Raw genomic sequence first — 1,116,138 nt, 5'->3', positions numbered from 1 at the left:
CATCATTGCTGCTATTAAGATGCTGAAACTTTAGACTGGTGCAGTAAATACATTATATAAAACAGGGCATTTTTTAGCCATATTTATTTTTAGGTTTTAGTTCTCCATTAGGTGAATATTTCAATAACCAATATAATTATCCAGCAATAAATGTATGTGTTAGAGATCGCTCTTCATGATGCCATCCCAAAATGTCACTCTGTTTAGCATTTCTGGCTTATTTTAGATGCAGAATAAACAGTGGCATTTATTTACATGAAAGCTTCCAGCAGTCGGGCTGCAGAACTGACTGAGCTCTATGTGTGCCTCCAGCATAGAAAGAAATGTGTCATGTATAATTCACCCTTCTCTGGGGATTCTGTTTCTCTGCATATAGAGGGGAACTTCTCATATTAAATATTTAGCTCCCTGAGCTTGAAAGCAGTTAGGCAAGATGGTTAATTAGATGTAATAATCCATCACACCCCCTCACTGGGAAACATCTCACCTTTATGACCCTTAAATGGGACCCAAACCTGCCCTACTACTGATATTAGATTTGCTCTTTGTGTTATTGCTTTTAGCAGCTGTAGGTAGGGGAGGTCTGGCTGCTATAGGAGGAAACCATGGAGACACCGAAACAGCGTGGGGCAATAGAATTAGAATGAGAGGGAGATTGGGAAACATCGTGAACAGAAGGGCAAGATGGCAACAGAAAAATATGGAGACAGTAAGGCCAGATGGTAACAATATGGCATGACATAGACAGTAAAGCAAGATGGAAAAATCAGAACAACACTGTAACAAGTAGGGACATGACAGCAATAGCAAGTCAAAATGAAAACAGTAAAACAATATTCAGATATTATGGCAAGATGGAGACAGTAGGATGAAATGAAGACAGTAAGACAAGATGGAAACTGTAAGGCAAGATGGAGACAATAGAACAAGATAGAGATAGTAGGGGAATATGAAGACAGTAGGGAAAGATGAAGACAGTAAGATGAGATGGAGACAGTAGTAAAAGTTGGAGACTGTAGGGCAAGATGGATACAGTAGGACAAGATGGAGTCTGTAGGGCAAGATGGAGACAGTAGAACAAGATAGAGACAGTAGGGCAAGATGGAGACAGTAGAACAAGATAGAGACAGTAGGGAAAGATGAAGACAGTAGGATGAGATGGAGACAGTAGGATGAAATGGGGACAGTAGGACAAGGTGGAGACAGTAGGGCAAGATGGAGACAGTAGGACATCATGGAGATAGTAGGGAAATATGGACACAGTAGGATGAGATGAAGACAGTAGGATGAGATGGAGACAGTAGGACAAGGTGGAAACAGTAGGGCAAGATGGCGACAGTAGGACATGATGGACATAGCAGGGAAATATGGAGACAGTAGGATGAGATGGAGACAGTAGGGCAAGATGGACATAGTAGGGAAATATGGAGACAGTAGGATGAGATGGAGACAGTAGGGCAAGATGGACATAGTAGGGAAATATGGAGACAGTAGGATGAGATGGAGACAGTAGGGCAAGATGGACATAGTAGGGAAATATGGAGACAGTAGGATGAGATGGATACCGTAGGACATGATGGAGAAAGTAGGGCAAGATGGAGACAGTAGGGCAAGATGGAGACAGTAGGGCAAGATGGAGACAGTAGGGCAAAATGGAGACAGTAGAACAAGATAGAGACAGTAGGGTGACAGTAATATGACAGTAACATGAGATGGAGACAATATTAAACACCAGGCAAATTTTCCCCCAGCACAGCAACCAATCATTGATTAGCTTTTTTCAGCCAGCTGCAAGTAGAACAATGAAAGCAAAAATGTGATTAGTTGCCATGGTTTACTGCCCTGGTACAAATTTGCCTGGTGTTGGTAAAAAAGCCCCATTACCTCTGTAATCTACAGAGGTAGATGTATAATTCCTATTAAAGAGCCTTTTACGTGCCATGAACGTGGGCCAGTCAGTGCCGCTGGCATTTGGTGGATTGCTGCAATGTAGCGTTTGTATTGGTCAGAGTGTCACACTGACACCTTATCTTTGCATGAGGGATTACGCTTTTGATGAATTCTGGGAGTTGTAGTCCAGCAATAGCAGGAGAACCATTTTCAGATCCAGTTGCCTGGATCTAACCAGCTTTGGCAAGGAACTGCCTGTGAACTGGCTACGTAATGTGCTGGTTTCTTGGAAAAAAAATCAATTCAGGAACAAATGTATATGATATCCTTCCTGTGCCTTCTTTTCTGTTCATTATCAGCGGCTGCAGGGACAGTATTGTATGACCAGAGCCTCTCAGGTTCCCTCGCACTGAGAGCTGAACAAGTGAAATGCATCCACCCAATGCGGAAATGGAAGTATGAAGGTGAATGGACCAATGTGACATTAGTGGAAAAGCTAAAAGGGTATAAAGAAAGCAAAGGGGCAATTCGTTTAGCACAGAGATGAGGGTGTCATTGTAGAAAGAAAGAGTTGGGGATAATAGAGAATATGGAGAAGGCAAAACAAGATGGTGACAGCAGGACATATAGGGGCAGATTTATCAAAATGTGAGATTAGCATTGAACACATAAAAACTCACCACTTTCTATTCATGTCTATGGGATTTTTAGATGCGTATTTATCAAATGGTAAACCCTTCACCCATTGATATATACCAGGTACCCCCAACCTTTCTTATTCGTGAGCCACAGTCAAATGTAAAAAGACTTGGGGAGCAACACAAGCACCATAAAAGTTCATGGAGGAGCCAAATAAGGGCTGTGATTGGCTATTAGGTGGCCTTTATGTACCCTATCAGCTTACAGGGGCTTTATTTGGTACTAAATCTTGTTTTTATTCAACCAAAACTTGCCCCCAAGTCAGGAATTCAAAAATAACTCCCTGGTTTGGGGGCACTGAGAGCAACATCCAAGGGGTTGGGGAGCAACATGTTGCCCCTGAGACACTGGTTGGGGATCCCTGATACATACACTTCCAAAAACCCCATAGGAATAAACAGAAAATGGGTTTTAGATTAGAGTTTTTTTGTGTTAAACTCTAATCTTACATTTTGATAAAATTGCCCCATAGAGAAAAGGCAAGAAAGGGACAGTAAGGCTAAGTGGGTACCTCCAGGTTCTTTGGTTCCACACACACACACATCGGGAGGCTGGTTAATGTTTTAATAGAAATCCCACGCATGAAATTCCTTCACCCTCTGGCAGCCATAGCGGTACAGCTGAAGGTGCAATAGGGTCCTGACCCCTGTAGAAATATTGGATTTGGTTCTGTGATATGGGGGGAAGATCCACTCTTCTGGAGACCTTGCCAAATGAGGGGCTCATTATATGTATGGCCAACTTTATGTAAAAGAAAGTACATAAAATATCTGAACTTCCAGAAATAAATGTAAATATTTTTTTTCTTTTTTTTTTTTACACACAAACATACCTGATTCCACAGATTAGAAGGAAATCATTTTCCAATCCCCCTTAGGCTCACAGTGTAATGCAAACCCTCCTTCATCTTGTTCCATTGTAAAGTGATGGGTTCTGGGACTTGATGTCCCTCTGCTTTTTCAGATACAGGTATAGGACCCGTTATCCAGGATGCTTGGGACCAAGGGTATTCCGGATAAGGGGTCTTTCCGTTATTTGGATCTCCATACCTTACCTTAAGTCTACTAAAAAATCAATAAAACATAAAAACCAATAGGGCTGTTCTGCCCCCAATAAGGGGTAATTATAACTTAGTTGGGATCAAGTACAGGTACTGTTTTATTATTACAGAGAAAAGGGAATCATTTAACCATTAAATAAACCCAATAGGGCTGTTCTGCCCCAATAAGGGGTAATTATATCTTAGTTGGGATCAAGTACAGGTACTGTTTTATTATTACAGAGAAAAGGGAATCATTTAACCATGAAATAAACCCAATAGGGCTGTTCTGCCCCAATAAGGGGTAATTATATCTTAGTTGGGATCAAGTACAGGTACTGTTTTATTATTACAGAGAAAAGGGAATCATTTAACCATGAAATAAACCCAATAGGGCTGTTCTGCCCCCAATAAGGGGTAATTATATCTTAGTTAGGATCAAACACAAACTTCTGTTTTAATATTACAGAGAAAAAGAAAATCTATTTTAAAAATCTAAATTATTTGATTAAAATGGAGTCTATGGGAAACAGGCTTTCTGGATAACGGATCAGATACCTGTACTCTGAAAAGCGGAGGGACTTCAAGTCCCAAAATCCATCACACAAGGTGAAGGTTGTATAACATTGTAAGCTTAAGGCTAATGCCAGACGAGGCGTAGGGCAGATATTTTCGGCAAGCGGAAAAGCGATTGCTGAAAATTCCGCCCTACGCCTTCTACCTGTGCTTGCACCTGAATGAATGAGATATTTTAGGGTGCAGGCACATGTAGCCGATATACACATAAAAACGCGAGATAATGCAAAGTCTCCCGTTTTTTTGTTGATATCGGCTACATGTGCCTGCACCCAAGCATATCTCATTCATTCGGGTGCGGGCACAAGTAGGAGGCGTTGGAGCAAGCGCTTTTCCGCTTGCCGAAAATATCCGCCCTACGCCTCGTCTGGCATTAGCCTAAGGCTGATGCCACACGTGGCGTTTTTACGCTGTGTATTTTCTCAGCCTAAAAACGCCGCACAAGCCACACAGCCCCTGACTATGGCGTTTTTCAGCCTAGTACTGGTGACGTAGCAAATCCCGTTTCCATGGTGCTAATTGTGTGAAATAGTAAAGAACGCCGCGTATTTCCGCTAGGTCTGGCAGCTGCCTTTGTGTAACACAGGAAGAGAATTAGAAAATACGCAGCGTAAAAACACCACGTGTGGCATCAGCCTTAGGCGTATTTTCTAATTCTCTCGGCGGCTGAAAAACGCACAATATCATCATCCATAGAAATAACTTGAAAAGATTTGAAGCAAACCACACAATGCGTAAATACGCTAGAAAACGCCTTACCACGGATTTTTCAAGCATGGCCGAAATACGCCAGTATTTGCAAAGCAAGCTATTCCTATGTGTACACAAAGGCAGCTGCCAGACCTAGCGGAAATACGCGGCGTTTTTTACTATTTCACACAATTAGCACCATGGAAACGGGATTTGCTACGTCACCAGTACTAGGCTGAAAAACGCCATAGTCCGGGGCTGTGTTTTATTAAGGTTTATTAAAATAAAAACACCAGAACCAGCCACATTTATCTGCACTTTCTCTATAGTTCGACTCCTTTCTATAAACCATATTCAGATAATGGATTCTACTTTGGTTTCAGGCAGGAGCTGCCACACTGTTCCTGTAAAGGCCAACTTCAGTATTTTAAAAGGAACACTTCAGTGGTAATATTACCATGAGATATTACCTGTGCCACGAGCAACATTAAGAAGGCAGCGGGAGCTCAGGGAGATTAATGCGTGGCTGAGAGATTGGTGCAGGGAGGAGGGCTTTGGGTTTCTCCAGAACTGGGCTGATTTCTCAATCGGCTACAGGCTCTTTGCCAGGGATGGGCTGCACCTCAATGATGATGGGGCAGCTGCTTTGGGGGAAAAGATGGCTAGAGGGTTGGAGGAGATTTTAAACTAGGAGTGGGGGGGGAGGGTGCAGCGGGAAATTCTGTGGTAGACAGGATAGATGAGGTAGTGGGCATAGTAAGGAAAATTGGGGGAGGAGACTTGCTTCGGGATACTGATAATGGCAGGGAGGCCCATAAGTTGTTTACACGTCATTCTCACGCCGGAACCAGTATTAAATGTATGTTTACCAATGCAAGGAGTCTGACTGGTAAAATGGGAGAGCTGGAGGTACTGGCGTTGGAGCGGAAATATGATGTGATTGGTGTTGCTGAAACTTGGTTGAATGAGTCTCATGACTGGGCTGTTAATATTGGGGGGTATACATTGTTTCGGAGGGACAGGGGCAATAGGAAAGGAGGAGGAGTGTGTCTGTTCATTAAGCACGACTTAAAAGCAAATATTAAGGAGGAAGTGATGGGGGTAACAGAGGGAGCTGAATCCTTATGGGTTGAGCTTCTCACAGATAGTAAAGAATCTACCAAGCTAATTGTAGGGGTATGCTATAGACCCCCTAATGTAAGCGAAGAGGAGGAGGCCCAGCTCCTGTTGCAAATAGAAAAGGCTGCTAGTTTGGGGCAAGTGATAATAATGGGGGATTTTAATTACCCTGATATTGACTGGGGCAATAGTACTGCCAGGACAGTAAATGGGAACAAGTTTATAAACTTGCTGCACGACAACTTTATGTCACAGGTTGTTGAGGAGCCAACCAGGAACAATGCTATACTGGATCTAGTGATCTCTAATGACCCAGAACGTATAGCAAATGTGCAAGTGGTTGAACCCCTGGGTAATAGTGACCATAATGTTATTTCATTTGATGTTTGGTGCAGGAAACAAATTTACACGGGGGCAACAAAGACACTGAATTTTAGGAAGGCAAATTTTAGCTCCTTAAGGGCAGCGCTTCAGGGCATAGATTGGGGCATTATGTTTTCTGATAAAAATACAGAGCAGAAATGGTTGTCATTTAAAATGATATTAAATCATTACTGTTCTCAATTCATTCCATTAATAAGAAAAAGTAGAAGTGTTAAGAATCACCCTATGTGGCTTAACTCTGAGGTAAAGAAGTTAATAGGGAAAAAAAGGAAAGCTTTTAAGAAATATAAGTCAGAGGGGACAGTAGCTGCGTTTAATGAATATAAACACTATAACAAGTGTTGTAAAACAGCAATCCGGAAGGCAAAGATAGAAAATGAGGAGCGCATCGCGGCCGAGGCCAAGACTAACCCCAAAAAGTTTTTTAAGTATATTAATAGTAAAAAGATGCAGGTTGAGGGTGTGGCCCCATTGAGTTATAATAACAATATGGTTACAGCGGATACAGAAAAGGCAGATGTGCTTAACCAGTTCTTTTCTTCTGTGTATACAGTAGAGGAGCCAGTGGGCCAAGTCCCACCCAATAGCTTCACTGTTGCCTCAGCTCCAACTATACAGTGGTTGGCACAGGATATGGTGCTTAAAGGGTTACACACGATAAATGTAAACAAGGCACCTGGGCCAGATGGAATACACCCTCGGGTACTGAGAGAGCTAGGGGCAGAATTGCAGTGGCCCTTGTTTCTGATATTCTCAGACTCTCTTTCATCAGGTATGGTACCTAGTGATTGGAAGAAGGCGAATGTCACTCCCATATTTAAAAAGGGAATAAGATCTCAGCCTGGCAATTATAGGCCTGTAAGTTTGACATCCGTGGTGGGCAAGTTATTTGAAGGCTTGTTAAGGGATCACATTCAAAATTATGTAGTGGAGAATGGCATTATGAGCAGTAATCAGCATGGCTTTATGAAGGACAGGTCATGTCAGACCAATTTAATTGCTTTTTATGATGAGGTAAGTAAGAAGCTGGACAGTGGGGATGCAGTAGATATAATCTATTTGGATTTTGCCAAAGCATTTGATACCGTTCCCCACAAACGACTGCTTTCTAAGCTAAGGTCTATTGGTCTTAGTGAAGTCGTTTGCACATGGATAGAAAACTGGCTACAGGATCGGGTACAGAGGGTGGTTGTTAATGGTACATTCTCTACTTGGAATAAGGTCCTCAGTGGGGTCCCTCAGGGTTCTGTACTGGGTCCACTTTTGTTTAATTTGTTCATAAATGACTTAGGGGAGGGTATTATGAGTAATGTATCAGTGTTTGCAGATGACACAAAACTCTGCAGACCAGTCAATTCTATCCAGGATGTGACATCCCTGCAGCAGGATCTTGACCAACTGGCAATCTGGGCAGCTAAGTGGCAGATGAGATTTAATGTGGATAAATGTAAGGTCATGCACCTGGGATGTAAAAATATGCAAGCCCCGTATAACCTTAATGGGACTGCACTAGGCAAATCCATAATGGAGAAGGATCTTGGAGTCCTTGTAGATAATAAACTTGGCTGTAGCAAGCAATGCCAGGCAGCAGCTGCAAGGGCAAACAAGGTTCTGAGCTGTATTAAAAGGGGTATAGATTCACGGGAGGAGGGGGTTATTCTTCCCCTTTACAGAGCACTGGTAAGGCCCCATCTAGAATATGCTGTTCAGTTTTGGTCTCCAGTGCTCAAACGGGACATTATTGAGCTAGAGAGGGTCCAGAGAAGGGCAACTAAGCTGGTAAAGGGTATGGAAAGTCTCGGTTATGAAGAAAGACTGGCCAAGTTGGGTCTGTTTACACTGGAGAAGAGGCGCTTAAGAGGTGACATGATAACTATGTATAAATATATAAGGGGATCATATAATAACCTCTCTAATGTTTTATTTACCAGTAGGTCCTTCCAACGGACACGAGGGCACCCACTCCGTTTAGAAGAAGGGAGGTTCCATTTAAATATTCGGAAAGGATTTTTTACAGTGAGAGCTGTGAAGTTGTGGAATTCCCTCCCCGAATCAGTCGTGCTGGCTGATACATTATATAACTTTAAGAAGGGGCTGGATGGATTCTTAGCAAGTGAGGGAATACACGGTTATGGGAGATAGCTCTTAGTACAAGTTGATACAGGGACTGGTCCGATTGCCATCTTGGAGTCAGGAAGGAATTTTTTCCCCTCTGAGGCAAATTAGAGAGGCTTCAGATGGGGTTTTTTGCCTTCCTCTGGATCAACTTGTAGTTAGGCAGGTTAGGTATAGGCATTATGGTTGAACTTGATGGACGTATGTCTTTTTTCAACCCAACTTACTATGTTACTATGTTACAACCAGAGAAAAATCGCATGTATTTACCAAGAGACTAACAGGTAAATCACAGTTTGATTATCTTCGCGCCTTTTACATGGAACATTTAACTGTAAAGTGTAAAAACACATTAGTGGGGATGATCTGCCCTTAATAAATATGGCCGGTAGGATTCTCCCATAGTGTCCCCTCTGGATGCGTTTCTGTACGTCATTGCGTGTCTCTATGCGCCGGGTTACGTCACACATGCGCCGGGCATTGGCCGGACAGAGTGGGCGGGGCTTACCAACCAGCAGGTCCCACGTGTGAGGGGAAAGATGCAGAAGAAACGGAACCGGACCGGGCCGCCCCAGCAGGTACCGACAGCTCATTGGCTGGAGGCACAGAGATACACTTGGGGGAGTCCCACACAGGGAAAGCCATAGTAGCACTCTGCCAGCGGGGCGGCCTTGGTGTGTTGCTGTCTGTCACTGTTGCACCGGGGATAGTGAGAGGCCTCTCTCAGGCAGGCGTTGGGGGAGAGTTTCCCTGGGGAGAGACTGGCACAGGCATTGGCACTGTAACATGGGGAGAGACTGGCACAGGCATTGGCACTGTAACATGGGGAGAGACTGGCACAGGCATTGGCACTGTAACATGGGGAGAGACTGGCACAGGCATTGGCACTGTAACATGGGGACAGTAGAGACGCACTATAGAATGGGAAGAGACTGGCACTATAGAATGGGGAGAGACTTTCAGAGACACTGGCACTATAGCATGGGGAGAGACTGGCACGGGCAGTGACACTGGCACTATAGCATGGGAATTGGCTGGCACAGGCAGTGACACTGGCACTATAACATGGGGAGAGACTGGCACAGGGAGAGACACTGGCACTATAGCATGGGGAGAGACTGGCACAGGGAGAGACACTGGCACAGGGAGAGACACTGGCACTATAGCATGGGGAGAGACTGGCACAGGGAGAGACACTGGCACTATAGCATGGGGAGAGACACTGGCACTATAGCATGGGGAGAGACTGGCACAGGGAGAGACACTGGCACTATAGCATGGGGAGAGACTGGCACAGGGAGAGACACTGGCACTATAACATGGGGAGAGACTGGCACAGGGAGAGACACTGGCACTATAACATGGGGAGAGACTGGCACAGGGAGAGACACTGGCACTATAACATGGGGAGAGACTGGCACAGGGAGACACACTGGCACTATAGCATGGGGAGAGACTGGCACAGGGAGAGACACTGGCACTATAGCATGGGGAGAGACTGGCACAGGGAGAGACACTGGCACTATAACATGGGGAGAGACTGGCACAGGGAGAGACACTGGCACTATAACATGGGGAGAGGCTGGCACAGGGAGAGACACTGGCACTATAACATGGGGAGAGACTGACATAGGCAGAGACACTGGCACTATAGCATGGGGAGAGACTGACACAGGGAGAGACACTGGCACTATAGCATGGGGAGAGACTGGCGCAGGGAGAGACACTGGCACTATAGCATGGGGAGAGACTGGCGCAGGGAGAGACACTGGCACTATAACATGGGGAGAGGCTGGCACAGGGAGAGACACTGGCACTATAACATGGGGAGAGACTGACACAGGGAGAGACACTGGCACTATAACATGGGGAGAGACTGGCACAGGGAGAGACACTGGCACTATAACATGGGGAGAGACTGACATAGGCAGAGACACTGGCACTATAACATGGGGAGAGGCTGGCACTATAACATGGGGAGAGACTGACATAGGCAGAGACACTGGCACTATAGCATGGGGAGAGACTGACATAGGCAGTGACACTGGCACTATAACATGGGGAGAGACTGGCACAGGGAGAGACACTGGCACTATAACATGGGGAGAGACTGACATAGGCAGAGACACTGGCACTATAACATGGGGAGAGGCTGGCACTATAACATGGGGAGAGACTGACATAGGCAGAGACACTGGCACTATAGCATGGGGAGAGACTGACATAGGCAGTGACACTGGCACTATAACATGGGGAGAGACTGACATAGGCAGTGACACTGGCACTATAACATGGGGAGAGACTGACACAGGGAGAGACACTGGCACTATAGCATGGGGAGAGACTGGCGCAGGGAGGGACACTGGCACTATAGCATGGGGAGAGACTGTCACAGGCAGAGACACTGGCACTATAGCATGGGGAGAGACTGGCACAGGGAGGGACACTGGCACTATAGTATGGGGAGAGACTGGCATAGGCAGAGACACTGGCACTATAGCATGGGGAGAGACTGGCATAGGCAGAAACACTGGCACTATAACATGGTGTGAGACTGGCATAGGTAGAGACACTGGCACTATAACATTGGGAGAGACTGGCACAGGGAGGGACACTGGCACTATAGCATGGGGAGAGACTGGCACTATAGCATAGGGAGAGACACTGGCACTATAACATGGGGAGAGACTGGCATAGGCAGAAACACTGGCACTATAACATGGGGATTGGCTGGCACAGGCAGAGACACTGGCACTAGCATGGGGATTGGCTGGCACAGGCAGAGACACTGGCACTAGCATGGGGATTGGCTGGCACAGGGAGAGACACTGGCACTATAATATGGAGACTGAATGGCACTGGGTCTGCCAGAGTCTGGGGGTGCTGCAAGGAGCGGGGCTCTGTGAAGGAGAAGGGAAGGAGAGATTGGCACTGCCAGACAAGAATATGGGTAGGAGTGTTGCAAGGGGAATCTGTCACTGTGACAGTTACATGTAGGGTCACTTTCTGGGGGGCTGATTGGTACAGGGAGGGGCTGTGGCACTTACACAGTGGGACAGTTATATGTAGGGTCTCTTTCTGTGGGGGGCTGATTGGTACAGGGAGGGACTGTGGCACTTACACACTGTGACAGTTACATGTAGGGTCACTTTCTGGGGGGCTGATTGGTACAGGGAGGGGCTGTGGCACTTACACAGTGGGACAGTTATATGTAGGGTCTCTTTCTGTGGGGGCTGATTGGTACAGGGAGGGGCTGTGGCACTTACACAGTGGGACAGTTATATGTAGGGTCTCTTTCTGTGGGGGCTGATTGGTACAGGGAGGGACTGTGGCACTTACACAGTGGGACAGTTATATGTAGGGTCACTTTCTGTGGGGGCTGATTGGTACAGGGAGGGACTGTGGCACTTACACAGTGGGACAGTTATATGTAGGGTCTCTTTCTGTGGGGGCTGATTGGTACAGGGAGGGACTGTGGCACTTACACAGTGGGACAGTTATATGTAGGGTCACTTTCTGTGGGGGCTGATTGGTACAGGGAGGGACTGTGGCACTTACACAGTGGGACAGTTATATGTAGGGTCTCTTTCTGTGGAGGGCTGATTGGTACAGGGAGGGACTGTGGCACTTACACAGTGGGACAGTTATATGTAGGGTCTCTTTCTGTGGGGGCTGATTGGTACAGGGAGGGGCTGTGGCACGTATACAGTGGGATAGATATATGTAGGGTCTCTTTCTGTGGGGGCTGATTGGTACAGGGATGCTGGATCAGACATGGGCACAGACTGGTACTGTAATCTCTGTAATCCCCATGCTGCTCATTCCCAGCCCCGCACTGCCCACTCCCTGACTGTCTCTCTCTCTCGTGCCTCTGTCCCAGGAAGCTGCAAGTGATGACGGGGAGATGTCTGACAGCTCTGACAAGATGGAGGTGGCCCAAGGCAAAGGCAAATCTGCTGTCAAAAGGGCCCCCGATGCCGACGAGGTGCTGAGACCTGTGAAACTGAGCAAATCTGACTTATACAAACCTCCCACCAACGATGAGCTGAACCGACTGAAGGAAACTGAGCATCTCTTCCATACCAACCTCTTGCGTATGCAGGTACCCCCCTCCCTGTATTGGCACTGCCCCCCTGTGTGCCCTGATAGAGCATAGCCTGGGGGTTAGAGGCTTTATCACTTGGAAATCCATTCCAGTATTTGTACCTCATATAGCTGTCATCTATCTATCTCTATTATCTGTCTATCATGTATCTATCTAATCTGTATGTCTATCTGTATCAGTCAATATATCATCTATCTATCTATCATCATCTAGCTATCATCTATCTTTCTTTCTTTTATCTGTCTATTTATCATCATCTATCTATCATCTATCTATATCAGTCAATATAGCTATGTATCTCTCTATCATCTAGCTATCATCTATCTTTCTTTTATCTATCTGTTATCATCTACCTGTCATCTATCTATTATCTGTCCACTTATCATTCAATCTAGCTACTATCTATCTATCTATCTATCTATCTATCTATTATTTATCTATCTAATTTGTCTGTCTGTCTATCTATCTATATCAGTCAGTAAACTATATATCTCTCTATCATTTATATATCATCTATCTTTGTTTCTTATATCTATTTATCTATAAATGATCTATCTATCTATTTTCATCTAGCTGCCATCTCTCTATTTATCTATCTATCTATCTATCTATTATCATCTATCTGTCATATATTATCTATCTATCTATCTATCCATCTAGTATTTAGCTATCTAATCTGTCTGTCTATTTATATATCTATATCAGTCAGTAAGCTATCTATCCCTCTATCATCTATCTTTCTTTCTTTCTTCTATCTATCTATCTATCTATCTATCTATCTATCTATCTATCTATCTATCTATCTATCTATCGTCTGTCTATCTTTACCTACATTCTCATCCCAGTGTGTGTTTGGCTCAGTAGCTGATAGGGGGGTCTGGTTACTTGTACCCACAGATAGAGGAGCTCTTGCAGGAAGTGAAGCTGAAAGAGAAGAGGAGAAAGACTATTGATGGATTCCTGCGCGAGATCAATACTCTCCTGGGCACCATCCCTGAGACGCCCCAGACAGACGTAAGCGCACAGAACATTATAGAAAAGCTTTCAGTGCCACTTACACTACAGATTAAGAGACTTTCGACTCACAGAATGAATAAAAAAAAGCCAACTCCCAGCATCCCCAGCTAGCCCTACTGTAACTGTCAGCCATGTGTTATATAATGGCTTACCCACAGGCTGACCGGGGGCTTTGGGTGCTTCTTCCATCAGGCAGGAAACGTTGGTGGCCAGAACTTCCCTCTCTGTCAGTCACTGCTTCCTACAGTAATCTATGGGACTCACTGCCTGAAACGCGTGTAGAGGTGACAAGGGAGCCATTTTTACTTTAGGGCTGTGTGACACCTCTGGGTGCTTCAGGCACATTGTTTCCAACAGATTACTGGTTAGGGTCCGTATAAATCTGGTATAAAGTCCTGTTGACCTCCCTGTAAAGAACTGAAAATAGATTAGTAGCTGCTAAAGCCACTTTATTCTTTCCCCTTATATGTAATAAAAGGCACTAAGTTTGCCCAGAAGCAGTATCCCATAGCAACCAATAAAACATTTGCTTTTAAACAGGTGACCAGTAAATACTTCCTGCTTATTTGTTGCTATGGGTTACTGCTCCTGGGCAAACTTAGTGTCTTTTATCATATAACCACATTTGTGATTATGAATTGCAAGAGCTGAAGTTACTTAGAGCTTACCGACATAATATATATATAGTGAGGAATGTACCCCCTACTGTAAAATGTAAGGATATTAGGCTGAATGCTTTTACACAGGTCATGGAACCCTGAGATATCCTTATATCTTACAACAGGGGGGTATTTTATTATAATACACAAGTTTTAGTGAATCATGTGAGAAATGACATCACTAAGCACTCATTATAACTGATGACATCACTAAGCTCCGTTTCTAAGGATATCATTATGTGTGTTATATATGTCTATACAGCAAGGTGTATTTGCTACCGTTGGTCTCTCCTACAGCTCACAGACCAGACGTGGCTTCCCGACTCCATCAAGGTTCCCATTCTGCAAGTCCCATACCAAGTAAAGGGCAAATTCTGCTTCCTGCCCCCTTCCTCTATTAAAGTGGTGGGCAGTTACCTGCTGGGAACCTGCATCAAACCCGAGATTAACGTGGATCTTGCCGTCACCATGCCTCAGGTAATGCGCCGCCTTTCTGCGTGTATTTATCGGGGGCTTTAGTTTTCCCCACGGTCGTTCATTGATTGGTGGATAAACAAAAAAAAGGGGGGCAACCCTGCTCCTCTTAATTCCGTTTCTGGTGTTAGCGAATCATTTCTGTGCTCTTTAGGAAATACTCCAGGCCAAGGACAATCTGAACCAGCGCTATTCGAGAAAAAGGGCCCTATACCTCGCCCACATCGCCAGTCACCTCGCCAATAACGAGCTCTTCAGCAGCGTGAAGTTCACCTACATGAACAGTAATCATCTCAAGCCGGTCCTCCTGCTCCGGCCCCACGGTACGGTAATGCCAGGGGTGTCATTGTAAGTTTTGGGGCACATTTGCAACATGCTTGGCACCTTCCAACAGCTGTCAGTGAGAGGCATGATGGGTACAAGGGCTGATTGGAAGCGCTTGCTGCACTTTGGGCCAATCAATAAAGGAGAATCAATAGAAACAACTGTAATTCCATGCTATTTCCTCCTGGGACCCAATAGGGGTTGAGGCTCCAATCCCCATTGAATGGTGTCAGGAGAGAGTGGGGGTCATTTATAAGTTTCGCTTAGCGCAGAATAATTCACACAGTGAAGATATTTTCCCTACTCATGTTTATATTTATAAAGCTGGACAAGACTGATGCATTTAATGTGCAATCTCATTTGCGAAATGTGCAATTTGCATTTAACTGCTGTTCGCAAAAAAGGAAAGATGGGCACAGCGGTACAAAGTGGAACTGTTTAGGGGAAAATATGAGCAAAAAAACATTTCTGCGCAGACTTACATACAGGAAGGTGGCTGCACCTAGTGGTGGAGAACAGAATTGCTGCAATTGTGATTACCATTGGGATACACAAAACTGATGACTCTAAAACCGGTGGCGTTTCTAAATAACTGTGCTAATAAAATATATTTAATAAAGAATGATGGTAGAATCGGCCAAGGAGGGGTTGGGGGATCTAGAACACTAAATAATAGAGATTTGGTGGAGGTGAAAGCATGGAATAGCCTTGCAACATGGCTGTGCCGAGGATCAAATCCATCTGAACTCTTCGCCCTGCAGGGAAAGATGAAAAGCTGGTGACCGTTCGGATCCATGTCTGCCCCCCTCCGGGGTTCTTCAAGCTCAGCCGGCTGTACCCCAATAAGAATAATGTCCGGACGGCATGGTACACGGAGCAAGAAACCGAAGGTAGGGAGTAAGTTCAGCCGGATACTGTAAGGGTTGGTTGGGCATGTTTTGTGGGAATGACCCAGGGTCCTGCAGGGGATGTTGGTTGTGGAAGCACCTTAATACAATAAGTCTCTAAAACTCTGCAGCCACATGATTTTATGCGCCTTACAATGTTGAGGTACACACAAACAGCTTTTGGGGCTCCTACTATAACTAAATCAATGATCTGCCAGCGGTAGTGGTATTATTATAGTGCCCTGATGCACAGGCTTATGGAGCTGGAGAGTTCTTGTGTCAGGCTCACTGGGATACTGTACACTGCATATGCTTATTGAGCTTTCCTGGCAGTGGTTTCTTTGGGGGGCTCCCTAAGCATGGGAGGCAGTGGCCCTGATTGGGGGGCTGAAGCATTTGGTGTCTGGCATTAAGGTTGGTTAGAATGAATGTTGGCATTAAAAGCTTATTTAGATGTTTTTAGAACTATTGCGGTTGTTATTGTGTATCCATAATGTTTTGGCCAGCTGGATCCTTAAGGGGGCTCTAACTGATGTAGAGTTTTGGGGTACAGTTTTTGAGGTATGGATCTCTCTTAGCTCTTGCCTGTACCTCCTTTATGGTGTGGAATCTCTATGCATAAGTGGCAGGAATTCTAATATGATATTAATAATCATTTGTGGCCCCAGTGGCATGTTAGAGCCCTCCTCTGCCAGATATTAAGCTTGCCTGTAGGCTGGGGAAGAGGGGGCTTCTGTTGCTGTTAACTTTTAGTATGATGTAGAGAGTAATATTCTGAGACAATTTGCAATTGGTCTTGATTTTTTATTATTTGTAGTTTTTTAATTATTTCAATCATTTCGGCAGCTCTGCAATTTAGAGTTTCCGCAGCTATCTGTTTGCTAGGAACCAAATTACCTTAGCAACCAGGGAGTGGTTTGAATGAGAGACTGGTATATGAATAGAATAGGACCTGAATAGAAGAATATGTTATAAGAAGTAACAATAACAATAAAACTGGTGCAAAATAGTTTTCTGGCTGCCGGGGTTGGTGACCCCCATTTGAAAGCGACAAGGTAATTCAAAAACTATAACAAATAAATAATGAAGACCAATTGAAAAGTTGCTTAGAATTGGCCATTCTGTAACTTACTAAGTGCCCCTTTAACTGGGAACATTTGTTTTATCTTGCAGGAGTTAATGAGCCCCCAACCCCTCACTATAACAACACCATTTTGTCTGACCTGACCCTTGAGCACCATCTTCACCATCTGTCCAACTGTGCCAGCGACTTCCCTGGCATGAAGGATGCCGTTGCTCTCCTCAAGGTCTGGCTACACCAGCGCCAGCTTGACAAGGTAACTATGGTAAAGGGGCTTCTCTGGGTTCTGCATTTGTCTTTGCTTGGGTTTCCAGCATCTGTAGATAAAGCGTTAGAGCATGTAGTGGTTTAGCCGTATGGTATAACTAAGGCACTTTCTTTTCAGGGCTACGGGTGTTTTAATGGGTTCCTGGCCGCCATGTTGATTTCGTATCTTCTGTCGAAAAACAAGATCAATAAGGTGATGAGTGGGTACCAGGTGCTGCGGAACACACTCCAGTACTTGGGTAAGTTCTGGGGCATGTAGGTTTATATCCCAGGGATGGTATGTAGCAGTAGGCATGGCGGCATGTACGGCAGCTCTATGCACATACGGAGATAGGGCTAGATTTATGTCCATTAAAAAGTATGGGTGTTAGGCAAAGGAATGGTAGACTAGTAGACTCTGTTGGTGTATGGGTAGGACTGTATGCCAACCAACCAGGCTTCAGTTCTCATTTAGCAGCTACAGATGGGGGTGAGATATGACATTCATGACATTACTATGTGTTGTTGCAGCAACCACAGACCTGACGGTTAATGGGATAACAATGGCAACATCCACAGACTCTTCCCTGGTGAGTGCCCTGTGTGCTGTACTGTTTGTGCTGGAGTGAAATGGGTTAAAACAGTTAAAGGAATACTGCCATGGGAAACCCTGTTTGTAACAAACCCATCAGTTAATAGAGCTTCTCCAGCAGAATCCTGCATTTTAATCTGTTTTTCCCATGGGGCTAGCCATATTCTTCATTTCCCAGGGTGCCACAGCCATGTGACCTGTGCTCTGATAAACTTCAGTCTCACTTTACTGCTGCGCTGCAAGTTGAAGTGATATCCCCCCTCCCTCACCCCCAGCAGCCGATCAGCAGAACAATGGGAAGGGAGCAAGATAGCAGCTCCCAGTAGGTATCAGAATAGCACTCAATAGTAAGAAATCCAAGTCCGGCTTGGGACTCCTCCAGTTACATGGGAGTAGGAGAAACAATAGGTTAGCTGAAAGCAGTTCTAATGTGTAGCGCTGGCTGAAAGCTCAGACTCAGGCACACTTTACTGCTGCGCTGCAAGTTGGAGTGATATCCCCCTCACCCCCAGCAGCCGATCAGCAGAACAATGGGAAGGGAGCAAGTTAGCAGCTCCCAGTAGGTATCAGAATAGCACTCAATAGTAAGAAATCCAAGTCCGGCTTGGGACTCCTCCAGTTACATGGGAGTAGGAGAAACAATAGGTTAGCTGAAAGCAGTTCTAATGTGTAGCGCTGGCTGAAAGCTCAGACTCAGGCACAAGGCACTGAGATGGCGCCTACACACCAATATTACAGCTACAAATACATTTGTTGGTTGAAGAATAAAATATTAAATGGCAGAGGGAATTATTTTCTATGTAAACAGTGTTATTTAGAAATAAAAAGTAACCCATAAACATCACAGCAGTGTCCCTTTATAAAATAAAGATTTCTAAAGTCTTTCTTCCCTTGGGGTATGTGAGATACTTGCGGTATCACTGATTATAATTTCCTTTTATACCTTACAGCCCTCTCTGCATGATTTCCACGAGGCCTTCCAGGTTGTGTTTGTTGATCCCCTGGGAGTGGTAAATCTCTGCGCCGATATGACCACCAACAAGTACCACCAGGTAAGTAGCCCAGACACATTTCATTGGGAGATCCCAGAGGTGTATGAAGCCTAGTATATATGAAACTTACTGTACTGGCCCAGAGGTGAATACATTAAGCCGAAAAATGTGAGTTTATTAGAGACTTTATATGCCTCTTGATCAGCCAGTTATGTTTTACCTGCCATGACTCAAATGGGTTCAGGGTGGAGAACAGAGAGAGAGCTAGAGAGAGATCCCATCTGCTTAGTACATAATATCCAATAAGGAATGGTTGTGTCTCCCTACCGAGGCAAAAGAAACCCTAATAAATACAAACGGATCACTCATTCTCCATTCTGTGTCTGTCAGATTCAGTTTGAGGCCCGGGAGTCTCTGAAGGTTCTAGATGACACAAGCGCGGATGGATTCCATCTTCTCCTCATGGTCCCAAAACCCTTCGTACGGACATTCGACCACGTCTTCCAGTAAGATCTGTCTACACATGCCAAAGTAACCTCTTCCTCCTGCCCCTTCATTTTAATAAATGCTCCTTTTGGGGCTGATGTAATATTACCTGCCCCCCCCCCCCCGCCTTAATTAGTGATAGCAAAGCCGACATGGGATGCACTGTCAGAGCAACATTAATAGGACAACTGTGTGTGTGTATAAATGGTGCCCTCTTATACATAGTTTCTATAGGGAATAATATAGAATAATATAATTACAAAGCGCTGATTAGAACTGATGACATCACTAAGCACTGTTTACTGTTTTAAAGGAACAGTAACGCCAAAAAATGAAAGTGTATAAAAGTAACTAAAATATAATGTGCTGCTGCCCTGCACTGGTAAAAGTTGTGTGTTTAATTCAGAAAGTCTACTATAATTTATATAAATAAGCTGCTATGTAGCCATGGAGGCAGCCATTCAAAGGAGAAAAGGCACAGGCACATAGCAGATAACAGATAAAACACTATTGTATTCTACAGAGCTTATCTGTTATCTGCTATGTAACCTGTGCCTTTTCTCCTTTTTTCCAGCTTGAATGGCTGCCCCCGGGGCTACACAGCAGCTTATTATATAAATTATAGTAGTGTTACTGTAGAAAACACACCAGTTTTACCAGTGCAAGGCAACAGTGCATTATATTTTTATTACTTTAAAGCGCTTTTCATTTTTTAGTGTTACTGTTCCTTTAAGGAATATAATTTACAGGTAAGGGTATAAGGATAATATGGAAGGGTTAAAGGATAACAGGTAAGGGTGTAGAGATAACAGGTAAGGGTATAGGGATAACGGGTAAGGGTAATGGGTAAGGGTGTAGGGATAACAGGTAAGGGTAATGGGTAAGGGTGTAGGGATAACGGGTAAGGGTAACGGGTAAGGGTGTAGGGATAACAGGTAAGGGTGTAGGGATAACAGGTAAGGGTAACAGGTAAGGGTGTAGGGATAACGGGTAAGGGTAATGGGTAAGGGTAACGGGTAAGGGTGTAGGGATAACAGGTAAGGGTAACAGGTAAGGGTGTAGGGATAACGGGTAAGGGTAATGGGTAAGGGTAACGGGTAAGGGTGTAGGGATAACAGGTAAGGGTAACAGGTAAGGGTGTAGGGATAACGGGTAAGGGTAATGGGTAAGGGTAACGGGTAAGGGTGTAGGGATAACAGGTAAGGGTAAGGGTGTAGGGATAACAGGTAAGGGTAAGGGTGTAGGGATAACGGGTAAGGGTGTAGGGATAACAGGTAAGGGTAAGGGTGTAGGGATATCGGGTAAGGGTAATGGGTAAGGGTGTAGGGATAACAGGTAAGGGTAAGGGTGTAGGGATAACGGGTAAGGGCGTAGGGATAACGGGTAAGGGTAACGGGTAAGGGTGTAGGGATAACAGGTAAGGGTAATGGTAAAGGCGTAGGGATAACAGGTAATGGGTAAGGGTGTAGAGATAGCAGGTAAGGGTAACGGGTAAGGGCGTAGGGATAACGGGTAAGGGCGTAGGGATAACGGGTAAGGGCGTAGGGATAACGGGTAAGGGTGTGGGGGTAACAGGTAAGGGCGTAGGGATAATAGGTAAGGGTAACAGGTAAGGGCGTAGGGATAACAGGTAAGGGTGTAAGGATAACGGGTAAGGACTATAGGTAAGGGCGTAAGGATAACGGGTAAGGACTATAGGTAAGGGTGTAAGGATAACGGGTAAGGACTATAGGTAAGGGTGTAAGGATAACGGGTAAGGACTATAGGTAAGGGCGTAAGGCTAAATAAGGGTAACGGGTAAGGGCATAGGGATAACAGGTAAGGGTGTAAGGATAACGGGTAAGGACTATAGGTAAGGGCGTAAGGGTAACAGTTAAGGGTAACGGGTAAGGGCATAGGGATAACAGGTAAGGGTGTAAGGATAACGGGTAAGGACTATAGGTAAGGGCGTAAGGGTAACAGTTAAGGGTAACGGGTAAGGGCATAGGGATAACAGGTAAGGGTGTAAGGAGAAGGACAAGCTCCAGGACTCACTGATGATATCTGTGCTGCAGCCTCACAAATGTGTCCAAGCTCCAGGGAACCTGCAAGAAGATGAAACTTCTGAATCAACTGATCGATCAGGGCGGGGATTACTTGGCCACATCGCTGCCCTACGTCCTGTCCATACTGTCCAAAGGCCTGGGGCCGAGAGTGGCTCTCCTGTCACACACACTGCCGCACAGGCCGGAGGTAACTTTCTCTTTAGCGCTCTTCCCACTTGTTATTCTGCTTCCAAAATGTAAAAATATACAAATTTAATGAGAATCGGCACTGAGAGTTGCCCTGCAGGGATGGCATCTGGAATTCTTTTCTCTTTCCCTAGTGGGACATTGGGGAAGAGCCGGCAAAGCACCGGGACAGCAGCCTCCTGTCTGTGGGACTCCTGCTGGAGGCGGAGCTTCATACCAGCGTGTTGGAGAAGGGCCCGGCCGCCGATAGCTCCCAGGTAAGTTACTCAGGCCTGGGCCCCTATTGGCTGCTTCTCACTCAGTATGGGGGAGGACCTTCTGGGTTTAAGGTGGTACTGCCACAATTACAGGGGGGTTTGGCCAATAGTATAGTTACTGATAGGGCAAATACTGTACCCACATCACTGCCCTGTGACCAAGTATCTCATAGCTGGCACTTCACTGCCTGGTCGCAATGGTGGGGGGGGTTATTTATCATCACTGCCCGTGGGCAGTAACCCATGGCAACCTATCAAATTGCTGCATTCTACCTGCAGTTGGCTGAAAAAGGACTGATTCCCAAAAGCTTATTTTATTTGCACGCAGAGGGGTTTCTGCCATGATAGTACCCCCTCGTCACTCAAGGGCTTGGGTGCTGTCTGTTGATAAATCCCACTTTCTGTTTGTTTAGGCCTTAGATTTCCGGGCTTTTTGGGGAGAGAAATCCGAACTGCGTCGGTTCCAGGACGGCTCTATCTGCGAGGCGGTGGTTTGGCCCGGCAGCTCTCTGTGTGAGAAACGGAAGGTTCCAGAGCTCATTGTGAAGTACCTGCTGGAACTGTGAGTTAACTTTTAGAATGATGTAGAGAGTGATATTCTGAGACAATTTGCAATTGGTCTTCATTTTTTATTATCTGTGATTTTTTTTTTTAATTATTTCACTGTGTGTTCAGCAGCTCTCCAGCTTGGAATTTCAGCAGCTATCTGGTTGCTAGGGTTCAGATTTCCTTAGTGACCAGGGAGTGGTTTGGATGAGAGACTGGTTTATTTATAGGAGAGGGGCTGAATAGAAGGATAAGTAATAAAGAGTAACAATAAAACTGGAGCCTCACAGAGCAATAGGGTTTGGCTGCCGGGGTCAGTGACCCCCATTTGAAAGCTGCAAAGAGGCAAAAGAAGAAGGCAAATAATTTGAATTAAAAAATAAATAAATAATGAAGACCAATTGAAAAGTTGCCTAGAATTGGCCTTTCTATAACATACTCAAATTTAATGTAAAGGTGAACCCCCCCCTTTATGTTTAGGTGTTGTTTGAATCCCTTTGGGAATTAGGCAGAACCCTTACACGCACACATTTACACACGCACACATTTACACACGCACACATTTACACACGCACACACTCGCACTGGAGCCTTGAATAGTCTATGTATTTGCCCCCCCCCAGACATGCCGACATTCCGGAATCCTGTATCAGCTACACTGGGAACGTGCTGGATTGTGTCCTGACCAGAGGGAAGGAGGTGAGGCCACTAAATGGGTCTAATGAGGGGCGGTTTGAGTGAGTGTAACTGTGTCGCTGACGGTTCTGCCTTGTCGCCCGTTGGGTTCAGGCCGGCACAGAGGAGGAGAAGATGGTCGGCATTATCCAGTCCTACGATGACCTGAGCAGGAAGCTGTGGAACCTGACTGATCTCCCCCTGACAGTCACCTCGGTGCAAGGGACCCACCCGTGCCTGCGCTACAGCGATGTGAGCCATGTTTATGGGTTTATCACATACCAGAGGCAAAGTGACATTACCGTATGAGACTGTACCACTTGCCTCCGATATGGGTGGAGCCTGTTGCTGGGAATGGATTATTGTTTCCTGTTTAAGATCCTGGCATTACTTTGCCTTTATCTTTTTGTCTCCTCTCTCAGGTGTTCCCTCCTCTGCCAGTGAAACCTGATTGGTCGTCCTACCAGTTACTAAGGGAAAAGAAGTGTCTCGTCCCCAACCCAGAGAAACCCTGCCCGGCCTATGTAGCTCCAGTGAAAGGTATAACCCACTTGTAGAGCCCAAGGAAGGGCAGTGCTGACTGGCAAATCAATCCCAATGGGTGAAGACACACAGAGCTACTAGTAGCAGCTACTTGTCACAGCTACAGGAATAGACAATGCTGATCATTTACTGATAACTCTCTTTACGTGTGTTTACTAAAGTCAATTCTCAGTATTGTCTATGGAAGGGTATTTTCTGGCATTTAGCAGCTGCTACTAAGTAGCTTCATGTGTCTTCACCATAAATGCAACTTTACTGCTGGCCGGACTCCTGTGTTGGCCCTACTTGAGCTCCAAAATATACAATGCCCACAAGGAGGCAGATACTCTATGAATGTGCCTATGTAGCAATAATACACTCGGCATTACCAGGATATTGGTGATCTCTAAGGGTAAAGACACACAGAGCTACTAGTAGCAGCTACTTGTCACCGCTACTAAAATAGACAGTGCTGATCATTTACTGATAATTGTCTCTACGTGTGTTTTAGCAGAGGCAATTCTCAGTATTGTCTATGGCAGGGGATTTTCTGCCATTTAGCAGCTGTGACAAGTAGCTGCTACTAAGTAGCTCTGTGTGTCTTCACTCTAACCCTTGATCATTGATATAACCCACAGGGGAGCACTATGGGACATTCTGCCTCTAGGAACTGCCCCGTTAGGGCTTTATATTAGAGCTGAGTGGCAGTAAGAGTAATTGCGGTGCCAGTAGCTGGGGACTGTCTGATCATCTCTGTTGTTGTTCCTGCCGCACAGCAAGTCTCACCACTGGGTGGCGCTAGCAGTCTGTTTGGAAGGCTTATATGCCATATATTACACAGACAGGGGAAGGGGAATAGTCCCTTTTGGACATGTTTATTCCCAAGTGTCTCTTCTGATTAAAAGGGCAACTGAAACATATTGACTGCTTTGTCTCTTGCACTTTTTGCATTTCAGACTTAATCATGTAGCCCCACCCCCTCCCGGCCTGAGCATTTATTCTAGATCTGACAGATAAATTATTATGATTATAATTACTGCACTTGCTGCTATAGGGAGAGGCCATCTTGATCCTATCCACTTGGCCGGTGGCTCCATGCTGTACATCTTGGGTATTTTTGTACCTTGGCTCCTTCTTTTTGCAGTTATTTGCCACATGGAAGGGAGTGGGAAGTGGCCCCAGGATAAAGATGCCATTAAAAGAGTGAAAGCCGCTTTCCAGATCCGACTGGCGGAGCTCCTGCGTGCCCAGCACCAGTTACTGTGCAACCCGAGTGCCACCCACACTGACGTGTACAAGGTGAGAGACTCTAACCTGTCCTATCACTGGCCCTCTCCTATCTTTCTACCAGCCTGATTGGTTGCTAGGGTATATACCCAGTATGAGGCAGTATTTGCTGCCTGAAAGGGATACGGTCATACTTTTTATGTCTAAATGACATATTGTTTCTCCTACTCCCATGTAACTGGAGGAGTCCCAAGCCGGACTTGGATTTCTTACTATTGAGTGCTATTCTGATACCTACTGGGAGCTGCTATCTTGCTCCCTTCCCATTGTTCTGCTGATTGGCTGCTGGGGGTGAGGGGGGGGATATCACTCCAACTTGCAGCGCAGCAGTAAAGTGTGCCTGAGTCTGAGCTTTCAGCCAGCGCTACACATTAGAACTGCTTTCAGCTAACCTATTGTTTCCCCTACTCCCATGTAACTGGAGGAGTCCCAAGCCGGACTTGGATTTCTTACTATTGAGTGCTATTCTGATACCTACTGGGAGCTGCTATCTTGCTCCCTTCCCATTGTTCTGCTGATCGGCTGCTGGGGGTGAGGGGGGGGGGATATCACTCCAACTTGCAGCGCAGCAGTAAAGTGTGCCTGAGTCTGAGCTTTCAGCCAGCGCTACTCATTAGAACTGCTTTCAGCTAACCTATTGTTTCTCCTACTCCCATGTAACTGGAGGAGTCCCAAGCCGGACTTGGATTTCTTACTATTGAGTGCTATTCTGATACCTACTGGGAGCTGCTATCTTGCTCCCTTCCCATTGTTCTGCTGATCGGCTGCTGGGGGTGAGGGGGGGGATATCACTCCAACTTGCAGCGCAGCAGTAAAGTGTGCCTGAGTCTGAGCTTTCAGCCAGCGCTACACATTAGAACTGCTTTCAGCTAACCTATTGTTTCTCCTACTCCCATGTAACTGGAGGAGTCCCAAGCCGGACTTGGATTTCTTACTATTGAGTGCTATTCTGATACCTACTGGGAGCTGCTATCTTGCTCCCTTCCCATTGTTCTGCTGATCGGCTGCTGGGGGTGAGGGGGGGGGGGTCAGTATTCCTTTAATTGCCCTGTGAGTTAACTCTTGTTCCTCTCACTGTGCAGGATGGCTACGTGTTCCGTGTACAAGTGGCCTATCACCGGGAGCCCCAGTACATGAAGGAGATTGTCACCCCGGAGGGGATGCTGAAATATCAGGACACTGAGGAGTCCCTGCAACTGGAGCTGGAGACCCTTCACCTACCCAGTCTGACCAGCACCCTGCATGGGTATGTTGCGCCCCCTAGTGCTAGTGTGCGTGCAATGGTGCCTCTCAGTATTACTGCTGCGTAAAATCAGAGAAACTGCTCAGCAGGGGTGAGGATTTTGTAATGTGCTGGTATCCCTGACAATGCTAATGAAATCATGGCATCGGCCACTGGAGGGCGCCGCTTCCCTGGAGGCTGTGGAAGAGCCCAGACTTAGTGCCAAGGAATGGAGTGGCAGCAGCTCCTTTCTTAGGAAGTCTTTAAAGGAGTGGTTCAGCTTTAAAGGAGAAGAGAAGTCATTTTGGCATTTTACTGCCAATAGATTTGCCACATTAGTGTATGTTATAGATTGAACAATTCTAAGTAACTTTGCAGTTGGTCTTCGTGATCTATTTTTTTTTTTATAGCTTTTGAATTATTTGCCTTCTAGCTCTTTTCAACTTTCAAATGGGGGTCACCAAAACCTATTGCTCTTGAGGCTATACATTTATTGTTATTTTTTATTGAGGCCCTCTCCTATAATTATATCAGTCTCTCATTCAAACAACTCCCTGGTTACTAAAGTAAGTTGCACCCTAGCAACCAGATAACTGCTGAACAGAAATCTAAATAAATAAAAAAAAGTACAAATAATAAAACTGAGGACCAACTGCAAACTGTCTCAGAATATCTCTCTCTGCATCATACTAAAAGTTAACTCAAAGGTGAACAACCCCTTTTCTTCTATAAGACAATATGGCTGCTCTGTGCTGAGACAAATGGGGGGCTAAAGGGCAGCTAATGGCAACTGCAGTCTTACAGATGTTGGCGAGCTACAACTCCCATGTCAGGTAATGCTGGGAGTTGTAGGGCAACAACATTGAGCTGCAGAGCGTTACATAGGATGAACATTCACTTTATAAGGCTCAAGTGATGTGGATCCCAGGGACTGATGCGGTACTTACAGTTCTGCCCCCCGGCCGTGGTGTAGATAATGGGAAAGCTAATTGAATGTGTGTTTCCCCCCAGGCTCCACCAACAGCACCCTGCTTTCGGGGGGACGTCTCGGATGGCCAAGCGCTGGATTCACAGCCAACTCTTGGGTGACAGTTTTTCAGAGGAGTGTGTGGACCTCCTGGTGGCGCATCTGTTCCTCCACCCAGCACCCTACTCTCCCCCCAGGTACAGTGTGTCCTTATTCTGTCCCTTCACCCCCACCCTCTGCCTTTATTATCACTATTTGGGTAACGTTTTTGGCTTTTACGCTGTTGGCCGAGTCTAAGTCTGCTCTGGGGACACCTGGGAAAGGTAAGTAAGATGGCGACAAGGTGCACCTAACCCTAACCCAAAATAAAAAACAATTCTGAGTTTGCATTTCCGTGGCCTTTACTTTGCAGTCCGGTTGCTGGGGTCGCTGACCCTGTTAGACCAAACCTTTTCTCATTTTTATGTTTTTAACCACTTTTTGTGGCCTCTACGCGCCGCTGACCACTGTCTGGGCCCGATTATTTAAATAACAGAATTTCTGCTTTCTTTGTAGTTCCCCCCAGGTGGGCTTCCTGAGGTTCCTGCACCTTTTGGCCACCTTCGACTGGAAGAACAGCCCCCTGATTGTAAATCTGAACGGGGAACTGAAGGGTGAGTGGCATCCAGTCATGTGACTGGGAAATTAGGAATGGGGGCATTTTTAGTAACATCACTAGAGGGGCATATCCAGCTTCCTGCCGTACTGACCATCTTATGACTCCGCCCCCTTCCCGCCACCAAGGCTTTAACCCATTGGCTGGAGAATAAAGGTGGGCCCTTGATAGGAGCCTGCTCATTGCTGGCACACTGCACTCCAACTGCCACTATATCAACTGGGCATCTAAAGGGGTAGGAGATGCAGCCCCAGGATAATTGCTGTCTCTGCTTGTAACTGTATTGCAGGCAGGGTGGCCATCAGAAACGTTGGGCCCCCGCACAAGTTATTTATATGGGGCCCCCCATGAACACAAGCGCAGTACCAACATTCTGGCCACGCCCCTTGTGTGTGCAATACAAACACTGATGTGACTCTATGATAAGCCATTCTATAGAGTTCCATTGATTAATGTGCTAATAAGTCATTCAATTTATAGGGGGTCAGTGGCCCTAAGTTTAACCCCTTGCCACCTTCCTGCCCCTGCTCTGTGCTGTCATTGCTCCATATGGAATTACGTGAGTTTTTGCCCCTAAATTGCATAAGTTTAGGGGCCCAATAACTAGTCAGTATTAGTTAATAAAAATAGTAAAAATAATGTGCTAATAAGTCAGTATTTTACTTGGGGGGGGGCAGTGGAGTTTATACGTAAGTTACATAGGTTTCTTTGAAAGTAATGTGAGTTTTTGCTCAAGTTACGTAAGTTGCGTAAGCGTAGGGGCCCAATGATGTTGCTGTGGGGCCCAATAACCAGTCACTCCCCTGCTGGAAAGTTCATGTAGAAGCAACTAATACTAATCAGTAAATAGATCCCAATACAAACAGCTGATGGGACTCTATAATAAGCCGTTCATATAAATAATTAAAATGAATAATTAATGAATAAGTCAGTCAGATCACTGGGGGCAGTGGGATTCCCCTTCAGTTGTTTCATTCATTGGGGGGCAGTGGGATTCCCCTTCAGTTGTTTCATTCATTGGGGGGCAGTGGGATTCCCTTTCAGTTGTTTCATTCATTGGGGGGCAGTGGGATTCCCCTTCAGTTGTTTCATTCATTGGGGGGCAGTGGGATTCCCCTTCAGTTGTTTCATTCATTGGGGGGCAGTGGGATTCCCCTTCAGTTGTTTCATTCATTGGGGGGCAGTGGGGTTCCCCTTCAGTTGTTTCATTCATTGGGGGGCAGTGGGGTTTGTCCCTGCAAAGCTTCTCTGCTTTGGCTTTGGCTTCATGGGCAAGTTACTCACGTTTCTGGGCAAGTTACTTACGTATCTGGGCAAGTAACTTGCGTATCTGGGCAAGTTACTTGCGTATCTGGGCAAGTAACTTGCGTATCTGGGCAAGTTACTTACGTATCTGGGCAAGTAACTTGCGTATCTGGGCAAGTTACTTGCGTATCTGGGCAAGTTACTTACATTCCTGGGCAAGTTACTTACGTTTTCTGGGCAAGTTACTTACGTTTCTGGGCAAGTTACTTACGTTTCTGGGCAAGTTACTTACGTTTCTGGGCAAGTTATGTTGGTTTCTGGGCAAGTTACTTACATTCCTGGGCAAGTTACTTACGTTTCTGGGCAAGTTATGTTGTTTTCTAGGCAAGTTATGTTGTTTTCTAGGCAAGTTACTTACGTTTCTGGGCAAGTTACTTACGTTTCTGGGCAAGTTACTTACGTTTCTGGGCAAGTTACTTACGTTTCTGGGCAAGTTACTTACGTTTCTGGGCAAGTTACTTACGTTTCTAGGCAAGTTACGTTGTTTTCTAGGCAAGTTACTTACATTCCTGGGCAAGTTACTTACGTTTCTGGGCAAGTTACTTACGTTTCTGGGCAAGTTACTTACGTTTCTGGGCAAGTTATGTTGTTTTCTAGGCAAGTTACTTACATTTCTGGGCAAGTTACTTACGTTTCTGGGCAAGTTACTTACGTTTCTGGGCAAGTTACTTACGTTTCTGGGCAAGTTACTTGCGTTTCTGGGCAAGTTACTTACGTTTCTGGGCAAGTTACTTACGTTTCTGGGCAAGTTATGTTGTTTTCTAGGCAAGTTATGTTGTTTTCTAGGCAAGTTACTTACGTTTCTGGGCAAGTTACTTACGTTTCTGGGCAAGTTACTTACGTTTCTAGGCAAGTTACGTTGTTTTCTAGGCAAGTTACTTACATTCCTGGGCAAGTTACTTACGTTTCTGGGCAAGTTACTTACGTTTCTGGGCAAGTTACTTACGTTTCTGGGCAAGTTACTTACGTTTCTGGGCAAGTTACTTACGTTTCTGGGCAAGTTACTTACGTTTCTAGGCAAGTTACGTTGTTTTCTAGGCAAGTTACTTACATTCCTGGGCAAGTTACTTACGTTTCTGGGCAAGTTACTTACGTTTCTGGGCAAGTTACTTACGTTTCTGGGCAAGTTACTTACGTTTCTGGGCAAGTTACTTACGTTTCTGGGCAAGTTACTTACGTTTCTGGGCAAGTTACTTACGTTTCTAGGCAAGTTACGTTGTTTTCTAGGCAAGTTACTTACATTCCTGGGCAAGTTACTTACGTTTCTGGGCAAGTTACTTACGTTTCTGGGCAAGTTACTTACGTTTCTGGGCAAGTTATGTTGTTTTCTAGGCAAGTTACTTACGTTTCTGGGCAAGTTACTTACGTTTCTGGGCAAGTTACTTACGTTTCTGGGCAAGTTACTTACGTTTCTAGGCAAGTTACGTTGTTTTCTAGGCAAGATACTTACATTCCTGGGCAAGTTACTTACGTTTCTGGGCAAGTTACTTACGTTTCTGGGCAAGTTACTTACGTTTCTGGGCAAGTTACTTACGTTTCTGGGCAAGTTATGTTGTTTTCTAGGCAAGTTACTTACGTTTCTGGGCAAGTTACTTACGTTTCTGGGCAAGTTACTTACGTCTCTGGGCAAGTTACTTACGTCTCTGGGCAAGTTACTTACGTCTCTGGGCAAGTTACTGACATTTCTGGGCAAGTTACTTACGTTTCTGGGCAAGTTACTTACGTTTCTGGGCAAGTTATGTTGTTTTCTAGGCAAGTTACTTACGTTTCTGGGCAAGTTACTTACGTTTCTGGGCAAGTTACTTACGTCTCTGGGCAAGTTACTTACGTCTCTGGGCAAGTTACTGACATTTCTGGGCAAGTTACTTACGTCTCTGGGCAAGTTACTTACGTTTCTGGGCAAGTTACTTACGTTTCTGGGCAAGTTACTGACGTTTCTGGGCAAGTTACTTACGTTTCTGGGCAAGTTACTGACATTCCTGGGCAAGTTACTTATGTCTCTGGGCAAGTTACTGACATTCCTGGGCAAGTTACTTACGTTTCTGGGCAAGTTATGTTGTTTTCTAGGCAAGTTACTTACGTTTCTGGGCAAGTTACGTTGTTTTCTAAGCAGTTTGACTTTATGCGTAACTTATGCAATTACAGAAGATGATTTCCCAGGCCCCGGCACAACTGCCCCCCCTCTGCCCCCCCCCGATGGTGCCCCAATTGCAGGGTACATCCTGTGGCACATTCAGACCTTTCTCTCCCCCTCCAGGTCCGGATTACACAGAGATCCAGAATGACTTTATATCCGCTCGGGCTCAGCTCCCCGTCATGTTCATAGCGACCCCAAAGGACAAGAAAGATTCTCTCTGGACCAAGACCCAGCCCACTGCGCAGGTTAGTGCCAGCGTTATTACACCCGCTACATCCTACCGGCACAGCCTATTGGCTTATTTGTGGCCCCGTGGGGACTGTTTGGGAGCCCCAAGCTAACCAGGTGGTCTTGCAGAGTGGTTACTGCCCCCCCTGTAGGTGAGAGATCTGCAGGAAAGGCAGTCGCTCCCAGGTCTCCGTGCCAGGGCTTGCCCTTGCCTGGCATCGTGCTCAGTGCCAACACTGCTGAGTTCAGAAGAACCAGACCAAAGGGCTGTGAAAATGTGAGCCGACGGCAAAGCGCTGTCACGTCCAGGTGTTGCCCATATCGTATTATCTCTGCTTAATTGGCGATAATTAAGTCTGGGCGGGACCTACAGAAAAGGCAAAGGAACCTGTCAGAACTGCTCTTCTCTGGGTCTGTCCTGTCTGGCCTCCATGTTTGTGCTAAATATCTTGCCTGGGGCTGCCTGCGTCTTGCCCATTATGCGCCCCACTAATGCCCCGGTCTTTACCCTGCTGCCCCTGGCCCACAGCCCCAGCCACAAATCATTATTTATATCTATGTTAACTTGCACCCTATTTGCACTTACATGGGAGCCCCTTGGCAGTTATATAAAGTGTTCTAGAGCTTTTTGCTGCTACTGGCCCTTTAAGAATCGCGAGACTGCCTTCTACAATAACTGACAGCCAGGAAAGACCTTAAACCTTAAATTGGGGCAGGTACCGGCGCGTCTCCTTCCTGGTTTCCTATTCTTCAAAGGGGGGGGGGGGGCATTATGATAAAAGGGATGTTATTTTGGGACAGTAATCCCTATGTAACGCTCCGACACGCAAAGAGGGTTCTGTGCAATGAAATGGCCCCAAGGGGCAGAAACACAAAATAAGGGGGGGGGGGGGTAACCTGCTTCCCTCTGGCTGGGGGGTTGGGCTGCTGTGAGTTCTTGTTATAAAGCAGCTGGAGGGCCCCACATTGGCCACATCTGATTTATAGATCAAAGGGAACATTTCACATGCACCTTACCCCCCCCCATACATTACGTACAGTTGGGGGCCCATCTAGCAGAAGCGTTTGCCTTGGGAATTAGACTGTTTGGGCTGCAGAAATCTAAGCTTTTTGTTTCAAATAGGAATTCACCGGACACAGTTTTTCGGGTTCGACCGAACCCCCCAAATCCATTGTAGGGGATTCGGGCGAATACCGAACTGGAAGGGTTAAATGTTGCTGCGTGTGGAGAAAAAAACTCCACATTTAACCCTTCAAATGCATATGCTAATTAGGATTTGGTTTGGCCAGAACAATAAAAGGCCAAATCCTGGCCGAATTCCTAGTATCAACTCTAAATTCTATATTTCAGTTTAATGTAAAGGGGACATATTGTGTTCAAAGCAATATTGTGCCAATGAATGGTACTCACCCCCCATAGAAGGAATGTGCTATAAAAAGTAGTGTCTTGGGTTGATTTTTTCTGCAAAAACCCCACTAGCCCCGCCCATCTGAGCCACTTCCTGCTGCCTCCTTTCCCAGGCTGTGCAGGGGGGCGGCGGCAATGTAGGATAGGAACCAATCAGCAGCTAGGCTGACCTGATAGGGAACTGAAGCCTGTCTGTGCTTGTGTGACTGCAGGGCTGTGATTGGCTCTCCCCCTCCTACTGTGCTTCTGGCAGGGACCGTTAGGACACGCCCACCCCTTATTTGAAACCCAGACAGGGACCTGAGAGGATCTATAGCAGGGGTGGGCAAACTTTTTGGCTCGGGGGCCACATTGACTTTTAAAATTTGACGGGGGGCCGGGCCAGCACCAGATGCATACATATTGCACCCCCAAGCTGTACCTGTGCCAGAAGCCATCATATTGCCCCCAAGCTGTACCTGTGCCAGAAGCCATCATATTGCCCCCAAGCCCCCAATCTGTACCTGTGCCAGCAGCCATCATATTGCCCCCAATCTGTACCTGTGCCAGAAGCCATCATATTGCCCCCAATCTGTACCTGTGCCAGAAGCCATCATATTGCCCCCAAGCCCCCAATCTGTACCTGTGCCAGCAGCCATCATATTGCCCCCAAGCTGTACCTGTGCCAGCAGCCATCATATTGCCCCCAAGCCCACAGTCTGTACCTGTGCCAGCAGCAATCATATTGCCCCAAACCCCAATCTGTACCTGTGCCAGCAATCATATTGCCCCCAACCCAAGCCCACAATCTGTACCTGTGCCAGCAATCATATTGCCCCCAAGCCCCAATCTGTACCTGTGCCAGCAATCATATTGCCCCCAAGCCCCAATCTGTACCTGTGCCAGCAATCATATTGCCCCCAAGCCCCAATCTGTACCTGTGCCAGCAATCATATTGCCCCCAAGCCCCAATCTGTACCTGTGCCAGCAATCATATTGCCCCCAAGCCCCAATCTGTACCTGTGCCAGCAATCATATTGCCCCCAAGCCCCAATCTGTACCTGTGCCAGCAATCATATTGCCCCCAACCCAAGCCCACAATCTGTACCTGTGCCAGCAATCATATTGCCCCCAACCCAAGCCCACAATCTGTACCTGTGCCAGCAATCATATTGCCCCCAAGCCCACAATCTGTACCTGTGCCAGCAATCATATTGCCCCCAACCCAAGCCCACAATCTGTACCTGTGCCAGCAATCATATTGCCCCCAACCCAAGCCCACAATCTGTACCTGTGCCAGCAATCATATTGCCCCCAACCCCAGCCCACAATCTGTACCTGTGCCAGCAACAAGCTTCAGAACTTTCCAGGCGCCAGCTCTCTGTTTGAATGACGCGCGCTATCCCCTACTGTGCATGCCTCACAGCGCCAGCGTGATGAGCGCGTCAGTTTACGCCAGTTTAAGGTAAGTGCCGGCTCCTGGGTGATCAACACACACGCCAGAGAGGGTTGGGGAGGGAGGAGTTCAGGCCCTGGCGCCGCTCTCTGACAAACAGCAGGGCCCACCAATCAGAGACGCTGCCGGCGTCCATGTGATGGGAGGAAGCAGCCCAGCTGCCATTTTTAATACTGGAGGTATGTTTTTCACTAGCAACTTTGGCGGCTTCGGCGGGCCGGATTGAAATTGCGAACGGGCCGGATGTGGCCCGCGGGCCGTAGTTTGCCCACCCCTGATCTATAGGGAGCTCCAATAATTGCCTAATTGCCTACAGGATTAGAGTTTTTTTCAGTTGTCCTATATGTCCCCTTTAATGGCAGGGTTCATGTGGGCACTTCATTGGCTGGATAATGCCAGTGGAGGGTTAATGGGGCTTCACTGTCCCTTTAAGATTGCCGTATGCTAAGCCCTGGCACATCCTGTGTGTGCGAGGGTTAATGGGCATTGTGTGTTCCTTGGCAGATCCTGCAGCGCCTCATTGTGCTGTGCCTGGAGTCGTTACGTGCCCTGGAGCAGCAGCTTATGGATCCCAGTGGAAGCCAAGACTATAAGGTAAGTGAGCCAATGGCAACAGTAGTAGGACTACAAGCCCCAGCATCCTTTGCAGCTCTTCCTGCTGCACTACAGGATCCAGAACCTTCTAATATAATTGTGTGTGTGTAGCAGCTCATTATTATGAATGTTTTTGTGCTTTAAATAGTATTATTAGCCCTTCCCTGCAGAGCTTGCAATCTGATTGGAGCGTTTGAGTAAGGATAATGGCTTCCTGTCGCTCGGCTCTCTAGCACGCAATGTCTGTTCCCTGGGGCTGTCTAGCGACGTCCCAGCCGTGCTGCCAAATCCTCATTAGGATTAGACTGGGAGGGGCCAATAACCGCCAGTTAGTCTGCACTTGGGTAGCGCTGGGAACTGGGCGGGACCTGAGAATGTGTGTCATTAGCTGGCAAGGCCCAGTTGGACGCCATGACCCGCCCATCTGAACATATTTATAAATCTATATTTCTATTTGTGAAAAGGAGACGGGAAGGCACAGGGAATCCACTCCCACTTGTGTCACATGGTATAACAGAATTAGTGAAGGAAAAATACACCTAGATTTATATGAAGAGCCCCCCCATAAACTACTTTTTATAAGCCACACCCACTCACAGGCACGGACAGACAAACTCCATTCTGTTGTTTGCCTATTGGGGTGCCCCCATTGTGAGAACAAGCTCACACTTGTTTATTACTCCTAGGTGCCCCCCTATATTTGCTCTCTGTATAAAGCACTGCATCCTGCACTGTGTCCAGCAGAGGGCGGTGTTGCTATTTGCGCTTTTGGTTACCAGCAGAACACTAAGCCCAGGGATGGGAAAGTACATTATATAATGTTCCCTTTATTTTTTACTCCCTCCTCCCAAGGGACCCCTGTGATGTGGGGGTTCCGCTACAAATGCCCACCTACATATACGTCACCTTGAACCATTCATGCTATACAAATACTGTACATTGAGTTACACTGGAGGGTTCTGGGAGTTGGAGCTCAGACAGAGACTTGGCAATGAAAGAGTTACTTGGGGCAAGGTGAGTGCCACTATAGGGCAGTATCCCGGAGAGGCTGAAGTACCCAGAGAGTGGGCAGTAACCCTACAAGTGCCACTTTGCTTAGTGCTTCGTGTGGGACAAGGGCCTGTGCTTCCCACAGAGCAGGAGAGCTTGGGTTTCAGGGTGGGGGTGACTGTTACCCCACCCCCCCAGTCTGCTCCGCCCATACCATAACTGTGCCCCCAAGTGAGCAGACCCAGCATTGTGCCCCTTTGCAGGCACCTACAGTGTTCCCTGGCCGCCCAATGCCCTTGCCTGGCGGATACAGACCCATAGCCCTATGTATATATATATATATATATATCTGTGTATTTATTAAAGTGAGCCCCTCATCTTTGCATCAAGCAACACTTTTCTAGGTGTCAGGCACCCTTTGTGTGTGCGCCACCCAAAATCTCTGTCCTACCCCGGAGAGCCCAGCCCTTACTGCCCCCCCCAATCATCTGCTGCAACTTGTCCTAAGGCCTCGGGGCACCCAGGGACGCAGCCCAGTCTCTCACTGCGTTATATACTGGGCTTTTTCCATCTTGAATAGGGGTGGGGGCTATATTGGCTGTTATTTATGGCAGTGCATAAATACCAGACCAAGCTGTCCCCCCCAGCAGAACAGCGCTGCCCCCCGTGGGGCTCATAACCTGCTATTGCATATTGATATTTATCAGCTCGATCACATGATCTGCAGCTCCCGGGCCCCAGGGGGGGTTCCGCTGCTTGGGAGAGAGTTTCTCAGCCAGTCCCTTTGCCAATAAATAAGCCGGACTCACTGGTTCCAGGCAGACATGGAGCAGCCCCGGGGGAATCTGCATCTCTCAACTGCAACTCTCACTAAACCTGGGAAGTGCTGGATAATGATTGGCTGAGAGCTGTACGTTAATTAGGGGCAGTGTAGATACAATTAGCACTTATTAACATGGGAAAACATGTTTATTACAAACCCATCAGTTAATAGAGCTTCTCCAGCAGAATCCTGCATTGTAATCTGTTTTTCCCATGGGGCTAGCCATATTCTTCATTTCCCAGGGTGCCACAGCCATGTGACCTGTGCTCTGATAAACTTCAGTCTCACTTTACTGCTGCGCTGCAAGTTGGAGTGATATCCCCCCCCCCTCACCCCCAGCAGCCGATCAGCAGAACAATGGGAAGGGAGCAAGATAGCAGCTCCCAGTAGGTATCAGAATAGCACTCAATAGTAAGAAATCCAAGTCCGGCTTGGGACTCCTCCAGTTACATGGGAGTAGGAGAAACAATAGGTTAGCTGAAAGCAGTTCTAATGTGTAGCGCTGGCTGAAAGCTCAGACTCAAGGCACTGAGATGGCGCCTACACACCAATATTACAGCTACAAATACATTTGTTGGTTGAAGAATAAAAGGTTAAATGGCAGAGGGAATTATTTGCTGTGTAACAGTGTCATTTAGAGATAAAAAGTAGCCCATAATCACCCTGATTGCATTATTTGTCCTTCCCAGATGACCTTCCGGCCGCCCCTGGATTTGTACGATATCCTGATCCGCCTGAACCCCAAACAAATCCCGCGCCACCGAGAGGCCGTGGATCAGCCGGCAAAGTCCTTCTTCCGCGGTTTGCTAAAGGAGGGGGCGCAGGTGAAAGACCTGATGTTTCCTGTTGTGGGTTACGATCCTGTCCAGTGCTACCTGCAGGAGCTCAGAGTAAGTACCTAAAGGCACAGCCATGCTGAATTCCTATTGGCTGCAAGCATTAGGATAGAGGGAGCTACCATGTGTGCCTTACAAGGGTGGGCTTTATATTGCCCATGTTATGGACTTGGCACAGTCCCCCCCCCCCCCAGCTTGACTTGGTTCTGTTCAGCTTCAGATGCCCTTCTGCTGTTGGTAGTTGATGAGAGTTGTAGTTGAACTGCAGCTGGAGGGCCACGGGCTGGGCATCCCTGCTCTAAACCCATATGATGTTCTCCCTTAGGAAGCGTATGGCGAGTTTGCCCTGTTCTTTCACGACAAGCACGGAGGGGACGTGATCGGGGTGCTATGGAAACCTTCAGGCTTTGAGCCTCAGCCATTCAAAGTAAGTGGGGATTTAGCACCAGCTGATTGGCTGTCACCAATCAGAGCTAGAGCAGTAGCCAATCAGAGCATTAGCATACACACAGCTATATTCTGCTCCAATACAATGAATAATGTATCTCTGGCACAGAGAATGCAGGGATTTGTAGTTTAAGAACAGATAATTAGATCCGGGGGGTGGGGGCTGGATGATTTCAGCCAATGGGATTCAGTTTTGCTCTTGTACCTTGCAGACAACCAACATGACTGGCAGAGTAATGGATGGCAAGAGTGCCAAGCCGCTGTTGGTGCCCAACGTGGAGGCCATCGTAGAGGACTTTGAGATTTTGGGGGAGGGCCTGGTGGCCAGTGTGGAGGCCCGGACAGAGAGGTGGAGCATTTGATGGACAATTGGCCGCGCCTCCGGGATCATTCCGCTTTTGCACCATACGGCTAAGGAAGAAGCTGATAGAATGGATTGCGCCTTCCCACGGCCCCTTTGTTACACCCCCCCCCCCCAAAGATATTTCTGCTCCATTTCCTTTGAAATAAATGTCTAGACTCAAATGTTTGTGTTTTGTCTCATTCACGGAATCCCGTATGTATGGAATCTGTATGTACTGAGCAAATAGGAACTCCCATCCGCGGCTCCGGGGAATGCGCCCACCTACTGGCGCTCTATTGGGTCAGAAGGAAAGACCAAAAATGTATAATCTGTGGTCCCGGCATAATGGCACCTTCTTATTGGTCCCACAGATTTTACAGCAAATGGTCATGTAAAGGGTTAAAGGGGTGGTTAACTTTTAGTAGCTTATAGAATGGCCACTTCTAAGCAACTTTTCAGTTGGTCTTCTTGTTTATTTTTTTTATAGTTTTTAAATTATTTGCCGCCTTCTAACATCTTGCAGCTTTCATATGGGGGTCACTGACCCCGGCTGCCAGAAAATGATTGCTCTGTGAGGCTCCAGTTTTATTGTTACTTTGTATAACTTATCTAGGCCCTCCTCTCTTCATATTTCTCTCATTCAAACCACTCCCTGGTTACTAAGGTAATTTTGTCCCTAGCAACCAGATAGCTGCTGAACAACAAGTGAAATAACTAAAAAACTATAAATAATAAAAAATGAAGACCAACTGCAAATTGTGTTAGAATATTACTCTCTACATCATACTAAAAGTTTAATATGAAGATGAACAAGCAGTCATTACTGGCGCAGGGAGCCATAGTACAACCCACTAACATACATACATATTCTTTTCAGTCTGCGGATTCCTGAAGCTTGCACCCCTTCCTACATCTGTTTGTGGCCTGGTCTTGGGACCATAGCCCTGCAGTCTGTATTGTACATATACACATTAATGCTGCACTGGGTGATCAGGGTAATAAGCCCCAATCAGGTCTGTCGGGCTGCTGCCTTGTGTTACACTGTTTCAGGGGTCGGTCTCCCCCAGCGAGTCAGGTCTGTCAGGCTGCTGCCTTGTGTTACACTGTTTCAGGGGTCAGTCTCCCCCAGCGAGTCAGGTCTGTCAGGCTGCTGCCTTGTGTTACAGTGTTTCAGGGGTCAGTCTCCCCCAGCGAGTCAGGTCTGTCAGGCTGCTGCCTTGTGTTACACTGTTTCAGGGGTCAGTCTCCCCCAGCGAGTCAGGTCTGTCAGGCTGCTGCCTTGTGTTACACTGTTTCAGGGGTCAGTCTCCCCCAGCGAGTCAGGTCTGTCAGGCTGCTGCCTTGTGTTACACTGTTTCAGGGGTCAGTCTCCCCCAGCGAGTCAGGTCTGTCAGGCTGCTGCCTTGTGTTACATTGTTTCAGGGGTCAGTCTCCCCCAGCGAGTCAGGTCTGTCAGGCTGCTGCCTTGTGTTACATTGTTTCAGGGGTCAGTCTCCCCCAGCGAGTCAGGTCTGTCAGGCTGCTGCCTTGTGTTACACTGTTTCAGGGGTCAGTCTCCCCCAGCGAGTCAGGTCTGTCAGGCTGCTGCCTTGTGTTACACTGTTTCAGGGGTCAGTCTCCCCCAGCGAGTCAGGTCTGTCAGGCTGCTGCCTTGTGTTACATTGTTTCAGGGGTCAGTCTCCCCCAGCGAGTCAGGTCTGTCAGGCTGCTGCCTTGTGTTACACTGTTTCAGGGGTCAGTCTCCTCCAGCGAGTCAGGTCTGTCAGGCTGCTGCCTTGTGTTACATTGTTTCAGGGGTCAGTCTCCCCCAGCGAGTCAGGTCTGTCAGGCTGCTGCCTTGTGTTACAGTGTTTCAGGGGCCAGTCTCCCCCAGCGAGTCAGGTCTGTCAGGCTGCTGCCTTGTGTTACACTGTTTCAGGGGTCAGTCTCCTCCAGCGAGTCAGGTCTGTCAGGCTGCTGCCTTGTGTTACACTGTTTCAGGGGTCAGTCTCCTCCAGCGAGTCAGGTCTGTCAGGCTGCTGCCTTGTGTTACAGTGTTTCAGGGGTCAGTCTCCCCCAGCGAGTCAGGTCTGTCAGGCTGCTGCCTTGTGTTACATTGTTTCAGGGGTCAGTCTCCCCCAGCGAGTCAGGTCTGTCAGGCTGCTGCCTTGTGTTACACTGTTTCAGGGGTCAGTCTCCCCCAGCGAGTCAGGTCTGTCAGGCTGCTGCCTTGTGTTACATTGTTTCAGGGGTCAGTCTCCCCCAGTGAGTCAGGTCTGTCAGGCTGCTGCCTTGTGTTACATTGTTTCAGGGGTCAGTCTCCCCCAGCGAGTCAGGTCTGTCAGGCTGCTGCCTTGTGTTACACTGTTTCAGGGGTCAGTCTCCCCCAGCGAGTCAGGTCTGTCAGGCTGCTGCCTTGTGTTACACTGTTTCAGGGGTCAGTCTCCTCCAGTGAACGGAAAATCTGTTGCACGCCTAAATAAGCCACGGTTGCATCAAATTGGACATAGTCACTTAGAAAAGGAAGATGTTGGCGACAAAAAAAAGACACGGGTGACAAACGGACAGATTCGCTCATCACTAGGCATGACTCCTTAGGAACCAGGGATGCACCGAATCCAGGATTTGGTTTGGTATTCGGGCCAGGATTCGACCAAATTCCACTGTCCTGGCTGAACCGAAGGGTTAAATGTCAGCGAGAACAGGGAAGTGAAACATTTTCGATGTTTAACCCTTTTATATCCTAATTGGCATATACTAATTAGGATTTGGGTTCAGTATTCGGCTGGATCCCTTGGGAAGGATTCGGGGGGGGGGGGGGTTCGGTGCATCCCTATTAGGAACATATACTGTACATACTGTACATAGGGAATGTACCACTGTAAGGACACTAGGAATCCCCAAGGGATATTGGGATCCAGAAGGGAGTAACCTGCAGCAGAACCAGCATCTCACTGGTTAATGCAAGGTATTTGCCTTATTTTGCTGAGCAGTGAAGCTGTTTGGGGCGTATTTCCCGTGTCCTGGGAGGATCGTGGGGAGCCCATCGGCAAGTAGAGTCTTGTTGGAGCCGCCGCTCGCTGCCGTGTTTCTCCACTTCCCAAGCAGAAGGGAGTCACCAAACGTCACCTAAAGTACAGGGCAAACAGCAACGAACGGGGCCCGGTGAGATGACGGTATTTCACGGGGTGTCACGGTATTATGGGCCAAACCTACGTGGTGGGTGCAAGAAAAGGAGAGAATTTCCAAAAACTACACACCAGGGGGGAGATACATCTCTTACAACCTATAAACACTATTAGTATCACTGTCACTTGGCAACAAGCAGAAAATGAGAAACTAATTGCTCCACTTGCACAGACAAATCCCATCATTATTGTTAGGTAAATCAACGGTGAAAACATGTGGGAAGACAGTGCGGCTCCATTAACACATTATGGTCAGAGGGGATGCTGAAAAGCAAATGTGGTAATTATCTCTTTCCCTCGTTATATGCAACAGAGGAACCAGAGATACCGGACCTACCTTGTAGTAAAACATATAGTAAAGCTCTAACCATTCACTAGTGGTTGACACATGTATTTAAACCATGGACTGATGGAATATACCACTGGATATTTAGAGCTGGGGGGGGTTCTAGACCTTTTCTAACCTGAGAGCCACACTAATGTGAAACAAATTAGAGAGGAAAACATAGTAACGTAGTAAGTTGGGTTGAAAAAAGACTCACGTCCATCACGTTCAACCATAATGCCTATATATAACCTGCCTAACTGCTAGTTGATCCAGAGGAAGGCGAAAAACCCTGCAGGGGTCTCTTTTTGGTGTCTAAACTTGTCTCCAAGCCAGGAATTTAATGCTGTGAGGCCACTGGGAGCGACATCACAAGAAACTAGGTGTGGGTCATTGACTGAGTTTAGTTCCATCATTGGGTCACTAATGAGTTTCTCAGACTCCCTTTCATCTGATTGGTACCAATGAACTGGAGGTAAACTCAACTGATTATTTCAAGATTTAAAAAGGGATTATGATCTCAACGAGGCAATTATCAGCCAGTAAGTCTGACACATTATTTGATGGCTTATTAAGGAGATACTTTAAGGTTATGTATGGCATCATACAACAGTCCTGACAGTCCTGGCACTGCCTATAGTAATGATGCAGGGCATGACTCTGGCTACGTACCCATAGAAACCAATACTGTTAAACTTTTGAACCAATGAAGTTCGGAACTCGGCAGTGAATGTTGCTACAAATGATGTGACTTTTGAAGGGGTCTCCAGATACTTTTGGCCAACAGTGTGTGTGAATAAAACACCATTGTCCACAAGATTTGGAGGCTCAACATGGTCTGGAAATAATTTACCAATGGGCCCTGTAACCATTGATTCAGAAGCGTCTGCTGCTTGGCCAATAAGGATCACTTAGCCCCCAGCCTAATACACAAGGGGAAAAGAAGTTTGAGGCTTTGGGGCCCCTTGTTGGGAGCACAAGGGTAACAAGAGTAACAGGGTTGGGGGCTTAGAGACCCACATTGGGAACACAAGGGTAACAGAAGAGTAACAGGGGTTGGGGGCTTAGAGACCCACATTGGGAACACAAGGGTAACAGAAGAGTAACAGGGGTTGGGGGCTTAGAGACCCACATTGGGAACACAAGGGTAACAGAAGAGTAACAGGGGTTGGGGGCTTAGAGACCCACATTGGGAACACAAGGGTAACAGAAGAGTAACAGGGGTTGGGGGCTTAGAGACCCACATTGGGAACACAAGGGTAACAGAAGAGTAACAGGGTTGGGGGCTTAGAGACCCACATTGGGAACACAAGGGTAACAGAAGAGTAACAGGGTTGGGGGCTTAGAGACCCACATTGGGAACACAAGGGTAACAGAAGAGTAACAGGGGTTGGGGGCTTAGAGACCCACATTGGGAACACAAGGGTAACAGAAGAGTAACAGGGGTTGGGGGCTTAGAGACCCACATTGGGAACACAAGGGTAACAGAAGAGTAACAGGGGTTGGGGGCTTAGAGACCCACATTGGGAACACAAGGGTAACAGAAGAGTAACAGGGTTGGGGGCTTAGAGACCCACATTGGGAACACAAGGGTAACAGAAGAGTAACAGGGTTGGGGGCTTAGAGACCCACATTGGGAACACAAGGGTAACAGAAGAGTAACAGGGGTTGGGGGCTTAGAGACCCACATTGGGAACACAAGGGTAACAGAAGAGTAACAGGGTTGGGGGCTTAGAGACCCACATTGGGAACACAAGGGTAACAGAAGAGTAACAGGGTTGGGGGCTTAGAGACCCACATTGGGAACACAAGGGTAACAGAAGAGTAACAGGGTTGGGGGTTTAGAGACCCACATTGGGAACACAAGGGTAACAGAAGAGTAACAGGGGTTGGGGGCTTAGAGACCCACATTGGGAACACAAGGGTAACAGAAGAGTAACAGGGTTGGGGGCTTAGAGACCCACATTGGGAACACAAGGGTAACAGAAGAGTAACAGGGTTGGGGGCTTAGAGACCCACATTGGGAACACAAGGGTAACAGAAGAGTAACAGGGTTGGGGGCTTAGAGACCCACATTGGGAACACAAGGGTAACAGAAGAGTAACAGGGTTGGGGGCTTAGAGACCCACATTGGGAACACAAGGGTAACAGAAGAGTAACAGGGGTTGGGGGCTTAGAGACCCACATTGGGAACACAAGGGTAACAGAAGAGTAACAGGGGTTGGGGGCTTAGAGACCCACATTGGGAACACAAGGGTAACAGAAGAGTAACAGGGGTTGGGGCTTAGAGACCCACATTGGGAACACAAGGGTAACAGAAGAGTAACAGGGGTTGGGGGCTTAGAGACCCACATTGGGAACACAAGGGTAACAGAAGAGTAACAGGGGTTGGAGGCTTAGAGACCCACATTGGGAACACAAGGGTAACAGAAGAGTAACAGGGGTTGGGGGCTTAGAGACCCACATTGGGAACACAAGGGTAACAGAAGAGTAACAGGGGTTGGGGGCTTAGAGACCCACATTGGGAACACAAGGGTAACAGAAGAGTAACAGGGTTGGGGGTTTAGAGACCCACATTGGGAACACAAGGGTAACAGAAGAGTAACAGGGGTTGGGGGCTTAGAGACCCACATTGGAACACAAGGGTAACAGAAGAGTAACAGGGTTGGGGGCTTAGAGACCCACATTGGGAACACAAGGGTAACAGAAGAGTAACAGGGTTGGGGGCTTAGAGACCCACATTGGGAACACAAGGGTAACAGAAGAGTAACAGGGTTGGGGGCTTAGAGACCCACATTGGGAACACAAGGGTAACAGAAGAGTAACAGGGTTGGGGGCTTAGAGACCCACATTGGGAACACAAGGGTAACAGAAGAGTAACAGGGTTGGGGGCTTAGAGACCCACATTGGTAACACAAGGGTAACAGAAGAGTAACAGGGGTTGGGGGCTTAGAGACCCACATTGGGAACACAAGGGTAACAGAAGAGTAACAGGGGTTGGGGGCTTAGAGACCCACATTGGGAACACAAGGGTAACAGAAGAGTAACAGGGTTGGGGGCTTAGAGACCCACATTGGGAACACAAGGGTAACAGAAGAGTAACAGGGGTTGGGGGCTTAGAGACCCACATTGGGAACACAAGGGTAACAGAAGAGTAACAGGGGTTGGGGGCTTAGAGACCCACATTGGGAACACAAGGGTAACAGAAGAGTAACAGGGGTTGGGGGCTTAGAGACCCACATTGGGAACACAAGGGTAACAGAAGAGTAACAGGGGTTGGGGGCTTAGAGACCCACATTGGGAACACAAGGGTAACAGAAGAGTAACAGGGGTTGGGGGCTTAGAGACCCACATTGGGAACACAAGGGTAACAGAAGAGTAACAGGGGTTGGGGGCTTAGAGACCCACATTGGGAACACAAGGGTAACAGAAGAGTAACAGGGATGGGGGCTTAGAGACCCACATTGGGAACACAAGGGTAACAGAAGAGTAACAGGGTTGGGGGCTTAGAGACCCACATTGGGAACACAAGGGTAACAGAAGAGTAACAGGGGTTGGGGGCTTAGAGACCCACATTGGGAACACAAGGGTAACAGAAGAGTAACAGGGGTTGGGGGCTTAGAGACCCACATTGGGAACACAAGGGTAACAGAAGAGTAACAGGGGTTGGGGGCTTAGAGACCCACATTGGGAACACAAGGGTAACAGAAGAGTAACAGGGGTTGGGGGCTTAGAGACCTGCGCTGGGAACACAAGGGTAACAGAAGAGTAACAGGGTTGGGGGCTTAGAGACCTGCGCTGGGAACACAAGGGTAACAGAAGAGTAACAGGGTTGGGGGCTTAGAGACCCACATTGGGAACACAAGGGTAACAGAAGAGTAACAGGGTTGGAGGCTTAGAGACCCACATTGGGAACACAAGGGTAACAGAAGAGTAACAGGGGTTGGGGGCTTAGAGACCCACATTGGGAACACAAGGGTAACAGAAGAGTAACAGGGGTTGGGGGCTTAGAGACCCACATTGGGAACACAAGGGTAACAGAAGAGTAACAGGGTTGGGGGCTTAGAGACCTGCGCTGGGAACACAAGGGTAACAGAAGAGTAACAGGGGTTGGGGGCTTAGAGACCCACATTGGGAACACAAGGGTAACAGAAGAGTAACAGGGGTTGGGGGCTTAGAGACCCACATTGGGAACACAAGGGTAACAGAAGAGTAACAGGGGTTGGGGGCTTAGAGACCCACATTGGGAACACAAGGGTAACAGAAGAGTAACAGGGTTGGGGGCTTAGAGACCTGCGCTGGGAACACAAGGGTAACAGAAGAGTAACAGGGGTTGGGGGCTTAGAGACCCACATTGGGAACACAAGGGTAACAGAAGAGTAACAGGGGTTGGGGGCTTAGAGACCTGCGCTGGGAACACAAGGGTAACAGAAGAGTAACAGGGGTTGGGGGCTTAGAGACCTGCGCTGGGAATACATATGAAAAGCAAAATAAGGTTCTTTAGTGGCAGATTAGTTCCAGCGCAATGAGCACAAGAGCCAAAGCTTCTGCTTCACGTTTGAAGGTAATAGGATTAGACTGAGGGAAAGAGACTGAGGGAAAGAGACTGAGGGAAAGAGACTGAAGGGCCATGAGAGACACACAGAATAGATACAGAATAGACACAGGGTGGATACGGAATATTTTGTATATTAAAGGGAATGGGCTCAGTTATGGGGAAAGGCTGGCCCAGTTGGGATTGGTTACACTGGGGAAGGGGCAGTTAAGGGGGGGTCACTATATATAAATATATAAGGGGGGGCAGTAATGAAATAGAGAAAGTACAGGGAAGAGCGACTAAGCTGATAAAGGGAATGGGCTCAGTTATGGGGAAAGGCTGGCCCAGTTGGGATTGGTTACACTGGGGGGGGGGGGGCAGTTAAGGGGGGTCACTATATATAAATATATAAGGGGGGGCAGTAATGAAATAGAGAAAGTACAGGGAAGAGCGACTAAGCTGATAAAGGGAATGGGCTCAGTTATGGGGAAAGGCTGGCCCAGTTGGGATTGGTTACACTGGGGAAGGGGCAGTTAAGGGGGGGTCACTATATATAAATATATAAGGGGGGACAGTAATGAAATAGAGAAAGTACAGGGAAGAGCGACTAAGCTGATAAAGGGAATGGGCTCAGTTATGGGGAAAGGCTGGCCCAGTTGGGATTGGTTACACTGGGAAAGGGGCAGTTAAGGGGGTGTCACTATATATAAATATATAAGGGGGGGCAGTAATGAAATAGAGAAAGTACAGGGAAGAGCGATTAAGCTGATAAAGGGAATGGGCTCAGTTATGGGGAAAGGCTGGCCCAGTTGGGATTGGTTACACTGGGGAAGGGGCAGTTAGGGGGGGTATGAAAGCTGGAAGCAGAATAGCCCCGCGGGTTGCCCTGACCGGGGCAGTTATATTACTACGTGGAGGGAATATCTGTGCTCGGCTGCAGACAGAAACATAAATAAATTAGAAGGTACGATTGTGGTTTTACCATGAGTGACTTCATGTACCCGGCGGCTAATGGAGCTGAAAATTAATGAACTTTCTTTTTAGTTGGAGAGACTAATGAAGGGGCACCGGGGAGTAATATGGGAATTGGATCTCCGGCACCATGGATCTCCATTTATTTAATAACTGCAATTAAACTGGGAGCCGACCATGGCGCTAAGTGAATTTCACTTAAATGCAGATGGAATTTACTAGAACCATGTGTCACAGTTCCAGTTATGGGTGCTGAGAAGGTAACGTAATGCAGGAAACGTAGGTGCAGTCTGGGTAACACCCTATTGTTGTACATGTAGGGATGGATCAGACTTTAATGGTGTTAGAGCTCAGTGTGGCGCAATGAGCTGCAATGGGGAAGGCGTAGGTCATACTCAACCTGCCTGTCTGTCCTGCCATCTTTACTACCATAGGCCCCTAGCCCCATCAATACTTTCCTGTAGTAGAGGGTTTAGTAGCAATCCTGGGGTCTCCCCCTAAGCCAGTGATCCCCAACCAGTGTCTCAGGGGCAACATGTTGCTCCCCAACCCCTTGGGTGTTGCTCTCAGTGCCCCCAAACCAGGGAGTTATTGTTGAATTCCTGACTTGGGGGCAAGTTTTGGTTGAATAAAAACAAGATTTAGTACCAAATAAAGCCCCTGTAAGCTGATAGGGTGCATAGAGGCTGCCTAATAGCCAATCACAGCCCTTATTTGGCTCCTCCATGAACTTTTATGGTGCTTGTGTTGCTCCCCAAGTCTTTTCATATTTGACTGTGGCTCACAAGTAGGAAAGGTTGGGGGCCCCTACCCTAAGCCAATGGAAAAGCAACCGCTCAATTGGAATGTCCCATAACAGTGGCTCCCAAAATGGAGAATTGGAGGCCTGGCTTTTCTTTTGGAGTTTGGAGCAGTGGATGGGGGCTCAGCGTAAAGTTCACTTAGGTTTAGATTAAGGAGAATGCCTGTCTACCCATGTAGACTCATGAAAGCCCACCTAGAGTTTTTGGAGAAAACATATATTTTTTTGGGGGAACTATGCTAAATAACTGATACACCAATGTGTTCTTGTATCTGTAACATTGTTAAGGGCTAGGGGGTCCCTAAAAATGGTGGGATCTCCAAACTGAAAAGGTCTGACAACTCCTGCCCTATAGGGTATTAGGTAACAGTACCAGATACGGGACCTTTATCCAGAGGGGGTCTTTCCATAATTTGGATGTCTTTGCATTAAGTCTACTAAATAATAATTTAACCATGAAATAAACCCAATAGGGCTGTTCTGCCCCAATAAGGGGTAATTATATCTTAGTTGGGATCAAGTACAGGTACTGTTTTATTATTACAGAGAAAAGGGAATCATTTAACCATTAAATAAACCCAATAGGGCTGTTCTGCCCCAATAAGGGGTAATTATATCTTAGTTGGGATCAAGTACAGGTACTGTTTTATTATTACAGAGAAAAGGGAATCATTTAACCATTAAATAAACCCAATAGGGCTGTTCTGCCCCCAATAAGGGGTAATTATATCTTAGTTGGGATCAAGTACAGGTACTGTTTTATTATTACAGAGAAAAGGGAATCATTTAACCATGAAATAAACCCAATAGGGCTGTTCTGCCCCCAATAAGGGGTAATTATATCTTAGTTGGGATCAAGTACAGGTACTGTTTTATTATTACAGAGAAAAGGGAATCATTTAACCATTAAATAAACCCAATAGGACTGTTCTGCCCCAATAAGGGGTAATTATATCTTAGTTGGGATCAAGTACAGGTACTGTTTTATTATTACAGAGAAAAGGGAATCATTTAACCATTAAATAAACCCAATAAGGCTGTTCTGCCCCAATAAGGGGTAATTATATCTTAGTTGGGATCAAGTACAGGTACTGTTTTATTATTACAGAGAAAAGGGAATCATTTAACCATTAAATAAACCCAATAGGACTGTTCTGCCCCAATAAGGGGTAATTATATCTTAGTTGGGATCAAGTACAGGTACTGTTTTATTATTACAGAGAAAAGGGAATCATTTAACCATTAAATAAACCCAATAAGGCTGTTCTGCCCCAATAAGGGGTAATTATATCTTAGTTGGGATCAAGTACAGGTACTGTTTTATTATTACAGAGAAAAGGGAATCATTTAACCATTAAATAAACCCAATAGGGCTGTTCTGCCCCCAATAAGGGGTAATTATATCTTAGTTGGGATCAAGTTAGATAGTTTCCTCTATCCCATGACAATACATTGGCACCCAGGCCTCAGTGTGGGGGTTTGTTTGCCTTTACGTGGATAAACATGAAGAGGCGTTTGGAAATACTGAACTTAAAGGGCAAGTTATTCTGTGTCTATGAAACAAGTTGCAGGAAAAGAAGGGAAACACAGGGGTACGCTTGAAGTACCGGCAACAATAACGCTAGAATGTTCCAACAAGTTTCCTTTCCGTGTCCCTCAATCGTCTTTGTATGAAAAGGCATCTTCCTTGGGTTCCGCCGAGCAGCTGTCGCATTACTGGAACCACTCAGGTTTCCCACCCTGATAAATAGGAGAATGATTCTATTATCGTTTGTTGCAACACGTTTTGGCCCATTTTCACAAATATATACTATAAACCGTGAGATTTCTAACATTGTCATTTAAGTTGTCATTAAAGGGGAAATATAACTGTTCTGCAAAATATTCAGTAGAAGCTTATAGTTTGGAAAGACTGCATTCTCTGCCGCACCATCAAGCCCAACATTATTTGGGAAAACCGTGTATATACATTGCATATACTGTATGTATAACCCTGTGTACATGTGGTTTAAAGCCAGCAGATCATTGGCCTAACCGGGGCTCATTTATAAACATTGGGTAAATTTGTACCTGGGCAGTAACTCATAGCAACCAATCAGTGGTGAGCTTTTTCCAGCCAGCTGCAGGTTGAACACTGAAAGCATCTGATTGGTTGCCATGAGTTACAGCCCATGACCCCAAGTGTTTGGGGGGCCAACAACCTCACCCCTGCACATCCCTCTGCAAGAGGCGCCTCTTCTGCCTACCCCTAGTTCCGGCCCTACTCTTCTGCCTACCCCTAGTTCCGGCCCTACTCTTCTGCCTACCCCTAGTTCCGGCCCTTCTCTTCTGCCTACCCCTAGTTCCGGCCTTACTCTTCTGCCTACCCCTAGTTCCGGCCCTACTCTTCTGCCTACCCCTATACCTCTGCCTACCCCTAGTTCTGGCCCTACTCTTCTGCCTACCCCTAGTTACCGCCCTACTCTTCTGCCTACCCCTAGTTCCGGCCCTACTCTTCTGCCTACCCCTAGTTACCGCCCTACTCTTCTGCCTACCCCTAGTTACCGCCCTACTCTTCTGCCTACCCCTAGTTCCGGCCTTACTCTTCTGCCTACCCCTAGTTCCGGCCCTACTCTTCTGCCTACCCCTATACCTCTGCCTACCCCTAGTTCTGGCCCTACTCTTCTGCCTACCCCTAGTTACCGCCCTACTCTTCTGCCTACCCCTAGTTCTGGCCCTACTCTTCTGCCTACCCCTAGTTACCGCCCTACTCTTCTGCCTACCCCTAGTTCCGGCCCTACTCTTCTGCCTACCCCTAGTTCCGGCCCTACTCTTCTGCCTACCCCTAGTTACCGCCCTACTCTTCTGCCTACCCCTAGTTACCGCCCTACTCTTCTGCCTACCCCTAGTTCCGGCCCTACTCTTCTGCCTACCCCTAGTTACCGCCCTACTCTTCTGCCTACCCCTAGTTCCGGCCCTACTCTTCTGCCTACCCCTAGTTACCGCCCTACTCTTCTGCCTACCCCTAGTTACGGCCCTACTCTTCTGCCTACCCCTAGTTACGGCCCTACTCTTCTGCCTACCCCTAGTTACGGCCCTATTCTTCTGCCTACCCCTAGTTCCGGCCCTACTCTTCTGCCTACCCCTAGTTCCGGCCCTACTCTTCTGCCTACCCCTACTTCCGGCCCTACTCTTCTGCCTACCCCTAGTTACGGCCCTACTCTTCTGCCTACCCCTAGTTCCGGCCCTACTCTTCTGCCTACCCCTAGTTCCGGCCTTACTCTTCTGCCTACCCCTAGTTACGGCCCTATACCTCTGCCTACCCCTAGTTCCGGCCTTACTCTTTTGCCTACCCCTAGTTACGGCCCTATACCTCTGCCTACCCCTAGTTCTGGCCCTACTCTTCTGCCTACCCCTAGTTCCGGCCCTACTCTTCTGCCTACCCCTAGTTACCGCCCTACTCTTCTGCCTACCCCTAGTTCCGGCCCTACTCTTCTGCCTACCCCTAGTTACGGCCCTACTCTTCTGCCTACCCCTAGTTCCGGCCCTACTCTTCTGCCTACCCCTATACCTCTGCCTACCCCTAGTTCTGGCCCTACTCTTCTGCCTACCCCTAGTTACCGCCCTACTCTTCTGCCTACCCCTAGTTCTGGCCCTACTCTTCTGCCTACCCCTAGTTACCGCCCTACTCTTCTGCCTACCCCTAGTTCCGGCCCTACTCTTCTGCCTACCCCTAGTTCCGGCCCTACTCTTCTGCCTACCCCTAGTTACCGCCCTACTCTTCTGCCTACCCCTAGTTACCGCCCTACTCTTCTGCCTACCCCTAGTTCCGGCCCTACTCTTCTGCCTACCCCTAGTTACCGCCCTACTCTTCTGCCTACCCCTAGTTCCGGCCCTACTCTTCTGCCTACCCCTAGTTACCGCCCTACTCTTCTGCCTACCCCTAGTTACGGCCCTACTCTTCTGCCTACCCCTAGTTACGGCCCTACTCTTCTGCCTACCCCTAGTTACGGCCCTATTCTTCTGCCTACCCCTAGTTCCGGCCCTACTCTTCTGCCTACCCCTAGTTCCGGCCCTACTCTTCTGCCTACCCCTAGTTCCGGCCCTACTCTTCTGCCTACCCCTAGTTCCGGCCCTACTCTTCTGCCTACCCCTAGTTCCGGCCCTACTCTTCTGCCTACCCCTAGTTACGGCCCTATACCTCTGCCTACCCCTAGTTCCGGCCTTACTCTTTTGCCTACCCCTAGTTACGGCCCTATACCTCTGCCTACCCCTAGTTCCGACCTTACTCTTCTGCCTACCCCTATACCTCTGCCTACCCCTAGTTCTGGCCCTACTCTTCTGCCTACCCCTAGTTCCGGCCCTACTCTTCTGCCTACCCCTAGTTACCGCCCTACTCTTCTGCCTACCCCTAGTTCCGGCCCTACTCTTCTGCCTACCCCTAGTTACGGCCCTACTCTTCTGCCTACCCCTAGTTCCGGCCCTACTCTTCTGCCTACCCCTAGTTCCGGCCCTACTCTTCTGCCTACCCCTACTTCCGGCCCTACTCTTCTGCCTACCCCTAGTTACGGCCCTACTCTTCTGCCTACCCCTAGTTCCGGCCCTACTCTTCTGCCTACCCCTAGTTCTGGCCCTACTCTTCTGCCTACCCCTAGTTCCGGCCTTACTCTTCTGACTACCCCTATACCTCTGCCTACCCCTAGTTCTGGCCCTACTCTTCTGCCTACCCCTAGTTCCGGCCCTACTCTTCTGCCTACCCCTAGTTCCGGCCCTACTCTTCTGCCTACCCCTAGTTCTGGCCCTACTCTTCTGCCTACCCCTAGTTACCGCCCTACTCTTCTGCCTACCCCTAGTTCCGGCCCTACTCTTCTGCCTACCCCTAGTTACGGCCCTACTCTTCTGCCTACCCCTAGTTCCGGCCCTACTCTTCTGCCTACCCCTAGTTACCGCCCTACTCTTCTGCCTACCCCTAGTACCGGCCCTAGTTCCGGCCCTACTCTTCTGCCTACCCCTAGTTCCGGCCCTACTCTTCTGCCTAACCCTAGTTCCGGCCCTACTCTTCTGCCTACCCCTAGTTCCGGCCCTACTCTTCTGCCTACCCCTAGTTCCGGCCCTACTCTTCTGCCTACCCCTAGTTCCGACCCTACTTTTCTGCCTACCCCTAGTTCCGACCCTACTTTTCTGCCTACCCCTAGTTCCGACCCTACTTTTCTGCCTACCCCTAGTTCCGACCCTACTTTTCTGCCTACCCCTAGTTCCGGCCCTACTCTTCTGCCTACCCCTAGTTCCGACCCTACTCTTCTGCCTACCCCTAGTTCTGGCCCTACTCTTCTGCCTACCCCTAGTTCTGGCCCTACTCTTCTGCCTACCCCTAGTTCCGACCCTACTCTTCTGCCTACCCCTAGTTCTGGCCCTACTCTTCTGCCTACCCCTAGTTCTGGCCCTACTCTTCTGCCTACCCCTAGTTCAGGCCCTACTCCTCTGCATACGCGGACTTGATAAGTTGACACCCAAGCAAGGACCTCTTCAGTCAACAGCATGACAGTAGGGCAAGATGGAGAGAGTAGGGCAAGATGGAGAGAGTAGGGCAAGATGGAGAGAGTAGGGCAAGATGGAGACAGTAGGACAAGATGGAGACAGTAGGGCAAGATGGAGAGAGTAGGGCAAGATGGAGACAGTAGGACAAGATGGAGACAGTAGGGCAAGATGGAGACAGTAGGACAGGATGGAGACAGTAGGGCAAGATGGAGGCAGTTGTGTAAGATGGAGGCAGTTGTGTAAGATGAAGACAGTAGGGCAAGATGGAGGCAGTAGGGCAAGATGGAGGCAGTTGGGCAAGATGGAGACAGTAGGGCAAGATGGAGACAGTAGGGCAAGATGGGGACAGTAGGACAAGATGGAGGCAGTAGGGCAAGATGGTGACAGTAGGGCACGATGGAGACAGTAGGACAAGATGGAGACAGTAGGGCAAGATGGGGACAGTAGGACAAGATGGAGACAGTAGGGCAAGATGGAGACAGTAGGGCAAGATGGAGACAGTAGGGCAAGATGGAGACAGTAGGGCAAGATGGGGACAGTAGGACAAGATGGAGACAGTAGGACAAGATGGAGACAGTAGGGCAAGATGGGGACAGTAGGACAAGATGGAGACAGTAAGGCAAGATGGGGACAGTAGGGCAAGATGGAGACAGTAGGGCAAGATGGGGACAGTAGGACAAGATGGAGACAGTAGGGCAAGATGGAGACAGTAGGGCAAGATGGAGACAGTAGGACAAGATGGAGACAGTAGGGCAAGATGAAGACAGCAGGGCAAGATGAAGACAGTAGGGCAAGATGAAGACAGTAGGGTAAGATGGAGACAGTAGGGCAAGATGGAGGCAGTAGGGCAAGATGGAGACAGTAGGGCAAGATGAAGACAGTAGGGTAAGATGGAGACAGTAGGACAAGATGGAGGCAGTAGGGCAAGATGAAGACAGTAGGGTAAGATGGAGACAGTAGGGCAAGATGAAGACAGTAGGGTAAGATGGAGACAATAGGGCAAGATAGAGGCAGTAGGGTAAGATGGAGACAATAGGGCAAGATGGAGGCAGTAGGACAAGATGGAGACAGTAGGGCAAGATGGTGACAGTAGGGCAAGATGGTGACAGTAGGGCAAGATGGTGACAGTGACCCTTAATATGAGAGTTGCCCAATCTATGGCAGTGTTATTAAAGGACACATCCTACATCCCAGAAGGACCATAGGTTGTGTAATTACATTATAAAGAAGTGAGCCCGTATCCCTGTAGGTATCGGTGTCAGCACCCAATGTACTTTGTCCCACCGGGGGCCACATACCGACGACTAAATTAATATAAAAGGAAAAGCAGCCTGGATTGCAGGAGAAATTTGTTTTGGCATTAGGCTCTTACACAAGCAGGTTTAGCAACAAAGGCTGAGCCAATATCGATAGCATTTCTACTAATCACGGGCTGCGGGGAGATGCCAGCACGGATGGATTACTCTCATTACTTGGCATACGCCATACAGATGCATTACCTTCATTATTTGCTTATTAGTCTGATTGGAGCATTACTATCACGTAAACCATCTTATTCACTAGTCAGTGCAGCAATAATAAGTATTCTGAGCACAAATACATTAAAGGGTAACATGAAAATCTTTGCCTGTATACACTGGGTATTGCCTAGAACTGCTGTATCGCACCCCAGCTACAGCAGCCTGAAAGCCACTTGCTCCCATTTTGTTCATTTATCTTCTGCATGGCCTGGGTCACCCCCACACCTGGTGACATTGTGTAGTATTATCCCCCTCCCCCCCTCACTGCTACTATAGGCACCATCTCTCCCTACTATACCTGCTATCCCACAGCCCCAGTCCCTTCCCAGAGGCTATTATCCCCCCACTGCTACTATAGGCACCATCTCTCCCTACTATACCTGCTATCCCACAGCCCCAGTCCCTTCCCAGAGGCTATTATCCCCCCACTGCTACTATAGGCACCATCTCTCCCTACTATACCTGCTATCCCACAGCCCCAGTCCCTTCCCAGAGGCTATTATCCCCCCACTGCTACTATAGGCACCATCTCTCCCTACTATACCTGCTATCCCACAGCCCCAGTCCCTTCCCAGAGGCTATTATCCCCCCACTGCTACTATAGGCACCATCTCTCCCTACTATACCTGCTATCCCACAGCCCCAGTCCCTTCCCAGAGGCTATTATCCCCCCCACTGCTACTATAGGCACCATCTCTCCCTACTATACCTGCTATCCCACAGCCCCAGTCCCTTCCCAGAGGCTATTATTCCCCCACTGCTACTATAGGCACCATCTCTCCCTACTATACCTGCTATCCCACAGCCCCAGTCCTTTCCCAGAGGCTATTATCCCCCCACTGCTACTATAGGCACCATCTCTCCCTACTATACCTGCTATCCCACGGCCCCAGTCCCTTCCCAGAGGCTATTATCCCCCCACTGCTACTATAGGCACCATCTCTCCCTACTATACCTGCTATCCCACAGCCCCAGTCCCTTCCCAGAGGCTATTATCCCCCCACTGCTACTATAGGCACCATCTCTCCAAACTATACCTGCTATCCCACAGCCCCAGTCCCTTCCCAGAGGCTATTATCTCCCCACTGCTACTATAGGCACCATCTCTCCCTACTATACCTGCTATCCCACAGCCCCAGTCCCTTCCCAGAGGCTATTATCCCCCCACTGCTACTATAGGCACCATCTCTCCCTACTATACCTGCTATCCCACAGCCCCAGTCCCTTCCCAGAGGCTATTATCCCCCCACTGCTACTATAGGCACCATCTCTCCCTACTATACCTGCTATCCCACAGCCCCAGTCCCTTCCCAGAGGCTATTATCCCCCCACTGTTACTATAGGCACCATCTCTCCCTACTATACCTGCTATCCCACAGCCCCAGTCCCTTCCCAGAGGCTATTATCCCCCCACTGCTACTATAGGCACCATCTCTCCCTACTATACCTGCTATCCCACAGCCCCAGTCCCTTCCCAGAGGCTATTATCCCACTGCTACTATAGGCACCATCTCTCCCTACTATACCTGCTATCCCACAGCCCCAGTCCCTTCCCAGAGGCTATTATCCCACTGCTACTATAGGCACCATCTCTCCCTACTATACCTGCTATCCCACAGCCCCAGTCCCTTCCCAGAGGCTATTATCCCCCCACTGCTACTATAGGCACCATCTCTCCCTACTATACCTGCTATCCCACAGCCCCAGTCCCTTCCCAGAGGCTATTATCCCCCCACTGCTACTATAGGCACCATCTCTCCCTACTATACCTGCTATCCCACGGCCCCAGTCCCTTGCCAGAGGCTATTATCCCCCCACTGCGTATAGTACAGGGCCAGGAGAGGATTCCCAGATAAACACTGTTGCTTTACATTTGCCAGCAGCTGTCTGGGGTCTGTTTATAAAGGACTCAGGCAAAGGAAGTCATTTAAGGGGAGAGTTCCGGACGCAGCGGGAGAAGAATAATGTAAGTGACGGAGGAAATCACAAATATAATGGGAGTGGAGTATAAAAATATTCCATTTCCCTCTGTGCGTCCATTCCTGGCTACTGTCTGGCACGGGTAATTGGGCCACAGGCAGCCTTGTGCACCTCTATTATTACTAAAATAAATAGATAAGAGGGGCATATTGGCAATGGGTTTGGTGCCCATCTGTGCCAATGTCTCCTGTTTATAAAATGACTCCATTGGTTCTACAAACCTGCTTTGGGCATTGCTGACTGAGGATGCTGGGAAGTTTCCCCAACATGTGACAGGCTTTATTAGGCCATTGCTACAGAGGGTGAGTAAATAGGCTGAGCCGGGAGGTTACCGCTATTAATTACCTCACGTTCTACTCACACATCTCACATAAATGTTCTATTTCCCCTTCCTGGAAGTCAATTGTTTTTATATGTGTTGGTTTGTGTGATTTCTGGGCATGGGACAGATTCCTGCAGTACAGCAGGCAGTGTTCCCGGCAGTGCCCTCTCCCTTACCTTTCCCCTAGCAACGGGCACATTCAGTACAGTCCCTTGGCTCTGCCCCAGCCAGCACAATGCTAAGCCTGCAAAGGCTGCTGGGAACTGCGTGTCAGCCACAATCCTACAGCTGAAAGGGCTGCTGGGAAACATGTGTCAGTCACGATCCTACAGCTGAAAGGGCTGCTGGGAAATGTGTGTCAGCAACGATCCTACAGCTGAAAGGGCTGCTGGGAAACATGTGTCAGTCACGATCCTACAGCTGAAAGGGCTGCTGGGAAATGTGTGTCAGCAACGATCCTACAGCTGAAAGGGCTGCTGGGAAATGTGTGTCAGTCACGATCCTACAGCTGAAAGGGCTGCTGGGAAATGTGTGTCAGCCGCAATCCTACAGCTGAAAGGGCTGCTGGGAAATGTGTGTCAGCCGCAATCCTACAGCTGGAAGGGCTGCTGGGAAATGTGTGCCAGCCACGATCCTACAGCTGGAAGGGCTGCTGGGAAATGTGTGCCAGCCATGATTTCACAGCTGAAAGGGCTGCTGGGAAATGTGTGCCAGTCACGATCCTACAGCTGAAAGGGCTGCTGGGAAATGTGTGTCAGCCGCAATCCTACAGCTGAAAGGGTTGCTGGGAAATGTGTGTCAGCCGCAATCCTACAGCTGAAAGGGCTGCTGGGAAATGTGTGCCAGCCATGATCCTACAGCTGGAAGGGCTGCTGGGAAATGTGTGCCAGCCATGATTTCACAGCTGAAAGGGCTGCTGGGAAATGTGTGCCAGTCACGATCCTACAGCTGAAAGGGCTGCTGGGAAATGTGTGTCAGCCGCAATCCTACAGCTGAAAGGGTTGCTGGGAAATGTGTGCCAGCCATGATTCCACAGGTGAAAGGGCTGCTGGGAAATGTGTTTCAGCCACGATTGCACAGGTGAAAGGGCTGCTGGGAAATGTGTTTCAGCCACGATTCCACAGGTGAAAGGGCTGCTGGGAAATGTGTTTCAGCCACGATTCCACAGGTGAAAGGGCTGCTGGGAAATGTGTTTCAGCCACGATTCCACAGGTGAAAGGGCTGCTGGGAAATGTGTGCCAGCCATGATTTCACAGGTGAAAGGGCTGCTGGGAAATGTGTGCCAGCCATGATTCCACAGGTGAAAGGGTTGCTGGGAAATGTGTTTCAGGCACGATTCCACAGGTGAAAAGGCTGCTGGGAAATGTGTGTCAGCCACGATTGCACAAGTGAAAGGGCTGCTGGGAAATGTGTTTCAGCCACGATTCCACAGGTGAAAGGGCTGCTGGGAAATGTGTTTCAGCCATGATTCCACAGGTGGAAGGGCTGCTGGGAAATGTGTGCCAGCCACGATCCTACAGCTGGAAGGGCTGCTGGGAAATGTGTGCCAGCCATGATTTCACAGCTGAAAGGGCTGCTGGGAAATGTGTGTCAGCAACGATCCTACAGCTGAAAGGGCTGCTGGGAAATGTGTGTCAGTCACGATCCTACAGCTGAAAGGGCTGCTGGGAAATGTGTGTCAGCCGCAATCCTACAGCTGAAAGGGCTGCTGGGAAATGTGTGCCAGCCACGATCCTACAGCTGGAAGGGCTGCTGGGAAATGTGTGCCAGCCACGATCCTACAGCTGGAAGGGCTGCTGGGAAATGTGTGCCAGTCACGATCCTACAGCTGAAAGGGCTGCTGGGAAATGTGTGCCAGTCACGATCCTACAGCTGAAAGGGTTGCTGGGAAATGTGTGTCAGCCGCAATCCTACAGCTGAAAGGGTTGCTGGGAAATGTGTGTCAGCCGCAATCCTACAGCTGAAAGGGCTGCTGGGAAATGTGTGCCAGCCATGATCCTACAGCTGGAAGGGCTGCTGGGAAATGTGTGCCAGCCATGATTTCACAGCTGAAAGGGCTGCTGGGAAATGTGTGCCAGTCACGATCCTACAGCTGAAAGGGCTGCTGGGAAATGTGTGTCAGCCGCAATCCTACAGCTGAAAGGGTTGCTGGGAAATGTGTGCCAGCCATGATTCCACAGGTGAAAGGGTTGCTGGGAAATGTGTGCCAGCCATGATTCCACAGGTGAAAGGGTTGCTGGGAAATGTGTTTCAGGCACGATTCCACAGGTGAAAAGGCTGCTGGGAAATGTGTGTCAGCCACGATTGCACAGGTGAAAGGGCTGCTGGGAAATGTGTTTCAGCCACGATTCCACAGGTGAAAGGGCTGCTGGGAAATGTGTTTCAGCCACGATTCCACAGGTGAAAGGGCTGCTGGGAAATGTGTTTCAGCCACGATTCCACAGGTGAAAGGGCTGCTGGGAAATGTGTGCCAGCCATGATTTCACAGGTGAAAGGGCTGCTGGGAAATGTGTGCCAGCCATGATTCCACAGGTGAAAGGGTTGCTGGGAAATGTGTTTCAGGCACGATTCCACAGGTGAAAAGGCTGCTGGGAAATGTGTGTCAGCCACGATTGCACAGGTGAAAGGGCTGCTGGGAAATGTGTTTCAGCCACGATTCCACAGGTGAAAGGGCTGCTGGGAAATGTGTTTCAGCCATGATTCCACAGGTGAAAGGGCTGCTGGGAAATGTGTGCCAGCCATGATTCCACAGGTGAAAGGGTTGCTGGGAAATGTGTGCCAGCCATGATTCCACAGGTGAAAGGGCTGCTGGGAAATGTGTGCCAGCCATGATTCCACAGGTGAAAGGGCTGCTGGGAAATGTGTTTCAGGCACGATTCCACAGGTGAAAGGGTTGCTGGGAAATGTGTTTCAGCCATGATTCCACAGGTGAAAGGGTTGCTGGGAAATGTGTGCCAGCCACGATTCCACAGGTGAAAGGGCTGCTGGGAAATGTGTGCCAGCCACGATTCCACAGGTGAAAGGGTTGCTGGGAAATGTGTTTCAGCCATGATTCCACAGGTGAAAGGGTTGCTGGGAAATGTGTGCCAGCCACGATTCCACAGGTGAAAGGGTTGCTGGGAAATGTGTGTCAGCCACGATTCCACAGGTGAAAGGGCTGCTGGGAAATGTGTGCCAGCCACGATTCCACAGGTGAAAGGGTTGCTGGGAAATGTGTGCCAGCCACGATTCCACAGGTGAAAGGGCTGCTGGGAAATGTGTGCCAGCCACGATTCCACAGGTGAAAGGGCAGCTGGGAAATGTGTTTCAGCCACGATTCCACAGGTGAAAAGGCTGCTGGGAAATGTGTGCCAGCAACGATTCCACAGGTGAAAGGGCAGCTGGGAAATGTGTTTCAGCCATGATTCCACAGGTGAAAGGGTTGCTGGGAAATGTGTGCCAGCCATGATTCCACAGGTGAAAGGGCTGCTGGGAAATGTGTGTCAGCCATGATTCCACAGGTGAAAGGGCTGCTGGGAAATGTGTGTCAGCCATGATTCCACAGGTGAAAGGGTTGCTGGGAAATGTGTGCCAGCCATGATTCCACAGGTGAAAAGGCTGCTGGGAAATGTGTTTCAGCCACGATTCCACAGGTGAAAGGGTTGCTGGGAAATGTGTGCCAGCCATGATTCCACAGGTGAAAAGGCTGCTGGGAAATGTGTTTCAGCCATGATTCCACAGGTGAAAGGGTTGCTGGGAAATGTGTGCCAGCCATGATTCCACAGGTGAAAAGGCTGCTGGGAAATGTGTTTCAGCCATGATTCCACAGGTGAAAGGGTTGCTGGGAAATGTGTTTCAGCCATGATTCCACAGGTGAAAGGGCTGCTGGGAAATGTGTTTCAGCCATGATTCCACAGGTGAAAGGGTTGCTGGGAAATGTGTTTCAGCCATGATTCCACAGGTGAAAGGGTTGCTGGGAAATGTGTGCCAGCCATGATTCCACAGGTGAAAGGGCTGCTGGGAAATGTGTGTCAGCCATGATTCCACAGGTGAAAGGGCTGCTGGGAAATGTGTGCCAGCCATGATTCCACAGGTGAAAGGGTTGCTGGGAAATGTGTGCCAGCCATGATTCCACAGGTGAAAGGGCTGCTGGGAAATGTGTGTCAGCCATGATTCCACAGGTGAAAGGGCTGCTGGGAAATGTGTGTCAGCCATGATTCCACAGGTGAAAGGGCTGCTGGGAAATGTGTGTGAGGAGTGGACGCCGAGCCTGTCAGTTCTGTGGGGAGATCTGTGGGGAGACAGGCATCAGCCCTTGTGCGTCACTCTCCTCACAGACTCCTCCACTTTCTGAGTTGAAGATGAATGAGATATGGAGATTAAACACCAATAAAACTGTATGTTCAGTTCTGTAGAAGGAACATATTTGTGCCGAGAGAGGAATTTGTGCCATCAGGAAGGACTTGCTCCCACACAGGCTGCCACGACACCAGCCCGGACAGCAAACCTGATTGGCTGATACCTCATGGCTGAGGCACCGGCAGATTCAACTCTGAGAAGGACAATGGCTTCCTCTCATGATCAAATATGTCCTTAGGAAAGCAAATGGTCCCAAACTCACATTACAGTTTGGTTTTCTGACTCTTCTGGCAGGTATTTTAATGTGTAGAAAACCCAGATGTGAGGCACCATCATGGGGGTGGGGCGGGGTGACGTAGGCACCGCGGTTCATGACGCAGGGGGTGGCGTCATCACTATAATTGTTACATTGTGTTATGTAATGATTGGCCAATCGCCACGTCAATCAATCAAGTCCTGTCCGGTTTCCCTAATTTCAAAAACAGGCCCAACTAATGTAAATACGTGCTGCAGACTGAACTGATTTATATGCAGCCATGCAGTATGCTTCTAAATGAATTGCTAACTAGGCTAGCCATGCAGGATTTGGATTCAACATGTGGCCGCTATTAAAGGGGTGAGATGGCAACCCTGTGTGGCTTTCAGGCTGCACCCCCAAGGCAAGGAACCAGCTCCTCTTAGGGGCATCAGACCCACAGGTACTGCAGCAATACTTCTAATTATACCCTTGCATGAGTGCTGCTGTGATTCCTCCTTATTCTGCTGTATAAGGTGCAAGTCAATCTCACACAGAGCCACTAACCAGTCTATTATGTGTCTTGGTCATTAGTCACATCTCAAGAGATGAAGTAAACAACAAGAAGCAGAAGTCTGTTGATGAGAAGGAAATCCAGGGATGAGCCATGAGATCAGGGGCAACACCCAGAAAGAGCGAATCCAGGTTACAAGCCTTACGCTAGAGACGTGCAGGTATGGGCACTGGGTGCCATGGCAAGGCCAATCAGATCACTCATATGATTTTGTCTCCCCATACGGTTCTGTAAAGGTAAAGTAAAGTTAAAACCTAAAATTGATTGAACTTTTGTATTTGTCCTGCTTTCCTAGTCAAATACATAAAGGGTCTCTCCAGGCAGCAGTTCTGTAATTTGAAAGTGCCCTTTCAGATAAAGGCTAATGGAATCGGTAGCTTTGGTCCTGAGTGTTTGTGTAAAACCTAGGGATTCACCAAATTCACTGTGTTGGGACTTGGGCAAACCCTGAATCAGCCCTAGAAGCGCCATCTGTTTGTTTGAGATAGCAGCTGCCATTTTAGCTTGGTCTCAGTAGCTTCTGTGCTGCAGCTCTGGCTGCTGGTAGCTCAGATTACACAGAATTGGGAGTGGGAGCAAATTCTGAATGGAGAGGGAGCGAATTGCGATACGAGGGGGAGCAGGTGAAGGGAGGGGGAGAGGAGCAAACTGAGCAGACTCGTGCCCGTGCCCTGAAGGATCTTTCTGAGAGCAGGAAGTCTGACACAGAAGAACATGTGACACAAAAGAAGACAAGAAATCCTGTGTTTCCTTTGATAGAGGACTCAGCGCAGCGTTTCTGTGAGTGCTTATGGCTGTATTTACAGAGACCTTTCTGCTAAATCTTAGTTTTTCCCTTTCCTTCTCCTTTAAAGCAGCCCCACCCAAGGCAGTAGAAGTAATACACAGGCACAATATCCAGCGATACCCCAATGACCCTACTTCCAAACTAAGTGTGCGTGTCGGATTGTTTGTAACAATATCCCGGGCATCTGACCAGATGGGTGATTTATTTCATACAACACTGTACGGTCAGTGCGCTGCATTGTTCTCAATGTGAAAACAAGCCGGTTATTCAGCCTGAAACCTGGCACATTCGGCTTAAAGTCACAGGCCGGTGCCTCGCCGAGACTGGCGCTTATAGGTATAAAGGCCCCCGTCTGTAGCACCTTATTTTATAGGGATGTGACCATGTTCAGGGTAAAGCATGAAGCAAAGTATATTCACTGCTTGTATAAAGGGAATGATCCATAAGGAATGTGCATAAGGCTCAGCACTACTGTAACTTAGGGCCCTATCATTCTATGAAGCTACACCAGGGCATCTTACCCTACTGTCTCCATCTTGCCCTACTGTCTCCATCTTGCCTTACTGTCTCCATCTTGTCCTACTGTCTCCATCTTGTCCTACTGTCTCCATCTTGCCCTACTGTCTCCATCTTGCCTTACTGTCTCCATCTTGTCCTACTGTCTCCATCTTGTCCTACTGTCTCCATCTTGTCCTACTGTCTCCACCTTGTCCTACTGTCTCCATCTTGTCCTACTGTCTCCATCTTGTCCTACTGTCTCCATCTTGTCCTACTGTCTCCACCTTGTCCTACTGTCTCCATCTTGCCCTGCTGTCTCCATCTTGCCCTACTGTCTCCATCTTGCCCTACTGTCTCCATCTTGCCCTGCTGTCTCCATCTTGCCCTACTGTCTCCATCTTGCTCTGCTGTCTCCATCTTGCCCTCCTGTCTCCATCTTGCCCTACTGTCTCCATCTTGCCCTACTGTCTCCATCTTATCCTACTGTCTCCATCTTGCCCTACTGTCTCCATCTTGCCCTACTGTCCCGCCCTACTGTCTCCATCTTGCCCTACTGTCCCCATCTTGCCCTACTGTCTCCATCTTGCCCTGCTGTCTCCATCTTGCCCTACTGTCTCCATCTTGCCCTGCTGTCTCCATCTTGTCCTACTGTCTCCATCTTGTTCTGCTGTCTCCATCTTGCCATACTGTCTCCATCTTGCCCTACTGTCTCCATCTTGTCCTACTGCCTCCATCTTGCCCTGCTGTCTCCATCTTGTCCTACTGTCTCCATCTTGCCCTGCTGTCTCCATCTTGCCCTGCTGCCTCCATCTTGCCCTGCTGTCTCCATCTTGTTCTACTGTCTCCATCTTGCCCTACTGTCTCCATCTTGCCCTGCTGTCTCCATCTTGCCCTACTGTCTCCATCTTGCCCTGCTGTCTCCATCTTGCCCTGCTGTCTCCATCTTGTCCTACTGTCTCCATCTTGTTCTGCTGTCTCCATCTTGCCCTACTGTCTCCATCTTGCCCTACTGTCTCCATCTTGCCCTACTGTCTCCATCTTGTCCTACTGCCTCCATCTTGCCCTGCTGTCTCCATCTTGTCTTACTGTCTCCATCTTGCCCTGCTGTCTCCATCTTGCCCTGCTGCCTCCATCTTGCCCTGCTGTCTCCATCTTGTTCTACTGTCTCCATCTTGCCCTACTGTCTCCATCTTGCCCTACTGTCTCCATCTTGCCCTACTGTCTCCATCTTACCCTACTGTCTCCATCTTGCCCTACTGCCTCCATCTTGCCCTACTTTCTCCATCTTGTCCTACTGCTTCCATCTTGCCCTACTGTCTCCATCTTGTTCTACTGTCTCCATCTTGCCCTACTGTCTCCATCCCGCCCTACTGTCTCCATCTTGCCCTACTGCCTCCATCTTGCCCTGCTGTCTCCATCTTGTTCTACTGTCTCCATCTTGCCCTGCTGTCTCCATCTTGCCCTGCTGTCTCCATCTTGCCCTACTGTCTCCATCTTGACCTACTGTCTCCATCTTGCCCTACTGCCGCCATCTTGCCTTACTGTCTCCATCTTGCCCTGCTGTCTCCATCTTGCCCTGCTGTCTCCATCTTGCCCTAATGTCTCCATCTTGCCCTAATGTATCCATCTTGCCCTACTGTCTCCATCTTGCCCTACTGTCTCCATCTTGCCCTAATGTATCCATCTTGCCCTACTGTCTCCATCTTGTCCAACTGTCTCCATCTTGCCCTACTGTCTCCATCTTGCCCTAATGTATCCATCTTGCCCTACTGTCTCCATCTTGCCCTACTGTCTCCATCTTGCCCTACTGTCTCCATCTTGCCCTAATGTATCCATCTTGCCCTACTGTCTCCATCTTGCCCTACTGTCTCCATCTTGCCCTACTGTCTCCATCTTGCCCTAATGTATCCATCTTGCCCTACTGTCTCCATCTTGCCCTACTGTCTCCATCTTGCCCTACTGTCTCCATCTTGTCCTACTGTCTCCATCTTGCCCTACTGTCTCCATCTTGCCCTACTGTCTCCATCTTGCCTACTGTCTCCATCTCCTATGTCATCCCTACTGTCTTCATCTTGCCCTACTGTCTCCATCTTGCCCTACTGTCTCCATCTTGCCCCATCTTGCCCTATTACTTGCCCTACTCTCCATCTTGCCCTAATGTATCCATCTTGCCCTACTGTCTCCATCTTGCCCTACTGTCTCCATCTTGCCCTACTGTCTCCATCTTGCCCTAATGTATCCATCTTGCCCTACTGTCTCCATCTTGCCCTACTGTCTCCATCTTGCCCTACTGTCTCCATCTTGTCCTACTGTCTCCATCTTGCCCTACTGTCTCCATCTTGCCCTACTGTCTCCATCTTGCCCTACTGTCTCCATCTTGCCCTACTGTCTTCATCTTGCCCTACTGTCTCCATCTTGCCCTACTGTCTCCATCTTGCCCTACTGTCCCCATCTTGCCCTACTGTCTCCATCTTGCCCTACTGTCTCCATCTTGCCCTAATGTATCCATCTTGCCCTACTGTCTCCATCTTGCCCTAATGTATCCATCTTGCCCTAATGTATCCATCTTGCCCCACTTGATTTCTTCCCTAAAATGGGAACAAATGCTTAATAGTGGCCTCTCTAATCAATCACAGTAAGGTGAACTGAACATTTCTTGTAATAACAATTGTTAAATCTATGTAAAATTGGGTTTTAATGTTCTTTTTAACACTATTATTTTATTTCAAACAAGGCACTTTGGCCATGTAGCTGAGGGACATAATAGGACGTATAATTGAGTATTAGGTACAGTATCTGTTCCATATTAACCTTCCGCTGGGCATCAGCACATTCCTGTAGGCTCACAGCTTGGCCCCTCGTTTGTGCCTTGTCTGATCATTCGCCTGATTATTCTGGATCTAATTCAGCCATGAAATCTCACTGTGTTTGTTCATCGCTTCCCCTTTAACAAGTTACTATAACTGGTGGGCTTCCCGCTTCCCTTGCCAGTGCGGCCGGCGGCCTCAAAACTGCTGCACTTGGTGGTTCTTTTCTCTCGGAGCTTTCGTATGGAATGGGACTGTGTCAGCACAACCGGTGCCAGGGGGGACATTGCTGCCAGGGGGGACATTGCTGCCAGGGGGGACATTGCTGCCAGGGGGGACATTGCTGCCAGGGGGGACATTGCTGCCAGGGCTGAATGCCGCGGAACCAACAGTAATTAAATGAATAACAGAGATATTTTCACGCTGCTGCTCTGTATATGTACTATATGGAATATTGTAAGAATTTCACTTACTTACTAAGTAATTGCTCATTCTGGGTATGTAGCACTGACAGGCAATGAAGATTTATTTTTATTATGGTATTGTTGTCTGTTGTAATCACCCCTGTGGGCTTTGAGTATCACAGTAGGCAGGGTTAGGATCAACCTGTAGCCAATCAGAACCTGCAGCTTGGGACATTCACAGGACAGGACTAACCTGTAGCCAATATAGCATTTGAATGTACAGCAGGTTATACCAAACTGTAGCCACAATAACATTAGAATATACACAGGGTTAAACCAAGCTGTAGCCAATCAGAGCTCTTGTAAAGCCAGGGAAATGAATCCACTAGAAAATCATTTAGGTTGAGGAGAGACATCCTCATTTGTAAGCAAAGCAGGGGGAATTCTGGGAATTTTAAATGCTACCAACCTGCAGCCAATCAGAGCATTACAATGGTGACAGATTTAGACCAACTTGCAGCCAATCAGAGCATTACAGTGCTCAAGTTTAGACCAACCTGCAGCCAATCAGAACATTAAAATGCTCTTAGGGATAGACCAACCTGCAGCCAATCAGAGCATTACAGTGCTCAAGTTTAGACCAACCTGTAGCCAATCAGAGCATTACAATGCTCAAGTTAAGACCAACCTGTAGCCAATCAGAGCATTACAGCGCTCAAGTTTAGGCCAACCTGTAGCCAATCAGAGCATTACAATGCTCAAGTTTAGACCAACCTGTAGCCAATCAGAGCATTACAATGCTCAAGTTAAGACCAACCTGTAGCCAATCAGAGCATTACAATGCTCAAGTTAAGACCAACCTGTAGCCAATCAGAGCATTACAATGCTCAAGTTTAGACCAACCTGCAGCCAATCAGAACATTAAAATGCTCTTAGGGATAAACCAACCAGCACCCAATCAGAACAAGGTGTAGCCAAAAAGCTTCCAATGACAACCTAATACCAAAATTTACACGGCCGAATCCTGCTGAAAATGGCAGAATCTTGGCCGAATCCCAAACCAAATCTTGGATTCAGTGCATCCCTATTACATTGATTGCACATTTCTAGTGGTTTAATGGTTATGTGTAAATGTAATTAGTGCTGAAAGCAGTGTCTGTTTGTCCCTTTCTGTTCTCTTTTTCTGACTCCAGAAACAATGTAGCAGCAGCCAGGTCTCCCCCAGGTCTGTAAATCAGCTGGCTAGCGCTACATCGTTTCAGGAGTCAGAAGCAGCAGTGCCAAGTATATAAACAGCCAGACAGATGCTTCATCAATAGCAGTTACGTTTATAAAAACTTTTTTACACACAAAGCAGTTTTTGGTTGGAGTTTCCCTTTAACAAAAGGGATTTTCTGTGTTTTTAAAAGTAATTTGGCAAATAAAAGTCACCTGAGGAGTGAGAAGAGCTTCTTGCATAAGAACATTTCCAAGGAGGCACTTGTGTAAGGCAAAGCCCATAAGTAAATAGAGAGCAGGGAAGGAGGGAAATCCTGCGCCGCTCTCCTGGGGGCTGAGCAGCAGTGCAGCAAACATTGCGCAACTATATTCAGGGCCAGTCTTATAAACTGTGGGGCCCAATTGGGGTTGGCACAGGGTTCCAGGGCTGGGGGGGCAGATAGTCCCTGCCTCTCGCTCTGTGACTGATGGTGTAACCTGCCTTTTCCCCTCTCTTTCTCTTGTTCCATTGGCCCCCAACATTTCATGGCACAATGTGGCCCCCAAGCACTGGGCACTGACACCCCAAGCATACTATATACAGTGTGATTATTGGCCCCCCAACATTTCATGGCACAATGTGGCCCCTAAGTACTGGGCACTGACACCCCAAGCATACTATATACAGTGTGATTATTGGCCCCCCAACATTTCATGGCACAATGTGGCCCCTAAGTACTGGGCACTGACACCCCAAGCATACTATATACAGTGTGATTATTGGCCCCCAACATTTCATGGCACAATGTGGCCCCCAAGCACTGGGCACTGACACCCCAAGCATACTATATACAGTGTGATTATTGGCCCCCCAACATTTCATGGCACAATGTGGCCCCCAAGCACTGGGCACTGACACCCCAAGCATACTATATACAGTGTGATTATTGGCCCCCCAACATTTCATGGCACAATGTGGCCCCCAAGCACTGGGCACTGACACCCCAAGCATACTATATACAGAGTGATTATTGGCCCCCCAACATTACATGGCACAATGTGGCCCCTAAGTACTGGGCACTGACACCCCAAGCATACTATATACAGTGTGAGACAGGGATTATTGGCCCCCAAGCACTGGGCACTGACACCCCAAGCATACTATATACAGTGTGAGACAGGGATTATTGGCCCCCAAGCACTGGGCACTGACACCCCAAGCATACTATATACAGTGTGAGACAGGGATTAGTGGCCCCCAAGCACTGGTACTGACACCCCAAGCATACTATATACAGTATGAGACAGGGATTAGTGGCCCCCAAGCACTGGGCACTGACACCCCAAGCATACTATATACAGTATGAGACAGGGATTAGTGGCCCCCAAGCACTGGGCACTGACACCCCAAGCATACTATATACAGTGTGAGACAGGGATTATTGGCCCCCAAGCACTGGGCACTGACACCCCAAGCATACTATATACAGAGTGATTATTGGCCCCCAAGCACTGGGCACTGACACCCCAAGCATACTATATACAGTATGAGACAGGGATTAGTGGCCCCCAAGCACTGGGCACTGACACCCCAAGCATACTATATACAGTGTGAGACAGGGATTATTGGCCCCCAAGCACTGGGCACTGACACCCCAAGCATACTATATACAGTGTGAGACAGGGATTATTGGCCCCCAAGCACTGGGCACTGACACCCCAAGCATACTATATACAGTGTGAGACAGGGATTATTGGCCCCCAAGCACTGGGCACTGACACCCCAAGCATACTATATACAGAGTGATTATTGGCCCCCAAGCACTGGGCACTGACACCCCAAGCATACTATATACAGTATGAGACAGGGATTAGTGGCCCCCAAGCACTGGGCACTGACACCCCAAGCATACTATATACAGTGTGAGACAGGGATTATTGGCCCCCAAGCACTGGGCACTGACACCCCAAGCATACTATATACAGTGTGAGACAGGGATTATTGGCCCCCAAGCACTGGGCACTGACACCCCAAGCATACTATATACAGTGTGAGACAGGGATTATTGGCCCCCAAGCACTGGGCACTGACACCCCAAGCATACTATATACAGTGTGAGACAGGGATTATTGGCCCCCAAGCACTGGGCACTGACACCCCAAGCATACTATATACAGTGTGAGACAGGGATTATTGGCCCCCAAGCACTGGGCACTGACACCCCAAGCATACTATATACAGTATGAGACAGGGATTAGTGGCCCCCAAGCACTGGGCACTGACACCCCAAGCATACTATATACAGTGTGAGACAGGGATTATTGGCCCCCCAAGCACTGGGCACTGACACCCCAAGCATACTATATACAGTGTGAGACAGGGATTATTGGCCCCCAAGCACTGGGCACTGACACCCCAAGCATACTATATACAGTATGAGACAGGGATTAGTGGCCCCCAAGCACTGGGCACTGACACCCCAAGCATACTATATACAGTGTGAGACAGGGATTATTGGCCCCCCAAGCACTGGGCACTGACACCCCAAGCATACTATATACAGTATGAGACAGGGATTATTGGCCCCCAAGCACTGGGCACTGACACCCCAAGCATACTATATACAGTGTGAGACAGGGATTATTGGCCCCCAAGCACTGGGCACTGACACCCCAAGCATACTATATACAGTATGAGACAGGGATTATTGGCCCCCAAGCACTGGGCACTGACACCCCAAGCATACTATATACAGTATGAGACAGGGATTAGTGGCCCCCAAGCACTGGGCACTGACACCCCAAGCATACTATATACAGTATGAGACAGGGATTAGTGGCCCCCAAGCATATTAAACACAGGGACAGACAGTGGGTACCCCGGGGTGGCAGTATGAATGCAGGACCCACTTTATGTTTAATGTCCCAGTATATATAGCAGCATTATTGGGCAATTATTGTTGGGGGTGGGCAGCTTTATGTGCTTATTCCTATGGGGCAGGTCCCCCATGGGTGCCCAACAGGCCCTAACTGTTTTTAAAAAAATAAGTAAAACAGCATTATCCAAGTCATCGCAATATTTATAAAATGTGTCCAGAAGGGATAAACATTTTGGTGTGTTTTTATGCAGCTAAACCACAGAAAATAAATTGGCACCAATCTTTTCCATGGCTTTGTAACAACAAAGATTAGAGAAAAATCCTTGGAAAATCATTGCGGCAAAGACTCCAAATCTTCCAGGAACCATCCCTTCTCAGCGTTCTACACAATGAGTAGGAGGCTCTGTTTGGCAGTATCCATGGTTTTTATGCAACCAAAACTTGCCCCCAAGTCAGGAATTCAAAAATAACTCCCTGGTTTGGGGGCACTGAGAGCAACATCCAAGGGGTTGGGGAGCAACATGTTGCCCTGAGCCACTGGTTGGGGATCACTGGTGTATATTTATGCCACTGGTAAAATGCCATGTCCTCAGTAGCAACACTGCTGAGTCCCAAGCTGCCTCCGGAAGCCATGTCAGCTCAAGGACTATTGGTAGGGGGCAGGGGGGGTTTAGATGATGAGAGGCAACAAACAAGCAGCCCTGTATGCAATGCCAAGCAGTGGCTGGTGTAACAGACATTGCCATTGGAGGAGTTGAAAGACATCACTGGAGGGATAAATGGCATTTCACCATCTGATGGAAAAGTGTGGGTTGAGCAGATGCCAGAAGAACACTCCCTGCCTGATGCATAATGCCAACTGTAGAGCTTGGTGGGAGAGGAATAATGGGCTGGGGCTGTTTCCATGGTTTGGGCCCCTGGTTCCAGTGAAACCTTAAGGCTACTGGGTACAATGATAATTCCGTGCTTCCTACTGTGGAACAGTTTGGGGGGGGGGGCGCTCTCCTGTTTCAGCACAATAATCCCCCCATACACAGAGCCAGGTGCGTGCAGAATGGGTTTGTGGAGATGGGAAGAACCTGACTGCAAAGAGCTCTGACCTCAACCCAACTGAACCCCTGTGGGATGAATTGGAACCCCAACTGTGAGCCTGATCCCCAACATCAGTGCCCAATCTAATTAATAGCTGAATGGGAGCAACTCCCAGCAACGATGTTCCAACATCTAGTGGGACCCTAGGGGAAGTTATAGCAGCAAAGGGAGGGGCAACTTCATTTTCATCCCCTTGGGTTGGAGATGTTGAGATGTTGGATGTTGGTACCTCGCCCCTCTAGTGGGTAGATTTTTTTATAAAGCCTTTCGGAGGTGTGAATCTAACTTGAGGGAGTCTATGGCAGCAGGATACAGATACAAAATAACTTGCTCCTGTATTTGGGCAAACCCATCCCCTCAAGCAATGAGAATAGAATGCACAGCAACATATGGTGCAAAGGAATCCTATGCTTTATACCAGCAGTTGACCAGGAGTAAAGTTCCTTCACTTGCCCCCCTACCAACTGTTGTAAAATTTTTGTGCTGAGTGCAATGAGCTCAGCAAAGTTGGTCGGAGCAAGGGGAAGCTACACAGAACCAACCTTACCACACATGAAGGCGGTAGTTATGTTTTGTAACGCACCTCCAAAATGACTCTTCATGGCGTTCAACCACAAACGAAAATAGTCTCATTAATCATTGTCACGGCTGAGCTGCTGCGTTTCAGAACTGCTCAGCTGTAGAGAAATCAGATGTATGAGCCACAAAGGGGGACAGACTTACACAATAAGAGATTTCTCAACACCAACGGGATTTTGGCTCTGACATTGTTCAAGCTGTTACAGGACACACCACGCTCAAGGATTGCTACACAGGGGGTGGAATATACTAGAGGTGATACCAGGGAACATTTAGTAAATAATACTAAACAGAATTGGCTGTCAGGTTGAGCAACACTGATATAAACTATTGCTGTCTTATCTGTCACTCTCACGCCATATTGTCTCAATCACACACTATTGTTGCCATCTTGCCCTACTATTGCCATCTTGTATTACTGCTTCCCTCTTATTCTACTGACTTTACCTTGTCATATTGTCTTCTTATTCTTCCAAGGGTCAACATTTTGTCTTTCTGTCACCATCTAGTCAAGCTGTCTTTGTCTTGGCCTACTGCCGCCATCTTGTATTACTGTCTACCTCTTACTCAACTGTCTTCGTCTTGGCCTACTGCCACCATCTTGTATTACTGCCTACCTCTTACTCAACTGTCTTCGTCTTGGCCTACTGCCACCATCTTGTATTACTGTCTACCTCTTACTCAACTGTCTTCGTCTTGGCCTACTGCCGCCATCTTGTATTACTGTCTACCTCTTACTCAACTGTCTTCGTCTTGGCTTACTGCCACCATCTTGTATTACTGCCTACCTCTTACTCAACTGTCTTCGTCTTGGCCTACTGCCACCATCTTGTAGTACCACCTCCCTATTATTCTACTGTCTCCACCTTAACCTGTTGTCTTCTTTATGCCAAGTGGTCTATATTTGGTCCTACTGTCTCCATCTTCGCCTATTGTCACCTGTCTTATATTACTGCCTACCTCTTATTCAATTGTCTTCATCTTGGCCTACTGTCACCATCTTGTATTACTGCCTACCTCTTACTCAAATGTCTTCGTCTTGGCCTACTGCCACCATCTTGTAGTACCACCTCCCTATTATTCTGCTGTCTCCATCCTGACCATCTTCATGCCAAGTGGTCTATATTTTGTCCTACTGTCTCAATCTTGGCCTACTGTCACCTGTCTTATATTTCTGCCTACCTCTTATCCAATTGTCTTCATCTAGGCCTACTGTCACCATCTTGTAGTACTGTCTCCCTGGTCCTTTTTACAATTGCCTTAGGCCTTTGGTACCAAAAAAAAGTCCCAAATTCATTTAGTACAACTCTAGCGTGGTTGTTTTCTGGCATTAGGCCCTAGGGCCAAACAACTGAATTAGCCCAATGTCAGCCACACGTAGGTGGGGATATCGGGAGAAGATCTTAGCGTGTATGGCCACCCTAACACTGCCTCTGGTTCCCTTAGGAGAGTGGCCCTACAGTTTGGGAACTTCTTTTATTGAGGTGAAGGATAATGAAAGGGCTGCAGTTCACACAGATGAATAAACTTGGTTAATATACACCAGGGAGTCACAGCTTTATGGTTCAACATTAGTAATGACTGAATCTGTCCCGTTTCTCTCTCGCAACTCATTGAAAATGTTGTGCATCATTTTTATGTTGTGCTGCAAATTTTGTTGTCCATTACGCAAAACGATCTGCTGACGAAACTTGGAAATTCACCGCAAATCCATGCCTGGCGAACTATTTAGCCCATCACTATTCTAAATCTTTATGGGGCTAAATAGATAAATGCGAAGGGCAGACACAGAACAAGGTTATTTAAGAAAAAAAGCTGATGCTATATTTGAAAGTGAGAGTTGTAGTTCCTCTACGCCAGGGCTGGAAGTGGAGTTCAGTGGGCTTCTGTATGCCCTGAGGCCCCATAGCTTAATGTCATGCTTTCTGTTCTCCCAGAACATGTGGTTTGTCAGATATCTGGCACCCACTATACTAAAGTAAAGATTATTTTAAAGACCAGGGAGCGCTTCTGATAAATGAAAGTTGCTGGCCTCCAAACACGGAATCCAGCGAGAATGACTGCGGCGATAGCTTTCCAGTTCCGTACAATACATTTGCAGTCCCTCAAGCTGCATCATTTCTTTAGGCGCCTCTATGATTTTTCACATAATCTACTTATCCAAGGAAACACTTGGGCAGCACTGCTCTACACAATGGAATGGAGTCCCCAGTACAACCCCAGTACATGGCCGGCTCCAGAAACCCCTATAACAATGGCAACATTCAAGCAGTGGAACTCTGGGTCCCCCCAATCATCCAACTTCCATTTTCTTTCATGTTTTGCATTCTCTGTGAATAACCGTGTATATCTGGTTACTTTGGGGGGTACTTGCCCCTCTCATTAGCCTTCTGGAGATTACACTTTGCTGCCTGTGTCATTGCAAGACCTTCTAAACACCAAGAGTGTGAAGACCTCTGCCCTCCATCTTTTCTCTCTCTATAAGAGGCTTATCTGCCATGGCTAAACAGTGGTTTGCTAGTTAGGGTTTCCCAAACCCATTCATTGTATCAGATTTAATTGTCTAACTGGCAAATTTAATCTCCTGCCCTTGTACTAATGCAACAAGTGTGCGTGCAACGTCTGTGACTGAGCAAAGTCTGTGTAAGTGGTTTTTATGGGGGCCACACACGTACTTGCCCCCCGTGTTGATAGAAGTACGCGAGTGAGGGATTAACTCCATTTTGTTTAAGAAGGATAATCCTTAGAATCTGGTGTAAATGGGCTGTAGGTTAGAATGTCTGGTCTATATAATAAGCTGTGGGGGCAAAAGCCGTGTATTCCTTCTCTTCCCTCCTCTTCTATTTCTTATTGTTTCTTGGGTTTATGAAGTTTAGATATTACTGTATCAATGCTCCTAATATTGTTTGGCTCATTGGGCTCACAGTGAAGTGGTTGGGTTCTGTGTGTGAGTGGACAACATATAAAAAAAATAAATATAAAAGAAGTCTCTTTTTATATTTTTCTTCCCCTGATGAAGACCCACTGATGGGTTGAAAGGCGTAGGGCATTCTTGTATCATGTAACCTATTTTTTGATTTAATAAATTAGCTCCTTACCGCAATCTGTCACTGCCCTAAGGGTGAAGACACACGGAGCTACTAGTAGCAGCTACTTGTTGTGCCTACTAAAATAGACAATGCTGATCATTTACTGATAATTGTCTCTATGTGTGTTTTAGCAGAGGCAATTTTCAGTATTGTCTATGGCAGCGCTGCGGAATATGTTGGTGCTTTATAAATAAATGTTAATAATAATAATAATAATGGCAGGGGATTTTCTGGCGTTTAGTAGCCGTGACAAGTAGCTGCAACAAGTAGCTCAGTGTGTCTTCACCCATAAGGAAAGTAGTTTTATGAGCAACTGACTGTGAGAAAATTGCAGTGAGCACATCTGCACTTTCAGCCTTACATAAACCTCCATATTGCCCAGGGGTGGGTTAGTGGGAGATGTTACTAGTGACGTCTGGTCTGGGGCCCTATATGATACAAGTGATCCCCATACTTGACCATTACTATCTGATACTATTACCGAGCCCATACCCCCCAACTGTCCCGCTTTGAGCAGGACAGTCCCGCTTTCTATAGCGCATCCCGCTGTCCCGGATAGTTCCCTGAATGTCCCGCATTTCCGTAATAGATTACGGAAATGCGGGACATTCATAGAACGGTCTGCGACAGCGGGATGCAGAGGTCTTGAGCTGAGCGCTCCGACTCCTTGCGCTGCTTCTCTTCTTATGCGGCTCCTTCTCCGGCGGTCCCAGGCCCATTTATAAGGTTGCGCCCGTGTGTAATGACGTCACACGTACACACGGGGCGCAACCTTATAAAAGGGCCTGGGACCGCCGGAGAAGGAGCCACATAAGAAGAGAAGCAGCGCAAGGAGTCGGAGCGTGTATGGGGGGCTCTGTGTATGGGGGGCTCTGTGTATGGGGGGCACTGTGTATGGGGGGCTCTGTATATAAAGGGTACTGTGTATGGGGGGCTCTGTGTTTGGGGGGCACTGTGTTTGGGGGCACTGTTTGGGGGGGCTCTGTGTATGGGGGGGGCTCTGTGTATGGGGGGGCACTGTGTATGGGGGGCTCTGTGTATGAAGGGCACTGTGTATGGGGGGCTCTGTGTATGAAGGGCACTGTGTATGGGGGGCACTGTGTATAAAGGGCACTGTGTATGGGGGGCTCTGTGTATGAGGGGTACTGCCTATGGGGGAAATTGGAGGCACTGTCTATGTGGTCAAGTGGGGGCACTTTCTATGGGGGGGTACTTTCTATGGGGGTATTGTCTATGGGGGACCTAGGGGGCACTGTGTATGGGGGGTACTGTCTCCCCTGTGTGGGGGGGCAAAACTGGTACATAGTTATAACTCACTTATAACTGACTGCCTTCTCTCTATATTTGTATTTATATGTAGGAGTTGCTATATTGTTTTCCTTAGGTAGTACAGTATGAGGGTATAGCACATTTGCATCTGATCCCACCATTTCAACTATATAAAAGAAAGAAAAAAATGGGTGTGTTAATTGGGGCGTGGCCACAAAAGTGGGCGTGGGAAAAAAAATTGCCGCGCTGCGTGCGCCAAATCTTTTTCTCCGTCTTTTCAGTTTTCAAATGTTGGGAGGTATGCGAGCCATATAGTACTGGTGCCCAAGCCCATACTGCTGGACTACCTGGCCTGGGCAAGTTGCTGTGTGTGATCTTTATTACTCCCAAGGGGACTGGGTATGGTACAGGCACTGCCAAGGGTAAGCAACGGGGCAATAAAGGCACAGAAAGCTCCCAGCTGCAATGCATTTACACATACTTACCCCCTGACTTGCCCCCTCACATGACACACGAGGCAGCCCCTCAGTGCAAGTTAATGAGGCCACATACCCCTCAGGGACTGATTAGCTTGTGCTTAGCCCACTGGCAGCCATGGTATCCTTAATCTGGCACCAACACATTCCTGTACTGACCCTCACTAACCCCGAATGAACAGCCCCTGACCAGCACGAGTGACAAACACCCCCGAATGAAGGAGGGACCGGGAAAGTGGGCGCCCTGGGTCATTATTCAGCCTTATGGCTCTGTGTTATATGGGAAGTCTCAAAGCAGAACAAATGTGTTAAGACCCAGTTGTGTGCATTCAGCATTCTTTTCCATCTCATTGGCTACAGAGTCATATGGGGGCTTCCCTTGGATGCCAGGAAACTAATATGGGGCAACTATGTCAGGCCCTATGTGTGCTTTCTCTCTCTAGTCTAGAACATTGGGTTTTATCCGGGAAACAATTCCATTCATCAGGGTGGGCTCATTGGGCTTTCCATTGGAGCAGCTACAGCTGGGAAAAAGTATTTAAATAAGTAATGGATCTATTATCCAGAAATACAGGACCCACAGACTGGCAGTCCATGCCTGCTATAGATTTAGGGTTCAGTGGCATAAATAAAGCCCCCCCAGACCCCATAATGCAGGGCGGCCCTGGCTCCTGAAGGGCCCCACTGCCACCGGGATCTGAGGGGACATAAAAGCGCCTGCCATCGCACTGCTGCCACTGCTTCCAGGTCACTGCCACGTGCACCAGGAAGTGACATCACATGCAACTATAAATGGCGGGGGCCACTGAAAGTTCCTCTGCAGGGGGGCCCCACAAACTCTAGTTACACCACTGTTAGGATTGCTGGAAACTTTGGGCAGGAAGGTGGGGCGGGGGGTCACTGGGCGGGAGCAGGCCACTGACGCCACGGGTATAGGATTATGATGTGGCGATTGGTGATTGGCCAATTGCTGCATCAATCTTGGAGAGTCCTGTCCAGTTTTTCAAATTGGTAAACCGGGCAGGCAGTTTTGACTTGGACAGCCCTACTGAAAACCAGGCTGTCTGGGTCAGAACCAGACAGGTGCCAGCCCTATATAGAGTCCTAACTAACCAATTTGTACTGTATGTGGTTCAGTATGACAGGCCCAAAGTCAGGTCTGAGTTTAGTATATAAGGTGTATTATTAGCATTAAAATACATTTTCTTGTAAAGTTCTGAAGCAAATACAGGATTTGGGGTAGGTTTCTCCAGTTATTGTTCCAAGTGCAGAGAATATGAAATCCTATGGGCTTGGGTGCAGTATTTGGCAGGAAATTCAAGCAATTAAAACCCTCAGATTTCCAGATAAACGTCACACAATTTAATAGTGAGATATGGTATAAAGCCAGATTCACAGAATTTGCACGGGAAGAAAAACACACTTTATGGCCAGTGAATGAATAATAAAGCCCCAGAGCGATAGAAATGATGGATAATAATAATAATAACTGTATGGCACTGAAGAAAGGCAATGTACAGTTCAAGCCAATGGTGTGAAGTCTGTCACATACACTTATATTCCCACGGCCAGGGAGCTTCTATGTTCTCAGGGTCTATTCTACTCTATGGGAATGGCAGGTTCCTATGCACAACTTTTTATTATGGGCTGGATTTATTTAATGGTTAAATGATTTCCTTTTTTCTGTAATAATGAAACAGTACCTGTACTTGATCCCAACTAAGATATAATTTCCCCTTATTGGGGCAGAACAGCCCTATTGGGTTTATTTCATGGTTAAATGATTCCCTTTTCTCTGTAATAATAAAACAGTACCTGTACTTGATCCCAACTAAGATATAATTACCCCTTATTGGGGCAGAACAGCCCTATTGGGTTTATTTAATGGTTAAATGATTCCCTTTTCTCTGTAATAATAAAACAGTACCTGTACTTGATCCCAACTAAGATATAATTTCCCCTTATTGGGGCAGAACAGCCCTATTGGGTTTATTTAATGGTTAAATGATTCCCTTTTCTCTGTAATAATAAAACAGTACCTGTACTTGATCCCAACTAAGATATAATTACCCCTTATTGGGGGCAGAACAGCCCTATTGGGTTTATTTAATGGTTAAATGATTCCCTTTTCTCTGTAATAATAAAACAGTACCTGTACTTGATCCCAACTAAGATATAATTACCCCTTATTGGGGGCAGAACAGCCCCTATTGGGTTTATTTAATGGTTAAATGATTCCCTTTTCTCTGTAATAATAAAACAGTACCTGTACTTGATCCCAACTAAGATATAATTACCCCTTATTGGGGCAGAACAGCCCTATTGGGTTTATTTCATGGTTAAATGATTCCCTTTTCTCTGTAATAATAAAACAGTACCTGTACTTGATCCCAACTAAGATATAATTACCCCTTATTGGGGGCAGAACAGCCCTATTGGGTTTATTTCATGGTTAAATGATTCCCTTTTCTCTGTAATAATAAAACAGTACCTGTACTTGATCCCAACTAAGATATAATTACCCCTTATTGGGGGCAGAACAGCCCTATTGGGTTTATTTCATGGTTAAATGATTCCCTTTTCTCTGTAATAATAAAACAGTACCTGTACTTGATCCCAACTAAAGGTGGCCATACACGCACCGATATTATCGTACGAAACCTCGTTTCGTACGATAATCGGTGCATGTATGGCATGTCGGCAGGAAGCTGCTGATATCGGATGACTCGCCGATCGGACGAGTTTGAAAATTTTGATGGCGCCCGACCAAAATTCTCCCTTCAGAGCTGAATCGGCAGAAGGAGGTAGAAATCCTATTGTTTCTACCTCCTTACCTGCGACCGATGGTCGTACGAAACATCGTCAGATCGTCACGTGTATGGCCACCTTTAGATATAATTACCCCTTATTGGGGGCAGAACTGTCCTATTGGGGTTATTTATTGTTGATATGATTTTATAGTAGACATAAGATATGAAGATTCAAATTGCGGAAAGACCTCTTATCCGAAAACCCCCAGGTCCTAAGCATTTTGTCTAACAGGTCCCATACCTGTGGATAAATATATATATCTAAATCTTTCCTAAAAAGTGCTATAACCTGAACTAACCTGCTCTTACTTTTCTCGTTCCCAGGATTCCTGCTCCCCGACTTCACTACTGGTCCCCCTAGGGCAGCACAGCTTGGGCTTGGGCCTTGTTAAGGTTGCCAACTCGGCCAGTGAAATATAAACTAAACGCAAAGATACAATATAACATGCTGTGAGGCCTGTGGCAAACCAAACAGTAATGAAAGAGAAGTGTGCCATACAGCGCCCCCAATGGTTACCCCAGTTAGAAACTTCCCATCCATAATCAATATCTTCTCTGTTACATTGCCCCACCCTAATTCCCCTCTGTGCCAGGGGTGTAGCAGCCATTAGGAACCAGTTGGTCGTACAGACAGTTTCTATTCCCCATAGCAAGTATAGTAGGCTGTTCCTGCTGAATTGTGCTTAGTACAGGGGAATCCCTATGCTGCCATAGTTTTATGGTATCTCTCTGTACAGGCTATGAGCAAACTTAGGGGCTGTTCCTGCTGAATTGTGCTTAGTACAGGGGAATCCCTATGTGCCATAGTTTTATGGTATCTCTCTGTACAGGCTATGGGCAAACTTAGGGGGCTGTTCCTGCTGAATTGTGCTTAGTACAGGGGAATCCCTATGTGCCATAGTTTTATGGTATCTCTCTGTACAGGCTATGAGCAAACTTAGGGGGCTGTTCCTGCTGAATTGTGCTTAGTACAGGGGAATCCCTATGCTGCCATAGTTTTATGGTATCTCTCTGTACAGGCTATGAGCAAACTTAGGGGGCTGTTCCTGCTGAATTGTGCTTAGTACAGGGGAATCCCTATGTGCCATAGTTTTATGGTATCTCTCTGTACAGGCTATGGGCAAACTTAGGGGGCTGTTCCTGCTGAATTGTGCTTAGTACAGGGGAATCCCTATGTGCCATAGTTTTATGGTATATCTCTGTACAGGCTATGAGCAAACTTAGGGGGCTGTTCCTGCTGAATTGTGCTTAGTACAGGGGAATCCCTATGTGCCATAGTTTTATGGTATCTCTCTGTACAGGCTATGAGCAAACTTAGGGGGCTGTTCCTACTGAATTGTGCTTAGTACAGGGGAATCCCTATGTGCCATAGTTTTATGGTATCTCTCTGTACAGGATTATAAATGCAATGTTGTTTGTACCGCCCTGGGCGAATGCCCCACAGTGAGGCTGTATATGGCGCGACTGCACAAGTGACACCCTTGCCCTATCAGTGAGCAGATAAAGCTCGCAGGGAACAGCTGCTTATCTGCACGAGACACAGATGTGTCGAACACAAGGCATTCTGGGAAAGGCTCCTGTGCCCACGACTGACTTTATTATTATATTGGTCTTTTATAACAAGTTTTCACCTTATATAACATTTTTTATTCTGCAGCTTTCATGAACTTCCCCTTTAATTTGGGTCTAAATAATAAAAGAAAGTTAGGAACCCACCATAAGGGGTCAGAATAACGTCCCTATAAATCCAGCGGCCCCTACACAGCAAAGCTGATGTTTCCTATCAGTCAGGGAGGAGCTTATCTCATTGCAGGGGAGGGGCTTGGGAGGGAGGGGCTTGGCCCTTATACGTGCTGCTGCCCACTCTCACGTGCAAAAGCCCAGTTTCCATGTTCTTTGCGCCTAAGTTTGAAGTTTTGAATATCTTCTGCCTGGGGAAGGGCACTGTGTTACGACATTAGCACATTGGGGCTCTGGGAGTGACTGTGCGTCCTGCAACATCTGATAAGGGTAGAGAGGAGTCTGGCCCCACCCCTCCGGGATCAGAGGGGCCCCCAGGGGGGAAATACATAAATGTTCACGGCACATTATTATATTGTGTAGCAATTATTATTGATATTGTACTGCAAAATACAATATATATTTCATCCTATCTGATCCCCCCATTGTAAGCAGCAGTCCGGCCCTGCTTTATGGCTGAGATTCTAGCTATCTGTATAACAGAGCATTCTGTCACAGTGGCACAGATCCTATCTGATCCCCCCATTGTAAGCAGCAGTCCTGCCCTGCTTTATGGCTGAGATTCTAGCTATCTGTATAACAGAGCATTCTGTCACAGTGGCACAGATCCTATCTGATCCCCCCATTGTAAGCAGCAGTCCTGCCCTGCTTTATGGCTGAGATTCTAGCTATCTGTATAACAGAGCATTCTGTCACAGTGGCACAGATCCTATCTGATCCCCCCATTGTAAGCAGCAGTCCTGCCCTGCTTTATGGCTGAGATTCTAGCTATCTGTATAACAGAGCATTCTGTCACAGTGGCACAGATCCTAAACACATTACTCTTCCAATATGCATTACAATTGCTTCTAAGCACTTAACAAGTTTTAAAAAGACAAAAGTCGTTTGAGTTCAACCCTTCTAAATAACCCCATATTTATATATACACAAAGATATACAGTCGTGCATATACACTCACATATATAACTATAAATACCAATACCTATAATAACTAACTGTCGCTCTTAAGGTCAGTTCCTCAAGTGTAAAGAGGTCTTGTTATTTGTTCATTTTTATGGGAAGAAGAGATCCCACAAAATCCAAGAAAGAAAGCTTTGCACTTGTTAGGAATCATGGAGCTCTATTTAGCCTTATATATAAGTAATACCCTTGGGTAGCAGCGTAACCTTTATGGCTACTAAGGGCTCAGGTTAAAGGTTTATATATAACACTGAGTGAATGTGCAGTGACAGGGGGGCATTTGATGGATGATTTTGTTGCCCTTTGAAGTCAGTTTGCAATAATCCCTTTCATAAATCAATATATGAACTTGTATATGTCTATCCAGTGTTAGCATTGTGTTTGATATGTATAATATTACTTTAGATGTAATTTGTTTATTTACAAGGATGGAGTGTCTGTAGATCAATATGTTTACCTTTCCCTGGAATTGGCATGGAACAGAAATAGATAAGGGGGTATATCAGGCTGCCTCGTGGCTATTGTTAGACTTTACTACGTGACAGTCTGGCTTTACTGCGCCGCCTGCTTTCAAGGAGTCTTTGGAGGAATATGCTCAGCTCCCCCTGCTAAGGTCCTAAGGATATTACACCTATAAGTGGGTGGGTTTCAGTGGAATATGATCTGCGGAGGAACAGTATAAATGGTCCCAACTTGGGCTCCTAGGGGCAGGGAAGAAGAAGGGAGGGAAGGAACATCCGAGGCCTCGGAACCCTGTGGCATCAGGGGCAAGTAAGATCATAGGGCAGGCAACTTAGAGTATCTGATAATAATTGTATAATATTGTATTATTGCCTAAAGGAATGAAAAGTCTGGACTTTGGGTAGGGCTGCCTCCTTTGTTGGTGGCAAAACCCAGAGAGATGGGGTGGGACACTGCCACGAGGGGCAGAACTGTCATGTCAGGGGTGAACCGGTGACATTATTATTATTATTTATATAGCGCCATCAGTTTATGCAGCGCTTTACAGAATAAAGGGGTACAAAAGACAGGTGGCACCCTAACTTTGGGGGTTTCTAGGGTGTAGGACCCTCCCTTTATCTGGCAATCTTTCATGTAAATATATGAATTTAAATTATAAGTTGGACAAATCAGTATATCACACACTACAGCAGCTTCACAACATATCATTCTATGTCCTTTATTTCTGCCTCACCTACTATACCCCATACTAGACATACATTAGACACATATATATATATATGCCAGTTTAGCTGTTTTTTGAATATAAGATAAGGCCATTACATCATGTGATTTATTAGCCTTGTTTGGATTTTTTGGATGACTTTTTGGATAGATTCTTACTTCCCCTTGAAATTGGGGAGGTGAGTGGGGGAGTGGTCGGGACACACCTTTTTAGTAATTTTGTATTTATTGGGATGTTTTATTGCGGCCATTTGTATCTTGAGAAAGGCTCTGGGCCAGAGCCGAAACGTTGATCAGATGGCAATATTGTAAAATAGACTGAGTTTTTAAGTCAAGGCCCTGGAGTGCGCTTACTTTTCATTGTATATGTGATATATCCCAAGCTGCCCCCGGGCACTATTCTATAGCGGTTTATGGTGAAGTCTGGAGTGCAGATCATTTTGCTATATATATAGCAATAAATATTCCGTGGCTGGCACACCCGGTGTCGGCCATGGAATATTTATTGCTGAATACTTAAGTTTTGGCTGTGCACCCCGTAAAGTTACAAGCTTTGGAGTGCAGACACTAAAAGGACGGATATATATATATATAATTTATATCTAGTATGGGGTATAGTAAGTGAGGCTGAAATAAAGGCCGACATACATAAGCCTGAACCACTAGTAGGGGCAGAAAGAGAAAACATCAGCACCAACTAGAAATGCAGGAGAAAGGCAATAATAGAGGGGCGTTTAAGGAGAATAATATCCCTTTAATGATAAAGTCAGGAATATTATGTACAGTTTCACAGGATTCAATAGGCCAGGTATAGCTGTGCCCATTCTGCAGCCATAACACTGACTGCTGGCTGTAGTTGCACGTGCCCTGGGCCCCTGAGTATTATAGGGGCCTCTCGGGAGTTAAATGTAAATACAATTTCTAACTGTGTATATATTGTGTAACAATAACATATTTTCAGTATACATATTAGCAAGGTTTTATCTGTGGCCCTCCAGCTCAGTTAGGGGCCCCCAGACCTGATATAAATACTCTGTTTCCATGGACAAAGCCACAGCAGGGGCCCAGTTTCAGCCGTGGGATTTGCCAGGGGGCTTGGCCAGTGTTCCAGGGGCCCTCCTGCTGTTGGGAACAAGTCTCCCTACTGAGTGGCAGCTAGGCACGGATATATATACAGCACATGAAACAGTTTATTCAGAACAGCCGGGGGTGGAGATGGGAGTTGCCCTATTTACTCCCCTTATTCTTAATTAGGCAGCACATAGTGACGCACTGGGCCAGTGTCCCACCGGGGAATCCTCTGGGGTCCCTTGTCCGTTACATGTACAACCAACACAATACCCCCATTGGTGTTAGACTCTTTCCAAGTTCTGTCTGAACTACATCTCCCAGCATCCTCGGCTAACCTTTATCCCGCCCAATGCCACACTAGGTGATTTCCAGAAAAAACTAAATGCTGAATTAACTTATTTAGTGGCTGGTACTGGGGCCTAAATGATCTGTTTCAGCCCTTAATAGTATTTATACAGACATCTGTGGGTATGTCCCTGTATTATACTATATAACATAAGCCCAGACTGGCAATGGGAAGTCTGAAATGATGGTGTAACTAGAGATGGAGCTGCCGTACCCCCGCACACCAATCAAACATCAGCGGTACTGTCGCACTGAAACTTAAAGGGATATGGTCATTACATTTTTGGGGTACTTTATATTTCTAAATGACACTGTTACTCAGCAAATAATTCCCTCTGCCATTTAACATTTTATTCTTGTACCAACAAATGTATTTGTAGCTGTAATATTGGTGTGTAGGCGCCATCTCAGTGCCTTGTGCCTGAGTCTGAGCTTTCAGCCAGCGCTACACATTAGAACTGCTTTCAGCTAACCTATTGTTTCTCCTACTCCCTTGTAACTGGAGGAGTCCCAAGCCGGACTTGGATTTCTTACTATTGAGTGCTATTCTGATACCTACTGGGAGCTGCTATCTTGCTCCCTTCCCATTGTTCTGCTGATCGGCTGCTGGGGGGGTGGTTGTTGGGGCCCCTGGGGTAGCAACCCTGCCAGCCTTGCACACCCCATTTCAACCCTGGCAACCAATACTGAAACCCAGGGTGTAACTATAAAAGGGTCAGAACCTGGGGGCGCTTGGATTGTCAGGGGCATAACTATCGATCCCTCATTCTGTTGCCCTCCAGCCATTTCCATAAATTTCTGACTGCCAGGAGCAGAATTAAAGGTTACAAATTCTGTGTAACCCAATAGGAAGTAGATAACATGTGGTTGAATGCAAACCGGGGTACCGCTAGCACGGGGGGTGGGGGGGGGCACAAACTCCTCCCACTCACATGCAAGAGCAGGAACAGACTCATCCTAAATATACATCTAGAAACAATCTGTAATCTTTAAAGGGGAAGTAAACCCTCCAAAAATGCTGCCTTTTGAAAGGTAGTTCTGAGCAACTTCCCAGTATTCATTTATTAAACATGTTCAGTGGTTTTATTTAGAAATGTAATTGTTATTGAAAGTTAACATGAAAGTGAATCCGATTTTTATGATGGTAAATTGCTTCACTGACCCGGGCACAGTAATTAGTGCCCCTTAAACATCATTTGTGTAGATCAATAACTGCCGCTCATTAGCTGGAGGGGTAATATTTGTCTCTAAAATGAGCAGCAGAGAGAATGTAGTTACACACAGCACCGGGGTTTATGTGGGGAGACAGTGAGCAGCGTCTGCCCCTTTGAGCCGCAGCAAGGCCTCCTGGGAGCAGAAGCAAATAGAATGGTTACTCTCTAGCTGAGAAGGGGCAGTTAAGGGGGGATCACTATATATAAATATATAAGGGGGGGGGGCAGTAATGAAATAGAGAAAGTACAGGGAAGAGCGACTAAGCTGATAAAGGGAATGGGCTCAGTTATGGGGAAAGGCTGGCCCAGTTGGGATTGGTTACACTGGGGGGGGGGGGGCAGTTAAGGGGGGGTCACTATATATAAATATATAAGGGGGGGGCAGTAATGAAATAGAGAAAGTACAGGGAAGAGCGACTAAGCTGATAAAGGGAATGGGCTCAGTTATGGGGAAAGGCTGGCCCAGTTGGGATTGGTTACACTGGGGAAGGGCAGTTAAGGGGGGGGGTCACTATATATAAATATATAAGGGGGGGGCAGTAATGAAATAGAGAAAGTACAGGGAAGAGCGACTAAGCTGATAAAGGGAATGGGCTCAGTTATGGGGAAAGGCTGGCCCAGTTGGGATTGGTTACACTGGGGAGGGGGCAGTTAAGGGGGGGGGTCACTATATATAAATATATAAGGGGGGGCTGTAATGAAATAGAGAAAGTACAGGGAAGAGCGACTAAGCTGATAAAGGGAATGGGCTCAGTTATGGGGAAAGGCTGGCCCAGTTGGATTGGTTACACTGGGGAAGGGGCAGTTAAGGGGGGGGGTCACTATATATAAATATATAAGGGGGGGCTGTAATGAAATAGAGAAAGTACAGGGAAGAGCGACTAAGCTGATAAAGGGAATGGGCTCAGTTATGGGGAAAGGCTGGCCCAGTTGGGATTGGTTACACTGGGGGGGGGCAGTTAAGGGGGGGGGGTCACTATATATAAATATATAAGGGGGGGGCAGTAATGAAATAGAGAAAGTACAGGGAAGAGTGACTAAGCTGATAAAGGGAATGGGCTCAGTTATGGGGAAAGGCTGGCCCAGTTGGGATTGGTTACACTGGGGGGGGGGCAGTTAAGGGGGGGTCACTATATATAAATATATAAGGGGGGGCAGTAATGAAATAGAGAAAGTACAGGGAAGAGTGACTAAGCTGATAAAGGGAATGGGCTCAGTTATGGGGAAAGGCTGGCCCAGTTGGGATTGGTTACACTGGGGGGGGGGAGGCAGTTAAGGGGGGGTCACTATATATAAATATATAAGGGGGGGCAGTAATGAAATAGAGAAAGTACAGGGAAGAGCGACTAAGCTGATAAAGGGAATGGGCTCAGTTATGGGGAAAGGCTGGCCCAGTTGGGATTGGTTACACTGGGGAAGGGGCAGTTAAGGGGGGGTCACTATATATAAATATATAAGGGGGGGGCAGTAATGAAATAGAGAAAGTACAGGGAAGAGCGACTAAGCTGATAAAGGGAATGGGCTCAGTTATGGGAAAGGCTGGCCCAGTTGGGATTGGTTACACTGGGGAAGGGGCAGTTAAGGGGGGGTCACTATATATAAATATATAAAGGGGGGGCAGTAATGAAATAGAGAAAGTACAGAGAAGAGCGACTAAGCTGATAAAGGGAATGGGCTCAGTTATGGGGAAAGGCTGGCCCAGTTGGGATTGGTTACACTGGGGGGGGCAGTTAAGGGGGGGTCACTATATATAAATATATAAGGGGGGGCAGTAATGAAATAGAGAAAGTACAGGGAAGAGCGACTAAGCTGATAAAGGGAATGGGCTCAGTTATGGGGAAAGGCTGGCCCAGTTGGGATTGGTTACACTGGGGGGGGCAGTTAAGGGGGGGGTCACTATATATAAATATATAAGGGGGGGCAGTAATGAAATAGAGAAAGTACAGAGAAGAGCGACTAAGCTGATAAAGGGAATGGGCTCAGTTATGGGGAAAGGCTGGCCCAGTTGGGATTGGTTACACTGGGGGGGGGGGCAGTTAAGGGGGGGTCACTATATATAAATATATAAAGGGGCTTTTTGATGTTTTATTCCCCAGTAGATCCTTCACTTTTCCTCTGAATAACAGGTTATATTTAACCAAAAAGAACAAACTTGATTTTTTTTTCCAAACTCAACTACTACGTCCCTATATTAATAGTAAATAACACACTGAGTATACAGATACGACACTGCAAATAAGGAAGCCGTACTCTATCCATAAAATACATTGCCCCTAGCACTCTTACTGGCAGGCCATTCCATGCACCCACTAACCCCAAAGAAACATTCACTCCCTGCAGGCAGTCAGACCTCCCTATGTGGCAGTTTCAGGTACTTAGTGAATGGGCTCAGACTGCACAGCTGGAAGGCCCCGGGGGTAAGGTTTGTGCAGATCTGAATACCTGGTGCTGGCGGAAAGATTACACAGCGCAATGGAATGGGTGGGGCCTGAGAATATGTGTCCCCAAATTAGGGGCTATTAAGTCAGTTTAGGGATTAAGTCTATGTGACACTTTCACACAGGGAGGCAAATAAGTGCAACTGCCCCTCTGCATGTCTGACTGTCGCTCATGTCATTACATTTTCCAATCTGCACTGACTCTTACCAACCACTTGCCACAGTGAACCTGCCCCACATAGCCCCCCATTTTATAACTGTGGCCCTTGACTTCTTCCTGTGTCAGTGTTTGTGCAAAGATATCACCAGAGGGGGGGGGCTGGCATCACCAATGAGGAGTTGTTCATCTTGCCCTAATGCCTCCATCTTGCCCTACTGTCTCCATCTTGCCCTAATGCCTCCATCTTGCCCTACTGTCTCCATCTTGCCCTACTGCCTTCATCTTGCCCTAATACCTCCATCTTGCCCTGCTGTCTCCATCTTGCCCTACTGCCTCCATCTTGCCCTACTGCATTCATCTCGCCCTACTGCATTCATCTCGCCCTACTGTCTCCATCTTGCCCTACTGCCTCCATCTTGCCCTACTGCCTCCATCTTGCCCTCCTGCTTTCATCTCGCCCTACTGTCTCCATCTTGTCCTACTGCCTTCATCTTGCCCTACTGTCTCCATCTTGCCCTACTGTCTTCATCATGTCCTACTGCCTCCATCTTGCCTTACTGCCCCTGTCTTGCCCTGCTGTCTCCATCTTGCCCTGCTGTCTCCATCTTGCCCTACTGCCTTCATCTTGCCCTACCGCGTCCATCTTGCCCTACTGTCTCCATCTTGCCCTACAGTCTCCATCTTACCCTGCTGTCTACATCTTGCCCTACTGTCGCCATTATGCCCTACTGTCTCCATCTTGCCCTGCTGTCTCCATCTTGCCCTACTGCCTTCATCTTGCCCTACCATGTCCATCTTGCCCTACTGTCTCCATTTTGCCCTACAGTCTCCATCTTACCCTGCTGTTTACATCTTGCCCTACTGTCTCCATTATGCCCTACTGTCTCCATCTTGCCCTGCTGTCTCCATCTTGCCCTACTGCCTTCATCTTGCCCTACTGCCTTCATCTTGCCCTACCACGTCCATCTTGCCCTACTGTCTCCATCTTGCCCTACAGTCTCCATCTTACCCTGCTGTCTCCATCTTGCCCTACTGTCTCCATCTTGCCCTACAGTCTCCATCTTACCCTGCTGTCTCCATCTTGCCCTACTGTCTCCATCCTGCCCTACTGTCTCCATCCTGCCCTACTGTCTCCATCTTATCCTACTGCCTCCATCTTGCCCTACTGCCTCCATCTTGCCCTGCTGCCCTCACGCTTGCCCTACTGTCTCCATCTTGTCCTACTGCCTCCATCTTGCTCTACTGTCTCCATCTTGCCCTACTGTCTCCATCTTGCCCTACTGTCTCCATCCTGCCCTACTGTCTCCATCTTATCCTACTGCCTCCATCTTGCCCTACTGCCTCCATCTTGCCCTGCTGCCCTCACGCTTGCCCTACTGTCTCCATCTTGCCCTACTGTCTCCATCTTGCCCTACTGGCTCCATCTTGTCCTACTGCCTCCATCTTGCCCTACTGTCTCCATCTTGCCCTACTGTCTCCATCTTGCCCTACTGCCTCCATCTTGCCCTACTGTCTCCATCTTGCCCTACTGTCTCCATCTTGTCCTACTGCCTCCATCTTGCCCTACTGTCTCCATCTTGCCCTACTGTCTCCATCTTGTCCTACTGCCTCCATCTTGCCCTACTGTCTCCATCTTGCCCTACTGTCTCCATCTTGTCCTACTGTCTCCATCTTGCCCTACTGCCTCCATCTTGCCCTACTGTCTCCATCTTGCCCTACTGTCTCCATCTTGTCCTACTGTCTCCATCTTGCCCTACTGTCTCCATCTTGCCCTACTGTCTCCATCTTGCCCTACTGTCTCCATCTTGTCCTACTGCCTACATCTTGCCCTACTGTCTCCATCTTGTCCTACTGCCTCCATCTTGCCCTACTGTCTCCATCTTGCCCTACTGTCTCCATCTTGCCCTACTGTCTCCATCTTGTCCTACTGCCTCCATCTTGCCCTACTGTCTCCATCTTGCCCTACTGTCTCCATCTTGTCCTACTGCCTCCATCTTGCCCTACTGTCTCCATCTTGCCCTACTGCCTCCATCTTGCCCTACTGTCTCCATCTTGCCCTACTGTCTCCATCTTGTCCTACTGTCTCCATCTTGCCCTACTGTCTCCATCTTGCCCTACTGTCTCCATCTTGCCCTACTGTCTCCATCTTGTCCTACTGCCTCCACCTTGCCCTACTGTCTCCATCTTGCCCTACTGTCTCCATCTTGTCCTACTGTCTCCATCTTGCCCTACTGTCCTCCATCTTGTCCTACTGTCTCCATCTTGCCCTACTGTCCCCATCTTGCCCTACTGTCTCCATCTTGCCCTACTGTCTCCATCTTGCCCTACTGTCTCCATCTTGCCCTACTGTCTCCATCTTGCCCTACTGTCTCCATCTTGTCCTACTGCCTCCATCTTGCCCTGCTGCCCCCACGCTTGCCCTACTGCCTCCAGCTAATAGAGCTCCTATTGTCCCCAATATTCCTACCAACAAGGTGTGGAATGTCTGCCCTGTCCCACAATGTATAAAGCCCCATTTTATCTAAAAACCATCTGTGGCTCCAGCAACAGCAGCCAATCACTATGGCCCTTCCTACAGACAGCACAACATTCTGCAGCCAATCACTAAGAGGGATCAGTGACTGCTCAACTGCACCTAATTCTGGACTTTGTAAAGGAATTTGCAGTGGGGAATAAGCCAAATCTACCCCCTAATAACCAGCCCAATACAGTCTCTGGAATGTGTCACTTTGCAGCCAAAAATGCTACAATTACAACTAATGGGGTAACTAGAAAGGACAGGGTCCCACACAGCAAACATATTTTAGGGTCACTGGATCCCTATAGAACTTGTGACCCCCAGCAGCCATAGGGGCAGCATCCTCTATAGCTACTAATCCTCTAATACTCCCTACTCTGTACCACAGAGAATGGGGAGTTAGAAACAAGTTACATTTTTTGCCACATATATTGGTGGGAATACTTTCCCTTTACGGTGTAAGGAATAGGGAATCCTTAGCAATAAGTCCAGGCGTTCCGGCTGGTACAGAGGAGCAGAATAGGGTGCTGGGTGGGGAGTGTCCCAGGGCAGATATGGGAGGTGTCAGTGGCACAATATAAGCACAATCAGTGAGTGAGTGAGTAGTTTGCACGGTGCTGCCGAGAGCTGATCTGCCCCTCTCTCCCCCCAGGACTCAGAATGGGACGCCAGAAGGATTTTATCAACAAATGCAACCAGTTGCTGAGACTGAGGAACAAGCTGCTGAGACAGGCGCTGTCGGAGTGTCTGGGGACTCTCATTCTGGTGGTACGTACAGCTACACATTGACTGAACCCTTCTGCCCTCACACTGGCACTGCCCCCCTTGGCACCATGTTGCCCCTGAGATGCTTAGCTGCCCATCTCTCAGGGCTCCTTCAGGTCATCTTGCTTTCTATGCCCCTGGGAGCAACGTATGTGGCCGTTATCTCTGGCTATACAACAGCACAGGAGCTTACAATCTAATTATTGTGCCTTAATTTGATGCAGAACTGAGTGTCTCCATTAAGCAGAATATTTCTTTTAATAAATATATTTAGGTTTTCTTAAAATTGGATATTTAAAACACATGTTGTTTTGTTTCCTTTGCATTGTTAAGCTTTCTTATATCATGCAAGTAGCTAAATACATTCTTAAAAGATCTCAGCCATAAAGCAGGGCAGGACTGCTGCTTACAATGGGGGGATCAGATAGGATCTGTGCCACTGTGACAGAATGCTCTGTTATACAGATAGCTAGAATCTCAGCCATAAAGCAGGGCAGGACTGCTGCTTACAATGGGGGGATCAGATAGGATCTGTGCCACTGTGACAGAATGCTCTGTTATACAGATAGCTAGAATCTCAGCCATAAAGCAGGGCAGGACTGCTGCTTACAATGGGGGGATCAGATAGGATCTGTGCCACTGTGACAGAATGCTCTGTTATACAGATAGCTAGAATCTCAGCCATAAAGCAGGGCAGGACTGCTGCTTACAATGGGGGGATCAGATAGGATCTGTGCCACTGTGACAGAATGCTCTGTTATACAGATAGCTAGAATCTCAGCCATAAAGCAGGGCAGGACTGCTGCTTACAATGGGGGGATCAGATAGGATCTGTGCCACTGTGATAGAATGCTCTGTTATACAGATAGCTAGAATCTCAGCCATAAAGCAGGGCAGGACTGCTGCTTACAATGGGGGGGTCAGATAGGATCTGTGCCACTGTGACAGAATGCTCTGTTATACAGATAGCTAGAATCTCAGCCATAAAGCAGGGCAGGACTGCTGCTTACAATGGGGGGATCAGATAGGATCTGTGCCACTGTGACAGAATGCTCTGTTATACAGATAGCTAGAATCTCAGCCATAAAGCAGGGCAGGACTGCTGCTTACAATGGGGGGATCAGATAGGATCTGTGCCACTGTGACAGAATGCTCTGTTATACAGATAGCTAGAATCTCAGCCATAAAGCAGGGCAGGACTGCTGCTTACAATGGGGGGATCAGATAGGATCTGTGCCACTGTGACAGAATGCTCTGTTATACAGATAGCTAGAATCTCAGCCATAAAGCAGGGCAGGACTGCTGCTTACAATGGGGGGGGGATCAGATAGGATCTGTGCCACTGTGACAGAATGCTCTGTTATACAGATAGCTAGAATCTCAGCCATAAAGCAGGGCAGGACTGCTGCTTACAATGGGGGGATCAGATAGGATCTGTGCCACTGTGACAGAATGCTCTGTTATACAGATAGCTAGAATCTCAGCCATAAAGCAGGGCAGGACTGCTGCTTACTATGGGGGGATCAGAGAGGATCTGTGCCACTGTGACAGAATGCTCTGTTATACAGATAGCTAGAATCTCAGCCATAAAGCACGGCAGGACTGCTGGGATCAGAGAGGATCGGTATTACAGTACATATGGGGTGAATATCACATGCAGGTGTGAGAGTGAAACACATGGATCTGCCCAAATTTCCCTGCTCCTAACGCACATTCCATGGGACAATGGCTGTTTTTGGCTGAGAATTTACTCGACAGAATGTAGCAGTCAGATACAAGCGGCTCATACAGTTACATTTGGTTATCTACATATTTCCGTTATCTGCACTAATTTTTTTGCATGTTCATATTTTTTTTTCTGATAAACACGTTTTGGACAGAATTTTCCGCACTGGAGAAACTGATAATACTATAAACGCAAGTCTTATAAATACAGGCAGTAACGTGAAGCCGTGTCACATTGTGGGCTTTGTCCTGTAGATATATATACCCCTGGGTTTGTCCTGTAGATATATATACCCCTGGGTTTGATCTGTAGATATATATACCCCTGGGTTTGTCCTGTAGATATATATACCCCTGGGTTTCTCCTGTAGATATATATACCCCTGGGTTTGATCTGTAGATATATATACCCCTGGGTTTGTCCTGTAGATATATATACCCCTGGGTTTCTCCTGTAGATATATATACCCCTGGGTTTGTCCTGTAGATATATATACCCCTGGGTTTGTCCTGTAGATATATATACCCCTGGGTTTGATCTGTAGATATATATACCCCTGGGTTTGTCCTGTAGATATATATACCCCTGGGTTTGTCCTGTAGATATATATACCCCTGGGGTTTCTCCTGTAGATATATATACCCCTGGGTTTGATCTGTAGAATATATATTACCCCTGGTTTGTCCTGGTAGATATATATAACCCTGGTTTGTCCTGTAGATATATATACCCCTGGGTTTGTCCTGTAGATATATATACCCCTGGGTTTGTCCTGTAGATATATATACCCCTGGGTTTGTCCTGTAGATATATATACCCCTGGGTTTGTCCTGTAGATATATATACCCCTGGGTTTCTCCTGTAGATATATATACCCCTGGGTTTGATCTGTAGATATATATACCCCTGGGTTTGTCCTGTAGATATATATACCCCTGGGTTTGTCCTGTAGATATATATACCCCTGGGTTTGTCCTGTAGATATATATACCCCTGGGTTTGTCCTGTAGATATATATACCCCTGGGTTTGTCCTGTAGATATATATACCCCTGGGTTTGTCCTGTAGATATATATACCCCTGGGTTTGATCTGTAGATATATATACCCCTGGGTTTGATCTGTAGATATATATACCCCTGGGTTTGTCCTGTAGATATATATACCCCTGGGTTTGTCCTGTAGATATATATATCCCGGGGTTTGTCTGTAGATATATATACCCCTGGGTTTGTCCTGTAGATATATATACCCCTGGGTTTGTCCTGTAGATATATATATTACCCTGGGTTTGATCTGTAGATATATATACCCCTGGGTTTGCCTGTAGATATATATACCCCTGGGTTTGTCCTGTAGATATATATACCCTGGGTTTGTCTGTATATATATATACCCCTGGGTTTGTCCTATAGATATATATACCTGGGTTTGATCTGTAGATATATATACCCTGGTTTGCCTGTAGATATATATACCCCTGGGTTTGTCCTGTAGATATATAATACCCTGGGTTTGTCCTGTAGATATATATACCCCTGGGTTTGATCCTGTAGATATATATACCCCTGGTTTGCCTGTAGATATATATACCCCTGGGTTTGTCCTGTAGATATATATATACCCCTGGGTTTGATCTGTAGATATATATACCCCTGGGTTTGCCTGTAGATATATATACCCCTGGGTTTGATCTGTAGATATATATACCCCTGGGTTTGTCCTGTAGATATATATACCCCTGGGTTTGATCTGTAGATATATATACCCCTGGGTTTGTCCTGTAGATATATATACCCCTGGGTTTGTCCTGTAGATATATATACCCCTGGGTTTGATCTGTAGATATATATACCCCTGGGTTTGCCTGTAGATATATATACCCCTGGGTTTGTCCTGTAGATATATATACCCCCCTCCCTGTAGATACCCTGGGTTTGTCCTGTAGATATATATACCCCTGGGTTTGCCTGTAGATATATATACCCTGGGTTTGATCTGTAGATATATATACCCCTGGGTTTGCCTATATATACCCCTGGGTTTGTCTGTAGATATATATACCCCTGGGTTTGTCCTGTAGATATATATACCCCTGGGTTTGCCTGTAGATATATATACCCCTGGGTTTGCCTGTAGATATATATACCCCTGGGTTTGATCTGTAGATATATATACCCCCTGGTTGCCTGTAGATATATATACCCCCCTGTAGATATATATACCCTGGGTTTGGTCCTGTAGATATATATACCCCTGGGTTTCTCCTGTATATATATATACCCCTGGGTTTGTCCTGTAGATATATATTACCCTGGGTTTCTGTAGATATATATACCCCCTGTTTGTCCTGTAGATATATATACCCTGTAGATATATATACCCTGGGTTTCTGTAGATATATATACCCCTGGGTTTGTCCTGTAGATATATACCCCTGGGTTTGTGATATATATACCCCTGGGTTTGTCCTGTAGATATATATACCCCCTGTCTGTAGATATATATACCCTGGGTTGTCCTGTAGATATATATACCCCTGGGTAGATATATATACCCCTGGTTTGTCCTGTAGATATATATACCCCTGGGTTGTCCCTGTCCTGTAGATATATATACCCTGGGTTTATCCTGTGATATACCCCTGGTTTTGATCTGTAGATATATATACCCTGGGTTTTCTGTAGATATATTCCTGTTTCTGTAGATATATATACCCCTGGGTTTGTCCTGTAACCTGGGTTTCCTGTGATATATACCCTGGGGATCTGTAATGATCCTGTGTAGATATATATACCCTGGTTTTCCTGAGATTTACCCTGGTTTTCCTGTAGATATATATACCCCTGGGTTTGTCCTGTAGATATATATACCCCTGGGTTTCTCCTGTAGATATATATACCCCTGGGTTTGTCCTGTAGATATATATACCCCTGGGTTTCTCCTGGGGTTATAGTTACCCAGTGAGGGCTATAGGTGCAAGTGGCTAAGGGGTCCCTAATTCCTGGCTGTTCAGCTCCTCAGAGCAGGTGGGGTGGGTGCGTCGGCACTGCCTGCCGGTTGCTAGGGAACATGTCGGGACATAGGTACCTTTGTGAATAGCGCCTGTTCCAGCTCAGCTGAGTTGCAATGAGCCCCCTTGTGTAGTTCCTATAAGGGGAGTCAGTGTTTTGCAGATAAACAGACTGTGTAACATTATGAACCCCGCGCTTGTTCTATATGGGTTGGACCTCCCTGCGGAGCTGGACTGGGAGAAAGGGCTCATTACCCCGGGAAGGTGGCGACTTTCCATGAGGAGACAAAGTTCCAGACTTTTTATAAACAGTCGTTCCCTTTACCCGACGCTGTAACTAAGGATTCTGGGGGTTGTAGTTCAGCAATTTCCATTGAACAGGCATCTCTCAAGCTGTAGCTGAACTACAACTCCCAGATTGTGAAACAGGTGCCCGAACCCTTTGAATATTATATCGATTCTGACTGGGAATGCTGGGAACTGTGGTGCCCCAAGATCTTTCCCTTATGGGTAAAAATGAATATTTCATGCCAGTGGCACACAGTGACTTGCCCCCCCTCCGGGGATAGTTTAGGGCTTGGGGATGAGATGTTTGTTGTGTTGATGCAGAAGCCCTGGCACATAATGTAGCAATGCTATAATTACTATAATAACAATAAATGGGGCAGCGGCACGTTCGGTCGGAGAGTCACTTACCTAACTCAGTGGGTGACGGCGGCGGTGCCATCACTTTAATCCCAATTAATCGCAGGGCAGTGCAGCTTCCCAAAGCCTCACTGGGCATTTCCTTATGCCAACTCCCATTAGTGTCTGGGCGTTTATACCGCTTCTCTGTCTGACCTGCTTATGGATAAAAGGGCATCTAAGTGTAACGTGCGCCATTGGGACAGGGGTTCCCTATACTTGCCTCCACTACAGGCTGCCATTAATGCCAGGGCTCCTGCGCTCAGATACTGCCAGGCACATTGGCACCCTCGGTACTGTAGGGGCAAGTCTGCCCATGGTTCCCCCTCCCCAGGCAGCTCCCAGTATGTAGCACCCTAAGAGAAGCTGCTTTAGTGAACCCCCAGCAGGGGTGGGCCAAGCCAACTGGGCACCCTAGGCAACCTGGCTGCTCCCATGCAGGGGGGTGAGATGGAGATAGGAAGTTGGAAAGAGGGCCGAATCAATGAGCCGATGCAATCAGGGTCGGACTGGGCCGCCGGGGCACTTGGTAAAAAACCTGGTGGGCCCCACGGTTCAGACCCGATCCCCAAAGGGGGCTCCCCCAAACTGCCGCACCCCCTTCCCCAACTCACTGAAGGTATGTTTAATTTAAGCTCAGGGGTGGGGGTCGGATGGGTGGTGGGGGCTAGAGTTGCCACCTGTCTGGTTTTGACCCGGACAGCCCGGTTTTTGGTATTTTGGGCAGTCACTATCGCTGCATCATAGAATTGCCACCATGATGACTCGGCCTGCCCCGTGACTCCCTGCCCGGAGGTCTTGGGCAAGCAAGGTGGCAGCCCATTGGGGGCCCTGGGGGGGTGCAGCGGCCCCTGAGACACTAGCCCCGGTGGGCCCTGCACATAGGGTTGCCACCTGTCTGGGTTTGACCCAGACAACCTAGTTTGCGGAAGGGCTGTCCGGGTCAAAACCTTCTACCTGGTTTTCCTAATTAGGAAAAATGGGCAGGACTTACTGAGATTGATGTGGCTATCAGCCAATCACGCATATTCACCCCGCCTCTTCCCCGGGGGGGACAGGGGGGGGGCTTTCTTTGCAGAAGCTGAAGCCCCAGCTGAGAAAATTCATTTTCATTTAAGGGTCTTTGCATCCACAAACTGTTCAGTAGACGGAAATAGCAAAATGACTTTGCACACAGTGGGTGTGGCTTATGTGTGTGGGCGGGGCTAATTGTTTGCACGCCGTGCTACCTGTAGCGCACACAGCTCCTTCCACTTTTTTCAACCCAATTGAAGTTTGAGGCTCTGAGGTTTTTCAGATAAAGGGTTTTTCCATAATGTAGAACAGCATGTCCTAAAGGGAAAATCACCTTTATATAAATAAATATAGTAGGTTATAGATGAAACTTGGGTTTTTATAGCTTTCAAATCACAGTATTAATCTCCCATCTCTGCCTCTGTCTGTCCCGCAACTGAAAATGCTCTGTGGTTGTCAGGGTCACTGATCCTAGCAACCACAGAAAGCAGATTGAACGTGGGCATGTCATTTGATCATACTTCTTGCTGTTGAATTGCTTACATTTCTTTTTAGGCTCTCTACTATTAAACTTCTGTTCTGGCTTCCCAACTGCTCCCTGGTTGCTACGGTGCTTTAGCCCCACATTCACAGGGCAGGGAAGCTGATATGGTTAATGGGCAGTAGCCGGGGTCCTTGGCCCTTTGGCTAAGTGTTCTTTAAATGGGCGGGCCCTGTACGGAGGAAAACCACCAATGGAAAGGTGGAGGAACACTTAGTCCTATGGCCAAAAGGCTGGACGCTAATGAAGCCAGAGTACTTTTTGTTCCCCAGGATTTGCACCCCTGGGGTACCATAAGATTATAGGGAGTGGAGGCGCCAATGATCTTATGTGCACTTTATACTCCTGCGGCACAAACTCTTTTACTCCCCAGACCCTTCGGCATTGAGTAATAGATTGTAAGCTCTTTTTCCCCTCTAGTATCGGTTATTGGTTGCTTTATATGTTACTCCTTGTAGAGTGTAAGCTCTTTTGGGCAGGGCTCTCTTCCCCTCTTGTATCAGTTATTGATTGCTTTATATGTTACTCCTTGTAGATTGTAAGCTCTTTTGGGCAGGGCTCTCTTCCCCTCCTGTATCGGTTACTGATTGCTTTATATGTTACTCCTTGTAGAGTGTAAGCTCTTTTGGGCAGGGCTCCCTTCCCCTCCTGTATCGGTTACTGATTGCTTTATATGTTACTCCTTGTAGAGTGTAAGCTCTTTTGGGCAGGGCTCTCTTCCCCTCCTGTATCGGTTACTGATTGCTTTATATGTTACTCCTTGTAGAGTGTAAGCTCTTTTGGGCAGGGCTCTCTTCCCCTCCTGTATCGGTTACTGATTGCTTTATATGTTACTCCTTGTAGAGTGTAAGCTCTTTTGGGCAGGGCTCTCTTCCCCTCTTGTATCGGTTACTGATTGCTTTATATGTTATTCCTTGTAGAGTGTAAGCTCTTTTGGGCAGGGCTCTCTTCCCCTCTTGTATCGGTTACTGATTGCTTTATATGTTACTCCTTGTAGATTGTAAGCTCTTTTGGGCAGGGCTCTCTTCCCCTCTTGTATCGGTTACTGATTGCTTTATATGTTACTCCTTGTAGATTGTAAGCTCTTTTGGGCAGGGCTCTCTTCACCTCTTGTATCGGTTATTGATTGCTTTATATGTTACTCCTTGTATAGTGTAAGCTCTTTTGGGCAGGGCTCTCTTCCCCTCTTGTATCGGTTATTGGTTGCTTTATATGTTACTCCTTGTAGATTGTAAGCTCTTTTGGGCAGGGCTCTCTTCACCTCTTGTATCGGTTATTGATTGCTTTATATGTTACTCCTTGTATAGTGTAAGCTCTTTTGGGCAGGGCTCTCTTCCCCTCCTGTATCGGTTACTGATTGCTTTATATGTTACTCCTTGTAGAGTGTAAGCTCTTTTGGGCAGGGCTCCCTTCACCTCCTGTATCGGTTACTGATTGCTTTATATGTTACTCCTTGTAGAGTGTAAGCTCTTTTGGGCAGGGCTCCCTTCCCCTCCTGTATCGGTTACTGATTGCTTTATATGTTACTCCTTGTAGAGTGTAAGCTCTTTTGGGCAGGGCTCCCTTCCCCTCCTGTATCGGTTACTGATTGCTTTATATGTTACTCCTTGTAGAGTGTAAGCTCTTTTGGGCAGAGCTCTCTTCCCCTCCTGTATCGGTTACTGATTGCTTTATATGTTACTCCTTGTAGAGTGTAAGCTCTTTTGGGCAGAGCTCTCTTCCCCTCCTGTATCGGTTATTGGTTGCTTTATATGTTACTCTGTATGTCCAATGTATGAAACCCACTTATTGTACAGCGCTGCGGGATATGTTGGCGCTTTATAAATAAATGTTAATAATAATAATATAATTTTTTTTAACCCCCCGAAAGGCTGGGGTGGTCTCACTGTAACTTTTTATTATTTTATTGCCCCTTGTAGCGAAGGGGATCTGAAGACCCTTCCCCCTGTAGGCCTTTTGGGTTGTTCACCTTTGATTTAACTGTTAGTATGATGTAGAGAATAATATTCTGAGACAATTTGCAATTGGTTTTTTAATTATTTCAATCAGTTCAGCAGCTCTCCAGTTTGGAGTTTGGTTGCTAGGGTCCAAATTACCTTAGCAACCAGGGAGTGGTTTGAGAGAGTGACTGATATATAAATAGTAGAGGGGCTGAATAGAAAGATAAGGAATAAAAAGTAACAATAACAATAAAACTGGAGCCTCACAGAGCAATAGGGTTTGGCTGCCGGGGTCAGTGACCCCCAGTTGAAAGCTGCTAAGAGTCGGAAGACTCTTCAGCTCTTCAGCTGTCAGGGATGCTGGGAGTTGTAGTTGATGGTCTGAAAACTCCTCTACCATTTGCCCAATTACCCCTGGAAGCTGCTGTTAGTACAGATACAAATCACATTAAACAACATGTGTGTTTGTATCATGTAACTAAGGATGGAACAATCACAGTAATTAATCTTAAAGTTACAAATGATCGTTTGCAGATGGATGACAAATGTGTATATTTAGTGACTGGGCACCCACGGGCGTCTCATTCTGGGCACAGCACCCGTCTCTGGAACCAGCCGATAGCGAGTGTTACACATCTACGTGCGCTCCATGTTAGTTTTGTGGGTGGGGGTGGAACTGCCCCAGTTCCCATTTGGAAATCTTATGTGAAGGGAATTCTGGGAAGGAGAATACACACTCGGTGTTATGGGTGGCTGGGCATCTGCACTGTAGGATTAAAGGGGAACATAGCATGCTGCTTGAGGCACGAGTTCAAATAATGATCATCTGCACATTTGCATTGGTTAAGTGTGAGATTCTATGGGTGCAGAGGGTGTTTGGGAGCCATAGGGGGAGATGGTGAGCGCAGGACAAGGTGCTGACAGTAACACTTTATATCAATGTTCCCCAAACCATGGTCTGATAGCTCTTAGGGGGTGAAAAGAACTGTAATTCAATATCTGAAGGGTCATAGGTTGTTACCATATTGGCCTACTGTCTTAATCTTGTTCTACTCTCTACACCTTGCCCTACCTTCTCCATCTTGTCCTACTGTCTCCATCTCGTCCTACCTTCTCAATCTTACCCTACAGTTTTGATCTTTCCCTACTGTCTACATCTTACCCGGCTACCTCTGTCTTACCATATGGTTACCATCTTGCCTAATGTCTCCATCTTGCCTTACTATCACCATCTCTGTATTTTTTCTCTATTTTGTCCTATCCCTTTTGCCCTACTGTCTCCATCTTGCCCTACTGTCTCCATCTTGCCCTACCGTCTCCATCTTGCCCTACCGTCTCCATCTTGTCCTACTGTCTCCATCTTGCCCTACTGTCTCCATTTTGCCCTACTGTCTCCATCTTGCCCTACTGTCTCCATCTTGCCCTACTGTCTCCATCTTGCCCTACTGTCTCCATCTTGCCCTCCTGTCTCCATCTTCCAATACTGTCTCCATATTCCCATACTGTCTCCATCTTGCCCTACTGTCTCCATCTTGCCCTACTGTCTCCATCTTGCCCTACTGTCTCTATCTTGCCCTCCTGTCTCCATCTTCCCATACTGTCTCCATATTCCCATACTGTCTCCATCTTGCCCTACTGTCTCCATCTTGCCCTACTGTCTCAATCTTGCCCTACTGTCTCCATCTTATCCTACTGTCTCAATCTTGCCCTACTGTCTCCATCTTGCCCTACTGTCTCCATCTTGCCCTACTGTCTCCATCTTATCCTACTGTCTCAATCTTGCCCTACTGTCTCCATCTTGCCCTACTGTCTCAATCTTGCCCTACTGTCTCCATCTTGCCCTACTGCCTCCATCTTATCCTACTGTCTCCATCTTGCCCTACTGTCTCCATCTTGCCCTACTGTCTCCATCTTGTCCAACTGTCTCCATCTTGCCCTACTGTCTCCATCTTGCCCTACTGTCTCCATCTTATCCTACTGTCTCCATCTTGCCCTACTGTCTCCATCTTGCCCTACTGTCTCAATTTTGCCCTACTATTTCCACCTTGCCAAGATGTCTCTCTCTATTCCTACTTACAGCTGTTGCATTATGGGGGCACCAATATGTGTGTGGGGGGGGGCAGTTACCCCTTTCCCTCCCTAAGGGCACCCTTGTGTAGTTTAGAAAGTCACTAAATAACGCCTGCGGCCTCATTTTATTTCAGTTTAATTGCTGCTGATATTTATTCTGATAGCCGTACGCCCATGTTACTCATTAGGGACAGTGCAGGGAATCGCACCACATGGAAAGTGGGTCCCAGTTCAGAGTAGCAGTAACGCTGTTGGGCGGATCCTGCCTGTACCTGTAGAACCATATGGATCTCAGCCCAACAGGATCCTGGCACCGTCTGTGGCAAGGAAAACAGGATCTGCAGCCGCCCGTGCCAGTTGCCCTTAGGACCCAAACACTCAGTGTTTAATTGAAGAAACATTATGTAACAGATTGTTTCTATCTCTGAAAAGGAACATTTATTCCCAAGTCTGCTAAAAGTGTAGCCCATCAACTGCGAGAGCTTGGGGGTTACAGTTCTGTGATGGATCAGAACCAGGAATCTATGGGGCCCACATGGAGTAGCCGGTACCAACAGGAGCTCAGTTCCCCCATTCTAAACCTTCTGTCCGTATATACATCACACAGAACCTAGTTATTCCATTAAACGCACATAATGAAACGATTTTGTATTGGCTGAATATGGAAGTGGGTGGCAAGTTGAGTGTTGGGACCCCCGAATCCCATCAAGAGAATGATCTGAGAATCCCAGCATGCAGTCTGTTCCCATTTGGTTCTTCTTTACACGACTGGCATCCTTGATTCACTTGAGTTATTTACATATGGATAATTCCTGAGCCAGGGGACTATAATCATGGCATTGATACCCCGCCGGGGGCTATAGGACTGGTTGTACATGGGTGGCTGCCAGTTGGGCATAGCCGCTAATATTTGCACTGCTGGCACCAAGAGACCTGCTTAACGGAAATCCAACAATGAAACTAAAGCAGCCGTATGAAGTGCCAGTTAGTGATCCAATAGGAGCTAATGCTGAATTACTGAATTAAGAGAGATGAACCTGTACGTGACTTGAGCTTCTGTAGAGATTTAAAGGGGAAGTTCACCATTAAATTAACTTTTAGTATGATGTAGGCACTGTTATTCTGGCAGTTTGCAATTGGTTGTCATTATTTCAGTTATTTAGTTTTTTTGTTCAGAAGCACTTTGGTTTGGAATTTCAGCAAATTTATGGTTGCTAGGGCCTTTTTTTTACCTTAGCAACCAGGCAGCGGTTTAAATGAGAGACTGGGATATGAATAGGAGAGGGGCTGAAAAGGAAGATAAGTAATAAAAAGTAACAATTATAATACATTTGTAAGCTCACGGAGCAATAGTTTTTGGCTGTTGGGGGGTCAGTGACCCCCATTTGAAAGCTGGAAAGATATAGAAGTGGAACAGGTGGGATCAGGGTCAGACTGGGCCAGAACCAATCCCTGCTGGGCATGACAGGGCCCGCAAGTCCCCCTCTCCCAACATGCGTAACTATGCACACCCGGGGGAGGGCGGTAGGTGGACGGCAGGGGCCCGGAGGGCTGGGGACCATGGCGGGGGTCCCTTGGGGGGGGCAGGCCCTTGCGGTGGCAGCCTTGATGCACCCCCAGTCCGACCCTGGGTGGGATTGAATGTAACTGCAAGGCATTTAGAGCCGCACAATCTCATAAGGAGACAAGAGGTATAGCGGTTGGAGAGGGAGGGTCAGGGCAGACTAGGAATCGGTAATGGGGCTCATTCACTCTAAGGGTACAAACAATGGGATTATTGAGCCTTTAGAGGTTTGGGAATGGTGAGAAGATGGAAACATGATGTACGGTGGCCTGCAAGCCTGTATTGTGTCTATGCTACCCATAATTCCATGGTGGTGGTGGTGGTTGATGGGAAGGTAAAATCCAACTCTAATAACTTCTTGTATGAGATGCCTGACACATTAGCCGTGCCATGTCTTAGCGCAACTTAGAGATGATTGGGTACAGCTCAGACACAGTCACTTTATTATAATGAATTCCCTTATACAGGAATGTGGCACTCAGTAGGCCTGGCACTCAGTGTGGCGCCTGGGTTGGCAAAACATTCTGTCATCTGTTTACCTGAAGCGACCAAGTACTTGTTAGCCAGCCTTAGCTGGAGAGACTGTAGGTTACCCAACCCAAACGCAACGCTTCATTGCAACCATCTACTGATAAATGCAGGAGGTATGTGCCAGCCATAACATGGGAGATGCCAGTTTATATGCCAGTCATCGTCTTCTAGATCCAGTCGGTAGCAGCCAGTTGGGCTTCATTTTTCATTATTTATGGTTTTTAAATTTTCTAGCTTTTTAGTTTAGTAGCTACCTGGTTGCTAGGGTCCAAATTACCCTAGAGAGACTGGAATATGAATAGGAGAGGGACTGAATAGAAAGATAAGTAATAAAAAGTAACAATAATAGTAAAATTGTAGCCTCACAGAGGCTACCGGGGTCAGTGACCCCCTAGTTGAAAGCTGGAAGTGTCAGAAGAAGAAGAGAAATAATTCAAAAACTATAACAGATAAAACATGAAAATCAATTGAAAAGTTGCTACGAATTGTCCATTCTTTAACACATGAAAACTTGAGGGAGAACTTCCCCTTTAAATACAGCGAGTATGTGCCAGCTTGGCTTTTTAACAAGAGTCATTTTGTGTCCAGATTTGCACAGCAAAGAACATATGGGTGTAATATAACAGGTACAGCCACATATTGGTTTTTATTACTGGGTCACGTCTTTCATCCTCAGCGTTTGATTAATATCTATATTTACACTGGGCTTCAAAGGGTTGTTCACCTTGAAATTAACTCTTAGTATGACAGGGAGCTTGATATTGCAATTGGTCTTCAGTTTTGATTTCTTGTGGTTTTTGAATGCTTTTTTGTTTGGCAGTTGTCCAGTTTGCAGTTTCAGCATGTGTCTGTTGCTAGGGTTCTAATTACCCTAGCAACCAGGCAGTGGTTTCAATGAAAGAATGAGGGGCTGAATAGAAAGATAAGGAATAAAAAGTAACAATAACAATAAAACTGGAGCCTCACAGAGCAATAGGGTTTGGCTGCCAGGGTCAGTGACCCCCATTTGAAAGCTGGAAAGAAGGCAAATAATTCAAAAACAATAAAAAATATTATACGAAGACCAATTGCAAAGTTGCTAAGAATAGGTCATTGTATAAAGCTGAACTACCTCTTTAAATACTGTATATCTATTTCTCAGCCCCAGCTGCTCCTCAGGCACAGACTTACCAACCTGATAGATACAGAGACTGAAAGATAAAAGAGAATAATAAAAGAACATCAAACACATTCCGGGGCTGATTTATTCTGGAGCCACTTGGGCTGTACAAATTACATACATGTTAGGTGATCACACGTCAGAACTTGCTCACAGCTCCTATGTAAAACCCTGCTTCATCTAAATAAACCATTTTCATATAAATATACTTATTTAGCAGTATGTGCCATTGGGTAATCCTAAATAGGAAACTGCCATTTTAAGAATTAAGGGCCGCCCCCTGGGATCATAGGAGTCACAGTGCACACAAACAAGCCAAGGCACACATACATGCTAGGCCCCATCAGCCAATGAATGGGCAGGGTTCTGCCTTTTGCTCCCACACTACTTCCTGTTACAGTTAAAGCTGCATCACTTCCTGTCAGCTGATCTCTGAGGGAGCACACAGCCCATCACTAAATGGCGGCTCAAGGGAAAGGATGTAAAAGGGCAATATTTACTGATATATATATTCCAGTTTGGGGAGATTCTTTAATAGGCCACTTAGTATAATATAAACTGTCTGTTGGTTACGTATTCATTCCAAAATCCAATATGGCCGACATGGGAATTGACTTGGCTTATTCTGATTGGCTTATTCTCCCCTGCAGATGTTTGGCTGTGGCTCTGTGGCTCAGGTGGTTCTCAGTAAGGGATCCCACGGACAATTCCTGACTGTCAATCTGGCCTTCGGATTTGCCGTCATGCTTGGGATTTTAATATCCGGACAGGTATCAGGTACGAACATGTCTAGTAAAACATCGGCCTGGGACGGGGGGGTCTCTATCTGCCGCTGAAATAATAAATCTCACCTGTCGCATATATTGCAGGTGGCCACTTGAACCCGGCAGTGACCTTCGCCCTGTGCATCATGGCCAGAGAGCCCTGGATCAAGTTCCCCATCTACAGCTTTGCCCAGACGTTGGGAGCCTTCCTCGGTGCCGGCATCATCTACGGCCTGTATTACGGTAAGGGGGTCCCAAGCAGCGGGACCAGTATGTACAGTCCTGACATCAGGGGGCAGATTTAGCAAAATGCAAGTTTGAGATGTGAATAAAATAACTCGAGTGACTTTTCTTCTCGAAGGAGAACAAATGGTAGAAACTAATAAGCTTTATCAGAAAGGTCTATGTAAATACAACCATAAGCACTCACAGAAACACTGCACTGAGTCCTCTATCAAAAGAAACACAATTTATTTTCCTTTTTTGTGCTGCCATGTTTTTCTGTGTCAGACCTGCTCTCAGAAAAATTCTTCCGGGTACGGGCACGAGTCTGCTTAGTTTGATCTTCTCTCCCCCTCCCTTCCCTTCCCTTCTCCTCCTCCCCCTCCCCCACCCCCTCCCATCAGGATTTGCTCCCCCCTCCCACCTCTGTGTATTCTGAGCTCCCAGGAGCCAGGGCTGCTACACAGAAGCTACCAAGACCAAGCTAAAATGGCAGCTGCACAGCAGGTTATTTCTGCATGTAATAAATCTGTCCCGTTAAACCAAAAAATTTGCGAAAATCCAGAAAAATTCATGAAACAGCAGAAAATTAGCGAAATACGGGTAGTTCAGAACGACTTTTAGACATGACCACACCCCCTTTTGCCATGACCACGCCCTTTTTGACGCAACCATGCCCTTTTTGACACCACCTTTTTTTTACAGAACCACGCATTTTCTGGGGCATAATTTGAAATAGTGAAATAAAAAATTGGCAAAAATCACATTGTTCCATTTATTTTCAATGAGAATAAAACTCTGAATATTGAGTTTTTCTGGCGACTTTTCTAGGATTTTTCTTTAATAAAAACCAACTATTTGTGGTTCTTAGGAATATTCTCGGGTATAGTTGGGATAAAATATAAATTTGGGTTTTAATGAATCGGCCAATAGGGAAAGCAAAGCTACGACTCTCCAGGTTAAACTACAACTTTCAGCCTCATCCGGATTGGAAAGAACAAGGGGGGGCAGCGGTACTTCCATGATTCCATAAATAACCCACTAAATCAAAGTTACAGCCCAAAATGTAAGTTCTATTCAATTATCACTAATTGCAAGTTCCTTTCCATATAATGTCAGCTGCTGAGAAACATAATCTAAGCAACTTTGCTGTTGGTCTTTTTGTTTGTTCTATTATTTGCTTTCTTCTGCCTTTTCTACAAAGTGAAATTTGGGTGCCTCTATGACAGGTATAATACAGTATGGGGGTGCTGGTTGCACTGGGGTGCACAGAACTGGGTAAGCGCCAGCAACGCCAAAACTGTTCCAAAGCTGCAGGGTACATGAGTCACCCCTGACTAATTGCTCCCCCTAAGGGCAGGGCGAGAGGGGTGCGGATCCTTGGGATGTTACTAGTGCCAGTTCTGAAGAAATTGTGCCAGTGTAAGCTTTTGGCCCAGGAATACGTGATGAGTAAATTCAGGCAAAATCAGCAATGATTCCACAGCAGAATCCTGCATTGTAATCTGTTTTAAACTTCAGTCACACTTTACTGCTGCGCTGCAAGTTGGAGTGATATCCCCCCCCTCAGCAGCCGATCAGCAGAACAATGGGAAGGGAGCAAGATAGCAGCTCCCAGTAGGTATCAGAATAGCACTCAATAGTAAGAAATCCAAGTCCGGCTTGGGACTCCTCCAGTTACATGGGAGTAGGAGAAACAATAGGTTAGCTGAAAGCAGTTCTAATGTGTAGCGCTGACTGAAAGCTCAGACTCAGGCACACTTTACTGCTGCGCTGCAAGTTGGAGTGATATCCCCCCCTCACCCTCAGCAGCCGATCAGCAGAACAATGGGAAGGGAGCAAGATAGCAGCTCCCAGTAGGTATCAGAATAGCACTCAATAGTAAGAAATCCAAGTCCGGCTTGGGACTCCTCCAGTTACATGGGAGTAGGAGAAACAATAGGTTAGCTGAAAGCAGTTCTAATGTGTAGCGCTGACTGAAAGCTCAGACTCAGGCACACTTTACTGCTGCGCTGCAAGTTGGAGTGATATCCCCCCCCCCTCACCCCCAGCAGCCGATCAGCAGAACAATGGGAAGGGAGCAAGATAGCAGCTCCCAGTAGGTATCAGAATAGCACTCAATAGTAAGAAATCCAAGTCCGGCTTGGGACTCCTCCAGTTACATGGGAGTAGGAGAAACAATAGGTTAGCTGAAAGCAGTTCTAATGTGTAGCGCTGGCTGAAAGCTCAGACTCAGGCACAAGGCACTGAGATGGCGCCTACACACCAATATTACAGCTACAAATACATTTGTTGGTTCAGGAATAAAAGGTTAAATGGCAGAGGGAATTATTTGCTGTGTAACAGGGTCATTTAGAGATAGAGATTTGCTCTGGGATTTACTCTGGGTAACAGGCACGTTCCTTGGTGGATAAGCCTGGGCCCAGTAGGTGCTTGCTACGTACTGGGTGTGGGGGAATTAAATTACAAGCGCTGGGAGGAAAGGGTGTACGGCAGCCAATGAGGAAAGAGATAAGCAGAGCAGTATGACGGCTCCTATCAGAATTTCCCTTCATTCTTATTCTCCTCATTGTCCATCTTCCTCATTCCATTTCCCAATAGTCTCCATTTCCTGTACTCGCAGGGAACAGCTCTCCAGATAAGCTTTTATATATGGAATTATCCCCTGGTTCCCGAGTGAGAGTGGAATCGCCCTATAATACTTCTGCAAGGGCCACTTACACCGACAATGACAAATATCACTCACTTGTGTGGGAAACAATGTATTTTACACCATTACACAGACGGAAGCCCTCCTTTCTGTCCCATTGTGTTCATGATGTGGGCCGCCATCTTTTATCTGTTGGCAAATCAAAGCCCCGCCTATTCTCTGGGACTCGAGAGGATCCATTGTCTTGACCTGCCCCCCCCCAAACCCCCACCGAACAAAATGCTGAGTGTATTTAGATAGAATTACAATGATTTCTAATAGTGATTAACTGATTCCATACACAAATGAAGGCAAAAGCAAAAAGGTTATAGGGGGAGCTCCTCCCATTTTGTCTTCACTGATTCAGTTATACCATGTGACCCCTACACAGCCAATGTGCACCTTTATAACGCTGAAGTAGACTTAACTATAACTTTTAGTATGTTATAGAATGTCCTATTGTTAGCAGCTTTGCAATTGGTCTTCATTATGTATTTTTTTTTATTGTTTTTGAATTATTTGCCTTCCTCTTGTACATCTTCCCAGCTTTCCAATAGGGGTCACTGACCCCGGCAGGCAAAAAACTATTGCTCTTGAGCTTGCAATTTTATTCTTAGTTTTACTTATTATTCCTTATTTTTATATTTATATCCTGTCCTATTCATATTCCTGTCTCTCACTCAAACCACTGCCTGGTTGCTAAGGTAAACAAGACCCTAGCAACCAGATAGCTGCTGAAATTCCTAACTATAAAAGAAAAAACTAAATAAATGAAACCCATCGACTTCTGGGCTCAGACAGAGACCTAGTTATAAGGTGCTGGACAGAAGGACAGACTGATCCCTCCCAGACCCCCCCCCCCCCAGTTCCTACAATCCCTGGACTGGACCTGCAATAGTTCCGCTTCCTAAATACCAGTTCTGGAACCCCTGCCCTTGTATATATCATAACCACATCCACCTTGTCTTACGGATATTCTCCCATCTCTTCCTTTCTAGATGCCATTTGGTTCTTTGGAAACGACCAACTCTTTGTAATGGGCGAAAATGGCACGGCCGGCATCTTCACCACATTCCCATCGGAGCATCTGACACTTATAAATGGGTTTTTTGATCAGGTAAGTCCCCTCAGTTGGCATCCACACACCTAAGCCTTCCACTGTCAGCAGGGTGCTGGGAGTTAGCAGGGTGCAGGGAGTTAGCAGGGTGCTGGGAGTTAGCAGGGTGCTGGGAGTTAGCAGGGTGCTGGGAGTTAGCAGGGTGCAGGGAGTTAGCATGGTACTGGGAGTTAGCAGGGTGCTGGGAGTTAGCAGGGTGCTGGGAGTTAGCAGGGTGCAGGGAGTTAGCATGGTACTGGGAGTTAGCAGGGTGCAGGGAGTTAGCAGGGTGCTGGGAGTTAGCAGGGTGCAGGGAGTTAGCACGGTGCAGGGAGTTAGCACGGTGCAGGGAGTTAGCACGGTACTGGGAGTTAGCAGGGTGCAGGGAGTTAGCAGGGTGCTGGGAGTTAGCAGGGTGCAGGGAGTTAGCAGGGTGCAGGGAGTTAGCATGGTACTGGGAGTTAGCAGGGTGCAGGGAGTTAGCATGGTACTGGGAGTTAGCAGGGTGCTGGGAGTTAGCAGGGTGCAGGGAGTTAGCAGGGTGCAGGGAGTTAGCACGGTGCAGGGAGTTAGCACGGTGCAAGGAGTTAGCAGGGTGCTGGGAGTTAGCAGGGTGCTGGGAGTTAGCAGGGTGCAGGGAGTTAGCAGGGTGCTGGGAGTTAGCAGGGTGCAGGGAGTTAGCAGGGTGCTGGGAGTTAGCAGGGTGCAGGGAGTTGTGTGCCTCCGACACCGGCCTTACCCACAGACATTCACGTTCCAAAGTTTTGTTTTGCCATCAGAAGTTATTTGCCCTACTCCCCTGTGCCACTGATAGGGGTGCCACCCTACCGGTATTTGACTGGCCCAACTGGTAAATCTAGCTATGGTTGGAATAATTACAGGTAATTGCTGTAATACCCTATAAATTCATCCCCTCCCTGATCCTCTCCGCTGTCACATTCCCCCTTTAGGTGGCCATACACATTAAGATCTAAGCGAGCAGATCTTCTCCCGATATCCCCACCTACGGGTGGGCGATATCGGGCGAATTCAGGCTAATTCGGTCATTTGGCCCTGGGGCCAAACAATCGAATTGGAACGACGGTAATTGGTGCAGTCGGTTTGGGGACTGCATCAACGAGCCAATGGGGTCTGTGATCTGCCTACATTTTTTAACCTGCCTGATCGAGATCTGACCGATTTCAGGCCAGAGGTTGGTCGGGCAGGCCTGTCGTTGGTGCCCCTACACGGGCCGATAAGCTGCTGAATCGGTCTAAGGGACTGATATTGGCAGCTACAATTGGCCCATGTATGGCCACCTTTATAAGGATTGCCCTGCCTATGCCCCACCCATTCCCCCACCCACTCTGGTCATTTCCCTACCCACCCACTCATTTCCCCGCCCCTGTGTGACATCACCTCCTATTCCCCCACCCAAAGGCTGCTTAAGTCAGCCGTGGGTTATATTTACAATTCAAGAAGCTTCTCCCATTGTTCCAGCACCCAGGAACACACACAAAATGGCGTCCTCTATAGTAAGGAATTACAGGGTCACTAGGCCGTCAGTACTTCAGGGGTAACTGCACTGGGTTGGGGCAGACAAATGTAAACATTTCAAGAAATTCCACCCACAAACACATATATATGTTCATCTGAACGTGGGTCTCCTTTAAGCTCTGCCTCGTTTTATTCCTCGTTTTATTTGGGATGTGACATTATGTTAATCAACAGGAAGGGAACTTGGCGCTCCTGCCAGAACGGAACCGCCAGAACCCTGACAATCGAGCCCTTTATTATAAGGCCGTACTGCCGGCTCTCACTCACCTTGGGGCTGTTCCGTGTAACCCAATCCCCCCGGCGGCCGCCGTTACTGTGTGACCTTGTGAGCGACGCACAAACCTCTCTCCATTTCATATTTCAATACTTTCATTGTTTCTGGAAAACAAATCTCACATTGACCCAATGAGCAGGAGGAACCTGCCATGAACGTCACTGCTGAGAAAGGGTTAAAGTCACAGTTTAACAAAGCAGCTCACAGTCCTGGGACTTAGGTACAAATGAGCCCGGGTTTGTGGTGACTTATGGCTGGGCCCCGGGCAACTGAGGCTTTATGTGGCCCCTATAAAGTGCAACTTCTCAACTTGTGGCCTTTCAGTTTTTGGTTAAGCTAAACTCCCAGCATGCCGAGAGCCTTCAGTTCAGGCGGGTGCTGGGTGTGGTGCTTTCACACAAACTGCCGGCCAGCAGGGCAGGTGGCCGTGGTGCCATTTGGAGGGGTAGAGGGTACATGGCTAAACTCCCAGCATGCCGAGAGCCTTCAGTTCAGGCGGGTGCTGGGTGTGGTACTTTCACACAAACTGCCGGCCAGCAGGGCAGGTGGCCGTGGTGCCATTTGGAGGGGTAGAGGGTACATGGCTAAACTCCCAGCATGCCGAGAGCCTTCAGTTCAGGTGGGCGCTGGGTGTGGTACTGCTACACAAACTGACGGCCAGCAGGGCAGGTGGCCGTGGTGCCATTTGGAGGGGTAGAGGGTACATGGCTAAACTCCCAGCATGCCGAGAGCCTTCAGTTCAGGTGGGCACTGGGTGTGGTACTTCTACACAAACTGACGGCCAGCAGGGTAGGTGACCCTGGTGCCATTTGGAGGGGTAGAGGGTACATGGCTAAACTCCCAGCATGCCGAGAGCCTTCAGTTCAGGTGGGCGCTGGGTGTGGTACTTCCACACAAACTGACGGCCAGCAGGGTAGGTGGCCGTGGTGCCATTTGGAGGGGTAGAGGGTACATGGCTAAACTCCAGAAGCTGAATCATGGCAATTTCCTGAAAGTACAGAATGTCAGACTGAGGCAACATTAGGAATATTAGGAATATTAGGAATATTAGGAATATAAGGAATATAAGGAATACCAGAACCTCACACAATCCTCCTCCTTCTCTTACAGTTCATTGGAACCGCAGCTCTGATTGTCTGTGTTCTGGCCATTGTTGATCCAAACAATAACCCGATCCCTCGTGGGCTGGAAGCCTTCACCGTGGGGTTTGTTGTCCTCGTCATTGGGACTTCCATGGGCTTCAACTCTGGTTACGCCGTCAACCCCGCCAGGGACTTTGGGCCTCGGCTCTTCACATCTCTGGCCGGATGGGGCACTGAAGTCTTCTGGTGAGTGTTTGTTTTCCATCAACATTACTTTCCCTTGATACTGAAGTTTGCAGCCTTTTTATTCCATTCCTCCTTCACAGTCCAATTTCTCATAAAGTCCCATTCAAGCTCACTCTTACTGTACTGTCTAAAGGGGGCCATACACAGGCCCATTGTAGCTGCCGATATCAGTCCCTTAGCGCGATTCGGCAGCTTATCGGCCCGTGTAGGGGCAGGAACAAGGGGCGTGCCTGACTGATATCTGGCCTGAAATTGGGCAGATATTGATTGGGCAGGTTAAAAGATTTAGTCGGATTGGGGACCTCATCGGCTCGTTGATGCAGTCACCGAACCGATTGCCCCATTGCCGCCAATATAATTAGATCATTGGCCCCAGGGGCAAATGATCGAATTAGCCTACATTTGCCCGATATCGCCCAACCGTAGGTGGGGATATCAGGAGAAGATCCGCTCGCTTGGCGACCTCGCCAGACGAGCGGATCTTTACGTGTATGGCCACCTTAAGGCAGGGGTCCCCAACCTTTCTTAAGGTGCCCATACATGTTAAGATTCTTCGAGATCTTCTCCCGATATCCCCCACCTACGGGTGGGCGATATCGGGCAAATGTAGGCTAATTCCCTGGGGCCAAATGATCGAATTCTAATGGCGGCTATGGCCTAAATCTTTTAAACTTCCCGATCGATATCTGGCCAATTTCAGGCCAGATATCGGTCGGGCATTGCCGTCGTTTCTGCACCTACATGGGCCGATAAGCTGCCGAATCGCCCCATGTATGGCGACCTTTACTCTCGAGCCACAGTCAAATATAAAAAGACTTGGAGAGCAACACAAGCACCATAAAAGTTCATGGAGGAGCCAAATAAGGGCTAAGATTGGCTATTAGGGGCCTCAATGCACCCTATCAGCTTTATTTGGTACTAAATCTTGTTTTTATTCAACCAAAACTTGCCCCCAAGTCAGGAATTCAAAAATAACTCCCTGGTTTGGGGGCGCTGAGAGCAACACCCAAGGGGTTGGGGAGCAACATGTTACCCCTGAGCCACTGGTTGGGGATCCCTGATCTGGTTATAAAGAGTTTAATTCCCTGATGTGTTTACCTTGTCTAAGGAATTCCTTAGCTAATATTTTTGTCTGAAAGGCAAGTCAGGGGCCAGTAGGAAATTCCAAGACATGATGTTGCATGAATGGCACAGGAATGTCGCAACCACAGTCATGTGCCCTGCCGGGTGCTGTGGGAGTTGTAGTTCAGCCATCTCCAGATGGTCCCCAGTTCCCCATTGCTTGGAATAACAGACCATAACTTCTTGGAATCCCTTGCGCAAGTTATTGCAAAATCACTAATTACTCAGTGACCTAAATTAGAGAGAGAGTGACGGCAGCCATGCTGTTTTGGGGTGTTGACTATTTTTGGCTATGGAACATGGGTGGGGTTCTTCTGTGTCGTCATCCATAAAGAACCCTAAAAAAGGCTCTATTACTTTGCATAACGTTTAATTTCTAGGTTTGCCAGTCAAATTAACAAACACTGGAGTTGTAAGAAGGAGAAAACACAGAAGGGAACAGCAAGTGTCTAGGAGGGGGTTAAATCCACCCACTTTTTTTTAATGGTTGCATTTAGGGCAGTAGGAGGCATGTAGGTATCCCTATCCCCAGGGGTTTACTGGCACAAATTGGGTCAAGTTTGCCCCATCAGAAACCAGTAGTACTTGGCCATTCAAGATCGGTATTGAAGGCAAAAACCTCTAGTTTGTGGTGACAACTCACGTAAAATCAAGGGAACCAATCAGGAATGCTTATACATTAGGGTCAGGTTTGGTGCCCCTATCAGAAACTTGTAGTACTTGGCCTTTCAAGATCGGTATTGAAGACAAAAACTGGCAGGCATTGGGTCAAGTTTGTTGCCCCATCAAAAACCAGTAGTACTTGGCCTTTTAAGATCAGTATTGAAGGCAAAAACTTCTAGTTTATGGTGTCAACTCACATAAACTCAAGGGAACCAATCAGGAATGCTTATACATTAGGGTCAGGTTTGGTGCCCCTATCAGAAACCAGTATTACTTGCCCTTTCAAGATCGGTATTGAAGGCAAAAACCTCTAGTTTGTGGTGTCAACCCACATAAAATCAAGGGAACCAATCAGGAATGCTTATACATTAGGGTCAGGTTTGGTGCCCCTATCAGAAACCAGTATTACTTGCCCTTTCAAGATCGGTATTGAAGGCAAAAACCTCTAGTTTGTGGTGTCAACCCACATAAAATCAAGGGAACCAATCAGGAATGCTTATACATTAGGGTCAGGTTTGGTGCCCCTATCAGAAACCAGTAGTACTTGGCATTTCAAGATCGGTATTGAAGACAAAAACTGGCAGGCATTGGGTCAAGTTTGTTGCCCCATCAAAAACCAGTAGTACTTGGCCTTTTAAGATCAGTATTGAAGGCAAAAACCTCTAGTTTGTGGTGTCAACTCACATAAAATCAAGGGAACCAATCAGGAATGCTTATACATTAGTGTTCATAATGGCAATAAAATCTGAAATTCTTGCAGGATCTTATAGATATTTAAGATATTAAGGTTTATTTTGATTTCATTCCAGGGCCGGGAACCAGTGGTGGTGGGTGCCTATCGTCTCGCCCTTACTGGGAGCCTTTACTGGAGTTTTAGTCTATCAGCTGATGATCGGATGCCACATTGAGCCTGCACAAACTCCTCAATCCACCGAACAAGAAAATATCAAACTGGCAGATGTCAAAAACAAGGACAGAATCTGATTCCGCTGCCGCGAAGGGACTGTATATATTCCAGGGACACAGCAACGATATAAGAAGGGATTCCAAAGCCTTATTACTCTCCAGGAGTCACCACTCAGCTTTGTTGTCTATGTTAGAAACTTCTTAGGATGTCAAATTTGTTTCCCCTTCTTGTATAGATATGTCTTCCGTTACCATCCAGATAGGTCTGTAATAAAGTCTTCCAGTGACACAATATGCATATTCCAATGTCATGGTGGTGGTGTATCTCCAGTGTCATGGTGGTTCATCTTACAGTGTCATGGAGCTATGCATATTTTAGTGTCATGGTGGCATATCTTCTACAGAGATACGTCTTCCAGTATGGAGGAACTTCTCCTTCTAGTATCCTGGAAATACATCTCCAGTGTCCTGGAGATCCATTTTCCAGCGTCATGGAGGTTCATCTCCCAATATCCTGGAGATACATTTTCCAATGTCATGGAGGTTCATCTCCCAATGTCCTAGAGATCCATTTTCCAGTGTCATGGAGGTTCATCTTCCAAAGTAATGGATAGCATCTTGCAAATGTCACAGAGATGCATCTTCCAGTGTCATGGGGCTATACATATTGCAGTGTCATGGTGACATATCTTCTACGGAGATACGTCTTCCAGTGTGGAGGAAGTTCTCCTTCCAGTATCGTGGAAATGCATCTCCAATGTCCTGGAGATACATTTTCCAGTGTCATGGAGATACATCTTCCAAAGTAATGGAGATCCATTTTTCAATGTCCTGGAGCTATATTTGCTGTGTCATGGAGATACATCCTCCAGTGTCATGGGACTATGCATATTTTTGTCATGGTGGCCTATCTTCTGTTGTTATGGAGACATCTCTTCCAGTGTCATGAGGTTCATCTTCCAATGAAGTTTCATTTTCCAATGTCATGGAGATTCATCCTTCCGGTGTTGTGAAGATATCCCTTTCCAAATACATCACTCTGTGTCGTGGAGATACGTCCTACAAGACCATGAAGATGTATCTTCCACTGCCATAAAGATTTGCCCTCCATGTCTTTTTCTTCTCTTGCCTTGCATTGTACATAGCTTGCTTTGGTGGCAAATGGATATGGAACAAAGGTGTTTCAAGCAACTGCTTTATCTATGCATTTGAGGTTCTGCTGGTCTCTAATTCTATCCAAACTCCAGTCCAGGTAGAGGAAAATACGATTGGCTCACAAGTTGAACTGTAATTGGGAAACAAACCTGAAGTATTTGAGAATCATTCCTATTGAGAACATCCATTTTAATGCTTAATGGGGAATATACTGAATAATAAAATAGGCTTTATATTCCCTTTACAAGTAAGGCATTCTCTCTATGGTATATAATGCAACACTGCATCGCCATCATGGAGTCAGGGAACTGCCCAATCACCATTAAAGGGGAAATAATGACTGTTATACATAGGGAATCATTATCATTGTAGGTTCCTTTATGCTCCAGGTCAGATGTGCCAACAGCTCAATGATAACATCAATAAATAAAAAATATCTGTTGAAACCTGTAAGTGGCCGATGCATTGGGGGGAAAGGATCTCGCCCGCTGAAAGGTCCTGTTTGTACTTCAAACACATGTAAAGCTTTGTACATACATTTGATCGACGTCGCTTGTTTTAAGTACTGAATGTGTTTTATGTGATATTAAATACACAATTGTTATACAGATCTGCCTTGTGTGGGTTATTTAACTTGCTAACGTTTGTCTTTATTGCCCCGGGGTAAATAGTAAAGTTTAATAGTGGAGTTCCATAGGCAAGTACAGACCATGTTCCCCTGCAGCCTTTTATATGTACTGTGTAGTATGTATAGTACAGTGTGTACTTATAGTATGTACTGTGTAGTATGTATAGTACAGTGTGTACTTATAGTATGTACTTATAGTATGTATAGCACAGTGTGTACTTATAGTATGTACTTATAGTATGTATAGCACAGTGTGTACTTATAGTATGTACTGTGTAGTATGTATAGTACAGTGTGTACTTATAGTATGTACTGTGTAGTATGTATAGTACAGTGTGTACTTTTAGTATGTATAGCACAGTGTGTACTTATAGTATGTACTTATAGTATGTATAGCACAGTGTGTACTTATAGTATGTACTTATAGTATGTATAGCACAGTGTGTACTTATAGTATGTACTTATAGTATGTATAGCACACTGTGTACTTATAGTATGTACTTATAGTATGTATAGTACAGTGTGTACTTATAGTATGTACTGTGTAGTATGTATAGTACAGTGTGTACTTATAGTATGTATAGCACAGTGTGTACTTATAGTATGTACTTATAGTATGTATAGTACAGTGTGTACTTATAGTATGTACTTATAGTATGTATAGTACAGTGTGTACTTATAGTATGTATGTAGTACAGTATGTACTGTAGTATGTATAGTACAGTGTGTACTTATAGTATGTACTGTGTAGTATGTATAGTACAGTGTGTACTTATAGTATGTACTGTATAGTATGTACTGTATAGTGTGTACTTATAGTATCTATAAGTACAGTGGTGTATAGTAGTACTTATAGTATGTATAGCACAGTGTGTACTTATAGTATGTACTTATAGTATGTATAGCACACTGTGTACTACTGTATAGTTGTACTATGTACTGTGTAGTATTATAGTACTTATAGTATGTATAGCACAGTGTGTACTTATAGTATGTACTTAGTAGTATGTATAGTACAGTGTGTACTTATAGTATGTACTATAGTATGTATAGTACTTATAGTATGTACTTATAGTATGTATAGTACAGTGTGTACTTATAGTATGTACTTGTACTGTAGTATAGTACGTGTGTAGTAGTGTGTACATGTACAGTGCTATAGTACTGTACTTATAGTATGTACTTATAGTATGTATAGCAGTGTGTACTTATAGTATGTACTTATAGTATGTATAGTACAGTGTGTACTTATAGTATGTACTTATAGTATGTACTGTGTAGTATGTATAGTACAGTGTGTACTTATAGTATGTACTGTGTAGTATGTATAGTACAGTGTGTACTTATAGTATGTACTGTGTAGTATGTATAGTACAGTGTGTACTTATAGTATGTACTGTGTAGTATGTATAGTACAGTGTGTACTTATAGTATGTATAGCACAGTGTGTACTTATAGTATGTACTTATAGTATGTACTGTGTAGTATGTATAGTACAGTGTGTACTTATAGTATGTACTGTGTAGTATGTATAGTACAGTGTGTACTTATAGTATGTACTGTGTAGTATGTATAGTACAGTGTGTACTTATAGTATGTATAGCACAGTGTGTACTTATAGTATGTACTTATAGTATGTATAGCACAGTGTGTACTTATAGTATGTACTTATAGTATGTATAGCACAGTGTGTACTTATAGTATGTACTTATAGTATGTATAGCACAGTGTGTACTTATAGTATGTACTGTGTAGTATGTATAGTACAGTGTGTACTTATAGTATGTACTGTGTAGTATGTATAGTACAGTGTGTACTTATAGTATGTACTGTGTAGTATGTATAGTACAGTGTGTACTTATAGTATGTACTGTGTAGTATATAGTATACAGTGTGTACTTATATGTATGTATAGCACAGTGTGTACTTATAGTATGTACTTATAGTATGTATAGCACAGTGTGTACTTATAGTATGTACTGTGTAGTATGTATAGTACAGTGTGTACTTATAGTATGTACTGTGTAGTATGTATAGTACAGTGTGTACTTATAGTATGTACTGTGTAGTATGTATAGTACAGTGTGTACTTATAGTATGTACTGTGTAGTATGTATAGTACAGTGTGTACTTATAGTATGTACTGTGTAGTATGTATAGTACAGTGTGTACTTATAGTATGTATAGCACAGTGTGTACTTATAGTATGTACTTATAGTATGTATAGCACAGTGTGTACTTATAGTATGTACTTATAGTATGTATAGTACACTGTGTACTTATAGTATGTACTTATAGTATGTATAGCACACTGTGTACTTATAGTATGTACTTATAGTTATGTATACGTGTGTACTTATAGTATGTACTGTGTAGTATGTATAGTACAGTGTGTACTTATAGTATGTATAGCACAGTGTGTACTTATAGTATGTACTTATAGTATGTATAGTACAGTGTGTACTTATAGTATGTACTGTGTAGTATGTATAGTACAGTGTGTACTTATAGTATGTACTGTGTAGTATGTATAGTACAGTGTGTACTTATAGTATGTACTGTGTAGTATGTATAGTACAGTGTGTACTTATAGTATGTACTGTGTAGTATGTATAGTACAGTGTGTACTTATAGTATGTACTGTGTAGTATGTATAGTACAGTGTGTACTTATAGTATGTATAGTACAGTGTGTACTTATAGTATGTACTTATAGTATGTATAGTACAGTGTGTACTTATAGTATGTACTTATAGTATGTTAAGTAAGTGTACTTATAGTATGTACTTATAGTATGTATAGTACAGTGTGTACTTATAGTATGTACTGTATAGTATGTATAGTACAGTGTGTACTTATAGTATGTACTGTGTAGTATGTAGTCAGTGTGTTACTTATAGTATGTATAGCACAGTGTGTACTTATAGTATGTACTTATAGTATGTATAGTACAGTGTGTACTTATAGTATGTACTGTGTAGTATGTATAGTACAGTGTGTACTTATAGTATGTACTGTGTAGTATGTATAGTACAGTGTGTACTTATAGTATGTACTGTGTAGTATGTAGTACTGTACTTATGTATGTACTGTGTAGTATGTATAGTACATGTGTACTTATAGTATGTACTGTGTTATAAGTAACAGTGTGTACTTATAGTATGTATATGTATAGTATGTATAGCACAGTGTGTGTACTTATAGTAGTACAGTGTGTACTTATAGTAACTGTATAGTAACACAGTGTGTACTTATAGTATGTACTTATAGTATGTATAGCACAGTGTACTTATAGTATGTACTTATAGTACAGTGTGTACTTATAGTATGTAGATGTAGTAGTACAGTGTGTACTTATAGTATGTACTTATAGTATGTATAGTACAGTGTGTAGTATGTACTGTTAGTATGTATAGTACAGTGTACTATGTACTGTTGTATATAGTACATGTGTACTTACAGTATGTATAGTACAGTGTGTACTTATAGTATGTAATAGTATGTATAGTACAGTGTGTACTTATAGTATGTACTATGTACAGTGTGTACTTATAGTATGTATAGTACAGTGTGTACTTATAGTATGTACTTATAGTATGTATAGTACAGTGTGTACTTATAGTATGTACTTATAGTATGTATAGTACAGTGTGTACTTATAGTATGTACTTATAGTATGTATAGTACAGTGTGTACTTATAGTATGTACTTATAGTATGTATAGTACAGTGTGTACTTATAGTATGTACTTATAGTATGTATAGTACAGTGTGTACTATAGTAGTATGTACAGTACAGTGTGTACTGTATGTATAGTACAGTGTGTACTTATAGTATGTACTTATAGTATGTATAGTACAGTGTGTACTTATAGTATGTACTTATAGTATGTATAGTACAGTGTGTACTTATAGTATGTACTGTATAGTACTGTATGTATGTAACTTATAGTATGTATAGTACAGTGTGTACTTATAGTATGTACTTATAGTATGTATAGTACAGTGTGTACTTATAGTATGTACTTATAGGTGTAGTAGTGTACTATAGTAGTACAGTATGTGTACCTTAATAGTTACTAGTATGTATAGTACAGTGTGTACTTATAGTATGTACAGTACATAGTATGTAGTATGTATAGTATGTACTTATAGTATGTACTGTGTAGTATGTATAGTACAGTGTGTACTTATAGTATGTACTATAGTGTGTACTTATAGTATGTACTACATGTAGTAGTATGTGTATGTGTAGTATGTATAGTACAGTGTGTACTTATAGTATGTACTGTGTAGTATGTATAGTACAGTGTGTACTTATAGTATGTACTGTGTAGTATGTATAGTACAGTGTGTACTTATAGTATGTATAGCACAGTGTGTACTTATAGTATGTACTGTGTAGTATGTATAGTACAGTGTGTACTTATAGTATGTACTTATAGTATGTATAGCACAGTGTGTACTTATAGTATTTCTATTATAGTATTTATGTATTTATATGTATAGTATTATAGTATGTATTTATAGTAAGTATTTGTATTATAGTATCATAGCATAGTATGTATTTATATGTAAAGTATAGTACAGGTATGGGATCCCTGTTCCGGAAACCCATTATCCAGAAAGCTCCGAACTACGGAAAGGCCATCTCCCATAGACTCTATTTTTATTGGGGGCAGAACAGCCCTATTGGGTTTATTTAATGGTTAAATGATTCCCTTTTCTCTGTAATAATAAAACAGTACCTGTACTTGATCCCAACTAAGATATAATTACCCCTTATTGGGGCAGAACAGCCCTATTGGGTTTATTTAATGGTTAAATTATTCCCTTTTCCCTGTAATAATAAAACAGTACCTGTCCTTGATCCCAACTAAGATATAATTACCCCTTATTGGGGGCAGAACAGCCCTATTGGGTTTATTTAATGGTTAAATGATTCCCTTTTCTCTGTAATAATAAAACAGTACCTGTACTTGATCCCAACTAAGATATAATTACCCCTTATTGGGGCAGAACAGCCCTATTGGGTTTATTTAATGGTTTATGGATTTTTTAGTAGACTCAAGGTATGGAGATCCAAATTACGGAAAGACCCCTTATCCGGAATACCCTTAGTACTGAGCATTCTGGATAATGGGTCCTATACCTGTATGTACCACCATCAGAAACATTGGGGCCCCGCACAAGTTATTAATATGGGGCCCCCCATGAACACAAGCGCAGTACCAACATTCTGGCCACGCCCCTTGTGTGTGCAATACAAACACTGATGTGACTCTATAATAAGCCGTTAATATAACGAGTTCCATTGATTAATGTGCTAATAAGTCATTCAGTTTATAGGGGGTCAGTTGGGTTTGCCCTAAGTTTAACCCCTTCCCACCTACCTGCCCCTGCATAAGTTACATAAATCGTGTAAGGGTTGGGGCTCAATTATGTCGCTGTGGGGCCCAATAACTAGTCAGTAGTAGTTAATAATCCCGGCAAAACTCCCGGAGGGCCAAGGTGTCAGGGGGCTCTTACCCACCCAACCGTTTCACTTATAAGCCTGTACCATGGCCATTCCCTGTTTCTATTTGAGACCAAAGAGAGTCATTGGAGGGACGGATACATGATAATATGTAAGGAGAAGTGTGATTGGCCGGTGGTCAAAGGCTTCCTGGTGGTCCTGGGGGTCCATGATGTAGGGGAATTATCTGAACTCTGGGAATCTAATTAGCTGCCTTGCAAGGACCATAATGGAGAAGCTTCCACCTCCCTGATTAATACCAGAAAACATAGATTTTTCCTAATGAAAACAATAGGCAAAAAGGATTCCAATCCTGTAGAACAAGCGGGTATACTGCCCCTTTAAAGGATTTACCCCAACTCACTGGTTTTTATTCCTCGGGCAGTACTTCTATTAGCAAATGCTCTGCTCTCTGTGAGTCGGATCTGTCTGTGCCACAGGGAAAACACATTCCCCCAATCAGAAGCTGCCGTTACTCATATGCACATGTGGGAAAAGGAAGGTTTGTTTGGGGCAAATGTCGGGGTATTTGGGAAATCTCCTGATATGAATCATTTCCAATCTGTGAGTTTAATTAGAATCCTTCAGAGGGAAAGTGGCAGAGCAATTGCAGGCGAGACGCAAAGTCTCCCTATGTAGGGGCCCCCCTGAATATTGGGGATATATATAGTAGATAATGGGGGACAGACAGAGTGCTGGGGGGTCACTGAGTGTAACTCAGGGAAGGGCTGAGAGCCCCCCCTACAGGGCATCACTTGGATGGAGTGAGTGGGTACCCAGAAAGCTGGGGCCTGATTGGCCAGAGAGTGCAGAAGATGCAGCCTGGGCTTCTGCAGATGCATCAGGCCTGGCACTGCCCACAGCGGGCACATTCAGCTCAATGGCTGAGAGGGAACTGCCGGCGCTTTCCCAATTCAGACGACTCTCCCTCCACGTTTCCTTTATTCACTTGTATTGTTTCATAAAAAACAAACAAAAAGCCCCATAAAAAATGCAGCGTTATTGTTGCCATCAGAGTCTCAGAGCTGGGAACCATTAGTCACACACAGGAGAATATTATTAAATACAAAGTTTTATATCTGTGTAAAAATATTCTGGAAATATCCTTTGGGGCATAAAACCTTTCTGCCCCCCATAGTCTCTCACATTATACTGTACACAGGTTTAATAAAGGCTCAGGAGGTGCTGGGAGTTGCAGTTCAATAAACGCCGCAGGCTGCCCATCCCTGACATGTAGAGATCCTATAAAGGGGCAATATACCCCCTTGTTTTTGCCTATTGTTTTCATTAGGAAAAATCTATGTTTTCTGGTATTAATCAGGGAGGTGGAAGCTTCTCCATTATGGTCCTTGCAAGGCAGATTCCCAGAGTTCAGATAATTCCCCCACATAATGGACCCCCAGGACCACCAGGAAGCCTTTGACCACCGGCCAATCACACTCCTCCTTACATATTATCATGTATCCGTCCCTCCATTTACTCTCTTTGGTCTCATATAGAAACAGGGAATGGCCATGGTACAAGCTTATAAGTGAAACGTTTGGGTGGGTAAGAGCCCCCTGACACATTGGCCCCCAACAGCAACATCATTGGGCCCCGACACTTTTATGTAACTTTCAAAGAAACCTACATTTAAACTCCCCTGACCCCCCAATTACAATACTGACCACACAGTGACTCTCCCTAAGCTGATCAGAAAACCCTGCACTACACTGATGAGCCTCAGAAAAGGCCAAACTGGTCTGTAGTTGGGAATCTGATCAGCTAGTATCCTGGCTTCTGCTTTAAACCCAGTGGGTGAGCTTTAGCCTATAGGATAAACCCATGTAAATGGTATTTTTTTAGGAGCCTGAAGGAATTTGTTCCCATAATCCCTTTGGTCTATTTTGCATACGTATGAGGCAGTCTCCTCAACCCTTTTAGCTTGTTTGTGAATCCCCACTCCTGGCTCTCCCTAAGCTGATCAGAAAACCCTGCACTACACTGATGAGCCTCAGAAAAGGCCAAACCGGTCTGTAGTTGGGAATCTGATCAGCTATTATCCTGGCTTCTGCTTTAAACCCAGTGGGGGAGCTTTAGCCTATAGGGTAAACCCATGTAAATGGGATATTTTTTGAGCTTGTTCCCAGAATTCCTTTCTTTACTTGTATCTGTGTGAGGCAGTCTCCTCAACCCTAATGATTTGTTTGTGAAATGAGTTTAGGAAACACGGCTCTAGGCCCCTCCCCTAATACTTTGCACCTGATTGTCCATCATGGTCCTCTCCAGCAACCAATAAGCAGCCACCATATCCCTGTCAGGACTGGTCCCGCCCTTGCACTCATCCTATCCCATCCTTTCCCTTACATTGCTTTCTCCTATTTCTACTTACATCGGTGCCTCCTATTGGCCTGTTTCATACCCTGACTCTGTTCCCTGTCCTATCAACTCTTGGTGCCTCTTATTGTGCCTGTTTCCATGTTTTACCCAACGTATGTTGCCCCATTGCGTTAACTCAGAATAGATAATCTGCAGATTAACCCCAAAACTGCCAGTAAAATTACTAAGGAGAATGGATAATCTACATAGTAACCCACTGACCCCGGCAGCCAAACCCTATTGCTCTGTGAGGCTCCAGTTTTATTGTTATTGTTACTTTTTATTCCTTATTCTTCTATCCAGGTCTTGTCCTATAAATATATCAGTCTCTCATTCAAACCTCTCCCTGGTTGCTAAGGTAATTTCTCATTTGGTTCCTAGCAACCAGATATGTAAACAAAGTGTAAATAATTGAAAAACTACAGATAATAAAGAATGAAGACCAATTGCAAACTGTCTCAGAATATTACTCTCTACATCCTACTAAAAGATAAAAAAAAGAAAGGTCTTGAACTTACAAAGTCTGAAAAGCTGAAAAGCCCCCCTGTAGCCAATGAGGGTGGGTTTGTTAGGCGCAGAGCCGGTGCCATTGGGCTGCTGGTGTAGGAAGCGCAGTTGTTACCGGGGCGGCTTCTTGCTGATAAAATGCCGTAGTAATTAGCCAATCAGGGCATCTGATCTGCACCGAGGCTGGAGAAAGTAACCAATAATAACGCTATTCTAATGAGTTCAATTGAATTTTTAAAAATAAAAAAAAAGAGAAATGTTAGCGTTTTAGTAAATGTGCCCCATAGTATTGGGATTTGCAAGGTATTCAACTGTCTTATCCTTTTTTCTCCCTACAAAAGCTTTCCTACCACTGGGGTCAGACTAACAGGCCTATAGTTTCCAGCTAAAGAATGTGATCCCTTTTTCAATAGTGACAGAACATTAGCAATTTGTCAGCCCCGACCTTCACAATGCTCCTTGTCACTCAAGAGAGCCCAGCCAACTGAGCTGCATAGACCCCTCCCCCTCTTCTACAAGAAAAAAAAAAGCACCTGTTTGGGAATCACAGAATTCAGCCGTTTGGTGCCTTTGGCCCTGGACCTTTGGTTCCCAAACATCAATATTAGAATTAGGCCTATTATAAAGGAAAACTTCATTCAATTGTTTCTTCGTTGGCCAAGGTCATATTGTCCCCCACTGACCCCACTGACCCCGGGGAACGGTGGCGGCTGCTTTGCATTGAGGTGCAGAATATTTCCGATGCCCCAGATCTCAGACGAGGGAACACATCGGGCCACTCAGCAAGGTCTCACCCTTCCACTTCTCCAGGGAAGAGCTTTTTTTAGTCTTAATCTGCACTTTGCCATAAAGTGAGGATGTGTCAGTCTGGGTTGTTTGGGTTTGGGAAGCGCTGATCCTTCCGTAGATCTTGCCTGGACATGTCGGCCTTGTAAATCCCGCGCAGTCCCACGATCTGCCATGGGCAGGAACACAAACCTATTTATTCTATTTTAGTGTCGTCGGGACTCGGGCTGATTCATGGGAACAGAGAAGCTTTAGGTGTTACTGGGCCTCTCCTTCACTGCTTTCTATTATTATTATTTATAATCATCACAACAGGTTCCATAATCTCATAATAGAAACTCTCTCTCTGCAGCTGGGAGGGACACTTTGGTTCTAAGCACAATTCAGCAGGAACAGCCCCCTAAGTTTGCTCATAGCCTGTACAGAGAGATACCATAAAACTATGGCACATAGGGATTCCCCTGTACTAAGCACAATTCAGCAGGAACAGCCCCCTAAGTTTGCTCATAGCCTGTACAGAGAGATACCATAAAACTATGGCACATAGGGATTCCCCTGTACTAAGCACAATTCAGCAGGAGCAGCCCCCTAAGTTTGCCCATAGCCTGTACAGAGAGATACCATAAAACTATGGCACATAGGGATTCCCCTGTACTAAGCACAATTCAGCAGGAACAGCCCCCTAAGTTTGCCCATAGCCTGTACAGAGAGATACCATAAAACTATGGCACATAGGGATTCCCCTGTACTAAGCACAATTCAGCAGAAACAGCCCCCTAAGTTTGCCCATAGCCTGTACAGAGAGATACCATAAAACTATGGCACATAGGGATTCCCCTGTACTAAGCACAATTCAGCAGGAACAGCCCCCTAAGTTGGCCATAGCCTGTACAGAGAGATACCATAAAACTACGGCACATAGGGATTCCCCTGTACTAAGCACAATTCAGCTGGAACAGCCCCCTAAGTTTGCTCATAGCCTGTACAGAGAGATACCATAAAACTATGGCACATAGGGATTCCCCTGTACTAAGCACAATTCAGCAGGAACAGCCCCCTAAGTTTGCTCATAGCCTGTACAGAGAGATACCATAAAACTATGGCACATAGGGATTCCCCTGTACTAAGCACAATTCAGCAGGAACAGCCCCCTAAGTTTGCTCATAGCCTGTACAGAGAGATAGCATAAAACTATGGCACATAGGGATTCCCCTGTACTAAGCACAATTCAGCAGGAACAGCCCATAGCCTGTACAAAGAGATACAGAACCATTGGAAGGTACATATCAGACACAGGATACAAAGTAACAGACGCACACAGTTTAATAGTGAGTTTAGTAGTTTGAAAAATTTCTCACCTACCGTCCAATCCTATAATCCAAAAATAAACATTATATAGAGGTGCTGATGCCAATAATAACAGCGTGTGCCTCTGGGTAACTGAGTCACTGATAAATCACTTCCAAACTGGTATTGCGCCCAGCGGGTATCTGCCTGGTACTAAGTGCCTAATGCCGGGGTATGGGAAGCTGCCTGTATAGAGTCATTTCTCTGCATTATCAGAATGTCCTCTATGAGCAGAGACTAATCTACCCCTATACTTATATCAGTAGGTTGTGTACAAGAAAATATAGAGAAAAATAGTAGGGAGAGATGGTGCCTATAGTAGCAATGGGGGGATAATAGCCTCTTGGAAGGGACTGGGGCTGTGGGATAGCAGGTATAGTAGGGAGAGATGGTGCCTATAGTAGCAGTGGGGGGATAATAGCCTCTGGGAAGGGACTGGGGCTGTGGGATAGCAGGTATAGTAGGGAGAGATGGTGCCTACAGTAGCAGTGGGGGGATAATAGCCTCTGGGAAGGGACTGGGGCTGTGGGATAGCAGGTATAGTAGGGAGAGATGGTGCCTATAGTAGCAGTGGGGGGATAATAGCCTCTGGGAAGGGACTGGGGCTGTGGGATAGCAGGTATAGTAGGGAGAGATGGTGCCTATAGTAGCAGTGGGATAATAGCCTCTGGGAAGGGACTGGGGCTGTGGGATAGCAGGTATAGTAGGGAGAGATGGTGCCTATAGTAGCAGTGGGGGGATAATAGCCTCTGGGAAGGGACTGGGGCTGTGGGATAGCGGGTATAGTAGGGAGAGATGGTGCCTATAGTAACAGTGGGGGGATAATAGCCTCTGGGAAGGGACTGGGGCTGTGGGATAGCAGGTATAGTAGGGAGAGATGGTGCCTATAGTAGCAGTGGGGGGGATAATAGCCTCTGGGAAGGGACTGGGGCTGTGGGATAGCAGGTATAGTAGGGAGAGATGGTGCCTATAGTAGCAGTGGGGGGATAATAGCCTCTGGGAAGGGACTGGGGCTGTGGGATAGCAGGTATAGTAGGGAGAGATGGTGCCTATAGTAGCAGTGGGGGGATAATAGCCTCTGGGAAGGGACTGGGGCTGTGGGATAGCAGGTATAGTAGGGAGAGATGGTGCCTATAGTAACAGTGGGGGGATAATAGCCTCTGGGAAGGGACTGGGGCTGTGGGATAGTAGGTATAGTAGGGAGAGATGGTGCCTATAGTAGCAGTGGGGGGATAATAGCCTCTTGGAAGGGACTGGGGCTGTGGGATAGCAGGTATAGTAGGGAGAGATGGTGCCTATAGTAGCAGTGGGGGGATAATAGCCTCTTGGAAGGGACTGGGGCTGTGGGATAGCAGGTATAGTAGGGAGAGATGGTGCCTATAGTAGCAGTGGGGGGATAATAGCCTCTGGGAAGGGACTGGGGCTGTGGGATAGCAGGTATAGTAGGGAGAGATGGTGCCTATAGTAGCAGTGGGGGGATAATAGCCTCTGGGAAGGGACTGGGGCTGTGGGATAGCAGGTATAGTAGGGAGAGATGGTGCCTATAGTAGCAGTGGGGGGATAATAGCCTCTGGGAAGGGACTGGGGCTGTGGGATAGCAGGTATAGTAGGGGGACATGGTGCCTATAGTAGCAGTGGGGGGATAATAGCCTCTGGGAAGGGACTGGGGCTGTGGGATAGCAGGTATAGTAGGGAGAGATGGTGCCTATAGTAACAGTGGGGGGATAATAGCCTCTGGGAAGGGACTGGGGCTGTGGGATAGCAGGTATAGTAGGGAGAGATGGTGCCTATAGTAGCAGTGGGGGATAATAGCCTCTGGGAAGGGACTGGGGCTGTGGGATAGCAGGTATAGTAGGGAGAGATGGTGCCTATAGTAGCAGTGGGATAATAGCCTCTGGGAAGGGACTGGGGCTGTGAGATAGCAGGTATAGTAGGGAGAGATGGTGCCTATAGTAGCAGTGGGATAATAGCCTCTGGGAAGGGACTGGGGCTGTGGGATAGCAGGTATAGTAGGGAGAGATGGTGCCTATAGTAGCAGTGGGGGGATAATAGCCTCTGGGAAGGGACTGGGGCTGTGGGATAGCAGGTATAGTAGGGAGAGATGGTGCCTATAGTAGCAGTGGGATAATAGCCTCTGGGAAGGGACTGGGGCTGTGGGATAGCAGGTATAGTAGGGAGAGATGGTGCCTATAGTAGCAGTGGGATAATAGCCTCTGGGAAGGGACTGGGGCTGTGGGATAGCAGGTATAGTAGGGAGAGATGGTGCCTATAGTAGCAGTGGGGGGATAATAGCCTCTGGGAAGGGACTGGGGCTGTGGGATAGCAGGTATAGTAGGGAGAGATGGTGCCTATAGTAGCAGTGGGGGGATAATACCCTCTGGGAAGGGACTGGGGCTGTGGGATAGCAGGTATAGTAGGGAGAGATGGTGCCTATAGTAGCAGTGGGGGGGATAATAGCCTCTGGGAAGGGACTGGGGCTGTGGGATAGCAGGTATAGTAGGGAGAGATGGTGCCTATAGTAGCAGTGGGGGGATAATAGCCTCTGGGAAGGGACTGGGGCTGTGGGATAGCAGGTATAGTAGGGAGAGATGGTGCCTATAGTAGCAGTGGGGGGGATAATAGCCTCTGGGAAGGGACTGGGGCTGTGGGATAGCAGGTATAGTAGGGAGAGATGGTGCCTATAGTAGCAGTGGGGGGATAATAGCCTCTGGGAAGGGACTGGGGCTGTGGGATAGCAGGTATAGTAGGGAGAGATGGTGCCTATAGTAGCAGTGGGGGGATAATAGCCTCTGAGGTGGGTCCCATTCTGACTGATCAGACAAGAACAGACTCAAAACCAAACAGAAAGGTTCAGTTCCCGTGGGGGAAACTCTGACCCTGTGAATTCCAGTGTCTGATCCATCAGTCCCAGCCGGTTTCGACTGACTCCATCCCACCCCGACCCACGTGGGTGTTGGGGGCTTTCAGGTATCGGTTGTGTGCAGGGGGGGGGGGGGGTCCTGCCTCATCTTGTTCCTTCTCTGTACAGACTGTTTTCTTGCATTAAAGGAGAACTAAACCTCAACAACGAATTAAGCATTATGTTTGGGGGTCCCATCTGAGCCTGAACTTAGGGCCCAATAACAATATACAGTATATATAGTGTATTTATGGGTATCATTAGTTGTATATTAATAAAAACTATTAAGGCATGAAAAATATCAGGATCAGGAACTGGGTAATAATCGGCCATCTCTTTATTCTATGTCACTGCCCTACTGGCTATGTAGGTCATACGGGGACTCAGTAACCGAGACAGGAGAAATGGGGATCAGAAGTGGGGGGAGGAAAGGAGATCTCACCATCAGCATAGGAAGGGGCTCCTTACTGTAAGGGCAGTCAGGTTATGGGATTCCCTACCAAGAGAGGGGGAATGAGTGATACATTGGGGGTGGGGAGGAAAGGAGATCTCACCATCAGCATAGGAAGGGGTTCCTTACTGTAAGGGCAGTCAGGTTATGGGATTCCCTACCAAGAGAGGGGGAATGAGTGATACATTGGGGGTGGGGAGGAAAGGGGATCTCACCATCAGCATAGGAAGGGGTTCCTTACTGTAAGGGCAGTCAGGTTATGGGATTCCCTACCAAGAGAGGGGGAATGAGTGACACATTGGGGGTGGGGAGGAAAGGGGATCTCACCATCAGCATAGGAAGGGGTTCCTTACTGTAAGGGCAGTCAGGTTATGGGGTTCCCTACCAAGAGAGGGGGAATGAGTGATACATTGGGGGTGGGGAGGAAAGGGGTTCTCACCATCAGCATAGGAAGGGGTTCCTTACTGTAAGGGCAGTCAGGTTATGGGATTCCCTACCAAGAGAGGGGGAATGAGTGATTCATTGGGGGTGGGGAGGAAAGGAGATATCACCATCAGCATAGGAAGGGGCTCCTTACTGTAAGGGCAGTCAGGTTATGGGATTCCCTACCAAGAGAGGGGGAATGAGTGATTCATTGGGGGTGGGGAGGGGAGGGGATCTCACCATCAGCATAGGAAGGGGCTCCTTACTGTAAGGGCAGTCAGGTTATGGGATTCCCTACCAAGAGAGGGGGAATGAGTGATACATTGGGGGTGGGGAGGAAAGGGGATCTCACCATCAGCATAGGAAGGGGTTCCTTACTGTAAGGGCAGTCAGGTTATGGGATTCCCTACCAAGAGAGGGGGAATGAGTGATTCATTGGGGGTGGGGAGGAAAGGAGATATCACCATCAGCATAGGAAGGGGTTCCTTACTGTAAGGGCAGTCAGGTTATGGGGTTCCCTACCAAGAGAGGGGGAATGAGTGATTCATTGGGGGTGGGGAGGAAAGGAGATCTCACCATCAGCATAGGAAGGGGTTCCTTACTGTAAGGGCAGTCAGGTTATGGGGTTCCCTACCAAGAGAGGGGGAATGAGTGATTCATTGGGGGTGGGGAGGAAAGGGGATCTCACCATCAGCATAGGAAGGGGTTCCTTACTGTAAGGGCAGTCAGGTTATGGGGTTCCCTACCCAGAGAGGGGGAATGAGTGATTCATTGGGGGTGGGGAGGAAAGGAGATATCACCATCAGCATAGGAAGGGGTTCCTTACTGTAAGGGCAGTCAGGTTATGGGGTTCCCTACCAAGAGAGGGGAAATGAGTGATTCATTGGGGGTGGGGAGGAAAGGAGATCTCACCATCAGCATAGGAAGGGGTTCCTTACTGTAAGGGCAGTCAGGTTATGGGGTTCCCTACCAAGAGAGGGGGAATGAGTGATTCATTGGGGGTGGGGAGGAAAGGGGATCTCACCATCAGCATAGGAAGGGGTTCCTTACTGTAAGGGCAGTCAGGTTATGGGGTTCCCTACCAAGAGAGGGGGAATGAGTGATTCATTGGGGGTGGGGAGGAAAGGAGATATCACCATCAGCATAGGAAGGGGCTCCTTACTGTAAGGACAGAGAGGAAGAGAGGGAACTGCTCATTGGGGTTCCCACTTTCCCTTTATTAGGACAAGGGGGGGGGGGGTCTGTGCTTTTACACAGACTCATGTGTGAGGGCCCCGGTTATGGTGGGTTACAGTGGGTTATGGTGGGTTACAGTGGGTTAGGGTGGGTTACAGTGGGTTAGGGTGGGTTACAGTGGGTTAGGGTGGGTTACAGTGGGTTAGGGTGGGTTACGGTGGGTTAGGGTGGGTTACAGTGGGTTACGGTGGGTTACGGTGGGTTAGGGTGGGTTAGGGTGGGTTAGGGTGGGTTACAGTGGGTTAGGGTGGGTTACGGAGGGTTACAGTGGGTTAGGGTGGGTTACAGTGGGTTAGGGTGGGTTACAGTGGGTTAGGGTGGGTTACAGTGGGTTACGGTGGGTTAGGGTGGGTTAGGGTGGGTTACGGTGGGTTAGGGTGGGTTAGGGTGGGTTACGGTGGGTTAGGGTGGGTTACAGTGGGTTAGGGTGGGTTAGGGTGGGTTACAGTGGGTTATAGTGGGTTAGGGTGGGTTAGGGTGGCTTACAGTGGGTTAGGGTGGGTTAGGGTGGGTTACAGTGGGTTATAGTGGGTTAGGGTGGGTTAGGGTGAGTTAGGGTGGGTTAGGGTGGGTTAGGCTGGGTTAGGGTGGGTTAGGGTGGGTTAGGCTGGGTTAGGGTGGGTTAGGGTGGCTTACAGTGGGTTAGGGTGGGTTAGGCTGGGTTAGGGTGGGTTAGGGTGGGTTAGGCTGGGTTAGGGTGGGTTAGGGTGGGTTAGGGTCGGTTAGGCTGGGTTAGGGTGGGTTAGGGTGGGTTAGGCTGGGTTAGGGTGGGTTAGGCTGGGTTAGGGTGGGTTAGGGTGGGTTAGGCTGGGTTAGGGTGGGTTAGGGTGGGTTAGGTTGGGTTAGGCTGGGTTAGGGTGGGTTAGGCTGGGTTAGGCTGGGTTAGGGTGGGTTAGGGTGGGTTAGGCTGGGTTAGGGTGGGTTAGGGTGGGTTAGGCTGGGTTACAGTGGGTTATAGTGGGTTAGGGTGGGTTAGGGTGGCTTACAGTGGGTTAGGGTGGGTTAGGCTGGGTTAGGGTGGGTTAGGGTGGGTTAGGCTGGGTTAGGCTGGGTTAGGGTGGGTTAGGCTGGGTTAGGGTGGGTTAGGGTGGGTTAGGCTGGGCTAGGGTGGGTTAGGGTGGGTTAGGCTGGGTTAGAGTGGGTTAGGGTGGGTTACAGTGGGTTATAGTGGGTTAGGGTGGGTTAGGGTGGGTTAGGGTGAGTTAGGGTGGGTTAGGGTGGGTTAGGCTGGGTTAGGATGGGTTAGGGTGGGTTAGGCTGGGCTAGGGTGGGTTAGGGTGGGTTAGGGTGGGTTAGGGTGGCTTAGGGTGGGTTAGGGTGAGTTAGGGTGAGTTAGGGTGGGTTAGGCTGGGTTAGGGTGGGTTAGGGTGGGTTAGGCTGGGTTAGGGTGGGTTAGGGTGGGTTAGGGTGGCTTACAGTGGGTTAGGGTGGGTTAGGGTGGCTTACAGTGGGTTAGGGTGGGTTAGGCTGGGTTAGGGTGGGTTAGGGTGAGTTAGGGTGGGTTAGGCTGGGTTAGGGTGGGTTAGGGTGGGTTAGGCTGGGTTAGGGTGGGTTAGGGTGGGTTAGGGTGGGTTAGGGTGAGTTAGGGTGGGTTAGGGTGAGTTAGGGTGGGTTAGGCTGGGTTAGGCTGGGTTAGGGTGGGTTAGGGTGGGTTAGGCTGGGTAAGGGTGGGTTAGGGTGGGTTAGGCTGGGTTAGGGTGGGTTAGGGTGGGTTAGGGTGGGTTAGGCTGGGTTAGGGTGGGTTAGGGTGGGTTAGGGTGGGTTAGGGTGGGTTAGGGTGGGTTAGGGTGGGTTCCGGAGCTGTTCCAAGGGTTCTTTCCCACGATCTCTTTCATTTTTATAGAAACCGAAACAAACACTTTTCCCTAAGATTTACGTCAATCTTATAGTAACTTATAGTAACTGCCCCGGGGTGGAGGTGTCTGAACACGATCGCTGCTGCCGAAACCTCAGTGTTTCAGTGGGAGACGCCGGGTGCCTGAGAGGGAACAATAACAAGGTGTCAGTGGGCGAGGGGTTCCCAGGGTGCCGACGTGTCTCTATCTGTCCATCGGCCCAGCCCCCGCCCCCCCTTACATCTCAGTAAATATCCCTCACTGACAGGGTGAGTAATAATGTGAGAAGAGCAGTTCTACACTTCCCCTTTAATCTCATAGTATTGCTGTATAAAGGGTAAGTACAACCGCACTGACAAACATAGGGCTCCTTTATATGGCACCCAGAATGGCGCCCACCCGTGTCCCCACTGCACCGACAAACATAGGGCTCCTTTATATGGCACCCAGAATGGCGCCCACCCGTGTCCCCACTGCACCGACAAACATAGGGCTCCTTTATATGGCACCCAGAATGGCACCCACCCGTGTCCCCACTGCACTGAGAAACAAAGGGCTCCTTTATATGGCACCCAGAATGGCGCCCACCCGTGTCCCCACTGCACTGAGAAACATAGGGCTCCTTTATATGGCACCCAGAATGGCGCCCACCCGTGTCCCCACCGCACTGAGAAACATAGGGCTCCTTTATATGGCACCCAGAATGGCGCCCACCCGTGTCCCCACTGCACTAAGAAACATAGGGCTCCTTTATATGGCACCCAGAATGGCGCCCACCCCTGTCCCACTGCACTGAGAAACATAGGGCTCCTTTATATGGCACCCAGAATGGCGCCCACCCGTGTCCCACTGCACTGAGAAACATAGGGCTCCTTTATATGGCACCCAGAATGGCGCCCACCCGTGTCCCCACTACACTGAGAAACATAGGGCTCCTTTATATGGCACCCAGAATGGCGCCCACCCGTGTCCCCACTGCACTGAGAAACATAGGGCTCCTTTATATGGCACCCAGAATGGCGCCCACCCGTGTCCCCACTGCACTGAGAAACATAGGGCTCCTTTATATGGCACCCAGAATGGCACCCACCCGTGTCCCCACCGCACTGACAAACACAGGGCTCCTTTATATGGCACCCAGAATGGCGCCCATCCGTGTCCCCACCGCACTGACAAACATAGGGCTCCTTTATATGGCGCCCAGAATGGCGCCCACCCGTGTCCCCACCGCACTGACAAACATAGGGCTCCTTTATATGGCACCCAGAATGGCGCCCACCCGTGTCCCCACTGCACTGACAAACATAGGGCTCCTTTATATGGCACCCAGAATGGCGCCCACCCGTGTCCCCACTGCACTGAGAAACATAGGGCTCCTTTATATGGCACCCAGAATGGCACCCACCCGTGTCCCCACCGCACTGACAAACACAGGGCTCCTTTATATGGCACCCAGAATGGCGCCCATCCGTGTCCCCACCGCACTGACAAACATAGGGCTCCTTTATATGGCGCCCAGAATGGCGCCCACCCGTGTCCCCACTGCACTGAGAAACACAGGGCTCCTTTATATGGCACCCAGAATGGCGCCCACCCGTGTCCCCACCGCACTGACAAACATAGGGCTCCTTTATATGGCACCCAGAATGGCGCCCACCCGTGTCCCCACCGCACTGAGAAACATAGGGCTCCTTTATATGGCACCCAGAATGGCACCCACCCGTGTCCCCACCGCACTGAGAAACACAGGGCTCCTTTATATGGCGCCCAGAATGGCGCCCACCCGTGTCCCCACCGCACTGAGAAACATAGGGCTCCTTTATATGGCACCCAGAATGGCACCCACCCGTGTCCCCACCGCACTGACAAACATAGGGCTCCTTTATATGGCACCCAGAATGGCGCCCACCCGTGTCCCACTGCACTGAGAAACATACGGCTCCTTTATATGGCACCCAGAATGGCGCCCACCCGTGTCCCCCCTGCACTGACAAACATAGGGCTCCTTTATATGGCACCCAGAATGGCGCCCACCCGTGTCCCACTGCACTGACAAACATAGGGCTCCTTTATATGGCACCCAGAATGGCGCCCACCCGTGTCCCCCCTGCACTGACAAACATAGGGCTCCTTTATATGGCACCCAGAATGGCGCCCACCCGTGTCCCCCCTGCACTGACAAACATAGGGCTCCTTTATATGGCACCCAGAATGGCGCCCACCCGTGTCCCACTGCACTGACAAACATAGGGCTCCTTTATATGGCACCCAGAATGGCGCCCACCCGTGTCCCCACCGCACTGACAAACATAGGGCTCCTTTATATGGCACCCAGAATGGCACCCACCCGTGTCCCACTGCACTGAGAAACATAGGGCTCCTTTATATGGCACCCAGAATGGCGCCCACCCGTGTCCCCACTGCACTGACAAACATAGGGCTCATTTATATGGCACCCAGAATGGCACCCACCCGTGTCCCACTGCACTGAGAAACATAGGGCTCCTTTATATGGCACCCAGAATGGCGCCCACCCGTGTCCCCACTGCACTGAGAAACATAGGGCTCCTTTATATGGCGCCCAGAATGGCGCCCACCCGTGTCCCCACAAGGGGTGAGCTGCGGGCAGAATGTGGGTGAAACTCCCCCTTACCCCCTGCTGGGGCAGGTATTGGGCACTGGGCTGTATGGCACCTGGATTCAGTGCAACAGTGCCCCATGGCATGGCCTGGTAGTGCCAAGCAACTGCCCCCTATACATTCTCTGGTTCTACAGCTATGGGCAGATTGGGAGACGGGTGTAACCATTTCCCATCCCATGATGCTCAGCGCAGCCTTCACCCCTTGGCATCAGTGTCCCATTCATGCCAATAGGCATTACTGTGGGCACAATAAAGTGAAATGGTGCTGGGTGTGCCCGGGGCCTTCCTGGAAACAAATAGCTCATTGGGAGGGAGGAGGCCCGTGCCCAGTCAGCCTCCATGTATTTACTGGGGATGTGCCCCATTTATAAACCTTGGGCAGTGCAAGGGGCATGGGCAGGGTATAATTCAGCAGGAACAGCCCTCTAAGTTTGCTCATAGTCTGTACAGAGAGATACCATAAAACTATGGCACATAGGGATTCCCCTGTACTAAGCACAATTCAGCAGGAACAGCCCCCTGAGTTTGCTCATAGCCTGTACAGAGAGATACCATAAAACTATAAAGGAATATTTGCACCTCTAGTTCTTTAAATGAGCCCCCGTTGTGTTACCCTCTAGCCCAGCAGAGCCACAGAGGTGCCATATGGCCGGGCCGGGGGATATGAAACAGGTACTGAGAGATACAGGGAAGGGAAACTCTGCCCGGGTCTCACCGCACCTTATGTGACAGGAGCCTGAACTGACTCATTGTTCCCATTTGGCCAGAGAGTTACAGACAGATACAGCAGGAACAGCCCCTGATTTGGAAGATCTTGGAATATTTTTGTGATCCGACCTTCCGCCTTCTGTGACCCCGATACTGAGGGGAGGAACCCACTTTGCTACTGCGGGAAGATTGGTTCCCCCTTTATAAGCCTTCCTGCCTGCCCTGCAATGCCTGTGCCGGCCCTCCTGCTGTGGCCCCCCCTGCTGTTTGGCCCTCCTGCTGTGTGCCCCCACCTGCTGTGTGGCTCTCCTGCTGTGTGGCCCTCCTGCTGTGTGGCTCTCCTGCTGTGTACCCCCACCTGCTGTGTTGCCCTCCTGCTGTGTGGCCCTCCTGCTGTGTGGCTCTCCTGCTGTGTGGCCCTCCTGCTGTGTGGCCCTCCTGCTGTGTGGCTCTCCTGCTGTGTGGCCCTCCTGCTGTGTGGCCCTCCTGCTGTGTGGCTCTCCTGCTGTGTGGCCCTCCTGCTGCGTGGCCCTCCTGCTGCGTGGCCCTCCCTGCTGTGTGGCCCTCCTGCTGTGTGCCCCCACCTGCTGTGTGGCCCTCCTGCTGTGTGCCCCCACCTGCTGTGTGGCCCTCCTGCTGTGTGCCCCCACCTGCTGTGTGGCCCTCCTGCTCCGTGGTACCGTAACCCACATCTGACTGATGGATATCCCAGCATAGTGCATGTAACTGAGTTATCTCCATATTCCAATAAGTTTCAGGGCAGCTTTGCACTCCCAGATTCCTAACACCGGGGTATAAACAGAGCTATAATTGCCCCAGACACAGGCATAAGCTCAGCTTATACAATCACAATGGATTCTGGATCCATCTACATATAACAGATTGCCAGTGTATTAGGGTTAGGGCTAGGGTTGGGAATGGGTCTAGGGTTAGAATTAGGGCTAGGACTAAGACTACGGGTAGGATTGGGAGTAGCTCTAGGGTTAGAACTAGGGTCTGGGTTAGGACTAGTGCTAGGGTTAGTATTAGGGCTAGGGTTAGTATTAGGGCTAGGGTTAGTATTAGGGCTAGGGTTAGTATTAGGGCTAGGGTTAGAATTAGGGCTAGGACTAAGGCTAGGGATTAAGATTGGGAGTAGCTCTAGGGTTAGAACTAGGGTCTGGGTTAGGACTAGTGCTAGGGTTAGTATTAGGGCTAGGGTTAGTATTAGGGCTAGGGTTAGAATTAGGGCTAGGACTAAGGCTAGGGATTAAGATTGGGAGTAGCTCTAGGGTTAGAACTAGGGTCTGGGTTAGGACTAGTGCTAGGGTTAGTATTAGGGCTAGGGTTAGTATTAGGGCTAGGACTAAGACTAGGACTAGGGTTAGGGCTGGGAGTAGCTCTAGGGTTAGAACTAGGGCCTGGGTTAGGACTAGGGCTAGGGTTAGTATTAGTGCTAGGACTAAGGCTAGGACTAGGGTTAGGGCTGGGTTGGGAGTAGCTCTAGGGTTAGAACTAGGGCCTGGGTTAGGACTAGGGCTAGGGTTAGTATTAGGGCTAGGGTTAGTATTAGTGCTAGGACTAAGGCTAGGACTAGGGTTAGGGCTGGGTTGGGAGTAGCTCTAGGGTTAGAACTAGGGCCTGGGTTAGGACTAGGGCTAGGGTTAGTATTAGGGCTAGGGTTAGTATTAGGGCTAGGGTTAGTATTAGTGCTAGGACTAAGGCTAGGACTAGGGTTAGGGCTGGGTTGGGAGTAGCTCTAGGGTTAGAACTAGGGCCTGGGTTAGGACTAGGGCTAGGGTTAGTATTAGGGCTAGGGTTGGGACTAGAGCTAGGGCTAGACTTGGGCTAGGGTTAGGACTAGGGCTAGACTTGGGCTAGGGTTAGGACTAGGGCTAGAATTGGGCTAGGGTTATGATTAGGCTATGGTTAGGACTAGGGCTAGTGTTAGGGCTAGGCCTGGGCTTAGGGGTGTCTGTCGTTAGCCCAGGCAAGCTACAGTCTCCTTATGGTAAGGCCATTGAAGTTATGGAGATCCTTGGTTATGTAGATGGTAATAAGGACAAGTCATATCATTCATGGATCTGATTGGCTACATGTGGGTCACGCCTCATATTGGCTTTGGCTTGGGGCGACAAGCCCTTTGAGGAACTCTGGAACCTGAGATCTGGACCTCAGTGACCCCAGGAACCTCACCATGGGGTTACGGTGCTGGAATGTTCCAATGGCTTTTATAGGGGTCACTGATAGGATCAATGAGGTTTGTTGTGCAATTCTCCCTTTAATGGGTCACAATGTAAAGATCTGCCGGGCAGATACACGGGGAGGAACACTGTGTGCAACGGAATTCATGTTCCCTGGTGGCTGGTTGCCCCTCCCAGGAACGGTGAGTGCCAAGCAGTACGGCCCTTTATATACTATTGGCACACAGTGGCCATATATGGGAGGAGCTTGTACAGGGCCCATTTATTGTGGGATTATTAGGAACAGGGGAGTCAGTTGGGCTTAGGTGGTACCTCGGTCACCATGCTGGCCAATAGCGTGCCCTCGTCTGCAAGCACAGATATATAGAGGCCAGCATTCACTCTGCTCAGAAATGAATTTGAGACAACAGCGCCACCTGCTGTTCATTAGATACAGTCAGTAGAAAATAAAGTTAGTGAGAGATTGGGCTCCAATATTCACATGGGGGATCACTTGGGGGGAAGAGACCCCAGAGAGAGCGCTGGCAGCCATCCTCTGAGCATCCACTTGTGCTGGGATCCAATGAGGAAACATATTCAGAATATTCTAGCCTGCTGCCAGCATCCTGGTCACATACGTTATAAATATCAATAACAATTGGAAAACAGAGGCGGAGAGGGGAATGTATCAGTGTTTCTCTGGCAGAACAGAATTATAGCGCAGGGAGCTGGGGCTGTTAGTGCTCTATCTAATCCATTTGCCATAAAAATGCTATTATATCTGTACTAGCAGCGCCCCCTAGTGGTACTATAATAAATTAAAAATAATAAATAAAAAAATAATAAAAATAAATTAACACAGCTCATTGTTGCTTATGTTTTTAGAGGCGTTCCTTCTTTTAATGCAACAATAAAGATTTGATTTTATGAGAGACCCCAGAGTCCGGAGCGCTTATATATATATATATATATATATATATATATATATATATAAAAGTTCCCCGATAAACAGCACTCACGATATAATGAAATCTCAGGCGCCTGGGTGCAGTCCTCTTCAGCGTAGATAGTAAACAAAATATGAATCGCATCGCTCAGGACTTATAACAAAATTGTAGTTTATTAAGTGTAGAAACAGAGTCTCTGTTTCTACACTTAATAAACTACAATTTTGTTATAAGTCCTGAGCGATGCGATTCATATTTTGTTTACTATATATATATATATATATATATGTACCCCCCTGTGTTACTCTGGGGTATACCACTCTCTCAGGCCCCATCCCTACCACTGTCTCAGCTTATAGTGTATAATTACTTACTGTGCTGGAATTGAGCACAAGGGGAATTATCTCTGTGCGAGGCAAGAAGAGCTGCAGCGCCACCTAGTGTCTCTATAGAAATAAACTGCAGCTCTGTAATACAATTTTATTATCTAATAATAATATAATATAATATATATAGATAGTTCTGACATAGTCAGAGATTGTTTCACCATTCACTTTGGTCAGTTTTGTCAGAATTCAATTAATCTTCCAGTCATCTTACCAAGACCCCAGTGCTGTATGGCAACAATGCTACCTAGTGCCCCCCCCCCACTGAAATAAATGCTGTGTGTCCCTTACCCAACAGGCCTACCTGATATCTGTATAGTACTCAGGCTATGAACTATAGTGGGGTGACTGTTACCCCAATGTTTCTATATATCTGTAACCTTGTTATGGGCTAAGGGGGCCCAGCCTGAAGGCCAGTTAGGGGGGGATTTGGGGTGAGTGCTTATTTGTGTCCTGGGTACCCCTGGAACTATAGCAGGGTGACTGTTACCCCAATGTTTCTATATATCTGTAACCTTGTTATGGGCTAAGGGGGCCCAGCCTGAAGGCCAGTTAGGGGGGAATTTGGGGGAAGAGCTTATTTGTGCCCTGGGTACCCCTGGAACTATAGCGGGGTGACTGTTACCCCAATGTTTCTATATATCTGTAACCTTGTTATAGGCTAAGGGGGCCCAGCCTGAAGGCCAGTTAGGGGGGGATTTGGGGTGAGTGCTTATTTGTGCCCTGGGTACCCCTGGAACTATAGCAGGGTGACTGTTACCCCAATGTTTCTATATATCTGTAACCTTGTTATGGGCTAAGGGGGCCCAGCCTGAAGGCCAGTTAGGGGGGGATTTGGGGTGAGTGCTTATTTGTGCCCTGGGTACCCCTGGAACTATAGCAGGGTGACTGTTACCCCAATGTTTCTATATATCTGTAACCTTGTTATGGGCTAAGGGGGCCCAGCCTGAAGGCCAGTTAGGGGGGGATTTGGGGTGAGGGCTTATTTGTGCCCTGGGTACCCCTGGAACTATAGCAGGGTGACTGTTACCCCAATGTTTCTATATATCTGTAACCTTGTTATAGGCTAAGGGGGCCCAGCCTGAAGGCCAGTTAGGGGGGGATTTGGGGTGAGTGCTTATTTGTGCCCTGGGTACCCCTGGAACTATAGCGGGGTGACTGTTACCCCAATGTTTCTATATATCTGTAACCTTGTTATGGGCTAAGGGGGCCCAGCCTGAAGGCCAGTTAGGGGGGGATTTGGGGTGAGTGCTTATTTGTGCCATGGGTACCCCTGGAACTATAGCGGGGTGACTGTTACCCCAATGTTTCTATATCTCTGTAACCTTGTTATGGGCTAAGGGGGCCCAGCCTGAAGGCCAGTTAGGGGGGGATTTGGGGTGAGTGCTTATTTGTGCCCTGGGTACCCCTGGAACTATAGCGGGGTGACTGTTACCCCAATGTTTCTATATATCTGTAACCTTGTTATGGGCTAAGGGGGCCCAGCCTGAAGGCCAGTTATGGGGGATTTGGGGTGAGTGCTTATTTGTGCCCTGGGTACCCCTGGAACTATAGTGGGGTGACTGTTACCCCAATGTTTCTATATATCTGTAACCTTGTTATGGGCTAAGGGGGCCCAGCCTGAAGGCCAGTTAGGGGGGGATTTGGGGTGAGTGCTTATTTGTGCCCTGGGTACCCCTGGAACTATAGCGGGGTGACTGTTACCCCAATGTTTCTATATATCTGTAACCTTGTTATGGGCTAAGGGGGCCCAGCCTGAAGGCCAGTTAGGGGGGGATTTGGGGTGAGTGCTTATTTGTGCCCTGGGTACCCCTGGAACTATAGCGGGGTGACTGTTACCCCAATGTTTCTATATATCTGTAACCTTGTTATGGGCTAAGGGGGCCCAGCCTGAAGGCCAGTTAGGGGGGGATTTGGGGTGAGTGCTTATTTGTGCCCTGGGTACCCCTGGAACTATTGCGGGGTGACTGTTACCCCAATGTTTCCATATCTAAATAATGACAAGTAAAAGAAATATGGTTTCTACCTTTCTAAAAGAATCTCACTTGCCTGTAGGGTTGCCAACCATTTTGTGTCTCACTGACCTAGCCAATCAAATACCAGCCAAGCCCAGGGCCTGTATGCCCCCAGCATGCCTCAGATCCCCCTCTGTAGCACAGATACCTGCCCTACTCACTAAATACCCTTCTGATTCTGTTGATGACATGTTGACATCTCATGTACCCAACCCCTCACAGACCCGCCCCTGCTCCGGCTCTATTCTATTTGCCAAAAGGTGGCAACCCCTACTGGCCGTGCCATGTAACTGGATGATCCAATGACATACATGAGCAATGCTGACAGGGGTAAAGGGTAAAATGGAGCAAGATTTGGGGCAAACCAAGGCTCAAGTAGGTGGCCCAGGGGGCCAAATTTACTGCCAAGTACATTGCTGGTAAATGCCATAACGTCCCTGGCCTTGGTTGGTGATTTACTGGCCGTGTTGGGCAGGTAGCCCCCCCCTTAGTGTTCCCACAATGCACAGCGTCCCTATACAGAACATTAAAGCGATATTGTGGCGGAATGAGAAGGGATCACTAGTGCAAAGCCGGTTAATGTTCTGTTACACGGTCCAAAGGGCACCGATTCACATTTACATTTGTCGGAATTTTGGTCACTCGTTGTGTTTGTATCAGGGATTCCCAGTCCCCCTGCCATTGACTCTGGCCTAGAGAACAAGGGGCAGGATTACTTACCCTTTACAAGAACGAGTTGTGTGTATTTACAGCACTGCTGCCTGGACTTGCCTGGGGCTGATTTAGCTATGAGAGTGGCAAAGCTATAAATGGTGGCTAATGCAGAGCAGCTATAATAATCAAAAAACCAAAGGATCAGGCTACCAGCCCCTTATGGTTGTGCCCAGTAGACCAGGCCAGGGTGGTCTTTCCATTGCCCCAGGGTTACCGGGTACTGCCAATAGAAATTGCCCTGCATATGGCTTTGTGTGGGGTGAGACATAAAATATAGAAAACTCTAAATATTTCAGTTATTTGATCCCCAGCGATGGTACCCGTTGGCGTGGCTTTGATCTGGTTGGCTGGAAACCAGGGCAGATAGGGAGAGCGCGTGCCATGCCAAATGGGATTTTGTGCCGCTCCAAAAGCTACAATAACACCTTCTATATCTCTATTTGTTTTCGTTGTATCTCCATGGATAATATCTCTGGCCTACACCTTGGCGCGTTGATAAAACCCATAGATTAAAGTCTATCATTGGCTTCTATTCACCAAAGGATATAATAGTGTGGCCCCTCTTTCGGCCGGTGATGTCATAGCGAGGTCACAAACATTTCCTGTTTGTGTCCATTGGGCGAGAGGCTTTTATGGATAAAAACAGCAGAATTTATGGGCAAATAACATTGAGGGGGGGTGTGACAGCTCAAACTACACTATAGTCAGTAAGTCTTGACGTGAAAGGTGGCCTACACGGATTGGCAAGGTCTCCAAATGAGCAGATCTTCTCCCGATTTGCCCATTCAAGGTGGGTGATATTGGGCTAATTCGATCATTAGGTCCTAGGGCCAAGCGATCGAATTACAACAGCGGGTATAGGTGCTGTTGGACCAAGGACTGCATCAATGTGCCAATGTGGTCACCGATCTGATGGAAAATCAAACCTGCCCAATTTTAGGCCAGATATCAATTGGGTAGGCCCATTGGGGGTGCCCAAACAAGGGCAAATAAGCTACTGAATCTGTGTGAAGGACCTTTATCAGCAGCTGAAATCTGCCCGTGTATGGCCACCTTAATTCCCATAAATACTCTGTATGTGTGTAGTTTCTGCAACACCACTAGAGGGCACAGGGAAGGGTAGGAAGGTGGTTTTAACCCAATGGAAATTGGCCAACTCTTATCTGTATACTAACCTACATATTGTTGTGTCAAAGTGTCAGAGCCAAGTGTCAAACAGACAAGAGAAAGGAGATCCCTGCCCCGTGGAGTTTATAATCTAAGTGATAGTAAAAGGGTACGCCCATGGCAGGGGTGCCCAATCGGTGGATTGTGATCTAGTAGAACTTCGGCTGATGATCAGTAGATATCAAAGCTTTGTATTGTCCACCACTAGATCCATTGGATGAGCCCCAGCTGGCGCCCCAGTATGCAGATTCCTAAACATTAAGACTTGTTTAATTAAATATAGCAATGTATATTCTCATAGTAATCAAGACTATGATTGATCCTGTTGGCGTCTAGGCACCCCTGGGCACCAAGGAAGTGAACTTAGTATGATCCAAACAGGCACCTGTATCTGGAGCTCCCATGTGACCAAGAAGAACCTTTTCCAGAACGTATCTAAGGCTAAGGCTAAGGTTCCGTGGAACCTAAAGAACAGCCATGAATTCACTTATGGATACCCAATATCTTCATAACATGTGGAACCTAAGGAGGTTTCTTCTGGTGACATTGGTAGATAATATTATGGACCGTTCCTGTATCCTTTCTGTCAACCGTCTCCAGTTCAGTGAGTTTCTTCTTAAACTATCTAGACCCCTTGACTTACAGGCCCCTGACTATAAGCAGCACTAACCGGAATAGTAGTGCATCCATGGTCCGACCACTAACCTATCTTCCACCACACTGAAGATCAGAGTTGCCACCAAGAGTCCAAAGGTGTGAACTTCTCAGGGAGGTCTGTAGGGACATCTGTTGCATGAAGATGCCTCAAGGGCCCAGTACTGTTTAGCCCACAGCATGATGGACCTAATGCCAAAAAAGTGACTCCTTTTCTAACATGAGGCTTGGGGATATCTGCCCCCCATTACTCCAATATCTGAAAATGAAATTTTGGGACATTTTGGGCCAGGTCCCCTACCCACCTCCCAGTTATGATGAGAGTTGATTAAACAGACCACTGAGCCACTAGTATCCCACTTGGTCAACTCTCATCATAACTGGGAGGTGGGTCCCCCAGCCTGGTCCAATATTTGGGATTTGGGACTGTACCACCTAAATGTTGAACTCACAGAACCATCCCTTGGATTGGTTGGTTGGCTGGGGTAGTATTTAAACACAGGGCCGGAACTAGGGGTAGGCAGAAGAGGCTCCCTAGCCCACTCACTTTAGTCATTGCCCCCGCTGCTTGTCATTACGTGGTGGGGGCAATGATCTATTGCATCGTGAAGGTGGCTGACTGGGTTGCCTAGGGCGCCCAGTCGGCTTGGCCCGCCCCTGTTTAAACAACACCTGGATGGGCCCAGTCTGGGCATAGCTCAAAGAAGAAAGAAAGGTAAAAACTCAGTAAGCTTTATCAGAAAGGTCTATGTAAATACAGCCATAAGCACTCACAGAAACGCTGGACTGAGTCCTCTATCAAAAGAAACACCGGATCTCCTTTTTTTTTAGAACATGTTCTTCGGTATCAGACTTCCTCTCTTTTAGGGCTCCTTCAGGTTTAGGGCTTGAGTCTGCTCAGTTCTCTCCTCTCTCCCCTGTCCTGCTCCCCCCCCCATAAGAACTCACTCCCCCCTCCCTTAGGAATCTGTGATCTGAGCTACCAATGGCTATAACTGCAGCAGGAAGCTACTGAGACGGAGCTAAAATGGCAGCTGTTATCAGAGGGAGCTTCTACGGCTCTTTACTCAGGTATGGTAAAGCTTCTGCTGAATAAATATAGGGTTCTAGGTGGCACTAATGTGGCGAATCTATTGGCAGTAAAATGCCACAATGCCTTTCCTTCTCCTTTAAAGTTGAACCTCCCCATAACCAACAAAGGTTTCTATCAATGCAAAATGTCAAGCTTTAAAAATAAGCCTCATCAAGGTTGAACCTGATAAAATCTGGGTCAGAATGGGGTGTGGGGGGCCCACAGGGGATGCCACCCCAGGGAACCCCTGATCACCCCCCCCCCCCCGCTCATACTTAACTAGGCCTAATCGAGGGTGGGAAGTTGGGGGGAGCACAGCTGGGGGATTGAGTCTGGGTCAGTGGGGCCCAGTGTCCCACCAGTCCTACCCTGGGTAAAATGGTGTCTTTATTTCAAGCTCAGCTGCTATGTTTATGTTCTGAGCTGCATAGAGCACAGTGTGCTTACAGGAAGCAGAATGCAGCTACATTTGCACTGAGACCTGCACTCTCGCCAATGGGACTCGCTATTGATAGGAGGTGTAATGTGTGTGTCTTTCCTAGGGCTCCGGGCTCCGTATCTGTGGAAAGAGAATGAGCACTGAACCTTGGAGCTATCAGAGGGTGGAGGTTTACGGGCAGATCTCAATATTGATTGCACTAATAATTTCCTCCCAGTGGCTTTCCCAGCAATCCTGGCTCTTCCCCACATGGCACGTGTTAGTGTTTAACCAGCGAGCAGGGCAGGTAGCAAAGTGTAACTCCCCGACCCACTCGCCGCTCTACACAAGCCAACATGAAGACCTACGGGAAAATCATCCGCAAGATCCGCTGTGCCATTTCCATCCGCAATAGGTGGGCACGGGAAGCCCTGGCAGAGCTCCTATCCACCTTCATCATGATGGTAAGGCTCCATATTGTGTTTATATATAAGTAAATAGAATTGCTATGGTATCTGCCCAGCTGTTTATATTCCCTGCACTGCTGGTTCTCACTCCTGAAACATTGTAGAAGAAGACAAATAACAGAGCAGTTGACTATTGAATGGGAGAAGGGTAGGGGGGATCATTAGTCAATCTATACAGGTATAGGACCCGATATCCAGAATGCTCTGGACCAAGGTTATCCCAGATAAGGGGTCTTTCCGTAATTTGGATCTCCAAGCCTACTAAAAAATCAATAAAACTAATAATAAGTAATAAATAATTACACCCAATAGGATTGTTTTGTATCCAATAAGGGGTAATTATATCTTAGTTGGGGTCAAGTACAGGTACTGTTTTATTATTACAGAGAAAAGGGAATCATTTAACCATTAAATAAACCCAATAGGGCTGTTCTGCCCCCAATAAGGGGTAATTATATCTTAGTTGGGATCAAGTACAGGTACTGTTTTATTATTACAGAGAAAAGGGAATCATTTAACCATTAAATAAACCCAATAGGGCTGTTCTGCCCCCAATAAGGGGTAATTATATCTTAGTTGGGATCAAGTACAGGTACTGTTTTATTATTACAGAGAAAAGGGAATCATTTAACCATTAAATAAACCCAATAGGGCTGTTCTGTCCCAATAAGGGGTAATTATATCTTAGTTGGGATCAAGTACAGGTACTGTTTTATTATTACAGAGAAAAGGGAATCATTTAACCATGAAATAAACCCAATAGGGCTGTTCTGCCCCCAATAAGGGGTAATTATATCTTAGTTGGGATCAAGTACAGGTACTGTTTTATTATTACAGAGAAAAGGGAATCATTTAACCATGAAATAAACCCAATAGGGCTGTTCTGCCCCAATAAGGGGTAATTATATCTTAGTTGGGATCAAGTACAGGTACTGTTTTATTATTACAGAGAAAAGGGAATCATTTAACCATTAAATAAACCCAATAGGGCTGTTCTGCCCCCAATAAGGGGTAATTATATCTTAGTTGGGATCAAGTACAGGTACTGTTTTATGGCCAATGCCTATATAGTTTGGCTAATTGCCACCTATTGTTATTGTTCCTCTGGTGCTGAAAGAGGGCCCAGTCTTTGAGTTGTTTTTGTTGTTATTATGCTCCAAATTCAGAATATGATTGGATAGACCCCACGCATTATAACAAGATGATAAAAATAAAATGGAGCTGGGGCACGTGTGGCCACCTCAGGGGGTAGATTACCCTTCCCTGTGGGTATATGGGGCATCAGGAGATGCAGAAGGGAGAGGAGCTACCTGGACCCCTCGGTGGCACCAACAGCCTGAATGAAAGGATCAATTCTATTTGGCCCCCAGCTTGAATGAAAGGATTTTATTTGACAATCTGTTCCCCCAGGCTCAACTAATGGATCAGTGCAATTTGGCCTTAATGAGTAGCTGTTCCATTTCTCCCACAGTATAATGTGCCCTTTAGCTCAGATGCACTCACATTTTAGGTGCAGTGACCCGTTAATCAGGGAGGTGAGTGGCCAGGCCAGTTGGCCATGGTATAGTTAAAGGTAATTTCACAGAGGACATTTCAGTTGCTACCAGTGAGTAGACGACTGTGGCACTGTGGCATCAGAATTTTGGGGTGTCAGTCAGCAGTATTCAGCTCCGCGGGGTGCTTCCAAGGGGTAGGAACTCATGGTGATTCCTGGTGTTTTATTAGGACCGTTAGTAGGTCCCATGTTCCATAGTCATAACGGATGGAATAAGGGATGAAGGGATGGCTGTAAACTCCTTGGTTGAAGAAGCAGGGGACAATAAGGTAGGTCACTTTGCCAATGGTCCTCTATACTTCTAGCCAAATGCTACTCTTCTCAGCTGGGTTCAAGACCTCCTTTGTTAGTCAAGGCACCACCTTAGCTCTTCTTAGCATTTAGCTTGACTGGTCTACAGACTGGCTCCAACCTATCCATTGCTATCGGCCTCCCTAATGGGCCCAGTCACACCCAGGTGTAGGACCCTCTAGCTATCTAAACCATCATGGCAACTGGACATAAGGTTTTATTGCACATCAACAAGGCTCTCCCAACCCCTCAAAAACTAATGTAGGACCCTGTACCTATGGGCATTTCCAAGTCTGTTTGATGCACACCCGAGAAGTATTCCCTGCAGCCCCCAAATGAGAGCCCTACATGTACTGGGAAAGGAATTGGGCCAAAAGTCAAACTGGGTTATGATTTTGCTTCACCAGAAGAAACCGAAATGGCCGCCAACAGTGCATGTAACCCAGGCTGGGACTGATCTAGAAAAAAACAATGAATAATTGCCCTTATAGTGAGACTTTGTTTTTGGTTCCAAACCCTATTGAGGTCCAACAGTTGCCCAGAGGCCCCCTAATTAAACCTTAAACTAAAGCAACCATGGTTCCTGGACTTGCAATGGGGGATCTACCCCAGACATTGGAAGGAACCATTGGTCTATGGCAGTGATCCCCAACCAGTGGCTCAGGGCAACATGTTGCCCCCCAACCCCTTGGATGTTGCTCCCAATGGCCTCAAAGTAGGTCTCCCTTTTTGAATTCCTGACTTGGAGGCATAAAGACCATGAGTTACTGCCAAACAGAAGCCCCGTAGGCTGCCAGTCCACACTGGGCTACCAGATAGCCAATCGCAACCTTTTATAGTCACCCCTTAGGAACTTTGTTTCATGCTTGCGTTGCTCCCCAACCTTTTTTATGTTTAAATGTTGCTCATGGGTAAAAAATGTTGGGGACTCAAACTCCCAGCACCATAGACTGGGGCTTATTTCTAAACACTGGGCAAATTTGCACCTGGGCAGTAACTCTTGGCAACCAATCAGATGTTTGATTTCACTGTTCTACTTGCAGCTAACTGAAAAAAGCTAATCACTGACTGGTTGCTATCGGTTACTGCCCAGGTGCAAAGTTACCCAGTATTGATGAATGAGCCCTACTGTGCCTACAGGGGAATCCCTGCCGCGCTATATATATTAGCCAATCTCTGCAGTCGCTCCCTGCGGTTCCTGGGCCGATACCAAACCCAATAATAATAATAATATAAGAGACATTAATCAGAGAGGCTGCCGGCTGTTATCGCAGGGCAGTTATGTAAAGCCCTTGAGTAATGAGAAGATGTGAAATATTCCGACATAAATTGTCACTGGATCTGTATGTGCAGATTAGCGCCGGCGCTGGGCAAATATTTGCGCTTTTAGAGCAGGGGGCGGGGCCTAATGAGGCAGCACGTGGGGTAGCGGCTGGTGTATGTGCCCCGGGGGGGGTACCCAGGACCTTTAGTTAATAGGGATGTGTAGGACTTACAGTATATGCACCAACCTTCCCTTTAATGCTGCGTTTTTACCCAGAATTCCAGGGCTTTAGCTGGGCACTAAACAGCTACTAACCGGTGTGAAATACTATCTATTGTAAAATACTAACCGGTGTGAAATACTAACCAGTGTAAAATACTAACCGGTGTGAAATACTATCTATTGTAAAATACTAACCAGTGTCAAAATACTAACTGGTGTAAAATACTAACCGGTGTGAAATACTAACTGCTGTGAAATACTAACCGGTGTGAAATACTAACTGCTGTGAAATACTAACCGGTGTGAAATACTAACTGCTGTGAAATACTAACTGCTGTGAAATACTAACCGGTGTGAAATACTAACCGGTGTGAAATACTAACTGCTGTGAAATACTAACCGCTGTGAAATACTAACCGGTGTGAAATACTAACCGCTGTGAAATACTAACCGGTGTGAAATACTAACCGGTGTGAAATACTAACTGCTGTGAAATACTAACTGCTGTGAAATACTAACCGGTGTGAAATACTAACCGGTGTGAAATACTAACCGGTGTGAAATACTAACTGGTGTGAAATACTATCCATTGTAAAATACTAACTGGTGGGATATAATAACTGGTGTGAAATACTAACCAGTGTGAAATACTAACTGGTGTGAAATACTAACTGGTGTGAAATATTAACTGGTGTGAAATACTAACCAGTGTGAAATACTAACCGGTGTAAAATACTATCCGGTGTGAAATACTATCTATTGTAAAATACTAACTGGTGTAAAATAGTATCCGGTGTGAAATACTATCTATTGTAAAATACTAACCAGTGTGAAATACTCTCTATTGTAAAATACTAACCGGTGTAAAATACTATCTATTGTAAAATACTAACCGGTGTGAAATACTATCTATTGTAAAATACTAACCAGTGTGAAATACTCTCTATTGTAAAATACTAACCGGTGTGAAATACTCTCTATTGTAAAATACTAACCGGTATGAAATACTCTCTATTGTAAAATACTAACCGGTATGAAATACTCTCTATTGTAAAATACTAACCGGTGTGAAATACTAACCATGGAGCAGGAATTGCCAGAATCAGTGGTGTAACTACCTATACAGCAGATCGCGGGTGGGCCCGGGTGACAGAGGGGCCCGGGCCGCGGGGTCTGCTGTATTGTAGTCCCCCTGCGCAGCCAGTCTCCTACCTTTTTTTTAAAAGAACAGTGCAGGCTGGGAGGTGTGCAGGGGAGGAGGGACTGTTTGCGCCAGGCTCCCTCAAAAGATTTCTTTGCAGGGGGGCCCAGTGTGATCAAGTTGTGCCACTGGCTGGATTCATTAGGCAAAGGTGGTGGGTAAAATTCAACAGTGCGCCACTAGTCACTATTTTAGCTCAGGAGTCGCGACTGCGTCTGATGCATCCGCCCGGCAGCTATAGGGCCCCTCCCGTCAGTCAATATATGGAAGGTGTATGTGACCTTCTAGGTGGGTTGCTACCTGTCCGGTTTTGACCCGAACAGTCCGGTTTTCAATAGGGCTGCCCAGGTCTAAACTGCCTGCATGTTTTTGCAATTTTCCGGGCAGGATTTGCTGAAAATGATGCCACGATCGGCCGAAATCAGCTGAAAATGTTATAAATACTGGTAGTGTTTATTGCAACACTGACCCTATTGATAAACTTGTCCCATCTGTACACTGGGGCCCTAGGTTCAGTTCCAGCCAGGGCACTGTCTGCCTGCTGGGAGTCTGTATGTTCTTCTTCTGACACTTTCCTGCTTTTTCAATGGGGGTCACTGACCCCGGCTGCCAAAATACTACTGCTCTGTGAGGACACAATTGTAGTTACTTTTTATTACTTATCTTTCTATTTAGGCCCACCTCTATTAATATTCCTGTCTCTCTCTTTCAAACCACTGCCTGGTTGCTAGGTTAAACAAGACCCTAGCAACCAAAGAGCTGCTAAAATTCCAAACTGCAGTGCTGCTGAACAAAAAGCTACATAATTCAAAAACGACAAATAATAACAAATGAAGACCAATTGCAAATTTAATGGTAAAGAAGCCCTTTAATAGTGTTGGGGGGGGGGGGTAGAAAATCCCTGAATGGGCAAGTGAGTGGTGCACTCTTGGGTAACACACTGATATGGTCGCCGGATGCCCCATATCAGCCCCAGGGGCCCACACCCCCCACAGGGACCCTTGTCACGTCCCCCTAACTCCCTGCACGGCCCCCACCACCCACCCAACAACCTCCCCTGATCGCGTGTGACTACATCGGAAGGGACATCGGTGGCCGGGGGAGCGGCTACAGGGATCGGGTCTGGGCCGTCGGGGCCCACTGGGTTTTTTTCGGCCCAGTCTGACCCTGCTAATAGGTTAAAAATCTAAAGACTCTTCTGCTCTGCTCCTCTCTAGTCTCCATGAAGAATTAGTGCGGCCACAACTGCAATCCCTCCCATAGCCCCCCTATTGTGTTATAATCCCCATCTCTCTGGGAGATGCAGCCTAATTACCCAACATAGTCTGTTACCATTGGCTGCCCTGGAAACCCAGTTGCCTTGCAAGTGTTAATAATGCTCTGTGCCTCCTGATGCACGGCTAATGGCAGCCAGAAGCGCGCGGGGGGTAGTGCGTTATCTCTTGCGCTTCAGCCCCGCTGACCTTTCCATGCTCAATGCAATTTCCTGACATTTTTCTTCATTAAATGCCAATATTTTGCTCCGTGTGTTTGCCCTTTTAGCCGCTCCATCTTCCCATGTGGGATACACTTTGTACAGATTATGGATGTTACACGCAGATTGCGCACAGGGATTGGGGAGTTGTAGTTTAATTGCACCCACGTCAATACAATATGTATATTTACCATCTGTGCTTTCCTGTGCAAGGGGTGGGTTAGTTAGGGTTAACCCCTAGTGCTAACGGGCCCATGATTGGCTCATCTGACCAATGTTCCTTTGTATAAAACAATCTCTACCCAGTCATTCCCAGGATTCTATGTATCCTTAGGCTTTCCCTGCTGTAGGGCAATAGCCCAGGGAGCCAAAAAGGTCTTCTACCCAGTCAATAGTCCCACTAGCCTGCTACCCAGTCAATAGTCCCACTAGCCTGCTACCCAGTCAATAGTCCCACTAGCCTGCTACCCAGTCAATAGTCCCACTAGCTTGCTACCCAGTCAATATCCCCACTAGCCTGCTGCCCAGTCAATAGTCCCACTAGCCTGCTACCCAGTCAATAGTCCCACTAGCCTGCTACCCAGTCAATAGTCCCACTAGCCTGCTACCCAGTCAATATCCCCACTAGCTTGCTACCCAGTCAATATCCCCACTAGCCTGCTGCCCAGTCAATAGTCCCACTAGCCTGCTACCCAGTAATAGCCCCACTAGCCTGCTACCCAGTTAATATCCCCACTAGCCTGCTACCCAGTTAATAGTCCCACTAGCCTGCTACCCAGTCAATAGTCCCACAAGCCTGCTACCCAGTTAATATCCCACTAGCCTGCTACCCAGTCAATAGTCCCACTAGCCTCCTACCCAGTCAATAGTCCCACTAGCCTGCTACCCAGTCAATAGTCCCACTAGCCTGCTACCCAGTCAATAGTCCCACTAGCCTGCTACCCAGTCAATAGTCCCACTAGCCTGCTACCCAGTCAATAGTCCCACTAGCCTGCTACCCAGTCAATAGTCCCACTAGCCTGCTACCCAGTCAATAGTCCCACTAGCCTGCTACCCCAGTTAATAGTCCCACTAGCCTGCTACCCAGTCAATAGTCCCACTAGCCTGCTACCCAGTCAATAGTCCCACTAGCCTGCTACCCAGTCAATAGTCCCACTAGCCTGCTACCCAGTCAATAGTCCCACTAGCCTGCTACCCAGTCAATAGTCCCACTAGCCTGCTACCCAGTCAATAGTCCCCACTAGCCTGCTACCCAGTCAATAGTCCCACTAGCCTGCTACCCAGTCAATAGTCCCACTAGCCTGCTACCCAGTCAATAGTCCCACCTCCAAGCCCTGCCTACCCAGTCAATAGTCCCACTAGCCTGCTACCCAGTCAATAGTCCCACTAGCCTGCTACCCTCAATAGTCCCACTAGCCTGCTACCCAGTCAATAGTCCCACTAGCCTGCTACCCAGTCAATAGTCCCACTAGCCTGCTACCCAGTCAATAGTCCCACTAGCCTGCTACCCAGTCAATAGTCCCACTAGCCTGCTACCCAGTCAATAGTCCCACTAGCCTGCTACCCAGTCAATAGTCCCACTAGCCTGCTACCCCAGTCAATAGTCCCACTAGCCTGCTACCAGTATAGTCCCACTAGCCTGCTACCCAGTTAATATCCCCACTAGCCTGCTGCCCAGTCAATAGTCCACTAGCCTGCTACCCAGTAATAGCCCCACTAGCCTGCTACCCAGTTAATATCCCCACTAGCCTGCTACCCAGTTAATAGTCCCACTAGCCTGCTACCCAGTCAATAGTCCCACTAGCCTGCTACCCAGTCAATAGTCCCACTAGCCTGCTACCCAGTTAATATCCCCACTAGCCTGCTACCCAGTCAATAGTCCCACTAGCCTGCTACCCAGTTAATATCCCCACTAGCCTGCTACCCAGTCAATAGTCCCACTAGCCTGCTACCCAGTTAATATCCCCACTAGCCTGCTGCCCAGTCAATAGTCCCACTAGCCTGCTACCCAGTTAATATCCCCACTAGCCTGCTACCCAGTTAATATCCCCACTAGCCTGCTACCCAGTCAATAGTCCCACTAGCCTGCTACCCAGTTAATATCCCCACTAGCCTGCTGCCCAGTCAATAGTCCCACTAGCCTGCTACCCAGTTAATATCCCCACTAGCCTGCTACCCAGTTAATATCCCCACTAGCCTGCTACCCAGTTAATATCCCCACTAGCTTGCTACCCAGTTAATATCCCCACTAGCCTGCTACCCAGTCAATAGTCCCACTAGCTTGCTACCCAGTTAATATCCCCACTAGCTTGCTACCCAGTCAATAGTCCCACTAGCCTGCTACCCAGTTAATATCCCCACTAGCCTGCTACCCAGTCAATAGTCCCACTAGCCTGCTGCCCAGTCAATAGTCCCACTAGCCTGCTACCCAGTTAATATCCCCACTAGCCTGCTACCCAGTTAATATCCCCACTAGCCTGCTGCCCAGTCAATAGTCCCACTAGCCTGCTACCCAGTTAATATCCCCACTAGCTTGCTACCCAGTTAATATCCCCACTAGCTTGCTACCCAGTTAATATCCCCACTAGCTTGATACCCAGTCAATAGTCCCACTAGCTTGCTACCCAGTCAATAGTCCCACTAGCCTGCTACCCAGTTAATATCCCCACTAGCCTGCTGCCCAGTCAATAGTCCCACTAGCCTGCTACCCAGTCAATAGTCCCACTAGCCTGCTACCCAGTCAATAGTCCCACTAGCCTGCTACCCAGTTAATATCCCCACTAGCCTGCTACCCAGTTAATATCCCCACTAGCCTGCTACCCAGTTAATATCCCCACTAGCCTGCTACCCAGTTAATATCCCCACTAGCCTGCTACCCAGTTAATATCCCCACTAGCTTGCTACCCAGTCAATAGTCCCACTAGCCTGCTACCCAGTCAATAGTCCCACTAGCCTGCTACCCAGTCAATAGTCCCACTAGCCTGCTACCCAGTCAATAGTCCCACTAGCCTGCTACCCAGTCAATAGTCCCACTAGCCTGCTGGCCAGCCAATAGTCCCACTAGCCTGCTGGTCAGCAAATAGTCTCACTAGCTTGTTACCCCGCTAAGAGTCCCACTAACCAGCTACCCAGTGAAAAGACCTCTTGGCCGCTATAATGGTGGTTGTCAAGCTGTTTCAGTTCAAGTCTCATTGGAAGGTTCCCACAGATATAGGGAAATACTGGTGTCCTATTCAACTATAGTTTCAGGAATATCTAGGCCAGTAAATACATATTGCCCCCAAATGTTACCCTAACTGACCAATGTTACCCCCACAGACAGTTTGGCAGCCGCTGGGCTATGGATTGTCTCTACCGTCATGAACAGAAAGTGCAGAAGGGAGGGAACTTTTCTGAATTATAAAACGCAGTTTAATGATCTTTCCCAGGAAGTTGCTGCAATCAATAACCTCTATGTGCCACCATCTTACAGCTTGATTTCTATGGATAAGAGTACGGGGGGGGGGGGTAAAGTAGACTTTGTGCCAGGGCATAACTGAGCAGATAAGGAACTAATTGCTGTAATCAGACTGAGAAATGATGAGACTGGATAGAAAACTGAATTCATGAGAGACTGCAGAGGAGAAACTGATAGGCCTTGGCACAAACCTGTATGTTGGGGGGGGGGTGATAATAAAGAGAGGAGCCAAAGGTCTGAATATTAAAGAAACCGGATGTGCCAAAGTTTAGAAGCGTTAGTTTTGGTACAAAAACGAGAAGATATGATAATCCTTTTAATTGGCATCCCATTGGTGCTTATTAGGCCTTTAACCAAGGAAAAGAAAACCTTTAAAGACCACTAGAGCGTTAAAGCGCTGTGCCACCCTGTGGGCAATCATGTGGGCGTAATGACTATCAAGGAGCTAGACCAACCTGTAGCCAATCACAGATTCAGAACCTTCACAGGGCGAGTCCAACCTGTAGCCAACTGTGCTGTACTGACCGACTAAAGGTACAGGGAAACTTATGGTCTGAGTGACCCTTCTGCCCCCCCAAATCATTTGGCCAGTTGTGTATGAAAACAAAGGGCAGAAAGAAGGTGAATGAAAAAGAGTAGGAAAAATAGTTTGTTGGGGCAGTTTGCAATGGGGGGGACCCTGGCACCCCAGTCCAACACTGGGAGCCAGAAAGTAAAAGAAATTTCACAGGGCTAAGTCAACCTGTGGGGATGAAGAACTTTCAAATGCCTAGACTGAGAGCTGGGCCAGGAGACATGGGAGCCCAAGGCCACCCAAAGCCAACATCCACCCTCAAAACAACCCCCATCTTACTGCCTGCTCACTGCCAGCACCCTCTTGTTTGCCCCCGGTACCCAGAATTGCACCCCTAGACACCTACTTCTGGCCCCGCCTAAACCAACCTGTAGCCAACCATATCATATACCCCCAAGAGTCAGGCATTACTCCCTATATCCGAGCATTCTGGACCACTAAAATCATCAGAACACTCCCGACCCAGCAACCTATTGAGTGTAGAACATGCCTCTGTATTCATAAATCTGAATTATTTCTGCCAAGAGAAGTCTTCATGGAGGAGCCACGCAGATCCTTCAGTACTGGGGCAGTTGCAAAAGAACTAAAGGGCGGTGGGGCGGCTGGATGTGAGCAAGGGATTAAGATTACTTTGGGGCTGGGATACTTGTTGTATCTTTGTGGAAACTCCTAATGTTATTTATGATTTGTAGATGTGATTTTGTTGATGGAACCGTGTTGCCTTGAGGTCTAGAACCCATAGTCCTACAAGGTCCTCATGTCATTGTCATTGGCTTGCTCCCTAAAGCACCATTCTCTCTTTGGTTCTAGCTCTTCGGACTGGGATCTTGTGCCCAAGTGGTTTTAGGAAAACACGAGTTTGGCCAATATCTCAGCATCAATCTCTCGTTTGGGTTTGGCGTCACGATGGGGATCCATGTGGCTGGAGGAGTATCTGGTGAGTAGCCCAGCGTTGAATAATACAGTAAGGAGAGATGGTTCAGGCCTCATGTTTCCCAGTAGCAGCCCAGGAACTGTTGCCACTAACTCTCTATGGATGATTCTATGGATATTATTCCATCTATCTGTATAGAAATACTTCCATTCCCTAATGCATCCATGGAATCACCCCTTTATCAGTAGAACCATTCTCACAGGCAAAAGAATGTTGTTGTGAAAGGAAAGAGATAAGCGGGTCATAAATATAAAGACTAACATCTGTCTGTGTATGGGACCTGTGGTGGGTGAGAACACTGCATGATGCATAGTACTGCAGGGAAACGGATCTGCTTAAAGGGGAACTACACCCAAAATATATGCCGTTTTTTGCAACTTTCCAATATTTTAGTGGTTTTATTTGTAAATGTAATTGCAATTGAAAGTGGTTTCTATCTGAACTGCTGTTTCTGGCTCGGAGAAACAATCCAACAGGAGCCTTCTGATTAGCAAACCCGGAAGAAGACTTCAGCTTAAACCCAAGCAAAGAAAGATACTGTTTATCTAATACAAAGACTGGTATTTTGGAAAGATGTTTAGTTGGGTCACTCTTTCTGTTGTTATACTGTAGGTGCTCATATGAACTCGGCTGTGTCGCTGACAAACTGCGTTTTGGGGAATCTGCCTTGGAGAAAATTGCCAGTTTATGTACTGGCCCAAATGCTCGGCTCCTTCCTGGCGGCTGTAGTGGTGTATTGCCTCTATTCTGGTACCGTACTGCCTCTATTCTGGTACCATATTGCCTCTATTCTGGTACCGTACTGCCTCTATTCTGGTACCGTACTGCCTCTATTCTGGTACCGTACTGCCTCTATTCTGGTACCGTACTGCCTCTATTCTGGTACCGTACTGCCTCTATTCTGGTACCGTACTGCCTCTATTCTGGTACTGTACTGCCTCTATTCTGGTACTGTACTGCCTCTATTCTGGTACCGTACTGCTTCTATTCTCAGACTCTATTCTGGTACCGTACTGCCTCTGTTCTGTTACTGTACTGTCTCTGTTCTGGTACCGTACTGCCTCTATTCTGGTACCGTACTGCCTCTATTCTGGTACCGTACTGCCTCTATTCTGGTACTGTACTGCCTCTATTCTGGTACTGTACTGCCTCTATTCTGGTACCGTACTGCTTCTATTCTCAGACTCTATTCTGGTACCGTACTGCCTCTATTCTGGTACCGTACTGCCTCTATTCTGGTACCGTACTGCCTCTATTCTGGTACCGTACTGCCTCTATTCTGGTACCGTACTGCCTCTATTCTGGTACTGTACTGCCTCTATTCTGGTACCGTACTGCTTCTATTCTCAGACTCTATTCTGGTACCGTACTGCCTCTGTTCTGTTACTGTACTGTCTCTGTTCTGGTACCGTACTGCCTCTATTCTGGTACCGTACTGCCTCTATTCTGGTACCGTACTGCCTCTATTCTGGTACTGTACTGCCTCTATTCTGGTACCGTACTGCTTCTATTCTCAGACTCTATTCTGGTACCGTACTGCCTCTATTCTGGTACCGTACTGCCTCTATTCTGGTACCGTACTGCCTCTATTCTGGTACCGTACTGCCTCTATTCTGGTACTGTACTGCCTCTATTCTGGTACCGTACTGCTTCTATTCTCAGACTCTATTCTGGTACCGTACTGCCTCTATTCTGGTACCGTACAGCCTCTATTCCGGTACCGTTCTGCCTCTATTCCGGTACCGTACTGCCTCTATTCTGCTATCGTACTGCTTCTATTCTGGTACGGTACTGCCTCTATTCTGGTACGGTACTGCCTCTATTATGGTACCATACTGCTTCTATTCTGGTACCGTACTGCCTCTATTATGGTACCGTACTGCTTCTATTTCTGGTACCGTACTGACTCTATTCTGGTACCGTACTGACTCTATTCTGGTACCGTACTGACTCTATTCTGGTACCGCACTGCCTCTATTCTGCTATCGTACTGCTTCTATTCTGGTACAGTACTGCCTCTATTCTGGTACCGTACTGACTCTATTCTGGTACCGTACTGCCTCTATTCTGCTAACGTACTGCCTCTGTTCTGGAACATGTACTTCCTCTATTCTGGTACCGTACTGCCTCTATTCTGGTACCGCAATGCCTCTATTCTGCTATTGTACTGCTTCTATTCTGGTACAGTACTGCCTCTATTCTGGTACCGTACTGACTCTATTCTGGTACCGTACTGCCTCTATTCTGCTAACGTACTGCCTCTATTCTGCTAACGTACTGCCTCTGTTCTGGTACCGTACTGCCTCTATTCTGGTACCGTACTGCCTCTATTCTGGTACCGTACTGCCTCTATTCTGGTACCGTACTGCCTCTATTCTGCTAACGTACTGCCTCTATTCTGGTACCGTACTGCCTCTATTCTGCTAACGTACTGCCTCTATTCTGCTAACGTACTGCCTCTATTCTGGTACCATACTGCCTCTATTCTGCTAACGTACTGCCTCTATTCTGGTACCGTACTGCCTCTATTCTGCTAACGTACTGCCTCTATTCTGGTACTGTTCTATTGTCATTTTCCCCTTATTTATTCTCATTCTCATCTCTATTCTCATTCTCCGCTTCTCTATTGTCCTTCTTCGCTTCTCTGTTCTCCTTCTTTCCTTCTCCTCTTCTCTATTCTGGTTCTCTCCTTTCTTTTCTCCTTCTCCCCTTCCCCATTCTCCTTTTCATCTGTTCTCTTTCCCTTTTCTATCATCCTCTCTTCTATTCCCTATTCTTCCCTCCTCTTCTCTTTTCTCCCCTTTTCTATTCTCCTTTTCCTCTTCTGTGTTCTCCTTCCCCTTATTTATTGTTTTTCTTTCCTCCTTTATTCTCCTTCTTACCTTCTTTATTCACCTCTTTTCTATTCTCCTTCTCCCCTTCTCTGTTACCATTCTGGATTATCTTCTTCTCTTCTCTATTCTCCTTCTTATATTCTTTCTTTAGCTCTATTTCTTGATTCCCCTTCTTTCCTTCTCGATTTTCCACAGCTATTTGTCTATACTTTCCCTTGTTCCTCCTCTTCCCCAGCTTTCTAATCTCTTCTCAATTTTTTTCTCTACCTCCTAACCTTCTCCTTTCTTATGTCTCATACATTCCTCTCCTTTAATACTTTTTCCCTTTCTTCCATCTCCTCCTGCTTCTTCTACTCCATGTTAATACTCAACAGCGTCTTTTGTTAAACAAAATCTCTTTCTATGTGACAGAGGCCTTGTACAACTACTGCGGCGGCATCTTCACAGTTACAGGTCCAAATGAGACAGCCAGTATATTTGCAACATACCCACAGCCCTACCTGTCCATTGGAGGAGGGTTCTTGGACCAGGTAATTGAATTGCTGCATTGGATATAATGGATATAACTGTATTCTGTAGAACCTTTGGTAGATATCAGATAATGGCTAACACTGCAGACATAAATATAAACAAGAAGTAAAGGGGATATTTCTACAAAAGAGCTCACCAAGTGTTCTCCAGCAGGAAAGCCCAACATGAGCCAAACATACCAACCAACAGTTACAAAGCTGCCATAAAACCAATTAGATACCATTGTCCATAACTAGAAGAGTGAGATGTGTAATATGTTTGTGTATCTATGTAACATGCATATACCCTGAGATGTATTCTCCGTTTCCATAGGTCATTGGCACGGGAGCCTTGTTACTTTGCCTCCTTGCGATTGGTGATAGAAAGAATAGCCCGGCCCTGAAGGGGACTGAAGCTGTTATAGTTGGACTATTGGTCACTGTTATTGGGATGTCTATGGGAATGAATTCTGGATATGCCATCAACCCGGCAAGGGATCTTGGGCCCCGGATCTTTACTGCCATTGCCGGATGGGGAATAGAAGTATTCAGGTAAATTGACTGATATTGTAGGTTCATTTGAGCTTGAGAGGCCCATGTCGTCTATCATTAGATGTCTTCTGTTCCATGGCCGATAGTGGAGAACTCTAGGGGATGCCATTATTGCAAGGGTCAGTAGGCACTATTTTTAGTGTGACACGAGGGGCCCAAACTGTTAACCTTGTATGGGACCCCTGAGAAAAAAGGTGTCGATGGCAGCCCTGGGACAATGTACAGATGTCTCTTAGCAACCGTACAAGTGACATGGGTTGGACACCACTAAATTTAAGGATAATTATGACCAAAGGTCTGACCTTCCCAGAAAGTAATCTAGAAGGAACATGACGTACCATAACATGGATATCGAACTCTAAATCTGATTACGCTCCACCGCAGATACCACACGCCGGTGATAGCCAGGTACCCATGGCCACTGCGTGTTCCATCGACATGATATGGAACCTTGGCCACTCCTTTATTATTGCAAATACCAGATTAGAGTCAGTTGTGCTTTGCCAAAAATGACAATATTTTTTTTTAGCCCCTTTGCTAAAAAAAGGCTTTGGCTAAGATTTACTTGAGCTCTTGATATGTACAAAGCTGTAGGAGCCAAGAATCCACTGAGCCACCTCGGAGTCACCTTTACATTGGGGGTGGGTGTAAGTACTGTGAGCAGCTATGGGTAATAAAGATCTAAAGAAAGAATAGACATGGTTTTATCAAATGTTTCTGCAGCTTATCAAGGCTAAATATATCTGAGAAAAGACTGTGATAGCTGGTTGTGCTCTACACATTGACTTACCTGCCAGCAAGGGAACTGCACAGGGGAGTAACGCCTTGTATAGAATCAAATGGAGTATGCGATTAATGTCTTGTAGGGAACTAAGCAGTGCGTCGGAGTAATGTCTTGTAGGGAACTAAGCGGTGTGTCGGAGTAATGTCTTGTAGGGAACTAAGCGGTGTGTCGGAGTAATGTCTTGTAGGGAACTAAGCGGTGTGTCGGAGTAATGTCTTGTAGGGAACTAAGCGGTGTGTCGGAGTAATGTCTTGTAGGGAAAGGGTTCGGTAATGTCTTGTAGGGAACTAAGCGGTGTGTCGGAGTAATGTCTTGTAGGGAACTAAGCGGTGTGTTGGAGTAATGTCTTGTAGGGAACTAAGCGGTGAGTCGGAGTAATGTCTTGTAGGGAACTAAGCGGTGAGTCGGAGTAATGTCTTGTAGGGAACTAAGCGGTGTGTCGGAGTAATGTCTTGTAGGGAAATAAGCGGTGTGTCGGAGTAATGTCTTGTAGGGAACTAAGCGGTGTGTCGGAGTAATGTCTTGTAGGGAACTAAGCGGTGTGTCGGAGTAATGTCTTGTAGGGAACTAAGCGGTGTGTCGGAGTAATGTCTTGTAGGGAACTAAGCGGTGTGTCGGAGTAATGTCTTGTAGGGAACTAAGCGGTGTGTCGGAGTAATGTCTTGTAGGGAACTAAGCGGTGTGTTGGAGTAATGTCTTGTAGGGAACTAAGCGGTGAGTCGGAGTAATGTCTTGTAGGGAACTAAGCGGTGAGTCGGAGTAATGTTTGTAGGGAACTAAGCGGTGTGTCGGAGTAATGTCTTGTAGGGAACTAAGCGGTGTGTCGGAGTAATGTCTTGTAGGGAACTAAGCGGTGTGTCGGAGTAATGTCTTGTAGGGAACTAAGCGGTGTGTCGGAGTAATGTCTTGTAGGGAACTAAGCGGTGTGTCGGAGTAATGTCTTGTAGGGAACTAAGCGGTGTGTCGGAGTAATGTCTTGTTCAGAGCTCACAAGTAAGAAAGGTTGGGGTCCCCCGATCTACACCATATCATATAAAGGTAAACAAACCCTTTAATGGCCAATAAAAGCTCATTAAATGAAGCAATTCAATAGTGCTGGTGTCTCCATGACATTGATGTGATTTGCTGTTTGCAGGGCCGGACATTACTGGAGCTGGGTGCCCATTGTGGCCCCCTGTGTGGGTGGCCTGACCGGTGCCTTTCTGTACAAGCTGCTAGTTGGGCTGCACCATCAGCCGGAGGAAGAGGAGACTAAGGAGGAAGAAGTGACTAAAATGGATGAGATGGAGAAAGGCAACCCAGAGACTTTCAGCGAGTTCATGTAAATGACAGGAGACGGCAACCACGGAACCGGCTGGCCCGTAACCTTGTCGCCTTTGGTGGGACACTCGGCGGCTGTCATTATACATAGCGGCTACAGTCTACATACAGCGGCCATATACGCAATGTGCCCGGCTAGTGGCCCAGGCAGCCTTCCCCTTGGCTCACAGATTCCTGGGGGTGGAAGGTGGCTACAAAGACTTCCTATGCCATATACAGTATATATATATATTAGCTGAACTGCCAATTGCACACGGCCAGATTTCTCTGCATAGGAGCCTCATTTTGCAAAGTGTGGGGCATCACTGGGTGCAAAAGCAGGTGCTAAAGCGGTGCCCCTGTATTAATGCCATACAAATGCAACTATAGGAAGCAGCAATTCTGAGATACATGTAGCACTATAGCACTTTAGAGAAATAATAAGATACCTATGTGTTATACAGGATTATTTCTATTCTGTTCCTCAACCTAATCTTGTTATTGCCAGCTCCAACCAATCCGATCGTCAGATGCTGATAGGTGTCACCTTGCTGCCAAGCGCTACTGACAAGCTGCAAAACTGAATGTCTAATTTGCAGCATTCCTGGCTCTTAGCATCTGAGTCAATCGGCCATTAGCGCTACACGGCCTACATGGTGCTAATTATTGTTAATTACAGCTGGAGAGACTTATTATAACGCAGTGATTAATTCCATGGGAGCAATCAGTGTTCCGCTCCTGACTGTGTAACGTTGTTGTTGGTTCCTTATAACCAGCCATTCTTAGTTCTGTGGAAAATGGATACAAAATGTCATGTGTCGTGTGTATAAACCAGGGAAGAACTGCAATAAAATCTTTCACAGGCACTGACTGAGTTATATCTTGTATATTTACAGAGAACTAGCAACTCAAGCTTTGCACATTATCCCACTGCTACTATAGGCACCATCTCTCCCTACTATACCCGCTATCCCACAGCCCCAGTCCCTTCCCAGAGGCTATTATCCCCCCACTGCTACTATAGGCACCATCTCTCCCTACTATACCTGCTATCCCACAGTCCCAGTCCCTTCCCAGAGGCTATTATCCCCCCACTGCTACTATAGGCACCATCTCTCCCTACTATACCTGCTATCCCACAGCCCCAGTCCCTTCCCAGAGGCTATTATCCCCCCACTGCTACTATAGGCACTATCTCTCCCTACTATACCTGCTATCCCACAGCCCCAGTCCCTTCCCAGAGGCTATTATCCCCCCACTGCTACTATAGGCACCATCTCTCCCTACTATACCCTGCTATCCCACAGCCCCAGTCCCTTCCCAGAGGCTATTATCCCCCCACTGCTACTATAGGCACCATCTCTCCCTACTATACCGCTATCCCACAGCCCCAGTCCCTTCCCAGAGGCTATTATCCCCCCACTGCTACTATAGGCACCATCTCTCCCTACTATACCTGCTATCCCACAGCCCCAGTCCCTTCCCAGAGGCTATTATCCCCCCACTGTTACTATAGGCACCATCTTTCCCTACTATACCTGCTATCCCACAGCCCCAGTCCCTTCCCAGAGGCTATTATCCCCCACTGCTACTATAGGCACCATCTCTCTCTACTATACCTGCTATCCCACAGCCCCAGTCCCTTCCCAGAGGCTATTATCCCCCCACTGTTACTATAGGCACCATCTCTCCCTACTATACCTGCTATCCCACAGCCCCAGTCCCTTCCCAGAGGCTATTATCCCCCCATTGCTACTATAGGCACCATCTCTCCCTACTATACCTGCTATCCCACAGCCCCAGTCCCTTCCCAGAGGCTATTATCCCCCCACTGCTACTATAGGCACCATCTCTCCCTACTATACCTGCTATCCCACAGCCCCAGTCCCTTCCCAGAGGCTATTATCCCCCCACTGCTACTATAGGCACCATCTCTCTCTACTATACCTGCTATCCCACAGCCCCAGTCCCTTCCCAGAGGCTATTATCCCCCCACTGCTACTATAGGCACCATCTCTCCCTACTATACCTGCTATCCCACAGCCCCAGTCCCTTCCCAGAGGCTATTATCCCCCCACTGTTACTATAGGCACCATCTCTCCCTACTATACCTGCTATCCCACAGCCCCAGTCCCTTCCCAGAGGCTATTATCCCCCCACTGCTACTATAGGCACCATCTCTCCCTACTATACCTGCTATCCCACAGCCCCAGTCCCTTCCCAGAGGCTATTATCCCACTGCTACTATAGGCACCATCTCTCCCTACTATACCTGCTATCCCACAGCCCCAGTCCCTTCCCAGAGGCTATTATCCCCCCACTGTTACTATAGGCACCATGTCTCTCTCTCTTTCCTGCAGCAGGTAGAATACAGACCGAGGCAGTAACCAAACTTGGAGAGGAAAAGTAAAACCTGGCCTGTACTGTTGCACAGTATGGTGTATCTCTCAGCTGTTTGCACGCTAACCACATGAGTCACAACTGGGGTGTGATAGCATTTAATAGCTATTGATAAAAATGATTTAAACATTAACAATATTTTTATGTGCCAGCTGGACATGTATAGTTAGTGCCATATAAACATAATGTCAGGTAATACACAGGTTTATAATACAGATACTCAGAGTTCCCTGTATAACTCAACCTGCAGCCTTGTACCTTTATGTGGGCACAGAACCCCTCAGTGACTGCTAATATCCTTATCATTTACAGTAGGGGGTACATTATCCCTTATAATACATGAGTGATACTCAGAGTTCCCTGTATAACTCAGCCTGCAGCCTTGTGCCTTTATATGGGGGGCACAGAACCCCTCAGTGACTGCTAATATCCTTATCATTTACAGTAGGGGGTACATTATCCCTTATAATACATGAGTGATACTCAGAGTTCCCTGTATAACTCAACCTGCAGCCTTGTGCCTTTATATGGGGGGCACAGAACCCCTCAGTGACTGCTAATATCCTTATCATTTACAGTAGGGGGTACATTATCCCTTATAATACATGAGTGATACTCAGAGTTCCCTGTATAACTCAACCTGCAGCCTTGTGCCTTTATATGGGGGGCACAGAACCCCTCAGTGACTGCTAATATCCTTATCATTTACAGTAGGGGGTACATTATCCCTTATAATACATGAGTGATACTCAGAGTTCCCTGTATAACTCAACCTGCAGCCTTGTACCTTTATATGGGCACAGAACCCCTCAGTGACTGCTAATATCCTTATCATTTACAGTAGGGGGTACATTATCCCTTATAATACATGAGTGATACTCAGAGTTCCCTGTATAACTCAGCCTGCAGCATTGTGCCTTTATATGGGGGGCACAGAACCCCTCAGTGACTGCTAATATCCTTATCATTTACAGTAGGGGGTACATTACCCCTTATAATACATGAGTGATACTCAGAGTTCCCTGTATAACTCAGCCTGCAGCCTTGTGCTTTTATATGGGCACAGAACCCCTCAGTGACTGTTAATATCCTTATCATTTACAGTAGGGGGTACATTATCCCTTATAATACATGAGTGATACTCAGAGTTCCCTGTATAACTCAACCTGCAGCCTTGTACCTTTATATGGGCACAGAACCCCTCAGTGACTGCTAATATCCTTATCATTTACAGTAGGGGGTACATTATCCCTTATAATACATGAGTGATACTCAGAGTTCCCTGTATAACTCAGCCTGCAGCCTTGTGCCTTTATATGGGGGGCACAGAACCCCTCAGTGACTGCTAATATCCTTATCATTTACAGTAGGGGGTACATTATCCCTTATAATACATGAGTGATACTCAGAGTTCCCTGTATAACTCAGCCTGCAGCCTTGTGCCTTTATATGGGGGGCACAGAACCCCTCAGTGACTGCTAATATCCTTATCATTTACAGTAGGGGGTACATTATCCCTTATAATACATGAGTGATACTCAGAGTTCCCTGTATAACTCAGCCTGCAGCCTTGTGCCTTTATATGGGGGGCACAGAACCCCTCAGTGACTGCTAATATCCTTATCATTTACAGTAGGGGGTACATTATCCCTTATAATACATGAGTGATACTCAGAGTTCCCTGTATAACTCAGCCTGCAGCCTTGTGCAAGGGCAATGCTGCCTTAAAGGGGTGGTTAGCCTTTAATTTAACTTTAAATGATATAAAATGACCAATTCTAAGAAACTTTTCAATTGGTCTTCATTATTTATTTCTTATAGGTTTTGAATTATTCTTTTGCCTTCTTCTGACTCTTTGTACCTTTGAAATGGGGGTCACTGACCCCGGCAGCCAAAAATTATTTCTCTGTGAGGCTCCAGTTTTGTTGTTATTGTTACTTTTTATAACTTTTTGTTCTATTCTATCCCTCTCCTATTCATATATTAGTCTCTTATACAAGCCCCTTACTGGTTGCTAAGGTAACTTGAACCCTAGCAACTAGATAGCTGTTATAACTCCAACTGGAGAGCTTTTGAACAATTATTGCTCATTTGGTGATGGCACCAAGCACGCAAATGTTTCCCTGATATGCCAGCCTTGGATGCCAATGCCATTCCATCACTTTGTTAGAAGCCAGCATGTGATTGGCTGATGCACATGATGCTATGCCAAAGAGTGAAACAAAGGGTAAGTAAGGCGATTAGGGTAATGTGCAAAGGTTAGAAGGGACCAAAATAGTCACGTACCAAATAATCATATGCCCTCTGTTCCACTAGGAAACCAACTCTAATCATGTATTTGCTTATGATATAACAGTGCTATGTCCAACAAATAAGTTATCCCATTACTACATCATCTGTGCCCTGTGCCTTTACCCATATCTTCACTTTATGGCAATTCATAGCTACAGATCCCATCTGATCCCCCCCCCCCCCCATTGTAAGCAGCAGTCCTGCCCTGCTTTATGGCTGAGATTCTAGCTATCTGTATAACAGAGCATTCTGTCACAGTGGCACAGATCCTATCTGATCCCCCCCATTGTAAGCAGCAGTCCTGCCCTGCTTTATGGCTGAGATTCTAGCTATCTGTATAACAGAGCATTCTGTCACAGTGGCACAGATCCTATCTGATACCCCCCATTGTAAGCAGCAGTCCTGCCCTGCTTTATGGCTGAGATTCTAGCTATCTGTATAACAGAGCATTCTGTCACAGTGGCACAGACCCTATCTGATCCCCCCATTGTAAGCAGCAGTCCTGCCCTGCTTTATGGCTGAGATTCTAGCTATCTGTATAACAGAGCATTCTGTCACAGTGGCACAGATCCTATCTAATTCCCCCATTGTAAGCAGCAGTCCTGCCCTGCTTTATGGCTGAGATTCTAGCTATCTGTATAACAGAGCATTCTGTCACAGTGGCACAGATCCTATCTGATCCCCCCATTGTAAGCAGCAGTCCTGCCCTGCTTTATGGCTGAGATTCTAGCTATCTGTATAACAGAGCATTCTGTCACAGTGGCACAGACCCTATCTGATCCCCCCATTGTAAGCAGCAGTCCTGCCCTGTTTTATGGCTGAGATTCTAGCAGTGTCTCAAATAAGAAAACTTAGCAATACAAAGGAATATTTTAGTTTTATTAACAAAAAAACTGGCAAATCCTAAAAAAGCAGGGGGAATGCTCTGAGTGCAGCAAGGTGTTGCTATGAGTTTAATTGAAGCTGACTCTCTTACATGCTGTATTTTGTGGTCAGTTTCCCAGTAAGCACCAAAATGCCTTTTATTAAAGGGGTGGGGTGGAGTTTAGTATATGAGGCCATGCCTTTGCAGTGTACATAGAAACACGTTACAAGTGCACGGGCCGCTCTGCGCAGTTATCAGAGCTCCAAAGTCTGTGCAATCATTTTGTTTTGTTTGCAAAATAAATAGAAGAATTAAATATAAATACTAAGGACTTTCATTTCCGCGCAGGGTTCCCAGATGCCGAGGGGTTTCTACCCAGGGGCCCTTTTTGGGGCAGAGCAGGTGGAGGGGGCAGTTTTTTCTTTGTTTGGGGAGTTTTGTTTTTGCTCTTGAAAATCTTGTTGGGGTCTAGTTTGTTGATGAAAGTGTCCGGTTCTTCGGACTCGGCCGCAGCTTCGAAGGTGATGGGTCTGTACGAGTTGAACCATTGCTGGAAGGTAAAAGCTGAGGTCACTCTGGTGGAGAGAAGTCTAGTAATCCGGTGGATTTACCATAAACCTTGCACCGGATTTGCTTCTGTCATCTATTCTCAGTGCAAAGGTGCAGGGAGTTGTGTACTTAGCTCCTGGTCAGTGGCTTCAGTCATCTATTCTCAGCAGCAGTGCAAAGGTGCAGGGAGTTGTGTACTTAGCTCCTGGTCAGTGGCTTCAGTCATCTATTCTCAGCAGCAGTGCAAAGGTGCAGGGAGTTATGTACTTAGCTCCTGGTCAGTGGCTTCAGTCATCTATTCTCAGCAGCAGTGCAAAGGTGCAGGGAGTTATGTACTTAGCTCCTGGTCAGTGGCTTCAGTCATCTATTCTCAGCAGCACAAAGGTGCAGGGAGTTGTGTACTTAGCTCCTGGTCAGTGGCCTCAGTCATCTATTCTCAGCAGCAGTGCAAAGGTGCAGGGAGTTATGTACTTAGCTCCTGGTCAGTGGCTTCAGTCATCTATTCTCAGCAGCAGTGCAAAGGTGCAGGGAGTTGTGTACTTAGCTCCTGGTCAGTGATCTCAGTCATCTATTCTCAGTGGCAGTGCAAAGGTGCAGGGAGTTGTTTACTAAGCTCCTGGTCAGTGGCTTCAGTCATCTAGTCTCAGCAGCAGTGCAAAGGTGCAGGGAGTTTTGTACTTAGCTCCTGATCAGTGGCCTCAGTCATCTATTCTCAGTGGCAGTGCAAAGGTGCAGGGAGTTTTGTACTTAGCTCCTGATCAGTGGCTTCAGCCATCTATTCTCAGCAGCACTGTAAAGGTGCAGGGAGTTGTGTACTTAGCTCCTGGTCAGTGGCTTCAGTCATCTATTCTCAGCAGCAGTGCAAAGGTGCAGGGAGTTATGTACTTAGCCCCTGGTCAGTGGCCTCAGTCATCTTTTCTCAGCAGCAGTGCAAAGGTGCAGGGAGTTGTGTACTTAGCTCCTGGTCAGTGCCCTCCAATCATCTATTCTCAGCAGCAGCGCAAAGGTGCAGGGAGTTGTGTACTTAGCTCCGGTCAGTGGCCTCAGTCATCTATTCTCAGTGCAAAGGTGCAGGGAGTTGTGTACTTAGCTCCAGGTCAGTGGCTTCAGTCTCTATTCTCAGCAGCAGTAAAAAGGTGCAGGGAGTTGTGGCAGATATAAAGTACCCAGCTCCCTTGTGCCTCTGCCCTCTGCTCCTTAAGCACAATAACAGGCACTTGGCACAAATACTTTATATATTTTATATATATATATATATATATATATATATATATATATATATATATACTACACGCAGCATTCTGCCTAGGGCAAACCTGGGCACTTACACTTAGCTCCTCTTACAGATATAATAAAGATTCCTACCTTAGCCTGAGGGCTCAGCCCGTAACTGGTGAAAGCGTATTGCCACTGAGGGAGCCCCAGGTGGCACAGTAGGAGTCGGTAGTAGGAGGTAAAGTTATGGGTCAGGAAATGCCAATAGAGAGCTCTGTCCAGGAACCAGATTTCTGGGTCAGGTGCTGCCGCTCCTGGGATGTTGCAAAGACAAACACAGAGATACATTGATCCAATAGCTACATTCTCATTATGAGAGCTACAGGTATGGGGCCTATTATCCAGAATGCTCAGGACCTGGGGTATCCCGCATAAAGGATCTTTCCATAATTTGGGTCTCCATACTTTAAGTCCATAAAAAAAAAAAAATCACTTAAAAACTAAATCAACCCCATAGGAATGTTTTGCCCCCAATAAGGATTCATTATATCTTAGTTGGGATCAAGTACAGGTACTGTTTTATTATTACAGAGAAAAGGGAACCATTTAACCATTAAATAAACCCAATAGGGCTGTTCTGCCCCAATAAGGGGTAATTATATCTTAGTTGGGATCAAGTACAGGTACTGTTTTATTATTACAGAGAAAAGGGAATCATTTAACCATTAAATAAACCCAATAGGGCTGTTCTGCCCCCAATAAGGGGTAATTATATCTTAGTTGGGATCAAGTACAGGTACTGTTTTATTATTACAGAGAAAAGGGAATTATTTAACCATTAAATAAACCCAATAGGGTTGTTCTGCCCCCAATAAGGGGTAATTAAATCTTAGTTGGGATCAAGTACAGGTACTGTTTTATTATTACAGAGAAAAGGGAATCATTTAACCATGAAATAAACCCAATAGGGCTGTTCTGCCCCCAATAAGGGGTAATTATATCTTAGTTGGGATCAATCACAAGGTACTGTTTTATTATTACAATGAAAAAGTTATAAGTTTTCAAATTTTGGATTATTTGATTAAAAAGGAGTCTATGGGCGATGACCTTCCTGTAATTCAGAGCTTTCTGGATAATAGGTTTCTGGATAACGTATCCCATACCCGTAGAATGCATGAAACTATGGAACTGTTTACACCAACCTAAATATTATGTTACATAAGGGAAGTTCTCTCTCTCTGAACCCACCTGACCCAGCGGTTTTATAAACCAGACACACTTTCCCATTGCCGCTGCACGGATCCAGTTCGAAGATCGCATTCCGAGAGTCAAAGTGTGGCTGCTGCTGGCAACCTGCGGGGAGAGATTGGAAATATGTGCTCAGTCAGCAGAACGGGAGCAAAACAACCAAGTGGGTCACTGTTTCACCTTCACTGATTCAGCTGTACCATGTGGCACAAACAAATGGAATCATAGGTAATGGGTGGGGTTTGTAACAGGTTTATAGGCAATTTCTTTTATCTAAAGATGGCCATACACAGACATATTGGGTTAATTTAAACGTTTGGCCCTCGGGTCAAAATATCAAGTAGAAACGGTGAAATATGGACCTTTGGATTATTATCTAGCTGACGGGGTCCCCAATCCGTCGGGAAAATCAAACCTACCCGATTGAGATCTGACCAGATATTGGTTGGTTAGGCCTGTCGGGGGTGCCCATACAGGGGCAGATAAGCTGCCAAATCGGTGTGAAGGACCCCAGTCGGCAGCTGAAATGTGCCCGTGTATGGCCACCTTAAAAGGATACAGTGATGATTTTTATGGAGTGCTTTTTATTTCTAAATGACACTGTTACACAGCAAATAATTCCCTCTGCCATTTAACCTTTTATTCTTGAACCAACAAATGTATTTGTAGCTGTAATATTAGTGTGTAGGCGCCATCTCAGTGCCTTGTGCCTGAGTCTGAGCTTTCAGCCAGCGCTACACATTAGAACTGCTTTCAGCTAACCTATTGTTTCTCCTACTCCCATGTAACTGGAGGAGTCCCAAGCCGGACTTGGATTTCTTACTATTGAGTGCTATTCTGATACCTACTGGGAGCTGCTATCTTGCTCCCTTTCCATTGTTCTGCTGATCGGCTGCTGGGGGGGAGGGGGGATATCACTCCAACTTGCAGCGCAGAAGTAAAGTGTGCCTGAGTCTGAGCTTTCAGAAGGAGCCAGTAGCTACACATTAGAACTGCTTTCAGCTAACCTATTGTTTCTCCTACTCCCATGTAACTGGAGGAGTCCCAAGCCGGACTTGGATTTCTGATACCTACTGGGAGTTACTATTTTGCTCCCTTCCCATTGTTCACTCATTTAGATATACAGTGGGACACATTTATATATGAGGCCATCACTTGCGTTATACCCTCTTCCTCGGGCTCATCCTCCAGGTCAGCGAGCGTAGGTGCACTGGGCAGGGCATATGCAGAGGAGCCTCCCAGGCGGCACAGATCAGATATGCTGTTAACTACCATGGATCCCACTTGAACGGTGCTGTCTGAAAACAAAGACATAAGGTAAGTAATAGAGAATAGGGACCACAGTTGAAGGGTGAGAGACACATGGAGCTACTTAGTAGCAGCTACTTGTCACAGCTAGTAAACCCCAGAAAATCCCCTGCCATAGACAATACTGAGAATTGCCCCTGCTAAAACACACGTAGAGACAATTATTAATAAATGATCAGCATTGTCTGTTTCTGTAGCTGTGACAAGTAGCTGCTACTAGTAGCTCTGTGTGTCTTGGGTGCATCAATGAGCTGACGCAGTCCTCAATTTGACAGGAAAATCAAGCCTGGCCAACCCACATCTGGATGACTTTAGCCTAAAGGTGGCCATACACGAGGCGATTTCGCTCGTTGTGCGATGAACGATTATATCGACAAACGATCGTATGGCGATCGAGTTCCCATACGATATGCCATCCACGGGCAACGATAATTCGGGAAAGATTTTGTCGCATCATTATCGTAAAATACCTACGATCGTACATCTACGTACGATCGATGTCGTTGCTGGCAATCGTGACATGCGCAGAGAACAATCGTTGAAAGACAAATGGCAGATTTTATCGTTAAACGACCAAAATTTTTAAACCTGGCCGATCGATTTTGGGGACGATAATGTCGGCTCGTTTAGTGGGCCGACGATCGTTCGTACACCACCAACTATACGATAACTTAACGATAGCATCGGATCGTTCGGGAATCGGTCGTTTGTAAGTAAAAAATCGGTCCGTGTATGGCCACCTTAAGTATCAGTTGGGGAAGCTTGTAGGAGGGCCCCATACACAGGCAGATAAACTGCCAAATCGCTCTGAAGGATCAGAGTTTAAATCTGCCCGTGTATGGCCAACTTCATTCAGCAACAGATTGGCTTTTCCAAGCAATTTCCACCCGAATGACCTAAGCTCAGCTGTTTAGCAGAGGCTTCAGTGAGTTGACCTAAAGGGTTAATAAGCTGTGTGTATATGAACAGCTTAGTGACATATTAACACAGAGAATGAGAGGCTTTCAGCACAATCTCCAGTGATAAGCGGCACACAGGCTAATCCGGGTCTGTTATTGCTCACAGACCTTGCTGTAAGTACTGAGCATAATGACCCTGTAAGTGATGTATTTACTGATTATTCTATAACCTCACAGAACGGAAAACATTCAGGCCGAGGCAGAGCAATAATGGCATTAATGGCAAACTCTGTACATAAAGAGTCGTTTCTAAAGGGCCACTGTACCATAACATCTTCCTGCTGAATTGTGCTTAGTACAGGGGAATCCCTATGCGGCCATAGTTTTATGGTATCTCTCTGTACAGGCTATGAGCAAACTTAGGGGGCTGTTCCTGCTGAATTGTGCTTAGTACAGGGGAATCCCTATGCTGCCATAGTTTTATGGTATCTCTCTGTACAGGCTATGAGCAAACTTAGGGGGCTGTTCCTGCTGAATTGTGCTTAGTACAGGGGAATCCCTATGTGCCATAGTTTTATGGTATCTCTCTGTACAGGCTATGAGCAAACTTAGGGGGCTGTTCCTGCTGAATTGTGCTTAGTACAGGGGAATCCCTATGTGCCATAGTTTTATGGTATCTCTCTGTACAGGCTATGAGCAAACTTAGGGGGCTGTTCCTGCTGAATTGTGCTTAGTACAGGGGAATTCCTATGTGCTATAGTTTTATGGTATCTCTCTGTACAGGCTATGGGCAAACTTAGGGGGCTGTTCCTGCTGAATTGTGCTTAGTACAGGGGAATCCCTATGTGCCATAGTTTTATGGTATCTCTCTGTACAGGCTATGAGCAAACTTAGGGGGCTGTTCCTGCTGAATTGTGCTTAGTACAGGGGAATCCCTATGCTGCCATAGTTTTATGGTATCTCTCTGTACAGGCTATGAGCAAACTTAGGGGGCTGTTCCTGCTGAATTGTGCTTAGTACAGGGGAATCCCTATGCTGCCATAGTTTTATGGTATCTCTCTGTACAGGCTATGAGCAAACTTAGGGGGCTGTTCCTGCTGAATTGTGCTTAGTACAGGGGAATCCCTATGCTGCCATAGTTTTATGGTATCTCTCTGTACAGGCTATGAGCAAACTTAGGGGGCTGTTCCTGCTGAATTGTGCTTAGTACCGGGGAATCCCTATGCTGCCATAGGTTTATGGTATCTCTCAGTACAGGCTATGAGAAATGTTGGTACCAGTGCTATATAGGAGTTACCCAGTTATGCAGACCAAAGCCTGACACATAAATCTGGAAGCTCTGTTAGAGGACACTATTAAATCAATAGAAGGATTATGAGAGGTGATAAGTCTATCAGGAGAACAAGGGAGACGTGTGCTAGAGTGAAACTGCAAGCTGAGCAAGTAAAAGGTGAACTCCCTGCTAAGGTGTAACGCTGAAACAGGGACTATGAACAGAAATTTATTTAGTTTCATTAAACTCACCATCCAGCTTGATGCTCCAGGACATGTGGAACCCATCCGTCATCAGATAAAAGTTCTTCAGATCCTCAGGCAGCAAGCAGGAGCTCTTCTGCAGAGACACGAGAGGGAAATGAACACCAATACATTCTTCCTGTCAATTAACCCCCTGTATAACAAACTCCTCCTAATCTGCAAGCCTGAGACATAGGCTCCCTCTCAATTTAACCTCCTGTATAACAAACCCCCCCCACAGGCAGCAATTAGAAGATTCTGCCCCGACTCTTACTACCTACATGAAAATGAGAATGCAGCAGTTCCCTGTCATAAGAACAGGCAAACTCAGGCACATAAATATGAGGCCTAATAACCTCTGCCAATGTTTCCTAAACATTTCTATTTTGGAGAAAGTATCAGCTAGGTAAGAAAAGCGAGTGACATATCAGCTCCCACTTATATAAATAATTAAATAATTAATAAAGAAAGATATGCAATTGTTCAGAACATATTCAATACCATGTACAGCAACTAATTTGATAATGGACAGTGCCACCTAGTGGTAAGCCTGAGTAATACACTAAGTGTAAAGGTGGCCATACACATTACAATTGCGATCTTTCCTGCGTCTGTTCCTCCGCTCTACTAACGTTAAGAGCGAAATCATCAGATATGCAGGTAGAAACAAGGGGATTCTACCCCATCTAACAATTCAGCACTTACCGTTTGCGATACTTTCATCAATAATTTCCGTCCAGGCAATCGATGAAATGAGCGATATGCAAGGCTGTTGCCGATATCGGTCGCCTCGTCTCCCACCATACACGTAACAATAATCGTTATTCGTTTTTATATGATAATATTGCCCAGTGGGCAAGCTGTAAGCACACCCTGGCTATGCCCAGTAAACATTACTGGGCTGGCAGTACATTCCTGGGCTAACATTGGCCCGGTGAGCGGCAAGCAGGATCCGCAAATACAATGAATAGGAATGAAGTTTACCTGCTCCCAGGAGACAATGAGGTGGCGCTCGGCAGGGGCCCTCTCGTCAAACTTCACCTCAGAAATGCCAGGGGAAGATTCTGTAAGGGTTCAGTACAAGCATAGGTAAGGGATGGGGCTAAATTGCCACACAGGAATATTATATTGTAAGTGAGGGTCAATCAAGTTCAACCTGTTAATTCTAATAAAAGCCGAACCAGGTCAGCACTATATAGATCACTAACTGCCTGGGTGCATAAGGCCAATTGTAATATTTAATGGGTGAAGAATAATGGGCTGGGGCTGTTTCCATTGCCTCTGGTTCCAGTGAAACCTTAAGGCTACAGGGTACAATGACATCCCTGACAATTCTGTGCTCCCTATTTTGTGGAACAGTTTGGGGGGGGCCTTTCCTGTTTCAGCCCAATATTCCCCCCAGGCACAGAGCCAGGTCCGTACAGAAGGGGTTGCTGGGTCCGTACAGAAGGGGTTGCTGGGTTACATTCTGCAGCCAAAGGAGGGAAATGTGTGAGTGAATGCTCTTCTGTACAAACCAAAGCTTTTAGTTGTAAATAACAAATCTCCTTCTATGTGGGGCAACACAGCCTGATGTGCTAAACATATGCTCATATGACCCAGAACGTATAGCAAATGTGCAAGTGGTTGAACCCCTGGGTAATAGTGACCATAATGTTATTTCATTTGATGTTTGGTGCAGGAAACAAATTTACACGGGGGCAACAAAGACACTGAATTTTAGGAAGGCAAATTTTAGCTCCTTAAGGGCAGCGCTTCAGGGCATAGATTGGGGCATTATGTTTTCTGATAAAAATACAGAGCAGAAATGGTTGTCATTTAAAATGATATTAAATCATTACTGTTCTCAATTCATTCCATTAATAAGAAAAAGTAGAAGTGTTAAGAATCACCCCATGTGGCTTAACTCTGAGGTAAAGAAGTTAATAGGGAAAAAAAGGAAAGCTTTTAAGAAATATAAGTCAGAGGGGACAGTAGCTGCGTTTAATGATTATAAACACTATAACAAGTGTTGTAAAACAGCAATCCGGAAGGCAAAGATAGAAAATGAGGAGCGCATCGCGGCCGAGGCCAAGACTAACCCCAAAAAGTTTTTTAAGTATATTAATAGTAAAAAGATGCAGGTTGAGGGTGTGGCCCCATTGAGTTATAATAACAATATGGTTACAGCGGATACAGAAAAGGCAGATGTGCTTAACCAGTTCTTTTCTTCTGTGTATACAGTAGAGGAGCCAGTGGGCCAAGTCCCACCCAATAGCTTCACTGTTGCCTCAGCTCCAACTACACAGTGGTTGGCACAGGATATGGTGCTTAAAGGGTTACACACGATAAATGTAAACAAGGCACCGGGTCCAGATGGAATACACCCTCGGGTACTGAGAGAGCTAGGGGCAGAATTGCAGTGGCCCTTGTTTCTGATATTCTCAGACTCACTCTCATCAGGTATGGTACCTAGGGATTGGAAGAAGGCGAATGTCACTCCCATATTTAAAAAGGGAGTAAGATCTCAGCCTGGCAATTATAGGCCTGTAAGTTTGACATCCGTGGTGGGCAAGTTATTTGAAGGCTTGTTAAGGGATCACATTCAAAATTATGTAGTGGAGAATGGCATTATGAGCAGTAATCAGCATGGCTTTATGAAGGACAGGTCATGTCAGACCAATTTAATTGCTTTTTATGATGTGGTAAGTAAGAAGCTGGACAGTGGGGATGCAGTAGATATAATCTATTTGGATTTTGCCAAAGCATTTGATACCGTTCCCCACAAACGACTGCTTTCTAAGCTAAGGTCTATTGGTCTTAGTGAAGTCGTTTGCACATGGATAGAAAACTGGCTACAGGATTGGGTACAGAAGGGGGTTGTTAATGGTACATTCTCTAATTGGAGTAAGGTTCTCAGTGGGGTCCCTCAGGGTTCTGTACTGGGTCCACTTTTGTTTAATTTGTTCATAAATGACTTAGGGGAGGGTATTATGAGTAATGTATCAGTGTTTGCAGATGACACAAAACTCTGCAGACCAGTCAATTCTATCCAGGATGTGACATCCCTGCAGCAGGATCTTGACCAACTGGCAATCTGGGCAGCTAAGTGGCAGATGAGATTTAATGTGGATAAATGTAAGGTCATGCACCTGGGATGTAAAAATATGCCCCCACTTATACCCTTAATGGGACTGCACTAGGCAAATCCATAATGGAGAAGGACCTTGGAGTCCTTGTAGATAATAAACTTGGCTGTAGCAAGCAATGCCAGGCAGCAGCTGCAAGGGCAAACAAGGTTTTGAGCTGTATTAAAAGGGGTATAGATTCACGGGAGGAGGGGGTTATTCTTCCCCTTTACAGAGCGCTGGTAAGGCCCCATCTAGAATATGCTGTTCAGTTTTGGTCTCCAGTGCTCAAACGGGACATTATTGAGTTAGAGAGGGTCCAGAGAAGGGCAACTAAGCTGGTAAAGGGTATGGAAAGTCTCAGTTATGGGGAAAGGCTGGCCAAGTTGGGTCTGTTTACACTGGAGAAGAGGCGCTTAAGAGGTGACATGATAACTATGTATAAATATATAAAGGGATCATATAATAACCTTTCTAATGTTTTATTTACCAGTAGGTCCTTCCAACGGACACGAGGGCACCCACTCCGTTTAGAAGAAGGGAGGTTCCATTTAAACATTCGGAAAGGATTTTTTACAGTGAGAGCTGTGAGGTTGTGGGATTCCCTCCCCGAATCAGTCGTGCTGGCTGATACATTATATAACTTTAAGAAGGGGCTGGGTGGATTCTTAGCAAGTGAGGGAATACACGGTTATGGGAGATAGCTCTTAGTACAAGTTGATCCAGGGACTGGTCCGATTGCCATCTTGGAGTCAGGAAGGAATTTTTTCCCCTCTGAGGCAAATTAGAGAGGTTTCAGATGGGGTTTTTTGCCTTCCTCTGGATCAACTTGTAGTTAGGCAGGTTAGGTATAGGCATTATGGTTGAACTTGATGGACGTATGTCTTTTTTCAACCCAACTTACTATGTTACTATGTTACTATGCTGTAGCAGCAATACATAAATTACCTTCTGTGTATAGCCCTGCCCAATCCCTATAGCCCTGCCCATTCCCTATAGCCCTGCCCATTCCCTATAGCCCTGCCCATTCCCTGCTGCCCATAGCCCTGCCCATTCCTTGCTGCCCACTGCCCTGCCCATTCCCTGCTGCCCATTCCCTGCTACCCATAGCCCTGCCCATCCCCTGCTGCCCATAGCCCTGCCCATCCCCTGCTGCCCATAGCCCTGCCCATCCCCTGCTGCCCATAGCCCTGCCCATCCCCTGCTGCCCATAGCCCTGCCCATCCCCTGCTGCCCATAGCCCTGCCCATCCCCCCGCTACCCATATCCCTGCCCATTCCCTATCGCCCTGCCCATAGCCCTGCCCATTCCCTATCGCCCTGCCCATTCCCTGCTGCCCATTGCCCTGCCCATTTCCTGCTGCCATAGCCCTGCCCATCCCCTGCTGCCCATAGCCCTGCCCATCGCCCAGGCCCATTACCTGCTGCCCATAGCCCTGCCCATCCCCTGCTACCCATAGCCCTGCCCATTCCCTATCGCCCTGCCCATAGCCCTGCCCATTCCCTGCTGCCCATAGCCCTGCCCCTTCCCTGCTGCCCATAGCCCTGCCCATCCCCTGCTGCCCATAGCCCTGCCCAATCCTTATTTCCCACAGCCCCGCCCATCCCCTGCTGCCCATAGCCTGCCTCACCTAGGATCTTGCTGATGCCCAGAGTCAGTTTCTCGGTGTAAGTCGCCATGTTGCTAAAATGTCTCTTGCGAATCCTACAGGGGCCACAGATTCCTTCAAACAAATGGCATCAGCCCTGAAGTAGAGGGAAAAAGTATAAATGAATCCATAGCAAACACATTTATGGGGTATTGTACCTATAAGCTCATAGCATATAATAGTGTATATCATTCCTAGCAAGTTTTCAATTGGTCTCCATTATTTATAGTTTTTAAATTATTTGCCTTTCTTTTCTGCCTCTTCTGCAGCTTCCAAACAGGGGTCACTGACCCCAGCAGCAGAACACGATTGCTCCGTCAGGCTACAATTTTGTTATTGTTACTTTTTATTACTTATGGTTCTTGTTAGTCCCTCTCCTATTCATATTCCTGTCTCTCCTGTTTCCATACATCTGTATGGCTGCTAGGGCTCAGATAATAGGCTCAGTTATACATATTCATCCTAAGGTAAAAAGTCAGGCTCAGCATGACAGTCTATGCCTCAGTAAGTCAGGCTCAGTAATACTGACACATCCTAAGATAACTCTGTCAGGCTCAGTAATGCACTAGGCCTCAGTCAGATATTAAGTCATGCTCAGACTCAGCCTAAACTAATCCTACCAGGCTCAGTAATGCAGACTAGGCCTCAGATATTAAAGTCACGCTCAGTGATACAGGCTCAGCCTAAGCTAATCCTGCCAGGCTCAGTAATGCAGACTAGGCCTCAGATATTAAAGTCACGCTCAGTGATACAGGCTCAGCCTAAGCTAATCCTGCCAGGCTCAGTAATGCACTAGGCCTCAGATATTAAAGTCACGCTCAGTGATACAGGCTCAGCCTAAGCTAATCCTGCCAGGCTCAGTAATGCAGACTGGGCCTGATATATTAAAGTCACGCTCAGTGATACAGGCTCAGCCTAAGCTAATCCTACCAGGCTCAGTAATGCAGACTAGGCCTCAGATATTAAAGTCACGCTCAGTGATACAGGCTCAGCCTAAGCTAATCCTGCCAGGCTCAGTAATGCACTAGGCCTCAGATATTAAAGTCACGCTCAGTGATACAGGCTCAGCCTAAGCTAATCCTGCCAGGCTCAGTAATGCAGACTGGGCCTGATATATTAAAGTCACGCTCAGTGATACAGGCTCAGCCTAAGCTAATCCTACCAGGCTCAGTAATGCAGACTAGGCCTCAGATATTAAAGTCACGCTCAGTAATACAGGCTCAGCCTAAGCTAATCCTGCCAGGCTCAGTAATGCACTAGGCCTCAGATATTAAAGTCACGCTCAGTGATACAGGCTCAGCCTAAGATAATCCTGCCAGGCTCAGTAATGCAGACTGGGCCTGATATATTAAAGTCACGCTCAGTGATACAGGCTCAGCCTAAGCTAATCCTACCAGGCTCAGTAATGCACTAGGCCTCAGATATTAAAGTCACGCTCAGTGATACAGGCTCAGCCTAAGCTAATCCTGCCAGGCTCAGTAATGCACTAGGCCTCAGATATTAAAGTCACGCTCAGTGATACAGGCTCAGCCTAAGCTAATCCTACCAGGCTCAGTAATGCAGACTAGGCCTCAGATATTAAAGTCACGCTCAGTGATACAGGCTCAGCCTAAGCTAATCCTACCAGGCTCAGTAATGCACTAGGCCTCAGATATTAAAGTCACGCTCAGTGATACAGGCTCAGCCTAAGCTAATCCTGCCAGGCTCAGTAGTACAGACTAGGCCTCAGTCAGATATTACAGCCATTCTCAGTAATACAGAGTCAGCCTAAGCCTAAACAGATTCCAGCTCAGTTATAAAGGCTCAGGCTCCAAGTCAGGATCTGTAATGCAGGTTTAACCCCCACTAATAAAGCCCGGCTTAGTGCTGGAACAAGTGGTGACACAAGTTATTTCTTTATACCAAAAGTCCCCTCTTCCCATTCTAAACTCCCCTTTCCTCCAAATGAGTCTGCTTCTGGGAAGTCCCTTTATGGGCACCCCCACTTCTACTCCCAGAATCCCTTTCTTCTCTTCTGGGAACCCCCTTACTGTTATCCCAGAATGCCCTTGTCCTTCCCTTGCGAAGCCCCATCTAAACCCAGTGGCCCCTTCCTCTTAAAATAGTGCCCAGTAATGTGTCAGTATAAAGCTTTGTGTTGCTTGGGGCCAGTGAGCCAGAAAGGGAAGCCCCCGGCCGTGCAAGAAACTCTGAGCCCTGAGGCTAATAATGATACCTGAGGCTGATAATGATACCCGAGGCTGATAATTCTACCCGAGGCTGATAATTCTACCCGAGGCTGATTATGATACCCGAGGCTGATAATGATACCCGAGGCTGATAATGATACCCGAGGCTGATAATGATACCTGAGGCTGATAATTCTACCCGAGGCTGATAATTCTACCCGAGGCTGATAATGATACCTGAGGCTGATAATGATACCTGAGGCTGATAATTCTACCTGAGGCTGATAATTCTACCTGAGGCTGATAATTCTACCCGAGGCTGATAATGATACCCGAGGCTGATAATGATACCTGAGACTGATAATGATATCTGAGGCTGATAATTCTACCTGAGACTGATAATGATACCTGAGGCTGATAATGATACCTGAGGCTGATAATGATACCTGAGGCTGATAATGATACCTGAGGCTGATAATGATACCTGAGGCTGATAATTCTACCTGAGGCTGATAATTCTACCTGAGGCTGATAATGATACCTGAGGCTGATAATTCTACCTGAGGCTGATAATTCTACCTGAGGCTGATAATGATACCTGAGGCTGATAATGATACCTGAGGCTGATAATGATACCTGAGGCTGATAATTCTACCTGAGGCTGATAATTCTACCTGAGGCTGATAATGATACCTGAGGCTGATAATGATACCTGAGGCTGATAATTCTACCTGAGGCTGATAATTCTACCTGAGGCTGATAATGATACCTGAGGCTGATAATGATATCTGAGGCTGATAATGATACCTGAGGCTGATAATTCTACCTGAGGCTGATAATGATACCTGAGGCTGATAATGATACCTGAGGCTGATAATTCTACCTGAGGCTGATAATGATACCTGAGGCTGATAATTCTACCTGAGGCTGATAATGATACCTGAGGCTGATAATGATACCCGAGGCTGATAATTCTACCTGAGGCTGATAATGATACCTGAGGCTGATAATGATACCTGAGGCTGATAATGATACCTGAGGCTGATAATTCTACCTGAGGCTGATAATGATACCTGAGGCTGATAATGATACCCGAGGCTGATAATTCTACCTGAGGCTGATAATGATACCTGAGGCTGATAATGATACCTGAGGCTGATAATGATACCTGAGGCTGATAATTCTACCTGAGGCTGATAATTCTACCTGAGGCTGATAATGATACCTGAGGCTGATAATTCTACCTGAGGCTGATAATGATACCCGAGGCTGATAATGATACCTGAGGCTGATAATTCTACCTGAGGCTGATAATTCTACCCGAGGCTGATAATGATACCTGAGGCTGATAATGATACCCGAGGCTGATAATTCTACCTGAGGCTGATAATTCTACCTGAGGCTGATAATGATACCTGAGGCTGATAATGATACCTGAGGCTGATAATGATACCTGAGGCTGATAATTCTACCTGAGGCTGATAATGATACCTGAGGCTGATAATGATACCTGAGGCTGATAATGATACCTGAGGCTGATAATGATACCTGAGGCTGATAATGATACCTGAGGCTGATAATTCTACCTGTCAGAGGGATGCGGAGATTTGCAGCAACACATAAGCTGTGGGTTTTCTGGGAGTTGAAGTTCAACCCTGAATTATATACTGAAACTATTTCTACACAAATACTGACACACAATAGGCTATCAATCACCATTGCCCCTCCCCCTTGAGATGCACGGCCCCAAGGCAAAATGTCAAATATGCCCTTCTCTAAAACTGCCCCTAATGACTTAATGGAAGGAAATGGGGTATTCCTGTCTCTGCCCCTTCCCAGTGCCCCCCAATATCCTCCCTTCACACTGACAGGCCCCTACCTCATCCTCCTCCGTAACCAAGATACACAACTCCCGCTCTGCATGCCGGGAAAGGCACTTCCTCTGTAGACAGCAGCTACACCAATCACAGAGAAGGGCACACTCCCTCCCCATTGCATGTTGGGTATAGTAGTTCTTCTCTTCATTTGAACTTAGAGAAATTAAGCCTGTAAGAACTACATAACCCAAAGTGCTTTGCAAGTATTTACATCCTGCAACAACTCCGAGACCGCCCTTTTTCTTCGGTAAAGACATTTGTGGCCAATAGTAGGAGGGAAAGGCGTAACTTGCAGCCAATGAGAGCGAAGGGGGTGGGACAGAAGTGTGGTTGCTGTGGCTGCTGAGTGCGGCGGTTGTTTGAAGATGGCGGGTGTTGCTGGGTTCGGAGCCGCCGGTTATTGGAGTCAGGACGGTATCCTTTATGCGGGAATGGTAGTGCCGGGCCGCCTTCAAAGCCAGAAGGGGCAGTTGTGGGCGGGGGACGTGTGTGTATCTTTGTTATGCCTTTGTCTTGTGCATCAGTCTGCCTATAAACTATATATGTCTGTCTGTCTGTCTGTCTGTGTAGGAGTGTGTGTCTGTCTGTCTGTCTGTCTGTGTAGGAGTGTGTGTCTGTCTGTCTGTGTAGGAGTGTGTGTCTGTGTAGGAGTGTGTGTCTGTGTAGGAGTGTGTGTCTGTGTAGGAGTGTGTGTCTGTGTAGGAGTGTGTGTCTGTGTAGGAGTGTGTGTCTGTGTAGGAGTGTGTGTCTGTGTAGGAGTGTGTGTCTGTGTAGGAGTGTGTGTCTGTGTAGGAGTGTGTGTCTGTGTAGGAGTGTGTGTCTGTTTGTCTGTGTAGGAGTGTGTGTCTGTCTGTCTGTGTAGGAGTGTGTGTCTGTCTGTCTGTGTAGGAGTGTGTGTCTGTCTGTCTGTGTAGGAGTGTGTGTCTGTCTGTCTGTCTGTCTGTGTAGGAGTGTGTGTCTGTCTGTCTGTCTGTGTAGGAGTGTGTGTCTGTCTGTCTGTGTAGGAGTGTGTGTCTGTGTAGGAGTGTGTGTCTGTGTAGGAGTGTGTGTCTGTCTGTCTGTCTGTCTGTGTAGGAGTGTGTGTCTGTCTGTCTGTGTAGGAGTGTGTGTCTGTGTAGGAGTGTGTGTCTGTGTAGGAGTGTGTGTCTGTGTAGGAGTGTGTGTCTGTGTAGGAGTGTGTGTCTGTGTAGGAGTGTGTGTCTGTGTAGGAGTGTGTGTCTGTGTAGGAGTGTGTGTCTGTGTAGGAGTGTGTGTCTGTGTAGGAGTGTGTGTCTGTGTAGGAGTGTGTGTCTGTGTAGGAGTGTGTGTCTGTTTGTCTGTGTAGGAGTGTGTGTCTGTTTGTCTGTGTAGGAGTGTGTGTCTGTCTGTCTGTGTAGGAGTGTGTCTGTCTTGGGAGTGTGTGTCTGTCTGTCTGTGTAGGAGTGTGTGTCTGTCTGTCTGTGTAGGAGTGTGTGTCTGTCTGTCTGTGTAGGAGTGTGTGTCTGTCTGTCTGTGTAGGAGTGTGTGTCTGTCTGTCTGTGTAGGAGTGTGTGTCTTGTCTGTCTGTGTAGGAGTGTGTGTCTGTCTGTCTGTGTAGGAGTGTGTGTCTGTCTGTCTGTGTAGGAGTGTGTGTCTGTCTGTCTGTGTAGGAGTGTGTGTGTCTGTCTGTCTGTGTAGGAGTGTGTGTGTCTGTCTGTCTGTGTAGGAGTGTGTCTGTCTGTCTGTGTAGGAGTGTGTCTGTCTGTGTAGGAGTGTGTGTCTGTCTGTCTGTGTAGGAGTGTGTGTCTGTCTGTCTGTGTAGGAGTGTGTGTCTGTCTGTCTGTGTAGGAGTGTGTGTCTGTCTGTCTGTGTAGGAGTGTGTGTCTGTCTGTCTGTGTAGGAAGTGTGTGGTCTGTCTGTCTGTGTAGGAGTGTGTGTGTCTGTCTGTCTGTGTAGGAGTGTGTGTGTCTGTCTGTCTGTGTAGGAGTGTGTGTGTCTGTCTGTCTGTGTAGGAGTGTGTGTGTCTGTCTGTCTGTGTAGGAGTGTGTGTCTGTCTGTCTGTGTAGGAGTGTGTGTCTGTCTGTCTGTGTAGGAGTGTGTCTGTCTGTGTAGCAGTGTGTCTGTCTGTCTGTCTGTCTGTGTAGGAGTGTGTGTATGTCTGTCTGTGTAGGAGTGTGTGTCTGTCTGTCTGTGTAGGAGTGTGTGTCTGTCTGTCTGTGTAGGAGTGTGTGTCTGTCTGTCTGTGTAGGAGTGTGTGTCTGTCTGTCTGTGTAGGAGTGTGTGTCTGTCTGTCTGTCTGTCTGTGTAGGAGTGTGTGTCTGTCTGTCTGTCTGTCTGTGTAGGAGTGTGTGTGTCTGTGTAGGAGTGTGTGTCTGTTTGTCTGTGTAGGAGTGTGTGTATGTCTGTCTGTGTAGGAGTGTGTCTGTCTGTGTAGGAGTGTGTCTGTCTGTCTGTCTGTCTGTGTAGGAGTGTGTCTGTCTGTGTAGGAGTGTGTGTGTCTGTGTAGGAGTGTGTGTCTGTCTGTCTGTGTAGGAGTGTGTCTGTCTGTGTAGCAGTGTGTCTGTCTGTCTGTGTAGGAGTGTGTCTGTCTGTGTAGGAGTGTGTCTGTCTGTGTAGGAGTGTGTGTCTGTCTGTCTGTGTAGGAGTGTGTGTCTGTCTGTCTGTGTAGGAGTGTGTGTGTCTGTCTGTCTGTGTAGGAGTGTGTGTGTCTGTCTGTCTGTGTAGGAGTGTGTGTGTCTGTCTGTCTGTGTAGGAGTGTGTGTCTGTCTGTCTGTGTAGGAGTGTGTGTCTGTCTGTCTGTGTAGGAGTGTGTGTCTGTCTGTCTGTGTAGGAGTGTGTGTCTGTCTGTCTGTGTAGGAGTGTTGTGTCTGTCTGTCTGTGTAGGAGTGTGTGTCTGTTTGTCTGTGTAGGAGTGTGTGTCTGTGTAGGAGTGTGTGTCTGTGTAGGAGTGTGTGTCTGTTTGTCTGTGTAGGAGTGTGTGTCTGTCTGTGTAGGAGTGTGTGTCTGTCTGTGTAGGAGTGTGTGTCTGTCTGTGTAGGAGTGTGTCTCCGTCTGTGTAGGAGTGTGTGTCTGTCTGTGTAGGAGTGTGTCTCCGTCTGTGTAGGAGTGTGTCTGTCTGTCTGTCTGTGTAGGAGTGTGTGTCTGTCTGTCTGTCTGTGTAGGAGTGTGTGTCTGTCTGTCTGTGTAGGAGTGTGTGTCTGTGTAGGAGTGTGTGTCTGTTTGTCTGTGTAGGAGTGTGTCTCCGTCTGTGTAGGAGTGTGTCTCCGTCTGTGTAGGAGTGTGTGTCTGTCTGTGTAGGAGTGTGTGTCTGTCTGTGTAGGAGTGTGTCTCCGTCTGTGTAGGAGTGTGTCTCCGTCTGTGTAGGAGTGTGTCTGTCTGTCTGTCTGTGTAGGAGTGTGTGTCTGTCTGTCTGTGTAGGAGTGTGTGGTCTGTGTAGGAGTGTGTGTCTGTTTGTCTGTGTAGGAGTGTGTGTCTGTCTGTCTGTGTAGGAGTGTGTGTCTGTCTGTCTGTGTAGGAGTGTGTGTCTGTCTGTCTGTGTAGGAGTGTGTGTCTGTCTGTCTGTGTAGGAGTGTGTGTCTGTCTGTCTGTGTAGGAGTGTGTGTCTGTCTGTCTGTGTAGGAGTGTGTGTGTCTGTCTGTCTGTGTAGGAGTGTGTGTGTCTGTCTGTCTGTGTAGGAGTGTGTCTGTCTGTGTAGCAGTGTGTCTGTCTGTCTGTGTAGGAGTGTGTCTGTCTGTGTAGGAGTGTGTGTCTGTCTGTCTGTGTAGGAGTGTGTGTCTGTCTGTCTGTGTAGGAGTGTGTGTCTGTCTGTCTGTGTAGGAGTGTGTGTCTGTCTGTCTGTGTAGGAGTGTGTGTCTGTCTGTCTGTGTAGGAGTGTGTGTGTCTGTCTGTCTGTGTAGGAGTGTGTTGTGTCTTGTCTGTCTGTGTAGGAGTGTGTGTCTGTCTGTCTGTGTAGGAGTGTGTGTCTGTCTGTCTGTGTAGGAGTGTGTGTCTGTCCTGTCTGTGTAGGAGTGTGTGTCTGTCTGTCTGTGTAGGAGTGTTGTCTGTCTGTGTAGCAGTGTGTCTGTCTGTCTGTCTGTCTGTGTAGGAGTGTGTGTATGTCTGTCTGTGTAGGAGTGTGTGTCTGTCTGTCTGTGTAGGAGTGTGTGTCTGTCTGTCTGGTAGGAGTGTGTGGTCTGTCTGTCTGTCTGTCTGTGTAGGAGTGTGTTGTGTCTGTGTAGGAGTGGTGTCTGTTTGTCTGTGTAGGAGTGTGTGTATGTTCTGTCTGTGTAGGAGTGGTGTCTGTCTGTGTAGGAGTGTGTCTGTCTGTCTGTCTGTCTGTCTGTGTAGGAGTGTGTCTGTCTGTGTAGGGTGTGTGTCTGTCTGTCTGTGTAGGAGTGTGTGTGTCTGTGTAGGAGTGTGTGTCTGTCTGTCTGTGTAGGAGTGTGTGTCTGTCTGTGTGTCTGTGTCTGTGTAGGAGTGTGTCTGTCTGTGTAGGAGTGTGTGTCTGTCTGTCTGTGTAGGAGTGTGTGTCTGTCTGTCTGTGTAGGAGTGTGTGTCTGTCTGTCTGTGTAGGAGTGTGTGTCTGTCTGTCTGTGTAGGAGTGTGTTGTCTGTCTGTCTGTGTAGGAGTGTGTGTCTGTCTGTCTGTGTAGGAGTGTGTGTGTCTGTCTGTGTGTCTGTCTGTCTGTGTAGGAGTGTGTGTCTGTCTGTCTGTGTGTGTCTGTGTCTGTGTAGGAGTGTGTGTCTGTCTGTCTGTGTAGGAGTTGTGTGTCTGTCTGTCTGTGTAGGAGTGTGTGTCTGTCTGTCTGTGTAGGAGTGTGTGTCTGTCTGTCTGTGTAGGAGTGTGTGTCTGTCTGTCTGTGTCTGTCTGTGTAGGAGTGTGTGTCTGTCTGTCTGTGTAGGAGTGTGTGTCTGTCTGTCTGTGTAGAGTGTGTCTGTCTGTCTGTGTAGGAGTGTGTGTCTGTCTGTCTGTGTAGGATGTGTGTGTCTGTTGTCTGTGTAGGAGTGTGTGTGTCTGTCTGTCTGTGTAGAGTGTGTGTCTGTCTGTCTGTGTAGGAGTGTGTGTCTGTCTGTCTGTGTAGGAGTGTGTGTCTGTCTGTGTAGCAGTGTGTCCGTCTGTTGTCTGTCTGTGTAGGAGTGTGTGTATGTCTGTCTGTGTAGGAGTGTGTGTCTGTCTGTCTGTGTAGGAGTGTGTGTCTGTCTGTTGTGTAGGAGTGTGTGTCTCTGTCTGTCTTGTAGGGAGTGTGTGTGTCTGTAGGAGTGTGTGTCTGTTTGTCTGTTAGAGTGTGTGTCTGTCTGTCTGTGTAGGAGTGTGTGTATGTCTGTCTGTGTAGGAGTGTGTCTGTCTGTGTAGGAGTGTGTCTGTCTGTCTGTCCTGTCTGTGTAGGAGTGTGTCTGTCTGTGTAGCAGTGTGTCTGTCTGTCTGTCTGTCTGTGTAGGAGTGTGTGTATGTCTGTCTGTGTAGCGAGTGTGTGTCTGTCTGTCTGTGTAGGAGTGTGTGTCTGTCTGTCTGTGTAGGAGTGTGTGTATGTCTGTCTGTGTAGGAGTGTGTCTGTCTGTGTAGCAGTGTGTCTGTCTGTCTGTCTGTCTGTGTAGGAGTGTGTGTATGTCTGTCTGTGTAGGAGTGTGTGTCTGTCTGTCTGTGTAGGAGTGTGTGTCTGTCTGTCTGTGTAGGAGTGTGTGTCTGTCTGTCTGTGTAGGAGTGTGTGTCTGGTCTGTCCTGTTGTAGGAGTGTGTGTCTGTCTGTCTGTGTAGGAGTGTGTGTCTGTCTGTCTGTGTAGGAGCTGTGTGTGTCTGTCTGTCTGTGTAGGAGTGTGTGTGTCTGTCTGTCTGTGTAGGAGTGTGTGTGTCTGTCTGTCTGTGTAGGAGTGTGTGTCTGTCTGTCTGTCTGTGTAGGAGTGTCTGTCTGTCTGTCTGTGTAGGAGTGTCTGTCTGTCTGTGTAGGAGTGTCTGTCTGTCTGTCTATCTGTAGGAGTGTGTGTCTGTCTGTCTGTGTAGGAGTGTGTGTGTCTGTCTGTGGGGGGAAGGGGTGTGTGTCTGTCAGACTAGTGCCCTTCTGAAAGCTGCCCCCCATGAGTGTGTTCTTACTGGCTTGTTATTGCAACTCCCAGCTCTTGTTGGCAGTGGCTGCTGGGAGTTGTTTAGTTGGTTTATAGTAATTTTATGACTGGGCCCTTGATTCATATAAGCTCTATACAAACTGCTAATTCTGATCCCTAATGGTTTGCAGGTATCCAGAGATGAACTGGACTAACCAAGTCAAGGGTCCACCACCCTGCCACCATTGCCCCTCATCCTGCCCCAGGGCCTCCTGCCCCACTGCCTGCCCTGCTCTCTGCCCCTCTCCCTGCCCCCCTATCTGTTAGTCTGACCCTACTGGTATCTGATTGCATTGTATAAATAAAGTCCTGAAAAGATGTTGGAACTACACTGGGTTCCTCTGTTTTGTACTAGAATTGTTGCCTTCTCTGTTTCAGGCTTCTGTAGTGAATGGGGTTAAATAAAGCCCACTTCTAGCAACCCAAATCGACCAATCAGATGTTTGTTTTCAAACAGCTGACCGCTACTTGCTTATTGGTTGCTATGGGTTACTAGACAAGTAGCCAACTTCTAGGGTTCCAGGGAGACAGCCATATACCATTCTAGGAGAGCAGAGCTGTACTTTATGGCGACCCCAAATGGCAAAAAGCATTCTTGGCTCCTGGCTTCCTAAACAGGGCTATACAGTGACAGTCCTTCAGCTGGATGTAGATCATGGCTATGACTGGGCCATTTGTCCTATTCCCTTGTGCTCCTGCTGCATCATTGCATGCAGTGTGTCTGATCTCATTCAGAACCAGATAACCCGTAAAAATGTAGATTTTGTGCTATGTGCCCCATCATGGCAAATGTTACCTATGTATTGACTAATAACGGATTTTCTTTAGAAAGACAGAGTTAGAATATTGAGACTGAGCATTGATGTTCTGACTCATGAGATCCGTTTAGTGGGCACTACAGATGGGATGTGGGTTTGGGATAATGGATGTGCAGGTCCGGACTAGGATTTAAAATAGCCAATAGGCCGTCATTATTTATTGGGCTAATGGAGGCCCAAACAGCCCCCCACCAGCCCAGTAAATAGTGACTGTCTGTGGCAACTAATATAATTGCCAATCTGGCCCTATAGACATGTGTTTGTGTTCGGGGTATCTCTGAAAGGACTGTTAGTGTGCCGCTGATGTAACGGAACAGTACATCTATATTTGTGATTGATGGTGGCTTTTTGGATCATTTCCCTTCCTGTTCCAATGCTTCATGCTGGAAATTTATCTCCTTGGTGCCTACTTGTTATGTGACTGGCACTGATATTTGGTGTATTGGATTCATGTATTCTCCTTAATGCCACTCACAGCTTCTGATGAAGAGCAGCAGGTTGTGTATGTCCCAGGTAAGAGGAACTTAAGGTTCAACCTTGGTACTAAATGGGTATAGTGTTTGGCAGGAAATCTCCTGTTCGTATCCACTAGGGCTGCCATGTTTCCAGGGCACTACATTGCTGAACTCTAAGGAGGAAGACACACTGGGCTACTAGTAGCAGCTACTTTTTCAAGGCTACTAAGCTCCAGAAAATACCCTGCCATAGACAATACTGAGAATTGCCTCTACTTAAACACATGTAGAGACAATTATTAGTAAATGATCAGTATTGTCTTTTTTAGTAGCCACAACAAGTAGCTGCTACTAGTAGCTCCGTGTGTCTTCACCCTAAAATAGCCACGGTGCCCTTTCCATGGTGTTGGGTCTGGGAAGTGATTGTGGATGAAAAGGAGCCCTCTGATGGTTTGCCCTGTGCCCATCTGATGCAGTGTGTCTGTATACATTGGATATAATCTGACGCTTGCTCTGCTGTGCACCCAACTTGTAGGACTGCAGACAGAAGGCAACTTGAAATCTGCGCCGAAATCTAAGACTTCAAAATCAGAAGGGAGAAAACCCAATGCCCAAACGCCGCTCCCTGCTGCTAAAATGGATTTTCTACAGAACCGGCAAAACCAACAAGAGCAACAGGTAAAATTTCTGTCGTTTTAGGGTGGTGGCAAATGGGGACATTAGTCGCCCCCCGCGACAAATCTTCTTTGCCGCGGGTGACTAATCTCCCTGCAATGCCATCCCACCGGCAAGAATGTAAATCGCCGGTGGAATGGCGTATGCGACAATACGATTTGCCCGAAGTTTCATCTCAAGGCAACTTAGGGCGCAGACGCACCTTAGGGCGAAGACACACGGAGCTACTTAGTAGCAGCTACTTGTTACGGCTACTACACACCAGAAAATCCCCTGCCATAGACAATCCTGAGAATTGCCTCTGCTAAAACACATGTATAGACAATTATCAGTAAATGATCAGCATTGTCTGTTTTAGTAGCCACGACAAGTAGCTGCTACTAGTAGCAATGTGTGTCTTCACCCTTAATGGGCCTACGGCCAGCTAGGAGTTAAGGTCCCCATACATGGGCCGATTGTAGCTGCCGATATGGGTCCCTTGGACCGATTTGACAGCTTATCTGCCCGTGTAGGGGCAGAAATGACGGCCATACCTGACCGATATCTGGCCTGAAATTGGCCAGATATCGATCGGGCAGGTTAAAAGATTCAGTCAAATCGGGGACTGCATCGGCTCGTTGATGCGGTCCCCGAACAGACTGCCCCATTGCCGCCATTATAATTTGATCGTTTGGCCCTGGCCTACATGTTCCCCGATATCGCCCACCTGTAGGTGGGGCTATCGGGTGAAGATCCGCTCGCTTGGCGACCTCACCATACCCACGTGTATGGGCACCTTAAGTCTAACCATTCTCTTCTGCCTCTTTTTAGCCTGGAATTTAAAATCTATTGGCTGGCTTTGATTGCTTTACAATGCCTTCATATACATCACAATAAAAGATCATTTTTAAAGGGCACCTATCGTTAAAAAATTGTTTTCCCCCACTGGAGGTTCAGGCTAATAGAGCCAATAAAACTTCCCCTTTACATATTCCCTTAACATAGGTTTCAATGTATATAGTCTATACTTGGCAAGTTGGCCAGTATGGCAGCTGCATTATATACTATGTGTCTAGTATATTATGAAATATGGGTGGTAAGTGCCATATTGCCTCTCCTTATGCAGAGCAGCACAAATTCAAATAAAAATGCTCTTTTACTTTGATGTAGATAGTGATATTCTAAGGCATTTTGCAATTGGTCAGCATTTACAGGTATGGGATCCTTTATCTGTAAACCCGATGTCCAGAAAGCTCAGAATTACAGAAATATCACCTCCCATAGACTTATTTGAAACTAATAATTTCAAAACATATTTTCTTTTTTGCTATAATAATAAAACAGTAGCTTGTATTTGCCATTTCCCAACTAAGATATAATTAATCCTTATTGTGTCAAAACAATCATATTAGATTTATTTAATATTTAAAGAATTTTTAGTAAACTTAATGTATGGAGAACAAAATCACAGAAAGAGCCCTTATCCTGGAAAAGCCCAGGTCTCCAGAATCCTGAATAATAGATCCCATATCTGTATTAACTCTCCAGTTAGGAATTTCAGCAGCTATATGGTTGATAGGGGTTCACTTTACCATAGCAACCAGGCAGTGGTTTGAATACAATCCTGAAGGAGGGCTAGGAAAGGGCCTGGATATAAGTTGTAAATAGTAACATTAAAATTGAAATTTTAAACCTGGAAAACCCACGCTGCCATCATTTTATGGTATCTCTCTGTACAGGCTATGAGCAAACTTAGGGGGCTGTTCCTGCTGAATTGTGCTTAGTACAGGGGAATCCCTATGTGCCATAGTTTTATGGTATCTCTCTGTACAGGCTATGAGCAAACTTAGGGGGCTGTTCCTGCTGAATTGTGCTTAGTACAGGGGAATCCCTATGTGCCATAGTTTTATGGTATCTCTCTGTACAGGCTATGAGCAAACTTAGGGGGCTTTTCCTGCTGAATTGTGCTTAGTACAGGGGAATCCCTATGTGCCATAGTTTTATGGTATCTCTCTGTACAGGCTATGGGCAAACTTAGGGGGCTGTTCCTGCTGAATTGTGCTTAGTACAGGGGAATCCCTATGCTGCTATAGTTTTATGGTATCTCTCTGTACAGGCTATGAGCAGACTTAGGGGGCTGTTCCTGCTGAATTGTGCTTAGTACAGGGGAATCCCTATGCTATACGTCCTGCGTACAGAAGGCGACTAGGTGCAAATGCAGCATTGCCTCGATGTTCCCCAAGCAGCCACTCTTAGTAACCCTTTCTTTGCAGGTGTCTCCGGACGAAGAGGGAATAAAGAGTGCCTCTTTGAAGGATTTGTGTCCGGAAGACAAGAGGCGGATTGCGAATCTAATCAAAGAACTTGCAAGGTGAGCCCATTGTGCGCAGAAACACTCTTGGAGCTGCGGCTGAGCCCCTGGCTCCCATGTACTGCTGCTCAGGGAGATTAACCAGACGCACTATATCATCTTGATAAAGAGATTACACTCGTGTCTGATATAAGCAGGGAAATCCGGGGTAATTTGTTGTAAACTAACGGATTTCACTCAGGATTTTGCTCCTATGATTTCAGAATGTAAAAACTCATATATCCCTTTCCCATAGAAACCCTGTCATCATTGGCCCTGTTCCATTAAAGGGGTCACTCTAAGTATGTTATAGAGAGGCCAGTTCTAAGCAACTTTTCCATTAGTCTTCATTATTTATTTTTTATGTTTTTGTAATTACTTCCCTTCTTTTTTTAACTTTTTAACTCTTTTAACTGCAGCTTTCATAGAGGGGTCACTGACCATCACAGTGAAAAAACTATTGCTCTTTGAGGCTACAGGTTGATTATTTTTACTCTACATTACTTATCTTCCCATTGAGGTCAATCACACCCTGGTTGCTAAGGTAATTTGTATCCTAGCAACCAAATAACTGATAAAACTCGAAGCTGGAGAGCTGCTGAACTTTGTTATCAAAGTTTGTTTAAAGGGGATCTACCCTGAGTGGGGGGGGGAGAGAGCAGTTGGGGAGGGTGTGGGGGCTGCAACAGGGTTACTCTGCAATGAGAAGAGAAGGAAGTGGGGAAAAGGAGTGAAAGGACAGAATGACAGAGTTTATGAAGAGATTAGGGGGGCAGGGGGCGGTTGCTTTTAATTCCCTTGCACCCTAAAATCAGTGGCAGCTATATACCAGTTTGCTAGAAGGCAGCGGGGGCACCAGGTGAAATAGAAGGGTAAAAATAAGCTGAGTGTCCTCTGAGTAACTGGGCAGAAGTGCACCTGGGGAGTAACCTCTGGTAACCAGTCATTGATTAGCTTTGTTTGCCAGCTGCGGGTACAACTATGATAGGATTCATTTGATTGGTTGCCATGGATTACTGCACTAGAGCATGCTGGACAATTTTATTGGGGATGTTACAAGGTATGTGTGTACAACAACAACAGCAACAACAAACATTTGAAAAGCACTTTTCTCCCGTAGGACCCAAAGCGTGTGTAGTGTAGTCATAGTTCCCCTTTAGGCTAATGTCAAACCGGCCTGGCTAATACTGCTCCTGGCCATCGTGCCTGTTGTTGATTTTAATTGCAAGTGCCTACCTGTGCACACATGGGGGCGCAGTCTGCTGAAATGCCCCCCTTGTGTGCAGTGACAGACAATTGCAATTAAACTCATGCTACTGTGTGTTGGCATGTCCTTTGCCAGCGGAGAAAACATGCTATGGGACATTTGCCTTAAGGGTGAAGACACATGGAGCTACTAGTAGCAGCTACTTTTTCACAGCTACTAAACTCCAGAATAAACCTTGCCATAGACTACATTGAGAATTGCCTCTGCTAAAACACATGTAGAGACAATTATCAGTAAATGATCAAAATTGTCTGTTTTAGTAGCTGCTACTAGTAGCTCCGTGTGTCTTCACCCTAAAGGCCAAGCCAAAAGAGACTAAACGGCAAGTTAGTTAGAAGCCAACTCCATTATTTGCTTTGCACCTATTAATGTCCAGGTGGGACTTATCCTATTAAAGAGGGGACCTGCTATTTCTTTGCAAGCCACTGTAGTTATATCACCTGTGCTGCCAATCGGGTATAGATTTATCTGTTACTTTAGTTTGCCTTTAATCTGATCTCTGCGTATTGACGGAGAATTAGCCATGTTTGAGTCCACTGAAATCCCAGAAACGGCAGTCTCATTGGGTGCTACTGGGCATAACTTGAAAGTACGGAATGCACCGAATCCAGGATTTGGTTTGGGATTCAGCCAGGATTTTTTAGTGCAAGTACGTCTGTAAGGCCCAGCATTTATTCTGTGTTCCCTTAACTCGTAGCAAAGGTTATAGATACATAAAAACAAATTTCTATTGCCCATTGTCCCATAGTTCTAAGAATATATAGGACAGTAACCCCCATATGTAATAAGTTTGTCTAGGAGCAGTAACCCATAGCAACCAACAAGATGTTTGTGCGCATCTCACAGCGAAAAATTTTCAACTTGTTTATGTGACGAAAAGTCACATGATTTGGTTTGGCCAGGACCATGGATTTGACCGAATCCAAATGCTGCTGAAAAAGGACGAATCCCGAATCGAATCCTGGATCCCTAGCAACAATCTTGAATGAGATTGGTATATGAATAGGAGATGTCTGAAAAACAAGTTATAAAAAGAGACAATAACAATAAAACTATCCTTACAGAACAATAGTTTTTGGCTGCTGGGGTCAGTGACCCCCATTTGAAATGTGCAAAGAGTCAGAAGAAGGCAAATAATTCAAAAACTATAAGAAATAAATAATGAAGACCAATTGAAAAGTTGCTTAGAATTGGCCATTCTTTAACATACTAAAGGTTAACTTAGGCGAACCTTAAGTATGTCTGTCCTGTCGGTGTCATGTGTTTGGGTATGTCTGTCCTATCGAGGTCAACCTTATTCAATAAGAATTTGTGGAGTACAATGAGTACCCACTCCAAACCTAAAATTGGCCAGATCTCCGGGCATGTTAGATTTTCTGTTGGATTGGGGACGCATTGGCTCATTGATTGGTCCGTGATCTGATGGCACCTATGCCCGGCGTTGTAATTAGCCCAATATCAACCTCGCCAAACAAGTGAATCTTTAAGCCTGTGAAAATCAGATTTAACTAGGGGTGCACTGAATCCACGATTCGGTTCGGCATTAGGCCTTTTTCAGCAGGATTCTGATCTGGCCAATCCGAATCCTTACAATCATGTGACTTTTTGTCACAGAAACACAGAAGTTGGAAGTTTTTCAACTTTGCAAAGAACACTTGTTTTGCATATACTGGGGGATTCCCTATAGACATATATTTAGAAGGGTTGTACACTAGTGTCTTGTAGTGGGGTGCTTCCTATCCTTGTATAAGTGCACTTCAGGCTTATAATGGCTTCAGTTTTGGGATATTTTGGTAGGCAGCGGATCAGGTTAGGGTATTGGACAGCTGGTCTAAGAGGTTAAAAAGACTGGCAATAGGTTGGGTCCTGGTCACCTGATTTAACCAGTTATATATCTGGGATACACATCTTTGAAGCAATTGAACAGGCAATAAATAAAAAAAAATCACTGTGATTTTGCTGTGTCATCCATTAGTCACAATGGGCAATAATCTGTATGTCTTGGCTCATTCAGCAATTAGGTCCCAAGAGCTAACCTTCCTTCCCATCAGTCCTCTGCCAAGGTGGTATTGCACAGTTCTGATGCTGTCGGACCCAGCAAGTTGGCCAAAGAGGTCACCAAAAGAGCAGATCTCTGCCCTTTTGGCCACTCATATACTGGGCCTAAATGGACTGATCCAATGGGGTTGGTCATGACTGGATATAATGGGGGGGGGGGGCTACAAAGCCCTGTTGGACAAGGGCTGCATCAGCTCTCTGGTGTGGTCCTTGCCCTACTGGATTTTCAAAACTGCCCGATAGTGATCTGTTTGTTTTTTGGCCAGATATTGGTCAGACAGGACCTAATGAGTGTCCCATTCAATGGCCGACAAGCTACTGACTTGGTCTTTGCGATTAAAATACAGTGAATACAAGGCAAGCCCTATTTGGACTAGTTCTGTGCTTGATATGTAGCCTATACCAAGCCAGGGATTGGGGTTATTGTGCACGTACCAATAAGTAAGTGTACTGGGAGCAATTGGCACTTTTAAGCCATAACAAAATATTTTTTTTACTAAGTGATCTGCTTTGGGCACTTCAGTCCCAGTGACTAAATGACATGGGCCCATGGGCTGAAGTATTATAGGATTTTGCCTAGTGTGGCCTAGTAATGTCTATCACTGGGGACGGTGGGGAGTCCATGTCGGGGTGGGGGGGGGGGCAACAGTAGCACTTCCAACCTTCATTCTGTACATATTGGTTAAGTATTCATTCTGGGGGTATAGTTTGCCTTTAATACTATACTTAGCGGTTCTTCAATATTGGCTCCTGGCAATCGGTTGCTACTGAACTACAGCTCCCAGAATGCCAGGAACAGCCAATCGCAGTCACAACGTGGCCATATACAGAAGCCCATATTTATTTTTTTGGTGTTTCTTTATCTGTAGTGTGATTGGCTGGCGGAACTCAGATCATTTCGTCTGCCCCCACAGCCTATACCAAATGATTTTTTTGATGACTGCTCCCCTTTAATTGCTGGCTGCTCTCCCAATTGATGGATGATTGAGAGGACAGGCGACTGTTTGGGAAAGGATAGAGCCATTTGTCACGGAGCACTGGTTTGGCAGCTCCTTTCTGCTGCCGTAGCAGCTTCTGCAGTGTCCTGCGAAGGCACCGATAAAATGCGCAGCTCCATTCCCAAAATGGGAGGGAAGGAAATATAAAACTTGCAGCCTGCGGCGGTAACCACTTCCCCCCTGCAATTTCATGAAGCCCCCTCCCCGCTCTCATTAAAAGGAAATGAGCCAATTGCAATGAAGTGTGTCCTTAGCAGATCAGTTGGGGGTAATGCAACCACGGACTGGATTTCTTGTGAAGTGGGTGAATCCATGCCTGTCGCCCCATTACCGGCTCGGTGCCCCCAAATGCATCTGCGTTTATATTAAAAAAAAAAGCATGTTTAAATCTGTCGGACTGACTGCAAAATCATTTTGGGCGAGCACCTCAAAAGGGTGTAGATGCAGTTGACACCCATGAAAGTTGGCCTAAGGGCTAAGCGATTGGAGACGGCCTCATTGGCTCATCACTTTCATGACCAAATTAATCAAGGATCTGCTCATTTGGTAGCCTTAACATGTAAGTGGCATTGAGTGGCTATGGCCATCTGGCACAGGTTGGCATTTATACTAAATAAGTTCTAGGCCGGTAGAACCTGGGGCAATTTTCTCCCCTGGGTTTTGGGTCCAGTTCAGTAGAATAGAGTCCTGCATTGGGTCGAATACCCGCTGAATACCAGCGAATACCGGGTCGGAATTCAGGCGGAAAGTCCCTGAACATGTGGGAGGTCTGTGGGTACCCTGCTTGGGTACACGGCTCAATAGCGGAATTGTTCCCACCCCCCCCATGGTAATCTTATTTTTAGAGGTGCCCATGAACACTCCAATATTATCATACAAACCTCATATTTGGTGCATGTATGGTGGGTTGATAAGGCAAAAGCCTTGGATATTGGTCATCTTGCCGATCGGAAAAGTCTGAAAATTTTGCTTGGGCGCCTTCAGTCATCACCTATATGTTACTGCTGAATCGTCAGATAGGGATAGAATTCCTATTGTTCCTATCTGGATATCTGACGAATCAGCTCTTGACTATAGTGGGGCGGACAAACGATCTCTGTTGCAACCAGTGGTTGTTTATTGGAACATGTATGGCCGCTTTAACTCTTAAGGTGGTCATACACTGTTAGATCTTAGGGAGGTCCCAAGCAAGCGGATTTTCTTCCGATATGCCCACCTATGGGTGGGTGATATTGGGCTAATTCGATCGTTTGGCCCTAGTGTGGGCGCCGTCAGTTCAAGGGTTGCATCAACGAGCCAATCCGTCCCATGTTCCGATGTAAAAATCAAACCTGCCTGATCGAGATCTGGACGATCCCAGGCCAGATATCAGTCAGGTAGGCCCAACGGGGGTGCCCATACATGGGCAGATTAGCTGCTGAATCGGTCTAAAGGACCCATACTGGCAGCTGAAATTGGCCAATGTATGGCCACCTTGACCTTTTTGATCTGCCTCCGGAGTGATGTCTTGTCCGGCCCACTGAGATGCCACTTGGTTTTACAGGTCGTAGAATTGGAAGGCAAGTTAACCCATTGCTGGAAGGGTCAGGTTGTGGGTCCAGGTCAGTCCGCATCTGCCTGGCTGGACCCGCGCAGGTCTCTACTGTAGGAATGATATAAGCTGTAATGATCCAATGGCAGCATAAAGCTGCTGATTTAGCCTCATTTCTTGGAATTAAAAGATTAGGTGTAGACCCAGGAAGTTATAAGGACGGCCTGGATTTGGGTGGGGGCACTTTGGAGCCCCAATATTTGGCTGCCAGTGCTTTAATATGGCTTGTCCTGCCGCAGCCCTATATACAGCCGTGGCCATTGCTCTCTCCGTGCTGGCATTGCCCAAACAGGTGGCGAGAGGTAGGAGTGTGATGGATCCGTCTGGGTAATACAGTTCTGAGTTATTATGGTGCCCTCCCGTTGGATACAGAGGCGCCGCTGAAATGATCCCATTTAGCCGAGGTGTTCGGCTGAGCATCTAAAGCGCAATAGATTGTGTGCCTGGCCCATCTCGCCCGCTATTACCTCTGTGCTTAATATTTAGTTAGCAATAAAATGCCCCATTAAGTGACGTGCTAACTCCATAAAAAAATCATTGCTTTGTTAGAGCATTTAGCATTCAGATGCCCTTCTGCGCTCGCCCCGCCAGGTGTTAGAAGCAATTCCACCAGCTCCACTGAAAGCCGACCCAGCCATTAACCCCATGGAAGCACCGGAGAGCCCAGCAACGCTGCTCCGTGGCGCCACTGCCCACTGCCCCCCCCCCAGGGTGGAAAGGGTTAAAAGGCAGTAATGTGCACCTCTCTATAATTGGAATGACCTCTTGTCCTATAGCGTCGGCTTCAGCACAAACCGCCACCGTCAATAAACTGAAATTGCCAATGTGTCTGCCGGCAATTAGGAAATATTTTGTCTGATGCTCTAAAATGCCCTCCAGCCCAAGGATAGAGGAAATAGATATCCGCGAGCCCCTCTGTTTCTCTATTTAGGGGGCGCACGCTTGGGCAGGGTACTCGCAGGCCCTCCTGCTCTTTATATAACTCACGTGTGGGCCGTCTTGTTCTGGCAGCCATAGTGTCTCCTTCCCTTTCAGCTGATTGTACTGTTGGTATAGAAATAGCACTTGTTCTTTCCATAGAAACTTCTGCAGAACTATAGCAGGGTGACCGTTACCCCAAAACTTTGTTATGGGCTAAGGGGGCCCAGCCTGAAGGCCAGTTAGGGGGGGATTTGGGGTGAGTGCTTATTTGTGCCCTGGGTACCCCTGGAACTATAGCAGGGTGACTGTTACCCCAATGTTTCTATATATCTGTAACCTTGTTATGGGCTAAGGGGGCCCAGCCTGAAGGCCCAGTTAGGGGGGGATTTGGGGTGAGTGCTTATTTGTGCCCTGGGTACCCCTGGAACTATAGCGGGGTGACTGTTACCCCAATGTTTCTATATATCTGTAACCTTGTTATGGGCTAAGGGGGCCCAGCCTGAAGGCCAGTTAGGGGGGGATTTGGGGTGAGTGCTTATTTGTGCCCCGGGTACCCCTGGAACTAGAGCAGGGTGACTGTTACCCCAATGTTTCAATAAATGTATAAAATAATGTCTAAGTTCTGACAGTTGTGCCCCTCTGGTTACAGAGTCAGTGAGGAGAAAGAGGTGACAGAGGAGCGGCTAAAAACAGAGCAGGAGTCGTTTGAGAAAAAAATCCGGCAACTGGAGGAACAGAACAATCTCATCGGCACTGAAAGGGAAGATATCCTTTTTTTAAAATAATATTTTTTGTTCTGCCCCCCCTTATTTGTGCTGAACCCCTGGGCGGCTCCCCTCTCCCCGTTGCGGGAGTGCTATTGCACGGCGAAGCAGAGAGAAATAATTGTACTAATTTATGTGGGAGAATAAATCTGCATGTGTTTCCATTCGGAGGCAATCAGAGCGATGACTTATCAGCATGGGCTGCTGGCGGCTTTCAGCTTCAAACTGCCATCCAGCTGTTCCCGGGACGCTTTCTCCTATGAAATCAACATTTGTCAATTTGAATTTCCCATTTTTGCCTCTTAAACAGTAACTGGTTCCATAAGGGACGTGCGTGGCGCCGGGATAGAGCCATCTCTTACTCACACTGCATTCACGGCAAAAGCTGCCGTCTTCTTAAAGGGGTGGTTTACCTTTCATTTAACTTACTGGTTTATAGAATGGCCAATTCTAAGCAACTTTTCAATTGGTCTTCATTATTTATTTCATTTAGTTTCATAATTAATTGCTGCATTCTTCCAACTCTTTCCAGCTGTCAAATGGGGGTCACTGACCCCGGCAGCCAAACCCTATTGCTCTGTGAGGCTCCAGTTTTATTGTTATTGTTACTTTTTAGTAACTATCTTTCTATTCAGCCCGTCTCCTATTCATATATCAGTCTCTCATCCAAACCACTCCCTGGTTGCTAAGGTAATTTGGACCCTAGCAACCTGATAGCTGTTATAACTCCAAACTGGAGTGCTGCAGAACAATTATTGAAATATTTAGTTGTAAGAGTGATATTCTGCGACAATTTGCAATTGGTCTTTATTTTTTATTTGTAGAAATGCACTGAATCCCGGATTTGGTTTGGGCCGAATCCAGCTTTTTTTCAAAGTATACGGTTTCGGCCGAATCCTTGCTCTGCGCCGAACCAAATCCTAAGTGTTTGGGGGCAAAAATTTCGCCGTGCACGGTAAAAATTAACCCTTTCCGATCCTGATTAACATATGCTATTTAGGATTCAGTTCAGGATTCAGTCAGGTCCGTCGGGGTGGGGGGGTTCGGCCAAACCCAAAATCGAGGGTTCGGTGCATCCCTATTTATTTGTACTTTTATTAATGATTTCAGTTTTTCTTCAGCATCTCTCCAGCATGGAGTTTCAGCAGCTATTGGGTCGCTAGGGTCCAAATTACCTTAGCAACCAGGGTGTGGTTTGAATGAAAGACCGATGTAAGAATGGGAGAGGAGCTCAATAGAAAAAGTAAGCATAATAACAAAATGTAGCTTCACAGAGCAATAGTTTTTTTTTGCTCCGGGGTCAGTGACCCCCATTTGAAAAATGGAAAACATGAAGACTTATTGAAAAGTTGCTTTAAATCGGCCTTTCTGTAACATACTAAATGTTAACTTAAAGGTAAACTACTACCCCTTACTAACATAAACACAGACTTTGCCTGGAGGAGAGTGCCCCGCTGTAGACCTGCAACTGTAGCAATATATTTCTTATGGAAAGTCTTGTGTATTTCCAGTTATGGGGATCATTATGGAATCATTTCTGGGAATAAAGCTTAAGCCACTTTTTATTAGAACTGGGTTTGTCAACTGCAACAACGTGTATTTCTTTAAAAAAAAACAAAAAAAAAAAACAACAATCAATGGAATTTTCTTTGCTGGAGGGAGAACATAATGCAGAATAGAATGGGCTGAGGATAGAAATGTTCATTAGATAGTAAGAGGATCTCTGATTGGATGTATGAATGGAGTCTGTGTGTTTAATCAGAAAGCTGTCTGATCCCCATTGTAAGCAGCAGTCCTGCCCTGCTTTATGGCTGAGATTCTAGCTATCTGTATAACAGAGCATTCTGTCACAGTGGCACAGATCCTATCTGATCCCCCCATTGTAAGCAGCAGTCCTGCCCTGCTTTATGGCTGAGATTCTAGCTATCTGTATAACAGAGCATTCTGTCACAGTGGCACAGATCCTATCTGATCCCCCCATTGTAAGCAGCAGTCCTGCCCTGCTTTATGGCTGAGATTCTAGCTATCTGTATAACAGAGCATTCTGTCACAGTGGCACAGATCCTATCTGATCCCCCCCCCCATTGTAAGCAGCAGTCCTGCCCTGCTTTATGGCTGAGATTCTAGCTATCTGTATAACAGAGCATTCTGTCACAGTGGCACAGATCCTATCTGATCCCCCCCCATTGTAAGCAGCAGTCCTGCCCTGCTTTATGGCTGAGATTCTAGCTATCTGTATAACAGAGCATTCTGTCACAGTGGCACAGATCCTATCTGATCCCCCCATTGTAAGCAGCAGTCCTGCCCTGCTTTATGGCTGAGATTCTAGCTATCTGTATAACAGAGCATTCTGTCACAGTGGCACAGATCCTATCTGATCCCCCCCATTGTAAGCAGCAGTCCTGCCCTGCTTTATGGCTGAGATTCTAGCTATCTGTATAACAGAGCATTCTGTCACAGTGGCACAGATCCTATCCCCCCCATTGTAAGCAGCAGTCCTGCCCTGCTTTATGGCTGAGATTCTAGCTATCTGTATAACAGAGTATTCTGTCACAGTGGTACAGATCCTATCTGATCCCCCCCATTGTAAGCAGCAGTCTTGCCCTGCTTTATGGCTGAGATTCTAGCTATCTGTATAACAGAGCATTCTGTCACAGTGGCACAGATCCTATCTGATCCCCCCCATTGTAAGCAGCAGTCCTGCCCTGCTTTATGGCTGAGATTCTAGCTATCTGTATAACAGAGCATTCTGTCACAGTGGCACAGATCCTATCTGATCCCCCCCATTGTAAGCAGCAGTCCTGCCCTGCTTTATGGCTGAGATTCTAGCTATCTGTATAACAGAGCATTCTGTCACAGTGGCACAGATCCTATCTGATCCCCCCCATTGTAAGCAGCAGTCCTGCCCTGCTTTATGGCTGAGATTCTAGCTATCTGTATAACAGAGCATTCTGTCACAGTGGCACAGATCCTATCTGATCCCCCCATTGTAAGCAGCAGTCCTGCCCTGCTTTATGGCTGAGATTCTAGCTATCTGTATAACAGAGCATTCTGTCACAGTGGCACAGATCCTATCTGATCCCCCCATTGTAAGCAGCAGTCCTGCCCTGCTTTATGGCTGAGATTCTAGCTATCTGTATAACAGAGCATTCTGATCCCCATTGTAACTGATTTGCGCATTTCCCTCTCAATGTGCCGCATTTTCATGATCCGGTGATAATTGATGGCGGTTTCTTTTGTCACTCGTAGCCGTAATGAGGTTTAAATGCAGTAACGCACGCCTTTCTAATAAGCATGCACTTCTGCCGTTAAAAGCCTCGTAAATCAGCAGCTTTACTATAAATTTACTAACGGGGGTTTTTTTTTCCTCCTCTTGGTTTTTTCTCTGCATTAGCTTTAATAGTAGTTATTTACATAAGCGCATCCCATTAGCCGCCATCCGGGCCGGGAAACATGCTGAACTCTTCATATTTTCATATAATTATTGGACATAATGGGTCGGCTTGCATTGCGAAGCCGTGAAGCGGCTGTCAGACTCGGGGATCGAGTGCCCGGCGCACTCCCTATTTCACTTCCACTTATTTGACATCATTAAATTTTATGTTTATCTGCATCTCATCAGCAGGACAGATGCTGGCGCCCCCCCCGCGTTGGAATGGAGGAGTCCCAGCTTCACCCAGTTCTGTAGGTGGGGGGGGCTGCAATCCATCCTGTCGGCACATATATTATGTTAAATAGAGGGGGGGGGGACTTCCTGCACTGTCAGCCATTTTTATCTGCAGTGTGGGAGGTGCCATACGGATTCCTCTGGCAAAATAGATATTAGGGATGCGTTAAATCCATCATTTTTGCTAATACTTTTGTCCTACATTTGTCCCAATACTGGACCCTCAGCTATAGATTCTAATGAATCCTAAAGTTAGCCATATATTGAATAGTTTTATATCCGGGCCCCCCAATTTTTCTTACTCGTGAGTCACAGTCAAATGTAAAAAGACTTGGGGAGCAACACAAGTACCATAAAAGTTCATGGAGGAGCCAAATAAGGGCTGTGATTGGCTATTAGGCAGTCTCTATGCACCCTATCAGCTTACAGGGGGCTTTATTTGGTACTAAATCTTGTTTTTATTCAACCAAAACTTGCCCCCAAGTCAGGAATTCAAAAATAACTCCCTGGTTTGGGGGCACTGAGAGCAACATCCAAGGGGTTGGGGAGCAACATGTTGCCCCTGAGTCACTGGTTGGGGATCCCTGTTTTATGGTATCTCTCTGTACAGGCTATGAGCAAACTTAGGGGGCTGTTCCTGCTGAATTGTGCTTAGTACAGGGGAATCCCTATGTGCCGTAGTTTTATGGTATCTCTCTGTACAGGCTATGAGCAAACTTAGGGGGCTGTTCCTGCTGAATTGTGCTTAGTACAGGGGAATCCCTATGTGCCGTAGTTTTATGGTATCTCTCTGTACAGGCTATGAGCAAACTTAGGGGGCTGTTCCTGCTGAAATTGTGCTTAGTACAGGGGAATCCCTATGTGCCATAGTTTTATGGTATCTCTCTGTACAGGCTATGGGCAAACTTAGGGGGCTGTTCCTGCTGAATTGTGCTTAGTACAGGGGAATCCCTATGTGCCGTAGTTTTATGGTATCTCTCTGTACAGGCTATGAGCAAACTTAGGGGGCTGTTCCTGCTGAATTGTGCTTAGTACAGGGGAATCCCTATGTGCCGTAGTTTTATGGTATCTCTCTGTACAGGCTATGAGCAAACTTAGGGGGCTGTTCCTGCTGAATTGTGCTTAGTACAGGGGAATCCCTATGTGCCGTAGTTTTATGGTATCTCTCTGTACAGGCTATGAGCAAACTTAGGGGGCTGTTCCTGCTGAATTGTGCTTAGTACAGGGGAATCCCTATGTGCCGTAGTTTTATGGTATCTCTCTGTACAGGCTATGAGCAAACTTAGGGGGCTGTTCCTGCTGAATTGTGCTTAGTACAGGGGAATCCCTATGTGCCGTAGTTTTATGGTATCTCTCTGTACAGGCTATGAGCAAACTTAGGGGGCTGTTCCTGCTGAATTGTGCTTAGTACAGGGGAATCCCTATGTGCCATAGTTTTATGGTATCTCTCTGTACAGGCTATGAGCAAACTTAGGGGGCTGTTCCTGCTGAATTGTGCTTAGTACAGGGGAATCCCTATGTGCCATAGTTTTATGGTATCTCTCTGTACAGGCTATGAGCAAACTTAGGGGGCTGTTCCTGCTGAATTGTGCTTAGTACAGGGGAATCCCTATGTGCCATAGTTTTATGGTATCTCTGTACAGGCTATGAGCAAACTTAGGGGGCTGTTCCTGCTGAATTGTGCTTTGTACAGGGGAATCTCTGTGCCATAGTTTTATGGTATCTCTCTGTACAGGCTATGGGCAAACTTAGGGGGCTGTTCCTGCTAATTCTGCTGTATCTGAGTGGTTGGGAGGAACAACAGAGAAAACTAAAGCAAAAGGGGAATAATTATTTAGGGAGCTCCTAAAATATATAATTTGCGTACACTGATTTAGTTATGCCATGTATCACATAGAAATGGGAGGGTAAGTGGGAGGGGCACCACATACAAATAGGTTAATGGGTAAGTGGGAGGGGCCCCCACATACAAATAGGTTGATGGGTAAGTGGGAGGGGCCCCCACATACAAATAGGTTGATGGGTAAGTGGGAGGGGCCCCCACATAGAAAAAGAATGATGGGTAAGTAGGAGGGGCCCCCACATAGAAAAAGAATAATGGGTAAGTAGGAGGGGCCCCACATACAAATAGGATGATGGGTAAGGCTCACAGCTTCATTGCTCCCCTGCCTAAAAATCAAGTGGAGCGCACAGCTTACTTTTTTGTTATAGTTTATACAGGGGCAGTGGCCGGCTCCTTGTTTTAGCTCCCACCCCTCCCAGATACAGTCAGGTGATCCCAGTGGAGCCAATAGGAGTGCAACCATTTGGGGTTTTAGCCTTGAAAGCAAGTAAGTTGTGGGTAAAGCTATGAGCCCCAGTGTTGCATTCATTGTTCTACCTACAGCTGGCTAAAAAAAGCAAATTTGCCCCTGGGAAGTAACCCATAGCAACCAGTGTTGATAAATGAGCCCCATTATGAGGGGGTTTCATACATCAGTTCCATGTGACAGAAACAAACAGGATGATGGGTAAGTGGGCGGGGCCTGTGTGTGTCTTTCATCAGTTATACAATTATACCATGTGAGATAGTATAATAGGATGAAAGAGGGGGAGTAATGTGAATTTTCTGTTCCTGGTGCTGCGGGGGGGGTGTCTCTCATCAGTTATAATTGGCGCGTAATGATGTAATTTCTGTCACATGACTTGTTAAAAAGTGTATATTATAATATGTAAAGTACCCCCTGTTGTAAAATATGAGGATATTAGAAATCACCTTGGTGTTCCTGTATAAAAGCACGAGGCCTATTTATATGGATATGGACTCCTCTGTGACTTATAATATCCCTATATGTAACAATAGGGGGCACTTTATTCACTATATATTATAAGGAACCCCTCGGGGGCTTATAATATCCCTATATGTTACAATAGGGGGCACTTTATTCACTATATATTATAAGGAACCCCTCGGGGGCTTATAATATCCCTATATGTTACAATAGGGGGCACTTTATTCACTATATATTATAAGGAACCCCTCGGGGGCTTATAATATCCCTATATGTTACAATAGGGGGCACTTTATTCACTATATATTATAATGAACTCCTCGGGGGCTTATAATATCCCTATATGTTACAATAGGGGGCACTTTATTCACTATATATTATAAGGAACTCCTTGGGGGCTTATAATATCCCTATATGTTACAATAGGGGGCACTTTATTCACTATATATTATAAGGAACTCCTCTGTGACTTATAATATCCCTATATGTTACAATAGGGGGCACTTTATTCACTATATATTATAAGGAACCCCTCGGGGGCTTATAATATCCCTATATGTTACGATAGGGGGTACTTTATTCACTATATATTATAAGGAACTCCTTGGGGGCTTATAATATCCCTATATGTTACAATAGGGGGCACTTTATTCACTATATATTATAAGGAACTCCTCTGTGACTTATAATATCCCTATATGTTACAATAGGGGGCACTTTATTCACTATATATTATAAGGAACCCCTCGGGGGCTTATAATATCCCTATATGTTACGATAGGGGGTACTTTATTCACTATATATTATAAGGAACCCCTCGGGGACTTATAATATCCCTATATGTTACGATAGGGGGTACTTTATTCACTATATAAACCCAAGTGATCTAGTTATCTGTGCCGTTTGAAACATATTATTATTTTACCCCCTCTGAGAGTAACTACTTGCCCCCTGTACATGCCCCCGGTAACGCAAGAGCGCCGGTTTTGCTGTTGCATTATCGGTGGTCAGACCAAGGCCTCTTGTCAGCTTGACATTTAAAGACTCATCAGCCCCGATGGGCTTGACTAATGTTGAAGTTCAACTCCCAGCACCCTCGGCAGACTTTGGCTGTTGTTGAGATCATGGGAGTTGTTATGAAAGTCAGCCGGCGAGCCGAAAGGCAAGTTTAATTCAACTACTATTGAAAAATCACCTCCCCCCCCCAATAATTAGATGCGCCTCGGAGTCAGCCGTGACCATCTTGCCCCGGGTACTTTGTGCCGAATGTCCTGCCGGCCTCTCCGCTCCCCCGTAGCCGCCCAATCAGCAGAAAGTGCCAAGAGTCGGAACAGGCAAAGAGCTCCTTAAAGATCTCCCTTTCTTCTACAAAAGGCACGAAAGAATTCTGAAAATTTAAAGCCCTGCTGCTCCTTTCATGGCGGCAGCCCTCGGATCCATCTGAGGCGGAATAACGCAGCCCCGGGACTGCCCGCTGTTTGGCTGGACTCAGTAGGGGACTGGGGGGGCCTTGTTTATCCGGTGACCTGCAATCATACATTCCGTGTGAGTGCGCGAGGGGAGGACACGGTTTTTTTCTCGCCCCCACATAGGCCGAGCGGCCCACAGCTTTATCGGCGCCACTGCAGACTTAACAAGTGACTTGTGAGTTCCGACTCCGCACACACACAACCTCCCATCGCAAGTGGCTCCGAGCGAGGCTTCAAAGGGGATTGGGCTTCTTTGAAGATCGCAGCTCAGAATGCAACTTTAAAGATTTGCGCCGGTCCCACTGTGAAGCGAGCCCACAATCATTTGCTGCCGTTTTTTTTCTAATATGTTTTGGAACTTTTGGGCTTTAACTTTTTTTTTTCGCCCCCTTTCCCTGGTTGTCCATATAATTGGCACGGAAGGCTTTTGGCTTCAAAGGAACCTTTTATCATGTTAATAACATAGCCGGGATCAGCTGCCTGTACCAGGGACGCAGAGGCTCAGTGGCCCCGGCTAGCGATAGGCTCAGGCTTTTAGCCACCTATAGATTTAACCGCTTACTTACTGTCTCCCCATTTAATATTGTGTTATATAATAATCAGTGATGTGATTTCAAATAGGATCTGTGTCACTGTGACAGAATGCTCTGTTATACAGATAGCTAGAATCTCAGCCATAAAGCAGGGCAGGACTGCTGCTTACAATGGGGGGATCAGATAGGATCTGTGCCACTGTGACAGAATGCTCTGTTATACAGATAGCTAGAATCTCAGCCATAAAGCAGGGCAGGACTGCTGCTTACAATGGGGGGATCAGATAGGATCTGTGCCACTGTGACAGAATGCTCTGTTATACAGATAGCTAGAATCTCAGCCATAAAGCAGGGCAGGACTGCTGCTTACAATGGGGGGATCAGATAGGATCTGTGCCACTGTGACAGAATGCTCTGTTATACAGATAGCTAGAATCTCAGCCATAAAGCAGGGCAGGACTGCTGCTTACAATGGGGGGGATCAGATAGGATCTGTGCCACTGTGACAGAATGCTCTGTTATACAGATAGCTAGAATCTCAGCCATAAAGCAGGGCAGGACTGCTGCTTACAATGGGGGGGGATCAGATAGGATCTGTGCCACTGTGACAGAATGCTCTGTTATACAGATAGCTAGAATCTCAGCCATAAAGCAGGGCAGGACTGCTGCTTACAATGGGGGGGATCAGATAGGATCTGTGCCACTGTGACAGAATGCTCTGTTATACAGATAGCTAGAATCTCAGCCATAAAGCAGGACAGGACTGCTGCTTACAATGGGGGGGATCAGATAGGATCTGTGCCACTGTGACAGAATGCTCTGTTATACAGATAGCTAGAATCTCAGCCATAAAGCAGGGCAGGACTGCTGCTTACAATGGGGGGGGGATCAGATAGGATCTGTGCCACTGTGACAGAATGCTCTGTTATACAGATAGCTAGAATCTCAGCCATAAAGCAGGGCAGGACTGCTGCTTACAATGGGGGGATCAGATAGGATCTGTGCCACTGTGACAGAATGCTCTGTTATACAGATAGCTAGAATCAGCCAAAAAATGTAAACACCAGCAGCAAATTTTCTCTGAAAAATATCGTACTTTTGCTCATTTCTGTTCTTGGCGAGACTCCCTGTGTGACTGTGTGAGTGCTTATGGGGAGAGGCTTGTGAGTGCTAGCACTCTATTAGACTGATCTGTCCCACATAATGCGCTCCTTTTCCAGATGTTGTGCCTGTCATTTAGATGGGGCTGCGTGACGGCAAGCAAAGCAATATGTTAGGGGAGTTTGCACTAGACGGCATACAATGTGGCCCCTGGGAGACACCGTCCCCCTCGGAGCGGCGCGGCAGCTGCTGCGGCATTGTATCTGTCGGCAGAACACGCTCATGATCCCCCCGTAACTGCTCGTTTGTCAGATGAAGATTGGGAGCACGGAGAGAATGGCTTCACTCACACACATTGCCGCCATTTCCAGATTGTAGACACTCTTAATTGTATGATGAGTTTCTCTCCTCCGGCGCCTCGGAGAGACGGCACAGCCGGCGAGAATTCCTTCGTACCCCTCCCGGGCCCCCGCCCAAAGCGGAACTCTGCCCGGACTCCAGGTTTGGTTTGTCCGCTGGCATTACGTACAATCTGCGCCCCAAATGGTTCTTTCCTAGTCCGTCTAATGGTTTGGCCCACGGACCAACCAGTCAAAATCCTTCTGAGATGCTCGGTGCTTTTTGCCCTATGCTTTAAAGGGGTGGGTTCACCTTTAAGGTAACTTTTAGTATGTAATAGAATGGTCAATTCTAAGCAACTTTTCAGTTGGTCTTCATTGTTTATTTTGTAAAGTTTTTCAATTATTTGCCTTTTTCCAGCTTTCAAATGGGGGTCACTGACCCCGGCAGCCAAACCCTATTGCTCTGTGAGGCTCCAGTTTATTGTTATTGTTACTTTTTATTCCTTATCTTTCTATTCAGTCCCTCACCTATCCATATATCAGTCTCTCATTCAAACCACTGTCTGGTCGCTAAGGTAATTTGGACCCTAGCAACCAGACATCTCTTAAACTCCAAACTGGAGAGCTGCTGAACAGTTATTGAAATAATTAGTAGCAAGAGTGATATTCTGAAACAATTTGCAATTGGTCTTCATTTTTTTTTTTTTTTTAATGATTTCAGTTTTTGTTCAGCAGCTCTCCAGCTTGGAGTTTCAGCAGCTATTTGGTTGCTAGGATTAAAATTACCTTAGCAACCAGGGTGTGGTTTGAATGAAAGACTGATTATATGAATAGGAGAGGGGCTGAATAGAACAATAAGTAATATAAAATAACAAAATGTAGCTTCACAAAGTATAGTATTTTTTTTGCTCAGGGGTCAGTGACCCCCATTTGAAAGCTTAAAAAAGAAGGCAAATAATTCTATGAAAAGCAAAAATCAAAGACTAATTGAAAAGTTGCTTTGAATCTGCCTTTCTATAACCTAATGTTAATTTAAAGGTCAACTACCCCTTACTAACATACAAGCAGACTTTGCTACATTGGTTCTACAGTCGGAACCACTAGGGCAGAGAATAGAAAGGCAGATGCAGGTATATGTATGTATAATGGGTTTGGATAGCATATTGGGAATTTCTTTCAGAAATTGTTTTCTATTGGGCTTTACATTACCTTGAAATACTCAGAAATAGCCGTGCGTTACTGCTCTGTGCCCAGCAGGGGGCAGCATTCCCTTACTTTTGCTCCCTATATAAATACATCATTCCGTCACCTTTGGCAGCTGTAAGACTGGCGTTACAGGAGAGGCTCCTCAGTGTTAACCCGTTTAGTGAGTCGGGGAGCCCCAGTGAGTTTGGGGGTGCACCCATGTTGGGCAATATAACGGGCAGTATAGGGCATATCCATGGGGTGCAGACTGTGAAGCCTCTGTAGAAGGAGCGATTGGCGCAGAGAAGCCACCGAAGGCTTTCATGTGTGTGAGAAGCATCAGAAGATACACATCACGGGCGTATAATCGCTGCTCGCTCTCCCCTCAAAGCGCTAGCTTCTGAGCCGACGCGGTTCATGCCGCCCCCGCGCCTTCACGTTCAAGGTTCTTTTTCATGTTTTAATCCTCTCCTTTCAACGGCATCTAAAATAGTCCGGGGCGGCGTGACACCGTGACCGCGCTTCCCCGCACTAACGACCTTAATTGGCCGAATTACCAATCGGGGAAATTGCTATTGAGCGCTGATGGCGGCGTAAGGGTACGAGACTGATGCCAATGTGACGGCGCTCAGCAGCTTCTATTCTATGGTCTATGGCAGGGGGTTAGTAGCCGTGACAAGTAGCTGCTACTAAGTAGCTCCGTGTGTCTTAGCCCCAATGAGAGGAATTGATAGGCTGTAGTGTATTAAAGGGATTGTTCGACTTTGCGTAAAAGGGGTGTTTCACCTTAAACTTAAACCTCAAGTATGTTATAGAATGGCTTATTCTTTAGCACCCAATCCAGGATTCGGTCCGGGATTCGGCCTTTTCCGGCAGGCAGAATCCTCGCTCCTGCCTGAAACCAAATCCAAATCCTAAAAATTCAGGATGCACCCAATCCCGGATTCGGTTGGGGATTCGGGCCGAATCCAGCCTTTTTTTTGATGGATTCGGTTTCGGAAAGGGTTAAAATTTAGGGGGGGTTGGATTTTTTTGATGCGCGTGGCAACTTTTAACCCTTCATGATCCTAATTAGCATATGCTAATTCAGTTCAGTATTTGGACGAATCGCTTACGAAGGATTCATGGGTTTGTCCCAATCCAAAAAAGTGGATTCAGCGCATCCCTACTAGGTTTTCAATTGGTCTTCACTTTTTTTTTTTTTTATAGTTTTTGAATTATTTGCCGCCTTCTGACTCTTTGCAGCTTTCAAACGGGGGTCACTGACCCCGGCCGCCAAACCCTATTGCTCTGTGAGCAGCTGCCCAAACAATCTGATCTTAAGGGCAGTTTTACTCAGCAATACCTTAAAGGAAAAATAAAGTCAAAGTCACTTGGGGGTGCCAAAATGTTAGGCACCCCCAAGTGACTTTGACCGCCTACCTTTTACCCCGGGCTGGTACTTTAAATGTTAAAGTCGGCTTTTCACTCTACTGCGCATGCGCCCACCGCTGGCACTCAGGAAAAGGAAGCGAGGAAGACGGAAGCGCTGCGCTCCAGGTGCCCCGGGCTGGTGCTGTTTTCTCCTAACAGGGGCACCAGCCCGGGGTACGAGGTAAGCGGTTAAAGTCACTTGGGGGTGCCTAACATTTTGGCACCCCCAAGTGACTTTGACTTTCGTTTCCCTTTAAGGAAGGGTAAGAGAAAGGGGAGCAGAATGTGGCCCCCGGGATGGACCCACTCTCTACCTGCTGGGCTTTAGTCACCCCCCTTGTCTTACAGACCTTTTTAAAAATAGTATTTTTGGGGGTGAATGTGTATTTACTGCCCCAGATAATATGTACGGATAGATATTGGGGGTGCAGTTTTTTAAAATGGTATTTTTGGGGGTGAATGTGTATTTACAGCCCCAGATAATATGTACGGATAGATATTGGGGGGGCAGTTTTTTAAAATGGTATTTTTGGGGTTGAATGTGTATTTACAGCCCCAGATAATATGTACGGATAGATATTGGGGGTGCAGTTTTTTAAAATGGTATTTTTGGGGGTGAATGTGTATTTACTGCCCCAGATAATATGTACGGATAGATATTGGGGGGGCAGTTTTTTAAAATGGTATTTTTGGGGTTGAATGTGTATTTACTGCCCCAGATAATAATATGTACGGAAAGATATTGGGGGGGCAGTTTTTTAAAATGGTATTTTTGGGGTTGAATGTGTATTTACTGCCCCAGATAATATGTACGGATAGATATTGGGGGGGCAGTTTTTTAAAATGGTATTTTTGGGGTTGAATGTGTATTTACTGCCCCAGATAATAATATGTACGGAAAGATATTGGGGGGGCAGTTTTTTAAAATGGTATTTTTGGGGTTGAATGTGTATTTACTGCCCCAGATAATAATATGTACGGATAGATACTGGGAGGGCAGTATTGTGGGTGAATGTGTATTTACTGCCCCAGATAATATGTACGGATAGATATTGGGGGTGCAGTTTTTTAAAATGGTATTTTTGGGGGTGAATGTGTATTTACTGCCCCAGATAATATGTACGGATAGATATTGGGGGGGCAGTATTGTGGGTGAATGTGTATTTACTGCCCCAGATAATATGTACGGATAGATATTGGGGGTGCAGTTTTTTTAAAATGGTATTTTTGGGGGTGAATGTGTATTTACTGCCCCAGATAATATGTACAGATAGATATTGGGGGGGCAGTTTTTTAAAATGGTATTTTTGGGGTTGAATGTGTATTTACTGCCCCAGATAATATGTACGGATAGATATTGGGGGGGCAGTTTTTTAAAATGGTATTTTTGGGGGTGAATGTATTTTCTGCCCCAGATAATATGTACGGATAGATACTGGGGGGGCAGTATTGTGGGTGAATGTGTATTTACTGCCCCAGATAATATGTACGGATAGATATTGGGGGGGCAGTATTGTGGGTGAATGTGTATTTACTGCCCCAGATAATATGTACGGATAGATATTGGGGGGGCAGTTTTTTAAAATGGTATTTTTGGGGTTGAATGTGTATTTACTGCCCCAGATAATATGTACGGATAGATATTGGGGGGGCAGTTTTTTAAAATGGTATTTTTGGGGTTGAATGTGTATTTACTGCCCCAGATAATATGTACGGATAGATATTGGGGGGGCAGTTTTTTTAAAATGGTATTTTTGGGGTTGAATGTGTATTTACTGCCCCAAATAATATGTACGGATAGATATTGGGGGGGCAGTTTTTTAAAATGGTATTTTTGGGGGTGAATGTATTTTCTGCCCCAGATAATATGTACGGATAGATACTGGGGGGGCAGTTAGCCACATTATGGTGGTAGATCGCCCACATGGAGGCGCCCATTTGCTTTGATAAGGGATGCACTGAAACACTTTTTTTGGGTTCGGCTGAACCCCCAAATCCACCCGATAGATTCAGCCGAAAACCAAACCAAATCCGATCCGGAAGGGGTAAAAATGACTGCACGCGCTTTTCCCTGAAACCAAACCCTGTCAAACAAGGCCGAATCCTGGCCAAATATCGAACCGAATCTTGGCTTTGGTGCATCCCTCTCTTTGATGTCCCCATACACATTCCAATTGTACACGGACAGGTTGGCCAGTTGGCGGCCATCTTTATTATAGGTTTACTTTCCCTTTGTGCGCAATGTGCTCTGATTCTTATATTCCGCTCTTCCCACCCGTGAGAGGATGAGACCTCCCAATTGTATGTTCTGTTATATCATATTAACAATATTGGAGACCCCCCCATATATTGTATAGATGTACTGAATGGTATTTGCTGGGGTGGCAGCGCAGGCCCCGGGGCCCGGAGCAGGGAGTAAATCTGTTATATTACGGAAGGAGATGGAGAGGGAACGGTTGGCACTTTGGCTGCCGCTGTGCCGTGTGAGGGATGCCAACTGCATTAAACCATTCATCTCTGAGAGGCGCTGGCGCTGCGCCTTCCCATAAACCATTGCACCCACGCTGAGACTTTACTGGCAGCGCCACTTTCCTGCTATACTTACTGCCCAATGCAGCGTGAAATAACGCACAGAACGATCGTCAGCTCCTCGTACCACACTGCACTCTGTCTGAGGTGCCCTTCCCTGCATGGGCGGACGCCAGTTCCAAGAAACGCTTCAATTGGTCTTCATTAAGGGGGCCTGAAGGCCAGTTAGGGGGGAGAGCTTATTTGTGCCCTGGGTACCCCTGGAACTATAGCAGGGTGACTGTTACCCCAATGTTTCTATATATCTGTAACCTTGTTATGGGCTAAGGGGGCCCAGCCTGAAGGCCAGTTAGGGGGGGATTTGGGGTGAGTGCTTATTTGTGCCCTGGGTACCCCTGGAACTATAGCAGGGTGACTGTTACCCCAATGTTTCTATATATCTGTAACCTTGTTATGGGCTAAGGGGGCCCAGCCTGAAGGCCAGTTAGGGGGGGATTTGGGGTGAGTGCTTATTTGTGCCCTGGGTACCCCTGGAACTATAGCAGGGTGACTGTTACCCCAATGTTTCTATATATCTGTAACCTTGTTATGGGCTAAGGGGGCCCAGCCTGAAGGCCAGTTAGGGGGAGATTTGGGGTGAGTGCTTATTTGTGCCCTGGGTACCCCTGGAACTATAGCAGGGTGACTGTTACCCCAATGTTTCTATATATCTGTAACCTTGTTATGGGCTAAGGGGGCCCAGCCTGAAGGCCAGTTAGGGGGGGATTTGGGGTGAGTGCTTATTTGTGCCCTGGGTACCCCTGGAACTATAGCGGGGTGACTGTTACCCCAATGTTTCTATATATCTGTAACCTTGTTATGGGCTAAGGGGGCCCAGCCTGAAGGCCAGTTAGGGGGGGATTTGGGGTGAGTGCTTATTTGTGCCCTGGGTGCCCCTGGAACTATAGCAGGGTGACTGTTACCCCAATGTTTCTATATATCTGTAACCTTGTTATGGGCTAAGGGGGCCCAGCCTGAAGGCCAGTTAGGTGGGGATTTGGGTAATGGGGAGCCTTGACCATAGACTGATCCTTCAAGGGGGACTTGAACCACAAAAAGTAGAACAATCATTGGGCCATGACAAAGTGCTACATGTAGAGCCGAGGCCACAGAGCTTGATCCATCATTGCTGTGTGACTGCTCCCAGCTGTGATTATATCTGTAAATAACGGGGCCAGCCTTCCGCATACTAAAACAGGATGACTTAACGTAAATAATTTAGCAACTAATTACTACATAATGAATTTTTCATTGATATGGCTTACAGTGCACCAACCTATCAGCTGCCAGGATCTACCACTGCTTTATATACCGGCTAATGACCGGCTGCATTTCTAAAATGCTACTTCCTTGTGATGATCTATTGGGTTCTGTACATAATGGGCCATTTGGGCCTGGGTATTATAAGGACTGAATAGGTGCCCAGGGTGCGTCTCCATTCACTTCCATTGAGATTGTCCATTGGACAAGGAATTGCATATAGTAGGATCCTGGTTAGGGTCCCGCCCACCTACCTGTATGGACCGACCAATGAAATGCCATTGGTACAACAGCTCCTTCTGTGAGTCTGTTCTTATATCAGACCCAATTTGCTGTTATTGACCAGTGGGCTTGTATTGCCCAGTAGCATTGGCCAGTAGTATCGCTTGTCTCATTAGCACAGCAGAGTTTCTTTTATTCTACACAGAATTGTGTTATTTTGTATTTATCCCATGGGCGCTCTGTTTGTCCCGTTCATTCCCAGAGCTGCCACTAGAGGGGGCCTCTCAACCAGCTTTCCTCTCTGTGGGAATTGACCAACACACGCTTGCACAGGGATGCACATATGGCAGAATATTATCCTTTTATAGTTACAATTATGAGCAATTGGAGGAAATGACAGCTAAATTAGGCCGCGCTCATTCGATTTGTTTAACTTTTACATTCTATATTTGTGCAAATGTGAAATAAACCTGTGCGTCATCCCCCCCAGCCATACCTATTCCTGTGTAGCCCAGGCAAGTCTCTATTTGGTTGCACTGGAAAACCTTTATACCAACCAAACATATCTCATTTTTGTGTCTGATTTTGGACTACAACTCCCAGCAGGCTGTACATAGAGCTGCTGCAGGTATGCAGGTCGGACAGGTGTGTGTGGGGCAAAAGTGACGTCACAATGTGGCCTGCCCTGGGGAAAACACTCACTGACCCTAAACCACTGCTCCTTGGCTACAATGTGACATCCCTGAGAAGGAAGGAGATGGCCAGCAATTCAGTATATGTGGCTAGAATTGGTTTAGGGGTGCAGCAGTACGGTCACTAGGCAACAGCTTACAGCAGAAAAGTGATGTCACTTGGGTTTAAATTCCCAACCCTCCCTCTATGGTGACATCAGAGATGTGGGGCGGGCTCTGCACCACACTGTGACCAATAGAATAGGTCATTCTATAACATACCGTATATACTCGAGTATAAGCCGATCCGAATATAAGCCGAGGTACCTAATTTTACCTAAGAAAACTGGAAAAACTTATTGACTCGAGTATAAGCCTAGGGTGGGAAATGCAGCCGCTACTGCTAAGTTTCAATAATCAAAATAAATACCAATAAAATTACAATAATTGAGGCATCAGTGGGGTATATGTTTTTAAATATTTATTTCAAAGAAAAACAGTAAACTAGCTCTGTAAGTGGAGAAGAGGGTCAACAAAAACAATAGGCACTGGAGGGTCTTGTTGCGGGGAGGCCTAATTTGCACACAAAAGACAGAGGGTGCTAGTCTGGAGGGACCCATGGCACCCGACTCGAGTATAAGCCGAGGGTGACTTTTTCAGCACATTTTGGGTGCTGAAAAACTAGGCTTATACTCGAGTATATACAGTACTAAAAGTCAGCTGAAAGGTAACCCATTTTACATATGAAAATTAGGATAAGGAAGGCTTAAAGTGAACTGTGCATGAAACGCGTGATCTCCATTGTGTTTGTTGCCATTTCCCTTAACGTGGCCGTTACCCCTGCAGCAGCAGTACCGCGAGTGCCAGGAGTTGCTGGGCCTGTACCAGACGTATCTGTCGGAGCAGCAGAAGAAGCTGCACGTCTCTCCCGGAAGGAACGAGCAGGTACTTTCCCATTTTTTCACCCTAAATTTTGAAATGTTTCCATATGGTGACAATGTAGGTGGATTGGTCTGTTTATAATTTCCATATATCATATTATTCTGTTTAAATGTAATGTTCCGTATCTAATTCCAGAGCATGTCTATATACTGTACGTTATGGAGAACTATACCCCCCAAACAATGTAGGTCTCTATATAAATATATTGCATAAACCGCTCATATGTAAAACCCTGCTTCATCTAAATAAACCATTTTCATATAAATATACTTTTTTAGTAGTACAGGTATCGGACCCCTTATCCGGAAACCCATTATCCAGAAAGTTCCGAATTACGGAAAGGCCATCTCCCATAGACTCCATTATAAGCAAATAATTCTAATTTTTAAAAATGATTCCCTTTTTCTCTGTAATAATAAAACAGTACCTGTACTTGATCCCAACTAAGATATAATTACCCCTTATTGGGGCAGAACAGCCCTATTGGGTTTATTTAATGGTTAAATGATTCCCTTTTCTCTGTAATAATAAAACAGTACCTGTACTTGATCCCAACTAAGATATAATTACCCCTTATTGGGGGCAGAACAGCCCTATTGGGTTTATTTAATGGTTAAATGATTCCCTTTTCTCTGTAATAATAAAACAGTACCTGTACTTGATCCTAACTAAGATATAATTACCCCTTATTGGGGCAGAACAGCCCTATTGGGTTTATTTCATGGTTAAATGATTCCCTTTTCTCTGTAATAATAAAACAGTACCTGTACTTGATCCCAACTAAGATATAATTACCCCTTATTGGGGGCAGAACAGCCCTATTGGGTTTATTTAATGGTTAAATGATTCCCTTTTCTCTGTAATAATAAAACAGTACCTGTACTTGATCCTAACTAAGATATAATTACCCCTTATTGGGGCAGAACAGCCCTATTGGGTTTATTTCATGGTTAAATGATTCCCTTTTCTCTGTAATAATAAAACAGTACCTGTACTTGATCCCAACTAAGATATAATTACCCCTTATTGGGGCAGAACAGCCCTATTGGGTTTATTTAATGGTTAAATGATTCCCTTTTCTCTGTAATAATAAAACAGTACCTGTACTTGATCCCAACTAAGATATAATTAATCCTTATTGGAGCCAAAACAATCAAATTGGGTTTAATAACTGTTTAAATAATTTTTTCAGTAGACTTAAGGTAGAAGATCCATATTATGGAAAGACCCCTTATCCGGAAAACCCCAGTTCCCGAGCATTCTGGATAACAGGTCTCATACCTGTATGTGCCATTGGGTAATCCTAAATAGGAAACTGCCATTTTAAGTACTAAGCCCCGCCCCCTGGGATCATAGACGTCACAGTGCACACAAACAAGCCAGGGCACACATACATGCTAGGCCCCATCAGCCAATGAATGGGCAGAGTTCTGCCTTTTGCTCCGACACTACTTCCTGTTACAGTTAGAGCTGCATCACTTCCTGTCAGCTGATCTCTGAGGGAGCACACAGCCCATCACTAAATGGCGGCTCAAGGGAAAGGATGTAAAGGGCAATATTTACTGATATATATATTCCAGTTTGGGGGGATTCTTTAATAGGTCACTTAGTTTATATTATACTATCTGTTGGTTAAATATTCGTTCTGGGGGTATAGTTTCCCTTTAAAGGGGTTGTTTACTTTTTACTTAACTTTTAGTATGATGTAGAAAATCATATTACATGACTAATTGCAGTTGGTTTTCATTTTTTATTTTTTGTGCTTTTTGAGTTATTTAGCTTTTTGTTCAGCAGCTCTCTAGTGAGGAATTTCAGCAAGTACCTGGTTGCTAGGGTCCAGTGTACCCTACCAACCAGGCAGTGGTTTAAATGAGAGTGAATAGGGGAGGGTAGCCTCACAGAGCAATAGTTTTATTGCTGCCGGGGTCAGTGACCCCCACCATCTGTCAGTTGGAAAAAAGTAGAAGAAGAGAAATAATTAAAAAACCATTAAAAAAATATAAAATTTAGACCAACTGAAAAGTAAGCTTTATCAGAAAGGTCTCTGTAAATACAGCCATAAGCACTCACAGAAACGCTGTACTGAGTCCTCTATCAAAAGAAACAGGATTTCTTGTCTCCTTTTTTGTAAACATGTTCTTCTGTGCCAGACTTCTCTCTCAGAAAAATTCCTCAATCCCATTGTCCATTCAACACAGAGGAGGGGGGTATCTGCCTTGCCAGGGACAAACATGGAGTTAACAAATTTTTCGAGTGATTTGCAGTTTGTAAATAGGGTCCTCAGTCGGAGTGCAAGGTTAGAGTGTAAGCTCTGTGGGGAGGAATCTGTGCGTAGGTAATTGTCCCAATTAAATGCACAGGGGGGACCAATGCCGTGGCCAACAAGTTTGGCACTAGTGAGTAGCACCCAGCAGGACCCGGAGCGCTGCGACTCGCTAGCCTAATGAGAGTAATTAGTACACTGTATACCTGCTAATACAGTAGAAAGGACATTTTATTGTTTCAATCAATTATGCAAATGGCCGTGTTCCTGCCGAGGTGCCGCTCACTTTGTTGGGCGGACAAAAGACTCGCTGCAAATGTTGTACGAACACAGAAATCGGACCTTGGGTTCCCCGGGTTTCTATATGGCGGCCGCGCTCAGGCTGCCGGCCTTTGTACTGCCAGATTTCCATTGTTGGGCTGATGCGCCGCTGCTTTATTTCAATTTATGGGAACACAAAAGTTTTCTAATTCACATAATTGATTAGATAATTGCGGCTGCAGGAATACGGGATAATGATAATTTCCATAGAAATAGCTGTGAATGCACAAGGCTCTCTGCCTCCGTACTGGGAATGCAGGTTATGGTGGCACCGTGAACTTAGTGACGCGTTACATGCCGGGTAGTGCCATGGACAGCTTGTTGCTAAGGGAGGGGGGTACAGTAACGGAGTAATTGGCATCTGGCAGAGAGGGTTGAACAACAGGTTACAGTTTCTGGTATGTGGCAGGCAAGTATAGAGAACAAAGATAGTAGATCTGTATTGCCAACGCGTTTTGGGCGTCCCTGCCCTGAATAAGCGATGTTGAGCCTGAAATATTGTTGTTTTATGTGGCCCTTGGTGAGTGTGTCTGACCATCCTGCCTGATCAATTTCCATTTTCCTCACATAGTAAGTAAGAATAAGGGATATATATATCCTGCTGTGTAAAAAGTGGAGTGAAGCATTACCAGTAATGTTGCCCAAGGTAACCAATCAGCAATCAGATTTCAACAGTAGCAAAGCATCTATTGGCTGCTATGAGCAACATCACGGGTAATGTCTTACTCCACTTTTTACACATTGTGAGAAATATACCCCTTAGTATCTTACTAAGTATATTAATAAAAAATTTGGCCTGTGTTTTAGATTTCGGCCCCCTGATGTGATTGAGTTTGACACCCCTGTTATAGAGGAACAATAGGACACAGCATATAGTGACATGTTAGTTTATATAGGAACAATAGGACACAGCATAGATTGTAAATTTCTGATTGGTTAGTGCTGGGAACTGTGCTTTTTTTTAGTAGACTGGTAAAATTTAGCGTAGGGAAGAGAATTGACTGGGTTAGGTTGTGGAACTAAATTAGGAAAGAGCATTGATGACTGGGTTAGGTTGTGGAACAAGAGTAGGGAAGAGCATTGGTGACTGGGTTAGGTTGTGGAACTAAATTAGGAAAGAGCATTGATGACTGGGTTAGGTTGTGGAACAAGAGTAGGGAAGAGCATTGGTGACTGGGTTAGGTTGTGGAACGAGAGTAGGGAAGAGCATTGACTGGGTTAGGTTGTGGAACGAGAGTAGGGAAGAGCATTGACTGGGTTAGGTTGTGGAACGAGAGTAGGGAAGAGCATTGGTAACTGGGTTAGGTTGTGGAACGAGAGTAGGGAAGAGCATTGGTAACTGGGTTAGGTTGTGGAACGAGAGTAGGGAAGAGCATTGACTGGGTTAGGTTGTGGAACGAGCGTAGGGAAGAGCATTGACTGGGTTAGGTTGTGGAACGGGAGTAGGGAAGAGCATTGATGACTGGGTTAGGTTGTGGAACAAGAGTAGGGAAGAGCATTGGTGACTGGGTTAGGTTGTGGAACGAGAGTTGGGAAGAGCATTGACTGGGTTAGGTTGTGGAACGAGAGTAGGGAAGAGCATTGACTGGGTTAGGTTGTGGAACGAGAGTAGGGAAGAGCATTGACTGGGTTAGGTTGTAGAACGAGAGTAGGGAAGAGCATTGGTGACTGGGTTAGGTTGTGGAACGAGAGTAGGGAAGAGCATTGGTGACTGGGTTAGGTTGTGGAAAAAGAGTAGGGAAGAGCATTGGTGACTGGGTTAGGTTGTAGAACGAGAGTAGGGAAGAGCATTGATGACTGGGTTAGGTTGTAGAACGAGAGTAGGGAAGAGCATTGAGGACTGGGTTAGGTTGTGGAACGAGAGTAGGGAAGAGCATTGACTGGGTTAGGTTGTAGAACGAGAGTAGAGAAGATCATTGACTGGGTTAGATTGTAGAACGAGAGTAGGGAAGAGCATTGGTGACTGGGTTAGGTTGTAGAACGAGAGTAGGGAAGAGCATTGATGACTGGGTTAGGTTGTAGAACGAGAGTAGGGAAGAGCATTGATGACTGGGTTAGTTTGTAGAACGAGAGTAGGGAAGAGCATTGAGGACTGGGTTAGGTTGTGGAACGAGTGTAGGGAAGAGCATTGACTGGGTTAGGTTCTAGAACGAGAGTAGGGAAGAGCACTGATGACTGGTTAGGTTGTGGCAAGCCTATACCCAAGCCTTCAAACATGATTCATTCTTACCTGATTGTAGTGGCAGTAGGGCAGCAGGTTATATAACAGTCCTGGGTCCCTTCTATCATGGACATTGGAACTAGCTGAATTGTGGGAACGCCAACCTATATTCCTTTATTATAATCTTTCAAGCTCCATTTAGACTGTAAGCCCTATAAAGCAAGGTTTGTTAAGTCCGTAAGACCCAGTTAAGGTGGAGCGGTCCCTTTAATAGGCTTTGGTGACATGGAGCAGAAGGCTGCAGAACAAGAAAGGCCACAGGGTTAGTCACAGGTGGGTTTATAATACAAGAACCGGATTTAATTCATAGTTTATTCAGTTTTTAATAAGCTACTGGCTGCAACATAGAGCAAGAATAGGGCACAGCATATAGGAAAGATAAAGGTAAATCCTTTCTTTAATGAAAAATAAGCTCAGAAATGACTTAAGTCAATCCCTTTAATGGCCAACTGATAGAAAGCACATTGCAGGCTTGAAGGTAACTAATCTCTGCCATCCCCTAAGGAATAGTTATATTATTCATAGCATAGAATAGATATTCGTAGCCTTATTATTGCAGCCAATGTAAGATTTAGCAGATAACCAATTGTTTAGAAATGTAAATTTTAGTTAAAACCTTATGCACACAGTGGTGTGTCGGTAGATACTTTAGCCAACCCCCAAGGACACTAATCTCTACTGATCCATCCATTTTGGACCAAAGAGTAGGATCCTGGCTGTTACTGAGTCATTTTGGCTGCCGATACCCCGATATGGTACAATAAGCAAACAACAAAATGACCAAAGAACCGCACATCGTAGCGTTATGGGCACAAACTAGCCATTCTAGATATCATTTAGCCCACATCTAGATATTCAGGTAATTTCCTGGATTTTTTTGTACCAGTTAGATTATACTTGGTTTTAGGGACTTTGCGGTTTGTGTCCCAGTTGAAGACATTTCTCCATAGTGGTTGAAGACTTGGTAATAAGCCACATCCTCCAAAGAGACTCTCTCCATATGTTTGTGAAGGTTCTCACTCATCCAGGTCATGATATATCTGTAGTAATAATTCGAGTCAACTGGACTTGTGTTAAAGACGTTTCACCAGTCATCCGACTGGCTTTCTCAATGCAGAATTGAGAAAGCCAACCAGATGACTAGTGAAACGTCTTCAAGAAAAACACAGCAAGTCCAGTTGACTTGACTTATTACTACAGATTGACTGGGCAAAATATGGAGAGAGTCTATCTCATTCCTTCACTCAGGTCATATGTTTCATTTAAGGGCTGTGAAGTTAGTCTTGCCTAACGTCTTGACTTAGTTCTGGTCCCACCGAAGTGTCCACGGGTGACCTAGACTGGGGTCACTTGGGCGCAAATGACATTTAGGCGCAATGTGCCTTTGTAAGGTTGTATTAAGGTAGGACCGGCTGACACGGAAATAAATTTATTGAATCCAGACAGCTGTCAAGAAATGTGCCTCCCAGTAGTGGATGCCATGTTGTTCAGTCATTGTCACTGGATGTCCTTCAGATGCCAAATAGTCATAAAGATCTGGACTTCTTCACCTTGGGTTTATTTGAATTCTTCATGCCAATGCACCAGATCATGTGCCAAGCTGGAGACCCATAATAATCTCTCATGTATCCGTCTTTATCCCAGTACTTTGGGGTCTTTGTGATGTAAGGTCTTCATCTGGGGTTAGAGGAGGAGCTGTGCATGCAGTATATAGGGCACAACAGTAACCAGAAAAATAAATTCCATTAGGGTGATTAATAATACAAACAAAATGCAGTTTTAGCAAGATCAAAGCAACAGAGACACGGAATAGGACTGAGTCTTTCTGACAGGTCCAAAAGGCTGTTTTCCCCCCCAGGATGTGTGTATGTGTCAGGGCATATGAAAGGCAGTGCAGTCAGCGCGCCATGGCCTGACAGTATGCATTGACAGATACGATCACTACTGGCAATGTGTGAAGACTCGGAGTAAGCACGGCGACCCACATCTCCTTACACCACCAACCTCTCCAAAATGGAACTTAAGCTCTTATTAGACGTGCATAAAAGTATAAGAAGTAAACTAAAGCATGAGTAATGATGATCATGATTGGATACTGCTGGTAACGATTAAGGCTTGGCTCCTTAGATCATTTAGTTGGTCCACATTGGTTTCTGGCAAAATTCGCCCGATAACTAAAGGTGGCCATACACATTTAGATCCACTCACTTGGTGAGGTCGCCAAGCGAGCAGAACTTCTCCCGATATCCCCACCTATGGGTGGGCGATATCGGGTGAATTTAGGCTAATTCGGTTGTTTGGCCAGTAATAGGCGCAGTCGGTTCAGGGACTGCATCAACGAGCCGATGCAGTCCCCAATCTGACTAAATTTTTTAACCTGCCCGATCGTTATCTGGGCGATTTCAGGCCAGATGTCGGTCGGGCAGGCCTGTCATTTGTGCCCCTACACGGGCTGATAAGCTGCCGAATCGGTCTAAGGGACCGATGTCGGCAGCTACAGTCGGCCCGTGTATGGCCACCTTAAGATCTATGAAAGAGGCTATGGAAAGAAGCAAGTCTATGGCACCATTGGGCTAGTGTATGGATCAAGTGGCTCTGGATCAGATAAAGTCCTCAGTCGATGAAAGTTTCCACCTAACCGGATCAGATATTGATTCTATAGAATACCCTAATCCCACTTATATCCTTAATGTTCTGTAGAAGAATGATGAGTTTGTAGGCCGCTTCTTGGTGTAATAGGAGCTTTGTAAGGCAAGAAGACCAGTAAAGTTGGGCATTCATGGAAAGATCTCATTGGATAGCCTGTGTGCTTGGCTAAATTAAACTGGGCCAGCAATGGGGTTATATTGGAGGCAGACCCATCTGGGGAGAACTTCATCAATAGTCTTGATCTGTTACCGTAAAAAGTACCAGTAACAATACAATTGTAGCCTCACAGAGTCATAGTTTTTTAGGTGCCGGACCCCCATTCAAAATCTCTGAAAGAGTCAAAAGAAGGCAGCAAATGATTACAAAACTATAAATAATGAAGACTAATTAAAAAGTTGCTTAGATTGGACCATTCTGTAATGTATTTGAAGTTGATTTAAGATGTTTAAATTCCAAATGATGGAACGGCAGGAACTCGTCCCCCAATACAATTTGCCTCGGCGTCCCACCGCCCACACCCTCCTGCCAGGGAATTTAAACCCGCAGAGCCCCCATTAATATTTCATTGGGCTGAGCGTGGCGTCGGGAAGAGGTTAATCCAATTGAGGAGCGAAGCCGCGTCTGTTTTGCCGCGTCCCGCGGGAAACACGGGGGGAAAAGTTTTATTAAACAAGAGACAAAATCATTGAATCCTCAGTAGAATCGACTCATTATGCCGAGTTTTTATTTCCAGCTGAGAGAAAATTGCTCATTGATGTGTAAAAAAATCCATCTATTATGGGTAATTTGCAGCTTTAATCTAAGAGCAAATTTAAAGGAGAAGGAAACAAAGAGCCTGTCACGTTGGCATCGGGCAGGTTCCCTAGGGAAGGGCAAGCAAAGGCATCAAGCTTCTCTAGGTACATAGGGCTAGAGCCCTGCACTAGCCACACCCACTGACCCAGGCCCGCCTACCCATAATGCCCTTTCCCCTCAACCCACTACCCGACCCTCCTTTTAGGGGCTAATGATGTGCAGGTTGACTAAAGCTCGACCCAAACCCTACTGACCCAGCTAGTCCCCTATATTTATAGACCCCTGCCCACCGATGATGTCTAGGTACATAGGGCTAGAGCCCTGCATTAGCCACACCCACTGACCCAGACCCGCCTACCCATAATGCCCTTTCCCCTCAACCCACTACCCGACCCTCCTTTTAGGGGCTAATGATGTGCAGGTTGACTAAAGCTCGACCCAAACCCTACTGACCCAGCTAGTCCCCTATATGTATAGACTCCCACCCACCGATGATGTCTAGGTACATAGGGCTAAAGCCCTGCACTTAGGGGCTAATGATGTGCACGCCAACTAAAGCTCGACCTAGACCCTACTGACCCAGCTAGTCCCCTATATGTATAGACCCCCACCCACCGATGATGTCTAGGTACATAGGGCTAGAGCCCTGCACTTAGGGGCTAATGATGTGCGGGTCAACTTAAGCTCAACCCAAACCCTACTGACCCAGCTAGTCCCCTATATTTATAGACCCCTGCCCACCGATGATGTCTAGGCACATAGGGCTAAATCACTGCACTTAGGGGCTAATGATGTGCGGGTGGGTCAACTTAAGCTCAACCCAAACCTTACTGACCCAGCTAGTCCCCTATATTTATAGACCCCCACCCACCGATGATGTCTAGGTACATAGGGCTAGAGCCCTGCACTGGTCAGCCACACCCACTTATCCAGACCAGCCTACCCATAATGCCCTTACCCCCAACCTCTACCCGACCCTCCTTTTAGGGGCTAATGATGTGCGGGTCGACTTAAGCTCGACCCAAACCCTACTGACCCAGCTAGTCCCCTATATTTATAGACCCCTGCCCACCGATGATGTCTAGGTACATAGGGCTAGAGCCCTGCATTAGCCACACCCACTGACCCAGACCCGCCTACCCATAATGCCCTTTCCCCTCAACCCACTACCCAACCCTCCTTTTAGGGGCTAATGATGTGCAGGTTGACTAAAGCTCGACCCAAACCCTACTGACCCAGCTAGTCCCCTATATGTATAGACTCCCACCCACCGATGATGTCTAGGTACATAGGGCTAAAGCCCTGCACTTAGGGGCTAATGATGTGCACGCCAACTAAAGCTCGACCTAGACCCTACTGACCCAGCTAGTCCCCTATATGTATAGACCCCCACCCACCGATGATGTCTAGGTACATAGGGCTAGAGCCCTGCACTTAGGGGCTAATGATGTGCGGGTCAACTTAAGCTCAACCCAAACCCTACTGACCCAGCTAGTCCCCTATATTTATAGACCCCTGCCCACCGATGATGTCTAGGCACATAGGGCTAAATCACTGCACTTAGGGGCTAATGATGTGCGGGTGGGTCAACTTAAGCTCAACCCAAACCTTACTGACCCAGCTAGTCCCCTATATTTATAGACCCCCACCCACCGATGATGTCTAGGTACATAGGGCTAGAGCCCTGCACTGGTCAGCCACACCCACTTATCCAGACCAGCCTACCCATAATGCCCTTACCCCCAACCTCTACCCGACCCTCCTTTTAGGGGCTAATGATGTGCGGGTCGACTTAAGCTCGACCCAACCCCTACTGACCCAGCTAGTCCCCTATATGTATAGACCCCCGCCCACCGATGATGTGTAGGTACATAAGGCTAGAGCCCTGCGCTTAGGGGCTAATGATGTGCGGGTCAACTTAAGCTCAACCCAAACCCTACTGACCCAGCTAGTCCCCTATATTTATAGACCCCCACCCACCGATGATGTCACAAAAGGGGTGGGCAGGAGCACACCTATAAATCAGAGAACTGGGACTCGGCAATGTAAGGTGGTGGTTGGGGAGATCAGGAGGAAGAACTCAACCCAAACCCATGACCCACAAAAGTTGTGCCGAGGTCGGCCGGACTCTCAGGCCCCGCAGGTATAGGGCCGGACTCACAGGCCCCGCAGGTCCCGCAGGTATAGGGCCGGACTCGCAGGTCCCGCAGGTATAGGGCCGGACTCACAGACCCCGCAGGTATAGGGCCGGACTCACAGGCCCCGCAGGTCCCGCAGGTATAGGGCCGGACTCACAGACCCCGCAGGTATAGGGCCGGACTCGCAGGCCCCGCAGGTATAGGGCCGGACTCGCAGGCCCCGCAGGTATAGGGCCGGACTCACAGACCCCGCAGGTATAGGGCCGGACTCGCAGGCCCCGCAGGTATAGGGCCGGACTCACAGGCCCCGCAGGTATAGGGCCGGACTCGCAGGCCCCGCAGGTATAGGGCCGGACTCGCAGGCCCCGCAGGTATAGGGCCGGACTCGCAGGCCCCGCAGGTATAGGGCCGGACTCGCAGGCCCCGCAGGTATAGGGCCGGACTCGCAGGCCCCGCAGGTATAGGGCCGGACTCGCAGGCCCCGCAAGTATAGGGCCAGACTCGCAGGCCCCGCAGGTATAGGGCCGGACTCGCAGGCCCCGCAGGTATAGGGCCGGACTCGCAGGCCCCGCATGTATAGGGCCAGACTCGCAGGCCCCGCAGGTATAGGGCCGGACTCACAGGCCCCGCAGGTATAGGGCCGGCCCGCACATCACTAGTAGGGGTCACTCCGAGAAGCTGATTAACCAGATCAGGATGAAAAAGAATCTTCTTCTTGAGAGTGATTAGAGTCAGAATTTACCTCGGTACCCAAACAGGGTACAAAAATTAAATGTGATATTGTGAGTCAGTTTGCAGTTGGTCTTCATATTTTTATTATTTGTAGTTTTGTTTTTTTTAATTTTTCAATTTTTGTTTAGCAGCTCTCCTGTTAGGAGTTTCAGCAGCTATCTGGTTGCTAGGGTCCAGATTACCTTAGCAACAAGGGAGTGGTTTAAATGAAAGACTGTTATATGAATAGGAGAGGGGCTGAATAGAAAAATAAGTAATAAAAAGTAACAATAACAATAAAACTGGAGCCTCACAGAGCAATAGGGTTTGGCTGCCGGGGTCAGTGACCCCCATTTGGAAGCTGCAAAGAGTTAGAAGAAAACGTCAAACTGCAAAAACTAAAATAAATAATTCTCTCGGCCTTTTTCCATAGATGATTAGCCAGCAATGCAAAATACGGCAGATTTCAGCAATTTGCCCAATTTTACATAGAAGTCACACTTTGCATCTGAATATTTCATGAACGTTAACTGAAACAGAATTATTCCCAGTCTGGGATACCCTGCGCCTTCTGAATGTATTGCTCTGATTATTCATGGGTTTGAGTTAACTTAGAGACTCGCACACATCCAAAATTAGTCACAACCGTGTGGCCTGTTCTGCCTTGTGCCTTTATATGGGGGGCACAGAACCCCTCAGTGACTGCTAATATCCTTATCATTTACAGTAGGGGGTACATTATCCCTTATAATACATGAGTGATACTCAGAGTTCCCTGTATAACTCAGCCTGCAGCCTTGTGCCTTTATATGGGCACAGAACCCCTCAGTGACTGCTAATATCCTTATCATTTACAGTAGGGGGTACATTATCCCTTATAATACATGAGTGATACTCAGAGTTCCCTGTATAACTCAGCCTGCAGCCTTGTGCCTTTATATGGGGGGCACAGAACCCCTCAGTGACTGCTAATATCCTTATCATTTACAGTAGGGGGTACATTATCCCTTATAATACATGAGTGATACTCAGAGTTCCCTGTATAACTCAGCCTGCAGCCTTGTGCCTTTATATGGGGGGCACAGAACCCCTCAGTGACTGCTAATATCCTTATCATTTACAGTAGGGGGTACATTATCCCTTATAATACATGAGTGATACTCAGAGTTCCCTGTATAACTCAGCCTGCAGCCTTGTGCCTTTATATGGGCACAGAACCCCTCAGTGACTGCTAATATCCTTATCATTTACAGTAGGGGGTACATTATCCCTTATAATACATGAGTGATACTCAGAGTTCCCTGTATAACTCAGCCTTGTGTCCCTACTCTAGTTGCCAGAAATGGCCAAGTAAAGAGAAATAATCCCCTTGAGGATTCCCAGCCCTGACCTTGGGTGTATTTATACTGATTAATCACATCACCTTTAATTCTGTTTTTTTCCCTAAATGAAAACAAACCTAATTTGTCAGACATTCCTGCTTAGCCTCAGCCCTCCTACCGGCTAATTGTATTTGCTGCCCTTCCCTGAAGTTCACTATCTATTTATTTTTTCCCTTCTCAAAGTGCCAGAAATTGCTTCTAAAATGTGAGAGATTCTCCTCATGCACTACAACTCCCAGCATTCCCTCTGAGAGCCAATTATAGCCCCAAATGGCCACGTGGCTTATAATTAATTAATAGGGTCCGCTATATAGAATGTACAGGTATCGGACCACTTATCCGGAAACCCATTATTCAGAAAGTTCCAAGTTATGGAAAGGCCATCTCCCATCGACTCCATTTTAATCAAAAAATTCACATTTTTAAAAATGATTTCCTTTTTCTCTGTAATAATAAAACAGTACCTGTACTTGATCCCAACTAAGATATAATTACCCCTTATTGGGGCAGAACAGCCCTATTGGGTTTATTTCATGGTTAAATGATTCCCTTTTCTCTGTAATAATAAAACAGTACCTGTACTTGATCCCAACTAAGATATAATTACCCCTTATTGGGGGCAGAACAGCCCTATTGGGTTTATTTCATGGTTAAATGATTCCCTTTTCTCTGTAATAATAAAACAGTACCTGTACTTGATCCCAACTAAGATATAATTACCCCTTATTGGGGCAGAACAGCCCTATTGGGTTTATTTCATGGTTAAATGATTCCCTTTTCTCTGTAATAATAAAACAGTACCTGTACTTGATCCCAACTAAGATATAATTACCCCTTATTGGGGGCAGAACAGCCCTATTGGGTTTATTTCATGGTTAAATGATTCCCTTTTCTCTGTAATAATAAAACAGTACCTGTACTTGATCCCAACTAAGATATAATTACCCCTTATTGGGGCAGAACAGCCCTATTGGGTTTATTTAATGGTTAAATGATTCCCTTTTCTCTGTAATAATAAAACAGTACCTGTACTTGATCCCAACTAAGATATAATTACCCCTTATTGGGGCAGAACAGCCCTATTGGGTTTATTTAATGGTTAAATGATTCCCTTTTCTCTGTAATAATAAAACAGTACCTGTACTTGATCCCAACTAAGATATAATTACCCCTTATTGGGGGCAGAACAATCCTATTGGGTTTAATTACTGTTTAAATAATTTTATTAGCAGACTTAATGTAGGAGATCCAAATTATGGAAAGACCCCTTATCCGGAAAACCCCCAGGTCCCGGGCATTCTGGATAACAGGTCCCGTACCTGTATTAGTTTTACTATTAGACTTTTCTTGCCTGCTACTTGGCTTAAAAATAAGAAATCTATCAGAAGCCTCTTTCTCCCTATTTGCTTAAAATGCACCTTACTTTCTGGGGCACCCTGTGAGCACCCTGCTATTATGTGATCTCATATGTGTAATTACTTGAGATAGCACAGTATATTGATCAAATCTAACCTGAGGCTTAACTCTGGTTGCCAGGGTCAGTGACCCCCAACAACCAGCGTTTATAATGACAGGCTAGAGAGAGGCAAATGGTTCACCTTTAGGCAGAGACCTCCATTATGGAGAGGCTTTTTGCCCTGCTCTGATGGCAACTTAGAATGGAGAGAGTTTGCTCCTTTGGTATGTAGGCCCCAAGCCCCCCAGCCACTAAGGGCTTCCCTGGCTTCAGGCTTATGCCCCACGTAGGGTATCTCTATCAGGGGGTATCCCTATTAGCCCCCTGTGCCTCCTGTTCTTGATACAAATGGGGCTTAAATGTAAAATATTCCTCCGTACCCTGGCCGTGCCAGATTGGTAGAATGCACTCGGATTGTAGGGGCCACTGGGTCCCATCGCTGGCCCATAAAGCCGGCTCCATTCGCGCTTATGTTAAAGTGAGAATAAAACACAACATCAACGTTTATTCGCTCATGAAATATAAAAGCAGCCAAAGGCAGCGCTGCCTCGTTGCGACTCCTGAGCCTCCCAGCATCTTTTTTTTTTATCTCTATTCTCTCTGCGGCACGGCCTGTCCTCTCATTCAAATCTAACCTGAGGTTAACTCTGGTTGCTAGGGTCATTGACCCCCAACAACCAGCGTTTATAATGACAGGCTAGAGAAAGGCAAATGGTTCACCTTTAGGCAGAGACCTGCTTTATGGAGAGGCTTTGGGCCCTGCCCTGATGGCAACTTCGATATGTAGGCCCCAAGCCCCCCAGCCGCTAAGGGCTTCTCTGGCTTCAGGCTTATGCCCCACGTAGGGTATCTCTATCAGGGGGTATCCCTATTAGCCTCCTGCCCTTGATACAAATGGAAGCATCTTGAGTGTTTATTGGGGCTTAAATGTAAAATATTCCTCCGTACCCTGGCCGTGCCAGATTGCTAGAATGCACTAGGATTGTAGGGGCCACTGGGTCCCATCGCTGGCCCATAAAGCCGGCTCCATTCGCGCTTATGTTAAAGTGAGAATAAAACACAACATCAACGTTTATTCGCTCATGAAATATAAAAGCAGCCAAAGGCAGCGCTGCCTCGTTGCGACTCCTGAGCCTCCCAGCATCTATTTTATCTCTTTTCTCTCTGCGGCACGGCCTGTCCTCTCATTCACCGACGGCAACCCCCCCCCCCCCAAAGTATCTTCTAGGAAAAAAAATAAAAAGGCAAAATGTTCCTACTTCAATTTCATTTTAATGGCACACTCGAGCCCGGGCCCCCGAAATGTCAGCCTTTTGTGTTCTCAAACCTTTAGAAAGTTGAGCAAATCGGGCGCACAAGAGCCATCAACCCCGATAGCAGCCGGCTAAATATCAGCCTCCGACAAATACATTTTAGATGGATCTTACTCTCCAGACAATTTGAATTTTAAATGGTGGAAAAAAAAAAAAAAAGTGACATCCCCGTCCCGCTGAATGCAGATTGAGAGGGAGCCGTAAAGGGGAAATTTCGCTGTTCTCTCCCCCTTGGTCTTTTTGTCGCTGTAATGGAAAACTGTTCCTATAGACGAACCAAACGTAACTGCTCTCCATTTCAATAATTTACAGCCCCGGCGACCTATAAACACAAAGTGCCGCTGTGCCCGGGAAGTGCCAGGCTGCGGGACGCGCTCCCGGGTGGCATTCTGTGGACTTTAAATACCGGGTGCATAAAAGAAATGATACCTGAACATTTGGAGAACGGCGGCGTGGCGTTCCCCCGAGCTCTGTATCGGGACTGATGATTTGTCACTGCAGTTAGAGAACAAGGCTCCCCCCGCCTGTCCCCGCTCAGGGCACTTACACCGTGCGTTCATTCTGCTCTGACAGCCTCTTTCTATAGCGAGAGGGGGGCTTTGAGCATTTAATTACTGCTCCATGGCTGCCTACATGGGAAGCGAGGCCGTAATGTGACAGTGTAACCCCTATGGAACCCCACAGTGACCTGTATGGGGTGCAGCAACAGTGGCAGTTTGCTGTGGGCACCCACAATCACAAGGGCCTCTTGGGAGAAAAAGTTGATTGCAAGACAAACAAAATAACTGATGTTTTTGCATTATTTGTGCCCTGGGTACCCCTGGAGCTATAGCAGGGTGACTGTTACCCCAATGTTTCTATATATCTGTAACCTTGTTATGGGCTAAGGGGGCCCAGCCTGAAGGCCAGTTAGGGGGGGATTTGGGGTGAGTGCTTATTTGTGCCCTGGGTACCCCTGGAACTATAGCAGGGTGACTGTTACCCCAATGTTTCTATATATCTGTAACCTTGTTATGGGCTAAGGGGGCCCAGCCTGAAGGCCAGTTAGGGGGGGGATTTGGGGTGAGTGCTTATTTGTGCCCTGGGTACCCCTGGAACTATAGCAGGGTGACTGTTACCCCAATGTTTCTATATATCTGTAACCTTGTTATGGGCTAAGGGGGCCCAGCCTGAAGGCCAGTTAGGGGGGGATTTGGGGTGAGTGCTTATTTGTGCCCTGGGTACCCCTGGAACTATAGCGGGGTGACTGTTACCCCAATGTTTCTATATATCTGTAACCTTGTTATGGGCTAAGGGGGCCCAGCCTGAAGGCCAGTTAGGGGGGGATTTGGGGTGAGTGCTTATTTGTGCCCTGGGTACCCCTAGAACTATAGCAGGGTGACTGTTACCCCAATGTTTCTATATATCTGTAACCTTGTTATGGGCTAAGGGGGCCCAGCCTGAAGGCCAGTTAGGGGGGGATTTGGGGTGAGTGTTTATTTGTGCCCTGGGTACCCCTGGAACTATAGCAGGGTGACTGTTACCCCAATGTTTCTATATATCTGTAACCTTGTTATGGGCTAAGGGGGCCCAGCCTGAAGGCCAGTTAGGGGGGGATTTGGGGTGAGTGCTTATTTGTGCCCTGGGTACCCCTGGAACTATAGCGGGGTGACTGTTACCCCAATGTTTCTATATAATAGTTTGCAAGCTCCATGTTGGGTTGTAGTAATAATACTAATATAAATGGAAGTTTATGGGATTATTATTAGCAGGTTCTGGATCTAATTGCGTATAAGAGTGCAGAGTTCTCGCTTAGTGCGGGTTCCGGCCCCACAAGACACAGACAATAGGAAATTATTTGTTCTGCGTCAGTAATATAAGGGGAATTTTCAGTTTCTCGGCCGTGTCGCTTTGCCAGGATACAGTCAGTGTTTGTAATCTCCCTAATCTTCAACTGATCCGACAAGTCCTCACTGAAATCCTCCCCCGGATGGTTCTCCAGGAAACATACTAATGAGCTTGGCTGCTTTGTCCAGCTGGCCCGGGCCGCTTGCCTTCATTACAGTGATGGAACCAAAGCTGCACTGTCTGTACTCTAATTATCCATCATGTGTTTGTGGCTCGTTCCACTCGCTGTTTAACAAACACCAAGGTAAAGCCAAGCCGAGGCTCTCCTGCCATTGGCACCCATGAGCAGTGGGTAGGGTGCCTCTCGTCTTGCCTTAAAGCACCCAGGTAGGATCTGTGCCACTGTGACAGAATGCTCTGTTATACAGATAGCTAGAATCTCAGCCATAAAGCAGGGCAGGACTGCTGCTTACAATGGGGGGATCAGATAGGATCTGTGCCACTGTGACAGAATGCTCTGTTATACAGATAGCTAGAATCTCAGCCATAAAGCAGGGCAGGACTGCTGCTTACAATGGGGGGGATCAGATAGGATCTGTGCCACTGTGACAGAATGCTCTGTTATACAGATAGCTAGAATCTCAGCCATAAAGCAGGGCAGGACTGCTGCTTACAATGGGGGGGGGGGGGGATCAGATAGGATCTGTGCCACTGTGACAGAATGCTCTGTTATACAGATAGCTAGAATCTCAGCCATAAAGCAGGGCAGGACTGCTGCTTATACTGTGTCTTATATTTCCCATGCCAAATAATGATGATTTATTTTAGCTACTATAAGAAATAACGTGCCTTGTTACATCATTGATATTATATATTAACTTGGGGCTTTACTTGCCCTTTAATCTAAGGTACCTCCCTATATATATATATATACACATAATCTCCTTTCCTCTTGGAATCCTAAGTGCCTTCAAGTGGTTAAATTGCAGCCCATTTGCCTGCGTGCCCAGAGAATGAATAGGCGGCGGGGGGCGAGGGAGATGTCAGCTCCTGGGGTGCCCCCACCTATCCCCGCCCGGATTCTATTTGCTTATGGTGCGTAAATGTGAAATATACTGGCCATTTCTTGTTAGTGCAGCCGGCTAAACTTCCCCGAGCACAAATAGCCAGGCTTTGGGCCCTGATATTGGCTGAATATGCAGGCAGCATAAGGGAAATAGCACAGCGCTGCCATAAATTGAGGATATATATATATTGTGTGAATCAAGCACCGGGGCTAATAGAGTTGACCTGTAATTCCACAAACCACAAGCGAACGTTTGAGAGCAGTTCTTCCCCTCCTGAACTTTATTTAGAGCCTTTGCTTAGCCATCACTTCTCCTAATGGCACGGGGCCCCCCTCCATGTCAGGCCCATTGGTTATGCCGTGGCCCCGCGGACCCTCCAACCTGTTTAACAGCAAAGGGCCACGATCTCTGATTAAAGGCAAAATGCTGATACTTGATTTGCACTTGAACGCGCTGCTTATCAGGGCTTATAAAATCCCCCCCTATTCTGTATTTTCCTGGGAATCAGCACTGTGGCTGCCTAGGGGTGTTTGTGAACTACAACTCCCAGCATACAATTGGGCTTGTGTATTCAGTTGCCTTCATGTTGAACCAAAAAAAATTATATAATAAATAAGTACATAAGCCCAACGCGTTTCGACCTTTATAGGGTCTTCATCAGGGGAAAGATAACGGATCTCTGTAGAATACAATGGAGTTTTATCCATGGTCTGCTATGTAACCTGTGCCTTTTCTTCTTTTTCCACAGCGGGTATTTATAAAAACTATAGTAGGGTTTCTGTAGCAAACACCCCAGCTGTACCAGTGCAGGAACGGCTGCCCCCGGGGCTACACAGTGGGGTATTTATATAAACTATAGTAGGGTTTCTGTAGCAAACACCCCAGCTGTACCGGTGCAGGAACGGCTGCCCCCGGGGCTACACAGTGGGGTATTTATATAAACTATAGTAGGGTTTCTGTAGCAAACACCCCAGCTGTACCGGTGCAGGAATGGCTGCCCCCGGGGCTACACAGCGGGGTATTTATATAAACTATAGTAGGGTTTCTGTAGCAAACACCCCAGCTGTACCAGTGCAGGAATGGCTGCCCCCGGGGCTACAAAAGCGGGGTATTTATATAAACTATAGTAGGGTTTTCTGTAGCAAACACCCCAGCTGTACCGGTGCAGGAACGGCTGCCCCCGGGTCTACCAGCGGGGTATTTATATAAACTATAGTAGGGTTTCTGTAGCAAACACCCAGCTGTACCAGTGCAGGAATGGCTGCCCCCGGGGCTACACAGCGGGGTATTTATATAAACTATAGTAGGGTTTCTGTAGGCAAACACCCAGCTGTACCGGTGCAGGAATGGCTTGCCCCCGGGGCTACACAGCGGGGTATTTATATAACTATAGTAGGGTTTTCTGTAGCAAACACCCCAGCTGTACCGGTGCAGGAATGGCTGCCCCCGGGGCTACACAGCGGGGTATTTATATAAACTATAGTAAGGGTTTCTGTAGCAAACACCCCAGCTGTAACCGGTGCAGGAATGGCTGCCCCCGGGGCTACACAGCGGGGTATTTATATAAACCATAGTAGGGTTTCTGTAGCAAACACCCCAGCTGTACCGGTGCAGGAATGGCTGCCCCCGGGGCTACACAGCGGTGGTATTTATATAAACTATAGTAGGGTTCTGTAGCAAACACCCCAGCTGTACCAGTGCAGGAATGGCTGCCCCCGGGGCTACACAGCGGGGGTATTTATATAAACTATAGTAGGGTTTCTGTAGCAAACACCCCAGCTGTACCGGTGCAGGAATGGCTGCCCCCGGGGCTACACAGCGGGGTATTTATATAAACTATAGTAGGGTTTCTGTAGCAAACACCCCAGCTGTACCAGTGCAGAAATAGCTGCCCCCGGGGCTACACAGCGGGGTATTTATATAAACTATAGTAGGGTTTCTGTAGCAAACACCCCAGCTGTACCAGTGCAGGAATGGCTGCCCCCGGGGCTACACAGCGGGGTATTTATATAAACTATAGTAGGGTTTCTGTAGCAAACACCCCAGCTGTACCAGTGCAGGAATGGCTGCCCCCGGGGCTACAGAGCGGGGTATTTATATAAACTATAGTAGGGTTTCTGTAGCAAACACCCCAGCTGTACCAGTGCAGGAATGGCTGCCCCCGGGGCTACAGAGCGGGGTATTTATATAAACTATAGTAGGGTTTCTGTAGCAAACACCCCAGCTGTACCAGTGCAGGAATGGCTGCCCCCGGGGCTACACAGCAGGGTATTTATACCGTACATAATACTTCTATTAATTTAATTCAGTTTTTTTGTGTTACTGTTCCTTTAAAGCTCGGGGATGGAGTGGGGCAGTAATAGATGAGTAGGTATAAAGTCCCGTAGTGCCCTGTGAGTGCAGCAATAAGGCACTGCTGCCGAATAACAACTTGTAGCCTTTTGATTGGCTTCCCCGCAGGCCGAGAGAGCGCCTCGGAATACTGACGAAGGAGGCAGTTAAAATGGTGCGAGACAGTTACAGGAAAATCCATTCGCTGTCATTTCACACTCAGTAACAAAAGCTCATTAGTCGGGAGAGATTGAGTTTACAGGTCCCAAGTGGAGGCGGATTTGTTGCCCTGCATTTGCCGGCCCCCACAATGCATTGTTCTCCGGCCCAACTTGCCAAGTTCACGTCGTAAGCCCTGTGAGAGGTAACTATAGCGGGACGACTGCGGCCATTACTCTCGCACACCGGCTGTCTACGGTCCCAGCAGCGCTCTCACTAAGCTGCAGTGCAGTCTATTTATCCCTATGGAGCGCTGTCTCCTAGAAAGCTGCTAACGGCTCTAAAGCTCCCAGGCCTGACTTCAATTTCCTCTCCTACGGGGCCGCCATCAGAAATCATGGGGCCCCTCACAACAAAATTTTCTGGGGCCCCCCTCCTCCCACACCCCCAATGGCCCCTCCCCCAGTGACCCCTCCTATTAATACAAAGGACATACAGACATTGGTAGCCAGGGCCCCCCTAAAACATTGGTGGCCAGGGGTTACGTTTTGCATTGGTGCCAGGGCAGGTACCCCCTAAATCATTGCTAGCCAGCCCAGGGCCCCCTAAAACATTGGTGGTCCTCCCCCAAATTACTCATACTATGGCCTGCTCTCCGCTGCTTCCTTCCCCATCCTTTGGCTCCCCCCAGCGTCTTCCGGCTCCCCCCCCAGCGTCGTCCTGTTTCTTCCCATGCAACCCAAGCAACCTCCTGCCCCCCCCCCAGCAGCTCCTGCTTCCCCCCAGGCCCCTCCAAGCATCCTCCTGCTTCCCCCAGGGCCCCCCAAGTATTCTTCAGCTTCCCCCAGGGCCTCCAAGCATCCTTCAGTTCCCCCACAGCATCCTTTTGCTTCCCCCAGGGCCCCCCCAAGTATCCTTCAGCTTCCCCCAGGGCCCCCCCAAGTATCCTTCAGCTTCTCCCAGGGCCCCCCCAAGTATCCTTCAGCTTCCCCCAGGGCCCCCCCCCAAGTATCCTTCAGCTTCCCCAAGCACCCCCTGATGGCGGCCCTGCTCTCCTATACTGAGCAGTTACTGATACGAATAGATTGGGGAGAGAAGAGTTACCTAAAGCAGGTCCAGCAAAACCACCATACATGAGTGGAAAATGTACCCACAGCTTAACAAAAAAAAAAACCAAAGAAATATATATATTTATATAATATAGAGTTTGGTCATTTCCCTATGGGAGCAAACTGTTAATTATATCCTTATAAACGGTGCTTAGTGATGTCATCAGTTATAATTGGGGGTTTGTGATAGCTCTGCAATAGCGACCTTAGATTGTAAGCTCCTCTGGTGCAGGGACTTACATCGTTTAAAGCGATGCGGAAATGTCGGCGCTTTATAAATAACAGGAAATAAATAAATGGAGTGTGAAGAAAATAAAAGCGAAAAATAAATATAGAACAACAAGTGCAGGTGAATCCCTATGTGCCATAGTTTTATGGTATCTCTCTGTACAGGCTATGAGCAAACTTAGGGGGCTGTTCCTGCTGAATTGTGCTTAGTACAGGGGAATCCCTATGTGCCATAGTTTTATGGTATCTCTCTGTACAGGCTATGAGCAAACTTAGGGGGCTGTTCCTGCTGAATTGTGCTTAGTACAGGGGAATCCCTATGTGCCATAGTTTTATGGTATCTCTCTGTACAGGCTATGAGCAAACTTAGGGGGCTGTTCCTGCTGAATTGTGCTTAGTACAGGGGAATCCCTATGTGCCATAGTTTTATGGTATCTCTCTGTACAGGCTATGAGCAAACTTAGGGGGCTGTTCCTGCTGAATTGTGCTTAGTACAGGGGAATCCCTATGTGCCATAGTTTTATGGTATCTCTCTGTACAGGCTATGAGCAAACTTAGGGGGCTGTTCCTGCTGAATTGTGCTTAGTACAGGGGAATCCCTATGTGCCATAGTTTTATGGTATCTCTCTGTACAGGCTATGAGCAAACTTAGGGGGCTGTTCCTGCTGAATTGTTTATTACTGGGAGCGACTACTGCACTGGGCCCCCGAGGGGCCACTAGTAACTCCTATAAGCAGTGCGAGTGTTCTCCTGTCCGTCCCTGCGCGGCCTGCACCCCCAGAGCAACAGCCCCCCCCCTCCAGGGCCAATTAGCTTTAACTTGTTTACCGCGCTGATATCTATATGTTAAATGACAAGAGAATTCAGCTTATTGAATAATTTACAATCCCGCTCTAATTGGTGTCACATGACCTGGGAAAGGCCAGGGATGACGCCAGGAGCAACGCCGCGAATAAAGCTCATGAATAATTCACGCGCCGGATCGTTCATTCGCCCGACGTCTCCTTACAGGCACAAGTTAGCGAGTAATAAAGGACTAGGCAACACCTGGAAGCATTTAGTCCCCGGAACGAGAAGCTAATCTACCTTGATGATCTTCTTAACGAGCGGCGCCAACTTATAAGGCGTAATTATGCCAGGGAGATGGCGGGTCATTTGTTTGGAGCGGGGCGCTGGCATGGCGCTCACTGCAGCTGCTGCGGGATCTGGCGTTTTCCAGATAAGACAGACTTCTGTAATTTGGATCTCCATACCTTAAGGCTACTAAAAATCATTTAACGGAAAACTACACCCCCAGAATGAATACGTAACCAACAGACAGTTTATATTATACTAAGTGACCTATTAAAGAAACTCCCCAAACTGGAATATATATATCAGTAAATATTGCCCTTTTATATCCTTTCCCTTGAGCCGCCATTTAGTGATGGGCTGTGTGCTCCCTCAGAGATCAGCTGACAGGAAGTGATGCAGCTCTAACTGTAACAGGAAGTAGTGTGGGAGCAAAAGGCAGAACTCTGCCCATTCATTGGCTGATGGGGCCTAGCATGTATGTGTGCCTTGGCTTGTTTGGGTGCACTGTGACTCCTATGATCCCAGGGGGCGGCCCTTAGTACTTAAAATGGCAGTTTCCTATTTAGGATTACCCAATGTCACATACTGCTAATAAAGTAATAAATAAATAAATAATTTATATGAAAATGGTTTATTTAGATGAAGCAGGGTTTTACATATGAGCTGTTTATGTGATATATTTATATAGAGACCTACATTGTCTGGGGAGATAGTTTCCCTTTAATCAATAAATAAACCCAACAGGGCTGTTCTGCCCCCAATAAGGGGTAATTATATCTTAGTTGGGATCAAGTACAGGTACTGTTTTATTATTACAGAGAAAAGGGAATCATTTAACCATTAAATAAACCCAATAGGGCTGTTCTGCCCCCAATAAGGGGTAATTATATCTTAGTTGGGATCAAGTACAGGTACTGTTTTATTATTACAGAGAAAAGGGAATCATTTAACCATTAAATAAACCCAATAGGGCTGTTCTGCCCCCAATAAGGGGTAATTATATCTTAGTTGGGATCAAGTACAGGTACTGTTTTATTATTACAGAGAAAAGGGAATCATTTAACCATTAAATAAACCCAATAGGGCTGTTCTGCCCCCAATAAGGGGTAATTATATCTTAGTTGGGATCAAGTACAGGTACTGTTTTATTATTACAGAGAAAAGGGAATCATTTAACCATTAAATAAACCCAATAGGGCTGTTCTGCCCCCAATAAGGGGTAATTATATCTTAGTTGGGATCAAGTACAGGTTCTGTTTTATTATTACAGAGAAAAGGGAATCATTTAACCATTAAATAAACCCAATAGGGCTGTTCTGCCCCCAATAAGGGGTAATTATATCTTAGTTGGGATCAAGTACAGGTACTGTTTTATTATTACAGAGAAAAGGGAATCATTTAACCATTAAATAAACCCAATAGGGCTGTTCTGCCCCAATAAGGGGTAATTATATCTTAGTTGGGATCAAGTACAGGTACTGTTTTATTATTACAGAGAAAAGGGAATCATTTAACCATTAAATAAACCCAATAGGGCTGTTCTGCCCCCAATAAGGGGTAATTATATCTTAGTTGGGATCAAGTACAGGTACTGTTTTATTATTACAGAGAAAAGGGAATCATTTAACCATTAAATAAACCCAATAGGGCTGTTCTGCCTCCAATAAGGGGTAATTATATCTTAGTTGGGATCAAGTACAGGTTCTGTTTTATTATTACAGAGAAAAGGGAAATTCATTAGAAAATTAGAACTATTTGCTTATAGTAGAGTCTATGGGAGATGGCCTTTCTGTAATTTGGAGCTTTTTGGATAATGGCTGCCATAGCTGTACTGCAGTAGGCCAATAAAAGTCAGCTGCTCATTGGCCATTACGGCCCAAGGTTGCTCCCAGGGCATTAGGTACGACTGGGCCCTGAGCTAAAGGATCTGGTTGGCTGTGTTATTTATAATAAGGAGAGATGTCTAATCTACAGCCCATCAGCAGTTCTACAAATCCCAGTATCCCCTGCCAGCCTCACAGGAGCTTCCATATTAAATTCAGCTAAACACCAAATATATTAGAAATATAATATTAATAATAAAGGGGAACTCATCCTAAGGAGAGATAACAAGGCAGCGCGAGGTCTTTGCTTTGTTGCTGAGGAAGAAGGGACGGTGACAGCGCATCAAATGAGAGCGTTCATGGCGTTCCGACCGCCTTTGCTCCGGCGCCCACGCTGCGCCTTTTCATGTGTCACTCAGACTTCAGCAACTTAATTGATGCCATTTGTGAGCGGCGCTGGAGTCCCCAAGGGGCAGGGATTCTGCTGTTACCGGCACGGCTGCCCTTTATCTGTGAGAGAAGATGTTGCTGTGAGATCCCCCATTCCTGCAACTTTACTCCCATAACTCCCTGTTACTTCTAATGCTGAACTGCCTGTGATTTCTACTCATACAGGCCTGATCTTATCAAATAATATAGTTCTCAATAAATTAATGGGTAATAAAGACTAATCAGGACTGCTGCTTACAATGGGGGGGGATCAGATAGGATCTGTGCCACTGTGACAGAATGCTCTGTTATACAGATAGCTAGAATCTCAGCCATAAAGCAGGGCAGGACTGCTGCTTACAATGGGGGGGATCAGATAGGATCTGTGCCACTGTGACAGAATGCTCTGTTATACAGATAGCTAGAATCTCAGCCATAAAGCAGGGCAGGACTGCTGCTTACAATGGGGGGATCAGATAGGATCTGTGCCACTGTGACAGAATGCTCTGTTATACAGATAGCTAGAATCTCAGCCATAAAGCAGGGCAGGACTGCTGCTTACAATGGGGGGATCAGATAGGATCTGTGCCACTGTGACAGAATGCTCTGTTATACAGATAGCTAGAATCTCAGCCATAAAGCAGGGCAGGACTGCTGCTTACAATGGGGGGGGATCAGATAGGATCTGTGCCACTGTGACAGAATGCTCTGTTATACAGATAGCTAGAATCTCAGCCATAAAGCAGGGCAGGACTGCTGCTTACAATGGGGGGATCAGATAGGATCTGTGCCACTCTGACAGAATGCTCTGTTATACAGATAGCTAGAATCTCAGCCATAAAGCAGGGCAGGACTGCTGCTTACAATGGGGGGATCAGATAGGATCTGTGCCACTCTGACAGAATGCTCTGTTATACAGATAGCTAGAATCTCAGCCATAAAGCAGGGCAGGACTGCTGCTTACAATGGGGGGGGGGGGGGGGGATCAGATAGGATCTGTGCCACTGTGACAGAATGCTCTGTTATACAGATAGCTAGAATCTCAGCCATAAAGCAGGGCAGGACTGCTGCTTACAATGGGGGGGGGATCAGATAGGATCTGTGCCACTGTGACAGAATGCTCTGTTATACAGATAGCTAGAATCTCAGCCATAAAGCAGGGCAGGACTGCTGCTTACAATGGGGGGATCAGATAGGATCTGTGCCACTGTGACAGAATGCTCTGTTATACAGATAGCTAGAATCTCAGCCATAAAGCAGGGCAGGACTGCTGCTTACAATGGGGGGATCAGATAGGATCTGTGCCACTGTGACAGAATGCTCTGTTATACAGATAGCTAGAATCTCAGCCATAAAGCAGGGCAGGACTGCTGCTTACAATGGGGGGATCAGATAGGGTCTGTGCCACTGTGACAGAATGCTCTGTTATACAGATAGCTAGAATCTCAGCCATAAAGCAGGGCAGGACTGCTGCTTACAATGGGGGGGATCAGATAGGATCTGTGCCACTGTGACAGAATGCTCTGTTATACAGATAGCTAGAATCTCAGCCATAAAGCAGGGCAGGACTGCTGCTTACAATGGGGGGGGGTCAGATAGGGTCTGTGCCACTGTGACAGAATGTTCTGTTATACAGATAGCTAGAATCTCAGCCATAAAGCAGGGCAGGACTGCTGCTTACAATGGGGGGATCAGATAGGATCTGTGCCACTCTGACAGAATGCTCTGTTATACAGATAGCTAGAATCTCAGCCATAAAGCAGGGCAGGACTGCTGCTTACAATGGGGGGGGGGGGATCAGATAGGATCTGTGCCACTGTGACAGAATGCTCTGTTATACAGATAGCTAGAATCTCAGCCATAAAGCAGGGCAGGACTGCTGCTTACAATGGGGGGGATCAGATAGGATCTGTGCCACTGTGACAGAATGCTCTGTTATACAGATAGCTAGAATCTCAGCCATAAAGCAGGGCAGGACTGCTGCTTACAATGGGGGGGGGGGGGGATCAGATAGGATCTGTGCCACTGTGACAGAATGCTCTGTTAGACAGATAGCTAGAATCTCAGCCATAAAGCAGGGCAGGACTGCTGCTTACAATGGGGGGATCAGATAGGATCTGTGCCACTGTGACAGAATGCTCTGTTATACAGATAGCTAGAATCTCAGCCATAAAGCAGGGCAGGACTGCTGCTTACAATGGGGGGGATCAGATAGGATCTGTGCCACTGTGACAGAATGCTCTGTTATACAGATAGCTAGAATCTCAGCCATAAAGCAGGGCAGGACTGCTGGACAATCAGAGATGTTACATTTTCCCATTTCTGACATTTGTTTCTCTTCATTTTCAAGGTGTGTAACATTAACCAGCAGCCAACGGCCGGAGAGCTGAATGGATCCTACCTCGGCCAATCCTATCTCAGGCGCAACAGTGACACCAGCAGTTCCAGATCGTATGGAACCAATCGGCCGAGCAGAAATGACCCAGCCAGCAGAATCAGCTTCCATTGTGATCCGTGTGAATGCTGTGTGGAAAACCCACCTCAGAGGAGACATCGGGGCGGTCCGGGGTTACATTTGCCCGACGTGGGCCAGCGCGGTGCAGAACCCCCTGATCATTCAACAGCTCACTGCTGCCTACATACCCCATCGGGAAACGTGCACAGCACCCCAGGGAGGCACCCACATGAGCGCGCCAGTCCTTCCACCCCGGGGAGTGAGATCCAGGTGCGACCCAGGAAAGCCAACGCCAAGGCTGCATCCGAGGAGCGAAAGCACCAACTTCTGCTGCAGAAACTGGAACTGGAGGTGGAGAAGGAGCGACTGCAGCAGCTTCTGGCCCAGCAGGAAACAAAACTACTGCTCCAACAGCAGCAGCTGCAGCAACAATCCCGGCTGGAATGCAGTCGCTGGTGAGTCTGACCTGGATTATACAACGTAAAAAAGTTCTCTGCCAAGTGGTTTAGCCCATCTCTGCAGGTTTAGAGAACACTTTATGCTCTGTTGCAAATCTAAGGCTTAGGGCAGGAGTGTGCCAGCAGGGCAAACAAGGCGCTCAGAGGGTGAGCTGGGCAAGTTATACACATATGGCAAAGCGCCAGTGGGTTATACCTAGGGATGCACCAACATTTAGGATCCGGCCGATTCCCGAACCGAATCCTTATTCCTAATTAGGGCAAGGAAGGGTTAAAGGAACAGTTCAGTGCAAAAATAAAAAATGGGTAAAATAGATACTCCCTGCGGTCAGTAGACAAGTGGGCCCCCCAGACGGGCCCCCCAGTGGTGCTGTATGACTGCTCCCAGTGCCACGGCTCTTTCATGGCTATTCCATAATTGTAAACATGAGTTTTCCCAGTTAGAAACTCCCCACACCCCAAATTGTGCTCATTGCATGGAGATTGTAACCCAGTTCTCTTCCTGCCTATAGGAACCAAGGGTTAAGCAACCAGCCTTCTCTAAGGATTAATGATACCCGGCCATCGTCTGACCCTATTCCCATGGCCAACAGCCTTACGTACAGGTATGTGTCTCTGTCAGAAGCCGATTCACCTCTCTACTGCTCTGGGACTCATAAAGGTTATGGGGGATTGTTACAGTTCAGTGACTTGCAGCACATCCCTGATACATGTATGATTGGCTGAGGCTACAGGCAAATGAACTTGCTCTCCTCAAACATGTTGGTTTTACTCATATTAATACTCTTAATATGAGTCCAGGTTAACTGCTTGTACATTATAACACACTACTTCCCAGTGACTTCCAATATCCTTATCATTTACAGTAGGGGGTACATTATCCCTTATAATACATGAGTGATACTCAGAGTTTCCTGTATAACTCAAATAAACCCAATAGGGCTGTTCTGCCCCCAATAAGGGGTAATTAAATTTTAGTTGGGATCAAGTACAGGTACTGTTTTATTATTACAGAGAAAAGGGAATCATTTAACCATTAAATAACCCCAATAGGACTGTTCTGCCCCCAATAAGGGGTAATTATATCTTAGTTGGGATCAAGTACAGGTACTGTTTTATTATTAGTGTGGGAGCAAAAGGCAGAACTCTGCCCATTCATTGGCTGATGGGGCCTAGCATGTATGTGTGCCTTGGCTTGTTTGGGTGCACTGTGACTCCTATGATCCCAGGGGGCGGCCCTTAGTACTTAAAATGGCAGTTTCCTATTTAGGATTACCCAATGTCACATACTGCTAATAAAGTAATAAATAAATAAATAATTTATATGAAAATGGTTTATTTAGATGAAGCAGGGTTTTACATATGAGCTGTTTATGTGATATATTTATATAGAGACCTACATTGTCTGGGGAGATAGTTTCCCTTTAATCAATAAATAAACCCAACAGGGCTGTTCTGCCCCCAATAAGGGGTAATTATATCTTAGTTGGGATCAAGTACAGGTACTGTTTTATTATTACAGAGAAAAGGGAATCATTTAACCATGAAATAAACCCAATAGGGCTGTTCTGCCCCAATAAGGGGTAATTATATCTTAGTTGGGATCAAGTACAGGTACTGTTTTATTATTACAGAGAAAAGGGAATCATTTAACCATGAAATAAACCCAATAGGGCTGTTCTGCCCCAATAAGGGGTAATTATATCTTAGTTGGGATCAAGTACAGGTACTGTTTTATTATTACAGAGAAAAGGGAATCATTTAACCATTAAATAAACCCAATAGGGCTGTTCTGCCCCCAATAAGGGGTACCGTATATACTCGAGTATAAGCCGAGTTTTTTAGCACTAAAAATGTGCTGAAAAAGTAAACCTCGGCTTATACTCGCGCTTATACTAGAGTATATACGGTATATGGATTCGATCTAGAAATGCGGCCGTTGCACGCATAAGGTGCGTGCGCCTGCGCGTGCATCATTGGACAATTCAGGAGACGCGCATCTGCAGCTTCGGCAGCATCACCTTCTCAACAAAGGTACGAGTATAGGCAAGGGCGCGCATCGGCGGTATTATACGCGGCGCTTCTACATTACCGGTTTTAGCTGAGGGAGAGGGAAGGAGTTAATAAGTGGCTGCAGGCATGAGCTGTGTGTAAAGGCGCGATCTTGTGTGTGTCCCGTCCCGTCCCCCCCTTCTCTATACACACAGCATGAGCCTCCAAATCATGTGCCATTGCAGGTGAGAAACTATCATTATGGTCGTCTGGGGGGAAAAAAAAAAAAGGACAGAGGTAAGACTATCTTAATTAAATTTAAATGTTGAAGGAAAAGATTAGTGAGGTTTTTATACACAACATATCAAGTAAATTTTAAAGGGATACTGTCATGATTTTTATGGTATACTTTTAGTTCTAAATTACACTGTTTACATAGCAAATAAAATTGTGTTCTTGAACCAACAAATGTATGTTTAGCTGTAATATTGGTGTGTAGGCGCCATCTCAGTGCATTGTGCCCAAGTCTGAGCTTTCAGCCAGCGCTACACAGCACTAGAACTGCTTTCAGCTAACCTATTGTTTCTCCTACTCCCATGTAACTGGAGGAGTCCCAAGCCGGACTTGGATTTCTTACTATTGAGTGCTATTCTGATACCTACTGGGAGCTGCTATCTTGCTCCCTTCCCATTGTTCTGCTGATCGGCTGCTGGGAGGTGGGGATATCACTTCAACTTCAACAGTAGCGGCTGCATTTCCCTCGGCTTATACTCGAGTCAATACGTTTTTCCAGTTTTCTTAGGTAAAATTAGGTACCTCGGCTTATATCCGGATCGGCTTATACTCGAGTATATACGGTAATTATATCTTAGTTGGGATCAAGTCTATGGGAGTATTTGGAGCTTTCTGGATAATGGTTTCTGGATAACGGATCCCATACCAGTATTTAGTTTCCCATGTCTTTCTGACTTATCTATGGAGGTGCGGGTCCCACCCTGCCCTTCCCGCACATCATAGTAAATAAATGACTGTTATCTTTTCTAATCGAATATAATTACTTCAAAAATGAGTTTTTAATTATGGAAAAAAGCAAAGTAAGAGCTTGGATCCTTCGCTCGTGTCTTTTGTGCGAGATCCACACTCACGCCCAATCGCATGGTTCCGACGGCATCGTCATGGTAACGATTCTAACGTGCATCCCAGCTAAGCGCCGGGGCCCCATTCTCACCTTGGGAAACAAACACGACAATCATTAGCCCGAGGCGCCTTATTAATATTTTTGTGTTCGTTTCCCACATGACTGTAAATCAGATTTTCATATTTTCCCCAGTAAGTAATGGAGTTCCTGACTGAGAGAAATATGTATTAATAAGAGCGGTGTCAGTGTCGGATATGTGCCATCACTGTAGCTACATACAGTATAACCTATAGGCACAGCATTACAGTAAAGCACTGACTGCAGCAGGGACTGGGGGAAACTACCGCAAATACCCTGGGAGCCTGTTGAATTGGCTGCCCCATTACCCCCTGGGAGGATTGACTTTTTGAAAAAACGGGCCCAGGGTACTTTGCCAAAGAGCCCTGCAGTGCTGTTTGCTCCTGTGTAGCCAATTCTAGCTGGGCACATGCCCATTAATATAGCCAACACTGCCTATGCACTGGCCCAGGGCAGCCCAAGCCGCAAAGCAATGATGGGGGTACCTCAGTCCTGTTGGGTTTTTGAGTAGAGACAAACCAACTCAGGTCAGCAGTTTTAAGGTGGCCGAACGTGGTGCGATCCACTCCTTTGGCAAGGTCATCAAACGCAGGGCCGCCATCAGAAATCATAGGGCCCCTCACAACAAAATTTTCTGTTCTAGGCCCCCCTCCCCCAATTGTGCCTCCATTCAGTACAAAGGACACACAGACATTGGTGGCCAGGGGTTAAGGGTTGCATTAGTTCCAGGGCATGGAGCTCCTAAAACACTGGTAGCCAGCCCAGGGCCCCTACAACTTATAAATAAAAAAACATTGGTGGCCAGGGCCCCCTAAACAATTGGTGGCCAGCAGGGTCCCCTAAACAATTGGTGGCCAGGGCCCCCTAAACAGTTGGTGGCCAGGGCCCCCTAAACAGTTGGTGGCCAGGGCCCCCTAAACAGTTGGTGGCCAGGGCCCCCTAAACAGTTGGTGGCCAGAAATGCCCTTAAAAGCAAAAATTGTTCGGGCCCGGGACAACTGCCCCCCTGATGGCGGCCCTGACCAAACAAGTTGATCTTCTCTGGATGTGCCCACCCACAGTGGGAGATATTGGGCTAACTCGATCGTTTGGCCTTAGATCTTTTAAGCCAATTGGACCAATGACCAACGAGCCGATGCGGTCAATGATCCAATGGTAAAATCAAGCCTGCCCAATCGAGATCTGCCCAATTTTAGGCCAAATATTAGTCGGGTAGGTGCTCATACATGGGCCGGCCTGAATCCACAGCTGAAATCTGCCCATGTGTGGCCGCCTTTAGTTGATGGGGTTGACTAACAAATTTACATTTTATCATAAATTATATGAATTGGGGAGGGGCTGAATAGAAAAATAAGTTAGAAAAAGTAACAATAACAATAAAACTGGAGCCTCACAGAGCAATAGGGTTTGCCTGCCGGGGTCATTGACCCCCATTTGAAAGCTGCAAAGAGGAAGAAGAAGAAGGCAAATAATTAAAAAACTATATGAAATAAATAATGAAGACCAATTGAAAAGTTGCTAGGAGTAGTACTGTGTATCACATGATTAAAAGCTAATGTAAAGGCACGCCCACCCCATTAAACTGGCCAACCACACGCAGACTTGAGCAGACACGTTTTCTCTCCAAACTTTATAGAACTTTGTGTAGAACGTTGGCGCCGACCGATCGTTATAGGGATGTAGCTTAGAGCAGACGAGACGCTACTTTTCTCTCTTCCATTACAGGAGATTGATTTTGGCGCAGAAGCTCCATTTTTTCGCCTCGTTTGCTTTCAAACAGATCATGCCACCTCCGAACGGACCTTCTCCTCTCTATAAGGAAAGCTCTTCTCGCCGCGGCTCCGGCCGTACCTTGTTGCCTGGGAAGCGCGTCAAGATTAGTAAATAAGGCCCCATTAGCCGTCGTCAGGCTCCCAGAAGCCCCCGCTAATGCCCATTAATGCTCTGCCAGAGGATCGCGGCTCATTTTCCCGACCCATTTAGTCAAACCGTGCGATTATTTAGAAAGTTAATTCATGCATACTAAACGTAGCCGGAATAATGCGCGGGGCGGAAGGTAAAGCTCCGCCGAGACCCCGGCCCTTTTTGTTATTTAATGATCAGCCATAATTAACTTGCAAATTTGAAATAATTAGAACAAATTAAAGGTATTTAACTTTGCCTCCCTGAAGAAAAATTCAAATTGCACCAAACTCGGCTTTAAATTATTCAAAGCTTGAAGGTCTTTGGCGCCTGCGTGTGTTTCCTGCTTTAGGTTTTACGTGGGTTTGGAACAGCGACGCCTGTCCCCTTATTGGGGCAGAACAGCCCTATTGGGTTTATTTCATGGTTAAATGATTCCCTTTTCTCTGTAATAATAAAACAGTACCTGTACTTGATCCCAACTAAGATATAATTACCCCTTATTGGGGCAGAACAGCCCTATTGGGTTTATTTAATGGTTAAATGATTCCCTTTTCTCTGTAATAATAAAACAGTACCTGTACTTGATCCCAACTAAGATATAATTACCCCTTATTGGGGGCAGAACAGCCCTATTGGGTTTATTTCATGGTTAAATGATTCCCTTTTCTCTGTAATAATAAAACAGTACCTGTACTTGATCCCAACTAAGATATAATTACCCCTTATTGGGGCAGAACAGCCCTATTGGGTTTATTTAATGGTTAAATGATTCCCTTTTCTCTGTAATAATAAAACAGTACCTGTACTTGATCCCAACTAAGATATAATTACCCCTTATTGGGGGCAGAACAGCCCTATTGGGTTTATTTAATGGTTAAATGATTCCCTTTTCTCTGTAATAATAAAACAGTACCTGTACTTGATCCCAACTAAGATATAATTACCCCTTATTGGGGCAGAACAGCCCTATTGGGTTTATTTAATGGTTAAATGATTCCGTTTTCTCTGTAATAATAAAACAGTACCTGTACATAAAAAGTGAAGACCAATTGAAAAGTTGCTTAACATATTAAAAGCTAACTTATAGGTGAACAACAGTGAAGTTGTTTATTTCCCCTTGCTAAGCTTTCTGATCTCGATTATCATGCACATTTGCCCCGTTAGGGGCTCTAAGGGTGAAGTCACCCCGAGTGCTTTCCCGACCGGGGGAGAAAATGCCTATTTGGCTTTCCTCATTCATGGCCTGTTAGTGCACTGACTGGTAATCATATGCCCAGTCCCGGGCTCTCTGGGAGCCCATAACAACCATAACTCACATGGTGAGTGGGCCCATGGGGGGGGGGGTTCGGTTGTAAAAGGACCCAACGCTTATGTTACGGGTTTATTTCTCCTTTAATCTCTGCACTGTGCAGCCTGCCCTTCCGTGACCCTCGCTGGCACCACATTCCCTTTGCATAATGGCTTCCTCTCACTAATTGGAATAGCGCGAGTCCAATGATTCACATCTGATGAACAGCCCCTCGTCCCAGAGCGACAGAACAATGCGGGTCTGTTCCGCAGAACAAATACTGTCTGGGCCGCCATTGTCTCCCCGTCAGGCCGGCACATAGCAATTAACAGAGGGCAACTGCCTTTGCTTAACGATCAATACCATCCATAGCGTAAAGGATATGCCCTATTGGATTTGTAAGCTCTTGTGGCTTCGGAGCGACAACTCCAAGTGTCATTTGGACTTTATGAAAGAACCATTAAAGGGAAAGTACATCCTAAGTTCGTGCTGATGTTACATTAACAGCCTGTAAAGGTGGCAGTATGCTTAGTAATAGAGGGACTCCAGTTCCCACAATGCCTTGCATGCTCTGTGATTGATAGGTCTTGATGCAAGGCATTGTTGGAATTGGAGTCTTGGCCAGAGAAGAGCTCAATTTGGCTATATTGTTTCAGGAGTCGGAACAAGCAGCTCAGAGAATAGAAGGGGCAGGAACATACAGATTCGGCCGAATCCTTTACAAAAGATTCAGGGGTTTGGCCGAAATGAGTGTATTGGGGTGCATCCCTAATTGGAAGGCAGCCTGGAAGTACATTTCTTTCTTTTTGCAAAATGTATTTAATTATCTGGCTTTAGTTACCCTTTAAATTACATAGTTTCATGTTGCCACGGTAACCCGATATTAATCTCCTTTGTACTGAGTTTGTTTGATCCACGAAATCCCGGGTAAATATTCCGCTGTGACTTTTTCTCTGTTTGAACAGAAATGACGATCCTTTGCGCCAAATAAGATTAAATCTGCCGCGGAGAAGGCCTTTCTTAAAAATCAAGCGAGGATTTTCCCCTCTGAATGTTTGTTAACTTAAATCCAACAAAAACACAATTGAATAAATACATTTATATGCGGTGAGATTTCACCTTGTGCGAAAGCACACAGACTGGAATTAAATTTAGTAACCGGGGGGAAGGGGGGTTATTATCCATTCTCTCAGGGCTGTTATAGAACATGGGGGCATTAGCAATGCAGGGGGGCTGGGACCCCCATTAGGGTCAGGGCACCAACAACTGGAGAGATGCTGGTTAGAAATTATACCTATATATGTGTATAGGGATACTGTACCCCCTACTGTAAATGATAAGGATATTAGCAGTCACTGAGGGGTTCTGTGCCCCCCATATAAAGGCACAAGGCTGCAGGCTGAGTTATACAGGGAACTCTGAGTATCACTCATGTATTATAAGGGATAATGTACCCCCTACTGTAAATGATAAGGATATTAGCAGTCACTGAGGGGTTCTGTGCCCCCCATATAAAGGCACAAGGCTGCAGGCTGAGTTATACAGGGAACTCTGAGTATCACTCATGTATTATAAGGGATAATGTACCCCCTACTGTAAATGATAAGGATATTAGCAGTCACTGAGGGGTTCTGTGCCCCCCATATAAAGGCACAAGGCTGCAGGCTGAGTTATACAGGGAACTCTGAGTATCACTCGTGTATTATAAGGGATAATGTACCCCCTACTGTAAATGATAAGGATATTAGCAGTCACTGAGGGGTTCTGTGCCCCCCATATAAAGGCACAAGGCTGCAGGCTGAGTTATACAGGGAACTCTGAGTATCACTCATGTATTATAAGGGATAATGTACCCCCTACTGTAAATGATAAGGATATTAGCAGTCACTGAGGGGTTCTGTGCCCCCCATATAAAGGCACAAGGCTGCAGGCTGAGTTATACAGGGAACTCTGAGTATCACTCGTGTATTATAAGGGATAATGTACCCCCTACTGTAAATGATAAGGATATTAGCAGTCACTGAGGGGTTCTGTGCCCATATAAAGGCACAAGGCTGCAGGCTGAGTTATACAGGGAACTCTGAGTATCACTCATGTATTATAAGGGATAATGTACCCCCTACTGTAAATGATAAGGATATTAGCAGTCACTGAGGGGTTCTGTGCCCCCCATATAAAGGCACAAGGCTGCAGGCTGAGTTATACAGGGAACTCTGAGTATCACTCATGTATTATAAGGGATAATGTACCCCCTACTGTAAATGATAAGGATATTAGCAGTCACTGAGGGGGTTCTGTGCCCATATAAAGGCACAATTGTACCTTTAATAAGGATTTTTTCACAAGCTATTTATATTATATAGAAGATAACAGTATATGTGGATACAGTATATAGAGGAACCCTTTGAAGGGAAAATGTAAATAACAGTACAAAGTGACGTTTCAGTAAGATGCTTTATTTGCAGTCCCGTGGGGCCTTTATCTGAGGGTGTTAAAACACCGCCATCCATCAAAAGTTCCAAAAAACACCACAGCGCGGGTAAAAGTGTCCAAAAACCCCCCGCTCTGAGCGAGACTCGGCAGAGAGACCCCTCGTTTGCAGATGCAGGGAATGGATTCAGCAGAGGTGAGTCTGTGCAATGTGTGTCTTCTTACAGTTATGATTATGGAGCACTGATGTTAATGTATAGCTTGTGTTAAAGGGTTAATCTCACCTGAAATCAGCCATATTGGGTGGTATAGTGTATGGGGCAACAGGCTGTGGCACATAGAGGTTTGTGCTGGCTACTTACTGTGTATAGAGCACCATACTCAGCAAGTCTACAGGCTATGAGCAAACTTAGGGGGCTGTTCCTGCTGAATTGTGCTTAGTACTGGGGAATCCCTATGTGCCATAGATTTATGGTATCTCTCTGTACAGGCTATGAGCAAACTTAGGGGGCTGTTCCTGCTGAATTGTGCTTAGTACCGGGGAATCCCTATGTGCCATAGTTTTATGGTATCTCTCTGTACAGGCTATGAGCAAACTTAGGGGGCTGTTCCTGCTGAATTGTGCTTAGTACAGGGGAATCCCTATGTGCCATAGTTTTATGGTATCTCTCTGTACAGGCTATGAGCAAACTTAGGGGGCTGTTCCTGCTGAATTGTGCTTAGTACAGGGGAATCCCTATGTGCCATAGTTTTATGGTATCTCTCTGTACAGGCTATGAGCAAACTTAGGGGGCTGTTCCTGCTGAATTGTGCTTAGTACAGGGGAATCCCTATGTGCCATAGTTTTATGGTATCTCTCTGTACAGGCTATGAGCAAACTTAGGGGGCTGTTCCTATTGGGTCATATTGGCGAGCAAGGTATTTTGACCTTATGTTTGTTAAGTGGGTTTAGTTTCCCTTTAAAATGCTAGCCCTGTGCATAGAGAAAAGGTCTGGTTTCTGTACAGGGATATCCGTAGTAATGAAGCAAAGAAGCCAAAAATCAAAGACCTTTAAGCCCAAAATGCATTTCTTCAGGGTCAGGAGAAACGAGCCCCCCCCAGTTGCTCCCGTGAACCCCCCTGTGTCGTTTGCAGCCGTTCACTTTTTCGGAATTTTTAACACTTCGCCTCTTTCCTTTGTCCTGTTTGATGTTTGTGTCAAGGGAGCGACGGCTTTTTGTGTCTCTCGCTCCTATTGGTGCCTGGAGATTGCGCCCCACCCTTACCCTCGGTCAGTCCCCCGGCAACGCACAGCAACAAAAGAGCCACAAATGCACCGTAAAAATCCAGTGCAAAAATCAATTTCTAATTTTGAAGCCAAATCATTTTTGACTAACGGGTTCAGCCCCCATTACCTGAGCTGTGCGCTCCCCTGACATCCCAGCATTGTGCCGCGCTGGGGGAATCCTAATAGTTATGCGCCAGCCTCCATCTTGATTTCAGCCTCACACCGATCAATTCACCCGTAACAACGAAGTTCCACCAGCTCGGAGGGTGTCTTGTTGGCTTTATTGTTTGCCTTTCCCTTCTCTTAAAGGAACAGTAACACCAAAAAATGAAAGAGCTTTAAAGTAATATAAATATAATGCACTGTTGCCCTGCACTGGTAAAACTGGTGTGTTTGCTACAGTAACACTACTATAATTTTTATAATAAGCTGCTGTGTAGCCCCGGGGGCAGCCATTCAAGCAGGAAAAAAGGAGAAAAGGCACAGGTTACATAGCAGATAACAGATAAGCTCTGTAGAATACAATAGTGTTTTATCTGTTATCTGCTATGTGCCTGTGCCTTTTCTCCTTTGAATGGCTGCCCCCATGGCTACACAGCAGCTTATTTATATAAATTATAGTAGACTTTCTGAAGTAAACACACAACTTTTACCAGTGCAGGGCAGCAGCACATTATATTTTAGTTACTTTTATACACTTTCATTTTTTGGTGTTACTGTTCCTTTAAAGGGACCCTGTCTATAGAAAGAGACATTTCCCTGAGATCAGCGGCCAAAACTTTACTTTACTCATCCCTAAAATCAGATTTGAGCCGTTTAAATAGGATTTAGCCTGGTTCCCCTTAGCGCTATAAGCTACTCAGGGATGTACCTAGTGCTATTTGGTATAGGAGGAGGGTAATCTTATGTTTGGGGAGGCTAATGAAAGGCATTACTTTGTAGTATTCCAGGTCCAGTTCCATGTATAATACCCCAGAACCCACAGTGGGATAAATACAGTGCCAATTCCATGTATAATACCCCAGAACCCACAGCAGATAAATACAGTGCCAATTCCATGTATAATACCCCAGAACCCACAGCAGATAAATACAGTGCCAATTCCATGTATAATACCCCAGAACCCACAGTGGGATAAATACAGTGCCAATTCCATGTATAATACCCCAGAACCCACAGCAGGATAAATACAGTGCCAATTCCATGTATAATACCCCAGAACCCACAGCAGGATAAATACAGTGCCAATTCCATGTATAATACCCCAGAACCCACAGCAGGATAAATACAGTGCCAATTCCATGTATAATACCCCAGAACCCACAGCAGGATAAATACAGTGCCAATTCCATGTATAATACCCCAGAACCCACAGCAGGATAAATACAGTGCCAATTCCATGTATAATACCCCAGAACCCACAGCAGGATAAATACAGTGCCAATTCCATGTATAATACCCCAGAACCCACAGCGGGATAAATACAGTGCCAATTCCATGTATAATACCCCAGAACCCACAGCAGGATAAATACAGTGCCAATTCCATGTATAATACCCCAGAACCCACAGCAGGATAAATACAGTGCCAATTCCATGTATAATACCCCAGAACCCACAGCAGATAAATACAGTGCCAATTCCATGTATAATACCCCAGAACCCACAGCAGATAAATACAGTGCCAATTCCATGTATAATACCCCAGAACCCACAGCAGGATAAATACAGTGCCAATTCCATGTATAATACCCCAGAACCCACAGCAGGATAAATACAGTGCCAATTCCATGTATAATACCCCAGAACCCACAGCAGGATAAATACAGTGCCAATTCCATGTATAATACCCCAGAACCCACAGCAGGATAAATACAGTGCCAATTCCATGTATAATACCCCAGAAAACACAGCAGTTTGCTGCCACCGTTGCCATTATATGCAGTGCAGTGTTGGTGCATCACATGGTTCCATACAGTGTCTTCTGTGCCCATGGAATAAAACTACAGATTAGAGCGCCACCTATTACCTGCAGGAAACAATAGAACAAATATTCCCGGGGACCATGATTAACATGAGCGGAAAGTATAGGTGCAGGGGGGTAATTGGGCAGATGATATATAAGTGTCACTGAGCACCTTTCTATCTATAGGTTCCACCAAGGATGCAGCCACGTCGCCGTATGCAGCGACCCAGAAACCGGAGCCGGTGAGCGCAGTGTCGCCGCCAGTGCAGCGTGGAATCTGCCGGTAAGTGAGAGGCTTGTATTAACCCTGTCATTCCTTGTCCCTGATTCTCCCTCCGGTTACTGATCTGCAAAGAGCCGTGCCTTGCTCTGAATTAGGGATGCACTGATCCGGGATCCGTCCGAACCCTGAAACCTGTGAAAGATTTGGCCAAATTACAACCGAATCCTGGATTTGGTGCATCCCTACTGTGAATACAGACGGCGTTTAGTGGTGGAAAACCCCCCAAACTTGTGTGACATTCATACGTGCAGACTAGAGGGTATCAGGCCACAAAGAGAGCTCTCTACTGCCTGCCTATGGAAGTCTCCTGTGTAGCTTAGCCCATAAGCCTACATGTGTCTTTCCACCAGGACTGGAACTAGGGGTAGGCAGAAGAGGCACCTAGGGCGCCCAATCAGCTTTGCCCACCACTGCTTCCCAGCCTGTCAGGAACCCAGCTAGGGGGCAATGTGCTAAGGAATAGGCCAAGGTTTGACTGAAAGAAGAGATGGCAGTGCCACAAAAAGGGCAAAGGACTGTACCAAGAAACACCAGTAGCCATTGGTTGGACTGGTCTACAACTCTCCTATTAGGCCCCATTCATGGAGAATTCCCAATAGCCCACCCTTATTTACCCACAATGGTTTGTAAGCCATACACAGAGACTTTCCGTTGCACTAACCATTGCTCTTTGCAGTAATTGTCAGCCCTTGGGCCCAACTCTAGACGCAGAGTATCTGGGGGTTTTGCTTTCCCCGAGCAGATGAACTTCTCCGTAGTTTTCCCCCTCTGCGCGTGCCTCTCACTGCCGCCTATAAATCTATTTGTTTATTGCCTGCCACTGGAAATCCTATATAATTGAAACATACCTGGAATTGAGACTTTCTTCACGTCCGTGGAACACAATTCATTTTGAATATAAATTGAAAATCAAGCCGTTGGTAATTGACAGCAATAGTTACCTCCATCCCATAATCCAACTTTATTGGGATTGGCATTTCCTACTATTTCAGGCATTTGATATAAATTTAAATGCATTACTTTTTTTCGAAGGGAGGGTAATTATATTCGGGAATATCTTTCTCTCTCGCCCGTGACAGCCCATTCGCCCTTTTTCCATCAATGTTTTATGACGGAATGGGGAGCGCGCGGAGCTTGGGGGACAGAGGGTGATGCCAAAGTGCCGGAGATTGGATCTGGGTCCGGGATCAGGATTTTCAGGCAACTGCTAGAAAGGCAGTGATAAAACTCTGCGGCCCCCGGTGCTGAGCCAATCACTGGCCTTTAAAGCCACGATATAGTGGCCTGGGTAGCAGCTTCAGCTAGTCTTGGGCCTATTAAACTACTGGTCAAGCTTAATTCTGCTCTCAGAATTAAAGTTTGGCCCAGACAAGCTGCAACTGTGACGTGGGCATACATTGGCCTTTGCAGGGGCCACAGATACTCATATTAGGGCCACTGTTTGCAGTTTCTTGGCTTTGATTAATCTGGGTTTTACAGCCCCCTCTGGTTGCCCCCCACTTTAGATGCATCTGAGCCGAGATAGTTTCTGGTTTAGGCATATTGTGCCTTTATATTAACCCAAAGTAGCTTTTATATCAAGCAGCAATGCCTAGTTTTGGACTGGGGTACCCGGGTCCACTGGATCAAGGGCCCACCCCTGCCCCGCCCACTTTGCGCCCCACTGCGCTGCTACTGCCGGTGTCATTCCGACTAGAGAAAAATTCAAGATGGCCGTGCGTTTCACAGTGGAACACATAGCCTTCTATGATTTAGTTTTAAGCTCCCTGTACCTGGCTGGCTTGTGTGTAGGATCAGGGCTCACTGAGATTTTCCCCAGTAGCCCAGTTGGCCAGTGTAACCCTGGCAGTGCCCCAAAGCCTTAAATAATAATATTTCCTGTAACTACCAGTATTACTTGGGGCTGGCAGTGTAGCTTTAATCAAACAGCATGATGTGGGCGCTGGGTAAGGGAATGAGCCTGTCGGATCTGCCGTAGTCCCACGTTGGGCACAGGTCACTCTTGTGCTAATATGGCAGATGGCAAGCCTAATGGGTGCTCCATTGGCACCTAGAGGTGCCTGAACAGTTTTAAAGCCCAGCGATGTATGGGTTAACTCATGCTGCCTTTAACAGATGTGACTTAACCCTGTACGTACCTCGCTTGAATTCTTACTGTCATGGAGCCCCCTGAGTGCCGTTAGCTGTGCCATAGCCGTACTGCATGGGTGGGTTCTGTGCCCAGAGGGGCCCCACATTCAGTACGGGCCTTAGGGACATCTACATCCTCTGTGCCTCATCTCATCCTGCCATTGGTCCCAGTGCCCCTGTCACTCTTCCTACTCTTATTTATTGGAAAAGGCAAATGCTGTTCATGTGACGGCACAACTTGCCCCTTGCACTTTGCCCTTAGCCAGATGTTAGGACTTGCCCAAACCAACTCCCCTCTAACTTCCTTCCCGCCCCCTCCCAGTCCCTGCCTTTGGCTCTCTCTCTGTGCAGCAGGTGTTAATTCATTATTATTATTAATTTATTATTATTAATTGCGCTTCCTGCTCTCCATTGTGCCATCCGCAGAGGCTGTTCTCCCAGTGTCCGACCCTTGGGCGAGGTGATATAGCCCAACAACAGGGGCACCAGTGCTTCCGGCTAATTTCTAGGCTCTGTCCAACCTTCCCTGTGTCCTTCTTAACTGCTCACTCACTCACAGGCAGCATCTGATTGAAAGAAAAAGGTGCCATACACAGACTTGGCCCCAGCCTGACCAATGTATCCAGATATAAATTGGCCATATATTTATTGGGCTGGTTAGAAATCATGTCCGATGAGGTGTTTCCTGTCTTGCCGGGTCTCCATAGGCCCCTCAGCATGATAATCGGCCCCAATTGGACCAGCAATAGGGCGTAACTACTGTGGGTGCAGGGAGTTCCCCGGGGGCCAGTAAACCCTATGGTGCCTGCCTAAAGCTGCCCATACACGTTCAGATTTTAGTCTTCTTCCGACGAACGTTCGGATATCGGTCATACGTTTAAACGCACAGGTTTCATCGTTATCTGACCAAGATTTTCTAACCTGTCCGACTGACTAAATGACCGATCACCAAGGTATTTTTGCTTTCTATTCCCAGCTAAAGCTGTTTTTACAAATGGATCCCATGACCGATCCTTCCAATCAGTACCATGGTCGTTAGTGGTGCCTTTGTGCTTCCTGCACGACCCAGTTCCATGGTGCTCTGCTTTCTCTCGGCTCAGGAGCTTGCACTTCTGAGATCCCGCAGTCCCGCCGCCTCCTTAATCTTATTACACGCGGGCGGAGGGAGTTTGCATGGAGCAGCGGGGCCGATATAATAAATCACTTATAGGAGGTCAAACTTATATCCTGACTAAGGAGCATCCGTGAGCGGCGCATTGCGACCTCTCCCCTCGCTCATCCGTCATCATTAACTCGCCAAGCGTGGGCTCAGCCTCGCTAAACGATGCTAACCAATAGCTTTCCGCCGACCCAGTTACGACTCCTGAACTTTCCCAGCAAACTTTCCGTCTCTTTAAGGAGCCGCCACAAGGGTGGGGGGTGACATTTCCATCCGTAACGCGCTCGGAATGTCACGTGGAACGTCCTCGCCTCCGTCTCTTCTCCGAAAAGTGCAAATGGCCAGAAACGGGCAATTCGGTTCCATATGCAGGTGATAAAAAGAGCCGTCTGTAAATTAATCTCCCACTTAGTCGCCGAGCAGGTCGTTAATTGTCCCCTCTGCTCGCTGTCGATATAACGCAGGAGATTTTCATTTCCCATTCCAGACAGGGGAAGGTTGTATCCGAAAATGTTAACATTTGCATTTTTATTTGTTGATTTATTTAAAGGACAGCCTCTCAAGGCAATCCATCACGCCGGTGACACCCCGAATATGAATAATGTATTGTGGACGCGCCGGTAACAATGTGTAATAAGCGCCGGGGACGGAGGCAGAATCTTAACGACCCTGCCGAATGCAATATTTATCGACTCATAAACTTTATTGCTTCCCAGGTTCAATAATAGTGACCAGAGCACATTAATATCACTTACCCCCGGGTTTATTTGGGACACTTCTGCAAAGTAACTCGCCCGTTTAGCGCTCGCCGGAAAATGGCCCCTTCTAACTGGCCGGCGAGTTTGCCTGATGTCGTCCCATCGCCGCCTAACTCCCCTAAGTAGGTTTTAATGGGCCCTAAATGTCTGCTTCTCCGTCCTTTTATTTCCTTGTGTAAATAACATTCATTTCAGTGTCGCCAACATGGTTTTTAAGGTTAAAAGATAAATAAATAGGAGTTTGTAGCCTTGATCAAAGGAGTTTAAATCGGGTCCGGACTGGCAAAGTGTGGGTTAGGGGCAAATGCCAGGGGGCCTGCTGTAAGGTGCCATAGTCACTGTTAAGTGGGCCTGTGGGGGCTGTTTGGGCCTATGAGTTTGTAGCCTCGATCAAAGGGGTTTAAATCGGACCTGGACTGGCAATCGGTGGGTTAGGGGCAAATGCCAGGGGGGCTGCTGTAAGGCGCCATAGTCACTGTTTAGTTGGCCTGTGGGGGGCAGTTTATGCCCTCTGGGATCTTGGTGCTTCCATGCTCTTTACAAACTGATACAGGGGAGGTGGCTGACTGGCCACTGGTCTCTGTGCCACGTTACTAGGCCTTTGGCACACACACGCCGTGCCGGCATCAGTGGAAAAGGCCCATGCACACATGGGGTAGATTTCTGCATAATGATAGGTGGATCACATTCCTATTGCCCTGTGTGCCATAGGCCTTAGTGCCCATGTGTCTGGTTCCAAATGAGCCAATCAATAGTCAGGGTCCGCTGGAATCCATTTGGATGTGTAGGTCAATCCATATGGGCAGTGATGCAATCAGTGCTTGTAAATCATCCTTGACTTGACTGATTGGCTGTCTCATTTGGCAAATGCTAAATTGGGGATCAGTCCATGGGTAATTACCTACTGTAGGGTGCCCCACTAGAATGTCTCTGCCCCCCAAATGGAAGCAGAAAATGCTGGTTCTTTGGCTTCTGGTCCTCGGGCCCAGATCCAGTTCATACGTTCCATGGTTTGAGAGTGCATACTCTTGGTGGGCAGAGCCAAGTGGGCCCCCGCTATACTGATTGGCTCGGTATTTTCAACATGGGTATGGTGGAAGCAAGGGAATTCTGGGAGTGAGCCGGCGGGCCAATAGCTCTGTAGGTTCTGTGTGCGAGAGGCAGAATAGGAAGGCAAAGTGTTCATAACCCCAACCTAACTGCCCCAGTGAACTTGCCCTTGATATATTCCTAAAGCATTCCGGTTACCTAGTTATAGGGCTGCTCACTAGTTCTTTGCCCCTCAGGCTAGCAATTGCTTTCCCGCTCCTGGAGGGCCACCAGTTGGCCCAAGCCCCTAGCACTGTTCTCTCCCAGTAGGAATTATACAGGTGAATGGGGGAACTTGATTGGCCGGTGTCTCCTTGATCAACCTCTGTCCCATGATCCCCCCCCCCCCCCGAGTGTAATGTTCTTCACATTCGCTCTGATTCACCTGTGTGACCTTGATTGCCGGTGCCCTTTCCTATTAATTCCATGTAACCGGGAGCAGATCAATAGCAGGCACGGACCTCTGCGCCCTCCATCTATCAATGGGAACATGTTCCTCATACGCCGGAGAGGGAACCGTCACTTTATCTTCTCTCAGCCATCAGGCATCCCGCTACTAACCGGGCACTTTATTCCCACCGGGCACCCTGCTTAATGGGGGTCTCAGGAGTTAAAGCTCATTTGCTGCAGTACCTGCTTCAGCCACTAGGCGGCACTGTGTTGTGTTCACACTCTAAACATTATACACATTCATAATAATGATATTGGGCAGCAAATAGAACCTCCTTATTAACAGAAGATCTCCCCTTTCATGTGTGATTAAGGGGCCCCGGGCCCCCTGTCGTCAGCCAAGGTGTTGGGGGTACAAAGCGCCCGGTGCCCAGTCTTCGTACATTTACCAGCCTGGCATTTTCTCCTCTCTTTTATTCCTCTGTTTGAAGATGTCTACAGCGACGCCTTGTAATTTATGATTCGAGTCACAATTAGTAAGAGGTGGCAGCTAGGCAGAGCAAAGAGCTTTTAATTAGCTCGTTATATCATTGGTAATAATCGCTGGAGCGAAATCATTAACTCTTTCTGCAGCTGCCAAGCTGGCGCTTATAGGCTGGGAGATGGCACCCATGCCCAGTTCAGCAGGGCCCTTACCCACTGTATTCATGTATGGCACAGGTATGTGGGCTCCGCCTATTAAAGGGAACATATTACTCCTCTAATTAGGGGCAAGTAAGGGCTTAACATGGGCTTGTTGGGCATTAGGCCGTCACATTGGACTGGGGGAAGTGCAGAGGCCCAGCAGGGTGAAGATACTGATTGCATCAGTGCTACAGCCTATCAGGAGTTTAAGCCACACCCCAGGAGTTTAAGTCACACCCACACAGTGAAGCAGCCATGGGAGGGCCCAGCAGGGTGAAGATGCTGATTGCATCAGTGCTACAGCCTATCAGGAGTTTAAGCCGCACCCACACAGTGTAGCAGCCGTGGGAGGGCCCAGCAGGGTCTTGATACTGATTGCATCAGTGCTACAGCCTATCAGGAGTTTAAGCCACACCCAAGGAGTTTGAGCCACACCCACACAGGGTAGCAGTCGTGGGAGGGCCCAGCAGGGTGAAGATGCTGATTGCATCAGTGCTACAGCCTATCAGGAGTTTAAGCCACACCCACACGGTGTAGCAGCCGTGGAGGGGGGGTGGCTTATATCTAACATGAAAAAGTTAGGAAACCTATATTTCAATTAAGATTAGAAGAGAGAGAATCTTGAACCTACGTTGCCTTGGATCTTCCTCAGTTGCCTTTGGGTGTAAAATTTAGTGTGGAATCTTATTGGTTGCTATGGGGTGTGAGGAGTTATGTTGGAATCTCCTACTGACGAGTTTGGGATGAGGAGATGTAATGAGTGAGCTGTGTTTGGGGGGGCCACACCTGCACCAGTTGCACCATTGGTCACTTCTCCGCCAGATATATCACTTGAATTTCTGCCCTTACCCTTTTCCCGTGGAAAAGCATGGTGTACTTTTTGCCCTACAAAACATCATAGCTATACCCCTGGCACACAGCCGCACACTTTTACATGAATAAAAAGATGCATCAATAAAGTGTAAGTCTATAATGCATAATGACCCCCATCAAAGGGATCCGGGTAGCTAATGAGCAACCTGAAGCTCCACCGAGGGAGGATTAGTAGGATTAGAGTAAGGGACTAAATCCACAGACTGACTATTGGCCCCTGATTTGGGCCGGCACTGCTGGAAGTTCTGTGTTTGTGCTGAATAATTCTACTACTTGTACTGGCGGCTGTACTACATTCCTGTACATAAAGGGTTACCATTCGCTTTCGGAACCACTGGCGCCCAATTGATTTAATCTCGCTACGGGTTATAGTTCAGCAACATCGCTTTCTCCGTCCCATAGATTAACATGTTTATTTGTACGGTGAGCAGGGAGCTTCTCTGTGTAATTTACATAAACATCAATCATAGCCGTCCCAACTCCTACAACTCCCAGAATGCTCAGCTCGCCGAGGCTGTACAGGCTGACCGGCAGGCAAGGAACACACACCTCCGACTCTGGGGTGTTTTCTCTTATCAGAGACAGCGGCTGAAATCTCTCAATTCAACGGTTATGGGTCAGCGAAGGATTGGCGTAACGAGGTTCCGTATCCGGAGAGGTTCTAACCCCCCCATGACCCAAATTGTGTGAGCGCAGCGGCGTGACCCCCAATCCGGAGACAGTCTGTATCTGCCAACTGCACTCGCTTGTTTACTTGGCATCCCGGCCACAGCGCCGGCCTCTAATTGGCTGCTCACTCATAAAGCGCCGCCACCTGTCAGATTGCTTAACCTGCGGCCGAGGTTGCCGAGCCGCGCGCTTTGTTGAAATGCCACGGAGCCAAGCTGAGCGCGTTATAAAGGGCACATTATCAGCCATTTACTCAGGGAAATTACTCCCCAGGCTGCCGCGCCGGAGGCCAACTCTCACTCAGTCCCTGCCCGACGCGCCCAGAGCTTTCGCACTGAGAAGATTTTGGGAATTTCTGCACAACATGAAGCCCTATTGGAAATAATGGAATATGTACTATAGCAATGGCGTGGGGCGCTCGCAAACCGATATCCCCCACATGGCGCCAGTGCTTGCACTTTCAGCAGCCAGTACGCCCAGGAAATGCCAATACGCCCAGGGAAGGCCAGTACGCCCAGGAACCGCCAGTACCCCCAGGGAAGGCCAGTATGCCCAGGAACCGCCGTCCCTTTGAACTCTATGCGATCCACGTGTTTGGAAATACGCTGTGTGTTGTCAATATGGCGGTCAGACTCCCACAAGATGTATTGCGCATATACAGTGGCTTGCAAAAGTATTCGGCCCCCTTGAACTTTTCCACATTTTGTCACATTACAGCCACAAACATGAATCAATTTTATTGGAATTCCACGTGAAAGACCAATACAAAGTGGTGTACACGTGAGAAGTGGAAGGAAAATCATACATGATTCCAAACATTTTTTACAAATAAATAGCTGCAAAGTGGGGTGTGCGTAATTATTCAGCCCCCTTTGGTCTGAGTGCAGTCAGTTGCCCATAGACATTGCCTGATGAGTGCTAATGACTAAATAGAGTGCCCCTGTGTGTAATCTAATGTCAGTACAAATACAGCTGCTCTGTGACGGCCTCAGAGGTTGCTAAGAGAATATTGGGAGCAACAACACCATGAAGCCCAAAGAACACACCAGACAGGTCAGGGATAAAGTTATTGAGAAATATAAAGCAGGCTTAGGCTACAAACAGATTCCCAAAGCCTTGAACCTCCCACGGAGCCCTGTTCCACCGATCATTCAGAAATGGAAGGAGTATGGCACAACTGTAACCCTACCAAGACAAGGCTGTCCCCCTAAACTCACAGGCCCAACAAGGAGAGCACTGATCAGAAATGCAGCCAAGAGGCCCATGGTGACTCTGGGGGGGCTGCAGAGATCTACAGCTCAGGTGGGGGAATCTGTCCATAGGCAACTATTAGTCGTGCACTGCACAAAGTTGGCCTTTATGGAAGAGTGGCAAGAAGAAAGCCATTGTTAACAGAAAACCATAAGAAGTCCTGTTTGCAGTTTGCCACAAGCCATGTGGGGGACACAGCAAACATGTGGAAGAAGGTGCTCTGCTCAGATGAGACCAAAATGGAACTTTTTGGCCAAAATGCAAAACACTATGTGTGGCGGAAAACTAACACTGCACATCCCTCTGAACCCACCATCCCCACTGTCACATATGGGGGGGCAGCATCATGCTCTGGGGGGGCTTCTCTTCAGCAGGGACAGGGAAGCTGCTCAGAGTTGATGGGAAGATGGATGGAGCCAAATACAGGGCAATCTTGGAAGAAAACCTCTTGCAGTCTGCAAAAGACTTGAGACTGGGGCGGAGGTTCACCTTCCAGCAGGGCAAAGACCCTAAAGATAAAGCCAGGGCAACAATGGAATGGTTTAAACCCAAACATATCCATGTGTTAGACTGGCCCAGTCACAGCCCAGATCTAAATCCAATGGAGAATCTGTTGGAAGATCTGAAAACTGCTGTTCCCAAAGGCTGACCATCTAATCTGACTGAGCTGGAGCTGTTTTGCAAAGAAGAATGGGCAAGGATTTCAGTCTGTAGATGGGCAAAGCGGGTAGAGACATACCCTAAAGCCTGGCAGCTGGAATTGCAGCAAAAGGTGGTTCTACACAGTATTGACTCAGGGGGCTGAATAATTACGCACACCCCACTTGGCACTTATTTATTTGTAAAAAATGTTTGGAATCATGTATGATTTTCCTTCCACTTCTCACGTGTACCCCACTTTGTATTGGGCTTTCACGTGGAATTCCGATAAAATTGATTCATGTTTGTGGCTGTAATGTGACAAAATGTGGAAAAGTTCAAGGGGGCCGAATACTTTTGCAAGCCACTGTACGTATTAGCGGCCTTGTATGCCGGTGACGTAATTACGTAGCATATTGACGATCATTTTGCACGTAAATTGCTTTTCAGCGTGGCTTTTTCTCCCACAAAAGTTTAATAAGATTATTCAGTCTTCCTGCAAGGGTTTTTTGTGATACGGAACGCGATTCCGCCATTATGGGGGGGGGGGTCATTACAAACGTGGAAAGAACAGAAATGCATGTTGGGAAGACGACACTGCACATTATTAGCGTGTGTTTTCCCTGGCGTATTTATCTTTTAAAAATGCCCTGTGTGACCTCGCTCTTAGACACGGTAATAATGGGCCTGCTTCCAAATAATGGGCCCTATGGCACCCCCACATTGACACAACCCCCCTTTTACTGGCCAGCGTTCCGCTTCTGAGCCATAGAAAGGGATACCGTTTGTCCGGGGTGATACCATCTTTATAGGTTCGGTATTTGCGGCACATTCCCTTGTGGCTTCTCCCCCAAGCATAATCTGCCAGAAAGCGAGCCTGCACAGCTTGGGGGTGGGATTTACTGATAGAAAGTGAGCCTGCACAGCTTGGGGGTGGGATTTACTGATAGAAAGTGAGCCCGCACAGCTTGGGGGTGGGATTTACTGATAGAAAGTGAGCCTGCACAGCTTGGGGGTGGGATTTACTGATAGAAAGTGAGCCCGCACAGCTTGGGGGTGGGATTTACTGATAGAAAGTGAGCCCGCACAGCTTGGGGGTGGGATTTACTGATAGAAAGTGAGCCCGCACAGCTTGGGGGTGGGATTTACTGATAGAAAGTGAGCCCGCACAGCTTGGGGGTGGGATTTACTGATAGAAAGTGAGCCCGCACAGCTTGGGGGTGGGATTTACTGATAGAAAGTGAGCCCGCACAGCTTGGGGGTGGGATTTACTGATAGAAAGTGAGCCCGCACAGCTTGGGGGATGGGATTTACTGATAGAAAGTGAGCCCGCACAGCTTGGGGGATAAGTACAGCACTGGTATAGTAAGGAAGTTAGCTTTAAAGGCAATATAAAGGTTTGTAGGATAGTGATGGTTTCATTAGCGGCAGTGTTTGTTTATACGGGGCACTAACTCTACGCTAACAATGTTTTCTTGTATTGTAGGTACGAGACCTCTCTCATCGACATGCTGGAAGCAATAAGCCCCATCGCTAGCGAGAGACAGCGCCCCCACTGCAGAGAGACCTATAACTACATCCCAAGCCCCACCCCCAGGATCCATACCAGGCGGCCCCTCTCCCCGCCCCCCAGGGCCCAGCAGCCCCCCGAGGCAGCCGAGGAGAGCAGAATACTGGAGGAGATATTCTTTATTTGCTGATTAAACCCCTTCCAGCACCCCAATTCCTCGCGCAGACCCAAGGGGCGGGACCACGTGCAATGGAGACTCATAAGCAACACCCCCCCCCCCCCCGCACTATATTCTTTCCGCTCTAGGAACTGCCCGCAGGTTTAATTTCTCTTCTTTTGGCATCGGGAGGGTTAAGGAAGAGGGTATTTTATTGCGTGTATCCCTTATCAGGCTGCATTGCACTACAACTCCCATCATTCCTTGTAGTTCCACTACTACTTCTCCTGGGGGTGGGGGGGCTAGTGTCTGTCATCCCTATCAGTTTGCCTCTTTCCAGGGCACAATCAAGTAAGGAACTATAATTGTTATATAATGAGTGGGGGGGGGGGGCTTTAATTAAAGCTACGGCGACACTCTCACTGGGGCCCTTGGCGGAGACACGCGAGGGAGACAGCTGACAGCAGATCAAGGCGCCGTTTGATGTCTCTTTTGATTCGACAGCTTTTCTGTTCCTTCCCCGCTCTCCCCTGAAACATCATTGATTTCACAATTGTTTTTAACGTGCTACATTTCCCCTTGGTTTGTGTTAAAGGGATAGCGGCACATTTCCTATCAGGCTAGGGCTACTGCCCCATTTATTGCCCCACAATACAGTATCACTGAGAGTCCCTGGCTGAGTTGGGGCCGTTGTGTTTAACAAAAATCAGTGTTTTGATAAAAATGAGGTATCTGTGCCAATTGGCTCCTACGGGTAATGCGCCGCTTTGCCTTTAAGGGTGCAGTGTTAGCGTTGGCCTTTAGCTAGAAGGAGATGCAGGCACATTTCAAGAAGATGAAGTTTTAGCTTTCCCTTTACTTTCCTCTGACAGCTACTTGCGGGTTCTTCTGCCCAGGGAGGGCCCTATTTATTTGTAATATACTTATAAAAGGGAGCTGCCATATTGTTTCCCTTCCTACTGGAGTGAAAAGGAACCCCAGGGCCCGGCGTTGGCAGGATCTTTGCTGGCTCGTATGTTTTACTGTATTTTTGTAGGTTCTTTTCCCCCTTTATCAGAGCCCATTGCAGATTTAATATTGGGAGTCCCAGTAACAGCCACACCCCTTACAGCCACCAAACTCCACCTACTTTATAGTAAGCCCTGCCTTCTTTTTATGTCCACGATTGTATCCAGAATTTAGATTTTTGCACAACTGTATCTGCTCTATATTAGACCCCCCCAATGCTGTGTGCAGGTACAGTAACCCCCAGCTATTGCACTGCAGGAGAAACACAAGTATTAACCCATTGCTGGTTGGTTGATTTTTTTTTTTTTTAGGGAAACACTTTGGCACCCCCTACCCATATGTATAAATACAAATATACAGAGAAGGAATGTTCTGGGCACACAATAAGCTGTACCCCCATACTGTACTGTCTAAGGGAAACACTATGGCACCTCCCTCCCATATGTATAAATACAAATATACAGAGAGGGAATGTTCTGGGCACACAATAAGCTGTACCCCCCATACTGTACTGTCTAAGGGAAACACTATGGCACCCCCTACCCATATGTATAAATACAAATATACAGAGAAGGAATGTTCTGGGCACACAATAAGCTGTACCCCCATACTGTACTGTCTAAGGGAAACACTATGGCACCCCCTACCCATATGTATAAATACAAATATACAGAGAAGGAATGTTCTGGGAACACAAGCTGTACCCCATACTGTACTGTCTAAGGGAAACACTATGGCACCTCCTACCCATATGTATAAATACAAATATACAGAGAAGGAATGTTCTGGGCACACAATAAGCTGTACCCCCATACTGTACTGTCTAAGGGAAACACTATGGCACCTCCTACCCATATGTATAAATACAAATATACAGAGAAGGAATGTTCTGGGCACACAATAAGCTGTACCCCCATACTGTACTGTCTAAGGGAAACACTATGGCACCTCCTACCCATATGTATAAATACAAATATACAGAGAAGGAATGTTCTGGGCACACAATAAGCTGTACCCCCATACTGTACTGTCTAAGGGAAACACTATGGCACCTTCTACCCATATGTATAAATACAAATATACAGAGAAGGAATGTTCTGGGCACACAATAAGCTGTACCCCCATACTGTACTGTCTAAGGGAAACACTATGGCACCTCCTACCCATATGTATAAATACAAATATACAGAGAAGGAATGTTCTAGGCACACAATAAGCTGTACCCCCATACTGTACTGTCTAAGGGAAACACTATGGCACCCCCTACCCATATGTATAAATACAAATATACAGAGAGGGAATGTTCTGGGCACACAAGCTGTACCCCCATACTGTACTGTCTAAGGGAAACACTATGGCACCTCTTACCCATATGTATAAATACAAATATACAGAGAAGGAATGCTCTGGGCACACAATAAGCTGTACCCCCATACTGTACTGTCTAAGGGAAACACTATGGCACCCCCTACCCATATGTATAAATACAAATATACAGAGAAGGAATGTTCTGGGCACACAATAAGCTGTACCCCCATACTGTACTGTCTAAGGGAAACACTATGGCACCCCCTACCCATATGTATAAATACAAATATACAGAGAAGGAATGTTCTGGGCACACAATAAGCTGTACCCCCATACTGTACTGTCTAAGGGAAACACTATGGCACCCCCTACCCATATGTATAAATACAAATATACAGAGAAGGAATGTTCTGGGCACACAATAAGCTGTACCCCCATACTGTACTGTCTAAGGGAAACACTATGGCACCCCCTACCCATATGTATAAATACAAATATACAGAGAAGGAATGTTCTGGGCACACAATAAGCTGTACCCCCATACTGTACTGTCTAAGGGAAACACTATGGCACCCCCTACCCATATGTATAAATACAAATATACAGAGAAGGAATGTTCTGGGCACACAATAAGCTGTACCCCCATACTGTACTGTCTAAGGGAAACACTATGATTGGGAGATATTTTATGTTGCTCTTGGGGGGTCTTGTGCCTCATTAAAGCCTAGTAAGCCCCCCTTCCAGACAGGTAGGGGCCAAACTACAAGTGGGTTATGTAATAAAAGGCACTAAGTTTGCCCTGGTGCAGTAACCCATAGCAACCGATCAGCAGGTATCATTTACAGGTCCCCTGTTTAAAAGCCAACATCTTATTGGTTGCAGTGGGTTATTGCAATTGGTCAAACTTATTGCCCTTTATTACATATGGGGGTATGACTCCGCCATGTTATAACGCAGTATTAAAGGGGAAGCAAACCCAAATATGATGATTTGCAGAAAACAAGCAACTGTAACTGTAAGCCAATATGATTCTAAATGTATTTGGAAGTGTAATTTCTTCCCTTTGCTGTTCTGCACTGCGGGTCCTGACTACGTACCAGTGACACAGTGTTACAGATGACTCTGACTAGAGGTAACATTTTTGCCACTTTATAATTCTGTGTGATTTTCAATATCTGCCTATAAATGGTTTATTATATATTCCTGTTGCAGGGCTTCCCTATGCCCCCTACTCTGCCTGCCGATGGTACGTGCCATTGGTTCCTTTACCACCAATCCAAGCCATTGGTGGTTACGCCGCAGCTCCGCCCCCTTTTGGTGCAGTTACCCCCACAGAGTATTGAGTGTTTCTCATTATTTCCCCCCCCCCAGTTTGACATTCCACAGCCTGATTAACCCCCCCCCCCCTCTGTATTAACCCTCTGCTTTCCCTGGCAGGACCCAAGCTGCTTTTTGCCTTTACAAGGACTTTTAATCCCAAACTTTTCTATAATTAACTGTCTGTGTCATTTTTTAATATATTTATAATGCTAAACTGTTACTAAATATATCCAGGTTTCAACAAACTGCATTGATACATTGATTACTGGATTAATTAATCTCATTAAGGTTCAATCTCAGAATGCTCTGTTATACAGATAGCTAGAATCTCAGCCATAAAGCAGGGCAGGACTGCTGCTTACAATGGGGGGGGGGATCAGATAGGATCTGTGCCACTGTGACAGAATGCTCTGTTATACAGATAGCTAGAATCTCAGCCATAAAGCAGGGCAGGACTGCTGCTTACAATGGGGGGATCAGATAGGATCTGTGCCACTGTGACAGAATGCTCTGTTATACAGATAGCTAGAATCTCAGCCATAAAGCAGGGCAGGACTGCTGCTTACAATGGGGGGATCAGATAGGATCTGTGCCACTGTGACAGAATGCTCTGTTATACAGATAGCTAGAATCTCAGCCATAAAGCAGGGCAGGACTGCTGCTTACAATGGGGGGATCAGATAGGATCTGTGCCACTGTGACAGAATGCTCTGTTATACAGATAGCTAGAATCTCAGCCATAAAGCAGGGCAGGACTGCTGCTTACAATGGGGGGGGGGGGGATCAGATAGGATCGGTGCCACTGTGACAGAATGCTCTGTTATACAGATAGCTAGAATCTCAGCCATAAAGCAGGGCAGGACTGCTGCTTACAATGGGGGGATCAGAGAGGATCTGTGCCACTGTGACAGAATGCTCTGTTATACAGAGAGCTAGAATCTCAGCCATAAAGCAGGGCAGGACTGCTGCTTACAATGGGGGGATCAGATAGGATCTGTGCCACTGTGACAGAATGCTCTGTTATACAGAGAGCTAGAATCTCAGCCATAAAGCAGGGCAGGACTGCTGCTTACAATGGGGGGGATAGGATCTGTGCCACTGTGACAGAATGCTCTGTTATACAGATAGCTAGAATCTCAGCCATAAAGCAGGGCAGGACTGCTGCTTACAATGGGGGGATCAGATAGGATCTGTGCCACTGTGACAGAATGCTCTGTTATACAGATAGCTAGAATCTCAGCCATAAAGCAGGGCAGGACTGCTGCTTACAATGGGGGGATCAGAGAGGATCTGTGCCACTGTGACAGAATGCTCTGTTATACAGATAGCTAGAATCTCAGCCATAAAGCAGGGCAGGACTGCTGCTTACAATGGGGGGATCAGATAGGATCTGTGCCACTGTGACAGAATGCTCTGTTATACAGATAGCTAGAATCTCAGCCATAAAGCAGGGCAGGACTGCTGCTTACAATGGGGGGATCAGATAGGATCTGTGCCACTGTGACAGAATGCTCTGTTATACAGATAGCTAGAATCTCAGCCATAAAGCAGGGCAGGACTGCTGCTTACAATGGGGGGGATCAGATAGGATCTGTGCCACTGTGACAGAATGCTCTGTTATACAGATAGCTAGAATCTCAGCCATAAAGCAGGGCAGGACTGCTGCTTACAATGGGGGGATCAGATAGGATCTGTGCCACTGTGACAGAATGCTCTGTTATACAGATAGCTAGAATCTCAGCCATAAAGCAGGGCAGGACTGCTGCTTACAATGGGGGGGGATCAGATAGGATCTGTGCCACTGTGACAGAATGCTCTGTTATACAGATAGCTAGAATCTCAGCCATAAAGCAGGGCAGGACTGCTGCTTACAATGGGGGGATCAGATAGGATCTGTGCCACTGTGACAGAATGCTCTGTTATACAGATAGCTAGAATCTCAGCCATAAAGCAGGGCAGGACTGCTGCTTACAATGGGGGGGGATGTTTTTGATCATAGTGTCCCTTTAACCCTATTTTTATTTCATGAAAATTTCAACTCATTCGGATTTACATTTATTCTTTTTAATTTGATTGTGATCATTTGTTCTGTTGCTGTTCATTTACTGGATAATCACGTTAATTACTCGCACAAACACGCTATAACGGGGAGCCGCTTCCCAATCATCTTTATGGGGGGGGGGCATCTTCTGACAAATATCCGTGCAATAGACACTTCATTCATTTATTTATTGGAATATCCGTGTCTGTGAGTCACGTGACTCCACTTACAACAGTATTAAAGCTTTCTGTGCGTGTCGGCTGCGGCCGTGGCGTGATTGTGAGACAAGGTGCTGCTCATGGGCGGAGCCATTTTTCAGAGACAAGAATCTCATGGGTGGAGCCATTTCTCAGAGACAAGGTGCTGCTCATGGGTGGAGCCATTTCTCAGAGACAAGGTGCTGCTCATGGGTGGAGCCATTTTTCAGAGACAAGGTGCTGCTCATGGGTGGAGCCATTTCTCAGAGACAAGGTGCTGCTCATGGGTAGAGCTATTTTTCAGTGACAAGGTCTTCATGGGTGGAGCCAATTTTTAGAGACAAAGTTCTGTTCATGGGTGGAGCCATTTTTCATTTACAAGGTTCTCATGGGTGGAGCCATTTTAGACTTCCTGCCTTTCCCAAAGGACTCTAATCACTGCCCCTCACAGGGCCCAGGGTGACTCTTTAGCCCCCTCTAAAGGCAGCTGGGTGTTTGTCCCTGGGACATGGAGGTCAGGGAGGGGCTTTAGGTGGGAAGGAAATCTATATGTCCATTAGAAACGCTGGTTCTTCCATTCAGTTAGTGATGTGCAGGTTTAACGGTCGGATTCGGTTCGGGATTCAGCCAGATGCTGCTAGGTGGATTCGGGGGTCCGGCCAAACCCAAAAAAGTGGGTTCGGTGCAACCCTAGTATTTATAGATTTCTGCCTCCATGTCCTGCCCCAATCATGACATCAAAGAGGGGCGGGGTAGGTGCAGGTCTATATAAACCAGGGCTAGGGCTGGGTGTGAAGTGGGGCAGGTAAGGGTTGGGCGCGGGTGTGAGTGGGGCAGGTAAGGGTTGGGCGTGGGTGTAAAGTGGGGCAAGTAAGGGTTGGGCGCGGGTGTAAAGTGGGGCAGGTAAGGGTTGGGCGCGGGTGTAAAGTGGGGCAGGTAAGGGTTGGGCGCGGGTGTGAGTGGGGCAGGTAAGGGTTGGGCGCGGGTGTGAGTGGGGCAGGTAAGGGTTGGGCGCGGGTGTGAGTGGGGCAGGTAAGGGATGGGCGCGGGTGTGAGTGGGGCAGGTAGGAGTTGGGCGCGGGTGTGAGTGGGGCAGGTAAGGGTTGGGCGCGGGTGTGAGTGGGGCAGGTAGGAGTTGGGCGCGGGTGTAAAGTGGGGCAGGTAAGGGTTGGGCGCGGGTGTAAAGTGGGGCAGGTAAGGGTTGGGCGCAGTTGGCTTTTTGTTGACCTCTACATTCAATTTCCAAGCCATAAGGAAGCTCCGCGCCGGATACTCTGAGTGGCCAACAGCCTGACCAATCATAGTGAAGAGCAAAATTAACTCTGCCCTGCCCAATATAGATGACCTGACCAGTATCCATGGAACAGGTTCCCTGTCCAACTTGCTGGTACCAACAACCATCAGAACGAATGATTGGCCCCAGGTGTGGGCGTGGCTGTGGTGGAACCAATGAGGCTCGAGTACCAGACACAAATAGTCTGTTTTCCCTCTATGGCTCCTTGGTGTGACCTTTTCTCCTTACCGATGGCATATTCCGATAAAGGGGAAATATTTAGTAATTAGCCGCGGCGCTGCGTGAGATCTCTCTGCCGCTCTGTAATTAGACAGATTTCTGTGTGGGTTTTGCAGCACTTTAAAGCGAGACGGCACTCGCGTTGCCCCTAATTGCCATCCGCCGAGCGTCTGTTTGGCGCCTCATTTCCCCATTGGCTGTTCCTCTCGTCTATTCAGGCAAATTAAGGGCCTTTCATTTCCATTTCTCTTTTGTGTTACAAAGCGCTGGCGCCGGGGGCCCATTAGCAGGAGATGAGCGGCTCGTTCAGCCCAGGTGTGACTGGCACCGCGCGTCGTTACTTTCCCACCTTCCCGCCGCCATAACGCCGGCTCCTCCGCGGGACTCGGTGCCAAACTGCAGAGAAGCAACAATTGATTTTGGTTCCTTCGGAGAAACACGGAGAGAATTCCAACATCTGCTCCGATTCAGCCGGCGCCACCGCTCTCTCCTCTCTCTCAACTTCCCCCATTGCCATTAGGCTGTAATTATATTTTACACCTGGAACTTCTTCAAAATGAACATGTTGATCCGATGTTTGGCACGGGACCAGCACCAGTCTTCTGTGCCCACTCCATGCCCGCGCTTCCTGCATATTCCGTTATACACAGCGACCCAATGGCTTCTGACTTACGGGTTCAGGCTCTTCTTTTGGGGCCCACCGAGTGCTACCCCCTTACTGTATATAAAGGCTACTAATAGACATGTATTTTATCCTGTTCTTTATCCTACTAGCACCTAATTGGCTACAGGGATGTGCAGTTCAGCAACATTCAGCCCACGCCCAACCAGCCAACCACTGCCGTAGGACCCGCCCCCATCCTGTACGCTACAGGGAGCAGAGGAAGAGTTTGACCCGCAGCCATCTGAACCTACAATGGTCGCCCAAATGTCAACCCTAACTCCCCGCAGGTCCTGTGGGTTGCAGCCCAACTTCTTCATGGTTGGAGCCCCATCCACTGCGTCACTGCTGGGCATGCATTGGCGGTGCAACCATAAACTGGGTCCAAGGGCACCAAACCAAGGGCCCTACCCAGCCCCGCGCGGGCTCCCAGGCTGTGGGCCGTACCCAGCCCCGCGCGGGCTCCCAGGCTGTGGGCCGTACCCAGCCCCGCGCGGGCTCCCAGGCTGTGGGCCGTACCCAGCCCCGCGCGGGCTCCCAGGCTGTGGGCCGTACCCAGCCCCGCGCGGGCTCCCAGGCTGTGGGCCGTACCCAGCCCCGCGCGGGCTCCCAGGCTGTGGGCCGTACCCAGCCCCGCGCGGGCTCCCAGGCTGTGGGCCGTACCCAGCCCCGCGCGGGCTCCCAGGCTGTGGGCCGTACCCTGCCCCGCGCGGGCTCCCAGGCTGTGGGCCGTACCCTGCCCCCGCGCGGGCTCCCAGGCTGTGGGCCGTACCCTGCCCCGCGCGGGCTCCCAGGCTGTGGGCCGTACCCTGCCCCGCGCGGGCTCCCAGGCTGTGGGCCGTACCCTGCCCCGCGCGGGCTCCCAGGCTGTGGGCCGTACCCTGCCCCGCGCGGGCTCCCAGGCTGTGGGCCGTACCCTGCCCCGCGGCTCCAGGCTGTGGCCGTACCTGCCCCGCGGGCCCAGGCTGTGGGCCGTACCCTGCCCGCGCGGGCTCCCAGGCTGTGGGCCGTACCCTGCCCCGCGCGGGCTCCCAGGCTGTGGGCCGTACCCTGCCCCGCGCGGGCTCCCAGGCTGTGGGCCGTACCCTGCCCCGCGCGGGCTCCCAGGCTGTGGGCCGTACCCTGCCCCGCGCGGGCTCCCAGGCTGTGGGCCGTACCCTGCCCCGCGCGGGCTCCCAGGCTGTGGGCCGTACCCTGCCCCGCGCGGGCTCCCAGGCTGTGGGCCGTACCCTGCCCCGCGCGGGCTCCCAGGCTGTGGGCCGTACCCTGCCCCGCGCGGGCTCCCAGGCTGTGGGCCGTACCCTGCCCCGCGCGGGCTCCCAGGCTGTGGGCCGTACCCTGCCCCGCGCGGGCTCCCAGGCTGTGGGCCGTACCCTGCCCCGCGCGGGCTCCCAGGCTGTGGGCCGTACCCTGCCCCGCGCGGGGCCTCCCAGGCTGTGGGCCGTACCCTGCCCCGCGCGGGCTCCCAGGCTGTGGGCCGTACCCTGCCCCGCGCGGGCTCCCAGGCTGTGGGCCGTACCCTGCCCCGCGCGGGCTCCCAGGCTGTGGGCCGTACCCTGCCCCGCGCGGGCTCCCAGGCTGTGGGCCGTACCCTGCCCCGCGCGGGCTCCCAGGCTGTGGGCCGTACCCTGCCCCGCGCGGGCTCCTTAGAAGAAGAGCTCATCCATGACCCAATACAGTCCTGGCCTGGACCAATATCTGGACCAGCTCTGATCCCGTATTGGTTACATGGGCCAGTCAGCTGGCCTCTCCACTTCCTACAACATCCAGATCCTTCTAAAGGGGCTCAATAGAAAGAAGAAATGGTACCTGGTGCTGACAGGGGGGGCCATGGGAATCCATGAAAGAACCCCCTCGCCCCATCTGTATGTTACCCCTAATGCCCCATTGGTGCCGACACAGGTCCAAATTAAAGCGGCAATAATTCCCATTGGAAAAAAAAGGAGATTTTAGTCATTTTTGCTGTTAATATTCATCAGAGAAGGAAACACTCGGCCCTAGAGCTTCCCGTGCCGACCCAGGTGGAAGCAGGGGGGCGCGGCGCTAATAAAGCAATAACGCGGCGGCGGTGGCGCTCGTTTTCTCCTGATTATGATTTCAGTGACAAGCGCCGGCGATCACATCGAGCCTGTCCATCCACATCAGAAACAAACGCGTTCTCTTCTGTCAACATTTCAGCTTCTGCGGCTTCTGGAAAATTTAATCCATCTGGAAAAATAGGAAATTATGTGCCGACAGAAATGGGAAAATTAAACTGTGTGGAAAGCAATCTATTTGGGGCTGTTTCACAGTTGGAAATCATCAGAAAGCAACATCCGTCTCCTGCCGAGAATCTTGCACTCGAGCAGCTCTTTGTAACCCCTTCCTGGCCGGGACGGCGAAGCACCGACGCCCCCCCCCGCCGAATGCACCGATATTTACTGGGGATTCGCTGCCCCAAGACTTAATAAGTAATAATGAGCCTCACCCCGCTATAGTTCCAGGGGTACCCAGGGCACAAATAAGCACTCACCCCAAATCCCCCCTAACTGGCCTTCAGGCTGGGCCCCCTTAGCCCATAACAAGGTTACAGATATATAGAAACATTGGGGTAACAGTCACCCCGCTATAGTTCCAGGGGTACCCAGGGCACAAATAAGCACTCACCCCAAATCCCCCCCTAACTGGCCTTCAGGCTGGGCCCCCTTAGCCCAATGTTTCTATATATCTGTAACCTTGTTATGGGCTAAGGGGGCCCAGCCTGAAGGCCAGTTAGGGGGGATTTGGGGTGAGTGCTTATTTGTGCCCTGGGTACCCCTGGAACTATAGCGGGGTGACTGTTACCCCAATGTTTCTATATATCTGTAACCTTGTTATGGGCTAAGGGGGCCCAGCCTGAAGGCCAGTTAGGGGGGATTTGGGGTGAGTGCTTATTTGTGCCCTGGGTACCCCTGGAACTATAGCGGGGTGACTGTTACCCCAATGTTTCTATATATCTGTAACCTTGTTATGGGCTAACAGTCACCCTGCTATAGTTCCAGGGGTACCCAGGGCACAAATAAGCACTCACCCCAAATCCCCCCTAACTGGCCTTCAGGCTGGGCCCCCTTAGCCCATAACAAGGTTACAGATATATAGAAACATTGGGGTAACAGTGACCCCGCTATAGTTCCAGGGGTACCCAGGGCACAAATAAGCACTCACCCCAAATCCCCCCTAACTGGCCTTCAGGCTGGGCCCCCTTAGCCCATAACAAGGTTACAGATATATAGAAACATTGGGGTAACAGTGACCCCGCTATAGTTCCAGGGGTACCCAGGGCACAAATAAGCACTCACCCCAAATCCCCCCCTAACTGGCCTTCAGGCTGGGCCCCCTTAGCCCATAACAAGGTTACAGATATATAGAAACATTGGGGTAACAGTCACCCCGCTATAGTTCCAGGGGTACCCAGGGCACAAATAAGCACTCACCCCTAATGCCCCCTAACTGGCCTTCAGGCTGGGTCCCCTTAGCCCATAACAAGGTTACAGATATATAGAAACATTGGGGTAACAGTCACCCCGCTATAGTTCCAGGGGTACCCAGGGCACAGTATTGGGGGGGGTGCCAGTATCCCCAGTAATGATATTGGGGGGGGGGAGGGTTGGGCTATAGTCTCTATATCGGCGGCTCGTGCCCAATACGCTCGATGCCTGGGGCCGGGCAGCTTGGGAAATCTTCCCCTTTAATCAATGTTGGGAGATGAGAATCTGACGGATTTATACGGAGAGGGAAAAGCTAAACTACACTAATTGGCTTTGTTTTGGAGAGAGGGGTCATTTATCAATGGGGCTTTTTGTGCGGCGCCGCGAGACCCTAAATCATTCTAACAAATTCATGATATTCGCTGTGGTGGGAACAGCCGTAAATTTGCTTCCAACGTGAATGAACGGACGCCGCCGCCGCGTCTCGCTATGTGTGCGTTTTACTCCCAAATACCATTAAACCCTTCCTAAATACCCCGCTGCCTGGGGGGGCGCTAGCCGGGGGGCAGTTACTATGGCGCTTTATGTTCTGTAGGTGGGTATAGGGACAGGCACTGCAATAAAGGTGGAGGGTTAAATATGGGCACTTTAAAGGGGAACTAAACCCTATATAGCTGAATTGTGCTCAGTACAGAGGAATAGTTGTGTCTATGAGCAAATGTAGGGAGTGGCTTAGCTGCTGCAGTGGGTGGGGTTTCCTATTACCTGCTTTTTTGGGCCCTAGTTGTATTCGGCCACGCCCCTTCTGGCTGTAGGAGGAGAATAGGGAAGCTTTTGCAGGGGGTGTGGTCACAAAATGGGTGTGCTCAAAAAAATGTCAATTTCTTTTTGGCCCTCTTGGCATTTTTCTAATGTTGGGAGGTATGTAGTCCTAGAAACCAGTGGGTTTCTGGGTACCCAGAATGCATCTGTTCACTCACAAGTGGCCTATCGTTGCTCACATCAGACACCCCCGGAATTAATAAGTTACCAGGAGCGGCTGCTCAAAGTTTCATTTTGCTTCAGGTTTAAGTTGGCCTTTAAAGGGGCGGGTTCACCTTTATGTTAACGTTTAGTATGTTATAGAATTGCCAGTTCTTAGCAACTTTTCAATTGGTCTTCATTATTTAATTTTTTTTTATAGTTTTTAAAATATTTGCCTTCTTCTTCCGACTCTTTGCAGCTTTCAAATGGGGGTCACTGACCCCGGCAGCCAAACCCTATTGCTCTGTGAGGCTCCAGTTTTATTGTTACTTTTTATTCCTTATCTTTCTATTCAGCCCCTCCCCTATTCATATACCAGTCTTTTAGACTTAATTCTACTAGATACCAGTCTCTTATTCAAACCACTTCCTGGTTACTAGGGTAATTTGGACCCTAGAAACCAGACAGTTGCTGAAACCCCAAACTGCAGAGCTGCTGAACAATATTGCATATAATAAAAAAAACTACAAATAATAAAAAATGAAGACCAATTGCAAATTGTCTTGGAATATTACTCTGTACCGACCCCTTTAAGACCCCGTCACATCAAATTTTTTCTGACCCCAGAATGGTAACATGGAAACATTATTTAGACAAAGACAGATGAGACGTAAAGGGCAACCGAACCCAAAATGAAACCTTGAGTGACCCTACGAGCCCTTCTGCAACTTACATTCATTTTTTGCTTTTAGTGGTTTCAGTTTTAGGCTGCCAATACCGAGCTTTGGGCGGAGCCTCTCTCTCAGAGACACTAGGGGGCAGTGTGGAACCAGAGCTCCCCCACTCTCTATTCATTCCTGTGGGATTTTTAGAGTTTAACCTTTGACCATTTAATAAATACTCTTCTAAAAACCCCACAGGAATGAATAGACAGAGGCTGAACTGGGCTGAAGCTCTAATGTCATAAATCTGCCCCCCGGGGGTAAATAAACACCAAGTATCTCCCTGAAACAACCAAAACAATCACAAAGAAATAATTCACCCCCATATGTAATAACCCCTAGCAACCAATAAGATGTTGGCTTTTAAACAGGTGAGCAGTAGATTGGACCTGCTGATTGGTTGCTATGGGTTACTGCTCCTGGGCAAACCCCTTTTATTACATAACGCCAATAATGGCCGCCCCAAGGTAACTAAATACGTTCCTGTGTTAGGAAAGATCAGCCGAGTCCAGTAATTAGGAAAAGCCTCGGGGGGGGGGGGGGGGGGGACACTAACGAATTTAATCTTCATACTGTGTTTACTAATTGCATATTAAATGGCTCCCTAGGGCCGGCGCCGGATTGGAGCCCACGGCGCAGACTTACAATTCGCGGGGGCCGCTGACCTTGAGTTCCTGCGTCGCCCAGAGACCAATTTGAAGATGTTTTGTTTGGGGCGATAATTAGGTGCAAAATATATCCCTGCCTGGTGTAATGGGTCTGAGCCCCGGGGGGGCCGGGGGGGGGCGCCAAGGGCTCGTTATGTAATAAGCGCAGATAGAAACGCTCCAGTTTGGCACAGTGGGATAGCGGCGATTATTTCCAATAAATAGAGAAAAAGCGCCAGTTAGGGTCGTACAATTGTACCCAGAATCCTCCGACAGCCTCGGGCTCCTGGGGAATGCTGGGAGTACTGGGAATAACATTATCATACAGGGCATATCCCATCGAATGTTGGGGGGGTCGCTGGCTGTATGCCCCCCATATCCACCAGTTGCCCATCAGTGATTGCAAATGGGCTTCATGGTCCTAGTGGCCCGACTAGAAGTTATTGGGCACCTACAACTGGACCAATCTTGCTTCTATAATCGGGGCCCCCCAACTTTATCTATAGTTACCCCCTGGCAGGGTCCCGGACAGATCTTGCTTCTACAATCCTGGGGCCCCCAGATTCCTCTATTGTTACCCCCTCGCTGGGTCCCAGACAGATCTTGCTTCTACAATCCTGGGGCCCCCCAACTTTATCTATAGTTACCCCCCTCGCTGGCTCCTGGACAGATCTTGCTTCTACAATCCTGGGGCCCCCCCACTTTATAGTTACGCCCTCGCTGGGTCCCCGGACAGATCTTGCTTCTACAATCCTGTGGCCCCCCAACTTTATAGTTACCCCCCTCGCTGGCTCCTGGACAGATCTTGCTTCTACAATCCTGGGGCCCCCCAACTTTATCTATAGTTACCCCCCTCGCTGGCTCCTGGACAGATCTTGCTTCTACAATCCTGGGGCCCCCCCACTTTATCTATAGTTACGCCCTCGCTGGGTCCCCGGACAGATCTTGCTTCTACAATCCTGTGGCCCCCCAACTTTATAGTTACCCCCCTCGCTGGCTCCTGGACAGATCTTGCTTCTACAATCCTGGGGCCCCCCAACTTTATCTATAGTTACCCCCCTCGCTGGCTCCTGGACAGATCTTGCTTCTACAATCCTGGGGCCCCCCCACTTTATCTATAGTTACGCCCTCGCTGGGTCCCCGGACAGATCTTGCTTCTACAATCCTGTGGCCCCCCAACTTTATAGTTACCCCCCTCGCTGGCTCCTGGACAGATCTTGCTTCTACAATCCTGGGGCCCCCCAACTTTATCTATAGTTACCCCCCTCGCTGGCTCCTGGACAGATCTTGCTTCTACAATCCTGGGGCCCCCCAACTTTATCTATAGTTACGCCCTCGCTGGGTCCCCGGACAGATCTTGCTTCTACAATCCTGTGGCCCCCCAACTTTATCTATAGTTACCCCCTCGCAGGGTCCCGGACAGAAGGGGGTCTGCAAGCAAGAACTTGTAGGTCTGGCATTGCCGGGCAAGGGGGCAGCTAAAGGGGGTTGGGTTGCATTAGACATGTTGTTACCCCTCAGATTGGATGTCTGCCCCAAAGAACTTACAGTCTAATTAGGGGGTAACAGATAAGAAGGTAATGAGCACTGACCTTATAATAAGGGGCAGAACTAAACACAGTTCTAGACTCAGGAACAGAAGGGGCTGAGGGTGAGAACCTCCCGTAGGGAATGGAGGCAGATATTCTAGAGCGGGGGCAGAAGGGCAAGAGAATCGCTAAGTGATAATACGGAGAGTTTTCAGCAAATAGCGGTATTTTCTGCAAGTAAATTGTGATGTAAAGGATATTTCTTTAAGGGAAACGTAGAGTTTCTTGGCCTCCAGGAGACCCCATTGGGCTGGAATGGCCCCCCCATGTGAGGGTCCCACAGTCATGTAGCCCTAAAGGAAGGAAAACCAGTCTGGTTAGAGAGAACCAAATGGGGGGGCAGAGTCACATGGGAGACTGGGGCAGAGAAATGGCCTTCAGCCTGACAGCCTGGAGATGGTCCAACTCAACGTTGTTGGAGTAGAGTGTTGGACCCTATAAAGTATAACTCTCAGCCTTACAGATGGTTCTGGTTCTCAAGGAAGTTAGAGATGCCAGAGGGAGAGAAGATGCCCCAGGAGGGGTAGAATAGAGATGGGGTGGTTGTAGGAGACATTGGATGGGTCACGGGAGGACAGGCTTGGAGAACACGTGACTAAATGAAGATGGAAAGTTCTAGAGTTGATATCACTGTTACTGGTTGTCCCTAGGGATAGACCATCTGTTTGCCCACCTACCTCTCCATCATTGGAACCATAGATATAATCACTGTGCCCATATAAAGGCACAAGGCTGCAGGCTGAGTTATACAGGGAACTCTGAGTATCACTCATGTATTATAAGGGATAATGTACCCCCTACTGTAAATGATAAGGATATTAGCAGTCACTGAGGGGTTCTGTGCCCCCCATATAAAGGCACAAGGCTGCAGGCTGAGTTATACAGGGAACTCTGAGTATCACTCATGTATTATAAGGGATAATGTACCCCCTACTGTAAATGATAAGGATATTAGCAGTCACTGAGGGGTTCTGTGCCCCCCATATAAAGGCACAAGGCTGCAGGTTGAGTTATACAGGGAACTCTGAGTATCACTCATGTATTATAAGGGATACTGTACCCCCTACTGTAAATGGTAAGGATATTAGCAGTCACTGAGGGGTTCTGTGCCCATATAAAGGCACAAGGCTGCAGGCTGAGTTATACAGGGAACTCTGAGTATCACTCATGTATTATAAGGGATAATGTACCCCCTACTGTAAATGATAAGGATATTAGCAGTCACTGAGGGGTTCTGTGCCCCCCATATAAAGGCACAAGGCTGCAGGCTGAGTTATACAGGGAACTCTGAGTATCACTCATGTATTATAAGGGATAATGTACCCCCTACTGTAAATGATAAGGATATTAGCAGTCACTGAGGGGTTCTGTGCCCCCCATATAAAGGCACAAGGCTGCAGGCTGAGTTATACAGGGAACTCTGAGTATCACTCATGTATTATAAGGGATAATGTACCCCCTACTGTAAATGATAAGGATATTAGCAGTCACTGAGGGGTTCTGTGCCCCCCATATAAAGGCACAAGGCTGCAGGCTGAGTTATACAGGGAACTCTGAGTATCACTCATGTATTATAAGGGATAATGTACCCCCTACTGTAAATGATAAGGATATTAGCAGTCACTGAGGGGTTCTGTGCCCCCCATATAAAGGCACAAGGCTGCAGGCTGAGTTATACAGGGAACTCTGAGTATCACTCATGTATTATAAGGGATAATGTACCCCCTACTGTAAATGATAAGGATATTAGCAGTCACTGAGGGGTTCTGTGCCCCCCATATAAAGGCACAAGGCTGCAGGCTGAGTTATACAGGGAACTCTGAGTATCACTCATGTATTATAAGGGATAATGTACCCCCTACTGTAAATGATAAGGATATTAGCAGTCACTGAGGGGTTCTGTGCCCCCCATATAAAGGCACAAGGCTGCAGGCTGAGTTATACAGGGAACTCTGAGTATCACTCATGTATTATAAGGGATAATGTACCCCCTACTGTAAATTATACGTTCTTATTCAGTTTCCCCATTGTTTTATGTCTCTTTTCCCCCTCTATTTCCTTCCCATGATGCATTGCAGTGCTACCCAGTCCCTCAGAGGCAATGCCTTACTGTCAGGCATTGGAGAAATTCTCCGCTCACACAGATTGGCTGCCTGTTTTGTCACAGAGAAGTTGCAGGCACAGAGGAGTGGAGGGAGGCGCCCCCTAGTGTTGGATCAAAGCTGGATCTATCTCATTTTGAGGCAATTATCCTGCCTGAATATTTGTGGTGGGGGGGGGGGGGGGGGGTTAAAAAAAATTTCTGGGTACCCCTGGAACTATAGCGGGGTGACTGTTACCCCAATGTTTCTATATATCTGTAACCTTGTTATGGGCTAAGGGGGCCCAGCCTGAAGGCCAGTTAGGAGGGGATTTGGGGTGAGTGCTTATTTGTGCCCTGGGTACCCCTGGAACTATAGCGGGGTGACTGTTACCCCAATGTTTCTATATATCTGTAACCTTGTTATGGGCTAAGGGGGCCCAGCCTGAAGGCCAGTTAGGAGGGGATTTGGGGTGAGTGCTTATTTGTGCCCTGGGTACCCCTGGAACTATAGCGGGGTGACTGTTACCCCAATGTTTCTATATATCTGTAACCTTGTTATGGGCTAAGGGGGCCCAGCCTGAAGGCCAGTTAGGGGGGGATTTGGGGTGAGTGCTTATTTGTGCCCTGGGTACCCCTGGAACTATAGCGGGGTGACTGTTACCCCAATGTTTCTATATATCTGTAACCTTGTTATGGGCTAAGGGGGCCCAGCCTGAAGGCCAGTTAGGGGGGGATTTGGGGTGAGTGCTTATTTGTGCCCTGGGTACCCCTGGAACTATAGCGGGGTGACTGTTACCCCAATGTTTCTATATATCTGTAACCTTGTTATGGGCTAAGGGGGCCCAGCCTGAAGGCCAGTTAGGGGGGGATTTGGGGTGAGTGCTTATTTGTGCCCTGGGTACCCCTGGAACTATAGCGGGGTGACTGTTACCCCAATGTTTCTATATATCTGTAACCTTGTTATGGGCTAAGGGGGCCCAGCCTGAAGGCCAGTTAGGGGGGGATTTGGGGTGAGTGCTTATTTGTGCCCTGGGTGCCCTTGTATGTTTGATGTATAGAATAGACAGTCAAGGGTTAAACATTACTGATTTGCATATCTATCTGTTGGACCAATCAGAAGGCAGCGCAGCCCCGTTTCCCAGGAACAAACATAACAGCCAATTAGGCGGTTGTGATTAAATGATAAATGGAGGTGCAATCTGAGGCGCAGGGAGTTGCAGTATTGGGGGGGGGGGGTCTCTGGGGTCAGATAAACAAGTCACATGATGATACGCAGAGACCTCGTTTGTTTATTTAAATAGAAATCATCGTTATGGGCCGGGGGGGCCAAATGATAGGGGAATATCACAGTGCGAGACCCCCGGGGACATCACTAAGGAGATCGTATCCATGTCAGTAAATATTCCCAGTTGCCTCTGTTTCTATAACGAATAGTTTCATGTTAGAGCCCCGGGGGCCCTGCAAGTAGGAGACACGGGCGGCAATAAAACGGGGGTCACATTGCCCACCATGACACCCCACTCACTGTGCCCCCTGCAGGGTGTGACTGGGCCAGTGCGGCACTGGGGGAATAGCCCATGGGCCACTGTGTTTGGAGCCCCCCCTAATTACTGGCTACAAGAGGGCAGAGGAGGTTCTAGGGGGGCTGAGAGTTTGCGACTGGGTTGGGCCCTTGAGATGTTGGCCTGGTGGGCCCCAGACTCTGGCCCCTCAGTGTGGGACTGGGGGTGCATCAGGGCTTCCGCTCCAGGGGCCCCTACACCTGGGGTTGCCACCTTCTGACCCTCAGAAACTTGGGCGGGGTTGTGATGTCACTGGGACAGAATGGGTAACATTAGGGGCGGAGCTGATGACATCACTGGGGCAGAATGGGTAACATTAGGGGCGAGGTTGTGATGTCACTGGGACAGAATGGGTAACATTAGGGGCGAGGTTGTGATGTCACTGGGACAGAATGGGTAACATTAGGGGCGGAGCTGATGACATCACTGGGGCAGAATGGGTAACATTAGGGGCGAGGTTGTGATGTCACTGGGACAGAATGGGTAACATTAGGGGCGAGGTTGTGATGTCACTGGGACAGAATGGGTAACATTAGGGGCGGAGCTGATGACATCACTGGGGCAGAATGGGTAACATTAGGGGCGAGGTTGTGATGTCACTGGGACAGAATGGGTAACATTAGGGGCGAGGTTGTGATGTCACTGGGACAGAATGGGTAACATTAGGGGCGGAGCTGATGACATCACTGGGACAGAATGGGTAACATTAGGGGCGGAGCTGATGACATCACTGGGGCAGAATGGGTAACATTAGGGGCGGGCTGATGACGTCACTGGGGCAGAATGGGTAACATTAGGGGCAGAGCTGATGACATCACTTGGGCAGAATGGGTAACATTAGGGGCGGAGCTGATGACATCACTGGGGCAGAATGGGTAACATTAGGGGCAGAGCTGATGACATCACTGGGGCAGAATGGGTAACATTAGGGGCAAAGCTGATGACATCACTGGGGCAGAATGGGTAACATTAAGGGCAGAGCTGATGACATCACTGGGGCAGAATGGGTAACATTAGGGGCGGGACTGATGACATCACTGGGGCAGGATGGGTAACATTAGGGGCAGAGCTGATGACATCACTGGGGCAGAATGGGTAACATTAGGGGCAGAGCTGATGACATCACTGGGGAAGAATGGGTAACATTAGGGGCGGGACTGATGACATCACTGGGGCAGGATGGGTAACATTAGGGGCGGAGCTGATGACATCCCTGGGGCAGAACGGGTAACATTAGGGGCAGAGCTGATGACATCACTGGGGCAGAATGGGTAACATTAGGGGCAGAGCTGATGACATCACTGGGGCAGGATGGGTAACATTAGGGGCAGAGCTGATGACATCAATGGGGCAGAATGGGTAACATTAGGGGCAGAGCTGATGACATCACTGGGGCAGAATGGGTAACATTAGGGGCGGGACTGATGACATCACTGGGGCAGGATGGGTAACATTAGGGGCAGAGTTGATGACATCACTGGGGCAGAATGGGTAACATTAGGGGCGGGACTGATGACATCACTGGGGCAGGATGGGTAACATTAGGGGCAGAGTTGATGACATCACTGGGGCAGAATGGGTAACATTAGGGGCGGGACTGATGACATCACTGGGGCAGGATGGGTAACATTAGGGGCGGAGCTGATGACGTTTGGGGAATTATGGGTAACATTAGGGGCAGAGCTGATGACGTCACTGGGACTGAATGGGTAACATTGGGGGCGGAGCTGATGACGCCAGGGGTTATGACATGGCAATTGGCCAATCTAAAAGAGCCCTGCCCGGTTTCCCTAATTTGGACAAGGGGGAAGCAGGAAAACCAGGCTGTCTGGGCCAAAACTGCCCTGCCAACCCCTCCTCCGAGCGCACGTACAATATAGTCCCCTTCTGGCCCATCAGGGGAGGGAGATTATGGGGGGACCGGGTCCGGGCCAGTGGGGCCAACTGGGTTTTTCCCAGGGACTTGGCAGCGAGAGCACTTTAATGCAATATACTTTTATTTAGGGGGGTAATTGCTCCTCCCCATTGTGCCCTATGCACGTACCTACCCCTAGTTCCGGCCCTGGACACAAACACCTGATTGGTTGCTATGGGTTACAAGACCCGGTGCAGACTATTAAATGACCCTTTTTATTTGCACCCACATCGCTGTTTAAATGATACGTCGGAGTCACTTTAGGCTGCAGCACAACAGGAAGGTTCTCTGTATTAACTGGAGCCTGGAAGTCTAACCTGCGGCCATTGAGGTGTTGTTGAACTTCACCTCCCAGATCCCCAAGAGACGGGGGGGGGGGGGAGTAGAACAATAGGCTCACGTTCCTGCATTAAAGGGCAACTAAGTTTGCTAAGAATCTATTCCCATAACTGCGTTAGCCAAGCGGGACCCATAAAGGGGCTGTTTATTCCCACAGCGCGTGACCGGCCGGCTGCCCCCCCCCCCCCGGCATTTCTACCTACAACATTGGCAGCCCCCCCCCCAGCGCCTGTGCGTTAAGCACCCGCCGGCCTTGTGTGACCCCCCCCCCCGGCTGCAATGGGAAAGTGCCGCTAATATCCGCACGGGCCATTATCCTGTACTTTATGCAGACGCGCTCCATTGGCGGCAACTGAGCTTCACCCCCGGGGTCACGGCGAGAAACTCGTTATGATAAATTAAGGAATTTGGTCGCTACAAACGGCCGGAGCGGGGTTTTACGAGACGTCAGGTGAATAATAAAACCCCTGAAAGGCGCCGATTAGAGACACCGCCGGCAGCTGGAAATTCTACAGCTTTTCAACTGCAAAAACCCTTTCAGAACTTGCAGCCTCCCCATAGGGATAACGGATAGAATGGTCTGACAGATAGCTAGAATCTCAGCCATAAAGCAGGGCAGGACTGATCCCCCCCCCCCCCCCCCCATTGTAAGCAGCAGTCCTGCCCTGCTTTATGGCTGAGATTCTAGCTATCTGTATAACAGAGCATTCTGTCACAGTGGCACAGATCCTATCTGATCCCCCCATTGTAAGCAGCAGTCCTGCCCTGCTTTATGGCTGAGATTCTAGCTATCTGTATACCAGAGCATTCTGTCACAGTGGCACAGATCCTATCTGATCCCCCCCCATTGTAAGCAGCAGTCCTGCCCTGCTTTATGGCTGAGATTCTAGCTATCTGTATAACAGAGCATTCTGTCACAGTGGCACAGATCCTATCTGATCCCCCCATTGTAAGCAGCAGTCCTGCCCTGCTTTATGGCTGAGATTCTAGCTATCTGTATAACAGAGCATTCTGTCACAGTGACACAGATCCTATCTGATCCCCCCATTGTAAGCAGCAGTCCTGCCCTGCTTTATGGCTGAGATTCTAGCTATCTGTATAACAGAGCATTCTGTCACAGTGGCACAGATCCTATCTGATCCCCCCATTGTAAGCAGCAGTCCTGCCCTGCTTTATGGCTGAGATTCTAGCTATCTGTATAACAGAACATTCTGTCACAGTGGCACAGATCCTATCTGATCCCCCCCCATTGTAAGCAGCAGTCCTGCCCTGCTTTATGGCTGAGATTCTAGCTATCTGTATAACAGAACATTCTGTCACAGTGGCACAGATCCTATCTGATCCCCCCCCATTGTAAGCAGCAGTCCTGCCCTGCTTTATGGCTGAGATTCTAGCTATCTGTATCCCAATCTGCTCCTTTCTCCTGGTTATTTGGGGGGGATGCCGCTCTCCCCGCTAGTTACCGGCTGCTCCTTATAGAGAAGGGGAGCGGCTGAAGCTGTTTCTCTCCGTTCCTGGGGGCCCCGCGAGGCAGGGGAGGCAGCGGCCTGTGCAGTTTGTGAGAGTCGGTTCATAAATTACTACGAGGACATTACAGGAGACAGTCAACTCTTCCTCACAACATAAAATAGCAATGAGGAGACATAAAAAGAATTGCGCTTGGCAACGAGGCTCCGAAACGCTCGTCTCTCTCGGCCCCGGCGGCCGCTGACTTGCCAAAGGGGCCGACAAACCTTCACAGGGGGACGGGACGTCGGCTAAAGAATAAAAGAATAAAGCGCCACTGCCTGTAATGGGGACAGGGCCCTTCCTTCACATCTGCAAAACGCGTCCCGGGGCCCCGGGGAACATGGCTGAGAGCAGATTTTCCTACAAACCCGCAGTAAAACTTCATATTGTCTGAGGCTTGGGGGGACCGGCCGCATTTCAAGCCATTTGAGCTCCCGCCGTATGTTTTATGGGTTTCCCATGATCCCTCATCAGATATATATTTCCTACCGATGCCTCAACGCGCGCCGCCGCCGTGTCTTTGGGATATGGGGGGGCACAGACATTTTATGCCTTTATATTTGTGGCTGGTTCGTTGGTAACTTTACTATAAAGTAACAGCGTCCCACTAAATAAACACTCACCCCAAATCCCCCCCTAACTGGCCTTCAGGCTGGGCCCCCTTAGCCCATAACAAGGTTACAGATATATAGAAACATTGGGGTAACAGTCACCCCGCTATAGTTCCAGGGGTACCCAGGGCACAAATAAGCACTCACCCCAAATCCCCCCCTAACTGGCCTTCAGGCTGGGCCCCCTTAGCCCATAACAAGGTTACAGATATATAGAAACATTGGGGTAACAGTCACCCCGCTATAGTTCCAGGGGTACCCAGGGCACAAATAAGCACTCACCCCAAATCCCCCCCTAACTGGCCTTCAGGCTGGGCCCCCTTAGCCCATAACAAGGTTACAGATATATAGAAACATTGGGGTAACAGTCACCCCGCTATAGTTCCAGGGGTACCCAGGGCACAAATAAGCACTCACCCCAAATCCCCCCCTAACTGGCCTTCAGGCTGGGCCCCCTTAGCCCATAACAAGGTTACAGATATATAGAAACATTGGGGTAACAGTCACCCTGCTATAGTTCCAGGGGTACCCAGGGCACAAATAAGCACTCACCCCAAATCCCCCCTAACTGGCCTTCAGGCTGGGCCCCCTTAGCCCATAACAAGGTTACAGATATATAGAAACATTGGGGTAACAGTCACCCCGCTATAGTTCCAGGGGTACCCAGGGCACAAATAAGCACTCACCCCAAATCCCCCCCTAACTGGCCTTCAGGCTGGGCCCCCTTAGCCCATAACAAGGTTACAGATATATAGAAACATTGGGGTAACAGTCACCCCGCTATAGTTCCAGGGGTACCCAGGGCACAAATAAGCACTCACCCCAAATCCCCCCCTAACTGGCCTTCAGGCTGGGCCCCCTTAGCCCATAACAAGGTTACAGATATATAGAAACATTGGGGTAACAGTCACCCCGCTATAGTTCCAGGGGTACCCAGGGCACAAATAAGCACTCACCCCAAATCCCCCCCTAACTGGCCTTCAGGCTGGGCCCCCTTAGCCCATAACAAGGTTACAGATATATAGAAACATTGGGGTAACAGTCACCCCGCTATAGTTCCAGGGGTACCCAGGGCACAAATAAGCACTCACCCCAAATCCCCCCCTAACTGGCCTTCAGGCTGGGCCCCCTTAGCCCATAACAAGGTTACAGATATATAGAAACATTGGGGTAACAGTCACCCTGCTATAGTTCCAGGGGTACCCAGGGCACAAATAAGCACTCACCCCAAATCCCCCCCTAACTGGCCTTCAGGCTGGGCCCCCTTAGCCCATAACAAGGTTACAGATATATAGAAACATTGGGGTAACAGTCACCCCGCTATAGTTCCAGGGGTACCCAGGGCACAAATAAGCACTCACCCCAAATCCCCCCCTAACTGGCCTTCAGGCTGGGCCCCCTTAGCCCATAACAAGGTTACAGATATATAGAAACATTGGGGTAACAGTCACCCTGCTATAGTTCCAGGGGTACCCAGGGCACAAATAAGCACTCACCCCAAATCCCCCCCTAACTGGCCTTCAGGCTGGGCCCCCTTAGCCCATAACAAGGTTACAGATATACAGTTAATATTAAAACTAGTTTCTCATTAAGAGAAAATAAAAAAACCTTCAATGTATAGGGGGCAACAGCCAATCACAGGGTTCCCCATATAATGGCTTATGGATAGGAGGAGCTTAGTGAAACAAGGCAGCCTTGGGGAGACATCACCCTAAAATGAACATTTAGCCTGATAGAGACAGTAGAACCCTCAGGTTGCCATTTACACTTACCATTAAACTGGCAGTTAGTCCCAAGGCAGAGTTTGGCCCCTGTAGGCAGCAGATGTGGGATTTGCCCTGGGGAAGAAGAAACAGGACTGATTGGGCCCCATTACCCAGAATTCCATGCTATAACATAAGCACAAAGCTTGCACCCATTGGTAAAGGGCTGAACGTTGCATTGAGGCCACTGTGGGTGCCCCGGGGTGCAGGGTGGGGTTGGGACCTGCAAACAACCCCCATTTTTCTGATATAAAGAGAAGACGGTTCGGTTCCCAGGGTCGGACTGACCCACAGGGATACCAGGAAAACTCCCGGGGGGCCCCGGTGTCGGGGGGCTCTCCTGCTTCTGACCATTTGGCCCGATTCATAGTCATTTCCTATTTCTCTACGGGACCCAATTTTGTATCCCTTATCTTTCTGTTCAGCCCCCCAACTATTCCTTGTTTGGGCCTCTCCTACTCATATTCCAAGTTTCTCATTCAAACCACTCCCTGGTTGCTAGGGTCATTTAGATCTTAGCAACCAGATGGCTGCTAAAACTCCAAGCTGGAGATATGCTAGGGCTGTCTGGTTGTCAGTAGGGCTGTCTGGGTCAAAACTGCTCAATCGGGAAAACCAGGAAGGCAATTGGCCAATCACAGATTGCTGCATCATAGCCCCAACCCGGTGATGTCAGCGGCCTGCCCCACGACATCACCTGGAGTTTCCATGCAGGAGAGGTGGCAACCCTGAGATATGCTGAATAAATAGCTCCCCCCATAACCCCTCCCATTTTATCACATGGAACCCCAGAAGGAGAGTTGGGAGAACTGAAATATATTGGGTGAGAAGGGGAACCATGTCGAGATCACTCGTTACTCATCTAGACTTCCGTGTGGGGTTTCTAAAGGCTCAACTTAGACGTCACATGACCCTAGATCCAGTCGGGGGTAGGCCTCATAATTGTGGGAGGAGCCAAGTTACCCAAGGCTGCAAGCCCAATAGAAAACTTCCCATATAGACAGTAGAATCCTCAGGTTGCCATTTACACTTACTATTAAACTGGCAGTTAGTCCCAAGGAAGAGATTGGCCCCTAAATTCAGGACTCATTGGGCCCCTATTTCCAGCCCAATATCTAGAATTCCGTGTGGGGTTTCTAAAGGCCCATCTCAGACGTCACATGACCCCAGATCAGAAGTGGGCAAACTTTTTGGCTCAGGGGCCACATTGACTTACAGACAGGCTTGTCAGTCCCCAGACGCCAAGTCTCGCGTGAAGAGACTGGATTAAGAAGAGCAACGGCCGGACGTGGCCCGAGGGCCATAGTTTGCCCACCCCTGCCCTAGATACAGTCGACTAACTATATCGGGGGTAGGCCCCATGACTGTGGGAGGAGCCAAGTTACCCAAGGCTGAAAGCCCAATAGAAAACTTCCCATATAGACAGTAGAATCCTTAGGTTGCCATTTACACTTACCAATAAACTGGCAGTTAGTTCCAAGGAAGAGTTTGGCCCCTAAATTCAGGACTCATTGGGCCCCATTTTATAATTCCAGCCCAATATCTAGAATTTTGTGTGGGGTTTCTAATGGCCCAACTCAGATGTCACATGACCCTTGATCCAGCCGGGTAACTATATCGGGGGTTGGCCCCATGACTGTGGGAGGAGCCAAGTTACCCAAGGCTGAAAGCCCAATAGAAACCTAGGATAAAAATCCCCCTAAGGAATTCTTCCAAAATCCCAATAACCCAAAAACACCAGAAGCCATTTTAGATTTTTTTTTTTTTTTTTTTAAACTGTGCTTTATTTAGGGCTAAGCTGAAAAGCGTCATTCAGTAATTACAGAAGATTACAAGGAGATTCGTTAAGGTAATTGAGAGTGAAAAGAGCAGTTGGAGAGAATGCAGCTGCTGTACACACCTGTATTTACTAACAGCAGGAAGGGGAAACAGAACCAGGGAACCAATGAGTCTCCCGGGGGGGCGGGGAAAAGAAAATAAAGGAAAAGTAATCACTTGGGAATGAAAATGATCAGGGCAAAAATAAAAAATTCTTTCCTTTATTAGAAAATATGAAACTGATACACGAGGGGCCAGTAAATATCTCAGCCTCGTTGCCCAAGGGAGGAGCCAAGGGAGGGGCCAAGGGAAGAGCCAAGGGAGGAGCCAAGGAGAGGAAGCGGTTGAGAGGCTCCTTTCAATCTCACAAGGGCTACAAAAAAAAAAACAACTTACTGGCCAATTAAGGAACAGACAAGGGGCGGGGTTGGGGGCGGGGCAGGGAAGAAAAGGCGAATGCAATCCTACACCAATCCCGTGTCTATATGTATATTCAGCAGATATATAAAAACAATTCAAACATGATCCTTCCACCCTTTTAGTTCAACTAAAACGAGTGAGAAAAAAACAAAAAATAAAGGCAAAGTAAACCCATCAAAGCAATTTTTCATAGAGTGGAAATAACTTAGAATAAATATGATATCTTTCAAAATATATGTGTTCTTAAATAGTTCCTTGATTTGTCTGTTTTTGTTTTTTTTTTTTCTAAAGCAACATTTTTTTTATTTTTTAACTTTTCTTTTTTTTAAACTGCTCTAAAGTCAATTACCAAAGATAAATATCGTGCTTTCATTTAAATAGTATTTTTCCTTGTTTTTGTTTTTTTTTTTCTCTATCATTACAATTAAAAGTCCTACAAAATATGCAAATTTATTTACAGAAAAACAGAGCCAGCATCGTCGTTTTTTTTTTATTTATTTTTTAAACGTATCCCCTGTTTTTCAAAATTCCTTGTAAACAGTTTCAGAAATTCTTCAAAGATTGTATATATTTTTTGTTTTTTTTTTTCGTGTTTTTATCGTTTTTTTTCCGATTTTTTTTTTTATTTATTATTTTTTTTTCAATATTAAGGTTCTAGGCTAACGTTTGCCCTGAAGGTCTAGAACAATTATGGAAACTACTAAAGCAGAGGATGAGGGGGGGAGGGGTCAGCAAACAGCAGGTTAGGGATGAAGCGGTAGGCGTGTCCTTCTTCAGGTTGGAACTCGCAATTGAAAAGACAGAGCTCGTTGCATCGTTTTACGAGAATTCGAGTTTTTTTTTTCGTTATGGTTTGAGTCGGAAATGGAATGCTCGCGGTTAGAAGCTGCCGTCTCGGCTCCTCCTCCTCCTCCTCGATAACGTTATGCAATTGGCAAAGAGTAGGAATTTATGCTTAAGTCTAAACTCTACAAAAATTACAGTTCTACAACATCTTTCTCTTAGCAAGAACGCTAACGTCTATTTACTTTTTTTTGCATTTTTTTTTACAATTTTTTGCTCTCTAATTTTTTTTTTTCTATTATATAGGTACGTTAAACTTTTTTTTTTTATTCTGTTAAATTCTGTACAACTATTAGGATTCTTTAAATGGGGATAGAAGCATTTACAAACCTTTGCACTACGACCGTCGTTCTAATGGATTTTTATCGGTTTTTTTTTTTCAAACTTTTTTCCATTTTTCGTTCCTTTTTTTTTTTGCAGTTTTTGAACCTTTCCATCACCCCCAATCGCTTATTCCTTACATAATATACAGAAAAACCATAGGAAATTTTTCATAATTGAATTAATGTAACCAAAGAACCTTCCGTAGTATCAAATAACTATTATCTTGCCATTTTTTTTTTAAAAGCATTTGAAGCATTTTTTACATATTTCATATAATTGCCCCCCCCAGACTGTTTTAGGAACAGATGTAGGAAGTGAATTCCATATTTTACATACAGCTACAAGTCTGCTTAAAAAGTTTGGTCCTTTGGTCCCTAAATAGCTAAGGAATGACAGATACAATGCTTCTAGTAACAGTCGCTATGGCGTCACGCATAGCAACGGAATTCATGGTGGCAACCAGGCACTCCTTGTCAGATTTCCTGTTTGAAGAAAAAGCCTTTTGATTTTTTTTTTCTCGTGTTGGTTTTATCGGTGTCTGTTCGGAAATTGCCGATCCGTCTCGATCCCGTCTCGATGGTTCCCGACTTGAAATTCCTTCCACGGAAGTAGACGTGATACTTTTCATCGAAGAAATGTTACAGTCTCAACAATCAAAGAGCGAAAAGTCTAAAGTCTTCAGCGTGATTGGTACTTTGCTGATATGTCAAAGTTGTGTTCCGGTGCATTTTTCGATCATATATATTTATATATGTATGTTGTATTGTTAAAATACGGCCCATTTAGTTCCTGCCCTGAAAGGAAATAACAAGAGAACGTTTAGAGGGTTGAGAAGCCAAAGGCAAAAACGTACAACATCTAGCCTGACCTCAAGGCAACAAGCCAGGATTCTTGTGTTTTCAACGGATACAGAAGAAGGGCGGACTTTAGATGGAACTGAATAGAATGGAATATGTGTTAGTACAGTAGGATCGACTGTTTTCAGAAAGGATTTTCCGTCTGATAGAATATTTAGATAAATTAATATGATAAGTAAAAATAGTCATTCTCAGCCTATGAGTTGGGATTGGGAATAGGAATCGTTCCCAGCAAAATGTCCTTCTACAATAGACAATAATAATGAAAGAAGATAAATAATTATATACTAAATTTGTGGGTCCCAAGGAGAAACCCAAGGAGAAATCCATTGAGAAACCCAAGGAGAAATCCATGGAGAAACCCATGGAGAATCCCATGGAGAAACACAAGGAGAAACCCAATGAGAAATCCATGGAGAAACCCAAGGAGAATTCCATGGAGAAGCCCATGGAGAACCCAAGGAGAAACCCATGGAGAAACCTAAGGAGAAACACAAGGAGAAACCCAATGAGAAATCCATGGAGAAACCCAAGGAGAATTCCATGGAGAAGCCCATGGAGAACCCAAGGAGAAACCCATGGAGAAACCTAAGGAGAAACCCATGGAAAAAAATCAAGGAGAAATCCATGGAGAAACCCAAGGAGAAATCCATGGAGAAACCCAAGGAGAAACCCATGGAGAAACCCAAGGAAAAAATCCAAGGAGAACCCCATGGAGAAACCCAAGGACAAACCCATGGAGAAACCCAAGATGAAACCCAAGATAAAACCCAAGGAGAAACCCAAGATGAAACCCAAGATAAAACCCAAGGAGAAACCCAAGATAAAACCCAAGGAGAAACCCAAAATGAAACCCAAGATAAACCCAAGACTTCATTTGGATCCCATTAAACCAAGGGTGAGAAACTCTATGCTTAAACATCTCAATATACAGGAAACAAAATGTATCCAAGAGGTTCGATTCTGTTCCTAAGGAAAGCTCAACTCTACACTGATCTTGGGTAGCAACAAGGGCGAAGTTCATCACCAAAGAACCCCCAACTTCCATATACCGAATAAAACCCTGACGATGAAAGATTCTGAATACTGTGTGTCCTTAAGTCTTATAGCTGAATCCTAAACTGCTAACATTTGCTGGAAATGGGCAGTAGATTTATCAAAATTTGAATTTTCAAGTTTTTTTTTAAATTCAAAAATATTTGAAAGTTTGAAAATCTCCAAATTTGAAACTCCAAAATGCAATCACTTATAAATGTGAAAAAATTGCTAAATCACAATGAAATTACAATGACATTCATTTTCCCCGAGTCTGCCCAATTGCCGATGAGAAAAACAGCTTGGATAATTGAAAATATTGAAAATGCAACTTCCATTGGGTTCTAGATTTAAAATTGTAATAGCAATTTTTATTTAAATTTTCAACTTTATTGCGCCTAACAAATCTTTAATATTCGGGTTTTGGAAACTGTTAATTAAAATTTGAAATTTTTGATGTGGAAAACTTTAGATTTTAATTGATCAATTTTGAAATTTGTGATTTTTTTTTAAAATTTTACCAAACTGAAATGTTTGTTTATCAACAAAATTCAATTTTAAAACTCGATTAAAGTCAGCTCTAGAAAAAAACCTGAATGCATCTAATTGGTATTGTACCTATCATGTTCACACTACATTACAAACTCTCAAAAATTTGCCTAGGACAACCCCCATTGACTTCTACATGAACTTGCTTTTAGATTCTGAAGTTTAATATTGAAATATTTCTAAATTTTTGCATTTATTAAATGTCGAACATTCAAATTTGGGAGTTTTTGTGGAAAAAAAATATTGAAGTTTAATATTGAAATATTTCTAAATTTTTGCATTTATTAAATGTCGAACATTCAAATTTGGGAGTTTTTGTGGAAAAAAAAATATTGAAGTTTAATATTGAAATATTTCTAAATTTTTGCATTTATTAAATGTCGAACATTCAAATTTGGGAGTTTTTGTGGAAAAAAAATATTGAAGTTTAATATTGAAATATTTCTAAATTTTTGCATTTATTAAATGTCGAACATTCAAATTTGGGAGTTTTTGTGCAAAAAAAAATATTGAAGTTTAATATTGAAATATTTCTGAGTTTTTGCATTTATTAAATGTCGAACATTCAAATTTGGGAGTTTTTGTGCAAAAAAAAAAAAATACAGAAAAACTCGAATGCTGATAAATCACTCCCTTAATGTTTATAAATATGAAATGTAAGAGGGTTTTTCATAGTGCAACAAAACTGCGCTGTTTCCTGCCTGTGCCTTAGGTTCTGGATTTAACAGTAATTAGGAATTGTTTTTTTATGGGTACGGGGAAAATCCTTAATGAAATTTTGAAATTTGTTCTCTTTTAATGCAACCTAGATTTTGTTCTTTAGAAATTCAGGAAAGAGTAAATAGGGGAAGCGACAAGGGAGGAGTAGGAGGAGCCTATGGCTGCTGAACGTGTTGATGGGTTCTACTCAACGTGTTTAGGATATCGTCTAGGAAAATTTCATATGAAAACACAATCATCGTTGAAGCAATAAATGTGAGGATTATCTGCCCTGACCTGTTTGTGAGAATGACCCCCCCCCCCCACCGTATGTAGAAAATGTAATTAAAAACAAAAAAAACGGTAATATTGAGACTGCAGCAGAAATAATTATGGAAGGAAAAAAAATCCATTTTTCTGCCGGTGGTGTAATGACGGCGAGGGCAGGCTTGGCATTTAAGCTGGGTGCCTAATCATTACGGATTAGCTGCTGAAAACCCTTATCTCTCGCTAGCAAGCAGGTTCCTTCTCAACACCCTTTGATTTATAAACATCAAGAACCTGGAGCTGAGAGCCGATCCACTTTAGTGTGTTTGTCAAGCGGAATATCAATCCCGCGCTGGCAGGTTTTCAACACTGTTGCTTCAACAGACGGCAAACCGTACACAGCGGTGAAACAATTACAACACCGAAATAATAAAAAATAAAAAAAAAGAACAAAAAAATCACACTTGTCAAGGACCCTTTTTCAGTTGCAAATACGGATTATTTATCCTTTCCGTTTTAATGATTGACTCGGGTTTCTTTTGAGGCTTACGGTTTGTTTAAAGTTCCAGTCCCACTCGGCTCTGCTGAGCCATCAAAATGGTTTCCCCCTGATTTATTACGAATCGGGGGAAAAAACGAACAGACAAAAATAGAAGCAAGTTTTTGGTTTTTCGGGAAGTTTTTGGGGAAAAACAAAAATCCCCAGTAACCGATGGCTGAGTTAAAGATCTCATTTCTCATCATTTTCCCCGAATATAAAGCCCAAATCAAAATAAATTGTATTTTTCTAAAGAAGCACAATAAATCTCAGTGCCCAAATCTACCGAAATCCCCCCCCCTATATAATTCTATTTTATTACAGAATTCGGTAGTTTTTGCTTCATCAAAAAAATGTAAAATACTGATTTGAAATAAATTTGAAAATAAACCCACAACATTTGAAAACCGTATGAGTAATTTTCAAAAGACAATAATACAATACATCTTTATTTTTATCTCAAAGACATTTCTGATTTATTCACCCTATAGCCCTAGTATAAATGGGGCAGAGTTTGGTCTACTTTAGTGGTGTTATCCCAACAAGAACAACCTCCTCACAGCTCCAAGGACTATGTTTATACTTATAAAAGAATATTACAAGAATAGGATCTAAGGATCTAATACCCAAAATGCTCGGAACTGGAGTTTTTCCATAATTTGGGTCGCCATAGCTTAAATCTATTTAAACATTAAATAAACTGAATAGGAATGTTCTGAGCTAACTGAATGTCCAATATGGATTCAGTTAGCTCAGTTACGATCAAGTACAAGGTTTCGGGTTTTATTAATTATGGAAAAAAAGTAAAAAAATAGATTTATTTGCTTATAATAGAACGGAAAAACATTTGGAGCTTCCTGGATACAGGTTTACAGATAATAGATGCCATATGTGTACTATTATTATACATAAGTAACAGTCCTTCCTAAATAATGTTCCTAAATAATGCTACTTGTGGTATAGTGCTCACCGGCTCAAGATCTACTGGTAGATCCCGACTTACGTTACCATCTATAAATAGAGGATTTGTGCTACTGTGTTGTTTTTTTTTTTCTTACATTCACTTCTGTTCTTATAAAAAAAAAAAAACAATGAATGGGTGGGACTGTACCTTTAACCAAAGGATTGTGTATCAAATAGCATAGTATTCCAGATCCTAAACTGAACTTAATAATCATGATTTCTAAGCAAGTGTCAATTGAAAAAGGCCCCCTAAAAACTCTTGTTAAATATAGAGAAATATACCAAAAAAAACCACAATAGTTTCAAGTGCAATAATAACCAAACCACAACAATATTTGTGTTACTCAGATTATGGGTAACGTTTTCACAAACTGACACATGTATATATATATATTTTTGGTTCATCTACAGTACATTACACCAAAGAAGCATAAAAAGCACGCTTGGACAAGGAAATAAAAGAACATAATATCACTGCAAGCACCAAGAAGACAGAATGGGCACAGCAAAATATTTGTGGCAGCACAAAAGAAAAGACAAATAATATTCAGAACAACGACAAAAAAAGGCACATGTGATCATGACTGGCCAATCATCAACTGATACAACATCTAAGAATAATGCTTGAATCACGGCACCTCCACGAAACTCAACGGCGTGTCATGCAACCATCTCATTAGCTCGTTACATGACGCCATCATTTCACACCTTCTAGTTGGTTGAACTTACGGACTGGGGGGCTCTTTTCTCCGCTCTCACGTCATTACGTGAACTTTTTCGGCGCGAGACCGTGTTGGGTCTGGTTAGGTTGGGATTGGGTTGAATGACAAAAAAAAAAAAAAGAAAAAGATTTTTCTTTTGGTCTGTGTTTGGTTTGGTTCAATTATCTTTCTCTGGAAAACGGGGGAAACGGGGGAGAAGGAGAAAGAAGGAAGGGAAGAGTCATAAAGGCAACACACACAGTTGAACAATGAGCGCGGGAGATGGGAAAAAAATAAAACAAAAAAAGCGCAGAGATGAAATAGAAAAGAACGAGGGAGGGAGAACGACACACACAGATGGATGGGAGCATGGAGAACAGCGAACAAGGATGAAAACATTGTTACAGAGGCAAATATCCGTGCCCTGTCTGAGAGCCAGAGGGTCACTGAGCCAACTGGACCCAACTCGCACTCAACAGGCACGAGAGACATCATTCCTATAAGAGACAGTACCGGCCTGCCGCCCCACAGCTTACACAAGGCCGAGCCCCCAATAACTGAAACACAGGACTCAGTAGGTACCTTCTTACATTAATAAATATCATCCTTGCGAGGTTTTACCATCCACCCGAGGCACTAACATTCTCCATTCCTAATATTTCATGTTCTTGCAGATAAAAATATCTAGAATTGCGCACATGCAACACCACCAAGCCATGCCTACAACCGGGCTATTGTTGGCGAATCAAAATAACATATAACAACCCTAAAATCTACAAATCATGTGCTATTTCTACCACTGCTCAATATTTTCTCAGCTCAGGGTGAGCTTGGACAACCCCCCCCCCCCCCCAAAAACAAAAACAATATATTAAGTACCTCCTAGTGTTCTAATGCTTTATTGCAGTTACTCTAGGTTTTATTACTTCTGCAGATTTGTATGGCGCTTCCTTAACTACAAAGGATTTGGATGGGGGGTTTTTGTGGATAACAAGTTGTGCAACTCTAGGGAGTATCATTCAGCTGCTGCTAAAGCAAATAACGTAAAGGGCATTGACTTCAGGGATGCATAGAACATAATTTTGTCTCTTTATAGGCCCGTGGTAAGGTCTAACCTTGAGTATGAGGGGCAGTTTTAGGCTTCCAGGCCTAAAGAAAGATTATTAATAAGCTGCTTGTAGGGGTTAATGAGGTTACAGGTCACTACAGCACAGGGGCATTTGGGAAGCATCATTGGGGCAATGATAATAACAGGGTGTGATCCGGTGGCATCTAGGAACATCCCCCAGGGTCAAAGGTAAACGGAGGAGGAGTCAGTGAATACACAAGTGAATGTACAGGCTGGGGAGAGAGTAAATATTCAATTTCCAGTTTGATACAATCAGTAACAATATATCCCCCCCCAAAAAGAAAAACAATAGATTCAGTACCTCCTAGTGTTCTAATGCTTTATTGTAGTTACTCTAGGTTTTATTACTTCTGCAGATTTGTATGGCGCTTCCTTAACTACAAAGGATTTGGATGGGGGGGGGGGGGTGGTGGATAACAAGCTGTGCAACTCTAGGCAGTATCATTCAGTTGCTACTAAAGCAAATAAGGTAAAAAGAATTAACTTGAGGGATGCATAGAACATAATTTTGTCTCTTTATAGGCCCCTAGGAAGGTCTAACCTTGAGTACGGGGGGCAGTTTAGGCTCCCAGGCCTAAAGAAAGATTAATGAGCTGGAGAGAGTCTAGAGATGTGTGACACAACTGGAGAAAGGACTGGAACAAACTACAGGTATAAGGGAAGATTAAAGTTTGTGGATAACAAGCTGTGCAACTCTAGGCAGTATCATTCAGCCGCTACTAAAGCAAATAACGTAAAGGCATTAACTTGAGGGATGCATAGAACGTAATTTTGTCTCTCTATAGACCCCTGGTAAGGTCTAACCTTGAGTATGGGGGGCAGTTTTAGGCTTCCAGGCCTAAAGAAAGATTAATGAGCAGGAGAGAGTCTAGAGAAGTGCAACTGGAGAAAGGAATGGAACAATCCTCTAAAATTACTAGAGATGCAACAAATCCACTATTTTCGGATTTGGCCGAACCCCCGAATTCTTTGAGAAAGATTCGGCCGAATACCAAACCGAATCTGAAAGCAAATGAGGTCAGGGAAGGTTTGAATAACATACCTTTCTCCTTGCATTCAGATTTGTTTTCTCTATTATGGCCAGTTCAACTACAGCTTTTTTTGTTACTTCCTTGTCTAGCGTAAAGCTCCACCCCCATTTGCTTTCTAAGCACTCCTCTCTATGACTGTGATGACCTCGAAAAGGTTCCTACTGATTTTTATTGGAGCAGAGGTGGCAAGCATGCCCTGTAGGCACCTCTTTAAGGTCTTCATAGTTGAAGAGAGGAGGGCTCAGAAAGCAAAAGGAGGTGGAGCTTCACACTAGACCAGGAAGTCAGTAAAAGAGCTGATGTTCAGCTGCTTGTAGGGGTGTAGCCTGCAGGGGTGGTGCCCCCTCCAATTCAGGCAGGGTGTAGCGAAGGGATGTCTCTTGGATGTTGGTAGACACTATATCAGCTTTACAGGTCACTAGATCACAGGGGCATTTGGGAAGCATAATTGGGGCAATGAGTGATAATAACAGGGTGCCATTCGGTGGCATCTAGGAACACCCACTGGGGTCAAAGGTTAAAGGAGGAGGAGTCAGTGAATACACAAGTGAATATACCAGCTGGGGCGAGAGTAAATATTCATTTTCCAGTTTGATCCAATCAGTAACAATATATTCTCCAATCCTTCTCCCACTGACACTGCTGCACATAAACCCTCCAACTCCCTGCACCCCTTGCCAACTCCCTGCACCCCTTGCCAACTCCCAGCTCCCCTATCGCTCCACATTAGCTACGTACCAACTAGTCATACCACCCCCCAAGGTACCATCGGCTCCACCATCACTCAGCGCAACATGGCTCCAGTCAGGGCAAGACCTATGGGGTAGTTTACAAGTAGGGTTGTCACCTTTTTTTGGGATGTAATACCCGACTGCAGGTGAGGAAGTAGGAGGTGATGTCACAGGGGGGCGGGGAAATGGGTGGGGCATAGGTGGGACTGTCCTTATAAAGGAGGTCCAGCAGCAGAGAGGGCCAGGGAAGGGGGAGGGATTATAGGGTCAAATACTGGCCAGGTAGCAACCCTATTTACTAGCTGAAGGGTGCAAAAAAGGGTGCAAACTGCCATGTTTTTTGCACCAGATATGCAGGCAGTAGAATTGCAGCAGGCCTCCTACATTCGCCTTATGAATACCACATTATGCAACAGGCAGCACTTGTTCATGAGTGGGGGGGGGGGGGCCCATGTAAAGTAACAGGGGTTGTCACCTTTTTTGGGATGTAATACCCAATTTGAGGTGAGGAAGTAGGAGGTGATGTCACAAGGGGGTGGGGAAATGGTTGGACTGGGTGGGGCATAGGCGGGACTCTTTATAAGGAGGTCCAGCAGCAGAGAGGTCCAGGGCAAGGGGAGGGATTATAGGGCCAAATACTGGCAACCCTATTTACTAGCTGAAGGGTGCAAAAAAGGGTGCAAACTGCCATGTTTTTTGCACTTGATATGCAGGCAGTAGAATTGCGGCAGGCCTCCTACACTTGCCTTATGGATACCACATTATACAATAGGCAGCACTGTATTCAGGAGTGGGGGGGCCCATGTAAAGTAACAGGGGCCCTGCACACATACAGAACACTGATTGGCAGACGGGATGAGCCCGGTACCTCTGATTGATTGGCTGTTCCTGTAACCAAATAAACATTTGAGCAAACAAGGGTCCCGGGGCCCGACAGGACAAATGACAAGAGGGAGCTGCTAACTCCGGGTGTTTATTCGCCACCTTGCGCCCCCACTCCCCGGGTTATATTTCCAGCTGAATTTAATGAAGATCATTTATTAGAGGGAGGCGGAGTCTCGGCTACGGCGCAGACAGATCGCTAATATGAATCACTGCATTCAATTGGATTATTGTGATGGAAGAGCGGGGCCCGGGGGCCGGCAGAGCACAGCAGGCGTGAGAGGGAGGCGCTCATTAGAGGCACAAATCCACCATCCATGGGTGACACTGTGGGTGACACTGTGGGTGACTCTGTGGGTGACTCTGTGGGTCACACTATGGGTGACACTATGGGTGACTCTGTGGGTGACACTGTGGGTGACTCTGTGGGTGACACTGTGGGTGACTCTGTGGGTCACACTATGGGTGACACTGTGGGTGACTCTGTGGGTGACACTGTGGGTGACTCTGTGGGTGACTCTGTGGGTCACACTGTGGGTGACACTGTGGGTGACTCTGTGGGTGACACTGTGGGTGACACGGTGGGTGACACTGTGGGTGACACTGTGGGTGACACGGTGGGTGACACGGTGGGTGACACGGTGGGTGACACTGTGGGTGACACGGTGGGTGACACTGTGGGTGACACTGTGGGTGACACTGTGGGTGACTCTGTGGGTGACACTGTGGGTGACTCTGTGGGTGACACTGTGGGTGACTCTGTGGGTGACTCTGTGGGTGACTCTGTGGGTGACACGGTGGGTGACATGGTGGGTGACTCTGCGGGTGACACTGTGGGTGACACTGTGGGTGACTCTGTGGGTGACTCTGTGGGTGACACTGTGGGTGACACTGTGGGTGACACTGTACCCATAGATCTGCTACCTGGTTGCTGGGCAACGCTGATCCTAACAACCAGAGAGCTGATGAGACAGAATGGAAAGGCTTTCTAAATGCAGCATCAAGTCCCTGGCTGAGACAGTCTCTCTGTAGCCTGCCATTTATATCTATAATTGTGACATCCCTGGCTCAAGGACGAGACAGTCTCTCAGCAGTCTGGCATTTATATCTATAATTGTGACATCCCTGGCTCATGGATGAGACAGTCTCTCTGCAGTCTGGCATTTGTATGTCCAATTGTGACATCCCTGGCTCGAGGAAGAAGCAGTCTCTCAGCAGCCTGCCATTTATATCTCTTATTGTGACATCGCTGGCTCAAGGAGGAGACATCTTCTCTGCAGTCTGGCAATTATAACTCTTATTGTGACTTCACTCGATGAAGGAGGAGACAGTCTCTCAGCAGCCTGGCATTTTTATGTCTAATTGTGACATCCCTGGCTCAAAGAGGAGACAGTCTCTCAGCAGCCGGCTATTTCTATCTGTAATTGTGACATCCCTGGCTCAAGGAGGAGTCATCTTCTCTGCAGTCTGGCATTTTTATGTCTAATTGTGACAACCCTATTGCAGCCTGGCATTTCTGTGTGTAATTGTGACGTCCCTATCGCTCAAATGAGGAGGAGAAAGAGGCCATAACCCGGTTCCCATAAGCTGGAATAGAAATTCCCGGCACAATATGGAAGGCAGTAGGGTCGGCAGCAACATGCCGGATACACAGAACTGGAACTCGGGAAAGTGACGCATCGTTTCTTCTTATTGTGGATGAAAAATGCATTTTTTCCCTTTCCAATCGAGTTCAATCAAGTCCGGACCTTCATGTACAACGAATGCTTTAATTGAGCAGAAATGATGTGTAATTAGCTGCTCGGGAGATAAAGGTGTTCTGGCTCGTTCCGCTGCCAACGGCCTTGGATTCCTCTCATGTTCCACCCGCATGTGTCTGTCATTTCTATTGGCTCCCCCCACGTAGCCCCCCCCCCCCCCCCCCCCCCCGTATCTCACACCTGTTACAGGTCGAAAACAATATTTTCCTATTATTGCAGAGTATATAAAGGTAACATTGTGTATAATATTACTCATTAGTGTCAAACACATAGGGATTCCCCTGTACTAAGCACAATTCAGCAGGAACAGCCCCCTAAGTTTGCTCATAGCCTGTACAGAGAGATACCATAAAACTATGGCACATAGGGATTCCCCTGTACTAAGCACAATTCAGCAGGAACAGCCCCCTAAGTTTGCTCATAGCCTGTACAGAGAGATACCATAAAACTATGGCACATAGGGATTCCCCTGTACTAAGCACAATTCAGCAGGAACAGCCCCCCTAAGTTTGCTCATAGCCTGTACAGAGAGATACCATAAAACTATGGCACATAGGGATTCCCCTGTACTAAGCACAATTCAGGCAGGAACAGCCCCCTAAGTTTGCTCATAGCCTGTACAGAGAGATACCATAAAACTATGGCACATAGGATTCCCCTGTACTAAGCCCAATTCAGCAGGAACAGCCCCCTAAGTTTGCTCATAGCCTGTACAGAGATATACCATAAACTATGGCACATAGGGATTCCCCTGTACTAAGCACAATTCAGCAGGAACAGCCCCCTAAGTTTGCTCATAGCCTGTACAGAGAGATACCATAAAACTATGGCACATAGGGATTCCCCTGTACTAAGCACAATTCAGCAGGAACAGCCCCCCTAAGTTTGCTCATAGCCTGTACAGAGAGATACCATAAAACTATGGCACATAGGGATTCCCCTGTACTAAGCACAATTCAGCAGGAACAGCCCCCTAAGTTTGCTGATAGCCTGTACAGAGAGATACCATAAAACTATGGCACATAGGGATTCCCCTGTACTAAGCACAATTCAGCAGGAACAGCCCCCTAAGTTTGCTCATAGCCTGTACAGAGAGATACCATAAAACTATGGCACATAGGGATTCCCCTGTACTAAGCACAATTCAGCAGGAACGGCCCCCTTACATTTGCTCATATAGATATCCTCACAGTCTTTCCAATAGTCTTCATGGGACAAATCATGAAATAAAGTTTTCCCATTGAAGTGAATCCAGCCCATTATGAAATAGTGGAGCCCACGGGCTACTGGGCCAGGATGCTGTTTCCAAGGGTCACATGATAAATGGTCGTATTGCGGACAAATCCAATATGGCATAAAGGATGGTTTGGGGATGCTGGATAAGAAGGATAGGGGTGTCTGGGATTATAGGAGGCACAACTGGTTGGCTGTCTCTACTGTAAATATATGTCTTGTGATTAGATTTACACCTCCTTCACTAAATATCTCTAATTGGATTTAACGTGGGAACATATTAACAGTTCTCTTGGTACCCAGGTACAATGGCCCACTTAGACTGGACCCTCACACTCCTTAGAGAAGTCGTAGTTTTAAATCAGTGACCTCTAATTACACAGTCTCCACGGTGGAACCAAAAAACTTAAAAACGTCTGCCAACATTTCTTTGAATCAAGACCAACTGATCGAATCTCATTGGAGATTCAGCAGTTCAACCTGGAGCTCCAGGTCCAGCAAACGCATATACTCAACCTTCTGCACAAACCTCTCCAATGGATGAGAAGATAGAATCTCTTCTAAAGAAAGATACGTGGCTACACTATATGTATGGTATGGTTTTATTTGCCTATTATTATCATCATCGTAGCCAATAAGAACATTAGAATATCCACCAGAGATAGGGCAAGTAGCCAAGTTCATGATCTACAAGTCAACAAAGTCAACTGGCAACGCCACTGAGACCAGCACCAAAGGCATCTCCTTAGTGTCAACAAGATTAAATGTATATTGTAATGTTGGGGTGAAATTGATTGGGGGGGGTCTTCTAAATCGGCAAAGCTCAACCTTTCTGCTCCTTCTGTATCTAAAATATTTTTCTAATATGATACCATAAAAAAGCAGAAGAAGTCAACTTGGAAAGGTCAAAGTGGCTCCTAAATGGATCTACAGTAGAGTAAGATTCTTCCTTATTGAATACACAAGTCCATGTACCTGGGCCGGTGGTCCCGGATGCTGCCCACAACTCAACGAAATGCTCAAAAACCAAGAGAGATCTCCACTTCTCCAAAAAATGCTTCATGGCAAAGACCAACCGTCTTGGATGGACCACCAGTCTTTGCAATAAAGGACTTTGGCTGGATCTTTTTGAAGTGCTGATCTTCCTTCTTTTTTAGCTGCTTCCTTACTGGGCACCAGTGCTTCCCGTTGGATTGTCATTGGTCCCTCATTATGAAGGAAGCGTCGTGCATGGTTCCTAAGCCTGAGGGATCTAAGAACTTCATGCCGTAGTCCAGAATTACTTCCCCTTGCCATACCTCTTGCCCCCTAACAACAGTCAATATGGACCAGGTCTCGTATACAGAATGTGTTTGGCTCAAGCTCTCTCTCTCTCTCTTTGGTGCCCTTATAAAATACCATGCTTTTGGGTCACCTACCTGTGCTAGTCCTTGTTTCGGAGGCTCTCGCCGAGTCTCAGTAAGGGCGGTTGGCGTCCTTCGGTCGTTTCAGTTGCACCTTGAGCCTCTTCATGCCAATCTGGAAGCCGTTCATGGCCTGGATGGCGGCTTGAGCACTGGCAGGATTGTCAAAACTCACAAAACCTGTCAAAACATGAAGCAATGCGGGGGCTTAACAAGCCGAAGGTTATTAGTGGGCGAGAAACATTCAGCGAGGCCGTTAGGGATGAGATTGGGAGAGGGAGGGACATGCGGGGAGTGAGAGGATATGGATGCTCATGGCTAAATTGGTACCCTACGGAGGTAGCACCCATATTGCACTCTAAACACCAATCACAAGAACCGCATTTCATAAAGGGACACAAATAGCCCGCGTGGCTGCGAGAGAGTGGAGGCACGAGCCAAAGCGCTGTAGGTGTCAATCTTATTGGCTTACGGCACTAGCCAATGGAATCTATCTCTATGACGGTATGGCTTCCCTTATTTGTTTTCATTGCGACCATTGCGACAGTGTATAAGCAAACGTACTGCGGTCAAAGGGCAAGGTACGAGCACTGGATAGGAATAGCTGAACCAATCAAAGATGTCCATAGTCAGGGAATATACAAAGCAAACATAGTCCGAGGCTCCGGGTCCTCCACCAAATGTATTTATTGTACGAGCGCTGGATAGGAATGACTGAATCAATGCAACAGAAGCAAATATTCTGCAGAACTTGCCCTCCCCACTAGGTATTTATACAAGGAATAAGTCATCTGTCAAGTCACACTGGTGTATTAAATTGAGAAAACACAACACTAAGAGGGAAGACACACAGAGCTACTAGTAGCAGCTACTAAAACAGACAGTGCTGATCATTTACTGATAATTGTCCTGACGTGTGTTTTAGCAGAGGCAATTCTCAGTATTGTCTATGGCAGGGGTTTAGTAGCTGCTACTAAGTAGCTCCGTGTGTCTTCCCCCTAAAGATGCTTTCACAATAGCAACGTCCAGGTACTGGATATGAATAACTGCCTGTTGTCTAATCACTTAATCTACCGCATTGGATGATGGGAAGTTGGCCCAGCTGCAAAACTGTTCTCTCCACCATTTGAAATCCTGGCAGGGGAGGAGGGACTAAAACACTGATGTTACAAATGGAAATAACAGCTTACAGACAGTCTGCCGGAACTAGATAACCCACAATGCATTGCTCTATTCATTTCCTTATTGACATAACATGTGCAGCAGAGGATTGTGGGATTGGGAGGAGGCGGGCTGAAGGCAGGCTGAGGACAGGCGACTATTGTTACATTATATTTGAGTCACAAAGTAGTCAAAGCCAGTAGGCAGATCAGTGGGGGAAGAGAGGGTGGGGCTTAGGGAATAGGGGGCGTGGTTTAGGGAACTGTTCCAAACCAGATTATTACATTAAACATCATGAAAAGGCTGCATATTGTTTAATTGATGTATATAGCAAAGTTGCTAATTATGTTTACTTTTCAAAAAGTGTGTTTGGGTGGAGTTCCCCTTTAACGCACAGGATAGTTATTATGTATAAAGCTAAATCCCAGTCATGGATTAAACACAGACAAATAATAAACTATTCTGTTGCACTGAGCACCATTTGGCAGGAACAGATATAGGCGCACCGGCCCTTTAAATACCAATAAAAAAAAAGCATCGATATTTTTGTTCTCTGAAAAAGCGTTCCGGTTGTTCTCGTAGAATTTGTTGGACTTGATTCAGTTTAATTTTACGGTTTCCTGAAATTAATGAGGGCGCGTGACCTTGTACAGTCTATTCCTTCCCCTCGTTCCTGGTTTGTAAATGGAGTCGGCTCCCTCGTGGCCAATATTAATGCACCGAGCAGGGTTCTACACACCGTATGGTACATTAAATACCAGCAGGAAGGCGCGTCGCTCTCATCGTTCCCCTCTTATTGGCTAAAAGGAATCAGCCAAATCTCATACCCACGGACTTATCAATAATGGCCTGGGGCTCAGGACGGTGCTGTAAGTAATTGGATGAAATATAATAAGAACCTGCTCTGCCCGGCTAGACGGGATTCCTATTGGCAGCCATCAGTGAGTTATCCAGAATGCAGAGAGGTTTATTATGGCCCAACACCTTGTGCCTGAGTGCGGCTCGATGGGTAACTAATAAACATTAAGTCTTGCCAATGACTTGCTTACAGTTTATATACAGGACGGTTTTACGGGATTCAAATCTATGTGACTGTCCAAGGACCTGCATCTAGTGGGACCTAAAGTTGCAGTTGTAAGTAGGAAGAAGACAACAGTTGTGGAAGGTGGAGACAGTAGGACAAGATGGAGTCAGTAGGGCAAGATGGAGACGGTAGGGCAAGATGGAGACAGTAGGGCAAGATGGAGACAGTAGGGCAAGATGGAGACAGTAGGATAAGATGGAGACAATAGGACAGGATGGAGATAGTAGGGCAAGATGAAGACAGTTGGGTAAGATAGAGAAAGTATGGCAAGATGGAGACAGTAGGACTAGATTGAGACAGTAGGGCAAGATGGAGACAGTAGAACAAGATGGAAACAGTAGAACAAGATGTAGACAGTAGGGCAAGATGGAGACAGTAGGTTAAGATGGCAATAGTAGGGCAAGATGGAGACAGTAGGGCAAGATGAATACAGTAGGACAAGATGGAGCCAGTACGGCAAGATGGAGACAGTAGAACAAGATGGAAACAGTAGAACAAGATGTAGACAGTAGGGCAAGATGGAGACAGTAGGTTAAGATGGCAATAGTAGGGCAAGATGGAGACAGTAGGACAAGATGGAGACAGTAGGGCAAGATGGAGACAGTAGGGCAAGATGGAGACAGTAGGTCAAGATGGAGACAGTAGGGCAAGATGGAGACAGTAGGGCAAGATGAATACAGTAGGACAAGATGGAGCCAGTAGGGCAAGATGGAGACAGTAGAACAAGATGTAGACAGTAGGGCAAGATGGAGACAGTAGGTTAAGATGGCAATAGTAGGGCAAGATGGAGACAGTAGGGCAAGATGGAGACAGTAGGGCAAGATGGAGACAGTTAGACAAGATGAAGACAGTAGGGCAAGATGGAGACAGTAGGTTAAGATGGCAATAGTAGGGCAAAATGGAGACAGTAGGGCAAGATAGAGACAGTAGGGCAAGATGGAGACAGTAGGTTAAGATGGCAATAGTAGGGCAAGATGGAGACAGTAGGGCAAGATGGAGACAGTAGGTTAAGATGGCAATAGTAGGGCAAGATGGAGACAGTAGGGCAAGATGGAGACAGTAGGGCAAGATGGAGACAGTAGGGCAAGATGGAGACAGTAGGTCAAGATGGAGACAGTAGGTCAAGATGGAGACAGTTAGACAAGATGAAGACAGTAGGGCAAGATGAAGACAGTAGGGCAAGATGGAGACAGTAGGTTAAGATGGCAATAGTAGGGCAAGATGGAGACAGTATGGCAAGATGGAGACAGTAGGGCAAGATGGAGACAGTAGGGCAAGATGGAGACAGTAGGGCAAGATGGAGACAGTAGGGCAAGATGGAAACAGTAGAACAAGATGTAGACAGTAGGGCAAGATGGAGACAGTAGGTTAAGATGGCAATAGTAGGGCAAGATGGAGACAGTAGGGCAAGATGGAGACAGTAGGGCAAGATGGAGACAGTAGGTCAAGATGGAGACAGTAGGTCAAGATGGAGACAGTTAGACAAGATGAAGACAGTAGGGCAAGATGAAGACAGTAGGGCAAGATGGAGACAGTAGGACAAGATGAAGACAGTAGGACAAGATGGAGACAGTAGGGTAAGATGGAGACAGTAGGGCAAGATGGAGACAGTAGGGCAAGATGGAGACAGTAGGGTAAGATGGAGACAGTAGGGCAAGATGAAAACAGTAGGGCAAGATGGAGACAGTAGGGCAGGATGGAGACAGTAGGGCAAGATGGAGACAGTAGGACAAGATGGAGACAGTAGGGCAAGATGGAGACAGTAGGGCAAGATGGAGACAGTAGGACAAGATGGAGACAGTAGGGTAAGATGGAGACAGTAGGGCGAGATGGAGACAGTAGATAAATATAGAATTAGTAAGACTAGATAAACACAGTAGGACACATTGTTTAACATAAGAAAAGATGGAAACAGTAGAGCAAAATTGAAACAGTAGGGTAAGATGGAGAAAGAAGAACGAGACAGAAACAATAGGACAAGATGGCAACGGTATAGTAATAGAGAGAGGGAGACAACAGGGCAAAGTTGAGACTAGTTAAAATTGTATTCCCTTCTTATTGGCCTTTTTGCTTCCTTAGCATTCTACAACTGGGGCATTTCTGCAATTGGGCAATGTGAGAGAACGTTGCTTCAGGTAGCACTATTAGAGGGGGAGTTGGCAAACAGCATAGTTCTACGTATACAGACTACAAGCCAACGTAGGCAGTTACTTGTGCTAACGCTATGTCAGGGCAATCCATAACTTCCGGTTGTCCGTGTCCCTACAGACATCACATGGTGCCCCAATTGGCTCCAGAGAATGATTCTTATAAGGGGAGAATAACATTAGAAGGGCTATAGGGGGTAAAATGGAAGGTAACCCAAACAAAGGGCAAATAATTATTCATGTGCGGATGCATCTGGCACACACGCCCTTTTCCACCATTTCCCCGTGAGCAGTAACTGCCCCAATAAAGACTGAATACAAATGTATCTGAAATATGAATTCTTGTAAGAAAGTTCCCCAGGCAAAATGATATTGGAGATGTTTTACCCAAAAATAGCTGAGACCCACCACGACTGGAAAGCAAAGGCAGTGATTTGTGAGCAAGTTCCCCGCTCGCAGCCAAGTTTTCTGGAATATTTTCCACTCGAATAGCGGTGACACCTGTGCGACATTGTTATTGGCCCCCCCTGAACCCTGCCTTCGCCTCCGTTCATTATCCTGACAAATGGCACAACTACGGTTTGTGATGAATCTGCGCCAAGAAACGGCAGGAAAGAACTTTGATCGGAAATGTTCCGTGGGTGAAACAAACAGCTCGTCTATGGTCAGCGGCGCTGCAAGTGGAACCAGGGTTCCGCTAATTAGGGCATAATAATAATAATAATAAAGATGGACAAGCTGGAAAGTCCATAGCAAAATGACATAATAGTATGAAATATGATTGGTGTTCATGTAGCGATATAAAGGAGATATACACATGAATACTTGGACCTGGCTGGACAAATTTGTTCTTACCAGGGTTGGACCGGGCCGGAGGGACATCGGAAAAAAACCCGGTGGGCCCTGCCCACTCAAACCCTCTCTCCACTAAAACTATTGGGTCTACAATGGAGAAGCATATGGTACCCAAGGGGTCGGCTAGTTATATCGTTACTTCATGACTGGGACAGGGGCCCTGAGGAGGCACCCCAAGGCCACGGACACCCTAGCCAACGCTGGTTGTTACTTGGAGAAAGCATGGTTCTTTATGTACAGAGATAAAGAATTCTTCAATTCTTCAATACTTCAACTCTACTCAATAGATCTAAGTCGGTATTTGCCATGTAGAAGTGGGGGTACCATAGAAACACCATACAATACATGCCCAAAAGTGCCCAGATGTATATTTTATCCAAGAGTATCCAGATACTCCATCTGAAGTGCCACTGCTGAGTCCTAAACTTTCCTTAGAAGCCATGTCAGCTCTGGAACAATTAGTAGGTATGGGGATCAGAGGCAAAGAAACCAAACATAACCATGTCCAATACCAAACATCAGCTGGAGGAGTGTAATGGCACCAGTGTGAGACTCACCATCTGGCATGGCATTTCACCATCTGATGGAAAAGTCTGGGTTGGGCAGATGCCAGGAGAACACTCCCTGCCTGAATGCATAATGCCAACTGTAGAGATTGGTGGGAGAGGTGGTTTCCAAGATTTGGGCCTCTGGTTCCAGTGAAACCTTAAGGCTACTGAGTACAATGACAACTCCCTGCTTCCTACTGTGGAGCAGTTTGGGGGGGGGGTGCTCTCCTGTTTCAGCACAATAATCCCCCCATACACAGAGCCAGGTCTGTACAGAATGGGTTTAGGGAGTTGGGAAGCACCTGACTGCAAAGACCCCTGACCTCAACCCAACTGAACCCTTGTGGGATGAATTGGAACCCCAACTGTGAGCCTGATCCCCAACATCAGTGCCCAACCTCACTAATGCTCTTGGGGCTGAATGGGAGCAACTCCCAGCAACACTGTCCCAGTATTTAGTGGGAACCCTACCAGAAGGGCAGGGGCAGTTATAGCAGGTAGGGTTGGGCAACCCAACTGAACCCCTGTGGGATGAATTGGAACCCCAAACGTGAGCCTGATCCCCAACATCACTGCCCAACCTCACTAATGCTCTTGTGGCTGAATGGGAGCAACTCCCAGCAACACTGTTCCAACATCTAGTGGGAGCCTTCCCAGAAGGGCAGGGGCAGTGATAGAAGGTAGGGCTGGGCAACCCAACTGACCCCCTGTGGGATGAATTGGAACCCCAACTGTGAGCCTGACCCCCAATATCAATTCCCAACCTAATTAATGGCTGAATGGGAGCAACTCCCAGCAACAATGTTCCACCATCTAGTGGGAACCTTCCGAGAAGGGTAGGGGCAGTTATAGCAGCAACTTCATAGTCACCCCCATGGGTGCATAGGAGCATAACAAGAGCCACAGAGACATAAGACATCTCTGATTGGTACATTTCCCAAGCTGGGGCCCCAAACTTCTCCCAATAAACAGGGCCGGTAAGTGCATCTCTTTGTATTACCTACTACAAACAACGTCGCTGGTGGAGCAGGAACGGAAGGAGAAAGCCAGTGGTTAAATTCGGATAGAAGGGAGCGGGGAGTGCTGTTCCGAGGCTGCCGCTAACAGAGACAACTTTTAGAAATCAAAGGAGACATCAGACTTTGCTTTTCAGAGGATTCCTACCAGACAGGCGCCCACAGCCCCCCGTATGGAATGTTCTTACACATCTACATTGTTCTACGCCTCTCAGCCTAACAGGCATGGCAGCACCCCGAGCCTCTGATGTTCCGTGCTATTTAACTCCTGCCTAAACCAATACCATTGCACCATTAAAGGAGACATAATGTAAACCCCCTAACCCTGTAGGCAGTTATGAATAATACACGGTGCTGGGCTAAACATTATTTCTATCTGTAACAATGGCCCCTTTATTGGAGCTCCCTATAGATCCTCTCAGGTCCCTGTATGGGTTTCAAATGAGGGGTGGGCGTGTCCTAATGGTCCCTGCCAGAAGCACAGTAGGAGGGGGAGAGCCAATCGCAGCCCTGCAGTCACACAAGCACAGCCAGGCTTCAGTTCCCTATCAGGTCAGCCTAGCTGCTGATTGGTTCCTATCCTACAGTGCCACCGCCCCCCTGCACAGCCTGGGAAAGGAGGCAGCAGGAAGTGGAACTGATGGGCGGAATTAGTAGGATTTTGGGGAAAATTCTCAATAAATCAGCTGGAAACATAGAGAAATCCATATGGGCCACACAGCAATGCACCATAGACAGCTACATTCACCATTGGCCACTTTGGCCAACTTTATCCCCATCACTACCCTTAGCCTCCTCACCCAGCTACACACAGTAGGTAAACAAGTGGCCACGTTGCCATAAATCCCTTTGCTGTAAAAATTGATCCCCAAAAGCCCTGGGGGTAAAAATGGGGAGCAGCAGTCGGAGATTTCCTTTAGTTCAGCACCGAACCCCCAACCGCAAAGAGTCAATTTCAAGAGGTTTTCTGAAGTTCCGCACTGAGGGAGGTTTCGAGCCCCTCGTACCAAATAGTTTCCGTCACCCCCGGGGTCCAAAACACTCAGAAATGTCTCAGCTCTTTGTTACGACTGTAGCGATAATATTATACTCCATATACTGCACAGGGCTACTGTATCTATTCTATCTATACAATTCTATCATACTGTATCTATTCTATCTATACAATTCTATCATACTGTATCTATTCTATCTATACAATTCTATCATACTGTATATATTCTATCTATACAATTCTATCATACTGTATCTATTCTATCTATACAATTCTATTATACTGTATCTATTCTATCTATACAATTCTATCAAACTGTATATATTCTATCTATACAATTCTATCATACTGTATCTATTCTATCTATACAATTCTATCATACTGTATCTACTCTATCTATACAATTCTATCATACTGTATCTATTCTATCTATACAATTCTATCATACTGTATCTATTCTATCTATACAATTCTATCATACTGTATATATTCTATCTATACAATTCTATCATACTGTATCTATTCTATCTATACAATTCTATCATACTGTATCTACTCTATCTATACAATTCTATCATACTGTATCTATTCTATCTATACAATTCTATCATACTGTATCTATTCTATCTATACAATTCTATCATACTGTATATATTCTATCTATACAATTCTATCATACTGTATCTATTCTATCTATACAATTCTATTATACTGTATCTATTCTATCTATACAATTCTATCAAACTGTATATATTCTATCTATACAATTCTATCATACTGTATCTATTCTATCTATACAATTCTATCATACTGTATCTACTCTATCTATACAATTCTATCATACTGTATCTATTCTATCTATACAATTCTATCATACGGTATATATATTCTACTTCTATCATACGGTATCTATTCTATGTAATTCAAACATACTGTATCTATTCTATGTAATTCTATCATAGTGTATCTATTCTATCTTTACAGTTCTATTTGTCTGTATCTATTCTATCTATACAGTTCTATCATACTGTATCTATTATATCTAATTCTATCATACTGTATCTATCGTATGTAATTCAATCATACTGTATCTATTCTATCTATATAATTCTATCATACTGTATTTATTCTATCTATACAATTCTATCATACTGTATCTATTCTATCTAATTCTATTATACTGCGTATATTCTATCATACTGTATATATTGTATCTAATTCTATCTGAATCTATTGTATGCAATTTTTTCATACTGTATCTATTCAATCTATACAATTCTATCATACTGTGTCTATTCTATCTATACAGTTCTATTAGTCAGTATCTATTCTATCTATACAGTTCTATTAGTCAGTATCTATTCTATCTATACAGTTCTATACTGTATCTATTCTAGTTCAATCATACTGTATCTACTCTATCTATACAATTCTATCATACTGTATCTATCTATATAATTCTATCATACTGTATCTATTCTATATATACAATTCTATCATACTGTATCTATTCTATCCATACAGTTCTATTAGTCAGTATCTATTCTATCCATACAGTTCTATTAGTCTGTATCTATTCTATCCATACAGTAGGTAGTGGGGGTCCCTCCCCGGGGGGCCAGGGGTAGGATACACTGCACAAATCTAACGTGGGGAGAAAGTTCTGCCAAGTCAGTTGCGTAACTGTCAGTTAGATTTATCTTCCCAATAAACCATCAACTTCATTGTAACGGAAAAATGCCTTCATTGCACCTTTGGGAGAACATAAGAAATTAATCTAAACATCAAATTAATTATGGTTTGCAAATGAGAAATTGCTTGTGCGCCTAACGTGCTTCCGGGGAGCCTTCCCTTGGGGGCCATTGCACCGACTCGTACCTGGAACTTTGGGTGGGATCCGAGCCTCCTATTAATCATCCCACCGCGGGGACCCGCCGCCACCGGAACATTCCCACTCCCTGTTTTACTCCCGGCCGGAACATTCTGCCCTTGGTTCTTACAAAATGTAACGTCTTGTGCTAAAATTGTGACGGGGGGGGGGGGGGGCATTTACAGTGTCCAAAATGGACCCCATATGTAATAAAACACACTAACGAGTTGATTTATCAATGGTTGGGTTTGATTTCTTTCCTTGATTCAAGTTTTATTGCACTTAAAGAACTCAGACTCAGTCACACTTTACTGCTGCGCTGCAAGCTGGAGTGATATCTCCCCACCCCCCCCAGCAGCCGATCAGCAGAACAATGGGAAGGGAGCAAGAAAGCAGCTCCCAGTAGGTATCAGAATAGCACTCAATAGTAAGAAATCCAAGTCCGGCTTGGGACTCCTCCAGTTACATGGGAGTAGGAAAAACAATAGGTTAGCTGAAAGCAGTTCTAATGTGTAGCGCCGGCTGAAAGCTCAGACTCAGGCACACTTTACTGCTGCGCTGCAAGTTGGAGTGATATCCCCCCCCCCTCCCCCCCAGCAGCCGATCAGCAGAACAATGGGAAGGGAGCAAGATAGCAGCTCCCAGTAGGTATCAGAATAGCGCTCAATAGTAAGAAATCCAAGTCCGGCTTGGGACTCCTCCAGTTACATGGGAGTAGGAGAAACAATAGGTTAGCTGAAAGCAGTTCTAATGTGTAGCGCTGGCTGAAAGCTCAGACTCAGGCACACTTTACTGCTGCGCTGCAAGTTGGAGTTTCCCCCAGTGTTTATCTTCTGACATATAAAATGTAATTTATGAGCCTGACAAACCCACAAACCCCTAAAAGAAACAATGATAAAAAGCCCCCAACCCCCCCATTTACAGCTCCATTTAATTACAGATATTTTATTTGGGGGAGAAAAGCTTCACTTTGTTTTATTCCTTATTTTTTTACTGCAAATCTCTTAAATGCCAGAACTGATATATAAATATATATATATATATCTACAGGAACGGAATAACGGGATCTATTATCCTTAATGCTTGGAACCTGCAGTGAGGAAATAATTTCGAGCAACGTGCCTTAAGGCTACTGAAGAATATTAAACACCCAATAGAATTGTCTTGCTATCAACATGGATTTATGCTACACAAGCACAAGGTGCCTTATTCCAATGGGGAGAAGGAGAATCAGTCCAAAAGAAAAGGAATAGGGCACCATGAGAAATGCTCATGTATTATAAGGGATAATGTACCCCCTACTGTAAATGATAAGGATATTAGCAGTCACTGAGGGGTTCTGTGCCCCCCATATAAAGGCACAAGGCTGCAGGCTGAGTTATACAGGGAACTCTGAGTATCACTCATGTATTATAAGGGATAATGTACCCCCTACTGTAAATGATAAGGATATTAGCAGTCACTGAGGGGTTCTGTGCCCCCCATATAAAGGCACAAGGCTGCAGGCTGAGTTATACAGGGAACTCTGAGTATCACTCATGTATTATAAGGGATAATGTACCCCCTACTGTAAATGATAAGGATATTAGCAGTCACTGAGGGGTTCTGTGCCCCCCATATAAAGGCACAAGGCTGCAGGCTGAGTTATACAGGGAACTCTGAGTATCACTCATGTATTATAAGGGATAATGTACCCCCTACTGTAAATGATAAGGATATTAGCAGTCACTGAGGGGTTCTGTGCCCATATAAAGGCACAAGGCTGCAGGCTGAGTTATACAGGGAACTCTGAGTATCACTCATGTATTATAAGGGATAATGTACCCCCTACTGTAAATGATAAGGATATTAGCAGTCACTGAGGGGTTCTGTGCCCCCCATATAAAGGCACAAGGCTGCAGGCTGAGTTATACAGGGAACTCTGAGTATCACTCATGTATTATATGGGATAATGTACCCCCTACTGTAAATGATAAGGATATTAGCAGTCACTGAGGGGTTCTGTGCCCATATAAAGGCACAAGGCTGCAGGCTGAGTTATACAGGGAACTCTGAGTATCACTCATGTATTATAAGGGATAATGTACCCCCTACTGTAAATGATAAGGATATTAGCAGTCACTGAGGGGTTCTGTGCCCCCCATATAAAGGCACAAGGCTGCAGGCTGAGTTATACAGGGAACTCTGAGTATCACTCATGTATTATATGGGATAATGTACCCCCTACTGTAAATGATAAGGATATTAGCAGTCACTGAGGGGTTCTGTGCCCATATAAAGGCACAAGGCTGCAGGCTGAGTTATACAGGGAACTCTGAGTATCACTCATGTATTATATGGGATAATGTACCCCCTACTGTAAATGATAAGGATATTAGCAGTCACTGAGGGGTTCTGTGCCCCCCCATAAAGGCCCCCCCCCCCGCACTGGATGCAGCTTTCTGCCCCCCGTGACCCCATTACCTGAGTGCAGCTCCTTAATCACAAGGCTCGGAGAGGGGGCAGAAGGCGCAGGAGGGGCAGAAGGCGCAGGGGGGGCAGAAGGCGCAGGAGGGGCAGAAGGCGCAGGGGGGGCAGAAGGCGCAGGAGGGGCAGAAGGCGCAGGGGGGGCAGAAGGCGCAGGAGGGGCAGAAGGCGCAGGGGGGGCAGAAGGCGCAGGAGGGGCAGAAGGCGCCGGGCCTCACAGGCTCATTCCTTTGCTTATGAAACAGTTTCATTTTGTGCCGAGGAGAGAGGCCGTTAGTGGCGATGGGGGCCGGGGTGACCCCAATATATGGCTATTATAGTGGGGCTAAATTATTTACGCCTCTAAAATACTGCTGGGCTAATCAGCCCGACAAGCAATCCTCTGATCATTTCTCATACGCCACCGGGTCCAATTGTTCCATACACAACTCACAGCAATTCTGTGTTCCAAAGCAATGCATTGTGGGTATCTGGACCCACACAATATTTAAAGGGAACATAAGCCTTTCATATCAGTGTGGCTTGACCAGATTTTCCTAGACTACAACTCCCAGCATACTCCAACAAATGTATAAAGCCTGTACTCCATAGGGCAGGTGATTATTACAGGGCTGAAGAGGGAACCCCCCCACAAGCCCCTTATGGGCAGTGCTGTATTCATGGGGGGGGGGGGGGCTGCAGGTATAAAGCCTGGGCTATTATTTTCTATAAACAATATAAATAGGGTTGCCCCATTTCCTTGGCCATAGATCCGGGTGGAGACGCAACATTAGTGGGTGGGGAGTGATGTCATGGGGCGGGGCTATGATGTAGCGATAGGGTTGTCACCTCTGCTGGCTTTTTTCACTGGGCAGGGGGCGGGCAGTGATGCCATGGGGCAAGGAAAAGGTGGGGCCATGATGTCACAGGGGCAGGGAAGAGGTGGGGCAGTGACATCACTGGCGGGGTCCAAATTAGGAAGGAGGCAGGTGCGGAACTAGAGGCAGAAGAGGCAGCTGCCTAGGGTGCAAACATTGGGGGGCGCCAGTCAGGAACCTCTCCTGCTTACCCCTAGTCTGCACCCCATTGTCATTGTCCCATCACATCGCACCCCCAACATCGCCCCCCCCCCCACCGGGTGCAGGGGTGAGGTGGCCGACAGGTTGCTTAGGGCGCCCGGTTGGCTTGGCCTGGACAGCCCTTCCGAAAACCAGGTGGCAACCCTATGTGGCAATCTCGATTGGCTGATTGCCCCGTCAATTTTGTAGGGTCCTGCCCACTTTTCCAGATTGGGAAAACTGGGCAGGCAGCTTTGACCCAGACAGGCGGTAACCCTAGCTAGAAATGTACCATAGGTGTTATTTACTTACAAACAAGTTTATTTCCCACAATGCACCTTGCCTCAACTTTGTAGCAACTCTTTGTGCCTCCATAATGGTCCAACCCTCACCTACCATGCAGGCCCGGACTGGCAATCTGTGGGTTAGGGGCAAATGCCAGAGGGGCTGCTGTGCCATAGAAACTCACTGGGGGCTGTTTGGGTATTTGAAATACCAGGGCCTATAGTGAATCCCAGTCCAGACCTGCCTGTCCCTGTGTTTGATTCAGGAGGAGCACAGAAGGAACAGGGGGGCAGTTTGCATGGTGCAAGTGATGAGTGCCCCTTTGCCCCTACCCCCCTAATAATGAGCCCTCATGTCTCCTCTAAAGGGTTGGTTCGCCTTTAGGTTGACTTATAGTATGTTATAGAATCTCCTATTCCTGGCAATTTTGCAATTGGTCTTCATTATTTATTCTCTGTAGTTTTTGAGTTATTTGCCTTCCTCTCCTACCTCTTCCCAGATTTCAAATAGGGGGTCACTGACCCCGGCAGCCAAACCCTATTGCTCTGTGAGGCTCCAGTTTTACTGTTATTGTTACTTTTTTATTCCTTATCTTTCTATTCTGCCCCCTTCCCATACGTATTCCAGTTTCTCATGTAAACCCCTGCCTGGTTGCTAGGGAAAAATGAGACACTAACAGCCAGATCGCTGCTCAAATGCCAAACCGGAAAGCTGCTGAACGCAAAAGCTAATTACCCATCTAGATTGTAAGCTCTACGGGGTAGGGACCTCCATCCTCTTGTGTCTCCTCTTAACTTATTGCAACTGTATCTTGTATTTATTGTTATACTTTGTATTTATCTATTATTATCTTAATAACCCCCTGTTTGCCTTCCTCTCCTACCCCTTTCCAGCTTTCAGATAGGGGGGTCACTGACCCCGGCAGCCAAAACCTATTGCTCTGTGAGGCTCCAGTTTTATTGTTACTTTTTATTCCTTGTTTCTATTCTGCCCCCTTCCCATACTTATTCCAGTCTTTCATGTAAACCCCTGCCTGGTTGCTAGGGAAAAATGAGACACTAGCAGCCAGATCACTGCTCACATGCCAAACTGGAAAGCTGCTGAATGCAATAGCTAATTACCCATCTAGATTGTAAGCTCTACGGGGCAGGGACCTCCATCCTCTTGTGTCTTTGACTCTTAACTTATTGCAACTGTATCTGTATTTATTGTTATACTATGTATTTATCTATTATTATCTTAATAACCCCCTGTTTGTATTACTCTATTCTACTGTACAGCGCTGCGTACATAAGTAGCGCTTTATAAATAAAGATATACATACATACAACTAAAAAAAAAACCCATAAAAATAAAAAATGAAGACCAATTGCAAATTATCTCAGAATATCACTTCAACAAGGATTACCGCTTACACTTCCATCTCTGCCCTGAGTCTCAAATGAATGCATTTCTTTTCCCACAATCCAATTAAATCCCCTTTCAGCTTAGGCCCCCGCAGATTCCGGCGTATTATCCGAGTGCGCTCTCCCTAGCAGACGCGCCGTGGGGAATTAAGGTTAAAAGAGGGTATCACATGACATAACATTGCCCCCCCCCCCCATAGCGACGGATAATGAGAACGGCTGAGTTTTTCTGATATGAGGATCAAACGTGACATTATAAGAAGAAACCCGCCCCCCCCCCCGCGCCCCATTTCTGCGCTGATTTGTCCATAAAAGGTGACAGGGAAACACTCGCAGCCAATAACCCGACCACCTATTACCTGGATGTTTAATACAATTTTCTATTGATTTACCAGTCATTTCCTCCCCCCCGATAATAAATCTTAGGCCGGTTCCAAAGGCGACTAAATCCAGAAAAAAGCCCACATGATTGTGTCAGCGGACGGATGCGCTGTCCCCGGAGAGGCGAGAAATGGCCCTATAAACGCCCGGGCCGGTCGATACAACATCTATACTGTATTTCCCTTAATTATCCTGCCAATTGACACCGAGGTGACATTTTTCAGTGTCGTTTTTAGTCGGCGGCGCGACAGGAACGATATTAAATGTTTCTCGCTCTCCTGCGGTGAATATTGCTGCCCAGAGATCCGGGGAGATCGATAATAAAATAGGCAGGTTACGCTCTCATTCCTTCATCTGTAGCTGCGGCCCCGGCGCTTGATGGAAGAGCTCGTTTATTTATTGGTTTTAATTGGACGGCCAATAGGAAACGGTCATTTGTACACTCAAAAGCTCATTGGTTATAGCTTTGAATCATGCGCTCAATAGGGCTAAATAAGGAATAAATATTATTTTGAGCTGTACGGATATCTATATGGCATAGCCTGCTGTACTACTGTGGGGTAAGTCTGGCTGCCCAACGCTGGGAACTTATCTTAGAGGGAGGACTCAGCGGGCAGTGGGAGGGAGGAACTGGGAGAGGGAGGACTCAGCGGGCAGCGGGAGGGAGGAGCTGGGAGAGGGAGGACTCAGCGGGCAGCGGGAGGGAGAAGCTGGGAGAGGGAGGACTCAGAGGGCAGCGGGAGGAAGGAGCTGGGAAAGAGAGGACTCAGCGGGAAGCAGGAGGGAGGAGCTGGGAGAGAGAGGACTCAGCGGGCAGCGGGAGGAGCTGGGAGAGGGAGGACTCAGCAGGCAGCGGGAGGGAGCAGCTGGGAGAGGGAGGACTCAGCAGGCAGCGGGAGGGAGGAGCTGGGAGAGGGATGACTCAGCGGGAAGCGGGAGGAGCTGGGAGAGGGAGGACTCAGCGGGCAACGGGAGGGAGGAGCTGGGAGAGGGAGGACTCAGAGGGCAGCAGGAGGTAGGAGCTGGGAGAGGGAGGACTCAGCAGGCAGCGGGAGGGAGCAGCTGGGAGAGGGAGGACTCAGCAGGCAGCGGGAGGGAGGAGCTGGGAGAGGGATGACTCAGCGTGCAGCAGGAGGGAGGAGCTGGGAGAGGGAGGATGGAGTAGGAGCAGGGGGTGGTGCTGGAAGAGAGCGGATTCAGCGGAGAGTGGGGAGCTGGGAGAGGGAGGACGATGTGGGGGGAGCTGGAAGAAAGAGGACGCAGGAGTGGCCCGTAGTTTGATCCTGCAGCAAGGAGCGGGGGGGGGGGTTTGAAAAGACTATAGTCCGGCCATGAACTGGCCCCTTGCCATGAACTGGACCCCTGGAATAGCCAATTCTAAGCAGCTTTTCAATTGGCCTTCATGATAGCTTTTAGATAGTCTTCCTTCTCTTTGCAGCTTTCAAATGGGGGGTCACTGACCCCGGCAGCCAGAAAACTATCGTTCTGTACTACTACAGTTTTATCGTTATCCCTTTTCATAACTCATTTTTCTATTGAGTCCCTCTCCTATTCATATACCAGTCTCTCATTCCCACCACTTCCTGGCTGCTAAGGTAGTTAGGACCCTAGCAACCGGGTAGCTGCTGAAACTCCAAACTGGAGAGCTGCTGAACCGAAAATGGAAACAATTAAAAAAACGAAAAATAATAAAAAATGAATATCTGAGAAAGTCTATAAAAACAAACTCAGAGCCAATGAGACAAAGTTGTAGGAACTACGAGGGAATACTTTCGAGCTGCACTTTCGGATTACAGGCGAGGGCTTGCCGAGGCAGAACGTATTTCCCCGGGTTGTCAGACTTAGTGTAAATGAAGGGCCCCGGGGACCCCCTGCTGCTCGGCGTGCCGCTCTCAGACCCCCGGCATCACAGGCAGACAGTTCTTTCCACCTTAATGGGTCTCACAGGAGCCGGGTTGGCTTCTTCTGTTTCTCTCAGCTACACAATAATACGTGCGTTACGGAGCCGGCTGAAACCCCTCACTGCATGTTGGACAGATCCAGCGCCAGTAGAACGCTCCAATATGGCATTCTGTCTCTTGTATCTGCTTATTATCCACTTAAACGTGACCTTATAATCCCCATTCTAAGTTCCTTTCTGAAAATAGCCTGTAAATAACCCTTAGGCAGTGGCCCAGTATGGGCCTAGTAACCTATAGCAACCAACTAGTACATAGCATTTACTACCTGCTGCTTGCTAGAGAACTATAGCAACTCGATTACAGTTTAAATCCCAGACTGGAGGGCTGCAGAACAGAATACCAAATATAGTCCCCTGCTGTTCCTTTCTGGCAGCAGCTGGACAGAATGGGAAAAACTCAAGCTACTGAAGCCTGAAGTGCCTCCTGGTGCTTCTCTGCTCACTTCTATCACTCCTGGGACACTGATTCTGTATCCCATAAACCAGTGATCCCCAACCAGTGACTCAGGGCAACATGTTGCTCCCCAACCCCTTGGATGTTGCTCCCAGTGGCCTCAAAGTAGGTGCTCATTTTTGAATTCCTGACTTGGGGGCAAGTTTTGGTTGCATAAAAACCCAGTGTAAAGTTAAACAGAGCCTTCTATAGGCTGCCAGTCCACATAGGGGCTACCAACTAGCCAATTATAGCTTTTATTCATTCCCCCAGGAAATTTTTCCATGCAACCAATAACAATTGATAACAACCAATCATAGCATTGTGTATATTAATTAGTATACGGCCAGAGCCGGACTGATACCTGTAGCCTCTTTAGACAATTGCCCTTAAGGTGGCCACACTGTACATGGGCAGATTTCAGCTGGCGATGCTGCTCCTTCAGACCAATTCGGCAGCTTATCTGCCCATGTATGTGCACCCCCCCCCCCAACAGATATCTGGCCAAAAATTGGGTCGATCTTGAGGTAAAATTTTGCATTGGATTGGGGACAGTAACAGTTCGTTGATGTTGTTCCTGATTCTACGACACCTATGCCCACCATTGTAACTCTATCGTTTGGACCTTTAGGTGGGCATATCGGGAGAAGATCCACCCGCTTGGCCTTTAGTTTGCCACCCTAGTCTGCCAACATACAGTCTACTATACAGTATGTGCATGCATTAGGTAAGGGACGGTTATCCCCCTCCATCAACAAGGGTCCATTTGTGGCCTGGGGACCATCGGCCTGAAGCTGCTGTTCTAGACAATGGCCCTCAGATGCCTACAGAGAAAATTTCACTTGGTGATAACCACTTTCTGGTACTCAGAGGTCCATATTCTAACTGGACATATGCTTTCAGGTGATACGAGACCATTTGGAGTACATGGACATGGGCAAGGTGTATCAGTTTGCAGAGGCCATTTTTGCAACTCAATAGTTGCAGATATGCAGTTTGAAAAATCTGTATTTTCCTGGTCTAAGGAACTAAAAGGGGAGGAGCAAAGCATTTAGATAAACTGAACAAAAGGGGGTTTGGGTTTTGTCGTTTATAGAGAAAAAGGGGTGATGATAAATTTATATCAAGAAATGGACGGGCTTCATGGTTTTGTTCCTAGAGGACAAAGGAGATTTTTCCACCATCTTGCCCTACTGTCTCCATCTTGCCCTACTGTCTCCATCTTGCCCTACTGTCCCCATCTTGCCCTACTGTCTCCATCTTGCCCTACTGTCTCCATCCTGCCTGGCTTTCTCCATCCTGCTCTAATGTCTCCATCCTTCCCTGCTGTCTTTATCCTGTCCTGCTTTTTTCATTTTGCTTTAATTTCTTCAACTGTTTAAACTCTCTCCATCTTGCCCTACTGCTACCTTCTTGTTAAGCAGACAGTAGATTGCCCTACTGTCTCTGTGTTGCTATACTATCTGCATCTCTGCCCTACTGTCTTTATTTAGCCTTTCTGTCTTTATTTTGCCCTACTGTCTCCATCTTGCCCTACTGTCTCCATCTTGCCCTACTATGTCCATCTTGCCCTACTGTCTCCATCTTGCCCTACTGTCTCCATCTTGCCCTACAGTCTCCATCTTGCCCTACTGTCTCCATCTTGCCCTACTGTCTCCATCTTGCCCTACAGTCTCCATCTTGCCCTACTGTCACCATCTTGTCCTACTGTCTCCATCTTGCCCTACTATGTCCATCTTGCCCTACTGTCTCCATCTTGTCCTACTGTCTCCATCTTGCCCTACTATGTCCATCTTGCCCTACTGTCTCCATCTTGCCTTACTATCTCCATCTTGTCCTACTGTCTCCATCTTGCCCTAGTATGTCCACCATGCCCTACTGCTACCATCTTGCTGTTCTTTCTTTGTACCACCATCTCCATTAAAACTGGGCGATTCATTAAGCTTATATAATGGCAGGGGCTCTATATGTTGCATTCATTTGGGACAAACATTTATATAATCGCATGTGTCAAAATTTCCCACACATTCTTTTTTTTTTTATTCCCCCTTTGTAAAATGTTCACCGATCAAAACTCTGCCAGGTTTTAGGTATTACAAAGCCTTTCCCTGTAATGATCCGCACGAGGCTTGAAGAGAAATATTTTTTAACAAGCTCCTTCATTAGAACTCTCTCAAAGTTTCCAGGACTTGAAAAGCAGCTTTTGTCTGTCTTCAGCGCTAAATGGTTTCCTTCTGTTTGGAACAATATCACGGCGAACAGAGACCTTTAGTTGGAATTTGGGATCTCCTTAGTAAACCTACTGAATGTTGGTTTTCAAATGTTCTCTTTTATGTCAAAATAAGAAGAGGAAGGTATTTAGGGTGAAGGCTCATTAGTAATGTTCCTTCAGTCTCCATGCAAATGTGGTAGCGCTCAGATAGGTGTAATAAAAATACTAACCCCAACCAAATCCCAACCCCATAGCCCAATCTCAAAAGCAAGAAGGTAACAGACCTCAACAGCACAACCAACAGGTTGAAACTACATTGCTAAACCCCAACTATTCTATTATAGTCCTACAGACCCTTCTGTAGGACCAACAACCTATGATCTACAAAGACAAAACCCATTAGGTGCATCTACCTACACTAACTGGAAACATCTCCACTGTGGCCCCAACCTGCCACGGAGGCAAACACCCTGCACTACGGTGTTGTTCCACGTATAAACTAGGGCAGTCCCCTTGTAACCAAGGCAAAATAATGGATGATGAACATCAAACTCCCACCATCGTCTGCTCAAACTGCCTCAATTTCTAGCCTGAAGTTTATGAGAATTCTGCCCTGTTCTCTACAAAGGTGAAGTGAACAGTACTTTTGGCATCCAATCAGAGCACCTGTTGTTGCCAATTGGAATGAAAACACAACATGGCTGGGGGGAAGGGGCACCACACACTGTGCTTAGAGAGAAAGAAAATGCTTTGGTCTGGTTTTACATTTGTCTGCATTATTGTTTGCAGAAATTGGAGATATTTTTGGAAATTCGCTTTCCTTCTATATATATATAGTAAAGGCTGAGGAGAGAAGAGGTGGCTCAGTGGGAGGAGACAGGAGGAAGCATTGATTTATGGGTAAAGTGGTATCCCTGTGCCGTCGGAGACCCTAATTCAAAATCCCAGCATTAACTCCTTGTGGTCCTAAACAAGACCCTTGATGTCCCAGAAAACTTAGTACCCCCCCTTTAGAATACTGAAAGTCATTTGAGTGTCCTGGGAAATGCAACTCGAGCGAAACTAGAACTAAGTGATTCTTATTAATGGCTGCAGGATGCCTTCATCTCCTGATCAAAAACCCATGGTCTACAGTAGGGCTGTCTATGGTTGCAACTAGTATTCTAATCGACACAAGGAGGCATCTAGGTTGGGGCATTCCTGGTCTATAGGTATAATTAAATCTTGAGGCGGGACAAAAAATAATTGCTTCCTGTTCTATAAAGGAAGTCGGCCCACCATGCCTCGCCAGATGTAGGTCCGAATTGCAGACTGGTGAGCGAAGGGCAATTGATCAAGCAGTAGGTAGCCTTATCTTATCTGCTGCCCTATGCACTGTGACCTTCTGCCGAAACAAGAAATTGAGCTCTATGTTCCCCTTTAGAGGAGCAAATGGCATTTAGTAGAGTGGCAGAAAATGCCTGCATTACCCTAGATCAGACTGATTGGTAGAACGTCTCCTCCTCTGCTTTTTCCTAAGATATAAGAATAATCAGTATAGCAGACAAGCTGACTCCAACCTAAACAATGGCTAATTGGCTTATAAAATTGGTACAGCTTCTATGCACCCCTGAGTCTCTTGCTCGCCTCCCTTCAACCTTCCGATTGGCCACCAGAGAGGTCTACTGCGTTGATCTCTCTGGAGCCCAAACTGTCCGTCTACCATCTAGAACAAGAGCAGAACCTTAGCATGATACATAAAGGAGAGGGAGGAAAAAAATATTCAGAGGATTAAATAAAAAAAAAAAGCAGTCGGAAAGGTACGTGTGTCGAGAAAAAAGCCCTTTTCCTGGATGAATCTAATTGTTTTGTTATCTTTACCCACCAAAGCATTTACTTTGGTTTGTCGCCCGATCCACAAACACTTTCGAGGAGATGACATTACCGAAAGGCAGGAACATCTGCATCAGCTCAGCATCCCCAAATTCCTGGGGCAGATGGTAGATAAACAGGTTGCAGCCCTCGGGTCCTGAAACGAGAACAGATTCTGTATCAAGAGAAACTAGACCTTGATCTTCAACCAAATGGCGCTTAAATAGACAGCAACGTACGAGGGCACGGAATATTGGGATCGTTCCTTTCCTGCACATTCACGTTTCTACCTATAAGGGTCTGACTTTATTGCTGACATAGATATCACCCAACCACCAAGATTGGAACTCATACATTGTGTCCCTCAGTGATCAGAATTAAGCTGCCCATACACGTACAGAATTTAGTCTTCTTCTGACGAACGTTCGGATATCAATCGTAAAACAATCTAAAACATTCAGCCTGAAATTGTAGGATAAAGCCCTAAAAATAACAAATGGGTACAATGAAACACATGTGTTTGGGAGCCTAGAATAGTGTAAATCCATAGCCTAAGATGTCACCATACAACATAGGGTTGTAGGACAATGTAGTATGACAATGTAGTATGTACTTGGGGACAAGTAACTCCATGCTGGGAGTACTGGGAATTACTCTGTTCAACAACGGCTGGAAGGCGGCAGGTCAGATTCTGTTTTACCATGGATTCCTCTACTGCCACCACTCTTCTTACACTGCTGCCACTGGGTCTTCATACCCCTAGTGGGGGCTCCTAACCCTAAATGCAACAATCTAAAACATTCAGCCTGAAATTGTAGGATAAAGCCATAAAAATAACCAATGGGAGGAGGTTCTGAACATGAAATAACTTTCAGCACCAATCATATGAAAGTGGCTCCCATTGTAGGTCCCCCAAGGGTATCGGCAGATACACAATATCCGTATGCGACCCAAATCGTCTAACCCAAGGGTGGCCAATACGTTGATCGCGGTCCACCAGTCGATCCTCTGGTGGACCGCGTTCAAGCCAGGGATGCGGAAGTGCTGCGTTAATGCGTACGTACACATTCCGCATACTTTCGGTCTGGCCACCCCTGTTCTAACCTGTCCGATCGACCAATGGCCAAGGTACGAAAACTATCAGGACAATAATTTGGAGCCCACACACGGTCTGAAACACATTTTATTGGGGCGTGTATGGCCAGCTTAAGTCTTGATAGAAAGATATGTTGGGTCCTGTGGGTAAAGAGGTTCTAAAGCAACAAGCACAACGCAACGATCTAAAACATTTAGCCGGAAATTGTAGGATAAAGCCCTAAAAATAACCAATGGGAGGATGTTCTGAACATGAAATAATTGGCAGGAACCAATCGTACGAAAGTGACTCCCATTGTAGGTCGACCAAGGGTATCGGCAGATACACAATACCCTTATCCGACCCAAATCTTCTAACCCAAAACGTCGATCGCGGTCCACCAGTCGATCCCCTGTGGATTTCTGGTGGACCGCGATCAAGCCAGGGATGCGGAAGTGCTGCGTTAATGAGTACATACACATTCACACCGCACTTATTCCGCATACTTCCAGTCAATTGCGACCGCAAAAAGTCTTGGCCACCCCTGTTCTAACCTGTCCGATCGACCGATGGCCATGGTACAAAAACTATCAGGACGATAATTTAGAGCCCAAACACGGTCTGAAACACATTTTATTGGGGCGTGTATGGCCAGATTAAGTCTTGATAGAAAGATATGTTGGGTTCTGTGGGTAAAGAGGTTCTGAAGCAACAGCACAATTGCAAAGGTCTCCATGGCTCTCCACACTCTCTTTCAAGGTGGTCGGCAGTTTCAGATTTTTTAATTATTTGCCTTCTTCTTCTGACTCTTTCCAGCTTTCAAATGGGGGTCACTGACCCCGGCAGCCAAACCCTATTGCTCTGTGAGGCTCCAGTTTTATTGTTATTGTTACTTTTTATTCCTTATCTTTCTATTCAGCCCCCTCTCCTATTCATATACCAGTCTCTCATACACACCTCTCCCAAATTGGATGACCAAATGGACCAAAAAGTTTATGAGATGGGGACTATTCCGTCAGGCATGGGGCTGCGTTTGGCAGAAGGAATAGCGGGGAACAAAAGAGAGGCGTTTCTCCCTCCTCCCCGGCCCATAATTCATTCACCTTTCTGGCAGAGGGAACGGATCCGTCTACTGACAGATGCCCATTTAAACCACATTAAAATTCCTCTGCCTCAGCGTGATTACAATTAGGGGCTCAGAGCACTTCTCTGTATTAATAGAAAATGAAGTTCTAATGAATATTTGCTAAGCACAATTTTCCCCACTAATTTGCTAAGAGGGTTTTTTATTTTTTTTTTGCCGGGGAACAGCTGATCTCTGCATTTCCGAAAACCGCACGGGTTCAGAGGTGACCGAAATTATAATGTAGGGTTGGTGGGGGGGTGTTGTGTGCCGTAATAATTCCCTTCTGATGGCAGGCCTCCTCTTAACCATTTCTGTGCTGCCCCTGCCTTCGGTAACATGCTGGGTATTCTACTTGCTCTAGGGGCCTTAACGTACAATGAAATGTATTTGGGAGCCTAGAATAGTGTGTCTGATGGTATAAATCATAGTCTAAGAAGTCAACATACAACATAGGGTTGTAGGACTCATACACTGTGACAATGTAGTATGTACTTGGGGACTAGGGGGCTCCTAACCCTAATAGGACCAAAAACAGAAAGACTTGGGTACCCAAAGCATATTCATGCTCTAAAGATGAAAAAGAGCTGGAAGAAACCATCTAGCTGAGGGACTTCTTATCTCATAGACTTCCAGCATGGGTTCTTACACTGCTGGCACTGGGTCTTCATAAAAGAGAGCTGGAAGAAACCATCTAGCCAAGGGACTTCTTATCTCATAGACTTCCAGCATGGGTTCTTACACTGCTGGCACTGGGTCTTCATACCCCTGGTGGGGGCTCCTAACCCTAATAGGACCAAAAACAGAAAGACTTGGGTACCCAAAGCATAATCATGCTCTAAAGATGAAAAAGGGCTGGAGGAAACCATCTAACCAAGGGACTTCTTATCTCATAGACTTCCAGCATGGGTTCTTACACTGCTGGCACTGGGTCTTCATGAAAGAGAGCTGGAAGAAACCATCTAGCTGAGGGATTTATCTCATAGATTTCCAGCATGGGTTCTTACACTACTGGCACTGGGTCTTCATACCCCTGGTGGGGGCTCCTAACCCTAATAGGACCAAAAACAGAAAGACTTGGGTACTCAAAGCATAATCATGCTCTAAAGATGAAAAAGAGCTGAAAGCATAATCATAATCATGCTCTAAAGATGAAAAAGGGCTGGAGGAAACCATCTAACCAAGGGACTTCTTATCTCATAGACTTCCAGCATGGGTTCTTACACTGCTGGCACTGGGTCTTCATGAAAGAGAGCTGGAAGAAACCATCTAGCTGAGGGATTTATCTCATAGATTTCCAGCATGGGTTCTTACACTACTGGCACTGGGTCTTCATACCCCTGGTGGGGGCTCCTAACCCTAATAGGACCAAAAACAGAAAGACTTGGGTACTCAAAGCATAATCATGCTCTAAAGATGAAAAAGAGCTGAAAGAAACCATCTAGCCAAGGGACTTCTTATCTCATAGCCTTCCAGCATGGGTTCTTACATTGCTGGCCCTGGGTCTTCATACCCCCAGTGGGGGCTCCTAACCCTAACGGGACCAAAAGCAGAAAGACTTGGGTACCCAAAGCATAATCTTGCTCTAAAGATGAAAAAAAGCTGAAAGAAACCATCTAGCCAAGGGACTTCTTATCTTAGACTTCCAGCATGGGCTCTTACACTGCTGGCACTGGGTCTTCATACCCCTGGTGGGGGCTCCTAACCCTAATGGGACCAAAAGCAGAAAGACTTGGATACCTGAAGCATAATCATGCTCTAAAGATGAAAAAGAGCTGGTAGAAACCATCTAGCCAAGGGACTTCTTATCTCATAGACTTCCAGCATGGGTTCTTACACTGCTGCCACTGGGTCTTTATACTCCTAGTGGGGGCTACTTAGCCTAATGGGACCAAAAGCAGAAAGACTTGGGTACCCAAAGAATAATCATGATCTAAAGTTGAAAAAGAGCTGGAAGAAACCATCAAGCCAAAGGACTTCTTATCTCATAGACTACCAGGATAGGTTGTTGGAATTCTGGGACAGGGCCTACTGCTTTAAAAAGATCTAGTTTAACTACTCTGAGCCAACTCCATCCCTGGCAAAACTAGCAGTTAACACGCTTGGGATTTATACCAATCAAAGGGTCCTGTGAAATTGCTCTTTGGTGTGAATGATGATGAGGGCTGATACCACTGTATAAGATGATGATGGTCTTGTGAGGTGATCATGCATTGTAGCAGGGCTTCTGGGGGCTTCTCAGCTCAGGAACATGGTGGCACAATGGGTAACATTACTCTCTTGTACCACTTGGTTTTGTGGGTTCATTTCTGACCTGGCCACATTCTCTGTAGAGTCTGTATGATCCTCATGTGGGCTCTACTCTGGTTTCCTACCAAAAATCATTAATAAATGCTTTTTATATGGCATGTCTCTGCTAAGGAAATAGACTATAGGCTCCTCTCGAACAGAGGCAGATTATACATTCTATGTAAAGCTCTGTATAAGTTGTCAGTGTATGTGTTATACACATAAAATATATCAATAAAAGAGCATAATAATGGTTTTCTAAAATACAAGATAATGTAGATTCCAGTGGTTGGCTGGGAATGCTAGGGATTGTAAGGTGGGAGGAACCAGTCTGAATAACTGAGGAACCTAATCCTAATGATCTGCTACAAGATTCCAGTGGTTGGCTGGGGAATGCTAGGGATTGTAAGGTGGGAGTAACCAGTCTGAATAACTGAGGAACCTAATCCTAATGATCTGTTACAAGATTCCAGTGGTTGGCTGGGAATGCTAGGGATTGTAAGGTGGGAGGAACCAGCCTGAATAGCTGAGGAACCTAATCCTAATGATCTGCTACAAGATTCCAGTGGTTGGCTGGGAATGCTAGGGATTGTAAGGTGGGAGGAACCAGCCGGAATAGCTGAGGAACCTAATCCTAATGATCTGCTACAAGATTCCAGTGGTTGGCTGGGAATGCTAGGGACTGTATGGTGGGAGGAACCAGCCTGAATAACTGAGGAACCTAATCCTAATGTTATTCTACAATATTCCAGTGGTTGACTGGGAGTACTAGGGATTGTAAGGTGGAAGGAACCAGCCTGAATAACTGAGGAACCTAATCCTAAAGATCTGCTACAAGAGCGACCAGCCTGAATAACTGAGGAACATAATCCTAATGTTCTTCTACACGATTCCATTGGTTGGCTGGGAATGTTAGGGATTGTAGGGTTGCAGGAACCAGCCTAAATAACTGAGGAACCCAATCCTAAAGATCTGCTACAAGATTCTAGTGGTTGGCTGGGGAAAGCTAGGGACTGTAGGGTGGCAGGAACCAGCCTGAATAAAAAGCCTGTGTGGGCCTCTAGATATGTAAAGCAGAGCTGATCAGAGCTTTAGCTGTTTTCAAGCTTCTACAACCAGACACTATCTAAGATTTGCACCCCATGGCCAATGGGAATGGCCCGTAATTGTACATAACAGGCATAGGACTTGGAAAGCCTGCTTAAAGCTGGCCATACACATGTAATATTGTCATTAGATACAAGGCTTTTCCCCAATTGTGGGGGGTCATAGTACCATGGATATCGGTTGTGTGGTTGACTGGGGAGGTTTCACATGCAAGCACTAGTCTTCATGTTAACGATTTATCGTTCTTTACTCTAGGAATTTGGTTGTTGGATTTACGCCAGTAACTCAGTGTGCTGGGGCATCTTTGTTTGGTTGCCTAAAGCCTTCTACAAAGAAATGACAGATAATAAGCAGAATAGTAGGAGAGTATTGAGAGGGGGAGCCGTTTCCAAATGCTTTGTGTGTGTCTAATTACAGAGCTCACGGAATGCTAATTATACACATATACATACACACACATATATATGCAATGGATTTGTTAGCTGAGTGCTCTCGCTCACATACAGAACACAAAGAAGCCCAATGCATGCAATGCTGGGCTATTATACACAGACAGGGGATATGAAAGAGTTCAGAAGGATGGGGGGTATTATGATATTTGTCGCCGGCACAAAGCATATTCACAGGGCTGACAACATGCGGATAACAAAGAGCGCTGGCAACGCATCTGATTAGAAAAGGTCAGTTGGTCGCACAGACGCGGCGCTTTATAAATAGTTAATAATTACGGAGATGGCAGGACGCTCACAATGCAAGAAGGCACGCCGGGCGCGGGTAAATACAGAGAAGGGGCCTGGCCTGCATGAAATCCATTTTCTATAGGGCATTGTCCAACTATTTACACACGGGCCCTACGGGTTATATTCAACTTATAATGAATCTATTCAGTCCCTGACATGGTTGGGGGCCACGGGGAACGCGTCCCGTGTTCCTTTTGGCTTTGGTAACCAGTGATTATTGTGTGTATTCTGACCAAGGGCGTAACTACAGAGGAAGCAGGCCCTGCGGTTGCAAGGGGGCCCGGGAGTGTAGGGGGCCCGGGAGTGTAGGGGGCCCGGGAGTGTAGGGGGCCGGTAAGGCCCTAAATAATGAACTATTGGAATAGATCTTGTTAAAATAGGTCAGCTGACCAATGTGTTGGGGCCCTAAATTGAATTTGCAGTGGGGCCCAGTAACATCTAGTTACGCTACTGGTACTGACCATTCTAATGCCCTGACTCTGAAATCTATTTTCTATAGGGCATTGTCCAACTATTTACACACGGGCCCTACGGGTTATATTCAAATTATAATGAATCTATTCAGTCCCTGACATGGTTGGGGGCCACAGGGAATGTGTCCCAGGTACATTCTTGCTGTTCCTTTTGGCTTTGGTAACCAGTGATTATTGTGAGTATTCTGACTAAGGGAATAACTATACAGGGAGTAACTATACCAAACTGTCGCCCTGACTGGCGACAGTTTGGTATAAACCCAAGGGGTGTAACTGTAGAGGAAGCAGACCCTGGGGTTGCAGGGGGGGTTGGAGTTTAGGGGGCCAAGAAGGGCCCTAAATAAATAAGCAACTGCAATATATCTTGGTAGAATGGATCAATTTACTTATGTTTTGTGGGCCCTAAATTGAATTTGCTGTGGGGCCCAGTAACATCTAGTTACGCTACTGGTACTGACCATTCTAATGCCCTGACTGGCGACAGTTTGGTATAAACCCAGGGGTGTAACTGTAGAGGGAGCAGACCCTGTGGTTGCAGGGGGACCCTGGAGTTTAGGGGGCCCAGAAGGGTCATAAATAAATAAGCAATTGCAATATATCATGCTAGAATGGGTCAATGGGCCCTAAACTGAATTTGCTGTGGGGCCCAGTAACATCTAGTTACGCTACTGGTACTGACCATTCTAACGCCCTGACTGACCCAGAGGAAGCAGACCCTGGGGTTGCAGGGGGGCCCTGGAGTTTAGGGGGCCCAGAAGGGCCCTAAATAAAGAAGCAATATATCTTGGTGGAATGGGTCAATTTACTAATGTTTTGGGGGCCCTAAACTGAATTTGCTGTGGGGCCCAGTAACATCTAGTCACGCTACTGGTACTGATCATTCTGCTGACTGGCGACAGTTTGGTATAAACCCAGGGGTGTAACTGGGGTTGCAGGGGGGCCCTGGAGTATAGGGGGCCCAGAAGGGCCCTAAGTAAATAAGCAATTGCAATATACAGTATATTGGTAGAATGGGGCAATTTACCAATGTTTTGTGGGCCCTAAACTGAATTGGCTGTGGGGCCCAGTAACATCTACTTACGCCACTGTCTAAACCTGTAAACGTTCTAGGTCTAAGTCTGTAAATCACCTTGGGTACAGGTATGTGTAAGCTTTTTTAATAATAAAGACTGAATTGCTTTTTTATAATCATATATTCATGACATTTTGGGCAACAACGGAGAGCACAGGGTCTCTTCAAAAATCAAAAACTCAAACTGGCTGCTTCAGAACCTCTTGGATACTGGGGTATCAGATTTAGGGTTATCAATGGTACAAGGGTGTCTGGTACAGCATTGAAAACAAAGGGGCTCCACTCAATGGGCTCCAATTATTCTTGGGTCAATCTTTGCCCAACCCTAAAATCAGTAGCCAAAGCCTGGAATGGTTTCTAGTCTGGTCTAGTTGCCTAGACCTTAGCACAATAACGGAACGGTTCCTAATCAGTAGTCAAAGCCTGGAATGGTTTCTAGGCTGGTCTAGTTGCCTAGACCTTAGCACAATAACGGAACGGTTCCTAATCAGTAGTCAAAGCCTGGAATGGTTTCTAGGCTGGTCTAGTTGCCTAGAACTTAGCACAATAACGGAACGGTTCCTGATCAGTAGTCAAAGCCTGGAATGGTTTCTAGGCTGGTCTAGTTGCCTAGAACTTAGCACAATAACGGAAAGGTTCCTAATCAGTAGTCAAAGCCTGGAATGGTTTCTAGGCTGGTCTAGTTGCCTAGACCTTAGCACAATAAAGGAACAGTTCCTAATCAGTAGTCAAAGCCTGGAATGGTTTCTAGGCTGGTCTAGTTGCCTAGACCTTAGCACAATAAAGGAACAGTTCCTAATCAGTAGTCAAAGCCTGGAATGGTTTCTAGGCTGGTCTAGTTGTCTAGGCCTTAGCACGATAACGGAATGGTTCCTACTCACCTTCTCTCTGCTGCTGTGGAATCATGGGAGGCGGCTGTGGAAAGGCTTGACTGATCTGACCATAAGCAGCAGGGTAGGCAGCTATTGGAGAGACACGAGAGCCGAGAGTTAGTTTGCTGCTGGGGCGTTTGTTACAGTCAGACAATATTCAATATGGCGTGCCACCACCACCACCACCATTTCCTATGGACTCAATAATATATTTAATGAGGTTTAAGAAATTCCATCGCCCTCGTCACTTCCTGTTCCCCAAACAGAAGGTTAATACGGGCCCAGATCCTGGGTGTTATTTGCAAAGGTGGGTGTGGCTTGTTGCAAAAGTGGGTGTGGCCATGATTGTCCTCCATTGTGTATCCCTTCTTTTCAGTCATAAAAATAATGTTATTATTCTACTGTGCCACCATATTCTGTAGCCCTGTACTGAAAAACCTGGGGGGCACAGACAAACGAATGGGGTAAATCCCCATACAAACAGCATTCAGTCTATGTGTGAGGAAGAAAAGGGTTAAGATATTGTTATAACAACAGATGACCAATAAGCCCTATACTCTCTGCTGGTAATCATTGCATTCTTCACTTTGGTGACCCTTCATTTTACTTAATCATTTCCATCTCAAGACACGCCCCCTATAGGCAGGGCCTAACTCTTCATCTAAAATGTCTGCTTACTGTAACAATTCTAGTCTGCACTTTTACACACTCTGTATGTAGAACAGATAATATTTATATTTAAGCATACCTTTACCTGTATTTTGCAGAGCCTTCTTTTCCCACTAATAAATATATATTATAGTATAGGACCTGTTATCCAGAATGCTGGGGCCTGGGGCTTTCCGGATAAGGGATCTTTCCATAATTTGGATCTCCACACCTTAAGTCTGCTAAAAATCATTTAAACATCATTTAAACCCAATATGATTGTTCTGCCCCCAATAAGGGGTTATTATATCTTAGTTGGGATCAAGTACAGGTACTGTTTTATTATTACAGAGAAAAGGGAATCATTTAACCATGAAATAAACCCAATAGGGCTGTTCTGCCCCCAATAAGGGGTAATTATATCTTAGTTGGGATCAAGTACAGGTACTGTTTTATTATTACAGAGAAAAGGGAATCATTTAACCATTAAATAAACCCAATAGGGCTGTTCTGCCCCCAATAAGGGGTAATTATATCTTAGTTGGGATCAAGTACAGGTACTGTTTTATTATTACAGAGAAAAGGGAATCATTTAACCATTAAATAAACCCAATAGGGCTGTTCTGCCCCCAATAAGGGGTAATTATATCTTAGTTGGGATCAAGTACAGGTACTGTTTTATTATTACAGAGAAAAGGGAAATAATTTTTAAAAATTATAATTATTTTCTTATAATGGAGTCTATGGGAGATGGCCTTTCCGTTAATTGGAACTTTCTGGATAATGGGTTTCCGGATAAGGGATCCTATACCTGTATTATTTAAAGTCCCTATAAACAAAGCCGTCAGGCTACAGAGAAAATAAGTCAGCTGACACCACAGCCGGCAGTAAAAGCAGGAATATAGTTCTACATGGATCAGCGGCACGTCGGGCCAAACGGGTTCATGTTTTTTTTGGCGTTTCTGGTCCCTTTTAAAGTACTTTTGTTGATTCAAAGGCAATTTTGTAGCCAGGGCTCCTTATTTGCCCATTAGTTATCGTCGTTCAAAGCAAGACTGTAATTATTTTGTCAGCGGGTGCATTGAGAGAAAAAACAAGAAGAAGAAGAAAAAAAAAACCCCCAAAGAAACACAATTTTACCCCAGGAGCTGGCAAAGCATCAGGATATAATTAAGCATCTTGAGTTCTCAGTGCTAAAAACATAATGACTGCAAATTGCCTAATTTTAGGCTTCGGTCTTTGCTTCAGTGGTAAATCTAACATTGTTCCCGTACTGCTGAAATCTGTTTGGTTTGAGTGGAGATAAATGGATTATAGATTATAATGAGACGACTCCTGTTGGGGGACTCGCTAATCTGCGCGCAACTTCGCCGAGTTTACTTTTAATGGATCTTTGTTGCACAAGTTCAGAAATGTTATCCGATGGCGGATCTATGGGAAAGTATAGGATTAAATATGCATAGAATGCGGAGCCTGGCTGAGGAGCGCTCAGCTGTAATGCCCCAACCAGACCGTAGGGGCATTGTGTTTGCTAGACTTGATAGGCCAGTATATCTGTGGGTTCTGGCAAATGACAGTAAGGCAACATGGAGCCTCTACAGCATTAAGGTGACAGTAGGGCAAAACAGTGAGAGTTGTTTAAAATAGTAATAGTGGTTTAAGATGTAGGCGGTAAGGCAAGATGGTGACTGTAGGACAAGATGGTGACAGTAGGGCAAGATGGTGACAGTAGGACAAGATGGAGACTGTAGGACAAGATGGAGACTGTAGGACAAGATGGTGACTGTAGGACAAGATGGGGACAGTAGGGCAAGATGGTGACAGTAGGACAAGATGGAGACTGTAGGACAAGATGGTGACAGTAGGGCAAGATGGTGACAGTAGGGCAAGATGGAGACTGTAGGACAAGATGGTGACTGTAGGACAAGATGGAGACAGTAGGGCAAGATGGAGACAGTAGGGCAAGATGGAGACAGTAGGGCAAGATGGAGACTGTAGGACAAGATGGTGACAGTAGGGCAAGATGGAGACAGTACGGCAAGATGGTGACTGTAGGACAAGATGGAGACAGTAGGATAAGATGGTGACTGTAGGACTAGATGGAGACAGTAGGACAAGATGGAGACAGTAGGGCAAGATGGAGACAGTAGGACAAGATGGAGACAGTAGAGCAAGATGGAGACTGTAGGACAAGATGGTGACTGTAGGACAAGATGCTAACTGCAAGACAGGAAGGGTAAAGCTGGTCTGCATGAGGAGACAGTAGGACAAAATGATGACAGTCAAAAACGATAGAGACACTAATGTAGGAGGAGGGCAGTAGGGATGGTTACGGTAGGACAAGATAGTAACAGTAATGTAGGAAGAAGACTGCTAAGACTTAATAGTGGCAGTAGCGTAAGATGGTGACCATGAAGACAAGATGAAGACAGTGTGAAAAGATGGAGACAGTAGGACAAGATGGAGACAGTAGGACAAGATGGAGACAGTAGGGCAAGATGGAGACAGTATGAAAAGATGAAGACCAAGACCTCCTTGGCTGTAGGTCTGGGGGTGTCACATTGCTGGTACAGCAAATATATTTAAGCAAGTACAGTTTCCTACAGTGCACAGTACAGTGTTCAGAGACCAAACTAAAGGGGCTAATAGAATGAACACTGCTATGTTTGCTGCTCATCTAATAACCCAAAGTCATCAAGAAGCAGTTATCTATCAGCTGACTGGTTGCTATGGGCTACTAGACCATTATTATGCTAGCCTATCATGCTCTTGCACATCATTCTGGCACCACAGCTCATAGAAATTGGCAGTGGGCAAGTCCAGAGTTAGTTTCATCTATTGCATTGTCAGGCACTGCACTAATTAGTAGTACTAAGCAATAAGGGGGGGGGGGTTAACCTAATTTATTGATTACAGTTTCCCTTAAAACAGACCCACCACATCTTTACAATTGAGGCAGATCAGAAAAGCGTTGGTAAGTTTACAACGATTACAAGATTTTCTTGTATTGAGCTATAAATGCATTATCTTTGCTGCCCTCTGCTGTCTGTAGATGGAAATACTGTATTCTAACCATGGTATGGGCAGCCTTCGCCCAGATCACTGTTTTTTTACCCATTAAGGACAAGAATTCTTAAACTAGGGGTTAAAAAACAGGACCCCTACACTGTTCCACGGGGCCCTAGGTTAAGAAACAGGGTTCCCTACTAACACTATGCATCTAGGACATGCCTAGAACATCCAAAGCAGAATGGCAGAATACATATCTACTAACTGTCATCTCTCCTATTGACAGCTTATAGATAGGACTTCTGATTCCATCACAAACCAGCGAGTTGCTAATTTACAAGGGATATCGCTGATGGAAATATTCCGTCTGATTTAAAATTGGAATACTGTCAGGGGCCACAGACAGCCGTATAACCGAGCCCCCCTAACTGCCAGTTTCATTTCATTTCCCGCCCCAGCACAGCTGGGAACTGGGACGACCACTCTTTAAAGGCAAAGTACACCTAGTTTACCTCCCATTGCTGTTGAGCAATTTTGCATTTTATTTTTTCACTTTTTTGTTGTTGCGGTTTAGTTAACTGTATAGACAGATGGAGTGTCCAATGAGGTTCCACTTTGCATTCAGGGGGTGTGTGTGTGGGGGGGGGGCTAGGTAGGTACCTCTTCTGCCTACTCCTAGTCCGGTCTTGCTTGTAACTGCACCCCACGCCTGCATGTTTATGTGGTTGAGTAGGGCGCCCATCTCTGTGCAGCTTTCAAATGGGGGTCACTGACCCCGGCAACCAAAAACCTATTGCTCTGTGAGGCTCCAGTTTTATTATTATTCATTTGTATTACTTATCTTTTTATGCAGGCCCTCTCCTATTTATGTTCCCATCTTTCGTTTTAAGCCCCCTGCCTGGTTACTAGGGTAATACAGACCCTAGCAACCAGATAGCTGCTAAAATACCAAATGGAGAGCTGCTGAACAAGAAGCTAAATAACTGCAAAACCATAAAAAATAAGGAATGAAGCCCAACTGCTAATTGTCTCAGAACACCAATATCTACAAAAAAGTTAATTTAAAGGTGAACTACCCCTTTAAAGAGATTGTTCACCTTTAAATTAACCTGTAGTAAGATGTAGAGAATATTATTCTGAGACAGTTTGCAATTGGTCATTTTTTAAAATTTATTATTTAGCTTTTAATAAAGACACTCTCCTGTTTGGAATTTAGGCAGCTGGTTGCTAGGGCCTAATTTAATCTAGCAACCAGGCAGTGTCACAAGGTATAATTAAATCGTTGAGGGGAAAAACTCCTGTATATCAGGAACATCTCAAGCGTTACAGGTCAGCATCTCCCCCATTACTCTGACTGAGCGCATTGCGTGTCTCTTTGTTAGTACAAAGGTAAGAGTAAAGATTTATTAGGAGAAAGTGTTAATACTAACGACCTGCATACTGCTGTACTCCGGCGTAGGCTTGCTGCAAGGGGTCTGCTGCGGTGGGACTCTGTGCTGTGGGCACAAACACAAAAAGACAAACAGTCACAATCAGTTCAGAAAACACAACAGGATTCCGCCATTTTCCCTCTCCCCCCACCCCCAGCAGCCAATCAGCAGAACAATGGGAAGATAGCAGCTCCCAGTAGGTATCAGAATAGCACTCAATAGTAAGAAATCCAAGTCCGGCGTGGGACTCCTCCAGTTACATGGGAGTAGGGGAAACAATAGTTGGGATCAAGTACAGGTACTGTTTTATTATTACAGAGAAAAGGGAATCATTTAACCATTAAATAAACCCAATAGGACTGTTCTGCCCCAATAAGGGGTAATTATATCTTAGTTGGGATCAAGTACAGGTACTGTTTTATTATTACAGAGAAAAGGGAATCATTTAACCATGAAATAAACCCAATAGGGCTGTTCTGCCCCAATAAGGGGTAATTATATCTTAGTTGGGATCAAGTACAGGTACTGTTTTATTATTACAGAGAAAAGGGAATCATTTAACCATGAAATAAACCCAATAGGGCTGTTCTGCCCCCAATAAGGGGTAATTATATCTTAGTTGGGATCAAGTACAGGTACTGTTTTATTATTACAGAGAAAAGGGAATCATTTAACCATTAAATAAACCCAATAGGGCTGTTCTGCCCCAATAAGGGGTAATTATATCTTAGTTGGGATCAAGTACAGGTACTGTTTTATTATTACAGAGAAAAGGGAATCATTTAACCATTAAATAAACCCAATAGGGCTGTTCTGCCCCAATAAGGGGTAATTATATCTTAGTTGGGATCAAGTACAGGTACTGTTTTATTATTACAGAGAAAAGGGAATCATTTAACCATGAAATAAACCCAATAGGGCTGTTCTGCCCCAATAAGGGGTAATTATATCTTAGTTGGGATCAAGTACAGGTACTGTTTTATTATTACAGAGAAAAGGGAATCATTTTAAAATATTAGAATTATTTGTTTATAATGGAATCTATGGGAGATGGCCTTCCCGTAATTTGGAACTTTCTGGATAATGGGTTTTCCGGCTAATGGATCACATACCTGTACACCAAATAAAGACTATAGAATTAAACAACATACATTGTACCATTCCAGCCCACATTCTTATTTACTGGGCTAATCAAGTCCCACTGTATTTGCCTCTTTAAAGGGGAACTCCGCCCTAAAACATTTTTTCTGTGCAAAATGAAAATGATTCTGACTCCTGATACAATGCAGCAGAATTCAGTTTGCCCGCTAATCACCTGGCTTCTGCTACGTTGCCTAACGAGGGAAAACCGGCAGTTCAAAGCCCCCCTTGAAGCCAATTCAATGATTTCTGGTGTCGGATTGATCTAAATCCGCCCTCACATCATGGCACGCGAGCGGCTCACAGAAACGTATGTGGATTAGAAGCCTTGGCCGCGGCAGCCGCGCTCGGCGTTATTAAGATTGATTAGGACAGCTGACGGCGTGATTAAGGGAGCCGGCGTTGGCTGTTTGTAATTAATTAGCCATTCACACACAACAATAACTGCAATAACAGAAATAATATGCTGATCAAGGGGAAATGGCGAGAGGGGCCGCGTCTGATGAGTATGTTTGGGAACACGAGAGGCCACCAGTTCTCGTCTCGTTGGGGGGAGAATCTTCTCTCAGTATTGCTTCTCAGAGATAGATTAGCCCCCGTATGTAACTAAAGGTGCCCCTACACGGGCCGATTCTAGCTGCCAATATGGGTCCCTTAAACCGATTCGGCAGCTAATTGGCCCGTGTATGGGCACTACTGACGGGCCTGCCCAACCAATATCTGGCCTGAAATCGGCCAGATCTCGATCAGGCAGGTTAGAAAATCTAGTCGGATAGGGGGCCGCATCGGCTCATTGATGCGGTCCCCGGACCGACTTTTCCTATACTTTGCCCCAGGGCCAAACGATCGAATTATCCTGGATTCTCCCGATATCGCCCACCTGTAGGTGGGGGGTATCGGGAGAAGATCCGCTCGCTTGGTGACATCGCCAAGCAGCGGATCGGCCCATGGGGACCTGGAGCAATAACCCATAGCAACCAACTCCTTTGAAAGGAGAAGGAAAGGTAAAAATCCCTGGGGGGTGCCAAAATGTTAGGTGCCCCCCAGTGATTGTAATTTCTTATTTTTTACCCCGGGTTGGTGCTCCTATTAGTTGAAAACTGCACCGGCCTGGGGTAGCTGCGCAGTAGGTTGACAATTACGGATGCACCGAATCCAGGATTTGGTTCGGCAAAGATTTGGCCTTTTTCAGCAGGATTCGGATTTGGCCGATAGGGTTGCCAGTAGGGATGCACCCAATACACTATTTTCGGATTCGGGGGTTCGGCCAGACCCTAAAATAGTGGACTGGGTGCATCCCTAGTAAAAATGGCGGCTTTCTTATTAATGTTCGGCTTTCACTCTTCTGCGCAAGCGGCACAGGTAGAGGATGGTCCCTCACAGCTACCCCAGGCTGGGGCGGTTTTCTCCTGGCAGGAGCACGAACCCGGGGTGTAAGGTAAGTGATTACAATCACTGGGGGGCACCTAACATTTTGGCACCCCCCAGTGATTTTTACCTTTCCTTCTCCTTTAAAAGGAGTTGGTTGCTATGGGTTACTGCTCCGGGGCAAACTTATGGGGGCTAATCTATCTCTGAGAAGCAGTACTGAAAGAAGATAAGGCAAAAAGGAAGGTTACCAGTAAATTGGTACCAGTCTGCTGATTGGTTGCTATGGGTTACTGCTCCTGGGCAAACTGTCTTTTGCTACATATCCTTCTAGGTATCTAAGCTTGGGAACCAGCCTGGGCACGAGGGCAAATGCACACAACATTAAGCGCACATACCTGCTATTCATAAAGGCACTTACGCCCATGCTCTCTTCATTTGTAACTGGCAGCGAGCATCAAAGCGCCCCCTCAGGCTGCTCTGGGAATTACATGCAAGTGCATATGATGCCAGGGAACCCTGAAACTACCAGCTTGGACCTGGGGGGGGGGGTTATTCCAGGGTTCCACTATTTTGGGATTCGGCTGAACCCTGATTCAGTGCATCCCTAGTTCCCTTAGTAGGTGGTAGCAAAATGATTTAACTCTCAAGTACCTGCACCCATGGATAAGGAGTCCCGAATAGCAATCACACAGCAGGCTGGGTATCCCAGCAGCCTCTGTGTGTCAGACTCACAAGCTCAGCCCAACCCTACTATGGTCAAAGGGGGAGGTTGAAGACATTTGTTGGGATTCAGAGAGAATTTATGTGACTTAGGGGCATATTTATTATACTGTGTAAGCCAACATCACCAGTGTAGTTGCCCATAGCAACCAATCAGCAAATACAACTGAACTGTCACCTACAAGTTAAGCAAAGGTTTGATTGGCTGCTATGGGCAACTGGTGATGTTGGCTTACATACTATAATAAAGTATATACTCTATATATGTGAGGAGCTGGCTATAGGGGACTGCAATGTGTATGGGCAATGTAAGAAGAAAACCCCATTGGCTGCTGGTTAGAATGCCCCGTAGCCCTATGGTGACAATAGAAGCCATACCTGGGTAAGGGTGGATTCCATTAGCAAATACAGCTTCTGCGGCAGGCTGACCGTTAGCCTGGGCTGGGATGCCAGTAAAGCCATTCACCCCGATTGGCGATGGAATGCTAGGCACAGCTGGTGCAGTGATACCCGGGGGTGTGCTTCCACCTGGAACGAGGCAAGGAACAGACATAAGAGAATGCAATGGGTGGGCTGCCATATTGCTTGCCTCAGCTGACACATTCTGCCAATGGGCTTCACTTTCAGTATCTGTGTGGTCACAGCACCTGTAGGACTTAGGGATGTGTTTGATTGGCTGCTGTAGCGCCCCCTGTGCTGGGCCTTTGCACTGTATATGCCAGTGTTGATGTCCTGGGGGTTTTACACATATATTTGACTTGGTTTAAATGCAATTTTCCCAATACAGTTATTGTTTATGCATAGTAGTAGGAAGTCAGGTTGAAAAAAGACACACGTCCATCAAGTTCAACCATAATGCCTATATATAACCTGCCTCACTGCTAGTGGAAGGCAAAAAAGCTCATTTGAAGCCTCTCTAATTTGCTACAGGGGGGTTATTTCCTTCCTGACTCCAAGATGGCAATCTGACCAGTCCCTGGGGCAACTGGTACTAAGAGCTATCTCCCATAACCCTCACTTGCTAAATACCCACCCAACCCCTCCTTGTACCTATCTAATGTATCAGCCAGTACCACTGATTCGGGGGGGAATTCACATGCCCCCGATCCATCTCCAAACCCCATACACTTTCTAGGAATGCCCATTTTTAAGGGTCTTTGATTTGGCACTGCCCCCTAAAAAGAAAGGGCTCATAGACGGGTGGGAGAGATGGACCGGCTGGAATTGCCCCCAATGAATGATACTTGCCCAGCAGGCTCTCCTGACATTTATAGGTTTGGTAAACAGGACTCATTTGGGGTAATTTACAAAAGAAATATGGGGCTCTAAACCCTGCGTCTGGGGCATCGCTGTGCTCTAAAGTCAGATTATAAACGAGGTGCAACACTGGCCCCCCTGCATTGGGTTCCTGCTATAGGGCTGTATGGACAGGGCTCCACATACCTGCTGGCTGTTAGGTACAAGGATGGGGTTCAGCTACACCCCCTCCCTCATGAATACAGTGCTGCCACAGGCAAGTCAAGGCTGTACTCACAGGGAAAGTGCAGGAGATCCTGTATCTAGGGGCGCTCATGGTGGGAAACCTGCCTCTGTTTGTGAATGACCCCTTAATCTACTCTAAGCTTCTCTAGACAGCAGCCCTGCTACTTGGGAAACTGCAGACATTTTCCTACCTCCCTGCCATGGGCGTCCGCAGAAAATTTTCCAAGGGGGGGCAAGTAAGCTAGCATCATCCTGCAACAGATAAATATATATATATATTTTTTTTTTTTGCAGGATGATACTAGGGGAGGCTAAATATGGCCCATACACAGACTGACCTATAGCTAATGTGACACTTAGTGGATTCACTGCTGACGTAAAAAGTTAACCTCCCAACTACCTCTTGCCGTTCCCACTGACTCCCAGGGATACTGTACAAAAGTGTGGGTGGGGGTGCTTTTTTTTTTTACCCTAAAATGTTTAGTATTAGTAGTAAAAGTATTCATACGCGCACTTCTGTTAGGGGATCTGCAAACATTTGTGTTTGGGATCAGTTAGCTTAAAGGGGTAGTTCGCATTCGAATTCACTTTTATTTTTAATGGTTTTTCAGTTATTTAGCTTTTTGTTCAGCAGCTCTCCATTTGGTATTTCAGCAGCTATCTGGTTGCTAGGGTCTTATTTACCCTAGCAACCAGGTAGTGATTTAAACAAGAGATGGGAATATGAATAGTTAAGGGGCCTACTTGGAAAAATAAGTAATACAAAATTATAATAATAATAAAATTGTAGCCTCGCAGAGCAATATTTTTTGGCCCCCATTTGAAATCTGTATAGAGGCAGAAGAGAAAGGCAAATTATTCAAAAAAATTAATTAGGAAGACCAATTGCAAAGTTGCTAGGAATAGGCCATTTTATAACATACTAAAGGTTAACTTAAAAGTGAACCTCCCCTTTAGATGTGTTTATGTTAGTTTTATAGCAAGAAAGGCAGTGGGTACTGACTCCCCATTATATACAGTGAGACACAGTCCGTAGTTACAAACCCAGCACATTATATGCCATGAGATGCAGTGGGTACTGATGGCAGATATTCAGGCCCTGGCACTATAACACTGGCACTGATACACAACATTGGCCCCACTGTAACTTACTATAAATGAACAAAACAATGACAAAAAAAAAAAAAAATAGTAAGTGCAAAAAACAACAAAACATATATAAACACACAATGAGCTTTTTCAGAGGGAAAGAGTTAACTTACCCTCCATGTGTTAGGGTAGGGGATAGATTATAAATTAAACAATTTAATGTCAGCTAGTGATTCTTTAGAACTGTATAGTACCTGGGTATAGTACCTGGGTATAGTACCTGTGTATAGTGCCTGTGTATAGTACCTGGGTATAGTACCTGTGTATAGTACCTGTGTATAGTGCCTGGGTATAGTACCTGTGTATAGTACCTGGGTATAGTACCTGTGTATAGTACCTGTGTATAGTACCTGGGTATAGTACCTGTGTATAGTACCTGTGTATAGTACCTGTGTATAGTACCTGTGTATAGTACCTGGGTATAGTACCTGGGTATAGTGCCTGGGTATAGTGCCTGGGTATAGTACCTGGGTATAGTACCTGTGTATAGTACCTGTGTATAGTACCTGTGTATAGTACCTGTGTATAGTACCTGGGTATAGTACCTGGGTATAGTGCCTGGGTATAGTGCCTGTGTATAGTACCTGTGTATAGTACCTGTGTATAGTACCTGTGTATAGTGCCTGGGTATAGTACCTGGGTATAGTGCCTGGGTATAGTGCCTGGGTATAGTACCTGGGTATAGTACCTGTGGGATGAAAACTGCAGCAAAAGTTGAGAGTTGGTTCTTAGGTAAAGTTACAGCTGCAGATTCATCTTTTCAGTCTTTATTTCTGTTTCCAGTTTGCAAAATCTCCCGATCCCTGTGTGCATCTGTGCTCTGATTGGTCAATTTTACTGTCTGTCAAGGAAGCTGTGCTCTGATTGGTGAATCCACAAGAAGAAAGATCCAATCGGAGCACAGCAAAAACGGGCTTGAGGGGAAAGTGCAGAAACGGAGTAAGGTTTTTGTGTTTTTTGCTACTTTTCCAGGGGGGGGCAAGTGCCCCCTCTTGCCCCCTTCTGTGGACGCCCATGCTCCCTGCGTTCCTTTTACCCCAACATTAATTGCCCACTATTTATTCTTATGCTGTTCCCCCTGCACCTCGGAAGCTGCTGTGTCGTCTCCCATCAGGGCCCCCCACCCAGCAGCCATGAAATGACAGGAGCCTAATGACAGTGGGAAATTAACAGGCAGGAAAATGTACATTTTATCCCCCCCCCCTTCACTGACAAAAAGAGAGAGCAAAGCCTCAGAAGAGCGCAGATTCCCTATTCCCCACTGACAGGCGCTTTACTCCCCATTATCAGAGCCTCAGCGAGACAGTTCTGTGGGTGCGTCGGACGCCGCTCTCTGAGTTGGATGAAAGGGCAAATTATTTTGAAGTGTCTCATCTGCTTCATTTCGCTTACTAAGCCCCTAAACTCTCCCCCCTCCGATTTCTTTCTCCAAATGCCGCTGTTTCAACACTTTCTCTTCTCCTTTCCGGGATAGATAGTGTAGTCACAACTGCATTAAAGGGGAAGCAAACCCAAGAATTCAATTTTGCATCAATTCACTCTTTATTATGATATAGAGCAGTCTATATCATAAAATGTAAACGTTTAAGGTTAACTTTCCCTTTAATGTTGATGCCACAATGGAGGGCTTGTATTTGTTCCCATAGAATGTCGCCATGCCACTTAACCTTTAATCTCAGAATGGGATCATTTTATATATTACTGAGCTTTTTATCCAGACCCTCTGTTATTCCCGTCCCCAATCTGTCGTTCTCACCCCTGCCCCGTTGCTAGGGTTTGTGAGTCCCTAACAAACAGATAACACGTTCTACTTAGAGAGCTACATTAAAAAAGTAGAAAAAAGATCATAAAGAAAAATAAATTATTAGATCATTTCTAAAATCATATAATAACTTGCAATCACTGGCATTGCAGCCTTGCAGTACTAGGGGTTCTAGGTTCGATTCCAGCCAGGGCTCCTCTGGGTACTCGTTTCCTCCTTCACCCCAAATCCTACAGGCAGGTTAATTGGCCCCAGATAAAACTATACATTTATTATAACAGGGGAGGAGGTTACATTTGAATATGTGGAGGCTAGGGTTGCTATCTGCCCGGTATTGACCAGGTAGAGTTGTCTGGGTCAAAACTACCTGCCCGGTTGACGTGATGATTGGCCATTTGCTGATTGCTGTGCAATAGCTCCACCCCAGTGATATCATGTCCTGCCCCTGTGACATCACACCCCGCCTCCCTGCCCAAAGTGGAAACCCTAGAGGAGGCCGCCAATAGCCATATAAGTGCCTATAATTACACACTTAGGGGTATTTATTTTTTATATATCATGCTGTGTAAAAAGTGGAGTGAAGCATTACCGGGCATCCAATCAGCAATTAGATTTCAACAGTTGTAAAACCAAAGCAAATCATCTGATTGGCTCCTATGAGCAACGGCACCTGTTTTACTCTACTTTTTACACAGCGTGATAAATATACCCCTTAAATATGGCAGTTGGCCTCCTTTTGGGGAGGCTGGGCCTCCTTAACCCTTCATTATTTTTCAACCATAACATGTTGGACTGACCAGTGCCTTCTCTCACCTGATGTTGGCGTCATGGGGGCCGCTGCCAGGCCGTTCATGTTGAGGGCCGCCATCTGCTGCATCTGGGCCGCTGCAAAGGCCGCCATGGGATTCAAGTAACCTCCTTGTGCTACGGATGCCATGATGGCGGCTTGCTGCTGCATCAGCTGGAACAAAGAGAGCCAAGAAAAAATATCACGTGTTACCGGCCGGAGCCCCCCCACAACCCTTTCTATAAACGGAAGCCAAAGGAGAATATCAGTCATATCAGTCATGTAACATCAGTTACTGAAATGAAGGACTGGGGACAAGCACAAGTACCCACAGACATACGGGCAAAGGTTACACCAAGATCATGATGCCACAGCACTACAATAATCACCGACTGATAATGATTAGGGTCAGGCGCAGGATGTTCATAGTCTTGTTCCTTGGTTGGTCGGCGCAACCTGCATGAATCAAAAGCAGATGCTCAGGCGTGTCCAGCCTACGGGCCTCCAGCTGTCACCGAACTGCAGCTCCCACAAGGTGCGGGGAGTTGCAGTCCAACAGTAGTTAGAGGGCTGCAGCTTGGATATCTCTGCTCTTTATATACACATTGTTTACCTGCCCTGTGTAAAAAACAAAAACACTGCTGCATGTAGCCTACTGAGCAGGTCCTCCAGATGGAGCTCAACTTTGACTTCTAGGGGATGCTGGGAGTTGTACCTCCCCATCATCTGGAATCCCAATAGCGGTACGTCGCTGCTTTTATAGTAAAAATGAACAGCATTTAAGGTGGGCAACTAAGCGTTAAATGATAAACCGATGCCCTGCTTGCTGGGATATAACTGAGGGTCTTGTCCTCAATCCACAAGTTCAGCCATAAAGCAAGGGAGGACTAATGTGCTTTTGCCAGTAGAGACAGTCTTCTGTCAGGAGACAGTAACATGACTACCCTGTCAAAAAGGAAGTAGAGACAGTCACATGACATTTCTGTCAGGAAGGAAGTAGAGACAGTCACATGACTTTTCTGTCAGGAAGGAAGCTGATAGAGTCACATGAGTACTTTGTCAGGAATGAAGTAGAAACAGTCACATGACTACTCCGTCAGGAAGGAAGTAGGGACAGATATGAGCACATTGCCAGGAATAGGGCTGCCACAGGATGGTATTTCACCAGCCCAGTCAATAAATCACCAACCACACCATGAGCTAATGCAATGTGATTGCCAGTACATTTGTATTCCCCTACCTTTCCCACCTCACCCGCCATTTTTGCCCAAAATTGCACTAAAATAGTCCTGTGTGATGTATGAAACACTGGCAAATGTAGCAACTCTATCCAGGAAGGAAGTAGACAAAGTCACATGACAACTCTATCCAGGAAGGAAGTAGAGACAGTCACATAACTACTCTATCCAGGACGGAAGTAGAGACAGTCACATAAGTACTCTATCCAGGAAGGAAGTAGACAAAGTCACATGACTACTCTATCCAGGAAGGAAGTAGAGACAGTCACATAACTACTCTATCCAGGAAGTAAGTAGAGACAGTCACATGACTACTCTATCCAGGAAGGAAGTAGAGAAAGTCACATGACTACTCTATCCAGGAAGGAAGTAGAGAAAGTCACATGACTATTCTATCCAGGAAGGAAGGAGAAGTAGTCACATGACTACTCTATCCAGGAAGGAAGTAGAGAAAGTCACATGACTACTCTATCCAGGAAGGAAGTAGAGAAAGTCACATGACTACTCTATCCAGGAAGGAAGTAGAGAAAGTCACACAACTATTCTATCCAGGAAGGAAGGAGAGGTAGTCACATGACTACTCTATCCAGGAAGGAAGTAGAGACAGTCACACAACTACTCTATCCAGGAAGGAGGTAGAGACAGTCACATGAGTACCAGGCAGGAAATAGATCTCATGAGCACTAGGAAATGCAACTGCACCACAAGTCTCTATAGATTTGTAACCCCCCCCAATCCCTCCAATCATCATTCATGTGTAACATACAGCAATGATTGCCCCCATACAGTATTACAGGGGTAACAGTGGCGCTAGTGTTGGTACCAGAGGAAAGCGTTGGTTCCTGTTGCCTTAGCATCCACAAACAAGCTCCAACAAGCTGCACCCATTCTGCGCTTCCCTGGAACACACGGCCCATTGGGCTCCGGGCTCTGGCCGTGTTTCTGAAGCCGCAGGAATCCCCGCCAGATGCACCAGATTTTCATGTTTATTTAAAAATATCTGCGCGCCAGTTCGTGTAGTCGTGCCAAGGCTCGCTGAACCTTCCCAAAGCCCAAATGATTCCAGCAAAGCTACTGTGTCACTATCAGATTTAGCTGCAAACACAGACATTTACTGGCAGTGTCGTTGCTATGAGCCCCAATGTGTCTCCCAAAATGCTGTGCGCCCATAACCGGCCCCCCAGGCATCTCAGCATTACAAATCCTACAGTACAGGGGACTTCCTGAAGCTTTCAATTCACTTTTAATGGAGGGGCAATATGCAGTGCTGCCTTGGGTTACATTGTTTCAGGGGTCAGTCTCCCCCAGTGAGTCAGGTCTGTCAGGCTGCTGCCTTGTGTTACATTGTTTCAGGGGTCAGTCTCCCCCAGCGAGTCAGGTCTGTCAGGCTGCTGCCTTGTGTTACAGTGTTTCAGGGGTCAGTCTCCCCCAGCGAGTCAGGTCTGTCAGGCTGCTGCCTTGGGTTACACTGTTTCAGGGGTCAGTCTCCCCCAGCGAGTCAGGTCTGTCAGGCTGCTGCCTTGTGTTACAGTGTTTCAGGGGTCAGTCTCCCCCAGCGAGTCAGGTCTGTCAGGCTGCTGCCTTGTGTTACAGTGTTTCAGGGGTCAGTCTCCCCCAGCGAGTCAGGTCTGTCAGGCTGCTGCCTTGTGTTACAGTGTTTCAGGGGTCAGTCTCCCCCAGCGAGTCAGGTCTGTCAGGCTGCTGCCTTGTGTTACATTGTTTCAGGGGTCGGTCTCCTCCAGCGAGTCAGGGCTGTCAGGCTGCTGCCTTGTGTTACATTGTTTCAGGGGTCAGTCTCCTCCAGCGAGTCAGGTCAGTCAGGCTGCTGCCTTGTGTTACACTGTTTCAGGGGTCGGTCTCCCCCAGCGAGTCAGGTCTGTCAGGCTGCTGCCTTGTGTTACATTGTTTCAGGGGTCAGTCTCCTCCAGCGAGTCAGGTCTGTCAGGCTGCTGCCTTGTGTTACATTGTTTCAGGGGTCAGTCTCCCCCAGCGAGTCAGATCCGAAACGGCGAAAAATTTGCAAAACGGTGAAAATGTTGCGCGGCCAAAAAATTGTCGCCCAGCTATTCTTTTGTCGTCCATGGCTATTGTTTTGTCGCCCGCGGCTATTCTTTTGTGGCGCGGCTATTCTTTTGTCGCCCGTGGTTATTGTTTTGTCGCCCGCGGCTATTGTTTTGTCGCCCGCGGCTATTGTTTTGTCGCCCGCGGCTATTGTTTTGTCTCGCAGCTACTGTTTTGTCGTCCGCGGCTATTGTTTTGTCGCCCGCGGCTATTGTTTTGTCTCGCGGCTACTGTTTTGTCGCCCGCGGCTACTGTTTTGTCGCCTGCGGCTATTGTTTTGTCCCACAGCTATTGTTTTGTCGCCCGCGGCTATTGTTTTGTCGCCCGCGGCTATTGTTTTTCGCCCGCGGCTATTGTTTTGTCGCCCGCGACAATTTTTGGACGTGCAGCAAATTTTTCCGCAGCAAATTATTTCAGCCATTTCGTGAAACAATCCGCCAATGGCGAAACGTGGAAATTCGCCGCGAATCCATGCCTGGCGAAACATTTCGCCCATCACTAACAAACACATTTACTAAACTATATTACTAGAGGTCGGCCTTGTTGGCATATGGCTGCTCTTCGAGAGATTATGGAAGGAGAACCCGTTCCGACAGTCAGAAGATCAAGGTGTCCATCAAGCTGCTCGGTTTAATTCCTACTCTGACCCACGGACTTGCAAGTCACATTTCATTACGTGAATCTAGCAATGCTTCTTTTTATTCTCTCCAGGTTGGACTACGGAGAGCTGAGCGCTCTCGCCCCGCTGACGATACGGAGAAGAAGCCGCTCTAAATTATTTAACCTCTCCGAGGAACGTGCACGTAAAAGTTGGGTTTATCAGGAAAGACCTGAGGGTCCTAAAAAGACAACACGTTTGGTGTCGGGTTAAACCTTCACCGTGCAAATCAATTGCTGAGGTTGTAGAACATGAGGGGGAATTCACCAACCTCTCCGGAGAACAAACACAGCAACCAATGGCAATTTAGCTTTTATTTCTCCTAAAGGAGACATATCGGATAAATGAAAAAAAAAACCTTATCTTGAACTCCGAGGTGACTTCTTATATCCTCATATGTTACAACAGGGGGTACTTTATTGATTATAATATACTGTACAAGTCTCAGTGAGTCAGAAATGACATCACTAAGCTCCGATTATAACTGATGACACCATTAAGCACCGTTTATAAGGATATCATTTCCAGTTTGGTCCCAGGGAAATGACCCAACTGTATAATAGATTACTCTCTATTGTAATGTATAAGGCTAATAGATGTCACTCAGGTTGGACAGTTCTATATTATAAAAACGAGACTTTTTTTTTTCCCCGGGTCCCAGCGGAACCAAAGACTGCCCGGGCCATACGGGGTATACTGTGCGTGACAAATGTCAGATTTCGTTCCACATTCTAATGGAATTATGGTGGGAAATCCATTGTTATTAAACGGAGAGCGCCTGCCTGATTTGAAATGAAACGAGAACCTTAAGATATATGAATATACATGAACCGTGATACCCCGGCAAATCTTTACAAAATGATAAACCCCGAGAGGGAAAAGTGTAAAAATATTGAGTTACAGACACGGGAAAGCGTTGGGGTGTGCGACACTGATCAGGCACCGGAGCCATTAGCTTCCTAATATGATTTCATAACAGGCGCTGCTCCCTACGGCTTCCAGTAGTTTAATATTCTTTTCTTGTGGTTTGACTACTAGTAGTAGTACTGCCTCTCACCACCTAAATGCTGGAACTGCTGCTCCTAAATAAAAAGAGACACCACATTTCTTTCCTTCTATTCTGTATACATGATCGTCTGTGTCAGACTTCCTTCTCTTGGAAAAATCCTTCAGGACACGGCACGAGCATACTCAGTCTGCTCCTCTCCACCCCTCCCTTCTCCTCCACCCCCTCCCCTTTCTGCTATGTAATCTGAGCTGAAAGCTGTTCCATGCCTGCACGCTGCCGCCTGGAAGTGAAGTCAGACCAAGCTAAAATGGCAGCTGCTATCTTAACAGGGGCGGGCCGGCAAACCCGGTCGGCCACCTCGTCCCTGCACCTGCGCTATCGCACCCCTCGCATGTCTTTTGGTGCGCATTTGGGGGGGGGTGTGATGCAAAGCGGTGGGGGCAATGAAAACGGAGGGAACAGACTAGGGGTAGGCAAGAGAGGCTCCTGCCTGGCGCCCCCCAATCGTTGCGCCCTAGGCAGCTGCCTCTAGTTCTGGCCCTGTATCTTAAACAAACAGAGGGAGCTTCTAGGGCTGTTTTCTCAGGTATGGTAAAGCTTCCTGTAGAATAAATATAGGGTTCTAGGTGGCACTATTGTGGCTAATCTATTGGCAATAAAATGCCAAAATGCCTTTCCTTCTCCTTTAGATCAACATATGATTTGTCCTCTTCATACAGCAGGGCCTCCATGGACATCCGTAAGTCCAAGGGTTACCCAAACTGGAACCCAACAGACTAAACATGGATATCACCAATAACTTTTGAGGGCTGCTTAAGGACAGAACTGTTGAAGAATAAAGGAAAGATGAGGGCAAAAGCCCCGGTGAACAAACTGAATGTCTAAAGGCCAACATCGGTTTCCAACAATGGTACTTAATGATTCTGAGATACCCTTCTTCAGGATAGCTGCATTTTGAGCTATCGCATTTTATTTTCTGGATAGGAGAGTCCAACAGGAAGCCCCCTAATGTGATGCCTCCTTGCATAAGATCCTTGTAGTTGAAGCTCCAAATGATGCGTCAAATTCTATGCTCATCTAGAACCTTTAGATATAGTTCACAAGTCTGAGCATAAATAATCCTGTAATGAGCAAACACCAACATTATCAACTATCCTCTTGGCTGTATAACAACAACCCAAGTGCACAAGAAACTTCATGTGCATCCTCAGCTTCCAGCGTTGGGATCTCCATGGAAGACCAGAAGATGGAGATACATAGAGGATATTGCACCAAACCAGAACAATCCAGCTAGGATTATTCCAAGTGTAGAGATAGGAAAAGAACATCTGTGGTGCCTGAGGCAAGGTTCTTACTGTTCCTAGTGGCCAAAGTGCCCCTGTTTCTGTAAGGCCACCACAAATGTCTTAGAACTGAAGGAATCCTTAACTCTACGTTCATGAAATCTGCCTTTAAGGTGCCCAAGATGCACACAGTATTATCAGTACAGACTAGATGTCTGTTGCAGTGAGCCCAAACAAGGTCGTGTAAAAAGGACAAACTACTTTTGTTCAATACAGAAAGCCCCCAACCATGTCCCAAGTGACAGGAGAAAAAATCACTTACTGCTTGAGCGTAGGCACCATAAGCTCCAAACTGAATAGCCATGGGATTGAACATGCCCATCTGGCCCGCCATTTGCTGCATCCGTCTCATTGTGCGCTCCTTGTCTGTGTCTGCAAACTTCACCACTAGGCTCGAGGAGGCCCCCTGTCAATGAAGAAGAAATCACCTGTTGGTTCTGAGGAAACTTCATTACAGGAAATCATGAGAAAGAACGGAGATATTACATCCTAATGTCCTTATCATTTACAGTAGGGGGTACATTATCCCTTATAATACATGAGTGATACTCAGAGTTCCCTGTATAACTCAGCCTGCAGCCTTGTGCCTTTATATGGGGGGCACAGAACCCCTCAGTGACTGCTAATATCCTTATCATTTACAGTAGGGGGTACATTATCCCTTATAATACATGAGTGATACTCAGAGTTCCCTGTATAACTCAGCCTGCAGCCTTGTGCCTTTATATGGGCACAAAACCCCTAATAATATCCTTATATGTACCAGCTGGGGTCATTTATCCAATATATACTGTGGCTTTGACATACAAAGTCGGTTTTTTTTCCCAATAATCCAGAAAACCTTACGCTGAGAAGCCCCGCTGCTTGTGGCTGGAGTTTCTGCATAAAGACAAGGGGAGTTTATAAATGGCAGAGAATTCCCAATTTCGGATTAACGAGACGCGCGGGAAGCCACCAGGGTACGCAAGTTCCATTTTTTAATGGCATAATGTTGATATTGATCGTGCTCTTAATTGCGGCTCATCGACAAAGGAATTTTTTTTAATGCATACATTCCCTGCTAAGTTTCACCCGGCCCGGTCTTAATTAGACTGCAACACTTATTTAATTAACCCCGCGCCGCTGTGCTATTTACTAAGCAGGGTCTAATGATGGCAGCCTCTGTAGGGTGAGAAATACACAGCCCCGTGCAGTTCAGGAGCCTGAGACGGAAAGGATTCTACGAGTGGGACTTTTCCCAATATTGAGTCGTTGGGTTTGTCCTATTAAGGTTTATTAAATTATATTAAAATGCTTAGTGCACCTAGAGGACGTTATTGGTACTGCAGTCGGAAAAGAAATGTCATTTATTTAGCAAGTTGGAGATATTTTTTTTACATATATTTTGTTGTTCAATTAAAATTGGAAGTTGGTTTTGTTGGCATCTCTGCTCTGATTGGCTGAATGTTGACCATGCTTTGAAAACATATATCTGATCGGCTAGAGGTTGGTTAAGGCTACTTGTCTAGGTACCTACAGATTGCTCTTGCTCCTGTAATGTTTTAATGCACTTATTAGTTACAGGTAGGTCTAGCCTTGTAAAGGTTGTGTGTTTTGATTGGTTACCGACAGGTCTAGCCTTGTGAAGGTTCTGTGTTTTGATTGGTTACTGACAGTTCTAGCCCTGTGAAGGTTCTGAGCTTTAATTAGCTACCAACAGGTCTAGCCCTGTGAAGGTTCTGTGTTTTGATTGGTTACCGACAGTTCTAGCCCTGTGAAGGTTCTGAGCTTTAATTAGCTACCAACAGGTCTAGCCCCGAAGATTCTGAGCTTTGATTGGCTACTGACAGGTCTAACAAGAGATGGTCTAACGAGATCGGAAGATAGGAGGCTGTTGGTGGTGGTGGTTAACCCCTAGCAACCAATAAGATGTTTGCTTTTAAGCAGATGATCATTAAATGCTACATGCTGATTGGTTGCTATGGGTTAATGCACCTGGGCAAACGTACTGCCTTTTATTACATAACCCCCCAGGTGTCTTCTAATTCCATGTTACGCCAAGTGTTATCCCATCCCCACGCAGCGCTAAAGGCGGCCATGAAAGTGGGAGATGCCCCCTGGTGACCATTATTGGTATTCTCTCTAATGGGTTAATTTACCTTCTGATTATTTTCTCGAGCGGCTAAAAAGCCAATTTCCTACGTTGTCAGCGCCAGATAATCAAGTTGTTGTGTACACCAACATCTGACAGGTTGTTTTTGCAGTTTTATACTCACCTATTGATATTCAATTACACAGCATGGGTTCTCTGCAGCGTTCCGAGCACAGCGGAATAAAGCTATGGATTACGCCGCGCTCCCTCACTGACTTTGCAAAAAGGAAAAGAAATAGCAAAACCCACAGAGGCTGATAGTGAAATTGGTGCCGCAGAGGAGATGGCTCCCCCCGCACACAGCTGGGTTTATTAGATGGCTACTGTAAGGGGCTACTATATCCCTCTCCCAACCATAACACACTATAGCCCGTGCCGCTCTGCCCACTAACACATAACTGGTACAAACAGACATTTTATTAATAGACTGGCTGTGGCCTTTCATGTTCCTAGCAGGAAAACAAAAAGCAAAATGGCACTCAGGGCTAACGGGAAATATTTCCTTGTTAGAAAGTCTTTATTTGCGAAAAAATTGCATTTTTTTTGCATTTTTTTCGCAAATAAAGACTTTCTAACAAGGAAATATTTCCCGTTAGCCCTGAGTGCCATTTTGCTTTTTGTTTTCCTGCTGGTTTTCGCGAGGGTGCCGATCCCTCTGGCAATGTGCACCGGGCAGTTAAATTTGGAGAACTAGGGTGTGCGGTAAGGCCTCTGTTGTAACTTTCATGTTCCTAGACCTTTGTACCATCCATCCTGCCATATATTCTTCTCTGAGACCTTCTCTGATTTCTCTCCATATTTCTACTCTCCATCGTACACCTTACTGGCCCCTGGCTGAACATATTTATATAAAGCTTTATCTCTGACTCTTCTCTGTATTCTAATCATCCGGACTTCTTTCTCTCCTTTGGCTCTTCCCTTCACTACATTTCCACTACTGCCCTCTTGGCCTCCCTATAGCATCCCTCAACGTTCTTCAACGTATCTTCTAACTACCACCCTTGGTCTCATTCTGCCTTTACACCCTTTTCCCATGTGGCAACCCCTGCCTATTCTGCTATTCTCTCCCTTGGTTTCTCTTTAGCGTTGTAAACAAAAGGCATTCTAGGAATGAATTCCAAACAAACTCTTAGAAAGTCCCATTTACATGGGTTTATCCTATAGGCTAAAGCTCTACCTTCTATTTAATTTCTTCGTTCTCATATATAAATTAGGAATGGCTATATATAAGGAAAATGGCTGGGTGAGCAGGAGGGCCCACTGACACCTGGGCCCACCGGGAGTTTTCCTGGTATTCTGGTGGGCCAGTTCGACACTGTATTCTTCTCTGAAACCCTGTTTTCTCTCCATATCTCTACTCTCCCTCGTACACCTTACTGGCCCCTGGCTGAACATATTTATATAAATCTTTATCTCTGACTCTTGTCTGTATTCTAATCATCCGGACTTCTTTCTCTCCTTTGGCTCTTCCCTTCACTACATTTCCACTACTGCCCTCTTCGCAACCCTATAGCATCCCTCAACGTTCTTCAACGTATCTCCTAACTACCACGTTTAGCGTTCTAAACAAAAGAAATTCTGGGAATGAATTCCAAACAAACTCTTAGAAAGTCCCATTTTCATGGGTTTATCCTTTAGGCTAAAGCTCACCTTTAGCCTACAGGACAAACCCATGTAAATGGGACTTTCTAAGAGTTTGTTTGGAATTCATTCCCAGAATTTCTTTTGTTTACTTGTATCTGTATGAGGCAGTCTCCTCAACCCTAATGATTTGTTTGTGAATCCACACAGTGACTCTCCCTGAGCTGATCAGAAAACCCTGCACTACACTGATGAGCCTCAGAAAAGGCCAAACCGGTCTGTAGTTGGGAATCTGATCAGCTATTATCCTGGCTTCTGCTTCAAACCCAGTGAGTGAGCTTTAGCCCATAGGTTAAGCCCATGTAAATGGGACTTTCTAAGAGTTTGTTTGGAATTCATTCCCAGAATTCCTTTTGTTTACTTGTATCTGTATGAGGCAGTCTCCTCAACCCTAATGATTTGTTTCTTTAGCTTTCTATAATCTCTTTCTTTCATGGTCACCTCAGGCCTTGCACTTATTATCTTCTAGTTACAGTTATCTCTTACATGAACAATTCAAACAAAGGCTACCAAGGCGCTACCATCAGTGCCACTGTTGCACAAAGCCACCCTGGGAGTCATACAGGTATTTCCAGCTGTGGGTCTTATTACCCTGATGAGGGAAGACATTGCTTTTCCACTATTTCCTGACCCAGATACGTGAGACTTTATGTTAGTTTTCCACTATCTTCTGAGACTTAGAAGATTAGGGGTGAAGACACACAGAGCTACTTAGTAGCGGCTACTTGTCATGGCTACTAAACCCAAAAAAATCCCCTGCCATAGACAATACTGAGAATTGCCTCTGCTAAAACACACATGGAGAGAATTATCAGTAAATGATCAGCATTGTCTATTTTAGTAGCCACGACAAGTAGCTGCTACTAGTAGCTCTGTGTGTCTTCACCCTAAAGCTTCAAGGAAAGATGCTGGTCTTTCACTATCTCCTCAACCAGAAGAGTGAGATTCTTAGGGAAGATATATGTCTTTTACTATCTCTTGACCTAGATAAGTGAGATTTCTTTGATTATCTTCTCACCCAGAAGAGTGAAACCTCAAGGGAAGAATTTGGTCTTCCGCTATCTTTTGACCCAAATGAATGAGACTTTGAGGGAAGACATTGCTCTTTCACTATCTCCTGAACCATGTAAGTGTGATTTCAAGGAAAGGTGTAAGTCTTCTTCTGACTCAAAAGATTAAAGCTTCAAGGAAAGATGCTGCTGTCCCACTATCTCCTGAACCAGAAGGGTAAGGGCAGTGGCAGACAGGGAGATTAGTCACCCAAGATAAATCTTTGTTACCACAGACAACTAATCTCCCTCCAATGCCATCCCACCGGCAAAAATGTAAATTGCTGGTGGGATGGCATACACGTCCCTTCGGTTTCCTGAAGTGTCCTGAGGTAGCCTTGAGAGGAAACTTTGGGAAACCGAAGTGGTGTGTATGCCATCCCACTGGCGATTTGCATTCTTGCCAGTGGGATGGCATGCCAAGGAGATTAGTCGCCCGTGGTAACGAAGATGGAAACTAATCTCCACGTGTGCCACTGCCCTAAGACTTAGACATAAGTCTTCCACTATCTCCTTTCCTAGATAAGTGAGATTTCAAGGGAGGGCATTGGTCTTCCATTATATCCTGACCCAGAAGAGTGAAACATCAAAGGAAAACGTTATTCTATCACTGTCTTCTGACCCAAAAGAGTGATATGTCAAGGAAAGATTTTTATCTTCCACCATCTCCTGTCCTAGATAAGTGAGATTTCAAGGGAGGGCATTGGTCTTCCATCATATCCTGACCCAGAAGGATGAAACATCAAAAGAAAACGTTATTCTTTCATTGTCTTCTGACCCAAAAGAGTGATATGTCAAGGGAAGATTTTGTTCCTCCAACATCTCCTGACCCAGATGACTTCAATGGAGAACATTGGTCTTCCAATGCCTAGGGCAAGTCTGACAAAGCAACCAATGTGTCTAGCTGTCTTGAGACCTCTGTATATGTATAATGCAGCCCAGAATTAATTAATTAACTATCAATAACTACTAAAATTAAAAATGCTTGGCCTTTTGTATTGAGTATATATTGTTTTTTTCTCTCCAATGAGGTGAATGCAGCAATATTGGAACGTTTGGCTGCTCAGCATGTACATAATGACACCTGAGCACATCTTCCCATAGAATAATTGGTTATGTTGCCTCTATACTTAACCCATGGCCAGAAACCTTAAACATCCCATAAAAAAATCTGCTTAAAGATTCCCAAACAGCAAAACATGTATTCAACCGGGGGATGGCAAAGTCTTACAGATAGAGAAAAACAGCAGCCATGAAAGCCAACAAAGTCATTAATGGAAATGTTTTCTCATCCTAAACCACAAATTGCTCCAAATGATCAGTCTGGAACAGATATGAACGCATTAAAGGAATGATGCTATTACACTGGGAGCGTCACTATGTTTTTATTATCTCATTTTCCTTCCAGTTAGCCTTAATGGCATCATAACCAACTTGCCCCCTGCAGAGAAATATAAAGAAGGAAAGGAGGGGGCAAACCTTTCAAAAAGGCTGCAGTGACCAACCCATGGGCAACTCCAAACAGCTGTCGTTGAGCAAGAAAGTGACCAATACTCAGCAGATATGTGTACATGACTTAAGCTGGCCATACACACTGATAAAAATGTATGAAACCAAGTTTTGTCCAATTTTTGGACCATGTGTCGGCTCAGAATTAACGTCCAGATAATTTTCGTACCATGGCAATTGGTTGTTTAGTCAACCGGACAGGTTGGAACATTTTGGTCACACAACAATAAAATCTACTTATGTATTGTGTATCCTTAGGGCACCTAAGTCACTTTGGTACGATTGGTGCTGCCAACTATTTCCTGTTCAGAACCTCCTCCAGTTTGGGTTGATCCTACAGTTTCAGTTTTACATCACAGCATTGAAACGTAGTAACATAGTAAGCTGGGTTGAAAAAAGACATACGTCCATCACGTTCAACCATAATGCCTATATATAACCTGCCTAACTGCTAGTTGATCCAGAGGAAGGCAAAAAACCCCATCTGGAGCCTCTCTAATTTGCCGCAGAGGGGAAAAAATCCCTTCCTGACTCCAAGATGGCAATCGGACCAGTCCCTGGGTCAACTTTCTAATAAAACATTAGAAAGGTTATTATATGCTCCCCTTATATATTTATACATAGTTATCATGTCACCTCTTAAGCGCCTCTTCCCCAGTGTAAACAGACCCAACTTGGCCAGTCTTTCTTCATAACTGAGACTTTCCATACCCTTTACCAGCTTAGTTGCCCTTCTCTGGACCCTCTCTAACTCAATAATGTCCCGTTTGAGCACTGGAGACCAGAACTGAACAGCATATTCTAGATGGGGCCTTACCAGCACTCTGTAACGTTTGACGTTTGTCGGAAGAAGATATGGTAGATAGTCATGCAGTTTTGGCACTGGTGTTTCCAGTGAATGTGTAGACCAGAGATATTGGTTGTTTTATTGACTGGACAGGTTTTAAAATGTTGGTTGTTTTGCTCAAACAAACAATAATATCTGGAAATTTACAGGCAATATAACAAAAAATGTTGAACAATAATGGCAAAAGATGACATTAAGGGCTCTGGCACACGGGGAGATTAGTCGCCCGCGGCAAATCGCCGAAGTTGCCTCACAAGGTTTTTTCAGCGATTTGCCAAAATCGCGCCGCCGCGTGTGCCATCCCACCGGCGACTTACAGTTTCGCCGGTGGGATGGCAGGTGATGGCAACTCGGGGAGATTAGTCGGCTGTGAACAGGGAGATTTGTCGCGGGATACTAATCTCCCCGTGTGCCAGAGCCCTTATTGATGGGCGAAATGTTTCGGCAGGCATGGATTTGCGGCCAAAAATTGTCGCAAGAATAGTCGCATGTCCAAAACTGTTGCAAGAATAGTCAAAAGAATTTTTTTTCCGCAGACATTTTCACCATTTTGCAAATTTTTCGCCGTTTCGCGAATCTTCTGAAAGATTGGGCAATTTTTCGGCGAAGAGAGACGGGACAGATTCGCTCATTATCACATTTCTAAATGGTCTTCCAACTAATGTGCTTGGGTATAATTATGAAACATCTCCTCTCCAAGTTATTTTTGTGTTCTTTATATTCTTCTCTCAGTAATTTTTCTTTAAAATGATAATATCATTGAGTGCATTGGGCAGTTTAGCACTAAGTTACTGCTATTTTTAATCCATACGCCTACTTTTTGGAAGTCATATTATGCTTTGTTCCTGTTCTAGAACTGCAGACACCTCAAAGCATTCGTTTTATTGAGTAATGTTGGATTTACTTTGCTTTGGTCACCTCTTTGCTTTCATAAAGACGTTTCTTGGTCCTTGTGAATGGCCTCTGTTTTTTTCCTTACATTTTTGGCAACATTCCTAGAAAACAAGATGTCCAAACCAATACCGCTCTATATCTAAAAGGTTGCACTGCTAACATTAGTGTACAATGGGGGCTTTAGTATTCAGGGCTCTCCAACTGGAGGCCCAAAGGCTTGATGTGGCCATTTTTATGGCCCCTGTCTACTCAGAGGCTCCATAGACTTTACTATATGACGCTGTACGAGATATAATTGGCCAACTACTTGTAATAAGTTGGAAAGCACTGGATTAATGCATGTATGTGGCCACCTCTCTATATTAGAGGAATGGAACTTTCATTTGAAGCAGTGTAGGGGTTTTTTCACGGTGAGGGCAGTGAGGAGGTTGGGGAATGCCCAGCTGGGGGATGTTGAGTAGGGGGTTCCTCACGGTGAGGGCAGTGAGGGGGTTGGGGAATGCCCTGCCGGGGGATGTTGGGTAGGGGGTTCCTCACGGTGAGGGCAGTGAGGGGGTTGGGGAATGCCCTGCCGGGGGATGTTGGGTAGGGGGTTCCTCACGGTGAGGGCAGTGAGGAGGTTGGGGAATGCCCTGCCGGGGGATGTTTAGTAGGGGGTTCCTCACGGTGAGGGCAGTGAGGGGGTTGGGGAATGCCCTGCCGGGGGATGTTGGGTAGGGGGTTCCTCACGGTGAGGGCAGTGAGGTTGGGGAATGCCCTGCCGGGGGATGTTGGGTAGGGGGTTCCTCACGGTGAGGGCAGTGAGGGGGTTGGGGAATGCCCTGCCGGGGGATGTTGGGTAGGGGGTTCCTCACGGTGAGGGCAGTGAGGGGGTTGGGGAATGCCCTGCCGGGGGATGTTGGGTAGGGGGTTCCTCACGGTGAGGGCAGTGAGGAGGTTGGGGAATGCCCTGCCGGGGGATGTTGAGTAGGGGGTTCCTCACGGTGAGGGCAGTGAGGGGGTTGGGGAATGCCCTGCCGGGGGATGTTGGGTAGGGGGTTCCTCACGGTGAGGGCAGTGAGGTTGGGGAATGCCCTGCCGGGGGATGTTGGGTAGGGGGTTCCTCACGGTGAGGGCAGTGAGGGGGTTGGGGAATGCCCTGCCGGGGGATGTTGGGTAGGGGGTTCCTCAGGGTGAGGGCAGTGAGGTTGGGGAATGCCCTTCCTAGTGATGTTGGGAGGGCAGATTCAGTTAATGCCTATAAGAGGGGCCTGGATGAGTTCTCAAACAAGCATAATATCCAAGGCTATTGAGATACTAAAATCTACAATTGTATTGATGTTGGTATATATAGTTTATGTATGTGAGTGTATAGATTGGTAAGTATAGGTTTGTGAGTGCTGGGTTTACTTGGATGGGTTGAACTTGATGGACTCAGGTCTTTTTTCAACCCTATGTAACTATGTGGCAGTATGTATGGTTCTGCTCCAACTTAGTCCTAGAGTTCTTCAGCAGAGCCCAATTCCCAAGGTGCCTTGCAAACACTATTAAGCATCCCCCCCCCACTGTTAAAACCTTATTTTGTATCAAATAACCTTCCGGCTCTCTCCACTGCTTTGGTGCTTGGATGCATTGACCCCTAAGTATTGGCTCTGGTTACTGTTAACGGGGGGGATAAAACAGGTAACAGGAGTACAAAATAGTTATTAGTCTAGAACATGGGGGTACACAAGAGAAATGTATGGAACCAGAGGTCTGCTGCTGGGATTTGAAGATGTAGACAGAGATCAGCGGCTAAAGCGGATATTGAAATGGAACCCTCTGGCACTAGCAGTAATATACTGTATGGAGTAAATCATATCCAATTTTCTCACCCTTCCATGGTATAAAAGCCAGTGACTTACCGGAGAACTCATTATTTTCAAGCTGAGGGAAAACAAAAGTATTTTCCGCCTTGGAACTAAAACCCTGCCTGCCCATTTGTCGAGGACGGCTAGTTGGCCGGGATTTGTCAAACGGACCAGCAGGCACCTATTCAGTTCTGGAGGCACAGCTGGTCTCTACTGACAGTGCGGGGTAATAGCGCGGCAGTAATTGAAAGAGCTCAGCTAAGGAATGTGGAAAAGTCATAGAGAATCACAATGCCATGGAAAACAAGGAAAACATCTTAAGGGCTCCCTGTGCACTTGTCCTATTGTGACACCTAATTTACTATCAAATGGCTTTTTAAAGAAAAAAAAAAAACGCGAAACAAAAGAAAGCGCTCTGTGAGCGGCGCGGGAACTGGGTTATGGGAGGAGAACAGTCAGAGCGGTTAACCTGGTAACCAGAAAGCAGGTTATTTTTATTGTTATTATTTTGTTAATAAATTCTCTTTCCTATTCATCTTCCATTGTGTTATCCGCTGCCGGCGCTAGAGGGAAGATGGCCGCACATGAAACAGTGCTCACCGCCATTGTAAGCAAAGTATTGGCCCTGTGTATGGGGCCAGAATAATGGCTTTTCCAATTGAGAAAAGTCGGAATATCCAATTAGGAGAGCGCCGCATCTGAATATGAATTTATGGGTACAACTACCCCTGTGTGATACAATAATTGTCATGCTGTCAGTGGGGGCTGAAAGTTGTCCTTTCCTCCTGTTATAATTGTGACCTACTGGCCCAGTCTTGTCTTACTGCCCAAAGCTTGCCCTTCTGTAGCCGTCTTAGCCAACTGTCTCTGTCTTACTGTTGCCATCTTGTTCTGTTATCCCTCCCTTGCACTACTATCACCATCCTGTCCCGCTATTTCCCACTTTCCATGATGTTGCTATTTTGCTCTGTTGTCTCCATCATGCCCCACTGTTTTCATCTTGTCCCGATGTTGCCATCTTTCCATACTGTTTTAATCTTGCCCTAATGTTTCCATCTTGTCTTACCATCTTGCCCTACTGTCTCCATCTTGTCCTACTGTCTCCATCTTGCCCTACTGTCTCCATCTTGCCCTACTGTCTCCATCTTGCCCTTCTGTCTCCATCTTGGCCTACTGTCTCCATCTTGCCCTGCTGTCTCCATCTTGTCCTACTGTCTCCATCTTGTCCTACTGTCTCCATCTTGCCCTACTGTCTCCATCTTGCCCTACTGTCTCCATCTTGCCCTTCTGTCTCCATCTTGGCCTACTGTCTCCATCTTGCCCTACTGTATCCATCTTGCCCTTTTGTCTCCATCTTGCCATTCTGTCTCCATCTTGTCCTACTGCCTCCATCCTGCTCTACTGTCTCCATCTTGCCCAACTCCAACTGTCAAAGTTTGCCTGTCTCCATCCTATTCTGCTGTCTCCATCTTGCCCTAATGTTTTCATCTTATCTTATTGTCTCCATCTTGCTATAATGTTTCCATCTTTTTCTACTGTCTTCATTTTGCCCTACTATCTCCATCTTGTCCTAGTGTCTCCATCTTGCCCTACTGTCTCCATCTTGTTCTAATGTCTCCATTCTACTCTACTGTCTCCATCTTGTTCTAATGTCTCCATTCTACTCTACTTTCTCCATCTTGCCCTAATGTTTCCAACTTGCCCTACTGTCTCCATCTTGTCTTACAGTCTCAATCTTGACCTAATGTTTCCATCTTTCTCTACTGTTTCCATCTTGCCCTACTGTCTCCATATTGTCTTGCCATCTTTATCTTGCCCTACTGTCTCCATCTTGTCCTACTGTCTCCATCTTTCCCTACTGTCTCCATCTTGCCCTACTGTCTCCATGTTGCCCTAATGTTTCCATTTTGTCCTACCGTCTCCATCTTGCTCTCCTTTTGCCATCTTTTCTTCTTCTTATCCCTCTCTATAACTGCAACTAAGGCATTGCCCCACTTGGCACAGTAATAAAAATACCTCTGCCCGTGGCTGTGTGGGGGAATCGCAGGCTGATGTGAGGTCTGAGGGTGCAGTTGAGGAGACCTTACTAAACCAACTTTTCCCCCTGGGCCTTCCCTGCAGCTATGGGGTCTGCCCCCCACTACAGTTACACTACTGTATATTTCGTACTGTTAGAGGTCAAATAGCTGCTTTCCTAATGCTGATAACCAGTTAAACGATGTAGCAGCTGTCAGTTCCTCCCAGCCCATGCTTCTCTGATTCACTTTATTAAAAGGTATCTGGCTGCTATGGCACAATTACCCTAGCAACCAGGTATCATTTAGAGAGTCTGAATTAAAGATGAATCATGATAAGGCTTATGATAAAACTAAAACCTCAGGGCAATACATTGCAATGACAGAGGGCATTATGGCTACTTGACTTGACTGTCCCACAATCCTTTGCTACCCCACCCTGGGTTACAAGACACGTTAAAGGAAAGCACAATACACCCCAGGTATTGCCGGCAATCCTCTATAGCCGTGAACGAGTTATTCTGCCGTTTAAACCCCTTCAGTGGTTGCCGGACTTGGCTCTTGTAGTAAAATGGAAATAAACGTATAAATAAATAATCGTCGCTTCAGTGCAAAGTCACTTTTATTTTTTTTTTTCGCCCTCCTCCTCCTCTGGAAATTCTGCATTTTTATGTCATTTGAATAATAAAAATGTTAAAAGCTTTTGGAGGATTTCAAGCGAAAGCCGCCACCGTATCCGAATGAGCCGAGCGCCCGCGAGAGGGGGACGCCCCACCGGGCTCCTTGTGATGTTGCCGAAGGCCTCCGTGACTTTTTTTTTATCTCTTTTTATTTTCTCTGCTGTTTGTTGGTTTTAGGCCCTTCTCCCTTCAGACCCATAAAAAGACATTAAACAACCAATTAGCTGCCGCCTATGAAGCTGGGATGTGAAGCTGACTATCCCTCTTATCCCATTCCGAGCTAATGAATTCCGCGGCACCAAACAGTTGGAGAGAGAAAAGAGACAGAGAGCAGAGCCGGTCCGTGTCCCTCAGGGGCCCCTTGGCTGTCCTGCCAGCTGCCGGCCCCCTTACAAAGATGTGACTGGAGAGAAAAAGCAGCGCCGATGAGCACTTCATCCCCAAAAGGCCATCTTTTGTGCCGGCTTGATTCATACCCCCTGTCAGGGAGCCGGGCCGCGTGGCACTTTATTTCCGGGCCCGGCCACCGCTGATTTATTAGCTCATTTAAACGACAATGGGCATGGCAGGGGGAAAGTGTGTCCTGTGCCTCGTGCAGACGGAATTAAGGGAAAGTCGGCTGAAATAAGATTGCAATAATGGTTCTGTCGCCACCAACGCGCCGCTTTGGCAGTGATGCAGATTAACTGTGAAGCTGCAGCCGGCGAGAGTGAACGGTTTTATTTGTGCCATCCCTCTCTCGGCTTGGTGTCACATACACAGAGGCACAGTGACCTGCTTTCCAGCCCCGCAGCAAAAGCATTGGGGGGGGGAAGACAGAGGGATGAGGGGATTGGGGGATTGTCATGGTGTAATGCGCTCTGCTCCCAGTGCCGGCGGTAGGGAATGGGAATGTCTAGGACAACAGGAGGGGGGGGGTGATTTTTGTGTAATTAAAGATATTTTCTATACATATCCCAGGGCTAATTCCATGTATTATACCCTACAGCACACAGCAGGGTGAATGCAGCAGCACCTTAAATGATTAATGGCATATATATAATGGGCCAGGACCGAGGCAGGATACATGCAGTGTAGGGTGGCCATCTTTGGGGGAGGGTCAGTGATGTCAGGGGCCGGGTGATGGTTTATGGGCGGGTCAGTGACACCAGGGGGGAAGGGCTATGACATAGTGGTGAGTGATTGGCTGATTGCCCCATCATTCACTTCAAGTCCTGTCTAGACTTCCTAATTTTTAAATGGATAATAGCCCAGAACACAAAGCAGTAGCCTCGAAACTTAAGTAACTTGTGTATCAAGTAAAAAAAAATGCAGAGAAGCTTTGCAGGGACAATGGCAGCACAGAGCACGGGCAGGTAGGTGGGAAGGGGTTAAACTTAGGGCCACTGACCCCCTATATATCAAGCAATGACAGCACAGAGCAGGGGCAGGTAGGTGGGAAGGGGTTAAACTTAGGGCCACTGACCCCCTATATATCAAGCAATGACAGCACAGAGCAGGGGCAGGTAGGTGGGAAGGGGTTAAACTTAGGGCCACTGACCACCTATATAGCAAGCAATGACAGCACAGAGCAGGGGCAGGTAGGGGGAAAGGGGTTAAACTTAGGGCCACTGACCCCCTATAAACTGAATGACTTATTAGCACATTAATCAATGGAACTCGTTATATTAACGGCTTATTATAGATTCACATCAGTGTTTGTATTGCACACACAAGGGGCGTGGCCAGAATGTTGGTACTGCGCTTGTGTTCATGGGGGGCCCCATATTAATAACTGTTTAGTATGATGGAGAGAGGGATATTCTGAGAGTTTGCAATTGGTCTTTATTTTTTATTATTTGTAGTTTTTTAGTTATTTCATTTTCAGTTCAGCTGCTCTCCAGTTTGGAGTTTCAGCAGCTATTTGGTTGCTAGGGTGCAAGTTACCTTAGCAACCAGGGAGTGGTTTGGATGAAAGACAGGCATATATATATATATAGGAGAGGGACTGAATAGAAAAGAAAGTTACAAAAAGTAACCATAACAATAAAACTGTTCCAATTGTTTTTTGGCTGCCGGGGTCAGTGACCCCCATTTGAAAGCTGCAAAGAGTTGGAAGAAGAAGGCAAATAATTCAAAAACTATATGAAATAAATAATGAATAGCGATAGTTTTTCGGCAGGCATAGATTCGCAGCGAATTTCCACATTTCACCATTGGCGAGAAGATTCACCGGCAAAAAAAGTCGTGGCCGCGTCAAAAAATGAGCGCAGTCGCATCAAAAAAAGAAAAAGAAAGATGTGGGCGACAAAAAAATCGCGCAACAAACACATTTCGCAAATTTTGCTGACGTCACACGAGTTTTTAGGCCAAGCGAAACGGGACATATTCGCTCATCATTAATAATGACCAATTGAAAAGTTGCTTAGAAATGGACATGTAATGTTAAATTAGAGGTGAACAGAAGTAGTGAGGAAGGGCAGGGCCGCCATCAGAAACTTTGGGGCCCCGCACAAGTTATTAATATGGGGCCCCCCATGAACACAAGCACAGTACCAACATTTTGGCCACACCCCTTGTGTGTGCAATATAAATACTGATCTTAAGGTGGCCATACACCTTCAGATCCACTCACTTGGCCTACGGGTGGGCGATATTGGGTGAATCCAGGCTAATTCGGTCGTTTGGCCCTGGGGCCAAACAATCAAATTATTACGACGGGTATAGGCAAAGTCGGTTCGGGGACCACATCAACAAGCAAATGCGGTCCCCGATACTACTAAATTTTTTAACCTGCCCGATTGATATCTGGCCAATTTCAGGCCAGATATCGGTCAGACAGGCCCGTCGGTAGTGCCCGTACATGGGCCGATTAGCTGCCGAATCAGTCTAAGGGACCCATATCGGCAGCTAGAATCGGCCCGTGTATGGGGACCTTTAGTCTATAATAAGCTGTTCATATAGAGTTCCATTGATTAATGTGCTAATAAGTCATTCAGTTTATAGGGGGTCAGTGGGGTTTGCCCTAAAGGTCCCCATACACGGTAAGATCCGCCCGCTTGGCGAGATCGCCAAGTGAGTGGATATTCCCCCGATATCCCCACCTACGGGTGGGCCCTGGAGCCAAACGACCGGATTATGTAGGCGGCAATGGGGCAGTCGGTTCAGGGATCACATCAACGAGACGATGTGGCCCCCGATCCGACTGAATCTTTTAACCTGGCCGATCGATATCTGGCCAATTTCAGGCCAGATATCGGTCTACCAGCCCGCTCGTTTCTGCACCTACACGGGCTGATAAGCTGCCGAGACGGTCCAAGGGACCCATATCAGCCGCTTCTATCGGCCCGTGTATGGGGGCCTTAAGTTGACATATTTGACATATTCCCTGTATTCTACAGAACTGGGGTGAAAGAAGACTTTCCCAGCGAGGGAATTAGTTTAACGTCGGCGTACGAGGAGCTGACCATCTAACGGCTGACAACCTGGTTACACTTGAGCGGATTTAGGCGGCTTCACAAGCCTCTTTCAATTAGGACAAGCGCCGGACAGCAAATGTAACCGGCTCGGAGTTGGCACCTTTCACAGCGGCCGAGGATTTATCTCGCCAGAAAGAGCTTAGACGAAATTAAGGAGGAATGAATCGGCGCTCACACACACAGACGTCTCCCAGAAATGAATCCCCGCAATCCTATCACGACAGCCAGTCTGGCTGCTCCCTTTTTGCTTGGAGATGCCAAGCTCGTTGGAAAAGGGTAGCGGCTTAATTCATTATAAATCACAAACGAAAGGCATCTTCTAATGAGACGCCTCTGTTTCTTGTGCCTGAGGTTCTCTTGAAAGGCCAAGAATCCCTCATGTGCGAGGATTGATGTCACCGCAGAGTCACATGGGAATAAGGGGGGAAAAGGAGAAAAAAAAACGACTGAACAACCAATTATCCCTACTAAAATTAGACAAGTGGAGCTGTAGCCGACTATATAAATCCTCTATATGAATAATTTTGTACCGTTCAGGAGCCGGAATTTAGGGCCGGAATGATTGATGCTACAAAGTGATACCGGAGCAACCTGGCAACGTACTTATTGCGCACTTAATTCAATTACAATTACTTTTACTTTCCATTCAGCACTTCCTAGTTATCACCCAGATGGCAAATGTATAAGATTTTGGGGTGAAATCAAAGCTTGCAAAGTAATTGTAATTGAAAAATCTGAGCTGTCAATCATATATTGCCTGCCCCGCCTCTATGCCGAAGGCATAGAGGCGGGGCAGGCAATATATGATTGACAGCTCAGATTTTTATATAAATCCTCTATATGAATAATTTTGCCGAAGGCATAGAAGCGGGGCAGGTAATATAAGATTGACAGTTTAGATTTTTCAATTACAATTACTTTTACTTTCCATTCAGCACTTCCTAGATATCACCCAGATGGCAAATGTATAAGTTTTTGGGGTGAAACGATCTACAGTTTAGGGAAGAGAGGCCCCGAAGGCATAGGGGGGGGGGGGGGGGGCAGGCAATATATGATTGACAGCTAAGAGTTTTCAATTACAATTACTTTTACTTTCCATTCAGCACTTCCTAGATATCACCCAGATGGCAAGATGGCAAATGAATAAAATTATGGGGTGAAACAGTCTACAGTTTAGGGAAGAGAGGCCTCGAAGGCATAGAGGGGGGGCAGGCAATATATGATTGACAGCTCAGATTTTTATATAAATCCTCTATATGAATAATTTTGCTGAAGGCATAGAAGCGGGGCAGGTAATATAAGATTGACAGTTTAGATTTTTCAATTTCAATTACTTTTACTTTCCATTCAGCACTTCCAAGATATCACCCAGATGGCAAATATATAAAATTATGGGGTGAAACAGTCAACAGTTTAGGGAAGAGAGGCCTCGAAGGCATAGAGGGGGGGCAGGCAATATATGATTAACAGCTCAGATTTTTCAATTACAATTACTTTTACTTTCCATTCAGCACTTCCTAGATATCACCCAGATGGCAAATGTATAAAATTATGGGGTGAAACAGTCTACAGTTTAGGGAAGAGAGGCCTCGAAGGCATAGAGGCGGGGCAGGCAATATATGATTAACAGCTCAGATTTTTCAATTACAATTACTTTTACTTTCCATTCAGCACTTCCTAGATATCACCCAGATGGCAAATGTATAAAATTATGGGGTGAAACAGTCTACAGTTTAGGGAAGAGAGGCCTCGAAGGCATAGAGGCGGGGCAGGCAATATATGATTAACAGCTCAGATTTTTCAATTACAATTACTTTTACTTTCCATTCAGCACTTCCTAGATATCACCCAGATGGCAAATGTATAAAATTATGGGGTGAAACAGTCTACAGTTTAGGGAAGAGAGGCCTCGAAGGCATAGAGGCGGGGCAGGCAATATATGATTAACAGCTCAGATTTTTCAATTACAATTACTTTTACTTTCCATTCAGCACTTCCTAGATATCACCCAGATGGCAAAAGTATACAATTTTGGGGTGAAACGGTCTACAGTTTAGGCAACGCACTTAATGCAAGGGCCTTCAGTCGAAGGGGGCATGTACAAACTGTTGTGGGACTACAAATCCCAAGTCCTTAAAGGGGGACTGTCACCCACACATAAAAAGCTGCATAATAAAAGTGCTATAACAATTAAACATCAAACCCAAATTCTTTTTTTAATTAACTCCTCCATATCTGTTATAAATGTATTTAAAAATCTGAGCTGTCAATCACATATTGCCTGCCCCGCCTCTATGCCGAAGTATGTGCCACTGGGTAATCCTAAATAGAAAACTGCCATTTTAAGTACTAAGGGCCGCCCCCTGGGATCATAGGAGTCACAGTGCACACAAACAAGCCAAGGCACACATACATGCTAGGCCCCATCAGCCAATGAATGGGCAGAGTTCTGCCTGTTGCTCCCACACTACTTCCTGTTACAGTTAGAGCTGCATCACTTCCTGTCAGCTGATCTCTGAGGGAGCACACAGCCTATCACTAAATGGCGGCTCAAGGGAAAGGATATAAAAGGGCAATATTTACTGATATATATATTCCAGTTTGGGGAGATTCTTTAATAGGCCACTTAGTATAATATAAACTGTCTGTTGGTTACGTATTAATTTAAAGAATGCTCTGGCCCCTCCCACATTGCTCCGCTGAGCAATTCCCCATCGATTACTGTATATTTACTGTCATTTTCTAAAGGTAAAATTCCCCTGAAATGTTTATTTCCCGGAAAATTCTCTCTCTCACACACAGAGAACTTTGCAAACTCTATATAAATTACAAGCCCCGGGGGCAAGAGAGGAACTGAGGGAGGCAGCGAGTTGTACATATATTATGTAAAGCAAAAAAAAATTAAAAAAAAGAAGCGGCAGAATGTCAGCCCTGCTGCCATTTGAATCCTCAAGGAAGGAAGGATTCTCAGATTAAATAAAACAACCTGAGGGAAAATAAAATATGAGGATCTAATTTGAAGCATCTCCCTGGCAGCCAGGAGCGGCGGCACCGGCGGCTCTGTTCCTGTTAATGTTCACGGTGCAGCTGTCAGCGGCTCTGTAAATAGTCCGTCTCCGTAGCCGCCACGTCAGCCCTTCAATTAACGGGAGAAGGGGGGGGGGGAAAAAATAGCGTTGCGCATTCCTATCAGGGCTGGGATGTTCCCCGGGAATGTATGAAAGTGTACACAAATCTAATTACAAGCCCCACTGCTTCCCATTTACATGAAGCTACTCAAGTTCGGGGGTTGTTTATAGCAAAATAATTGTTCAAAAAATATCGCGGCTTTGGATCTGCGGCGTCCGATCCCCCACTCCGTGGAGCAGATCACGAGCTCTTGCGACGAGGGAGACACTCAGACATGCACTCCATTGGCCGGTATCTGTACACCATGTAGAATTCCGTCAAAGTCTTCTAGGCCCACCCACTGCTTCAGTTACAGATTCCTGAACCCCTCCCCCTGTAAGCTGCCATCAGTATTATAGTCCCTCCCACTGAGTTACAGAGTTATTGCCCCTCCCCTGTAAGCTGCCATCAGTATTCTAGTCCCTCCCACTGGTTGAGTTATAGACACCTTGCCCCTCCTCTATAAATGGCTCATCAGTATTTTGGTCCCTCTCACTGCTTGACTTACAATCTTCCTGCCTCTCCCCCCAACAGCCGCCATCAGCATTCTAGTCCCTCCCATTGCTTGAGTTACAGACCTCCTACCCCTCCCCCAACAGCTGCCCTCAGCATTCTAGTTCCTCCCACTGCGTTAGTTACAGACTCTCGGATCCTCCCCTATAAACAGCCATCAGCATCATAGTCCCTCCCACTTCTTTAGTTACAGACTTTTGGATCCTCCCCTATAAAAGACCATCAGCGTTCTAGTCCCTCCCACTTCTTTAGTTACAGACTTTTGGATCCTCCCCTATAAACGGCCATCAGCATTCTAGTCCCTCCCACTTCTTTAGTTACAGACTTTTGGATCCTCCCCTATAAACAGCCATCAGCATTCGAGTCCCTCCCACTTCTTTAGTTACAGACTTTTAGATCCTCCCCTATAAAAGGCCATCAGCGTTCTAGTCCCTCTCACTGCTTGAGTTACAGTCTCCAGGATCCTCCCCTATAAACAGCCATCAGCATTCGAGTCCCTCCCACTTCTTTAGTTACAGACTCTCGGATCCTCACCTATAAACGGCCATCAGCATTCGAGTCCCTCCCACTTCTTTAGTTACAGACTCTCGGATCCTCACCTATAAACGGCCATCAGCATTCTAGTCCCTCCCACTTCTTTAGTTACAGACTTTTGGATCCTCCCCTATAAACAGCCATCAGCATTCGAGTCCCTCCCACTTCTTTAGTTACAGACTCTCGGATCCTCACCTATAAACGGCCATCAGCATTCTAGTCCCTCCCACTTCTTTAGTTACAGACTTTTGGATCCTCCCCTATAAACAGCCATCAGCATTCGAGTCCCTCCCACTTCTTTAGTTACAGACTTTTAGATCCTCCCCTATAAACAGCCATCAGCATTCGAGTCCCTCCCACTTCTTTAGTTACAGACTTTTAGATCCTCCCCTATAAAAGGCCATCAGCGTTCTAGTCCCTCTCACTGCTTGAGTTACAGTCTCCAGGATCCTCCCCTATAAACAGCCATCAGCATTCGAGTCCCTCCCACTTCTTTAGTTACAGACTCTCGGATCCTCACCTATAAACGGCCATCAGCGTTCTAGTCCCTCCCACTTCTTTAGTTACAGACTTTTGGATCCTCCCCTATAAACGGCCATCAGCATTCGAGTCCCTCCCACTTCTTTAGTTACAGACTCTCGGATCCTCCCCTATAAACGGCCATCAGCGTTCTAGTCCCTCCCACTGCTTGAGTTACAGTCTCCAGGATCCTCCCCTGTAAGCTGCCATCAGAGTATTCTAGGCCCCGCCCAAATTGCTCTGCTGAGATACAGATATACAGATATTTTCAGAAATTGGGTGCCTGTTCTTTTGTGGGGCATTTTAAACTCTTGTTCAAAAAAGAAGGAGACAATTCTTATTCTTGGGGGCAATGGAAGTGGCAGACCCAGAGGCTGAACATTGAAGCCTGTAGATAGAGGGCCTGGGAGTCCCGTGCCGGCCAGAGCTGATGACTTTGGGCAGCTCTTGTCTTGTTCTTCTAATGAGCGAGAACTTAACCCATTTATAGGGAACGCCGAGGATCAGTATCAGAACCTAGGAGTAGAGCAAGGCGAATGCTAATACTTACCAAAGAGTTGGCCGCCCGACTGGCCCCTTTCATTACCCGTTTCTTTCGCCCGATACTTGGCAGCAGCAGAAGGCGTTGAAAGTGTTTCACAAAGATAATTATTTCTACTGTGAATTTATAAGACCAACATAGGCGCCTGTCAGCCACTGGCATATGCTTATTAATTTAGGGCACTTAAGCATGCATCAATCAAACATGATTGACTGAGGAGTTGCCATTCCAAGGGCTGCCGCGCGCATATAAAGCAGCCATGTCTTCTTCCAGCCGTGACCTTCATGGGGAGAAGGGGAGAAGGTTTGGAAGGGAGACTCATCCACATTCTCAGCTCTTCCTCTAATCAATTCCACTATTTACATCTAACGAGTGAAAAGACAACAAAAATAGTTCCAGGGGTACCCAGGGCACAAATAAGCACTCACCCCAAATCCCCCCCTAACTGGCCTTCAGGCTGGGCCCCCTTAGCCCATAACAAGGTTACAGATATATAGAAACATTGGGGTAACAGTCACCCCGCTATAGTTCCAGGGGTACCCAGGGCACAAATAAGCACTCACCCCAAATCCCCCCCTAACTGGCCTTCAGGCTGGGCCCCCTTAGCCCATAACAAGGTTACAGATATATAGAAACATTGGGGTAACAGTCACCCCGCTATAGTTCCAGGGGTACCCAGGGCACAAATAAGCACTCACCCCAAATCCCCCCCTAACTGGCCTTCAGGCTGGGCCCCCTTAGCCCATAACAAGGTTACAGATATATAGAAACATTGGGGTAACAGTCACCCCGCTATAGTTCCAGGGGTACCCGGGGCACAAATAAGCACTCACCCCAAATCCCCCCCTAACTGGCCTTCAGGCTGGGCCCCCTTAGCCCATAACAAGGTTACAGATATATAGAAACATTGGGGTAACAGTCACCCCGCTATAATTCCAGGGGTACCCAGGGCACAAATAAGCACTCACCCCAAATCCCCCCTTAACTGGCCTTCAGGCTGGGCCCCCTTAGCCCATAACAAGGTTACAGATATATAGAAACATTGGGGTAACAGTCACCCCGCTATAGTTCCAGGGGTACCCGGGGCACAAATAAGCACTCACCCCAAATCCCCCCCTAACTGGCCTTCAGGCTGGGCCCCCTTAGCCCATAACAAGGTTACAGATATATAGAAACATTGGGGTAACAGTCACCCCGCTATAGTTCCAGGGGTACCCAGGGCACAAATAAGCACTCACCCCAAATCCCCCCTTAACTGGCCTTCAGGCTGGGCCCCCTTAGCCCATAACAAGGTTACAGTAAGCAATGTGTGCGCTTACCCCAAGGTGTAACTTATGGAGTTAGTAGCTTGGAACATTACATTAACATGCAGAACATGTAATTAAAGATATCTGAAAAGGTCAATGTCTTCATCTCAGAAGCATCTGTCAGGGGAAATTATATTTTGGGGGCTGCTCAATGAATTGCAGTTTTCTATAAAGGAACATTCAAAGAGTTTTTATAGAAAATTGATATATTAGAGAAGAAAGGAGTCCATTGGGGTTATGTTAAAGTAAGTATGCCCGAGCAGTAACCCATAGCAACTAATCAGCAGGAATATTCAACCAAAAAATCTCATTGGTTGATATTGGTTACTGCTCCTGGGCAAAATTACGGTAGTGCCTTTACTTACATACGTCTTTTGTGGTGCAACATTTTATCTGGGTCCCCTCAATGTCATTACAAGCATACAGATATATACAAACACTGCTATATTAGCCCCAGTCCCTTCCCAGAGGCTATTATCCCCCCACTGCTACTATAGGCACCATCTCTCCCTACTATACCTGCTATCCCACAGCCCCAGTCCCTTCCCAGAGGCTATTATCCCCCCACTGCTACTATAGGCACCATCTCTCCCTACTATACCTGCTATCCCACAGCCCCAGTCCCTTCCCAGAGGCTATTATCCCCCCACTGCTACTATAGGCACCATCTCTCCCTACTATACCTGCTATCCACAGCCCCAGTCCCTTCCCAGAGGCTATTATCTCCCCACTGCTACTATAGGCACCATCTCTCCCTACTATACCTGCTATCCCACAGCCCCAGTCCCTTCCCAGAGGCTATTATCTCCCCACTGCTACTATAGGCACCATCTCTCCCTACTATACCTGCTATCCCACAGCCCCAGTCCCTTCCCAGAGGCTATTATCCCACTGCTACTATAGGCACCATCTCTCCCTACTATACCTGCTATCCCACAGCCCCAGTCCCTTCCCAGAGGCTATTATCCCCCCACTGCTACTATAGGCACCATCTCTCCCTACTATACCTGCTATCCCACAGCCCCAGTCCCTTCCCAGAGGCTATTATCCCCCCACTGCTACTATAGGCACCATCTCTCCCTACTATACCTGCTATCCCACAGCCCCAGTCCCTTCCCAGAGGCTATTATCCCACTGCTACTATAGGCACCATCTCTCCCTACTATACCTGCTATCCCACAGCCCCAGTCCCTTCCCAGAGGCTATTATCCCACTGCTACTATAGGCACCATCTCTCCCTACTATACCTGCTATCCCACAGCCCCAGTCCCTTCCCAGAGGCTATTATCCCCCCACTGCTACTATAGGCACCATCTCTCCCTACTATACCTGCTATCCCACAGCCACACCCCCTTCCCAGAGGCCATTTGCTCATTGCTGTTGCTACTGAGTGGAGGTGCTGTGAGTGCTCTGTGGAGATGTGACTTTCTCCCAGGCCCGGCTGGGTCTGGGGGTTAGTTTTTGTAGGTATTTTTCTTTGTTTTTTGCTGTTTTTCCCTACTCAATGGGGAAGAAGGCAATTAAACCGTTTAGCCGGGCAGTTAAGACCCGTTTGAGAAGCAGCAAGAAGGCCACTGGGTCCAACATCGTGGTGACAGTGGAGCGCACTGCAGAGGGCAATGTTTCCTGCTGTGTTAAAGGGAAGGAAAAGAAAGGCAAAAGCTGTTCCAAAAGTGGCATGGAGAGTGACTCTGAGGACCTGGACGCCGGTGTTGGAGTAACTGCAGGGAGCTGCGGAGCTACAACAGAGGCAAACCAGGAGATGAGAGCAGAGTCTGATGGCTGCAAAATGGCTGCTGGCAGTGAGGAGCATGGAAGCCATGTGGCCCTGGAGGTTGCAGAAAGTGCTCTGACCAACCAGGAGGTGGCTGCTGCCAGTGAGGAACATGGAAGCTGTGTGGCCCTAAAAGTTGCAGAATGCGCTCTGAGTGACCAGGAAATGGCTGCTGCCTGCGAGGAGCATGGAAGCCGTGTGGCCCTGGAGAGTGAGCAGGTAATGGCTGCCGACCCCCTGGGGAAGGCAGGGGAAGGGCATAAAGGTACTGAGACTGTTATACAATATGACACCATTATTAATGCTTTGAAAGAACTGAGGTGTTTGGAAGAGAAACAAAGCAAGTTAAATAAAGAGATTGACAGACTGATAAAAACTGAGAGAGGAGGACTCAGTACATCAGGGAGTTGGCTTTCCTCAATAAGGAGCTAGAAGAGACTGAAATTAACATTAAAGGCATTCTGGCTGTTATAGAGCCATGGAAGGAGCTGTATGACAACAAGCAGAGATTTGAGCAGATGAAGGAGGGCAATGTGACCGCTGTGAGACTGCTTAAAGTTGCTGAACTGCTCAAAGAGACTAAAGTTTCAAAAACTTTTACTGAATGTAGCGTTGCTACTGACATTACCCATAGTAACAACCTTTCTAATGCTGATAGTGTGTGTGCAGCTGCCGTGAGTGCCGGGGGCAGTGTGGGGCAAGCGGCTGGGGTGCAGGTACATGCAGGTAATGCAATGTGTGTGACTGAGGGGGTGGGGCAGTGAGTGCTGGGGCAGCTGAGGTGCAAGCGGCTGGGAGTGGTGCAGCTGAGGTGCAAGCGGCTGGGAGTGGTGCAGCTGAGGTGCAAGCGGCTGGGAGTGGTGCAGCTGAGGTGCAAGCGGCTGAGAGTGGTGCAGCTGAGGTGCAAGCGGCTGGGAGTGGTGCAGCTGAGGTGCAAGCGGCTGGGAGTGGTGCAGCTGAGGTGCAGGTGATTGCAGGTAATGCAACGTGTGTGACTGAGGGGGGAGGGGAAGGAAAAAATGTTGTTTATTCTGCTGGGGAAAGCAATGTGCATGGGGGGACTGAGAGTGTTGCTGGGGCTGCGGGGGGCAGTGTTTGGGAGGGAAGGAGATTCTTTGCACGTGAGCAGGATGAGGAGTTTGATAAGAGGAAGAATGTTGTGAAAATTAAGTGGGAGAAAGAGAGGGAGGATTTCCCGGGGTGCAGGTTTGTGGGCAGAAACATTATTAAACAGTTGCTGGGTTTTACCCCACAGGATGTTTATGCCTTGCTGAGTGTCACAGACACAGAGTTTGATTTAAGCTATAAGTTATCCCAAGGGTTAGAGGAGTTCTGGAGGCGGTACCATCTGAGTAAAGAGGCCAAGGAGTGGGAGGGGTTTAGGGTAATCCCTGTGTCCAAACCCGAAACCAAACTGGTCACCATTATCATGAAGAGAGAGACAGTGCATGAGCAGGACATCCTCATATGGCTCCGGCGCCACTGTCCTATCCCCCCTGGAGCCAGTGTTTGATGAGGAGGGATTCTGGGTAGGGGGGTATAAAGTCCTATCCCCCCTGGAGCCGGTGTTTGATGGGGAGGGATTCTGGGTAGGGGGGTATAAAGTCCTATCCCCCCTGGAGCCGGTGTTTGATGGGGAGGGATTCTGGGTAGGGGGGTATAAAGTCCTATCCCCCCTGGAGCCAGTGTTTGATGAGGAGGGATTCTGGGTAGGGGGGTATAAAGTCCTATCCCCCCTGGAGTCGGTGTTTGATGAGGAGGGATTCTGGGTAGGGGGGTATAAAGTCCAAGTAAAACTGCATGTGGATCAGAATGTTCAGAAACATCTCCCAAATTCCTTTTTCATTGGGAAAGCAAGGGGTGTCTGTTTCTATGTGGGCCAGCCCAGGCTATGCTATAAATGTGGGTCCAACAGGCATTATGCTGTAAAGTGTAACATACAGAAATGTGCTTTGTGTGGGGAGACTGGGCACCCAAGCAAGGAGTGTGTAACTGCAATAAAGTGCAACCTGTGTATGCAATCCGCCCATGCTTATAGGGCCTGCCCCGACGCCTGGCACAACATTAGGAAGGCTTGTCCCAATCTAGAAAAAGTAATGAGTACCCCAATGCCAGGGGAGAACTTGCCCCAGACTGAGGGAAGGGGGGAGGAGAGGGCAGGTGGGGCAAAAGAGACAGACAGGGGGCGCCCAACAGAGGTGAGAGGGAAGGAGAGAGAGAACAAACAGGCAGCGGTACAGGCAGCCCAAGAGGAGGGAGGTGGAGGGGATGGTTGGATAGTGGTGGGCAGCAAATCAAATAAAGCTAAGGAGGCTCAGTGCCCGGGTGTAATTACCCTCCCAACTGAAAATAGGTTTGTTTTGCCAGGAGGGAAGTCATGGGGGGATTTAGCAGAGGAACAGGTAGAGTTGGAGAGAATGGAGGAGGGGGAGGAGGAGAGGGAGAAAAGGAAAAGTCTCTCATCTGATATCATCTCCAGCAGGAAGAAGAGCAAGAGGGAAGGGGCTTTTCAGTCTCAGGGGGCAGAAAAGGAGTCACTGGAGGAAGGGGAGTTGGGGGAGCAAGATGTGATGGAGAGCCAGGGGGCAGGTGTGCGGGTACAGGTTAAACAGTCTGCTGGGAAATGTTTGGACAATTCTCAAAAAAAGAAACATAAAGATGCCTCTTGATATGTGTTTTATAATGATCTGTAAGAAATAAGATGCTTTGGAGGGAGGTACGCTTTGTTTTTTTTGATGTGATATTGATTTATATGTATTTTTTTTTGTTTGATTGAAATGTAATTATTGTTTTATTGTATTTGTTTAATATATTTTAATAAAATTCTCTCCCTACTATACCTGCTATCCCACAGCCCCAGTCCCTTCCCAGAGGCTATTATCCCCCCACTGCTACTATAGGCACCATCTCTCCCTACTATACCTGCTATCCCACAGCCCCAGTCCCTTCCCAGAGGCTATTATCCCCCCACTGCTACTATAGGCACCATCTCTCCCTACTATACCTGCTATCCCACAGCCACAGTCCCTTCCCAGAGGCTATTATCCCCCCACTGTTACTATAGGCACCATCTCTCCCTACTATACCTGCTATCCCACAGCCCCAGTCCCTTCCCAGAGGCTATTATCCCACTGCTACTATAGGCACCATCTCTCCCTACTATACCTGCTATCCCACAGCCCCAGTCCCTTCCCAGAGGCTATTATCCCCCCACTGCTACTATAGGTACCATCTCTCCCTACTATACCTGCTATCCCACAGCCCCAGTCCCTTCCCAGAGGCTATTATCCCACTGCTACTATAGGCACCATCTCTCCCTACTATACCTGCTATCCCACAGCCCCAGTCCCTTCCCAGAGGCTATTATCCCCCCACTGCTACTATAGGCACCATCTCTCCCTACTATACCTGCTATCCCACAGCCCCAGTCCCTTCCCAGAGGCTATTATCCCCCCACTGCTACTATAGGCACCATCTCTCCCTACTATACCTGCTATCCCACAGCCCCAGTCCCTTCCCAGAGGCTATTATCCCCCCACTGCTACTATAGGCACCATCTCTCCCTACTATCCCACAGCCCCAGAGGCTATTATCCTACTGTTACTACAGGCAGCCGGTGTAATGCTCTGAAGCAGACTCTTTTTCACCAAGACAATGCAGGAGAATTGAGTTTATTAGTGCTCTATAGTCCCTTCTATCATTTACTCTGCTTGCTGTTAATTGCACGTACTTTCCACGGTTCATAGTTTGATCAAGCGGAAATAATCCCATAAACCCAATAACAAGACAATATCCCCACATAGAAAGACAATAGCACAAAATCAAAGCATATATTGCTTGGCCATAAAGCCTGCCGCTCATTACTGCTAAAGAGCTCATCCTTCCTTTAATTCATCACAGGAGAGAGGTTTAGGATCTATCACTGGGCCATTGATCTCAAGCAAATCGTGATCTTCCATCAGGCTGATCCTCAACGGACGGACGCGGAGCAGTTCCAGTTCTGCTGGAAAACTAAACGACTTTGCATTCGTGGCATTCGGATGACCAATAGCACAACAGGGAAGCCAGTAATCCCCTCGGCAAGAGGCTTTATAAACACCCGAAGGGCACTTAAAGCAGTGAGAGACTGTAAATGTGGAAAAACGAGGCGGGCGAGTGAATGCTCAAGTTTTTTTTCCTTCCAATTGGACTAGAAACGTGCAACTTCATTAGACTCGTTAATACTGCCACATATAAAGCAGCACAGTAACATGGGTACCTATCTGCAAGGAGGAGTAACCTACTGCTACTAATCCAGTCTAAGCTTTAAAGAACAAGGAAAGGCAAATTCACTGGAGGTACCAATGTGTTGGATGTCCCTCAGTGAATTAAAAGTTGTTTTTTTTCCCCTGGCTGGTGCCCAGGCCAAGGGGCACTATTATCTTCATTTTAATTTCTCCACTAAGATTGCCTAATGGGCAATACTTCCCCTTTAATTTTAACAGAGGGTAAGTTTCCGTGTATATATGGTTTATTAAACATAACTCAAACAGTGCCTCCTAGAGGTCTGCAGGGTAAACAGGGTGTATATTTCACAACATTTGTATTCCTACACGCAAAAGCGGGTTCCATGCCTTCAGCTCCCTACTCCGCCCACCTCTGTCTGACCTTCTACCTCTAGTCCCCTGGGCTGCTTTGGGAACACTTGATCAGCAGCAGTTCTGTAACACCCAACTTTCTGGCATACAAAGTACAGCACTCTCCTACCTGTGGTCATTCCTGTTCAACCGTTCTTTGTCTCTTTCCGGGATGAAACCTCCACACTAGTTGGACTCTGTGCTGGAGATCCTCAGAGTCCTGTCTGTAGACCCTTCTCATTCCATCAAACACTATGTCCTGTCCTCTCTTTAGACCCTTCTCGTTCCATCAAACACTATGTCCTGTCCTGTCTGTAGACCCTTCTCCTTCCATCAAACACTATGTCCTGTCCTGTCTTTAGACCCTTCTCATTCCATCAAACACTATGTCCTGTCCTGTCTTTAGACCCTTCTCATTCGATAAAACACTATGTCCTATCCTGTCTTTAGACCCTTCTCATTCCATCAAACACTATGTCCTGTCCTGTCTGTAGACCCTTCACATTCCATCAAACACTATGTCCTGTCCTGTCTTTAGACCCTTCTCGTTCCATCAAACACTATGTCCTGTCCTGTCTTTAGACCCTTCTCATTCCATCAAACACTAAGTCCTGTCCTGTCTGTAGACCCTTCACATTCCATCAAACACTATGTCCTGTCCTGTCTGTAGACCCTTCTCATTCCATCAAACACTATGTCCTGTCCTGTCTTTAGACCCTTCTTGTTCCATCAAACACTATGTCCTGTCCTGTCTTTAGACCCTTCTTGTTCCATCAAACACTATATCCTGTCCTGTCTGTAGACCCTTTTGGTTCCATCAAACACTATGTCCTGTCCTGTCCTTAGACCCTTCTCGTTCCATCAAACACTATGTCCTGTCCTGTCTTTAGACCCTTTTGGTTCCATCAAACACTATGTCCTGTCCTGTCTTTAGACCCCTGTCTCTTGGCAAGCTCCTTACCATCTTTAGGCTGATGATTCTCTTGTTCTGATCTTTCTGCTTCTGCCATATTGTAAGGATTAATTTGCCTCTCTAGTATCCTCTTGGTTGTCCTCTCACTTCCTAAAGCTCCAACTGATCATATTCTAACCCAAACCCTGCCTATCACTGGTGTGAATTCCTCCATATTCACCTGACACTCAGTAGTCTCACATCTGTAGAATTCAAAATGAGAGTGCAAGCCTATGAAACCACCTCTGTTGTGCCTGTGGCCAACTATATATTCTCTCTCTCTATAGTCTCATAACAATTTTAAGTCTTGGTCCCTACCTGCAGAGCTCTCTATAACTCTCACCCACCTTACATTGCAAGCCAGATACTCTCTAAATCAACCTAAATCAGACTCCCATGTACACCAGAGCTGCCCCATACAGGCAGAATTCATTACCCTTACCCTGCCTAGCTTCAAAGTTTCCCTTAAACCCCCCCCCTCTCTGCCTTCCAGCTCCTTTACAACAGTCTAAGCCAGGAATCTGCCTTCTCATGTGGCATCTTGCTGATCCTATCATTGCTCAAAAGAAAATTCTCCTTATTAACAGCCATAAATGTAATGTCCCCTATCTTTTTACTTCAATATACTATTACCTTTCTTCATACTTATCCCTGCCATTAGACCAGGGGTCCCCAACCTTTCTTACTCGGGAGCCACAGTCAAATGTAAAAAGACTTGGGGAGCAACACAAGCACCATAAAAGTTCATGGAGGAGCCAAATAAGGGCTGTGATTGGCCTCTGTGCACCCTATCAGCTTACAGGGGGATTTATTTGGTACTAAATCTTGTTTTTATTCACTCAAGTCAGGAATTCAAACATAACTACCTGGTTTGGGGGCACTGAGAGCAATATCCAAGTGGTTGGTGAGCAACATGTTGCCCCCGAGCCACTGGTTGAGGATCCCTGCTTTAGACTGTAAGCTTCTGCAGGCAGAGCCCTTGTAACCTATTGTATGGGTTTCGACCTTTATCAGCAGGATTCACATTTGGCCGAATCCAAGTGCCTGGCCGAACCAAATCCAAACCAAATCCATAAATGACGTGAACACGGAAGCATTCCATTTAACCCTCCCGTGGCCTAATCTGCACATGCAAGTTTGGATTTCGGTTCAGTATTCATCCAAAACTTTTACAGAGGATTTGGGGTTTGGCCAAACCCAAAAATATTGTATTTGATCCATCCCTAATATTCATGGCCACGTACCTTAGGTACAGTCCCGCATAATATATAGTTGTTAAAATAACCACATCTCTATATTATTGTTATTATGTAGAGTTGGCTGTTGGCGTGGCAGACTGGCGGTGCACCTGTGAGTTGACAGTTGATGAATGCACGGCAGGCAGTTTCACACATACAGGCCTAGAACCCAACGTCCAGCGAGCAGTTGACAAGCTGCAGACAGTTTCATTTGGAGGAATCCAGGAGGTCTCTCCGGAGCCGACAGAGCCTCCCCCCTCAGCGAGGAACCTCGGGGTTTGGGGAAGTTGATTAACATTCCGCTCCGTTCCCTTCTCCGAGCTGACGGCAAGCCAGGAGCGTCTTTGTCTTTAAGTTCAAAAAGGGAGAGGGGGAAGCGTCTTGCCGGCATCTGGCAGGCAGCTGGCGCAGTCACACGCGTTGAGGGGATGATAATATCTTGTTTTCGCAAAATATGTTCTTCTTTTATTGGGAGCAGCCGTGTGTGACTCAAAGGTGCCTCTGCATTCAAGGAGACTTTTTGTTGCTCCTGATTACTTTCTGTCTTTATTGGAAGTGTTCAGGTGCGGCCAATGTTGTACAAGAGCTGTTAATAACATACAAATGAGCATTGCAGCTCAGGCTTTTATAGCAGGGGGGCTCCTTCTCCACCTCTCCGACTTGGAACTTGGAGCAATGGAAGCCCAAGCTAAATGCTCCAAAAGGGCCGCCCGTGTCCCAAAGATCAGGTTGTGCCGATGAGAGAAGGGAATGTTCCATAGAAAACCAAGATGCCACGATAGGGTTAGGGCCTTGTTATTTGAATGGAGCTAGAGGGTAAGTAAGGCTTTTATAGCAGGGGGGCTCCTTCTCCACCTCTCCGGCTTGGAACTCGGAGCAAAGGAAGCCCAAGCTAAATGCTCGGAAAGGGCCGCCCCCTGTCCCAAAGATCAGGTTGTGCCAGTGAGAGAAGGGAATGTTCCATAGAAAACCAAGATGCCACGATAGGGTTAGGGCCTTGTTATTTGAATGGAGCTAGAGGGTAAGTAAGGCTTTTATAGTAGGGGGCTCCTTCTCCACCTCTCCGGCTTGGAACTCGGAGCAAAGGAAGCCCAAGCTAAATGCTCGGAAAGGGCCGCCTGTGTCCCAAAGATCAGGTTATGCCGGTGAGAGAAGGGAATGTTCCATAGAAAACCAAGATGCCACGATAGGGTTAGGGCCTTGTTATTTGAATGGAGCTAGAGGGTAAGTAAGGCTTTTATAGCAGGGGGGCTCCTTCTCCACCTCTCCGGCTTGGAACTCGGAGCAAAGGAAGCCCAAGCTAAATGTTCGGAAAGGGCCGCCCGTGTCCCAAAGATCAGGTTGTGCCGGTGAGAGAAGGGAATGTTCCATAGAAAACCAAGATGCCACGATAGGGTTAGGGCCTTGTTATTTGAATGGAGCTAGAGGGTAAGTAAGGCTTTTATAGCAGGGGGGCTCCTTCTCCACCTCTCCGGCTTGGAACTCGGAGCAAAGGAAGCCCAAGCTAAATGCTCGGAAAGGGCCGCCCCCTGTCCCAAAGATCAGGTTGTGCCGGTGAGAGAAGGGAATGTTCCATAGAAAACCAAGATGCCACGATAGGGTTAGGGCCTTGTTATTTGAATGGAGCTAGAGGGTAAGTAAGGCTTTTATAGCAGGGGGCTCCTTCTCCACCTCTCCGGCTTGGAACTCGGAGCAAAGGAAGCCCAAGCTAAATGCTCGGAAAGGGCCGCCTGTGTCCCAAAGATCAGGTTATGCCGGTGAGAGAAGGGAATGTTCCATAGAAAACCAAGATGCCACGATAGGGTTAGGGCCTTGTTATTTGAATGGAGCTAGAGGGTAAGTAAGGCTTTTATAGCAGGGGGGCTCCTTCTCCACCTCTCCGGCTTGGAACTCGGAGCAAAGGAAGCCCAAGCTAAATGTTCGGAAAGGGCCGCCCGTGTCCCAAAGATCAGGTTGTGCCGGTGAGAGAAGGGAATGTTCCATAGAAAACCAAGATGCCACGATAGGGTTAGGGCCTTGTTATTTGAATGGAGCTAGAGGGTAAGTAAGGCTTTTATAGCAGGGGGGCTCCTTCTCCACCTCTCCGGCTTGGAACTCGGAGCAAAGGAAGCCCAAGCTAAATGCTCGGAAAGGGCCGCCCGTGTCCCAAAGATCAGGTTGTGCCGGTGAGAGAAGGGAATGTTCCATAGAAAACCAAGATGCCATGATAGGGTTAGGGCCTTGTTATTTGAATGTAGCTAAAAGGGTAAGTAAGGCTTTTATAGCAGGGGGCTCCTTCTCCACCTCTCCAGGTTGGAACTCGGAGCAATGGAAGCCCAAGCTAAATGCTCCAAAAGGGCCGCCCGTGTCCCAAAGATCTGTGCTATCAGGTTGTGCCCGGAATCATCAAGGTGAGAGAAGGGAATATTCCATTGAAAAACAAGCTGCCACGATAGGGTTAGGGCCTTGTTATTTGAATGGAGCGAAAAGGGTAAGTATTTATTTTAAAATCCCCTAACATTACTCTGCACAGCCCCCAGAATAGCACACCTTTCTCCCTGCATGCAGATTTATTTTGTTTCTCTATTACAAGCAGCTGAACTGCAGCTTTTTTAGTTACTTCCTTTTCTAGTGTGAAGCTCCGTCCCCTCATTCTCTCTCTGAAGATCTCAAAGAGGCACCTACTGGGCATGCTCACTGCCTCTGCTCTAATTAAAATCAATCAGGCAGCACCTCTTTGAGGTCATCATAGTTGGAGAGAGAAGGAAAGCTCAGAAAGCAAAATGGGGCAGAGCTTCATGCTAGACTAGGAAGTAACTAAAAGAGCTACAGTTTAGCTGCTTGTAATAGAGAAACAAAATAAATCTGCATGTACAGAGCAATATTAAAGATAAAAAAAGAAGGTTTACTTATCCATAAAGGCTTTACCTTGGGAGGCTGAATGCACTGATGTCCAATCGGAGATGCAATACAGCAAGTTCTTGTCTTTAACCAGAACCTCTGCCTCCTCAACGGCATCTTTTGGAGCCAATAGGAAGTAAAGAATATCCATAGCGCTAAAATGAGAATGTGGCTTTTCTCTGGGAGGCTCGGAGGAAATAACTTTCATTAAAGAAAGTTGCCTTTTTACAAAACTAGGAGGCAACATATGTTGTGCGAAGAGAAATCCACAGAGCGGTAATAATCCTGACAGCTGCGGAGATATAGGGGAAATGGAGACCTGACAGGAATAATGAGGAGCCAAGTAGACTTGGTACATCAACTTTCTATAGGAATTACACATGGTCAGTCCATGGCCCTCTAGATGTTGTGGAGCTACAGCTTCCATTCATAAAAGCCTTCAGACATTAGAGGATTCTGGGAGTTGTATCTCAACAACAATTAAACGGCTGCATGTTACACAGCACCGATATAAAGTGATAATGTCTCCATCTTTCACTACTGTCTCCATCTTTCACTACTGTCTCCATCATGTCCTACTGTCTCCATAATTCACTACTGTCTTAATCTTGTCCTACTGTCTCCATCATGTCCCACTGTCTCCATCTTGCCCTACTTTCTACATCTTGTCCTATTGTCTCCATCTTGCCCTACTGTCTCCATCTTTCACTACTGTCTCCATCTTTCACTACTGTCTCCATCATGCCCTACAGTCTCCATCTTGCCCTACTGTCTCCATATTTCACTGCTGTCTCCATCTTGTCCTACTGTCTCCATCATGTCCTACTGTCTCCACCTTGCCCTACTTTCTCCATCTTGCCCTACTTTCTCCATCTTGCCCTACTGTCTCCATCTTGTCCTACTGTCTCCATATTTCACTACTGTCTCCATCATGTCCTACTGTCTCCATCTTGCCCTACTGTCTTCATTTGTGCCCTACTGTCTCCATCTTGCCCTACTGTCTCTTTCCTGCCCTACTGTTTCCATATTGCCCTTCTGTCTCTATCCTACCCTACTGACTCCATCTTGCCCTACTGTCTCTATCCTGCCCTACTGTTTCCATATTGCCCTACTGTCTCTATCCTGCCCTACTGTTTCCATATTGCCCTACTGTCTCTATCCTGCCCTACTGTTTCCATATTGCCCTACTGTCTCTATCCTGCCCTACTGTTTCCATATTGCCCTACTGTCTCTATCCTGCCCTACTATACCTGCTGGCCCTCAGGCTTCTGACTGCTCCTATAGAGCCCCACTAAGTGCACAGCCCAAAGCTACAAGTACAAGGCCGCTGTGTTTTTCTTTCCTACAGAAATTGTCAGTGTGGAAAACATGAGTATTTATCCCTTTTGGGACCTCTGTAATGTGAGTGATTTACCAGGGGAGCAACATCATCTGTATCTATATGGAGCGAGCAGCAGAATGCAGAGCCCTTCAGTAAACACTAAAATATTAAGAGATTTTCTACATAATTTAAAAGAATTGCACATGCACTGCTCTTCATTAGTATTCAGCCTGATCCCACTCGCAATGCAGCCTCCTCCCCTCCCTCCCCTCTCCCCTCCCCTCTCCCTCTCCCTCCCCTGCTGCAGGCTGAGTTATACAGGGAACTCTGAGTATCACTCATGTATTATAAGGGATAATGTACCCCCTACTGTAAATGATAAGGATATTAGCAGTCACTGAGGGGTTCTGTGCCCCCCATATAAAGGCACAAGGCTGCAGGCTGAGTTATACAGGGAACTCTGAGTATCACTCATGTATTATAAGGGATAATGTACCCCCTACTGTAAATGATAAGGATATTAGCAGTCACTGAGGGGTTCTGTGCCCCCCATATAAAGGCACAAGGCTGCAGGCTGAGTTATACAGGGAACTCTGAGTATCACTCATGTATTATAAGGGATAATGTACCCCCTACTGTAAATGATAAGGATATTAGCAGTCACTGAGGGGTTCTGTGCCCATATAAAGGCACAAGGCTGCAGGCTGAGTTATACAGGGAACTCTGAGTATCACTCATGTATTATAAGGGAAAATGTACCCCCTACTGTAAACGATAAGGATATTAAAAGATTAACTGCAGAGTTACTAGGCCACTTCCATTACAAATCTAAATTAGAAATGAGAACTGCTGTAAGTGTGTATATGAGCCAGCCCATTTACACTAGTCTGTAAGGTTCATGTACCCAGCAGGCTGGGTTTGTCTGTAGATCAGGGCAATGCTGCGGGTACAGGGCTACTCACCGGCATTGTCTGGCTCCCGTGCAAAGCGTTGATAGCTGCCTGTGCTTCCGCGTGCGATGAATATTTCACAAACGCACACCCTGGCGGGAGAGAGAATAACAAGGGTCAGACCCCCAGGGTAAGGAAAATGGCTTATTCTACCAATATATATATAAATTGTTCTATAATCAGGGTTCATACAGGGGAAATGCTACAATCACAGACAGTACAGTGGGGATACCATAGGCTTTGCTTTCTCTATACTCACATAATGGCCATTAATCCCACATAAAGAAATGAAGGTTTACATGCCCTTTAATCCCAGGCACAGAGTAGTGCCCTGAGTGCCAGGTACAGTCAGGGCTGGCAGCAGCGATTGGGTTTGGGGCAGGACAAAGGGTCGTTGCAGTATCCCCTGAATTGCATAACCCACTAACCGAGCATTGGCCAATGGCTGTGCTTGTACTGGGGTTTCCCGTGCCCTCCATAGAGTTGGGTGGGATTTGGAAATGGGAACTGAGGGGCTGTATGTGGGGCAACAACATTGTGGCTGTCTTGTTGCACTATTAGCAGCTGTCTATATGCACCCAACTAGCTCCATCTACCCTGCTGTCTCCATCTTGCTTCACAATTTCCATCCTGCCCCACTGTCTCCATCTACCCCACAGTCATTATCTACCCTACTGTCTTCATCTTGCCCTACTGTCTCCATCTTGCCCTACTGTCTCCATATTGCCCCACTGTCTCCATCTTGCCCCACTGTCTCCATCTTGTCCTACTGTCTCCATCTTGCCCTACTGTCTCCATCTTGCCCTACTGTCTCCATCTTGCCCTACTGTCTCCATCTTGCCCTACTGTCTCCATCTTGCCCCACTGTCTCCATCTTGCCCTACTGTCTCCATCTTGCCCTACTGTCTCCATTTTAATCAACTGTCTCCATTTTAATCAACTGTCTCCATTTTAACCTACTGTCTCCATCTTGTCCTACTGTCTCCATCTTGCCCTACTGTCTCCATCTTGTCCTACTGTCTCCATCTTGCCCTACTGTCTCCATCTTGCCCTACTGTCTCCATCTTGCCCTACTGTCTCTATCTTGCCCTGCTGTCTCCATCTTGTCCTACTGTCTCCATCTTGCCCTACTGTCTCCATCTTGCCCTACTGTCTCTATCTTGCCCTGCTGTCTCCATCTTGCCCTGCTGTCTCCATCTTGCCCTGCTGTCTCCATCTTGCCCTGCTGTCTCCATCTTGTCCTACCAGTTCTGGCCTGTGCCATACATCTTGCCCTGATGTCTCCATCTTACTTGACAGTCAGCATCTTGCCCTACTGTCTCCATCTTGCCATACTGTCTCCATTTTAATCAACTGTCTCCATTTTAACCTACTGTCTCCATCTTGTCCTACTGTCTCCATCTTGCCCTACTGTCTCCATCTTGCCCTGCTGTCTCCATCTTGCCCTGCTGTCTCCATCTTGCCACACTGTCTCCATTTTAACCAACTGTCTCCATCTTGTCCTACTGTCTCCATCTTGCCATACTGTCTCCATTTTAATCAACTGTCTCCATTTTAACCTACTGTCTCCATCTTGTCCTACTGTCTCCATCTTGCCCTACTGTCTCCATCTTGCCCTGCTGTCTCCATCTTGCCACACTGTCTCCATTTTAACCAACTGTCTCCATCTTGCCCTACAAGTTCTGGCCTGTGCCGTACATCTTGCCCTGATGTCTCCATCTTACTTGACAGTCACCATCTTGCCCTACTGTCTCCATCTTGCCCTACTGTCTCCATTTTGCCCTACTGTCTTCATCCTGCCCTACTGTCTCCATCTTGCCCTACTATCTCCATCTTGCACTACTGTCCCCATCTTGCCCTACTGTCTCCATCTTGCCCTACGGTCTCCATCTTGCCCTACGGTCTCCATCTTGCTCTACTGTCTCCTTCTTGCCCTACTGTCTCCATCTTGCCCTAGTGTCTCCATCTTGTCCTACTGTCTCCATCTTGTCCTACTGTCTCCATCTTGCCCTACTGTCTCCATCTTGTCCTACTGTCTCCTTCTTGCTCTACTGTCTCCATCTTGCCCTACTGTCTCCACTTTGCCCTACTGTCTCCATCCTGCCCTACTGTCTCCATCTTGCCCTGCTGTCTCCATCCTGCCCTGATGTCTCTTTCCTGCCCTGATCTCTCCATCTTACCTTCCTTCTTCCATATTGCCCTGCTCTAACTCATGTCCTACAGTCCCCATCTTGCCCTACTGTCTCCATCTTGCCCTACTGTCTCCATCTTGCCCTACTGTCTCCATCTTGTCCTACTGTCCCCATCTTGCCCTACTGTCTCCATCTTGCCCTACTGTCTCCATCTTGTCCTACTGTCTCCATCTTGTCCTACTGTCTCCATCTTGTCCTACTGTCTCCATCTTGCCCTACTGTCTCCATCTTGTCCTACTGTCTCCTTCTTGCTCTACTGTCTCCATCTTGCCCTACTGTCTCCACTTTGCCCTACTGTCTCCATCCTGCCCTACTGTCTCCATCTTGCCCTGCTGTCTCCATCCTGCCCTGATGTCTCTTTCCTGCCCTGATCTCTCCATCTTACCTTCCTTCTTCCATATTGCCCTGCTCTAACTCATGTCCTACAGTCCCCATCTTGCCCTACTGTCTCCATCTTGCCCTACTGTCTCCATCTTGCCCTACTGTCTCCATCTTGTCCTACTGTCCCCATCTTGCCCTACTGTCTCCATCTTGCCCTACTGTCTCCATCTTGTCCTACTGTCTCCATCTTGCCCTACTGTCTCCATCTTGCCCTACTGTCTCCATCTTGCCCTACTGTCTCAATCTTGCCCTACTGTCTCCATCTTGTCCTACTGTCCCCATCTTGCCCTACTGTCTCCATCTTGCCCTACTGTCTCCATCTTGCCCTACTGTCTCCATCTTGCCCTACTGTCTCCATCTTGTCCTACTGTCCCCATCTTGTCCTACTGTCTCCATCTTGTCCTGCTGTCTCCATCCTGCCCCGAATGCAATAGCTGCATCTCCTTTCTGCCTTCATTGCCCAGACTAGCCTGACCCTCCTTCTGTTAACCCTTTCTCTGGGCTGCCTAAATGCTAACTCTATAGCTGGACTTCAAGTATTAACCCTTCATCATCTCTATTGTGCTCTTCATGCATTAAACATTTACCAGGGCCTGTTACCTCATTATTAGGGCTGTCCAAGTATTAACCCTTTATCACCTTTATAAGGGCTCCTTGTGCATTAACTGTTCAAGTGTTAACCCTTTATCAGGGCTGTCCACGTATTAAATCTTTATCATCTTTATTAGGGTTGTCCAAGTATTAACCATAAGAGTTAACCCTTGTGCGGCTGTCCATAAGAGATTTGTATCTGTACTGCAGGTATATTAGTCCAAGAGTGCAGGGTACAGAATACATCTACATTTATGCACACAGGTACCCCGTCCCATGCATGGGATGTGTATATTCCCTACGGTACCCCTCACCCCTGACTGCCAGTGCAGCTGTATGGGGGGGGGCAGAGAATGGCCGAGTACCCGTGTCCAGGGTGGCATGGAAGATGTATTGCCCTGCAGTTGGAGCTTTCCAGGAGTGTCTCACTGTGGGGCGGCTCAATAAAGCCCCCTGTCATATATCCGAGGTGACAAGCATCAGGCAGCTCCCCGGGGGTGTAGAGCGCAGTGTGCGGATCGATGGCCGCTCACATCATTACACCGTGACTCACAATTCCTAGAAAGCAGCAGCTCAGGGAGGAGGAGGAGGTGGAAATCATCCAGAACTCAGTGTCATCTGCATTGTGTTGCCTTCTCTCCTGCCCCAGACCCAGTACGGTCACTGCACACCCTAACGGGGCAGCTGGAGCCTTACGGGGGGTGCCGGGAGTATTACTGTACCAGTAATAAAGGCTGACACCTTAACCCTTTAGTACTGGCCGCATATTAAATCCACACCCTGCAGGGCTAATTGACAATGAATTTTCATGCCTGCTGCAGACTGGACTGATTTATGTGCAGCCATGCATCTAAATGAATTGCTAATTAGCCATGCAGGATGTGGATTCTATTTGCGCCTGGTATTAAAGAGGTGAGGTGGCAACCCTATCTGTAACCCCTGCCCCCCAATAGCCCCAAGGTGTAAGGCAAAAATGGAAAAGGGAAGTGGGTGGGGTTTGGGCAGATCTGGGGCAAAGCAGTATTGGGAAGTACAGAATGGTATTTATCATTGGTATTTTTTTGTGCTGGGAATGTTGGGTAAGTGCTCTCTCCCTTAAATGCTCATAGGTGGGTTATTTTATTGCCCCTTTGCACATATATATAAAGTATACATGAACATCCTAGTTACATCAGGGTAATAAAGCTTTATGGCCTGTAGGGCAAATTTGCCTCAATGACTTCTGCCCTCAGTGCAGTAACACACCCTGTGCCCCTGATATTTATGCCATGTGTATTGCCTGGGGCAAACTCTTCTCCATGTCTAATGACCCATACTTTGCCCCTGCTACTAAATTGCCCCCAATACCAACATCCCGTATGCTGGGCCCCCCGGAAAATATTTTTGGAAGTGCCCGGCGCAAACCTCTCCCTACTTGCCCCCCCCCCCCGTTCACTACTCCCAGGTAGGAAAGCAGCTGTGGAGGAGAGGAGGGAGAGGAGAGGGGGGAGAGGAGAGGGAGAAGGGAGGGGAGGGGGAGAGAGTGGAGGGGGAGAGGGAGGAGAGAGTGGAGGGGGAGAGGAGGGGAGGCAGAGGAGAGAGGGAAGGGGAGAGAGGGGAGGGGGGAGAGGAGAGAGGGAAGGGGAGAGAGGGGAGGGGGAAGAGGAGAGAGGGGAGGGGGAAGAGGAGAGAGGGGAGGGGGGAGAGGAGAGAGGAGGGGAGAGCGGAGAGGGGGCAGAGGAGAGAGGGAAGGGGAGAGAGGGGAGGGGGAAGAGGAGAGTAGGGAGGGGGAGAGGAGAGAAGGGAGAGGAGGGAAGGGGGAGAGGAGATATGGGAGGGGGGAGAGGGGAGTGGGGAAAGGGGAGAGAGGGGAGTGGGGAAAGGTGAGAGAGGGGAGGGGGAAGAGTTGAGAGGGGACAGGGGAGAGGACAGAGGGGAGGGGGGGTGAGTTGAGAGAGGAGGGGGAAGAGGAGAGAGGGGAGAGGAGAGAGGGGAGGGGGGAGAGGAGAGAGGGGAGGGTAGAGAGGAGGGAGGGGGGAGAGGAGAGAGGAGAGAGAGGAGAGGGAGGGGGAGGAAGGGGCTTTCATTTCTATAGAGGAAGCTGCTTCCCCTATAGTTACGCCAGTGGTTACGCCAGGAGAGATAATGGGGGCTATGCCTGTACCTTTGCTGTTCCCGTCGGGCCCTCGCAGGATTGTGCACTCTTCGATGTTCCCAAAAGCTTCGAATAGCCGGCGCACGTCGTCCTCTGACTGCTGCTTATTGAGCATGCCCACAAAGAGTTTTCTGTCTTCTGGAACAAAATTAGGAGATGCTTACCATATTTTGGGGACAACTGAATGCAGAAATCGCCTGCGCGTGTTTGTCATGTTGGAAACATACACATTTGAGGTTGCCGCTTCACCCCTTTAATACCGGCTACATATTGAATCCACACCCTGCATGGCTACTTAGCAATTCATTTAAATGCGGGCTGCATGGCTGCTCATAAATCAGTTCAGTCTGCGGCATGCATCTAAATTGCAAATAAGCCATGCAGGATATTAACTATTAGTATGATGTAGATAGTGTATGTATATATTGATGTCGATAAGACAATTTGCAATTGGTCTTCATTTTTTTAAAAAGCATTTTTTGTCCAGCAGCTATCTGGTTGCTATGGAGCAATTTATCCTAGCAACCAGACAGTAGTTTGAATAAGAGATGGCAATAAGAAAAGAGGGCCTGCATAGAAAGACAAGTAGTAAAAAAAAACAATAACAATAAAACTGGAGCCTCACAGAGCAATAGGGTTTGGTTGCCGGGGTCAGTGACCCCCATTTGAAAGCTGCAAAGAGGCAGAAGAGGAAGGCAAAATAAAACGATAACTACTGTAACTATAAATAAAGAAAACCAATTGCAAAGTTACTAGATCTATAACATACTGATGGGGTTATGTAATAAAAGGCACTACGTTTGCCCAGGAGCAGTAACCCATAGCAACCAATCAGCAGGTAGCATTTACTGGTCACCTGTTTAAAAGCAAACATCTTACTGGTTACTATGGGTTACTGCTCCTGGGCAAACTTAGTGCCTGCAGACCCTGAAGGGGTTAAGCCTTGGCGATTAACCCTGCCAGCGCCGTGCAACCAATTAGGATTTAGTTACTTCTTAATCCCCCCGCGTGAATTGGGGAAAACAGCCTCCTGAACGGTGCCGGCAATTTTCTGGTGGTAGGGGAGATAATTAACTAATTTGCAATTAGCTAAAACAAATCATTAATTGCTTCCTCTTAGAACAGGCTGCAGTCGTGTCGAGCAGGCGAGTGTATGACAGGATGATAAAACGCCCGCTCAGGTGATGGATTCCTCCCCGTCCCGCTTCTGCGCTACTGTATATATATATATATATATACACTGAACAGCCTGATCTGCCCCCGGGGCAGGGGCAACTGAGACCAGGGAAGGCTTGTGTATATACTAATATACAGGGGTATGGTGGGAGGCGGTGCCTTCCCTCCCATTGGTGCATATATATAGTGAATGAAGTACCCCCTATAGTAACATATAGGGATATTATAAGTCCCCGAGGGGTTCCTTATAATATATAGTGAATAAAGTGCCCCCTATTGTAACATATAGGGATATTATAAGCCCCCGAGGGGTTCCTTATAATATATAGTGAATAAAGTACCCCCTATTGTAACATATAGGGATATTATAAGTCCCCGAGGGGTTCCTTATAATATATAGTGAATAAAGTACCCCCTATTGTAACATATAGGGATATTATAAGCCCCCGAGGAGTTCCTTATAATATATAGTGAAAAAGTGCCCCCTATTGTAACATATAGGGATATTATAAGCCCCCGAGGAGTTCCTTATAATATATAGTGAATAAAGTGCCCCCTATTGTAACATATAGGGATATTATAAGCCCCCGAGGAGTTCCTTATAATATATAGTGAATAAAGTGCCCCCTATTGTAACATATAGGGATATTATAAGTCCCCGAGGAGTTCCTTATAATATATAGTGAATAAAGTACCCCCTATTGTAACATATAGGGATATTATAAGTCCCCGAGGAGTTCCTTATAATATATAGTGAATAAAGTGCCCCCTATTGTAACATATAGGGATATTATAAGTCCCTGAGGAGTTCCATGACTGTATAAAAGCACGAGGCCATAGGCCAAGGTCATGGAACTCCAAGGTGACTTCTAATATCCCTATATTTTACAACAGGGGATACATTATTTATTATAATACACAAGTGAGTCATGTGACAGAAATGACATCACTAAGCATTGATTATAACTGATGACATCACTAAGCCCATATAATTTACTAGATATTCATGGCTCTTGTGTATTATATAGTGAATAAAGTAGGGATGCGCCAAATCCAGGATTCGGGGCGGTATTCGGTTTTGCTGCATTCAGCATGCTAAACGATTTTTTGATAGTTTAGTATCCACCGGGGTGGATTCGAGGGTTCGGCTGAACCCAAAAACTGGGTTCGGTGCATCCCTAGGATAAAGTACCCCCTATTGTAAAATATAAGGATATTATAGGTCACCGAGGAGTCCCATCACCTGTATAGAAGCACTTGGTCTATAGCCATGAAACTCCGAAGTGACTTCTAATATCCTCATACTTTACATCAAGTAAGTCACGTGACATAAATGACATCACCAAGCACCGATTATAACTGATGACATCACTAAGCACCGTTTATAAGGGTATAATTTACAGGATAGTGAGGGCTCTTTTGTATTATATATATATATGTATATATATGTGTGTGTATATGGTTGAAACCATAATCTCTATGCAGATATTTCATTATAAGCCGAGTGCGTCGTTTCGACTCGCAGAAAAATAAAAAAGGCCACATTTTCCCCCTTGCTTCTGCCCTAATGACTTTTCACATCAAATTAACGATGGCTCTTTCAAGACTTCACAAAGGGTAATTGAAACGCTTCTTCACAATTGCTCCAACTTAAGTGCTATCTCCCTTCCCTCGTCTCTATCATTCCCGCTCGGCGCCCAGACAGACGGCGCAGTCAGAGCTCGCTTAATATTAAACTCTGTGATTAAATAGGATTCGCTGAAGGGGGGGGGGGGAGACAAGGAGCGGAGGAGCTGCCAATCGCTAATCCCTTGTTCGGGGTGCTTAAAAATTCAATTTCTTTTGAGAGGGAATAAAGACGGGAGAATTGAACATGGATCCGTAACTTTCTCAAGCGTGAGACTCATCCACTTCCACTTTTCCTCGTCTTTAAGGGGACGAGATACCAGAATTATAAATGGGGGGGGGGGTTTATCTTGTATTTGTTTTCCCCTTTTGCAGGCAGGGACAGGGGCTTCCTTCTCTGCCAACCTTTTTTGATCTTAGTCATTAGACATTAACTACTTACATCTCATTAGGGTCATGATGCTCAATTCTGGACTGAATAATTAGAAGTGGACGTCGAAGGTTGGCCAACATGCATATAAACAAGACTATCTTGTCCTATTGTCTTCATCTTGTCCTACTCCTGACATTTTCCCATACAGTCTCCATCTCAATCTACTGTCCTACTGTCTCCATATTGGCCTCTCTATCTTGCCTACTGTCTCTATCTTGTCCTAATGTATCCAACTTGATCTGCGAGTCCCATCATGTCCTGTTGTCTTCTTCTTGTCCTACTCCTGCCACTTTGCCCTACTGTCATCATCTCAATCTACTGTCCTAATGTCCCCATCCTTTCCAAATGTTCCCATCCTGTCCTACTGTCTTCATCTTGACCTGTCTCTATCTTGCCTACTGTCTGCATCTTGCCCTGTCGTCAACTTGTCCTACTATCTCCATCTTGACCTACTGTCTCCATCTTCCTCTACTGTCTTCATCTTTTTCTACTTTTTCTATCTTATTCTACTGTGCCAAACCTGCTCTACTGTCTACATCTTGCTCTACAGTCTTCATCTTTTTCTACTTTTTCTATCTTACTCTACTGTGCCAATCCTGCCCTTCTGTCTCCATCTTGCCCTACTGTCTCCATCTTGCCCTAATGTGCCAACCCTGTTCTACTGTCTCCATCTTGCTCTAGTGTCTCCATCTTTTCCTGCTTTTTCCATTGTAGTCTACTGTCCTTATCCTGTTCTACTGTCTCTATCTTGAACTACTGTCTCCATTTTGCTCTACTGTCTCCATCATCTCATAACTTTCCGCATCTTACTCTTCTGTGCCCATCCTGTTCTACCGTCTCCATCTTGTCCTACTACAAGCTATATTTGTAGTGCGCTTCTCTGCATTCCCACATTCTTCCCATAGAGCAAGATGAAGACAGTAGGGTATAGGTTAACATGTCAACACTATGGCAAGTTGGCAACAGTTGAGTGGGAAGTCAAATGTAGGAGACAAGTGGGTAAAATGACAACAGTTGGGCAGGAGGGAGACAGTAACCCTGTGTATCAGTATTGTCCAACTTGTGACCCTTCCTTGGTTATAAAACGGAAGCTAAAGTATCTTCTAGCCCTTCTGAGGGGAATATAGAACTAAAGGGCCCCCATGCAGGAAGCCCTTGGGTAGCTATGTTCAGAGAGGACCCATTTTATACTAAAGAGGTTCAGACTAAGCACAAAACTTATTTTTCTTTCTTCGTTCTCCTTATTGGAGGCTGGAAATGTTGGGGCCACCATAATGTACAGCCTAATTGGGCACTCGGAAGGTTACAGCCGGCAGGTTTGCCCTAGGATTCCTGTAACCAGGGCCGGCTTGGATATGCAAGCGAAGATGTAAATAGAAGAATTCATCACGAGCAAAATCAAGCAACGAAGGGAAATTTGGCCTAACCCCAAGCCAACGGAAGCCTCTAAATCGCTATGCTCCTCGGTGTGCGGTTATTTTTCATAGTATAATAGCAATGATCAGGCACTCCAGGGCTTGGGGAGAAATGGTTCATTAAAACAGTTCCGGAGTTTCTTAAGTCGCTCAGCAGCACTTTGTGAAGCTCTTGGAGCCTTATGACACCCCGGAGGCTGATCTAAATGAACCATGTGCGCCCTTCCCCGTCGCCTCTTATGGCTTTTGAATGGATCTCTCTCCTGATGGCTGCTGCTTTTTTTCCCTGCCTTTTTTTTTTTAGCCGTAATGCCTGACACTGTGTTGCTAGTCAGACATACCGTGGCATCTCCAACCTGTGGAGCCTCAGCTGCTGCTAAACTACAATTCCCAGCAGCCATTTCAGCTTCTGGATGTCGCCCCTATAAGCTGTTAATACACATTTATTCTTTACATGATCAACTAACCTTTAGGGACACAGAATATCTGTCAATTTAATCGACAGCCTCCATATTGAGTAGGTGTTGCCATGTGGTTTGCATAGGCACATTGGCAAGTATAAGTAAGCTCAGCAAGGTAAAAGAAACTAATTAATTAGGTTGGTAATCCATCATATTCTCAAAATGTAAAGTATTTAGTAACAGAAATCTGCCCCGCACCAACGGAAATCATTGGATCATAATACAGGTGTGGGACCTGTTATCCAGAATGCTTGGGACCTGGGGTTTTACGGATAAGGGATCTTTCCGTAATTTGGATCTCCATAACTTAAATCTGCTAAAAATCATTTAAATATTGAATAAACCCAATAGACTTGTTCTGCCCCAATAAGGGGTAATTATATCTTAGTTGGGATCAAGTACAGGTACTGTTTTATTATTACAGAGAAAAGGGGATCATTTAACCATTAAATAAACCCAATAGGGCTGTTCTGCCCCAATAAGGGGTAATTATATCTTAGTTGGGATCAAGTACAGGTACTGTTTTATTATTACAGAGAAAAGGGAATCATTTAACCATGAAATAAACCCAATAGGGCTGTTCTGCCCCAATAAGGGGTAATTATATCTTAGTTGGGATCAAGTACAGGTACTGTTTTATTATTACAGAGAAAAGGGAATCATTTAACCATGAAATAAACCCAATAGGGCTGTTCTGCCCCAATAAGGGGTAATTATATCTTAGTTGGGATCAAGTACAGGTACTGTTTTATTATTACAGAGAAAAGGGAATCATTTAACCATTAAATAAACCCAATAGGGCTGTTCTGCCCCCAATAAGGGGTAATTATATCTTAGTTGGGATCAAGTACAGGTACTGTTTTATTATTACAGAGAAAAGGGAATCATTTAACCATGAAATAAACCCAATAGGGCTGTTCTGCCCCAATAAGGGGTAATTATATCTTAGTTGGGATCAAGTACAGGTACTGTTTTATTATTACAGAGCAAAAGGAAGTAATTTTTAGAATTATTTGCTTATAATGGAGTCTATGGGAGATGGCCTTTCTGTAATTCGGAACTTTCTGGATAATGGGTTTCCGGATAAAGGATCCCATGCCTGTACCCTTTAAATGGGAAAACTTCCACCCAATAACAATAATGAAAGAAAATGGAATTCTAAGCATTTTCCCCCAATATTTTCAAAGTTATTTATGAATGTAATTCCTATGGAAAGCTGTGTCTGTCTTACCCTTCCTGTTCTCTGGTTCTGTCTTTTGAAACAATGTAGCAGAACTCGGCTCCTCCCCCAGGACTTGCAACATTGTTTCAGGAGTTAGAGAACAGAAATGGCTGCACAGACACTGCTGTCAATATCAATTATATTCACAAATAACTTTAAACCACTGACATTTTTTAATTATTATCTATTGGGACCTGGCTAAGAATAACATTTTCTTTCAGTATACAAAAAACAGTGTTTGGGTGCAGTTTCCCTTTAAATATATATGAGTTTGCCTTTATTTATGTTGTGTCTGCGGCAGAGATGGAGTTAATAGAGTCAGAGATTATATTGTACTTCTTGGAACATGATTCCGGCAGTGATCGGAGCCTGTAAATAGCGCAATACATTTTCTGTCTCTATTGTTCCGGCGTCGCAGGAATGAATTGTACCGAACGGGTCACCCCTTGACCCTCAAATTGATAGGGAGTTAGGTGCGCAGGTGAAATGATTAAATGGGGGAAATGGAAGGTTCCAAACTGAAAACATAATTATGGCTCCACCCCCGGCTTTCTGTATTATGAGGCTCCGTGTAGGATTTCGCCATCGCCCCGCAGGAAAGCCTGTAATAACCGAAAGTACAAAGTGTCAAAAGGAATTTTTCAGGATTTGACAGCTCATAAATTACAGTTCATTGGCTTCTTCTGGGGCTTTGATTTAAATTAATAGGCAGTCAAATCTATATTTTTTTTCCCTTTGTCTCTCAGCGCTGTGGCACCGGGCTTAAGGGCTTACAGTGCGGTGCTGGATCCGGTGTTTTCTTTGTACTTACTGTAATCTATTGGTACAGGGGCACTTGTGCAGAGCCAGACGGATAATCAGACAGGGTTCCGTTCAAGTTGGATGCTCTAGGCCCTGGAAATAGTGGGGTCACCCGCAGAGCTGGAATTGTGGGTAGCCTTTCTTAGAGGTTGAACCTGTGGTCAGGGCCCCTTACATCATAACAAGGTTACAGATATATAGAAATATTGGGGTAACAGTCACCCCGCTATAGTTCCAGGGGTACCCAGGGCACAAATAAGCACTCACCCCTAATCCCCCCATAACTGGCCTTCAGGCTGGGCCCCCTTAGCCCATAACAAGGTTACAGAAATATAGAAACATTGGGGTAACAGTCACCCCGCTATAGTTCCAGGGGTACCCAGGGCACAAATAAGCACTCACCCCAAATCCCCCCCTAACTGGCCTTCAGGCTGGGCCCCCTTAGCCCATAACAAGGTTACAGATATATAGAAACATTGGGGTAACAGTCACCCTGCTATAGTTCCAGGGGTACCCAGGGCACAAATAAGCACTCACCCCAAATCCCCCCCAACTGGCCTTCAGGCTGGGCCCCCTTAGCCCATAACAAGGTTACAGATATATAGAAACATTGGGGTAACAGTCACCCCGCTATAGTTCCAGGGGTACCCAGGGCACAAATAAGCAATCACCCCAAATGCCCCCTAACTGGCCTTCAGGCTGGGTCCCCTTAGCCCATAACAAGGTTACAGAAATATAGAAACATTGGGGTAACAGTCACCCCGCTATAGTTCCAGGGGTACCCAGGGCACAAATAAGCACTCACCCCAAATCCCCCCCTAACTGGCCTTCAGGCTGGGCCCCCTTAGCCCATAACAAGGTTACAGATATATAGAAACATTGGGGTAACAGTCACCCCGCTATAGTTCCAGGGGTACCCAGGGCACAAATAAGCACTCACCCCAAATCCCCCCCTAACTGGCCTTCAGGCTGGGCCCCCTTAGCCCATAATAAGGTTACAGATATATAGGAACATTGGGGTAACAGTCACCCCGCTATAGTTCCAGGGGTACCCAGGGCACAAATAAGCACTCACCCCAAATCCCCCCCTAACTGGCCTTCAGGCTGGGCCCCCTTAGCCCATAACAAGGTTACAGATATATAGAAACATTGGGGTCACAGTCACCCCGCTATAGTTTCAGGGGTACCCAGGGCACAAATAAGCACTCACTCCAAATCCCCCCCTAACTGGCCTTCAGGCTGGGCCCCCTTAGCCCATAACAAGGTTACAGATATATAGAAACATTGGGGTAACAGTCACCCTGCTATAGTTCCAGGGGTACCCAGGGCACAAATAAGCACTCACCCCAAATCTCCCCCTAACTGGCCTTCAGGCTGGGCCCCCTTAGCCCATAACAAGGTTACAGATATATAGAAACATTGGGGTAACAGTGACCCCACTATAGTTCCAGGGGTACCCAGGGCACAAATAAGCACTCACCCCAAATCTCCCCCTAACTGGCCTTCAGGCTGGGCCCCCTTAGCCCATAACAAGGTTACAGATATATAGAAACATTGGGGTAACAGTCACCCCGCTATAGTTCCAGGGGTACCCAGGGCACAAATAAGCACTCACCCCAAATCTCTGTCCCCCAGGAAATAAAATCTTACTGATAATAGGATTTCAAGACTCCAATAATTGTATCAACAAGAAACAAAACATCAATAGTCGATTTACTCTTCCTAACTGGATTAGAAAATAAAGACAGGGTTTGATTCATCCATAGGGATGAAATGATTCCTCTGTTTATATTTTATAAATATGCCCCTTTGGCACCCATGGGTGCTTCAGGATAAGACACAGAATATGTTTCATGGCATAGGTGTGGACGTAAGTCCAGAATTGTCCGCTCCGGTTTAGAAAACACCTTTAGGGTGGTCTTCTGCGGCCCCTGTTTTATGGTAATGCTGCAAACACGACAGAATCGGAAAGGCGGGATTTGCCGAGTTCAGGCGGGTGATTGGTTAGGCGACAGCGAAAATAGAAACATATTAAACGGCTTGTTCATTAGAAGCTGATGATTCCTGTTGGGCACTGGTGGCACCGCCAATCAGGCCTTAATGAACAACTGCCCATCTCCTGGTGCGGCTCTTCATTAAATATTTACATTGTAATTTTGTATGCGCTGGCGTTTTCTTTATGACAACCCAGTCGCCAGCCTGCTCGCTGCCAGATGACCGGGGCGATTTCGTTTCTGGGCAGAGAACAAGGAGACCGGCTTTATAATAAGAAATGAGAACTGTTTCACCGTCCCTTTGTTATTGTTTGGTGGATTGGGGACAGAACATAAACGGCGGAGGAAAAAAATAATAAAAAGGGGAATTAATTATTCTTTCCACTTGGAGAATTTCCCACATTTTACTCGGATCCAAATGGAATGGGAGGGCGAATGATTCAAGGCTCTAGAAGGGATTTTTTTCCTACTTAAATATAAATGTAGAAATGTATAACAATTGCCTTTGCTCCTTCCACTAGATTTTCGTTCTTACGATACCAGTAACCCCCTTCCATATCTCCTGCCATAGGCCTCCTGTCAATCCTCTTACAAGAAACCAGCAGGCTGAATTAGCTGGGAGGAGTCTATTAACTTTAGGGTGTGGTCAACTGAAAATAGGTAAAAATTTGCGATAAGCTGCGATACCCTTGAATATTTTTACTGGGATACCCTCGGATATTAGTATGGGCAAAGATAACTGTCTGGGGTACTCTTGGTTATCAATATGGGTAATTATAACTATTTGGGAAACCTTTGGATGTTAGTATAGGCAATCACAACTATCTGGGATAGTCTTGGTTATCAGTTTCAGTAATAATAACTATCTGAGATACTCTTGGTTATCAGTAGGATCAACGATAACTAGCTGAGATACCCTTGGTTATCAGTAGGGCCAATGATAACTATCTGAGATACCCTTGGTTATCAGTAGAACCAATGATAACTATCTGAGATACCCTTGGTTATCAGTAGGATCAATGATACCTATCTGAGATACCCTTGGTTGTTAGAAGGATCAATGATAACTATCTGAGATACCCTTGGTTATCAGTAGGATTAATGCCAACTATCTGAGATACCCTTGGTTATCAGTAGGATCAATGATACCTATCTGAGATACCCTTGGTTGTTAGAAGGATCAATGATAACTATCTGAGATACCCTTGGTTATCAGTAGGATTAATGCCAACTATCTGAGATACCCTTGGTTATGAGTAGGACCAATGATACATATCTGAGATACTCTTGGTTATTAGTATGTGCAATAACAACTCAATAATAACTATGTGTGACAGCCTTGGTTATAAGTTAATAGGTATCAGTATGGGCAAACTACCTGAGATACCCTTGGTTTTCAGTAGAGTCAAATATAACTATGCATTGGTTATAAGTAGGAACAATGAAATCTATCTGAGAAACCCTCAGTTATCAGTATGGGCAAACTATCTGAGATAACCTTGGTTATTATAAGGATCAATGATAACTATCTGAGATACCCTCAGATACCCCTCAGGTATATGTAGGAACAATGAAAACTATCTGAGAAACCGTCAGGTATCAGTATGGGCAAACTATCTGAGATACCCTTGGTTTTCAGTAGAGTCAAATAAAACTATGTGTGATAGCCTTGGTTATAAGTAGGAACAATGAGAAACCCTTAGGTATCAGTATGGGCAAACTATCTGAGATACCTTTGGTTTTCAGTAGAGTCAAATATAACTTGTGTGATAGCCTTGGTTATAAGTAGGAACAATGAAAACTTCTGAGAAACCCTCAGGTATCAGTATGAGCAATAACAATTATCTGCGATACCCTTGGACATCAGTAGGAACAATAATAAACTGTGTGGGACAGCCTAGTAACATGTGCTACACCTGTAACAGTCAATAACATAACTTGGGTGAGAAAGCAGCTCTTCAGTGATTTTGCACATTTCTAAGTGGAATAAAATCTGTCTGGAAGTCCCATTCAAGCTCACGCTTGAGCTATCAAAGCTATGCTGCACAACGATCCGCGTCTGGGTGGGAAATAAGACAGTTCCCTCTATATATGCCCAGTATTTTCAGATCTGTCTCATTGCCACTGCCATCCCTGGTTCCACTCTCCTGCTGGTGTGATTGCCTTGCAAAGCGATAGAGTACATAAAACGCCTCGTGTTAGTGGAGTGTGGCATATTTAATCCCAAGCAATGGGTCATTCGATGTGTTAGTATATGCTCCATTGAGCAGCACCTGAATAATCCCCCTCGGTGAATGGGCCATTACGGCAGCCCCGAGGCAGAGAACGAGTGCCGCGCAACAGGAGTGCCAAGCTCGTAACTGGCTGGGAATCAGGCAACTGATGGAAGCTAAACAGGATCCTGGCAAGGCAGATCATGCTAAATGAGATTGCTCTGCTATGTTTAATTGTATAGGGGATGGTGCGCAATTCCAGATACCAGTCTGTAAAAGGAGATACAGTACCACCGAGGCATGGAGAAAACCAGAAATGTGAGGGCCAGGGCATCTTTTGGTCCATTTATAGAAATGATTTCAGGTCTGAAAAGGGAAAATATAAATACAATACATGCTTCTGTCTGAAATATTAGACATTTCACATTTTGTTTGACTATTACACTCAGGGTTGGCAATTGGTGACAATAACAGTGGCAACACAAATCCATAGGCAAAACTAAAGCTACCACTTCAGGATAATTCTGGCTACACAACTACATATGGAAACTAGAGCTAGCACTTTAGGAAAACTCTGGCTACAATGACAGCTAGCTTTGGGATAACGGTGGCTACATACATACACATGAATAGCTAGAGCTACCGCTTTAGTCTGGCTACCCCTATTTAATAAAGCTAACCGTACCACTTTAGGATAACTCTAGCTGCAAAGAGCAAGAGGTACTCCTTTAGAATAACTCTGGCTACACCAATACTTTAAAGCTACCTGTTCCATTTTAGGCTCTGGCTACACCAATACATTAAAGCTGCCTGTTCCACTTTTGGATAACTCTGGCTATAAAGAAAGCTATCTTTAGGATAACTCTAACTATGTCAATACATTTGAGAATCTAAAGACACTGCTTTAAGATAACACTAGCTAAACCAATGCATATGAGCCACTAGAACTCTTTCTTTAGGGTAACTCTGGCTAAACCAATGCATATGAGCCACTAGAACTCTTTCTTTAGGGTAACTCTGGCTAAACCAATGCATATGAGCCACTAGAACTCTTTCTTTAGGGTAACTCTGGCTAAACCAATGCATATGAGCCACTAGAACCTTCTTTAGAACTTGGCTAACATGCATGAGCCACTAGAACTCTTTCTTAGGATAACTCTGGCTAAACCAATGCATATGAGCCACTAGAACTCTTTCTTTAGGATAACTCTGGCTAAACCAATGCATATGAGCCACTAGAACTCTTTCTTTAGGGTAACTCTGGCTAAACCAATGCATATGAGCCACTAGAACTCTTTCTTTAGGGTAACTCTGGCTAAACCAATGCATATGAGCCACTAGAACTCTTTCTTTAGGGTAACTCTGGCTAAACCAATGCATATGAGCCACTAGAACTCTTTCTTTAGGGTAACTCTGGCTAAACCAATGCATATGAGCCACTAGAACTCTTTCTTTAGGGTAACTCTGGCTAAACCAATGCATATGAGCCACTAGAACTCTTTCTTTAGGGTAACTCTGGCTAAACCAATGCATATGAGCCACTAGAACTCTTTCTTTAGGATAACTCTGGCTAAACCAATGCATATGAGCCACTAGAACTCTTTCTTTAGGGTAACTCTGGCTAAACCAATGCATATGAGCCACTAGAACTCTTTCTTTAGGATAACTCTGGCTAAACCAATGCATATGAGCCACTAGAACTCTTTCTTTAGGGTAACTCTGGCTAAACCAATGCATATGAGCCACTAGAACTCTTTCTTTAGGGTAACTCTGGCTAAACCAATGCATATGAGCCACTAGAACTCTTTCTTTAGGGTAACTCTGGCTAAACCAATGCATATGAGCCACTAGAACTCTTTCTTTAGGGTAACTCTGGCTAAACCAATGCATATGAGCCACTAGAACTCTTTCTTTAGGGTAACTCTGGCTAAACCAATGCATATGAGCCACTAGAACTCTTTCTTTAGGATAACTCTGGCTAAACCAATGCATATGAGCCACTAGAACTCTTTCTTTAGGGTAACTCTGGCTAAACCAATGCATATGAGCCACTAGAACTCTTTCTTTAGGGTAACTCTGGCTAAACCAATGCATATGAGCCACTAGAACTCTTTCTTTAGGATAACTCTGGCTAAACCAATGCATATGAGCCACTAGAACTCTTTCTTTAGGGTAACTCTGGCTAAACCAATGCATATGAGCCACTAGAACTCTTTCTTTAGGGTAACTCTGGCTAAACCAATGCATATGAGCCACTAGAACTCTTTCTTTAGGGTAACTCTGGCTAAACCAATGCATATGAAACAGTATCACTTTAGAATAACTCTCGATTAAATGAGAGCTATCTTTGGGAAAACACTGGCTACACAAAAAAAAAATATGTGTGTGTGTGTGTGTATATATATATATATATATATATATATATATATAAACATAAAAAACCACTTTAGGATAACACTGGCTATACCAATACATAGGAAACACTAAGGGGCACATTTACTAACCCACGAACGGGCCAAATGCGTCCGATTGCGTTTTTTTCGTAATGATCGGTAATTTTGCGAGTTTTTCGGCGTCTTTACGAAAGTTGCGTAAAAACGCGAGTTTTTCGGCGTCTTTACGAAAGTTGCGCAAAGTCGCGATTTTTTCGTAGCGTTAACACTTGCGTGCAAAGTTGCGCCTTTTTCGTAGCGTTAAAACTTGCGCGAAATGTCGCGCCTTTTACGTTTTAACGCTACGAAAAAGGCGCGACTTTGCGCGCAAGTGTTAACGCTACGAAAAAATCGCGACTTTGCGCAACTTTCGTAAAGACGCCGAAAAACTTGCGTTTTTATGCAAAAATCGTAAAGACGCCGAAAAACTTGCGTTTTTACACAAAAATCGTAAAGACGCCGAAAAAAATCGCAAAAAATACGAAAAAGTCGCAAAATGTTCGTTTCCAAACGGAATTTTTCCAATTCGGATTCGAAATCGTGTCTTAGTAAATCAGCCCCTAAATCTACCCGTTTAGGATATTTCCACCACCTGTAAAACAACTGTTTGACCGTTAGATTGCCACGTTAGGGATCTCCACCATCCCAAAAAGAGCCCTCTATATATCACCGGTCTCGCTGACTGAGAGAGAGAACTGAGAGACTGAGTATGGCAACTCTCATCTCTCCAGCTCTCTCTCCCCCCTCTATATACAGTACATCATATATATATGAATAAAATATATATGAACACACTAAAACCATTCTTTGGAAAGCAAGGGCAAGTAGATAATGTTATTTGAAGGAAAAACATTAGAATCTCCATAAGCCCATTTGCCCTTTGGTTAGATGTGATAATCATACAGCGAAGAGAGATCGGCTGAAATATTTGAAATGTCCACCTTAACTTTAACAAAAGGACACTGTGCCCGGAGGGTCTTTGTAATTGAATTTATAGGCTTTCTGCGTGTACTTAAAGGAAAGGGGAGGCTATTCCGATCCATTTTATATTTCCTTTGCATGAAACACGGAGAGCTGGCAGAGACCCTATAATTCAATTAAAGGAAAGCCTTAGGACGTCGGAGCCAGTAGAAAACTGTTTTACAGAAACAATGAATCATAAAAAGAGCGATCGCTGCTGGGGTCTGGGACGGGATTACAAGAGCCATGAATCAAAGGGGTGTCGAAAGCACCAGGAATAATACGAGTCCCCCAACACCCGTAGCTCCGTGACTCCCTGAGCAGCGACGCCACTCACTTCACTTATTTTATTTGGAGAAATTTATGTCAAATGTATGAAATGAATATTTTCTGGGATTTTTATATGTTAATTGTGTGCAAAATGTAGGGATGGGCCGAAGGCACTACTTTGGGATTTGGCCAAACCCCAAATCATTCGTAAAAGATTTGGACGAATACAGGTATGGGATCCGTTATTGGGGGCAGAACAGCCCTATTGGGTTTATTTAATGGTTAAATGATTCCCTTTTCTCTGTAATAATAAAACAGTACCTGTACTTGATCCTAACTAAGATATAATTACCCCTTATTGGGGGCAGAACAGCCCTATTGGGTTTATTTCATGGTTAAATGATTCCCTTTTCTCTGTAATAATAAAACAGTACCTATACTTGATCCCAACTAAGATATAATTACCCCTTATTGGGGCAGAACAGCCCTATTGGGTTTATTTCATGGTTAAATGATTCCCCTTTCTCTGTAATAATAAAACAGTACCTGTACTTGATCCCAACTAAGATATAATTACCCCTTATTGGGGGCAGAACAGCCCTATTGGGTTTATTTCATGGTTAAATGATTCCCTTTTCTCTGTAATAATAAAACAGTACCTGTACTTGATCCCAACTAAGATATAATTACCCCTTATTGGGGGCAGAACAGCCCTATTGGGTTTATTTCATGGTTAAATGATTCCCTTTTCTCTGTAATAATAAAACAGTACCTGTACTTGATCCCAATTAAGATATACTGTAATTACCCCTTATCGGGGCAGAACAGCCCTATTGGGTTTATTTCATGGTTAAATGATTCCCTTTTCTCTGTAATAATAAAACAGTACCTGTACTTGATCCCAACTAAGATATAATTACCCCTTATTGGGGCAGAACAGCCCTATTGGGTTTATTTCATGGTTAAATGATTCCCTTTTCTCTGTAATAATAAAACAGTACCTGTACTTGATCCCAACTAAGATATAATTAACCCTTACTGCAGGCAAAACAATCCTATCGGGTTTAATTATTGTTTTATTACTATTCTTTTTTCCCCATTTGTAGATTGTAAGCTCTTTTGGGCAGGGCTCCCTTCCCCTCCTGTATCGGTTACTGATTGCTTTATATGTTACTCCTTGTAGAGTGTAAGCTCTTTTGGGCAGGGCTCCCTTCCCCTCCTGTATCGGTTACTGATTGCTTTATATGTTACTCCTTGTAGAGTGTAAGCTCTTTTGGGCAGGGCTCCCTTCCCCTCCTGTATCGGTTACTGATTGCTTTATATGTTACTCCTTGTAGAGTGTAAGCTCTTTTGGGCAGGGCTCCCTTCCCCTCTTGTATCGGTTACTGATTGCTTTATATGTTACTCCTTGTAGAGTGTAAGCTCTTTTGGGCAGGGCTCCCTTCCCCTCCTGTATCGGTTACTGATTGCTTTATATGTTACTCCTTGTAGAGTGTAAGCTCTTTTGGGCAGGGCTCCCTTCCCCTCCTGTATCGGTTACTGATTGCTTTATATGTTACTCCTTGTAGAGTGTAAGCTCTTTTGGGCAGGGCTCCCTTCCCCTCCTGTATCGGTTACTGATTGCTTTATATGTTACTCCTTGTAGAGTGTAAGCTCTTTTGGGCAGGGCTCCCTTCCCCTCTTGTATCGGTTACTGATTGCTTTATATGTTACTCCTTGTAGAGTGTAAGCTCTTTTGGGCAGGGCTCTCTTCACCTCTTGTATCGGTTATTGATTGCTTTATATGTTACTCCTTGTAGAGTGTAAGCTCTTTTGGGCAGGGCTCTCTTCCCCTCTTGTATCGGTTATTGATTGCTTTATATGTTACTCTGTATGTCCAATGTATGAAACCCACTTATTGTACAGCGCTGCGGGATATGTTGGCGCTTTATAAATAAATGCTAATAATAATAATTTACTTGACACCCGTGGGTTACTAGACTCGGGCAATCTATTTCATCCATTTCTTCCATGTATGATTGTATCGTTAATAAATATATTATTAATAAAAGGTTAAACCCCATCAGAGTCCTGATGCCAACTGTTTCCACCATTTCGATGGAGATGACAATTGGAACCAAGGCAGACAAACGTTGTCTCTTCCGCTCAATATCACGGCCGGCCGCCGGGGCTTATAGAAAGCTTTGCCGTTCCCACCAGGTTCACCCCATGAACTTTCCTCCTTCCCAAGAGATCTGCCCTCTTTTCTTCAGTTATAACACTCCCAGCTCTCAAAGCTCCATCTTGTGGGGGTCACAAATGATTTCCCATAGCCCTAGCCCGGGGCCAGCGGCAGATGTAATGTAGCCAAGGACTGATCTTGCCGCTCATGATCATGGAAGGTGACACGGTTGATGACTAGGGATGAAATGTGCGTTGGCATCTGTCAGCCTGGATACAACAAGCGCGGACTCCATTGCGAGTGCATCTGTGCTGGGGGTAGGCCGGAGACACGGTGGGAATGCTTGTAACATTTTGCTAAATGCCATTTACAGTAAAAAAGGCTTTGGCCGGGGGGGGCCGATAACCAGCCCTGACAGCTCCACTCTGTAATATTGGCCTGTTCCCTTCAATATTCTCCCTGTTCTTACAATGAAATACTTCATGAATAAACTATTGAGCGGCAAAGTATGTTTTGTGCTTTTTTTCCGATCGCAAGTGAATATGGTGCATGGAGGAACGCAGCAAAGAGCTATTCATTAATAAAATAAACAGAAAATGAAATATAAATGGCACAGAATTACATACGGATATATATTTGTTTGCTGTGTGTTTTTAAAAAATCAAAATAGTTCATGTCAAACCTGAATTCAGCTCGTAATAATCACGACTATGCAATGGGGAGAATGCGTACACTAGGCACACTATATCCATTTAAAGGTACAGGCTGACGGTAATTTGGCTCCTGTGTTTTATTGGTGGGCAATGTACAATGTCCTGATATAAAAAATGTTCCTTGTGGTGGAAAATACACAAGGTGAGCTCAGGACGAGCATAGCCGGAAAGCTGGTAAGTAGTGATGAGCGAATCTGTCCCGGGTAAGTAACATTGTAAAGTTTAGTGATAAGATTTGGCAAACGCCAAGCAAATTCGCAAAGTGGCAGAAAATCCGCAAAACGCATTGGTCGTGCAACTTTTTTATTCCTTTGTCTCTTTTTGTTGCCCGCGTCTTATTTTTGCCGCCCACCACATTTTGACACGACTGCGACTGTTTTTTTTCTCAAAACAATTCGCCAACAGCGGAATGTGCAAATTCACTGCGAATCCATGCCTGGCGAAAAAAATTTGCTCATCACTAGTCAAGTTGCATGACCACTAGTGATGAGCGAATCTGTCTTGTTTCGCCATAAAATGTGCGAAAACGGTGGAACATTAACAAACCGCATTTGGAAAGCAAATTTTTTTGTCGCTTGTGTCTTTTTTTGTCGCCCGGGTGTTTTTTTGTCGCCAGACACCCGATTTTGACGTGTCTGCTTCAATTTTTGGCGCAACCACGCCCAATTTTGCTGCGTTTGCACCCTCTTTTGATGCAACAATTTAACAGGCGACAATTTTTTTACACTCGCTGAATTCTTCCGCTGCAAATTTTCACAGAAGTTTCACGAAACAATTCACCAGTAGCGAAATGCGGAAATTTGCTGCGAATCCATGCCTGCCGAACAAATGTGCTCCTCACTAATGACCACAGGAAACTTGCCAAAGACTGCCCAGTCCGGACAAATAAATACAGTTGGGACAGGTGGGCCTACGCTGTCAGAAGCCACATGATGAAATACAGCACTGCCATTTGATGTTGGCGCGGTACCAGAGGCCCCGCCCCACCGCCCGTACTCTCCCAGTATGTCAACATTTGCCGACAGGAGAAAAATGACATCGGCGGGGCCTGCGCGACTTTTCGCTGAGTATCCATTTTTCCATTTCCATCTGTCACCTGTAACTATGGCAGCATTTAACAAGCGTGAAGATGAAGCTGTCATTATGCGTCTGTTTAAGCTAAATGTTTAACTACGACTATAGAGGATGTTAGTCACAGGATTGAAAATGCTAAACTAGCAGAAGAGCAGAAATAATGGGAGAGCCGAGCCGGGAAATAATGGGACGCCTGGTACTGGAACAGCAAGTGAAATAGGTCCGACAAGGGCTGAGACAATGTTTCACTGAGGTTCTGAGGCAAAATATACAATTCAATCCAGAAATACCAATGGCTTCCATAGGGCAAGGCTTTATGTGCCACGGTCTGCCTACTCTTCACTCATACTCACCTCCAGGCTAGTGTACACTCATACTACTACCTGCAGGCAAGTGCATACTTATACCGCGATATTCTAGCTAAATCACTCTGCCACCACCGGGCTAAGGCACACAAGTAGTGAGATGGTGCCTATAGTAGCAGTGGGGGGATAATAGCCTCTGGGAAGGGACTGGGGCTGTGGGATAGCAGGTATAGTAGGGAGAGATGGTGCCTATAGTAGCAGTGGGGGGATAATAGCCTCTGGGAAGGGACTGGGGCTGTGGGATAGCAGGTATAGTAGGGAGAGATGGTGCCTATAGTAGCAGTGGGGGGATAATAGCCTCTGGGAAGGGACTGGGGCTGTGGGATAGCAGGTATAGTAGGGAGAGATGGTGCCTATAGTAGCAGTGGGGGGGATAATAGCCTCTGGGAAGGGACTGGGGCTGTGGGATAGCAGGTATAGTAGGGAGAGATGGTGCCTATAGAAGCAGTGGGGGGATAATAGCCTCTGGGAAGGGACTGGGGCTGTGGGATAGCAGGTATAGTAGGGAGAGATGGTGCCTATAGTAGCAGTGGGGGGATAATAGCCTCTGGGAAGGGACTGGGGCTGTGGGATAGCAGGTATAGTAGGGAGAGATGGTGCCTATAGTAGCAGTGGGATAATAGCCTCTGGGAAGGGACTGGGGCTGTGGGATAGCAGGTATAGTAGGGAGAGATGGTGCCTATAGTAGCAGTGGGGGGATAATAGCCTCTGGGAAGGGACTGGGGCTGTGGGATAGCAGGTATAGTAGGGAGAGATGGTGCCTATAGTAGCAGTGGGGGGATAATAGCCTCTGGGAAGGGACTGGGGCTGTGGGATAGCAGGTATTGTAGGGAGAGATGGTGCCTATAGTAGCAGTGGGGGGATAATAGCCTCTGGGAAGGGACTGGGGCTGTGGGATAGCAGGTATAGTAGGGAGAGATGGTGCCTATAGTAGCAGTGGGGGGATAATAGCCTCTGGGAAGGGACTGGGGCTGTGGGATAGCAGGTATAGTAGGGAGAGATGGTGCCTATAGTAGCAGTGGGGGGATAATAGCCTCTGGGAAGGGACTGGGGCTGTGGGATAGCAGGTATAGTAGGGAGAGATGGTGCCTATAGTAGCAGTGGGGGGATAATAGCCTCTGGGAAGGGACTGTCGCTGTGGGATAGCAGGTATAGTAGGGAGAGATGGTGCCTATAGTAGCAGTGGGGGGATAATAGCCTCTGGGAAGGTACCACGGCAGACAAAAGACAGCCTTGACTATAGAATGACATTAAGACCATGCCAAGTAAAGCAAAATCAATTATTGTTCCTTCCTCTCCCCTCCAGCTTTGCTAGTTAGTTCTTTGCTATAATTCTCATACTCGCAGCCCAAATTAGCCCTCTCCGAGCTGAGACCGAGTGTGAATGTCTCTTATTTTTAATCATCGGCAGTGAAAATGCGCCTGTGTGCCGGGTAAGATAGGTTTGATGGTAGGTGATCAGGGGTCAGGAATATACAGAGAGTCGGAGAAAGGTTTGATGATTGCAATTACTTGCCTACGCTCTGACACAGCATACAATAAAGGCCTGCAATTAAACAGCCATTATTCCTCGCTGCCAATATCAGTAGCGAGCCCATCAAAATTCAGTTTATTCTCTCCGTGTGTTATTCACACCGGGGCTCATACTGTATGGAAGGGAGAGAGGGATGACGTCTGGGTTTATTATATCTATACAAGTGTAATTGCAAAAAGTGTGTTTCAAATCCCGTCTATTGAAATATGACATTATGGCTCCTTCGCCTGGGGGTAATTTTAGATCTGAGCTTAAGAAAACTTCACTTATCTCATTTTGACTGCAGATATGAAAAGCTCCGCAGTGAAATGTTACCGCCAATGTATTATGTTTTGGTTAATGGGTTTCTAAATTCTTCCTTTTTTTTGAAAAAAAAAAAAATTATATATATATAAATGTATGTGTGAATTCTCTTTTTTTTTTGGTCTGAACTTTTCCGAGAGAGCTTATGTCTCTGAAGTTCCGACATGTTGTAGGGGTTGGCATTTAACCCTGTGTGTTTAATCCTATTTAATGAATGTACAGCGGTAGCTCTAGGCTTAATCTGCCCTTCTCCATATCTGCTACGGGGCAAGAGAGCAGCATTTTCTGGGGGATATTGTCCTGTGCTGATTGGCCGATGCTGTTGGACTCCATAATGCCCATTGCATGAGCGGCAGATTATTATTATCAAGGCAGTTGGTAGGTGCCCGTTGTTCCCAGGGGGCTGTAGTGCCAAGGAAAGGCACCCAAGGCAGATACCTTTTGTCCCCACTTGCCCCCCCCTTACCTGCCATAACAACCCACTTTTTGCCTTGGCTCCCCCACTTGCAGTAACTAAAAGTAAAAGATGCCACACACAGGCAAATTTAAACTGCTGATTCCATTCCTTTAGAGCATTTTGGCAGCTTATCTGCCCATTTATGGGGCCCCACAACATGCCTCCCTGGTCGATATCTAGCATCAGCTCACTGATTGGATCCTTGATCCAATGGCTCCTATGCCCGATGTTGTATTTCAGTGTTGGACTGGCCCACAGGGATACCAGGAAAACTCCCGGTGGGCCCAGGTGTCGGTGGGCCCTCCTGCTTCTAACCATTTGGCCTAATTCATGGTCATTTCTTCTCTATGGGAACAAATCGACTAAATATAAAGAATAGATTATAATACGTAAAGAAAAAAAACTAGGAAAATATAGAGGTTGAGTGAGAAGTGGATGAAAAATAATTTGAAGAGTTTGATCGTTTGGCTCTAGGGCCAAACGACTGAATTACCCCAATGTCGCCAACCTTAGGAAGACATATCAGAAGAATATCAAATCACTGGGCCACCTTGCTAAACAAGCTGATCTTAGCGTATAGAGCCATTTCTTTTGTGGAACTGCACCTCCCTGCAGCTGAGCCCAAGGGTTGCTGGTACTTACTGCTTGCTTAGGGCAGAGCGACCCCAGCACGGAGCACATATCACACTGGGCAAAGTGCAAGTGCCCCTAGCCAATGATACAAGAGCTCTATTGCTCGATGAGTGTACAGTTTTATTGTCATTGTTACTTTTTATAACTTGTTTTATTCAGGCCCCTCTCCTATTCATTTACCAGCCTCTCATTCAAACCGCTCCCTGGTCACTAAGGTAATTTGGACCCTAGCAACCAGATAGCTGCTGAAACAACAAACTGCAGAGCTGCTGAACAAAAAGTGAAATAACTAGAAAACTACAAATAATAAAAAATGAGGACCGATTGCAAATCATCTCAGAATATCACTCTCTGCATTATACTAAAAGTTAACTCAAAGGTCGACAAAACTTTTAATGAGTTTTCTGTGCGCAGGTTTTGGTATCAGTGGAACACATAAGGAGTAACACATGCATATCCATGGCAAACACAGTCAGCGCCGCTGGTGTTCTGCGCCGACGTGGGACTGGTGGTGGGATGCTGCGCCGGCTGCAAGGCAGGGAGAGTGGGATGGAAATGAACGCCTTTAATTATGCAAGAAGCCCTTCTGTTCCCAAGTCATTGCTATGCAACAATCTCAATGCCGAGCAATCAACTGGCAATTAAAGACCCAGTAACGGTAAAACAGAAGATGCTTTCAGGTATCGATGGAGCAGACTTTATCTACTTAGCAACTGTTTTATGTAGGGATGCAATGAATCCAGGGTTCGGTTTGGGATTCGCCCAAGATTCAGCCTTCTTCAGTAGGATTCGGATTTGGCCAAATCCATGCTCCTGGTCGAACCAAATCCGAATCTGTAAAATTACATGACTTTTTGTCACGGAAGTTGAACATTTTTTATCATTGGATTCGGTTCAGTATTCAGTCAAATCTTTTACAAAGGATTCGGGGTTTGGCCAAATCTGAAAATAGTGGATTCAGTGCATCCCTAGTTTTATGTTTTTAGATCAATCCAGAAGAGAAGGGATGAAAGCTACTCCTGTGTGGCATCTCCACAACATGCCCAATACCCATTCTAGGGCACCGACTGGGTTGCCACCACATCGGTAGCCTTCATTATGCCAAGTAACTTCTTCCATGGTGTGATGTTTCCGGGCTCACCCAATCAGCTTTGATGGCACCCACAGTTATCCTGGAATTGTGGGAAACAGCACTGCATCGCGGGTGAATAGTTAATAGGATGTATAGTTAATAAATGAAGGAATGTTCTGCTGCAAATCCAATGGAAAAGTGCTCCGGGCGTCTAGAGGATGAGCGATACATTGGGCACAGGTGGTCCAAGCAGAAAGAGAGGGGAACAGAAGTCAGTACCTTTGTAAACGTGTTACCCCAACAATTTGGATGCCATTTCTCACTGTTCGTAGATCCCAAACCTCAGCCCCCCCCCCCCCCCCCCCCGTGGCTGGCACAGAGGATAAGGATATGTGATATCCCAGGCCATCAGTGCCAACATCAAACTGAATTATTAAACAGGCAGCTCTAGTTGGGTCTCTCTCGATGCCTTTCATGTGAGCACTGGGCTGGTACCAACTGCCAAAAAGCAGAGCGACTTTCTCTTTGATTCATTATGGACGTCAGGGGACACAACTGACAGTTTGAGTTCTATCCCATTCTCTGTTAATGGTGGTGGGGGTTTCAATGGTGTCCCGTTGGAGAGCTGCCCCGGTGCGGATATAAAGGCACAACCTATACGACTTGCCCTGTTTGCCGGTCAGTATAAATAGATCTAAACCAGCCTATGTGCCACAGTGGCATTTATCCTTGGAGTCCAAAAGTGGGTCCCCACCAGATTAGGGTGCATGATCCCTTCTTTAAAGAGGGGCAGAGTTCATTTCTTTTCAACTAAGGGGCTCAACACAGTGCCCATTTAAGGGAAAGGCCATATGCACCCCACCTAAAGTGCTGCAAACAGAGGGAGGTGCGACGCTCCATTCGAAGAGCGCATACAGTTGTGCCTCCGGGAGCAACATGCCAGGCAGAAGTTTTCTTTTTCCATTTTGCACTTTTGCCCCATAACTTGATGAATGAGGCCATTTGCCTGCTGCATTGCACAAATCTCCTGTATGATTTAGCCCTTTGACTTAACAATTTAAAGAAACTCCATAAGCCGGAGTGTAATGCACAAAGTGAGTATGGCGTGGAGCTGTACGCCAGGAACGGGGACCCTTCAGACGCACGTTAATGACTCTTAATTGGCAGATAAAGGGACTATTAAGTACGACTCTTGCACTAGTAACAAGGGGAAGTAGGCATCGTTGGCTTCTCTCCATAGCACTTCATTAAGCTGTCAATCCGATTATGTTCCCAGGAATCATAGCAATTAGAAGGGCCCTTTCTACTGATCTCGGCTTTCTGCCTTGGTAGGCAAGCGCTGCTGGGATCTGGGTCCGCTAGATCCGCTGCTGTAGATATAATAGGCAGGCACTGAGAATATCCAGAGCAAACAGGTTGGCATTATATGGGTCTGTGCTGGCATTTATTGTGCAAAAGGCCCATCCTAAAATCCTAATTTACTGGGTGTGGCAGTGCCAGATGGAAGTAAAGTGCCCGTGTATGGACTTGTCTACTATAGCCGTTAGGACATGCCCAACCCTCATTTGAAACACAGACAGGGACCTGAGAGGATCTATAGGGTGCCTATTACCCAAAAATTGCTTCCGTCATCAGAGTTGCGGGCTAATAGAGTCCACACTCCGGTTGGGGGAAACAAGTGTTTTTTTAAAAAAAAAATAGCCCCCCATACAGTATACAGTGCTAAGCTACCTGCACCAGGGGGGGGCTCACAGTGTGGAAAAAAATGGCATAATGCAGAATTTCGCTACGAACCCATGCCTGGCAAAAAGTTTGCTAATCAAAAGTTGCACGTTCTAGACCTACATATTTGCCCGCGGGACATAACTCTGTGTAAAGATACCATTGTGGCTAAAGCTGGCCATACATGCACCGATACTATCGTATGAAACCTCGTTATTGCAGGAAGCTGTTGATATCGGTCGACTCGCCGATCGGACCGGTTAAAAAATTTTGATCGGGCGCCATAGAAGGCGCCTCACCAAAATCTGCCTTCAGGGCTGAATCGGCAGAAGGAGGTAGAATCCTATTGTTTCTACCTCCTTATCTGCTGTTTCAGCCCTGACGGTGTGTGGCGGATCCTATTGTTTCTACCTCCTTATCTGCTATTTCCGCCACACACCGTCAGGGCTGAAACAGCAGATAAGGAGGTAGAAACAATAGGATTTCTACCTCCTTCTGCCGATTCAGCCCTGACCGATGGTCGCACGAAACATCGTCAGATCGCCACGTGTTTGGCCACCTTAAGATCTTTCGTACAAGCTCCCGCGGCATAATGACGTGGCGGGAGGGAAGGCAGCGTAATTTATTCTCTCTCTCGAACGCTTATTTATCCATAATATCACATTATCAATATCTGGAATGGCTGTGCCTAGAAACGGGCAGCAATCGGGCCTTCCAACGACCTGTGCACTCCACATCAACGGCCAAATGAGATGCCATTACATTAAGTGTATTGCGGCAGGATGACCGGAGGGAACGTTCGTTTCGCGGCTCTAAAAAGTAATTAACGTCTTTGTTATGGAAAACGGAGGCAGCGTCGGACTCAGTAATGGTTGCGGAGTTTGAGAACGGGGCGACATTCTTAACCCCTTTGCACTATCATATGGAAGACTGTTAACCAGCTGGCCCTTGCTACATTGTTTCAATAGCCAGAACCAGCAGTGATGAGAATAAAAGGGAACATATACTGCTTCCAGCAGCAATAACATGTATTTAATTATTGTTTTATTTAATTATATTTTCCTTTATTAGGGTGGAGTTTTACCTTTAATAAATCAGAGAGACCCAGCACAGGTAAATGATATATCGGCCCTCACTCTGCCCCCCCCCCCGGGCGTTCAGCCGCCAGTCGATCCGTCTGCAGGTTCCCCATAGTTCTTTATGTCTTTTTTTGCCTTAATACTAAGTGTAGTATATAGCTTAGCCCCATGATTTAGCCTTCCATAATGGCTGATTGCTATTGATTCCGAGGTCATTTCTTCCACTCGACTGAAATCGGTGAGAAAATGCCTCATTTTACAGCAAAAAATGTAATCAATATCAAAGTGTGGATTTTTTTTTTTCCCCATTTGAGGCATATTGGATACAGGTTGCAATTTTTTCTCTGTGTAACAGAAGGCCCGAACTTGATGGATAGCAGTATTTTTCAGCCTCAGCATCTATATTACTCACTCTCTAATATTGTGTTTTTACAATAAATATAGTGCCAGAAACCAAAGAAAATGCAAACTGGAAAGTCTAAGGGTAAAGACACACAGATCGACTTAGTAGCAGCTTCTTGTCACAGTTACTAAGGGCTCTGGCACACGGGGAGATTAGTCGCCCGCGACAAAACTCCCTGTTCGCGGGTGACTAATCTCCCCGAGTTGCCTTCCCCTGCCATCCCATCGGCGACAATGTAAGTTGACAAATCGTGCCGTGCCGCACCTGCCATCCCGCCGGCGACTTACATGTTCGCCGGTGGGATGGCAGGGGAAGGCAACTCGGGGAGATTAGTCGCCCACGAAAAGGGAGTTTTGCCGCGGGCGACTAATCTCCCCGTGTGCCAGAGCCCTAAACGCCAGAAAAACCCCTTCCATAGACAATACTGAGAATTCCCTCTTGCTAAACACACATAGAGACAATTATCAGTAAATGATCAGCATTGTCTATTTCTGTAGCCACAACAAGTAGCTGCTACTAGTAGCTCTGTGTGTCTTCACCCTAAACTGTCTTATAACACTCGCCCTCTTATATCAGTGGAGACTGGCAGAATATATTTGGGAAAATCCCTGCACTTTTAAGTGCCAACATATTCTTTAGTTTTGTACAACAGAAGGGCGTATATACATAGTAAGTTGGGTTGAAAAAAGAAATGCGTCCATCACGTTCAACCATAATGCCTATATATAACCTGCCTAACTACTAGTTATACAACTTATAAGGGGTAATTTACAACTGGGAAGAGTCCTGCACAGAACCATTTTTTAAGACCTGGACCCGTGGCCCACAACCCAAGTGAATTCTTCCACCAGACATGGATTTATAGCGAAATTCTGCATTTTACCAGTGGTGAATTTTTGTTGCGAAACTGCAAAAAAGTCGCCAAGACAAAAAAGTCACCGCAAAAAAAAAAAAAAGTCCATTGACTTTAATGCATTTGGAGTAAGAAAAAAAGTTGCGCATAGTTTTTTTTGACCCAGACAGCCCTACCGAAAATCGGACAGGTGGCAACTGTAGTTCAAAATGGCAGACAAGGCCCAAGTCACAACTTCCAATGTCCTATCAGACTCACAGTGATACCATGGGCTCAGGGTTGCCACCTTTTGTTTGCTATTAATACCTGCCTTTAGGTTGATGTCATTTGGGGGTGGGGAAATGGGCAAATGGGGTGGCAGAATGGACGGTTGGGTGGGCAAGTGGGGATAATGGGCAGGACAGAGGCTGGCCACTATATAAAAGGGGATGATCTGCCGCAGAAAGAGTCCGGGAAGGGAGGGGTTATAGGTAGGGTTGCCACGTAAATTTCTAATACCGCCACCGGCCCTAGCTGGCGATTTGCTGGGTCAAATACCGGCTGCAACCCTACTTGCATTGTTGTTTCTGATAAGCTGCAAGTGCCCCTGGAAAGGCTGCAATAAGCCGACTTTTTCATGACAAATCACAGTATTTGTGCCGTTTTCGGAAAACTCGGCGTTGCGAACGTTAAGAGAATGACGGGAGCTTGGGTCGAGCAGCCACAAAGAACGCAGTCTAATCCCCATCTAGGCAAGGAAACTTAACGACCCTTCTCCAGAAGGTGAATTCCTGATTCTCGCGGCGTCCTACACCACCAAATTACCTTCCAGGACGTATACATGAAATAAAGGATGTCAATTTAATGGGTAATACTTTGCATCATTACTGAGTGCAGCTGCTGCATTTCCATGGGGAGAGAACCAAATCTTTTATAGAGAAGACACCGCTTAATACCTATGCAAACTGTTTCCATATCCAAAGCCGAAAGCGACAGAGGGGAAAAAAAAAAGCAAAAAAAAAAAAAAAAAAAGCCGGAGAATCCATCATTTCTCCACATCATTATACTGATACTCCATCAACATAAATGCGCCGAATGATATTCACGCCATTATTGCAACTCTGAGCTGAATTTAAATTAAAAAAAAAAGGGGGAAAAAAAGGGAAGAAGATACCCAAACTGTTTTTTGGTAATAGCAGTCTGCTGTCAACATTGCTCACGGGCAGGACATGTAGAAACCTTAAAGAGGGGCCCGAGGGAGCCATTCACGGCCAGGACTGGTACCGTAAACGCAATTTGTTTTAATTAAGGAGATTGCTTATTGCATAATTCACGGCGCACCGGCTAAAAATGACCGCACAGGGCAGTTTTGGAGAATTACATGTTGTCATCGTAAATTTTCTTAAGTGTAATGCAGGAAAACATAGGAGGGGGGATAAAATATAATAATAATAAGAGGGAAATAAGAGCGGGGTTTGTGTCGGCGGCTGGAGAGGAGAGCGGGCGCGTCCCTTCCGCGCTTATTTCCAACTCCTGAATTATTTAGCGGCGTCTTGTAATTGGCTTTGTTCGGGGGATACAGTGGTGCTGGGATCTTAAACCGGCACTGGAGTTGCACCAAGGGCCCGGGGAGTCCGTGGCGGCTCTGGATCTGCTCCCCATGAGTGTAGGGGAGTAACTAAAAGGGGTGCGGCTGTGTCGGGGGGCCCTGGGACCTTAGCATACAAATAATCTGATTAATCTCATTAGATGTATAGATAGGGTTGCCACCTTCCCGTTAGTGATATGTGGGCCGGCCCATCATTTGTGGGTTGCGGACTTCGTGGGTTAGTGGTTCTCAACCTTCCTAATGCCACGACCCTTTAATACAGTTCCTCATGTTGTGGACCTTAAGGTCCCCATACACGCTGAGATCGCCAAGCAAGCGGATCTGCACCCAATATCCCCACCTACGGGTGGGCGATATCAGGGAGCGTTTAAGTAGAAACAGAAATAATTCCCCAGGGCCAAACGATCGGATTATGTGGGCGGCAATGGGGCAGTCGGTTCGGGGACCGCAGGCCCCTCGGTTCGGCCCATACACGGGCCGATAAGCTGCCGAATCGGTCCAAGGGACCGATATCGGCAGCTATAATCGGCCCGTGTATGGGGACCTTAACTCTGCCGGCTTGCACTTTGGGCTTCCGGATTTATAGGCGCACATCTGCTCCGCCCCAGTCCTTTTTGTGACATCATCGCGGGGCAAACGTAGGTCTATAAAGAGAGGGGAGAAGCCGGGCTGGTAGAGTTTGGGTTGGGAGCAGGCGGGTTAGGGTGTGGGTACAGTTTTTCTTTCCATAGTGGCCGTAGACACAACATCAGTGGGCGGGGAGTGATGTCACAGGGGCAGGATGTGCCGCCATTGGGGCGGGCAATGACATGGTGATCAGCGATTGGCCGATCGCCTCTTCAATTTTGGAGAGCCCTGCTCGGTTTTCCAAATTAGGAAAACTGGGCAGGCAGAAAGCCCTTCCAAAATCTGGGCTGTCCGGGTCAAAACCGGACAGGTGGCAACTCTACGTATAGAGGAGCCAGAGCTCAATTATACAAGCAGGGGTTAAAGTACAGGGGTGAGATTAAAAAGGTAATTCACCTTTAAATTAACTTTTAGTGCGTTACAGAATGTCTCATTCCTAGCAATTTTGCAAATGGTCTTTTTTATTTACTTTTCTAATACTTGAATTATTTGTCCTCCACTATTACAGTCTCACTGACCCCACAGCCAAAAAAAGCTATTGCTCTGTGAGGCTACAAGGTTATTGTTTTTATTACTTATCTTCCATCCAGGACTTGTCCAGCTCACAATTCTGTCTCACGTTCAAACCAGTACATTGTTGCTAGGGTAAATAAGACCCAAGCAACCAGGGAGCTGCTGAAATACTAAATCGCAGAGCTGCACAACAAAACGCTTAATAACTACAAAACCACAAAAAATAAAAAAAATGAAGCCCAGTTGCAATGTCTACATCATACTAAAAGTTGCTGTAAAGGTGAACTTGCCCTTTAATGTGCTGAAGTTGGGAGCAAAAGACGTCACAGCACAGTCCACAGACCACTAGTAATACCACCAACATTGGCGTGGCACCTCAAGAAACTAAAATATCCCCTCAAATTCCAGCCAAGCTAGTACCAACACAAGGTCCCTAAAACAGAGAAAAAAAAAAAGATTTGCAGGCCACACTCAATAGGCCAGTTCTTGGCGGGGCACACAGGAACAATGGATTCCTCTCCTGACAACATTGGGCTAGGGAAGATGTGCCAAAAGTATATATGGGAAAACTTGCTTTTTTAAAGCGTATAACCACTACCCATGCCCTGTGCCCCCTCTCCAGTTACTGGGATGGGTAATTCCCTGCCCTCTGTGCCCAGTCCAGCTGGGAAGTCACTACAGAAATAGATTAAGAATGTTGCATTAACCCCAGACATGATATACAGGTCCTTTTCAAAAAATTAGCATATTGTGATAAAGTTCATTATTTTCTGTAATGTACTGATAAACATTAGACTTTCATATATTTTAGATTCATTACACACAACTGAAGTAGTTCAAGCCTTTTCTTGTTTTAATATTGATGATTGTGGCATACAGCTCATGAAAACCCAAAATTCCTATCTCAAAAAATTAGCATATCATGAAAAGGTTCTCTAAACGAGCTATTAACCTAATCATCTGAATCAACAAATTAACTCTAAAAACCTGCAAAAGATTCCTGAGGCTTTTAAAAACTCCCAGCCTGGTTCATTACTCAAAACCGCAATCATGGGTAAGACTGCCGACCTGACTGCTGTCCAGAAGGCCATCATTGACTCCCTCAAGCAAGAGGGTAAGACACAGAAAGAAATTTCTGAATGAATAGGCTGTTCCCAGAGTGCTGTATCAAGGCACCTCAGTGGGAAGTCTGTGGGAAGGAAAAAGTGTGGCAGAAAATGCTGCACAACGAGAAGAGGTGACTGGGCCCTGAGGAAGATTGTGGAGAAGGACCGATTCCTGACCTTGGGGGACCTGCGGAAGCAGTGGACTGAGTCTGGAGTAGAAACATCCAGAGCCACCGTGTACAGGCGTGTGCAGGAGATGGGCTACAGGTGCTGCATTCCCCAGGTCAAGCCACTTTTGAACCAGAAACAGCGGCAGAAGCGCCTGACCTGGGCTACAGAGAAGCAGCACTGGACTGTTGCTCAGTGGTCCAAAGTATGTCATTCGGAAATCAAGGTGCCAGAGTCTGGAGGAAGACTGGGGAGAGGGAAATGCCAAAATGCCTGAAGTCCAGTGTCAAAGTACCCACAGTCAGTGATGGTCTGGGGTGCCATGTCAGCTGCTGGTGTTGGTCCACTGTGTTTTATCAAGGGCAGGGTCAATGCAGCTAGCTATCAGGAGATTTTGGAGCACTTCATGCTTCCATCTGCTGAAAAGCTTTATGGAGATGAAGATTTCATTTTTCAGCACGACCTGGCACCTGCTCACAGTGCCAAAACCACTGGTAAATGGTTTACTGACCATGGTATTACTGTGCTCAATTGGCCTGCCAACTCTCCTGACCTGAACCCCATAGAGAATCTGTGGGATATTGTGAAGAGAAAGTTGAGAGACACAAGACCCAACACTCTGGATGAGCTTAAGGCCGCTATTGAAGCATCATGGGCCTCCATAACACCTGAGCAGTGCCACAGGCTGATTGCCTCCATGCCACGCCACATTGAAGCAGTCATTTCTGCAAAAGGATTCCCGACCAAGTATTGAGTGCATAACTGAACATAATTATTTGAAGGTTGACTTTTTTTGTATTAAAAACACTTTTTTTTTATTGGTCGGATGAAATATGCTAATTTTTTGAGATAGGAATTTTGGGTTTTCATGAGCTGTATGCCACAATCATCAATATTAAAACAAGAAAAGGCTTGAACTACTTCAGTTGTGTGTAATGAATCTAAAATATATGAAAGTCTAATGTTTATCAGTACATTACAGAAAATAATGAACTTTATCACAATATGCTAATTTTTTGAAAAGGACCTGTACATATGGGTGCGTTGAACTACAACTCTCAGCAGCCCCAAGATATCCTGAGAGTTTAATGACCAACTGCAGAACTGCCCCCACATTACAGTAGAAAGTAACGGTACAATCACATACCCTATAGAGCAGGGAGCAGGGGTAGAACTGCCCCACATCCCAGTAGAAAGTAACAGTACAATCACATACCCTATAGAGCAGGGAGCAGGGGGTAGAACTGCCCCACATCCCAGTAGAAAGTAACAGTACAATCACATACCCTATAGAGCAGGGAGCAGGGGGTAGAACTGCCCCACATCCCAGTAGAAAGTAACAGTACAATCACATACCCTATAGAGCAGGGAGCAGGGGGTAGAACTGCCCCACATCCCAGTAGAAAGTAACAGTACAATCACATACCCTATAGAGCAGGGGGTAGAACTGCCCCACATCCCAGTAGAAAGTAACAGTACAATCACATACCCTATAGAGCAGGGAGCAGGGGGTAGAACTGCCCCCACATTACAGTAGAAAGTAATATTACAATCACATTCCCTATGGAGCAGGGAGTAGAACAGACAGGTTGAGCCTGAAAGAGCAAAAAGGAACACAAAATGGAGCTTCTGGCTATACTGTCCAATTGCATGCTGGGTATTGTAGTTTAATATTAATCCTAGCTGTAGGCTAATTGTTAGATACAAACTACATTACCCAGCATGCAGTGGAACAGGCACACTAGGGGGGAAAAAAAACTTTGGCTAGTTTCCAAACTACAAACCCGCCAAGGCTCCAAAAAATAGCTCAAAACTGTACCTTGGCAGGTTTGTACTTTAGAAACCTGCCAGGGCTTTAAATTAGTAGCCCAATTTGGCAGAAAAACCACCAACCTGGCAACCCTGCCCCCCTCCACAGTCCACAGAGGAAAACATGGCTGCTCCTCCCTTTCTATACCAAGGATTACCCATAACACCCCTGGGCCAACAGGACCACATTCCTCCCACACAGAGTAGTGATTATACACTTTTAAAAGGCAGGTTTTCCCATATATACTTTTATTTTTTTTAGAATTTTTTTTCATTGCGCATATTGGGCTATTTTTGGGCTACTTCCAAAGTGGCTTTTGGGTAGTTTTTGGCTGGTTTTAGAACTGACTAAACCTGCCTAGGTTAAACTTTACACAGTACAGGATGTTAACACCCTCCGTATACAGAGTCGGACACTGGGGTACCTGGGGCCCCCCAGGGCAGTATAACACTGGGCCAGTCTGACTCTGCTCATATATCTATATATATGTAGGGGAATAGTCTGGCCAGAGAACATGTCTGAACAGGGTCGGACTGGGGGGTACAGGGCCCCACACCCCCAAGGTGCATCCTCTGACCACGTCCCCCGCAGGGGCCTCCACCGTCGGGCACCCTTAACTCCCCCCACCGTCCGACGTCCTCCCCTGACTCGTTTCACATACGCGCATTCAGGAGGCCCAATAGGGTCGGGTCTGGGCCGCTGGGGCCCACCAAGGCCGGGGCCCACTGGGTATTTTCCCGGTGTCCCTTCGGTCCAGTCCGACCCTGTGTCTGAAACAAACATTTTAAAAAATCAAGTATTTTTGCCACATTATTACCACAAGACACAGTCGCAGGAAAAAGGGGAAGCAAACCTATTATCTACAGGCCTTGAGATGTTGTCGAACTATAACTACTGGGAGGGCAGACACTGCTATCACCCATATAAACGAACAGCTTTAACTCCCCATCATGGAAGCCGACTCTGAAGTAAAAACCTACAGACCTACATTTCCCCCCAAAATGGTGTTAGCGTTCAGTTGTGATATAAATGGTGTTAGCGTTCAGTTGTGATATAAATGGTGTTAGCGTTCAGTTGTGATATAAATGGTGTTAGCGTTCAGTTGTGATATAAATGGTGTTAGCGTTCAGTTGTGATATACAGGAGCCTGGGACGCTGCGCGCCGGGGCCCCGAGCCTCTCGCTGAGTCAGCTGAGTGGGCATCTGACATGGAAACACACGCAGAGATTTTCTGCTTATTTTACATTACCATTTAAATGATTTCAGGGCGAGTAAGTAATAGGAAGCCGGGAAGATTGGAATTTCTATTATTATTCAAAGGCAGTTGGGTTGTTTTTTTTTTTTTTTTTGGGCCAATATATTTATTTTTGCCTTATTTTGTTTTTTCCTCTGGTTTTTAAGAGTCAGCAGATAAAGCGGGTGAGTGTGCAGGTTTGGGTGCTCAGGGGGGTGCCGCTTTTGTGCAGTGGCGGCAGGGCTGGCACCGATACACCTGGGATTTCGGACCACAATCACATTAATTAACCCTTCACACACCTTAGAGCAGTGGCGCCAGGGCTGGCACCGATACACCTGGGATTTCGGACCACAATCACATTAATTAACCCTTCACACACCTTAGAGCAGTGGCGGCAGGGCTGGCACCGATACACCTGGGATTTCGGACCACAATCACATTAATTAACCCTTCGCACACCTTAGAGCAGTGGCGCCAGGGCTGGCACCGATACACCTGGGCTTTCGGACCACAGTCACATTAATTAACCCTTCACACGCCTTAGAGCAGTGGCGCCAGGGCTGGCACCGATACACCTGGGCTTTCGGACCACAGTCACATTAATTAACCCTTCACACGCCTTAGAGCAGTGGCGCCAGGGCTGGCACCGATACACCTGGGCTTTCGGACCACAGTCACATTAATTAACCCTTCACACGCCTTAGAGCAGTGGCGCCAGGGCTGGCACCGATACACCTGGGCTTTCGGACCACAGTCACATTAATTAACCCTTCACACGCCTTAGAGCAGTGGTCCCCAACCTTTTTTACTCCACGGACCGATGTCAAGCAAGGCGATTTTTCCAAGGACCGGGATTGGGGGGGAAGGGGCGTAATTAATGCATAGTATATAATTTATTAAATGTATAATGTAAATGTAATTATTACATTTTATATTATGAACTTTATTTTTATTGTTATTAATATTATTACATTATAAAATATAATACAGTTCACTCTAAGTGGGAGACCTGAGTTTGTTTCCATGCAACTAGATGCGTCCAGGTTCAGCACAGGCGGCCCGCGTCGGCACAGCTCGCAGACCGGCACCGATTCATGGCCCAGTGGTTGGACCCCTGCCTTAGAGCACATAATCAGCACTGCTGACTTTCAGGTCACAGATATTCCACATTTTTGAGTTTCAGAACTGGGGGGGCATCTACCTCTCTGCTTGCCGCCCCCCCTGTTTTCCAGCACCGGCCCCGGCATTGACTGCAGTGCAGAGAAGGGGGCAGAATACAAATGAGCGAGGTGGGAGGGGCAGAGTCAATGGAGCGCGGGCCCCTTTTGTCTCTGAGTAACTAAGTAACTACGTTAACTATAATCATGTCAAGCACCACTAAGTCTGAAAGTTTGAGACTAATTGCACCGGTAATGATACTGCACATTACTCTCTGCACCCGGCACAGGCTCATTCCAAGCTCTGACGCCTCTTCCCTCAACCAAAGAGAAAAGTTTGGCTTCTAAATGCCACTTGGCATATTTAACCCTTTCCGGGGACAAATCCCACAATGCCGCTCATGTCTCTGGGTCAGGAACAATCTCTGTCACCCCCAGCCATTGACATTATAGGAATATGTGATGCCTGCAGGTACAAGGATCCTCCCTGATATAATAATTATCATCTGATTTGATTATAACGACCTGTGATATTTCTCTTTATTGCTGTTTGCACCTGGAGAACAGTCCAAAAAGCTAAATCTGAACGAATGACTTTATACAAAAAAAAAAAGTTACATTTGCATTTTTCAATAACACGAGTGCTGCTTTTCCTCGCTGATAGTATATTTCCATATGACTCCGGGTCATCGAGAAATCAGAGTCAGGCCAGTTGTTTAATTACAGGGAGTATCAGTTCTAAAGTACGACGGCTGCACCTCCTGGGGATAGGAAATTCATTAAAATACATTCCTTTCACTAGAAGTCAAAAGTCTCCTCCAAAAATGTGCTCTAGAGCCTTCTTGTGAGTTTCCAATAAATTACAGGTGTTGTAGCTGTGGGATAGCAGGTATAGTAGGGAGACATGGTGCCTATAGTAGCAGTGGGGGGATAATAGCCTCTGGGAAGGGACTGGGGCTGTGGGATAGCAGGTATAGTAGGGAGAGATGGTGCCTATAGTAGCAGTGGGGGGATAATAGCCTCTGGGAAGGGACTGGGGCTGTGGGATAGCAGGTATAGTAGGGAGAGATGGTGCCTATAGTAACAGTGGGGGGATAATAGCCTCTGGGAAGGGACTGGGGCCGTGGGATAGCAGGTATAGTAGGGAGAGATGGTGCCTATAGTAGCAGTGGGGGGATAATAGCCTCTGGGAAGGGACTGGGGCTGTGGGATAGCAGGTATAGTAGGGAGAGATGGTGCCTATAGTAGCAGTGGGGGGATAATAGCCTCTGGGAAGGGACTGGGGCTGTGGGATAGCAGGTATAGTAGGGAGAGATGGTGCCTATAGTAGCAGTGGGGGGATAATAGCCTCTGGGAAGGGACTGGGGCTGTGGGATAGCAGGTATAGTAGGGAGAGATGGTGCCTATAGTAGCAGTGGGGGGATAATAGCCTCTGGGAAGGGACTGGGGCCGTGGGATAGCAGGTATAGTAGGGAGAGATGGTGCCTATAGTAGCAGTGGGGGGGATAATAGCCTCTGGGAAGGGACTGGGGCTGTGGGATAGCAGGTATAGTAGGGAGAGATGATGCCTATAGTAGCAGTGGGGGATAATAGCCTCTGGGAAGGGACTGGGGCTGTGGGATAGCAGGTATAGTAGGGAGAGATGGTGCCTATAGTAGCAGTGGGGGGGATAATAGCCTCTGGGAAGGGACTGGGGCTGTGGGATAGCAGGTATAGTAGGGAGAGATGGTGCCTATAGTAGCAGTGGGGGGATAATAGCCTCTGGGAAGGGACTGGGGCTGTGGGATAGCAGGTATAGTAGGGAGAGATGATGCCTATAGTAGCAGTGGGGGATAATAGCCTCTGGGAAGGGACTGGGGCTGTGGGATAGCAGGTATAGTAGGGAGAGATGGTGCCTATAGTAGCAGTGGGGGGGATAATAGCCTCTGGGAAGGGACTGGGGCTTTGGGATAGCAGGTATAGTAGGGAGAGATGGTGCCTATAGTAGCAGTGGGGGATAATAGCCTCTGGGAAGGGACTGGGGCTGTGGGATAGCAGGTATAGTAGGGAGAGATGATGCCTATAGTAGCAGTAGGGGATAATAGCCTCTGGGAAGGGACTGGGGCTGTGGGATAGCAGGTATAGTAGGGAGAGATGGTGCCTATAGTAGCAGTGGGGGGATAATAGCCTCTGGGAAGGGACTGGGGCTGTGGGATAGCAGGTATAGTAGGGAGAGATGGTGCCTATAGTAGCAGTGGGGGATAATAGCCTCTGGGAAGGGACTGGGGCTGTGGGATAGCAGGTATAGTAGGGAGAGATGGTGCCTATAGTAGCAGTGGGATAATAGCCTCTGGGAAGGGACTGGGGCTGTGGGATAGCAGGTATAGTAGGGAGAGATGGTGCCTATAGTAGCAGTGGGGGGATACTAGCCTCTGGGAAGGGACTGGGGCTGTGGGATAGCAGGTATAGTAGGGAGAGATGGTGCCTATAGTAGCAGTGGGGGATAATAGCCTCTGGGAAGGGACTGGGGCTGTGGGATAGCAGGTATAGTAGGGAGAGATGGTGCCTATAGTAGCAGTGGGATAATAGCCTCTGGGAAGGGACTGGGGCTGTGGGATAGCAGGTATAGTAGGGAGAGATGGTGCCTATAGTAGCAGTGGGGGGATAATAGCCTCTGGGAAGGGACTGGGGCTGTGGGATAGCAGGTATAGTAGGGAGAGATGGTGCCTATAGTAGCAGTGGGGGGATAATAGCCTCTGGGAAGGGACTGGGGCTGTGGGATAGCAGGTATAGTAGGGAGAGATGGTGCCTATAGTAGCAGTGGGATAATAGCCTCTGGGAAGGGACTGGGGCCGTGGGATAGCAGGTATAGTAGGGAGAGATGGTGCCTATAGTAGCAGTGGGATAATAGCCTCTGGGAAGGGACTGGGGCTGTGGGATAGCAGGTATAGTAGGGAGAGATGGTGCCTATAGTAGCAGTGGGATAATAGCCTCTGGGAAGGGACTGGGGCTGTGGGATAGCAGGTATAGTAGGGAGAGATGGTGCCTATAGTAGCAGTGGGGGGATAATAGCCTCTGGGAAGGGACTGGGGCTGTGGGATAGCAGGTATAGTAGGGAGAGATGGTGCCTATAGTAGCAGTGGGATAATAGCCTCTGGGAAGGGACTGGGGCTGTGGGATAGCAGGTATAGTAGGGAGAGATGGTGCCTATAGTAGCAGTGGGGGGATAATAGCCTCTGGGAAGGGATCAGATTTTTGCCCGTTAAAATGCTTTATTTCACCTTTCAGTTCTACCCTGCTGTAGCTGTAAATGGCCGGATGATTAACATTCCAAAGGCCACGGTAAAGATATTGGCCAAACACCCAAACAGCTGTATAAATCTTCCCCAATGTATTCACGGCCGCTACTTTTTCCTTTTAAAGAGTTACTTGGCTCTCGCTGGACGCGCCGACACCGTGAATCATGTACAGCAGCAAATTCAGTTAAATTGAACAAAGGGAAAACATTGTAGGTAAAACGCAAATACTGAGCTATTACCGAGGTGCAGTATTTATGGAGTAACCTTGAGGCTAAGGATGCAGTTTTTTTTTCACTTTAAAGGGGAACTACACCCCCATCTTGCCTAATGAAAGGAAAGATAATTCTAAGCAACTTTCCACTGTCTAAATATATGTAAATGTAATATTATATTGAAATTATAACATCAGTTATGGGATCTGCCGCAAATTTAACCCCTGGGTAGGAATGTAACTATATTGGTTGGTTCTGTAATATGATGTTGAGAGTAAAATTTTGAGACAATTTGCAGTTGGTCTTTATTTTCTTATTGTTTGCAGTTTTTAGTTATGTCATTTTCAGTTCAGCAACTCTCCAGTTTGGGGTTTCAGCAGCTATTTGGTTGCTAGGGTCCAAGTTACCTTAGCAACCAGGGAGTGGTTTGGATGAGAGGCTGGTATATGAATAGGAGAGGGGCTGAATAGAAAAGAAAGTTACACAAAGTAACAATAACAATGGAACTGGAGCCTCACAGAGCAATAGGGTTTGGCTGCCGGGGTCAGTGACCCCCATCTATAAACTGCAAAGAGTTGGACGAAGAAGGCAAATAATTAAAGAACTATGACAAATAAATAATGAAGACCAGGGTCGGACTGGGGGGTGAAGGGCCCACCGGGGCTTCCACCCCAGGTGTCCTGCAGGTGCCCCCGCCAGCCGTGTCCCCTAAATCCCCCCCTGCAGGTGCCCCCCTAACCCCCCCACAGGGTCCCCTGCCCGACGTCCTTTCCAGAGCGCGTGTAATGAGGAGCATAATAAGGATGTGTTGGGAGGAGCGGTCGGGCAGGGGGGGTGCCGGCAAGGGTTGGGTCTGGGCTGACGGGGCCCACTAGAGCCGGGGCCCACCAGGATTTTTTGGCCCTGACCCTGATGAAGACCAATTGAAAGTTGCTTAGAATTCTATAACATTCTAACTTAACTTAATGTGGTTTTGTTTGCTCTACTTTGTTAAGCCTTTTCCAACTCGGGAAATGTCACTCTGTTTATAAACATGGCTACCAATGAGCCCAATCTACTTGGCACTACCATAGGGCATTGGTGCCGGCAAGATCACCCCACTTTCATAATATCAATGTCAAACACCAAAAGGAATATTCCAGATTACATTGAATGGAAGCAGCTCCGGGATGTGCCGAAGAATCCAGCAGTTTGGAGAGTAGCCGCTCACAGACTTGGCCTTTGATTAAGATGAATTCCCAGCCATTTGCTCATAAATAAGCTGTTAAGGGAAACAATCTATTTTGCGAAGTTCTGCCCCAGCTGATAGAAGCTCTTACCATTCCTGATAAATAAACAGCCGCTTTCCTTCTGGGCACAAACACAGGCAAAGTGCAAAGAGTCAGAAGTCGGACGGTGCCTTCTTACCCATTGCTTCCTTTCCTGCCTCTTACCAGTCACACATTATTGCCAAAATGGATGAAATATCTTGCAGAAAATATAATTCCTAGCAACTCTGAAATATACATTCGTTGCCCATTTTGACCGGTTTGCAATTATATCGCTTCTTTCACTTCTCTGGTTCTGACTCATGAAACAATGTAGCAGAAGTTTATTCTTCTCCAGGGCTGTTGATCAGCTGGCTTCTGCTGCATTGTTTCAGGAGAAAGGCCCAGAATATAATCAGCTAGACAGACACTATAAAGTCATGTATAGGGTACTACTGTGGGACTATAGGTTGGGCGTCCAAATTATGAAATCATGTATAGGTTACTACTGTATGACTATTGGTTGGGTGTCCCTACTATAAAGTCATGTATAGGGTAATACTGTGGGACTATAGGTTGGGTGTCCCTACAATAAAGTCATGTATAGGGTACTACTGTGGGACTATAGGTTGGGTGTCCATACTATAAAGTCATGTATAGGGTAATTCTGTGGGACTATAGGTTGGGCGTCCCTACTATAAAGTCATGTATAGGGTACTACTGTGGGACTATAGGTTGGGCGTCCCTACTATAAAGTCATGTATAGGGTACTACTGTGGGACTATAGGTTGGGTGTCCATACTATAAAGTCATGTATAGGGTAATTCTGTGGGTCTATAGGTTTGGTGTCCCTACTATAAAGTCATGTATAGGGTACTACTGTGGGACTATAGGTTGGGCATCCCTACTATAAAGTCATGTATAGGGTACTACTGTGGGACTATAGGTTGGGCGTCCCTACTATAAAGTCATGTATAGGGTACTACTGTGGGACTATAGGTTGGGCATCCCTACTATAAAGTCATGTATAGGGTACTACTGTGGGACTATAGGTTGGGCGTCCCTACTATAAAGTCATGTATAGGGTACTACTGTGGGACTATAGGTTGGGCGTCCATATTATAAAGTCTTGTATAGGGTACTACTGTGAGACTATAGGTTGGGCGTCCATATTATAAAGTCATGTATAGGGTACTACTGTGAGACTATAGGTTGGGTGTCCCTACTATAAAGTCATGTTGGACTGTAACTGTTGAACAGAGTGCATGATAAGGCAAGATGGTGTCAGGGGATTGGTTGTTGGTTGGGTATAAAAGGGGAAAGGGACAGTAACTATAGGCTCATTTACAAACATACATGCAAAATTGCAAGTGGGGAAAATTACAACAACAAAACAGCAAACAAATATTTTCCCAAGACACCTTGTGCTCACACCCTACTGACCATCCCCATTGAACTATCTCCTTATACAAACAGCCTCCATAATGGCTGAATATTCAACACAAAGGCCGGAGGGGGCGCATCATCCTGAGGGCTTGTTACCTGCTAGGCTGGGATTGGTCCAAAGAGGGAAAAAAAACCTGACAAAGCGAGTGATTGGCTGCCATAAATAATAGTGCTGGGGATGTTGCCGGTTTTCAACCCATTGATTGATTTAAGCCACTTGTAAATCAGCCAAACGCTCAGGAAATGAATGGCTGCTGGGGCCGGAGAGGGACCTTCTGCCACTTTACAGGGATTTAATAGGGTTTATTTTGCCTTTCCATAACAAAAATCTTAAGTTTGGCAGCACTGTATTTAGGATTGTGTGGCACTAGGGTATCTCATTGGATGCCCCCTAAATTGGGCCTCATTCAGGTGCACAAAGGAGGGAGTGCCAATGGGTGCCAATGGGTGCCAGTGGGTGCAGGAGGGTCCTTCTCACTCACTGCAGGGTATAGCACTGAATTCTGTCACAGTGGTACAGATCCTATCTGATCCCCCCATTGTAAGCAGCAGTCCTGCCCTGCTTTATGGCTGAGATTCTAGCTATCTGTATAACAGAGCATTCTGTCACAGTGGCACAGATCCTATCTGATCCCCCCATTGTAAGCAGCAGTCCTGCCCTGCTTTATGGCTGGGATTCTAGCTATCTGTATAACAGAGCATTCTGTCACAGTGGCACAGATCCTATCTGATCCCCCCATTGTAAGCAGCAGTCCTGCCCTGCTTTATGGCTGAGATTCTAGCTATCTGTATAACAGAGCATTCTGTCACAGTGGCACAGATCCTATCTGATCCCCCCATTGTAAGCAGCAGTCGTGCCCTGCTTTATGGCTGAGATTCTAGCTATCTGTATAACAGAGCATTCTGTCACAGTGGCACAGATCCTATCTGATCCCCCCCCATTGTAAGCAGCAGTCCTGCCCTGCTTTATGGCTGAGATTCTAGCTATCTGTATAACAGAGCATTCTGTCACAGTGGCACAGATCCTATCTGATCCCCCCATTGTAAGCAGCAGTCCTGCCCTGCTTTATGGCTGAGATTCTAGCTATCTGTATAACAGAGCATTCTGTCACAGTGGCACAGATCCTATCTGATCCCCCCATTGTAAGCAGCAGTCCTGCCCTGCTTTATGGCTGAGATTCTAGCTATCTGTATAACAGCATTTTGTCACAGTGGCACAGATCCTATCTGATCCCCCCCCCCCATTGTAAGCAGCAGTCCTGCCCTGCTTTATGGCTGAGATTCTAGCTATCTGTATAACAGAGCATTCTGTCACAGTGGCACAGATCCTATCTGATCCCCCCATTGTAAGCAGCAGTCCTGCCCTGCTTTATGGCTGAGATTCTAGCTATCTGTATAACAGCATTCTGTCACAGTGGCACAGATCCTATCTGATCCCCCCCCCCCCCCCCCCCATTGTAAGCAGCAGTCCTGCCCTGCTTTATGGCTGAGATTCTAGCTATCTGTATAACAGAGCATTCTGTCACAGTGGCACAGATCCTATCTGATCCCCCCATTGTAAGCAGCAGTCCTGCCCTGCTTTATGGCTGAGATTCTAGCTATCTGTATAACAGCATTCTGTCACAGTGGCACAGATCCTATCTGATCCCCCCATTGTAAGCAGCAGTCCTGCCCTGCTTTATGGCTGAGATTCTAGCTATCTGTATAACAGAGCATTCTGTCACAGTGGCACAGATCCTATCTGATCCCCCCATTGTAAGCAGCAGTCCTGCCCTGCTTTATGGCTGAGATTCTAGCTATCTGTATAACAGAGCATTCTGTCACAGTGGCACAGATCCTATCTGATCCCCCCATTGTAAGCAGCAGTCCTGCCCTGCTTTATGGCTGAGATTCTAGCTATCTGTATAACAGAGCATTCTGTCACAGTGGCACAGATCCTATCTGATCCCCCCATTGTAAGCAGCAGTCCTGCCCTGCTTTATGGCTGAGATTCTAGCTATCTGTATAACAGAGCATTCTGTCACAGTGGCACAGATCCTATCTGATCCCCCCCCCATTGTAAGCAGCAGTCCTGCCCTGCTTTATGGCTGAGATTCTAGCTATCTGTATAACAGAGCATTCTGTAGTGCAAGCTCACAGTGCATACAGATGCTGCTGCCGGAGGCAGATTACAAATACACTTGTGGGTGTTACTCTTATTGGGAGAAGTGGAAATTGCTTTCCTCAGTCCCAAGCACAAGTCGGAGAATTTACTGCAAATTCCCTCTGTTCTACAGAGGCTCCGGCAGCTTCCCAGGGAACTGGACAGTCAGCTCCGTCTCACAAAAGGACACATTACCCCCTCAATGGATCAATTATTCACATTGGCTGATGGTCTGCGCCCTCCTATCGGTAATAAAGCCCTGAATTATTGATACAGGCTTGCGCCTTGCTATTAGATTTGGGAAGCAGGGCGATTAGATTTGAGGCCCCCTGCCTGATCTCTCCGCTGATCCCAGCTGCTCTCTCATAGGCTGAGCAGGGGCTGTTGGGAAATTACTGGGAATAAAATAAACAGCCAAATGCAATGTGTTTCTTTAGCAGTTAGTTTTTCCCTTTGTTGCAAGACTGGGGAGGGGAGGTGACTGTGGCTTTTTGGAGTCCAAAGAAGTGGGACTGGGTCCTGCAGTACAGCACCTTCAGGTGAGAAAAGTGGGGGACAGCAGGAAGTAACAGAACAACATGGAGACAGCAGGGCAAATTAGAGACTGTAGAGAAGGATGGGGACAGCAGGGCAAGATGTAGATAGTAAGGAAAGATGGGGACAGTAGTTTAAGATTGGGATTGTGTTATGGTTGATAAAGACAATATAGCAAGATGGAGACTGTGGAGCGGAATAGAGACAATGGGGCAAAATGAAGACATTAGGGCAAGAAGGAGACAGTAGGACAAGATGGAGACAGTAGGGCAAGATGGAGACAGTAGGGCAAAAAGGTTGACAGAAGGGCAAGATGGAGACAGTATGGCAAGATGGAGACAGTAGGGCAAGAGGAGGGTGACACTAGGACAAGATGGCAACAGTAGGACAATATGGAGACAGTAGGACAATATGGAGACAGTAGGACAATATGGGTATATTAGGTCAAGATGGAGACAGTAGGGCAAGATGGAGACAGTAGGGCAAGAAGGAGACAGTAGGGCAAGATGGAGACAGTAGGGCAAGAAGGAGACAGTAGGGCAAGATGGAGACAATAGGACAAGATGGAGACAGTAGGACAAGATGGTGACAGAAGGGCAAGATGGAGACAGGAGGGCAAGATGGAGACAGGAGGGCAAGAGCATGGTGACACTAGGACAAGATGGCAACAGTAGGACAATATGGAGACAGTAGGACAATATGGGTATATTAGGTCAAGATGGAGACAGTAGGGCAAGAAGGAGACAGTAGGGCAAGATAGAGACAGTAGGACAAAATGAAGACAGTAGGACAAGATGGTGACAGAAGGGCAAGATGGAGACAGTAGAGCAAAATGGAGACAGGAGGGCAAGATGGCGACAGTAGGGCAAGAGGATGGTGACACTAGGACAAGATGGCAACAGTAGGACAATATGGAGACAGTGGGACAATATGGGTATATTAGGTCAAGATGGAGACAGTAGGGCAAGATGGAGACAGTAGGGCAAGAAGGAGACAGTAGGGCAAGATGGAGACAGTAGGACAAGATGGAGACAGTAGGACAAGATGGAGACAGGAGGGCAAGATGGAGACAGGAGGGCAAGATGGAGACAGTAGAGCAAGATGGAGACAGTAGGGCAAGAAGTAGACAGTAGGGCAAGATGGAGACAGTAGGGCAAGATGGAAACAGTAGGACAAGATGGAGACAGGAGGGCAAGATGGAAACAGTAGGGCAAGATGGAGGCAGTAGGGCAAGATGGAGACAGTAGGGCAAGAAGGAGACAGTAGGGCAAGATGGAGACAGTAGGGCAAGATGGAAACAGTAGGGCAAGATGGAGGCAGTAGGGCAAGATGGAGACAGTAGGGCAAGAAGGAGACAGTAGGGCAAGATGGAGACAGTAGGGCAAGATGGAAACAGTAGGACAAGATGGAGACAGGAGGGCAAGATGGAGACAGTAGGGCAAGATGGAGACAGTAGGGCAAGATGAATAAAGGAGATCAAAGGAAAGAGTAAAGAAAGATCTAGAAAGTAGGGCAAGATGGATAAAGAAACACTAACTCTGCATATATATATATATATCCAATCTGTGGCTATTTGTTAAATTAATTTTAAATAGCTGTTGGCTGTTAGGGAATTGTGGGATTTGTAGTTGAAGAGAGCAGCCATTGGCACCCGGCGGATCAGTCTCAGCAGCGAGTTACAAGTTGAATAAAAGAATGGAGTCGTGAGTTGGACTTTGTGCCTGACTTGCGCCACTGTTCCCTCTCTCCATGCATTATGGGCCTGTCTGGCTAAGGGGATTTATGGGTGCAGCTAAATCCGCCGGTTTTAACCAGCCTTCTGAATCAGATGAATTAGCTGTTCCCAGTCAGGTCCCGGCTGACATTCGTTCTCTTCAAAAGAATAAACCACAAACATCCCATAAATTCAGCACTGCTTCAATCTCATCGATTTTGTGTTCCTCCCGATGACACCGCAGCCTGAAATGCGGAGAGAGAGCGAGAGGGAGACGCTGCTCCTCATTGGAACACGGGGCGGGGGCGCCGAATATTGCACCGGGGAGGCTCACTCATTGGGAGGGGGGGGGGGGTGTCATTTGTTTGGAACCCCTGACAATAAAGGCCAAGAGCGCTACAGCCATCACTAAATGTCCCTTGGGCTACTGCAGTGCAGCCGCTCTCTTATGTACAGTCTTTATCTTACATCAGGGCCTTATTCAAGAATCCTTAGGGCCCTATTCTACGAAACTAGGAGGGCCTTCCTCGAAGCCGCCACATACGTTAGCCCTCTGGCCACCTGGGCTTAGGGATGCCACCTAGAGTTGCCACCAGTTCGCTTTTGACCCCGACAGCCCAGTTTCCATTTTTCCAAATTGGCAAAACACCAATCCACACCATAGCCCTGCCCCGTGACATCACCAACCCGCCCTTTCCTGTCCATGCCAAGTCATTGGCCACCTCTCCCCACTCCTTGTGATGTCACCACCTACTCCCTGCCCAGAGAAGCAAGTTGGCAGAGGTGGCAACCCTAATGCCATCTGTCCAGTTTTCACCCAGATAGGAGACAGAAAGAAGGATAGAGACAGTAGGGCAAGAAGGAGGCAGTTGGGCAAGATGGAGGCAGTAGGGCAAGATGGAGACAGTAGGGCAAGAAGGAGGCAGTTGGGCAAGATGGAGGCAGTAGGGCAAGATGGAGACAGTAGGAAAGAAGGATAGAGACAGTAGGGCAAGATGAAGACAGTAGGGCAAGAAGGAGACAGGAAAGAAGGATAGAGACAGTAGGGCAAGAAGGAGACAGCAGGGCAAGATGGAAACAGTAGGGCAGGATGGAGACAGTAGGACAAGATGGAGACAGTAGAAAGATGGAGACAGTAGGGCAAGATGGAGACAGCAGGGCAAGATGGAGACAGTAGGGCAAGATGGAGACAGTAGGGCAAGAAGGAGACAGGAAAGAAGGATAGAGACAGTAGGGCAAGAAGGAGACAGCAGGGCAAGGTGGAGACAGTAGGGCAAGAATGCAACAGTAGGGCAAGATGTCTGCCCAAATTGGAAAAACACCAATCCACACCATAGCCCCACACCGTGACATCACCAATCCGCCCTTTACCGTCCATGCCACGTCATTGGCCACCTCTCCCCACCCCTTGTGATGTCACCGCCTACTCCCTGCCCAGAGAAGCAAGTCGGCGGAGGTGGCAGCCCTAATGCCAACTGTCCAGTTTTCGCCCAGGAAAAACTGCCTACCCGGGCAAAAAAATTGCCTGTCCTGGCTTCCATATTAGGAGAGTCAGAGAGGCCATTGAAGTGAATGGTGGGGCGATCAGCCAACTGCCAATCTCTGATCACCACTTCATAAACTCCAAATTGGCAACCAACGCCCCTTGATGTCATCTGCCTACCCCTGACATCATTGGTCCTTCCCCCTGGGCCTCCCTGCCAACAAGTCACTTTTAGATTGTAAGCTTCTTTGGAAAGGGGTCTCTTTACCTTTTATATCAGTTATTGGTTGTTTTATAAATACTAGGGATGCACCGAATCCCGGATTCGGTTCTGGATTTGGCCCAATCCAGGCGTTTTTTTAAGGATTCGGTTTTGGCTACGTGTGCGCCGATTTTTAACCCCTTCCGATCCTAATCAGCATATGATAATTAGGATTCGGATCAGGATTCGGGGGTTTGGCCAAACCCAAAAAAGTGGGTCCCTAATAAATACATGATAATATAATAACAACTGAAGGGCCACATTTTAACCCACACTAATATGTAGTATCATCGCTTCCCTTTTATTGGACAAAAAGACGCACTGCCCTATTTAAACCGGAATTTAAATGGAAATTGGATTTTTATTCTAAAAATAATTGAGAGAGAGGTGAGAAATTGGCATTTAATTGTCATTAAACCCGCCCACGAGGATTTATGAAAATGTCCCCCCCCCCATTCCCCTAGATGGTATGTTCCACGGGCCCAGTTATGACAATGCAGAATAACCCGTAATCTCGTTAGCAGGGATTGGCTGCGGGAAGTGCGGCAGGTGAGGCGATTGTTCCTAATAAATCTCCCATCGGTTACGCGGCCGACTAATAGCCAGCTTGATAAATTAGCCTGACACTTTCCTCTCCGGCTCTCAACGTGACGATTCGCTTTAAAAGTCACTCTTCATGCAGGAAATATGGCAGAAATATGGGAAAGTGATTAATAATTAATTCTGGCAATTAACAGAGTCAGTTGGAAAGAATGAGTCTTCACTTTGCGCCACATGCTCTCGGCGGCCTGACTCTCCCTGCGCTCCGTTATCCAGAATGCTCGGGACCAAGTGTATTCAGGATAAGGGGTCTTTCCGTAATATGGATCTCCATACCTTAAGTCTACTAAACAATCAATAAACCATTAATTAAACCCAATAGGGCTGTTCTGCCCCCAATAAGGGGTAATTATATCTTAGTTGGGATCAAGTACAGGTACTGTTTTATTATTACAGAGAAAAGGGAATCATTTAACCATTAAATAAACCCAATAGGGCTGTTCTGCCCCCAATAAGGGGTAATTATATCTTAGTTGGGATCAAGTACAGGTACTGTTTTATTATTACAGAGAAAAGGGAATCATTTAACCATTAAATAAACCCAATAGGGCTGTTCTGCCCCAATAAGGGGTAATTATATCTTAGTTGGGATCAAGTACAGGTACTGTTTTATTATTACAGAGAAAAGGGAATCATTTAACCATGAAATAAACCCAATAGGGCTGTTCTGCCCCCAATAAGGGGTAATTATATCTTAGTTGGGATCAAGTACAGGTACTGTTTTATTATTACAGAGAAAAGGGAATCATTTAACCATGAAATAAACCCAATAGGGCTGTTCTGCCCCCAATAAGGGGTAATTATATCTTAGTTGGGATCAAGTACAGGTACTGTTTTATTATTACAGAGAAAAGGGAATCATTTAACCATTAAATAAACCCAATAGGGCTGTTCTGCCCCAATAAGGGGTAACTATATCTTAGTTGGGATCAAGTACAGGTACTGTTTTATTATTACAGAGAAAAGGGAATCATTTAACCATGAAATAAACCCAATAGGGCTGTTCTGCCCCAATAAGGGGTAATTATATCATAGTTGGGATCAAGTACAGGTACTGTTTTATTATTACAGAGAAAAGGGAATCAGTTTTAAAAATTCTGAATTATTTGATTAAAATAGAGTCTATGGGAGACAAGTCCAGTTGCTTTTAATTTATTTATACTAGATATACATGACCTGGATGAATGAAAATCTTCATAGACAGTCTATGGGAGACTGGCTTTACGTAATTTGGAGCTTTCTGGATAATGGGTTTCTGGATAAGGGAATCCATACCTGTACTATTTTTATGAAAATGGATAATTTAGATGAAGCAGGGTTTGACAAATGAGCTGTTTTATGCAATTTACTTTGTACAGAGACCTACACTGTCGAGAGGTATAGTTCTCCTTTAATGCCACTGACCGCTGCAATGAGCGCAGAACGCGTATTTTAAGAAAACGGATAAAACTGAGTCGGGCGCAGATCAAAGGACGTCTTGTAAATGGGAATAAAAAGAAAGGGGAAAAGAAGCCCAGTGAAGAGGAGAATATGCGGCAGTGATGGGGGGGGGGGGGGGGGGAGAGAAACTTAAGCTGCTCAGATCTGTTCTAACGATATTCCCTTTGATCTTTTATTTCTCTGCTCTGATTATCCGACTCTGCTTTGATGTCGTTGAACCCTCTAGAACCCTATCAAACGGGCTTCCTATAAACATATTAAAGCGCACGGCTGTGTGTGCTCTGTGTAACCGGATTGGGACGCACGGGATGCCGCGGTTTCTACACGTGGGAAACACCCCAAGGCCAGCAGGATAAACTGGACAACCCGTAGATTGCAAGCTCTTCAGGAGCATCTGCAGGAGAACCTATTGGCAAACTGACTTCAGCCATCTGAACCCCTGTGCTGTTCTGCTTGTTGATAGGGCCCCATGCATCTAATGAATTAATTGCTAATTGGCTGGTATCATTGATGGTATCTTCCACAGTCCTGTTTGCTACCAATGCTCCCCAATGGCAAGAGACCACCCCCTGTATAACTTGGGGTTCTCCAAGGCTTTACCTATTTAATATAATCTCCTCCCAGACCCTGCCCCCGAAAATACTGACGGTACAAGGTGCAGTTCTACAAAAAACATGGCGGATTGTGGGTAGTTTTTGCACTTAGCACTCTTGCCCTGCAAATGGCCGCTCTTATACAGGGTTGAACTGGCCCACTGGGATACCGGGAAAAATCCTGGTAAACCCTGACCTTGTTGGGCCCTGCCACCTATGTACAAGCCAGCCGCCCCAGCCACTGTGGAACGCACGGCCATCTTTAATTTTTGACAGCAAAGCAGGGGAGCAAGAATGGCAGCGGCTGGGGATGGCGTGGGTTTGGGAAGTGGTGGTGGCTAGTCGATGGGCCCTTCTGTTGGTGGGCCCCTGGTACCCCAGTCTGACTCTGCTCTTATAGTAATATAAAGATAAACTGGCAACCATCAATGCCAATGACTTGCCCATTCTGTCTATTGAAAAGCCTCCATCTCTAACAAAATTCAGGGGTTCAGACCTGCTTCCTTCTGGGCGTGTGTGACTCTATTTCCCAGCATCCTTAGCCAGCCAACAGCTGGTAGTTACATGTACCACCAACACGAATGTATTCCTGCGTATTACTGGGCATTTATTGGCACTGAATTCTGCCTCCCAGCCACAATGTAACAGCAAACGTACTTTTATGCCGGCATTAAAACTAAAGGGAAAATGTCAAATTGGCACTTTCTGCCCAAATAAGTCGGCAAATTCCTGATTGTCCTGAGAGATAACGAACGAGCGAGGAACTGTTTATTTCCTCTGCATCTAAAACTAATTTGTCTGAGCTCATTGTAATCTCCGTGTATATTCAGAGAGCTGCCCCCTGCCCCTCGCAGTAAGCGGCTAATCAAGGCGCTCGGCTGTGTGTTTCACCCAATAGATTTGCCACCCTGCAATCAACTCCTTTCAATGGGGGGCGGGAGGGGGTTTCAATTTAATCAGGGCAGGAAGGTCCGATGTGAGATTGTCCAATTTACTTTCATCTTGCAAATGAAACGCCAGTCACCCATTAGGGGATATTGTCTGCGGATGCCTTGCAACTTTAACTGGCTTTTATTAGGCCTGTCTCCAGGGTGGCAGAGTCTAGGACTAAACAGATTTTTTATTATTATAAATACTGTTATAAAGGGTCCTTTGGCCCCTCAACTCACCCCTCCATAGCATTTGGGTGTCAGAGAGTGCCCAGAGTGCCCTGCTTTCTCCATCTTGCCTGTTACCAGCTCACCCTACTATCTTTATCTTGATGTTCTATTTTAGTTATTTCCTACTGTTTCCACCTTGTCCTACTATCTCCACTGTCTCCATCTTGTCCTACTGCCTTCAACTTACTCTCCATCTTGCCCTACTGTCTCCATCTTGTCCTACTGTCCCCATCTTGTCCTACTGTCCCCATCTTGCCCTACTGTCCCCATCTTGTCCTACTGTCTCCATCTTGTCCTACTGTCTCCATATTGTCCTACTGTCCCCATCTTGTCCTACTGCCTTCAACTTGCTCTCCATCTTATCCTACTGTCCCCATCTTGTCCTACTGTCTCCATCTTGTCCTACTGTCCCCATCTTGCCCTACTGTCCCCATCTTGCCCTACTGTCCCCATCTTGTCCTACTGTCCCCATCTTGTCCTACTGTCCCCATCTTGTCCTACTGTCCCCATCTTGCCCTACTGTCCCCATCTTGCCCTACTGTCCCCATCTTGTCCTACTGTCCCCATCGTGTCCTACTGTCTCCATCTTACCCTACTGTCTCCACCTTGTCCTACTGTCTCCATCTTGTTCCATTGTCCTTATCTTGTCCTACAGTTTCCACCTTGCTCTACTGTCTTCATCTTGTTCTACTGTCTCCATCTTGCCCTACTATCTCCATCTTTCTCTACTGTCTTCATCTTGCCCTACTGTCACTATCTTGTCCTACTGTTAGCATCTAGCCCTACTGTCACCATCTTGCCCTACCGTCTCCATCTTGCCCTACTGTCTCCATCTTGTTCTACTGTCTCCATGTTGCTCTTCTGTGTCCATCTTGCCCTACTGTCTCCATTTTGCCCTACTGTCTCTATCTTGTCCTACTGTCTCCATCTTGCCCTGCTGTCTCCATCTTGCCCTACTGTCTCCATCTTGCCCTACTGTCTCCATCTTGCCCTATTGTCTCCATCTTGCACTTCTGTCTTCATCTCATTCTACTGTCTCTGTACTGTATAAATATCCATATATTAAGTGGACAATGAATGGCCTCTTTGAACAACAAGCAATACATGATTATATACAGTATATATATATATATATCCAGACCTACAGAGCAAGGTAAGATACAGTAAGTCAAAATGCAACCAATAAAAAAATACCGTTACATACTAACATGTATTTTCTTAGTATCCATGTCCCCCGAATTATACATAAAAAGAGTTTTTGCACAGCTGACAGTTCATGGTATTTGTTGATCAGATACTTAGCTGCCATCCCTATAATCCTACACTTAGGGAAAGACCAAAATCATAATAAAGTCACTATTTTATGTTCCTGTTGCCAGTGAAATTTGCAATTTGGATTCTTGGATCAGCAATTTTTTTGGATTTTGCACTGTAAACAAGAGTTGTTTTACGAGCAAAGAAAAAGTTTGGAATGCACCAAATACACCATTTTTGGATTTGACTGAATACCAAATACTCAGAGGTAGTGTATTTAATTACATTCTGTGCCGCGTGGCATGGAGGGACGCCCGGGTCCCAGCCTTGTGGCCAAGGATGCACCAATATAAATAAAACAAGTGGGAAAATCCTCAGAATATAAATATTTAAAATCCATCTAAATAAGAAATGGGAAATTAAATGCAAAACTGTAGTTGGAACTGAATGCCCTGGTTTGCATTTCAGCGCCACTTATTTCCCATCAGCCAACAGGCTCCTCGCGGGTGCAGGTTGGACAATATTGCGTGGGGAAGATTTACCAAAATGCAAAAATTCTTCCTGATTTTTCTCACCCAGTTTTGCCCATGAGAGATTTGTTTCAAATTTTTTTGTTCCCAGGTATTTCTCTCTCTCGAGCGTTAAAGCCCCCAATTGAACTTCTGCCCTCTAGGGGTAAATTCTGGAGTAAATGGGGCAAGAAAAAGATTTCCATTTATACAAAAACTGATGTTGCATTGCTGAATGTTTTTACGTGAAGTGACGTTGTGAGAATATGAGAAAAATGAAATGAAATAAAAAAATAAATCAGTCGAATAGATGGATTTGTATAGAACTGATACAGTTTGCATCTTGACCTTTGATAAAACAGCTCCTGTGTATTAAACATGGAACCTTCCCCTGATCTAATTGGCTCCTTGTGTCTGCTGGTAGGATCTACTATGCAGCCTTGTGCCTTTATATGGGCACAGAACCCCTCAGTGACTGCTAATATCCTTATCATTTACAGTAGGGGGTACATTATCCCTTATAATACATGAGTGATACTCAGAGTTCCCTGTATAACTCAGCCTGCAGCCTTGTGCCTTTATATGGGGGGCACAGAACCCCTCAGTGACTGCTAATATCCTTATCATTTACAGTAGGGGGTACATTATCCCTTTTAATACATGAGTGATACTCAGAGTTCCCTGTATAACTCAGCCTGCAGCCTTGTGCCTTTATATGGGCACAGAACCCCTCAGTGACTGCTAATATCCTTATCATTTACAGTAGGGGGTACATTATCCCTTATAATACATGAGTGATACTCAGAGTTCCCTGTATAACTCAGCCTGCAGCCTTGTGCCTTTATATGGGGGGCACAGAACCCCTCAGTGACTGCTAATATCCTTATCATTTACAGTAGGGGGTAAATTATCCCTTATAATACATGAGTGATACTCAGAGTTCCCTGTATAACTCAGCCTGCAGCCTTGTGCCTTTATATGGGGGGCACAGAACCCCTCAGTGACTGCTAATATCCTTATCATTTACAGTAGGGGGTACATTATCCCTTATAATACACGAGTGATACTCAGAGTTCCCTGATGATGTATATATGAGTGAGGCGCACAGGAGTAGCAGAAGACCCTATCAGATGTGACAGAGTTACTCAACCTGAAATCATCCGAGTGTTTCCCTTGGGAGGGTTGGGAGTAGGGTGCCGGGGAGATGGGTGCAGCAGAATGACACCTCTCGGCGGCGCAGTTAATGACATTGCTGCTTGTCATGCATCTCTTCATGCTTCACAAGGAATAATGGAACGGGGGGGGGGGCTCAGTGCATGTTTATGAAAGAGGCCGGGAAGGGAAAAGAGATGCAAGATGTTTGGAAAGATCCACAGTGGGGACCGGCGGGGTCAGATTCTTCCATGAATACTGATAGGGAAACCTTTCCGGGGGTTTAGAGATGGAAGAAGAGAATATTAACCACTCGGCTGCCTGACTCTTTTGTGTGACACTGAAGCATCCTATTGGTTAATTGATCGAACTGCAGGTGAATGGAATATCCCAACAAATGGTATTTTTAAGGGGTATCAAGCAGGGAGGTGGGTTGGGGGTGTCTGACCTGGGCCTTCTGTGGAGCAGAAGTTCTAGCTCAGTATCTCAGTTAGTATACAGTTAGAATAGAGCAGCTTCAGAGGTCTGATCTAGAACACCCTGACGGCTCCATAGTGGCACGACCACCTATTCCCCTCTTGAGAGTACAGGCAGCACAGCAACATGGGGTAACGGCCTCTGCCTCCTTAGGCTACAGAATAGAGCAACTTCACAGGTCTGGTCTAGAACACCCTGACGGCTCCATAGTGGCAGGACCACCTATTACCCTCTTGAGAGTACAGGTAGCACAGCAACATGGGGTAACAGCCTCTACCTCCTTAAGCTACAGAATAGAGCAACTTCACAGGTCTGGTCTAGAACACCCTGACGGCTCCATAGTGGCACGACCACCTATTACCCTCTTGAGAGTACAGGTAGCACAGCAACATGGGGTAACAGCCTCTACCTCCTTAGGCTACAGAATAGAGCAACTTCACAGGTCTGATCTAGAACACCCTGACAGCCCAATAGTGGCAGGACCACCTAATCCCCTCTTGAGAGTACAGGTAGCACAGCAACACTTATGGTAACAGCCTCTGCCTCCTTAGGCTACAGAATAGAGCAGTTTTTTACAGGTCTGGTCTAGAACACTGTGACAGCTCCATAGTGGCAGGACCACCAGTTCCACTCGTGGGTGTACTGGCAGCACAACATCACTAGGGGTAATATCCTCTGCCTCTGCTTTGCCCTGGGGGTATTGTATCTATAACAAATGCCCGTGCTTTACCCTTGTGTATTGCATAGGACAATAAGTCACACTCGGATGGCTCCTCGGGGGCGGAACAATTTAATGAAGTAGTTCACTCAAGAACTCTCCGATGGCAGATTGCAGGGGCATCACTGGGCACCAGTCTTGGCCCAGTTTAGTGCAAAGAGACATATTCTCTGCTATGCCCAAGCCGAGGGCCACATTCTCTGTTCCGCCATACACCGGTGCTTCAGCCGGCATCGCGGTTCAGCAAGAACCATAAAAATGACAGACGTCTAAATAAACTTCCCTGACAATTTCACTTTGATATCAAACAGGGTCGGAATGTCTTGAGCTGCTAACCCCCATCTGACTGTCAGTCAGGATTCAGAGAGGAATAAAGTCTTGGCCCCTGTATGGAGCAATGATAATGGGGGAAAACAATAGTAAAGGGTGGTGGGTATCTAGGGGATACTGGGATGGTAACTAAGGGCAAGTAATGCCACACACTGTTGTTCTCCAGCAATACCCGGGGCTGATTGTCTGTTGGAGCCGAGACATATGTTGCCAGCGCGCAAATTCCAAATGATATTGTCTAATGGAGGAAGGGCCCCACGGACCCTGCGCTCGTTTAATCATCCCGTATTCCTCGTGTAATTTCCTCGGAGACCGCGCAACACTTTTCCAGATGTCTGCGTGCTTTCCAGGTGGCATGTCGTACATGATCTGGAGCATGTCCAACCCGGTGTGAGTATCCAAACCCACCAACAGGCTGACAGGCGCTGGCACGTAGGCCCCCCACCGGCCCTGATAGACGGGCGGCACTCAGGTACCAGGCACCGGCGCAAACGACTCATGAACTGCAAGAATACTAGTGCTCTGGGCACCCCATTCAGCTCTTTTCATTTCACCAATGTCCCCCTATATATATTCATAGGTACAGGTATGGGATCCCTTATCCGGAAACCCATTATCCAGAAAGTTCCGAATTACAGAAAGGCCATCTCCCATAGACTCCATTATAAGCAAATAATTCTAATCTTTAAAAATGATTTTCTTTTTCTCTGTAATAATAAAACAGTACTTGATCCCAACTAAGATATAATTACCCCTTATTGGGGGCAGAACAGCCCTATTGGGTTTATTTCATGGTTAAATGATTCCCTTTTCTCTGTAATAATAAAACAGTACCTGTACTTGATCCCAACTAAGATATAATTACCCCTTATTGGGGGCAGAACAGCCCTATTGGGTTTATTTAATGGTTAAATGATTCCCTTTTCTCTGTAATAATAAAACAGTACCTGTACTTGATCCCAACTAAGATATAATTACCCCTTATTGGGGCAGAACAGCCCTATTGGGTTTATTTAATGGTTAAATGATTCCCTTTTCTCTGTAATAATAAAACAGGACCTGTACTTGATCCCAACTAAGATATAATTACCCCTTATTGGGGGCAGAACAGCCCTATTGGGTTTATTTAATGGTTAAATGATTCCCTTTTCTCTGTAATAATAAAACAGTACCTGTACTTGATCCCAACTAAGATATAATTACCCCTTATTGGGGGCAGAACAGCCCTATTGGGTTTATTTAATGGTTAAATGATTCCCTTTTCTCTGTAATAATAAAACAGTACCTGTACTTGATCCCAACTAAGATATAATTACCCCTTATTGGGGCAGAACAGCCCTATTGGGTTTATTCAATATTTAAATGATTTTTAGCAGACTAAAGTTATGGAGATCCTGTATAACAGGTCCCATACCTGTACTGGGCTATAAACTGGGCCTGTCTGGTTATTGTCCTGTTTGTGACAGGGAGACGATAAGGAAGACATTCTGGGGGAAGAGAAAAATGTTCCTTCCGACTTCTAATCATTTCCAGCGAGTGGGTCCCCGGCTCCCGGGCATTAATCATAAGTCACTTCTGTTAGAGGCACCGCGTTAGCGCTAATCAGGTCAGATGGATGCGCTGTCTCGCCGCGTTACTGATATCGGCACATCAATAATAACAAACTTCCAGACTTTAAACTATCCATCTGCTGTTTGGAGGATCTGCTCACTGGGCCCACGGCTTATGGAGAATTCTGGGTAATGTAGTTTAATAATGGCTTTTAGATTTTTAGTTAGAATCTCAGCCATAAAGCAGGGCAGGACTGCTGCTTACAATGGGGGGATCAGATAGGATCTGTGCCACTGTGACAGAATGCTCTGTTATACAGATAGCTAGAATCTCAGCCATAAAGCAGGGCAGGACTGCTGCTTACAATGGGGGGGATCAGATAGGATCTGTGCCACTGTGACAGAATGCTCTGTTATACAGATAGCTAGAATCTCAGCCATAAAGCAGGGCAGGACTGCTGCTTACAATGAGTATCAGGTAGGATCTGTGCCACTGTGACAGAATGCTCTGTTATACAGATAGCTAGAATCTCAGCCATAAAGCAGGGCAGGACTGCTGCTTACAATGAGTATCAGGTAGGATCTGTGCCACTGTGACAGAATGCTCTGTTATACAGATAGCTAGAATCTCAGCCATAAAGCAGGGCAGGACTGCTGCTTACAGTGGGGGGATCAGATAGGATCTGTGCCACTGTGACAGAATGCTCTGTTATACAGATAGCTAGAATCTCAGCCATAAAGCAGGGCAGGACTGCTGCTTACAATGGGGGATCAGATAGGATCTGTGCCACTGTGACAGAATGCTCTGTTATACAGATAGCTAGAATCTCAGCCATAAAGCAGGGCAGGACTGCTGCTTACAATGGGGGGATCAGATAGGATCTGTGCCACTGTGACAGAATGCTCTGTTATACAGATAGCTAGAATCTCAGCCATAAAGCAGGGCAGGACTGCTGCTTACAATGGGGGGATCAGATAGGATCTGTGCCACTGTGACAGAATGCTCTGTTATACAGATAGCTAGAATCTCAGCCATAAAGCAGGGCAGGACTGCTGCTTACAATGAGTATCAGGTAGGATCTGCCTCCCATGCATCAGCAGGTAACACAAAAGGAACATTTTCATGATAGATTTCCTATAAAGGAGGCTGATTAATTTTAACAGTCCAAACACGGAGCACAATTATAGCAAAGCTATGGTGATTAATTCCTTGTAATGAAACATTAATCAAACCCACTATGTGTATCAATTTATTTTACACATATAAATCCAACATATGGATTCAGCTAAACTGCCAGAAGGGTGGAAGGCGACTTCCAATGCACGGAAACTGGCGAATAGACACACTGCCAGATATTCCTACTCTTAAAGGGGACAGTGCTCTTAGGGATCATATTAAAGAGCCCCTTCCTATGCTGATGGTGAGACCCCCTTTCCTCCCCACCCCCAATGAATCACTCATTCCCCCTCTATGGGTAGGGAACCCCTAACCTGACTGCCCTTACAGTAAAGAATCCCTTCCTATGCTGATGGTGAGATCCCCTTTCCTCCCCACCCCCAATGAATCCCTCATTCCCCCTCTCTTGGTAGGGAATGCCATAACCTGACTGCCCTTACAGTAAGGAACCCCTTCCTATGCTGATGGTGAGATCCCCTTTCCTCCCCACCCCCAATGAATCACTCATTCCCCCTCTCTTGGTAGGGAATCCCATAACCTGACTGCCCTTACAGTAAGGAACCCCTTCCTATGCTGATGGTGAGATCTCCTTTCCTCCCCACCCCCAATGAATTACTCATTCCCCCTCTCTTGGTAGGGAATCCCATAACCTGACTGCCCTTACAGTAAGGAACCCCTTCCTATGCTGATGGTGAGATCCCCTTTCCTCCCCACCCCCAATGAATCACGCATTCCCCCTCTCTTGGTAGGGAATCCCATAACCTGACTGCCCTTACAGTAAGGAACCCCTTCCTATGCTGATGGTGAGATCCCCTTTCCTCCCCACCCCCAATGAATCACGCATTCCCCCTCTCTTGGTAGGGAATCCCATAACCTGACTGCCCTTACAGTAAGGAACCCCTTTCTATGCTGATGGTGAGATCCCCTTTCCTCCCCACCCCCAATGAATCACGCATTCCCCCTCTCTTGGTAGGGAATCCCATAACCTGACTGCCCTTACAGTAAGGAACCCCTTCCTATGCTGATGGTGAGATCTCCTTTCCTCCCCACCCCCAATGTATCACTCATTCCCCCTCTCTTGGTAGGGAATCCCATAACCTGACTGCCCTTACAGTAAGGAACCCCTTTCTATGCTGATGGTGAGATCCCCTTTCCTCCCCACCCCCAATGTATCACTCATCCCCCCTCTCTTGGTAGGGAACCCCATAACCTGACTGCCCTTACAGTAAGGAACCCCTTCCTATGCTGATGGTGAGATCTCCTCCCCACCCCCAATGAATCACTCATTCCCCCTCTCTTGGTAGGGAATCCCATAACCTGACTGCCCTTACAGTAAGGAACCCCTTCCTATGCTGATAGTGAGATCCCCTTTCCTCCCCTCCCCCAATGAATCACTCATTCCCCTCTCTTGGTAGGGAATCCCATAACCTGACTGCCCTTACAGTAAGGAACCCCTTCCTATGCTGATAGTGAGATCCCCTTTCCTCCCCTCCCCCAATGAATCACTCATTCCCCTCTCTTGGTAGGGAACCCCATAACCTGACTGCCCTTACAGTAAGGAACCCCTTCCTATGCTGATAGTGAGATCCCCTTTCCTCCCCTCCCCCAATGAATCACTCATTCCCCTCTCTTGGTAGGGAACCCCATAACCTGACTGCCCTTACAGTAAGGAACCCCTTCCTATGCTGATGGTGAGATCTCCTCCCCACCCCCAATGAATCACTCATTCCCCCTCTCTTGGTAGGGAATCCCATAACCTGACTGCCCTTACAGTAAGGAACCCCTTCCTATGCTGATAGTGAGATCCCCTTTCCTCCCCTCCCCCAATGAATCACTCATTCCCCTCTCTTGGTAGGGAATCCCATAACCTGACTGCCCTTACAGTAAGGAACCCCTTCCTATGCTGATGGTGAGATCCCCTTTCCTCCCCACCCCCAATGAATCACTCATTCCCCCTCTCTTGGTCCCTCCAGGTCCCATACAGTTTGAGCTTATTGTTCCTTTTGGCCTTTATCATCTTATCCCTGACTCCATCCTTCAGTGCCACTTGCGTCAGATCCGGGGGGCTCATTGCAGATAAATATACATAACGCGAAGCCGCCGTTAAACCAATCAGTGCGACTCCCATACAAAGTACTTCCCAGCTTTTCTTCATAATGGCATTGTCTTTGATAAGTGCCTTTTATTGCCCATCATGACCCCTATTTGGAAGCCAAGATCTACTCAGCACTTCAGTGTTTAAATGAGCCACCGAGGCCCAGGGAGCGACTCCGAGCCCTGGATATAAAGTGGGAACGGCCCCCATGCCCTCACCGCAGAATAATAGCCTCTTTTAAGATTTGATCTCGGGCCATCTTTCCTAATGAGTATAGCGAGAGGATCAAAGGACCGGCTCACCATCTGCCTGAAGAAAACAATCCTAATATCGCTTGCATGATTGCATCTGGCAGGCCGAGCCGTGCCCAGGAACGTGGCACAAAGGGAATGACTACCCGCCTCCCAATGACTGGAACGCCATGCCGCCCCGGCCCGGCACTCAACGGGTTAAACAACCGATTCTCATAGAGACAGAAAGAATTCCGCCCCAGAGCAGGTCCAGCCTGGATACTGTGTGTGTGATCTGGGGGGACGGTGCCCACAGCATGCCCAGGAATATTATTATTATTAACATTTATTTATAAAGCGCCAACATATCCCGCAGCGCTGTACAATAAGTGGGTTACATGCACTGGACATACAGAGTAACATATAAAGCAATCAATAACCGATACAGGAGGGGAAGAGAGCCCTGCCCAAAAGAGCTTACACTCTACAAGGAGTAACATATAAAGCAATCAGTAACCGATACAAGAGGGGAAGAGAGCCCTGCTCAAAAGAGCTTACACTCTACAAGGAGTAACATATAAAGCAATCAGTAACCGATACAAGAGGGGAAGAGAGCCCTGCCCAAAAGAGCTTACAATCTACAAGGAGTAACATATAAAGCAATCAATAACCGATACAAGAGGGGAAGAGAGCCCTGCCCAAAAGAGCTTACACTCTACAAGGAGTAACATATAAAGCAATCAGTAACCGATACAAGAGGGGAAGAGGGCCCTGCCCAAAAGAGCTTACACTCTACAAGGAGTAACATATAAAGCAATCAGTAACCGATACAAGAGGTGAAGAGAGCCCTGCCCAAAAGAGCTTACAATCTACAAGGAGAAAAGGTAATAGCCTGATCTGTGTAGGGTCGGATCATTTGCCCATTAGGGGGCACCTCTGCTATATTCCATGGCATTGAGTATTTTACCCACAGGGCCAGTAAAATCCCAGCTGGGGGGCAACACCAATTCCATGGAGCCCATGTTAAAAGCCCACAGTAGTCGCCTCTACATAGACCCCTGAAATCCCAGCCGGGGGGCAACACCAATTCCATGGAGCCTATGTTAAAAGCCCACAGTAGTCGCCTCTACATAGACCCCTGAAATCCCAGCCGGGGGGCAACACCAATTCCATGGAGCCTATGTTAAAAGCCCACAGTAGTCGCCTCTACATAGACCCCTGAAATCCCAGCCGGGGGGCAACACCAATTCCATGGAGCCTATGTTAAAAGCCCACAGTAGTCACCTATACAAAGACCCCTGAAAACCAGTGTAAAGACCCCTAAAAAACACCCGAAAGACAGTAGAAAACATATTCTAGCAGGACAGTCTGTGCCATTCTAATGAGTGCAGCCCAACAGTCAGTGTGAGCGTCGGTTCGTTTAAGCAGAGGGCAGATTTTTTGGGGCTGTAGAAACTCTGTCCAGACAGAATGATTCTCATAGGCCCAATCGAGCAGAGCCAGGCCCCTGTCATCCAATGAAAAGCTTCTACAATGGAGTTTGGGCGTTCAGCCCCTCCGCACTGAGCCTGCCGTCTCTGCCCAAATCTGCATCCAATATATTTATTTATATTTATATACAGGGACCGGGGTTACTTATTCTTCCCATGTGGAATCTACGGTTCTGTTCCCAAAGTCTTTATGAATTATATTCCTATTATATTCTAAAGCAGGGCTGACGAATGGCACGAAACGCCCGTATATCCTACTAATGGCGCTCGGATTCAGCTTATTCCCCTGTAAATTGGGAGGATTTGGGGGGCGCGTGGGAGCGGTGGGACCGGCGGGGATTCTGGCAGAATTACAGCATCCCAGTGTAGTGGGAGCTGCGGGGGTCCCGGCGTGCCGAGTGCATCCTACCCAGCACTGATTTGTACATAGCCGAGAGCGGAGCACGCGGATTATTTATTGTCTAATAACCCCTTGCATGCCAGATGGATGGAGTAATGTAACCGGGGCGGCGGCGGCGTTAGAAAGAGATGTCAGACAATAGAGCCCCATTTTATTTTCCCTTTACTATAGTGACGGTGCCACAGACTGCGGCTCCGGAGGGGTGCGGCGCTCTCGCTGCTACTGTCTCTTCTCCGTGCCGCAGTCTCTTTTGATTACAAAAAAAAAAAAACATACAGGGGATAGGATTGTACCCATTTTTCTCCAACAATGCAGTTTAGCCCTTTGAGTTAACTTTTAGTGGGATGTAGAGAGTGATATTCTGAGACAGTTTGCAATTGGTCTTCATTTTTTATTATTTGTAGTTTTTTTTAATTATTTCATTTTCAGTTCAGCAGCTCTGCAGTTTGGAGTTTCAGCAGTTATTTGGTTGCTAGGGTCCATTTTGCCTTAGTAGCCAGGGAGGGGTTTGGATGACAATAACAATAAAACTGGAGCCTCACAGAGCAATAGGGTTTGGCTGCCGGGGTCAGTGTCCCCCATTTAAAAACTGCAAAGAGTTGCGACAAGAAGGCAAATAATTAAAAAATGCTAACAAATAAATAATGAAGACCAATTGAAAATGTGCTTAGGATAGGTACTAAAAGTTAGCTTAACCACATACAGCTTGGCTTGAAGCCTCACTGTTATATCAGGCTACCCTGTTACCTCTTCATTGTATCAGGCTAGCCAATCACCAACAGCTTGAAGCCTCAGCATAGTATCAGGCTAGCCAACCAGGTACAACTTGAAGCCTCAGCATAGTATCAGGCTAGCCAACCAGGTACAACTTGAAGCCTCAGCATAGTATCAGGCTAGCCAACCAGGTACAACTTGAAGCCTCAGCATAGTATCAGGCTAGCCAACCAGGTACAGCTTGAAGCCTCAGCATAGTATCAGGCTAGCCAACCAGGTACAACTTGAAGCCTCAGCATAGTATCAGGCTAGCCAACCAGGTACAGCTTGAAGCCTTAGCATAGTATCAGGCTAGCCAATCACCAGCAGCTTGAAGCCTCAGCATAGTGTCAGGCTAGCCAACCAGGTACAACTTGAAGCTCAACATAGCATCAGGCTAGCCAACCAGGTACAACTTGAAGCTCAACATAGCATCATTGTGTCAGGCTACTCAGATGCCTACAGCTTGAAGCCTTAGGCTAATGTCCCATGGAGGTCTTTCCACCGGCGACTCCTATTGTGGCCGGTGGAAAGGTATTTCGGAGCGGTTAGTTGTCTGTGGTAGCACAGATCTATTGTGGCCGACTAACTCGCTTTGGTGGCAATAGGAGTCTCTGGTGGAAAGCTTTTGAAGAAGACAATTGCAGAAGGTGGAGAACACACCAATTACTTTAGACCTCTAGTTGATTTTGGGGGTGCAAAGTGCAAAGAGATTTGGGAGTGCTTAGCACCTCGTGGTGTTATAGATAGGAAGAGCTGGAGAGAGGTAGGGCATATATAGGGCAAGTAATAACTCTGCTCCTGTTGAAGAACAGCCTTTGGATATCAGGGGTTACTGGACATGGTGGCTGAACCTAAGCTGATGGACCATAGGATGGTCCACCCTCTATGTAGCCATGTAAAACCGGAACTGTATATCTTTAAGGAACTTTCTTGGTTCTGAATGGTACAAGTGGCCCCCTGGGTTCCCCCAAGCAACGAGGAAGCTTCTCCCTTCCCAGCGCTGGGCCTGCTGGAGAGTTAATTAAGAGAATCAGTCTGCTTGCTGGAAACTATGTGGGTGTAGCAGCTGGTGACAGGCCCATCTTCTGTCAGCCGAGTGTGAGCCTGACACTGACGAGGGGAAGATGGATTTATCTCTCCCGGCCTGGCACACAGACGCCAGAGTGGCAGCCAGTGCAGTCCCCAGATAGGGACGACTCTCCTAAATATCCTGACACGCCTGGCTGAGCCTTCCAACACTGCTGCAAATTGTTTTCTTTTGTGGGTTCACTTCAAATTCCTATTTGGGGGGAAATAAGTGCAAATCTATCTTCTTTGCGAGCAAGCGGAGGTGACTTCGGGGAGAAAGTCACAAGGCTGGGGGTGATCCCAAATCTTTAGCCGTAACTAAATGTAGAGGAAGTGTAAAGCCCCCACTTCCAGGTCCAACCTTTGGTCAGGACCCCCTTTGGCTCATACTAAGGGTTTCAGTTATAGGGAAATATCAGTGTATCAGTCATTCCATGGATATCTCTCCATTCTTGGTTTTATCTGTAAATCTGCCCAAATTACTGGAGCTGAACTGCATTCCTCGTCAAATGGAACCCAGATTGCCATAATGAGGGCCACTGGAGCTCAGCAGCTGGACATTCTGTCCAACAAGGATAGTCTCCATGGCCCATCAACTCTCCATCAAGCATGGTCTCCATAGCCCATCAACTCTCCAACAAGGATAGCCTCCATATCCTATCAACTCTCCAACAAGCATGGTCTCCATAGCCCATCATCTCTCCAACAAGGATAGCCTCCATATCCTATCAACTCTCCAACAAGCATGGTCTCCATAGCCCATCATCTCTCCAACAAGGATAACCTCCATAGCCCATCAACTCTCCAACAAGGATAGCCTCCATACCCCATCAACTCTCCAATAAAGATAGCCTCTATATCCCATCAACTCTTAAACAAGGGTAGCCTCTATATACCATCAACTCTCTAACAGGGATAGCCTCTATATTCCATTAACTTTGTTACCGGGATAGCCCTGATATCCAATCAACTTTCCACTGTATGTTGTTCTCCTACCGACCATTCCAGCATCCTCCCTCCAAACAATATCAGAACTATTAGAATAATTTGTTGGTAAATATATGTTATTAGGTAACGCTGCTACCTTAAGGGCCTGTGACAATAGCTAATTTTTCAGTTGGGCTCTGGGAGCAGCGATCTCTCATGGTCCCGATGGCACGGGCCTCTCCATCCTCTGACCTATTGCTTTAAGGGACTATCTGGTTAATATGTACCAGTGCAACTCAGTGAGTCCGGTTCTGACCTGGGCATTGCCTGCTAGCGGTGCCAGCCAGATGTAACACCGAGGGATAACTCCGGCCGGATCTCCCTTTGTACAAATGGACACTGTGAGTGCAAACCTGGTAGCGTATCGTGTTGTCTCCTCGTTATCGAGGCCAGTAATTGGCAATTAAAACCAGAGGAGGCTGAAATGCCCTCGCTTGAGCCTGGAGACAAACCCAGAAGTTCCCGGCACATCTCTGCCGATGCTATTCACTTCATACACCGTGTATATATATATATCTAGGCAGCTGCTCCACTTTTACTAGAATTTAGAATTTCTAAGTAGGCCTCTAAATCCCCGATCCGGCCCAGCGCGGGTCTGACCTTCTCTTCACCTGAATCCCATTCGCACAACTTAATATTCATAGTGTTTATTTCCCACAGTAAAGACGGAGAAGGGGGAGCGGCGCGGGAATCGCTCGAAGCCTCTCGCGGCTCCCAGATGCCCCGGCCTCCTCTACATGCAAATTGCCCAGGAGTTGGCACCGGGGGGTGTGGCCACCCGCAAAACCAGCCAAAACCAGTATCAGCTCTACTGTTAAAGGGACAGTAACCTAAATACAGACGTGTAGGGTGAATAAGTCTCAGAATGTCCGTCCCACCTAGGATTCTGGGAGTTGTAGTTTAACAGGCGGTGCAAGCTGGATATCCTCCAGGCTTCACTAATTATTAGGCATAACTAACTAGTCTGATTTACTGACCCAAGTGATGAATAGGTGAAGCGCAGTGGGACAGATTCATCTCTACCCGTCACCATCTCAGAGCCCCTAAGTAGGTAGAATGCTGGGAGTTGTAGTTCTGTAACACCAGAAGGGATGCCAGAGGCCCAGATATTTATCCTATGATGTGGGTCCCATTACTTTGCTAATTCCAAGCAACTTTTCAATTAGTCTTCATTATTTGTTTTTCATAGTTTTTGAATTATTTGCTGTTTTTTTAATTATTCTGACTCTTTAAAATGGGGGTCACTGACCCCTGAGCCAAAATAAATAATTGCTCTGTGAGGCTGCAGTTTTATTGTTATTGTTACTTTATTACTTATTTTGTCTATTCAGCCCCTCCCCTATTCATATTCAGTCTATCATTCAAACCACTCCCTGGTCGCTAAGGGAATTTGCATCCTAGCAACCAAATAGCTGCTGAAACTCCAAAGTGGAACAAAAACTAAAAATAATTAAGAAACTACAGGTATGGGATCCGTTATCCAGAAACCCGATATCCAGAAAGCTCCGAATTACGGAATGCCTGTCTCCCATAGACCCCATTTTAATCAAATAATTCAGATTTTTAAATTGATTTCCTTTGTAATAATAAAACAATGCTTTGTATTTGATCCCAACATCCTTATTCCTTATTGGATGTAAAATAATTCTATTGGGTTAATGTTTTATTGATTGCTTAGTAGACAAGGTATGAAGATCCAAATTACAGAAAGACCCTTTATCTGGAATACCCTTGGTCCTGAGCATTCTGGATAACAGGTCCTATACCTGTACATATAATAAAAATTGAAGACGACTGCAAATTGTCACCCCTTGCCAGCGATGTTTGGTTTGTGGTTGGGTGTATAGGTAGTGCCAATGGGTGGCATCAGCAGATGAGACTCCCCCCCCCGCCCGCCTAGCAGAGGCTCAGGGTGCCCCTGGGTGCTGGGGAATAGAATAAACACCGCATTTTCCCTTTCCTGAGATGTTGCGGCGGCCGCGGAGGCTGAGCGACACCGTAAAGACAGAGTCATTGACTCCTTAACACCTGTAGGATCACCTGGCGTGGGGAGGGTGCGGGGAGGGTGCGGGCTGGGTGCCAGCTGGCAGGGCATGATGGGATGATTTGATGGACGCTTGGGTTCATTATCATTTAAACCTCATGTTGATTTTCCCACTGGGGCTAAATGGGAAGTGAGGCATAAAAGCAGCATCAGACAATTAGAAGAGAGAGTCGTCTTCTGGGAGTCAGACTGTGCCATTACCCCCCGGGGGGATTGTCAGCCTGATGGCTCCAGCTGGGCACATTAACCCTCCCAGCCCCAAAAGCATGTGACTTACATTACAATCAGAATGGCGTACGGTATGGGGATGAGCGCTTATCAGTAGCCAATTACGGCACAAGGGTTTATTTCCCCTTTGTGAACGGCATATAAAGTATCTATCTTGCCTTGATATTGTGCCGCTGCTGCTCCTGGTGGGGCACTGGGTCGTTATAAGGTACCAGTGGGCCAGGGCAGAGCTCTCATTGGTGGGTCCCCAAAGTGACCCCAAGATATTTGTAAAAGACTGCTCAAGGGCAAAGTTCTCATTGGTGGGTCCCCAGAGCTACCCCAAGATATATGTAAAAGGACTACCCAAGGGCAAAGATCTCATTGGTGGGTCCCCAGAGCTACCACAAGATATTTGTAAAAGACTACCCAAGGGCAAAGATCTCATTGGTGGGTCCCCAGAGCGACCACAAGATATTTGTAAAAGACTACCCAAGGGCAAAGATCTCATTGGTGGGTCCCCAGAGCGACCACAAGATATTTGTAAAAGACTACCTATGGGTAAAGATCTCATTGGTGGGTCCCCAGAGCGACCACAAGATATTTGTAAAAGACTACCTATGGGCAAAGATCTCATTGGTGAGCCCCCAGAGCTACCCCAAGATATTTGTAAAAGACTGCGCAAGGGCAAAGATCTCATTGGTGGGCCCCCAGAGCTACCCTAAGATATTTGTAAAAGACTACCCAAGGGCAAAGATCTCATTGGTGGGTTCCTAGAGCTACCCCAAGATATTTGTAAAAGACTGCCCAAGGGCAAAGTTCTCATTGGTGGGTCCCCAGAGCTACCCCAAGATATATGTAAAAGGACTACCTATGGGTAAAGATCTCATTGGTGGGTCCCCAGAGCGACCACAAGATATTTGTAAAAGACTACCTATGGGCAAAGATCTCATTGGTGAGCCCCCAGAGCTACCCCAAGATATTTGTAAAAGACTGCGCAAGGGCAAAGATCTCATTGGTGGGTTCCTAGAGCTACCCCAAGATATTTGTAAAAGACTGCGCAAGGGCAAAGTTCTCATTGGTGGGCCCCCAGAGCTACCCTAAGATATTTGTAAAAGACTACCCAAGGGCAAAGATCTCATTGGTGGGTTCCTAGAGCTACCCCAAGATATTTGTAAAAGACTACCCAAGGGCAAAGATCTCATTGGTGGGTTCCCAGAGCTAACCCAAGATATATGTAAAAGGACAACCCAAGGGCAAAGATCTCATTGGTGGGTCCCCAGAGCTACCCTAAGATATTTTTTAAAAGGACTACCCAAGGGCAAAGATCTCAATGGTGGTCCCCAGAGCTACCCCAAAAGATTTGTAAAAGACTACCGAAGGGCAAAGATCTCATTGGTGGTCCCCATAGTGACCCCAAGATATTTGTAAAAGACTACCGAAGGGCTAAGATCTCATTGGTGGGCCCCCAGAGCTACCCCAAGATATATGCAAAAGACTACCCAAGGGCAAAGATCTCATTGGTGGGCCCCCAGAGCTACCCCTAGATATATGTAAAATGACTACCCAATGGCAAAGATCTCATTGGTGGGTCTACTGTCTCCATCCTGCCCTACTGTCTCCATCTTGTCCCACTGTCTCCATCTTGTCCCACTGTCTCCATCTTGCCCTACTGTCTCCATCTTGTCCCACTGTCTTCATCTTGTACTACTGTCTCCATCTTGTCCTACTGTCTCCATCTTGCCCTACTGCTTCCATCTTGCCCTACTGTCTCCATCTTGTCCTACTTTCTCCATCTTGCCCTATTATTACCATCTTGCTCTACGCCTATGGTCTCCATCTTTCCCTGTGTCTACATGTTGCCCTAATGTCTCCATCTTGTCCCACTGTCTTCATCTTGCCCTACTATCCCCATCTTGCCCTACTGTCTCCATCTTGCCCTACTGTCTCCATCTTGCCCTACTGTCTCCACCTTGCCCTACTGTCTCCATCTTGCCCTACTGTCTCCATCTTGCCCTACTGTCTCCATCTTGTCCTACTGTCTCCATCTTGCCCTACTGTCTCCATCTTGTCCTACTGTCTCCATCTTGTCCTACTGTCTCCATCTTGCCCTACTGCTTCCATCTTGCCCTACTGTCTCCATCTTGTCCTACTTTCTCCATCTTGCCCTACTGTCTCCATCTTGCTCTACTGTCTCCATCTTGTCCTACTGTCTCCATCTTGCCCTACTGTCTCCATCTTGTCCTACTGTCTCCATCTTGTCCTACTTTCTCCATCTTGCCCTATTATTACCATCTTGCTCTACGCCTATGGTCTCCATCTTTCCCTGTGTCTACATGTTTCCCTGCTGTCTCCATCTTATCCTACTTTCTCCATCATTAATTATTGTTTCAATCTTACTCTAGAGCTGACATTTTCTCTTCATTCTCCCCATCTTGCCTGCTATCCCTATATTTGTGCCCATATGTTCTGCTGTGCCAGGCCCCACTCAATAGAGGGTCCAAGGCAATGACCCCTGTATGCACTATACTAAAAAAAACCGCGCTGCTTCTAACATAGCAGTACCTCAATCTTTCTATGAAATATAATTACTCTGATAAGTTGCTTGTGTATTTAATTTTTTGTAGCCTGCTGGGACTTTTCCTTTAATACCGAGCCCTGCTGATTATAACACAATTCTCAGTTTGCTCATTTGCGCAAGAGCGAGTCTTGTCAAATTATTGCTAACTAAGAACTAATTAAAAAGCAATGGCCAACAAAGCCATCTATGACAATGTCGAAATTTTAACACTTTTTCATTGTGACCCCATTGGAAACATCTCCCAGGGATTTTTTTCAAGGGCTCGCGATGTGGCAGATTTTCTGTTGTATTTAATTAACCTCAAGTGTTTTTGCCGCAGTTTTTTGCCTCATTTGCTTAAACAAAGACATGTATGAAAGCAGGGGCAATATTACCATCTGTAAGCCAACGTGTAACGCGCATAACAGAGTAGCTCGGGGGATGCTGCGGATCAGAGCTGCCTTTAGGGCATCCAAACGGGAAGGGGGGGTCTTGCCAGGGCCTCAAATCAGTGATAGAGAGTGGAGAGCATAGCGGGTACAGGAGGGAAGCATGGCAGGGGGAAAGAGGGTGGAAACAGTAGGAAAAAATGAAGACAATAAGACTGTAGGGCAAGGTGGAGATAGTAGGAAGAGATGGAGACAGACGGACAAACCTAAGAGTAGGAAAGATGAAAAGATTTAGACACAATGAAAACTCTAGGACTAGACTGAAAGAATACAACAAAATGTAGAAATCTAGGACACATGGAGACAGTTGGTCTTCATGGAAATATTACTAGTAGTAGATAGTCCTAGATGTAGACAGTAGGACCTTATGGAGACAGAATGGCAAGATGGCGACAGTAGGGCAGGATGGCAACAGTAGGGCAAGATGGAGACAGTAGGACAAGAAGGAGACAGTAGGACAAGATGGAGACAGTAGAGCAAGATGGAGACAGTAGGGCAAGATGGAGTCAGTAGGACAAGATGGAGACAGTAGGGCAAGATGGAGTCAGTAGGGCAAGATGGAGACAGTAGGACAAGAAGGAGACAGTAGGACAAGATGGAGACAGTAGAGCAAGATGGAGACAGTAGGACAAGAAAGAGACAGTAGGGCAAGATGGAGACAGTAGGGCAAGATGGGGATCAGAAGGGCAAGATGGAGACAGTAGGGCAAGATGGAGACAGCAAAACAAGATGATTGTAGGATAAGATGGTGGCAGAAGGGCAAAGTGGAGATAGTCATGAGATATGTTGACAACTGGACAAAATGATAACAGTAGGGCTAGATGGAGACATTAGGGCAAGATGGGAAAGATGGAGTAGGTAAAGGCTGTAGGACCAGATGGAGACAATAGAGCAAGTGGAGGATAACAAGGCAAACTATATAGAGACAGTAGTACTAGATATAGACAGTAAAACTGTATGGGGACTATAGGTCAAGATACAGACAGTAGGATAATATTAAGACAGTAGGGTAAGATAGAGAAAGTAGGGCAAGATGGAGACAGTAGGGCAAGATGGAGACAGTAGGGCAAGATGGAGACAGTAGGACAAGATGGAGACAGTAGGGCAAGATGGAGACAGTAGGGCAAGATGGAGACAGTAGGGCAAGATGGAGACAGTAGGGCAAGATGGAGACAGTAGGGCAAGATGGAGACAGTAGGACAAGATGGAGACAGTAGGGCAAGATGGAGACAGTAGGGCTAGATGGAGACAGTAGGACAAGATGGAGACAGTAGGGCAAGATGGAGGCAGTAGGACAAGATGGAGACAGTAAGGCAAGATGGAGACAGTAGGGCAAGATGGAGGCAGTAGGACAAGATGGAGACAGTAGGACAAGAGGGAGACAGTAGGACAAGATGGAGACAGTAGGACAAGATGGAGACAGTAGGGCAAGATGGAGACAGTAGGACAAGATGGAGACAGTAGGACAAGATGGAGACAGTAAGGCAAGATGGAGACAGTAGGGCAAGAGGGAGACAGTAGGACAAGATGGAGACAGTAGGACAAGATGGAGACAGTAGGGCAAGATGGAGACAGTAGGGCAAGATGGAGACAGTAGGGCAAGATGGAGACAGTAGGACAAGATGGAGACAGTAGGGCAAGATGGAGACAGTGGGACAAGATGGAGACAGTAGGACAAGATGGAGGCAGTAGGGCAAGATGGAGACAGTAGGGCAAGATGGAGACAGTAGGACAAGATGGAGACAGTAGGGCAAGATGGAGACAGTAGGACAAGATGGAGACAGTAGGGCAAGATGGAGACAGTGGGACAAGATGGAGACAGTAGGACAAGATGGAGACAGTAGGGCAAGATGGGGACAGTAGCTGTGGGGGACGATAGTGATAGGAGGGTAAGGTGGAGAGGGTCACAAGTCCCTGGTTAGGATGACACATACATGAAATGATTTGATTGGATAAATATATTCATTCTTTAGTGCTATCCCTTTAAGTGAGCGCTGCCGATGAAATGTTCCTGAAATATCCGCGGGAGCCATAGGGAAACATGTGAGGACGGGAAGGAAAAAAAGCCCAAATCAATTTAGCGCACACCTGCTCATAAATAAATGTATAACTGAGAGAATAGACGCGCCGTTTAAGTTGAACAAGCTCCATCTATTACATAAGGGCTCCAATTAATGCTGCACGGCAGAGACGCTCACATTATTTATTTAACTCCTTCCTGCGGCTTTAACCCTTTCCATCCCGGTGCCCTTTAAGACCCATCTTGGGCCACATCCGTGCTAGTTTCCCCTTTAAAGCTTTTTGAATGTTGCCCAATTTGTGGCTTGAGGAGCAGATCTTTGTTCTCCTGGAATGAACTGGAGCTGAACCCCCCCAGAGGGGGGCAGAAGTTGGACCCCAAATTAGGACTCCAGCACTGGGGCCCAGAATTATGAAGTAGGGGCCCCCCAGTTTCTTAATAGGTTTGCTAAAGGGCCCTGGAATGGTTGTGCCGTGGCCCCCAGAAACCTCTTGTTAACCCACTGAAGGGGAACACATTGCAACCAATCAGATGTTTGCTTCCATTATTCTTCATGCAACTGACTTTTTAGAGCTAATTTGATTGGTTGCTATCGGGGGACCCAAGTTTTACTCCACCCCCAGGCTGTAGAAGCAAATCTGCAAAACCCAATACAGTGATTGGTCACTGGAACCCTATACACCAATCATGGCCCTATGTCTTCATTATTTGTTTTTTTTAATTCTTCTTCTAACTGACCCCCAATTCTTCTTCTCACTGACCCCCAAGCCGAAAAACAACTACTCTGTGAAGCTCCAGTTTAATTGTTCTTATTACTTTATATTACTTATTTTTCTATTCAGCCCCTCTCCTATTCATATATCAGTCTTTCATTCAAACCATACCCTGGTTACTAAGGTAATATCGACCCTAGCAACCAAATAGCTGCTGAAACTCCAAGCTGCAGAGCTGCCGAACCAAAACTGAAATAATGAAAAAACTACAAATAATAAAAAATGAAGACCAATTGCAAATTGTTTCAGAATAGCACTCTCTACATCTTTGTGCCCCGTCTCTTGCATTAAAACCTGCACTAATTCCACCGCTTCTCTGTTCCCCCACCCTCCTGTATTACCCCCCCCCCATGGCAGTGAGTTGCCCCCGCCTTTGAGTTCTTGTGGGTTCCATACGGTTCCGCGCCTCTCGTGCTTCAGGCACAAAGACAGAGCGACAGGCCGAGCGGCGGCTGCAGTTTTGGCACCGGCGGATTTTTTCACAGAGGGTTTAAAGGGAAGCCAGATAATCCGCGAGCGCAAGGTGAGCAGAGATAGCGGAGAAGTGACAGGGGTGTCTGTCTCAGAGCCATCTGTTCTACCTGGCAGCGCTCACGCCAGCCCCCCTGCCTACACTCTCATTTCTCTGTAAGCCGCTTGCAAACTTAAAGGGACACTCTCATCTACAGCTACATTACAACTTGTGTCTGTGTCTGTAATGCTTTAAGTCAAGCAAACGAGTCATAGGTAAGTGGTCTATCAGCAAGCAGCAGTCCTGCCCTGCTTTATGGCTGAGATTCTAGCTATCTGTATAACAGAGCATTCTGTCACAGTGGCACAGATCCTATCTGATCCCCCCCATTGTAAGCAGCAGTCCTGCCCTGCTTTATGGCTGAGATTCTAGCTATCTGTATAACAGAGCATTCTGTCACAGTGGCACAGATCCTATCTGATCCCCCCCCCCCATTGTAAGCAGCAGTCCTGCCCTGCTTTATGGCTGAGATTCTAGCTATCTGTATAACAGAGCATTCTGTCACAGTGGCACAGATCCTATCTGACCCCCCATTGTAAGCAGCAGTCCTGCCCTGCTTTATGGCTGAGATTCTAGCTATCTGTATAACAGAGCATTCTGTCACAGTGGCACAGATCCTATCTGATCCCCCCCATTGTAAGCAGCAGTCCTGCCCTGCTTTATGGCTGAGATTCTAGCTATCTGTATAACAGAGCATTCTGTCACAGTGGCACAGATCCTATCTGATCCCCCCCATTGTAAGCAGCAGTCCTGCCCTGCTTTATGGCTGAGATTCTAGCTATCTGTATAACAGAGCATTCTGTCACAGTGGCACAGATCCTATCCCCCCCCCCATTGTAAGCAGCAGTCCTGCCCTGCTTTATGGCTGAGATTCTAGCTATCTGTATAACAGAGCATTCTGTCACAGTGGCACAGATCCTATCTGATCCCCCCATTGTAAGCAGCAGTCCTGCCCTGCTTTATGGCTGAGATTCTAGCTATCTGTATAACAGAGCATTCTGTCACAGTGGCACAGATCCTATCTGATCCCCCCCCATTGTAAGCAGCAGTCCTGCCCTGCTTTATGGCTGAGATTCTAGCTATCTGTATAACAGAGCATTCTGTCACAGTGGCACAGATCCTATCTGACCCCCCATTGTAAGCAGCAGTCCTGCCCTGCTTTATGGCTGAGATTCTAGCTATCTGTATAACAGAGCATTCTGTCACAGTGGCACAGATCCTATCCCCCCCATTGTAAGCAGCAGTCCTGCCCTGCTTTATGGCTGAGATTCTAGCTATCTGTATAACAGAGCATTCTGTCACAGTGGCACAGATCCTATCTGATCCCCCCCATTGTAAGCAGCAGTCCTGCCCTGCTTTATGGCTGAGATTCTAGCTATCTGTATAACAGAGCATTCTGTCACAGTGGCACAGATCCTATCTGATCCCCCCACATTGTAAGCAGCAGTCCTGCCCTGCTTTATGGCTGAGATTCTAGCTATCTGTATAACAGAGCATTCTGTCACAGTGGCACAGATCCTATCTGATCCCCCCATTGTAAGCAGCAGTCCTGCCCTGCTTTATGGCTGAGATTCTAGCTATCTGTATAACAGAGCATTCTGTCACAGTGGCACAGATCCTATCTGATCCCCCCCCCATTGTAAGCAGCAGTCCTGCCCTGCTTTATGGCTGAGATTCTAGCTATCTGTATAACAGAGCATTCTGTCACAGTGGCACAGATCCTATCTGATCCCCCCATTGTAAGCAGCAGTCCTGCCCTGCTTTATGGCTGAGATTCTAGCTATCTGTATAACAGAGCATTCTGTCACAGTGGCACAGATCCTATCTGATCCCCCCATTGTAAGCAGCAGTCCTGCCCTGCTTTATGGCTGAGATTCTAGCTATCTGTATAACAGAGCATTCTGTCACAGTGGCACAGATCCTATCTGATCCCCCCATTGTAAGCAGCAGTCCTGCCCTGCTTTATGGCTGAGATCTGATAAAATTAAAATTTCTGCAGTAGGGAAAGGGTAAAAATGCCTCAGGTAAGGGAAGGGGGTAAGACAGGATGAAATTATGAGCAGCAATATTATAACTTCTCTATGGATCCTGACAGAGCATTGACTGCTAAATCCTTGACACTTTGCTTCTGACAGAACAAGGTGTTAGATTGAAGAATTGGGCCCCGTGCCATCAATTTGAGCGGCTGCGGCTGCCTCTCCGTGTTGCTTTATGTCAGGAGCGGCTCGGGGAGCGGCAGCAAATCACAGTCAAGGGCAGATACGGTAGCAACAGGAATCAGCAGCCATATTTCAATAAATAATAAGAAGGAAGAAGTGGGAGATGGAACCGGACGGACTGAGCCGAACTTGCAAAGGTTTCGTTTTTGAATCCTGCCTGGCAGGGGTTAAATAATAAATAAAAGTCCAATTGGTCTTCATTTTTTATTATTTGTAGTTTTTTAATTTTACATTTTTTGTTCAGCAACTCTCAGACTTTTAGCAGCTATTTGGTTGCTAGGGTCCAAATTACCTTAGCAACCAAGGTGTGGTTTGAATGAGAGAAGGAAATATGAATAAGGGAGGGCCTACATAGAAAGTTAAGGAATAAAAAGTAACAATAACAATAAAACTGGAGCCTCACAGAGCAATAGGGTTTGGCTGCCGGGGTCAGTGACCCCCATTTGAAAGCTGCAAAGAGTCAGAAGAAGACGGCAAATAACTTAAAAATGATAAAAAGAAATAATGAAGACCAAATGAAAAGTTGCTTAGAGTTGGCTAGTCTATAATGTACTGAAAGTTAGCTTACTGCTTTGGGCTTTAAACAAAATGGGGCCCACCAGGGTAGCAATTGTGGGCAGGAGAAAGTAGGTCAATATGGCAGCAGTGGAGCAAGAGGGTCACATGACCTTTTATATCGGTGTTGCCCAACCCGTCCCCCTTCATTTGCAAAAACCACAACCACCAACACCTTCTGAAAACTGGAGACGAGGTCTAAAGATGCACCAAGAACCCAAAAAACTCTACAGAACTCCTAAAGACCATAGAGTCCCACACCCAGTCCCAGTTCAGGACTCACTCAATTTGAGTTGTGCCTATTAGACATTATCATATAGGTTAATCGTAGAAATGGGAATTGTTCTCAGACTGAGCCCCCATAGAGCTTGAGCCCCCCTAGAGCCCGACAACCAAGCCCCCCTACAGCCCAAACCTCCCTAAAGTCTGAGCCCCCTAGATCCCAAGCTCCCTACAGCCTGAGCCCCCCCTACAGCCCGAGCCGAGCCCGACCCCCCCTAGAGCCCGAGCCCCCCTAGAGCCTGACCCCCCCTAGAGCCTGAGCCCCCATAGAGCCTGAGCCACCCTAGAGCCTGAGCCCCCTAGATCCCGAGCCCCCGTACAGCCTGAGCTCCCCTAGAGCCTGAGACCCTCTAAAGCCTGAGCCCCCTAGAGTCTGAGCCCCCCTAGAGCCCGAGCCCCCCTAAAGCCCAAACCCCCCTAGAGCCTGAGTCCCCATAGAGCCTGAGCCCCCCTAGAGCCTGAGCTCCCTAGAGCCTGAGCCCGCCTACAGCCTGAGCCCCCCTAGAGCCGAGCCCCTCTAAAGCCTGAGCCCCCTAGAGCCTGAGCCCACCTAGAGCATGAGCCCCCGTAGAGCCTGAGTCCCCTAGATCCCGAGCTCCCTAGAGCCCGAGCCCACCTACAGCCTGAGCCCCCCTAGAGCCTGAGCCCCTCTAAAGCCTGAGCCCCCTTGAGTCTGAGCCACCCTAGAGCCCGAGCCGCCCTAGAGCCCGAGCCCCCCTAGAGCCTGAGCCCCCCTAGAGCCTGAGCCCTCTAGAGCCCGAGCCCCCTACAGCCTGAGCCCCCCTAGAGCCTGAGCCCCTCTAAAGCCTGAGCCCCCTTGAGTCTGAGCCACCCTAGAGCCCGAGCCGCCCTAGAGCCCGAGCCCCCCTAGAGCCTGAGCCCCCCTAGAGCCTGAGCCCTCTAGAGCCCGAGCCCCCTACAGCCTGAGCCCCCCCTACAGCCCAAACCCACCACAAGAGCCTCTAGTTCTCCGACCCTGACTTCCATTAACACCAAAAATGAATATTTGATGGCTATTTTGCAGTTGCCGAGTGGTTGCCATCATCTCTTCATCGGAGTAATTTGCAAGGAGCAGCCTGTAGGTGTTATTAACCAATTCCCAGGGGCCCCTCTAATACCCAGCAGGCTTTGCATGTACTTGCCCCCCCCCCCCGGCTCACTTCTTGGAAGCAGTTACGTAGATGACAAAAACAGGTCAAGGCTCCGGCTTGGAAGCTTCATCCCATCCAACATCAGCCAAATAAACAGCATCACATTTATCACACGTCCGACACCCTCCGAATGTAAATGTAGCCTGACAACTTTGCACTAAACATTCTCGTTTACGGAGGTGCAAATGGCTGTTTTTGCTCAGCGATGCTCTTCCGCCCAACAGCCCTTACTAACCCCCCCATAAGATACACACAGTGTGCTCACAGCAGCCTGGGGGTACTGGATGGCTTGGTCCCTGGTTGACCCACGCAAGCAGAAATTAGAGCAGCTAACGAGTCAGAGCAAGAGATTTTCTCTAAGTCTGTTAACACCCTGTCACATTCTGCCCGGCTAATTTATCTGCTCCCGGGTAACATTAACTCGGCTGCATTAGGTATAAAAATATATCTCTCTTCCCCGCCACATCCAGATGGATCAAAGCAGAACATAATGGTGGCCTTTTTAACTCTCGTTGGTCCTCTATGTCAGTAGTTTTGGGGTCTGCTTTGGGCCACACATTTCCTTTGAGGTCCAAAGCATAGTCACCCCCCCCCCCCCAAGTTTACAGATGATTAATGGCTGAATTTACCACTGAACCATAAGTCAAAAATATCTGGAAAGTCAAATGAAGGTTCATCACACATCTTACCCAACATGTCTTTTGGGCTGCTCTTCTGGGGTCTACAAGGGCAAATTGGTGCAAGGTTACAGATTATAAAAACACTGCTGAATTAACCACTGAACCATAATTCAAAAATATCTAGAAAGGCAAATGACGGTTCATCACCTTCCCTAACATGTCTTTTGAACTTCTCTTCTGGGGTCTACAAGGCAAAACTGGTGCTCTCACCTAATCTAACAAAAAACAGCCTTCAGGCTGCCCCCCCCAGTTTAAAAAACAAGGTTACAGATTATAAAAAACACTGCTGAATTTACCACTGAACCATAATTCAAAAATATCTAGAAAGGCAAATGAAGGTTCGTTACACATCTTACCCAACATGTATTTTGGGCTGCTCTTCTGGGAGCATCTTCTCTTCCCAAATCTTACAAAAACCAGCCTTCAGGCTGTCCCCCCGTTTAAAAAAATGAGGTTACAGATTATAAAAACACTGCTGAATTTACCACTGAACCATAATACAAAAATATCTAGAAAGGCAAATGAAGGTTCATCAAACATCTTACCCAACATGGCTTTTGGGCTGCTCTTCTGGGAGCATCTACTCTTCCCAAATCTTACAAAGACCAGCCTTCAGGCTGCCCCCCCAGTTTAAAAAACAAGGTTACAGATTATAAAAAAAAAAAACTGCTGAATTAACCAATGAACCATAATTCAAAAATATCTAGAAAGGCAAATGAAGGTTCATCACACACCTTACCCAATATGGCTTCCAGGCTGCTCTTCTGGGAGCATCTACAAGTGCAAATAGGTGCTCTTTCCAGCTACTTTCCCCCCAACAACCAATATCACCCCTAGCAAGCCAGTCTCAAGGTTTGGAAACCAGCAAAAGAACCATAGTTTCCATTTTTTTCTGGGACATGGATTCTCAGTGGTCTTCAAACTTTTTTGGTGAAGGTTCACAACCAGATTACAGATCCAAACTTTGCTGCTTCAACTCTTTGCCCACAGTTTCCAGAATATCTACAGAATCAAGTCTTTACTCCAAACAATGGACCTTCAATCTGGACTTCTATCCAGAATTGCAAAAAAGTATTTCCCTCCAAATACCACCATAGCTGGCTATCAGCCTGGGCCACCCCGGCCACTGCTTGGCTTCAAGGGAAGCTGTAATTGTGATAAAAGATCTACCAAACTCTTGCAAAATATCTCAGTTTTTCATCCAACTGTAAATACAGACGAGGAGCTGATCATTTTCTAAGGATATCTCAAGATAGATTTTCCAAGTTCCATTCCCAAGGGTTCATTTGATTAAATAGTTCAGAAGATATTGAACTCTTTAAACAATTATACAAAAGAGTTCAATATGGTTTTCAGCCATCAAAAACCTAGGAAATCAGCTTAGAAAATCCAATGATCTGAGTTCCTCAGAGATCACAGACTGGGAACCAACTGAACTCTTCTCAAACAGCCAGAGAGTCTCAGTCTGACCTTCCCCTGTTTGTCTCCCCCTTGTGGTGTAAATCCCCTAATGACATTTTTTGCCTGATTTCACGGCATCTAAATCCCTATCATGTCTGCTTGGAACAAAATTAATTACTGAGATTACAAAGATCTCTTTCTTATATATTGCTGGTATTTTAGATGATAAATGAGTTATTTGGCCCGTGCATAGCAGAATGCAACATCATTTATAGAGATAAATGGACTGCATTATGTTCTTTTAACTCTTTGGAGGAATCCCTCAGCTTCAGGGGAATCGTTTAACAGTCCCAAGAGCGAAGGAAGAAGCTCGGATCTTTTACCGGCTGCTCGCTTTACGGTGAATTACATTCTGAGCAATTAGCAGTATTCTCTCGGTGGCCTGCCGTGGCTCTTTGGCTTATTTGCACTGAGAATGTAAGGGCAGTGGGGCCGGGGGCTAATGCAATGTGGCTCCTGTTTATACTAGTGGGATCTGCAATAAACCTGATATGTTATTGGTAACACACAGAACAAGAGCTTCTTTTGGGGATTTACCCTATAATTTACCCTATTACATCATACCATCAGACATGCAGGTATATAATTATACAGTAGGGTGTATTTATAGCTTGGGCTGCATTGGGTATGAAATGATTGGCTTGGCAAAAATTGTGCCTAGTCATGATAGCGCTTTAGGGTCCAGTTGTTCTTTTCTGGGACTGCAGGTGTAGCACTCTTAACACTAGGGCAGGATGGTGATGGAAGGGATAGTAGGCAAAGTAGGGTTGGGGATCATAATAGGTCAGGATTGAGGCAGTAGAGAAAGGTGGAGACAGAAGGGTAAGATAGGGGACAGTATGGCAAGATGGAGGCAGTAGGACAAGATGGAGACAGAAGGGGAAAGATGGAGACAGTAGGGAAAGATGGAGACAGTAGGGCAAGGTGGAGACAGTAGGACAAGATGGAGGCAGTAGGACAAGATGGAGACAGTAGGGCGAGATGGAGGCAGTAGGGCAAGATGGAGGCAGTAGGGCAAGATGGAGGTAGTAGGGCAAGATGGAGGCAGTAGGACAAGATGGAGACAGTAGGGCAAGATGGAGGCAGTAGGGCAAGATGGAGACAGTAGGGCAAGATGGAGACAGTAGGGCAAGATGGAGGCAGTAGGGCAAGATGGAGACAGTAGGGCAAGATGGAGGCAGTAGGACAAGATGGAGACAGTAGGACAAGATGGAGACAGTAGGGCAAGATGGAGGCAGTAGGGCAAGATGGAGACAGTAGGGCAAGATGGAGGCAGTAGGGCAAGATGGAGACAGTAGGGTAAGATAGGGGACAGTATAGCAAGATGGAGGCAGTAGGACAAGATGGAGACAGAAGGGGAAGGATGGAGACAGTAGGGCAAGATGGAGACAGTAGGACAAGATGGAGACAGTAGGGCAAGATGGAGACAGTAGGACAAATGGGGACAGTAGGGCAAGATGGAGAGCGGAGGGCAAGACTGAGACAGTAGGGCAAGAAATGGTAAGACAGAATGGGTACAGTAGGACAATAAAATTAGTGTAGGACAAGTAAGGTGACAGTAGAGCAAGACCTGTATAAAAAAGGATTCCTGTATCACTGTACTGAAAAATTAAAAATACAGCAACATTAGGGCAGGCAAGGGAACATACACAAGGGCTATAACATTTCGTCAATGAGCTTGCAATCTACTTGTAAAGCATTCTGTGGCGGTTTAGTGGCGGAAAACTCCGGATAACACACTGCCATCCATAGGCTTTATCACCGTTGCCTTGACAAACATTTCTATAGCCGGGGGCCCCGGGGAGCGGCGAGAGCTAGCGGAGAGTGAATAAAAGGAACATTGGGAAGTTTTGATGAGGGCAGAGGCTGGGAGGCATCGCTGAAAGGATCAGATGACCTATGTGATTAAAGAGCTGACATTTCATTCCCATTCACAGGTAACCATCCTTGATAAAGGGGAGAACACGGACGCCGAAGCAGAACCGCGCTGGGCAGCATTTACATTATTTTTTTTTTTTTCTCTCGATGCACAAAGATCTGATTTTTTTTTTAGTCTTTCATTTACTCGCATTGATTCCCCTCATCCGTGTCTGAGCAACAAGAGGCCTGAGCGTAGAAGATAACACTGCCGGGTACAGAGCTGTTTGGTTAATCAATGCCGGAGCATCTCGGTTAAATCAAAGTGGAGTGGGGGGGGAAGAACGCGAAGGGTTCGGCGTATTGGAGATGACAGAATTATCCGGGGATATGAAGGACGAGTCAACTAGAGAACTCACAGAATCTAAAAGAAAAAACAAATATCTAAATAACGTTCATGGCGGGGACTCGTTTGCTAAATCTGTGCCGAAAGCCACTTCCGAGGTGACCGAGGTTCCGAGGGTTCCCGTATACTCAACGGCAAAGCTATAGAGGGGCCCAGCCGCATTGTACTTTCCATTCTGATCAAAAAAGCCTTCTATGTAGGCACCTAGTCTCTATTTCCCAGAAGCAGATTCTCTGATGCCCCCAGTTAGGTGTAAGGTGGCAGTCAGGGGTTTACTGTGGTTTAACCATGGACGTGTTGATATGGAAACCAAGAAAAACTGCAGAATGATGGAAAATAAACAATAGCTGTACAGAGAGACCAAGGAACATGACCGCTCTATGTATTAGCAAGCTGAATGATTCCACCATCTAAACATCTTAGATCCTGCAATAAAAATCTGACATAAAAGGGCAGCGACAGTAAAATTCTCACGTTTGTGACTTTCCAAACTGCCCCTCCATCTGTGCCGAGGCTGCTTTATGGGGCTGGATGGAGGCCAGAAGAGGAGGCAGCTCTTGGCATCGCTAACAACTCATTGGCGCAGATTCAATTCAGCAAGAAAAGATGGTATATTGCATGAAAACTCATGGACCAGATTCAATTCAGCAAGAAAAGATGGTTTATCACATGAAAAGTCATGGAGGAGATTCAATTTGAGACCCAATTCAATTCAGAAAAACCTCAAAGTTTAGCAGGTGAAAACTCTATGGAAAAGAACTGGAACTGAATTTGGAAAAAATTCTCCTTGAATTGAATCTCATCCATGAATTTTCATGTGACAAACCAAGAGGAGAAGACCTTACTCTACTGAAAGTGTGATTCATGTTATAGAAACAGGGCAGGGCTTGGAGAGGAAAGGGTGGGGCTTAGCCAGTGCAAAAGGATTGGGGCCCCTAACTGAGGTAGCAGGAGAGGAGAAAGTCCTCAGCTGTAAGTAGGATTTACCCATTGTTAGAAAATAGAATATGTACCCTCTGCATTGAATCCAAGGTGGACTTCTGTTGGATGTCTTCACCACTGATGTCAATGAAGCGGCACACAGAAAGGTTGTCCAGTGTTGGTCAATGCCGCAGGAAGACAAGCAATATGGAGTCTCCCACCCATATGCAATTGGAAGGAATAATTCAGTAAAAGGAGTCTTCAGGTAAAAAAAGGTATTGGGTGGTACATTAAACAAAATTACAGGGCGAATAAGGAACAGAAAAGGGAGTTTTCTGTATGGTCCATGGTTGAAGGAAAGTCAGGAGGGCAGGCAACAGTATTTGAAGTTATAAATAAGGTGGAAATCCTTTGGTAGTTAGAATAACAGGTGGCAAGGTGTCTATTGGTGGATGTTAAAGCACTGTGGTTGATTAATGTGTATTGTCTGCAGTTGGAAATCATTATCATCTGAAATAATACAATATCCTTATGAATCCCTTCCCACCATTCTAACAGGGGACTCCATTCAAGTCCAGTGAGTCTTAAATATACCTACTTGCTACTCTTCTAGCTGCAGGTGTAGGACTGACAGGGTTTTTATAAGGAAGGGGGAAACCTTCTCTGAAGTGGAGGAAGATCAAGTGAACTATTGAGACTACTGGAAAGTATCCCAAGGTCCCAAGAGACGGCTTTATGGAGGCTTGAAATACTTTGAGGCAGTGGTGAGAAAGGGATGCCCATTATGTGTTGGCTCTGCAGGGGGGTGGCATGGAGGGCATCATTGTAGATCCTATTTTGAGGCCTCTGAAGGGGGGTGGCATGGAGGGCATCATTGTTCCCAACTGCCAGACTATTAAGCTATTACCCTACGTGGATGACAATGTTAATATTAGCAAGGGTAGCAAATTATTGAAGTGCTTCTGGTTCTCTATCAGTCATCACGATGGAGGCTTTTTTGGTCTTGGGAAATGAACCCATGTGGCTTTTCTAGTAGCCTAGTCATTGGCTAGTCTAGTCATGTGGGAGGGAAATGAAATAATGAGCGTGTAGATTGGGAGGAGAATTTAGAAGCTTTGAAGTCAATGGTTGGAAATCATGGAGGATATATGGAGAGGGCAGGCATGGACTGGCAATCTGTGGGTTCTGGCCAATGCCAAAGGGGCTGCTGTAAGGTACCATGGTCACTATTTATTGGGTTGGTGGGAGGCTGTTTGGGCCTCTCTTTATTTAAAATGCCAGGGTCTATTTTGAGTCCAAGTCCAGACCTGGGCATCGACAAAACCTATTTGGTCCCTTGTTTATTTCTTATGTTTTTCAGTCCGAGAAGTATTTTACTTTGCTTTTCCAGATGCTTTGAGGGGAATATCTGCCCCAATTGCTTTGAGGGAATATCTGCCCCAATTGCTTTGAGGGAGTATCTGCCCCAATTGCTTTGAGGGAATATCTGCCCCAATTGCTTTGAGGGAATATCTGCCCCAATTGCTTTGAGGGAGTATCTGCCCCAATTGCTTTGAGGGAATATCTGCCCCAATTGCTTTGAGGGAGTATCTGCCCCAATTGCTTTGAGGGAATATCTGCCCCAATTGCTTTGAGGGAATATCTGCCCCAATTGCTTTGAGGGAATATCTGCCCCAATTGCTTTGAGGGAATATCTGCCCCAATTGCTGTGCCTCTGTGCCCCATACTGCCCCTTACTCAAACTATAGGCGAATAAATCCCATTTACACAGTGGGGAATATTTCCCCATAGATGTCAGCAATAGGTTTTTACCTTTGTTGGGTTCATTTCTGATTTAACCAGTTTTAATAATTGCGTATTTTATTTTTATATTTTTTAAAACTCGTTACCCTTTTGCTATTGTTGCTGCTATTTGCAGGTCACAGAAGGTTGGTTCGTTAGAGCCCGAGTTCAGGTTTCCCCGTGCCCATTATGTCATTGGAATGAGGTTGCGACACGGCTATTCTTATACCTTCTGTGGTGTCTGCTGGAAATAAAAATGTGAATTATTAATGCCGTTAGTTTAATTTAAATAATTAATGTGTTAATTACTCCAAACAGGGCTGGTGTTGCTAATGATTTCACAAAGAACCGTTTCAGACTCAGTTGCACATTGAGCTCAACAGCAGCTTTTCCTCAACCCATTGGTCTGTGTGACCAAAATCAATACTCACTGTGACCGAATGCTCTGTTATACAGATAGCTAGAATCTCAGCCATAAAGCAGGGCAGGACTGCTGCTTACAATGGGGGGATCAGATAGGATCTGTGCCACTGTGACAGAATGCTCTGTTATACAGATAGCTAGAATCTCAGCCATAAAGCAGGGCAGGACTGCTGCTTACAATGGGGGGATCAGATAGGATCTGTGCCACTGTGACAGAATGCTCTGTTATACAGATAGCTAGAATCTCAGCCATAAAGCAGGGCAGGACTGCTGCTTACAATGGGGGGGATCAGATAGGATCTGTGCCACTGTGACAGAATGCTCTGTTATACAGATAGCTAGAATCTCAGCCATAAAGCAGGGCAGGACTGCTGCTTACAATGGGGGGGGATCAGATAGGATCTGTGCCACTGTGACAGAATGCTCTGTTATACAGATAGCTAGAATCTCAGCCATAAAGCAGGGCAGGACTGCTGCTTACAATGGGGGGATCAGATAGGATCTGTGCCACTGTGACAGAATGCTCTGTTATACAGATAGCTAGAATCTCAGCCATAAAGCAGGGCAGGACTGCTGCTTACAATGGGGGGATCAGATAGGATCTGTGCCACTGTGACAGAATACTCTGTTATACAGATAGCTAGAATCTCAGCCATAAAGCAGGGCAGGACTGCTGCTTACAATGGGGGGATCAGATAGGATCTGTGCCACTGTGACAGAATGCTCTGTTATACAGATAGCTAGAATCTCAGCCATAAAGCAGGGCAGGACTGCTGCTTACAATGGGGGGGGATCAGATAGGATCTGTGCCACTGTGACAGAATGCTCTGTTATACAGATAGCTAGAATCTCAGCCATAAAGCAGGGCAGGACTGCTGCTTACAATGGGGGGATCAGATAGGATCTGTGCCACTGTGACAGAATGTTGGCTAATATTATAGAAACGATATAAGAAGCCGTGTCTGTAGGTGGGCTACCTATTCAAAAAGTTAATAAAATAAAAAAGTTCCCACAAACCCCTGAATCATAATTGCGCTATGTGTGACAGCCTTTCCCACTCTCGGCAGTGAGTATGAGCGGAGCAGAAAGGGGACTCATTTTTTATTATAAAAACTTATTTTCCAGCTTCTCTTGAACCCGAGACTGACGGGAGGGAAAGGAACGTTCCACTCTGTCACGGAACCTGTTTGAAATCAGCGAAGCTTCATTTCAACAACTCGTCACCGTTCCACATGTAATAAAGTGTCCCCTGAGTCATTCCGGGGGGGGGGGGGGCGTTAGTAATTGCATGTGTTTATTTTTATTTGGCTTTATTGTGGTAGTAAACAAAGTTCCAAAGACTTGGACAGGTTTGTGCCAAAAAGTTGCCTTTTCTTGCAGAAGCGCAGGGAACGGAATGTGCTATTTTTCAGCCAATTAGAGGGAAGCGCTGGATATATTCCCCCCCATGCTGTCAGGGAATCATACAGTGTGTGACTGTTATAGCATGTCTTGTGCAATGAAATCATTTTATGTTTATAGCAAGACAGAAACTAGAAAAAGCATCAAATATGGCGCTCGGAGCCTTTGGCACAACGTGAGGCTCTTGAGGTGGCCATACACGGGCAGATTTCAGTTGCCGATTTGGGTCCTTACGACCGACTCACCATCGTATTTAGGGGGCTTATTGGTGTGTTCCTCGGTCTGACTTTTCCTATCCCCTTTATTGCAATGTGATCCCTTGGCCAATCAATTGCATTAGCACAATATCGCCCTCCCAAGGTGGGCATACACGGGCAGATTTCAGCTGCCGATTTTGGGTCCTTAAGACCGACTCACCAGAGTATGTAGGGGGCTCATTGGTGTGTTCCTCGCTCTGACTTTTCCTATCCCCTTCATTGCAATGTGGTTCCTTAGGGCCAATCGATTTGAGTCCTTAAGACCGACTCACCAGCGTATGTAGGGAGCTCATTGGTGCGTTCCTCGCTCTGACTTTTCCTATCCCCTTCATTGCAATATGGTTCCCTAGGGCCAATCGATTTGGGTCCTTAAGACCGACTCACCAGCGTATGTAGGGGGCTCATTGGTGCGTTCCTCGCTCTGACTTTTCCTATCCCCTTCATTGCAATGTGGTTCCCTAGGGCCAATCGATTGCATTAGCACGATATCGCCCACCCAAGGTGGGCATTTTAGGGCAAAGATTTGCTCGTTTAGCAACCTTGCCGAGCAAAACTTACTGTCTCCACATCATACGGAGAAGTGGTTTCAGGACTTCCTTGGTTGAAGACCCCTTACTAGGTATAGTTTTTGATCAAGCAACCCCCTGGCAGTTTATAACAAGGATGTAGTTATTGTATATCAAGATATTGCCGTATCGGTCATTCAACCATAGTTCCCTAGTTCCATAGTTCCTAGGCCAACAAATGTGTGTCCACCCCAAATCTCTCTCTAACTTGACCTCCAAGTTGGGTTTGGAGATGACACATCAATGTTTTCCTGTATCTTTAACCTTATTAGAAGCTGAGAAGGTCCCTACAAGTAGGGGCTTGAACTGAAAAAGTCCAACAACTACTGATCTAGGAGACTGGATTTTTAGGCTGATGACCCCCCCCCCCCAACATTGCTTTAGGGCTGAGAGTAGCAGTTATGGAATATTTTATCTACAAATGAACTTTTCTCCTTAGAATTAAATTACATTGTGTTGTTTCTATTCCTCTATTCCTATAACACAAAATGGCACAACTTTGTTACCAGGGCTGGTTACAGAGAGGTGCAAAGGGGCATTTAGCATGAGAGATGTCCCATAAGGATGAGGAAACAGATACAATTAGAACTTTTATGTAGCATTTTGTACATCAGAATACCCAACAGGAGAAGGGGGGAATCCAAGTTTTCACCCCAAGTCCAACCCCAAATGACCTTCAAGCTTTCAGCTGTATCTAGGAGAGCAAGTAGTCTTTCACCCCAAATATCTACCTAATGGTGCATAGGCTGAGCCCCAACTGCCACTGTACCACCTGACAGCTCAATATTTTGGATAATCATTGATCTAAAGCATTAACACTGGTTAGGCATTAATGGAGATAGATTTTGGTGAAACTTGAAAACCATAAAAACCTCCACCAAGTCCTGGATTTATAGCATTGGCAGCTCAGGTTCAACAATCCCTGGCCTAGGGAGAGAAAAGTAGCTTTGGGCCATGACCAACCACTGTGTTTAGAAGGTGAACTTCTGAGTCAGGTGCCTCTCTCTGTATGATCGTTCCCTGTGGTTCCTCCCCTTGGATACATGGGTTAACACCTTTTGAAGGCATCAGAAGTTTGCTCGGGCAGGAATATCTCCTCTTCTGTTTGACAAATAACATTTTGTACCTGGTGTTGTCTGTAATCAGGAATCAATTAGAAAGATATGCGGAGCAAAGGAGAGATAAGGATGGAGAGAAAAGAGTCAATAACACAACGTTGGGGAATTGATCATTCAAAAGGCCTTTCTAAAACCTCTGGGCTCCATGGAGCGGCGACTCGAAGGCTTGGCCTTATTTTTTATTTCTTCCCTTCAAAAACCCTTTTGTCCCATAGAAGACGCCTATTGTATACACACGGAATCAGATTTTAAAATGCGCAATGCTCCATCCGTCACTTTATTCCTAACTGCCCTTGAAATTGTCCTGACTGTGCCCTCATACCCTCCCTACAATAGAATTAATTCCAAAAAGCAAAAACTGAGCCTTTGTAGTTGCAACACTTTCTGAACTGGGCCGGTTCATAGGACTAAGTGGTGCACTGGACCAACAGAACCAAAAAACATGCGTTCTATGCGGGGGATAATCCTATGCTAGTATACTGTGCCAACATCATATAGCCGTGCCTGACAAGACCATTGCCAACATCACTGGAAGGGCAGCCATTAGTGTTTAAATTAATGATGGTAGGTACCAGAAAGGGTAATGGCAGAGAACTGTGAATCACCAACATTTAGGGCATGGTGAGCCAAGGGCAGATTAAGACCTGTTGTGCCACTCCAAACCCACCCAACACTTGGCCAAACCTGTGGATCCTATTGGTTTCAGGACCCTAGTGCAACCCTAGTGGCTAGCCAACCTGAGACAATGCAAGCAAAGACAAAACCAAAAGTGCCAGCTGGGTCAGTGCCAACTTCATAGAAATCGAAGGAAACAGAACACTGGGAAAATAAGACGAATACAAAAGACAGAATATTAAGGAATAGTTTCCCTTTAAGGAGAAAAGCCATGGCCGCAAGAGACCAAAGAGCAGAAGAGATGACAGAAGTCTCATTGAAGCGTTGCGCACAGACTTCGTCTTCTGCAGAAAAAGACATTTGTGATGGAGTAAAGCTCTTCCTTTCAAGTGACGGAAATCTTTCTTCTTCGTCCCCGTTCTTTTGGGAGGAAAGTCAGGGGTCACCGGTCCCTTTCATCCTCCGCTTTATTTATTCCTATTCCATAAGAAAGACGAGCAGCTCGATTTATATCAGCGATCTCCGGGGAGACGCGGCCTCGGCGCGGAGTTGCATTCCGTGGCCCGCCCGATGGAAGGTCCCAGCAACGGGGATTAAATAAAAACAGAACTCACAATGGCTTACTGCCATTGCCTTTCATTTTCCCTCGATGTGGGATCTTTCCCGATATTCTGAGTACGATTAAAGCCGGTGCCGGCGCAGATTTACGCAGTTGGCGAGAAGCCTTTGAGAAGATTATAGGTTGGACTTATAGGAAATTCTGCTGCATTAAGACTGGTGAAAGATGTACGGCTTGTGAGTGACAAGATGTCTCCTAGAGAACTGACCATCACTACCCAGGGGTACTAGGTACTGGTATATACCAGTTGTTGTCAAACGTAATTGGTTCAATCCCTCCGTTGAGGTCCAACATTTGGCAAAGGGTCATCTTAGCTCATGACAAAGTTACAAACATATGAAATAAATGATGAACCAACCATAAGGCCCCAACCTTTCTTATTTATGAGCCACAGTCAAATATAAAAAGACTTGGGGAGCAACACAAGCACCCTAAAAGTTCACGGAGAAGCCAAATAAGGGTTGTGATTGGCTATTAGGGGCCTCTATGCACCCTATCAGCTTACAGGGGGCTTTATTTGGTGGTAAATCCAGTTTATATTCAACCAAAACTTGCCACCAAGTCAAACTTAATTGGTTCAATCCCTCCGTTGAGGTCCAACATTTGGCCAAGGGTCCTCTTATCTCATGACAAAGTTACAAACATATGAAATAAATGATGAACCAACCATAAGGCCCCAACCTTCCTTACTTGGGAGTCACAGTCAAATGTAAAAAGACTTGGGGAGCAACACAAGCACCATAAAAGTTCATGGAGGAGCCAAATAAGGGCTGTGATTGGCTATTAGGCAGCCTCTATGCACACTATCAGCTTACAGGGGCTTTATTTGGTACTAAATCTTGTTTTTATTCAACCAAAACTTGCCCCCAAGTCAGGAATTCAAAAATAACTCCCTGGTTTGGGGGCACTGAGAGCAACACCCAAGGGGTTGGGGAGCAACATGTTGCCCCCGAGCCACTGGTTGGGGGTCACTGTTATAGGGACTAACCTGCTGCCATGTTGCTATTGATTATTGATGGCATGAGTGCTTGTCGGGATATTTACATTCAATACAATGGAGGCCAGTTCTGGGTGCATTTTGGGCTTTGGGCATTGCCCACGGGGGGCACATTATGAGAGTATTTGCGCTGTGTGGGCGCTGCCCTATTTCTTCTACTTTTTCCCATTTACTCAGCTCAATATTTTATGAACCCCAGTGGCACTGATTCTGTTTTGTCTACGGAGAGTTGGCAACTTGCTTGTATTGAGAATTTTGGCTTTACGTTCCCTTTAATTATTTACTGGGTCTGACTTTTTAAATGAAAGCACTCATTATAGGGAAATGATCATGAATATTTATTTTAGTGAACGGGTCCCATCGTACGTGTAATTGTTGCCTGGATTTGTATTAAGCACGGCACAGCCAATGGCTCGCGTGAGTTGGCGCACAGAACGGGCACAGCACCCAAAGCTGTATTTTAAAAAACATAATTATAATAATTCCATTCAAGTGAATTAAGAAAATGGTGCAACTTGGGGGCCTCTCACTCTTGGGGTTACTCAGCATTCACACGTTATCTGGAAATCACAACATAAAATAAGAGATTTAAGTCTTAACAGCCTCAATGAGAGTTTTAGGAATAGGGTGTATAAGACTCATTGGTTTCCCTTATAAATGCCCCTCTCATTCAGACATACAGCACCGTGTACTGCAGAGCAAGGAGGACAACAGGTCAAAATGGCAACAGCAAGGAAAGATAGAGACAGATGAAAACTTAACTTCATGGAGACAGTAGGGCAAGATGGAGACATTAGAAAGATGGAGACAGTAGGGCAAGATGGAGACAGTAGAAAGATGGAGACAGTAGGGCAAGATGGAGACAGTAGGGCAAGATAGAGACAGTAGGACAAGATGGAGACAGTAAGACAAGATGGAGACAGTAGGGCAAGATGGAGACATTAGAAAGATGGAGACAGTAGGGCAAGATGGAGACAGTAGGACAAGATGGAGACAGTAGAAAGATGGAGACAGTAGGGCAAGATGGAGACAGTAGGACAAGATGGAGACAGTAGGGCAAGATGGAGGCAGTAGGGCAAGATGGAGACAGTAGGGCAGGATGGAGACATTAGGAAGATGGAGACAGTAGGGCAAGATGGAGACAGTAGGGCAAGATGAAGACAGTAGGGCAAGATGGAGACAGTAAGACAAGATGGAGACAGTAGGGCAAGATGGAGACAGTAGAAAGATGGAGACAGTAGGGCAAGATGGAGACAGTAGGGCAAGATGGAGACAGTAGAAAGATGGAGACAGTAGGGCAAGATGGAGACAGTAGGGCAAGATAGAGACAGTAGGACAAGATGGAGACAGTAAGACAAGATGGAGACAGTAGGGCAAGATGGAGACATTAGAAAGATGGAGACAGTAGGGCAAGATGGAGACAGTAGGACAAGATGGAGACAGTAGAAAGATGGAGACAGTAGGGCAAGATGGAGACAGTAGGACAAGATGGAGACAGTAGGGCAAGATGGAGGCAGTAGGGCAAGATGGAGACAGTAGGGCAGGATGGAGACATTAGGAAGATGGAGACAGTAGGGCAAGATGGAGACAGTAGGGCAAGATGAAGACAGTAGGGCAAGATGGAGACAGTAAGACAAGATGGAGACAGTAGGGCAAGATGGAGACAGTAGAAAGATGGAGACAGTAGGGCAAGATGGAGACAGTAGGGCAAGATGGAGACAGTAGAAAGATGGAGACAGTAGGGCAAGATGGAGACAGTAGGACAAGATGGAGACAGTAGGGCAAGATGGAGGCAGTAGGGCAAGATGGAGACAGTAGGGCAGGATGGAGACATTAGGAAGATGGAGACAGTAGGGCAAGATGGAGACAGTAGGGCAAGATGAAGACAGTAGGGCAAGATGGAGACAGTAGGGCAGGATGGAGACAGTAGGGCAAGATGGAAACAGTAGGGCAGGATGGAGACAGTAGGACAAGATGGTGACAGCAGGAAAAGTTGGAGACAGCAGGAAAAGTTGGAGACAGTAGGGCAAGATGGAGACAGCAGAGCAAGATGGAGACAGTAGGGCAAGATGGAGACAGTAGGGCAAGATGGAGGCAGTAGGGCAAGATGGAGACAGTAGGGCAAGATAGGGACAGTAGGGCAAGATGGAGACAGTAGGGCAAGATGGAGACAGTAGGGCAAGATGGAGACAGTAGGGCAAGATGGAGACAGTAGGGCAAGATGGAGACAGTAGGGCAAGATGGAGACAGTAGGGCAAGATGGAGACAGTAGGACAAGATGGAGACAGTAGGACAAGATGGAGACAGTAGGGCAAGATAGAGACAGTAGGGCAAGATGGAGACAGTAGGGCAAGATGGAGACAGTAGGGCAAGATGGGGACAGTAGGGCAAGATGGAAACAGTAGGGCAAGATGGAGACAGTAGGACAAGATGGAGACAGTAGGGCAAGATGGAGACAGTAGGGCAAGATGGGGACAGAAGGGCAAGATGGAGACAGTAGGGCAAGATGGAGACAGTAGGGCAAGATGGAGGCAGTAGGGCAAGATGGAAACAGTAGGGCAAGATGGGGACAGCAGGAAAAGTTGGAGACAGTAGGGCAAGATGGAGACAGCAGAGCAAGATGGAGACAGTAGGGCAAGATGGAGACAGTAGGGCAAGATGGAGACAGTAGGGCAAGATGGAGACAGTAGGGCAAGATGGAGACAGCAGGGCAAGATGGAGACAGCAGGGCAAGATGGAGACAGTAGGGCAAGATGGAGACAGTAGGGCAAGATGGAGACAGTAGGGCAAGATGGAGACAGTAGGGCAAGATGGAGACAGCAGGGCAAGATGGAGACAGCAGGGCAAGATGGAGACAGTAGGGCAAGATGGAGACAGTAGGGCAAGATGGAGACAGTATCAGTGATGTCTATTGAAGTAACATCCAGCACATAAAATCCAAACTCTGAAGGAGGAGACTTTTAGTTTATCCGGAACTCGTAACCAAAGTTTTTATTCTGACATTGAGTAAGCTTTCAAAACAAAAGACTGCAGACTAGACGTTTGCTGAGGGGAACTGGTGCTCCTACCAGGATGTTTGTGCGTAGGAGATAATCTTCCCCAAGGAAGTGGGAGGGCTGGAAACTATTCTGCTTATTGGGTTTGTGGGACCCTATGGTGGTGCCATTTCCTACAAGCCTTCTGATGGCCAATGGGGATGCTGGGAGTTTGACTGGCTGGGGATGCTGGGAGTTTGACTGGCTGGGGATGCTGGGAGTTTGACTGGCTGGGGATGCTGGGAGTTTGACTGGCTGGGGGTGCTGGGAGTTTGACTGGCTGGGGGTGCTGGGAGTTTGACTGGCTGGGGGTGCTGGGAGTTTGACTGGCTGGGGTGCTGGGAGTTTGACTGGCTGGGGGTGCTGGGAGTTTGACTGGCTGGGGATGCTGGAGTTTGACTGGCTGGGGATGCTGGAGTTTGACTGGCTGGGGGTGCTGGGAGTTTGACTGGCTGGGGATGCTGGGAGTTTGACTGGCTGGGGATGCTGGGAGTTTGACTGGCTGGGGATGCTGGGAGTTTGACTGGCTGGGGATGCTGGGAGTTTGACTGGCTGGGGTGCTGGGAGTTTGACTGGCTGGGGATGCTGGGAGTTTGACTGGCTGGGGATGCTGGGAGTTTGACTGGCTGGGGATGCTGGGAGTTTGACTGGCTGGGGGTGCTGGGAGTTCTGGATCAGAATGGCTGAAACTCAGAGACCCACTTGGATGCAGTGGGACTAATTTACAACGCGAGTAAAAGGCCACAGCCCGGCTGCTCTGTCCCCGCGTGGCACACAAGGCAGTGCGTAGAGCGAGGAGCGAGGTTTACTGCAAATTGAAACAATTAATTCTCTATTTTATGTTACATCTGACAGAGGGATAATTTGGCAGAACGCTGCTATTGAGCCAAATGATAATTGCTCCGTGGGTAAAGTGATCCCCTGACCTTTCTGTCTAAAGGCAACATTTTTATCGCTAATTGGAAAGCAGGTCGTATTCCCTAAATGAACAATGGAGACTTCCGAAACTGCAGCGGGAAACTGTCAGGGAACTTGGGGAATGGGGACGGCAAGATTCGAACCCCCGACCCAACAGTTTATAAGTGAGAAAGTATAGTTAATTACTGGTATATATATATATATTGGGCTGTTCCTGCTGAATTGTGCTTAGTACAGGGGAATCCCTATGTGCCGTAGTTTTATGGTATCTCTCTGTACAGGCTATGAGCAAACTTAGGGGGCTGTTCCTGCTGAATTGTGCTTAGTACAGGGGAATCCCTATGTGCCGTAGTTTTATGGTATCTCTCTGTACAGGCTATGAGCAAACTTAGGGGGCTGTTCCTGCTGAATTGTGCTTAGTACAGGGCAATCTCTATGCTGCCATAGTTTTATGGTATCTCTCTGTACAGGCTATGGGCAAACTTAGGGGGCTGTTCCTGCTGAATTGTGCTTAGTACAGGGCAATCCCTATGCTGCCATAGTTTTATGGTATCTCTCTGTACAGGCTATGGGCAAACTTAGGGGGCTGTTCCTGCTGAATTGTGCTTAGTACAGGGCAATCCCTATGCTGCCATAGTTTTATGGTATCTCTCTGGACAGGCTATGAGGTTGTGTTTTTATTTTATTTATTTTATGCGCTATTAAAATAGTAACTGCATTGTCTGTCTGCTATACCATTGTCCCCCAGCAGATGGCGAGGGCAGCCTTTTGCTTTGTCTGAATGGGCACTGTATTGTAAAGGTGTGGTCTTCAGTCCTTGGGGGAAAAGGTTCAATCCCCAGCAGCCCCTTTTGTGTTCAATTCATCTACTTTTTCAAATGTCAACACTATATTTATTATTTATACACATTATAAATATATTATTATTATTAAAGGGGTTGTTTACCTTTAGAATCACTTTTAGTATTATACAGATATAGAATGCTATTCTGAGACAATTTGCAATATTGTATATTGTTTGCGGTTTGTGAAATATTTATCTTTTTGTTCAGCAGTTCAGTTTGGAATTGCAGCAGCTAGGTTGCTAGGGTCCAATTTAACCTAGAAACCAGTGATTTTGAAAGACAGACAGGGATATAAATAAGGGAGGGACTAAATAGAAAGATAAAGAATAAAAAGTAACAATAAAACTGGAGCCTCACAAAGCAATAGGTTTTGGCTGCCGGGGTCAGTGACCCCCATTTGAAAGCTGGAAAAAGTCAGAGGAAGGCAAATAATACAAAAAATAAAAAAAATAAACAATGAAGACCAATTGCAAAGCTGCTAACAATAGGCCATTCTATAACCTACTAAAAAGTGAATAAATGTTAAAAATGTATTTATTACTTATTCAGGTATAGGACCTGTTATCCAGAATGCTCGGGACCAAGGGTATTCCGGATTAGGGGTCTTTCCGTAATTTGGATCTTCATACCTTAAGTCTACTAAAAAATCAATAAAACATTAATTAAACCCAATAGGATTATTTTACATCCAATGAGGATTAATTATATCTTCATTGGGATCAAGTACAGGTACTGTTTTATTATTACAGAGAAAAGGGAATCATTTAACCATTAAATAAACCCAATAGGGCTGTTCTGCCCCCAATAAGGGGTAATTATATCTTAGTTGGGATCAAGTACAGGTACTGTTTTATTATTACAGAGAAAAGGGAATCATTTAACCATTAAATAAACCCAATAGGGCTGTTCTGCCCCAATAAGGGGTAATTATATCTTAGTTGGGATCAAGTACAGGTACTGTTTTATTATTACAGAGAAAAGGGAATCATTTAACCATTAAATAAACCCAATAGGGCTGTTCTGCCCCCAATAAGGGGTAATTATATCTTAGTTGGGATCAAGTACAGGTACTGTTTTATTATTACAGAGAAAAGGGAATCATTTAACCATTAAATAAACCCAATAGGGCTGTTCTGCCCCCAATAAGGGGTAATTATATCTTAGTTGGGATCAAGTACAGGTACTGTTTTATTATTACAGAGAAAAGGGAATCATTTAACCATTAAATAAACCCAATAGGGCTGTTCTGCCCCCAATAAGGGGTAATTATATCTTAGTTGGGATCAAGTACAGGTACTGTTTTATTATTACAGAGAAAAAGGAAATCAGTTTTAAAAATCTGAATTATCTGATTAAAATGGAGTCTATGCGACACAGGCTTTCCGTAATTCGGAGCTTTCTGGATAATGGGTTTCCGGATAAGGGATCCCATACCTGTATTATTATGTAGAACCAGTTTGCTAAACTTCAATGAAACGTTCAACGAAAAGGGGACAGAAAACCCCCCCCGGAAAAACTAATCATTTTGGACAAATGAGATTATTATGACTTAACCCTATAAAGTCTGTGGAAGAAATGTCGCCAAAAAAAACATGATCTTTTGGGAAAATTCTGAAAATGTTTCTTATTTAATATGAAAAGTAATCTGTACAGGAATCTGCTGGCCGGAAAAGGCCCCCCAGTATCCCCCCCAGTGAGGGGGCTGGCCTCCGGCAGTGTGGGGGTTAAAGACATTATCCCTATGAATCAGCTGCGCCGCAGTTATGGGGGCTCATTAGGGAGGCAGTCTGATTTGACAAGCGGTCTCTGTCTCTCTCGGGCGGGAGATGAACACAGGCTGACAGGCAATATGTGCCGCTGTCCAAGCTACTGAATCACAATAAAATGCTAAATTACTGTCTGTCATAGCTGGAAACAGCAGAGACTAATGGCCGCTTCCCTGTTCTAAATAAAGTTGACGGGGGCTGGGGGGGGGGGGGAGAAGGTGAATGGATGGAGGGTGCGGTGGTTGGGGCGGTGGGGGGGGTTAAGGCAAAGCTAAACGTTCAGGAGGGGCATTTACAGAATAAAGCGGCGCCAACAAGAAGCTGTTCAACTTCCGACTCATGAGCAACAAAACAAAAAACATTGCAATGGTTTGTTTATTTCCTATTGCTCCAACCAGCCCGTATTAACTGCCCCCCCATAGTTCATATCTGCAGGTACCTGGAACCTCAGTTCAGCGCTGGTACCTGCAGATATGAACTATAGGGGGGCAGTTACTACGGGCTGGTTGGAGCAATAGGAAATAAACAAATCCCTGCAATGTTTTTTGTTTTGTTGCTCATGAGTCGGAAGTTGAACAGCTTCTTGTTGGCGCCGCTTTATTCTGTAAATGTCCCTCCTGAACTTTTAGCTTTGCCTTAACCCCCCTCCACCACACCCTCCATCCATTCACCTCCCCCCCCCCTCCCAAGCTATTTCTCCCTTTTTCATTCAGTTTCTCTTCTCTGTACCTATTCCCTCTATCCTTCCTTCCCTATATTTCCATATAGAAATGGGGCAAGGCCATGTTATAGGCATCCAAGGCAAGTAACTGGGTGAGCAGGAGGGCCCCCTGACACCTGGGCCCACCGGGAGTTTTCTTGGTATCCTGGGGGGCCAGTCCAACACTGTATCTGTCCATATAAAGACAGGGGGGTGGCTGCCCCCGTATCTGACTTTTTGTTTTGACTGTAAGAATAGCAATTCAATGCAGTGTGGGAGCCAATCTCTTTGTGGGACAGTTGGGCTAGTAATGGAACATCATGGCTAACCTGGAGCCTCCGGTCGTTGTGCTTGAGTAGGGTCATTTTATATTAAAAAGGAGGTCTAGAAATATGATTCTTCCCCCCCCCACAACACTTGGAACAGTCCTAATCTTGGTTCTAATGGCTGGAGGAAGAGTCCACTGCACCCATGAGTGGGGGGGGGGTTGAGTCAAGTTTCAGAACCAGACAGTCCCTTCAAGCCGGACATGAGGCAGACTGGACTGTTGGTGCTGATGTAACTATTATTAAATGTATTGATTCCTCCCCCCCCCTTGTGTTGTTCCTGCTGTCTGTAAGTAGCATTAGTGCCCCCCACAGTGGTAGCATTACACACATAACAATGAACAATTCACTAGGGGGGCCCTGTTGCCTGTCCAGGTAGTCCCAGATCCCTTTATAGGGGTGGGGTTCAATTTTAATTTCACTTTTAGTACGTTATAGAATGGCCTATTCAGAGCAACTTTTCAATTAGTCTTCATTATTTATTTTTATAGCTTTTGAATTATTTGCCCCCTCTCTTTGCAGCTTTCAAATGGGGGTCACTGACCCTGGCAGTCGAAACCTATTGCTCTGTGAGGCTCCAGTTTTATTGTTATTGTGACTTTTAATACTTATCTTTCTATTCAGGCCTCTCCTCTATTTATATTCCGTCTCTTATTCAAACCGCTCCCTGGTCGCTAAGGTAATTGGGACCCTAGCAACCAAATAGTTGCTGAAACGCCAAACTGCAGAGCTGCTGAATAAAAACGGAAATAATTTTAAAAGTACAAATAATAAAAAATAAAGACCAATATTAATATTTAACTCAAAGGTGACCCACCCCTTCAGTGCCAGTGTGAATCCCTCTCCCCGATTCCAGGCGCCACTTAGTTCTGACAAATAGAAACGCATCATATTAAGAATAAAAGCGGCGAGGAGCAGGGGTTACGCAGACCACGGTGATCGCCATCAATCATAGAATTCTAATAAGGATCCCCATCTGCTTGGCACCGAGGCTGCCACTCACTGCCCCGTGTGTGTGTGACGCCTCAGGCTTTAGTAACAGGCTTTTAAGTCTTCCAGTTGAGCCACTCGCTAATTATGATGGAACGCTTCGGTCTCGCAAATGGGACAGTCTGTTTGGGTTAAAGGGGCCACATTATAATGTCTGGAAAAACAAAAGCAGCCCCAAACCATTTGGCGTCCTGTGTCGCCACTTGCAATGGAGAGACGTGCAGGTAACTGCCAGCTGAATTATACTGGGGAGAATGTAACCTCTACTGTCAACTGATATGGAGACCCTGTGCCCATATATACAGGGAACTCTGAGTATCACTCATGTATTATAAGGGATAATGTACCCCCTACTGTAAATGATAAGGATATTAGCAGTCACTGAGGGGTTCTGTGCCCCCCATATAAAGGCACAAGGCTGCAGGCTGAGTTATACAGGGAACTCTGAGTATCACTCATGTATTATAAGGGATAATGTACCCCCTACTGTAAATGATAAGGATATTAGCAGTCACTGAGGGGTTCTGTGCCCATATAAAGGCACAAGGCTGCAGGCTGAGTTATACAGGGAACTCTGAGTATCACTCATGTATTATAAGGGATAATGTACCCCCTACTGTAAATGATAAGGATATTAGCAGTCACTGAGGGGTTCTGTGCCCCCATATAAAGGCACAAGGCTGCAGGCTGAGTTATACAGGGAACTCTGAGTATCACTCATGTATTATAAGGGATAATGTACCCCCTACTGTAAATGATAAGGATATTAGCAGTCACTGAGGGGTTCTGTGCCCCCCATATAAAGGCACAAGGCTGCAGGCTGAGTTATACAGGGAACTCTGAGTATCACTCATGTATTATAAGGGATAATGTACCCCCTACTGTAAATGATAAGGATATTAGCAGTCACTGAGGGGTTCTGTGCCCATATAAAGGCACAAGGCTGCAGGCTGAGTTATACAGGGAACTCTGAGTATCACTCATGTATTATAAGGGATAATGTACCCCCTACTGTAAATGATAAGGATATTAGCAGTCACTGAGGGGTTCTGTGCCCCCCATATAAAGGCACAAGGCTGCAGGCTGAGTTATACAGGGAACTCTGAGTATCACTCATGTATTATAAGGGATAATGTACCCCCTACTGTAAATGATAAGGATATTAGCAGTCACTGAGGGGTTCTGTGCCCCCCATATAAAGGCACAAGGCTGCAGGCTGAGTTATACAGGGAACTCTGAGTATCACTCATGTATTATAAGGGATAATGTACCCCCTACTGTAAATGATAAGGATATTAGCAGTCACTGAGGGGTTCTGTGCCCCCCATATAAAGGCACAAGGCTGCAGGCTGAGTTATACAGGGAACTCTGAGTATCACTCATGTATTATAAGGAATACATGGCTTGTCCCTGTAAGAGTTAAAGCAGAGCTGTGCATAGATGTGCAGCAGCAATAAAATAACAAGTGTATGTTGGGCGATTATCTGAAATCACAGAATAACAAGAGAGAAGCAGAAGAGAAGCAAGTTGTGTATAGCCGGGGGGTTTGGGGTCAGACGCTCTGTGCGGCACTTGGGCACTCACCTTGCCGCTGCGCTTTCCTTCATGTTAATTGACCCATGGCATGGGAAATAAGCCGGACGCCTTGCTTGAGATTCCGCTGAACACGTCATTAAAATCACTGCAGAAAGTGTCAGAAAAAGGGGGTCCATCTTTGTTAGAAACCTCCGCGGAGAGTGGAAGAGGATGAATCGCCATGGAAACTGAAAGTCGCGGCTAAATGTGTACTGACCCCTCGGAAACAAAAAGGGCATTGGCTGGCTATTTCCTTGTATCAGTCTCAACTTTGTGCGCCTGGGGTGGTTACAAAGGAACCGGCAGCAAGAAGGCATTAGATTATATTTCTGTCCTTTCCCAAGAAGCAAAGGGGGAGATGGGGCTTTGCAGGGAGGGAGAAGATGGAGAAAGTTTGGCCTTGCTGCAGTATAAGTTCTTTATTGCTACAAATATCCCATCCCTGCGTATCCTCAATGTAGCCAGAGGGTTAATATCATGTATAAACCCTGTATTAAGACATTCCAGCCCATAATGGTTCATCCCAAGAAAGTCCTACAATGCTGACTGGCCTCCAAATGCAGAGAGTCCCATCTTGGACAGATTTGTAGGGGGGAGGAAGGGGAGGAGCAAATAGGGAGGCTGCCTTGTGCCCTAAATATCGGGGGGTCCCATCTTCTAGTTATAGTGTTGCTAACAGATTTAGTAGGGTAATATGGAGACAGCAAGATGGCAACATTAGGGAAATATGGAGACAGTAGGGCAAGATGGTGATAGGTGGGAAACATGGCAAGAGCAGAGCAAGATAAGGACAATGGGTGAGTATAGGGGCAGTAGGGCATGATAGAGACAGAGGCAAGGTAAAGGGAGTGGGGCAAGATGGTGACAGTAGGAGAAGTAGAACGACGCAGAGCAAGACGGCAGGAGTAGGACAAGATGGGGACAGTTATACAGTACAACATGGGGAAAGTAGGAAAAATGCTGAGTGTGGTGTAAGATAGCGACAGTAGGAGAAAACGGAGATACTATAGGGCAGATGGCAAGAGAAAGGCAACCATTAAATACCCTAAAATCTGTCACTTCAGTCTTTGTACTCTGTTTCTCAGACCTTGGAGTTCTTACATTAGGGTAAGATGGAGTACTAACATAGATCAAGATGGAAGTACTAGGACAAGATGGAGACAAGATGTAGAGCAGAATGAAGACAGTAGGGCAGGATGGAGACAGTAGGGCAAGAGGGAGACAGTAGGGCAGGATGGAGACAGTAGGGCAAGAGGGGACAAGCTGAAGACATAAGGACAAGATCGGACAAGGTGGAGACGGTAGGCCAAGATGGGACAAGATGTAGAATATAGTGCAGGAGGGGACAAGTTGAAGTCATTAGAACAAGATGGGACAAGATGGAGACAGTAGGCCAAGATGGGACAAGATGGAGACAATAGGGCAGAATGGAGACAGTAGGGCAAGATGGGACAAGATGGAGACAGTAGGCCAAGAAGGGACAAGAATGAGACAATAGGGCAGGATGGAGACAGTAGGGCAAGATGGGACAAGATGGAGACAGTAGGCCAAGATGGGACAAGATGGAGACAGTAGTCCAAGATGGGACAAAATGGAGACAGTAGGGCAAGATGGAGACAGTAGGCCAAGATGGGACAAGATGGAGACAGTAGGACAAGATGGAGACAGTAGGGCAAGATGGGGCAAGATGGAGACAATAGGGCAGAATGGAGACAGTAGGGCAAGATGGGACAAGATGGAGACAGTAGGCCAAGAAGGGACAAGAATGAGACAATAGGACAGGATGGAGACAGTAGGACAAGATGGGACTAGGTGAAAACATTAGAACAAGATTGGACAAGACAGAGACAGTAGGCCAAGATGGAAAAAATAGGGCAAAAATGCGACAGTAGCCAAGAGAACAAGACTGCTACAGCTAGGCAATATGGGAACAACTCACATCACAACACCCGCTGACAGCCAAACTACATAATATGGTCTTGACCCAGAGATTCCAGATGAAATTATACAGAGCGCATCTCCAAACACCTGATGTACTGCTGCTACCAGGGTAAAGTTACGGGTACCATAACAAGAAAGCCTTGAGCATTCTATTGAGCAGTTAGTGTGGTTCTTGCGGAGCGGGCAAAATGTCATTTATTTCTACCTAAACTGATTCATTTATTCCCTGTTACAAGCAGCCGTGCCAGGCATGTAGTGCTCATGTTTCACATGTACCGCGGTGGAACGGCACTTAATGTGAAATTGTAGTGAAGATACAAAATGGTCTACAGCTCAGAACATGAGGAGCATTAAGAGATACAGTCATACTTCCTACACAGAACAGGCGCATTATTTCCGACAGCTCCTGTATTTCAGCATTAAGGGGGACTGTGTCTACAGTAGCCAGTGCCCCCCCCTCCCTTATAGTGCTGAAAAATATGGATTGAGTATTCTGCACTACTGCCCCAAATACTGTTTACTAGGGAGCTCAAGGTGTTGGTGAGCTCTATGGTGTGGGTTAAATTTAGGGCTCTCTTGTAGTGATGAGCGAATCTGTCCCATTTCAGCAAAAAATTCACAAATCTTTCAAAAGATTTGCGAAACGGCAAAAATGTTGCCCGCGGCAATTCTTTTATCGCCCGTGGCAATTCTTTTATCGCCCGTGGCTATTCTTTCGTTGCATGGCTATTCTTTCGTTGCATGGCTATTCTTTTGTCGCACGGCTATTCTTTTGTCGCCCGCGGCTATTCTTTTGTCGCCCGCGGCTATTCTTTTGTCGCCCGACTATTCTTTTGTCGCCCACGGCTTTTCTTTTGTCGCACGGCTATTCCTTTGTCGCCCACGGCTATTCCTTTGTCGCCCACGGCTATTCTTTTGTTGCACGGCTATTCTTTTGTCGTCCGTGGCTATTCTTTCGTCACCCACAGCTATTCTTTTGTCACCCGTGGCTATTCTTTTACATAGTAACATAGTAACATAGTAAGTTGGGTTGAAAAAAGACATACGTCCATCAAGTTCAACCATAATGCCTATATATAACCTGCCTAACTACTAGTTTTGTCACCCACAGCTATTCTTTTGTCACCCACAGCTATTCTTTTGTCACCCACAGCTATTCTTTTGTCGCCCGTGGCTATTCTTTTGTCGCACGGCTATTCCTTTGTCGCCCGCGGCTATTCTTTTGTCGCACGGCTATTCCTTTGTCGCCCGCGGCTATTCTTTTGTCGCACGGCTATTCCTTTGTCGCCCGCGGCTATTCTTTTGTCGCATGGCTATTCTTTTGTCGTCCGTGGCTATTCTTTCGTCACCCACAGCTATTCTTTTGTCACCTGTGGCTATTCTTTTGTTGCCCGTGGCTATTCCTTTGTCGCCCGCGGCTTTTCTTTTGTCGCACGGCTATTCCTTTGTCGCCCGCGGCTATTCTTTTGTCGCACGGCTATTCCTTTGTCGTCCGCGTCTATTCTTTCGTCACCCACAGCTATTCTTTTGTCACCCACAGCTATTCTTTTGTCACCCGTGGCTATTCTTTTTTCGCACGGCTATTCTTTCGTCGTCCACGGCTATTCTTTCGTCACCCACAGCTATTCTTTCGTCACCCACGGCTATTCTTTTGTCACACGGCTATTCTTTCGTCGTCCGCGGCTATTCTTTCGTCACCCACAGCTATTCTTTTGTCGCATGGCTATTCTTTTGTCGCTCTGTGAATTTTTCCACGGAAATGTTTTCCTCTGTTTCGCAAAACAATACACCAATGGCGAATCCATGCCTGGCGAAACATTTCACCCATCACTACTCGACCAATTTTCCGCTGAACAAGCCACCACCTCTTTCCTGAAAGATGAAAAACCCAAGAGTTCCAAGATTAAAATCAATTTTATTACCTAACTGGCAACATCTAAGAGCACATAATAGCCTCCATTCCACATTAAATAAATCTCATTAGGTAATGACAACGAACATCCTTCTTATAATTAATGTGCCATCAATTAAGTTCTCTTTTGCATATTATATTGACCATAAATTATAAAAGACAAGCCGTAACTGGCGATGACCTTTGTGTTACTTGGGTTTTTCATGCACGGCGTTGTTAATCCTGCGTAAAAAAAAAGAAAATGTCGAGGAGCCTCAAAAACATAATTAATGGCATCTGAAAAACTATGAACGATAGAGACTGGAAAAAAGCTCTTCAGTATTGGTTCATACATTTTTGGAGAGGATCGATCAATTCAGACCCCTTCTTCAGGAGGTGCCGCAAGATATAAGGAATTCTAGTATGCAATGCTGTACAAATCTATGTGGTCACTGGCCACACTGTGTACATGGTGCCTAAAGGTGACCTACATGGTGCAATTCGTTGGATTGGCGAGGTCACCAAACAAGCAGATCATCTCCAGATATGGCCACCTAAGGTGGGCGATATTGGGCTAATTAGATCATTTGGTCCTAGGGACAAACAATCAAATTAAAAAGGTGGGTATATGGGCCATCGGACTAAGGACCACATCAACTAGCCGATGCGGTCCCCATCCAATGGGGAAATCAAACCTGCCTTTTTGAGGTCTGCCCAATTTTAGGTAAGATATTGGTCAGGTAGACCCATCAGGGATGCCCATGCACGGGCAGATAAACTGCCAAATTGGTTTGAAGAACCCATATCTGCAGCTGAAATCTGCCCCTGTATGGTCACCTTTTAGAGACACATCACCATTAAGTTCCATGTACATTCTCTTCCAAACGGCTCAGAAGACAGGCTTGAGGAAGAACCCTCAGTGACTGAGAGAGAGGGGATAATTGAGATTTTGCCTTCATTAAGTCTAGTGAGTATAATTTGGTGCCTCCCCGGTAGCAGGGAAACACACCTGAGCAATTCATATACAGCCTGAAGAGTTTCAGATCTTGACAGAATGGCGAGGAACTCCCCGCAGGAGACGTATCCCGCCGTTTCAGTAATTCCCAACTAGAGAGGATTTTTATTTTGGTGGAAGAGTTGGACTAAATAAACCAAGGAAAGATTAAAAAGGATATCTTCCTCTCTTTGAAGGCAAAGTATACCCGAAGGCTTAATCAACTTTTAAAAGTGTTAAGCGTCCCCTGCCACTCTTGGTTTTGATGTACAATCTTTACTATCAGCACATTCGTATCACTGGGAGTCCCAGGGAGCCGGGGAACTTCTGCACTAGATAAGGCTTTGTTTACTAGTCCTTACTACAAGATTCAGCGGCGGTTATTTGGTAAAGATGACTTCAAAGAGATATATTATTAGAGCGAGGGGGTGAGCTGGGAGGGGTGTTACTCTTGGGTCTCCTGTCTGTAGATAAGATTTAACCATATGAGCTGTAGATGCACAGACTTAGTAGCCTGGCCAATCGGCACTTCAGTGCCCAGGTTCTGGTCTTATATGGAGCCTCAGGGGGTCATTTTTGACTGATATTCTTCTGTAGAGATATTACTTGGAGATATTACTCAATGGAGAATCTGAAAAAAGAGAGGCCAACAGCCCTAATAGATAGATCTTCTCTACTTGGTCACTTCTTTTGACCCATGTTCTCCTAAGGCTTTAATCGTGGACTCATCAGACTTACTACTGAAAAGAAAGGACAAATATTTTTGGAGATATTTATAAACCATCTAAAGGGCAACTAAAGCCTATTTTTTAGCCTCAACAATTATACATTCCAGGTTCCTTACTTAATGCACATATTTCCCAGTTCTCTGTAGACTGGGGGGGGGGGGGGGGGGTACATGGCCCATCCACTGTGCCCTGGTAATACACTTAGGTCCAATACATTTCAGACTACCTACTTTCTTTCCTGCTTTCTCCCATGATTTTTTTCTAAATGCCTTGGAGCACAGGGTTTTTAGTACACATTCCCCAGTTCTCTTGGGTTGGTTTACTGCCCATCTTCCGTGCCTTGGTAATATAAGGTCCTGAGCATGGTAAGACCTGGGCACCATGCTCACCATGTTCAGGACTTTATATTACCAAGGCACAGAAGATGGGCATGGTGAGACCTGGGCATGGTGAGACCTGGGCATGGTGAGACCTGAGCATGGTGAGACCTGGGCATGGTGAGACCTGGGCATGGTGAGACCTGAGCATGGTGAGACCTGAGCATGGGGAGACCTGGGCATGATAAGACCTGGGCATGGTGAGACCTGAGCATGGTGAGACCTGAGCATGGTGAGACCTGGGCATGGTGAGACCTGAGCATGGTGAGACCTGAGCATGGTGAGACCTGGGCAGAAGATTCCTGCACCAATTAGTGCTCCCCAGTTCTGCCAGGGGTCTATGTAAATGACCCATAATGTCAACCACCACTACTCGAATATATATATTTCTGAGATTATAACAAAAGTTTTGGCAAGACAAACTTATATTTTAGAATTAGTGGTTATTAAACATTTATTGGTGGCCTCGGTTCTTCTAACTAACCAACCGCCCAATCTCAAGTCTCCCAAGCGAGAGAAGGTTTCAGAGTGAGGCAACGCATCGAGCATGGATGGGATTTGCATGGAAACCTACAGACTGAGAACAACAAATGAACGCGAAATGATTAATACCGAAACGAGAGGAAGAGAAAGAAAGATCTATCTGGGAGGAACGCCAAGTATCTTTGATAATATTAAATGAGTCTTCTCCAACTTCCAGCCATTATTAATGGGACGCTGCCAGATTATTATAATTTATTCAGAGCGCTCCGGTTGGAGTGGGGGAACAGATGTTGTGTTTACGGAAAGGCCGCATTTGGACGCATTAGAAGGAGCCCTCATTAAGGCCTCATCCTGGTTTGTCTCCGTAATGCGAAGTGATTGAGTTCTCCCCTTATTAACGGACTCACCCCAAGATATTTAGAAGTGGGATGGGGTGATAGTCTCTGGTGCATTATACAAAGATTCCTCTGCGACCCAAAGGCAAATAGCACGCGCTTATATAAAATGTGATAAAGTGAGGCCATGAAAAATGGAGGCTCTGCAACTTTCTTGCCCTTCCTTGCTCTTAAATTGGAATTCAAATGTTGATAATGCAGTCCCCTAGTTTACCCATTTTAGCAGGAACAGCCCCTTAGTGCGTTTCAATAGAAACAGCCCCTAGCCCTCTTTGCTCATAACCTGTACAAAGGGATATTGAACTAAATGGAGGGCCAAAGAGACCCGCATTCACCTCATAAAGTGCCGTATTTATGAGGGGTGGTTCCACACCCTACCCCTCCTATGCATGATGTCACTTCCCCCACAAACACCTTCCCCCTGGCTCCGCCTTCTGATTTGCATAGGTATCATCTGGCGGCTGCTAGGGAGGTGTTTTATTTAATTTTTTTCCAATTATATAGGCACCCTGAGGGCCCCCTAAAGATGCTGCCCTAGACACGGCTCTTGGGTGTCTATATATACATACATGACCCCTAACATATACAGTATGTATACCGGTGGGGCCACAGCATGGGTGGTGTAATGACAAAGGTGGGGTTTAGAGACCATGGGGCTTTACTTGGTGGATCATGGAGGACCTTAGATAAATGGAGGGAGTAATTAGCCCATTTGGAGTAACTGGGTTTACCAGGGGCACAACTGGGTAGATGGGGTAGTGTATGTAACATGACAGTGTGGATAAATATTCAAAATTAGCCGGATTAGGCTGGTGAAACACCAACTGTGTGCCAACCCTACCCATAATCCTTTTGGGTTAATGTATCTATCTACCTGATGGTTCCCATGTTTGGTTGACACCCTACCAGCCTTAGAGAGTTCAAAAGGATTACCCATAGGTGCGTGACATATACAATCTAAGAGCCAGATGTACATATTGATTAGGTATTGACTCCCAACCTAGTCAACTGCTTCCCAGGAACCAAGGAAAAAAGACTATTCAAAACCTAGAAAGTCACACAGTTGAAGGTCTACCATGGTCTACGAGTCAACGGGGAAACAAAATGTTGGCACAAACCCAGACATACCCTATCTCCTAGAACCCCCAAAGGCCATCTTGGCTTTCTGGGAGTTGTAGTCAAACAGAGACAGTTCTAGAGTGTTCCGGCTCAATCCTTTCCTCTCTAGGAGTTGCCAGGAGGCGCTCACTCCGGAGCTTCAGCCCAAACTCTCATTAATAACATCTGAAATAAAAAGGAGAATTTGCCGCTCCACCTTTGAGCCGCGTGATAAATGAGGCCCACGTCACTGGGAGAAAATGAATATTTCTGTGCAACAATGACCAGATGGTAGCAAGTCGCCGATCCAAATTAAAAAATGCATGATGAATGCCAAGAAAACAGAGAAAGACAAAAAAAAAAAAGAACCTGGAGTGAATTCTGTCTATAAATCTTTCTCATTCCGCTGCAACACAGGCTCTTCTAATGGGAATTAAATTATTAACAGCGGCTGCGTGGAGAATACAAATGGCACGAGTGCGGCAGCGGCGGAAAGTTTGCAGATATCGGCGGAAGTTGCGACTTGTCAGCCCTGACTTGTTCCATAGTAATGTCAGCAATGTGTTTGCACCTTACGCTCCTGACTCCCACATCCCAGCAGTTTGTCAAATAAGTATAGTGTAGTTAGTAAAGGGCAAGTATCACTTGTTCTGCATCTCATAGTGTTACCTGCACCCAGCCCCAGTCCCTTCCCAGAGGCTATTATCCCCCCACTGCTACTATAGGCACCATCTCTCCCTACTATACCTGCTATCCCACAGCCCCAGTCCCTTCCCAGAGGCTATTATCCCCCACTGCTACTATAGGCACCATCTCTCCCTACTATACCTGCTATCCCACAGCCCCAGTCCCTTCCCAGAGGCTATTATCCCCCCACTGCTACTATAGGCACCATCTCTCCCTACTATACCTGCTATCCCACAGCCCCAGTCCCTTCCCAGAGGCTATTATCCCCCCACTGCTACTATAGGCACCATCTCTCCCTACTATACCTGCTATCCCACAGCCCCAGTCCCTTCCCAGAGGCTATTATCCCCCCACTGCTACTATAGGCACCATCTCTCCCTACTATACCTGCTATCACACAGCCCCAGTCCCTTCCCAGAGGCTATTATCCTCCCACTGCTACTATAGGCACCATCTCTCCCTACTATACCTGCTATCCCACAGCCCCAGTCCCTTCCCAGAGGCTATTATCCCCCCACTGTTACTATAGGCACCATCTCTCCCTACTATACCTGCTATCCCACAGCCCCAGTCCCTTCCCAGAGGCTATTATCCCCCACTGCTACTATAGGCACCATCTCTCCCTACTATACCTGCTATCCCACAGCCCCAGTCCCTTCCCAGAGGCTATTATCCCCCCACTGCTACTATAGGCACCATCTCTCCCTACTATACCTGCTATCCCACAGCCCCAGTCCCTTCCCAGAGGCTATTATCCCCCCACTGCTACTATAGGCACCATCTCTCCCTACTATACCTGCTATCCCACAGCCCCAGTCCCTTCCCAGAGGCTATTATCCCCCCACTGCTACTATAGGCACCATCTCTCCCTACTATACCTGCTATCCCACAGCCCCAGTCCCTTCCCAGAGGCTATTATCCCCCCACTGCTACTATAGGCACCATCTCTCCCTACTATACCTGCTATCCCACAGCCCCAGTCCCTTCCCAGAGGCTATTATCCCCCCACTGCTACTATAGGCACCATCTCTCCCTACTATACCTGCTATCCCACAGCCCCAGTCCCTTCCCAGAGGCTATTATCCCCCCACTGCTACTATAGGCACCATCTCTCCCTACTATACCTGCTATCCCACAGCCCCAGTCCCTTCCCAGAGGCTATTACCCGACTGCTTTAGGCAACATGACCAATCTGCCGATCAACTGAATGATTCGTTAGTCATCCTTAATGACATTTTTCGATTACTACTGATCCCTAGTAAAAAATGTTTTAATATTCATACAGTTGGATTGTGTATGAGGCAAATAACATATCAATATAGTAAGAGATAGAGGAGAAACACCAGTTGTTGCCACACATGTTCCATTACATAGGCGCCTGCCAAACACAAAGGAATAAAGAGTCAGTGCTCATTTGCTTTGCAGGAAACTCACTGATGGGCAGTTTTCGTGGCTATTTAAAAATAAAATAATGCTCATAGGAGAAGTAGAAAAACTTAATAGGACTTTAAAAACAACAGGGGCTCGAAGATCTGCAGATGGTTTCCTAGCCTTAGGACTAAATAAACATCAATTTTATAGGCTGCCATGTAGCCTCGGGGATGAAGCCTCAAAAGACATCTTCACACATATTGTGTCCAAAATCATTAGGCCGCCCAGTGGGAGCCAGAATTCTGCAGTTAGAGAAACACTGTGGAAAGAGGGGGGAAAAAATAATCGTCTGCAGATCCCTTAAATGAACCGGAAAAAACAAACCGAGGAGCATCTAGCAGCTAAGTGTCTCAACCAACATCTGTCACCGGAATCCATAATTTGAACCTGGTTAACTTGCAAACAGAAGGAAGGGCTCATGTTCAAAGTAAAAGTGTCCAAAGTATTTTGCTGATGTGATATCTCCATAATACCCCCTCCACTTGACTATAAAGCAGATGGCTTCCAACTTCTAAGGCTTCCAACTTCTAAGCCTTATTAGAAGTACAATGAAGAGGACCACCAAAAGGGCCAGCTAGACGGTGAGAAGACCCTTACAAACGCATACACTTTGATAATGGTCAATGGAAGTATTTCGAATCTTCATGTTCTAGTTTATCTTCTCCAATATCCTTGTGACATATACATCCCTTTAGCTAAATGCCTACAAACATTATGGTAGGACATCGGTGGGGGGTTATTACAAAGGTACCAAGCAATCCATCATGCTTAGGGTCATGTATGTGAATGGGTGCCCAGTTGTTTCATATTGTGGCTACCAAGGCTAGTGATAATTTAGTGATAAATTAGTTGTAAGGATGACAGGAGAACATTTGTTGGAAGATACAGTAAGTAAGGAACAATTAGAAGCCTTATTAGAAGCACAATGAAGAGGACCACCAAAAGGGCCAGCTACTTCTACATTAAGAAGATACCAACAGATACACTTTGATAATGGTCAATGGAACTATTTGGAATCTTCCTGTTCTAGTATCTTCTCCAATATCCTTGTGACATACATGTCCCTTTAGCTAACTGCCTACAAACATTATGGTAGGACATCGGTGGGGGGTTATTACAAAGGTACCAAGCAATCCATCATGCTTAGGGTCATGTATGTGAATTGGTGCCCAGTTGTTCCATATTGTGGCTGCCAAGGCTAGTGATAATTTAGTGATAAATTAGTGGTAAGAAGGTACAGTAGATGACCGGAGAACATTTGTTGGAAGATACAGTAAGTAAGGAACAATTAGAAGCCTTATTAGAAGCACAATGAAGAGGACCACCAAACGGGCCAGCTACTTTTACAGCGAGAAGACCCATACAAACAGATACACTTTGATAACACTTTGAACTATTTGGAATCTTCCTGTTCTAATTTATCTTCTCTAATATCCATGGGACATACACATCCCTTAAGCTAAATGCCTACAAACATTATGGTAGGACGTCGGTGGGGAGTTATTGTGAAGGTACCAAGCAATCCATCATGATTAGGGTCATGTATGTGAATGGGTGCCCAGTTGCTCCATATTGTGGCTGCCCAGTCTAGTGATAATTTAGTGATAAATTAGTGGTAAGAAGGTACAGTAGATGACTGAAGAACATTTGGCGGAAGATACAGTAAGTAAGGAACAATGGTTAATGGGATATTGGCACTGAAACCGACCAACCTATGGAGGGAGTAGGTTGTGCCATCAAGGAAAGTTTATGTAGGGGTGATGCCCCTCTCTTTCTTCTCCCTTCCCCACGTTTCCCTGTTCATTCCTTGCCAGTTGTTTCCTACTCTTCTCACCTTCAGTTTCAGTTTATTTCTCTTAATATTTACCCTTCATTTCCTTTTCCTTTGTGCCTTATTTTCTATTCTGCATATTTTCTCATTGCCCCATTTATTTACATTCTTTCCTTTTTCTCTCTGTCTTTCCTTCCTTTTGCTTTAGTTCCACTAGTTCCCATAACGCAAATCTCCCAATGTCGGACCAACCGTGTTATGATTGCTTTAAAACAAGAAGAAAAAAAACCCTTTTTGACTAAAACAACATCATTTTGAGGTCACCCTTTCATTACTTTCCCAACCCAATATGACAGGCGAGTTGAAATGCTCAGCTACTCGCACATCCCCATGCCTGGGTTTCAGAAGCTGAGCTGCTTAAGATTGGAACCATGCAGCTGCTTTCAGTGAGTCCTTAAGTGCCTGTGAACGCCGCGGCCTGTAATTTTCACTCCGGGGCAGCAGAAATCTTTCTTCCAAAGCTATTTACATTGAAGAGGCTTTAAGCCAGAAGGATTTGGATTTATTCTTTAAATACAAAGGGGTTATTTTGCCTAGATTTCACTCGGAGGGCTTTGCACACCCCATATGATTTATTTCTAGGTTTGGAACGTCTTGCATTAACCTCTTTTTTGCTGGTGATCGAGCTCAAGTTCTACAATAATGGAGCCATGGAAACAATTAGTCCAGATTGGTGGGTTTCTTGTCCAACTGGTCTAATTAAATATATTCCAGTCAACCGAAATCTAGTAATATGGATCTGCCCATCTCAACCAACCAAGGACAGAGGGGACGTGGCCCAATCACTGAGGTTTTAGAGAAGTATAGGATGTAGAACTGAGGCTAATCTAACACTAAGGTCATTGCTGGAGGTATAGCAGTCCAACTTTGTCTCTGGAGTTTAGGTTCTCTGATCAGTTGGGTTCTGTATCAATGGTTTGCCAGTCGGGATTGTTTGCCTAACAAGAGACAGACTGGAGGTGTATCAGAATGGGTTAGATTGTTCTCAAGGGCTATACCTTACTACCTATTGTATTGGGGTATATGGCACTCTATTCATACACGTTAACCATAATAATTGATCACTAAAAAGCACTACCGTTGCCATTTTGCCCTACTGTCTTCATCCTCTCGTAAGAGAGCCCTATAGTTGCATCCAGCCCTTTTGTTGTAGCCCTTCTGTCTCTGCCTTGCCCTACTGTTTCTTGCCCTACTGTCTCCATCTTGTCCTACTGTTTCCATTTTGCCCTACTGTCTCCATCTTGCCCTACTGTCTCCATCTTGTCCTACTGTCTCCATCTTGCCCTACTGTCTCCATCTTGCCCTACTGTCTCCATCTTGCCCTACTGTCTCCATCTTGCCCTATTGTCTCCATCTTGTCCTACTGTCTCCATCTTGTCCTACTGTCTCCATCTTGCCCTACTGTCTCCATCTTGTCCTGCTTTCTCCATCTATTCCTACTGTCTCCATCTTGTCCTACTGTTTCCATCTTGCCCTACTGTCTCCATCTTGTCCTACTGTCTCCATCTTGCCCTACTGACTCCATCTTGCCCTACTGTCTCCATCTTGCCCTACTGTCTCCATCTTGTCCTTCTATTTAAGTCCTCTCCTATTCATATTCCAGTCTCTCTATTCAACCACTGCCTGGTTGCTAAGGTAATTGGAACCCTAGTAACCAAATAGAGCAGCTGAACAAAAAGTGAAGAGCAGCTGAACAAAAACAAACACGGATAATTAAAAAGGAAGACCAACTGCCAATTGTCTTGGAGTATTACTTTTTACATCATACATAAAGGTGATTAACCGCTTTAATCGGCCCCCGCTTTAGCCATGCCTGTAGGGCAGCCATAAAGAGCTCGTTAGCAGACGTCAGTCATTAATGTAAGAACACACCGTGCGTTAGAATAAACAGGCAGCGTCTCCCATATTCTTGTAACATATCAAAGCAAGTCTATGTACCACATAATGATTTACTGAGGGGGGTCGGTAAAAAAAAAACGGTTTTATATAAAGAATATTTGACATAACAAAGTCCCAGGCTAAGAATGCGATGATTTCATTGCCCGAGGGCAGGAATATGATCCCATTCATAATGCAATGGCTGTCATAAACAAATACACATTCTCTGCTTTAATGATAGGTACTTAAACGCTGCGGGGAAATGAGATTGCCATTAACAGCAGGCTAAGAAGCACTTACCTATATATTTGGCTACCTATTAGCCTCGAAATAAAAGGTGAAGACGCGAGGATTAAATATGTTTTATGGCGCTATGCAGATGAGATGTTTGGATGCGCGGAAGGATTGAGGTATAAATCTGCGGTTTAATGTGGGGAAGGATCTCGCAGCCAGGCATCCGCGGCTATACTGTATTATGTACCCTTAAGGTGGCCATACACGTGAAGATGTATCTTCTACTGAAGTATCTTCTACTGATATCCCCACCTACAGTTGGGCGATATCAGGGAAAATGTAGGCTAATTCGGTCATTTTGCCCTGGGGCCAAATTGAATTATAATGGCGGCAATGGGGCAGTCGGTTCGGGGGCCGCATCAATGAGCCGATGCAGTCCCCAATCCGACTAAATCTTTTAACCTGCCCAATCGATATCTGGCCGATTTCAGGTCAGATATCGGTCGGGCATGCCCCTCGTTCCTGCCCCTACACGGGACCCCCAAGGGACTGATATCAGAAGCTTCAATAGCCCCGTGTATGGCCACCTTTACACTGAGGATAAGGGCAAGCCCAATAACAGACCCCTAGGAAAACAGAAGCAGATATTTTAGGGGTCTTTTACAAAGGCCAAATGTAAGAGTTACACGCACAAATGGGCAAATTGATATGGGGGGGTGCAAAACACGTAGCAATTTTGCTCTGCACCCTAGTCCCAACGGTGCCTTCATCTAGAGCAGTGATCCCCAACCAGTGGCTCGGGGGCAACGTGTTGCTCCCAGTGGCCTCAATGAAGGTGCTTATTTATGAATTTTTGGTTTGGAGGCACACAGAAATGGGCAAATTGATATTGGGGGGGGGTGCAATACACGTAGCAATTTCGCTCTGCACCCTTGTGCCTTCATCTAGAGCAGTGATCCCCATCCAGTGACATGTTGCTCTACCAACCCCTTGGACGTTGCTCCCATTGCCCCCAATGAAGGTGCTTATTTATGAATTCTTGCCTTGGAGACAAGTTTTAGTTGGATGAAAACCAAATGTACTGCTAAACAGAGTCTCCTGTAGGCTGCCATTCCCCATAGGGGCTACCATACAGCCAATCACAGCCCTTATTTGGTACCCCCAGGAACATGTTTGTGTTGCTCCAAAACCTTTTTACATTTGGATGTGGCTCAGGGGGAAAAAAAAGGTCGGGATCCCCTGATCTAGAGCAAAGTACCACCCAAGGAAGCCCTATGAGAAGTGTCGGACTGGCCTACCAGGATACCAGGAAAACTCCCGGTGGGCCCTCCTGCTCCTGACCTTTTGGCCTACTTCATGGTCATTCCCAAATTCTGAATGGGAAATAGATGTAAGAATAGATACTAGCACGTACATAAAAGAGACTAGGAGTATAAAGAGGTTGGGTAAAGAAAGGAGGAAAAATAAGGTTTTCTGGTGGGCCCCTGGGATCCCAGTCCAACACAGCCTATGAGGGTTCTAAGTAAGGGTTCCAGAGCACAAGTCATTGTTACAAATCTGATTGCTACACACAACTTGGAATCCAAGCACCTGGTTCCTTGGACTGGTCTTTTACAATGAGTCCCCTAGTTGGAAATTACCTCCTTTATTTTCTACTCAACATCTACCAAGCTTAGGAGTCAACATCAGCCTCGTTTACTCTGCCCGCCCTTGAGATCTGGTTTCTCCATCTTCTTTACCCGGCAACATGTCTGATTTATTTCTATTATCTGATCTCAAGAACCTGTTTTATAGTCAAGAGTCAAGCTTTGTGCCCTACAGGCCGGTCAAAATAACTTACACTGTAGTCAATGTAACCTTCCTACCAAAGCGGCCCATTTACACCATTGCAAAGAGCTAGAACAGTGGTCCCCAAACTACAGCCCGTGGGCCGAATCCGGCCCCCCCAGTGGAATTTACCCGGCCCCCGCTGCATCCTCCCACCTGGCAGTGGAGACAGAGGACTCAGCACAGGGGGCCTGAGATGAAGGACGGACCAGGGGGAACTGGTACAGGTAGGACTCAGCGCTGGGGGGGAGGAATTGTGAACATTCTGGTTTGATGGCGGGATATGAAAGAGGGTGGGGAGCTGGTGATGGCGGTCCGGCCCCCTAACAGTCTGATCCGCCCCCTTGGGTCAGAAGTTTGGGCTAGAAGAAACAAAGGGCCATTAACCAATTAAGTACTAAAACCCCAGACAATTAGTCTGCCATTGATCTTTATGGGGTTTCTGGCCGTCCCGTGGTTCCTACGAGCGAGGACTCCCTTAACGACTTTGAGAACTTCCGTCCACTTTCCCCAGTGTGTATTTATTTATTATCTTTAATTTCCTTCCTCGCAGTATCGACGGGGCCTTTGTGAGTCAATACGGAGCCCGTTCCTGCCTCTCGTTGCAAATGCCAGCGCTGGAAGTGTTTATTTACAGACAGGCAGGGAGATTTTAATGACAGGGCTTGTCGATATCTCCGTGGCACGAGGCGAGACGCGGGTTTTTATATATATATATCCCATACGCAATTTCATTTTACTCTTATTTTTCAGGCGTGGGTTTTTCTAGCAGAATCGATAGAGGCGAGAGGATTTAACCAAGGAAGAGGGTAACCATGAGGCACTAAGGCGCTCCGGGTCTCGCCCAGTAATTGAGGAGTCGCTGTGGCACATCAACGGCGCTGATGAGATTTTTCCATCATTACACGGGTTCCCTGGTTAATAATTGACTTACGGATTCGGAATTAGAGGCTTAACATTTAAGATAAATAAAATAAGATTATTAAAACTATGGCACATAGGGATTCCCCTGTACTAAGCACAATTCAGCAGGAACAGCCCCCGAAGTTTGCTCATAGCCTGTACAGAGAGATACCATAAAACTATGGCACATAGGGATTCCCCTGTACTAAGCACAATTCAGCAGGAACAGCCCCCTAAGTTTGCTCATAGCCTGTACAGAGAGATACCATAAAACGATAGCACATAGGGATTCCCCTGTACTAAGCACAATTCAGCAGGAACAGCCCCCTAAGTTTGCTCATAGCCTGTACAGAGAGATACCATAAAACTATGGCACATAGGGATTCCCCTGTACTAAGCACAATTCAGCAGGAACAGCCCCCTAAGTTTGCTCATAGCCTGTACAGAGAGATACCATAAAACTATGGCACATAGGGATTCCCCTGTACTAAGCACAATTCAGCAGGAACAGCCCCCTAAGTTTGCTCATAGCCTGTACAGAGAGATACCATAAAACTATGGCACATAGGGATTCCCCTGTACTAAGCACAATTCAGCAGGAACAGCCCCCTAAGTTTGCTCATAGCCGGTACAGAGAGATACCATAAAACTATGGCACATAGGGATTCCCCTGTACTAAGCACAATTCAGCAGGAACAGCCCCCTAAGTTTGCTCATAGCCTGTACAGAGAGATACCATAAAACTATGGCCCATAGGGATTCCCCTGTACTAAGCACAATTCAGCAGGAACAGCCCCCTAAGTTTGCTCATAGCCTGTACAGAGAGATACCATAAAACTATGGCACATAGGGATTCCCCTGTACTAAGCACAATTCAGCAGGAACAGCCCCCTAAGTTTGCTCATAGCCGGTACAGAGAGATACCATATAACTTTAGCTTGCAGTTTACCTGCTTCTGGTCGCCCAAATAAACCCCCCCGGCTCATAAATAACCCCAGAGATACATCTACCTGCATCGTCCCATGGAAACAGGACGGAACCCTTTTCAAGCAGAGGCGTCGGAATAATTGAATCTGGTCTTTTATACAGTTTCCTCTCTAGGCAAAAGGTCTTAAAACCTCCCAAGCATGTAGAATGCCTTTCATTTTCTATAAAATTCTCGCTGATGCGCCTCTCGCTAGGGAGGGACGGAAACCTCCGAGCCATTTGCCGCGGCTTTTGGGATCTAAATATGATGCAAGTGAATTATAGCGCATCAACATATTTCCTTTTATTGTTCCGTCCCCTCGTTAGTTTGTTAATGAGAATCCAATTCCCCGCACCTTGTTTGACTTCTGCCTCCCCCCAACCTGGACTTTTTAAAAAAAATTTTGGACTTCCGGCCGTCCTTCTAGATATCGGCGCCCCCCAGATGTGCCAATGTATAATTACAAACCCCCTAAAAATACAATAACGGCGAGAAATTTGCACAAAAAATGAAGATACCTGTACCGTAAATTAAATTTAAAAAGTAGGTAAAAAAAAAGGGTAGGTAGTGGTAGGTATTCTGGATTGAGCATTGGTAAACTGGCAACTGTGTTAATAAGGTCAGTAAAGCAGAAGGAATTCTGGGAAAAAAAGGCCCAGGATCCCGTTTAAGAATGCAACATGCAAACGAGGTGGGTGAGCTGCAGCCTTGAGGGTGTAAATGGAATTCTTAGAGAGTATTCTATGTGAGCTTCAGCCCTGAAAGTATTTTGTATTAATGGAAATCTTCCTCTGCCTTTTCCCCATGATTCCTTCTACTTTTCATACAAGGGTCAGTCAAAAACCCAAGTCATGGATTATGACACTTTAACAAGACCATTCATGGTGGTGCTCCCCTTGGGATCCCACTATCCCTGAGCCTAGGCACTTGAATCCCTACACCGGTGGGTGACACCCAGGGTACTAGCCCTTCTGCTCTCCTGGATGGAAGCTGCTGCTCTGCTACTTACCCTCAGCCTGAGTCTCACACCTTAGGGAGCCCCAAGATCTAACCCCTGTCTTGTTATTCCTATCTACTGCTACTTATCTCAGGCTCTTCATCATCCCAGGCTACTTCTACTTATCTCAGGCTACTTCTACTTATCTCAGGCTCTTCATCATCTCAGGCTACTTCTACTTATCTCAGGGTTACTAGCCCTTCTGCTCTCCAGGTTGGAAGCTGCTGCTCTGCTACTTACCCTCAGCCTGACTCTCACACCTTAGGGAGCCCCAAGATCTAACCCCTGTCTTGTTATTCCTATCTACTTCTACTTATCTCAGGCTCTTCAACATCTCAGGCTACTTCTACCTATCTCAGGCTCTTCAACATCTCAGGCTACTTCTACTTATCTCAGGCTCTTCATCATCCACCACCTCAGGTAAGTGAGGGCCAAAGTGCCAGAACTTTATCTTTCAAAGACTAGGGACACCTGACACTCCTGGCCAATAAGAACCTCCCAACCTAGAAAAAAAACCAACTTCCCTCCCAACTCTGGACTCCCTCCCAACTATAAAGGATGTAAAGATGAGCAGAACCTTTATGTTCCTACACTTCAGGACTATCTAAAGCAGAATCTAGACCACATTGAGTATCTAAGGGGTTACAAGTGCCAGTAATGGTCTAACCAGGTTCAAATAGAAACAAGAGTGACCAAAATCTGAGGGATTCATCTTCCCTTCTATGTTTCTAAGGTCTTGGATTGGCAGATAAGCTTCAGGCATAACATAAGTCATGTGTAGCCCAGTTCTTTCCGTTAAACTATAAACCACCTTGACGGACAGTTCCTTTGAAGTCTGCAGTTAAAATAAAAGTATTAGCCTCAAAGAAATTCCATAATTTCCTATTACGTGTCCCCTTCTGACCTTCCTGGCAGCATTATAACCTTACGAACGTGTTGGACAAACATGAAACACTAGCACCGAAAAAAACCTCCGGTATCAAAGTCTCCGATCCCACATGCAACAGAGTCACATTTCAAGGGCAATAAAAAAAAGGATGTGCTATTTCTAACATGGGAAACTTTGCCTATAATACTGGCAGCCAGACTCAAACTGCCATGAAACCTGAGGTATGGCTTTTGTTCTTCCACTGACGTCTTCCCTCCTCCCAATGGATTCCTGGCTTGGCCAGCAGCCACTGGGAGACCCAGCAATATGATCGGGGCCTGCAATTTAATGAATCCTAATTTCCTTGAGAAGGACACAGTGTAGCGTGAAAGGCTTGTGAGATATCACATTCTAGCAGCTGACCTTTACTTTTACAAAACCAAGAAAGAAAATTGGTTTTGAGATCAGGGGCGCAGCGGCTAGTCCAATCCTTGGATTAACCTGGCCTTTCCCACAAGGCTTTGTGCAAAGGGGAACGGATTAACTCTCTGCTTCCATCATGGCAAACTTGCTTGGTCTTACTGATGTGGAGAGGCTCCTAGGTCATTGTAAAGTTGCTGCTTATCTTGCATCACTACTACAAAATGGTAATAATAAAAACACCGGGCCAGTTCTTGGGCATTGGCACCAACCACTATGGGCATACAGGCACTCAAGGATCTCCTCAGGGGTCATAAAGTTTCTAAGAACTACATTAAAACATGAGGCATCTCCATAAACCCTACACGTTTCATGCCCTAAGGGCACTTAATCATAGGCTGAATGTGAGTCCGAGGAAGTGGATATTTATAGGAAACACAATCAGAAAAAACATATGACAGATTCTTAAAGAGACAGTGTCCATAAACCCTACGCATTTCATGCCCTAAGGGCTGAAAATGAGCCACAGGAAGTAGATATTTATAGGAAACACAACCAATCAGAAAAAAAACATATAGGGCATACTCTTAAAGAGACAGTGTCCATAAACTCTACGCATTTCATGCCCTAAGGGCTGAAAATGAGCCACAGGAAGTAGATATTTATAGGAAACACAACCAATCAGAAAAAACATATAGGACAGACTCTTAAAGGCACAGTGTCCATAAACTCTACGCGTTTCATGCCCTAAGGGCTGAAAATGAGCCACAGGAAGTAGATATTTATAGGAAACACAACCAATCAGAAAAAAACATATAAGACAGGCACTTAAAGAGACAGTGTCCATAAACCCTACGCGTTTCATGCCCTAAGGGCTGAAAATGAGCCACAGGAAGTAGATATTTATAGGAAACACAACCAATCAGAAAAAAAACATATAGGGCATACTCTTAAAGAGACAGTGTCCATAAACTCTACGCATTTCATGCCCTAAGGGCTGAAAATGAGCCACAGGAAGTAGATATTTATAGGAAACACAACCAATCAGAAAAAAAACATATAGGACAAACTCTTAAAGAGACAGTGTCCATAAACTCTACGCGTTTCATGCCCTAAGGGCTGAAAATGAGCCACAGGAAGTAGATATTTATAGGAAACACAACCAATCAGAAAAAAAACATATAGGACAGACTCTTAAAGAGACAGTGTCCATAAACTCTACGCGTTTCATGCCCTAAGGGTTGAAAATGAGCCACAGGAAGTAGATATTTATAGGAAACACAACCAATCAGAAAAAAAACATATAGGACAGACTCTAAAAGAGACAGTGTCCATAAACTCTATGTGTTGCATGCCCTAAGGGCTGAAAATGAGCCACTGGAAGTAGATATTTATAGGAAACACAACCAATAAAAAAAAAAAACATATAGGACAGACTCTAAAAGAGACAGTGTCTATCCCTATTATACATAATATACAACATGTACAGATGAAATAAAAGCAATAACAAAACAAGCCTCTACAAAATATTTGTAGGAAGGTACAAACAGCTAGTATGTATACACATTAAGTTTTATAACAGTATTTATAAATTATATCCAATGAATATGAAGAATAGAAATAGTGTATATAGATTTACACCAGAGTTCCAGACAGATATTGGCCTACTGGTATTCTGGTATTCAAAGGGAAAATCCACAAAACCTCAAGTTTACGTGAGGTTTGGCCAACATTGGCCAACTGCCTCATATTACAGTTAATGTATTGCTTAATATGATACTTAATATGATCGCTTGTCTCCTCACCTAAAAGTGCCCTTAGGTTCTAACCAAACAGATGTCCAATACTAGGAGATAGTGTGCTACCCAAAGTACACCCTTTCTTGGAGACAAAAATGCATCCTGACTCCAAAATGGCAACCAGTTCTTCTGGTATATAACAGAACCTTCAGACCAAAGTGCTCAGAGAAACCAAGAAACCCATTATTTAGATTACTGGAGAAAACTGAGCCCTTATGAAAGGGGAGAGAAGCACATAATGTAACATAGACCAGAGAAACCAAATTTGGGGGTGATGGTGACCTGCCTCATTGATGGTGGAGGGGCGAAGAAGAGCAGTTGCTATGTGTTTAATCCCCTCAACGTTCCACCATAACAATTTTCCTCTCTTACACATCCTGACATAAATCATTTGCTTGCTACTTTAATTTTTCCACTTGAGAGACGGAAATGTTCCCAAGAGCAGGAAGGTGGTCACCTGTCACTTGGAAGTTCCCGAGCATATCGGAATAAGTGCTAAGGTTTGCACATATATTATACTCCTTAATTAAACATGGCACCGGAACGAATCTCTGTCATGATAAACAGGTGGTGGAAAAGTCACATTCTAAGCCAAGTGGATGAGTGTATGAAGAGCAGTTTGGACAGGAGATATAGGAGGGTAAGGTGTGATGGTAGAACATGATGGTGATGACAGGACATGGACATTGGGTTGATGTCTTACATAGTAAGTTAGGTTGTAAAAAAGACATACGTCCATCATGTTCAACCATAATGCCTATATATAACCTGCCTAACTGCTAGTTGATTCAGAGGAAGGCAAAAACCCCATCTGAAGCCTCTCTAATTCCTTCCAATTCCTTCCAACTTGTACTGAGAGCTATCTCCCATACCTCTGTATTCCCTTACTTGATAAAGAGCCACCCAACCCCTTCTTAAAGCTATATAATGTATCAGCCAGCACGACTGATTCGGGGAGGGAATCCCACAACTTCACAGCTCTCACTGTAACAAACCCTTTCACAATTTTTAAATGGAACCTCCCTTCTTCTAAACGGAGTGGGTGCCCTCGTGTCCGTTGGAAGGCCCTACTGGTAAATAAAGCATTAGAGAGGTTATTATATGATCCCCTTATATATTTATACAAAGTTATCATGTCCCCCCTTAAGCGCCTCTTCTCCAGTGTAAACAGACCCAACTTGGCCAGCCTTTCCCCATAACTGAGACTTTCCATACCCTTTACCAGCTTAGTTGCCCTTCTCTGGACCCTCTCTAACTCAATAATGTTCCGTTTGAGCACTGGAGACCAAAACTGAACAGCATATTCTAGATGGGGCCTTACCAGTGCTCTGTAAAGGGAAAGAATAACCCCCTCCTCCCCATTCACAATGGGGTGTAAACTTGTCATCTTCCATGTTTAGCAGCTACAATAGCACCTATTTTTAAGGGGCTACTTGGTTTAGGACCTCGTCAGAGTCCCAGCTCATGGTGCTTGTTTGGAACATCTAACGTACAACCATGAATGATGCTTCAGGCACAAGTATGTTTTTTATAGCTAAATAATAAATACATGTGTATCCAGCACACAATCTCTACCTATATTTCCCAATATATCCATCAAGATAAGGATAAAACCTCATTGTTGACGTGAGATTATCTGTAAAGATCTCCCCATCTGCTTCCAAAGTCTTGTTTTTCCCGTATTCTCAGCAGGGACCCGCGCGAGCCTCCCTTATAATTCACCGTGACACAGCTGTCCAATAAACATAATATTGTGTTTATCATTACAGTGTGCAGGGATAAGCCATCACACTGTTTCGGTCTCTTTGCTCGGAATACAGAACGTGCTACATCCCCTGAAATTGCTTTTCAGCAAATGAAAACATTCATTGCAGGGATCGTGGGGATTAACTTCCCAAACACATCTGCCTTCGTGGGGGCCAGCGGCCCTGTAACATCCCAATGCTCCGTCCTCTCTCTGCTCTGGTGTCTCTGTGATACAAATGAACACAATCTGAGCTATACATTCCTCCCCTCAGGGTCATCTCCCTTCAGTCTTAGTGAAGGCTTTTTTTTTTCCTTGTGCTTTATGATATCCTTTCCCCTATGGGGAACTAAATCCTCTTTATGCGTTCAGCTGCAGTTCGATTTTATCCAACAATCCTCTCCCCGCAGGGTAAGGGAAGGAGAAACAGGCATTAGATGAATGAGGTGACAAAGAGTTTTACGTTGGGAGATAACCCTTTATACAGTGTGCATGTAGTTTCATTCTGAAGAGAGGAATTGAAAGATCCTGTGGTCAACTAATAGTCTGAAAAATAAAAGGCATCGGGGACAACAAGACAAAGCGAGTTATAGATCAATAGACTTGAAATTTGTGGTCCACAAGACCATCAGGTTGTCCGATCTAAGAACCTAAACTCATTCAGACGTCTTTCTCTACCCAAAAGAAGGGTTTATATAAAGAACTAGAAATAGCCACTATCATATCATGAAGTCAACCCATTGGGAACAAGTGAGTGCTAAATGGGTAACATCTATATGGACTTCCAAGAAACGTATCCTACATATGAATATGTGAAACCAAAGATTAATGAAACATAAAGACCTTTGATTCAGAGTCTCTTACCATGTAAAGGTGGTGGTCCCAGACCCTCAGCATAGGGTACTTAATGCCATCTATATGGGCATTCAGGCACTCAAGGATCTCCACAGGGATCGCAAAATGCTACATTAAAATATAAGACATCTCCATAAACCCTACGCGTTTCACGCACTTAATCATGGGCTAAATGGGAGTGGCCCTAGGGCACAAAACATGTAGGGTTTATGAAGATTTTTCATTTTGTGTCCCCTGTGGAGATCCTCAACTGCCTGCTGCCCATATAGATGGCATTAAGCATCTTAAGCTGAGGGTCTGGGACCACCTTTACATGGTAAGAGACTCTTAATCAAAGGTCTTTATGTTCCATTAATCTTTGGTTTCACATATTCATATGTAGGATATGTTTCTTGGAAGTTTTGGATCTGTTTAGCCAACTCAGATCCGCAGAAACCATTTTATTTTCTAAGGAGGATGAAAAATGTATTGGACAAAATAAGATAGATATTTGTAGATATTATATATATATACTGTATAAATAGGGACCCTAATCAAGAAGGAAATGATGCTGAGATAGATCATGGCCTCAATACTCATTTTATGATGTTGAAGTATAAGCCAATCCCTTTAGAAGAGCTCATCTTTGCTGAATGGGTATGTAAGTCAAATAAAACCCGCAGAGAATAAGAAACTAGACTTAAATAGGGAAACAGAAGCCACTTCTGTTATGGTAGGGAGCCACATTCCTACACAAAGGTACGAAGAATTTTTCAGCCAATAATGATCCTGAACCACAGACCATACAATCTCTTAGTGCCCAAGGCACAGTGAGATAAAGGGCATTACCCAAGATCGCGGCGAGCCAATACTGTAACTGAATGAGCCTTCTCTAAATCAAAGTTCAATTTCTTAGTCTACTGAGCCTGTCTGTAATATTTATTTGTCTTCATGAAGTAATGAAAATAAAGGCCAACAAAAGAAAAGCCGGAATAAATGTTGTGGTGGCGTGTAGTGAAGCTGCTTCAGAACAGGAACGGGCAACTTTAAGCTCCCAGAATCTGCAGCAAATGTATTCCGGAGCAATAGGATGCAGACCCCTGGCTTATACTGCATAAGGAACATATCATAGAGGCAATATGGATGGGACCTAGAACACTGGGTGGAATGTTGGTGTAAAACCTACTTGGTTCAGCTTGTGAATGACCTAGATTGGCTTCCCATAGAAGAAGGGAAGAAGAACCTAGCTGCTACAATGGTTTCCTTAAGGTATAAAATAGAGCTTTGGGTATGGGTAATTCTTTTCCCATAAGGTCACCTTATGAAGACGTCTAAAACACTAAGATGAGGAAGGGGAATGGGGAATAGTCAATGTGAGGGTTCGATTTCAAAGCTAAGATTACCCAGCAGCAGTGTAGGTTTTGTGAGATAAAGAGTGCTTAGTACCCTAGTGACGGCGTGTTATGAGCCAAATGATGAGCTGGCCATACACAGACTGGATATAGGCCTTAAAATCTGCCTGTTTCAGCAGTGTATTGGCCAAGTATGGACTTCTCTATGATTTTCCCGACTGGCAGAAAACCCTTCTATTAGGCAGGTAAGAAAACCCCGTTGGGTGAGATTGCATCCTCCTGGTCATGTGGTCCTTATTCTAAGGGTCTGCATAGACCAGCGTTAGGATAACATTGGGTCTGCATAGACCAACGTTAGGATACCATTGGGTCTGCATAGACCAGCGTTAGGATTCCATTGGGTCTGCATAGACCAGCATTAGGATTCCATTGGGTCTGCATAGACCAACGTTAGGATTCCATTGGGTCTGCATAGACCAGCGTTAGGATTCCATTGGGTCTGCATAGACCAACGTTAGTATTCCATTGGGTCTGCATAGACCAGCGTTAGGATACCATTGGGTCTGCATAGACCAACGTTAGGATACCATTGGGTCTGCATAGACCAGCATTAGGATTCCATTGGGTCTGCATAGACCAGCGTTAGGATAACATTGGGTCTGCATAGACCAACGTTAGGATACCATTGGGTCTGCATAGACCAGCATTAGGATTCCATTGGGTCTGCATAGACCAACGTTAGGATTCCAATGGGTCTGCATAGACCAGCGTTAGAATTCCATTTGGTCTGCATAGACCGACGTTAGGATTCCATTGGGTCTGCATAGACCAACGTTAGGATTCCAATGGGTCTGCATAGACCAGCGTTAGAATTCCATTGGGTCTGCATAGACCAGCGTTAGGATTCCAATGGGTCTGCATAGACCAGCGTTAGAATTCCATTTGGTCTGCATAGACCGACGTTAGGATTCCATTGGGTCTGCATAGACCAGCGTTAGAATTCCATTGGGTCTGCATAGACCAGCGTTAGGATTCCATTGGGTCTGCATAGACCAGCGTTAGGATACCATTGGCTCTGCATAGACCAACGTTAGGATTCCATTGGGTCTGCATAGACCAACGTTAGGATACCATTGGGCCTGCATAGACTGACTAAATAATCAGGTTAGGCCCAGCATGTGATTGGGCAAAATAAGTCAAAGATCTACTTGTTTGGCATTACTGGTACCTTTAGGTCACAGAGCGGTCTTGAACAGACAAGATCTGAATGTCCATAATGCCATATTATATCCTTACTATTTCCCATTGGACACATATAATAGTATGGGATAATCAGTATTACCCCTGTTGGCTCAGAAACGGCAGAGATCCAAGGCTCTCTGTACAAATAAAGCCAATGTGTTGGTTTAAAGGAAAGAAAAACATTGAAATTTGGTTTTGTTTGTATTTTTTGGGGAGGAACTGCCGAGTCACGTAGGATTAATTCAAACAAGTTAATTGGTTTTGGAAATGAAAAGCCGGGGCCCTGCGCCTGTGCCTTTGAAACAAGGCCGGGGCTGATTTTATCTTTATTTTGCGCTCCTTGTTTTCAGATCTGCATTTAATTGTAAATTGCTTTTTTGGAATCAATGGAATTTATTACTTTTGGGCACGCAGGTGTGAAATGTTCGTCATTATGGAAGAATGGATTGTTCTTTTTTAGCCGCCAGTATAATCCGCGCCGAGTGCCCTTTGTCCTGTAATGAAGGTATTTGGGAGGTTGGCTGGGAGTCTTTGTTGCACCAGTATCCATTATGGAGGCTTTAGGCAGCATCTAGTCCTAAGCCCATGGAACAACCTCACGCGTTTTGCCCTTAATGGCGCACAGTAAGGTTGGGGGTATAAGTGCAATCACATCCATTCTACTTATTGCTTCCCAAAATGGAGGACTAGTCCACAAGGTAGAGGCAATTTATATAATACAGAAGAATATATGTAGTTATCCACAATGCTGCATGAGTTATACAATAATCATTTCATGTCCTTGGTCCCTTGTTAATGAGAAAATGTTGGACCACTCAATAGAAGTTGGACCTAACCTAAGTCTGAAAACAACTGCAATAGACTATGGCATGTAGAACCAACTTTACATTGAGTGTGCCTATGGGGTAGAACCATAGTAGAGCTAGGCCAGCCCCCCATATGAATGGTGATTTGACTAAATAAAAGGAAGAGAACAAGTCACAATGAGTCAGTTGGAACCTTCTCATGATGAATGAGGTCTCAGTAAAGCCCAAGTAGAGGTGGTGACCCTGTGAATGGGGTATAACCAGTGCTATGGCTGAATCCTGTGCCGATGGTGCATTAGTTGGTTAGTAGGTGGCCTACAGCTCCACTAAGGAGTGGGAGTGAGGTGATATCCACCAGTCGATGGACACTAAAACAGAGCTGATCCTCTGTGGTTGGTTTGAAAGGTGAACCTGTAACTACTTAAGGCAGTGTTACTGCTTATCTCAGTAGCTGAGTTCTACTGTGGCTCTGTATAATGTATTTGTACTATATTTGCTGATGAATAACTGAGCCTGAGTGATTCTACCGCACAAAGAAGTTGCATTCAACTCTCCAGTACCTTCAAAGGTTGAGTAAGGAGCATGGAATGCAGCACAAGGTTAGCCGGAGTCCTGAGCCAGTCTTAGAAACTACGGGGCCAAATAGGAACCATTTTGGCGGGGCACCCTACACAAGGGGGCCGATTCATTAAAACACAAGTTCGAATCCCGAATGGGATGAATTCGGATTGGATACGATAATTTCTTAAGATCGCAAATATCACAAAAATGCTTCCGAAAAAATCGCATTAGTCACGATAATATCGTATTGGCGACCCGAAATTTTTGTTCCGACCTTTAGTGGGGGGGGTGCGACATCGCCAAGCGAGTGGATCTGCCCGTGTATGGGCAGCTTTAGCAGCATTATTGGGCAATCATTGTTGGGGGCGGGCTGGACAGCTTTGTGTGCTTATTCTCCCTTGTTTGGGGTCCTAATGGGCAGCTTATCCGCCCATGTAGGGTGACCTTTAGTGGGGGGGCATCACCAAGCGAGCGGATCTGCCCGTGTATGGGCAGCTTTAGCAGCATTATTGGGCAATCATTGTTGGGGGCGGGCTGGACAGCTTTATGTGCTTATTCCCCCTCGTTTGGGATCCTAATAGGTCCAATAGATCCAATTGGCCTAAGGCCGGCCCTGCTGACCAAGATCGCATCACCCCGGGGCCCCTGACCCTGATGTCCCCACACTTTTCTGTGGGAAGAACATAACCCAAGGGTGCCCGTGTATTCTCCCTTCCAGTCACTGATAAATACGCATTTTCCCTTTAAACCACCAAATCTTTGAAAATACCATTTCCAACAGTAATATCTGTGCAAGTCGGGCCTGGTAAACGCATTAAAGTCTCAGGCGATATGTCAGCCGCCCGATCATGCCCCGTCACTGGTTATTGGTTTACTGAATACGCTCGTCTTTCGTCAATTATTTTTCAATTTATGTAGCCTTTGCCGAGAGTAAACATGGCTGTAGATTTGACAAGTCAATAACGGTCTCTATTTTAGTTCAGCTTGATCAGCGCGCTGATGTAAGGCTGCGTTTAAAGGCTCATTAATGGTAAAGGACAACTTGTATACATTGATAGATCTTGATATATGATTTTGCATGGAGAACGTTGGGGGGGGGGGAAGGGTTGCAATTCATCGACAGCGTTGGGATCGTCAGGGCTGTCTCACAAGGCATAGAGCTGTGGGGAACTACGCTTCCCAGAATCCTCAGCTCAGCAATGAGTTCATTGGCCAAAGGGTAAATAAAGCCCTTGCCTGCACCGTACTGGTCATTGTGGCTCATTAAATCTCTTCGCTTTATAGTTTGAGGCTATTGATGTCCAATGGTTTTCATACACTGGCATTGTTCTTCCATTTACTGAATGTAGTAAGTTTAGGCTGTGGGGTTGTGGCCTTCTAAGCCCATGGACTAGCAACTAATACAAGGGTATCGTCCCTCTCCACCATCGAGTAAGTGCTGGTCTAATGTCCCAGCCCTTCCAAACTTTACAGGGGTTGTTCATCTTTGAGTTAGCTTCTAGTATGATGTAGAGAGTGATATTCCGAGACAATTTGCATTTGGTCTTTATTTTTTATTATTTGTAGTTTTTTTTAGTTATTTCATTTTCCGTTCAGTTTGGAGTTTCAGCAGCTAACTGGTTGCTAGGGTCCGAGTTACCTTACCAACCAGGGAGCAGTTTGGATGGGAGACTGGTATATGAATAGGAGAGGGGCTGAATAGAAAAGAAAGTTACAAAAAGTAACAATTACAAAAATGTAGCCTCATAGAGTTTTTTTTTCACTGTTGGGGTCAGTAACCCCCACTTGGAAATGAAGTCCGGGTCAAAACTGCCTGCCCTATTTTACCAATTTAGAAAACAAGGTAGGACCAGGGTCGGACTGGGGGGTGCAGGGCCTTATGGGGCTTCTGCCTCAGGGGTCCCGGCACCCTCCAATTGCCTCTGCCGTCTTCACCCCCCCCCCGCAGGGGCCCCCAACACCCCTGACCCCTTCCCCCGGGTGCCATGTTGGGGGAAGGAGCCAGTGAGCGCCCTGGGGGGATTGGATCTTGGCCATCGGGGCCCACCGGGATTTTTTCCTGGTATCCTGATGGCCCAGTCCAAAGCTGGGTAGGACCCTATGAGACTAAAGTGGTGATCAGCCAATTGCCTATGGCAATGCCATAGCCCCACCCCTGTGATGCCCCTGCCCATGTGACTTCACTGTCTCATCCAGTGGCGTTATTCCCCGCCTCCCTGTCCCAAGTATAGAAACAATGAAAGGTGGCAACCCTATACATAGGTCTTGTAGTTGTACTATATTGGGAGGCCTTAGGGTATCTCCAGAATCTGCCCTTGCCTTCCTGCACCATCAGTACCAAACCGCCAGAAACCACTAAGTGCCACCTTAGCCGCTTTGAGCTGCCGGTATCTCTCATCCAGCCAAGCTTTGTATAATCTCTATAAAAAAGTGTGTGATCATCTCAGTCACATTGAAGCATCCTTTCCTCCGATCCGTGGGAGAGCCAGCAGGAAATAATAATAACAAATACACATTTATATATAGAAAATAAAAGAAAACAACCGAGGAACACTATACTTTCCAAGGACACGTTATTAAATGCCGACGTTTCCGCCCACCAATTGGCGTCTCTACCGCTGGGACTAAAGGCAGAGAGTCTCCAGCCCAAGGTCACACCGTTTGTGGTTCTTCATGAGTCCAAAAAGGTTATTTTTTTCCCTTTTATATATTTCCCCAGAGACTTGTGACTATGTTTTTAGAATTTACCCCCAGCAAGAAATTACAGAAAATACTCGGCAATGTTTAATGGCTTATTATAAGTGTATTATTGTCACATTTCCCAAACAGGAGGCTTTTCCAGTAGACAAGTCATTGTCCTGAAGTTGCCACATAGGATCGTCACATGTCTTTCCAAGAGTGTCTTTCAAAATGGCCGCAACTGGACAGCGTACCTGGTCAATTATAATTTGGGGGTTACCATGCAGTTAACTGGAAGGGAAATATCTCCCAGAAATAACCCACCTCTGAGGGTTCTACAGCCTTTTCTCAAAAAGATCAGAATTTACCTTTAGAGAAACGTTGTATCAGTCTTCTAATAATATTTATCATTCCAATTGCGTGTAAAGTCCAAACCTTAGTAAAACTTTCTATAGAACAGGACAATCTGCTGCTTTAGGTGCCCTAGAAAAGACAGCCCTACGGGTTGGAAACCTCTGGACTGGACAATGATAATGATAGTTGGCCAGTTGGCCATTTTGATTGTTACAAGGGTAGTTTCCTACTCTAGTTTATTTCCATCCCAAGAATTAGTCAAATGTTCTTTAGAACAGGACAATCTTCTGCTTTAGGTGCCCTTGTAAATACAGCCCTATGGGTTGGAAACCTCTGTATTGGACAATGATTATGATAGTTGGCCAGTTGGCCAGATTGATTGTTACAAGGGTAGTTTCCTAGTCTAGTTTATGTCCGTCCCAAGAATTAGTCAAATGTTCTTTAGAACAGGACAATCTTCTGCTTTAGGTGCCCTTGTAAATACAGCCCTATGGGTTGGAAACCTCTGTATTGGACAATGATTATGATAGTTGGCCAGTTGGCCAGATTGATTGTTACAAGGGTAGTTTCCTAGTCTAGTTTATGTCCGTCCCAAGAATTAGTCAAATGTTCTTTAGAACAGGATACCCCATCTGCTGCTTTAGCTGCCCTAGAATAGACAACCCTACAGGTTGGAAACCTCTGGACAGTGATAATGATAATGATAGTTGGCCAGTTGGCCAGATTGATTCTTACAAGGGTAGTTTCCTACTCTAGTTTATGTCTGTCCCAAGAATAAGTAAAACGTTCTTTAGAACAGGACAAGCTATCTGCTGCTTTAGGTGCCCTAGAAAAGTCAACCCTATGGGTTGGAATTCTCTGCCTGGACAATGATAATGATAGTTGGCCATTTGGCCAGACTGATTCTTACAACGGTAATTTCCTACTCTAGTTTATGTCCGTCCCAAGAATGAATAAAATTATCTTTAGAACAGGACAATCTGCTAATAGGTGCCCCTATAGATACAGCCCTACAGGTTGGAAACCTCTGGACTGGACAATGATAATGATAGTTGGCCAGATTAACTCTTACAAGGGTAGTTTCCTACTCTAGTTTATGTCCTTCCCAAGAATTAGTCAAACGTTCTTTAGAACAGGACAATCTGCTGCTTTAGGTGCCCATATAAATACAGCCCTACGGGTTGGAAACCTCTGGACTGGACCTTGAAAATGATAGTTGGCCAGTTGGCCAGATTAATTCTTACAAGGGTCGATTTATACTTTAGTTTACTGTCTGTTTTCCCAAGAATAACGCCAGTTTGCAGACCTTTGGGTACTGTTATTTTTGCGGCCACAAATCCACAAGTAATTATCTGATTATAATTGGTATTTTCTAAGACGTTGATTTGAAATGTTCCTCAGGTTTCCGTGAATTTACGACTGAATTCCACCCAAGTATCTTAAGTGCTACTTCTTCTATGAAAGACCTCCGATATGATCAGGCTTCTCCATATAAATTTCCAATCTTCCTCCTTCCCCCCGAGGCATTTCCTAAGTCATATAACGCCCCGGTGTAAGAGCTCTACTCGTTCCTGTGGAACAATCAGCGTTCCTTTCATGAATCTTTCATGTGAGCTCCTAAATACACAACGTTATTGAATTTTATGAGTTAATGTTGGTTACAACTGGATACACCTAACGGTCCCAATGGACAATTCCTAGTACGGGGAGGGGGGGGAGGTTGAGGAATGTCTACAACCCCTCACTAAATACTCGCTATGAGAAATAACTCTCATTATACCACCAGTCCCGTGTAGCTCCGGAATCACTTCCTCTGTTCTCTCAGTATGAATAGAAAATAAAAAGATTGACTGTGGTTAGAGAATAAAGGGAGCCTGACATGGCATTGTTAACTCTTCAATAGCTCTGGTTACTGGGGGAGGAGAGAAGAGATATAGTAGCTATCAAAGCATTTCGGCTCGGTGAGCCAATACGTTGTTCTTTTATTAGGGATAAAGGAGATGTTATTATTCTTCTCCTTCCATCCATTGTAAAATCAGCCCTTAGTCTAAGGTGGGGACCCCAAACTTTTTTTTTACCCTTGAGCCACATTCAAATGTAAAAAAAAGTTCAACTCCATCATTCAAAAAGGACCTGGGGGTGCAAAATATGGGTTGTGATTGGCTATTTGTAGCCCCTAGGTGGACTGGTAGCCTAAAGGAGGCATTGTTTTTTTTATTCAGCTAAAGTTTGGGCAGGGCAGGAATTTAACAATAAGAACCTGCTTTAAGGTCCATTGGTAGGTCATTGGTTGGTCATTGAGTAACATCCAATGGGTTGGTGAGAGTAACTCCAACTCCATCATTCAAAAAGGATCTGGGGGTGCAAAATAAGAGCTGTGATTGGCTATTTGTAGCCCCTAGGTGGACTGGTAGCCTAAAAGTGGCATTGCTTTTTTATTCAACTAAAGTTTGCCTTCAGGGCAGGAATTTAACAATAAGAACCTGCTTTAAGGTCCATTGGTAGGTCATTGGTTGGTCATTGAGTAACATCCAATGGGTTGGTGAGAGTAACTCCATCTCCATCATTCAAAAAGGATCTGGGGGGTGCAAAATAAGAGCTGTGATTGGCTATTTGTAGCCCCTAGGTAGACTGGTAGACTAAAAAAAGGCATTGTTGCCTTGTTTTTTTTATTCAGCTAAAGTTTGCCTTCAAGCCAGGAATTTAACAATAAGAACCTGCTTTAAAGTCATTGGTAGGTCACTGGTTGGTCATTGAGTAACATCCAATGAGTTGGTGAACAACATGTTGCCTTCAAGCCACTGGTTGGGGATCACTGGTCTTGCATTGATGTGACTTAAGAGGTTGTTAACCTTCAACTTCCATCTTTGACCACTGGGTGGGGCTGTGAGTTATAAGAGCACCATAAAAGTTCATGGATGTGCCAAATAAGGGCTGTGATTGGCTATTAGGGGCCTCTATGCACCCGCTTACAGGGGCTTTATTTGGTACTAAATTCAACCGAAACTTGCCACCAAGTCAAGAATTAAAAAATAACTACCTGGTTTGAGGACAGTGAGAGCAACATCCAAGGGGTTGGGGAGCAACATGTTGCCCCTGAGCCACTGGTTGGGGATCACTGCTCTAGAGCAGCGGTTCTCAACCTGTGGGTCGGGACCCGTTTGGGAGTCGAACGACCCTTTCACAGGGGTCGCCTAAGACCATCGGAAAACACATATTTCCAATGGTCTTAGGAATAATTTTATGGTTGGGGGTCACCACAACATCAGGAACTGTATTAAAGGGTCGCAGCATTAGGAAGGTTGAGAACCACTGCTCTAGAGCAAGATTCCCAAGGAAGGAAGGAGGTGCCCATCATGAAGGCTATATTGGGTGAAATGCGATGGCAATGGTTTTGCTATTAGGCTATTATGAGCTAAGAGGTTACCAACCAAACGTTTGACCACCGTAAGAATGGTCTTCTCTAAAACCTCTAGAACCCCCAGTTGCCAAGGATGAAAGTCCCTTTGATTAAAAAAAATAATGGCAGCAAACGTTGCCTGTTCGACCTTCCCTCGGCCCTGTAAAACCCCCGTTCCAGTTCAAAGCATCCCACGTGCCAAGTTATGAGAGCTCCAGAAAGCACCGCAGAAGGCAAGATCAATGCTTTATTGAATTGCCATCTTTAATAAGCTATACATTAAAGTGCACTACTTAGGCGGAACTCTCCCTCGGCTTATGAAACCAATCGCGCTAATCCATTATAACACCAAAATACTAATGCGCCTACGCCTTGCTTAGTTATGTCAAATACACGCTGGGGGGAAAAAAGAACAAGCGCCGGGGCCAGGGCGAAGAACCCTTCTCTTGGCACTTGGAACACTCAGCAATTCTGTCTATGAATGGATCGTCTTCTCACAGGCAGCCAAACAGTTCAAGGAGAGCCGTCTGATCTCTCCCCGCGCCTCCTTTCCTCCCAATCTCACATCTCAGTGGGGGGAAGAGAAAGGGTTTCTTTTAAAGAAATTCTAAATTAATCACCGTGTGAAGAACAGTAATTGGGCTTTTGCCGCCGCTCCGAGCTGAGAATGCGGATGAGAAAGGGACGTTGTTCCCCCCTAAAATGCATTGAAATATTCCCATTTTATTTTTTATGCACATGTAAGTAATGGTGGCCAAATGGCAAAGAGCATGATGGCCCAAAACCATTTGGAAAGGCCAAGAATTTAGGTTGAACATGTATTAGGGATGCACCAAATCCGCTATTTTGGGATTCGGCCTAACTCAGAATCATTTGGGAAAGATTCAGCCGAATACCAAACTGAATCCCAATCCAGGATTCAGTTTGGGATTTGGCCAAGGTTCAGCCGTCTCCAGCAGGATCTAGATCCTCTGTCTGAACCAGATCTGAATCCTGGATTCGGTGCCTCCCTCTAATGTATACAGGTATAGAAACCATTATCCAGAATGCTCGGGACCTGGGGTAACAGTAATTAAACCCAATAGGATTGTTCTGCCCCCAATAAGGGGTAATTATATCTTAGTTGGGATCAAGTACAGGTACTGTTTTATTATTACAGAGAAAAGGGAATCATTTAACCATGAAATAAACCCAATAGGGCTGTTCTGCCCCCAATAAGGGGTAATTATATCTTAGTTGGGATCAAGTACAGGTACTGTTTTATTATTACAGAGAAAAGGGAATCATTTAACCATTAAATAAACCCAATAGGGCTGTTCTGCCCCAATAAGGGGTAATTATATCTTAGTTGGGATCAAGTACAGGTACTGTTTTATTATTACAGAGAAAAGGGAATCATTTAACCATGAAATAAACCCAATAGGGCTGTTCTGCCCCCAATAAGGGGTAATTATATCTTAGTTGGGATCAAGTACAGGTACTGTTTTATTATTACAGAGAAAAGGGAATCATTTAACCATTAAATAAACCCAATAGGGCTGTTCTGCCCCAATAAGGGGTAATTATATCTTAGTTGGGATCAAGTACAGGTACTGTTTTATTATTACAGAGAAAAGGGAATCATTTAACCATGAAATAAACCCAATAGGGCTGTTCTGCCCCCAATAAGGGGTAATTATATCTTAGTTGGGATCAAGTACAGGTACTGTTTTATTATTACAGAGAAAAGGGAATCATTTAACCATTAAATAAACCCAATAGGGCTGTTCTGCCCCAATAAGGGGTAATTATATCTTAGTTGGGATCAAGTACAAGTACTGTTTTATTATTACAGAGAAAAGGGAATCATTTAACCATTAAATAAACCCAATAGGGCTGTTCTGCCCCCAATAAGGGGTAATTATATCTTAGTTGGGATCAAGTACAATAGTATTATATGTCCTTTGTCTCCTCAAAAGGGTCTTCTGGTGCCTTCAGTTCAGTTTAAATTATCTCCTAATACCGGTCCTGGGAACTGGAACTGCCTATACTCAAAAACCTGCACCTTATGAAAATGAGCACCTACCCAATACAGTATTGTACCCCATATTTTATTCTGATTTAGGCACAGAGTGTATCTAACTGGTTAGCCCAAAGGTTCCCAGACTATGGGGACACCACTAGTGGAGGCAGTAGATTGGAATATTTAACTGGAAAGGCAATGGGTGCAAAATTAGAGGGTTGATTTTCTGCAATGTGTTTATATATGTGATGGGTGCAAGAGGGGCCTGGTCATTGGCTGAAACCCCCCCAGGTTAGGCAACCCATGACTAGCTTGTGGTGGGCATTTCTTAGAAGCTCAAGTATAACACCCCAGTCATGGACCATATAATATGGCACAGTATACTGTAGATGAATGCGGGACTATTGCGCCTTATGACTATGGAAAGGTTGCAAACAGATCTAATGCGCCCCCAGATGCGAAAGCATAATTCCGGCCTAATTGAATGGCTACTCGAAAGCTTCGGGGGTTGCGGTGTATAATCAATGGATGTGTCCATTTCCACTGAATCATGGAGGAACGCAGGAAGGATTCATAGGATTAATTACCACGGCCGCTGTCGTTTCATGGACGCGGCGCAGCTATGAGATCCTTTGTGGCATTCCTGCCAGCGGCTAGATGGGAAGCCATACATACAGCGCTGGCTATTGTGTGACTGGCTGCTAGCTTGGCCACTGGCACTGTAGGGACAGGTTCAGGTAAACGGAAGTTAGAGAGTGATACTTATAATGTACCCATTCCAGCTGCAGAAACAGCTCAGTGACTGCTAATATCCTTATCATTTACAGTAGGGGGTACATTATCCCTTATAATACATGAGTAATACTCAGAGTTCCCTGTATAACTCAGCCTGCAGCCTTGTGCCTTTATATGGGGGGCACAGAACCCCTCAGTGACTGCTAATATCCTTATCATTTACAGTAGGGGGTACATTATCCCTTATAATACATGAGTGATACTCAGAGTTCCCTGTATAACTCAGCCTGCAGCCTTGTGCCTTTATATGGGGGCACAGAACCCCTCAGTGACTGCTAATATCCTTATCATTTACAGTAGGGGGTACATTATCCCTTATAATACATGAGTGATACTCAGAGTTCCCTGTATAACTCAGCCTGCAGCCTTGTGCCTTTATATGGGGGCACAGAACCCCTCAGTGACTGCTAATATCCTTATCATTTACAGTAGGGGGTACATTATCCCTTATAATACATGAGTGATACTCAGAGTTCCCTGTATAACTCAGCCTGCAGCCTTGTGCCTTTATATGGGGGGCACAGAACCCCTCAGTGACTGCTAATATCCTTACCATTTACAGTAGGGGGTACAGTATCCCTTATAATACATGAGTGATACTCAGAGTTCCCTGTATAACTCAACCTGCAGCCTTGTGCCTTTATATGGGGGGCACAGAACCCCTCAGTGACTGCTAATATCCTTATCATTTACAGTAGGGGGTACATTATCCCTTATAATACATGAGTGATACTCAGAGTTCCCTGTATAACTCAGCCTGCAGCCTTGTGCCTTTATATGGGGGGCACAGAACCCCTCAGTGACTGCTAATATCCTTATCATTTACAGTAGGGGGTACATTATCCCTTATAATACATGAGTATGGCACTTTCCTTACTATATAGCTGTATCGCACATTCTGATTGGTTGAAGAGCGCCAGTCGGACCGTCACGAGTCAGATTCGTGATACTTTTCTCAGTTTAACTTCAAGCAGTGCAGATTGCAATGTAACCCCCCGTCCCACGTGCCCCGTGCAGCACATAACCCTTCCCCGCTGCCCTTTGAAATGCAAAGGAACCACTACACCTTAAAATTGATTCTGATTTGAATGCCTTTGAAGGGAATGTGGAGAGAGCAGGAGCCATTTCCACGGCGCTCGGAGAAAGAGAGAGAGATATTAATTCTCGAGTGATTGGAAAATAGATTTGCTAACTTTAAACCGCCAGCCCGAAATGTCACCCTCTGCCAGGAAAAGTCATTGTTAGGTAATTTGTTAAATGGAAATCTTAAATTACTTTCTCTGCGCCGGGGTTTATTGGAGAGATATTGGATTATCACGAAACAGCCGTTAGTTTGTTTTTTCTTTGCCTTTTTTGTTTTTTTTCTCTCCGGCAGCGTTTTCCAATGAACGGAGGATTCGCTTTAAAGGGGCGCGTTACTGGGAATCTCTGGTTCTGCATTGGTATCAGAATCTGAATTATGGATGTTTTTAGCTATAGAGTGGCCTGGGGCGAGAAACACCCCGGGGCGAGAAACACCCAGGGCAAGGGCTGTCGGCTGGGCAACATTGGTACACAGTGTTACTGTTACCTCGCTCTTTGTGATATTTTATGTTTACAAAAGGCCAAACAGCTGAGCAAGATAGCAGCCGTGGTGTTAAATAGAGACAGTAGGGCAAGATGGAGACAGTAGGGCAAGATGGAGACAGTAGGGCAAGATGGAGACAGTAGGGCAAGATGGAGACAGTAGGGACAGATGGAGACAGTAGGACAAGATGGAGACAGTAGGGCAAGATGGAGACAGTAGGGCAAGATGGAGATAGTAGGGCAAGATGAAGACAGTATGACAAGATAGAGACAGCAGGGCAAGATGGAGACAGTAGGGCAAGATGGAAACAGTAGGGCAAGATGGAGACAGTAGGGCAAGATGGAGACAGTAGGGCAAGATGGAGACAGTAGGGCAAGATGGAGATAGTAGGGCAAGATGAAGACAGTATGACAAGATAGAGACAGCAGGGCAAGATGGAGACAGTAGGGCAAGATGGAAACAGTAGGGCAAGATGGAGACAGTAGGACAAGATGGAAACAGTAGGACAAGATAGAGACAGCAGGGCAAGATGGAGACAGTAGGGCAAGATAGAGACAGCAGGGCAAGATGGAGACAGTAGGGCAAGATGGAGACAGTAGGACAAGATAGAGACAGTAGGGCAAGATGGAGACAGTAGGGCAAGATGGAGACAGTAGGGCAAGATGAAGACTGTAAGGCAAGATGGGGACTATAATGGAGGATAGAGACAGTAGGGCAAGATGGAGACAGTAGGGCAAGATGGAGACAGGAAGGCAAGATGAAGAAGGTAGGACAAGATGGAGACAGTAGGGCAAGATGGAGACAGTAGGGCAAGATGGAGACAGGAAGGCAAGGTGAAGACAGTAGGACAAGATGGAGACAGTAGGACAAGATGGAGACAGTAGGGCAAGATGGAGACAGTAGGACAAGATGAAGACTGTAAGGGAAGATAGAGACAGAAGGGCAAGATGGAAACTGCATGTCAAAATGGAGACAGATGGAAACAGAACAAGATGGAGACAGTAGAGCATGATGGGGACTGTAGGACAAGTTAGACAAGCTAGGAACAGGATGGTGATGGGGCAAAATTAAGACAGTGGGTTAAGATGGCAACATTCAATTAAGATGACAGCATTAGGGCATTAGAGCATGATGGAAACAGTAGAGTAAGATGATGACAGTAGGGCAAGATGGAGACAGTAGGGCAAGATGGAGACAGTAGGGCAAATGGAGACAGTAGGGCAAGATGGAGACAGTAGAGCAGGATGGAGACAGTAGAGCAGGATGGAGACAGTACAGCAGGATGGATAGTGGACATTGGAACAAGATGGAGGCATTAGGGCAATATGGACACAGAAGGGGGAGATTATAAAGAAGTTTAGGGCAAGATGGCGGCTGTAGGACAAGATGGTGCCAGTCCGCCTTATAATAATGATGCCCGTCCCATGGAGTTGAGGTGGAACAGCCCTGCCCCATATAATTAATGGAGACCCTGCGCCATGTTGGCAGCTTATCTAAGTGCCTGGATACAAACCCTCAGCCCTGTGAGAACCAGCGCGGCTTCGGACATGGCCGCTCTTCCAGCCGCCGACATGGTTAATGTGTGTGACAGTCTCCTCGCAAGAATCATTCCAAACAGAATGTTGTTCATTTCCAGAGCAAGCACCTTGTATATAAACTGCTATTTGGAATGATGGTTTTATCATTTGCACTAATGCTGAGCAGACACCAGTGATTGGAAATAATGAATGCCATGGAGAAATGCAACGCCGAGTGTTTATTGGCTGCGGCGTTAACTCTTTGTGCCACTCCAGGAGCAGCAGCTTCCCTAGCCCCGAAGGCTCTGCCGATAGACAACTCCCAGCATCCCCAGTTAGCTGCTGCTGTACTATAAATACATATATATATAACTGAGAATAACTGAGGATGATGGGAGTCGTAGTTAAGCTTTTGTTACAATTTGTACCATTTGGGAACATGTGACGGGGGACGGCCAATGAACTAGGGCCTTTCGGCGCCAATTTGTTCTATTTGTGTTCTCTGCAGAGCTGGACTCCCTGGCGCTGGGAGTTGGCCAAGGAAAGGCAGTTATGGAGAATTACATTGCTGAGACCTGTGCAGATGGTCCCATTAAATGCCGCGCAGAGCTGTTTGTCTTTCCCACAGTTAGTGAGACTGTAACGTGTGACTGTAACCCGGACAGGACTGCTCCCCAATGGCTGGGTTCTCTCTTTGCACAGAGCCAATGGGGGCATTATTCCTGGGCTGTCTGTAGCGAGGGCTAGGGGTTGGAAAAATAAACGTTTTTGTGGGGTCCCATTATTTAGTTAAAGGGTAACTGTCAGACTTAGTGTTGGCAGTGAGTGTAGGTACCGGGGGCTACTGGATGGTCAACTCTGATATCTTCACTCGCCCTACGCTCTACACCTTGTCCTATATTTTCCATTATAACCTTATGTCACCATCTTGTCCTACAGTTTCACCTGTCTCTGTATCTGTCGTGCTCTGTTGCCTCTCTCTGGCCTAATGCCACCTTGCTCTGTTGTCTCTCTCTGGCCTAATGCCACCTTGCTCTGTTGTCTCTCTCTGGCCTAATGCCACCTTGCTCTGTTGTCTCTCTCTGGCCTAATGCCACCTTGCTCTGTTGTCTCTCTCTGGCCTAATGCCACCTTGCTCTGTTGTCTCTCTCTGGCCTAATGCCACCTTGCTCTGTTGTCTCTCTCTGGCCTAATGCCACCTTGCTCTGTTGTCTCTCTCTGGCCTAATGCCACCTTGCTCTGTTGTCTCTCTCTGGCCTAATGCCACCTTGCTCTGTTGTCTCTCTCTGGCCTAATGCCACCTTGCTCTTGTCTCTCTGGCTAATGCCACCTTGCTCTGTTGTCTCTCTCTGGCCTAATGCCACCTTGCTCTGTTGTCTCTCTCTGGCCTAATGTCACCTTGCTCTGTTGTCTCTCTCTGGCCTAATGCCACCTTGCTCTATTGTTTCCATCTTCCCCTGCTGTTTTTATTGTTCTGTACTGTCTCCAACTTGTCCTACTGTCTCCAGTGTTCTCTACTGTCTCTATCTTGCCCTCCTATCTCAGTCATTCTCTACTGTCTCTATCTTGCCCTACTGTCTCTATCTTGTCCTGCGGTCTCTATTTTGCCCTACCGTCTCCATCATTCTTTATCATCTCTATTTTGCCCTACTCTCTCCATTTTTATCTACTGTTTCTATCTTGCCCTACTGTCTCCATCTTGCCCTACTGTTTCTATCTTGCCTCCTATCTCCATCTTGTCCTACTGGCTCCATCATTCTCTACTGTCTATATTTTGTCCTATGGTCTCTATCATTATCTAATGTGTCCAACTTGTCCTACAGTCTCCACCATTATCTAATGTCCCTATCTTGTCCTACATTCTCCATCATTCTCTACTGTCTATATTTTGTCCTATGGTCTCCATCATTATCTAATGTCTCCATCTTGTCCTATTGTCTCCACCATTATCTAATGTCTCTATCTTGTCCTACATTCTCCATCATTCTCTACTGTCTATATTTTGCCCTACGTTCTCCATCATTATCTACTGTCTCTATCTTGTTCTACTGTCTCCATTATTATCTGAGGTCTCTATCTTGTCCTACAGTCCTTCCTACCTACATCAGGAGACCTGTATTTACTGTATGGCCAAGGCAGGTGCTTTGGCCATACAGTAAATACAGGTCTCCTGATGTGCCTTGTGCCCGCTGACACACCTGAATGGAGTCTATGGACTCCTCTAAGTTTACTATTCATTAGTAAATGATTTGTGCCTGAGAGTGAATGGGGCAAACACCTCAGTAAATACCCCTCTTTCCTTTCCAACCGATGGTTTAACCAGGAATACACTTTATGAAACGTGTTTACTTATAACCTTCTATATATTGGTGCACGTGTATATATAGATATATCTATCTATCTACGTGTCTTTCTGAACGTTTCAGTGCCCATCTGTGGGACTGATCTGCCATATTGCTCATTAGGAGCGCCCACCCACACACAGCCGCCCACTTTCAGTAGGAGAAGGCAAGTTGCAGTTCAACAACAGACGTTTAAACTGAACATTTCCAACCATTATTACTCAGTGTCTATATTCCTCCACGTTATGCTGAGGATGGGGAGGAACAGAATTGCCCTTTCTGCCCTAAACCCAGCGAGTGAGTCCGCAAACAGACCCCCCCACCTCTCTCGCTGTACGTTATTATTCTTTATGTAAATGGAAGGGCCGTCCTGCTTTATGGTACAGAGATATTGCAAGTCAGCATCCTTTTTGCTGTTTAAGTATTGAATATGCAATTAATGGGAAGGGATTTGGTCATGCCTGGTGCTGGGAGGGAGCAGAAAGCGCTGAATAATCGGGTTTGGGGGCACGGTGTCAGCGCGGGGTGATGTATGAGTGAAATTGAAGTTAAGAAATATAGCTGAATGTACATCCCTTTTAGATTCAATACAAGGACTTTGTCCCCTGGGAATGTTCGAGGGAAGCGGATTTCAGGCGCCGACATTATCTCGCCCGGCCGTTCAGCTCCTGACATCGTACTTTCCACTCCGGCGACAAACACAAGTCGTTCCCTTTCCCATCGCCCATTATTAAAGCGCCGTAAGTGGCACCGATTGCATTCGCTTTCCCGGCTCGTTTCGGCCCCCCCTCCGGCTTGGCAATGAGCTGCCGGAGATTTCTTATTGCCCCCCGTTACACCCAGGGGCTCATTGACTAACACTTAGTAACTTCTGCATATGGACACGTTTGTAAATAACAATAATTTCCTGCGCGTTTTTGTTACTGGAAAGTCGTAAGCAAAATTGCGTTTGTTGGGCGCCATCGGGCCCAGTTGTGGTGGATTCCACTTGGAGCGCAGCCACAATAATGGTCATTTATGCCCATTATTACACTTTACACACTGCCCTTAAGGTGGCCCTTAGACCGATTTGGCAGCTAATTGGCACTATTAGTGTATTGTTAGTGTATGGGCCCTAATGAGGGGCCTCCCCTGGCCTGAAGTCAGCCAGATCTCGATCGGGCAGGTTTGTTGATGCGGTCCCCGAACATTGGACGCCTATATCCGTTGTTCTAATTAGGGGTGCACTGAACCCCTGAACCCACCCCAATGGATTCAGCCAAATGCCGAAGTGAATATGAACCCTAAGATCTTGATCGTCAGGTTTGAAAATCAGTTGAATTGGGGACCGCATTGGCTCATTGATGCGGTCCCCAAACGATGGACACCTATACCCGTTGTTCTAATTAGGGATGCACCTAACCCAGTTTTTTGGGTTCGGCCAAACCCCTGAACCCACCCCAATGGATTCAGCTGAATACCGAATCCGAACCCTAATTAGCATATGCATATGAGCACTAACGAGGGGCCTCCCCTGGCCTGAAATCGGTCAGATCTTGATCGGGCAGGTTTGAAAATCAGTTGAATTGGGGGGCGCATTGGCTTGTTGATGTGGTCTCTGAATGATGGACGTCTATACTCGTCGTTCTAATTAGGGATGCACTGAACCCAGGTTTTTTGGGTTTGGCCGAACCCCCGAACCCACCCCAATGGATTCAGCTGAATACTGAACCGAATCTGAACCCTAAGATCTTGATCGGGCAGGTTTGAAAATCAGTCGAATTGGGGACCGCAAGGGCTCTTTGATGCAGCCCCCGAACGATGGACGCCTATACCCATCGTTCTAATTAGGGGTGCACCAAATCCAGTTTTTTGGGTTCGGCCAAACCTCTGAACCCACCCCGATGGATTCAGCCGAATACCAAACCGAATCTGAACCCTAACATCTAACCCTTCCGAATGCTAATTAGCATATGTTAATTTATGCTAAATAGGATTTGGTTCGGCCAGGACCCTGGATTCGGCCGAAACAGAACCCTGCCAAAAAAGCCTGAATCCTGGCCGAATACCAAACCGAATCCTAGTTCTAATCGATCATAATATCGACTAATCGACTAATATCTACAGTTAGTATTAATGTTTGTATATATAGTTATGTATGTGAGTGTATAGGTTGGTAAGTATAGGTGTGGGTTTACTTGGATGGGTTGAACTTGATGGTATTTTTTCAACCCTATGATGCTATTTGGCCCCAGGGCCAAACGACTGAATTAGCCTGAATTAGCCCAATATCGCCCACCCATAGGTGTGGGTATCGGGAGAAGATCCGCTCGCTTGGCGACCTCACCAAGCAAGCAGATCTTAACGCATATGGCCACCTTTATAGTGCTTTTCCACACACTGGGCAGCCACACCGAGACCCCACAATTCTAGGGGTGCCCCTTTTGTCCTGCATGTTGGATCAGCTATTAATGTGTAGAGGCTACCGGTATAAATGCAGAATAAATTGATAATTAGCCATGCAGAATAGGGGTTTTATATGCCCGTGGTTCCCTAAGGGATAAAGAGCACCAGGCAGGCGCTAAAAAAGCCCAAAAAGGGCTATGGGGACCCCCATAGCTGAAGGGCCTGAAACACCAGAACTGTTTGGGGGTTCAAGCTTTACAAGCCCTGCCTGATGCTCTTTATCCTATAGAGTAAGCATTATCCTATGTTAGAGTATGTGGCCCCCCAAAAGATTTTCTTAGACCCCCCCGAATTAAGCTTGTGTAATAACTGATGACATCACTAAGCACCGTTTATAAGGAGATAATTTACAGTTTAGTCCCATAAGGAAATGACCAAAGTGTATATTATAAATATCTACTAGTCTACTGATATACACAGGGAAAGACAGGGGGGAATGGGGGAGTTATGACACATACAATGTTTATATATTATTTCGGAACAACAGGGTAATTTCATATCAGATAGCAGTCATTGAGATACATGGGCCAATGTATGGATCATTCTGGCCTTCAGAGAAATGATTTATGGGGTAAAACATGTAGCAGGCAGCAATTGGGCAAAAAGCATCCACATGAACTGATCAGAATATCCCTATACAGTGTATTTTCAGTCTATGTAGAACTGACACAACAGGTATTTATATTTCTAAGCGGACAGAAGGCAGGAGGAGCCTTCGGTTGCTCGTCTGCTCAGTATTACTTGAATATAGAGTGTAGGTGGGTATGTAGCCCCTATAATTTGACCCGTAAAGTGCATCATTTCTCTTCTAATGCTTCATCTGGATTGAAAATTGCCTGTAAAAAGCTGTAGTGCTATAGGCCCATAGCCAGGGTATCTGAAGTTCTATAGGTCCACAGGTTGGAACCCTTGGCTGCTCCTTAAAAGGGTATGTACCCACTGGCATTTAAACATGTGTGACCTTCGGACCTGTGGCTCAGTACCCATAGGAATCCAAGCCAATACAGTACATGGTAGAATACATACAAAATGCAGTTTAACAGGGAAGGCAATTAGCCCCGTGTCATTAGAGAGATAACGATCCACTCCGACCCAATCAGCACGGAATAAAGAGCCAGGGCTGTTTCGTTATCTCCCTATGGGTTGGCTGGCACCTCTGCAGCAATGGCTCCATAGCGCGTACATGGCAGTGAGACAGTTAACATGCTGAGAAATACTCATTATTCTCCCTGCAGAATCTTCCATTGGGGGGGGGGGAGAGAAAAAGAAGTTTGGATTCATTTTCAACTTTCTCAAAAAATCAGCATCTGACACTCGGCTCCTTAACGAGCCGCTATTGGTTTCCAAGGCAATCATTGGCACCTACAGCCTTCTAAAAATCTAATAATAATTGAATGTAGGGGGGTTGGTTGGGTCGGGGGGGGGGATAAAGGAAAGGAATAAAAAGGGAGAGAGATTGAATAGAACAAAAGCCCTTGCTGCAGAGGGGGAATGGGCTGGCAGTGATTACGCTGCTAATTGATCCGCGCGCCGCGTGGCACAATCCAAAAAGCAATCATTGTACTTAGCGCCAAGGCTTGGAGCAATATAGACAACTACCTCCTCGGCTCTCGCTGTCCGCCGGCTTCACCTGGATTGGTCTGTTCATCTGCAAAACAAGAAAAAAAGCCAGTTAGAGGGGTTTGGCAGCTCCCGCTGTCGGCTCAATGTAGAACATCTCAATGGGCTCGATCTGCTGCTCATTGACTGCTTGGGGCTTCCAAGTTTGTGCCTTTTATGGGGGGGATTTAAAGGAAAACTATACCCCTAACAGATACGTAACCAACAGACAGTTTATATTATACTAAGTGACCTATCAAAACATCTTTCCAAACTGTAATATATATATCAAAATACTACTTTTTACATCTTTTCCCTTGAGCCGCCATTTAGTGATAGGCTGTGTGTTCCCTCAGAGATCAGCTGACAGGAAGTGATGCAGCTCTAACTGTAACAGGAAGTAGTGTGGGAGTAACAGATAGTTTATATTATACTAAGGGACCTATTAAAGAATCTCCCCAAACTGAAATATATATATCAGTAAATATTGCCCTTTTATATCCTTTCCCTTCAGCCGCCATTTAGTCATGGGCTGTGTGTTCCCTCAGAGATCAGCTGACAGGAAGTGATGCAGCTCTGACTGTAACAGGAAGTAGTGTGGGAGTAACAGATATTTTATATTATACTAAGGGACCTATTAAAGAATCTCCCCAAACTGAAATATATATATCAGTAAATATTGCCCTTTTATATCCTTTCCCTTGAGCCGCCATTTAGTGATGGGCTGTGTGCTCCCTCAGAGATCAGCTGACAGGAAGTGATGCAGCGCTAACTGTAACAGGAAGTAGGGTGGGAGCAAAAGGCAGAACTCTGCCCATTCATTGGCTGATGGGGCCTAGCATGTATGTGTGCCTTGGCTTGTTTGTGTGCACTGTGACTCCTATGATCCCAGGGGGCGGCCCTTAGTACTTAAAATGGCAGTTTCCTATTTAGGATTACCCAATGGCACATACTAAAATAGTATATGTTTATGAAAATGGATGAAGCAGGGTTTTACATATGGGCTGGTTTATGCAATATATTTTTATGGAAACCTATATTGTTCAGGGGTATAGTTATCCTTTAATTAGGACCCTCCCCTTCTGAAAAGCAGCAGCTGAATACGGCTATGGACGTTACCCCCAGACTAGTGTGAATAATAAGATTTTTTTGCACCTTTGCCCACTTGAAGTGCAACTCTTTGCACTAATAGAAAGAAACCCAAAGTAGAGGGCATTCATGCTAGGAACCGCAACGCTGTCAACCAACCCCATGTTATGAGGGAAATAATGATCCAAGCAAGGCCTTTTGGAGACCATTTATCATGGTGTCATTTAGCGTGAAGAGGAATTCAGGCCTAAAAAACCAGGACTGGATCATTATCTCAGGACATAGGGTTGGTCGACAGCTCAGGAGAGTGCCCCAGGGGTGGCAAGGTGCTCCCTCGGCAGGGCATTATATATACAAGGAGCCTTTGAGCTCCTTGTATATATGAGGTTCATCCTGACCTCATCAGTCCCTCTGGGGCATGTAACCCTTTGGGGTCCAGGACTTGCACCTACTGTGGGGTTAGTAAATGAGCTCCAGTAACTGTGGTAGAGTAAATATAGTAAGGTGAGGTGGATAGACATTTCCTACAGAGTGTATAGTATGCTGAGATGGTAAGCTGTAAGTTAGCATGGTAGGGCAAGATGTATTATAGAAGGGGCTATGGAAGATGTCCAACCCTGGCCCTGAAAGAGAAAGAAGCAGAGGGCATATACATAATGTGTTGATTGGCCAAGGTCTGTATCATGCTTCATACACCTAATTGTGCATGGGAAGCTAGGCATCCCTTTCCCTCATTGATTACTAAATGATCCAACTTTGTTAGTGAATCTCCTGGTCTGGGATGGGGCCTGTATGGTGCTGGGCTATGGTTTCAGCCGGCACAGACCCTGAGCGTGGAACACAGATATGCACCAAGCCACTAGGATGTTATTGGATGGCAATGCTTAGATGATATTCTGCTATGAGGAGGCTCAGGATTAATCCCGACATCTCATTAAGCCAATTTCCCCTCTGCACGGAACGTCTAGAGCACGAGAGTGCGGTGCTAGGCCTGAAGTAGCGCTAATAATGTGCGCTCTACGGACATCCCTGGCTTGGACGTGCTAATGAGACGAACTGCTGGAGCAATTAATTGAGCTTCTCTAAAACCGAGGCAGTTAGTAGAAGTTCTTTCTCGTAATTGGCAGCCATTACTAGAACATGTTTCCAGGCCGACCCGATATGTTCTGGCAGTTGTTAAAGGAGCCACCGGCCGTCATTCTAATAGAGATGGTTCTACCAGGGTCATCTTTAGTACTGGTGTGGCCCCGGGGGGGGCTGACTTTTAGGGGTCCCCCCATTATTTCTATATCTTATCTATAGGAAGAGCTATCTATAGAACTCTTCTTATTGCTTTCCATGTACAGGACAGTAACTAGTAGGGTAGAGCAACCACGCAGGTGTCCATAAAGGTGAATAATGATGAGCACTTGGGCTCCAGACTGACCAACCACACAAATTGCATATAACAAACAAAAAAGAAACTACCGAAAGCCAGATATTGGCAGAATTAGTCTGGATAAACAACTTCCCACACTCTGAGTCTGACAGATCTAAATCTTCATTAACAAGAACCTGACAGAACATGTTGAAAGTAAGAAGTTTAACCCAATGACTATCAACCAAGAACAATGTCTTTTCTACTTGTTCTACTTGCCCTATATTCTGGTAGCTACAGGCAAGCTCAAGTTGAATGACTAGGTCTGTGTGTGTGTATGGCCTTAACCCCCAAGGTCTTCAACCAGGAGACCCACCTACACTGGGACAATAAGTTCTTCAAGTTCATGACTAATAAGTTCTTCCAAACTATCAAACCATCTCAACTCTTTTTGTGTATTTTTATATATCCACAAGCCGCAGTGTTATCTACCAATGCACTCATAAATAACTCTTTTCGGCCCATTAAATTGTTATTAAAATTGCCCATAAATCTTCTGAAGGTTTCATGAAACCCACAAGATTCAAAACATTACTCAAAGAGGAAGAGGAGAAGGTCCAGCATAAATAGTTCTAATGTTCTTAGCTTTCTTCCCATCTGTCCGTGTACTGTGATAATGGGGGTCTGTAACCAAATATCAAATTTCTAGTCTTTTAACAATGATAAGAGCAAAGAATTAGCAGGTTTTGAGAGAGCAGAGCCAAGATTAACACATGAACTTGTACAAAAAGATCTGACTCAGATGGTAGATACTATTGTATTATGTATAGGGGGTATCAAACTGGGAAACTGCCTTGGGTCCCACATATAATGGTTCTCCACAGCGTAGGTGACACTAGGCAAGATGGAGACAGTAAATCTGGTTGCTGACTGTGATTCAAGATGGTGACAATAGGGCAAGATAGAGACAGTAGGATAAGAGGGAGACAGTAGGGCAAGGTGGTGACAGCAGGACAAGATGGTGACAGTAGGGCAAGATAGAGACAGTAGGGCAAGAGGGAGACAGTAGGGCAAGATGGAGACAGTAGGGCAAGATGGATACAGTAGGATAAGAGGGAGACAGTAGGGCAAGATGTAACAGTAGGGCAAGATGGAGACAGTGGGACAAGATGGTGACAGTAGGGCAAGAGGGAGACAGTAGGGCAAGATGGAGACAGTAGGGCAAGATAGATACAGTAGGATAAGAGGGAGACAGTAGGGCAAGATGTAAAAGTAGGGCAAGATGGAGACAGTAGGGCAAGATAGATACAGTAGGATAAGAGGGAGAGGGTAGGGCAAGATGGAGACAGCAGGGCAAGATGGAGACAGTAGGGCAAGATGGAGACAGCAGGGCAAGACTGGACAGTATTAGACATTTGGAGCAGATTGAGACAGTAGGTCGAGATGGGCTGGATGACAGACAAAATTGTGGCAGCAGGGAAAGATAGAAAAAGTAGGGCTAGATGGTGACTGCTGGACAATATACAGTAGGGCAAGATGGAAACAGTTGGAGAAGATTGAGACATTAGGCCAAGATGGGCTAGATAGAGACTGTTCAAATTTGGGTCAGTAGGGGAAGATGGAGACAGTAGGGCAAGACGGAGACCGTAGGGAATGATGGAGACAGTAGGGCAAGATGGAGACAGTAGGGCATGACGGAGACAGTAGGGCAAGATGGAGACAGTAGGACAGGATGGAGACAGTAGGGAATGATGGAGACAGTAGGGCAAGATGGAGACAGTAGGGCAAGATGGAGACAGTAGGGCAAGATGGAGACAGTAGGGAATGATGGAGACAGTAGGGCAAGATGGAGACAGTAGGGCAAGATGGAGACAGTAGGGAATGATGGAGACAGTAGGGCAAGATGGAGACAGTAGGGCAAGATGGAGACAGTAGGGCAAGATGGAGACAGTAGGACAGGATGGAGACAGTAGGGAATGATGGAGACAGTAGGGCAAGATGGAGACAGTAGGGCAAGATGGAGACAGTAGGGCAAGACGGAGACAGTAGGGCAAGATGGAGACAGTAGGACAGGATGGAGACAGTAGGGCAAGATGGAGACAGTAGGGCAAGACGGAGACAGTAGGGAATGATGGAGACAGTAGGGCAAGACGGAGACAGTAGGGCAAGATGGAGACAGTAGGACAGGATGGAGACAGTAGGGCAAGATGGAGACAGTAGGGCAAGATGGAGACAGTAGGACAGGATGGAGACAGTAGGGCAAGATGGAGACAGTAGGGCAAGATGGAGACAGTAGGGCAAGATGGAGACAGTAGGACAGGATGGAGACAGTAGGGCAAGATGGAGACAGTAGGGCAAGATGGAGACAGTAGGACAGGATGGAGACAGTAGGGCAAGATGGAGACAGTAATATTTTGTGTTACCCCAGGCAAAGAAACCAGTAGAGTCTGCAGCATGCAATTAAATAGCTAATTAGAATGAATATATAAATGCATCTCAGTAATGGACTCCTTGCTCCCCCATCTCCCACATAAGCTCCTCTCTCTCTCACATTTCAGAATCAAATCTTTTTGTTACCTGGGAAATAATGAAGTATCTTTTTTTTTTTTTTTGTCAACGAAAGTTACATTTTCCGCAAAACGAATTGCTATAATGATCTGAAATGGAAGTTAATATCCTTAAACTTATGCGCCGCTTGGTTTCCAGCATTAAAACATTCCCAGCCAATATTTCATCATTTTTATTACAACTCCAATTTGGTAAATATTAAGTAAGTTAAATAACCCATAGTCGCTACACACAGCATGGGCGATTTGCTGGGAAGATAAATGATGGCCCCGCCGCTCCCTACACTTCATGACTGGAATGAGGATCTCACCGGCTGCAACTCGCTCCCTGCCAACGTTCTGAGGCTCTGACTGGCTACAGGGTCGGCTAATGATTGGCTAATGGAGCCAATCAGTTCTAATGACTGGTTCTAGTACTGGTATATTCTGTTTTAACAATGTGAGTGCCAACTAGTTGATCTAACTCTTTGAACATGATCTGACCAGGTTAATAATTGCAAAATAGCGACTAGAGATTGGTTTAACCTACAACTACTAGAGGTTGGTCTATACTTCACTACAGGTTAGTATACACTACATTATAGGGTGGCCTAGCCTACAGTACTGATTGGTTTAGCCTACACTCCATGTTGGTCTAGCCTAAATTATTCATTGGTCTAGCCTACACTACAGGTTGGTCTAGCCTACACTACAGACTGGTCTAGCCTACAATACAGGTTGGTGTAGCCTACACTACAGACTGGCTTACCCTACACTACAGACTGGCTTAGCCTACACTACAGGTTGGTCTAGCCTAAATAATAGATTTGCCTATCCTAAACTACAGATTGGTCTACCTTACACTACAGGTTGGTCTAGCCTACACTACAGGCTGGTCTAGCCTACACTACAGACTGGCTTAGCCTACACCACAGACTGGCTTAGCCTACACTACAGGTTGGTCTAGCTTAAGTAATAGATTGGTGTAGCCTAAACTACAGGTTGGCCTAAACTACACTACAGACTGGCTTAGCCTACACTACAGGTTGGTCTAGCCTAAATAATAGATTTGCCTATCCTAAACTACAGATTGGTCTACCTTACACTACAGGTTGGTCTAGCCTACACTACAGGCTGGTCTAGCCTACACTACAGACTGGCTTAGCCTACACTACAGACTGGCTTAGCCTACACTACAGGTTGGTCTAGCTTAAGTAATAGATTGGTGTAGCCTAAACTACAGGTTGGCCTAAACTACACTACAGGCTGGTTTGTCCTACACTACATGTTGGCCTAGCCTACACTACAGGTTGGTCTAGCCTAAATAATAGATTTGCCTATCCTAAACTACAGATTGGTCTACCTTACACTACAGGTTGGTCTAGCCTACACTACAGGCTGGTCTAGCCTACACTACAGACTGGCTTAGCCTACACTACAGACTGGCTTAGCCTACACTACAGGTTGGTCTAGCTTAAGTAATAGATTGGTGTAGCCTAAACTACAGGTTGGCCTAAACTACACTACAGGCTGGTTTGTCCTACACTACATGTTGGCCTAGTCTACACTACAGATTGGTCTAGCCTAAATTATAGATTGATCTAGCCTACACTACAGGTTGGTCTAAACTACACTACAGGCTGGTTTGTCCTACATTACACATTGACCTAGCCTACACAACAGATTGGTCTAGCCTACACTACAGATTGGTCTAGCCTAAATTATACAGTAGATTGGTCTAGCCTACACTACAGATTGGTCTAAACTACACAAAAGACAGGTTTGACCCACACTGCAGGTTGATCTAGCCTAAATAATAGCTTGGTCTTACCTACACTACAGGTTGGTATCACTTGAAATGTTCCAGTGATTTGATTGTTTGATTGGCTGTTTAGCTAACCTTTGTGAATGTTTTGATTGGTTACAGGATGGTCTAGCCATGCCAACATTCTAATGTTCTGATTGGCCTGAAGCTGCAGCATGTTCTGTAACCCAACCTCAGCTACATGTGAGAATAAAGTATAATGAATGGAGAAAAACCCCTCGTAACTGTGACATTTCTATGGATTGGTCCCTACAAGGGGAGCCTCGGGCCACTTACAGCTATTGTGTTCCATTGGCACCAATCCCCTTCTAGCCTTTTATCATAACTCTATAAAAATACATTGCTGGAACGAAGCCACGTTACGTATCTGCAAGATAATGAATATACCGCACAGTCTTGGAAGAGAATTAAATATTGTATAAGGGGAGGGAGGCGGCTAAGGTTACAATTAATGTAATACATACCATCATTTAATACTCCTCTTAACTGATCTACTTGACAAATGGTATTTTTAATACAGTCCACTAGTCTTAATGAAAATCAAAATCATCTACTCATAAAACACACTAATTATCCGGTTGAGCGGCGAACAGGTAGTAATTAGTATCCCCTGCTTAGCGTTCTCTGATCCAACGGTGATTCGAGGTGACGCTTGGCCTGTGTCAGAGGGAGAGTGGGCTCTAATTTGTCTAAGTACAGACATCATGGGTCTGAAAATTAACCTGTTATTATATTCTATCAATGCAACGCCGGGCAGTCTCTAGGTGAGATTAGACAGAGCGTATCAGCCTTGTGGTGTCTCATTATAGCAACTAACAAACTTACAGACTTTCCTCATTATTTTTAGCTGTTAGATGGTTCTGTGAATAGTAGTTTAACAACAACTACAACTGTTGAGTTACAAGTAGGGTAACAATAAAATAAAGCATTACTATTACCACAATCCCCCACTGCTACTATAGGCACCATCTCTCCCTACTATACCTGCTATCCCACAGCCCCAGTCCCTTCCCAGAGGCTATTATCCCCCCACTGCTACTATAGGCACCATCTCTCCCTACTATACCTGCTATCCCACAGCCCCAGTCCCTTCCCAGAGACTATTATCCCCCACTGCTACTATAGGCACCATCTCTCCCTACTATACCTGCTATCCCACAGCCCCAGTCCCTTCCCAGAGGCTATTATCCCACTGCTACTATAGGCACCATCTCTCCCTACTATACCTGCTATCCCACAGCCCCAGTCCCTTCCCAGAGGCTATTATCCCACTGCTACTATAGGCACCATCTCTCCCTACTATACCTGCTATCCCACAGCCCCAGTCCCTTCCCAGAGGCTATTATCCCCCCACTGCTACTATAGGCACCATCTCTCCCTACTATACCTGCTATCCCACAGCCCCAGTCCCTTCCCAGAGGCTATTATCCCCCCACTGCTACTATAGGCACCATCTCTCCCTACTATACCTGCTATCCCACAGCCCCAGTCCCTTCCCAGAGGCTATTATCCCCCCACTGCTACTATAGGCACCATCTCTCCCTACTATACCTGCTATCCCACAGCCCCAGTCCCTTCCCAGAGGCTATTATCCCCCACTGCTACTATAGGCACCATCTCTCCCTACTATACCTGCTATCCCACAGCCCCAGTCCCTTCCCAGAGGCTATTATCCCCCCACTGCTACTATAGGCACCATCTCTCCCTACTATACCTGCTATCCCACAGCCCCAGTCCCTTCCCAGAGGCCATTATCCCACTGCTACTATAGGCACCATCTCTCCCTACTATACCTGCTATCCCACAGCCCCAGTCCCTTCCCAGAGACTATTATCCCCCCACTGCTACTATAGGCACCATCTCTCCCTACTATACCCGCTATCCCACAGCCCCAGTCCCTTCCCAGAGGCTATTATCCCCCCACTGCTACTATAGGCACCATCTCTCCCTACTATACCTGCTATCCCACAGCCCCAGTCCCTTCCCAGAGGCTATTATCCCCCCACTGCTACTATAGGCACCATCTCTCCCTACTATACCTGCTATCCCACAGCCCCAGTCCCTTCCCAGAGGCTATTATCCCCCCACTGCTACTATAGGCACCATCTCTCCCTACTATACCTGCTATCCCACAGCCCCAGTCCCTTCCCAGAGGCTATTATCCCCCCACTGCTACTATAGGCACCATCTCTCCCTACTATACCTGCTATCCCACAGCCCCAGTCCCTTCCCAGAGGCTATTATCCCCCACTGCTACTATAGGCACCATCTCTCCCTACTATACCTGCTATCCCACAGCCCCAGTCCCTTCCCAGAGGCTATTATCCCCCCACTGCTACTATAGGCACCATCTCTCCCTACTATACCTGCTATCCCACAGCCCCAGTCCCTTCCCAGAGGCCATTATCCCACTGCTACTATAGGCACCATCTCTCCCTACTATACCTGCTATCCCACAGCCCCAGTCCCTTCCCAGAGACTATTATCCCCCCACTGCTACTATAGGCACCATCTCTCCCTACTATACCCGCTATCCCACAGCCCCAGTCCCTTCCCAGAGGCTATTATCCCACTGCTACTATAGGCACCATCTCTCCCTACTATACCTGCTATCCCACAGCCCCAGTCCCTTCCCAGAGACTATTATCCCCCCACTGCTACTATAGGCACCATCTCTCCCTACTATACCTGCTATCCCACAGTTCCAGTCCCTTCCCAGAGACTATTATCCCCCCTACTGCTACTATAGGCACCATCTCTCCCTACTATACCTGCTATCCCACAGCCCCAGTCCCTTCCCAGAGGCTATTATCCCCCCCCCACTGCTACTATAGGCACCATCTCTCCCTACTATACCTGCTATCCCACAGCCCCAGTCCCTTCCCAGAGGCTATTATCCCCCCACTGCTACTATAGGCACCATCTCTCCCTACTATACCTGCTATCCCACAGCCCCAGTCCCTTCCCAGGGGCTATTATCCCCCCACTGCTACTATAGGCACCATCTCTCCCTACTATACCTGCTATCCCACAGCCCCAGTCCCTTCCCAGGGGCTATTATCCCCCCACTGCTACTATAGGCACCATCTCTCCCTACTATACCTGCTATCCCACAGCCCCAGTCCCTTCCCAGAGGCTATTATCCCCCCACTGCTACTATAGGCACCATCTCTCCCTACTATACCTGCTATCCCACAGCCCCAGTCCCTTCCCAGAGGCTATTATCCCCCCACTGCTACTATAGGCACCATCTCTCCCTACTATACCTGCTATCCCACAGCCCCAGTCCCTTCCCAGAGGCTATTATCCCCCCACTGCTACTATAGGCACCATCTCTCCCTACTATACCTGCTATCCCACAGCCCCAGTCCCTTCCCAGAGGCTATTATCCCCCCACTGCTACTATAGGCACCATCTCTCCCTACTATACCTGCTATCCCACAGCCCCAGTCCCTTCCCAGAGGCTATTATCCCCCCACTGCTACTATAGGCACCATCTCTCCCTACTATACCTGCTATCCCACAGCCCCAGTCCCTTCCCAGAGGCTATTATCCCCCCACTGCTACTATAGGCACCATCTCTCCCTACTATACCTGCTATCCCACAGCCCCAGACCCTTCCCAGAGGCTATTATCCCCCCACTGCTACTATAGGCACCATCTCTCCCTACTATACCTGCTATCCCACAGCCCCAGTCCCTTCCCAGAGGCTATTATCCCCCCACTGCTACTATAGGCACCATCTCTCCCTACTATACCCGCTATCCCACAGCCCCAGTCCCTTCCCAGAGGCTATTATCCCCCCACTGCTACTATAGGCATCATCTCTCCCTACTATACCTGCTATCCCACAGCCCCAGTCCCTTCCCAGAGGCTATTATCCCCCCCACTGCTACTATAGGCACCATCTCTCCCTACTATACCTGCTATCCCACAGCCCCAGTCCCTTCCCAGAGGCTATTATCCCCCCACTGCTACTATAGGCACCATCTCTCCCTACTATACCTGCTATCCCACAGCCCCAGTCCCTTCCCAGAGGCTATTATCCCCCCCACTGCTACTATAGGCACCATCTCTCCCTACTATACCTGCTATCCCACAGCCCCAGTCCCTTCCCAGAGGCTATTATCCCCCCACTGCTACTATAGGCACCATCTCTCTAACTATAATTTTTGTTTTGCTGAACTAATATTAATAATATCACAGAGCCATTTTATAAGGGTCATTGAAGCCACTATGCATCTGAGAATCGGGGCCTGGGCTTTATGGCTGTTGGCTGTATATCATACAAAGTATATTGACTAAGGAACAGTGAGCTGCAAGTAGTTATGAATGAGGTGTAAGGAAATATTATGTAGCTTGGAGGTTCTGACCCCTACAAATCACTCAGAGCCCCATTCCTGTCTCCTTATGAATTAGTGTGGCGGCCATTGCCCGTAGCAGAGGGGAGTTTTCCATAACTCACATGAAGCTTCATCCATCTGAGTATCGATTCCCTCTTTCTATATTTTCTATCCAGAGGAGGTGGATATACAGATAGGTTTGAGGGGTTCAGCTTCAAACTATTTTACTAGTATGTCTAATTTATTTATTTATTGAACTCCCAGCTCTGCGTCCATCCCCAACGTGATTACAGACTCTTTGCTCGGCCGCTGTCCAAGTAAATCTCAGAGGGCCGACTTACTGTACAGATTGCTGCGAGGTGTTTGCAGCCATTTCCACCGTCCCATCATCCCTCATTAATGTTATCGACTGCGCAACTAATTACTCTGTATGATTGGTTACTGAGAGTTCATCAACAGTTCAGTTGTGTGGAAACAACTCATTATGGAGCGCACAGAGGGGTTCTGGTTCTGTGTTTATTTTCTATAGATGCATTTTTTTTAATGTTTAGATCTGATAGGAACCCATGCCAAGGGCCCCAGGCTATAAGATATGTATATATATACATACAGTATGTATCTTCTTGCTTTGTTTTTCTATAGTTTCTATGAAGCTTCCATTGACTTTCCCATATCTTCTCTCTTACCATGAACTTAAAGAAGCCCTGACCAAAGGCTAGACCTTCTAGGAGGGCCCTGACCAAAGGCTGGACTTTCAAGGAGGGCCCTGACCAAAATATTGACCTTCTAGTAGGGCCCTGACCAAAGGATGGACCTTCTAGAGGGCGCTGACCAAAGGCTGGACCTTCCAGGAGGGCCCTGACCAAAAGATTGACCTTCTAGTAGGGCCCTGACCAAAGGATGGACCTTCTAGAGGGCCCTGACCAAAGTCTGGACCTTCCAGGAGGGCCCTGACCAAAGTCTGGACCTTCCAGGAGGGCTCTGACCAAAGGCTTGACCTTCTAGGAGGGCCCTGACCAAAGGCTGGACCTTCTAGGAGGACCCCGACCAAAGGCTGAACCTTTTAGGAGGGCCCTGATCAAAGGCTGGACCTTCTAGGAGGGCCCTGACCAAAGGCTGGACCTTCCAGGAGGGCCCTGACCAAAGTCTGGACCTTCCAGGAGGGCTCTGACCAAAGGCTGGACCTTCTAGGAGGACCCTGACCAAAGGCTGGACCTTCTAGGAGGGCCCTGATCAAAGGCTGGACCTTCTAGGAGGGCCATGACCAAAAACTGGGCCCTCTATGAGGGCCCTGACCAAACGCTGGACCTTCAAGTAACAGTAATGGAATACTTCAAGCTTCTTACAATGAGCCCTCAAGCCCAATTCAGTTCGAGCAGTAACATTCATGTTGTTTAATGTGCCTAAACTCTTCAAATGTCCATGTAAAATCCACATCCAAACAACTCTTCATGCCGTAGGGCTTCCCGGTGTTACAATTCCATTGAGAACCAACTCCCTTAGACTTTGAGATGAATCTGTTGCCAAGTTCAGCTTTTCCCTCTAATTATTCCCAAACACTCGCTCTTCTTTTTTTCCCCACCTTTTTTTAATTCCTCCTTTGCATCAACACGTACCGATGCATTAAACAAGACATTCCATTAATTTCTTCATCATCATGACTTAAGACTGGGACATACTCTTTAAATATTCATTCAGCTATGAAAACTGAGCATTAAAATTTTAATAATGTCAGGCTCATTTGAACTGAGCTCCTAAGGGACTATTACAATACAATTAGAATAAATACGATGATTGATTCTCTGAGCCCGCTCACCTGTCCGGCGTAACCAGCGGCCTGGCCTAGCGCGACGCATGGTGAATTGGTCTGGGCATTTTGATGACAAAGCGCTCAGCGTGAAAGGAAGATTCTTTTCCTTACAGAAAGCCTCCAAACATTGTTTTCCTTCCCCCCGGTGAAAAATGGAATTTATTGGGAAAGGCATGTATGGAACCATAAGGGCGAGACAGATACATCAGCGGCCAGTCAAGCGTCGCGCCACCAAGGGAACTATGGAGTCATCTCTGTTTCCACTCTTTATATTGAAATAATATATCTGTAATAATAAAACAGTACCTGTACTTGATCCCAACTAAGGTATAATTACCCCTTATTGGGGGCAGAACAGCCCTATTGGGTTTATTTAATGGTTAAATGATTCCCTTTTCTCTGTAATAATAAAACAGTACCTGTACTTGATCCCAACTAAGATATAATTACCCCTTATTGGGGGCAGAACAGCCCTATTGGGTTTATTTCATGGTTAAATGATTCCCTTTTCTCTGTAATAATAAAACAGTACCTGTACTTGATCCCAACTAAGATATAATTACCCTTTATTGGGGGCAGAACAGCCCTATTGGGTTTATTTCATGGTTAAATGATTCCCTTTTCTCTGTAATAATAAAACAGTACCTGTACTTGATCCCAACTAAGATATAATTACCCCTTATTGGGGGCAGAACAGCCCTATTGGGTTTATTTCATGGTTAAATGATTCCCTTTTCTCTGTAATAATAAAACAGTACCTGTACTTGATCCCAACTAAGATATAATTACCCCTTATTGGGGGCAGAACAGCCCTATTGGGTTTATTTAATGGTTAAATGATTCCCTTTTCTCTGTAATAATAAAACAGTACCTGTACTTGATCCCAACTAAGATATAATTACCCCTTATTGGGGGCAGAACAGCCCTATTGGGTTTATTTAATGGTTAAATGATTCCCTTTTCTCTGTAATAATAAAACAGTACCTGTACTTGATCCCAACTAAGATATAATTACCCCTTATTGGGGGCAGAACAGCCCTATTGGGTTTATTTAATGGTTAAATGATTCCCTTTTCTCTGTAATAATAAAACAGTACCTGTACTTGATCCCAACTAAGATATAATTACCCCTTATTGGGGGCAGAACAGCCCTATTGGGTTTATTTAATGGTTAAATGATTCCCTTTTCTCTGTAATAATAAAACAGTACCTGTACTTGATCCCAACTAAGATATAATTACCCCTTATTGGGGGCAGAACAGCCCTATTGGGTTTATTTAATGGTTAAATGATTCCCTTTTCTCTGTAATAATAAAACAGTACCTGTACTTGATCCCAACTAAGATATAATTACCCCTTATTGGGGGCAGAACAGCCATATTGGGTTTATTTAATGGTTAAATGATTCCCTTTTCTCTGTAATAATAAAACAGTACCTGTACTTGATCCCAACTAAGATATAATTACCCCTTATTGGGGCAGAACAGCCCTATTGGGTTTATTTAATGGTTAAATGATTCCCTTTTCTCTGTAATAATAAAACAGTACCTGTACTTGATCCCAACTAAGATATAATTACCCCTTATTGGGGGCAGAACAGCCCTATTGGGTTTATTTAATGGTTAAATGATTCCCTTTTCTCTGTAATAATAAAACAGTACCTGTACTTGATCCCAACTAAGATATAATTACCCCTTATTGGGGGCAGAACGATCCTATTGGGTTTACTTTATAGTTTAGTATTTTTTTTATAGTCAAGGTATGGAGATCTAAATTATGGAAAAAACCATTACCCGGAATACCCTTGGTCCTGAGCATTCTGGATAACGGGTCCTATACCTGCATTAATAATAATAATAATAATAATAATAATAATAATTTGGTTTCTGGCGACCCCCAGCTATCTAAATGTAGGAAAATAAGAATCCTACATATTAATCACACATACACATAGTTTATATCTGTACATAGAGTGGTAACCCGGTGTCTAAGCATGTTCCATAGTTACATAGGATTGATAAAAGACCATCAAGTGAAATGTATAGGAACCCATCATTTCACGGGCACATTGTGTTGGCTATTGAGTGGTTACTGATGATCGGTTTCCCATCTAGAACGTTCCAGACCCCCCACCCCACAAACGATATAAGTAAATTGCATTGTACCAATGTCCTCTGCTGAAGCCATGGGATATAATACTATAAATATTTTATCAACACTCCAAACCAGTATTATTACTTTCTCCTGGAAGTGCGTTAGGAACATTTTTTTTTTTCCTTTCCACGTTATATATAGTTGTGCCGAATTTAATTCTCACTTTCTTTCCTAAGCTAATGAGGAAACTCTAATTTAAATATATTGAAATTCCCTGCTGATAGAACATTAGCTGAAGGTGATGATGAAACATCTTTTTATATCTCATTAAACAGATAATAGAGTGGTTTTTATACAGTATACAAAGTAAAGTAAGAAAGTACAGATCCAACAAGTAATTTAGGAGTCAATATGAGTTGGAGGTCAGGTTGCGATATGAAGATAGTAATGTGCGCCGCGAGGGGGGGGATTAGTGGGGTTAAGACCGGGGCGAAGAGTTATTTGTTGGTAATGGTCTCTGGGATGAATGTAGGAGTCCAACCGTCTATCAGCTCATTGGCAATGATCCCAGCGCCCATGAAGTGTGTAGAGGCCTAATGTCTGCCTGGGTTGTTGGTAATGACTGCTGCAAACATTATATTGGTGTTTAGCGTTGGCCCTAAGGGGACGTGGCTTCTAAAAGGATGAAGTCTGCCCTTTTCTGCTAATGGTGCCTGGTGTGCAAATTGTACGCAGTTAGGGAAAGGTCCACGGGGAGCCGACATCTACTGAGGGCCAATTCTCTCATGTTGGAAATGGGTCCATAATGTATAATGCGTGTAAGGGACCGACGACGGCTTTGCTCGAAGTGTGGATGATGTGTGTGTTTATTAATGGTCCCTCAGGCCGTTGTGGGGAAGGAGAGCAATTTTCTGGCACGTGGAAAGGCAATGCCTGTTGGTTATATTCTCAGTGGGTTATCGGAAATGGCCTCGGTGTGCTTGACGTTTAGAGAAGGCCAACATCTGCTCGTTGGTGTGTCAAAGGCTAAATTCTGCTTGTTAGGGAGAGTCCCGTGGTGCGTGTCTTGTGGACTTGCTAATGGCCCTGTGGGACTTCATATGTGTAGAGATCTTTGTCTGCTTGTTGTTTATATGGTCTATGGCAGTGTTCCCCAACCAGTGGCTCGGGGGCAACATGTTGCTCCCCAACCCCTTGGATGTTGCTCTCAGTGCCCCCAAACCAGGGAGTTATTGTTGAATTCCTGACTTGGGGGCAAGTTTTGGTTGAGTAAAAACAAGATTTAGTACCAAATAAAGCCCCCTGTAAGCTGATAGGGTGCATAGAGGCCCCTAATAGCCAATCACAGCCCTTATTTGGCACCTCCATGATCTTTTGTGGTGCTTGTGTTGCTCTCCAAGTCTTTTTAAATTTGACTTTGGCTTTGGGAAAGGTTGGGGACCCCTGGTCTATATGGTCCATGTTTCTTAGCAACCTATGGGATAAGGCATGTTGAGCTGGTAGTAATGACGTGGAACATGGAATATGAGCCACAGAATCATATTAAAAATCAATTTTCTAGCTGTCATGATATGATGTAGCCCAACAGTATGAAAACATCAAAAATGCAGTCATCCTCATTCCAGTCTTTGCTGACTTCTCACGGTCGATGCCACAGTGATAATAACACATATTAAGAGGCCTGTCTACATGCTGGCGGACATGATGGATAGTTAAGTCATGCAGATCTGTGTGCTCATTATAATCTCAATGAGCAGGAGATGTAGAAGACCAACACCAACATGCATGCTAAGTATGGCCTCAGTGAGTTATGCACCGATATGTTCTTGTCTGAACTAATTGGTGCTTCTGGTATTTCATGCCACACAACCCATATACATCAATCCACGTCTTTCTCTCCAGTCTACTTTATTATAACTTCCATACTTTGTGTATAGCGATGAGCGAATCTGTCCCATTTCGCTGTGCCAAAAAATGCGCAAATCTTTCAAAAGATTTGCGAAACCGTGAAAAATTTGCTAAACAGCGAAAATATCACGTGTCAAAAAAAAATTGTTGCCCACTACTATTCTTTTGTCGCCCGCAGCTATTCTTTTGTCGTCCGTGGCTATTCTTTTGTCGTGCGGCTATTCTTTTGTCGTGCGGCTATTCTTTTGTCGTCCGCGGCTATTCTTTTGTCAAAAGATTTGTCATGCGGCTATTCTTTTGTTGCCCGCAGCTATTCTTTTGTTGTCCGCGGCTATTCTTTTGTCAAAAGATTAGCGATATGGCGAAAAATTGCGAAACAGCGAAAAGGTCACGTGTCAAAAAAAAAAATTGTCGCCCCCTACTATTCTTTTGTAGTCTGCGACTATTCTCTTGGCGTGCAGCTATTCTTTTGTCGCCCGCGTCTATTCTTTTGTTACCCGCGTCTATTCTTTTGTCGCCCGCGGCTATTCTTTTGTCGCCCGCGGCTATTCTTTTGTCGCGCGGCTATTCTTTTATCGCCCGCAGCTATCGTTTTATTGCCTGAGGCTATTCTTTTGTCGCCTGTGGCTATTCTTTTGTCATCCGCGGCTATTCTTTTGTTGCCTGTGACTATTCTTTTGACGCAAATTTTTCCCGCGGTGAATTTTTTCATCCGTTTCATGAAACAATTGAATCCATGCCTGGCGAAACATCACAATTTGTGTATAAACTACTTCCTAGGGATAAGTACACTCTACCATGCCTAAATACTGAACCACCATAAACACTGGGACTGTAGACATTGTAAAGGAGGAACGGGGAGAGCACAAAAGCTTGCCTATCTACTCTCCATAGATTAATGGAATTCCATTGTCGACCAAAGATTAGACATTCTTTAGTTAAGGCCAGAAAACCTTAATTTCATATTAAATAGTTTCCATGCAAAGCAATCTATTCCAAATGCATTACATTACACATGTTTTGTAAACTCCTTGTCTCCTAATACCTTATTAACAAACGGATGGGGCTTTTTATTTGTTGTCACCGTGTTGTTGAAGCATTAGTTGTAAGTGTAATTAGGCAGCCTTGTCAAGCCAGAATCCCTTCTTTGTCTCGATACATGGTATTGTCATCCTCCTTGAGTTATTACATTAAATTGCATTATGCTATAGAGTATTATATTTCCGAGAGCTGCATACCTTGAGTGCATTTGTTCTATTTTGATTTATCATTCTTTGCATGGAAAATGTGTTGTGAAGGTGAACGGCGTCCATAAAGCAGTTATCTCTAACCTTCTATATCTCCTTAGAACTGAGTTAATTTCTTTAGCATTTAATAACTCAATAAAAAAGAAGATGCTTAAAGATAAATAAAGATAAAAAAAAGATAAAAAAATCATCTTGGGCCTTTATGTGGTGGCCATTTAAGTAAGTACAGGTATAGGACCCGTTATCCAGAATGCTTTGGACCAAGGGTATTCCGGATAAGGGGTCTTTACCTAATTTGGATCTCCATACCTTAAGTCTACTAAAAAATCAATAAAACATTAATTAAACCCAACAGGACTATTTTGCATCCAGTAAGGATTAATTATGTCTTAGTTGGGTTCAAATACACTGTTTTATTATTACAGAGAAAAGGGAAATCAATTTTAAAAATCTGAATTATTTGATTAAAATGGAGTCTATGGGAGACAGACTTTCCGTAATTCGGAGCTTTCTGGATATCAGGTTTCCGGATAAGGGATCCCTTACTTATATCAAGGTTTATTTGGAATGAGGTAGAGCAGGGGTGGCCAAATGTCGATCATGGTCCACCAGTTGATCCCCCATGGATTTCTGGACCGCGACGAAGCCAGGGGATGCGGAAGTGCGGTTTGAATGCGTACGTCATCAGCCTTCCCTGAGATAGAGTGTTTGTAAACGTCCTCCATCATTACCTCCAGAAGTCTATTTCTACCCATTCAAGTCTTTCTTCTCCCTTATGGAAAAGGCTCACAGCAAGACATATTGCCCAGTGGCCCTTTGAAATTGTTCCTGTTGCAGTAATATGTATTCTAGAGCAGACTAGTGGACTAGACTACAAGACTACAAGTAATAGCTGTAGGAACACCTGGCTAGTGAGGAGAACCACGCATATAGAACACAACTGTAGAACAAAGAGTTCTCCTAGTAACTTATTGACAATATCTAATCCACCAATTCATTCCGAGATAAAAAATCCCATAGGAACGAATAGAAAGTGGGTGAATTTTTCTATGCTGAGTGCTCATTTTGATAAATCTGCCCTATCTGGGCAGTGTATGAATATGTACTTAATAGTAGGGAACGCCTACTTCTCCAGGCAAGGCCACGTGTAGCAGATGCACAGGGTAAAACAGAATCAAGTCTATGGCTCATTTAACATCAGCTGAACTTCAACGCAGATGGGATAAGAGTGATAGAGAGTAATAGAGAGGTATAGTGTTTCTATCGTCATCTTGCTCTACTGTTGCCACTTTGCCCTGTTATTGCCCTCTTTCCTCCCTACTTCCTTCATCTTTCAAACTGCCCCTTTCCTACCCACTGTTATCATCTAACCCTACTATATCTTCTGTCCCTCACAGCTTCCTGTGGGCCACCATTTATAGAGGCCAGCCACCTAAGTGGACAACTTTCCTACCAGTATGATCGTTCTGAGCCTGGAGACCCCCATATGGATCAGGAAAACCAGTTTTCTCTAAAGGACTAGTATAATAGTTCAGCGGGAACATGTTAGCTTCTGGTGACTCGCTATAGAACAAGAAAACCAGGATTTGGTCACTCCTTCTGGCCTCCAAGGTTAATACAAAACTGAATCATTTATGGTTAATAATTCCAGGTTATGGTAGGTCAATAGCCTTCAATTATTCATTTCATCTTCCACGTTTCATTTTGGCCACAGAAGCTCAGCGCGGAACTGCTTATAATGAATTAAGCATATTGTGGGAATTTGGACTGATAGGAAACATTTTTTTTTAAAGGGGTGGGGGATGTTTGCTCGCGAGGTAGCGGAACATACCAAGAAATATGACTTCAATATTCTACGTGAAGACTTCACTTCCAGATACTGCAGTTTATTAGGCTGAAGTGGCGGTTTAATTGCATTAATTCAATATGCACATGTAATTAAAAACAAGATGGGGAAACTCCACTGTTAGAGTCTGTATAGATATTTCTATAAGCTTCTTTTTGAAACATGAAGGTAATATTGAAGGGCAATAAGAAAAGCTTCAAATTCGTCACACAAAATTAATAAAGAATCTCATTGCTTTGAACCTCAATTAATCAAACGAACCTGTGAGAAAGAGAAGCCATTTTGGCCGCGACTGCTGAAACAGTTCTCTTCCGTTCAGTGTTTACGTTGCAGTATTTTCGAGCAATAAAACTTGCGCTGTAAATTGTGGCGCCGAAGAACAAATATATATTTTTATGACACGTCGACGTAAAACGTCAGATGACAAATTCAGAACCATATATTCACACTATCCTACAGTCAGGAATAATGTGGATGGGAGATATATGTCCGAGCAGCACTGGAATCCACACACAAGTACTGTAGTAGTATAGGAATTCTCTTTTATTCTCAATATAACATAGAGACAGCCCAAGAGTATTTATTAATACAACCATGGCTGTCGGATTAATACTGGTAATAAGATAAATAAGGTGGATCACTGCCATAGTGAATATGATTCCATTGTTGGGGACTGTTGGGGAAGAAGAAGACAGAAGAAGACAAAGCCATGGAGGGTGGACAATAGTTTATATTTTTGTGATTGTATTTATATTAGTACAGTGGCTTTACTATAACTACATAACAGCACAAAGCCCTGCAGAGCTTACTATCTAATTGTTGTTTCTTGTGGTACTTAACAAAAGCATCATCACTGCTTGGTTTATTCTGGCAACGTGTTAAGCATAGAACCAATCCTATTATACAAAATGCAACTTCAAGATTAGCATTAGAACCAGCTCCAAAAGTAATTGTAGAACCAGCTCTAAGATTAACTATAAAGCCAGCACAAAGATTAGCCATGGAACTGGCACCAAGTGATTGAATTAGCTCCAAGTCATTAGCCATAGGAAAAAGAAGAGAAGAGTCAAGTCAACATAAACCATGAAACCAACCCAAGATAACCCATAGAAGCATAATTATAATAAGTCATGGAATGTGCTCCAAGATAAGTCATAGAACCGGTCTAAGATTAGAAATTGAATGAGCTCCAAGTCATTAGCCATAGGACAAAGAAGAGAAGAGTCAAGTCAACATAAACCATGGAACCAACCAAAGGTAAACCATAGAAGCATAATTATGATAAGTTGTGGAATGTGCTCCAAGATAAGTCATAGAACCGGTCTAAGATTAGCAATTGAATGAGCTCCAAGAAGCATCATTACGATAAGTCATGGAATGTGCTTCAAAATAAGTCATAAAACTGGTCTAAGATTAGCGATTGAATGAACTCCGAGTCATTAGCCATAGGGCAATGAAGAAAATAGTCAAGCCAACATAAACCATGGAACCAACCCAAGGTAACCCATAGAAGCATAGTTATGATAAGTCATGGAATGTGCTCCAAGATAAGTCATAGAACCGGTCTAAGATTAGCGATTGAATGAGCTCCAAGTCATTAGTCATGGGGCAATGAAGAAAATAGTCAAGTCAGCATAAACCATGGAACCAACCCTAAGATAACCCATAGAAGCATCATTACGATAAGGCATAGAATATGCTCCAAGATAAGTCGTAGAACCGGTCTAAAATTAGTGATTGAATGAGCTCCAACTCATTAGCCATAGGACAAAGAAGAGAAGAGTCAAGTCAACATAAGCAATGGAATGAACCCTAAGATAACCCATAGAACCATCTTTACGATAAGTCATGGAATGTGCTCCAAGATAAGTCATAGAACCAGCTTCAAGAATTACCATGGAAGCAGCTCAGATAAGCTAGTGAGACAAATTTAAAGCCTTCTTGTGAAAACTACTAGGCTTGTAACCTTGCAGCCCTTCATGATTGGAGGGAAAATGCCTTTCATGTATGGATTTCTTAATAAGGTCTTTTAGACCTTTTGTGCACTAGAACAGTGATATGGCCACACCTAAATAAAATTTGGTCCACTCCATAATGTTCTTTGGGGGAAATACATGTTCTCAGCAGAAAATTGAGAGTTTAGAGTTATGAAGGTAATATTTGTGATTATCTTGGAACTTTTGCTGTTTATATTGGGTCTCATTATTTTAGCATCATTACATGGAATGTGCTCCAAGATAAGTCATAGAACCGGTCTAAGATTAGCGATTGAATGAGCCCCAAGTAATTAGCCATAGGACAAAGAAGAGAAGAGTCAAGTCAACATAAACCATGGAACCAACCCAAGGTAACCCATAGAATCATCATTACGATAAGTCATAACGATAAGATATGATATGCTCCAACATAAGTCATAGAACCGGTCTAAGATCATGAAACTGATTTAACCATGAAACCAATTCTGAGATAACCCATAGAATCATTGTTAAGATAACCCATGAAACATGGTCATGGAACCAATTCCACACTGAAAAATAAAACTAATGCCAAGGAAGTCCATGAAACCAACTCAACTGTTTCCTCAACTACCACTGTAGGATAAGTCTTGGAATCAAATCTCAGATAAGCTAGTGAGACAAATTTAAAGATGTCTTGTGAAAACTACTAGGCTTGTAACTTTGTAGCCCTTCATGATTGGAGGGAAAATGCCTTTCATGTATGGATTTCTTAATAAGGTCTTTTAGACCCAGATATTCACTAGAACAGTGAAATGGCCACACCTAAATAAAATATGGTCCACTCCATAATGTTCTTTGGGGGAAATACATGTTCTCAGCAGAGAATTGAGAGTTTAGAGTTATGAAGGCAATAGGTGTGATTATCTTGGAACTTTTGCTGTTTATATTGGGTCTCATTATTTTAGCATCATTACATGGAATGTGCCCCAAGTTAAGTCATAGAACCGGTCGAAGATTAGCGATTGAATGAGCCCCAAGTCATTAGCCATAGGACAAAGAAGAGGAGAGTCAAGTCAACATAAACCATGGAACCAACCCAAGATAACCCATAGAATCATCATTACGATAAGTCATAACGATAAGATACGATATGCTCCAACATAAGTCATAGAACCGGTCTAAGATCATGGAACTGATTTAACCATGAAACCAATTCTGAGATAACCCATAGAATCATTGTTAAGATAACCCATGAAACATGGTCATGGAACCAATTCCACACTGAAAAATAAAACCAATTCCAAGGAAGTCCATGAAACCAACTCAACTGCTTCCTCAGCTACCACTGTAAGATAAGTCTTGGAATAAAATCACAGATAAGCCAGTGAGCCTTCTTGTAAAACACTAGGCATGTAACTGTGTAGCCCTCCATGATTGGAGGGAAAATGCCTTTCATGTATAAGGTCTTTTAGACCTGGATATTCACTAGAACAGTGAAATGGCCACACCTAAATAAAATATGGTCCAACACGATGCCACTCCATAATGTTCTTTGGGGGAAATACATGTTCTCAGCAGAGAATTGAGAGTTTAAAGTTATGAAGGTAATAGTTCTGATGATCTTGGAACTTTTGCTGTTTATCTTGGGTCTCATTATTTTAGCTGCGAAATGATATCCCTTTACACTGGACCAATGTCATCAACTTGAACGCTAATCTCCATCACATAGCATTCATTCTCATTGGCAGGGATAGTGCATCCCGAATGCGGCTTTAACAAGCGAATACACGACTGCGGGACTGGAATACGTCCTCTTTAATCATGTATTCAGCACAAGGAAGTATGAAGATATGAACCTAATCACTAGTTAGGAAGCCTTTTTTCCCCAGAAAAGAACTTTAATGCCTTCTTTATGCCATAGAGCACCATTGTTATACCTGCATATTATGAAGGGTTTATTAAAGCGATGATAATCTACTCGAGATAAAGTGGTCGGTATAGGCGAGTAAGCGCACATCAGACAGAATGATGGGAGGTTATTGTTAAAAGATGCAAATGCACATCCTATTGAAATTCAAGCCCTCCAGATAAGATTTTTTAATAAATCCATTTTCTCACTTTATGAAGGTAACCTAATGTTTATTGACTGCGAGCCCGCGGAATGGAACATGGTACCTATTAGTCAGGTACATGTCTCTCCTTTGATTAGCAAAGGTCCCTGTTTGAAATGATGCGCTGCTCTTTGTTTTATAGCCAGACTCGCACGCAAAACAGTGAGATTAAGAGATGCCCGAAATTCATTAAGTTTCCCATCAACGGCTGCTCTTAGTGAGGTGGAAAAAAAAGCTTCTTTCATGGCCTAATTAGTCATTTCCATCAAAAGAGTTTGCTTCTGTCCAGTTTGGTAACTCATACACAGATATCTACCTTGTGATTCCAATGATAAAACTGACCAATGGCCAACTTGGGTCTCTGGTCTGCAGGGGTCTAGGTGCCTTGGGTTAGTGTGGGCATCACTGTATAACAAGGGCCAATTACATATACAGGTATAGGACCCGTTATCCAGAATGGTTGGGATCAAGTACAGGTACTGTTTTATTATTACAGAGAAAAGGGAATCATTTAACCATGAAATAAACCCAATAGGGCTGTTCTGCCCCAATAAGGGGTAATTATATCTTAGTTGGGATCAAGTACAGGTACTGTTTTATTATTACAGAGAAAAGGGAATCATTTAACCATTAAATAAACCCAATAGGGCTGTTCTGCCCCAATAAGGGGTAATTATATCTTAGTTGGGATCAAGTACAGGTACTGTTTTATTATTACAGAGAAAAGGGAATCATTTAACCATGAAATAAACCCAATAGGGCTGTTCTGCCCCCAATAAGGGGTAATTATATCTTAGTTGGGATCAAGTACAGGTACTGTTTTATTATTACAGAGAAAAGGGAATCATTTAACCATGAAATAAACCCAATAGGGCTGTTCTGCCCCCAATAAGGGGTAATTATATCTTAGTTGGGATCAAGTACAGGTACTGTTTTATTATTACAGAGAAAAGGGAATCATTTAACCATGAAATAAACCCAATAGGGCTGTTCTGCCCCCAATAAGGGGTAATTATATCTTAGTTGGGATCAAGTACAGGTACTGTTTTATTATTACAGAGAAAAGGGAATCATTTAACCATGAAATAAACCCAATAGGGCTGTTCTGCCCCCAATAAGGGGTAATTATATCTTAGTTGGGATCAAGTACAGGTACTGTTTTATTATTACAGAGAAAAGGGAATCATTTAACCATGAAATAAACCCAATAGGGCTGTTCTGCCCCCAATAAGGGGTAATTATATCTTAGTTGGGATCAAGTACAGGTACTGGTTTTCATTTATCCAATCTGCCTTGGGGAGAATAAGCACAGGACACCCCTGATGCCTCTTGTTCAATAAAGTGATGCAGAGCAAAGGTCAACTCCCCATTTTCCAGTAGAGTCTAGCCTTCCTACACCAACATTTTAAGGGAATTGATAACCAGTAAGAGTAGTTAGATTACATGTTGATGCATGTCACAAACTATTTTTAAAGGTCTGGTGCAAATGTCCGGTCCCTTCATCTGTTGTTAGATCACAACTTAGAGACTGCCGATATCTCCTAATAGCCTTAGATTTTTAGAGCTACTGGAAGTTATAGTTTAAGAACAGTTGTGCAATTATATTTTGTCTCTTTCCTACTGTCTCCATCTTGCCCTACTATCTCCATCTTGTCCTATTGTCTCCATTTTGTCCTACTGTCTCCATCTTGCCCTACTGTCTCCATCTTGTCCTACTGTCTCCATCTTGTCCTACTTTCTACACATCTTGTCCTACTGCCTTCATCTTGCCCTACTGTCATCATCTTGCCCCACTGTCTCCATCTTGTTCTACTGTCTCCATCTTGTCCTACTGTCTCCATCTTGCCCTACTGTCATCATTTTGTTCTACTGTCTCCATCTTGTCCTACTGTCTCCATCTTGCCCTACTGTCTTCATCTTGCCCTACTGCCTCCATCTTGCCATACTGTCATCATCTTGTTCTACTGTCTTCATCTTGCCCTACTGTCTCCATCTTGCCCTACTGTCTCCATCTTGCCCTACTGTCATCATTTTGTTCTACTGTCTCCATGTTGTCCTACTGTCTCCATCTTGCCCAACTGCCTCCATCTTGCCGTACTGTCATCATCTTGTTCTACTGTCTTCATCTTGCCCTACTGTCTCCATCTTGCCCTACTGCCTCCATCTTGCCGTACTGTCATCATCTTGTTCTACTGTCTTCATCTTGCCCTACTGTCTCCATCTTGCCCTACTGTCTCCATCTTGCCCTACTGTCTCCATCTTGCCCTACTGTCATCATTTTGTTCTACTGTCTCCATGTTGTCCTACTGTCTCCATCTTGTCCTACTGTCTCCATCTTGCCCTACTGTCTTCATCTTGCCCTACTGCCTCCATCTTGCCATACTGTCATCATCTTGTTCTACTGTCTTCATCTTGCCCTACTGTCTCCATCTTGCCCTACTGTCTCCATCTTGCCCTACTGTCATCATTTTGTTCTACTGTCTCCATGTTGTCCTACTGTCTCCATCTTGCCCTACTGCCTCCATCTTGCCGTACTGTCATCATCTTGTTCTACTGTCTTCATCTTGCCCTACTGTCTCCATCTTGCCCTACTGTCTCCATCTTGCCCTACTGTCTCCATCTTGCCCTACTGTCATCATTTTGTTCTACTGTCTCCATGTTGTCCTACTGTCTCCATCTTGCTCTACTGTCTCCATCTTGTTTTACTGTTTATATCTTGCCCTTTTCTCTGTGTCTACTTCTAACTCTACTCTTGCCATCTTTCCCTACTGTCTGCATCTTAGCTTGCTCTCTTCTTTCTCTATACTATCTACCCCCCCCCCCCCCCCGCTCCTTTTATGGTACCTTCTGTACTCTTTTCCCTTTATGCTATAAATCCCAATTTCCACTGAATGCCTCTCTCTCTGAACACAAGCAGAGAAACATTAGAATAAGAAACTTTTTCTTGCAACATTCCTTGTTAACAATAAGAATTTTATATCTTCCTTAGACACCAAAGGCTTTATCTTCATCTAAATACAACTGTCCGCGAGCGCCATATGTCTGAAAAAAAAAACGCACACTCCACCCGGTGACACATCCTTGTTTGTTTGCGAGGGGAAGAAAAAAAAAATCCCAGAAAAAGTCACATCCGCTTAAATAGACAAATACATTAGTTTTGCCTTCATTTAGTGTAACCATATTCCATTCTAAATCAGCCCTGTCACCAGCAGCCCTCAAAGTAACATTCTTTTTACAGCATACAAGCCATAAATTAAGCCTTAATAAAGATAAATTGCATTGGATGAGATGCTATGTGCTCAGTGTACCACAAGAAAACAAAAATGCAGCATTTGTGTCTCTGGTTTCCAAGCCTGAAAACAACACAATAGTTTGACTAATAAGCAAGATAACAGGGTGTGGGGGGGGGAAAAGGCAGCAATTTCAGGCAATTTCTGTGTCTGGACAAGAAAAACTGGATTAGAAATGTGAATTACCGAGCAGCTCCCCTAATGCACAGATCTAATAAAGAAAATCCCAATGTGTAGAATGCAAACACGACAATAATGTTCATGGAACGGAACACGGAGGGTCTGAAAATCTTATTTCTGGTCTGGGGTGGGGGGGACGGGGAGGCTTATTCATTAGATTTTAATTTATCCTGATTATTTGTATCTGGGGAGCTCAGAGCTTCCAAGGCTTATAATGAAGACATTGCAAAGATAAAGAATCACACACTGGTGTCAGTTTTTCCACCGGGCGTCCGAAATGGCTAAATCTCGACTTCAGAATATGATGAAGAGCAACTTGGCATTGATAGGACGCATAGGACACAATTGCATTAGACACGTCTCCCCCTATGACTAGGAATTATGGGGAAAATGCTCATTGTGGGTAAAAAGAAACATGGCAACCAAAGTTGCACTTGTAAATACCCCTTTATGGTGCTAGTGCTACATAAGAAGAGACCTTCCAGCTGGCCAAGACATTTTTTAAATGGCAAACCAGCCGAGATTCCATGGATTCACCAACATGTCCAACAGGAACCTATGGGCAGACGGTGGACAGCTTGGTCAAAAATTGTCCACATTTGGTACCATTATCTGCCCATATACACACAGGTTGCATTGTTAACACTAGTGATTATATATATATATTGTAGGCGTGAGGGGAGATTGAAAACCAACTTGAAGAATTAATTAGCAATTATATCTAAACATATATATAACTAGACGAGTTATCAATTTTGGCCCTAGACATGGTGGCTTTAGGTTCTTAATACCGAAAGTCTGGCACAGAACCCTACTATAGATCTAACTAACTCAACAACTCAACAACTATAAACCTTAGGAACCAGCGGCCTACACCTGGCTTTTCCAGTATCAAACATGACAAGTTATTAACTTTGGCCCTAGATATGGTGGCTTTAGGTTCTTAATATCCAAAGTCTGGCACAGAACCATACAGTACTGTAGGTCTAACTAACTCAACCACTCAACAACTATAAACCTTAGGAACCAGCAGCCTACACTTGGCTGTTCCAGTATCAAACATGGAAACTAAAGCAAAATGGCTTCCCTCATGTCCACAGCTGGGTCCAACACAAATTCTTTGGCCCTAGACATGGTGGCTTTAGGTTTTTAATATCCAAAGTCTGGCACAGAACCCTTCTGTAGGTCTAACTAACTCAACAACTCAGAAACTATAAACCTTAGGAACCAGCGGTTCGGCTTTTCCAGGTTCAAACATGGAGACTAAAGCAAAATGGTTTCCCTCTGGTCCACAGCTGGGTCCAACACAAATTCTTTGGCCCTAGACATGGTGGCTTTAGGTTCATAATATCCAAAGTCTGGCACAAAACCCTTCTATGGGTCGAACTAATTCAACAACTATAAACCTTAGGAACCAGCGGCCTACACCTGGCTTTTCCAGTATCAAACATGACAAGTTATTAACTTTGGCCCTAGATATGGTGGCTTTAGGTTCTTAATATCCAAAGTCTGGCACAGAACCATACAGTACTGTAGGTCTAACTAACTCAACCACTCAACAACTATAAACCTTAGGAACCAGCAGCCTACACTTGGCTGTTCCAGTATCAAACATGGAAACTAAAGCAAAATGGCTTCCCTCATGTCCACAGCTGGGTCCAACACAAATTCTTTGGCCCTAGACATGGTGGCTTTAGGTTTTTAATATCCAAAGTCTGGCACAGAACCCTTCTGTAGGTCTAACTAACTCAACAACTCAGAAACTATAAACCTTAGGAACCAGCGGTTCGGCTTTTCCAGGTTCAAACATGGAGACTAAAGCAAAATGGTTTCCCTCTGGTCCACAGCTGGGTCCAACACAAATTCTTTGGCCCTAGACATGGTGGCTTTAGGTTCATAATATCCAAAGTCTGGCACAAAACCCTTCTATGGGTCGAACTAATTCAACAACTATAAACCTTAGGAACCAGCGGCCTACACTTGGCTTTTCCAGTATCAAACATGGAAACTAAAGCAAAATGGTTTCCCTCATGTCCACAGCTGGGTTCAAGACAAATTCTTTGGCCCTAGACATGGTGGCTTTAGGTTCTCAATATCCAAAGTCTGGCACAGAACCCTTCTATAGGTCTAACTAACTCAACAACTCAACAACTATAAACCTTAGGAACCAGCAGCCTACATTTGGCTTTTCCAGGTTCAAACACAGAGACTAAAGCAAAATGGCTTCCCTCATGTCCACAGCTGGGTCCAACACAAATTCTTTGACCCTAGACATGGTGGCTTTAGGTTCTTAATATCCAAAGTCTGGCACAGAACCCTACTATAAGTCTAACTAACTCAACAACTCAACAACTATAAACCTTAGGGAGCAGCGGCCTACACCTGGCTTTTCCAGTATCAAACATGATGAGTTATAAACTTTGGCCCTAGACATGTTGGCTTTAGTTTTTTAATATCCAAAGTCTGGCACAGACCCCTACTATAGGTCTAACTAACTCAACAACTATAAGCCTTAGGAACCAGGGGCCTACACCTGGCTTTTCCAGTATCAAACATGGAGACTAAAGCAAAATGGCTTCCCTCATGGGTCCAACACAAATATATATCAGTTCGATGGCCTAAGAGCTTAATTATCCATGCCCAGTTTTGTGTTGATATCTGTTTATTCCAATGAGTAAATATCTCAGTATGATGGCCTACAAAAGCCTCGTTCCTTGCCTGAGAACCAGTGAACGGGCGCGTGGAACACACCAGGTGCTCTTGCCTTGGGCGATACATTCCTATAATGCTTAGAACATATGTTTCTAAAGACAGCAATAATAGACAAGGTCTCGCTCCTTTTCCTTTTAATTGCCGCTCTAACAAATAGCATTGGGGGCCCCCCACGCCTGACAGTGATGGACTGTTCTCATTGCCCAATGGGTGTAGCGCCACAGAGCTCCCCTTGGAGCAAAAAGGGGGTCAGCGATGCGGAGGCCGCTGCCTCTGTCGGTAGAGCCGACCTCTTTCTCTCGCTCCCCCCGGAGCTGATTTGCCTTCGTGTAGTTAAAGTTCACTCCGCCGCATATTAATTAAAACAGTAATAGCTTCCCAGCCTAAAAAATAAATAAATTAAAAAAAAGTTTTACGACGGACCTAATTAATAGAATTACTCTTAAAATTAGAGTGTGCCTGGCGAACGCCGTTCCCTCGATAAATACAGGGCCACCGTGTTGCTAAGCAGCCGGCGGTATCTGTTCCCAAAAAAAGGAATTGTGACGAGCGTCTAAACATGAACGACTGCAGGTTTTTCTTTTTTTTTTCGTTTTCCCGTAATTCTATTTTTTCCCCAAAGTCATTGCGACTCGGCAGACAGTTAAAGCTAAAATTAATGTTTACACAAAGGGACAAAGGCATAACAGAGCTAATGTGATTCCCATCTGTTACCGAGCGGCTTTATTAAAGCTGGAATATAAAGGGGGCTTTGCTTGTAGACTATAGTGGCGCTGTGCATGTATTACTGTCACAACATTGGGGACCATCCATCTGTATCTCGCCCAGGGTGACCATAGAAGCTCAGCACGCGAGGCTGGTGTAGTTGGAACAATTATTTTACTGTTTTATTTTTCCCATTTAGCATCCGGTAATGTGAAATCCGAGGGAACTGGGCGCAGAGTTGGTTTGATGTCTATGTAGGGTTTGGAGAACCCTCTAGAGTCTGGTCTTGTTCATGCATTGGCTCTACTGGACTCAATGGTAAACTAAGTTCAGCACTGAGAATGAAATTAAGAACGTGTGAGGGAAATGTGGTAGATAGGGATGTCTCAATGGGGGTGATCACCTAGGGCTGTGCGCATGTTGAGGGCCCTACAGAGCAGAACTAACAAATAGGCTGATAGCTATAATAGAACCAGAAAGGGGCAGTTGAAGAAAAAAGAGGTGAGAGGAGGACAAGATGGAGACAGTAGGGCAAGATGGAGACAGTAGGGCAAGATGGAGACAGTAGGGCAAGATGGTGACAGTAGGACAAGATGGGAAATAGTAGGGCAAGATGGAGACAGTAGGGCAAGATGGGAAACAGTAGGGCAAGATGGTAAACAGTAGGGCAAGATGGAGACAGTAGGACAATATAGAGACAGTAGGACAAGATGGAGACAGTAGGGCAAGATGTTAAACAGTAGGGCAAGATGGAGACAGTAGGACAATATAGAGACAGTAGGGGAAGATGGAGACAGTAGGGCAAGATGGAGACAGTAGGGCAAGATGGAGACAGTAGGGCAAGATGGAGACAGTAGGGCAAGATGGAGACAGTAGGGCAAGATGGGAAACAGTAGGGCAAGATGGAGACAGTAGGGCAAGATGGAGACAGTAGGGCAAGATGGAGACAGTAGGACAAGATGGAGAAAGTAGGAGAAGGTGGTGACACTAGGGCAAGATGGAGACAGTAGGACAAGTTGGAGACAGTAGGGCAAGATGGAGAAAGTAGGAGAAGGTGGTGACACTAGGGCAAGATGGAGACAGTGGGACAAGTTGGAGACAGTAGGGCAAGATGGAGAAAGTAGGAGAAGGTGGAGACACTAGGGCAAGATGGAGACACTAGGGCAAGATGGAGACAGTAGGGCAAGATGGAGACAGTAGGGCAAGATGGAGACAGTAGGGCAAGATGGACACAGTAGGGCAAGATGGAGACACTAGGGCAAGATGGAGACAGTAGGACAAGTTGGAGACAGTAGGGCAAGATGGAGAAAGTAGGAGAAGGTGGAGACACTAGGGCAAGATGGAGACAGTAGGGCAAGATGCGTAACACTTTATATCAGTGCCCTCTAACCTATAGACTTGGATGGACTTGGGTGTTTGATGTTGGAGTACAACTGCCTCAGTCCCTACATCACACACCGGGCCCTGACCTTTGGAATATGGAGGCACCGGATCTACTATTTTGGCATTTGGCCGAACCCTGAATCCTTTGCAAAAGATTCAGGCGAATCCTAATATGCACATGCAAATCAGTATAATAAAGGGTTAAATAGAACCCCGCGTGTGGCGCGTTGTGAAAAATCTTCAACTTCTGTGTTTTTGTGACACAAAGTCACATGATCTTAAGGATTTGGACTCAGTTCGGCCGGAGGCATGTGTCTGGCCGAATCCAAATCCTGCTGAAAGAACATGGAAGGATATTATATATATATATATTTGAATTAAATTATACAGTATATAAATTGGTAAAATAAAAACCCAACCCAACTTGTCGGCAAGTAAATTCCCCATTAGCAACGTGGGTTTGGCCAAGTCGCTGTATAATAATAAGATTTTCATGCACAGCTATTCCTATAATGGGGGCAATAGTGGCTCCGGCCTGTGGGGCCGGAATATTCTTCATTCATTCTGTGGATATTTCGCTGCCGTTAAATAAGTCTCCGCCAGTGTAAACAACAACAGCAGTCGGATCCAAATTACCGATGACCTTTCCGCAGGAATTTGCAGCCTTTGCACAATGTGTTTCATTAACGCTCATCGACTGGAGTTGGCCATTGGCCGGCCGGACATGGGGCGGGGGGGGCGCCCAAGGTGGACAGGAAACACCTTTGTCTTGTGGTGCATCTGCAGCTGGATCGTTGGACTGGGCGAGCGGAAGGGGATCAATGAGATTTCCTTGGAAACCCAACGGCACATCATCTCCTTAAAGGTTAATTAAGAAGCGGTGAAGGAGAGGAGGCTGGAGAAGAAAGGTGATGGACACCGATGCCTCTCCAGATCATTAAGTACTAATTATGTCTAGAAAGCCTATCGAACTCCTGTGCGCTTCCAACGGCTCGTTACGGTCGCTCCCTCCCCAAGGTCCCCGGGCTGGGGCCGAGCTTTGGATCGAAGGCCCCCCCTCTCTCTCTTTGTGCCGCTGTTTATCTGAGTTAAACAAGGAAGAGAGGGAGGGGGGACTCTGGGGACCCCAAAAATTCACTGTCTGGATTCGTTGCTGCACAATATTGTTGTTCAGCGATTCTTTTTGGGCAAATGTCCCCTTTGGATTTGGGTGCTTCCACCATGCCGGCCCCTCATATTTAACGTGGGTGCTGATTGGATACTTGGGCAGGACCAGTCTTAGGGTGCCATTCACACTTGCCCAGTAATGAAGGCTGCAGGGAAGATGCCAAAAGCACAGAACTAGGAATGCACCAAATCCAGGATTCTGTTGGGGATTCGGCCAAGATTTGGCCTTTTTTAGCTGGATTCGGATACAAACCCCGGACTGGCAATCTGTGGGTTAGGGGCAAATGCCAGGGGGGCTGCTGTAAGGTGCCATAGAGAGTCACTATTTATTGGGCTGGGGGGGCTGTTTGTGCCTCTGGGTACTGGGAATGCCAGGGGGGCTGTAAGGTGCCACAGACAGTCACTATTTATTGGGCTGGGGGGGCTGTTTGTGCCTCTGGGTACTGGGAATGCCAGGGGGGCTGTAAGGTGCCACAGACAGTCACTATTTATTGGGCTGGGGGGGGCTGTTTGTGCCTCTGGGTACTGGGAATGCCAGGGGGGCTGTAAGGTGCCACAGACAGTCACTATTTATTGGGCTGGGGGGGCTGTTTGTGCCTCTGGGTACTGGGAATGCCAGGGAGGCTGTAAGGTGCCACAGACAGTCACTATTTATTGGGCGGGGGGGGGCTGTTTGTGCCTCTGGGTACTGGGAATGCCAGGGAGGCTGTAAGGTGCCACAGACAGTCACTATTTATTGGGCTGGGGGGGCTGTTTGTGCCTCTGGGTACTGGGAATGCCAGGGGGGCTGTAAGGTGCCACAGACAGTCACTATTTATTGGGCTGGGGGGGCTGTTTGTGCCTCTGGGTACTGGGAATGCCAGGGGGCTGTAAGGTGCCACAGACAGTCACTATTTATTGGGCTGGGGGGGGGGGCTGTTTGTGCCTCTGGGTACTGGGAATGCCAGGGGGGCTGTAAGGTGCCACAGTCACTATTTATTGGGCTGGGGGGGGGCTGTTTGTGCCTCTGGGTACTGGGAATGCCAGGGGGGCTGTAAGGTGCCACAGACAGTCACTATTTATTGGGCTGGGGGGGCTGTTTGTGCCTCTGGGTACTGGGAATGCCAGGGGGGCTGTAAGGTGCCACAGACACTCACTATTTATTGGGCTGGGGGGGGGGCTGTTTGTGCCTCTGGGTACTGGGAATGCCAGGGGGGCTGTAAGGTGCCACAGACAGTCACTATTTATTGGGCTGGGGGGGGGCTGTTTGTGCCTCTGGGTACTGGGAATGCCAGGGGGGCTGTAAGGTGCCACAGACAGTCACTATTTATTGGGCTGGGGGGGCTGTTTGTGCCTCTGGGTACTGGGAATGCCAGGGGGGCTGTAAGGTGCCACAGACAGTCACTATTTATTGGGCTGGGGGGGCTGTTTGTGCCTCTGGGTACTGGGAATGCCAGGGGGGCTGTAAGGTGCCACAGACAGTCACTATTTATTGGGCTGGGGGGGCTGTTTGTGCCTCTGGGTATTGGGAATGCCAGGGGGGCTGTAAGGTGCCACAGACAGTCACTATTTATTGGGCTGGGGGGGCTGTTTGTGCCTCTGGGTATTGGGAATGCCAGGGGGGCTGTAAGGTGCCACAGACAGTCACTATTTATTGGGCTGGGGGTGCTGTTTGTGCCTCTGCACGGGCATCAGTAAATGGACCCTCTGGGGCAAACTGTATCAATAAGAGAAAGACTATTAAGGGGCAACCACCATGTGTTTTTGCCCACTGGCACCCTGTATTCATAAGGGTTGGGCAGTGGGGGGTATGTAGGCACACAGGGCAGGGTTGGGCACAGTTGCCCATAGGGCAGGGGGTAAGGGGAGGGCTTTGTTAAAGTCACGGGGCTCGTATTATCGCTATTCCATGAGCAATGAGGCAACTGCTATAAATACAGGTACAGGGCCCCACAGGCTGGGAGAGTAACTGACAGATCCATTGATTTCATCCCTCTCCCCGTCCGACCCAGTCAGAGCCGCACCGTGATTCAGCACTTTCTCCCTCGCTCTGCTCTTCCCTCTTTGGGTTTCACAGAAACATTCACTGGAACTGGATCTGCTGAGCGCAGGTTACTGGTTCTGTGCAACCCACCCGGCTCCGAGGGTTATATATACATATACATGAGTCTGTCACAGTGGCACAGCAGTCCTGCCCTGCTTTATGGCTGAGATTCTAGCTATCTGTATAACAGAGCATTCTGTCACAGTGGCACAGATCCTATCTGATCCCCCCATTGTAAGCAGCAGTCCTGCCCTGCTTTATGGCTGAGATTCTAGCTATCTGTATAACAGAGCATTCTGTCACAGTGGCACAGATCCTATCTGATCCCCCCATTGTAAGCAGCAGTCCTGCCCTGCTTTATGGCTGAGATTCTAGCTATCTGTATAACAGAGCATTCTGTCACAGTGGCACAGATCCTATCTGATCCCCCCCCCATTGTAAGCAGCAGTCCTGCCCTGCTTTATGGCTGAGATTCTAGCTATCTGTATAACAGACCATTGAGTCACAGGTACCCAGTGTGAGTAAAACTCCTGTCTCTGCCAAAATAAACTTTATTCTGCAAGTCTTTCTATATAATCCTGCAGCTTCTAACGACGGAGTGAGGCTGATCAGCCCCTGGCGGTACTAATTATAGAAATTAATGAATAGGAAGGAGCGTTTATGGGATTTTTCTCACACGCCATGAAAGTGTGATGACCTCATAAACCTCCCTGGCACGGACGGTGGCCTTTATGAGCCATTCCGCACCCGTCATGTGTAAAACCTCATTGCGCAGAGGTATTTACGGCTTTTGGAGCGAGTGACTGCTCACCTATGATTATCTGCTCCGGCTGAACAATGCCGCACCCCAGGACCGCGTTAATCCAGGACATTTCTGGGGACCCCACCCAGCCCTGTGCTCTATAGATAGGTATCTGTAACTGAGGGTGCCTGCTGGGTGCCCACCTGTGCTCTATAGATAGGTATCTGTAACTGAGGGTGCCTGCTGGGTGCCCACCCTGTGCTCTATAGATAGGTATCTGTAACTGAGGGTGACTGCTGGGTGCCCACCCTGTGCTCTATAGATAGGTATCTGTAACTGAGGGTGACTGCTGGGTGCCCACCCTGTGCTCTATAGGTATCTGTAACTGAGGGTGACTGCTGGGTGCCCACCCCGTGCTCTATAGATAGGTATCTGTAACTGAGGGTGACTGCTGGGTGCCCACCCTGTGCTCTATAGATAGGTATCTGTAACTGAGGGTGACTGCTGGGTGCCCACCCTGTGCTCTATAGATAGGTATCTGTAACTGAGGGTGACGGCTGGGTGCCCACCCTGTGCTCTTTAGGTATCTGTAACTGAGGGTGACTGCTGGGTGCCCACCCCGTGCTCTATAGATAGGTATCTGTAACTGAGGGTGACTGCTGGGTGCCCACCCCGTGCTCTATAGATAGGTATCTGTAACTGAGGGTGACTGCTGGGTGCCCACCCCGTGCTCTATAGATAGGTATCTGTAACTGAGGGTGACTGCTGGGTGCCCACCCTGTGCTCTTTAGGTATCTGTAACTGAGGGTGACTGCTGGGTGCCCACCCCGTGCTCTATAGATAGGTATCTGTAACTGAGGGTGACTGCTGGGTGCCCACCCCGTGCTCTATAGATAGGTATCTGTAACTGAGGGTGACTGCTGGGTGCCCACCCCGTGCTCTATAGATAGGTATCTGTAACTGAGGGTGACTGCTGGGTGCCCACCCCGTGCTCTATAGATAGGTATCTGTAACTGAGGGTGACTGCTGGGTGCCCACCCCGTGCTCTATAGATAGGTATCTGTAACTGAGGGTGACTGCTGGGTGCCCACCCTGTGCTCTTTAGGTATCTGTAACTGAGGGTGACTGCTGGGTGCCCACCCCGTGCTCTATAGATAGGTATCTGTAACTGAGGGTGACTGCTGGGTGCCCACCCCGTGCTCTATAGATAGGTATCTGTAACTGAGGGTGACTGCTGGGTGCCCACCCCGTGCTCTATAGATAGGTATCTGTAACTGAGGGTGACTGCTGGGTGCCCACCCCGTGCTCTATAGATAGGTATCTGTAACTAAGGGTGACTGCTGGGTGCCCACCCTGTGCTCTATAGGTATCTGTAACTGAGGGTGACTGCTGGGTGCCCACCCTGTGCTCTATAGGTATCTGTAACTGAGGGTGACTGCTGGGTGCCCACCCCGTGCTCTATAGATAGGTATCTGTAACTAAGGGTGACTGCTGGGTGCCCACCCTGTGCTCTATAGGTATCTGTAACTGAGGGTGACTGCTGGGTGCCCACCCTGTGCTCTATAGGTATCTGTAACTGAGGGTGACTGTTGGGTGCTCATTAGGGTTTACTTTGGACCCATTCCGGTGACCCAATAGCCAGCAGTTTGGCCACATTAGCCGGGCCTGGCATTCTTTATGGCTGTATATCCCTTGGGAGTGGAAATAGAGCAGAAATGAGCAATTGTGCTGAGCGAGTAAGTCCGGCCCAACCGCCTCGGTTCTATATGGGCCCGTTCCCTCGGTGCAATACGTTCGGCCCATGAAGTTATTATGCCTTTTATCGCCGCGTTCGATCAACTTAAAGACCCCACCGCCGCCCGAATAGCAGAATAAAATATCTTTATGCCGCTGTCCAACCACCATTTTCATTAGAAAATCAAAAAAAACATTATTTTTAAGTCCTTATAAAACCGGCGTTAGGTTCCCTGTGCTCGGCCAATAAAAGCGCTGCCCGGGCCGCCGGTCCCGCCATATTTTTGTGCCATTATTACGGGTGTAATTTGACAAACTTAAGGACCGGTAATAAAACACATTTCCTTAATCTCCCGCTGCTGTCGGGTGGGAAAATAAAGGCTGTGGCTTCTCACTTGTGTGTTGGCCGGTTTATTAACTTTCATTACGGGGCCATAAATTATAGGCAGAATAATTACCGGCGCATACGGTGCCGGCAGCGCGGCCCGGGACTGTGTCCCTGAAGCTTCTTCTCAAGCCTGGGGAAGGGCAAGCGCCACCAGAGCAGGGAAAGGAAGTTTTATAAGGTAATTTAGCAGGAACTTCCGGCTCCCTGTTCCCATTGGCCCAACACATGAGACAGGTAGGCTCTAAGGGGGTCTTCTAGGAGCCTCAAAGGGATATCCCTTATTTGCAGGTACTGACATATTTATGCCTGCCCCATCTTGCCCCTACTGTCTCCATCTTGCCCCTACTGTCTCCATCTTGCCCCTACTGTCTCCATCTTGCCCTACTGTCTCCTTCTTGTCCTACTGCCCCCATCTTGCCCTACAGTCTCCATCTTTCCCTACTGTCTCCATCTTGTCCTACTGTCTCCATCTTGTCCTACTGTCTCAATCTTTCCCTACTGTCTCCATCTTGCCCTACTGTCTCCATCTTATTCTAGAGTCTCCATCTTGCCCTACTGTCTCCATCTTATTCTAGAGTCTCCATCTTGCCCTACTGTTACTATATCTGCTACTATGTGTAGTTGCCTGGAAAATGTCAACTTTTACAACCTCAAAACACAGCTTTGTAAATATCTTCAAACGAGCATAAGCTGCAGGGGCTTGTGGGAGCTGTAGTTCAACAGCAGAATGAAAACAGCCCATGACTTTATGGATAATGAAATTGATCTTATCCCCTAAGTACAACTAGAAGCTCCTGTGTGTGTCATTCTGTCCCCTCCGCTCTCCCTGTCGCTTTTCATGTCTCCATTACTTTCCTTTCTGTGGTTCTTTTTTCCTTTTTTTTGTGTTGTTGCTGGAATATCTGCTCCATTTGCTGTGTAATGTTACAAAATGAAAACTTGAATATATTTTTCCCTTCATTGTGCCACAAGATGGCACTGACGAGTAACTTACGGCTGGATCCACATTATTCTGCACATCTGAAAAAGAAAATTCAGCTTTTATGCAGCCCAAATGTGTCCCCCATTATACAGGACAGGGGGGCCCAACTCCCCGGCACTCGCCCCCGTCTGTTACTGGTTCTGCTTCGCTGATCAGTCCTTAAATTCCCTGCTCTTTCAGATATAAACATATCAATACAAAAATACACAGAGGCTTAACCGATCCCTCACCTCTGTGTTCCTCTTTACTTACAATATACGGCATTAAGGTACATTAGGTAGGGGGATAATAGCCTCTGGGAAGGGACTGGGGCTGTGGGATAGCAGGTATAGTAGGGAGAGATGGTGCCTATAGTAGCAGTGGGGGGATAATAGCCTCTGGGAAGGGACTGGGGCTGTGGGATAGCAGGTATAGTAGGGAGAGATGGTGCCTATAGTAGCAGTGGGGGGATAATAGCCTCTGGGAAGGGACTGGGGCTGTGGGATAGCAGGTATAGTAGGGAGAGATGGTGCCTATAGTAGCAGTGGGGGGATAATAGCCTCTTGGGAAGGGACTGGGGCTGTGGATAGCAGGTATAGTAGGGAGAGATGGTGCCTATAGTAGCAGTGGGGGGATAATAGGCCTCTGGGAAGGGACTGGGGCTGTGGGATAGCAGGTATAGTAGGGAGAGATGGTGCCTATAGTAGCAGTGGGGATAATAGCCTCTGGGAAGGGACTGGGGCTGTGGGATAGCAGGTATAGTAGGGAGAGATGGTGCTATAGTAGCAGTGGGGGGATAATAGCCTCTGGGAAGGGACTGGGGCTGTGGGATAGCAGGTATAGTAGGGAGAGATGTGCCTATAGTAGCAGTGGGGGATAATAGCCTCTGGGAAGGGACTGGGGCTGTGGATAGCAGGTATAGTAGGGAGAGATGGTGCCTATAGTAGCAGTGGGGGGATAATAGCCTCTGGGAAGGACTGGGGGCTGTGGATAGCAGGTATAGTAGGGAGAGATGGTGCCTATAGTAGCAGTGGGGGGATAATAGCCTCTGGGAAGGGACTGGGGCTGTGGGATAGCAGGTATAGTAGGGAGAATGGTGCCTATAGTAGCAGTGGGGGATAATAGCCTCTGGGAAGGGACTGGGCTGTGGGATAGCAGGTATAGTAGGGAGAGATGGTGCCTATAGTAGCAGTGGGGGGATAATAGCCTCTGGGAAGGGACTGGGGCTTGGGATAGCAGGTATAGTAGGGAAGAGATGGATGCCTATAGTAGCAGTGGGGGATAATAGCCTCTGGGAAGGGACTGAGGCTGTGGGATAGCAGGTATAGTAGGGAGAGATGGTGCCTATAGTAGCAGTGGGGCGGGATAATAGCCTCTGGGAAGGGACTGGGGCTGTGCGATAGCAGGTATAGTAGTGAAAGATGATGCCTATAGTAGCAGTGGGGGGATATAGCCTCTGGGAAGGGACTGGGGCTGTGGGATAGCAGGTATAGTAGGAGAGATGGTTGCCTATAGTAGCAGTGGGGATAATAGCCTCTGGGAAGGGGACTGGGGCTGTGGGATAGCAGGTATAGTAGGGAGAGATGGTGCCTATAGTAGCAGTGGGGGGGATAATAGCCTCTGGGAAGGGACTGGGGCTGTGGGATAGCAGGTATAGTAGGGAGAGATGGTGCCTATAGTAGCAGTGGGGGGATACATAAGCCTCTGGAAGGGACTGGGGCTGTGGGATAGGCAGGTATAGTAGGGAGAGATGGTGCCTATAGTAGGCAGTGGGGGGATAATAGCCTCTGGGAAGGACTGGGCTGTGGGATAGCAGGTTATAGTAGGGGAGAGATGGTGCCTATAGTAGCAGTGGGGGGGATAATAGCCTCTGGGAAGGGACTGGGGCTGTGGGATAGCAGGTATAGTAGGGAGAGATGGTGCCTATAGTAGCAGTGGGATAATAGCCTCTGGGAAGGGACTGGGGCTGGGGGATAGCAGGTATAGTAGGGAGAGATGGTGCCTATAGTAGCAGTGGGGGGGGGGAATATAATACTCAGGATAATCACAGGATAAAGTGTAAGGGTACAGGGTGCAGGTCAGATCTCGGGGGCAGAGTGTCAGCTCTTGGGGCACTAGCCTGGCACATAATATCACATTATGCATTAATATTTCAGACTGGCACCGTGTGTGTAGATTTATTGTATATTAACCCCCCCACACACACACAGTTACACACACATTATATATATATAAATATCCTGTACATCATGTTTCCAGCCAATTTCACCTTATACAGTATCTTGTTTTGCACTTTCCTCCCTAATTGTTCCTTCGTGTTTATAAAGTTTCTCCCCTCAGATCTCTGTGTGAGAATCGTGAGACGGTGACAAGAGGGAGAATTATATACTACGTTGTTATGGCAACTAATGGCCCAGTAAGAGAACGTAGAAACCCACCCCTAAGAACAAATACACCAGGGGCGCCGGGATAATTCAGCGGAATGTGACATTCGCCGGCTTTTTTCTTAAATTGCATAATTGTGTCTCTTTATTTAACAATCTGCGCCGCTCGGAGTCACTGTGAGCGCCGTACGGTGATTTATGAGGCTCCTGCGCTGGGAAAAGCGGGGAATGAGGGACCGGGGGGGGGGGGCAGGATCATTCCAGGAGACAGGAGGTCCAGTATGGGCAGTAGAACAAAATGGGGACAGTAGGGCACAATAAGGAATGTAGGGCAAGATGGAGACAGTAGGGCAAGATGGAGACAGTAGGGAAAGATGGAGACAGTAGGGAAAGATGGAGACAGTAGGACAAGATGGAGACAGTAGGGCAAGATGGAGACAGTAGGGAAAGATGGAGACAGTAGGACAAGATGGAGACAGTAGGGCAAGATGGAGACAGTAGGGCGAGATGGAGACAGTAGGGCAAGATGGAGACAGTAGGGCAAGATGGAGACAGTAGGGCAAGATGGAGACAGTGGGGCAAGATGGAGACAGTAGGGCAAGATGGAGACAGTAGGGTAAGATGGAGACAGTAGGGCAAGATGGAGACAGTAGGACAAGATGGAGACAGTAGGACAAGATGGAGACAGTAGGACAAGATGGAGACAGTAGGGCAAGATGGGGACAGTAGGGCAAGATGGGGACAGTAGGGCAAGATGGGGACAGTAGGGCAAGATGGGGACAGTAGGGCAAGATGGAGACAGTAGGACAAGATGGAGACAGTAGTGCAATATGGGGGCAGTAGGGCAAAGTGAAGAGAGTGAGGCAAGTTGGAAACACTCTATCGAAAAAAATGTGCTATTGTTTGTATGTGAGCATATGTTCCGCTTTAAAAGTACCATATTTTCACTTTACTTTCCTATCCCCCCCCCCCCCCCCCATCTTCTACTGTGTCTTTGTGCTCTGTAATACCGATATCTATCCACTCCCAGAGCCAGAGAGAACAAAATGCCGCCACCTGATTGGCCATCTCCCTTCACAGTGGATAAAAAAAAGTTTCAGAAACTAAATCAGACTTTTCCCCAGCAACGCTCTGCTTTCTGCAACATTACCCACCGCTCCCTCTCCTGCTCCCAAAAGGAAATTCTATGGCTCCATTATCTCTTTAGAAGATTCTGTAATTCAACGGACAATTACAAAAAAAGAAAAAAATCAATAATGAATTGTGAAACGCGTGGTTAATTCAGAATTGGAATCACTGCCAGGGGATTGGTCGATTGTAGGACGGAAGGGATGCGATTGGCCGACCCCAGAACTTCGGACTCAAATGGAGAAGTAGGGCAAGGTGGAGACAGTAGGGCAAGATGGAGACAGTAGGGCAAGGTGGAGACAGTAGGGCAAGATGGGGACTGTAAAACAAGATAGAGACTGGAGAGCAAGATGGGGACGGTACAAGACAAAGGAAAGCATTGAGACCAACATTATACCAAGATGGTACAGCAAGGAAAGATGGAGACAGTAGGGCAAGATGGAGACAGTAGGGCAAGATGGAGACAGTAGGGAAAGATGGAGACAGTAGGACAAGATGGAGACAGTAGGGCAAGATGGAGGCAGTAGGGCAAGATGGAGAGAGTAGGACAAGATGGAGACAGTAGGACAAGATGGAGACAGTAGGGCAAGATGGAGACAGTAGGGCAAATGTAGATAGTAGGGCAAGATGGAGACAGTAGGACAAGATGGAGACAGTAGGGCAAGATGGAGAGAGTAGGACAAGATGGAGACAGTAGGACAAGATGGAGACAGTAGGGCAAGATGGAGACAGTAGGACAAGATGGAGACAGCAGGGCAAGATGGAGACAGTAGGGCAAATGTAGATAGTAGGGCAAGATGGAGACAGTAGGACAAGATGGAGACAGTAGGGCAAGATGGGGACAGTAGGGCAAGATGGAGACAGTAGAGAAGATGGAGACAGTAGGGCAAGATGGATACATTAGGGCAAGATGGAGACAGTAGGGCAAGATGGAGACAGTAGGGCAAGATGGATACATTAGAGCAAGATGGAGACAGTAGGGCAAGATGGAGACAGTAGTGCAGGAAGGTAACAACAGAAGAGGTAGATGGAGACATTAGAGAGAAATAGAGACAGTAGGGCAAGATGGTGACAACGGACAATTAAAAAAAATAAAATAAAAATCAATAATGAATTGCGAAACGCGTGGTTAAATCAGAATTGGAATCATTGCCAAAGAATTGGTCAATGGCAGGACAGAAGCGATGCGATTGGGCGACCCCAGAACTTTGGACTCAACTTTTCCCTTTCTAGTGTTCCGGGCGAATCGGCGCCCAGTGGGCGGAGTTTAGCATAAAAAGTTGCATTTATGCCCAAATCCCAGCAGTATAGAACGTTGCCACTGGCATTTTGATTGGGTCACAGGTCAGGTATCTCTGATTTACAGATAGGGGGGATTTACTGATTTCAAGATAGGGGGGTTCCTTTTGTTCAGGATTTGGCCGCCCAGAATGAGTTAAAAACACAGAATTTCTCTGTACTCAGTCCTGTCTCGCTTTGCTCCCTCGTCACGTTCCCATCCCATCTACCCCACGGCTGCCAAGTGACCTAGTTTAATGAGTGACACTCCGCGTTCCGCTCGCTTTTCATGAAACATCCTCTCCCTTTAATATCCCCCCCCCCGAACCCCCCCACCCCCCTTCGTCTCTTTGATTTCACTCTAATGGCAAAATGTTTTGCCTGTCTGGGTTTATACTATAAAAAAAAATATCCCTCGCTGTCCCATCGCGCCTCCGTGGAAATGGGTTTATGGGTGAAACATGCAAATTAGGGAGAGAGAGAAAAAGAGAAATTTCCTCTCTCTCTCCGGGGTCAAAATGGAGGTTAAGTTCTATGGTAATTTGGGATATTCCACTTTAAATTCAGTTCTGGGAAATGAGGGATCCCAAAAGCAGAAACCATCAAAGATGTAGCCGGAGAAGAGGCTGCTGGGAAAGTTCCAGGAACATTGCAACCCCCCAAACATGTTCCAGTTTAACCGTGCTTAGTACAATTAGGGAGACACTAAATCCAGCATTCGGCCAATATTTGGCCTTTATCAGCAAGAGTCGGATTCGGCCAAATCCACGGTCCTGGGGGAACCGATTTCGATAAAATCATGTGACTTTTCGTCGGAAGTTGAAAATTCTTTGTAGCCCTTATTTACCTTCATTTGCATATGCAAATTAGGATTCAGTTCGGTTTTCGGATGAATCTTTCACGAAGGATCTGGGGTTCTGCCAAATCCCTAAATAGTCGATCGGTGCACAATGGAATCCCCCCTCCCCTCAGCAAGAGTCGGATTCGGCCAAATCCACATTCCGATAAAATCATGTGACTTTTCGTCGGAAGTTGAAAATTTGTTGTAGCCCTTATTTACCTTCATTTGCATATTCAAATTAGGATTTAATTCGGTATTCATGAAGGATCATTTGGGTTCCACCAAATCCCAAAAAAGTCGATTCAGTGCACAATGGACCCCCCCCCATAAACAATATGGCCCCCGAGAGGGCTGTTCCTGCCACTCTGCTATTGGCTAGCCATTGTCATGTTTGGCCACTTGCTTCCTGCCACACCCCCAAGGCCACAATTTGCCTACCATCTATTTTACCTGTTTCTTATTGGATTACAGCACTAACAGGAGGGCTTTGGGATGTTTGGACATCCCATAATTTTAAAGGGTAAGTCAACCCAAAAACAAAATGTTCCCAGATGAAGGAAAATACCATTCTAAGCAAACTCCCTATTTATATTCATTACTAATTTTTAGTGATTTCAATGTTATTTGCAATTGTATTTGCTGCAGGAAGCAGTGTCTGTTCGGCCATTTCCATGCTCCGCCCTGGGGACTCCGACTTATGAAACAATGTAACAGAGTCAGCTGATCAGCCGGCCCGCAGGAGAATTTTGCAACATTGTATTCAAGAAATCTGAGCTGTGAGTAGGGAAATGGCCGCACTCACGCTGGTTTCCATAGCAATTACATTTACACAGAACTTTGAAACCACGGAGAATTACTCAGCAATTGATATTGGGAAGTTGCTTAGAATTCGATTTTCTTTCATTAGGCCTATTTTTTACTCTGGGGTGGAGTTACCCTTTAATTATTTCAAATATCTTACAGTTACAAGAGATGTCGTAGGAAGTAGAAGTAGGGCCGAGGCTAAATGACAGTGAAGAGACCTGCAGCCACGAGTCCGGAGACAGCTCCCGAACTGGAAACAGATCCCCCCCGCCCAGGCTCGTGTTGGTGTCGCCATATGGCTCGCTTCTGTCTGCGCTGTCAGAGAGACACGAGGAGCATTGACTGAATCCCGTCTGAAAGGGATTAGCCACTTCCACGGGCAGGTTGTGTATCGGCTTCTAATTATGGCACTTAACCCTTTCAGCCCAGTTACTCTCATGATCATTCTGCATGGCCATATTAAATCCAGTGCAGTCGGCAGCATGCAGTTCAGCCTTCCTTATACTGATACGTCTGCAGTTCCGACAGAAACAGAAACGCACACATTTAGGGCTCAGTGTTGGCACAAAATGTTTCAGACAGAGCGGCCGAGCGCTAGAGATGTTGGTAATGGGGCCACCACTAGCCACGCGTGGCTTCCAATATCCTCGCTGCTGGCGCCTCGGTGGTGCATGAAGCCTGTGATTGATTGGAAGTTCCAGGGCTCCGGTGAAAATGATGCCAGCGGAGGGAGCTGGAGGGTATTGGGCGGCTGCCGTCTCTATTTACCTCTGCCAGGACATCTGGGCAACTCCGGGCTATTGGCTTGGCTAGCAGAATATTCCTCTGCTCTCTGACCAAACATGAATTCCTTATCTCAATGTGTCCCTGGCTGGATTCAAGCCTGTACAGAGAGATACCATCAAACTATGGCACATAGGGATTCCCCTGTACTAAGCACAATTCAGCAGGAACAGCCCCCTAAGTTTGCTCATAGCCTGTACAGAGAGATACCATAAAACTATGGCAGCATAGGGATTCCCCTGTACTAAGCACAATTCAGCAGGAACAGCCCCCTCAGTTTGCTCATAGCCTGTACAGAGAGATACCATAAAACTATGGCAGCATAGGGATTCCCCTGTACTAAGCACAATTCAGCAGGAACAGCCCCCTAAGTTTGCTCATAGCCTGTACAGAGAGATACCATAAAACTATGGCACATAGGGATTCCTCTGTACTAAGCACAATTCAGCAGGAACAGCCCCCTAAGTTTGCTCATAGCCTGTACAGAGAGATACCATAAAACTATGGCACATAGGGATTCCCCTGTACTAAGCACAATTCAGCAGGAACAGCCCCCTAAGTTTGCCCATAGCCTGTACAGAGAGATACCATAAAACTATGGCACATAGGGATTCCCCTGTACTAAGCACAATTCAGCAGGAACAGTCCCCTAAGTTTGCTCATAGCCTGTACAGAGAGATACAATCAAACTATGGCACATAGGGATTCCCCTGTACTAAGCACAATTCAGCAGGAACAGCCCCCTAAGTTTGCTTACAGCCTGTACAGAGAGATACCATAAAACTATGGCAGCATAGGGATTCCCCTGTACTAAGCACAATTCAGCAGGAACAGCCCCCTAAGTTTGCTCATAGCCTGTACAGAGAGATACCATAAAACTATGGCACATAGGGATTCCCCTGTACTAAGCACAATTCAGCAGGAACAGCCCCCTAAGTTTGCTCATAGCCTGTACAGAGAGATACCATAAAACTATGGCACATAGGGATTCCCCTGTACTAAGCACAATTCAGCAGGAACAGCCCCCTAAGTTTGCTCATAGTCTGTACAGAGAGATACCATAAAACTATGGCACATAGGGATTCCTCTGTACTAAGCCCAATTCAGCAGGAACAGCCCCCTAAGTTCTATCCATTCAGTCGGGACCCTCTGTGTGTGCCGGGTATTATTTGGGTTAGCCGGGCTGTATAATTAGGCCTAGCAGTTGATTTACAAACAAACCACATTACTCCTTCCCCAATGTAATGAACAAGTAGATTTTCAAGGAAAACAAAGGCGAAAAAAAGAGGTGAAATTCAATTTATGCTGATTGCATTTGTTTAGTAATCTAATTACTCCAGTTAGTTATTTATATATTTGCTTGTGTGCTTGATGCCGGGCTAAGTGGGACTGCCCCACAAACATCTCCGCTCAGCAATAACAATAAATCTAATTGGCTGAGAATGGGAGGCGAGCGCGCCGCGAGATTGTATTTCAGGGCATTACAGAGAAACAAAGTAAAAATGCAATAAAAGAAAGATAGAGAGAAAAAAAAACCAACAGCAACAAAGACTTCGGCAGTTCGGATTCTTGGAAGGAAAAGGCACGGCGAGAGCGTTGCCAAAAAGCTCCAATAGAGAGTGCTCGCTGAGTATTTTAATCCCATAATCCCTCCTACCCCCTGTCACTGGTGATAAGTGTATCGCGGCTCAGTGGGGAGAACTACAGCCACCTTGACTGACAGAGGCGCTCTCGTTCCCTAGGAAACCGGCGGGGGGCGTCAGTCTACAGATGGAGCTATAGCAAAGGCTGACAGTTAGTATTATAGCAGAGACTGCCAGGGCTCCCTTTGCGTGTTGCGCTCCTGGTTGCACAACTTTATCTGTGCTCAAACGGCGCCCAAGGGGCCGCACCCAGAACTCTTATAATAAATGGGCAAATGGTACTGGTCTTGGATAGACAGATGGAGCTATAGCAAAGGCTGACAGTTAGTATTATAGCTGAGACTGCCAGGGCTCCCTTTGTGTGTTGCGCTCCTGTTGGACCACTTCATCCGTGCTCAAACGGCGCCCAAGGGGCCGCACCCAGAACTCTTATAATAAATGGGCAAATGGTACTGGTCTTGGATAGACAGATGGAGATATAGCAAAGGCTGACAGTTAGTATTATAGCTGAGACTGCCAGGGCTCCCTTTGTGTGTTGCGCTCCTGTTGGACCACTTCATCCGTGCATAAACGGTGCCCAAGGGGCCGCACCCAGAACTCTTATAATAAATGGGCAAATGGTACTGGTCTTGGATAGACAGATGGAGCTATAGCAAAGGCTGACAGTTAGTATTATAGCTGAGACTGCCAGGGCTCCCTTTGTGTGTTGCGCTTCTGGTTGCACCACTTAAATGGGCAAATGGTAGGCATAGGGTTGCCGCCTCTTTCCCAGATACCGAGGGAAGGGGGTGGGTCACGGAATAGGGAAGAGCTGAGGGTGTCAGGGTGAAATGGTGACATTTATGGGGTGATGACCATTTAAGGGGATGGGCTGATGATTGGAGGGCGTGGCTATGATATGGTTTAGATCTGGGTCAGTCCGGGAAAAACCCCAGGCCTGATCCTTGCCGGTGCTCCCCCCCCCCCTGCGTCGCAGATCTCCCTCTCCTGATGCAATGAAAGTAAGTTTAACTTTGTGGGTGCCACCTTGGGTGCTCCGTAGAGCTGATTACCAAAATGAAGCATGCCGCCTAGAAGCTGATCCGGTCCTGGCCCGCATTGGGCACACTCCCAGTTGGGGATGAGCTCCAGGGAACCAATGGAGAGGCTGAACATGGTGACCGCCAACCTCACTGCACAACTTTTGCCTTAGGGAGAGTAGGGCTGTTTTCGGTTGGGCCAGTGGAGACGCCCTATATTGGCCTCTATATCCCATCAACCTCATTTGTTAAATGCCCCCCAACTTTTGAAGCAGGAGTGACGCACCAGCCCCACCTGGTGTCCAAAGCAGATTTTACAGAGCCCGAAGTTTATTCTGGGTAAGAACATGGCATTGTGGGTAGACACATAACACATAGTGGGCGTTTGTTTTCCCCCTTTGCACAAGATTAGTAAGTAAGCCTAACTATGTCAGAGCTGCCCAAGGGATTATGGGAGTTTTGGTTGAAGATGAAGGGCCCTTGGCTGCACAGTGCTACTATATATAAATAAACACGATCCTATCCATAACTGTTCATTTAAATAAACATTTTAGCTTTCCCTTGAATCCAAAAACTGTCGCTTCTGACTGCCAGGAAGTGGCCCAGCACTATACGCCATTACCCCAACCAGCCAGCTGCCTCTCCTGGCCGCGCCGCCGCCGTGGGTAACTACCCAGCTCCGTTTCCCAGAAAAATAAGTCTAAATTTAAATCAAATTTTTAATGTCTCTTTTTTTTTTCTGTTTTACAAATGCAATAACAAGCTGTTAAAGTCACTGGGAGCATTGCGCGCGGCATTGGCTGGCTGGCACGGGCGCCCGCTTGGCTGGCACGCCGGCCAGATACAGTGCAGGGCTCACAGGCAATGAGGCTGCTTCTCCGCACGACCTGCTCATATTGACTCACTCCAGGTGTGAAATGCGTTGTAAAAAAAAAATGCGCAGGAGGGTACGGGCACCGACGGAATGGGCACAACGTTGCTCCAAACACATTCTATCCCCCCCCCAACACGCAGTCTCACACCCCACAATAGGCTGCAATTTTATTTGGAAATACGACGCGTTTCGCACTTCATCGAATTGACAAAATGAGCAGAGGGTTGGCTGGAGAGGGCGAGAATGAGGCTTTAATGCCACTGCCGTTGCACAGTGATGGAAAAATGGCTCAATCCTGGAATAAACCATTCAGTCCCTGTATGGGAGCAGGGAATCTTCCATTCTGATTTGTATCCGGGCAAACGCCGGCACTGGGTTCGCCATACGGATGGCAACGTTATGCACAGTGGCTGTGCCCCAGTCATTAATAGGCCATATGTTCATCCCCATCATCTGATTGGCCAGATTCCACAGCCTATAGGCACTGTGATACAATGAGTCTAATAACAAATCAATAAAAAGGGAGTCCAAGCAGCTTGTTAGATAGAAAGGAGCCTGAATAATGTATTAGGCTGTGGGTATAGGGTTGGACTGGGGTATCTGGGGCCCAATGGGGACCACCTGGGGACCCCCAACCCAGTCACAATGTCAAAGCCCCTCCCCCTGGGGGGGGGGGAGATGTACCAGCACTTGCAGTTGGCAGAGGGAGCATATTGGGTTGGCCCAAGAGTGGGTTTCCCAGTGCTCCGCCGGCCCAGTCCAATTGAAATATGAAATAATACAGAACCTTATCTTGGTATCAGCTTAGTCGTCGTTGCAGCCCGCATCCTCCACCACTCCCAAAATTGTGCATCTGAACGACATGCAAGTTCGGTAATGGGCAGAGGGGGTGACATGTCTCTGCACTGCTTTTTGGGGGTGCAAAGATTCATGGGAATTCTATTATGGCAGGGGAGGGGGGACAAAGTGCTAGAAAGGCAGAGAATAAAGAATAAATACGGAGCCGCCGGGGAGCTGGCAGGGAAGCCCGATTGGAAGGGAACTGCTTGTAAATCTGCACAGAATCCCAGCACCTGCTCCCTCTCAATCCCTCCGAGCCAGGGGTGCGGGGAGTTGTGCCACGAGGGTCTGCATAGGAGCACGGGGCAAGCAAGCGGCTCTTGGGGGTTACGAGCTGGAGAACAATGGGTGGGTGGGTGGCGGGGAGGGGGTTGTTTATGTTTAAAGGGGAAGTTCATCTATAAATTAATGAATGTTGCCTTTCAGTAACATTTGGCCTGGGCACAAACAGATTCTGGGGGGGCTGGCTAACGTTACATTATATACTATGGGCCTTGATATACTAGAAATGCTTCTACTGATCCCTTGTGCCCCCCCCAAATTGGGCCAATACCATCACTTACAGGAGCCTATATAAATAGAGGGGCTAAGAATAGACTTACACTGGGCTCAGTAGCCCCCTCCCTTTGTCTATTTGCCAACAGATGTAAATACTGGGGAGGGGGGCTAACGATGCCACATGTGTAACAAACAGACTTGGGGGGGGGGGTCTCTTCGTCCCTTTCACCTTGCGAGGCAGCGACAGGCGCCGATTCCATTTTTAGGGATTGGATGTTCCACTTTCACTCGGATTTGGAGACAGCCGGCTCGGGAAAAAAAGAAAAACTGGGGCAAAGGGATTTATGAATCCCCCCCCGCCGGCGCCTCGGTCTCCCCGAGATTAATGGAAACGCTACAGTAGGGCACAACCATCAGCTGCCATTAAAAGAGATGATTCATCTTTCTGGGATTCGCCATTTTTACGGCTCCGTGGGGAGAGGCTGACAATTAATGTCGACGAGGTGCCGTCTCACTCACATGTTTTATTGTCTGGGAAGGGGCCATCGCTCCCTCTGCGCCCGCGGTTTCGCTCTATAAAGGGGCGCTGACGGGTTGTACCGGGCCCAAATCTGCCCTCTGCTGTGCTGCCCAATGGGTCTCGCCTCACTTCTGCCCACAGTGGGGCTCATTAATAGTGATGGGCGAAATGTTTCGCAAGGCATGGATTCGCGGCGAATTTTCATGTTTCGCCATTGGCGTATTGTTTCGTGAAATGGATGAAAAAATTTGCTGCAGAAAAATTTGCCGCACGTCCAAAAATTGTCGCCCGCGTCAAAATAATAGTCACGGGCGAAAAAATAATAGCAGCATGACAAAATAATAGCCGTGGGCGATGAAATAATAGCCACGCGACAAAATAATAGCCGTGCGACAAAATAATAGCCACGCAACAAAATAATAGCTGCGGGCAACAAAAGAATAGCTGTGCGACGAAATAATAGCCGCGGGCGACAAAATAATAGCCGTGCGACGAAATAATAGCCGTGCGACAAAATAATAGCCACGCGACAAAATAATAGCCGTGCGACAAAATAATAGCCGCAGGCGACAAAATAATAGCCGTGCGACAAAATAATAGCCGTGCGACAAAATAATAGCCGCAGGCGACAAAATAATAGCCACGTGACAAAATAATAGCTGCGGGCAACAAAAGAATAGCCGTGCAACGAGAGAATAGCCACGAGCGACAATTTTTTTTTGAAGTGCAACATTTTCGCCGTTTCGCAAATTTTCCACCGTTTTTTCCGACAGATTCGCTCATCATTACTCATTAACCAAAGCAGCACTCCCATGTGAAGCACAAATCGCCATGTATGGTGCCCGCTATTTAGCGATGAGAGAATCTGTCCCGTTTCGCTTTGCCAAAAATGTTGCGAAACTGCAGCAAAATTCACGAAACGACAAAATACGCAGTTACTGCTAATTTTTTTTTGACGCACATACGTTTTTAGATGTATGCAACTTTTTCGTGCAACTATTTTTTACGCACAGCGCCTTTTTTTTATGGGACTGCACCTGTGTCAACCCACTTTTTTGGCTTCGGCCGAACCCCCGAACCCACCCTGATGCATTCTGCCCAATCCTGAACTGAATCCAAATTCTAATTAGCATATGCTAATTAGGCTCCATAAGGGGTTAAAAATGGCTGCGCGCGAAAAGGGACAGATTCGCATCACTACTTGTGACCAGAAAGAAGATCTTATTTCTAGTGATGAGCGAATCTGTCCCGAAATCAGCGAAACGGTAAAAAATCCACAAAATGCATTTGTTGCGTGACTTTTTTGTCGAACGCACTTTTTTTTGCCCGCGACTATTTTTACGTGACCACGCCCAACTTGACATGACCACGCCCATTTTTGACTGCAACTTTTTTTGACGTGTGGTGAATTTTCATGGCAAAAAGCGGAAATTCGCTGAGAATCCATGCCTGGCGAAAAAATTCGCTCATCGCTACTTATTTCATTTAATGAAAACCCAATATTATTATTCTGACCCTGCCCGTAAACACACAGAGTGGGGCTCATTTATCAACAGAGGGCAAATTTGCCCATGGGCAGTAACCAATCAGCGATTGGCTCTTTTGCACCAGCTGCAGGTAGAACAATGAATGCAGCCATTTGATTGGTTGCCATGGGTTGCTGGCCAAGGGCAAATCTGCCCAGTGTTGATAAATGACCCCCATGGAGTATATTTTGCCCATTTTTATGCCCCAGTGACAACGTTATGGGAAATCATATTTATAAAAGCACATTTTCAGCTCAGAAATCGGCTAATATAATAATATATATTTATATTCACGGTGATACAAAAACGAGGGAAAAACGGAAGCTAAATCCGAGCTGGAGAGAGCCTGGAGAGAGCGGAGACGGGGCCACTGGCAATGCGTAGTAGGAGTGGCCCCCGCCCCGACGCACATAACTTTGCATAAATCAGAAAGGTTGTGGATCAGCAGCAACTACAACTCCCTCCGTCTGACATCATAGTCCTACGCTTTCTGGGAGCCCCCAGTATGATGTCATGGGGGTTTATGCCAATTGGACGAATAGGGGCCCACCCAAGGGGGAATAAGCACATAAAGCTTTCCAGCCCACGCCCCCAAAGTGGGCCCTGCATTTATAGTGCTACCCCGGGGTACCAGGGGCGTATTTAGCTCCTGTGCCCTCATAGACACCGGACCTAAACACGTACCAACGTAGTGACGTCACTTCCAGAGAACGTATCAACCCCCATACCCCCCTGCTCCCAAGGTGGGGGCCATTTTTTTTAGCTAAAATGAAAAAACAAAAAAAGAAAATATATGCCCCCCCCCCAGGCACCGGCCCTCGAATCCCCCATTATAAATACGTCCTTGCAGGGTCTCACACTGTATATAGTATGTTTTGTGCTTGGGGGCCACATTGTGCCATGAAATGTTGGGGGGCCAATGGAACAAGAGAGAGAGAGGGGAAAAGGCGGGGTTACAGTCACAGAGCGAGAGGCAGAGACTATTCCCTCCCCCCACCAGCCTTGGAACCCTCTGCCGACAGCCAACGCCCTGTCTAAAAATGGTCCCAATTGGGCCCCGTAGTTTATAAGACCGGCTTCCATGAGTTAATAGGGCTTCTAGCCCAATGATAATGGCCACTGTGCCCTCACCAGCACTCCAAGGAAGATGGTTCCATTGCCGAGTATCGGGGGCCTCTCATTGGTCCCCGAGTGAATGGGGAAAGTTGGAAGCCGCCTGTCTCTATGTGACGGCGAGATCTTCCCATTTTGCATTGGTAATTTCCTCGAGCTGCGAGATCCTCACCCTGAAAGTCATTTTATCCCTCGTTTGGATGAATAATGATTAGAATGAGATCATTGGGGCCGGCCAATGGCGGCGCGCTCCACCTGAATTTAGTTTGTCCTTCCGACTCGGCAATGTCAGAGCCCAGAAACACCGACGTTCTTGGAAATTATGGCGAAGGGAACTGGAAATAAACCCAGGCTTTATCTGATTTAAGAAAATGAATTAAAATGTCCTGAAAGCTGATTTTATAGCCGCTATGACATCACTTGGAGTTTTGTTGCTAAATCTCTAAAAGCATCACTTGTGTAGCCAACACACTTATATCCTTATCATCTACAGTAGGGGGTACATTATTCCTTATAATACATGAGTGATACTCAGAGTTCCCTGTATAACTCAGCCTGCAGCCTTGTGCCTTTATATGGGGGGCACAGAACCCCTCAGTGACTGCTAATATCCTTATCATTTACAGTAGGGGGTACATTATCCCTTATAATACATGAGTGATACTCAGAGTTCCCTGTATAACTCAGCCTGCAGCCTTGTGCCTTTATATGGGCACAGAACCCCTCAGTGACTGCTATTATCCTTATCATTTACAGTAGGGGGTACATTATCCCTTATAATACATGAGTGATACTCAGAGTTCCCTGTATAACTCAGCCTGCAGCCTTGTGCCTTTATATGGGCACAGAACCCCTCAGTGACTGCTAATATCCTTATCATTTACAGTAGGGGGTACATTATCCCTTATAATACATGAGTGATACTCAGAGTTCCCTGTATAACTCAGCCTGCAGCCTTGTGCCTTTATATGGGGGGCACAGAACCCCTCAGTGACTGCTAATATCCTTATCATTTACAGTAGGGGGTACATTATCCCTTATAATACATGAGTGATACTCAGAGTTCCCTGTATAACTCAGCCTGCAGCCTTGTACCTTTATATGGGCACAGAACCCCTCAGTGACTGCTAATATCCTTATCATTTACAGTAGGGGGCGCGTTATCCCTTATAATACATGAGTGATACTCAGAGTTCCCTGTATAACTCAGCCTGCAGCCTTGTGCCTTTATATGGGGGGCACAGAGCCCCTCAGTGACTGCTAATATCCTTATCATTTACAGTAGGGGGTACATTATCCCTTATAATACATGAGTGATACTCAGAGTTCCCTGTATAACTCAGCCTGCAGCCTTGTGCCTTTATATGGGCACAGAACCCCTCAGTGACTGCTAATATCCTTATCATTTACAGTAGGGGGTACATTATCCCTTATAATACATGAGTGATACTCAGAGTTCCCTGTATAACTCAGCCTGCAGCCTTGTGCCTTTATATGGGGGGCACAGAACCCCTCAGTGACTGCTAATATCCTTATCATTTACAGTAGGGGGTACATTATCCCTTATAATACATGAGTGATACTCAGAGTTCCCTGTATAACTCAGCCTGCAGCCTTGTGCCTTTATATGGGGGGCACAGAACCCCTCAGTGACTGCTAATATCCTTATCATTTACAGTAGGGGGCGCGTTATCCCTTATAATACATGAGTGATACTCAGAGTTCCCTGTATAACTCAGCCTGCAGCCTTGTGCCTTTATATGGGGGGCACAGAACCCCTCAGTGACTGCTAATATCCTTATCATTTACAGTAGGGGGTACATTATCCCTTATAATACATGAGTGATACTCAGAGTTCCCTGTATAACTCAGCCTGCAGCCTTGTGCCTTTATATGGGGGGCACAGAACCCCTCAGTGACTGCTAATATCCTTATCATTTACAGTAGGGGGTACATTATCCCTTATAATACATGAGTGATACTCAGAGTTCCCTGTATAACTCAGCCTGCAGCCTTGTGCCTTTATATGGGGGGCACAGAACCCCTCAGTGACTGCTAATATCCTTATCATTTACAGTAGGGGGCACATTATCACACAGGAACCGTTATTTATTCAGGGGGTCCCAGAGACCCCCATATCTCAGAGCTCGGTGCGTCTCGGCTGAGTGTCTCTAAGAGGGGCGGCAGCGGCTGCCGGAGGAGGAATCTCCATACTTCGCTAAGTGACAGTTGACAGAGGGGCGCCACTCGGCTAATAGATGATTAATGATGTGATTTTGGCCAGCGCCGGCTCGTTTACTCGCTCTTTAGGGGACTTCAGAATCTGTTTAACTTCCATTATCTTCCGGCTCCTTTTGGCAACCGCTCCCTACTTCTGGGTGCTACGAGGGGGCCGCTCTGTTCGGGGGGCGCTCACGCTAATTACCACAACAAGCAAAACGATCCCTTACTTTCCCAGCGGCTGCAGCAAAGTGTTTGTTTCTATCCATCAAATGAGCCTGGAAACGGGAAACTGATTCAGTTTTTACAACTAAAGCTTTTGGGACATAGTGATGCATAATGGGTCCAGTAACCCATAGCAACCAATCAGATAATTACATACCCAATACTAACCCCATTGGATCAGTATAAGGGAACTGCTGATTTGCAGATGGTTTGGCCTTAAGGCAGTCAATATCTCAACCCTATCAAGGGGACATTATTATGTAGTAAAAGGCACTAAGTTTGCCCATAGCAACCCATAGCAACCAATCAGATAATTACATACCCAATACGAACCCCACTGGATCAGTATAAGGGAACTGCTGATTTGCAGATGGTTTGGCCTTGGGGCAGTCAATATCTCAAACCCATCAAGGCAACATTAGTAGTAGTAAAAGGCACTAAGTTTGCCCATAGCAACCAATCAAAAGGTAGAATTTACTGGTCGCCTGTCTAAAAACAAACATCTTATTGGTTGCTGCGCCTGGGCAAACTTAGTGCCTTTCATTACATACGGGGGGTTACTATGTTATAGAATGGCCAACTCTGAGCAACTTTTCATTTGGTCTTCATTATTTATTTCTTATAGTTTTTGAATTATTTGCCTTCTCAAATGGGGGTCACTGACCCCGGCAGCCAAACCCTATTGCTCTGTGAGGCTCCAGTTTTATTGTTATTGTTACTTTTTATTCCTTATCTTTCTATTCAGCCCCTCCCCTATTCATATACCAGCCACTTATTCAAACCACTCCCTGGTTGCTAAGGTCATTTGGACCCTAGCAACCAGATAGCTGCTGAAACTCCAAACTGAAAACAAAAAAAGGGGAAAAAACTAAAAAAATACAAATAATAAAAAATGAAGACCAATTGCAAATTGTCGCAGAATATCACTCCTTACCGCGTTCTGTTGGGTAAAGGCGAGTGGGGGGAATATCCCTTTAAGCAGTGACGGCCGGTGCTGGCCTCGTTACTACGGGTATTTCATGGCAAAGGCTGATTGACAGTTTGATTGGGTGATTAATTGAGGAATTGATGAATACATTAGGAGCCCATTTAAGCGCTGTTGCTCCCTCCTGATATGGGTTCAGAGCAGTAATTTCCGTAACTCAGTAGGTGATTAGCCGCCCGAGATGCCGTATCTGTGAGGGGAATAGGGGCAAGGGCCCCAGTAAGTATGTTGGTAAATACGCCCATGGGGTTTGCCTCGGCCTTTCCTATTATTGTGGATAATGTGCAGAATTTAAAGGTTAGAATTAGTCGTGTAGAGAAGAATTACTGAGCTCTGGGTGCCGAGAGTTGGACTTCAACATCTGCTGGTTCTGTTCCCATCATGCCTTGCTGTCTCCTTACTTGGTGTCAACTACGGTCTCTCTTCATCCTTCTTTATTATTGTCATCTTATTGTCTCCATATTTTCCTACTGTCTCCATCTTGCCCTGCTGTCTCCATCTTGCCCTACTGTCTCCATCTTGCCCTACTGTCTCCATCTTGCCCTACTGTCTCCATCTTGCCCTACTGTCTCCATCTTCTCCTACTGTCTCCATCTTGTCCTACAGTCTCCATTTTGCCCTACTGTCTCCATCTTGCCCTACTGTCTCCATCTTGCCCTACTGTCTCCATCTTGCCCTACAGTCTCCATCTTGCCCTACAGTCTCCATCTTGCCCTACAGTCTCCATCTTATCCTACTGTCTCCATCTTGTCCTACAGTCTCCATCTTGTCCTACTGTCTCCATCTTGCCCTACTGTCTCCATCTTGTCCTACTATCCCCATCTTGCCCTACTGTCTCCATCTTATCCCACTGTCTCCATCTTGCCCTACTGTCTCCATCTTGCCCTACTGTCTCCATCTTATCCCACTGTCTCCATCTTATCCCACTGTCTCCATCTTGCCCTACTGTCTCCATCTTGCCCTACTGTCTCCATCTTGCCCTACTGTCTCCATCTTATCCCACTGTCTCCATCTTATCCCACTGTCTCCATCTTGCCCTACTGTCTCCATCTTGTCCTACTGTCTCCATCTTGCCCTACTGTCTCCATCTTGTCCTACTATCCCCATCTTGCCCTACTGTCTCCATCTTATCCCACTGTCTCCATCTTGCCCTACTGTCTCCATCTTGCCCTACTGTCTCCATCTTATCCCACTGTCTCCATCTTATCCCACTGTCTCCATCTTGCCCTACTGTCTCCATCTTATCCCACTGTCTCCATCTTGCCCTACTGTCTCCATCTTGCCCTACTGTCTCCATCTTGCCCTACTGTCTCCATCTTATCCCACTGTCTCCATCTTGCCCTACTGTCCCCATCTTGCCCTACTGTCCCCATCTTGCCCTACTGTCCCCATCTTATCCCACTGTCTCCATTTTGTCCTACTGTCGTTATGATACCCTACTATCTACATTTGCCCTACTGCCTCCATCTTGCCCTACTGTCTCCATCTTGCCCTACTGTCTCCATCTTGCCCTACTGTCTCCTTCTTACCCTACTGTCTCCATCTTGTCCTACTGTTTCCATCTTGTCCTACTGTCTTTGGCATTTACTGTACTATCATCTGCCTATTTACTCTGTCTAACTGACACACTGGAATCCAAGCGCCATTGTTCCCAGCCAGTCGTGCCACAGCCCCACACACAGTTACGTATCACAGGAATGGGACCGTTTCAGAGAACTGAACTCTGATACATGTTAATATAATGCATTCCGTGTAAGAGAGAGAGGCAGTAATGGAGCCGGCGAGGGGAGGGTCTCTGGGCCGACAGCCCCCCGACTATAACTCTCATATTGTAAAATATTTAAGCAGCTCATTAGTATTTGCAGTCTGTGCATTTATGTTGTGTTCCCTCCACGCGGGGCGACGGCTCCATGTTACACACATAGAGGGGCGGAGTCCTCTGGGCTACAACTCCCATCATGCTCAGCTGGATCCTATTCCAATAATAAACCTTTCTACAATTGCTTTCCCTCTGATCCAATGATATACAAAATTCCACTTCCTAGTCACAGTTGAACCTTCATTTAAACTAAATGTGCCTGCGTGTGATTGGCTGAGACTCGCCCTGTATCAGGATAATGCAGAGAAAAGGGGTTTGTAGTTGGGTATCACGACTCCTTTATATGTATTATATGTATGTACAGCGGGGATGGGAGGATTATATTTCACGTGGTTCCTTTATGTTAATACATTTCCTCTGGGGTTTAAAGTCTATTATTCCTTCTCTTTGTCTCACTGATAATATATTGCTTTCTGCTAAACATTTCATGAAAATTCAAAAAAATTGTAACTTTAAAAAATATGTTGGTCTTTTGTTCCCTCAGCTGATTTTCTGGGCTAGTGGGGCCTGAAACTCTACTATTCCCTCTGCTACTATAGGCACCATCTCTCCCTACTATACCTGCTATCCCACAGCCCCAGTCCCTTCCCAGAGGCTATTATCCCCCCACTGCTACTATAGGCACCATCTCTCCCTACTATACCTGCTATCCCACAGCCCCAGTCCCTTCCCAGAGGCTATTATCCCCCCACTGCTACTATAGGCACCATCTCTCCCTACTATACCTGCTATCCCACAGCCCCAGTCCCTTCCCAGAGGCTATTATCCCCCCACTGCTACTATAGGCACCATCTCTCCCTACTATACCTGCTATCCCACAGCCCCAGTCCCTTCCCAGAGGCTATTATCCCCCCACTGCTACTATAGGCACCATCTCTCCCTACTATACCTGCTATCCCACAGCCCCAGTCCCTTCCCAGAGGCTATTATCCCCCGCTACTATAGGCACCATCTCTCCCTACTATACCTGCTATCCCACAGCCCCAGTCCCTTCCCAGAGGCTATTATCCCCCCACTGCTACTATAGGCACCATCTCTCCCTATTATTCCTGCTATCCCACAGCCCCAGTCCCTTCCCAGAGGCTATTATCCCCCACTGCTACTATAGGCACCATCTCTCCCTACTATACCTGCTATCCCACAGCCCCAGTCCCTTCCCAGAGGCTATTATCCCCCCACTGCTACTATAGGCACCATCTCTCCCTACTATACCTGCTATCCCACAGCCCCAGTCCCTTCCCAGAGGCTATTATCCCCCCACTGCTACTATAGGTACCATCTCTCCCTACTATACCTGCTATCCCACAGCCCCAGTCCCTTCCCAGAGGCTATTATCCCCCCACTGCTACTATAGGTACCATCTCTCCCTACTATACCTGCTATCCCACAACCCCAGTCCCTTCCCAGAGGCTATTATCCCCCCACTGCTACTATAGGCACCATCTCTCCCTACTATACCTGCTATCCCACAGCCCCAGTCCCTTCCCAGAGGCTATTATCCCCCCACTGCTACTATAGGCACCATCTCTCCCTACTATACCTGCTATCCCACAGCCCCAGTCCCTTCCCAGAGGCTATTATCCCCCCACTGCTACTATAGGTACCATCTCTCCCTACTATACCTGCTATCCCACAGCCCCAGTCCCTTCCCAGAGGCTATTATCCCCCCACTGCTATTATAGGCACCATCTCTCCCTACTATACCTGCTATCCCTCAGCCCCAGTCCCTTCCCAGAGGCTATTATCCCCCCACTGCTATTATAGGCACCATCTCTCCCTACTATACCCGCTATCCCACAACCCAGTCCCTTCCCAGAGGCTATTATCCCCCCACTGCTACTATAGGCACCATCTCTCCCTACTATACCTGCTATCCCACAGCCCCAGTCCCTTCCCAGAGGCTATTATCCCCCCACTGCTACTATAGGCACCATCTCTCCCTACTATACCTGCTATCCCACAGCCCCAGTCTCTTCCAGAGGCTATTATCCCCCCACTGCTACTATAGGCACCATCTCTCCCTACTATACCTGCTATCCCACAGCCCCAGTCCCTTCCCAGAGGCTATTATCCCCCCACTGCTACTATAGGCACCATCTCTCCCTACTATACCTGCTATCCCACAGCCCCAGTCCCTTCCCAGAGGCTATTATCCCCCACTGCTACTATAGGCATCATCTCTCCCTACTATACCTGCTATCCCACAGCCCCAGTCCCTTCCCAGAGGCTATTATCCCCCCACTGCTACTATAGGCACCATCTCTCCCTACTATACCTGCTATCCCACAGCCCCAGTCCCTTCCCAGAGGCTATTATCCCCCCACTGCTACTATAGGCACCATCTCTCCCTACTATACCTGCTATCCCACAGCCCCAGTCCCTTCCCAGAGGCTATTATCCCCCCACTGCTACTATAGGCACCATCTCTCCCTACTATACCTGCTATCCCACAGCCCCAGTCCCTTCCCAGAGGCTATTATCCCACTGCTACTATAGGCACCATCTCTCCCTACTATACCTGCTATCCCACAGCCCCAGTCCCTTCCCAGAGGCTATTATCCCCCCACTGCTACTATAGGCACCATCTCTCCCTACTATACCTGCTATCCCACAGCCCCAGTCCCTTCCCAGAGGCTATTATCCCCCCACTGCTACTATAGGCACCATCTCTCCCTACTATACCTGCTATCCCACAGCCCCAGTCCCTTCCCAGAGGCTATTATCCCCCCACTGCTACTATAGGCACCATCTCTCCCTACTATACCTGCTATCCCACAGCCCCAGTCCCTTCCCAGAGGCTATTATCCCCCCACTGCTACTATAGGCACCATCTCTCCCTACTATACCTGCTATCCCACAGCCCCAGTCCCTTCCCAGAGGCTATTATCCCCCCACTGCTACTATAGGCACCATCTCTCCCTACTATCCCTGGGGCTGAGGAATCCCAAGTGGATATTACTAGTGATCTAGTGGGACATTAGTGACCTACACACGGTGGGACCGGCTGGGATCTCTCCGCGCTGACAGTTCCCTGTAAGTGGCCCAATTAGCATAACAAACGAGTAGCCAAGAGGTCTGAAGGCTCCTGTTGATTAATGCCATTTATCTTGCGAGGCAGCAGCAGACGGCTGAATGGGCTCTAATGATCATATACATTTATACACGTTTGGTATATTTTTCTTCTTGTGGGATTGAGATACAAGGCCCAGGGTAGTCACGCTGATGGAGCACATATGACAGGTCTGTTCAAACAGCCCCTTCTGCCTCCGATAGCTGGAAGATGTTATTATTTTATTTTAATGTATTTTTTTATGCTTTTCCAATGTCATCGGAACACAGAGAGCCCAACATCACCTGCTGACAACACTTAGTGAGTCATTACACTTCCCAAACTCTATGATCCTCTCATAAATTCCACCCACGTATTCTGGTGTTAAATCCACCCAATCCTTCGCCTGTTAAATATTCCGCCCCCATCTCTCCAGGCATTAAAAGAAAAAAAATCATATTTGCCATTGGTAACAGTCGTGGGCAATAACGAATCCCATGGTGCTGGCAATCTTGGGTGAACCCAACCGGACATTCAGCCAGGGGTCACCAATGCTTTCAATATCCAAAATATCCGGTGGCCCTGTATGAACCTTGTGTTTATTGGCTCTGGCCCCTAACCCAATGTCACTGTATTAGCTCTGGCCCCTAACCCAATGTCACTGTATTAGCTCTGGCCCCTAACCCAATGTCACTGTATTGGCTCTGGCCCCTAACCCAATGTCTCTGTATCGGCTCTGGCCCCTAACCCAATGTCTCTGTATTGGCTCTGGCCCCTAACCCAATGTCTCTGTATCGGCTCTGGTCCCTAACCCAATGTCTCTGTATTGGCTCTGGCCCCTAACCCAATGTCTCTGTATCGGCTCTGGCCCCTAACCCAATGTCACTGTATTGGCTCTGGCCCCTAACCCAATGTCTCTGTATTGGCTCTGGCCCCTAACCCAATGTCACTGTATTGGCTCTGGCCCCTAACCCAATGTCTCTGTATTGGCTCTGGCCCCTAACCCAATGTCTCTGTATTGGCTCTGGCCCCTAACCCAATGTCACTGTATTGGCTCTGGCCCCTAACCCAATGTCTCTGTACTGGCTCTGGTCCCTAACCCAATGTCTCTGTATTGGCTCTGGCCCCTAACCCAATGTCTCTGTATTGGCTCTGGCCCCTAACCCAATGTCACTGTATTGGCTCTGGCCCCTAACCCAATGTCTCTGTATTGGCTCTGGCCCCTAACCCAATGTCACTGTATTGGCTCTGGCCCCTAACCCAATGTCTCTGTATCGGCTCTGGTCCCTAACCCAATGTCTTGGTACTGGCTCTGGCCCCTAACCCAATGTCACTGTATTGGCTCTGGCCCCTAACCCAATGTCTCTGTATCGGCTCTGGCCCCTAACCCAATGTCTTGGTACTGGCTCTGGCCCCTAACCCAATGTCACTGTATTGGCTCTGGCCCCTAACCCAATGTCTCTGTATTGGCTCTGGTCCCTAACCCAATGTCTCTGTATTGGCTCTGGCCCCTAACCCAATGTCTCTGTATTGGCTCTGGCCCCTAACCCAATGTCGCTGTATTGGCTCTGGCCCCTAACCCAATGTCTCTGTATTGGCTCTGGCCCCTAACCCAATGTCTCTGTATTGGCTCTGGCCCCTAACCCAATGTCTCTGTATTGGCTCTGGTCCCTAACCCAATGTCTCTGTATTGGCTCTGGCCCCTAACCCAATGTCTCTGTATCGGCTCTGGTCCCTAACCCAATGTCTTGGTACTGGCTCTGGCCCCTAACCCAATGTCACTGTATTGGCTCTGGCCCCTAACCCAATGTCACTGTATTGGCTCTGGCCCCTAACCCAATGTCTCTGTATCGGCTCTGGTCCCTAACCCAATGTCTCTGTATCGGCTCTGGCCCCTAACCCAATGTCTCTGTATTGGCTCTGGCCCCTAACCCAATGTCTCTGTATTGGCTCTGGCCCCTAACCCAATGCCTCTGTATTGGCTCTGGCCCCTAACCCAATGTCACTGTATTGGCTCTGGTCCCTAACCCAATGTCTCTGTATTGGCTCTGGTCCCTAACCCAATGTCTCTGTATTGGCTCTGGCCCCTAACCCAATGTCTCTGTATTGGCTCTGGCCCCTAACCCAATGTCTCTGTATCGGCTCTGGTCCCTAACCCAATGTCTCTGTATTGGCTCTGGCCCCTAACCCAATGTCTCTGTATTGGCTCTGGCCCCTAACCCAATGTCTCTGTATTGGCTCTGGCCCCTAACCCAATGTCTCTGTATTGGCTCTGGTCCCTAACCCAATGTCTCTGTATTGGCTCTGGCCCCTAACCCAATGTCTCTGTATTGGCTCTGGTCCCTAACCCAATGTCTTGGTACTGGCTCTGGCCCCTAACCCAATGTCTCTGTATTGGCTCTGGTCCCTAACCCAATGTCTCTGTATTGGCTCTGGCCCCTAACCCAATGTCTCTGTATTGGCTCTGGCCCCTAACCCAATGTCTCTGTATCGGCTCTGGTCCCTAACCCAATGTCTCTGTATTGGCTCTGGCCCCTAACCCAATGTCTCTGTATTGGCTCTGGCCCCTAACCCAATGTCTCTGTATCGGCTCTGGTCCCTAACCCAATGTCTCTGTATTGGCTCTGGCCCCTAACCCAATGTCTCTGTATTGGCTCTGGCCCCTAACCCAATGTCTCTGTATTGGCTCTGGCCCCTAACCCAATGTCACTGTATTGGCTCTGACCCCTAACCCAATGTCTCTGTATTGGCTCTGGTCCCTAACCCAATGTCTTGGTACTGGCTCTGGTCCCTAACCCAATGCCTCTGTATCGGCTCTGGTCCCTAACCCAATGCCTCTGTATCGGCTCTGGTCCCTAACCCAATGTCTCTGTATTGGCTCTGGCCCCTAACCCAATGTCTCTGTATCGGCTCTGGCCCCTAACCCAATGTCTCTGTATTGGCTCTGGCCCCTAACCCAATGTCTCTGTATCGGCTCTGGCCCCTAACCCAATGTCTCTGTATTGGCTCTGACCCCTAACCCAATGTCTCTGTATTGGCTCTGGCCCCTAACCCAATGTCTCTGTATTGGCTCTGGCCCCTAACCCAATGTCTCTGTATCGGCTCTGGCCCCTAACCCAATGTCTTGGTACTGGCTCTGGTCCCTAACCCAATGTCTTGGTACTGGCTCTGGTCCCTAACCCAATGTCTCTGTATTGGCTCTGGCCCCTAACCCAATGTCTTTGTATTGGCTCTGGTTCAGGGTTATATAAATAATGGGGCCACAGGCATTGCTTCTATTATGGTGGTCATTGTTCATTGATGGTATGAGGCCTTTGCAATAATTGTCCATGGCAGAAGAAGACTTCTCAGTGCTTGGCCAATGAGTCCATATCAAGTACAACATTTATGGCACAAAAACCTGAATTTGTTTTGTAACTTTTTGCCAATTTCCCCTTATTCATAGAAAGAAACTGACTGAACACGAGGACAATTAGAGCGCTATCCCCATTCCTTGTGCTCAGCAGTCTAATTATCATTCCTCTTCATCTGGATGAAAGTTCAATGCAACTATTACCCACCGTGGATCTGTAAATGCTGATGTTGCATCTAGCGGTGAGTTCTGACGTCCCGTGAACAGGCATTTGTGTCAGGCTCGCCAGCTGGACATGATATTTTACTAAGCGTTGTGTACATTGCGCTGCACGCCACTCTCGCCGCCCGGAGATGCCATTAATCAGAGCAGACAAGTTACCCTCTAAAGTAAATTTGTTCTTTACTCAAAAGTTATCCTTGTCCGCCTCCCCGCCGTCACGCCGGCAATGTCAGGAGTGTTATACGGAATAACGAATGGCCACACAGGCAGGAAGGGAAGAAACATGGCTGCCGGTGGGACTTCTAAACAGAGAATGAACGATTGCAAGCTGACAGTCTAGCACCGGGCCACAGATTGCTTGACATGCTGTGGGACCTATAAAGCAACAAAGGCAAAGTATGGAAACCCATAGCAACCAATTAGCTTCCATCATTCAAACTGCACAAGACAAGGAAGAGCTAACTGGTTACTGGTTACTATGGGTTACTAGATTATGCACTGTTACCATTATGAAATTTATTGATTGGTTATTGAGTTCTAGGCTATGATTGGACGTGAAACGGTCACCTCTGCATGTGGTAGGAAAACTAGGACACAGGCAACATGAGCTACATTTTGATATGTTATAGATAAAGCCACAAGTAGTAAAATTAATCTCCCAGCATGCACAGCCAGCCCCCATCATTGATACATCAGTACAATTGGCCGTTGATGCACAACCAGCCTCCATCATTAATACATCAGTACAACTGGCCGTTGATACACAACCAGCCTCCATAGTTACATAGTTACATAGTTACATAGGGTTGAAAAAAGACCATTGTCCATCAAGTTCAACCCATCCGAGTAAACCCAGCACACAACCTATACTAACAACTGCCCGTTGATACACAACCAGCCTCCATCATTAATACATCAGTACAACTGGCCGTGGATACACAACCAGCCCCCATCATTGATACATCAGTACAATTGGCCATTGATATACAACCAGCCTCCATCATTGATACATCAGTACAACTGGCCGTTGATGCACAACCAGCCTCCATCATTGATACATCAGTACAACTGGCCGTTGATGCACAACCAGCCTCCATCATTGATACATCAGTACAACTGGCTGTCGATGCACAACCAGCCTCCATCATTGATACATCAGTACAATTGGCCATTGATATACAACCAGCCTCCATCATTGATACATCAGTACAATTGGCCATTGATAGATAACCAGCCTCCATCATTGATACATCAGTACAACTGGCCATCAATGCACAACCAGCCTCCATCATTGATACATCAGTACAATTGGCCATTGATAGATAACCAGCCTCCATAATTGATACATCAGTACAATTGGCCATTGATAGATAACAAGCCTCCATCATTGATACATCAGTACAATTGGCCATTGATATACAACCAGCCTCCATCATTGATACATCAGTACAATTGGCCATTGATATACAACCAGCCTCCATCATTGATACATCAGTACAATTGGCCATTGATAGATAACCAGCCTCCATAATTGATACATCAGTACAATTGGCCATTGATAGATAACAAGCCTCCATCATTGATACATCAGTACAATTGGCCATTGATAGGTAACCAGCTTCCATCATTGATACATCAGTACAATTGGCCATTGATAGATAACCAGCCTCCATCATTGATACATCAGTACAACTGGCCGTCGATGCACAACCAGCCTCCATCATTGATACATCAGTACAATTGGCCATTGATATACAACCAGCCTCCATCATTGATACATCAGTACAATTGGCCATTGATAGATAACCAACCTCCATCATTGATACATCAGTACAACTGCCCGGTGATCCACAACCAGCCTCCTTCATTAATACATCAGTACAATTGGGCGTTGATACACAACCAGCCTCCATCATTGATACATCAGTACAACTGGCTGTGGATACACAACCAGCCTCCATCATTAATACATGAGTACAATTGGCCATTGATGCACAACCAGCCTCCATCATTGATACAGTAGACTGAACCTGACCTGGGGGGCAACGATTAGATCATACTGAGGGCCTATGAAGACCTGTTGCACTAGCACTGCATCAACACACTGATAAGGCCTTGTCCGATGGGATTTTTAAGCTGCCTTATAGACGTCTGGACAATTTCCAGCCAGATATTGGATTTGCAGGCCCTTCTAAGGGTCCCATGTATGGTCTGAACAACAGAAAGGAAGATCAGGGCAAGGCAACCTTTGAATTTCTTTGGGCTGCCAAATCCACACAGTATCCGACTGATTGGCCATGGGCCAAAAGGATGGGCCACCTCTCTATTGTTCTGTTCCTTGGGGCCAACTACCTCAATGGTAGGAACAGCAGTGACAACTGGAATATATATATCAGTAAATATTGCCCTTTTACATCCTTTCCCTTGAGGCGCCATTTTGTGATGGGATTTGTGTTCCATCAGAGATCAGCTGACAGGAAATAGACCTCCTGGTCACTCAGACAACAAACAAATTGCAGATCATTGGCTGCCAGGAATATCTGGCAGTTGCAGTTGAACATCAGTTGCGGGTCAGCAGGTTACACATCCCCTAATTATAATTCTACTAAATAATGATGTGCAGACAATTTGCAGTTCTGTGAGCGAATACAGTTGTTGTTTTTTTAATTGTATCCTTTTTGTGTAAGTGTTAGATAGCAGAGCCATTCTCACTTGCTTTTTCCTTGCGCAGCTATCTAAGATATCCCATAATGTTCAGAAACAGCTCATAAATTAGCGCAATTACAAATCTCTGTGGAAAAACCCTGTTCTCGGATGACACCAGTCGGCAAACTTTAAGACATCTATTTTGGGAACATTTTTGAAATGACATCATCGACGTCTGGCTTCAGCGGCTTTGTGGCTAAAACCCAATCAAAGTGAGGAACAAACATAATGAGGACTAATGGCCTTTTAGCACTTTTTTGGGCGGTTGTTGACCTCTTGGTACATATCTCTCAGCATCTATAAATCATGGTTCTGCTCTTACAGGGTAGGGTTTTGGGCACCCAAAGGACCCGGAGAGATATTTGAGAAGGGCAGTCGAGGTTATAGAGGATGTAACACACCAGCAATGGATGCCTAACTGGATTTGTTGGAAGAGAAGAGGTCACAAAGAAGAAGTGATGGCGTTCACAACTGAAGAGGTCACAAAGAAGAAGCGTTGGGCATTCACAACTGAAGAGGTCACAAAGAAGAAGCGTTGGGCGTTCACGACTGAAGAGGTCACAAAGAAGAAGCGTTGGGCGTTCACAACTGAAGAGGTCACAAAGAAGAAGCGTTGGGCATTCCCAACTGAAGAGGTCACAAAGAAGAAGCGTTGGGCGTTCACAACTGAAGAGGTCACGCAGAGGAAGCTTTGGGAGATTTAGGACCATGGTCTGTGTGTGGGGTCCCCTTTATAGGAGACGTGAGGAATGAAATTACAAAAACCACACTGGACAAATATGTGGCCATTTGTCAGTCTAAACTGAAGAGGGCTGTAGTGATCAAAGTGACTCTAGAGGATCATAACTGTAAACCATAGAGAGTCATAAAAGGAAAGAACGCCTAATGAACTTGGAGTAGGTCAGTAGAAGACACCTAGCGAGGCTGAAAGAACACGTTTCAGCCTCAGTTTAGGAAGGTTTTGGTCATTTTATGTCCAATTAAGAAAACCAAAACTGGACAAATATGGAGCCAAAAACTGTTAAGAGCTGTAGTGATTAGGACAATATTTAACCACACACCTACTCATCTGATATCCTTAAACATCTCATGAATGGTCGGCTTCATTGAGGGACATAACTGTTCATCTAAAAAAGTGCCTAATAAACGGTTCTCTCCATGGAGCAGTGCAGAAGAAGACATCCTTTGAAGCTGGAAGAATGGATGTCTCAGCATCAGCTTAGGGTGGGTTTCTGGTGACTATGTGGAGCCAAATTATCCTGGATCAGACCTTTGCAAACCCAATTGTTTTTGCAAAGTCCCTTAGTGTGTAGCTATCCAAGAGGAACTGCAGGTCTGTAACTATGAATCGGAGAACGAGGCTCACAGTAGAATGAAATACTGACGTGGCAGGGGAGGGTGAATGCTTCATACTAGCTGGAGAGTATATCAGAACATGACTACCAGCCCAACGCTATTTCCCTCAGTCTCCTGCCCTCATTTCATTTCATTACTCCGGCATCCCATTCAAGAAGGCAGGGTGTCACCAAATATACTGATATCAGCTGTTTTATTCAATAACCTATTGGCATGTGAGAGGGAATTCAGCCTCTGACATCCCTTTGACATCCTTCTCATCTGTCTGGAATTCCTGAAGGCGTCATTAATATGTATGAGGCTGTGCCTTTAGCTATCCTGCGAACGACATGTGGCATGGCTAAGGAGAGCTCCCAGGAGAAGTTCAACTTCTATATTTATATAAAAACAAGACACAACATGCAAGCTGATAGCCACGGATAAACACTGAAAACACTTCGGGTTTGTCTTTTTTGATCATATGTCAAGATGTCATTCATTTAGCATATTTTCCCCTAATTCAGAGCTTCATCAGGACCCCCAGAGGTTATATTATGAAACCATCATTGGATGAATTAACTTCATTTGATGTGGTTATTTGGTTGCCGAGTTAGCAGTTGACTGTACAACGATTTTATTGCTAAAGCTTGGACTGGCTACATGTATTTATAGTGCATTGATGGTGCAAAAGGCAAGAAATGGTCACCACGTTGCTTAGACCTAAGCCTAAAATAGAGAATGATCTCTTTACATTGGGATGTTGCTGCATATTCACCTCAGTTGAATTGGAGAAGCTGCTTGGATAGGTGGTGAAATGTCTTCTTCAAGTACAGTTGCTATAGACTTACCACTACTAGATCACAAGACTAAGAATAAGTATTCTTAGTCTTATGATCTAGTAGTGGCAAGTCTATAGCAACTGGACTTGAAGAAGACTAATTAACAAAATGAGGGCAACCACCCAGAGGTCCATAAGAGCAAAACCCCATGCCAGATGAAGGGATACTCCCTCGAAACATCAATACATCAATACATCAATTAACACACAGGGGCCAAGCCCCAATTACACTCATTGTACCAGTCAACTTTTTTCATGTTCTGGTGAGGGTGCCGACCCTCTAGGCTGTGCACAGGGTTAATAATTCAACGAGGCACAGGCATACAGGTAGACCTTCAAGGATAACGGCATAGTCTGGTTTTTCATTGAACAAAAACCATTTTGATACCAATTAAACCCCAATAGTGTGTTGCTGTCGAACACATACAGGGAGATGCTGAAAGTTTTGCCGGTGGGTAAAGAGTCAAAGGTTCCTATTAAGGGTTAAGATATATTTTATTGTTCAGCACTGAGGAGCCAGTCTCAGTTGTGTTGACTTCATGCCTCTCACGGGTCTCCATGTGTGAGGTATCCCATAAAGCTCTTGCAGCACCTTCAGAATCAGCCCATAAATTAACACGGTTGCAGTACACATCTCAAAACCCTGTGCTTAGATTACATTCTTCAATAAACAGATCTTAACAGTTTGGTCATCTCTCGTTTATTTTGGACAGCTGGGGGCCCTATTTATTTATTTTTGCATTGAGAAAGAATCCCTTCTACTTTTCTACTCTTGTCCAAAAGTAGACTAAGGTAGATGAGAAGACAATGTATGGGCAAAATATCAACATGATTGTTTCCAACCAAGATTTATGTCAGAATCAGGACTAACCTACAACACATACTACCCACTACCTACATTTTATACTGCTGTAGACATCATGCCCCATTGAGTTCATCTTGCCCTACTGTCTCCATTTTATACTGCTGTAGACCTCTTGGCCTGTTGAGTTCATCCTGCACCACTGTCTCCATTTTATACTGCAGTAGACATCAGGCCCTACTGAGTTCATCTTGCCCAACTGTCTCCATGTTATACTGATGTAGACATTATGCCCTATTGAGTTAATCTTGCCCTACTGTCGCCATTTTATACTGCTGTAGCCATCTTGTCCCATTGTGTTCATCTTGCCCTACTGTCTCCATTTTATACTGCTGTAGACATCATGGCCTATTGAGTTCATCTTCCCCTACTGTCTCCATTTTATACTGCTGTAGACATAATGGCCTATTGAGTTCATCTTCCCCTACTGTCTCCATTTTATACTGCTGTAGACATCTGGCCCTATTGAGTTCATCTTGCCCAACTGTCTCCATTTTATACTGCTGTAGACATCATGGCCTATTGAGTTCATCTTCCCCTACTGTCTCCATTTTATACTGCTGTAGAAAGCATGGCCTATTGAGTTCATCTTGCCCTACTGTCTCCATTTTATACTGCAGTAGACATCATGCCCTATTGAGTTCACCTTGACCTACTGTCTCCATTTTATACTGCTGTAGACATCATGGCCTATTGAGTTCATCTTCCCCTACTGTCTCCATTTTATACTGCAGTAGAAAGCATGGCCTATTGAGTTCATCTTGCCCTACTGTCTCCATTTTATACTGCTGTAGACATCATGCCCCATTGAGTTCATCTTGCCCTACTGTCTCCATTTTATACTGCTGTAGACATCATGCCCCATTGAGTTCATCTTGCCCTACTGTCTCCATTTTATACTGCTGTAGACATCATGGCCTATTGAGTTCATCTTCCCCTACTGTCTCCATTTTATACTGCTGTAGACATCATGCCCTATTGAGTTCATCTTTCCCTACTGTCTCCATTTTATACTGCTGTAGACGAAATTGCCTATTGAGTTCATCTTCCCCTACTGTCTCCATTTTATACTGCTGTAGACATCATGCCCTATTGAGTTCATCTTGCCCAACTGTCTCCATTTTATACTGCTGTAGACGAAATTGCCTATTGAGTTCATCTTCCCCTACTGTCTCCATTTTATACTGCTGTAGAAAGCATGGCCTATTGAGTTCATCTTGCCCTACTGTCTCCATTTTATACTGCAGTAGACATCATGCCCTATTGAGTTCACCTTGCCCTACTGTCTCCATTTTATACTGCTGTAGACATCATGCCCCATTGAGTTCATCTTGCCCTACTGTCTCCATTTTATACTGCTGTAGACATCATGCCCCATTGAGTTCATCTTGCCCTACTGTCTCCATTTTATACTGCTGTAGACATCATGGCCTATTGAGTTCATCTTCCCCTACTGTCTCCATTTTATACTGCTGTAGACATCATGCCCTATTGAGTTCATCTTTCCCTACTGTCTCCATTTTATACTGCTGTAGACATCATGCCCTATTGAGTTCATCTTGCCCAACTGTCTCCATTTTATACTGCTGTAGACGAAATTGCCTATTGAGTTCATCTTGCCCTACTGTCTCCATTTTATACTGCTGTAGACATCTTGGCCTGTTGAGTTCATCTTGCCCTACTGTCTCCATTTTATAGAGCTGTAGACATCATGGCCTGTTGAGTTCATCTTGCCCTACTGTCTCCATTTTATACTGCTGTAGCCATCTTGGCCTATTGAGTTCATCTTGCCTTACTGTCTCCATTTTATACTGCTGTAGACATCATGCCCCATTGAGTTCATCTTGCCCTACTGTCTCCATTTTATACTGCTGTAGAAAGCATGGCCTATTGAGTTCATCTTGCCCTACTCTCTCCATTTTATACTGCTGTAGACATCATGCCCTATTGTGGTCATCTTGCCCAACTGTCTCCATTTCATACTGCTGTAGACATCATGCCCCATTGAGTTCATCTTGCTCTACTGTCTCCATTTTATACTGCTGTAGACATCTCGGCCTGTTGAGTTCATCTTGCCCTACTGTCTCCATTTAGTCCTTCCCTCATCTCTTCCTACCAACAACCTGCATAACTACACTATATACAAGTCTGAGACAGTTGCCCCCCTTTGGACCCTATAGAGACACTTTTGAGCCTGACTCCAGGGAAGAGGGGACTGAGTAGTAAGCCTAGTGCATGAAATCTATTGTAATTCCATAGGAAGGCGGTAAACAACCTGTCCAGTCATTAGCCTGCTGTCACAGCACTTTCTTTACATAAAATCCCCTGACAAAAGAAGATGCAAAATGGGTTTTTCTACTGAATAATATAAGAAAATAGAAAAATTCCTGCACCGTGTTAACCTTGGGTTTGTTGTGTTTCCAGGCCCACTGAACTGCTGCTGAATTTCTAAAATATCTCCTGTCAGTTCATGATTTTCTTCTTCTTCTGTTGCCTGGGGGGTATAACAATCTCATGAATTTGATTAAATTATTCTGCTCTCAGTATTTCTTTAATATTGCTTTTTAATATATTTATGGTAGCTTGTGTGATAAAAATAAAAAAATATATATACTCTGTTTTCTTTAAAGTTGCAAAGTCCCTTTCGGGGGGCACTCGGTGGCCCCCTTATAAGAAGAATGTCATCTCTTGAGATCTTTACTGCGTGGAAATGTCTCGGAGACAACGTATACTCTTCATTATTGCGAGTCGGGTTAGGGAAAGCAGAGGAACAAACACTACGGCATGTAAAAATTGGATATTAATTGAAATATTACGACAAACAACGTGGGAGTTTAACCGAGGTTATTCGAAAGCTCAAAGAACCTGGGTTGGAGCAGACGACAAATTCTTCTGCATATTGAAGCCATATCTTTTTATACCCCGTACAGTAATACTTTAGAAGGCAAAGTCATGTTTAATTCAACAGAAACTGAACCGGAGATCTATAGGAACCCGCCAAAGACGGATAAATGAGAAAATCCCAACAAATCTAAGGTGAGAGAGTGGTAAAGCCAGATTAACACAAGGATTATGGGTATGACAAACAAGATGCACATAGGCAAGAGATCAAGTCAGACAGTCATATGAAATGTAGGGAATCATGGGAGAAGCGTAATCCAGATAAGCACAGGCATGAAAGGTAATCCAGATAAACACAGAAACGTGGACATTAAATGTTTTTGAGAGGCGAGATAAGCATAGCGGGGTGGTGTGGTCTTGAGAAGAATTCATTACTCGTAGGACTACAACATTCATTACTTTCAATTTGGGGATAATTCAGACAGACACAGACACATGGAAATGATTATTCCTTGAGCAAACACATGGGACGCGGCCTTCGGTAGAACCTACAGGCACGTGGAAATCAAGGCCCAAAGTGTATTGCTCATGAATATGGAAGAGTGGACACTTCGGAGAAACAAAGGGCGCGGGGGCTTTGGAAATAAACGAACCCATGCATAAATCAGGGGAATCGTAATATTCCAGATAAATGCAGAATACGGTCATCAGGATTCCTTACTGGAGCCTCAAGAGGAATCCTGATAAATGTGGCCCTTCCTTCATCTAATTGGTCCTTAGGAATGCCCTTAAACTATCCATACATGGGCAGCATATTTTGCCAGAGAGGATTCCACAGCATTCTCTTCCTTTAATGCATCCCTTCTACTCTTTCTCCCATGAGAAATCACTGAGGGGTAGGTTCCGACCCATACTTTCAAACAGGGATGACAATATACTCAAGGAATGGCTGAAGGACCCAGATCAGACAACAGACAGCTGGCATTATGAGTACTCAAGTAAAATATACCCTAAAATCCTCAAGTTTTAATGCACCAAGGAAGGGGGTTCCTCTTCCTTCTACCTTGGGGAAACATTGAGAGGTAGATTCCATGCCATACTTTCCAACAGGAAGGGCAAAATACTTAGGCATAACTCAAGAACCCAGATCAAACATCAGAAAGATGGCACTATAAGCTCTCAAGTAAAATAGACCCTAGAATCCCCAAACTTTAATGCACCAAGGGGGGTTCTACTGTCTTCTACCTTGAGGAAACAATGAGAGGTAGGTTCTGACCCATACTGTCGAACAGGAAGGGCAAAATACTTAGACATGGTTCATGGACCCAGATAAGACAACAGAAAGCTGGCACTATGAGCACTCAAGTAAAACAGACCATAGATTCCCCAAGCTTTAATGCACCAAGGAAGAAGGTTCTACTTCCTTCTACCTTGAGGAAACACTGAGAGGTAGGTTCCAACTCATACTTTCAAACAGGAAGGGCAAAATACTTAGGCATGGCTCAAGAACTCAGATCAAACATCAGAAAGATGGCACTATAAGCACTCAAGTATAATAGACCCTAGAATCCCCAAGCTTTAATGCACAAAGGGGGGTTCTACTGTCTTCTACCTTAAGGAAACAATGAGAGGTAGGTTCTGACTCATACTTTCAAACAGGAAGGGCAAAACACTTAGGCATGGCCCAAGAACCCAGATCAAACATCCGAAAGCTGGCACTATAAGCACTCAAGTAAAATAGACCCTAGAATCTCCAAGTTTTAATGCACCAAGGGGGTTCTACTTCTTTTGAGAGTTGGGTTCCAACTCATACTTTTAAATAGGTAGGGCAAAATACCTAGGCACGGCGATAACTAGAGCACCAGTGTTTTCAATAATGATGAGAATGATGAGTTGTAAGGTATCGCTCAGAGACCCAGACCAGACAACAGAAGTTTGGTACTTTGTGCACCAGTATAGATTAGACCCCAGAATCTCCACACTCTTCATTGATTCTCTTCTACTCCATTTGTTATAATAACAGTAAATAGAAACCCATACCAGTAAGTACATGTTGGTCTTTTAAATGCTCCCCAGGGTTCAATGGAAAAAAAAGCCACACACCTCTATAACTATAAGGGAAATGCCCATAAATGTGCCGTGCCTTTTATATGCCATAGGATGAGAACGAATGCCGGCTGTAAAATGCCAGAGTCCTTACTTATGGGATGAATTTCTTTAAATAAAAACATTGGTTTTTTTCCTTCTCTTTTTTTTTTCTCCCTTTTGACAGAATGCAGCCTCGCTAGAAATTGGTTTCGGTGGCCCAGGCTAATAAATATGGATAGAATGCGTGCTACAAGATAGTGCTAAGCACTTTGTTAAAAATATATAAAAATCAATATGTTCAGCTGAAACGGCTTGGGGAAAAAAACAAACTTAGATCTCCTCCGCCATCTCCCTGGGAATAGAGGCAAGCGCTAGTTTGTTATGGGGAACAGCCTGAGATTTCCAATTCAAATGTCATTTTTTTTAGATGCTGTACCGAGCCAACCAGTCAACATCCCCCTCGTTTCTATTGGAGAGGAACCTCAGTTTGTGCCCCACCCTGCATAAAAGGAATAGCTATGTACAGGTTGTAGGAAACAAAAGAAGCAATGAGCTGTACCCCACCGTATCCCCTTCCAAACCTCCAATCAGAAGTGTAAATACAAAGGAGACAAACCTTCAGGGGGTCCATGAATGTGGAGGGCCCTAATTAATGAGTTTTATCTATGTATCTTGGTAGAATGGGTCAACTTACCAATGCTTTGGGACTTTAATTAAATTTATTGTGGGGCCCAGTAACATGTAGTTAGGCCACTGCCCGCCCCATCACCCCTACAGTCTCTAAGACAATATACATGTGTTCCATAGGCTGTATGTGTGAGGCCTAAATAACTGTGTGTTTGACTAACATCTGGCCAAAGGTTGTCCATATATGTATCAGACAGGTTTTAAAGTCCATTTGGGCAAGAGCATATGTGCTTGTCTATTGACGGGCCTCTATTATAATCTAGTCATTAGCTCAGAGGCCAAGTGATGGGATTGGTCCTATTTGGTTGGCTGTCACTCCATGTACAAGGCCAGAAGAGAAGCCTGTTTGACTGACATCTGGTTGAGGATTGCCCAGATATCTATCAAGCAGCTTTGAAAGTCCAATTGGGTGAGGACCACGTTGGGCCATTGTTATTTTTCTCTCATAGCAGTTCTCTCCTACGGTCCAGTCATTAGATCAGAGGTCAAATCATGGAATACATATTATTTGGTCCACTGCCTGGCTGGCCACATTGGAGATCAAGTCATCTGGAGACCTCATCAAACAAGCAGATCTTACTATGGTCAGCTTTGGTCTTGACTGGGGGTGAGACCAAGAAATATACTTTGTTTTCATGCCCCTATGGGGAAGTTCCTCCCCTAAATTATCAGGAACAGCAGCTCTGGGGATGATTTGGGTTTTAATAAATGCCACCAACAACATCTCTGGTTGGATTTGGAGCTCTGCACTAACCCTACTTCTCCATACACAAAAACAGCCAATAATTCAAAGACCACAGGCCTACTGCAATGCTGCCAAGTAAAACTGGGTATAATTCCTGTTTAAAATTGGGAAAAACAAAGAGAATCCTTTCTGACTGACATCTGGCTAAGGATTGCCCAGATATCTATCAAGCAGCCTTGTAAGTTCATGTTGGCTGAGGACCACATTGGACCATTGATATACTTCTCTCATGGCAGTTCTCTCCTACGGTCCAGTCATTAGCTCAGAGGTCAAATCATGGGATACATATTATTTGGTCCACTGCCTGGCTGGCCACATTGGCAAAGGATCAAGCCATCTGGAGATCTCATCAAACAAGCAGATCTTTCTTACTATGGTCAGCTTTTGTATTGACCAAGAAATATACTTTGTTTCCATGCCCCTATGGGGACGTTCCTCCCATAATTATCAGGAACAACAGCTCTGGGGATGATTTGGGATTCAATAAATGCCACCAACAACATCTCTGGTTGGATTTGGGGCTCTGCACCAACCCTACTTCTCCATACACAAAAACAGCCAATAATTCAAAGACCCTTGCCGAGTAAAACTGGGTATAATTCCTGTTTAAAATTGGGAAAAACTAAGTTTGTGCTGGGAATACTTTTCCCCTGCCCCCCTGTACCCTTTAGCAAATAACTCCTCTCTCCTCTCACCGTATATTACATGGGGGGAACTTTCCTGACACAGCGACTGCAATTAGCCACAAGCAAAAGCCCCAGCCTCCTCGTTTAACAAGGGAGCCTCTATAAATTGCACAATAAAACTGACTGGAATCACTACGTCTTAAAATATAAAGAAAAGAATAAGACAAAAAAACTGTGAAAAACACCCCCCTCTTCCCAGAAAAGCCATAATTCAATTGTCATTGTAAAACAGGGAGATAATTGGGTAAACTTTGGCAAAGCGCAAAACTTGCTGGGAGCATAAAACAGAGGTCATTTAACTTTACTCATTGGCTGCTTTATTTGTCTGTCGCGCTCTGAATCATTGTAGTCTGCGGCACACACTGCTTCCCCGGTTCTGCCTGGCTTCTCCTCCGGCGCCCACTGGCAAATTTTATCAGAGAAACTGGGTCAAGAACTACTGAATTGAAGAAACTTTTATTTTTTTTTCCGTCTAATCATAAGGATTAAAGGTAAAAATGTTTCCAAAAAAAAGATAAATGTAATTGCGACTTCTAACACCGCACTGTGTTTCTGACCCCGTAGGTGCAAATGACATTACTGCAAGGGGAAATAAACTCAGTCGTCAGCAAACTGTACCATTATGTTCCATGATTTACCTGACCCGATGATCACTTACTTTTTTTAGCCCTTTCCAAAAATCTTCCTTAAAGGGCCAGTGTACCCTGCTATTTTTCAGCAGAACTGTGTTTATTAAAAAGAGGGAATACTCATGCCCAGGGTCGGACTGGTGGGTCCTGGCGGCCCAGACACGATCCCTGTTGCTGCTTCCCCTGGGTGTCCCCCTCAACGCTCAGGGGAGGACGTCGGACGGGTCCCCCTGCTGGGGCTGAGGGGGGCATGTCAGGGGCTCCTGCGGGGGGTGCAGGTATGCAGCCGACGGGGCACCTTGGGGGGGTGTGGGGCCCCTGAAATGGCAGCCCCGGTGGGCCCTGCACCCCCCAGTCCGACCCTGCTGATGCCAGCAGAGATTTATGGTACATCTGACATTTAGGATTGCCACATTTCTGGTTTTGACCCGAACAGCCTTGTTTTCAGAGTGACTGTCCGGGTCAGAACTGCCGGCCCTGTTTTCCAAATGAGGAAATGCAGACAGGACTCTCCATAAATAATGGCCCCGCCCCCTAACATAACAGCCCTGCCCCCTACTTCACTTGCAGGGTCAGACTGGGCCCAGACTCGAGCCTTGCTGGCGCTCCCCCAAGCCGACGATGTTCCTCCCTTGATGCATTAAACTTACATGCGCTCAGGGGAGGACATCTGGATGGGGGGGGTAAGGGAGGCTCAGCGGCACCCCCTGACCCCCCCCCCCACTAAGGGGTGCGGGGGACGTGGCTGGTGGGGGCAACTGCAGGGCCTTTAGGACGGCAGTCCCGGTGGGCCCTGCACCCCCAGTCCGACTGTTCACTTGTGATGTCACTGATCCGTGCCTGTGACATCACCCCTCCGCCCAAAGGTGGCAATCTCATTATAGATTATATAAAACTCAGGAAATTATATCTACTATAAAAAGAGCCCTTTAAGAAAGCCCGTTCAATTGGCCACACCCCCAATACCATCATTCCCCTGGATACTGCTACACCATGGTGCCCTCTCACCTCTTGCATTGGTATTACAGTATAATGCAAAGAAAGGTCAATGGCAGATGAAAAGGAAGGGTTTGGGCATGTAGCATTGAGACAACGGCAGCTTAGCCAAAGCAACTGCAAGATGAGCCAATAACAAATTCATAGTAACTAGACATAAATAGCAGAAGGGAAATAATTGCACATTGCCCTTTAAATATTTCCATTAGCAAATTAGAACAAATGGTATTGACCTTTTTAACCAGTCCCTGTCAGACTGCTTTTTGGTTGCTAAGGGTTACATGAACAAGGACCAATCTGTGTTTACCAATTCGTAATTTCTCATTTGCCCTAGGATCCAGTATTCAGGGTAAGGGAAAAAAAAGTCCAAAGAGATAAAAGACTTCAGATACAGCCGAAGGCCTGAAGAGCCCACGCTGGAGGTTGTAGTTTAGCAAGACAAAAAGCTAAACCATGATAGTGCACTAGAGGGCAGCATTAAGTGGAGTCATGGAAATATCACACAAAACCTTCCATAATTTGGAATTTGTACGGGGGATCCATTTGTACTTAATACATATTTAAAACACAAAACACATTTTGTAAAATCAATATTTAAACTTTGCATCTTTGTTGATGGTGTGAATTTTGTGGTCACACAATACGTTTCACTATTAAAAAAAAATACATTTTGTCAATTCAAAATGAATTCTGTAAACACCAAAAGTTTCATAGCCACAAATGTTTTTTTCCCCATGTAAAAGAAATTGTGAACACAAAAAATGTAGACATAAATGTTTTTTGTATGACAAAAATCATTTTGCTACTAATAATTTTGACAAAAGTATTATTGTGGTCACAAAACACATTTTGTTTTCAGGTCACAAAACACATTTTGTTTTCAGGTCACAAACACATCAGATACAAACTTGTTTGATTCAACATAAATTTCATCAAACAAGTTTGCTTTCTATCTGCATTTGAATATTTACATTTTACAGATTTTTTTTTGTGATTACCAAATGACTCTTGTGTTCAAAAGATATATTTTCTTTGGACTTTCTTTGTTTTAAGTTCTCTACAATCAAGACAAGTTTTAGTGGACCAAGGAGTGCGTGCCATCTCTGTTCAAATTGATTACCAAATGACTCTTGTGTTCAAAAGATATATTTTCTGCAGCAAAACTATTTTGTGAATTCGAAATGTATTTTTGTGCCGACAAAATGCATTTTGTGACTGCAAAATTAGATTTGTGCTCACAAAATTAATGTTGTGATGATACAAATCATTTTGTGACCATTTGAGGGCCACTGAAGAACATCCTTAACTATTTTATCTGTCAATCACCATCCATGTCTGTGCTATTACCCAAATATCTTTATCTACCCTTAAATATCTGTCCTGTCTTATAGGGGATCCCCAAGAAAGGTGGGCCGTAGTCCCTTAGAAGAAGATTTAGCTTTACAGCACACCTTGTCTGCTTGCCCATGTTATATGTGTCCCATGCAATGGACTGGAGACCCCAGACCAATAAATCTAGAAGTATAAAGGACATATTATATTGTTTCTCTATATTAAGAGATGCCCCACCTGAAACTCTTCAAAGCCAAAGACAATTAAGGGGATTGGTGGGAGTTGAATTGGCATAGATTTAATATCGGCCTAAAAGCAGCCCTTTTGACACAACTCAAGATAAACAGACAAGGCGAGGGGGGCAGGGTAATGATACAGAGAGAGTATGTGAGATGGAGACAGAAGGTTCCATATAGTGGAGGTCTTTAGACTCGGTTCTGTAGGACTGCGATATGTCACTCGACGAAGATCTATGTTCCATTGGGAAGCCCACGTGCTAAAGAAATTGTTCCTGGCATTGGTCTATCTCAGTCTTGGGAGTTCTCTGCGCTCAGCCAAGTGGTATACTTGCTAATCTCACCTAACAGAGATCTGGCACCCGGCCTCCCCTGTGACAGCATTTTGAACGAATGTTCTCGTTTATGAGATTTTCCTTTGCTTAATTAAGCCCTCGAAGTCAGATGCATCAGCTGCTTTCTAGCAGGTAACAACAACTTGGCATTCATTCCATTGCCTTGGGTATCCTGATACATAACTCCATGGAGAGGTGCAAGTGTTCTGGCTGCCTTTTTCAAATATGGATCCCTCAGCAGCAAATTCCTGTGTCACGGGTCATCCCAGAAGTCCCCTTTGTCTGTATCTTTATAGGCAAGAAACTATAAAGTATTAGAATAGTCTATCTCTAGTCCATGGGTTGTTTTAGGAAACAGCAGAGAGGGTGTTTGTAAATAAGGAAAACTACTCTGGCCTCTACTCTGGGGTCTTGCACAGCTATTTGATGGAAGGCTTTGGAATAGAAGGCAGAGCAAAATGGCAACAGTGTTGCAAGATAGGGAAAGTAAGGCAAGATGGACAAAGAGTCTGATGGGGACAGCAGGACAAGGTGGAAACAGTAGGGAAAACAAAGAAGAAGAAGATGGAGACAGTAGGACAGGATGGAGACAACAGGACAACATACTGGCTGTAGGGAAAGGTATGATGATGAAAGTAGAAGAAGATGGAGACAGCAGGGAAAGATAAAGATATTAGGGCGACAGTAGGAGACAGTAGGACAACATACTGGCAGTAGGGAAAGATGCTGATTGAAGGCAAAATAAATATTAGGAAAAAATTAAAGTAGAAGAAGATGGAGACAACAGGGAAAAGACGGTGATAGGAGGGCCAAATGGAGGCAGTAGATCAATGTGAAAACATTAGGGTAAAATGAAGGCAGTAGAACAAGATGGTGACAGTAGAAGAAAATGGAGACAACAAGAAGAAATGGTGACAGTAGGGTAAGATGGTGACTGTAGGGAAAGATAATATTAGGAAAAGATAAAAGTAGAAGAAGATGGAGACAACAGGAAAAGACGGTGATAGGAGGGCAAAATGGAGGCAAAAGATTAATGTGGAGACAGAAGGGTAAAATCAAGGCAGTAGAACAAGATGGAGGCAGTAGAACAAGATGGAGACAAATAGACCATATTAGGGCAAAATGGAAACAGTTATGTTTCTATTAATGTTTTCTAGCTTACAGTTGTAAAGGGTTATCTTAACATTAACAGAAGGGACTTCTCAGTTGCCTCTAAAGTTGCTTCTAAACAACAACATCCTTTGGATCCTGACTTCACTCACTTGCTGTCAATTTTGCTTCCAAATTGGGCCTCAAGTACCTTTTGCTTTTCCAGACCCCAATGAATGAGATAATAGAAAGTGTTAATCATCAGCTCTGTTAATCGGCTCAGACAGATGAAAGAAACGGCAGTCATCCGCTATATTGTCCTGTTACAGAATGGAGATGTGCCGGCTACATGGATACGTCCCCAGTGATAAATACTGTGGCATTTTGTTCCATGTAATATCTCTGCTGCACCAAGTGCATCCTGGGGACGCTAAGGTTAGACATTGATGCATTGGAGGCGATATTCTGCAATCTTGCTCTCCACAAAGAATGAACACAAGATGAGCTGAGAAAACCGGGGCGGAACATCAACGAGAAATGTGTTTTCTGTTGTCGGGGGAAAGCGGCAGATGGGAAGTATTATGGATAAAGGGACGGAGAAAAGAGAACAATCTTGGTTTTAATAGGCTGCCTGGTTATTCCTAATAAGCAACGAGGAGAAGGTTAGCAACCATCCCAGCTTGATGGCCCCCCTAAACATTTACTATGAATATGACTGTCTAGACCAGGGATCCCCAACCTTTTTAACCCGTGAGCAACATTTAAATATAAGAAAGGTTGGGGAGCAACACAAGCAGTGTTGGACTGGCCCACCAGGATACCAGGAAAACTCCCGGTGGGCCCAGGGGTCAGTGGGCCCTCCTGACCATTTGGCCAACTTCATGGTCATTTGCTGTTTCTGAATGGGAAGAAAGAGGAGACATAGATGGAAGAATAGATGCTAGCATGTAAATAAAAGAGACTAGGAGAATAAAGAGGTTGGGTGAGGAAAGGGGGAAATTTAGTTTGGAGAATGGGCCTACGGTCCAAGGTTTTCTGGTGGGCCCCTGGGTCCGACACTGAACACAAGCATGAAAAAAGCTCCTGGGGGTGACCAAAAAAGGCTGTTATTGGTTATTTTGTAGGCCCTATGTGGACTGGCAGCCGACAGGAGGCTCTGTTTGGTAGTACCCATGGTCATTATGCCTCCAAGTTAAAAATTCAAGAATGAAAATCTGCTTTGAGGCCACTGGGAGCCACATCCAAGGGGTTGGGGAACAACATGTTGCTCATGAGTCACTGGTTGGGGATCACTGGTTTAGACCATCACATTGTCCATCTGGCAAGATACTGGTTGGTAAGGCCTCTGGCCACCACAACTAGGAAGAAGACAATGGGTGGATAGGGTTTTAACTCCTATAACTGTGACCCAATGGTTTGGTGGGTTGTGTGTAGGCTTCACGCAATTGGTTACAACCAAATGGTTTCCTTTCTAACTGAAGACCAACAAATGGTGCTTGCTGATTGGGTGCCATTGGCTCCTATAATGGGACCACACTTTGCTCTTGGTATTGATCATTCTCAAACTGAATCTATATCTTGTTGGTAAATTATCTCTGTGCTGATAAGCCCTGCTTCATTAAAAAAAAGGCATTTTGCCTAATTGTGTGCTCTGCGCCTTTAAAGAGCAAAATGAAGAATCCCGATGTTGGCGAGCAGAGCTGGCGAGATGGGATAAAAGCCAACGCAGAAGAACTGAAATTCCCATTGATCCGCGCTGGCATTAGTACGACTATTTGTATCAATAAAATATTGGGAAGCACATCAAACAGCCGCGCTAATTGTATTGATAAAAGAAAGCTCTTAATAAACTCGGCTTATTCCCACTGCCTGCCGCTGCGGCGCTTAACCCCTTCATGCCCCCCGGCAGAGCATATTATAAAGGGGTTGGTGTTTGTAAAATGGATAAGGCAGTGGTTTCGCTCCAGCTGTTGTGAACTGCAACTCTCAACCCTACTCAACAGGGGTAGTTACTCACATGAGAGAAGGGGAGAAATTTAAGGTAAGAAATTCAACTCTTTGAGAGTAGGAGAGTGTAATGGTGGATATATAAAGGCCAAGTAAAGCTGCCAACTCTGCCCCTCCAGACCTGCTGTATATCAGCCTGGGTATAGGATCAATTTTCTGTAACTAATTAGAGAGTTAGCTGTAGGGAAAATGAACCTGTAGCCAATTAGAGCACTACAATCTTCAAATGGTTGGCTCAATCTGAAGCCAATCAGAACATTAGAGCATTCACAGGCCAGCCCAACCAATAGCCATTCAGAACATTAGAACACAAATTGCCAGCCCAACCAATAGTCATTCAGAACATTAGAACACCAATGGGTAGCCCAACCAATAGCCATTCAGAACATTAGAACACAATGGCCAGCCCAACAAATAGCCATTCAGAACATTAGAACATTCACTGGCCTGCCCAACCAATAGCCATTCAGAACATTAAAACATCAATGGCCAGCCCACCCTGTAACCAAGCAGAGCATTCTTGGTTATACCAATTTATAGCCAATCAGAGCATTAGAAGGTTCACAGGGTTAGACAAACCTGTAACCAATCAAGGCTTTAGAATATTCACAGAACTAGACAAACCTGTGCCAATCAGGGCTTTAGAATATTCACAGAACTAGACACACCTGTAGCCAATCAGGGCTTTAGAATATTCACAGAATTAGATAAACCTGTAACCAATCAAGGCTTTAGAATATTCACAGAACTAGACAAACCTGTAGCCAATCAGGGCTTTAGAATATTCACAGAACTAGACAAACCTGTAGCCAATCAGGGCTTTAGAATATTCACAGAATTAGATAATCCTGTAACCAATCAGGGCTTTGGAATATTCACAGAATTAGATAAACCTGTAACCAATCAGGGCTTTAGAATATTCACAGAACTAGACACACCTGTAGCCAATGAGAGCATTAAAATATATTTACAGGAGTAAACAAACTTGTAGCCAATCAAAGCACTGGACCATTTACATGACTAAACAGACCTGTAACCAATGACAGAATAAGAATGTCCATAGGAATAGAATCAACCCGTAGTCTGTTGGCGCATTAGAACATCCACAGGGCGGGGCCAAACTGTAGCCAATCAGGCTTCTCCTTGGACCCAAGACAAGATATGCTCACCCCATGTAGCCCTTTTATTTTTAGTAAAGGGGAAATAAATCTAAAATAATGAAAGAAAATAAATTAAACACACATTTTCAACAGCTTTTAGTTTATTTGTAAATCTAACGGAGCAGCATCTTCTCTGCTCTGTTGGTTCCGACTCCAGACCCAGGCCCGGCTGTGCAGCAGTCGCGACTCACCGAACGCCTTTCCTTTATTTTCCCCTATTTTCCTGTTAGCGCCTCGCTCCTATTTTTAACCAGGGACAACAAAACCCCACTCCTGGCGCGGTGTCACCGAGAAGGTGTTATAAATAATTAACCGGCAAGTTAAACACCCTTATAAATAAATGATGACTTAATAAGGACTTGAGAAAAGATCAAGGCCGGCGCCGCCGAGCGGCGAATCAGGCCTCGCAAGAGCATCGCGCCCGCAACAACGGGGCCTTGTTGACACTAAAGGATTGTAAAATAAAGCAATTATACTCAGCCAATGGGTTTATAAGTAATGACACATATTCCGGAGAAATTTTCCCTTAAGGAGACGCCGTACCTTTGCTGACGGAGCGACCGGCGGCGAATGTGTCAGAGTCGCAACGAGCGCTGATGGTATAAAATCAACATGGAGGGGCTCAGTTGCAAATGAGATCTCTTCCCCTGGTGCCCTAGAGCTCAATACACAGTATTCCATGGATATTCTACACATATATATCCGTATGAAGAAAAGAATGGGCGATTAAAATCACTGTGGCCTAGACTGCTTGGAAAGGGCCACACTGCCATGTTGGATCCAATTACCCATGGAACCCCTGGGCCCACCCGTTAGGAGAGTTATTGCACATACGCCTTCCCAGGATGCACAGGAGATACTGATCCAACATGGCGGAAGGTTTCTTGGGAGTGATTTTTATTGAAGCCTCGGTTAATGGTTTGACCCATCGGGGGGGTGCCCGCCATATTGTCTTTGAACCTGACACAATTGTGACACAAATGCAATTGGGTTTTGATGCAAATCTGGTGTTCGCTGTGTCTAGGACTGCGCCATTTGATCCCCGTTACTAGGTGAAAGTCTTATTGATACAACCTGCTGTGGGAACCCTTGTGCATGTATGGAAGCAATATGTGCTCCCCATTGTGTCCATTGTATGTTTCTACAGCATCAGACTAGGGGGTCCCACCTCAACGAACCCCACACACCCCCAGGGCCCTCTGCCCCAGTTGTGAGGTCCTCCCCACACCGATAAACCCCTTCTCCCCTCTCCACCCATAATTAGTACTTTTCCTTGAGGCGCAATTAAGGGGGCGGTCAGGGGGGCGCCTATAGTTTCAGGCAGGGGGCGGTTCTGGGTCGGCCACAAGGTTTTTTCCCGCTGGCCCAGTCCAACCCTGTGTTTGTTAATGACCATTATGAATATAAAGGCCCTTTGGATTTGGCTTTGCGCCTACTGGATCACGTTGAGTGCAGAACACACATATGCTATTTTTTTGTGAGTTCAAGTTGTATTTTTCTATGTAAACATGTTGAATATAACAAACAACACAATAAAACACAACTTAGAGCCTAACGCTCTTGGGTTCGACCAACAAGAATACAAAGAAAATGATCCGCTCAGGCATTTAGGGGCACTCAGACTTGTAACCTAATTCCCATTAATGCCCAACCACATGCAATAGATAGAATAACAGATACAGAATAACAAGGGGATATAATGTTTCTCTATCTTTAAGCCTGATGTGTTGGTTCTGAGCAGCGAGCAGAACCCGAGGGAACGCTCTAGACTCCCCGCTGGCAGTGGAAGGGTGAAGCGGCTGTGGGTTTCCTTCCAGTAACAGCAATTCCGAGCCATGACTAGATGCAAAGCTTGTTTTTCTCTGTGCGGTGCCACAATGAATTAGCACTCCCACTAAGCAGGTGTCCGTGTATTCATTAACAGGCGTGCGCATCTATCACCGGCTGCCCAGGGCCGTTCATCAAACCATTTCTCTAATAGGAACGACTTTGATTTCATCTCCAATCATTAAGGCAGGGAGAACCGTGCCCTTTATTCCAGTGGTGCTGAAATTCGCCTTTTTGTCTCATCTCGATCTTGTCAACGGTTGCACTTGGGCTCGTCTGGGTCTCATTTTCTTATTGTTCTATTGCTGTCGCTCTTGCCTTGGTCTTGTACATTCACATCTAGTGGTGCCTCAGTCTTGGGTTGAACTAAGCTTTTGGTCATTGCCTTGTTTTGGCCTTGAGCACCATAGCTTGTGTACTATTGTATCCATTTTTGTCTTGGTCTTGTGTGGTCTTATCTAAACCTTGTACAATGAAGTGTCCAGACTTGCCTCAATGTTGTGTACTCAGAAACTTGTGTCTCTCTTTTGTATAGTGGCACACCAGCTTGAACTAAGTCTTGTCTCATTCTTTAGCACCATAGCACTAAGCCTTGTGTACTGCTGTATCCATTTTTGTCTTGGTCTTGTGTGGTCTTATCTAAACCTTGTACAATGTAGTGCCAAGTCTTGCCTCAATGTTGTGTACTCAGGAACTTGTATCTGTCTTTTGTATAGTGGCACACCAGCTTGTCTACCCTTGAACTAAGTCTTGTCTCATTCTTTAGTTCTATAGCACTTGACTTGGTCTTGAGTAATGTTGACATCAGCTCTCGTCTCAGGCTTGGCCTTGAGTATGTTTGCATTCGGCACCATTTATTTCTGTATCCTTTCCCTCAATCATTTATACTGTTGCCTCAGGTTTAAGACCTGTTGCACGTGGTCTTGTGTGCTGTTGCACACAGTTGGTCTCTGAGTTTGGTCACAGGACCCTACATTACAAACGGAATTTAAATGCCAAGAAGGTCTTTGTTCACCCAAAGCAAATGTGAGGAACTGTAAGAAGTGCCATCAAATAGCATCATTATCTCATGACCAATAGACCAAATCGATATACCAGTTAGGGCTCCTCCTCATTCACGAATGCAGATGAACTTTGACACTGTATTTGTCTCACTCTAGAACATCTTGTCTGACCTATTCTCCATTGAAATCACCATTAACCCTAGAAGATTCCTGGAAGGTACAACGTTGGGTGGGGCGATGATTTATCAGCTGATGGACAGCAGGTGGTTTATATGCGGTCGATATACCTTGTCACTCTTGTTAATACAACGTTAACACTGACCCGCTATTGATCAGTGCTGCAGCGGGCAAGTCAATCCGGCCATCGTTCTACAGACGAGAAAGATTCACATGCTATAGAGCGGCACGGTGCTCTTCACGGGAACACAATGATTATCTGATGTCCTACCAGACACAATGTCTCAAAGAGGAATCTGTCATTAAGCAAAGAGTAGGGAAAATATCATCTTGATTCTTCAGGACTTGATCCTATGTACCTAGTGGCAGTTGTGTAGAACATGGCTTGATCCTACATACCAGAATCAGAGGCGGCCATGTAGAACATTATAGTAGTTAAGAGAGTAGGGTTTTCTGAAGAGGTCCTTCCAAGATGAACTCGAAGACGAGTAACCAGGAGCAGTTGTAGGCAAGTCAAAGAGGGCATTTGGCTCAGGTCCCAACATGAAGGAACTAGAACCTCATACAAATTAAATTTCATGGCCATTTCTGTATATTTCTATATAAAGCACCGAGATATGAGATTCCAATGGGGCTAAAATCATTAGGGTTGCCTCATTAGAGAGACTTAGCTTCATGTTTCTCTTACTAGGGGAATACTGCATTTAACAGCAATGATTTAGAGAAGCAATTTACAGCAATAAATTGTTGCATGTCATCTTGATACTTTCGCTGCATGACTAACTGTTTATATTACTCTCTAAATTGCTCTCAGACACCACTGGGTCCAAGAGGGGCCACATTAGTGGAAGGTTAAGAGAGTCAAAGAATAATATTGGGCTTCCCTCCCCATGGTAAGATTTCATTTTGCCTTTCAACAGTTGTAGAAATGTCACGGTGCCCCCCCCCCCCCCAGCTTTAGAACGATCTGATCAGCTGCAAACTGGATGGCTATTGGTCTTTGTTAGAACTGAGCAATAACGGAAAACGAGGTTGCTTGAGCTTTAGTGATGCTGCATCTCCAATGGCCACATTTGACCAAATGGATCAGTGTTGTGATACCATTAAAACTACCCTTTGTCTTCAGTTTCAAGAAGAAGGCACTTTTTTGTACCAGCCTAAGGCCACCACCAGCAGGAAGGATCTGTACCTCCCAAGATGCCCTCAGTAGCACCCCATATTCTTTTCTGTTGCTTCACTATATATGCCTAGGCTACTCTGCTGGATTAACCTTAGGCTTAAGGTGGCCATACACCTTCAGATACACTTGCTTGGCGATGTCGTCAAGCGAGCAGATCTTCTCCCGTTATCCCTGGGGCCAAACGATCAAATTATAACGACGGGTATAGGCAAAGTCGGTTTGGGGACTGCATCAATGAACCGATGCGGTCCCCAATCCGACTAGATTTTTTAACCTGCCCGATCGATATCTGCCCAGTTTCAGGCCAGATATCAGTCGGGCAGGCCTGTCAGTAGTGCCCATACACGGGCATCAAGACATAGACAACCCCTGGTCATAAACTGGACCTTGGTTACCCTTTCATTTCAATTAACCAACTCCAAAATGGAATGGCATGGCCCAAAAAATGGGCCTTCAAAAAGAGGCCAAAGCTTGGGCTACCCTGTTTCAAGAAGAAGGCATGTTTTTGTACCAGTCCAAGGCCACCACAGGCAGGAAGGATCTGTACCTCCAAAGATGCCCTCAGTAGCACCCCATATTCTTTTCTGTTGCTTCACTATATATGCCTGGGCTACTGTGCTGGATTAACCTGAGGCTTTGGTTGGCTCTTAAGACATGGACAACCCCTGGTCATAAACTGGACCTTGGTTACCCTTTCATTTCAATTAACCATCACCAACTCCAAAATGGAATGGAATGGCCCAAAAAATGGGCCTTCAAAAAGAGGCCAAAGCTTGGGCTACCCTGTTTCAAGAAGAAGGCATGTTTTTGTACCAGTCCAAGGCCACCACAGGCAGGAAGGATCTGTACCTCCAAAGATGCCCTCAGTAGCACCCCATATTCTTTTCTGTTGCTTCACTATATATGCCTGGGCTACTGTGCTGGATTAACCTGAGGCTTTGGTTGGCTCTTAAGACATGGACAACCCCTGGTCATAAACTGGACCTTGGTTACCCTTTCATTTCAATTAACCAACTCCAAAATGGAATGGCATGGCCCAAAAAATGGGCCTTCAAAAAGAGGCCAAAGCTTGGGCTACCCTGTTTCAAGAAGAAGGCATGTTTTTGTACCAGTCCAAGGCCACCACAGGCAGGAAGGATCTGTACCTCCAAAGATGCCCTCAGTAGCACCCCATATTCTTTTCTGTTGCTTCACTATATATGCCTGGGCTACTGTGCTGGATTAACCTGAGGCTTTGGTTGGCTCTTAAGACATGGACAACCCCTGGTCATAAACTGGACCTTGGTTACCCTTTCATTTCAATTAACCATCACCAACTCCAAAATGGAATGGAATGGCCCAAAAAATGGGCCTTCAAAAAGAGGCCAAAGCTTGGGCTACCCTGTTTCAAGAAGAAGGCATGTTTTTGTACCAGTCCAAGGCCACCACAGGCAGGAAGGATCTGTACCTCCAAAGATGCCCTCAGTAGCACCCCATATTCTTTTCTGTTGCTTCACTATATATGCCTGGGCTACTGTGCTGGATTAACCTGAGGCTTTGGTTGGCTCTTAAGACATGGACAACCCCTGGTCATAAACTGGACCTTGGTTACCCTTTCATTTCAATTAACCATCACCAACTCCAAAATGGAATGGAATGGCCCAAAAAATGGGCCTTCAAAAAGAGGCCAAAGCTTGGGCTACCCTGTTTCAAGAAGAAGGCATGTTTTTGTACCAGTCCAAGGCCACCACAGGCTGGAAGGATCTGTACCTCCAAAGATGCCCTCAGTAGCACCCCATATTCTCTTTTATTGATGGGCCTTCAAAAAGAGGCCACGGCTTGGGCTACCCTGATACTACAAATATCAGCCAACTGATAAATAATATGCCGCTTGTGTTTCTGGACTGAGAACCCCCTTCCAGTTTAGGGTCCCAGGGGCCACTGCCCTCACCCTTAACTAGCCCCCGACTGTGCGCAAGAGCCAGGCACCCCCGGGGAGGCCGGAATCGATGCATTATGGAAGTGACCCCACACAGTAAATATTCACTTAGCTCACTTAGAATTTCTTATTAAGTAGACAGTGAAATTGAAAGGCTGACAGCGCTATTAAATATGACAAAGTCTTTCCTGAAACATTGACTGACTAGTGAGAATAAAAAGGGCCGTGTGATTTATCGGCTCCTCCACATCTCGCCTCCGATCGCTCATCTCCATCTTTGCCGCGGCCTCGCGCAGCTCATCAATATTCCCCTTTCCCCGCGCACTTTGTAGAGGATCTTTATTATTAAAATGTAGGCTGCTCATCCATTAGTGAAGATATTTCCCCAACAATACTTGCCCCCCCCCTCCCCCCCTTCCTATTGGCCGCCGGTGTCCCCGTGTTGTTTATCAATGTGTCCGTGAGTTTTGCATGAATATTGATGACGGTTTATAAGCCCCACAGCTGCCACCGAAAGAGAGCAATGTGTCGCCGGCCGGCGTGCCAACCAGATGAGCTACGGCTTTAATGTTGGATCTCAGAATGTAGGTCACGGTGGCTATCACTGCGCGCTCTATCCGAGGGATGGAAACAGCTAATACCTCCCTCCCATATGTATAAATACAAATATACAGAGAAGGAATGTTCTGGGCACACAATAAGCTGTACCCCCATACTGTACTGTCTAAGGGAAACACTATGGCACCTCCCTCCCATATGTATAAATACAAATATACAGAGAAGGAATGTTCTGGGCACACAATAAGCTGTACCCCCATACTGTACTGTCTAAGGGAAACACTATGGCACCCCCTACCCATATGTATAAATACAAATATACAGAGAGGGAATGTTCTGGGCACACAATAAGCTGTACCCCCATACTGTACTGTCTAAGGGAAACACTATGGCACCTCCCTCCCATATGTATAAATACAAATATACAGAGAAGGAATGTTCTGGGCACACAATAAGCTGTACCCCCATACTGTACTGTCTAAGGGAAACACTATGGCACCTCCTACCCATATGTATAAATACAAATATACAGAGAAGGAATGTTCTGGGCACACAATAAGCTGTACCCCCATACTGTTCTGTCTAAGGGAAACACTATGGCACCCCCTACCCATATGTATAAATACAAATATACAGAGAAGGAATGTTCTGGGCACACAATAAGCTGTACCCCCTTACTGTACTGTCTAAGGGAAACACTATGGCACCTCCTAACCATATGTATAAATACAAATATACAGAGAAGGAATGTTCTGGGCACACAATAAGCTGTACCCCCATACTGTACTGTCTAAGGGAAACACTATGGCACCCCCTACCCATATGTATAAATACAAATATACAGAGAGGGAATGTTCTGGGCACACAATAAGCTGTACCCCCATACTGTACTGTCTAAGGGAAACACTATGGCACCTCCTACCCATATGTATAAATACAAATATACAGAGAAGGAATGTTCTGGGCACACAATAAGCTGTACTGGATAAAAGCTTTTTGGATAATGGGAATTGAGAAACCCATAAAGAACCAGGGGTTTCTGAACTTGATAAGGGGTCAGTATGAGTAATGTCTGATTCCTCACAGATTAAGATAATGGACAGATTACATCACCCACCGCTTCTTTACAAATATGTTTACATGGGGGCCTTTAGTGACATCCCATTGATCCCCCCACAGATAATAGAAGTGGGTGTATAAGGGTTAACACATCCCATTGTTAGCGGTGGTACGAGGTAACCGTAGCCCAGCACACACCCACACCAAACTGCAAGCTCTTCAACTGGCCGTGCCCTATGTTGTCACTTTGCACGTGGAACCGGGCGCCTGAGCGGCCTAAGAGGGAATCCATACACCATTGATTTCCTGTTATGATTCTTGGCTCACAAAGCTTTATTAATTAGCTGTGCGCAGAGAAAATACATAGCTAATATGCTCCATCAAGATCCTCGCCCGGGGGGAGGGGGGCCACCGAAGACTTGGACTTCATATCCTTGACTCAATTTAAAGTTTGGAGTATCTCTCTGATACCCCTCGTATCCTCTGTTTTACCCCATTGATACACTTACAGTTTAACCCTCCCTACTTGGGCCCCCATGCAAAGAAGCCAATAGCCAGTGGGTAGGAATTCTTCGCTGTCTCAACTTGAGTTATGACAGAATTGGGGCATTTGTTGGAGGGCCAATGCTGAAGGTGCGCCATTTTTTAGGTGCAAATAAGTTGCATGTTTGGGCGTAAAGGTATCCCTGTAAAGGTGCCCATACACCTTAAGATCCACATCGCCAAGTGAGCGGATCTTCTCCCGATATCCCCCACCTACGGGTGGGCAATACCGGCAGAATCCAGGCTAAATCAATCATTTGGCCCTGGGGCAAAGTATAGGCAAACTTAGTCTGGGGACCGCATCAACGAGCCAATGTGGTTCCTAATCTGACTAGATTTTTTAACCTGCCTGATCGATATCTGGCTGATTTCAGGCCAGATATCGGTCGGGCAGGCCGTTGGTAGTGCTCATACACGGGCCGATTAGCTGCCAAATCGGTCTAAGGGACCCATATCGGCAGCTACTATCGGCCCATGTATGGGGACCTTAAGTCAGGGGTCCCCAACCTTTCTTACTCGTGAGCCACAGTCAAATGTAAAAAGACTTGGGGAGTTCATGGAAGAGTCAAATAAGGGCTGTGATTGGCTATTAGGGGCCTCTATGCACCCTATCAGCTTACAGGGGCTTTATTTGGTACTAAATCTTGTTTTTATTCAACCAAAACTTGCCCCCAAGTCAGGAATTCAAAAATAACTCCCTGGTTTGGGGGCACTGAGAGCAACATCCAAGGGGTTGGGGAACAACATGTTGCCCCTGAGCCACTGGTTGGGGATCACTGCCCTTGCATCTGTGCACCCTGAATTGTGTACCTTCCATATAGGACAACCAAGGGGATGGGCCAGTGTTTGGGCTTAGAGAAGTCCACGCATAGACACACTTTGACCTGCACTTTGCATTTGTAAATGAGCCCTCAGCAGGGCCAGAACTAGGGGTAGGCAATGGATTGTTGTACCTCTGGTGGAATGGGAGGAGGAGGAAATTGGAGAAAAGTGCCTTGGGCATCAATACTACCTGCCCTGGCTTTGGTCCTCAGTCTAAAGCTGTTTTTGACTGCGTTTCTTGGCCACGTTCCTTGCTGGAGTCTTGTGGGGTCTCTTGACATGGGTAGCTAGAGCATGGAGTCCTAAACAATCCTGATATCCCTATTCTGCCCTGACAAATACGACTGAGAATTCTCCCTGTCCTGTGGATATTCCCAACTAAGTTCCACGCGTTTATCTTCCCCCGTGATCCCACAAGAACGGAATCAATTCCATACCAAATAAATCTGGGGCTGCTTATTTAAACATGACGTGAAACCGATACAAATTGATATACTGTATCTGAATCAATACACTATGAAAACGGCGATCCATCAGATAATGCCACGGCACTCAAATTAATAATGGAAAGTGAATATATTGTTTTTTTTGTTTGTTTCACGGCAGCCAGAAAAGCTCCGCTATAAAACCAGGCTCATCAATTCTCTTCATGCCATGAGGTTGGAAGAAAAACCATAGGTCTCAATGGATATGAAGCTTTAATAGGGGGATGAAGGCAACTAGTCTGAACAGTGATGACTCTAAGAAGCCATGATGGGGAAGGTTTAATGCAGGCTATGCTGATGGGTTCAAAAATGGAGGTGGGGAAAGAAGGGTTAACCTTGTGAGGTCAGTAGTTGACAATGGTCAACTTTAGATGGTCAACATTAGAGTAAATCAAGTGGGATGAGTTCATCTATAACATTATCCATGAGTTTTTGCTAGCTTTCTAGATGATAATGCATTCTGATGCCCTGATGGAATGCTGGGATATGCAGTTCAACAGGCTGGAGGGACACTGCCAATGACATCTAACAAAGACAACCCAAGAGGTCATCAGCCAACATCATTATCTATTCTGAAAGACGTCCTCCAACTTAATTGTAGGTTGATCTCTCAGAACCATCAGGTGGGAAGGGAAACATATGGAGCACCGGTTGGATAATTTGGAAAGAAAGACAAAATTAGATGACCATATGGCACCATGCACAGCTCGGTCAAGTGTCGCACTATTAGCCTGCCAATCATTCTTTTGGGTTGGCAGTCAAGCTCTCGTTCTCTGAGTGTCGACGTCAGGGAAGATCTGCAAGATCATTCCCGTTTAACCAAACATGGGGTTCTGAGTGACGTCTACTGTTTGCTTGGTCAATAAGGCCCATTATGACTTGTCAGATCATGTGACTAACGAACACGATACAAACTTATTGATTGCATGAGTCTCAGAGATCATAGTATGGAACAATGGGGGGGTTCTAGGGGGTTAGCAGTCTGACTTGGTGGATATAAAGGTGCAGAAGATATTGTCCCATTGTGGCATCATCATCACTCTGCTTATGTCCTGTGGCTCTTGGCTTGGAAAAAGCTGAGATCCTGCCAACATTTTGCACATTCGTGCCCAGACCCTGCCTCCTGTCAAAGACTTAATTATCGGTCATCAAACGGGGTCAAACCGGTGTACAAAATTAACCGCTAATTGTGCATCTTTTTCCAACGTGGTCGTTAAAGAACATGCTATGAGATCCCATCTCATATGGATAAATAACAGTACAGCTACTTTCTACTTGGACTGGATCCATACAAATGTCATCCAAGGTTTGGTTGGAAATACCCCACCCCGGTGACTTTTTGTAGGTTCCATAGAAACCGAGTCAGTAAGATAATAGGATGCTGCACTCACTATAGCAGGAAGGAAAAGACTTAACGGGAAAGTTGCTTTATTCCAACCAACGTCCAAGTGTATTGATCCGATTCGTCACAGAGCCGCATTGACTGACATTAAAGGTTGTGACCATAAAGGTGTATTTACTCTTGCGAGCACGGGGCTAAAAATAACCCAGAAAATAACTTTGAAATGTTCTTCCCTGCCGGCAGCGTCGTACTATAATTCAGTCGTTCCCTTCGCTGGAACTTAAAGGGGAAGGCCACCTTAACAATATCGATTTCATATGTGTTCGATGTTAAAGGGACCAAATTATGCACGGAACTGATCATCATAGTAACATAGTAAGTTGGGTTGAAAAAAGACATGCGTCCATCACGTTCAACCATAACCATAAATCCTATTAAAGGTTCTGTGGTCTGAGAGACACCCAGAAGGGTTAACAGAGAGACGTTTGGTGTAGACGTCTTCCGAAAGTATCTTAGACTGCGCATTGCCAACGCTTGGCTTATACCATATCCCCGCTTGCCAGATACGGAATTTATATCCTATTAATTAGAACCAAATCTCCAAGTTGAAATTGGCGCCAGGTTGGTTTTTGCTAATTAACAATGATGGGAATATGAGCAGGTTCAGATAAACATAGTAACATAGTAAGTTAGGTTGAAAAAAGACATACGTCCATCACGTTCAACCATAATGCCTATATATAACCTGACTAACTGCTAGTTGATCCAGAGGAAGGCAAAAAACCCCATCTGAAGCCTCTCTAATTTGCCCCAGAGGGGAAAAAATTCCTTCCTGACTCCAAGATGGCAATCGGACCAGTCCCTGGGGCAACTTGTACTAAGAGGCTATCTCCCATTACCCTGTATTCCCTCAATTGCTAAATACCCACCCAACCCCTTCTTAAAGCTATATAATGTATCAGCCAGCATGACTGATACATGATACATAGTTATCATGTCACCCCTTAAGCGCCTCTTCCCCAGTGTAAACAGACCCAACTGGGCCAGTCTTTCCCCATAACTGAGACTTTTAATTCCAAGAAGTCACATTGAGGGCTTCTTTAAGACATAAAGTCCTCTTAAAGAAGCCCTCAATGGACAAAGTCCAAACAATAAGGCAGATGGAGCTACAGGTCAATGCTCCTATGGAAAAACGTGGGACCTTGAAGACCAAGGGAATCACAGCAATGGACTCAACTAACACTATTATTAAGTAGACTTTTTGCATTTGTGCTACAGGAGTGATTGTGGATGGATGTGGGCGTGTAAATGCCTTCCCCATAGATTATTCCCAAGAGAGCATCATTCAACTGGAAGGGAATTTAGGTCAACTGGCGAAGAAGACTGGAAGTCTCGGTGGATCCTGATGGGACAGTTCAACTCTGCAGTGGGCTCCTTCGCCAATAAAAGCCCCTACTAAACTTCATTTTCCCATCATCCTCTAGGTCCTTGGAATGTACATAACGCAGTTATTCCTGACCCAGCACCGCCTTGATATTATCATTGGAGCTACTTTAAATACGAGGGCCCAGACTTTGGCCTTGAATTTGACATCCCAGAAATAAAAAGGGGCTTTTCAATGAGAGCGTCGGATTGGAATAAATCTCCAGATCGTTCTCTCTCTCTCTCTCTCTCACATTCCCGCGTGAGACGTTAGCAATTTGTTTGTTCCTCCACTCATATTCACAAAGAATGGCATTTAAATGTTAATCGAGTCAAGGCTGAGAAAGCTTGCCAATCACCGAGCACCTTAAGGTCAAGGACTTTGTCTCTTAAAGAAGCCCTCAATGTGACTTCTCGGAATTAAAATTCTTCGCTGGTAGTGGGCTTCCTGATGTCTGCAATCACCTGGCTCCTTCCTGGCATTTTCATAAATAAGCACCTCTAGGAATGGAAGGAAAAAAGCCTTTGTGCTCGTTGGAATGGAGGGAATAAATAAGCGTAAACAAATACTCGTATCACAATGCGTTTGGAGGACACTCAGAATACCCCATTCTATTGACTGCATATCCCATAAATCAAGAAAGAAATGTCAGGGAGATATAAAAGCTCCCCCTTCCATGGTCCATTAGTTGGGTGGGTGCCTAGAAAGGTGAAAAATATATAAAAACCATGGCCAATCTTCTATAGTTCTGGGACATGGAAGAACTGAGTCACCAAATTTGGACCCAATTTGTCCTTCTAAATACACCCCCATCCCCTTCAAGAGTTTGGCGTGGCTTGTGATGGTAAAATAATGGGTAATTTTCATTAAATGCCCTGGGGAGGCAGTTAAAATAACAAAATGGAGCCCAATGACAAACAAACCCAAGTAAATGACCTCTTCAGCCCTGGGGAGGCAGTTAAAATGACAAAAGGAACCCAACGACTAGCAATCCCAAGTAGATGACCTCTTCAACAGGTGTTTACTCATTGGGCAGGTTGTTATGGCGCCACAAGGTTTTCAATGAATGGATAACTAGCCCACATTAAAGAGTATATGGAGATGAAGTAGGGAGTCATCCCTTCTTCTAAAGCAATTGATACTACCTTGATTGATTGATACTATCTTCTTAGGCTATTGATTTACTCAATATGGTAGCTACTCTACATCAAGGGCAGTCTATGGCCTTCTGTTACTGGTCAACATCCCTTGGCACCCCCTGTTGGGGCATGTTGGATGCCCCAAGCCTTAAATCTCCCATAGTACCATTTTTTACCACCATAACAGGTACCAGGGTAAGAACTATATGTTGTGGAGTGTTCTAGCTGCTAAAAGCAAGTAAGGCCGCTCTTCAACTGCCGTTTCCATCCAGGCCCTGATTAAATGAGGTCAGGATCCGTGCGTCTTCTCCCCTCGTGTAATTTAGGCGAGCGGTACCGCAGCCTGACCTTTGGATAGCATCACTTCTCCTGACATGCTACAGTAAATTTGGGTATAATTAAACACAATGTTCTGACACAGGGGTCTCCCGCAGTGACCAGGCCTTTTCACTCTGACCTTTAGATTTCAGTCCGGGGGAAAATTCCGATCAGGTGGAGCTGTCGGAGCAGAAATGATATAATAAAGCCGAGGACGCCTTCCAGTAAATGAAAACACGGCGTTACGCCCTTCTGGTGCTCGGGCTAAATTTATATTCATTTTAAACAAATGAGTTTATCCCCCCCCCTCTCTCTTTGGGGAGAGCTGCAAATGTATTTTAAAGGGGAAGTGGTTGCTGTGAATGTGGATATGGGAGGTCAGGGTCTTCTGTAAGAAAGTGGTTGAGCAGCAGATATCAAGGGATGAAGCCATATTAACTATGCAACTGATATTGAGTAGGGGGTACATCCAAGTAGCAACTAAATGCCTGAATCCAATGCCCTGCAAACCCCACAATGGGTCTCAGAGAGACTCTACATTGGTACAATGTAGACTTTTATGAGTTCTCATTATATAATACCAACCTGCAGCTCCATCTACAACTCCCAGAATCCTGAATTTACACAATAAGGCAGCCACCCTACATCAAGGGCAGTCTATGGCCTTCTGTTACTGTTCAACATCCCTCGGCACCCCCCAGCAAACACCACAATGGGTCTCAGAGAGACTCTACATTGGTACAATGGAACCTAAAGAAGACTTTTATGAGGTCTTATCATATAATACCAACCTGCAGTCCCAAAGAGCAAGTAGTATAGGTGGGTATTGGGAGGTCCACTATGAAACCCTTGAGCAGCTACTATCTGCTTAGGCTATTGATTTACTCAATATGGCAGCTACCCTACATCAAGGGTACATCTATGGCCTTCTGTTACTGTACAACCTCCCAAATTAACTATGCAACTGATTAGGGGGTACATCCAAGCAGCAACTAAATGCCTGGGCTGCCAGTATCCAATGCCCTGCAAACCTACCAATGGGTCTCTACATTGGTATAATGTAGACTTTTTTGAGGTCTCATTATATAATACCAACCTGCAGCTCCATCTAGACCTCCCAGAATCCTGCATTCCCAACTCTAATGGCACCATTGGTGTCTGTAGATACTTTGGGTGAGCCAGTACAAGTGCATTTTTTAGGCCAGTTGGAGTCTTTTACATGCCCCGCCCCCCATGTACAGGCAATTCAACTGGATTGGTTCTCTTGCCCCCCTTAGCACTGTCCTTGGTGCCCGGTTCCACGTTTAATGGAGCAAAAGCCAGAATAGGGGAAAGGTAGGGCACAATTTGTCCCTCACCCTATGACCACTCTTGTTGGTGGTGGAACCATAAGAAGAAACACCCCGGGGTGAGGGGAAGTAAACGGATCCTTTACTGTCACTGGCTGCGCTCACACTACACCGTGTCACGGAGCCTTCCAGGCATTACTAGTGCCATTTATAATTATAAATAATGAATGCACAGGAGCCAAGGTAGGAATAATAGCATTATTAATCCTATCAATCTTAATGTTGCCAAAATATTTCTACTTGACAGCATCTTATAAACAAAATCGTCTCCAGCCAGTAGCTAAGTGACAGCCCAGGCCCTGAGACATCCATCTAATAAAGTCTGCGGAGAAGAGAGACTGCTGCCCCCGGGCAGGGAGGGGAAGAGGTCCCTCGTTGTGAGGAGCACAAATACAATATGAAAGCCATGTAGGGTCTCGTTGACTAGAATAGGCTGCTGATCGAGGTGCAATAGATGGGTGCTGATGGACACAATCAACCTCAGTGACACCAAAAACCACCAGTGGAGATGCTGGGAGTTGTAGTGAACCGCGAACCAATATCACCCACCCGTATGTGGGGGATATCGGGAGAAGATCCGCTCGCTTGGCCCGTGTATGGGGACCTTTACTCTTTCTCTTCCTCTTCTTCCTCCTTCTCCAGCCTCCTCCAGATGTCTGTGACATCATAAGCCTGCCCCTTTCATCATCGCCCCACCCATATTACATCACAGACTGCCCCTTTTGTCACCACCACCCCCCCCCTGTTGGCTAAATTTCATCTTAAATGGTGGCAACCCTACATATAATTCATCCATTCAACCATGCATGAAGACCACTCTGGCCTTTAGTGGTGGGGCCTTTTTGAAGGCCTGCCCACGGCTCAGTTCTTTTTATTTCCCGCCTGGACCCAGAGCAGGTAACTCCTGTCAGCAGCGACGATGAAGAGCGCCGGGGTCCAATGAGAATTATTACAGAGACGTTTCTGCCAAGACTGTGAAAGTGAAAGAGACAAGGCGTTGGGTACCGGCGAGTCAGTGGAAGCGTATCTGGGCCACAGGGGGCCCAAGCCGCTGATTAATGCTCAGTCAAGGCACTGGGTCAATATCCCGCCCCCGTCTGAGATCCCAAGGCAGCTGCCGCTTGTCAACCCGCCTAATGTTGTTCTGGTTCACATTCTACATTAAGTCGAGCCAAATGGATCTGCGCGGATGCCGTAGACAGAATCAAGGTTCTGTAGATGGGATTAATGGACCCCTTCGCCGTCCAAACTTCCATAACGCACAGATGAATCTGCATTATATCAGTGACAGGGGGAATGATAAGCGGATACGGGGGGAAGGAGGTAACCTTCATGGCTGCGGATAGGACTGCACCGTCTCAATCACAATAAGGGATGACGCCCCCCCCAACACCGGGACAGAACTATGGTGCCAGATACAATGTAGGGAGCTCTGGCCTTTATATCTGCCCTGAGCAGGCAATAATTCCAGGGTTCTCTAAGTGCATTGCATCAATTTCTTCTCCTACTTGAGCCAAATAAATTGCCTCCCTGCTCCCCTGACCCGGGCCCCCCCATAACCATGGGGTCTGCTTCCTTTATAATTACACCAGGCCAGTAACATTGGTACCAAGGGCAATACAACAGGTCCCAACACTATCCCATTCTGCTCACCACCGCCATCACTCACCCCAATTCCATCTCTCCTTCCCCCCAAGCTCAGTTCATGCCCCATGAACCCTCAGGTCCACCTGGTTGCCCCCGCTGTTCTCTGGTCCTTCCCTTACCCGTTGATTACTTCCCCTACTATTGCACCTAAGGCCCAAGTCCTTTCCGCCTAGCCCCAGTTCTGGCCCTGCACATAAAGAAGACTTTTATGAGGTCTCATTATATTATACCAACCTGCAGCTCCATCTAGAATCCTGAATTTCCAACTCTAATGGCACCATTGGTGTCAGTAGATGCTTTGGGTGAGCCAGTATAAGTGCATTTCTTTTGCCCGTTGGAGTCTCTTACATGCCCCCCCATGTACAGGCAATTCAACTGGATTGGTTCTCTTGCCCCCCCAATGTAACTGTGGAGCCCAATTTACCTAGGGCAGTCCTCCCAGTAATGGGGTTTGGCTGATACAGAACAAACAAGACCACCGACTTCTGAAATACATGAAATCCAACGGCACAGAAATGGCAAATGGTTGTGCCGGCCAAGTACCCCCTTGTCTACAGACATGACCCGCTGCCCCTTCGGTTTTTTGCTCATTTCAGCCTTGGATTAAACTCACTCAATGCTCGGCGGAGAAGACATTTTTAATTAAAAATTAATTTATCTATTTTTGGTGGTGGGGGGGATATTCCCAGGTGCACCTTCCCATCTCGCAATCATTTCGGAGAGCTCGTTAACCAAGTCTAATTACGTGTTTGCTACTGTAGGACAGTGGGACTTGGTGTTAAACGTCTTTCAACAGGAAGTGTCGGACTGGGATTAACCACAACCCGATTGTCCTGGAAAATATAATTAATTGGAGTCCGGATGAAATGTGCCAGTGTAGAGTTGGCGGTGGCGGCACAAAGCGTTAGCCGAAGGGTTAGTCGCCCATCGTGAAGCCTCTCGCTCGCTTTCCGGCTCATTACATGACTCAGGGAAGGAGCCTTTCCGCAGGGCTATGGGCTATGTCTAATTTCCTGCAGATTATTCCTTCTCTGGCCATGTTTGTGCTGCAGATGCACCGCGCCTGACTGTCCATATTGATGGTGGGTGCTAATTAATGAGGCTTGGGCACAGCGTAATGTAATTAAGAGTTGCAAGACGTGCCGAAGACGCTTTGAAAAGGGAAGATATTTTGTTTCCGTGTAGGTGGCTAACGACGGCTGTTGTTATGGACTTTGTGCTGGGATACAGGGGGTAACTGAGAAATGGCGGATCCCCAATATAGGCAGATGGAAAGCTACAATCACTGCATGTATGCGGCCAACTTGGATATGACCCAGTCTTGAACCGGACCACTGGGGTAACATGAAAAATCCCCACTCTTGTCTATACCAGTACCAGCCCCCATTGGATATGGGTTGGTTGGGTTCTCCTGTATAAGAGATCACAACCCAATGATCCGGAGAGTTTGAAAAAACACAGAATAACTAAATAATATAGATTATAGGCCCAGTTCTTGACTATGAAGGATCTAAGTGACGTTCTATTCAATTCTGGGCTCCCCAACCATCCATGAACATCTGCGTCTTATGGCTCTATATCATTTCCATTATTGGGGCCCAGTTCTTGACTATGAAGGATCTAAGTGACATTCTATTCAATTCTGGGCTCCCCAACCATCCATGAACATCTGCTTCTTATGGCTCTATATCATTTCCATTATTGAGGCCCAGTTCTTGACTATAAAGGATCTAAGTGATGTTCTATTCAATTCTGGGCTCCCCAACCATCCATGAACATCTGCTTCTTATGGCTCTATATCATTTCTATTATTGAGGCCCAGTTCTTGACTATGAAGGATCTAAGTGACGTTCTATTCAATTCTGCGCTCTCCAACCATCCATGAACATCTGCTTCTTATGGCTCTATATCATTTCCATTATTGAGGCCCAGTTCTTGACTATAAAGGATCTAAGTGATGTTCTATTCAATTCTGGGCTCCCCAACCATCCATGAACATCTGCTTCTTATGGCTCTATATCATTTCCATTATTAAAGGCCCAGTTCTTGACTATGAAGGATCTAAGTGACGTTCTATTCAATTCTGGGCTCCCCAACCATCTATGAACATCTGCTTCCTATGGCTCTGTATCATTTCCATTATTGAGGCCCAGTTCTTGACTATGAAGAATCTAGGTGATGTTCTATTCAATTCTGGGCTCCCCAACCATCCATGAACATCTGCTTCCTATAGCTCTATATCAATATATCTCAATATGGTGGTGTGTAGTAGGGGGTCTGATCAGAATCAGCCCCGATTTGGCTTTAGAACCCAGCGAGGGTGCTTTAGGGTGCAGGATAGTCCATAGCAATGGAAACCAGAGGTCCGAGTGTCGTTTTCCTCGGCATGGAAGAGGTTAATGACTCCCCTGTCACGGCTCTCCGGTGGCTTACAATGCAGTATATCTGAATATTGATCTTTTTGCAGCAGAAAACTAATTTCCCACAAAGCCCATCACAGATAGGTGTCTGTATGGTTCATAACCGAATCCATATTCGGCGTTTCAGGGGGATTAGCCGCATTATTGCTGCAAAATAAAACCCACTAAAGGGGGGCGGTTGTAGGACATTAGCATGGCTGCCGGGCCAATAGGAACGCTCCGGATAGAGGCGAGTAATTGCTCTGCTAAATGTGCAAATAAAACAATATACAGCGAGGTGTACAAATATTATATAAGGCGGCGGCGAATTTCCGCAAAATGGCACTAAAAACGGCAATACAAATAATCCAATATCCCCGGCTTTTTGTGGCCGAGCCGTTTAGCTGTTATGATAATGGGTCGTCGGGACACCATTCCAAGCCGCGCTCTGAAAGCATCATTAAAAACAAATCAAGGGATTTACACGGGATGGAGCTGGAGGGAAGGATATCTTCATCTGGGCGATAACACACAAAGAGGCGCTAATAGCCGCCGAGTGGGGCTCAGTGTGTAATGCGAGGAACAATGATCCATCTCCGCTCATAGGCCTTCTGGGAGCCTTTTCCCAGGTTACTGTGCCTTTAAAATTGGGGGCAGAGACAGGGGAAAGTGTTGGAAGGGTTACTGCCTGCCCTGCTCTCATTTCCCTACAGAAATAGGGGTTGGTAGCACTAGGTAGGTACCTAATATACAGGGACAGAGACAGGGGAAAGTGTTGGAAGGGTTACTGCCTGCCCTGCTCTCATTTCCCTACAGAAATAGGGGTTGGCAGCCCTAGGTAGGTACCTAATATATAGGGGCAGAGACAGGGGAAAGTGTTGGAAGGGTTACTGCCTGCCCTGCTCTCATTTCCCTACAGAAATAGGGGTTGGTAGCACTAGGTAGGTACCTAATATATAGGGGCAGAGACAGGGGAAAGTGTTGGAAGGGTTACTGCCTGCCCTGCTCTCATTTCCCTACAGAAATAGGGGTTGGTAGCACTAGGTAGGTACCTAATATATAGGGGCAGAGACAGGGGAAAGTGTTGGAAGGGTTACTGCCTGCCCTGCTCTCATTTCCCTACAGAAATAGGGGTTGGTAGCACTAGGTAGGTACCTAATATATAGGGACAGAGACAGGGGAAAGTGTTGGAAGGGTTACTGCCTGCCCTGCTCTCATTTCCCTACAGAAATAGGGGTTGGTAGCACTAGGTAGGTAATGGGAGACAGGGGAAAGTGTTAGAAGGGTTAGTTTGCCTTTAAACATTTCATCCACACAACACAAAAAAGCTTTTTTAATGCCAAAAATCCGGATGTTACACCATTCATTAATTTTTACGTCCCTAATACGGCGCTTTCCTGCCGACACAGGCAATCACTTTGATGATTATTTTATCTCCCAAGCCAAAAAAAAAAAAAAAGGGACACATTCGGAACAGAACAATTTCCCCCAGAATCACAGCCGAGGATTTCATTGGACCGGCGAGAGAGTTTATTCTGTTCCCTATAACAAATGATCCGAGGGATCTGACCCGATGTTAATTACGGCGGAGAGTAATCAATTTCCGCTACGGAGCGAGCGCTTATGGGAGAGGTAAGTCGGCGAGCAGAGACGGGGCATTTGCTGCATCCAGTCGCCATTTACTGCAATGCATCTGCTGCCTGCACTGCTGCTGGAGGTGCCGGGATTGGACCCCCTGCATGGAAATAAAGGGGGGGCAAAGACAGGGTCCCTGTCATTTTCAACTACCTTCTGACCCTATAACTAGTACTAACTTAGTAGCCATGTACCCCAAGTATTAGCCCCCTGGGCAGTCAGCCTTACCAACAGGTAGAATAAGTGCATGCATTGCCAAATCTGTCCAAAAGCCCCACCCACATTGTGACCATCCATCACATGGTCTCTGATTGGCTTACCCCAGTGATGGTGGCCCCGCCCATAATAGGTAGGACTACTGTTAGGGTAGATCCAGGTAAGGTTGTTGCCACCTGTTCTGGTTTTCTTAGTTCAATATTATCTGTCCGGATATCAATGATCTAGAACCTGGACAAAACCGTCCCCCCCCCCCCCCCCCCAGTGATGGTACATCCCCACCCCTAAACAGTATCCCCCTATAGTATAGTTTATACAAATACCCTGCTGTGTATCCATGGCGGCAGCCATTCAAGCTAGAAAACAGCAGAAAAGGCACAGGTTTCATGGTAGATAACAGATAAGCTCTATAGAATACAATGGGAATCTGCTATGTAACCTATGGCCTTCCTTTTTCAATCTGAATGGCTGCCCCCGTTATTTATATAAACTATTGTAGGGTTTTTAAAGCAAACACCCAACTTTTACCAGTTCAGGGCAACAGTACATCATTTATTAATTAGTTTGACTTTCATTAATTGGTGTTACTGTTCCTTTAAAACCAAATCTCCCAAAACTAGCCCGGCCCCCTTTTGAACCCCATTCATTTCAGTCCAAAATCTGTCCAGGCTACCAGTACAGTCCCCCTAACTCAGCGGTTCTCAACCTGTGGGTCAGGACCCCTTTGGGGGGGTCGAACAACCCTTTCATGGGGGGGGGCGCCTAAGACCATCAGAAAACACATATTAGGAATAATTTTGGGGGTCACCACAACTGTATTAAAGGGTCTCAGCATTAGGAAGGTTGAGGAACCACTGCCCTAATTGGATTCTCTTGTGTCCCCCTAATGGTGACCCTGGGTAGTGCAGGAAGAATATAATTGGGCAATAAATGAATAAATATAGTGAGGGCAATGGAGGTGGGGGGGGCAGGGGGAGGTGAGGGCGGGGCAGAGGTGGGGTGGATAACTTGGGATACCCAAGCACTTGGTGACTATGTACCTGGCTAGTCTAAAGGCCTTGGCTTTCCCCTTGTACAAGGAATGGAGTCACATGGTCACGGCAGCGCTCCTGGGGCACTCACGCACCGCACCGCAAGGGGAAAGAGAGAGCAATAAAGCGGAAACGCTGAGCAATCTGTAAAGGGAAATGATGGCGAGATTGGCTGAATGTGTCAGCGCCCGCTGCTATTCTATGGGGCGGATTTGTCAATTAGTGGCTTATTTAAGGCATCTGATAAATACGCTCCAAAGCGAAACGCAGCACGGAGGGACGATATGTCAAACGAGATAATATCCGTACATGATTACACGTCAGATAAGATGAAATAACATGGCTGAGCGAGGGGAACCCGGGGAGATTAATAAACATTAACAGCGGGGAAATGTCTCATTTCTACTAATGGCAGCGTCCCGGGGTCTCACCTCAGAGCCAATGGCAAGGAAGGGAGGTTGCGCGGAAACGCCGTCACCATATTGCTTCCTTCGTTGGGTCAGAAGGTTCTGGGCACACAATAAGCTGTACCCCCATACTGTACTGTCTAAGGGAAACACTATGGCACCTCCTACCCATATGTATAAATACAAATATACAGAGAAGGAATGTTCTGGGCACACAATAAGCTGTACCCCCATACTGTACTGTCTAAGGGAAACACTATGGCACCTCCTACCCATATGTATAAATACAAATATACAGAGAGGGAATGTTCTGGGCACACAATAAGCTGTACCCCCATACTGTACTGTCTAAGGGAAACACTATGGCACCTCCTACCCATATGTATAAATACAAATATACAGAGAAGGAATGTTCTGGGCACACAATAAGCTGTACCCCCATACTGTACTGTCTAAGGGAAACACTATGGCACCCCCTACCCATATGTATAAATACAAATATACAGAGAAGGAATGTTCTGGGCACACAATAAGCTGTACCCCCATACTGTACTGTCTAAGGGAAACACTATGGCACCCCCTACCCATATGTATAAATACAAATATACAGAGAAGGAATGTTCTGGGCACACAATAAGCTGTATTTAGCCAACCAATTAGAATCCAGAACTGTAAGAAAGCATAACTGCTGGCTGAGGCTGCTGGGAGTTATAGTTCCATAGTATAACAATGTATAACAAAGCGACATTAAAGTCTCTTTTAATTTTAAAATATAGGACAAATTAATGTCCGTGGGGATCCGGGCGCATTGGCGAACGCAGGGAGGGAGGGGGCGCCGTGCTTCAGGAAAGACACACGGGGGATATTTTTTCTCATTTTTTCCCCTTTTCTTCTTGCATTACAATACACTCCGACTGAACTGATATCCCTCGGGATCAAAACTTGGCATCGCGCGGAGAACTGACAGAGGTGCGCGGCGCCGCGGCAAGACGAGCAGGCAGCGATCTGTGCCATACCGAGAAGGGAGTCATTAAACTGTACTGAGATTAACAAATATATATATGTGTGTGTGTTATATAGTGAATAAAGTGCCCCCTATTAAAACATATAGGGATATTATAAGCCCCCGAGGGGTTCCTTATAATATATAGTGAATAAAGTGCCCCCTATTGTAACATATAGGGATATTATAAGCCCCCGAGGAGTTCCTTATAATATATAGTAAATAAAGTACCCCCTATTGTAACATATAGGGATATTATAAGCCCCCGAGGGGTTCCTTATAATATATAGTGAATAAAGTACCCCTATTGTAACATATAGGGATATTATAAGCCCCCGAGGGGTTCCTTATAATATATAGTGAATAAAGTACCCCCTATTGTAACATATAGGGATATTATAAGCCCCCGAGGAGTTCCTTATAATATATAGTGAATAAATTACCCCTATTGTAACATATAGGGATATTATAAGTCCCCGAGGAGTTCCTTATAATATATAGTGAATAAAGTACCCCCTATTGTAACATATAGGGATATTATAAGCCCCCGAGGGGTTCCTTATAATATATAGTGAATAAAGTACCCCCTATTGTAACATATAGGGATATTATAAGTCCCCGAGGAGTTCCTTATAATATATAGTGAATAAAGTACCCCCTATTAAAACATATAGGGATATTATAAGCCCCCGAGGGGTTCCTTATAATATATAGTGAATAAAGTGCCCCCTATTGTAACATATAGGGATATTATAAGCCCCCGAGGAGTTCCTTATAATACATAGTGAATAAAGTACCCCCTATTGTAACATATAGGGATATTATAAGTCACAGAGGGGTTCCTTATAATATATAGTGAATAAAGTACCCCTATTGTAACATATAGGGATATTATAAGCCCCCGAGGAGTTCCTTATAATATATAGTGAATAAATTACCCCTATTGTAACATATAGGGATATTATAAGTCCCAGAGGGGTTCCTTATAATATATAGTGAATAAAGTACCCCCTATTGTAACATATAGGGATATTATAAGCCCCCGAGGGGTTCCTTATAATATATAGTGAATAAAGTACCCCCTATTGTAACATATAGGGATATTATAAGCCCCCGAGGAGTTCCTTATAATATATAGTGAATAAATTACCCCTATTGTAACATATAGGGATATTATAAGTCCCAGAGGAGTTCCTTATAATATATAGTGAATAAAGTACCCCCTATTGTAACATATAGGGATATTATAAGCCCCCGAGGGGTTCCTTATAATATATAGTGAATAAAGTACCCCCTATTGTAACATATAGGGATATTATAAGCCCCCGAGGAGTTCCTTATAATATATAGTGAATAAAGTACCCCCTATTGTAACATATAGGGATATTATAAGGCACAGAGGAGTTCCTTATAATATATAGTGAATAAAGTACCCCCTATTGTAACATATAGGGATATTATAAGTCCCCGAGGAGTTCCTTATAATATATAGTGAATAAAGTACCCCCTATTGTAACATATAGGGATATTATAAGTCCCCGAGGAGTTCCTTATAATATATAGTGAATAAAGTGCCCCCTATTGTAACATATAGGGATATTATAAGTCCCCGAGGGGTTCCTTATAATATATAGTGAATAAAGTACCCCCTATTGTAACATATAGGAATATTATAAGCCCCCGAGGAGTTCCTTATAATATATAGTGAATAAAGTGCCCCCTATTGTAACATATAGGGATATTATAAGTCCCCGAGGAGTTCCTTATAATATATAGTGAATAAAGTGCCCCCTATTGTAACATATAGGGATATTATAAGTCCCCGAGGGGTTCCTTATAATATATAGTGAATAAAGTGCCCCCTATTGTAACATATAGGGATATTATAAGTCCCCGAGGGGTTCCTTATAATATATAGTGAATAAAGTGCCCCCTATTGTAACATATAGGGATATTATAAGTCCCCGAGGAGTTCCTTATAATATATAGTGAATAAAGTGCCCCCTATTGTAACAATAGGGGGTACTTTATTTCCTATAATATACAAGTTTTAGTGAGTCATGTGACAGAAATGACATCACTAAGCTCTGATTATAACTGATGACATCACTAAGCACCGTTTATAAGGATACATTTACAGTTTGGCCCTATACAGGGTTGCCACCTGTTCGTATTTCGGAAGGGCTGTCTGGGTCGATATCTCCTGCACGGTTGCCCAAATTAGGAAAATTGGGCATTAATACGGCGTTTGGGCAATAGGCAATCGCTGAGTTATAGCCCCGCCCAGTGATGCCACAGCCCTGCCCCTGTGATCCCATGACGTCACCATCTGCCCACTGCCCGGCGACAGAGGTGGCAACACTAGTCCTACAGGGAAATAGCCAAACTGTATATTATAGGTTGATATGTGTGCGGCACACAGCATTGTATGGGTCGTTCACCCTGCAATTAGAGTGCAAGCTCCATTGGCACCCGGATAGGAAGTTGACCAAAGACGAGCCTTACGCATTTTGTGCTGAGAGTAGCTTAGCCATAGGCCAGTTGGCACCCCAAGACTTCACTAGTGAGATTCCTACCTCTGGCTAAGCATTCTGGGAGATGTAGTTCTGGGTACAGGCTCCATTACATCCCTATGGGTTAAGCAGTTGATCTCTTGGCCGTTTCTCTCGAATGTCGGGAAATAAAAGGCACTTAGAAGGATTACGCCGAGGTATGAGGATCGGGTCGATGCCGTTCCCCCAGGACCCGGCGTGACTAGTTTTTCTGAAATTTCGGAGGCCTGGCACACGTTCCTGAGCCCGCGCCTGGGGGAGATGTAATGGATTCATTCTAGCCTTTCACACTCGCAGCTAGAAAGCTGATCGGATCGATACAAATACTCCAGAACCTCTGCCTGACCTTAGCTTGATCTATTGTAAGGCTTTCTGGGCTCCAGCGCCGGCCCAAGGGGCTTGCTTGACCCGACACAGGGAGGGGGCAGAGTTCTGATGCGCCGGACTGCAACTAGCAGCTGCCAAAAGGCAAAATACTCTGAAATAGCAACTTTTATTCCTCTTACTTACAGTCCAGCCAGAGATCTACATGAGAAAAAGTATTCATTTGTACTAAGCACAATTCAGCAGGAACAGCCCCCTAAGTTTGCTCATAGCCTGTACAGAGAGATACCATAAAACTATGGCACATAGGGATTCCCCTGTACTAAGCACAATTCAGCAGGAACAGCCCCCTAAGTTTGCTCATAGCCTGTACAGAGAGATACCATAAAACTATGGCACATAGGGATTCCCCTGTACTAAGCACAATTCAGCAGGAACAGCCCCCTAAGTTTGCTCATAGCCTGTACAGAGAGATACCATAAAACTATGGCACATAGGGATTCCCCTGTACTAAGCACAATTCAGCAGGAACACCCCCCTAAGTTTGCTCATAGCCTGTACAGAGAGATACCATAAAACTATGGCACATAGGGATTCCCCTGTACTAAGCACAATTCAGCAGGAACAGCCCCCTAAGTTTGCTCATAGCCTGTACAGAGAGATACCATAAAACTATGGCACATAGGGATTCCCCTGTACTAAGCACAATTCAGCAGGAACAGCCCCCTAAGTTTGCTCATAGCCTGTACAGAGAGATACCATAAAACTATGGCACATAGGGATTCCCCTGTACTAAGCACAATTCAGCAGGAACACCCCCCTAAGTTTGCTCATAGCCTGTACAGAGAGATACCATAAAACTATGGCACATAGGGATTCCCCTGTACTAAGCACAATTCAGCAGGAACAGCCCCCTAAGTTTGCTCATAGCCTGTACAGAGAGATACCATAAAACTATGGCACATAGGGATTCCCCTGTACTAAGCACAATTCAGCAGGAACAGCCCCCTAAGTTTGCTCATAGCCTGTACAGAGAGATACCATAAAACTATGGCACATAGGGATTCCCCTGTACTAAGCACAATTCAGCAGGAACAGCTCCCTAAGTTTGCTCATAGCCTGTACAGAGAGATACCATAAACTATGGCACATAGGGATTCCCCTGTACTAAGCACAATTCAGCAGGAACAGCCCCCTAAGTTTGCTCATAGCCTGTACAGAGAGATACCATAAACTATGGCACATAGGGATTCCCCTGTACTAAGCACAATTCAGCAGGAACAGCTCCCTAAGTTTGCTCATAGCCTGTAGAGAGAGAATTAAGGGGGCTGTCCCTGCTGAATTGTACTCAGCAATCTCATTGGTGCATGTCTAGGCTGCAATTCCAGGGAGCATTTGAGGACAGGCAACTAACATTCTTTTAGGCCCTGCACTATTCAGTTGGATTTCGGAGCTGCTCCTTGGTTGCTAGGATACTTAACCCCCTAGTAACCAGAGAGCTGCAGGAAAAAAAAACAAACCTTCCATACTGCGAAAGACACAAAGAATAAAAAATGAAGACCAATTGCAAATTACCTTAGAATTCTGCTGACTATGCAGTACTAAAAGTTATTTATTAAGTGGCCAATCCCACCCCCCCCACCCCAAACGCTAATGATGAATATGGGGGCAGCTGGCTGGATATGCAGAAACCCGACCGACTGAACGCCTCTCCTTGGCTCAGCAAACCTTGCAATGTGCAGAGGGACCTTTTAAAAGAGGCCGAGGATTTATACCCAATAAGCACGCACCGTGCAGCGGCAGCCGTAACATTAATCACAAAAATTAAGCCGTAGATAGCGCGGCAACGAATTGCTTTTGTGCGGGGCTCTCTATCATCCATTTGGGCCCCGTGCTATCTCCGCCAACAGCTGACCAATTACTTGCACCTTAATTTGCCGCTGGTAAACAATTGCGGCTTCAGACTCTGTATCGGAGGAACAGTTCAATTACGGCTTCACCTCCGCACCCCGCAACCCGCTGATTCATTGCAACCTTCCCGTATTGTAAATAGAGCGGCAGGGGAGGCGCATACAATGAATTAGGCACAGAGGGGGTGGGGGGGGGCCAAATGCACAAACAGTGGATACACCCTTTCCTTGCCGCTGCTGATTTAGCAGCAAGATAATTGGGGCACTAGGTGATGGGGGGGGGGGGGGGGTGTTGTTATTCTCAGCTCCTTAGTAACCCATTCTATACAGGCTGTAGGTAGCACGCCTAGAGGTTACTAGACTATAACCTCTGGTTAAAAGGTTAAAAACACCTTTAGTATGTTATAGAAAGGCCAATTCTAAGCACCTTTTCAATTGGTCTTCATTATTTGTTTTTCATAGTTTCTTAATGATTTGCCTTCTTCGTCTGCCTCTTTGCAGCTTTCAAATGGGGGTCACTGACCCCGGCAGCCAAAAACTATTTCTCTGTGAGGCTCCAGTTTTATTGTTACTTTATATTCCTTATCTTTCTATTCAGCCCCTCCCCTATTCATATACCAGTCTCTCATCCAAACCATACCTTGGTTACTAAGGTAATTTGAATCATAGCAACCAAAGGGCCACTAGACTGTACTAATCCAGGACACTACTTAAGCAATGCCTCACCCACAGTAAGTGCATTAGCCCAACCCACTGCCGTAAGGCGCTGATACCCTGGCACTTCCCGGCTCCTAAATAGAAAGATTTGGCCGCTGCCCAAACTCCCTCCCAAAAGGCAGTGCAGACAGGAGAAGCAAAGTCACTTGCCATAAGGTATCCCAGCATTCCCTGGGCTCTGCTTTAGTACTGCCCCCAGCTCTGCACATTTATCAGCTTTTGTATGGTTATTTCAGCTTGCATGGCTGCTTAGAAATCAGTGGAGGCTGCAGCGTGCCTCTTGCCTTACAGGCTGTGGGTGAAGCCTCCTACTAAGGCACATGTCTCTGTGTAAGATCCACTACTCCCCCTGTGGGATACACGGACAGGTAACGCATAGACGGCTCGTTGCCTGGATACAAGATTCCCAATGTTCATTCAGAGAAAAATCATTGGACTCTGTATCTATTGGATCTGGTGCTGTGAGTAGTAAGGCAGGGTAAGGGTGCTGTGAGTAGTAAGGCAGGGTAAGGGTGCCGTGAATAGTAAGGCAGGGTAAGGGTGCTGTGAGTAGTAAGGCAGGGTAAGGGTGCTGTGAATAGTAAGGCAGGGTAAGGGTGCTGTGAGTAGTAAGGCAGGGTAAGGGTGCTGTGAGTAGTAAGGCAGGGTAAGGGTGCTGTGAGTAGTAAGGCAAGGTAAGGGTGCTGTGAGTAGTAAGGCAAGGTAAGGGTGCTGTGAGTAGTAAGGCAGGGTAAGGGTGCTGTGAGTAGTAAGGCAGGGTAAGGGTGCCGTGAATAGTAAGGCAGGGTAAGGGTGCCGTGAATAGTAAGGCAGGGTAAGGGTGCCGTGAATAGTAAGGCAGGGTAAGGGTGCCGTGAATAGTAAGGCAGGGTAAGGGTGCCGTGAGTAGTAAGGCAGGGTAAGGGTGCCGTGAATAGTAAGGCAGGGTAAAGGTGCTGTGAATAGTAAGGCAGGGTAAGGGTGCTGTGAGTAGTAAGGCAGGGTAAGGGTGCTGTGAGTAGTAAGGCAGGGTAAGGGTGCTGTGAGTAGTAAGGCAGGGTAAGGGTGCTGTGAGTAGTAAGGCAGGGTAAGGGTGCTGTGAGTAGTAAGGTAAGGGTGCTGAGAGTAGTAAGGCAGGGTAAGGGTGCTGTGAGTAGTAAGGCAGGGTAAGGGTGCTGTGAGTAGTAAGGCAGGGTAAGGGTGCTGTGAGTAGTAAGGCAGGGTAAGGGTGCTGTGAGTAGTAAGGTAAGGGTGCTGAGAGTAGTAAGGCAGGGTAAGGGTGCTGTGAGTAGTAAGGCAGGGTAAGGGTGCTGTGAGTAGTAAGGCAGGGTAAGGGTGCTGTGAGTAGTAAGGCAGGGTAAGGGTGCTGTGAGTAGTAAGGCAGGGTAAGGGTGCTGTGAGTAGTAAGGCAGGGTAAGGGTGCTGTGAGTAGTAAGGTAGGGTGCTGAGAGTAGTAAGGCAGGGTAAGGGTGCTGTGAGTAGTAAGGCAGGGTAAGGGTGCTGTGAGTAGTAAGGCAGGGTAAGGGTGCTGTGAGTAGTAAGGCAGGGTAAGGGTGCTGTGAGTAGTAAGGCAGGGTAAGGGTGCTGTGAGTAGTAAGGTAAGGGTAAGGGTGCTGTGAGTAGTAAGGCAGGGTAAGGGTGCTGTGAGTAGTAAGGCAGGGTAAGGGTGCTGTGAGTAGTAAGGTAAGGGTAAGGGTGCTGTGAGTAGTAAGGTAAGGGTAAGGGTGCTGTGAGTAGTAAGGCAGGGTAAGGGTGCTGTGAGTAGTAAGGCAGGGTAAGGGTGCTGTGAGTAGTAAGGCAGGGTAAGGGTGCTGTGAGTAGTAAGGCAGGGTAAGGGTGCTGTGAGTAGTAAGGCAGGGTAAGGGTGCTGTGAGTAGTAAGGTAAGGGTAAGGGTGCTGGGAGTAGTAAGGCAGGGTAAGGGTGCTGTGCGTAGTAAGGCAGGGTAAGGGTGCTGTGAGTAGTAAGGCAGGGTAAGGGTGCTGTGAGTAGTAAGGCAGGGTAAGGGTGCTGTGAGTAGTAAGGCAGGGTAAGGGTGCTGTGCTCCATCTGCCAGTCGCCATCAGTTGCAATGTAACTAAGGATTATGGGAATTGTAGTACAACATTACCTACAGGCTGTACCCCCAATATCAGTGTATGAGTCGCAGCTCTCACAATGGGGGGTCACACTATAACGGCCCGGCACAGGGGGGGTTATAGTTCGGCTCCTCATTCCTGGAAAGCAGCAGTTAACCCCTTCCCACCCAACTCCCTCTCCCTGCCTTATGATTAACCCATTCGCCGTGCTGCTTTGGCAGCGAGAGAGTTAAAGGCGCAGTAGGGGGCGGGGGGAGAGAGCCGGGGGGCGGGGCGGTGATTGAGCGCCCTGACTGGAGAGAATGAGGCTGCACTTTCCTACGAGCGTCTCCAGCCAGATATAGCCGGGCCCCCGGGAGGGAGCGACTGTAACTCCCTGCAGTTTGTGCCCTACTTTCCGCATCATTAATGGGAGTGTCATGTGACTCGCCTCCTAATTAAACAGCGCAGCCCCTCCCCCCGCCCCGCCCCCCTGTGTCTCCTACTGACAAACCTGCGCTGGTAACTCAGCTGCGGCTGCTCTGCCATTGGCTCTAATCATCTCTCCTGTATGGCCCGGCCTGCTGCAGCCTGTAAGGGAGGGGATGTGGGAATCACAACCAATTGCACTTATTTATTCTTATACATTGTGTGACTGCTAATATCCTTATCATTTACAGTAGGGGGTACAGTATCCCTTATAATACATGAGTGATACTCGAGTTCCCTGTATAACTCAGCCTGCAGCCTTGTGCCTTTATATGGGGGGCACAGAACCCCTCAGTGACTGCTAATATCCTTATCATTTACAGTAGGGGGTACATTATCCCTTATAATACATGAGTGATACTCAGAGTTCCCTGTATAACTCAGCCTGCAGCCTTGTGCCTTTATATGGGGGGCACAGAACCCCTCAGTGACTGCTAATATCCTTATCATTTACAGTAGGGGTACATTATCCCTTATAATACATGAGTGATACTCAGAGTTCCCTGTATAACTCAGCCTGCAGCCTTGTGCCTTTATATGGGGGGCACAGAACCCCTCAGTGACTGCTAATATCCTTATCATTTACAGTAGGGGGTACATTATCCCTTATAATACATGAGTGATACTCAGAGTTCCCTGTATAACTCAGCCTGCAGCCTTGTGCCTTTATATGGGGGGCACAGAACCCCTCAGTGACTGCTAATATCCTTATCATTTACAGTAGGGGGTACATTATCCCTTATAATACATGAGTGATACTCAGAGTTCCCTGTATAACTCAGCCTGCAGCCTTGTGCCTTTATATGGGGGGCACAGAACCCCTTAGTGACTGCTAATATCCTTATCATTTACAGTAGGGGGTACAGTATCCCTTATAATACATGAGTGATACTCAGAGTTCCCTGTATAACTCAGCCTGCAGCCTTGTGCCTTTATATGGGCACAGAACCCCTCAGTGACTGCTAATATCCTTATCATTTACAGTAGGGGGTACATTATCCCTTATAATACATGAGTGATACTCAGAGTTCCCTGTATAACTCAGCCTGCAGCCTTGTACCTTTATATGGGCACAGAACCCCTCAGTGACTGCTAATATCCTTATCATTTACAGTAGGGGGTACATTATCCCTTATAATACATGAGTGATACTCAGAGTTCCCTGTATAACTCAGCCTGCAGCCTTGTGCCTTTATATGGGCACAGAACCCCTCAGTGACTGCTAATATCCTTATCATTTACAGTAGGGGGTACAATATCCCTTATAATACATGAGTGATACTCAGAGTTCCCTGTATAACTCAGCCTGCAGCCTTGTGCCTTTATATGGGGGGCACAGAACCCCTCAGTGACTGCTAATATCCTTATCATTTACAGTAGGGGGTACTTGTGCCTTTATATAAGGTGTTTTAGAAGACAAAGCAGGCGGTCAGCTGTGAAAACTGTCGCTAGATGAGAATGCTGGGAATTGTAGTTCAGTATACATAATAGGAAAGCTTTCTTTATAACGCTAGGGTTTGCATGGCGGCCGGTCACCTTGTAGGAAGGGGTTACCCTGAATGCTTTGTCCGCTGCTGCGAAATTCTGGCCAGTCACCATGAACAGGAATAGAAGAGAAATCCCCGCTGCTCGGCATCTTTTCTCCCAGTGCAGGTGCGCAGGCCATTTACAAAGAGCAAATCAGCGAAATTCTGAGAAAGTGTTCAGTTAACATTTATCAACCCCTTCCCTGAGTCATCAGCGCCGGGTCTGTCCCCTGAGGCTGTCGGGCTAAATCAGGGGGAGATTTACTGAGACTCCTGGGAAACTGTCCCCCCCATCCAGCCTGGAAATCCCACAGCCCCAGTCCCTTCCCAGAGGCTATTATCCCCCCACTGCTACTATAGGCACCATCTCTCCCTACTATACCTGCTATCCCACAGCCCCAGTCCCTTCCCAGAGGCTATTATCCCCCCACTGCTACTATAGGCACCATCTCTCCCTACTATACCTGCTATCCCACAGCCCCAGTCCCTTCCCAGAGGCTATTATCCCCCCACTGCTACTATAGGCACCATCTCTCCCTACTATACCTGCTATCCCACAGCCCCAGTCCCTTCCCAGAGGCTATTATCCCCCCACTGCTACTATAGGCACCATCTCACCCTACTATACCTGCTATCCCACAGCCCCAGTCCCTTCCCAGAGGCTATTACCCCCCCACTGTTACTATAGGCACCATCTCTCCCTACTATACCTGCTATCCCACAGCCCCAGTCCCTTCCCAGAGGCTATTATCCCACTGCTACTATAGGCACCATCTCTCCCTACTATACCTGCTATCCCACAGCCCCAGTCCCTTCCCAGAGGCTATTATCCCCCCCACTGCTACTATAGGCACCATCTCTCCCTACTATACCTGCTATCCCACAGCCCCAGTCCCTTCCCAGAGGCTATTATCCCCCCCACTGCTACTATAGGCACCATCTCTCCCTACTATACCTGCTATCCCACAGCCCCAGTCCCTTCCCAGAGGCTATTATCCTCCCACTGCTACTATAGGCACCATCTCTCCCTACTATACCTGCTATCCCACAGCCCCAGTCCCTTCCCAGAGGCTATTATCCCCCCACTGCTACTGATAGGGTTAATCAGCCTACACCATCCTCTTCCTCGATACAGACAGTAGCCGCACACTCGGTCCCCCAGCAACAAGCATCCAAGCGCCCCTGTTTAAGTGATAGTGTTATTAATAAAAGGCCGGCAACAATCAGTCTGCGGCTCAGAACTTTTTTTTTCTTGTGAGCGCCCAATGGATTTCCTGGAATCCCAGACCAGTTAATATATCTGGAGAGGAGCAGCTGCAGGCAACCTATTTCTATGATAATGTCTCAGCCCAACTTTTATTGGAACCTTCCCCCATGGATTCTATAGAAACATATGATACAAATGACCTGCCTGGCCCCAAAGGCCCAGCGCTACTTGCTCCGGTGAGTACAGGAGAGACCGATGGCCGTAATAGACAGATACACAGACAACAGATAGATAATAGAGGCGGATAAAGGAATATTTTTCTTTAGTATTTTTCTCCTATGGGTTTTCACTGTAAAGGCCACACTAACCTTATTGTCCATTAGGAAATTAAGTTGCTACATTGATTCAGACCTGGGTCAGAGCCCGAGTTCAAGCATCAGGGTCAGAACATATAGCCCCTAAGTGGGCTCCTTAATACTATAACAGAGAGACAGATGATGAGCCAGAGAGGGCGAGTGGCTGATTCTGCAATTTTGATCCAACCCATTAGGGAACCCAGAAATATAATATCTGATTTGATTTACACAGGCTTCAGAGTGATATCCCCCCCCCCCCCCTCACCCCCAGCAGCCAATCAGCAGAACAATGGGAAGGGAGCAAGATAGCAGCTCCCAGTAGGTATCAGAATAGCACTCAATAGTAAGAAATCCAAGTCCGGCTTGGGACTCCTCCAGTTACATGGGAGTAGGAGAAACAATAGGTTAGCTGAAAGCAGTTCTAATGAAGATTATAAATAAACATTAATAAATCGCAAATTATGGGAGTTATTTTCAAAAAACTTGCATTTTTCTGGGAATAATAACGGAAAAATCGAGTTCTGGTGCAAACAAATGATAATGATCATACAGGTTCTTTCCTGACTGAGCCGCGGGGGGAATAAAGTTTCTGTGAAAAGTTTCAAGGTGGGAGGCATTGAGTGTGTGGGTGGGACACGGGGGAGACGGGGGAGGGGTAAGTTATTGAGTAAAGGTCAGACATGTAACATGGCCGCCCCTCGACTGGCAGTTGCATAGGAAGCACTAGGCCTATAGCAGCAACATCTTGACATCAATTTGTATTTTTAACACCTTGCTCTACTTTTTTTACTGTAAAATATCATTTTTATTTTTAATTTCCCTCCGGTAAGAAAAACCTTAATGAAGCCGAGTTGGGGGATAACCTATTGAATTTCAATAAATGAGAGGGAAGCAGGGGAGCCCGGCCGGGGGTTGCAGCGCTCTCCTAAAATAACTCCCAGTAAAGGTCTGGGCTTGGGTTAAGCAGTGTATAAAATACAATCAATTTCCCCAAGTAAAATATTTCACTTTGACTAAAACCTCATAAAGCTCCGCGTGTCTCCTGTTCACATCGCAACTAATTCTGTGGTGGGTTTAAATTATTATTTTTATTTTTGTTTTCCGGATAAAGGATCTTTCCGTAATTTGAATCTCCATAACTTAAGTCTGCTAAAAATCATTTAAACATTAATTAAACCCAATAGGGCTGTTCTGCCCCAATAAGGGGTAATTATATCTTAGTTGGGATCAAGTACAGGTACTGTTTTATTATTACAGAGAAAAGGGAATCATTTAACCATGAAATAAACCCAATAGGGCTGTTCTGCCCCCAATAAGGGGTAATTATATCTTAGTTGGGATCAAGTACAGGTACTGTTTTATTATTACAGAGAAAAGGGAATCATTTAACCATGAAATAAACCCAATAGGGCTGTTCTGCCCCCAATAAGGGGTAATTATATCTTAGTTGGGATCAAGTACAGGTACTGTTTTATTATTACAGAGAAAAGGGAATCATTTAACCATGAAATAAACCCAATAGGGCTGTTCTGCCCCAATAAGGGGTAATTATATCTTAGTTGGGATCAAGTACAGGTACTGTTTCCCTGAGTTTTAGCTGACTTAAGTTATTGAGATCCAAATTACGGAAAGACCCCTTATCCGGAAAACCCCAGGTCCTGAGCATTCTGGATTACAGGTCCCATACCTGTATAATTATAATGAAAAATAGAGCAAGAACATATCTTGTGTTATAAAAATGCTCCACTAACGTCTGTCTTATTTGTTATCATTAATTTATATAGCTGCACTCGATAGGCCGGTTCTTGGTGTGCTTCAGCAGGGCAGGTAATAATGAGATCCGTGTATCTAGAACTATAACTCTCACCGTAGCCTCTCTTCAATTTGTATTATCCTTTATATTACATAGCTTTTTTTTTTTACAATATATGCACAATCGTTCAGCTTAGTCCCATACCCCAGAGGAGCTTACAATCAATTTCTCCTATCACAGTAACACACATTAGGGTCAGTTTAATCACTAGCCAATTAACCTGCCTGTGCACATAGGGAACCCCCCCCCGCATTGGAAGATGGCGCTACGCAGCCAGAGCGCAGTCCCCTGTGCCGCCCCGGGATGCATTTACTCTAATGATCACACGGATCCCCATACAATCACACATCCATTTATATAAATGGCAGCGTTAACCCCGATGAGCCATTGGGGATCAATTGAATAATTAACCATGTCTGCTCAGCACCGCGGAGCTTTGGGGAGCACAGACAATCTCTGATATTTAATCCTTTCTTCCGACGTCTACAAATTTTTATTTTTTATTTTTTTTCCCCCAGAATCTTTGGCGAGAAAAGTTTCGGCTGCAGAAATAATCAGAGCCCGAGGCGTCGGCGCTGACAGTGTCCCTCACATCGGCGGAGCGTCTCATCCGACAAGGCGCTCTAGACCTCATTAAGCGGAATCTACGACTCCGAATTCCCATTGACTTGGCTTAGCTAAAGAGATTTTGTCAGGCGACTCCTTTTTTTTTGCCTTTAAATCCAAATGCGCTTCTTTGATCTCGAGCTCGGCGTTTTTTTTTTTTTTTATCTCCGCCGGAGCGAGGGGGGGGGGGGGAACGTTGGCGGAGATGATTCACATGCGCCCGTGGAGAGGGTTTCAAGGTGTCCGCTGGTAGAGAAACTTATGACAATGGAAAGGCGCCCGTCCGATCTCATTCCGCTGGCGCTCCCTCATTCGCCCGCTGCTGCGCGGCCCTGGCTCTCAGCATTTGCAAAGCTCTTCATATCAATATATTTAATATACACACTTCTCGGTGTATATCCCACAGTGGGCCTTTTTTTATTTCGTTAAAATTCCTCCCTCTTTCTGGTCAGGGCTTTATATTATTTAGTGGGTTTGCTGGTTCAGCGGAAAGAAAGGTGCAATGGAGGCAGATTTATGGCAGGATAAATACAGTGCCAATTCCATGTATAATACCCCAGAACCCACAGCAGATAAATACAGTGCCAATTCCATGTATAATACCCCAGAACCCACAGCAGGATAAATACAGTGCCAATTCCATGTATAATACCCCAGAACCCACAGCAGATAAATACAGTGCCAATTCCATGTATAATACCCCAGAACCCACAGCGGGATAAATACAGTGCCAATTCCATGTATAATATCCCAGAACCCACAGCAGGATAAATACAGTGCCAATTCCATGTATAATACCCCAGAACCCACAGCGGGATAAATACAGTGCCAATTCCATGTATAATACCCCAGAACCCACAGCAGGATAAATACAGTGCCAATTCCATGTATAATACCCCAGAACCACAGCGGGATAAATACAGTGCCCAATTCCATGTATAATACCCCAGAACCCACAGCAGGATAAATACAGTGCCAATTCCATGTATAATACCTCAGAACCCACAGCAGGATAAAATCAGTGTATCAAATACAGTGCCATTCCTGTATAATACCCCAGAACCCACAGCAGGATAATACAGTGCCAATTCATGTATAATACCCCAGAACCCACAGCGGGCATAATACAGTGCCAATTCCATGTATATACCTCCAGAACCCACAGCAGGATAAAATACAGTGCCAATTCCCATGTATAATACCCCAAACCCACAGCAGGATAAATACAGTGCCAATTCCCATGTATAATACCCCAGAACCCACAGCAGGATAAATACAGTGCCCAATTCCATGTATAATACCTCAAGAACCCACAGCAGATAAATACAGTGCCATTCCAATGTAAATACCCCAGAACCCACAGCAGAATAAATACAGTGCAATTTCCATGTATAATACCCAGAACCCACAGCAGATAAATACAGTGCCAATTCATGTATAATACCCCAGAACCCACAGCAGGAATAAATACAGTGCCAATTCCATGTATAATACCCCAGAACCCACAGCAGATAAATACAGTGCCAATTCCATGTATAATACCCCAGAACCCCACAGCAGATAAATACAGTGCCAATTCCATGTATAATACCCCAGAACCCACAGCAGATAAATAACAGTGCCAATTCCATGTATAATACCCCCAGAACCCACAGCAGGATAAATACAGTGCCAATTCCATGTATAATACCCCAGAACCCACAGCAGGATAAATACAGTGCCAATTCCATGTATAATACCCCCAGCCTGTTTGTTGTGGGCAGTTTATTGGCTTACCATGGCTAAGCTGGAGGAATTTGCACTGATCCACCTGACACAGAGAGACTTTAAGGAAAAATGCCATGAAATTGGCTGGAAAGAGTCAGTGAATGAAAGATTTGTGAATAAAATAACCTGGCTCCCCGCCAATCTGCTCTCCCCGAGACTGATATGACAGGTAATTAAATAAGACGGGGAATATATCTTTAATGCAACCGTTATATACGAGGTTCTCTATTTAGGTATCTTGATTTTTAGTTTCTGCCGCGTGGATAGCAAGTCAGACTGCAGCTTGGCAGCAAGTTTTTGTTGGGGGGGGATTAGACAGAATCATGGGAGTTGGAGGAGAGTGGGGTTTTAGGAATGCCAGGGGGGTCTCAGCATGGGGTTAATTAACAACTAGCAATTAGCGGCCAGACCAGTAGTCTGTATATACAGTTGCCCCTATACTTCCCTGCAGGCTGAGATTTAGGCTCAGCACTAATTCCTAACGGCCGGAATGGTCTCCGGAGGTGGCGGATCCGGATACATCATTCAGAGAGCCTGGAACCCACTGCCATAATCCTCGGGGGGGGATTGCCTGTCAATCAACTTTTCATATTCCCAGAAGGCCCAGGAACCCTCATATCTGCCAACATCGCAGTGTGTAGGATTCCAAGAGAATTCAGCCCTGGGAGATGAAAGGAGCAGGATAGAGAAAACATTCTGTTATTATTTGCCCCTTTTGCGCCCCGTGCCGTGGGGGTCTCTCTGATGTATAACATTAACCCTGGATCTCCCACGGCCTAATAGGATTGGTTCTTTACAAACAGTCAATCAGCTGTGTGAAAGCACTGACATAAAATGTTACTGTTGGCATCTTCCCAACTGATTCCATCATATCCAGGGATGTCACCCTCCAAGCATCGAAATCTTGGACGTTTTACCAATGCCCAATGTATGCCCAGCCATTCCTTGCTAATCCCCAAGCTCTAGTTTCTTTTAAATCTGCTTTCTTCTGCTTTCATCTTGCTCTAATCTTGCCCTACTGTCTTCAACTTGTCCTACTGTCTCCATCTTGCCCTACTGTCTCCATCTTGCCCTACTGTCTCCATCTTGCCCTACTGTCTCCATCTTGTCCTACTGTCCCCATCTTGCCCTACTGTCTCCATCTTGTCCTAATGTCTCCATCTTGTCCTACTGTCTCCATCTTGTCCTACTGTCTCCATCTTGCCCTACTGTCTCCATCTTGCCCTACTGTCTCCATCTTGTCCTACTGTCTCCATCTTGTCCTACTGTCTCCATCTTGTCCTACTGTCTCCATCTTGCCCTACTGTCTCCATCTTGTCCTACTGTCTCCATCTTGTCCTACTGTCTCCATCTTGCCCTACTATCTCCATCTTGTCCTACTGTCTCCATCTTGTCCTACTGTCTCCATCTTGTCCTACTGTCTCCATCTTGTCCTACTGTCTCCATCTTGCCCTACTGTCTCCATCTTGTCCTACTGTCTCCATCTTGTCCTACTGTCTCCATCTTGCCCTACTATCTCCATCTTGTCCTACTGTCTCCATCTTGTCCTACTGTCTCCATCTTGTCCTACTGTCTCCATCTTGCTCTACTGTCTCCAACTTGTCCTACTGTCTCCATCTTGCCCTACTGTCTCCATCTTGCCCTACTGTCTCCAACTTGTCCTACTGTCTCCATCTTGCCCTACTGTCTCCATCTTGCCCTACTGTCTCCAACTTGTCCTACTGTCTCCATCTTGCCCTACTGTCTCCAACTTGTCCTACTGTCTCCATCCTGCTCTACTGTCTCCATCTTGCCCTACAGTAATTATCTCATCCTACCATCTCCATATTGTCTTACTGTTTGCACCTTTTTGCCCAACGCTTTTAGTTATTGAACAATTTTGTGATAGATAAATTGTCCAATATTTATAGAATGCCCATTGCACACCCTGCCAAGTTTTCACTCCTTTCTGCCCCCTCCATAACCCGTTCCATTCCTGGAATCACTAAGGACCCCACAACATCTAAGCATTTCATGAGCTTGAAAGCTGAAACCTTTATTACCCAGATGTTACTAAACACCAACAGGAGATTCTTTTACTCTTCTGTATTAGTGAACCCCCCCCCCACTCCTTCTTTGCGCAGGAAGGGTTAATGGCAGGATCCTCGGAGCATATGGGCCAACAAGAGGAAATAGGCAGGAGAAAGTAGAACACCAGCCAGAAATGTAAAATCTTGTTGACATTTTTAATATGTGCCCTTCTTGATCTGCTAAATACTGTCACAAAAACATTTATTAATATGCAAATTTGCCCCGGCAATCTGGAGCCAGTCACATTGTGCTAATTTGCACATTAATATCATTCTTCTGCGTGTCTCAGCAATGTGCTTAGAGCCTGAAATGTACGTGGCATTGTGTCAGTAAGTGTAGCTTATAGGAGGAGTGTGACACTTACTGATTGGCTAATTACACACTTACCCAGGATGCACCACGTATTTTATCCCCACTGCTACTATAGGCACCATCTCTCCCTACTATACCTGCTATCCCACAGCCCCAGTCCCTTCCCAGAGGCTATTATCCCCCCACTGCTACTATAGGCACCATCTCTCCCTACTATACCTGCTATCCCACAGCCCCAGTCCCTTCCCAAGCTATATCCCCCACTGGCTACTTAGCACCATCTCTCCCTCTTCTGCTATCCCACAGCCCAGTCCTTCCCAGAGGCTATTTCCCCACTGCTACTATAGGCACCATCTCTCCCTACTATACCTGCTATCCCACAGCCCCAGTCCCTTCCCAGAGGCTATTATCCCCCCCACTGCTACTATAGGCACCATCTCTCCCTACTATACCTGCTATCCCACAGCCCCCAGTCCCTTCCCAGAGGCTATTATCCCCCACTGCCTACTATAGGCACATCTCTCCCTACTATACCTGCTATCCCACAGCCCCAGTCCCTTCCCAGAGGCTATTATCCCCCCACTGCTACTATAGGCACCATCTCTCCCTACTATTACCTGCTATCCCACAGCCCCAGTCCCCTTCCCAGAGGCTATTATCCCCCCACTGCTACTATAGGCACCATCTCTCCCTACTATACCTGCTATCCCACAGCCCCAGTCCCTTCCCAGAGGCTATTATCCCCCCCACTGCTACTATAGGCACCATCTTCTCCCTACTATAACCTGCTATCCCACAGCCCCCAGTCCCTTCCCAGAGGCTATTATCCCCCCCACTGTTACTATAGGCACCATCTCTCCCTACTATACCTGCTATCCCACAGCCCCAGTCCCTTCCCAGAGGCTATTATCCCCCCACTGCTACTATAGGCACCATCTCTCCCTACTATACCTGCTATCCCACAGCCCCAGTCCCTTCCAGAGGCTATTATCCCCCCACTGCTACTATAGCACCATCTCTCCCTACTATACCTGCTATCCCACAGCCCCAGTCCCTTCCCAGAGGCTATTATCCCCCACTGTTACTATAGGCACCATCTCTCCCTACTATACCTGCTATCCCACAGCCCCAGTCCCTTCCCAGAGGCTATTATCCCACTGTTACTATAGGCACCATCTCTCCCTACTATACCTGCTATTCCACAGCCCCAGTCCCTTCCCAGAGGCTATTATCCCACTGTTACTATAGGCACCATCTCTCCCTACTATACCTGCTATTCCACAGCCCCAGTCCCTTCCCAGAGGCTATTATCCCACTGTTACTATAGGCACCATCTCTCCCTACTATACCTGCTATCCCACAGCCTCAGTCCCTTCCCAGAGGCTATTATCCCCACTGTTACTTATAGGCACCATCTCTCCCTACTATACCTGCTATCCCACAGCCCCAGTCCCTTCCCAGAGGCTATTATCCCCACTGCTTACTATAGGCACCATCTCTCCCCTACTATACCTGCTATCCCACCAGCCCCAGTCCCTTCCCAGAGGGCTATTATCCCCCCACTGCTACTATAGGCACCATCTCTCCCTACTATACCTGCTATCCCACAGCCCAGTCCCTTCCCAGAGGCTATTATCCCCCACTGCTACTATAGGCCACCCATCTCTCCCTAGCTATACCTGCTATCCACAGCCCAGTCCCTTCCAGAGGCTATTATCCCCCCACTGCTACTATAGGCACCATCTCTCCCTACTATACCTGCTATCCACAGCCCCAGTCCTTCCCAGAGGCTATTATCCCCCCACTGCTACTATAGGCACCATCTCTCCCTAACTATACCTGCTATCCCACAGGCCCCAGTCCCTTCCCAGAGGCTATTATCCCCCATCCTGCTACTATAGGCACCATCTCTCCCTACTATACCTGCTATCCCACAGCCCAGTCCCTTCCCAGAGGCTATTATCCCCCCACTGCTACTATAGGCACCATCTCTCCCTACTATACTGCTATCCCACAGCCCCCAGTCCCTTCCCAGAGGCTATTATCCCCCCACTGCTACTATAGGCACCATCTCTCCCTACTATACCTGCTATCTCCACAGCCCCAGTCCCTTCCCAGAGGGCTATTATCCCCCACTGCTACTATAGGCACCATCTCTCCCTACTATACCTGCTATCCCACAGCCCCAGTCCCTTCCCAGAGGCTATTATCCCCCTCACTGTGTACTATAGGCACCATCTCTCCTACTATACCTGCTATCCACAGCCCCAGTCCCTTCCCAGAGGCTATTATCCCCCACGTTACTATAGGCACCATCTCTCCCTACTATACCTGCTATCCCAGCCCCAGTCCCTTCCCAGAGGCTATTATCCCCCCACTGTTACTATAGGCACCATCTCTCCCTACTATACCTGCTATCCCACAGCCCCAGTCCCTTCCCAGAGGCTATTATCCCCCCACTGCTACTATAGGCACCATCTCTCCCTACTATACCTGCTATCCCACAGCCCCAGTCCCTTCCCAGAGGCTATTATCCCCACTGCTACTATAGGCACCATCTCTCCCTACTATACCCTGCTATCCACAGCCCCCAGTCCCTTCCCATGAGGCTATTATCCCCCCACTGCTACTATAGGCACCATCTCTCCCTACTATACCTGCTATCCCACAGCCCCAGTCCCTTCCCAGAGGGCTATATCCCCCCCACTGCTACTATAGGCACCATCTCTCCTACTATACCTGCTATCCCACAGCCCCAGTCCCTTCCCAGAGGCTATTATCCCCCACTGCTACACCATCTCTCCCTACTATACCTGCTATCCCACAGCCCCAGTCCCTTCCCAGAGGCTATTATCCCCCACTGCTACTATAGGCACCATCTCTCCCTACTATACCTGCTATCCCACAGCCCCAGTCCCTTCCCAGAGGCTATTATCCCCCCACTGCTACTATGGCACCATCTCTCCCTACTATACCTGCTATCCCACAGCCCCAGTCCTTCCCAGAGGCTATTATCCCCCCACTGCTACTATAGGCACCATCTCTCCCTACTATACCTGCTATCCCACAGCCCCAGTCCCTTCCCCAGAGGCTATTATCCCCCCCACTGCTACTATAGGCACCATCTCTCCCTACTATACCTGCTATCCCACAGCCCAGTCCCTTCCCAGAGGCTATTATCCCCCCACTGCTACTATAGGCACCATCTCTCCCTACTATAGCCTGCTATCCCACAGCCCCAGTCCCCTTCCCAGAGGCTATTATCCCCCCACTGCTACTATAGGCACCATCTCTCCCTACTATACCTGCTATCCCACAGCCCCAGTTCCCTTCCCAGAGGCTATTATCCCCCCACTGCTACTATAGGCACCATCTCTCCCTACTATACCTGCTATCCCACAGCCCCAGTCCCTTCCCAGAGGCCTATTATCCCCCCACTGCTACTATAGGCACCATCTCTCCCTACTATACCTGCTATCCCACAGCCCAGTCCCTTCCCAGAGGCTATTATCCCCCCACTGCTACTATAGGCACCATCTCTCCCTACTATACCTGCTATCCCACAGGCCCCAGTCCCTTCCCAGAGGCTATTATCCCCCACTGCTACTATAGGCACCATCTCTCCCTACTATACCTGCTAATCCCACAGCCCAGTCCCTTCCCAGAGGCTATTATCCCCCCCACTGCTACTATAGGCACCATCTCTTCCCTACTATACCTGCTATCCCACAGCCCCAGTCCCTTCCCAGAGGCTATTATCCCCCACTGCTACTATAGGGCACCATCTCTCCCTACTATACCTGCTATCCCACAGCCCCAGTCCCTTCCAGAGGCTATTATCCCCCCACTGCTACTATAGGCACCATCTCTCCCTACTATACCTGCTATCCCACAGCCCCAGTCCCTTCCCAGAGGCTATTATCCCCCCACTGCTACTATAGGCACCATCTCTCCCTACTATACCTGCTATCCCACAGCCCCAGTCCCTTCCCAGAGGCTATTATCCCCCCACTGCTACTATAGGCACCATCTCTCCCTACTATACCTGCTATCCCACAGCCCCAGTCCCTTCCCAGAGGCTATTATCCCCCCACTGCTACTATAGGCACCATCTCTCCCTACTATACCTGCTATCCCACAGCCCCAGTCCCTTCCCAGAGGCTATTATCCCCCCCACTGCTACTATAGGCACCATCTCTCCCTACTATACCTGCTATCCCACAGCCCCAGTCCCTTCCCAGAGGCTATTATCCCCCCACTGCTACTATAGGCACCATCTCTCCCTACTATACCCTGCTATCCCACAGCCCCAGTCCCTTCCCAGAGGCTATTATCCCCCACTGCTACTATAGGCACCATCTCTCCCTACTATACCTGCTATCCCACAGCCCAGTCCCTTCCCAGAGGCTATTATCCCCCACTGCTACTATAGGCACCATCTCTCCCTACTATACCTGCTATCCCACAGCCCCAGTCCTTCCCAGAGGCTATTATCCCACTGCTACCTATAGGCACCATCTCTCCCCTACTATACCTGCTATCCCACAGCCCCAGTCCCTTCCCAGAGGCTATTATCCCCCCACTGTTACTATAGGCACCATCTCTCCCTACTATACCTGCTATCCCACAGCCCCAGTCCCTTCCCAGAGGCTATTATCCCCCCACTGCTACTATAGGCACCATCTCTCCCTACTATACCTGCTATCCCACAGCCCCAGTCCCTTCCCAGAGGCTATTATCCCCCACTGCTACTATAGGCACCATCTCTCCCTACTATACCTGCTATCCCACAGCCCCAGTCCCTTCCCAGAGGCTATTATCCCCCCCACTGCTACTATAGGCACCATCTCTCCCTACTATACCTGCTATCCCACAGCCCCAGTCCCTTCCCAGAGGCTATTATCCCCCCACTGTTACTATAGGCACCATCTCTCCCTACTATACCTGCTATCCCACAGCCCCAGTCCCTTCCCAGAGGCTATTATCCCCCCCACTGCTACTATAGGCACCATCTCTCCCTACTATACCTGCTATCCCACAGCCCCAGTTCCTTCCCAGAGGCTATTATCCCCCCCACTGCTACTATAGGCACCATCTCTCCCTACTATACCTGCTATCCCACAGCCCCAGTCCCTTTCCAGAGGCTATTATCCCCCCACTGCTACTATAGGCACCATCTCTCCCTACTATACCTGCTATCCCACAGCCCCAGTCCCTTCCCAGAGGCTATTATCCCCCCACTGCTACTATAGGCACCATCTCTCCCTACTATGCCTGCTATCCCACAGCCCCAGTCCCAGACTTTGGGTTGAGTATATATTCCAGTCCAACCCAATACAGATCACTATGAGAGTTTGCTCGGCGCACACAGAGACCATTAACCGTCACTTCCGATTTCAGAAAGAACATAAAACCCTGTGGATATTTTAATGTAATTGGCAATAGCAATTAAAATCTCCAAGGCAACTGATCAATAAAATGCTTGTTCTGATCAGCGTTACCACTGGATATAAATACTCTGCCCCATGCTCATAGGTAGCGCCGAGGGAATGCTGCATTGTGGGTAACACCATTGCACCAATAGGTATAATTACCTGGGCCCAGGCACAGGCCTATATTCGGGATGCTTTACCTTTAAGTTAGTATGCTATAGAATGGCCTATTCCAAGCAACTTTTCAATTGGTCTTCATTATTTATTTCTAATAATTTTTTATCTATTTGCCTTTTTCGTTTAACTCTTTCCAGCTCACTGACCCCAACAGCCAATGAACTACAGTATTGCTCTGTGAGTCTCCAGTTTTATTGTTACTTTTTGTACCTTAATCTCCTATTCATATACCAGCCTCTCATTCACACTGCTCCCTGGTCGCTAAGGTCATTCGGACCCTAGCAACCAGATAGCTGCTGAAACTCCACACTGCAGAGCTGCTGAACAAGTCGTGAAATAACTATATAACATGGGGTTTGCCCAGTGGTTTAACTACTATACAGCAGACCCCACAACCGGGGGGCCCTTGGAAGTTCTTTATTGTGTTGGGGGGGTTTAACCCTTTATTCTCCTTGCTGCTGGATACCCTGCCCCCTTACAGGGCTGCCTTAGCAAATAGCATATTACTTTCTATATCTGGGCTAATTGCGTTACCCTCCCAAATCAAGTTACAATCTCATCGCTCACACGTGCAGCGGCTCCATATTCGGGGGAAATCCAATTACCATCCAGATTCACTAATCAAATGAAATGTACAGCTGCCTTTGGGCAGAGCCTCGTTCCCCCTGTGCGCCGGGCCGGTGGGGGGGGTTCATAGACGTCTCTGCATTGCAGTTTCTGGTGCATAAGGTATAAGGCTGGCCAATGGGCCGGCTGCTTGGCCAATGGGCATTAGAAATGATTGGGACGTAGTAGCTGAGGTTGAAAAAATGCCATCAGGTTTAACCCCTTGCAAACCAGACCCACCCTTTTATTTGTGTTCCAGTGGCTACGACCCTGTTGGCCCGCAGAAGGGGCCGCTGCCATAATGCATTATATACAGCCATGCTTAGCAATAAAACAAAGTCAATCAAGCCTGCCTCCCCACCTAATTGGGTGTTCACCTAGGGCTTAATGGGTTCTATTTCGGAATTTACATTCTGCAACCGTCATCTTCTCTCTCTCTCGCTCAGACTAATGAGCTTTGCACTACAACAAACATTCCGGGGCTGTTGTTCTCATTCATTAACATAATGGGTAATACAATAAGTCGTTATGATAATAAACACTAATAAAGGGAACAGGTGCTCGGCCCCCGGCAACATAAGGACCCAGGGTTTAGGGCAATACGGAAAGATTGTGTCCTTTGTAGGTGAGAGACTAGGAGTTTATTCCACCCCCCCCCCCCCCCCAGGAGTAGGTATAACAAGCAATGTCCCATAGATACAGTCCACCTTGACTTACTATACACCCTAACTCACCATTATACACACTATCCCCAGATACCATCTTGCCTTATTATGCACATTATAGCGACAGTCCCCTCCCATGACACAATACAATAAACTAAATAAACTAAATACACTAAATGTAACAGTTAGTTGCCATGAATAAGAGGCTCCGTACTACTCAGCTATCAGGGCCTCAATTATTAGCCCATTGGTCCCCCGAAGTAAAATGGGGCCCCTAAAATAATAACCCACTCCCTACAAGCCCCACTCAGCTTGCAGATCTCACGAGCGAAGCCCTCGGTGGGTGGGGCACCCCTGACTGGTGTACCCCCCTGATGGTGGCCTAGGTAGGACCATAATGGAAGTAAGGTAATTATAATCTTAGTTGGGATCAAAGTACAGGTACTGTTATTATTACAGGAGAAAAGGAATCGATTTACGCATTAAATAAACCCAATAGGGCTGTTCTGCCCCAATAGGGTAATTATATCTTAGTTGGGATCAAGTACAGTACTGTTTTATTATTACAGAGAAAAAGGAATCATTTAACCATGAATAAACCAATAGGACGTTCTGCCCCAATAAGGGGTAATTATATCTTAGTTGGGATCAAGTACAGGTACTGTTTTATTATTACAGAGAAAAGGGAATCATTTAACCATGAAATAAACCCAATAGGGCTGTTCTGCCCCAATAAGGGGTAATTATATCTTAGTTGGGATCAAGTACAGGTACTGTTTTATTATTACAGAGAAAAGGGAATCATTTAAACCATGAAATAAACCCAATAGGGCTGTTCTGCCCCAATAAGGGTAATTATATTAGTTGGGATCAAGTACAGGTACTGTTTTATTATTACAGAGAAAAGGGAATCATTTAACCATTAAATAAACCCAATAGGGGCTGTTCTGCCCCAATAAGGGGTTAATTATATCTTAGTTGGGATCAAGTACAGGTACTGTTTTATTATTACAGAGAAAAGGGAATCATTTAACCATGAAATAAACCCAATAGGGCTGTTCTGCCCCAATAAGGGGTAATTATATCTTAGTTGGGATCAAGTACAGGTACTGGTTCTATTCACACACTGTTGTATCATTTCCTGTCAGGTGATCAGGGAGTGAGAAACAGGACGTTACAAGATGGCGGCTTAGGCAAAAGAAGCCAAAAGGCAAAACTGACTGATATGTAAATGGAATTTTGATACTTTTATTTGATTGGTCACTCTTTAGGATGTAAATGATTTGTTGGGTTTCTTTTCAGAATCTGTAGTTTCCCTTTAACTTTGTCATTGATAGAAAAGTCGAGGTGAAGCTCTGTAAAACATCATTTAGAAAAATACAAGTCTGCCCAAAGCTTGGTACTGGAGGGGAGGGAAAGGGTTACTGTCCCCCGCGGGAGCCCCATACGGCTGCACTTCTAACATTTAGAGCGGCGGAGTTGACCTAGCACCTGTCTCATTCAAGGAGAGAGCGATGGCGACTTTATTTCGATTAATGAGGGAGCAGAATGGAGAGCGACACGCTCATTTTTAACCTGGAATTTTGCGGCATCCCAAATGCAGCCGATCAATACTATCGGCACTTAGTGCCGCGCTCTCCGCTGGGCGCCGGGTATCGGCCTTTCATTTTTCATCCTTACAGTATTCCCTCCCCTTGGCCTGGCTGCAAACATTCACCCCATTTGTCATTTATTTTTTAAGGCTATAAATATTAATGATGGATAGTTGGGGGCGGAGGGGGGGCCTTGGATATGGGATTTGATTGTGTTTTACTCTGTTTATAGATATGATGGGGCCACACTGGCTATAGATTACAATTAGAGAGAATGTATTACAGGTATGGGATCCATTATCCAGAAACCCATTATCCAGAAAGCTCCTTTTCTCTGTAATAATAAAACAGTACCTGTACTTGATCCCAACTAAGATATAATTACCCCTTATTGGGGCAGAACAGTCCTATTGGGTTTATTTCATGGTTAAATGATTCCCTTTTCTCTGTAATAATAAAACAGTACCTGTACTTGATCCCAACTAAGATATAATTACCCCTTATTGGGGCAGAACAGCCCTATTGGGTTTATTTAATGGTTAAATGATTCCCTTTTCTCTGTAATAATAAAACAGTACCTGTACTTGATCCCAACTAAGATATAATTACCCCTTATTGGGGGCAGAACAGCCCTATTGGGTTTATTTCATGGTTAAATGATTCCCTTTTCTCTGTAATAATAAAACAGTACCTGTACTTGATCCCAACTAAGATATAATTACCCCTTATTGGGGGCAGAACAGCCCTATTGGGTTTATTTAATGGTTAAATGATTCCCTTTTCTCTGTAATAATAAAACAGTACCTGTACTTGATCCCAACTAAGCTAGAATGACATGACTGGAAGAAAGTAGACAGACCCACGAGCTACAAAATACACTTTGGAGTTGGTGGAAAACTAGAACGTCTCTCAGGCTGTAGGAAAACGCATAGAATTGTGGTTTCTTTGGGAAGATGATTTTGATAATAAAAGAGATTCATCTGCTTCTCAAATCTGAACACCTGAAGGCCCATGAAGAACATCTGAAGGCATCGTATTAATGGCCCTATCGCCCTATGGCCGGTAGGTGTATATAGATATATATGGATATACAGTGTATACACCTTGAAGTTCTGCATTTCTTTCCGAAGGATTGAACATCATTAGTCATCATGAAAGCTTTTGGTGACCATTGGAACTTGGGGGGACCTTTGACATCGCTTGATCGATCCTAATTGAATAGACCAGAGGGACAATGGCCAACCGTAGAAGCGCCATCCTTTGTAAATGACAGCCCGGTCCGTTTCTACTTTGTCAGCTGTCAGAAAGCCGCGAGGCTACGCTCAGACGTGAGCAGGCGTAAATGCAAACTCCTTCATCGTCCCCAGGGCTGTAATCTTCCTATGGATGAACAACCTTCATTTTTCAGCCAAGAAAGACGGCATCTTCTAAATGATATTTCTGTCTCGCAACAAAGAGCCATTTCTATTTACAGTGCACGCTGGCAATAACAGATAACTCCATTTTGCCGCTAATAGATGATACGTAGGGCAATCGAGTACGAAAAGATTCTCTAAATGTTATCAGTCTGTTTACGTCCTTGTGGGACACCGTTGAGTGTCTTCAGGAGATCAAAGCTTATCATGGACATCTCAAACCCTGCGCTCTATGAATCTCACTTAACTTCCAGAATGTATAGCTGTCTATAAGAGGGTCTGAAGTGGAGCTCTATAGAGCAAAAGTTGCAGCAAGATGGAGTTAGGGACAGAAGTCATGGTAGGGCAAGTTTCATGAGATTTGCTGGTCAATGCTTTCTTGGTGTGGGAGACATTTCTAAAACCCAAGCTAAAACCCAACTAGGGTGCAATCAAGGAGCATTTATTTTCTGGTCTGTATTTCCGATGATCTTGTATAATAATATGGGTTATGGGAGATACCTCTTAGTACCAGTTGCCCCAGGGACTGGTTTGATTACCATCTTGGAGTCAGGAAAGAATTTTTTCCCCTCTGGGGCAAATTAGAGATGCTTCAGATGGTGTTTTCGCCTTCCTCTGGATCAACTGGCAGTTAGGCAGGTTATATATAGGCATGATGGTTGAACGTGATGGAAGTGCGTCTTTTTTCAACCTAACTTACTATGTATGTAATATATAACACTATTTTAACATCATTGGGGGTCTTGGACATATTTGAGCCCAAATAGGATAGGCATATGTCATTTAATACAGTGGGTCGGTCAACCTATTTGGGTTCAAATATGTCCAGGACCCCCAATGATGTTAAGATATTGCTGAATATCATTATACAAGATCCTAGGAAAATAAATGCTCCTTGATTGCACCCTAGTTGGGTTTTAGGTTGGGTTTTAGAAATATCTCCCACACCAAGTAAGCATTGACCAGGAAATCTCATGAAACTTGCCCTACCATGACTTCTGTCCCCAACTGGGGGGCTGCATATTGGACAACACTTAGTATAGGCATATGTCATTTAATACAGTGGGTTGGTCAACCTAAGTGTTGTCCAATATGCAGCCCCCCAGTTGGGGGCAGAAGTCATGGTAGGGCAAGTTTCATGAGATTTGCTGGTCAATGCTTACTTGGTGTGGGAGACATTTCTAAAACCCAACCTAAAACCCAACTAGGGTGCAATCAAGGAGCATTTATTTTCTCGACTGTACGATGATCTTGTATAATCAATTTGGGTCCTGGACATATTTGAACCCAAATAGGATGACCAATAGCCACTGTATTAAATGACATATGCCTATCCTAAGTGTTGTCCAGTATGCAGCCCCCAGTTTGTTGATGGTCTACAACTTCTAGCATTCACTTGCAGCTATAAAATACTGGGTTGAAGAGGGTTGGGTAATAAAGAACTGGAGCCCAACATGGATTATTTTGCCCTTGGCCCCACCACTGCTGATGAGATAGAGCCCGTGATTCATGCAGGATTTTGTGAGCTGGTTCTTTGACTGCTCTGTGACTTGATATTCAGTCCCGGGCTCGGCTCTGTGATGAATGTACAAGGGTCACCGATGCTCTTCTCCAAGTTCAGCACAACATTCGCCGCTACCGGGTTTCTGTTCCCGATGATTTATGGCGTCGTAGACACTTTATGGAGCCCTCCGTCAAACAATGTTATTTACAGCATTGCAAAAAGATATTTAATGTCAGGATGAAATGCTTTAGGTCATGCTAGGGATGGATATGTAATGTCTTTAAGATATTCCTCCTTTCTAAAGGTGTGCGCCCCGTGCCCTTATGGGACTCAAGTGGATTCATATTAATGCCCCCATCTCTGTACAAACTATGTATCCTCATTGGTTTTGTTCCACCCAAGGGCACCAATACGCTGCTATTGACCCCATAGCACTGATTTCTGATTGCCTAACAGTAGTGTTAATCCGAGGATTTGAAGTCTGGCTAGATATGGGTTCATGGGTTACAGAAAAAGTCAACATTTAATCTGGATTAATCTTAGCTTCTGACTGGGGTTCAGCTCTATTGTGAGAATGGTCAAAATTCCATAAATATGTTTATTGAGGCATTAGGCCAGCTCCTTGTCTATCCCCAACCACCTGGTCTGTGTCCACCATTGGTGTGGGAGGCTCAGAATGGCATCTTTGCATTTGGTGCCAATGCTCCTTGGCCAAGCTCTGAAAGCAAATCTTAACTGGTCTAGGAAACCTTCAGCTGTTCTTCAGCTTGGCTTCCCACCTTTGCTTGGGACACTTCTATGAGTTATCTGTGGGCTAAATGCACATACTGCACATACTGTATATTTTTTTTTTGTATATTCTTTATTTATGAACATAAACATTTTTTCTGGTTTTGTATACCATAATAAAAGGCGTAAAGAAGGAGAACACGTATGACATAATGCATCTATTCAGGCCCCAGTTACATACTGTATATTTATAGAGTAACACAATTGCTCCATCTAGCTCTTCTGTTCCATTTTTACCTTATTATTTCCATCTTGCTTTACTGTCTCCATCCTGGTCCCCTGCCATAATCTTCCCCTTCTTTCTACATCTTGGCCTGCTGTCTCCATCTGGCCTTATTATCCTTATCTTGCTTAACTGTCCCCATCTTGCCCTACTGTCTCCATCTTGCCCTACTGTCTCCATCTTGCCCTACTGTCTCCATCTTGCCCTACTGTCTCCATCTTGCCCTACTGTCTCCATCTTGCCCTACTGTCTCCATCTTGCCCTACTGTCTCATCTTGCCCTACTGTCTCCATCTTGTCCTACTGTCTCCATCTTGCCCTACTGTCTCCATCTTGCCCTACTGTCTCCATCTTGTCCTACTGTCTCCATCTTGCCCTACTGTCTCATCTTGCCCTAGTGTCTCCATCTTGTCCTACTGTCTCCATCTTGCCCTACTGTCTCCATCTTGCCCTACTGTCTCATCTTGCCCTACTGTCCCAATCTTGCCCTACTGTCTCCATCTTGCCCTACTTTTCTTACTGTATATTGTCCTTTTCTTTCTATCTTGACCTGCTGTCAACATCCTTCTCTACTGCCCTTATCATGCCCTACTGTCTCCATTGTTGCGCTACTGTCTCCATTGTTGCCCTACTGTCTCCATTGCTGCCCTACTGTCTCCATTTCTGTCCTACTGTCTCCATTGCTGTCCTTCTGTCTCCATTGCTGCCCTACTGTCTCTATCTTCTTCCATTGACATTATCTTGCCCTCCTACCTGGATTATACCCTGCTTTTGCCATCTTCCATCCAGCAGATAATGCCCTGAAGGGACCCACTATACAGACCACTGCCTACACCCACTAAAGACAACTCTCCTGCCCATCCGTCTCCCCATTAATTGTGGGGTCGGCTGCCTCCATCTTTATGCATCTGGCAGAAGATTTCTCCATACGTCCCCAGACACGTGGAGCCTAAAGGTGCAGTCTTTATGAGGCCTGCGATATATCAGCCTTCCTGTTAGTGTTGACGCCATTGACATTCTATAGAAATAACTCCATAAAGCTCGTATTGATACCCAGCAACGAGGGTGTCCCTGTTGACCTTTGGGTTATTACAGGATTCCAAGAATCCATCGTGTTCCTTCCAATAAATATACACAGTCATGCCGCTCCATCGGAGTAAATTGCCAAGGAGCGGGGAGGCCTCTCTGCATATCTATTGTTCTGGTTGATCGGTGAGGAATAATGTGTTGGTGAGTTCACACTCACGCGGAGCCAATAAATCCGCCACTCGCCCGACGGTGTTTGTGATCCTCTCTGTTCCTGGAAACGCTCAGAATTAAACCTGTTCTTTGTTGTAAAAATAAAAGGGGGGCTTCACGGGAGAGAATGACTGTCAGAGACATTTTATGATGAATAAGTAAAAAGTAATAAAATACGATTTGTAAAACAGTAATGGGAAAAATATTTATTCAGCGCCGCAGGCAGATCATTTGAATTGGGCCTTGGGACACGAGAAAAAGCATTTCTGTAGCAAAACTAAATCCTCACTCACCCTATCTATGAACCCTGTATAGTGCCGGCATGGCTAGCAACCAGCTCAGATACCTGCTGCATGGCTACTTAGTAATCTGGGCAGTCTTCAGCATTCTGGCACAGTGGCACAGGTCCTATCTGATCCCCCCATTGTAAGCAGCAGTCCTGCCCTGCTTTATGGCTGAGATTCTAGCTATCTGTATAACAGAGCATTCTGTCACAGTGGCACAGATCCTATCTGATCCCCCCATTGTAAGCAGCAGTCCTGCCCTGCTTTATGGCTGAGATTCTAGCTATCTGTATAACAGAGCATTCTGTCACAGTGGCACAGATCCTATCTGATCCCCCCATTGTAAGCAGCAGTCCTACCCTGCTTTATGGCTGAGATTCTAGCTATCTGTATAACAGAGCATTCTGTCACAGTGGCACAGATCCTATCTGATCCCCCCCCCATTGTAAGCAGCAGTCCTGCCCTGCTTTATGGCTGAGATTCTAGCTATCTGTATAACAGAGCATTCTGTCACAGTGGCACAGATCCTATCTGACCCCCCCATTGTAAGCAGCAGTCCTGCCCTGCTTTATGGCTGAGATTCTAGCTATCTGTATAACACATGCCCTTATTCAATAAAATATAAGAATTAAAAGAGCAAAATGATTTCCGGTGCTGAGTGAGGGACAAGCTGATTCCCATCAGATCACAATAGGGTGCGATGCCTACGAGAGCTCTGAGCTTATAGTTGACTGTCTAATAATTATCAACACAAGCAAAGAAAACATCATTATCTCTACATATATCTTGTAATTGTCCCCAGAGATCTGACTCTATGCGAGACCCATGGCAGGTACCGTTACAGTGTTGTTTCATGGGGAGGATGGGGCAAAGCAAGGAGAATAGTTATTCCTCTGCCGCAGCTGCTCCTTCCTAATAGGGCAATATGGTCTCCCTAATGTGCCCCTCTCCTGGGGGGTCTATACTATTTGTTTATCATGTTTATATTATACTAATGATAAGTATAGGATTGACTGTCCTCTAACCCTTTATTCAAATACATTACAAATTATTATAAAAAAGAATTTTGACTAAATATATACCAATTTTTTTGAGTAAAACTTTCTAAAATGACTCTTTTAATGTTGTCAGGCGTAACCCCTAAGAGAATTATGGAAGGAAGGAAGGAGAGAAGGAAGGAGAGAAGGAAGGAAGGGAAGGAAGGAAGGGGGGATGGAAGGAGAGAAGGAAGGAAGGAAGGAAGGAAGGAAGGAAGGAAGGAGAGAAGGAAGGAAGGAGAGAAGGAAGGAAGGAAGGGAGGGAGGAAGGAAGGAGAGAAGGAAGGAAGGAAGGAGAGTAGGAAGGAAGGAAGGAAGGAAGGAGAGTAGGAAGGAAGGAAGGAAGGGAAGGGAGGAAGGGAAGGGAGGAGAGAAGGAAGGAAGGAAGGAAGGAAGGAAGGAGAGAAGGAAGGAAGGAAGGAAGGAGAGAAGGAAGGAAGGAAGGAAGGAAGGAGAGAAGGAAGGAAGGGAAGGGAGGAAGGGAAGGGAGGAGAGAAGGAAGGAAGGAAGGAAGGGAAGGAAGGAGAGAAGGAAGGAAGGGAAGGAAGGAGAGAAGGAAGGAAGGGAAGGAAGGAGAGAAGGAAGGAAGGAAGGAAGGAAGGAAGGAAGGAAGGAAGGAAGGAAGGAAGGAAGGAAGGAAGGAAGGAAGGAAGGAAGGAAGGAGAGAAGGAAGGAGAGAAGGAAGGAAGGTAGGTAAGAAGATGTAAACCATAGGATAATTGTTTGATGTACAGTGACTTGAAAAAAGGAAGGAGAAGGAAGGAAGGAAGGAAGGAAGGAAGGGAAGGGAGGAGAGAAGGAAGAAAGAAAGAAAGAAAGAAAGAAAGAAAGAAGAAAGAAAGAAAGAAAGAAAGAAAGAAAGAAAGAAAGAAAGAAAGAAAGAAAGAAAGAAAGAAAGAAAGAAAGAAAGAAAGAAGGATAAAGATAATGGGAAAGATAGTGGGAAGAAGAAAGGATATGAGAGTATAGAAGGGAAAAGTAGAGCTTAGCAGAGAAGATGAGGGGACAGAAGAAAAGATGAGGGGACAGAAGAGAAGTGCAGAGGAGAGGACAGAAAGAGTGGAGAGTAGTGAAAAGAAGAGAAGATGAAAGGGCAGAAGAGAAGAGGACAGAATAGAAGTGGAAAAGACAGAAGAAAAGCAGAGAGCACAAAATAGAAGAGAAAAAGATAGAAAAGAAGAAGATAAGAATACAAGAGAAGGGGACAAGAGCAGAGAAAAGAAAAGAAAAGACAGATGAATGAGAGAATGGGAGGCTGTAGGGTTAATCATATGAATTTTTGGTGAATGGAATTACTGTAAGATACTGAGGTTTTTTCCTGTTAGGATTTAATTGCTTGGGAAGCAGGACAAGACCACTCCCATCTCTACCCCTAATTAGCTTCCGAGGGGCGTACATTGGTCAGGCCATCTGTTTATGGTACCCGCCATATCTGAAGTGGGAAAACAATATGCTGGAATATTTATCATTTTTACTAATTGCTAATCTGGACCCCTACAGCCCTGTCTAATTAGAGGTTGAGTCACTTGGATGGGAGCTACACGTGTACGTCCCGTGCATTAGGCAGATGAATTTTCCCGGATATGCTAAGGCCAAGCATTTCATTTGATTGAAATTAATGCCGTGCTTCCTTTAATCCCCTTTTTCCTACCCATGGAAGAAGGGAGGATTTTATTAGTGAAACCGTGGAGAGAACGCGGCTCCCCCGGTACCTGCCCTTTAGATCAAAAGTAAAATACTTTCAAACCTTTAAAACAAGAAAATGAAATAAATAAAAATGTCTTCTCTAAATATGATTAGATTTGCTTGGGGAGTCCAATTATCCTGATATAAATGTTTTAGTTTCCAGGCAAACCGAGTGGGACCGTAACCTTTTACTGAACGTGCTCGGGAACGGTACGGCCGAGGTTCATTGAGATTCAAGCTGCACCCCCAAAGCAGTTGGAAATGTCTGGGTGATACAAAGCCGACAGATCATGTCAAGCTCGGAGAAGCTTTTCCAATTAATCTCTGCCGGCCTGTGTCCTAACCTTGCTGCCTGTTTTAATAGCTGCATTCTGTTTCCAAGACCTTGGAACCCAAAGATCGCATCGTTTTTAGGCAACTGCTGATGTTGCCAGCAGGATTCGAGAAAGGGCCATTGAGTTGTATTTAGTTACTCTTCTCATAACTTGGAGTATGGCATCTGCCTTTAGTTCGGGGATGGACAGTTTGCAGCTCTTCAGATAGAGCTGGCAACTCTACTCAGTGTTTTTAGGGGTGCAAATCGGGGTAACTAGACTGAGCCCTGCACACAGTCAGATCCATTGGGGCCACAGCTGTATATAGGAAGAGTTGGGGTTGAAAAGTATAATTGGTCAAGATGATCCCAGTTGGGCAAGGGTGAGCCAATATGGAAAGCAACTGCATGGCAAAATAAAAGAAGTAGGGCAAGATGGTTGCAGTAGGGCAAGATGACAAAATCAGGACAAGATGGTGACAGTAGGGCAAGGTGGAGATAGAAGGGCAAGATGGAGACAGTAGGGCAAGGTGGAGATAGAAGGGCAAGATGGAGACAGTAGGGCAAGGTGGAGATAGAAGGGCAAGATGGAGACAGTAGGGCAAGGTGGAGATAGAAGGGCAAGATGGAGACAGTAGGGCAAGGTGGAGATAGAAGGGCAAGATGGAGACAGTAGGGCAAGGTGGAGATAGAAGGGCAAGTTGCACACAATAAAAGAAGATGACACTCCATGGCAAAATAAAGGAACCAGGGAAAGATCAGGACAAGGTGTTGGTAGTTGGGCAAGGTGGAGATAGAAAGGCAAGTTACACACACTAAAAGAAGATGACACTCCATGGCAAAATAAAGAAACAAGGGCAAGATCAGGAAAAGATGTTGGTAGTTGGGCAAGGTGGAGATAGAAAGGCAAGTTGCATACAATAAGAGAAGATGGTACTCCATGGCAAAAAAAAGGAACCAGGGAAAGATCAGGACAAGATGTTGGTAGTTGGGCAAGGTGTTCAGCCTATGGTATTTCTAAATTGCTGCAGGTTTATTGATACAAAGTGTTAATGTTGCCATCTGTTTCAATCTCGCTCGCTGTCATCATCTTGCTTGACTATATCTATGTCCCAGTCTTGCATTCTACCCTGTGCAGCACAACTATGTACTGTAGGACAAGATGGAAACAGTAGGACAAGGTTGCTATCTCTGAAGACAGTAGAGCAAGATGAAGACAGCAGGCCAAGGTGGAGACGGTAGGGCAAGATAAAGATAGCAGGCCAAGGTGGAGACAGAAGGGGAAGATGGAGGCAGCAGGCCAAGGTGGAGACAGAAGGGGAAGAAGGAGACAGCAGGCCAAGGTGGAGAAGGTAGGGCAAGATGAAGATAGCAGGCCAAGGTGGAGACAGAAGGGGAAGATGGAGGCAGCAGGCCATGGTGGAGACAGAAGGGGAAGAAGGAGACAGCAGGCCAAGGTGGAGACCGTAGGGCAAGATAAAGACAGCAGGCCAAGGTGGAGACAGAAGGGGACGATGGAGACAGTAGGGAAGATGGAGACAATAGAGGAGAAAGGTCTATATGGTAAGATAAATGAAGTAGAAGATGGCTTCAGTAGGGCAAGATGGCAAGAGCAGGAAGTGGAAGAAGAGAAAGAAGGCAGATCAAGATAGTGATGGGTTATAAATATGGCAGTAGGAGGCAAGAAGGCAACTGTAGTATTTTATATCAGCGTAACCCAACTAGTCCCAGTACCCAGTAAGTCAAATGCTGCTGGGGTGGCTGTAGGTGTAGGTTCTAGGTGTCATAGTTGAATGGGGCCCCCCATGATCTAATACTGTACTTGAATACCCCATACAATCACACTGTGCTGCTACTTTACCCTATTGCACCAATCCTGCTGCTACTTTTGTTTTTTTTAGACTTAGTAGTAATTACGGTAAAATAAAACGAATTAAGGCTCCTAATTTAGTCGGTGTTTTTATAAAGCTCTGCCGACAGGAGACCGAAGGCTCTCGTTTCCCTCTCAAAAGTCAAGAATCAATTCCATTTATGGAAAATGTGTTAGCGGATTTTATTAGTGGCCAAATGAGATCAATAGGATCCTGTACTCCGGGACTTGAGTGTATTGTGGAAGGAAGGAAGGAAGGAAGGATGGAAGGAAGGGAGGAAGGAAGAGAGGAAGGAAGGAAGGGGGTATGGAAGGGGGGATGGAAGGGGGGATGGAAGGAAGGAGGGAGATGTAACCCATAGGGTAATTGTTTGATGTATAATATATGACTTGAAAAAAGAAGGAAGGAGGGAAGAAAGGAAGACAGGAGGGATGGAAGAAAGGAAGAAAGGAAGACAGAAGGGATGGAAGGAAGGAAGGAGAGAAGGAAGGAAGGAAGGAAGGAAGGAAGGAAGGAAGGAAGGAAGGAAGGAAGGAAGGAAGGAAGGAAGGAAGGAAGGAAGGAAGGAAGGAAGGAAGGAAGGAAGGAAGGAAGGAAGGAAGGAAGGAAGGAAGGAGAGAAGGAAGGAAGGAGAGAAGGAAGGAAGGAGAGAAGGAAGGAAGGAAGGAAGAAAGGAAAGAAGGAGAGAAGGAAGGAAGGAAGGACGGAAGGAAGAAAGGAAGAAAGGAAGAAAGGAAGGAAGGAAGGAAAGAAGGAGAGAAGGAAGGAAGGAAGGTAGGAAGATGTAAACCATAGGATAATTGTTTGATGTACAGTATATAACTTGAAAAAAGAAGGAAGGAAGGAAGGAAGGCAGGCAGGAAGGAAGGATAGATGAAAGAAGAAAGAAAAAGAAAGAAAGAAAGAAAGAAAGAAAGAAAGAAAGAAAGAAAGAAAGAAAGAAGGATAAAGACAATGGGAAAGATAGTGGGAAGAAGAAAGGATATGAGAGTATAGAAGGGAAAAGTAGAGCTTAGCAGAGAAGATGAGGGGACAGAAGAGAAGTGCAGAGGAGAGAACAGAAAGAGAGTGGAGAGTAGTGAAAAGAAGAGAAGATGAAAGGGCATATTGCGATATTGGGATATTGGGAAAGGGATATTGCTCCAAACTGCCAATTTACCCCTCTAGTAGGATACCCCAGCACGGGGGGCATTGTGCCCGGCCTGTCCTTCCCTCCGGAGCCGTAACATTAACCCATAAATGCTAAATACTTGGCTGAGACCCATTCCGCCTGCACTGGAGATATAATCCCGCTGTTGCAATATATATAGATATACACATAGGAACATTTGTGTGATGTTGGGCTTCACGGACTAATGCACCCACTGACAAGTCTTACTCCTCGGGGAGCCCAATACCTTCATCCGGAATATGAATACGTTTCATTTGGCTTCACCAGACTAACTTGTATTGCCAGACCCCCATCATTCTGCTCTGGGCACTTGCTGGTCTGGTAAAGCCTCAAGATTATCCGAGACATCCGAATGGGTAAATACTGCACCTGGGGAGGAATGGGGGGGTATCTCTTCCAATCTGCATAAATCTTGTCTGTTTCATATCATTTACATGCAAGCAGAACAGACCCATACGGCGGCACAATGATGTGGAACAAGCCGAGGGATCCCAGAGCTTTCATCTTCATAATATTCCCCGTGTTGGTCTGAAAATATAGGCTGGTGGGGAGGGGGGGGGAGAGCGAAATCCATATTAACGGAATCACTCTCACTATGCTGGAGGCATTGGGTTTCATTGTGTGTGTGTTGTAATGCATTATGGGAACTAAGATATAATTACCCCTTATAGGGGGCAGAACAGCCCTATTGGGTTTATTTAATGGTTAAATGATTCCCTTTTCTCTGTAATAATAAAACAGTACCTGTACTTGATCCCAACTAAGATATAATTACCCCTTATTGGGGGCAGAACAGCCCTATTGGGTTTATTTAATGGTTAAATGATTCCCTTTTCTCTGTAATAATAAAACAGTACCTGTACTTGATCCCAACTAAGATATAATTACCCCTTATTGGGGGCAGAACAGCCCTATTGGGTTTATTTAATGGTTAAATGATTCCCTTTTCTCTGTAATAATAAAACAGTACCTGTACTTGATCCCAACTAAGATATAATTACCCCTTATTGGGGCAGAACAGCCCTATTGGGTTTATTTCATGGTTAAATGATTCCCTTTTCTCTGTAATAATAAAACAGTACCTGTACTTGATCCCAACTAAGATATAATTACCCCTTATTGGGGGCAGAACAGCCCTATTGGGTTTATTTAATGGTTAAATGATTCCCTTTTCTCTGTAATAATAAAACAGTACCTGTACTTGATCCCAACTAAGATATAATTACCCCTTATTGGGGCAGAACAGCCCTATTGGGTTTATTTAATGGTTAAATGATTCCCTTTTCTCTGTAATAATAAAACAGTACCTGTACTTGATCCCAACTAAGATATAATTACCCCTTATTGGGGCAGAACAGCCCTATTGGGTTTATTTAATGGTTAAATGATTCCCTTTTCTCTGTAATAATAAAACAGTACCTGTACTTGATCCCAACTAAGATATAATTACCCCTTATTGGGGGCAGAACAGCCCTATTGGGTTTATTGAATGTTTATATAGTTCTTTTGTAGACTTAAGGTATGGGGATCCAAATTACAGAAAGACCCCTATCCGGAGAACCCCCAGGTCCCAAGCATTCTGGATTACAGGTCCCATAGATGTATGGCTCTCTTCAGTGTTTGCACTGAATCTAGGATTTGGTTCGGAATTCGGCAAAGATTCTGCCTTTTTCAGCAGGATTCCGATTGGACCAAATCCAAATGCATTGATCTATATGTGTCTGTGTGTGTCTGTGTGTGTCTGTGTGTGTCTGTGTGTGTCTGTGTGTGTCTGTGTGTGTCTATACACGTCCGTATGGTTCCAGCGCCAGAGCCGGTGGGTTAAACAGACTCTCTATAAACGACCGGATCGTCTCACTGTCAAGTTCAAACCGTTCATCAGTCGCACAGTTATCGCCAAATGTCTCCCTTCTAATCCCTGTGATATCGGCCTGTGACCCTCCTGCCTCGGCTTGTCAGCCTCTCAATCACGCTAAGTTCTTTCCTGCCCTGCTTGTGGCTGATAAGGGCAATTTATTAAACTTCACAAAGTCGCGCAAAGTGAAACCGCGCCGCAGGTTCCCTCATTTTTTAAATACTTTCTGGCAGGTGAATTTATTTTATTTATTAAGGGGTTTTTTTTCTTACCTGCCAGAGGACATACAGGTTATATAGATATTTATAGAGAGGTCAGTAATGGATGAGCTGTGAGTCTACTGACATAGTTGAACTACAACTTCCAAACATTGCCTGACAGCCTACTTGGGAAGCCAGCTCCAGGGGATCCCGGTGTCCTAGGCCTTGTGTATGGAGAGGCGATATGGAGCAGCAGTTCTATGTTGGAAGAAGGGCAAGAGCAGTAGGGCAACCCTGCAGTAAGTGGCAGCAAAAGAGCACAATTGTGACAGTAGGGCAAGATTGGATCTGGTGGCAGTAGGGCAAGATGAAGACACTAGGACAGGGGTGGGCAAACTACGGCCCGCGGGCCACATCCGGCCCGTCAGCCCTTTCAGTCCGGCCCGCCGTCTCCGGCCCCCTTAAAAGAATGATGGGCCCTGATTGGTTGCGCCCCGTGCGTGCGCACAGCGTCAGCACGCACGGGGCGCAACCATATAAAAGAATGCACTGGGGAGCCGGGGAACAGAAGGACGGGATGGAGGAAGCAGCGGGTCGCTGGGGGGGGGAGCTGAGAGGCCCCATAATTTTTGATGGCAGCCCTGGGCGTAACGATGTCCCGGCCCGGTCTGGCCCGTCTGTTAGTTAATGTGGCCCCTGAGCCAAAAAGTTTGCCCACCCCTGCACTAGGACAAGATGAAGAGAGTAGGGCAAGATAGAGACAGTAGGACATGATGGAGACAGTAGGACAAGATGAAGACTGTAGGGCAAGATGGAGACAGTAGGGCAAGATGGAGACAGTAGGGCAAGATGGGGACAGTAGGACAAGATGGAGACAGTAGGGCAAGATGGGGACAGTAGGGCAAGATGGAGACAGTAGGGCAAGATGGAGACAGTAGGGCAAGATGGGGACAGTAGGGCAAGATGGAGGCACTAGGACAAGATGAAGAGAGTAGGGCAAGATAGAGACAGTAGGACATGATGGAGACAGTAGGACAAGATGAAGACTGTAGGGCAAGATGGAGACAGTAGGGCAAGATGGAGACAGTAGGGCAAGATGGGGACAGTAGGACAAGATGGAGACAGTAGGGCAAGATGGGGACAGTAGGGCAAGATGGAGACAGTAGGGCAAGATGGAGACAGTAGGGCAAGATGGGGACAGTAGGGCAAGATGGAGACAGTAGGGCAAGATGGAGACAGTAGGACAAGATGGAGACAGTAGGGCAAGATGGAGACAGTAGGGCAAGATGGAGACAGTAGGGCAAGATGGAGACAGTAGGGCAAGATAGTGACAGTAGGGCAAGATGGAGACAGTAGGGCAAGATGGAGACAGTAGGGCAAGATGGAGACAGTAGGGCAAGATGGAGACCGTAGGGCAAGATGAAGAATGTAGGGATGCAGGGAAAAGATGGGGACATTAGTCAAAGATGGAGATAATAGGAAAAGATAGGGGCATTTGTCCCTACACACAATTTGTGGACATGGTGTCAGCAGAACAAAATATTGAAAGTAGAACAAGATGGGACATTAGCACCATTTTTGGGAGAGTAGGGCAAGATATGTGCTATCTCAGTTTATTCTGGTGGGGCAGTTATGTGCCGTGCTCTGCTAAGAATGATGGGATTTGTAGTTTGCTGACAGCAATTTAATGCCTAATCTTTTGCATTTCTGTGACCCCCTCACTGACGCACTTAGAGAAATCCTTCCCCAGGGCCAATTACCAATCACGGGGGATGAAGGGGAGTAAGTGCATAAAGCCTCCCAGGCATCCAGGGAGGGGTTAAAAAAAGAAAGCGGAATATTCCGGCAGTAGAGGCGGCGCGGGCGGCTGCTCCCCGTTCAATTACCTTGGCTTCTTTGATTTCTTTTGAATATAATTATTGTCCCCTTGATGTACTTTGTCTTTCAAATGACACCGCAAATTGACGTCTGATTTGCCCACCCGGCGTATCATATTAATGCTAATAAAGGGGAGGCCTCCATTTTATATCTCCATCAGAATATTCCGGAATAAACACTGCGGTGTCAGCTAACCAACTATGGCTTTAACTCCTTTGTCCCCTTGTACGACTATGAAGCACATCCAGATCCTGTGCAGCTACCGCCGGGGGTGCTGGGAGTGCTACAATCTCAAAATCTGGAGAATTTTTATCTAAATTTGGTCCATAGGAAGAACTTTTAGTAGCGTTTGAATATGAACTATGCAAGATTTCCCAGGATGCATCTGTTCCTAGGGGTGAGGGCAGATATAGTAGGCAGGTTTAGGAAAGGCTGCTGTGAGGTTGGGCAGCAGTGATATTGTTGCACGGTCCCTAAGGAACCCGGTGGTACAACAATCACAGGCTACAGATACACTGATATAAAATGTAACTGTCACCATCTTCTCCTACTGCCCCCATCATACCCTACTGTTACCCTCTTCTCCCTCTGTCTCCATCTTACCCTACTGTCTCCATCTTGCCCTACTGTGTCCATCTTGCCCTACTGTGTGCATCTTGCCCTACTGTGTCCATCTTGCCCTACTGTGTCCATCTTGCCCTACTGTGTCCATCTTGCCCTTCTGTTACCATTTTGCTTTACTGCCTCCATCATACCCTACTGTTACCCTTTTCTCCTTCTGTCTCCATCTTGCCCTACTGTGTGCATCTTACCCTACTGTGTGCATCTTGCCCTACTGTCTCCACCTTGCCCTACTGTCTCCATCTTGCCCTACTGTCACCATCTTGCCCTACTGTTTCAATCTTGCCCTACTGTTTCCATCTTGCCCTTCTGTCACCATTTTGCTCTACTTTGTCCATCTTGCTCTCTTGTCTACATGTCCTGATGCCTCCATCTTGCTCTTCTATCACCTTCATGTTCTTTTGTGCCCATATTGCACCACCATCTCCATCTTGTCCTACTGGGACTACCCAGCCCTACAATATTTACTGTTCCATTTTGTTCCTACAGCTGGTAGTCTGTTGGGTGCCACTATTTGATTGATCTGGGTTTGGGTGCCCTGTTTTCACTCATTTAAGACCGATCTGGTTTTGATATTTATATCAGAGAGATCCAATCTGTGGCCTTGAAGCTGGTTTAGAACTGCAGCTCCATGTATCATGTTTAGATCATGTAGGACCCACATGTTGAACCTTTTGCATGTAGTTTCTCCTCGGAGCCCCCAGTCTCCTTGCTGTGCCACAAGTCCCAACTCTTGACATCAAACAAACACAAATTATTATTCAGCCTGAAGATCTTTCTATGCAATGATCTAAATTCTCCTTAGAGACTTCCAAGCGCACGGAATGAGTAATCCAATCTGCCGGAGACTTTTTGCCCTTTTGCAAGATGGTTGCCAGGTTTTTTTTTTTGCCAACAAATCAATTAATAAACATGATGTCATTGATAATCCTCAAAGAGTCATTTGCTGGCAGCGTAGCTTCTGGCTAGGACAGAGAACACAGTAACCCTGGACTGAATGTAGTTGCTATGGTAGAGTGCTGTTCTACCCCAGAGACAGGAGTGCGACGCTATCAACTAGAGGCGGGATGCGCAATGTATCCTAATAATATCTCCTGCGATTGCAACACCCCCAGTGCAGGAGCAACGCAACAAAACCACTGACACCAGTAACCAGAAGCAGCTTTTACTGTGGGCACAGTCTCTCTAATAGTGGGCACACAGAGTGTCTATCTTACCCATTTACAACTGGTTACATATAAAACCCCCATGCTGCATGGCTTACAAGTAAGTCTAATATAAGTAATTATAAGTAAAATTGCATAATTTTAGAACCTTTTCACTGGAGTTTCTGGGTGAGATTTATTTAGAGCGTCTGCCTTAACCCTTTATACAGGGACACATATACTGTATAAAAGCTAGATGCTGCATGACTAATATGTAGTTACTTTATATTGCAATAACTCCTTTCTATTGGAGTCTCTCAGTGGGATTTAAGTTCCCCTCTTCACCTTATCCTTCTAAAATAGGATAGAGAGTATCCACCTCCCCCACTTAAAAGTGAACACATAAAACCCCCATGCTGCATGGCTTATAAATAGACAAACTGACGTTGCATCATTTAACACCTTTCCATAGGAGTTTCTGGAAGAGATTTAATTTCAGTTTCCACTTTACCTCTGTAAAACGGGCACAGAGAGTGTCTACCTTACCCATTTACAACTGGACCCATATAAAACCCCCATGCTGTATGGCTGATGAGTAAGTATAATATAAGTATAATATAAGTAAAATTGATAGTACATCATTTTAAAATCCTTTTCATTGGAGTTTCTGTGTAAGAAAATTTAGAGTGTCTGTCTTAACCCTTTATAATAGGACACATATAAAAACTAGATGCTGCATGACTAATATGTAGTTACTTTATATTGCATTAACTCCTTTCTATTGGAGTCTCTCAATGGGATTTAAGTTCCCCTCTTCACCTTACCCTATTAAAACAGGATAGAGAGTATCGACATTACCAACTTAAAAGTGAACACATAAAAACCACATGCTGCATGGCTTATAAGTAGATAAACTGACATTGCCTCATTTCACACCTTTCCATAGGAGTTTATGGAAGAGATTTAATTTTAGTTTCCCCTTTACCTCTGTAAAAGCAGGCACAGAGAGTGTCTACCTTACCCATTTACAACTGGACACATCCAGTATAAAACCACCATACTGCATGGCTGATGAGTAAGTATAATATAAGAATAATATAAGTAAATATAATAAGGGACCCCATACCTGTACATTATTTTAAAATCTTTTCATTGGAGTTTCTGAGTAAGATATTTTTAGAGTGTCTGCCTTAACCCTTTATACTAGGACACATATAAAAACTAGATGCTGCATGGCTAATATGTAATTACTTTATATTGTATTAACACCTTTCTATCGGAGTCTCTCAATGGGATTTAATTTCCCCTTTCCACCTTATCCTTCTAAACCAGGATAGAGAGTATCCACCTCGCCCACTTACAAGTGAACACATAAAACCCCCATGCTGCATGGCTATTGAGCATTTACACTGCATAATTGGAACTTTCATCGGAGTCTCTGGCTGAGATTTTTATTTCAGTTTATGTCACCTTATGGCACAGCCTGTGTGTATTTTCCACAATAACAAGTGAACAGCGATCTGACTTATAAATAGGGGGCGTCGTCCAATTAAGATGACCATTTGTACAATGACAGTATATTGCAAGTTATTATGGCATTCTCGGTGGAAATATGGAATATACGATGCTCATGTTTAGTGTTTAAAAGACAGATGGGACGTCGGAGCAGTCTCGGCAAACAGGACATAGAGTATCCACCTCCCCCACTTAAAAGTGAACACATAAAACCCCCATGCTGCATGGCTATTGAGCATTTACACTGCATAATTGGAACTTTCATTGGAGTCTCTGGCTGAGATTTTTATTTCAGTTTATGTCACCTTATGGCACAGCCTGTGTGTATTTCCCCAAATAACAAGTGACCAGCAATCTGACTTATAAATAGGGGCGTCATCTGACTTATAAATAGGGGGCGCCGCCTGATGTCTGACTTATAAATAGGGGGCGTCGTCCGACTTATAAATAGGGGGCGTCGCCTGACTTATAAATAGGGGGCGTCGCCTGACTTATAAATAGGGGGCGTCGCCTGACTTATAAATAGGGGGCGTCGCCTGACTTATAAATAGGGGGCGTTGTCTGACTTATAAATAGGGGGCGTCATCTGACTTATAAATAGGGGGCGTCACCTGACTTATAAATAGGGGGCGTCGCCTGACTTATAAATAGGGGCGTCATCTGACTTATAAATAGGGGGCGTCGCCTGATGTCAGACATATAAATAGGGGCGTCGTCTGACTTATAAATAGGGGCGTCATCTGACTTATAAATAGGGGGCGTCGCCTGATGTCTGACTTGTAAATAGGGGGCGTCGTCCGACTTGTAAATAGGGGGCGTCGTCCGACTTATAAATAGGGGGCGTCGCCTGACTTATAAATAGGGGGCGTCGCCTGACTTATAAATAGGGGGCGTCGCCTGACTTATAAATAGGGGGCGTCGCCTGACTTATAAATAGGGGGCGTCGCCTGACTTATAAATAGGGGGCGTTGTCTGACTTATAAATAGGGGGCGTCATCTGACTTATAAATAAGTGCCTAAAAGACAGATGGGACGTCGGAGCAGCCTCGGCACCCAAGTGGTTAACCCCGCACAGAATTAGCGAGGAGCTGACGTGTTCCCCCCACCTCCTCGCAGAACCTGCTGCAGCCCTTCCAGCTCTCGGCTGGTTCATTTATCAGGAGCATATCAAATCATCCCGTGTAGCTCATATATTGCCATCAACAATCTTATCATCAGCATATTTACCTCTCCGCTTTATCATTAATCTATATTTATACATTTGTCTTCCGACACCAGTGTTAACAGCTCCTAAACATTAATATCAATCTCCGCATCAGTGCCGCGTCTTTATTGCCGCTGATATCTCTGCTAGCGGCGGGCGCAGCGCTTCCTGCGCATCGTGGGGCCCGGGGGAAATGATTTAGGGGCACATTTACTAAGCAATTTCGAGAAAAAGTCGTTTTTTTTTTACTTCTAGATATCTTGGAGATTTAAGAATGGGTTTTCATCGATACTACAGTTTTCTGTTTGTTTCTCGGAAACAAGTTTTTCGGAAATTTCCCCCGCCGAAAAATTCGTATTTTTCGAAAATAACTCGTATTATTTGAGATTTATTAACCCTTAGATTATCAGTAAAAAAAAAAAATTGGCAGTTTGATCTGTCAAGTACTATTGAGTCATATGGAAGGCTTCAGATACTAAGAAATGTTCGAGTTTAACTCGAAAATGGTTAAAAAATTGAATATTCATTGTCAGCCTGTCCTGTTGCTATACACTTTCAAGGGGAAATTAATCCCATCATTGTTTTCTATTTTACACAGTTTCAAGGGGAAGTTAACCCCATCATTGTTTTCTATTTCACACTCTTTCAAGGGGAAGTTAATCCCATCATTGTTTTCTATTTCACACACTTTCAAGGGGAAGTTAATCCCATCATTGTTTTATATTTCACACTCTTTCAAGGGGAAGTTAACCCCATCATTGTTTTCTATTTCACACACTTTCAAGGGGAAGTTAACCCCATCATTGTCTTCTATTTCACACACTTTCAAGGGGAAGTTAATCCCATCATTGTTTTCTATTTCACACTCTTTCAAGGGGAAGTTAATCCCACCATTGTTTTCTATTTCACCCACTTTCAAGGAGAAGTTAATCCCATCATTGTCTTCTATTTCACACACTTTCAAGGGGAAGTTAATCCCATCATTGTTTTCTATTTCACACACTTTCAAGGGGAAGTTAACCCCATCATTGTTTTCTATTTCACACACTTTCAAGGGGAAGTTAATCCCATCATTGTTTTCTATTTCACACACTTTCAAGGGGAAGCTAACCCCATCATTGTTTTCTATTTCACACTCTTTCAAGGGGAAGTTAACCCCATCATTGTCTTCTATTTCACACTCTTTCAAGGGGAAGTTATTCCCATCATTGTCTTCTATTTCACACACTTTCAAGGGGAAGTTATTCCCATCATTGTTTTCTATTTCACACATTTTCAAGGGGAAACCATTATTGTTTTCTATTTCACACATTTTCAAGGGGAAACCATTATTGTTTTCTATTTCACACTCTTTCAAGGGGAAGTTAACCCCAGCATTGTTTTCTATTTCACACATTTTCAAGGGGAAACCATTATTGTTTTCTATTTCACCCAGTTTCAAGTGAAACTTAAACACATTATTGTTTTCCAAGAATGAGCGCCAATGCTCCTAAAATGGCCGCTGAAGCACTTCCTGTTTGGGGAAAAACAAAGAGGATTCATGGAAATCAACGGCCATTTAAATTTCCTGAATTTCTCAAACTCAATATTTATTTTCATAAATACTAAATTGATCGAGTTTAATTCAAATCGATGCCATGTCGAGTTTATACGAATTTCAAAGCCAGGAAATAAAATAAATTTTGGTAACTCCACCCCTTAGCGTGGGGACTACAGCCGGCAGCTTTCAGTAGTTTAACCAGAGCCTTTGCTTATTAGACCCGTCACTCACACTATCTTGCCTTACTGCTCACAGCACATCCCACAATCTCTGCCTTGACCCCAGAGCTTACAATTCACACTACTGCAGTCTCTTCTCACAACACTGTTGAAAAATTCAAGACCTAGTGGGATCATCACCCCCACCCATAAAACAGCATCAGCCGTTGGCAGAAAGGTGCCTGTACCTGAACCCCCCCCCTTTTTATTATTAATGAGCAGCAATTAATCCAACATAAGGCCTCGCCCTTTCAGGAAATAAAAATACACTTTCTGACACATCATCGATACACGTGGAAAGGGTTTTACTGAGGGGCTAAGGGATCTGACCCTGTGTCACTTGCTATAAAGCTGATTTATCTGATGGGGGGGGGGGGGTAGGAGGGAGATCTAATTGAGTCCCTTCCATATTACACAAGTGTATAAATCTGTCGCATTGGGCCCGGAGCGGCCCCTTCTTATTGCTGTAGGAGTGAATAGGAAATGTCGCTTCTCAGAAACAGCAACTGCAATTTCCCATATTTTCACTTCTAGTAAGTGAACACGTGTAAAGGTCTGTGTGTAGGGACAGCACATGATTTATTGTCATAAAGATAGCTAGAATCTCAGCCATAAAGCAGGGCAGGACTGCTGCTTACAATGGGGGGGATCAGATAGGATCTGTGCCACTGTGACAGAATGCTCTGTTATACAGATAGCTAGAATCTCAGCCATAAAGCAGGGCAGGACTGCTGCTTACAATGGGGGGATCAGATAGGATCTGTGCCAGTGTGACAGAATGCTCTGTTATACAGATAGCTAGAATCTCAGCCATAAAGCAGGGCAGGACTGCTGCTTACAATGGGGGGATCAGATAGGATCTGTGCCACTGTGACAGAATGCTCTGTTATACAGATAGCTAGAATCTCAGTCATAAAGCAGGGCAGGACTGCTGCTTACAATGGGGGGATCAGATAGGATCTGTGCCACTGTGACAGAATGCTCTGTTATACAGATAGCTAGAATCTCAGTCATAAAGCAGGGCAGGACTGCTGCTTACAATGGGGGATCAGATAGGATCTGTGCCACTGTGACAGAATGCTCTGTTATACAGATAGCTAGAATCTCAGCCATAAAGCAGGGCAGGACTGCTGCTGACAATGGGGGGATCAGATAGGATCTGTGCCACTGTGACAGAATGCTCTGTTATACAGATAGCTAGAATCTCAGCCATAAAGCAGGGCAGGACTGCTGCTTACAATGGGGGGATCAGATAGGATCTGTGCCACTGTGACAGAATGCTCTGTTATACAGATAGCTAGAATCTCAGCCATAAAGCAGGGCAGGACTGCTGCTTACAATGGGGGGGATCAGATAGGATCTGTGCCACTGTGACAGAATGCTCTGTTATACAGATAGCTAGAATCTCAGCCATAAAGCAGGGCAGGACTGCTGCTTACAATGGGGGGGATCAGATAGGATCTGTGCCACTGTGACAGAATGCTCTGTTATACAGATAGCTAGAATCTCAGCCATAAAGCAGGGCAGGACTGCTGCTTACAATGGGGGGGATCAGATAGGATCTGTGCCACTGTGACAGAATGCTCTGTTATACAGATAGCTAGAATCTCAGCCATAAAGCAGGGCAGGACTGCTGCTTACAATGGGGGGATCAGATAGGATCTGTGCCACTGTGACAGAATGCTCTGTTATACAGATAGCTAGAATCTCAGCCATAAAGCAGGGCAGGACTGCTGCTTACAATGGGGGGGATCAGATAGGATCTGTGCCACTGTGACAGAATGCTCTGTTATACAGATAGCTAGAATCTCAGCCATAAAGCAGGGCAGGACTGCTGCTTACAATGGGGGGATCAGATAGGATCTGTGCCACTGTGACAGAATGCTCTGTTATACAGATAGCTAGAATCTCAGCCATAAAGCAGGGCAGGACTGCTGCTTACCCTATTATCACACAAACATTTTCAAAGTTGTCGTTATTCCAAAACAAATCTTCCCATGTAAACACTACGCATGGTTTTCCATTATTGGCTCCGTTTAAATATTTAGCCCTAGCTATGTGTTCACTTGCATTATAAAGAAAAGCATTTGGGCAGAGTCCAAATAAAACTGGCACAGGGTTTAAATGAGTAAAAAGAAAAAAAAAACAAATCTCGGTGTTGCTTTAGCCGAGCACTGGCCCAGGCGGCATTTACATTAAGTTATTAATAGCATTTGTTGATTACATTTAATTGTATTACACTTTTATGTTCCTCCTGTACATTATTTAGTAGCCTGGGTACATAAAGAGCAGCAGAAGGAGAGAGTCGCTCGGTTAGAAGGGATAATAAAACGGCAGTGGGTCAAGTGACCGGGCTGTTAATGGGCCCCAGGGGTGGCTCAATGGGTCCTAAAGATTCAATAAGGCTGAATGGAGCGGCTCCTACAGGATTTAGCAGCAAGGAGAAGGTGAGGCTCTAGAACTCTTTACAATCCCACTTTCTCTTCTGCTATACAGGTATGGGATCCCTTATCCGGAAACCTGTTATCCTAATAATAAAACAGTACCTGTACTTGATCCAAACTAAGATATAATTACCCCTTATTGGGGCAGAACAGCCCTATTGGGTTTATTTAATGGTTAAATGATTCCCTTTTCTCTGTAATAATAAAACAGTACCTGTACTTGATCCCAACTAAGATATAATTACCCCTTATTGGGGGCAGAACAGTCCTATTGGGTTTATTTAATGGTTAAATGATTCCCTTTTCTCTGTAATAATAAAACAGTACCTGTACTTGATCCCAACTAAGATATAATTACCCCTTATTGGGGGCAGAACAGCCCTATTGGGTTTATTTAATGGTTAAATGATTCCCTTTTCTCTGTAATAATAAAACAGTACCTGTACTTGATCCCAACTAAGATATAATTACCCCTTATTGGGGCAGAACAGCCCTATTGGGTTTATTTAATGGTTAAATGATTCCCTTTTCTCTGTAATAATAAAACAGTACCTGTACTTGATCCCAACTAAGATATAATTACCCCTTATTGGGGCAGAACAGCCCTATTGGGTTTATTTAATGGTTAAATGATTCCCTTTTCTCTGTAATAATAAAACAGCACCTGTACTTGATCCCAACTAAGATATAATTACCCCTTATTGGGGGCAGAACAGCCCTATTGGGTTTATTTCATGGTTAAATGATTCCCTTTTCTCTGTAATAATAAAACAGCACCTGTACTTGATCCCAACTAAGATATAATTACCCCTTATTGGGGGCAGAACAGCCATATTGGGTTTATTTAATGGTTAAATGATTCCCTTTTCTCTGTAATAATAAAACAGTACCTGTACTTGATCCCAACTAAGATATAATTACCCCTTATTGGGGGCAGAACAGGCCTATTGGGTTTATTTCATGGTTAAATGATTCCCTTTTCTCTGTAATAATAAAACAGTACCTGTACTTGATCCCAACTAAGATATAATTACCCCTTATTGGGGGCAGAACAGCCATATTGGGTTTATTTAATGGTTAAATGATTCCCTTTTCTCTGTAATAATAAAACAGTACCTGTACTTGATCCCAACTAAGATATAATTACCCCTTATTGGGGGCAGAACAGGCCTATTGGGTTTATTTCATGGTTAAATGATTCCCTTTTCTCTGTAATAATAAAACAGTACCTGTACTTGATCCCAACTAAGATATAATTACCCCTTATTGGGGGCAGAACAGCCATATTGGGTTTATTTAATGGTTAAATGATTCCCTTTTCTCTGTAATAATAAAACAGTACCTGTACTTGATCCCAACTAAGATATAATTACCCCTTATTGGGGGCAGAACTGTCCTATTGGGTTTATTTAATGGTTAAATGATTCCCTTTTCTCTGTAATAATAAAACAGTACCTGTACTTGATCCCAACTAAGATATAATTACCCCTTATTGGGGGCAGAACAGCCCTATTGGGTTTATTTCATGGTTAAATGATTCCCTTTTCTCTGTAATAATAAAACAGTACCTGTACTTGATCCCAACTAAGATATAATTACCCCTTATTGGGGGCAGAACAACCATATTGGGTTTATTTCATGGTTAAACGATTTTTAGCAGACAATTTATGGAGATCCAAATTATGGAAAGATCCCTTATCCGGAAAACCCCAGGTCCCGAGCATTCTGGATAACAGGTCCTATACCTGTACAAACCAAATAAACAAGAAACAACAAATAGGGTAGGGCAGAAAGGGCCCTCCACATTATAGGGGCCAAATAACCAATCACAGACCTTATTGGACACCCCCTATGATTTTTTTTCATGCTTGTGTTGCTCCCAAACTTTTTTATTTTTAAATGTGGTTCAAAGGTTAAAAAAAGTTGGGGACCCCTGATATAAACCAAGGATGTCCCTCTGACATCCCTTATGATCATATGATCACTAGCCCGGCATGCCACACCTATTGACGTAGGCTGCTGAGGGAAACCTGGAGCCACCACCACCACCATTGAGGTTCCCACAGAAGCTCTTGGCTTCATATTGACACCCAATGGCCTCATTCTGTATGGGTTCTCATGGTCCCCCTCAATAAAATGGAATTTATTAAAAAAAAAGTGAAAAAGGCTCAGAAACATGGAACTAAAACCATTAGATAGAAAGAAAAGACATCAGCAAAAAAGTTCTCCAAGGCATTTCAGAAGAGCGAAGGAAAGGGCGAAACTTCCAGCACAAATGAGTTGCACATGACATTGTTTTTTTTTACCACAAGTTCATAAAATCTCAGGCAATAAATCAGACAGCTGGAAGCAGAAAGCCGGGGCATCCACATCAATCTCAAAAAAAGACAAACATGATGTCACCTCGGCTGGGATCAGCACAAATAGAATACAACTCAAAGTCAATAACTGTGTTTATTCTGGCCAACGATAGATGGGACCTGAAGAGACGATCAATATGCAAGTCAAGATGGCAGAACTTTGGGGAGAGACAAACCGATTGGTCAATTAGAACTTTCAGCGTTGTGCCGAAGGAGGAGGTTGTTATTTGGAAGAGGTTTCTCCTAAATGAGAATGGAAAGATGGACCCCTGAGGCTGACAGAGTTAAGGTTAACTGAGTTGCAAAGACAGGGATAAGATGAGTGCATACGTTTATGGTCTAGAATGTCTTAAGTAAAGATTGTCTGAGATTTATTTATGAGTTTCAAAAGAGACCGAACGTGTTGGGAACCCTCAAAGCAACACTTGGTTGGAACAGTGGGGTTAGAAGGAGAGAAAGTCAAGATGGGAAGAGTAGGGCAAGCTGGAGGCTAAAAAGCCAAATACAACTAGGACAAGATGAAGACAATGGGAGAAGGTAAGGACAATAGACAATAGATGAAGATAATGGGAAAAGATGAAGATTAGGATTAGATAGAGATAATGATGGAGACAGTAGGGCAAAATGGAGATAACAGGAAAACATGAAGACAGTAAGGGAAGATGGAGATAATAACGAAAGATTGAGAAAGTAGGAGAAGATGGAGATAATAGGAAAAGATGGAGGTAGTGATAGATGAATATAATAGGACAAGATGGAAACAATAGGAGAAGATGGAGACTTTAAGGCAATAGGAACTGTAGGACACACTGACGCTGTTGCACAACATGCAGCTCATTTATTTTTGAAGTACAACTCAAAGCACCCACTGACAACAACAGTTGTGTACCACAGTACCACAACAAGGGTAACTAAGGGGCCTCTCTCAGGGCAACACAGATATAAAATCTTAGTTTCGTCATTTTGCCTTTCTGTCTCCTTTATACCCAACTGGTTCTACTGTCATTTTTCTTCCCGACTGTATCCATCTTACCCCTATGGTCTCCATCTTACCCTTCTGTCTTGCCCTAATGTTGCCACTCACTCTACTGTCTTCATTTTGTCCTTGCTGTCTCCATCATACCCTGGAATTGCCATACTATTGCCTCTTTCCTTGCTGTCCTCGCCTTGTCCTCCTTCCACCATGTTCCCCACCTATCACCATCTTGCCTAACTATACTACAAGCTCTTCTCCTCAACTCTATTATTATATGCCCCCGCTTTATTCGGGGCCCCTCCGAACTGTCCCTATTTGCAATTTCTCCCCAGAGACAGCTTTAATAAGCATTAATCACGCCTGCCCGTAAGAACCGGAGCTGTTACTCATCCTACGGTGAGACATATGGAGATCTCCGAGGGGTCCTGCCCTGCTCGGTGCCACATGTATGACTAAGCGCGGTGTTTGTGGATATTTGCTTAGCCGCTGAGCTGTACAAATGAGATTAACACGACGCACGCAGAGAGAAGGCTGCAGAGGAGCTGGACTGTACCAGCTGTGTCGCTCTGCTCATTAACCCTCCGTCACCGGAGAGCCCAGCGGCACCATGAATGGTGCCTTCACGTAGATAAAGGAACCCACCACTAAAGGGTTATGACTTAACCTATACGTTTCTAAATCTCTTTATTCCTTCTCTCTGAAGAAACCTACCTCTTCTTATTTACATATTACATCCATTGGTCAGTTTGAACACCATGTGATTCAGTTAAGCGGTTGCATTGGCTGGACATGTGTCCTTGCTCCGTAGGGGTGGGTTTTCATTAGGGTGGGATACAGGATAGTACAGGGGGCCCCGCTTACAAATGCCCAATTAGAACTGAAGAGTCGTTCCAGGAAGGACCTTTGTGCGAGAGCCGCCTCGCTGAATTACCGCCGCCTCTGAATGATCTCTTTCTAATTGCAAGTGATGTTAACCAGATTAATCAATTTATTACTGGCAAAGAGCCTTCTTACCGTGATTTATTGTTAGTAATCCAGCTTTCCAGATAATCCTTGTTAAATCGCTGGCGGCGGACAAACACTATCCGAGGTTGGCACGGTCTGGCTTGGGGGGGGGGGGGCAACTTTTCACGGTTGGGCCTCTTCACATGTTGATGGACCACAATTCCCAGACTGCTGGGATACTGGGAGTTACATAGTAACATAGTAACATAGTAAGTTAGGTTGAAAAAAGACATATGTCCATCACGTTCAACCATAATGCCTATATATAACCTGCCTAACTGCTAGTTGATCCAGAGGAAGGTGAAAAACCCCATCTGAAGCCTCTCTAATTTGCCGCAGAGGGGAAAAAAATCCTTCCTGACTCCAAGATGGCAATCGGACCAGTCCCTGGGGCAACTAGTACTGAGAGCTATCTCCCATAACCCTGTATTCCCTTACTTGCTAAATACCCACCCAACCCCTTCTTAAAGCTATATAATGTATCAGCCAGTACAACTGATTCGGGGAGGGAATCCCACAACCTCACAGCTCTCACAGTAACAAACCCTTTCCCAATATTTAGATGGAACCTCCCTTCTTCTAAACGGAGTGGGTGCCCTCGTGCCCGTTGGAAGGACCTACTGGTAAATAAAACATTAGAGAGGTTATTATATGATCCCCTTATATATTTATACATAGTTATCATATCCCCCCTTAAGCGCCTCTTCTCCAGTGTAACCAACCCCAACTTGGCCAGTCTTTCCCCATAACGGAGACTCAACTCAACTGTAAGTCAACTCAAGTGAGCTTTAATGTCATTATAGAAAAACAATCATGAGCGGCGGCCAACATGGCGGTTACATTAAACCATTTCTTGATGGGGCCCAAGCACATTTGGGGCTTTTCATCTTATCAGTGGCAATGGGGCCTGCTGGGTAACCCCAAAAGTTCTAAAGACTTGGTGTTGGTTAACTTTGGCTCTTGGACCCTTCGTGGCCTTGTTATTCCAAGCCACATATTGTGCCCCATTCCGGCTGACTTATGTGCCGCACAAACCTTTCTATTCATTAACAAGCCTCCGATTCAGCTGTAAAACCCACAGCCGCCTGCTATGAATTACGTTGCATTTTTTCCGATTTTTTTTTTTTTTCCCGGCCAGGCTTGAATTGGCTCCTATTGATTTTGTGTCTCTCTCCTGCACAGTAACTTTTCATTAGAAACACAAATGTCTCCAGAACACCTTCGTTAGAGGCTACGCTCCTAACCAATGCTTAGCGGGGGAACAGGGATGCGGGAGCGCAGGCATAATCGCACATTTACGTGGGGTGACTGCCAAGGCCCAACAGAAGTGGCTGTGACTAACAGGGGCCCCGGTTACAATTCCGGCAATGACTCGGCTGCTTTGGCTCCTCGGCACAAGTGGCACATTCATAAGGATGCTGGGAGCAGTACAGTAGCCTTTCTCATTTATAAGGAGCTGCCATGTTGCTTCCTCTGCTGGGACCATAAGAATTTGAATGACGTTTTTTGAGACTGGAACAGATGGTGTTAAGGGAGTGTAGGTGGCCCCTCTTAGTGACAGTTCCTTGAGAGTGGAGGTGACATGGTCCATTGGTTGGTCACCTGGTTGGTATTTTACTGGTCAAGTTGGGCAAATACATGTGATGGTTGGGGGCCAGTATTACAAGTGTAATTGTTGGTGAATTTGTAATTATCACTCCACCCTTGGCTTGATCCCAGTCCTGCTTCTAGGTCAGCCTCTTTTCTCCAGCCCTGCTCCATCTGCCCGCTCAACTTGCCCAAGTTTCAAACCGTTGGCCTGGGCCCACCCCCATCATGTCACCAATTTGCCACTTTTATGTTGTTGCCCTGCTCCATGTGCCCGCTCAACTTGCCCAATTTTCACTCAGTTGGCCTTGGCCCACCCCCATCATGTCACCAATTTGCCACTTTTATATTGTTGCCCTGCTCCATCCGCCCGCTCAACTTGCCCAATTTTTACCCAGTTGGCCTGGTCCTACCCCCATCATGTCACCAATTTGCCACTTTTATACTGTTGCCTGCCTGCCCCTTCTACATCATCACCCCCAAACCCTCCATTCCCCTATTGATTCAGCCATAATTCTTCAACATGAAAGGTGGCAACGCTATGGGCAACTGTAGACATCAGCAGGGTGAGCAGCATAGGTTATAAATAATAACGATTTAGGGAGGCTTACCTTTACCAAAAATAGACTGACTGCCCTAAATTTATAGTAATTATACATTCTCTAAAGGAAAGCCATTTATTGGTAGATTCCCATTGGCATGAAGGCTATGGCTTGAGTAGGGTTGCCTTCCAATAATGGCCCATCTGGTCAAAATTATACTTGATGGCAAACAAGATGGCAACCCTAGCCGAGAGTCACCCCTAAATCCTCATCAGTGATACCCCAGGCCAAGGAGTTTGCTGGGTATAATGTAGCACTTTCCCCTACCAAGATGGCAGCCTCAGATGGTGAAGTATCTACATAGGTGGCCCTGGCCTTCACACTAACCCCCCCCCCCCCCCCCAGCTGCAACCAATTTATTCACGCTGTCGCAGCACAACCCACTGAATCACACTGTTAGGCTGTGACAGACATCATTAATCAAATGGTTGGAAAAAGGTTAAGGTAGCACTTTCATAAATTAAATAATTGAAAGACTAAAAAAAATATGACTATTAAATAAATATGACTATGGAAATCCCTCTAGAATTTGTTGGGCTCCTATATAAATGGCATTGGGACGTTATCTTGTGAGACGCATCATGGCGATAACACAGGTGACGTATCTGGCCCACAGAGCTCACAGTCTATTGCTGAATGCCTAAGGCAGTGACCAAGACCAGTTGCAATGTTGCTTCGGAATGGGAAATAGCCTACAGTCTACTCTCTTTATAGAAATAATGACTTCATTTTTCTTTTTTTTTAAGCAAAAATGTCACTGGTGCGGCAGCACGAATATGCAAATGATATAATTACTGCTGTTTATTTGGTTAGCAACCACTGCAATATGAGAAGAGCAGAATAGCAACGGCTTTGGGATACTGCTGCTCTCTGTGTGATGCCCTCGGGGGCTTCTATTCATGTGGTCATTATGTTGTATAGAACATAGAGGGGCACTGCAGACAATCATTGGTCAACACAACAACAACAACAATGTCTTGAGCCTGCAGACTCCAATACTGATTACTGGCCGCTCTAGGCGCTGGGATAGTATGGATAAGCCCTTGATGTCCACAAGGGATATTGTCTATCCCTATTCATTTTCTGCCAATGAAGAGCAGATAAGGCAAGATGGTGACAGTAGGAAAAGTTGGGAAAATCAGGTCAAGATGATGAGAGTAGATTGAGATGGTGACAGTAGTTCAAGATGGAATCATAAAGGCAAGATGGGGATTGTAGAGGAAGACTGTGACAGTAGAGCAAGATGGAAGAAGTACAACAAGATGGCCAAGATGGCAACAGCAAGCCCATTGCTGCTAATAGGCTAGTTGTCTGTTTAGGCACTAGACTCATAATATGTGATAATTCGTTATGCCCCTCACGTGACGTCTATATGGGATTTAAACTGTGAATTTCCACCTTCCACCAATGAAGAGCATGTAAGGAAAGAAGGTGACAGTAGGCAAAGTTGGTGATGTTACAAACTAGCAATAATAGTTCAAGATGGAAACAGTAGGGCAAGGTGGTGACAGTTGTTCAAGATGGAGACAGAAGGGCAAGATGGTGACAGTAGGGCAAGATGGAGACAGTAGGGCAAGATGGAGACAGAAGGGCAAGATGGTGACAGTAGGTCAAGATGGAGACAGTAGGGCAAGATGGAGACAGAAGGGCAAGATGGTGACAGTAGGTCAAGATGGAGACAGAAGGGCAAGATGGAGACAGAAGGGCAAGATGGTGACAGAAGGGCAAGATGGAGACAGTTGGGCAAGATGGTGACAGTAGGTCAAGATGGAGACAGAAGGGCAAGATGGAGACAGAAGGGCAAGATGGTGACAGAAGGGCAAGATGGAGACAGAAGGGCAAGATGGTGACAGAAGGGCAAGATGGAGACAGTAGGTCAAGATGGAGACAGTAGGGCAAGATGGAAACAGAAGGGCAAGATGGTGACAGTAGGTCAAGATGGAGACAGAAGGGCAAGATGGAGACAGAAGGGCAAGATGGTGACAGAAGGGCAAGATGGAGACAGTAGGGCAAGATGGAGACAGTAGGGCAAGATGGAGACAGAAGGGCAAGATGGAGACAGAAGGGCAAGATGGTAACAGAAGGGCAAGATGGAGACAGTAGGGCAAGATGGAGACAGTAGGACAAGATGGAGACAGTAGGACAAGATGGAGGCAGTAGGGCAAGATGGAGACAGTAGGGCAAGATGGAAACAGAAGGGCAAGATGGTGACAGTAGTTCAAGATGGAAACAGAAGAGCAAGATGGTGACAGTAGGGCAAGATGGCGACAGTAGTTCAAGATGGAAAGAGAAGAGCAAGATGGCAACACTAGGTCAAGCTGGAGAATGTAAGTCAAGACGGGGACAGTAGAGCAAGATGGCCACTGTTGCATAACCCCTACTGTATATGTATTGGCTACTTTTATTATTTTGTTCAACCAAAAGGCCACCAAACCACATAAATGGCCTAAGACTAATTTCTGGCCTTTTTAATATTAATCAAACCCTTATAGAGATTTCAGCCTTACTCCCTACTGCAATAAATGAGGGCTTCTTAAATCCTCCCTCTCGGCAAGGGGTTAAAGTAGTTCTGATTGATTACCTACCTAATGTATTTATGCATTGAGTTTATACATTCTGCAGGTCTGATAAATGTTTCTTCTTTACTACGGAGAAATCAATCACTCTTCCTATGGCACATATACATATATATTGCATTTGCTTGTCTGTCACTGAAAGCTCTGTGGAAAACGCGTCTCTTGGCAGCTGTGTTTGCTGCCACAGGATTAGAGTACTTAACCTTCAGATTTCTATTGATTTAGTATTTTCTTTGTTGGCCATTTTACATTGTGTACATTGCAGCAGAATTTTATAAGGGATACGGTATAAAAAGGCAGCAAAGATTTGTTTCACTCTGGTTTTTCAAAGAATTGCGGATAATGGCTGCACTGGGCCCCCTGGTAGTCCCCATTGTGGTGGTTCCTTTTCATGTTTTCTGTGTATGAATGATGGAGTCTATAGTGTGTCTAGAAAGCAGAGGTTCCCAAAATATGGGGCTATGGGGCACGTATACAAATAATGGGAATGACTAGTTAGTAACTTGCCTACAATGGCTAAAGGAAGGTTACTCAGCTGGGAAGAAAGGAGCTAGGAAGGGTTTGTGACTAGATAGTATGAGAAGTGGCCACAGAAGTGGTAATGGAAGAGCCCTCAATGACTGGGTCAAAGGGAGATTTCTTGATGAAGGTTTGGAAGGCGATACTCTGAGAAAGGCCCAGTTGCCCCATCTTGAAATGACCAAGGTTAGTTGTAGAGTCTTCTGTGACCTCAACATTGATTTGCTGTGGAAGGTCAACCAGGATCTACACTGAGAAAGTCCCAGTTGCCCAATATTTTCATTGCTTAGGTTAGTGGAAGTGCCTCAATAACTGTGAAAGAGGGAGATATGTTAAAGAAGACCAAGGTTATAGGAAGAGCCCCCATTGACTGTGAGAGAGGACAATTTGCTAAGGAAGGTTTAGCAGAAGAGGAAGGTGAGGAAGACCTAGTTACTCAATATTTTAACTCCCAAGGTTAGAGGAAGAGCCTTTGATGACTGTGAGAGTGGGAGGTTTATTGGTGAGAGTTTGGAAGGAGAAAGACTGAGGAAGGCCCTGCTATTCAGAACGGTAACTACCAAAGTTAGAGAGAAAGCCATCTGTGGCTGAGAAAGTGAGGTGGGAAGGGTCTGTGAGTATATAGTCTGAGAAGTGCCCAGAGAAGTGGTAGTGGAAGTGGAAGAGCCCTCAATGACTGGGTCAAAGGGAGATTACTTGATGAAAGTTTGAAAGGAGATACACTGAGAAAGGCCCAGTTGCCCATCTTGAAATGACCAAGGTTGGTGGAAGAGCCTTCATTGACCTCAACATAGTAACATAGTATGTTAGGTTGAAAAAAGATGTACGTCCTGTATTCCCTCACTTGCTAAAATGACTGTGAGAGTAGAAGATTTATTGGTGAAGGTTGGGAAGGAGAAAGACTGAGGAAGACCCTACTATTCAAAACTGTAACTACCATAGAAAGCTATCCCTGGCTGAGAAAGTGAGGTGGGATGGATAAGGCTGTTTTAGCAGAAGATATACAGCGAGGAAAGAGACCAACTGCCTGATCACACGGAGCAATAACTATATATCTACACGTATGATATGGAAGGGCTGCAGGGCTATAAATTAATTTATACATAAATTTACACTATGTCCAACCTATTGCGTTACAGCCGGTCCAGTCTCTGGGAGTCTCGTTCTTGGCCATTTCCTCGGCTGAGAATCCCACTCAGCGTGCCTAAATCAAACAGTTATTTAACCTGGAAGCAGATCCCTAATTCCCACCTCAATAGACTCCACCGACCACTAATATCAATAGGATTTTTTACTGCCAGCCCACTCATTCAATTAACGAGCACACAGTCTATTGTAAGCACCTGTCTCTGGCTCCGCTGATTTAGTGCTCGTAAAAAAGTCACCAATTTAGCCTTAAAAAGACCTTGTGGTACAGAACGATAAAAGGTTAGATGAGACTTAGCAGAGCAGCCTTTGTGATAATTACTGTTATCTGCTGATCCATAAACTCTTCACACAAATTGCAACAGTAAACCAAAAAACTGACACGTTAATAGCAATGTGCATCGTAGCAGAGGCGCCAGGCTCCTCCTTGCTACCCTTCTGTGCGCCAAACGCAGCCCCCTGACAGGCTGAGCCAACTGCCAATGTTTGCAGCTGAAGACGTGAGTGTTCAGAGGTCGGGACTAATTATTGGTAAACTTGCCTGTTCTCCAGCCAAAGCCGAAACAAATGTTCCCCTCTGAGCTTAATGAACAGCTTAGAACTTAGGAGAAAATTTCTCTCTCGTCAGGCTTTGGATTTGCTGCTGACTGCTTACAATACGCTGAACATAATGGGGTCCCATAAAGCAAAGGCCATACAGTAGGAGAGCAGGTGTAGCAGAGCAAAGTACTGGAGCTGGGAAGGACTGGGACTGTAGGGCAAGACGGTGACCATAGGGCAAGATAGAAACTAGAAGAAGATGGAGATGGTAGGGGTAAGTTGAAGAAAGTCCGGCAAAATGTTGACTATAGGAAAACAAAGAGAGGGTAAGATAGAGACATCAGAACAAGAAGAAGGCAGTAGAGTAAAGGTGGTGTTAGAGGTGGTAAGCATAGGGAAATATGGTGGTAATTGGACTTGGTGGGAGATAGTAGGGCAAGATGGAGACAGTAGGGCAAGATGGAGACAGTATGGCAAGATGGAGACAGTAGGGCAAAGTGGAGACAGTAGGACAAAGTGGAGACAGTAGGGCAAAGTGGAGACAGTAGGGCAAAGTGGAGACAGTAGGGCAAAGTGGAGACAGTAGGGCAAGATGGGGACAGTAGGGCAAGATGGAGACAGTAGGGCAAGGTGGAGACAGTAGGGCAAGGTGGAGACAGTAGGGCAAGATGGAGACAGTAGGACAAGATGGAGACAGTAGGACAAGATGGAGACAGTAGGGCAAGGTGGAGACAGTAGGGCAAGGTGGAGACAGTAGGGCAAGATGGAGAGAGTAGGGCAAGATGGAGACAGTAGGGCAAGATGGAGACAGAAGGGCAAGATGGCAAATGTAGAAAATTATATGAGAGATTCTTTAATTGTTGATATTGGTTTGAATGATGTTCTTCAGGTTCCTTATGTTGCCCCTATGTACTGGAGTTCAATGCTGAAAGAGTTAAAGCGTCTCGTTACGATATAAGTGATCGCTAGCAAGCATACGGAATTTGGAAGCCAAGGAACAATGCCCCCTCAGCACTCACTTCTCTTAAATAAAAAAATGAGAGATTATTGAGAAAATGCTGCTGCAAGGAATTGAATGTAACAGCGTTTAATCAATTTAGTGCAGAGGTTGGGAGTATCAAAATTCTGACTTCTTCAGACACGGAGTAAAAAAACGAGGAAAAAAAATCGGATTTGCCTGAGGAATGAATATGCCTTTAGCCCAGTGCAAATGATTAACTTGCTTGGAAACCTGCATAATAATAAAAGCAACACAGATTTAACTCCTGTATTTCCCTCTTACTGAGGCCCAGGCACCTCATTGCCAGATATATGTATAAGGGATAATGTACCCCCTACTGTAAATGATAAGGATATTAGCAGTCACTGAGGGGTTCTGTGCCCCCCATATAAAGGCACAAGGCTGCAGGCTGAGTTATACAGGGGACTCTGAGTATCACTCATGTATTATAAGGGATAATGTACCCCCTACTGTAAATGATAAGGATATTAGCAGTCACTGAGGGGTTCTGTGCCCCCCATATAAAGGCACAAGGCTGCAGGCTGAGTTATACAGGGAACTCTGAGTATCACTCATGTATTATAAGGGATAATGTACCCCCTGCTGTAAATGATAAGGATATAAGATGTCATCGTCCATTGCAACCAATCAGCAATTAGCTTTGTTTAGACCCCAATTAGCACACAGTTGATAGGGTGCCATGGATTCTGCTCATCGTTACTCAATGAGCCCCTGTGTAGATCTAATAGATGTGGCAGTTAGTAGGATGCAGGGAGTTGTTTCCGTACATTATTAGCTGAGGAGGTTCAAAAACCACCGGTAGGGGCCCCTGGGTAATGCCCTCTGGGCCATAAGCTAAAACTCAAAAGCTCATGTTAATCTCTAATGGGCTCCATTTATCTGTATTACAGGCCGGGCTGCCCCGTCCCTTAGCCACACAGTTTCCCTTCCTACTGACATTCAGCCCGGAGCTGCCTGCCTTACTCTTCCCTTGCCCCCCCCCCGACTCATCATCATCATCACAGCCTCTGACCCATTGTGGGATCCTCGGGGGACGGGGCAAAGTGGGGGCTCTGCTTTCTAATGATCGGAGATGCCAGGTGTTTTGGCCGGATAATGTGCAACTCCGGCAATCTGCACAATAAGCCAGGCCCACATTCCGGCACCTGATTGGGACGCCTCGGGCCGCTCAGCGGGAATCAAACGCTTTATGACCTGTGAGTGGCCCCCCATGCCCTGAGCTAATAATATTCCGGCACAATTAGCCCCTTCTCTGATTAAGCACAAAATCATTTCATGTTGCAAAAGAGCAGAGAGGAATAAGCAGCCTCCTGTGTCCGACCTTCCGCTATACAAGGGGTGCGGGTAAACTTTCTTCTGTTTACTCCAATGGAGCAAATAAACGTCTCTTCTGCAGCTAAATAAGTCCCCTTATTCATTTATTATTACTATATTGGTGCACAGTTGTCATTTTATTAGGGGGAAAATTATGGGAGGCGAGTGAGTGATGGAAATATAGGGCAAGATGGAGACAGTAGGGCAAGATGGAGACAGTAGGGCAAGATGGAGACAGTAGGACAAGATGGAGACAGTAGGACAGGATAGAGACAGAAGGGCAAGATGGAGACAGTAGGACAGGATAGAGACAGTAGGGCAAGATGGAGACAGTAGGACAAGATGGAGATAGTAGGACAGGATAGAGACAGAAGGGCAAGATGGAGACAGTAGGGCAAGATGGAGGCAGTAGGGCAAGATGGAGACAGCAGGGCAAGATGGAGACAGTAGGACAAGATGGAGACAGTAGGACAGGATAGAGACAGTAGGGCAAGATGGAGACAGTAGGACAAGATGGAGACAGTAGGACAAGATGGAGACAGTAGGGCAAGATGGAGACAGTAGGGCAAGATGGAGACAGTAGGACAAGATGGAGACAGTAGGGCAAGATGGAGGCAGTAGGGCAAGATGGAGGCAGTAGGGCAAGATGGAGACAGTAGGACAAGATGGAGACAGTAGGGCAAGATGGAGACAGTAGGGCAAGATGGAGACAGTAGGACAAGATGGAGACAGTAGGGCAAGATGGAGACAGTAGGGCAAGATGGAGGCAGTAGGGCAAGATGGGGACAGTAGGGCAAGATGGAGACAGTAGAGCCAATGGGAAATAGTAGGGCAGGATGGTAACAGCAGAGGAAGATGGCAATTGTATATCAAGATGGAGACAGTTGGGCAAGGTGGTGTGAACAGAGCTTTCTATCTCTGTCCAGCAGCCGTAGCCCTTCAGCCCTTATTAAAGTCATAGCAGCAACGAGTCGTTTCTATTAATTCTCTAATATATACTTTTAGCAGCAAACCATATAAATCATGAAGCCGTGCAAAGTCTATATATATATATATACAGTATATGTGTGTATCACTTCCACGCTTTGTGCCTCTTCTATGTGAATTAATAAATACGGACTTTATGACAGTGTTTGCATTATCGTATAATGGATATGGTTTATGTAAACGTTCTATGGGTTATGTTCATTGCATTACGTTAATAATAAATATACACGTTATCCGCACACACTGCTAATAGTAAATATATACTTTATGTACGTGTTTGTTAATAAATATGTGCTTTATGAGCATTCATTAAAAGGGCCATAAATATCTGCCTGGCGTATATCAGCGCCCGCCATTGTCTTCGCTAGCGAGGCAATTCTTTCTCTTAATGTGAGAAATGAAGCCAAATCCAACATTTTCACAGATGGAGAAAGCTGAATTATTTATCATGGGCTCATGAATTCTGTCTGGTAAATATCAAGACCTGGAAGGCTTCTATTTATTTAAAAAAAAAAAATAAAAAATCACGATTTTTACACCGACTCACGTTTTCGGATTCCGGCGATTTTATTGTTTAACCAAAACCTTGATTTTTCACCTTTTTTTTTTTTACTTTTTAATTCTCCGTCTTTATTGATTTACCAGCCGCGAGCGTAACGAGCGCCAGCAAGAGATATGGGAGAAAGGGCAATCTTACACAGATGTAATTAAGATAAATTTCACATTTAAATAACCTTTTAGTATGTTATAGACTGACCTATTCTGTAGCAGCGTTCCACTGGCTATTAATACCGGTAGCTGTGTGTTTTCTCATGTGTTAGACTGGGAAATCTAATGTATCTGCCAGTACAACGGCTTCTGGGTGAGATGTATTTACCCATCTGGTATATTCATTTCTCTACAAATTAGCTGGCATTGTATAGTGAGCCAAACGCATTCTGTGTGTAACAGTCACAGTTATTTCTGGGGTGTTTTAGGCATCAAAAAAGCACCCCCAAATCTCCCCCTAACTGGCCTTCAGGCTGGGCCCCCTTGGCCCATAACAAGGTTACAGATATATAGAAACATTGGGGTAACAGTCACCCCGCTATAGTTCCAGGGGTACCCAGGGCACAAATAAGCACTCACCCCAAATCCCCCCTAACTGGCCTTCAGGCTGGGCCCCCTTAGCCCATAACAAGGTTACAGATATATAGAAACATTGGGGTAACAGTCACCCTGCTATAGTTCCAGGGGTACCCAGGGCACAAATAAGCACTCACCCCAAATCCCCCCCTAACTGGCCTTCAGGCTGGGCCCCCTTAGCCCATAACAAGGTTACAGATATATAGAAACATTGGGGTAACAGTCACCCCGCTATAGTTCCAGGGGTACCCAGGGCACAAATAAGCACTCACCCCAAATCCCCCCCTAACTGGCCTTCAGGCTGGGCCCCCTTAGCCCATAACAAGGTTACAGATATATAGAAACATTGGGGTAACAGTCACCCTGCTATAGTTCCAGGGGTACCCAGGGCACAAATAAGCACTCACCCAAATCCCCCCCTAACTGGCCTTCAGGCTGGGCCCCCTTAGCCCATAACAAGGTTACAGATATATAGAAACATTGGGGTAACAGTCACCCTGCTATAGTTCCAGGGGTACCCAGGGCACAAATAAGCACTCACCCCAAATCCCCCCCTAACTGGCCTTCAGGCTGGGCCCCCTTAGCCCATAACAAGGTTACAGATATATAGAAACATTGGGGTAACAGTCACCCCGCTATAGTTCCAGGGGTACCCAGGGCACAAATAAGCACTCACCCCAAATCCCCCCCTAACTGGCCTTCAGGCTGGGCCCCCTTAGCCCATAACAAGGTTACAGATATATAGAAACATTGGGGTAAAAGTCCCCCTGCTATAGTTCCAGGGGTACCCAGGGCACAAATAAGCACTCACCCCAAATCCCCCCCTAACTGGCCTTCAGGCTGGACCCCCTTAGCCCATAACAAGGTTACAGATATATAGAAACATTGGGGTAAAAGTCCCCCTGCTATAGTTCCAGGGGTACCCAGGGCACAAATAAGCACTCACCCCAAATCCCCCCCTAACTGGCCTTCAGGCTGGGCCCCCTTAGCCCATAACAAGGTTACAGATATATAGAAACATTGGGGTAAAAGTCCCCCTGCTATAGTACCTATGCCCCAATCTCTATGGTTCCAAGCCTACCTACACCAATGCTTACCTATTATCAACTTTTACACTAAGCCTTCAGAGAAATGTAGGGTAACTCACCTAAAATATACCCCTAACCATCCTTCAGAGGTTTCCCCCAGCCAGTGCTTTGAGGGGGTCCGTCCCCCCTGGGTTCATGAAGCCTACGTAGCTGAGGATTTTGTTCTCCATGGTGACACCTGAAACTAACCCAACATAATGCAAGTAGACAACAGATGTAAGCAATCGATAGACACTTGCATATCGTCAAAGAACTGTCCAACCTACACCCCCCCGGCTCCCCATGCATTAATTGATTTACATTGGCGTTTAATGTACTCCTGTCGATCGGGTTAATATCGCTAAACGCAACGGAGGCGCCGCTAATGAGCCTCCTCTTCTGACGCTCTGCTTTTCATTATGCTGTCATTTAATTTCGGTTTCACTCCGGTGATCATCCCATGTAACACAAAGGTCAGTTTCCATATAATAGATTGGTGGTGGGGGGGTCGCGTCTTTTTTTTTTTTTTTCTAAGGCAAATGCCTTGCTTCAGCAAGAAACCCCATCGTTTTAGCGGCTGAAGGAATAAATAAGAGTTAATGGATGCAGAAGCCTCTATCTTATCCAAAGATTGCATCTCCGAGTTGGAATCTCCGGCCAATATCCTCTGCAAATCTTCCCCGTGCTCAGAGAATAACCTTGAGGTAGTCGGAGCGCGAGAAAGGAAGCGCACAAAACCACAGTGATTATTGGACTAAATACAGTCCCGGGACTACAAATAATTTGGGGCCTGAGTCGGCAGATTTCACCTGTAATTTCTTAAGCATCTGTCAACCGGGCCACAACCTTCTCTCTTTTCCTTTTTTTTTTTTTCCCTCACTTGGCTTTGCAGAGACAGCATTTGCTTTAAAGGGAAGAAAAGTACAACTTCGGCAAAAAATAATGCAGGGAAGTGTTCGTTTATTGAACAGTCGACTCGCTGGCGCGCAGGGTAGTTTAGATTGGAGAAAGCGATAAAGAGAAAAGGGAAAGGAAAGGTGGGGGGAGGTCACGGCGGCTGAACGGTGGAGAAATGGGAACGGAGTGGAAAAGAAGTTGGGGGAATCAATGCGGACGAGAAAAGTGCCAAGTTTCAACGGGAAAAGAAACGCAAGGGCGATGGCAAAATGCAGCATGGACAGGGTGTCTTTAGGTCTATATGGGGCTTATTTACATCAGGGGGCTGGGGGTTCCCTATAGGAATGTTTTTTAAAGAGCCGACACTTTTTTTTAACGGAGTACCGCTCTACGCGTTTCGCATTCACAGACACTTAATCAAAGGCCATAGTACGGGGTGTCTTTAGGTCTATATGGGGCTTATTTACATCAGGGGGCTGGGGGGTTCCCTATAGGAATGTTTTTTAAAGAGCCGACACACTTTATTTTAAGGGAGTACCGCCTTACGCGTTTCGCATTCACAGACACTTAATCAAAGGCCATAGTATGTGGTGTCTTTGGTTCTATATGGGGCTTATTTACATCAGGGGGCTGGGGGGTTCCCTATAGGAATGTTTTTTAAAGAGCCGACACACTTTATTTTAACAGCGTACCGCCTTACGCGTTTCGCATTCACAGACACTTAATCAAAGGCCATAGTACGGGGTGTCTTTGGTTCTATATGGGGCTTATTTACATCAGGGGGCTGGGGGGTTCCCTATAGGAATGTTTTTTAAAGAGCCGACACACTTTATTTTAACGGAGTACCGCTCTACGTGTTTCGCATTCACAGACACTTAATCAAAGGCCATAGTACGGGGTGTCTTTGGTTCTATATGGGGCTTATTTACATCAGGGGGCTGGGGGGTTCCCTATAGGAATGTTTTTTAAAGAGCCGACACACTTTATTTTAAGGGAGTACCGCCTTACGCGTTTCGCATTCACAGACACTTAATCAAAGGCCATAGTATGTGGTGTCTTTGGTTCTATATGGGGCTTATTTACATCAGGGGGCTGGGGGGTTCCCTATAGGAATGTTTTTTAAAGAGCCGACACACTTTATTTTAACAGCGTACCGCCTTACGCGTTTCGCATTCACAGACACTTAATCAAAGGCCATAGTACGGGGTGTCTTTGGTTCTATATGGGGCTTTTTTACATAAGGGGGCTGGGGGGTTCCCTATAGGAATGTTTTTTAAAGAGCCGACACACTTTATTTTAACGGAGTACCGCTCTACGCGTTTCGCATTCACAGACACTTAATCAAAGGCCATAATACTCTAATTAAGTTACTCTTTAATCAAGAATTTTATAATGTTGCATGTTGTCTTTAACAATGACCAAAGGGCCACAGCATAGGGCAGGGTCGGACTGGGGTGAGATGCCCCTCCGGCCGCGTCCCCTAACCCTCCACTCCCCACAGGGGCCCCCCTAACCCCCCTTGCAGGGCCCCCCACCCAACATCCTCCCCTGAGCGCATACATTTAATTCATCAGGGGAGGAGCACCGGTAAGGGTCGGGTCAGGGCCGCCGGGGGCCCACCGGGATTTTTCTACGGCCCAGTTCAAACTTGGGATAGGGAACAGTGATATAAAGCCTTACCATTGGCTTTGTGGCCTACTGGCCATGATTAAAAACTCTACTGAGAGACCAATGGAATAAGGGCATAAAGTTTGAACTTGGTCTAATAACCAATAAGCACCAATCATCAAGCAGCTATAGTTGATTGGCTGCAATAGGTTAGTAGACTGAATCATGGCTGCGTTCTTATAGTCGTGCCCTGTGCCATCAAGAATATCTATAATAAAGGGTAAGTAAAGTACGACTTTTTTTTTCCTCTCAACTTTCACTTCGGCAGCAGTAAGTAAGTAATTAACCCAACTAGTTCAGACGGTTTAACAACCCGTTGCTGAAGGAAGCAGGGAATAAATCACCTCCGTGCAGCTAAATATCACTTGCCCTTTATCATTTATCCTTCATCGGTTGCCACGTTGCTCTTATATTCATTTCTCTTTCCCTCTTGGCCAAAGTATCAGTCACTGCCAGAGAGAGAGGAATGAGTGGTAATGGGAAGAGGGCTACCCATCTAAAATCTACACCAGGAGCCAAACTATTTCTTCCCCCGGGGGGATAAAAGGGGAAAATAATATCTATATCTGTGCTAAAGTGAAACGCGTTGTGCTTCCTCCGATGCTTCTACTGAGCCTTCCTGATTCTCCCATGTCCTGGGGGGAAAACGCAATAGCAACTGTTTTCATTACATTTTTTATTACTATCGGAAATTAATTATTTGAAAGATCAGAAAGGCAGCTTTATGAGTCAATCAAGAGCCAATAGGAAAAGTGGCCGAGTGCTTCTGAACAACAAACAGATGGTTTGGGAGATTGGAACAAGTCAACATGGAGGACAGAAAGTGTCTCTTTCTAAATGCCAAATAGACCAAAGGGATTCTGGGAACAAATTCCTTAAGGCTCCTAAAAAAAATTCCCATTTACATGGGTTTATCCTATAGGCTAAAGCTCACCCACTGGGTTTGAAGCAAAAGCCGGGATAATAGCTGATCAGATTCCCAACTACAGACCGGTTTGGCCTTTCTTGAGGCTCATCAGTGTAGTGCAGGGTTTTCTGATCAGCTTAGGGAGAGCCAGGAGTGGGGATTCACGAACAAGCTAAAAGGGTTGAGGAGACTGCCTCATACGTATGCAAAATAGACCAAAGGGATTCTGGGAACAAATTCCTTAAGGCTCCTAAAAAAATCCCATTTATATGGGTTTATCCTATAGGATAAAGCTCACCCACTGGGTCTTTGAAGCAAAAGCCAGGATAATAGCTGATCTGATTATAAATGCCACAAATACAGTGTTGGCGAATTCATGAGTGGTGGGCGGAGACACATAGACAGCCCCTTTCTCCCTCCTGCTTGTCAATTGGAGAGCGGTGGCAGACCCAGGACCTGCCCTAAGGTCTGAAAATGCCAACACTGCGACGCAAGGTTCAACTACATCCCCCCCTCCAGACAGAAGTAATTTCTATTGGGCCCCTTAGCCTTGAATGTCTATCTGGGGTCTACACAACTGACCCATAAAGTGCGCCCCTCAACAACCAAAGCTACATCTAAATGTCAATATGGCAATGCTCCTGTAGGTTAGGGTTATAGAGAAGGAATGAATTCTCATGATTTGGGCCTGATGACTGTGTTGTATAGATATACAGGTATGGGACCTGTTATCCAGAATGTTCGGGACCCTGGGTTTTCCATATAAGGGATCTTTCTGTAATTTGGATCTCCTACCTAAAGTCTGCTAAAAATAATTTAAATATTGAATAAACCCAATAGGGCTGTTCTGCCCCCAATAAGGGGTAATTATATCTTAGTTGGGATCAAGTACAGGTACTGTTTTATTATTACAGAGAAAAGGGAATCATTTAACCATTAAATAAACCCAATAGGGCTGTTCTGCCCCAATAAGGGGTAATTATATCTTAGTTGGGATCAAGTACAGGTACTGTTTTATTATTACAGAGAAAAGGGAATCATTTAACCATGAAATAAACCCAATAGGGCTGTTCTGCCCCCAATAAGGGGTAATTATATCTTAGTTGGGATCAAGTACAGGTACTGTTTTATTATTACAGAGAAAAGGGAATCATTTAACCATGAAATAAACCCAATAGGGCTGTTCTGCCCCAATAAGGGGTAATTATATCTTAGTTGGGATCAAGTACAGGTACTGTTTTATTATTACAGAGAAAAGGGAATCATTTAACCATTAAATAAACCCAATAGGGTATAACTTACCCCGTTATACATAATATAAGTCTAACACACCTTCTGCTCTATCTCGGCCCCCTGTTCTCATTCTCCGCTGGGTTTTATTTGTAAAAAAAAAAAACCCCTGGAAATAAAATCCCGAGCAGGCGACAGCGCGCCTATGTACAACACTTCAAAAATTAAATAACATCAGCATTGTAGGCATCTATCTTCCTGACAGCGCTAACAGAAAGGGCCGAGCTCTTATGAAGTGGGTATCTTGCTTTCTCACCTTAAATTATGTATGGAATTAAATGTATGTCTGTGTTGCAAGAGGCCGGGCACGAGGCGGCCGACTCGCCGCTGATAAAAGCTTTTCTCCAGACTGACACACTGAATAATTTTTTAGCAGGACACAAGAAAAACAGCTCGGATAAAAAATACATGATGTTATTGAAAAAAAATCCCCCAGGGATGCGGTCACAAGTCTAAAAAAGAAATGTAGATATAAGCAAGGAGCCGTGTTTTCAAAATATTATGTATAAATTATGTTTCGGCACATGAAACAGAGCGGCGCCGGCTCGCCCGAGGAGCTACATTGTTACTTTATAATGAAACACAACCTAACCGGGTATAATTACGTGGCCAGGGTCGGGGAGTCCGGAGGCTCGGGCGGGAGGCTTTCATTGGCTGCTCGGGGGTTTGGTGAATATGCACGAGATGGAGGATTCTTGGAAAGGGATGCAAATATGGACAAGTGCCCTGGGTTCAGTTATAATGGGAAAAAAGCAACAGAGCAACAGTCATATGTAGGAACAGAATGGGAAACTCAACATAGTAGCAGTGGGGGGATAATAGCCTCTGGGAAGGGACTGGGGCTGTGGGATAGCAGGTATAGTAGGGAGAGATGGTGCCTATAGTAGCAGTGGGGGATAATAGCCTCTGGGAAGGGACTGGGGCTGTGGGATAGCAGGTATAGTAGGGAGAGATGGTGCCTATAGTAGCAGTAGGGGAATAATAGCCTCTGGGAAGGGACTGGGGCTGTGGGATAGCAGGTATAATAGGGAGAGATGGTGCCTATAGTAGCAGTGGGGGGATAATAGCCTCTGGGAAGGGACTGGGGCTGTGGGATAGCAGGTATAGTAGAGAGAGATGGTGCCTATAGTAGCAGTGGGGGGATAATAGCCTCTGGGAAGGGACTGGGGCTGTGGGATAGCAGGTATAGTAGGGAGAGATGGTGCCTATAGTAGCAGTGGGATAATAGCCTCTGGGAAGGGACTGGGGCTGTGGGATAGCAGGTATAGTAGGGAGAGATGGTGCCTATAGTAGCAGTGGGGGGATAATAGCCTCTGGGAAGGGACTGGGGCTGTGGGATAGCAGGTATAGTAGGGAGAGATGGTGCCTATAGTAGCAGTGGGGGGATAATAGCCTCTGGGAAGGGACTGGGGCTGTGGGATAGCAGGTATAGTAGGGAGAGATGGTGCCTATAGTAGCAGTGGGAATAATGACCTATACTAATAAATTTTCTCCTGTAATATAATTAGGTTGGGCACATATATAATATACAGCTGATGGGGTGGGGGACGTAACCTACAGCCCAAACCAAAGCCAATGGTTCTGAATGCCAGGGAGCCGATGTTTCTACTGAAGCCGCCACATTGCCGCCTGTATTCAAGCTCTTCCTATAACTGGAAAGAGAGAGCAAAAAATAACTGTGACTGAGCTGATTCTGGGAACAATGACACAAACAAGGGCTTAATAAAATTAAGGACGAGGAGCCGCACATGGCAGAGTATCCCATAATTACTTATTTATAAAGCATTAGCATAAACCACTGCACAGTTCTATAAGACAGCCACGGGAGAGCCATACGCCGGGACAGACTCCTCTGTGAGAGACCAAACGGGAGGAAAACTATTTTATAAAGTTCCTCCACTTGTATTTATATCCTGCGTTATGCGGCCCCGGAGGGCCCCGGCCGGCTTATCCATTGGCACAGCTGATAGAAACCTATAGGAACACTTACAGCAATTGCACTTGTGGGGTTTGTATATAAATGCCTTTCCAATTAATGGGACGGGAGTCACCAATTTATCAGTTAACAATACAAGGGCAAGTAAACCCTTCACTTTCTGGATAAACTAAAAGTCCTGGGGTAATTATATGTTAGTTGGGATCAAGTACAGGTACTGTTTTATTATTACAGAGAAAAGGGAATCATTTAACCATGAAATAAACCCAATAGGGCTGTTCTGCCCCCAATAAGGGGTAATTATATCTTAGTTGGGATCAAGTACAGGTACTGTTTTATTATTACAGAGAAAAGGGAATCATTTAACCATGAAATAAACCCAATAGGGCTGTTCTGCCCCCAATAAGGGGTAATTATATCTTAGTTGGGATCAAGTACAGGTACTGTTTTATTATTACAGAGAAAAGGGAATCATTTAACCATTAAATAAACCCAATAGGGCTGTTCTGCCTCAATAAGGGGTAATTATATCTTAGTTGGGATCAAGTACAGGTACTGTTTTATTATTACAGAGAAAAGGGATCATTTAACCATTAAATAAACCCAATAGGGCTGTTCTGCCCCCAATAAGGGGTAATTATATCTTAGTTGGGATCAAGTACAGGTACTGTTTTATTATTACAGAGAAAAGGGATCATTTAACCATTAAATAAACCCAATAGGGCTGTTCTGCCCCCAATAAGGGGTAATTATATCTTAGTTGGGATCAAGTACAGGTACTGTTTTATTATTACAGAGAAAAGGAAAATCATTTTTAAAAATTATTTGCTTATAATGGAGTCTATGGAAGATAGTCTTTCCGTAATTTGGAACTTTCTGGTTAATGGGTTTCCGGATAAGGGATCCCATGCCAGTCCTGTAATGCCAGAGATGGCCTCAAATATGGAAGGTAAACTGGAAGAGCTCAGTGCAACCTAGAATTTTGTACAGAAGAAGAAAGGAGGCCGAGATGGTAATTAAAGGGGCTATGGGGAGGAGGAGAGGCCTGACTTCTTGTGATTAAAAGAAGAGGGAAAGATAAAAGGACAGGGAGAAGACAGGGATACACAAAGATGAAGGGGATCTCGGCTGGGACTGTTCCAGGTACAGAAGGATGAATGGAAATGAGTGGGAGCCTCCATGTCTTTGAAATGGAAAGCGGAGAATCCAGGAGACTGGGCAGAAGGAGAAAACAAGAAATGTCGGAAAATTGGATTTCTCCATTGTTTGACATGAGTGTAGCCCAGACCTACTCACACAGAACTGGAGGTGGGAGATATTAAAGGGAAAACTCAACTTAAAGCCAATCTGCAGTACCTTGTGGATAGGTGAAACCTTATGAAACTTGTCTTTTTTATTTCTTTTTTCCTTTTCATGTGCTTTCACAGTTCTTTCTCATTAGTAGAAATCCAAAAATGCAATCCAAATAGGAATGGACAAGGCTAGAATAAACCTATAGCCAATCAAAACTTTTTCCATAGGACAAGAGCAAAAAGCCAGCGCAACATAAAGGGGCCAGTCATTAGAATCGAGGGTTAACAATTTAAATATTAGCAGACCCAAAGGTAATGGGAAACTAAACAAAACAAATGAAAATATATTATATGGGCAAAAGAATGTGGACATCCCTAACCCTCATTGGTGGAACTGGCTATTTAAGCCACACCCATCGCTGCTGGCAGATGTGCCACCAATTCCGTACTTCCTACTGTTTGGGCGGAGGCTGGCACTAGGGGTAGGCAGAAGAGGTACCTTCCTAGCACCCTCCATCTTTGCACCCTAGGCAGTTTCCTAGGGTGCAAAGATGAGGGAGGCCCTAGGAAGGTACCTCTTCTGCCTACTCCTACTCTGCGGACTCTTGCTCCCCGGTGCCTCACACTATGCCCCCCCAAGACTTTATCACACATACGAGTGGGGGAATGATGGCAGCAGGAGGCGCAGTGGCCAACCAGGTTGCCTAGGGCGCCCAGTTGGCTTGGCCTTCCCATGGCCCTATTCAGAACAATAATGCCCCCATGCACAAAGCCAGGTCCATACAGAATGGGATTGCCGAGTTGGGATGAACCTGACTGCACAGACCCCTGACCTGAACCCAACTGAACCCCTGTGGGATGGAACCCCGACTGTGAGCCTGACCCCCAACATCAGTGCCCAACCTCACTAATGCCCTTGTGGCTGAATGGGAGCAACTCCCAGCAACACTGTTCCAACATCTAGTGGGAACCTTCCCAGAAGGGCAGGGGCAGTTATAGCAGCAAGGGGAGGGGCAACCCAACTGAACCCCTGTGGGATGGAACCCCGACTGTGAGCCTGACCCCCAACATCACTGCCCAACCTCACTAATGCTCTTGTGGCTGAATGGGAGCAACTCCCAGCAACACTGTCCCAACATCTAGTGGGAACCTTCCAAGAAGGGCAGGGGCAGTTATAGCAGCAAAGTGTTGGGCAACCCAACTGAACCCCTATCGGATGAACTAGAACCCTGACTGTGAGCCTGATCCCCCAACATCACTGCCCAACCTCACTAATGCTCTTGTGGCTGAATGGGAGCAACTCCCAGCAACACTGTTCCAACATCTAGTGCAGTGATCCCCAACCAGTGACTCCTCAACCCTTAGGATGTTGCTCCAAGTAGCCTCAAAGTAGGCAAGTTTTGGTTGCATAAAATCCAGGTGTACCACCAAACAGAGCTTCATGTAGTCTGCCAGTCGACATAGGGGCTACTAAATAGCCAATTTGGCACCCTGGGAACATATTTCATGCTTGTGTTGCTCTGCTACTGTTTTTACATATGAACGAGCTCACAGGTGAAAAAGCTTGGGGACCTCTGATCTAGTGGGAACCTCCCCAGAAGAGTAGGGGCAGTTATAGCAGCAAAGGCTTATCCTTTTGGCAGTATATATATATATATATATATATTTATATATGAGTATGAAGCATACACTAAATTCCATTCTCCCTCTCTCCGTACTGTCGGAACGATTATGAAGCTTCTGTTCCAACTTCTATTTTATCACTTGTACTTCTCTCTGAGATTCCCGACGTTCATCTCTCCGACCCGTCACTCAAACCAAACGGCATCTCGCAGAACTACAGTTTAAATCATTTTGGACCCGTCGTGCAATGAAAATTAACGCCCGCATGTCAATGCCTACAATGCTATCGTGTTGTGCCGGGCGCGTTTCGCTTCTACACCCAGATAGAAGTAGGACTGTGTCAATCTCTGCCATCTATTGTCTGTATTCCCCCATGGCTGCAAGTGTGACATCTCCGCATCAGATCTCCGCAGAAGCTGCAGGGTTCTAATATCAGAGCCAGTCCGAGATCACAATCACCTTTGTCATCTGATACAAAGTAACTGCGCCGGAATATGGAACACGTTTTATTATATTTTTTTGAGTTCAGAGGAGGCACAAAGCCCTCCCTGATTGATACGAACGAGTGGCGCTGAACTGACTTATTGTACATCAAACGCCTGTCACCTTTAGCATGAAACGCGGCGCCGACGAAAATGCGTCGGGATTCAGATCTAATCTGCCGTTTTTTACTTTCATCTCTTGGCCGGAGAGCGGAAAGCATTCTAAACAGCAAGATAGGGACAAAGATGAGCAAAAATGGGAATTTGCGGGGGGGGGGATTGAAATTACTTTTTCTAAATGACACTGTTACACAGCAAATCATTCCCTCTGCCATTTAACCTTTTATTCTTGAACCAACAAATGTATTTGTAGCTGTAATATTGGTGTGTAGGCGCCATCTCAGTGCCTTGTGCCTGAGTCTGAGCTTTCAGCCAGCGCTACACATTAGAACTGCTTTCAGCTAACCTATTGTTTCTCCTACTCCCATGTAACTGGAGGAGTCCCAAGCCGGACTTGGATTTCTTACTATTGAGTGCTATTCTGATACCTACTGGGAGCTGCTATCTTGCTCCCTTCCTTTTGTTCTGCTACTACTACCTACTGTAGGGACACTGGGCACTCACATGCTTAGACATTTCTATGTCTAAAATTCTTTGTATTTATGCACAATCCCATGCAATATTAGCCCTGCATGCATGTTGCTCGTGCAATATTTCAGGCAGCATTCCCAAGCCATGCTCTATTTATACACATGCAATATTGGAGAAATCGCCTTGCCCCCCGATATACATTAAAAATATAGATATGCAACCAATCAATGTTTCCACTGAAAGAATATGGGCCTTGTAAGATTCCATACTCCTCTAGTGTGATCAGTGGGCAGGGTTCAGCTCACAAGCAGGATGCAGAAAGCAAGACCTATACCTAAGTAAGCAAGCAGGATTTTTAATATGTTGTAGAGAGTAATATCCTGTGATTTTTATTATCTGTAGTTTTTTTTTGTTATTTTACTACTTGTTCAGCAGCTCTCCATGTGGAGTTTCAGCAGCTATCTGGTTGCTAGGGTCCAAATTACCTTAGCGACCAGGGAGCAGATTGAATGAGAGACTGGTAACTAAAGACTGTTAATTCCAAGGACTGGAAACAATATCTGCATTGAAGGGGAACTTCTTTATGTTATAGGAGAGCCCTACTTTATATAAATAATTGCCCCCCCCAGGCACCCCCACAACTGGAATGGTCCCACCCGAAATTGTATTGCTTCAAATGGAATAAAACAAATATGCAGCTAATTGCATTTAATGATGCTGGAGAGAAGGCTGCACATTTCCCTATGAAAATGCCCATAAATCCAGTCTGCGCAGCCCCCACGCCGACACGGATCCCTAATCAATAGAGGCCTAAATATGGCTCCGCGCAGATTACACAGCGTGAGTCACCGAGACGCAGCCAGGGATTGGGCCTGGGAAGGGGGAGAGACACAGACACAGATAGAGAGGTGTAACACATAGAGGCAAAGGGAGGGAGTGAGGATGAGGAAGGCTGTGGGGATATCACTCATCATTATGTGACTAAAATAGGACATTGTGGTTTTCTGATGAGAACAAGGGAAGGGACTGGGGCTGTGGGATAGCGGGTATAGTAGGGAGAGATGGTGCCTATAGTAGCAGTGGGGGGATAATAGCCTCTGGGAAGGGACTGGGGCTGTGGGATAGCGGGTATAGTAGGGAGAGATGGTGCCTATAGTAGCAGTGGGGGGATAATAGCCTCTGGGAAGGGACTGGGGCTGTGGGATAGCAGGTATAGTAGGGAGAGATGGTGCCTATAGTAGCAGTGGGGGGATAATAGCCTCTGGGAAGGGACTGGGGCTGTGGGATAGCAGGTATAGTAGGGAGAGATGGTGCCTATAGTAGCAGTGGGGGATAATAGCCTCTGGGAAGGGACTGGGGCTGTGGGATAGCAGGTATAGTAGGGAGAGATGGTGCCTATAGTAGCAGTGGGGGGATAATAGCCTCTGGGAAGGGACTGGGGCCGTGGGATAGCAGGTATAGTAGGGAGAGATGGTGCCTATAGTAGCAGTAGGATAATAGCCTCTGGGAAGGGACTGGGGCTGTGGGATAGCAGGTATAGTAGGGAGAGATGGTGCCTATAGTAGCAGTGGGGGGATAATAGCCTCTGGGAAGGGACTGGGGCTGTGGGATAGCAGGTATAGTAGGGAGAGATGGTGCCTATAGTAACAGTGGGGGGATAATAGCCTCTGGGAAGGGACTGGGGCTGTGGGATAGCAGGTATAGTAGGGAGAGATGGTGCCTATAGTAACAGTGGGGGGATAATAGCCTCTGGGAAGGGACTGGGGCTGTGGGATAGCAGGTATAGTAGGGAGAGATGGTGCCTATAGTAACAGTGGGGGGATAATAGCCTCTGGGAAGGGACTGGGGCTGTGGGATAGCAGGTATAGTAGGGAGAGATGGTGCCTATAGTAGCAGTGGGGGGATAATATCCTCTGGGAAGGGACTGGGGCTGTGGGATAGCAGGTATAGTAGGGAGAGATGGTGCCTATAGTAGCAGTGGGGGGGATAATAGCCTCTGGGAAGGGACTGGGGCTGTGGGATAGCAGGTATAGTAGGGAGAGATGGTGCCTATAGTAATCCTAATCCTCTGATCAAGGTTCCTATAAGGAAATAACATTTTCACAGGTTTCTTTATAAAATAAATAAAAGGCCGAGGTGGGTGGAAATGACCATTTTATCCAACAACGAAGCAGAAGAGGAATAAATGCCCGGGGAGGGGAGGGAGGGATAATCGATGGCTGCGCTTGCTGGAGATGCTTTACTCCGTATATATTGCAGCCGGATCTGTGCATGGAGTCTCAGCAATTATTTGCGTCCCCCCTGCCCCCCCCACCCTCCTGCCTTATTATTACTATAATTTTGGTGCGCGCTCGATCCGTCTTTCCCTGCTGATTTGAAGTCCTGAAAAATTGGGTGATTTGTCAAGCTCTATAGCGGTTGAATGTAATCATCATAGCTCAGTATTTTATTTTTGCCAAAATGGTGTCAACGGCGGCGCCAGGGAACTTGTTTAACCCCCTCTGGAGCAGGTACCTGCGGGCTGAGCCGCTAAAAGCTTTGGCTCTGCTTGTTGAGGAGGATTGTGGGAGTTGTAGTCCAACATGAGTCACTGTCAGTTGATAGGGCCGGGGGGTGAGGACATTGCCAAGTCAGTAATAAAAGGCCCAGGAGCAGTAACCCATAGCAACCAATCAGTAGGAAGAATGCACTTGTCACCTGTTCAAAAGCAAACATCTTATTGGTTGCTATGGGTTACTGCTCCCGGGCAAACTTAGTGCCTTTTATTACATATGGGGGGTAAAAATGAAGGCGACTGAGCTGCATTGTCAAAAGTGGTACTAAGGGGATTTAGTAGAAAAGGGAGGGAAAAGGGAGGGAAAAGGGGCGGGGCAGGGGGCAGGGCAGGGGGCGGAGTTGATATGACTAGCTATTACAAATTTAATAAGTACAGTACCAATTTGTAAAACCGCCCCCAGTCCTGGCTGATATTTTACCGGCAAGTGAAATACTCGTTCCTGCCCGGTTTTCCCAATTTGGCAGGATTCTCTAAGGTTGACCCTGCGATTGGCCAATCGCTGATTGCTGCACCATAGCCCTGCCCTGCAATGGCAAGGCCCGCCCCCATGATGCCACACCCCACTTCCGAGCAGTAGAGGTGGCAACCCTAAATACTAGGTTCCAACCCCAGCATCCCACCCATGGCCGCTATTAGCTGGACTGGAGGGTTGCAGGATCCACCAGGGCTGCCACTGCAGGGGCCACATACCCCCAAGGGACCCCCCACCATGGTCCTCGCCCACCCAACCCCCTTCCCCGAGTGTGCATACTTAGGAGAGGGGGGACCTGTAGGCCACGGAGCACCCGTTTTGTTCCCCACTGTACCACTGGCCTAGTCCGAATCCTGACTATTAGTACCCATGGGGCTACACCATTAGCAGGGCCCATCCCATGTAACCCATTCCCTGCCAGCTCCACTCATATGATCCAATGTGTCGCTTTCTATCGAGCTTGGGACGTGATTGGCTGCGCGGGATAGTTACAGATGAGTACTGAGTATCTTCTGCATTGTTTCTGGCTCCCCGACGAGAGAGACAATCTATTTCCCGCGCTCCATTGTTTTATTTGTGTGAACTTCCATTGAAACACTCCAGTATTTATTTTTATTTAATAAAGCCCGGCGGTACAACTGCTTATGAATCAAACAGCATCAGATGCGGCAAAGAGAAATATTGGGATTTTCTGCCGGCGCCCGTTATTAATCTGCCTTCCAGCCGCCGCCGCTTGCTTTTATATATTAAGTGAAATTGAATGCCTCGGATTTCCTCTGCTTTACTCTCCGGCCGCCGCCGCCGCCGTAACGCCTCCCATATTTCTACATTCGGATAACAAGTCCGCTAAATAATAAATGAGCCTCCTATTAGCTGGGATTTTGCTTATTTCAGGGATTTTTTATCCCCCATATTTTTATAACTCGGAATGGTCAGACGGCGAATGTGCCCCCCCCCCCCAACTCCGCTCCGAAGAGGAGAGCTCATTATATTTGCATTTGGAAATAAAATCCTACACGGAATTCTATAAGCAGATAAATCATAAATAAGTATTATTTCCTCCCTTATTCCCCCCTCCCTGGGGCCGATCTGAAATATTGTCCTATTGCCCTAATCCTGCTCTAATTACCCAGCAACCCATGGCAGACTGGGGCTCATTTACAAATGCAGCTACACATGGTCAGACTGGGGTCCCCCCCCCATCCTAGTCGCAATATCAAAGCCCCTCCCCCCACCATGTACCGCACTTCCTCCTTGCAGCCGCCATGGAGGGGGGAAATGCGCCGCCACTTACCGCTAGTGATGAGCAAATTTTTGTCGCCAGGCATAGATTCCGCATTTTGCCATTGGCAAATTGTTTCGTGAAACTTCAGAGAAAATTTGCAGCTGAAAAATTCGTCAAAAAAAGCCGCAGTTGCGTCAAAATAGGCGCAAAAAAAGACACAGCCGACAAAAAAGTTGTGTGACAAACGCGTTTCGCTGATTTTTCGGCATTTCGCTAATTTTTCCGGCATAGCGAAACGGGACAGATTTGCTCATCACTACTTTCCGGGCTTCGGCCAGCGGGGGCCAACTGGATTTTTTCCTGGTACTCCGCCAGCCCCCCCGGCCAACCCTGCAGCCACAGTCGTAGCCACACAAACCCGCACATGTTACCCATTTTGTGCATTTTTCTGCAAGTTTAGGGAATTTTTTAGCGAACAGATTCGGTCATCACTAGTGGTGTGGGCCCCGGGATGGGGGGGGTTGTGTGAAGGATGTGGCAAGGGCCCCTTGGGGGGTGCAGGGGCCCCTGAGACAGACGCCCCGGTGGGCCCTGCACCCCCAGTTGGACCCTGCATTGTCCGGTCTGTCATTCACATCACTGTCAGGTTGGTAGGGGGCTAAGGGGTCCCTTTATAGGTGGCCATACACGCTAAGATCTATTAGCTTGGCCCAATATCCTAATATCTCGACCTATGGGTGGGCGATATCGGGCACTGGGGCCAAACGATCGAATTATAAAGACGGGTATAGGCATCCGTCGTTTGGGGACCGCATCAACGAGCCGATGGGGCCCCCAATACAACTGATTTTCTAACCTGCCCGATCGAGATCTGGCCAATTTCAGTCCAGATATCGGTCAGGCAGGCCATCGTTAGTGCCCATACACGGGCCAATTAGCTGCCGAATCAGTCTAAGGGACCAATATCGGCACCCGAATCGGCCCGTGTATGGCCACCTTAACCAGCTCCATTTCCAGTAATTTCATTAAAACTAGAAAATCCCTGGCTACATCCTAATAAATATCCAGTTTAAGGTGAACTTCCCCTTTAAATGCAGCCATTGAACACATGTAACCCTTGCCCTGCCAGTGGGGGTCAGTCTAACAGCATTAAGGCAGCTGCATGGTTCAGAAGCGGACCCCCATAGTATGAGTTTGATTCCCTTTCAAGGGGAAGTATTCCCGGTGCGAGAGAGCGCACTAACTCTGTGACAGCCTAGAGAGCGCACTAACATTGTGCATTTTATTCTAATAAAAAACGTGCACTCTGCGCCGGCGAATCCCCCGCGGCCGAGGGAATAGTGATTTACATGTTACCCTAATGGAGCCGAGCTATTTCAATTCCTCCGCAGAGACCATGAAAGGAGCACTTTCCCTTTTTTTTCCCCCCAGAAAACCCCGTCTCGCTCGGCACTCTTTCATCCCACCGCCGCCGCCACCGCCGCTTGTCAGGGGACGTTATTTGAAAAGTGAAATGAGGAGCTTATAAGGGAAAAAGGCTGGAATTGTATGATTAATTTAGTATCTCAACAAGAGTCATCTTGGGTCTCTCGGATTGTGTCGCCGAATGAAAGGAAAAGAGATGCCAATTAAGGCCATTAGCACATTCGCCTCCTGATTTCCACAGCCTGATGGCTGATTTGGGATTTAACCCTTTGGCAAACCCAGCTAAGTTGCAATAATTCAGTAATGACCATTGTCGGGGGTACGGGGACTGGGTGCCTGGAATGTCCCCCCAAACCTGCTCAGTGAATGGTACGACCCATAAGCCCACGCTGTGTTGCAAGTATAGGTAGAGTAGTAAGTGAAAGCAGCGCGGGGAGATATGCGTCAAATAAGTCGCATAGCAAAACGGGACAGATTCGCTCGTTGCTACTTGTAACCAATGAGATCATTCAGATTTTCACAAAGCAATGCTATCCTCCAGCTAGTCATTAAAATGATCATAGTAAGACAAACCAATAGCCAATCAGAGGATCGGAATAGAGTTGGCCCAACCTCTATCCAACATCTGGCAAGTCTTTAGAATTATCATATAGTTAGACTAATCATCAGCCAATCAAAGCACTGGAATATTCACAGGGCTGGACCAACCTCTATCCAATGAGATAATTATAATTTTTCCTCTAGCCCAGGGCTGTCCAACTGGAGGCCCATGGGCCAAACGTGGATTTTGATGGCCCCCAGCTTGTTCAGAGTCTCCATAGACTTCACTATATAACTTCATCATTTCAGATTAATCCGGCCCCCCAACATGTTGTATGAGATATTACTGGCCCACTGTATGTAATGAGTTGGACAACACTGCTCTAGCCAATCATTAGAGGTCCTCAGAAACAACCTGTAGCCAGTCAAAGCACTGGAGTATCTACAGGGTTGGACCAACCTCTATCCAATGAATTCATTATAATTTTTACAAGTCAATGCCAGCCTCTAGCCAGTCATTAGAAGGATCATATAATAAGACCAAACTGTAGGCAATCAAAGCACTGCGGTATCCCCCAGGGCTGGAGCAACTTGTATCCAATGAGGTCCTCAGAACCAACCTGTAGCCAGTCAAAGCACTGGAGTATCAGGGTTGGACCAACCTCTATCAAATGAAGTCAATACCAGCCTCGAGCCAATCATTAGAATGATCATATAAAAAGACCAACCTGTAGGCAATCAAAGCACTGCATTATCCAATAAGATCATGAGAATTTCCATTAGAAAGCTCATACCGTTAGACCAACCTGTAGCCAATTATAGCAATGGAATCATCACAGGGCTTAACTAACCTCTGTCCAATGAGATCATGAGAACTACTTTCTCAAGACAATGCCAACCACTGGTCAATGATTAGAAAACTCATAGTTTGACCAACCAGTAGACGATCTAGGTAATGCAATATTTACATGGGTAGACCAACCTGCAGCCAATGAAAGCACTGGAATCATCACCGGGCTGAACTAGCTTCTGTCCAATGAGATTGTGAGAACTTCTTTCTCAAGACAATGCCAACCACTGGTCAATGATTAGAAAACTCATAGTTTGACCAACCAGTAGACGATCTAGGTCAGTGGTTCTCAACTTTCCTAATGCCGCAACCCTTTAATACAGTTCCTCATGTTGTGGTGACCCCCCAACCATAAAATTATTCCTAAGACCATTGGAAATATGTGTTTTCCGATGGTCTTAGGCGACCCCTGTGAAAGGGTCATTCGACCCACAAAGGGGTCCCGACCCACAGGTTGAGAACCGCGGATCTAGGTAATGCAAAGTTTAAATTGGTAGAACAACCTGTAGTCAATGTGTGGCCAGCTAGGACAAAATATGGGAAAAATACGTATTTGCTCTCTGAGATGCTCCTCTAAACCTGGGCAAGGTCTGGCACAACCTCTAGCCAATCACATGGAACCAACCTATATTCATTGGAATGATTAGGCTTGTAGCCAATCAAAACATTAGAATATTTATATGGCAAGCCCAATCAGGGCATTAAGACAGTTCCTTGCACAAAGGCACATAAACGAGAACCTATCAGTAACGAGTCTGACTCCCCTGGTCTGTAAGGGGCCAGGGGCCAACCTATTTCTATCCCAAGGCCACGGCGGATCAGACGGGGAGATGTAGCACCTATAAAATTGTCTGTGCCTGCCAACCTGTGATTATAATCAGAGTCCCCGCGCCGGGCCGGCCGGCCGCATCCCATAAACTGCGAGATGAGAAGCATAATGTGTCAAATCAGCCACGGTTAGCGGTGGCCCCTGACCCCTAATCATAACGCGGCGCATTCCGGTGACAGTTCCCTTAATTCCGCCGCGCGCTAATTGCCATTCAGAGCGGTGCTTTTAAGACCTTGAATAGTGCAGATTTCCTGGGCTTCATTTCAGTGTTTTTATGTCGACTGTCATCTGAAAGTATATATTTTCCATTAGTTTCCCCGTGACTGTGTGCTTAACCCCTTAACTCGCCGCTGCCTTGCTGCTGTAATCTGGGCCCCGCGCCGGCACGTTATTTATACCTGTTTTACTATCAGTGTAAGGCTTCCTTATGGATAATTCTACACTATATATAATATACTGGGCTAAGTATCATTCATCAGCCCCAGTCCCTTCCCAGAGGCTATTATACCCCCACTGCTACTATAGGCACCATCTCTCCCTACTATACCTGCTATCCCACAGCCCCAGTCCCTTCCCAGAGGCTATTATCCCCCCACTGCTACTATAGGCACCATCTCTCCCTACTATACCTGCTATCCCACAGCCCCAGTCCCTTCCCAGAGGCTATTATCCCCCCACTGCTACTATAGGCACCATCTCTCCCTACTATACCTGCTATCCCACAGCCCCAGTCCCTTCCCAGAGGCTATTATCCCCCCACTATTATAGATGCTGCTGCCCTGGATGGACAATTTAATCTCATTACCCATGACCAACTGCTTTTGTGCAGGGCCCCAGTATGTAAGGGCCCCGGGGCAGTCTCAGGGCCCAGTTATTCCCCCACACTGCCAGGCAGGGAGCCCAGGGCCAGGGGATGGGGCTCGGGAAGTGAGCAGACAACGCTGCTCTGTGTTGATATTATTGGCTGTTTCCCCTCTCGTGGCTTTTCCGGCTAGCTGCTCCTGTCAGAGCATATCTCATTAGGCCGGAAGGCTCAATGAAATGGAAATTCGTGTTTAAATTTAAAAACAACATATTGACCCTGGGAGACACTGATGTGTACATTTTTAATAACTCACCAGGAATAAAAGATGCTGGGTGAGTGGCCGGAGCAGGGGGGGTGGGATTCCTGCACTTTATCCCCGCGCCAAGCCATTCCTCCGTGTGCGTTACGCCAGTCGCTGCGCCCGGCTACGGGTATAGGGGTATTTAGTGAGGCTTCTATATTACATTTTCCCAGGAATTCAATTTTTCATGCATCTCATCCTGGGTGTGTGGGAGTCGTACGAGGGGGTTATTGTTTATAGCTTTTAATCAGTTGCCCTGAAATGACTCCTAGAATAGGGTTATGTTACTTCTAATCATAGCTGGGAATATAGTTCCTCTGACGCAGGTAACAAAGTGTTTAGGCAGGGACCCCCACCATGGCCCCCCTCAAGCGCCCACCACCCAGCCCCCTCCCCTGAGTCTGCATACTTAGGGTGGTGGTCCCTTGCCCTTGTGGGCCCCACCAGCACCCAGCAGGTTTCTTCCAGGTGTCCCACTGGCCCAGTCCAACCCTGTGTTTAGTTTGCACTTTACAAAAAAATACAACTGTCCTGTTGCACTACAACTCCCAGAACCTCTAAATGTTTGGAATAGGGCAAAGTAAAGACTGTAGGGCAAGATGGTGCCAGTAGGGCAAGATGGAGACAGTGGGACAACATGGAGACAGTAGGGCAAGATGGTGCCAGTAGGGCAAGATGGAGACAGTAGGACAAGATGGAGACAGTAGGACAAGATGGAGACAGTAGGATAAGATGGAGACAGTAGGACAAGAGGGAGACAGTAGGACAAGAGGGAGACAGTAGGACAAGATGGAGACGGTAGGGCAGGATAGAGACAATAGGTCAAGATGGTGCAAGTAGGGCAAGATGGAGACAGTAGGACAAGATGGAGACAGTAGGGCAGGATGGAGACAGTAGGGCAAGATGGAGACAGTAGGGCAAGATGGAGACAGTAGGACAAGAGGGAGACAGTAGGACAAGAGGGAGACAGTAGGACAAGAGGGAGACAGTAGGGCAGGATGGAGACAGTAGGGCAAGATGGAGACAGTAGGGAAAGACAGTCAGACAACATATATTTATTAATGGATTTGCATGTATTGAACGTCAAGAAAGAAGGAGTTGTTAAGTTGGTTATTCATTGGCCAAGTTGACTACTCCTAACTGAGAGCCCTACTGGCCCACATATGGGGCCATGGATGCAATACTTTTCAAATGGGTCTGCTAGGATTCTGCTATATGGCTGAAAACATCAGCCTGATGGGTCCATCACCCCTGACTTAGATGACAAGGCAACCCTGACCTACCGGCGGATTTTCCTGTGCGGGGCTGAGTTAAGGTGCCCATGAATGCCCATTAATGACTTAATATCTATAGACTGAGAAGTTGAACTTCCCTGATATTGCACAGCCTTGTGAGACCTACAACCCTTCAGATATTATTGAACTACAACACCCAGAACTACACAAGTCTCCCATAAAGGGCTGCACACCCACCCACAGCAGCCACCATGCATCATTCCATCATTCCATCGTTCCATCATTCCATCATTCCATCATTCCATCATTCCATCATGCACAATACTATCCATGCATAGACATGCACTTTCCCTTGGATCAAAAGGCTTTGTCAGGGCAGATGCAGCAGAGAATCATGTCTGTGATACTTGTTCTAATGTTGATTTTGGCCCTTGAGGTTTTGGTAGAGATTTTAAACTCCAGCTCCAAGAAGTAGACATTTGTGTAAAGGAGGGGTTTCTGTCACTGACAAAGCTCAGATCTCAGGACACAGGGAATAATGGTTCATGCTCATCCCTAGACTGGAAGAGAAAAATAGCCCCTACTTAGGGAACCCATGCAATCAGAATTACCTATGCAGTGGCCCCATTGTACTACAGTAGCAAACCTGAATATGGATCCTTTAAAGATAAGTAAAACCTTTTTTTTTTTTAAATCCCTAAAATTACTCTTCACAGCCCCCATAATAACATACCTTTCTCCCTGCATGCAGCTTTATTACATCTCTCTATTACAGCCAGTTCAACTGCAGCTCTTTTAGTTACTTCCTAGTCTAGCCCTTTTACGGAGCACTCCTTCTTGGAAAACCGTGCCTAATGCTCATGCCTAATTGATTTTAATTGAAGTGGAGGCAGTGAGTATGCCCTTTCTCAGTAGGCAACTCTTTGAGGTCTTCCAAGAAGGAGAGCTCAGAAAGCAAAAGGGGGCGTAGCTTCACTCTAGACTAGGAAGTAACTAAAAGAGCTGCAGTTCAGCTGCTTGTAATTGTTATTCTGGGGACTGTTAAGAGTAATTTTAGCGGATTTTAAAATAAAAGGCTTACTTATCCTTTAACAAATCCATGTGCATGCAGCCAACAGTTAATCCATAGTATTCGGAGCTGATAGGATTGGAGAAAATTAGTAGAATACTATGAGAACACTTATCCCAGTTCTATTTAAGGCAATTATTTTCCTTCCAAAGTTCTACTTACCTGTGTTTCTACATATACATGGGCAGTGATACTCATGCATGGACAGTGTTCAACAAAGCCAGCAGCACTAGTCATCCCTACCTCCCAATATTTCATATTTAAATAAAAGCATTATGGGTAGGCCTCACCCTGATCTGCACCAGACATACCCAATTATGCCAAGACACGCACAATCTTCACTTTAGGATAGGCTTGGTTTTACAGCTTCCTAAGGGAAGTCCTAAGTTGAAAAAACCAAGCAATAAGTGGGAGGGGCTTATGGAAGGGGGCTTATGGAAGACTGTGGAAAGACCATTGGGTCATCTTGCTCTACTGTGGCCATCTTGCCTTGCTACAAACAAAGCTCATACACTTGACTTCTTCTACAACACCAATGTTCGGTACTCAGCTACAGCCCTGCTCCAAAGAATCTTGTGGTCTGTTCTAGATATGTTCTAGGTAAGTTTAAAACCAAGATGACTGCCCAAAGCGTCCAATAAGAAGCATATGAATTTCATAGTACCAGTCAATTCCCGGCATTTTCAGCCTGTGGATTCCTTACTTTTCCCATATTCTCAATATCAGATCTGCTCGGCATCAACTCTGCTCACTGACAGCCCGTGTCAGCTTTAATTCAGCACAAAATGAAATTTATTTCATAATGCATTTATTTTTTTCCCATTTGTTTCATACCGAAGCCTGATTTTGCAAGATAAGTACACCCCTTATTTATCTTATACCCTATAGACAATATGGTGATAATTATATACCTTTATATAGTCTCCTAAAGGTCCCCATACACTGGCCGATTGTAGCTGCCGATATCAGTCCCTTAGACCAATTCAGCAGCTTATCGGCCCGTGTAGGGGCACTACCAACGGGACTAGCTGACCGATATCTGGCCTGAAGTTGCGGTCCCCAAACCGACTGCGCCCTTTACCGTTATAATTTGCCCGATATTGTCCACCCGTAGGTGGAGATATCGGAAGAAGATCCGCTCGCTTGGCGACCTCGTCAAGCGAGCAGATCTTAACGTCTATAGGCACCTTTAAATCTTAAAATCTCCCTCCACCTGGTGTGGTTGCGGTTAAAGTGGCCAAATACCGCTTTGATACCTTGATATCTCCTTGAATTTGGATCTACCAAGATAAGGTCAAACTATGGTCTTCTTTGACATAGAGAAACTTGGTACTAAGACTACATCAAGTCCTGCTAACAAGATACTGAGAATCCGGACAAGCAGATCATTTCAAAAATATATATATATTGTTTTTGGTTGTAGGTGGTCATGAGTCGCAACACACTATATAGGACATCTTCCAAATAGATATCTGCAAGCACACACTGAAGGTGGCCATTCATGTTAAGATCCGCTCGCTTGACGAGGTCGCCAAGTGAGCGGATCTTCTAATGTAGGCTAATTCAATCATTTGGCCCTGGGGCAGCATGGCGGCAATGGGGCAGTCGGTTCGGGGACCACATCAACGAGCCAATGCGGCCCCCGATCCGACTAAATCTTTTAACCTGCCTGATCGATACCTGACCAATTTCAGGCCAGATATCGGTTGGCCAGGCCCCTCGTTCCTGCCCCTACACGGGACCAAGGGACCCATATCGGCAGCTATAATCGGCCCGTGTATGGGGACCTTAACTTTCCAATCTAATATCCGTGCTGGAAGATTGATGGTGATTAGTGATGGGCAAAATAATTCACCAGGCATGGATCTGCGGTGAATCTCCGCGTTTTGCCGGATTATTTTGGCGAAATGGTCAACAAAATTTGCAGTGTAAAAATTTGGCACGTAAAAAAGATTACGTTCACGTCATTTTGGACGTATGACATTTTCACCATTTCACTGTTTTGCAAATCTTCGGCAAACCAAAACGGGACAGATTCGCTCATCACTAATGGTGATTAAATGTTTTAATAGGGACTAGCTGTAATCAATTAATTAATTCTTGATCGGCTTTGTCATTGGCTGAAATGCTGGGAGTCTGGAACGTAATATTTAGTGAATAAAATAGTTCCACGATATTCCTATAGCTTTTGTAATTTCCTCTACTCGTAACGTGGCGGTCAAGCCCCGTGGCTCGTTCTTCCTTACTTTAATTCACAATTCCGCCAGAGGAGCAGCAGAAAACACTGAGATTGTTGGTTTTAAGACTAAAATAAAAGTTGGAAGGAAATGAATCCAGAGGCAGAGCATAAAGTCAGGTACTTAACCATCTGCCAGTATTGGACCCACCTGGGCCTGTGCGGAAATAACAAGTCAGCACTACACTTCTAAGGTTTAATGAACGTACTAAGTCAGTGCTTTACTGATTGGCCAGATGGGAGGCACAATCGTATCAGCCATGGAAATTCCTAGAGGTTCTATAGATAAATGATATAATCTGTGAATGGGCTGCCCTGGCTCTAATCTGGAATGATCCGCAGGGTCACATGACAAGGACCCCCCGGGTAGAGGGAAAGGACAAGGCATGTATTATATTGCGTAAGAATTAAAAAAAAATAATATGCATCAAGGCTTTCCAATTTACAGCTTTCCACTCATTGGGAAACTGCAATTCTCAGCGTTTCACCCACAACTGACAAGGCAGCTGCCGGCGTTAATGAAGAAAACGGCAACGTGTAAATAACTGAAATTACAACTACAACCAAAACTCCAATGGGGCCCTTTATGGACATATATATATATAGTTCAGTAATAAAAGAATTTAAAATTAAAGTTATAAAAAGCATGCACAAACATGCATGGAAGCTGTTAACCCATGCAAAATAGATGCAGTGCATGCAGCGTAGCCATGCAGCCTGGAGTCTTATTGTTGCGCATTAAATTACATTTCATATAACTCGTATCTGGAACACAGGAAGTCATACCTATCACACAGGAAGTAATGTCTGATAAGCAGAAAGTCATACCTATCACACAGGAAGTAGTATCTGATAAGCAGAAAGTCATACCTATCACACAGGTCATGTCTGGTACACAGGAAGTCATACCTATCACACAGAAAGTAGTATCTGATAAGCAGAAAATCATACCAATCACACAGGTCATGTCTGGTACACAGGAAGTCATACCTATCACACAGGAAGTAGTTTCTTATAAGCAGAAAATCATACCAATCACACAGGAAGTAGTATCTGATAAGAAGAAAGTCATACCTATCACACGGGAAGTAGTATCTGATAAGCAGAAAATCATACCTATCACACAGGAAGTAGTATCTGATAAGCAGAAAATCATACCTATCACACAGGAAGTAATTTCTTATAAGCAGAAAATCATACCAATCACACAGGAAGTAGTATCTGATAAGAAGAAAGTCATACCTATCACACAGGAAGTAATTTCTTATAAGCAGAAAATCATACCTATCACACAGGAAGTAGTATCTGATAAGCAGAAAATCATACCTATCACACAGGTCATGTCCGGTACACAGGGAGTCATATCTATCACACGGGAAGTCGTATGTGATAAGTAGAAGTTTAAGTAACACTGTCCCTTAGATATATCCTAGAATAATGGTAACCAGGACATTTCGATGCCATCAGATATCATATCTAGTATGCAGAAAGTCATACCTATCAAACATACTATATCATACCTAGTGTGCCTGTCACACACAAGAAGTCATATCTATTACGCAGGAAGTCATATATGGTAGGACGGAAGTTATATCTATTACACAGGAAGTCATATCTATTACGCAGGAAGTCATATATGGTAGGACGGAAGTTATATCTGAAACACAGGAAGTAATATCTATTACACAGGAAGTCATATATGGTAGGACGGAAGTTATATCTATTACACAGGAAGTAATATCTATTACACAGAAAGTAATATATGGTAGGACGGAAGTTATATCTATTACACAGGAAGTCATATCTATTACACAGGAAGTCATATCTATTACACAGGAAGTCATATATGGTAGGACGGAAGTTATATCTATTACACAGGAAGTCATATCTATTACACAGGAAGTCATATATGGTAGGACGGAAGTTATATCTGGAACACAGGAATCATATCTGGTATGAAGAACGTCTTGCCTATCATAAAGAAAGCAATCTTTCTTATTGTTCAAAATAACTCAGAGCTTATACAAGTGAATGTATATAAAACAATAGTAGAAATACAAACCTCACCTCTCAGTTTGCCATTGGGTTGCTATAATCATCAGCACTGATTTATTCAAATAGGTGCTAAATTGCACTCCATTACGATTGCCACGCCCACTTACGGCCTTGTCCCTTTGTAAAGCCGCCCCCTGCCCGACTAGTATAGTTTCTAGAAAACTCTGCAACTCTACTTGTGAGATGAGACTGGGGACCATAGTACACCTAGTACACACTGGTACACCTAGTGCTCCTTTACTCCTGAAGCTGCTATTCCAACCATCTAATTAGTCACATGTTTCGGTAACTGGGCGTGGCCATGACGTCGGCACGCCCAAAAATGTCACCATAGCACGTCAATTATGTCCAGCTACTTTAGATATGTTTTTTTAAGAACATCTTGGTGCTGATGCCTGGACCCACTGTGAAGTCTCTACTTCCAACTGCAGTTGCGGTTTAGCTGCAATGAACCCCTTAATTACACTTTCCCTTCAAATTACAAATTAAAACGCATTAAAATGAAAAGAAACATTTACAGGAGAAAGAACACGGTTCCCGTTCTCTTCAGAAACGATGCACAGCCCATCTAACTCGCCTCAAATTACACGTTAAGCAGATACACACACATAGCAATTTCTATGTTCCCCGTGATTGCTTCCAAATTATACGTAAAGGCGGCGAGAAGTGCCCGCGAATACAAAGCCACGTTGCGCCGTGTAATGACTGTGACACCATCGCACTCCAGCTGAGGTGACAGCGCCCACAGTATAATTACCACGGGATCCAAAGGCTTCATCTCGTAATTACAAAGCATTTTGGAAAAATTCTACATCTCTGTCATTATTGCACAGCGACGGGAAAACACAAAAATAAATCAAAAAACAAAACAGTTATAGCTGGAATTATGAGTTAGCGAGGGAACAATAGGGAGGGGAGAAGTTTACAAATAAGGATTAACCTGGCCCAATACATAGTGGGAACCTTCAGAGCAGTAGGTCAAGTTGGACAACAGTTGGTCAAGAAGGGGCAGTAGAGCAAAAAAAGTTTCAATAGGGCAGTAGGGCAAAATGGAGACAGTAGGGGTTAACTAACTGTGGATATGCCATTTAGAGTAATCATTAAGGAGAATACCTATTTTCTCTCTTAGATATGTCTGAATGTCCAGCTTGAAGGTCATCTAGAATGTGATACTTCTGGAACTATGGCTGAATGACCGTGTTAGCTCATAACCCAGTTACATAGTAACGTAAGTTACTGTAGGTTGAAAAAAGACGTACATCCATCAAGTTCAACCATAATGCCTATATATAACCTGCCTAACTACAAGTTGATCCAGAGGAAGGCAAAAAAACCCCATCTGAAGCCTCTCTAATTTGCCGCAGAGGGGAAAAAATTCCTTCCTGACTCCAAGATGGCAATCGGACCAGTCCCTGGGGCAACTTGTACTGAGAGCTATCTCCCATAACCCTGTATTCCCTTACTTGCTAAATACCCACCCAACCCCTTCTTGTACCTATCTAATGTATCAGCCAGTACGACTGATTCGGGGAGGGAATTCCACATAGTAACATAGTAAGTTAGGTTGAAAAAAGACAAATATCCATCACGTTCAACCATAAAGCCTATATATAACCTGCCTAACTGCTAGTTGAGAGGAAGGCAAAAAACCCCATCTGGACTCACCCCACAATGATGTCACAAAAGGGGCGGGGCTTCTGGGGCGCACGTCTATAAATAGAGAAGCCGGAAAAGAGCTGACAGCAGTGTATTCTTGTGGGCGGGGAGGGCAAGGGAAAGAGCTCAGCCCGCAACCCACACGTGATATGCCCCGAGGTCATTCCGGACCTGCACAACCCATGAATTAACCCGCAGGTCCCGTGGGTATAGGGCCGGCTCGCACAACACTAGTAGGCATGGTTTGCGTAAAATTTCTGCATCAAAAAATGCCACGCAACAGTTTCACCGTTTTCTGATTTTTGCGCCACATTTTTCGCCAATTAGAACAAAATTCAGGATTAGGTTTTTTTTTCCGCTCTGATTTTCTTGACTTGCACATTTTTTAAATCAATTTGCCCCTTAATATTATTTCATATAGTATTTAATGAAATATTCATTAAATACAGAAGCAGCTGCCCCAGGCAGAACACATATTGGGCCTTAGAGAGCAGCAGTTTGTATGTCGGAACAAGCATTGTCATATACTGTATAGTAAGGGAAGCAGGGTCGGACTGGGGGGGTGCAGGGTCGGACTGGGGGGTGCAGGGTCGGACTAGGGCTGTGTCCCCCACCGCCGGGCACCCCTAACCCCTGTCTGACATCCTCCCCTGAACGTGCGTATGTGAAACGCATCAGGGGAGGACATTGGAGGCCAGAGGAACCACTATAGGGTCGAGTCTGGGCCGCTGGGGCCCACCAAGGCCGAGTCCCACCAGATGTTTTCCCGGTGTCCTGGCCCCCCAGTCCGACCCTGAAGGGAAGATGGCTTTGGTACGGCACAATGTCTATAGAAGGCCTAGATGGCTAAAGTAGGGCAAAATGGCAACAGTAGGGTCAGATAGACACAGAGGAACAAGATGTAAGACTAAGGTGGCAATTATGGAAAGATGGTGGGACAATAGGACAAGATATGGATTGAAGCATTAACACGTCGTTAGCCAAGACATACTGTATCCCATCAACAGCTGAGATGCAACCACTATTCCGAGCAAGTTCTATTCCAACAACAGCTAAACAGTCAGTGTTCAGACAGTCCTATAAATAACTACCGGCACAGCCCTCAGACATTGCCGTAAGAAGAGGCCACCTTGACCCAACAGTTACTTCACTTCAGGCTTTTGACTTGAGTAAAATGTTAGGAATAAATTCTTTGCTGAGTGGCTGTTTGACCAGTGCCAGGCCTGCTCTCCCCACAATAGAGATGGATCGAGAGTGATATTTACCTTGTTCCACAGTGAAATCATTAAAATTCCAAACCTAGTGGGCATAGCTCAAGCCATTATCCCGGCTAACAGTGATTGAATGCTTGACATCGGCTAATGTTCTATGATATACACAATGTAATTACCGCTGCTATGCCAAAGAGCAGGGCACTCCCCCCCCCACCCTTTTTTTAAAGGAAAATCTCTATTCCGCCACAACTTCCATCTCAACAGAATTTATATAGAGCGGACAAATAAAGGAGAGTTTATGTACTCAGCTCTTTATTGACTACTACGACGGCCTGGGTCTGTGGGAAAAATACTGAAGAAACAAACAAGAAAACAATATAATAACTAGAACGGATTTTTGGTTGTTCCAGGACATTGGTTCAGGGCTAAATCTTTATATAAATATTGATAAAGGCAACAGCACGAGGAGGGATTTGAGTGGTCAAACTCTTGGGTATTGGAAACATTTGATTTCCGATACATTTGGTTCATCTATTGGAAAATGTGAGTTTTGCACAAATAATGGACAGTTTTAGGCTTGACCAACCAGGGCTTCTACCTTGGGTCCCCGGGATAAATGGGGCCCTAAGGCTCGGATAGGACGTAATTCAAAATGACAAAGACACTCATAAAATCTAAAATTATGTGATACATCCTTGCATTCTGAATGGTTCTTCTCATTTTTAGAAATATTTTTGGAAAACGTTGCTTATTGTCTCATTATTCTGTAGGAGCCCAACAGAGTAGACTCTATAGCTGTACTTGCTATAGGCCAACGAGCAAGGCTGCCCGGTGCCCTTGGTGACGCACACAACATACTTATTCCAAACCACCGAGGAAATGTCAGGCAAATGGGTAGTTGGATATGGTTCAGAAACACAAGCGATGACTTGGACTGTGAACAAGAACTAATTACAAGTACATAAATAAACCAGGGGAAAGAATGAGAAGAGAAAATTTTCTTCTGCAAATCTAATAAACACAGAGTTCAGTAGGACGTCAACCATGGGCAAGTACAAGGCTGATTTACCCTCTGTTGTATGAAGCCTAGAGATGCCCCAAGGTTGAAAGCACGATGATCCCCAACCAGTGTCTCAGAGGCAACATGTTCCTCCCCAACCCCTTGGATGTTGCTCTCAGTGCCCCCAAACCAGGGAGTTATTTTTGAATTCCTGACTTGGGGGCAAGTTTTGGTTGAATAAAAACACAATTTACTACCAAATAAAGCCCCCTGTAAGCTGATAGGATGCATAGAGGCCCCTAATAGCCAATCACAGCCCTTATTTGGCTCCTCCATGAACTTTTATGGTGCTTATATCTAGTATAAATAAATCTAAAGCAACTGGACTTGTTAAGTAATCATTGAAGACGTTTCACTACTCATCCGAGTAGTTGAACTAAAGAAGCTGCTCTGATGAGTAGTGAAACGTCTTCAATCATTACTTAGCAAGTCCAGTTGCTTTAGATTTATTTATACTAGATATAAGCACCATAAAAGTTCATGGAGGAGCCAAATAAGGGCTGTGATTGGCTATTAGGCAGCCCCTTATGCACAGAGTAGTGAAACGTCTTCAATTGTCCAGTTGCTTTAGATTTATTTATACTAGATAGACCATGACCTGGATGAATGAAAATCTTCATAGTCATATTTTTATGATGCTTGTGATGCTCTCCAAGACTTTTTACATTTGACTGAGGCTCAGGAGTTGGAGACCCCACCAATGTGAGAGTTGACACCCCTCTCTACTCTGGACCACTACTCACATCAGCATTTACAAGCGGTAGTCTAGCTGCCCATAGAAGGGAAGCTCTATGGAAAGTAGTGATAGGTGGATAGGGTTGGTTTGTCCACCTCTGTTGGCAAGGGTAGTCAAAACGTCCCAAATGCCTTAGGCTTGGTGGTGCCCAGTCTAGACCTTCCTATCTGATCACTTTACCTTCTTCTCATTGGCTAAATGCCCTTTTTAAAAATCATTGAGACGTGTTATCTCCAGACACAAGGACGTCGGGACATCATCAGAGATTCAGATAGTGTCACCGAATGTTCAGCCGGCACATCGTTATTGCTCGCCTGACCTCATTTCAATGTGCCCATCACACCATAAAGCGTCGTAACAACGCCGAAATCTTCCAAGTCCCCCAGTCTCCAACTAAAGCACTTCCTAATGCCTCACATAATTTATATTAATTACACTTTTTTATTTAGAAAAATTAGTACAATTTGATGACTTCGGCACATTTGTTCTTTTTCTTTTTTTTTTTTTTAACAATAAAGTAGGTACAGGTATAGGACCCGTTATCCAGAATGCTCGGGACCAAGGGTATTCCGGATAAGGGGTAATTTGGATCTCCATACCTTAAGTCTACTAAAAAATCAATAAAACATTAATTAAACCCAATAGGATTGTTTTGCATCCAATAAGGATTATTTTTATTTTAGTTGGGATCAAGTACAAGGTTCTCTATAGAGAAAAAGAAAATCAGTTTTAAAATTCTGAATTATTTGATTAAAATGGAGTCTATGGGAGACGGGCTTTCCGTAATTCAGAGCTTTATGGATAACGGGTTTCCAGATAAGGGATCCCATATCTGTAGTGCCATTTGACAAAAGACAGGTTCGGAACTGGAGGAAGAATCGGACAAACGCACTAAAAGAGGCTTTCTGAATTATAGGAGGCGGGGCTATCATTTTTGGTGGAAAAAAAAGCACATTTCAACTAATATTTACAATTTTTTTTTATTTAATTTACATCATTTATTATTATTTGTATTATTTATTATGACATAATGTATTATTATTTGTATTTTTATTATTATTAGTGATGAGCAAATTTTTTCGCCAGGCATGGATTCGCAGTGAATTTCCGCATTTCGCCATTGGCGAATTGTTTTGCGAAACTTCCATTGCATGGAATTTGTTTTTTTGTCGCATATCAAATTGGTCGCAGCAAAAAAGGGCGCGGTCGCGGCAAAAAAACACAGGCAACAAAAAACAGACGCAGGCAAAAAAAAAAATAGACACGGGGGACAAAATCAATGTGGGTGTCAAAAAAATTGCAAAATAAATACGTTTTGCAAATTTTTTAGTTTCGCGAATTTTCTTGCCGTTTCACTAATTTTATGGCGAAGCTCATCACTATTTGCTGTGAAAAAAAAAGTCAAAAAAGTTGCGAGTCAAAATAGGCATGGTCACATCAAAATGGGTGCAGTCACGTCAAAATGGATGCAATTGCGTCAAAATGGCCACAGTCACATCAAAATGGGTGTGGTCACGTCAAAATGGATGCAATTTACGTCAAAATGGCCACAGTCACATCAAAATAGGCATGGTCACATCAAAATGGGTGCAGTCACGTCAAAATGGATGCAATTGCGTCAAAATGGCCACAGTCACATCAAAATGGGTGTGGTCACGTCAAAATGGACGCAATTGTGTCAAAACGGGCGAAGTCACATCAAAATATGTGCGGTCATGTCAAATTGGGTGCAATTGTGTCAAAAAGAGCGCAGTCGCATCAAAATAGGCACGGTCACGTCAAAATGGATGCAATTGTGTCAAAATGGCCACAGTCACATCAAAATGGGTGTGGTCACGTCAAAATGGACGCAATTGTATCAAAACGGGCGAAGTCACATCAAAATAGGTGCGGTCATGCCAAAATGGATGCAATTGTGTCAAAAAGGGCGCCGTTGCATCAAAATAGGTGTGGTCACATCAAAATGGGTGTGGTCACGTCAAAATGGATGCAATTGCGTCAAAATGGCCACAGTCACATCAAAATAGGCACGGTCACGTCAAAATGGACGCAATTGTGTCAAAATGGCCACAGTCACATCAAAATAGGTGTGGTCACATCAAAATGGGTGTGGTCACATCAAAATGGGTGTGGTCACATCAAAATGGGTGTGGTCACGTCAAAATGGGCACAGTCACATCTAAAAAACCGCACGCAACGAAAAAGTTGCGCAACAAATTTGTTTCATTGATTTTTTGCCGTTTTGTGGATTTTTTTGCCGTTTTGTGGATTTTTTTGCCGTTTCGCTCATTTTTTAGCAAAACAAGACAGATTCGCTCATCACTAATTATTATTGTTTATAAATAATTAGACAATTTATCTTTTTATTTGCATTTTTCCCCAATATTTAACGTTGCTCTGCAGTTGTCTGGTTAGAAATCAACACTGTTCAATATTAAATACTGAATTAATTTACCCAATTTATTATTTTATTATTTGCTGTTGTTGTGCAGCTGCCCTTTAAAAGTTTCAACTGTTATTAATTAAATATGTAATCATTTATCTACATGTTATTCATTATGTAATGTGGCTCTGCAGCTGTCCGGTTCGGAAGTTTAAGTGTTAATTATTAAGCAGACAATTCGTTTTATTCCGTTTTTTCGTATTATCAATTCATGTTGTTCTGCGTCTGTCCCTTTCAGAAGTTAAACTGGTAATTATTAAATATTGAGTTTATTTTTATCATTTGTCATTTTTATTATTTAGTGCTGTTCTGCAGCTGGCCGGGTCGAAAGTTAAACTTTTAATTATAAAGTCATTGAATTTTTACATTTTTTTTAAATGTTGTACTGCAGCTGGTTAATTTGTATCTGTTTAGTGGGATCAGTGCTTCTTTGTAGTATTGATGTTGGTATATACTGGTATGGGATCCCTTATCCGGAAATCCGTTATCCAGAAAACTCCGAATTACGGAAAGCCTGTCTCCCATGGACTCCATTTTAATCACATAATTTAGAATTTTAAAACTGATTTCCCTTTTCTCTGTAATAATAAAACAGTACCTGTACCTGATCCCAACTAAGATATAATTACCCCTTATTGGGGCAGAACAGCCCTATTGGGTTTATTTAATGGTTAAATGATTCCCTTTTCTCTGTAATAATAAAACAGTACCTGTACTTGATCCCAACTAAGATATAATTACCCCTTATTGGGGCAGAACAGCCCTATTGGGTTTATTTAATGGTTAAATGATTCCCTTTTCTCTGTAATAATAAAACAGTACCTGTACTTGATCCCAACTAAGATATAATTACCCCTTATTGGGGGCAGAACAGCCCTATTGGGTTTATTTCATGGTTAAATGATTCCCCTTTCTCTGTAATAATAAAACAGTACCTGTACTTGATCCCAACTAAGATATAATTACCCCTTATTGGGGGCAGAACAGCCCTATTGGGTTTATTTAATGGTTAAATGATTCCCTTTTCTCTGTAATAATAAAACAGTACCTGTACTTGATCCCAACTAAGATATAATTACCCCTTATTGGGGCAGAACAGCCCTATTGGGTTTAATTAATATTTTATTGATTTTTTAGTAGACTTAGGGTATGGAGATCCAAATTATGGAAAGACCCCTTATCCGGAATACCCTTGGTCCTGAGCATTCTGGATAACGGGTCCTATACCTGTACTGAATTTTTAATGGGTTGACAAACTCATGTATTTTACATTTGAGTTTTTTAAAAAAAATTGGGCTTCATAAATATTCACTTTTTTTGGAAACCATAATTGGAATTTGGGAGTTTTTGCCCAAAAATATTTGAATTGACAATTCGGTCTAAACGCAGACGCTCGGATCCCATTAAAGTACCTATAGTAGATAAGTGGGCGCCAAACGTCTCAGTACCGGGTCGGGGGGAGATTTAGGGGTAAAATAGTTCCTACACGAGCCCTCTATGGAGCTGATCTTTTATTCCACATGAAATCATTCCCATCAGAACGGAATCTTTATAAATAATAAGGAGCCAGAGCTTTTTTCCTCGTTACATTTCCGACAGCGGAATATCTCCCCGCGGGGAGTAATAAACCTCCCCAATTAGACAAATCTCTCCAATGTACTAAAGCTCAGATTTCAGCCCCCGGAATGGCCTGTTAGTTGGAAGGGACTGAAATTTTAGAATTTGCCTCGGGGCATAATGTCTCACACAATAAAACAAAAATACAAAAACTATCTATCTTTCTATCTATCTGTGTCTGTCTATCTGTCCGTCTGTGTCTGTCTGTCTATCCATCCATCTTGTCTATCCATCTATCTATGGATCTATCTATCTTCTATCTATCTATATGTGTCTGTCTATCTATCTGTCTGTCTCTGTCTGTCTGTCTATCTATCCATCCATCTATCTTGTCTATCTTTTGTCTATCTATCCATCCATCTATCTTGTCTATCCATCTATCTATCTACCTTCTATCTATCTATCTTTTGTCTATCTATCCATCCATCTATCTTGTCTATCCATCTATCTATCTATTTATCTTTTGTCTATCTATCCATCCATCTATCTTGTCTATCCATCTATCTATCTTTTATCTATCTATCTTTTATCTACTGTATCTATCTATCTTTTATCTATCTATCTATCTATCTATCTATCTATCTGTCTGTCTGTCTGTCTATCTATCCATCCATCCATCTATTTTGTCTATCCATCTATCTATCTATCTTCTATATATCTATCTTTTGTCTATCCATCTATCTTGTCTATCCATCTATCTATCTATTTATCTTTTATCTATTTATCTTTTAACTATCTATCTATCTATCTATCTGTGTCTGTCTATCTGTCTGTCTGTGTCTGTCTGTCTGTCTATCCATCTATCTATCTATCTTGTCTATCCATCTATCTATTTATCTTTTATCTATTTATCTTTTATCTATTTATCTTTTATCTATTTATCTTTTATCTATTTATCTTTTATCTATCTATCTATCTATCTATCTATCTATCTGTGTCTGTCTATCTGTCTGTCTGTGTCTGTCTATCTTGTCTATCCATCTATCTATCTATCTTTTGTCTGTCTATCTATCTTTTATCTATCGTTTATCTATCTATCTATCTTCTATCTATCTATCTTCTACTGTATCTGTCTATCTATCCATCCATCCATCTTGTCTATGTATCTATCTATCTATCTTGTCTATCTATCTATCTTGTCTATCTATCCATCTATTTATCTATCTATCTATCTATCTATGTTGTCTATCTATCTATCTATCTATTGCTTTGCACCCAATTACGCAGCACCCATGCATCCTTCAGTATAGCTATTAACCCTCCAACTGCTGGTGTAAGTTTTATAGAACTTGCAAATGCCCTTATTGATTAATTAACCCCCCCCCCCCCTTTGCCCTTATGTAGAATTGTGCCAAGTGGTGTTCTGTCCATTCTGCCTCTGTTGCCACATTATGTGACAGAAAAGGTACCGACTGGGGTGGGAGGAGGGTCCACCAGGGGCGGGTCATGATGTAGATGGGTGGGGTTATGGCATATGTGGGAAGAATTATGACACAAGTGGGCGGAGTTGTACAGTGGGAGGAGTCTGCAGTAGTTTTGGTGAGTATGTAGTCGATAGGAAGGGGCAGATTAGAGATGGGATGGGGTGGATCATAGGCATGCTGGGGGAGAATTGGCTACCTATTGCAAGTTTACCGGCTAGTACAATACTGGCCCCAGTGGCCAGAGGGCAACCCTATACACAAGGGTACCTACCGACGATGGGGAACCCTGGAACTGACCGCGGTGGCAACCCTATACACAAGGGTACCAGCCGACGATGGGGAACCCTGGAACTGACCAAGGTGGCAACCCTATACACAAGGGTACCTACCGACGATGGGGAACCCTGGAACTGACCGCGGTGGCAACCCTGGGTTCCCTCAGTACGTCGCATCAATAAGTGCAATGAAACAAACTTCGAGTGCCAAAAGTGATGAAATGGAGGTGCAACAGCACTGGAATTATGGGTAAAAAAAAACAAAACTGCAATTTATGTCTGAAACTGCACCTTACACACGGTTGTAAATGACCCCTAGAATCTCTTGTGGACCCAGTATAATAAGCGCTGGTTCCGCTCTGGATTTGTTTAGTTCCACCAGTTTCAATTATTATTCCTGTTATCCCGTCACTCTCTCCTGCCTGCAATTTAAAATGCGATCCGGTTGTTAGGGTCAGCGCCCTCGGCAACCAGAAGGCTAGCTTTTTATCGTTATTATTCATTTTTAATGACTTTTCTTTCTAGTCGGGCCCGGCTGCATTCAGCTTGTGTTCTTATATCCAGCACTTGGCGGGGGCCCTGAGTAAGGCTCCGCGGCAAACAACGCCGAATAACCCAAAAATCACTGGAAACCCCTGATCCGGTTCAGAAAAGTCCACCCAAACCAGAACCTAACTTGCCCCTCTCGTACCTATAAAGCAGGGGGAAAGGAAGGTCGTTTGAAGCGAAGGAGAAGATGAAGTTGTTTGCTCAGACGAGCGCCCGGTGACCTCATGGTAATTACTGCAATTGATTGGCCGAGACACAGGGATGGGCCCCTCTCCTGCCTGTTGATTCATATTCCTCTCTCTCTCTCTCTATATATATATCTGCATTCTATATCCTTCTCTCAACAACCACCCCCCCCCCAAAATATTATTATTTTATTCATTACCATAGAGTCACCCAATGTTGCACCCAGGCGCCCGTCCCCTTGGGTCGACTCTTTGATTTAATGCGATGCATGTGGAAGGCTGAGCGCATGTCTCGCCGGGACGGACGTTACTTAAATTTAATATTTTATTCCCGACGGCCTTTAGATTCCAGTGACCGCCCTGACATGCATTACCCACGTGGGAATAGATCACTGCCTCCCAGGCGGCTGTTTCTGCTGGAACTTGACCAGAAAATCAGACTTGTAGAGTGAGATAAAGTTAACTTTACATCCATTGTAAGCAGCAGTCCTGCCCTGCTTTATGGCTGAGATTCTAGCTATCTGTATAACAGAGCATTCTGTCACAGTGGCACAGATCCTATCTGATCCCCCCATTGTAAGCAGCAGTCCTGCCCTGCTTTATGGCTGAGATTCTAGCTATCTGTATAACAGAGCATTCTGTCACAGTGGCACAGATCCTATCCCCCCCCATTGTAAGCAGCAGTCCTGCCCTGCTTTATGGCTGAGATTCTAGCTATCTGTATAACAGAGCATTCTGTCACAGTGGCACAGATCCTATCTGATCCCCCCATTGTAAGCAGCAGTCCTGCCCTGCTTTATGGCTGAGATTCTAGCTATCTGTATAACAGAGCATTCTGTCACAGTGGCACAGATCCTATCTGATCCCCCCATTGTAAGCAGCAGTCCTGCCCTGCTTTATGGCTGAGATTCTAGCTATCTGTATAACAGAGCCATAGGTGCCATATAAGCGGTTTCGGGTAAATGCCTGGCGTGTTGGAATGGGTTAATCCTGGCACCATAGAGAATCATTCTAAATAGGCAGAAGCTGTATGTAAATATTAATAGCAAGCACCGGTGCTAATTTATGAGTCTGACATTGAGAGTAATAATTGCCTTGATGTCGGATGAGGGGGAAAAAGCAGCCACTGTTGTATTTTGACAACGGTAACATAATTGGCCGATGCCGGTGACAGGTTGACAGATTTTGCACAGACAGCAACGCACATGACAAAAAAAATCCAAAATGTGCGGCAGTCAAAGAGCATACAAATGAGCCGGGAGCGGCCCGGGCTGCCTGCAACCCTCCCCGGATTGGTAACCAAGGGAACGGATAGAGAGGCACGGCTATGGGGACCCCGCTCGGCAGGTGAGCTGACCCCAAATGTTGGGGAGGTGAGAGATCACTCGTTACCGTGCACCATGAACGTTATCGGGGACAAATGCTGCTCTTCCATAGTAATTAAAGGTCAAAAAAAGACAATTGTGTTCAAGTTCAACAACATGCCCATATAATTCCTTTAGAATCCAGACCATGAATGTGAGAGGCTACAGGTAGCTCAACCTTGCAACTTCCCATGGTGGGAATAGTCATTTGGGACATCTAGAACATTCTTCATCTTCCCCTACTGTCTTTACCTGCTATCCCATCTTTACTTACTGTTTTGTCTTACTTTACTTTTTCCCATCTTACCCTACTGTCATGATCTTCACCTAGGGTTCCAACTCACCCTTCTGTTTCTATTTTGACCCACTGTTTCTATCTTTATCTTTTGTTTCCATCTTGCCATGCTTTCTCCATCTTGTTCTTCTGCTTCTTGATCTTGACCTACTGTCTCCATTTTGCCCTTCAGTTTCCATCTAGTTACCATTTTGTTCTACTGTCACCATCTTGCCCTATTGTCTTCATCTTGCCCTGATGTCTCCATCATGCCTGACTATTTACATCTCGCCCTGCTGTCCCCATTGCCCTACTTTATCTATGTTGCCCTATTGTCTCCATCTTTCCCTACTGTCTCCATCTTGCCCTACTTTCTCCATCTTGCCCTACTTTCTCCATCTTGCCCTACTGTCTCCATCTTGTCCTACTTTCTCCATCTTGACCTACTGATTCAAGCTTGGTCTTTGGTTTCCATCTTGTCATGCTTTCTCTATCTTGTTCTTCTGCTCCTTGATCTTAACCTACCGTCTCCATCTTGACCTACTTTTTCCATCTTGCTCTTCTCTTTCCTTCCCTTACCCTATTAGAGCCCATCTTTCCTTAATGTACTTGCTGTCTCCTAACATTTGAATGCTTCTCTGCATGGACCTTATGACTCCTGTTGGGGATAGGGAATTTGCCCTATTTTGTACCTCCTATAAATCCTGCTGTCTAAACTGCAATGAAGGCTCCAAGCATTGGTCTTACTGCTCCTTTAAAAAAAAAAACCCTCTGCTGCTAAACAGAAACAGATTGTGACTCCTGATTGTTGTTTGTAGGATTTAATGCCACTTCTGACATGACATTGATGTGATAAACAGTCTCATTTTTTTAATGTTCCTGGGCAATTTTCCTTGGAACAAAGAAGAAATGATCACTGCTGTCTCTGTGGCAGCGACGTGTATGTGCTTAGCCTGGGGGGGGGGGGGGGGTGTAAATAAAATACCCGTGATTACTATAGTAATGGTACCTACAGAAAGGTCAGAGAATCATCTCTAATTTCCATTTGGCATGTGAATATTGACCTCTATAATGAATATGTGGAGGTTTCCCATGACCAGGAAGCTCCTCAGCTATGAATTAGAGATTTTTTTCCCCTTTGTTTTAACATTGGGTTTTTTACTATGGCAACGGTAGTTTGACCAGTTCCAGGATGAATCTTCTCTATACAAAAACCAGGTCATGTACATGAGTTCAGGGCAGCGCAGCGGAGAGGCCGCGTGTTCTTCTGAAGGCAGGTTAACAATGTCTCGGAAGGTTTGGGAAGTCGGCTGCCTGGAAAGCAGGATATTGGAGATTTACAGGATCAGAGAGAAGAAGACATTTCATTAGGCTCTGCTCTGCAACATAAAACATGGCCCCCGGGGGTAACAAACAGGAGACCCAGCCTGACAGATGTAGTTTCATAGTCAACTGCAAATGCCAAAAGACACTTTCTAGAGCGGCTTAAATCCATCAGAAATGCCCAGTGAGTGAGTTTTCTAAATTAGTCGTTAGAGTCATTACACAAGCTTTGGTTTAGCTTTTCCCCTGACTTCCATTAAAGCCTCACTATGTTGCACTGCTGTAAAAGGCAAAAAACCATGGAGACCCTCTCTTTAAGGGCCCAAGTACTGTGTAGCCTCCTAATGGAGGTTTGGCTTGCAGTCTCAATGAATGTTCCACCACTGGCGGAGGGGTTTAGCCATTATCAATGAACATCTAGGTGCAGCTTCAAGGCATGCTGGGATTTTTATTTCAACTATGTAATGACAAATAGTAAGTCTCCACTAGAATATTTGGTGTGTGTCACCACCATGTTATTAAATACAAGCATTGGGTAATAGAGCTGTGTGCCCTTTTAATGGAATCAGGGTATTTTAACCTACTGTCACCATCTTGCACTACTGTCTCCATCTTGTCCTACTGTTTCCATCTTGCCCTACTGTCACCATCTTGCCCTACTGTCTCCATCTTGCCCTACTGTCTCCATCTTGCCCTACTGCCTTCATCTTGTCCTACTGTCACCATGTTGCATGACTGTCTCCATCCCATTCTACTGTTTTCATCTTACTCTACTGTCTCCACCTTGCCCTACTGTCTCCATCTTGCCCTACAGCTTCCATCTAGTTACCATTTTGTTCTACTGTCACCATCTTGTCCTATTGTCTTCATCTTGCCCTGATGTTTGCATCACGCCTGACCATCTACATCTAGGCCTGCTGCCCCCATTGCCTACTTTCTCCATCCTGCCCTACTGTCCCCATCTTGTCCTACTGTCTCCATCTTGCCCTACTGTCTCCATCTTGCCCTACTGTCTCCTTCTTGCCCTACTGTCTCCATCTTGTCCTACTGTCACCATCTTGCCCTACTGTCTCCATCTTGTCCTACTGTCTCCATCTTGTCCTACTGTCACCATGTTGCATGACTCTCTCCATCCCGTTCTACTGTTTTCATCTTACTCTACTGTCTCCATCTTGCCCTACTGTCTCCATCTCTCCTTATTATCTCCATCTTGCCCTACAGTTTCCATCTACAGTAGTTACCATTTTGTTCTACGGTCACCATCTTGTCCTATGGTCTTCATCTTGCCCTGATGTTTGCATCATGCCTGACCATCTACATCTAGGCCTGCTGCCCCCATTGCCTACTTTCTCCATCCTGCCCTACTGTCCCCATCTTGCCCTACTGTCCCCATCTTGTCCTACTGTCTCCATCTTGCCCTACTGTCTCCATCTTGCCCCATGTTCTCCATCTTACCCTACTTTCTCCATCTTGCCTTATTGTATCCATCTTGTCCTACTGTCTCCATCTTGCCCTACTGTCACCATCTTGTCCTACTGTCTCCATCTTGCCCCACATTCTCCATCTTACCCTACTGTCTCCATCTTGTCCTACAGTCTCCATCTTTCCTTATTGTTTCCATCTTGCCCCACATTCTCCATCTTACCCTACTGTCTCCATCTTACCCTACTGTCTCCATCTTGCCCTACTGTCTCCATCTTTCCTTATTGTTTCCATCTTGCCCCACATTCTCCATCTTACCCTACTGTCTCCATCTTGCCCTACAGTCTCCATCTTTCCTTATTGTTTCCATCTTGCCCCACGTTCTCCATCTTGCCCTACTTTCTCTATGTTACTCTGCTGCTTGCTGCCTTCCACACCTTCTATAAGCACTTGCTGCTTGGTTGGACCCTGGACATTTTCTCTATTTGCAACCCCCTAAAAACATCCCCTCCTGTAACTCTGCAGACGAGAGCGAGTCAATTTATAAGCAGGATCCGTAGTGTCCTCTAAACGGAGGAGCTTCATTAATCCGAGAGTAACAGGTGACACACTTGCTGGACAGATATAAAAACCTGTTCACGTTAATTGCATCTCTCCTATTAACTCCGTCATCAGAAGGCAGGAGAACAGAACGCAGACATCTGGATCCCTTTAAGGGTAATCTGTTCTTCACCCTTTTGTCTTTTTGGACCATCCTGTTCGTTTGTAATTAATGCTCCTAATAATGAAACCGCTGGCAGTTTATAATACCGGCTGATTTGTATGGGTGTTACAATACGCTGAACACTGGCGTCTGGAAATCTGTAGGGGCATCTGGATAGAGACAAGTGCGTCCAAGGGCGCTCAGAGCCTCCATTTTATACAAAAAGTACAAAAAAAGTAAAGTTTTATTGAAAGGAAATGTATGAGTTCCCCTTTATCTGTGCCTTCCCCAATAATAAAGTGTGTGTGGGGGACTTGTTATTCCTGACTGTGCCGATACAGCCACGAGGCCTGGACTCAACCACAATCCTTTGCTATCAATAGACCTACACGGAACGCACGTTCCTCGGTTCCAGAGGGAAGTTCCTTGTTGCGCATGTGAAACAATTTAAGAAGCGTTTAAGTGCTTTTCACGTTGGATGTGAGAAGAGCTTTGATGGCAGTTGGAATGGCCTTAATGTGTGTTGTGTTGGCTTCTCCATCCCAAGGCTACGTGTCCCCTGGCACCACAGTGACAAGATCCTCACACATCAAAGGCCACTTAGGTTAAAATGCAGTCATCTCTGTTCTATCGGTCTATGTGTGAAGGGACAGGAGGGTTCTGGGGCATTCAGAGATTCCGACTAACAGGCAACTTGCAGTCTAAAAACTCAGTAGAGCACATACTTCAAGGCTGGACTATCCAGTTCTCCTGGACTAAAGAATAATGTTCTAGAGCACAAAAATCATGATTATATTACTATCCTGGAGTGAACCTTCTTTCTCTTCTTGGAAACTATTATAAAAAAGTCCTGCCCATTGGCTTTTCCCCATTAGTCCCACCCACTACTGAAGTTTCAGGCTTCCCACTCCTCCCCCTGTATGTTCTTGTGCTGCCAACTGCTTGAGTTACAGACTCCCAGCCCCTCCCCGGAAGTTACTTTAGTGTTTCTAGTCCCACCCACTGCTTGAGTTACAGACTTCTGGCCCCACCCCTGGAAGGTGCCATTTGTGCTGCCAACTTCTTGAGTTACAGACTCCCAGCCCCACCCCTGGAAGTTTCCATCAGAGTTTCTAGTCCCACCCACTGCTTGAGTTACAAACTCCTGGCCCCAGCCCTGGAAGTTTCCATCAGAGTTTCTAGTCCCACCCACTGCTTGAGTTACAGACTTCTGGCCCCACCCCTGGAAGGTGCTACTGGTGCTGCCAACTTCTTGAGTTACAGACTCCCAACCCCTCCCCTGGAAGTTTCCATCAGAGTTTCTAGTCCCACCCACTGCTTGAGTTACAGACTTCTGGCCCCACCCCTGGAAGGTGCCATTTGTGCTGCCAACTTCTTGAGTTACAGACTCCCAGCCCCTGCCCTGGAAGTTACCTTAGCGTTTCTAGTCCCACCCACTGCTTGAATTACAGACTTCTGGCCCCACCCCTGGAAAGTGCCACTCGTGCCGCCAACCTATTGAGTTACAGACTCCCAGCCCCTCCCCTGGAAGTTACCTTAGCATTTCTAGTCCCACCCACTGCTTGAGTTACAGACTCCTGGCCCTGCCCCTGGCAGTTTCCATCAGAGTTTCAAGTCCATCAGAGTTTCTAGTCCCACCCACTGCTTGAGTTACAGACTCCTGGCCCTGCCTCTGGCAGTTTCCATCAGAGTTTCAAGTCCATCAGAGTTTCTAGTCCCACCCACTGCTTGAGTTACAGACTCCTGGCCCTGCCCCTGGCAGTTTCCATCAGAGTTTCAAGTCCATCAGAGTTTCTAGTCCCACCCACTGCTTGAGTTACAGACTCCTGGCCCTGCCTCTGGCAGTTTCCATCAGAGTTTCAAGTCCATCAGAGTTTCTAGTCCCACCCACTGCTTGAGTTACAGACTCCTGGCCCTGCCCCTGGCAGTTTCCATCAGAGTTTCAAGTCCATCAGAGTTTCTAGTCCCACCCACTGCTTGAGTTACAGACTCCTGGCCCTGCCTCTGGCAGTTTCCATCAGAGTTTCAAGTCCATCAGAGTTTCTAGTCCCACCCACTGCTTGAGTTACAGACTCCTGGCCCTGCCCCTGGCAGTTTCCATCAGAGTTTCAAGTCCATCAGAGTTTCTAGTCCCACCCACTGCTTGAGTTACAGACTCCTGGCCCTGCCTCTGGCAGTTTCCATCAGAGTTTCAAGTCCATCAGAGTTTCTAGTCCCACCCACTGCTTGAGTTACAGACTCCTGGCCCTGCCCCTGGCAGTTTCCATCAGAGTTTCAAGTCCATCAGAGTTTCTAGTCCCACCCACTGCTTGAGTTACAGACTCCTGGCCCTGCCTCTGGCAGTTTCCATCAGAGTTTCAAGTCCATCAGAGTTTCTAGTCCCACCCACTGCTTGAGTTACAGACTCCTGGCCCTGCCCCTGGCAGTTTCCATCAGAGTTTCAAGTCCATCAGAGTTTCTAGTCCCACCCACTGCTTGAGTTACAGACTCCTGGCCCTGCCTCTGGCAGTTTCCATCAGAGTTTCTAGTCCATCAGAGTCTCTAGCCCCACCCTCTGCTTGAGTGACAGACTCCTGGTCCCACCCCTGGAAGCTGCCACTCACTCCCGGACTCCAACTACCAGGATCCTTTGCTAGTAATCCGGATAAAATCTATAAATTGCTTACGGAAAAAAGTATTGGCTCGTTAGCAACAGCAAATGACGGGAGGAGAAAAACGATTTCCTAATAAGGAAGGGAAGCTCTGTGGGAGCCACGTCACCGCTCCGCACTCCATTAATAAAGAGTTCCCTTCAGTTAATGTAATATTAATGTGTCTCTTTATGTGTCTCCTATTTAGGCAGTCACATCCATTCCCTGCATGGGCGCCTCGCTCTGCCGTCCTGGGCTCGGAGGGTCATTACACCATCAAGTCGTGTAGTGAGGAGGCCTAAATAATGGCGCATTCTCGCCGCGCACGTGCCGCATTCCTCTCTGTGCTCTGTATAGTGACTTGGCTGCTGGCGCCGCTGCATTGTAAAACAGGCAGCAAATGAGTTGGCAGGAACCCGAAAAATCATCAGTGGGGAGTGAAAGCAATAATGGCAATGGTATTTACATAGTGTACTTACATTGTGCGCTCATAAACATCAAGCATCAGCTGACGGCTCCTTATTCCCATATCTGTCTATAAATCTATCTATCTATAAATCTATCTATCTATTTTTCACTAGCCCATGATTTGTGAATGAGGCCTATGGAGCTTTGCATGGGTACGTGGGCCTATACCTTTGCACTGTCTAACGGAAACACTATGGCACCCCCTACCCATATGTATAAATACAAATATACAGAGAAGGAATGTTCTGGGCACACAATAAGCTGTACCCTCATACTGTACTGTCTAAGGGAAACACTATGGCACCTCCTACCCATATGTATAAATACAAATATACAGAGAAGGAATGTTCTGGGCACACAATAAGCTGTACCCTCATACTGTACTGTCTAAGGGAAACACTATGGCACCCCCTACCCATATGTATAAATACAAATATACAGAGAAGGAATGTTCTGGGCACACAATAAGCTGTACCCCCATACTGTACTGTCTAAGGGAAACACTATGGCACCCCCTACCCATATGTATAAATACAAATATACAGAGAAGGAATGCTCTGGGCACACAATAAGCTGTACCCCCATACTGTACTGTCTAAGGGAAACACTATGGCACCTCCTACCCATATGTATAAATACAAATATACAGAGAAGGAATGTTCTGGGCACACAATAAGCTGTACCCCCATACTGTACTGTCTAAAGGAAACACTATGGCACCCCCTACCCATATGTATAAATACAAATATACAGAGAAGGAATGTTCTGGGCACACAATAAGCTGTACCCCCCTACTGTACTGTCTAAGGGAAACACTATGGCACCCCCTACCCATATGTATAAATACAAATATACAGAGAGGGAATGTTCTGGGCACACAATAAGCTGTACCCCCATACTGTACTGTCTAAGGGAAACACTATGGCACCCCCTACCCATATGTATAAATACAAATATACAGAGAGGGAATGTTCTGGGCACACAATAAGCTGTACCCCCATACTGTACTGTCTAAGGGAAACACTATGGCACCTCCCACCCATAAGTATATATACAAATATGCATAATAAGCTTTTTACACAAACATTGCATAGTTGCCTTTATTATCAGGCTCATCCCTATCCCTGCCTATTATTTTCACTCATTTCCAGCGCTCGCCGTTAGTCACGGAGGTCGGGGAGATATTATTTCTGTGCAGTCGGCACTCTCCCATGTATTGCGTAATGTGTTCCTGAACCGCTGTAATGATTTCCTCTGGTACCTCATGATATTTTTAATATACCTGTGTTACGTTATGTGGGCCGAACGCACCCCCCGTACCCTGTACATTACGGCGCTGGAATTGATTGGACTGGATTTTATTGTAACGCGGCTCCCCTGACTGGCGGCCAAAACGAGGGAAATATCTGAGCGATGGAACCAAACACAGCCGACGCTCCTGAGTTAATTAAGCAATTAATGTGCAATTATGCTTAGCACTAGGTAGTACAGATTCTGCCCAGGATCATCTGCTGAGTATGTAGCCAACCAATTAGGAAGAGATCTTAGCATACCTGTCACTCTTGATGAAGACATATTCAGTTCCTTGCATTATCTAGCCTAACTCCGCCCAGTTACGCCCATCCACGCCCACAATCCGCCCCAAATTCTAACCGCCACCCATTAATTAGAACGGCTGGGGGATTTGCATAAGCAAGAAGGGAGCAGGAGAATTAGTAGGCTGGTTGTTTGTTGTTTTGGCTCAATCTTAATTACTGAGAAAACGGTGGGCGGAGCTCAAAGCAAAAATGGCATCTTACAGGGAATGGGCCAGCAATGAGCAGCACAAAACACTGTCTAAAAGTGTGTAGGAACCCATAGGGTTAATCTGCACCTATAGCTTTAAACCCTACTACGTCCTTATTTCTGCTGTTACTAGGCAAAGACCCATGTATCTAGCTCCCCCTTATCTATACCTTATTGGTTTATTTGGTTGACCACACCCCTTGCACTCCAATATAGTGTTTAGCAGGAGGGTGTGGCTTCCTCTTTGGCTGGCTGTGTGTCTCAGGAACAGGTCACTGAGCCTGGGAGCAGGACAAGGCCCCAGTAAAGCCTTATTGCCCTAGAGTACCCATCTTATACTCTAGAGCAGTGCTGTCCAACTGGCGGCCCGCGGGTCAAAACTGGCTTCCATTAGCAGCCCTCCACCATGTATGCTAGAGAAATTCCGGCCCTCGGCACCACAGAAGTTGGACAGCACTGCTCTAGAGAAGTCGGAGACAGGGACCCCGTGAACGAGGACCAGTTAGATAGTTACTCTTGTAGAACACTCTCTAGGAGAGTGAGATAGAGAGGGAAGGAAGCAAGAGCAGCTTTGGCTCCACCAAGGAAAGTAGCTGGAAGTACCCTTCCCTACAGGCCTCAGCATAGGGCCACGGTTAAGACATAGGAGAAAGGCAGTACCTAAACCCTGATCCACAGTCGGCTGTAGGACTCTCAAGCTAGGGGTTATCAACCTGAGAATTGAGGTATCTATCCTGACTGCTCCCAAGCTGACCGGGTGCATTTACCCTGCCCAGACTCTAAAAGAGGTGGGATAAACCGGTGTGCATCCTCCCTTGTTGTACTACTATCATTAAACATCTGTATGTGAGTATATTGCAATATCCCTGCATCTTTACTTGTCTCTGACAATAAACCTGTCTATAGTCCAACTGCAGGAACCTTCTGGCGTCCATCTTTGCTAATCTGCACTGCACACAGCTACAGTGAGTTGTAGTTCCACTACACCCTTGCGCCGCTGGTCACTTCCACATAGCGAAGGCCCATTCTGTCTAAAAGAGTCGCATGTACCCCATGCTCTAACACCTACATTAGCCTGGGTTTGACTATTTTATAGCCAAATAGGGGTTACAAGTAATGATGGGTGAAATGTTTCATCAGGCATGGATTTGCGGCGAATGTCCCCGTTTCGCGGATTGTTTCGCGAAACGGATGAAAAAATTTGCTGCGGAAAAATTCGCCGCACGTCCAAAAATTGTCGCGGGCGACAAAAGAATAGCCGCGGGCGACAAAAGAATAGCCGTGCAACAAACTAATAGGCGCGGATGAAAAAATAATAGCCGCGGACGACAAAAGAATAGCCACAGGTGACAAAAGAATAGCCATGCGACAAAATATTAGCTGTGGGTGACAAAATAATAGCCGCGGACGACAAAAGAATAGCCATGCGACAAAATATTAGCTGTGGGTGACAAAATAATAGCCGCGGGCGACAAAAGAATAGCCGCGGGCGACAAAAGAATGCCCGCGGACGACAAAAGAATAGCCATGCGACAAAATATTAGCTGTGGGCAACAATATAATAGCCGTGCAACAAAATAATAGCCATGGACGACAAAGTAATAGCCGCGGGCGACAAAATAAGAGCCGCGGGCGACAAAAGAATAGTCGCGGGTGACAATTTTTTTTTGCTGCACGACATTTTCACTGTTTTGCAAATTTTTCACAGATTCGCTCATCACAAGTTACAAGTGTTTATTGAATCTGATCGTGGACCTAGAATCTTGGCTGGGGGGGGGGGATCTGAAATCTGAAACATTGATTCAATGGTACCTGTAGCCGGAACTGGCAGGGAATAGCAAATGACAGTTACAGGATTAAATATACATATACCTGTTAGTCAGTAGAAGAGTTCATTGGCTCACAGCACAGCTAAGCATCGTAGCAGAGAAGCAATTTGTTTGCGGCGTGGCACAGCGGTGTAGTGGCCGGGTCAGCCGGCGATGCTCTAATTGTTATTTTATGCTGCGGAAGCAAAGTTATTACGCCCTGTGGGATCGGATGGGACACATTGAGATGTATAGAAGAGCCTCGCCTTTGTTCTTTTGTAAAAGGGTTAATTGGTAGCCTTAGCCAAAGAGGTTGGACGGGGCAGCGTAAAGCAGGCAGAGGATGGGGAGTTTATACGCTTAAATATATATTAAACGGGCCAATCAATAATGATCTTTGGCCCCCTGTTAGCTTAGAGGCCTACTGGGCAAGCCTATTGGGCAAGGGGTTAGTTCACAATGCAGGAGGCCTCTCCAATCAGAAGGCTTCTACACAGACTGTCCTGTGTCACTTGTGGTCAGGGCACTGTGCTTTAATGCAAAGGATCATGGTCCTGATCTCAGGACGGTGCCATGACGGTTATAATGTACCCGCTGGTTAGTGACCTGATGGGGACTTGGCCTTAGTAATTGGGATGCACCGAAGCCACTTTTTTTGGGTTCGGCCGACCCCCGAACCCACCCTGAAGGATCCCGAACCTGGATTCGGTCTGAATCCCCAACCGAATCCGGGATTCGATACATCCCTACTTAGTGATGAGTGGGTGGGTCTACAATGAGTTAAGGTGTGGTTTAGATGAACTGTGTGTGGACTGGGATTTTTGTGGGCGAGGCCAAAAATATCCATTATTGTTATATAGTGGAAGGAACTTGTTTTAATAACCATATTTTCGGCACTCTCTGTTTATACGCTTAAATATATATTAAATGGGCCAATCAATAATGATCTTTGTCCTCCTTTTAGCTTGGAGGCCTACTGGGCAAGCCTATTGGGCAAGGGGTTAGGAGGCTTCTCCAATCAGAAGGCTTCTACACAGATTTCCCTCAGGGCAATGTGCTTTAGAGCAAAGGATCATGGTCCTGAGCCCAGCACAGTGTCATGACGATCACGACAACGTACCTATTGGTTAGTGACCTGATAGTACTTTATATCTACTCCATGTTGTATGGAAATAAGGTGCTATGGAAAAAAGAGTGAGGGATAGACAACCAACCCCATATGTAATAAACAGCACTATGTTTGCCCAGTAGCAGTAACCCACAGCAGCCAATAAGATGTTTGCTTTTAATCAAGTGACTAGTAAATGCTACTTGCTGATTGGTTGATATTGGTTACTGTTCCTGGGTGAACTTTCATTACATAGCCCCATACGAGTTATAGCTCAGCAGCAAATTGATCCATCATAGATAGGGCAATTCGTTAGTAATTACGTTAGTAGCTTTTGGGACAAGTCCTCACTGGCTTGTCAGAGGGTGGGTCTTCTGTGAAATAAGGTGTGGTTTAGATAACATGGGTGTGGCCAAAAATATCCAATATTATATAGTAGATGGAACTTAATATAAAACTCAGTTGTCTTAATAACCATAATTTTGGCACAAAAGTTTTCTTTGATGTCAATCAAGAGCGATAGGTTGGGCGGCGGCCGGTGTCCATGTTTGATGGAAGAAGCCGCTATCTACAGGCCTGAGAGGCTCCCATTAAGATACAGGCTTCTGGAAAATGCGCCGAGCTGCCAGTAAATAATATCTGTATACAAATATACGTGGGAAGGCTGCCAACAGGCAACTACTTCATTTTCCCTTTATGACCTCTCAAGTCCACGTTGGTTATCCAGATTCGAGCTAATGTGTGCTACTTTTTGTCAAGGTTGATAACTGTGAATCTTTTTTATAAGGCACCGATACAGCAACCTCATTAGATTTGTCTCTTAAATGTTAGAGCATTAAGCACAATGTGCCCCTGTACATAGTCCCTCCGGAGCCATTGACATAAACTTGACTGACGGAAGCTTGGAGAAGATGCTTACGGAAAGCTCCTTGGCACACATACCGAGTCAGAACACCCAGTAAGGAGACATTACTGGTCTCCGGGGAAGAATCAGTAGGGTTTTAGAAGAAAGGAGCTTGTATATTAAAAAAAAAAAAAAAAAAAAAGAAGCGGCAGCCAAGCGGAACCATAAATATATACTTGGACATATTAACTCTACATCTAACTTGGGGTTTACCACCTCCTGTAATGGGAAACTTGTAAGCCCATTTGAAAAAAAGACTCACATTCCCTGAAGTCCAGCCCCACTGTGTAATAACCAATAGATATTCTAATCCTAGCTGTCCATTGCCTCATTTTTATTGGGGTAGTGCCCAATGTTGAAAGTGTTACACTGGCCAAGAAGGACACCATGAGAACTTCAGGTGGAGCCAGGTATCTGGGGTTCACACAAACCTTTGTCCCTCAATGGCCTTTCTAGGACTATATGCTAATTATGATTTGGATTTGGTTCGGCCAGGACCGTGGATTCGGCCGAAACCGAATCCATCAAAAAAAAAGGCTGGATTTGGTCCGAATCCCAATGTTGGAAGTCTGACCAAGCAGGACACCATGAGAACATCAGGTGGACCCAAGTATCTGTGGTTCACACAAACCTTTGTCCCTCAATGACCTTTGTAGGACTATATGCTAATTTATGCTAATTATGATTTGGATTCGGTTCGGCCGGGACCGTGGATTCGGCTGAAACCAAATCCATCAAAAAAAAAGCCTGGATTCAGTCCGAAACCCAATGTTGGAAGTCTTATACTGACCAAGCAGGACACCATGAGAACTTCAGGTGGACCCAAGTATCTGTGGTTCACACAAACCTTTGTCCTTCATTGGCCTTTCTAGGACCATATGCTAATTTATGCTAATTATGATTTGGTTCCGCCGGGACCGTGGATTCGTCCCAAACCGAATCCATAAAAAAAAAGGCTAGATTCGGTCCAAATCCCAGTGTTGGAAGTCTTATACTGACCAAGCAGGACACCATGAGAATGTCAGGTGGACCCAAGTATCTGTGGTTCACACAAACCTTTGTCCCTCAATGGCCTTTCTAGGACTCTAGGGCGAGAAATAATATGAATAGAGTGCCCATGACCTAACATAGTTTTAATGACATCTATATTGCATCTTCACCTTTAGAGATGTTGAGATGGGGGATCATGATCATTGATAAACTATAAAAACCAAACCAACTTGGGGTTTACCACCTCCTGTAATGGGAGTCTTGTAAGCCGGTTTGAAAGAAGACTCACATTCCCTGAAGTCCAGCCCCATACCATTGTGTTAAAACCAATAGATATTCTAATTCCTAGCTGTCCAGTGCCTCATTTTTATTGGGGTAGTGCCAAATGTTGGAAGTGTTACACTGGCCAAGAAGGACACCATGAGAACTTCAGGTGGACCCAAGTATCTGTGGTTCACACAAACCTCCCTCAATGGCCTTTATAGGACTCTAGGGCAAATAGGAGGAGAAATAATATGAATAGAGTGCCCATGATCCAACATAGTTTTAATGACATTGGTCCTCCATCTGAACATGTTCAGATGGGGGACCGATGTCATTAAAACTATGTTAGATCATGATCATTGATAAACTAACCAAACCAACTTGGGGTTTACTACCCCCTGTAATGGGGGTCTTGTAAGCCGGTTTGAAAGAAGACTCACATTCCCTGAAGTCCAGCCCCATACCATTGTGTTATAACCAATAGATATTCTAATTCCTAGCTGTCCAGCGCCTCGTTTTTATTGGGGTAGTGCCCAGTGTTGGAAGTGTTACACTGGCCAAGAAGGACACCATGAGAACTTCAGGTGGACCCAAGTGTCTGTGGTTCACACAAACCTCCCTCAATGGCCTTTCTAGGACTCTAGGGCAAATAGGAGGAGAAATAATAATAGAGTGCCCATGATCCAACATAGTTTTAATGACATTGGTCCTCCATCTGAACATGTTAGATCATGATCATTGATAAACTAAAAAAACCAATGGAGAAAAGGTAACCAATGGCAGGAAGGGACTCTGGGTAAAGGACCGGTCAGCCAACCGCCCTCGTTTCTCATTATAGAGCCAATGGTGATATGGGAGGGCTACAAGTGCTTATTTAACTAGCCGGCTGCATACTATGTATTACCTGCAATACTGAATTGTGCTTCTATTTAATGAACTCATTTCATCATTAAAGGCAGCGCTTAATCTAGCTCCTAAATATGTTTTGATCTCCTGGGCATTTATCTACAGCACAATGAATTTACAGGCGTATTGTTTACACTCAGCATTGTTCAAGATCGCCACAATTAATTCATTCACTCTTATGCATATTGATCAATAGCCGCGCGTCTCGCATTGGCTGGCACGCCGCGCCCTATTAAAAATGCAAGATGCATGAGTTACGTCCTGGAGAAAAGAAAAAAAAAATTGCTGAAATGCCGATGAAATATGTTCCGTTGTCAGAAACTCGCATTGGCTCGAAGGACGAGGAACAGATTTGCCTTTAAAGCTACAGTACACTCCAATCTAGCACCTTGCCCTAGTGTGATTTTCAGTAGCGGTGAGCTTATTTTTTCGAGAAACAACGGCAAAAATTTGGCCGAGCCAAGAAAAAAATGTTGCAGAGACAAAAAAGTTGCTGCTGCAAAAAAAAAAACGCCCATTGACTGCATTTAAAAAAGTTGCCTATTGGCTTTGTTTCACAAATTTTTTGCCATTTCACAAATTTTTCAGCAGTTTTGTGAATTTTTTGGTGAGTTGTAACAGATTCGCTCATCGGGAGGTTAGAAAAATGCTGGGAATTGCCACTCCATTGACTTAAATGCTAATGGTAATGGCTGCTCACAAAGCCCTGGAAGTTGGGTTGACTTCCCATCATATGGAAGCTTGGACAAAGTTGTTTTTATTTTGGGGTGAATGTATTCCCAAAACTCCAGCGATTTTGGACGCTAATAATGGCACTGGTTCACAATTCAACCTATAGCAGTTTGGTTTATTGATTGGACCACAAGGAAGAACCTGAACCTATAAAGATACCACCGGCATAGGTACTACACCTGGCCATTTTATTGTGTAAAGATGTCAACCTCCAGGTAACCAAATCTGGGTGAGTTTTGGTCTTGGCATGTCCTACGTAGGGTTTTAACCTTTTGAAAATGAACTTTCTGGTTGGCTGGGGGTTGATGCAAGGGGATGGAAAGGTGACTTATAGGGGTGAGGGGTGATGAAATGAGAGGGCACAGCTATGATTTAATGGTTGGACTATGGGTGGATTCTAGATTGGGAAGGAAAGAGGGTAAAGCTGGCCATACTCGGCCAGTGAATGGATTGTCTCCCGATATGTCCACCTACAAGTGGGCAATATAAGGCTAATTTGGTAATTTGGCCCTAGGGCCAAATTATCCAATTTAAACGGCTGGCATTGGTGCCATCAGTTCAGGAACCAAACCAATGAGCCGATGTGGTTCCTAATCCAATGATCGACATCTGGGTGATTTCATTTTCATGTTGGTTGAGGAGGCCCGTTGTTCGTGCCCATACACAGGCAGATAATCAGTCTAAAGGTGGCCATACATGTTAAGATCTGCTCGCTTGGCGAGGTCACCGAGCGAGCGGATCTTCTCCCGATATCTCCACCTACGGCTGGGAAAATAGGGTGAATGTAGGTTAATTCAGTCATTTGGCCCTGGGGCCAAAGGATCGAATTATAGCGACGGTAATGGGTGCAGTCGTTTGGGGGCCGCATCAACGAGCTGATGCGGTCACCGATCCGACTAAATTTTTTAACCTGCCCGATCGATATCTGCCTGATTTCAGGCCAGCTGTCGGTCGGGCAGGCCCCTCGTTTCTGCCCCAACACGGGCCGATAAGCTGCCGAATTGGTCTAATGGACCGATATCGGCAGCTACTATCGGCCACCTTAAAAGACATATATCAGCAACTAAAATCGGCCTGTGAATGGCCACTTTAAGATATTGGGGCAAATTGGCAAGAATGCCAATAAAAGGGTATTACAAATTTACCAGCAACCACAATACCAATACAATTTGTAATGCTGGTCCCAATTTTGGTAGGTGGTGGTTTACATCTAGGGTGGTAACCCTCGTTTGATTGTCCCCTAGAATTTGCTTTACACTCCAAGTATTTTCAGTTCTGATTTTCTTTTTCCAAATCACTTGGGGTTTCTAATGGCAAATGGGAAACTGGGCTTCATTAATGCTCCACAAAAAGTTCTATTACTGTAGTTAAAGAAGACCTGGCTCCCCCATTACCGAGTTCTGGGGGGGGGGGGATTATCACAGCAGCAAGTGAATACTCCTCAGCGTCTATGTTTACAATCAGCTTATTTTTGTCCATTTGCTGTTTTTTTTTTTCCCCTGAAAACCGAATACGGGATAATAATGCCTTTCAGGCAGCGGGGCTTAATAGCCGCTTCTCCATTTAAGCGCCATTTTGCTCCGCGATGACGCTCTGTGTAGCGATAAGTGATTTTCAAGTAGGTTTTAACTGGAGCTATCTGCCATTAAAAAGATCTCATGCGCTCGTTTTCCGCACAAATGAGATCCAGTCAGCATCTTTCCACGGAGCAATGTGCAGATTGTGAATTATTTTGCCGCCGTCCGTTCGCATACATCACTCCATCAACATGCAGAGCTGCTTGAGCGGAGCGGCCCGGCGTCGGCTCGATGGCTCCCTGTTCTGCTGTAAGGTAGATCATCGAAAACATTGGCAACAATTTAGAAAAATTAAGGGAATTGAGCGGGAAGTCGAGGCACTTTAGAAATAAATATATAAATAAACAGAATGGTAATCATAGAGCACTAACGGGCTCCTAATTAAGTTCCATGATTACTTTTTTGTTAGTTTAAAAATTTGCAAATTAATTGGCGAGATGGAGTGATATTGTCTGCTGTTCCGAGGTGGGAAAACGTTAACCTTTGCAAGGAACAACTGCAACTTCTTGTTGGAAATACGGGCAAGCCAACGGAGAACTGCTCCTCATCTGGGCATTTATTGGGGTATAGGGATATAATGGGCCTCGGATAGATTGCAAGCTCATCTGCCAACACCACAGAAACACTATTCACAGCAACAAAGGAACATCAAAATCATTTTAATTTTTCCATCAACTCAAAAATCACTCTGAAGCTGAACTTTTTCATTCTCTTTATCCCCAATTTCCTACCCTCTTTCTCTCCTCTACATCCTTTGCCCATTAACTTTCATTCTTTCCCTTCTTCCCTCCCTTCTATGTTTTTCTATTTATCCCAACTTCTTACCAAGTCTTTGAACTTTCCTCCCTTACATACTTTTCTCACCTTCTACCTGACTTCTTCCAATTCCATGTATAATACCCCAGAACCCGCAGCAGGATAAATACAGTGCCAATTCCATGTATAATACCCCAGAACCCACAGCAGGATAAATACAGTGCCAATTCCATGTATAATACCCCAGAACCCACAGCAGGATAAATACAGTGCCAATTCCATGTATAATACCCCAGAACCCACAGCAGATAAATACAGTGCCAATTCCATGTATAATACCCCAGAACCCACAGCGGGATAAATACAGTGCCAATTCCATGTATAATACCCCAGAACCCACAGCAGGATAAATACAGTGCCAATTCCATGTATAATACCCCAGAACCCACAGCAGGATAAATACAGTGCCAATTCCATGTATAATACCCCAGAACCCACAGCAGGATAAATACAGTGCCAATTCCATTTATAATACCCCAGAACCCACAGCGGGATAAATACAGTGCCAATTCCATGTATAATACCCCAGAACCCACAGCAGGATGAATACAGTGCCAATTCCATGTATAATACCCCAAAACCCACAGCAGGATAAATACAGTGCCAATTCCATGTATAATACCCCAGAACCCACAGCAGATAAATACAGTGCCAATTCCATGTATAATACCCCAAAACACACAGCAGATAAATACAGTGCCAATTCCATGTATAATACCCCAGAACCCACAGCAGGATAAATACAGTGCCAATTCCATGTATAATACCCCAGAACCCACAGCAGGATAAATACAGTGCCAATTCCATGTATAATACCCCAAAACACACAGCAGATAAATACAGTGCCAATTCCATGTATAATACCCCAAAACACACAGCAGATAAATATAGCGCCAATTCCATGTATAATACCCCAGAACCCACAGCAGATAAATACAGTGCCAATTCCATGTCTAATACCCCAGAACCCACACCGGGATAAATACAGTGCCAATTCCTTGTCTAATACCCCAGAACCCACAGCGGGATAAATACAGTGCCAATTCCATGTATAATACCCCAGAACCCACAGCAGGATAAATACAGTGCCAATTCCATGTATAATACCCCAGAACACACAGCAGGATAAATACAGTGCCAATTCCATGTATAATACCCCAGAACCCACAGCGGGATAAATACAGGGCCAATTCCATGTATAATACCCCAGAACCCACAGCGGGATAAATACAGTGCCAATTCCATGTATAATACCCCAGAACCCACAGCGGGATAAATACAGTGCCAATTCCATGTATAATACCCCAGAACCCACAGCGGGATAAATACAGTGCCAATTCCATGTATAATACCCCAGAACCCACAGCAGGATAAATACAGTGCCAATTCCATGTATAATACCCCAGAACCCACAGCAGGATAAATACAGTGCCAATATCAACTATAATAACCTTTTGCTGGAAATTCTTGGTGTTTTTATTTAAATCCACCCATGGCGATGGTTACTTGCTCACTCCTTGCCCAGCTGATTAAATGGCAGTCAATGTAACCTCGGTTCATGCTGAGTCTCACAGACGTCCCACGTTCCCCGAAAAAGCCAATTTGTGCAAGTTCTACTCTTTCAAACGTTCATGCATTTTAACTCAACCAAATAAACGGTAAAATAAAATCTACTGAACCAAAGAAATAGCCGGTGAGTGTAAATGAATGACCCAGTGTTTGAATTAAACCACAATCCCATCTGTACAGCCGCGTAAAACATCTTCCCATTTCTCCGTAATGGCCCTTATGCGCGCTTTTCATTATATATCATAGGCCGGTCAATAATGCTCCGCGGATGAGACGCTCCGGGTTTTCCTGGGGCAAATGTGCAAACAATATATCGGGATATTTTCTCCCAGCTCTGAAATGTTATTGTCAGAACTTCTTAGAATAAATAATAAAATTTTTTTTTTTTAAAAATGTCAATTTGCTGAATATTACGCCCAGCGGGGGCTTAAAGTCAACAACAATATCACCGTGAAAACTAATTTCATTATCATCCGTTCTTGTGTTTGTTTTGCAGCGTTAATACGAGGACTGAGATTTTATTTTTTTTGCCGCCGGCAATTATTTCCTTATTATTTGCCTTAATTTTTCCAATATCGTTTGCCCCGAGGACTCGGAGATTAATAAACTTTTGATTTTTTTTTTCCCCGGTAAGATCAAATATGTCATCAGCACAAATGCCAAGGTTTTTTAATGAGTAAGAAAGGAAACTGGAAGAGCCGTCAAAAGGTGTAATAATCTTTCTGTTCTGCGCACTAGTAATGACAGCGATGAAATGGAAAATAGAGCAGAATATAACGGTGTTTTTGTACAGTCTATCCATTAGGGCTCATTTACAAAGGCAAAACTCATTGATCAAAGTGGAATTTTGGATGCAGATATCCATAATGCAACTATAACTCCAATGCAATAGATGCAATTTATCCATAATGCAACTATAATTCCAACATAATCGGAGGTACGCTCCAAGTTGTATCTGCCCTCATTGCACACCATGCTTCAAAACAGACACAATAGAGGCTAATTGGGTGCAAGTTACACCTAGCATTCACCTAGTAACACCTAGTATTTTCAGAGTAGACGTTGCATCACCTCTGGAGAATGCATTCAAAATGGCGTTGGCATCCAATTCACCGGACGCAAGTCTAGTGCGTCTATTGTTCCAACCTGCCATGGAAACCCTGGAGCTGCTGGTCCACATTTAAAGTATCTGCACCCCTAGGCTCCCACATTGCTTGAACCCCAACACCCCCCCATCACTTGCACCCCCATGTCACCTATCGGTTACTCACAGCCTCCTCCCGTTGGCTCTGTTCTAATGGAATCTCTTCCACTGGGGACTGGATAGGTGGGAGATTCAAACACCTGTGAAAATGTCCTGCCCAGTCACCAGTGGAAATGCAGCCAGTGGTGGGTATGCCGCCCCCCAATCTTTGCCTTTGTAGCCTGCCCACAAAGAAGCAGATTGGGCACAGTAGGGATCATTTATGACCACAACAATTGCAATTACACAAAATTGCACACAGCGATTGTCCATATTGATGTTGCATCCAAAATATTTACATCCAAAGCTACTCCTTGCACTTTTGCATAGTTGTGCTCAGCACTGGCGTGTCCATCCCACCTATTGTTCTGATGCTGATGTAGAGAAACAACGGGGATACCATTGTAGATGATGTAGAGAAACAATGGGGATACCATTGTAGATGATGTAGGGAAAGATGGGGGTTCCATTGTAGATGATGTAGAGAAACGATGGGGGTTCCATTGTAGATGATGTAGAGAAATGATGGGGATACCATTGTAGATGATGTAGGGAAACAATGGGGGTTCCATTGTAGATGATGTAGGGAATGATGGGGGTTCCATTGTAGATGATGTAGGGAATGATGGGGATACCATTGTAGATGATGTAGAGAAATGATGGGGATACCATTGTAGATGATGTAGAGAAATGATGGGGATACCATTGTAGATGATGTAGAGAAACAATGGGGGTTCCATTGTAGATGATGTAGAGAAACGATGGGAGTTCCATTGTAGATGCTGTAGAGAAACGATGGGGATACCATTGTAGATGATGTAGAGTAACAATGGGGATCCATAGATGCAGCAGACCTGCGCCTAAATGATTGTCCATCCCTCGCCCAATGTGCCTCAAAATGCAAGTGCAGTTGTGTGCGTTTTGACACACAGTTCACACTTGCATCAAGTGCAAATCCCTGTTACAGGAAGCCATTAAGCATTTTGGGTAAAAAATCCCAGTTAATGTGTGTCCGAAATTGCACTTTGCACGTTGCACTAGTGATGAGCAGATCCGTCTCATTTCGCTTCGCTGAAATATTTATGAAACTACTGAAAAACTCACAAAAAGGCGAAACATTTGCGAAATGCATTGATAGGTGATATTACATGGCGACTACGCAACTTTATTTTTTTGCACAGTAGGATTCGGTTCAGGATTTGGCAGAATCTGTCAGGGTGGGTTTGGGGGTGTCATTAGGGCAAAAAAGTGGGTTTGGTGCATCCCTAGTGAAAATACAGAAACATGTTTGGTTTGAATTGCCCCAATATGCTCCCCATTGTGGTTATTTTGGAGCACCCCCCACTTGTGGGTATATTTGCAAATAAGCTTATTGTGTCATTGATAAAATAAATAAAATAAAACCCAAGAACCAGTAAAACCCATGAGTCCTTGCGCCATTTTGTAAGTAGAGGAAGCAGTGCCATGATGGCGGAGCACTATAACCAGTGTGCCAGTGTGCCTCCCCCTCCCACCGCAAAGCCCGAGATCTTCCCTGGAACCTTATATCAGGGAGCTAATGACAAGCTAAATGATGCAAAAATGACAGTCGATAAAGTTGATCAGTTTATTGAACGGATGAAGACGTTTCATTAAGCTTAACTGGAGCGGCATTGTGATGTTTTGTTACATATCCAATAGTTCCCGCTGCTCGCAAGGTCAGCACAGGCCTCTCCAGGCACGTTCTAGAACCTTCAGTGGGCCACATTTCTCAGCTTTATTATTAATGTCGTTATCCACCATAGGATTTCAAAGTCCTCACTTTATCGACAACTTGAATCATCACTTATGAAACGTCTATTAAATAAAACAATAACATATAATTCTATGAAGGTATTCATTTATCTAGGTCTATACAGGATCCAGTAGGGATAAGTGTAAAGCAGCTGGGCTTGTTGAGTAATTTCAAAAAGTTTCATAACTCAACAAAGTAGCTTCTTCCATAATAATGAGTGGAAGGGAATTCCACCAGAAATGTAAAAATGTAGAAATAAATGTCAATTTTGAATCTAGAGATACATTTTCAAGTCCAGTTTCTTGAGATTTATCACTTCTAAACAAGGAAAATACATTTTTAGATTGGCCCCATAGAAAAAGACTTCTCCTTTGGTGCAAATCCAAAAATGTGTTGTTGTTGTGGCTGTTATGCTGGTCACACCAAGTTTTGGAATTCATAATATATGGCCAATATGTTTGTGTCGTGACTTGGTTGCTTTGTTGACTGGACAACAGCCTGAAGAGCCCAAAGAGAGGTGATCAGTCTGTTTCTGGTAACTACTGTGGGAAGTCTGACCTTCTACCAAGGAATACTGACCGGTGTTTAGCCAGAACATTACTATCTATTATCTTAGAAAGGCAAAAAGAACTTCCATTTTAGCGCCACAGAAGATGGATACTTTGGAAAGAAGAACGAGAGGTCCATTGAGGGCTTCACATGACTGCAAGTGATCCAGATCTCACACTTTGAAAACTTGGGTGAAATGATGAAAGCAGAGAATAATGAAGAGTTAGAGATATCTTTCCCCCCAAAAAAGAGATTTTTTGCTTTATATTAATATATTACTTCTCAAATGCCAAGTCTTCTACTGGTAGCCTCTCCAAGCATAAATTCCACCCAATTCCCCTGGATCTACGCCATTCTAAGGTATATTAGTGATGAGTGCAGGGTCGGCCTGGGCCTCCGGGACACCGGGAAAAATACTGGTGGGCCCCGGCTCTAGTGGCCCCGGCGGCCCAGACCCAACCCTAGCTGCTGCTCCCCCTGCCCGACCGCTCCTCCCCTGACATGTTACATTTACGTGCTCGGGGGAGGATGTCGAGTGGGGAGCCCTGTGAGGGGAATTAGGGGGCCCCTGTGGGGGGGGGGTTAGAGGATGTGGCCGGCCGGGGCACCTGCAGGGCCCCCGGATCCCCCAGTCTGACCCTGGATGAGGGAAATAAGGTATATTAGTGATGAGGGAAATTTTTCTCTAGGTATAGATCCATGGTGTAATTCTGCATTTTGCCATCTGTGTTTTTTATTTTTTTGCCAAACTGCCCCAAAAATTCACCACAACAAACAAGGAGAAAAAAGTTGAATTTGCCTAAAAAAAGTCACAAAAAAGTTGTGTATGTCAAAAAAGTAGGGCGGTAGCCGCATTTCGCAATTTTTTTTAGCATTTTTGCAAGTTTTTGGCAAACCAAAACAGGACGGATTGACTCAAGTAGATGTGTTATACATCCCTTTCTAAGTAATACCATAACGTAGAGGTACAAAACTGCTAGAATTTCAAGGTGGGGCAACATTTGATCTCCGTGTTTGTTTCTCAGGCAAAGTTGAGGCAAAGTTTAGAGCAAAGCACAAAAAGTCTAAATGAAGGTTAAGCGACGCATTCATGAGAGAAAGAGAGAAAAACCCCTACAAAGTCACCAGAGTGGTACTGGCTCCCATCTTTAATGACTGATGCGGTAACCAAGAGCGCGGAGGAACTTTAACCTGGCAGAGCCGCACTCTTGCGCTCCATCTTCCTTTCCACTTCATTATGACTTGACTCGTTAGGAGAGATAATTAGGAACCGCCGCATCTCTCCCTTCTTTCCTAGAACAGGAAGGAGGCTGCAAATTGATGCTATTTTTTTTTCCCTTTACCAGCCAGATAAAGTGCACACAGCTGCTCGTTGCTGAACGGCCCTTAATTACACCGCTGTTGCCATGGCAACTTTTGATGATTTGAGCGTTGCTAGGATGGGAGCAGTTTTCCTTTCATGTTTTTTTTTTTTTTTTAAATAGACTGTACTCTAAAGTAAAAGGATAAAAAGCTGTTCTCTTACCCTTTTATGGGGAAAAAGTGAATTACCTCGGTTGCCTATTTGAAATCTGACTCTTCTTCATATGTGGAATGTACTACAAAGCTAATGCAGCAGGGGGCACTACTGTTAGTGTTGGCACAGACTATGGCTGTTGGGTAAGGGTTTGTTTTTTTTAATAAAATAGTTTGCCAGCTTTGCCCAGTTTAGGGCATGGAAGTAGAGTTGACTGACCTAAATGGTAGGAGATGACAGTAGGGCAAGGCAATGGCAGTAAAGATGGTAAAGTAGGGCAGAATTCTGTCTGTAGGGCAGATGTGGTGATAGTATCCCAAAATGGAGAGGGCAGGCCAAGACATTATGGCAATGTTTTGAATGTGGGGTAAAATGATTGCAGTAGAGGGAGATGGTGACAGTAGAGTAAGATGGTAACAGCAGGGCAATGTGGGGACAGTAGAGCAAAATGGTGACAGTAGGGCAAGATGGAGACAGTAGGGCAAGATGGAGACAGTAGGGCAATGTGGTGACAGTAGGACAAGATGGAGATAGTAGGGCAATATGGTGACAGTAGAGCAAGATGGTGACAGTAGGGCAATATGGTGACAGTAGGGCAAGATGGAGACAGTAGGGCAAGATGGAGACAGTAGGGCAAGATGGAGACAGTAGGACAAGATGAAGATAGTAGGCAATATGGTGACAATAGAGCAAGATGGTGACAGTAGGGCAATATGGTGACAGTAGGGCAAGATGGAGACAGTAGGGCAAGATGGAGAGTGTTTGGCAAGATGGAGACAGTAGAGCAAGATGGTGACAGTAGGGCAAGATGGTGACAGTAGGGCAAGATGAAGACAGTAGGGCAGTGTGGTGACAGTAGGGGAATGTGGTGACAGTAGGGCAAGATAGTAACAGTAGAGCAATGTGGTGACACTAGGGCAAGATAGAGACAGTAGGGCAAGATGGTGACAGTAGGGCAAGATATAGACAGTAGGGCAAGATGAAGATAGTAGGGCAATGTGGTGACAGTAGGGCAAGATGGTGACAGTAGGGCAATGTGGTGACAGTAGGGCAAGATATAGACAGTAGGGCAAGATGAAGATAGTAGGGCAATGTGGTGACAGTAGGGCAAGATGGTGACAGTAGGGCAATGTGGTGACAGTAGGGCAAGATATAGACAGTAGGGCAAGATGAAGACAGTAGGGCAATGTGGTGACAGTAGGGCAATGTGGTGACAGTAGGGCAAGATAGTAACAGTAGAGCAATGTGGTGACAGTAGGGCAAGATAGAGACAGTAGGGCAAGATGGTGACAGTAGGGCAAGACGGAGACAGTAGGGCAAGATGGAGACAGTAGGGCAAGATGGTGACAGTAGGGCAAGATGGTGACAGTAGGGCAATGTGGTGACAGTAGGGCAATGTGGTGACAGTAGGGCAAGATGGTGACAGTAGGGCAAGATGGTGACAGTAGGGCAATGTGGTGACAGTGGACCATAACAAAAACATTAAGGAAAGACCTTGACTGTACAGTAAGACTGTACAAGTTCTGACTTGTGGTATTTAAAGTGTTGTTAAAAAGTACAACTCCCAGACAGCCTTTACATGTTGGTCAGCTATGGTGAGATCCTTGATTGCTGTCTTCAATACTTGAAACACTATTGGTAATTTCTGGCCATATCTGTGATTTTGTTTAGGAGGCAAAAGCAGCCTGGAAACAGAGCTCGCCCATGGCCTACTGTAAGTTATTAAAACTTTCCATTTAAAACACCAAACACCCCAGGGTATTAGCAATAATAAGCAAGTCCCATAGCTTATTAGTGAGGTCCATTTACAACCTTAACCACTAAGATTATTGGTATTGTTTATTTAGACCATCATCTCCCTGATCTTATTAGTAAAGTCCAGTGAGAATTGTTCTTCTGGCTCCTACATCTCATTAGAAGAGTTCATTAGGCCACACACTCCTGCAGCCCATTAGAAGCCATCAGTCCCACAGGTAAGTCCTAGTTAATGTGCTTAAAAAATTGTTTGCTAAAGTCGTCCTTACAAGGTGGCTTTGCACGAGTTCAACCACCACTGCAACCTGGGGAAGGCTATTCCAGGCACTAAAGGTTACAGGCTTTTAACTGCAAGATAATTGCAGAGATCAGGGAGTGGGTTTGTAATCAAAATGGAGACAATTTTCTACCAACGCACTTGGGGGCCCTGGCCTTTCTCCATCTGTATGTTGCAAAGTTTCGAGATATTTCATGGAAAAACTCTTTTCTCTTTTGATTCTATATCTGTACTGAATTGTAAGGCATTTACCTGTATGGTGCTAGTACTCAGATAAATGGAACCACCCTACCATATTTCATTATTAAAGTAAGATGGTAACAATAGTGTAAGATGGTGAAAGTAGGGCAAGATGGGGACAGAAGAGCAAGATGGGGACAGTAGGGCAAGATGGGGACAGAAGGGCAAGATGGGGACAGAAGGGCAAGATGGGGACAGAAGGGCAAGATGGGGACAGAAGGGCAAGATGGGGACAGTAGGGCAAGATGGGGACAGTAAGGCAAGATGGGGACAGAAAGGCAAGATGGGGACAGAAGGGCAAGATGGGGACAGTAGGACAAGATGGGGACAGTAGGACAAAATGGGGACAAAAGGGCAAGATGGGGACAGAAAGGCAAGATGGAGACAGTAGGGCAAGATTGAGACAGTAGGACAAGATGGGGACAGAAGGGCAAGATGGGGACAGAAGGGCAAGATGGGGACAGTAGGACAAGATGGGGACAGAAGGGCAAGATGGAGACAGTAGGACAAGATGGAGACAGTAGGACAAGATGGAGACAGTAGGACAAGATGGAGACAGTAGGGTAAGATGGAGACAGTAGGGTAAGATGGAGACAGTAGGGTAAGATGGAGACAGTAGGACAAGTTGGAGACAGCAGGGCAAGATGGAGACAGTAGGGCAAGATGGAGACAGCAGGGCAAGATGGAGACAGTAGGGCAAGATGGAGACAGTAGGGCAAGATGGAGACAGTAGGGCAAGATGGAGACAGTAGGGTAAGATGGAGACAGTAGGGCAAGATGGAGACAGTAGGACAAGATGGAGACAGTAGGACAAGAGGAAGACCCTAGAGCAGTGGTTCTCAACATTTCTAATGCTGTGACCCTTTAATACAGTTGCTCATGTTGTGGTGACTGCCAACCAGAAAATTATTCCTAAGACCACCGAAGGGGTCCCGACCCACAGGTTGAGAACCACTGCCCTAGAGCAAAATGGAGACAGTAGAGCAAGATAGAGAAAGTAGAGCAAAATGGAGACAGTAGGGCAAGATAGAGAAAGTAGAGCAAGATGGAGACAGTAGAGTAAGATAGAGACAGTAGGGCAAGATGGAAACAATAGGGAAAGAAGGAGACAGTAGGGCAAGAAGAAAACCCTAGAGCAAAATGGAGACAGTAGAAAAAGATAGGGTTCAATATAATATCAGTTGGACAAGATGGTGTCAGTAGAGTACGACGGTAACAGTTATTCTTTATCTCACTATTGCCGAATTTGTGCTCCTTTAGTTGTCCAACTCCCAGCTCTCTCCAACAGCCCCAGACCTACTTTATCCTATGATTCTGCTTTTTTTTTTTTTGTTAATTATGGATTTTGCAAAGACTGTTTGGTTTCTCATTGTTTTCTCATCACCGCATTTCAAAGATTTTTTTTTTTGCCTGGGTTACATTTAATTTATTTTTTTTCCTGAAGAAGGACCTAAGGTGAATGTGGATTTTACAGCTCTCATTAGTAGTCATCAGAATGCATTGAGGGGAACTAATTCGTAAGTCCTTAAAAACCCCTTTTGCCAATTTTGTCTAATAAATATTCCATTAATTATTATGCATTAAGTTTAATTTGCTGTAGTGCTTCTTAATCTAAGAGTGTGCGCTGGATGTGGGAACCTTGTTAAACCGCTACATTGATATCAGTATGACAGTCACACGCGGAAAGCCTTTCACCTCACAGAGACTGATTTTAACTGGGGAAAGAATAGGAGCAAACTGACCAGTTAAAGCCCCCGGGGGCTTCATAAGGCCTATTTAGGCGTCTCCCATAGACTCCATTTTAATCAAATAATTCAGAATTTTAAAACTGATTTCCTTTATCTCTGTAATAATAAAACAGTACCTGTACTTGATCCCAACTAAGATATAATTACCCCTTATTGGGGGCAGAACAGCCCTATTGGGTTTATTTAATGGTTAAATGATTCCCTTTTCTCTGTAATAATAAAACAGTACCTGTACTTGATCCCAACTAAGATATAATTACCCCTTATTGGGGGCAGAACAGCCCTATTGGGTTTATTTCATGGTTAAATGATTCCCTTTTCTCTGTAATAATAAAACAGTACCTGTACTTGATCCCAACTAAGATATAATTACCCCTTATTGGGGCAGAACAGCCCTATTGGGTTTATTTCATGGTTAAATGATTCCCTTTTCTCTGTAATAATAAAACAGTACCTGTACTTGATCCCAACTAAGATATAATTACCCCTTATTGGGGGCAGAACAGCCCTATTGGGTTTATTTAATGGTTAAATGATTCCCTTTTCTCTGTAATAATAAAACAGTACCTGTACTTGATCCCAACTAAGATATAATTACCCCTTATTGGGGGCAGAACAGCCCTATTGGGTTTATTTAATGGTTAAATGATTCCCTTTTCTCTGTAATAATAAAACAGTACCTGTACTTGATCCCAACTAAGATATAATTACCCCTTATTGGGGCAGAACAGCCCTATTGGGTTTATTTCATGGTTAAATGATTCCCTTTTCTCTGTAATAATAAAACAGTACCTGTACTTGATCCCAACTAAGATATAATTACCCCTTATTGGGGGCAGAACAGTCCTATTGGATTTATTTAATGGTTAAATGATTCCCTTTTCTCTGTAATAATAAAACAGTACCTGTACTTGATCCCAACTAAGATATAATTACCCCTTATTGGGGGCAGAACAGCCCTATTGGGTTTATTTAATGGTTAAATGATTCCCTTTTCTCTGTAATAATAAAACAGTACCTGTACTTGATCCCAACTAAGATATAATTACCCCTTATTGGGGGCAGAACAGCCCTATTGGGTTTATTTAATGGTTAAATGATTCCCTTTTCTCTGTAATAATAAAACAGTACCTGTACTTGATCCCAACTAAGATATAATTACCCCTTATTGGGGCAGAACAGCCCTATTGGGTTTATTTCATGGTTAAATGATTCCCTTTTCTCTGTAATAATAAAACAGTACCTGTACTTGATCCCAACTAAGATATAATTACCCCTTATTGGGGGCAGAACAGCCCTATTGGGTTTATTTCATGGTTAAATGATTCCCTTTTCTCTGTAATAATAAAACAGTACCTGTACTTGATCCCAACTAAGATATAATTACCCCTTATTGGGGGCAAAACAATCCTATTGGGTTTAATTAATGTTTTATTGATTGTTTAGTAGACTTAAGGTCCAAATTACGGAAAGACCCCTTTATATGGAATACCCTTGGTCCCAAGCATTCTGGATAATGGGTCCTATACCTGTACCAGAAAAATATGCACACAATTTATATACTTCTATAATATTAAAGAATAGGTTTTTTTTGTCTTTTCTTTTTTTTTCTTTCAAAGAACACATTTGGGAATTTATGGGGAATTTCTGCTAGAAGACCTATGAATAATGGAAGAATATGTTGCTTATGGAAAAAAGGAAATTTCTTAAACACTTTATTATTTGGAGACCCTGGGTAGAGTATATCGAAACCAAAAGACAAAGAACCAATAAGTAAATAACAAACATACCACAACTCCGGCAGACATTTTTATAAATGAAAATATCTTAACTATGGTCAAAGTAATATAACGTGCCCTATATTAACTGAAGGAGAAACAATATTCCCTGCTACGAACAATTTGAAAAATGTCTCTGTACAAGTTTAAAATAAATATTGCAACTAAAGATCATGATAACCATTTTGATGTTACGATAAAATATGGTTGTACAGAATCTTCTTATTCTGTTACCCCCTCCCCTTCTTTAATTTCTGGAATTGAATGGACAGCTCTCTGTCAGACTGGGGAGTTCTTCACGATTCTCCCTGTTCTAGGATGCAGGGCCCTTGTGTATATCGGGCAAAGGGAGCTCTCCGTGGTGCTCACCCTTTAATGGATACAGTCTCATGCTTATTGCCAGGCTATGGAGCTCTCCATGGTTCTCCCTGTTCTATGGATAGTGATGTATGTCAGGCTGGGGAGCTCTCCATGGTTCTCCCTGTTCTATGGATAGTGATGTATGTCAGGCTATGGAGCGCTCCATGGTTCTCCCTGTTCTATGGATAGTGATGTATGTCAGGCTATGGAGCTCTCCATGGTTCTCCCTGTTCTATGGATAGTGATGTATGTCAGGCTATGGAGCTCTCCATGGTTCTCCCTGTTCTATGGATAGTGATGTATGTCAGGCTATGGAGCTCTCCATGGTTCTCCCTGTTCTATGGATAGTGATGTATGTCAGGCTATGGAGCTCTCCATGGTTCTCCCTGTTCTATGGATAGTGATGTATGTCAGGCTATGGAGCTCTCCATGGTTCTCCCTGTTCTATGGATAGTGATGTATGTCAGGCTGGGGAGCTCTCCATGGTTCTCCCTGTTGGTGCTGTTCTCCCATGGTGCTGTTAGTGCTCTTAGTTCTATCCTGTCAGGCTGGCGAGCTCTCCATGGTCCTTTCCGTTCTATAGACACAGGCTTGTGCTGTATGTCAAGTTATGGAGCTCTCCATGGTGCTGTTAGTGCTCTTAGTTCTACTCTGTCAGGCTGGGGAGCTCTCCGTGGTTCTTCCTGTTCTATGGATGCAGACTTGTGCTAGGACAGGTCAAGTACAGGTACTGTTTTATTATTACAGAGAAAAGGGAATCATTTAACCATGAAATAAACCCAATAGGGCTGTTCTGCCCCAATAAGGGGTAATTATATCTTAGTTGGGATCAAGTACAGGTACTGTTTTATTATTACAGAGAAAAGGGAATCATTTAACCATGAAATAAACCCAATAGGGCTGTTCTGCCCCCAATAAGGGGTAATTATATCTTAGTTGGGATCAAGTACAGGTACTGTTTTATTATTACAGAGAAAAGGGAATCATTTAACCATTAAATAAACCCAATAGGGCTGTTCTGCCCCCAATAAGGGGTAATTATATCTTAGTTGGGATCAAGTACAGGTACTGTTTTATTATTACAGAGAAAAGGGAATCATTTAACCATTAAATAAACCCAATAGGGCTGTTCTGCCCCCAATAAGGGGTAATTATATCTTAGTTGGGATCAAGTACAGGTACTGTTTTATTATTACAGAGAAAAGGGAATCATTTAACCATTAAATAAACCCAATAGGGCTGTTCTGCCCCCAATAAGGGGTAATTATATCTTAGTTGGGATCAAGTACAGGTACTGTTTTATTATTACAGAGAAAAGGGAATCATTTAACCATTAAATAAACCCAATAGGGCTGTTCTGCCCCAATAAGGGGTAATTATATCTTAGTTGGGATCAAGTACAGGTACTGTTTTATTATTACAGAGAAAAGGGAATCATTTAACCATGAAATAAACCCAATAGGGCTGTTCTGCCTCCAATAAGGGGTAATTATATCTTAGTTGGGATCAAGTACAGGTACTGTTTTATTATTACAGAGAAAAGGGAATCATTTAACCATGAAATAAACCCAATAGGGCTGTTCTGCCTCCAATAAGGGGTAATTATATCTTAGTTGGGATCAAGTACAGGTACTGTTTTATTATTACAGAGAAAAGGGAATCATTTAACCATGAAATAAACCCAATAGGGCTGTTCTGCCCCAATAAGGGGTAATTATATCTTAGTTGGGATCAAGTACAGGTACTGTTTTATTATTACAGAGAAAAGGGAATCATTTAACCATGAAATAAACCCAATAGGGCTGTTCTGCCCCCAATAAGGGGTAATTATATCTTAGTTGGGATCAAGTACAGGTACTGTTTTATTATTACAGAGAAAAGGGAATCATTTAACCATTAAATAAACCCAATAGGGCTGTTCTGCCCCCAATAAGGGGTAATTATATCTTAGTTGGGATCAAGTACAGGTACTGTTTTATTATTACAGAGTTACAGTCACTTCTATATCAAGTTCCATGTTGCTGTTTAGCGCTTAGATTTCATAGCAATATATTTTTAACCAGAAAAAAAACTGCAGATTCTCCCCATCTCATCTATTTGGAAGTGCTTGAAAGGGCAGCCCAGTAGCATCTTCCAGATGATCTATTTGTGCCCCGAACACACACATAAACTAATAGAGAAATAGATATGTTTGATGGATTTTTGCAGTTAGAGACGAGGTGTGTCTGCGCAGAGAGAGAGAATACAGATGGTACCGAAAGATTAAGGCAAAGTAAAATAAACAAACATTAATCCTTCATCATTAACAAAGGGAGATGAAAGCCTTTAAACGAGAACTTTTATTTTTCTAAAATGGAGCATTATGTGGAAACAAACTCGTTGTAATAAAATTTGGATTATAGAAAAAAAAATAAAAGATGTTGCCGGATGACAAGGGAAAGAAATATATCGAGAAAAACTCGAGCCGGGAACGGCCAGGCTGCTGTATTATCCAATTTAAATGGGGGTCAGAGTTGGTGCTCTGATAATTGTGTTAAAAGGCAATATACGTCGCTGTAATGGGCTTTATAAATATAAATCTTTCCACGTCAGTCACTGTCGTAACATTAATATTTAAAGTGCACGTTAAACCGGCTGCTCGCAATTCGCCCAAATCCAATCATTTCCCCTCTGATTATATTTTTTGTTCTAAAGATAATAAATTGCAAAAAAAGAAACGGCGCTGTAAATGTTTGTGGTTTGGTTTGATCCATAAAGCTTTGGTTTTCTCCTGCCCAGCTACTGGGATTATTGGGTACAAAATCCCCCCTACCATGATTGTTCCAATCTATAAGTAAAGTGTATCAGGTGTACAGATATGTAGGCATATTATAACATTTATTACATTTTCTTGCACCCCCTAGAGGAGGGATCCCCAAACTTTTATACCTGTGAGTGACATTTAAATGGAAAAAGTGTTATGGAGCAACACAAGCATGAAAATGGTTCCTGGGGGTGCCAATAAGAGCTATAATTGGCTACTTAATAGCCCCTATGTGGACTGGCAGCCTACAGAAGGCTCTGTTTGGCATGATACTTGGTTTGTATGCAACCAAAACTTGCCTTCTTACCAGAAATTCAAAAATGAGCACCTACTTTGAGCCATTGGGAGCAACATCCAAGGGGTTGGTGAGCAACATGTTGCCTCCGAGCCACCGGTTGGGGATCACTGCCTTAGAGAATAAAGTGGGAGTTCAAGTTCCTGCTTGGCAGTATGAGAATTTACCTTGAGTAAAAGATAATGGAAGAGCTTTGAGGCCATGGAGAGCAACATCCAAGGGGTTGGTGAGCAACACGTTGCCACGTGCCACTGGTTGGGGATCCCTGGCTTAGAGAATAAAGTGGGAGTTCAGGTTCCTGCTTGGCAGAATGAGAATTTACCTTGAGTAAAAGATAATGGAAGATTTGAGGCCATGGAGAGCAACATCCAAGGGGTTGGTGAGCAACACGTTGCCACGTGCCACTGGTTGGGGATCCCTGGCTTAGAGAATAAAGTGGGAGTTCAGGTTCCTGCTTGGCAGTATGAGAATTTACCTTGAGTAAAAGATAATGGAAGAGCTTGGATTTGAAGAGAGATTTGAAATCTGTTTTAGGTTCCAGTTTGATAGGGAAGAAAAGGGGATCCCCTTCCCCCCATAAAGTAGAGGAAGAGCTTAGTTCTTTCTGTAGGATAACACTTCTAAGAGAAGGTGGACATGGGAAGGATATCTCCAGGAAAGTTCAAGTTTGGGAAGGAACCTACTAAACAGGGAATATCCAGACTGACTTCTGTTCCAACACCTTGACTTTTAGAACCAGAAGTAGATACAGTGTAGATAAGGTGATAGAGTATTGCCATGTTCTGCCACGTTCTACAACAAGTCCTCTAGTAGGGAAGCTAACAGAACAGCAACCCCTAGTGCTATGAGTTGCCTTTGTGCCCCTTAGTGTTCTTGCACTTGTGTTGGGGTCTTAGTACATGACCCCTTTGCCACTGTACTGAACTTTACTAATATTCATTAACTTGCCTGGTAGTTTAATAAGTCAGTCCTGTATGTTAAAGAACCACTGGGAATGCAACAGAACAGCAACCCCTAGAGCAACCTTTTTATTTACTCATGAACCTCACTCAGAAGTAAAAAGCATCGGTGAGCCACTCAAGCATGAAAAGAGTTCTTTGGAGATGGCAAATAAGGACTGTGATTGGCTATTTGGTAGCCCTATGTGGACTGCTGGCCTTCAGGAGGCTCAGCTTGGAATAAAACTGTATCTCTGAGCTTCCAAGCCAGACATTTATAAACGGGCACCTACTTTGGGGCCACTGGGAGCAACATCAAAGGGGTTCGGGAGCAACATGTTCCTCACGAGCCACTGGTTGGGGATCACTGGCTTAGATAAATGCTAAGGGAAGCCCACAAGCACCATGGGAAAGACATGGCACTATATAATTGTGAGGACTACAAGGGGTAATTTTCTATGCAGGGCAAGGGTGCAAAGTGCAAAAAAAGGGGTAGAATCCACTTGCATGGCATTATAAAGTGGAAGTATCTACCAGAACTCAGACATAAATGATTTTTATGAGCCCTAAGGGGAATGCCTTTGTGCCCCTTAGTGTTCTTGAACTTGTGTTGGGGTCTTAGTAAATGAACCCTTCGCAACTGTATTGAACTTTACTCAAATTCATCAACTTGCCTGGTGGTTTATTAAGTCATTCATGTATGTTTAAGAACCAAGTTTATCTTTTTGCCTTAGTAAAACACCACATCGTGTCCTATTGCCCCATTATCCATAAATGAGAAAGGGTCCATGAAGACTGTCAGGGGTCTGAGGAGCCAGAGGGGATGTTAGGAGATCATCACAACACAGATGCTTCTATTAGGAATCTAAATAACATTATATCGGAAATCTTACTCTTAGTTCATTGTTAAACACCCAAGGTGCAGCGATGCGACTGCCTTGTTCGCTAATTAACGCCATTGGTGACAATGCGACTCGGTGATTTCTATCACATTTCCCGTCTCTGGGGAACGAGTCAGCAGTTTCACTTTCTCAGTACAGTAAGGGATATAGGACAGGACTTCAGTCTGCGGCTCGGGCTCCCGGCGGAGACTCCTTGGAATGTAAATGAGACAGCAAACAGAGCCATCCAGTGACAAGGCTTTATAAATTAAATAACCTTACGCATTGAACATACAAAGCGAAACGCAACCGGTGGCCCTTCAGCTACTCATCCCAACGTCTTGACAGTCATTGGGGGTCTTTGGCTTGGCAGTAGAGTTCCACATTCAAGACCCACTGTCTAAAACCAATCAGGAACACTCAATCACACTCCCCCCTTCATCAACGTAGCAGTAACGAGATCCGAGCTGAACCTTTTCGACTTGGTCTAAATGCCAGAAAAGCCATCCAAGATGTAATATCTTTCGTCGTAGGAAGCGTTCGGCGTAGAGTCAACGCCATGGGCTATATTTGTCTGCCAACTTTCAGTAGAGAATAGAATCATCAAATCTGCCCTTTTGCAGAGCTCGCACTCCCTCATTTGAGCAACGTAAAGGCTGAACCTATAGAAACCGTGGTCAGCTATAAAGGAACGGGATTAAATGAAGCCATAAGGGCTCCAACTAGCGGCTTCTACTACGGTAGAGAAGAAAAATGACCAAGTTGGACAACATTAATATCATTTATTGACTTGCAGCTCTCTATACTGCTATATGGGTACGTGGGTCACTGACCCTAGCAACCAGGTAGTAACCCAATAGCAACATTCCATCCCCTTTAAAATCAACTCTGACTGAGTGAAGCCTGTATCCTAATCCGTTAATGCTTCCAGCTGGCCAGTAACTGTCAGGAAATTCTTTTGCCTCTGGTCATCGCAACCTGAATAATCAATCAGCCGACATCAAAAGCCACCACAGATAGAAGGCTGAGTCTGATCTTTGATGGATGGGAAATTTAAATAAGATGCTGCAGCCTTGGCAGTGACTGGATCTGGTGAGATATGGGATCATTCTAATTGAAGTGCCGAGGCAGAGCTCCCTGCTCTCTCAGTTACACTGCTTATTTGTTGCAACAGTGGCCTTGATGGCTAATGGCAAATAAACCAGATCTGCATTAGGCAGGGGCTGCTCATAACCCACAGTCTGATGAATAACTGCATCCCTTTTATATTATATATATAGTAGGGAGAGATGGTGCTTATAGTAGCAGTGGGGGATAATAGCCTCTGGGAAGGGACTGGGGCTGTGGTATAGCAGGTATAGTAGGGAGAGATGGTGCCTATAGTAGCAGTGGGGGGATAATAGCCTCTGGGAAGGGACTGGGGCTGTGGGATAGCAGGTATAGTAGGGAGAGATGGTGCCTATAGTAGCAGTGGGGGGATAATAGCCTCTGGGAAGGGACTGGGGCTGTGGGATAGCAGGTATAGTAGGGAGAGATGGTGCCTATAGTAGCAGTGGGGGGGATAATAGCCTCTGGGAAGGGACTGGGGCTGTGGGATAGCAGGTATAGTAGGGAGAGATGGTGCCTATAGTAGCAGTGGGGGGATAATAGCCTCTGGGAAGGGACTGGGGCTGTGGGATAGCAGGTATAGTAGGGAGAGATGGTGCCTATAGTAGCAGTGGGGGGATAATAGCCTCTGGGAAGGGACTGGGGCTGTGGGATAGCAGGTATAGTAGGGAGAGATGGTGCCTATAGTAGCAGTGGGGGGATAATAGCCTCTGGGAAGGGACTGGGGCTGTGGGATAGCAGGTATAGTAGGGAGAGATGGTGCCTATAGTAGCAGTGGGGGGATAATAGCCTCTGGGAAGGGACTGGGGCTGTGGGATAGCAGGTATAGTAGGGAGAGATGGTGCCTATAGTAGCAGTGGGATAATAGCCTCTGGGAAGGGACTGGGGCTGTGGGATAGCAGGTATAGTAGGGAGAGATGGTGCCTATAGTAGCAGTGGGATAATAGCCTCTGGGAAGGGACTGGGGCTGTGGGATAGCAGGTATAGTAGGGAGAGATGGTGCCTATAGTAGCAGTGGGGGGATAATAGCCTCTGGGAAGGGACTGGGGCTGTGGGATAGCAGGTATAGTAGGGAGAGATGGTGCCTATAGTAGCAGTGGGGGGATAATAGCCTCTGGGAAGGGACTGGGGCTGTGGGATAGTAGGTATAGTAGGGAGAGATGGTGCCTATAGTAACAGTGGGGGGATAATAGCCTCTGGGAAGGGACTGGGGCTGTGGGATAGCAGGTATAGTAGGGAGAGATGGTGCCTATAGTAGCAGTGGGGGGATAATAGCCTCTGGGAAGGGACTGGGGCTGTGGGATAGCAGGTATAGTAGGGAGAGATGGTGCCAATACCTTCCCAGCTTTGCTTTGCCGGAGGGGCCAATACCAGTAATAGTGGGTCTGTTTTTGCTGTTAGGACCTAAATATTTTTTGGTTGGAGAAAACTTGCAGGAATGTGAGTTATAAAACAACTTTCCCTGTATGATTTAGGAGCGCTGCTAAATTGATCTGTTGTCTCCAACACTGAAATTAACTGCAACTCCTATTTATTTATTGCCGAGCCACTGGATACAGAAATATGTCTAAAGCTTAAAAACATAAATCCCCGGTATTTTATACACAGGAAATACTTGCAAAATGCGGCAGAATTGATCAGGTATATTCCTTCCCTTGATTTCCAGTTATTAAATATCTAAATGTGCCATAAATTTCCAGATACTTAAAATTGGTCCATTTATTAGGAGGACATAAAGGAATCTATAGAGCTGTGGTCCCTACAATAAGCAGCCCATTTACTAAGGTTTTCTGAAAAAAGTTTGATTTTTTTATTCCGTTTCATCCACTGCCCCTTTATTTCCCCAGCGGATCAGCCCCACTGCCCCTTTATTGCCCCAGCGGATCAGCCCCACTGCCCCTTTATTGCCCCAGCTGATCAGCCCCACTGCCCCTTTATTTCCCCAACGGATCAGCTCCACTGCCCCTTTATTGCCCCAGCGGATCAGCCCCACTGCCCCTTTATTTCCCCAACGGATCAGCCCCACTGCCCCTTTATTTCCCCAACGGATCAGCCACACTGCCCCTTTATTTCCCCGGCGGATCAGCCCCACTGCCCCTTTATTTCCCCAGCGGATCAGCCCCACTGCCCCTTTATTTCCCCGGCGGATCAGCCCCACTGCCCCTTTATTTCCCCAACGGATCAGCCCCACTGCCCCTTTATTGCCCCAACGGATCAGCCCCACTGCCCCTTTATTGCCCCAACGGATCAGCCCCACTGCCCCTTTATTGCCCCAGTGGATCAGCCCCACTGCCCCTTTATTGCCCCAACGGATCAGCCCCACTGCCCCTTTATTGCCCCAGTGGATCAGCCCCACTGCCCCTTTATTTCCCCAACGGATCAGTCCCACTGCCCCTTTATTGCCCCAACGGATCAGCCCCACTGCCCCTTTATTTCCCCAGCGGATCAGCCCCACTGCCCCTTTATTGCCCCAGTGGATCAGCCCCACTGCCCCTTTATTTCCCCGGCGGATCAGCCCCACTGCCCCTTTATTGCCCCAGTGGATCAGCCCCACTGCCCCTTTATTTCCCCGGCGGATCAGCCCCACTGCCCCTTTATTTCCCCAGCGGATCAGCCCCACTGCCCCTTTATTTCCCCGGCGGATCAGTCCCACTGCCCCTTTATTTCCCCGGCGGATCAGCCCCACTGCCCCTTTATTTCCCCGGCGGATCAGCCCCACTGCCCCTTTATTTCCCCAGCGGATCAGTCCCACTGCCCCTTTATTTCCCCGGCGGATCAGCCCCACTGCCCCTTTATTTCCCCGGCGGATCAGCCCCACTGCCCCTTTATTGCCCCAACGGATCAGCCCCACTGCCCCTTTATTGCCCCAGTGGATCAGCCCCACTGCCCCTTTATTGCCCCAACGGATCAGCCCCACTGCCCCTTTATTGCCCCAGTGGATCAGCCCCACTGCCCCTTTATTTCCCCGGCGGATCAGTCCCACTGCCCCTTTATTTCCCCGGCGGATCAGCCCCACTGCCCCTTTATTTCCCCGGCGGATCAGCCCCACTGCCCCTTTATTTCCCCAGCGGATCAGTCCCACTGCCCCTTTATTTCCCCGGCGGATCAGCCCCACTGCCCCTTTATTTCCCCGGCGGATCAGTCCCACTGCCCCTTTATTTCCCCGGCGGATCAGTCCCACTGCCCCTTTATTTCCCCGGCGGATCAGCCCCACTGCCCCTTTATTTCCCCGGCGGATCAGCCCCACTGCCCCTTTATTTCCCCAGCGGATCAGTCCCACTGCCCCTTTATTTCCCCGGCGGATCAGCCCCACTGCCCCTTTATTTCCCCGGCGGATCAGTCCCACTGCCCCTTTATTTCCCCGGCGGATCAGTCCCACTGCCCCTTTATTTCCCCGGCGGATCAGCCCCACTGCCCCTTTATTTCCCCGGCGGATCAGCCCCACTGCCCCTTTATTTCCCCGGGCCCCCCCGCACCATTGCGCAGTTTAAATATCATTTCACTTTCCCATCTCCGTCTCCTCCCCTGACAGATGCAAACCTGCCGCTCTGAAAGGCTCGGTATGTTTTTTCGCAGGGAGTGCGACTGCGGAACCCAAATTCATTTATTAAAAAGAGCTTTACAAAGAGGATTACTAATATTTGAGAACTGTCATTTGTTTGCATCTTAACTTCTAAAGCCCAGAAAATATGGATTTTGTAGAGCTCGCATTAATACCTTCTCAAAAGCCTCCCTCGCCGGCTGCTTATACAGTGTATATATATATATATTTATATTATTTCATTTTTTTTTTTCGTGCTTTTTCATATGGGAACCTTTTATTTCTTTCAAACCCACAGCAGCTGCTTTAATTTAGTTTCTATGGATTTAGCGTATTTAGTAGGGTTTGAGGAGAGAGGAGAAGCCGGCAGCGTTACGGAAGCGCCTTTTGCTCTAATGACGAGACTTATCTGATACGCCGCGTTCCGTATCCGCGGAGAATGGCGTTTTGTCCTTTTGCCTTTAGGCCCGAAGCCTTTTATTAGATTACAGGGTATTATACCTGCTTCCTTGTAATGCTAAAGGTTCACCTTTGAGTTAACTGTTAGTAGGATGTAGAGAAAGATATTCCGTGACAATTTGCAATTGGTCTTTATTTTTTATTATTTGTAGTTTTTTAATTACTTCCATAATTGTTCACCAACTCTTCAGTTTGGAGTTATAACTGGTTGCTAGGGCCCAAATTACCTTAGTGACCAGGGAGTGGTGACTGGTATATGAATAGGGGAGGGGCTGAATAGAAAGATAAGGAATAAAAAGTAACAATAACAATAAAACTGGAGCCTCACAGAGCAATAGGGTTTGGCTGCCGGGGTCAGTGACCCCCATTTGAAAGCTGCAAAGAGTTTGAAAAAGGAGGCAAATCATTAAATTCATTCCCAGTTTGGAAAACCGGACAGGATTATTTAAGACTGACGTGGTGATTGCTGCATCATAGCCCCACCCCCGTGATGGGGTGTCCCACCCCCATGACATCATGCCCCGCCTCCTTACCCAGAGGTGCCAACTGTAGCCTATATCCAGCCTGCAAATGACAATAATACCTGATCAGGGTCGGACTGGGGGGATCCCCCCTCACCCCCCCCCAGAGGCCCCCAACACCCCCCGACCCCCTTGCGGCGCGTTGAGGGAGAGAGACGGCGGATTGAAGGGACTGCCCCAGGGGGGGGAAATCAGATTTGGGAAAGTTTTTTTTCCAAGTCCAACTCTGTACCCGATCGTCAGGGTCACTGACCCCCTACAACCAATAAACATATTAACTGCAAAGCTTCGCTTATCCCCTTATTTTCACTTTAAATCTCTCATCTTTCAAGCCCTCCCCCATCAATCATCCTCCCGTATGTAATTGCTACGGTAATAACATCCTAGCAACCAGAACTGCTCCCAGCATTCCCTGTCAGCTCCCCTCATTGTAATGTATTGCTGTGAACTGTAGCATAAAAACTGCTGAACTATAAAAGAAAAAGCCATGTCTCTTATTATTCATTAAACATAAAAAAATCAGATTTTTGGGGGGCTCAGGGCTGGAAAATGAAGCTTATTAATAATTGGCTTTTTTTTCCCTTTCTGGCCTTTCCTGACTCAGAGATCTTATTGTATAACACTGAAGCGAAGTGTGATGATGTATAATTAACTCCGACAAGGCTTTGTGTCAGCCATAATAATACATTTACCATTACATCAGCTCAGTAGTTACTAAAAAGAGTCATAATTGGGCCTCACAAATAGACATTGCTGATGCTTCACCAACTTTCCTCCAGCTTTTCATAGTTAGAGAGAGCGGCTTTTATAGCATTCACTCTGCTGAGAGAGCAGTCTCTTTGTAGTGAGAGGTCTCTATGTTCATCCACTGTTGCCCCGCGTGAGGGTGAAATGCGTCGAGGGGGGCCATGACTCAGGGCCTAACCCCCCATTAGTCCCAACGTACTCAAGACTAATTGGCTGGTCTCTAAATGAACTTTTGGTATGATGTAGAGAGTGATATTCCGAGACAATTTGCAATTGGTCTTTATTTTTTATTATGTGTGGTTATTGAATGATTTAGCTCTCCAGTTTGGAATTTTAGCAGCTATCTGGTTGCTAGGGTCCTAATGACCTTAGTTACCAAGCAGTGGTGTGAGTGAGACATTAGACTATGAACAGGAGAGGGACTGAATAGAAAGATAAGTAATCAAGTATAACAATAACTTAAAAATTGGAAGGCAATAGTACAGGGCAATAGTTAATAATAATACAGGGCAATAGTTAATAATAATACAGGGCAATAGTTAATAATAATACAGGGCAATAGTTAATAATAATACAGGGCAATAGTTAATAATAGTACAGGGCAATAGTTAATAATGATACAGGGCAATAGTTAATAATAATACAGGGCAATAGTTAATAATAGTACAGGGCAATAGTTAATAATAGTACAGGGTAATAGTTAATAATAGTACAGGGCAATAGTTAATAATAATACAGGGCAATAGTTAATAATAATACAGGGCAATAGTTAATAATAATACAGGGCAATAGTTAATAATAGTACAGGGCAATAGTTAATAATAGTACAGGGCAATAGTTAATAATAGTACAGGGCAATAGTTAATAATAATACAGGGCAATAGTTAATAATAATACAGGGCAATAGTTAATAATAATACAGGGTAATAGTTAATAATAGTACAGGGCAATAGTGAATAATAGTACAGGGCAATAGTGAATAATAGTACAGGGTAATAGTTAATAATAGTACAGGGCAATAGTGAATAATAGTACAGGGTAATAGTGAATAATAGTACAGGGCAATAGTTAATAATAATAATACAGGGCAATAGTTAATAATAATAATGCAGGGCAATAGTTAATAATAATAATACAGGGCAATAGTTAATAATAATACAGGGCAATAGTTAATAATAGTACAGGGCAATAGTTAATAATAGTACAGGGCAATAGTGAATAATAAAACAAGGCAATAGTTAATAATAATACAGGGCAATAGTTTTCTGGCTGCTGGGGTCAGTGACCCCTATTTAAAAGCTGGAACGGGTCTGAAGAAGAAGGCAAATAATTCAAAAACTATAAGTACTAAGGGCCGCCCCCTGGGATCATAGGAGTCACAGTGCACACAAACAAGCCAAGGCACACATACATGCTAGGCCCCATCAGCCAATGAATGGGCAGAGTTCTGCCTTTTGCTCCCACACTACTTCCTGTTACAGTTAGAGCTGCATCACTTCCTGTCAGCTGATCTCTGAGGGAGCACACAGCCCATCACAAAATGGCGGCTCAAGGGAAAGGATGTAAAAGGGCAATATTTACTGATATATATATTCCAGTTTGGGGAGATTCTTTAATAGGCTACTTAGTATAATATAAACTTTCTATTGAGTAAGTATTCATTTGTTTTGCAAATTTCGAGAATTTTTCGACGCAGGGAAATGGGACCGATTCGCTCATCAATAGGGATGAGACTTTCTGTGCAACAATGCGTCGCCTGTATTTATGGTTCCCAGTAGTGATGAGTGAATCTGTCCCGTTTCGAATCGCCCAAAACTTTGTGAATCTTTCGAAAGATCCGCGAAACAGTGAAAAAGTTGCACGTGAAAAAATTTGTCGCTCGCAACTATTTAGTTTGATGCCGCAACTATTTATTTTGACGCCACGACTATTTATTATGACGCGGTGACAATTTACTTTTACGCCGCAACTATTTATTTTGACGCTGCGACCATCCTATGACGCCCGCAACAATTTTTGAACGTGCGGCGAATTTTTCCGCTGCAGATTTTTTCATCTGTTTCGCAAAACAATCCGCCAATGGCGAAACGCGGAAATTTGCCGCGAATCCATGCCTGGCGAACCATTTCGGCCATCACTAGTTCCCAGTAGAAAGCGACTGTTGAAATGGCCCAAACAATCTCAGCCCCATGTGATGACAGAGAGGAACCGTCTTACTAGAAACAGAGGAATGCCGGTGCCTGAGTGGGTATTAGTGGGTATTACCGCTCAGCTTGGGTAATTGAAAGCTGCCCACGTGCCTCCCACTTTCCCCCGGCGGCAGGCTATAATCCGCCATAGAACGCATCCCGACTGCGCCTTCCGGCTCAAGTATAATCCCGCTCTGCAACAGGAGATAGGGCCATGGTGTCTATCTTCACAGTTGAAGAGCCTCCCTTCCATCAAAGCTCAGGGGCCTCAGAAAGAGGCTACAATTATCTATATAGGCCATTCTATCCTCTCTTATATGTTTCCCTCTGCATTAAAAAAACATCTTTTATCGTTTTTTTCCTTTTTACAAAAGGCACTTGAATCAAAGAATGGACCTTTCTCTGCCTCCGTTTCCCAGAGACAATGTGTTTTAACCTCTCAAGCAGGTCTGATCGTCTCGGAAATGAGAGCGGCAACGGTTTACGCCGCCCAACATCATTTCTGTTAGTCTGCTTATTATCATGAAAGGTCAGAGCTGCTCTGGGACTAATCCCTTGTCCCGTGAAGTCCTCAGCTCAGTAAACATAAGGATTGGATCCAAGCGATAAGATGAAGGAACGTGCAGGATCTGCTAACGTTCTATCTAACGCCAACCCGCGGCACATTCATTGGGGCGCTCTACTTTCAGGCAGGACTCTCTCATGCTTTTAGCTCAACGTATCTAAGGAAATCGTAATACAGGTATGGGATCCATTATCCGGAAACCCGTTATCCAGAAAGCTCTGAATGACGGAAAGCCTGTCTCCCATTGACTCAATTTTAATCAAATAATTTAGATTTTTAAAACTGATTTCCTTTATCGCTGTAATAATAAAACAGTACCTGTACTTGATCCCAACTAAGATATAATTACCCCCTATTGGGGGCAGAACAATCCTATTGGGTTTATTTCATGGTTAAATGATTCCCTTTTCTCTGTAATAATAAAACAGTACCTGTACTTGATCCCAACTAAGATATAATTACCCCTTATTGGGGCAGAACAGCCCTATTGGGTTTATTTAATGGTTAAATGATTCCCTTTTCTCTGTAATAATAAAACATTACCTGTACTTGATCCCAACTAAGATATAATTACCCCTTATTGGGGCAGAACAGCCCTATTGGGTTTATTTCATGGTTAAATGATTCCCTTTTCTCTGTAATAATAAAACAGTACCTGTACTTGATCCCAACTAAGATATAATTACCCCTTATTGGGGGCAGAACAGCCCTATTGGGTTTATTTAATGGTTAAATGATTCCCTTTTCTCTGTAATAATAAAACAGTACCTGTACTTGATCCCAACTAAGATATAATTACCCCTTATTGGGGCAGAACAGCCCTATTGGGTTTATTTCATGGTTAAATGATTCCCTTTTCTCTGTAATAATAAAACAGTACCTGTACTTGATCCCAACTAAGGTTTAATTACTAGTGATGAGCGAATTTTTTCGCTAGGCATGGATTCACAGCGAATTTCTGCATTTCGCCATTGGCGAATTGTTTTGCGAAACTTCTGTGAAAATTTGCAGCAGAAAAATTCATCACGCAGATGCACACTCTTTATTTGTCTACTAAATCCACCCTATCTGGGTGTCAAATATTTTTGGGTAACTACAGCCTGCTCTGTGCCTCGGGATCTTAGAAGAATCCTATATCAGAAAATATCATGAGTGAAAGGAAATAGGACTTTGTTTGATAATACTAGGATATATGACCAAGATCTGGGCTTCTGGCCACTAACAACCAAAGGGGAAAAGGTTCTCATTATACAACAAATGAGGCCTCAAAGCTTCCTTCATGGAAAAGGGACCTTCTCCAACCCTGGCTCTCACCAACAACCAAAGGGGAAAAGGTTATAATTATACAACAAATGAGGCCACCAAGCTTCCTTCATGGACAAGGGACCTTCTCCAACCCTGGCTCTCAATCAGAATACATTTCTATACATTTGTAAAACATCTCTACATGGTGTTTATATAGAGCCTAGGAGTCACGCTCAACATATTTATAGAGTAAGAGAATACACACCATCTCCCAAGGCGTTAAGGATGGGTGGGTATTTTTTGGGCAACTACAGCCTGCTCTTTGCCTCTGGATCTTAGAAGAATCCTATATCAGAAAATATTATGAGTGAAAGGAAATAGGACTTTGTTTGATAATACTAGGATATACGACCAAGATCTGGGCTTCTGGCCACTAACAACAAGGGGAAAAGGTTCTCATAATACAACAAATGAGGCCACCAAGCTTCCTTCATGGACAAGGGACCTTCTCCAACCCTGGTTCTCACCAACAACCAAAGGGGAGAAGGTTCTCATTATACAACAAATGAGGCCACCAAGCTTTCTTAATGGACAAGGGACCTTCTCCAACCCTGGCTCTCAATCAGAATGCATTTCTATACATTTGTAAAACATCTCTACATGGTGTTTATATAGAGCCTAGGAGTCACTCTCGACATATTTATAGAGTGAGAGAATACACACCATCTCCCAAGGCGTTAAGGATGGGTGGGTTCTTGCTCATTCCAACAGCCACGCAAGGAAGGAGCAGACTGCGAGCCACATATAATTTATCCTCATGTGTTTACTCTATATAGCACACTCAGCAGACAGGATGCGTCATGTAACAATAAGGTTATATTAAAATTGCTGCTGCGTGTAGAGCATTAGAAAAAAAAAAGTCCCAGCATGCTATTGTTTCACACAAACCTCAGGAGATGCTCATTGGCGAGGGTTTTATTTTTTTTCCAAATCCGAGATTAATTACTTTTCCGATGCAATGAATTTCAGTCTGTAAATTGTAGATTGTACAATCCTTACAACTACATATCAACCAAAATGATAAGGGCCTCCAGGGACCTTCATATAAAAAGCCATATTTAGGGGTTTTGCAAATATAATTACATTGCAAAGTATCCTCATTTCCCTATTATGTTTTCTTTTCAGCAAATACTGACTACTAGATAATCCGATCCCACTCTTTAGGGTATGAAATTCTGCCACTCTCCATTCATTTCTAAGGGTATTTATCAATGAGTGAAAGTGATAAATGCCGTAGAAATTAATGGAGAGTGGCAGAATTTCACTGTAGTGAGCTCTAACTTCACTCTTTTTGATAAATATACCCCTGTGTATCCCCTGTCAGGACCCTGTCTACCCCTAGGGGCAGATTTATCAAAATGTGATAAATAGATCTTAATACATAAAAACTCACCTACCTTCAATTCATTCCTATGGGATTTTTAGAAGTGTATTTAACAATGGGTGAAAGTTAGAACTCACCAGTGGATAAATACGCTTCTTAAAGTCCCATAGGAATGAATAGAACATAGGTTAGTTTTTATGTATTAAGCTCTAAACTCACATTTTGATAAATCTGCCCCATACTCTTTAACATCTACAACATCAATGATGGTAGGAAAGTCTAACAATTCATCAAATGTGGATGATTTAGGCTCAAGTTTTGACTCCTTATTTACATTAGGATTTCTAAAGAAGAAATGTCCCCTGAGATTTGGCCTTTTGGAAGTATTTTTTAGGAAGTTCTCCAGATCTTTGTTGAAACCTTAATAGATGGGTTATAACCACAGACCTAGAGGTACTATAGACCTAGAAGTACATAGAACTTCACAGAGCCCTCAGCCAAGTAGTATTGGAGCACAATGCAATACAATGTGGCCCAGCACCCCAATAGCCAACCCACTGCCTACTCAAAACCCCAACCTTCACCTCAACTTCTGCCCCTGGCTGTCACTCGTTGATTCTTCATTCTCTACCTGCCAGTCACTCATTTACTCACCGCCCTCTCGCAAGTTGGAAGGTCACCATGAAATCCCACTCGAAACTGCACTTCCCACCAATGGGCTCTCGGCACGTGCTTATCCTGCCAATCCATTGGTTGGTTTTAAAGAACCTAATTAGGTTATGTTTTAGGGAAATTACTAGGGATGCACCGAACCCACTTTTTTGGGTTCGGCCAAACCCCCGAACCCACTCTGAAGGATTCGGCCGAATCCCGAACCCAAATCCTAATTAACCTATGGTAATTAGGATCGGAAGGGGTTAAAAAAAATGTTCACCTGACCATTTAACCCTTTCCAAATGTTAATTAGCATATGCTAATGTATGCTAATTAGGATCCTGATTCGGTTTGGCTGGGACCGAATCCTTAAAAAAAACCTTGGATTCAGTGCACCCACTTTTTTGGTTTAGCCGGGACCGAATCTTTAAAAAAAACCTGGATTCGGTGCACCCACTTTTTTGGTTTGACTGGGACCGAATCTTTAAAAAAAGCCTGGATTCGGTGCACCCACTTTTTTGGTTTGACTGGGACCGAATCCTTAAAAAAAACCTTGGATTCAGTGCACCCACTTTTTTGGTTTGGCCGGGACCGAATCCTTAAAAAAAAGCCTGGATTCGGTGCACCCACTTTTTTGGTTGGCCGAACCCCCGAACCCACTCTGAAATATTCGACCGAATCCCGAACTGAATCCGAATCCTAACTAACATTTGGTAATTAGGATCGGAAGTGGTTTGAATAAAATACCATTTAACCCTTTCCAACAGCTAATTAGCATATGCTAATTTATGTTAATTAGGGGGCGGATTTGGTTCGGCCAGGACCGAATTGTTTAAAAAATGCCTGGATTCGGTGCATCCCTAGAAATTACTCCCTGATTCCAATTTTTATTAATTTAGCATGAACCTCTCAAGGAACTCTCTGGTTTTTTTGGGCAAATACTTTTCCCCCTTATTTTGCATTATTATGGTAACCTGCCTATTCCTAGTAATAACTCTGGATTTACAAAAATAATTTCACTTTTGCCAATACCTAGTACCGACAGTGTGCACCCACAGAAGCCAATAACATGCTTGTTATTTTTATTTTAGTCCCACCATGGCAGTAAAAGCCCGGTTGCTACGGGTAACAAGACTCGAGCAATCTTTCCGTATCAACTTCCTTCAGTTCCGCGCTCAGAAATAAACCACAGCCGCCGCTGCCGACGAACCAATTAAATGAGTTTTTACAAATATGTTCTACTTTTCCTTTAAAAATCTGCCCCCCCCCCCTCTCGTTTATTCTCGCTTGGTAGATATGTTTGTCAGATGCTCGTTTGTATTGACTGGCTAAATTGACACTTAAACTTTATAGCTAATTATAAGGTTCTTGGCTGTATTTGACATTTGAGAATAAAGATTATTTTACTTGGTACAGCGGCATTATGGACCACTAATTAGACTCCCATGGATTCCCATTTTATCTCTTGTTTAGTGCAATAAAATAGAAAATCATACAGTAATTCTCTTCCCTTCCGGGAGTAATGGTAACATTTAAAGCTCCATTTCAAGAATTCTGTGTATTTCCTTATTCCTTATTGCAATCATATTCATTGAGCAGCCGTTTAGCCCCAGCACGTAGGCACAACATTTTATTTCTTCAATTAGAATATTTGTTACGTATATTTTTTATCTTTATGATTATTATTTTGCTCACGCAGAGCTGCGTCTGTACAAGACGATTGGGAACGGGGATTAATAAGCGGCAAAATACAATTGGAAACTGGCATTAAATGTATAGCCAGTCGGGTCTCTTGGGGAACGGGCTGTAGAAATTCCAGTTTCAAGGAGAAGTCAATTCCCTCATTGTTTTCTATTTCACCCAGTTTCAAGGAGAAGTGAATTCCCTCATTGTTTTCTATTTCACACAGTTTCAAGGAGAAGTCAATCCCATCATTGTTTTCTATTTCACCCAGTTTCAAGGAGAAGTCAATTCCCTCATTGTTTTCTATTTCACACAGTTTCAAGGAGAAGTCAATTCCCTCATTGTTTTCTATTTCACCCAGTTTCAAGGAGAAGTCAATTCCCTCATTGTTTTCTGCTTCACCCAGTTTCAAGGAGAAGTCAATCCCATCATTGTTTTCTATTTCACCCAGTTTCAAGGAGAAGTCAATTCCCTCATTGTTTTCTATTTCACACAGTTTCAAGGGGGAGTGAATTCCCTCATTGTTTTCTATTTCACCCAGTTTCAAGGAGAAGTTAATCCCCTCATTGTTTTCTATTTCACCCAGTTTCAAGGGGGAGTGAATTCCCTCATTGTTTTCTATTTCACCCAGTTTCAAGGAGAAGTTAATCCCCTCATTGTTTTCTGTTTCACCCAGTTTCAAGGAGAAGTGAATCCCCTCATTGTTTTCTGTTTCACCCAGTTTCAAGGAGAAGTCAATTCCCTCATTGTTTTCTGTTTCACCCAGTTTCAAGGAGAAGTGAATCCCCACATTGTTTTCTGCTTCACCCAGTTTCAAGGAGAAGTGAATCCCCTCATTTGGGAAATCCTAAACTATACGATGGCAGTGTCCTACATGGATTCCACTGTACTGCATATAATATAAAACAATATTTATCAAGGTAAAGATGGCCTAGCAACTGTTTTGGGCAACAGAAATGACTATAAGTAGGGCATATCTACAAGACCGTTGCCTAAAAACATGGGCGTCTGCATTTGTGGCAAACAATCATGCAATTATCCAATGGGTAAAGGGGTGGTTCACCTTCAGGTTAACATTTATTATGTTATAGAATGGCCTATTCTTAGCAACTTTTCAACTTGTCTTCATTTTTTATGGATTTTACTCTTCTGATTTTTTTCCAGTTTTTAAACAGGGGTCACTGACCCTGGCAGCCAAATGACTATTTTCCTGTGATTTTTTCAGGGTTTGGGACTTTTTCTGCTTCAAAAAAAAAAAAGTGGAGAGGAGACGGAAAACAATGAGGGGGTCACTTCTCCTTGAAACTGAGTGAAGCATAAAACAATGATGGGATTAACTTCCTCTTGAAAGTGTGTGAAATAGAAACCAATGATGGGATTAACTTCCCCTTGAAAGTGTGAAATAGAAAACAATGATGGGAATAACTTCCCCTTGAAACTGAGTGAAGCAGAAAACAATGATGGGATTAACTTCCCCTTGAAGATGTGTGAAATAGAAAACAATAAGGGAATTAAATTCTCCTTGAAACTGGGGGAAACATAAAACAATGAGGGGGTCACTTCTCCTTGAAACTGAGTGAAGCATAAAACAATGATGGGATTAACTTCCCCTTGAAAGTGTGTGAAATAGAAACCAATGATGGGATTAACTTCCCCTTGAAAGTGTGAAATAGAAAACAATGATGGGAATAACTTCCCCTTGAAACTGAGTGAAGCAGAAAACAATGATGGGATTAATTTACCCTTGAAGATGTGTGAAATAGAAAACAATAAGGGAATTAAATTCTCCTTGAAACTGGGGGAAACATAAAACAATGAGGGGGGTTCACTTCTCCTTGAAACTGGGTAACAGAAAACAATGGGGGGCAATGTGTCAAGGATATGCTGTTACTAACTAGTCCATTCTGCTACTATTTTAAACCTCCATAGTACTCGACGGATCAAACCTGCCAAAATTTTTTAAAAATAAAAGTTAACTAAACATTAATAAATCACTAATTATGGATGTTTTTTTCAGAAAAACTTGAATTCTTCAGGGAAAATCGAGTACTGACAAAAACCCATTCGTAAATCTCGACAATATCAAGAAGTAAAAAAAAATTGACTTTTTCTCAAAATTGCTTAGTGAATGTGTCCCTTAGTGTAGAATTCTACAGACTTCCTGTTTTCACTGCTGCCCAGTGAATCATTAACATTCACTTCCTTTTTGTACCATTCGTAGACTGTTCTGGGCTTTTCTCCTCTCTTTCTACCCATCCTTGCTTGGATTCCGGCTGCACAATCTCTTCCCCTTATGCTAGGCTAAATGCTGTAGCTAAAATAAGCTCCATTGTAAATAGTCATGACAGGTAGTTAGAAGGCACGGCGATATTTCAGGAAATTCTTTACTATCTCGTAAAATCTTGCAATTTTTACAGATGTCATAGCTCCTGATTCTTAACAACCGCAAATTGCTTTGGAATAGACTAAATTAAGAATTTTATTTGCTAAAGTTTCAGAGCTGTCGAACAGAGAAAAAAAAAAATAAACCAAATGCAAATAAAATAAAAGAGAATTGAAATGTTCAATATAATCCAATAGAAGCAAATGCAAAAGACGCAGGACGTGCCGCCGAGAGAGAGAGGGAAAATGAAATTAAAATGCAACTTCCTTCTGTATTTCTTCATAGTCCCTCATGAAGGCGGTGTAGGGGGGGGGTATATGAAGGACTGGGGGTGTTGGGACTTCCCTATTAAGAAAAGGTTTCTTGCCATACAAGATAATAAAAAAAAAATATCGAAAATTAAAAATATTTGTTCTCATTTTTCTGCAGTTCTTGGGTTTAACCCCTTGATCTAGTCTATGCCTTGAGGCTCCTGATATAAACCCTTCTTAATGTTTGTAGATGTGAAATCAATATTAGAACATATTATAGGTTTCTACTGGTATATCAAAATTCTCACTTATTAAAATAGGGAAATGATTTGTTTTATCTTGGTGGAAAATTCCCCAGGGGTGGAACAAAAGCTCTGGAGGTCAGGAGCTGCTCCCACTGGTTGAACTGTCCCATACCAACATCTATACTAACTGTAGATTTTAGTATCACAATAGCCTTAGATATTTTGCTTGTTCAAGAACTCATCCAGGCCCCTCTTATAGGCATTAACTGAATCTGCCATTACCCCATCACTAGGAAGGGCATTCCACAACCTCACTGCCCTCACCGTGAGGAACCCCCTACCCAACATCCCCCGGCAGGGCATTCCCCAACCCCCTCACTGCCCTCACCGTGAGGAACCCCCTACCCAACATCCCCCGGCAGGGCATTCCCCAACTCCCTCACTGCCCTCACCGTGAGGAACCCCCTACCCAACATCCCCCGGCAGGGCATTCCCCAACCCCCTCACTGCCCTCACTGTGAGGAACCCCCTACCCAACATCCCCCGGCAGGGCATTCCCCAACCCCCTCACTGCCCTCACCGTGAGGAACTCCCTACCCAACATCCCCCAGCAGGGCATTCCCCAACCTCACTGCCCTCACTGTGAGGAACCCCCTACGCAACATCCCCCGGCAGGGAATTCCCCAACCTCATTGCCCTCACAGTGAGGAACCCCCTACCCAACATCCCCCGGCAGGGCATTCCTCAACCCCCTCACTGCCCTCACCGCGAGGAACCCCCAACCCAACATCCCCCGGCAGGGCATTCCCCAACCCCCTCACTGCCCTCACCGTGAGGAACCCCCTACCCAACATCCCCCGGCAGGGCATTCCCCAACCTCCTCACTGCCCTCATCGTGAGGAACCCCCTACCCAACATCCCCCGGCAGGGCATTCCCCAACCCCACTGCCCTCACCGTGAGGAACCCCCTACCCAACATCCCCCGGCAGGGCATTCCCTAACCTCATTGCCCTCACAGTGAGGAACCCCTTACCCAACATCCCCCGGCAGGGCATTCCCCAACCTCACTGCCCTCACCGTGAGGAACCCCCTACCCAACATCCCCCGGCAGGGCATTCCCCAACCCCCTCACTGCCCTCACCATGAGGAACCCCTTACCCAACATCCCCCGGCAGGGCATTCCCCAACCCCCTCACTGCCCTCACCGTGAGGAACCCCCTACCCAACATCCCCCGGCAGGGCATTCCCCAAGCTCACTGCCCTCACTGTGAGGAACCCCCTACCCAACATCCCCCGGCAGGGCATTCCCCAAGCTCACTGCATTCACTTTGCTTCTTCAAATGAAAGAAGATTAATCTAAAGTGGAAGGGGGTCTCTAGTGCGCTTATCATTTTAATGGGGAAAAAGAACCCCCCTATCCGCTTATAATCCCCTCTAATGTACTTGTACAGAGTAATCATGTCCCCTCGCAAGCGCCTCTTTTCCAGAGAAAACAACCCCAACCCTGACAGTCTCACCTCATAGTTTAACCCTTCCATCCCCTTTACCAGTTTGGTTGCAGTCTCTGCACTCTCTCCAGCTCATTAATATCCTTCTTAAGGACTGGAGCCCAAAACTGCCCCCCATACTCCCGGTGAGGCCTTACCAGGGACCTATAAAGGGGCAAAATTATGTTTCATCCCTTGAGTTATTAATGAACTGCCCAGTGTCCCTTTTCCCTTTATCCGTATCTCAGTACCATCTAGCGAGTATTATACTATGCTCACTCTCTATATATAGGAATTTATATATTTTATCACCCATGTATAACACATCCCTTCGTTTCCCTCAAATATCTCTCCGATCCCTCTTGGGAACCCTTGGTAATTTTAGAGAGGCGAGCAAAAAGACTTTAGAAATGGGCCATATATTTCACCCAAGCCGTTTAAGTGTCCTGCGGGAAGGTCTAGAGACACTGGGCCATTTATCTGCTCTCGCCTTGGAAATTCCAGCATCCAAGGTGCACAGTCGGTGCCTAGTTCTGCCGATGGTAGGAACTTAACCCGTTATCCCCCATTGACAAGACAAAGACTCTTCCAATGGGAAATCTCAAAGTAAATGAAATGGCTGAAGTGAATGTGGACTTGAGTTTTTTTATATTTGATCTCTGGATCCTTCTTACTTTTTGTTTCTTCAAAGTCTCTGACCATTCTTGTTAGGCAGCTAGCAATGAAGACATAGGGAATAGACCATTGTGCTTTGTACAGTTGGTTCAGCCCAATTTGGCCCAATGCTTTGGTGACAGAATCAGGCTGAGATTCAGTCCTTTGGCCACTTGCCAGTAGTCAGCTCTTCTCCAGCCAAATCTCCAATTCCCATAATGCCTTGCATGCTCTATGAATCACAGAAATGTACAAGGCTCTCAGGGAGAAGATGTCCTGACTATAGCAGAATTGGCTGATACAACATTGTTTCAATGAGACATGTAGTTAGGATCAGCAGAGACTAGCAAAGGTGAGTTACTAATATCACTAAGCATTATATACAGGTATGGAATCCCTTATCCGGAAACCCATTATCCAGAAAGCTCCGAATTACGGAAAGCCCTTCTCCCATAAACTCCATTTTAATCAAATAATTCAGAATGTTAAAATTGATTTCCTTTTTCTCTGTAATAATAAAACAGTACCTGTACTTGATCCCAACTAAGATATAATTACCCCTTATTGGGGCAGAACAGCCCTATTGGGTTTATTTAATGGTTAAATGATTCCCTTTTCTCTGTAATAATAAAACAGTACCTGTACTTGATCCCAACTAAGATATAATTACCCCTTATTGGGGGCAGAACAGCCCTATTGGGTTTATTTCATGGTTAAATGATTCCCTTTTCTCTGTAATAATAAAACAGTACCTGTACTTGATCCCAACTAAGATACAATTACCCCTTATTGGGGGCAGAACAGCCCTACTGGGTTTATTTAATGGTTAAATGATTCCCTTTTCTCTGTAATAATAAAACAGTACCTGTACTTGATCCCAACTAAGATATAATTACCCCTTATTGGGGGCAGGTTCAAAAAGCTTGTATTTAGATGTAAGACCTAATTTGCAGAAGACAAAAAAGCCAATTTTACTTATTTGTGGGGGGGGGGGGAGGACTGGCTGATAAATGCACGGATGGGCTGTAAAATGTAGTGTTACTGGGGGCTCGGAAAGATCAGATCAATACGGACTGCATCCGTACGAGTGTTATTATAAGCTGATGTGATTTTCTGACCTGACAGATAAAAATCCATATGATCCCAGTGGGGTTTCCCACCAGTTGTGTTGGCCCCGTGCTTGGGATGGTTGGCTCATTCCTATTCTTTCATAGGCCAAAAATGATTTGATGTTGGTTATCTAGGGAGCTTGTTTCACATCCCCACTCTTCAAATACCTCACAGCCAGAGGATTACCAACTGGGCTTCAGCTCTGTTACTGACTTGTTTGTTTTAATTCAACTTTTGAACAGACAGTCGAGTCCAAACAGTGATCTAGAACATTCTCCCTCAGAGATCTCAGACAGCCTTCCAAGTGATTCTTTGTGCCATTTTGGCAGCTCGTATTTCTTGTATTTATTTATGATTCATCTTGCTTTAAAGATAATAAAAGTCAGACTTCGATGACGTCTGGTCTCATCTTCTGGTAGAGGATGCTCGGAGGTGAATTTGGCCATTTTATTTTTATTTTTTAATTAAAATGTCTGCCGGTGATGAACAGGTGCCCTTGAGAGTTTAGGATCCTTAGGAAACATGTTGTTAATCTTCCTCTATGTGATGCCTTTTACTGGAGCATCACCTCTTGCTTCGGAATGGTCTGGCACTGACATAAATGTCTGCATGGTGGCCACTGTACCGAGAGACCAGAGACAAAGGAAGAACAGAGGTGTAAGAGTTAGAAATGGCAAGAATGTCCAGTGAAGGTGATTAAAACTATTTGGAACGTTCTGTGAAAGGGTTTTCTCATTGTTGAGCTCAAGTGAAGGTTGGGGGAAAGCCCATCGTGAAACTGAACGTAGCTCCCCAAGGCTGGAGAAACAAGAACAATGTTTTGATCATGAGTGTTAACCTTCTTACTACTGAGCTATATCTCACAATTGTCTTATCTAAGGCCTCAAGAAATTGCAAAGTGCCTCAACCATTGTAGAGTGACACCTGCCGTTCTCCTAAACTAGTGTTTGGACAGTTGATGTTAGATAACCCTCTAAAAATGATTACGGACCCCTCGTAGGGAGCTTTATCTACCTGGTGGGCCATTTTCTTCTAAGGCAATACATCAAAGCCCTGACAGTCAGTTCAAGCAACAAACGCTGAGTAAAGTGCCCATGGATCTTCAGTTATAGTTAATAGACTTGAGATTTACAAAAGACAAAACCAGGTTCAGGCACAGGAAGATGGAGTGGGTGGTTGGGCTCACTATCTTCTTGACCCTAGTGAAAATTATATGCTTAGTGGATGAAAATCATGGATGAAGGATGGAAAACAACTTCTGTGAGAACTTAAATATCCCCCTTCTCTGTTATATATCTATCTATACATCTCCATGGTCACACCTACAGTTTTAGAAACCAGGTTTGGGCCTAATAATAGGAACTTAGGGGATGGATAATGCATAAAAAATTTTTTTTTACCTTTGTGGAAAATTTCCCAGGGGTTGTACAAAAACCTGTTGAGAGCTGATTTGGAGGTCAAGAGCTGTCCCACCGATTGAACTGTTCCTTGTCTCAAATCACAACGGGACTTAAACAGAACCCATTTATTACACCACATCCTCTATAGGTTTTGGGGAAAACTGCTATACTGTAACTGATTAAGCACAAGGTCGGATTGAATGCTATATGCTTGACGATACTTGGAGGAAGGATGGAAATCAACCTCAACTCAAGTGAGAACTTAAATGTCCCCTTTCTTTGTTAGATATCTATCTTTTCTATGGTCATACCTATTACTGTTTTAGAAACTAGGTTTGGGTCTAATAATAGGAACTTAGGGGATGGATAGTGCATTTTTTACCTTGGTGGAAAATTTCTCTGGGGGTGTACAAAAACCTGTCAAGAACTGATTTGGAGGCCAAGAGCTGTCCCACCAATTGAACTGTTCCTTGTTTCACGACAGGACTAAACAGAACTCATTTATTACACCACATCCTCTATATTTTTAGGGGAAAACTGCTATACTGTAACTGATTAAGAACAATTAAGGTCCGACTGAATGCTATATCCTTGACTAGTGGATGAAAATGATACTTGGGGGAAGGATGGAAATCAACCTCAACTCAAGTGAGAACTTCAAGGTCCCATATCTCTAATAATAGGAACATAGGGGATGGACAGTGCATTAATATGACAATTTTAGGACTTTGTGCCTCCATAATTGTCCTGAAGACCAGGAAAATATGGCAACTGTGCACATTGTCATGTACCAAGAATGCTATAAGGCATTATTTACACAGAGGGAAGGAAAAAGTTGGACATCTTGGATAATATTTGCTTCTTGACTGACTGTCCAACTACTCCAATTCACAAGCAGTATATGGATGACCTGTTTATCTACTGAACATTAGGGGGGGCTCAGCCAGACAGTGTATGAAGGTTAGGGGCCTGGAAAAGCCAGCAAATTATTTGCAAGCTGGTAGGTACTAGCAATGATTTTGTGCCCCCAAGGAAAGCACCGGGCATTGAACTGGGCTGTAATTGTAGCCCAAAGCTAATTGCCTCCTCTGCTGTAAACCGAAGTAGAGCAGTTGCCTTTTTGTTTGCCTATACAGGATGCCTCTATCCCTTTAAAAAACATCTGACAGCTTTTCAATAACAAATCTGATGGCTTTTGAATTGTTCTTACCCTTTATTACTACGTTTGCCAAAATTTTTTTTAAATCCACTGAAACGCGATGCCTCCCTCCATCCCGCTTCAGGACACTCACGGCACAAGATAAATATAGAATGCATTTATTACGCATAGTCAGGTCTTTGTATGAAAGGCCAAAAAAAAGTGCATCTAGAGTAACGTTCAGGCGATTGGTTTTCTGCCTGAATTAAAGCTGACACAGATTGTCAGCGAGTGGAGTTGATGTCAAGCAGATCTGATATTGAGAATATGGGAAAAAGGAAAAGGATTCCCCAGCCCGGCGCTTTGAAACAACGCTGAAGGATTAACATGAGCCATGAAATTGAACATTTCTATTGTCTTTCTGCCCATGATATGATTGGATTGAACTGTCATTCACTACGGAACATGACAAAATCCGATTGGACGCCACTGCCATTCAGCCCATAAAATGACAGATCGTGATTGGGCTCCACCGTCATCCAGACCATGACATGACAGATCTTACTTGTATGCTTTGTAAAAGATTAAATATGAAAGAATACCAGCATTAGAATATTCCTAGGGCAGTACTGTCCAACGTCTTCCATGATGGGGTGGGGGGCTGATAAACTGTTTAAATACATGTTTGAGGGTTACATTCTACTAAAATGTTGATGTGAAACCTATGGAGTCAATGAGCAAACAAGGGGGTAGAGGTCGCACAGCCATGGAGTGGTACAGACAGACTGTAGACCTCCATTTGGGCAACCTTGACTTGGGATCTCTCTCTTTATAGGCTATAAGACAACCCAAAGCACTGTTATTATTAATGACATGTTCTGTTAAATCACACCCCCTGACATAAACCAACACCCACTCCTGGCTTGTTATGCATTTTAATGACAACAGGAGAGCTGTTGTTGGTAAAACAGGTCTTTGAGGTCAGGCTACGTGTTGACATGGCTGAGGATGGTGGATACTGCCATGGTTCTACCATGACGACTCCTGTATAGATCAGTAATATGAGAATTTGGTAAGTTCCAAAGACCGAATGTGAGGATGAGGCAATATTAGAGGTTCCATAATATTTTATGACAGTAGGGGGGTGTTATGGTAAGCAATGCAGGCTTGCATCACTGAGGCACTAGGTTTGAGTTCAGCCAATGTGATATCTGCAAGGAGTTTGTTCTCCTTATGCATGTATCGCTTTTTTCTGGAGGCCAAACTTTTGGGGAGGGCCCCATTTAGCTCATAACAAGGTTTCACTGACTATAAGCCATTCCAACATAACAGTTAACCCAGTGTTGGACTGGCCCACCAGGACACCAGGAAAACTCCTGGTGGGCCCAGGTGTTGGTGGGCCCTGTTGCTTTTAACTATCTGGCCAATTGCATTTCCTATTGGAAAAAGAGATGGAAGGATAAAGAAAAGAAGAGACTTGGATAATAAAGAGGCTGAGGAAGAAGAGAGGAGGAATAATAGTTTAAAAAGTGGGCCAAGGTTTTCTGGTGGGCATATGGCATCTCAGTCCAACACTGAGTTGACCTTAAGCTTTCTGGAGTATCTAGAAGATCAGGTATATATTTTCTCCAAATCTCTCAGACTAACTGACCTTCAGGCTGATCCCTCTGAGCTACTGGCCCAGGACCCCCTGGTCCCAACAGTCTGACAACCTCTAACGTACAAAATACCATGGCAACAACACCAAGGCAACCTTAAAGGTCAACAACATCTGCTGGTCGACAGATCTTCCCAATGGAAGAGTCTTTCAACAAACGTACATATTCTATAGGATGAGAACAGGGCATTATATTCTACTTGCATCTGCCTCATATCCCTAATTATTTCCGGATTCAGACCCTTTCTGAACTGTTCATTTAGTTTTCAATTGGCAGCTAAACGCTTCGCGATGGGTTAGAAAATTCTGCAGAACTTGGACAGCAGGAAAGAAGCCGCTCTCAGCAGTCTGCAAGCCGCTTCCTTAACAAAAAGTAGACATCAGCATTGCAATAAGATGGGCCGAAGTCCAGGGGGACGAGCTAAATGTCCTGGGTCACAGAGCCAACTTGTACTGAGGAAGGGGGGAGAGAAAAAAAATCCTGTTTGCTGCTTTACTACATGACAGTTTTGTGCTATCAGGGAAAAATGAATTATGTTTAACTTCTAAAGCCTCCGGTGGCGTAATCTCCAAGATGGTCAGGGGGGGAAAGAAAAGAAAAGAAATTGCTTCTTCTTGCCGTCGAAGCTCGAGGGGCTGTTTTGTTGAGGTTTTCTCACTTGAGATACAGCGCAAAAAGGAAACGGGGAAATTCAAGAGGAGAGAAGAGTTTGTTGGTTTAAAGGGGAACTACCACTAATATATATAGTCTAAGAGGGGATATGGCACAACCTGGACTAAGGGCTTCTCCTTACTGAGGCCCTCTAGTACACTCAACCCATTGCTTAGAGTGGAGATGAGAGAAGAAAAACTTTTGGATCCCTTCCATTTTATAGACAAGGATATACCAATTATACCCTCCCAGGGGGGACATAGGTTACACTTCACACAGTAGAGAAGGGCAGAAGAAACTGCTTCTCATTCTACCAGGCATCCTTTACCTTCTGTGACCCTCAAGTAGTCCCATGGTTTGCTTCATACCTATCATCTAGATTCGAGTGTAAAAGTGCCCCAAGTGGCCAAGTTATTATCGGAATCGGTACTTGATCCCAACTAAGATATAATTACCCCTTATTGGGGGCAGAACAGTCCTATTGGGTTTATTTAATGGTTAAATGATTCCCTTTTCTCTGTAATAATAAAACAGTACCTGTACTTGATCCCAACTAAGATATAATTACCCCTTATTGGGGGCAGAACAGCCCTATTGGGTTTATTTAATGGTTAAATGATTCCCTTTTCTCTGTAATAATAAAACAGTACCTGTACTTGATCCCAACTAAGATATAATTACCCCTTATTGGGGCAGAACAGCCCTATTGGGTTTATTTCGTAGTTAAATGATTCCCTTTTCTCTGTAATAATAAAACAGTACCTGTACTTGATCCCAACTAAGATATAATTACCCCTTATTGGGGGCAGAACAGTCCTATTGGGTTTATTTAATGGTTAAATGATTCCCTTTTCTCTGTAATAATAAAACAGTACCTGTACTTGATCCCAACTAAGATATAATTACCCCTTATTGGGGGCAGAACAGCCCTATTGGGTTTATTTAATGGTTAAATGATTCCCTTTTCTCTGTAATAATAAAACAGTACCTGTACTTGATCCCAACTAAGATATAATTACCCCTTATTGGGGGCAGAACAGTCCTATTGGGTTTATTTAATGGTTAAATGATTCCCTTTTCTCTGTAATAATAAAACAGTACCTGTACTTGATCCCAACTAAGATATAATTACCCCTTATTGGGGGCAGAACAGCCCTATTGGGTTTATTTAATGGTTAAATGATTCCCTTTTCTCTGTAATAATAAAACAGTACCTGTACTTGATCCCAACTAAGATATAATTACCCCTTATTGGGGGCAGAACAGCCCTATTGGGTTTATTTAATGGTTAAATGATTCCCTTTTCTCTGTAATAATAAAACAGTACCTGTACTTGATCCCAACTAAGATATAATTACCCCTTATTGGGGCAGAACAGCCCTATTGGGTTTATTCAATATATAAATGATTCATATAATTTTATATTAATTTATTTCTAGCTTTGGCTGAGGGGGGGGCTCATAATGGGGAAAAAGAAGGATAAGGAGAGGAATGGAGGGTCGAGTAATGAGCAAAGGACGAAACTAAATCCTTTCAAGAGTAATGTAGCCCTTGAAACTCCCCTTAAATGATTGACCCAGCTGTTTGATGTGCTTGTGTGGGTAGCCCCCAGCTGAGAACGTGAAGGGCAAGATAGTCACATCTGCCCATTAACACCAGGTGTTCAACAGACGCAGCAGACAGGAAAGTACAAACGATGGGTTTTTCTCCTCTATTTTTCTGTGCCATTTAATTCTGCATTTTTTGAAAAAAAAAATCCACTTTCCCAGAGAAATTTTCCCTTTTATTAATCGCGCTCTGCCGGCGCTTTTATTCCTGAAATACAGAGAATTTTACGTATAAATCACCAGGCTCAGTTAATAACCTGACACGCAGCACTGGGCTAACCCAGCCAAGCACATCTGGAGCAATAGATATCAGTGATGGCTTCATAGAGCGTTGTGTGGGAATAGCTACCTTTTGTACTGCAGAGCTTGCAGTCTTATTTGTGTCTCAGAGACTGGGATCTGTCTAAACCCAAGGGAATCAGACTCTCCAAGGTGGCCATACATGCTACCGAATTAGCCCGATATCGCCCCCCCCCCTTAGGTGGGGATATCGGAAGAAGATCCGCTCGCTTGGCGACTTCGGCAAGCGAGCGGATCTTCTCCCAATATCCCCACCCACGGGTGGGCGATATCGGGGGAATTCAGTCGTTTTCCCTGGGGCCAAACGATCGAATTAGTATGACGGGTATAGGCGTCTCGGTTCGGGGACCGCATCAACGAGCGGTCTAAACCCAAGGGAATCAGACTCTCCAAGGTGGCCATTAAGGTGGCCATACACACTACTGAATTAGCCCGATATCGCCCACTCGTAGGTGGGGGTATCGGGAGAAGATCCACTCGCTTGGTGACCTCGTCAAGCGAGCAGATCTTCTCCCGATATCCCCACCTACGGGTGGGCGATATCAGGCGAATTCAGTCGTTTGGCCCTGGGGCCAAAAGATCGAATTAGAATGATGGGTATAGGCATCCGTTGGTTAGGGGACCTCATTAACGAGCCAATGCGGTCCCTGATCTGACTAATTTTCAAACGTGCCCAATCGATATCTGGCAGGCCCGTCAGTAGTGCCCCTACACGGCAGATAAGCTGCCGAATCGGTCTAAGGGGCCAATGTCGGCAGCTACAATCGGCCCGTGTATGGCCACCGGGCAGATGCCCGATTTCAGGCCAGATATTGGTCGGGCAGGCCCGTCAGTAGTGCCCCTACACGTGCCGATAAGCTGGCAAATCAATCTAAGGGGGCCGATATCAGCATCTAGAATCGGCCCGTGTATGGGGACCTTTAGAATGCACTGAAAATGAACCTAAAAATACTCATTGAGTGCACATTGAGGCACATCACAAAGATACTTGCTTTAAAGGGGACCGGTCACCCTAAGAAATAATTCAAAAGCCTATTTAATTTTGCTAGTTGGGCAAAATAAACTTTACTTACACTGAATAAATGAATGAATGTTGTTTATTTTCTTATTTTGGAATCCAGAATCAAAGCAAGCAGGGGGCAGCCATTTTGTGGAAGCTGTTATCATGGCAAAGTTTGTGGCATCCCAAATTCATGTGCCGGAAGGAAGACCTGACACATGTTGCAATGAACAGGCTATTATAGACAGTGGGAAGGGAGGGGGGAACATGAGGAGGGAAATGACATCTAGGAAGTGCAGAAATGAAAGTGAAAGTAAATTCATGTGCAGGAAGTTGGACCTGACACATGTTCTATTATAGACAGGGAGAGGGGAATATGAGGAGGGAAATTACATCTAGGAAGTGCAGAAATGAAAGTGAAAGTGAGGCGGGGCAGGATGAGAAATAACATCTAGGAAGTGCAGAAATGAAAGTGAAAGTGAGGCGGGCCACTCAATAGATGATTGACAGCTGAGATTTTCGAATGTGTTTATAACAGGAATAGGTGTATTATTAAATGAAATAATTTGAGTTTTAGGTTTTATTTACAAAGGAGTTTGACAGGTGACAGGTCCCCTTTAACGCATGGGGGTCATTATTACTACAAAAACAGTGTGCAAAGTACAATTTTGGACACAAATTGCCATGTTTTTAACCTGTAATGTTTTTCCCATAATTCCAATGTAATTGTGGCCATGTAGGGAGATGCTTCTGATGCCTCAGCCCATAGGGACAACCCTAGAAGGACACAAGGTTGCCCAACACAATTTAGCAAAGAGGCAAGATGGAGGCCGTACTACGTGAAAGTGTTTGGGCTCAGGTACCCCAATGAATATTGTCCATGCAATTTTTTTATTGATAAATAACCCCTGTGGTCCTGTGATAAGCAACAATGGGACTGCTCGATGACTTGGGATCATTTGGACTCACGAATGCATGAAAACCCTGGAATTTTCCACAGGTTTTAACCTACTGATAATTCCACAGTTCCCATAGCAGTGTGTGCCCATAGCCATAACTAGCTTGCCTTAAGTAAATAAGACACAAATCCTATTAATGATGCAGTTTTTACTTCAAGCCGCCCACCCCCATATAATATTTTGGGCTCACCAAGACCCACACAGCTTTACCATATGGGTGGGTCCATGATCTGTGATCAGGGGTGCAAGTAGATTTATTTTTCTTAAAAAAATGAAAGATTTAGTCCCAAACTCTTGGGGCTGATGTACAAAAATTCAACTTTTTTTTTTTTTTTAAATTTATAAAATTTTAATAAACTCGTTTTTTTATGGTTCAAAAACTTGAATGTCTGGTATTTATGAACTGCAAAAAATCCAAAAAATCAATTGTAAAACTTACAAGTTTCTATAGAAGTCAACGGGACTTGTCCTAGGCAAAGTCAAGCCATATTTTCAAACTCGAGTTTTTCGAGTTTGTAAACTCGATGTGCGAGTTTATTCGATTTAGAAAAACAAACTCGAAGATTGATAAATAATCCCATTAGAGTTGAGATATGAGATTTAAATGTCAAGATCAACTTGTTATCTTCCTTTTTCCTGGAATATGGAGATTCCTTGTGAGGTCTCTTGTGGGTTCACACTTGCACCTCCGGCACAGAAGGTCCTATTCCCTGTCGGCATTTTCCCCAAGCAATGTTGCCTGTAGATGCATTTCCATGCGCGGCGCAGTTCATGCACCAATCTCCTTGCATGCGAGTTTTCCCACATTCGCCACTTGCGACTCATGCACTAAGAACTCTAAAATGGCCTCATTCATCATAACCCCGTTGGCTCAAAACAAAGATATTTTTTTTAAAAAATTTGCACAATTTTGAACTTTTATCTTCTTTGCCTGATAGGACGGCAACCGAAAAAGCCACAAGATGCAATCAATGATTAGTACATTGTCTGTTCAAGGCCTGGGTTACAGAAGAGGCCTCCATGCAAATCAAGGATGTCCAAACTTCAGTCTGGCATGCCCCGGTTGCTGTTGTTGAACTACAACCCAACATGGCTGTCTGGAGAATTCTAGTTCCACAACTCCAACCGTACACAGCTGCTTTATGCAATAAGGCAGATGGAACATTAGGTACAATTTTGATGGGTTGCCACAGAACTTCTGCGGACAAGTTTGCTGGAAAATATTATCAACCAACACTCTAGGGGCTTAGAGTGAGGGGGTAGAACAATGATGCAATGGGGCAATTATGTAACGGCAAAGGACCTAGTAATGACATCGAAACAGGAGATTAAGTAGCTTGGAGTTGGGTCTGGATTGCTGGACAAAGGGAGCTGGGGGAAGAATGGAAATTACAAATTTACCTGCAGTGATTTACAAGCTAGTCGGGTGAAATTCGGTGGCAACCCTAGCCAAACATTTTCCTTTACAGAGCAAATAAAGTTCTAGGTCCATTAAGTCTTAGATTATTAGTTCCAAGGCCAATGACTAGCTTTACCAATGGCCAAGGACACCTGCCCCATATTGACAAAGTTATACCCTTAGGACGTGGTTTCCCCTACAGTTCTTTGATGACCATGACTGGAACCTAGAACATACATGATCTCAAGGATAATGGGGGGGGGTCATCGTTTACTCAAATCTCCAAATAAAATATGTTGAGTAGGTCCAAGAAGGCCACATAGCTTTGTGATGGGCACCCATGACCACTCAGTACCCCATGATCCATCTGTAGGTGTAAGAAGTTGCAAACTATCATGCACGTTGGAACAGTTGCAGAATCAGTTTATTTGGCATGCAAGGGCAAGCAGATTTATCATGCAGTTGCATTCTCATGCGTTTGTGCCTTTAGTCTTGCAGAAAGTGCCTTAGTAAGTAACACATGCTCTAGATCAGGAACGTCAAAGAAATGCACTGTCCAGCCATGGCTGAAGCCCATTGGAGGTATCTTCCAGCCAGAGGTGATGGGACACTGTTTGACCTCCCTTCTTTAAAGGGCCACTATACATTTATACAATTATGCACAAGTAAGGGAGTGTTTGTAAATGAGCCTCTAAAACTTCAAGTAACCAAATTTGCCTCAGGCAAATTACACACAAGGAAAATACTGATATATTTCTCTTTTCACTAGATAAAAAGAAGCAATTAAACAAAGGATGGTATAGTGGCTCTTTAAGTTCTTATTTTATCTGAAAATATGTATCATGCATATAAATACCATTATGGTAGCCACTATCTTAGTTAGAGAAGCTAGCAATCTAAAGTATTATATTATTTCCGACAACCCCGTCTTTATATTGGAACACATTAGCAGCACTTCTCTACCTGTAATACCGTGTAGTTTCAATTAGCACAGCTTCTCTAGGAAGATACAAGCAGAGACAACCACCTTTGGCCCAACACTCTACCATTTTTACTTCATGTAGTAGAATAGAACCCTTGGTTGCATTGTAACTGGTGTATATGGGAAAAATGGCAGCAGGTGTAGTAAGGTAAGAGGAGACAGTAGAGCAAGATGGAAACAGTAGGGCAAGATGGAGACAGTAGGGCAAGATGGAGACAGTAGGGCAAGATGGAGACAGTAGGGCAAGATGGAGACCCGAGCAAGATGGAGACCCTAGAGCAAGATGGAGACAGGAGAGCAAGATGTAGACCCAAGCAAGATGGAGACCCTAGAGCAAGATGGAGACCGTAGAGCAAGATGGAGACAGTAGAGCAAGATGGAGACAGTAGAGCAAGATGGAGACAGTAGGGCAAGATGGAGACAGTAGAGCAAGATGGAGACAGTAGAGCAAGATGGAGACAGTAGAGCAAGATGGAGACAGTAGAGCAAGATGGAGACAGTAGGGCAAGATGGAGACAGTAGGGCAAGATGGAGACAGTAGAGCAAGATGGAGACAGTAGAGCAAGATGGAGACAGTAGAGGAAGATGGAGACAGTAGGGCAAGATGGAGACAGTAGGGCAAGATGGAGACAGTAGGGCAAGATGGAGACAGTAGGGCAAGATGGAGACAGTAGGGCAAGATGGAGACAGTAGAGCAAGATGGAGACAGTAGAGCAAGATGGCGACTGTAGAGGAAGGTGACGACAGTAGAGCAAGATGGAGACAGTAGGGCAACATGGAGACCCAAGCAAGATGGAGACCCTAGAGCAAGATGGAGACCCTAGAGCAAGATGGAGACGGTAGAGGAATGTGAAGACAGTAGGGCAAGATGGGGACAATAGGACAAGCTGAAGACAATAGGGCTAGATAACAACAGTAGGACAAGATAAAGACTGTTGGGTGAGATGTATAGTAGGGTAAAACAGAGACAACAGGGCAAGATGGAGACAGTTGGGTGAGGAGAGGGTGATAGTAGAGTGGGATGGAGGTAGTTAATGAAGACGGTGACAGCAGAATTTGATAAATTAGCTGGGTACCTATGAAGTGCATTAGTCTATAATTAGACCATTAAACATTTCTGAAGGAAATAACTGTAATACCCATGTAATACCCATGTAATACCCCTGACAGGGCAACACTGATTCCACTATAAAACCACACTAAAAACCACCTTTTTTTCCCTCTATATTTGGCTCTCCCCTGAAATGATAGCATTCTGACAAAATAATCCCAGAACTCTGATCTTGGGCTTACGACAAAACCATTTTTGGAATCCATTTTATTGGGCCATAATAATGATATCTAACTGCATATAAACCATTAGCTCGGCTCCTGGTCCCAGTTGTTACGGGCGCCGGGAAAAAAAAAATGACCATTTTATGAAACCATTAATATCCTAAAGCCTCTATGAATAGATGAAACGCCGTGTAAGGTCAGCGCTATAAGTACTGCACTGTCATTTGATGTTATTTTGATGGGGATTAACACGCTGCTATCGGGGATCGTTCAGGTGTTTTTAGTGGCAGGGGCAAGGGCAAAACTGGCTCTGGGCGCCCAGTTATTTATATAAAGTAGAACTGGCAACCCTGCACTTTTTTTGCTGCAGTTGAACTTCTTTGGCCAAATTGGATACGTCAATATCATAATTCCACTGTCTGACTAAAGGCACAAATGACGGTTGCTGTTGTACAGGTATCAGACCCCTTATCCGGAAACCCATTATCCAGAATGTTCCGAATTACGGAAAGGCCATCTTCCATAGACTCCATTTTAATCAAATAATTCACATTTTTAAAAATGATTCCCTTTTCTCTGTAATAATAAAACAGTACCTGTACTTGATCCCAACTAAGATATAATTACCCCTTATTGGGGCAGAACAGCCCTATTGGGTTTATTTCATGGTTAAATGATTCCCTTTTCTCTGTAATAATAAAACAGTACCTGTACTTGATCCCAACTAAGATATAATTACCCCTTATTGGGGGCAGAACAGCCCTATTGGGTTTATTTAATGGTTAAATGATTCCCTTTTCTCTGTAATAATAAAACAGTACCTGTACTTGATCCCAACTAAGATATAATTACCCCTTATTGGGGCAGAACAGCCCTATTGGGTTTATTTCATGGTTAAATGATTCCCTTTTCTCAGTAATAATAAAACAGTACCTGTACTTGATCCCAACTAAGATATAATTACCCCTTATTGGGGCAGAACAGCCCTATTGGGTTTATTTCATGGTTAAATGATTCCCTTTTCTCAGTAATAATAAAACAGTACCTGTACTTGATCCCAACTAAGATATAATTACCCCTTATTGGGGGCAGAACAGTCCTATTGGGTTTAATTACTGTTTAAATAATTTTTTTAGTAGACTTAAGGTAGGAAATCCAAATTATGGAAAGATCCCTTATCTGGAAAACACCAGTTCCCGAGCATTCCTGTACCATAAAAACACTATTTTTGTCTTGTCAACTTTTTTGTCTCTGTGACCTTTTTGCTGTGCCAATTTTTTGCCACAGATTCACAGTCTCAAAGTAGTCACCCCGTACAGAAGGGGGGGACATTACATTATCATCTGGCTTTTATTGGTCTTTTATAGGTCTTACCTCTACACTCCAGCCTTTTTTTTTCTACAGGTTGGTTCCATGCTGGTTAGACATAGGTACAGAGTTAATACAAACTAAGGATGCACCAAACCGAATCCAAAAAGGGCCGAATCCAAACCGAATCCAAAAAGGGCTGAATCCTGACCTGGCACAATTTTTGTCTTGGCAATTATTTTGTCTCAGTGACTTCAGATCCTTCGGATTCGGTTCGGCAAGAGCCGTGGACCCAAAAACCCCAAAAAAGCCCGAACCCTGGCCGAATACCGAACGGAATCCTGGATTCAGTGCGCCCCTAATACAAACCTAATACGATGGGTGCCTACAGCTCATTCCAAAGTGGCCAAAAACTTCCAGAGCGTGTTCTTGAGCCCTTGATGCACGTTCCTAGGTCTTTGTATTATTTATGAGATTGATTTGCTACTCATAATAACTAACAAAGCCCAAAAGCCCCTCTCCAATTTGCCTCCATCCGACGTACATAGCCGCTCGCGCTACAATGAATAGTGGCCCATTTGGTTCCTCTGGATACAGAGCCCTCGTGCAATTTCCCACCTTCCCTCCTGCCGGATTCTTTGTTATAAATGAATGGAACTGTTATTAGGGCGGCTTTTTTCTTGCAATTTCTCTCTCTCCGTTCTGGAAGGCAACGCTGGCGCTGCCCCACTTACTCATTATATATCTACGCTGGGTACAGGGCTCTCTGTCATGTACAATAGCTCTCCCTTCTACACGTTACAAGCAACAATGTGTTATATTCAATAAATACTGAATATTTTTGCAGGAACAAATTAGTTTTTTCTACCTTCGACAAACCAATAGGCCTTTCATAAGAGGCCCGCCCTACCCGCACACAATGATATAGCACTTTATGAAACCGCGCTCCTCCAGTAATGCAATTAGAGGCGAGTCTGTGGCCCTTACGGCCTCTCTACTTACATCAGTCACCTTCAACCTGCACTAGATTTGCAGAAACATTCCTGCCGGCTCATTTTCTATCTGCCATCAGAATCAAAGGCCAAAATGCCAACCTAAATTAGGAGAGGAATGCATAATAAGGCTCAGAGAAAAAGAAATGTTTGAGCTACGAGGCTGCTGGTCTGAATTTTTCAAGATGAGGATATTTAACTCTATATGTGAGCCCTAGCCAGGAGAAATCCACATCACTTCTATTTGTAAATATATATCAAGCCTGGACATCAAGGGTGGCATTTAATAAGCTGCCATTTTTTTCAAGTTGGGCTTCTTGACGCCAAAGCCCCAAAAAAGTCGAGGTAAAAAAAAGTGGGACTTTTTGGGGATTTATTGTGCAACAAAACTCCGACCAAACCTGAAAACACTCCCTCGAAATCATGTAGAAGTCAATAGTAGATGTCCCTTTTATAACTCGAAGATCCCTTTTCACTTCGTGGTTTTTGGGTCGATAATCCAAAAAAGTCACGGTAATCAAGCAACAAGTAAAAAAAGTTGTGGTTGTGGAGGGACAAGTCGAAAAAGTCACAACTTTTTCCCACTTGTGAGTTTTTTTGCTCATATCTTTTGATAAATGACTGATATTCGTGGTACAGGTATGGGACCTGTTATCCAGAATGTTTGGGACCTGGGGCCGTCTGAATAAGGGGTCTCCATACTTTATGTCTACTAAGAAATTATTCAAAATTCAACAGGGCTGTTCTGCCCCCAATAAGGGGTAATTATATCTTAGTTGGGATCAAGTACAGGTACTGTTTTATTATTACAGAGAAAAGGGAATCATTTAACCATTAAATAAACCCAATAGGGCTGTTCTGCCCCCAATAAGGGGTAATTATATCTTAGTTGGGATCAAGTACAGGTACTGTTTTATTATTACAGAGAAAAGGGAATCATTTAACCATTAAATAAACCCAATAGGGCTGTTCTGCCCCCAATAAGGGGTAATTATATCTTAGTTGGGATCAAGTACAGGTACTGTTTTATTATTACAGAGAAAAGGGAATCATTTAACCATTAAATAAACCCAATATGGCTGTTCTGCCCCAATAAGGGGTAATTATATCTTAGTTGGGATCAAGTACAGGTACTGTTTTATTATTACAGAGAAAAGGGAATCATTTAACCATTAAATAAACCCAATATGGCTGTTCTGCCCCAATAAGGGGTAATTATATCTTAGTTGGGATCAAGTACAGGTACTGTTTTATTATTACAGAGAAAAGGAAATCATTTAACCATGAAATAAACCCAATAGGGCTGTTCTGCCCCAATAAGGGGTAATTATATCTTAGTTGGGATCAAGTACAGGTACTGTTTTATTATTACAGAGAAAAAGTAATAATTTAACCATGAAATAAACCCAATAGGGCTGTTCTGCCCCCAATAAGGGGTAATTATATCTTAGTTGGGATCAAGTACAGGTACTGTTTTATTATTACAGAGAAAAGGGAATCATTTAACCATTAAATAAACCCAATAGGCCTGTTCTGCCCCCAATAAGGGGTAATTATATCTTAGTTGGGATCAAGTACAGGTACTGTTTTATTATTACAGAGAAAAGGGAATCATTTAACCATGAAATAAACCCAATAGGGCTGTTCTGCCCCCAATAAGGGGTCATTATATCTTAGTTGGGATCAAGCGACCCCTAAAAACAAACGAGACATATTTGAAGTTATATGACAAGACATTGAAAGACCAGTGTTGGGTAGAGAAAGCCCTTGGCTTCCCAAGGATGCTGAGACTGTAATTATAGATAGCGGCTTCCCCTAATATAGATTTATTTTAAGTAACTAGGCAGCGATGGGACGATATCCGGACCTGGAATATCTGTCCCATGCAACCAACAGGCGCTTTACTTGATCAATAAGAGAAACCACCATCTCCTCGGCTTCTCCACCACAGCCTGCCGTCGCTCTATATTTAGTTTTACTGTAAAGCAGGTAAATGTTACTGTCACCCAGGCCTGTCTCCAAACCACCGTCTGGCTGCAAATATCGATCTCCCATTTTATTACGGTCGGAGATCGTTGCCTCTGGGAGTCCAACCCAAGTGAGTTCCACCAGGAGACAGCTTTTAGGAGATTCCCGTAGAGCCGGTGTTTGCTAAATGGGATTGACCTTCAGTACAATGGACACTGTCTACTTGTAATTACTGTACAGAAGACATCTCGAGACAAAGGGTTTTATGGATACAACATGCAACTTTAGGGGGTATAAGAAGGGTCGGACTGGGCCGCCGGGACACCGGGAAAAATCCTGGTGGGCCCCGGCTCTAGTTGGGCCCAGACCCGACCCTTGTGGAGCTCCCCCTGCCCAACCGCTCCTCCCTTCATGTGTTAAATTTACGCGCTCGGGGTAGGGCGTTGGGTGGGGGGCCGTGCGAGGGGGGTTAGGGGCGAATAGAGCCCCGATGGGCCCTTCACCCCCCAGTCCGACCCTGGGTATAAGGCCTGGCTAATATCAGTGATGAGCAAGCCAAAATCAAGGATATACGCCATTGGCAAATTGTTTCGGGAAACGGCACAGCAAAAAATCTTAAAGAAAGACTCGGTTGTGTCCAAAAAGTTGCATGTACCACAAAAGTCTTGCAGTACCCACGTTTTGCAAATTCTTCACCATTTTGCAAGTTTTTGCTCATTTTTTGGCAAAGCAAAAAGGGACAGATCCACTCATCACTATCTAATATATTACACATGACAATATTCCATCTCCTAAATCAAAATTCTAGAGGATTCAACTAAAAAAATCCCAAACTCTCATTTTTACCAGATAATCAATTCCCCCCATAAATTCGTAAAAATAGATATATATCTACGGAGCCGAGTATGTGGCTAATTGGTCATCCGATGGGAGGGCGGCTGACTAAGCGTGACACATGGTGGCTGATGTTCTTTCTTCCTTCTTTGTTCCCGGTCTGTAAATAACTTATTACTTCTACCGAGACAACTCCAGGCAGCAGACTATGACATACGAGGATGGATAAGTTGACACGGAGCCTACGATTCTTTCCGCTATGACCTAGAAACTAATGAAGGCATGTTTGCAGGATGACACTCTTATTGAAAGGTATGTCTACCCTGAGTTTTATTACACATGTCAATTGCACTATATTGAAGTATGTTACCCTGGTAATCTTTTTTTAGCCGCTTCCACCGTAAGACACTTTTTTTTTCTCACTTTCCATTGTGATCGCGGCTTAGGAACAGTAGATACTCCAGAGAACAGACTATGCAATGTGCTACCTGCCAATTAGTGTATATATATATATGTATGTTTGTGAGTACAGGTATGGGACCCATTATCCAGAATGCTTGGGACCTGGGACTTTCCAGATAAGGGGTCTTTCTGTAATCATTTAACCATTAAATAAACCCAATAGGGCTGTTCTGCCCCAATAAGGGGTAATTATATCTTAGTTGGGATCAAGTACAGGTACTGTTTTATTATTACAGAGAAAAGGGAATCATTTAACCATGAAATAAACCCAATAGGGCTGTTCTGCCCCAATAAGGGGTAATTATATCTTAGTTGGGATCAAGTACAGGTACTGTTTTATTATTACAGAGAAAAAAGGAAATCAATTTTAAAAATCTGAATTTAACTAAAATAGAGTCTATGGGAGACAGGCTTTCTGTAATTCGGAGCTTTCTGGATAATATATATCATATATATATATATATATACATATATACACACACATATATTGACAATCTGTTGTTCAGTTATATGATAAATAGATCTGAATTATAAACCACTCATTGAGTTAAACTTCGTTATTTATGTCAGAGCCTGATACAAACGAAGCCCCACAAATTGGGTTACAATTATCCGGAGGAGCAGAGACACTCAGGAAACATGTTCAGAATGTCAGGAAATTAGAGTAATAATTGTGTTTGTGCAGCTCAGGTTTCATTCTCTGTATTCAGAGAAGAATATAAAACAAACAAGTATATGATTGGCGAAGTCCTACCCCATGGAAACATCTGTTGGGATATACAGGTATAGGACCCATTATCCAGTATGCTCGGGAGCAAGGGTATTCCGGATAAGGGGTCTTTCTGTAATTAGGATCTCCATACCTTAAGTCTACTAAAAAATCAATAAAACATTAAATAAACCCAATAGGGCTGTTCTGCCCCCAATAAGGGGTAATTATATCTTAGTTGGGATCAAGTACAGGTACTGTTTTATTATTACAGAGAAAAGGGAATCATTTAACCATTAAATAAACCCAATAGGGCTGTTCTGCCCCCAATAAGGGGTAATTATATCTTAGTTGGGATCAAGTACAGGTACTGTTTTATTATTACAGAGAAAAGGGAATCATTTAACCATTAAATAAACCCAATAGGGCTGTTCTGCCCCAATAAGGGGTAATTATATCTTAGTTGGGATCAAGTACAGGTACTGTTTTATTATTACAGAGAAAAGGGAATCATTTAACCATTAAATAAACCCAATAGGGCTGTTCTGCCCCAATAAGGGGTAATTATATCTTAGTTGGGATCAAGTACAGGTACTGTTTTATTATTACAGAGAAAAGGGAATCATTTAACCATTAAATAAACCCAATAGGGCTGTTCTGCCCCAATAAGGGGTAATTATATCTTAGTTGGGATCAAGTACAGGTACTGTTTTATTACTACAGAGAAAAGGGAATCATTTAACCATTAAATAAACCCAATAGGGCTGTTCTGCCCCAATAAGGGGTAATTATATCTTAGTTGGGATCAAGTACAGGTACTGTTTTATTATTACAGAGAAAAGGGAATCATTTAACCATTAAATAAACCCAATAGGGCTGTTCTGCCCCCAATAAGGGGTAATTATATCTTAGTTGGGATCAAGTACAGGTACTGTTTTATTATTACAGAGAAAAGGGAATCATTTAACCATTAAATAAACCCAATAGGGCTGTTCTGCCCCAATAAGGGGTAATTATATCTTAGTTGGGATCAAGTACAGGTACTGTTTTATTATTACAGAAAAAAAAAATCAGTTTTAAAATTCTGTATTATTTGATTAAAATGGAGTCTATGGGAGAAGGGCTTTCTGTAATTCAGAGCTTTCTGGATAATGGGTTTCCGGATAAGGGATCCCATACCTGTATATATATATTTATTTTTTAATTAATTAATTTATTTTCTTTCCTTTCCCCCCCCCCCCCTCCAGGTAGATAACACCAGGTCTGCAGATTGACGCCACATATTAATGGCTTTCTGTGTAAGTAGTTTGCAGGACAAAGGTGATGTATTGTAGCGAGGCTCGTGTCAGAGGATGCACAATTCTTAATTACTTGCAATATCTTTTAATGGATCAGCCCGGCAATTTCCCATAGTTGCTGAACACTTTGCCTGTCAAATGCTCATTTGCCATGTTAAATAGAATCGGCATTGAACCGAAAGACCTTAAAGACCTTAGAAGGTTCGAGGAACAAAAAGACAACCATGCCGCTTATCAAATTTATCAACAGATCATAGGGCTGCTGTAGAATCCTGATGTAGAGCAACAGGGATAATGTCACCCCCCCGGACTCCTCTTCGGCATCTCTACACTTCATGTGACAATAGTTTCCCATTTATGATGTGTGAATTCTTGGAAAACAATGATGGGATTAATTTCCCCTTGAAACTGGGTGAAACAGAAAATAATGATGGGATTAATTTCTCCTTGAAACTGGATAAAACAGAAAACAATGATGGGATTAATTTCCCCTTGAAACTGGGTGAAACAGAAAATAATGATGGGATTAATTTCCCCTTGAAACTGGGTGAAACAGAAAATAATGATGGGATTAATTTCCCCTTGAAACTGGGTGAAATAGAAAACAATGATGGGATTAGTTTCCCCTTGAAACTGGGTGAAATAGAAAACAATGATGGGATTAATTTCCCCTTGAAACTGGGGGAAACGGAAAACAATGATGGGATTAATTTCCCCTTGAAACTAGGTGAAACAGAAAACATTGATGGGATTAAATTCCCCTTGAAACTGGGTGAAACTGAAAACAATGATGGGATTGATTTCCCCTTGAAACTGAGTGAAACAGAAAATAATGATGGGATTAATTTCCCCTTGAAACTAGGTGAAACAGAAAACAATGATGGGATTGATTTCCCCTTGAAACTGGGTGAAAGAGAAAACAATGATGGGATTAATTTCCCCTTGAAACTGGGGGAAACAGAAAACAATGATGGGATTAACTTTTCTTTGAAAATGTTTCAAGAACAGGCTGTCACTGACTATTCTACTATCTATCCTCTACTATTCTAAGCCTCCACAGGACTCAATAGTACTCAACAGAGCAAACCTGCCATGGTTTGTTTGTTTTTTACAAAAAAAAAAAGTTAACTAAACATTAATTAATCACATATTTTGGAGCGTTATTTTCGAAAAATTTCCAAAAAAACTCGGCTTTTTCGAGGAACATTATCGATTACTGGCAAAAACCCATAAGTAAATCTCGAAAATATCTAGAAGTAAAAACAAAAATGACTTTTTCTCAAAATTGTCCCATATTGTATACAGTCACCAATCCACTACAAAGGGTAGACTTTGGAATTAGAGTTACAACATGGTTTGGTTAAGGCTATCATTTCCATTGTGGGCTACAGTACCTCATACAGTCGCCGTATTCCATTATCCCGGGAACAACATGTGAGTTCATTTAAGGCTTCAGTTTCTTTGGAAAGGTCAGACAGTGACCCGTATGATCGTAGCCAATCAGTAAGCGGATGGGTGAATGTCAGTTGAGTCAATCATGTGTAAAGGCTGTAGGAGGTATTTACCCAGTGTCATTTGCTTCTGGGGGTATGTGCATTTGTCTTAATTGCTGGCTGAAGTGCAGAAATTACATTTGGACAGGCTGAGTGATGTATTGCAACTAGTAGGGATGCACGGAACCCACATTTTTGGGTTCAGCCGAACCCTTGAACCCACCCTGATGGATTCTGCCGAATCCTGGGACCGTGGATTCAGACAAAACCGAATCCTTCAAAAAAAGGCTGGATTCGGCCCGAATCCCAAACCAATTCCGGGATTTGGTACATACCTAGCAACTAGTGATGAGCTAATTTTTCGCCATGCATGGATTTGCAGCGAAATTCTGCATTTCAACATCGGCAAATTTTTTCACGAAACAGAGTGCAAAATTTAGCAGCAGAAAATTTGCAGTAGTGTCAAAAAAGTTGTGGTCGTGTCAAAAAATGTCACAGTTGTGTCAAAAAATGTCACGGTTGTGTCAAAACATGTCACGGTTGTGTCAAAACATGTCACGGTTGTGTCAAAACATGTCACGGTTGTGTCAAAAAATGTTGCGCTGTGTCAAAAAATGTTGCGCTGTGTCAAAAAATGTCACGGTTGTGTGAAAAAATTTTGTGGTCGTGTCATAAAATGTCACGGTTGTGTAAAAAAAATGTTGCGGTCATGTCAAAAAATGCGTTGTGTCAAAAAATGTCACGGTTTTGTGAAAAAATGTTGTGGTCGTGTCAGAAAATGTCACGGTTGTGTCAAAAAATGTTGCGGTTGTTTCAAAAAATGTCACGGTTGCGTCAATAAACGTTGTGCACGTCAAAAAAAGTTGCATTTCGTTAATTTTTCTGTAGTTTCACTAATATTTAGGTGAAACGAGGCAGATTTGCTCATCGCTAATTGCAACAATATCAGTGGGACATCAGATTGCCCCTTGCTGCTCATAGAAACTCACGGGATAGACTTATGTCTAGTTGTCCAAGCAACTCATATTCTGGTTAGTTATTCCAAGAATAGTCCTAACATAGGCCTAACTCAAGGATCAATAAAATACTAATTCATCCAAAGGTTAATAGATACATGAAATGGACTTTTGCCAAAAGGTATTTGGGGGAGATATTTTTGAGCTTTATAGATATAGTAGATGGAAGAATGGACGTTTGGCCAGAGAGGTCAAGAAACTCTCATTAGAAATATAATGGAATTATGTGCCCTGAGGCAGCATTGTGGGTGGCAGTTCCAGACCCTCACCGATGTATCTACACAAGTAATTCTAACTGGATAGTCATCAAATGTTGGGGATATGGAAGTAGTACATCCAGTGCTTCATCTGAACATTTGCTTTGAGTTGGTTCTTAGTTCTAAAGAAGATGTTAAAAGTCTGCCCGTCGGTGCCAAAGGCGAGTGCTGCTAAAATATACTTCCAGCCGTATCCAATGACGTTCTGCGCTCAAGTGTAACAATTTAGGATTTACGGCCCCCGTCCTTCCACTCCAAAGAATAGGCACATTTATGCATGCCAAGAAACAGTATGGGTTCACTGAACTGAGAAGAGCCAATGGATGTGGCCCACTAGCTCAAGGAGCCACGAGAATGAATGACCATGAATAGTTATATTTTAAGATAAAAACGGGACAGGATCCAAATTGGTTTCATGGAAAGGGACAACGACTGGGAGTTTCTGCTGCCTCATTTCTGGGCTTGAAATTAGGAAATATTAATGTGCCAAGATAAAAGCCGTTCTTTATCCCAGCCTCTACCTGAATTATCTCCATATTATCTCTGCATTATCTCCGTATTGCACTTGGAGAAGGTGGTGGAACTCTGACCTGGATCAAGGAAAGAAACATAAGGGAAACTGGTTCTAGATGTTTCTACTGAATATATGAGGAGTAAGGCTTAACTATCATGGCAGGGAGTTGGCGTCCTCTTCACTGTGTTTGGGGAGGCCGATTTATTCATTTTATAATTCAAATGTTTTTGAAAATAAATAAAAAAAAAACCATTATCAACTCAACTGAGTCTTTTAGCAATCAGCTAGCATGTTTACAAAAAACTTAAATAGAAAAAGCTCAAACGTCACGGAAATCCCGTTGTCGCATTCATTTTTAAAAAACAAACTTTTTGAAGTCGCTTCACCAAAAAATTTAGCAAAACTGCTGAAAAATTAGTGAAACGGCAAAAAAATTGCAAATGCATTGAAGTCAATAGGCTATTTTTTACGCATTTTTTTAGTAGAGACTTTTTTGTCTAGGCAACTTTTTTGTCTCTGCATTTATTTTTTGCAGCAAATTTTGCTGCAGTTTCGTGAAAAAAATCACCAATGGCGAAATGCGGAAATTTTATGTGAATCCATGCCTGGCGAAAAAATTCACTCATCGCTAATGATGAATAAGCTTGAATATTATAAATACACCTTCCGTTGACTTATGTAGAAGCACGTCAGGTTTTAGAGACCAAATATTTTCTTTAAAAACATTATGGGTGGGGATTGTGGAATCTTGCAAACCTGAATTTTTTTAATTAAATTGGCCCCGTGGTATTAAATCTATAGATTACAGGGAACGTCTGCTTTCCTTATCCGGAAACTATTAAGCAGAAGGTCCCGAATTACAGAAAGGCAATCTCCCATTGACTCCATTGTAATCCAATAATTTTTCCAGCCAGCTGCAGATTGAACACTGGAAACAATCATCTGATTGGTTGCCATGAGTTACTGCCCAGGTGCAAATTTGCCCAGTGTTAATAAATGACCCCCCAGTATATCTGAAATCATTTGTACCCCAGCCAGTCTATTCCATATTCCAAAAGCCTTTCACATTCCTGTTATTCTCCCTCATCATCGTTAGGGTGGACATCACATTTAAGGACCTGAGTCAACTCAGCCTCTTGGTTTACTCTTTACCAGACCTTTGTGATATTGAAAAGGGAAGATATTAAAAATCTAATCCGCATCTGTTTACCCTGCTCCCTACTAATCCTCTTGCACATATTCTTGTTCAGTGTCTTCTGGCCTGATCTTCTGACCCCCTAATTCTTCCTATCTTAGGCCTTTGCTCTTTGCCTTGACCTCCCACGTGTCTTTGAATAGAATCCTCGCTGCCTTCTGTGAATTTATGACTGGTTTCCGTAAATGTTTTCATTATCAGCAGAAGAAAGACAAGACTGTTAACAGAAAGTCATGTATCTTATGTCAAAGATCATCGGTCACATTGTCCCCTCCGCCCCCTCCACCCTACTCTACAGGGTGAGAACGTTCTCCTGAAACCGGCCCTTTAGTAAGTTGTAGGCAGCAATAAACCAGTTATCTTTGCACTTGAGATTAGATTTAGATTATATAGTTTGTAGACTTTATTACCCACATAGTATCTGGCTAAATATTGTTCAAGAGACTTTTAAAAACCATGAAAACATGGACAGCCTGACGCGTTTTGTGCCGAAGCGGGAACTTAATCACTTAACATAGTCTTTATTCAGTTCTATATCATTTACAATAATGAGCCTGGCTCGGTCGTTTGACCTGTAGGTATTTTATACCTTATATTATATATTTTACACCTTATATTTAATACAGGTATGGGACCTGTTATCCAGGATGCTCGGGACCTCGGGTTTTCCGGATAAGGGATCATTCCGTAATTTGGATCTCCATAACTTAAGTCTGCCGAAAATCATTTAAATATTGAATAAACCCAATAGGGCTGTTTTGCCCCCAATAAGGGGTAATTATATCTTAGTTGGGATCAAGTACAGGTACTGTTTTATTATTACAGAGAAAAGGGAATCATTTAACCATTAAATAAACCCAATAGGGCTGTTCTGCCCCAATAAGGGGTAATTATATCTTAGTTGGGATCAAGTACAGGTACTGTTTTATTATTACAGAGAAAAGGGGATCATTTAACCATTAAATAAACCCAATAGGGCTGTTCTGCCCCCAATAAGGGGTAATTATATCTTAGTTGGGATCAAGTACAGGTACTGTTTTATTATTACAGAGAAAAGGGAATCATTTAACCATTAAATAAACCCAATAGGGCTGTTCTGCCCCAATAAGGGGTAATTATATCTTAGTTGGGATCAAAGTACAGGTACTGTTTTATTATTACAGAGAAAAAGGGAATCATTTAACCATTAAATAAACCCAATAGGGCTGTTCTGCCCAATAAGGGGTAATTATATCTTAGTTGGGATCAAGTACAGGTACTGTTTTATTATTACAGAGAAAAGGGAATCATTTAACCATGAAATAAACCCAATAGGGCTGTTCTGCCCCCAATAAGGGGTAATTATATCTTAGTTGGGATCAAGTACAGGTACTGTTTTATTATTACAGAGAAAAGGGAATCATTTAACCATGAAATAAACCCAATAGGGCTGTTCTGCCCCCAATAAGGGGTAATTATATCTTAGTTGGGATCAAGTACAGGTACTGTTTTATTATCACAGAGAAAAGGGAATCATTTAACCATTAAATAAACCCAATAGGGCTGTTCTGCCCCCAATAAGGGGTAATTATATCTTAGTTGGGATCAAGTACAGGTACTGTTTTATTATCACAGAGAAAAGGGAATCATTTAACCATTAAATAAACCCAATAGGGCTGTTCTGCCCCCAATAAGGGGTAATTATATCTTAGTTGGGATCAAGTACAGGTACTGTTTTATTATTACAGAGAAAAAGGAAATCATTTTTTAAAATTAGCAATATTTGCTTATAATGGAGTCTATGGTAGATGGCCTTTCTGGATAACAGGTTTCCGTTCCGATCCCATACCTGTAATCATGAGGAATCTAAACAGTCTAAAGACCATGTTACCAGGAAAAAAACATTATCATGACATTTCAGTCACATTATGACATTATGGGCTTTTGGTAGGAAGCATTTTTGTTACGAGGCTGCAGTATATTGTCTGTTGTCCTTTGATTCCGTTTCACCAAGGAATTCCTTATACCGACACAGTAAAAAAGAACCATTTCTCCTCTAATCAATATAAAGGTGATCGGCCTTTGCCTATAACCAATTTACAGGTCACAGATATTCTTGGTGCTGATGTCAGAGAATGATAGATATATATATATATACAGTATATTTATATTTCCAGCATCTTCCTGTCCCTGCCTGATCTTCTTTATCAGTACAAATGCGAGTTCCCATTGTAAATGGTTAAATAATCCCTCATTCCGCCGCCGAGGTGCGGGTAAAATAAAAGAGAACTGCTGATGCCGGAGTGACAGAGTATTTAGAAAATTAAATGCAATGTACCATTACTGCACAAATGTAATATTTAATGTTTGCATATATTCTGCACTCTCACAGCTAGCATCAAGAATACAGCAGACGTTTACCTACTGTGAATTTTAAGGATGACTTTGAATTTCCATTCGGCATCATTTCTACAACTGCATTGGACTTTTATACTACAGTGTAACTTCTCAGTGACTTCAAATATCCTTATCATTTACAGTAGGGGGTACATTATCCCTTATAATACATGAGTGATACTCAGAGTTCCCTGTATAACTCAGCCTGCAGCCTTGTGCCTTTATATGGGGGGCACAGAACCCCTCAGTGACTGCTAATATCCTTATTATTTACAGTAGGGGGTACATTATCCCTTATAATACATGAGTGATACTCAGAGTTCCCTGTATAACTCAGCCTGCAGCCTTGTGCCTTTATATGGGGGGCACAGAACCCCTCAGTGACTGCTAATATCCTTATCATTTACAGTAGGGGGTACATTATCCCTTATAATACATGAGTGATACTCAGAGTTCCCTGTATAACTCAGCCTGCAGCCTTGTGCCTTTATATGGGCACAGAACCCCTCAGTGACTGCTAATATCCTTATCATTTACAGTAGGGGGTACATTATCCCTTATAATACATGAGTGATACTCAGAGTTCCCTGTATAACTCAGCCTGCAGCCTTGTGCCTTTATATGGGGGGCACAGAACCCCTCAGTGACTGCTAATATCCTTATCATTTACAGTAGGGGGTACATTATCCCTTATAATACATGAGTGATACTCAGAGTTCCCTGTATAACTCAGCCTGCAGCCTTGTGCCTTTATATGGGGGGCACAGAACCCCTCAGTGACTGCTAATATCCTTATCATTTACAGTAGGGGGTACATTATCCCTTATAATACATGAGTGATACTCAGAGTTCCCTGTATAACTCAGCCTGCAGCCTTGTGCCTTTATATGGGCACAGAACCCCTCAGTGACTGCTAATATCCTTATCATTTACAGTAGGGGGTACATTATCCCTTATAATACATGAGTGATACTCAGAGTTCCCTGTATAACTCAGCCTGCAGCCTTGTGCCTTTATATGGGGGGCACAGAACCCCTCAGTGACTGCTAATATCCTTATCATTTACAGTAGGGGGTACATTATCCCTTATAATACATGAGTGATACTCAGAGTTCCCTGTATAACTCAGCCTGCAGCCTTGTGCCTTTATATGGGGGGCACAGAACCCCTCAGTGACTGCTAATATCCTTATCATTTGTACAGTAATACAATATCCCTTATATCATTCCATAAAAAAGTCTAACGCTCTACGTATGTTACTGACAGCTTTCCATTCCAGAGACAGAGAGGTGCAGGTATGATGAAGACTCACGTTCCCCAACACCTTGAAATAAGCACATCCATCACACATCCATTTTTAGTCTCCGTTATCACATCATTGTCTCGGGGGACCCCTAGGCTTGTCATCGTTTGCCCTTTATAATTTATTTGTCTTGTTCCTGCCCGGGTGTTTTCCACTTACTCATCTTTACACTTGTTCTTTAAATTAAATTGATCTTCCCGCAGCTGTCACGTCAGAAAGAGGAGAATTGTCATTGAAAGAAGAAAGAAAGGGAGAAAAAAAAAAGAAGCTTAAATTGAATTTGCAATGAGGGGTTTTTTGTTGAACGTTAAAATTGAATCCGGTGGGACCCACACGATAAAAGGGGGTCGAGTGTGCGGCAAATCAGTGAATTCAAGGAGATATTTAATGAACAGTAAGACCAACGTTGACCTATAACTTTAGTAGCAAAAAAATGAAAGAAGTTCCTGTAATAGACAAGATCAAGATCCGATGCTTCTTGTTGCAGTTACAGTCATTTCGTGGGGACATAACTTATACTGAAGATATCGATCTAACGAGAGTAGACAGGTATGGACTCAGTTCTAAGGCCTTGGAGATCTTCAGGCTTCCAAGTCAACGGGAGGAGGACAAACATGAAGCATCAGGCTTCTAGGTATGTCAAGAATGAAATTATTGTTATGAACCTCATTCCTGAGTCCAAGAGGCTTCCACAATAAGCATTGTTCTCAGCCAATCTGCATCAGGAACATCATGAAAATCATAAACATCAGGAACATCATGAACATTACAACTTCTTTAATGGACAAATACAAAGATTCAACCAACTCTACTCTGTCTGTTATAACAGCAACACTGGCTGTTAAATACGAATAAGGAATTAATAACTACATAGAATTGGAATGCCCCCTTCTTTCTCGAATATCTCTATTCTTTTGTATGTCATGATCCTAGACTTTGATCCTTCTGTGCATGTTTTTGGAAGCCTCCCATAGGACTCAATGGCACTCTGCAGCTCCAATACGGCCCAAGGAAAGACTCCCATAGGGCTCAATGGCACTCTGCAGCTCCAACCCGGCCCAAGGAAAGTCTCCCATAGGGCTCAATGGCACTCTGCAGCTCCAACCCGGCCCAAGGAAAGTCTCCCATAGGGCTCAATGGCACTCTGCAGCTCCAACCCGGCCCAAGGAAAGTCTCCCATAGGGCTCAATGGCACTCTGCAGCTCCAACCCGGCCCAAGGAAAGCCTCCCATAGGGCTCAATGGCACTCTGCAGCTCCAACCCGGCCCAAGGAAAGTCTCCCGTAGGGCTCAATGGCACTCTGCAGCTCCAACCCGGCCCAAGGAAAGTCTCCCATAGGGCTCAATGGCACTCTGCAGCTCCAACCTGGCCCAAGGAAAGTCTCCCATAGGGCTCAATGGCACTCTGCAGCTCCAACCCGGCCCAAGGAAAGTCTCCCATAGGGCTCAATGGCACTCTGCAGCTCCAACCCGGCCCAAGGAAAGTCTCCCATAGGGCTCAATGGCACTCTGCAGCTCCAACCCGCCCAAGGAAAGCCTCCCATAGGGCTTAATGGCACTCTGCAGCTCCAACCCGGCCCAAGGAAAGTCTCCCATAGGGCTCAATGGCACTCTGCAGCTCCAACCCGGCCCAAGGAAAGTCTCCCATAGGGCTCAATGGCACTCTGCAGCTCCAACCCGGCCCAAGGAAAGTCTCCCATAGGGCTCAATGGCACTCTGCAGCTCCAACCCGGCCCAAGGAAAGTCTCCCATAGGGCTCAATGACACTCTGCAGCTCCGACCTGGCCCAAGGAAAGTCACCATATCGAAGCTTGAATGAATCAGAAACTTTCGTACTCATTGCGACAATACGATTTTGTCGCGTAATTTTTAATGCACAGTACGAAAAAGTTGCGTAAAATAACAAAAAAATCGGCGAAAATATGCAAGGTATGAAAAAGTTGCGGAAAATACAAACAGTTCGATTGAACGAACGCTCGGCACGTTTGTGGATTGATATATCTCCCCTTAAGTGTCCGACATTACTGTCTGCAAAACCTAATAACTGTTATGTGTAACAATATATAATCACATTAATCATATATAATATAGCTTTGTAGAGGGCTTGGATAGACATCTAGCACTTGAGCTACATTTTTTTTTAACCTGGCACAACACACACGGACCTTGGATTCCAGAGGTTGGCGCAGTAGGTTGCCGTAGACTGTCTTTACGGAAATGCAACTCTAATGTTTACAAAGCAGATGGTAACCAGGTGTTTTATCTCATTTGCTGAGCAGAAGTGTAATACCGAGCTACATGGGGCGAGGGGAGAATGGAGAGCTGTTTTCTTCAAGAGGAATAGAAAAGTCGAGCCTTTGACCTTCTGGTCAGCTGCTGCAAGTCCTCCTTTGTATGATGTGAAAAGCCTCCCAGAAGATGTGCCCTTCAGAATTTGTGAATATGCAACATCAATACATTTTCCCCACCCCAGGTGTGTAGTACAGCTACGTGCACTTTATTTATAACAAGATAAAAAGGCAGCGCGTCCCTAGGGGACAATTAAACATGTGTTCCCTTTCAAAACTTAAAGGGCACAAGAGCAGCCTGTGTGCTCAAAAGACTCTTTTAATCAGTAGAACAGTTCCTGTCTATCAGGACTTAATAAACTTTGATTTACAACCAAATCTCGGCAACACATAGATTGGTATGGATTTTAATTTACGGCGCTGACAAATAAGCAGAGCATTTCTGGGCGGTTGGTTCAGAGAAATGTTGCATAGCAAAAAAAAAAAAAAAGTTGCAATAATTGTGTCGAAAACATGCATAATTGTAGGTAAAGGTAAACCAAAAGCGATAGCTCAGACTATGGTTGAGACTAATGGTTCCCAAAAATGGGGGGCTGGGTTGAAAAGTAGTGGAACAGTGGAGGTAGGGTTGAGTAGAGCAGTTTGAGTAGAATGTCCCCTAGAATTCTCCTATATAAAGGGTAATTAGGGTGATATATGGGGTGAAAATGTATCTGATGTTCTAGATATGCTTGGAACTATATCCGAAGGACAGATATACCAATGCTTTCCCATATCTCTAACCTTCTTATCATCTACAGGTGGCCCTGACCAATGGTTGGACCTCCAAAGAGGCTTGAATAGATTAGGGGTGATGATATATGGGGTGGAAATGTATCTGATGTTCTAGATATGCTTAGAATTATATCTGAATGACTGATATACCAATGCTTTCCCATATCTGTAACCTTCTTATGATCTACAGGTGGCCCTGGCCAATGGTTGGACCTCCAAGGAGGCATGAATAGATTAGGTATGATATATGGGGTGAAAATGTATCTGATGTTCTAGATATGCTTAGAATTATATCTGAATGACTGATATACCAATGCTTTCCCATATCTGTAACCTTCTTATGATCTACAGGTGGCCCTGGCCAATGGTTGGACCTCCAAGGAGGCTTGAATAGATTAGGGGTGAGGATATATGGGGTGGAAATGTATCTGATGTTCTAGATATGCTTAGAATTATATCTGAATGACTGATATACCAATGCTTTCCCATATCTGTAACCTTCTTATGATCTACAGGTGGCCCTGGCCAATGGTTGGACCTCCAAGGAGGCTTGAATAGATTAGGTATGATATATGGGGTGGAAATGTATCTGATGTTCTAGATATGCTTAGAATTATATCTGAATGACTGATATACCAATGCTTTCCCATATCTGTAACCTTCTTATGATCTACAGGTGGCCCTGGCCAATGGTTGGACCTCCAAGGAGGCTTGAATAGATTAGGGGTGAGGATATATGGGGTGGAAATGTATCTGATGTTCTAGATATGCTTAGAATTATATCTGAATGACTGATATACCAATGCTTTCCCATATCTGTAACCTTCTTATGATCTACAGGTGGCCCTGGCCAATGGTTGGACCTCCAAGGAGGCTTGAATAGATTAGGTATGATATATGGGGTGAAAATGTATCTGATGTTCTAGATATGCTTGAAACTATATCTGAAGGATTAATATACCAATTCTTTCCCATATCTGTAATCTTCTTATGATCTACAGGTGGTCCTGGCCAATGGTTGGACCTTTAAGGAGCCTTGAATAGATTAGGACTGATGCATGGTGTGAAAATGTATATGATGTTCTAGATATGCTTGAAACTATATCTGGAGGACTGATATACTAATGCTTTCCCATATCTGTAACCTTCTTATGATCAATAGGTGGCCCCGGCCAATCGTTGGACCTCCTAGGAGGCTTGAATAGAATCATTAGGGTAAAAAAAAAGTGAGATGGCTCATATTGTACCCTATGTTTATAATGTACTCTAACAATCAAACATATTTTGTACAACTAAGGACGCTGGGCACGATCAATCAAAAGTAGACAGCGGCCTACAGATAGGGCATCGCTACAGTAAATGCTTTGATCTTGAAATGATTTTACCCAGTTTACCCCCAAAACACAGCCAACGAGTCAAAAAGATGAATGATGTTATTGCCTCCCTCCGAAACTCGCTCCTTATTTGCACAACAATGAAATAAAAACATTGATCTTGACAGACGAGTGATATTTTTAAGCATTAGCCTTCAGCTTGAACTTTCCCAGAGACAAACGAGCAGCCACTAAGCTCCTCTGCTTTATTGCTGGAATATATATATATATTTTTTTTTAATTCCACTGCCTTTGCCGAAACATTTTGTAATTGTATTTTATAAATTACATTTACTCTGAATTACATGGAGACAATGTCGAATATGAGTCTAGAGAACAAGAAGAGACTTTTGTCCTTAACTCCCTCATTCCTTCTTTTTCTTTCTTTTTTTTTTTTTATCTGTTCGGAAAATACAAGTAGTAAAAGTACTGTCCTTGGTGAGGAATCTCTAATGAAGAGAGAACAGTTTAACTTATGGTAGTGTCTTGGGAAATTAAATCCCTTTTATATTTTTTACTTCCTGTCCTGGATGAGTTTCACTTATTCACTTCCTGTTCTGCAAGCCATCCTATTCCCTTCCTGTTCTTCAGTTTAATCCGCAGAAGGGATCTTTGTATCACAGTTCTAGATTTCCTACAGAAAGAAGCAGTATTGAGCTTATATAGATTTTTTTTCCAAATGTATAAACCACCTCCTCCTGAAAAGTTCTGGAATAAAGGTAAAAAAAAAGTTCCAATACAGTAAATTTTTGATGCCCTCAAAAAGTTCCTTTGGCACAACCCGCTTGCAATCTGGCTACATGTTTATTGTATGTGGTGCCTTACTAATAAAAATCAAAGGCCACGTTCTAACTTCACTCTACTTTTCAACATTTTTGGCACACTTTTAGCTCCCAGAGAAATGTTTTTCCCTGTTGCCGTGGCCACCTGTTCCGTTACTGATGAGTTAGAATACTCATAATATACCTGTATTATATATATGTTCAGATTTTTTTGTATTCATAGCCTTTTTTGTGGTCCAACATTTGGTCAGTCTCAACATCACTTTGCTATAGTGCCTCAGAAATACCCAGGTTGTCCAGTGGCGTAACTAGATGTTACTGGACCCCATTTTAGTTTGGGGCCCCTAAGATTGACCTATTCTACCAAGATATATTGAAATTGCTCTATAATTAGGGCCCTTCTGGGCTCTCTACACTCCTGAGCCCCCCTGCAAACACAGGCAGGGTTGGACTGGGGGATGCAGGGCCTGCCGGGGCTGCTACCCCAGGGGCCTTGCATGTGCCTCCTGCCAGCCGTTCCCCCTCTCCTGCAGGGCCCCCACTGGGTGACCCCGCAGGAGCCCCCCAATTTCCCCGCAGGGTCCCCCACCCTACGTCCTCCCCTGAGCACACATAATCGAACGCATCAAGGGGGGAAACGGTAAGCAGGGGGAGTGCTGGTAAGGGTCGGGTCTGGGCCACCGGGGCCCACTGGGGTTTTTCCCGGTATCCTGGCGGACCAGTCCGACCCTGAGGTTGCCCCTCCCACTAGCAAGGGTCAGTCACACAATATGACCAGTTTATTACGTTTATTATGTTTTTGTTTATTATAGAGCCAACTTATTTCCCAGCACTTTACAGCAATTACACATCAGTCCCTGCTCCTGTAGAGCTTGCAATCTAAGGTCTCACATTCACACACACACACACACACACACTACAGTCAGTTTTTATCAGAACCCTGTTAACCAGCCTGACCATACTGGAGGAAACCCAAGCAGACATGGGGAGAACATACAAACTACAAACTTCAAACCTAGAACCACAGCGTTGCAAGTCCAACCACTGAGCCTCCATGTTAGCCATTAAGAATGGTCCTCCCATAAATTGCTTTCTCATCAATTTTTTTTCTGTAATGAATGGATTATCCATGCCCCCCCCCCCGACTCAGCAAATCAGAGCAGGCCAGAGATGTTGGGCATTCTATTGGAAGCATGTCCCTCTTCTCCTCCACTCCGGCCGCCACCCCTCCCATCTGAAGGATTAGCACAGATTATGGTGAATAGTGTTAATTATACGTAGGCAAAGAATAGTTCTTCTCCAACCTGTTCTTGATTTCCCCAGTGCCTGTCTGCCTGGTAATAAGCCTTTTTTTTTAATCTGGGAGCCCCGTTTGTGAGATCCACGCCACGGACAGCGATATTGATTGCTTCTGAGAAACCATCACTGCCTCTCACCTAAATTACCTTTGATATGTGACCTTTAATATAATTACTACAACATCAAAGATTTTCTATAAATTATTAAAGGGACTAATATAGTTCATCGTTTAGCTGCTGGGGAGTCTGAAAATAAACAACGGGGCGAGTTAATGGCGGGACCCCCCCCAAATCACATATGGGAAGCTGAGTTTGGTATATGGAAGGATGCGGCAGGAAGAATCTATAAACAGAGAAGGATCAATACGACACAGTGATAAGCAGGGGATAGTGGGCTCTAAAACACCAAATTCAGCAATCAGACACAAATAGCCGCCATCGCCGTGTGGCCCCCACCCCCCTGTAGCAGAGTAAAAGCAAGCAATTTGCTCTGTACTTAACGGCAGGCAATCTGAGCCTATAAAGTGCTGCACGGCAACGTCTGAAAATTGCACTTATCTGTGAGATAATAATACCGCCTCAATAGAACCTGCTGTGTGTGTGCCTCAACTCCCTACTGGCCATAGAAAAACCAGAAATGGCCTGCTGAGAATTCTGGGAGCTGGAGGAATGATACCCTCCTATGTTAGCTTGGCTGCTGTTGGACTACAAATCCCAGAATCCACCGATCTGTGGCCTTCAAATGCCATTATTCTAGGGCAGTGATCCCCAACCAGTGGCTCAGGGGCAACATGGTGCTCCCCAACCCCTTGGATGTTGCTCTCAGTGCCCCCAAACCAGGGAGTTATTTTTGAATTCCTGACTTGGGGGCACGTTTTGGTTGAATAAAAACAAGATTTAGTACCAAATAAAGCCCCCTGTAAGCTGATAGGGTGCATAGAGGTCCCTAATAGCCAATCACAGCCCTTATTTGGCTCCTCCATGAACTTTTATGGTGCTTGTTTTGCTCTCCAAGTCTTTTTACATTTGACTGTGGCTCCCGAGTAAGAAAGGTTGGGGACTCCTGTTCTAGGATGAAGCTGTTCAAGAGCATCTACAACCTCCACCCCCCCCAAGATGTAAAGAGTCAGAAGAAGAAGAAGAAGACGACAAATAATTCAAAACCTATCAAATAAAAATTGAAAAGTTGCTAAGAAGTTAACTTAAAGGTGAACCACACCTAAACTTCTTGCTTCTTGTTGGGTTTACACCTCTTTTAACCTTTATCTCATTGATATGCCAGGGTTTAGGATGGCACCCTGAAGAAGAAGACCCTTATCCTCTCTTCTCTGTTTCTGTTACCAGGTCTAATGGGCACAATGCACTGTGGGAGTCATGGAGAGGCCACAAGGAGAAATGGGGGGACACGAAAGGGGGTGGCCTTGGGGGGCCCCGATAACAAATCCGTCACTGACTGCAAGAGAGGAAGGAGGGTGAGGCAATGACTTCTACCTCCTTTCAATGGCGCGTGTAGCCAGAATGAGCAGTGTGCAGAATAGCAAAGGACGGACACTATTTCCAGTATCAGTTACATTTACAAATAACTTTAAAACCACAGAAAATGTTTAATTCATGTGTCGTGGAAAGTTGCCAAGGATTACATTTCCTCTGATTAGCAGGGTGGTGCAGTAGCTACGTTCTGCCTTGAAGCATCGGGGGGCCCTAAGTTCAATTCCAGGCAGGGCACTATCTGCAGGGAGTGTGTATGGGCTCTGGTTTCCTCCAGAGTCGGGTCACTTGGCTCCTGATAAAGTTGGCCCTAGTGAGTGTAATAGGGACCTTCGATTGTAAGCTCCATGAGGCAGGGACTGATGGGAATGTGATAGGGACCTTAGATTGTAAGCTCACTGGGGCAGGGACTGATGGGAAGGTGATAGGGACCTTAGATTGTAAGCTCCACTGGGGCAGGGACTGATGGGAATGTGATAGGGACCTTAGATTGTAAGCTCACTGGGGCAGAGGCTGATGGGAATGGGATAGGGACCTTAGATTGTAAGCTCCACTGGGGCAGGGACTGATGGGAATGGGATAGGGACCTTAGATTGTAAGCTCCACTGGGGCAGGGGCTGATGGGAATGTGATAGGGACCTTAGATTGTAAGCTCACTGGGGCAGGGACTGATGGGAAGGTGATAGGGACCTTAGATTGTAAGCTCACTGGGGCAGGGGCTGATGGGAATGGGATAGGGACCTTAGATTGTAAGCTCACTGGGGCAGAGGCTGATGGGAATGGGATAGGGACCTTAGATTGTAAGCTCCACTGGGGCAGGGACTGATGGGAATGGGATAGGGACCTTAGATTGTAAGCTCCACTGGGGCAGGGACTGATGGGAATGTGATAGGGACCTTAGATTGTAAGCTCACTGGGGCAGGGGCTGATATATAATCTCTGCAAATGTCTTTTTGAAAATGTTGGCACTAGAGGCAATATTTTAGACCATTCTATTTCAGGGTAATGGCAGCCAAGGCTTGGAAAGTGCCTCTGGACCAAGGAGTTTGCATCAAGCCCGTGTAGTCCGAAGGGCCTCGGACTTTTATGTACTTCAACTATTCAGTTAAAGGTCTGCAAACTTGGCCGCTGAGATTTCATGCGTTACCTTCTCTCACTATGGTCCCACCACGAGCCATCTGACCTTCATTCGGGCAGGCTGGAAACCTTGGCATTAAATGCCAGCAAGAGCTAAGAACTTTCTGCAAGCACCAGTGACATTTGTGTTCCCCTTAGTCCTCCATGTAATTATGTACTCCCGGCAGCCTGGAGCATTGTTCCAAGTAGTGACAGGAGGAGAAAAGGTTTTATATGGTTCCTTTGTAAACTCATGTAAAGGAGGACGTAGACCTTTGACCCAAAGATGCTTTCCTCGCCCTCCCTCTTTTCGCTTTTGCTTCCATCTTTTTCTGTTTTATGGTGATGAAGTGCGTCTGATAATGCAGGAGAGTGTTACCAGGCAGAGATAGGGCTGTCATAAATAAAACGGCTCTACTCACACAGGAGCCATAAAACAGTATCCCGGTGCCATCATTTATCCGAAGACAAGCACTGGTTTCCTTAAATAAGCCACCGTGACATTATTATGAGTTCAGAGAGACAGTTGCAAATTCTCAACATCAGTATTATGTGAAGCCTGGGCTCCAGACTTCATCAGTCATGAGACATTTTTGCTTTAGGGCTGGAAGGTAACCCTTTCGGTTTCATGGGGTTGGGGGGGGACAGGCATTTGGAACAATGAGTTGAGCCCTCCACGCAAGTAAGTTAGGTTGAAAAAAGATGTACGTCCATCACGTTCAACTATAATGCCTATATATAACCTGCCTAACTGCTAGTTGATCCAGAGGAAGGCAAAAACCCCATCTGAAGCCTCTCTAATTTGCCCCAGAGGGGAAAAAATTTCCTTCCTGACTCCAAGATGGCAATCGGACCAGTCCCTGGGGCAACTTGTACTTAGAGCTATCTCCCATACCCCTGATAAGTAGAATGCGGCCTCTAATGAAAAAGAAATGCCCCTGTATGTGCATTGTCATAATTCCCACCAACAAAGCCCAAGTGCCAAACCCCACCCATGATCCACCCTGTGGACTCCCAGCACAAGCCCGCCCCCTTTTATACCCTCAAATCAGACCTTTTTGTCTCTTTACGGGGAGCCATGACTGGAGTACCCCTTTTCCCTCTTGATGGCTCACATGGGTTTAGCTAAAAGATGGAGGCTCCAGACTTCATCAGTCATTTTTGCTTTAGGGCTGGAAGGTAACCCTTTTTTCGGTTTGAAGGAGTTGGGGGGGGGACAGGCTTTTGGAACAATGAGTTGGCCGAGCCCTACCAGCAAGTAGAATGGGGCCCCTAATGAAAACGAAATGCCCCTGTATGTTCATTGTCATAATTCCCACCAACAAAGCCCAAGTGCCAAACCCCACCCATGATCCACCCTGTGGACTCCCAGCACAAGCCCGCCCCCTTGTATACCCTCAAATCAGACCTTTTTGTCTCTTTACGGGGAGCCATGACTGGAGGACCCCATTTCCCTCTTGATGGCTCCCATGGGTTTAGCTAAAAGACTGAGGCTCCAGACTTCTGGAGACTGGCTGGAAGGTAACCCTTAAGGTTTGAAGGAGTTGGGGGGACAGGATTTTGGAACAATGAGTTGGCCAAGCCCTCCCAGCAATTAGGATGGGGCCCCTAATGAAAAAGAAATGCCCTTGCATGTGCATTGTCATAATTCCCACCAACAAAGCCCAAGTGCCAAACCCCACCCATGATCCACCCTGTGGACTCCCAGCACAAGCCCGCCCCCTTTTATACCCTCAAAGCAGACCTTTTTGTCTCTTTACGGGGAGCCATGACTGGAGTACCCCATTTCCCTCTTGATGGCTCCCATGGGTTTAGCTAAAAGATGGCGGCTCCAGACTTCCGGAGACTGGCTGGAAGGTAACCCTTAAGGTTTGAAGGAGTTGGGGGGACAGGATTTTGGAACAATGAGTTGGCCAAGCCCTCCCAGCAATTAGGATGGGGCCCCTAATGAAAAAGAAATGCCCTTGCATGTGCATTGTCATAATTCCCACCAACAAAGCCCAAGTGCCCAACCCCACCCATGATTCACCCAAGCCCGTCCCCTTTCATACCCTCAAATCAGACCTTTTTGTCTCTTTATGGGGAGCCATGACTGGAGTACCCCATTTCCCTCTTGAGTAGGGAATTTCTGCAGATTAGGGGGTGTGGCTTGGTGTAACTGGGCATGATGAGGGTGGATCATGGACATAGCCCTAAAACTGAATGAATTGTAAATCAGGAATTTTTATTAAAGAAGAACCTGCAGAAATATGGGACTTGCAGTTAGACCATGGCTATCATGGTGCAGTTTGGGCATCAACTTTCCCATTAAATTTTAACCATTGTGGGTTGGAAGGGGACTATATTAGGACACGACTGGTTAAAAATGTGATGCATCTCCCAGACTTTCTTTATTGCCAGTGACCCATGTTTTTCTAGTAAAAGTATAAAATAGGTTTTTGCAGAAACGAGGAAAGCACGGGATTAAGGGTCATTGTGTCTATGCACACAGGGCATTAGCATTCTCTGGTATAACTTGCCCTTTAACCAATACAAAAATGAGTAATCAGAAGACTGACAAATCTGTCTCTTGCTATTCCGCTCCTCTCTGCCCCAAGACACTTGGGAAATATTATAATTCAATACAAGTGATAGGAATCAACTGGAAAATGTGGTGATGTCACCCAGACTGTCTGCGGAATCCATCAAAATCCATCAGTAGCGGGGAGAGGTGCCAACAAAAATGCCATCTTGTCTCTCGTGACTGATATCATTATTATTATGGGTATAGGATCTGCTATCTGGGATGCTTAGGACCTGGGGTTTGTTGGATAAGGGGTCTTTCCTTAATTCAGAGCAGTGGTATCCAAAAAGTTGGGGGAGAACTGGGGCCATTTTCTCTTCTAGCTACAACTGGAAACCCAATGTGAAGGTCAATTAGGGTGAGATAATAGGGTGGAGTAAATATGTATTAACTACCCTAGATATTCTTGAAACTATAGCTGAGTGACTGATACACCAGCCTTGCTCTATTTGTACCCATTTCATGAACTAAGGAGACTTCTGAAGGGGGTCTCTGGCCAAAGGTTAAACCTTCCGTTGGAACTTAAACTAAATTGGGCAACAACCACTGATTTAGTGTTTCTTCTTAAAAATAATGTGCAATTTGATTGTTTCTTATTGAGTGTAAATAAGGGTGGGCTTCAGACATAGTGGGGTTCTTCAGAGCAGCCACTTTATAGAGTAAGGTTAGGTTTAGTGGGACATGGTGGCAATTGGAGGGCAAGGTAAAGACAGTGGGTTAAGATGGAGAAAATAGGACAGCAATGCAAGATGGGGACATTAGGGAAAAATAGTAAAAGTGAAGGTCAGGCAAATGGGAACAGAATATGATAAAGGCAACAGTAGGATAAGATGGCAACTGTATGGCAAGATGAAGGGTAATGGTAGAACATGCTGACAAATGGCAATGGTAGGACCAGATGGAGACAGTAGGAAAGGATGGAGACAGTAGGGCAAGATGGAGACAGTAGGGCAAGATTGCTACAGTAGGGAAAGCTGGAGACAATAGAACAATATGGAGACAGTAGGACAAGATGGAGATAGTAGGACAAGATGGAGACAGTAGGACAAGATGGAGGCAGTAGGACAAGATGGAGGCAGTAGGACAAGATGGAGACAGTAGGGCAAGATGGAGACAGTAGGGCAAGATGGAGACGGTAGGGCAAGATGGAGACAGTAGGGCAAGATGGAGACAGTAGGGCAAGATGGAGACAGTAGGGCAAGATGGAAGCTAGATGTCATCTTTGAAGCTGTTGGGGGTCCTAATAGGTAAGTTTATAGAACAACCAAATGGCCTTAGCTTGACTGGAGCCCCATAAAACCCCCTTTGATGACAGCGCTCAAGTAGTGAATCGTTAAAGCTTCGCCTTTATTATACTGTAGAGCAATCTACATTCACTGGAGCCAAGCGCAATAAATAGAGAGAAATATTGAATGGTCCCCACCCCTCCATTTGGTTTATTTAATGTTCCATTAGGCAGCTCCATCTCCATTGTATACAGTATTTATTAACTGATGGAATGGATGTCTTCTCAGTAATGTGATTGGTTGGATGCTCTCCAATGACTGGCTGAATGGAGCAGCGCCAGCATGATGGTATTTCGCAAGGAAAGTCGCCCTTTTCCCCAACTTCTAAAGAGCTGAGGTTGAGGCCACGTCACATATAATGTTAATTAAAGGGTATAAAACCCTGGAGACAATAGCTTGGGGTAGTTTTATAAATAAATACAAAATATTTTATAGATTTTCCCAAGTTTGTTAGCGAATCATGTTCAGCCGTGCATAAGCCATGCATTGTTGCCTAAAGCTCACACTAACCCCTATATGAAATAAAAGGCACTAAGTTTGCTCAGTAGCAATAACCCATAGCAACCAATATGATGTTTGCTTTTAGGTGTCCTGTAAATTCTACCTGCTGATTGGTAGCTATGGGTTGCCATGCCGTTATAGCTCCAATAAAACTATAGCAACATAAGGATTCCCCTGTACTAAGCACAATTCAGCAGGAACAGCCCCCTAAGTTTGCTCATAGCCTGTACAGAGAGATACCATAAAACTATGGCACATAGGGATTCCCATGTACTAAGCACAATTCAGCAGGAACAGCCCCCTAAGTTTGCTCATAGCCTGTACAGAGAGATACCATAAACCTATGGCACATAGGGATTCCCCTGTACTAAGCACAATTCAGCAGGAACAGCCCCCTAAGTTTGCTCATAGCCTGTACAGAGAGATACCATAAACCTATGGCACATAGGGATTCCCCTGTACTAAGCACAATTCAGCAGGAACAGCCCCCTAAGTTTGCTCATAGCCTGTACAGAGAGATACCATAAAACTATGGCACATAGGGATTGCCCTGTACTAAGCACAATTCAGCAGGAACAGCCCCCTAAGTTTGCTCATAGCCTGTACAGAGAGATACCATAAAACTATGGCACATAGGGATTGCCCTGTACTAAGCACAATTCAGCAGGAACAGCCCCCTAAGTTTGCTCATAGCCTGTACAGAGAGATACCATAAACCTATGGCACATAGGGATTCCCCTGTACTAAGCACAATTCAGCAGGAACAGCCCCCTAAGTTTGCTCATAGCCTGTACAGAGAGATACCATAAAACTATGGCACATAGGGATTGCCCTGTACTAAGCACAATTCAGCAGGAACAGCCCCCTAAGTTTGCTCATAGCCTGTACAGAGAGATACCATAAAACTATGGCAGCATAGGGATGCCCCTGTACTAAGCACAATTCAGCAGGAACAGCCCCCTAAGTTTGCTCATAGCCTGTATAGAGATATACCATAAAACTATGGCACATAGGGATTCCCCTGTACTAAGCACAATTCAGCAGGAACAGCCCCCTAAGTTTGCTCATAGCCGGTACAGAGAGATACCATAAAACTATGGCACATAGGGATTCCCCTGTACTAAGCACAATTCAGCAGGAACAGTCCCCTAAGTTTGCCCATAGCCTGTACAGAGAGATACCATAAAACTATGGCACATAGGGATGCCCCTGTACTAAGCACAATTCAGCAGGAACAGCCGCTGTACTAAGCACAATTCACAGAGCTCAGACTTACAAGTTAAAATCCCTTTTATACCACAGGACAATCGCTTTGGCGCCTCCACGTTATGCATCAAATTAATGCTCTTCCCCAACCTTAAATATATATGATACATAAAAAGAGTAAACGCAGGCTAACTGCTTTTTATTAATGCAAACCGATAAGATCTCCCACCGGAGGGGCCCCTCGCGCGCACGCGTTTCGCTAAGTGGCTGGGCGCATTTGTGAGCTACTGAGCGCTCATCATTGTGAGAAGGCAAATAGCCTGGGTCATGCAATATGGAAACAGCTTTAACCCACACTGGTATTTAAATATTTAACCATGTGCTTTTGTTAATCCTATCAGAAGATTCCGCCTGACCCCATGCGGGGAGCAAGGAAAATATCTTCCAACGAGCTCTCTTTGCAAGGCATCTTGGGTAAATCCTCTGCTATTCTCTCTAACAGCTTTATTTATAGAAAGGCCCCATACTGTACTGTCTAAGGGAAACACTATGGCACCCCCTACCCATATGTATAAATACATATATACAGAGAAGGAATGTTCTGGGCACACAATAAGCTGTACCCCCATACTGTACTGTCTAAGGGAAACACTATGGCACCTCCTACCCATATGTATAAATACAAATATACAGAGAAGGAATGTTCTGGGCACACAATAAGCTGTACCCCCATACTGTACTGTCTAAGGGAAACACTATGGCACCTCCTACCCATATGTATAAATACAAATATACAGAGAAGGAATGTTCTGGGCACACAATAAGCTGTACCCCCATACTGTACTGTCTAAGGGAAACACTATGGCACCTCCTACCCATATGTATAAATACAAATATACAGAGAAGGAATGTTCTGGGCACACAATAAGCTGTACCCCCATACTGTACTGTCTAAGGGAAACACTATGGCACCCCCTACCCATATGTATAAATACAAATATACAGAGAAGGAATGTTCTGGGCACACAATAAGCTGTACCCCCATACTGTACTGTCTAAGGGAAACACTATGGCACCTCCCTCCCATATGTATAAATACAAATATACAGAGAAGGAATGTTCTGGGCACACAATAAGCTGTACCCCCATACTGTACTGTCTAAGGGAAACACTATGACACCCCCTACCCATATGTATAAATACAAATATACAGAGAAGGAATGTTCTGGGCACACAATAAGCTGTACCCCCATACTGTACTGTCTAAGGGAAACACTATGGCACCTCCCTCCCATATGTATAAATACAAATATACAGAGAAGGAATGTTCTGGGCACACAATAAGCTGTACCCCCATACTGTACTGTCTAAGGGAAACACTATGGCACCCCCTACCCATATGTATAAATACATATATACAGAGAAGGAATGTTCTGGGCACACAATAAGCTGTACCCCCATACTGTACTGTCTAAGGGAAACACTATGGCACCTCCCTCCCATTTGTATAAATACAAATATACAGAGAAGGAATGTTCTGGGCACATAATAAGCTGTACCCCCATACTGTACTGTCTAAGGGAAACACTATGGCACCCCCTACCCATATGTATAAATACAAATATACAGAGAAGGAATGTTCTGGGCACACAATAAGCTGTACCCCCATACTGTACTGTCTAAGGGAAACACTATGGCACCTCCTACCCATATGTATAAATACAAATATACAGAGAGGGAATGTTCTGGGCACACAATAAGCTGTGCCCCCATACTGTACTGTCTAAGGGAAACACTATGGCACCTCCCTCCCATATGTATAAATACAAATATACAGAGAAGGAATGTTCTGGGCACACAATAAGCTGTACCCCCATACTGTACTGTCTAAGGGAAACACTATGACACCCCCTACCCATATGTATAAATACAAATATACATTTAACACAAACTGTCTCTAACAATAGAGCTCTGTCTCTTGAAAGTGTGCAATAAATTTCTGTTTATAATTGAAACAACATAGAGAACAGGAAGGAAAATATTGATCACATTAATATTCACTCTGCATCACAATTGGATTATTATTTTAGTATTAGATTCTGAACAGATAGAGGGATGAGCATTGCATACAGACAGATGTAGTTTATATAGTCTGCTAGAATTTTCTAAAATAGAATGCCATTAGAACATTGAGGTAATTCCCAATAGACGTCAGTGAGGTAAGTTGAATCATGAGCCAGAATATGCTGAAGGCCCCTAGGCACCTGCTTGATGCCCTAATTCAGACCTATGAACCTTCAGCTGTTGTTCAATCATATCCTACTGCCTTTAGAGTCCAAGGCTGCTGGGATTTCTGTTGCTATGTTGTCCTACTGTCAACATCTTCTCCTACTGTCAACATTGTGTCCTACAGTCTCCATCTTGCCCTACTGTCTCCATTATGCTCTACTGTCTCCATCTTGCCCTACTGTCTCCATCTTGTCCTACTGTCTCCATCTTGCCCTACTGTCTCCATCTTGCCCTACTGTCTCCATCTTGCTCTACTGTCTCCATCTTGCCCTACTGTCTCCATCTTGCCCTACTGTCTCCATCTTGCCCTACTGTCTCCATCTTGCCCTACTGTCTCCATCTTGCCCTACTGTCTCCATCTTGCTCTAAAGTCATCACCTTGCTCTCTTGGCTCAATCTTGTCCTAATTTCTTTTTCTTGCCCTACTGTCTCCATCTTGCCCTACTGTCTCCATCTTGCTCTACTGTCTCCATCTTGCCCTACTGTCTCCATCTTGCCCTACTGTCTCCATCTTGCCCTACTGTCTCCATCTTGCCCTACTGTCTCCATCTTGCCCTACTGTCTCCATCTTGCTCTAAAGTCATCACCTTGCTCTCTTGGCTCAATATTGTCCTACTTTCTTTTTCTTGCCCTACTGTCTCCATCTTGCCCTACTGTCTCCATCTTGCCCTACTGTCTCCATCTTGCTCTAAAGTCATCACCTTGCTCTCTTGGCTCAATCTTGTCCTACTTTCTTGTTCTTGCCCTACTGTCTCCATCTTGCCCTACTGTCTCCATCTTGCCCACATGTCTCCATTTTCCCATATTATCTCATCTTAATTTTGTCCTGCTGTAGGACAATCTATACAGATCTATACCATCTGTCTCCCAATCTTCCTACCTACATTTGCTACTGTGTGGAACACCAATATCTACAGAACCCAATGTATTTGATCCTTTTTGGAACCTCAAGACAGCTTTGGTTATGTCTTTGGGAGAAACATTTTATTAGTAGGGAAACAACATGGTCCCACACCATTATCATCATGCCCTAGGGCCCCAGTTTGTCTTAAACCATCTCTGTCTTGAACCCTAGGTAAGTATCTGATCATTCTGATGTTCATATCACTATTGTTTAAGGAACAGGAAGATGCAATGCTCCTGTGATACAGATGTATGGCAGTCAGCAACATTATTGATCTCTACATAGAAAGCAACCACTATGTTTCTCTCTACTTCAAGGAAATGAATTGACACAATGAGGTCAACTGTGTTACAAGTGCTATAATTTAAAGAAATAGTGTTTGTTTTTAGATAGATTTTTTATTTTTGGTCAAGGAGACCTGAAGGAGGTCTGCATATATATATAAACCACTGACCATCAATAGGCAACATTTATTCTGGCAATGTAATAGCCAGTACTGGTCCATATGTCAATGAAGGTATGTACAGTGGACCCTGCACCATGCATAGATCATAAACAGAAGGCCTAATATACAGCCACCTTTGTACTGGGCACAGGTCCCATAGAGAATGATGACTTCCAATGTATAAACGCTAGATAGGTGCCTTTAACCAAAGCCTGTCACTTTCCGGTAGCCAAAAAGGTTAAGAGATAAATGGCAAGCATGTAAAGGCCACATTGAATTCATTTCAAGGTTTCTGAATACCAGCGAGCCATGGAAAAATAAACAAATGCAAGAGGTGGTATTAACATGTCAACACATTTTTACATAAAATGATTAATCAGCCTCATAAAAAATGTCAGTGTGGCCATGGGTCGTGGGCTGTTTGTAAAATATAGTGATAAAATACAGCCCAATGTAAAAAAATCATGCAGGGGGTGGTCGGAGGATAATAATGTCCGTAATTATCCTTTGCAGTTCAATTTATATTAACCACAGTCAACGGAATTGATCTCATTCCAGTGAACATTGGAAAAATCCTCGGAAAAGCGGGGTATAAAGTCGGTGGATTTATGGTTTTAAAGAGGTTAATAGGAGAAAAAGAAAAAAGTATCTATGTATCTATCTATCTATTTATCTATCTATCGTGCCTATCTGCTCCCTAGTAAATCCAGGCACTAGAAGTTATTTTGAATTCACAAAGATTTTTACATCCCCATATCCATATTCCACAGTATATAGAAATATCATCTCATGGAAAGACTCCCCCCAACAAACCTTTGAGAATTCAAAGAATGAGCAGAATGTTCCATGTTCACCAGAAATACCAAAGACAATTCCCCTTACACACAGAAGTGCCCAAGAGCCCAGGCACTAAATTAATTGGACCACCAAAGCTAGAGTTGATGGACTAGATGTTAGACTAGTTAAGAGTCTGACCATGAAAGTAGTGATTGCTCCATAGATGGCTTCCTCAAGAACTTGGGGTGGGAATTCATTAGAAGAATAAAATGAAACATGCAAGCAAACCTCATCCCTATCAAAGGCAGAGTTATAATGTCGACAGATGTTCAGAAGCTAAAGATAGTTCATTCTTTTGTCAAGAGAATTCCTTAGACATTTGTTCTATGCATGAATCCCTGATATTTAGGTCTACAGGGTGAACCAAAACTGAAGAACTCTAAAACCAATCTTGCCAACATAAGAGACAAATGGATCATTGATTACCCTTATGGATTCCCCCAGTTTGAATATGACACTGCTCCCATGTAACTATTGGACAATCTGTTCTTTAGGGATGAAGATGATGATGCATAAGTTGTATTCCATGATGCTCTTTAACTTGGGCACCAATTATGAGTAACTCAAGATCTTTACACAACAATGTCTCTTTATAGAACAAGGAAGAACTGATCTAGTCTAAAGCCCAATATGGCCCACTCTCCAATGTAAGAAGTAAGAGCCCAGGCACTAAATTAATTGAATTGCCAAAACTAGAGTTGATAGACTAGATGTTAGACTAGTTAAGAGTCTGACAATGAAAGTAGTGATGGCTCTATAGATGGCTTCCTCAAGAACTTGGGGTGGTAACTCAGGTAAAGACTTTAATGAAACATGCAAGTAACCTCATCCCTGTCAAAGGCAGAGTTATCATTTCGACAGATGTTCAAAAGGAATGAAAGCTACAGATGGTTCATTCTTTTGTCAAGAGAATTCCTTAGACATTTGTTCTATGCACTACTCCCTTGATATCTGCTGATATATAGGTCCACGGAGGTTGAACCAAAAATTGAAGAACTCTAAAACCAATCTTGCCAATCTCTAAAACCAACATAAGAGACAAATGGATCATTGATGACCCTTATGAAGTCCCCCAGTTTACATATGGCTCCCATGTAACTATTGGGCAATCTGTTCTGTAGGGATGAAGATAATGATACACAAGTTGTATTCCATGATGCACTTTAACTTGGGCACCAATTATGAGTAACTCAAGATCTTTACGCAACAATGTCTCCTTATAGAACAAGGAAGAACTGATCTAGTCTAAAGCCCAATATGGCCCACTCTCCAATGTAAACAAGCAGATGATCCTAAATTTTCAACTGTCATTCCGAGTAATAAGTATATACCCTCAATGAATGGCAACATCTGTTCAACATCATCAAACAGAGACAGGTAGATCTTATTATACGTTGAACATCATGGAAACCCATAAAACTTTGACAGTCATTTCCAACAATCCCATAAATGGAGGCAGACTCTATTCTAAGACCAATTAACCAATAAATATCCAGAACTCATGGATTCTGATATGTTAAAGTCATAACGATGACTGGGGACAGTACCAAAAGTCAAGGCAAATACTTAGAAGAAAGGTGGACTTACCCCTGGCAGTGTCTTCTGCTCGTGCAGAGCGCTCTGAGCCTTTAGTGCAGATTCTCTTTCACAGTATGTAAGGAAGGCGCAGCCTGCAAAATAGAGAGGAGAAGGAGAGATTACCCGGTGAGTTCTGCAGATACAGGTAGCGAGACTCATTAAAACAGCACAGTATGGGTTTATTTAAATACATCTGCTCAATTACATTAGATGGAGTTCCCAGCTTGCTGTGTGCATACTGAAGGGGTCTCGGTGAGAGTTCTGATTCCTTTGTTTCCAAATTGTTTCCACCACATTCCATTTCATGTGACCCAAATGACTAGGAGAGGAGATAGATATGGAATAGTTCCTTTGCTAGAGGTACAATAGCCTCAAACATCTAGTATAAATAAATCTAAAGCAACTGGACTTAAGTAATCATTGAAGACGTTTCACTATCATCCGAGCAGCTTCTTCAGTTCAACTGAAGAAGCTGCTCGGATGATAGTGAAACGTCTTCAATGATTACTTAACAAGTCCAGTTGCTTTAGATTTATTTATACTAGATATACCATGACCTGGATGAATAAAAATCTTCATAGTCATAATAGCCTCATTTGTTCTCTTTCTACAACGGCGTTTGTTCCAAGGACTGACAGGAGGGCTTTGGAAAAATATAATTATAAATAATGGGGGTGTTAGAAAAATACAATGGCTAATCCATTAACGACTCTGGACACACCCCTAATGAACCAGTGGATCTGCCACCAACTGTCCTCATTTAGAACCAAGGAACGAGACTTAATGGATCGCCCAAACACCGGTGCCATTTATTTTGCCTCTCACTGTTCATTTACGATCGCTCTGATTTGTTGAAGCCTGGAAAATGCAAGCGCATTAATAACGCCACGGGAGTTGATACGGAAAAAAAAAATAGTTCCAAGTGGAGCAAAATTACTGTCTCCTCTTCCTGCGCCGTAAAATATTCCCGTTAAGCGCCTTCCCTGTAAATACCGAGCTCTGGCCGTATATCCAGAACACTTAGCGACTTCACACACAGTTGCGCGTGGAACCCTCATGGAGATTTTTTAATTATATTTCGGAGGTATAAATATTTGTTGTTTAATGATGTTTACAGGAAAATACATCAGAGCAGTAATTAAAGCAAAAGGGCAACAGTGAACGACTAGAAGAGATATTTTATTTTATTATTTTTTTTTAAGCCATGATTGTTTTGCTGTTACTGTACATTTTCTTTTCCCATAAGCACAAAGGGCTTTATAAGCTGCGTTTAACATTCAAGTTTAAGATGGAAAATATTGGTTTCTTAACCCGTAGAGTAAAATGAGAAGACATTATCCAGAATAAAGAAAAGAATTACATATCGCAGGGCAAATATTACTCCCTGCCTCATCCCAGGTAGCTGCCCATCAATGTGCCCACTCCCGGCCCAATTCCCTCCATTTTGAACTCCAGTTCAATGAAATTATTAGCAAACCTGACAAAGAAGGTCGAAACAATAAAGCACAGGTATCGGACCCCTTATCCAGAAACCCATTATCCAGAAAGTTCCAAATTACGGAAAGGCCATCTCCCACAGACTCCATTTTAATCAAATAATTCACATTTTTAAAAATGGTTTCCTTTTTCTCTGTAATAATAAAACAGTACCTGTACTTGATCCCAACTCAGATATAATTACCCCTTATTGGGGGAAGAACAGCCCTATTGGGTTTATTTCATGGTTAAAGGATTCCCTTTTCTCTGTAATAATAAAACAGTACCTGTACTTGATCCCAACTAAGATATAATTACCCCTTATTGGGGCAGAACTGCCCTATTGGGTTAATTTAATGGTTAAATGATTCCCTTTTCTCTGTAATAATAAAACAGTACCTGTACTTGACCCCAACTAAGATATTGGGTTTATTTAATGGTTAAATGATTCCCTTTTCTCTGTAATAATAAAACAGTACCTGTACTTGATCCCAACTAAGATATAATTACCCCTTATTGGGGGCAGAACAGCCCTATTGGGTTTATTTAATGGTTAAATGATTCCCTTTTCTCTGTAATAATAAAACAGTACCTGTACTTGATCCCAACTAAGATATAATTACCCCTTATTGGGGCAGAACAGCCCTATTGGGTTTATTTCATGGTTAAATGATTCCCTTTTCTCTGTAATAATAAAACAGTACCTGTACTTGATCCCAACTAAGATATAATTACCCCTTATTGGGGCAGAACAGCCCTATTGGGTTTATTTCATGGTTAAATGATTCCCTTTTCTCTGTAATAATAAAACAGTACCTGTACTTGATCCCAACTAAGATATAAATAATCCTTATTGGAGCCAAAACAATCCTATTGGGTTCAATAACTGTTTAAATAATTTTATTAGCAGACTTAAGATAGGAGATCCAAATTACTGAAAGACCCCTTATCTGGAAAACCCCAGGTCTTAAGCATTCTGGATAAAGGGGCCCATACTGCACATACCTTTTATCTTGCACTAAGTAAGTGATGCTGTGGTGGAAATTGCTGTAAAATGCTCCTGTGCATTAAAACCAATAACAAAATGTAATTTTTCCCCACAAAATGTTGTATTTCTTGCTCATTTTCCGCATAGGCAAAAATGTTTTTACTACAATCCAATCAATCTTTTCCCAGCGGAAGAAAAGTCCCGCTAAGGCAAAGGCGAGGAAAATAATTGTCTTTGTGGGGGCAAGGAGAAGAGACGACCGTTGGAGTCACTTGTAACCAAGCTTCCAGCTGACAAATCAAACCGAGAGGTTGAGTTGCATTTAATTTCGGTGTTAAATCAGGGCAATGAGAGCTCTCGGAGGAACAAGGGAAAGTGCTTGGAAGCAGAACTGGGCCTACGTCCCGCAATCCTAATTAGCCACATAATGCAGTGTTGTTACAATGATGAACTGATCGGGGTAATACTCTCAAAATGGCAGCTATATATTATCACCTGGTGTGATGGCTCTACTGACAAGGTTAGGCAATAGATTACTTTCTGCTTAGACTTGCACTGTGATCCAGCACTTTGAGATATGGCATTATTTCTAAAGATATAAAGATGATGAAGAAAAGATGAAGAAAAATGAAAGAAATAAGAAGAGAAGAAAGAAGAAGGAAGGAAGGAAATAGAGAAAGGGAAAGAGGTAGGAGTAAAACATGGAGATTAGAAGACAAAAGAAGACAAAGAGGAAGAGCAGTAGGAGTGAAAGATGGGGAGAAGAAGGCAAAAAAGGTAAAGAGGTAGGGTGAAAGATGGAGAGAAGAAGTGAAAAGGGAATGAGGTAGGAGTGAAAGATGGAGAGAAGAAGTTAAAAGGGAAAGAGGTAGGAGTTAAAGATGGAGAGAAGAAGTGAAAAGGTGAAAGAGGTAGGAGTTAAAGATGGAGAGAAGAAGGCAAAAGGTGAAAGAGGTAGGAGTGAAAGATGGAGAGAAGAAGTGAAAAGGGAAATAGGTAGGAGTTAAAGATGGAGAGAAGAAGTGAAAAGGAAATAGGTAGGAGTTAAAGATGGAGAGAAGAAGGCAAAAGGGGAAAGAGGTAGGAGTGAAAGATGGAGAGAAGAAGGCAAAAAGGGAAAGAGGTAGGAGTGAAAGATGGAGAGAAGAAGGCAACAAGGGAAAGAGGTAGGAGTGAAAGATGGAGAGAAGAAGGCAAAAAGGGAAAGAGGGAAAGAGGTAGTAGTGAAAGATGGAGAGAAGAAGTGAAAAGGGAAAGAGGTAGGAGTGAAAGATGGAGAGAAGAAGACGAAATGAAAGATGGAGAGAAGACAAAGAGAGGTTAAGAGAGAGTTGCAGTACATACTGTTGCGTATGCATGGAACTCCGCACACCCAGCTGTTGCTGTTGTTACTTGATTCAATACAAAAAGAAGCACATTCAGAAGACTTGGACACTATGATTAGCTCATCAATTAGTAAACAAGTCTATTTGTGGTGTAGATCCCCTGAGTGCACTAACATGTCATGTACCTATTTATATGAACATTTATATTTATAATATTACATATACACATAAATTAAACCCCCGGCTTTCCTGTCTCTGGATTTAAGTGGCTTAACAGACCATTGACCTGAATGAAAGTTAATGCAACAGACCATGCTCTGTACCCGCAGGATAGTTGGAAATTGATTACCGAGAAGAGTAAAAACGCAGCCTGTTCTCACAGAGACGACTTCTGGGGACACGTTGCTCTCTTTTGGTTACAGACTGGAAGGTTTAACCTCATTAAACATGTTTTGGCCTCTACCTGATAAAAATATATGTATAGAACCTTACAGTTGAATTGTTACACCTACAATAATACCGGGAACCCTATGAGATATATTTACTCTTAGTAACTTCTCTTGGCCCTTAGTATACTTGATAATATTCATTTTTGGCCAGTTGATACGGACCAGTTTGGTCAACTGATATGTCCCATGGACATGGATATCATAGTTGACATCAGAAAAGAAGTATTGTCATTGGCTAGGAGCTGACTTTCCATGGTCCATCTGGCATGCACCATTATATCCAAGGGGTGGGTGTGATTTTCTACTTAGGAATATAAGAATTAGCAAAAGCTTCTTGTTTCAAATACTAAGCCATTGATGTTTGCGTCCTGGAATACATCTATCAGTGCTGGCACCCCCTAGTGGTTGTTGTAGAATGTTCTACTTTGAACTTTGTGTTATCTCCTCCTTATATCAGACATGACCACCAGTGGTGACTTAATCAGGTTTAAGTTCAAGATGAACAGTTTATAACATAATTATATAGGTTTTAGTCATATACAAGACCCGCGGTGTTGTTTGTTACACGGCAGAATGACGGTGGTTACAATGATATAGTGCTACGAAGATAGGCTCCTCGTTTAACCCATTCCCTGCCACCAGTCAGAAACATTAGAGAGATGGAGATAATTTAGGGATCCATCTGGCCAATCATTTATATCTGATTTGTCAAACTGTCCGTCTTACTCTACAAGCTCCTATAATTACTCGAGATTTATGCACCCACCTATCCTATCTGCCTGTCAATCACATCTCTCCAGCTTTTCCTTGTCAGGTTCTCAATCACATCAGCCCTGCCAGTCTCCATGGCGCGTACCCAGTACCTGACCCATGAATTTCTCCCAAGACGCCAGCCCTTTGTACCGATATGCAAGAGGAAACCCTCTGACAGATCTGGAGCTAATTTACAATTCCATTCTCCTGCATATAGTAATATAATATAGAGGGAACTGCTGTGTGCTATATATACTGTATATATATATATATATAAATCCCAAGAAAATCAGGAAGTTTTATGGATATTTAAGACTCAGAGGTGGATAAATTAATATTTTTACACCTAATAGGAGACTGGGAAAAAAACGATGACTATGCTAAAAAAAAACTTCTGGAGTATCTGACACTGAATGATATTCAGAAATAAGTAGGGAATAAGTGGGAGACAGTTGATTAAGCTCTCAGCTACTTTTTAAAGGGTCCATTCTCCCATGTAGCTTTGCTCCAGATTGTTGGATGACAATTGTGCACCTCAGTTGTGCACTTCTAGTTAGTTGGTTAGTAGTGATGAGCGAATCTGTCCCATTTCGCTTCACCGAAAAATGAGCGAATCTTTCAAAAGATTTGCAAAATGGTGGAAAATTTGTGAAACCGCAAAAATGTTGTACGTCAAAAAAAAATTGACGCCCGTGACAAATTTTTGGACGAGCAACAAATTTTTCGATCCGTTTTGCAAAATAATCTGCCAGCAGCGAAATGCGGAAATTCGCTGCGAATCCATGCCTGCCGCAATATTTCGCTCATCACTATTGATTAGTTAGTCCGGCCTTGGGCCCTGACTGGGTTACATATAAAGATTCACAAAATACACATTAATGCCCCATTACATACGATTGTTTTACATCCAATAAGGGGTAATTATATCTTAGTTGGGATCAAGTACAGGTACTGTTTTATTATTACAGAGAAAAGGGAATCATTTAACCATTAAATAAACCCAATAGGGCTGTTCTGCCCCAATAAGGGGTAATTATATCTTAGTTGGGATCAAGTACAGGTACTGTTTTATTATTACAGAGAAAAGGGAATCATTTAACCATTAAATAAACCCAATAGGGCTGTTCTGCCCCCAATAAGGGGTAATTATATCTTAGTTGGGATCAAGTACAGGTACTGTTTTATTATTACAGAGAAAAGGGAATAATTTAACCATTAAATAAACCCAATAGGGCTGTTCTGCCCCAATAAGGGGTAATTATATCTTAGTTGGGATCAAGTACAGGTACTGTTTTATTATTACAGAGAAAAGGGAATAATTTAACCATGAAATAAACCCAATAGGGCTGTTCTGCCCCCAATAAGGGGTAATTATATCTTAGTTGGGATCAAGTACAGGTACTGTTTTATTATTACAGAGAAAAGGGAATCATTTAACCATTAAATAAACCCAATAGGGCTGTTCTGCCCCAATAAGGGGTAATTATATCTTAGTTGGGATCAAGTACAGGTACTGTTTTATTATTACAGAGAAAAGGGAATCATTTAACCATTAAATAAACCCAATAGGGCTGTTCTGCCCCAATAAGGGGTAATTATATCTTAGTTGGGATCAAGTACAGGTACTGTTTTATTATTACAGAGAAAAGGGAATAATTTAACCATGAAATAAACCCAATAGGGCTGTTCTGCCCCCAATAAGGGGTAATTATATCTTAGTTGGGATCAAGTACAGGTACTGTTTTATTATTACAGAGAAAAGGGAATCATTTAACCATTAAATAAACCCAATAGGGCTGTTCTGCCCCAATAAGGGGTAATTATATCTTAGTTGGGATCAAGTACAGGTACTGTTTTATTATTACAGAGAAAAGGGAATCATTTAACCATTAAATAAACCCAATAGGGCTGTTCTGCCCCAATAAGGGGTAATTATATCTTAGTTGGGATCAAGTACAGGTACTGTTTTATTATTACAGAGAAAAGGGAATCATTTAACCATTAAATAAACCCAATAGGGCTGTTCTGCCCCCAATAAGGGGTAATTATATCTTAGTTGGGATCAAGTACAGGTACTGTTTTATTATTACAGAGAAAAGGGAATCATTTAACCATTAAATAAACCCAATAGGGCTGTTCTGCCCCAATAAGGGGTAATTATATCTTAGTTGGGATCAAGTAAAGGTACTGTTTTATTATTACAGAGAAAAGGGAATCATTTAACCATTAAATAAACCCAATAGGGCTGTTCTGCCCCCAATAAGGGGTAATTATATCTTAGTTGGGATCAAGTACAGGTACTGTTTTATTATTACAGAGAAAAGGGAATCATTTAACCATTAAATAAACCCAATAGGGCTGTTCTGCCCCCAATAAGGGGTAATTATATCTTAGTTGGGATCAAGTACAGGTACTGTTTTATTATTACAGAGAAAAGGGAATCATTTAACCATTAAATAAACCCAATAGGGCTGTTCTGCCCCAATAAGGGGTAATTATATCTTAGTTGGGATCAAGTACAGGTACTGTTTTATTATTACAGAGAAAAGGGAATCATTTAACCATTAAATAAACCCAATACGGCTGTTCTGCCCCCAATAAGGGGTAATTATATCTTAGTTGGGATCAAGTACAGGTACTGTTTTATTAGAAATAAGAAATGAGCTTTGATAGGTCTTCTGCAAAGGGAATAATGAAAGCAATAGCCTGGCTGCTGTGGGCTCCTATACAAGTGAGAAATGTGCCTTTGTACCTTCTCTATCACTTAGATAAAAATACAAATTTGGAAAAAAAAAGTTTACGGGCGCTGAATTAATTATCAGTAAAATGCTATTTCTAATTTTAAACAACATCCAGAGGGTTAAAGAATAAATGTATACACCGTGACTTTAAACGCATAACAAATGGGATCAAGCTGATGTCATTAGGAATACAGCCGAGCGTGAATCCGCAATTCTCTTAGCAGACGTAGCAACTTAGAACGGCCGTAAAAAAAAAATAAAAAAATAAAATAAATATATCAGTGGACAAATAATTATACCACTGAGCATAATAAAGCCTGCCATTACGCTAATCCTTTTAGCCACAGCGCTCGGTTTTCTTTTAGTGCTCCCATCGCGGAATCGTATGTTCATTTCCAAACTACAGAGGTCATAAGGAAAAGGAAAAAAAAAAAATGGCCGCCGTTATGTCAATAGATATTATCAGTGATATTTTCTAATTACAGCGTTCACAGAGTGTGGGCAGAAATGAAACAGCAAATAATGTAGCTCAAACACATTACGGAGCAGCGGCAATACTCGCACAGCTCATATTAATGATAATACCGTCTTTTATGGGTATTCCAAGTACTGAAGACGTGTCCATGACCAGATGCTATTGGGTTTAATCGTATTAATAGACTGTGCGGAGATTATTTACTGGTCTGAAGAGGTTCAAGTAAGTCACGGTTATGATGTCACCTATTTATTCTTACTGGGCCATTGGGTGGAAAATATTGATACTAGTAATGGTTTCCATGGGCAATATGTACCCTGGTCCAGTAGCCCCTACCGATCAATTAGTAGTGAGGTTTTACTAGTCAAGTGATGATAAAAAATGGAAAAGATTCGGGTCAGGGTAAGTGCAGCCAAGGGGGTTACAATAAAACCCCAAGTGCAGAACCATAGTTGAGAATTAGGTGTACCCCCAACAACCTTGTTTAAACAGCAGATGTAGCATAATGTAAAGCAGTGATCCTGAACCAGTGGCTCAGTGGCCTCCAATGGGTCTACCTGACCAAAATCTGGCCAAATATTGGTTATAGGTTGATCAGGCAGGCTTGATATTCCCGTCAGATCAAGGACCTCATTGGCTTGGCTCTAGGGCTCAGCAATCGGATCAGTCCAATATCACCCACCTTTGGTTCACATATTGGGGAAATATCAGCTTGTTTAGTGACCTCGCCAAACAAGGCTCAGCATGTTTCCATCAATCATGGCTAAAGGTGGCCATACATGGGCAGATTTAAGTTGGCAATTTGGCCCCTTCAGATGAATCTACCCATGTAAAATTCACAGTTAATTGGCTGCCATTACATTGGGCTGATCCAATTGCTTGGTCCGAGAGCCAGACCAATGCCAATATTTGGGCAAATATTGGTCAGGTAGGCCTTCCAATGAGCCTACTCAATCAATAACTGCCCAAATATTGGTTATAGGTTAATCAGGCAGGCTTGATATTCCCATCGGATCAAGGACCTCATTGGCTTGGCTCTAGGGCTAAGGAATCGGATCAGTCCAATATCACCCACCTTGGGTTCACATATTGGGGAAATATAAGTTTGTTTAGTGACCTCGCCAAATGAGTGGATCTTATAATATATGGTCAGTCTAAGGCGGTGATCCCCAACCAGTGACTCGGGGGCAATATGTTGCTCCCTAACCCCTTGGATGTTGCTCTCAGTGCCCCCAAACCAGGGAGTTATTTTTGAATTCCTGACTTGGGGGCAAGTTTTGGTTGAGTAAAAACAAGATTTAGTACCAAATAAAGCCCCCTGTAAGCTGATAGGGTGCATAGAGGCTGCCTAATAGCCAATCACAGCCCTTATTTGGCTCCTCCATGAACTTTTATGGTGCTTGTGTTGCTCCCCAAATCTTTTTACATTTGACTGTGGCTCAGAGGTTGGGGGGCCCTGATATAAAGTATAGGTTCAGACCCCCTTATTCACTCTAATGGCCCTATTGCCAAGGGAAAACCTTTTCCAAGGTGTTTAAATCACACATTGTGATTCTGTTTAACAACAAACTACGATATTCTGCTTCATAGGCCTTGCTAAACCTAAAAGAAAATATGGACATAAATATAAAGTTAGGCCTCTCCTATATTACATAAAACTAGAAACGTTTGCTTATATCTGACTTCAATACCATCCTAATTAAATGGAACTAATGCAAACGATCACGTATGTATTAGAGTGATGTTTGTTGCATAGCTCCCATAGAGAATCAGCCCCAAGTAGCAATTGTACTTCTTGGTTGACTGGCCCATTATTTCCCTTTTTAATAACCATCACTTTGTATTAATCTCTTCCTCTTCCATCTCTACACAGTTTAATCATTCCCTCGTCAGGCCAGGATGGCCCTAGAGAACCATTTGCATGGATCTAGAATAGGAAAAAAAAGAGAGGGATGGGAGGTTAACATCAGGTCAGCACATAAAAATGATCCTGGGGCTTCTATTTGCTTATATAAATAACAGCTGTTCTAACCAAGGACCTTGGTGATAGGTTTGTGGTCTGCTCGAGGACACTCCATTTCTGCTGATCTTGTTTTATCTCCGTTGAGGGATCCTACATGGATTTCAATGGAAACCTTCATTCCTCGGTGTATAAGAGAGGAAGCCTTTATTTAAGGTTTGAAGATTATGTAAAAAAATAGGGATATCATGAAGAGGTATAGTTTTCTTGGGTGATCTATATGTACCATGGATTGAAGCTAGCTATACAGGTCCTTCAGGGTTGGTGAGCGTTTTTGCTCAAACTCATTAACAGCGCAACAGAAATGATGAAGCCTATGAAAGCTCCATTAGATCCTACCAAATAAAGCCCCCTGTAAGCGGATAGGGTGCATAGAGGCCCCTAATAGCCAACCACAGCCCTTATTTGGCACCTCCATGAACTTTTATGATGCTTGTGTTGCTCCCCAAGTCTTTTTATATTTGACTGTGGCCTACAAGTAAGAAAGTTTGGGGACCCCCTGGTGTAAAGTATAGGTTCAGACCCCCATATTCACTCTAATGGCCCTATTGCCAAAGAGAAACCTTTTCCAAGGTGTTTAAATCACACATTGTGATTCTGTTTAACAACAAACTATGATATTCTGCTTCATAGGCCTTGCTAAACCTCAAAGAAAATATGGACATATATGTGGTCTGCTCGAGGACACTCCATTTCTGCTGATCTTGTTTTATCTCTGTTGAGGGATCCTACATGGATTTCAATGTAAACCTTGATTCCTCGGTGTATAAGAGATGAAGCCTTTATTTAAGGTTAGCAGATTATGTAAAAACAAATAGGGATATCACGAAGAGGTATAGTTTTCTTGGGTGATCTATATGTACCATGGACTGAAGCTAGCTATATTTGTACATTCAGGTCCTTCAGGGTTGGTGAGCGTTCTTGCTCAAACCCATTAACAGCGTGACAGAAATGATGGACATATATGTGGTCTGCTCGAGGACACTCCATTTCGGCTGATCTTGTTTTATCTCCGTTGAGGGATCCTACGCGGATTTATAATGTAAACCTTGATTCCTCTGTGTATAAGAGAGGAATAGATATAGATAGATATAGTTTCCTTGGGTGATCTATATGTACCATGGACTGAAGCTAGCTATATTCGTACATTCAGGTCCTTCAGGGTTGGTGAGCGTTTTTGCTCAAACCCATTAACAGCGTGACAGAAATGATGGACATATATGTGGTCTGCTCGAGGACACTCCATTTCGGCTGATCTTGTTTTATCTCCGTTGAGGGATCCTACGCGGATTTATAATGTAAAGCTTGATTCCTCTGTGTATAAGAGAGGAATAGATATAGATAGATATAGTTTCCTTGGGTGATCTATATGTACCATGGACTAAAGCTAGCTATATTCGTACATCCAGCTCCTTCAGGGTTGGTGAGCGTTTTTGCTCAAACCCATTAACGACGTGACAGAAATGATGAAGCCCATGAAAGCTCCATTAGATCCTCTCAGAAGATGATTGTGTTGCCCATCACATTTCAGTTGCTTCATGTACTTAAAGTGATCAGGCTGATGCATGTATGTGGCTTCAGAAATGATAGCAACAGCGGCTCATCCTTCATGGGCTCCCACGCAATATTCCTGATGAAACTCAATGACTTATCATTCCGTTTTGCCTGGGGTCGGCCTTGGCTTTGATGGTCAGTTCCCCAAGTGTATTGACCAATGAAATGATCAACTCTGTATGTGTACAGCAAGCCTAAGTGCATAAAAAAAATTCTTGGCCTAAACCAGGTAATAGGCTGCGGCTCAGGTTGAAAGATTATGCACTAAAGTTAAGCCACAAATCTTATCTGCTGTAGGCATTTTGTTTGGCCAATTTAGTGGCTCGGCTATAACTCTTCACCCTTCCCAATGGCTGTAACTGAGCGGTAGATGGAAATCAGTGGCATTAATGCAGTCGGGGGCTTATGTCAGCTAAACAAATGCTCACTTGAGAACCACATTTCTAGTTTAACTCACAGGCTGCTCTGGGGAGCCATTTGTTATCCCCATCCCTGTTGTGTTATTGCTTCCAACAATTACTGAAAAGGGCATTCAGGAGTCAACTCTGATGAAGATTTAAGTTCTAAAGTCTGTTTTTATCTTTAATATACACAAATGAAAATGAATAACCCAGAATCCTATGCTCTTTTTCTTGGAATTCCATATTTTTATGCTACAGGTATAGGACCCATTATCCAGAATGCTCAGGACCAAGGGTATTCTGTAATTTGGATCTCCATACCTTAAGGCTACTAAAAAATCAATAAAATGTTAATTATCCAGAAAGCTCCGAATAACAGAAAGCCCATCTCCCATAGACTCCATTTTAATCAAATAATTCAGAATTTTAAAACTGATTTACTTTTTTCTCTTTAATAATAAAACAGTACCTGTACTTGATCCCAACTAAGATATAATTACCCCTTATTGGGGGCAGAACAGCCCTATTGGGTTTATTTAATGGTTAAATGATTATCTTTTCTCTGTAATAATAAAACAGTACCTGTACTTGATCCCAACTAAGATATAATTACCCCTTATTGGGGGCAGAACAGCCCTATTGGGTTTATTTCATGGTTAAATGATTCCCTTTTCTCTGTAATAATAAAACAGTACCTGTACTTGATCCCAACTAAGATATAATTACCCCTTATTGGGGCAGAACAGCCCTATTGGGTTTATTTAATGGTTAAATGATTCCCTTTTCTCTGTAATAATAAAACAGTACCTGTACTTGATCCCAACTAAGATATAATTACCCCTTATTGGGGCAGAACTGTCCTATTGGGTTTATTTCATGGTTAAATGATTCCCTTTTCTCTGTAATAATAAAACAGTACCTGTACTTGATCCCAACTAAGATATAATTACCCCTTATTGGGGCAGAACAGCCCTATTGGGTTTATTTAATGGTTAAATGATTCCCTTTTCTCTGTAATAATAAAACAGTACCTGTACTTGATCCCAACTAAGATATAATTACCCCTTATTGGGGCAGAACTGTCCTATTGGGTTTATTTCATGGTTAAATGATTCCCTTTTCTCTGTAATAATAAAACAGTACCTGTACTTGATCCCAACTAAGATATAATTACCCCTTATTGGGGGCAGAACAGTCCCTATTGGGTTTATTTAATGGTTAAATGATTCCCTTTTCTCTGTAATAATAAAACAGTACCTGTAATTGATCCCAACTAAGATATAATTACCCCTTATTGGGGCAGAACAGCCCTATTGGGTTTATTTAATGGTTAAATGATTCCCTTTTCTCTGTAATAATAAAACAGTACCTGTACTTGATCCCAACTAAGATATAATTACCCCTTATTGGGGCAGAACAGCCCTATTGGGTTTATTTAATGGTTAAATGATTCCCTTTTCTCTGTAATAATAAAACAGTACCTGTACTTGATCCCAACTAAGATATAATTACCCCTTATTGGGGCAGAACAGCCCTATTGGGTTTATTTAATGTTTTATTGATTTTTTAGTAGACTTAAGGTATGGAGATACAAATTATGGAAAGACCCCTTATCCGGAATACCCTTGGTCTCGAGAATTATGGATAATGGGTCCTATACCTGTACAACATTGACGCTGAAAGCATCATGATAAAGTCCCATGAATGGGTCGCGATCACTAGTTAATTTATAAATGATTTTCTATGGCATTTATTCATATTTATGGGAGCGGCCATAAAGCATCCCAAAACGAGAGCTCAACCGCCGTTGCCAATGGAGCCGTAATCCCAGTGGCCGAGTTAGATTAAAGCGTGAATTATCTTTTTGGACATTGATATACTCTTGTGTCATTTGGCAAGGAAAGCGGAGCAAAATGAATTACCTTTTCAACATCCGTTAAAGTCATTCAAATGTCTCGTTAAAAGAAAAACAATTAAACCTTGATAGAGATATTCCCCCCTTGACACGGAATAACTGCCCCCCGTTATATTTGATTGTTTATATATCTGGCTGTTTATTAATAGCCATGAAGCTTCACCAATAAATGCCAGCAGAGGGTCCACTACAGGGGCTTCTTTTAACACCGGGACCATTAAAGAACATTTAACATAATCCAGTTTGTCACAGGGGGCCCCAGCACATTTTCAATGGGTCCCAGAGCGGGGAAAAAGTGCCTTTGATTCCAGTATCTGTCAATCAAGTAGCACTTTAGTCGTCATCCAATCCCAAACAGACTTCAAAAGCCATTGACCCATGTGACACATGGTGATTCCAGGCATTTTACCAGCCATGTTTTTTTTTCCAACATGCATCACGACATCAAAAGTGCAGCGATCACATTAAATCGCCAATGGGAATGGTTGCACGTGCCAAACCCCCCCTTTGTCGTCATGGCCTGAAATGAAGATTTACTTAACAATGGTCCATATAGTTCAGCCTACAACAGGCTCGGCTTAACTAAAAGATAAGGCAGTCAATTAGAATTAGTCTCTTTGTCAAATAGCCCTTATCAGTCTCTTCACCTCTACAATGGGTTGCAGGGCATCATTAAACGGCCATTGTGTTGGGGGGGGGGTAGCAATCATTTCCAAATACCTCGTGTCCTGATCTTAAAAAAAAAAAAAGGCCTTTGTCGGAGTCAAAAGAAAGAAAGGATAAATTCCCCGACAAACAATGAGAACATGAATTAACGTCTACAGTAATCACTATCGATTTCCCATTTGTGTGAAGAGTGGACAGGCCTCAAATAATGACAGTGTTACGTGAAGGATTCATCAGATGATCTTCCAGGTAACCACAAAGCATTCTACAACCAGAGCGTTGCGGAACCATTTATTCCAACAAGATCTGCCTAGAAATACATAAATACACATTTTCCACACAAGGGCTTTACCCTTAATCAGCTTCTATGGGGATCTTCATTTTCCAACCATGGAATGCTTGTTCCTCATTAAAATATACCAACCTCGTTAGCTCCAATTCTAAATTCAGATAATAGAGCCCTTGTAGGCTGCCAACCAATTACTACATTAAGGTTACCATCTCTGACAATAACTTCCAATTCATTGTGTTAAAGTATCCCTTCATTGAACCTTTCTTATACTTCATAAATATATCAATATATCATCTCAAGGCCTTCCTTGTAAGAGCTCCAAGAGTTTAAAAGATAGCAACACACATTCAACCCAAAAGTCATACGATCTGGATTTCAGGCTAGGTCCACCATCTACCAATCATACCCCAGGAAGACAGTTTGGAAGTCTATTCTTCAAGAAAAAAAATTATAGAGAAGGCTGGTCCCTATGCTATGACTTAGGTGGCCATAAGGGCAGTGTTGGTTGTGTGTCTATGTGTTGTTATTGGTGAATGTATCTAGGTGAGATTTGCCCAGAGTGATGTGGTCAAACCACTTTGGAGACACATTTTTTTGAAAGCCCAGCTATGGTGGGTATGGAGGTATTTTGAGAACTATGGTGTTAACTTATGATAGTATATCATTACAAATAGGAACCTCTAGTGTCCACCTTTGTAGGCAACACCATTCCAAGGATCTATACCTGCTGCAATGCATTGAAAGAGCTTTCGGGGAATATAGGGGGGTAGGACATTATCCCATATCATCCTAGAGTTGAAGATGTCTAGCAGACACAAAGTTCAACCTTCTCTCTGAATGAAATCCACTTGAACTAGAGGAAGGAAACAAATCAGTTGTTTGCGTTCTTCCAAAATAACCTAATTGGGTGCCAATTAACAAAAAATAGAAAGGGTTTAGAGCAACCAGTGGCTAGGGGGAACATGTTGCTCACCACCAGCTTTGATGTTGCTCCCAGTGGCCTCAAAGTAGGTGCCCGTTTTTATATTTTTGGCTTGGAGGCAAGTTTTGGAAGCACAGAGACATAGTTTTACTCCATGCAGAGCTTTCTACAGGCTAGAAGTCCACCGAATAGCCAACCACAGTCCTCGTTAGGCACCCTCAAGGAACTTTTTTTCATGTTCACCAACACTTTTTACATCTCAATGTGGCTCAAAGTCAACTTGTTTACTGGGACTAATAAAGGTTGGAGATCCCTGGTTTAGACGGAACCTTGGTGTAACTGGGGCATGACCATATGGATTGGGGTGGGGCTTAAAGGATTTAGATGTTTCTTTTGGGAACATGGAGATATACATATATAGTAACAATTGAGTGTTTATTGGAAACACCTTTGTAGGCAACACCATGTCAAGGATCTATACCTGTTGCTATGCATTGAAAGAGCTTTCAGGGAATATAAGGGGGTGGGACATTATCCCATATCATCCTAGAGTTGAAGATGTCTAGCAGACAAAAGTTCAACCTTCTCTCTGAATGAAATCCACTTGAACTAGAGGAAGGAAACAAATCAGTTGTTTGCGTTCTTCCAAAATAACCTAATTGTGCGCCAATTAACAAAAAATAGAAAGGGTTTAGAGCAACCAGTGGCTCGAGGGCAACATGTGGCTCACCACCAGCTTTGATATTGCTCCCAGTGGCCTCAAAGTAGGTGCATGCAGACCCTCCTACAGGCTAGAAGTCCACATGGGGCTACCGAATAGCCAATCACAGTCCTTGTTAGGTATCACCAACACTTTTTACATCTAAATGTGGCTCAAAGTCAACTTGTTTACTGGGACTAATACTAATATAGGTTGGAGATCCTTGGTTTAAAGGGAACCTTGGTGTAACTTGGGCGTGACCATATGGATTGGGGTGGGGCTTAGAAGATTTAGATGTTTCTTTTGGCAACATTGAGAGATACAAATGTAGTACTTGTGTAACAATTGAGTGTTTATTGGAAACACCAATGTCACCGACAAGATCCCCGGCTTTCTAAACTCCGTCCCCGTCCTGCCTTTCCCTACATGTTTGTGTATTTCAGATGTGGCTCTTGCAGATCCTTGATTTACAGCCAATTTTACCCCTGCTGAAAATGCTAGTAATAAAATACTTATTAAGCCTCCCTCCCACCAGCCTAAAAATGAAAATGGCTCTGTATTTAACGAGAGATAACATCTAAAAATCCATCTGTCTGTACATTTAAATATCAGAAAAACGTTTTAAACTGCCTTGGCTTTTCAAATGACTCTCTACGAGTCTCGAGACAGCGCGCTGTAATTAGGTAATTTAATATATGTTTCAAACACAAAACCACAAGCAAAGGAAAACAAAAGAAATTTAGACGCCATTAATGCCACCGAATATGATCGTAAACAAAAAAACCCAATACCGGGCCTGTGGGGTGTCGTTAGACATCAAGAACATTCCCCCATGTTTAGCCAGTAATTGGAGAGAAGGTCTGTACCTCCTCGCAGTTTGCCATTAAGATAATACTTAGTTTTCCTGGTTGCACAGAAGGTCTAATAATGAGACAGAGAGTGACAACCTGCAGAGACACCTTCCATACACTGCTGAGACTCTAAACACTGTACAATTGCACATAAATGCCGGAAATACGGAACTGAGCACCTGTACAACATATTCCCATGGTATGGTGGAGCGGCCGGGGTGGCCTTGGGGGGCTCTGGCATTGGGCAGGTTGACATGACTACTTTAGACTTCTTCTACTCTTCTTCATCCTCTTCTTCTACTATAAACACACAGCACTCAGTCTACATATTGTAGCAATGCTCTTGACGCTGGAGCTAACGTGCTAACGTAGTATAAATGATAAACTGAAGCTGAAGGTAAGTGAACCATACTACAGATTGACCAACCATTGTCCTCCTACTGCTAATACCCTGTTCTGATATAGTTGATATTGTACTGGTACTTTAGGTCATTGGGACATAAATCCAGCATCTAAGTGAGGTAGTAACCCCACCCAAACATTGTGCCCACCCCTGGTGTCATTATGCCCACCTCCAGTATCACTGCCCCACCCCAATGCCATCAGCTCCGCCCCCTTTCTTCAGGTTTAAACACCTGCAAAGGTGTGAAACCTACACTAGATATACTGTAATGATGCTACTGATACGCTAGGCATCCGGCACTGGTACTACAGCAACACTGAGCATCCAGAACTAACACCGCTGGCACACAAGGCATGTTATTCTGATACTGTACTTACTAAATAGACCGTGCCAATGCCATGGATAGACTCAATATACCATGCCAATGCCATGGATAGACTAAATATACTGTGCCAATGCCATGGATAGACTCAATATACCATGCCAATGCCATGGATAGACTAAATATACTGTACTAATGCCATGGATAGACTAAATATACTGTACCAATGCCGCAGATACACTATATTCACTGTACTAATGCCGCAGATACACTATATTCACTGTACTAATGCCGCAGATACACTAAATTCACTGTACTAATGCCGCAGATACACTAAATTCACTGTACTAATGCCGCAGATACACTAAATTCACTGTACTAATGCCGCAGATACACTAAATTCACTGTACTAATGCCGCAGATACACTAAATTCACTGTATTAATGCCGCAGATACACTAAATTCACTGTACTAATGCCGCAGATACACTAAATTCACTGTACTAATGCCGCAGATACACTAAATTCACTGTACTAATGCCGCAGATACACTAAATTCACTGTACTAATGCTGCAGTAGGCACAGCTGCATAGACAAGTAGCCGTGTCTTTGCATAACAAATGTGTGTGTCCTGGGCTGGGATATCAGCAGATGAAATCTTTGCCCTATTCCCTCGCTCTCTCGCAGTCAATACAAGTCTGAAGGGGAAGGGAGAGAAACCCTGACATTGTGCATTTCTTACCATTTCACTTGTCCCCGTGCCCCTTTCCTGCTGGCCCAGCAAGGTAAATCGGAGAAGCATTTGCAACAATTACAGGTTATTTTTCTCAATCGAACCTGGGCCCATTAATTATACTTTCTGGCGCCCCCCCCCCCCCCCATTCGATTCCATTAAGGCTTCCCTTAAAGGTACCTGGTTGTTACTAACTGAGGCACAGACGCATTGGCAGACAGGGGTATAAATGCCATACATGGAGGGCTGGCACCTCAGTATTATTGTGCCAGGGTGCCCAGTGCTGCTATTAATGTGATTGAGAAGGTACAAAAGTGTTATTTACCCTTGGCATTGATGGAAATACATAGGGCCCTTTGGTTCTTGACCCTCAATATGCTATTTTGCCCCCAATGGGAGCCCCTATGCAAGTGCCAAAGCAATAAGGAGCCTAAACGTTTAACCCTTAGTGACCATTTAAAGTGCCCAGGGATACTTGGAGATGCTATAGGGCAGGGGTCCCCAACCACCGGGTCGGGGACCAGTGCCAGGCCGTGGGCTGTGCTGAACCGGGCCTCCTCTGGTTCTAATTACCTGTTATCTCAACTCCCCGATGTGTTACACAGCCATGACAACAGCAATGTGAAGCCCTGGAAGCTTTCTACTGATCGCAACAAGGGCCAAAATACTTAAAGCTCCATACTAAGGGTCAGGGGATGTCACCACTTAGGTGGGAATAAAGGTCCCCATACACGGGCCGATCCGCTCGCCAAGTGAGCAGATCTTCTCCCGATATCCACCCCTACGGGTGGGCGATATCGGGAGAATCCATGATTCCCTGAGGCCAAACGATCGAATTATAACGATGGGTATAGGAAAAGTCGGTCCGGGGACTGCATCAATGAGCCGATGCGGTCCCCGAACTGACTAGATTTTCTAACCTGCCCGATTTCAGGCCAGATATCGGTCGGGCAGGCCCGTCGGTAGAGCCCATACACGGGCCGATTAGCTGCCGAATCTAAGAGACCCATATCGGCAGCTAGAATCGGCCCGTGTATGGGGACCTTTAGAAAAGCAAAGGGGCATCTAGTTGCAGGGAAACAAGCTCAGGTCCCCCATTGATTTTGCATTATGATGAGCTGTATTATATTTTATAAAGTCATAATAATAATAATAATAAAGTGTATAATATCAAATGTAATAATGACATTTACATCATATATGTAATAATTAAATGATATACTATGCACTAGTTGCAACCCCCCCCCCAACCACAGTCCTTGGAAAAATAGTCTTGCTTGAAACCAGTCCGTGGTGCAAGAAAGGTTGGGGCCACTGCTGTAGGGTACACAGAAGGGGGTTGTGGGAGCTCTCCAGGGCTAAATAGAATATACAAATACAATGGAAGTGCAACTGATCTGGCCTAATAGACTACCAGCCTACAAGAGAGGGGGATTGATCAATGCACATTCCCTGGCCCCCTGTTCCATAAGTAAATAAGTATCTATGCTAGTGCATGTATTTATGAAAAACAGGGGGTTTTAGTTACAGATTTACCAAGGTAAACCCCGTATGATGGTCCTATCTATTTACCTCTGGTCACTCCCATGCACTGTTGCCATTCTTGCCCTGGGGGCTGGTTTGAGTCAAAGGGCTTAGTCTACCCCCATGCCTTCAGCTTTTATTGCCAAGACCACAGCATTGGTCCTACAGGTTTAATCCTCCCCCGCTTGCGGCTTGTAAAAGAGAAGACTGCCCATTAACCAACACCCATATTTTTTTAAAGGCATAAGACCACCATTAAAGGGATGGGTGTGGGGGTGCTGCACCCACAGGGAAGTTTGGCCATTCTTCCTGCAGAGTAACTCTCATAGATACACAAGAGGGGGTTGTGGGAACACTCCAAGGCTAAATAAAGTATACAAATACAATGGAAGTGCAACTGATCTGGCCAAATTAACTACCAGCCTACAAGAGAGGGGGATTGATCAATGCACATTCCCTGGCCCCCTGTTTCATAAGTAAATAAGTATCTATGCTAGTGCATGTATTTACAAAATTATGATCATAAGATTGGTAAGTCACCATACCACTGCTATAGGGTAGACAATACATTTAGGGCTCCATTGTACCCCCCCAGCAGTCCTGCCAGTAGGGGGCAGGATTCCTCCATGCCTCACCCCATTAAGCAGCATTGCTGAATGCATTCATGGATTTTGCACTCTGTTTTGTCTTATTCTCTTGCTAGCAGAGCCATAACTAGGGGTTGGCAGAAGAGGTAGGTTCCTAGGGTGCAATAATATGGGTGGCACTAGACTTGTAACTCTACTGCCAACTACCCCTAGTCCACGCCCTCGTCCCTCCACTGCCAGCTTTCCGTCTGCCAATGTATTTGCACATGTATGTACATGTGCAGGGGATGGGGGGGGGGTGCAAGGTGGCCTCTGGGGTTCCCTAGGGTGCCCTGTTTGAGTTTGAGAAGGTAATTAAGCAAATTAGCCATTCTATTTAATCAGCCACTCCTTATTTTAAAGTCTAACAAAGGCAGTAGCTTTTGGAGGGGAGGGGTCTGTTTAAACAGGGCTCATTATCTTCAACAACTTTCCATTAGTGCTTTGTTACACAAGTCCTATTTATATTATGAATAAGGGAGCAAATAGGTGTATACTACCCCTAAAATAGCAACAGGGTGGGGTATTCCAAAAGGAAGGAAGTAGATACAATACAAGCCAGCAGAAAAATAATATCTCGACCAGACAGCAAACTTGGCCAAATGCTCTCTATCTAGATATCTAGGAAGTGTTGAATGGAAAGTAAAAGTAATTGTATTGAAAAATCTGAGCTGTCAATCATATAAAATGTGATAAGTGATATCTAGGAAGTGCTGAATGGAAAGTAAAAGTAATTGTAATGAAAAATCTGAGCTGTCAATCATATAAAATGTGATAGGTGATATCTAGGGCGTGCTGAATGGAAAGTAAAAGTAATTGTAATGAAAAAATCTGAGCTGTCGATCATATAAAATGTCATAGGTGATATCTAGGAAGTGCTGAATGGAAAGTAAAAGTAATTGTAATGAAACATCTGAGCTGTCAATCATATAAAATGTGATAGGTGATATCTAGGAAGTGCTGAATGAAAAGTAAAATAAATTGTAATGAAAAATCTGAGCTGTCAATCATATAAAATGTGATAGGTGATATCTAGGAAGTGCTGAATGGAAAGTAAAAGTAATTGTAATGAAAAATCTGAGCTGTCAATCATATAAAATGCGATAGGTGATATCTAGGAAGTGCTGAATGGAAAGTAAAAGTAATTGTAATGAAAAATCTGAGCTGTCAATCATATAAAATGTGATAGGTGATATCTAGGAAGTGCTGAATGAAAAGTAAAAGTAATTGTAATGAAACATCTGAGCTGTCAATCATATAAAATGTGATAGGTGATATCTAGGAAGTGCTGAATGGAAAGTAAAATAAATTGTAATGAAAAATCTGAGCTGTCAATCATATAAAATGTGATAGGTGATATCTAGGACGTGCTGAATGGAAAGTAAAACTAATTGTAATAAAACATCTGAGCTGTCAATCATATAAAATGTGATGGGTGATATCTAGGAAGTGCTGAATGGAAAGTAAAAAGTAATTGTAATGAAAAATCTGAGCTGTCAATCATATAGAATGTGATAGGTGATATCTAGGAAGTGCTGAATGGAAAGTAAAAGTAATTGTAATGAAAAATCTGAGCTGTCAATCATATAAAATGCGATAGGTGATATCTAGGAAGTGCTGAATGGAAAGTAAAAGTAATTGTAATGAAAAATCTGAGCTGTCAATCATATAAAATGTGATAGGTGATATCTAGGAAGTGCTGAATGAAAAGTAAAAGTAATTGTAATGAAAAATCTGAGCTGTCAATCATATAAAATGCGATAGGTGATATCTAGGAAGTGCTGAATGGAAAGTAAAAGTAATTGTAATGAAAAATCTGAGCTGTCAATCATATAAAATGTGATAGGTGATATCTAGGAAGTGCTGAATGAAAAGTAAAAGTAATTGTAATTAAAAATCTGAGCTGTCAATCATATATTGCCTGCCCCGCCTCTATGCCTAAGGCATAGAGGCAGGGCAGGCAATATATGATTGACAGCTCAGATTTTTGAATACATTTATAATGGGTATGGATGATTTTTATTAAAAAATAATTTGGGTTTCATGTTTAATATTTAAAAAGGACTCATATTATACAGCTCTTCATGTCTGGGGTCAGTTCCCCTTTAAGGGGGATTAACATATAAATGTAACAGATAAATAAATAAAAGTGAGAATTTTGGCCGGGGAATCATTTGCAGGGAGAAGTCAGAGGGCGCGGAGAGATTTTTATCATCGCGGCTAATTTATTCATGAGCAGCCTGGCCTCGCATTTACTCGTTAGCAACTCCCGCTCCCCCTTATCCCTCTCATTTCGCCAGAAGGATTGGGGTCTCGGCGGATGCAGATATTTCCGCTGACCTCGCGCGAGTGGGATGAGATAAGGTGGAGTGTTTTGCATGATGAAAGTTCCCTCCACAAACTCCTGTCACTGATAGCTCCCCGCCATCCATTTACTTTCATTTACAGCGGATTAATTCCCCGCTTGACCTTTGCTCTGCTGCCACTCAGTCCTCCCCGGCTCCAAAACTCATTGCGAGAGTGCTGTCCGTCAGTGCAGTCTGGGACTTGGGTTTGTGCATCTACTGCTAATAACCATTAACCATTAGCAACTCTGCTTGGGATATTCAAGTAGCATTGCACAGGAAATGGTTAACTTCCCCTTTAATTGTTTTCTTTCTACTAGAACTCTACCCATGATAAGCTGTGGCCCACCAGTTATTGACTACAGCCACCAACAGCCTTGGGCCTTCAGCCTTCTTAACTGGTATCTCTCTGTACAGGCTATGAGCAAACTTAGGAGGCTGTTCCTGCTGAATTGTGCTTAGTACAGGGGAATCCCTATGTGCCATAGTTTTATGGTATCTCTCTGTACAGGCTATGAGCAAACTTAGGGGCTGTTCCTGCTGAATTGTGCTTAGTACAGGGGAATCCCTATGTGCCATAGTTTTATGGTATCTCTCTGTACAGGCTATGAGCAAACTTAGGGGGCTGTTCCTGCTGAATTGTGCTTAGTACAGGGGAATCCCTATGTGCCATAGTTTTATGGTATCTCTCTGTACAGGCTATGAGCAAACTTAGGGGGCTGTTCCTGCTGAATTGTGCTTAGTACAGGGGAATCCCTATGTGCCATAGTTTTATGGTATCTCTCTGTACAGGCTATGAGCAAACTTAGGGGGCTGTTCCTGCTGAATTGTGCTTAGTACAGGGGAATCCCTATGTGCCATAGTTTTATGGTATCTCTCTGTACAGGCTATGAGCAAACTTAGGGGGCTGTTCCTGCTGAATTGTGCTTAGTACAGGGGAATCCCTATGTGCCATAGTTTTATGGTATCTCTCTGTACAGGCTATGAGCAAACTTAGGGGGCTGTTCCTGCTGAATTGTGCTTAGTACAGGGGAATCCCTATGTGCCATAGTTTTATGGTTTAGGTAAGAATAGGGGACCATAGGGACATGGCTCAGCAACAGACAAAACCAAATCCAAATGAAGAAGTAAAAAGGTATTTGTGAGTCCTTTGCATTAAAGGGTAAGTGTAATGAAACAGTTGATGGTTAAAAATGATAAATGAAGTAGAGAACCTGGCCATATCCAGCTAATGATAGAATGGCGCTCGGGGGGGATGAGTTACGGCGCCACCAGAGGCAAAAATTAATGACCTTTCAGTTCCTTTCACCTCTACCGCTCGGACGGCTTCCTTTGGGCGCTGAGACTCTACATCTGTTCCCCCAAGAAGATTTATGGGGGATATTTCTACCTTCAGAAAAGACGTTAAAGACAAATTAGTTTGATAAATCTTTGGAGAAGAAGTGCATTGTTGGAGCCATCAGTCACGTTAACTTGACCGTCTGAGCTTCCGTATAACCGCCATGGAGAGGAACGTCCGGCTCCCAAATAGGAACCCTAGAGAACTCTGGGTAAATCAGAGCTACGACTTTACCCAACACTAAACCGAAGGCGATTAACCCTTGCTAGACAGCTGGCAAGCTTAATACTCTGATTGGACGTTAGTTTTAGTCATGTGGTAGAATATAAAATGCAAACTTCTCTTTCTGGCCCACTTCAGTAGGAACGGAAAATGCTAAAACCGGTGAATTCACTTGAAGCTAGTGATGAGTAGTGATGAGCGTATCTGTCCCATTTCGCTTCACCATAAAATTAGCGAGACGAAAAATTAGTGAAATGCATTTGTGACACGATTTTATTTTTGTCACCCGTGTCTATATTTTGTCACCCGCGTTTTTTTTTGTTGTGACCGCACCTTTTTTTTTTTTTTTTAGGCAACCGCACCCAATTCGATGCGCCCGCGCCCAATTTGGCGCGTGACAAAAAAAAAGATCTGTGCGACAAAATTTTCCACGGAAGTTTCGCGAAACAATGGCGAAATGCGGAAATTAGCTGCAAATCCATACCTGGCTTTTTCCGCATGAGTGATGAGTGAATCTGTCCTATTTCACAGCGGAAAATCTGCCAATCTTTCAAAAGGTTTGCAAAACGGCAAAAAGATTCTCGAAACGGAGAAAATGTCACGAATGTTCAACATATTTTTCCGCTGCGAATTTTGTCACCAGTTTCATGAACAATTTAGCCAATGACCGTGTTTTTCTGGTATGACACACCTGTAAAAGCCATATATTCCCGGGTACCTCCCCACCATGCTGGAGAAACTGTGGCATTGCCCCACAATATCACCACTATGGAAGGAGGCTCTGCTCTCCCGCTCTACTTGGCATCTATACTGCTCTTGTGGGTAGGTCGATCTTAGACAACACATAGACAACACAGCTGCGGAACAGAAGTTGACAAACTTCATTCTAACAGCCACTAGACTTGCGATTACCAAAAAGTGGAAGAACCCTCTACCCCCCAATCTGGGGGATGTGCTTACGAGGGGGAGAGATATGAGGGAGATGGAATATATGAGGGCCAATATCCACGACCAACGCAAACAATGGGAGAAGGTCTGGTCCACATGGGATTACTATATAGCCAACATAATACACAATAATAGTACAATATGATACACTTCTATCCGACCTATAACCATGATCTCCTATTCTCCCTCTCCCAAGGGATCCAAATCTCCCCTTTTGTGCCTTTTTCCTTTTCTCCCCTTTCTTCTTTCTTTTTATTAATACTGGCGATTGCAACTCAAGTTAATTTGATCAATGATAATTGTTAATTGACAGGCCTGCCCTGTACTTTGAGATATGGTCACCCCAGTTCATCCACATAATTGTACATCACCTATTGAATCTAAGTTACAAAAAAAAAAAAAAAAAGGAAAAAAAAACTAAACCATGCCTGGCCAATAATTTCGCCCATCACTACTTGTAGCAATTTATTCCCATATAGCGCTCATAATTACTGGAAATACCGTGTGTATCTTGCATTATCATTCTCTGGTCAACGGGGCTTGCAATTGAAATGTTAAAGGAGAAGGAAAGGTAAAAACTAAGTAAGCTTTATCAGAAAGGTCTATGTAAATACAGCCATAAGCACTCACAGTCCTCTGTCAAAAGATTTGTTATGTCTGTTTTCCTGTGCCACAGACATGCAGCTCTGTGCTCTCTCCTCTCTGCTGCTCCCCCCCTCCCTGAAGAATGCTAAGAACTCACCCCCCTTAGGAATGTGGATCTGAGCCAATCAGCAGAAAGCTTCCTCATGGTCTTACTAACTGAGCATGTTCACCGGTCGTGGTCATGGTGCAGGAGTGAGGCATTATGGGAACTTTCTTTACACAGCTTAGTGCTTTTTCTTCCTGTTTGGCTTCTGATCCTCTTAACAGGTTGGGATTAACTCTTTATTAGCCTACAGGGCAGGTTTATCAGGCAAGTTGCCCAAGTGGGTGACGTTGGAATGGAACCCAGCCTCCTCAAGTCGGGAAGCAGAGACTTATTGGCGGAGCTCATTGTGGTGACATTCGCCGAGCCCAGCATTTCCTCGACGCTTCTGCAAAGGAACAGCTGTAACGTCCTCACCCCATTACCTTTGCAAAGGCTGGTCACACATGTCTTACCAACAGATTGAAAAGGGCACCCAAAGGCAATCACTGCTCACATATGAAGTTCCTGGAAGTTGTTAGTAATATTTCAGCATTAAAGATAATTCCCAGAAGGCTCGCCGGGCCCCTCGCAGTCTGCTCCGTTTATGAATTTCAAATGCGCGTTTAAACATTTTTCCCCTTTTGTGTTTAATATAGAATCGGCCCTAAGAGAAAAATCCTCTGTATTCTGACTGTCGTCGGGGAAAATAAAAGGGTGGCAGTTTTATAATAATATCGCTTATTAACGGCGATGTTGTACCGCGGTTGAAGAGATGAGGTTTGATTTCAGTGAACTGAAAATGGTCGTTTTGACCAAACTTGAGTAATTAAACCTTTCTAAATGTTTCTCTTATTGTTTTACGCATGCTGCCGATGTTTGGTTGCTATGGGTTACAAGACCCTTAGCCCTCACTTGAAAAGAGGCGACAGTTGCTACATTGTTATTCTGGTAAGCGACATTCACCGAGCATTTCATCTTCCCAAATAAACACCTAAGTCGTCTCAAATGCTTCTGATTTCCCTATCCTATAGAGGTTTATCATTCGGCTTTGAAGAACTCTCTTTTTTTTTTCCCTCCGCCGACTGTCAAAATCTTGCTTGTCTGAGCATGAGGAGCCAGAGGTTTTTTTTTCCTGTTATTATTTCAGTCCTATCTCACGTTGAATGACATGAATAGAAAATGCCGTTTCTGGCGGCGCTCGGTCCCAACAGACATTGGCACTTCTAGAATCGATTTCCCCCAAAATTTGAAAACTCATCCGCCGTATGAATTGCGGTTTATTTAGCTGAAACTTTTTTCCCTGCTGTTCTCAATCAGCCTCAGTTTAATGTCTGCGGGGCACCTCATTTGCCATACACGGATAGAAATGATTGGTGGCACCGCAGCCGTTGTGTGGTACTGGTTCCATTAGAGAACAGCCCCAGTTAAAGGCTACATTATAAAAATCATCAGACCCAATGGAACTCACTTTGGGTATGTTCATTGTAGTTCTGGGAGATGGGTTTAATAGGGTGAGGGAGTGACTGTCACATTGTCGGACTGGCCCACCAGGATACCAGGAAAACTCCCGGAGGGCCCAGGTGTCAATGGGCCCTCCTGCTCCTGACCATTTGGTCTAATTCATGGTCATTTCCTATTTCTGAATAAAAGAAGAGAAATAGATGGAAGAATGAAGAGGTTGGGTAAAGAAAGGAGGAAAAATAGTTTGGAGAGTGGGCCTAGGGGTCCCAGTCTGACTCAGATCTATGAAAGCCCTCACAGTGGCAGACACAGTGTTGGACTGGCCCACCAGGATACCAGGAAAACTCCCGGTGGGCCCAGGTGTCGGTGGGCCCTCCTGCCCCTGACCATTTGGCCTGTTTCATGGTCATTCTATTTCTGAATGAAAAGAAAGAGGATAAATAGATGGAAGAATAGATGCTAGCATGTAAATAAAAGAGACTAGGAGAATGAAGAGGTTGGGTGAAAAAAAGAGGAAAAATAGTTTGGAGAGTGGGCCCTAGGGGTTCTAGGTTTTCTAGTGGGTCTCGACTCAGAAGAATAGATGCTGGCATGAACATAAAGAAGACTAGGAGAATAAAGAGGTTGAGTGAGGAAAGGAGGAAAAATAGTTTGGAGAGTGGACCTATGGTCTAAGATTTTCTGGTGGGCCCCTGGGGTCCCAGTCTGATTCAGATCTATGAAAGCCCTCACATTGGCAGATACAGTGTTGGACAGGCCCAGCAGGATACCAGGAAAACTCCCGATAGGCCCAGGTGTCAGTGGGCCCTCCTGCTCCTGATCATTTGGCCTGTTTCATGGCCATTCCCTATTTCTGAATGGGAACAAAGAGGAGAAATAGATGGAAGAATAGAGGCTAGCATGTAAATAAAAGATACTTGGAGAATAAAGAGGCTGGGTGAGGGAAGTAGGGAAAATAGTTTGGAAAGCGGGCCTAGGGTTTAAGGTTTTCTGGTGGGCCCCTGGGTTCCCAGTCCGACACTGGGCAGACAGTAGATATAGTAGTTTTCATCTGCCTTGAAGGTTTCAGCTTCACCTAATCTGTTGTATGGCCATAATTAGCCTACACGACTTGGCCACCACTAACCTAATTGGTTGGGTATCCCCCAGTGAGCACAATTGCTAACATTTTGCCCTAAACCAGTCTTTCTCTAAATATAAAAACTAATACCAGCCTGGATAACTTTGCTAGGGACTGCGGTGGCACCATTTCCTACAGCTCTAGGTATTCCCCGCAGGGCTTAAACTAGACACATGTGAAATACACACCTACTTTCAAGAGTTAATACACCAGTAGTGACGAGCAAAATCTTTCCACCAGTTATGGATACGCTGCAACATTCCGCTTTTAGCCATTGGCAAATTTTTATTGCGAAAAAATCAACAGCAACAATAATTTCCAGAGTGAGCAAAAAGTTGCCGTCGCATCAAGTCACATAAGTTGCGGTTGCATAAAAAAAAGGAACGTGCATCAAAAAAGTTGCACGGTAGCCACTTTTCACAAAATTTTTGGCATTTTGTGAAATTATCAGACCTTTTGTGAAATTTCGGCAAAGTGAAATGGGACAGATTCGTTCATCACTATACACTAGGGTTGCACCAAATCCACTATTTTTAGATTCGTCCAAAATAGTGATGAGCGAATTTGTCGGAAATCTGACGGCGGAAAATTCCCGAAAATTCAAAAAAATTGTCGCCCGCGGCTATTCTTTTGTCATGCAGCTATTCTTTAGACACCCGCGGCTATTCTTAAGACACCCGCGGCTATTATTTTGTCGCCAGCGGCTATTATTTTGTCCCAAGCGGCTATTATTTTGTCGCGCAGCAAATTTTTCTGCGGTGAATTTTTTGATCCGTTTCGCGAAACAATCCGCCAATCCGCATTAAGTATATTAATAGTAAAAAGATGCAGGTTGAGGGTGTGGCCCCATTGAGTTATAATAACAATATGGTTACAGCGGATACAGAAAAGGCAGATGTGCTTAACCAGTTCTTTTCTTCTGTGTATACAGTAGAGGAGCCAGAGGGCCAAGTCCCACCCAATAGCTGCACTGTTGCCTCAGCTCCAACTACACAGTGGTTGGCGCAGGATATGGTGCTTAAAGGGTTACACACGATAAATGTAAACAAGGCACCTGGGCCAGATGGAATCGGGTACTGAGAGAGCTAGGGGCAGAATTGCAGTGGCCCTTGTTTCTGATATTCTCAGACTCTCTTTCATCAGGTATGGTACCTAGTGATTGGAAGAAGGCGAATGTCATTCCCATATTTAAAAAGGGAGTAAGATCTCAGCCTGGCAATTATAGGCCTGTAAGTTTGACATCCGTGGTGGGCAAGTTATTTGAAAGCTTGTTAAGGGATCACATACAAAATTATGTAGTGGAGAACGGCATTATGAGCAGTAATCAGCATGGCTTTATGAAGGACAGGTCATGTCAGACCAATTTAATTGCTTTTTATGATGAGGTAAGTAAGAAGCTGGACAGTGGGGATGCAGTAGATATAATCTATTTGGATTTTGCCAAAGCATTTGATACCGTTCCCCACAAACGACTGCTTTCTAAGCTAAGGTCTATTGGTCTTAGTGAAGCCGTTTGCACATGGATAGAAAACTGGCTACAGGATCGGGTACAGAGGGGGGTTGTTAATGGTACATTCTCTACTTGGAATAAGGTCCTCAGTGGGGTCCCTCAGGGTTCTGTACTGGGTCCACTTTTGTTTAATTTGTTCATAAATGACTTAGGGGAGGGTATTATGAGTAATGTATCAGTGTTTGCAGATGACACAAAACTCTGCAGGCCAGTCAATTCTATCCAGGATGTGACATCCCTGCAGCAGGATCTTGACCAACTGGCAATCTGGGCAGCTAAGTGGCAGATGAGATTTAATGTGGATAAATGTAAGGTCATGCACCTGGGATGTAAAAACATGCAAGCCCCGTATAACCTTAATGGGACTGCACTAGGCAAATCCATAATGGAGAAGGACCTTGGAGTCCTTGTAGATAATAAACTTGGCTGTAGCAAGCAATGCCAGGCAGCAGCTGCAAGGGCAAACAAGGTATTGAGCTGTATTAAAAGGGGTATAGATTCACGGGAGGAGGGGGTTATTCTTCCCCTTTACAGAGCGCTGGTAAGGCCCCATCTAGAATATGCTGTTCAGTTTTGGTCTCCAGTGCTCAAACGGGACATTATTGAGTTAGAGAGGGTCCAGAGAAGGGCAACTAAGCTGGTAAAGGGTATGGAAAGTCTCAGTTATGGGGAAAGGCTGGCCCAGTTGGGTCTGTTTACACTGGAGAAGAGGCGCTTAAGAGGTGACATGATAACTATGTATAAATATATAAGGGGATCATATAATAACCTTTCTAATGTTTTATTTACCAGTAGGTCCTTCCAACGGACACGAGGGCACCCACTCCGTTTAGAAGAAGGGAGGTTCCATTTAAATATTCGGAAAGGATTTGTTACAGTGGAATTCCCTCCCCGAATCAGTCGTACTGGCTGATACATTATATAACTTTAAGAAGGGGCTGGATGGATTCTTAGCAAGTGAGGGAATACAGGGTTATGGGAGATAGCTCTCAGTACAAGTTGATCCAGGGACTGGTCTGATTGCCATCTTGGAGTCAGGAAGGAATTTTTTCCCCTCTGCGGCAAATTAGAGAGGCTTCAGATGGGGTTTTTTGCCTTCCTCTGGATCAACTTGTAGTTAGGCAGGTTATATATAGGCATTATGGTTGAACTTGATGGACGTATGTCTTTATTCAACCCAACTTACTATGTTACTATGTAACTAATGGCAAAACGCGGAAATCCATGCCTGGCGAAACATTTCGCCCATCACTAGTCCAAAACCCTTGACTCCTTCTGGAAAGATTTGGCCAAATGCTAAACCTATATCCTAATTTGCTTGTGCCAATTAGAATAAGGAACGGCTGAAGAGAACCATGCGTGGAAAAAAATGTTCAACTTACGTGTTTTATGTGCCAGAAAGTCATGTGATCTTAAAGCAGGGGTGGGCAAACTTTTTGGCTCAGGGGACAGAAGGGCCGGGTCGGCATTACATCGTTTCCGCTCGTCAGTCCCCAGATGCCAAGTCTTGCGTGATGAGTCGGGGGGCCGGATTAAAAAGACCAATGGGCTGGATGTGGCCCACGGCCGGTAGTTTGCCCACCCCTGTTTTAAGGATTTGGTAGAATCGTCCATCTAAATCCGGTTGAAAATGGGCGCATTTTGGCCGAATAATGAACCGAATTCCGTGCAACCCTACTATACACCAGCTTCAACCATCCCAACTGCCCCTTAAGCAAAAATTCTACGCGGTTTCAGAACCTACATTTCCTCCGTAAATAGAAAACCGCGCAGGTCCCTTAGTAAATCTATCCGCTGAAAACACATCTGCTCTTTATAAAACTCCCACGGCGCCGTTTTTTTTTTTTTCCCCCTCCCCTTTCAACCATGTGGAATGTAGCCATAAAGCCGACAGCCCTGGGCCAATGAAACGAATGTATGAGCTCGGGCCTGTGCGCGTCCGCGGGTTTACTCGGCTTGTAAATTGTAATATGTCAGCACTACATAAAAAAAAAAACATTATATTACCCTTGAACAATAAAGCAGAAGGTTAAACAGTATAATGCAAATAGGGGACCGCGTGGATGCAAAGTTCCGCCGTTCCGCTGCTCCGTGGGGTATATTTATTATTATCACGCCATTAAGTTGCAGTATCTGCGCGGAAACAATTTGCACTGGGAAACTGATCGCTGTTTTAGCTTCTCCCCCACCCCTCCCCGTACCTCTCGCTGCAGCCTCCTCCCTTGGGATGTTTTGACATGAACATAAGCTGTCTATTAGAATTCAACTCATATGATATTGCTATAATTAATGCACAGTTAATTGGCTGGCATTATAAATGGGCTCGAGTAATGCAGCCCTTAAAAGAAATGCAGGAGGCTTAGTGTCTGCAAGAAGCCGAGCAGCGGAGTATCCCAGGGAGCACGATGGTACCCGGGGCTTCGGATTCTCAGAGTAAACAGAACTCAGGAATTCTGCTTAATAAGTCATTGTTAATGATGTTCAAGGTTATTCCGCACCTACATTCCCAGCGCCTATTGTTTGGGAATCCCGGGTGAATACGCAAAGGGGGCCGTGTACTAAACCGTGGGCAAAGCAAACATATTTATTGGCATTATTAAAAATAGTTTCTTGATAAAAAAAGAAAGAACAAAAAAAAAACCCTTATAATTGGCTTGCCTTAGACCAGTAGTCCCCAACCTTTCTTACTCATGGGCCACAGTCAAATGTAAAAAGACTTGGGGAGCAACATAAGCACCATAAAAGTTCATGGAGGTTCCAAACAAGGGCTGTGATTGGCTATTAGGGGCCTCTATGCACCCTATCAGCTTACAGGGGCTTTATTTGGAACTAAATCTTGTTTTTATTCAACCAAAACTTGCTCCCAAGTCAGGAATTCAAAAATAACTACCTGGTTTGGGGGCACTGAGAGCAACATCCAAGGGGTTGGGGAGCAACATGTTGCCCCAAAGTCACTGGTTGGGGATCACCGCCTTAGACTGACCATATATTATAAGATAAAGATAAGATAAGATAAATAAGCCTATCTTTCCCCAACATGTGAACCAAAGGTGGGTGATATTGGACTGATCTGATTCCTTGGCCCTAGAGTCAAGACAATGAGGTCCTTGATCCAACGGGAATATCAAGCCTACAGCAACCTCTAACTAATATTTGGGCAGGTATTGATCAAGTAGGCTCATTGGAAGGTCTACCTGACCAATATCTTCCCAAAGCAATTTGCTTTGGGCCAAGCAATTGGATCAGCCCAATATAACGCCATGGGCAGATTGGTCTGAAGGGGCCCAATCTGCCCATGTATGGCCACCTTTAGCCAAATTGATGGAAACTTCCTGAGCCTTTTCTTTTTAACTTAAATTTCAGAATAGTAAGGGGCAAAGTTATGACTTTATGAGCACAGACGCTACAGGATGCACAACTCTGCATCAGGGAAGGACTAGCCGGCCAAGGAACAGGCCCGCCCAAAGGTTCCAAATTACGGAAAGACCATCTCCCATAGACTCCATTATAACCAAATAATTAAAATTTTTAAAAATGTTTATTTCTTGGTTAAATGATTCCCTTTTCTCTGTAATAATAAAACAGTACCTGTACTTGATCCCAACTAAGATATAATTACCCCTTATTGGGGGCAGAACAGCCCTATTGGGTTTATTTAATGGTTAAATGATTCCCTTTTCTCTGTAAAGATAAAACAGTACCTGTACTTGATCCCAACTAAGATATAATTACCCCTTATTGGGGGCAGAACAGCCCTATTGGGTTTATTTAATGGTTAAATGATTCCCTTTTCTCTGTAATAATAAAACAGTACCTGTACTTGATCCCAACTAAGATATAATTACCCCTTATTGGGGGCAGAACAGCCCTATTGGGTTTATTTAATGGTTAAATGATTCCCTTTTCTCTGTAATAATAAAACAGTACCTGTACTTGATCCCAACTAAGATATAATTACCCCTTATTGGGGCAGAACAGCCCTATTGGGTTTATTTAATGGTTAAATGATTCCCTTTTCTCTGTAATAATAAAACAGTATCTGTACTTGATCCCAACTAAGATATAATTACCCCTTATTGGGGCAGAACAGCCCTATTGGGTTTATTTCATGGTTAAATGATTCCCTTTTCTCTGTAATAATAAAACAGTACCTGTACTTGATCCCAACTAAGATATAATTACCCCTTATTGGGGCAGAACAGCCCTATTGGGTTTATTTAATGGTTAAATGATTCCCTTTTCTCTGTAATAATAAAACAGTACCTGTACTTGATCCCAACTAAGATATAATTACCCCTTATTGGGGCAGAACAGCCCTATTGGGTTTATTTAATGGTTAAATGATTCCCTTTTCTCTGTAATAATAAAACAGTACCTGTACTTGATCCCAACTAAGATATAATTACCCCTTATTGGGGTAGAACAGCCCTATTGGGTCCCATACCTGTATCAGGAAGGCGTAAGGGGCATATTTGGATGCCGGTACCTTAAGTGAATGCTATCAGTGCACGCAACAACTATGGGACCCAAATATCTATATCACCTCATTTCGTACGTAGGCAGAAGACTTCTCGCCTGATTGTGTGCAAGAGGCTTTATGAAATATCTATCCTTCATCTTTTGCTAAACTGTGTCAAGTCCTTTAGTACCACCTGTCACATGAAGAGTTGAAAAAATATCATTTCTGTCATTTATTGCCCAACGACGAAGCCGTAGCGCTGTAATTCACAGAGAGGCTGCCGAGCCCCACGCTGGCGCGGCACCAGATAGAATCATGCATCAGCGGCGCCGCAAAGCCCTCGCACACAGGCGGCAACGCTCACTTCGACTTTCTGGGAGATAAATCAGAGGAACGGTGGCGTCGGGAGCGAAGGGAAGTTCAGGAAAGTGGCGGAGATTGGGTGATCTTCAGAACATTGTACCAGTATAAGACCTGTTATCCAGAACGCTCGGGACCTGGAGTTTTCCGGATAAGGGATCTTTCTGTTCTGCCCCCAATAAGGGGTAATTATATCTTAGTTGGGATCAAGTACAGGTACTGTTTTATTATTACAGAGAAAAAGGAATCATTTAACCATTAAATAAACCCAATAGGGCTGTTCTGCCCCAATAAGGGGTAATTATATCTTAGTTGGGATCAAGTACAGGTACTGTTTTATTATTACAGAGAAAAGGGAATCATTTAACCATGAAATAAACCCAATAGGGCTGTTCTGCCCCCAATAAGGGGTAATTATATCTTAGTTGGGATCAAGTACAGGTACTGTTTTATTATTACAGAGAAAAGGGAATCATTTAACCATTAAATAAACCCAATAGGGCTGTTCTGCCCCCAATAAGGGGTAATTATATCTTAGTTGGGATCAAGTACAGGTACTGTTTTATTATTACAGAGAAAAGGGAATCATTTAACCATTAAATAAACCCAATAGGGCTGTTCTGCCCCCAATAAGGGGTAATTATATCTTAGTTGGGATCAAGTACAGGTACTGTTTTATTATTACAGAGAAAAAGGAATCATTTAACCATGAAATAAACCCAATAGGGCTGTTCTGCCCCAATAAGGGGTAATTATATCTTAGTTGGGATCAAGTACAGGTACTGTTTTATTATTACAGAGAAAAGGGAATCATTTAACCATTAAATAAACCCAATAGGGCTGTTCTGCCCCAATAAGGGGTAATTATATCTTAGTTGGGATCAAGTACAGGTACTGTTTTATTATTACAGAGAAAAGGGAATCATTTAACCATTAAATAAACCCAATAGGGCTGTTCTGCCCCAATAAGGGGTAATTATATCTTAGGCATAAAGTACAAGGTAATGTTTTATTATTACATAGAAAAAGGAAGTCATTTTAAAAAAAATTTAATTATTTGATTAAAATGGGAGAAGACCTTTCCATAATTCAGAAATTTTTGCATAACAGGTCTCCGGAAAACAGATCCCATACCTGTAGTTGGAAATGACTCTGCACAACTGTGTCACAAAATGAGCCCTGTAATTTGATTTCTCAGTTTTTTGGCAAAGGACCAATGCTTAAGGGGATGTCCACCAAGTACCTCAACTTTGCTAGGGTTAGAAAATACACCAACACAAAGGCTTTACATGACGGTGGGGTTTGTATAATGGGCATTCTTTGGAATAAATTCAGATGGAGAACTGCACCCCCCCAAAAAAATCAATAGGGAAACTGACTATAGGCTAGAATAGAAGAAATGTGATTAAAGACTTCGCCATCCTTGTGGCCACCACTAAATATCTCTCATTGCTAAATATCGCTCGGCCTCATTCGAAGATATAAAGATGAAAAATGGATTAAAAAAAAAGAGACAAGAACAATCACCATCAAGCAAAGATCCTCTTAGGTCACGATGCTTTATGGGATACTGGGAAATGGCTGAAGTGACAATATTTGTGCTGAGTATACAGCAAGGGATATAATCCCATAACAAGAAAGCAAACACAGGGTATTGATGGCCAAACCATTCATTCAAGGAAAAGCAAGATAGATAGAAAGAAGGAAAGAAAAAATCCTATTGGTATATGATGGGCAAACCAAATGTTTCAGAGGGACACTGCCACCATATCCATCATCTCAAGGCACCAAGAAAAAAGGGATATTGTAATAAATGTGCTTTCAGGGTCCTTGTCGAGCCTCCACTCAACTGTCTCCCCTATTCCATAAAGCTGGCTCCCTCTATTGTTACTCTTTAACAACCCCAATATCCTGGGCATGATACTTTTTTTTCTAAGTATAAAAGATTTTTCAAGTGGGGGAACCACGTGAACTTCCACAACTTTGGGCAAAAGGTCTTCTTGGGTCAATGTCCATTTAAAATGACTGAGATCTTGCTTTTACTATGTCAGGGGTCCCCAACCTTTCTTACTCTTGAGCCACAATCAAATCTAAAAAGCCTGTAGAGCAACACAAGCACCATAAAAGTTCAAGGAGGTCCCAAACAAGGGCTGTGGTTGGCTATTAGGGGCCTCTATGCACCCTATCAGCTCACAGGGGCTTTATTTGGTATTAAATCTTGTTTTTATTCAACCAAAACTTGCCCCCAAGTCAGGAATTAAAAAATAACTACCTGGTTTGGGGGCACTGAGAGCAACATCCAAGGGGTTGGGGAGCAACATGTTGCCCCAGAGCTACTGGTTAGGGATCACTGGTCTATGGAGTTTTCTATTGTGTTTTGCTGGCAAGTCTTTGCACTCTAGCACCATCTAGAACAAGGGTCCCCAACCTTTCTTATTTGTGAGTCACAGTCAAATGTAAAAAGACTTGAGGAGCAACACAAGCACCATAAAAGTTCATGGAGGAGCCAAATAAGGGCTGTGATTGGCTATTATGGGCTTCTATGCACTCTTTCAGCTTACAGGGGGCTTTATTTGGTACTAAGTCTTGTTTTTATTCAACCAAAACTTGCCCCCAAGTCAGGAATACGAAAATAACTCCCTGGTTTGGGGGCACTGAGAGCAACATCCAAGGGGTTGGTTGGGGATCACTGTACTATTGTATTAATAGGCCAACAAACTGCCTTCAACATAAGTCTTGTAGGAAATGTTGCATTCTGCCTATTAGTTTATTTTCAAAAAATAACATAGATCCAATATCTTTCCATCTTTACAGCAACTGTGGGTGGAGTCAAATTAATAAGAAGTGAGATGTTGACATATGAAGCTAATTTACGGGAAGAATGTTAGAGCCAATGCTTGACGTTCCCTAGATAGGACTGATTCGGTGGGTGCGGGGGGGGGGGCACATTATTCAGCAATATATACGTAGCTGGGCCTTTAAGAACCTAAGGAACAACAATTTAAAAACTGTGCCCGATGTACCGACGAAGCACCCGCAGACAATTATATATTTACGGTTCTTTTAACAAAATAAAATGAGTGATTTTTGTTCAGTTTCACCCCAGGAGCCATATTGAACCGCATTAGATTTTACAATTTACAGTTAGCCGCCATGGCAAGACATAGTAAATTACTCTCGATTCTACGACCTGCCCCAGACGGTGAAAACCGTGGAGTAGAATAGTTCATTTCAGGTCTCCGGGATGAAAAAAAAAAAAAAGAAAAAGCAAATAGACTGTATTGGTATCTGCGCTGCTAAACCGTGCGGAACAAGTAGGCCGAGGGATTGGAGAGGAGGAAGAAATGCTCGGCACGTCACAGATAAAAGGGGGATTAACGAGGAATAAACGACTCGATGGGAATTTAGGGGAGTCAAACCTATACTGATCTTTATAGTGGGGAATGGGGAGCTGAATATGTCCCTCTTCACAAATGAACCTTCCGAAGCAAAAGCAAAAAGCCTAAAAATGACAGCATAATACCCAGGATAGTCCTTTATTACTGTTTCTTATGGACCTAAAATAAAAATCAAATGCTGAATCCAACTTGGACACTTCCCTTGTAGCGATGGGCAAAATGTTTCACCAGGCATGGATTATTGGCGAATTTCCGCGTTTCGCCATTGGCGGATTCGCCACATGTCCAAAAATTGTCGCCGGCATCAAAAAAGAATAGTCGCGAGCATCAAAAGATTAGCCGTGCGACAAAATAATAGCTGCGAGCGACAAAATAATAGCTGCGAGCGACAAAATAATAGCCGTGCGACAAAATAATAGCCACGGGCGACAAAATAATAGCCGCAGGTGACAAAATAATAGCCGCGGGTGACAAAATATTAGCCATGCGACAAAATAATAGCCGCGGGCGACAAAATAATAGCCGCGGGCGACAAAATAATAGCTGCAGGCGACAAAATATTAGCCGTGCGACAAAAGAATAGCCGCGGGCAACAAAAGAATAGTCGTGGGCGGCATTTTTTTGGCACACGACATTTTCGCCGTTTCGCGAATTTTTCGCTGTTTCGCAGATCTTTCAAAAGTTTTGCGAATATTTTGGCGAAGCAAAACGGAACAGATTTGCTCATCACTACTCCCTAGGGCTCCCAATAGCTATTCTGCTTGAAATGAAATCAGAATATGGAGAACCTTTTCCATCACTTTCCCCTTTCTGCTTTAGGGTGCTCTGGCCACATTTATGTTTAAGGGCAACTAGCAATTACTAAATAAATATATAAACTAAATATATAAACTAGGGATGCACCGAACCCACTTTTTTGGGTTCGGCCTAATGCTATTTCTTGCACTAAACATGAAATAAAAAATAAGACTTTTTTCTAACCCTGCCTCATTTCGTAGTTGTGGCGAATCACTGTTTATGAACCTTAGGTAGAAAACAAAAAGATGAGTTCCATATTCCAAAGTCTGACAATGGTCAATTTAGAGAAGGTAGGGGTTGTTTATACAGAGCTCCTTACATCCTGAAATTTGGGTATTTTTTTCCCTGTGGTAACTGGAACAGACATAACACAACAACAACATGGTAAAAGATGTTGGTGGTGCCCACAAACTATTTTGTTCTCAACAGGGCAGTATACCACCTTGCCCCCATGAGCTTATCGAATAGGACTTGCTCTAAACAAGAAATAAAAATAAGACTACTTTCTAACCCTGCCTCATTTCAAGTCCACTGAAAACCCCTTTGAGCTGTTGCTTATTCCAAAGTCTGAGAAGGCAGGGGTTTGTTTATACAGAGCTCCTTACATCCTGAAATTTGGGTATTTTTTTCCCTGTGGTAACTGGAACAGACATAACACAACAACAACATGGTAAAAGATCTTGGTGGTGCCCACAAACTATTTTGTTCTCAGGTCTGATAGAGTCCGACAATGGCTGCAATTGAGAGAAAGTAGGGGTTTGTTTATACAGAGCTCCTTACATGCAGTTTAAAAAATACTTTGTATTAGTAATGTATTATGTATTAGAAGACATTTATGTATTAAATAAAAAAGGCATAATATATTTTCAACACAAGCCCCATGTATGGCGCTCATGTTGATAAAAAGGCATATATAGGTGTACAACGACCCTTTGATATCTTTTCTACTATGTAATGGACGGTAAATCTTTTTCAGTAGCAACCAGCACCTCTGTATATGCTACAGGCAATACATGTTGTTTTGAATGAATACATAAATAAATGATGATGATGATGATGATGATGATGAATCATCCCCCGGGAATAGTAATACTCATTTAATGGTCATGAATAAGTCTCTATTCATAAAAAAAAATTCTTTAAGTAGTAGTGATTTCACAAGCCGCTAGATAACATAATATTGACTTACATGAATGAATAAGTAGGGTTTATGAGGGAAGTCCTTACAAGCTGATCAGTTACACATACTGGGAATCTGGAGGGATTCTCTTACTGGAACCATGATACCCAGATACTCACTGTAGGCATGGCGACAGGATGGAATCACCCAATGACACAATGTGTATCAGTTTCAAACATAATAATAATAATGGGCTTCACTTACTATGACCGGCAATTACAACTGTTTTTACTAAGCATTACTATCAACATAGGATAACTTAGACTACCTGATGAATGAGAAATGTTGATAAACAGACCTGTTATGTACCCTGAGATAAGGTCAATTCAATTGATTACACAGTAACATTACTACTACTGACCTTTTGAATGCCTGTTACAATCATTGTGTATAGTGATGGGCGAAATGTTTCGCCAGGCATGGATTCGCGGCGGGAAAAATGTGCCACGCGTCCAAAAATTGACGCCGGCGTCAAAAAAGAATAGTCATGGGTGTCAAAAGAATAGTCGCGCGACGAAATAATAGCTGCGGGTGACGAAATAATAGCCGCGGGTGACAAAATAATAGCCGCGGGCGACAAAATAATAGCCGCGGGTGACAAAATAATAGCCGCGGGCGACAAAATAATAGCCGCGGACGACAAAACAATAGCCGAGTGACAAAATAATAGCCGTGGGCAACAAAAGAATAGCCGCACGACAAAAGAAAAGCCGCGGGCGACAATTTTGTTTTTATTTTCGCCGTTTCACAATTTTTTTCGCCGTTTCGCGGATCATTTGAAAGATTTGCAAATTTTTCAGAGAAGCGAAACGGAACAGATTCGCAAATTTTCCGGCGAAGCAAAACGGAACAGATTCGCTCATCACTAATTGTCTATAAAACACCAATAAAAATTTAAGTTACAAAAAAAAAATAATAATGGGCTTCACTGAGTAAATGTAAAACAATAAAAAGTGCAATATTTATAAAAAAAAAATAGCAACTTCTAGTGACTTCTAGTCATTGAGAATCACTATGAGAGGTTGGTAAGTTTTTGAAGACTGGAGAATAAGGCGTTATTGTTACCAATAATATGATAAATACATACGGGAGGTGATTTATCAACGGTCGAGTTTGGTTTTTATTTTGCTCTTAAAAAACTCGAAAAACTCGAGTTACGGTTTAAAAACTTGAATGTCTGGAATTTATTAGGTGCAAAACCCCCAAAACTCGAATATAAAAACTTCTACAGAAGTCAATGGGAGTTGTCATAGGCAAAGTCATGCCATATTGGCAATTCGAGTTTTATTCGAGTTTGTACTTCGAGTTTACGAGTTGGATTCAAGTTTCATACGTGAAAATTTCAGTATTCGAGTTTTTTTTTTAATCGCATGAATTGACCACTTTATTAAATAAGCAAGCAGTCAGTATGTGAGTTTAATCAATCAATCAAAACAATTGAATTCACAAATTCATAAACTGATAAATAAGCCCCACAATGTACAGATATACAGTAGAATCTCTTATCTGAAAACCATGAATGTCTGGAAAGGCCATCTCTCCTAGAATCAATTCTCAGCCAATCATTCTGACTTTTACAATCATTTCCTTTTTCTCTGTACTAACCTGCATGAATCCATATTGGTGCCAGAACATTCCTATTGGGTTTATTTCATGTTAATTAGCAGACTTAAGGACCACTGATCCAAATTACAGAAAGATTCCTTATCCAGAAAACCCCAGGATCCAGGTATTCTTGATAACAGATTCTATATCTGTATAAAAATGTCATTTATATAAAAAAAAAATCCAACATATTGTTATATTATTAATTCAATTATATTGTAATACCATAATTGTATATTATATTTAGTATTATTACTATTTAATAATAATAATAAATATATAATTATATATAGATATAATGATTTCCAATATTAATTTGATATTAATTCTTAGTGCAAATAGCTATTTTTAATATATTAAAATATATTTCTACAAGCTGATTGATTCCTCTCCTTCCTTGTTCAGAGTGAAGCTCCGCCCCCACTTCCTGTTCAGGTCTCTCATCACATCGACTACCTGTAGTCGAAGTGGAGAGCCTTCTGCGCATGCCTGGAGGCAGCAGGAGCCAGTCTGTGCATTAGCAGGGTTTTTTTTCTTGATGAGAGACCTGAACAGGAAGTGGGGGCGGAGCTTCACTCTGAACAAGGAAGGAGAGGAATCAATCAACTTGTAACTGAGGAACCAGGCCATAAAGAACAGAGGGACAAAGGCAGGCAATTCTGGGAAGCTGTTTAGAGTAATTTACAATTAGCACGGTTTGATGAGAGACCTGAACAGGTAGTGGGGGCGGAGCTTCACTCTGAACAAGGGAGGAGAGGAATCGATCAGCTTGTAACTGAGGAACCAGGTCATAAAGAACAGAGGGACAAAGGCAGGCAATTCTGGGAAGCTGTTTAGAGTTATTTACAATTAGCACGGTTTGTGAGAGACCTGAACAGGAAGTGGGCGGAGCTTCACTCTGAACAAGGGAGGAGAGGAATCGATCAGCTTGTAACTGAGGAACCAGGTCATAAAGAACAGAGGGACAAAGGCAGGCAATTCTGGGAAGCTGTTTAGAGTAATTTACAATTAGCAAGGTTTGTGAGAGACTTGAACAGGAAGTGGGGCGGAGCTTCACTCTGAACAAGGGAGGAGAGTAATCGATCAGCTTGTAACTGAGGAACCAGGCCATAAAGAACAGAGGGACAAAGGCAGGCAATTCTGGGAACCTGTTTAGAGTAATTTTATTAATAGAAAAAAAAAGTATCCCCAATATCCCCATCAGACAAACTCATGGGGGAGCAATGAAGCAATGGGGGCCCTTGGAACAAACATAATATACACAGAACAGACTTTTTTTCTCTGAATTTCTCATTTATCCCTTTAGCCGGAAAATCTAAATATGAAATCACGATCCAAGTTTGGATCCGCAAGGATGGCGCTAGATTAATGCTCCTGATTTACGGCACCTCCAATCTATGTTGCTAAGGATTATTGCACATTTAAACCTTCCCTAATTACTGATGTACTATGCTCTGCTGGACTAAATATGTTGCCACAATTACAGAGGAAAGATGGGCGCCGCGGTGCCGATGAATTGCACTTTCTTTTGAGAGAGTAACTATGGGGAGACCAAAAAAAAAAAGCAAGAATGTCGCCTGTTCCTTTACCCCGTCTCACTGTATCTCGGCAACCGGATAATTCTATGGAGCGTGCCGTCTTCTTGTTGCTAGGTTAAAACCACATCTTTTTTTTTTTCGCTTCTATAGTACAGAAATAAGCCAATAAAAATCCCATAAATTACATTTTACATAAGTTACTGGTCAGGGAATACTAGGAAATAATGCTGGAAACCTCCGAAAGAATTTCATTTTATGGAAATTGATCTCTTTGCCGTTTAACCCTGTCATTGTGAAGGAACCCGTGGAAGTCAAAGCAATTTATTCACCTTTATATAAGTGGATTTTAAGCCACGATCGTTTACATCCCATCTGCAATATGGTGGAAGTAGAGTTCTTCCAGATTCTCGGGTCGGCAGCTTTTCTGTATGTGACGCGCATTGCAGCCATTGAGCACTACGGTGCCTCTTTCCTTTCCATGTGAATGTGATTGATCTGATTGACTGAGTCATGTCTAATGTCAACAGCCAATCAGATCAATGACCAGGCTTCACTGACCCCCATTCCGAAGGGAAAGCTTGGACCAGGAAATCTCAGGAAGAGCTAGTTTCATTGCACATTGATACCCATGGATATAAAGCTAAACATCCCTTCAATGGGGAACGGAGATAAAGAAATGATCAAGGGCAAGTTGGCCATATTTCTGCATAGACCTCTATTGTTTTAGTTATCCATTTATTCACCCATAAGCAATTCCTCCTGATCCTAAGTGCAACATTTATCCCATGCACCTCAATATAAAGATGCATCACTTGGGGCCCTTTAGGGAAATGTTTTGCTAACGTGAAAAAATACTCTTTATCATCCAGCTTATTTGGAAAAACATTAATGGAATTAGGCACTCGGAAAGTCTTGTAGGTCATCAAAAAATAGACTAATAAAAAAAACTTTATTGAACAACATCTCTGTTGCCTTACGCGTTTTGCATGCTTGGGCCTAAGACAATAACGATATTGTTTCAATAAAGTTTTTTGAAGATTGACATGGTTTTCTCTTTTGTTTTTGTTATCGATTTATTCACCCATAAGCAATGCCAAAGTGCGGCATTTATCCATTGATTCTCCCATGTACCTCAGTATAAAGATGCATCACTTGGTGCCCTTTAGGGGAATGTTTTGCTAACGTGAACAGATACTCTTTATCATCCAGCTTATTTGGAAAAACATTAATGGAATTAGGAACTCGGAAAGACGTGTAGGTCATCAAAAAATAGACTAAAAAAAAAAACTTTATTGAACAACATCTCTGTTGCCTTACGCGTTTTGCATGCTTGGGCCTAAGGCAATAACGATATTGTTTCAATAAAGTTTTTTGAAGATTGACATGGTTTTCTCTTTTGTTTTTGTTATCCATTTATTCACCCATAAGCAATGCCTCCTGATCCAAAGTGCAACATTTATCCATTGATTCTCCCATGTACCTCAGTATAAAGATGCATCACTTGGGGCCCTTTGGGGAAATGTTTTGCTAACGTGAACAAATACTCTTTGTCGTCCAGCTTATTTGGAAAAACAATAATGGAATTAGGCACTCAGAAAGTCTTGTAGGTCATCAAAAAATAGACTAACAAAAAAACTTTATTGAAAAACATCTCTATTGCCTTACGCGTTTTGCATGCTTGTGCCTGAGACAATAACAATATTGTTTCAATAAAGTTTTTTTAAGATTGACATGGTTTTCTCTTTTGTTATCCATTTATTCACCCATAAGCAATGCCTCCCGATCCAAAGTGTGACATTTATCCGTTGATTCTCCCATGCACCTCAGTATAAAGGTGCATCACTTGGTGCCCTTTAGGGAAATGTTTTGCTAACGTGAACAAATACTCTTTGTCGTCCAGCTTATTTGGAAAAACATTAATGGAATTAGGCACTCAGAAAGCTGTGTAGGTCATCAAAAAATAAACTAATAAAAAAACTTTATTGAACAACATCTCTGTTGCCTTACGCGTTTTGCATGCTTCGGCCTAAGACAACAAAGATATTGTTTCAATAAAGTTTTTTGAAGATTGACTTGGTTTTCTGGGTGCCTAATTCCATTTTTTTACTCTACATAGGTTTCCAATCCATTTGCTGAGGATCTTGGGTGGTTGTACCTGAACTTTTTCTACTTGATATACTGTAGTTTGGGTATCATTGGGTTTTTAATGCGGATTTAGATTATTTGCCCTAGAAAGCCTGACTGTGGGAACATGGAAACCAGCAGAGATACATACATAGTTTAGCAGACTAATCAGAGTGAGATTTAGGGAGAAAAGCTTTACATCTAAAGGAAAGGCACAAAGTCAGTTAGGATGATATTTGGCATGAATATGTATTTACTGATCAATTAATACATAATAGTTACATAGTTAAGTTGAGTTGAAAAAAGAACAAAGTCCATCAAGTTCAACCCTTCCAAGTAAACCCAGCACCCACAAACCTATACTGACCTATGTATACACTCACATACATAAACTATATATACAACCACTAACACTAACTGTAGATATTAGTATCACAATAGCCTTGGATATTCTCATTGTTCGAGAACTCATCCAGGCCCCTCTTATAGGCATTAACAGAGTCTGCCCTCCCAACATCACTAGGAAGAACTGGAGATAATGTCTAAATGGCTGAAATGTTCTCCTCTGTAATCTATAATCTTGTTATGAACTGTAGAAAGCCATGACCAAACGATGGCTTCCAAGGAAGGCGGAAAAATCTAACAACCACTGATCTCTCAGGTATGGTAAAACTAATACATGGCGACACAACAGAAGACTTTATTACTATATGTAGCACATCCATGCAAGAAGATACCCCATTCCCATAGGATCCAACTACAGCTAAAACGTAGAGTATCTCCGTATGTTCCTCCGTCACATCTCACCACGTTCATTACCAGATAACTAATCTGCCGCGCGAAATGCGTCCAGACAAATCTGCGCATTAAGCAACGGGAGTTTGGTGTAAATGTTGCCTTATGGTGGCGGATTCAGCAGATTTCCCCTGCTCCCAACCCTCCGGGGACTGTGTAACATTAATTTGATATGGAGAGGTTACTATAGCCATGTTTTTTCCCAAGAGCGGCACCTCTGTATGTGAATATGATACATTAGTAAGCGCTGTATTGAATAACCAAAGGTGTTGTGGTTAATTGCTTTGTATCGTTGTGAGAACTATGCAAACATACATTGTGACAGGCTTTCAGTGTAACCCAGACAGAGCTGTCGCCTATAAATACACACAGTATAGCAATCTGTCTTCCCGGCCTATTTGTTAACACAGCTCCATGTAGTTTCCCCCAATGCCGGGAACATGATACTAACAGGTCAGATGTATTAAGGCTTACATGATTAGCAGTTCAATCCGCTACTCTAGTCAAGTCCGTTGCTACTACCGCGTACGGAGACAAGAAAAAAAATAAAAAAAAATGCTTTTAATTCATGTATAAATCCCTGTGTTCTGGCCAAGTACCTTTCAGATTCTTTTAATGTCAAAGGCAAGCCGGATATTACTAGTAAGATAAATAAGAGATTACATCTTATTGGATTAGAGTTTATTGAACTTTATAAATACCAATTAACATTCCCCGGAGCAATAAGGGGTACATGGAGTTCTTCTTGCTGTATGCTGTAATTATTACCGAATTAGGAAGCAGCCGTTACCGATGGTATTAGGGGACGGGGGGGGAGAAAAGATGCTCCTGGCCCAAGGAAAATAGAAAAAAAAATAATCGTCAACAACTATCAGCGCTGTAATCCATCAAATTCATCTAATATTGTTCTTAAATGATTCAGTCCAATAGATAAATGCGGCTACGGCGGCCGAGATCAAGATTTATTGTGTTGGTGTATGGTAGAACTTATTCCATTACGATATGTAATGTTTGTTTTTTCCTTTTTTTGGTTTTCTGGGTAATTTGTGTATAAAACGAAGCGGTATTTCTATTTGATGGCAGGGGCAGATCACCGATGTTAAAGGGGTGGTGTATGTAATAAAAGGCACCTGTTTAAAAGCAAGTATCTTATTGGTTGCTATGTTTACTGCTCTTGGGCAAACTTAGTGCCTTTTATCACATATGGGGGTAAGTACGTCATAGAATGGCCATTTCTAAACTACTTATTTTTTATAGTTTTTTAATTATTTACTATCTGACCCTTTACAACCTTGAAATGGGGGTCACTGACCCCGGCAGCCAAAGAATCTATTGCTCTGTGAGGCTCCAGTTTTTTTGTTTTTGTTACTTTTTATTCCTTATCTTTCTATTCAGGTCCTCTGCTCATCATATACCAGTTTCTCATCCAAACCACTCCCTGGTTGCTAAGGTAATTTGAACCCTAGCAACCAGATAACGGTCTGACTCAAGATAAGACTGAAGGAGGTCATTTAGAGTCCAAAGTCTGAATAATAAGTTAAGACTGAGCCTTAGTTTGAATAGTAAGGTAAGACTGAGCCTTAGTTTAAATAAACCACTCCCTGGTTGCTAAGGTAATTTGAACCCTAGCAACCAGATAACAGTCTGACTCAAGATAAGACTGAAGGAGGTCATTTAGAGTCCAAAGTCTGAATAATAAGGTAAGACTGAGCCTTAGTTTGAATAATAAGGTAAGACTGAGCCTTAGTTTGAATAATAAGATAAGACCGAGCCTTAGTTTGAATTATAAGGTAAGACCGAGCCTTAGTCTGAATAATAAGGTAAGACTGAGCCTTAGTTTGAATAAAAAGGTAAGACTGAGCCTTAGTTTGGATATTAAGGTAAGACTGAGCCTTAGTTTGAATAATGAGGTAAGACTGAGCCTTAGTTTGAATAATAAGGTAAGACTGAGCCTTAGTTTGAATAATAAGGTAAGACTGAGCCTTAGTTTGAATAATAAGGTAAGACTGAGCCTTAGTTTGAATAAAAAGGTAAGACTGAGCCTTAGTTTGGATATTAAGGTAAGACTGAGCCTTAGTTTGAATAATGAGGTAAGACTGAGCCTTAGTTTGAATAATAAGGTAAGACTGAGCCTTAGTTTGAATAATAAGGTAAGACTGAGCCTTAGTTTGAATAAAAAGGTAAGTCTGAGCCTTAGTTTGGATATTAAGGTAAGACTGAGCCTTAGTTTGAATAAAAAGGTAAGACTGAGCCTTAGTTTGAATAATAAGATAAGACCGAGCCTTAGTTTGAATTATAAGGTAAGACCGAGCCTTAGTCTGAATAATAAGGTAAGACTGAGCCTTAGTTTGAATAAAAAGGTAAGACTGAGCCTTAGTTTGGATATTAAGGTAAGACTGAGCCTTAGTTTGAATAATGAGGTAAGACTGAGCCTTAGTTTGAATAATAAGGTAAGACTGAGCCTTAGTTTGAATAATAAGGTAAGACTGAGCCTTAGTTTGAATAAAAAGGTAAGACTGAGCCTTAGTTTGGATATTAAGGTAAGACTGAGCCTTAGTTTGAATAATGAGGTAAGACTGAGCCTTAGTTTGAATAATAAGGTAAGACTGAGCCTTAGTTTGAATAATAAGGTAAGACTGAGCCTTAGTTTGAATAAAAAGGTAAGTCTGAGCCTTAGTTTGGATATTAAGGTAAGACTGAGCCTTAGTTTGAATAAAAAGGTAAGACTGAGCCTTAGTTTGAATAATAAGATAAGACCGAGCCTTAGTTTGAATTATAAGGTAAGACCGAGCCTTAGTCTGAATAATAAGGTAAGACTGAGCCTTAGTTTGAATAAAAAGGTAAGACTGAGCCTTAGTTTGGATATTAAGGTAAGACTGAGCCTTAGTTTGAATAATGAGGTAAGACTGAGCCTTAGTTTGAATAATAAGGTAAGACTGAGCCTTAGTTTGAATAATAAGGTAAGACTGAGCCTTAGTTTGAATAATAAGGTAAGACTGAGCCTTAGTTTGAATAAAAAGGTAAGACTGAGCCTTAGTTTGAATAAAAAGGTAAGTCTGAGCCTTAGTTTGGATATTAAGGTAAGACTGAGCCTTAGTTTCAATAATAAGGTAAGACTGAGCCTTAGTTTCGATAATAAGGTAAGACTGAGCCTTAGTTTCAATAATAAGGTAAGACTGAGCCTTAGTTTCGATAATAAGGTAAGACTGAGCCTTAGTTTCGATAATAAGGTAAGACTGAGCCTTAGTTTCGATAATAAGGTAAGACTGAGCCTTAGTTTCGATAATAAGGTAAGACTGAGCCTTAGTTTCGATAATAAGGTAAGACTGAGCCTTAGTTTCGATAATAAGGTAAGACTGAGCCTTAGTTTCGATAATAAGGTAAGACTGAGCCTTAGTTTGAATAATAAGGTAAGACTGAGCCTTAGTTTGAATAATAAGATAAGACCGAGCCTTAGTTTGAATTATAAGGTAAGACCGAGCCTTAGTCTGAATAATAAGGTAAGACTGAGCCTTAGTTTGAATAAAAAGGTAAGACTGAGCCTTAGTTTGGATATTAAGGTAAGACTGAGCCTTAGTTTGAATAATAAGGTAAGACTGAGCCTTAGTTTCAATAATAAGGTAAGACTGAGCCTTAGTTTCAATAATAAGGTAAGACTGAGCCTTAGTTTCAATAATAAGGTAAGATTGAGCCTTAATTTGAAGGATGAAACAAGACCAACACCAGTGAATTAAGACCGGCCTAGATAATATAATGGGACTTGAATAGTGCAAAATTGCTTTCCATGACACATGGAACATGACATTATTTATTATATCACTTGTCCTCCCTGTGTGTAATTTTGTATTCTGTAAGACTGTACAGCGCTGCGTACCCTTGTGGCGCTTTATAAATAAAGTTATACATACATACATACATACATACATCTCAGTCAGGAATATACAGTTTTATGTACATGTACAGCATTCAAGAGAAGCTACCTTGAACCCAATCCCATTGCTATGTCACTATGGAACCCAACTATAGACCCAATTGTGTTCAGCCCGTCACTAACTTCAGTGGAACCCACCTTTCACTAGCACCATAAATGCCGCTTTCTGCCATGGAAGTAAATGAAAACCAGTCAAGATTAAGAACTTCTCCATCGGCTGAGAAGGTCCATCATACAATAACCCTTAGAAGGTTACAAGTGTAGTAGAATGATACCTACTCTTAGAAATAAAACTTCAGACGACTAAATATATTTCACTTGGAATTAGGAAGCAAGAGGCAACATTACCTTTCCAATTTATATCATAATAAATAGGCCAACTCGTCCCCTAACTGGCAAATGTCTTATTTTCCCTCCACTCCGGTAACAGCTCTCATTTCCTATCACAGTTCTACCGAGACGCAAACAAAGTATTTTGTTTCCTTAGCATTTTCCAACACCTATGTCAATTAAAATAAGTCAGTGCTGATTTATGGGCGGAAGAAAGGAACAGATATGTTTTGTACCATATAATTGTCCCTCCTGGCATCTGGAATCCCGATGCCATACTAAATAGAGGTGATTAATAATTCAATGTATTCATTTATTATTCTGGATAAATAATACATTATTCTGGAAACATTTCCCTCTATACAATTTGTTTGGTTTTACAGGAATATAAAATGCGAGCGGTTGTGCGCGGCGGTCAGTCATGTTTGGCTTAGGCGGGCTTCCTGCTGGGGGAACAAAGGCTTCCTGCTGGGGGAACAAAGGGGCCGAACTTTGAAAACTATTATTAAACTGTCACACGTTTTGCATTGATGATTTCTACATAATTATGTCATTGTCCAATAATTACAACAGAGTCACAAACATAAGAATTCAAATACAAGTTCCAGAGAACAATAGGTATGCTTAAAAATCACCCAACGCGTTTCATTCTTAGCATTTAATAATAGGCTTTATACTTTTACTGGTAACAAAGATGAAGATACAACACTTTACATGGGTAGTTCAGAGACACAAACATATAAATTCAAATAAAAGTTCCAGAGAACAATAGGCATGCTTAAAAATTTCCCAACGCGTTTCATTCTCAGCATTTAATAATAGGCTTTCTACTATTGCTGGTAACAAAGGTGAAGATACAACACTTTACATGAGAAGTTCAGAGACACAAACATTAGAATTCAAATAGAAGTTCCAGAGACCAATATGTATGCTTAAAAATCACCCAACGCATTTCATTCTCAGCATTTAATAATAGGCTTTATACTATTACTGGTAACAAAGGTGAAGATACTACACTTTACATGAGAAATTCAGAGACACAAACATAAGAATTCAAAAACAAGTTCCAGAGAACAATAGGTATGCTTAAAAATCGCACAACGCGTTTCATTCTCAGCATTTAATAATAGGCTTTCTACTATTACTGGTAACAAAAGTAAAGATACAACACTTTACATGGGAAATTAAGAGACGCAAACATAAGAATTCAAATAGAAGTTCCAGAGAACAATAGGTATGCTTAAAAATCGCACAACGCGTTTCATTCTCAGCATTTAATAATAGGCTTTCTACTATTACTGGTAACAAAGGTAAAGATACAACACTTTACATGGGAAATTAAGAGACGCAAACATAAGAATTCAAATAAAAGTTCCAGAGAACAATAGATATGCTTAAATATCGCCCAACGCGTTTCATTCTCAGCATTTAATAATAGGCTTTATACTTTTACTGGTAACAAAGGTGAAGATACAACACTTTACATGGGTAGTTCAGAGACACAAACATATAAATTCAAATAAAAGTTCCAGAGAACAATAGGCATGCTTAAAAATTTCCCAACGCGTTTCATTCTCAGCATTTAATAATAGGCTTTCTACTATTGCTGGTAACAAAGGTGAAGATACAACACTTTGCATGAGAAGTTCAGAGACATAAACATTAGAATTCAAATAGAAGTTCCAGAGACCAATAGGTATGCTTAAAAATCACCCAACGCATTTCATTCTCAGCATTTAATAATAGGCTTTATAATATTACTGGTAACAAAGGTAAAGATATTACACTTTACATGAGAAATTCAGAGACACAAACATAAGAATTCAAAAACAAGTTCCAGAGAACAATAGATATGCTTAAATATCGCCCAACGCGTTTCATTCTCAGCATTTAATAATAGGCTTTATACTTTTACTGGTAACAAAGGTGAAGATACAACACTTTACATGGGTAGTTCAGAGACACAAACATATAAATTCAAATAAAAGTTCCAGAGAACAATAGGCATGCTTAAAAATTTCCCAACGCGTTTCATTCTCAGCATTTAATAATAGGCTTTCTACTATTACTGGTAACAAAGGTAAAGATACAACACTTTACATGGGAAATTAAGAGACGCAAACATAAGAATTCAAATAAAAGTTCCAGAGAACAATAGGTATGCTTAAAAATCGCACAACGCGTTTCATTCTCAGCATTTAATAATAGGCTTTCTACTATTACTGGTAACAAAGGTAAAGATACAACACTTTACATGGGAAATTAAGAGATGCAAACATAAGAATTCAAATAAAAGTTCCAGAGAACAATAGATATGCTTAAATATCGCCCAACGCGTTTCATTCTCAGCATTTAATAATAGGCTTTATACTTTTACTGGTAACAAAGGTGAAGATACAACACTTTACATGAGAAGTTCAGAGACACAAACATAAGAATTTAAATACAAGTTCCAGAGAACAGTAGATATGCTTAAAAATCGGCCAACGCATTTCATTCTCAGCATTTAATAATAGGCTTTTTTACTACTACTGGTAACAAAGGTGAAGATACAATACTTTACATGAGAAATCCAGAGTCACAAAAATAAGAATTCAAATAAAAGTTCCAGAGAACAATAGGAATGCTTAAAAATCACCCAACGCATTTCATTCTCACCATTTAATAATAGGCTTTATACTACTTCTGGTACCAAAGTTGAAGATACAACACTCTACATGAGAAATCCAAGATCAAAAACTTTAAAATTCAAATATAAGTTCCAGAGAAGACACCCCTTTCATGGGAAATAATGTCTAAGGGGATGTTGGAATGGAAGTTTGAGGGAAAGGCATCACTAACTGAGGACATGACATTCCCATTACTACTTGGACAAAGGGTTCATGGACGTATGTTTTTAACCTTTTCTTCCTTTTACTTGTGCAGAAGCTTATAATTCGCCAGGCATGGATTCGGCAAATTTCCACATTTCGCCATTTGCAAAACGGGAGACAACATTTGCGCAGTTCGATGTCCAACATTTTCACTGTTTCGCACATTTTTCACTCAGTCTGGGCCACCAAATACCACGTTCCTGCTAAAATGTCTTTTTCATGAATCTCCATTGTAATTTGTTTAAAATAAATACAGGTATAGGACCCATTATCCACAATGCTCGGGATCCAGGATATTCCGGATAAGAGTTCTTTCTCTAATTTGGATCTTCATACCTTAAGTCTACTAAAAAATCAATCAACCAAAAATCAATAAACCCAATAGGGCTGTTCTGCCCCAATATGGGGTAATTATATCTTAGTTGGGATTAAGTACAGGTACTGTTTTATTATTACAGAGAAAAGGGAATCATTTAACCATGAAATAAACCCAATAGGGCTGTTCTGCCCCCAATAAGGGGTAATTATATCTTAGTTGGGATCAAGTACAGGTACTGTTTTATTATTACAGAGAAAAGGGAATCATTTAACCATTAAATAAACCCAATAGGGCTGTTCTGCCCCCAATAAGGGGTAATTATATCTTAGTTGGGATCAAGTACAGGTACTGTTTTATTATTACAGAGAAAAGGGAATCATTTAACCATGAAATAAACCCAATAGGGCTGTTCTGCCCCAATAAGGGGTAATTATATCTTAGTTGGGATCAAGTAAATGTACTGTTTTATTATTACAGAGAAAAGGGAATCATTTAACCATTAAATAAACCCAATAGGGCTGTTCTGCCCCCAATAAGGGGTAATTATATCTTAGTTGGGATCAAGTACAGGTACTGTTTTATTATTACAGAGAAAAGGGAATCATTTAACCATTAAATAAACCCAATAGGGCTGTTCTGCCCCCAATAAGGGGTAATTATATCTTAGTTGGGATCAAGTACAGGTACTGTTTTATTATTACAGAGAAAAGGGAATCATTTAACCATTAAATAAACCCAATAGGGCTGTTCTGCCCCCAATAAGGGGTAATTATATCTTAGTTGGGATCAAGTACAGGTACTGTTTTATTATTACAGAGAAAAGGGAATCATTTAACCATTAAATAAACCCAATAGGGCTGTTCTGCCCCAATAAGGGGTAATTATATCTTAGTTGGGATCAAGTAAATGTACTGTTTTATTATTACAGAGAAAAGGGAATCATTTAACCATTAAATAAACCCAATAGGGCTGTTCTGCCCCCAATAAGGGGTAATTATATCTTAGTTGGGATCAAGTACAGGTACTGTTTTATTATTACAGAGAAAAGGGAATCATTTAACCATGAAATAAACCCAATAGGGCTGTTCTGCCCCAATAAGGGGTAATTATATCTTAGTTGGGATCAAGTACAGGTACTGTTTTATTATTACATAGAAAAAGGGAATCATTTAACCATTAAATAAACCCAATAGGGCTGTTCTGCCCCAATAAGGGGTAATTATATCTTAGTTGGGATCAAGTACAGGTACTGTTTTATTATTACATAGAAAAAGGGAATCATTTAACCATTAAATAAACCCAATAGGGCTGTTCTGCCCCAATAAGGGGTAATTATATCTTAGTTGGGATCAAGTACAGGTACTGTTTTATTATTACATAGAAAAAGGGAATCATTTAACCATTAAATAAACCCAATAGGGCTGTTCTGCCCCAATAAGGGGTAATTATATCTTAGTTGGGATCAAGTACAGGTACTGTTTTATTATTACAGAGAAAAGGGAATCATTTAACCATGAAATAAACCCAATAGGGCTGTTCTGCCCCAATAAGGGGTAATTATATCTTAGTTGGGATCAAGTACAGGTACTGTTTTATTATTACATAGAAAAAGGGAATCATTTAACCATTAAATAAACCCAATAGGGCTGTTCTGCCCCAATAAGGGGTAATTATATCTTAGTTGGGATCAAGTACAGGTACTGTTTTATTATTACATAGAAAAAGGGAAATCATTTTTAATATTCTGAATGATTTGATTAAAATGGAGTCTATGGGAGACAGGCTTTCCGTAATTCAGAGCTTTCTGGATAACAGGTTTCCGGATAAGGGATCCCATACCTGTACAATATTTTTATTTAATTAGTGGGGATACTATGAGATAATAGGGGTTACTTATGGAGGCAAAGTGCAGAGTGCAATTTCAGCTGCAAGTCTCCATGTTTTTTTTACCCAGAAGCCCATAAGGGTTGAGTGAAACTATAATAAAGTGCAAGGAGAGTCTCTGGATACAAGAACCTCCGGTGAATGCAGCCAATGCACAAATAAAGCCCTAATAAGCCTTAATAAGCCTGTAAAACATCTGCCTAATTGCTGTGCGCACCTTCCGAGCCACATGAGAGTTAAACCTCCTCGCGACTTTTCCTCGGATAATCAGGGCTGATTTTGTCTCGGTTGCAGAGAAAAACAATACCAATTTAATTTACACTTTATTTTATTCTTTATTTTTCTCTCTCTCTTGGTTCCAATTACTGGGAATACTAAAAGCAACAGTTTTGCTCTCATTTTGAGTGATGAAGCCGAGCGGGCTACATCCATTTTCTGAAGGGATAACTCCGACGAAGTGTCTTTAGCGTTGATTGATATTCATATTGAGGTCTTATCATCAAAAATCATATAAATATTAATATTAATGATTTCCCTTCCTTTATGTCTGTCATTAAAGTATGAATATTGGGTGAAATTGCCAACACGCAATCTGACAGTTTATCTACGGTATAATAAATATGCAAATCCGGCGCTGGCGTGTCATCCACTCGCTGGCGGATTCCTGAAATACCATTGATTTCCACCTTAGAGCGTGTGACATTTACAACTAGATACAAGGCTTGGAAAGGAAAATGAATGAATCCCACAGATAGCTGACCCTCATTGTCTGCGATGGCCCCAGAAGCTCCATTAGCCTTCAGAAACAAGAAACATCTAATCAACCAGGGAGAACATAAAGAAGCATTTACAAAAGCCTGATCACTTCATACACATAGGGATGCTACAGTCTATGTTGGGTTTGCTGCCTTAATATCTCCACTATGTCCCAAAATATAACCCAAAATGTCTTGGCTTGGCTTAATAACGTTGGTTCCTCCATACGTTACTGTTCTTCCATAAAATAACTCTAATGAAGGGTCCAACACTGTAACATACGATACTGTTCTTCCATACAATAACTCCAATGAAGGGTCCAACACTGTAACATACGTTACTGTTCTTCCATACAATAACTCCAATGAAGGGTCCAACACTGTAACATACGATACTGTTCTTCTATACAATAACTCCATTGAAGGGTTCAACACTGTAACATACGATACTGTTCTTCCATACAATAACTCCAATGAAGGGTTCAACACTGTAACATACGATACTGTTCTTCCATACAATAACTCCATTGAAGGGTTCAACACTGTAACATACCATACTGTTCTTCCATACAATAACTCCAATGAAGGGTCCAACACAGTAACATACGTTACTGTTCTTCCATACAATAACTCCACTGAAGGGTCCAACACTGTAACATACGATACTGTTCTTCCATACAATAACTCCAATGAAGGGTTCAACACTGTAACATACGTTACTGTTCTTCTATACAATAACTCCAATGAAGGGTCCAACACTGTAACATATGTTACTGTTCTTCCATACAATAACTCCAATGAAGGGTCCAACACTGTAACATACGTTACTGTTCTTCCATACAATAACTCCAATGAAGGGTCCAACACTGTAACATACGTTACTGTTCTTCCATACAATAACTCCAATGAAGGGTCCAACACTGTAACATACGTTACTGTTCTTCCATACAATAACTCCAATGAAGGGTCCAACACTGTAACATACGTTACTGTTCTTCCATACAATAACTCCAATGAAGGGTCCAACACTGTAACATACAATACTGTTCTTCCAGCACTGTAACATACAATACTGTTCTTCCATACAATAACTCCAATGAAGGGTCCAACACTGTAGCATACAATACTGTTCTTCCATACAATAACTCCAATGAAGGGTCCAACACTGTAACATACAATACTGTTCTTCCATACAATAACTCCAATGAAGGGTCCAACGCTGTAACATACAATACTGTTCTTCCATACAATAACTCCAATGAAGGGTTCAACACTGTAACATTGTTATAGTGAGAGATGACTTCATCCATCAGATATAACCTGTTACTATTATGCCCTTGTGGCTTAATTGAGAGGCAATATTTAGGTTAGGGTAAAATTGCCAAGCGGGTAGCCTCTACCACCAACAGTGTTGGACTGGCCAACCAGGATACCAGGAAAACTCCCCAGGCGTCAGTAGGACCTCTTGCTTCTAACTATTTAGCCTATTTTATGGTCATTCCCAGAATGGCCCCAGAAGCTCCATTAGCCTTCAGAAACAGGAAACATCTAATCAACCAGGGAGAACATAAAGAAGCATTTACAAAAGCCTGATCACTTCATACACAAAGGGATGCTACAGTCTAAGTTGGGTTTGCTGCCTTAATATCTCCACTATGTCCCAAAATATAACCCAAAATGTCTTGGCTTGGCTTAATAACGTTGGTTCCTCCACTCTTCTTCCATACAATACTGAAGAGTCCAACACTGTAACATTGTTATAGTAAGTGATGACTTCATTTGTCAGAGATAACCTGTTACTATTATGCCCTTGTGGCTTAATTGGGAGGCAATATTTAGGTTAGGGTAAAGTTGCCAAGCAGGTAGCCTCTACCACCAACAGTGTTACCAGGAAAACACCCCAGGCGTCAGTAGGATCTCTTGCTTCTTACTATTTAGCCTATTTCATGGTCATTCCCAGAATGGCCCCAGAAGCTCCATTAGCCTTCAGAAACATCTAATCAACCAGGGAGAACATAAAGAAGCATTTACAAAAGCCTGATCACTTCCTACACATAGGGATGCTACAGTCTATATTGGGTTTGCTGCCTCAAAATCTCCACTATGTCCCAAAATATAACCCAAAATGTCTTGGCTTGGCTTAATAACATTGGTTCCTCCATACGTTACTGTTCTTCCATACAATAACTCTAATGAAGGGTCCAACACTGTAAAATTGTTATAGTGAGAGATGACTTCATCCATCAGAGATAAGTTACTGTTAGGCCCTTGTGGCTCAATCTCTACCACCAGCAGTGTTGGACTGGCCAACCATGATACAAGGAAAACTCCCCAGGCATCAGTAAGGCCTCTTGCTTCTCACTATTTAGCCTATTTCATGGACATTCCCTATTCCTGAATAGGAACAAGGAAGCTTGATAGATGGAAGAATAGAGTATAGTATGTAGAGAAAAGAGACTAGGATAATAAAGAGTTTGAGGGAGGAGAGGGGGAATTAAAGTCCAAGGTCCAAGGTTTTCTGGTGGGCCCCGACAGTGACCACCAACCATCTAAAGCTCTATCAACCCCTACTGAATCATGCAGGATAGGTATGCTTAGAAATTACCCAACACGTTTCATTCTCAGCATTTCATAATAGGCTTTCTACTACTACTGGTAACAAAGGTGAAGATGCACCACCTTACATGAGCAATTCAGAGACACAAACAAAAGAATTCAAATACAAGTACCAGAGAACACACCCCTTCCTTAGTGTGGGCTAGGTATGCAAGATAAGTATGCTTAAATATCACCCAACGCATTTCATTCTCAGCATTTCATAACAGGCTTTCTACTACTACTCACCCACATTCTATTCATTCCTCTGTGATTTTTAGAAGCATATTTATCAAATGGTGAACTCTAACTTGGGATTTTTTGAAGTGAATTTATCAAAGGGCGAAAGTTAGAACTCGCCATTTGATAAATACGCTTCTAAAAACCCCATAGGAATGAATAGAACGTGGGTGAGTTTTTATGTATTAAGCTCTAAACTCACATTATGATAAATCTGCCCCTGTCTGTTGATAGAACCTCTATCTCAGTCTGTAGCGACTTTTTCGTAGCCGTCGCAAAAAAATCGGAAAGGTTTGCCCGCCGTTTACTAGCGCTCAATACGAAAAGCCGCGACAATTCGCGCAAGTCGTAACTGCTACGAAAAAGTCTCGACAATTCGCGGAAAAGTCACGACGGCGACGAAAAAATGGCAAAAATACGAAAAAGTCGCAAAATGTTTGTTTCCAATCCGATTTTTTCCCATTCGGGATTCGGATTCGTGGATTAGTAAATCAGCCCCTATGTCTCAAGCCGCCCTCCCAGCCTTAACCGCAACACCGGGGGCCCTAACCTGTTCTAACGCTGACCTAGTCTAAAAATGACTGGAGACAGGTCTTAAATATCTCACTTTTGAATCCATTCGTTTAGTTGGTCGGAAGATTTCTGGATTTGAAGCGCGCGGTACTTAATGAAGCCTATGGGGGAAACCAATATTCCACGTAGAAGACATTAATTCTGACTTTTTAAGCGGCAGATGCTAATGAAGCCTATCGGGGGAACTGATATATGTCTATATGGGGCCATCATCTTTTATACCTGGTATATTTCTGTAGGCACTAGCAAATCCACAAACCTATTTTTCACGCGGCATTTAATGAATTGCCGCTAATTACCAGGCGCATCTACCACTGTTTTGTTTAAAAACAAAGGAGGGCTGTAAGAGTGGCGTACCTAATGAATGCATATATTCAAATGGCGCCGTTAGTCAAATAAAGTAGGGCATTACAATAAAATATAATGCAACTGTGCCATGCATTTAATGAATAGTAATTAAAGCGCATTCATCATGTAGACCTTTAATTAGTTATTAACTTCTATAGCAGAGGGGATTTTTTGTTGTTTTTTTTTTTTTTTTCTTTTTTCTATAGATTTGACCCAAACGAGGTTTAAGTACGTCAACAAAAAGAGTCGTTATAGTTCATCAAATGAGCCGCAATGTATTACCTGAAAAGAACCGGGAATCGGGGAGATTGGAAATAAAGAGAAGGGAGTTTAAAGGGAAACTAAGCAACAGTTTGGGTTTTATCTGCCTCATTCTGTGCGCTAAAGGCTTCCGGATATTCCTCTTGCACCCTGAGCAGATAAAGACCCCTTCCTGCCCTCTGCTATCCAAGGGGGTTATTTACAGCAGTGCAAAATGTAAGCGTTTAGGGCAGGGGTCCTCAAACTTCTGACCCAAGAGGCCGTATCAAGGGCCTCTCAGACTGTTGGGGGGCCAGACCCCCACCACCACCCCCTCGTTGGCGGTGGCAAACTGTGGCCCAAACTGGTCACATTCCCGCCCAAACCCACCCTGTCGCCATCGCCAAACTGTGGCCCAAACTGTTCGCATTCCCCCCCAACCCCACCCCACGCGATCCACCGTCCACCCTCCCATCTCCAGCGCTCCAACTGTCTGTCCGTCTACCCTTCCACTGAGTCCTACCTGGTCCAGTTCCCCCCCCGGGCTGCCATCCGTCCTACCTCTCATCTCCCCCGTCCTGCTCCCCGCTGAGTCCTCTCTCTCCGCTGCCAGGGGTGAGGACGCAGCGGGGGGGGGGGAAATTCCCCTGAGGGCCACTGGTTTAGGGGAAAACATTCAAAAATAACTATTTGCAAAAAATTTTTTCTCTGCACGAACTTTATAAATGATCCTCCTTGTTTTTGAAAATGACCCCTGAAGCCTCTTTTCTGAAGCCATCAGCAAATGTTAAAGTACAGGACACACTAATGGGGCTTATTTATCAGTTTTTGAGCTTGTTTTTCTAAATCGAATTAACTCCCATTTTGACTGGCCACTTATTAATTAATAAGGAAAACTCGTTCCAATAAAAAACTCGAATATGTTGCATTTTTCGACTTGAAAAACTCAAAAAATTCAAGTTTGAGAATACGGCTTGACTTTGCCTGTGCCAACTCCCATTGGCTTCTGTAGAAACTCACTCAAGTTTTTACACATTTGCACATTTTTACATTCAAGTTTTTGGGTTTTTTACACTTTCTAAATACCAGGGTATATGAAAGGTATAAAGGGGAAATATAGAAATGCTTGGGATTCTAGTTATTATATATATATATATATATAGTTACCGTGGCAAAAATTACTGTTGCGTCAATTAACTTGCGGTCGCAGCTAAAAAAAATTTCCTTTCAAGAGAAGGTTTTGATAATTTTATGGCAAAACGAGACAGATTCGCTCATTACTAAATAAAAATCAAACTCAACCGTTAATAAATCACCCCCAAGGGGCAGATTTACTGAAACTCCATAATTTCTCTTTTTTTTTGTTATTTTTAAATTCAACTAAATTTGTTTCCCCCGAATGTTGAATATTTACTAAAAAAAAAGTCGCAAGGAAAAGTCACTGCAAGAAAAATTGTGAAAAACTTGCCTTTTCGAATTGTCACCTCGAAAATCCCAACTTTATCAAATTGTCGCAACTGCAATTGAAAAAGTCGAGCTTTCAAACAAAACCCAGTGAAATCATTACATTTTTGAGACCAAGGATAGAGCTTCAAGGAAATGGATGGGACCTTTGCCATTGACTTCTACATGAACTCAACGAGATCTGGCGAATTGTCGAATCTGGATTTTTAGCATAGTAAATCTTGCAGTGTTTTTCTCTGCAACTTTTTGGGAAAAATCTAATTCAAAATAAAAAAACTGATGGTTAGTAAATGAGCCTCTTTCTGTAGCAAAAACGAAGCTCTCGGATTCCTAAGCCATGAAGGCTGCCATGACAGTGTTCAAGTCCCGCCCACGGTTTAGATTACGGGGGATCAGAATGCATTCTGGGAACTTCATGACAATGGAATAGTCCATATTTAGTTTCATCATCTTCAGAGTGTTCCCAGTCTGAAAGTGGTAGCACCGGCACATACTGTAGCTATGTATCCAATCAACCAATCGTGAACAAATTGCACAATTTTTGAACCTCCTCTGTCCAATCAAAGATGAAATATTGAAATTTACACGTTAATACTAAAAAAGTTATGCTTCTTGATACATTTTCCTACTTATCCTTCAGTGCTGTTGTTATCAATGCATGCTGCTAGATTTTGAAAAAAAAAAAAGACTAAAAAAAAAAAAAATACACAAGCAATCAATAAAATTAATCTCGGGCTTAGCAAAAAGGACCCGCGAGGAACATAAACCAGCCCATGAAAACAGTTTTACTACGGAACTCTGATTTATATATGGGTTATGAATTGATGGAAAATGCTCGAGCATAAAATACAGACTATCAGCATATTGCTTGTCTACGAGCCAGGGTAGCCTTTTTTTTGTGACAGATCGCTAGGGGTTAATCAGGAAAAAAAAAGTATTATCTGATTTATTGGTTGACTTCAAAAAGTTTTGTGTTCAGACTTTTTCTCTTAATATGCAAAAAGAGTGAAGGGCAATAATACCCTAAACTTGATCCTGCTGGTATAGATAGATATTAGTCCCCACTAAGGAGGGTTCCATTTAAAGTTCCTGTCAACTGGCCACACCCACTGGGCAGCTACGGCACGCCCACTCAGTGGGAGGTGCCATGGAAGGACGAGGGAGGCTGAAACTGCAAGATACGCAGATACAAAAGGGAAATATAGAAATGATTGGGATTATAGTTATTTAGGACCTATGACATCTTAAGGCTCATTTACAAACAGAGTCTTGTTTTTACCCACAATACAGCGTTTTTGGACCCTAGCAACCAACCAGCTTGTGATATTCCAAACTGCTGAACAAAAAGCTAAATAATACAAAAGACCAATTGCAAATTGTATCACAATAGCATTCTCTACATCATACTAACCAACAGGGTTGAGGAGACCACCTCATATGTATGCAAATAAACACAAGGAATTGTGGGAATTAGTCCCAATAAGCTCCCTGAAAATCCTATTTACATAAATTCCCAACTAGAGACCAGTTTTGCCCTTCGTGGGGCTCATCAGTGTAGTGCAGAGTTTCCTGATCAGCTTAGGGAGAGCCAGGAGTTGGGGTTCACAGATAAATCAAATGGGTTGAGGAGACTGCCTCATATGTATGCAAATAAACACAAGGAATTCTGGGAATTGGTCCCAATCCTATTCACAGGGGTTTATCCGATAGGTTTTTAAAGCAGAAGCCGGGATAACAACTGATCAAATTCCCAACTACAGACCAGTATTGCCCTTCTTGGGTCTCATCAGTGTAATGCAGAGTTTCCTGATCAGCTTAGGGAGAGCCAGGAGTGGGGATTCACAGATAAATCAAATGGGTTAAGGAGACTGTCTCATATGTATGCAAATAAACACAAGGGATTCTGGGAACTAGTCCCATTATATTACATCGTACTAAAAGTAATTGTAAATGTGAACAACCCCTTTACCCCAGCGCCCCCTAATTGTAGCGCAACTACACCTGCGGCTGCGTTGGTAAGTGAGGCTTCTAGACTGCTCCGGAGGCTGCAGATGGATCCTTTACGCTGCTGGGATTTGCCGAGCAATACGACCTATTACATTATTAGCAATTATTGCATTGGAAGCGGCAAAGGGCTACAAGGGTATTTTCATTACCGTGCACTAAGGATCCAAGAGAGGCTTCTTAAGACATGATAAACCTTTCTAAGAATCAATTAGAACAAGCCATAAATGCGTTAACTGAAATCTGTAATTGAGCGAGCTGGATGGGCCGAAGATTCCCAGAATTCAGTGGAAATGATCAGGAGGAAATAACAGAATGCAAAGCCAACTTCCAGAACCACAATGTCTTCTGCTTCCATGTTCCACAGTCAGTTTATTAACCGGCTGCAAAGGATTGTGGGAAACTATTATAGGGGTAATTTATCAATGGTCACTTTTGTTCTTTTTTTTTTCTGTTCTGGTTTTTTTGCTCTAAAAAAACTTGAATTTCAATTATTTTTTTAAAAACTTGAATGTCTGGTATTTATTAAGTGCAAAAAACCCGAAAACTCAAATGTAAAAATTCGCCAGCTTGCGAGTTTCTATAGAAGTCCACGGGAGTTGCTACAGGCAAAGTCAAGACGTATTCTCTATCTCGAAAACTTTGAGATATTCGAACCAGTTTTCCTCATTAATAAATAATGTGAGTTTATTCGATTTAGAAAAACGATCTTGAATTAACAAACCCGGATATTAATAAATAAGCCCCTCAGAGTAAGATGACTAACGATATGGCTTCTCGTTGCTGATTACCGGATCTTTAATGTTTTAGAGAAGCCAAGTGATAATCTTTTTTATTTGTTATTAAGGACCCAATATAGATAGGGGGTATAAACTGCAATTTAATAGACATAGACACTCTTATGACTATTAAATTTGCACTTTTTGTCCCCCCCCTTCTATTATTTCCTAGTTGCCCCTCAGCAAAGTGTCACTAAACATAACTGAAAGCAGCCTCGTGTTATCTTGGCTCCTCAGCTGTTCTCCTGATGTAGCGGCCGTCCTTCCATGTCGTGACACTTGTATCAATAACCTGAGCTCATTATCTAGGGGGTCAGCATTTCTCTAATCTTGTCTCCTAGAATCAGGTGTTTCTCTACTCCCCGGGACACATCTCTGGAGTGAGGCCTTGTCAGGATTAATAAATATCCCAAATTCCCCGTTAACAGAATTTTCCTTGATTTTCTAACTTGCTGCTGGTCATTATGCCAGGGTGTTATTTTTCCCACTTTAGTCTATGCTCAATGGTTCAACAAAGTCCATGGCTTCCATGTTATCAAAGTCAACAAAGTCCATGGCTTCCATGTTATCAAAGTCAACAAAGTCCATGGCTTCCATGTTATCAAAGTCAACAAAGTCCATGGCTTCCATGTTATCAAAGTCAACAAAGTCCATGGCTTCCATGTTATCAAAGTCAACAAAGTCCATGGCTTCCACGTTATCAAAGTCAACAAAGTCCATGGCTTCCACGTTATCAAAGTCAACAAAGTCCATGGCTTCCATGTTATCAAAGTCAACAAAGTCCATGGCTTCCATGTTATCAAAGTCAACAAAGACAATGGCTTCCATGTTATCAAAGTCAACAAAGTCCATGGCTTCCACGTTATCAAAGTCAACAAAGTCCATGGCTTCCACGTTATCAAAGTCAACAAAGTCCATGGCTTCCACGTTATCAAAGTCAACAAAGTCCATGGCTTCCGTGTTATCAAAGTCAACAAAGTCCATGGCTTCCACATTATCAAAGTCAACATAGTCCATGGCTTCCATGTTATCAAGTCAACAAAGTCCATGGCTTCCACGTTATCAAAGTCAATGAAGTCCATGGCTTCCATGTTATCAAAGTCAACAAAGTCCATGGCATCAATGTTCCATGCAAGCCCACCATGGAAACCTCCATCCTGGCAAATGAAAGATTCATAGGGGTGTCACTGCATTCTTTTTGCCACAGAAATGGCCTCTGCTTTCTGCTGTTTAATGACCACCATAAGCCCAAGTTTTTCTGACCTTCTATTTGATACCTAAGGCAGAACATTTTTAGTATCTGCTATATCTGCTGCTGGTAGAAGGATCTTGTAGTTTCATCAACTAAAAAAGGTTGGACTGGCACCGGGGGTTACAGGGGATAATCCTGACTGGCTTCAGTCCTGGTGGACCCTGAGCTTGTCTGATGGGCCCTATTAGTTTTTCACCAAAATGCACATGTAGCTAATGCCCCTGCGATCAATAGGTTTCAGTATCACTTCTGCCTATTCACTTTCATCAGTCAATGGCCATTTTTTCTTACTCTATATGCAATGGGAGTTTTTTTTTACAGAGACATTTTTTGTCTCTGCAACTTTTTTGCTTCTGCAAATTTTTGCCAGTTTTCTTTCATCTCTACCGGGGCCTCAGCTTGACACCACTACATGGTGGGAGAAGCACATAATGGGGCAGCCATATTGAGTGTATCTCTATGGATAAAGAAAGCTAAGAGTGTAGCAGGGTCAGACTGGGCCACAGATGCCCACTAGGGCTGAGGCCCCCCAAGTTTTTTCCCGGTGTTACAGTGGCCCGGTCCGACCCTGCTACGCTCTTAGCTTTCTTTATTAGTGATGAGCGAATCTGTCCCTTTTTCGTGTCGCCATAAAATTCGTGAAACGGCAAGAAAATTTGCGCAACGGCGAAAAATTCGAGAAACGCATTCATTGCGCAAGTGTTTTTGTCGCCCACGTTTTTTTTGTCGCCTATGGCTTTTTTCAACACGCCCATTTATGATGTGACTGCACCCAATTCTGACACAATCGTGCCCAATTTGATACGACCGGGACTTTTTTAGACGCACAATTAATTTTTCCGTGGTGAATTTTCATAGAAGTTTCATGAAACAATTCACCAATGCCGAAATACGGAAATTTGCCGCAAAAAAATTCGCTCATCGCTACTCTTTATCAATTGAGATACACTCAATATGGCTGCCCAGACCTGATGCCTGTTGCTGCCCAGGGGGTCACCAGTCTTCTCCCCTGACGCGTTTCACTTATGGGTGCTCAGGGGAGGACATCGGGAGGGGGCCCCTGCGGGGGTTAAGGGGGCGCGGCTGGGGGCGCGGCTGGTGCGGGCACCTTGGGGGGTGCGGGTAGCCCCAGTCCAACCCTGGAGTGTAGACATAATTATGTTCCAGTTACTTCTTTTTCTGTGCGTTTCAGGCGCTGAGGGTTGGGCACCTTAAATACAAACAGACCGCCCCTAAAAGAAAAATCTAAATGGAATAACAAAACCAAAGGTCGCCGCTGCTGGAATGAGAAATATTCACAATATAATACCCATCGCTAAGGAATTACGACTCCTACATTCTGCTTTTGCTTTTCAGCCCGAAACGCGTTATGAAAATGTTATCATTCATACGGAATAAAACGAGAAACAGATAAAGCCCCGAAGCAGTCGACTGACAATTTATACTCCGGGATCGATAGCGCGGCGGCTCCCGGCCTTAGAATTCCGACGGCTTTTGGGGCCGTGAATATTGCGGCCTACGCCTCACCCACAGATTAGTGAGACAGGCCGCGGCCGGCCCTGCGCATCTGGCACAATCAATAGTCGCTGTCATTTAGCAAATATCACATCTCTCCACAGTGCGACACCCCAGCCAGGAGGGGGTTAATCCCGCTGCTCAGATGCACGGATGGAGATGGATGAGACAGATACGGATTAGCAAAACCTGACAGACACAATCGATACATGATATATCAACCTCCGATCACAACATGATGCATCATACATCACCCCGCGCCGCCTGGGCTCCGCCTGCCAACGGATCAATGTTCTGCAAGGCAGCGAGTGTCCAGGAGCTTGCACTCTACTCACATATGTACTAGAGCCCGTGTCAGATACGTAATAGTTGTGCCATGAATTATGTATTGGGAATAAAATATCTATCTATATATCTATCCATAATTTATCTTATCTATCCATCTATCTAATCAGTCTATCAAATCTATCTATCCATCTATCTATCTAATTAATCTATTACATCTATCTATATCTATCTATCCATCTATCTAATCATCTATCTAATCTATCCATCTATCTAAGCTATCTATCGAATCTATCTATCTATCTATCTATCTATCTATCTATTATCTATCTATCTATCTATTATCTATCTATCTATCTATCTATCATCTATCTATCTATCTATCATCTATCTATCTATCTATCTATCTATCATCTATCTATCTATCTATCTATCTATCTATCTATCTATCATCTATCTATCTATCTATCTATCTATCTATCATCTATCTATCTATCATCTATCTATCTATCTATCTATCTATCTATCTAATCGATCGATCAAATTATCTATCCATTATCTATCCATCTATCTAACCGTCTATCTAATCTATCCATCTATCTAATCTATCTAATCTATCTATCTATCTATCTATCATCTATCTATTATCTATCTATCTATCTATCTATCTATCTATCATCTATCTATCTATCTATCTATCTATTATCTATCTATCTAACTATATCTATCCATCTATCTAATCCATCTATCGAATCTATCTATCTACAAACTATCTATCTATCATCTATCTATCAATCTATCTATCTATATCTATCTATCTATCTATCAATCTATCTATCTATCTATCTATCTATCTATCTATCTAATCCATCTATCGAATCTATCTATCTATCATTCTATCATGTATCTATCTATCAGACATCTATCTAATCTATGTATCTATCTATCTATCCATCTATCTAATTATCTATCAATCTACATAATGTCTTGAGTGGTGGACAACCTAAAGTCAATGTGTACAGAGCTTGACCATCCTGTAGCCACTTTCTGGGGTTTAGTAGCTGTGACAAGTAGCTGCTACTAGTAGCTCTGTGTGTCTTCTCCCTTAAGGTGAGATATGGGAATCATAAAATCCAGTTAAGATGAGATTCAAGATAAATGTTTTCCGATTCTGTTGGAAGACATAGAGCTAAACCAATTTGTAGCCAATAAGAGAATTCACTTGGACATACCATCCTCCAGCCAATCAGAGAATGATCATGTCCACACCCAAGGGGGCAGTCAAATTTTACCAAGCCTAGGCCTCCTGAAATCAATCAGATTACTCAGAAATGTCCAATTCTAAAAGGCAAGTGCTGAATGAAATAACACCAGCATTCTAAATGCAACAAAGTTCATGCAGATAGAGCACACACTGGGTGTGTAGTTTTTCTTTGCTACTTAAGGTTCTCAGAACCCTTCCTTTATTGGTTTTAGCTGTAATATTGGTGTGTAGGTACCATCTCAGTGCATTGTGCCTGAGTCTGAGCTTTCAGCCAGCACTACACATTAGAACTGCTTTCAGCTAACCTATTGTTTCTCCTACTCCCATGTAACTGGAGGAGTCCCAAGCCGGACTTGGATTTCTTACTATTGAGTGCTATTCTGATTCCTACTGGGAGCTGCTCTCTTGCTCCCTTCCCATTGTTCTGCTGATCGGCTGCTGGGGGTGAGGGGGGATATCACTCCAACTTGCAGCGCAGCAGTAAAGTGTGCCTGAGTCTGAGCTTTCAGCCAGCGCTACACATTAGAACTGCTTTCAGCTAACCTATTGTTTCTCCTACTCCCATGTAACTGGAGGAGTCCCAAGCCGGACTTGGATTTCTTACTATTGAGTGCTATTCTGATTCCTACTGGGAGCTGCTCTCTTGCTCCCTTCCCATTGTTCTGCTGATCGGCTGCTGGGGGTGAGGGGGGGGGGGATATCACTCCAACTTGCAGCGCAGCAGTAAAGTGTGCCTGAGTCTGAGCTTTCAGCCAGCGCTACACATTAGAACTGCTTTCAGCTAACCTATTGTTTCTCCTACTCCCATGTAACTGGAGGAGTCCCAAGCCGGACTTGGATTTCTTACTATTGAGTGCTATTCTGATACCTACTGGGAGCTGCTATCTTGCTCCCTTCCCATTGTTCTGCTGATCGGCTGCTGGGGGGGAGGGGGGATATCACTCCAACTTGCAGCGCAGCAGTAAAGTGAGACTGAAGTTTATCAGAGCACAGGTCACATGGCTGTGGCACCCTGGGAAATGAAGAATATGGCTAGCCCCATGGGAAAAACAGATTACAATGCAGGATTCTGCTGGAGAAGCTCTATTAACTGATGGGTTCTGTAACAAACATGGTTTCCCATTGCCTTACACAAGCCCCTATATGAATTAGCGAGTAACAACGGTACATTTCCGGAATAAGAAGTGTATCCAGTAGACAAATCATGTTGCGACTCCATATGTAATCTGGTATCACAGAGGTTTTTCCCCTCCCGGCAATAATTCATGTAGAATATATCAGTTCTGGGCTATAGTTGGGCGACGGTGCTGCTGCCTGGGAAAATTAAACCTGTTCCCGAATGCAGAGAAGGTTCTGAGTGATTAGATTGTTCACCGAGTTCCCTGTCCTACAACTGCATTCTCCTCGCCGGCTCTGATCCATCCAAGGAATTTGGCATTTGTGTGCGTGTTGTTCTGCGTTCCGAGAAAAAAATAAAAAATAATAATAATAAAAGAAAACAACAGACAGCCTTTTGCTGGGATGTTTTGGTGCCGGAATAATCCTCCCTTTCACATAGTAATTGAAAAGGAAAATCCACCGGGCACGGAAAGATTATGAAAAGATTCACAAGCTGTCAGTTTTTTTTTTTCCGCTGCTAGAGAAATGCCTACCACGAGGAACAGATGGAATTATGTTATGCAGAAGTAACAATCCCACAGGCTGCGCAAATAATCATCATTTAAAGCCGCGTTCTAAAGGTGGAAGCCATGATGCTGAACTTAATGCATGCACATCTGGCTGATATGGCATTTCAAAAAAGGAAAAAAAAGAAACCTTTCATGTTATCCAAGGTGACTATGTTGCTTAATATCTCTTGCTTCATACAAAGGACCGAAAGTTGGGTACAGGTCTTCCTCTAGGGTCTTCAGAATGCATTTAGGTAATGCCATGGAAGTGTTATCATGTTGGGCTTCTTGGGCAAACTGGTTTAACCTTCTTAAGATTCGCTGCTACCCTTCTCATACCATTATACCAAAGCTTGTCTGACTTTTTTGGTTGAGGACCTTCTCAGAGGTCCCACCTTCAGCATTACCCTTCTCATACCATTATACCAAAGCTTGTCTGAATTTTTTGGTTGTGGACCTTCTTAGATGTCCAACCTTCCGTCAGGGTGTTCCTCAGCTCATAACAAAGATAAGCTATTCAATTATAGTTCCAACAGCATCGGAAAACATTTATCTTGAATGTCGCCTTAACTGGATTTTATGATTCCCATATCTCACCTTAAGGGTGAAGACACACAGAGCTACTAGTAGCAGCTACTTGTCACAGCTACTAAACCCCAGAAAATCCCCTGCCATAGACAGTACTGAGAATTGCCTCTGCTAAAACTATGTTGCTTAATATCTCTTGCTTCCTACAAAGGACTGAAAGTTGGGTACAGGTCTTCCTCTAGGGCCTTCAGAATGCATTTAGGCAATGCCATGGAAGTGTTACCATGTTGGGCTTCTTGGGCAAACTGGTTTAGCCTTCCTAAGATTCACTGTTACCCTTCTTATACCATTATACCAAAGCTTGTCTGACTTTTTTGGTTGAGGACCTTCTCAGAGGTCCAACGTTCAGCCAGGGTGTTCCTCAGCTCATAACAAGGATAAGCTATCCAACTATAGTTCCAACAGAATCGGAAAACATTTATCTTGAATCTCATCTTAACTGGATTTTATGATTCCCATATCTCACCTTAAGGGAGAAGACACACAGAACTACTAGTAGCAGCTACTTGTCACAGCTACTAAACCCCAGAAAATCCCCTGCCATAGACAATACTGAGAATTGCCCCTGCTAAAACTATGTTGCTTAATACCTCTTGCTTCCTATAAATGACTGAAAGTTGGGTACAGGTCTTCCTCTAGTGCCTTCAGAATGCATTTAGGTAATGCCAAGGAAGTGTCACCATGTTGGGCTTCTTGGGCAAACTGGATTAACCTTCCTAAGATTCTACTAAACCCCAGAAAACCCCCTGCCATAGACAATACTTAGAATTGCCTCTGCTAAATCACGCGAGACAATTAGGGTACAATAACAATAACATTAATCCATAAATCCTCTTTACATTTCTACTTTTCCACATTGGACCATTTTTTTGTCTTAGGGATGCACCGAATCCACTTTTATGGATTTGGCTGAACCCCGAATCCTTCGTGAGAGATTCGTGCGAATACTGAACTGAATCCGAACCCTAATTTGTATATGCAATTGAGGCTACAGAAAGGTTCAACTTCCGTGTTTACATGCCAAAAAGTCATGTTATTTTAAGGAGAAGAACCCACAGAGATAGATCTCTACTATCGCTGGCGACAAACCACTCCAAAAAGGCTTTCCACCTTCAACAATTGGGGTCGCTGGTGATATCCCTTTGCATAGCTTCGGTAATTCGAGATTGTGCAAAGTTTTCTCCTGTAGGGTTCTTCATACAACTTTGGCAAATGAAGCCAAGCGAAGGACTTTCCACCAGCAACTCCTATTGTTGCCGGTGGGAAGCCATTTCGGAGAGCAGAGATCTATAGAGGGCAACTCAATCGATCAATGGGTTCTTTCCCTAAGGGTTCTATCAACATGGACCTTATATTTCAGCTTTTTCTAGAAGCTTATTAGCTTCAGATTGGTTTCAGTAGACACACTAATCTCCACTGGGGAGGGCCTAATGTGCCACGGTACAATGGATTAATAAATAATAATGGATTATAAATAAATAGACGGAATACAACGCTACACAACAGCCCTCTCTCCCGACATTTAGACCTCACTTATCAGTTTAACTTCATGCCTCCCCGACCACCCCAATCTGATATTATTCTCATCTATTAATAAGACTTCAGAGCCATCATTACAAACCCAAAGTGAACTAATTGTATATAACACATTTACATAATGGTAAAAGCCAAGGTCATGGGACCATTCATGTGAGCTCTAATTGTCTGGCACAGTCATGAAAACAAGTGTGACATAAGGAAAGTCATTTCCAGGGGGTTGGCGTCGGGGGAATTGCTTACATTGTTGTCTTGCTTAATTAAAAACAAAACAAAGAGCCTGTTGGAGTAGGCAGGCTGAAAACGTCACGGTGTTTTATTGATATGCTCTTCTGAAAAATGGACCTCATAAGAGCCATTAAAATGATGCGATACCTTAAAGTTTTCCTGCTGAACTGTGCTTAGGGAATAACTGCGCCGGCAGAGTCGTACGGTGCCTCTCTGTAGGGGCTACGAGCAATTGTAGAGGGCTGTTCCTCTTGAATTCTGCTTGATCTTATAGTTTTATTGTCTCGTTGTATAGAAAGCAGGGAAAACCACCTTTGAGTTAAGTTTTAGTATGATGTAGAGCAGGGATCCCCAACCAGTGGCCCAGGGACAACATGTTGCTCCCCAACCCCTTGGATGTTGCTCTCAGTGCCCCCAAACCAGGGAGTTATTTTTGAATTCCTGACTTGGGGGCAAGTTTTGGTTGAATAAAAATAAGATTTGCCTCCTGTAAGCTGATAGGGTGCATAGAGGCCCCTAATAGCCAATCACAGCCCTTATTTGGCTCCTCCATGAACTTTTATGGTGCTTGTGTTGCTCCTCAAGCCTTTTGACATTTGACTGTGGCTCACGAGTAAGAAAGGTTGGGGACCCCTGATGTAGAGAGTAATATTCTGAGACAATTTGCAATTGGTCTTTATTTTTTGTAGTTTTTGTTCAGTAGCTCTCCTATTTGAAGTTTCAGCAGCTATTTGGTTTCTAGGATCCAAATGACCTTAGCAATCAGGGTGTGGTTGGAATAAAAGACTGATGCATGAATAAGAGAGGATTTGAATAGAAAAATAAGTATAGGTATAGGACCTGTTATCCAGAATGCTCGGGACCAAGGGTATTCCGGATAAGGGATCTTTCCATAATTTGGATCTCCATACCTTAAGTCTACTAAAAAATCAATAAAACATTAATTAAACCCGATAGGATTGTTCTTACCCCAATAAGGATTATTTATATCTTAGTTGGGATCAAGTACAGGTACTGTTTTATTATTACAGAGAAAAGGGAATCATTTAACCATGAAATAAACCCAATGGGCTGTTCTGCCCCAATAAGGGGTAATTATATCTTAGTTGGGATCAAGTACAGGTACTGTTTTATTATTACAGAGAAAAGGGAATCATTTAACCATTAAATAAACCCAATAGGGCTGTTCTGCCCCCAATAAGGGGTAATTATATCTTAGTTGGGATCAAGTACAGGTACTGTTTTATTATTACAGAGAAAAAGGAAATCCGTTTTAAAATTCTATATTATTTGATTAAGGAGTCTATGGGAGACAGGCTTTCCGTAATTCGGAGCTTTCTGGATAATGGGTTTCCGGATAAGGGATCCCATACCTGTACTAAAATAGCAATAACAAGTAAACTGTAGTCTCACAGAGCAATAGTTTTTGGCTGCCGGGGTCAGTGACCCCCATTTGAAAGCTGCAAAGAGTTAGAAGAAGAAGAAGGCAAATAATTCAAAAACTATAAATAATATATAATGAAGACTAGTTGCAAAGTTGCTTAGAATTGGCCCTTCTATAACGTACTAGAGTTGACTTCAAGGTGAACCACCCATTTAAGAGATTTCCCAACTCTAGTTTCCCCACATAAGCCAGACTTCCATCCAACACTAGAAAACCATTTCATGCCACTCATGGCCTTGGAATCTTATTCAACGTCAGGAGAAAAAAAAAAAGCCGATTGGGCGGATTTTACCCCCGTGACATTGACAATAACTGGAGTTAACAGGAGAAAATTGCCAGATCAGCCTTTCGCCAATACGACAAATTTCTATACCTAATGCACAGAATACAGTATTCCGAGGATGACACATAATGAAATACATTTGGGCAGAGAGGGGTTTTTCTGAATATTTTATATTTTATTTATGGTCGGAGAACTGCTCATCATGGAGAAGACACATGGAGCTACTAAAATTGTGGCTGCTAAAATAGACAATGCTGATCATTTACGGATAATTGTCCCTACGTGTGGTTTAGCAGAGGCAATTCTCAGTATTGTCTATGGCAGGGGATTTTCTGGGCTTTAGTAGCCATGACAAGTAGCTGCTACTAAGTAGCTCCTTGTGTCTTCAACCTAATGGCCAACATCTTCATTTATTTTGCATGCACTTGAAAAGGATTTGAGATGTTCTAGACTTGTAGAGGGGCTAGACTTGTAGAGGGGCTAGACTTGAAGAGGGACTAGACTTGTAGAGGGGCTAGACTTGTAGAGGGGCTAGACTTGTAGAGGGGCTAGACTTGTAGAGGGGCTAGACTTGCAGAGGAACTGGCTGTTCTTCAGACATGCCCATATAATCATCCAATCAAACATAAGGTAATGGGAGAAATAGACATATGAGAATATGTAGTTAATGTAACTGGCCAATTCATTCTCCAGGGCTCCAGGGTCTACTCTGTCTCTTGTTAATCAATTACTCAGCAATATTGGTCTAATGGGGTTATCTAGTATGATAAATATCCCCTTTTATGTACGGCATCATTAATTGTATAAAAGAATGAAAGCATAATAGGGTAGGTTGTATAATAAGCAGAATATGTGACCCTGAGGGTCCCATTAGAGAATCGGCCCCTTGCTTTATTATGAGATGCCCACAGCGCCATCTAACGCTTGTTATGAACAAAAACAAACCTTGATCTGCAGAAAGGTCAATAGCGAGGGACTACAGTGGCCAAGAATTGACTTGGAGAATTTACAACCTTGCCCCTGGGCACCGAAGATACACAGTAAGCATCATTTGCCAGCCAAAGTTGCCTTCCAACCGGGCTTCGAAAGAACAGTTAATGGATTGAGATGTATTTACCATTTACCATAAATTCTGCATCAAACACACTTTCAATATCAATCTGACTAAGAGGGAATGTCCCAGTCTGTACGGCAGCGTCGCTTTATTTCCTCCCCTCTCTCACCCTGAATACCCAACCTCATGGCCTATTTACGCACCGACGCCGCGCTAAATCAGCATAAATTCAAAATGGCAGTTCTGAGCAAAAGATCCAGCCGCTATATGATCCATGCCCAGCCAGCAAGCCCTGTAGCACATCCCAGCTCCACAATGCATTTGTTGCCAATGTGAGCAATCTGCCCAGATGTCCCAATAATAAAATTTATGGTCCCTTAATCCTCAGATACATGATGCTGTCAGTGTTGATGGAAGGGCGGGTTAAATGCTTGTGCCTTAAGATGCTGCTTAACCCTCGGCTTGCTCAACTGCATCTCTCTAAGGCTTGTGGGAAATACTTAAACCTTTAACACTTTGATCAAACTCTTTACTTGACAGAATTGGCATTGGAGCAACTACTAGGTAGACAGCTTGGCATTTCATAACCCACCTATGCCAGCAGGACCTACTTCCACAATAAAAAAAAACCTCAGGGTGGAAGAAAGAGCTATTACAACCCATTTTCTTCAATGAAGCTCATCTCCTTAAGTCTTCTCTAACCATTCCCATACATCATTAGCATCTTATACATCGTTAGCAACCAATAAGGCCATAAGACCTCCATACCCTTCTCAAAGATCACTGTTGGTACCACTTCCCAACTGTCGTCTAAATTAAAGGTGCCCATACACCAGGGATCCCCAACCTTCTTACTCGTGAGCCACATTCAAATGGAAAAAGTGTTGGGGAGCAACGCAAGCATGGAAAAAGTTCCTGGGGGTGCAAATAAGAGCTATAATTGGCTATTTGGCAGCCTCTATATGGACTGGCAGCCTACAGAAGCCTCTGTTTGGCTTTACACTGGGTTTTATGCAACCAATAGTTGCCCCCAAACCAGAAATTAAAAAATGGGCACCTACTTTGAGGCCACTGGTAGCAATATCCAAGGGGTTGGAGAGCAACATGTTGCTCACGAGCCACTTGTTGAGGATCACTGCCATACATGGTAAGATCCGCTCATTTGGTGAGGTGGCCAAACGAGCGGATCTTCCCCCAATATGCTCACCTAAGGTGGGCAATACTGGGCTAATTCAATCATTTGGCCCAAGGCCAAACAATCAAAAAACCTGGTGGGAGTAGGCACCATTGGGCCAAGGACTGCATCAACATTCTAATGCGGTCCCCGATCTGATGAAAAATCAAACCTGGCTGATCGAGACCTGCCCTGTTTTAGGCCACATCTCAGTTGAGTAGGCCCGTCAGGGGTGCCCATATGCCGGTAGATCAAAGATTCCCCTATGCAAAGAAGAAACAAGCTTTTCTCCAGGGCATCCACAATATCCATCGTGGTAGGGATAGAAATGCACAAGCATGGATGGTAACCTGCTCGAGACAAAGGGAACATATCTACAAAATATTAATGTCTACCATACCCCCACCAAACTGCATAAATTACTCCCAAAACATCCTCCTCTATGTTGGAGAAATTGCGGACATGATTGGACATGCTCAGTCATAACCCCACTTTGGTCAAAAGAATCGGATTTGCTCAACAAGCTATTTCACACCATAATACCAATGGACTTAAGTACATTCCTCCTGGGCAAACCACTCCCACAGACTCATAGATCTACTCAAACTCATGTTCTTACGGCCACACGACTCGCTATTGCAGCAAAATGGAAAACCCCTATTCCTCCAACACTAGCAGAAATCAAAAACAGAGTGGAAAGCAACAAACTATTTGAATCAAGTATCGCCCGACTACAAAACAAGACCCCACATTTGTTGCGAATATGGTCCCCCTGTGAAATGTTAGCCTCAACATCCTGAGTCTCCATGGTTACCAATGCAATTAGCAATGCATTGGAAATGGAAATAAAAAATAACAACATAACAGTTGTACTGATATCCTACCTAATTACCTTCTACCTCTCCTTTCTCTCTTTTTTTACTATCACCTTTTGTTAATATAAACCATTGAAATGCCTTTTTCAATAAAAACTTCAAGTTACGAAAAAAAAAAGAAATGCACAAGCATCAGGCCAAGATAGAAATGGTGGAATGGGAAAATAGATAAATAAAATAAAAAAATAATAATAAACTAATGGTCTTATCAACGCATATTGCCATTTCCCCTATTGTTTTTATCTCCAGAAACTGTTATCTGGCTGTGAGCAGTCAAAAACCTTTTTATCCTATGGGTCAAAAACTTCTGAATTTAGTCAAGAGGAGTGAAAAGTAATCATATTATTTTTCTTTGGTGACTTCTGACGTGCCTTAGGAACCATAGGCTGATGATGGTCTATGAGACTGAGAATGTTGTAGCCCTGATCCTTGATCAAATGGGTCAGCCCTAGGGTATGTGCCAGTGAGGATGGCACAGCTACATTAATTAAATGGGGACTGTGGCTTTAAATCTAATTGTCATACCCGAATCTCTTTGTAAGGATCACTTTCCCTTGGAATAAAAGTCTATTTTCTCTTTAAAGAATGAGTTGGCCACAGTTAAGAAACGTTCCACTCAGCACATAAGCGTATGCGCCGACCCAGTGGTGGGCTACTTTTCAGCGCCTCGGAGACTGTGCGCGTAATTGTGTTTGTTATATCTGCCATCTGCTTTTGTCTCTTTTTAATTTCCTGTTGCACACGTAACCTTTCTTCTGAAGAGGATGACACTCTATTCTGCCAGTGGCGATGGGGGGAACCCACTGAGAAAGGATTGCATGGGACTCCAGATTCTTCCTTTCAGTGAGCCTTGAGTGCCGGAGAATTGCTTTAAGAGCAACCAGATGGTTCCAGCGCCCAAGTTCAATCCACCGCATTGATCATGAATAAATATGTTTGTATTCGCCTTGCGTTATTTCACACAGTCAGGGTCACCATCCTTGATATGGCGGAAAGACTGCAACTGTGATTGGATTCTTTGGAATTCTTTGCCTTTTCGTTGCGTCTCTCTCAAACTTTTGCCCACTGTAACTTTTACCTCCTTCTACGAAGAGCAAAGCCAATATTAGGCAATTACAGAGCATTGTTTGAAGGCATTAAGTAATACAGGTATGGGATCCCTTATCCGGAAACCCGTTATCCAGAAAGTTCCGAATTATGGAAAGCCTGCCTCCCATAGACTCCATTTTAATCAAATAATTCAGAATTTTAAAACTGATTCCCTTTTCTCTGTAATAATAAAACAGTACCTGTACTTGATCCCAACTAAGATATAATTACCCCTTATTGGGGCAGAACAGCCCTATTGGGTTTATTTAATGGTTAAATGATTCCCTTTTCTCTGTAATAATAAAACAGTACCTGTACTTGATCCCAACTAAGATATAATTACCCCTTATTGGGGCAGAACAGCCCTATTGGGTTTATTTAATGGTTAAATGATTCCCTTTTCTCTGTAATAATAAAACAGTACCTGTACTTGATCCCAACTAAGATATAATTACCCCTTATTGGGGCAGAACAGCCCTATTGGGTTTATTTAATGGTTAAATGATTCCCTTTTCTCTGTAATAATAAAACAGTACCTGTACTTGATCCCAACTAAGATATAATTACCCCTTATTGGGGCAGAACAGCCCTATTGGGTTTATTTAATGGTTAAATGATTCCCTTTTCTCTGTAATAATAAAACAGTACCTGTACTTGATCCCAACTAAGATATAATTACCCCTTATTGGGGCAGAACAGCCCTATTGGGTTTATTTAATGGTTAAATGATTCCCTTTTCTCTGTAATAATAAAACAGTACCTGTACTTGATCCCAACTAAGATATAAATAATCCTTATTGGATGCAAAACAATCCTATTGGATTTAATTAATGTTTTATTAATTTTTTAGTAGACTTCCGATCACTATGAGTGTATGCCGATTCTTGTGGACACTGGTCATTGAAAGTCTTGGGAATGGGCACCTAGGTCTCCTGTTGCTTATAGATGAGTTCCTATTGTTCTTGGCTTTACTATTCTATTCCTCGTTGATGCATTGCCAGCTTGGGAACCAATACAGAGAACTGGACGAGTTAAGCCTGATGAAATACATCTACACTGATTCTTTACACATTCCCAAGACCTTCCAGTCACTATGAGTGTATGCCGATTCTTCTGGACACTGGTCATTGAAGGTCTTGGGAATGGGCACCTAGGTCCCATGTTACTTATAGATGAGCTCCTATTGTTCTTGGCTTTACTATTCTATTCCTCGTTGATGCATTGCCAGCTTGGGAACCAATACAGAGAACTGGACGAGTTAAGCCTGATGAAATACATCTACACTGATTCTTTACACATTCCCAAGACCTTCCAGTCACTATGAGTGTATGCCGATTCTTCTGGACACTGGTCATTGAAGGTCTTGGGAATGGGCACCTAGGTCCCATGTTACTTATAGATGAGCTCCTATTGTTCTTGGCTTTACTATTCTATTCCTCGTTGATGCATTGCCAGCTTGGGAACCATATAGAGAACTGGACGAGTTAAGCCTGATGAAATCCATCTACACTGATTCTTTACACATGATGAATCTCCATGTTTCGGAGAGTTGTAGCCCGTGTAGCACAGGGGAGCTTAATCCCAAGCAGACCTGAAAAAGCATCGAGCACAAATGTTTCACATTTAAGTGCATCCTTGTTTTCCCCAGCCTGCTTACTTTGGATGAAATTCTCAGTGCTAGCCCTAGGCATCTGGCTCTGTATGACCTTGATGTACAAGGCAAGAACACTGCTCTTTGGGAAGCCATGGGACACTGCACACTACTGAGCACAGCAAGCTAATCTGAGCTGACAGATACCACTGGAATAAAAGAATATGACACAATTCAACAAAAATACAAGAGTGTGGATGTGATGGGAGAAACTTTATCAGTGGCTTCTGGTGGAGAAAGAGCTGCTTGCTTCCAGCTGTTGGTAACCCACCGCACTCATCATCCCCAGGTTGTCAGAGGAATGTTTTTACATATTATGTAGCTAAGTGATATCTTCTGTTACCCTATACCAAGGATCCCCAACCTTTTTAAGTTGTAAAACCACACTCAAATGTAAAAAGTGTCGGTGAGCCATGAAAAAAAGTTCTTTGGGGATGCTTAACAAGGGCTGTGATTGGCTATTTGGTAGCCCCATGTGGGCTGATAGCCTTCAGGAGGCTCTGCTTGGGGTAAAACTGTGTCTCTGTGCTTCCAAACCTTGCCCCCAAGTCAGGAATTCAAAAATAACTCCCTGGTTTGGGGGCACTGAGAGCAACATCCAAGGGGTGGGGAGCAACATGTTGCTAATGAGCCACTGGTTGGGGATCACTGCCCCATACAGTCATTTCTTTAACCATTTGCTAAACTGCAGCTGCCCCATCTCCTGGCAATAATAGACGGTATGGATGGTTATCCTCGCCGTGCTATATAAAATCCCTCATTGTTGCTTCCGAGGATGTGGCAGTGGAAAAACAAAACTCTGGAACTTTCCCTTAACAATCCTCCCCCCAATGATTGTGAAAAGCTTTTATGGTGTTGGAATTAGTGATAAGCGTGTTTTTGACGTGCACACAACTTTTTTTGATGGAACCGCAACTATTGTGACACAACCGTGACTTTGAATTTTTGCCATGGCAGTTTCATGAAAAAAATTGCCTATGGCAAATGCAGACATTCTTACTGAATCCATGGCTGCCGAAAAAAATCACTCATCACTAGTTGGAATAGATAAATGTAAACTCAGTCTATGGCCAACTTTGTTAGCAGATCAGATAAGTCTATGAGTTATTGCATACCAGCCATGGATTTGAGTCAAAACATTATTTGTACTATGAGTATTAACACCAGTAACCAATTTCATGTGACCCCTATCTACCTATTATATCTGCGAGTACAGCCCTTTCCAGCAGTGTGCCATAATTTTATAACTAGATGACTGGCTGGATCCTTGACTTGTTACCTACGCTAGATAAATCTGCCAGGGATAGATGGAAGGATGGATGGATGAATAGAGGAAGGGACGGATGGATGTATGGATAGATTCTTGGCTTGTTACCTAGGCCAGATAAATGCACAACTTATAAGCCATAATGGACAGATCTGCCAGGGATAGATGAAAGGATGGATGGATGGATGGATGGATGGATGGATGGATGGATGGACAGACAGACGGATGAATGGAGGGTGGGATGGATGGATAGATTCTTGACTTGTTACCTAGGCCAGATAAATGCACAACTTATAAGCCATAATGGACAGATCTGCCAGGGATAGATGAAAGGATGGATGGATGGATGGATGGACAGACAGACGGATGAATGGAGGGTGGGATGGATGGATAGATTCTTGACTTGTTACATAGGCCAGATAAATGCACAGTTTCTAAGCCATAATTGACTGATCTGCTAGGGATAGATGGATGGATGGATTTGACTTGTTACCTAGGGCAGATGAATGCACAACTTATAAGCCATAATGGACAGATCTGCCAGGGATAGATGGAAGGATGGATGGATGGATGGATGGATGAATAGAGGAAGGAAGGGATGGATGTATGGATAGATTCTTGACTTGTTACCTAGGGCAGATGAATGCACAACTTCTAAGCCATAATGGACAGATCTGCCAGGGATAGATGGAAGGATGGATGGATGGATGGATGGATGAATAGAGAAAGGAAGGGATGGATGTATGGATAGATTCTTGACTTGTTACCTAGGGCAGATGAATGCACAACTTCTAAGCCATAATGGACAGATCTGCCAGGGATAGATGGAAGGATGGGTAGATGGATGAATGGAGGGATGTTTTCTTGACTTGTTACCTAGGCTGGCTAAATGCACAGTTTATAATCCATAATGAACTGATCTGCAAGGGATAGATGAAAGGATGGATGGATAGATGGATGGATGGATGGACAGATGGACGGATGGACAGCCGGACGGAAGGATGGATGAATGGAGGGTGGGAGGGATGGATAGATTCTTGACTTGTTACCTAGGGCAGATGAATGCACAGTTTATAAGCCATAATGGACGGATCTGCCAGGGATAGATGGAAGGATGGATGGTTAGTCCTTCTTGGTTTTATCCATAAGTACCCCTATGTTCATTTTTCTGCCAGGGATAGATGGATGAATGGAGGGATGGATGGAGGGATGGATGAATGGAAGGATGGATGGATTCTTGACTTGTTGCCTAGGCTGGATAAATGCACAGTTATAAGCCATAATGGACTGATCTGCCAGGGATAGATGGATGCTTATCCACAAGTACCCCTACGTCATTCTTCCTCACTGATTAATCTATACTAGTCCCACAGTAGCCTTATCTTATCTCCAAATGTCCATGCTAAGATTCACCTACATTGAACTTCATCTGCTGCCTCCATGCTCAGCCTGATACCTTATCCAGATGCCACTACAAGAAGATGCCCCATTGGGTCAGCGACAAATGGCCACAGAACACTTCCCTACTATCATGTTCTCCAAAAAAGATATTTTTTCTTGCAGAGAAAATCAACTCGATCAATTCGGTGGAATCTCATCCAGAAATGATGCAAATCAGAGCACAATTATACGTCTCGGTACCTCATGAAATTCTTTCTTTTTAACATTTTCCATTTCTCAACGCTGGATCTTTACCTGAGAAATTCACCACCGAACATATTACATGGCGGCCCAATGGGCACGGCGCCTATCTCGCAGCTCGTTATGTACCGTATGAGCCTATCCCTGCACCCCATGTTTCCGCCCGGCTGTTTCTGAATTTAAATCAGGTAGTTTTGCATATTTCCTCTGAAAATAGATTTCTCTCCCTCCCACCGAGCCACACAAATTTACCTTAATCAACATCTCTGACTGCGTTTCCCACACTTGTTATGTGCATAAATAGACTGGGTCATGAAAGGTGGGAAATAGATTTTTTGTTAGAATTTTTTCTAACATATCCCAAACTGATCAAAATTCTACTATGCTTTTTTGCTCATTTAATGAGATTCTACCCCCACCCCCCCACACACACACACACAATCCAGTGTAGAAGCCTGAATGAACAAACCCATTTTCTAAACAGAAAGTGAAATTCAGATTTGGAAAACAATTTAGGGGCACAGCAATTTTTTCATTCATAGGGTGTAAATGGTCGGGGGGGGTCAGAAGAGCTACAGAAAAGCTACTACTACTCAACTACTCATCATGATGAGTAGTAGTGCTCATGGAAATTCATTATCTAGACCAGTGGTTCTCAACCTTCCTAATCCTAATACAATTCCTCATGTTGTGGTGACCCCCCAACCATAAAATTACTCCTAAGACCATTGGAAATATGTGTTTTCCGATGGTCCTAGGTGACCCCTGTGAAAGGGTCGGTCAACCCCAAAAGGGGTCCCGACTCACAGGTTTAGAACTGCTGATCTAATTGCTTTGCTTACATAACAAGACACAAGCTGCTATAGGCATGTACACACCCATTAAAGTCTATGTTATCAACAAGTACAGAACAAATATAATTAATGTAGAACATGTCAACCATAGGTGCAGACAAGAGGAGCTCCAACGAGGATATATCAGTCAGAGAATTAATAATCAGCCCAAAATGTAGAAAGGAAAATAATTAACCGGTATTACTAAGGGTATTTCAGTTGTTGGGTTTATAATCCATAAGGAAAATACAAGAATCAGTGTTAGTCTGTCCTTGACTTGTTTCCTGGGTTGGATAAATGAACAGCTTATGAGCCATTATGGACTGGTCTGCCAGGAATTTGGCTTGTTGACCTGTGTCAAACATATAAGATAGATGCACTCACCCAAACCCATACAACTCAAACAGACTGATTTTTAGGACCTTCAAGATGGCTAAAAAAATCAGTTATAGGTGGGCTAATTGCCCTACAGGAAGACATCCTACTAGCTGATGAGATATGTGGTCATCAACACTCATGAAAGCTCAATACTAATGCTGGGGCCCCATGCATAGACTGATGGTTGGTCAACTCAGCCAGGGGAATTTCAGATGTTGGGTTTATAATGCATAAGGAAAATACAAGAATCAATGTCTGTCTTTGACTTATTACCTGGGTCGGATAAATGAACAGCTTATGAGCCATTATGGACTGGTCTGCCAGGAATTTGGCTTGTTGACCTGTGTCAAACATATAAGATAGATGCACTCACCCAAACCCATACAACTCAAACAGACTGATTTTTAAGGTCTTCCAGATGGCTAAAAAAATCAGTTATAGGTGGGCTAATTGCCCTACAGGAAGACATCCTACTAGCTGATGAGATCTGTGGCCATCAACACTCATGAAAGCTCAATACTAATGCTGGGGCCCCATGCATAGACTGATGGCTGGTCAACTCAACCAGGGGAATTTTAGATGTTGCATTTATAAACTATAAGGAAAATACAAGAATCAATGTTAGTCTGTCCTTGACTTGTTACCTGGGCCGCATAAATGAACAACTTATGAACCATTATGGACTGGTCTGCCAGGGATTTGGCTTTTTAACCTGTGTTAAACATATAAGAGAGATGTGCTCACCCAAACCCATACAACTCAAACAGTGGCCAAGCAGACTGATTTTTAGGATCCCTAATCTTCCAGGTGGCTAAAAAAATCATATATAGGTAGGCTTATTGCCCTACAGAAAGACATCCTACGGGCTGATGAGATCTGTGGTCATCAACACTCATGAAAGCTCAATACTAATGCTGGGGCCCCATGCATAGACTGATGGTTGGTCAACTCAACCAAAAACATTTGTTGAACTCATTGATCTATAGGGATCTGTGAAACATTCTGTATTGTTGGAATGCCTGTGACCCCCAAATCCTTACTCAGATGCGAAGGAGGTTAGAATTATCTAGTATAAATAAATCTAAAGCAACTGGACTTGTTGTATAATCATTGACAACCTTTTTACTTCTCATCCGAGAGCTTCTTCAGTTCAACTGACTGGTATTATGTTGAACTGAAGAAGCTGCTCGGATGAGTAGTGAAACGTCTTCAATGATTACTTAACAAGTCCAGTTGCTTTAGATTTATTTATACTAGATATACCTTGACCTGGATGAATGAAAATCTTCATAGAGGTTAGAATTAACTTATTTTTATTGAGAAATGCTCATTATGTGCATTATGTCTACTTTGGCCTTAGCAAATGGAAACCTTCCACCTCAAACTTGGGGAGGGTCCGACACCCTTTGCCATAAAGTATTAGCCAGTGTTAGTTTAATATAAGAGGACCCTAGGATTAGCGATGAGTGATTTTTTTTCACCAGTCATGGATTTGCAGCGAATTTCCGCATTTCACCATTGGCGAAAAATGTTTTTGCTGCGCGTCAAATTGGGCGTGGTGGGGAAAAAAGGCGTGGTCTCATCAAAATGGGCGGGGTCACGAAAAAAATGTGGGCAACAAAAAAATAGCCGCGGCGACAAAAAATAGATGTGGGCGACAAAAAAATTGTGCGAAAAATGCAAATTTTTCACCGTTTCGAGAATTTTCTTGCCGTTTCGTGAATTTTATGGCAAAGCAAAACGGGACAGATCCGCTCATCCCTACCTAGGATACCTCTCCTCCATCCCATGGGGAAAGAAAACATAATCTTCTAGACTAAAATGAAAATATGCCCCCCCCCAAAAATGGCACTGTCCATGCTCTACTTTTCTGAGCAATAACTTTAAACAAAGAGTTTGTAGTCACGCCCATTTCCAAAATAAATCATTCCAGATATTCCCATGGTAAACTGTGTTGGGCAGATAAGCCGCATTCAATTGGGCAATAGAAATACAGTCCGGGTGGAAAAAAGTGGAATAATTTCATCTCCGGAAATGGCTTCATCTCAGCTGTCAGATTGGGGCCATTCCGATGAGGCCAACAGATATCGCCACTTCAACCTTCCCTTTATATCATCTTCATATTGATTTTAATTAGCCGCGACTCGTTTTCAAGGAACCCCAAACTGTGCACGCTTGCGGAATTTTCCTTATCTCTGTTTACCTGCAAATCCACATCAAAAGGGGGACTAAATATAGTCGCCGGGGACGATTTCCCAAGAAAACCGTCACGTAGACAAATTCTGTAGGTGCGGGAAACACAGCAGCCGATTTACTTGCGCTAACAGATATCGATGCTAAAGAGGGGCCCCCTCGCTCCGTTACATTACTATGACAAACTATGGCATATCTTTGTCTTTATATATACATTGATTTATACAGCGCCGGCATTGGCAGCCGAGCAAAGGAATAAAATAAAGGAATGGAGAGAATGAGACACAGATGCGCATAATAGAAAACGCGCCCTATCCTTTTTTTCTGCCGCTCAAAAAACTCAGCCAGGGACCATAAATCTCCAGGATTAACGACACAAATCAAAGGAACTTCAATAACGAGCATTTTTTGAAGAATTTTTTTTTCTCCGGGTTGATAGATAGACTCCACTTTCTTATTGACTTTTTTTTTTTTTCCAACATGAATATTATTCAGGTGTTGAGAACATGGAGGGGAGGGGGGTATTGAGAATAAAGTACGGGGATACAGATATAATATTTATTGCTAGGGTTTGGCCAATAATTGAACAATACTGTAGAAATGCAATAATGTCAGGTTACTTTATTTGTTGCGTGCAACTTTTTTTGATGCAACCATGTCTACTTTGACACAATTGCGCCCATTTTAACACAGTCATGCCCATTGCTACACAATTGCACCCATTTTGACACAGTCATGTCCATTTCTACACAATCGCACCCATTTTGACAGAGTCACACCCATTTCTACACAATCGCCCCCCATTTTGACACAGTCACACCCATTTCTACACAATCGCACCCATTTTGACACAGTCATGCCCATATCTACACAATCGCACCCATTTTGACAGAGCCACACCCATTTCTACACAACCGTACCCATTTTGACACAGTCACTCCCATTTCTACACAATCGCCCCCCATACACAGTCGCGCCCATTTCTGCACGATTGCACCCATTTTGACACAGTCGCACCCATTTCAACACAATTCTGCCCATTGTGACACAGCCACGCCCATTCCTGCACAATTGCACCCATTTTTGACGCAACCGCTGGCAATTTGACGCGACCACAACTTTTTTTCGACGTTTTCCGTTTCGCCCCAAAAATTTGGGAAACTACAATAAAATTAACGAAACAATGAATAAATTGTGAAACGCAGAAGCCACGTGGCAAGATATGTTGCGTGCAACTTTTTTCGACACAGTCATGCCCATTTCTACACAATCAAACCCATTTTGACACAGTCACGCCCATTTCTACACAATTGCACCCATTTTTGACGCAACCGCAGGCAATTCGACGTGACCACAACTTTTTTTTTACGTGTTCCGTTTCACCCCCAAAATTTGTGAAACTACAATAAAATTAACAAAACAATTAATAAATTGTGAAAAGCAGAAGCCACGTAGCAAAATATGTTGAGCGCAACTTTTTTCGACACAGTCACACCCATTTCTACACAATCGCCCCCATTTTGACACAGTCACACCTATTTCTACACAATCGCGCCCATTTTGACAAAGTCACGCCCATTTCTACACAATCGTACCCATTTTGACACAGTCATGCCCATTTCTACACAATCAAACCCATTTTGACACAGTCACACCTATTTCTACACAATCGCCCCCATTTTGACACAGTCACACCTATTTCTACACAATCGCGCCCATTTTGACAAAGTCACGCCCATTTCTACACAATCAAACCCATTTTGACACAGTCACGCCCATTTCTACACAATTGCACCCATTTTTGATGCAACCGCAGGCAATTCGACGTGACCACAACTTTTTTTTTACGTGTTCCGTTTCACCCCCAAAATTTGGGAAACTACAATAAAATTAACAAAACAATTAATAAATTGTGAAAAGCAGAAGCCACGTAGCAAAATATGTTGAGCGCAACTTTTTTCGACACAGTCACACCCATTTCTACACAATCGCCCCCATTTTGACACAGTCACGCCTATTTCTACACAATCGCGCCCATTTTGACAAAGTCACGCCCATTTCTACACAATCGTACCCATTTTGACACAGTCATGCCCATTTCTACACAATCGTACCCATTTTGACACAGTCATGCCCATTTCTACACAATCAAACCCATTTTGACACAGTCACGCCCATTTCTACACAATTGCACCCATTTTTGATGCAACCGCAGGCAATTCGACGTGACCACAACTTTTTTTTACGTGTTCCGTTTCGCCCCAAAAATTTGGGAAACTACAATAAAATGAACGAAACAATGAATAAATTGTGAAACGCAGAAGCCACGTGGCAAGATATGTTGCGTGCAACTTTTTTCAACACAGTCATGCCCATTTCTACACAATCGCGCCCATTCTGTTGCAACCACAACTTTTTTTTGACGCGCAACTAATTTTTTTTTTTCAAATTTCAAATATTTTAAAGACTAAATTTCCTGACTCGGGAATAAAAAGAGCTCACGGTTTAATGATCTGCCCGTAGGGAAAATGAAACCTGACTGAGATTGACAAAAGTAATAAAATACGATGTTCTGTAAAAATCTGCTTTTGTAAGTGGCACTCACTAGTATTTTGCAGTAACGGGGGAAAAAAAGTCAATTTATTATGATTAATAAACAAATGCTGAAATCCCTCTGGTTTATTATCTCTATATCCCCTCGTATAAAGTGACGTGGGCTAAAAACTAGAGGAATAAAATGCAAATATTCCAACGTGGCTCCGTGTCCTCTCTCTCTATCGCTCCACATTACTTTGAATAATGAATACATTTGCAGGAATAAAGCTCAGCGGAAAGTTCTGGCAAAGAGAATGTGTCATTTAAATCAAAGGAGAGAACTCGTCGCACTCTCTTCTTCATCAACAGAAGAATTAATATCTAATCATTTCATATATATATATATATACCCACCAAGCCAAAGGGAAGCCAAGGGATACAAAGAAATAAAAAAAAATCATGATAATGATATAATACAAGTGATTAGGTTATTTAATTTGTTAAAAAAAGAATATATATATATATATATATATGAAAATGATCTCTTAGAAAGCACTCACGGAAAAATATAAAAATAGAACAATTTATTACATCAAAAGGTCTATGCGTTTCGATCCGTATAGGATCGTCATCATGATGATCCTGATGACGATCCTATACGGATCGAAACGCGTAGACCTTTTGATGTAATAAATTGTTCTATTTTTATATTTTTCCGTGAGTGCTTTCTAAGAGATCATTTTTATGTATTTAAGGTCAGCACCCGGACATTGACTATTTGATTGGTGAGTGCCGATGCTTGGACTGTATATATATATATGTGTATAATCATTGTTTAGTAACACCCCTTTTTAATATAGTAGTATATTTTTCATTCTACTTCTTGTGTAGGGATTCTAGATGTTTCCTCATCATCATTTATACAACAAACAGGGGTCCAACAATCATTTAACTGGCAAGGATTATAGAATAAAAAGATAGGATCGGAGGACCCTGCTCACAAGAGCTTACAATCTTTCCTATCTCCATGGCTTGACTTGTGTCCACTAGTGATGGGCTTCGATTCGCGGATTGAAAAATTCACCGCACGTCCAAAAATTGTCACCCCGTCAAAAGAATTGTTGCGGGCAACAATTTTTTCAGCAAAAACGTGCCAGGAAAAAAATTGTCGCGTGTCAAAAAAAGTTGTGCCGTGTCGAAATAGGGCAGTTGCAGTAAAATGGGTGCATTTGTGTCAAAAAATAGGTGCGGTCACGTCAAAATAGGTTGAGGCAAAAATGACGCAAAAAATTTGCGCAACAAACACACTTCACTGGTTTTTCACCGTTTCGCAAATTTTTTGGCGAAGTGAAATGGGACAGATTCGCTCATCGCTAGTGTCCACCAATCATTAGGCTTCTGGGCTGCAATATAAGATTTAAGATCACTTATCCTGTCTTGGTATGAAGTTAAGATGACTGGAATCAAGAACAAAGAACTAGGGATGAGCGAATCTGTCCCATTTCACTTTGCGACAGCTGCGGATCACTAATTACTAATCACTTATGCCCCCCCCCCACATCAAGCCTTGCCCAAGTGCTGCGTCCAGTCTAGGCCAGTGTTAACGGGGTTGTCCACCTTTTGACTTAACCGTTAGTATGATGTAGACAGTAACATTCTACAAAAAATTGCAGTTAACCTTCATTTTTTTATTTGCAGTATTTTACTTTTTGTTCAGTACTATACCATTTGAAATTTCAGCAGTTGCTAGGGTTCAAATCACCTTAGCAACCAGGGAATGGTTTGAATGAGGAACTGGTATAAGATTAATAGAAAGATAAGGAATAAAAAGTAACAATAACAATAAAACTGGAGCCCCACAGAGCAATAGGGTTTGGCTGCCGGGGTCAGTGACCCCCATTTGAAAGCTGCAAAGAGTCAGAAGATGAAGGCAAATAATTCAAAAAGTATAAATAATAAAGACCAATTGAAAAGCTGCTTAGAACTGGCCATTCTATAACATACCAAAGGTTAACATAAAGGTTAACCATCTGTTTTAAAGTCAAAGTTTAATAATTTAGAAATTAGTTTTTTTTGGGTTTGGCTTCTGAAAGGTCAATCAGAAAAGCCCCTTTCTTAATAAATTAAGCTGAAAATGAATTGAGGCTATTTTAGGCTAATAGTACCTAGTAAGGTATTGTTGCTGATCAACTATCAATGTGTAGTTACTACTACATGGTTACTCTGGCTACAGATATGCAGCTACTTTGACTCTCAGGGGATAAGGGGAAATATAATGGTTTTTCTACAGGGCATCTCGGCTCTATGGTTCCTGCATAGACCCATGAATTGAGGCTATTAAGGCTAATAGTACCTAGTAAAGTATTGTTGCTGATCAACTATCAATGTGTAGTTACTACTACATGGTTACTCAGGCTACAGATATGCAGCTACTTTGACTCTCAGGGGATAAGGGGAACTATAATGGTTTTTCTACAGGGCATCTCGGCTCTATGGTTCCTGCATAGACCCATGAATTGAGGCTATTAAGGCTAATAGTACCTAGTAAAGTATTGTTGCTGATCAACTATCAATGTGTAGTTACTACTACATGGTTACTCTGGCTACAGATATGCAACTACTTTGACTCTCAGGGGTTAAGGGGAACTATAATGGTTTTTCTACAGGGCATCTCGGCTCTATGGTTCCTGCACAGACCCATGAATTGAGGCTATTTTAGTCCAATAGTACCTAGTAAAGTATTGTTGCTGATCAACTATCAATGTGTAGTTACTACTACATGGTTACTCTGGCTACAGATATGCAACTACTTTGACTCTCAGGGGTTAAGGGGAACTATAATGGTTTTTCTACAGGGCATCTCGGCTCTATGGTTCCTGCACAGACACATGAATTGAGGCTATTTTAGTGTAATAGTACCTAGTAAAGTATTGTTGCTGATCAACTATCAATGTGGTGTAGCTGGAGTTACTACTACATGGTTACTCTGGCTAGAGATATGCAGCTTCTTTCATTCTTTGACTCTCAAGGGGAACTATAATGGTTTTTCTACGGGGCATCTCGGCTCTAAGGTTCCTGCACAGACCCATTACCTAAGTGGAAGTCTAAAGCATCAAGTAGACGCGCTGTTCTGCATCGCTGTTTATTGTACAATTAAATTGTTTAAGTGCATGCAACTCATTAAACCGTCTTTAAATATTTACAGAGGAATCCCAGAGGTTCCGTGGGGATCTCCTACGGCCTAGTGTGCTCTTTGTTCAGACTTTTAGCCACACCGCCAGAAATAAGCTCTTTAGCGCGGCATTGTCCAATTAGGAGCCATAGGCGCCTCCATCCTGGGACAGACGGGCCCTTTCACAATGTCTCGTCAGCAATAGACTCCACAGGGTAAATCTCCTCGGCTGTTCGACTAAGGGAGCCCACATCCCCTTCAGGAAGTACAACAAACTAATTAAGAAAACAGAGCCGGCTTTCCCGCGCTCTTCTCCAGGAAATAATAATTATGATGACAGCAATAAATGGCGCGGCAAGATGCTCCGAGCGCTCCTCAAGGCAATCGCCGTAGTGCGTTCTTTTTTTTTTTATTGCCTACAACGTTGTCATTATGCCGAGGTGGATGGATGATACATACAGTCCCCAGTTATTTAGCCCCTGACATAATTGTAAATGAGTTGGGGAAAGGGGAGGGGAGAGAAGCCGGCAGTGCCGTTACCATTGTTCTCTCTGGAGTCGGGGGGGGGGGGGTGGAAAAGACTCACTCGCCTTCCATGTCTGGAAATAAACTCAGTGTACGGGAATGTGATCAGGATATATTAAGGGAATATGTGAAAAGCACTCTTAGCATCAGTGATTTAAAGGCAAACTAAACCCCCAAACAATGTAGGTCTCTATATAAATATATTGCATAAACAGCTCATATGTAAAACCCTGCTTCATCCAAATAAACCATTTTCATATAAATATACTTTATTAGCAGTATGTGCCATTGGGTAATCCTAAATAGGAAACTGCCATTTTAAGTACTAAGGGCCGCCCCCTGGGATCATAGGAGTCACAGTGCACACAAACAAGCCAAGGCACACATACATGCTAGGCCCCATCAGCCAATGAATGAGCAGAGTTCTGCCTTTTGCTCCCACACTACTTCCTGTTACAGTTAGAGCTGCTTCACTTCCTGTCAGCTGATCTCTGAGGGAGCACACAGCCCATCACTAAATGGCGGCTCAAGGGAAAGGATGTAAAAGGGCAATATTTACTGATATATATATTCCAGTTTGGCGAGATTCTTTAATGGGCCACTTAGTATAATATAAACTGTCGTTACAAATTCATTCTGGGGGTGTAGTTTCCCTTTAGAAGCAGGGTTGTCCAATGGCAGCTTCCAACTAATCCTCCAATAACAAAGCATTTGGAGTGGTAGGGCTGCAGATTCCTGTTACAGAGCCGCTGCCAGAGGAGTGATTGATACCCCGGCATATGTGGTATTTGGAAGCTGCTCGGCTGGATTGGCTATGGCCGTTATGGGACAGCGTAGAGCAGAGATATACTGTACAGAATAAAAAGAATAATAAAAAAGAGTAAGAAAGATCTCTGGCTGTAAAGCCCGTGGCATCATCCCATTTGGTAATGCGGCCTAAAGAATTGCTCATTCCCCACTCACGGCCGGACGCCAATAGATAGATCATTACAAATGGACCATTAACATCAGCGTTTTGGGGTCCCCGTTGTGTTCCTGGGCTGGTATAAGGACTCTTTCTCTAATTCGTATGCTATAGGGGTTATGGAATGATAGGGGCAAAGCCGTGGGGTAACTACATGCCAGGCGTGCATAGCAACCATACCCAGGGTCGGTTTGGGGGGTGCAGGGCCCACCGGGGCTCCCGCGCCAGCCAGCCGTGTCCCCTACCCCCCGCAGGGCCCCCCCTAACGCCCCCCACAGGGCCCCCCTAACCCCCCCCGCAGGGCCCCCACCTGTATAAATTGTACGCGTCAGGGGAGGAACAGTCAGAAGGGGGAGCGCCGGCAAAGGTCGGACTTGGCCACCGGGGCCCACTAGGGCCAGGGCCCATTGGGATTTTTCCCGGTGTCCCGGCGGCCCAGTCCGACCCTGACCATACCCCGTTACTTGCTTGAGCCGGCCCACTGCAGCTAATTTGTGGGTGAATCTCATCAGTCCGAGGGCGACAATCTGACCTGGTCCTTATGTCCGTGGCCACAGTGTCTAAAGAGCAAGTAAATAGCATTCTAGTCCCGATGCAAGCTCACTGCCTCTTTAAAGGAAAACTATACCCCCAGAATGAATACTTACCCAACAGACAGTTTATATTATACTAAGGGGCCAATTAATTAAACCAGGAATTTTCACCAATTAAAAGCCCGATTGGAAAAAATTTGGAGTAACCACGATCATTTCTGATGTGCGAAAATTGCGCGGAAATTCTTTTTTCTCGGTCGTACGGAAATATCGTGGTTGCGATCCGAAAGTCACAAAATTTTTGTATCCGAACGATCGTAAACGGTGCGAAAACCTTTCTGGCTTCAATGCATGATTTTGTAAGTCACAATACCGAAGCTTGAATGAATTCCGAAATGGTCGTAGGCTTGGCGAAAACTACGACTTCTTTGTGGAAGTTAACGAAAAACACGAAAAACTCGTACTATTTTAACGATATTATTATGGTTTAATGAATGGGCCCTAAGTGGCCTATTAAAGAATCTCCCCAAACTGGAATATATATATCAGTAAATATTGCCCTTTTATATCCTTTCGCTTGAGCCGCCATTTAGTGATGGGCTGTGTGCTCCCTCAGAGATCAGCTGACAGGAAGTGATGCAGCTCTAACTGTAACAGGAAGTAGTGTGGGAGCAAAAGGCAGAACTCTGCCCATTCATTGGCTGATGGGGCCTAGCATGTATGTGCGCCTTGGCTTGTTTGTGTGCACTGTGAATCCTATGATCCCAGGGGGTGGCCCTTAGTACTTAAAATGGCAGTTTCCTATTTAGGATTACCCAATGGCACATACTGCTAATAAAGTATATTTATATGAAAATGGTTTATTTGGATGAAGCAGGGTTTTACATATGAGCTGTTTATGCAATATATTTATATAGAGACCTACATTGTTTGGGGGGGACAATTTTCCTTTAAATAAAACACCATTGGCAGTGAAGGCTGCTCCCCAAATTGAAATTTCAGCAGCTATCTGGTTGCTAGGATATTATTTACCTTAGCAACCAGGCAGTGGGATGAATGAGAGACTGGAAAATAAATAGGAGGAGGAGCAAAGTGAATGATACGTAACTAAAATTAACAATAATCAGGACCAGATTTGTGGAGAGGCCACAAAGGCCCGGGCCTAGGGCGGCAGAAAGCTGGGGGCGGCATTCCGCCCCGCCGCACAATAATCTTGAAATGTGTGCTCCCATACGGAGCAATGGGGACTTCTCCCCATTGCTCCATAAGCAAGTTGGCCCACGGCGCATGCAATACAGCAATAGTTTTTGACCCCCATTTAACAAAAAAAATGCAAAAAGTTGGAAGAAAAAGGCAAATAATTCAAAAACTAACAAATAAATAAGGAAGAACAATTGAAAAGTTGCTGGGAATAGGACATTCTATAATATAATAAAAAGTTAGATTAAAGATAAACCGCCCCTTTAAGACCTAACGACTGCATATCGATTTTTTGTTTATATAGTCTCTTTTCTGATGAAAAATTAATAATAATGAGGGTAATATTTGTAATAATAGTTTATCTTTTAGAATTAATATTGTGCCAGACAATAGGTGACTTTTGTAGTAAAACAGGAATCTACTTTGGAACTCTGACCCTGAGAGTCTGACACCAGTATTGAGCAATACCTACATACTCCCGTGTCCTTCCCACCCATTAAGCACTTAGAATAATAGGACTTTTTTTGGGGGGAGGGGGTTCTTTGAATTAGCAGTCAGGTATAGAGATTTCCGTTATATTAACAGCAGAATCAAATGATACGTTATTAAAATTAACAATAATAATAACATTTTACAGCAATAGGTTTAGGCTGCCGGGGTCAATGACCCCCATTTAAAAAAAATGCAAAACGTTGGAAGAAGAAGGCAAAAAATTTAAAAACTAACAAATAAATAAGGAAGAACAATTGAAAAGTTGCTGGGAATAGGACATTCTATAATATAATAAAAAAGTTTAGAATAAAGGTGAACCGCCCCTTTAAGACCTAACGACTGCATACCGTTTTTTTTGTGTATATAGTCTCTTTTCTAATAGATTAAAAATAATAATTAAGGTAATACTTCTTCTCTGTGAAATTTAGAATTAATATTGTTCCAGACTTTTTTTTAGTAAAACAGGAATCTACTTTGGAACTCTGACCCTGAGAGTCTGACACCAGTATTGATCAATATGTACATACTCCCGTGTCCTTCCCACCCATTTAGTACTTAGATTAATAGAACTTTTTTGGGGGGAGGGGGTCTTTGTATTAGCAGTCAGGTATAGAGATTTCCATCATATTAACAGCAGAATCATTTAATATCTTCAATATATTATATATTACATTACATTTGACCATAGTTTCACATGTAAGAAGGGCAGTCATAGAAAGTGTAGAAATTCCCTCCCAACTGTATGAAAACAAATATACAGGGATTGGATTTCCTACGATCACATTGGGTTATACCTTCATCCAGGGGTGGGCCAAGCCGACCGGGCGCCCTAGACAACCCGGTCGGCCAACTCCGCCCACCTCCCCGCCCCCCCGAACGGTGCATGCGCGCCAAAGCACAGGAGAAGGTTCAGGGGGGTGGAGCGATTAGATCGGTCATTGCCTCCGCCGCTAATGACAAGCGGCGGAGGCAATGACAAAGTAGCACTAGGGGTAGGCAGGAGAGACTCCTCGTTGCGCCCTAGGTAGCTGCCTCTTCTGCCTACCCCTAGTTCCGGCCCTGCCTTCATCCCCCCCATAGTGAAAGCAATATGGCAGCTCCCACATGTATAGATCCATACAGAGAGGCAAATCTTCCCAGTCAGCGACACTATACTTCTGTACGGTGCAAATACCAGTCCGATTGTTGTTTAAAAATCCTATTTTATATGCAAGACATGAGTTAATGGGTGTATTAATTCCAATGACGCATTAAAATATGCAATTTTTATGAGCGGTCGCATTTAAACACGCGCACATTTACATTTTGTATTAAATATGTAAAACACCCGCTGCTCTTCTAAATGCGTGGGCTGGAAGGTCACATTCCTAATGCAAAAAAAAACTGTATCAGCCAAATCCCATTATATACACGGGGCAGGGAAGCTTGGGGCCCTCAGCCTGAGAACTGTCCCTTGGAAACGACTTACCATAAAGCAGGGCAGGACTGCTGCTTACAATGGGGGGATCAGATAGGATCTGTGCCACTGTGACAGAATGCTCTGTTATACAGATAGCTAGAATCTCAGCCATAAAGCAGGGCAGGACTGCTGCTTACAATGGGGGGATCAGATAGGATCTGTGCCACTGTGACAGAATGCTCTGTTATACAGATAGCTAGAATCTCAGCCATAAAGCAGGGCAGGACTGCTGCTTACAATGGGGGGGATTAGATAGGATCTGTGCCACTGTGACAGAATGCTCTGTTATACAGATAGCTAGAATCTCAGCCATAAAGCAGGGCAGGACTGCTGCTTACAATGGGGGGATCAGATAGGATCTGTGCCACTGTGACAGAATGCTCTGTTATACAGATAGCTAGAATCTCAGCCATAAAGCAGGGCAGGACTGCTGCTTACAATGGGGGATTAGATAGGATCTGTGCCACAGAATGCTCTGTTATACAGATAGCTAGAATCTCAGCCATAAAGCAGGGCAGGACTGCTGCTTACAATGGGGGGATCAGATAGGATCTGTGCCACTGTGACAGAATGCTCTGTTATACAGATAGCTAGAATCTCAGCCATAAAGCAGGGCAGGACTGCTGCTTACAATGGGGGGGGATCAGATAGGATCTGTGCCACTGTGACAGAATGCTCTGTTATACAGATAGCTAGAATCTCAGCCATAAAGCAGGGCAGGACTGCTGCTTACAATGGGGGGATCAGATAGGATCTGTGCCACTGTGACAGAATGCTCTGTTATACAGATAGCTAGAATCTCAGCCATAAAGCAGGGCAGGACTGCTGCTTACAATGGGGGGATCAGATAGGATCTGTGCCACTGTGACAGAATGCTCTGTTATACAGATAGCTAGAATCTCAGCCATAAAGCAGGGCAGGACTGCTGCTTACAATGGGGGGGGATCAGATAGGATCTGTGCCACTGTGACAGAATGCTCTGTTATACAGATAGCTAGAATCTCAGCCATAAAGCAGGGCAGGACTGCCGCTTACAATGGGGGGGATCAGATAGGATCTGTGCCACTGTGACAGAATGCTCTGTTATACAGATAGCTAGAATCTCAGCCATAAAGCAGGGCAGGACTGCTGCTTACAATGGGGGGATCAGACAGGATCTGTGCCACTGTGACAGAATGCTCTGTTATACAGATAGCTAGAATCTCAGCCATAAAGCAGGGCAGGACTGCTGCTTACAATGGGGGGGGGGGGGGGGGGGGGGGGGGGGATCAGATAGGATCTGTGCCAATGGGATAGAATGCTCTGTTATACAGATAGCTAGAATCTCAGCCATAAAGCAGGGCAGGACTGCTGCTTACAATGGGGGGATCAGATAGGATCTGTGCCAATGGGATAGAATGCTCTGTTATACAGATAGCTAGAATCTCAGCCCAATGCAGTGAATATGCAGCAGAGCTCGGAGCCAATGATGAAACGGTTAAAGTCGCGGAAGGTTTAAGTTGTCAGGAAAGACTTTCCGTTCGCGTTGATTAAAAAAAAAGAAGAAGAAAAGGTAAAGAGATATAAGACGGCACAATCTATCTACTGTCAGTGCGGGGAGATCTCTGGGGGGGTTTGTGCCTGGGCCTTATGACATGTGGAAAGATAAGAATGTGAATTTGCCTTTGGCACAAAAAACTTGTTTTTTTTTTTTTACTAAGATGAGTGAAAATATGAATTAAAGAGGATTGAGCCGGCGCATAGGGCAGATATACTGAGTATATACTGATGTACAGGGGCAGGGCGGCCGGGGGGGCAGCTATGTACCCCTTAGTCATGTAGTATTTGCACCGGGGGGGGGGGAGGATATTATACCCCTGTAGTCTTGGTGCAAGGTAAGACTGGGGCAGATGGTGGGCCCCAATAACCCAGGCCTACCCCCTGCCGGGAATTGTGGGTGCTCCCGCTACCCTAGATTGTTGTATGGGGCAAGTTATGCAGTGGGGGGGGGGTTAACTTCATGGAGGTGTTAGTAACTGGGGTTGGGGGCCCCTGCCCTTGTGGGCCCCACTAACCCAGGCTTACCCCCTGCCGGGAATTGTGGGTGCTCCTGCTACCCCAGATTGTTGTATGGGGGAAGTTATGCAGTGGGGGGGTTAACTTCATGGAGGTGTTAGTAACTGGGGTTGGGGCCCCTGAGGTGGTAGCCCAGTGGGCCACAGACACCCCAGTTTGACATATGGAGTCGGCACACAGGCATATTGTAGCTATATGTAGACCTGGCTCAGATGCCCCACTATAAAAGCCCCCCATTACAGGGGGTACCCGGGCCAGGGGCTCAGTGACACAGGGAGCCTTGTGAGATACAAATCTCACAAGGGGCCACAAGAGGGGCAGGGGGCAGAGTTTGGGTCGATCATGTGTTGGGTTGGGCCCAATGGAGCGTGGGCAGATGGGTTAGGGGCACCGCCATGCTTGTATGGGGCATTTTTTTCCCATTGGGGAAAGGCCTTTACCCAGGCAACCCCTGGGCTAATAGTTGGTATCTTCTGGGGGCGGGTCCTGCTAACTTGGCGCAACATGGTTCCCGATGGCGGCTGTGCCCACCGTGCATTCCCTGTAGGGATGGATGTGCCAAATGAGTCAGCATGGAAACAGTTAAACTCCCTGCCCGCCCAATAACAAAATGGGGCTCCATTTGGCCAGTTCTAACCCCCGATTATATCAGGGGGGGTAAATACATATATACCGTCCCGCTGATATGGGGGGGTCCCCCGCCTGTCTGTTTCCATAGCGATTCAGCAGATTAATCACCGGCTCTGTGTGTTTAAAATCCAATCATCTGTTTAATAGGTATATTTTTCAGATTTTCATATTTTTCATGCTAAAGTATAATTAGGTTTACTGGTCAGTGAACACAATGGTCATTACTCAGGAGAGCCTGCTGCTCCTAACGATATTAATTTAAATGAGAATTTGATAGTGATCAGTAATAGCCGGATGTTTAATTTGGGACTTATTTTTTTTTTTTTTTCTTTAAATGGCAAAATGAAATCATCTTTGAGGGATGTGTTATAGTAAAATTCCCTGCAACCGGCGCTTTGTGCCATTTCCTATATTATAAGGGATAATGTACCCCCTACTGTAAATGATAAGGATATTAGCAGTCACTGAGGGGTTCTGTGCCCCCCATATAAAGGCACAAGGCTGCAGGCTGAGTTATACAGGGAACTCTGAGTATCAATCATGTATTATAAGGGATAATGTACCCCCTACTGTAAATGATAAGGATATTAGCAGTCACTGAGGGGTTCTGTGCCCATATAAAGGCACAAGGCTGCAGGCTGAGTTATACAGGGAACTCTGAGTATCACTCATGTATTATAAGGGATAATGTACCCCCTACTGTAAATGATAAGGATATTAGCAGTCACTGAGGGGTTCTGTGCCCCCCATATAAAGGCACAAGGCTGAGTTATACAGGGAACTCTGAGTATCACTCATGTATTATAAGGGGTAATGTACCCCCTACTGTAAATGATAAGGATATTAGCAGTCACTGAGGGGTTCTGTGCCCATATAAAGGCACAAGGCTGCAGGCTGAGTTATACAGGGAACTCTGAGTATCACTCATGTATTATAAGGGATAATGTACCCCCTACTGTAAATGATAAGGATATTAGCAGTCACTGAGGGGTTCTGTGCCCCCCATATAAAGGCACAAGGCTGAGTTATACAGGGAACTCTGAGTATCACTCATGTATTATAAGGGATAATGTACCCCCTACTTTAAATGATAAGGATATTAGCAGTCACTGAGGGGTTCTGTGCCCATATAAAGGCACAAGGCTGCAGGCTCAGTTATACAGGGAACTCTGAGTATCACTCATGTATTATAAGGGGTAATGTACCCCCTACTGTAAATGATAAGGATATTAGCAGTCACTGAGGGGTTCTGTGCCCATATAAAGGCACAAGGCTGCAGACTGAGTTATACAGGGAACTCTGAGTATCACTCATGTATTATAAGGGGTAATGTACCCCCTACTGTAAATGATAAGGATATTAGCAGTCACTGAGGGGTTCTGTGCCCATATAAAGGCACAAGGCTGCAGGCTGAGTTATACAGGGAACTCTGAGTATCACTCATGTATTATAAGGGATAATGTACCCCCTACTGTAAATGATAAGGATATTAGCAGTCACTGAGGGGTTCTGTGCCCATATAAAGGCACAAGGCTGCAGGCTGAGTTATACAGGGAACTCTGAGTATCACTCATGTATTATAAGGGATAATGTACCCCCTACTGTAAATGATAAGGATATTAGCAGTCACTGAGGGGTTCTGTGCCCCCCATATAAAGGCACAAGGCTGCAGGCTGAGTTATACAGGGAACTCTGAGTATCACTCATGTATTATAAGAGATAATGTACCCCCTACTGTAAATGATAAGGATATTAGAAATTCTCTCTATTCACTCTGGATAAAGAGACTTCTGAAAAGATAGAAAAGAACCCGTCTTCGCCTTGTGAAGAACGATGAGTCTGGCTCTATTTCTCCAGCCAACTGGCTTCGCTGTAGGACTCTGCCAATCAATACTATCGTACTATGTCATTAGACTTTATGACTCTCCGGCTTAGACTCCAGCATTTTCAAATGAACAGCTAAGACTCCGCACCTCGCAGGCCTTTCCTATTGGCCGTTGTGGCGGAGACAAAAAAAAAAAGTGATCTATTCCCGGGGGAAAAAAAACCCCCAATGTGGAAGTCACAAATGATAATTAACGGCTCCTCGGTATCGTAATTAAGGCCCATAACTCACTTGCATTTTGCTTTATCATTACATCATAAATGATATCCTCAATTTATTTCTATGACCCGAGCCTCAGTTATGGCATATAATTTGTAATGAAAGGTACTACTCTCAATCCGTCAGCTTGTAATTATCTTTTTCCCCAGGACTACACAATAAATTACTACTGTCCCGTGACAGCTCACTTGAAGCCTTCATATTTACAATGTGTATTCGCCTTTGGAAGTTGGAAATGTGTCACATTTATTTATTAATTTTATTTTTGCTGCTGCTCTATGGGAGATTGGGAGATAGAAAGATACAAAGAAGCTAGAAATCTGGAGATATTTTATTGTTATTGGGGGTCCATCATTGACTGTATACCTCCCAGCACTTGGAAAGTGCAAAAAGGGACAAAAAAACAAACAAAAACAAAAAGATTGTTTGACCACGCCCATTTTTTATGACCACACCCCCTAAATGCCACTCCCATTTTACAAAATTAGGTAGGTTATGTAAAGTTTGAACAAATTTCTGGGGGTTTTGGAGACTTGTTTTATGTGTTATTACAGTATTGCTAATGAAGGTGAAATTGCCCTTTAAAGGACAAGTAAACCCTACTTTTTCCTACCATGTGTAAAGGTTGGGCACATCAGCATTAGCAGAGGGCACAACTAGAGCAGAGTTTCTAAGGCGACCAGCCATGCCATCTCTTCATTGGATGCTAGACTTGAGGGTGTGTTTAGTAACTTGAGTTGAGAAGAACTGAGCATGCTCAGTAGCCAACAGCCAAAGTAAATTCCTAAGGGAGGGGGGCTGAGTGGGTTAGAGGAGGAGAAGCAATCCTAAGGGATTAAGGGGATACTGTAGCCTAATATTCACCTTTAAACAACAGGAGTGGCAGGTATTTAATGATTTCAAAGAGGATGTTCACTGATTAAATTTTTTGGTGGGGTTTAGTTGTCCTTCAGGATACAAGTCTCAGTTCCCCCAAGAGACCCATTTAGCTTATTAGTTACAATTGTATCTCAGTGCAGAGACAGTACCCAGTATTCTGGCCTCTGCCAAAAGCTACTTATTTAATTAAATTTGAGAAACTGTATCTTTTTTGGCCTGCATTGCCTTCAAACGAGGGACTTTTCAATAAGAATCCAGGCCTGCAGGCTGAGCTGTTAAAATTGGGACTGTCCCGCGTAAGTCGGGACAGTTGGATGGGGTGTGACTAGTCACGTAAAGTAGAAATGGAAGCCTTTGCAATAACAACTTAGAAATATGGACGCCACCATCTTCAAAGAGAGAACTTTATGCTATTATGAAGGAAAACCATTGGGGAAAGCTATTGACCATCAATCATGACATTCTAGAAGTGGAATTGAGTGTCGGTGACGCATTCCGTTGAAGAGCTGGATACAATAAACTGCGTGGCCCATAACTTCATATAATATCAGGAAAAGAAAGACTGTTCAGTAACAGCCTAGAAATATGGACCCTTCTTCAAAGAGAGAGAACTCAATGCTATTAAGAAGACAATACATTGACCATTGACCATCAATCATGACATTCTAGAAGTGGAGTAGAGTATCGGTGATGCATTTCGTTGAAGAGATGGATACAATATACTAAGGGGCCCCTGACTTGCTGGTCATATAACATCAGGAAAAGAAAGACTTTTCAGTAAACATCCTAGAAATATGGACCCTTCTTCAAAGAGAGAGAACTCAATGCTATTAAGAAGACAATCCATTGAGGAAACCTATTGACCATCAATCATGACATTCTAGAAGTGGAGTAGAGTGTCGGTGATGCATTTCGTTGAAGAGATGGATACAATTAACTGAGGGGCCCCTGACTTGCTGGTCATATAATATCAGAAACAGAAAGACTTTTCAGTAACATCCTAGAAATATGGACCCTTCTTCAAAGAGAGAGAACTCAATGCTCTTAAGAAGACAATCCATTGAGAAAACCTATTGACCATCAATCATGACATTCTAGAAGTGGAGTAGAGTGTTGGTCGTCAAAGTGCTGGATACAATGAACTAATCAATGCATTTACTTTGACGTTCTCCTACTACAAGGTGGAGGGAAATCCACCCTTCAGGTTTCATTTTAACTACTATCCCCCACCACCCTGGGAGTATAGAGTATCATCCAGGGATTAGGAGGCGATTAGAAGATTAGGAGATAAGGCTAAGCCTCATGTAAACATCAGCATCAATCATATTTATCACTGCCAATCTCTAGTACTTTGGTGTTAAGTCACTTTGAATACTCAAAGGTCCATCCACGTCTTATGTCTTGACCTTAAATTATTAGCAGGAGATTTAAATATACATTAAGGGGCAGATTTATCAAAATGAGTTTAGAGCTTAATAAATAATACCCACCCGCGTTCTATTCATTCCTATGGGGTTTTTAGAAGGGTATTTATCTAACTTGCACCCATTGATAAATATGCTTTTAACGATCCCATAGGAATGAATAGAAGATGGGTGAGTTATTATTTATTAAGCTCTAAACTCACATTTTGATAAATCTGCCCCTAAGGGTATGATTTATTAATTTTTCAAGTAGCAATGTTGCCACGATTCACGGTAAAATGGCAACTCTCTAATAAATCTGGCACTATGATTTATAGTGGGGTCTGTGGTATGAGCCTTATTTCTTTAAGAAATGCCCAATGGGCAACTATAAAAAATGATTTTTTTAATTATTTGCCTTCATTCTGATTATTTCCAACTTTTAAATGGGGGTCACCGACCCCGGCAACCATAAACCATCGCTCTGTGAGGCTCCAGTTTTATTGTTATCGTTACTTTTTAATACGTATCTACTTATTCAAGTCCTCTCTCTATAAATATATCAGCCTCTCATTTAAACCACTCCCTGGTTGCTAAGGTCATTTGAACCCTAGCAACCAGATAACTGCTGAAATTCCAAACTGGAGAGTTGCTGAACAAATAGGGGCCCATTCATTAAACCACGATTCTTTTATCGGTCGTACAAAAGAAACAGTGGTTGTGTTCCAAAAGTCACAAAATTTTCGGATCCGAACGTTCGTAAACGGCGCAAAAACCTTTCTGGCTTTAAAACCTTCAATGCATGATTTTGGAAGCCTCCCATTGGACTCAATGGCACTCTGCAGATCCAACCTGACCAATAAATAGTCACGATACCGAAGCTTGAATGAATTCTAAAATGGTCGTATTCTTTATGAAAAATACGACTTTTTTGTGGAAGTTAACAAAAACCACAAAAAAGTTGTGGAATTTTAACGAAATTATCGTGGACATTACAAAAAGTTCCATAAGTTAGAAAAATACAATTTTTTTCTCAAAAAAAAAAAAATCGTGGCTTAATGAATGGGCCCCATAGTGAATAATTAAAAAAAAAACCCCAAATTATATAAATAATACATTATATTGTCTTATATTTATTTACAAAGTTATATGGGTGCCGTTTAGTGATGAGCCAATCTGTCCCGTTTCACTTTGCCGAAAAATTTGCAAACCTTTCAAAAGATTCGCGAAACGGCAAAAAATTTGCGAAACTGCGAAAATGTTGTGCGTCAAAAAAATTTGTCGTGCGGCTATTCTTTTGTTGTGCGGCTATTCTTCTGTCACGCGGCTATTCTTTTGTCGCCTGCGGCTATTCTTTTGTCGCGCAGCTATTCTTTTGTCGCCTGCGGCTATTCTTTTGTTGATCGTGGCTATTCTTCTGTCACGCGGCTATTCTTTTGTCCCCTGCGGCTATTCTTCTGTCGCGCGGCTATTCTTTTGTCGTCCGCGACTATTCTTTTGTTGCCCGCGGCTATTCTTCTGTCGCCCGCGACTTTTCTTTTGTCAACCGCGACTATTCTTTTGTCGCCCGCGGTTATTCTTTTGTCGTGTGGCTATTCTTTCACCCACGACTATTGTTTTGTTGCCCGCGGCTATTCTTTTGTTGCCCACGGCTATTCTTTTGTCGCCCACGGCTATTCTTTTGTCACGGGCGACACAATTTTTGGATGCACAGCAAATTTTTTTATGTGTTTCGCAAAACAATCTGCCAATGGCGAAATGCAAAAATTCGCCATGAATCCATGCCTGCCGAAACCTTTCGCCCATCACTAGTGCTGTTCCTTTTTAATTCATGTTTCCTACAGAAGAGGCCATTTTGCTTCTAAGTAAATGTGCAACAATGTCCTAGCCGCACATAAAAGGAGCGTTCTCCTTGCAGACGCGGCAAAGGAATACATTTCACCGTGTAAAACATCCCCTTCTCAAAGGCAAATACTTGTGCGTTATTGGTTTTAGTACATCCCATTTGAATGAAAGCCCTTGCCGTAGACAAAGGGTTTTGTGCCGCTGACCTTTTCATCTTACATTGCCCCAAGTAACAACAAAAACAGGCGAGCGAGCCGGCGCATTACACGGACAAAGGATGAATTGGCTTTGTGAAAAACCTGTTTTTTTTTTTCTTCCCCCCCCCCATGTCCTGCTGTGCAAACACAAGGGAGAAAGAAAGAGAAAAAGAAGGAACCGAGGATCGAGGGGAAACGAGATTAATGCGCCTAAAACTGCGCTTCCTTTTGTGCCTGGAGAAAAGATTTACCGACACTTCCAAAAAAATATGAAATGAATTTGCAGAAGGAAGCCAAGTACTTAGATACATAAAAAAAAAAGAAAGTACCGGGGTATTATTTCTGGGGAAATTGGTTATATTCTAAAGAAATTCTGTGCTTCGCTCAAGATACTAAAGAGGGAAAAAATCTGCTTGACAAAAGATGCGAGCGTTTGCTGGAAATTGTTAGCGCGGGCCATTAGGAGCCGACGGGGAAGGAATAGGGAAGCCGGAAAGTTTTGCTTCTCCGGAGAACTTTCCGACTAACTCACTAAGTAAAGAAATAAGAGCCATTATCTGGCGGAATGGGGCGTTCATTGGCGCCGAGGGGCAGATAGGGAAGGCACGTTGGTCTACCCAATCCCCCTACCCAATCCCCCTACCCAATCCCGCTACCCAATCCCCCTACCCAATCCCGCTACCCAATCCCCCTACCCAATCTCGCTACCCAAGCCCGCTACCTAATCCCGCTACCCAATCCCCCTACCCAATCCCGCTACCCAATCCCACTACCCAATGCCCCTATCCAATCCCCCTACCCAATCCCGCTACCCAATTCCACTACCCAATCCCCCTACCCAATCCCGCTACCTAATTCCCCTACCCAATCCTGCTACCAAATCCCCCTATCCAATCCCCCTATCTAATCCCCCTACCCAATCCCGCTACCCAATCCCACTACCCAATCCCGCTACCCAATTTCTACTTCATACAAGCACCTTGCCCACTGGGAACACCCACAAGTTTAGGTCAAAAGTGGTCGCCTTCTATGGTACATTCTAACTGGTTAGGATGGGATATTTCTAGGGAAAGACACACCATTATCTAAGCCAGTGATCCCCAACCAGTGGCTCGGGGGCAACATGTTCCTCACCAACCCCTTGGATGTTGCTCCCAGTGGCATCAAAGTAGGAGCCCATTTTTAAATCTCTGGTTTGGAGACAAGTTTTGGAAGCACAAAGATATAGTTTTACTCCAAGAAGAGCCTCCTTCAGGCCAGCAGGCTCCATGGGGCTACCAAATACCCAAATCACAGCCCCAATTTGGCATCCCCAAAGAACTTTTTTCATGCTTGTGTGGCTCCCCAAGGCTTTTTACACCTAAGTGTGGCTCAAGAGTAAAAAAGGTTGGTGCAGAATTGTGTAGATCCTAAGGTGCTTATTGGATCAAATGGTTCAGATGAGGAGGACTCCTAGTGTTTTGCTGCCTAGGCCATTGTCAGGTCTTTGGGCAGCAGTGGCTCCCCCTGCTGGTGCACTTGTGGTTCAGGCCATTATCATCTGGAAACACGGGCACATTTCAAAATAATAATCTTAACAAAATTTTTTGTATTTATCACCCTCCACCTATGTGAGTAGATGTCCTAGAACATCTGGATTCCCTTAATCGTATAGGCACCTAGAGATCTAACCATCCTTGGGCAATATCTGCCATGTCTTTCTTTCCTACTGCAAAACCCTCACTCTTTTATTTTCAGCAGCAGGTTCCTCTCCCGCCGAGGGTTATCCCTGATTGGCTTCAGATTTGTCTCCAAAAACGCCTTTATCCCCCTGTTCCGTGGCGATTAAGCGGGGGCGAGCCCTTTTGGCGGCGGAGCTGCCATACAAGCTCAGGCTGAAGTTGTGCTGAGTGTCGGGATGCCTGGTTTCTATAGCGAGCCAATAAGTGGCGCGGCTTAGCCGGAGCAAACACACCGGCGTTGGATAGAGAATGTCAGGTCAAACATATGAAGATTGATGACATTTCTTATATTTGCCCAGAGAATGGAACAGGCTTTCAAGCACCATCTGAAAATGGCACGGGGAATTGCTGTATCCTTGGTTTTTTCATTTAAACCGTTCAGTGCCAAATTGTTTGCTGTATATGAGTGGCGTGGGGAACCTGCTATACAGAAAGCTCTGAAATACAGCCATGCCATTTCCCATAGTGCAACAGTTCTGCACTTTTCCCTGATTTGCTTTTCTTTAAAAGGAGAATGAAGTCAATTTATTAACAATAAGTCCCAAAACAGGTCACCCCGTACCTCCCCAGCCACACCAAGGAGACTCCCCAAAACAGTCCCGTTCCCCTGTACCGGCACTGAAAAGGCAGAACTGCACAGAAGGGTTGGCGGCTGCCATGTTTGGTCACTTGACTTCCTGTCCCTGGTTCTTGGCACAATCACTAAACAGTAGCATGAACCCATGAATAGTGGCGTTTCTAGACTGCCCCCCCCCCACCCCGTGTGCAAGGCAAGCACTACTTGCCCCTCCCATTGCACACCCACCCCTCACATCCCCCCTCTCCCCGCCCACCCCTTACATCCCAACCTACCCCTGTCCCACGTTCCCCTCTCCCCGCCCACCCCTTACATCCCAACCTACCCCTGTCCCACGTCCCCTTCTCCCTGCCCACCCCTTACATCCCAACCTACCCCTGTCCCACGTTCCCCTCTCCCCGCCCACCCCTTACATCCCAACCTACCCCTGTCCCACGTTCCCCTCTCCCCGCCCACCCCTTCCATCCCAACCTACCCCTGTCCCACGTTCCCCTCTCCCCGCCCACCCCTTACATCCCAACCTACCCCTGTCCCACGTTCCCCTCTCCCCGCCCACCCCTTACATCCCAACCTACCCCTGTCCCACGTCCCCTTCTCCCTGCCCACCCCTTCCATCCCAACCTACCCCTGTCCCACGTTCCCCTCTCCCCGCCCACCCCTTACATCCCAACCTACCCCTGTCCCACGTCCCCCTCTCCCCGCCCACCCCTTACATCCCAACCTACCCCTGTCCCATGTCCCCCTCTCCCCGCCCACCCCTTACATCCCAACCTACCCCTGTCCCACGTCCCCCTCTCCCCGCCCACCCCTTACATCCCAACCTACCCCTGTCCCACGTTCCCCTCTCCCCGCCCACCCCTTACATCCCAACCTACCCCTGTCCCACGTCCCCTTCTCCCTGCCCACCCCTTACATCCCAACCTACCCCTGTCCCACGTTCCCCTCTCCCCGCCCACCCCTTACATCCCAACCTACCCCTGTCCCACGTCCCCCTCTCCCCGCCCACCCCTTACATCCCAACCTACCCCTGTCCCACGTCCCCCTCTCCCCACCCACCCCTTACATCCCAACCTAGCCTTGTCTCATGTCCCCCTCTCCCCGTCCACCCCTTACATCCCAACTCCCCACCCTACCCCGGCCTCATGTCTCCCCCCCCCCCCCTTGACCTCTAGGAGAGCGGTGGGGAGGGGGGTTCACTAAAGCCATAGAGGAAGCAGAACCTGCCCCCCCCCCCACCTCTTGGGGCTCCCCACAACCTTAAAGGAACAGATCCCCATCACTATAGTGAGCTACAGTTAAACCCCAAATTTACATTTCCCAGGGGGCAGCATCAAAATGGCGTAAATTCCAAGAAATGTAAAATCTGGAATCTACTGTAATCTAATTGGAGCTGTTGAATAGATCATGTGACTCAGCCTTGAACCCAATGTGAAAAAAAAGCATAATTCCAAAGGTTGGCCAAGTGCATAGAAGCGGGGAACCCACTAGTCCAAGCATTGGTTGTGGGGCAAATGGTTCCATCAAATCTTGTTACCCCATCTTAACCAGCCCCCACCACTTCCCACCTGGCATCAACCCCACGGAACCCAAACTGGACCCTTACCCCAACCCTGATATCCTTACTGTTCTGCCAGGGGGGCCAATATCTCCCACATATCTGTTAATTATCATCCGACAAATAATATTCATCTCACGGAAACATCACTCGGGAGACAGCGTTCCAGGCTCCGCAGATCCCCACGGCCGCGCTGTAAATATGTATCATTTGTAATTAATTATGCCGGGGGGGGGGGGTTAGTAAACAATAGTAACACGTAATTTCAATATTTGCATCTCTCTTGTGGACTTGTTATTTGTTGATTTTTAGCTTAATAAGAGTCGGAGGCGCCTCCCCCTGTAACTGCCGACTATGATCCATCTCCGAAACCAGAGAAGTGCAAAATATGTTGATTCTGTGAAGGCAATAACGGCGCAGAGCGAGGCATCGGGATATTCCTGCCACAAACACTGTGCCAGCTCTAATTATTGTGATCACTCAGACAGAAATATCCATTGTGCTTGGGCTAAAAGGGAAAATATATCTGTAGAAACCAAGGGGGGGGGGGTTAAATTACATTTATTTTCCTTACACGGACAGTAAAACTAGCAGGAAGGTTCTGTTGGTATCGGCCATACGTTGGCATTGCTGGGATACGCTACCCTAGCAACGGGCGACTTTGCTCCAAATTTTTGCGCCTGTTTCGCAAAATAAATCGCCATAGGGGAATAAAACACGAGACGTGGAAACCGCTGGCAGCAGAAATGCCAAGATGCCACTGGGGCCGCCATTGCTCAGGCACAGAAATGTTCCACTGGCACTTCTTAACCCTAATACTGTCTGTAATTACTCTGACATTAATTACATTTCATTACTGTCCGCTTACATGGGGGGGGTTTTTTGTATATAAAGAATAAGGACGAGGTCTGCCAGCGTATTGATTATTATCATTCATTCCCAGTTCTCTGTTTCCCAATGGGATGGAGAGAGAGAGAGAGAGAGAGAGAGAAGGGGGGGGGAGAGAGAGAGAGAGAGAGAGAGAAGGGGGGGGGAGAGAGAGAGAGAGAGAGAGAGGGAGGGGAGAGAGTGGTAGAGAGAGAGCAAGAAAAAGGGAAAGAGAGAAGAGAAGAGGAGAGAGAGAGGGAGAGAGAAAGAGAGAGAGAGAGAGAGAGAGAGAGGAAAAGAGAGCTGACCCCATAACCCCACCCCTTAACCCCCCCCCCCCCCCAATGTCCATATACTGACCCCCTAACCCCACCCATTACACCCTATACCTGCTTTGGCAATGCTAAATGTATTTGGTCCTGCCAATAAAGCTCATTTGATTTGATTTGATTTGAGAGAGAGAGAGGAGGGGGGGGGGGAGAGAGAGAGGGAGGGAGAGAGAGAGAGAGCTAGTTCTGCTCATCCAATAACTCGGTTGTATCGCGGGGCCCTCCTTGTGCCAAACAGAGACAGCTGCTGGGAGGCTACGGCAATGTGACAGCACCAAGGTCTCTGAAGGAAGAAGCCTATCAATAAGGAAGGGGTTGGGATGTCTCTCAGACTGCGCCCCTGGGCTCCCCCGTGACAGACCTTGGCTGCAGTTCCATAGGGGGAGCGGTTACTGTGCCACTGCCAGGAGTGTCTCACCCACACTAATCTATATATTCACTATACAGTGTAACCTATACGTCTCCTACTGACTGATACACACACTAATCTATATATTCACTATACAGTGGAACCTATACGTCTCCTACTGACTGATACACACACTAATCTATATATTCACTATACAGTGGGACCTATACGTCTCCTACTGACTGATACACACACTAATCTATATATTCACTATACAGTGGAACCTATACGTCTCCTACTGACTGATACACACACTAATCTATATATTCTCTATACAGTGGAACCCATACGTCTCCTACTGACTGATACACACACTAATCTATATATTCACTATACAGTGGAACCCATACGTCTCCTACTGACTGATACACACACTAATCTATATATTCACTATACAGTGGAACCTATACGTCTCCTACTGACTGATACACACACTAATCTATATATTCACTATACAGTGTAACCTATACGTCTCCTACTGACTGATACACACACTAATCTATATATTCACTATACAGTGGGACCTATACGTCTCCTACTGACTGATACACACACTAATCTATATATTCACTATACAGTGGAACCCATACGTCTCCTACTGACTGATACACACACTAATCTATATATTCACTATACAGTGGAACCCATACGTCTCCTACTGACTGATACACACACTAATCTATATATTCACTATACAGTGTAACCTATACGTCTCCTACTGACTGATACACACACTAATCTATATATTCACTATACAGTGGGACCTATACGTCTCCTACTGACTGATACACACACTAATCTATATATTCACTATACAGTGGAACCCATACGTCTCCTACTGACTGATACACACACTAATCTATATATTCACTATACAGTGTAACCTATACGTCTCCTACTGACTGATACACACACTAATCTATATATTCACTATACAGTGGGACCTATACGTCTCCTACTGACTGATACACACACTAATCTATATATTCACTATACAGTGTAACCTATACGTCTCCTACTGACTGATACACACACTAATCTATATATTCACTATACAGTGTAACCTATACGTCTCCTACTGACTGATACACACACTAATCTATATATTCACTATACAGTGGGACCTATACGTCTCCTACTGACTGATACACACACTAATCTATATATTCACTATACAGTGTAACCTATACGTCTCCTACTGACTGATACACACACTAATCTATATATTCACTATACAGTGGAACCCATACGTCTCCTACTGACTGATACACACACTAATCTATATATTCACTATACAGTGGAACCCATACGTCTCCTACTGACTGATACACACACTAATCTATATATTCACTATACAGTGGAACCCATACGTCTCCTACTGACTGATACACACACTAATCTATATATTCACTATACAGTGTAACCTATACGTCTCCTACTGACTGATACACACACTAATCTATATATTCACTATACAGTGGAACCCATACGTCTCCTACTGACTGATACACACACTAATCTATATATTCACTATACAGTGTAACCTATACGTCTCCTACTGACTGATACACACACTAATCTATATATTCACTATACAGTGTAACCCATACGTCTCCTACTGACTGATACACACACTAATCTATATATTCACTATACAGTGTAACCTATACGTCTCCTACTGACTGATACACACACTAATCTATATATTCACTATACAGTGGGACCTATACGTCTCCTACTGACTGATACACACACTAATCTATATATTCACTATACAGTGTAACCTATACGTCTCCTACTGACTGATACACACACTAATCTATATATTCACTATACAGTGTAACCCATACGTCTCCTACTGACTGATACACACACTAATCTATATATTCACTATACAGTGGGACCTATACGTCTCCTACTGACTGATACACACACTAATCTATATATTCACTATACAGTGTAACCCATACGTCTCCTACTGACTGATACACACACTAATCTATATATTCACTATACAGTGGAACCCATACGTTTCCTACTGACTGATACACACACTAATCTATATATTCACTATACAGTGGAACCCATACGTCTCCTACTGACTGATACACACACTAATCTATATATTCACTATACAGTGGAACCCATACGTCTCCTACTGACTGATACACACACTAATCTATATATTCACTATACAGTGTAACCTATACGTTTCCTACTGACTGATACACACACTAATCTATATATTCACTATACAGTGTAACCTATACGTTTCCTACTGACTGATACACACACTAATCTATATATTCTCTATACAGTGTAACCTATACGTCTCCTACTGACTGATACACACACTAAGCCCTGACCTCTGTGTGTATAATAATCATAGCAGGGACCCTGCCGGGACCTCCGAGATCACAGCTTGTAGGTAGGGTGTGTGGGTAGGCAGGCAGGGCAGGAAAAGTAAGGAATATCTATCTATCTATTATCTATCAGCTATTAGTGATGCATTAAAAAAGTTGCAGTTGCCTCAAAAAAGTCATGGTCGCATTAAAAAAGGCACACAATAGCCTCGTTTCAGAATTGTTTTCACCGTTTTGTGAATTTTTTCACAGTTTCATAAATTCTACTCATCTATGTGTCTATCTGTCTGTCTATCTATCTATCTATCTATTATCTACTCATCTATCTATCATCTATCGATCTATCTATCTATCTATCATCTATCGATCGATCTATCTATCTATTATCTACTCATCTATCTATCTATCTATCTATCTATCTATCTATCTATCTATCTATCTATTTATCTAATCTATCTATCTATCTATCTATCTATCTATCTACTCTATCTGTCTATCTACTCTATCTGTCTATATCTATCTATCTATCTATCTATATCTATCTATCTATCTATCCATCTATCTAATCTATCTGTCTATATCTATCTATCTATCTATCTATCCATCTATCTAATCTATCTGTCTATATCTATCTATCTATATCTATCTATATAATCTATCTATCTATCTATCTATCTATCTATCTATCTATCTATCTATCTATCTATCCATCATCTATTTATCATCTATTTATCTATCTATCTATCTATCTATCTATCTATCTATCATCTATCTATCTATCTATCTATCTATCTATCTAATCTATCTATCTATCTATCTATCTATCTATCTATCATATCTATCAGTCTATCATCTATCTATCAGTCTATCATCTATCTATCAGTCTATCATCTATCTATCATTTATCTATCTATTTATCTATCTATCATTTATCTATCTAATCATCTATCATATCTATCAGTCTGGCTATCAATCTGTATATCTATCATCTCTATTAGCCCTTGTATATACACTACTATTGTTTTGAGTATAATTAGTTAGGTAGACTTCCCCTTTAAACGTGGCTGTTCCTATGATAGAGAGAGATGGGTTTTGCTGTGAATCACCCAAGGAAATCACAGAGCGTTTTCTTTATTTTCTTTATTTAGTCTGGGCTGTGCTACTATTCTGAGTGCGCCCAGCAAGGGATACGGTATTTTCCAACATTCAGCACTTTCAAATGATATTTTCCCATTATGATGAAATTGTAATATTTCCCCTGTGATGCGCAATATCTGCTGCCTTCCACTGGCTCGCTCCCCTCTCCCCCTGCCCAATCACAGCCCTCACCTCTTTGCAAATGAGCCTTGATTTATTTAAGCCCCTTCGCGGACGTGCGGTTTAATGCGATTCAGCGCCACGCGGAAAAAACAATTTTTATCTTCGCTTTTTTTTTTAAATAAGAATATATGCAGAACCCGGCAGAGATTTATAGCATTGGTGCGGAGAATGAAGGGAAAAAAAATCATTTATAATAAAATCTCCTTGTAGATAAGACTGTCTTTTTCATGTCCCGCGTACAAAGCGCGTTGTGATGAAGATATATCCTTGTGACTAAAGGCTCCTCATTCGGCAATGAACTCCCAATAGGAATCAATTATCCTTCACTTAACTTCCTACTCTATATATATATATATATATCCTCAGCAAGAATGAGCAGGATACGTGCAATAATCACATATACAGGTATAGGACCCGTTATCCAGAATGCTTGGGACCAAGGGTAGTCCGGATAAGGGGTCTTTCTGTAACTTGCACCTTAAGTCTACTAAAAAAATCAATAAAACCTTAATTAAACCTAATAGGATTATTTTGCATCCATATATTCACAGAAAATCTGAAATAAAAAAAACAACTTAAAGATAAACTACTAGCCAAAAATGCCTTTAATTAAAGGGGACATATTGTGTGAAAAACAATATTGTGCCGATGAACTGTACTCATCTATATAGAAGGAATGTGCTTTAAAAAGTAGTGTTTCGGCCTGATTTTGTGAAAGTTTCTGCAAAAACCCCCACTAGCCCCACCCATTTGTTCCACTTCCTGTTGCTTCCTTTCCCAGGCTGTGCAGGGGGGGCGGCGGCACTGTAGGATAGGAACCAATCAGCAGCTAGGCTGACCTGATAGGAAACTGAAGTCTGTCTGTGCTTGTGTGAGTGCAGGGCTGTGATTGGCTCTCCCCCTCCTACTGTGCTTCTGGCAGGGACCGTTAGGACACGCCCACCCCTCATTTGAAACCCAGACAGGGACCTGAGAGGATCTATAGGGAGCTCCAATAAAGGGGCCATTGTTACAGATAGGGTTAATGTTTAGCCCAAAGGGAAACCAGCACCGTATATTATTCATAACTGCCTACAGGGTTAGGGGGTATTTTATAGGGATGCACTGAATTGGATTCCGTTTAACAAAAAAACTAGGGATGCACCAAACCCACTTTTTTGGGTTCGGTCGAACCCCCGGACCCACCCTGAGGGATTCGGCCGAACCCAAAAAAGTGGGTTTGGTGCATCCCTAGTTTTTTTGTTAAACGGATTTTGATCAGAGGCAGTGAGCATGCCCAGTAGGCACCTCTTTGAAGTTATCATAGTTGGAAAGGAATGGAGGGTTCAGAAAGCAAAAGGGCGGGGCTTCATGCTAGACAAGGAAGTAACTAAAAGAGCTTCTGTTCAGCTGCATGTAATAGAAAAACAAAATTATTCTGGAGGCTGTAAAGAGAAATTTAGGGGATTGTAAAATAAAAGGGTTACTTGTCCTTTAAATCCTTCTCTGCCCAAAATACCGCTTATCCAGAGTAAAGAACTTCACTCCCCGTGTCGGCCCCATAACTGCAGCCCTAGTTCCTTCACGCTGCGCGAGAGATTCCAACCCGACATAATTGGCATTTAAATAAAACTAAATAAATCATGCGGTTTAAGAGAATATTAGCAACTTCAACCGAAAAAAAAAAAGAATTAAATGAAAGTACAAATGGATAATTTTGTCAGGAGTGCGAAAAAATTCCAATTTATTGTAACTCTGAGAAGCAGCAGGGAATCTGTTCTCGGCTCAGAAATAGTGATGAGCGAATCTGTCCCGTTTCTCCATAAAATTCACGAAACGGCAGAAAATTCACGAAATGCATTTGTTGCGCTTTTTTTTGTCGCCCGCGTCTTTTTTGGGTCGCCTGTAGTGATGGGCGAAATGTTTCGCCAGGCATGGATTCGCGGCGAATTTCCGTGTTTCGCCATTGTTTCGCTAAACGGATGAAAAAATTCAGCGCAGAAAAATTCGCAGTACATCCAGAAATTGTTGCGGGCGTCAAAAGAATAGCCGCGGGCGACAAAATAATAGCCGCGAGACAAAATAATAGCCGTTGCCGACAAAATAATAGCCGCGCGACAAAATAATAGCCGCGAGCGACTAAATAATAGCCGCAAGACAAAATAATAGCCGCGGGCGGCAAAACAATAGCCGCTGGCAACAAAACAATAGCCGTGCGACAAAATAATAGCCGCGCGACAAAAGAATAGCTGCAGGCGACAAAAGAATAGCCGCGGGTGACAAAATAATAGCCGCACAACAAAAGAATAGCTGCAGGCGACAAAAGAATAGTCGCGGGCGACAATGTTTTTTGTCGCATGACATTTTCGCTGTTTCGCAAATTTTTCGCCGTTTCGCGGATCTTTTGAAAGATTTGCAAATTTTTCGGCGAAGCGAAACAGAACAGATTCGCTCATCACTAGTCGCCCGCGCTTTTTTTACGCGACCGTGGCCCAATTTCCCCATTTCGCCATTGGTTTCTTTGAAAATTCGCCGCATAAAAATTTTTTGCGCGTCAAAAATAGTTGCGGAAAAACACATTTTGCGGATTTTTTGCCGTTTTGCTAATTTTCTGGTCGTTTCCCGATTTTTACGGCGATGCATAATGGAACAGATTCACTCATCACTAGTGAATTTTTTCGCCTGGCATAGATTTGCAGCGAATTTCCGCATTTCGCCATTGGCGAATTGTTTTGTGAAACTGTAGAGAAAATTCGCCGCCAAAAAGTTTGTTGAGTGTCAAAAAAAGTCGGGGTCGCGGAAAGAAGGGTGCAGTCACATCAAAATGGCTGCGGGCGATAAAAAGAATCATGCAACAAACTCGTTTGGCAGTTTTTTCTCAGTTTCGCTCAGATTCGCTCATCACCACTTATACATTTCTTTCTTGGGACTCATTGATAAGGTCCAACACCTGACCCAGAGTAGATGGTTCCAGGGGGAGGAGCCCTCATATTGTATTCAAGAAACAAAAAGAACACATAAAAGACATTGGGAAAAACTCTCCTCTCTCTGTTGTATTGTTTGAGAAATCCCAGCATTCCCCTGTTACGGGCACACAGTTCTCCGACCGTTCCATAAGGATTCTGGGAGTTGTGAAACCTCAGCTTGAACCTGATTGAGTTGAATTTGACTCAGGAGGAGTTGGAATGACTTGTATGGAATCGACCTCATTCTGATTGATCAGGCAGGAAAGTGCATTCGATCAATATCGATATCGATCCAATGCACCAGAAAAAAAAGTCCCTCGTTTTCTATGGGATTCAACGTCTCAGCCGGTCGTTCTGAGATAACGAATCCCCGAAGGCTACAGACAATGACACGTATGATTTTTGATCTACAGAACGGAATCGGCCTATCAAATCAGAGGCCAGTTTGATACAGGTATGGGACCTATTATACAAAATGCTTGGGAATCTGTCCCATTTCGCTTCCCTGAAAAATTCACAAAACTTCCCAAAAAATTAGCAGAACAGCAAAAAGTTTGTGAAACACGAGTTTTTCGACACGTGCAACTTTTTGGACACAACCGCAACTTTTTTTTTATATGACCACAATTTTGCTATGAAATTTTGCGCAAAAAATTTACTCATCACTTCTCAGGACCTGGACTTTTCTGGAAAAGGGATTTGCATTGAATGGTTTGGATCACCACTCCTTAAGGGAAACTATACCCCCCAAACAATGTAGGTCTCTATAAAATATATTGCATAAACAGCTCATATGTAAAACCCTGCTTCATCCAAATAAACCATTTTCATATAAATATACTTATTTAGCAGTATGTGCCATTGGGTAATCCTAAATAGGAAACTGCCATTTTAAGTACTAAGGGTCGCCGCCTGGGATCATAGGAGTCACAGTGCACACAAACAAGCCAAGGCACACATACATGCTAGGCCCCATCAGCCAATGAATGGGCAGAGTTCTGCCTGTTGCTCCCACACTACTTCCTGTTACAGTTAGAACTGCATCACTTCCTGTCAGCTGATCTCTGAGGGAGCACACAGCCCATCACTAAATGGCGGCTCAAGGGATAGGGTGTAAAAGGGCAATATTTACTGATATATATATTCCAGTTTGGGGAGATTCTTTAATACACACATACATGCTAGGCCCCATCAGCCAATGAATGGGCAGAGTTCTGCCCAATGTGTATATTCATACAATGGGCAGAACTCTGCCCATTCATTCTGCCCTTTCATTGGCTGATTGCATAGATTTATTTATAACTATTTATTTAAAGAAACATTTCTATTTGCACATTTAGATTAAAAATAAATAAATAAATAAAATGTCAGATCTTTTTTACAGCAGTGACCCAGAATGGGAAATATAAAATAATAGAACATTTGCTGCGCCTCCGTCAGTCGCTAAAACACTCACATTGCTAATAAGTGCCTTCGGTGTTTCAGGAATCTATAATCACCCGGTTTATTGTTCCGCCCACGGGGAAGCCATTAATGGAGGCATCTCGGCACATTATACACAATACAAAGGAAAAGTCACTTTCCATTGAAGAAAGAGAAGGAATAATTCAGTAATGGAGTTATGACGCGGTAATTAGGGCTTAAAGCGCTGAGATAACGCTACATGATTGGCTGCATTACTGGTCTCCTTGGCAATAATACATTAAGGATGTTCTGTAGTGATGAGCAAATTTTTTTCGCCAGGTATAGATTCCCAGTGAATTTCCGCATTTTGCCATCGTTTTGCGAAACGTCCACGAAAATTTGGCGTGGAAAATTTTGTTGCAAGTCAAAAAAACTGGGGCTGGAAAAAGACGTGTTTCGTGGAATTTTTCTGCAAAGCGAAACGGGGCAGATTCACTCATCACTAATGTTCTGATGGGTATTTTTTGTTGGTGGTTATCAATAGTGATGGGCGAAATGTTTCGCCAGGCATGGATGAAAAAATTTGGCGCAGAAAAATTCGCCGCATGTCCAAAAATTGTTGCGGCCGTCAAAATAATAGCCGCGGGCAACTAAATAATAGCCGCGGGCGACTAAATAATAGCCGCGGGCGACTAAATAATAGCCGTGGGTGACAAAATAATAGCCACGGGCGACAATATAATAGCCACGGGCGACAAAAAAATAGCCGTGAGACAAAATAATAGCCGCGGGCGACTAAATAATAGCCACGGGCGACAAAATAATAGCCACGGGCGACAAAATAATAGCCGCGGGCGACAAAATAATAGCCATGGGCGACAAAATAATAGCCGCGCAACAAGATAATTGTCGCGGGCGACAATTTTTTTTTCCGCATGACATTTTCGCTGTTTCGCAAATTTTTCGCCGTTTCGCTGATCTTTTGAAAGATTTGCGAATTTTTCGGTGAACCAAAACGGAACAGATTCGCTCATCACTAGTTATCAAACTATGAACGGTGACGAAAAAAATCGCAAAAATACCGATCATTATGAAAAAAACGCATTCGGACGCTTTCGGACGTTCATGGATTAGTAAATGTGCCCCTATGTGTAATACCCAAGATTTCCTCAATGCTATTTCTTTAGATTGCTGGGGAGGCACCTAAATGATTGAAAGCACTAGTCTCTCTGGGGGCCGCGGTCATTTACACCGTCCCACACCGGAGGGGGAGGAGTTTGGAACAGTGAATTGAGAGATATGGGGAATTGTGGGAGCAGGTTCTTATATGGTTCCTCGTTCTACAGAGGGGCCCCCCCATAGTCGCACCACTGACCCTCATTTAGTTGCACCTACAGGTTTCTCTCTGCATTTCTGGCCTCTATAAGGCCGGCATTACTCCTGCAGTTAAATCAATGCACCTCTATTTCTCTGCCTAGGATTTGCTTACGTTGGAGAGGGACTTTCAATAAAAGGTGTGTTTTTGTCACTTGGGTAAACGAACATTGATTTTTCTATTACTGGTTAAATCCCTGACTTTCTAAAAAAAAAAAAAAAAAAAGTTATTTAATCGTCTTCATGGATTTTAGTTAAATACCTTCATGTAAATAAAAATCAGAGCAGCGAGGGGCTGTTTGATATAAACCTATGTTATTTATTACTGGCTCATTGGGTAATTGCCTATAGAGAAAGCTTCCACCTGTTTCATTCTTTATAGTTAATAATACAATTCTATTCTCTGAAGCAATACAACAGGACCAAGGCAAGACTGGCCTAATGGGATGCCAAGGAGTCCCCGGTGGGACTCAGTACAGCAGGTTTATTTCCACCCCAGACCTTGGTCAGACCCATAGTATTTATTTAAGGGATGGACCATATATATATGTGTGTGTAACAGAGTATTAGAGAAGGAGGTAAGTGGAAGAAATGACCCTCTATTTCCACCCCAGACCCAGGTCAGACCCATAGGGGCTGATTTACTTACCCACGAACGGGTCGAAATGAGTCCGATTGCGTTTTTTTCGTAATGATCGGTATTTTGCGATTTTTTCGTATGTTTTGCGATTTTTTCGGATTCTTTACGAATTTTTCGTTACCAATACGATTTTTGCGTAAAAACGCGAGTTTTTCGTATCCATTACGAAAGTTGCGTAAAAGTTGCGCATTTTTCGTAGCGTTAAAACTTACGCGAAAAGTTGCGCATTTTTCGTAGCGTTAAGTTTTAACGCTACGAAAAATGCGCAACTTTTCGCGTAAGTTTTAATGCTACGAAAAATGCGAAACTTTTACGCAACTTTCGTTGCGCAACTTTTCGCGTAAGTTTTAACGATACGAAAAACTCGCATTTTTACGCAAAAATCGTATTGGTAACGAAAAATTCGTAAAGAATCCGACAAAATTGCAAAACATGCGAAAAAGTCGAAAAATGTTCGTTTTCAAGTCGGAATTTTTCCAATTCGGGTCGGATTCGTGGGTTAGTAAATCAGCCCCATAATATTTATTTAAGTGATGGACCATATATATATATATGTGTGTAATAGAGTATTAGAGAAGGAGGTAAGTGGAAGAAATGACCCTCTACTATTTTATGCATTCACCCCCCCCCCACCCCACACATTCTTGCTTTCCTACATCACCAAATGTGTCGGTGGGCGGGGGGTTAAAGGGGAAGTTGACCTTTGAGTTAACGTTTAGTAGGATGTATGCAATTGGTCTTCATTTATTATTATTTGTAGTTTTTTTAATTATTTCAGTTTTTGTTCTTCAGTCCCTCCACTTCGGGGTTTCAACAGTTATCTGGTTGCTAGGGTCCAAATTTCCTTAGCAACCAGGCAGTGGTTTTAGAGAGAGGCAGAAATAAGAATAGAGAAGGGCCTAAATAAGTAATAAAAAGTCACAATAACAATAAAACTGGAGCCTCACAGAGCAATAGGTTTTGGCTGCCGGGGTCAGTGACCCCCATTTGAAAGCTCCAAAAAGAACGAAGAAGAAGGCAAATAATTCAAAAACTATATACAATTACTAATGAAGACCAATTGAAAAGTTGCCTAGAAATGGCCATTCTATAATGTATTTAAAGTTAAATGTGAACCACCTCTTTAAATGATCTCCGGGGAGAGCTCATGGAAAGGATAAGCCAAAATATGTTATGCTGGGGCCTGGGGTGGGGTGGGGGGATAATTGTCAGTTCCCTATCAGTAAATATTGCCCTTTTACATCCTTTCCCTTGAGCCGCCATTTAGTGATGGGCTGTGTGCTCCCTCAGAGATCAGCTGACAGGAAGTGATGCAGCTCTAACTGTAACAGGAAGTAGTGTGGGAGCAAAAGGCAGAACTCTGCCCATTCATTGGCTGATGGGGCCTAGCATGTATGTGTGCCTTGGCTTGTTTGTGTGCACTGTGACTCCTATGATCCCAGGGGGCGGCCCTTAGTACTTAAAATGGCAGTTTCCTATTTAGGATTACCCAATGGCACATACTGCTAATAAAGTATATTTATATGAAAATGGTTTATTTGGATGAAGCAGGGTTTTACATAGGAGCTGTTTATGCAATATATTTTTGTTTGGGGGGTATAGTTTCCCTTTAAAGAAAAACTAACACCCCCTTTTTTTTGCATCATGAAAAAATGCTCCTTAACTCCGCGGCTGCCAGATTGTTCAGGAAGAGGAATACGACGTTAGCTGCAAGGCAACAGTATATATATTTATATATATATACGGGGTTTGTTTACCACTCAGTTATCAAATTTAGGCCTAAAGCAGGTCACACAAACCCCATTACTGGGGTGAGAAGCAGAGTTTCCTGTTTGCACTGGATCTGATTCATTCTATTTATCTGTCAGTATATGGGCAGATTGCAGCTTCCCACACACTAATGTGGGCTGAATGTGATACTGTAAGGAGAGAAATCTGCACTGCATTTCCTATAGCATTACACACACACACACACACACACACACACACATGGTAGTGCTAAATGTGTCATTATCTGTGTCACTCTTTGATAATACATTCAGCTTCCATTATGTGTAATCAACTCACTGTTGCAGTGCTTGCCCAAGCTTGTATAAGAGCATCAGTACCATAAAACTATGGATTCCCCTGTACTAAGCACAATTCAGCAGGAACAGCCCCCTAAGTTTGCCCATAGCCTGTACAGAGAGATACCATAAAACTATGGCACATAGGGATTCCCCTGTACTAAGCACAATTCAGCAGGAACAGCCCCTAAGTTTGCTCATAGCCTGTACAGAGAGATACCATAAAACTATGGCACATAGGGATTCCCCTGTACTAATCACAATTCAGCAGGAACAGCCCCCTAAGTTTGCTCATAGCCTGTACAGAGAGATACCATAAAACTATGGCACATAGGGATTCCCCTGTACTAAGCACAATTCAGCAGGAACAGCCCCCTAAGTTTGCTCATAGCCTGTACAGAGAGATACCATAAAACTATGGCACATAGGGATTCCCCTGTACTAAGCACAATTCAGCAGGAACAGCCCTCTAAGTTTGCTCATAGCCTGTACAGAGAGATACCATAAAACTATGGCACATAGGGATTCCCCTGTACTAAGCACAATTCAGCAGGAACAGCCCCCTAAGTTTGCTCATAGCCTGTACAGAGAGATACCATAAAACTATGACACATAGGGATTCCCCTGTACTAAGCACAATTCAGCAGGAACAGCCCCCTAAGTTTGCTCATAGCCTGTACAGAGAGATACCATAAAACTATGGCACATAGGGATTACCCTGTACTAAGCACAATTCAGCAGGAACAGCCCCCTAAGTTTGCTCATAGCCTGTACAGAGAGATACCATAAAACTATGGCACATAGGGATTCCCCTGTACTAAGCACAATTCAGCAGGAACAGCCCCCTAAGTTTGCTCATAGCCTGTACAGAGAGATACCATAAAACTATGGCACATAGGGATTCTCCTGTACTAAGCACAATTCAGCAGGAACAGTCCCCTAAGTTTGCTCATAGCCTGTACAGAGAGATACCATAAAACTATGGCACATAGGGATTCCCCTGTACTAAGCACAATTCAGCAGGAACAGCCCCCTAAGTTTGCCTATAGCCTGTACAGAGAGATACCATAAAACTATGGCACATAGGGATTCCCCTGTACTAAGCACAATTCAGCAGGAACAGCCCCCTAAGTTTGCTCATAGCCTGTACAGAGAGATACCATAAAACTATGGCAGCATAGGGATTCCCCTGTACTAAGCACAATTCAGCAGGAACAGCCCCCTAAGTTTGCTCATAGCCTGTACAGAGAGATACCATAAAACTATGGCACATAGGGATTCCCCTGTACTAAGCACAATTCAGCAGGAACAGCCCCCTAAGTTTGCCCATAGCCTGTACAGAGAGATACCATAAAACTATGGCACATAGGGATTCCCCTGTACTAAGCACAATTCAGCAGGAACAGCCCCCTAAGTTTGCTCATAGCCTGTACAGAGAGATACCATAAAACTATGGCACATAGGGATTCCCCTGTACTAAGCACAATTCAGCAGGAACAGCCCCCTAAGTTTGCTCATAGCCTGTACAGAGAGATACCATAAAACTATGGCACATAGGGATTCCCCTGTACTAAGCACAATTCAGCAGGAACAGCCCCCTAAGTTTGCTCATAGCCTGTACAGAGAGATACCATAAAACTATAGCACATAGGGATTCCCCTGTACTAAGCACAATTCAGCAGGAACAGCCCCCTAAGTTTGCTCATAGCCTGTACAGAGAGATACCATAAAACTATGGCACATAGGGATTCCCCTGTACTAAGCACAATTCAGCAGGAACAGCCCCCTAAGTTTGCTCATAGCCTGTACAGAGAGATACCATAAAACTATGGCACATAGGGATTCCCCTGTACTAAGCACAATTCAGCAGGAACAGCCATAGTCTATGCAATGGCAGCATAGTTTCATGAATGATATAAAAGCACTTGGCCTTCAGCCTTGTACCTTAATATGACCAAGGAACTTCTAATATCCTTATAGTTCACAATAGGGGGCACTTTATTCCCATTATATGGAATTTGCCCAAACTGGTCTCTTGGAACAAAACACACTTGAGTAGTCTTCCATGCATTGGTCCAGCCTGTAGTCCTATTGAGCAACTGCCCCGCCCACTGCGCCCCATGAGAGTCAACGTTGTGGGGTTATTTATCGTTCATTCTGAAAATCCCCTTTCCGCTTTGGGAAGCAGCTCATTTGCAACCCGCGCCACGTCCCTCCCTCTCGCCGGATTCACTCACACACGGAGCAATCTGCTCGGGAAATGTAAATGCATATTTCCATACAATTTTATGGCTATTCCCTATGGTCGCGGGGAAGAAGCTGAAATGGCTGCTCGTTTGCCCGAGCCGCCGTGGAAACTTACTAACTGCCATGAAGCTGATGCATATTTAACACCTATATATAATCCATTCCAAGCAGGTCGACAAGCCATAAACTATTACACATAGAATGGAAATAAAAGGGGCATTTATAATTATTCTCACTAGTTACATCTATGGGGGGGGGGGGGCGTCTTCGAGGAGCCCGAGTCCCCAACGGATAAATAATGCACCTTTGGGGCGGTGGAAGGTTCCGAGAAGGGTGCGGAGTAACACTAACTAGGGGAATTAATTCAACCTTGGGGTAATAGAGAAAGCAGTCTGTGCCTCGGAGATATTACAATGCCACCGTTAAGTCATCGACGTCTCCTTGCAAATTAGCCCCGCGGCGCAATTTGTACAGCATGGCTGCTCCATACTAACGACGCTGGTCCTGATCCCGGGAAATAAAGTTAATAGATGCCGAAAATTACAATTTCAGATGACTTTAGAGTAAGCAGGAGTCCTACAGCTTGGCAAAACTATGGCAGCATAGGGATTCCTCTGTACTAAGCACAATTCAGCAGGAACAGCCCCCTAAGTTTGCTCATAGCCTGTACAGAGAGATACCATAAAACTATGGCACATAGGGATTCCCCTGTACTAAGCACAATTCAGCAGGAACAGCCCCCTAAGTTTGCTCATAGCCTGTACAGAGAGATACCATAAAACTATGGCACATAGGGATTCCCCTGTACTAAGCACAATTCAGCAGGAACAGCCCCCTAAGTTTGCTCATAGCCTGTACAGAGAGATACCATAAAACTATGGCACATAGGGATTCCCCTGTACTAAGCACAATTCAGCAGGAACAGCCCCCTAAGTTTGCTCATAGCCTGTACAGAGAGATACCATAAAACTATGGCACATAGGGATTCCCCTGTACTAAGCACAATTCAGCAGGAACAGCCCCCTAAGTTTGCTCATAGCCTGTACAGAGAGATACCATAAAACTATGGGGGCATAGGGATTCCCCTGTACTAAGCACAATTCAGCAGGAACAGCCCCCTAAGTTTGCTCATAGCCTGTACAGAGAGATACCATAAAACTATGGCACATAGGGATTCCCCTGTACTAAGCACAATTCAGCAGGAACAGCCCCCTAAGTTTGCCCATAGCCTGTACAGAGAGATACCATAAAACTATGGCACATAGGGATTCCCCTGTACTAAGCACAATTCAGCAGGAACAGCCCCCTAAGTTTGCTCATAGCCTGACACATTATTCCCAATATAAGGGATTTGCCCAAAATGGTTTCTTGGAACAAAACACACTTTAATAGTCTTCCATGCAATGGTCCAACCTTTTGAGGAACTGCCCCGCCCACTGTGTCCCATGAGAGTCAACATTGTGGCCGTAGCTCAGGGGTGAGGGGGTATTAGTAGCAAAAGGATGGGAGCAAATACTGGAGGCAACTTTCCCTTCGGAGGGGTTGGACTTGATGGGGGTTTTTAAACCCAACTGAACTACGTAAATATGAACCCACCATGTTGGGTGTCGGTGGCCCTGTCTGTAGAAAGTCAATACAATAAAACAACTTTTTTACCACTTTTACTATGGGTAAGGGCAAAATGGTGCCCCACAATACAATGCAGTCATGGGTCCAAATGAAGACCCAGCACAAGGCTTCAAATGTAGTCACAGCCAGCAGGTACCTGCCAATTTGTCAACACTGTTATTAAGACAAGTTTTGAACCATGCTCTTGTACAGAATGCATAAGTGCAATGATATTAAGAAAGTGCTAAATGAAAAGTGAAAGTAATTGCCTCGGAGATATTACAATGCCACCATAAATCATCGATGTCTCCTTGCAAATTAGACCCGCGGCGCAATTTATACAGCATGGCTGCTCCATACTAACGACGCTGGTCCTGATCCCGGGAAATAAAGTTAATAGATGATGAAAATTACAATACAATACATCAACTTTTTTTTTTACCACTTTTACTATGGGTAAGGGCAAAATTGCACCCCATAATACAATGCAGTCGTGGGCCCCAACTGAAGACCGAGCACAAGGCTCCAAGCAGGCAGCTGCCATTTTGTCAACACTGTTATTAAGACAAGTTTTGAATCATGCCCATATACAGGATGCATAAATGCAATGACATTAAGAAAGTGCTAAATGGAAAGTGAAAGTAGTTGCCTCAGGCATAGAGGCGGGGCAGGCAATATGTGATTAACAGCTCAGATTTGTAAATACATTTATAACAAGCATGGATGCTTTAATACAAAAATAATGGGGAAGCTTTGCATCATTCTCATGCCCATATACAGGATACATAAATACAATGACATTTAGAAAATGCTAAATGGAAAGCTAAAGTAATTGCCTGCCCCACCTCTATGCCTCAGGCTTCAAGGCAGAGCAGGCATTATATGATTATCAGCTTTGTATCATCCCCATAGTTACATAGTTACATAGTTACATAGTTACATAGGGTTGAAAAAAGACCTGTGTCCATCAAGTTCAACCCATCCAAGTAAACCCAGCACCCACAACCCACACCTACCAATCTATACACTCACATACATAAACTATAAATACAACCACTAGTACTAACTGTAGATATTAGTATCACAATAGCCTTGGATATTCTGATTGATCAAGAACTCATCCAGGCCCCTCTTATAGGCATTAACAGAATCTGCCATTACCCCATCACTAGGAAGGGCATTCCCCAACCCCCTCACTGCCCTCCCCGTGAGGAACCCCCTACGCTGCTTCAAATGGAAGCTCTGTTCCTCTAATCTAAAGGGGTGACCTCTGGTGCGTTGATTGTTTTTATGGGAAAAAAGAACATCCCCCAACTGCCTATAATCCCCTCTAATGTACTTGTACAGAGTAATCATGTCCCCTCGCAAGCGCCCCTTTTCCAGAGAAAACAACCCCAACCTCGACAGTCTCACCTCATAGTTTAAATCTTCCATCCCCTTTACCAGTTTAGTTGCAGTCTCTGCACTCTCTCCAGCTCATTAATATCCTTCTTAAGGACTGGAGCCCAAAACTGCCCCCCATACTCAAGGTGAGGCCTTACCAGGGACCTATAAAGGGGCAAAATTATGTTCTCATCCCTTGAGTCAATGCCCTTTTTTATACAAGACAGCACTTTATTTGCTTTAGTAGCCACAGAATGACACTGCCTGGAATTAGACAACTTGTGATCTACAAAAACCCCTAGATCCTAAGGATGCCCCCAACACACTACCATTCAGTAGATAGTTTGCGTTTATATTATTTCTACCAAAGGGCATAACTTTGCACTTATCAACATTGAACCTCATTTTCCAGTTTGCTGCCCAGTTATCTAATTTTGTCAAATCGCTCTGCAAAGCGGCCCATCCTGCATGGAACTTATAGTTTTGCACAATTTAGTGTCATCAGCAAAAATAGAAACAGTACTCTCTATGCCCCCCCCCAGGTCATTAATAAACAAGTTAAACAGCAAAGGCCCAAGGACTGACCCCTGCGGTACCCACTAACCACACTGGTCCAATTAGAAAATGTTCCATTTACAACCACTCTTTGTACTCTATCCTTCAGCCAGTTCTCTATCCAATTACAAATATTATGTTCTAGGCCAATATTCCTTAATTTGATCATTAACCTTCTGTGAGGTACTATATCAAACGCTTTAGCAAAGTCCAAGTAGATGACATCAACTGCCATTCCAGCATCAAGGTTCCTGCTCACCTCCTCATAAAAGGCAACTAAATTAGTCTGGCAAGATCTGTTACCCATAAAACCATGCTGGCACAAACTTATAGTATTGTGAACTGCAATGTATGCAAGTACCCTATCCCTTATTACCCCTTCCAAAAGTTTTCCTACTACTGATGTCAGACTAACAGGCCTATAGTTTTCAGGCTGAGAACGGGATCCCTTTTTAAATAATGGCACCACATTAGCAATCCGCCAGTCTCTTGGCACCATGCCAGACCTCAATGAATCCTGAAAAATTAAGTGAAGAGGTTTGGCAATCACAGCGCTCAGCTCATTTAATACCCTGGGATGAATCCCATCCGGCCCTGGACCTTTGTTTACCTTTACATGTTCAAGTCTCTTTTGAATTTCCTCCCGAGTGACCCATGCGCCAGTAGCTAAATTACTAGAACTGGGCATATTACAAGGGAAGCCTTCATTATCTGGCTCCTCAGATGTATAGACAGATGAAAAATAAGAGTTCAAAATTTCAGCTTTTTCCCCGTTCTCATCAACCAACGTACCTCCCCGTGATAATAAAGTTCCCACCCCTTCTTGCTTCATTTTTTTACTATTCACATTATTAAAAAATAATTTTGGATTCTTTTTACTCCTAGCTGCAATATCCCTTTCCATCTCTATTTTAGCTGCCTGATAGCTTTTTTGCTGCTTTATTTGCCCCCTGTACCTGATGAAAGCCCCCGCTGCCCCAGCTAACTTGAATGCCCTAAAAGCACGTTTTTTCTTACCAACCTCGACAATAACACTTTTATTCAGCCATAAAGGTTTTGCTTTGCGATGCCTCTCCTTGCTTACAAGGGGAATATACTGTTGTGTATACCTACAAAGCAATGTTTTAAAGATGTTCCATTTTCCTTCTGTGTCTAACCCCATGAAAAGCCTTTCCCAGTTGACACATTGCAGAGATGCCCTTATACTGGCAAAGTCTGCACGTCTAAAATTGAGCGTTTTAGTTACTCCCTTATAGCGCTGTCTCTGCAGCATTATCTCAAAGGAGACCATGTTGTGATCACTGTTCCCCAAATGCCCCCCCACACAAATGTTAGAGATAAGTTCATTATTATTAGAAATCACCAGGTATAGCGTCATTCCGAGTAGGTTCTTGAACTGCCTGAAATAAAAAGTTGCCATTTAGCATATTTACAAACCTACTAGCTCTTTCTGACTTAGCCCCCCCATTACTCCAGTCAATGTCCGGATAATTAAAGTCCCCCATAACAACAACTTGACCCAGTTTTGAAGCCTCCTCCATTTGCAACAATAGCTGGGCCTCATCCCCCTCATCTATACGGGGTGGTTTATAGCAGACACCAATGATCATTTTCTTTGTGACCTTCAGCCCTACTGAAATTTCTACCCAAAGAGATTCAACGTTTTCATTGGTAATGTCTTTATTACATGGCTTTAAGTCTGACTTTACGTAAAGACAAACCCCTCCACCCTTTTTAATCTCTCTGTCCCTCCTAAAAAGCGTATACCCATTTAAATTCACAGCCCAGTCGCATTTATCATCCCACCAGGTCTCAGTGATACCTATTAAATCATAATTTTCAATACATGCAATAGCTTGCAGCTCCCCTAATTTACCCGACAAGCTACGCGCATTAGCCAGCATGCAGCGGAGATTATTACTTCTCCCTCTGATGTTTACATTAGCTAAGGGAGAATTAGAGCTAAGGCAAGAGCTAAGGCAATTATGAGACATGCCCATGTATAGGGTGCATAAATGCAATGGCATTAAGAAAGTGCTAAATGGAAAGTGAAAGTAATTGCCTGCCCCACCTCTATGCCTCAGGCATCAAGGTGGAGCAGGCATTATATGATTATCAGCTTTGTATCATCCCCATGCCCATGTACAGGGTGCATAAATGCAATGACATTTAGGAAGTGCTAAATGGAAAGTGAAAGTAATTGCCTGCCCTGCCTCTATGCCTCAGGCTTCAAGGTAGAGCAGGCATTATATGATTGACAGCTCTGTTTTTTTAAATACATTTATAACAGGCATGGATGTTTTAATACAAAAATTATTGGGAAGCTTTGCATCATCCCCATGCCTATGTACAGGATGCATACATGCAATGGCATTAAGAAAGTGCTAAATGGAAAGCGAAAGCAATTGCCTGTCCTGCCTCTATGCATCAGGCATCAAGGCAGAGCAGGCATTATATGATTGACAGCTCAGTTTTTTGTATCAGCTTTGTATCATCCCCATGCCCATGTACAGGATGCATACATGCAATTGCATTAAGAAAGTGCTGAATGGAAAGCGAAAGTAATTGCCTGCCCTGCCTCTATGCGTCAAACATCAAGGCAGAGCAGGCATTATATGATCGACAGCTCTGTTTTTTTAAATACATTTATAACAGGCATGGATGTTTTAATACAAAAATTATTGGGAAGCTTTGCATCATCCCCATGCCTATGTACAGAATGCAAACATGCAATGACATTTAGAAAGTGCTGAATGGAAAGCGAAAGTAATCGCCTACCCTGCCTCTATGCATCAGGCATCAAGGCAGAGCAGGCATTATATGATTGACAGCTCAGTTTTTTGTATCAGCTTTGCATCATCCCCATGCCCATGTACAGGATGCATACATGCAATGACATTTAGAAAGTGCTGAATGGAAAGCGAAAGTAATCGCCTGCCCCGCCTCTATGCCTCAGGCATCAAGGCAGAGCAGGCATTATATGATTGACAGCTCAGTTTTTTGTATCAGCTTTGTATCATCCCCATGCCCATGTACAGGATGCATACATGCAATGACATTTAGAAAGTGCTGAAGGGAAAGCGAAAGTAATCGCCTACCCTGCCTCTATGCATCAGGCATCAAGGCAAAGCAGGCATTATATGATTGACAGCTCAGTTTTTAAATACATTTATAACAAGCATGGATGATTTCATACAAAAAGAATTTGGGTTTCATGTTTAATTTGCAAAGAACTTTTTTTGGGGGAGGGTTCAGGGCCGACCACCTGTCCAAAACCCACCAAGAAAGTAAAAGTTGGCCTAAATATCCCTGCCCCTCCAGCACAGACAAGAAAATCCTATATAGGTCCACTGGGAGAAGGACCCCCCCCCCCATGTCCTGATGCATGTTCTCCATCCATTGGCTTGTCAACCCGACCAACAGATATCAGGATAATCCCTGGCTGCCCAGATAGGTTTCTGCCCAAAAATCTGGTGACAATATGGTACCACGTCTGACCAGTTTTACTGGAAAAGTCTAAAACCTCTCTAACTCCAAGTAGGAGCATTGTTCAATTAAAAATAGCAGTGCCTTAATTGCCTAATGGACAATACAACATTGCGCAATGTGCCTTTAATTGATATATTATTACAATTACCCTTTTTATACCTTTTTATATGAGTCTAATAAGCTTCTCTGGGTTTCACGTTACGGGGAATTGTTGCTATAGGCAATAGCATGATATTTAGATTCCGACTTTGCAAATATTGAGGCAGATAATTAATCCATTTTCATGGTTTCTATCTTTGTCTGTTCCAATTCGGACGCTATTTTTTTCAGCATTTTCATTGCCAACGGATTCGGCAGTCACGACCGTTGGGCGCCGCGCACGCATTCTGATTACCTAAAGATTATATTGATGATGCAATAAAAATTTACTAACTCTGTTTAGCTGCGGTGGGAGAAACCGGAGAGAGAGAGAGATTAAAGAAAATAAAGTCTTGAGGAATGAATAATAAAAGCTCTGGGAAAAGGAGAGATTGGCCTCTGGTCATTACTTTGGCCTCAATAAGCTGATCTAAGGCATGACGGATGAACGAGATCTGCCCGGAATAGTTCTTTTATCTGTAGGAAACCCAGGGAGGTCACTGCATGGGGCAAGTGTCCAAGGGAGGGCAAAAAAAAAAAACCAAGAAGATTTAATTGGGAATAACGTAATGAGAACGTAATGCCAGGGATTTCTACCCAATCTTTAATGCAACAACATTACCCAGTGGTCCATCAGCATTCAAGGCTTTTCCTGTAGTTGCCATCATGCTGGTCTTTATTGGCCTTTGGTGTTAGTAGAACTTCCATTGTCAATAAGGGATGTAGTCAGTGCTAAACTCTAGTGCCTGAGGGGGGCAGACCAAGAATTATTGGGTTAGGGTCCCAAAGTGTAGGATTTAAGTTGAGAGCTTATTTGTCCTCCTAGAAGACCAGTCTCAAAGCCAACTGAGATTAGAATTCTGGTGAATATGTTTTCACCACCTCAGATGGAACCATTGCTGGTTGTCAGATACAAACATGTTCTAATATATCACTCATTGTAAAGTAAGGGGGCCTGGACCAAAGGGGGGAGGGGCTTGTATCTGATGAGCCATTGCCACAAATGGTTTGGAATGATAAAACTTGGTCCTTCAGAAGAATAGACAATAACAAGATGTATCTTTTATGTAGAGTTCAAGGTCCCCTACACAAAAAAAAGTGTGATCCTTGTTTATGTATATATCAAAAAACAAAGCCATTAATAGGGTGCAACATGTACCCCTTTATTTGGTGCTCAGTGATGACATTTCTGTCACATGACTCATTGAGAAATCATTCATCCAATTCACCGATTCCATCTGGTTTTCACCTTGGACATTTAACATAAAAATTCTGCCAGTCAGTTTCTCCCTGAACCAATTGAATAATAGCAAGATGGCCGTGCTTATCTATAGCCACTCCTACTGCTGGGCTGAGGTCCAACTCATTGGAAAGTAAATGGTGTCAGCCCATGTATGGCCACCAGGGTTGGACTGGGGGGGTGCAGGGCCCACCGGGGCTTCTGCCTCAAGGGCCCCTGCATGCCCCAATGGCCACAGCCGCCTTCCCTCCCCCCCGCAGGAGCCCCCAACACACTCTGACCCCCTCCCCGAGGCGCCTAAATGAACCTTTGATGATTTATTCATCACTAGTTGGAAACTTTGCAGCTGCAGCCTATCAATGGCTGCTTGTAATAGGTATTTTGTGGGATGATTGGTTGAATACCTGAGGGCATCATTCACGACACTGCCACTTTAAGAGGCAGATTTACTAAAGCTCCATAATTTCTCAAAGTTGACTAAATACATTTCCCCGAATGTCTAATATTTACTAAAAAAATAGTCGCTGCGAAAAAAGTCATAAAAAACTTTTTCGAATTCCCGTCGTGAAAATTCCAACTGTTAAGAATACGAAAATTTGAGTTTTTGGACAAAACCCAGTAAAATCTCTAAAGTTCTGAGACAAAAGAAAGAACTGCGGGGAAAGGGACCTTCGACTTCTCCATGAACTCGGCAAGTTTAACCCCCGCGAATTGTCGCATTCAGATGTTTAGCTATTTCGCCGAATAGTAAATTTTAGATAAATTGCACCGTTTTTTTCACTGACATTTTTTGCAAAAAAAAAACCTGAATCGAGTGTTTAAAATAAAAAAAAAATGGATATTAAATGAGCCCCAAAGGGGCACATTTATCAAAGTACGATTGAGTCCGAATACAAAAAAAAATCGGATTTTTCAAGTTTTATAACTATTTTCTGTAATTTTTTCGTGAATTTGTACGACTTTATCGTACTTTGTGACAAAATTTGGGTGACAAATCCGTATTTGTCGCGCCAAGTACGAAAGTTTCAGTTGAGATTTTTTTAAGGTACGAAATTTCGTACTTTGATAAATGAGCCCCTAAGGGGCACATTTACTAACCCACGAACGGGCCGAATGCGTCCGATTGCGTTTTTTTTCGTAATGATCGGTAATTTTGCGATTTTTTCGGCGTCTTTACGATTTTTGCGTAAAAACGCGAGTTTTTAGGCGTCTTTACGATTTGGCGTAAAAACGCAAGTTTTTCGGCGTCATTACGAATGTTGCGCAAAGTCGCGATTTTTTCGTAGCGTTAAAACTTGCGCGAAACGTCGCGCCTTTTAAGTTTTACCGCTACGAAAAAGGCGCGACTTTGCGCGCAAGTGTTAATGCTACGAAAAAATCGCGACTTTGCGCAACTTTCGTAAAGACGCCGAAAAACTCGCGTTTTTATGCAAAAATCGTAAAGACGCCGAAAAAATCGCAAAAAATACGAAAAAGTCGCAAAATGTTCGTTTCCAATCGGAATTTTTCCAATTCGGATTCGAAATCGTGTCTTAGTAAATCAGCCCCTAAGTGTGTATAGCATTAGGCGCACAGACTAATTCCAACTTTTAATTTTAAAGTCCGACCTCTATTCGTTTTTTTTCAACAAAAATCGTGCTCTGGATCTCGGCCCGACCCTCCTCCCTTCCATCTATTTCAAAAACAGTTGTCGCTCACAGTTTATGATATTTTTCGGGAGGCAAAATGACAAAGATTTGGCTTCAATAAGAAACGGAGAGAGAACGTTTAGACGTTTTAATATCCCGTTTCAGCATAAAAGCGCCGCTATCTGATTATGGAGAAACTATTTCTCTCTCACTTCTGCCTTTGCCGTACGCCCGGCACAACCTGAAATGTATGATAAAAATAAAAGCCGCGGCTGGCGTTGGTATGGGGGGGGGGGGACAGTTATAATGAATCCTTTCCTTTTGATTCCAGAGTCACGATGCTTGATGTGGCCTCAGTGTAATGGGCAGGTATTATTATGGGATATTATTATTATCTGAGTGCCAAGGTTAAAGCTTACCCATTGCTTTGATTAAATCAAATTACACATAAATATATCAGATCTGCCGATGTCCCTGAAAAAAAATATATTCCCTGATTTTATTAGTAGCTCCGCCTACTGTAAAAAGAGCAGATTTTGCCCAATTTTGCGAATCTTTTACAAGATTTGCACTTTATTCGGTGAAGCGAAACAGCCCAGATTCACTTATCACCAGTCCCATCTCTAACATTACTCAGTTGTTTAACACTGAAATGAATGTCAGTTTTAATTGAATACAATGTTATATAAATGAAAAAAAAAGATGATATATACAGTAGATAGATAATAGATAGATAGATAGATAGATAGATAGACAGACAGACTGATAGATAGATAGATAGATAGATAGATAGAAAGATGGATAGATAAATAGATAGATAGATAGATAGATAGATAGATAGATAGACAGACAGATTGATAGATAGATAGATAGATAGATAGATAGATAGATAGATAGCAGAAAGATAGCTAGATGGATAAATAAATAGATAGATAGATAGAAAGATTGATAAATATATAGATAAATAATAGATAAATAGATAGATAGATAGCCAGATAGATCATAGATAAATAGATAGATAAATAGATGGATAATAGATACATAGATAGATAATAGATACATAGATAGATAGATAGATAGATAGATAGATAGATAGATAGATAGTAGATAGATAGATAGATAGATAATAGATAAATAGATAGATGATAGATAGATAGATAGATACACAGATAGATAATAAATAAATCGATAGAGAGAGAGATAATAGATAGATAGATAAATAGATAGATAAATAGATAAATAGCCAGATAGATCATAGATAGATAGATAGATAGATAGATAATAGATACATAGATAGATAATAGATAAATAGATAATAGATAGATAGATAGATAGATAGATAGATAGATAGATAGATAGATAGATAATAGATAAATTGATAGATAGATAGGTAGATAAATAATAGATTCATAGATAGATAGATATATACAGTAGATAGATAGATAGATAGATAGATAGATAGATAGGTAGATAGATAATAGATTCATAGATAGATGGATATATACAGTAGATAGATAGATAGATAGATAGATAGATAGATAGATAGATAGATGATAGATAGATAGATAGATAGATAGGTAGATAGATAATAGGTTCATAGATAGATAGATATATACAGTAGATAGATAGATAGATAGATAGATAGATAGATAGGTAGATAGATAATAGGTTCATAGATAGATAGATATATACAGTAGATAGATAGATGATAGATAGATAGATAGATAGATAGGTAGATAGATAATAGATTCATAGATAGATAGATATACAGTAGATGATAGATAGATAGATAGATAGATAGATAGATAGATAGATAGATAGATAGGTAGATAGATAATAGGTTCATAGATAGATAGATATATACAGTAGATAGATAGATAGATAGATAGATAGATAGATAGATAGATAGATAGGTAGATAGATAATAGGTTCATAGATAGATAGATATATACAGTAGATAGATAGATAGATAGATAGATAGATAGATAGGTAGATAGATAATAGATTCATAGATAGATAGATATATACAGTAGATAGATAGATAGATAGATAGATAGATAGATAGATAGATAGATAGATCGACAGATGATAGATCCTTATTTAGTTAGTTGCTCGTGGAATGGAATTAACAGAAATTCAGCAAATTCTGAAAAAGGGGCAGTTCACCCTAAAATTAAAATAAAAAAAAAACTAAATACAAAAAATTTTGAAATCAATTTAATTTAGAAAATATTTTTAATTTCCTATTACTTTTTCAAATTATTTTTCAAATGAGCTAAACATGAAAAAATCTAAGACTATATTATTCTTACTTTCCTATCGCCTTTGAAAATATTTTTTTTTATATTATTTTTTTTCTCAACCTCTTCGGCTGAGAATTTAAAGTAAATGGCAGCAAGGGGTTAATTACCTGAGCAATCACCGGAGCGGCTGTAAAATCAAAATAGAAGATGAACAGCAGAGGGCACACAATATTTTTGGTTGCCGGGATCAGCTTTTTTATTTGCAGCCTGGGAAGGGTCTATTTTTTAAATATTATTATACAGGTATGGGATCTGTTATCTGGAAAGCTGTTGCTTTTGATTTGACTTGATCCCAACTAAGATATAATTACCCCTTATTGGGGCAGAACAGCCCTATTGGGTTTATTTCATGGTTAAATGATTCCCTTTTCTCTGTAATAATAAAACAGTACCTGTACTTGATCCCAACTAAGATATAATTACCCCTTATTGGGGGCAGAACAGCCCTATTGGGTTTATTTCATGGTTAAATGATTCCCTTTTCTCTGTAATAATAAAATAGTACCTGTACTTGATCCCAACTAAGATATAATTACCCCTTATTGGGGGCAGAACAGTCCTATTGGGTTTATTTAATGGTTAAATGATTCCCTTTTCTCTGTAATAATAAAACAGTACCTGTACTTGATCCCAACTAAGATATAATTACCCCTTATTGGGGCAGAACAGCCCTATTGGGTTTATTTCATGGTTAAATGATTCCCTTTTCTCTGTAATAATAAAACAGTACCTGTACTTGATCCCAACTAAGATATAATTACCCCTTATTGGGGGCAGAACAGCCCTATTGGGTTTATTTAATGGTTAAATGATTCCCTTTTCTCTGTAATAATAAAACAGTACCTGTACTTGATCCCAACTAAGATATAATTACCCCTTATTGGGGCAGAACAGCCCTATTGGGTTTATTTAATAGTTAAATGATTCCCTTTTCTCTGTAATAATAAAACAGTACCTGTACTTGATCCCAACTAAGATATAATTACCCCTTATTGGGGGCAGAACAGCCCTATTGGGTTTATTTAATGGTTAAATGATTCCCTTTTCTCTGTAATAATAAAACAGTACCTGTACTTGATCCCAACTAAGATATAATTACCCCTTATTGGGGCAGAACAGTCCTATTGGGTTTATTTAATGGTTACATTATTTCCTTTTTTTCCCCATTCTGGATAACAGGTCTTATACTTGTACTATATTTATTTGTTCAACATATTTATTTTTTACATCATTCACGTTAGTTTCTGCCCCTGGGAATTTACACCTTCACAGATTCTGGGAATTGTTATCACAAGCCAATTTATTTGCCTGTATGTTTTTGGAGTTTGGGAGAAAAGGGGAATACCTGGGGGAACCCACACAGAATTGGGGAGAACATACAATCCCAGCACTGAAAGTCAGTAACCCAAATCATTCTTCCTTAATTATTTGAAAACAATGTAAAATAAAACTGGAATTTAACAGGCCTTTCTATAAATAATGCACAAGTGAGCTTCCCCTTTAAAATGAAATAATAGACACACATCAAATTTTGTATATTTATTCTGAAAAACGGGCTCAGTATATACACAGACCGCCTCCCACATCTCATTGTTTTTAAAGGGAACATTTGAAGACATTTTTTTAGTGATAAAGTTAATAGCTGTATTGACCGGCTCCTGAACGTGTCTACTCCAATGAACCGGTTTATATGTAAATCTATATTAATATTTGGGAAATGTAACAAGTTCAGATAGGCGTCTTATAAGCCTGACAGAGATGTTAATGCCGAACGGGGGAGAAATCAAGACTCCGAAAGTGACTTTTTTTTTGCTCAGCACAGAAAGAACGTTCTTTGGATCAGAAATGATACTTTATAATCTATGAGCTACAAAAGCCAATGAGGGATGGACTGAAATGGAAATGGATAATAGGTTGAACCAATGGCAGCATCCAACAGGGAATGGGAGGAATTGTAAATCATTATAAAAGAAATTAAAAAAAAAATTTATTCTACCCCCCCACTATATAAAACAATAAATAAAACATCATATAAAACATATAAAAAATGTATAAAACATCATATTATCAGTAGTGTAGCAAATTTTTTGGATTTGCAGGAAATTTCCGCATTTTGCCATTAGCTTCTGTGAAAATTGTGTAAATTCTGCGATTCTGTGTGAAATGTTTCACAAAACTTCAGCGAAAATTCACTCCGGAAAAAATTCGTCAGGCGTCAAAAAAATTTCTGTTGGTTCACAAATTTTTCACGAAGCAAAACGGGACAGGTTCGCTCATCGCTAATTATCAGGAACCTAGAATCTTATTGCCCCTAATTATCAGGAACCTAGAATCTTATTGCCCCTAATTATCAGGAACCTAGAATCTTATTGCCCCTAATTATCAGGAACCTAGAATCTTATTGCCCCTAATTATCAGGAACCTAGAATCTTATTGCCCCTAATTATCAGGAACCTAGAATCTTATTGCCCCTAATTATCAGGAACCTAGAATCTTATTGCCCCTAATTATCAGGAACCTAGAATCTTATTGCCCCTAATTATCAGGAACCTAGAATCTTATTGCCCTATTTGGGGCACACACATCAGAAGCCGATTAACCGTGTGCATTGTGGCTGATTTATTGTTAATCGAGAGTCAGGATCAGGTAAAAAAAGGTACAAAAAAACACTGGAGTTCTTAATCTATCTTTTTTTTTTTTTTTTTGCATCAACAGCTTTTTTTTTTTTTTGCCCTGCCATTGTCATTTTACTTTTTTCATAATTTGTTTTCCCCTTTGAATGAATAAATAAATTTAAAAAAAGCAAAAATTTAAAAAAACAGCTTGTCCGGCTTTAATTTTTTTGGGGGGGAAAAAGCATTTTTTACAGTAAAAAAAAACAAACAACTTTTTATTAAATATAGTTAAATAACTTTACCTAAAACACACAAAAAAATAAAGTTCTAAAAAAAGGAGCAGGAAAATAATCAGCAAAGAAAAAAAAATATCAGCAAAGAGTGAGATAATCAAACCCCTTACTTAATAAATCAGCCCCCAAGTCTTTGGACAAAACGTGGGTAGGAGACCCACAGGATAGACAATTTTTCTTAATTTCTAAAAAAAGTAGCAAGAAAAATTAATCAGCAGAAAAAAAATTAAATATTTTTTAAAAATAAATAAAAATGCAAGTGAGATAACAAACTCTACTGTTTTACCCAATCAACCTCACATTTAATAATAAATTAGCCCCTTAGTAGATGAAACCAAAACATTAGGGAGGAGACCTGCACTAATATTACAGGATAGACAAAAAATTAATTTCTAGAAAAAGTAGCAAGAAAAATTATTACGCAAAACAATAAAAAATATAACAAAAAATAAAACAAAATAAATAAAAATGCAAGTGATATAAGGAACTCTACTGTTCTACCCAATCAGCCCCTCATTTAATAATACATTAGCCCCTTAGTAGATGAACACAAACGTGGGTAGGAGACCTGCACTAATATTACAGGATTGGAAAAAATAATAATTTCTAGAAAAAGTAGCAAGAAAAATTAATCAGCAAAAAAATAAAAAAATAATAAATGCAAGTGAGATAAAGAACTTTTTACCCAAACAGACCCCTTACTTGATAATAAATTATCCCCTAAGTCTTTGGACTGTGAGATGAAACAATAACATGGGTAGGAGACCTGCACTAATATTACAGGATAGACAAAAAAAAATAATTTCTAGAAAAAGTAGAAAGAAAAATTAATCAGCAAAAAATAAATAAATACATAATAAATGCAAGCGAGATAAGGAATTCTACTGTTTTACCTAATCAGCCTCTCAGTTAATAATAAATATTGATGAAACCAAAACGTTGTGGTGGATAAATAAATAATAAATGCAAGTTAGATAAAGAACTTTACTGTTTTACCCCATCAGCCCCTAATTTAATAATAAATTATCCCCTAAGTATATGAAACCAAAACGTTGGGGAGGAGACCTGCACTAATATTACAGAATAGACAAAAACTTAATTTCTAGAAAAAAGTAGCAAAAAAAAAAATTAATCAGCAAAAAATAAATAAATAAATAATAAATGCAAGGGAGAAAAGGAACTCTACTGTTTTACCCAATCTGCCCCGCATTAAAAAATAAATTAGCCCCTTAGTAGATGAAACCAAAACGTGGGAAAGAGACCTGCACTAATATTATAGGATAGACAAAAACTTAATTTCTAGAAAAAGTAGCAAGAAAAATTAATCAGCAAAATAAAAAAATTAAATACATTTTTTAAAATAAATAATAAATGCAAGTTAGATAAGGAACTCTACTGTTTTACCCCATCAGCCCCTCATTTAATAATAAATTAGCCCCTTAGTAGATGAAACCAAAATGTTGTGGTGGAAACCTGCACTAATATTACAGAATAGACAAAAACTTAATTTCTAGAAAAAGTAGCAAAAAAAATTAAATACATTTTTTTAAATAAATAATAAATGCAAGTTAGATAGGGAACTCTACTGTTTTACCCCATCAGCCCCCCATTTAATAATAAAGTACCCCCCTAGTAGATTAAACCAAAACATTGGGGAGGAGACCTGCACTAATATTATAGGATAGACAAAAACGTAATTTCTAGAAAGTAGCAAGAAAAATTAGCAAAAAAAAAAAATTAAATACCTTTTTTTTTTTAATAAATAATAAATGCAAGTTAGATAAGGAATTCTACTGTTTTACCCAATCAGCCCCTCATTAAAAAATAAATTAGCCCCCTTAGTAGATGAAACCAAAACATTGGGGAGGAGACCTGCACTAATATTACAGAATAGAAAAAAACTTAATTTCTAGAAAAAAGTAGCAAAAAAAATGTAATCAGCAAAAAATAAATAAATAAATGCAAGTGAGATAAGGAACTCTATAGTTTTACCCAATCAGCCCCTCATTAAAAAATAAATTAGCCCCCTAGTAGATGAAACCAAAACGTGGGAAAGAGACCTGCACTAATATTATAGGATAGACAAAAACTTAATTTCTAGAAAGTAGCAAGAAAAATTAATCAGCAAAATAAAAAAATTAAATACATTTTTTAAAATAAATAATAAATGCAAGTTAGATAAGGAACTCTACTGTTTTACCCCATCAGCCCCTCATTTAATAATAAATTAGCCCCTTAGTAGATGAAACCAAAATGTTGTGGTGGAAACCTGCACTAATATTACAAAATAGACAAAAACTTAATTTCTAGAAAAAGTAGCAAAAAAAATTAATCAGCTAAAAAAAATTAAATACATTTTTTAAAATAAATAATAAATGCAAGTTAGATAGGGAACTCTACTGTTTTACCCCATCAGCCCCCCATTTAATAATAAAGTACCCCCCTAGTAGATTAAACCAAAACATTGGGGAGGAGACCTGCACTAATATTATAGGATAGACAAAAACGTAATTTCTAGAAAGTAGCAAGAAAAATTAATCAGCAAAAAAAAATTAAATACCTTTTTTTTATTTAAATAAATAATAAATGCAAGTTAGATAAGGAACTCTACTGTTTTACCCAATCAGCCCCTCATTAAAAAATAAATTAGCCCCCTTAGTAGATGAAACCAAAACATTGGGGAGGAGACCTGCACTAATATTACAGAATAGAAAAAAACTTAATTTCTAGAAAAAAGTAGCAAAAAAAATTTAATCAGCAAAAAATAAATAAATAAATGCAAGTGAGATAAGGAACTCTATAGTTTTACCCAATCAGCCCCTCATTAAAAAATAAATTAGCCCCCTAGTAGATGAAACCAAAACGTGGGAAAGAGACCTGCACTAATATTATAGGATAGACAAAAACTTAATTTCTAGAAAGTAGCAAGAAAAATTAATCAGCAAAATAAAAAAAATTAAATACATTTTTTTAAAATAAATAATAAATGCAAGTTAGATAAGGAACTCTACTGTTTTAACCAATCAGCCTCTCATTTAATAATAAATTAGCCCCTTAGTAGATGGTGGTGGAGACCTGCACTAATATTACAGAATAGACAAATATTTAATTTCTAGAAAAAGTTGAAAGGAAAATTAATCGGCTAAAAAAAATGAAATACATTTTTTTTAAATAAATAATAAATGCAAGTTAGATAGGGAACTCTACTGTTTTACCCCATCAGCCCCTCATTTAATTATAAATTAGCCCCTTAGTAGATAAAACCAAAACGTTGGGGAGGAGACCTGCACTAATATTACAGAATAGAAAAAAACTTAATTTCTAGAAAAAAGTAGCAAAAAAAAAATTTAATCAGCAAAAAATAAATAAATAATAAATTCAAGTGAGATAAGGAACTCTACTGTTTTACCCAATCAGCCCCTCATTAAAAAATAAATTGGCCCCGTAGTAGATAAAACCAAAACGTGGGAAAGAGACCTGCACTAATATTATAGGATAGACAAAAACTTAATTTCTAGAAAAAGTAGCAAGAAAAATTAATCAGCAAAATAAAAAAATTAAATACATTTTTTAAAATAAATAATAAATGCAAGTTAGATAAGGAACTCTACTGTTTTACCCCATCAGCCTCTCATTTAATAATAAATTAGCCCCTTAGTAGATAAAACCAAAACGTTGGGGAGGACACCTGCACTAGTATTAAAGAATAGACAAAAACTTGATTTCTAGAAAAAAGTAGCAAAAAAAAAAATTAATCAGCAAAAAATAAATAAATAAATAATAAATGCAAGTGAGATAAGGAACTCTGTTTTACCCAATCAGCCCCTCATTAAAAAATAAATTAGCCCCTTAGTAGATGAAACCAAAACGTGGGAAAGAGACTTGCACTAATATTATAGAAGAGACAAAAACTTATTAATCAGCAAAAAAAAAAATTAAATACATTTTTTTTAAATAAATAATAAATGCAAGTTAGATAGGGAACTCTGCTGTTTTACCCCATCAGCCCCTCATTTAATAATCAATTAGCCCCTTAGTAGATGAACACAAACGTGAGTAGGAGACCTGCACTAATATTACAGAATACACAAATGCCATGCAGATAGTGCCCTGGTAAGAATTGAACCCAAGACTTTGTCTTTAGACTGTGAGATGAAATCAAAATGGGCAGGAGACCTGCATGAATTTTACAGGATAGACAACAACTTAATTTCCATAGAAAATATCAAGAAAAACTAATCAGCAAAAAAAAAAAAATAATAGTGCCCTGGTTAGGATTGAACACAAGACCACAACATCCCAAGGCTGGAGTTCAAGCCCTGCCACCGCTGATTCATTTTTACTATTTCCTAATTTAATTGTAATTATTATTTAATTATTTTACCATATGAAATGCACAATTACAAACATAATGCTACTGAAATAAATATTTGTAAAAATGGTTGCATCTTTATTGTAGAAAACTGTCATTATTATACCGGGAATTAAATGGCAGATTGTACTGCAAAATAATGATGCAACCGGGCGCCATTATGAGTTTCATCGTGTGAAAAGAAGCAAAAATAAAAAAATACTGGAAGTTGCCAACAAATCAAAACCCAAAGTTTGGTAGAGCAGTAACTCTGAGCCGTAGCGCTCGAGTGCCGATGCACAGTTGTGGCCGCATTAAATTATACATCTGTAGCACATGGAGACGTTAGAGCAGAAACGCATGAAAGGGAAAGAAAAAAGAAAGAATGGGAAAGAAAAAGCAGCCTGACATTTCTCAGAGCCGGAATTCAGCAGCAGATGGGGAGGTACAGTTCTGCCTTCTCTCTAGATTTAATACCGAAATGATGGATTTCCATTTACTGCTTGTTACACACATACATTTATATCAGGGATCTTGCACTAAAGTATTTTTAATTGGACCCATTGATTCTAAGGGGCTTGAAATGAAACTACAGGTATAGGACCTGTTATCCAGAATGCTCAGGACCCAGGGCTTTCTGGATAAGGGGTATTTCTATCATTTGGATCTGTTTTGCCCCCAATAAGGGGTAATTATATCTTAGTTGGGATCAAGTACAGGTACTGTTTTATTATTACAGAGAAAAGGGAATTATTTAACCATTAAATAAACCAAATAGGGCTGTTCTGCCCCCAATAAGGGGTAATTATATCTTAGTTGGGATCAAGTACAGGTACTGTTTTATTATTACAGAGAAAAGGGAATCATTTAACCATTAAATAAACCCAATAGGGCTGTTCTGCCCCAATAAGGGGTAATTATATCTTAGTTGGGATCAAGTACAGGTACTGTTTTATTATTACAGAGAAAAGGGAATCATTTAACCATTAAATAAACCCAATAGGGCTGTTCTGCCCCAATAAGGGGTAATTATATCTTAGTTGGGATCAAGTACAGGTACTGTTTTATTATTACAGAGAAAAGGGAATCATTTAACCATTAAATAAACCCAATAGGGCTGTTCTGCCCCAATAAGGGGTAATTATATCTTAGTTGGGATCAAGTACAGGTACTGTTTTATTATTACAGAGAAAAGGGAATCATTTAACCATGAAATAAACCCAATAGGGCTGTTCTGCCCCAATAAGGGGTAATTATATCTTAGTTGGGATCAAGTACAGGTACTGTTTTATTATTACAGAGAAAAGGGAATCATTTAACCATGAAATAAAGCCAATAGGGCTGTTCTGCCCCAATAAGGGGTAATTATATCTTAGTTGGGATCAAGTACAGGTACTGTTTTATTATTACAGAGAAAAGGGAATCATTTAACCATTAAATAAACCCAATAGGGCTGTTCTGCCCCAATAAGGGGTAATTATATCTTAGTTGGGATCAAGTACTGTTTTATTATTACAGAGAAAATGATACAGGGAATCATTTTTAAAAATTAGAATTATTTTCTTATAATGAAGTCTATGGGAGATGGCCTTTCTGTAATTCAGAACTTTCTCGAGAAGGGAAAGCTCAACTGCCAGGTAATAACACATGACCATTTTTGCCAATATCCAAACTATCTTGGATAAACTGATATATCCCTACAGGTTCTGGCTACATGTCTATATTTTAGTAGGAGGTCTTGCCAATCCCAATAAAGTTTGGTATGCTTAAAGAAACAGATGGAATCTACTTGTATGTTACAATATCCATCCATATGTAGGTTGTAGATCAACCCATCAACACAAAATCAACAAACTATCTTTGATATACTCAGAGAGTAGGCTACTGGCTACTTGTATATATTGGACTCGAGTGTTTTTGTCGAACACATATAGAGATGGGGTAATAAACTACTCAACTGCCAGGTCTTAGTAATAACACAAGATGATCTCAGCCAATCCCCATGGAGTTTAATAATGCTGAAAGAAACAGATGAACTTTGATATCTATGATATATTCAACTGTTATCCATATTTAGATGGTGTCATCAACCCATGATGATACAATCAACAAACAATCCTGGATATTTGGATCCCTATAGATTGGTTCTTGCTACTTGTCTATATAGGCTTATAGAAAGAGTGAAAGGTTGAGAGAGGCATGGAATTGTGTTGGGGGGAAAGAAACTGCTCCTCTACAAATAAGGGTGAAGACACCCGGAGCTACTTAGTAGCAGCTACTTGTTACGGCAACTAAACATTAGAAAATCTCCTGCCATAGACAATACTGAGAATTGCCTCTGCTAAACCACATGTAGAGACAATTATCAGTAAATGATCAGCATTGTCTGTTTTAGTAGCTCTGTGTGTCTTACCCCTAATAGATCCCAGCGCTTTACCAAAACAACAGATTTGGGTGCCCCAATCTTCTCAGACCTCCCATAGGTCAGACAGTGTTGCCATCCAACATAGAGCAACAAAACCTCTAAAGGGGACATTTATTTCAGAAAAGAAGAATATTCCAACCGATAAAAAACCCCATTTGGAATATTTCTAACTTCTGTATAATTTCCGTGACAATGTTTTGTTAGAGACGCGTTTTACAACAATGTAAACTGCTGAGGCTGATACGGGCGCAACTCTTTTATAAACCTAAATAAATGCTACTGGGGCCATAGGACTTGAGGTTTAATCTCCAGCCTGGGAATGGATACAGCTCCTATAATCCCAGATTGATGCTTTGTTCAAAGGGAAAGACAGGGTCAGAGAAACATAACCAGCACTTTAAAAAAAAAAAAAGAGAGAGAGGAAGGTTTGTTCTTGCATTCTCTTTGTGCTCTCCTTGTTGGTACGGATCGGCGTGATTATGCTCCCACATATATGTCATATTCAGTCAAGTCATTTCCATGAGAACACTGAGAGATTGCACTCGCGGCTTGTAAAATGCATTCTGCCTTGAACACATCAGAATCAAGAATTGCACGTCCCTGCTGTGTATAACTATAAACCCTGCTCGGCGCGGCAGCGCGGCAAAGGATGAACATTCTCCCCTACTTATTCCTATTCCTCCTTCAAACGTCACACTCTACTTTGCCCGGAAACAGCGAGTCTATCACTAAAGGTGAAGCACATTTGAGAACAAAGCAATCGCCCCTTCGGTTCTAGGCAAAGAAGAACCCCCCACCCAAAGCCAGCTGCTGGGGGCGAAATGCGTGGAGCTACAGGTCAGCGAGGGACGGCAGAACACTTCCCAACTATCTTTTATATTTTATATTGTGTTTGTGGTTTAATTATCTCATTACTAGAAGAGAAGATACGGAGAAGAAGGAGCAAATAAACTGATTAAAGCAAAATATATTTCCAAAAAAGCCCATCTGAACTGCTGTTTTTTAGTCTGTAGTGTGGCCCTAGTCCATTAGTCAGCAATATCAATTAGGCAGGGTAATAAAGCATAAAGTAGGGTCTCCCTATACATTCATTCATCTCGGACTTCTTTCCTCTGGGTCTAGATCCCTATGGAAAAATAAACACAAATACCGTATTGCTCACAACAGACACTTGGCGCCTATTGGCGCAACTTTCTATATTTGCAAGACACTCTAAGACCTTCATATTCTCTCATTCTGGTTGTTTTCCATGTCCCCAAGCCGTGCACTTCAGCGCTCAACCTCAGATTCCCTATTAATAAGAATAATAAACCAGGAAGTTTCCATAAGCCGTATACAATGATAATAAAACATATGCCACTATAGGTTTGCCCTTGTACTAAGCATGTTTAGCTCCTGTAGGTTTCTGTACAAAGAAATACAGGTATTGGACACGTTATCCAGAACACTCGGGACCAAGGGTATTCTGGATAAAGGGTCTTTTCGTAATTTGGATCTCCATACCTTAAGTCTGCTAAAAAATCATTAAAATATTAATTAACCCCAATAGGATTGTTTTGCACCCAATAATGATTATTTATATCTTAGTTGGGATCAAGTACAGGTACTGTTTTATTATTACAGAGAAAAGGGAATCATTTAACCATTAAATAAACCCAATAGGGCTGTTCTGCCCCCAATAAGGGGTAATTATATCTTAGTTGGGATCAAGTACAGGTACTGTTTTATTATTACAGAGAAAAGGGAATCATTTAACCATTAAATAAACCCAATAGGGCTGTTCTGCCCCCAATAAGGGGTAATTATATCTTAGTTGGGATCAAGTACAGGTACTGTTTTATTATTACAGAGAAAAGGGAATCATTTAACCATGAAATAAACCCAATAGGGCTGTTCTGCCCCCAATAAGGGGTAATTATATCTTAGTTGGGATCAAGTACAGGTACTGTTTTATTATTACAGAGAAAAAGGAATCATTTAACCATGAAATAAACCCAATAGGTCTGTTCTGCCCCCAATAAGGGGTAATTATATCTTAGTTGGGATCAAGTACAGGTACTGTTTTATTATTACAGAGAAAAAGGAATCATTTAACCATGAAATAAACCCAATAGGGCTGTTCTGCCCCAATAAGGGGTAATTATATCTTAGTTGGGATCAAGTACAGGTACTGTTTTATTATTACAGAGAAAAGGGAATCATTTAACCATGAAATAAACCCAATAGGGCTGTTCTGCCCCAATAAGGGGTAATTATATCTTAGTTGGGATCAAGTACAGGTACTGTTTTATTATTACAGAGAAAAGGGAATCATTTAACCATGAAATAAACCCAATAGGGCTGTTCTGCCCCCAATAAGGGGTAATTATATCTTAGTTGGGATCAAGTACAGGTACTGTTTTATTATTACAGAGAAAAGGGAATCATTTAACCATGAAATAAACCCAATAGGGCTGTTCTGCCCCAATAAGGGGTAATTATATCTTAGTTGGGATCAAGTACAGGTACTGTTTTATTATTACAGAGAAAAGGGAATCATTTAACCATGAAATAAACCCAATAGGGCTGTTCTGCCCCAATAAGGGGTAATTATATCTTAGTTGGGATCAATTACAAGATACTGTTTTATTACTACAGAGAACAAGGAAATCAGTTTAAAAATTCTGAATTGTTTGATTAAAATGGAGTCTATGGGAAATGGGCTTTCCATAATTCAGAGCTTTCTGGATAGCGGGTTTCTGGATAAGGGATCCTATACCTGTACATATCATTTTTTTATAAAATGTATTTTCTTTTTTTGCTTTTTCTCACCCGACCAATGCAGAAATATCATTCAGACATTGGAACAAGGCACAGAATGCAAAAGACAGTAGTCCATAGGCAGGCCCTGTACCTCTTATTATTATTATTATTAACATTTATTTATAAAGCGCCAACATATTCCGCAGCGCTGTACAATAAGTGGGTTTCATACATTGGACATACAGAGTAACATATAAAGCAATCAGTAACCGATACAAGAGGGGAAAAGAGCCCTGCCCAAAAGAGCTTACAATCTACAAGGAGTAACATATAAAGCAATCAGTAAACGATACAAGAGGGGAAGAGAGCCCTGCCCAAAAGAGCTTACAATCTACAAGGAGTAACATATAAAGCAATCAGTAACCGATACAAGAGGGGAAGAGAGCCCTGCCCAAAAGAGCTTACACTCTACAAGGAGTAACATATAAAGCAATCAGTAACCGATACAAGAGGGGAAGGGAGCCCTGCCCAAAAGAGCTTACACTCTACAAGGAGTAACATATAAAGCAATCAGTAACCGATACAAGAGGGGAAGAGAGCCCTGCCCAAAAGAGCTTACAATCTTCAAGAGCTTACAATGGCTTGTTTAGTATAAGGCATTTGCTAACTTATAGGTATATCTATTGCTGTCCAGCTTACAGATCATGCATTAGTAATAGAGCCAAGGCTCAGGGAAACAGTTCACTTGACATAAGTTTGTTTTATAGCTGGAAGCAATGAGTCTATCCGTGACTTTCCCTCTCCCGGCCCCTCAGACACTTCCGACTGCTGAGCTGTTTAACCTCTCCGACACCTGTTATTCACTGCATTGGCCCATTTGCTTCCCGTCCATCATAGGGCGGCTCTGTCTGTCCCTTGGAACATTTATGGTGGTTTAGTCCGACCCAATGTGTTTTATCTCTCCTTCCCAGTAAGCTCATCCGAGGGACTTAATCACTAGTCCTCAATAATTCCTTTTCATGTACGTAGCCATTTACAGCCAATAGCTTCGGAGACGCATTGTGTGCCGCAGGATTGTGGTTATATCATTATCTTAAACCTCTATTTTGAAAGAACGTTTGATGACTGCCAATGTATGAACTAACAGAATAAGGAGAACAGAACCAATGTGGTTGGTGACAAATATTAACTTTAAATTAACAAAGGTCTCGAGATCGCTCTATCACTATGTTTCTTCACTTTTTCTCTGTAATAATAAAACAGTACCTGTACTTGATCCCAACTAAGATATAATTACCCCTTATTGGGGGCAGAACAGCCCTATTGGGTTTATTTCATGGTTAAATGATTCCCTTTTCTCTGTAATAATAAAACAGTACCTGTACTTGATCCCAACTAAGATATAATTACCCCTTATTGGGGCAGAACAGCCCTATTGGGTTTATTTAATGGTTAAATGATTCCCTTTTCTCTGTAATAATAAAACAGTACCTGTACTTGATCCCAACTAAGATATAATTACCCCTTATTGGGGGCAGAACAGCCCTATTGGGTTTATTTCATGGTTAAATGATTCCCTTTTCTCTGTAATAATAAAACAGTACCTGTACTTGATCCCAACTAAGATATAATTACCCCTTATTGGGGGCAGAACAGTCCTATTGGGTTTATTTAATGGTTAAATGATTCCCTTTTCTCTGTAATAATAAAACAGTACCTGTACTTGATCCCAACTAAGATATAATTACCCCTTATTGGGGCAGAACAGCCCTATTGGGTTTATTTCATGGTTAAATGATTCCCTTTTCTCTGTAATAATAAAACAGTACCTGTACTTGATCCCAACTAAGATATAATTACCCCTTATTGGGGGCAGAACAGCCCTATTGGGTTTATTTCATGGTTAAATGATTCCCTTTTCTCTGTAATAATAAAACAGTACCTGTACTTGATCCCAACTAAGATATAATTACCCCTTATTGGGGCAGAACAGCCCTATTGGGTTTATTTAATGGTTAAATGATTCCCTTTTCTCTGTAATAATAAAACAGTACCTGTACTTGATCCCAACTAAGATATAATTACCCCTTATTGGGGGCAGAACAGCCCTATTGGGTTTATTTCATGGTTAAATGATTCCCTTTTCTCTGTAATAATAAAACAGTACCTGTACTTGATCCCAACTAAGATATAATTACCCCTTATTGGGGGCAGAACAGTCCTATTGGGTTTATTTAATGGTTAAATGATTCCCTTTTCTCTGTAATAATAAAACAGTACCTGTACTTGATCCCAACTAAGATATAATTACCCCTTATTGGGGCAGAACAGCCCTATTGGGTTTATTTCATGGTTAAATGATTCCCTTTTCTCTGTAATAATAAAACAGTACCTGTACTTGATCCCAACTAAGATATAATTACCCCTTATTGGGGGCAGAACAGCCCTATTGGGTTTATTTCATGGTTAAATGATTCCCTTTTCTCTGTAATAATAAAACAGTACCTGTACTTGATCCCAACTAAGATATAATTACCCCTTATTGGGGCAGAACAGCCCTATTGGGTTTATTTAATGGTTAAATGATTCCCTTTTCTCTGTAATAATAAAACAGTACCTGTACTTGATCCCAACTAAGATATAATTACCCCTTATTGGGGGCAGAACAGCCCTATTGGGTTTATTTCATGGTTAAATGATTCCCTTTTCTCTGTAATAATAAAACAGTACCTGTACTTGATCCCAACTAAGATATAATTACCCCTTATTGGGGCAGAACAGTCCTATTGGGTTTATTTAATGGTTAAATGATTCCCTTTTCTCTGTAATAATAAAACAGTACCTGTACTTGATCCCAACTAAGATATAATTACCCCTTATTGGGGCAGAACAGCCCTATTGGGTTTATTTCATGGTTAAATGATTCCCTTTTCTCTGTAATAATAAAACAATACCTGTACTTGATCCCAACTAAGATATAATTACCCCTTATTGGGGCAGAACAGCCCTATTGGGTTTATTTCATGGTTAAATGATTCCCTTTTCTCTGTAATAATAAAACAGTACCTGTACTTGATTCCAACTAAGATATAATTACCCCTTATTGGGGCAGAACAGCCCTATTGGGTTTATTTCATGGTTAAATGATTCCCTTTTCTCTGTAATAATAAAACAGTACCTGTACTTGATCCCAACTAAGATATAATTACCCCCTATTGGGGCAGAACAGCCCTATTGGGTTTATTTCATGGTTAAATGATTCCCTTTTCTCTGTAATAATAAAACAATACCTGTACTTGATCCCAACTAAGATATAATTACCCCTTATTGGGGCAGAACAGCCCTATTGGGTTTATTTAATGGTTAAATGATTCCCTTTTCTCTGTAATAATAAAACAATACCTGTACTTGATCCCAACTAAGATATAATTACCCCTTATTGGGGCAGAACAGCCCTTTTGGGTTTATTTCATGGTTAAATGATTCCCTTTTCTCTGTAATAATAAAACAGTACCTGTACTTGATCCCAACTAAGATATAATTACCCCTTATTGGGGCAGAACAGCCCTATTGGGTTTATTTCATGGTTAAATGATTCCCTTTTCTCTGTAATAATAAAACAGTACCTGTACTTGATCCCAACTAAGATATAATTACCCCTTATTGGGGGCAGAACAGCCCTATTGGGTTTATTCAATATTGAAATGATTTTAAGGTATGGAGATCCAACTTATAACGTAAATCGTTTTTTATTCTCGAGTAAACAGCGCTCAGCTTGTTGAACATGGCTCTGCCCTTCTGTATTCTCACCCAGTCGCTTGTTAGCGGAATTATTTAAATATTGTCTATAGATAGTGCCTGTAGGACGCGCATGGATGAGAGCAGGCATAAAGGGAGGCTTAATACAGCCAATGCTTGGAAACAAATGGGCTTTTTTTTTTTGATGAGACCATCTTCAAGTGTGTAATAACATGCGGTATGATGCAGCAAAAATGTTTCAGCTGAGTGATGGGTTATCTCTCCTTTGCTGCCATGAAAAATCTTTGGACTCTTCCTGTCTGAATGGAAAGACGTGTTATTAATATTTCATCGATTCAGGCAAGTTGAACCCTTACACATCTGTCTATGGATTCATAGGAAAAAAAAAAAAGTATTTACCGAAGTTGTAGTGAAATAATCACAGAGCCGCTGTATACAGGTATGGGATCCCTCATCCGGAAACCCGTTATGCAGAAAGTTCAGAATTATGGAAAGGCCATCTCCCATAGACTCCATTATAAGCAAATAATTATAATTTTTAAAATTGATTCCCTTTTCTCTGTAATAATAAAACAGTACCTGTACTTGATCTCAACTAAGATATAATTACCCCTTATTGGGGGCAGAACAGCCCTATTGGGTTTATTTCATGGTTAAATGATTCCCTTTTCTCTGTAATAATAAAACAGTACCTGTACTTGATCTCAACTAAGATATAATTACCCCTTATTGGGGGCAGAACAGCCCTATTGGGTTTATTTAATGGTTAAATGATTCCCTTTTCTCTGTAATAATAAAACAGTACCTGTACTTGATCCCAACTAAGATATAATTACCCCTTATTGGGGGCAGAACAGCCCTATTGGGTTTATTTCATGGTTAAATGATTCCCTTTTCTCTGTAATAATAAAACAGTACCTGTACTTGATCTCAACTAAGATATAATTACCCCTTATTGGGGGCAGAACAGCCCTATTTGGGTTTATTTAATGGTTAAATGATTCCCTTTTCTCTGTAATAATAAAACAGTACCTGTACTTGATCTCAACTAAGATATAATTACCCCTTATTGGGGGCAGAACAGCCCTATTGGGTTTATTTCATGGTTAAATGATTCCCTTTTCTCTGTAATAATAAAACAGTACCTGTACTTGATCCCAACTAAGATATAATTACCCCTTATTGGGGCAGAACAGCCCTATTGGGTTTATTTAATGGTTAAATGATTCCCTTTTCTCTGTAATGATAAAACAGTACCTGTACTTGATCCCAACTAAGATATAATTACCCCTTATTGGGGGCAGAACAGCCCTATTGGGTTTATTTAATGGTTAAATGATTCCCTTTTCTCTGTAATAATAAAACAGTACCTGTACTTGATCCCAACTAAGATATAATTAATCCTTATTGGAGGTAATACACGCATACTTAAGTAATGGAGATCCAAATTATGGAAAGACCTCTTATCCAGAAAACCCCAGGTCCCGAGCATTCTGGATAATAGGTCCCATACCTGTATTAGGGTAGCTTAGTAGGACTATTACCTACCGACTATGTACTTTTATGTGCAGAAGTTTTTCATGGTTCCAGGCTGAAATTCAGCCACTTTGCGAGGTTGTTCCTGCTTGTACTGGTCAACCACAATATTGATGAGATTAATAATGGATATGTATAGTTTGACCTTTGCACACAGGACTGAATCTTTAGTCTCTGTGGCTGTCAGGTTTCTTATAGAGGTATTGATATGCTCATTACTGCAGTTCTTCAAATGATTTTAGGTGCATGATATTCCTTAACCTTGAAGCATCCTCGGTGTGTAACCTTCATCTTCGTTATTGTTAACATAAAGCTGTGACCCTTTGAGAAACCCATCACACTGCCAGTGAAGCCTCCTGAATGGAAAGCGCAATAGGGACTCAAAGAAATACATCGCAATATATCTTGTGACAGGCTCCATTTAGCAGGTGAAAGGTACAACAGAAGTGTATGGGCTCGTGCTACACACACAGACGGTGCGCTCTGCATCTGTATCATTCATCTGCCAATGGGAGGTTTTTTATTTATTTATTTTTTGTGGCCTTTCTGCTGAGTTACAGCAGTTGGCTGTCGAGTCAATCATCGCAACACTTGATTTCTGAAGATGCACAACAAAAACTGATAGGTAGACAGTATTTACTGCATGTCACGGGATATTTTTTTTTGAAAGACTATTGCAGTCCTGAAAAAAGCAAAGAATGAGTCTTTAAGAAAAGCTTTCTACCTTTTCTTCACACAATAAATAAATATATAAAAAAATATTTTTTAAAAAATATATAGATATACAAAAGTGAAAAAATATATGTAAATATATATTTAAAAAAAATATAATATATATATATATATATAAAAATAAAAAAGAATCTAAAAATATATAAGTAAAAAAACATATAAATATATATTTAAAAAAATGTATAATATATAAAAATTAAAAAGAATCTAAAAATATAAAAAAAAATATATATAAATATATATAAAAAATATATATATATTTAAATAATATATAAAAATAAAAAATCATCTAAACATAAGAGTAAATATATATATATATATATATATATATATATATATATATATAAAAAATAAAATATATATTTAAAAAAATAGATAATATATAAAAATAAAAAATCATTTCAAAATATATGAGTAAAATATATATATATAAATATATATTTAAAAAGAAATATATATACATATATAAAATTAAATAATATACATACTATATAAAAATAAAAAATAATCTAAAATATCTAATATGAGTAAGTATAAAAAAAAAAATATATATATATATATTTAAAAATATATAAAAATAAAAAATCATCTAAACATAAGAGTAAATATATATATATATATAAAAAATATATAAAAAATATATATATATATATATTTAAAAAAAATATATAATATATAAAAATAAAAAATCATTTCAAAATATATGAGTAAAAAAAAATAAAAAAATATATATATATATAAATATATATTTAAAAAGAAATATATATACATATATAAAATTAAATAATATACATAATATATAAAAATAAAAAATAATGTAAAATATCTAATATGAGTAAGTATAAAAATATATATATATTTAAAAATATATAAAAATAAAAAATCATCTAAAAATAAGTTAGTAAAAATAAATAAATAAATAAATATATGTTGTATATATAGTTTAAAAATATATATTTAAAAAATAAATATAATTGAATTCTACATATAGATTAACCAACAACAACAAAAAATAATGATATTTATGTTTACAGGTATAAGGTCCATTATCTGGAAACCAGTTATCCAGAACAGAAAGGCCATTTCCCACAGACTCCATTCTAAGAAAATTTTTCTAATTTTTAAAAATGATTTCCTCTTTCTCTGCAATAATAAAACACTTTATTTAGTAGACTTAAGGGATGGAGATCCAAATTACAGAAGGATCCCTTATCTGGGAAACTCCAGCTCCTGAGCATTCTGGATAACAGGTCCCATACCTGTATTTATATTAAATATGCTTTGCATTTAAATAATAATAGATTTCATTGGTCTAGTTGACTAAAATCACAGCAAACTGTTCATTATTTATAGAAAGTATATCCAGCTGGGTATTCTGCCCACACCTTGTGTCTCAACCCCTTCTCCTTGTAGATTGTAAGTTTTTTTGGGTACAGCCCTCTTCACCTCTTGTATCGGTTATTGATTGCTTTATATGTTACTCCTTGTAGATTGTAAGCTCTTTTGGGGAGGGCTCTCTTCACCTCTTGTATCGGTTACTGATTGCTTTATATGTTACTCCTTGTAGAGTGTAAGCTCTTTTGGGCAGGGCTCTCTTCCCCTCTTGTATCGGTTACTGATTGCTTTATATCTTACTCCTTGTAGAGTGTAAGCTCTTTTGGGCAGAGCTCTCTTCCCCTCTTGTATCGGTTACTGATTGCTTTATATGTTACTCCTTGTAGATTGTAAGCTCTTTTGGGCAGGGCTCTCTTCCCCTCTTGTATCGGTTACTGATTGCTTTATATGTTACTCCTTGTAGAGTGTAAGCTCTTTTGGGCAGGGCTCTCTTCCCCTCTTGTATCGGTTATTGGTTGCTTTATATGTTACTCCTTGTAGATTGTAAGCTCTTTTGGGCAGGGCTCTCTTCACCTCTTGTATCGGTTACTGATTGCTTTATATGTTACTCCTTGTAGAGTGTAAGCTCTTTTGGGCAGGGCTCTCTTCCCCTCTTGTATCGGTTACTGATTGCTTTATATGTTACTCCTTGTAGAGTGTAAGCTCTTTTGGGCAGGGCTCCCTTCACCTCTTGTATCGGTTACTGATTGCTTTATATGTTACTCCTTGTAGATTGTAAGCTCTTTTGGGCAGGGCTCTCTTCCCCTCTTGTATCGGTTACTGATTGCTTTATATGTTACTCCTTGTAGATTGTAAGCTCTTTTGGGCAGGGCTCCCTTCACCTCTTGTATCGGTTACTGATTGCTTTATATGTTACTCTGTATGTCCAATGTATGAAACCCACTTATTGTACAGCGCTGCGGGATATGTTGGCGCTTTATAAATAAATGTTAATAATAATAATAATAATATATTTAGTCCCCTTGCCCTATAGAATCTTACGTGTGAGCTCTAGACGACAAGGCCCTCTGACCTTCATTACTACCAATGGTCTTTATCTGATTGAGTAAATTCTTGGTCCTTCATATAAATATTATTACCAGATATCATCCGCGCCAGATTGCTTTTCAAAGCTGCATTTTTTTATTGCCACGTCAATGATAGCTGCTCCTACCCAAATAAATTCTTTTCATTACGGTCATCAGCAATTTATGGTGATTTGATCTACAAATGCAATGTTGCTATTGAAAAGAACCAATTAGTATCTGCGGTGGCAAAGTGTTAAGGCAATTTCATCAGTCATAAGATGTCAATAATGGTCTTCCCATATTGTATTTTCCTGTCACAGAACTTGAATGGAAAGACGGGTTCCTACAAACGATGCGGCGTTAAAGATTTCCTACACAAACTCACCAAACCAAGTGCTAACTGACCCGTGGGAGTGGTAATTTAAAATTAATTCATTAATATCACTGTAAAATCTCTCCTGGAAGAAGATATATTCAAGCTAAGGGACTTCAAACAATTCAACAGGGCAAAGCTATGTCTAAAGCCATCATTTTCTACCATGAAACTTATAGACAACTTTTAAACACAGACGCCTTAACCAATCAAGCCTGAGAACGTGCACGGTGCATCAAAATCTATGGGATACAATAAAAGCAAATATACAACTCTTAGCTCCTCATTGGCCGCTTGGTGGGATGGCGGTAGGTAATGATAGTTCCAACAACTGAATTATTAGCCAATTGCCTGAAGAACCACTTTAGCAGTCACATTTGCGAAGACTGCACTAATAAGAGAGCCCTTGCCTTGCTCTATCATATAGGTTGTACTTTGAAAAAAATCCTAGCCATTATATATAGCCAAAAATGTCATTGTCAATGCCGACATATATATATATTCAAAGGGACCCATTATCCAGAATGCTCGGGACCAGGGGTCTTTCCATAATTCAGATCTGCCCTAACCATTAAATTAACCCAATGGGATTGTTCTGTCCCCAATAAGGGGTAATTATATCTTAGTTGGGATCAAGTACAGGTACTGTTTTATTATTACAGAAAAAAGGGAATCATTTAACCATTAAATAAACCCAATAGGGCTGTTCTGCCCCCAATAAGGGGTAATTATATCTTAGTTGGGATCAAGTACAGGTACTGTTTTATTATTACAGAGAAAAGGGAATCATTTAACCATGAAATAAACCCAATAGGCCTGTTCTGCCCCCAATAAGGGGTAATTATATCTTAGTTGGGACAACCTGTTGCTTAGGTGACAACCCCTCCCTTTTAACTTAACACTACTGAGCCCACAGCATGAAGCCAATGCTTCAAAAAAGAAAAACAAAAAGGGGTGGCCATTAATTGAAAGAGAAAGTAAGGCAATAAAATAACGCAGAGGACAGTATTTTTACACTCCACAAGTCAATGTAGCGAAGTCAACGTCAATTAATCCCTTGTACAATTTCAGTCCATTATCAATTATTTGCAGTCTTTGCCAATATCCCCAGATGCACATTCCCGACCCACTTTCCTGTTAATGCTCTTCAATATCTGCTCCTGTGCCTTCCCATACAGCTTCAAGAGGATCTCGGGGTTGAATTTTTTTTTTTTTTTACAATTATTTTGAATGACAAACGAGTTCTGGTGGGACGCCCTAGAACCCACCCCACCGAGTTGCCCTCGGGATCCTGTGTTTATAGTGATAGTTTATCATTGTTTCTCTCATTGTGTTTAACTTGATGCAAAATAACACTACGTAAAATAGGTTACAACGATCATTGTGTCAATTGTTTTATACTCGATGCTTTTGCTCCCCTATTCCCTTTCCCATCTGTACCCCCAAACCTTCTAAACCAATTAAGAATTATAAAAACATGAAATAGGTCACAATGTATATACACATACAGGTATAGAACCCATTATCCAGAATGCTCGGGACCATAGGGGGTCTCTCCATAATTTGGATCTCCATACCTTATGTCTACTAAAAAATCAATAAAACATTAATTAAACCCAATAGGGCTGTTCTGCCCCCAATAAGGGGTAATTATATCTTAGTTGGGATCAAGTACAGGTACTGTTTTATTATTACAGAGAAAAGGGAATCATTTAACCATTAAATAAACCCAATAGGGCTGTTCTGCCCCCAATAAGGGGTAATTATATCTTAGTTGGGATCAAGTACAGGTACTGTTTTATTATTACAGAGAAAAGGGAATCATTTAACCATTAAATAAACCCAATAGGGCTGTTCTGCCCCCAATAAGGGGTAATTATATCTTAGTTGGGATCAAGTACAGGTACTGTTTTATTATTACAGAGAAAAGGGGATCATTTAACCATTAAATAAACCCTATAGGGCTGTTCTGCCCCCAATAAGGGGTAATTATATCTTAGTTGGGATCAAGTACAGGTACTGTTTTATTATTACAGAGAAAAGGGAATCATTTAACCATGAAATAAACCCAATAGGGCTGTTCTGCCCCAATAAGGGGTAATTATATCTTAGTTGGAATCAAGTACAGGTACTGTTTTATTATTACAGAGAAAAGGGAATCATTTAACCATTAAATAAACCCAATAGGGCTGTTCTGCCCCAATAAGGGGTAATTATATCTTAGTTGGGAACAAGTACAGGTACTGTTTTATTATTACAGAGAAAAGGGAATCATTTAACCATTAAATAAACCCAATAGGGCTGTTCTGCCCCAATAAGGGGTAATTATATCTTAGTTGGGATCAAGTACAGGTACTGTTTTATTATTACAGAGAAAAGGGAATCATTTAACCATTAAATAAACCCAATAGGGCTGTTCTGCCCCAATAAGGGGTAATTATATCTTAGTTGGGATCAAGTACAGGTACTGTTTTATTATTACAGAGAAAAGGGAAATCAGTTTTAAAATTCCGAATTATTTCATTAAAATGAAGTCTATGGGCTTTCCGTAATTCAGAGCTTTCGGGTTTCCGGATAAGGGATCCCATACCTGTACAATAATTCCTTATACCCAACCAAGGCCGAGTTCGTTATCATTCGGAACTACATGCAATTAGTTGTTTACCAACATTTCCGTAGAACAGACACAAGGAAAGTTCTTTCAATAGAATCAGTTTCAGCCTTGAGATTCAATGACTTTTGCTCCTGTTTATCCCACAACATGTTATTGTGTTTGCTGGATTTTATTGCCATTTCTATTGCTCGAGCTACTAATGCATGGATTAAAGAAAGGCTCCATTAACAATCTACGATCTCCTGCCCTTCGGGTCTTGTCGGACTACAACCCCCAGCAACACCGGCAGCAACACGGGGGCTGCAGTTCAGCCACTAGATACAGATTAGTATATTGCACCGTCACGTCCCTCCATATTCCCATATTCCCAACTTATTCCGTTACCCATTCGTATCCCCGGTGCCTAAGGTAATACCGTGGCAGATGCCGGGTGGATTATTTTGATTGGAACACATTCACGGGCCTTGCTGCGGCCATAAAAAATCCGTCTCAGCCTATTGCAGAGGTCCTATATATAGATTACTATAATTGAAAATTATTATACTAAATACCACCTTAAATTGCCTTTTGAATACATTTAAAGATAATGCATTGTGAGATGGCTACCCAGAGAGCACTAACATTTATATCTCTCCATAGTCGGTTTTTCCACTGCACGAGGCTAGCAGCAAAAAAATCACCAAGTTTATGAATGAATTGCCCAGCGCTATAGAACTGCCTCCGGGGGGGTGGGACCCTCACTATTAATTACCCAGGGGGTCGAAGGGCACCTATAATACTTACTGGGGTTCATTGATTATTTATTGAGCAGCATATTACCCTGTTGACACTGAATATATATATACAGATATGGAACCTGTTATCCAGAATGCTCTGGACCTGGGGTTTTCCGGATAAGGGATCTTTTCCTAATTTGGATCCCTATACCTTAAGTCTTCTAAAACATTATTTAAATAAACCCAATAGGGCTGTTCTGCCCCAATAAGGGGTAATTATATCTTAGTTGGGATCAAGTACAGGTACTGTTTTATTATTACAGAGAAAAGGGAATCATTTAACCATGAAATAAACCCAATAGGGCTGTTCTGCCCCAATAAGGGGTAATTATATCTTAGTTGGGATCAAGTACAGGTACTGTTTTATTATTACAGAGAAAAGGGAATCATTTAACCATTAAATAAACCCAATAGGGCTGTTCTGCCCCCAATAAGGGGTAATTATATCTTAGTTGGGATCAAGTACAGGTACTGTTTTATTATTACAGAGAAAAGGGAATCATTTAACCATTAAATAAACCCAATAGGGCTGTTCTGCCCCAATAAGGGGTAATTATATCTTAGTTGGGATCAAGTACAGGTACTGTTTTATTATTACAGAGAAAAGGGAATCATTTAACCATTAATTAAACCCAATAGGGCTGTTCTGCCCCCAATAAGGGGTAATCATATCTTAGTTGGGATCAAGTACAGGTACTGTTTTATTATTACAGAGAAAAGGGAATCATTTAACCATGAAATAAACCCAATAGGGCTGTTCTGCCCCAATAAGGGGTAATTATATCTTAGTTGGGATCAAGTACAGGTACTGTTTTATTATTACAGAGAAAAGGGAATCATTTAACCATGAAATAAACCCAATAGGGCTGTTCTGCCCCAATAAGGGGTAATTATATCTTAGTTGGGATCAAGTACAGGTACTGTTTTATTATTACAGAGAAAAAGAAAATCATTATTAAAAACTAGATATATGTATCTATGGGACGTGGCCTTCCCATAATTCAGAGTTTTCTGGATAGCAGGTTTCTGAATAATGGATTCCATATATATATATATATATATATATATATATATATATATTAATAGATGATGTTGGATATTTTGGTTCTGCTTCTTTAGTAACCAAACATCAGGGTGGTTTCTATCTAGACATATCGGTTGATGTTTCCATTACTGTACATTACATTCCGAAGGTACCAGATTATATATATATTATCTAGTCTCGCCCCATTGTATATAATCAGATCAGGAATAAGTAAGGAAAATTACAGAGAAAAAAAAATAAAAATACTTATCTTAACTTATCTGCCGTTTTTTTTTTTTATATTTTATTGTAAGTAAATCCCGGGTAAAAATCCCTCGGTCGACGTGGGCAATAAATGTATTTTTTCCAGCTCTCTAACTTTTTTTAAAAAAAAAAAAATTTTAATGCAAAATTGGCAGGTTTGGCATCGGCGCGGTAGCAGAGATGGCTCCTGAAATATTTATTAGCTGCTAATTAGCGCGGGCGGTTAATCTGCACTGAAATACATCAAAATTGTTGCACGGTCTCTACCTTAGGGAATGAACCCCCCCCCTCCTTCTCTAATGCCAGCTGCTCTGGCAGAGACAGGGTTAATGCAGGGTTGGCTTCAAATGCAGAGGCTGAGAAGGGTGAGGATTCATTTAACCCCGTCGTGTCTACGGATAAAGGGCAAGTTGATCATTTTTTTTTCCAGCTTTATGGAAAAGAATAACTGAATAGACTTGGACCTGACCCCGATGAATCAATAGGAGCGAGAAAGTCACTTTATTTTTTTATTCTATTGGCTGATTTTTAGCAGAATTCGTTTAAAAAAAATAAAATAATAATAATAATAATCCATCGGCCTTTGGGTCATATAAGTTTGTGGTTTGACTGTATGGAACAAACGGTTGGTTCTACTTCTCAGCAACACGTGTAACCGAGTGAGACCCCTCGCCATTGGTCGCTATTGCACCTTTACATTTAGACTTTAGAAACCTATAGGGGGGTTCTATGAAATGGGCACAGGGTGGGTATCTCCCTGCTTTATAGAAATGGTTGGGGTCTGCGGCCGATGATACGACGCTACAAGGGCCAATGGCGTTACAGACACGCGTGTGTCATACAAGGTGTGTGTCATACAAAGGAAGGTCCCTATTCTGCTATTCTTTTCATTCATATATTCCGTAGCTATTGGGAATGCACTGTGTCCCCCTGGAATTTCATAATTGAATATATTTTGGGTTTTTTTTTTACCCTAATTCACCTGCAAAGAAACAATTGATGATTTTTTCCCCTCCACTCGTCCCACCAGGCATTATTTTCTACCTGTGCATTTATTTGATGTGTAGGAAAGTTCTGAGCAGCAGCAGCAGTAAAGCAATTCCTTAGCAACGCTGAAGCCTATAGCTCTAGCACTGCCACCCTATGTGCCGTTATCGCTGCTGGGAATTGTAAGTCAGTAAGTCCGTTCCTTCCCATTCTCTTCACCCCCATGTTTCCCCCCACAAAGCCCTTATCTGCCCCCCGACCCCTCTGTATAAAGCAAATGGCAAAATCACACCTCTTTCCTCCAGGGGCCCTTCAGTTGTGGCTTAACTGTATCTTTCAGATGTTGAATAGTATGAAATGGGGAATGAATTGGTGCATTTATACAGTTATGAATTGCCCTGCATCTCCAGGTTAAGGTTGCCAGGGTATATTTGATGTAGTTCAACTACAGATGGAGAATCACAACTTGGGTTTATTTTCTGGGCAAATATAAACTAAGGAGCCATTAAACACCATTATTCTGTCCCAGTCCCTATCTGCACCCCAGTTTCAGGCTGTAACCCCCACCCGAGCCCTTTACACTCAGTCAGTACCTTATTTCCAAGCCTTTCATGGTCTGTTTTGGAGCCCAGTTAAAGTCTTCCCAGTGCCCTCGGCACCCCAGTTCTAAGCCTTTGACACGGTCATTTTTTCCCCATTTCTACCACCCTGCCCCCCATCCACACAAAATACCACTACAACAAATGTTTCTACTAAAGTCCCTTGTGTGTGTTTATCAATTCAGAATGAGCCATCTCTTCCCTCATTCAACCTTCTTTCCAAAAATTCCATATAGACATATAGCAGTCAGTTCAGCACTTGGGGCAGCTTCTCTGCCCACCCCAAGCCATTCTCTCTGCCCACCAAAAACCAATCTCTCTGCCACCCCAAGCCATTCTCTCTGCCACCCCAAGCCAATCTCTCTGCCACCCCAAGCCAATCTCTCTGCCACCCCAAGCCAATCTCTCTGCCACCCCAAGCCATTCTCTCTGCCCACCGAAAACCAATCTCTCTGCCACCCCAAGTCATTCTCTCTGCCCACCAAAAACCAATCTCTCTGCCACCCCAAGTCATTCTCTCTGCCACCCCAAGCCAATCTCTCTGCCACCCCAAGCCATTCTCTCTGCCCACCGAAAACCAATCTCTCTGCCACCCCAAGCCATTCTCTCTGCCACCTCAAGCCATTCTCTCTGCCCCCCGAAAACCAATCTCTCTGCCACCCCAAGTCATTCTCTCTGCCACCCCAAGCCATTCTCTCTGCCACCCCAAACCATTCTCTTTGCGCACCGAAAACCAATCTCTCTGCCACCCCAAGCCATTCTCTCTGCCACCCCAAGCCATTTTCTCTGCCCACCGAAAACCAATCTCTCTACTACCCCAAGCCATTCTCTCTGCCACCCCAAACCATTCTCTTTGCGCACCGAAAGCCAATCTCTCTGCCACCCCAAGCCAATCTCTCTGCCACCCCAAGCCATTCTCTCTGCCCACCGAAAACCAATCTCTCTGCCACCCCAAGTCATTCTCTCTGCCCACCAAAAACCAATCTCTCTGCCACCCCAAGTCATTCTCTCTGCCACCCCAAGCCAATCTCTCTGCCACCCCAAGCCATTCTCTCTGCCCACCGAAAACCAATCATTCTGCCACCCCAAGCCATTCTCTCTGCCACCTCAAGCCATTCTCTCTGCCCACCGAAAACCAATCTCTCTGCCACCCCAAGCCATTCTCTCTGCCACCTCAAGCCATTCTCTCTGCCCCCGAAAACCAATCTCTCTGCCACCCCAAGTCATTCTCTCTGCCACCCCAAGCCAATCTCTCTGCCACCCCAAGCCATTCTCTCTGCCCACCGAAAACCAATCTCTCTGCCACCCCAAGCCAATCTCTTTGCCACCCCAAGCCATTCTCTCTCTGTGCCTGAGCATAGCCCCAATGGTATATTCAGCAGTCAGTCTAAGGCAATGTGCTAAGAGGCACCTAGTTCGGTAGAAACCTTATGGGGCAGCCTCTCCCTGCTGGATGTTCCCAGCTCCAAGCCCCGCTGTTCCAATGGGAGGCGGTGAGTTCAGCACCAGCTACACGGACAGCTCCTGAGTCGCAGCCGATCTCCCTCCCCGGCATCGGGCTCCCTATTGTACATTATACCCGCCCTGTTGTACCTGCCTCACTGCCAGATGCGTCTGATCAAGTTGCTGAGATGGAAGCAGTGAGCGCAGCGACAGATCCTCTCCCCCTGCCTCCTCAGCCCCATTCCCCCTGCCTCCTCAGCCCCATTCCCCCTGCCTCCCCAGCCCCATTCCCCCTGCCTCCCCAGCCCCATACCCCCTGCCTCCTCAGCCCCATTCCCCCTGCCTCCTCAGCCCCATTCCCCCTGCCTCCCCAGCCCCATTCTCCCTGCCTCCCCAGCCCCATACCCCCTGCCTCCCCAGCCCCATTCTCCCTGCCTCCTCAGCCCCATTCCCCCTGCCTCCCCAGCCCCATTCTCCCTGCCTCCCCAGCCCCATACCCCCTGCCTCCCCAGCCCCATTCCCCCTGCCTCCCCAGCCCCATACCCCCTGCCTCCCCAGCCCCATTCCCCCTGCCTCCCCAGCCCCATACCCCCTGCCTCCCCAGCCCCATTCCCCCTGCCTCCCTAACCCCATTCCCCCTGCCTCCCCAGCCCCATACCCCCTGCCTCCCCAGCCCCATTCCCCCTGCCTCCCCAGCCCCATACCCCCTGCCTCCCCAGCCCCATTCCCCCTGCCTCCCCAGCCCCATACCCCCTGCCTCCCCAGCCCCATTCCCCCTGCCTCCCCAACCCCATTCCCCTGCCTCCCCAGCCCCATACCCCTGCCTCCCCAGCCCCATTCCCCCTGCCTCCCCAGCCCCATTCCCCCCTGCCTCCCCAGCCCCATTCCCCCTGCCTCCCCAGCCCCATACCCCCTGCCTCCCCAGCCCCATTCCCCCTGCCTCCCTAACCCCATTCCCCCTGCCTCCCCAGCCCCATACCCCCTGCCTCCTCAGCCCCATTCCCCCTGCCTCCCCAGCCCCATTCCCCCTGCCTCCCCAGCCCCATACCCCCTGCCTCCCCAGCCCCATTCCCCCTGCCTCCCAGCCCCATACCCCCTGCCTCCCCAGCCCCATTCCCCCTGCCTCCCCAGCCCCATACCCCCTGCCTCCCCAGCCCCATTCCCCCTGCCTCCCTAACCCCATTCCCCCTGCCTCCCCAGCCCCATACCCCCTGCCTCCTCAGCCCCATTCCCCCCTGCCTCCCCAGCCCCATTCCCCCTGCCTCCCCAGCCCCATTCCCCCTGCCTCCCCAGCTCTGCTGCTGCTATTATCGCTGCTTCTCTCCTGTTATCGCTGCTTCTCTCCCAGATGTGCCCAATAAAGTTATAGCGATAGAGTCAATTGAGCCCCAGTAGAGAGGCAGATCTGCCCGGCTCCGCACACAGTATCGCTGCTTCCCTTCCAGATGCGCCCGATAAAGTTCCGGAGATACAGGAGCCCGTCAGTCCGACCCCCCCCCCCCCCCCCCCGCCCGGGAAACTTACTGACAGGGGAGAGTGTTCAGCACCGACTGCGGGAACAGCTCCTCTCCTCCTGCCTCCTGCCTACCGGGGCTCTGTGCCTGCCCCTACCTGCCCCTAACTGCCCCTACCTGCCCCTAACTGCCCCTAACTGCCCTATCTGCCTCTCAGTCTGCCTCCCCATCTACCTCAATGTGCCTCCACGCCTGCCTCTAGCTGCCCCCTGCCTTTAGAGGCTCCGTAGCTGCCCCTAACTGCCTCCCCACCTGCTTCTATCTGCCCCCTGCCTGCCCCTGCTTCCCCACCTGCCCCTAACTGCCCCCTGCCTGCCGCTATCTGCCTCCCCACCTGCCCCTAACTGCCCCCTGCCTGCCCCTAACTGCCCCTACTTGCCCCTGCCTGCCCCTACTTGCCCCTACCTGCCCCTGCCTGCAGAGACCCCATGCCTGGATGTGACAGCTAAAGTTCCCGGGCTCTGCAGCCCCCAGTCCAGCCCTGACACCCCAGCAGCCAGTAACCCCCAGACTTAGCCTTCCCCCCTTCTCCCCCCAATCCCCAGATGTTCCCCCTGTCCTTTGCCCCCCAATCCCCAGCCACACTGCCTATAGCGGCCCAACTTCCAGAAATTCCCCATGAACTCCCCCCCCCCCCAGTACATCCAATACACAGTCCATAGAATTCTCCGAGCGCCCAGCTCCTGCCGAGCCCAGAGCCCTGTCCCTGCCCAGATGTTCCCCCAGTAAAGTTCCAGTCCAGCAGTACAGCAGCCCCTACCTGTGCCCCCCCGGCTGCAGCCCCCTCTCCCGGCTCCTCAGTTAAAGTTACAGTCAGTTGAGCTCCCTGCCACCCCCAGCTGCCAGCCGTGCCCCCCCGCCGCCCCCCGGTGCCCAGTTACAGGGGGGGCTCTGACCTTTGTGCATGCCGGTGAACCTGTCCTTCAGCACCGTCAGCTCGTAGATCTTGCCGAACTCCTCGAACAGAGGCTTCAGGTCCTTCTCGTCCAGGTTGCGGGGGATCTGCCCGATGAAGAGCTTGATGGCATCGTGGTCCTTCATGGGGATGGTGGCGGCGCCGCCGGGGCTGTGGGTTAATCCGTTCATGTGCCCGGTCGGGTTGCTGCTGAGGCTGCTATTGTCTGGCTGCCCGTTCGCTACCGTAGCCATCTTTATATACATAGAGGCTCCTCTCGGCTGTCTCTCTGTAGCGCTCTGTGTGTCCCCCTCGGCCGCTCTCTCACACTCCCCCTCTCTCTCCTGCTCTGATCGGGGGCTTTTCTTTATACATTGAACAGACAGGATCTGTGTCCTTTCCGTTTAACAGGCTGGGCCGGCTCACATCCCATGCAGACTGGGGGGGGGGGGGGGGGGTGGTTTATCTGAGCTCAGTAGTGAGTGTGCCAGCCTGAGAGCAGTGGTACCTTCCAGCCAGCCCTTTGCTTAGAGAGACTGCATGGCTGCTCCGTCTCCATTGTGCCGCTTACATGGCTACATCCATTCCCCACATACACAGATTACATTGGAAACGAATTTATTTTGATTTTGATTTTTTTTTTTTGATTTTTTTTTTTTGTTCCATCCTTTATGATGTCATAATAAAAGAGGAGTCGGACGATCCGGCACAGCCCGACTCTCTGCTGCTCTCCCTGCCCGAACAACGGAACCCAGGGGCTGGGGAAGGATCGCTCAGACCCGATTGTCTCTCTGTACATGGCTAGACTGGGGTATCTCTGTGTTTGTCTTGTCTGCCTTGTTATTATCAGTATTATTATTAGTATTATTATGGTCTGTGTCAAGTCCATTGTTTCCTTCACATGTGGATAAAAACCTGTGTTTTGTGTCTGCCTGTTAGTCTCTCTGTGTGCTCCATACAGACAGTCTTTCCTCCCTGTTATTAGCCATTTATATATATATATATACAGACAGTCATACCTCTCTTTAATTAGCCATTTATATATATATACAGTGATACCTATCTTTAATTAGCCATTTATATATATATATACACACACAAAACCAGGAAACCAGGGCAGACATATCTTACATAGGCATAAAGTCTATATTATATATTTATATATATATAACACACATTATTATTATTATTTTGATCATTAGACAGACCTATCATGCTTATGGATATATGTCCCTATCTATGGATATATTTGCCTATCTATGCTTATGGATATATGTCCCTATCTATGGATATATGTCCCTATCTATGGATATATTTCCCTATCTATGGATATATGTCCCTATCTATGGATATATTTCCCTATCTATGGATATATGTCCCTATCTATGGATATATTTCCCTATCTATGCTTATGGATATATTTCCCTATCTATGGATATGTTTCCCTATCTATGGATATATGTCCCTATCTATGGATATATTTCCCTATCTATGGATATATGTCCCTATCTATGGATATATTTCCCTATCTATGCTTATGGATATATTTCCCTATCTATGGATATGTTTCCCTATCTATGGATATATGTCCCTATCTATGGATATATTTCCCTATCTATGCTTATGGATATATTTCCCTATCTATGGATATGTTTCCCTATCTATGGATATATGTCCCTATCTATGGATATATTTCCCTATCTATGGATATATTTGCCTATCTATGCTTATGGATATATGTCCCTATCTATGGATATATTTTCCTATCTATGGATATATTATGGATGAACTACACTTTCCAATATCAATATTCCCATCCAGAGTCTGTCTGTCTCTGTCTGTCTCTCCGTCTGTCTGTCCCTTTTGTGTGGGAGTGCAAAGCAAATCTAGATTTCACTGCTGGTAGTGGACGTTGGATATTTATCAGTGGGGGTTACATTGTGCATACATTGACTGTATTGGCAATTAAAAGAAAATGGGGGGTGGGGGGGTAGAAAATTACAAATATGCCCCCCCCCCTTCCTGCATAGGGTGAATATTTGGACACTTTCAATCTCAAGGATAGTTGAACTACATCTCCCAACATCCCCTCGACGTGTCGGAGTTGGAGATGTATTGGACGCCCCAATTCCAACACACAGGGCTTTACATTTAGCAACAGTCTAAACGAGCTCTGATCTCGAACCGTCTCGCTCCCAGGGCCGGATAGACGCTCCTTTTTTATTGCCGTACGAGAGACATTAAAGGCTAAGCTGTGTTTATCATGATGCTAATTGTAGCTGCCGTCTGTGCCGCCATTCAGCCTGACGGTGGGAGATAGGAAGGTGGGTCTCGGGGTGCAGGGGGGATTAAATGCCCACAATGCCCTCTAGGTGTAGGTGTCATTATGCTTAAACAAACTGCACTTGAGATTTCAAATAATAATAATAAAAATAATAAAAATAAATAAATCCTGGCTGGAACAATGATACAGTTAAATAAATACTCAGGGTGCGGTGGGAAAATGTACAAACACATAGATATTGTTGCCCTAATTGAGCAAACTCCAATACATATGACTGCTGCCATGTTGAATGAACACACGTGTGTAGATACATATAGTACTACATGGATTTATAGCCTGCCCCCCCCCCCCCAACATTCCCCATAACCAATGGGTTAATTATTTCATTATCCCCAGCTCACCCCGCCTTAGTGGCGTCCATTATTTATTCATCCCAAATACTGAATCCAATTTGGGTCAAGGTATCGAGAGGGTATTGTTGTCTACCAAGGAGGGGGGGGGGGTTGTCGGCCGAATGTTAAGTTTAATGATAAATGTGCTGGAAAACTTCAAAAAAAGCTTTTTTTTTTTAATTATTTTTTTGGGTTTCCAAATTGCTGCAGAACAATAGACCGCTCCCTGCCCCCCCCCCCCCCACCTTTCCCAAATATCTGTGTGATTCAGGATGGTATTTTGGGAAGCTGTTACTATGGCAAAGGGGGCTTCGGTGTTTTGGACTATAGGGCTGAATGGTGAACCCTTGCTGGCGCCTAAGGGGTTAATATTTTGGAAATTTTTTTAACTGAGATATATATATATACCCCCCACCTTCCCCAAATATCTGTGTGATTCAGGACTGGTATTTTGGGAAGCTGTTACTATGGCAAAGGGGGCTTTGGTGTTTTGGCCCTTGCTGGCGCCTAAGGGGTTAATATTTTGGAAATGTTTTGGGGTCTTTTTCACTGAGATATATAAATATAAATATATATAAATATATACCCCCCCCACACACCTTCCCCAAATATCTGTGTGATTCAGGATGGTATTTTGGGAAGCTGTTACTATGGCGAAGGGGGGCTTCGGTGTTTTGGCCCTTTCTGGCGCCTAAGGGGTTAATATTTTGGAAAAATGTTTTGGTCTTTTTCACTGAGATATATATATATATATATATATATATACACCCCCCACACCTTCCCCAAATATCTGTGTGATTCAGGATGGTATTTTGGGAAGCTGTTACTATGGCGAAGGGGGGCTTCGGTGTTTTGGCCCTTGCTGGCGCCTAAGGGGTTAATATTTTGGAAAAATGTTTTGGTCTTTTTCACTGAGATATATATATATATATATATATATATATATACCCCCCCCCCACACCTTCCCCAAATATCTGTGTGATTCAGGATGGTATTTTGGGAAGCTGTTACTATGGCGAAGGGGGGCTTCGGTGTTTTGGCCCTTGCTGGCGCCTTAAGGGGTTAATATTGTGGAATTTTTTTGGGGTCTTTTTCACTGAGAGATATATATATATATATATATATATATATACACACCCCCCACACCTTCCCCAAATATCTGTGTGATTCAGGATGGTATTTTGGGAAGCTGTTACTATGGCGAAGGGGGGCTTCGGTGTTTTGGATTATAGGGCTGAATGGTGCCTAAGGGGTTAATATTTTGGATTTTTTTGTCTTTTTTTACTGATATATATATATACCCCCCCTACACCTTGTCTTTTTTATATTCAATCTTTCCCTGTTAAAAAATAAAACAGCTTTACAATTATCCGGCAGAAAGTATTCCAATTGCTCCGAAAGAGTTGAATTCTCGTCATTCCGAATTCCTGGAATTTTTGTCTTTTTTTAAAAAAAAAAAGAAAAGAAATCGTCCTCTGGCATTTACACACCATGTTGTATTTGTTGATGTATTTTTCGGCATTTATATTGGGTGGAAAGTTGGATTTTTTTCTGCCCAACTTACCGAAGATTGTTTTTGTTTAATTTTATTTTGCCTATTTTGTCTCATTTTCCAGCCAATGGGATTTTTTTTTTTTTTTTTTGTGATGTTGTCTCAGGGAAAGTGAATTTGTAAGTGATATATAGCAGGCCATTGTCTTGCTGTTTCTTTCCAACCTACTTAATGTTAAGAATCACATGTGCTTAACCCCGTAACCCCTGAGAGACATTTTACTTGAGGAATATAAAGATGATGTATGACAAAGGACTTGTCCTTACATAAGGTTTAGAAATGTCACATGGGGCTAACGTGACAATAGAATTAAAACAAAAATGAACAGGAACTGAGGGGACGTAGCTGGTATTATATCAGGTATATCTACTACTAATACTAATAATCACAATTACTCAAATATATTAGTAGCAGTTGTAGTCGTAATAGTTTTTATTATTATTCCTATTTTTATTTCTATATCTGTTTATTTATTGCTACTCAAAATAGGGTTCCTGTGTGTGATCTTTATTGGACGATGTAACTGTTCTGCTCCTATGATGAACCAATTAGCACACCTGTACCATTTAAATGTATAATTTATCTTAATTTATTTTTTATTGCAAAAACAAATAAATAAATTCATTTATGTTCTCTGGGGAAAAGCTTCTTAAAAGTGCAGATCGTGTGTTGTTATGTTTAACATAGAAGCTGCAGTGCAGGCCTTTGTAATGGGGTAACGAGGGGTCCTATCACTTCCAACTTGCCCCCCCCCCTTGGGTTGCTAAGGGTTACAGCACCGCTGGGGTATTTAAGCCATTGAATACAGGTGGTGAATATGGAAAAGTTGAATTAGGGGAAACCATAGGAAAATGAAGGGAAACACAAGGGGGAAAGGAAAGAAAAGAAGGGAACAGGGAAGGGAAAAAGAAAAGGAAGGGAAAGAAATGAAGGAGGGAAAAGTAAAGGGAAACACAAGGGGGAAAGGAAAGGAAAGAAGGGAACAGGGAAGGGAAAAAGAAAAGGAAGGGAAAGAAATGAAGGAGGGAAAAGTAAAGGGAAACACAAGGGGAAGGGGAAAGGGTAGGAAAGAAAGGGAAAGGAAACACAAAGGGGAATGGAAAGGAAAGAAAGGAAAAGGGAAGGGAAACACAAGGGGGAAAGGAAAGGAAAGAAAGGAAAAGGGAAGGGAAAAAGAAAAGGAAGGGAAAGAAATGAAGGAGGGAAAAGGAAAGGGAAACACAAGGGGGAAAGGAAAGGGAAACACAAGGGGGAAAGGAAAGGAAAGAGGGGAAAAGTGAAGGGAAACACAAGGGGGAAAGGAAAGAAGGGAAAAGGAAAGGGAAACACAAGGGGGAAAGGAAAGAAGGGAAAATGGAAGGGAAAAAGAAAAGGAATGGAAAGAAATGAAGGAGGGAGGGAAGGAGAAAAGAAAAGGACAGAAAAAAAGAAGGAGGGAAGGAGAAAGTTAAGGATAGAATAGAAGCAAAGAAGGAAAGAAGGTGATTGAAAAACCAGGGTGGGTCAGTGAAAACTGTATTATACTCCCCTGTGATACATTTGTATGTCTGCTAGGGACGGGCACTTGTATTGTTTGACTTGGGACCGGCTCCCATTGAAGGAATGTAAAGTTGTACATCAAACTATTCACCGAAAAACACCCAAAGCCTTTCCCTTATTGTAACTGTATGTTTGTCACTAACAGAGTTGCCCGGCTCTGAAACACCCTGACTTCCTTGCAAAGTTGCTGTTTTGTTAAGGTTGTTTTCATCTGTAATATAATAAATGCTTTGGATATTATAAATGTGTTGTTAAATCAATTGATTGCATGAAACCTTGTTATTTTCTGGGACAGGTCCCATGTAAAATGCACACATATAAGCTGGTTTACTAGAGAGGAGAGATTCTAAAAACAGATAGATAATAGATAGATAATAGATAGATAGATAGATAGATAGATAGATAGATAGATAGATAGATGGATAGAGGATGGATAGATAGAAAGATAGATAGATAGAGGATGGATAGATAGATAGATAGATAGATAGATAGATAGATAGATGGATAGAGGATGGATAGATAGATAGATAGAAAGATAGATAGATAGATAGAAGAAAAGGTTTAAAATAGTGGGAAACATAGAGTAGGGAAAATTAATACATGAATCAATTAACTGAATGGAAAAAGAGACACGAAGAGCAATAATGTGGTAGAAAGACATAAGGGAAGGGGGCAATATGGAAGAAAAAAAGGAAAGTAAAGGGGAGGAAAGAAGAGAGAAAGGAAAGAAGATGTGTCAGAAGAGAAAGTGTGAAAAAAGGAAATAGGAAAGATGAGAAAAGGTAAAAGAGTAAAGGAAGGAGTATGATAGGCCAAAAAGGAAATAATAGGCATAAGAAGAAATTATGGAATTAGGGAAGGAAGAAAGAAGGAAAGAAGCGAAGAAAGAGAAAGAAAGAAAGAAAGAAAGATAGAAAGATTTTCGGTACTGATGAACTGGTGAAAAATTTATGATCATATTCTCCAAAATACCCAAGTGGATGTTATTGCAACATTCATTTGTATTCACCATATATTATTATTATTATTATTATTATTATTTTTATTATTATTATTATTATTATTACCATTTATTTATAAAGCGCCAACATACCCCGCAGCGCTGTACAATAAGTGGGTTTCATACATTGGGCATACAGAGTAACATATAAAGCAATCAGTAACCGATACAAAAGGTAAAGAGGGCCCTGCCCAAAAGAGCTTACAATCTACAAGGAGTAACATATAAAGCAATCAGTAACCGATACAGGAGGGGAAGGGAGCCCTGCCCAAAAGAGCTTACAATCTACAAGGAGTAACATATAAAGCAATCAGTAACCGATACAGGAGGGGAAGAGAGCCCTGCCCAAAAGAGCTTACACTCTACAAGGAGTAACATATAAAGCAATCAGTAACTGATACAAGAGGTGAAGAGAGCCCTGCCCAAAAGAGCTTACAATCTACAAGGAGTAACATATAAAGCAATCAGTAACCGATACAGGAGGGGAAGAGAGCCCTGCCCAAAAGAGCTTACAATCTACAAGGAGTAACATATAAAGCAATCAGTAACCAATACAAGAGGGGAAGAGAGCCCTGCCCAAAAGAGCTTACAATCTACAAGGAGTAACATATAAAGCAATCAGTAACCAATACAAGAGGGGAAGAGAGCCCTGCCCAAAAGAGCTTACACTCTACAAGGAGTAACATATAAAGCAATCAGTAACCGATACAGGAGGGGAAGGGAGCCCTGCCCAAAAGAGCTTACAATCTACAAGGAGTAACATATAAAGCAATCAATAACCGATATAAGAGGTGAAGAGAGCCCTGCCCAAAAGAGCTTACAATCTACAAGAATATTTAAGGTTATTTAATGCATAAGGCATAAGAAGGAATTATGGAATTTGGGAAAGTAAGTCAGTAGGAAAGATGTATAAAATAAGTAAGAGTAGGAGGAAGAGAGAGAGGGATGCTGGGAAGGCAGAGAAGAATAAGGAAGGAGAGGGTAAAGGCAATGGAAGAACAGATGGAGGGAAGGGGAAACACCTGAATAAAGGGCAACTGACCCCGAATATGACGTGAAAAAGTTGTTCTCATTTGTGGCACGCAAAGGGTTAGTTATGTATATTTGTCTTCTTGCTGAGTTATTGGGAATACAAACTATGGGAAAGTTGACTCCTAATGAAACCGCCGTAGGTTGGCCCATCGCGGGCTTTTTTCCCCATGGTTATTAATTAGATTCATACACTTCCAACAAACAATTTACAGGACCGTAAAAAAAAAAAAAAGAAATGGTGCAGAACAGAGAGGAGACTGTGGAATCCATATTCCTCCTGTCGGGTGGTCCTACAGTAATGAGATCTGCTGCTTTATTAGAATATTAAATAATAGATAAATATAGTTTTAATGCTCCCCTCCAAGTCAGAACTCCTGGGAGCCCGACAAGCTGAGGACCTTGAACATTCTATGCCTGAGCCAACGGGGAATATTTATCATTCATGATCCTACCTTGTTGCTTATTTGCCTTATAGTGAGTTGCATTCAGGCAGATTTATTAGCTGCAGGTTGTATTCAATACAAAGCATCAGAATGAATACTAATATATGGCAAGGGGCCCTCAACGTACTCACCCTTTATTATATATATTGCCTTATTCCCCCATTAGCATAGGGATGGCAGGGAACTTACTGTAGTAATGATGTAATAATCTCCCATTCATTGCAAAATGTATCGCAACAACGGCCCTGTGTTTGTCCAACATTCCATCTGTCATTTATGTTCTAATTATTGGCATCAAAGTGTAGGGATTCCTGAATTAGGGAGAAAAGTTCTGCTAAGATCTATTTTCCTATCTCGATGATAAGGGAAATATAGAAAATGTGCATTTTAATTATGGCCATAAATATGTAACCCCCCCGGCACTCCTGTTGTGTTGCACTATGTTGGGCTATTAAATATAAAAAATGATAATATTTATATAAATATTTCTTGTCTCCAGTAAGAGAGAGAAAGAAAGGAAGAAAGAAAGAGAGAGAGAAAGAAAGAAAAAGAAAGAGAGAAAGATAAAGAAAGGAAGAAATAAAGAGATAGAAAGAACAAACAAGATCGAAAGAAAGAAAGAAATAGAGAGAAAGAAAGAAAGAAATAGAGAGAGAAAGAGAGAGAGATGGAAAGAAAAAGTAAGGAAATAAGAAAGAAAGAGATTAAAAGAAAGAGATAGAAACAAAGAAAAAGAAAGGAAGAAAGAAAGAAAGAAATAGAGAGAGATAGAAAGAAAAAGAAAGGAATAAAGGAAGAAAGAAAGAGATTAAAAGAAAGAGATAGAAAGAAAGAAAAAGAAAGGAAGAAAGAAAGAACAAACAAGATAGAAAGAAAGAAATAGAGAGAGAGAGAGAAAGAAAGGAAGAAAGAAAAAAAGAAAGAAAGAAAGAGAAAAAGAAAGGAAGAAAGAAAGAAAGAAAGAAAGAGAGAAAGAGAGAAAGAAAGAAAGAAAGAAAGAAAGAAAGAAAGAAAGAAAGAAAGAAAGAAGGGAGGAGGGAAGATGTGAAGAAAGGAATAAGGAAAGTAAGAAAGACGAGGAAAGGAAGGAGTTATGATAGGTCAAAAAAAAGGAAATAAAATGCATAAGAAGAAATTATGGAATAAAGAAAGAAAGAAAGAAAGAAAGAAATAAATAGAGAGAGATAGAAAAAGAAAGGAATAAAGGAAGAAAGAAAGAGATTAAAAGAAAGAGATAGAAAGAAAGAAAAAGAAAGGAAGAAAGAAAGAAATAGAGAGAGAGAGAGAAAGAAAGGAAGAAAGAAAAAAGAAAGAAAGAAAGAAAGAAAGAAAGAGAAAAAGAAAGGAAGAAAGAAAGAAAGAAAGAAAGAAAGAAAGAAAGAAAGAAAGAAAGAAAGAAAGAAAGAAAGAAAGAAAGAAGGGAGGAGGGAAGATGTGAAGAAAGGAATAAGGAAAGTAAGAAAGACGAGGAAAGGAAGGTGTTATGATAGGTCAAAAAAAGGAAATAAAATGCATAAGAAGAAATTATGGAATAAAGAAAGAAAGAAAGAAAGAAAGAAAGAAAGAAAGAAAGAAAGAAAGAAAGAAAGAAAAAAGATAAATTTTTATTTTCGTCAACTGGTCAAAGATTTATGGTCATATTCTCCCAAATACCCAAGCAGATGTTATTGCAATAATAATTTGTATTCTCCATATATTTAAGGTTATTTAATGTGCTGCTTTCAAGAGCACTGAATACATAATAAAGGCAGTGTAATTAATCAGCGCCACTAAGGCCTCTGCAAACTTTATATGTTAATAGAGAAATGTGTCTTTCAGGGCTTTATTGGGTATCTGGGCTACGTGTGCTCCCTTAGATGTGGGCTGGTACCCAAGATGGAATCTGTCAATTAGTCAATTAGTCCGTGAAATGTACCCAGAGGTCCCTACGTTGTTGTTATTCTGTGTTTTCAAACATGATAAAAGTAATGATATTCTAAGATAATTTGCAGTTGGTCTTCACTTTTCTACCTTTTCAGTAGCCCTTCAGTTTATCTGCAGATCTGTCCCTACATCTCACAACTAGGCAGCTGTGCCAGTAAATAGATGAAAGAATTGGGTGGTGGTTCTTAACCATAACGAAGGTTTACTGAACAGCAAAGGTACTTCCCTTGGTAGATGTAATGTAAAGGCAACTGATTCAGTAGGACAATGTCAGCAAGACAACTAAATGGGCAATCCCACCAGGGGTGCCAGGCCCAACATGCTGGATATACAGTTGTGCTCCAAGGGAAACTACTGGACTTGGTGTCAGTCACCTGACTGGTGGAACATCTTCAAGAAAAGCACAGTGAGTCCAGTTGAATGGACATATTACTACAGATATACCATGACCTGAATGATTGAGAACCTTCACAGACATCAAAGGGAAACTATTTTACCCTGGCGGGTGTCAACTTTGGTATAATACTCTGCAACTGCAACTTCTCCATGGTGGGGGAGAGGGCTTCTCTTACTCGCTAGCCCCAACTGCCATACACCATTTGGGTGTAGAAGTCACTTGCTAATGGCTTTCACTGGGTCTCCATTAACCAAATGTAACAAAGAAATGGTTACTATGCAGTTTGATGTCTTCTCCAAGGACACTGAAGTTTACCTCCATCTCCAAACCAAAAACTATGTGGCTAAATGTGGGAAAATAGTTCTAATTTATGACTATGAAGGTTTTTATTCATCCAGGTAATGGTATATCTAGTATAAGTAAATCTAGAGCAACTGGACTTGTTGAGTAATTATTGAAGATGATTCATTACTCATCACTTGCAAGGGGACATGATTACTCTGTACAAGTACATTAGAGGGGTTTCAAAGGATCAGTGCACCAGAGGACCAGTATGGATCTGTATGTGAGTGTATAGATAGGTCAGTATGGGTCTGTATGTGAGTGGATAGATAGGTCAGGATGGGTCTGTATGTGAGTGGATAGATAGGTCAGTATGGATCTGTATGTGAGTGGATAGGTCAGCGTGGGTCTGTATGTGAGTGGATAGATAGGTCAGTGTGGGTCTGTATGTGAGTGGATAGATGGGTCAGTATGGGTCTGTATGTGAGTGGATAGGTCAGTGTGGGTCTGTATGTGAGTGGATAGGTCAGTATGGGTCTGTATGTGAGTGGATAGATAGGTCAGTGTGGGTCTGTATGTGAGTGGATAGGTCAGTGTGGGTCTGTATGTGAGTGGATAGGTCAGTGTGGGTCTGTATGTGAGTGGATAGATAGGTCAGTGTGGGTCTGTATGTGAGTGGATAGATGGGTCAGTGTGGGTCTGTATGTGAGTGGATAGGTCAGTATGGGTCTGTATGTGAGTGGATAGGTCAGTATGGGTCTGTATGTGAGTAGATAGATAGGTCAGTGTGGGTCTGTATGTGAGTGGATAGATAGGTCAGTATGGGTCTGTATGTGAGTGGATAGGTCAGTGTGGGTCTATATGTGAGTGGATAGGTCAGTGTGGGTCTGTATGTGAGTGGATAGATAGGTCAGTGTGGGTCTGTATGTGAGTGGATAGATAGGTCAGTGTGGGTCTGTATGTGAGTGGATAGATGGGTCAGTGTGGGTCTGTATGTGAGTGGATAGGTCAGTGTGGGTCTGTATGTGAGTGTATAGATAGGTCAGTGTGGGTCTGTATGTGAGTGGATAGATAGGTCAGTGTGGGTCTGTATGTGAGTGGATAGATAGGTCAGTGTGGGTCTGTATGTGAGTGGATAGATAGGTCAGTGTGGGTCTGTATGTGAGTGGATAGGTCAGTGTGGGTCTGTATGTGAGTGGATAGATAGGTCAGTGTGGGTCTGTATGTGAGTGGATAGGTCAGTGTGGGTCTGTATGTGAGTGGATAGGTCAGTGTGGGTCTGTATGTGAGTGGATAGATAGGTCAGTATGGGTCTGTATGTGAGTGGATAGATAGGTCAGTGTGGGTCTGTATGTGAGTGGATAGGTCAGTGTGGGTCTGTATGTGAGTGGATAGATAGGTCAGTGTGGGTCTGTATGTGAGTGGATAGATAGGTCAGTGTGGGTCTGTATGTGAGTGGATAGGTCAGTGTGGGTCTGTATGTGAGTGGATAGGTCAGTGTGGGTCTGTATGTGAGTGGATAGGTCAGTGTGGGTCTGTATGTGAGTGGATAGATAGGTCAGTGGGGGTCTGTATGTGAGTGGATAGATAGGTCAGTATGGGTCTGTATGTGAGTCGATAGGTCAGTGTGGGTCTGTATGTGAGTGGATAGGTCAGTGTGGGTCTGTATGTGAGTGGATAGGTCAGTGTGGGTCTGTATGTGAGTGGATAGGTCAGTGTGGGTCTGTATGTGAGTGGATAGGTCAGTGTGGGTCTGTATGTGAGTGGATAGGTCAGTGTGGGTCTGTATGTGAGTGGATAGGTCAGTGTGGGTCTGTATGTGAGTGGATAGGTCAGCGTGGGTCTGTATGTGAGTGGATGGATAGGTCAGTATGGGTCTGTATGTGAGTGGATAGATAGGTCAGTGTGGGTCTGTATGTGAGTGGATAGGTCAGTGTGGGTCTGTATGTGAGTGGATAGGTCAGTGTGGGTCTGTATGTGAGTGGATAGGTCAGTGTGGGTCTGTATGTGAGTGGATAGGTCAGTGTGGGTCTGTATGTGAGTGGATAGGTCAGTGTGGGTCTGTATGTGAGTGGATAGATAGGTCAGTGTGGGTCTGTATGTGAGTGGATAGATAGGTCAGTATGGGTCTGTATGTGAGTGGATAGGTCAGTATGGGTCTGTATGTGAGTGGATAGATAGGTCAGTATGGGTCTGTATGTGAGTGGATAGGTCAGTGTGGGTCTGTATGTGAGTGGATAGATAGGTCAGTGTGGGTCTGTATGTGAGTGGATAGGTCAGTGTGGGTCTGTATGTGAGTGGATAGGTCAGTGTGGGTCTGTATGTGAGTGGATAGGTCAGTGTGGGTCTGTATGTGAGTGGATAGATAGGTCAGTGTGGGTCTGTATGTGAGTGGATAGGTCAGTATGGGTCTGTATGTGAGTGGATAGATAGGTCAGTGTGGGTCTGTATGTGAGTGGATAGATAGGTCAGTATGGGTCTGTATGGAAGTGGATAGATAGGTCAGTGTGGGTCTGTATGTGAGTGGATAGATAGGTCAGTGTGGGTCTGTATGTGAGTGGATAGGTCAGTGTGGGTCTGTATGGAAGTGGATAGATAGGTCAGTGTGGGTCTGTATGTGAGTGGATAGATAGGTCAGTGTGGGTCTGTATGTGAGTGGATAGGTCAGTGTGGGTCTGTATGTGAGTGGATAGGTCAGTATGGGTCTGTATGTGAGTGGATAGATAGGTCAGTGTGGGTCTGTATGTGAGTGGATAGGTCAGTGTGGGTCTGTATGTGAGTGGATAGATAGGTCAGTATGGGTCTGTATGGGAGTGGATAGATAGGTCAGTATGGGTCTGTATGTGAGTGGATAGATAGGTCAGTATGGGTCTGTATGTGAGTGGATAGATAGGTCAGTATGGGTCTGTATGTGAGTGGATAGATAGGTCAGTGTGGGTCTGTATGTGAGTGGATAGGTCAGTATGGGTCTGTATGTGAGTGGATAGATAGGTCAGTGTGGGTCTGTATGTGAGTGGATAGATAGGTCAGTATGGGTCTGTATGGAAGTGGATAGGTCAGTGTGGGTCTGTATGTGAGTGGATAGGTCAGTATGGGTCTGTATGTGAGTGGATAGATAGGTCAGTGTGGGTCTGTATGGAAGTGGATAGATAGGTCAGTGTGGGTCTGTATGTGAGTGGATAGGTCAGTGTGGGTCTGTATGTGAGTGGATAGATAGGTCAGTGTGGGTCTGTATGTGAGTGGATAGATAGGTCAGTGTGGGTCTGTATGTGAGTGGATAGATAGGTCAGTATGGGTCTGTATGTGAGTGGATAGATAGGTCAGTGTGGGTCTGTATGTGAGTGGATAGATAGGTCAGTATGGGTCTGTATGTGAGTGGATAGATAGGTCAGTGTGGGTCTGTATGTGAGTGGATAGGTCAGTATGGGTCTGTATGTGAGTGGATAGATAGGTCAGTGTGGGTCTGTATGTGAGTGGATAGGTCAGTGTGGGTCTGTATGTGAGTGGATAGGTCAGTATGGGTCTGTATGTGAGTGGATAGGTCAGTATGGGTCTGTATGTGAGTGGATAGATAGGTCAGTGTGGGTCTGTATGTGAGTGGATAGATAGGTCAGTATGGGTCTGTATGTGAGTGGATAGATAGGTCAGTGTGGGTCTGTATGTGAGTGGATAGGTCAGTGTGGGTCTGTATGTGAGTGGATAGGTCAGTGTGGGTCTGTATGTGAGTGGATAGGTCAGTGTGGGTCTGTATGTGAGTGGATAGGTCAGTGTGGGTCTGTATGTGAGTGTATTATTATTATTAACATTTTTTTTATAAAGCGCCAACATATCCCGCAGCGCTGTACAATAAGTGGGTTTCATACATTGGACATACAGAGTAACATATAAAGCAATCAGTAACCGATACAGGAGGGGAAGGGAGCCCTGCCCAAAAGAGCTTACACTCTACAAGGAGTAACATATAAAGCAATCAGTAACCGATACAGGAGGGGAAGGGAGCCCTGCCCAAAAGAGCTTACACTCTACAAGGAGTAACATATAAAGCAACCAATAACCGATACAGGAGGGGAAGAGAGCCCTGCCCAAAAGAGCTTACAATCTACAAGGAGTAACATATAAAGCAATCAGTAACCGATACAGGAGGGGAAGGGAGCCCTGCCCAAAAGAGCTTACACTCTACAAGGAGTAACATATAAAGCAATCAGTAACCGATACAGGAGGGGAAGGGAGCCCTGCCCAAAAGAGCTTACACTCTACAAGGAGTAACATATAAAGCAACCAATAACCGATACAGGAGGGGAAGAGAGCCCTGCCCAAAAGAGCTTACAATCTACAAGGAGTAACATATAAAGCAATCAATAACCGATACAAGAGGGGAAGAGAGCCCTGCCCAAAAGAGCTTACACTCTACAAGGAGTAACATATAAAGCAATCAATAACCGATACAAGAGGGGAAGAGAGCCCTGCCCAAAAGAGCTTACACTCTCAGTATGGGTTTGTCTGTGCCGCACTTGGAAGGGTTGAACTCTGATCTTTTTTCAACCCAACTTAACTATGTAACTATATAACGGACCAGGAACTCCCTGAGCAGTGGGGCAGAGTTAACCCTATGGGGCCCCTACATCTAACAATATCTAAGGAAGTAGATGTAAGATACAGAGAGCCTTGGGAAGGCTGGGATCAATGCATTTCTTTAGTTCCTTTTCAAATCTCACTTATTTAGTTTAAAAAAAAAACGAAGCAGAAAATATAAAAGCAGAAAACTATAAGCGAATGTTTTATTATTATCGTGTGAGATTCCCGTGCTCTCGGCTCCTCCCGCAGATGTGAGCGATGGGCACGTAATGATGCAGCAAGCCCGCCACGTGCAAAACCATCAGTTTACTTTGCCGCTATGCCGGGACGTTATTCAGCGGATCTTACTAACAAGGCGCTGGTCTATTTACTAAACTCCCGGCTCGGTGTGTGTCACTGTGGGGCTGCCCCAATGCCCCAATATCCCAATGCCCCAATACCCCAATACCCCAATATCCCAATGCCCCAATATCCAAATGCCCCAGTGCCCCAATATCCCAATGCCCCAATACCCCAATACCCCAATATTCCAATGCCCCAATATCCCAATGCCCCAATGCCTCAATATCCCAATGCCCCAATATCCCAATGCCCCAATATCCCAATGCCCCAATACCCCAATATCCCAATACCCCAATATTCCAATGCCCCAATATTCCAATATCCCTATGCCCCAATGCCCCAATGCCCCAATATCCCAATATCCCAATGCCCCAATATCCCAATATCCCAATGCCCCAATGCCCCAATATCCCAATGCCCCAATGCCCCAATATCCCAATACCCCAATATCCCAATGCCCCAATATCCCAATGCCCCAATATCCCAATGCCCCAGTGCCCCAATATCCCAATGCCCCAATATCCCAATGCCCCAATATCCCAATATCCCAATATCCCAATGCCCCAATATCCTAATGCCCCAATATCCCAATGCCCCAATATCCCAATATCCCAATGCCCCAATATCCCAATGACCCAATATCCCAATGCCCCAATATCCCAATGCCCCAATGCCCCAATATCCCAATATCCCAATGCCCCAATATCCCAATGCCCCAATATCCCAATATCCCAATGCCCCAATATCCCAATGCCCCAATATCCCAATATCCCAATGCCCCAATATCCCAATATCCCAATGCCCCAATATCCCAATATCCCAATGCCCAATGCCCCAATATCCCAATATCCCAATGCCCCAATATCCCAATATCCCAATGCCACAATGCCCAATGCCCCAATATCCCAATGCCCCAATATCCCAATGCCCCAATGCCCCAATATCCCAATGCCCCAATGCCCCAATATCACAATGCCCCAATATCCCAATATCCCAATGCCCCTTTATCCCAATGCCCCAATGCCCCAATATCCCAATGCCCCAATGCCCAATGCCCCAATATCCCAATGCCCCAATGCCCAATACCACAATATCCCAATGCCCCAATGCCCAATACCCCAATATCCCAATGCCCCAATATCCCAATGCCCCAATGCCCCAATATCCCAATGCCCCAATTCCCCAATATCCCAATGCCCCAATATCCCAACGCCCCAATATCCCAATGCGCCAATATCCCAATGCCCCAGTGCCCCAATGCCCAATGCCGGTGTTTTTAATAGAAAATGCCCCAATATCCCAATGCCCCAATGCCCCAGTGCCCCAATATCCAAATGCCCCAGTGCCCCAATGCCCCAATGCCGGTGTTTTTAATAGAAAATGCCCCAATGCCCCAATATCCCAGTGCCCCAATGCCCAGTGCCCCAATGCCCAATGCTGGTGTTTCTAATAGAAAAGAAAGAGGTGTCAACCCCACTGAGCAGTAACACCACCCACTGATTAAAGGTTCAATTCCTGCATCAGCTGCTTTTTTTTTTGCCCTGACCCAGCAACATCGTCTCCCAGCGCCTCAGGCACCCATCATTAGATTGTAAGCTCTGAGGAGGGCTACCTGCCGCATCCCATACCCACTGCTGTCTGGGTAATATACAGTGGTGTGAAAAACTATTTGCCCCCTTCCTGATTTCTTATTCTTTTGCATGTTTGTCACACTTAAATGTTTCTGCTCATCAAAAACCGTTAACTATTAGTCAAAGATAACATAATTGAACACAAAATGCAGTTTTTAAATGAAGGTTTACGTTATTAAGGGAGAAAAAAAACTCCAAATCTACATGGCCCTGTGTGAAAAAGTGATTGCCCCCCTTGTTAAAAAATAACTTAACTGTGGTTTATCAATTTCAATTTTCAATTTCAATATCAATTTCTGCAGTCACCCCCAGGCCTGATTACTGCCACACCTGTTTCAATCAAGAAATCACTTAAATAGGAGCTACCTGACACAGAGAAGTAGCCCAAAAGCACCTCAAAAGCTAGACATCATGCCAAGATCCAAAGAAATTCAGGAACAAATGAGAACTAAAGTCATTGAGATCTATCAGTCTGGTAAAGGTTATAAAGCCATTTCTAAAGCTTTGGGACTCCAGCGAACCACAGTGAGAGCCATTATCCACAAATGGCAAAAACATGGAACAGTGGTGAACCTTCCCAGGAGTGGCCGGCCGACCAAAATTACCCCAAGAGCGCAGAGACAACTCATCCGAGAGGCCACAAAAGACCCCAGGACAACATCTAAAGAACTGCAGGCCTCACTTGCCTCAATTAAGCTCAGTGTTCACGACTCCACCATAAGAAAGAGACTGGGCAAAAACGGCCTGCATGGCAGATTTCCAAGGCGCAAACCACTTTTAAGCAAAAAGAACATTATGGCTCGTCTCAATTTTGCTAAAAAACATCTCAATGATTGCCAAGATCAATATCTTGTGGACCGACGAGACAAAAGTTGAACTTTTTGGAAGGTGCGTGTCCCGTTACATCTGGCGTAAAAGTAACACAGCATTTCAGAAAAAGGACATCATACCAACAGTAAAATATGGTGGCGGTAGTGTGATGGTCTGGGGTTGTTTTGCTGCTTCAGGACCTGGAAGGCTTGCTGTGATAGATGGAACCATGAATTCTACTGTCTACCAAAAAATCCTGTAGGAGAATGTCCGGCCATCTGTTCGTCAACTCAAGCTAAAACGATCTTGGGTGCTGCAGCAGGACAATGACCCAAAACACACCAGCAAATCCACCTCTGAATGGCTGAAGAAAAACAAAATGAAGACTTTGGAGTGGCCTAGTCAAAGTCCTGACCTGAATCCTATTGAGATGTTGTGGCATGACCTTAAAAAGGCGGTTCATGCTAGAAAACCCTCAAATAAAGCTGAATTACAACAATTCTGCAAAGATGAGTGGGCCAAAATTCCTCCAGAGCGCTGTAAAAGACTCGTTGCAAGTTATCGCAAACGCTTGATTGCAGTTATTGCTGCTAAGGGTGGCCCAACCAGTTATTAGGTTCAGGGGGCAATTACTTTTTCACACAGGGCCATGTAGGTTTGGATTTTTTTTCTCCCTAAATAATAAAAACCCTCATTTAAAAACTGCATTTTGTGTTTACTTGTGTTATCTTTGACTAATAGTTAAATGTGTTTGATGATCAGAAACATTTTGTGTGACAAACATGCAAAAGAATAAGAAATCAGGAAGGGGGCAAATAGTTTTTCACACCACTGTAGATCTGAATAAGAATAACAAAGGGGTTTCATGCAAAACATATTCTCTTTATAGCAGTGATAATTGGAGCTGGAAATACAATGTTTATGTCGTGACTGGAATTGTATTTGATTTATATGCAGGGTTTATATGCGCCCCCCCCTACCCCCACTGTGGCCCCAGTTACCTGTCCAACCCCCTGCCCTTAGTTAAAGGATAAGGAAAAGTAAAATCTAAGTAAGCTTTTTCAAAAAAGCACTCACAGAAATGCTGCACTGAGTCCTCTATCAAAAGAGACACAGGATTTATTTTTTGGGAACATGTCCTTTGGTATCAGACTTCCTCTCTTTTAGGGCTCATTCAGGTTTGGGGCTTGAGTCTGTTCAGTTCTCTCCTCTCTCCCCTGTCCTGCTCCCCCCCCCATAAGAACTCACTCCCCCACACCCTTAGCAATGTGTGATCTGAGCTTCCAACGGCTATAACTGCAGCAGGAAGCTACCAAGATGAAGCTAAATGGTAGCTGTTATCAGAGGGAGCTTCTAGGGCTGTTTACTCAGGTATGGTAAAGCTTCCTGCTGAATAAATATAGGGTTCTGGGTGGCACTAATGTGGTGACTCAGGAGAGTTAAAGGAGAAGGAAAGGTAAAAACTACAGAAATGCTGCACTGAGTCCTCTATCAATAGAAACACAGACTTTCTTGTCTCCTTTTTGGAACATGTTCTTCGGCTTCAGACTTCCTCTCTTTTAGGGCACCTTCAGGTTTGGGGCTTGATTCTGCTCAGTTCTCTCCTTCTCCTACTCCCCCCCCCCCCTATAAGAATGCATAAGAACTCATTCCCCCCCACCCTTAGGAATGTGTGATTTGAGCTTCCAATGGCTATAACTGCAGCAGGAAGCTACCAAGACCAAGCTAAAATGGCAGCTGCTATCAGAGGGAGCTTCTAGATCTCTTTACTCAGGTATAGTAAAGCTTCTGCTGAATAAATATAGGGTTCTAGGTGGCACTAATATGGTGACTCAAGAGGAGAAGTAACCAAAAATGAGGTGTAGAGCACCCTGGGAACCATCAAACAGGTAAAAAAAAATGTAATTGAAATTTTTTTTAATTGAAAAATCATCTCACAAAGCCTTGCGCATTTCGCGAATGAAGCCTATAATTAAGCCAGATATGAAACGCATAAGGCTCTTCAAGATGATTTTTCAATAAAGATTTTTTTCAACTTTTAATTACACATTAGTGATGAGCGAATTTGTCCCATTTTGGTTCGCCAAGAAAAATCCGTGAAACGTGGCTACGGCACAACTTTTTTGATGCACGCCACTTTTTTGATACTATCGTGACTTTTTTTTATGAGACTCCGACTTTTTGGATGCAACTGTACTGTATTTGACGGGTCTGCAACTTTTTTGATGGGGCAACGACTTTTTGGACGCAACTGTAATGTATTTGACACGACTGCAACTTTTTTTGGTGGGACCACAGCTTTTTTGACAGGGAAGCAAGTTTTTCCTCACTTTTCCTCAACTTTTTTCATGGTGAATTTTTGCTGGCGTAATGCGGAATTTTGCAGCGAATCTATGCCTGGCGAAAAATTTCACTCGTTACACATTTTTTGTTGGCCTGTTTGAGGTTTCCCAGAGTGCCCTACACTAGTGCCAATGAGCAAATTTGTTGTTTCACCAAAAAATTTGCAAAACTGTAGAAAAACAACAAAAAATTTGACTGAATCTGTCTGAATCTGTCTGAAATTTGCGAAACACATTTGTCCCGCATCTTTTTTTGTTGCCCACATCATTTTTGGTCTCCCGCGTCTTTTATTTTGTCGCCTGCACTTTTTTGACACGACCGCATGACTCTTTTTCTATGTGCGACAAATTTTTCCTCGCCGAATTTTCATGGAAGTTTTGCAAAACAATTCACCAATGGCGAAATGCAGAATTTTGCTGCAAATCCATGCTCATTTTTTTTTGCTTGTTTAAGGGGTTCCCTGAGTGCCCTACACTAGTGCAAATGAGCAAATCTGTCCCGTTTCACCAAAAAATAAGCAAAACTGTGGAAAAACTTGCGGAACGGCGTCAAATTTGCGTAATGCGGGTACCAGGTAACTTTTTTGACATACCACAAATTTTTCACTGTATAATTTTCCGGAAGTTCACCAATCGCAAAATGTAGAATTTTGCTGGGAATCCATGCTTGGTGAAAAAATTCACTTGTCGCTATTACACATTTTTGTTGGCTTGTTTGAGGGTTCCCTGAGTGCCCTACACTAGTGCAAATGAGCAAATCTGCCCCGTTTCTCCAAAAAATAAGCGAAACTGTGGAAAAACGTGCGGAACGGCGTCAAATTTGCATAATGCGGGTACCAGGTAACTTTTTTGACACAACCACACCTTTTTTGACACAAGCGTGCCTTTTTTGATGCAACCACAAATTTTTCACAGCATAAAAAAATTTGCGGAATGGCGTAAAATGTGTGTAATGTGGGTACCGGGTGATTTTTCTTTGACGCAACCACAAATTTTCATGGCATAATTTTTTTTTAAGTTTCACCAATGACAAAATGCAGAATTTTTTTGGGAATCCATGCTTGTGAAAAAATTCACTCATCACTATTGCAAATTTTTGTTGGCCTGTTTGAGGGTTCCCAGAGTGCCCTGCACTAGTGCAAATGAGCAAATCTGTCCCGTTTCCCAAAAAAATTAGCGAAACAGTGGAAAAATTTGCGGAACGGTGGAAAATGTGTGTAATGCAGGTTCCAGGTCACTTTTTTTGACACAACCACAAATTTTTCACTGCATAATTTTCCGGAAGTTTCACCAATGGCAAAATGTAGAATTTTGCTGGGAATCCATGCTTCGTGAAAAAATTCACTTGTCGCTATTACACATTTTTTGTAGGCTTGTTTGAGGGTTCCCAGAGTGCCCTACACTAGTGCCAATGAGCAAATCTGTCCCGTTTTGCCAAAAAACTTAGCGAAAAATGTGTGTAATGCGGGTACCGGGTGACTTTTTTGATGCAACCACAAATTTTCACGGCATAATTTTCCGGAAGTTTCACCAATGGCGAAATGCCGAATTTTGCTGAGAATCCATGCTTGGCGACACAAATTCACTCATCACTACTCTACACCTCACTTTTGGTTACTTCACGTACAGTTTGTCTGCTCCCCGACCTGAGGGCCTTGGGCTGGGGCACCTGGGCCACCCCGTTACTTTGTTTCTACGATGATGAATGTCTTAATTTCTGAATTTGTATCTTTCTCCTTCAGGCCCTCGGGTGCCTACATATAAATACGGCCCGTCCATCACTTGAGAGTAGAAGAAATTCGTTTTATCATAAAGAGTCTTTTTTTATCATTTTTCCCCTCTTTTTTCTCTTATTTTGCTTTCCTTTGGATTAACTGTAAGATAAATGGTGCGAGAAAAGGGTTGAACTTGTTCTAGGTTAGTTATTTGTCTCAACCTCAATAACTGCTGCCTCTACTTTGGAATAAAAATGAGCCACATGTTTGGCTTAGGGTGCCCATTTATTCACACTCGTACATTAATATAGGTTATTCCAAAGTAGTTATAGTGATCACTGATATCACATAATATTGAACTGCCTGAAGTTTGTCATAAAGGTAGGAATGCTCCCATGAGCAGCTCATTGTTGTACTCCATTCTGCATATAAATAGGGTATACGGGCATTGAACTGACAGTTTGGGGGCATTCCACGACTAGGTTCTTTTAAGCACTGTCTCCACGATACAAGTCATATATTATTACATATATGTGCAAAATCATTGGATATCAAATGTGGCTGAACTGGGCCATTTCAGAGAAATTCTAAATATATTTGGACTCTACGTGAAGAATGGGGGGGTGGAGAAGTGATGTTCCATGGAGTAGTATTTCAGTCCTGATGGGATAACTATTGTGTGAGTGGAACAGTCATTGGCCAGAACAGCTGGAACAGTCTGGAACACTCTGGGAAGCCATTGGTGAATATTGTACATAACAGGGCGATCCAACAGCCTTAAATGACAACATTTAGCATTTCCAACAGCAGCCTTCAAATGTCAGGACGTTATAGAGAAATAAAAGCTGGAGGGCTGCAAAGCTGAAGCCAAACACTTATGGGCTTATTTAGCAATTTTTCAGTTTGTGAATTTCAAATTTGTTTTTTTCAGTTGAATAAACTCGTATATCGAATGGTTGTTTAATTAATAATAAGGGAAAACTCATTCGAACTCAAATATCTAAAAATTTTTAAATTTGACAGTTTATGAACTCCCATTGACTTCTGTAGAAACTCACAAACTTTTACATGGCAAATTTTTCGAGTTTTTGGGTTTTTTGCACCAGGCATTCCAGTTTTTGAACTCGAATTCGAATCAAGAAAAAGAATCAAAACTCGACCACTGATAAATAAGCCCCTTAAGGTCAGATTTCTCACCTTTCTTGTTTCTTTCTCTTTTCATCTCTTGGATGAGAAGCTAAGAATGTTTTCACTAACTTGGTCTTTTCTCAATCTTATTCTTTTTTGCATCAGTTTTCTTGAGCCCAAGAACATTTTTCTCAAGTTGGAAGTCATATCCAGATGCTACTATGGAATATGGCTACTAACCCAGCTTGAAAATACTCATCTAAGTAATAGAATTCTTGCAAGGTTATCATATACAGGATGGGATCTGTTATCCAGAATGCTCTTGAGCTGGGGTTTTCCAGAAAAGGGGTCTTTTCATAATTTGGATCTTCATACTTGGATCTCCATACATATTTCTCAAATTTTTATTTAAAAAAAATTTGACTAAACTCATTTCTATGAATGCAGAAAAAAAAAAAGTCCCTGCTTGAAAATTTCACAGAAACTGTGACTCTTTTGAATTGTCACCCCGAAAAGTTTTTTTAATTGTTCCACAAAAATCAGTGTTAAAATACGAAACCTCTAAAGTTTAGAGGCAAAAGAAGGATCTTTCAAGGAGAGGGAAGGGACATCTGTCATTGGCTTCTGCATGATCTCGGCAAGTTTTAATTGTCAAATTGTTGGTTTCTGATTTTTAGTCATTTTATAGTACATAGTAAATTTCTAAAAAATCGCATCTTATGGGTGAGAAGTTAGGAATGTTTTCACTAACTTGGTCATTTCTCAATCTTATTTTTTCTTGCATCAATTTTCTTGAGCCCAAGAACATATTTCTCAAGTCTGGAGACATTTCCATAGGTTTCTATTGTATATGGTTACTAACCCACCTTGAAAATGCTCAACTAATGGTGCCCATACACGGGCCGATTCTAGCTGCCAATCTTGGTCCCTTAGACCGATTCGGCAACTAATCAGCCCGTGTATGGGCACTACCGACGGGTCTGCCCGACCGACATCTGGCCTGAAATTGGCCAGATATCAATCAGGCAGGTTTAAAAATTGAGTCGGATCGGGGACCGCATCGGCTCGTTGATGTGGTCCCGGAACCGACTGCACCTATACCCATCATTCTAATTTGATCGTTTGGCCCCAGGGCTAAACGTCCTAATTAGCCTGGATTAGCCCGATATCGCCCACCCGTAGGTGGGGATAACAGGAGAAGATCTGCTCGCTTGGCGACCTCACCAAGCAAGCGGATCTTAGCATGTATGGCCACCTTAAGTCCAGTAATAGAATTCTTGCATGATTATAACCCTGTTATCCAGAATGCTATGGACCTGGGGTATTCCGGATAAGGGGCGTTTCCGTAATGTGGATCTCTAATATTGTTCATATTTCTATTTTTAAAAATTCAACTAAACTCATTTCCATGAATGTCTGAAATCTCAAAAAGAATCTGAACTGAAGAAAGTCCCCGCTGGAAAAAGTCACAGAAACTGGATCTTTCAAGGAGAGGGAAGGGACACCTGCCATTGACTTCTACATGATCTTGGAGAACTTCAGCTGGCGAATTGTCCAATTCAGCTTTTTAGTCAGTTTTTTCCCCCCAACTTTCCAAATTGGAGCAAAAAAAACCTCTGATGGTTAGTACATGGCCCCCCCTTAAGGTCCACTTTCTCACCGTTCTTGTTTCTTTCCCTTTTCATCTCATGGGTGAGAAGCTAAGAATGTTTTCACTAACTTGGTCATTTCTCAATCTTATTATTTTTTGCATCGATTTTCTTGAGCCCAAGAACATTTTTCTCAGGTTAGAAGCCATATCCAGAGTCTTCTATTAAATATGGCTACTAACCCAGCCTGAAAATGCTCAAATAAGTCCAGTAATAGAATTCTTCCATCAAAGAAGGCACCACATGAATAGCACTGATCTCAGCTTACTCGTCATTATGAGGTGACATTGAAATGAGGCCGCAGAGGCCGAGGTACAGTAAATAAAGGGATTATTCTTGGAGCAACTGTCTTCCCTTGAGACAAGCCTTATTTTCTAATTGTATTTACCACACTGCTAATAAAATCACATGGTGTCATGTAAAAAGGAATCATTTAACCATGAAATAAACCCAATAGGACTGTTCTGCCCCAATAAGGGGTAATTATATCTTAGTTGGGATCAAGTACAGGTACTGTTTTATTATTACAGAGAAAAGGGAATCATTTAACCATGAAATAAACCCAATAGGGCTGTTCTGCCCCCAATAAGGGGTAATTATATCTTAGTTGGGATCAAGTACAGGTACTGTTTTATTATTACAGAGAAAAGGGAATCATTTAACCATTAAATAAACCCAATAGGGCTGTTCTGCCCCCAATAAGGGGTAATTATATCTTAGTTGGGATCAAGTACAGGTACTGTTTTATTATTACAGAGAAAAGGGAATCATTTAACCATGAAATAAACCCAATAGGGCTGTTCTGCCCCAATAAGGGGTAATTATATCTTAGTTGGGATCAAGTACAGGTACTGTTTTATTATTACAGAGAAAAGGGAATCTCTGTAAGGGTCCTCCTTAGTTCATACCCTGTTTTATACATATAGGAAAAATCGATTGATTTGATAACTATTTATTGTTATTATTACCATAAACCTAAGGTTAAGTGGTTCATTAAGCCACTTAACCTTAGGTTTAGGGTAATAATAACAATAAATAGTTATCAAAGGAAAACTATACTCCCCCAAACAATGTAGGTCTCTATAAAAAAATATATCTCATAAACAGCTCATATGTAAAGCCCTGCTTCATCTAAATAATCCATTTTCATTAAATTATACTTTTTAGCAGTATGTGCCATTGGGTAATCCTAAATAGGAAACTGCCATTTTAAGTACTAAGCCCCGCCCCCTGGGATCATAGGAGTCACAGTGCACATAAACAAGCCAAGGCACACATACATGCTAGGCCCCATCAGCCAATGAATGGGCAGAGTTCTGCCTTTTGCTCCCACACTACTTCCTGTTACATTTAGAGCTGCTTCACTTCCTGTCAGCTGATTTCTGAGGGAGCCCATCACTAAATGGCGGCCCAAGGGAAAGGATATAAAAGGGCAATATTTACTGATATATATATTCCAGTTTGGGGAGATTCTTTAATAGGTCACTTAGTATAATATAAACTGCCTGTTGGTTACGTATTCATTCTGGGGTAGTTTTGACCTTTCCTCCGGGTTCCCCTAGGGGGCAGCAGCACAGCTGAAGGAACATTGATTTAGGATGTTGCTGTATCACTTAAACATTGTCCTTAATGTTCATTTGTATTCACAGAGTTTCTTATTTTTACATTTGCAGTTCCCCATCTCATATTTAATCTGTTTCTTTCTCGCCATCATAAATCAGTTATACGGAGAGAGAGAGGGAGGAGGAAAGCATGTAGGGGTCAGGCCTTTGTGTCGGCCAATCAGAGAGCTTCAGGGTCAGATGTGTTACTGACCAGAATTTGGCAAAATCAAGTCAGACCTTTGATAAACTGCCAGGAAAAACATCAAGAACATAAAGGTAAGGGGATGTTTTGCATGAATATAGGTTTTATTTTGACAATGCGCATTTTCATAAAAATCTACTTACTTTGCGCATTACTTGCCTTTCATTTGTAATAAAAGAGTATTAGCAGGTAAGTATGAATAACAGTGCTTAGAGTTATTCCTGCCTGCCCCGAATAAATATGTATTCTTGGCACATTTGTATAGTGACCCGGTATCTATCAGAACCAACATGTATTAAAGAAAAAATGTCCCAACTAAGATATAATTACCCCTTATTGGGGGCAGAACAGCCCTATTGGGTTTATTTCATGGTTAAATGATTCCCTTTTCTCTGTAATAATAAAACAGTACCTGTACTTGATCCCAACTAAGATATAATTACCCCTTATTGGGGGCAGAACAGCCCTATTGGGTTTATTTAATGGTTAAATGATTCCCTTTTCTCTGTAATAATAAAACAGTACCTGTACTTGATCCCAACTAAGATATAATTACCCCTTATTGGGGCAGAACAGCCCTATTGGGTTTATTTCATGGTTAAATGATTCCCTTTTCTCTGTAATAATAAAACAGTACCTGTACTTGATCCCAACTAAGATATAATTACCCCTTATTGGGGCAGAACAGCCCTATTGGGTTTATTTAATGGTTAAATGATTCCCTTTTCTCTGTAATAATAAAACAGTACCTGTACTTGATCCCAACTAAGATATAATTACCCCTTATTGGGGGCAGAACAGCCCTATTGGGTTTATTTCATGGTTAAATGATTCCCTTTTCTCTCTAATAATAAAACAGTACCTGTACTTGATCCCAACTAAGATATAATTACCCCTTATTGGGGCAGAACATCCCTATTGGGTTTATTTAATGGTTAAATGATTCCCTTTTCTCTGTAATAATAAAACAGTACCTGTACTTGATCCCAACTAAGATATAATTACCCCTTATTGGGGACAGAACAATCCTATTGGGTTTATTTCATGGTTAAATGATTCCCTTTTCTCTGTAATAATAAAACAGTACCTGTACTTGATCCCAACTAAGATATAATTACCCCTTATTGGGGGCAGAACAGCCCTATTGGGTTTATTTCATGGTTAAATGATTCCCTTTTCTCTGTAATAATAAAACAGTACCTGTACTTGATCCCAACTAAGATATAATTACCCCTTATTGGGGCAGAACAGCCCTATTGGGTTTATTCAATATTGAAATGATTTTTAGTAGACTTTAGGTATGGAGATCCAAATTATGGAAAGATCCCTTATCTGGAAAACCCCAGGCCCTGAGCATTCTGAATAACAGGTACCATACCTGTACTAGTTATAATGACCAGAACCAGTAATTAAAGAATGAACAGAATCGGTATAGGCAGGTTTAACTTGATAAAGGAAAGGATTTGAACCAAAAGAAGAGAAGATTTTTTTAAGAGCCTTAAGGAATTTGTTCCCAGAATCCCTTTTGACTTATTTGCATACGTATAAAACGGTCTCCTCAACCCATTTGACTTAACGGAAAGAAGAGAGATTCAGTTATTAAGAACAATACATTTCCAGCCTCGGGGTTTAATATCTGGGGTAAGTGACCCAGTAACCAAACAGAACATTCATTTTCAAGCATTTTATTTTCAAAGTTTATTTAAACATAAACTTCCCCTTTATTTAACCCTTTCCCCTTAAGAGTCACAATAACACACAGTGAATGGATATGTGTTCCCGCTCCGTACAATTTTCTCTTGAATAGAAAGAGATGAAAGGTTGGAAACGTCCGTGTAACTCATTATTCCAGACGGTGTCCTAGATTCCTTCTTGGTCCCCCCATTCCCGTTTGAAGAGAACTTTTGTCGATTCTTCCTAATATGCCCTATTTGAGAAAAATCAAGCGTCTGAACTGAAATCTCCAGAATCCAACGCTCTCGCCGGGCACTGGCTGTCACTTCTTTTTTTGATCCTTTAATGAAGCTTAGCGCTCCCTCGGGTAGAAGGTTCGTTATTGGGGAGGGATTATTAACATCTCAAGCCTCATTACCAGGAAGAGTACCTGCAAAACCTACAACCTCAGGTAGCGCTGTGGAGGAGGTAAATTAGATACAAGGAATACTTGATGTTGACTGTAATGCTCCTGACCCCTTTAATGAACCTCGTATTCCTCAGGAGGTGAGGAACACAGAGAATGATAACAGAGCTGAATGCGGAAATGTGAAAAAGAAAGGTTTTTGTTTTATAACACTTGATTTGAAGGCACAAGTAAGGCTTGGGTAATTACTTATCTTGTTCGGGTCTAGTGGGTAGAGCCAAGAGAAGCTTCAGTTCTCCAGATGTTGTAGGACTGTAAGTCATTTGTAAGCAGAGAAGCAACTTAAATAACATTTACATGACAAGACTTAGGTGCCCATTAGTTTTTGTGGACACCACTAGGGCACAGTCAGTTCAACAGCCATATATTGGGCTATAACAGTGGTTCTCAACCTTCCTCATGTTGTGGTGACCCCCAACCATATAATTATTACTAAGGCCATCGGAAATATTTGTTTTCCGATGGTCTTAGGCGACCCCTGTTAAAGAGTCCCCCCCCGAAAGGGGTCATGACCCACAGGTTGAGAATCGCTGGGCTATAATAATAAAAAGCTTTTGAACCCTAATGTTGACCTCTTTTGCCATCTTGCCCTACTACTGTATACAGCCCTACTACTACGCCTTGCTCATCCTGCCTACAACTTCCGCTCTGCTTGGCAACATTATGTGCCGGACCAAGAGCAGTCAACCCACTTTGGACCTCCAAAAGACAGCTCTGAATGTACCTACCATGTCTAAAGACCTATTTGCTCAGAACCATCTCAACATGAGACCTTTAATAGGAAAACCAAATAGGAAGGAATATACAATGGTTTCAAACCTAAAAACAATCTCCTAATTGTTTAAATAGGATATATTATTAAAAAAGAATGAAAGCCATAGAAAAAAGGAGGCCCAGGAGATGCCTCCACCCTAATCACACCAGTGAACCTCCCCATAACAGCCCCTTTTCCCTTACTTGTTGATGACAGCAGAGTAGTGCGGAAAGTTGAAGGAAACATCTCAGACCACTTAATCTTCTTAAGTGAAACTCCAGACATAGTACATGTACAGGAGATACCAGTTATGGATTGGATTCAGTGTCAAAATTGCTTGCAGGATAAGATTGAGGTACAAGGTACAGTATTTCCCACTAGTGATGAGCAAATTTTTTCGGGCGGCATGGATTTGCAGCGAATTTCCGCATTTCGCCATTGGCGAATTGTTTCGCGACACTTCCGTGAAAATTCACCGCAGAAAAATTGGGCACACAGAATTTTTTTTTGTTGGGCGTCAAATTGAGCGCGGTCGCGTAAAGAAAGGGCATGGCAGCGTCAAATTGGGTGCAGCCGAATCAAAAAAAAGGGGCACAGTCACGTCAAGAACAAGGCGCGGTGACGTCAAAAGGACCCAGGCGGCAAAAAAGGCGCGGGAGACAAAGAAAAAAGACGTGGGCGTCAAAAAAAAAAAAACGTGCCACAAATGCGTTTCACAAATTTTACACCGCTTTGCAAATTTTCTTGCCGTTACACGAATTTTATGGTGAAGCAAAACAGGACAGATTTGCTCATCACTATTTCCCACCATGCATTGCTGTACTTTTTACCAAAAGGTAGCAAAAAAGGGGCATTATTGGAGGACTTCTCCAAGACTTCAAAATATTATCTATGGCATTTGTACTATTTTAGCACTGCAAACCTTGATTGCAATTAACTTGGGGATGGGACAACTCCTTCCACCTCGGTGACTGTGAAAGATGGAGGATAGAGAACATGTTGGCAGGAGATAACGGTTGGGAAAATTCCCGTTTGGGATAAGTGAACAAGGGAACGTTGGCATGGAGAAAGACATCATCACCTGAGGTGTACAATCCTCAACACAATCCTCAACCAAGACAGACGTCTTGGTTGAGGATTGTGTTGAGGATTGTGAACCTCAGGTGATGATGTCTTTCTCTGTGCCAACGTTCCCTTGTTCACTTATCCCACATGGGAATTTTCCCCCTTATAGGTGCAATATTTTAGTTGTTTCTAAATAGCAGTTTAGTTGGTCAACAGCTTTGAAGTTCAATATATCATGAACATCATCAAAATATAAATACGATCCCTAGTGGTGCTTCTTCTATTTTTGTTTTTGCCATATACTTATATGTGCTGTAGGGCTAGCTGGAAATTCATTTCAAAGATAGCCGCAACACCATTCATTTCACAAAACAGCATCTTTATCCGAAAGACTCATCTTGTATTTCCCTTTAATACAATATATTTCCTACACGGGCTCTTTGCAATTCTGTACTTATTCTATCGGTCTATAAACATACACAATGCAAAGCAGACAAACGCACCAAAAGCACAATGACGCCTCATGTTATAAAGAATTCCTGGCCCCTGTCCAGTAGAGCAGCGCAGTGTGACAAGGTACTTTGTAAGGTGTCTCGCTACGATTAGACTACACTGCATCTGTCATGTTCTTGCACCTTCGCTAATGCACAGCGATTGGAAGTGGCACAATAGGCGGTGGTGATTTGAGGCAGGGTTGTCAAGCCGGGGTAATCCAAGGACACTTTATCCATATGTTCACTCTTCCTATAGACGTGATAAAGGAAACGGATAACTGGGCATTCCTTCTGTGGCTTCTTAGAGTTATATTTGGTTCTATTTAACAGTTGCTGAATTTAACTCTCCTAGAAAAACATTTTGGTGGTTCCACCTTAAGATGCTTCCTAGACCTGTTTGATTAAATTGACTGAGAAAACTCAATGGCAACTAAAAAATGGTAAATACAAATAAAATATGTAGAGGGCTGAAGGATTAATCTTTCCTAAAGCTCAAGAGTAGCGATGAGCGAATCTGTCCCGTTTCGCTTTGCAGAAAAATTTGCAAATCTTTCAAAAGATTCGCGAAACGGCTAAAATGTCACGCGTCAAAAAAATTGTCGCTCGCGACTATTCTTTTGTCGCCCGTGGCTATTCTTTTGTCACCCGCGGCTATTCTTTTTTGTCGCGCGGCTATTCTTTTGTCCCCCGCGGCTATCCTTTTGTCCCCCGCGGCTATTCTTTTGTCGTCCCCGCGGCTATTCTTTTGTTGCCCGCGGCTATTCTTTTGTCGCTCGCGACTATTCTTTTGTCGCCCGTGGCTATTCTTTTGTCACCCGCGGCTATTCTTTTTTGTTGCGCGGCTATTCTTTTGTCCCCCGCGGCTATCCTTTTGTCCCCCGCGGCTATTCTTTTGTCGCTCGCGACTATTCTTTTGTCGCCCGTGGCTATTCTTTTGTCGCCCGCGGCTATTCTTTTGTCGCCCGCGGCTATTCTTTTTTGTCGCGTGGCTATTCTTTTTTGACGTGCAGCGAATTTTTCCATCAGTTTCGCGAAACAATCCACCAACGGCAAAACGTGGAAATTCACCGCAAATCCATGCCTGGCGAAACATTTCGCCCATCACTACTCAAGAGGTCTTCAGTCTGTAACCCATGCCCTATGGGAGGGAGGTTTCCCAACTGGCCCAGGGGAAGTGTCATCCATTCCTATTCTTCATTTATAGATAAAGCCATTGGGATTTCACATTTTGTTGCACTGTGTCATTTTTTAGTGCTAAACCCTGCCTCTAGATGGTGCTCAAGTGCAATGGCCTTAGTCCATCAGAAGCAATGTCTTGCACCATCTACTTTTACAAATTTCACAAATTATAGGATTTCGAACACATTTTGGAATTTACTATATAAATTTATAAAGTTCTTTAGATATTTCTTCTTTTTATCAACATTCAGATTTTCATGCTTTTAGGGTTTTTGAAATCACTACTAAACTCATTTCCACGAATGTCAGTAATTTATTAAAAGAGCAGGAATGGAAAAAGATGTGGAAAACAATGAAAACCGTAACTTTTCTCATATTGAAACACAAATGCGCGGCAATTCTTTTGACACTCAACACTTCTTTTGAATTAGAGAGACAATTCTTTTGACGCGCGACACTTCTTTTGGATTAGAGAGACAATTCTTTTGACGCTCGACACTTCTTTTGGATTAGAGAGACAATTCTTTTGACGCGCGACACTTCTTTTGGATTAGAGAGACGATTCTTTTGACGCGCGACACTTCTTTTGGATTAGAGAGACAATTCTTTTGATGCTCGACACTTCTTTTGGATTAGAGAGACGTTTCTTTTGACGCGCAACACTTCTTTTGGATTAGAGAGACGATTCTTTTGACGCTCGACAATTCTTTTGAATTAGAGAGACAATTCTTTTGATGCTCGACACTTCTTTTGGATTAGAGAGACAATTCTTTTGACGCGCGACACTTCTTTTGGATTAGAGAGACAATTCTTTTGACGCGCAACACTTCTTTTGGATTAGAGAGACAATTCTTTTGGCGCACGACACTTTTTTTGGATTAGAGAGACAATTCTTTTGATGCGCGACACTTCTTTTGGATTAGAGAGACAATTCTTTTGACGCTCGACACTTCTTTTGGATTAGAGAGACAATTCTTTTGACACGCGACACTTCTTTTGGATTAGAGAGACAATTCTTTGACGCTCAACACTTCTTTTTGATGTGAGAGACAATTCTTTTGATGCCCAACACTTCTTTTTGATGCGAGAGACAATTCTTTTGATGCATGACACTTCTTTTTGACGCGCAAAACTTCTTTTTGAAGCGAGAGACAATTCTTTTGATGCAAGAGACAATTCTTTTGTTGCGTAACACTTCTTTTTGACGCTCAATACTTCTTTTTGATGTGAGAGACAATTCTTTTGACGCCCAACACTTCTTTTTGACATGAGAGACAATTCTTTTGATGCTTAACACTTCTTTTGATTACAGAGACAATTTGTTTTATGCTCAACACTTCTTTTTGATGCGAGAGACAATTCTTTTGACGCGCAACACTTCTTTTTGAAGCGAGAGACAATTCTTTTGATGCAAGAGACAATTCTTTTGATGCTCAACACTTCTCCTTGAAGTGAGAGACAATTCTTTTGATGCAAGAGACAATTCTTTTGACCCAAGAGACAATTCTTTTGAAACGAGAGACACTTCTTTTTGAAGTGAGAGACAATTCTTTTTGATGTGAGAGAATTCTTTTTGATGCAAGAGACAATTCTTTTGATGAGAGACAATACTTTAGATGGTCACGACAATTTTTTCAGACGCTTGTGACCTTTTGATCCTTGGAACAATTCTTTTGACACGGGGAACAATGTTTGGGTGCCTGGCAAATTCTTCCATGACGAATTTTGTTGCCTGTTTCACAAAAAAATCCGCCAAAATTCATCGCAAATCCATGCCTGCCAAATTTTTTTGCCTGCTATCACTAGTTTTGAAATTCATTTTGTTTCCATGCATAAAAAAAGAATAGAGTTACATATAAATGATTGCATTCGGAGCCATATACAAATCTGGGAAGGGAAATGGCATTTAGTCACATTTCCAAAGCTTATGTTGCCGTTTTTGGATGAAGCCATTTCCCAAATAAAATAATAAGCGCCCACATTGCGGAAATGACTGGAATGCAAATGGTTAACAAACAAATTTAATTTGCAAAGTCTTTAACCTTTCGACTTGCACAAAGGGAATCTTTCTGTTCTCCTGTGGCGCAAGTCTGTATTCATTGTTGGTTGGTGATCATATAATTATGTCATAAAAATCCAACATAAACAGTGAAGTATTGTAGTGAAGTCTCCGCGTTACTCCTGCCCGGCGCCGTATTCCTCTCGTATAACTATATAACCTTGCATCGCGCTCTGTTTGGAGTTTACTTTTAAGACCCAAATATGAGAAGACATAAACTACATATTAAATGTTTTTATTTTACCACATCTCAGGCATGCCTTTCACAGCAGGGCATTACTCTTAAAAAATGGAGATTAGAAGTACCAAGGAAACATAGATTTGAATAATACAGTCGTGAAGGCTGATAATACAGTTTCAATGGTTTTGAACTTTTTGGGGTTCAGGGCTACTGTGGTACAGCATTTGGGCATTCTCCCATCCATTCATAACAAGGTTACAGATACATTAGATTAAAATATTACCTTACCATTTATATTTATTCCACATTTTCCCTTAAATAACCTTCAGGCTGGGCCCCCTTAGCCCATAACAAGGTTACAGATATATAGAAACATTGGGGTAACAGTCACCCTGCTATAGTTCCAGGGGTACCCAGGGCACCAATAAGCACTCACCCCAAATCCCCCCTAACTGGCCTTCAGGCTGGGCCCCCTTAGCCCATAACAAGGTTACAGATATATAGAAACATTGGGGTAACAGTCACCCCGCTATAGTTCCAGGGGTACCCAGGGCACCAATAAGCACTCACCCCAAATCCCCCCCTAACTGGCCTTCAGGCTGGGCCCCCTTAGCTCATAACAAGGTTACAGATATATAGAAACATTGGGGTAACAGTCACCCCGCTATAGTTCCAGGGGTACCCAGGGCACAAATAAGCACTCACCCCAAATCCCCCCCAACTGGCCTTCAGGCTGGGCCCCCTTAGCCCATAACAAGGTTACAGATATATAGAAACATTGGGGTAACAGTCACCCCGCTATAGTTCCAGGGGTACCCAGGGCACAAATAAGCACTCACCCCAAATCCCCCCCTAACTGGCCTTCAGGCTGGGCCCCCTTAGTCCATAACAAGGTTACAGATATATAGAAACATTGGGGTAACAGTCACCCGCTATAGTTCCAGGGGTACCCAGGGCACAAATAAGCACTCACCCCAAATCCCCCCCTAACTGGCCTTCAGGCTGGGCCCCCTTAGCCCATAACAAGGTTACAGATATATAGAAACATTGGGGTAACAGTCACCCCGCTATAGTTCCAGGGGTACCCAGGGCACAAATAAGCACTCACCCCAAATCCCCCCCTAACTGGCCTTCAGGCTGGGCCCCCTTAGCCCATAACAAGGTTACAGATATATAGAAACATTGGGGTAACAGTCACCCCGCTATAGTTCCAGGGGTACCCAGGGCACAAATAAGCACTCACCCCAAATCCCCCCCTAACTGGCCTTCAGGCTGGGCCCCCTTAGCTCATAACAAGGTTACACATATATTCTCTATATTTCTCTAAACCTAGTTGACCTTCTGGCTCCACCTCCTTGTACAATGCTTCAATCCCCACCAGTGTTCCCGGCCCTGGAGTTTGAGAACCTATAGGTAGATGAGCTAATTGGCTGTTAGAAATAGTTATTGGACTGCAGAGCAAATGGACAGATATCTTTCTCAGCTAATCAGTTCCACCATATTCAGGGCTCAGACTTGCTAAAAAAGAAGGGCCTTGAGTGTGTGAGCAAGGGTAGACAAGCGCGGGGGGGGCAGCAAAGGGTTAATAGCAAGGCAGTGGGAACAGGATGTGAGGAATCAGGAGGAGGGGACAATGAGGTATAGGGAGTACAGCAACATCCTACCAGCTAGTCCTTTTTTCAGGGAGTAGCTTATAGGGGAGAGGGCAATGGAGCTCAATATGGGTACTGCGTAGGAATGCTTGCCAGGGGTGGGGGGCTTATGCCCCAGTTTTAGGCACAAATGTGCCAAGGTGGATGTGGTCTCCTTGAACAAGGGTCCTGGGATGATGTTTTTCTGGTTGCCTGCCGCCACTTGCCCACATTTTGCTCTCACGTCAGGTGGACAGCATGGCAGGTAGCCCAGTTGGTAGATGTTTTTTGGTGGGCAATGTGGACAACATGGCAGGTAGCCCAGTTGTTAGTAGTTTTTTGGTGGGCAAGGTGGACAACATGGCAGGTAGCCCAGTTGGTGGTGGTTTTTTGGTGGGCAAGCATTCCATGTGGGGAGATAATGTTGACTGTTATTGTTATTGTTAATTTAATATGGCAACATTTTTTGTTAATAAAAGCTGTGGCCTGTTTTATCCCAGCCTGGTTGTCCTCATTGTCTTTGGAGGGCTGGTGAAAAAATGGTTGGGCAACAACCTACTCACTTGCCCAGTCACGGGCATATAAGTTGCAACTTTTGGCATTAATGTATGAATGCTGGTTGTCTCCATGTCTGCAACACAACAAAGAAAACATCAAAAAACCAACCTAAAATTGCATGTTTACGAGAAGATCAAATGAAAAATACCCAAACGACAATCCACCAATCCAAAAATATAAAACATTGGTCATAAGAGACCCACAAATGTAATACGAGAACGAAGAGGCTCAAGGAGAGAAGGTTACAATCTGCAGTAAGTAATGGATAGATGGAGTGGAATTTCCAATGTGACAGCAACTGCTCAGCGAGGGGGCGAAACAAAGAATAATTTATTTTGAATATAGAATTTGGGTCCCATAAAAACTTAACTTAAGTCGGTTAAGTGCCAATAAAAACGTCGAAGCTTTTGAGCGAGTACTTCAGTTTCGGAGCCGTTTAATTGATGGAAAGGGCGAGCGATGATCTTTAATCTTATCTGGTGAAATATCCAAGAGTATACAAACAGTCGCCGTGATTAAAGCGCATTCGAATTTTCCAAAGAAACTTCAGAGAAGGTTAGTCTGTTTTTGGATGAAGCCTCCGCGAATCCTCCACGGCCCAATGCTCGAGCTGCACATTTTTCTTTATTGGATGAGTGTTGACATAATGATATTTTAATATCTTCGGCAAAAAAGCATCTTGATGGGATGAAATGAACATATGGGAAAACGCATAGTAAATGATAATAAAACAAGCGGCATCGACGTGACCACAATATTATTCTTGTGCCGCGAAAGATCATCGAGGAAATACGTGACGCACTCTGGGGCTTTGTGACAATTGCCATTGTTATGTTGTAGGGTTTATTTTTGGTAGAGAGACTGTAGATGTATCAGTAGAAATGTGGAATGGGGAAAAAGAAAGGACAGGTAGAGCCGAGGAAATATATTAGCGACATTATTACCCGACATATGATTCCGTCCGTCTATTACATTTTTATCATTTAGGCCGAGTTTTATTGCTGATGCGTCTAAAAAAAAGGTGCTGAGATTCTGTTCTACTTTCTTTCTCTCTCTTTAATTCACACACTTCACGGTAGATTTTCACGAATAATAGCCTCTACTGTATTTTACTGTAAGTCATTGGGACTCTAGACAAGAAGCTTTGTGCGCCAGTATAGAATTGTCTTCTGCTTTGTTCTACTCTGTCTAATATATAGATTCATGGCAGGAGGGGGGGTCACTGCTCAAAATTACAAAGCGCAGGTAAGGCCTCATCTAGAATATGCCATGCAGGTTTGGCCTCCAGAGCTGAAACACGATATTATTGAGTTAGAGAGGGTCCAAAGGTGGGAAAGACTGGCCAGGATGGGGTTGTTTATGCTCGAGAAGAGGCACTTAAGGGGGCATATATATATATATATATATATATATATATATATATATATATATATATATATATGTATAAATATATAAAATTTCACAATGGCACCCATTTTGATTAGAAGAAAGGAGGTTCCATCTTAGTATTCGGAAAGCTGTAGAATTGTCTTCCTGAATCGGTCTTACTGGCCAATATATTAAATAGATTCAAGAAGGGGTTGAGTGGCTTTTTTTTGGCAACTGAGGAAATACAGGGTTATTGGCAATAGTTCTTGGTCCAGGGACTGGTCCGATATCGATCTTGGAGTCAGGAAGGCCCCATCTAGAATATGCCATGCAGGTTTGGTCTCCAGAGCTGAAACACGATATTATTGAGTTAGAGAGGGTCCAAAGGTGGGAAAGACTGGCCAGGATGGGGTTGTTTATGCTGGAGAAGAGGCACTTAAGGGGGCATATATATGTATAAATATATACAATTTCTCTAATGCTTTATTCACCAGTAGGTCCTTCCAGCAGACACAATGGCACCCATTTTGATTAGAAGAAAGGAGGTTCCATCTTAGTATTCGGAAAGTTGTAGAATTGTCTTCCTGAATCGGTCTTACTGGCCAATAAATTAAATAGCTTCAAGAAGGGGTTGAGTGGCTATTTTTTGGCAACTGAGGAAGCCACCGTGAATTCTCCACGGCCTAATGCTCGAGCTACACATTTTTCTTTATTGGATGAGTGTTGACATAATGAGGCACTTAAGGAGGCATATGTATGTATAAATATATAAGAGGACCATATCACAATTTCTCTAATGCTTTATTCACCAGTAGGTCCTTCCAACGGACACGAAGGCACCCATTTTGATTAGAAAAAAATGAGCTTCCATCTTAGTATTCGGAAAGTTGTGGAATTGTCTTCCTGAATCGGTCATACTGGCCAATATATTAAATCAAGAAGGGATTGGGTGGTTTTTTTTGGCAACTGAGGAAATACAGGGTTATTGGCAATAGTTCTTGGTCCAGGGACTGGTCCAATTGCCATCTTGGGGTCAGGAAGGAATTTGCTCCACTCTCTGAGGCAAATTAGAGAGAGTGTTTTTTTTTTTGTCTTTCCTGGATCAACAAGCAGTTAGGCAGGTTTCATATGGACATAACAGGTTTAACTTGTATGTGTGTCTTTTTTCAACCTAACTTACTATGTTACTTATTTCGGACATGTGATACAGTAAGAAGCCCAAACCAAGATGGAAAATTGTATGTAATTTCGATGTGACCAGCTGCCATTGTGCATTAAACCCAATGGCTAAGCAAACAGGGTATTGTAGAAAGTGATCCTATTCCTTAAAGGTACTTGCAACCAAAGCCACCTCTTGTGCTTCTGTATAGGTGAGCTTGGCTTTGGTCTATCTGTCCCATGTCCCATAAGTATTCTTCTTGACTCTGGGGAATCCTAGAGTCATTAATTGGCACTGCCCGCTGTGGGAAAACTGAAGCTACTGCCAGCTTAACATTGACTGTAGTCTCAGCTGTCCCACAGTGGGCAGAATCAATTCCCACAGTGGAATTGTGCCAAAAGAATTGATGGGAAATGATGCCATCTGGTTTTGCAGTTGACAGTTGTGACAGATGTCACTTCCCCTTGTTGAATTGTGGGTAAAAACATGGCAAATGATGGCCAAAATTGCACTTTGCATACTTTACTCAATATCTTAGCAACAATCCAGTTTGAAAGCAATGCCCACGTGTGGTTTGATGTTCATGTTGTTAAGTTTATACCACAACTGAACAAATGGTTGGATACTTACCAACTTGGTCATTTAAGTTGATAGCCAGAGATTATTGATCCACTTGGCCAGCCTTAGCTATTGAGATGATCCAGAAAGGGTTGCTAGCCTTGTTGGGATTGCGGATACCCCTACAATCATGGCTTCTGGTCTGACTGAAGGTCCTATGAGATCTTCTGGGGGATCCATGGATGAAGATATAGTATCAACAGGCATTGAGGCCAAATTCAGGCAAACTGCAGAGGCATACCATATTCTGTATGGTCCTGTAGTCTTTTTTTGATTCCCACGTCTTTTTTGGTCACCCGCATTTTTTTTACGCACTCATGTCCAATTTGACACGCAATTACATTTTTTGATGCGCCACAAATTTTTCCGCTGCAAATCCATGCCTGACGAAAAAGATCGCTCATCACTAATCACAACTGAACAAATGGTTGGATACTTACCAACTTGGTCATTTAAGTTGATAGCCAGAGATTATTGATCCACTTGGCCAGCCTGAGCTATCGAGATGATCCACCTAAAGTAAGAAGGGTTGCTAGCCTTGTTGGGATTGCGGATACCCCTACAATCATGGCATCTGGTCTGACTGAAGGTCCTATGAGGTCTTCTTGGGGATCCATGGATGCAGATAAAGTATCAACAAGCATTGAGGCCAAATTCAGGCAAACTGCAGAAGCATACCATAGTCTGTATGGTCCTGTGTCTTTTTTTGATTTGCAATGAAATTTTTTGATGCGCTACAAATTTTTCCCCTGGAAATCCATGCCTGGCGAAAAAGATCGCTCATCACTAATCACAACGGAACAAATGGTTGGATACTTACCAACGTGGTCATTTAAGTTGATAGCCAGAGATTATTGATCCACTTGGCCAACCTGAGCTATCGAGATGATCCACCTAAAGTAAGAAGAGGTTGCTAACCTTGTTGGAATTGCGGATACCCCTACAATCATGGCCTCTGGTCTGACTGAAGGTCCTATGAGGTCTTCTTGGGGATCCATGGATGCAGATAGAGTATCAACAAGCATTGAGGCCAAATTCAGGCAAACTGCAGAAGCATACCATAGTCTGTATGGTCACCCTTAGTCTTCATGTCTGAGTATCTATCTATCTATCTATCTATCTATCTACCTCCCCACTAAACAATGGCTGAGATTTTAGAATTCAGGGCACTTTCTATGTTACACGAAGTTATTAACTCCACTTGAGAAGTTACGCGGGGAACGCAAAAAGAAAGCTGGAGCGAATCAGCCATATATTCTTCTTGCATTACAATCATGGCATCTGGTCTGACTGAAGGTCCTATGAGGTCTTCTTTGGGATCCATGGATGAAAATATAGTATCAACAAGCATTGAGGCCAAATTCAGGCAAACTGCAGAAGCATACCATAGTCTGTATGGTCACCATTAGTCTCCATGGCTGAGTATCTATCTATCTATCTATCTACCTCCCCACTAAACAATGCCTGAGATTTTAGAATTCAGGGCACTTTCTATGTTACACAAAGTTATTAGTAAGAAGAGGTGCAAGCCTTGTTGGGATTGTGGATACCCCTACAATCATGGCATCTGGTCCGACTGAAGGTCCTATGAGGTCTTCTTTGGGATCCATGGATGAAGATATAGTATCAACAAGCATTGAGGCCAAATTCAGGCAAACTGCAGAAGCATACCATAGTCTGTATGGTCACCATTAGTCTCCATAGCTGAGTATCTATCTATCTATCTATCTATCTATCTATCTCCCCACTAAACAATGCCTGAGATTTTAGAATTCAGGGCACTTTCTATGTTACACAAAGTTATTAACTCCACTTGAGAAGTTACGCGGGGAACGCAAAAAGAAAGCTGGAGCGAATCAGCCATATATTCTTCTTGCATTACTGTTGAATCTCTCAAATTGCCAACGGAACGGCAGACTGAATGGCTTTATGGAGAAGTGTCTAGACCCCAGCCACGGGCAGGTAAGAGAATGCTACTGCAGGGGGAACATAAATAAGCGGAAGGAGATAAGGAATGGAGAGAGGAAAAAAGCAATGAGGGGAAGGATAACCGAGGCAGTTATTAAAGTTGGGAGAAGGCATTTATTGGGGCCATATATAAAGGTAATCTCAGCTCTAAAATCAGCCACTCTGCCATTTATTTGTATCTATTGTAATTTTGTTTAAATGTCTAGATAGCCGAATCTCGGAAAATAATGCTGCACAAACACAGCCGGCAAAGTTGGGGAAAGTAAAATTGCCTTTTTTTTTTCTTCTTCTTTTATCGCCGCTGACTTTCCTCTTAGTCTGGAAACGGATCCTGGGAGGCCGTGGGCATCAGCTGTGCTTTTCCATCATGTATTGCCGTTAGTGCCAGGCCAAGGCAGAGAATAAAAGCCTTCGCTGGGCTTGATTGAGTCCTGTGTGCAAAACTCGGGAGTAAAATGCCAGGCCGGCCGCAAAACTATGAATATTTAGGTGAGGATGAAATATTAATTAGGCAAAAGCATTATTTCACAGAGGGTGTGATTATGGTAATGAAAGACTCCCTTTTGGCTACTCGCTCTGTTTCCATTCATAGCTCCTCATCCAGGCAGCGAATGAGATGCTAACGCTAGGATAGTAATAGGAGTAAAATGGAAAATATACAGTAGCCATTTCAAACGTAGGTTTAATAAGTCCGGCTATGTTAAAGGAGACCTGTCACCCAGACATAAAAAGCTGTATAATAAACGTCCTTTTCAAGGGGAACTCTACCTAAACACAACTTAAGCTTTTTAGCTTTTTAAAAAGTAAACGTAATTTCAATTTTTTTTTTTGTAATATTGGTGTGTAGGCGCCATCTCAGTACAGTGTGCCTGAGTCTGAGCTTTCAGCCAGCGCTACACATTAGAACTGCTTTCAGCTAACCTATTGTTTCTCCTACTCCCATGTAACTGGAGGAGTCCCAAGCCGGACTTGGATTTCTTACTATTGAGTGCTATTCTGATACCTACTGGGAGCTGCTATCTTGCTCCCTTCCCATTGTTCTGCTGATCGGCTGCTGGGGGGCGGGGGGGGGGGGGGGGATATCACTCCAACTTGCAGCGCAGCAGTAAAGTGTGCCTGAGTCTGAGCTTTCAGAAGGAGCCAGTAACTCACTCCGTGGGTTCTTATTACCCTTAGTAATACAGGTGTTATCTTGCTGTTATCTTTCTACTTTCCCATTGTTCTGCTGATCGGCTGCTGGGGGTGAGGGGGGGGGATATCACTCCAACTTGCAGCACAGCAGTAAAGTGTGCCTGAGTCTGAGCTTTCAGCCAGCGCTACACATTAGAACTGCTTTCAGCTAACCTATTGTTTCTCCTACTCCCATGTAACTGGAGGAGTCCCAAGCCGGACTTGGATTTCTTACTATTGAGTGCTATTCTGATACCTACTGGGAGCTGCTTTCTTGCTCCCTTCCCATTGTTCTGCTGATCGGCTGCTGGGGGTGAGGGGGGGGGATATCACTCCAACTTGCAGCGCAGCAGTAAAGTGTGCCTGAGTCTGAGCTTTCAGCCAGCGCTACACATTAGAACTGCTTTCAGCTAACCTATTGTTTCTCCTACTCCCATGTAACTGGAGGAGTCCCAAGCCGGACTTGGATTTCTTACTATTGAGTGCTATTCTGATACCTACTGGGAGCTGCTATCTTGCTCCCTTCCCATTGTTCTGCTGATCGGCTGCTGGGGGTGAGGGGGGGGGATATCACTCCAATTTGCAGCGCAGCAGTAAAGTGTGCCTGAGTCTGAGCTTTCAGAAGGAGCCAGCGCTACACAGGCTTCTGAACTGCTGACATTCTGCCTCCCCATAACTACTGGACTCTTCGCAGTGTCACTTTAAGCAAAGCCACTTTAAATCCTCACTGCACAATTTCAAATATTGCATTGCATTTTATTATTGTAAATACTTGTATCTTTATTGCACACTTTTATTTTATTTAATATTTGTATTTGTATTTTTTTTTTGTTTATGTAAAGTTGGGAGGAACATGGGTCAAAAAAATTTCATTACAGTAATGATGCTTCATTGTTATTTGTATATGACAATAAACTTGAAACTTGAAACTAGAACTGCTTTCAGCTAACCTATTGTTTCTCCTACTCCCATGTAACTGGAGGAGTCCCAAGCCGGACTTGGGTTTCTTACTATTGAGTGCTATTCTGATACCTACTGGGAGCTGCTATCTTGCTCCCTTCCCATTGTTCTGCTGATCGGCTGCTGGGGGTGAGAGGGGGGGGATATCACTCCAACTTGCAGCGCAGCAGTAAAGTGTGCCTGAGTCTGAGCTTTCAGCCAGCGTTACACATTAGAACTGCTTTCAGGCAACCTATTGTTTCTCCTACTCCCATGTAACTGGAGGAGTCCCAAGCCGGACTTGGGTTTCTTACTATTGAGTGCTATTCTGATACCTACTGGGAGCTGCTATCTTGCTCCCTTCCCATTGTTCTGCTGATCGGCTGCTGGGGGTGAGAGGGGGGGGATATCACTCCAACTTGCAGCGCAGCAGTAAAGTGTGCCTGAGTCTGAGCTTTCAGCCAGCGTTACACATTAGAACTGCTTTCAGGCAACCTATTGTTTCTCCTACTCCCATGTAACTGGAGGAGTCATGAATTAGGTGAGTCAGACTTGGATTTTTACTATTGAGTGCTGTTATCATGTCTACCATTAGATGGGTCATGGGAGCACTTTTAGGGTAAGAACCCATGGAGCGAGTTACTCGCCTGCGATAGATCTCTCTCTCTCTATCACGGGCAAGTAACCAATCCGAAAAGGCTTTCCATCAGCAACAACAGAAGTCGCCGGTGGAAAGCCCTTCGCTTCGGTTTCCAAAGTCATGCCAAGCTGCCTGCAGTAGGAAACTTCACGCAACTTCGAATTACCAATCCAACTCCTATTGTTGCCGGTGGAAAGCCTTTTCGGATTGGTTACTCGCCCATGATAGCAGAGATCTATTGTGGATCAGTAACTCACTCCGTGGGTTCTTACCCTTAGCAATACAGGTGTGGAGGGAAGGGGGTGATAGTACTCCAACTTGCAGTGCAGCTGTAAATAGTGACTGAAGTTTATCAGAGTCACGTGGCTAAGGGCACCTGGGAAACTAACCCCGTGTCACATTTCAAAATTAAATATAAAAGAATCCGCTTACTCTTTCGAAAAATAAATTTCAGTTCTGAGATTCTGCTGGTGAGTGCTACTAACTGATACATGTTTTCCCATGACAGAATCTCTATAATATTCTAGCTATCTTTAAGACATCATGCTCCAAATGAAGGCAAAATTCCTCTTGTGGAACAGCCCAGCTGCCAAGCATTCCTGATAATAAATCCCACACTAACACAAGTCAAAAAAAGAAACTACCTATTACATTTCAGTACATTTTAACCAGAAAGCAGTGGAAAAGTGAGTGTAAAAATAGAGCACGCGGGTTTTAAGAGGCTTTGAAACCAAACGCCTTTATGTAGTGCTTGGAAGCAGACAGAAATAGCTACATATGACAGGTTTATCCCTTTACTCGACGACGAGCCAAACTGAAATATCTCCCAGAGTAAAATGACAATGTGCATTTTTTTAACGGAATATTAACCTTTATAAGGGAAAATAAAATACTTCCCGTCGGCGCGGTCGCACTCGCCCAGGTTGCTCCTAATGAGCAATCGGATTCCGCTTTAAGTCGCCGGCTTTAATCATTTTAATTGTACATGTTTTCGTACCCAGAAACGATGCGGAATTTACAGATAAACACGAGGGGGGAAACGAGATGGGCATGAATATGGAAACTCGACAACATATGGCGCAAATATCAATGGCTTTCATTCCGCTCGGCTTTTTCAGGTTACGGGAAGGAATAACGTTAATGGGGGGATTAATCTCACCAAGGAAATTAACAGGAATTACTTTACAAAGTGACTCGAATTTGTTTTAATATTCAGCGAGGCTTCCCGTTCCTTGCCGGATATCTTTGGACAGCAGGATTATATGTAATGGGATCCATTTCATAGATGATTATTATTTTTCTTTAATATTTTGTTATTCTATTGAACTTCAGACATCTAATCTTGCCTCAATGGGCACCGCTGTCCATAACGCGATGCCTCCATTTATTTTTGCTGTATATTTATTGGCTTTAACAATATAATAATCACCCATTACACAGCAGTATTTATAATTATGCTGAATTACATTAGTGCATACAATTCATTAACCGTATAGGCTGCAGATTTCCTATGGGAGCTGCTATCTTGCTCCCTTCCCATTGTTACGCTGATCGGCTGCTGGGGGTGAGGGGGGGGGATATCACTCCAACTTGCAGCGCAGCAGTAAAGTGTGCCTGAGTCTGAGCTTTCAGCCAGCGCTACACATTAGAACTGCTTTCAGCTAACCTATTGTTTCTCCTACTCCCATGTAACTGGAGGAGTCCCAAGCCGGACTTGGATTTCTTACTATTGAGTGCTATTCTGATACCTACTGGGAGCTGCTATCTTGCTCCCTTCCCATTGTTCTGCTGATCGGCTGCTGGGGGTGAGGGGGGGGGGATATCACTCCAACTTGCAGCGCAGCAGTAAAGTGTGCCTGAGTCTGAGCTTTCAGCCAGCGCTACACATTAGAACTGCTTTCAGCTAACCTATTGTTTCTCCTACTCCCATGTAACTGGAGGAGTCCCAAGCCGGACTTGGATTTCTTACTATTGAGTGCTATTCTGATACCTACTGGGAGCTGCTATCTTGCTCCCTTCCCATTGTTCTGCTGATCGGCTGCTGGGGGTGAGGTGGGGGGGATATCACTCCAACTTGCAGCGCAGCAGTAAAGTGTGCCTGAGTCTGAGCTTTCAGCCAGTGCTACACATTAGAACTGCTTTCAGCTAACCTATTGTTTCTCCTACTCCCATGTAACTGGAGGAGTCCCAAGCCAGACTTGGATTTCTTACTATTGAGTGCTATTCTGATACCTACTGGGAGCTGCTATCTTGCTCCCTTCCCATTGTTTTGCTGATTGGCTGCTGGGGGTGAGGGGGGGGGGATATCACTCCAATTTGCAGCACAGCAGTAAAGTGTGCCTGAGTCTGAGCTTCCAGCCAGCGCTACACATTAGAACTGCTTTCAGCAAAATAGTAGCCGCGGACGGCGAAATAATAGCCGCGCGACAAAATAATTGTTGCAGGTGACAAAAGAATAGCTGCAGTGACAATTTTTTTTGACGTGCAACATTTTCACCGGTTTGCGAACTTTTTGCGAATCTTTCGAAAGATTCGCTAATTTTTCGGCGAAGCGAAACAGGTCAACTTGTCAAGTTTTTTCTTTCTGATTTGTCACAGTTTTGTTGTAATAAATGGTGAAAAATATGCAGGAAAACTGCAAACACCACAACTTTTTTTTCTATTGTCGCAATTTAAAGCACCAAAAAAAAACCCCAAAAACCTCTAAAACCACCAAGCAAAGAAATAACCTCCAGTTGACTTCCATTGACTTCTACATGATCTCGATAGATTTTAGATTGTTTTTTCTTTTGGATTTGTCACAGTTTGTAATAAATCGTGAAAAATGCAGGAACACCACAAAAAACACAACTTTTTTGTATTGTCACAAGTTAAAGAACCAAAAAAAACCCCAAAAACCTCTAAAAACACCACGCAAAGAAATATCCTCCAGTTAACTTCTTTTGACTTCTACATGATATCAATCGATTTTAGATGTCATGTTTTTTCTTTCAGATTTGTTACAGTTTTGTAAATGGTGAAAAAGATGCAGGAACACCGCAAAAAACACAATATTTTTGTATTGTTGCAAATTAAAGCACCAAAAAAAACTCCCCCAAAACCTTTTAAAACCACCAAGCAAAGAAATATCCTCCAGTTCACTTCCATTGACTTCTACATGATCTCAATCGATTTTAGATGTCATGGGGTTTTTTTCGATTTTGTCACAGTTTTGTTGTAATAAATGGTGACAAAGATGCAGAAACACAGAAAAAAAACACAATATTTTTGTATTGTTGCAAATTAAAGCACCAAAAAAACCCCCAAAAACCTTTTAAAACCACCAAGCAAAGAAATATCCTCCAGTTCACTTCCATTGACTTCTACATGATCTCAATTGATTTTAGATGTCATGGTTTTTTTTCCGATTTTGTCACAGTTTTGTTGTAATAAATGGTGACACAGATGCAGGAACACAGAAAAAAACCACATATTTTTTGTATTGGCGCAAATTAAAGCACCAAAAAACCTCTAAAACCATCAAGCAAAGAAATATCCTCCAGTTCACTTCCATTGACTTCTACATGATCTCAATTGATTTTAGATGTCATGGGTTTTTTTTCGATTTTGTCACAGTTTTGTTGTAATAAATGGTGACACAGATGCAGGAACACAGAAAAAAAACACATCTTTTTTGTATTGGCGCAAATTAAAGCACCAAAAAACCTCTAAAACCATCAAGCAAAGAAATATCCTCCAGTTCACTTCCATTGACTTCTACATGATCTCAATTGATTTTAGATGTCATGGTTTTTTTTTCGATTTTGTCACAGTTTTGTTGTAATAAATGGTGACACAGATGCAGGAACACAGAAAAAAAACACATCTTTTTTGTATTGGCGCAAATTAAAGCACCAAAAAACCTCTAAAACCATCAAGCAAAGAAATATCCTCCAGTTGACTTCCATTGACTTCTACATGATCTCAATCGATTTTAGATGTCATGGTTTTTTTTTCGATTTTGTCACAGTTTTGTTGTAATAAATGGTGACACAGATGCAGGAACACAGAAAAAAAACACATCTTTTTTGTATTGGCGCAAATTAAAGCACCAAAAAACCTCTAAAACCATCAAGCAAAGAAATATCCTCCAGTTGACTTCCATTGACTTCTACATGATCTCAATCGATTTTAGATGTCATGGTTTTTTTTTCGATTTTGTCACAGTTTTGTTGTAATAAATGGTGACAAAGATGCAGGCACACAGAAAAAAAACACATCTTTTTTGTATTGGCGCAAATTAAAGCACCAAAAAACCTCTAAAACCATCAAGCAAAGAAATATCCTCCAGTTGACTTCCATTGACTTCTACATGATCTCAATCGATTTTAGATGTCATGGGGTTTTTTTCGATTTTGTCACAGTTTTGTTGTAATAAATGGTGACAAAGATGCAGGCACACAGAAAAAAAAACACATCTTTTTTGTATTGGCGCAAATTAAAGCACCAAAAAAAACCCCAAAAACCTCTAAAACCATCAAGCAAAGAAATATCCTCCAGTTGACTTCCATTGACTTCTACATGATCTCCATAGATTTTAGACAGTTTTTTCTTTCGGATTTGTCACAGTTTTGTTGTAATAAATGGCGAAAAAATTGTGATTTTTTCCACGACAACATTTTTGTGGAAAAAAATATGGATCGTTAAAAAAAAAAGACCTATAGTAAATCTCTCTTATGTGTTTTGGTTTAAAGGGGTTGGCTAGCAACTCTAGTTGCCTCAGACAAATACACACTTGGGTGAGTCCCATCAGAAACAACTTTACTTACCAGAATATATGCGGATGTGAGAATGTTATGTCTATACTCCACTGAATAGGAAAATTCTCGGAACGGCGAGAAATCTGTGAAACGCGTTTGTCACCCGCATCTTTTTTTGTCCCCCATGTCTTTTTTTTGTGGTGTGCATCTTTTTTGACACAACCACGCCTATTTTGACATGAAAGCGGCCATTTTGCCGTGCCCATGCCCATTTTGACACAACAACGCCTATTTTGATGCGAATGCACCTAAGTGGACGCATCTTTTTTTCCCCGCGGTGAATTTTCGCAGAACTTTCGCTAAACAGAAAGGTTTTCCCGCCATTTATGATCGTTCGGATACAATAATTTCGTGATTTTCGGATCGCCAATGCGATATTATCGTGACTAATACGATTTTTTCGTAAGCATTTTCGTGACATTTCCGATCATCAGAAATGATCGTATCTAATTTTTACCCATTTCGGGATTCGAACTCCTACTTTGATGAATCAGCCCCATAGATTATTGCCTAAATGTTCATAAATATATGTCATTGAGTAATAACAATATTTGCTTGAAGCCCATTGGTTCTCTGAAAAGTAGTAAATTGAAGCATTTGATAAAGGCACAAGAGAATGATCTCCAAAATGACAAAGAAATACTGAATTTCGATCCAAAATGTCATTATAAGAAACGCAAGGGCAACTTTTTTTTCCCGGTTGAAATACATTTTACGACGGCAGTGTATTTTACTGACGCACCTGTAAACCTTTCATAAAATATTCACCATTGAGTGACATTTGTAAATAATTCACGCCGAGTAAGCACGCCGATTAAAGATTCACAAGTTATTTCGATATTTGAGAGGCAAAAAATAATTTCGAGCAAAACCTTGAAGAGTGTCAGTTGCGAGTTGATGACATTGTTGAAACCGGGTGGAAATCATTTCATAAATAACGTGCAGCGATTCACATATGAACTGTAAATAATTCAGCCGGAAAGTGAAATCACGGAGTAATGTTTCTGGATGAATCTGAATTATTTAATGAAGATTTATAGGAGAATTAAAATTCAACCATCATTAAATTAAAAAAAAAAGTGGAGGATATAATTATTAAATGCACACTGATATTTACACAGGGCAAGTCTTTGTTAGCCCTCAGCCCCCTTCCCGTGGAGCCTGCTCCATAATTTGCCAACCTCTGGCACTGAGCCTTATTAGACCTAACTGCAAATTTTTCAAAAAACTTTTGACCCAGCTGAAGGTGGACAATGGCTAGTAGGGGTTTAATACTCAGGGGTTTTCAAAATGTACTAATTCAAGCCCTCTTTGAGGTGCAACTCTTTGTCAGCCCCCAATCCCTTCCCCTTGGCAACCTTTGACACTAAGGGGCTGATTTACTTACCCACGAACGGGTCGAAATGAGTCCGATTGCGTTTTTTTCGTAATGATCGGTATTTTGCGATTTTTTCGTATGTTTTGCGGATTTTTTTCGGATTCTTTACGAATTTTTCGTTACCAATACGATTTTTGCGTAAAAACGCGAGTTTTTCGTATCCATTACGAAAGTTGCGCATTTTTCGTAGCGTTAAAACTTACGCGGAAAGTTGCGCATTTTTCGTAGCGTTAAGTTTTAACGCTACGAAAAATGCGCAACTTTTCGCGTAAGTTTTAACGCTACGAAAAATGCGCAACTTTTTAAGCAACTTTCGTAATGGATACGAAAAACTCGCGTTTTTACGCAAAAATCGTATTGGTAACGAAAAATTCGTAAAGAATCCGAAAAAATCGCAAAACATACGAAAAAGTCGCAAAATGTTCGTTTTCAAGTCGGAACTTTTCCAATTCGGGTCGGATTCGTGGGTTAGTAAATCAGCCCCTAAGCCTTAAAAACACTAAGCCTAACTGCTTATTTTTTACAAAACGTTTGACCCAAATGAAAGTGGACAATGGCTAGTGGGGGGTTTAATACTCAAGGGTTTTCAAAATTTCCTAATTCAAGCCCCCTTTGAGGTGCAACTCTTTGTCAATCCCTTTCCCTTGGCAACCTTTGACAGTAAGCCTTAAAAGCACTAAGCCTAACTGCAGATTTTGTTTTTTACAAAACTTTTGACCCAAATTAAGGTGGACAATGTCTAGTTGGGGGGTTTAATACTCAGGGGTTCTTAAAATTACCTAATTCAAGCCCCCTTTGAGGTGCAACTCTTTGTCAGCCCCCCCAACTCTTCCCCTTGGCACCCTTTGGCAACCTTTGGCACTAAGCCTTAAAAGCACTAAGCCTTACTGCTGACTTTTTTTTTTACAAAACATTTCACCCAAATGAAGGTGGACAATGGCTAGTGGGGGGGTTTAATACTCAGGAGTGCTCAACATTTCCTAGTTCAAGCCCAATTTGAGGTGTAACTTTTTGTCAGCCCCCAACCCCTTCCCCATGGCAACCTTTGGCACTAAGACTAACTGCTGAATTTTTTACAAAACATTTGACCCAAATGAAGGTGGACAATGGCTAGTGGGGGGTTTAATACTCATGGGTTTTCAACATCTCCTACTTCAAACCCTCTTTGAGGTGCAACTCTTTGTCAGGCCCCAATCCCTTCCCCTTGGCACCCCTTGGCAACCTTTGGAACTAAGCCTAACTGCTGAATGTTTTACAAAACATTTGACCCATATTAAGGTGAACAATGGCTAGTGGGGGGTTTAATGCTCAGGGGTTTTCAACATCTCCTACTTCAAGCCCTCTTTGAGGTGCAACTCTTTGTCAGCCCCCAACCCCTTCCCCTTGGCAACCTTTGGCACTAAGCCTTAAAAGCACTAAGCCTAACTGCAAATTTTGTTACAAAACTTTTGACCCAAATGAAGGTGGGCAATGGTTCGTGGGGTTTTTAATACAGACTCCTTCCTTCCACAACCTGAAAACTCAAGTTTCAAAGATTGACACCAACAGATCAAGGTGCACCCTACTTCATACTTGCTAAGTGCTACGAATCCACAATCTCAAAGACCAGCTCTGAGAAATTAATGATTCTCTAATGGGCATGTTGAGTAAAGAATTCTAGGAATATGAGAGTTCCCAGACTTTAATTTTATTCTAGACGGCAGATGATATGGGTCAGAAATATTTATACAGAGAAATGCTGAACTTCTTCATGAAACGGTAGCAGTGGAGCTACACCTAGGAGCTGCTACTAGAAGAGTCTACTGTAACGATAGTGTTCTGCGTTCAAATGTAGAATCTTGGCAGCAATAAATATTTGTGGTAAAGTTCCTATATTATTTATAGAAGACAAATCTAAATGAGTTTTTTAATTACCTCATTGGCAGGAAAGGCTCAGGGTGGTTCTACTGGGAAAAGCTTGACTGTCTTATAAAGAATATCTATTGCTTAAAAACAGCAGAGCTGGGGGTTGTCACACAATATAGATAGAAGAAACAATACTATTGGAGGAAGAGTTGCCCCCCACTGTGTTGGTGTAGGTGACCATATTGAGGCACGGGGCATATTAAGCAAGTGCCCCAGAGCCAGGACACTCAGTGGATGTGTATACTGAGCAAGGGTCCTAGTTATGGGGCACCAACCCAATATGCTCTCTCCTGTGCCTTAGTAGCCCCCCCAGAATCAGACAAACCAGAGCGGGGGGGGGGTATCAATTTCACAAAATAGTACTGTCTGTGCCATCTCTAATGCAGGTTCTGTCAGGCCACAGCTCCAATGGGGAAAACTTTTTTTTTTTATTTAGCAATTTTCAATTTAATTTAGTTTTTAATTTTCCTTAATTAGATACAAATTATAATTCTATGGTTTATAGAAAAAAAAAGTTTGTGTTGGTGCTAATGTTTGGTTCTGATAAAGATTAAAACTAAAGATACTAAACATAACATAAGGAAAATGTGTGTGTGTTTTTTTTAAGTTATGTTTTGAAAATATTTCCATGGGATTTCCAATGTTTGGGATCCATTTGAAGAATCTTTGCCTATTTTTATGTAAAACTCTCAAAATATTGCAGGTTGGTGTAGTTTGCCTTTCTGTCTATCTTTATCTAGAACTGCACAGGCTGAAATGTGTGTTGGCAAGATATTTTTCTTTTTCTTTCGCCTGGTATAGATTCACAGAGAATTTCCGCATTTCGCCATTGGCGAATTGTTCCACAAAACTTGAGAGAAAATTTGCTGCCGAAAAAATTCGGCACACGTCAAAAAAAGTCATGGGTGAAAAAAGTCAATGGCAGAGGTCCCTTTCCTTGAGGATCCTTCTTTTGTCAAAAAACTTTAGAGGTTTTGAATTTTTGTTGCTGGTTTTTTGTGTGATAACTTGAAAAAGTTGTTTTAAAGTTTTGAGTTTTTGCAGCAAAAAAGTCGTAGCGACTAGCGATGAGCGGATCTTTCAAAAGATTCGCGAAATGGTGAAAAATTTGCGAAACGGGGAAAATGTCCTGCGACAATTCTTTTGATGAGAGACAATTCTTTTTGGCGCGAGAAAATTCTTTTTATGAGAGACAATTCTTTTTGGCGCGAGAACATTCTTTTGATGAGAGACAATTCTTTTTGGCGCGAGAACATTCTTTTTATGAGAGACAATTCTTTTGATGAGAGAGAGTTCTCCTTTCACAAGACAATTCTTTTGATGCGGGTGACAATTTTTGGATGTGCAGCAAATTTTGTTTCCCATTATAAAATATAAAATACACCAATGCCGAAACGTGGAAATTCGCAGTGAATCCATGCCTGGCAAATTTTTCCGCCCATCGCTAGCAGCGACTTTTCCTATTGGATTTTTTTTAGTAAATGTTAGATATTCAAGGAAAAGAGTTTTAATGTGCCCCTTAGTTTCATGCATAGTCCATCTTTATCTATCTATCTATCTATCTATCTACCATATGCCTATCTATCTATCTATCCATCTATATCTATACATCTATCTAATCTATCCATCTATCTAATCTATCTATCTATCTATCTACCATATGCCTATCTATCTATCTATCTATCTATCTATCTATCTACAGCTATACATCTATCTAATCTATACATCTATCTAATCTATCCATCTATCTAATCTATCTATCTATCTATCTATCTATCTATCTATCTATCTATCTACCATATGCCTATCTATCTATCTATCTATCTATCTATCTATATACATCTATACATCTATCTAATCTATACATCTATCTAATCTATCCATCTATCTAATCTATCTATCTATCTATCTATCTATCTACCATATGCCTATCTATCTATCTATCTATCTATATCTATACATCTATTTAATCTATCTATCTATTATCTATTGAATTCATCTATCTAGCTCATTCATCCATTCACCCATCCATTCTATTCTATCTATCTATCTATCTATCTATCTATTATCTATCTATCATCTATCTATCTATCTATCTATCATCTATCTATCTATCTATCATCTATCTATATATCTATCACCTATCTATCAACTATCTAGCATCTATCTATCAATCTATCATCAATCTATCATCTATCTATCTATCTATCTATCTATCTATCTATCTATCTATCTTTCCATAGGTAGAGCTCTGCCTTGTTATTCCCCTGTCTTATTCTCTCTTTTCTATTTTTTATCCATCAACTCAACTGTCTCACTCTCTCTCATTGACTTTCTTTCTCTCCCCCTGACTTGACCATCTCTCTACCCCCCATTTCCCCTCCCACCCCTCTTTCCTTCCCACTACACTCTTTCTGTTTCTGTATTTTCCTTGCTCCGAGAGCTGTATCCATTGAACATGTGAGGGAAATGTCCGTGTGATTGGTAGTCTCAGCAACCACTCGCGTTATCCTTGACGGTAGAAAAATATACTGGTGATCAGACATTATAAAATGTAGGAGGGGATATAAAAATCAGAGACAAAAATGGAAATAAAAACGAGCGCAAACTTTTATTGTCTCTCGCCTCTGTCACTCCATGAAAGCGGAGTCGTATATAAGAGAAATGTGACATACTAATGGGAAACAATTTACCCAAGGATGCTTCCGCGCCTTGAAGAGCCTTCTCCATGCATTGCTTTAGCAAACTCTGCGAGTGTAAATGCATCCGAGCTGTTATTCTACACCCAGCCTCCCAATTTGTGCCTGATATGACTTTTATAATGCTATTAAAACCGTTTCATCAGAAGTTCTTCACAACACAGTGATACACGATCGTTCAAGGAGTCTGGATACAAAGAAGAAATCTTCCCTTGTAAAGTCACTTTGAGAAAAGCTTTTGTTTATTAAGCCTGGGAATATCCGTGCAACATACCCAACCCGACCCTTTCCTCCTCTGCTAGCCATCTAGCAACGTCCTTGGGCAGGGGATACTGTCAGACTTGTAGGCATCTGTCACCGTGATTAACTGCAGCAGGTATTAAAGGACAACTATACAATAACTTCTATTTTTTTTTACCTTTACATTTGTCTAATACAAATATAAAATAAAAAAAAGTTTAAAAAATGGAAAAATGTATGCTTTTTAAATATCAAGGGGCTGATTTATCAATGTTAGAGTTTAATTTTGTTTTCCCCGGTTCAAGTTATTTGCGCTTAAAAAACTTAAATTCGAGTTATGGTTCAAAAATTGTAGCCTCGACAAGTAGCTGCTACTAGTAGCTCCGTGTGTCTTCCCCCTAAAAGACTTGTTGGATGGTCAACGAGCTAAGGAGAAAATTTTTCTTTATGCAATACATGAACAAATGTTTGGGTTCGCGGCGAATTTCCACATTTTGCCATTGACGGATTGTTTCGCGAAACAGATGAAAAAATTTGCCGCGGAAAAATTCGGTGCGCGTCCAAAAATTGACGCAAGAATAGTCATAGGCGTCAAAAGAATAGTCGCACATCCACAATTGTTGCAAGAATAGTCACACGTCCACAAAATTGTCGAAAGAATAGTTGCGCGTCCGAAAAATTGTTGCAAGAATAGTCGCGCATCCAAAAATTGTTGCAAGAATAGTCACAGGCATCAAAAGAATAGTCGAACATCCACAACTGTTGCAAGAATAGTCGCACGTCCACAAAATTGTTGCAAGAATAGTTGTGCGTCCAAAAATTGTTGCAAGAATAGTCGCGCAGCCAAAAAATTGTCGCAAGAATAGTCACAGGCGTCAAAAGAATAGTCGAACATCCACAACTGTTGCAAGAATAGTCGCACGTCCACAAAATTGTCGCAAGAATAGTTGTGCGTCCAAAAATTGTTGCAAGAATAGTCGCGCAGCCAAAAAATTGTCGCAAGAATAGTCACAGGTGTCAAAAGATTAGTCACACGTCCACAATTGTTGCAAGAATAGTCGCGCGTCCAAAAAATTGTCGCAAGAATAGTCGCGCAGCCAAAAATTGTTGCAAGAATAGTCGCAGGCATCAGAAGAATAGTTGCACGTCCAGAATTGTCGCAAGAATAGTCACAGGCGTCAAAAGAATAGGCGACATTTTTTTTCTCCGCGCAACATTTTCTCCGTTTCGTGAAGTTTTTGCCGTTTTGCAAATCTTTTGAAAGATTCGCAAATTTATTGGCGAAGCGAAACGGGACAGATTCACTCATCACTACAAATGTTTAAATGAACATATTTAAAATGCCGGAGGGGATTCGAATGAATTGTGTTTCTATTGATGTTAGAATATCACTATGGTCTTGGCAAAATTGCCCTGTTCCGATCCATTCAATTCGCCATTTCAGGTATAACTGTGTCTAAAATGTTATTGTATACTGTGACCATCTAATACGAAGTAGTACTTCACCCAGGCCTCCATTTCATTGAAGACGTCACTAATCTTGCAAAATGATCTCAACAACTTTTTTGGGTGCTTATAGATAGTGATGGGGGAAATGTTTCTGAGCATGGATTAGCGGCGAATTTCCATGTTACGCCATGGGCACATTTTTTTGCGAAATGGATGAAAAATTTGCGGTGAAAAAATTAGCAGTGAAATTAGCATCCAAAAATGGTCACTCACGTCAAAATAATAGTCGTGCGTCAAAATAAATAGTTGTAGGCGTCAAAAGAATAGTCGCACGTCGCAGGAGACAAAAGAATAGTCGCAGGTCAAAAAAAAATAGTCGCCCGTCAAAAGAATAGTCGTGGGAGACAAATTTTTTTGACGCACAACATTTTTGCCGTTTCGCAAATCTTTTGAAAGATTCGCAAATTTTACGGCGAAGCGAAAGGGGAATAGTTGCACGTCAAAAAAATAATCGCGGGCATCAAAAGAATAGTCGCGCATCAAAAAGAATTTTGCGGGCGTCAAAAGAATAGTCTCGTGTCTAAAAAAATTGTCTTGGGTGTCAAAAGAATAGTCGCGCATCAAAAGAATAGTCGCTGGCGTCAAAAGAATAGTCGCACATCAAAAAAAATAGTCGCTGGCGTCAAAAGAATAGTCACGGGAGACAAAAGAAAAGTCGCAGGTCAAAAAAAAATAGTCGCTCATCAATAGAATAGTCGCGGGAGACAATTTTTTTTAACGCACAACATTTTTGCCGTTTCACGAATCTTTTGAAAGATTTGCAAATTTTACGGCGAAGCAAAACGGGAATAGTCGCACATCAAAAGAATAGTCTCGGGTGTCAAAAGAATTGTCGCGCGTCAAAAGAATAGTCTCGGGTGTCAAAAGTATAGTCACTGGTGACAAATTTTTTTTGACGCACAACATTTTCGCCATTTCGCAAATCTTTTGAAAGATTCGCAAATTTTTCGGTGAAGCGAAACGGAACAGCTTATGGACAGACCAATATACAGCCGAGCCTTGGGTGTAGCCTTGGCCTATCCTCGCAGCCATTCTTGGTCATTTAGTCTTGGATATTGTTGGTATTAATTCTAGATGTTTGGGTTCCTTCAGGAAAGTTTTTACAACTGGAAATAGGGTACTTAGTTTGGGTGTATGCCTATGATTAAGTGCGGGTACGCACGAAACGCGTCAGGCATACTGGGTTTTTATTCATTTTCTGGCTGACCATGGTGCTTTGCGAGCCGCTTTCTTCAGAGATACTTAGTTTGGGGTCTATGATTAGGGATGAATAGGTGATTACTTCCATTAAATACTAAAACTAGTGCAGGAAATATTCCGATGATCTTGATACCAAGGGACCCGTTGACGTAGGATAAATGGGCCTGAAATATCCCTCTGGGACAACTACGGCTGCATCTGTATTTCATCAAAACATATGGGCCCCTCACAAATCTACCCTGCATCTCATTGTGTGAGCCGCTATTAATTGCACAAACAGGATTAGATTGCATTATAACTGGCATATTGAAACACTGACAGATCAAATACGTGGTTAAATGGAGTCTATGAACAAGTACAGATTTCTAATTGCGATTGTTCCTTCTATAGTAGAACCCACACATGGTAGATCAGAAAAATAACCATCTGTGCGTAACCAAACGACAACAACAGTCGTTCTGAAGGGGACAGATGTCTATAAGCATAAAACAAAATAAGAAATTCACTAGGTGAGCAATAAAGCGGGGAGAAAAAGGAAAAATTCTTGCAGATAATTTGGAATCAAAAAGTCAGAAATAGGAACCCAGTGCAGCCTTTTGCTATTTCACATCAGTCATAGGGGCAAATTTATCAAAATGTGATTAGAGTTTAATACATTAAAAATCACCCACGTTCTATTCATTCCCATGGGATTCTTAGAAGAGTATTTATCAATGGCTGAACTCTAACTTTCACTAAATAATAAATACGTTTTCAAAAATTCCCATAGGAATGAATAGAACGTGGGTGAGTTTTTATGTATTAAACTCTAAACTCACATTTTGATAAATCTGCCCCATAATGTCAGGATCTGTCTGGATTCAAACCCTGGATTGTGCTATGGACTGATGGTGCATTACTCAACTGAGCCACTGGAGGCTCTTTGAGCCAGTGCTGTTTGGTTTTATTGATGTACCTCATGTATTCCTCCCGTCTGCTCCCTTTCCTCCGCCCACCTCATTAGCCCCATGTGCCACTAATTATTAAGATTATTAAGTCCCTTTATAAGATGCTTGGTCATTAAGCTTCCTAGCTGAGATCTTTCCATCCTGTGTTCTTGTTCCTGAGACCCCATTTGGTTTCTAGTTCCTGAGTTCTTGCTTGGTTCCTTGTTCCCTGCCTTGTTCCTGTACTGCTGTGCCCCTCCTTGACCTGTTCTTGTGGATCTCCTGGTTTTCACCTTGGCCTCATCTTCGACTTCCTTTGCCAGCTCCCTGTCCCGACTACTGGGCTGGTTACATGAAAACCTTGCGCTCATGTAATCATGGCTTCACGGCTCGGTTCTGCCATTTATGGGTATACCCTGGGCTACCCACTATATAGACTCCCATCTGTATCTCCTCAGTGTCTGTACGTAACCCATGGGCATTCAGTTTGTAGGATTACAGCAATTATGGGCCTAGCTTTTTCTGGTAAGATTATTAAGTCCCTTTATAAGCCTGTACTTGACCTTTGCTCAGTGCTTGGCCATTAAGCTTACTAGCTGAGATCTTTCCATCCTGTGATTCTTGTTCCTGAGACCCCATTTGGTTTCTAGTTCCTGAGTTCTTGCTTGGTTCCTTGTTCCCTGCCTTGTTCCTGTACTCCTGTGCCCCTCCTTGACCTGTTCTTGTGGATCTCCTGGTTTTGACCTTGGTCTGATCTTCGACGTCCCTTGCAAGCTCCCTGTCCCGACTACCGGGCTAATTACTGGACAACGTTTCTGCCTACCAATTGTGCCTGCACCAGTTGCTGTTCTGTTATTTTGTCTTCATGAAAACCTTGCCCTCATGTAATCATGGCCTCATGGCTCAGCTCTGCCATTTATGGGTATACCCCGGGTTACCCACTATATAGACTCCCATCAGACTGCTTCTCCTCAGTGTCTGTACGTAACCCATGGGCATTCAGTTTGTAGTCCTACAGCAATTATGGGCCTAGCTTTCCCTGGTAGCCAAAGGCAACATTGCGTGAAAATCATAGGCATACTGTCTAGGTCTGTTGATCTTGAAGGTGGGGGCAAGTCTTGTTTTGAGGATCCAAGTCTTCTGCATTGCCCCGTTGACTCTTGACCAATGTCAAGAGTCAACGGGGCAATGCAGAAGACTTGGTTGTACATCAGTTTGCACAGTGACTAGGTATAATATCTAGGGATGCACCAGATCCAGGATTCGGCCAAGATTCTGCCTTTTTAGTGGGATTCGGATTTGCCATATACACGTTCCTGGCCAAATTGAATCCAAATCTTTAAAATCATGTGACTTTCATCACATAAACATGGAAATTGAATTTTTTTTGCCTTGCGTGTAGAGCATGGTTATCTTTCGGATGGGTCCCAATATTGTGGATTCATTGCATCCCTAATAATTCCAGATTTGCACCTCTAGTAGCAGCTGCAACTCCCCTGGGTGCCCTGGAACTCCTACTCCTACTCCCTCATTGACAGCCAGGGAAAATGATGGAATTCTGCAAATAAATGTTGATTTTTCACAACTTGTATAGTTTGTAGGTAACTTAATTAATACACCGCATGCATTTTGGCAGGAACATGTACGAGTGTTTGGGAGAGAAGCGAAATGCATTTGGCAGGGGGCGAGGTGTGAGTTTTAGTCCAGGAAAAAGAATAATTAAACACTTTATTCCTATCACCTCCGATGTATTCAATGTAATTGCCCTATGGCTAAAATACGGCAAAGGTTTAAACTGTACCAACGAGAACAGCAAAAACACATTTTTATTCTGCAATAATACAATTCAAGGTTTTGTAGTATTCTAGGGCAGTCTGCTATACGTACCGCATTAGTACACTAAGGGGCCTATTCATCAAAGTACGAGTTCGAATCCCGAAATGGGTAAAATTCGGATTAGATACGATAATTTCTGGTGATCGCAAATATCACGAAAGTCTCCCATAAGGCTCAATGGCACTCTGCAGCTCCAACCCGGCCCAAGGAAAGTCTCTCATAGGGCTCAATGGCACTCTGCAGCTCCAACCCGGCCCAAGGAAAGTCTCTCATAGGGCTCAATGGCACTCTGCAGCTCCAACCCGGCCCAAGGAAAGTCTCCCATAGGGCTCAATGGCACTCTGCAGCTCCAACCCGGCCCAAGGAAAGTCTCCCATAGGGCTCAATGGCACTCTGCAGCTCCAACCCAGCCCAAGGAAAGTCTCCCATAGGGCTCAATGGCACTCTGCAGCTCCAACCCGGCCCAATGAAAGTCTCCCATAGGGCTCAATGGCACTCTGCAGCTCCAACCTGGCCCAAGGAAAGTCTCCCATAGGGCTCAATGGCACTCTGCAGCTCCAACCCGGCCCAAGGAAAGTCTCCCATAGGGCTCAATGGCACTCTGCAGCTCCAACCCAGCCCAAGGAAAGTCTCCCATAGGGCTCAATGGCACTCTGCAGCTCCAACCCGGCCCAAGGAAAGTCTCCCATAGGGCTCAATGGCACTCTGCAGCTCCAACCCGGCCCAAGGAAAGTCTCCCATAGGGCTCAATGGCACTCTGCAGCTCCAACCCGGCCCAAGGAAAGTCTCCCATAGGGCTCAGTGGCACTCTGCAGCTCCAACCCGGCCCAAGGAAAGTCTCCCATAGGGCTCAATGGCACTCTGCAGCTCCAACCCGGCCCAAGGAAAGTCTCCCATAGGGCTCAATGGCACTCTGCAGCTCCAACCCGACCCAAGGAAAGTCTCCCATAGGGCTCAATGGCACTCTGCAGCTCCAACCCGGCCCAAGGAAAGTCTCCCATAGGGCTCAATGGCACTCTGCAGCTCCAACCCAGCCCAAGGAAAGCCTCCCATAGGGCTCAATGGCACTCTGCAGCTCCAACTCGGCCCAAGGGAAGCCTCCCATAGGGCTCAATGGCACTCTGCAGCTCCAATTCGGCCCAAGGAAAGCCTCCCATAGGGCTCAATGGCACTCTGCAGCTCCAACCCGGCCCAAGGGAAGCCTCCCATAGGGCTCAATGGCACTCTGCAGCTCCAACCCGGACACGGAAAGCCTCCCATAGGGCTCAATGGCACTCTGCAGCTCCAACCCGGCCCAAGGAAAGCCTCCCATAGGGCTCAATGGCACTCTGCAGCTCCAACCCGGCCCAAGGAAAGCCTCCCATAGGGCTCAATGGCACTCTGCAGCTCCAACCTGGCCCAAGGAAAGTCACCCATAGGGCTCAATGGCACTCTGCAGCTCCAACCTGGCCCAAGGAAAGTCACCCATAGGGCTCAATGGCACTCTGCAGCTCCAACCCGGCCCAAGGAAAGTCTCCCATAGGGCTCAATGGCACTCTGCAGCTCCAACCCGGCCCAAGGAAAGTCACCCATAGGGCTCAATGGCACTCTGCAGCTCCAACCCGGCCCAAGGAAAGCCTCCCATAGGGCTCAATGGCACTCTGCAGCTCCAACCCGGCCCAAGGAAAGCCTCCCATAGGGCTCAATGGCACTCTGCAGCTCCAACCCGGCCCAAGGAAAGCCTCCCATAGGGCTCAATGGCACTCTGCAGCTCCAACCCGGCCCAAGGAAAGTCTCCCATAGGGCTCAATGGCACTCTGCAGCTCCAACCCGGCCCAAGGAAAGTCTCCCATAGGGCTCAATGGCACTCTGCAGCTCCAACCCGGCCCAAGGAAAGTCTCCCATAGGGCTCAATGGCACTCTGCAGCTCCAACCCGGCCCAAGGAAAGTCTCCCATAGGGCTCAATGGCACTCTGCAGCTCCAACCCGGCCCAAGGAAAGCCTCCCATAGGGCTCAATGGCACTCTGCAGCTCCAACTCGGCCCAAGGGAAGCCTCCCATAGGGCTCAATGGCACTCTGCAGCTCCAACTCGGCCCAAGGAAAGTCTCCCATAGGGCTCAATGGCACTCTGCAGCTCCAACCCGGACACGGAAAGCCTCCCATAGGGCTCAATGGCACTCTGCAGCTCCAACCCGGCCCAAGGAAAGCCTCCCATAGGGCTCAATGGCACTCTGCAGCTCCAACCCGGCCCAAGGAAAGCCTCCCATAGGGCTCAATGGCACTCTGCAGCTCCAACCTGGCCCAAGGAAAGTCACCCATAGGGCTCAATGGCACTCTGCAGCTCCAACCCGGCCCAAGGAAAGCCTCCCATAGGGCTCAATGGCACTCTGCAGCTCCAACCTGGCCCAAGGAAAGTCACCCATAGGGCTCAATGGCACTCTGCAGCTCCAACCTGGCCCAAGGAAAGTCACCCATAGGGCTCAATGGCACTCTGCAGCTCCAACCCGGCCCAAGGAAAGTCACCCATAGGGCTCAATGGCACTCTGCAGCTCCAACCCGGCCCAAGGAAAGCCTCCCATATGGCTCAATGGCACTCTGCAGCTCCAACCCGGCCCAAGGAAAGCCTCCCATAGGGCTCAATGGCACTCTGCAGCTCCAACCCGGCCCAAGGAAAGTCTCCCATAGGGCTCAATGGCACTCTGCAGCTCCAACCCGGCCCAAGGAAAGTCTCCCATAGGGCTCAATGGCACTCTGCAGCTCCAACCCGGCCCAAGGAAAGTCTCCCATAGGGCTCAATGGCACTCTGCAGCTCCAACCCGGCCCAAGGAAAGCCTCCCATAGGGCTCAATGGCACTCTGCAGCTCCAACCCGGCCCAAGGAAAGTCTCCCATAGGGCTCAATGGCACTCTGCAGCTCCAACCCGGCCCAAGGAAAGTCTCCCATAGGGCTCAATGGCACTCTGCAGCTCCAACCCGGCCCAAGGAAAGTCTCCCATAGGGCTCAATGGCACTCTGCAGCTCCAACCCGGCCCAAGGAAAGCCTCCCATAGGGCTCAATGGCACTCTGCAGCTCCAACTCGGCCCAAGGGAAGCCTCCCATAGGGCTCAATGGCACTCTGCAGCTCCAACTCGGCCCAAGGAAAGCCTCCCATAGGGCTCAATGGCACTCTGCAGCTCCAACCCGGCCCAAGGGAAGCCTCCCATAGGGCTCAATGGCACTCTGCAGCTCCAACCCGGACACGGAAAGCCTCCCATAGGGCTCAATGGCACTCTGCAGCTCCAATCCCATAGGGCTCAATGGCACTCTGCAGCTCCAACCCGGCCCAAGGAAAGCCACCCATAGGGCTCAATGGCACTCTGCAGCTCCAACCTGGCCCAAGGAAAGTCACCCATAGGGCTCAATGGCACTCTGCA

At 44.6% G+C, this 1,116,138-nt stretch overlaps 6 protein-coding genes and 1 long non-coding RNA gene across 21 annotated transcripts; 5 read left to right on the top strand and 2 right to left on the bottom strand.

Annotated features, from left to right (window-relative positions):
* Window positions 1–9,020: 9,020 nt before the first annotated feature.
* On the top strand, window positions 9,021–38,465 carry nol6 (nucleolar protein 6). Its single transcript, NM_001011358.1, is given in 26 exon segments — window positions 9,021–9,090; window positions 12,393–12,614; window positions 13,515–13,631; window positions 14,591–14,770; window positions 14,922–15,090; window positions 15,853–15,981; window positions 17,152–17,315; window positions 17,445–17,565; window positions 17,837–17,895; window positions 18,848–18,949; window positions 19,280–19,395; window positions 21,430–21,607; window positions 21,741–21,863; window positions 22,277–22,425; window positions 23,033–23,108; window positions 23,199–23,336; window positions 23,507–23,624; window positions 24,751–24,905; window positions 25,976–26,139; window positions 27,127–27,279; window positions 27,638–27,735; window positions 31,300–31,424; window positions 34,755–34,844; window positions 37,347–37,547; window positions 37,819–37,920; window positions 38,153–38,465. Coding segments are annotated over 26 exon segments (3,438 nt in total). The 5' UTR covers window positions 9,021–9,051; the 3' UTR covers window positions 38,303–38,465.
* Window positions 38,466–83,892: 45,427 nt separating this feature from the next.
* Window positions 83,893–119,459, top strand: aqp3 (aquaporin 3 (Gill blood group)). Of its 2 annotated transcripts, XM_012962938.2 has the most exons (7): window positions 83,893–83,930; window positions 92,743–92,858; window positions 107,747–107,873; window positions 107,966–108,103; window positions 111,770–111,888; window positions 114,788–115,005; window positions 117,600–119,459. In XM_012962938.2, the coding sequence occupies exons 2-7, from the start codon at window positions 92,751–92,753 to the stop codon at window positions 117,772–117,774; spliced, it is 885 nt and encodes a 294-aa protein (XP_012818392.1). In that variant the 5' UTR covers window positions 83,893–83,930; window positions 92,743–92,750; the 3' UTR covers window positions 117,775–119,459.
* A 30,532-nt stretch (window positions 119,460–149,991) lies between these two features.
* On the top strand, window positions 149,992–168,001 carry aqp7 (aquaporin 7). Its single transcript, NM_001015726.1, is given in 6 exon segments — window positions 149,992–150,182; window positions 161,034–161,160; window positions 161,770–161,907; window positions 164,403–164,521; window positions 164,835–165,052; window positions 166,972–168,001. Coding segments are annotated over 6 exon segments (900 nt in total). The 5' UTR covers window positions 149,992–150,074; the 3' UTR covers window positions 167,162–168,001.
* A 4,684-nt stretch (window positions 168,002–172,685) lies between these two features.
* On the bottom strand, window positions 172,686–188,255 carry tpgs2 (tubulin polyglutamylase complex subunit 2). Its single transcript, NM_001016890.2, has 8 exons — window positions 188,229–188,255; window positions 184,164–184,278; window positions 180,411–180,490; window positions 179,436–179,523; window positions 176,871–177,002; window positions 175,705–175,809; window positions 174,607–174,770; window positions 172,686–173,242 (listed from the first exon to the last, which is right to left on the bottom strand). Exons 2-8 carry the CDS (start codon window positions 184,210–184,212, stop codon window positions 173,027–173,029), a joined length of 834 nt encoding a protein of 277 aa, NP_001016890.1. The 5' UTR covers window positions 184,213–184,278; window positions 188,229–188,255; the 3' UTR covers window positions 172,686–173,026.
* Window positions 188,256–188,509: 254 nt separating this feature from the next.
* On the top strand, window positions 188,510–277,487 carry kiaa1328 (protein hinderin). Its single transcript, XM_031894941.1, has 11 exons — window positions 188,510–188,640; window positions 195,556–195,591; window positions 196,069–196,211; window positions 198,461–198,558; window positions 206,022–206,137; window positions 224,176–224,282; window positions 251,926–252,485; window positions 253,001–253,093; window positions 261,355–261,515; window positions 264,740–264,836; window positions 275,965–277,487. Exons 1-11 carry the CDS (start codon window positions 188,592–188,594, stop codon window positions 276,176–276,178), a joined length of 1,674 nt encoding a protein of 557 aa, XP_031750801.1. The 5' UTR covers window positions 188,510–188,591; the 3' UTR covers window positions 276,179–277,487.
* A 26,367-nt stretch (window positions 277,488–303,854) lies between these two features.
* celf4 (CUGBP, Elav-like family member 4) lies at window positions 303,855–1,051,891 on the bottom strand. 14 transcript variants are annotated; one of them, XR_004222627.1, is made up of 14 exons: window positions 1,051,490–1,051,890; window positions 880,440–880,522; window positions 559,354–559,402; window positions 410,463–410,591; window positions 405,168–405,247; window positions 369,052–369,195; window positions 362,507–362,654; window positions 357,679–357,828; window positions 354,070–354,135; window positions 348,992–349,072; window positions 340,245–340,388; window positions 318,541–318,705; window positions 310,385–310,454; window positions 303,855–305,541 (listed from the first exon to the last, which is right to left on the bottom strand). XR_004222627.1 is itself a non-coding variant. In XM_031901621.1 (13 exons), exons 1-12 carry the CDS (start codon window positions 1,051,752–1,051,754, stop codon window positions 318,578–318,580), a joined length of 1,467 nt encoding a protein of 488 aa, XP_031757481.1. In that variant the 5' UTR covers window positions 1,051,755–1,051,889; the 3' UTR covers window positions 303,855–305,541; window positions 318,541–318,577.
* LOC116408222 lies at window positions 676,494–677,049 on the top strand. The gene is made up of 4 exons (XR_004220805.1): window positions 676,494–676,601; window positions 676,653–676,736; window positions 676,788–676,927; window positions 676,978–677,049. It is a non-coding gene; the product is annotated as an uncharacterized LOC116408222 (long non-coding RNA).
* Window positions 1,051,892–1,116,138: the final 64,247 nt, after the last annotated feature.

Source organism: Xenopus tropicalis, chromosome 1 (genome assembly GCF_000004195.4).
Source record: "Xenopus tropicalis strain Nigerian chromosome 1, UCB_Xtro_10.0, whole genome shotgun sequence".
In the NCBI taxonomy this organism is placed as follows: Eukaryota; Metazoa; Chordata; class Amphibia; order Anura; family Pipidae; genus Xenopus; species Xenopus tropicalis.
The sequence above is the reverse complement of the archived record's forward strand: the minus strand, read 5'-3'. Positions and strand labels throughout refer to the sequence as shown.

Coding starts and splice junctions, on each gene's coding strand:
- tpgs2 (NM_001016890.2), bottom strand. CDS start 184,212: ATGGCGACTTACACCGAGAAACTGACTCTGGGCATCAGCAAGATCCTA. Junction 180,491..184,163: donor GGGCATCAGCAAGATCCTAG/GTGAGGCAGGCT, acceptor GAACCCTTACAG/AATCTTCCCCTGGCATTTCT. Junction 177,003..179,435: donor CTGGAGCATCAAGCTGGATG/GTGAGTTTAATG, acceptor CTTTGTTTTCAG/ACAGCACCGTTCAAGTGGGA.
- celf4 (XM_031901621.1), bottom strand. CDS start 1,051,754: ATGTATATAAAGATGGCTACGGTAGCGAACGGGCAGCCAGACAATAGC. Junction 880,523..1,051,489: donor GTTCACCGGCATGCACAAAG/GTCAGAGCCCCC, acceptor TCTATTTTGCAG/GCTGCGCCTTCCTTACATAC. Junction 357,829..362,506: donor CCCCATGACGCCAACATCAG/GTGAGAGAAGGC, acceptor GCCTCGTTCCAG/GTGGAAGCACACCCCCGGGT.
- kiaa1328 (XM_031894941.1), top strand. CDS start 188,592: ATGGCGGGTGTTGCTGGGTTCGGAGCCGCCGGTTATTGGAGTCAGGAC. Junction 206,138..224,175: donor CATCGGCACTGAAAGGGAAG/ATATCCTTTTTT, acceptor CGTGGCCGTTAC/CCCTGCAGCAGCAGTACCGC. Junction 252,486..253,000: donor CGGCTGGAATGCAGTCGCTG/GTGAGTCTGACC, acceptor TCCTGCCTATAG/GAACCAAGGGTTAAGCAACC.
- aqp3 (XM_012962938.2), top strand. CDS start 92,751: ATGGGACGCCAGAAGGATTTTATCAACAAATGCAACCAGTTGCTGAGA. Junction 108,104..111,769: donor CATCTACGGCCTGTATTACG/GTAAGGGGGTCC, acceptor CTTCCTTTCTAG/ATGCCATTTGGTTCTTTGGA. Junction 111,889..114,787: donor TAAATGGGTTTTTTGATCAG/GTAAGTCCCCTC, acceptor CTTCTCTTACAG/TTCATTGGAACCGCAGCTCT.